Source organism: Melospiza georgiana, chromosome 4 (genome assembly GCF_028018845.1).
Source record: "Melospiza georgiana isolate bMelGeo1 chromosome 4, bMelGeo1.pri, whole genome shotgun sequence".
Lineage (NCBI taxonomy): Eukaryota > Metazoa > Chordata > Aves > Passeriformes > Passerellidae > Melospiza > Melospiza georgiana.
This window is the reverse complement of record NC_080433.1, coordinates 53,802,027-54,955,459: the sequence shown is the minus strand read 5'-3', so window position 1 is coordinate 54,955,459 and position 1,153,433 is coordinate 53,802,027. Positions and strand designations below refer to the sequence as shown.

The 1,153,433-nt window shown below is 37.0% G+C and overlaps 8 protein-coding genes across 13 annotated transcripts; 4 read left to right on the top strand and 4 right to left on the bottom strand.

Moving 5' to 3' along the window:
* Positions 1 to 39,397: 39,397 nt before the first annotated feature.
* Positions 39,398 to 68,907, top strand: BMT2 (base methyltransferase of 25S rRNA 2 homolog). Its single transcript, XM_058023461.1, has 5 exons — positions 39,398 to 39,542; positions 51,665 to 51,806; positions 59,796 to 59,969; positions 63,357 to 63,471; positions 66,749 to 68,907. The coding sequence occupies exons 1-5, from the start codon at positions 39,398 to 39,400 to the stop codon at positions 67,376 to 67,378; spliced, it is 1,206 nt and encodes a 401-aa protein (XP_057879444.1). The 3' UTR covers positions 67,379 to 68,907.
* A 2,918-nt stretch (positions 68,908 to 71,825) lies between these two features.
* On the top strand, positions 71,826 to 94,130 carry TMEM168 (transmembrane protein 168). The gene is made up of 5 exons (XM_058023612.1): positions 71,826 to 71,888; positions 75,080 to 76,345; positions 84,615 to 84,757; positions 86,999 to 87,273; positions 91,487 to 94,130. The coding sequence occupies exons 2-5, from the start codon at positions 75,152 to 75,154 to the stop codon at positions 92,032 to 92,034; spliced, it is 2,160 nt and encodes a 719-aa protein (XP_057879595.1). The 5' UTR covers positions 71,826 to 71,888; positions 75,080 to 75,151; the 3' UTR covers positions 92,035 to 94,130.
* Positions 94,131 to 153,843: 59,713 nt separating this feature from the next.
* LSMEM1 (leucine rich single-pass membrane protein 1) lies at positions 153,844 to 159,523 on the bottom strand. The gene is made up of 3 exons (XM_058023523.1): positions 159,391 to 159,523; positions 156,210 to 156,347; positions 153,844 to 154,480 (listed from the first exon to the last, which is right to left on the bottom strand). The coding sequence occupies exons 1-3, from the start codon at positions 159,515 to 159,517 to the stop codon at positions 154,293 to 154,295; spliced, it is 453 nt and encodes a 150-aa protein (XP_057879506.1). The 5' UTR covers positions 159,518 to 159,523; the 3' UTR covers positions 153,844 to 154,292.
* A 4,595-nt stretch (positions 159,524 to 164,118) lies between these two features.
* On the bottom strand, positions 164,119 to 175,440 carry IFRD1 (interferon related developmental regulator 1). Its single transcript, XM_058022778.1, has 12 exons — positions 175,133 to 175,440; positions 173,418 to 173,522; positions 172,369 to 172,450; positions 171,855 to 171,979; positions 171,398 to 171,555; positions 170,039 to 170,089; positions 169,766 to 169,944; positions 169,556 to 169,664; positions 167,431 to 167,565; positions 166,620 to 166,748; positions 165,549 to 165,644; positions 164,119 to 164,796 (listed from the first exon to the last, which is right to left on the bottom strand). The coding sequence occupies exons 1-12, from the start codon at positions 175,176 to 175,178 to the stop codon at positions 164,707 to 164,709; spliced, it is 1,305 nt and encodes a 434-aa protein (XP_057878761.1). The 5' UTR covers positions 175,179 to 175,440; the 3' UTR covers positions 164,119 to 164,706.
* A 39,761-nt stretch (positions 175,441 to 215,201) lies between these two features.
* ZNF277 (zinc finger protein 277) lies at positions 215,202 to 257,157 on the bottom strand. 2 transcript variants are annotated; one of them, XM_058023633.1, is made up of 12 exons: positions 257,115 to 257,157; positions 239,670 to 239,868; positions 236,470 to 236,558; positions 234,703 to 234,785; positions 230,046 to 230,137; positions 228,586 to 228,696; positions 226,633 to 226,765; positions 220,435 to 220,502; positions 219,165 to 219,261; positions 218,609 to 218,651; positions 216,787 to 216,961; positions 215,202 to 215,977 (listed from the first exon to the last, which is right to left on the bottom strand). In XM_058023633.1, the coding sequence occupies exons 1-12, from the start codon at positions 257,155 to 257,157 to the stop codon at positions 215,785 to 215,787; spliced, it is 1,326 nt and encodes a 441-aa protein (XP_057879616.1). In that variant the 3' UTR covers positions 215,202 to 215,784. The 2 variants fall into 2 exon arrangements, with proteins under 2 accessions (XP_057879616.1, XP_057879617.1); XM_058023634.1 differs by lacking the exon at positions 257,115 to 257,157 and adding an exon at positions 256,602 to 256,678 and having other exon boundaries at positions 215,203 to 215,977.
* A 325-nt stretch (positions 257,158 to 257,482) lies between these two features.
* On the top strand, positions 257,483 to 480,622 carry DOCK4 (dedicator of cytokinesis 4). Of its 4 annotated transcripts, XM_058023693.1 has the most exons (54): positions 257,483 to 257,567; positions 338,162 to 338,245; positions 339,270 to 339,310; positions 341,390 to 341,445; positions 343,108 to 343,204; positions 344,892 to 345,040; positions 346,438 to 346,522; positions 348,170 to 348,321; positions 368,915 to 368,996; positions 369,605 to 369,665; positions 371,552 to 371,684; positions 373,144 to 373,232; positions 385,662 to 385,787; positions 399,357 to 399,481; positions 400,941 to 401,103; positions 401,609 to 401,715; positions 402,271 to 402,427; positions 407,982 to 408,079; positions 408,179 to 408,262; positions 408,360 to 408,460; positions 408,802 to 408,883; positions 409,677 to 409,847; positions 411,151 to 411,343; positions 414,653 to 414,780; positions 416,894 to 417,028; positions 420,957 to 421,055; positions 427,312 to 427,406; positions 434,776 to 434,851; positions 436,399 to 436,499; positions 437,119 to 437,177; positions 439,062 to 439,210; positions 440,783 to 440,868; positions 445,962 to 445,988; positions 446,157 to 446,252; positions 447,456 to 447,516; positions 449,226 to 449,319; positions 452,985 to 453,133; positions 454,156 to 454,242; positions 455,927 to 456,031; positions 457,839 to 457,980; positions 458,587 to 458,753; positions 460,028 to 460,114; positions 461,582 to 461,758; positions 463,729 to 463,812; positions 465,532 to 465,651; positions 466,013 to 466,134; positions 466,394 to 466,514; positions 467,027 to 467,108; positions 467,327 to 467,436; positions 468,624 to 468,791; positions 470,928 to 471,000; positions 473,414 to 473,527; positions 474,431 to 474,492; positions 477,507 to 480,622. In XM_058023693.1, the coding sequence occupies exons 1-54, from the start codon at positions 257,531 to 257,533 to the stop codon at positions 477,930 to 477,932; spliced, it is 6,075 nt and encodes a 2,024-aa protein (XP_057879676.1). In that variant the 5' UTR covers positions 257,483 to 257,530; the 3' UTR covers positions 477,933 to 480,622. The 4 variants fall into 4 exon arrangements, with proteins under 4 accessions (XP_057879676.1, XP_057879677.1, XP_057879679.1 ...); XM_058023694.1 differs by lacking the exon at positions 445,962 to 445,988; XM_058023696.1 differs by lacking the exon at positions 468,624 to 468,791.
* A 19,843-nt stretch (positions 480,623 to 500,465) lies between these two features.
* On the top strand, positions 500,466 to 907,368 carry IMMP2L (inner mitochondrial membrane peptidase subunit 2). Of its 2 annotated transcripts, none has more exons than XM_058022289.1 (6): positions 500,466 to 500,514; positions 509,509 to 509,646; positions 516,266 to 516,369; positions 769,812 to 769,877; positions 815,501 to 815,603; positions 906,889 to 907,368. In XM_058022289.1, the coding sequence occupies exons 2-6, from the start codon at positions 509,512 to 509,514 to the stop codon at positions 907,006 to 907,008; spliced, it is 528 nt and encodes a 175-aa protein (XP_057878272.1). In that variant the 5' UTR covers positions 500,466 to 500,514; positions 509,509 to 509,511; the 3' UTR covers positions 907,009 to 907,368. The 2 variants fall into 2 exon arrangements, with proteins under 2 accessions (XP_057878272.1, XP_057878274.1); XM_058022291.1 differs by lacking the exon at positions 500,466 to 500,514 and adding an exon at positions 500,808 to 500,975.
* Positions 664,368 to 696,594, bottom strand: LRRN3 (leucine rich repeat neuronal 3). Its single transcript, XM_058022288.1, has 2 exons — positions 696,214 to 696,594; positions 664,368 to 667,737 (listed from the first exon to the last, which is right to left on the bottom strand). Exon 2 carries the CDS (start codon positions 667,387 to 667,389, stop codon positions 665,263 to 665,265), a length of 2,127 nt encoding a protein of 708 aa, XP_057878271.1. The 5' UTR covers positions 667,390 to 667,737; positions 696,214 to 696,594; the 3' UTR covers positions 664,368 to 665,262.
* Positions 907,369 to 1,153,433: the final 246,065 nt, after the last annotated feature.

Genomic DNA, 1,153,433 nt, shown 5'->3' with positions numbered 1-1,153,433 from the left:
GGCTTTCAAGGACCTAAAAGGGAAGGCATTCAATATTTCTTGCCTCTAATTTTAGTATGATCTGATTTTCCTCTGGTTGCCTTTCCAAACACCTGGGGCCAGCCATATGAGTAAATTAGATTGTGCTAAAATGCATATTAATGAAGCTGAAGCAATGACTCCCTAAAGGAACAGTAAAACTATATATAGCTCCTTTTTTTCCCCTCTCTTGGTTAATGTGCCTTTCAACACATTTAGAACCAAGTAAGATCATGCCATTCTGCAATAGCCAAACAAAACAAAACAAAAAAAAAAAACAAAAACAAAACAAAACAAAAAATCAACAAAGAAACTGAGTTTTGTTTTAAAACAAAAACTGAAAAGCACGTTTATTTGAAGTGTCTAAATGATCACTCCTTTCAATACTTGCATGTTAAAATTGTTTCCTATTAAAAATTAATTTTCTATTAATTGTTTTATTCTATGAGAAAAATAGAATCTCAAGACATTTAGGCTAATAAAAAGAGGCATACTTTTAAATCACCTATGGCAGCCTCTGCATTCTCTTTTCCTTTAAAAAACCCAATTATTCATTATAACGGATAGCTGTGGAGGGCAACAAACAATTATCACGTGACAGAGACTGAAGAGTTTTGGAAAAGGACACAGTTCTAAATCCCAGCTCCCCAAGAGCTGGGGGTATCAGGGATTGTCTACAGCAGCATTTTGGCCTGGACAAGGCGGGTGTTTTTTAAGTGGATCATTTCTGACCTTGGTTCACACCACAGAGTGGTCAAAGAGCACCTGGAGCTGATTCATGCAGGAGAAACTAAACTGGAAGATAGACTGAAAAGGCACATTGAAAATGCCCTGACTGCTAACAGGCATTCAGCTCACAGAAAGAGACTGAGTGAAGACTAAAATGGAAACCTCCTAAATGTGTGGCCACTGGGTCCTCTGAACCACCACTTTTCCACTTTTAAGCCAGGTAGATGCAGAGGAAACTGCTTGAATGACTAGGGATGCCCAGGTTATCATACCAGAAAAAGATTGTGTTGGCTGTTAAAAAGAAGGATTAGAAAGGATGTGACTCACTTATTAACTGCAGGAAGGGAACAGAACTACCCAGTCACAAAACAAACTGACATGAAAACAAATATTAATTACTTACATCCTAGAAATTAGAAGGAAGATCTAAACATAGCTCTAAGGATTAGAAAGAATATCTAAACAAAAATGAACTTTTGCAACAACCTTTCAACTGGAATATCATGGCTCATGAGAGCTCCAAATGTTTTTAAAATGCAGTTTGTGGAAGGAATTGTATAATATTTTTTTTTATTTGTGTAAGTGTAGGAGGCAGAATATGAGAGTTTAATCTGTTTGAAAGTGATGATTCATTTCTAAGCATTTTCAAAGCACTTGTCTAAGTTCTCCTTCTTTCCATAATCAAACCACTTTTTAAACAGGTTCAAGTAATTTTAAGTGACTTTCAGTGTAAAAAGAGAGGGAAAATAGAAGATAACTTACCACAAAAAAAAATGGAGCAGATCTTTAGGATGAAGAATAATATCTCTGCTAAACTTCATATTTGTTAATTGCTTACAGCAATCTCTGCATTTCTCTCATTTTAGGGTACTGTAGTACCTGTGTGTAATGGATAACAATTTCAAACCTTGTCTTTACAAACAGTGCAATGGTCATGCAATTGCAGCCTGTGGATCTGCATGCCAGTAATTACCAGTCATCAGTCCTGCCCAGTTATGTATTTATTTTTATTGCACATTTTAAAGCATATCAGAAGAGGCAATCAGGAACAGTGACACTCAGATTCAGCTGCTACTTTTCCAAGAGTTGCCCGTCAGCCAGAGGCTTTGCCATGATGATTTTCAATTAGAAAGAGGAGTTATTCAGGTTTTCATTTTCTTCTGAGCACCCCTTCAGAGTCAACAATTGAAAACACAGGCTAAAACCTCTCTCTGTATTTAATGAAATTTACTTCTTTCATTCCACTCCTCTCTCTCAGTGAAATGAAAGTTTTAACTGTGCCAAAGCCTTACTTGTTACTTTAGGAACAGCATTCAATTTTACAACTATTGACATTTCATTTGGAGAGTTTTATTATTACCATTATTTGCTTTCTTCCCCCACAGCTTGTGCTGTTTCCTTCTCTCTCCTCAAACACCCACCCTCTTGCTTTTCTCTTTGAAGACAACCCCAGCCTTCCCTACCACTGTGGGTAACCTTTGGAGTCTGTTGGTTTCCAGCACCAAGAGCTGCAGGATCAGGAATCTGCTATCTGCCTCCCCTCTCCTCCTCACTCCTACTTATCTCTAGGAGCAGGCAAAACATGTCTGTCCTCTCCTGGGGCTGAGCAACAGCTCTTGGGGTAGGTGTCCTGGCAGGAAGGCATCATTTGTTTCCCCTGGACACCCAGGACACTGGCAAAATTTGACTCACTTACATGAACACTTCTGCGCTATCCATCACTGATCTGGATAAAACTGGAATTAACTCTGTCTCCTCCAAGAGGTAATGATTTTGCAAAGGTGTTGGCATTACTCATGATGAAATGGGAAAGGAAATGGTAGAACAAAGTCCACCCACTTATAAGTGCACAGGCAAAGAATTCTCTCACACAGTCCATGGGCACTATGAAGGAAAATATGCAATTTCAGTATGTTCTCCCAGGAGTGAAACATTAAATCAGAGCTCTCACAGAGTTTCCTGAGACTCTGGTCTTATTCTTTTTTTAGGCTTTTTAGGTTTTATTAGGCTTTGTAAAATTAAAATGCCAAAAATAAATTTGTGCATATATCAATAAACATAGAATTTCAAACTGAAAATAGTGGAAAAGCAAGATTTAGCTAAGATTTTTTTACTACATCTGACAGCATCTTCCTATAAAAGTAACTTCAGGTCAGTTAAATTGCTCTTGGAAAAATTGAAACTTTTGCATAAATATGTAAGACCTTTAACTTCTCATCTTTTATGTTTTAATTGTATGGCAAAACATTTTGCTAAAGTAATTTTGTGCATTTAACTTTGAAGCAGTTTTAAAAAGTCAATGACATGGTTTTAAAAAATAGCACATGAAACGATATTTCCATCAACATGCAGCAGTTGCCATAAACAGCCTTAATTTCCAGTCTAAATTAGTGCTCTAAATATATTCAGACAAATTAATGCAATGGAAAATTATAGAACTCAAATTGTATATTAATTTATTTCAACATGTTTCACTTGCATCTCATCTGCCATTCATACAAGGTTACTTCAAGTTTAGTAATTTTTCCCCTTTTCATGCTCAAATTGAGAGGAAGACATGTCTCCAAATGTTCATAACTGAGTTGAAAAAGCATATTTTGGACTAATGTGGTCACTAATCAGCAATATTATTTCCTATATATCATACATTATAATTTAATTTAAATTGTTACTGCTGTGTTCAGCTGTTTAAGACTTTAAGTAAGTCAACAATAAGTAAAATTGCTTTTTCAGATTATGTGTGGGCTGGTTTTGAATCAGCCAGCTCTAGAAAGCGAAATGAGGTGCAGAGAATCACCAGTACATGTGCAGGGGTTTTTTCACTGTCTGTCTCCTGGTAACAGCTTTGCAATTGGTTTTGGAGTGGCACACAGTGCAGGCACTACTGACACTGGCTCCACTGAGAGACGGTGGTATTCTTTGAGGACAGGATTCCTAGCAGCAAAGAAAACCCTCTTAGATAATGATATACCATTGATCACCTCAGGTTGGGACAATAGAAAGTAGATTACCTCCCCCAGCAATTGCAAATGACGAAAATCAAAAGTGGTGAGTGGTAAAATTTATTTCATTGTTCCAAAAATAAGAGAAGGCTTTTACTATATTACAAAGTAAGGCCTGGTTTCTATGAGACAGCAGACTGTCCTCTGATTTTCCAGATTATTTTAAAATGAAGCCTCTTCTTTTAGACATTGAGCTTACTATAAACAGAAACCTTAATTGTTCAGTATGCCACCTGTTTGACAGAAGGGAATGAGGATCAATTGCTGGCTGTGGATTTCACATGGAGCTGGAAAAGACAATGAAAAATGAAGCAAGTTATGTTTTATATGGGAAAATAAAAAGAAACCATTTATGAGCACCAGAATTAATAGCTCTCTTTGATATATATATATTTAATTATGTCTCACAACTGAATCACAGTAGCCTCACCTTCTTTCTGGTACTTCTCAAACCTCTCGCTTGTCACACGCTGACATGGAGTGGGGAGCTGGGGTGGGAATGGGTACCAGCACACTGAGGATCTTCTGCCCCTGCATGTCCACGTGAGCCAAAGAGAGCTGCTCTGCTCATATCAGGGAGGAGAAGGCTTTGTGAGCAAAATATGTTGTGTGCTGGTCCCTTATAGGAACTCCTTAAACATCATTAAACTGATTGCATTCCCAGACGTGGCCAATGCCAGTTGAACATGTCAAAGGCTGGTTGTGAGGAGCTGAAATAACCACAAATATGAAACTGGGATAAAAATGCAGATATAAGAGAATAAGATACATATAGTAATGACAAATTAATTACAAATACAATTGAGTCACTGCAAAATCTGCTGGCTCTTTCACATCATCTCTGTCCCTTCTTCCCATTACTTCAACAGTCCTTCTGCCTGATTAAAATACTCACTTTGTGTCATGTCTGACATCGAGTATGAGGAATTTGGAAAATCCCACCCAGGACTTTTTGGTCTTTTGTCAAGACCAGGTGCCTCCAAAATATCCATACTTGCCCTGGACACTAATTGGATTTTGAGATCCTCAAAACCACAGAAAACTTGTGGTGAATGACTTCAAGCTGGGAAACCAATGGCTGCCTTTCTCCAATCTCTTGGAGCAGTGAATTTATAGCAAATAAATAGCTGCTGTCTTGCAACTTTGATATTAATATCCCATCTGGGGAAGTCCCTATTGCTTGTGTGCTTTCCCACAAAAAGCTGGAAGAACCATTACTGCCAGCAGACAAGTCAATCATGGGCACAAAAAAAAATATTTTTATGGGCAGCATAGGGCCACCCAGCTCCAGATGTATAAAACCTCTTTTTTCAGATGCCTTGTATGCAAAAGCATAAGGAAAGCTATGTCCCATGGGCTTTTCATGCTGTGCATGGGATTAAATCTCACATTATCTCTCTGATATATCCTAGCAGCAGCTGGGCTGCCTTGCAGGTCCGTCCAAACCAGCGCCCAGAGCCAGACTTTGCAGCCATGGTCTGGTCAAGAAGGTCTGAGTGAGACACAGTGAATCACACCTCACACCTCTGCCCAGGGTTACCCTTGCTTTGGCCAGCAGCAGCAGCAGCAGGACAGGGGTTTGTGCCCAGGGAGAGCTCCAATGCTCACCAAACCAGGGTAGCAGGGCCCTGACAAGAGCTGGAGAAACACACTTTCCTGTCCTTCACATGTTCTTGTGCAGGTGGCACACTCGGGGAAATGAACACCAATTTTAACCACCAACCATGGCAGTGAAGATGACAATGAATATGTTTCAATTGAATTTCCTCAGGAAGAAAAGTTGGCCATGGAGGAAAATAGAGCTGGGTTTAAGCCTGAAGAAATTATTTAAAGAATATTTTTTTCAGGGTTTGCAAGAAGTCATAAAAGCAGGTACATAAGCAATGTACAGCAGCTGCCATAACATTTCAGTCTTTCACACATGCCATCCTAAAGTGCTCCAGAATGGTTTTTCCCCTTAGAAAGGTAAAACAAATGTACCAACATCTCTTAAATACAAAACACCTTTCCCCAAAACCCCATAAAGAAAACAAGCTTGAAAACGCTTTTGAGATGGACCTCCACTCAAGTACACCACTGTGGTAGTGGGTTGATCCTGGCTGGACACCAGGATCTTCCATCTTCCTCCCCCTCAGCTGGACAGGGGAGAGAAAAAAGAATGAAAGACTTGTGATTCAAAAAAGGAAAGATTTAAAAGAATGAAAGATTGTGATAAGCAGAAGGAGAGATCAGTCATCCACTACTTTTATGGGCAAAATCACTTGACTTGGGGAAATCAGCTTTATTTATTGACAATCAAATCAGAGGAGGATAATGAGAAATAAAACCAAATCTTTAACACCTCCCCCACATCCTTTTGTTTTTCCTAGGTTTAATTTCACTCACAATTTTTTCTCCATCCTCCTCCACAGCAGCACATTGTGACAGAGCATGGGTGCTGTGGTCAGTTCTTCCTCCATTGTCTCTGCTTCTCCTTCCTCCTCAGAGGGAGGACTCCTCACACTCTTTCCCTGCTCCAGGGTGGGATCCCTCCCATGGGAGACAGTTCTCCACATACTTCTCCACGGTGATTCCTTCCCACGGACTGCAGCTCCTCACAAAATGGGTGCAGTCCTTCAGGAACAGACTGTTTCAGCTGGGGTCCTCCCCAAATCCCAAATCCTGCCAGGACCCTACTCCAGCACGGGCTTCCCATGGACTCCCAGCCTCCTTGGGACATCCATCTGCTCCAGTGTGGGGTGCTCCACAGGCTGCAGCTGGTTCTCTGTGCCATCCTGGACCTCCATGGGCTGCAGGGGGACAGCCGGACTCTGGGCTGTCCCCAAGGGCTGCAGGGGGATCTCAGCTCTGGTGCGGCTGCTGTTTGGGCAGGCTTTTTGTCCTCTTAAATACACTATCCTAGAGGCACTATCCCCATCACTGATGGGCCTGGCCTTGGCTAACAACAGGTGCGTCTTGGAGCCAGCTGGCTTTGGCTCTATCCAACACATGGGAAGCTTCTGGCAGCTTCTCGTAGAAGCCACCCCTGTAGACCCCAGCTACTGAAACCTGGCCCTGCAATCCCAATTCAGGCATCTTTCCTGTCTCCCACCTCCCTGCCCCTCTAGCTTACCCAAAAACAGCATCCTGGGGAAATGAGTCGTTCCTGTAGCTGCTCTTGAAGATTGTTGTGTTTAGGTTTTTGGCGAAGTATGGCAGGAGACATAAGAACCACTGGATATTTGAATTAGTGTCAGCAGGTCAATTACTACAAAGATTTTCTGGTCTAGTTGCTTGCAGAAAGATGTGCACTTCTTAAAATCCCAGCTATTTCCTGTTTAATTTATTTGCAAAGCAAGACAGAACAGGGTAAAAAAAAAAATCAGTTGAGCACAACAATTTTATTGGAATTCACCTGCTACAACAATGTGTATGAACACAAGGCTTCTAGCAAGACAAACAAGCAATCCTGGAGCTGTTTTCAAGGATATCTGCTGTTTGCAGCAATGTAGGATGAGCACACAGTCAGTTTAATAGATTTCCTTCTTGATCAATTATTTAGTCTTTCCTTTTATTTTCCTGAAATTTAGGGTTTGTTTGTTTTATTTAGTACAATCGCTGCCTTTAATAAAGGGTGTATCTCTGCACTTCTGCATGTTTGAGTTTGGAACACTATAAATCCCTGCTTTCTTATCCCTTTTGCAGGGTTCCTCTCTATCTCCAGTAGTTTGTCAGGCAGGAGAAGGATGAGAAGTCAATAGAAGTTCCAGCAGATCAAAAAATAGGCCATGTCAGGTCTCCACTGCCTCCACAGCCAATATTGTGCTGCAGTCCCCAGGGGCCCAAGCAGAACCTTTTATATGAGAACTTGCAGTGAAGGAGTTCCAGAATGCCAAAAAATGGATGAAAGCCAAATACAGTCTGTAGGCCTGGGATTCACAGGAATAAGGGGAGAATTGCACACAACCAGAGTTGCTATATTAAAAAAAGGATATAGAAAATAAGATGTCTGGGTAAAGGTAGCTAAAACTGCACTGTAATCTTCAAAAGAAAAATAGATCCTTTGAAAAAATTTCCTTTCATAAATCTTGTATTTATTTCAGACAGACTTTTTTTTTTTTTGCTTTTATTCAAATACTTTATATATACTTAAGATGCAATTGATATTTAAATTTTTTTAAATCCCTATGAGGTTCAGTAGACAGAAGCAATTCAATCAGAAACAGAGAATGATGTGAAAAGCAGTGAGGGAGTGCCTATTCATTCAGTGCACAAAAAAATTTACATCCACAGGACAGCTGTTAAATAGGGAAGATATTTTTTCATTGCTTCAATACTAAAAACCAGACTGATTTTGCATGAAGCAAGCATTATGTACTCAAGAAAGATGGGTGACAGCTGAAATTTGCTAAAAGGCGGTGCAGGGGAAAGTGTTCTACTTATTTGAAATTAAAAATACTACAGTAAAGGACTAAAGCTCTTACTTTACTCACATTAATAACTTTAGGTTTTTTATAAAAAGAAACAACATGATTTTGTCAATAGAACAATGCACAAATCTAGCTGGACACTTGAAAAGTAGACGGCGCTGAGTAAGATGCAATAATTAGTCAAACTTACCAATTTATATCCCTAATTCGAAGGAACTTATCATTAGTGATCAGCAATTAAGTAAATAACCCAGATACAGCCTTCCTTACAGCCCACAGGGCCAACGCTAGCGGAGGGAATCGGGACAAGCAAAGCGGCAACAGAGACACGAGCACTCCGCAAAAGCTGGGAAGCCACAGGAGCCCCCAAAGCCAAGCCAGGCGCAGGCAGGAGCTCCGAGCTGGGACAGCAGGGGCAGAGCACAGCAGGCACCAGCCCCGAGTCCCTTCCTGCCCCCTGCAGCTCCTCTGAGCTCAGCATGGCCAGGGCTGGGACTCAAACCCAGAGAGTTACCTGCCACCTCATTTCTTGTCAGAGGAATTTCTTGTCAAGGTTCTGCAACAGCTAAAGCTGGAAAGTAGAAACAGGAGAAGCCCCAGGCTGGGGAGGACTTTTCCAACATGTTGAGCAGAAACATAGGTCTGGTTAAAGCAACTGGCTTCTTTGCAAACTCGGAATGGTGAGAATTAGCTGAAACCCAAACTATTCAAATAGCTTCATCTTCTCATGCATCACCATGGTATACCTTATTTTCAACAAGAAGATTCTGCATAATGAATTTATGCTCCTTAGTACAACTGTCTGAAAAGAGAATTTAGAAGGACAGGCTAGGAAAAATCCTCTCCACAGCTCCAACACAGACTGGGGTCAAACCACCTTTTTCCCATGGGTCCCAAAACTTCTCACAGCATCGAGGCCACGGATCAGCCAATGCAACACCAGATCTGAACTCTCCTCCCTCAGAGGGAGGACCACATTTTCAGGACAGTATAACAAGAAGTTTCATTGCTAGTTTGAACTGGGAGGAGAAATATGGCCTATTGTTCCTCATCATCTAATCAATGCTTCTGCCAGTTAAGGGCATTAAAATTACAATCTATCTGCCTCATACTTGCATCAAATATAAAGAAGACATCAGCAGAAAAAGCTTATATTCTTCTCCATACTACACTAGAGCAAATTTCCTATATTATGGAAAAAGAACCTATATTTGCCACATAATCCACAATAATGAAAAAATAAATTTAAAAATTAGATTTTCCTCCTAAGCCTAAAATGAAATATGGAAAAACAGTTGGGGTGAAGTTGGAAGGGAACATTTACATGAAGTACTTTTTCTCAGAAAAGTGACAGAAATTTAAAATAACATCTGAAATTCTGCTCTTAGAGTTGCATTTCAGTTTCTCACCCATTTTGACATACTAATTATAGAAAGACAAGTTATTTTAATTTAAGCTTGCATATGAAACTTCCTATAAAATGTACAGATGTAACACCCTGATGTGTTACAATGGTTTATAGGATGGTTTGTTTTGTGTACAGTGATGACACTATATATGACATTTATATTCTAATAAAGTGGTTGGTAATAATAACAAAGCCTCTATAGCCTCAGTTTTAGGGTTGTTTGATAACAGTCTTGTTTTGAAAGCTTTATAGCAAATCTTCATAGAGATAGTGTGCTGCCAAATGAAAATGGGTATGTGTTTTTGTTTTGTGGCAACGCTATAAAATTGGGGGCTTTTTAACATCCTATTTCTGGGCTACACAAGATTTTTACTTTTTACTTTCTGATTTTTTGTTTTGTTATTATAGGAATATATAAACAGGAAAAAAACCTTTTTTAAGTACATTGCTTTCATCAATTTGAAGATGCATATATCCTCAGTTAAGAATATACAGTGCTGATAATACTGATAAGTAAGTTATATGTATATTTCTTACTCTTCTACTAGCAATTAGTTTTCATGAACAAGAAACTATGGGAAAATTTTCAATTTTTCATATTTCCTAACCAGTTTGGAGAAGAATGCAGCCATGCTGCCACCTATTAATTTTTATACTGTGATGGAAACAGAAAAAAAGTTACAATTTTTAACAGGTAAGGAAAAAAAAAAAAAACGCAATAAAAACCAAATCTATAAAACCTAAAACCCTGAATGCAGCTTCAACACTATGAAACACCAGCCTTTCCTGACAGTTTAACAGCTGAAACACAAGTGAGAAAAGAGAGCACGTCAGGCACAAGTAATCGAGGGAGATAATGTAAGGAAAGATAGCTGATGATTGCCATGTAATCATGGCTGGCAAAAACCAGACAGCTTTCACATCCAGATTTCTGTTGACTGGAAGACCCAGTGAAGGCCCATTTCAGCCCAGCTGATGGGATCTGTAAGGAGGAAGAAACCATGTGCAACACTGGCTGTGCTCCCTGCTAGAGCAGAATGGATGCGCAGCAGGAAAGGACAGAAAATCCCAGCCCGGCCCCCCAAACCCCATGCTGAGTGCAGGGCCAGCTGCTGCTCCACAGCTGCAGCACAGCTGGACCTGGAGGGCAGAAGGACATTGCTGCAGGGCACTCCTCACACACAGAGCAGCAGTGGCTCTGGGAAGCAGCTGCTTCTCCTTGCCAGGGAGGTGCCAGCATGGCTCAATCGACTCTGTGCTTCAGATGGTGGGTACCAGAGGGCTCTGGAGCCCAGTGCCCATCTAAACCAGGTACAGAGAGCTCTGGAGCCCAACACCCACCTAAACCAGGTACCAGAGGGCTCTGGAGCCCAACACCCACCTGAACCAGGTACAGAGAGCTCTGGAGCCCAACACCCACCTAAACCAGGTACCAGAGGGCTCTGGAGCCCAACACCCACCTAAACCAGGTCCCAGAGGGCTCTGGAGCCCAGTGCCCATCTAAACCAGGTACAGAGAGCTCTGGAGCCCAACACCCATCTAAACCAGGTACCAGAGGGCTCTGGAGCCCATCTAAACCAGGTACCAGAGGGCTCTGGAGCCCAGTGCCCATCTAAACCAGGCCCCTGACACACAGAGCCCATATGGAGACAGCCCAGTGGAGCTGGAGGGAGCCAAACAGAGCAGCTAAGCCACCTCTCCAGAGACAACAAGTTATAACTTACCTCACAATCTCTCTGTTCCCATAAATACATAATTTTTAACTTTCATTGGTGAGGTAAACTTAAAGATTTGCTTCATTTGCAATAAAAAAAACAAACCTAAACCAAAAAACCTGACAAACTCTAAACTCTTTCCCAAAAATTCTGGGATGATTATCTGAAAATAAAGAAACTACAATTTTACTGTTCTTTTACCTTCTCTCTTTTGTGTCACACACAAATTATCTCTGGAAAATTTTTATATAAGTTAAATAGAACCAGCTATATTCATATACAAAAATGTGTCCCTTTGATGCATCCCTTTTGAGTTTCACTGAACTTTTTCTTATGAGCTGGGAGAAGTTAGAAACAAGGATATGTCCTTTTTAGAACAAGGATCAGCAGATTTATTATGAGTCCATTGGAGTATTCAGAGTGCCTATTTCCCACTATATAACATTTGGTTTTAATAAAATATATGAAGTTACTTAAGTGCATTAAAAACCAACAACACAGATGCAAGAGTGGGAGAGGCCTGAGCTGAGGAGGTACCACAACAGTTGTTTATTAATTAGTGAGAAAACAGAGCCACTGAACTCCAGCAAGCTCAGATTTCTGTGCCAATGAAACCAACCCAGACTGTAAGCCAGGAAAGTTCAGTTCACACTTGAGAAAAGTATTAAAAGTTCTAAAAACTGATTTCAGAAAATTTTACTGTTAGATAGGTGATGGCAAAAAATTAAATGTTTGAAGGGAGAGCCTGGCTGAACAGTCTTCTTCCAGTTACTTTTAGCTAGCAAGATATTCTGGCAAAATGGTGTCTGCTAGAATCAGATGTAAAATATGTTAATTCTTGAATTAATTTTCTACACAAGCTGAGTGGAATCTGAGGCACAAAATAAATGTTATACCACCCTTTATGAACAGTCATTCTTATTAGGGCACAAAGCAATTTAGGTGATAGGTTGAAAATTGACCAGAGCAGAATGCAGATAAGACCCAATTAAAACAAAAAGCAATTTGAGTTTACTGAATAATCTATAAGAGCAAATGACAAATTAAAAAAGGTAGAGAAAATTATATGTAGGTTTTGCTATCAGTGCACAACTTGAAGTGCTCAAAGAAAACAAACAAAACATGACCAAATAATTAGAGTGGGATGACTTCAGTCTTCAATAGTGAAGGATAGAAAAGGTATCAGCAATTTAAATAGGTTTCTGCATTAACCCAGCTGGTTTTTGTTAAACACAAGAAAGCTAGGACAAACCAAAGGGCCCTGTCAGGTGGCACAGGTGGCACCTACACCTTGAGCAAGGGCAGATGAAGACAAACAATAACTCAAAGCTGTGACTGAGGCAGGATCATGCCTCAAGATTCCTTTTCCCTCTGCCACTTTGCTTGGAGACAAGGGAATTCCTGCCATGAGAGAAATAACTGATTTGAGTTCCCCCAAATCAAAAATTAACAAAAAAAACCCTGCCATTTTCTTTTTTAACTGGAAGATTTAAGGCATGCCCACACTTGTGTGCCCTGGCTCTTGTGTATTATCTCTGAGGCAGCCCCTGCATGTTCAAGAAACACAGACACTAAAATGAAGGTGGCTTCTACAAACTCACTGATTCCAAGTCTTTCTTGCCACCATCAGAGCCCCCAAGTGTTTCATTAATGTGTGTCTTTGCTCCATCACTATTAATATTAGCAGGGCCAGTCTGAAATACAGTATCTCAATTCATCACCTACGTACAAAGCTATGAAAGCATAATAATATTATTTCTATTTTGGCATGCGCATTTCACACCATTCTAAGTAAACTCTGAGTGCTCAGTGGGCACTTACTGGAATTCCCAAAGGCACTTTGGTGCTTTGGCTGTTAACTGAAAGGATAACTTCACAAGTTTGACTGCAAGTCAAGCCAGGAGTCATTCTTCAGACCTTTATAAAGTTTGCACCACCATAACACAAGCAAACATTTTCTCATGCAGCATAAAGTCTGCAGGCACAAATATAACCCAGAGGGTTCTTTTGAACTTGCAAGGCTGAAGCATGACTAGAGAGAAAACAGAATAGGTTTTTTTCCTTCACAGTTCTGAAAATAAGTTCTAGTAGTTTAACTCCTAGGTAATAAATTGCTATAAGTGAGTAAAGATCAAACTGAAAAGACACAGAAAATGATAATTTGTAACTGGATTATCAGTTGCTGATTTATCTTTGAATATACTTTAGAATAAAGTTACAACAAAGAACAGAAGTCTTTAATGTTAACATTTTGGTACCTATTTCTCATGGGAAAGAAGCCATATTATTATTGAAGTACTTAGTAGAATATTCACTGCAGTTGCTTATTTAATTTCTATTTTAGGTAGGTCTTCCTTTACCAGAAAAAAAAAAAAAAAAAAAGGGCCAGTAAGAAATGCTTGTTAGGGCCAGGAGCTTTTTGGAAAGAAATATAATATGTGAAATTAATTTAGTCTCTTTCTGCTTTGAAATATGTTGCAAACAGATTGTGATTTTCTTCAACACATTACACAAAACTATTCAAGGATTCATTTCAACAATAATTGACATCGTGAACCTCATTAGTAAGTAGTTTGCTGCCAGTAGTCAGTATAAAAAATGAACTATTTCAATAGATTTGTCATGTTGCTTTGTTGGGCTTTTTTTTGTACCTTTTATACATCTTGATTGCACTGATATAAATCAGACAATAAATTTACCCATGAGAACACAGGAATTCAGTACTGGGTTTCACTAACATTTTTCAATATTCAGTTATTCTCCATTTTGGCAATTACTCCTACTAGCTAACTTAATTGCTATCCCTGCAGAAAAACACCAAGCCACTATGGAAGTAGGCTGCACGAGTTTCTTAACTAAAGCATCAGCCAATCTTAAGTCACTGTGCAGTTAAATTAATTTTTGTTGTTTTTTTTCCATATTGTGTATTCATTTCCATGAACATCATGGAGGTATCACTTTCTGCTTGTAGAAGTGACTGCAGTGGTAGAGGAGGCAACACCAGGTTTCTCCACTTGCAGCCCAGAGCAGTGTTATCAAAAGCAGAGTGGGGCTTTACAGTTAAAGCAGTGACAAATAAGGTAACTCAACAGAAACAGGAGCTCTCCAAGAGGGTATTCCATAAAATCCTATTTAGTTTCTTTTCTTTTATACATGTAACTTCTGGAGAGCCATGCTGTGCTGGCTTTTCTTCAGAAGGAGGGAGGGAGCTGCAGCACTTCACCTTCTCTGCTGTTGAGGCTTCAAAGAGCCCATTAAGAGCCCACACAGAGCTGTGCTTTGATAGCAGTGCCTGGCTCTTTAGGATGGGCAGACAATGGGCTGCCCTCCAGGTCACACAGGCAGAGTCCCTCTGGATCACACAGACACACCTGCCCTAGGTCACACTCCGGGAAACTGAACTCTGCTGCTTCTATTATACATTGCAATTTTGCTCCTTATAAAGTTGCTGCTACCTTACTAAAACCTCAGCATCCCAAAAGTCACTGCAGTAGCATGAGACTTACTGGGCTCAGTGAATGCACTGCCTGTACAGGGGCTGTTTATAGGGCTGCCAAACACAAATCTAAAATGTACCACAGGATTATGTTTTGGTCACGGTTTAAACAGGTAACAGTTTCCATCCTCTCTCTTATTAAAAAAATTAGGAGAGAAAAATAGGATTTTGCTTAATATTTAATTGTGCTGTTGTTTCGTTGGGGTTTTTTTGCATTCTCACAAATATATGGAGCAACCATTCACTCATGAGGACTTAGTAATCTTCATCTGCACAGGGAGGGTTGCCACATTTTAGTATTCCTCCTTGTAGTACTGTAGTACTCTGTACTTCAGGTCTGTTGTGAGCTGAAGTTCACAAAAATTAACTGGATGGGGTCACCTAGCAAAAATTTCACATAACATTTCCCTTATAATTTCTAGGAGGCGGTTCATCTCTTCTCAACAAAACACTGTGAAGCTAAAAGAAATCTATCAGTCCTTACTGTTTCCTCCGGCTAAGATGTTTTCTTCTTCTGTTACTCTCTGTACTGGAAGACAGCAATTAGATGTTGAGCCATCTAAACGCTGATGTAACACGAAGCAGTCACATGAATTACAGCTGTTCTGCAGGAGAGGGTGTCTCCCCGTTCATCTCCCAGCCCCTCATTGTGGAAAGTCAGAGCCGCAGACTGGATTTCAGCTTCTCGTGACATGACTGTGCCAGCCCCCTGCAGGCTGCACAAACCTGACCTTTCAAAAGCAAAATTAGAAAACTGAATTCCCTGAAGAGAGAATACAGCTAGAATTTGAGGCAGGAGGATATTTATTTTGTTTTCCTATCAATTAAATAGATTCCTTAGACTACATATGCCCTTCAAACTCTCTTAAATTAATTACATTAAAATCTTAATTGATAACCAGCCCTTTCTACTTCCCCCAGGCAATTACAACAACAGAATTAGACTCAGGTAACTCAATTAGACATTAGCCTAACCCAGCACTCTCCAGGAGGTCTCTAAGCAAAATTCTCCATGAGGCTGATGAAAACAGCATTAGGATTGCTTTGTTGAGGTCAAATAGCACATGCTCTCAATAATCACTGAAGGCAAAATGATGCCTCATTGTTTAGTCTATAAACCTCTCCACTTGGCACTTGAATCTCTCATCCCTTCTCACAGAGAAATTGTGCAGATCTGCTAGGTGCACTATGAGGCTGACCTTGTGCATTTTTCCCTTCAGTCCTGGTTCTTCCCCAGAGAACACTGCTTCAGACACATAAATGAAGCACAAGGGGCCAAGTAGAGGCAATCCTGAGCCTTATTTCAGCAACCTGTCTTGCCTTTCCTCTTCTGCACATCCCCCTCTTGCCGCCTGAATGCAGAAGCAGGGCTTTACCTTACATATGAACATGAAGGAGATGTAAAAAAAGGGCAGCCTCAAACATCTGCAGAGGCAAGGCCTCAAACCTCAGTCTAAGCAAACTTTGGCCATTTTAAAATGAGTCCTTAGTCCCTTGCCTCTAAAGGGAGCTCAGATAAGGCACAGAACCATCAGTGCTATACATTGGGAGAGGCAGGTGCCTCCAACCAGCCATCCTGTTCCCTGAAAACATCATGTGTTGCATGTTGGTTTACATTCACTAGCTAAAACCCTGTGACTTTCTATGGAACAAGAATTTTCTTGTCTTGGGGAACCTCCCCACCTCTGTGCTACCCCCCTAGACTGGCAGCTATCTGCTCTCCAAACACCTCATGGCTGTGCTCCCTGCTCCCTGGCATGCCATACCTGCAGAAGGGGCAGGAGGTGCCTCCCCTGGTGAAACAGCACTAACCAGTGCAGTTTTCCTGCCTGAGAAAGCTGATGCCCTGGGCTTGCTCCCAGTCCCTGGGCAACTGCTCCATCTGCTCAGCTGTTATGCAGAAAGTAGGAAGCATTACCAGACAGAAGGCAAGGCTTCTAAAATTATGTGTGTTTGCAGACACCCAAAAATGGGTTGGAGTTCTTGATACAGGCTCACAACCTCTTTTTTGAGGCTAGACATTAAAACTCCAAAAAGTTCAGACATAACTCTGTACTCAACATCCCCCATCACTAACTCAGAGGAGATTCCTGTTGCACAAGGGCTGGTCCAAACCCCATCTCAGGCACTTAATTCTTCCTGTTGCCTGTACTAGGAGCTTGGATGCTTGAATATATGATTGCAATTTACTCCAAGCTCTTAGAATTCAGGCACTGGAGCACCTAATTCATGGGTATTAAGGCCTTTATTATGACTGCACACCATCAGTAATTTACTGACACGAGCAAAATTGATATACACAAGGGTTAAAAGGATTGATAGAAACCTACACTACAGATTTGTGCCAGATGAACCAGATTGATTTTTAAATTCACTTGATTAAATGGATGTACTTTTTCAAGACTGATTCATTTAGCAGTTTCTCCCTTTAAGGCTTCACTGGTATTTCACATACAGTGACTAATTACTTTTCAGAACACTGTGTACTTGTTCTCTGCTTCTGTGGACTTCAGTGACTTCTGCACAGTCACTATGTCTGGGTAAAGTGGGTATAAAGTACTGTTCTGCTTGACAGTATTCCATAGCACTCTGCAGGGGTGTGTGAGGGATCACAAAAGGGGCAAGAGAGTGTCTGACAACTGCTGTTGGAGGTGGAGCTGCAAACAGTGGGAAAATACATTGCCAAAGCCACTCCAGTTGGTGGGGCTGTCATACTGGCTCTGTGGGGTGAAAAAAGCAAAGCCATGGTGGGAACAGAGCCTAGAGGTGGTTGAGCCCCGGCTGTGGAGAGCACAGAGGAGGAGGAAGAGAAGGAAGAGGAGGAGAAGGTGGAGGAGAAGGAAAGGGAAGAGGAAAGGGAAGAAATGCAGCCCTTCACCACCCACCCACTGCACCACCGCTGTGCCATAGGGCACAAAGCTGTGTCTAGTAGGATTTGTGATGGACACAGATGACAAGTGATGATTAAATACCTGTTCTTCTCCTTTTCAGCATTCTATTTAAGCTAAACTCATGAACTCTCTGCTCTACCACTATGCCTGGGGTTTACTTCTCCCCCTTTCTTAACTTCATAAGCAGTTTTTGTGCAGCTATGCCTAAGGTTTTCATAGCTTGCTTTTTTTTCCCCATGCTTCCCTCATGTACAAGTGGATTTCATTATAGAAGTCCGCCAAGTCTTCCAAAACTCGGCTGAACATTTCAGCAAGTGCACATCAGTGTAAAAGTTTACAAAGTCTTCTAAAATCTTGTAAAACTTGTCCTTCACAGCAATGCCCACAGAACCTGGGCAGGCAGCAGATTTGGCTAGCAGTTACACCGTTGTCCATTATGCTCTCTGCCAGCTTGTGCTCCCTGCTACTATTTTTTAATTTTATTTCTTTTTATTTTTTATTTTATTTCTGCGCTGTGCTTTAGCTTACACATGAACTGTTTACTTCATGGGACAGGGGCTGAATTCATGTTCACAGAATTGTAATAGTTTTAAGGTACCTCCAGCTATGAAATACCTGGTTTTTACCATCCACTGTTTCCTCATGCAAAAGGCATGTACTCAGACGTTCAGATGCTCCCCTTCAGAGGAAAACAGGGTTGTGGACCAGTGTCAAAGTGTGTTTGTAATGGACAATCAGTCCAACTGAGAATTCACTCAGGCTGTGCCTGCTTTGACAGGCAGGGAGATTTGCCTTCACTGCCCTCATGCTTACCCCAGTGGCAGAAGCACATAGGATGCAGTTCTGGAAGAGCTGACACAGCTGGCCATGAGCCAACACAGGCTTTAGCCATCACTTGCTTGTCTGCCATGGGCACAGTAACTACCCCAGACAGGGCTCCAACAAAGACGTTCAGATCTCTGAATGCATTCAAGTTATGGTAGCCATGTGCTGCCTAAACTGATCATCTCATTAAAATTAATGCACCACCAATGTATTTATCTAACACAGTAGTCTTATGCTGCCCATGCTGTCATGAGCAGAAGGAAGAAAGCCCGTGGTCAAAAGAAGCCCCATAGATACAGAATTGTGTACAGAGGGGATCTTATTTCTTAAACTCCATCACTTTGCTTATTGTAGTGGTTAAAGTCACATGCCCCAGAATGACAAGAGAAGCAAAAGTGGGACAAAACCTCGCCAGAGATATGTCTCCAAAGCACTGAGATATATTCTTTTGCACTCTGTTCAGTGTAAGAAACCTGGCTGATGTGCCTGACATCAGCACCAGCTCACCCAAGCTCACACAAGAGGGGCCTGGTGTCCCTAAGCCTTCCCAAGCCAGACTGCTCGTTTCAGAGCTGATCTTTGAGGTCCAGCTACTCTCCTGCTTTGGAGTTCCTAGAAATGTTAAAATTTACTTCAGGTGGGTGCACAGATCTTCTCATAATGTTCTGTACTTGACAGACAGAACAGTTCTCTGAAAAATTCATTTTAGCTTTCTTCCATGTAGCCAGGCAGTTTAGACCTACAACTCCTCTGTTACTTGAAGGCAGCTTGAAAACATTTTTGAAATTTCTAGGGCTGTTAGTGCTACAACATGCTCCCTGCTAAAGATGCAGGAGCCATTTGCAAGTATATGTGACCTCTATTCTGACCAGCACGTGGCTCAGTCTAAAGGAATAAACAGTAATAGTTCAGTGAAGGAGAGATACGTGCCAAGACCAGCTCCAACTGGACTCTGCTGCTGACTGAAGGAGTGAAGTTCCTGTTCCAGAGTCCTCAGCTACAGGAGGAGATATCTGCCCACACTGGGGTGATGTAATGCTTACAGAACAATGTAACAGTGTAAACCCTTGTCATACTCTAATAACTGACTTGAGCATTAGATGAATAACTTGTGAATCATAGAGGAAATAAGCATTTCTGAATTGTTACAAACACTGAGCAATAGAAAGAAAGGTAAGAAAGGTCATGCCTGACCTCAAAGAGATGGAGCTACAGAGACAAGGACTTCTCAAGGTAATGTAGCTAGACAGGATGGGAAAGAGTGGATGTGGATAAGGGGGAAAAAGTATGAAAATTTAACAAAGAAAGGAAAAAAGCCAAGAATAGGAAAACGTTTTCAGAGGGAAAATTACAAACTTTAAAAACCCCAAAATGTTGAGGAAAGTCAACATATGCCAGTTTAAAAAAAAAGAAACCCAAAACCAAACAACAACAACACCAAAAAAACCAGCACAAATAAAAAGAACAGAAATAAAAAGCTCCACAAACATTTACAAGTGGTTTTCCCACAATTCTCTTGGTACTTCCTGTTAACACTTTGTATTCATTCCTATTGTACCTTTAAAATCACAAGATCTGGTTAATCAAATATTGATAATACAGATATCCTCCTTGCTAAAAATCCCAGGAAAAATACTGTATAAGTTCTAGAATAGGACTGGTATCTGCTTTTCCCATTAGTCTCACAAATATGAAGAGTAAATGAATATGATTTCAATACATAATGATTTTATTCTCTTATTCCCAACCAATCATCCATTAGAATTCCTGATCTATTTTGTCAGACACTGCTCGTATGAGTTGAAAACACTTGATAAAAGAAGACACTCATAACATTTAAATAATCACTGTGTGATTAATCTCAATTTTGAGGTTGTTCTCCGTTATGATTGACAAGGTTAGCACTTCCAAGGTCCCTCCTCTTTGCATTCCGATTGGACTATTGACTTTGACACAACACAGATTTTGCTGTCCTACTTTCTACTTCAGCTAGGAACTCACCTCTTCCTCCAACAATTAAGATTTATCTTGGAAAATTACTAAACTATACACTACATTGAACATAAGGCAAAACAATTTTCCATTCAGTTTGCAGGCTCCAGAGGAAACTGCTAGCATGTGCATATTGCCCTCTCCATAAATGAGTGCATGAATTATACATCAATGTTATATATCTCAATTCTTTTTAGATTATGAGGTTTTTTATAGAGTACATTAAGATTATACAGAATTTAGCATGCAAAGTCACACAGCCTTGCTTACTGCATAATAAATGTACTGGATCATATCTTCAGAGAATGTCACTACACCATTTACACAAATAGAAACAATGGAAATCTTCAAAAAGCAAAACACAAGGACTTCACCTGCATATCAGAAAAGCTCCAAGGCCTCACTGATCATGAACTGAAAACAGCAAACATAATTGCATCATCACAGGCCTTAAGTGTATGAGTGACTATCTAGTCTAGTCTATTAAACATCTAAACCTCACTCCTTTCCCTGAAAATCTGTGAAAGTTAGCAGCAGATGTGGATTCTCCAATGCATATTATTTTTTTCTGATCATGAGTCAAAGCTAGCATAAACCTTCAAGGTTACACAGGCTACAATTTTATGATCCTGGAATCAAAGATTTTAAGCAAGGGAGAATCCACCTTTCTGAAGAACTAATCAAAACGATCACCGTTTTCTTGGCATAACATGAAAAGGTCTATTTTCAGAATTTAAACAGCTATATTCTGAGAAGCAAATTTCAAGGACAGCAAGAAGAGCAACATCAAAAACAGAATTCATGTTAGTAATGCTGGGCAAACAGAAAAGAGGATTATGAAGAGCTTTACCACATACATATGTGAAAGAGTAATAGGTTGAGGATTGGGGCAGAAATTACCAATGGTTGAGAAATTACTACAGTCATTTGATATTGAACAGGGTCATGAAATCCAAGTCTGTGTTAAGAGAAGATGAGCCATTAATATAAGTAGACAAATTCAAGTAAAAGAAAACATGAGGACAGTCACATTTAGATGACACACTGGGAAAAGAGAATTTGACTGCTTTTTCTGTATTTAGGGAGAGCAACCATTGAAAGAAGGAATCTGAAAATAAGTCCCCCTCAAAAAAAAGGATTCGAAAATCAATGTCAGGTAGACAAAGATCCTTTCAAACTATGATCCCCAAATGTCTAATTTTAGCATTCATAAGAAGGACTGTCACTAATTTACCAATACCTTTAAAGTAAATAAATAAAGTGAACAGTAGAGATAGAAAACATTTTTAGAGATCAGAAATTACAAGTGGAAAGGCAAATCTTGAAAGGATTGCAATCGGTTTGAATTAAGTGAATAGTTTTAATGTTTTTTTAATTAAAACAATTGACATTCCAAAATTACAGTCTCATTCCTAGTCAGAATGATACATTTAATGTAGAGTATATCCGAACAATTTTAAATCTGTTTTTATGCTTGCCCCACCACAATATCCATTACTCACAAAAGTCTGGTAAGTACCTTTCATTCAGAGGAAGGAAGGAGTAATTAAATATTCCCATGTATGATGACACCTGAAACAGAAACTCCTGCCTAAGGTTAAAGTCAGAATTGTAAGCAGCTAAGCCAGTTCAGTCAAAAGGCTTCTCTGATTTCTCAGTTGATTGCCAGGTAATGGGTAGAGGCATAGATGATTTAGTTCTGCATTATTAGAGGCTGAGAAAAACCAAAACACAAAAGCAACTCAGCATACAGCACAAACTTTGTTCATTGGGAGCAAACGCAGGGCTTAGTGCTGTACAGAACCAGTTGCAAAGTCGTACCTTGGCTACCATAAGTTAAAAAATTGTTTGTGGAAGTCTATTTGTATACTGTGTTAGGGGAATTAAGCTAGCAGAGCTGCAAAAAGTAATTACCAAGGATTATCAAAATCTGCTAATTATTGAAGGAAGCCAGAAGAGCTTCCAAATATTGGCAACCCATTTATGCCAAAGGACAAGGAATTACTATGAAGCCGTTGTTCAGAAAACGTTGTTCATTGCTTCATATGAAAAGGCATAAACTCCAAGAAACAGAACCTTGCAGTCCTCCTCTGAACTGGCCTTCTAGGTCACAAGGCCCCCATGAAAATGCACAGTGAAGGGGAGAAAGATGCATCTACATTTCTAGCAGATATTTATGTTTATGTCTGCGCAGGACCTTTGCTTCAGCCTTGGACCATGCCTTTGAGAAAAGACAACTGGAGCTAACAGTAGGCCTGGTTATTCAGCACCATTCAAGTTTTTATGTCTTTTTTTTGCCATTCTTTCTTATCATAAGAAACAAGGAAAAAACAAAAAACAACAAAACAAAAACAAAAAAAAACAAAAACAAAAAAACAAAAACCCAAACAAACAAACAAAAAACCAAAAACAAAGCAAAAAAAACCCCACAACCAACCAACCAACCAAAAACCCAAAAACCCACAAACCACAGCATCTGTCATTTACAGTGGCCATCCCATTTTTTGCAATAAAAGTTGCATATGTGTTCATTCATAATCAGGTCCATGAGCTTTTATGCATGAAGGCAGGCCTCAAGTTCCTCTTCTGTCTCGCCCAGAGAGTAATGAGATCAGAAGTGATCCTGGATCAGTGTCCAGGAAAGTGCTGCCTCATCTCCTGACTTTTGTGTTTTGATAGTCAGATTCTTTGTACCCGAGTTGACAGCTGCTGTCTTAACCCAGATGTATACCATAAAATGTCTTTAAGGGCCTTATAGAAGAGAAAGGTTGCCTTGAACCTAATGTATTTATTTAGTGGAGAGAAGTAAAACTGTGAAGGTAAGACAGGTCACATACCCATGGAAATTTCTGCACTTGATGAGATGCATTTTTGACAGCACTGAGGAAGTCAGGAGAACAACCCCCCTGTCTGGGATTCAGCCACCAGCAGTGATGCATAGGCCCTTGAGGACACAAAACACCAAACAGCAACAAGATTCTTACTTTCTGCAAGCTCCCACTTGTATCACCAGGAGTAAATCTTTCATTATATTATCCCTGCCTTTGTTGTCACTTGTGTGTAATAGAGGAAGAGCTGGGAAAAGGATGGCATTAGACTTTGAATGTATCTAACATAAATGTTACTTCTCTTTATAAATAAGATAAAAGAAAGCTTATGATTGATTATGTTCAATCATAATTGAAAAAATCAAAATATTTGTTTTCTTAGGAAAAATATCCTCCTCAAAAGGAGAAGTTAGTAATTGAAACTTTGTTCAGCTTTTCAACATTGTTCTTTTCTAATGTAGAGACTTCTCACAAAAACAGAGTTTTTAATTCACCCATTGGATATTTAATAAGAGGTTATTATTTACTAACTACTTAGGCCTAGAAGTAAAGATTTTTGCTTTCAGTTATCAATTCTTCTTTTGGCTTCTTCTCTCAGAATTCGGAGCAAAAGTCTGTAACAAGAGCATGCAATTTAAAGACTGTATATTTTTCTTGGCATTAGCCACATAACCTGTGCTTGCTCACTAAAGCAGCATCCAGATGTGCCTGGCATCCTGTTGGTATTTGGCATCTATGATGTTTTTATTTCCAGAAAACATATTAGAGATGTAAAATCAGACTAGGTAAGGGTCTGCTTTTCCCAAATTACTTGTAAAGCAATTGGACAAATACATAGCTTAGGTTTTTGGGGGGGTTTTCGTCTCTTGTTATAGGCAGATCCAGTATTTTTATGCATTACATACTAAAACCACTGTAAAGAGTGTAAATTCATGAAAGCCTATGAAAACTTTGAAGCTGTTTGGAGTTAGTAGATGCATTCAGTCTGGCAGCTCCTAATTACATCATCAGCTGTTTGCCTGATTTTAATCCGTGATGTTAACATCTTACTACCCTAAGCAAATTGCTAGCAAACATATTGATCTTTAGTATTCTACCCATCTCCTATACTTAGTTCTAGACCTCTGTTTTTAGGTAAAGCACATTTCATGACTGATATACTGCTATCTCTATGCATGGTTGTATGGAAATTGAAGGAAATATGCATATAGATGGAATGAAATATGCATTCTTCATTTAGGCTTGCTCAGTAGTAGTAACTCACATGTTGTAAAATTATGGAAAAGAATAACTTTTATTTTTAAGATCTGCTGGCAGACAAGCTGATATGGGGGAGTTTAGTGCCTACTACCATCGTGGTATTGATGCATCTGTGACAATTTTCTGTCATACAGGAAACACTTCACGGGCCTAACATGGTACATAAAACCACTCTTGAAAGAAGGCAAAATCACCAAAGCTCATTTAGAATTAAATAGTGGGACAGTTGTTTTCATTTCAGAACATCCTCTTTGTTTTACATCAGCAACAGTCTCACATGACTGAAATATCATAGGTTATTCCAGGATAAGGAACCAGAGTAAAACCTCAGCTTTTTTCTTTTTAGACTTAAATTCCTTTTTAATTCCATAGGAATGATTCCCCAAACCCTCAGGATTACTGTCAGCTGTCCAGGATTCCATCAAATTTCAAAATTATTTTTAAGCTGGGACACAGCATTCCTATGTGTAAGCAAAGTTGCATGAAGCAGAAGTATTTTCCTGTCCTTAAAAGTCATGTTCTATTTATATATCTGGTACAATACTAATTTTTTGCAACTTCATCACATTGTGAACTCCTGTCTCATTTGCTCTCCATCACCCTCAGGTCTTCCTCTGCATTTCTGAAATTTATGATTAAGGAAATAGCCTTTAGTAAAAATAACCAACTCAGTCAACACTTACCCAGAATTTTGGGAATTCAGACAATCTAATAGAATATTACTCAACTCTCCCAACTCCATCTTCTCTAGTCACACTGCAAATAAGCACATTTACTCCCACCACACAGCAATCCTGTTATAATTACTTCTCAGAAAACCTTTGCTGTGGGTTTTTGCTATTAAAATAGTTTGCTATTTTCCTCTTTGTTGAGAGGAAATAGAGAAGGACATTTAAAAAAATGAGCCAGAGGCTCCAGTCCTATCAGGGATAGGTTAAATGTTCCTCCAAGCACCTGCCACAATCCTGCCATTCTTAACACCTCAGAGTAGAAATAAGAACTACTGCATTATTATCCTTTGCTCCAGCACCTTTTCATTAACAACTCCTCTCTGAAGCATTTAGTTGCCATCTCTGGTTTCCCTCCAAGCCCCTCACAGCTGGAAAATTCCTGCTTGGTGGCAAGTGGACCACTTTCTTCTGCTTGGCAAGGGCCCTACACTATTAAATTTGGAGTATGTTGAAGTTATATTTTATATTGTATTTCTGCAATCAGCAACATCACAAACCTACATATAAAGCAGAGTAAGATGACATTTTCATTTGACATGATTCTAAAAGTTGATGCTTCATGAAAATCAAGAAAATAAACCCCAGTTTACAACAGGATTTACTTTTCATCGACAAGCTTAACTGCTGCACATTTAACTTCCTGATTGGAAAGGCAGTCTCTCTTCTGCTGATTGCATTCCTACCGAGCAGCAAACCTGTGAAAAAGGAAACACCATGGTCAGCTTGTTTCTACTCTTGGTGCACTGCACATGCTGATAAAGGCAAAGGGATCCTCATCCCTGGAAGTTTTCCAGACTTGGCTAGACAAATCCATGGCTGATCTGATTTAGTTCCAAGGTAAGTTCTGCTTCAAGCCGGAGATGGGGTAGATGGCAGCCACAAGTTCTTTCCAAACACTCCCGGGAATCTGGTCTCTCTGTTAAAATGGTAGGAAAGTCAATTGTATCACAGTGCTTTACTGATGTCAAATACTGAATAAGGCAAGAGGAGAAAACTCATCTAAAAATAAAAACAGAGTCAAAGAATGTTTTGTTTTTCCTGTCTCACAACAGCAACAAGAGCCAGGAGAAGGCAGAAAATACAAAAGATCTTTTTCTCTCTGGCAGCTTGAGTGGGTGACTCACAGCAAGTAATGAACTCCTTGCATGCTGCTCCTGTCAGCATTGAGTGAATTCGCCTTTGAGCCCTGACCTGAGCCGTGTAACTGCAGACAGAGAGAGGGAGCTTGGCTTCTTCCTAGAAGTTTCATCAATAAGACAATGCCAAGGACAGCTGAGGACAGCAATCACCAAAACTTAGACTTTGCAAAGCAGCTAAAAACCAAGTGACGAGAAAGCAGGTTGAGAAAATTCCAGCATTCTCATCTCCCACAGCTGCTCTGAATTGCAGCATGCTGAGTCTCTCCCAAGACTTCTTCCCAGAACTCGGAGTGCCTTTGGATCCTTTTACACCTACCTACTTCAAGCCAGAAAAATATATGATGTGTGTGTTCTCATACTTCTCTAGCAGCTAAATTCCCCAAAATTTGCAACTTTCCTTGTGACTTCTAACTTACAAACCAAACCTAAAGACTGAACAAAGGTAGAGGTTGCTTATAGGAAGCAGGACACAGGATTTGAGTATGATTTTGTAATTAACTCATTTTTGTCCAGCTACTATATAATGTAACTGCACACAATCACTGAGGCACAGATGGCACATTTCCCTGGAAGTGTCCTGCATTTTCACAGTGCTTATACACCTGGAGAAAGCTGCTCACATTCACACTTTTCCTCAGTAATGGGAAGACAAGGTCTTGCTGTAAAGATTTGGGTTTAAATCTCCACTTGTGTCTTCCAGAACTGATGCACTTGTGTATCAGCTAAACTTGCTTTAGATTTACTAGACAGATACAGTTTGATTGTATTTCATTTCACTCATTTCATCCATGAGTGCTGGCTTTTGGTCTCCATAGCTCAGACACCACCATACTAGTGTCTTGCTTCTCCATGTAAATAGGATTTTTTCATACATATGTAAAAGCAATGAGCAGCATGGTTGTCACATCTGTTCCAGTGCAGCTGTGGCTCCAGCTGATTTTCTTCCCCCAGGTAAATGAACAGCACAATACTTAGATTCTGAGGAGGAGGTGGTGGGAGGGTGAGTTTACTGTAGACAGTATCTTCATAAAGACCAATCATATCACTTATGTGTTTTCAAACAAGTTGTTTCACAAGAAGTATAATTTAAGAAGCATTTCCACAATTTCTCAAGCTTAAGAATGGCAAATCTGGGTTTTCTAATCTTTACTGCACCCAACGTGTTACTGCTTGCACACCAGGCAGAACAAGAGCATCTTTTGCCTGATTTGCACAGCTCAAGGCTAAACACAACCATCTCTACATTGTGCAGCTTTATAACTGGAAGTTTGCCTGATGAATTCACCAACACAAGGACCAAAGTGACTCTTGATATTAAATGCAGGACTGGTGGAAGCTTTTAGGTTTGTACCCTAAATGCATCCTTCTTTCCCACATTCTGGAAATGGCTCAGGAAGTGGCAGCACACTTTACTCTTTCCTGAAGATTCCCTTCTTTACATTAAAGAATAAAATATTTTGTAAAAAGAGGTGCTTTTATTCTGTGCTGAAACAGTCCTTCCTAAGAAGACCCTTCCTCACTTAGGCTAATTCCCTACTTCAAATCTACTTCAGCTCAGTTTTAGGAGCAGCAAACTTCAGAGTTGCACATAAGTAGGATGTCCTGTGGATGCTGAGCAGAGCACACATACCCCAGGCTCTCCTGTGACTGAGGTGAATGAGTCCCACTGACACAGTGTTCCTCTTCAGCACCCCCAGACCAGCCTGCAGACACCAGTAGTGACCCAGCTGCCAGGCAGGCATTTGTCCATTTGAAACTGTCCCTGACAGATATGAAGCTACTGAAAACCACTAAGAAATTAATTCTTTTTCATTCCAGTTAGGATAGGTCTGAATCTGTGACTCTGGCATGAAAGAGAATGAGTTCTGTGAACTTCCTGCAGGAAGTTCTAAGGAAAGCTGCAGGATATCAGCGGCCGCCTCCTTCCTGGCAGCCAGTCCCTGTCCCTGCTCAGGGTCAGGTAAGGGCAAAATAAGTGAATACAAAAGTAATTGTATAAGGGAAAAAAGAGCCAACACCAATGAGACTTGGAATTTTAACTGACATGAAAGGAGTTTATGATTATCTTAAAGATGCAGATGTTGGTAAATAAACATATATGTTTGCATTTGAAGATAGAGCCATTGATCTGTTTGCCCTTGCTGTGTTGTCTGATTGACCACATCTGGATGATTGGATTTAATAGTATTCCTGGCATGGGATCTTTCCTCCTCTTGGTTTCTATTTCTCAAATTTTTACAACATATTAGAAAACAGTTTGCAACTCTTTTTCTCTGATTGCAGACCACTCTTCCAATAATATCTCTTGTTATTTTAAACACATTTTGAGCTTTAGAAAAATGTTCTATTCCTCTGTTTTCTGTCTCTACTGTACTTATTTGGTCACTTTCCATAAGCTGGTAAGAAATCTACAGTTTTTACTTACAGGAGATCTGCAAGTACTATAATTCAGCTTCACCAGTATAAATCAAAAAAATCCTTGTGAAACTACAGTCTCATAAGTATTATATTCACTTAGTCTATAAATTTAAAGTCAGTCTGGTGAAATCTAGAAAGACAGATATTTAATATAAGTTTTAATTTTTGCTCTTCTTCTGTGGTTCATTAGGTCACTTCCAATCATGTCCCATTGTAAATTTTGGTTTTTTTAAATAATACTAGGCTAAAGTTACCATTTCAAACTATGTACTCTTCAAAAATGAAGCATTACTTGCAATTAAAATAGAAAATTGGGAGTCAGAGATTATTATAGAGTATCAAGACCAAAAAACGGATTTATGGTAAGTTGCTCTTTTAGCACTCATGACCACATTAAACACAATTACAGGAAAGGTGAAAACAGTGTAAAGTGCCAATAATTTGTATATAAGATCAAAAAATTAGCTTGGTTTTTTTTTGTTTGTTTTATTCTGCTTACAAATCTCTTCTGATTGCAATCTCTTCCGGTCTTCTTATTTAAGGGCACAACTCTATAAGTATGTTTATAAATAAATTTGCATTTACTTCTACCAATGTGAAATTATAAAACCACACAAGAAACAGTGAAGGACTCAAGTGAAAATATAGTTCCTCTGAACATACTGACTACTATTCCTGCAACCACAATTGCAGCCTCTTCCAAAACTGTGAAGCTATTTTGGCTATTTATCAATCAGGATTTACACATTTACACACCAGATGCCAGCATGTGATCTAATGGCCATTACCAGTTTTGTGCTAGAAAAAAGACTGATTACATTATTCTGGAGCCAACTGCTTATAAAACTGTTGTAAAAAGAGTACATGCAGAAAATATATATATATATATATATGTCTGTATGTATATATATGTCTATATGTATATATTATATTATTAGTATAATTAGTATATAGTATATATTAATATGTTACATAATTGATGAGTAATATATAATTAATTATATTAATAATATATTATTTTTACCATTAATAATTAATTAAGTGATTAGTATATTGTATATTGGTATATATTTTAGTATATGCAGTGATCACAAGTCACCTACTAACCATATTGACCCAAGTCTTGCTCCTGACTTTGAGAGAATCAAATTTAGACCTGATAAGCACCTGCTGTCAGAAGTGGTGGCTGCAAATGTCAGTCATCTCCAAGACCCAGCAAGCACATGTGAATTCAGCAATCCCCAGCAGCAAAAGAAGACCTCAGACTATAGTCATTTGCTTGTCACCTTTATTTAGGTGCCAGGTTCTTCAGGAAGAGGAGTCTCAGAAACATTCACAGATGATCTGGCAACTCGATATATCAGAACAACAAGTATTACAGTCACTGAGCACTTATCCCAGAGTGGAGAGAATTTAGAAGATAATTTGTTTAATATAAAATTCTATTAGAAATGTGATTCAGTGAATATTAGCCAAGTCTTTTGAAAGTCTCTTACCCTGTAACAGTAACAGGCATTTTGTAAAGTTTCTCTCTTCATAGATTCAAAAATCTCACAAAGTAGATCAGATTGCAAAAAGGAAATCCCAGCAATGAAATCTCAGCAACTGAGAGCTTTAAAAGTTCACCCTTGTGTTGGTATTTCTCTTGTTCAGGATAAAAGAGGAAATTGTAGAAATACAATTCAAAATAGTAACAGGATCAGCCTCTGTATTCCTTCCCAATAGCCCAAAGATTACATATTCCTATTACCTTTAGGGTGTGTTAGAAAAATCCCTTCTTTGTAATTTCCAGCTAAGCTTCTTCAGAAAGAAGTCAAGTTCCTGTCCTCCAAAGGCCTTAAGTAATGTAACTTACAGAAGATCTAGTGTAGGAGATTCACAGGCAAGGGCAATTCACATCACAGAAACATTTATGTAGTGCTCTTAACTGCTAATGTTGGCAGACCCATTCTATCCCCAGAAGCAAACGTTTCTTCCAGCAAAACAAAATTGGCTAAGGTCCCATTCATGACCATCTGCATGAAACAGCTATTGCAAAGCTAACAAGTCAGGTATGAATTTGAAGTACAATGGCCATTTGTCCTGTTTCTCTCCCTGCTCTGTCTCCTGCAGGTTGCACTGGGGTGGCTACAGGAGCTGCTGTTCACAGCTGTCTCTCCTTCAGAGGTTTCTCCTCCATTATTTGTGAAGTAACAGCTGGGCCACCACAAATTATATGCAAAAATTAAGGAAAAACTTCAGGCAGAAATCATAACTGAGAATGCATTTTTGTCCTGGGTAATCCTAGGCATCCTAAGGAACGTTAAGACCATAGAATAAATTATATTTGTAAGTAGCCTGGAAAAAAAAACCTGCCAACAAGGATTCATAGGATGCCTAATGCTGGATCTGAGAACAAGGTGAAAATACAAGTGACCCCTTAAGTACTCGCCAAACATGATCTAAATATCAATGGTGTCCATACTAAATCCAATGTCTTTCACATTCCACCTCTTTTGAGATTCTTCTTTCATAAATGAGCCTTCACAGGCCAACAGAATTCTATTTGTCCTACACAGGCAACTTCTATTGAAATAGCTGATGTGTAGAAATAATTACTCACATGGACAACCCTCCAACAACTGTAAGGTCAGACAGATCTTCTGATATATCTGTTAGTCTTTAGACTTCAGTCTGAATGGTAAAAAATGGTTGTAGCCTTTTACCAAAGGAATGTAGAATCGGCAATATTTTTAAAGCAAAAATTTCCTCCCACCTGTTCACACAGGAATGAAAAGAAAAAGAAAGAAAAGAAAAAGAAAAAGAAAAAGAAGTTAAAAAAATACTGGCTTCAATATTATTTTTAAAATAGATTTTTGCTTCTGCTTCTAGTTCTGGTTCAGGGACCTTTTAGGTAATGATTGGTAAAATTCACCTTCTTGAGTACAAACAGAAATTGAAAACTCACAAGTTATTTCAGAAAATTGGCCACAATTACTTTTTTTGCTGTTTCAAAAAAAGAATTATTTCTATGTCTCCTAAGAAAATACTGCTTCTATTTATGTAGAAAAGCCTGCAGGAGACCATTCTACCTTCTAAAAAAGCAAGGACATCAATGCTTCAAGTCCCTGTCAGGCAGTGTGATAAGCCACAGGCTGCATTTTGCTGATCATGTCAGGCTCTGAAAGAGGCAAATACTTTAACTTTATAATATGAAATTATGTTCCTGCTGAGAATACGTCCTGCTAGCTGACAGCTATTTCTCCTGGATTTAAAGGAGTAATTCAGCAAAAGTCCACCTGTCGTGTTTCAGCAAGCAGGAGGGCTGTCTCTGGTTCTTACAACCTTCTTACATTACCTCCCATGTTATAATTGTATCTGTTTTGTAGTATGTTGTCATAATGGCTTCCAAAATGAAGTTTTCTCCTTGGCAACCAGTGCAGAGAAGTGAGTAGCCAAAACAGACATTTTTACTTTTCAAGCATTCTTTATAACATGTCCCTATAATGAAGTCCTCAACATTTGTAAGGAGCATTTGCACTGTTTTGGAACCGTTTCTGACAAAGAATGTTACATGCAATGTGTTCCGAGCAACATGTGAAACAGCAAATGTGAGGACCTCAATACTGGATCCCCAGCAAAATTTAGCCTCTTTTGAAAAGCAGAACATATTTTCTGTAAAGACAAGGGATTCACTAGATAACCACAACTCTGAAGAAATCAAGAGGTCCTGCCCCTGGAAGAGCTGAAAAAATAAGTAGACGTGGTGCTTAGAGACATCACTAGGTGGTGGACATGGAAGTGCTGGGTTAATAGTTGGATTTGATGAAATAAGAGATATTTTCCAATCTAAATTTTTTCTAGGCATTAATAAGATGGGTAATGTCCAGGAACACCTTTACACATAGAGAGAGGATATAGACAATTTTACCAGGCAGAAATCTGAAAGACTTTAAATGTTAACTAAAATCCGAGCACTTGTAAGAAATATATGTCTTCAGTAACAGCTACAGTACTTTTCTGTTGTATTTCCTATCTTTTAAGATATAGCAGTCTATCAGTGTATCCTCAATAAATTGAAATGGTTATTTAATTTTATCACTGCTCTACCTAGCTTTAAATAAGCGTTTCAGAACTGCCATCTTCTTCTTCTACAGTTTGTAGTATAATTCATACCTCAGGGCAGCTGCTCTCAGATCATTCTTAAGCCATAGTAATGGAGATAAATTTTTGACAAAATCTAGTGTGGAGGATGCTCACTTCATGCTATTTGTGTCACAGACATTTTTTTTAGATGTTCTGGAGAAATAAAAAGAAACCATTCTTCAAACAGATAATATTTATCTGTGGTGCTCATATGGGAAAATTACTGCACACCTATGTGTACTTCCAGTCAAAATTTCTGAAGCAGCGTTAATATTAATTACTTCATTTTTCCTACCACCATTCTTTAGACTCCTTCAAAATGATGAAGCAAATATTAGCCCTTTTAATTTTATTGATAACATCTTAGATACTACTGTCACTGAGGCCAGACTTAACCAAGCCTTGCACATGATCTGTGCACAAACCAAATACCATGTGTGCAGGACAAGCCAGAGCTTTGTCATTCCTCGCTCTTCCTGAAGTGCATCATACTGCCTGCAATATGCTGTCCTGAAGATAAAGCTCTGTTTGATGTTGTATGAATAGACTTTGTTGTTGCTCTCTCATCTGCTTAGCAGAAAATTGACTTGAACTTCAGTAGAGTCCCAAATAAGACACATGACAGCATTCAAGAGGCAGGAGAGATTAAAAGGAGTTGGGCAATCATTGGAACAGACAAGAACACTTTATTCATTCTAGAGATGGATTTCTTTTATAGGTCATATCTAAAGATACCTAAAATGTCTTCTCCCACGCCCTCCCAGGACTTAGGTGGGGAAAGAAGGAGAAAAGTGAAATGACACAGCATACCCTGATCTATATACAGCATCACAGAAATAGATTATTCCTCACAAATTTAGTTGTTTTCCTAACTCAAAAATTCATGTGAACCTTAGCCTTTCCCTGTGCAATTTTTTAGCATACACTACTCCAATCAGACTTTGAGGTCATCTTAGTTTATGAGTCAGGCTATCATACCTGCAGTACAAGATTACAGGAAACTGCTGTATTTCCCAAGTTGAAAATGACCCACTGTACAGCTATATTGCTGTTGAGAGGTACTAAAAGTATACACACCTGACCCATATAGGAAGGCTGGAATTTTAATCCCAAAAATTGACTTTAGATTATCTAGTCTTAGTCTTTAAGACTATTAGGTGTCGCAGACACACAAACAATTGAACATAAAAGTTTTTGTACTAGTACCAAACTTTCTTAAAGTTACTATGTCTGAATTGATTATACTGCAAATTTATAGATAGCAGCTGACAGAAACATGAACCCGTGCTAAAACCACATACTATTTTGAATGACACTAGAAGAAAACCAGTTAGACCTGCTGGATGTTTTGACATCTCTTGCTAAATCGAAGTGATTTTATGAGTTAATCCTGCATGGCAGCAAGAAACCAGCTAAGGAACTCGATCTAGATAGAGTGGCTAGTACTCTTTGTTAAAGCTATCATGATACCGGCTCTGGTTATTGAATAATTCATACATTCCAAATAACATAGGAATGTGCTCAGACTAAAATCTATTTTAAAAAACCAACCGATTTTTAAGGGAATTTAGGATTGATTTTCAAAAAATTATCATCATTATTAATCATCTTTGTTACTAGAGTATTAAGTATGTTTGTGATACTCATGTTGAAAGGAGTTGCAATGAATACAGCAATTATCAAAAAGTGCATTGTCTGTTTTCAGCATTAAAGGCTTGTTTTACTTTTTACTCATGCACATAACATCCAGGATAATTTAGGTATAAAGTGCTTTGCTGATTTTCAGTAAACATTTCAGTAGTTGCCTGAAATTTAACTCCCACTTTACAATTACACAAGTAATAGTCTGAAGGGACTTACAAATTCATAACTTTTCCCTCCTGTGTCAAAAGAAACAGCTCCTCTCTGTGACGGTGGTCACAGGGGTTTTCAGGTGAGGGAAGAGACGAGAATGCTGACTCCATGTTCGTAAGGCTTGATTTATTATTTTATGATATACATTACATTAAAACTATACTAAAAGGAATAGAAGGAAAAGTTCTCATCAGAAGGCCAGGCTAAGAATAGAATGGAATGAATAACAAAGGTCTGTGTCTCGGACAGAGAGTCCAAGCTAACTGGGCTGTGGTTGGCCATTAATTGTAAACATCCAAGGTGGGCCAATCACAGACACACCTGTGATAACCATTGTTTACATTTTGTTCCTGAGGCCTCTCAGCTTCTCTGGAAGAAAAGTCCTAAGAAAGGATTTTTAATGAAAAGATGTCTGCGACACCTTTCCATGGACAAAGACAGACAGTACCGGCTGGCCAGAATGGAGATAGAGAATGTACTGTTCATCAGAAATGCTGGCTGCTGTTAAAACTATTCCTGTCATTTTGCAACACAAGCTAGCAAGTAAAAGACACAATTTCAATCAATAAAATCTTTTATCGGTATCTAATTCTCATGATCTTAAAGATACTTAACTAAATTCCAGAATGAGCCCCTATTTGGGAAATATTTTAACCCTTCTACAAGCTGGGTGTCTCTACCCACTTGAGGAGCAACTTTAATTTGTCCTGCAGTAGAAAAATCCTGTTTTCCAAAGCAAAATGTTTATTTATGTAAATATTGGGACTTCTGATGCAAACCAAAGTCAATATCACGCCTATTTTTTTCCAGTAAAATACACAGGGTACTAAGTAAAGGAACTACTAGGTGTGTACTTACTTTTAAAGGTGTCAGTCTCCAGAAATGGAATCCAAGATCTGTAGTTATAAAATTATTGTTATGGGGTAGCAGTTTTAATTACTATGTAACTTTAATTACTAAATTACTGCAGTGTGTAGTCTGGAGAATGCAATAATGGACCAACTCTAAATAACTGCATCAGTGCAAATTCAGGGATGGGACTCCCACTTTTTAAACCATATTATGTTATTTTCATGGCTTATAAGACTCCACAGTTAATGAAGAAGAAAATCTTAATTTCAACCCAAACATTCTACTGCTGCCTGTCTGCCATTCAGATACATATGGCAAAACCATTTCCACATCTAACAAAGAACATTTTATTCCTTTTAAATCACACCGTGTTTCAGTGTTCCATTAAAACAATCACACGCTTTCAGTAATATTTCTGCAGATTACATTGCATTAGAGACTCTTATGATGATGTCATCACACAGGACAGAAGAGGCTGCAAAGACTTGATTGTCAAAACTGCCACTGAAAAAGATGGAAGCAAAGTGTTGCTGAGTCACAGCTCATAAAGTTTCCATATTACTTTTCCTCCTCAATTTCACTGGGAGAAAGACTGAAAATACAGGCTACTTTCACCCTTCCCTCAGGAAGGCAGAGCACTTCCACTTCGTATAATCTCATGGGGAAGATGTGGGTTCAGATCCCTGTGGGCAGAGCAGAGATGTGAACTGGTTTTCCCACATCCTCTGTGAATATTCCAGCCACACAAGTACTGGAAAGTGCTGTCATTATTCCTCCTCCAAGCCTTTGAACCAAGACTTTTGATTCCAATGTTATTCATGAAAAGTGATGGGCATTAAAATATTTCAGAAATGTCAAAAGAAACTAGTTTTCCCTAAATTGGCTTTTAAAATTAATTAATTTATTTAGAAAGTAACTAACACATAGAGGATCATTAATCCATTTTCTACATTCAAGGTAGTAAGTCCAGCTGCTCAAAACCATTCTCTCCCAGAGAATGAAACTCCATCACCTCTATCAGGACACGAGTAGTTTATTGCTTTTATCCCCTTGGAGTAATGCATGCATCCTTCTTGCTCATTCTATTCTTATGCCTCAGGGACAAATACATTTATGTTCATCTTAATTTGTTCCTTGAGTCTTCCTGTAATGAGTTCAAGAAATGTATAGATCACACATGTTTTTTTCTCCACCCTGACAGAGCACTGGGACGTCAGTTCCATCTGGCCTTAGAGAACCAGTCCTGCTTTAATTGTCCACTCCTTTGTCCACCAATATTTCCATGCAGCACTCCAGGGAAGCACCATCACATATTCCAGGGAAAACATCTGTGTGTCTTGTGACTGTAATGGCTCTTCATCACATATTCTTTAATTCTCATGGCTGGAAAGACTTGACATCTGATAAATGCTTCCTACATGCTTATTGAAACTAAACTTCTGTGTTACTTCGTTGTGAGAATTTAAAACTACTTTGTATTTAAACCCACTTTGCTAGTTTTAGAAAGAAACCTTAAGAACTGAAAAATACCAGTGATAACATAATTCAAATAATAACTTATTATTCTGAGAGAGTATATTTCACACAAGTATAATTTCACTCCAGTTTTCCAATTCTGCAAGTAGATTTCCAGTTCTTCAAATCACACACACACACACACACTCATATTTTGACTGTGCAATCTACATTCCAAGTCTGGAGGCTCATGACTGGGAGTGTTGATGCCACACCAGTATTTCTCAGGCATCCTCCAAATGCCTCCATCTCTCTTCTGTCACTCTGATACTCCCACTCTTCCAAGATGCCTCCCTCAGTGCTCTCCTAGTATGATGCCACACACAGAACCCTGGCTCATGCTTTTCCTCCTCAGCCTGTGCTTCCCCAAATCCTACACAATGGAAAAATGTAAAGAACATTAACCACCATGTAGGCTCCCTGTCCCAGTAATTATCAATGTAATCTCTTTTTACACCATCTTAATCCTTCTCAGGTGGACTTGCATATAAAACTAGGAATAAAAATATTTCAGAAAGATATAATTAACCTCAGCATAAAGTTTTATTTCTGATTCAGATTTAACTTCCTGAACTAGTTTGGTATGGAATACAATAATCGACACTAGAAAATGACTCTTGGATGTTTTCAAAGTCAAAGTAAAATTAATATACAGTGGTATGTTTTTTTCATTAACACATGATCACTTACTTCAGTTTCAGAACTTAGGAAGGAAAACGTAACTAAAGGAAAAACTCAGTCACTACATTGATTTTTTTTCTTTCTTATTGCTGATATTTAAATTCTCCTTCCATTATTCTCCTGTATTTTGAAGAAAAAAACCAAATCACCCAACAAAACAAAATGGAAATACTCATACAATAAAATACATAACACATAGTGATGAAAGATCCAAAATATAAAGAAGTTGTTTAAACACTCTTGAAAAAATATCAGCACAGAAAAAGTTGCACCTTTGAGCATTACATGGGCACTTCAAGGTGATGGGTGAAATCAGTATTTGTGTACCTCACTCAGAGTGAGTGAACAAGGGGTGAATTTGCAGTCAGTAACAATGCAAACCGTCTCTTTGGACATTAGAGTTTTGCCTTGACAATTGCACTTTCCAAAGAATTTTATCAGAAATGCAGAAAACCACTGTGTTCTGCGATTGGCTGTGATTTTTTTCCTTGCAGGACCATCATGGTGCTGATAGGAACCTGTTATCCATCCCACTGCACAGTCCTGTGTCACAGACTCCTCGTCAGGATGAAATCTCACCCCTACCTACTGTCAGATTTGTCACAGATTTATTGTAGCCACAACTTCGCCCTTCACGTTTTTTAACATCTTCAAAGAAAACAATCAGCGGCTTCTGGCCATGTCAAACAAGCAGCTTCATGCCATATTTCCCTGCCATGATCTCGTAAGAACTGGTTTTGTCTACCTATTTCCAACAGCTACTAACAGAGAGAACTGAAGCGCTTTGGGTTTGGGGAGGGGCAGCAGGCGGGCACAGAGAGCAGCATCCAGAGGTGCCCGCTGTGAGGGGCAGCTCGGCCGGCTGCAGGGGCTGCTCCTGCTCCGGCAGCGCCTTTCCACCCAAAGGGTGCCAGAAACAGGGCTGCAAAGAGAAAAGGCCCGGCAGCTCCATGAACACATAAAACAGCTGAACAAAACTTGTGTTCTTCAAGCGCCCGTGCCCACACCACGGCCACGAAGCCGCCCAGGTTTGCTCGAGTATGTTCCGAATTCAGGTTTTTTCCGCAATGTCGTTGCTAGGTGGGGGATGTGTTTTGCCACCCCGCGCCAGACGGGCTCCAGGCCGGCGCTCTCGGGGGTCTCTCGGGGAGGCCGCCAGCCGGGGCGATGCACACAGCTACAGGGGAAGCCGCACTGCCCCGGACACTCGCTGTGTTTCCCGCCTCACCGTTTTGCTCGGCACGGCGGAGCGCCCCGCGGCAGAGGCGCGGATGGGAAGCTCAGCGGGCAATAACCCGTCCCGCAGCCCGGGCCGCGGCCGGCGCAGCGCGGCGCCGAGCGCACACGGGAGCGCGGGGCGCGGCCACGGGGCGGCGGGCGCGCGCGCGGACTCCATGTCCCGGCGGCCCGCGCGGCGGGGGCGGAGCGCGCATGCCCGCCCCGCGCAGCCCCGGCCCGGCGCGCGCCTCCCCCTGGGCCGGGCGGTGCGCGGCGAGCAGCGGGAACACCATGGAGGCCGCTCCGCAGCCCCGGCCCGGCGGGGCCGCCGCCGCCCCGCCGCCGCCCCCGGAGCAGGAGCGGAAGCTGGAGCAGGAGAAGCTGTCGGGGGTGGTGAAGAGCGTCCACCGGCGGCTGCGCAAGAAGTACCGGGAAGGTAACGCGGGGGAGGGGGCCGCCCCGGCCGGGCCGCCCCGCTGCCCCCGCCGGCCGGGGATCGCGGTGTCCCCCGCGGGCGGGCCGGCCGGGGTCGGGGCAGGGCGGCCGGCAGCAGCTCCGCGCTCGCTTCCTGCTCCTCCCGGCAGAGCGGGGTCGGCGCTGCCGTGGGCTGCCCGCAGCCCCGCCGAGGGCAGCCGGGCGGGTCTGCCGGGGCTGCGCCGCTTTCCGGGGCGGGTGGCAGCGGAGCCCCCTTCCCGGCCGTACAGCAGGATGTACAAACTGAGGATCTGCGAGCGTGAGAACAGTGCGTGATGAATGCCAGAAGAGATTGAATGGTGGTCTGGGAAGGCACAGGTCTTTGTGGATTATTTGTGCCTCCTGTCTTTCAGTCGTAGCGCACTAGTTCAGGCAGGAGCACTAGCTGAAGGGCTTGGGGTAAAGCTGTTGTAATTACTCGTAGTCTTTGAAAAATCTACTTTGTCGTCAGTTTTAATGCCCTTATGCAAGGTTTTTATGGGTGGTATTGGAATGCTTTGAAACCTCCCTGAAGTGCTAGCGCAGGTCACAGGAAATTCATCCGTCCTTTCTTTTGGTGAGCCTGCAGCTCACCTCCAGAAGAACGCACACATGAAATGGGAGCTCTTCCTCTTGTAGGCACAAGTTCTTGCCTCTCCTCTGTGTTTGCCTATGACACTTCTGTGAAAGAAACAAGGTCATCCTGCCTTCTGGACTCCCAAAATCTCCCCTGGAGCCAGTTCATGGGATTTGGGCACAAAAACCCACCTATCTAGATACTGATCAAAAGTGGCTGTTTATTTTGGCCTTGGTCAGGCAGAGCTTAAGGGAGGATCTCCCTTCACTCAAATGTTGGGAGAATGAACATAGTATATTTAAACATTCCAGTCCTGGCAAAGTAGTCCAGCTTTTAGCAGTACGTGTTTCTGTGTTATTTCAGAGCGCCTGTAGATTAAGATAGACAAGGATTGGCTTTGTTAACTTTTTTTTTTTAAGTGAGCAATCTCTGTAGCAACTGATTTTATTTTTTTTTAGATGAGAGCCTAAATAATGAGGAAGTTTTTGTAAGTCTGTTTCTTAGCAGAAAGCAAGTTTGTGCTCAAGGGTAAGGTGTGTGCAGCTGGTTAAGTGAAAGAGCCAACAGCATTTTCATTTACTTCCTATGGCTTGTAAAGCATGTGTTAATGAAAACTTTACAATGATTTTTCTAGTCACTCCAAAGTAGCAACATATGTCATTTCATTGAGAGTTAAAACCATTTCATTGAGTTAAAACCAAACAATTCATCACATCTGTGCAACAAGAAATGCTCTACCCATTTCCCATTCATCCAATAGCAGGTGGTACTTACAAGTTACTAGTGCTTAGTAGCCAGTAGTACTTCCTATGTTAGGTTCTTTCAGCTTGAGAATTTTAGTTTTGGAGTCTTTTCTACCTACATTTGCCTTTGCTTCTAAAGGCAGATTTGAGAATCTCCTTCTTAAATGCCTTTAATGTCGTTCAGAAATTGTAATACCGGGACATGCTTGATCTCTGAAAGGTCTTTTCTTGGAATTTTTTTTTTGTAATACTTACGCTGACTGGCAGGTATGTTATCCTGACAAAATTAAAGTTGAAAGTTTGTTAAATAGAAATAAAAAATCAATAAGTCATCTGTAATTTTGCTGTACAATTTGAGCAATTTGAATTATAGCTCGAGTATAGAAAAGCAAAGAGCAAAATCACTTCATCCTTGCTTAAGTTTTTACAGCTTTTTACACTGGGAAAGCCTCTTGACTCCACATTTCAGTGTTCTCACCTGCATATGAAACAGAAACATAATTCTGCATTATTCTGCAATCTTTTATTTTATTTTTTTCTATTTTCTTCTTCTACTCTGTCTTCTCATGGTTTACTGGAGTTCTCTGAAGCTAGTTTCCATTTTGTCTAAATAAGCAAACTGTGCTAGAATTGCTGTTGCATGGACTTCAGTGCTTTGTCTGTAGAAGCTAAAGTAGAATCCCGTATTAATTTTGTTGGTAGATGAAAAATCATGTTCATTATCCTAAAAGCAATATAGTTATTTTGTACAGGGTAGATAAGTCTAAGAAAGCCCTTTGTATTGTAATATGATCCTAAGTTACTGTCTTCTGTTAGAAGTGTTGAAAGGAAATAGATGCATCCTTGATACACTGAGATGTGTGTTGATAGATTTTATTTGGACTTGATTTTAATAAGCTGATTTCTTTGCTAATTCATTTGCCTTGCTGACGGTATCAAGGTTTGTGTTTTAATGGGCAATTGTAACAGGCAAGCCAGTACTGAGTTGCTTTTAACTGCACCATTGTTAAGATTTTTTTTCATCTTCTGCAATGGTTCCCTTCTTTTTTGAAGATGAGCCAGTAAAAAAGTGACAATATGCTCCAAAATTGCAAGCCAACATGTTTTTGAAGAAGTTGCATACTTGTTAGAAGTGCAAGAGCAATATTTCTTAACTAGGGAAGCATTGCAGCAAATTTTTTGCAGTTACTAGGGAATTACTAGAATAAAGTTTAGCCATCGTGTCATGTACAGGGTTTGATTTTGATTTTTTTCCCTGGTGAAAAACTGGAGATTAATCAAAGCTGAACCTTGGCTATTTTTCTAATTTCTGCACTTACTGAATCACTTACACTTGTAAGTATGGTGCATGGATTTTACATGCAGTTCTGTACTGTGCCTCATGTCATATCATAGCCCCATGCCATTCATGACAAGCACGTACCATCTTTTAAATGATGCAGCTGAAATGCTTTTGAGTTTGCACTGAAATGCATTTTTTTTTGTTTTCTTCAACAATTTTAGGTTTTTTGCTCTGTGACTAGTATTTATCTTTTCTATTGTTTGAATATTCCCAGTATGACTTACAGTGGGAATGTTTCAATTTTTTTCTCCTTTTTATTCTTCTTTATTTCCTTTTCTTCTTTATTTCCTTTCCCTTCCCCTCTCTGTTGTTTATAAGAAAATAAAGGGAATATCATGTCATCATAAATGCCATGGCAGATTTGGTTTTTTGAAATTGTAGGCTGCTTTTTTTTTCTACTGTGGGTTCTGCAGTAGTATTCTATGTGATATTTTGAAATTATTTAATGAAGTTTAGCAAATGAGTGTAGGTTTTAAATTAAAGTGGTTGGTTCTTATCCACACTGAGTGAATGTGTCAACTAAATCAGCAAACCATTAAGAAGTTGTTTCTTCTTAATAGGTATTGATAGAGAAACAGTACTTATGTAATAGTTCCTAAAAATAAACATAATTCCTGAGGTTAGCCTATAAACTTTCTCATAATAAAGAAAACATTAAGTGAGAATAGCTCTGAGATGTAACATGTTCACTTAGGAGTCTCTCTAATTAGTATAAAGCTCATGGGATTTTTTAGTTGTATTCCTGATTCCTATTCAAACAGAGTAATTTAATCTTTATTATTTTACACACCACAGTAAAATCCGAAAGCTGAAACTGCTCTCAAGTAGTGAGTTATTCACTTATCAGAGTTTCACAGTGGTTCTGGATGCTTGACACAAGCATTTAGAAAGTATAGAAATTAGGATTTTCCATAATGTTTGAATTTCTGTTACTACATGGAGACGGGGCAAAACCAGTGTTTGATTTCGTTGCTTCCTGTTGGTTCTGTTGCTCGGTGCCCCAGGTGACCCTGAGTTTCACAGAGCTTTCCTCAGTGCATCTCTGGGCACCTGCAGCCACGGGCTGGAGCGTGTTGCATGGGTTGCACGAATGTTTCATATGCTGCATGCAGGCTGATTGTGTTGAGCCTGACAGACAGACAGACAGACCTGGAAAAGCTGATTTAGTGGTTCCTGAGGAGCTGCACAAGATCTGCTGAACATCTGCTATGTGATGTATGTTTGTTCGCTTCCAATTGCTTGTAGTAACTAAATAGGTTCAATTTCTGCTGGGATAAAAATCCCTTCCCCTGATACAGAGGCATCCTGTTTTTCTCTCAGTTGTTTATTACCTTTGTAGTCATGCAGAGCTGTATTTATCAAGTAAACGTTTTCTCTGTAGCACGAGCCTCAGTTATAGATGGTTCTGTGTGTAGTCTGAAAGATGATTTACAAGACTACTTTTCCCTTAAAACTCTATAAGAAGTACAAGTGAAAAAAATTGCTGAGGTATCTGTAAAGGTATTTTTTGAAATGTTTTCCTGTGTGTTCACTAAAATAGTTCATTTCTCCTAACATATGCCTGCTAAGGATGCTGAGGCTTAGAGAATCACACAGAAATGTTGTTTGTCCTGTTACTAGTTACCACATCACAGAAGCTGACAAAAACACTTCTAGGTGGCAGTTTGATTCCTTAAAAGAAGTATTTGTTGAAACATCAAAGAAAGGGAACTTTTTAAAAGGTTTTTTCAGAAAATCAGGGAAAATTTACAGGACCCTGCCTGATGATAATAAGTAACCCGAGTAGGTAAGTGGTTCAGACATTTAGACAGAAGGGTTGTTCTGAACTCAGTTGTTTAATGGTCTCTTCATCTCATGTTTTTCATGAAAAACCGTGAGAGAGCTTAAGTTCTTCCTAATGTGCAACAGGAAACATTTTGAAATGGTGTCATTTTTCACAGGACAGGAAAAACTTTGTCATTGAACTCTACACGATAAGTTGATAGTTGTTACTCCTTTTTGTTAAATATGACTGATTTACAGTAGAAATAAACTGAAGTTTTCAAGGTATTAATTTGTGTTTTACCACTTGAAATAATTTCTTGGAAGAGGAAGACTTTTGTAATAATAACTGTTGAATTTTTCAGCAATAGAAACTAAATTTTATTTAATTAAAATGAAAACTGATTCTAGTTTATGACATGAGCATTGAGGTATAATTGGCCTTACAGTTTGCACACCACAGTTTTGCAACAAGGATTTCATTAGAAATCACATAAGATTTACATTTTGGAGGGTTTAATTAGTACTGTCATTTACTAGCCTGTAAATTTGAAAAGTTCTGGCTACAGCATTTGCTTGCACTCACTGAACAGACAGGTCTGTGACACCTTCCCTGCTCCTTTGCTGCTCTGGCAGGGAAGATGGTGTTCCTGTTACAGGGTCAGCATAATGAAATCTGTACCTGTGCATCAGCATAAGTTTAGCTCCTGAATTTGCAAAAATTACCAAAATCAGTAGCTTGTGTTGACATGTTCATGTCTGTGTTGGCTGTGTTAAGGTACAGCACATAGTCCATCCCAGAAAGTCAGGTTTGGGAAAGAGGAGAGGAATGAAGTTTCCAGAAGAGTAGATCCAACACCTGGGGGCAGTAATTGCTTAAACTGTCACATCCATGCTGTTTCTGTGATGGCCATCAGAGATTTATAGCAGATCAGAGACACAAATTATTCTTCAGAGTGATCTAAGCTGACCTCCAGTAGATGCTGAAGTGTCAGCTGGGGCCTCAGAGTCTGTTTCATGGGAACAGATGGATAGGAAGTTTACCTGAGAGGCCAGATGTAGAAATCCACATTTGGTCAAATAAATCCAAGTTGAAGGGAGGAGCATTGGTACTGAGATAAAGTTAGATTCTTGCGCTTGATTTTTTAAAAAATATTTTATTCTAAAATAGTTGAGGTAACTCCTAAGAAATGTGAAGCAAATACTAGTCAGACATGAGAAGGAAAATACTATCTCTGCTTGAACTTTGTCCAAGATGAAGTTCATGTTCTGTATATAGACGTGTAAAATTGGAAAACAGAGAAGCCAAAAATACCCAATGTTGTTTGCAAGGAGTGCTGAATATGCTTTCAGTAAGACAGATGTTCAGTAATTTTATCTTGTATACAATGAAAATTATGAATTTCATAATATTTGCTGATATTCCTCATGTAATTAATTTTTCTTATCATTGCCACAGCATCCATACATTAGCAGGGCAGCTAAATCTCAATTACAGTGTTAATGAGGAAATTTTGTCAGATGTTAATAGGAATTTGGTTTCGGTTTTAGCCTAGTGAACAGTGTAGGACTGCTTTCCTCATTTACTGCTTAGCATGTTCTAGAAGCTAGTTTACTGTTTCCAGCAAGTGAGAGGTGATCTTAAGAGGATGAGAATGAGATCAATTCTTTTCACTCTGCAGTGCATTGCATCAACAAACTAAATAAACCCTCAATAATCTTGCTAGGCATTGCTATGGCTAGAAGCTGGTCATGTAAAGTTATCCAGCATTGTCATGGGCAATTTTTAATTGTGGGGATATGTTTCCTTCTTACCATTAAGAAAATTTAGTAATTTTTATTAAGGCAATGTTAATATTGTGCAAATACTAACATGTCTGTTTTGGTTTTGCCTTTTGTTGTTATTATATATATTGAGGTTATTTTCTCTTCTACCAGAGCCAGAGTTCTGGTAGAGGAGGAGATAGAAAGGCAGTGTATTGTTGAATGAAGGTATTGAAAAGGGAGTGATTCAATCTGGCTTTCTACATTACTAAGTTATCTACCAGTATGTAGAAGACTTCAAACCCTTAAACACTTGGGGGTGGGTTTTGGTGTGTTGGGGCATTTTGGGGGTTTTGGAGGGTTATTTTTTGTTGTTGTTTTTGCTTGTTTATTTTTGTTGGGGTTTTTTTTTCCAATTAAAGCTGCCTTGAATTGAGAGAATTTTATTTTCCCAGAAGGAAATAATTACCCTTTTTTCTCGAGGGTTTTGTTTTGTTTTTTGATGGATGAGGTTGGGGGGTTTTTGTTTGTTTGTTTGTTTCTGGGGTTTTTAGGGGTTTTTTAGATTATTGTCACTATTTTTTAATTTCTTTTTTTGGAGGAAGTTGTTGATTAAGATCTAAACCTGCATTACTTGTACCTGAAGACTTAAATGCACAGTATCAGTGCCAATTAACTTTTGATATGCTAGGTCTTGTTTGTTGATGGATAAAGTATTCTGTAGTTAATTTTGAGATTGTAGAGATGACTGCACTGTTTTTCCAAAGAGCACCAGTGGACTCATGGAAAATAGTAATTACAAATGCCTTCTTGTAGGTGCAGATAGTATTTTTGCAACTCTATGTGATAACTTCTGTGTAGCTTGATAAAACAGAATTATCAAATCAGCTGGTTTTGATTTCATCCCATTCCAAAATGAAAAATACTGCCTTTAGCAGAACTGTGCTCTATTTCTTTTATATTACAGAAGGTTGTGTTTTCTTAAAATACCAGTTGACATGATTTGTTCTGTCAGAAGTTGAAGAAAAACTGCCTAATTATTTTTTGTTTATTTTATAAGCACACCTTAAATGACAGTTCAATTTAACACTCTACAAATAAATTACTTTTTGAAACAATTTTTTTTAATGGGATGGAAGAAAGCTAAATTTTTTTCCTTAATAACAGACTACCTGGAGAGAAGAATTACAGTGTAGGTTTGGCTCACCAAGAATCGCAGACCTGATCTTCTGATGCTGCTCTGAGAACCTCTGATAAGGACTTGTAAATAGATGCAGAGCTAGGGGAGTTCTTACTAATTTTGTATGATTCTTCTCTTTTAAAATATTTTTGGTTGTTAAAAGCTACAGCTGACATTTGGTCTCTATTGCTGTTACCCACAATTAAAATTATCTTGTAATTAGGATCATTTAAAAATAACTTGTACATGCCTGACCTGTTCTCTGTGTGACAGTATTCAGCAACTGCTGATACATCTGTGGTTGAGTTCAGGGTTATGACTTGGATACTCTGTGGGCAATATTAATGTGGGTGGAAATTACTTAGAAGGATTCATCTGTTCTAGGTAAGCAGTATTGGATTTTTGTTACTGCAAAGGCTGTGTTAGGAAGAACAAGTCTATCAGTCACTTGTTCAGTGACAGAATTCTAGGAAGCAGTGGGCTTTGACCTTTTTTGTTTTTAAAGGAATAGTTAACTTTCAAGGTGAAGAGTAGGTTATTTATTTGTTTTCTAGGTAATTCTGAATAAAACAGAACAAGCATTAATTAATTTTGAAATAGCATGGGTATAGTGCTTTGAGAGGTGTGTGGAACTCCCTGTTGTGAGCTAGTTTTGCCAGTCACACTGTTCAGCGGGATAGTGGCATATCTGCTCCTTGGTGGAGATCTTAGGTCCATGAAGATCTCTGAAGGTTCAGCACTCAAAAGAGGTTTTAAACTGCATAAAAGGGTAGTTGGTAAGTGTAACTTCTACTTTATGTTATGGTATGGTCATGAGTATGAAAAGTTTAATCCACAAAATCAAATGTTGACTTTAGGATGTGGTCAAAGATCCAAGATTCTTTTCTTTTTATTTTATTAGATTTGCCTACCACAAACTGCTGTTTAATTTACAGTTACCGATTACTTAATAGAAGACTTTATGGATCTTATTTTTCTAGTAACTACTAGTTTTGTCATAAAATGTTCCTGCATATTTTACTGCCCATTTGGTTACATAAGCAAAAATTTATTGATTCATAAATAAATGTTTACCTCTAGAGTATAGTGTTAATGCCATATTTGCATTAACCTGGATTATAATGTATTGCTTGAAAAATTAGTGCACAGTGGATTATAATATACTGATTGAAAAAAATTAATGCATAACTTCTCTGTTGTCTGGATATCATTTTGAAATTGAATGCTTCAAGACTGGTTGTAGTCACTATCTCAAAATCTCATATAGGTATCAAAAGTCTCATAATCTCTTATAGATAGGAAGGACAGTTTGCATCTTCAGGTCAGTATTGGAGCATGATTGGAGCATGGATTTCAAGTTCCTATATCTGGTGTGCCTGTTTGTGTCTTCTCAAAGCTCACTATGTTGAAGTATGGGGGAGCAAACACCACAGCAAAACAATGCACTGCCATGCTACTTGCTCAAATGAAATTAGGTGCCAGACTCTTTGAAAGGCCCTGCACAGCAGTGCCAGTGCCTTAAGATGACCCATTATTTGCAGTTGTTTGTAGCTTGTATCCACGAAGAAGCAGAGGAATGGGCATCATATCAAAATCAGTATTGACAGTGGGTAAACAGCAGATGCTTAGACAAGAAAAAGTGAAAAATGCTGCTGGAGTATTGCTGCGCTTGCTTTACCGTTCTGTCTTTTTGTGATTTTGTGGTCTAGGAGCTCCTGAGTTAGAAATCTTATCTTTGAATATGGTGTTTGTCATGGATTTTCTTCCTGTAGTTTGCCCAGCTACATGAACTTCATGAACTTTAGGCTTAGTTATACATTTTATGAGGAAATAACTTTTTTTTTTTTTCTTTTAAGCAGCGCTTTCTGTCTCATATTATTGGAACAGCCAGAGGTTGTTCCATATTGTTCCATATTTACCTTCCCTCTGTCAGTTTTGATCTTGTGGAAGTCCTCTCCTTGTTTTATCTGCCTTCTTCTATTTCAGTGCTCCTTATACAAAAGCAGGGCTGCATCTGTCCCATGTAGACAATTTCTGTATCTCTGTATTAGTAAATGAAAATAAACCAGAAGAGCTCACAGAACTAACTTAATATAAGATGTGTGACAGAATTACTTTGTGATGAATTTTTCACTTTTGTTCTGCATCTCTCTCCTCGTGGTCTGTATAATTCAATTTTATTTTCTTGTCAGCTCAGAGCCAAGATGCTGTTACTCTTATAGGCAGCTCTGTTGTAACCCAAAGTTCCCGTCCCAGTGTGCTGGTAGTCAGCTCTGGGTCTGTTGCTGTATATCTCAGTTTAAGACCCCTTATCTGTGGATGCTTTTAACTCTCATCTGACTTCCAGGAACTGGTGCAAATCTGATTTGTTCAGAAGGAAATCAGAGCAGCTGCTATGAGAGCAGGATTTGATCTTAGAAGGCATTTTCTGTTGCTAAGGGTAGGCTAGTTAAGAACATCTGGTCTTTGCGTATGTCTTCTTTCCCATTCTCTTATTTCTTAAGCTTTAAGGAAAAGGGGTATTTGAAAATAGAATAATTGCTTCAGGATAGACCAGATGAAGTATTGAAATAAAAGAACAGTAATAAACTTCAGATTTTTTATTTGTGATATTTTCCTTCAGTACGTGTTCATTGATTACTTTTTACCTTTCCCATCGGCCACGTACTCAAACAAGTCTCTAGCAACTGCAAGTCACTGAAGCATTTCACAGCTGTCTGGAGCATGCACAGGACTCAGAGTATTGTGTTGGAGAGACTGCAACACTCTGTCTAAGCTGCACCAGAATTAATTTGCTTTTGAGAATCACTTTGCTAGTGATCTTTGCTAGTGCTTCGATTGCTAGGACTTGTGTTTGTTTTGCCCCCTGTGCTGGTAGGTCACTGCTGCCATGTTCTGCACTGTTTTGTCAGTAGGGTATGTCCTGTTCTGCATGTTTGTTTCTACAGAAGGCTCTCCTGAAAGCTCTGGAAAAGTGCCCCACTGGTTTTAGCGGAACCCCCTGTGGGGATTTGCCTGCAACTTGGGTGTTTTCTCTGCTCTGGTGGTCAGCTGGTGCCCTTGCTAATACCATTTCTTATAAAGCATACTCTCTGAACTTGGATCCTTTGGAAAATAATGAGGGATGTCATTCAGTATTATACCTTTTTTTTTTTTTTCCAGTGTAATAACTTTCTCATCTATGCTTGTTGAATAGCAAGTAGAATGAATAATTTCTTGCACAGCTTCCCCATTTTGGTAACATTAAATTTCGGCCACTCCCATCTCAAATGCCATCTCAGACTAGGGAGTATAAACACCTAATTTTAAACATGACTCACTTTGATGATTGTACAAGTGTACTAGATGCTTATTTCTGAAAATTGCTATGACATCCCTAAACCAAACCTAAGTAGGGAGTAACCTGGATGGTTGATTTAAATCTTTTAAGTATACATCTATACTTGTCCGTCAGGGCCAGTCTTTCTGTAAGCAGAGGACAAATGAGGTGAGGATTGTAGCTGCTTTGCACAAGAGGGAACAAATAAAAAGGTTGTCACTGGAAAAAACCCTTGATTTACTGCTAATTGAAACAAAATGCATCCAAGGAATTGCCATAAGTGTGTTAGAAACAGCAATCTCTTACTGGTGTGAGGACAGGTCATACTGTAAGCTACTTTCAGGCTTTAACAGACATTTATTATTAAGTTATGGCTGTTATGCTTTCAAAGTATTTCCTTCTCATACAAAGATGCTACAAGATGGAACCATGTTGTGAAAAGTGTGTTGTTTGTCCAAGTTAAAGCTTAAAATATAACTGTGTTCTTGAAAAGTTATTTTTAGCTGTATTAGCTTGTAAGTTCAAAGTCAGTACATATTTTTTATTCTGCAGATTGGCATATATTCTAGATATGTACCCACATTTGTGGTTAAGAAACACAAAATAAATTAGTGAACATCATACCAGGAAAGCATCTTTCTTTGGGCACCAGGGGTTTCCATGCTGTATAGGAAATGGGGCTAGTGTTTATCTTGGGTTTTTTTAGCAGTGCATTATGTAAAGCAGGCTAGGAGAAGTGGATGCTTTAATAGCAAACAAGGAAAAACATAATGTTTAATTACTCTGAAGAGCCAGAACTTAACCTGCAAGACTTCTTTTCAGTGAGGTGAGGAGCATGGAAATAGATCTGTCCTGAGAGATCAGCAAAGGAATTTGTCTGAGATTTCCTGATCATAGTTGATTTGATTCTTCAGTACTAGATGCTAATTTACTGGGCCTGGCTGGATTAGACAGCAATCAATGAGAGTTTGAATTTCTTTTGCAGTATACCCAAAGAAATCTATACTGTGGGTTTAACTTTCATGGCTTTTTCATGTAATGTCACCTACAGAACTTGCCATGGATGTGAATGCTAACAGAACCTTTTAAATCTTTCATTTCTAAAATTTTGTCGTGTTAAATGCTCATGCACAGAAACCTGAAAGCAAAACTTCCCAGGGACCTTAATGTCACAGAACAAATGGAACAAAATCCATGTACTGATATTTCTAGTTTCTCAAGTACCTGACAGCCCCTTCCTACCCCAAAACTTGGAATTTTGTGTTTATGACTACAGAAAGGAGAATTTGTTTTTGTTATGTGCAGGTAAAGTAAGCTCTTGGTGCATTATGTAACGTTTAAACTGGACGGGGATTTTGCCATGGAGATAATGAGAGACTTTGTATCTGATGTGCAATTTTTTTGTTTTGTTTTGTTTAGTGGGAGACTTTGATAAGATCTGGCGTGAGCACTGTGAGGATGAGGAAACGCTGTGTGAATATGCTGTGGCAATGAAAAACCTTGCAGATAATCACTGGGCAAAAACTTGTGAAGGGGAAGGCCGAATTGAATGGTGTTGCAGGTAAATAATGTATTTGAAACATGCAATTGCACGCTTTTACTTGCAATTATTTATAATGCAAAGCTTAATTGTTTTTTACTTTTTGCCAATATTTAACATTTGTCCTATAGCATATTAATAATTTATTGCTTTCTTAAAGAAATACCTTCTTAGTATTCCAGCTTACTAAGGAAATAGCTTTTTAAGTGTTTTGTTATTAGGTGATCCTTTTTTGAAGTATTTTCAGCAAACTATTTTTTCTCAAATACTGAAGCTGTTTGCAGATAAATCTATGAAGTAATTTTCCATGCTTCTGAACCTAAGCTGAATAAATGCAATGAGTGTAACTGAAGTTTAATTTTCAGGGGTTTGGTTTGTTTTGTACATATAATAGTGTTTGATCTCTACATGCAGATCTCTGGTGCTTAATTTTCAGTTCTTAATCTCCTGTGACAGATTTTAACCCCTGTGAAAATTGTTTTAAATGTGTTTGAAACTCTAAAATTCCTATTAGTCATAAACATCCAGTTTTTGTTGGGCTATCTGAATCGTCAAGTCATGAAATGAGGTCATTCAGAATTCCTGCATACACTTGGCATCCAAGACATACCACAGTATCTGTACAGCAGAATAAAACAAAATGCTGCTGAGATTTAAATGGGAAGAGAATGTATCAATGGTCTTGCCATTGGGAAGGAAATGACTTCAGAAAACCAGAAAGTAATCTGGTGTGCCAGTCTGTAGCTCCTGCAGGTGAGTGTTGCAAAGTGCTGAGCAAAGAGCAGTAGATGTGGTATTGCTAAATTTAAATTCTCTTGAGCCCATGAAACAAAAAAGAGAAGAGGGAATTGACTGTGAGACTGTTGATCTTGGTGGCAGCTTAAGCTCTTCTGTGGCTTCTGGAGATGGAGCAAGGAATAATAAGCTGAGGTTTTTTCCCTGTGATAGACTGGTAAATATTTGAAAACCATTCCTTTACTTGCCAATGTTTTATTCTTTAGCTTAGAAAAAGAAGCCATAGCTAAGTGTTTCTTTCTAGACACCTTTGTGGACTGCTTTGTGTATCTGTATCCCAATTACATGAGAGGTGTCTCAGTTATAAAGAACTAAGCCCAAAAATGGACTGAGGGTTTCAATGGCTTTGCAGGGATAAATCAAATAGATTTTATTGAGATTGTAGTAGACTCTCATTATGCTATTGACTTTGTTTGGTGGGGGTTTGATATTTTGTTGGTTTTGGGTCTTGTTTGGCTTTTTTTTGTTTTGTTCTTTTGTTTGTGTGCTTGTATGGTTTTTTTGTAATTGGCATGGCACTGACTTTTGCTCCTTTGTGATCCCCTGCTGCCTATTTCTGTGTTCCAGGCTTCCTGAGTTGCTAGTTGTTTACTTGTATTTGTGCTATTCTTTACTTCTGTGGAAATGCTGGTACTTATATTTCTCTTTACTACATTACACTCCCTTGAATCATATTGAATTCTAATAGTGCAGTTTCTTGCAGCATCTTCCTCCCACCCTGCCCTGATTTGGCATCACTCTCAGATCATTTATGAGGAACTGGAACTAACCCACAGTTCAGGTTATCTGTAAAAAAATTAGTTGTACTGGACCCAGGGCATATTCCATTGAACATTGCTTGGTATTTTCTTACAATTTGATTGTCAGCTAATATTTGAAACATTTTAAATAGAGCTGTGTGTTACTTTTTATTTCAGCTAAGCAGTAAGCATATAGCTTGTGGCAAGTTTGTCCATTATCCTGTAGGACAGGATAATGTTTCTTGTGGACAGTGATGACATATATATAGAAGGTTTTGGGGCTCCCACTTGGTTTGTGTTATAGATCACTTACAAAGTAAACATTGAAGTAAATGTCCAATTTGGGCTTTGCAGCCTAAGCTCATATTAAGAAGAAAATCCACCCACTAAGAGATGCTAAAATGCTTTGTCTTGGTATAAAGCTTCAGATAAAGCGCAATAGCTTTTCAGTTTGCAAACTCAAGGGATTGGGAGTCGTTACATTAGTAGAAAAAGAGAGAGTTCTTTTAATTTCTCAGATTATACAGAGGCCTGGATTGCTAAATACCAGAATATATCAGATTGACTTTGTTCTGCAATTTTTTGTTCCCTCTGACGGGGCCAAGGTGTGTGCCACACAGGCGGCAGGTCCCATTGCTGTGACTCCGCCTTGTGCCCGGGTGCAGAATTGCATGCAAGAGAGCTTGGCCTGAGACTTAGGCGAAAGCTTTTGCTCAGTGCTTATTACTATGTTACCATGACAGCAGGAAGGTAGCTGTTTCATATTAGATGAATTTTAATTTGTGAGTGGAGTGCTGAAAATAGATTGGAAGCACCCGTGTATGTCTCCTGAAGAAAGAAGAGACTGCGTTTTGTTTTAACTTGAAGGACGATCTTTTCAGTGATCTGAAACGGAGAAGTGTTTTTTCCACTAGTTAAAAGGAAAAAAAAGTACAAAAGACTTTGAGTTTTTGTTCTTTCCTTCATTTTCCTTGTATTCTCCTAGGAACTGATTAAATAAATCAGATAGCATAGAATAATCACTAGAGAAGCTATGCATGCTTCTCAGGATCAAGAATAACAATTTTGTTTTTCTTTCAAAAGCCTTTTTGTTAAAGACACTGGGAAAAAAATCTGATATTAACTCTTAAACCGGATGACATAAAACTTACTGTTTTACTTCTTCATTAGTGTTGATTTAAAGAACATGTATCCAGGCTCCAGAAACTGTAAAAAATGGAAAGCAGTACCTGATAGACTGTGCTGGTGGCCATATGCTGAGTTGTATAGAGCCAATTTTGTTTGTTGTTTCAGGAACACATTACAGAACTTTTAAGTGGGGAGAGGGATGGGGGAAGAGGGGTTAAAACTTTATCTGCTTTCAGATCCACATTTGTGATCCCCTGAGTGGTGGTGTAAAAAGCCTGGGCAACACTCAGCTGTTTCTTCCTTCCTTCCTTCCTTTATATACATTTAGAAAATTGAAAGCGAGTAGCAAGTGATATTTGCAAATTAACACTTCTGTTTCTCTTTCATTTACACTACAACACAAAACTTAAAACATATTAGGGTAGTGTTTACTCTGAATAATTGTTGTAACTCTTTGATTTTTGCTGGCATAGATAGGCTGGTGAACCTTTGTACACACAATGAATGCCAGCCTGTTCTGGTTTTAGTTAGAACAGAGTAAGCCAGACCAGCAGGTTTGCTTCTTTCTGTTGCTTTTGCCTCAGTGTTAAGACTTGTGTTGACTTGACTGGTTTTTTTAAAGAGAAAAAAATAAAATCTTCTAATTATCATGACAAAACACTATCTAGACCTGCACTTTTTTAAAAAGTCTTTTGACTGTTTAATGAGTAAAGAAATACAGTTCTGATGAAATTAATGACAGGTGAGTACAGAACTGTTTGGAAACATTTGCCAAGAATAGATGTGAGAAGCTTATCTTAAAAATGTGATTTACTGAGAAGGATTCTGTCAGAGTGTGTTTCTGTATCCATAACTAATTAATACTTTTATTAGCAGTCTGCTAGAGTAAAGTGTATTTATTAAATTTGGAAATGAGACCAAAGAGAGAGGAACTGTCACTCTGAGAGCAGAATTAAAATTATTGCAGTTATAAACTATACTGGACATTATCTACTATATTAAATATCAGCTCTACAAATAAAGGCCAGGGAATAATTGATTGTGTCAATCTTTCAAAAAACTCTTTGGATTCTGAAGCAGGCCATAAACTGAATATGAAGTGGTCACGGGATGCTTTTGCAGTAGAGGCAAATATCATACTTAAGTGTGTTAATGAGATTGTCCACAAGATATGTAAAGTACTACTCTGACTTAATTTAGCATTGCTCTTAGCCAAAATACCACCTTGGCCACTGCATTTAAAAAATAACAAACAGCAGCTCAACTCCAAGAAAGATAAAGAAATTATCAAAAGCCTTCTATTTTTTCCACAAAAGCCTTGGTGTTCTTTTGTAGAAACTGGAGCTGTCTAGTCAAAAGAAGAGAAGGCCAAGTAATCTGTTAGAGGATCTTTGAGAATAACAGATCTCTGCTAGAACTGGAAAGCTGATCCTGTTTAATAGGAAGATTAAATGAAGGAGTGTTTGCAAGTCCCTTCCACACTGTTTTGCAGGTTTTTTTGATGATTGCAATTAGTTGAGCAATTCACTGCAAGGAGAATGGAACTGAGGAAGGTGGAAGAAACAGCAGGAGGGGAACCATTTTAAATGGGAAAGGACAATGTTCAGTGTTCACATTTATATATGACAGTCTTAACTTTTTGCTGTTAAACACATTGTTTGCTAATGATAGTAAATTGTGAGGAGCTGTTAACTCCCTTGAATGCAGATAGGCTCTCCAGAGAAACCTCAACAAATTAGAGGGCTGGGCAATCACAAACTATATGAATTTTAACAAACACAAGTGCCAGATTCTGCACCTGGGATGGGGCAACCCTGGATGTAAGGATGGACTGGGGAATGAAATACTGGAAAGCAGCACCGTAATGGGAGCTGGGGCTCCTGGTCGATGGCCAGTTGAATGTTTGATTAACAAATCATATGTATCATATTGGCTTTTTCTGACACTTTGTGTCCAACCCAAATGGCAGACTGCAGGGGAGTCAACTGGAACTGGTTATTTATCATTTGATATTTGAGATGCAGAAAATTAGTTTCACTGAGGAAATACAAAGATTTGATTTTTTTATTTCTTTTTTAAAGCAAAGACATTAACTTCACACTTCATCCAGAAACCTAATGTGTCACTCACCTAGGAAACTGAAACAGTTTAGACCTGAAATATTTATTTTGCAGCTTGTGTGAACTGTAGCAAGTGTCAGCTCAGATAGCATTTACATTGCACAATTCTTCACAAGCAGTTGTGTTAATTGTAGAGCTAATATTGTGTCATCACAGACTGAATGTTTGTCAGTTAAAAATGGAGCTGTGTCAGATTTTAGAATTACAGATTCCTTCATTTTTGCTTTGTAGATAATTGAGATGCTCTGTTTCTTACTTGAGACAGTTGTTAAATGTAGAGTCTTTTATAACTGCAGACTCAAAACCAGGGTGATCAGTGATGGCTTTAATGGCTGTGAAGTTCAACATCTGGCTGCATCAGCACGTTACCTTGGGGTAAACTACAGAGTGCACTATTTCTGCTAGCTGCCAGTGCAGTGAGTGCCCGTGTGCTTGCTGCTGCCCCACAGGAAGTGTGGAGGTCACTTCTGCAGGAGGAGTACATGGGCAGCTCCTCTGAGAGCTCAGGAGCCAAAAGGGCAACAACATGCAGGAATCATGCCAGAATGACTGTGACATCAGAAAAGTGTAAAGGGAGGATAACCCTCAGTGGCTAGGAAGTGCAGTGTGATCTGAGGTTTTTTGTTGGGATTTGGTGGATTTGGCTGGGGTTCCTTGGTACCCTGTGGTACTGCACCAGTATGCAGACCCTGGGATCTGAACGTGAAGAATTGTATCCATTCTTGGGCCTTCCTGTGGCATTGGCCAGTTGTCCACCAGGGAAAATGAAAAAGTAGGAGATGCTTCTCTTTGTTGTTAACTTGGTAGTGTCTTATGTGCAAATGAGGAAGGTCTGTTATGAAAAATACAGAATTATGAGAACTCAGTTGACATGGTTAGAGGTAGAAAGATGGATGAAACACTCATTTGCATCAGTACCAAGAATGAGGAAGAAATGGCTTCTCAGTGACAAGATGAATTGGCACTTTACAAGTAGGTGGTTCTCCCATGCTCATACCAGCTTCTAGGGAATTAAAAGGTTGATAACATGAATAGTTGAGAAGAAAAAGAAAACATTCTTCCAAGCTTGAGAATTCTCTCATGTCTTGCATGTCAGAGCAACACTACTTAAACTGCTGTTGATTCTGGATGTTTTAAGATGCATAATGAGAATAGAGACTACAGGGTGCTAACAAAGTGGTGCAGTAGCTGATAAATGGACAAAAATTTTTTTCTTTTCAAGTTTCATTTCTTTGACTAATTGATACACAGAACTAAATAGTTCTAAATTGATCATATGCTTATAAATAAATAATACAATGTGTAAAATACACTTTAATTAGGATACCAGCAGTAATGCAAGTGTTTTTTTCTGGTGTTCTCATTTGTTTATTGATCTCCTTAAAATCTTTTTCCTGCTAAGTGACTGGCTTGTTATACTTAGTTTTAGAGTTGTTGTCTTTCCATATGTGCAGCCTCTAATGGGTGAAGTTGCTATAATTTTGCAGTCTGTATGTCTGGTAGTATTGCAACCTAGACTGAAGCATCTGTCTTATGAGGAAAGGCTGAGGGATTTGGGCCAGTTCAATCTCAAGAAGAGACAATGGAGAGGAGACCTCATCAATGTCTATCAATATCTGAAGGGAGGGTGGATCCAGGCTCTGCTTGGTCATGCCAGCCAGTGGGACAAAAGGCAACAGGCAGAAACTAATACACAGAAGTTCTACCTGAAACGGAGGAAGAAGTTCTTTGCTCTGCAGGTGACTGAGCACTGGAACAAACTGCACAGAAAGGTAGAATCTTCCTCACTGAAAATATTCCAGAACCCTCTGGATGCAGTCCTGTGCCATGTGCTCTGGGATGACACTAATTGAGCAGGAAGCTTGGATCAGATGACCCTCTGAGGTCCCTTCTAACCTGACCCATTCTGTGATTACACAGAATTTCTGACTCAAGGCACTTCTTTCCTACCTATCTTGGGGTAAAGTTATTTCTAACTGTGCCTGTTTGTGTATGTTTCCATCTAAGAAACTCAGTGCCACTCCAATGACTTTTTTTTTTTGTTGTCCTTCACATCTTATGTGATGAAGAGACTGGGTAATTTGATGTCTAAAGTATCACCAAACCTTAGATTAGCCGTGTGTATTCCAAGTCTTTGTCACTATTTGTGATTTAAATGCACCATTTTACCAATGTGTCCATCCTTAAATCTTTGATGTGGAGTGTCATTATCTTGTTCCTGCTTTGTATAAGATATTATTAAACTACAATTGAATTTACTTTTTGTGGAATGTTCCTTCAAACTTCTGCAGTTTTGGTAGAGGAAAATGGTGTGAATTTCAAGAAAGCACCATAAAAATGAGTTGTTCACAAAAGATTATTCAAACAAGGGTTATTTCTGTTGAAATTTTCTTGCAAATACTTGGATGGCAGATTTAATTTATATGAATTGTGCAGGGTGAATCTGGCTTTTAAATTTCACAGCAACAATTTTTTCCAGTTATATTTTGTGGATGAAATTCAGTTTTCTCAAACACAGTGCTTGCTTCTCATTCACTAATGCTGACTACTGATTGAAGAACACAAGTGCTGTTTAACTTCTTTTGTAACATTAATTTCTTTAAACTGGCTAATATTTCTGTTCAAGCATGATTAATTATTTTGTTCTAGTTCCTATAAGAAGAATGAGTAAATATGGGGAAAAACTGAAAGCTAAAATAAGTCTTTGACAGGAATACAGCTGCTGTCTGTTACTTTAAAAATGTCCAGTCAAACTCAATTAAAATGAAAATGTAAGTTTGTGCATAAATCTGGATTAGGTTTCTTTTCCCCTAGTTTATGTGCCAGCAAGAAACACATTTCAAAACCTTGTGTTGACAGGGAGCTAGTTCATAACTCTTTGCACTGTACTGGAGAACTGAGCTGAAGTTTACCTTCTGTGATGTTCTGACAAGAATTCTGCTGTCTTACTCTAAATGTCTATCCAGATAAAAAAAAAACTTAAATGTATACTCAGCTGTGACTTATGGCATAATTTGGGGGGAAAAAACCCACCAACCCACCACTCATACTGTTGGATGTATCACATCTTTTTTTAAAGTTGATTTACCAAATTTGAAATAAAACTCAAATTTGTTTAAAAGTTGACAGCACTTGATCTCTTAACCCTCTGGTATGTATCTTAGCTGTAATAGTGACTAACAAGAGCATTCAGTTTTCCTGGGGAATTTTTCTTTTTGTCTTTTCAGTGTCTGCCGAGAATATTTTCAGAATGGTGGAAAAAGAAAAGCACTTGAGAAAGATGAAAAAAGAGCACTTCTTGCTTCTAAAACCACTCCAGCTTTAAATGTTCCTCAGACTCCCAAGATTGAAGATCCTTTGCCAAACTTTGGCTTGACAAATCATGAAGCTGTGACAGAAGAGTAAGTTTTACATGTTTTGACTTTTTTTCCCCTTTTTTGAGTGTTAAAACTTACCCTGATGTCCTTTCCCCAGAACATGTTCGATCAGTCTGATTTATTTTTAATAGCTAAGAAAGGCAATTTTCATGTGAATATATACATTTCAAGAGCTGTTTATGTTTTATGGCATTTTGGTGAATGCCATAAAAAATTGCTTGAGAATGACAACTTAGTCATCTTCATTTTAGTGCTAAAGCAATTTCACTTTAGTATGTCATTGGTGTGCAGTGCAATTTGTATTAAACCTTGAGGTGAAATAAGGGAGATGTTAATTAAGTTAGAATCTAATGGCTGTTCAGCACTGTTGAAAAGTCAATTGCTTATGTAAGTACTAAGTGCCAAATGTAAATATCAGAGTACTTAAAACTTTCTCTTCATAAATAATTGCAGAGAAACTCTTGATTCCAATTACACACTTCAAAAGCAATTTGGAATTACAACCCTTAACTTTTAATGTACTAGCTTTCTGATGACTGGCTCTGCAGAACTTGTAGTATCCTTGAGGTATTTTCCAAACAACAGTTTTAATTTTGTTTGTGACCTTCACTCAAGCAAGAATTTTATTTTTGGTATCCAAGACCAACTTTATTATTTCTGAAGTCCCACCCTCCGTTTTTTTTCCTAAATAATGTGTCATGTTTGTGACTATTCATGTGTGATGGAAAAAAATTCATATTTTGCAAGTAGAGTGAAATAATGAATGCATAAGCATAGAATCTATAAAAGTTATACTTATTAATTGTTTAATATTCTTTATAGTTTAGTTCTTAGAACTTCCTGCAGTAGTGTTTTTTCTATTGTGTAAAGAGATTTTTTCCTTTATTGTAGCATGTCTGCTGTGATCAGCACTTACTTCAAGCTAGGTGTAGGATAAGTTAGGGAAAGAATGACATGTTACTAAATGTTATTAGTAGCTATGTCTGTCCTTAGGAGCTGGTGTCTTCTGTGTCTCTCATGTTTGTTTAAATCAATAGGTTTGATGATCATATTTACTTTAAAGCTTTCTAGCAGTGGGAGGCATTGTCAGGATAAAGCATTGGTTCTCTCTTTGCATCTCTTTGGTCTCTCTTTGATCTCTGTCTCCATACTTTCTGCAGGTAATAGTGGCTGTTGCAGAGCTAACTTCACCTGCTTTCTTGCTACCAGTTGTTTGTTGCCTTCCCTTTTGTTATAATGTGTACAGAAAGGAGTTAATAGAGAAGTTTTATAAATTATTTTAAAGTATTTGTTAGTATAGTGAGTACTGATGATTTTTATTTTCATTCTCAGAAGTTTAAAAATATACACACCTCGTAAGACATACCTGGCAAAGGCAGGTTTTATAATATCTACCTGAGTAAGCTACAAATGGTAGTAAGTTCTTAGTAGCCATATAGACCTTGAACAACAAGGCATAACTGGTCTAAGTTACTGCCCAGAGAAATCAAAATTCCTTTTTTTTTTTTTCTTGATGCCTTGCAGAAGAAATTACAGAGTTTATCAGAAAGAAAATGGATTGTGTATTACATAAAACAGAGATCTCTCCTGAAATGCTTTAGCATGTAGCTTCACTGCTCTGTAGTGAAGTCTGAAAGTTGGTACAGGGGATACGGGGAACCCACACAGTGTTCAAACACTGTCACTCCATTCTGGTCATGTAGCACTACAACAGTGTGGGGTTGTCTGTCGGTATGACTAAGCCTGTGACTCTTTGTTTTACTCTGGTAGGTGTGAAGACAATAATTCTGTTCATCCCACATATAATCCTCTCTCAAGTAATTTATAAATATATATAAATAAGGCCGTTTTTGTAAATAGGAAGACAGAATGCATCATAGTGATCTTTTCTCTGTACCATAGGTGAAGTGACTGTCCTGGAAATTAGAGGCTTCTGGGATTTGCTGCTGCATTTCAATCTGTATGAGTATTTCATTGAACACTTTAAAGGGAACATGTTTAGATCTCTAGAGGCTCTCTCTTTTTCATGGGAAGTCCTCTCTGCACCGTAGTATCCAGTTTCCTCTTGTTATACTTCCTGTGGTCCCATGTGTCCATTGATTTGATGATACCATATTAGACGCTCATATATAATGTAAGCATTCATGCAGGCATACATTTTTGTGTTTGAGTGAGGAGGGATCTGCCATTAGTGCCTCCATTTGCTAGACAAGGAGATACACTGGTCTGAGAAACCACAAACTACCCTTATGTGGGAAAAGATCTCTGATTTGACTTCCAACCATGTTTGTGATTTATGGCTACTAGGATCTGCCTACACAGTATCCAAATTCCTGTTCCAAGTCTGGAAAAATTGTTGCTTTCATCTTCATTCTGTACACTCGCTCAGTACTGTTTGACTTAGGAGGCAGCTTGGTAATGTTTGCAGCTTTAGCTTAAAGGTAATTATTGCACTCTTTGCCTTGGTCATGGTGGTATTTTGAGAGAAGTGTGCCCTGGATATCTTCTGTTCTATGCAAAAGCAAAATGTTTAAATTTGCCATTATTTTGCCAAATGCAACAAGATGTTTTATCTTGCTTTTCCAACATCCTCTCTCTGGTAGGTTACTGGGAATCTAGAAGGAGCCCAGATCTCTTACTGCTGCTTAGAGGCTTTTCTTTCCTTTCTGCTTTGTTGTTGCTATGAGTATAGCCATGGCTTGGTTTTACTGCATTGGCCCTGCACCTCTGTTTCTGAAAGTTTTTTGCAGTTATCTGTCTCTCCAGGGCTGAGCCTTTCCCAGAAACATGACAAGTTACATTTTGGAGATGCCAGTTGGTTTTGGCTACAGAAACTTGAAGCAAAAAACATTTTATTTTTGAAATGTTATTAGCATTCTCATCTTTGTGAAGTCCCTGTGAAAGCTGACTTTGTTTGCCTCTGTTAATGGATTTTGGATATTCCAAGATGTTACAAATCATCATGGAATTTTTTTAGATTGCAACCCTGTAAATGGTGCTGTTTATGTAGTTGTTGTCTGTTTCCCTTTTCAACTCATGAAACTTTAATTCTGGTGTCTAGTGTGACTTCAAAATCAGTAAATACTACAAAAAGTTAAGTGAGAACCCAAAACATTATGAGAGTCTGTCTAGTAGACACACAATTTGCCACTTTATTTACTTGCTACAAGTGCAAAAGTGCATAGTTATTGCACCTTCTCTGAACAAAACTCTTCTGCTTGAGGGCCACCTGCTTTTATTGATGGATCTTGGTTCTTCAGGTAACTCAGCAATTGAAGTAAGGCATTCACTTCTATCACTCACTACTGTGGTGTTCCCTGAGAATCTTTTGTATTAATTACCTGAAATTGTAACTCAGAATACAGCTTTAAAAGTTACATTTGATAAAACTTAATTCTCACTGCTTCTTAGGTTCCTTCACTCCCTGGGGAAGATCAGATTACTTGATGTTGGTAGCTGCTTTAATCCATTTCTGAAGTTTGAAGAATTTCTGACAGTTGGCATAGACATTGTTCCAGCTGTTGAGGTATGTAATGTTTGCTGTATTTAGTATAAACTTGATCCTCAAATTTGTGGAATGCCTCAAAATAACTCTAAAAGAGTATGTTTAATACTTACACACTTTTTAAATATTTGCTTTAGTAGGAACTAAACACTACATCCTTTTCCATGAACAGGCTCTAAAGTCCTAGTTGTGTTTTCTTTTAAAAATACAATTTTTTTCCCAGAACCATGCCTTTATAATGGCATTATTAATCTTTAAAATCTGAAAATTTTAGTAGCCATCTTTTAACGATATTTCAGATGAATCCTTGGATCTTAAAAGGTATAAATAACAATTAAGTAGGCTTGTGCTTAGGCAAGAGCTTCTCAGAAGCTGCATTCACTGACAGAAGGAAGTGATCAGTGACTGTATTTGGCGAGTTTTTCTGGGGAGATTTAGTATTCAGACGTGCACTATAAGGGAGCATTTATGTTTATTGCTAGAAATATTTTTGAGCTTCCAAAATCCAGAGGACAAATTTATCAGCATATTTGGGGTAAATTACTTCATTTTCCCTAGGCAGTAAGGTTCTCAAATGCCTGAATTCTGCTGTAATCATATCTTCTTTCTGTCTTTTGCTCTTGACCCAACTTCTGTCAGCACTAATTGCATTTATCAACCATGCAAAAGGATAAAGTGGAATAAATATTTTTAAAAAAGACACAGAAATACATTTCTGAGAAAAAACAGAAAAGCATTTGACTATACACACCTTGACTACTTCCAGTTAAAAATCAGGCTCTATTAAAATCTGTGGCCTAAGGTAACCTTCTTTAGAAGTGGAGACGTGAAAAGAAGTGTACAGGTGAAAAAATACAGTTAACTGGAAAGTAATGTTCTCTTATTTGTTGCAGTGTGATTTACATGCTAAATGCCTGGTAGTTTGTTGTTGTTGCCATATTTAGTCCATTAACACCTCATTTGTATTTTTACATATATGCTGAGAGATACTGAAAGATTCTTTAAAAATTTGAGCCTGATAAATTGCTTTCAAAAGCAATTCAATGTTAGTTCTGTCTAAAACACAAACTTTGAGTAGATTTTGTCTTGCCTAATTTGAAACACAGGCATCATGATTACTTTCCACCACTTTGGAGGCTGTAGCACTGTAAAGGGCTGTTGGGCATGACACAGGAGGTAAAAAAGACACATGCCACTGAAATGGGAGCCTGTGGCATTTAAAATGGTAATGCATGGCAAGTGAATTTCTAGCTATGATACACAGATCCTCAGTGTCTACATCTCAGGTTCTAAGTTCTAATTACAGTCAGTGAAGATCTACTAGAAATAGCCAAACCTAAATATCTGCTGTTCTTTGATGGTGAGGTGAATTGGGTCACTGTGTATTGACTAATTCTCCAGTGACTATAATGGCAGGTACCTAACATTATATGAGTTGAACCTAAACATTATTTTTTGAGTATGCCTGTTTAATATTTTTCTGTCTACTAGTCTGTTGTTCTGCTTTCCTAAGAAAGCTACATGTCTTCTCATGAAAATCGATTTAAATGTGCAGTGACCAAAACCTTTATTGGGAGAAGTCCTGAAAAAGTAACTTCCACTCTTAAAAGTGGAATTAATGGAGGAACATATGCAATTTCTGTGTACTAACCAGTTCTTTAGATTCTCTCCCAGCAGAAGGGAACAATAAGATAATTGATTTCTGGTTGTCTGACATGGTTAGTACCACAGCTTCATGGGAGGAGCTCCCAGAGTGCTAATGTGCAAGTGGTGACACACATGCTTGCTCTGGGCCTGTCTCAGGGCACCAACATCTTTGATTATCTTGGATCCTTTGGTTTGCTCAGGGCACCTTGAAGCCTGGCTAGCAAGTGTTCTTGGAGGGACAGGGAGTAGAGTGTGAGCAGTCAAATGCATCTGCTAGAATAAGCTTCGTCCTACCTCCAAAACAGAATTAATGAGCCCTGATGTACTGAAGATGACTCCTCTTTGAGCTGCATCAGCACCATAACCTTCTGAATAAATTTATCTCTTAAGGCCAGAAGTTGCCTGGGCTGATTTAAGGGTTTTGGAATAACAACCAGAAGTTAATTATGGTAGTTAATGTCATCTCCTGACTTGAAAAAATTATTTTGAGAAGTTGTGGTAAAAGCTGAAAAGAAAATAAACTGGTAAAAATTTCTGATTTAGCAGATTTCTTAGGTGAGACCCTAAAGTATCTTCTAAAACAAATTGAAGCACAGAGGCTTCTTACAAAGCCAGTTTCTTAAATAATGTTGATCAGAGGGTTAAATAGTTCTTTCCTTAATAAAAAAATGTCATCCACCTTCATATAGAAATGCTTTGGATATAGACTAAGTAGCTGAGTAATACTTGAATTAATTTGGAGGAATAAGAAGGATATAATTGTGGAAATACAAGGAAGGGAACTGAAATGTGAGTTACGTAACTAAAGGATAAATGTCTTCAAAAGTTTTAGAATCTCTGTTTCACATACAGAGAATGCAAACTGTTGAATATGGAAATATATTTCCATTGATGGGTTTTGAGAGAGAGGGAAAATGCTTACCAAGTAAAGATTAATATTTTCTTTAGTTAAGCAGCATGCACTCACTTTCTGGTGTCCTGGGGTAAAGTACACTGAGGGAAACATGCATTATTAGATGGTAGGAGGATAGAAACTGAGACTGGCGTGTGCAGCAGATGCTGTCTTGGAGTAAATATAGTCTGAGACAAAAAAAAAAAGTAAAAAAGAGGTGGAAGGGTACTGGAGTTAAAAATTAGAATATATATATCGATACTTGAGGGTCCCTTCCAACTCAGAATATTGTGTGAAATATCTGTGCAAATTATCCACATAAGTAGGTTTGTGTTCTTAAATGTCAGTACATGCACTGATAACTATTCTTTTAGTGTCTGTGAGGACTTAAACATTAGTTCAAGACTTGCATATCAAAAGTTCAGTAGCAGATTTGTCCTAAGTTGATTTACAGATTCCACTTGAAACATACCTTAGTCCTGAAATTGTCTTTAACATTATTTCTGCATTACTAATTTGTGTTTCTCCTCTACTCAGAAATACTTGCAGCCTAAATTGGTTTTTTTCAACTGTATATGTGTGACCATTAACTTTTTAACTCTTTAAGTAAAGTTAGTAAAATTTACTCTTGAGTAAAGTTAGCACGTCACTCTGAACAATCAGTTTTAAGGGAATAATTTATTTTTCTGTGGATTTTGGTTGTATTTGCTCTTTAAACTAACCTTGATATTTGGTTTTCTGTTTTTGTCACTCCACCAGAGCGTATACAAATGTGACTTCCTAAATCTTCAAATTCAGCAACCTCTTCAACTGGCACAAGATGCTATAGATGCCTTTCTTAAGCAACTGAAAAATCCCATTGATTCTCTACCTGGAGAACTGTTCCACGTTGTCGTTTTCTCACTCCTTCTTTCTTACTTTCCATCACCCTATCAACGATGGATATGCTGCAAGAAGGCACATGAACTTCTGGTATTAAATGGCTTATTGCTTGTAATAACTCCTGATTCATCTCATCAGAATCGCCGGGCCATGATGATGAAAAGCTGGAAAATTGCCATAGAGTCCTTGGGTTTTAAACGCTTCAAGTATTCCAAGTTTTCTCACATGCACCTGATGGCATTTAGGAAAACTTCCCTGCAAACAACAAGTGACTTAGTTAGCAGGAACTACCCAGGGATGTTGTATATCCCACAGGATTTCAACAGTATAGAGGATGAGGAGTACTCCAGCACTGCCTGCTACGTTCGCTCAGACACAGAGGATGAACAGCTAGCTTACGGTTTTATGGAGCTGCCTGATGCTCCCTATGACTCAGACTCTGGAGAAAGCCAGTCTAGTTCTATTCCTTTCTATGAGCTAGAAGATCCTATATTGCTTCTGAGTTAATGTAGTCGTTGAAATGCCCTTTCACTCAAACTTCTTGCTTAACTAATTTTGCTATACTAACGTGGGCTCAACACAGAAAAAATGGTTTGCATAAAGAAAATGCAAAGGTTTACAGAGTTTGCTATTTTTTTCTACTTTGAATTTTAAAATTTATTCTTGTATGAAAGTGAAAAAATACAAGTTTTATGCAAATGACTCATGTCATAGCATAAATTGCTGTTACTTTCTTTAGATTTGTATCACTATTTTTTTTTTCCAGAAAGGTACCATTCTTTTCTTTAGTGCTGTGAAGTGTGAATTCTATTTAATTTGTTAAATGTTGTTTCAGTATTTTAACTCAATGTGGTTGAGCTTAAGGCACTGGAGTTGGTGGGCTTCTGAGAAGTATATGTAGGAAGAAATAATTTGCACTTTAATTAAATGTGCAGATAGGTTAAGACACTTGATTGCAAATGTCCTTTCTTAATTATGGAACAAAACTTTTTTTCTTCCAAAATTTATTTCACTCTGGTTAAGCCTGGGCTGAAGAAACAATAATGCTTGCACATTTGACTTTATGTTTATTGCAGCCCTTGTGACGTGACACCAAAACACTGGAATATATGCATCCATAGTTCTACATACTGTGTAATTTCATTGCATAAATAGCAATTTCTGAAGAGGCTTTTCCCCCAGAGGAGTATGGTACGTCTAGACAATTATGTTTCACTTCAAAGCTGGAATATGTTTTGCAGTTTTATGAGTATACAAGCACTAATGTGTATCAGTATTTGCCCAGCTATGGTGTTCTGTATTCTTTTCCAACTGGGTTTTTTGGGGGACAGAGTGGGTTTTGTCTTTTTTTAAAAGTAAATTATTTATGCATTTTAAAAAGAAACAGCTTTTTCATGAACTGTCCTTATTTGTAGACCTAAGTTAGCCAGGGTCTACAAACTGATTTTGTAAGAAGGAACATAACTCTACAGGTTTTTCAAGGATACACATATTTGCATAAAGCCATGTAATTCAGACCACACACAAGAATTTAACACATGCTTTTTGTTTGCTTATTAGGACCCAGCTGACTTCTGTTCAGTTAAATAAAAACTCCATAGCTGACTGAAAATTGGTCTGCACTGTAAAGAGATTAAACATCCATTTTTACATCTATTAAGTTTTTAACTTGTGTAGTGAACCTGTGAATTTTTGCAGGAAAAATAAATTCTGTTCAGTGGTTAAAAAAGAGGATTCATTATTAGTTTAGCTTAGGTTTTCCTCCATTTAAAAATAATGGCCAGAATTTTCAGATTTGGATGTTAGGCTCTTAAATCTATATGTAAGTGCCTAGTTGTAAATGATTATAACTAGGTGCCAGATCATGATTTATTTTGGACTTCTGAAAATTGGTAAAAAAATACTAATACAGTTTCTCAGGCTATTATGATCTTACAAGATGAAATATCTTCCATTAAACTGCCACCTTTTATTTATAATATGAAAGTTGCTAGATAAATTGAAGTTGTAGTGTGGGGTTTACATTGCTACAAAAATGAAACTTACTCCTTCCATTGAAGTTTTGCACTGAATGTGTCACAGTTTGTCCTACCTGTTTTTCTTTTATAGTATTTCCTACATAGAGTAATCACATTGGTCCAGCTTACACTCAGTTGTGATCTGGACTGTGGTGCTGTATTTTTTAACATAAGCTTTTTGTCTCTTCTTAACTTTAAAGCATTCCCAAATTCCTAATTCAAATTTATTATTCAATCTGAATGATAGAGTTATACAAACCAAGCAATTATACTGTGATGTGTAAAAAGAAAAAAAGAATTAAGGTTAGACATACAAGAGTCATGGTTCACTTGCTATTTTTTGTTACAGAGAATACTTCTCTAATGAAGTACACAATGGCTTCAAAATTGGCTTTTAGTATTTTCATTCAAATGTTTGTCATTGAAAGCCTTTCTTCCCAATTAACCACTGGTTCCAGCAGTGCTCATGTTAAAATATTGCTGCTGTAAATTCAGCTCTTTATGGGAGGTTAGTAAGTGCATTCTTCAAAGTATACATAATATTTTAACTGATACTCTGTTAGAAACAGTACACCATCAAACATATGTTGGCATTGATTAGTGTAAATTGGTTTGTGATTCATACACCAAGAAGTGCAATTCAGATCAAGATTTACCCCCCCAAAATAGCTTAAATACTAAGGTTTAAAGTTTAATCCTTTTTGAGAGGTTGGTGACAACATTGTGGTTTAGGGACCTGAGATTGATAACAGCTTGGTTTTCTTGCTGATCATTCTGAATGCCCAAAGTGGGTTTATTGGTTATTTGGTTTTGTGGGGTGTTTTGTTTTTTTGGGTTTTTTTGTTTTTGTTTTTTTGGGGTTTTTTTTTTTTTTTGGGTTTTTTTTTGTTTTTTTGGTTTTTTGTTTGGTTTGTATTGTTTTTTTTTCACAAGGGACAGTAGATGGTGGTGAAGGAGGAAAGTGTGATTTACATAAATACCTACATTTCCCTTAATTATAAAGTGGTGATATCAGGAGTTGTTGTATATTTGGCTTTGGTGCAAGAATATTATTTCTAGGTTATGAAATATTTGAAAATTATGACTGTGCAGGGTGCTGGAGAAGAAAAAGAAGAAAACATGTGTTGGCATCTCTGTTGTCTTTTATGTCACTACTTTTGTGAACAAAGCACATTTATTAAAAAAAATTTGAAAAACCGAAAGCATTTTTTAAAATTCTTGGGGATTCAGCTGTTGTCTTTTTCTCTTTCTGTGCAATCTGTTCATGCTGAAATCCAGTGAAATCGATGCAAAGCTATTTTCTTTATTTTCAAGGAGATAGTTGTTTTGGGTTTAATTTATAACCCCTAAGGATGTTAAATTTGGTACTTCAGTTTCAGCTTCTACATCTCAGTGGTGGTCTTTGCTGATCAGAAGGGTTTTTGAAGTTCCTCCAGTTGATTCTGTTACCATGCTGCTTTCCTGCCCACTTAGATGTGATCACTTTCTAAGCACTTCTTCTCATCTACCTCTACATGTTCTTAATTTCTTTTCTATCTCACTGAAATACTTTTACAGCTCCCATTTTATGTTGCCCCTTTAACATCATTATTGTGCTTTTCTACATTGTGATTCTGAATACTGGAGGGTGTTGGGAAAAGGATGGCAATGGGAAAAGAAATCCAAAGAACTGAAAATGCAAGGCTCCTGCTCAGATACAAGTTGTAGGAAGACTGGATTTCAGCAGAACTGAAGTGTGTCCCTAACACTGCACAACCTACCTGGCACATTCTGATCTCTTAAATGAGAGGGAAGATGACTAAATAGCATTTCACACATGGGCTCAGTGTTGCTTCCTGCACATCCTTTCTGCCTCATTCTGTTTCAGGAGGACTGCCTGAGTGGCTTTACAAGCGTGATCATTCTAAGGCTTTTTAATCATATCTCCATGTGTCGGCAGCAGGTTTTCTGCTCGTTTTTCCTTCTCTTTCTGTTTCCCTCAATTGTTTTCAACCTGTAGAAGAGCAAGTTGTCTTTTTAGAAAGGGTTCATTTCACCAACTTGCCCAGAAACTTTAGTTGGGTTATTTTACCCTCCAAGTAAAACATTCAAAAAGAAGTTTCCATAGTTGCTTGAGGAGTATAACAAGATAATGGTTGTATCAATACAGTACCAATTAATTGTTGTCCATAATGCTGGTGAAGCAGCTGAAGCATGTGACCCTGACTAGGCAACTGAGATTTCAGATCTCAGAAATATTTATTTATTAAAGGAAAACCTCTTAGCTTGTGGATTTTTTTGTTTTGTTGGACTTTGTTTGTTTCTTTGGGGGGTTCATTGGTTTTGTTAGTTGTTTTTAACCCATGTAACTTTTAGGCCTTAGGGCTAGTTTTAGCTAATATTTCAAGAGGTCTAATAATTTGGGGGATGTCTGAGCTTCTTGTGACTCTGAATAATTGAGTCAGGAACGACAGAGGGGCAAGCTTAGATGTTTATGCTTCTTGACTAGGGGCAGAAGGTGCTGTTGGTGATGGAGGATTACAGGAACAAAGGCTTTCTCAGCCCACTTGCAGTTCAGAGAGTGCCTCAGCAGCACTGTCATCCAAACTCCTGGCGTTTTGCCCCTCTCGGCCAGGCCGTGGGCTTCCTGTGATCCAGAACCTTCCCGCTTTGTGCTCGCCTGCCTGCGAGAGCCAGTGAAAAATGTGCATTTCCAACACCGAGTGCGGAGCAACGCACTCCGAGGCCGAGGAAGCCGGACCACAGGCTGGGGAGGGCTCAGTCTGCCTTGCAGTCCTGATTTAATCACAGTTTTCCCTCTTGCGTGCCTAAGAACCCGAGTTTATGGGTTTGGTTTATGGGTTGCCTGGTTGGGCTTTTCCACAATTCCAGCCGGCAGCGCCGTGGCGGCGCGGCTGTGTTTGAGCCTCGGCGCGGCCCGTAGCGGGAAGCGCCGCGCTCGGGCTCGACATGGCGGCGGCCGGCGCGGGGGGCGGGCAGGCTCCGGGCCGCCCGGTGAGGTGAGCGCGGGCCGGGCGGGCGGGGGCGCCGCGGGCTCTCACCGAGCGCGGCCGGGCGGGCACCGCCAGCACCGATCGGCGTGGCAGGGAGGCGGCTGAGGGACCCCAGTGCCGGCACTGACCCTCCCTGGCCGGGCCGGCCCCGCAGCTGGAGCTCCCGCCGGGAACGCGCCCTTCCCCAGAGCGGCCATCCCCGCCGCGGGCGCGGGGTTAACATCTGACAACTAACGCTGCCCTTCACCGGGGGTCAAGTCTGATGTGTTTATGTATTAGCTAAATAGGACTTTTTGTTTTAAAAAACCCTCTTGCAGAATTGCTGCAAAAAAAAAAAAAAAAAAAAAAAAAAAAAAAAAAAAAAAAGAGAAAAGTGCCAAACTGGAAGAATAAAGGTGAAGGAAAGTGGATTCACTATTTTAGATAGATCTCACCTGGGCTTAACTACTGAATCAGCTTTGGGGTTTGGTTGTTTTTTCAACTTTCTTACACGAGTTAAGGTTAAAACTACATTGAGAGTCATGTAAGCTAATACATAATTTGGTCTCTAAATGTTAATGAGGCTCCAGGTTTTCCTTGAAATTATATTTGCAAAAGTTGACAAATAGTTAAAAGTGGGTGTCTACGTTCTGTTTGCAATCTAAATGTGGTTTGCTGAGATCTGTAAGTCGTGCCCGACCTTAAAGCCATTCGTTTAAAACAAACACAGCAGCGCTATCCCCTCCCCAGGACTTTGAGCACTCCCTGTGTAAACAAAGAATTGACAGAAATTACTAGCAAATAGGTGTGTTTTAGAAAACAAAACAGTTATTGATATTTTTCTTTAAAATTTAATTGCTATTGTCTTTTTGTTTGATAATACCTGTGTGATGGGATACTTTAATCTTGAAAATGCACCTTTTCCTCTTCACAAAAAGTCAACCATATATTTTGGTTAGGAAAATGCTAATGTCTAATAGTGTGATTTAGTAGTGCACATTTTTGCTAATTGGCTGGAAGGTGGAGTGAGGAAGAAGAGATTGCATTCACAGACTGAGCTGTCATTTTGCAAATCCTTTTCACTACTTGTGCCCAAGTAGATTATTTTGTGTCTCTGCAGCAGGAGCAGACACGTTGCCCCATTTGTTCCCCAGCACCTGGCAGGGGAGGGGCAGAGCAGTTTCTCTTTCATGTTTCTGTGCTGTGCTGGCAGCAGAACTCCACACGAGCTGAGGCAGTGAGAGCTGTGTTCTGTCAGTGGCTCGCTGCTTGCCTAGAGGGGAGTTTGCTGCTGTCAATGATCCCACAGAAAACAATTCCCTGATTGCAGCAAAATTTTAAGCCGGGTGTGAGGCAGGAGCTTTGCTGTTTGCTCGTATGCAAAGGGCTCATTCCTGCTGCTTTCTGGGGCTGCTGTCCCACTGAACGTTCATAGGGTTAGCCCGTCCACTTGGAGGGGTTCCAGAAAGGAATCCAGATTAAAAGGATGGCATGGCATATGTTCTTCAGAGCAGCAGTAGTCGCATGCTGGTGCTGTGGGTTGAAAGGAGATGGGAAGTAGTTTCTCTGTATTCATGGTTCGAACTAGAGAGAACAGGAGGCAGGGGGAGGGCATGTGTAGCAGCTGAAATAAATGGTTCAGGTTGTCCACAAAATGAATATTGATCGTAGTACAAGAAGCAGTGAGATGCAGTCAGTGCTGTGAAACCTAAACCTGGAAAATGAAAGTTAACTGACGTTTGTGTTATCTGTATAATAGAGAAACAAAAGGGCGAGAGGAACAGAAAGTAAAGGAAGAGATATTGTGAGATGTTAAGCATCCAGGCAACTCAGAATTAAGTCAATATCTGTAAAACACTACTAATAATGAGTGCTGTGAAAATGCACAGTTGACATCCAAAGAACTTTTAACTTATAATAACTTCATGTAATAGCAATTTGCTTTAAATTTATGGTGTGTATTCTGCTTCAGGTAAACAGATTTTTAATGCATAGATCTTCCAAGTAATATCTGCATTGTTGTTTGATATATAGAGTAATTTGAAAATATGTGTTACCAAGTAATTAATTTAAAGAATAGGATTTCTTAGGCCTAGTTTTTCTCTGCAGCAATTACTGAAGCTGGTTTTACACTGTGTGTCAGTCTTTGAATCTGCCAAAACTTAGGGGCAAATCAGTCAATTCACTTCATCATTTGTTGTTCGCTGGTTTAAAAAATAAGAATTTAAAAATCAAAAGGGAATAAAGTCTAAATTCTGCATTTGAGTCAAGGTGTCTTTTAACACTTCCCCCACCAATATAAATAAAAGCAGTAAGCTATAACCTAGCACTGAGTGTTCTTGGCACACTGGTTTCACTGTCATACCAGTTGCTCTTCAGAAATCTCTCTAAGATGGGCAATTAGTTAATTACTTAAAAAATTATAGAGGCTATGTGTCTTTTTATGTTTTGGAAGCTCTGCTCTAAACATCAGAAAATGCCCCTTAAAAATACTTCTGTCTGTTTGTGAGTATATTAAAAAGAAAATCACATCAGTTAAATGGATCTGAGTAGGAGGTGCTTGTGTTCTAAATATAATATTTATCCTGATCAACTTGTTTGTTTTTGGAGGCAGGGGAAAACTGAATTGAAGGGGTGCAAATGAAGGCTTTGATTTTACAATATGAGAAATCTCTGAAAATCACACCAAATCAGTTTTTATATCTCTGTGTCCACTCTCCTTTTGTGAAATTTGGATAATATCTTTTTTACTCTGGGTTAAGCTCATTAACTGAGTGGGAAGTTCTTTTTGTGAATCATATACTTATTTGACTGCTAAAAGGACGTCTTGCAAAGCATGCTGAAAAGATTTAATAGAAAGTGAGAGCTTATCAAATATAATGGTGAAATAAAATAGTGTTTTAAAATAATTATGAAATGGTCTAGAAGCAAGTGGCTATCATAGAAGGGTTTTGGATATCCACAGATATCTAATATAGATACCTAATCAATGAGTTTTGTGGAAAACAAGCCAGGATTGTTTTCCTCTCATTCAATTTATAAAATAACATTTATGCAGAACCCATTTTATATTGATTTTCACACTTAATTGGTCTTTTTAATGTGTTCTTTTTACTGTAGATATTAAACTTCTTCATGTGACAGGATGGGTCATATTTATGTTCTATAGGCTTACAAGGAATTATTTGGAACTGAAACTTTTCTTAATTCCCTTCCAGGGCTTCAGGGATTCTGGACCACTGTTACTGAAATGACATTGCAGGAGGCAGCAGTTGCATTGTGTTTGTTGGATGAAACCTGAATATTTCCTGTGGCTCAAGGGGGTGAAAGCCCTGCCTGCAGCTTACATGTGTAGGTCACTGCGGTACTGTGTCAGTCACTGTCTCTATGCAGCAATGACAAGGCTGGAGGAGGCAAACAGAGAAGTGAACATGCACTCGTCAGTCAGATACCTTGGCTATCTTGCCAGAATCAACCTACTGGTTGCCATTTGCATGGGCCTTTATGTCAGGTGGGAAAAAACTGCAGATGCACTGATTTTGGTAATATTTATTCTGGGGCTCTTTGTTCTTGGAATTGCCAGCATACTGTACTACTATTTTTCAATGGAAACAGCGAGTTTGAGTCTCTCCAATCTTTGGTTTGGTTTTTTGCTTGGCCTTCTCTGTTTTCTCAACAATTCTGCCTTCAAAATGGATGTGAAAGAAGAAGCTACAAAATATTTGCTTCTCTCTGCCATTGTTTTAAGGATATTATGTGCTTTAGTTGAAAGGATTTGTGGTTGTGTCCATCATCGACCAACTCTGCTGACAACAGTTGAGTTTTTGGAGCTAGTTGGATTTGCAATTGCCAGCACAACTATGCTGGTAGAAAAATCTCTAAGTATTATTCTGTTGGTCTTGGCTTTGGCCATGTTGATTATCGACTTACGGATGAAGTCTTTTTTGGCAATTCCAAATTTGGCAATTTTTGGAGCCATTGCATCCCTGCTCTTTTTTCCATCACTGCAGATCCCCACAAACCCTTTTGCCTTGGCGTGTTTCTTCAGCTGCCTCATTTCAGATCCCCTTCTCGACGTTTACTTCAGCGGACTTTCGGTGACTGAGCGATGGAAGCCGTACCTGTACCGTGGTAAAATCTGCAGGCGGCTTTCTGTCATCTCAGTTGGAGTCGTTGAACTCATCTTTTTCATTCTTGCAGCCTTTAAACTACGTGATTTGGACCTCTGGTATTTTGTGATACCTGGTTTTTCTATTTTTGGGATTTTCTGGATGATCTGTCACGTGATTTTTTTTATAACTCTTTGGGGATTTCACACAAAACTCAATGACTGCCACAAGGTGTACTATACTCACCGAGCAGAAAACAACAGCCTGGACAGAGTCATGGCATCTAAAGGAATGCGTCACTTCTGTTTGATCTCAGAGCAGCTGGTGTTTTTCAGCCTTGTTGCCACTGCTGTTTTGGGAGCAGTCTCTTGGCAGGTAAATAATAATCTTTTTATCTTGATCTCCCCTTGACAATAATCCTGAGAATTGCTGGATCCCTAAAATTCCTAAAATTGGATGGTATGCTGTGGCTTAAGTTGGAATGCGTGGTTTCACTGTCATGGGCTTTGCACTTAGCACTTTAAGCTGCCTGGTCTGTGACCTGTTAGAGCAAGTGCAACTTACCAGCTTCCTTATGTTGGCAGCATGGGAGAAGGGAAGTGCTTTCAGGGCTAAGGAGGTGAACAAAGTATTTTGCATTTATCTACATCAGAAATTGTTTTGCTTTTGAATTCATGGTGCCATAAAATTTGTTTTCAGAATAAATCACTGTGTTAAACCCTAGTAATGCTCACTAATTCTAGGGCTTTTGTTGTGGACTATTTTGATTGGATTGAAATGTATTAAATAGTGTAATTTTCAGTAATTTTGGTTTGCTTTTAATCAATTACATGGAATCAGAGATCAGCTGATAAACTGATAAATCACTGGTATAACATGAGCTTTAAGTGTCTCACTTTCAAATCTGATTATGCACCCCAGGATAAGGTATCTGGAAGAGCAGTCATTAAAATCACTCAGTGTCCTTTGACTTTTCTTTATGAGTTAAGGATGTTGTATTTTCTTTAGCAGAAAACATACATTTCTTTCAAAATGTTTGTTCAGTGCCCAAGTTAAGACACATGGTGTGTTGTCATAGTTGCAACAGGGCATTTATTTTTCAAGTTGATACAAACCTCAATAACAAATTTGTGTCCATTCACCTCTTCTATAAATTACAAACATATAATAGTGTACATAAAATATTCTTTTACAGTAGATCACATTTACAGACATGTGTTTGTACTTTTTCCAGAGCATTTTCCTGCCTGCTCCTTTGGAATTTCTAATCCTGCAGATTTTCTCAGATTAATTACCTTTGTGGATGAATGGTATTTAAGAAATTGGTGGAAGATTAAATTAACAGTTACTTTGTAACTGTGTTGGGTTTGGGGTTTTGTTTTTTGTATGAAGAGCATGAGAGGTTAACAGATGAGTCCCCAAGGAACACTGGGCAGTTTTGCTTTTTTTTTTTGGAAGATTATCAGCACTCATAGCTGTGGTGTTTGGACTTGCAGAAGAGACAGAAGGAAACAGAACCATAAAATCGGTTCAGTGCAAAAGTTGAGGGGAATCAAGTTGGCAAGAAGCAGGTTGGAGCCAGGTAGGCAGGAATATTTCCTCATATGCTGCTGAGCTCTGGGGCTGTGTATCATGGCATGCCATGTGGGGTGCCCCATGATTGAAGAGGCCCAGGAGGAAGCTGGACAAAATTCACAGGGCTCTGTGTACTCTCTGGAAACCACGTCTGGCTCAGGGAGTTGTTGTGCCACTAGTGGTTAAAGTACTCAGGAAACACGTTTTTTCTGTCCTTACATCTCTCCTTGAAGACCAGACATTCTTCTGGATGGGCCTTTGGTGCAGATTAATACAGCCATTCATACATTCTTATCTTAAGGAAATTTTTTTATACTTTACATTTACATTTTTAGCGTATTTTTCCTTAGAGTTTCTTAGGAATGCCAAGTATTCCTTGGTCTCCAGTTCCTGATAATGTGTTTGCTCTTCTAAAGATTATTTAAAACATTTTTTGCATATGTAAGATGTAAGAATTTTCAGTCTTTGCAACATTAGTTTGAGATTTCTGTAGCTATTTCAGTATGTGTGAATTATATTTGAAATCTGTTGAAAGTGACCTGAAAGATGAATCATTTTTTGTTTATACCTTTCCTCACTGCTGAAAGCTTGTTTAATGATAGTGCATTTGATAAGAAAGGTGCCTTAAAATTACTTGTGGTCTGCCATTTGACCTCCTATGAATAGAATTGCTAAAAATCTGAGCCTTGGAAAGGTTCTTCCTAACAGTCAGCTATAAATAATTAGCAATAGCTTGTAAAAAGAGCTCAGTTATAGCCAGAAATGGAGTAGTGGGAAGAGGGGGGTTCCCTTTCATGGAAAATGTTTTGCAGGCACATTATATATGCCCTCTTAACATTTCTAATAACTGTAATATCTGTGCTTCGTGTGAATCTCATGTGTATGAAAAGTCAAGACCTAAAGCACCAGTTGTCTGTTAATTGGTGTCTAGAAATATCCTATTTTATTAAAATTTCCAGAAAAATATCAAATCTCCTTTTGTGGAAAGGTTTTTAAAGTAAGGTGAATTAACTGGCTGCAGCAGGGACAGTACTGATGCAGAGCTGTTGAGGCTAAAAGTCCTGTCAGTCAAGGACCTCCCTTGAAGGGGAGCATATCCTGTGTAATGAGACAAGGGTTTAAAGTCTCTGTTTGTGGTACTTGGGCATGTGCTTGGGGAGAGCTGTAAAAATAATGTGTTAAAGTTGGGTGCATTAAAAAATGGGGCGTGTTTCAGCTGGGACATGGTCTGCTCCTGAGAATAATCCTTGCTGTAGCTGCAGAGGAAAGATGTCTTGTGTTGTTGGTAAAAATGTACAGACATTTTCTTTGCAGAATCTGCAGGAGACGGTCAGCACCTGCCTTTACATTGGTGTGAGTAATTCCAGTCAGATCAATAGACTCTTTATTGCCAGCTGATTTCAGCAATTAATCATGTGCCTGATCATAATTAAGCCCTTGGATTGGACAAGATCCAGAAGAAGTCATGCAAATGACTCAGATATTACTTCTTCAAGAATCCAATAAAATGATGAAAATTTTGCAGATGAAGAGCTTTTAATTTTCAGACAAAGATCTTGGAAAGGTTTGGGGCACTGTTTTTCTCAAAAACTTAAAATCAAATTTCGTTAAATGCTCCATGCCAAGGTATGTACAAGTTTTCTTACTTATTGGCCAAAGAGAATTATTATTCCTGGAAGGCTTGTGTTTAGTATTACCAGGAGAAAGATTAACTATGTTAGAGCCAGTAAAGTAATGGAATGAAGTACATTATTCAGTACATTATTCTTGGTTTTAGTGAATTTTATGAGTTAGTAAAATAATAGTATTCCTTACATGCTTGAACACTCATACTTAAATGGACAGTACCATTTAACTTGAATTATTCATAGGAGACAAAATAAGTTTACTGTATGTATGAGTACTTTCCTCTTTTGGGAAGAGCTAATGATTTTGTAGTTTTTATTCTGGTGTGGTTGCCCATATATATAGCAACATCTATATTTACTTAGACATACTTTTATTAACATCACAGGTTGAATAACTTGTATGTAAATCATATCCAGTCTTTTTCCTTCTCTTTACCCCTGCTTTTCTTCCTGGCTTGTATTTTTAATCCAACCTCCTCAGGCTTTCCTTGTTTGGAACTATTTTTTGTTGATTCTGTTATTCCCCCCCGAGTCTTTACTGCATCCTCTGGCCTCTTTCCATGTTTTGTCAAATGTGCATGCCATTCCTGCCTTTTTTCATCTGTCTGTCTGCTCATGTTTAGTTCCCCCCTTTCTTTTCATCCCTGAGAGTTTTTCCTCTTCTTGCTGATTTGCCTTCAATACTTTTGCTTTGCTGTTACTATACTTTTCTGTTGAGTTTCTTTTCTAATACCTTTATTCCCTCTTTTCCTACTGTTCCATCAGCTCTTAAGCTGCATCCTAAGTCCCCTAAGTGCTCCTAAGTGAGCAGTTGCTCACTGCTCACCATTTCTTCTCAAGCTCACCCTCTATCATGTGTATTTTGCTGCCCATCTTCCTCTCTGCAGTGTGTGCTCAGCCCTCCTTGGCTCTGTCCCTCTCCAGTCCCATCCCGAGGGCTCCCTCAGGTTGCCCACAGTGGCAGCACACCTTGCTGCTGTCACCACCACTTGGAGAGCTCCTCAGTCCTGAAGGGGATCTCTGGTGGCAAGTATTAATTGTGAGTCTGAAGAGTCTATTTTGTGTTTAGCTTGCTGTTAAAATTTCATTAGTTTCAGGATTCACGATTTTGTATTTAAAAACATCAGAGCTTTTAGCTTGCTTTTAAACTGATAACTGCACGTGGTTTTGCTGGAACAAATGCATGTAGATAAAAGCACAGGCTTTCCCATGGCTAGAACAGGAGTCAGGGATGGGAAACACAGCACATTAAATCTATCTGCCAGTGATTGTGACAACTGTTTTCTGCAAACTCTTTCCTAGGTTTTCCCACTGCTCTTCTCATAGTCAGAAGTAAAGGATTACTTATTGATCTCCATAGACTGTCTGTTCAGTAACTTGTTATAAGACTGTTTCCTCTGGTAGCTGATGTACTTTGTAGCTTTACAAATTTTGTCTTTAAGCTTTTTTCTACCTGTAATATAGATCGTATCCTCGTTTGAAATAAGCTATTCATTGAATGTTCGCATGTTACCCTTTTTCTCCTGAGCCTTCTCTGTCATAGAGGGTGTTCTTTTATTATACTTTGTTTGTTTGGGGAGTTTTGTGTATCTTTGTGTGTCTGTGTATAAAAACAGGGAAATATTCAGCTTGGATAGTGGAAAGCAGGACAGTATTTTTGCTTGGAAATGCACAAAGGCATGTTTGCAAGCTTTCTCAGTTACTGCTCTGTTAGATATAATCCCAGGCACCCTCCTGTGTGAGCAGTGGGTTGGACCAGACAATTTCCTGAGGCTCCTTCCAACCCCAAACATTCAGTGATCCTGTGGCCGTCTTAGTTGACATATGTTTAGTGTTTCATTTCTGTTTTAAACAGAAGGGCTCTTCTATAGGTCTTTGTAATTGGCTTCCAATTTAAACTATCATTTTATGCATTTTGGGATTTTTTCTTCAGTCACACATCCATAATTAAGTACAGTTCCAGAGTTATTCTGCTTCAAACAGTGGTTATTCTTTGGGATGGAAGTTGTCCTATCCATGAGTATAAAATGACATCTTGGCTGTAAAATACCTCTAAATTCTTCTGGTGTTCTAACAGTTACACTTAACAAGAAACAGTGCTCAAAAAAAGAGAAAGTGAAAAGACACTACCACTAGTGAAATTTCACCACTCTTTTATTATTTATTGTCTGTCATTCCAGTCATCAGAGGCAAGAAATAGATTTTTTTCTTTTACCTTTTCTTTATTTGAAATGAGACTTAATTGTTAATTCCTTTAGAACAAGACAGACAAAGGCAAAAAAAAAAATCCAAAAACCCCCTGAAGATTAAGAGATAAAATGATTTCTCATGGGTTTTTTCAGTAGGATTGCCTAGATGGTCCCTGTCTTCTGTTTGCTTTTTGAGCAGTCTGTCTGGAATCAATGGGCACTGGGAGTTCTGCAGGTTCACATTGCTTGTGCAATTGAAAACAATGAAAATGGGTTGAACACATGAAAGAACAAAATCCCTTTCTGGCTCTGCCTGTGCATCCATGGCCATCTGCTCCATTAAGGACCATTCACCAAATCTTTGGGATTTAATAAAGCACTGACAGTTTCCATCTGGAATTTTAGCTGTTTATCTTAAGGGAGGAACCTGTCTTCAGTTTTACTGCAATAACTAAATCAGATATTTTTGCTATTTGAAGTTCTTCTTGTTTAGTTATTTTTAAATGCTACCAGTCATTTTTTTGCTGTGCTGGATTAAGATATTCTATTATCCTACTATAGGTTTGTTCTGATCATCATTAGGCATTTTTACATTTGTGACATATTTCTTCTAAATCAAAACTGTTGAAAAAGTGCTGACAGCAAGTGCAAGCATCTTTCCATTAGATGGATGTCTACAAATATAAAATATCCAACATTTTCCTATTCCATAGCATAAAATGGCCACTAAAAGACAAGACAGTTGAAATCTCAGATGGAGCTGAGTTGATTCATAACGTTATAGAGCTTATTTCCCATTCCTCTTGTAATATGTGGTACAAACTCAAAGCAGGATAAGAGCAAGATGGATCACTGAGATGATCCTTAGTGCTTCTGTGTGAGATCCTTATTTCACAAGAACTTGGGAATTTTCTTTGCCAGTATCTTCATATTAGTAGGAGCATTTTCAATAATTAAATGTAAGTATTTTTTAGGAGTTAAACTCAGTCAGAGTGAGTCTTTGTGATAATTTCAATTTGTGTTCTGGCAGAATGCTGTGGGTTTAATTAGTTGCATATGTTTAGGGGATTGGGGAAATGCAGGGAGTATTTAGAATGAGAGGGCATTGTTGTAATTGTACTACAGTAAAATTAATATAAGGTAATATTATAATAGTTTAATAATTATTTAGGATATTATGATTGCTCTTGTTTTTACGGGCAAATGTATTTTTTATTTTGTAATATGTTCACTGTTATCAAAACACTAATGCAATATAGGAGTAGTTTGCTTTAGCAAAGTCCAAGAAAATATATTTATATGTGGTGTAAAAGCTGAACTCATCACAAAAATACTTTCCTTTTTTATGCATTACCCTTCTGGAATTTACAGTTGGAAAACTAAGTCTCCAAGACTTGAAATTAATTTAGCTAGAAAACTCCACTTTTTCAACACAGTCTTATACTTCATAAGGTTTCTACAGAAAAAAAATATAACCAGAGCTTTATAAGTTTTTGTTATTGCCACTTTTCAGAGTGTGTTGGGAAAACAGAGCAACAAAAGGGAACACTTGCTGCTGATTCATTTGAAACACAAATTATATTTCCTTAAAGGATTTTTTTCTCTGTATTAACAACAAAACAAATTGAGGTGTTAACCATAATGCAGTGTTTTAAGATTTCCTGTCTTCTGGTGATTTCAGGTAATTTATGCTATCAGTTGGTAATGCTGTCAGTTAGTTATTATTGAATATCAGATTCTGGTGTTTAATTGCTGTCACCATTTCACGGAAACAGGTGAGATCCTTCCATCAGAAGTGTGATAGGACACTTTTTAAAACCAGGACAGGTAGCCAACTATTTTTTCTTAGTGCATTAGATGGGTAAAGCTCTTCTTTCAGGCTAAGTAATTGTGTTTAAAAACTGAATGTTGTTGAGCTCGTGCCATGTGCCAACAAGATCTGGGTTGGTTTAGGTGTCAATTTTTCAGTATAATATCATTTCCAAATTATTAATAGTGTTGACTTTGTGTTAAGTTGAACTACCAGTGCCCATCAAGTCACTGAGTCTTACACAGTAAGGCAATATCCAGATTAAAAAAAAATAACAACATTAATATTGTAGATTAGTACAAAGAGCACAAATAAAACATAGAGGGGGTCAGAGACCACAGGATTCTTCTCAAGACAGAAATCTCTAGCTATGAGTTTACTTCCTTTGCCACATAGCAAACATCAATATTTAACAAATGCACCATGGATATTAAAGTTCTTGTTTAATTGTATATTATAATACTGTTTCTATCTATCCTGAAAAATTTAATACCTGATTAAACCCATTCACATCATGCTTAAATAACTAAAATGAATCCTTATCTGTTCTGCCTCTCAGAGATATCTGGCATTTCAGAAGTCCATTTTTATTTTACGAGTACTCTTGATTGAGATGTAACTGTTGAAAGTTCTTGTTTGATTGTTTTTTACAGAAATCAGCTATGTATTAGTAAGTGTAATATTTTCCAAAACTGCTTTTTTCCTTTGAAGCAGGAAAGCTTCATATGGGGTATTGGCTCTGTGAATGCTGTGAAGTCCTGTAGAGGATGTTCCTTTACTCATGTGGTATTTATGTAACTGACAAAGAATTGTCTTTTTTACTGAAATAATCACAAATGATCTCAGAATTCATCTCTTGTGTGATACATAGTATTCCATAAGTTAAATGTATATTTTTAATGATCATAGAATGGCTTAGGTCAGAAAACACTCTTCAATCATCACATCCAGCACTGTCAAGTCCAGCACTGAACCACCTCCCCAAGTGTCACATATACACATCTTTTAAATACCTCCAGGGATGGATGCAATAAACCACGGTGCTGTCATCTGATGCTAGACACATCATATCTGTGCTGTACCTCACTGATTAAGGCTGACCCTGCAGATGCTTACAGATCTTCTTATTTTATGCACATAGTTAGTTTTGTGGCATTTGATTTTCTTGCCTCAGTTAGTAAACTAAGATATGATCACAGTTTTTACAGCTAAATACTGTGCTATCAGTGTTTTTAAATGCATTCTTTTCAAAAGAGCGATCCTTGCTTGCCAGCCACCTTCTCCCCAAGCTTTTCACTTGTCTTTATAGTAAATCACACTGTAATACATGGGAAAATAAATATACATTACCAGTAATACTTTGCATGTTTCAGGGCCCAGTTATGTGGGATCCAGCAAAGGGATTTTCATACAATGCCTACATCTCTTCATTTTATTTTTAGCCAACCAATGGGATCTTCATGAGTGCATTTCTGATTGTTCTGCCTTTGGAGTCCATGGCTCATGGGCTTTTCCATGAACTGGGAAACTGCTTGGGAGGAACGTGTGTCGGGTATGCTGTTGTGATTCCCACCAACTTTTGCAGGTATGGTTACTGTCCTTTCCAGCTTCACAGTGTGAATGTGTTGTTTGCTCATGGAGGCAACTTGGATTTTCAACAATGAAATACCAATTCAAATAATTAACAGATTTTCTATTTCTGCTCTTTCTCACCCTGGAATGAGTAACTCCAACTTTCTGTCTAGGTAATTTGCTTTTAGGAAGCTGATGAATACAGACCAGCTGTGCACAGGCAGATTTCACAGCCCATACCTCATGCAAAGGAGCATTGGGGCATTTGACTGAGACCAGGTACCTTACATGAGGAGATTGAATAAACCAAACAGATCAGTTCAAAATAATTTTGAATTCAATTAAATGAGGTAGTGTCTACATTTAAAGTTCATTAAAATTAGATTTTCAGATGAACTACATGTCATGTATTTGTGTTGAGAATTTTGAAGCTGGTTTTTGTTCCAACATAAATGTTACCATATGAGAAATGAATTACTGTAAAGGCATTATACTGTTATTATTTGCCCGTTTGTGTGTTTTTCTTAGAAGCTTTAAATTTGCAAATGCTGCTTTTGCCATAAAATTAAAATCAGTGTGTGCACATTTTTTTGTAAGTGATAAAGAAGAGCTATATAAATTATCTCTTCAAGTCACAAGAGAAATATAGTAAGTTGATATGAGAGGCTTCAAAATAGAACTGCCCAATTTATGAAAACTTCACAGCTTCAGTGTGTGTAATGGATTTAGTGGATAAGGAAGAACTTAACATCAAAGAAACCGAAAATAGTATGCTAATCTTAAATAACTGTATCTTAAATATTGTAAATAACACATTTTCTAAGCTTCTGATTTAGTCTTTCAGCTGTGCACCCTAAAAAAAATCCTTGTCAATTATTGTTACAGATTTGAAAAACAGATTTTCAGAATTTACATTACAATAAAAATAAATTAATTTTGTTTCTATGGTAACAATTTAATTCTTTCATTGTATTATTTTATTCTGACACAGGCAATTCCCTCTAATTTTGAGCAAATGAGATACTCTTGAGCAACTGTATAGGACCTGACAGAACTAAACTTCCTTATTAACAGAGCTTGACTGTTTCAGTGATGGACTCAGTCTTCACTTGCTCAGACAAATAGTAATGATGAGCTATTCAGTGTAGCTGTACCAGTGGAATAATAATTTTCATAAAAGCCCTAGACAGGTGAGAAGGTGCAAAATTTAATTAGCTAGACCAATAAGGAGACTAGGTAGCTTTACACATTGGCTTGCAAACAAAATACATGAAGAATACACACACATATATATATATATATATAGGGAAACAACAATAATGTCATGTTTTGTATTAATAGAGTAAGTAAAGACTTATCTCCATATTTTCACTCCCAAAACCTCTCCATGTCTGTAAGTGAGCATAAATGAGGCCAGTTTGGCCCAGCTGTCAGTCATGTTCCTTATCATTACCCTTGTTACATCAGCTGAAGAATGATGAATGCTTTTCTATTTCTGAAAATATATTCTGAAGAGCACTCCCCTAACTGGGTGTCTTGCAAGACCAAATTTCCTGTTATTATGATTAATGAATAGCTGTGTAGACCTAAAAAAAAGTGTATTTTTATTCGATATTTTAGATACCGTATATATTTGGGGTTATTTATTATATATTTATCTATATTTTATATAAAATATAGAAAACAATGCAAATAAAATTAATTTTGGAGCCCAGGGACTCTTTTATTTTTCTTATATATTGAATTGCTGTATTTGTGTGAGATCCATGTTTCAGAGTATCTGAGCAAAGTGTGTATGTGGATTTCTCTTTCATCCATTATTGGAAACTAGTTTGCATTATGGTTTGTGCAGATTAGCACTCATTTTCTCTGCACTTCTTCCCAGCTGTTCATGAAAACGTGCCTGTGTGAAGGCAGTGCTCCTCAGTGGGACTTCATGAAATTTTTGGTGCCTGCCTTCTTCCTATCACAGCTTCCTTCTCTCCCTCTGTCTCTCAGTTGCAGGAATAGCATAGGGCTGAGTAAGACTATGCTTGGAATTGAAGTGTGACAGAAGGGAGATACTGGTCCCTCACTCAAATGCAGTAATTTGAGTTGTTTATAAACTGTAAATTTGAAGTAAATTTGAATTTAGAACAGTGCTACGTTACAGCAGACAGAATATGCACAGGGGAAAATAGCAGCAGCTACTAGAAGTCCACTTAGCCTTAAATAATTATCAGCCATAATCATTAGCTGTTCTCCTTCTCTTTAGTCCTGATGGCCAACCAACTCTTCTTCCACCTGACCATGTCCAGGAGTTAAATCTGAGGTCTACTGGCATGCTTAATGCCATCCAAAGATTTTTTGCTTATCACATGATTGAGACATATGGTTGTGACTACTCTACAAGTGGGCTGACCTTCGATACCCTTCACTCCAAGATCAAATCTTTCCTGGAGCTTCGGACTGCAGATGGACCCAGACACGATACCTACATCCTGTATTACAGTGGTCACTCTCATGGCACTGGTGAATGGGCACTGGCAGGTAAGTGAGCTGGATATTGATAACCTTTCACAGTCAAATCATTAATTCTGTAAAAAATCATACTGTATTGCAAAACTTTGAAGTTTTGAATGTGCTTGCTACTGGATTGTTCAGAATGGCAAAGAACCATCAGTCTTTGGAGAACAGTTTGATACAACTTCCTGGCAGGGAGGGAAGAAAGGAAAATGTTGTAGTATTACAGAGCATGCCTGTTAAGAGATTCAGAGGCTACAAGAAATTGAGAAAACAAGCCAAGTTGCAGGCTGACTACCTCTGCTAGTGGAGAGAATGGAGAAATGCAGAAGCCCCTTTGGTATGCAGGTAAGTTATTGTTAAGAGGTAGCTCTTTCCTTCCCTTGCATTGTATGGCAGTCAGGTATGTTACTTCATTAACTTGTCATTTTAGTATTTACTGACTTTGATATAAATCATTTTACAGCAAACTAATCTTCCACTTATTCTCAAAATTGTCTAACGTTGTTGACTCCAAATATATTCTTTCAAGTTTAAACACAGTTTCATATTCCCCTGATTTTCCTTACACTTGGATTTTGTATTCAACAAGTTAACTTTAAAGATTGCTTTTTTCCATGCAAGGAATTAAAAGTGGAAATTGCACACTCCTGCTCTACAGACAGATTTCCCCCAGTATTTTGAGGAATATTTGTTCACTGTAATGAACAAGCGTAATCTTTTCTCATTCCTTGGACATGACAGAAGGAATTACAGAGTGTTCTGTGACACTGTCAGTTGACTGTCATGAAGGACTGCATTTATGTCTTTAAGATGTGCTTTGCTTTTTTTTGTAAAAGACAGAATCAGTAAAAGAAACAGGAGGCAGATACACAATTCACACTACAAAAGCAGGTCTTCAAACATATAACAAACCTTGTGTCATAAAAACAGGTATGATTTGGTGACACTGTGGACTTTGGGAGTGATTGTGGGCATAGTGTAGCCTCAAGATTGTAAACCTCTATTTAAAGTGCCAGTTTAATGCCTTGTCATATTCTTGGCATAGACTTCACTGTTTCCCCCCTTTCTTGGCCCATTTGTTTGGTAAACTTAATGAAGTTGTCAAATCATTGCAAGGTTTAGTCTTGCTCTGCTGCTATAGGGAGCTGAGGTCACTGTGTGCAGAACGGGAATCTCACAGTAAGTACATTTCAAATTTGTAGTTTTTTGCTTCCTGGGATAGAATTACTTCTGTTGGATAGCACTTTGCCTGTGAGCTCCAGGCTCTTTGTCAGCAGTGTCTCTCCAGGTGCATGTGCCCTTCAGTAGGGCATGCCCTTCCCTGTGTGCTCAGGCTGAGGTGGGTGTTCAGGCACAGATCAGTTTCCATCCTGAGGCTCTGTACCTGTTTTGGTGCAGCTCCATCCTTGAACCTTTAGACCTGCTGAAGAGCAGTGTGTATTTTCTCTCAAGGGCTTTATCTGTATCAGAGATTTTAAAAAGCCGCAGCTTTTACTGTGAACTTAGTGCAAGTGGTGAGCTACAGTGTATGTAGGGTGGCCAGATTCTCTGAGAAGGGGATGGTTTGTCCATAAGAGCAGCTGCCACCCTGTGCAATTGCTGAGTGTGTCCTCACCTTGGGTGGAACAGACTATCAGCAAAACTCCACCTCCCACCTGTGCTCCAGCCAGCAGCATAGACTAAGTCAGCTTTCTTGCATGTGTAGAGCCAAATGTTGCTGCAAAACTTGGACAGCTTTTACCCCAGACCTGGCTTACTACATCTAGCCACCCTGGAGTGTGACTGGGGCCTCAGGTCCCTCTGTAGCATGTAGGTAGCTGTAACCTAAATTGATATCTAGCCTTTAGGAGAAAGGCCAAGGAAACTGTTTAAACTTTGAGTGCTGAAAGATACAGTGTGTAAATACAGTGGTGTTCAACTTCCTCACAAAGCTCCTTTTCAGTTCTCTGTCCAAACACATCTTCAGCTTCTACATGGATACACATATAGTCACATAAAGGAGAACAGGCAGCTGTCAGAGGTCTTGCACACTTTGTTTGTGATTGATTTTAGTTAAATGCTGGAATGTAATGTGATCCTCCTTCCAGATATCACTGCTCCTGCATGGAACTTGAAAGTATAAACTGAAAATATAAAGGCTGTAATTGTGTTCCATGTATTGGACACTGGCATTTTGTGACAGATGGAGCCTTGGCCATCAGTTCCAGTAATGTGTACTGTCCTCTGACCTGTAAAGAGGATGAAAAGAGATGACAACAATTAAAAAAACCCATTCATCTGATTAAAAAAGTAGTTTCTCACTGCTGGCTTATGCCATGGTACAGCAGAGTAGTAGCAGTGTAGTCTTTGCTTTGTAATGACATATTGCAAAAGAGGCTTACTGAATTAATTAATTCAGTAATGATGCTTCTCTGTTGTTGGAAGCTGAGATAGAGCACAGTGCTGTATAAAAGAAACTTAACTAGTCACGCATGAAGTATGAGCAGTCAAATGACCTGGGGGTCATGTTGTCTGAGTGAAGGCAAAGGCATGAGCTGGGCTAATAAAGCTTTGTCTCTGTTCCTGAAACTGTTGGCATACCTGTTGTCCTGCTAAACCTGCCAGAGAGCCAGAGGTGGCCAGGTACCTGCATTTCTTACACAGCTTGGTGCCTAAACCTTGTGCTGGGTGGCAAGCCCACATGTTTAGGTCCATAGGGTTGGAAGCCAAGCCTGTCTTTGCTTGTATCTGTGAAGGATGAGATGGTTTTCTTTGGATGATTCTATCCAATTCTCTTTTGAAATCACATCCACTCGTACACAGCTACACTTTATTAAAGTTTATTGATAAGCCTTTAAAATGTGAACAAATAAAGAAAATTTTACAGATAATTCACAGAGAAGATGTACCTAGAAAAAGAAAACTACTTCTATATAATTTTCTCCTGTAAATAACTACAGCAATTTGAGGATCAGGTACCAAGACAAGTCATTACTTTTTGTTTGTATCCTAGAGATTTTCTTTGGTACTAAATTTTCCAGTTTTTCATTTTCTTGGAGAAAGGTGCAGCCCTGGAATTTTGCTTTTACTTTTAACTACAACAGCATGCACAACACTTTAATTCTGAGATATTAATTTGAAACATTTTTTGTCACCCCTTACAGATAGAACTGTAAGTGCTGAAATATGCAACTAATAACATTTTAAACACTGATTCATTATAGTCACTAGTGAAAAATCACTCTGGAATTAAAATTCAGTTATTTTAAATACCTTTCTCCTTTTTCTTCTTTTTTTTTTTAAGTTGATATTTGGAAACTTCAGTATTTTGTTGTAAACCTGTATCATAGCTTCAAGTAGCCAGAACTGAGGCATACCAGTTCCTTACTTTAGTATCACTGGGGAGACGATGGAGAGTTGTTTGCAAGATGTTGTCCTTAGTAAGGTACCTGAGTATGTAGTGTGCCTTTCAAAGCTACATAGATCCTGCAGCATCCAGTACACTTAAGAAGAAACACTTCCCACTATAGATAACATTCCAGGTTTAATTACAATCTCCTCTTTCAAAGTGCTGTTGGAACAGGAGCTCATACAGAACACGAGAAGTTGGACACTAGTTGCAAGGGTCTTCTGACCTGACAAGAAAAAAATATTGTGGAAAAATTCCAATGAGATTTTTGTTTCATTGAGTTGTAAATTGATACCAGTTTTCTTGAAGCTCTGAAAACAGCTGTCTCTAGAGAGAATCTCTTCATTCCTGGTCATGTGAATTTTTGTGCTTGCTTTGATTCCCACCATTTGAAAATGTATTTTCTTCTAAATTCATCTCTTAGACGAGCCTTTTTTAATATTCATAAAAACATACTAAAAAAGAGTTCTATTCCTGTTCCTAAAATTATTACGATTTAATAGAAAATAAACTTTATTTCAGATTTTTTCAGTTTATCTGTATTTTCCAGATTTCATAAATTGGCTATAATTTCTTTCACTGTGTAAAGGAATTCCTTTTTTGTTATTGTTCATGGGTTTTCTTTCTAATCAAGAGTTAAGGTAATGGCTTTGTTTGCCACAGCAAGTCAGTTAATACCTCTGTGGAGATATGAAACATTTACAGATGGAAAGGATGAGTTGAAAACATCTGTTATATCTGTCCATATTGTTCAAGTAAGGGATTCTTAGAACCAGTCAAAGCAGTTAAAGTTCTGCAGAAGTTTCTGTTTCTTCATCCTGATGCTAAATCTTTTTGTCCTTGTGGCAGGGGGTGATGCTTTACGACTGGACACGCTGTTGGAGTGGTGGAGAGAAAAGAATGGCACTTTTTGTTCTCGACTGATCATTGTTTTAGACTGTGAGAACTCTCAGCCTTGGGTGAAAGAAGTGAGAAAAGTCAATGACCAGTATGTTGCTGTGCAAGGAGCAGAAATGGCCAGAGTTGTAGACATCGAGGAAGCAGACCCTCCACAGCTTGGTGACTTCACCAGGCAGTGGGTGGAGTACAACTGTAACCCTGACAGCAACATCAGCTGGTCGGAGAAGGGCCGCACGGTGAGGGCCCTGTACGGCGTGTCCAAGCGCTGGAGCGACTACACTTTGCATTTGCCAACGGGAAGCGATGTTGCCAAGCACTGGATGATGTACTTCCCACGCATCACCTATCCATTAGTACATTTGGCAAACTGGTTCTGTGGGCTCAATCTGTTCTGGGTCTGTAAAGCTTGCTTTAGGTGCTTAAAAAGATTGAAAATGAGTTGGTTTCTTCCCACAGTGCTGGATACAGGACAGGGCTTCAAACTCGTCAAATCCTAATCAGCAACCAAAGAGAAAATGAAGTGAGAGCTTTGTGAACTTTCTCACTGTACCATATTTAAAACTTTTTCTATTACTATCTTTTTCTCTGAAAAAGTCTGCTCTACTCACTTTATTCAGCTTTTTGAGCAGCTACAGTATATGCAACAGTTAGAAATTGCAATCTTAAACAGAAGAGGGTAGAACTATGATATTTTAAATTTTGTTACATGTACATTTGTAAGAGACTTATTTAATATGACCATGCATTTTGGAGACAGGTCCCATGTTCATATGTCTTACTTAAGGCAGCCTTTGTTAAGAGACACCAGTTTGATGGACAGGAGTGCCTGTGAATGTTACATGATGCTGATCTGTCATTTATGTTCACTATACAGTTTAAATACAAGAAAGAAACCAACCTAATACCCCAATCAATTTATGTGTGCTTGAAATTATGTGGTGGGATCACTGAGCCAAAAAAAAACCAGAATATATAGCTACTGTATGTAAGTAGCTACCAAAAAGCTTTAGTTTTTTTGCTTTTACATGTTGTGCCCTGCCTCAGTTCTCTACTGCCATCAGTGGAAATTTGCCATGGAAAACAAGAAAATCAAACAACCCCCTAATGCTCTGATACTTCTCAGACAGTTTTGAAGTGTGTTTTGAAGTGAGTTTTAAAAATATTCAGTGTTACTTTCAGCATAAAATATCTTGCTGGTGATCTTTAAGCATACATTCCCAGAATTTAATTTCTATATGGAATAAAAACTGCAGTGAACATTTTTCCCTCACCTGTTAGGTGATTCTCAATTTTCCAGGCTCTTACTAGTTTGTATTTTGAAAAGCTAATCTGAAGAAAACAAAGCAAAACAAAACCCAAGGAATTTAACAAAGAAAATAATCCTTAGATTAAAAAATGGGAATATGAGTGTTGCCTTGCTTCCATGTTTATCTGAAGTCCTTGTTGTGGCTAAGGTCTTGATTCTGTGAAGTTCTGAGTACAAAGTTGGACCAGTGAGTTTGTTATCTACTAAAACCACAGGCAAAGTTTGTTTGAATTGATTATTCCCTTAGGAGAAGAGGGAATCCTCAGTATTCCTTAACTCTTTTCTCCCACCCACAAGGTCCTGATTTTAATCCTTCCAGAGCTGGATGGGACTCTAGAAATCCTTTCCTTCAGTCATAAAAGCTGCATGGCTTTTTTATGTCATTTTTTCAAGTACAGAGAATTAGGGGTGAAACAAGTAAGTGGCTAAGACAGTACAATTTGTGGTCATTTATTTGCATATGTGTGTGCAATTCAGCAGACATACAGTTTACTTTTTCCTGTTTTCATCAGTATTTTAATAAGTGTTAAGAGAGCAGCTGATATTTGTCTAAAATATAACTTATTAATTTTTTTTTATTTAAATACATGCAAATAGTATTTAGCTCTATGAGTCTTTGCCATCACGGCTTTTTCTAATGCCATTTGAGGTTTTTAGCCAGCCAAGTTAAAAATCTGCTAACACTGATACCCATCAGTAGCTCCTGAAATAAATAATGAGAGCTACAACAGCCAAAGCAATTTGTACCCACCAGATTCAAAATGGTGATTTTCTCAGATCTACAAGTGGCAGCCACTAAGTTTCTTCATTAGTAAGTATTACACAGTGTTGTTTAGCCAAGGCACCACCTCCCACACCGCTTTCCCTTTCTCCATCCCCTTCCATAGTGTGAGAAGGGGATTAAAAAATAAGAGTTACATCCTATGAAGACTAAATGCCTTTGGGTCTTCTCTGAATAAATGCTGTGATTGCAGCTCTGTCAGGGAATCGAGAGGTGGCAGTTTTCAGTGAGGACAGAGGGTTCTCACACCACCTGACTTCAGGTATCCAACTTCAGGTCCTAATGTGGGAGACAGAGGTAGGAGTCGTCTCATTTAAATTCAGATGTTCAAAAACCAAACACCTGAATCCATGCTAGCGACCTGAAATGCTCCACTGCTCATTAGCAAGTAGAAGTAAATACTTCCAGAGGAAGACTGGTTTATTCTCTATTCTAGGATGACTTTTGAGGGCATTTTTTTTTTGTTTTGCTTTCCTGTGCCAAAGGTCAAGCAGACAAATCCCTTACATCTCTTGAATAACCTTAGAGCACCTCTAAGCCATCCTCTGGAGCCTGAGCTGGGTATCTAAGCTCCTTGTTCAAGCACATGAAGTAGATACTTGGAATTGGGTTGAACAAGGATCTGTCAGGTTGCAGAAAAGCAGTGCTGCCTTCTGCAGAAGTCACTGTCTTCCATCCCAGGTCATCAGCTCTTGAGTATAGATGCATAAAGACTCCTTTACACTTGGTTTGTAAAATCACCATTGTTTTGACTTCTCTTTCAGTAGAAGTTCACCTGATTGCATCATAAACTGTTAGAACTTGAGCCTTAGAAATTTTAGTAAAGTCCCCATAAATACCTCATAGCAACCCTGTGAACATTTTGAACATTTGAAGTCAATAAGTTAGTCCTTTCTGTTCTGGAAAAGCTTTAAATATCAACCATAACACTTGCCACTAATTATAATTGACAGATCTTAATGGGTAAGATTCTACCTGCCACTGTTACATTTTTATGAACATCACCTGTATCTTTCTTTTTGTACATGAAAGGGAACAAGCAAAGTGTGGGATTGCTGACCTCTCCTGAATCTGTGAACAGGAGTCTGCTGTGTAGTGCAGTGACAGACTTAGCTCTGGGCAGAATAAATGCAACAGTTTGTCCTGTTTTGCCTCTGGGTATTAAATGGTTTCCAGCTTACTTACCAAAGTTAGATTTTTCTCCTAGGATAGACTGGGTGTTATTTAGCTGTTTGCTGAAAGGCACATAAAGAGCTGAAAAGGAGAGCAAAAATACTATTTGCAAAACTAATCATGTGTTTGCAGATTTGTTTCTATTTTCTCAATTATAGACCTCTGATTTTCTAAATTTGAAGTAGTTCTAACATGAGCTGAGGTGCTCCTACTTCTGATTTTGTTACTGCAAAGGCATGGTGAAAATGCTAACTTAAAAAGAAATGTTTACAGCTGTTCCTATTATGAGGCCTTTTTGGACAAAGAGACTGTCATGTGTTCCAAAACACTTACCAAACCAGGGCTATGGATGATGAGGAATTCAACATCACCAGTTCTTCACTTCTGCACTGGCTTCTATCAAAGCACCCTACAGTGACCCACGTTCCCAGGTGGAATTTTCCTCCAGCTCCTGGTGCTTATGCCTCTCCACAGGTCTCTGCCCAGCCTTGGGCATGTGCCTGAGGGACGAACACTGGGAGCTCCTGTGATCTACGTGAGGGGTTCTCCTTCTGCTGTTCCTGTATGGAAGGCAGGGCCTGAAGGAAATTTCAATCTAATTCCAAAGAATGTTGCATATGCTATCAGTTACGTACATGTTGTTTAGTGGTGACCTGTACAGATTTCTGGGTAGAGAGAAACATTTATGCCAGGTTTGTCTCTGTACTGTATATTCAGACATTTTGCTATAAAGTTTGTTATAAACTTGTGTCACAGCATGATTTTATGTTGACTTTGTTTCATTTACCTCCTGTATAGTACCAGCCTTGCTGAAACATGCAAATGCACTGAGTCCTACAAAGGGGTTCAAATTGCATATTCACAGTGGTGTTTTTCTCTGAACAAGTATTGGGGGGGAAAAAAGCCATTATTCTTCATTTTTGCACTACTAGATTGATGTACTTGCAGTTCCTTATGCTTTGTATGCCTTGTAGTTGTTGTCCAGTCTTCAGTTCAAGTTTTTCCCAAAATAATTTTTTATATTTTGTAATAGCATAGTTAATGCTTTGCTAGCAGTAAAGCACCTCTGTTGCCAGCAGTACACTACAAAATCAGATTAATTTTCTTGTTTATAAATACCTTTTGTGAGAGGATTTTTACTGAATATACGGTTTTTAGATATGTAAATAGATTTTTTGAGTGTATTTGTGATACTACTTAAATATATTTTGCTGTTTTGAATGCTCATTTCAGTTTCATCTTTTTGTTTGTGTCTTGATTGCTTTCCAGATTTCTGTGCTCCCTCTTGAATTACGGGAGGGTTTGCTGTACAGCTTGCTTCACAAGAGGTTTTTTATAACTAGAAATTGCAACAGAGTTTATGGAAGATAGAGTATTTTGAAAATACTCTAAAGGAATATTTTTACTTTAATAATTTAATAGAAATGAGAAATACTAGCTTAAATTATTAATGCCTTTCACCTTGTATTTTTATCACTTATTCAACAAGCTAGTAAAAATGCTGTTTATACTTCAAGACATAATTTTATAGAGATATCATTGAAGACTTCCTTTGGATGAGTGCTTGTAGTTAGTTACATTTCTTATCTCCAGTAAGATCAAGGTGATGGAGGGTTCCTGTGTGAGATCAAGCCTGGGAGAGGAAGTAGAAGGAAGCTGTTGCTGCAGAATGGTGAGGAGGACAAATCCACACATCTGCTTCTCACAGAAATTACTGGGGAGGTTCCTGCACTTGATACTCATGGAACAGTCCCAGCATTCCTCTTAACAGGCCTGGACTTGTTAAGTGAGGATTTTGGCAGGCAGTGGAGAAGCAGAGTGGTGCTGTGGTAAGGGGTGATGGCTATCTCAGTGGTAATCCAGTGCCAGAGCTGCCAAGAAGGCATGGCCAGTTCTTCTGGCACATTGACTGGCTCAGTACAAGGATAATTCAGTGGCACCTCTTGGGTGGTTGGAGTTTTTTTAACAGAAGGAGTTTAATTTTGGCTGTTGTATTTGTGATTTAATTCATTAATTTTGTAATTTACTACTCAGTGTTCTTTCCTTACTAAACTTGTGTAGATCCTTTCTGTTCAGTCACAAATCCAGAGGTGACCCTAGAGGGCTCACCCTCAGTGCTGCCCTGCAGATAATTCTAAGGCTCTTTGAACGGAGCCAGACAACCCAAGATATGTCTCCATCCATGGCACTGGGTTTGGGGCTTTTGCTAATTGTTTTTGGTTACCTAGGGAATAAAAGCAAATAGCTCTTTCAATGTTGAAAGAATGTTTCTCCATAGATGTTGTTACAAAGATACATTATTATTGGAAAACAAGTGTAGCAAATATTTCAATCCCTTGATTTGGGGCAAGGAAGGCGCCAAGGAGTTGATCAACGTTCCCTGCCACACCAGCACTGCCCTCAGCTGGGGTCTGTTGGCATTGAAAAGTCACAATAAAGCTGTTACTGCTGGATTATATTGGAGACCAGAAAGCTGGCTCAGTAAAGGCCCTCAGTATTACAGAGCTCACCTTTACAGACTCAGGCCTTGAAGGAGTCCAAGTTCCTCACACAATCACAGGCACACACCTTAGGTGTTTGTGAGGGGTTGGTCACCCTGCAAGCAACAGTCTAAATCTTTAGGATACTGAGGAGGAAGATGATATTCCCTAGAGGTGCCTGCAGCATCCAGCTCCTTACTAGCTCCAGCTAGTGACATGGAAATTTAAAGTTTCACTCCTTGCCAGCGCTGAATTATTTTCCCTATGAAGTAATTATATAGTCACTTCAAGTGTAGTGAAACATTCTGGGCTCTTACCTCAGATACCACTCTGCACAGAGCTAAGGATGTGCCAGTGGACAAAAGCAGCCAGCTCTGCTTATTACTGTCAGTTTTGTAGTTAATAACTGCTAAAACAAATCCCAGTGAACCTGGTTTTACTATCCCAAATGCAAAGCCAGGATACTGTAAGACTGTCTGTGTCAAGAGTATGAAATGGGCAACTTAGCTTCCTATGCAAATCAAAGAGAACAGATGCAAAGATTGGCAATAGCCAGAAGAGAAGTAGAAACTTTTTGCAAAAAAAAATGTTTGCTCTATAAATTCTTTATAAGGTCCCTAGGTACTGTGGTGCTGACTGCATTATAAATGCATAAGAGATCCATTAAGAAAGATGGGGGATGGGGGGAGAAACTGACAAATTAGGTTTTTATAGCTGAAAACCCTAAAGATTTCTTCTGCCTTGCAGAAGAGTAGAAATGTTGTATTTCATATTGTTGTTGTTATTATATTTCTAGAGTCCCATACCTTCTGGGTGGTTTTCTCACAAGCAGCTCTTCACAGCAGTGTTGCTCCTGCCTCTTCATCAAGGCTCCTCCAAAGCTCTCCCTAACCAGCCAACCCATCCCCTTTTTATCCCAGTTATCTTCATTAGCCTCAGCTGCTGCCCAATTAAGGACATCACAGCTGCAGCCCATTTAGAACAACTAGGATCGGGGCAAGGCCACTTATACAGTACAGATATTTTACTAGGACTCCTACTATATAGAAAGATTTTTATCCTTTGATAAAGCTTACTTCTTTCCTCAGGAAGAAAGGAAGGGGCCAAAGAAAAGGAAACTAAGAATGAAGAAAACAAAAAGCCTAGAGAAAAAGTAGTATTATCAGGTGGGTCATGTTCAATGCTGTGGCCAGAAGACTGGGAATCATGGTAACTAGAGAAAGGCTTCAGGACTGATCAGTTTAGTTTCTTGTGGAGGCAACCTGTGTAACCTCACACCAGAAGTATGCTGTGGCCCATCCTAACAAACTGACAGGATGGACAGACAAATTTCCATCTAGGCTCATGTCCTGGCACCATTTAACATTCTGAGGATGGCTTCTAAAAATTATTATCTGTGGAATACACTGCCTGAAAACAGGTTTGGGTGAACAGCTACAGCTGGCTGAGCAGTGGGGCTTTTCTAGTACAAGGCTATAGTGGATGTTCCCTACTCCTGAGCACATTCCCCCAGTGATGTTTGTGCATGAACCATCTGCTGCAGCACTGAAGGAGGTTCCATTTCTGCCATGGCTTGTGAGGAAGGTAGCTCAAACCACTTAAGCTGGGTCTTGGTCTCTGATTCTATTTCATTTTAACTCTCAGGTGGGTCTCCAGATGCTTCTCTGGACGAGGAAACATGGTAATTCCAGCCTGAATTAGAACCTTATTAGGTTTCTAAGAAGAAAAACTACTCACTAAACTAAATTGTTTAAAGACTGAGCGTGTTGTGGTAAGAGATTTGATGAAAGGAGACAGAATACAGTGCTGGCATCCATGGACAAGGTATGTGAACTGGAGAAGGACAGAAAGCAGGGCTGGGAAGAGAGCCCTATAAAGGAACAGCATCCTGCTTGTCTTGCATCCAGACATACCACAAGACTGCTTGAATCAGGAAGTTAAGTATTTTGTTATTCCTGCTTGTTTGGCATAGGTGTGTAAAAAGGCATAAAACTGAGTACCAGGAAGGATTCAGATGATGGACCTGCAGCCTACCTCAGCTACAAACAGAAAAGGGCACAATGGGCCAGGGCCACTCAGGAGGTTGCCCTTATCTGAACAAGCCAGAACAGACTGGTACCACCCACAGAGGAAGAAAGGAAGAGGAAGAAAGTTTTTGGACCAGCCTGCTCTTGATGTGCAAAAATGTGTACATGAACATGAAGATTAGGTGTTGGAGACTTGTAATAGATGTAGAGAGTCTTTCAGGCATCTTCACTTTGGGGCAAGCAATTTGAGGATGCTAGACTTAAGCTTAGTAAGTGTGGGGCTCCTGAATATCTGCTCCAAAATGTCACTTGGATATTACAAAATTGTGTTATTTAGAGACAATTTCTGCGAAGGGGACAAAAAATACCAGAAACCAACCATCAGACCAAACCCAAGCATTTTCTGCAATTCATTGCTGTGTGTCAGGTGCCCTGTGGCTCTTTTGAGGAAACAAAAGAAATTGATGGCAGCTGGGATGTTGCTACTCACAATTGCACAATGAACTGTTGCCAGAGAAAAGTAAACAGCTCTCACTTATACACACCCTGGGGAGAAGTTTTGTTGGTCATTGCATGATGCTGGATATCAAGTTGCAGCTGGAGTATTGTTACCGTCGTTCATTTTCCAACTTTTTTACCCAGCTGTTCACTAAATAACCTTAATAGAGTTAAATTATGAGTCCTGCCAGAGGATGGTGCAGATGCTTGTATTGATTTGAGAGATCTGGGACAGATTCGTGGGGAGAAGCTGTACCCTGGGCTCTGAGACACAAAGCTAGTAACCTAAGATCAGGACTGTTTGAACCGTTCTTAAAGCTTGTCCCACTTTGGTCACTCTGAGAAACATGGTGCTGGGCTAGATGGGGCTCTGACCAGTTCCACTGCAGCTGCTCTCACTTTACATCATCCTTCCCCCTGGAAAGCCTGCTGCCCTCCTGTCTCCACAGTGAGCAAAGTATGAAACAGCCCCCAAGACCAGCACACTGCTTGGTGGTTGCCAAATGGCATCTACAATGTGCCACCTCACAGCTGAGCTGCACTAGCACCTATCTGTTTGGGGATCCCAGGATCATTAAGATCCATCAGTAAAATATTTTCATCTCTAGGCCCATATGAGATTGTAAGACAGTCACTGTGTGACCCTAAATACTCAAAATTTGTCTGTGTGGTGGTTTGATCTGTAATGTCAAAACTGAAGTAAATACCCAAAACCAGCACTTTGAGAAATCATTCTCTTCTTACTGTCTCTTATCTTCTAGTTAGTTACTGCTCTTTGTATTTCCAGTGAAGCTAGGGTGGTTTTCATTGGGTTAGTTAGAGTTTTGATGTCTTCAGAATTTATGAGGCACTCAGCTTTAGGCCACAAAAAGAAAATAAGTCAAAACCAGTCACAAAGCTGTCAGATCACAGCTCATTCCAGCTCATCCATCTTTTGCTTCTCATTTATTTGTGTGGTAGTATTTCCCACAGCAGAAATCCCCAGTCTGAGTGCATGGATTAGATGCAGCTCCTATTCAAGCTATCACAGACTAACCCCAAACCCCACTCAGACAAAACCATAATGAGAATGGCACCAGCAGAGTAATCACTGAGCTTGCAGGCAGCTGTGTGAAGCATCCCAGTGCTCTCATGGGAGAATTCTGTATCTGTAAAGCTCTGGACACCCACATCAATGCTTTTGCCTACAGGTTGTACAGTCTTAAGAAGCACTGGTTTATTTATTGACAAGTCAAAAGGAAGCATTACAGACTACAAAATCCCCCAATTTTGTAGGATATGTGGTAGGATTCAGCTAGCACTTTTCCACCAAACGTTATTCTGACACCTAAACAAATTCAACTCCACTTTCAGCCCTCCATTTGGGTTTTATTAGTGTACAGCAACATCCTCTCCCTTCACCTGAGCTGTGTACAGCCTCACATTGCACAGCAAGGCTGCACCTTCAGGGCTGGAGAAGAGCTGCCCTCTGGAGAAACACTGCTGGCCATTTCCCCTCCTCCAGGAGAAGGGGGGCCCTGCCCCAGAGCCTCCACCTACTACCAGCACGTGGGTGGAAGGTGCAGTGCTGCCCACACCCAGCATTTCAGGAAGGCAAGGTGTGCAAGGATCTCTGAGGCCATCAGCAAGGCAGGACAAGGCTGATGGACCCTGAATAGATAGAGTGGCTTTTGGTGGGCACTTGGCCTCCAGCTGGATTGTGTTAGCTGGATACAGTCTCCTTATAAAGCTCAAGCATGTAGTTGTGATTAGATAAGACCTCCAAACATGAGCTCTATAGGAGAGCTGTAAGAGGGGAAAGAGAGTTTCCTGTTTAACTCAATAGTAGGTTCCTGTATCCACTGAGGGCACTGGAAACTGGCTTTGATTGCCAACTCTCCAGTTAAATTCAACAGTATTTTAAGATACTTGTGATTAGGTTTCCGCACTCAGGAGAGTGTGATGCTCCTGAGTACAGCACACCACTGTCCTGGGTGAGCAGCCCACCACAGGGTGTGAGCTGAAACACTTCTGCCATGAGGACTGGGAAGGAGCTCCACAGAGACTGCTGTAGCAGCAGGTGGGAGGTGCTGCTCTCACTGAGCAGCCTCAGGAAGTGAACTGTGACCACCCACACCACCAGGGATGAGCTGTAAATACCAAGTTTTGGGTAAAAAAGAAAGTTCCTGTCTCCTTGCCAAACAGCTGTTGCTTTAGTAGGACAAGGGTGTAAGATTCCAGAAGCAGCTTGTCCTTGTGTACAACAAAATCCCATCCTGTATGGCCTCACGGTGTTCACAGGAAAACTAGCAGTATTTACTTACCACCCTTCATTCAGGAAACCAAGCATGAATGCAAGCATGGGAAGCTGCATTTTAAATGCCAAAATGTGCTTTAAAAGCTATATCAGCTATACTTTTCCAAACTAGAAAAATACCAACAAGAATAATACAATGCAAGAAGAAATTAAATTACATTTTTCTCTTTTCCCTTCATAAGCCCCACTCTTCTGAAGTCCAGCACTAACATATTAAAATGTTTTTCACCAGTGGCATTTTGCACATCAGGAAGAACTCATAATTTTATTTTTAATTAGCATTTGCATATTCAGTTAGTCACATCTATTTCCTCTCATGATTAAGCATGGTGTGTAATTGATATTCTTCTTCCCTGTAGTGTGACACAGCATGTGACTCAAAACTTGCCTTCACAAGGATACTCATGAATGCTAAAGCACAACACATGCAGAAAAACATATTGCATTCCCATATTCTCAGGCTGGAGGAAAATAGATGAAGTGCTCCCTGACTTAGCTTTCTTCAGAACGAAGCCTGGGTGGTGTCTTTGATCTTTGATCTGAGAGAAAAATATTTGCCAGGAAATACCAAGAAAGTTCTCTCCACTTGTAATTTTGTGAGTTTGAAGAATGTTGAGAGAAATGAGCTGATAAGAGTGAGAATGTATCAATTTCTTGTAAGAAGGTCAGCAACACCAAAGACTGTTTTAGGCTTCTTTTTCATGGTTTTTGTTGGGGATGATTTTTAAATATTGAAGTTGCTTTAGGAAATGAGCCAAACTTATACTTAGAGAGTTGCTCCAAAAGTGCACAGCCCTCCCCATGGGGTTTTTGCCCTGTACAGAATATGGAAAACAAGAACAGAGCTCTCTACTTCATCAAGCATTTAGAGAGGTGTCACATGCCCAGCCACCTTCTCCCTGTATTTAAAACTTCTTCCACCCTAACCCAGACTTTTCAAACTTTTGCTAATTGAAAAGTAAGCCCCTGGCAAGTATAAATTTTTAATATTAACCCAACTGAGGCATCCAGTGAAGAAGAAAAGTTTTTAAAGAAATTGAATCTGAGGAAAGGATAATTGCTGAAGCAACCCCTGGAGTAAGTGAAAATATTTGCAAACCAGGACCCAGGTGCTGGCCACAGGCTCAGAAGCAGCTCTGCAGTGCTGGGGCAGTGTGCAATGCAGTCTCCACAGGCCTGTGCCTACCAGCCCTCAATGTCAGCTGTATGTGTTTCTCCACTTCTTAGCAAGCCTTAATTTCTTATTCAGATCAATTTCTCTAATTCTAAAATGATTCATAATACCAGGCAATGTCATTATATTACAAGACAGCTTAATTTACAAGTTCATTTCATGCCAAGAGCAGGGCAGTAGAATCCCTAATTCTAAATAAGATCTATTTTATGCCAAATATCCTTGCCAAGGCACTCTAATGAGCTGGCACCAAATGGCTTCACAGGAACATCCTACTGTCAGCAGTGTTTTGTGTTTTCCAGGCATTGCTGGCACTGTATGCCAACTCTTCTTTTCCCTGCATGTGATTGTCAGTTTGTTCTACCCTTCTCCAAGTAGTGAGCATGTGAATTCCCTCTCTCAGCCACTACACACACTAAAAAAGCAGGTCACTTCAGTATGTTTTACTTCAGCTTTGTCATGTATGGAAATATTTAACACTACAATTAAATATTTAAATATTGGAGCAGTTCTGTGACTGATAGAGAAAGTGGTCAGTGCTGGAGTCTGAATCACAAATGCCAACATGACAGCTCTCATTCCTATACAGACAAGAGAAAAACTGTGGGATTCAGTTGCTCCAGGTGCTTACATGAATTGTCCTGAAAGTGCTTAGCCTGAATGCTCTTTGCCTGTGAAAAATCTGAAGATGGCCATTCCTTGGCCTAGTAGGAGCTGAGAATAGAATACTTTAAGGCCTCTCTGGACTAGTAAGTATTTTCCTTAAAAAAATTAAACCACAACACTTCTTTATCTCTACTTATTTAGTCATAGTGAGACAGATTCTAAGCTACTTTCTTACAAAACTGCCATTAGGAGAAACTTTTCCTAAGAAGTAATAGAATAAACTCCAGAAAGAATCCCAGTGTCTCTCCCCATTGCCCAGCAAATACAACACATCCCTGCAGCAGCAAAACTTACTGCCCCAGTGTTTTACCATTACAGGTATAGTACTGTTACTCTCGAGTGGTTGCACACATTAATTGATGCTTTGTTCTGCATTGCCATCCACAGGCATTGACAGCTGAGTATAACAAAACATTTAAAAAAGAGAAACAAGGAGAGAGAAATAATTTCTTTGGATGCAGGGTGGATGTGTTTCCCCACACCTGCCCCAACTGAAGAGCCTCCTAATGGGACAGATCATGTCTCTAGAGATAGAATAAAAAGCCAGCAGAGCTGGGGAAGCAGCACACCAATTCCTGGTTCCTAAACTCTGCAAAAGCCAGTCACACCACCCAGAAACTTCTGCTCCTCAGCCAGCACCTGGGCAGGTTTCCTGCTGGCTGGGGGTGGGACTGGCCTCTGATAATGTAAAGAAAATTCAGCTGGTGCAGGTAGGACATGATGTGATTTCAAAAGGAGGGAAGCAATTAAAGAACCTTGTTTGCTCCTCCTTGCTGTTCCATTGTGTTTTCCACTGTGTTTTAGTAGAGCCCCTTTCTCCAAAGGATTGTTTAGTGCAGTGATATGTTTGTGAGCACCAATGCCCTGTGCTGTAAAGCACCTGCTTCTTCCCTCAGCTTCATTAATTGCTGTAATGGACAACTTTCCCTCTGAATATCCACCTTATCCTCCACTTCCCTGATCAAGAAAGCCTTGTCCTGAATGGCTGATGAGCTAATGTCTAATTAGCTGCAAGGTAAAGATGAAGTATGAATCTAGATAACCAAAAGGTAAGTTGTAAGGTGGAGACTTTTAGTTAACAGACTTAAATATACATGAAGGCACAGAGGTAAAAGAGCAGCTAGAAAGTTGCTCTCTCCAGAAGAACTTTCTGCTGTCTCTGATCAAGGCTGTCAGATCCCTGCTATGATGAAAAGGGGTTATTTTTAATAATTAATAATTTAAAATAAATTCCACTGAAGCTGCAGCAGTGCTGTCTTCATGCTTTCTGTAATTCTGAATGGCCAGCCTATAAACAGCTGGTGAGAATTTAAGATCTATTTTGTGAATCTTCTGCAAAACATTGCTAGTCTGCCTTTAACAAAATATAAGAAAAATTAAGGAAGATATCTGTTTTCTTGCAGATTGGAAGACAATTTATATTTCTGTGAGTTATTAAGCTTGTGGCTTTGATGGGGTTTTATTATGCTTTAATGTTGTATGCACATTGCTATTAAGTGAAACATAATGAATATTGTAAAATATGGGGTCTGAAGAATTCATGAAATGCAGCATACAATTTCATAAAAACTGGGCATGTGTTGTCTTGGAGTATGCCCAACCTAGAACATATTTCACCGAGATTTTAATTATTTTCATTATACACTGGCATCTATATTTTATGAAAACTTCAGGGAGTCTTTTTAAAATACTTTAGATATTTCATGAAAATTGCTGAATATGAGAAGAGAACTTCTTTGGCTGAAAGTTATGTTTTTATAGAACTTTTTTCAATTATACAGATGAAGAATCCTTCTTCATTTTAGAAAATGAAGCAATGGTGCTCACTCATCTTCTTTTTCCAATCCCATTTGTTTATGGTGAGATTTTCTTCAGTTGTAAGATGGTTAACCCTCGTCTTTCTCTTTCCTCCCTTGTGAGATCCTGAAAGCAACCTTGAAAACACTTGCTGTCAACACCTTGGAATCGTGGAGTGGCTTGGGTTGAAGGGGACCTTAAAGATGATTTAGTTCCAACTCCTCTGCTGTGGACAGGGTTGCTCAGTGATCCATCCAGTGGCCTTGAACACTGCCAGGAACGGGGCATCCACTGCTACTCTGGGTGACCTGGTCCAGTGCCTCAGCACCCTCACTGTAAAGAACTTCTTCCATAGATTTCTAGTCTCAATTTCCCCTCTTTCAGTGGGAACCCATTATTCCTTGCCCTATTACTTCAGTTCCTGATGAAGAGTTCTTCTCTGGCTCCCTGTAGGTCCCCTTCAGGTATTGCAAGGTTGCTGTGAGGTGTCCATGCAACCTTCCCTTCCAGGCTGAACAGCCCCACCTTCCTTAGCCTGTCCCCATAGGGGAGTTGCCCCAGTCTCCTTATCAACTTTGTGGCCCACCTCTGGACTTCAACTACCTACTCTGTGTTGTTCTATCTCTTCCCCCTTTGATTCTTCTCTCCTCCTTGTTCAGAATTGCCAAGGAGGAAATTGTGCTTGACAGCACAAATGGCTCACATTGCATTACTGTGAAAAGCAGGCAGACTAACATCAGCTTCCTATTTGGATGACTAAAAGATACAGTCTCCCTCACCTTTCAGTTAAGAGAAGTTTGCATCTTCCTAGACTGGAAACAAAATTTGTTTCCCCACTTTGTTTTCCCACAAGTAAGCTGCCATATGGACAGGAATCCTCTCTGTGTGCTCCCGTGGCATATGGCCAGAGGGGGCAGGTGGGTGATTTTTTGTTGAGGACCATTGGTCAAGAAGAGCTGACCATCAGCAGAAATAGCTCCCATCCCTTCAGCAGGAAAGGGAAGAAGGACTTTGAGAGGATGTTGGCAGGAGAATGCTTGGGAAGGCCATGGAAGAAATGTCATGCTTTGAATGCCTGCAGGAAATAAGCTAACAATTGTTGGGTGGTTTCCACTTGCAGACTGTGTCTAGTGTTAGAGAGCACAGATGTACTTGTTCAAGAAGGCAAATGGAAACTCAGTGAGACACAGGCAGATTGATTCCCTCACAGAATGCTGCTGGCATGAAAGGATATATCTTGATATAGCAGAGCAGATGAGAAGGGAATGGTGCTTGGCAGTGTTACAGGTGTGCCTTCCGTGTATCCTGCAGATAGGTACAAAGTACATTCACCAGTTACAATAACCCCTGTAGGATTCCCTTGTAGAATTACATTGTGAGGCTATTAAATGCTCTATCACTGTGGCATAATGCTTAGTCATCTGTCATAGGTGTCATTTCAACAACCTAATGAAAAAAGTGAATCAAACTGCTTTAAATGACACTTTGCTTCTAGACTGATCCATAAAATTGCTTTCACTTGCTAAATCTGGCTAGTGGCTCTCTAAAAACACTGTTGGAGCAGATAGATTGGCTGCTGATACAGTCTGATCTTGGACCTCTCTCTTGTCAGCCCTCTGCACAAGAAGCTGTCCTCAGCTCTGAGGGCCTGGCTTTGTCAGCAGCTGAGAGAGGCTCACTGTGGGCTGCTCTCTGATGAAATGCCACCCAGTTTGTCAAAACAACAGTAAAAGTACTGCTGGACATCTGGAGTCTGCCCAGTTTCCTATGGCAATGACAATTTGCAACTCTGTAGATGCTCAAGTATGTTCTCAGTAATCAATATAAAAATTGTTTCATCAAGTTAGAGATGTTAGGTTCCTACAGGAAGTAGAATGCAGAGGAGAAGGAGGGGAACCTTTAATGAGCACCCCTTCTTGAATGAAAGGCTGAGCCCACTTCGGGTGCTGGTTACTGAATAGAGGAGTAAATACATCCTGACTATCTTATTGCCATAGCGTAAAACATGGCTAGTGTCATCAAATCATTAGAGGGTCCAGCTAGGAGATTCAAATCTGCAGGTAACTAATTTCTTTTTGATTTTGCTGCTTCTTCTTTGGAGATTCTACAATTTTCTTTTACTCACTGGTTAATACAATGGGCTAACCCAGATGCCTCTTGGTTCAGGTACCCCTTCATGGGATACTTCACAAGTCTGTTTGCAATCTTGCCTTTTTCCCCAGAGTCACAGCAGTCTGACCCTTGCTGGCTGACACAGTGCTGCAGTACCACTGCTGTATTCTGCTGCTGAAGCCAATGATGTGCAGGTAAAAATGCCCACAGTTTCTCCACAGCTGGATAAGGCCTGAAGGCAAAAGAACTACTTGGTCCTGTTGTGAAACACAGCAGAAGAGCTGCCATGCATTAAGGCTTATCTTTGCTGTACTACATCAAAAAGCAGTGAACTGAAAGTAGCTTCAAAACAAACCAAAGAACAAACAATGCCTTGGCAGTCAGCACACTCTAATTGGTTTGCATTTTTAGTTCGCTGTGGCGTCTTTTATGAGCAGTGGCTGAACTTAATGCGAAATAAATACCCTTACAAAGACACATCTTTAGTTTTGGATTTGGCATCGCATCCAAAATGTTGCAGTGTCACAGGAAAATAGCTATTTTTAAACATTCATTCTCTATACCACTTTCTTGAACTGTTTTGTAAAGTAATCTTCAAGGCACATTTGTGCGGCTGTTAATGGTATCCAGAGGACTGACTTAGCCAAAGCAAAGCAGGTACCCTCAGATGGGTGTTTTTACAGAGTGGGTAATGCAGTATCACAGCCCAGCTCAGGAGAGCCCAGAACAGCCCCCAGAACCCAGCAGCAGCCCCCTGCCCTCTGCCCCCCCAGCTGGCTGCTTTGTGCTGAGCACCTGCAAGGGAAGCAGGAAGCTGGAGCCTGCCAGCATTATTCTGTACTGACAAAACAAAAGTGGCTGGCAAAAGCTGAAGGTTGCTTTGTGGTGTCTGATGCCCTCCCCAGCTTGCTCAAGGTGGAGTCTGGGACATGGAGACCAAGGTGATCAGAGGGTAAGTTGAATTAAGAGCTCTGATGTCAGGTCTCACAGAAGGACACCAGGTTCACAGGCTCATGGTAGATGGGTTCTTCCAAGATCCTGGTACACAGTAAGAGGCAACAGACCTCTATCCCCTACAAATCCAGTTCCTCCTATTTCTCCAGTTTTACACAGCTGGTCATTCTCTCAGTTGTCCCAAACTTCACTTTTTTCCCATAATTTGTCTTTTTCTGCATTGCAACCCCAGGTTTTCTCTTCCTCAGCTTTTCATCCTGTAGTCTCTGCCTGTGGCAAACATTAACAGGTAGTTTCTTTTTGAACTATCTGACTTGTAACTCATATAAAGCAGATCATTTCATAGGGTATTCCCTTTAAATAAAAAGAAGAGATAGACAGTTTCCTCCAACAGTCCTTTCTAAATTCAGCACTTTGAATTATTTCTGTCAATGAGAAGCATGAGCGTTACATGAATCTGATGGTGTTGCAGTTCAGGGGCCACCTTGTGTCACCACCAGAGTCATTGTCAAATGGAGATTCACAGGGCCACATTTTATTGACCCAAGAGGCCTCCTCCAACACCTCTAAAGAGAGGATTAAGCTCTCCATGCAGGTCCCTCAGAACTGCACAAGGTGCTTTGCTCTGGCTAGGATAAGTGCTGAGTAAAGAAAAATATTTAGGATATAAATAAATTAATGATTTTCAGTTCACATCTTCACAAAAGGTGGGACCTTCACTTGCTAGCACTAAAACGTCCTGGTTTATGAAGTGGAAAATGAATCTGAGGACTGCTGCCTGTATTAATTCACAAGTGCTATTCCACCTAAGTACAGGACATGCTAGATTTCAAGGTAGTCTTGAGTACATGTGTGTAATTTAGATTTCAAAAAACCTCACTTTTTGCATTTGAAGGGCATGGCAGCTTCATTCTAGCAGTCAGCACTGTAACATGATCTGCAGGTGAAGCTGAAGACTAATTCATGAATGCACACCTTACCTATTATGGTGACTTAACCTCTTGGAAGCTTAAGATGACCTGCTTCAGGTGTGCCTCAGCTGCTAAAATGTCAAAGATTTGCAGAGATTACCCAGGAAGTGCAACCCTTCAGTTGCTGGAACAGACACATCTGAGACCACAATAAAAATGGAAGAAGCAGGGCAGACAACAGGAGCATGGCAAGTCTCTGCATTACAGCTACAAACTGGATTATACTGACCAAAAAGATTCATGCATTTCAAAGAGGTTTCCTTGTGCCTACAGAATCTCTGAAAAACTAGGTCACATTTTAGTGGCTAAAGTTAAGAATTCAAATACCATCAGTTTAAATAAATTACACATGAAATTTTGCCTTCTTATTCTGAACAAACCTAGCACAGACCTACTGTGTTTAGATCCCTTTCTCTGGCTGCATTTGCTGAGTGCAGGCTGACTTGGGAGTCTGTCCTAAATTGCTGCAATGTAGTTTAAAAATTCCCATCTGTATTTCTGGGATCCCACCTGGGACAGGTGAGGATGAGTACAAGGTTGTGTGTGCACCTTCAGGACACATCCTGGTGGAATGCTTAAGCATGAACCAACATATGCAGAAAGGCAGCCAGATTTAACTTCACACTGTGATATCCAAGACCATTGTGATGCTACAAGTTAGATTAAAACCTGAAACTTAACAATAAGATAAAATCCTTTTACTATAAATTTTACTGCTGCTTTAAAAGAAGCTAAATGCCTGAAATTATTTGAGGTCTGGTAATTTTTTATGAGTATTCACAAAAGCATGGAAAAATATAGCTATGCCAAAATTCAATTTAACCTTTGTTTCTTTTTCTTTTCATTTACTGCAGGTTTCCCACATAAACAAAACTTAAAGTCTGTGAAAAAAAGGCAATAGAAGCTTTATAATGCCAGGGATATATTCCACCTGGAGCAGACAGAGATCTCCAGAGCAAGAACAGGGAGAGTACAGAAGGTGGTCACTGAGTAGCCACAGTAGTTATCTGAGCTATTTCCACTGGGAAAATTAAAAAAAAAAATACTCTGATGCTACAATAATATTTCTTTTCAGCAAATTTCAATAGCCATTAAGCATGTGATAGGTTAACAAGAAAAATAGGATACAGCCTTTGTAAATCTGTTTGCTTTTCATTATTTGTTCTCTGAATCAACAGAGGATCATGATTTTGCTGCATTATGATCATAACTTTGCTTGTTAAAAATGAAGTATGTGCATCTAGGCTTGGATAAAAGTAAGTGACTGAGATTATTTTCTTGTTTACTATCATCATAGATGGATATCTATGTCACAGGAACAGTTAAATGCAGTTAAAGATTACGGAGGTTTTGGTTAAAAGTCTTCCATTTTCTACCAAAAAGGGAGATTTGCAAACATTCTGGTTTGGCTTCTTTTTTTATTAGCAGCAATTCTAAATACTCTAACGGTGCCACAAAAAGAAGTGAAATAAAAGGAGAAAACTATAATGTTTTAATGCTTTGAATATAATGATATAATGATTTTGAGACCAATTTTTCAACACTGCTTAGCTTCCCCAAGGTGTGTATGAAAAAACAGCATTAAGTGTCTCCTTAGGAGGACAGATCCCCCAACATAGAGTCTGGGAATAATGTAAAGCACTAGCACCTCCCAGAGGATGCTGATGCTACCAGCTCTGGAGCACCCCAAACACTCTGTTCTCCCAGGCAGTAATCTCATTTTAGGAGCGCAAGTGTTGATGGAGGTGTGACGTATTGTCACAGACATCTTTTGTGAAAAATCCTTTCTTGGGATTTTTCTCCCTTCTGGGAAGCTGTGGCCTCAGCAACAAAGTGTAAACAATGGTTATCTGCTGCTGTGGAATGCAACAGGTGGGTCCGTGATTGGTCTCGGGTGGATGTTTGGATTTGCTGACCACGCACGGCAGAGCTGGGTCTCACTCTCTGCTGAGACACGGATCTTTGTTATTCATTCCTTTTCTATTCTTAGCTTAGCTAGCCTTCTAAAAACTTTTCCTTCTATTTCTTTTTAGTATAGTCATAATGTAGTATATATATATCATAAAATAATAAATCAAGCCTTCTAGTCATAGAATCAACATTCTCGTCTCTCTCTTCACCTCAAAACCCTTGTGACCACGGTCACAACTTGTCTTGCCAATGCTACACAGGAAGACCTCAGGTGGAGCCCTCCCACCTGGTACCCTGCCTTCTACACAAGGTACACTGCCTTCAGTCACACCCAGGGAAGAATGTTCTGGTGAAACAGGGATCTTCCCAATCCAGAAACAAGGTGTAAAAGCTTCAGAAACCCAGAGCATTCCGCTCATGTTGGATCAGGAGTGTAAAGCAGACACTTCCATTTCTAAGTAGAAAATGTTTTAAAACAATTCAGTGCTGAGAAAATTCAGGGGAACTTTTGATGTTCCACCTTACTTGAGTTATAAGTTGTGCCATTACTTTTGCAAGAGGATGAATATGTCAGAGGCTTAATCCTCAAATTTTTAAGGAATTAGGTTTATTAAATTGCATTCAGAACTGGTGTGTGAGTAAGAATAAAATATTCCCAGTCCAGAACTAAAATTGATATACATATTACTGCAGGAAACTTGTTTTATTTTCCTGGTAATGACTAGACTCAAAAAGTGCAATTATTTAGAGTGCTACAATTCTACAGTAGTAAAAAATCTTAAAATCTTCACCAGATTATCCGTGCCAATAATCCAGATATTTTTCCTTTTAAAATGCTTTATGATCATCTTACTTTAGCTGACTGCTGGCACTGTACCACAAACATGTCAATATATTCTCCCCTTTCCTTTTTAGATGGATCGAAATGAAAACATAGGCATGATGAGATTAATAGAGTATTTATTACCCAACCCTGAACTGCAGGAAGCATATTCCGTGGTGAGATAACAAATACTTCCTGTTAGAGGATGATACTTCTAAGAGTAAATCTAGTAATATTTAATTAAATGCTCTACGAGCTTTGAAAGCCAGCAAAACCCAGATGATCCCAAAGAGTTCAAAGGAATTTTTTCCTTCTTTAACATCAGAGAAACAAATTTCTTATCATTCAAACAAAACATGGGAACATTCCTATTCCTATAGCCACTGATTTAAATAAAAATAAGACAGGAAATCTGAAATATGAGGTGTTATGTGCTGAAAGAGTATGAGTTCACAAGAGCTGTCTCAAACTTGAAGTTAGGTAGAAGAATCAAGACATCTAATGCTAATTAATCAAATCACATGCTTGAGCTAAATTGAAAAAACAGTATAAGTTTATAAATAGCCACAAAGGCCATACAAGTGTGCAATTGCAGAATTTCAGTATCTCCACTATGTGTCTTCAGTGCTGAGGCCCAGAATTTAAATTCCTAAACACTCATTCAGCTGTTGCCTCTGTCAGGAAGCATTAAACTCCTGTTTCATAGAAGAATGTAGGTGTCTAAAGTGGAATTTAAATCAAACACATCTACTTAAATCCAGCAGTTCCAGTCAAAACAAGAGACCCCCACATTTCTACCAGCACAGGAGCTGCAGGAAACAGTGAAACAATCCAATCACAGGGCCTTAAGCTCAAAGCCTTACATTGTAAAACACATTCTGTCCTTATGGCCCAAAAAAAATTTAAGTATTTCATTTTTAAGTGGAACAATTTCGAGTTGAGATTCCAAGCACTCTTTCATTGAGAGTCACAGTGGGCTGTGACAGTTAACAATGCATTCTTAGACACAAAAAAGATGCAGAGAGAAGAGTATATTTCAACATTTTTTATCTATCACTGAGCTAGTCTCCTGTAAGACTAATCTTGACTCACTAAGTGGAAGAACACATGAAGAACATACACCTGCAAAGACACTCCAGAGAACAAATGGAAAACAAAGTTGGGAGGGACATCTGTGTGAGAAGACAACCAAAGGTTTGTAATAATTGGAATCAGAGAAGAATAAAAATACTGTAGAGGGACAAGAAATAATGACACAAAGGAGGAAAGTTTCTAGCCACTTGTTCTTAGAAATACAAGAAATAACATATAATATTTTTTATAAATATAATCATTAAGGTTTTCCATTCCAATGTAATAAACCCCAAGTGCTCGTCATCAAATTTTCTTTGATTTGCAGCAGTCATGAGGAACCCCAGCTGAATTCAAAATGTCCTGATGCCTCATGTTGGAGCAGTCCTGTTCCTCTTGCATTATATAATACTATACAAGCTTGCAACAGGAAGCTGTTTTAGCCATGGAATCCATAGTGAATCATCTTCATTTCTGTAAATACCTATTCTTTCTTTTTCAAGTATGTTTCTTCATGGATAATGAGATCAGTAAACAGCAGCTACAAAACTGCTATTCAGGTTGGAGATTTGTGGGGAAAAAATAAATTTCTTTTATTAGTGAATATAAGCAAAGCAGTTCAAATTATAATGGAACAGGGTTGTTTCATAATAGTATTTATCACAGTAAGATAAACATTTAAACAGTATTAAATATTAAAATCTTGACCTCTAATGGGTTTGTAACAGGTCACAAAGCCCAACTGAGTTCCAAAGGATTCTGTCCTATCCAGGTTGTCTTTAAGACCCGTGATCACATCACTGGCTAGAGTCTCTGCATTTTCCTACATCAAATTGAACTTGTCTATGAGAAAGTTAGTTAACAGTAAAAACGAAGAATAAAATTAAAAATTATTTAAATTAAAATTTAACTATTAAAATTAAAAATTATCTTTGGTAGGATATAAAAATATTAAATTATTTAGGAAGAATCTGTTTTGCAACTAACAATGCCATTTTTCCATAAATTTACATTAATCATAATTGTATTTTCCTCCTTCAATTGAGTAGTAATCCACACTTTTATCAGCATCCCTGGTTTTGCTCAGACCAATGTCAGAAAAGTCTTCATTGCTCTACAGAACGTTCCACCTAATAAAATAATTAACAGGTATTACCTATACCTATAAACATTCATTCCCTTACAATCTCAGACTACCACTACCAGTTCAGTGTGACTATTACTAGATAAGAGTCTACAAAGTACACCATTATCTTTAAAGAGTATAAAGCTGTAGGTTCAGAAATGAAAAGAATCTTGGTGGAGTTGAGACATGTAGGACTTGGATATAAAAAGCCTGAATAGAGTAAGAGGTGTTCTAACATCTCACTGGGGCAGCTGTGAGAGGGAATTGATGAAGCTTTAGACTTGATGCAACGCAATCTCACCTGCATTTCAGAGATGCAAGTTGCTGCTTTGGAGCTGTTGCTCCAACAGAACAGAGTTGCTTCATTGCAATTTTTCACTGGAAAGAGAGAAGAAACCCACAGAGATCCAAGCATTTTGAGCTAACCAAATTTCAGGCATTGTTTTTTGGCAGGTAGTTGTTGCATTTGTTATCTGGGTAAGCAGGTCTGCACCTACTGGGCTTGTTTATGTCTCCTCCACTGATCATTAGGTCTTGTCACTATTCCTGCACTGAGAAACAGGGCAAACTGCAAACCAAAGAAACAGTTCTTGCCTGCAAAACCAAGATGGAGCAATAGAGTAACATGATTCTTCTTCCTATTTACTTTTGCCTTTTGAAACCTACGTATTTCTGTAAAGCAGCCTCAGTCAGCATCCACACTCATGGTACAGGGGCCTCTGGAGAAGCCACATGCACTGCAGCAAACCTGAATTGTCATGACTGATGTTTATGTCTAATCAGTCTAGCAGATGTGACAGGATAATTCAGCATGAATTGTTTACTTTCAGCAGTCTGAGTCATGTAAGGTGTCAATTTTACTGAAGTTAATAAAAAAGATATTTAATTCTCTAACAATTCATATAATGAATCAGACTGAAGAAACAGGATTAGTTAAAAAACAACAAACAATAATTGCCTGTATTTAAAAAAAAAACACTCTAACAATTTGAAATCTAGTTCAGTCTTATTTTCCACATGCTAGTCAGATTATTTAAATTCATGAATAATGGATATATCTCTTCTATGATGTCTTATTGCTTTCTATAGTTTGAAAAGACAAACATTATGCAAATGTAGTGTCTTAAAAAGTCTCTTGTCAAATAGTCATAATTTTAATTTTCTGTTGCTAATATAATTGACAAAATACTTGATACTACTGATTATGGCTTTTCTTGTAAATCACTTATTTGATGGGCTTAAACAGCTGTGGGTTTGCTTCTATGAGTTTGAGAAGTTGCAACCAGGTTACAAAAGAGCAATAGGCAAAGTCTTAGGCATGTCATCCTACCAGCTGGTAAACAGCCTTTCACAGCAGTAAAGGTGTAATTCAATAACATTGCTACATTTCCAAAAAAAAGGGAGAAGGTTACTATTAGTCTCCCCTCCTCCTTCCCAAGCAGTCAAACCCACGTGAAATGAACAGAGATTTAATTTGCAAATCTGAATATAGATGTGCTTGATTTATATAGAATAACTTAAAGGATCTGCAAACATCTGTCACTATTAATCAATCTGCATCTCACCCTGGGACTCCTTCAGTCAATTTACCTCTTTTCAAAATTTCTTATAGGATCCCTCATATCTGATATAAAATTAGACTGAAGGCTAATTCAAACATAGTGTCTTTCAAGCTTAGAGAAAAGAAGGTTTGAGTTAAGACATGTCTTGCTCATCACTACATTACACCATTTCTGCAAGTGGAGCCTTCCCAAATTCTACTGCAATAAAATGATTACAACCAAGAGGAAAATTCTGGCCAAAGATTTTGTTTGGAAATGCTTACTACCCACTAGATTACTTCAAACTTTTCAAATACCACACCATATTAATTCTACATTATTTTAGACACTGAATGAAAAATTCTATTCTCAAAAATATCAGTTTCAGTTTGACAAGACATTGGGGATCAAGATAAAAGAAACATCTGTTCAGCACCTGGGACAGAGAACTCAGACATCATGACAAATTGGAATCCAACTGGCTGAGGAGCAACCCTGCTGGAAAGCTTCTGGGGTCATCGTGGTGGGTCTCAGGCTGTACAGAAGACAGAGGAGTGCATTCACAGAAAGCAAAAAATGCACACCCTGGGGGGAGTACGGACACCAAACTGTAGTGGTGGCACCATCTCCCTCTGCTTGGCCCTGGTGAGACACATGGGGAATAGTGGACCTGGCTTTGTGCCACCTGGCTTGTGCAGAAAATGAAAATAACTGGAGAAGGGACAGGAGAGGGCTCATGAGGCAGAGGACACATGGGCTCTTCACAGAGGGCTGTGAAGAGAGGTTGAGAGAAAAGTTCTTATTTAGTCTGACAAGGAGGAGAGGAAGGCTGAGAGGACCTGACTGCAGCCTACAGGATGTATCTGAAAGGGGTCACCAAAAGGGTGGTGTCAAAATTTTTTTAAATGGCCTCAATTTTACATTAACATTGGTCACTAAAAAATGCCAACACAGGTACATCAAAGTTATTTTGAATTTTGTCTGGGTTCCCAGACAAAACGACCCCTAATATCTACACAGCCATCTGTTGGCCTGAAAGTACTGGCATGGGTTATTATGGCCCAAAGCCATTTCTTTTATATTTCCTGATGGCAAAATGTGGAGGAAATTTCAGGAAAGGAATTATATAAAACTGCTTAGTCAACTCTGCTGTTTTCTCCTTCAGAACAGCAAATTTTGATAAGCCTATTTTGGGCTCATGAAAACAGAAATCTCATCTTACCTGCACGTTAGTGCTTAGAAAAACTAACAGCGCAAAACAATCTGCAGAGAAACAACAACAACCAGAAATGAGTTTACATTTGCACTTCAATTAGTTTACATTTTCTTTCCTCTGTTATTTCACTCTTTGACCTACACATGCAAATACATTCTGTATTTGGAAAAAAAATCTTTGAACCTTCCCCATGGTTATAGTACTTCTTCCTCATGCCTCTAACTAAAAGATGTTACTATTCTTTAACTGTTTTCATTCAATTTGACACATTCAAGGAAAAAAATCAATTTGACACATTCAAGGAAAAAAATCCTTCTCTGCAACTGAGCTTAAGAAAAAAACTCTACTCCTTCTAATCAGCAACAGTATTCCTGGTAAGTATCACTGAAAAGCATTAATTTAGGTGCCAGGATCTATGCCAGATTTTGAAAGTAATAACTTGGTCATTTGCCTGCAGTGATTTTATTTGTTTTATGCTTATTATATTTTACAGATTGATGGAAATGTAATCTATCTGTCTTGAAAATCCACAGCCAGGAGCCTTTCATTTCCCACCTGTTCATTTTTTCCATATTGTCAATTTTAAAAAAACCCAACAAAATAAGCAAAGAAACTCCAATAAGAACAATAGTAAAAATTATAGTAATATTAGTAAAATAATCCCATCAATCAAAAAAATTCCCAGCCCACACTTTGTGTAGGTGATAAGTAGAACTGTACTTTATTTTCCATAAAAGCATGATCTACTTCTGTATTTACCTAGAAATGCTTCTCAACAAAAATAACAGAACAGAAATTTCTAGGGGAAAGGAAACAGGCCTTTGGGAATAGGCCTTCTGGTGTTGCACCCAGTTCCTTCATCGCCTCCACATCCGATGGAGACAATCCTCCTTGAAAGAGCAGTGTTGTCTGCATATCTGGTTGGAGTGCTGCACTTAAAGCTGCACTTTTTAATGCAGAAGTGGTTCAGTTGCATGCTTTCTCCTTAATGCTGCACTGAAAGAAAACAGGCTTTCTCAAAAAATGGAAGGATTTAAATATTTTAGTAGCATGTTTTACCATTCAGAAACACATTCCTTGAGAAAGTATGTAGGAAAATCTTCAATGCATTCAGAGCTGTGGTGTGTAGGGGGCAGAGCTGAGAGTGTTAGCACACTGACATGTATGGAAAATGTTAGTGACCAACAAACAAAACCATAATAGATCAAAGATTTTCCTCATGGGTCATTTCAGATAGGCTCTTTATTCTCTATACAATCAAATGAGTTCTCACTTAGCACAGAAATATGCCATTTTAAGACTAGAGGAGTCCTCATTATCAAAAATCTGGTAACTTTTTTGTTGAAAGGCCTGTTAAGGGAATAGAAATGAAATTTTACCTAGACTATCAACCACAAGGGATTAAAGTTATATGAACACAGTGATGATTCCTTGAGTAAGCTTGAGCACGTGGAGAAGCTATAGATACCAGATTCCAAAATCATCCCTCCTGATTCCTTGAGGGATTATTAATAACAACCAGGTGTCCACCCAGGCAGCTTTAATACACATGATGTCAGTGTTGATCAAGAATCACTTACTCTGTGAAGACCAGCCAGTTACAAACTTTGCCAGTTACCTGAGCAAATCTTACAAACTGAAGGGGTCTTCCTACAGCACTGGAATCATGAGTCTCAACAGTTCCACTAAAAAACTTTTTATGGGTGGACCTTACATTTCCACACCCTCTGCATCCAAAGCAAGGACAAACCCTATTGGAGAGGCATTTTTTGAAAGGCAGAATACATGCTCATTATGCTACGTTCAGAAAAAACAGCAGCTTAGAAAAGTTATGAAAGTGCCTAAACTAAAGCTTAATTTCACTTTATATTTTCTTTTTTTTTTTTTAAACTAAGCATGAGAAGCAAAGCAAACTAAAATTCCTATACATTTTCATGGTCTTAAATGAAATGTGGTACAAACAATAAACATTGTTTGTACCATGATTACTTACAGGGTTTGCAGATTTCTGCTGTACAGTATCACAAACATCATGTATTGCTTCTTTCCAATTTTTTATTACCAATGGAGAACATGCAACAAAGAGCAACAAATAAACTGTGGAGATTTTTCTTTTGAACAGAAATTTTTAATAATGACATCAGTGCATTTAATACATACAGTGTGACTATGCAATATTATAATTTTTAAAACATGTCCTTGATAGTTTCTAAAAGTCTTCTTTTAAAAATGTGAAGTTTGCTTTATTCCAAGTTGAAGACGCCATGAAGTCCCCAATATGAGAAGCATTTCCCCCAGAAACTTCTATGCCTTGTACTGAGAGCACTCCCATCACTGAAAAGTAGTGCCATATTATACTTGAAGCACATAAATCTGTGTAACAGACTGCACAAGTCTAATCTTGCTCCAAGATTGGTTCTGAAATTCATAAAAAGTTAATACAATCAAATTTTCAAACAATGTGTTCTAAAGGCTGCGTTTATGCAGTGAACATTTTACATTCATTTTTGCATAAACAGAGGATGTTTTCAATTATATAAGTTGCTTTACATACAAGTTCCCTAGCATCTATAAAAGAAATCTCATGGAAGATCAATTACCTCTCAAAAATATATCGGCTTAATATTTTTTTACCATAATTTTATTCATATGATATTGCTGAGTTTATTCTAAGGGAATATATTTTCTATGAAAAAGTAATATTTTTGAAGTATTTTCTACTATGTCATTTGTACATGTTAAAAACAAAGATTGAGAAAAATCCCTAGAGTAGTCCTTTTTCAGATTAACTGTTTTCATTTTGTATTTTAAACCCACACTTTACTTTCCCTGCATGTCAAGAAGGGGAGAATAGCTTGGAGTATCTCTGGGAATTAAGTACTGGTGAAGAAGATACTGCAAGAGAAGATGACCATTGGGCTGCCAAATTCACATTGTGCTCAAGCACAAAGCAGTGTAAGACCCCTTTTGCACCACCTGCACTACTGAATATGGATGACCTGCAAATGAACATATTTTCATTACCCAACTTCCATACCTTTTCTAACACTCTGATTATGGTAAGAAACAGAAAAATTAAAAAAAATATTATCCCCCAAAAAAATTTGCAAATTTTTGAACGTCAAATTCAATCTATGTCAACTAAATTGAACCAGAGTTCTAGAGGATCTCAACACATTTGACATGTGCTTTCCAGCCAAGTGCTGGAGTTTGGACAGATGTGGAAGCATGGCCAACCTGGCACACCCTCTGAAGGAAAGACACAGCAGATCATGAACTATGAAGTTTTGATTTAAGCAGCAGCATTAGACTACATGACTCTCATTACACCAAGTAAACAATTCTATTACAAACTTAATGATATTCTTGAGACACCCGCATTAGCACCACTGGTCTTTTATTTATTTCAAATTACTGTTCTTATTTACCTCAGCAGGGCTCTCTGTGATTAACTCCCCAGACTGCTCAGACTCCTATGGGGATGATTTATATTGTCATTCCAATATAATGTTTCCCATAATTGTACTGTGTTTAAAAAACATTAGAACCTGAGGGGCTAGACAAGGAGTTATAATATTAACAGCATGCTCATATAAATCAATTTACTCCCCTGGAGGGGAAAAAATTGAAAAAAAAACCGTTAATAAGATTACAGAAAAAGTACAAAGCCAATGCAACTGCTTTAAGTGTGTTTAATCAATAACTGTAAAAGCATCCCAGATAGTCCCTGAAAACACAAGCAGGAATCCATTTCCACATGTGTAGTGCTATTCCACATCTGTAGTTCAGCAGACAGATCACAAAAATTAGAAAAGACAAAATTTCACAGAAAAGACTCAATCCCAGAAAGGAGTGAGCGCCCCCAGTACTTGCACAGTATTTTTAAGCACTCTCAGACTCTTGTAAGATCAGCCTGACATTAGTGGCAGACATAGATTTATAAATGCATCATTTTAAAAATTCCAAGTGCATTGCAGGTATCAAAAGGTAACCCATGATTTCAGAAAGTGACCATTAAGGATAAAACCTAATGATAAGGGTTATGTAGGTAGAAAAGCAGGGAACCTAAGTCTCTCTTTTCCATTACTCACTAAAATATCTCATTTTCTTTAAAAAAAATCTCACAATTCAATTTTTAATATGCTTAATGCTGTGTGCAAGCATAACTTAATACATTCAGAAGATGGATTACTTGTAGCTCAGTCTGACCTGAGCCTCTAGATGCAGTATTGTTTATTACATTCACTGATCTAATTTTGCTGTACTGTAGCTATATTCTAAGACACCGTTGCCAATCACTTTAGAATAAATAGAGTGTAATAAAAAACTACAAGCCTGAAACACGACAAAAAATATTTAAAAAAACACTTTTCTGATCTACTCGCTGGTTGAAAATGTAGCAGCTCACTGAACCCAGGATGTTCTTCTCCCCACAAAAGAGCAGGCTATTATGCAATGAATATACCATAAATCCTGCTGCAGATGTACCTTTAGGATAGATGAAAATTCTATTGCTTTAGTGAGTTCATCTAAAGCCTCTTTGTGATGATTCCATTTCTGTGAGGCTACAGCTAAGTGATCAGAATCATAACTAGTTTTTGCCTAAGTTTTCTTTACCCTAATGAAAACTACTTTTAATTTTTTTCCTGTGCAGCCTCTATATCCAAACATCTGTCTACTACAAATGCCTCCTCTGAGATGCTTTCAGGTGGTGTCAGTCTTAGGACAGACACTTGCTCTCTCTAAAGCCCTCTGCTTTCTGGGATTAAATGGGAATATGCTGCTTCACAGCAACTGAAAACAAAATCCTTCACTCATTAACCAGAACAATGAAACTTGCTGCTGATGTAAGATCTAAATTAGTATCTCACATTACAAAATCTTTGGAAATAAAGGTGATGGTTTTTAAATCTGACAAGTTAATTTAAATCTTGCAAACTTAGCATGGTACTAAGCCACACAAAAATATTATTTACTTCAAGCTTGTAAAAAAAATTATTATTATGAACAGCAAAAGAAGGGACCACTGAAGAGATAATTCCAGACCTAATGTAAGAGATAAATGGAGGGGCACTAGAGCAGATCAGACAGAAGGGAGTAAAAAATTAACTGAGTGTTGGTTGGTATCAGCCAGTAATAGGGGAAATTGGGGTTCCTTCCTCCTGCACAACTGCTTTCTGAAATCAGGTTAAAAATCTGGCTTGAAAAGGGGTGTCCTTCTGAGCAGCACTAAGACCTGTGCATTCTCAGCTTGGCACTGCCCCATCCTGAGAAAAATGAAAGCACAGCACAAGACTAATAATGGTCATAAAACTACCATCATACATGTTTCCTTCCTTAGGAATAAACCAGGTAAATCAGAATTAAACACACATAACACTTATCCCAGTCTTTTCGTAGTAGGATTTTAATTTTTTTCCCAAACCAGTTTTAAAAGCCAAATCCATTTATAAGCATGGCACCATTCCTTGGAAAGTGCAATTGTTCAGTCATCTGTGGGTTTTGTGATTCCTGGCTTCTAGCTTTCATTAAAACAAGAAATTAAGAGCTCATCTTAGCATGGAGACCCACAACAAATAATTTAAATGTCTGAATAATTTAAAGGATAGAGTATATTTTTAAATTTTAGATTGCTACAGTGTATTACAATTGCTTAATCATAAACTCCTCAAAATTATTATCTTTTATTTTTAAAATGCTTCTCTAAAAGTATTTCTCTACAGTGAGGATGGCAAGAGGTTAGAAGGATATAGGGAAATACCATTTTTCTGGGGTTTTTTTCTAACCTATTTTGTCCTGAATCATGTACATGTTGTATGGTTAAGCATCAGGCTGCCATGGTTTTCCCAAGTGCAGCTGCACACTCCTAAAACAAAGAGCTACCACATTAAAAAAACCCAACAAAACAAGTCTTAGGAGGGAAATTATTCCTGTTTATTCTTTTTTTTTTTTTTTGCATATTCATTAGCTCTGTCTAATGACAAGTCATGAATGCATAAGGTCCCTTGCCCCTGTCCATATTTAGTCAATGTAATGTGTCCTGGGCACACCAGAGCTATGCAGAGGCTGTGACACATCCAGGTGTGCCAGCGCTTTTCACAGGAACCATCCTGGCTAAGGTATCTGGATAATGCAAGAGGTTCTGCACTTTCTCATTAAACATAGGACTGCTGCAGTTGTCTCCAGTCTGGACAGTTAAAATTAGAGTTTGGCATGGCAGAAACATACTTCAAACCCCCCTGTGCACAAAAGGGCAATTTGGGAATACATCAAAGGGACCTCATATGTACCTGCTGCCATATGTACCAGCAGTCCCAAGCATTTGACCCACAGCTGTCATTTGTCTGATGCCAGGTAAGGCAGTCCATGGAACCAGCTTGGCAGCAGGGTGGAACTACCTCTCTGCAGACCAGACACACACCAGTGCCAACTGGGAGACAGCTGCAGCACACAGAGTAAAGAAGGGAGCAGGGGTGAAAAACCAGAACTGTCTGGACTTGCAGCAGCTGCTTCACTTTAGCCATACCACCCTGTAAACAACAGAGTATCTAAAACTGACAAGAGAGATTAAATGCAGATTAGGAAATCCAATATCCTATTACCTCTGAAGAGATTATGCTCCTGAGCTAGCTTTCATCCACAGGGGCAGCAGAGGCAAAGACATTCTCTCAAGAGCTGGTACTCACAAATGCCATTACCAAGAACAGAGCAGGGCTTGCTATTCTTCTTTTTACATCACACTGAGATATATTTATTAGTGAAAGCAGGACAGTAATATGTAAAAGACCAATACGGAAACCCCTTTTGCTCACGAAGACGTTCAGACCACATCTTCCATTTTCTGAAGTAGTGCCCTCTCCATCAGGCCCAATTCTGAGCAGAGTAGTAGACCTCTCTCTCAGTTCCCAGTGAATTGCAGGCTCTAATCCCAAGCACAATAAAAATAACATTTTCTTCAGCTGTCCAAAACAGCAACTATAGCACACAACAAGCCAGTTTGAAACTATCAGCCCATCTAGGTTCAGAATCATACCACTGAAATGACAAAATAGAAGTCCTTTTAAACTCAGGCTGTAGAATACATGTAAGTCCTAACTCATAACAAAATGACATTGTATGAAAAATAACCTTCATCACAGCTGTTATTTTACTGTTCATAGGTGCTAGAATTATCCACAAAAGAGCTAATTCAAGTAGAGTTACATAAAAGTGAACAGTTGTGTACAGCAGCTACCTTTAAAGATGAAAATGCTTTGGCTTTTACCAAAGATGAGATCTGTAGGAGAGAGTCACATTTCCCCAAATTGTAATGTAGACCTTGAGAGCACAGAAACAGGCGCTGTGAAACATGGAAAGAATTTGCCTTGGAGCAGAAAAGGTAGACAGTAATGACAGCCCATTTTATGCCCCTGTGAATGAAGAGGCGATTAGGTTAAAAAAAAATTTAAAAATTATATCATGGTTAGCAGAGGCTCTGAGACCTGAGCTTTACTTCAGGCTACTGAAAACACTCTTTGAATTATCCTTTGTCTAATCCATTCATATTGTTCCCACAGAGAACAAAGGGAAACAGGCAAGTAAACATTTCATGCTTTCTGCTCTATTCTGTGATCAATTCTCCCAGTACTTAAGAACTGATGTGGCTTAAATTCTCACTTCCAAGTGAGGGGGAGAAATATCAGACATATATTTTACTCCAAGAACAGAAGTTAAGGGGGAAAAAATCAGCTACCTTATATAAACAAGGAGAAAATTTTGATTGTTCCAATTCTGAATTGCTGATAGTTGATGAATCTGTAAGTGATTTTTAATTAAAGTTATCTGGTGAGATTTCAGGTAAATCCAGAAGGAGAATATAGGCACTAAAGTCTATGTATCACCAAGTGACAAAAGCAGTGGCAGGGTTGCTGTTTTCACCCCTCTTGAACCAGTGTAAATGTGCAACAAATTCATGAAACTAGCACAGGAGGAGATGGGATGAGCTTGAGTCTCACGAACTGATGGTTAGCAAAGCCATTATGGAAGGAGACCTTGGAGCTCATTGCAACTAAAGCTCATATTTGTATTGTCTGCATTTTATTTCACATAATTACATATAAGTGAAGAATACTAGGTGCAGAGACAAAAAATCTGGAGCATCACCTGTCAGGTCCCAACTTCAGAGCCTTTTCTTCAGTTGCACTTATGTGATCTCTCAGGGAGTTTGAATTTTTCTCTAGATGTCTGCAGTTTCAATGAACAAAACAGAGCCACACACAGTAACCCACAGGCAACTGCACCTTTTGTTTTTTGGGGTTTTTTTTGTGGTGGGAGATAAAGTTTTAGCATCTCACAGGCCTCAGATTGGAGGGAGACATGGAATAGGTCTCAGCTGCCGAACAGATATTACCTGTGCTTCAAAATACAGCCACAGCCAGCTCCATGAGCACTAAGTGCTGTATTACACAGCCTGCTGAAGTCAGCCTCTCTTGGGAACAGAGGGGAAAGCTCAGTTTCTGGTTAGGCTGAGGCTGGAGTTGCTCAAGGAACTTCAACACCTGCATGGTTCTGACCAGCTCTGGTGCCCAGGTGCTGGCATCCTCTTTAAGAAAAACAAGCTTCTTCTTAATTGCCTAAACTCTCACTGAGCCTTACTTCCAGCCCCTAATCCCTCTCTCAGATCAAGTAAATTGTTGTGCTATGGAGATATACAATTATTAAAATATATCTATAAAAAGCAAGGAAATTTTTATAAAACTGAGAGTAAAATGTTTTCTAAAATTAAAAATATAGTTCTAAAAATTATAGAATGCTTTTATTTACGAAATCAAATATTTAAAGTCCTACAGTTGATCCCATAGTTCAAGTAAAATTTGAGCATCTCTAATTGGCTGTATGCAACATTCTCCCTCTTCCTCTCCATGAAGAATTAAGAGAATCAGGCCTTTGATGCTGAATTCAACAGAGAATCTACTAAGAAAAAAATAAGCTCATTCATATTCCACTAGGAAAAAAATAAGTGCATTCATATTCTGCCTAAAAAACAGCATAATAAGGCCTTGTGCTCCTCTCTGTAGATCATCATGTTTTCCTATTAAATCTTAATACACTGAATAACTGCTTCTGTCATATAAAATAAACTAAAAGATTACAATTCATAGCAGAGAGAGTAGATGACTAATTTAAAAAACTGAAAAATGGTACCTACATCATTTTGAGAGATGCTGTACTGTGAAATCCAATATTAAGCATTATATGCTTTTACTTTAAAAATATAAACACCTTCCACCACTTGTCAATTTTCAAAATATATTCACATAACATGTTCTATTGATTTATGGAATTCTGGTCTGGAGTGTGGTGAACATGATGTTTAGCCTATTTTCAGTATGAAACATAAATACAAGAGCAGGGAAAAAGCTATCACAGCTTTCATCTGACAATACAGAATGAACTTAATTCTTTCACTTTCTGTGACAAAAAAGAAAAAAATTGAAGTTTCTAGATTTCCATTATCAACATAGATCTTGCAAATGCTGTCAGAGGCAAAGGCCATCTGTGCAGAGACCCATACAGCTGCTCTGAACATGCTTTGTTAATCAGAATTAGAGGGCATTAAAGGTACTGCTGTAGGTTCTAGGCTCCCTTGTCTTACAGCAAAGGAATCACATAACAGGATATATTTATACCTAATCCCATTATCAAGTAGCAAAAGCCTAGGACTGGACTAATAAACCTTTGTTGCCAGCGTTAATTACCAGCGGATACTGGAATTTTGCTCCCCTAAAAGGATGCTGGTATTTTTCTCTCCTGATAGTGAGAGAAAGAATCAGGTTGTGAATCTGAGAGCCCTTTACAGACAACTTTCAGCTGGCAGGTGTTGGTGTTTTCAAACAAGTAATATTACACTGGTAGTGCTGTCGCTGCCGCAGCCATTCCAGGACCTCCAGTGCAAAAGGACACAGAGAAAAATCCCAAGCTGACTCAGGAGCTCTTTGGCTCAAAGCCAATGTCTCAAACTGCATGGGGAAATAAACACACATTCCACATCATGAAATACTTGCGTTATATGCTCTTGGAAAATAATTAGGCTGCTCATTTCTCCACAGCATCACTTTCTTTTTAAAGACAGAACAGTAAAAAATATATCACAGGCCAGCATTTAATATAAGAGTTAGGCACCAAGGTCTTTCTCCAAAGCAAATATTCATAGCTTACTGGGCAGCAGAAGCAGAAAATTCCTGCATAGATCCTGCCTTGCTTAGCTAAGAGCAGCAAACAATATGCAACTTTCCATAAATCAGAACTTTAACCACAGCCGTCAATCACACATCTTTAAGACACAGATGTTTTGTTTTCCATACCTTCCAGCAGGTCTCCTCACCTTGGTCCCATTGCCTCAGTCCCAAGTACTGAATTGCAGCCCCCCGCACCCCTGTCCTGGGCAGAACCTAGAACAGGGAAAGTGGTGAACAGCATCACTATTGTAATACTAAATAATGCCTTCTGGAGAGAACATTAACCACCCAACTCCATTACTGGCTGTTCTCTCTAATGAAAAATGGAAGATTAACCTTTTCAGCCACACTTACTGCAGTGGTTATTAGAGGGTTAAAATAGTTCAGCACAATTAGATGATGAAGCTAACAGAAAACGAAAAATCTATTGCTTGGACAGGAAGGAGAAAAGATATACATATTGGTATTGCATTCCAGTTAAAAAGTGATTAAGAAACATCACAATATCTCTTCTCTTCTCTTCTCTTCTCTTCTCTTCTCTTCTCTTCTCTTCTCTTCTCTTCTCTTCTCTTCTCTTCTCTTCTCTTCTCTTCTCTTCTCTTCTCTTCTCTTCTCTTCTCTTCTCTTCTCTTCTCTTCTCTTCTCTTCTCTTCTCTTCTCTTCTCTTCTCTCCTCTCCTCTCCTCTCCTCTCCTCTCCTCTCCTCTCCTCTCCTCTCCTCTCCTCTCCTCTCCTCTCCTCTCCTCTCCTCTCCTCTCCTCTCCTCTCCTCTCCTCTCCTCTCCTCTCCTCTCCTCTCCTCTCCTCTCCTCTCCTCTCCTCTCCTCTCCTCTCCTCTCCTCTCCTCTCCTCTCCTCTCCTCTCCTCTCCTCTCCTCTCCTCTCCTCTCCTCTCCTCTCCTCTCCTCTCCTCTCCTCTCCTCTCCTCTCCTCTCCTCTCCTCTCCTCTCCTCTCCTCTCCTCTCCTCTCCTCTCCTCTCCTCTCCTCTCCTCTCCTCTCCTCCTTCCATTAAAATTTTGAAGCTGAGAGACTGCCATTCCTTAGGAGCAACCTATCCTTCAAAAGGTGAGTGAATCCAAATAAAAACCCACAAAAGAAATGTGTGAGTTATTCAAGCCATCATTCTCAATTCAGTGTTGGCAAGCATAAAGAAGCAAAAATAATTTCAATTCCAACATCCTGAACGGAATATCTGCTTGTTTATAGCACACATCTGTTCTGAAAAAGATCTATATAAGCAAAAGGATCAATGCACCAGTCTCCTTATGGAGGCAATGCTGTGGAAAGGGTAGAAAGTCAGTGGCATGCTTCTACAGAAGATCAGTCTGTCCACCTGGGGAGCAGGAACACAGTGCAGTTTCAATCTCTGGAGGTGTAAATCGCGGTAGAAGATGCATTTTTTAAGGTGGTTGTCTTTTTCTGGCACACAAGAAGAAAACTGAGCATTCAGGCATGAGCAGCAGTAGCAATAAATATTCAGCACTCCAATATTTTATTCCTAAGCATTTATAATCTAAAACAAAGTTTTTACCAACAATCTGTTTGGGCATGGTCCCAATTCTTATCAATGACTTCCAATTGCAGATGAACAACTAGAACACCAAACAGTGTATTACTTCTGGAATTATACCTTTGTCATTCTAAAAAAAATTAGTTGTCCTTCACCATGAATAAACCAGTTTTCTAAATGTTTAAAAGTTGAGCAGGAATGATCCCAAATTCTCTAAGCCAATTCTACTTTTTTTTTCTCCTCAGAAAAGACCAGTTACATGAAGCTAGCTTCGTCTCTTTCTTACTTTTCTCTATTTTTCTCTTTCTGTCTTTCTCTCTTTCTTTCCCACTTAATCTCTGTCTCCCATTACAACAATATTGTGTAATATGAGATTGGTAACACTTGAGCCTAGCTAAGGCCTAACCAAGGCAATTCTACACCTGCTATCCCCCATTGGAACAGCCACTGTTGTTTTAAGGAACCCATTCTCCCAAGAGAAAAAGTACTCTATCTTTTCAGTACACTCACAATTTCTGTGGCAATTCACTGATCATCATCACTATTGTTTTCATCAGTGGGGTTATGTTTATAAGGTCTGCTTTCACTGAATCATTTTCTTCTCATAAATCATTTAATCTCTCTCCAAGCTGCAATATCACTTGAGCTGTACAACAGAAAAAAGGATGGATGGTCAGCCAGTAAACCAGACATTCAGAGGTCTATATGCTCTTTCAGGAGTAGTCAACACATAACATGCTTTCATAACTTAAAAAATGGTAGTTTTCTCCTTTTAAACTTCCTGCTTTTAAATGCAATAAGTTTAATAATGTTAGTCCCTCAAAATTACTTAAAATATAGGCAGCTCCACAGATGACATTGTATATAAGAAAGGTATCCTGGAAAATCCTTTTAAGCAGTACATAGTGTCTCTTTAAATATAAGAGTTTACAGGGCCAGTAAGAAATTATCAAAACACTAGGTAGGGTCTGGTATATGAACTGAAGTATCTCAGGCTATATTTCGTGCTGTTTTCCAAGCAGAATTTAGATGAATGTAGAATCTGTCACTGAACAACTTTAGTTATTCCAGAACAAGAAACATCAACGTTTTAATAAATCGTATGGTGACCTGCAAAAAGACACTCTGCTAAGAACTAAATACAAATTGTTCTCTCACAATTGGGTTAGCCTTATCAAAACCTGTGGCCTTGAACTAAACATAGAAAAGCATTTAGGTAGAAAGCTTTGCAGAAGGAATGCAATTAGTAAAGTTAGATTTACCAAATAAAGGCTCAAAGCACATTTGGGGACCATAAAAAAAGGTAACTTAATTGATTGTATTATTTCATGTTGTCATTTCTTCCTCAAAAGACAGTAAGTTATAAAGACTGCTATCCTTTTTGACAGATACATCATACAGAAAACACCTTAGACTCTAGCAGAGTCAAATTTAGATTTTGCATTAGACGATTTCCAGCAGTAGGTCTTATTAAAATAGGAACAAGAATAATTCACTTTAATAAAAATTAAATCCCAGGAAATGTCTTAAAAGGACACATATAATGGAACTTCACTATGCTGAGCACTTGGGACCTTTCACCATTTCAGATGATGGAAATTTTCTGGTGCTAAAATGTGATTGCTACTAGCATAAGTCTGTGTTCTTTTTTTTTTTAAAGAATATGAGGATTTTGAGCTAAGATATAATATGCAATAGCTTTAAAATGAGTGTACTGAATGCATACAAACACAGGGCTAGATTAGCAGCACCAAGGTAATGCTTAGCTGAAATTCAAAATTTGCTTTCCATGGCACATTCTAGAAATGGTTAAGACAGAAAATAAAGGGATTTCTCTCTTCAGTTATGTAGCATGGACAGGCATTAGGAACAAGAAAGAAGTAGCAGAGGTGACAGGTAAGCAGAGCCCACAGCAGTGTGTTTTATCTTTCTCTGCACTGACCTGCCCAGAGCCCACAGCAGTATTCATGAGAAAAGGACATGACTTTTGGTTTTGACCTGATGCTCCAGTCATTACCCTGTACTTTCTGTAGCCATGTCTACATTTTTAACTCCCTTTGCAGAAGTTTTAATTAGGTATTAGACTGAGTACTTTAGCCTTTCTGCATCCACCAATTACACTGGTGGCACCAGAATTTGTACTCTGCTTGCACTGGTCACCACACTTACTGGGTTCCTTATTCATAAAACAGAAATCCAAACATTTCCTTTTTTAAAAAAAAATAAGATGCAACACTTATTCCTCTAATCTACATCCCTTTTTTTCTCTTTTTTTTTCCCCACAGTTTCAATGCTTTTAGGATATAAAAATAAATCCATGAGTTGCTTCCTGACTGAAATGTAATTAAATCTGAGTTTTTTAAGACTGCTTTTATGTTGCATTAAACAGAGTATAACAAAGACACTGAGTTCACACAATTAGAATTTTAAAAAAATGTGACTAGATCTTAGTTAAAAAAGTAAATTACAAAAATTTATGTTATTAAGATTCTTTTTAAATCTTTGTGTGTTCCATATCAGGATAAATTGCTCAGCTCTACCAGTACTGAACTGTGTGTGTTGTTTCTTATCCTTTCAAGGATGTGGCTAGAAATGTATGTATATATATCTGTATGTTTGTTCACAAATAAAAGTGAAGATATTACAAAATACTTTAATAGCTATATTTAAAGTCTAGGACAAATAAATGCACAAGAAAATCTTCTTTGGACTGAATAGATGAGACTCCAGGTAGAGATGGTAGATCAGACTGTATATTTGCCAACACTTTTCTCCACCAAGGCACAAGCAACGGTGTTAACAATTTTTTAAAGTGCAAAGAAAGCAACATGTTGCCTCATTACCAATTCTGATACAGAAGCATAACCTGATTCTGTTCTCATTTGGAGACAAAAGCTGTTTTTGGGTAAACCATGCATAACTTTCCTGAAATCAATAGGTTTAAAACAGCGCAAAATTGGGATGAAAGAGAAGACTTCTATCTTTCAGCTGCATAGAAAAACCATTTTCATTATGTATTCCATAAATTCCTAGGAAGCTTACATAAAATTTTCCATTTAGGCAATTTCCTGTAGCATAGCTAATTACTGTCATCTAACTAAGGGGAAACATGTAATTGCAATATGACTCACTAGAACATTAAACTACTCGGCAGAAGATACAGTTTGCATAAACAATCTCAGCAGCAAATTAATCTTTGAACAATACTGTCCTCTATTTATTTCAATATTTTGCAGAGATATTTAAAAACAGAAAAACTGCTCTATGGTTAAAGCTGAAGACCAGGAGAAATGTGTAACAACTTCTTTTCTCAATGTCAGTGCTGAGTTGCTGTAGTAGACCTAGGATTTTAAGTATAAGGTTTTCCATGATAATATCTCTTGCATCTCCTACTTCAATGCCTGTTTCTGGGCAGGCTGAGATATGTCTTAATTTTGATAGAACTCAGGAGCTCCACCTTTTAGGGACCCAGAGACAGGCATTTCCTCTATGCTGCCCATGGGATGAATGTTCTCACCACCACTGCCAAGTCAACACAAGGTAGGAGATAGAATACTTCCCTGAGTTAGACACACCCAGGGGATGCAGAACACCTACCGAGTGTTGGGAAGGATGAAAGTTTGACAAGAAAGTCTCACAGATATGTATGCTCTTACAACCTAGGCTTCTTCTCCATATGAAGAAAAGAATGTCATTGCAGAGCTCCAGCATGAAGTTCTTCTCTGTGCAGGTTAAAAGTGTAGGAGATCTTCACTCTAAAACCTTTTGGTGGATACTCAGTTTTACTTAAAGGTTAAGTCACATCTGTCAATTGAAATTTCCTCAGATCAGAACTCAGATTAAGTTGTGGCACTTTCAGGTATTCCAGCTGTATCCAGCCATCCAGCCTGTTGATAGAAGATGTCACCCTTCCCTGCAAGCCTTGCCACCTCACATGCCTGTGTTCCCTGCCTGTAACAGTACTGCTGTGGTGCTGAGGTGTATGGGGAGCATGGGAGCACAGGACTGCAGAGCCTGTTTGGTGACAAAGCACTCAAAAAGTTTGGAGGTAGTCACATAGATACAGTCAGAATATTAATGATGTCCACAGATTAGAATTCCTTTCAATACTGGAACAGAATGAACAGAATTGTCCTGTAAAGCTGCTGGAATCATTTTGATGCAGTGCACAGACTTTGAGGATTAAAACTGTTAACACAGCTCTGTCACAATATGAAATTCAATAGTTGCTTATAATCTGTCAGTTCTGCTCCTGAAGCCTGCTTACTGTCAACTACCATTAAATATCTTTTGTTCTCTTTATCAAAGCACAGACAGCAAAAGGGAAAAATGAAAGCAGTAACAACTGAAAGTATTAAGCATTAATTATATGCTTTCTTTACAATTGCCTTTTAGAGGGCAGTGGTTATCCTATTCAAAGGGCAATAAGGAAACGTTACAAGGATTGCAACTGCAGCTGCAGTTATTGCTGTTGAAATCTAATTTTGTTTTGTGAAGATAAAACAAAACAAGCATGTATAAAGCAGGACAGAAAACCTAAGATAACCTGCAGCTTTTTTTTCTGTTATTGATTGGTTTTCAGTGCTGGAGCACCTGGTCTATCAAACATTCCCTCAATATTAATTGCTTCTCTGGTAGCAGATCTGATATCTGCAGCCTCTTCCAATATCTGAACACAAATGCTCTTTTCGAACTCCGCTTTCTCAACTACCCAGGTGTGGTATTTTTGGTATTTTTCCTCCTCCCATCATGAGGAGGAAAGATGAATCTGACTCCATGTTCTTAGAAGGCTAACTTATTATTTTATGTTACTATATTATATTAAAGAATGCTGTACTAAACTATATTAAAGAATATAGAAAGGATACTTACAAAAGGCTGAACAAGATATTAATGAACAACTTGTCACTCTCTCCATAGCCTTAATACAGCTGGCTGTGATTTGTCATTAAGTTAGAACAATTCCCATGAAACCAATGAAACAATGACCAGTTGGTAAACAATGTCCAAACCACATTCCACAGCAGCAAAACGCAGGAGAAGCAAATCAGATAATTATTGTTTTCATTTTTCTCTGAGGCTTCTCAGCTTCCCAGGAGAAGAAATCCTGGCAAAGGGATTTTTCAGAAAATATGACAATGACACCCAGGTGTGTATGGTTCCTCATCTTCCACATGAGGACCAGAAGCATCCAACTTTGCCATGTGCCTTGTACTGAAGCTCTAAACATGAGCTTCCTGTCCTCTTCTTCCTTGTATCAGTGCTCAGAAGGACACAAGCAGGGTAAAATGAAACCCAAAAGGCATTTCAGTTAGTAGGGACTGTCCTACATGTTCTTCAGTTAAGGGGCAATCTGCCAGTGCAAGTAGCCAAACAGACAAGTGAATTTGTCTTAAGCAGGGGACTAAAAAGGTATTTCTGAACAATTTGGATAATTATCCAAAAGGCCCAGCAAACAAAGGAACATCCAAAACTGCTAAGGGGATCCAGACCAAAAGGGGATTTATTTCACTGCACCATCCTGGGAAGCTGAGCCAGGACAACTGGACCGAATCCTTTCCAACATGGTGCGTACTTTTTTTATAGCATAACTTACAGACCAAAAGAGAGAAGATTCTTAAGCACTGCTTCAAAATAATGTTGCCAGAGCTTTTTGTTTTCCTATTTCAGTGCCAGATACATGTCACTGGACACTTGAAGGGTGTATCTAAAGATAAGAAGGCTCCAGTGCTCTGCCATCCAACTTTGGTCTGCTACATCTACTCGGGTACACAGGCTGAGCCTGGGCTGATCTAACGTGGCCCTCAAAAGCCATGGAGATGAGGGACTCCAACCTACTTGGGGCATGCCCTGGACACCACTTGATGCTGATTATCTCCAATTAGAATTAGTACTTGCTTATTCCTGTAGTTCTTGCATGCTTGTCTAATTTAGATCTGTATTGTTTTCAGAATGTAACTTGACATCTATAGGCTGACATTAAGAGGAAAGAAAAAAATATTAATTTAATACTATAATCAGAATTTAAAATAACTGTAAATTCATTCAGTATACTGACACCTCATTTTTTATCATTAAAAAGTTTGAGGGTTTTACTGAAAACTGTTTCCTTCTAACCCCCATGCAGATTTGCTCATCACAGACAAACTAGTGACTGCTTTGTTCTCTAGAATTACAAACATGGGAATGTTTAACCTGATTTATGGATATACTTTGAAGACACAACTGTTTTTCATGTATAAAAATAAGTAACAGAAAATAAATTCAAAAGAGTACCAATTTCTCAAGCATTCCTACAAATTTATCATTACTAAAGTTCACAAACCATACTAAATATAACCACAGAAAATGAATGCTCACATACAAATAGAAGAATGAGTTTCTAATTCTGCAGCTTCAGAAAGATTTTATTGGAAACAGAATGTAACTCTAAATAGAATAAGCCTCAGCATAATCACCATTAATTGCTACTAGATACACTTACAGTTTTCTCACACAGCTCAGAGATGTGTGAGGGACAGCAGCTGTTATCTATGCATCTGCTAAGATTACCATGTATTTTAATGGATTTCCTAATGTGATTAAACACTGGAGACCTCCACCAGAAAAATACCAGATTTGTATTTTTTCCTGAATATCCTTGCTCTTTGAAGAGAGGTATATAAAGGACATTGGAAATGACCAGTGATCAGCTCCTAAGATTGCTGGTTATGTGTCCAATAAAATACAGGAAACACTATGAAGTGTTGTATTCTATTCTCCTTGCTTACAAAAATGTGTTTAAGTCAATGCTTTCCTGAGGAAGAATGGCACGACTGAACCTCAAGCTGATATATTGTAATATGAAGATATTTCCTCTATTGTAGGACATTCTCTTCTACCTAGCCCAAATGTAGTTTATGTTACTCATGTTACTTATGTTACCCTTTCCACCTCAGCATTTCCCAAGGTGACCTGCATGGTGTGAGCATGAGGGGGTAATGATCAACATCCATGTGTACTGACCAAATGACTACAACTTGCACAGGACACTGAAAAAAAAGGCCTTATTTTGTATTACACATAATTATGCCTTTCCCAAGTGTTCTAAAGTAAAAACAAGAACAACACAGTTCCTTAACAGACAGCAATCTCTTTTGGCTGTAGCCTCTCTGCTCAAATCTAGTCATTTCACAGACACACTAAAACCACAAAGCCCAGTTCACACCTGTTACTTTCAGTGCAGCTCCCGTAATTCTGCACATAAAAGTGGAATTACATGGGATGTTGCTGCTGCAGAGTGAGCAGAGTCTGTTACTTGACACACCATCAGGGACCCTACTGATTGTACCTGCACAGGCACCTCCTCTGCTGCTCCGCACAAACTGTGCTCAGTGCTAGGCTTTGAGGAACAACAACTTGGGCCTGGACAGCTGCCACCTAATTGTCACTGGAGTCAGAGGATCCATCAAAAAGGAAGAAGCTTTGCTATGTAAGGACAGCTTTTTCCTCACAACATTTGTCAGGAAGCAGGAATTGATACCAAAAATGGAATTTCAATTAAACTGTGCCATTTGTATTCAGCCTGAGGTCTCTCAGGATGTTTGCTATGCATGACATTTTTAGATCCTTCAAACTGCCAGATTAGAGATAGTTGGCATGGAGAAATAATAAAAATATAAAACTGAATCAGCTCTTTTCATTTGTTTGTTGTTTAAAATTCAGAAGGCATTTCTAGGCTTAAAGTGATTGAGCTTCTAGGTTATTTCTACATAAAAGTCATAGATGGTAAAACATTGTAAAGAAATAACCTGCAGCTAAGTTGTTCTTCATGCTCATTTTCTCTCTTTTGTAACAGTTCACATACTGTGACTGATTCAACATCCCATTCTAATATAACTGCACTTCATCATTTTTAGCCAATAAGGTAGAATGCAGTTTTGGATAAAAATCCCATAATACCAAAATACCACTTTTTTAAAAGTAGATTTGAAAAAGGAGAATCAATCTCAGCCTGCCTTGATTCCTTTTTTTTAGATTTGAGTAACAGTACTTGATATAATTTCCAGGACTTCCAATATATAATAAATTTACAATCATATATAGATCTGGACACTTCAAACCTTAAAAATCTTTATGAAATAATTTCTGGCAAGATATCAATAAAATGGAAGCCTGCAACTACAGTCCCAAGTGAGATTTCAGAATGCTAAAATATTCTCTTCAGCACTGAGCATTTTAATATATTTTTAACATGCTCTGAGTTTCAAAACAGCAGAAAATGGGCAAAGGTTCAAGTTTCAGATCTGAAGAATGATTTTATTTATATACTCAAAATATTTTTTATTATCAAAACTTTCCCAAAAATCACATCAAAGTGATTGGAGATCTTGCAGAGTTTGAAGCTCTTGCAAAATATTTTTATCAGATGAGCAGGTGCACTGAGACAGCACTGCAAAAGTTTGGTTTAAGTCTGTTCACATGATGAACCTGCTGCTTACACCAGTTTTTCTAATAAAGAGTGAATGATGCTAATATCCAACATGAGACAGTGCATAAAACAATTTGGGCTGCGCTGAAGTTGCTCTGCTCCTCTGTTTCACACACCTGTCCCAGTAATACAGTCATATTCTTCATTTCACCTTTGCTGTGGGACCTTTTGTTTTCTCTTTCCCTCTAACACTGTTCTTTTCTGTAGCTCTCATGCCATGGGGCATCTTAAGACACTGTAAATTCTGGACAGTGGTCCAGAATAGGATTCATCCTTTTCCTTGGTGGATCTGAGGGCAGTTTTGTGGGGTAAGCCTGGAACCCTCCATCCCTCCCTGCTGCTGGTCTCAAGTTACATTCTGAAAACAATACAAGTTACACTCAGCTGTGTGTGGGTTCCTGGCACCCTGAAGCCAAGGAGCTGAATTTGGGGTTGCCTGCCCTGTTCCTCAGTCCCTGGGGAGTGCAGAGTTTAAAATAACTGTAAATTCATTCAGTTTGGGTATGAGTGCCCAGTTTCACAGCTAGGATGGAGAGACATTCTCCATCCTAGCTGTGAAACTGGGCACTCATACCAAGAGTGAATATGTCATGGTTCATACACAAATTCAGAACACAAGGCTGAAAAAATGCACACAATCATCAAGCTAGAGCATTGCTACCAGGATATGGAAGATCCAGCTCTTAGTCCATAGTCCTCAACAAGGAGTGGAGCAGTTTTTATGTACATTGCCTCACCTGACATTTTCCTGTATCATTTCAGGCAGAACTAACATTCCCAGCAGCCACAGGGAGACAGATAGAGCTTCAGCCCCTTGCAAAGTTTCCAAGAGCTTCCAGGCACATATCTGCACCCAGTTCTAAACATAACTGGGTGAAAATCTCTGAAGTCAGGGGCAAAACTCCCATTTGTATCCATATGGGAAAAATATTACAGGAAATAAACTATGTGCTCAGATGAGTAGAAATTTTTTCTGGCTTGGACATAACAAAGGAAAAAAAAGATAATTGTCACCACTGCAGCAATTTACAGAAGGCTTGATGCAAACTTTTCCTCACTCTTTAAGCAGCTGGTGCCAGTAGCCATGTCTGTCTGTCCTAGCTTTGTGATGGCTGGTGTCTGTGGCCTTATATATGACAGCAATCTGTACAAAAAAAGAGTTTCAAATTATTGTTGGGATTTGTTGAGACTTCATAGAACAGGACTGAAAACCTGTGAACAGGTTAAAGTACTCTTGCTGTGTGTGGGCACAGCTTTTCTCTTCATTCCTATGGTAAATTCAGATCAGGAGGGCTATAAAATTGAAAAAAAATCATGAAATCAGATCCATGGTAGAAAGAAATATGGTAGAAATTGGAAGAGAGGATATTTTCACTACAAAAGTAGGTGATTGTGGACCTTGAAATATAGGAAAATTCCTCCTATAACATGTTCAGTCTGCAATTTCCCATTATTTCAGTGTCAGACATAACACTTTACACTTGGAATTTGTCTCCTGATTGCCAAGTAATCTTCTAGACTAGTGTAAAATTGCCCCCATTGGATAGAAGTATTTTTTAAATTAACATTAAATGTGATCACTCTTCTTAAAAAAGTACATGTTAAGATGAAAAGTTATATCTGTGTGACCTTACATTTCTGGATTTTTAATCTGTTTTTGTAACTGTATCTGTAAGAACTAAAGCATCTAAGAGGAGCAATAACATTTTTTAAAATTTTCTATTTTATGTGTTTAGTTGTATGTGAATTTAATACAATTTGCATGTGTGCATTTGGGCACATCATACACATGCATATTTCTGTGTGTAATATAAAAAACTTATGGCAAAAGATTATTCAGATTCCTATTTCAGGCATTCAGAAATCAGAAGATCCTGGAAGGGAAGCTGTTGGTGCACCAGCACTAGCTCCCTTATCCAGATGTAAGAATACTAATAGGTACTTTTTCACTTTTTAAATGTAATTTCTGTTTCTCCCCAAAGTGTCACAATACTCTTCACAGACACATAGAGATTTCTACTGGTTCCACTCATGAATAAAACACTCTTGTCAGCCTCTCAGAAAACACAAGCATGCACACAAATGATACAATTGTATTATTACATTATATTATATTATATTATATTATATTATATTATATTATATTATATTATATTATATTATATTATATTATATTATATTATATTATATTATATTATTGTGTTATATTGTACATACAAGTGCATTATTATTATCACTATCATTAATAATAACAACAATAATAATAACAATAATAATAATAATTTCATACTTTTATCTTCAATTCCATATTCATACTTTTATTTAAACAAGTATTACCGTTTTCTATTTCACACATGGACAGCCATGTAGAATATGGGAATTAGGAGAGTACAATTATTCCTCCATCAAGTTTCCTTCTCACTTTCTACCAGTCCTTGGTTGTCTCCCCAGTTCACAGCTCTGAAATTCCTCTTTCGCCATAGTGGCATGAATTACAAAAATCACAGCTCTGAAGCAGCCAGGCAGAGGGATTGGCTTCATAGCTCTCTAATATATGAAGTGCTCTGTCTTCCAGGCCTTGCTCTCTTTCTCCTTCTTGCACTAAGGGAATTACAATATCTTCCAATATTGATGGATGCTGATGCGTGAATGTGTTGTACATGTTTCTGACTTGAATATCATTCATTTGGTTTATGATGATTCCTAAGACCACTTGAATTTGAATTTGCCTTGTTCTAGTCAAAATACAAGATAAAAATCTCAGCACCCACCACAAAGAGCTTACATTGAAAATAGACACAAAGAAAGGGAACATATGCACCACCTGTCCATAGCTTGAGCAACATCTTTATGTTGGGTGCTACCTAATCACACCAGGCATACAAGAATGGATAAAAATCTCAGTTTCTTCAGATTGCTGTTGTGCTTATCTCTCTTCAGAGTTACAGCGCTGGTGCTAGAGAGATCCCTAAGAAGATTTTCCAACAGATCATCTCATGCCATGCTGAATTCAGTGATCCACAATCTCTTGGGAATATTTCATCCTGGCAAACTGACCTTGGGCCACAGAGATACTGGCAGTGGTGTTGCCTCTCAGAGTTTAGTCAAACTGAAGACTACTGCACTGAACACTTGTTTTGTGGTACATCTAGGAATTAATAATGTCAACAATCGTGAACAAACAAAATCCTAGGATAACTAGGATTGGAAGATGTCTCAGGAGGTCTGTAGTCCAACCTTCTTCTCAAAGCAGGGTCACCAGTGAGCTCAGAGCAAGTTCCTTAAGGATTTATCTAGACAGTTCTTGAAAAACTCCAAGGCTGAGATGGTGCAACCTTTCTAAGAAGCCCATACCAGTGCCTGACTGCTCTCATGAAAAAATTGCCCCTTACATCCAGTCAGAACCTCTCTCACGGCACTTCATGCTCCTTGTCTCAACATCCTGCCGTGCACTGCTTTGTGGAGGCTGGCTCCCTCTCCTTGACACATTCCCCTCACATACTGGCAGGATGCTGTTAGGTGCCCCCAAAGAAGCCATCTCTCCTCCAAATAAAGCTGAAGAAAAGTACTGCAACTCCTGCATTTTAATCATATTGTCCTGGCTGGAAGTCGCCACAGAGAAGAAATGCTTTGGACTGCTAATGTGATGCTGTGTAATAGGGGCTTCTAAAATAACCTTTATGTAAGTGATACCAGATTTTTGAGGGTGAAGGATAACATTGCAAAATGAGAGACCTAAAATTAGGTGCAACATTTAATGAATAATAGATTTCTGGAAACTATTAGACAGAATCGGTGGAATGCAGAAATTCCTCTCCCTATATATAGGCAGAACAGAAAATAAGGCCATCTTGAGTTCTCCAAAAACTTAACTTTTTGAATGACACCCCAGAAATCAAATAAAAAGGGGATATCCATCTCCATAATTAGAATTTTCAATATAGTATCTTTTGCTGTGGTTATCAGTGGTCCATAAAAAACACTCTGAGAAAAAAATGACTTAAATTAATAGGCGAAAAATAATCTAGTTATGATCACACATGTCTACTTTTTGCTAGCTAACAGAGGTTTGGTGTCATTCATCACCATAGCACTGCATTTCAGGTCTGAGCTGGGCATACCATTTTAGTGTGTATGTAGCCGGCACACTTGGATTAGACCTCAGATGAGCAGCAACACAATATTTATCTAAAAAAAAAAAAAAAAAAAAAAAAAAAAAAAAAAACAACTCAGAAAACCTCAAAAAACAACCAAATCTAAAAATCTCTCAGAAAAAGTAGATCAGGTTCAGTAACCACCCAAGTCCATGAATGATAATGATGAATTCACTGAGAAGTACGTTACACTGCTTTCAGAATAATCACTGTATGCTCCACTCATATCTGGCAATCAGGTAGGAAATGTAGCCAGGTGTCCTGGCACACCAATGTGAAGCCAGTCTAGCTCTGCACACACTCCCTGCTTGCAGCATCACTGCATAAACCACAGTCAGAAATCATGGTCTGACCCCGGGAGTGAAGGGAAGCAGCGTGGAAGAACAGTGCAGAGGCAGGAGCTTCAGAAGATGGCAGGGAAAATGGTGTTGGTCATACTGAGGAATGCAAGACTTATTCAGAGGTAAGAGCAACAACCACAGCCACTGCACACGTCAGCGGGTACCCATGGAACGTGGAGGCTGCTCTGGGATCAGACAGGCCAAGGACAGAGACCAAATGCACCAAAAATCATGTTCCCTGGCAATGCCATGGAGAAGCACAGCTGGTATGACCCTCACTGGCAGGACCAAAAGAGCACTCAATAACTGAAGGTATCTCATATTTTTAATTTTTTTTTTTCCGAAATGGTGCTTTGATGACTTCACCTCTGGGATGTCTTGCTGAGATAAGAGCCATGAATTCCAGTGAAAACAGTACATCCTCTCCTCGATGGCTTTGAAAACTCTGATAGTTGCTTTCATCTTAAAACATGAATCATATGTCAGGTATGTCTTGGGTGAAGCTTTGAAGGAAAATGCATGAAGTCAGCAACAGTTGTCTGCTGGTGCTGTACTGGAAGAGTTACCAAAGCCTTGCTCCTGCTGTGATGTTAGCACCAGAGCACATGCTTTGTCTCTGCTGTTCCAGCCATGAACCATGCCAAAAACAACACAAAATGGTGCAATTTTCAAATCTGTTGTTAAATAATTGATTGTTTGCCTGCCACCATGAGGACACCTTTAGAAACAGCGCTTACATGGCAGCAAGTCCTGAGCTGTGAGAGATCTATGATGCATGTTAATTAAAAACTGCTAATTAAAAAAATTTATTTTGGCAGTTGAAGATAAATAAATGCATGAGAGATTTATTTCCTGAGTTCCTATGGTCTGAAATTACAGATGACAGTCCTTCTGTAGAGGGAGAGAGAATTCATTTCAATGAAATTATCCTTTCATTTCCTTTTCTAAAACATCAGAAAACCTCCCTAACTGACATTTTTGCCTTTGTGTCGGGGATAACATAAAGAATCATTTTCTGTGACTGTCTCTTCGACAGGCAGAGAACTCATTTTAATCGATACATCATAAGCTGTTATTACAGCTATTTTCTATCTTAATTCAGCCTGCCCTTCATAATTATGTGGGTTTTTTCCTGTTTTTCAAAGCTCTCGATGGTGGCAGATTTCCACCACCTAGTGGGAAAAGGATGTACTGTCTCCTAAAAAGCTTTGCTCAGATTTCCCCTTAATGCCTGTTTTAAACCTTCCATTGTAAGACCCTTTTACCAGCACTTATTGCCAAAGTATTTCTCTTAGGCTTTTTTTCACGAACTGGTGAATGTGTCAAGATGTACAAAACTCTCCTTGAAGGTTTCATACATTATATACTCCACAAAAAATATGTCTCCATATAGAGGAACTGTATGTCTGTGTTTTCAATTCAGTGATTTTTAAAGTGAAAGAAAAACTGAAAACATAAAAAAATTGAGGAAGAACTGCCAATGAATGTCACTGCTTCCCTTCCTCTGCTTCACAGGAGGCCCTCATTCCCTCACAGGTGTATTGTCAAGTGCAAATTTATCCAAACCCCACTGTATTCATTCAGGCAGTCACCTGTGTCAGGATGCTCTGTGTTTTAGGTGCCGAGTCTGAAATGCCAAATCAAGTCAGGGGAAACTTCCAGAAAGGAGAAGGTTAATGAAAGGCAAATGCAATTGCTACTATCCCCTCTTCCTCTATGCTGCCAGGCAAGTCTTGCACACCTATGGAGTATCCTCTTCCTTCCCACCTCTTCCAAAGTGAGCAAGATGCTTCCTTTGGCCTTAGAAGAGAAAAAAATTTGTTTTCAGATCCAGCTTTGATCAGCAGTAAGAGTAATGGGGTTAAGAAGCTCTCTTCCTTTTACATCATACAGATAGAATAATGACTGTGCCCATTGATCCTAGTAGGGTTTTTCCTTCTGTTTTCCCTGGGAAACCCAAAAAAGCAAACCCCAAAAAACCACAAACCAAAACAAAATAAAAAACCAACAACAACAAAACACCACCACAAAACCAAACCAAACAAAACTATGCCATTATCTGATTCTTATCACTAGAAGCCTCACACTATTTAGCTTATCCTGATAATGATTCTTTGAATGTTATCATCATGAAGCTTTTTGCCAGCACCTTATTTCCAGCTGTCACTTCATTCATCTATGTTCAAAATCCAGATCTTCAAAACTCCAGCTAATTTGTCATGGAACTTTGGAAATATGCAAACCCACCTTTGCAGTAGAAAATTTTCCTGAGCATCTAAATAGCCTCTCCTGGCAATAGTGGTCAGTTGGCACCTAGTTCACAATCAGAAATGAGTTGTTTGTGCATCGCTCTGTCCTACCCTACCCAGTCTGCTCAGGTGTTTAGAGCACTTCTGATGAATAGTGGTTTACATAGGACAAGAAAGGCAGTGGTGGTGTCATTGTCCCCTCTCCCACTTTGTCCACCAGCTCAACAGGAGGCTGCTCAGCTATCCTGTGGTAGCTGTAAGGAGATTTCAGCTATTGCTTCCTATTTCCCAGGTGAAAGCTCAAATCAGAGGGCATTTAAATGTTGCTCTCAGTGACAGCTATTAACCATGTACCATTTACAAGGAAAAAATACATTTGAGAAAGGAACTGTTTAAAGTAGAAGTGTCAGCAGTTAGAACTGCAATGGGACAAGAGGCAATGGGCAGAACCTGATGGACAGAGAGTTCCACCTGAATATGAGGAAGAACTTTACTGTGTGGGTGACTGAGCACTGGAACAGGTTGTCCAGAGAGGCTGTGGAGTCTCCCTGACTGGAGGTATTCCAGAACCATCTGGATGCAATCCTGTGCCATGTGCCCTGGGATGACCCTGCTGGAGCAAGGAGCTGGGTCAGGTGACCCTCTGTGGCTGCTTCAAACCTGACCCCATCTGTGATTCTGTGACTTTCCTATGATGTTTTTTGCAGAAGGAACAAGAAAATACAGTGCATGAATAGCTGGCAAGAAATTAACAGCAGGTGAGGAGTACAGTCTGTGGTACTCATAAAAGAATCCCCTGAGAAGAGGCAGCTTAATTAGAAATGAGAAACCCCATTGCTTTTTTAGATATCTCACAAAGAAGTGGAAGTAAGCTATGCAACATAAATTGTTGGAAACGACCATGAAGACTTTTTACTTGTCAAGGACACCTGGAGCTGGCAAGGAGAACCTGGATGGAAAGTTTTCCAAATAGTTATTTCATGCCAAGTAATGCTATTCCTAAGTAAAGGATAGAAGACTATATCAACAGTTTGGGAAGGGTAAGTGTTCCTTCCAATTACACCGTGTAATACTTTTATGGTTGCAAAAATGTGAAAACTGCTGTCCTTTAAATGGAGAAAGAACTCTGCACTGAGATGCACAGAATCATCATGAAATCTTTCACAAATAAGGTGCTTCACTTCCTGCCAAGATGGATAGCTAAACTGACTATAAATAGTAGTTACAATTCCTTATACACTAGGCTGACAGCTTTAAGGAGACAAGCAAGAGTTTATCTTGAAATATTTTAATCTGCAACAGGTTTCAATTGCTCAGAACAAAGAAATCAGTCAGATGGCAGTGATCCAGCAAGGACTGAGCCCAGACCAGAGGTCTCCTAGGAGGAAATCTGAATACAGAGGAAACTGCATCTCTCAGATATGAGAGGACTGGCCCCTTTTGAATAGACCCAGTTCCCTCTGTAGTGTTTAACTACGTCTTTCAAAAGCAGAAAGAGGCAGTTTGTTGGCTATTTTGGGAAGGCAAATATTGTATAATATCATATTGAGACAGATAGTGCAGCTATTTCAGTAGGATGATAGAAATTCAAACTACAAATCCCAAATTCCTATAGAAAGAAAGGTCCATAAAGCAAAGTGGAGGACATTTATTGAAGGAAATGGATTCATCATTACTAGCCCTATAGTGCACTGGGAAGAGTTCTTAAAGTGGCATAAGAAATTCTACATCTCAAAATGAATGAATAGATCATGGATATAAAACTGCCTCTTGTATTATGATAATTTTTCAGAGGACCTACATCCCCCCCAAAATAATGCATATGCCTAAATGCATGTGCCAAAGTGTGTGCTTCTGTGATTGTGCAACAGGCTCAGCAGTACATTCTCCATCAGCCTGCGAATGGCCATTCCAGTCACTGGCAAAATGTCATTTTATCACAAACCTAAAGAAAGAAAAAATGGTGCTGAATAGACTAGTGCAGATCCAAGTGAAGCACCCCTCAGGAAACATAAGCCCAGCTCCCAGGCCTGGCCAAGGCCACAGGCTGAGCACAGGGCTCCTGCTTTGCCCACTCCCAGACAGGGCAGCGTTTCACACGGGGGCCAGCACAGACCTTCCCCACGCACACAGCAGGCTTCACTGGCCCAGCAATGCCCGTTCCCCACCTCCAAAATGGAATGAGGTTCCTCCTATGACAGTCCCCACACCAGCTGTGCCCCATACATGGCCAAAGCAGATATTTGAGAGGTTCATGTTTTCCAGGATCATCAGACATGATCCCTCTGTCCAGCTTCATCTTCCAGCCTCACCTGCCTGCTTTCTTGCTTGCTTGCTTCCTTTCCTTCCTTCCCTCCTTCCCTCCTTCCTGCGAGGGGGAATGCTGAAAGGCTTGGGCACATTTCGAAGGTCACTTGCTTGTTTAATTACTTTCTAGACTTGATTTGATCGTGACCCCCCTGGGTGCACTGCTGTAGGCCACAGCAGAGTAGCTTCGCAGCCTCTGGTAATGGAGTCAGCTGAGACTGGATTGCAGATACTGAAAGGCACACTGACACTAGTACGTGTTCATGGTACACAGTACATGTGTACTAGATCGTGTTTCTTGCTCTTCAAAGTAATGTTTTTGACCAGCTGCATTTTTGCCGAGCCTTCTTGCTCCTCATCTGCAAGTCTGGTGAGTACATGACAACTTCCATCAAATAGCAATGGGCATCTCAAAATTCATGAAAAAGGCATTAGGGCTGGTGCTGTGTCGGTATTGCTAAGGTGGTGCCTGAAGTAAACACAGGCAGGAGACCTTTCTCCTTTTCAATGCCCTTATTAAAAGTGATCAGCTCGGATGGGGAGAACCGACAGGTCCGCGCTCACGCTGCCACTGCTCCCAGGAGTGACTCGGAGGAGGAGGAAGAGTGCAGCTTTGTCCACTGGTCTGTGGGCAGAGCTGGGGTTTCCATCCTCATAAAAGTGTCAGGAAATCCCTTACTCTTCTGGTTTGATCATCAGAGTCCTGGCTCTAGCCAAGGTCCTCCTTGGCTAGGGAGAGGGGCAAAAAAGGGTCTCAGCATTTCTGCAGGCTCTGGACTTTGTTCCTCACATCCAGACGTCATTTTGATCTCTTAATTCTGTGTTAGCTCGTTGGTTTTGGGGTCTTTTGGTAAGTTTGGTGGGGTGGCTTTCCCATGGCATGCCGGCTCTGAGATTGTTTGCATGCTCTCCGTTGTCTCCTCCTTTCACTGTCCAGAAGGGTCATCCACCTGGCAGCAGGCAGGCTGGTACTGACAAAAGGAGGAATTCTTAACCATCAATGACAGGTAGTAACTAAAACGACAGGTGATTACAATAACAAACAGCTAGAACTCCACTCTGGCAGCAACTGGTCCAACCTGTTCACTCTGCAACCTTTAAAAATAAAAAACTGGCAGATTTTTCTACTCATAACAGCGCCAAGGTGGTGCCAGGGTGGTACCAAGGTGTCCCTTGCGTCCCTCGCCCCACCAGGGATAGCCAGCGGCGCTGCTGCCAGGCTCGGGAGCGGCTTTTCCAGCCGGGAATGCCCCACTGGCCGCCCCCACTGCCCCGTGAACAAGGGCACAGAAGCATCTGCCCAGGCTGGAGGCTGCTTCTCGGGGAAGAACAAAAAATGTGAACAGCGTTTGGGAAGAGGTTTCAAACTCAGGAAGTTTTCCTCTTTTATTGATGTGGTGTCAGTACCACCCCTCCTCGAGGAGAAGGCCTTAAGTCCATCAGCATTTATTTATAGATGCTGAATCAGTTCCCTGGATTTCATTCCCTGCCCATGCACCTCAGCGAGCTGACTCGGAGCCCATAGCTGGGAATCCTCCTGCTGCAGATTTTTACATGAAGCTGAATGTAATCTCAAGCCAGCTCCTAAACACTAGGACATCAGGGAGCTGGAGCATTGATTCATAATATGCATGCAATAAAAGCTGTTTCAGATCAAAATAGCAGCTCAAGCATACCAATCTGAATGCATGAAAAGACATAGAATAAATGTTCATACCTTCTGTTAAAAAATCACTGAAAATATTTTTGTTATTACCTACATACAGAGTCATAGAATCATAGCATGGTTTGAGATTTTACTGATCATCTAGTTCAGCCCCCTGCCATGGACAGAGACCCCTTGACCAGGTTGCTCAATATGTCATCCAACCTGGCCTTGAACACTGCCAGGGATGGGGCATCCACAACTTTCCTGGGCAACCTGTTCCTTTGCCTCAACACCCTCACAGTAAAGGATTTCTTCTGTATATCTAATATAAATTTTCTCTCTTCAGTTTGAACCATTACTCATTGTCCTGTCACCTTAATTCATGATGAATATACACCCATATAATTTTGAGGAGGAGATATTTCTTCTGGGAAATATTTCTTCTTTCAGGGAGATTTCTTCTGAAGAAAATGTTTCAATGTTGCTTTAAGAAAAAAATAAAGCTTAAAAAAAAAAAAGCGAAAACAAACAAACAAACACCCCCCCCAAAAAAGCCCCCAAAACCCCAAAAAACCAACAAAAACAAACAAAAAAAAATCCACACTAAAAATGGGAAGTTAATGAATTATCCATGAGCTTTTGCTGAGGAGTAAAGGGTGTCTGGGAGTTTCAGCATTTTGTGTCACCTTGTAGACAGACACTGTTTTCCAAAGTCAGTTATGTGATGAAGAAGATATTAAGATTAAATGAGCAGCGCAGAACTCAAAAGCAAACCCATAATTATTAATAGATATTTAAATTGGCAGGCAATCGATTTTTAAATTGTCCTTTCACCCTTGTGTGTAACGCGGTTTGCTCACAGTGACAAATTAGCAGCAGCACTGTGCTGTGACTGTTTCTGCTGGAAGGTTCTCATTACCATTCAGGGGTTTTGCTGGCTCATCAGTGAATCGTGGACAGCATTTCCATCGCTGAAGTGTGGCCCAGAAACCAGAGAAAGGATCGGAAACAGAGTCTATAAAAGCCTTTTCTTAAATTCTAAGATGCATTGGGGTCTTGAATAGGACTAAGTTCTTTGGCCTCATTGTTATTATTTCTCATGTATCCCAGAGGAAGTGACAGTACACTCACCCCCTCCATCCCTCTCTTTAAATCTTAGTATTCTTGTTAATCCGTCAGGAAAATAAGAGCAGTAACATGTAATGGACTGAAGGTGCTTTTTTTTTTCTTAATTGAAAAGAACAATCCCCTTAATCCCAGTAGCACTGGGCTGAGATCTGAGGTTTCAATCCAACTTTCATTATTCACCAACATCTCCAAGATAATTATACTAGCAGCCTATAAGAGGACCAAGATAAGCATCTTCTCAGACAAATGATTTTCAGTTGCTAGTCAAAACATGAATCTATTTTGCAGTTGCTACTTGGCATTTGTTTCATAATTTCTTTTTCTTAATCAGAGTTCTAATTAGAACTAATTGCATTTTTGTCTGTCAAAATAGATATTTTTAAGACAGTAAAGCTTTCACAGAGCACATTGCTTTGCTACCATTTCCTATGGCATAGATTCTGTATCTCAAGAACACAAACTCCACTGAGACAGGGTGAAATCAATAAGAAAACTTAGAATTTTGGACTTTAAAATTCATATTCGTAGGCAGTCTTGTGTAATTTTACAAGACTCTGTTTGATAAAACAAAAGTAAATATGAGGTCTTCAAAGACTTCAAAACCCGATGAAGTGGGTTTTTGTTCTTCATATACTTCATGTTCTGACAATAGTTCTTGTCTTTGTTCAACACAATTCCACTCTGCTCATTTTTCAAATACCTTGACCATATTTAGGATTCCTGAACAGTTTGGATTTTGTGCCACACACAACAGATCACCTTCGAGAGCGTGTGTTCTAACAAACTTGTGACAAACCCTTTTGCTGCTTCTGGTATTTTCTCTTTTTCCACGTTCAGAGTTCTGACATCATCGTTACTGTTTTTTATAACCTGTGTTCAGCTTTGTATTGTTACCGATGAACAAAGCATGTGAACTGAACTCATACTAGACTTTAAGAACAAATGCTGGCTTAAAATTCCAGGTATCTTGGAGAGCAAAAAGGCCTTCTTAAGGTTTTAACCTTTTTTTTTTTTTTTTCAGGAAATTAGTATAACATCAAATAAGTGAAAATATGGAAGGTACAAACTGTTTTTCATGTTCACAAGAAATTGGTTGGTTGATAATGGGCTTAAATTTCATCAGGGAAAATTTTAGTTAGACTTCAGGAAAAATAGATTTAACCATGGTCATTTAGTTGAACATTAGAAGGGGAGGCCTGTGGACAGTCCACTATTTGCATATTTTACAATGTGAATAGGCAAGCCTCTGTCAGGAATTGTTGGGGTAAATTGAATGCTGCTGTTCAGGCAGAGGGATGGATTTGATTGTCTCTCTGATTCCCTCTTTATTGTCTGTGCCTCATTTTCAGTTGAAGGTGCCCACTGTTCAGATTTGTGTAATCCTTGACATGGACATGTGTCCATAAAGGATATTTTGCCCTCAGTTCTTACATGCTGTTTGACGTTGAGCGTGAGCTGTTTCATTCTAGCGCAGCACAAGGCCAAGTACAAGCTGGTATTCTCAAGGTAACATGGCCCCAAGCAATGCTTACCCCAGCTGACCCTCTACTATTCAGTAATGCATATTCCCCCCACAGATACTGTCAGACACTATTTTCTTGTCAGATACTCTCTGATGGTTGGATGTTAACAAGAGCAAGGGCTGATGTGGATATCTGGAACAAAGGAGTGAATTTATCAGCAAGCTAACCAAGGTAAGAAAGTATTTTGTCTACTGATATTACCTAACAACCTGAAGATTCATCCAGCCCTTCAGGGATTGGCATGATGATGCCTTTGATGGGAGGTGGAGGTGTATTATTTGTTAAATATTCCTTTTTTTCTCTTCTTAGTTTACCAGCATTTTTCTAGCATTGTTCAGATTTATTCAGCAGAAAATTTCCTGAAACCATGTTGTCATTTCAGCAATGATGACTTGCAGCAGGTGAGTGTCAGTGGCATGTTGTGCAATCTATCTGAGCCCTCTGTGCACTCTTTTCAATTACAGTGAAATTACTGAAAGGTGAATGAATTGCTTTGGGTAGATACCTCTACAACCTGCAAATAAGAGAAAAAAGGAAGAAGCAGTTCTACCAAGAACAGCTGTGATTATTGTAAGATGAAGCTGTCAGATCACCTTCCTCTGGTTGTAACACCAGACATTGCAAAGGCCCTTGAGATGTGCAGCTCTGCAGGAACAGATCTTACCCACATCTGCAGGAGACATCAAAACATCCATGTACAGCACAGAGGTTACATCACATGCAGCTGGAGCTTGGAGCTTACTTAGCTGCTTATTTGAGATAAGGATTATGGGCCTGTGAACTGAGCTGAAATTTGCTTCAGGGTCAGATTTGTAGGAGGTTTTGAGTCAAATATTGGTTTGTTTGGGACTACTCAAATGCCAGTAGATTAGACAAAGCTCCCTTGAAGGAGATTGCAGGGGGTCCTCCAGGAAGTGTTGAATGAGGGATTGTGGTACTCTGCTCTCAGCCCTTGCTCTGATGTCATAAGAAGCAGTTCTGACAGTAAATGGATATTGTTAAATATTGTTAAATTGAGCTGAGAAGCCAAAGGCAGCCTTAATCACTGCTACCCCACACCCTCTGTGTCTGCAAGTATCTCCCAACACTGGGTGTGTTTTAGCAGCACTAGCAGGATCAGCATTTTACCTTTGCACCTCTTCAGCCACTGATCCTAATTGCTGATCACAGCATGTGAAAAAGCAATTAAATATGAAAAAGATCATTTGAGGCCTCAGTCCTGTATGACACTGAGCATGCCTGTGCATTCCTATGACTCAGCTGGTCATAGGTCTGGGCCAGTTGAGATCACTCACCATCTTGCAGGATGAAACCATGGAATCAAACAACAACACTTCTAATCAATAGCAGAGACAGAAAAAGTGGACTAATTCTGAGCACTGATTGAAAAACCAGATTAAGAATAATTGAGGACAACATCAGAGAGATGAGGAAACTTTTATACCTTTGGGACTGCTGCTCTAGCACACTTTTTTTTACAGTTTCCTGCCAGGAAAAAAAATCTATTGGCTTTTGGTATCAGTTTTAGCAGACCATAGACTGCTCTGATAACTGCTGTTGTAAAGAGGGATGTGACAAATCCACATTTGAGATACAGTGAGTGCCAATTACGGTGTTTCTCCCTGACTCACAAGTATGGATGTGTGTCAGTGCAAGGCAGAGCTCGAGAGCTGTTACAGTGGCTACAATGGGAGTGGGAGAGATGAGAAATTAATGCTGTCACTAAAAAGCAGGTCACAGCTCAGAGAAGAACAGAGAAGCAACACTGCAAGTGTCATTATTTTAGTCTTAAGATACCTTTTCTTTTATCCCTTAATAGCATTTACAGAAAGATGTTTGGGTTACACTTTCAGGGTTCCTTTCCTTACAAGTTTTTATACACTTATTTTTTCATTCTCTGATAGCTGTATTAGAGTCACCTTTGTAAAAATTACTTGTGATGTCCAGAGGAGATAACTAAAATTGCAGCTGGGAAGTAACAGCGGGAGTAATGAACTCTTGAAACCAATCTTCACCATTTTCATGTGAATAACTTGACAGTAACAGATCAGGAAAATAAAAATCAGGAAATAGAAAGAAGGTGATGTAAAACATAAGTGTAAAGGAAATCACTCATAATAGCAGGAATAGAATTGGTGGGCCAATCCAGGTAGAGTGATACCAAGAAAATCTCCTGCACTTAGTTCTTCCCTTTGTTGCAGAAAATGAAGTGGTCATCACAGAAAGGAATATAATGAATTCTGGAAAAGAAGACTGCAATGCTAGGTGTTGAGTTTGGTGACTTTTTTTGTAGAACTGTCCAGAAGAAATAAGAAAGAATTGGATGAGAATGAGAACTTTAAGTAAAACAAAAGATGTTGGACATATTCCATAGTGTCAGCTGCCATTCCACTGCCATGTGAATTCAGAGAGGGTGGCTCCTTTTAGCCTCTGAGGTATCACTCAACAGTAAAACCATGAAGGTTCCAGCCGTATTTTATCTGGCTCTTCTCTGACGGTGACCAGCAGGAACTATAGAGAGGAGTACAAGGACAAGTAGTGTTACCCCCACATCACTTTATAAAAACACTTGGGTTTCACCTGCAGATTGTGAGTGCAGTGTATTGTCATTGCTATGAGACAGAGTGCTTGTGATGATGCTGTGGCATTACCAGACTGAGTCCTCTAAACACATTTTCCATATAAACAATAGGACACTCACTTTGTCAATACAAATTTGGGCTGATTATGGCATCCTATGAAGGGGTTTGCTGTTATTCAAGTTTGGATGATTTTTCACAAAAAGAGTAGTATATCAATATATTTATGTGCACAGAAGGAAAAACCACAAAACTCTAGAACATAAATGGATTTATTTATAAGTTATGAAATCCAAAGTTATCCTTAATTACAAATAGCAATAGAAACAAACAGAAAGCTTGTACAAAGGTAACAGAAGAATGAATAAGTGAACAAGGTCATGCTGGAATCATGTGAATAGAACTCATGATTTTCTGTGATCATTAACTTACAATTAAAGTGAAACTAGGCCCTTGCCCCTGTGATTTACAATGCACAGGGAATCTGGAAGTTTTGCCCAGACTGACAATCCATTGTTTATTGTGAATCCTATGGGCTTGCTATTACAAATCTATGTTCACAAAAAACAGGGTAAAATACTAATTGCTAATGTTTTTCATTCAGCTGGCTTTTCCAGCAATGTTTCAGCAAGCATGTTTCAGCGGCCTGTGTGCCATATGTGAACATGTCTGAGCTATGAATATGCTGAATTTCTTTCCAAAGAAGATTTATTCTCCAGGGACTTTGAGCTCAGCATGGGTGAAAAAGTAAGCACGAAGATCAGAAGGCTTTTCCTTAATTCTGGATTGATTCAGATGCTTTAATATAATATTGTTAAGTTTCTTCAGCTCTTCTATGTTCTTCTTTTCAGATAGTAGTCTGCTTGATATTTGGTCCACCTCATTTCTAGTTTGAACTTGAAAAGGAGAATGTACCACATTAAATTAGCAACATTTAAGTCAAGAGCATGACTACTCTCACTTGTATTCCTGTGAGACTTTGTAAGGAATTATGATGACTGAAAATATTAAACAGGAAAATAACTACAAAACCTAATAATAAGAAGTCATATATCTGGTAGGCTTACCTGCTCACTGCATTCTTTTTTGCTTATTTGCTAGATTCTTCTTTTAGTTTAGTGCAGAGTAATAAAATTATATATGGATTGGATAATTTTTGCAGTTTTCAGAAACATATCCATTAGTGTCAACAGGGAAATTTATCATTTTGGGGCTCAAGACCCAATTTATGGCATGTATGTGCATCTATTTTATTTTAAATAAAATAAAAATTCTTGCAAATACTGGCATTTTGAGGCCAGCCTCCTCTGGCATGCCAATATGCACTCTTGGAGCTATTTTTATTTTGGCCTTCTGAAGTTAAAAAATTTACCCATGGGTTTTGAAGCTTAAGTGCAATAGTAGCAAGGCTAAATGAACCTATGCCTGTGGTTTGCAAACATCTCAGATTATAGAACACACTACATCTTTATGTATCTAATAAAACATTGTAACATAAACTGAAATACCACTGGAAATCAGTTTCAAAAACCCAGGCCTCCACCATCCTGAGTGGAAGCAAACTGCTTTAATTTTTTAAGATTTTTTTTCACTTTAGTTTATAATTTTTCCACTAGAGCAACCCAGTACTAATTTTTCTATACCAAGGCTCTACTTTTAGCATCTTCATGTTAAATAAATCTGAAATTCAGGTATGAGATATTTCAATTAGGCTTTTACAATCATATTACTTAAAATCTGCTTTATGTTCTTTACTTGTCTGATATTCCTTTGAGAGCCTGTAAAAAAATTTAGTCAAGGGTTAAGATTTCCTGGCCTAAAAGAAAAATCAGGATTTTCGCTATCTTTCAGCAAATTCCCTACTACAGGATATAAGAAATCTTGATTTCATATGGGTTCCAACTCTTTCAAAATAGTCTTGTAAATTGAAATAATGCACCTCAGATTCTATTCAATATTCTTAGCTCAGAAAACCCCAAGATGAGAAGGGTTCCATTAACCAGCCATGTCTTCAGATAAACCTGTCTGATCAGCCCTAGAAAACTGGAACAGTGATTGTGTTTATAGACCCAATGCTATGTGCAAATCTTGATAAATATCTAATTCTTTTTCTTATGCTTAAGACTTTCTTAGTTCCAAATCAATTTCCAGGCAGTACTTTGATGACAAAGGGTCAGGTCTTCCTTCAGGTAGCCTGATTTAAGTGTTAGCCTGGGTGGAATTCCAGGTTCAGTGGAATGACCCCAATACTGAGTTTTATCTGGAAAGGGATGGGAGGCACATTGCCAAAGTATCTCACTGCCTTACAATTACCTTTAAATTTTAATTTCATTTCCAGCCAGCATTTTTAGCAAGACAGTATAATGCTGCTGAGATAAATTCTTCACAGCTGTTGAAGCTCACAAATCCTTAGCACTAAGAATAAAATCATGCCTTTTAGCCCTGAGAGAGTGTTATTTGCCTGTGCTTCTGCCCCAGGACCACGACCCAGTGCCCAGAACCAGCCAAAGCCTTTGACCACGCAAACACATCAGCAGCATGTTTCAGGGTAGCATGACACATTTCAGCAAAGTTATTTTCCCAATTGGCCCTACATTTTCAAGAACTACTCTTTGGTTTACTTACATATTAAGAATATTACAAATGAAACAAGCGCCAAACTGACGGTCAGAGTAAGAACAAAGGTGACGAAGAACAAACGCTGGTTTCCTGCGTTGCTCCCTGCCATACTTTCTCCAGCACCACCCGTGTTGTCTTCCTGGTCTGTTAAGAGATGGCAAACCATTTGGTGATACAGCTTTTTAAGGTTGGTTGAGGTAAGCATGACAAAATGCTTCTGGCATCACGAAATGATGCAGAATACATCGTATATTTGGCCAACAGGTTTTACTCCGTGATATTTCATGAAAGGGGAAGAAATTAGCTTTAACTCAGCTTGAATTTGGAGATGTAAAAAATTATACATCTGTTACAGCTATTAGAATACATTCAACAAAAATGTTTCTGTGTTGAAATACAGTGTTTTGTTGAAGTTGACCTGTTTTACAGTTCAGAGTTTTACAGCTGTTTTACAAGTACAAAGGTTGCAATGAAGTTTTCATCGGGCAGATTTGTAAGGGCTTGATTGTATTTAACCTTTTCAAAAGGGAAGAAAGCGAAATTCATATTGAAAACCAAGGTACAGATTCATCATACACATTCATCCTCTAGATATGCTTCTTTTTCTGTTTAATGAGAAGTATCCCTGGGATTATTAATCTCCCAAAGTACACACCTCAATTAAGCCCCTAATGTTGGACAGAATGAATTTAGGTCTTGACTGTTTTATCTTAAAACAAATGTTTCCAATGTTCTTCTTCATCTTTAGGATCTGTTGGTTTCATTCCAGTAAAGAATGAGGCACCAATCCTCCCAATTGTCAGGAATGGAACGGACTCTCACATGGACTACAGATGTTGTCCTTAGAGCACAGGAAGGATGAGGGGAACAAGAAAGGCACTTTCAGTGCTCACCTTGAATCAGCTCAACAAGCCAGTTCATTGCTTTCTAAAGAATGTGTTGCATATATAGGGAAATTCAGTAGCTTCTCTCATAGAAACAATTGCAGTCAATGGGAGGTGGCAGTAAGCCCCAAAGATAAGTCAAGTGAACACCACGAGGAAATTCATGTGAATGTAAAAAATTTACACTTGAGCCATATTTGTTGAATCTTAAGTTTGTACACCACTGTAATAACTTACAAAGATTTGGGTTTATTTTCTATTTTGGAGGGAGGAGAAAGCTAATGTAATTTCACTTTGGTGTCAGTCTCATACATATCAAAATTACATGCAAATTACTGTAATTTATCCTTCTGTAATTGCTCTCTTGCCATTCTGAAAGGGAGAGTAGTGTGTGCATCTGTGAAAAATGTATTTCTAGGTCACGTTCTTGTTTTAGCTGGTGGAATTCTCTGAGGTCTTTGCAACTGAGCTTGTAGTGATAAAGCTGAGGAAAGGCTGCATATGCCATTACAGGACTTTAATAATGACTCTACCTAGGGCTGAGCAATTCACTGAGCTGGTAGTTTTCTGGGAATATTTCTGGTTTTCTTTGTATTTAACACACTCCTGTCTGTGAGTAAGCTGAAATATTTTCTTGTTTCTCCTTTGAGGTTCTATTCTTATTCGCTTAGCATTCATAACTAATGCACCATATAATAAGTGTCTGCACCAATATTGTTTTCTAATCAGAATAATAGGGATGGGCAGGGCCTGATTCTGCTGCCTGCCAAGCATCCTAAGTTATCAATAGTGGTCTCAAAAGTGGTCTGAGCTAGCTCTGCCTAATGAATACTTCTTACTATTTCATCAGGCTGAACGTGCCAGGCTACAGTGTTGTGAGGAATTGGTGAGCACACATTCTTGTCAAACTGCAAGCAGTGGGAACATTTTATCACCTAAAACATGAAATTACTGCATGGCTCCTACCAAAGAAACTAAACAGCATATTCATTTCAAACAGCTTTGGATATGTCTCTGATTTTCTGGCAAGAGAACCAGAGTTTTATGCTGCTGGGTAAGTTAGCTGACAGGATGAGATATCTGCAGACTTTCTAAGCTTAAAAGTTACATTAGAAGAATAATCTTAGAAGGAACCAAAGGATCTTACAAATTTATTAATAAAATACTTATTAAGCTACCATTTTTTACTGCTGAAATGTAGGGAGGGGCATGCATGTGATTATTCCAGAGAATCACATATGTTCCCACAAAACCTTGTATATTTACCCTAAAAGTAAATAATACTGTCTAATAAAATTGCAAAAGAAAGCAAAACAGTCACACTGAAAGGAGTTTCTTAAAATTAAAATTTATATATGCCATTGTCTCATTTTCCATGTGTAGAAGTGACAATATCAAGTTAATCTGTTTATGAGAAATTAGTGCTTTATGTCTAAAATATTTGCATTAAATGCGGAAAACAGCCCCACTCAGCTAGTTGGATTAGGAAAAGTTGGGGGACTTGGAAACAGAAGTAATGATAAAATATTTAAGACCCATAATTAGAAGCATGATTAAATCATGGCACATTTTAACATGGCTGCTGATCTATAAATTTCTTCACTCAAATTTGCCATTACAATAAGGGAAATAAAAGCAGACTCAAATATTGTTATGTGGAATGTTGCTGATGAGCTCCAGGTTTTAAGATATTTTCATGTCACAAAGAACTCAAATTGTAGCTATCACTGGGTGAAAATATTCTTGTTGCTGCGAGAAATCAAAGGCAAAAGCCTTAGCAAACCAGTAGAAATGTGAGAGCCATAACTGAAACTGTGAGTAAAGAAAGTTCAGAAAGTAAAATGCTTAAAGGTTTCACAGGATATTTCAGGTAACTGGTTTGAGTTCTTAGGAGATGAATCTTAAAGGAATGAGGAGAAATTCTCAGGTGCTTCTATTGCCATGTATGAATTTTAGTGCTTGGGAAGAACTATGATGCTATTTATATAGTAGGTGTATATTGGGCATCACTAGACACATTATTCTGCAAGAGATAACCTCATAAATCCCAACTGAAATAGAAGATAAGATCAGGTTTGAAAGCAAATCCCTATCTAAATGCAAGGATTTTCAGGAACCTAAAGCGGAAATACTCAGCTAAATCATTGTCTGATCTGTCTAAATTATGCCATTTTCCATCTTTTCCTTTTCCTACATTTTTCAGTACAGAGCTTGGCATACCTATTGGCCTATTAGGCTGTTGACATCAGTGACACAATATGGATTGTATGTACAGAAATCCACAGATCACCTATCATACACACCTAGTGAATGGTGGGACTCAGCTGGACAAACATTTAGCTTGTTTAGGTTGTTTAGGGAATCAACTACATAAAGTTTTCCTTCTCCATGAGTATCAGGCAGGTTAAATTCCAAGGAAGGCCTCTCCATTGTCTCTAAAAGAAACAATAATTTAAAAGGTAAATTAACACATGGCTGTGGGAAATAACTTGTAATAGCTGGTATCCTTTTCTAAGGAAATACTGAGCGGCCTAAACAATTCCTAAAATAGAGACTTGAAGGACTAACACACTTACTAGATCTTGAAGGCAGGGACAACTCAATATATAGCACTTATTTATTCTTGAAAATCTTCAATAACTAAAACATTTCATTTTTGCATTGTATTTGTTCACATACATATGTGTATGGGGAAAGAGAGAGAAAGAGAAGTCAATTTGACTGGCTCCAGCATTGATTTGAATGGTACCTATTTAGTGTATTATCCTTTGATTTGGCGAGTACGTGGTAAGAGGAGGTGTAAGATCCTGACCACAGTAAAAGCCAAACCTCCACTAACACCTCTAGGAAAGCCTGTCACTCACGTCCTCTTCTTTCAGCATCAAGTAATTGAGACATAAAACAGGGAAAGCAGGTATGAATGTAGGAGATAAGCAACAAGAATATGTGTCTGTTTATACACCTTAGAATATCACTGTGAAGAAAGTTTATATACCTTAGAATATCACTATTATCTGTGAAAAAATATAGTCTACTTCACACTTTTGGACAAATTTTAAAAGCTTTTTCTTCAGACTGGTACCCCTTGCTTTAAAAAAGGCACTGGAGGAAGTTCAATTAGTAAAAGCAATTTCTCTGCAGAGTCTGGGTGCATGAACTCAGTGAATGATTCTTAACATAAATACAGTTTTGAAAGAAGATTATATATAGAAAAAAAGCAATACCTAGGGAGGCGGCTTCTATGTGTTGCATATTGTTCCTTATCAGTCTTTTGCTTTTCTTTACACTACTGTGATTGCAAAAATGTCTGCCAGAAACAACCTACACTTCTAGGCATAAGGAGATGCAGGCATTCTAAGTAGCCATGTTTGTCTACAATTGTCACTGAAAACTCCCTCTGTAATTATTAAAGAAAAATATATTCCTCCAGGTAATATCCCTCTTATTCTAAGATATTCCTTTCTCACCTTAGAATCACAGCCTAAATGTACATTTTTCTTGCTAGTGAATGTAAGGAGGGTGCCCCCACAGATTAGTTTAAATTTGGATTAGAATGCATGTTACCCATTTAGTATTTTATAAAGCTCCCAAGTTCCATTTCATCTGCCAACATAAATCAGCACTTTGTGGGATGCAAACTCCTCTTGATGACTTGTGTTAAGCACCTAAGGGTGATTTCTGAATCCTAGATGGGTTAACTGTCCTCTTGACATGCTTCTGAGCCTTTTCTTCCTCTCCAAGGAACACAGAACACAGTGTGACCAGATTCCTAATAAAACGCTTAAATTAAAAACCTAAAATTTGAACCCCAATTGTTTGCAGAAAATCCTCACTCCTTCCCTCATCAAACCAAATGCAGAAGATCGCTATAATTCCCCCAAATCTGAGCACACTGCAAAGTAGACACTCAATGAGCCTCAGTAAGTCTGCAGACTAAGCACTGAAAGCAATCCTGACAACAGGACTTGTTCTCGCGCTAGTAGAGGCTGACAGGACTATAAGGATACTTTCATATTTCTCTTTAAAAGCCCATAAGAAAAGACTACAACTTTCTTCTTTCTCTGTTCAGAAGTGTTGCTTCAAAGTGCAAAGAAAACGTAGAAAAGCTGGCATGAGAGGGGTTAACCTTACCTAGTATATGATCTTTGGGTGTGCAGCAGTAACTTCAGGACAGATGGCTGTGCCCACTGTCCTTCCTCTAGAGCATGGCATGGCCCCGGGCAGCAGAGTCTGAGCCACGTCCCCACCAGAGCTGGCTCTGCCCTGCTGTGTCCCCACAGGCACATCCTCAGCCAACACAGTCATTTTGTGTTTGAGCAGTGTGCCAAAAGTCACCACTGCACGCACAAAGGCTGCCGGTTATTTTTAGATTCTGAAGAGCAGTTGTTTCTCTCTTTTGATTAATACCTCCCTGCAGCTCTAGGGAAGACTCTTCTTAATAGCTTGAGGTGTAATAAATGTGACTACCTTTGATTCATTAGTATTATGAATTCTGTTTTTCTGCACTTATTAGTTAAGTATTTGCATATGTAGACACAGTGAGGATTACCATTATTAATTAAAGAAAGTTTATATTACATTTGTTTGATTCCATTGACGTGTCAAAGGATACAAATATTAGTGCCACTGGACAAAAGTGTTGATTATACTCCCAACAAATCAATCTAAACATTGGGACCTTTGGATTCATTGTATCTTGTACTTTGACCTTGCCTGAAGAGTTTTTTTCCCCAATAGAACTTTTAAATTTCTTCCTAAGTTGTTGTGGTAAAAAAAAAAAAAAAAACTTGGAACGAAAACACACTGAGAATTCTTCACAGAAAGAAAAAGTAAATAAAGTCTAAAAGGTTAAAAAATATGAGAATGAAACATTACTTACAACATAATTACATTCAGGTAATGTGCCAGTATGGAAGAAATCAGCCAGTGAAAATCATGTGAAGAAAGCTTGTTCTGCAGTTCCTCTCTCTACTTTTAGTCCCATAGGAACCTTTCAAGTCCTGCAGTACCCATAAAAGATAGCTGTGAAACAGACTGCCCCTCTCAGTCTATATTTAGAGTTCAGCTTGGCCAAGTATGCTCACTTCTCAATATTGATCTGCTAAACAGAAAACAGCACATACACAGCTCATTTTTATTATATTGGAATTGATAATATCCCACCATGGAGAATGAAGGTTGTTACTGATGATCAGTATTTCACTAATGTTTTGGTTAGTGCCAAACCTCTTGGCTTTAGTGTTTGTCTAAACTGCATTTGCTATGCAGAAGAGTCATATCTACAACACTGTAGCTATGAGTAACCAGTTTGCTATGCAGAAGAGTCATATCTACAGTATTGCAGTCATGAGTATTTTAAAGTCATAGACCAGAAAAACCAGGTCCTTCCCCCTTCTCCTATACACTTCATGAAATCAAGTGGGACAGTATTATGTGGTAGACTAATTTGTCTGGCATCCTTGGCTGTTCAAAGATTAAATGCTGATGAACTGGTGGTGAGTAGTGCTCCTTTGCTGACAGTTCTTATGATCGCTTTTTTCTTGCTGACATTGCAGAAGGCAGTGTTACAGCACATCATACTGACAGGCAGCTAACAGGCAGACTGCAGCTCAACACCACAAATCCTTTCTGAAGCTGTCCCCATGTCTAAAATTTTGAATCTCTTTAAACTGCCTATAAACATATTGCTCTTTCAGGAAACAAAAGAGAATAAATCACCTGACTCATATTTCTCACCCTAAGCTGACATGTTCTACTGCTCAGAATTGCTCCCTTTCTGCAGGAGTCTCCTGAAGTCCTCCCTCTAAATAAGGATGTACAAGCCAGGAGAAAAAAAAAAATATCTGTGTGGCATCCATGCCCAAAAACTCCTGACACCAAAGTACTTGTAAGACAAGGACCCAGATGTCTCCAGCTGAAAAGGTCTGCAAACCCAAGGGATGTCTGCAGAAGAGCCACGTGGGGCACTGTGGGTGGCAGCTGCAGGGTACCAGGGAAAAGGGCAACCTCCTGCTTGCCCCCTGCCAGGAGGTGCTGCAGAAAGCTGGACAGGAAGCCACCAAAAGTGCCTGGCAAAGGACAGCAAATGTGACTATGCAGCAGCTGCAGGAGACACCAACAGGCTCAAGGGAACAGTTTTGCTCAAAAGGAATGTCTTTGGGCAGGCAAGTACAGGCACACAGCTTCACCTCATTCAAGAATCAGTTTTTGCTCTACTTGGATGACACATGTTCCATCATCAGTTTTCAGTTCAAGGTTTTGTGTAGTCCAAGTGATCAGTTTTGCAAGCCAAACAAGTTCTTATATAGTGGATTTTTGGGGGAAAAAACCAGCTTCAAGTAGAAGACATAGTATTCATTGACCTTCTTGAATAGGTTCAGCTGTAATCAGAAACTGGGAGGGTAAAAAAAAAAAACCACCACAACCACTCCACCCCAAACTCAACTTTCCCTTATCAGAGCAGGCCACAGTTTCCAGGGGCAGTGTTGTTTTAAATGCAATGTTTACTTCATCTGGTGACAAACATTTTAAGAATGTTTATTTAAACAAGCACTTTCACAGATCTTCAGGTTCAGAAGCTCCAGCTAGCCAGGTTTCAGTGCCTTTATTACATAACACCCCCCACCCTGCCCCCACTATTCCTAAGTCAGTTCTCAGCTACTGGCAAATTTCACTCCTATAGAACCAGAAATTAAGGTTAGAAGCGTAGTTTTCAACATGATAAACACAGGGAAGCTGGAATAGTTCCTCTAAAATAAAGGATAACATGTTTTGCAGCACCAAAACTAGAAAACGTTTGACCATTAGAGAAGCAATGGCAAATCAAGATTAGGTGGTTGTGCAGAGCACATGCAAGTATAAGACCCCTTTGAAACACAGCAAAGGCGACTTGCACAGAGCATCTACTAACACATGGAGAATACCCAAGCACGTGTTTGAACCAGCAAATAAACCCATCCCTTTCAACCTTTAGTTTTGCCAATGTTAGAGTGTTTCATTACTGGAGTAATTGCTTTTACACAGAGAGCAGGCAGTGAGAAACATTTTTATTCCAAAAATTAAATATTCAATTTCAGAACACAAGAATCTTACTTTTATTTTACATGGAGGCAAGTATTTGTCATTCACTACTTGACAGTCAGTGGAAGTTACTGAACTTCATAGTCCCTGTCAGGATAAAGTTACACTTACATAGGGATTTCTTGCCTGTCTACCACTAGAGAGTTTTAAAAAGTTACTAAAATAATTTCACATAAACATGGTCATCTTCTCATATTCTTACCAGAGCACTTAGTCAATGACTTTACCTTTATATAAAGAATCCAATCTGACACACAGCATTTGACTAGTTATCCATCCCATTTAATGTATCAGTTACAACATAATTGACTTTGGAGCTAGTGGGGGGCTAATGCAGAGCATTACAATATATCCCTGCACCAAATGTTACACCAATCTATATACAATGTATATGAAACTAAGCAACAACATGCATTATATTTACAGACTATGTAACAAACCCGTGCACAACTGCAAACTGACTACAGAAGTTAAAAAATTCATTTAAAGGTTACAAATTTATTTGGATTATGAAAATTGAATCCCATTGAAAAGGGAATCTAAAAAAATTCCCCCACATCTGCTCTTTTATCACGACATTTACTTCTAGCCTTTGTCCGAGCCTTGAATGCTGCAGAGTTGTACAAGTGCTATAAAACAAAAAAAGAAAAAAGAATTACATACTGTCATAAGGTTTATGCCTTTCAGAGACTTTTCATGTTACAAAACAAATGAAAATATCCTTTTATTAATCTTTGAAGTTAACTGGTAGGCCTTCTGAAATTTACAGTATGTTATCTTTGCACCAAAGGCTCATCTGTGTGTGTGTATACATATATATACAGACAGATATATTTAAAAGAAACTTGGCCTGTGTAAGAAGGCTGAACTAGGAGTAGTTCTGGAAGCCAGTCTTGAACATCCAGCAGGTATCATGTAGGTTACATTTACCCTCAGATTAAAGTTGACTGCACTGTTCCCCAAACTATATGCAGGTTTAATGCATTCACTATCAACAGACCAAGGCCAACCTCCTAGTGCCCACATCACATTGCTGAGTTTGGGACACTGTCTTTATAAAAACTCAAGTTTCCACAGCTTTCTGTAGGTCCCTCCCCAAAAAATATGTATCTCTCAGAAGAGACCAAGTTTCACATATGTGGAGCATGAATCTAGTACCCATCAGCAACCACATCAACCTTGAGACCCCTTGGAGAAAACACAGAAGCAGACACATGCCCAGTGGAATTTAAGGGTCCATAGATGCATATAAGTAAGGCTGTGTTTCATTCAGGACAATATGAGGCACTCTTAGAACTACAGTGTAACAATGACAGCTTCTGAAGTGCAGCAGTAATTAGAGTAGGAAGTAAAGAAAATTCATTTCAGTGCAATAACCTACCCTTTCAAAACGGGATATCTTCATTGTTTTAAGAGTTGCAGCATCCAGCATTACTGGTGGACCGAGCTCAAACACATTCCGAAGAAAGTCATTTGACTAAACAAGAAACACACCAAATGATTAGCTTCCCTTCTAATTATCAAGTCTCTAAAGTTGACTACTGTAAAATATTAAGTACTCCAGTAAGAAATACTAAGATTTGTGTCAAATTGCTGCTATCTTTTGCAATTAAGTCAAGAACACTTCCTCCTTCAACCAGAGAAAAGCTAAAACAGCCACCTTGAAAAGACAGCTCCTCCTGCCTCCTTTGATATTTTTGTCCTAGAAAATGAGACACTCTCTTGTTCTACACAAAACCAGGCAGCTGAACAGACCTGTATGGTTTCACAACACAAGTTTTAAAGTATCTGTCTGTGAAAGTAGTACTTGGAAAAACTGAAAAACCTGCTACATGTCTGAGCTGCTTTGGTCACACATAAATTCTTTAACACAGAACTGAAGATTTTAACCCCATGATTATCACAGCAATTTGGGAGCATATATTCCTAAACTACAGCTCCTGCTTCTGTTACATATGTAAACAGATGACTAGTAAACAAGCAGTTCCCAGAACAGAGATAAAGATTTACGCCTTCCCTTCTGGAATGCTGTCACCACTGGGCTGCAAGCTATGTTCATTATTTTTGACTAAAACTTTGCCTTTCTTTTATAGGTTTGAACAGGAAGGGTGGAGGCATGCAGTTTTACAGCAGCCAGACAACTACACCACTCTGCTGAAAGAGAGCATAAGGATTCAGGAAAAATCCTGAAGCAAAAAACATATTCAGCCTAAATCTCTTACTTCTTGGAGAATTCGATTACTACATTAGCACACCCAAGCTACAACTCAGAAGCAGCTTATCCAGACAGCTGTAGCTCACTGTAATTAATTTTTTAAGAGCTGTCTTTAACGCCTCAAATACAAGGCTCATCACTAAGTTCTACTCAGGATTTCGTAATTCAGACTTAATTCCATCAAAGAAGCCAGCCACAGAGGAACACAGTCTGAGCAAGTGTCAGAGAGCAGCTCACCTGCAAATGGTATTGCATCCCCGAGCCCAGAACCTCCTTGAAGGTCTCGTACGTTTGTTTTTTAACCCAGCAGTCAATATACATGCGCTCAGGCCCAAACTTCACCATCTCTGTAGGGAAGTCACGCTCCTATGCAAAAGTCAAAGGAAACAACATGTATAATTTTAAATTAAACAGTCTTTTGTACTAGGAATTTTATACATCTTGGTGAACTTTATTCTCACTGATAAATTTGGCACATCAAAACCTTCCAAGTAACACAGTGTACGTATGCTAAAGATCGTATTTGTTCATGCACACCTACAGTCAAATCTCATGCAGAACTTGAAGCTAATATTCTTCATGATTACCAAGGTTTTTAAAAAACAAATGCTCAACTTTCATCTCTAAAATTACTATAAGAATTGGACTTCTCGCCAGGAAAACCAGTTCCAAGTACAGAAGTCACCTTTACATCAGAATATAAGCCACATTTAGTCTCTACCTTACAGGCATTTGGGACAATGGAATGTAACAAGTGCTAATAGGTGACTCAGATCCTTCTACAGGCAGAATCCCAGAGGTGACTTCAAATTATGCCAATCCTTCCCCTTAGCTTCCACAATATTTAACTATTCCCAGTCTTTTATCAACATTCCTAAAAAAAAGTTCTAGTCCACATATGTGATCTGACTACCAATTCTCACTTAAAATAGCTTTTTCCTGTTTCTTTCACTGAAACAGTAATTCTGTTTAATAATAAAATTGTTTTCACTGAATTGCACACTACATATTTTGAAGGTCTAGATTGTAACTAAGACAAAAGAATCACCTCAACAGCCCGCAGAACATCTCTGAAGACAGATCTCTGCTTTCTTTTATCCACTTTGGCCCGGTGCTTGTTTCCATCAGTAGCCAGAGCTCTTAGCTTCTCTGTTAGAAGGTCCATATCTTCATAAAAGAAATCCTAGGTTACCAGAAAAAAAAAGGTTTTTAGATTTTAGTTTATTTTATGGCCTTAACCTTTTTCCCCACAGCTAAGAAAATGGATCTCTTTAAATTTTGGGCGTGTAGATCTCTACAACCTCTTTATTTAAAAAGACAGAGAGTGCTTCTGCTGTTCCATTTGCAGCATTGAAACCAGCAAAAACAAAGTCACAGCACCCAGTTTACCAGGAAGGGCACTAACAAAGTCTGTTTGGTCAGCCATGTAACCCATACAGCTCCCTCAGTGTGCATGTACACCTGCCAATCTGTTCTACTCTAACTCCAGCAAATCCAAGGGACTCAAACTACTAAACAGATTTGCTGAACCACTCCTGCCAACAAACTCGGGGCACTTTCATGTTGTTATCACAAAATTCCTGCTGCTGGAGGCAAACTGTGAGACACCACTGGACTGACAGTATGGAATATTTAGCTATAAGTCTTGTATGAAATGGGAAATTAGGAAGCTTTTTTTTAATGCTTAACAAAACACTTTAAGTAAACTGTAATAAACAGCTTTGTGTTTTTCACTTGAATTAATTAATATGTGCTTTACATATATAGAAATATTTTCTCCACTGCACTTAATTCAGCAGTAGTTCACCTGGACTAGTAAGAATGCATGCAAACTTACGTAAAAACAAGTTTTTGTGGCTTCTAGGTTTTTTTTTAATCTGAATATTTTGTCATTTCAAGTGACTAGAGTGAGCTTACTGCAAGCTTTCTGAAAGGAACTGGTCAAAGGCAAATACATCAAGTATTCTTAATCTGCACTGATTGTTAAGGATTCAATGAGAATAATCTGTAATGATTAAAGGGGCATTTCCTCAATGCAACAGCAGATATTATAGTGAAGTCTCATTTGTCAACATATTTTAAGATTTAATTACTTGCAGTCAGCTTGACCAAATAAAGGATCAAGTTTTGCTTTCCATTTACTTTTTTTCCTTTCAAAGTTGGCTTCCATAGCCAAGAGACTCAAATCTACACTGCTGGCATTTATACAGAAGCCTTAACATTGTTTCATAGTATGCTGTGCTAGTGTGTCATAATTCCTGACTTAAGTGGAGTTATCCTTTCACTTTAGGCAGCATTCTGGCAAAGCGCAGCAGCCTTGATTGAGTTGGGAGCCCTTCAGGCAACTCTCCCAAACTGTGCCATGCGTAAGCAGAGGGAGGCTGTTTCCTTCAGTGCTGTCAAGAAAAAAGTCTGACAATTAATAAGGCATATTGAAGAACGTAAATGCAACTTTAGCTGTGGAAAGCTAATATCGAGCAGTTTGCACCTAACCAAAGTCAAAAGCAAACTCCAAGAAATTTCACCAAATGAAGTATTACTGATATCGGTGTGAAATTTGTGTCAATTCTTTAAAAACCTCCCCCTTAAAATGACTGCCTAGTTCTTAACTCACTAAAATAGACACGCTGCACAACCATCATGCAATACCAGTTATTCTCCTCAAGTTACCTAGGTAAAAATACTGAAAAAACAATACTTAAAGTCAACTTGTTTTCTACCTGATGATAGATTTTGGCTGAGAGCAGAATTGTGCAGGCTGTGAATTACTCAAACTTGTCTGCATAAGCATCTGATAAGTGATCCCACTACCGTAAACAATACCGTTTCATTCTGGAATCTCTCTACAGGTGTCTTTTTAAAATTTTATTTGAAAAGCGGGTGTTGGATTTAGATTTAAATCTTGCATTCCATATTTCTAGTTGCTATTAAGTACCATTTGATGCATTTTGTTATATTGGCCCTGTTCTGCAATATAGAAATGAAGTGTAAAAAATGATAGCTATGAATTATTGCTGTACCCACTTAGACTGGGGCAGACTCACTAGATGGAACATAAACCATGGAATTATTTGCTACTTGTTGAGATCCAGGGTAGAGTGCACCACAGGTTTAAGTAATCTGTCTCATCATTATCCCAATGAAAGAAGGTTTAGCTGCAGACATCTACTTACAGCATCTGTTTCACGTGCCAGTTCAAACAGAAGTGCTAGTGTTTCTCCAGCAGCTATTCTCATGTTGAGATCATCACAAGACAGCAGGCTTGGAAGTTTATGCAAGTGCCTAAGGAGTAAATCATAGTCCATTAAGACCTAAATTTTACTGACACTGTTTCATTGCATATAGAGTCATTACAAATTCTGCTTTCCAAGAAAGATACTCACATTTCAATTTTCTTCTTCACTTCATTCATTGGACAAATGGTCAACAACAATGTCCATGCCAAAAGAGCACTGACGTGAAGCACAGTATTATGGGTACTTGACACACCATTAGTGTCTCTGTCCCGCTGATAGGCCTTCATGAAGATGTTTTCCAGGCACTCCATAGTAGAGTACAGCTCCTGTACAAGTGAAAAATACAATGGAAGTGGTTTAGGAGTCACACATTTTCATCCTGTCAGTTTACTGCATTTGAAAGGTATCAATCATCCTCACCGTAATGTCATCGGTCACGATGAAACAGCAAATCCCTAAGCAGGTTGCACACTGGACACAAAAGAAAAAAAAAGTGTCAGTATTTGATAATAATGTTACAGTTTCAAAGTTGGGCCCCTTGAAATTTAACATCTGGAGCAACAGAAACTTGAGATAAAAACCTGAACAGTCTAGAAGTCCCCAATCCTTAATTCACCTTCCTTTTAATACTTAGTTCCCAAATTCCCATCTATTCTCAGGATGCTTTTACAGCATTTGCTACTCAAAAGCCTTCACTTTCCATGTATTATTATTTTTAATAGCTTACAAAGCCCTTGAAAAAGCTCCACGTGGCATTGTTTTCACCCAATGATTTTAAATCTCACTAGGATTTACAAGCAGAAACTCTGCTGATAATTATATATTTATTAACAGCTGTGGGAAATAGTTTCTTCTTCTGATCTCTATTTCAATTAAATAGCATGGAAACTCAGTCCTTGAAAAGCTGTTCCTACAACTTTTCAACTTCTGCAGATCTGTTTCCTATGTCCCATATTCTAGTCCAGTTTCTCTTACAAAGAATAAAGAGGAAACCATTTGAAATGATGTTTGCACCAACCACATGGGACTCAAAACTACATTTGAACAGGACAAACTTTAGTAGCTTTTTTGGTTTGTAGAAATAACTATTGTTGAACTAATACTACCTCCTTTTTGCAGCTGACAGTATTGGCTGTGCCATAGCTTGACTAAGAGTAGCCAGCCACATAATGATGAAGGAAAGCTGGAAAATGTTAGCTGAATCTCTGAAGTTTAAGCAAAAGTAAAACTTCTGGCAAGTGCTTTGGACAATCTTTCCTCACTATTTCATGCATACTGCTGATGTATAGGTGAGATGACCAGGCAAAAGTAACTTAAAAATACATTTGGTAGAATGGCTGTATTGTTTATGTAGTTTCCAGATGTGCTATTTGTGATTTTACCAAAAATAAATGTAAATGCTTAAGTAACATTCCTGTGCTGTTTAAGAATAAAATTAAATTTCAAGAATAAAATAAAATTAATACAGGAAGGACATATCACTCAGTAGGAAAATGTTTTCTAGGATCCCAACATCAGTCCCCAGAAGTAAGGAAGCTTCAATACAGTGAGTTCAGACACTTGACAAAGCAGTACATGTAACAGCTGAAGAAGACAATCATGTTCAGCTTTCAGGTGGAACTTTTTAAGCCAGTGAAAACTGCTATGCATCATTGAGGGTGCATGTCAACATTATGAGTACACACTAGTGTGGTAACCTTTCATCCTGGATTACACAACAGTGAGCTGGCCAGAAGCAGCCCTCTGTCCCTGGCTGGCAAACAAACATGTCATACTTACAGCCTGTCTGGCCTGGATACTGGCTGTTCCATCACAGACAATCTTCTTCAGAACTGGACCAAGGGTCTTAAAAATCTCCTCGCTTTCAATTCCTGACCCCATCTGCACACACAGCAGACAAGCCAGCCCAGCAGCTGCACACTGTTCATCACTCTTACCTAGGGATTAATTAGCACAGTGATGAGCAACCACCTTTTGCCCTGCCTGCTTCCTTTAATCTTTTAAAGATAATAGTCTGAAAGCATGTAAGTGGAAATTCAGAAACCAAGAGATAGAAGATAGTTTCAGTTAATTTTCTAGGACAGTTAAAGTGTGACACCTGCATTTACAAAGTAATGTTACCTAAATTATTAAGCACTCTGTAAAGTTCTAGAGAACATTCACAATCTTAATTTCTTTTAAACAATGTGCTATTTCATAGGGATTATTGCTTTCTAATAGCATGCATGTTAATTACCTTTCTTTATGCAGCGCTCAATGCTATCAGTTAGGGTCATTCTCCTCTCCATGATAAATTCATATAGTATTTTAGAAGAAAATGCACTTTTCAGACTTTCAAGGGCTGCTTGTCTTGTCTTTGCACTGTTAGAAGAGAAAAGGAAGACCTGAAATCAGCACATATCAGCTAAACCCCACCCTTGCTTTATGGTGATTTATATTTGCCTACACCCAGTAGTAAGAGTAATCCACAAGTACTATGAAGAAATGAAATGCTCTGAATTGCCTTCTTACTCATGGACAGCAAAATTTTGTTTGGAGACAGAGTTCACAGCAGTATTGCTGGCCAGAAAGAAAGTCACTCTACTTCCATGTTAGGAAAGGAAAGTCTAACCCATCCTAAAAAATCAGTATAACAAAAAAGGGTTGTTTTAGATCCAGAAGTCCTCCCCAGAATAAAAAGCTCAGTATTTTCCTTATTAAATCAAGCAAGAAAACAATGTATGAATGTGTTTCTTCAAAGCAGACTATACCTCTTGTCCAATGTAAGATCAATAAATCCCTTCAACTTGTATTCTAAGTCTTCTTGAGTAGCTTCTTCATCAACTTCGGGCCCTAATCCAGAAGAAATAATTTAGTCCCACTGATACACATTTCATTAGCAGACAGTAGTTCCAACACAATGCTTTTAACACTAATAAGGAAGCAGTCTAATATAGACAACACCTTCAGAATTGTTCAGTATCACAGCAGCATAATGGTGTTAAACCTACTACATCAGACTGTGCCCTAAAATACTCCCATAAAAACTGGCCTATTGATATGTTTGTGCTGCTCCTAGATCTGCTGCTTACACATGCCAGGAATGAACGAGGGAGCAAATCAGGTATTACATAAATCTTCTCCATCTGATGACCATCAGCCAATCCTGTCAACACATTGCCATCCAGTCTACTACATCTAGCCCTGGTACTGTGAGGTGCTTACAGCTGATGCAGTGAGTCAAAGCAGCCTGTCCCACAGAGCATCAATTCAGACACCTCTGCAACACAGCTCAGTTAAGAGCAGCGTGTACCCAAAGATGGCTCCCTGCTTATCCCCCTGCTTCAGGCTTCCAGGTCCCCTCCTCTCAACAAATGACATTATAGCTGTCCAGGTTGCAAAGATGGGAAAGCAGACAACGCACAAATCTAGCTCAAAACAGGCAAATGTGACTCTTCCCATCTTAAACTCTTCTGCAGTTCTTACTGCTTCAACTACCTCTTATGAAAATCCATGCCATACAACTCATCTGAAAATTTTTATTGTCTCTATAGCAGTACTCTACATCTTATTGCCTCTATATCTATATTCTATTCTAGTAGAATAGAGCCTGATAGTTTCACAAGGCTCATGAAACCTGGAGTATATATTTATATATATATAAACCAAACAAACAAAATGGCCACTGGATTAGCCATCACAGTGTTAATATAATGTCATTACTTCATTATTGCTACTTCCAGTCTTCTACTTAAAACTACTAAATCAGCTCAGGTTTTATGTTTTTAAAAGATGAACAGATATAAATAAAAGAATTTACCATCCTCAGTGAAGCTAGCAGGATCACTGAAGCCACTGCAGTGGCTCATGGTTTCAATTGAAGCATCTTCATCACTAAAAGGCTGCACGTTTCTGGGCTGACCACCTTAAGCAAAGATGAATACAATAGTTTGGTCAGTTCTCTCATACAGAAAAGGAAGATCTGAGCACCAAAAGTAGAACTGATCCCTCTCAGAGCAGATTTGCTTTCCCTGACCCAACCACAGAAAGAACATTTCCATCTGCTGGTTCCTTTACTCCACCTACTCTGAAGACTGTTAGTTCTGTTCTGGAAGATCATTTGAGAGCAGTGAGGAAGGGCTCACCTAGTACTGGTCCAATTCCTACCCCAGAAATTGGATGAATTCCTACTGGAAAATTAGGATCTTTCTACAACTTCATGTTAATGCAGTTTTCTGTGACTATGCTTTAAAAATACGTCAATTTAACTGTTAGAATGAGTTCTCTAAAAAAACTGCCATGCAGTCTTTATTTTTTAATTTTGAGGAACTTCAAGACAGTGTAAGTCAAACCTTTGGGCAAACGTACATCACCCAGTTCAATGCAGGATATATGGGATTAGATGGAGTATGTGCAGGATCAGCTATGTCTAACTTTCTTACTACTGAACTACATTTACATCAAATGCTTCAAAGGGGGATAGAAGTTTTTCCCTCTCAGGACGAAGAAGGCCTTGCTGCAGCAGCTTTCAGACTTTTTGATGAAAGTAGTCTTTTTACCAGTGTTCACCTTACTTCTCCAACAGTTCCCAAAGCATCATTTGCACAACTCTGAATTCTGTTCTTTCGCCTGCTTTTTGTTTCTAAATTATTCAGAAGGCTGCACACAGGGCTTACCAGCTTCAAGCAGGCTCCCCGACTACCAAGACCCCAAAAAACTATTTTTATCTAGGCAGAATCACCTTTCAGCTGGATCAGCGCCCAAATGCTTTCCAATTATGTTAGTCACACTCCGGAAGTTTTGCTACTTTTAGCTGTATCCACTTGTATCATTAACCACAACCCAAAAAAACCCCACCAGACAATGCACGAGCGAACAAACTTGGAGGCCCATAGCTCTCACAGGGCCATCCACCTTCGTGCTGCTATCAAACAGGGATTCAACAGAAGTGGCAAGAACAACAAGCCCCTCACAAACTAAAATACGAGCAGTTGCAGAAACACTCTATAAATTGCTCACTTCCTGAAAATTGGTATTAGAAACAAACGCTGCACACAGCCATGCTAGCTTGAAGGGCAATTTCTCACCAACCCACAAAAATCTCCGTTCTGCCCCAAGCATGAACACCTCAGACACGCACATTCTGCACTTGTTTATTTTATAATATCCTATTTTAGGCTAGAAAAAGGATTTTTTTCTATAAAGACACAGCAGCCTTTCAGGCACGACACGGCGGCACCCAGCCGGCGGACCCGCGGCCGAGCCGCCGCTGCCCCGGGCCGCGCCCGCCGGCCCCGGCTCCCCGGCGCATGCGCACAGCGGCGTGAGGAGGCGGTTTCAGGGACGGCTCCTGTCACCCGCCCGGCCCCGGCCCGGCCAGCGAGAGCCCCGCGGCCGCGCCCGCCCGCCCGTCCTGCTGCCCACCCACCGCCCCGGGGAGGCGGGGCACCGCCGGACAGCGCGGCCCTGTTCCCGCGGCCACGGGAAACGCCGTCTGCACCGCGCGCCCCTTCCCGCCCGCCCGGCCGCACTCACCGGCTCCGCGCTGGTGGTTGCTCCCCCGCTTCTTAGGCTTGGGCATGGTCGCAGCGGCGCTCGGCTCGGCTCCCGCGGCCCCTCTCCGGGTCTCGGTCTCCCTGCTCCCCCCCGCCCGGGAATCAGCGACAATCAGCCGATAGAAGAGCAGGAGCGCTTTTTACTCCAACGCCTCTGCGAGGCTGACTTCTCGGGCCGGGGCAGCGGGGGTGATTGGCGAGAGCAGGCGGAGGGCGAACCGGCGGCAAAGGCAGAAATCCCCGTGGAGGCCCGTGAGCGGAGTCGATGCATCTTTCTCCTCTCAGACACCCGGGGCTAAAGGCGCGGAGGGGGCGCCGGAGCCACTTTTATAGTCCCACCGTGCTGCGGGGGCGGAGCTCCGCGCCGCTGCAGCCAATGGCCGGGCGTTGCGACGGTGGGCCGCTGACTCAGCGGCGCGAGCTCGTGACGCGCGAACGCCGCTGCCCAGTGGCGGGGCTGGGACGTCAGCGGCGCCTCGCGCGTCGCGCCGCGGTGCACGCCGGGAGCGGCGGCCCCGGCGCCAGCCCAGGGGCGGTGCTGGGGGCGCGTGAGGCCGCGCGGGGCGGCGGACAAAGCGCGCCCGCCGTGCCCGGGTGCTCCCTCCGTGCCTGTCCCTCCGTGCCTGTCCCTCCGTGTCTGTCCCTCCGTGCCCCTCCGTGCCCCTCCGTGCCCGTCCCTCCCACCCCTCCCGCCGTGCCCGGGCGCTCCCTCCGTGCCTGTCCCTCCCTCCGTGCCTGTCCCTCCGTGTCCCTCCGTGCCCCTCCGTGTCTGTCCCTCCGTGCCGGCGGGGCTCGGCTTCCGGCCCGCGCCATGTGCGCCGCTGGCTGTGGGAAGGGCAGGCTCGGCTGGGCCGTGCGCAGCTCTGTGGGTGTGCGGTGCCGCCGCCGGCGCTGCTCGCCGTGTAGGCGGGGAATGCCGGAAGGGTTCACAGAATCACACAGCGGTTTGGCTTGGAAGGGACCTCTGGTGATCCTCCAGTCCAACCCCCTGCTAAGGCAGGGTCACCTGGAACAGGTGGCACAGGAACGTGTCCGGGGGGGGTTTGAATGTCCCCAGAAGGGAGAATCCACGATCTCCCTCCGTGGGCAGCCTGTGCCAGTGCTCTGCCACTGTAAAGTTCTTCCTCGTGTTGAGGAGGAACTTCTTGTGTGTCGGTGCGTGGTCACTGCTCATCATCCTGTCACTGGGCACCTCTGGAAAGAGTTTGACATAATGCTCTTGGCACCCACCTTTGAGATACTGACATGTGTTAGTGCGATCCCCTCACAGTGGCCTCTAGACAAAACAGGCCCAGCTGCTGCAGTCTCTCCTCATGAAAGAGATGCTCCACACCCCAAATGGTCTCTGTGGGCCTCCACTGGACCCTCTGCAGTAGCTCCTTTCTTGTACTGAGGAGCCCAGAACCACAATGTGGTTTCTCACTTAAAAACAGATGTGCTGGATAGATGCCTTACTCCTTCATAGCAGGTTTTCTTCCAATGCAGAGAAGAGTTTTGTCAATTATATCTTCCAATGTAGAGACTTACATTTTTTAATCCAAAATTTTTTTTATGTTCTTTGCTAAACATCAAATAAATAAATAAATTAATTAATCGGAATACAATAGCCTTGCTGTCCACCAAACAGAGATTGGTTTATGTTTCTGAGCTCTGAATGTTTGCAAGTGTTCACTGATAGGCCATATCAGATCTGCAGTGTTTGAGGAAGGGAAGGCAGTTTTGCAGAACTTGCTGAAAGGTTACATAAGACACAGTTGTGATTACACTGTTTAAATTGTGTTGTGTACAAAACGTATTCACCCTGACTTCCAGAAAGGCACACTTCCATAACAATTGCCTGTATATGCCACATGAAAAACAAAGGAGTTAGTGACCCATTTGTGCATGCTGGGTCAGGAAATGCTGGAAGTGTCTGTTTCTAGTAAATGGTAGCTGGCTGTACCTGAGCCCAGTGTTTTCCATCGCTGTGCAGTGTGAGACTCCTGGTGAACAATTCCCTGGGCGTGGGAGGTTCAAATCCCTGGAAAGGCTTAAGTCAGATCTTTTAGCATCCTGTTTAAGAAGAGCAGACACAGACGTCACTATGTACTGCATCTGTACAGGACAGCACCTTAATGTCTCAAGGGCACTACTTTTTCTCCCTCAGGATGAAATGTTAGAGCAAAGGACAGCCTTACAGGTAAGTTGGCAAAGGAGTAGCAATTAAAGAAGGCAAAGCTGCTCTTGGGTACACAAGGCTTTATTAGAACAAGGGAGCAGCGCTGGGCACACTCCAACACCCAATAGGGGCCAAGCAAGTACGGTGGGAGTATTTGAGCTGTGAGATGCCAACACCACTCGAGTGAGAGCAGCCGTGTCCTGGCAATTTCCTGTATGTTGTATGTTCTCGTAATATGCAGATTGATTTTGGGGTGCAGGCTGACTGGCCTCAACAGAATTGAAATTTCTGCCATCCAGCTTATAGCCCTGTCTCACAGCTGCTGTCTGAGGCTGCCAGCAAGGATTTAGTTTAATGCTGAAATCCTGGCAGGTGTGACAGTCTGAATAATATGCCGAACTGTGCATGTCTGTGTGGCAGCTCAGATCAACAACAGTGCTACCTCACAGTGGAGTTGGAAGAGTTAAGTGTTGTAGCCTTTGTATACTTGAAGATGGTCCTGCCAGGAGAGGTGGAGCTAGTGCCCTGGAGAGAGAGAGGAGAGAATGCTGCAGATGAGGTGGGAAAATCAACAGCTAAAATATGAAATGCTAGTGCAGATTTAGACAACTAGAATAAAATACAAAAGGTGACAACTTGTGACTCCTTTGGGTTTGTGGTCATTTTGCATCTGCTTGGGCTTTTGAAATATGATGTCTTCAGGTTACTGAGATTCCCTGATTATTTGACTAAGAGTTAAGTGAGGTCACATAAGAGGAGTTGTGTATCACTGCTTAGTTTTGCTGTCTGTCTGTGACAGAACAGACTCTTTGTCTTGATTGCTGACTTCTTGCCCACTCTCCTGATTTATCCTATTGGCAGGAATGCATGGCGCCAGTAGGCTGGCTCAAGGCAGCTTTCTAACAAAAATCTTTGGCTAAAAGGAGAGTCACATGGTGTCTGCAATCCATGTTCCTATTGTCTGGCTTGTGCTAGAGCTACTGGTGTCAGGAGTGTCACAGTCCCAGTGGCACCAGTGATACCAGTGGTAGGTGAGAGGTGACATCCTTTGGAGAAAAGTGTTTCATGGAGTAGCAAGGCAAGCTGGGAGTGGAGGGTGACAGTAAGGCATGCATGACAGTGGCTTTACTAGCAAGTGCCATTGCACCCAAACAAGAATAGCAAAGCAATTCTGGTGGTGGCTAGAAGTTCAGCCAAGAGTACAGATCACCAGTAACCATCCCAGTGAACACAGTGACAAGGAGATCTGAGGTCAAGCCAGAAAAGCCAAGCCAGTGAGTCAGGGTCAGAATGAGGTTCAGTGACAATAACCAGGACCAACCCACCACCAGTCTGGTCATCATTAGACAAGCCCACAGTGATGGGAGGGATCCTAGATCATCTCAGCTGGGTCAAGGTCTGGATCAGTGTGTGTGGCCAGACACAGTCATACCTGTAACATAGGTGAGGCAAGGACTGAGGGAGAGTGCTTCAATGTAGGCACAGCTCTTGAGCAAAGTAGGTGGCCCTCAATTCTTGTAGCTGTTTTTCACACAGCACTCTAATCCAAAGTCACTCAGCTGCACCACGACAGAGCTGCCTTTGAGCACAGGCAGCTTAATGCTGACTAGGGCCCCAAGAAAAGGTCTAATTAAGAACTTCACCCCAGCTGAGGGACATACATATGTGACTGACTCAGTTTATGTGGCTTAGTATTTGTGTGCCAGAGTTTATTTTGAAGACATGTAAACCATCATAATTTATGACCAGCTGGAGGCATGGCCAGGCATACTGTCTATACACTATTAAATGTTGTAAAGAATTCAGAATTGAGGGAATCATATGGATCCTTGATTCATATGGGTGTTTTTTCCTCCTCTTTTGACACTATGCTCCTGTTATCTTGGCATAAAAAATTCTTTGGATTTTCTTTTTTCTTTCTGCTGGGCCTTAAGACATGACTGTCTTTGAATTCAGAAGAGGATCCCAAGCTCATCCAAACCTGGAAAATGAGCCCTTCTAAGGCATTCCCTGAACAAATATTGCAAAATGCCTGTGGTTTTAGTGACCTACTAGGATTGACAGGCCTTCAGAGTGTGTGCCTCAAAGCAGTGCTGTGGTCCTCTCTCTGGAACACTTAATGCTACAAATGCTGTCAGCACTGACATGTAGTCACACTGCTGAAAATAAATTGCCTATGATAAATTACTGCCACAGCCCCCTCAATTCTGGCTACAGTTGCTACAGTGGAACGCTTGCTTGGGGGCTGACTTGACTGCAGGCAGAAGGAACTCATTCACCTCCTTTGCATGGGTCGGGTGCCCAGTCTTGTGTCTCGGGAGAAAAAATAAGACTTAGAAGGGAAAGCTCATGTCAGGTCTTCACTGAGAAGGTGCTCAGATGAAGGCATGTACTTCCAGGTGTACATGCAAGACGTATCTGATCAATTCTCACAGAACTCCTCTTATTTCTGATATAGGGATTGCAAGTGACGTGAATTTTTAGTGTGCAGCAGTAGCCAAGAGGTGCAGCTTTTTTCCCTTTGAATGCTGGAACACATATTGGAGGGCTAAGCAGCTCCTGATATAATACTTCAGGAGTATTACACTGTAGCAAAATATACAAACCACCTGTGTTGGACGTCCTTTCTGATTTACATTACTTACCTCTTGTCTGGCTTATATTTGGAAGCCTGACCAGTTGTGGTCCAAGCACATCCAAGAACCCCAAGAATAAAATAAATGTGGCAGCAGGCTCACTACTAGAGTTACTATTATTAGTTGCTGAGGGAGTTTTGATCTTAGCTGATGGATTAACTTCAGACTCGGAGGGAAGCTCGTGATGTCTATAGGTGGCTGAAGTCCAAAGCTGCAAGATGCAGGCACTCAGTTTGTGGTGATTGGGAGTGGGGCTGCTGCCCAGCCTCATCCCCAATGGGCACAGCTGTGAAAAGCAGGTGAGCAGCACTGACAGCCATGAGCCATGGAGTGCCCAGGGGCACTGACCAACCACCAAAGGGAGCAGAGGGCACACAGGTAAAATGCATGAACATGAGGGTATAAAATGTTGGGCGAAAGACCAAGCAGGGCATCTGCTTGAAGCCTTCTGAAGTGGTGCTGCTCTGTATGGGCTGATGCTTAGAGCCTTCTGAAATTGTATGGTGTTACTCTGTGTATTGTGCCTCTCTCAACTGCAACATACGCTGTGATAGTAAGATGGCACAAAATCAGCTCATCCTTTTTTCCCTAATTTCAGCAGCACTGTGTGTATGGACACACAGAAGACATTTTGAAGGGAAAAGAAAACAGTCGGGAATGAAGTTCAGTTATTTATGATGAGCAGATGGATTTAGAAAGTCTGCCTGCTGAGACAGAGACATGACTCAGGTAAGTGCTTAGTGGTCACAGATAAATCCTCTCTCCACAGCCTTGGTACTATCCATACTATACGTATGGTGATAGAGATATATTGCACTCAAATTTACAATCCTTTTTAATTTAACAATTTCTGCAATAGGGTATGTGTATTCTTTACAAAACACTGGGTATTTATACAGCTGAGCACATCCTCAGTGGCACACTATCCTTTCTTTCCTGGCAGAGGGTTTTTTAGCTGCCTTCATAATCCTGATATTTTGTCTCTTTTTATCTAGGTTATACTGATACCTCCATTTTCTGAGGCTCCATAGATATGATTTATTCATGCTAAGCTTTCTTGGACCTCAGTAAGAATTTTTCCCAGTAAGTCATGAAGAAACAATGCATACTTAGGCTCTCTGGTACATATGCTGTTATTATTTTCATGTCTAAATTTGGTTACCTGAACTTTGACTGTCACTGCCAATAGCAACTGACCACAAACATTATCCTTAACAGTGTTACAGAGTAACTGTGACCCCATGGAAAAAGAAAGATAAGACTGACAAACATAAAGCCCTTGCAAACATTTTGCAACAGCTAAGATTTTGTTGGAATAAGGATTACCACATTTTTTTCAACAGAAAACGTACATGACTCTATGTTTGTCTCTAGCTTATTGTTTCTTGTGGGGCAAGCTGTAAAAAACAAGTGACTTTGAATAATGAATGCAATTGCTGCTGTAAAACTGTTGTAAGGTTGTGTATTTCACGACTCTTAAGGCCTTGTGTGTTGTCAGTTTTTGTCTTGCTTCACTTGGTTCTCTGTCTTTTGCAAAACTTTGTTTCCTAATATCAACCACTAAATTCATGCTAAGAATTACCCAGGAAAACCAGCTACCTTCTGCTATTCTGAAATGAAATGTATATGTAGTTTTAGACACAGGCTCAGGTTTAAACATAAATTTCAAAATTATTCCTTCCAAGTTATTTAATATACCAGGGTTGCACAGAATGAGGGGACTGTGACTCAGCTGTTCTGCAGCATGCAATACAATAATCAGGGGTGTGCATCTTGTTTCTTTTGGCACACATTACTATTGCATTACAATGCTGCTGACCCAACTGGTTAGCCAATATCAGTGTAGGAGAATCTGATATTTCTCTGATTCTGCCACATTGTTAATTGTCAATGTGCACAGAGGGTCATTCCATTGGAAACCAGGAAGAATCAAATAACGGGAGACAATGCTTCAGTCTCATTTCTACCAATGCACCTGCCCAAATCCTTCTATGCTTACATTCCCATGTCCTCTTCTCTCTGTTTGCCAGGCCCTTGGCTGTGCTCTCCCACCCTGTTGGCAGTACACAGCTGTGATCAATACTCTGTGTTTGTATTTGCTGGGGCACTTCAACTGCATGGGTCAAGCACTTCAGGCCTGTGTGTGGAGTTGGTCCATGGACAACGAGTTTCCATTGCTGCAGTAGCCATAAACTGGAAAGATACCAACTTGCCATCAGTTGTACACCTTACTGCACATGCTGCCTATGCCAGTGACACCTGGGAGCATGCTGATAGCATTTCTGTTCCTTCCAAACAGCACCTTGCCATGCATTTGCCCATTACTTAGGAGAGCTGGCCTCCCATGCCTTGGGCAGCAAGTATTTTGCTCAGTTTGCTGAGTGTAGGTCAGTTGCTCAGCTGTAGTTGTTTTTTGTTTTGGTCTGGTCCCAGGAAACAGATTTTTCTGTCCTTCCCCTTGATGCAGATGGAGAAAGACAAGGTAGCAACATCTTCCAATAATTCCTTTTCAAAACACTTATTTTTACAAGAAGTCCCTTTTATCCCAGCATAAAGGATTAGTCCTATTTGTATTCAGTAACAAAAAGTCCAAATAAAACAGCATAGCAAAACAGATGAGACAGGAACTTTTTGTGTCTGCCAGTCCAAATGTTTGCTCTTTCAGCTGTGTCCACCATAGAACCTCTTAAATGAACACATTCAGCTGCATTTTGATTCTAGGCAAGTATTTTATTCCCCCATCTACATATGGAAAGCTGTTTCCAAAGATCAACCTTCTATTTATCAGAAAAATTTGTTTGTGCCTAGCACATATCAGTTTGTCTTGCTGCTGAACCTCACCTTGACCTCTTCTGTGATGTTTACATTTCTGTGAGCAGCTGGTTGCTTTCTGACCCTCTGTTTTTCAGGGTGCTATGCACATTCCCTGGAGCAATATGCTTCCTTTGTAGTTAGAGTATTTAAATAAATCATCTCATTTAGAAGCCAAGTCAGAACTTAGGTAGGCTGAATGACTGGAGGTGACCATCTCTTTCCATTGACTACAGGAGACCCTGGTGACTGGGCTCCAATTTTGTGTCTTTTGTGGAGTGCCTGAAGTTGGGCAGCATGAATCTGGGCTTTGGTGCTGTTGTTGTCTCCTGACTGGTCCTGAAGTCTTTCTGCACTGGTTCCCATGGCAATTCTTCTTTTTTGAACATGGATGACCAGTATTCCAAATGAATTCTCCTAAGTGTCATTGATAGCTTTCAAATCTCTGTCAATTGGAAGTACCCTGTCTGAAATAGTTTGCCATTATGTTTATTTCAAACAGGTCTGAAATTTGTATTCTATTTCCTTCCTCCCTCCCCATGATGTAGAGTTCATTATCACCCTAGCTGACACCTGAAATGCTTTTAAATCCTGAAATCTGTGATGTTTCACCATGGGTTATTAATTCTTACTTTGTTTCCGTCATCCTGGACTTCATAGTCAAATCTTCCTAGGCAGTATTTAAAAGCTCCTTTATAAAGGTACCACCTTCCAATTTACATGGCAATTTTAAGTTCCATTAACAACCCCTTGTTTCTGGTGTCCTGGTAATTAGTGGCAGCATTAGTGTGCTTCCCCTGAAGAGCAAGAAATTCCTGTCAGAAGTCCACATTTTTGCATAGTTGCATAGTCACCCACTTGTTGCTTATACATTTGCCATGCTGTTCAAATAATGAGTATTGAAAGGTGTTGTTTCTTAATCATATTTCTGTTCTTGAAATGGAGGGAAATGTAACAATAAGGCTGTTACCATCTACCATGTAATTGCAGTTCTTTTTCCATTCCATCGTTGGCAACTGCTGCTTGTTTGAAAGATTATTTAATTGCTGCATATATGAAAGGTGATTTCTCACTGCAAGTCACACTGAAGTCGTGGGGACCTGCTGAAGCTTATGTTCCACACTCTGAATGATATTCAGACTTCATGCTTCTCTTTGCACTGAAAATTGAATATATGAAGAGTGGTTCATTGTTGGAGAGAAAAGGGTGTATCAGCTGCTGGCTTACAGAGTGCTGATTAAGCAAGATAGGGAGAGACTTGTCAAGGGTCATTTCCCAGGAAGGGAGAGCTGGTCTTTTTCTGTGGTATCAAAAGAGATGGTAGCTACACGACTTTTGTTCTACCAAAGTCAAACATGGAAGTACCAGGCTGTATGCCTTATGGTTACCTCAGGATCAAAATCCTGGCACATCCCATATACTTCTGCATTCCTGTCTTTCTCTTCCCTACAAGATGACTGTGTAACTCCCTTCTCATCTCTCTATTCACTGTATCCAAGCTCTCCCTCTCTCCAGGCCTTGTATCCCTCATGCATCTGGGTGCAGTTTTCCTTCCTCAAGTGATTCAGTGTCCCTTGTATCCTCTTCCCTCAGGATGAGGGAAGGACCACAAGTCTCCTTTCTTGCATCCTGCTCCCCTTCTCTTTCACAGAATTATTTGAATATTTGGAACTTAAACTGAGAAGATTGATATATTCTCAATGATTTCATCAACTTATTTTCTCAGAGGTGGGCTATTCCAACTGCTGTTGGAAGTGCTAACATGCTAACTAGAGGCTCCAACTACTGCTTTCTGGTTGACTGGTCTCAGAACCAGGCAATTCCTGCCCAAGGATGTCTGTAATATTCTTTCAATACTCTGTAAATGATTGAATGCCAAGTTGTACAATGACCCTATTACAGGCAAACATAAATAAGCAGGCATGGCTGTGAAGGGTTTTTGAGGGCCCTGGCTTCATCTCCCAAAGGTGAGGACTCAAAAGCTGCATTGCCATTTCAAACACTGATGTATAAAATTAAAAGAACCATATTGCCAATGCTAAGTAGTCACCATTTGCTCAGAGGAGCTATACAGAAGAGCTTTTACACCAATAGGAGGAAAGTATGTATCCAGCAGGAGTTGGAGAGCTCTTTGCAAAAAAGAATGCTCTCAGATGCAAATAGAGAAAAGAGCAGAAATAGGATGCAACCCATACAGAAAAACTACTATGCAATCTATGGAGTGCAGAGGATGGACAGTGCGAGAATGTTTAGATTTCCCAGTTACCGTCAATGCTGGCCAAAAATAATGACTCATTCAAATGTGCTTAAGAGCTGCATTTTAAAATTAAGAATCTGGACAGACAGGTACTGACATGGAAATGTACACAACAGTTTGTTTAAACAGTGTCTTTTACAACCAGCTACGCAGTGCCACGTGACAAGCCACAATACTTTTGCCACGTCAGTTGCCTATGCCACATGTCCCAGCTTTGTCACCTTGGTGTGGGTCCATGCTCAGCATGCCCACTGCACTGATGTGCCTATCTGCCACACAGATCTCATCTACTCTGAAGCATTTTTCACACCTGAGGACACAGAAGAACAAACTCTTAGGGCACCTGATGTCCCTATTCTTTCCATGTTTTTCTATGGCATATGAGCGATTTTTTTAGGTTGCTTAAGAAAAGCAAAATTTTATTATGAGAAGTCTTGTGTAAATATCCATCTCCAAGAGAAACTTTTGGAGGATACACGTGTGTTTGCTGTCAGAAATACTGAATTTCATTTCAGGTCTATGGGTAAAAAAATGCTGTCTTTCTGATTATTCACAGCAAAAGAACCTTAAGACAGAAACAGAAAGAGGAAACTCTGTTAAAAAAAAAAAAAAGAGATAAAATGTGTCTCTGCATTAGTTTCATATTGAGTATTTGCACATGTGTACTCCACATGGGTAAGATCTTCTGCCTCCAGCAGCTTGCTTCCTCATATAAGAGAGAAAAAGACTGCACACAGAGCCTGCTGGACCCTCATCATACACTGAGGAACATGGATGTGGCATCTCTCAAACAATGTGCCTGCAGACTCAGAGATTCCTTTGTGGCCTCCACGCCACCACCTCTGAGGAGTGTCCCTGCAGGCAGCAGCATGGAGGGATTGTACCCCCATCCCTGAGGGGGTTCAAAATGCCCAGTGCTGAGAGTGTCATGAATAGTGTAGCAGAGACACAGTGGAAATATCCAGAGATGAGTGCCTTGTGAGCTGCCTGGTTGAGGTGGTAATCACAGTGTGTATTGCCAGCAGCATTCCTCTGCCTTGAGGTCAGCACCCTAAACCCGTCAGACTGATGCCAACAGCTCACCACACCTGCCAGTAATGTCATTAAAAGCCACATCCTCATCTCCAAAAGATCAGCACTAAAGCTCTGTTCACATCTTGACTGCCTTTTGGCAGCCCTACTCCCAGCCATCAGGCACGTCCATGGGGATGGGGACAGCTGGGACATCAGCCTGCCTGTGTGACAGGGTCAGGGTCAGGCCTGGTAAGGGGTGTCCTTGCATCTAGCAGCTACACTCCACTGCTCTCCCTGCTATTTCTAGGACAGAGACAACGGGGTCAGGACTGAAAACAGTATGGACAAGGCTAGAATGGAAAAGATAAGATATTGCAAGATAAAATACAGTACAATGTAGTACTGTATTGTGTAAGAGATTACTGCTGTGGTTATGAAAGTTGATCAAGTGACAAGGCAGGACAAGGTCATGCTGTCAGGCTGTTTTCCATTTGTGTCATTTTTGTTGGGTTTTTCATGTGGTTTTTTTGGTTGGTGCTAGTTGGTTTTTTTGTTGTTGTTAGATTTCACTACTGAATTTAGAGAAAGCTCCCTTTTCCTGGTGACAGCCTATCACTATTCCAGCCTGTATAATAAATCTGCTTCTAAATACAGGCATCTCAGAGGGCATCTCATTTTTAAAGGAGGCTCACAGAAATGTTCTGTGTTGCTACTATTAAAGGCAGCCAGCACCTACACTGAAGCAGGGAGAGGGGTGGAGCTCACAAGCCTCCGAGGTCCTTTCCTCCTCCTTTAGGATGAAGCTGATGGAGCAAAAAAGCCAGAGCAGGCCCCTCGTGGTCCAGGACCTCCATGATTCTCTGTGATACCACACCTCTCCAGGCCTTTTTGGTCAGCATTGAGAAAATCTCCTCAGAGGGCAGTTAGGCTCTGTTTTCCTCTTCCTGTATCATAGAATTTTTCTATTTATGATTGTACCTAGAATTATTAAATATCTTAAAATCTTACTAATTTATTTATGTGTTATGTAATTAGGGCTGGAGGAATGAGGCCCATCCTATAGATCAACAACATACCAGTAATGCTACATGTATCTTCCCTTCCATTTTTTATTTAAAAGCACCTAAGACCTGTAGGATAACATGCTGAAAATATAAATCATGTTGCCTTTTGATGCAATTGAAGAGCTGGAAATAAGGAAGAGAAACACAGTATTGTAGACCCCCGTATGTTGAATACTGACTGTAGCTTGTAGTAAAATTTTTAACACAGGTAGTAATAGGACATAATTGCAATTGAGGTGTTTAAGAAAGGGTGCTTCTCATACAAACTAACCACAGGAACAATTAGAGGTGCAAAAGTCCACGTTCCTCATGTGCTCTTAGTCACATAGTATATTCAACTATGAACAAACCCAGAGGTTGTGATCTTCTGTTCCGAAAATCAACTAACCTCATAATTACAGGTTTTTATATAACTAAAGGAGGCTTCTTTTGATCTGCATTTCTTTTAGATAGTTTTGCTTTAGATCAGAATAATCACTGACCTGAGTTGCACAGGGGACATCTCTGAGCAGTATAAGTGAGATTTTCTTGCAATAAAGCTCCCTTCACCCTGAGGGTTGTGGATTTTTAATTTGCAGAAGGCAAAATTGTTTGGAAGTCTCTACCATGATTGAAGTGGCTTGTAGTTACAAAAACCATGTATTCCTCCTGGCAATATTGTCATTTTTTAACTCAAGCAAGCCCCATAAAACCTTAGAATATAATTTGTTTCCAGTAGTCACAACTAATTTCCCACTAATGGAAAGAGTGCAATGCAGGACAGATTGATTTCCATAAACATGATTTATTGTGTTATCTGTCTCATTAAAACAAGCAATTACCCAAAGCTTGAAGTGTTACAGACTTTTCTGTGAGGATGCATTGATGATTAAAGCGCGTTTGTTCAGGATGGGAGTTCCTTTTCATTCACAAAGGCAGCAAGATGACTTACAGCCCCAAATTTGACAGGAAACATGACAAGGAGCTTTGTGTTTTCTCACCACTCCAATTCTTTTTTCAGGAGAGCACATAACTAGCAACATTTTCCTCTTGACCTTTTGTGGGGACATGTGCCCATGGTTGTCCTAACTGTGCTGAAAGGCATGGGCCAGGGCAGAACTGGGACTTTGCCACAGTCCCCAGCTCCACTACTCCTTCTGCTCAGTGGCACACAAACATTACCCCCTGGTGGGGAAACTCATTTTCCCCATATGTTCTTAATTTTGGGCAATAAATAAATAATATGCTTGGAACAAAAGCTTGTAGCTGAGGCTGAGACAGTTTTGCATTTATCATGCATGATAAATCCTGGCTGTAACACAGCCATCCATGCCAGTAAATTTAGCAGCTGTATTACCCTGAAGACTGGTCTGTATTTAGAAGGGTAAATAAGATTCTTTTTTTTTCTCAGTGGTTGCTGACAAAGTTTGTAACAGGTCTAATAATGCTTGTGTCCTGTGGGAAATATGTATGGTAATTTGCCTGTGTAAACTCACATTTCTCCTAAGTAGATGTTCTGTCTGGCTCTCCATGTCCCTTCACATGTTTTATAAAAGCAGTTAAACAAGCAGCTTGCTCCCTGTGCCTCTTCTCACCAAACCAGAGACACAGGGCAGAGTCCAGCAGCTCCAAACGCCATCTCTGACCTTTGTGATGTTTTTGCAGACTCTCCCCAGCCCTCTGCTGCTCTAGACTCAAATGCTTTCTCTGCTGTGCCGTGAAGAGCAGATGAATTAAAGCTACGTCAGACCTTTTTGCTCATGGTAGCCTGGGAAAGTCCTGCCTGCCAATGGTTTTATCTACTGACGTCTATCTGTGGCCTTTGGAACTTACGCGGTGAAAAAATGACCTTCAGATCCTGGGAAGGGATCCCATAGTTCCTTTCACGTTTCATAGCTCTTTTTAAAATATCTTTCGGTGTCTACAGCTGTGAAGACTGCTCTGCTTGATTTTTCAAAACAATTTTTAAACGTTGCTTGATAATCATGCTGTTGTTGTTGTCGCTCAGCACGGGAGATCATTTCTGAATGGAGGGCACTAAGTGGTTTCCATTGCTGCCATCTCCTGGTACAGTTAATGAACTCCACACAGCAATAACAAAGGCACATTAGCAGGGAAGAGAAATTAAACAAACTAAAATAGCATATAAATTTTCCTGAAGGCAGCTGGTAGATGCCAGGAAAGCATCTTAAAAGATAATACACACCAGAAGGACCACTGCCAGATGGAAATTTCAATGTTCTCTGGAACTGCCTTTCTTGTTGTTGTAGTACCAATGTAACATCCATGATGATATTAGAAAACATATGGAAAAAAATTATATTTCTCTGTGTTTTGGTAGGCATTTGATGCAATGACTCTGCAATCAATTTTATGGTTTTGCTGAGGTAATTTCTCTGCTGTTTGAAGAGCTCTTTCAGAGTAGGAAAAAAAGAACATTTTGGGGTTTAAGCAGGTGAATGCTTAATGTTTTAACAATGGAAATTATGCATGAAAGTTCAAGGAGAGGTGCAAGGTTAGAAATATCTTTAATTAACACTTCTGGAATGGATCAGCTGACAGTGTCCCTGTATTTGCTGTTGTTTGGTAACTGTGGCAAATGAAAGAAAAATTAATAAATCTCCTGGAGTTTAGTAAAGGCAAAATAAGAAATTCAGTGAGCAATAAATACATAAATAAATATCTTTAGGTGCTGTTTTTGCTGCATACTCAACACATTTCACTGCAAAAATGAATAGGCTGTGCTGTGCTTTGCAAAGAGAGCAACTCCATGAGGTGCACAGCTGAATCCAGCAGGAATCCATCATACCAATAGAAAATACAGTGAATTTCTGCCCTTCTTTTGTGAACAAAAGCACAGAATTCTGTCTGTATTCCCTTCATTCATGCCGTATTTCAGATTTTTTAGAGTTTTCTCATTGCTTTATCTTGCTTGCGAGTTCAAATAAATTTTTAATGATTTAAAAATGCAAAAAACCACTCAATATTTCCCGACATCACACCTATACAGTTCAACTGCAAGCTTCACTAATCCTCAGACATTCATTATGGGAGAGATGGAGCACTTGATAGCTTTTTGATCTCTTCCACAATCGTTAGTCCATTCATCAGCCAGCCAGCTGGCTGCATCAGCTCCCTTTGGAGCCCCTTTCCCTGACTAAGCAGTGCTGCCATAAAACTGCATTGTATCCCTGTTCTCTGCCCTTCCTCCACAGATGTTACTGTTTCAATGGGCATACACAGTCCCTCAGCAAAGCTAAAATACTGCTCTGCCAAGTTCCTCTTGGCCAAGATACTTCCTGATGCTGATTTTTTTTATTGTTTCTAAGAGCTTCTGCAAACCATGTACCTTTCCCACTGCAAGGACAGAATATCTTTGATTTACCCTGGCTGGCAGCCTGCCAATATGGCATCCAGGTTTCTGGAGTTAGGAATGGTTTCCATATGATCAGACAAAATTATTTTGGGATCACAAAAGTTTTGGCAGTGCACAGCACTCTTTGGAGCATAATCATTTATACTCAACAAATATTTTCATCTATAAATGAATGTAAACTTCAGAAATGTAAAACTTAACCTTTTAGCTGAGCTATTTTCTTTGCATTGTGGAGTAAAGTAATATTCCTCAATAAAATGTTCTGTAGGAATCCCTACCCCATGCTATGAACTAAGTCATTTTACCTGCAAATCTCTATTTTTTTTGATCCCACTATCAATTGCCATGTGAAATACAACTGGCTCTCATGAAATTGCGCAAGAATAACCATGATCAGAATTTGGACTTTGTATATGATATCACTGCTGTTCAGAATAAGATAACCAAGGATGTGCTTCTCTTTGCTCTACTTATGGCCTTCCTAGTTCCTGTGTCACAATAAGAAGGTGTGGACAAGAATAAGAATTAGCACACATTAGAGACAGGTGTGACCTAATGAAGAATTCATGGGGAGGCACAGGATGGGCAGGGACTGCACAGGGAGGGCACTGTCACAGCCATGGTGGTGGGCGGGTGCCTGGTGTGATTCAAGGCTGCTTGCAGCAGTGAACATCAGATTTATTGCCTTCTCAAGGAACAGGTGAGAATGAAGGTGCACAGAAAATATAAAATATTTATTGTTTATTTGTTTTTTCATAACCACTATATATGGCAGGCATACCTGTGAGAAAACTGCCCCTACCTTTGTCAGAGGCAGATGGCAGGGAACATTTGTGGGTGGATCACAGCCTGAACAGAGCATTTCAGTGAGCTCTGTGTGTGCATGTGGAACAGGAGGAATGCTGGAAGCACACACATTTAAGTGTAGTGGCGCTGCAAGTCAGAGTCAGAGCACATTCCAAAATGTTTCCACTGCACTTACACTGCTCAGTAATTTTAGCATTGACCCCAGGATGGAAATGGGAAATAGGCTCAGTGAGCAACAGGCTCATCCTTCCCTGGAGGTATTTTGTACTGCTGGGGCAAGTGTTGTTTTGCTGTTGACTCTGTCATACCTCTCCCCCATCTAAAGAAGGGACCAGGGTTGCCGTGTTTTCCAGCCCAGCAGTATTCCCAGGCACTCAGTTTCATCAACACACAAGAGTTAATTCCAAGTGTTGGTTCTATGCACAGAGTTCCCACAGATCATTTCAAATGATCCTCCCACCCATCCTGGTCACCTGCTCAACATCTCTGCACTCGCCCTCATGTAACACTGGCCAGATTTCTGCTGTATCTCTTACCCTTTCCCTCATTTCTGTACATCATGTTTTCACTAATTCCTCACTGGTGGTGGTGCTTTATCTTCCTCTCTTGCCTCTCTATTTTTGGCAGCCCAAGAGGCAACATATGCTCTGTGGGGTTCAGAGCTCCACGGGTGCTGCCCTTTGTGCCAGCGAGCTCATGCTGCTCTCGCTGCGGAGCTGTGCCTCCCGCAGTGCAGGAGGGCTGGGCTGCCCTTTCCTCTCCTCCTCCAGGGCACTTCCTCAGCCTCTCTACCAGTCACCTGCTTTTTTTGATCTTTGTAGGAACTAAATATCTTTGAGACTCCTACTTCTTTGGCAGATTTGGTAAAAATAGCAGGATGGCTTCAGGAGTCTGCACAGTGGGGAGGCAGATAGAAGGAGAGGCAGCCACTGCAATTATACTACTACAATTCCTTAGAAAATAGAGCTATAAAATAATTACTTTGAAAAATGGATCATAAGGAACTGGACTCAGTACCCTCTCCTTTTGTCTGCCTACCACACTTCTTGTCTCTCATCCTGACTTTGTATCACAAGATCCACAAGCCAAGAAACATATTTTTGCTCTCTGTTTTCTCTATTACAGTAAAAAAATAAAAGCAGTAGCAGATAGAAATACACAGGACTTGGCTGGTTTTTTTTCTATATGGCAAATGCTTTTTACAACTGTTTTTAAAGCCCCAGCACATGGAGACAAGGAACTGAGAACTGCAATATGATGAAGATGCTGCAAGATGCCCCTTGATCTCTTCCCCAGCTGCTTCCCCCTCCCCCATACATTGTTGGTTTGGTTTGGTTTTGGTTGGGGTTTTTTTGCTGCAGTGACCTTCTGTCACTCAGCATGCCAGGTCTCCATTCCAAATCTGTTGTCATGGAGATTTGGGCCAGCACTCCTGGGGGACAGTGTGCCTCTCTCAGCCATCCCAGTGACAAGTCCTGAGCAAACCTGGAGCATGGTCCCCAGCAATATCTGCCTGCAACACGAAGCCTGCTGGCACCACCAGGGAAGCTCCTGGTGAGTGTAATGCAAGGAGACAAACCCTGAATTGTTAAAAACACAGGGTTTTTCCAGATTTCCCTGCAAATCTGCAAGCTAATCACAGGAGGTCACCCTCTGGCTGGCTGCACTGCTGCAGCATTGTTATACTGAAATAATAAAGCAAGAAGGGCTGTGTTCATAACAATAACATCTCTAGGGGGGCTTGAAGAAGATGAAGTGGCTGAAACTTTGCCTTGATATTCTCATTGTCAAGGGACTGAGGATGAGTGACACCATAAAATAATGAGTCAGCTTAGAGTTAAATTTTCTTTCTTTTCAGTTTGAACAGTAGGATAAGCGATTGATAGTCTTACATGTTACAAGTGGGACAGAAAGACAGGGATTAGCTGACATGGGAAGAAAAGACAGTCTTAAATGGCTCATCAAGATGAATATATGAAGAACACTGAAAACAGATAAGCCTCTTCTCAGTGGTTTGAAATATGGCAATATTTACGACTGCTCTTCAGCAAATTTGCCTGTCTCAGGTAGCTTGTCAAATGGAAATTAAAATTTCTCTTTTTCAAAAGTAGTAGGCTAGAGCTACGATGCTGGATCACCATTCCCACTCTTCTGTTCCTGTGTTGAAGGTCTTGGCTGCTCCTTGCATGTTAAACCATTCCTTAAATCCACAGAACTCATTATGTTCTGCCTGTAATCCAGCCCCGAGGCGACAGAGGATATTGCTGCTTGCACCTGCTAAAGCAGAAGTGAACTGGAGCTGGGGAGTTTCCCAGAAGCTTTGTTTCTGTTTTTATGCACTTTGGATACCTGCTGTTACCCTTAGATTAAACCCAGTAACTGTGATGGTTGGCAAGAGGACAGATACAGATATCACACCAGAAAGGCCAAGGGCTCAGCCATCTAACTGCACAGTATTATTGGTGCTGGCCCTTGTAAAGTTACCCATCAAGACTCTCTGAATGCCAAAACTGCCCCAGGGGTAGCTGGAAGCCCCCAGACAAAGTCCCATCTCCTGTGTGTGAGCCCAGCAGAGTGGCAACGCTCTGCCTCAACGTAGTGTAGGAAGATGTAAACTCCTGTCTGACTGTTAATTAGAGAGGGTGGGAGGAGCTGATGTGCTCTTTGTTCAGTGTGGACAAGGGGGACATCTCAAGGGACTTGCCAGGTGTGCTGCCCCTTCCCAGCCCTGGCTGGCAGGTGGATGCCACGGCAAGCAGTGCCCCAGTGAGCATGGCCTGGTGGCACAGAGACACATGGCCAAGGGCTGCAAAAGCACGGGGAACACCACAGGAAAATCCTGCTGGCTGCTCTGAGCTGGGCCTGGCAATGAGAGCTGCTTTTGCTTTCTGCCTCCAGCTGCAAGGCCAGCTGGAATACAGGCAGGAGGAGAAGGTTCCTGCTGTAGCTCCTGGGGTATTGCCTGGGAGGAAAACTCCTTATTTCTGTCACTTTGCAAGTCTAACCATCCAAGGACCTTGCCTTTGGAGAGGTGAAGAGGTGTAGGTTTGAATCAGGCTGGTGTGGGAGCTCAGCAGCCCCAGGGGCTGCCCAGAGACCCTGGTGTGCTGTGGCCACCCCTCTGCCTGCTCTCCTGCTGTCCCCATTCCCTCTGCCTGTCAGTCTCCACTGGCAGCACACAGCCAGCCCTGCAGTGTCCAGCAGCTGCCAGCCCGTTCTGTTAGGGCAGGTGGGCTCCTGAGAGATTTTATTTCTGTGACTGCAGCCTGCCTTGCTTCCCTGTGTGGCCGTGGTGCACATGTGAACCTCACTGCAGCTCGCTCTACCTCACACTGAATTTGCTTTCCCCCTGTGCAAGGTGGGGAGGTTCTGAAGGCTGCTCTAACACTGCAGCCTTCTCTCTGTCAGGGTACCAGTTGTCAGTTTCTCTGGGTCTGGATTGAAGGCACTTGAGACAGTAGTTCATGTTTGGACTCAGGTGTTTATTATTTCTTATCAGTAAAACAGTCTCACTACTGTGAGTGTGGCAGCTTTTCATTAGAAGGCACAAAATGGCTCACAATCTCTTGTTACAAAGTCTTTTAAGACTAAACTATCCAATTAAGAGCTGACACCTAGATTATTTTCCCTTTTAACCCAATAACTGATCCCAAAGAGCCCGCAATGCAGACTTTTCTGCCCAATTACAAGATGCCACCCAAACCCACGAAGAAGAAGGAAGAAGAAGCATAAAGAAGAAACCCAGGATGACACCCTGTGCCCTCCATCTTGCTTCCATCCACAACATACTAAAAATCCCAAAACCTCAATTTCTCAACAAGTGATACACCTACACTATAATCTATAGTGTATAGATTATAACCTATAATCTATTTCACACTTTTGTGAAATAGATTATAGATTATAATCTATTTCTCACTCTCTATAATCTATTTCACACTTTTGTGGATTCTAATCAATCTTGAAGTCTAGGATGAATTTCTAGAATTTCTCCATGAATGAGGGTCAAAGGCAATGCTCCCCTGGGGGTCAGGGCACCCCAGAGCAGACAGAGAAATATTCCCAATGCTCTGGGTTTCCACACTTGCTGCATTGCCTTTCTTTGTGTACTGCTTGCAGTGCTCCTAGGAGAGTTGCTCTCAGTGGGTGCCTGAAGCCACAGCTGGGGTGGCTGTGTGGCTCTCACTGCCCTCCTTGCCTCTTGCCTGGCGTGGTGGCAGCTCTCTCTTTCACTGTGTGACAAATGGCTGCTGGGAGGAAGCTGTCTCCTGCTGGGGGCTACACACAAGTGCAAGAGAAAATGAGAGCAAGAAAATGCTGAGGTTTCTCATAGAAATTAGTAATTAAACATGCAGCCTTTGAGGCATGGCTCCTGCCTGTATGCATGTGTTGAGCTCTGCCAGCCTTTGGAGAATAGCAGATCACAGCTGCTGACACGAACACTCTTCCTGGCTGGTTTAAACACTGTGTAAAGCTGCCCAGAGCAAGGGCTGCTTTGCATTCAAAGGTGAGGAGAGAAACACCTGGGTCTGTGCTGGTAGGAACCCTGCCTGAAATGCAGGACCCAAGAAAAGTCACAGCAGATCATGTCAAGTCATGTGCTTAAGTGACAAGTAGGTACTTGGATGCTCAGGCATGTACAGCTTATATTGCACCCTAGTTTAAATTGCAAGGAAGTAATGAGACAAAGAGTCACTGAAACCTGTGTCTTAAACAGAAAAAGCCCAATCCTATCTGCACATAATTTCTGATATTATTGCAATACATTGGATATAAAATACTACTGTCAACAACTATTAAAAGACTCTGAACATCCTATAACCCATTCCCTTAAGGTGCTAGTCCAGAAGCTACTGTAACCAGCTGCTTGTCTTTGGTGCTTATTTCTATCCTATTTAGCCTTAGGGTAAGTCATTCAGGCCAAGACTGATTAAAGGAAAGGCCAGGCAGGACCAGGAGCTCTCTGCATGTGGGAGGATGGGCAGTAGCATGGGAGCAAGCAAGGACAGAACAACCACTGGCTGATCTCTGCATTCACTGGGAAGTCCCCTCCAAGAAGGTGGTGACACAGCACAGGCAACCTGTAGGAATGGATGAAGAATGAACTGTTAAGACCTATGACATATGGGAAGTTACAGTCTTGTGTGAGCACTGAGTCAGTGGTTCAACAGGATTTTGCAGCCTGCTTGGGCAAAGGCTGCCCGATGAGTGTGCCCTGTTTCCTGGCTTAGCTATGAAACACTGCTAATGGCATAGGAACATGTGACCAAATAATCAGCAGGGAGCATGGGCAAGGCTTCTCTGCAGAGGAGTGTCCTCACCAAGGATCTGCCTCCGAACCTCTCTGCCTGGCTTGATTTACAAGACGTGATGTCCCTGATTGTGACTGCACATACACTGCCTCCTACAGCCTGCCAGACCCTTGGCTCTTGTGTCCTTTGCCTTGGCCCCCTTCCAGGATGCTTGCTCTTCCTCCTCTGCTGGGAGGCCACCTTGATGTCATCTTTCTGGGCTAGAATGGGTTCAGCAGCCATGTACTCAGGAAATAAGGCTGAATCAGGCACATCCTTCCTCACCTTTTCTGGAATTTGAGTTTCGGCACCAAGTTCCCAAAATGTTGTTCTCCTGAACGGACTCTTTTGTAGACATCTGAACCACATGAGCCACACTTCTGAGTCACTCTTCTAATGATTTAAAACATCCTTCTTGCTTCTTTATAAGTAACATGAAAACCTGCTTTCCTTTTCCTTGCTTGTTGATTATTTTTTGTTGCTTCCATGCACTGCCTAGTGAGTGAGAACACTTCAATCACAGCTGCTTTTCTAACTTTTTCTTCTCACTTTTGTAGGTCACACTCTCTGTGCCAGAATGAGTTTCTTTTTTTATCTCACCTGTCTCTACATTGCATTTGGAACCAGCTTGCCTGAAATAAAGGTTTAATATAAAAGAAATTGCCTCACATTGTACTGAGAATGCAGCTGGGCTTTCATAACACCACAGACCAACAGGGTGCAGTACCACACTGCACGCTGTGCCTCGCAGACACAGCACATACCTTGGCTTATTATATGGGCAGAAAGTAATTTTCCAGTTACAAAACATGAAATTCACTTGGTTCTTCACAGCTTAACAGCTATTTCTCAAGCACATGCCAGCATTCTTAACTAAATGAATCTGAGTTGTGCATACATAAGAGTGGGTAGATGAAAAAATGGCTTCTTTTGTGAAGGCACCCACATACTTTTTACCTGTTCAGTGAAAACCCTCACAGCAGCAATTACCCACAGTGTGTTTTCCTGGCTACACAGCCTCAGCAAATAGGCATGAGTCTTGACACACTCATGCTGACTGCAAAGGGGGTTTAAAGTGATCTCTAATAAATACTTAATACAGGGTAAATGGAGTATAAAGAAAAAGAATTGCTAAGCAGAAGGAGAATGGTGTCTTACTTATGCATGGCACTTGAAGTCAGCCTGACTGCTTTTACTCTACCACAATGCACTAATTTCACTCATGGCTTGCCATTTCAATCTTGCAGCTCAGCTAATACCACTGCCTGAAAATTAGAGGAGCTGCAAACCCATGTTTGCCATTTGCATCACAACATTCTGGGGAGCAGGCCCTTGGGCTGCTGTGGAATGGCATGGGTCTACTGAAAACCAGAGAAAACCTCTCTGGTAAGACACTGCTCTATGTTTATGGTCATGCCATAACCTGCTTGGCATGACCAGATTCTTCAGTTTTCAGTCTGGAGGTATTTTAGTTTCCCTTGACAATGAGAACAAAGAGCCAACAAGCCTGTGTGTGAGCTATCTAGAAACTAAATCCCACGATATTTTATTTTTTTTTCCATCTTCCAAATTCTGAAGGCTAAAGCTACCTATAAATCCTCTGCAAGTATATGCAGAAATACGATGTATTTGGGGGTTTCACTTTCACTCATCATTTCTGGGGCAAGCAGAGAGCCCTCCAGCAGCAGGAGCAGCAAGGCTGGGAGCACTGATGGGGAGCAGAGCTCCTGGCCACAGTGCCTGTGTGGAAAAGATCTTCCTCCACTGTTCCACCAGCAGCTGGTGCATTTGGGTTGTGCACACATGCTGAAGTTCAGCCCTCTCCTTGCACAGCCCTCTTGTGTCTCTGCTCACGCCTGCAGAGAGGCTTGGGCAACCAGCCTGGGTGCAGCCACACAGGTACCACCACAGCCAAAGCAGGCTGCAGGAACCGAGTCCTGAGCAAACTGTCCTGAGCCAGTGCCTTCCATCCTGCTTGTGGCAGAGCCTGAAATGCATCTCTTTTGTGTGGAGGCAGCTCTAGCTAAATGACTGCTCTGCAATGAGTACTTATTGCTACTTTTAAACAACCACAAGAAACCTGCGTTCCTCAGATATTTCCTTCATTTTTAGGCTGGGCTGAGGAGATTTTTTGAAAACTTGTTAATGAATAAGGAAAATGGTGATTCCTACTAGCATTCTCAGATATTTGCAAATAACATTATCTCCCTAAAATTGTTTTGCCCTGTTTCCTTCCTGGCTTCCGTTCGCCGACATTGGTAACAAGCGGAAGACAAAGGATGAGGAAGTGAGAGTTCAGTTGTTCAGATATGAGATCATCCCCAAGGAGAAACAGCCTTTATTTTTGTAATCTCCTTCCTTTTCTCCTCTAACTTATCTTCAGCTTCCCATTTGTTCAGTCACAGTGCACTGCCTGAAGCAGAAAGAAGTCTTTTAGTAGAGTGACTGTTGTGTCCTTCCATCTCTTGGAGCTCCTGACCTTTCCCACCATTTTTTGCCCTACTGTTAACATAGACTACAGTCAGCAAAACTTGCTGTGGGACCAAAAGGGGAAATAAAACCACTTTAGGAAAAAAAAGAAAAAAACCAAACAACTGTTAGGCACTTCCATATTGCAGTATTAGAAAGTTTTTAAATAAAATTTTAGAGTGTAGGTACAGGTAGCAGTGAGCATTGTCTAGGCAGATACCAAAGGGCAAAAGGAGTGGGGAGACCAAAACCTACTGGAAAAATTACCCATGGGGAGTTCTGATGATTCAAAAAGCTAAGACAAACAAAAGCCAAGCCTGTTACTCATATCCCTCTCCCCTGCTGAGCAAACCTACAGGATTTGGCAGAGAATCTGTGCAAAGATGTGGGCAACACTATGGAGGTTGTTGGAAGGAGAAGTGCCACAGAACTCTCCTGAGAGCACCAGTGACATCTTTGATGCTGAGGAAGTATTTAATTGAGGAAGATTGTCAGAATACCAAAGTAGGATTAAATGGTTCTGAAAAACTTTTGAAAGCCTTTGTACTGTTTCTAAAAAAAATATTGTGCCTTTTTTCCTTCTGTGCTGTCAAACCAACCCTTCAAAAGTCATAGTCATGGAGTAGAGGTGGAGTAAAAAGCTACTTAAAATCCATTCTGTTTTCTGTTAACTTTTTTTAATTTATGTCTTAGGTGCATCCATGTTGTGTTTTTATGCCTTTGATCCCTAACACAGAGTGTAAAGTAACCCTCACAAAAAAGGAGATTTTAATTGCAAAAACATGCCACATTGAGACATGAGCAGAATATTTTCAAAATTTGTTAAGGGAATGGAAGTTCCTGTTGCTTTGTCCTTCAATATAATGCATTCATGCCTACCCTTGTGTCAGCTCCCTTTTTGCCAGTGGTGAGAGGGAGGCCAGCAGCAGGACCGAGCTCACACCGTGCTTTGCTGTACCCATGCAAGCGAGTGCTTCCCCCATCCCCTGGCTTTTAACCCAGCACAAAAACAGTACCCCAGAAAGACTCTGCCTTGCAACTTGGCCATTTCTCCATAACAGTGCACTGAATTTCACAATGAGACACAGATGCTGGCAAATATCAGATTTAAGGTGCAGTTACATTTTCTTCATTACCTGTGGGTTTTTTTGTGCCTTGCAACCAGACACCAGCTTTTGTAAATAGGGGGAAGCCCTGTACCCCCAGCAAGCCCTGCAGCATCCTAGTTGCTGATGACAAACCACTCTGATCTCCTCTTTTTGCAGAGTTCTTCTCAAAACTTGTAAAAATATGATGGGGACTTTGAGGCCATCAATGGAAGAGAGTGACTGCAGCAGCAATACAAATGATTAGGTAGGGTAGGCACAAAACTAGTGAGGTACCAAAAAGTACCAAGCTGAAATATTATATCTACATCTTCTTCTACTTCTACTTCTTCTAATTCTCTTTGAGGTAAACTTGGCGCCTACCTAAACAGTGTCTGCAGTGCTGACATCTCCAGCCTGAAGGATTGTAATGCAGAAACAATAATTTATGAAGCACTGTGCTGTATTTGCTAAATCTTGCCTGTATCAAGGTATGTCACTCGTGCTACATACTAAGTAAGCTGGATAAAATGTGGAAGCAGTGTCTTGGAAAGATATTTCCATTGGAAATAAAATACATGAAACTAGGATGAGCTTGTCACAGCAGAGAGATGAATTCTGCAGTATTCTGGATTTCCTGCATGAATCATTTTCTGTGTCTGTGTGTTCCTCTTTGGATGATGATGCGGCAGAACAGAAGGAATGAGTTGCACATATTTAAAGCTAGTTTGAATTCTGCTCTGGGCTTCCATCAGTATTACAGTTTGTGCAGTTTAGTTATTCAAGTGACAGTGGTTTACATGGAGGATTAGATTTTTTTCTTTGATCTTAAGCTTTCTCAAGTGGCCTGTCCAGCATAAGGTAGTTGTGTCAGCAGAGAAATAGACAGATTATGGTCTTTTGATTTATTCTGATGGTAATTTTAGTGGTTATGAAATGCTGCAGACATGAAAATCATGATCTGTTGTTTGTGTGATCCTGTCCATGACCAGGGTTAAATTACCTCATTTTACAAAAAAAATGGACCACCCGAAAGGGCAAAACACACAGGAAGTAGATTGTTAAAGATACCATAGCAGATTATTAGGTCTGTCTTGTAATTGTTCACCCAAAGGGAAAATTATTTGGAACCACCTCTGCAGACACACTGACATGTTTTAAACCAGTTATCACTGTCCTGTCTTCTGAAGCTTGTATCAAGGAACAGAGATGAGACCAGCCTCTCCCTTGTTGCAGCCTGAGAAGACTTGGTTTAACACACCTAAATCTGAGCCATCTCTGAGTCTCTGTAGTTATGATGTACTTATTTTATTTGACTGTCTATGTGTTTTTGCTGCCAAATTCCCAGAGCTCTCCATGATACAGAGAAGTTTGCAGCAGCCTCAGTCCTGGTGCCTTGGTGAGGTTGCCTCATGCACTGCCTTGTGTGTGCAGCCTTCATCCTGACATTCAGCTTTGAACTGAGGAAGCTGATGGGGCAGTGGTCTCTGCTTGGCCATGAAGGACCATGTTCTCCTCCTCATCTCCACTAAGCTCTTCCCCAGAGATGACTTCCTGTGATTGCTCTGTTGGGAAATCTTGGTTTTGCACCTTCCACTCATGACAGCTGCAGTACCTTCCACTTTCCATGCAGTTTTTAACTCCTGAAAATGTGCTACAAAATACATACTAATTCCAAAGAAAGACACTTCTTTTGGTGTATAGTCTACTAAAGATATATAGCCTTTTTATAACATTAGATATCTGAAAACACAAGCATCTTAGCACACAGCCATGGCTGCAGACAACCAGATTGAGATGGGGCATCTTCCACTGCGCTAGCTGGGAAGTGTCAGACTCCTCTTCTGGAGAAAACAAAGGAAAGCTCAAAGCTAGGCTTGGCTTTGGCACAGTCCTGAACAAAGCCTTTTGTGCTGTGTGTGGAAAAGCCCCCGACAGGGACTGGAGAGGTTCCCAAGCTTTGGTGCTACAAGGACGATGAGCTGATGCCGGGAGCTGCTGGGACAGGTGGCAGCAGCGGGTGGGTCTGTCTGGGCTGGCCAGTGGCACAGTGTGATGCTCTCCAGAGGGGGAACTAGCTTAAGAAAGATTTTCATTTCCTTTTCTTTTCCTGGCGTGGATGTACAGCCTGAGACATGGCAAAGTTATTTAAAAGAAAACAACAAAAAGCCAAACAAACAAACAAACAAACAAACAAAAGTGCTTCCTTCTAACACTAATGTGAGCACTTGGCTGTTTTGGGCTGTTACTTGAAGCATGAATGGGCAAGGCTAGGCTGTGTAACACAGCTTTACATCACCATGTTTTTCCAACAGTTTACCTGATCAATATTTCAGATTCAAGTAACTGCCTGTGGAGAATCTATTTTAGGCTTATCTATTTCAACCAGCTCAGCAAGTGTTTCAGAGCTTTCTTAGGCATGATCAAGCTGAGATCCTATTTTTTAAGGAAAAAAGGAAAAATGTCTTTCCATCTTTTTAATGAAATTAGGTCCCAATTGCTACATAGGTTTCAAAGTAATTGCCTTCTCTTGCAGATATAGATGATGCCCTAACAATACCTCCAACACTCAAAGAAATCTGAACTGGCAAACCCACTGCTGCCAGCAGGGACTGAGGTTGTAAGGGGTTTGAATATGTGTGAAGATCCAAAAGGAAATGAAGTAAGAGGCCTGAACTCTGGATCCTTGAGCTACAAATGTGGGGTTGGTGTTTATTTTTTTGCTGATGCTCCCATGGCTCGGCTTCCCGTGAAGCAAGAACGCAATGTTCAAAGAAAAAAGAAATCTTCAAGTGGCAGAGGTAGGCAGTGGACTCAAACCTGAAAGGGAAACGTCATAGAAAAGAAGAAGCTGGCATGGAGCCTGTTTCCAACAGAAGAGTTTCACAAGCAGTCAGCCAGGCTGCCCCTTGCCTCACTTGTTTTCTTGACTTACTTCTAGCCTTGCAGAGCCTGATTTGCAAAACAGCAGTCTGCAAAAGGCTGTGCAGAGCCCCTAACTTGCATGTCTGATAGCTGGAAATGCCAGATTTTCAGGGCATTCACAGTAATTGAGGATTTAACTGAGCCCTGCTGTTGTACATGAACTTTTGAGTGCAGCCCTGGGCAGTTATCAGGGCTTTTTCTCATGTCTGGGGATCATTTTGTGTCTCCAACCATAGCAGACTGCTCAATGGGATTAGTATATGAATGATTCTTAAAAAGGGCTTGACAAGTTAGGGCTTAACCTCTACCTCCCTGTCTGTAGGCAGAGATCAGAGGCAGTATTTCTGGAATGGCCCTTTCACACCCTCTTACTGTGAGTGAAGATTTAAAGCAAGGATGTTTAGTCAGCACAAACTTCTAGCAGACCTTGCTTTGGCCTTTCCCTAACACAGACATCTTTTAATGGCCCTCCCAGTTTTAATATGCACAATTTTTGTAGCATGGAGGCACCATGAAACAATTGGCACAGCTTGAGGATTGTCTGCAAGGCATAATAGCATACCCAAAAGCTCTTATGTGGAGGTGACGTGGTGTTTCTCTACTGAATTGCCTCATGCTAGAGATGTACTCCCATATGTTTTGAGTTGGAAAGGTTTCCAAATTAAACTCAAAGCAGACTCAGGTCAAGTCAGAAAAAAAAATGTTTGGATAAAGAGACTAAAAATATAGCCATGGTTTCACAGCTGTCCTTGCAGAATAGCACAATTATTGTAAAGTAGCAAGGATTTTTCCTCCTCAGATAATGGAAGATTCACATAAGACCCCATGTGTTTCAATGACAGATAGAAATTGCAGATGGAAGATTAGAAATGATTCCTCATTCCCACTGGGTAACTATGGATTTTCATTCAAATTCCTCAGCTCCTGTTGAGCAATACCTCTCTTTGGAAGAAGCTATTCAGTATCTAGTTAGTAACAACTGCAGAGTATTATCCCATGTGAATGCAAATGAATGTGTATTGGAAATAGGAAAAGGTTTTCAGGATGATATCCTAAAATAATCACTGCAAGCAGACACACAGTGAGCAAAGATGGAGAGCAGGTTCCACCTGATCCTGAAGGATTGCCTGGGACTCTCACATCATAATGCACAGTGTCTTTCTCTGTTGCCCAAAGTTTATTACCATATACCTATGGTGCATATTGCTTTATTGTCACTATATTTGAGTATTTTAGCATATTTAATTCAAAGAGCTGAAGAAATGCAGTGTAATGCTTAGAAATGCTTTTCATCCTCACAGCCAGCACTGCTGTCTCAGCCCTTAGGTGGACCCAAGAACAAGTGCTGGAAATTGTGGGAACAGTGCTTGCCTCCCTCTCCAATTAACAGCCTTAATGACAAGTGCCTCGTTGACTTCCAAGGAATTCTGGAGAACTTTTCCTCCAAGGACACAGCTTTGCACTTGTCTCCCGCATTTAAGGGTTACATCTTCATCTAACAGTTACAAAATTTGCTCTGCAAGAAAACATTCTTGGCAAATTGTTCCAATGCAGGAAGTACAGTCATACTGATAAATGATTGTCCACTACAGTGGATGGGGAACTGAAGTCCAGCATCTTTCTGTAAACTGTCCAGAAAATATCACAATGTTACCTAGGCTGCTTTTGCCCTTCTGTTTGCAGTTTTATCTAATACAACTGCACTTCTGTCTTCCTTTCCCCCTGTTGCAGACATTTTTTCACAGAAATCCTTTCTTTGGGATCTGTGCATCTTCTGGGAAGCAAGGGCCCCAGAAGAAGAATGTAAACAATTGTTATCAGCTGCTGTGAAATGCAATAGGATGCACCTGTGATTGGTTCATGTTCCGTGTTTGCAATTAAGAGCCAATCACAGGGCAAGCTCTCTGGAACACAGGGACAGAGAATTCTCTTGTTTTTGGATTAATTCTAGTCTATTCTTAGCTTAGTAAGCCTCTGCAACTTCTCTCCTTATTCTTTTTAGTATAGTCATAAAGTATCATATATCATATATCAATAAATCCCGCCTTCTGATCAAGAAAAAATATTCTCATCCTTCTCTCACCCCAGTGACCTCCTCAGGTCGCTGTAATATCCCCCCCCAGTTTTTCACTAAAAAAAGCCAAATGCTAACACAGAAGTTTTGGGTAGCAAACTTCTGAGGCTGGAATAAACTGCCTTTCTAATACAAAGGCACAAGTATAATGAGAAATTTTCAATTCCTTTCAATTTCCCAGAAGAGCAAATGCAGCTGCTTGGCCTTGTATGCTCTTCTTAGATTGCCTGACCTGCATTAAATTGCATTGCACTCAAGCAAGTTGGAGAGAGACTGTCTGACATGTGTCCTCACAAAAATGAGCTGGAGCTGAGTGTTCTATGAGGCTATTGAAGGAAAAACAACTACCAGCAGATAATGTATGTGCTTGATTTGCTACTCTGAGTACAAATACAAATATTTGCTAAAAGCATTCTCAAACCCTCAAACTGATTTCCTGTAAAAGAACCTTTGGAAAGTCAGAGAGACTAGAATTTATTCCCAGGAAATTAATTACAAAATATAAAAATGCTAGACACTAAGGGGAGCAGGGCTGAGGCCACAAGCTCCAAATGCCTCCTCCAGTAAGCCTACACTTGTGGTGAACCCCTACATACTCTCTCTGCACGTGTTGCCTGCAGAAACCATTGGGGTGGAGGTGGTTCAGATGCCACATCTTACCTCCTGGATGTTAGCAGAACACTGAAAAGCAGTGAATATGCACATGTTTAACAGTCTGAAATTAATCTCCTGGAAGCCAGGAGATGCCTCCAGACCAACTGTCAGATATTACAAACTTTCAGCTCCTGATATAAACTTTCAGCTCCTGAATGCAATTTAACTCCCCTTGAGCAAACAAGTGAGAGACAATCAATAGTGCACAGAAAAGAATGAATAAAAGATCATCAGATGTATCATTGGTTCAAAATAATTTGAGCTCTTCTTTAGTATTACTGGGCTGAAGTGCTTGCAGAATGATCTGAGTTCAGTGACCCAGATTGCTATCTCTGAACATTTACTTCATTAAGAAAAGCAATGCAGCAGGAATGGTGAGATGAAGCACTGCACAGCTGGCTTTCAGCCCCACAGCTCTTCCTACCCTTTCACCTCTGCCATTTACCTGTTGTAGTCTATAGGAAACTTTTATACCACTGAACGTATTTTCACACAAAACCCACTAATTCTCATTAACCAGAAAGTGGGACACACTTAGTCCTTTCATTTCTTCTGAGAGTTCTGTCTGTGGTTTCCAGCCAGGTGCTCCAGTGGCAGCTTCCAAAATGACCGGGAAAAGCAAATACTTATCCTTCATGTGTGACTCTGTGCATGTCAAAAATTTCTAAGCTGAACTGAACAAACAGGGTTCAATATTCCTGCTCTGTACTATTCCTGTCAGCCCAGGAAGCTGGCATTTCAAGTTTTCTACTTCAGTGACAGCGGTTTTGTCCATCTCAGGTAGAACTTGCCTTGCATGCTAAGCAATATTAGCTGTCAAAACATCACATCTGATTTTTTCATAGGAAGTTGGTAGCATGTTGCATGGAAGCAGATGTTTCTACCTTTCTCTCAATGTGTTAAGTGACAGTAATGGATGCAGAGCCTAAAGCCTCAACTTTCTAAAGGTGAGGCAGTTTGCAATCTGTCACTGGTGACAAAACCAATTTCAAGTAAAAACAGCAAAGCTACACAGAAAAGGACAGGAGGGACCTCTGCAGCTTGTTAATCCAATAATGGCAAACTCATGGCAGTTGTGTGCTTTTTACTTTTGCAACAACTACCTGCAGGACTTGGAGAATTTAAACAGTACTGAAACAAAAATGCTGCCTTGAGCCCCAGAGTGAGGCTTATTAACTCACTGTGCAGTGGCCCAGAGAGCCAAAGCAGGTGAGCCCTGGTCACGGCGCTGTGCCGCAGCGTCTCTGCACTGCACACCCTTCTCCCACTCTGCTCATCTGGGGGGCTCTGGGGCCCTTATGAGCAGCTCAGATGCTGTGTAACAACCCTTAGGTACCTGACCTTGCCACAAAATACAGACTCCAGCTGCTACCTGCATTCCCTGCCCAGTCCATAGCGACACTAAAACAAAGCCCAAAGCAGTCAGCAAAGAGAGCCAGCAGAAAAGATGTTTGCATCCGCTACCATATAGTTACCTGTATGAGGGCTGCAGAAATTCCATCTAGGTGAGATATGGAGCTCACAGTCTTCCCTGGAGGTTGTTTTCATCTGGTTTTAAATTATTGAAATATGTTCATTGCTTGCTTTCATGCTGTGGGAGGAAATGCTATGTAAGAACCTAGTTAGTACAGATGCATAGGGAGTGGGGACTTGGTCTGGCACCTTCCGCTGCCTAAAAATGTTTAAAGTGGTTTTTTCACAGGCAGCCTTATCTTATTTTCAAGTCTCATGGATGTTTTGTCACAAAAGAGATGTAAGATGAATTTGGCACCAAAACAGGCACAGATCTAAACCCCCATCCTGAGGGCAGTTGGTCTGGAGGGACAATTTCTGCTTCAGAGAATAGCATAAAATCCAGACAAACAGTCACTGTAGTAAAACCCAATAATTTGAATCTTGCTTACCTCAGTTTTAAAGCACCCAAAACCTTACTTGTATATAACCCTGAAATTCAGAGATTTCACTGAAAATAATCTGTGCATATGTGTGAACTTCCGTATCAGCAGTCATTGGGCAAAAAAAATATCAGTAAGTAGTGCGTTAGTCGTGTTTTTAGCTGGCATATTAGTTATTGCCCTCAAGAGAAAGGAAGGATTAAAGAAATCTGGAGCCTGACAGTGAACCATCTGCCTGCAACCCCTACACCACCTGATGAGGCAGGGATAAATATGTGTGCTCTGCCTCAAAACAGAGAAGGGTGAATATAAACAGTGTGCTCTTGGAAGAAGAAATCAGGAGGGTTTCTCATTCTTCTGGCTGTCCTTGGATGATGGGGAGCTCATTACCTTCCCCCACCACAGGCAAAGCTGTATTTTGGACAAGGCAAGTTGCCAGTTGGCTGCAGAACAGGACAGAAGTGGTGTCACTCACCTGCTGGAGATGGGAGGGGAGAAAATTAGTATCTTTCCCTTCCTTGGTGTCTTTGCAAGCACTTGTGCGGCTCTTTGTCATATAAACAGGCACTGCTCCCTAGAAAAATATCTTGTAGTGTGACATATTGCAGTTCCTGGCTGCAGCAGTCTGCGAAGGGAGTGAATACATTGGGTGGCTGAATGTGAAAGACACTGCTGGCAACTCCCATTGAAACCATGGGAAACCAAAGGCCTTCAAAACCTTCCAAGATTTGAGACATCAGGACTAATAGGAGGGTGGGAAGGGAAGGAGAATTTCTAGGAAGGATTCATGAGGTCTGGGAGGTTTTAATTCTGGTGGTCTGCCTATTCCTTGGTATTCAAATGTAAAGAAGTTACATCTACTTCCTAAATAGGCCTTCTAATAATTTCTGTGTGATAAATATTCTCAATGTCTCCCATTCCTGAGAATGAAAGTTAAAATTCAGAAAACAAAAAATTAATTTCAGATTTTTTCAAGATTTCTGATTATTCAGGAAAAAAATGCATTTATTGGCATGCCTTTCACATTTTTGGAAATGCTGCATCTCAAGCTGTACCACTATTACATGGCTTCTGCCTTTTCTCAAATTTATATTTCCAGGCTCTAAGCCTCCTGTCTTCCACGTTATGTGATACAAAAATAAAGTAAATGAAAAATAATTAATAAAAAAAATTAATAAAATGAAAGGAGCTAAAGGGTATTTTAATTCAGTCACTGAAAATGAGATTTATTGGACCCCTTTTTAAACAGATGGCTGCCTTATCACCATGTGTCTCATCAAGGACCACTTCAATTTCTATCAAAATTCAGAGGGACAAGCAGTGTTTACCCTAAATACCTGGACAAACAATTCAAATATCTTGAATGGACAGGACATAGCCTTCTCAAAGGAAGACATAAAATACTATTTGATTCTTTGAAATTAGAAAAAAAACCTAAAATCCAGATTTCTTTTTCTATTTGTAGTATATGCTCTTACCAGAGCATCAATTTACAGCCTGCACAGCAGATGACACCAGTCATCTGTTTATATTATGCTCCAATATTATGTCCAATAGATTAGTACATACTTTATCATTATTGATTTAATAAAAGCCCTTTTGCAAGACAAGTAATGTTAACTACTGCTTTTTACAAAGACTATCCCATGTACATGCAGAAAACTTGTTCTTGCCTTTCACTTTGTGACTAGAGAACTCCAAAACATTTAACTCATCTACCTTTCCTCTGCAAAGCCCTTAGTCTGCATAGGAGGCATTCTGCACATATATGAAAATCTAAATCCTTAGCTTGGAATAATATTGGAATAAGATTGAGTCCAGCTTTCAGATGCAAGACTTCAAGGTAAACCTGACTGAGGAGTGGGAGGTGGCCAGTGGTAATGGGAGGGATGGTGGCAGAGATGAGGAATAAAGCAGTACAAACAAGAGAGGGCAGGCTCTAGAACTGTACTATTTTTAATCAGCACAAAGCCCCAAAAATTTAGTACATAAACACTGTCACATATATTAAGGAATGTTTGTTTTGTTTTTTCCAACCAGAAACAAAACTAAACACCAGGAAATCTTTGCTTGGTAGGATGCTAACACTCATTTAAGGTACTGATTGGAATCCTATCTAACTGGCTTCAAATCAGTCATTAGGGGCATTTAAACAACTCTCCCAGTGTCACCAAGTCTAGGAGGCAGAAGCAACATCTTCTTCATCTTTAAAGATCTGTAGGGACAATCCAGCATAAATGGGAAAATGGTCCATGCTGTTGCATTGAAGCATGGATCCCAGCATGAGCCCTTTCACAGATTGCTAACTTGAAATGTAACTGTTTGCCTGAGTGGCTCAAGGCAAAATAAAAAACTCTTGTAAAAATGGTAATATTAACAAAAGTACCATTGCAGCAACTTTTAAGAAGAGAACATCCAAATATCATCTCCAATAGTGAAAAGAAGTCCTGTTGTAATCAGAGACTTTCCTTCACTGAAGGAAAGGCGAGGCACATGCAATAACAAGCTTAAGAGAGTCTGAAAAATCTTACCTATCTTACATGTATACTTTTTGAGAAGAATACTAAACCACCTGAAACCTTTTAAAGAGCTAGGATTTTAAATAGAGACTGCTTATAAAGAAATGGATCAATTGAATGAATCTAGGGATGCAGAGCATTTTGCAATAAATTTTCTTTCTTTAATCTCAGCAAACTCATGGGTTTATACCTTTTAAGGCTAGAGCAGACCAGCATGGACAACTTCTCTCATCTGTGCCAACCATGGGTACTCTATGCTATGCAGTCATTTTTCTCTTACAGGAAAACAATTTTCCTTAGAATGCAACTGAACACTTGGAATATCTGTAACATGACTAAAAGCAGAGGACCTTCTAGAAAATATACATTCTCTACTTGAAAATCTCAATTGAAGGCAAATCGGAAATATTCTGAAGCTCTGATTTCGAAGTTAACCCTTCTTTAAAAAAAAGTTATTTTCAAAATGGTCAACATTTCTTTCCTTATGGGAATGTAATCCCAATATTAAGTTTCTTCTTCTTGAATGATTAAACATTTTGACTGTGATCTAGTCACTTTCTGAACTAAATATTTCAAATTTGAAAGCCTAACTAATGCAGATAAGTTGCATGCATACATTGGAATCCTGTCTTCTATGTGTGGTTTTCTTCCTAAAAGTTGTTATCATATAATCACAACCTTGCTGTTTAGGAAACTGAGGCAGAGGGAAGGAGCAATATTTGTCAAAGAATGCATGGTAAATCACTGTTTGTAAAAATCCATTGCCACATGCTCACAATCCTTCTTCACAAATGCTAAGCCCCATCCTTGCTGATCTGCTCTTCATTTCACCTTGATTCTAACAAAAACCAGTTTATTGCAACAGGTCAAATGTTTGTGAAGATCCATAGCAGTACTTCCATTAGTGGTGTGAAGGCACAGATATGCATCAGAAAGTAACAAAATGACCTCAGTACAACTGGAAGCATAAATTTAAAACCACCTAAAGGTTAAAACAGTGCTTGGCTCTGTAAAGCTGTGCAGGCAGTTTACAAAGACAGGCTCCCTAATGAGCAATTAGCAATTCCTGCATTATTTATTCCTAGATTGTTCTGCTATTTCCAGAAAGCATAGAAATAAAAAGTAAATCTCCTGACATTCAATGAAGCTGTGGCTGGAGGTGATACCAAAAATCTGCCTGCAGTTATTGTGAGGGATTTCACTACACACTCATAAGATGTGACGTGACAGACAAATGCTCTGTATGACCCCCACAAAATGTGAAATTTTGAAGCATTTGATTATACTGAGAATTACAATTGAAGCATATCAGTGTTCTAGCAGTAACACTAGAAATCTGCCACTGGCACTTCTTTAGGGTGAGCTGAATGACTCTAGGATCCACAGACTACATTTACTGATGATAATGCAAGGGTGGACATTAGACTCATATGTAATCTACACATAGCCACCTTTTCAGTCTCAAGATCACAAACCAGATAGAGAGAATTGTGTTCAAAGGTACATTTGTGGAAGAAAAAAAGCACTTTTATTTTTATCCAAATTTATGCAAACAAAACTGATGTATTTTTAGTTATAAAGATCCTTAATTCCCCCGCTCTTCTTAATATTATTCTAGAGAATGAATTTATCAGAGATTTAAAAATAAAATGTGATTCAACTAAAGGGTTACATGTTAATCACAAAAATAGTTACTTTGTCTGCATCTTCATGAGCAAGAGTTTGGCAAAAGATGTATAATCCAATTCAAGAAGCAACTGAAAATTTCTTCCTGGTGCAAGAAGTCAAATTGAGCACAGCTTAGTAGGAGAAAACTTCCTACAGAAAGGAAAAAAACTGCACTCAAAAGAACAGAACATTGAATGCTCATGAAAAAAATGAGTAATTTTACATGCGACCACTGCTGCATCTATTTCTACAGCAGCTGATTTTAATGACTACTGCATGGAAGCAGTAACTCCTGCTAGGGCTATAAGTTACCTCTTGCATGTGACAATTGTTATCTAACCAATTTTGACATACCTGGCAGAGTAGACAAAGGCATAATTTGATAATTTGACAAACAGATGCTTCAGTTGTTGTATTGTTACTAAGCCTCAGAAAGCATCCTGACTTAACAAAACCTCCTGGGGAAACAAAGTATTTTTCATGTTGCCAATGTGAATTACAGCTTTTCCCCAGGGATCATTGATTCTCTTTGGCCTCTGTATACATCTAAGTAAAATGCAAATAATGCAAGGACACTTAACACAGCATCAAGTCATGAGCAAAGCCAGGGAATTTGCTGCTGTTCATTGGCAGTAGACAGTAGATGATGCCAAGGCCTATGCCCGCTGTCTGCTCTGGACCTGAATTTGAGAATGGACACTGGTAACCTTGTTTACTTCCCCTCAAAGTTCAGCGTCCCACCTCAGATTTAGGTCAAACACTGTTAAATGGAAGAAGGAGAGAGAGAGAGATTGTGACAAACACCTCAGTCACTGGTAGAGATCTGACTGGAATTCAGAGGCAAAGATGACACTGAGAAAGGACAACAGCAGAGAGACTTCTCAGAGCCTTAGTCTGGTGTTTCTCACATCAGGTACCATTTAGGCAGCTAAGAGAAGATGCTGACAGCTCTCACAGCGTGCCAGGCAAATGTAGACAGAAACAGAAAATAGTGTCTTAAATGGAAGCCAACAACCATTAACTCCTTAAGTCAGATTAAATCTGCACAGACTTGTCAGACTAAACTGAGTGTGGAGAAGCATCAAAGACATAATGAAGATATTTGTAAAAAGGGCAGGAAGGATTACCAGTCACCTGGACACAAGCATTTTTCTTCCTTTAACCCAGGTCCTTCTAAACATTGCTTTAGACACAGAAAAGTGAGTTGTGTATAAGGAGTCGAGGTCTACACTAGGAAGAATTATTGTAAGAAATGTTCATTGGAGTTAAACTAGTGCAGATTTTTTCATACCAATTAGAAGTACTCATTCTCATGATCTGACTCTCTCAAGAGCATTTGCCAACCCCAACTCTGTCCACTCCAAGAATTAAGGCACTATTACTTTTGTTGCAACGCCTCCAAAAATACTCTTTTTTTAGAACACCATATTTGCCCCTAATAACTGTATGCAGTCATTACTGTGTCCTCTATTTAAGACAAAAAATAACTACATTTTTAAAACCGATAAGAGGACAAGAATGCCTAGGGAAAATTGTGGGCATTATATGAACAAATAAGTATGCTCCAGCAAAATGACAAGCATCATTGTGCTAAATGAAAATGCTTGATTTTTACCCTAGAATCCATAACTAACCCTCTCTGTGAACCTCCAAAAGACTTAAACCTAGTTTGTTGCCTGTTCATAACTGAAGTAACAAGCTCAACTATAATCTGATTCCTCATGTTCCTGATATTTCAAGTAAACAGTTATACACTGCTTATGAATTCTTCCTAAATGCCTTTTTCTTTTCACTCAACATAGACAGACAGTCTGTATTATGTATGCAATTTCTCTTTAGATAGTCTCTTAATTGTACACTGAAACATTGCTTTTTCAAATTTCTCTTAGAACCAGAACAGCAGTCATTTCATACTGCTGACATTGTTTTAATTTGGTAGGGATTTGAATGACTCAGCACCACGTTCCTTATGATTAGGAAATGTTTTGCCATTTCACTTTATTATATATCAGTAAAATTTTATGCTCCCCTTAATGTGCCCTCCTGAGATGGGCTTGCCATAAAACTCATTATGTGCTGTTGCCATAGTTCTTTTGCTGATTTTTTCCATTGCTCAACACACATCACTAATGTAAGCCCCATTAATTCTTATTCCCTCAGCTAAGAATCTGACTAAAAAGCAAAGACTGAAATCAACTTCTAAGTTAGGAAGAAAATAACTGCTTGGAAAATTAGGGGGCAAAAAAAGCAGCAACACCCATTGCAATTGCTGTATGAAATTAAGAATTTTACAAATGCAAGAAGTACAGATTGTAGCTCATTTAAGATGGTCAGGACATTTCAGTTCAAAAATATTTGGCTTGTGCTTGCTCCTCCCAGATTTTTGTATCAATGCAAACATATGACTATGACTGTCCCCTTTTTCTGTCTGTATTCTCAGCACCTGCTGCACTTCTTCCATCCCATTTCCTCTTGACAAAGTCAGATACTGCTTCTGTCTCTGTTTCACTCTGCAGTTATGTGATTGATTTTACTCAGTGCATTTTCAGTATCCTGTAGGTCTAATTTATTTCCAGAGCACCCACACCTAAGAAAAAGCAAAGAGAGGTGCTAGAGGGTGATGTGTAATGGTAGGAGAAAACCAGTCCAGTGCAAATCAAAAGAAACTGATGCAAATGAGAGTGCAGGGTGAATTAGGGGGACATAGAAGCTTAGCAGAACATGGCTAAAGATTTGCACTTTAGCCCCTGCTCTCAGGGACTGCTTTATAATTCACAATCACCATAAAAAGACAAACAACAACAACTCTTATTGATAGCAAGGAATTTCAGGTAATGAGGGCTGTGCAAAGGCAGGAAAGGGCACTGAGCCAAGACTTCAATTCTTTCAGCCAGTGCTCTAACACTGACCTGAAGAAGAAAAAATAATGTACTGACACTTTTGAAAGAAGTTATACATATTATGGAAAGAGAAACCTGAATTCTGGAACTACTTAACATTTCAGGAATACTTAGTTTGGATCATCCTAGCAGGACCTATGCTCTGAGCAGCTTTACCCTTTCATGATGGAGATTCTTTCTGGACATGCTGAAGACCTACTGCCCCTTTGAGAACTTGAAAAGAAAATACGGCAGCTTTTCTGGACTTGAGATTTTTAGCATTTAATCTGGATTATGTGTCTGCAATTTCCTAAGTCATTCTTTAACATCTCAGTTCATAATCATACCAGAAATATTTTAAATAATTTTGATTTTTGATGCAACCAATATTGCAATTATTCCTATAATAATCAGACTTTAGATAGGCAACTTTTCATGCAGTCAGATATTCACGGGGCAGGCAGAGCTTTACTGATGATTCTGAGCTAGTTGTGAGAACAGGCACCATGTGTCTTAAAAACTGATGATGAATAATAAAGATATACAGACATTTTTATTTTCCAAAAGTTTTAAGGTAAATATGAGCAGGATTTCCTCCACATACGTGACCAAGAATTGTATTTTCTGTCTGCTCTCTAACAGCAAAAGCACACAGAAGATTTACTCACTGGCTTTACATATCGTCTCAGTTCTTCTCAACTTTCACAAGGTGGCCTTAAAATAGAACTCATATTCTGATTCATTCAGGACAAATTAAAAAAAGATGAAAAAATTGTAAATAACACTAACACACTAAGGGTATTTGAAGATCCTAGCAGAAAATCAAGCATTCAATTTTAAAATAAAGCTAAAATTTAAAGGAAGATACACCAACAAAGTTAACACTTAAATTTTTATTTAGGATTCATTCTTTAATATTTATGTCATATAATGTTATCATTTATGCTATATAATGTTATCATAATATCCCATGATGATAACATTTGTGAGTTTAACTGTATTCCAATAGTCTTGAAAGGTTTTTTTCATCTTGCAGAAAAACCACTAAAGGACAGCCACTGTAGTTCCAAATCAAAATTTCTCCTGATTCTTGTTCTCTTTCCACAGAAGCTGGTTTAAAACACTGCTCTGTTTGAGAGCTTTTAGACTGGATATGTCTTCACTTAGAACAGGCACTCCTTCACTTTGATCCTCAGCTTTTGCATCTTCACTGTCTGACAGCGTACACAGGAGTGTATCATTTTCATAGGTAGGAAAATAATACCTGAAAGCAACAAAACACGATTACTAGACAGTCACACATTTTGTTTGAGAGGCTGAGACAAGAATTTTAGAAAGGAAACATGAGCAAGTCTGGTTGTCTGGAATGAGAGTAAACAGTACACCCAAAAAGTCAACTTCGCAGTGCAGGTATCAACAGTGTAGAGGAGTCCTAGAGAAAGCTGACAACAGATGAGCCCTTCCTCCTATTTCTTCAACCATATGATACTACAAAGGAGACTGCAGATCCATATTTGTCCCCCAACAAAGGCTGAACTGAGGTGTTTGAGTTAGAACACTCCCTCTGCTCTACCACCTGGTAGAGAGCATCATTCCTGGACCCATACAGCCTACTTAGAGTCTGAACCAGTGCTTTGTTACACTGTCTCTCTATTTTCCATGGAAAAAACTATGGGTAAACTACCAATTGGTTTTGATGCCTCAAGTTAGGTAGACATCATGCATATATGTACACTAGACATGCAAAAGAAGGGATTTGACTTGGTTCTAGAACAATTTTGCAACAACAAACTTCTCTAGGGTAGTGAGTTGAAAGCGCAGATCCCATGTATAGGAACACTGCATCCTGGATGCAACTAGAAGAAGAGTAACCTATGTTCATTTTATCTTCAGACTGTATAGAGATTTCTAATTCTGAGTAGTTCTGAAAGCATTTATTATTTTATCTGAGCCACTAGAGTTCAGGAGCTCAGGGCACTGTTGTATTTGCAAACCCCAGAACTTTCAACTTACTGTTTCACAGAAATTATCAAGTAAAAGTATAAATGCTGGAAGAAATGTATTTGCCCTTACTGTGGTTGATCCCATGTAGACCTGGCTGGCAGGAATGCAATGTGTTTGGTCTCTTCCATATGACTTATCAATCCTCCTTTGGATTCAAATTTCTCCTGGCAGTTGTAACAACGACAATGATGGACTTCTCTTCTGATGAAATTCACTAGCTTTACTTGCTGATAGAAGTTCAGACCTGGGAAAGATGGTAGTGAACAAGTAACATAAGTCTTAATTTAAAATGCTTGCTTGGATTAAGCATAAGGATTGATAAGAGTTTACCAAAGACACCACTGCCTGCATGCTGTATCTTAGCAAATTAACTGAATAAGTGTTTATTCCCAGCTGCTGGGAAACCAACCCTTCTTTTAGTGCAAGAACTACAAACACTTTGTTTCCTCTCAGTCTGTCTTTAGGCTTAGTGACAGAGGTTCAGGAGGAGGCAAGTAGGTTGAAGAATCTTGGGAAATGAGAGAGAGGCTGACTATAGGCATTGTAGCCTGGCTTCCCTGGGCCAGCCTCAGCAGGCAGACAGGATGCACGGTTTGGAGGATCCCCTGCCCTCCCTGAGCACAGTGACTTCAGGGACAGGGGCAGTCCCTTTCAGCAGACCTGTCTCCCCTGTGACTGCCCCACATCCCCAGGTGTGACAGCTGTGAGCCCCTGCAGTGGAACCCAGCAGTGATGAGGACAATGGCTCACCCAGCACAGACATGCCACCAGGGTTAACTCAGCCTGTGCCCTGCAAAACAGCTGCTCCCATAAGGAAAAAAAATACAGCTCATTGTCACAGAAGGTTCCTTGTTGGAGGGGATGAAGGCCAAAATGCCAACCAGACTCACTTTTAGGGGAAGTCTGCTGCCTCCTTGGGGCTCAGGTTCAATGTGTGATGAGAAACCTTCCTGCCCTTATGGGTATCTGCTAGTGATTTTTCAGGTGGACAGCAATGAAGTTGAAACAAGAAATTCCAAGTCAATCAAGAGAGACTGCAGGGTCTTGGGAAGACTAGTTAAGGGATCAGGAATGTGAGCAGTGTTTCCCTCTGTCCTTCCAGTTGCAAGGAATAATGAGGGAAAAGCAGAAAGAGCCAGCAGATCAATACCTGGTTCCAAGCCTGGCGTCACTGGAAGAATTTGGGGTATTTGGATCATGGGTGTGTGAACATGACCCCAGGCCTACTGGTGACAGGTGAGATACACCTGAATCAGAGGGGGAAAGGGATCCTTGCACAGGAGTTAGCAGGGCTCATTGAGACAGTTTCAAACTAGATTTGAAGGGGGTAAGGGATCCTTGTGTCCTTGAGTCACCATGCCTAGAGATATTTTAAATAAGTGTAGATGTGGCACTCAGGGACATGGTTTAGTGGAGACTTGGCAGTGCTGGGTTAATAGCTGGCCTTAAGGATCTTAAAGGTCTTCCACAGCCTAAATGATTCTATTCTATAGCAGAAGGCAAACATTGGCCAAACAAAGCTGCTAGCTTGCAGGCAAGCATGAACAGGTATAACAATAATAACAACAACAATAATAGTAAAAATAGTAATACTTCCAAGTCTTCAGCAGCCAGACCTGGAACTCATAGAGCAGGTATTTGTAGAAGCTACTCTGCAAAAGAATCCAACGGGTCTAAAGAAAATAGCACACATCCTTGGCAGCAGGAACAGCTCCATAAAAAGAAAGTGTTCTTGGCTTGCTTTTGTAAGCCGGCAGAAACAGTTTCCATTATGGAAAAGTTAAATGTCTCTACAAAAATAAAACAGATAAACTTGTTTTCCACTATTCTTATGATGTGGTTTTCTCCACACTAGTGGCAAATGCTGACAATTACAGCCCCTCTTACTCACCATGCTCTGACTTTATTTTAGGAAAGTGAAATCCATGTGATTTCTGGAGGAAAAAAAAAGGGAAGGAAAAAAAAATAATCTTATTTCCACTACTTCTACTATTCCAAGTTAAAAACAGCTCAGCTTTTCATGGGCTGACACAGACATATACATGAACACACATACACAAAAGCATGAATGCATGAAACAAACCCCAGAAGTCTTGGCTCATCAGAAACTTTTGCATTCATATTTAATACTGTTAAATAGTTTATTAAAACTGAAACACAGATGCTAACCATAAAATATATTAAATCATGAAACCACTATGATGTAAAAGATGTTATTTCTTTACTGCCTGTAGCAGTCTGTACACTTACAAGTAATAGCTAGTCATACTCTTAATGTAAAGCTTGACTTCTCTGCATGTTTTAAAGAATAGATGCTGGAGGTCCTTTAGTTCTGTGCTGAAGAGGGCATTTTAGTGCAGCAGCTGATTTGACCTTAATAAAGATGTTACAACCACAATTTTTAATTCCACACTAATGAAAAAGCTGTTATTTAAAAGAACTCTTACCTGCATGTGAAGATAGAGTTTTTCTGTGGTGTCTGCTTGCTGTTCACAAAACAGGCAAACTGCACATACAGGATGCTCTTCCCAGTCAGACCAATCTCTTATGAATAAAAGTCAAAAAGATTCATTTAGTCTTAGGAAAGAGAAGAGACATTTTGAGAAGGGCAATTCAGATTCTGCTTTCACAACACTAGAAATAAATCCAGAGAAACTGAATATTTTAAAGGGGTGGAAAAGACAGTGTGGATTTATAGCTGGATACATGATTACAATCTGGTGTAGAGTCTAAAAAAATTAGAAATTTGAGAAAGACTGAGCAGTTAATATTGGGTAATTTCTATGCAGACAGTCATTTAATCCTACTTTAAACTGTCTGCACTAATAAACAGAATCCTAACTTCAATTTCTATCCAGTTTGGCAAGTCATTTAATATTGCCTTCAGTATTTATTTTCCTGAGGTCTTTTAAAATTCCTGTATACCTTTCTAATCTTTCAATACACCAGCCAAAGTAATAACCATCAGGCAGAGCTGACTCTAAGTGTTATTTACTTATGAAATATTAATTACTCACTTATGCTACATTTAGACAAGTACACAGAGAATACTTTACCAAAACATTTAAATCCTAATGCTGCTGAGAGACAGAACTATTACTGCACCAGACAGAGTCAAGTAAAATTACCCTCAAGTCACAGAGAGAATCAGGAAGATCAGGGACCTTGATTCCCATAAATTACTCTCTGATTATTCAATTTGCTATGGCCAAGGAAATCACCTCTGCAGTGATCTGAGGGCCTGGACCACAGAAGAATGCAGAGGAGGTGGAAGTTGCCCTGAATCAGCACTGCTGAGAGGCTTCCTTTGAAATCCTTCTTTAGTCTCTAGTTATTACTTTTTAATCAATTTTTAATACAATTTCTTCTTCATACTGACACTTCTGATGCTTACTTTTAATTTTTAAATTTGAGCAGAATCTGTTCAACTGTTTTCTGGTGCAAAATTAAACAACAATGCATTTTGTCTACATCATTACAAAGACAGAAGGCTCTTGTTTGAGCTCTAAGGAAACAAAAAACAAGCTTGTGGTTGAAATATGGAATTTACAGCGCTCATTGCTGAGAAGTGTTTTTAATGAGGACAATTTGGAGCTGATTTGATTGGCTTAAATGAATTTAAACTGTGTGCTAACTGTGCACAGCATTTTCCCTGCAACTACTTCAAAAAATAATGGTCCTGCAAGTCTGTGTAATGGATACATAAGTAACTCTTACTCTTCTAGGCTATCGAGTAATTCCCGGTCATCCTCTGACTGCACTTCCTCCCAGGACTTTCCAAATTCCTGGGGGGAAAAACAAAAGAAAAGACAAAAACATCTCCTAATTCTCATCGCACATTTTCACTGAACTGAATGAACATCTCAGAAGTCACAATCAATATCTTATTTTGGATCACTTCAGTACTGCTGTGAGTAAAAGGTAGTCATACAACACTACTTTAGTAAGAATTTTTAAAAAGATGATTTGGCACAGAGTTCTCAAGAAAACCAGCGGTGCAATGTTGTCATTATATTGCAAAGGTTTCATATTCTTGTCTCCTTATTGCAAGAGTTTCATACCTCCTTGATGTTTCTCATGGGCATCTCCTCTAAGCACTGCCTCTGTTCTTCCTGCAGTACCCAACCAACTCCAGTGCCCCTCAACCAACCAATCCACTCTTTTATAACACTCTTCTTCTTATTGGTGACAGCTGTGGCCTGTGAAAGTCAGACCTGCTCCTAACCTCTAATAATTAACCCAGCTGCAATTCCTTGGGGGTAAGATTACTTTCTATACTACCTCTATTTTCTTATATTCTATCCCCCTACAGTGCAACACTTCCCAAGTGTTCCTGAGGCAGGTATGTTATCAATACCTCAAGTTTGCCCTCCCACTTGCTCGATCCACCTGCCCACCTTGCCTTTCCAGCAGCAGGTGCTGCTCCATGCAGCTGCCCCACGTGGGGCTCCAGCTGCAGCACGCAGAGCTGTCCTTGCCAAGGCTGTGCCAGTGCAAACAAAAAACATTCCCTGCAACTACTTCAGCTTAGCTGAAGTGCTCCAGAAAGTGCTCCGGTGTCGGCTCAGCCAGTGTGCTCCAGAAAGCAGGAGAGCCAGGGCACAGAGCTCCACTTTGTCTTCTCTCCTCTTCTCAGGCATGAACGTAAGCACATCTATTCATGGTGTTCTGTTCCTCCTTTTGCTTTCTGTGTTGTTTATTTATACCTTAAAGACCTTCAGCAAGAAGTATATCACAATACATTTGTGCAGCCTTCAGCACAATGGGAGCACTCTCAGCAGGACTGAGATATAAATAACAGGCAATAAAAAGCTGAAGGGCTCTACTCAAATACCAGCAGTGATCTTTAGCTAGTGTTTTTCTTTCTTGGGATTCTTCTTGCCTTTAAAAATAAACTCAAGTAAACTAACCAGTAATCAGAATAGTATTTTTGAACCTGATGGCTATGGAGGATTCACAAAGATTACAACTGATGATCTTGTCCCATAAAAAAAAAGACAGCTAATAAAAAGATAATACTTTAGTTGATTTTATTGAAATATCCCTACTAATAAATATATTTAATATCATTCTTAGTAACAAGTGTGATTATTGCCTTTATGGGTGTTTGGAAAAAGAAGGAAAAGATATCCATCATTTAACAATTTAATGAGAATTTTTAAAGTTGTTAGTGTCTATCAGGAAAATGATAAACAATTGTCCCTAGACAGCTCTAAACATAATGTCATCATATATTACAGAATGAAAATTGTGTAATTAATTCAGTGATACTACATGGTAGTGTGTAAGCTCTCTGAGTGAGAGGGGAGACTCATTAATGTCACCATTACTGTGAGATATCATGAAGCCATTAACACCTCTCACCACATGTTCTCCCAGCTGCACACTCCTTTCCTATGTCTGCTAATGCTAGCACCTTAATGAGCACATAGGGGCTCACAACCACTGCAAAATGAAGAGGAATGCTCACCATGTTTCCCCTTACCACCTCAAAGTGTATCAGCACAAGAGAGTATGTTCAAAACAGCAGCCTTAAGTTTCACCTTTTAATTGAAGGTGAAAGGGAAAAAACATGCCTGAGCTTTGTTATTGCTGATGTTTTTAATGGTGTTTCTGTGAAGAAGGCAGAGAGGGAGCTTGTAAGATGTCTCTGTTTCCCTCATCTATTTATATTCAGAGGTGAAAAAAAGAAAAGGAAAAAGCTAAAAGCTAACCAGGTCTTGTATCACTGGAAAATTGCATGGTGAATGGATAACTAGGAACACTGTGATGAAAGTGGCAGGAGACTGAATCTGAGCAATTGGGTGGAAAAGAGTTCTTTGAAACATTCCTAAAAATCCTTCAGTTTTTTTTTTAACACTTTTTCAGTTCTCCAGCTTGATGGGCATCTGGGACCAAGGGTGCCTTTGTTAAGTATTCAATTTTATTTGCTTTTTCATCCAAGATGCAAGAGCTGTCAGGAATGATCTCTAGAGATTCCCAAGAAATTCTTAACAAAACCAGAGAAAAAATGAGACTTGACATTGCTAATAGTTCAAACACTAGAAAATGCATAATTTAAAAAACCCTGAAGGCCTTGCTATATATTGAAGAAAAAACAACTTTTTCTTTTAAATACTTTCTGTGTGCCTCACAGAGAGGATGATGCTATAGAAAAATGAGAACATGCAAATGTGTGTGGTTTGATTAATTCCTCTTCCAAAATGTAGTCTAAATGCACAGAGATGAAGTGCCTCACTGGCAATTTACCTTTGCAACTAGAGTGCAGTTCTACAGGAAGAAAGTCTGTGTGCCTCACTGAGGCAACACATCCCAGCTTGAAAAAAGTGCAGAGATGGGAGAAACTAGAAACAGCAGCTGGTATCTCAAGCAGTGTTCCCTGAAGAGCAGTTCCCAAACTACATGCAAATGGAGATCCAGGCCTGTGCAGCTCACAAACTCCAAACATATGCTGATTTCCCCTGCAAATTTTCCCTTTTTCTCACCTGCCTTGCTGTGATGATCTGAGTTATGTTATGTGGTTTATATTGCTGCAGGACACGAGATGGTGTGTCAGGAAGAGGAGATGGCCTTACCCCAATGTTAGTTAATCCACATTGGATGAATTTCAATATGAAGCATTCCCCAGCTGGGGGATTTTATTAAATCTTGAATCATCACCGACTTATGAAGAGTTCCCTTTACTATTTTACAAAATAAACACTACAAATCAAAAGAGGTTAAATATAAAAAGTGATTCCCATAATAAAATATTCTTCCCCTGGCCCCCAGATAATAGTGATGACCTAGAGCTTGGCAATAAGGAGAAAATATCTTTTTGAGGAAAATAAAGGCTTTATGAAACAAGCTTTCTAGTAAGTAGCAGGTACCATTTCTCAGCTGCCTAGTTCAGTTATAAGTGTATTAATTCACTGATGCTACATACTGTATATAGATACATGCCATTAGTCAATTTGAAAACAGACATCTGGCCTTCCTGCAAAGGATACTCCCTACCTAAAAGTGCTGCTGGTAACAATCAGGTGAATACAAAAAGGAAGGTCTTGTCAGTCTGGGTTTGCCTCTGTTCCTCTGGGAATAAGAGAGTTTTAATACTGCCTTCTGTTCTTTCATGGCCTCCAGCAGGCACCACATTACAAAGTTCTTCTCTCTCCATTTTTACTTGGCTCTTTGTGCAAGGTGTGCCATGGGGCCACAGGATAATACACACAGAGAAACAAGGAAATTAGGTGCTTTTTTTTTTTAAGAAAAGAAAATAAGGAATTCTACATCTATATATCATAAATATGTTGTTGCTTAGTTCTTTGCACTCCAGTACCAGTTCATGTCTCTGAATTAACACTTCAAGCCATTCTGTAGGATTGGTATAATCTTCCACAATTACACAATACAGTCAAAAGACCTCCAAATCCACTGGGGAATCATTTCAGATGTGATATGTAAACCATGTTTGTGTCTTTGAAACTGTATAATCCCCTGGACATTTACAGCAATGTGAAACACAGACCTCTAACACTCATTGGGAAAAATGAGTAAATCTTGATAGTACACATTAAAAAAAATTCTGGTAAGTTGTGAGGTGTTAGGGGAGAGAAAGAAAATCACTACATTGAGCCATTACAAAAAACAGATCTTGTGCAACATCTAGAATTTACTGAATATAGCTGCAGCTTGAAAAAAATCCATCCTATCACATTTAATATAATCTACTGTAGAGCATGTATGTGCTCTACAGAATATCTCCTCCTTAAAATGTAAATGCCAATCTACTGAACTCCTAGTGAAGAAACTGAGGTTGTTCCTTTTAGTCTTCCTGTCTCTGTGCAGAAAAAAAAGGGTTGTAAAAGGCTGTTTGGAAAGCAAACACTTTCCATTATGTAGGAACATTCCAAAAAATCTCCTGTGAGCAAACATGCATTTTATTAGTGAACCATCTTATAAGTGTTTAAGACAGAGTTTTTAGTCTGTTTTTGACCTTTAAAAAAAATTCTTCCTTTAAAAGAAGAAACGTCAGAAATTCTGGTGTGGGTGTAGTCAGAAGGATCAGAAAGGCTGAGTAGAAACAGTCCCCTGAGTAGACTGTAGTGGAGACAACTGAAAATGTGTGGAAAGACAATGTGGCTGTAGCAGAGCATGTAGAGCCAGACAAAGAATTGTGATCATTCAAGTATGTCCCAGAAGACATACTGGCACAGATCTTGCATATGCAGTACCCACTGCCCAATTTTAAACATTTTGGTGATTTGACATAGCTTATCTGAGTCATATTTACTGTTGTCTGTAATTTCCAGAACATGAAGGAATGCATGTCTGAGTGATGCTACTCAGTGACCAGCACCTGAGCTGGATCAGGCTGGCACAGGAAGGCACCCTGCCAGGTGCTGGCCAGAATCCCAGCTGCAGGCAGAGGGGACCAAGGCCCTGGCTGTGAAAGTCTGCATGGTCTGGGGCCACACAAGCAGCAGCATCACTCAGAGCACACCTGCATGTGGGTCAGCAAGCACAGAACACAGACCATCCTCAGGTGATATGGGCAAGACCACCAGCTTTGGAGCAACTGGAAAAAACAGGTTAGGTATGTGAATATCAGCCTTGCTGTCATATTTACTTTGGCATATTCTGCTTATTAACATGGCACAGCCATTGTGTCTGTATCCATGTTATGACCTCCCTGTCTCTCCCATGTCTCTCAGATTTCTCAAGTAGTGCTTCATGGTTCTCAGAGATTCTGGGGAGTCACCTAGCTCAATTTCCTGATCTAAGATGGAACAGATTAAAATGTAAACAATGAATGCAAATGAGAGACAAAAGATCATTTAAAAAGATGCCAAGTTCTGAAAACATAATATTTCATGCAGGACAAGCAGAGAAGATAGAAACTACTAAAATCACTTAAAACAATTATATGAAATTAAAATCTGTTAACTCCCAAAGGAGAAGTAAATGCTCAGTTCTGTGGAGGATCTAAGAACATCTACCCTACACAGCTTCACAACTTTTTCCTCACTGTGTAGCAAATACAGGTCAGTTTTCAACATTGTGGCATTTGAATATCTAGGAAAAAACCTCCAGGTCTCAGATCATTGATCTTTGGAAGAAAAATATAAAATGTCACCAAGGGAAATCATTCTGTCTTGGTTAGAAGGGGCTTGGCAGAGCATTAAACATATAAATTTTTGTTCTCAGTATTAAAGTAACACCCATGGAGAGAAATTAAAAGGAAAGAGTAGGTAAAACAGTCATGAATGCCTATTTATAACCTGGATATTAGCACATGTAGAAGGCACAAAGACTACTTCAGGTGAACCACAGTTATTTCTGGGACAGAACTTAGCAGCTTTTGAAGCAGCTCCTATACTCATAAGTTGAAGGCAGCAAATGAAAATCTGTTACATACACATGCACACTCTCTCAGAGGTCTGAGATAAAAAAATATTTAGCAACATACACCTACCTGGAGGCTAAAAACTAACTGTTTTTCTTTCATCTCTGTGTCTTTCATTTTCCTCCTCTTTGCATTTAATTTATCCTCTGAAGAGCACTTCCAGCTTCAGGTTTGTAGAAAATGAGCTCGAAGCCAACTTGCTTTAAGTTAGGCCTCCATTTACTTAATTGCTCAATCTCACCTTCCCTTCTGTTTTTAAAGCAGAGACTGAGCACTAATGACATGATGATTAGTGTCTCTTCAAGCTACACTCTTGCATCTCTCAAAATCAAGTCTCAAGAAAAAATGTTTACTAGTGCTTAGTTTGACAATTATCCAGAATATAACACCATAAATGAGCATACTTCTTAAGAATACTTCACTTGATTTTTGACCTTTATACTAATTGCTAGTTTGGATTTATTCACTTTTAACTAGATAATGTCTGTATCTCTTTAGTCAATTTGCTAATTATTCACAGAACTACTTACCAAGTAATTAATGATATAGAATTTGTCATATTCTTTATTTTTGGCATTGATTCTGCGATGCTGCTTCTTTCTCATGTGATCTTTAAGTGTGTTTTTGTCTCTGAAGACTTTTTCACAGTATAAACACTGCAAGCTAAGATAAAAAGGTAAACATGTTAAACTGAAAACAGTGTAAAATAATAAACTTAAATAAGCTGGAGTTATATATAGTACGATTAACCTAAGCATGTCACAGCAAACTGAAAGAAACAGAAAGCTTATTTGAAAAAAAAAAAAATTACAAGATAATCTTAGATCACAGTAGAGTCAAACAGAAATAACAATCACAAAAAATGAAAAATATGGATAACAAAAAATTTTACTATTTGCCCCATATGCAAAGTGGGAGAAAAGTCTGATTACCCAAAGCAGGCACAGAAAGGCTGCTGATTGCTCACTGTGTGAGCTCTGTAACTCAGCATGGACTTACACTAACATCCAATCCATCTGTAATTGCTCCTTTTTAATTCAGATTGAAAAGAAACAAACTGTGAACACACTACTTATCTTTTGAAACAATCTAAATTAGCTAAACAGAAAGTTTTTATAGTTGTACCTCAACAGGGAGGGCAAATGAAAGTTTGCCAGGGTGGTCAATGGGTTTTGAAATCCTAAGTAAAATTCTGTAAGTAAATTCATATCCACACACACAGAGTAGTAAATATAATTCACAGACAGACATACATACACATAGGTACCTGCATATATGTATGTACATAGACAGGAAAGTATTATTTAGGTGTATATACACATTACTTAAGAAGGTGAAAACATTCATTAACAAATGAGAATTTTACCACAGTATGTATTTCAGAGCAATTCAAACAAAACAGAACATGCATTGCCTTAAATCAGCATCATAAAACTGTTTTGCTTCCAGATTCCCCTCAGATATTTTGTGTGCAGCAGGAATTCAGGATTCTCAGTATCATTCTGCCTTTCAAGACATTTAAGAAGTTTTGAGCTCTCCCTATGCTTGCAGACTTCAAATCAAGATTGCCTTGCTGGGGAATCATAGGTCTGATGCCAGAATACATCTATGAATTTTAATATCTGCTTTGCTCCACCTGCTAACAGCAAAGTGTTTGCTCTACTTGAGAAAGGCATTCCCATGAAGAGTACAGAAGGCTTTCTGTCAGCATACATAATGCAGTCTTATTTGCCTGAAACAAGATTTTTCTCCTCTAGTAATTTATTCTCAGGTACTATTCTACTAGCATAGCTAATATGTTTATTCTCAGCTGTAGGGGGAGTGGCCTTTCACTCCTCTGGACACAATTTCAGCATGTGCATCAACTACAGAGAGGATCAGGTTTGAGAAAACTGCCTTGAACTGAAAGCCTCAGGCCCTACTGATGAACAGTAGAGCTGCAAATTATCAGTGAGCATGGTAATTCAGTGCATTAGGCAACACCAATGATAAAAGAGAAGGCATTCTTAAAATGTCTTCTTTTCTGGGGAAAGTTAACATGTGTCTATCCCCTTCTGCTCTGGGTTGGCTCTCTAAGCAGTACAAAAGGGAGAGAGCAAACATCCCACAGTGATGGTAGATGGAGGCAAAAGAAGACTGGAACAAGGACTCTGTATTCAGCAGTTAAGGAGATGTTTAGCAAAAAGTTTGTCACGATGAGAAAGAACATTAATACTAACACTTATGAGAAAAAGGCATGTGCTATTATTGATGTCAAACTGTGCAACACCTACCTGAAACATGGCACTTGACTTCATACTATTAACTGTTAGGAACTGGCTTTCAATAAGGCTACACAAAGACTTCTAAGAGGACTCATAATAAACTTACATGTTCTCTTTGCTTCTTCTTAACTAGTCACAAATGTGGAATTCATTTTTACTATTTCCAAGTTAAAAGAAATACAACCCAAGTTTATTGAAAACAAACAAAACTCTACTTACTTGTCAAGCTTTCCCTGCAATACAGCCAAAAACTCATAGCAGTTCACAATGTTATCTGGCAGCCCAATGTTAAAGGCATGCTCTCTTGCCATATGATTGAGAAGAACAGATCTACAAAAGACATTCAAATAGAATGTTACATATTTTTGCATATACTTAAGAATAATTTAATTACTTATTTAAAATACACCAATGGCTCTAAAACTGCATAAAAGCCAGTGTTAAATAAACAGTAATAGTCTTGCTGCCACTGCTAGGAAATAAGAATGCAATTTTATTGAAACAGGAAGTTTTTCATTTTCAGCTCTGCTGAATGTTCAGTAACATTTCAACTGCTCCATCCACATGCATGAAATATAATCCTTTAAATGAAAATTACAATATAGTTTATTTTGACCCTCGCTGTTAGCAAAGCTCATTCATTACTCTGTATAAGCAAATCACATTTCAAACAACCCCCTTGAGAAGCATTCCAAAAAGCCCTTTGTCAGACTTCTCTCTGCTGGTTAGCAGAGCAGAAATTCTTGGATGCAATGTGCTTTTACATCAATATTGCTTCACACAGCACCAGCGACATGAATGGCACTCAAAAGTGTACACAAATAAAATAATGGATGTTTAAATAAGATATTCTTCTGACAGACATATACTGGTAAATTCCTTAGGTGCCCAACCTCTCTATATGCCTCAGCTTCTGCTTTTGAGGACTAAAGAAATATCTGAATGTTGATGCTTGGTTTTACCTGGTCCAGGCATGATTTTCAAACATGCCCTCTGCCTGTCAGACTCAGGAGGAAGCAGAGGATGTCACCAGGCAGCAGAGAGGGACACTCACAGAACATTGGGATGACCTGCAGGAAAATGACCCCTGGTGCTTCTATCTGTCCAGATTACCAGAACTACCCATGCAAGCAGACTTACCCTCCCCAGCTGAAACTGGTTTACTCTGAATAAACACAGTTCCTTTGGAGCATGCACTTCAGTGCAATTCTTGCTCACACTTGACTGATGTTGTAAAGCCCTCTGTTCTCACTCTAATTTTCCTCTCCTCTTTTTCATTTGATATTCAAATTCACGCTAGTTAGGTGAGTTTTAAACAAGAAAATATACAACTGGATGAAAAGTTTTTTTAACCATCACACTGGCTTACACAGCTGTCCTTGTCACTAAAACAGTTGCAAAAAGAAGTTTCTCTTTAAAATGGTTTGTTCCCAACTCCAGCATACTGTGTAGTAGAAATAATTGCACTGGAATAAATAAAAAAGTTTGAGAAGTAAGACAGAATCTATTTAAAATGCCACTTCAATTGAAAGAAATACATAAACTATACCTTAAAGTTAATTCTAGCTTCTGAGTCCTACCATTATGCATTAACTGGTTCAATGACATTGAAAACATAAACAAAGATGCCGAGCAGGTATCAAAAAATAAAACAGAAGCAAACAGGGCAATAAACAAACCTGTTTCCTGTGAATTCTTGATCACAGAACATACACATACTATGAAAACTTGTGTCATATCTCTCTTGTTGTTGCTGTTCTAGAATTTCTCTCTATGAAAGGAACAGATATAGTTATTCAGACAAAACCATAGTCATAAAATCATTCCATCACGTAAGTTTATTATACATATTTATCCTTACTTGTAACAATGAGCATATAAAATTGAAATGTACTGCTGGCACAAACCAGATGTTAGTATGTTTTGAGTGAGGGTTCTCACAGATATTCCAAATTTTTCCAAAGGCAGTATGTGTCCCAGCTAAGCTCCAGTAAAATTATCTTAACTTTATATACATGGTGTATGGAAATAAATACAGTCCAGGGTGAGATCTTATGCAACTATTTAAATAATTTTGTATAAAATGTATCAGTTTAATGTTTCTAGCTGTGATTCAGTTTTACCTCTGGTATCAATGAGCAGGTTTATGGGTAACCACCTAACACCCCATGGACTGGCAAATTCAGTCCTACACAGCTACTTGCAGGCGACCTAGAGGGCTTTTTCCTGATAGAGGACACAGCCCTGGCAATTTCTGTAAGAAGCTGTGGCACATGCCACAAGCACTCCTGATGTTGCATTACACTGAACTGGACTAACACCTTCTTCCCTTCCAGTGTATATCTCCAACCTCCTGAACCTTGTCTCAGCCTCAGATTGTGACAAACTGGGGATCATACACAAACAGCTCTTCCTGGGAAGCTGGGACAGTCTTGGTGAAGACTCCTCTTTGGGGTCTTTACTTACTGGGAGAAAGAGAAGCTCCTTCTCCTAAAACTACCAGTCAGATGATGGGTGAATATCTGTATGCATGACAGCAGGACAAGAGTTGTTGCAGGAAATATGTATTGTCAAAGATTAAGTCTGGGGATGTTAGTTTTTTTATTTAAAGAAAACACCCAAGTGCCTTATTCTGACACTGCCCCTCCATGTATCCTCAGTTTTGCTGCCAGGACTTCCTTGCCTGGCAGTGCTTCACAACTAGGAAATCTTTGTCAAGACTGTGTTTTTCCAAAAGACTGTATCTGTTTTGTATTTCACAGCCTTGTCAGCTATTTCAGCAAGCTGTGCTCTCTAACCTACTTCAGGCTCATTCCTTGGACTCTCTCAATACATCACAATCACCATTATGTCTCTGCATGACATCCACCTTGGCTAGCTCCCTGCTGCAATACAGCCTGAAATATTCCTAAACTGCAGTTTCAAAACTGCAGAATGAAATGCTTCAGGCAGCACATTTTAAAGACAGCATTTGTCCTTGTTTGGGCTTGCTGTTGGAGACAGCAGTTAGGATTCAAAGGATGCAGAAAATTCACAAAAAGTTGTATAGTTCTGGTCTTTATTCTATGCAACTCACATGAGCCCATTTGCCAGCTCACTTAATTGCTGGACTTGTCTGGAGGTAAAAGGATTTACAAAGCAAAATATCTATTTAACTTGCAAGTCAACACCCAGATTGCAGCAAAGGGAAATGAAAAAATAAACAGACTTTATTGCTGTAACTAAAGCAGTGACTCCATTAGCCCCAACTACAGCTGCAGCTCGATTTCACAAAATCCATCTGTAAAAACCGAGGATACAATTCTGAAATTCAAAACAGTGATAACTGCAAACGATTTTGCACCAAAATAAAAATGCATATTTCTTTCTTTCCTAATTTAATTACTCTGTAAACAAAACCAGCACTTGCTTTGGGTTAAATTCTCCACTCATTCCAGAGTTTGAGGAAATGTCTACTTGCAGAGCAGATGAGATTGCTCACCTGCCAACAGACTCCTCATGCCCTTGGCATTGCAGTGGAGAGAAGGCTTAGTTGGTACAGAACTGCATAGTAAGAAACACCACAAAATCAGAAACAAATGCCCTTTAAAAAACAAAAAGGTACACTCCAATTTATAGCAGCCAGGAGATATTATTTGTAATAAGATAGTTCTATGTAAACATCAGCTGCACACAACCCTTTTTCCTCCCTGAAAGCCACAAACATGATATACACTTGGGAAACAAGTATCATTATGACACTGCATGCCCACATGTCTTTCACAAACCCAAAAGTTTTGTAGAAAACTGTACAAGATACAGAGAAGTGCAGAAATGATGCACTGTGAAGAACCACTAAATAGCATTCCTCAACCTCAAATCACCTAATCATTGAGGTTGCAAGGATCTCTTGAGAGCAACAAGTCCAACCCCTGTGCCCAAGCAAGGTCACCTCTACCTGGCTACCCAGGAGTGTGTTGAGTTTTCTTTTGACTGTGCACAGAGGAAGAGTTTACAACCTCTCTGGGTAACTTGTTCTAGTGTTTGACTACCCTCCCAGTAAAAAAAAAAAAAGTGTTTCTTTGTTTTCAGGGGGAATTTCCTGATTTTTAATTCATGCCCATTAACTCTTATCCTGTTGGTGGGCTCAGGTGAGAAGAATCTGTCTCCTTTTTCATTCATCAAGTATTTATACACATCACTAAGTTCCCCCCTGAGCTTTGTCTTCCAGACTCAACAGTCCAAGCTGTCTCAGCCTCTCCTCCTATGCAGGATGTCACAGTCCCTTGAGCATCTTTGTGCCCCTGCACCAGAGCTGCTCAAGGAAGTCCATATCTTTCTTGTACTGGAGAGCCCTGAGCTGGACCCAGCACTGCAGATGTGGTCTCAGCAGTGCTGAGTAGAGGGGAAGGACAATCTCCCTTGACCAGACTGCTACACTCTTCCTAAACCAGCCCAGGATGTTGTTATCCTTCTTCACCATGAGTGTGCCCTCCAGCACAGGACTAATCAAAGACAGAATGTAAGGCAGATAAACCAGGAGACAAGTCATGAATGGTTTGGATAATACTAAGGACAAATTCTTCACCATCTCTTCTAATACAAAAACCTGCCAGGTGTGACATGACAGGTTCAAAATGACCAAATACAAGGCTCTCTCCCAGTGTGTGGTCAAGCTGCTGCACAGCTCACTCCTGCAAGTAGTGGGGATCCTGGAAGGTGTTGTGGGTTTAGAGTTGGAGGCTCATATTACTGAATTCAGAAATTTTTGAGCTGCCAATTGCAGGAGACAAAGTGATTATTTTGGGAAAGGATCACTGCTAGATCAGAAGACAGCAAATACCAGAGACACTTAGCTGCTGTCAAGGGTAAGATTTTGATCCAGACAAACCTTTTTTATTGATCCCAGACAGCTTTGGAAGGGAAGCATCCTAGGCATGACTGCATCAGCTGGCTTTTTGAATCTATGCTAATCCAGTGGGCCTATATAGGAAGGCAGGTTTCAGTTCAGATAACTCTAATTCCATGGGAAATCTCCAGTTGAAGAACTACCACCAGAATTTCTCCTTTTCAGAAGCTGGGATCCTATGGAAAGCTGTGTAAGACTTGTATATATTCCTCGAATTCTGGAGATTCACTAGTCATGTACTTTAAGCTGAAGAATATTACTGTTGCCAGCAAGCAGGAATAGCACTCACAGAGTAGCAGAACCAACTGGATTTTGCCTGCCAATCCCAATTTCCCTAGGACTAGAACTTGGGTTTTGTAAGGTTCTCCTTCATTCTGAATGCACATCACTTACTGTGTCTTTATTTGCATGCTGTGTATGTACAAACTTGTAATATAAACATACCAGAAGAAACAGCACAACAAAGGGTTAAAAGGCCTGTGTTGACAGTTCTCTGGACATGGCTGCCAGCACTAAACTGAGGAATGTAAAGACCCCAAGGCTGCACTCTCACATCTCACAGTGCAGACACAGGGTATTGTGCATCTCCAGTGGAATTCTCTGCATCCTGACATGAGGAGATGGTCAACAAGGCTGCCATGTACCATGTAACATTCATTTCTAAATTAGCCCAACAGCAAAACCTGACTCCAGATGTGTATTTCAAACAAGAAACCAGGAAAAACCCCACTGCCCAAAATTCTGGCCCAAGACTCCTGGAAGCTGCTCACTCAGCAAGAGCTGAACTTGAAGAACTGACATACATTCAGAACTGACAATGCCTAACAGCTCAGCAAGGTCTGCCCACAGTACTAGGCTGGCACCAGGCAAGAAGAACCAGAATGGCTCATGTGGACCCAAGAGCTGGCATTTCATGTCCTTTGCATCTCACAGAAACAATACTGGCCAGACTTTCTCCACTCACACACCACGGTGCTTGTGAGTATGAGACTGTGAATTAATGAAATCTGGGAGAGAGAGAATGCACAAAAGCAGCTTGCTCAAAGGTTTTGTAGGTAAATATCACCTTCTCTGCTCACCGTATCTCACACCAAGTTCTAGTTTGCTTATTTCCCTAGATGTGTATTATTTCATGAAAGAGAGTGTGTCAATGCATTGCAGATCCTTGCAAGCAGAAAAATGTTCAGCACACTCAACCTTTTTCAGTGTTCTGGGTGTATTCTCCACTTGTGTGGAACACTGACACACAACCTGTACATTTATCCCAAGGAAAAATCTATAAGCAGAGGATTTGTGTATGAATGTGCAGCAGCTAGAGAAATGAGCTTAAAAAAAATCAGAATTTTGCCATCTTGCAAAAAATGCTTTTACTTTAAAATGCCTGCTAAGTTATTATATATTATTTTATTGGAGTGTTTACCTTAAAAAATGAAACAATAATTTCTTACCAGTCTCTTTTGCTGAAGCTGTTCTCGAAGTAACCTGTCTTCTGGTAAAACATCACATAAAAGAAAATAATTGTCCTGTTCCTCTGTTAAGAGATTAGAAAGTGTGAGTAAGGAATGGGAAGTTGCAGCTGCTTTGGATACTACTGGCAGATAATTTGCTGAGACTTTGGAATACATTAACAATGTAAGAATGTGATTTTTAACCTACAAAAGTCAGTTACTTTAATTTCATAAGTTAATGAAACATGTTTAAATATTTGTGTATATTTATATTGGAGTATGAAGGCGAAAGTCCTGCACAGCTTTTCTCCACTACCAGCTTTATTCATTTTTGTGATGGTTCTTCTGGATACATAAAACAATTAGCATTTACATTAGTTACAGATTAAAGTCAGCATGAAAGAAATTTGAAATACCCTTTAATTTTATCTTAACAGTTATTTCCCTAAGTAACTGCCAGTTTTCAGACGCTATCATAATTTGGTTTATCCTCCTCTTGCTCTGATCTATCACATTACCTTTTACCATCAAATATTTTTCCACCTGTGGATATACACAACTGTTCAGTACCATACATTGAGACTTGCCTAATTTACATTTTTAATTATATATGTTATAGATATTTTATCTTTAGCAACCTTTTTACTATTTATGGTCACATCCAATTGAAGAACGCAACAAATTTTATTCAAAGGAATTACAGTTACTCAGCATGTAGGAAAATACAAAAGAAAATGAGTTAAGATAAGAACAATTTTCTGGAGGGGGAGGGAGGGGTGATGAGGGAGAGAGAGGGAGAAGGCTCATTGATATTTCATAATTCTGCTCTCCAGGTGCTTGATTTGCAGTTTTCAAACTGAGTGGTGTTTGTAAAAGAAACAGAATTATGATTTTTGGAATGATTTTCATGTTTTCCAGAGCTACTTTTCTTTAAATTACTTTAAATAATTAAAAAAATTACTTTCATCCATTTTGTACTCAGTTTCCACTTTCTAACTATCTCTCACACCATCTGTATGCAGTGTTTCCTCTCTTTTAAGGTCTCAGTTGAGAATTAAAGATGCAGAAAAGCTCTAAAGTTATCTATTTCAGGTAAACCGTGTTTTTCTGTTAGAAAAGGAAAGCCAAAGTAATGCATCAGAGCTATTTCTGAGAAAAACACTTCCTTCACACAGCCAACACTGTCCCAAGGATGGAATATGCCACCACACCAATGCAGCAGAACAGTGAACTGTGGTTTCAGACTTGTGCTGGAGCCCAGGAAACTGCACAATTGTGTGGCTCCTGTGAGGATGACATCTCCTGACACAGGGAGCACTGTGGCAGGGGAAAGGAAGGGGGATGTGGCCCTCGTGTCCAAGAAGAATTAGGAGCATCAGTGCAGGAGGTGAGCAGGGTGAAGTCAGCAAAGGCAGCTCACTGGGAATGCTTCTCATCTTTTTGGAAGGACATCACTGATGTTTCATGGGTACCAAGGTCTCCCCAGGCACCATGTGAGCAGCTCTGCTTCCAGGCCTTGATTTGCAGCAGGGCCCAGTTCACAGCACATTTAAGCCTCTATTGATCTCATCCTCACTCAGCACAGTGCTGAAGCATGTGTTGCAATCCTTGGAAAAGGTAAGTTTAGATATGTGCCTAAGAGTTAAACATTACTCCTGTGTTTTCTGCCCTAGTGTCAGACACACTTGGCTGATCAAAGCAGCAGTATATTATCCAGAAATTATCCCATGATCTGCCCATCAGAGAGTGAGCAAGCAGCATACTTACCTAGTGGAGCTTTTGAATTTGTTCTTATCACACTACAAAAGTCTGTGATGGGCTGTTCTGCAAACCTCCTCTTCCAGTACAGGATGTAGCTTTAAAAATAAGGGGGAGATGATCAGTGAAAAAGGAAACACTGAAAAACTTGTAATAAAAAATGTTTTTCTCATGCTCTAAATTCTTATGTGTTTTTGTTTCTTTAACTCCTGTGTCCCTTTTTTTCTTTCTTCACATTAGTTTTCAAATTTATGAAATTAATTCAGTTTCACTTAAACTGGGTTTAACCATGCTGTCAAAGCGAAGAACTCAATAAGCAGATTTGCACCAAGCTTTGCATAAACACTGTGACCTATTCACATCTAAAGACAGAAGTGCCACTCAGATGCATCTTTACTGAAAAGCTATATTATAGAGCATTCTCAAATTCCCAAAATATTGTGCTCTGTGTTCTGCAAGATGCAGTCAGGAAGCTGAAACTCAAAAAAAACAACAACTTGACAAAAGTGAGGTTTTGGCAGGTCTCCTGTGGAGTTACAGTGAAAGCTGTAGCTTGGCAGACAACTAGAAAGACAGAAAAATGAAGTCCCTGAACACCTGGGGGTAAGACAGCAGGCAGAATAAGAAAAGACCTAAACATATCTTGAAAGTTTAACCCATCAACTACAGTGTTTTAAAAACCATTCTGTACTATCTTTGTTGGTATTACAGCTGCATCAACAGAACACAACTGAGATGAGATTTCCACTGAACTAGGAAGCTACTGTCGAACCAAGGAGAAATCATCACTTCATTTATATGATAAAGGGAACCAAGCAACTCTTGTGCTAACTATTCAGAATTTTACTCTAAAAAATAGTCTGAAAATGTTTAAATGCTTGCTTAAATTTGTACTCATGTATGATATAAATCATGTGAGAGTTGGTAAGGCAAAGGCTATTCAATGATTTCTTCTTATTTTGTGCCACCAAATTAGGAAAAAGATAATTAAAAAATCAGTTTTCATTATTATGAGAGCATTTTTAAATAGCTGCAGCTTTTAATACTTGTGCAATCTGTAAGTTTGCTTGCCACAGCTATCACACCCCATAGTGTCTCACACTGCCTCTACCATTCTCACCTAATATATCTGAGGACTTCACCTGCAGCAGCCAAGGAATGAGCACATCTTTCTCTCTCCCTGCTGACTCTGACATGCAGAGGACTGAGCTGTGGTGCAGCAGACAGCTGAGCACAGTGGAGCCAGCACACTGTGGCTGGGGCTGCTTCAGCAGCATCTCAGGTGTCAGTGAGTGAGAGGTGAGCCTTTCCTTCTCCCCTGCCTGCTCCTGTTTGCAGTGCTCACTGAAAGAGCTGCTGAACAGAACTGCAGCTCTTCCAGACTAAGTCATCCTTGAGCTTTTAGGGCATAAATGTGCAAATGGAGAGATTTAATAAATGTCTCTATCTTGCTCTGAGAGAAATGAACACAGGTACAAACTCACCTGCCCACAACTGTCTGTGTCACAGAAATTACAGTTAAGGGATTTCATGACTTAACCCAAATAATCAATGACCAGATAAAACCAAGCCTTGTGATACTTCCAGGGAGACAGAATGAGTGATCATGTTGAGTCATGAAGCAGAAGCTTATTCTCCTTATCTCTTTTCCCTCTGCCCTTATGCCAACTTATCTTTATTCTTCAAAGTTAAAAAGAAAAGAAAAAAAAATTCCACTAGCATTAGTCCTTTATGGATTATCCACTTCTTGCAGTTCCGTCAAGAAATGTATTCCTAAGACTGGCTGTAACTCATTGCTAAATATAAAAATAATACTATCTTTACAGAGTTGATCCCTGTATTTTCCTCACCTCAGTTCAACACTTCAGAATATATTCTCTTTTTTGTGCATAGTATTAGACTATTTTACTAATACAGCAAATCAGAGAAAGCACACTTCAGAGCAACAATTCCATCATTTCATGTCCTGGGGCCACTTTCTGTAAGATTTGGCTACCTTCCAACTGCATTAGCAGCAAAAATAATCTAAATGGGCCCTTTTTGAAGGGGTGATTTTAAAATACATTTCTATTAATGCAAAATAATTCCCCCAAGCACGCTTAGACTGGTGGTCCATGACTGAGCAGCTCTGATTCCTTCACTTACCCAAAGATACTAGTACTATCTCCAAAGAACAGTACATTCTCCTTCTGCCTGCCTTCAGCAGAAAAGCAAACAAAAACTACCATCAGTTTTCAATTTTAAGCAACATTAAGCTCATACATTTGATTAAGGATTTAATTTATATGGCTTACATTTCTCTTCCTAAATTATATTGTATTATTTCTTTTTTTTTGAGTCTTGATAGAAACAAGGTCTTGATTTTGACTTAGTAACTAGTGAGAGAAGACCTACTAGAAAACTCATTTTAGTTGAGAATTCATCTGTCTAACGCTTAAATACTACAGCAGAAGTATCTACAGACTGGCAGGTACTGTCCAGCCTTCCTCCTGGCCCACACATTACTGTGGAAAGCAAAATGCCAGGCAAGAACCCTGTCTCTGAAGTTACAAGCCAGCTGGGGCCATGCCAGCTACTGGAGAAGTTAAGAGAGAGAAAGCCAAATGTGACCCTGGTGAGATGATCAATGACACAGCTGTAGGAGTCACAGTTGTGTGTAGATCACAGTACTGTAAAGCACAGTTAAGGATTAAATGTGATTTTGATGGGGGAATACTGTCCTTAAAGTAGCACAAACAAATTTCATCCCAGAATGTGAGAGATCCTGTACTGAGCACCTTCTGTGTACAATACACAGCTTTAGGACATTGTACAGGGATAGAAATAGTTTTGCCCTACACAAATAAAACCCCAGATTAGGAAAGCTGATTGTCTGCAATGGGCTTTGCTAAAAACCAGCTTTCTAGTTTGCACACAACTTGTTGATCAGTGACAGGACCTGAGAAGACCCTTGGATATATTAAAAAATGCCAAACACAGGAATTGCCATGTATTCTAAAACTGAGCTCACTAGTCCCAGCAACATCTAGGCACTAGAGAGAGGAAAGGAAATAGGAAAACACCCTTAGAGCCCAGCAGCAAATTGCTCATAAGAAAAGTTAGCAGAAATCCTCCCACAATGTCTTTTTAAAAAGATGATCTCTACTTTTCCAAAGCTTTCAATAACATCTGCACACACACACACTCATTTAAAATGACATAACCCTTACCTTCTAAAATCTGCCACCAGTTTCACATCTGCTATGACGAGCTTGTGTTCAATAATCATGTGCTTCAGGAGCTGGTTTTGTTCTGCTAAGACATAGCATTCTGTGCAGAAAATACAAGGCACATAGGGAGAACCTTCTACTGCATCAACACCACCTGGACTTTCTGGCAGAGACAGAGGCTCCAAAATGCACTCGGTATCTAAAATAAGAATAAAAAAATTAATTTTGACTAAGTAAATAAATGTACATCTCTTGGAGTACTTTTAGGTAGTACATGTAAAACCTGTTTGAGTCTTGGTTTTGTTGCATGGATCACTTGAGGAGAAGATGCTTGTAAGCAGGTTGACTGCATTGATTCCAAGAGGGACAGTGGGAGGTCAGCACAGGACAGTTCTCAGGTGTCTTTCTCAAATGAAACTCCCAGCTGACACCAAGTCAGTCACATCCAAGTGCTCTGCTTACCACTAAAGAAATTTTATGATGGGAAACCTACTTTTCTTCTTCTCACTATCCAATCTACCTGTTGATATGAATGAAACCACTCTTTGTGGCTCCCTGATACTCTGTGTAAGGAAGGATTTAGACTGCATACCACAAACTGTTTTGCATGTTAATTTTCCCAATTATACTTTCATTTTTTGCAGAATACTTCTATAATTTTCTGACTGACTCTTGAAGATATGTATTTGTCTTGCCTTTTTTTCACATTAACATCTAATTCCCTGTTCTATGACAAAAGACTTTCCTTGATCAAGATTACTGCCACCAGATGCCTGTGCCCACTGGAGCACTTTCTAACTGTACAGATGCTGAGGAAGGGGCAGCCAGGCTCCATGTGGAAAGGTGAATGGCCCCTGTTTGTACCACACTGTACCAGCCAGACACAGGCTCCCCAGGTGACACCACACAGAGGTGACTCACTGCCACAGGCTGTCCTGGGGTTACATGTGTGTGCTCCCCATTTCAACAACACTGGTCTAAACTCATAAGCTCTTCCATAAATTAGTATAATTCATTAATGATGGTTTCTCGGCTGTTTAGGTGATTTGGAAAGGTTTGGGGTGGTTTTGGACAGTTTGTGTTTTAAAGGATGAGAAGAGGCTTCAGATTTTTTTTCGGTTTTGGTGTTTATTAATTGTTTATCTAAAAGATTTTCTTTTGGCTCGACAGAGGTTTGCATAGCAGTTAGCTATGAGTACACTGAGAGCTCTGGGGGCGGTTACTTATTTTTATACTCGAAATTACGTATACAATATTTATTATTTTTCTCTAATATTTTTTACTTTTATTAACTAGTGCACTTTTAGTAATAACTAATCTTAAAGTGCTAGCATCACTACAGAAGATGGAGGCTAAGAAGAAGAAGAAGGACAGGACACGCCTTAATTCTTCTATCTTACTTCTTTAGACTCTCTTGTACAGAAATTTTAAACTCTGTGTTTCACTCTAATTAACTCATCTCTTCACTATTCACCTCAGTGAAATTCTCTCATCCTCATACAGGTGTCGTCTCTCGTGCAGGATCAAAGTCCAGCCACCAGACACTTCTGGCAACATTCTAGGACTCTGAAGCCCCCCGAGGGTGACCTCGGTCACTCTGCACATCAGTCTTGAGGTGCTGAGATCTCACACATTAAGACACACTGACCAAGAGAGTTGAACAGTTGGCCCCATTAGCCTAACCAAATTCCAGCTGTCCAGAAGTAAAATGTGGTGTTCATTTTCCAAATTAATCCTACCTCAGTCTTGGGTTAGGCTCTATCTTGGAAGCAAATGCCAATTTCAACAGGTATCTTCAGTTTTAGATACATCAATTTTGGATAGCAAAAAGCAAACAGAAAAAAGCTCCCATGTTCCCGCCCTCTTGAAGTTGAAAATTGAAAACATGGGTGTTCTGTATTATGAAGTTAGTTTGTGCAGCAGGAGAATAAGCTCTGTCTCTGGACTCCTGCAGTGCCATGAACACCTCTGTAGAAAAATGAAATTTCACAGAGTGACAGATTGGATGAGATTGGAAGGGACCTCTGGAGGTCAGCTGGTCAAGGAGGATCCTCACACAGGACCATGCAAATGGCTTTGACTCCACAACCTCCCTGGGCAACCTGTGCCAGGCTCAGACACCCTCACAGTGCAAAACCATCTCCTGCTATTCTGAGAGCACCTCCTGGGCAACAGTTTCTGAAGATACCTGAAGAATTAAGAAAAAGGCCTTCTCTCAAGTCTGTTATTTTGTCACACATGAATTTTAACATACACATGGTTAAAGGAACCTTAATTTTTACCAGATAACTTTCACCCAACAAAAATCACATATATATGTTATACATTGGCAAGTATACTAAATCTGACAGTCTGGTAACTTGCTTACATGGAAAATTTGAAAAATAATGAAAAAAATGACAGTAATTTATCTTTCTTCCTAGGAGAATATGTTAATACATCAGGGCTCTACCCCCCCATTCTACCCAGACACTGAAATAACTAAAGAAGGGCTGCAGAATCCCATTGAGAGGCAGACCTGGGAAGCCCCTGTGAGTTCTGTGACAGATCTGTGCTCAGGCAGAGGAACAGGAGCTCCACAGCAGCCACAGCACAGGCAGTGGCTCAATGGTGGGGCTGCCCCAGGGGGCTGAGGGCAAGCTGGAGCTGCTGGGAGCCACAGGTGGTAAAGGGGATAAAAGCATAGGAACACAGCTTTAGCAGCTCTATACTGCTCCTGGAACAATATATATGTATTTTATATATATACATATGTCCTGCACAACTGTTGAGGCTTCTATTTAGGACTTCTGAAACATAGAACATCCTGGAAAGGCACTGCCTTGACTGAACACTGATGGCTGGGTTACACTGACTTCAATTTCTCACATAAAACCAAGCACTGAGGAAGGATGGCAGCACACAGAGCATGGTGTTACCTGGAGCAATGCAGCTGCTGTGCACAACCTAACATTTTTTTTCTCATAATTTAGTCTACACTTCAGCTCATTCCCTTCCCTTAGAAATTTCTTTATTAAACTGGCATTGCAGAAATTGTTCCATTTTGCCCTATTTTAAGAACAGCAGTGGCTACACCATGTGCTAGAGCAATCCTCATGAAAGGGTCAAATCTCCCAAGCAAAACTGGTGGTACCTGCAAGAGTCCAGCTTTGTCCATTCCTACAGTCAGTCCTGTGGCCTGAAGAAGCATTACACCAAGTTTACTGAGAAAAGTAGAACTTAATTTCCTTTGCAATTGCTGATGCCAAGTGAACTAAGAAGACATTCTGTCAGCCAGTTCAACTTAACCCAGCAAAGAGCAGCACTGCTTTTTGCTAATTTTTGGTATAGCTCTCTTGTAATAACCTATTTAAACCATTAGAAATCCAAATAAATAAGCACCTTTCTGCCTCAATAAATCAACTTTCAACAGATAGGTGTGTGCAGCAGGAACTGGTACAAAACTTGGACAAGGAGCCTTGTTTAGTAAGGGTACTTGTGAATAGCAACTTCTTGGGCTGGAAAAACAGAACTGCTCAGTCTTTAACTGTAGTCACGAGTTGATGAAAGGAATAAACTGGGGTGAAGGGTTTTTTTGCTGCCCAAACAGAGTAGCTAATGCTACAAGAGAATAACTTTAGGCTATCAGAGCAGTTTGGCAAATGCAGAAGCTTATGCAATTTCTTTCGAAGGCACTCAGAAGAAGAGGCGAAGGAAAAAGGAATCCATGTAAATATCTTTATACTCATCTGCTACAAAAAACACTGAACAAGAGAATAAATGCACAGAGCTGAACAAATGTACAGCCTTTAGCACAGCACTTACTGGACTAATGTAGCACAAACCTCAAAACAGTACAAATAAATCCAAGCATAATATTGAAATCTCTGCAAAAGCAGCTAATTTTGTTTCTATATTTGGAGCAGAGTGGCTACAGGTACTGAATAAAAGCTGTTAACTATAGCACAGCTCAGGGCTAACAGGGAAATAAAAACTCTCAGATGTATTCTCAGACTCCAAGACTCCTACATGCAGAGACATTTGAAAATGAGGGAAAAGTAGCAAGCTTTTCTCTTAGAATCTATTGCAATGAGAATAACTTCACAGAGAAGGATTAAACACCCCCCTGGTGCATGTGCCCTGGCTGACAAGGGTGAGAAGCAATTACCTAGGAATGGTACAAAAATAGGGCAAACAAACAGAAATCACACTAACAGAATAGTCTTCCAGAAGTCTGACTAGGGAGAGTTTAAGTCAAAGGCCATATGAGCCCCTCAGAAAAGCAGCTTTTATTTTTTTTTCTCCATTGACTTATTCCTGCACTATTTGAAATTCTTGTTTTTTTAACACCGACAAAAACTTGCATCAGCTTTTCATATTTTTGTAATGATTTTATGAAATTTTTCCTTTATTCCTTGATGTCCTGGTTCAACTCAAGGCTAGTTCTACTCTACCCTTCATGTAACGTGGTAAGAGGTAGCCTGAAAATGTCCAAGAGTGGAAGAAAATTTGTTTCTAAATCAGCACAGTTTTTTTTCTTTTTTGATCTCTCTTCTATTTACCTTTTATTTCTGGTATTTCACTTGCTTTTAGGATCATTGAATTAACCACTGAATTCTCTTCTGATTCAGTCTCTTAAACTGTAAATCAGGTGTGAATGACCAAGACAGTGGTTATACTCTTTGTGTGTTCACTCCCTTGTTACTCTGCATTTGTTAACATTGCATAGCACTTTTTTGGGTGCAATTTGCTCAAATAACATGAGATTTCGTGCAATGCTTCAGCTGGCCCTCCTGCTTACCACTTAGGAAAATAAAAGGTATATTAACAGCAAAATATATCACCTTTGCTTATTGTGTCTGTGATGAACAGCACAGGACACATGAGACTCCCTATGAGAAGAGAGCCTTATAAAACCCATCCATTAAATTTTGGATGAATCATGTTGTTGCCCCTGAGTTTTTCCTCTCTGTCTAAGAGAACAGCAGCATGACTGTTATGCAACGGGACATCCCAAAAGCTTCACAGAAAGCCCTCTGAACTCAGAAAATAAGAAAAATCCCTTTCTCAGTCACAGAACTGGCAGCTGACACCACGTTGCTCAACCTTTAACAGGACAGATAAAACTATGGTCTTTAACGCCTAATTCAGAGCTAAAAAAGGTAGATTAGTAGAATGAAGAGAACAGAGGAACATCTTCTTTGAAAACTAAAACTAAGAAGTATACCAAGTTCTTCAGGGGAAAATGAAATAAATACTTTGAAGGTATCTGGCTTTGAAATTATATGGCTTTATTTTATTTTATGAATTGTTACAATATAGACTAGTTAATCTTCACAGCTAGTGAAGCAACAAGATGAAAATGGATTAATTTTCCTTACTGGAACATCTTTACTTTTGAATACAATTATTCTAAGCTCCAAGCCAATGTTGGTTTGCACAATTAAGTAAATGTTCCACCCACACAGTTATAACACAGTTACAGCAGGGCAGGCAGTGCACTCCACCTGCACAATCACACATGCAATTATCACAAAGCAATATGCAAGGCAACGCTATGGCCAACACAACAGATATTATTATCAGGAAGAAAAGGAAGGAAAGATTTGGCTTTTGAATGGGAGCTTTGTAAGGCAAGGTCCCCAGAGATGGTCCCCAGTGTAACCACTTGGTGCCACCAAGAAGGACAGGGATGTCTCATTATCCTGACTTTCTCCACCTTATCCCACCACTCCTACCCATCTGCCATTGCCCTTCTGCTTGTGCTGGCTCCCAGGCTTGCCAAATCCTTGGATGAGTCACTCCAGCTCCTTACCATTATGAACCATTCCTTCCTTCCTTTTTGCTCAAGAATGTTGAAAATGCTGCCACAAGAGTCCACCAAGGGCAAGAGCCAACTAAGGGGCGCATGGTGAGCAGCAGTAGGGTGAAACAGAACCTCCTTAGCTTTACAGCCTCAGCTGTCTCACACAATTTTAGCATAAGCCTGCCACAGTGTGCGAGTCACAGGACCAGACGAAAAGGAGGTAAGTCCAAAGACAAGGAGTTTTAACTAGGGAAGAAGAAATCAAACTATTTTAAAACAGATAAATCGATTTATTATTAAATGAAGAATACTTTGAAAATTCAAGGCATTGCAAAGTCTGAGAATTGAAATGATGAAAAAGAAATTAATCCAAATTTGCTTAAGACATATTTATGGGTTTCCTGTCATTTTTTGTAGTCTATGGCACAGCAACAAGGCCTTAGGCTGAGGACTTTATGATTTAAATATCCCACTGTTGGTAACACAAGGATAATGAAACAAAATAAGAACATCTGCTGGAATGTTAAGTGTCTCTCTAATTAAATCCAATAGTTGAATGGATCAATTCATCACCAACAAATCTGGTTTATTATCTCATTAATACAGCTGGTTAATATTATGAGGAGATCAGCACAAGAACTCGAAATGATCCTAAAACAAAAATGAACAAAACAAAGACATACTGGTGAACACAGGAGTCCAAATAACGAGCAAAAAACAGGTTTTTAGACACATAAAGAACAAAGGGGAGAAGGAATGACAGGAAAACAAAAGACACCTAGCAAACCTGGCACTCCACACTGGCAGCCCAACAGATGCTGAATGGAAAACAAAAAGGCTGAGCACCCTCCCCCAAATTCTCACTGACCACATGGCAAAACCATTTAGTTGCCAAAATGACCAAACTCCACTGGAGAGTACATTGGGGAAGCTACCTGTATTCCTATAGGTAATTCTGCACAAAAGAGTGCTGCATTTAAAACTCTTTAAGAAACGAGCAGTTTTAAAGCTTTGTCTTGGAATCAATTGTTTTTGAGATGATGCAAGAGTATGGAGAAGGATGGGCTTGACACTTGAAATACATACATGACAGCTTCCCTGTTTTGCAGCCTTGGCACTGCAGCATCTATTTGTTGGCACAGCAGCATTCCCTAATTTGTGGTCATATTCTTGGAAGCAATTTTACACTGATTACAGGATATTTTCTTTGTTTTCCAGAGCACAAAAGATGGATGACTAATGACTTGCCAAATAAACAGTATTCAAAGCCAAAACTCAGAATAATGAAAATAAAACACTCTGTCATGGTCCTCACCAATACTACATGCAAATATGCTTCCTAATGAAAGAAGAATTGATGTACATAATCATCTCCTACCTCAATATATTAAAACCCTCAAGTACTTCTATTAAGTTGAATTAAGTCTGAGTTCATGAGGAATTATTTACCTATTACTTCTGCTTGTTAACACACTATGAATGACATTTAGTTAAAATGTCCATGTGCTCTAGGGGAGAACACATCCTGTAGCTTCCCCCAAGATCAATCAGTCCCAGCCCTGCCTGTTTTTTCATTGAATGCAAATGAGCACTTCAAAAGAACACTTAATCCTACAGCTAAAGCTTGTCAGTTCTACAGACACTGTACATACTCTGTAGCATTTGCTGTCTAGGAATATGAGAATTTGATTCCAGTTAAATGACAGCTTTGAGAAAAGCTGTAAGTTACCGAATCCTAATAACTCCGAACAGAGTTTCTGCAGAGCAGGTGTCTGCTGGGAGCTGGAACCAACAGAAATACAACTGTGCTTAATAGCCATATTTAACAGGGCTGCTCTGTCGGGGAGCTCAGGATGGTGCAGTTTCATTAGCATTAACAAGTGTTGCTATGGCACCGCAGCACAGGCACCAGAACACAACTGAATAGCACTGGGAAAGTGATTAATAAAAATGTGAAGTGCTGGAATTTTAATAAAACAAAACCAACGTGCTTGCCAATAAGATCATGTTTAAATAATAGACTAGATTATTGCCCAGTTCAGCAGCAGATACATGCCACTGCTTGCTGTCTTTCGGCTGGAGCCCAGAGAAACCCCCACATCTGCAAAGACCAGAGCAAACCTACTGCTCTCACACAGAGGGACACACATGCCCACACACACACACTCATGGAAGTGACCCCAGTAAGTATTCATAACAGTATTTAAGTGCTGATGTTAATATGCTATTTATAAATATTTAACACACTACAGCAGGTTCAGAGCTGTATAATGCCTCATTCCTGGGTAAATGACAGAGACTTACATTAGGGTAACTAAAATGAGGGTTTTATATTTTGGTCACAAATATGAAAGAACACTTATCTACTTCAGCATTATATACTGAATAATTTTATTATACTCTTTAGAGCTTCTGTGATTTCTTATGGCTATTGTTAAACAAATTTTCTGTTTACCTTTCCTTGTTTAGTGTGATCATGTGACTTGGTAGACATGGAGAGCTGAGATCCACATTATCTACTAAAATAAGGGATTAGAAGCAATGATTAAACCCTAGACTATTATCTGGAAAGATTAACACAGTAATTATGTAGCCTGAAACTCAGAATGTTGAGTTACAAGGAAGATGAAGAAAATATCCAACAGAAGAATCTGAAATGGAAGAACAAAAGGATCCATCCAGGTTCTTCTTTTGTACTTATCACCCAAATTTATCTAAAAAAAATTAGCAGCTTTTTTTCTGTTAAACTTGCTATTTAGTAAAAAGGCATACCAGAGATATCATAACAAAGCATAAACAATGCTGTTTAAATTTAAGGTACAAAGATTGAATTTCTTCTATTTTCATATGAAAACTCCTGGGGAAAAAAAGAAGAGAAAGAAAAAAAAATGCACAATTTTGTGCCAAGGTGCTCTAGACCATAATTAAAAACATGTTAAAAATACATACTGGAAGGCATCACAAGTAAAAAAATGTATATGCAAATGTAGTACTTGTGTATGTTACCACTGCCACAGTTCTGCTTAACCCTCTGCAAAGAGCAGCAAGCTGGAACAAGGCATGTCTTACTTTACATATTCTGTGTCTGTGACCTCAGCTCTCCCAGAAAGGAGGGGTCTTAACAATGTGTTTAACATGGACAGTAATACTTCATTGCTATAATTTGTCTTTGCAGTGCCTTTAAAAATACTGTATTGAGCCTAGTAACTTCTATGCCAGCACTGCTATGTAAAGCAGGTTAATTACTTTACTCTTCTTTTTATTGTGATCATTTAGTAGTGATCAATAATGCTTTACTACAAGGATTTTCCTTTTCTTGTCACATGTTCTTTTCCTCTAGCAGGATTCAATTTCCAAGCACGTTTATCCTTTTGATGTTAAAAGAATTGCCTCGTGGTCTTTTTAAACAATTACTTTACTCTCCGTAACTACAGGAAAGGCTGTGTGATTTGCCTTAAAAACATAAAGCCTGCTTTAGCAGTTCCTGACACCCCCATGTCATTATGATGGGAATTTCTGCCATGCTCCTAACTAAAACATTTGCATTGCAGTGTTTACAACTTTTCCACTGGTAGACTTTCCTTGAAAAAGGCAACTATGTGAAAAAAACAACTGCAAATAGTGTGAAACTTTTATTTTAAATAGCACTTAAATTTTTTCAGACTCATACAAATTAGAACTAACCTCAAAATGCATCCTGAGAGGTCTCGTTTCTGGCATCCTCGGGTGTGTGGGTGTCATACTGACAGAACAGGCTGAAATCTCTCTCAGATATTCTGACTGAGCTTCCTGACACACAGAGAGCCTTCAAGGCTGAACTAAGTGAATTTTATACTTAATGAAGAATCTGTATGAAGAAGAGGCCCTGTGATGTTACAATCTCTGTGGTCTGTTGCTTCTTTCTCAGTGAACTGCAGCTTTTCCAGATGGAAAGTAGAAAAATAAGTTGTTTCTACTTTTAGAATCAAAGCTCCATAAACTGGTATTCAAACTGGAAAAACAGTGGCTCAAAGGGAAAGTTCATTATAGTGTGCAGTGATGTGAATCAACATACTTTAGCCTGATATCGTGATTCAGGAAAACAAAGCTTTGATTGTACTTCAAATAATCCACTATTTATACTCTTTGCACATACACTTTTGAAAATTATTTTGAGAGGAAAGTATTTTTAAGTCAGGGCTCAAATAATTATGTCGTATAGATCCCAGAGACATCTCACAGCAAGCTATACAAAATTTCTATGAGATTATTCCTTGTCCCAGAGTTTGAAATAAATATTTTTGTGATACTGTCTCAGCACATTCATTAAACATATAACACAAATCTTGACTTCCTAAGTATGATATTTGCTTGCTGATACTACTAATGCAGCTCATGGATATGGATGATAAAATAATTGAAATTAACTTCATCAAGAAACAGAATTAGAATGTTTGAATTAGTGATACAAGTTGTTCATATTTTTCAGGCAACATTTTACTAATTGTATAAATACATGTAGGGTCCTGAACATTAAATTAGTACAGTAATAATAAATAATAAAAATACAGCACAGACTGCATGTTTTCATTCTGTATAAGACAAAATCAAATTAAAACCTCCAGCAGGATGGTTTTTTAACATACTGGTCTTTAGAGAAAAAGCTCTACCTCATTTATTCATGCATTACAGAGTCATAATAAAATTCGGTGCTGGCACACTGGTCAGGACAAATGCTAGCAAAATGCTCCTCTGGCAGCAGCATCCCTTAGAACTGCACACATTTGTTTCACAACCACTGCTGTTTCTGTATTGTGAGCTTTGTGCACTCCCACCATGGGACTCACAGCCATACCCTGGGGCACATGCCAGGAATTTGGCACGAGGTCCTGGGTGGGAGGGTGCTGTGCCAGCTTGCCCATGCTGCCCACCAGCCCTGACTCTCCTCTCGCACCCCTGACCCTCACAGGAGTCCTGCAGCCCCCGTCACTCTCCAGCTGCTTTGTGCACTGGCTGGCTTTAGAGACCAGTTTCAGAGCATGTGAGCAGGGTTTGTTTGGAGCCCAGGTATATGAAAAATGCATCCCAACCCTGAACAGAAATGCCTGGGTCTAAACCAAGGGGCTGTTCCGTGTGGGAGCACTCACTTCATGTGAGCAGAAATGCCAAACTGTGCAGTGTAGCTGCAGGGACTGTGGCACCTTCATCTACTGTGCCTTGTCATTTGTTCAGGTAACAGAGCCACAACATACCACAAAAAACCACGAGGTTGAAACAGATGGCATGTCAAGCTACAGAGCTTCTACACCAGAAGGATAAAGAGAAGGTGTTTAACCTGCTACAAACACACAGAGCAAGTGGCTACTCCTTGGGTACAGAGTCCCCAAAGACAAATGGGAAGATGACATCTCAATGAGCAAGAATCAAACAAAACCAGCTGGGCCATTTCATACTGGCCACTGCCTGTGAGTCGTAAAAATATCAGAGAAAAATACACAAAATTTAAAAAAAAAAGACCAATTGGGAGACAAGTGTCCAGTGAAAACAAGGGGCAAAAAAATCAAAAGGCAAGTTTCAAGAAACAAAGTGGAAATGTATTACAAAGGACAGGTGCCTGTGGACCACTGCAGCCACTGACAAAACACCTACTACAATTTCTGACTTAAAGATCTACTACAGCAGCATATCAGGGCAGAATGGCAAACAAACAGTGATCATGGAAACACCTGCAGGAAAATCAGGTCTTGGGATCAATGACTGGACTACTGCAGCTGGACCATTTCCTATGGAAACATTAAAATTAACATGTACTGCTATTGTTTGGGTTGGAAGGGACCTACAAGAGCACCTAGTTCCAACCTGCCCCTCAGCACAGGCAGAGATGCCACAGCACAACTTTAGTCTGGTTTTGTGGTTTTAGTGGTACTGACTAATGCATTATTTAATACAACAATCATCAGGTCATTGAACACTAGTCTTTTCCTATTCAAGAGACTGTAATTAATTATTGACTGACTATAACTCTGCAAAGAACCCAGACTTCTACAAACACATTTCCCTGATTTCAGTGAGACACTGCTCAGGATGATGTGCCCAGCTCTTCAGAGGCACAGACCTGCTTTAAAGCTGTACAAAACTCACCACATTTTTTTTCTCCTGCTTCTTGAATGTCATGTTCTTTCCTCCATTGTGTGAGGCTTTTATTGATGCAATATTTAAAGCTACTTTAAAAAGCCCACAGAAAGACATTCAAATGCTTTCAGGCTTTTCTCCCAGATTCAGCCTGCTGGGAGTTTGTGGATGAGAATGTGAAGCAAAAACCTCAGAGAGAGACTGGGAACAACTGCAGTTTTAGGATATAAATGGTCACACAAAGTTGCAGAGTTCTAGCAAAGGTTTCAGGACAGGACATGGTGGAAGGAAGCACACAGGGCTGGGAAAGGTTATGAAGGCTCTTTGGATAGACAAATTTACCCTATACTGAAGTTAAGATACTTAACGCTTGTAATTTCATAATTAATAATTTTTCATTTCATTAATTCATTCAAATTAATTCAATTTCATAATAAAAAAATTAGGTTTTTTCTTCCTTTCCTACTGTTTGTATATACAACCATGTGCTAGTTTAACCCCTACACCCCTTCATCAAGAAAGCAGGCTGAAGTCTCAAAGGGTGAACTCTAAGATCTGTTTATATGTCAGGCAGACCCTGCGGCAGTCATCATTGCCACAAGAATCTACAACTTCGTGCTCTTCCAGAAAACCAGCGCTCCCCAGGAAAAACAAAGCAGTGAACAAGTTGTTTCAAGAGGAATAACAAATTATCCTGGCATCTGTGTTACCCTCAGAACATTCAGAACACTTGAAGCACCTCTCTAGCCTATACCTCTACATCTAAATAAAGCATGTCCACATCTATTATTTGTTCAAGTGATGAGAAACCCTTTTTTGGGGTAAGAACTAGATATTTTCCCATACAGAACAGTTTAAAGGTCCTCATCAGTCTGAGGACTGATGGAACACCACTCATTCTTACTCCACTGCTGGTAGCTGCATGACTGAGCAGAGGTTTCAAAGAACTGGGAGGCTTTAACACACAAACAAGTTACCATGTTTGAGCTTGTACCTGCTCACCAGGCAGTCTGCAGCAGCTCACTTCTAAATGAGCTCTGGTTAGGGTATAGAGGAGCTGATACTATCTAGTTTGTTCATGTATCAAAGCTTTACCTGCTACTGAGAGGGCAAGAAGCAGCTTAGCACACCAGAATGAAGGATAAAGGCCATCCATCTTTGCTTTAAGCTATGAAAGTCTTCTGAATTCAGAGAAAACCAAATAGCAAATCTTTGTTGGGTGTTTTTGGGGAATACAACATATCCTATGCCTTGTGCTAACAGAAATTATGCGTTCATGCTGAGGTGTGGGGATGCCCCTTGTCTTCAGATAAAATCCACTGCACATTTACAACACAATTATTTGTAAAATTATGGCAGCAATCATGGGCACTTCAGATCTCTATTACCAACCAATACAATCCATCACTTATTTTATTAAGCCATTATGACCTGTTTAATGAAATATTTAGTTTCACTTGTATATTCTTCCATCGTCAGTTATTTAAGAAATGTGATGTGAAGGCTAAAACCTCTAAAATATTACTGCAACAGTTACATGAAAGGATTCTGCCTTTTCAATTTTCAAACAGAAAAGCACATAAAAGGTGATTTTTGCAACAATAATTTATAATTTCCAGTCCTCCAAAAGATCCACTTGCTTATCAGGTAAATGTTTAAAATTACTTTGAGATTGGATTTTTAATTAAAAATCACAAAAAAGGCTCTTTAAACATTTTTAAATAATACTGCTTTAGGAGATCCATTCTGGTAATCATATCAAAATAAATTGCGTTTCACTTCCAGAATTAATTAGTGAACCTATCCTCCAGGTGTAATTGCTAATTGTTCAGTTCACAATGATTAAACTGCATCCTTTACAGAGCTCATAATGACTACTAGTAAAAGGACTCTCTTCTCTCTCTGTCCAAAATCTGCAGTATGGTGGAAGCCTCAGGTCTTGAAATCCTCTACTGCACACAAAGATTTAACCTGAGAAATCACCAGTGGTATTCTGGATGCTTCAAAGTGCCCTGGGGGAAAACAATGAGGATGCAACCCCATGTGTGATCATCTGGAACAGGTGGGGGTTTTCAAGGAAGGGTACTGAGAGGACATCAACCTCTAAACCCATGAGACAGAAACGGGCAGATAGACGTGGGCTGCTCATCGGGCCAAGGTCTGAGGGTCTCTTGAGAATGAGGAGATGAGCAGGGGCAGCTCTGTGCTCAGGGGCTGCTCTGTGCTCAGGGGCTGCTCTGTGCTCGGGGCAATGGCTGCTCTGCCACCTTGCTGGAGGTTTCACCCACAGACACGAGCAGCCAGCAGCTCCCCACTCACCACCGTGCATTCTGTGGGTATTTTAGAGAGGAAAGAAGTAAAGCACTCAGCCTGATGTGAATAGGAGCGGTAGTGTAATGAAGCAGGGGCTGGGGAGGCATCTAGTCCATCAGTTATTTGGTTAAGGACTATTCAGTATAAAAGAAACAACAACTAACAAGAGACATGGTACATTGCACACAAATGTTAATGAGCAGGTGGAAACAGACAGTAAGTTGTCTCTGCCAATATGGGAACCAATGGCATTAAAGGAACTACTCACACATACTTGAACAGGGTCAAGATGAACTTTTGTCACTGACAGGAAAGGGGAAATGTGTGACATATGTACTATGGTATTTTCGAGGGTGTTTGTGGATGAGATCAAAAGGTGATAGTGAAATTTTGTATACTTTATGAAATGGACTTAAACAAACTTAAGAACCTGCACTGATACATGAAGTGGCCTGTGAACATGGGAGTGCTTGTGAATCTAACAAGGAATGCATCCATTAACCTGTATGGAGAATTCTTTTCCATACATGGGACTGCCTCTCAGTGACCAGGAAAGAGAAAAGCCTGCATTCCAGATCCGACTGCATTGAGCAGCTCTAATAGCATCCTTAACAGAACTTAGAGAGTTGAGCAAAAGAAGTAATGGCTGTACTTTCAGGAATGAACCAGCTTTCACTGGAGTATCCTCTAGGTAGAACAACAACAAAAAAAGTAGACATGTGCAAGACCAGTCAAACTTTTGTTTTCCAGAGCAAACTGAATATTCTTAAAAATGAAGTATGAGAGAGACACATGGAAGGAATCAAACACGTTGTGTTTGGACATGGTGCACCCCAGCAGCATGTGTTCAAAAGCACTTGAGCACAAGAAGACCTTGAGTAGGAAACTGTAACTGTCAGACTACTGATGCAACAATGAAAGACAAACTTCCAGAAAAAACACTCATTTTAAAATCCTTTAACAGATGCTGAAAGAAGTGTTGATATGCAGACTGAACAAACTGTACTGTGGACAGCGATATATTTATTAAAAGCCACTTGGTGAAGGCTGCTGGAAGGAACTCACTAGAAAGCAACACCGTCGTGGATTAGAATATAAAACCACAGGCTTTCCTGTAAATAGAATCAGCAAGCCAGGAAATAGTATATTATTTAATTTTCCTAGATGCTGCCTCCAAGTAAGTGACACACCTCAGGTGCACATGCAAGTACAAGACGTTGCTAGAGAGGCCAGTTTTGTAGAAGTTGAACTTCTGAATGAATAAAGATTTTGTTCAGAGGCAGAAAAATAATAAATACTAGGGTGGGGTATTTATTTGCCCATTGAAAATGTGATTTATACTCTTGAGATCTCTTGACCTTAAGTAAGTGTGTTGCAAACAAATAATTTTGAAAAGGCTGCTAGAGCTATTGGACATGCTCGCCTTTGTCCAAGGGAAGGTTGTTAATGCTGAAGTCAGTCATGGTTAACATGAGAGACAGCAGTTACAAGGCTGGAGCAAAATTTTATGACTCCCAGCCAGCATGCTGGCAGACCTGTCTTACGGGGAGATGAAGCACATGGATGGACATGAAAGTCTATAGGCTGACATAAAAGTTAATTTAGCCTGACATCTATTATTTTGATTCTCAACAGTCATTTTTACATTTTTCATTACCTAGAGACTCCAAACGATCTGCCAGGAAATGCAAAGTGAGTTTGGGAGCAAAGACAGAGAAAGTCCACTAGTCATTTCAAAGAGTGTTTGTGCTCAATAAAAGGAAAACAGCACAGGCCTCTGAATTTCCATTTTCCTCAAAAAAATTCCTTTTTTTCTTTGAGCTGGTGCCAATATCTTTACAAGAGTTATCTAAAAAACCTCAAGGTAACCTCATCATCTCTAGCACACAGACCAATGTATACACAGAAGAGTTGCACAGACTCAGGCACGTGTTCTTTCCAATAGTTAGAACAGCACAGCTTTGCCTCCGGGTGCAATTACACCAGTGTGGCAATGCTCTAAAAGGGTCTGGCTTTTCATGGATGAGGTTCATGCCAACTCTTACACAAAAAAAAAGGCAAGAGTACTGCTCTAACTACTAGCATAAATTGATATCACTTTTATGAATAGAATAAGGACACACACTAAACAACACAAATGTCACTTGAAAGACCACTCACTATCAAAGGCCCAAACACAGAATAAAAGTGCTCTAACTCTAGGTTTGAAACTGCCTCCTTGTACATGACTGCCTTTCATTGTGTCCTTCACACTATTAATGACTTGACAGTAGAAGTTAAAGTCAACTGAAACTGAAAGCTACTCTCTTCAAAAACATTAAACTACTTTTTTCATTTGGATCAAACCAAAGAAACCCATAAAACCTCTAGATACCACTTCAGAATATTGATTTCATTGGAGGACACTTTTCTAAAACCAGACACACTCATTTTAGAGATAACTTGTACCTGGTAAGCCCAGCAAAGCAGCATCATTATCATTGTTTTTCTCCCTTTTTTCTGCGTGTGCCTTTCCACAGGATCAGAAGATACAACCCAAGCTGTTGCTCCTGCCTCAAAACACTCAGCTTTCTCTTAGAAGGACCAGTGTAGCCTGAGGATTTCTTGCGGTTTACCCACGGTGAGCTCTAGCTAAGCTCCTTCCAGGAGGGCGCAGACAGACATACAGACCTCTCGACAAGGACACAAACCCCAAACCCTGCTGTTCTTGCTGCTTACGGCACCTGGCTTATCCCTGCAGTAACTCCCCACGGATCATTTGTGCTCCTGGCTGTGCACCGCCGGCTTTGCACTATCTCTGTGCATGTGTGCGGTGACAAACAGATTTATGTGAGGAGCCAAAATGCTCCCCGGACCATCAGCCCCGTGTCCCACCGCTCTCCCGCGCTGCCGGCACCAGCTCCCTCTCCACTCGGACTCGCTGCTGGAAACTCTCCTTGTCCCCGCAGTTCCGTGCGCCAAACGCGGAAGGACGGGCACCAGCAGGACCAGAGCGACTCAGGTCGCTGTAACCAGCGGCAGGAGGGCACGGGGCTGTCCGTGGCTCTCTGCGGAACGCCGCTCCGACGGGCGACGAGCGAGCCCCACCGCGCCGGGCCCTGGCGCTCCGGCCGCCGCACACGTGTCCGCCGCTCCCCGTCCCAGGGAGGCTGCGCCAGCCCCGTCCCACCGTCCGTGCGGGATCCCGGAACGGGGAGCGCAGCGTGAGACCCGCACGCCTCCCGCAGGGCACTCACCTGCCCTCGCCGCCGGTCCCGCAGCCCCTCGGGACCCAGCCATGCCGCCACTGCCGCCGCTCGGCCCGCCAGGGGGGCGGCCCCGGGAGCCGCGCCCCGCCCCGCCCCGCTCCGCTCCGCCCCGGCGGGGAGCGCGGGGCCAGACGGGGCTCGTAGTCTCTCCGCGGCCGCGGGCGGCGAGGGGCGCGGCCGCATCGAGGCACTACGTTCCCCGGCGTGCAGCGGGACGGGGAATATAAGTGGCTGGCGGCGAGCGCGCTTCAGTCGGTCCGCCCGCCCGAACAATGCCTTCGCCGCTGGGGCCGGGCAGCCGCGGCTGAGCGCGGCGGGAGCCCCGGGCAGCGGACGCGCTTGCCGGCCAGCGCCGCTCCCGGCGGAGGGGCTGGCGGGGGAGCGGGCCCTCGCACGCCGCGAGCATGTGGATACCCACGGAGCACGAGAAGTACGGCGTGGGTGAGTGCAAGAGAAGGCGAGCGGGGCAGCGCGGGGGCGAGGAGCGGCGCTGCCGGCGGGGAGCGCATCCCGGGCACCGCGGGCTCGCCCCGCGGGGCGCTGCTGCCGGCTCTCTCCCGCTGGAGCCAAGGCAGCGCCCTGCCCGTGTGGGCGCTGCGCTGGGAGCCCAGGTGCTGTCAGGGCACGGGGGTGCGGCCCCTTCCCGGGGGCACAACAAAGGGCGGCCGATGCCCGAGCCGCGGCTCCGGCGTCTCCCGCTGCTGCCGGGGGATGGGGCAGGGGCCGGTCCCCGGTCCCCCAGGCGGGCGCTCGGTTCTCCCCGCCGGCGCTGGGTGCAAAGGCTGGCGTTTCACGGGGAACAAAGCAGCCTAAAAACATCGCTGAGAGCGGAGACCCGGTGGGAGACGGTGTCCGCCAGCGGCCCGGCAAGGAGCGGCGACGGGGCCGCGGGCATTGTTCGAGCGTCGGGGGTTTTGTCGCTGCTTCGCTGGAAGCCAGACAAAGTGTCGCTTGTGGGAGCCGCGCCGCCTCGCCTGCTCGCTCCCCTCTGCCCGGGGCAGGGCTCTGAAGCCCGCGGGTTTGACTTGCGGAGCGATCGGAGAGGCTCGCAGTGATTTTATTTTTCTTGGCACCGCCTACGCCAACACCCGTGAGCGCCGGCCGCTGGTCCCGGAAAATAGCCCCCTCTGACACGGGTGTCGCTCAACTGTTGGACAGACCTGCCGGCGTAGTAGGCAGCTCTCCGTGTGTTTGTTTGAACGCGGAGTTGTTCGTGTTGGAGAAAAGCGGGAGGAGCGCGGAGCCCTCCTTTGTGTGTGTGTGTGTGTATAGCAGCGCTGTGGCGAGCCGAGAGCGCGGGGCCGCTCCGTCCCATCTGGAGTTGAGCCCAGATGTTGCCGTCCTCCGAATGCTAAATGACACAGATCATCGATGGGATTTTTTTTTTTTCCTTGACTTCTTTATTGGTCAGGTCACAGCTGGGTTGCAAGATATTGATTAATCCTGCCACCCGCCTTTCTTTACAAGGATGGGCAAGAGGCTTAAAAATCACTCTGGGACTCCCTGGAATGGCATGCTGGATATTAGCAGTCAAGTATTTCAAGCTGCAGCCCTCCTCTCTGTCTGTTTCTTGTTTATTTTTATTTTTGATCCTAGTGTGCTGTTTCACAACTGAAAGCATTCTCCCATTGCCCCCCCATAAATGAGTTAAAAATCACTATCTTTCTTATACTGAAAAAAACAGATTAAACTGTCACCCCTATTTGAATAACTATCCCATCGTTGCTAAACAATTAAGAGATATTCTTTAAGTAAGCTTTTCTACGTGTAATAACCCTTTTCAGGTACTTAGAGATGAATTGAATTGCTCTTCAGCTCTACCTTGCTTGCCAGAGCTGGTGCCACTGAAATCTTACTCCTGCTAAAGAGATGCAGTTGCAATTTCTCAACAGAGAGCTTCCTTTGCATCAACCAGAAAATGTGGCCCACTACAAAGATTGTCTTTATTTGTGCAAATATAATATAGTCACCCAAACGATGCGTATTCTTATTTAAATTAATTTCCCGGTTTTCTGTATTTTGGCTTCCAAAGGCTATTCAAGATAGTAACAAAAAGCCACTGTTCACATTGGTTTCTCTGTACCCCTTGGATGGGAATGATATTATAGTTCAATATGACTATTGCAAAATGTTGAAACACTAACCTAAAGAAATTTGATTTTTCTCTTGGACTGCTTTTTATGCTGTGGGCTCACTCACCTGCATGATGAGTGCTGTCTGCAAAATTTTCACACCCAATTACCCTGTAAGCTATTGTACAACATAGCTGTGGAGGGGAGGCAGGAGGAAGGCTTGTATCTTGCTGCATAATTGTTTAAACTTTATATGAAGTGAACCTCATAAATCAAACTTGCATTTTGCACCTAGACCAACGTATGTGTTTTCTTTTTTTTTTTTTTTTTTGTTTTGCTGATAGAATTATTACATTTCCAAACAGCTATTTTCATACTTGTATGTTTATCTGCTCTGGAAAAATGGGTGTGTTAGGAAACACCTTTGAGAATCCTGATTAGGTGTAGCAAGCACATGCATCCTTTATGCAAAGAGCTCAGGACTTGCATCAACATCAGACCTCATCTGCATTTTCAGTCTGAATTCTGCAGCACATGCTGTGTGCTGCACATTTCTACTGTGATGCCAAAATGGATGAATAACCAGACAAGAGCCACCTGGTTGCACTGAAGGGCTGCTGGTACCAGGTGGCTGCTGCTCGCTGGCACAGCCTGACTGATCCCACTTTGAGGGACAGGTAATACAAGTCACAGCATTCTCTTCTATATTTTTTTTAACTTCTGCCTTCTAGCTATTGATAATATCTGATTGATTTTTTTCACTGACTGTGTTGCTTAACTCACAGTTCATTTACTAATAGGCAGACACATGCTTGTTCATTTCATGGTAGACATTCATGCTGCTATGAGGAAAACACTACTGCAAATTTGTGTGCCACCTTTTATACTGCAGCTGCGTGTTTTTATTTCCAAGGCTGAAGATTTTGTCAGTTATGTTGTATTATCCATCAGGATGCTAAAAGTGAAATAGGAATATTTCTCCAATATTGGGAACTTGCTTTGTTTGGGTTTGGATATCTGTATTTTCACAACAGAAGGTTAAACCTGTATATTTCACTTTGAAATTGTATATGTTTTGAGTAACACCTTCAGCTGTGGTGGCATTGTACCAAGGATCCTGAGGTCAGTTATGTGGAGTATTTAGCACAGAGGATGCTGATTAAAGGGTAGGAGAGGTAAGATTATTTTTTGCTGTTAATGATGTTTAAATGTGGTAGATGTCAAATGGATTTGGCTTGCATGAATACCATATGCTGATCTATGTGAGTTCAGAACCCAAGAGAATCACAGACTCATTTAGGTTGGCAAAGACCTCCAATATCATAGAGTCCAACCAATGACCAATATTGTTTAGAACAATCATCACATGCTTTGTTAAGATGAATAATTTAAGATTGCCTAGCTTTGGATGCTCTGCAGGCAGCAAAGCAGTTAGTGTAGCTTTCAAAAGTGACTCTTACTGGTTGGTGTGTACTAGAAAATTTTAGCTGTAATAAATTATTTAGTTCATCACTGGACTAAGTAATTACTTTGTAGCTGCTGTTGGGAGAAAAGTAGAAGTTCTGTTTCATCCTTTATATTCAGGATATCTGTTTTTCTCTTTGTCTCACCAGATCTGCATATTGCCAAATCATCTGATTTCTTTGGTTTACCTGAATCTGTAAGGGTGCAGTTGTGTTTTCTGCAAAGTAGGCAATTTACCCTTTTCACTGAGCACAAAGTTTCTCAGCATTTCTCTGAAAGGCATTTTTTGGATTAAGGTGGAAAGATTAATTAAGGAGACTAATTAAAAATGGTTGCTGAATGTATCACTCAATTTATAAGCAGAATGGTATTCCGGATGCTGTATGGCAATATAAATATACCATTTTAACTCTGCCAAGCTGAAATAGTGATTGATATTTTTAGTGTGGTTAAGCCATAAACGTGCTTTTCTGAGAGGGCCATGAAATTTGGGCATCTCCTAGTTTATAGATGGAGAAGTGTAAGGTTCAAATGGCTTTGTGCTGTAAGCTGAGGTTCAAAGGAGGAAAAGAGGCCTATTAGTTGATCACAGGAGCAGTATTGACTTGCACATAGACAAAAGCCACATCAATTGGCTTGTGTCCTGTTCTGAGTTGCAGCCAAACTAGCCTTGCTAGCAGTCCTGTTGAAACATAGCAGAGATATCCTTATCTCCATGCTGCAATCCCCTTTCTGGCTGCACTAACTTTACTGTAAATGAACTTGGTTTGTTTAGCTCAACAGTAGCTCTGTCAATAGCATGGTATAATGTGTTTTGTTAAACATAAACACTTCATTTGCTTTTCCTGTGTGCCTCTTCAAACAATACAAATAAAGTCTTTAATCAAGCCTTATTTCCTCCATTCCTCTCCATTAATTGTGCTTCACATTTCTATGTGGAATTCACTTTGCATTTTTGTCTTAGACTAATACATTCACGGAAAATGGGCTATATCCAAAACTTCTATCAAGTTGTCTAAATAACTATTGAGAGTTGAGGCAGGGCAAAGTATAATGTATTTGTGGGTTCATTTGAATGGGGGCAGTTGAAGGGGGATTTTTGCTTTCTAGTTACATCTTGTAACTGTTTGTATGGCTGGTGACTTGAAACCAAGTGAAGGTGTGAGGTACCATGGGGCTCCAAGAATGAGGCTGGCAGATAGCAGTGCTCCCTTTGCCTCACTGGGACAGTGGGAGTCCATTATGAAATATTCCCCCATTTCCAGCTATCCGAGATCAGAGACCCACACATTTTCTATAGGAACTTTTTGACACATGACACATTTGTCATGGAGGCTTTTATATCAATTTAGTATGTCAGTCAAATAAAGGTGGTATTTTTTCTAGTCTTTTATATAAGCAGTAACTTTCAATGTCTTTAAAAAATGGAATTAACTTGCAGCTTTTGGACAAAAAAATCCACTGACTGTGTTCTGTTGGAGTACAGAACAAAAAGTTGAGATTCTTAAGTAATTTTGTGTCATAAGAATAGTCTTAGACCAGGCAAATTAGGTGGGGAAGTAAGGCTAAATCAAGGTTTTAAAACTAATTTTAAAAAGCTGCCTCCAAAAATCTGTAGACTGCCTTATGGCTTTGCAATGTTTTGAATGTCTTCACTATTTCCCAAGGACAGCTCAGAGCTGGCTGGCTTGTTAGCATGATATATAGTGCCCTTCAGAGACCTATTTTTTCCTATTCTCTACATATCTGGAGCTACTGAGGAAAATTTCTGGTGGTTGTTTCATGGTTAGCTGTATACTGATGTCACTCTTTCTTCCTCTTTCGCTGTATTGAGGGTTTTTTACCACAATTCTCACTGTTGGGCTTGTGAGGCTACTAGCTGGGCTGGATTTATCCAAAATGTGATAGAACAATGGTGAATTAAATGATGTAAGCCATGAAGGTGAGACTGTGTTCTCCCTGTGGAAAAGGAGATTTTGTTTGTTTTTTTTTTTTAATCTAACATAGGCTAATGTAATGTGTGATTGTTTCTGCACGCTCAGGCAGCATGAGATGGAGTCACAAACTTCTCTGTCAAGGCAGCTATAATTGGGTACTGGACTCCTACCATGCAGATCTCAGCAGCTTTTGCACTGCTGCAAGAGTGTCTGCCATTGACTCATCTCTCTGCTTCCCTAACCTGCACCCAGAAAGGAAACTTCAGAATAAAATTTGGTTTCATGTTTGCAGCCTGGTACAATGTTTTCTATGATGTTCCATAGTTCCCAGCTCATTTCTGAGTGTAATTCAGTATGTAGGTTTTGTACTATAAAGTTCTCTGTAATTTGAGTTTTGGGATTGGGGAAAATCCTGAGGAGAGCATTTGACTGCTTGGATCATTTGTGACACTTGAATGTATTCAGCAACTGAGACAAGGCACTTTGAGCAGACAGTTTGCACCCTTGGGGAATGTGTTACTTCATTTCTTTGGCTTTTAAAGACTTTGTGTTGTGGGGTTTTTTTGTGTGTGTGTGTGTTTTTTTTTTTTTTCTTTTAACTGGATTTGTTGGTTCTGTGAAAGTACAGGGAAACAAACTTGATAACCCATCAAAGCCTGGTTCTTCACAGAAGGGTTGAAATGCAGAAGTTTTGCTTCAATTTCATGGAATTTCTTTTGTTACTGTGGCATTTTTTTTGCATGGAACTGTACATCATTGAGTAACCTTTTGCTTTTCTTTGTTTTCTTGCTATCTGTTTGTGAGGAGCTGGGCAGATTGACTTTGAGGTGACCATCATCCACTTCCCAGTGATTTGGAAGCCAGGTGACTAACCTGGTGGGAAATGTCTCTATTTATTTGTCACATGCATTTAATGTGTCTTAAAAGCTTCTAGCATAATGTAATACAGAGGATTGCTTTTCAAGTTTCTTTTTTCTTGAAGATGATCAATAGAAATATTAGAAAAATGTTTAGGAAGAGTTTTGAGAGATTTAATCTGTACTGCTTTCTCAAGGCCAGGTCAATTCTAGCTGTCACTTCTGGAGTATGTTTGCCAATATGTTTTTTAAAATGCTGAAAGCAGAGGATATGCAACTTCTGTAGTCAATACTTAGCAATTTCACTACCTAGTAAGTGTTGAGCACTCAGTTTTCCTCTTGAATGTAAAATTAGGTGTACATTAAGACTTGCCAGGACTTTTCTTTGTACGAAGTAGCTCCAGTTATTTCATTCTGTCCTTGTAAATGATGTGTTCTTATCTATCACCAATTGATCCACGTTCAAAACTGGGCAGGGAAACTCTCAGGTAAAGCATGAGAATCTTAGTGTGTGCTTTAGGTGCTGTGTCCTGTGTGCTTGTCACTCTGCTGTGCCCTTTGTTTTATAACTGTGGCAGCAGCGCTGCACTGAGTCACGTTCAGTGGGGAGCTGCTGATCAATCCCTCAGATCCTTTTCCGGAACACGCTTGTCTAGACAGCCCTCCTTCCATCCTGCATTTGTCAGCTGATGATTTCTGCTTCTGTCTCTTTACTGAATGGCACTTCTCTTTGATGCTATTTATTCCATTTGTCAGCCACACTGACTCCCAAATTTCCCTTCTCTCACATGCCTGTTGGAAGCGCCCTGCTTGACAGGTTTGAGAGATGACATTTAGGAACTGTAGTCACTAGCAGAAGCAGATCTTTTTATGAGAAGCACAGCATGATAAGCAACCAAAGATGCTTGGATGCCACAATGATTTGCCATTAGTTTGCGTTTGTATGTTTAAAGGAATGTATTTTTCAGAGTTTTACAGTGACAAGAGACCAAAGTCAGCTGCTTGCCGTTTCTCTTTATAATGCATTTTTCTGGTTACTCAGAATTTATGTTCCCAGTTATGTAGCTTAAAGATGATATGGTAACTTGTCAACTTTGCATTTTTGGGCACCTGAAATGTTTTGTTTAGAAATAATGCTGAACTAACTTCCAGATGCTCATGGGTGAATAGGAGAGCTGCAAACAGTGTAGCTGTGAAAGTCACCTATGCTATAGGGACAAAGAAACAAGCTTGGATTTTGCAATCTGTAATGCATTGTACTTGCTTTTTTTTGTTGTTGTTTGGAATAAGAAAGTAGGATAAAAATTAGTTTTGCGGCATTAAAAAATCAAAAGTCTTACTGTAGGAAAAAAACCCTTGATGATACTGATTGCATCTTACATTTTTCTTCAGTTCAGGAACCAAGTCAACTGATTTTTTTGGGATTCAAATGCAATTATTTATCTACTTTAATAGTAACTACTGAAATCACTTCAACTAAAAGTGAGTAAGATGTGTTTACTCAGTACAAAGAATTGTTTTCTTTATAGTTTTTGTGTACAAAACCACACTAGTAGATGAGGTAATAAAACTGAAAATGGAGTTGTTAATTACCAAGCCTTAGTTAAGGTGTTTGAGGAATAAATTTATTTCAGTTCTGCTTTTTGTGTTACTGGATTTCAAGTGTGTGTTTTTGTGCTTTCAAGGCTCTGGAAGGAGGTGGTGGCTGGTCTAATGCAGTCACTAGCTAAATCATGTGCTTGTTCAGTCATTTCTGTAGCAGAGAAGAAATGTGGTGCCATTTGAAATCCGTTGCTTGGGATTTCTTGATTTGAATTTTGTTGTTGTTTGTACTGAAATTATGATTTCTGAGTTTTATTTGGAAGTGCAAAATAAGGGTCTATACTGAAGCATTTTCATGAATACTTACCATGTAGTAAGTGAGAATGTACGCACACTGTGGACAGGACATTATAACTGCGTAACAGGGACTCTTCAATAATAGAAATGATGGAATTTCCTTCATTGTTTTTAGAGCAAGGCATTTTCTTTTATTATCGCAAATAATTTACTACATAATAGGGTATTACATAAAAGAATATTGGTTTATTCTTTTGCAACTCTTTAATTACAGGTTACAGTGCAGAAATTAAATGATTACTCCATAAAGTCTTATTTTAGCTTTTCTCCTGAGTAGCGTAGTGATGTGAGTATGTACAAGATGTTGGGCAGGTTGGAACAGGATACACCAGCACTTGTGATGCTTTGTTTTGTTCCATGCCCTGAGTGCAATCTTCTATTGTTTCATTGTTTTTATTATAGAGACCTAATGGATAACAGCTATATCCTTGATCAAGCAGGAGTTGTGTTATAGACTATATAAGTGTGCAGTAGTTGTGTTTTTGTAAGGTAGCATTCGTACTTCTGTAGGTGACGTTACCTATAAAATAAAGACTATTAACTTTTTTTCTTCTGAGAAAAGCCCTGTGTGAAGATGGCTATTGGGTTTTAAGTGCATTATCTTATCTTTTGGAGAAAAATATAGCATGGGGTGACTTAAATGTCAGCAGAGGTATCACTATGAACCACAGAATCCATAGGTACAACTATGAGGAGCACTCTCAGACATATTGGTGCAGCTCTGAGGTATGCTGCTTGAAACTAAGCAGGGTAGAGGTGGGCCACAGGCTGTAAATGCTATTTTTTGGTAAGTGATAGTGGTAGTTTTGATAAGAAATAAAGTTGGATAATATTTTGTAACTTTGAAGAATATGCCTCTTTTCCTAGTCCGCATGGTTCCTTTCTTCATGTCTGTACTAGGCCTGTCAGTACAAAGAGGATACAGAGCTTGACATGCAGTTTGTGTCTTTGCATGGGATTTAGAAGTGCTCCTTCTGGTGTTAAGATTGTTTCCTCTTAGTCTGGTAAAGAAGAAATACGAGTCTGTATTTTTGAAACAATTTAATGGACAACAGTTGGCAAAGCTGCTCTGTTATTCGTGGTTAATAGTGGAAACTTCTTAAACATTCTTAACTTATCTGTTTCTTCCCTGTTCCTCTTCATTCGCCCCCTGCCCCCAGCTTCCTTCCTTTTTTTGGTCTGTAAAGCTTAGGACAAAAAAAGAGGAAATCCTAAGGTGGAAAACAGAAGATCCCTGTTGTTCTGTTTCAGTGTAAGAAGCACAAGTCAGTTCTCTGTTGGGTTTGTAACCTCTATTCTTCCACCTACCCTGATCAGAAAAAAATTACTATCTGATTGTAAGTCAAACCATCATCATATTGATATCCTCTTTTCTCATTGGGCCATTAGTTCTAAGTTCTCAGCTGTGTTGAACAAATGGGCTGGCTTATTCCTGTTGCTTGCCAGGTGAAATAGGTGAAGTAAGGACAGATATATCTGCCTGCACATATTTTGCCATTTTATTTGTTGTGGTGAAATATGCCAGTTGTAATAGTAAGCATGTCAAATTACAGATTCTCTGATTGTTTTCATTACTGGAAAGCTCAATTAAATCACTTAAATTTTGATTAGTTTTTTTTTTTTCCAGATTGAATTGGAAGACAAAAGACAGCAGACAAGCTAAGCTTTTCATAATGATTTAATTATCCAAAGACAATTTCTTTTCACCAATTAATTAAAAAAGCATTGTAAGAGATGCCGAAAATATGTAAAATACCAAATTAATGTGTTTTTCCAGGCAAATATGTGATGTTCTTGCTTGTGAGACAGCTGTTGGTTTTCGAGTTTAATCTTCTTTGGAGATAGTGTTTGGAAACATAACATGGTGAGCAATATTCTGAGGAATCTGAGGTAATGGATTCTCCAGCCTCAGACATGGTGACATGGAAATCACTTACTCCATAATTGCCTGCAGTGTTACTTCTTTTAAGCTGCTGTCAGTGGTTGTTTCTAGAAAACACTATTGTTTTATTTTTTTAAAAATATGTATAGTAGCTTTATCTCAACCTGAGCAATTATAATGTGCTTCAAGAAGCAACACATCAAACTTGTTCTCTTGATGAAAAGCCTTGGCTTCCTGGTGGCATGAAGGATGAGCAGTGTCACTCGTGCTGTTCCTACCTCTCTGTTGCTCAGTGTTGGACTGAATCTATTGCTTTTGTATCTTCGAGCTTAAGTGTACTCTTGCTTGTTTACATTCAGAAAATTCCTGGGGAAGCCTTTAAGACTGAAAATTGTTGATCTTTAATGTGTTTGCATGCAAAGAAAAGTATTCCTTTGTTTCACTTCTGCAAAGACTTGATTCTGCCAAATTGGCTGGGGCTTGAATAGCAGTGCCTCTAAAACTGCTGCCATTTAATACACCTATTAAATATACATTTTTAATGGCTGAGATACACTTTATCTGTCAAGTAGGCACAAATTATGTTGGTCCCTGCTTTCCCAATCTAATCTGAAAAATGTAACCTAGTAAATAGGAAAAGCGCAGCTGCAACGTTAGAAAAATTGCATTGGTTTTCATCGTGATTCTTACAAAGATGTGTTTGGATTTATATTGATAAATATTGCCTCTAGCTCTTTTTGAGCAGCCAGTTAACAGCCTCATAATTGACCTGCAGATATGGTTGTACAGGTGATAGAAATCTGTGGTCATTATCAGTGTGCTTTGCCTCTTTTTGAGTTCCCCAGCAAAACAGTGACCAAATAGAAAGGGACTGGGCTGATGAGTAGATGCCTCTTTTCAAAGAGGAAAAGGTCCAGAATAAACCTATTTAGCTGATATGTACTGAATGGACTCTTAAACTAGCAAGTTAGGATCTTTTGATTAGTCTATGAAGTGGATTTATTGTTTGCTGAGCCATCATAAGTTTGGCTTGTTAATAACCTGTGTAAAATACCATTTATGTTTTTGTGTGCCTTATGCAGAACCTTAAAAAGCACTCTGCAGGCTACAAATAGCAGGTTTTGTGTAGGATATGAGTATGCACAGCTACCCTACCAAATGTTAAAGTAATCCAGGAAACTCAGAATAGCATATTGAGCAGAATTTAATTGTCTGGGAGCCATGACCATGGCCAGGCCAGCTCTGGGGCTCACCCAGCTCTGGCCATGTGCTTCCCCCCATGTCTTTGTAACAGCCTCTCTGATGAGCAACTGAGAGAGCTGATCTGGCTGGAAGCTAATCACTTTTTTTGGCAGGGAGGTATTTACACTGCATTAGCTCCTCTAGCTGGGTTTGGATTGTCTGCCAGAGTGGGGGGAGTGAGAGAGGGTGCAGCTGGGAGCACCGGGGATGGCAGGACCCCAGCACTCTGCTTGTGCCTGCAGGCACATCAGATGAGGTGTAACAGAAAGCTACAGCCTAATGAGGAATTTAGTTGGCCTATTGAGAATATATCACACTTTTCATGGGGCAGGAGCAAGTAACAAACTGATAGATAAACTGTATGGCATCTTATCCAGCTGCTCGGTCTGGATTCATGTGTGTTTTGTTTACACAATCCACTGTTAGTTATAAAACTCTTACACACTTTAAGTTTCTGCCAAGCATAGTAAGTGCTTTCTTATTCCAGAGGCTACCTTGTGAGCAACTACCTGTTTTTACAATCTCAAATTTTGTCTTCCTTGCAACAAGCAGGACTGTCCAAATATGTTTTGGACATGAAGTTGAGATTGATTTTTGTGAGCCCTTAGCAGGCTGCTAAAATAGTTTGAGTGTCACAAGATCAGAAAATAAAAACTCTAAAGATGTAATTTCAATTTTGTGGATGTAAAACTAGTCAAATTATGCCATGGAGCAGAACTTATGGAAAAAGGTAGAAAGTGACAGAACTGAGAACTGCTAAATGTACATCAGGAGTCCTGTGAGATGTAAATAACACAGTAAAATAAAATGAGCACAGATGTCATGCTTCTAACGTAATTATGAGAAGTCTTTGTCCTACTGCTGCATTCAGAACTTAAGCAGGTAAACATAAGGTACTTTCAAAATCAAAATAAGCAAAAGAAAAAATTAACACTTCTGCCTGATGTAATAACAATATTTGATATTTGACAATTTCACAATAAAATGTTTGTTATACAAATACTTCATAATAAATATTTTATAATGATCACATGTAATAATGTGGTTGTTATGAGAACTTGAATAAAAACTGCTGCTTCTCCAGAATGATGGCTCTTAAGCATTGCCATTGCCTCTTCAGTCAGCGTAGACTGGGGAATAAATTTGAGGAAGGCAATTTCTTCTTCCGACTATCTCTCCTAGTCTTGTCCCATTTCTTCTTTGCTGTGGCTATTTCTGTGTTAGCTCTCCTGGAAACCATCAGTGGAGTGCCTGGGCCACAGCAGTCACGTTCCCTTCTGGCTCTGCTGTCCCCCAGCTCATTTGTCTCACTTCTGGCTGTCAGTATTTTAGGTCTGAAAGCTACGACTCAAGCTTAGAGAAAATACTCTTTGGTTAATTATGCATTGTTTGTTTTGTACCAAAATAAGTTTTGGATACATAACAAGAACCTTCAGCACAGGAGGAATTGTTTGATTTGGCTATGCTATATGGGTACCAGACTTCTCAGTGTCTGTTAAATACAAAACAGCATCCTTATTTCTGGTATGGTAGCTGTAAAGCTGGGACATCACATATGTAACATCATACTGGAGGCATTTTCTTCAGTGTCTTCTCCCCTTTTAAATTAGTCTAGTTATGAACTGGCTTTTACTGTGTTCAGTGCATTTTTAAAATCTGAAACGCCCTCTGGGAGTGGGTGTGTTTAATGTACAGAAATGTATGAGAATAGGAACTGGAATGCCATACATAAACTGTGGATATTTTTTTCCTCAGTTTCCTCAAATTGACAGTCACCTTGCTTGTGATACTGCAATTAAGTGTGCTTTTGACCAGTTGTCACACAAGGTTTTCAATGTGTGTGTCCCTGCTGTTCAGCCCTACCACAATGAACTGGGAGGGGAGGAGGAGAAAAAAGGAGCTATCATATGTCTGATAATTGTTGTTTGGCTCATATCCAGGGTTCTGTTTATAAAGAGTTCCATAGTGTGATCTTAAAATATGTAACTTGTCTGAAAATGTCAATATTTACTTTTGTCATGAAGTCTTGATGTGTTGAAGAACCCTTAAAATTCTACAGGCAAATAGTTATCAGGCATTGGTGTTCCTTTTGCTTTTTGCAAAGAGAGTTTAGATAACCCTTAGCATTTTCATCTGTATGCATGTTACTTTTTTGGTTTTTTTAGACAACTCTTTCCTATCAGTTTGCAAAAGGAAGTGTTTGGTGGGTGATATCTTTATGGAAGAGTAGATACAAAGGAAACTTCATGATGAAATACAAAAGTGGTTTTGAAAGGAATAGCTTGGTCTCCTCAGATCTATATTTAATAGGAAAGCTGTTTGGGCAGGTCTGGTTCGACTTCTTTTTAGTTACAAAGGCTGGATACTGTGTAATTCCATGATGCAGTCGTTTTTCTTCCTCTCTGGAGAACTTTACCTCCAGAAATTCATCAGTGTATAGTTCAGCCATAAAACACTTCTACTTTTTCCTAGTATTAGTTATTTTGTGCCAGCTACAAAGAAATTTGTGTTCTGTATGGATGTTGACTTAATGAATACATGAGGCATTCCTGCAGCCTGTGGTATGTCACAGGGGCCCTGGGGAGGTGAGAGGAATGCTGGAGCTTCAGATACGGCCCTGAAACGCTGCCACTGCTGCTGTGAAATGCTGCAGCGCACAAACAGCGTGGCATACCTGATTTAAATACCTCGAATTCCTCAAGCTTACAGATGGAGCAGAATTTCATAGAATTTGCTTTGTAATCTCATGTCAAGCTCTCCTCAAGGCAGCATTATACACTCGTGTGTGAGTGGGTGAATAGCACTTGGCAGGCTTTGCTGGCACTTGGCTCTTCTAACATCTCCTACAATAATGACTTAGAAGCTGAACTTCTACCCTTCCCCCTGCTTAATTTATCCATGTGCTTCTCCCAAATACGATGTTTTTTGTACTTTCTGTACAAAGTCAATTTCAGGCACAATTGGCTAAAGTTTCTCCTAATGGGAAAAAGAAATTTACCTGCACAGCTGTGTGGAGATGCAGAAACCTAATGCTAATTGTTTTGTGGTTGCTTGCAAACTGCTTTTTATCTAGAAACCTTTTGCATGTTAATCTTGCAAAGGTGAGCTGCTATAATTCATGAAGTATGTGACCTGAAAACATTTATGTTAAGTGTGTATTTTATTTGTATTTTTGGAAGGGCTTTTTGGGTAAATATGGATGCAAGTTATTGTAGCAGTTTGAATTGGAAGTGAAGGGAGACTTGGACACATGTGCCTACAAATTTAGGCTTGGCAGACCCAGAAGAAAATTGAAGGTACTGGGTTTCAGAAGAGACTGAATGAGGGATTATGGAGTGCAAGTGAAGTGACAGGCAGGGGCAGAGAGGTCAGAACTGCCATGTGGTTTTATCAGGGTTTACTAATGAACTTACAGGAGAAAAAGCTGGTAGTCAGACACAGAGAGTAAGGAGGAGTTATGGCTATAGTGAAATGCAGAAAAGTAAATTAAAGTGTGGAAAAGTTTGTAAGAAACTTTTTTTATGCTCCACTGATGGCCTGTTTTGTGGCATCTGCTGGCTGCCTGCCTTTCCAGGAGTTGTAGGGGAGTTGTAATTAAGGTTTGCTGCAAAACTTGCAGAATAAGGACAGTGGGAGAAGCAGATCTGGGAAGTGTTTCTGGATGATGTGTTTGTCAGGGATTATGGTTTGGAAACCATATACATAAGATTACTTCTGGTGCTAGCTGGATCCTGCTAAAGTACTGTTCAGAAACAAGACCGTGTCAGGATTTTGCAGTACTTGATTCAGCTTGAATTTTTCTGGGATCATGTTAGCTGTGTGATTTTAGGTAGATTTGAGCTTTCTGTAATCACTTGTTTGTATCTTAGTTTGTAGGTCATGCAGGTTTTAGTTTGCTAGATAACGACTCTGAGAGATTCTTGAATGTTGCTAATGAGCTTTGGGCTAATCAAAGTCCTCGTCCTCTGGCTCAGGGCTCCCTGCTATCTGAACAAACTGTTCCTGAAAATACACAGTTTCTCGTTTCCAGAAGGCTGCTTGGAAACTTTTGGCTCAATACTTAATTGTGACCAAAGAAGTGACTGAATTGAGAGCTCAGGGGGTAATGCTGTTTGCTGTGTTATGTGCTCCAGCCACTGAGGTGCTGGTGAATTTGCTGGGAATAGGCAGCATGCAGCTGCTACTTGAGGATTCAGTCACTGTGTGACCGACAAATGACAGAGACAGTGGTAGATGCTGAAAGAATTAGACACTGCAGATCTCATCTGTAACATGTTCATGCTTCTTTACCAAGGTAGTGGATTCTGTCAGTGTCCTGTGTCTGCTGGGAATTGAGGTTGAATTAGTTTATAAGTATGGTTTCGCCACTTGGAAGTTATCTTGGTTAAATTAGGCGTTCACTTGGCTTTAAAAGAAATGCTTTGTTTGCTGTACAATACACTACCATTCCCTGTATTGTCACCTCGTTTAATAAGTGGTATTTTTTAGTACACAAGTTCTACTAGTCTGTATTTTACTGAGGTGTCAGTAAAGTACAGACCAGTAGAACTTGTGTACTAAAAAATACTATTTATTAAATAAAATGAAAAGTATGTATTTGTTCAGCAGGGTGGGAAGTGATGAGTGACAGTTTTTTTGTTAAAGTAAGATGGACTGCAGGATTTTTTTTTCTTTCAAATTCTTTTTTTTAAATTTTAATAGGTTTCTGTGTAGAGTGAGCCTTCAGTGTGCTGGCAGGCACTCTTGGTTAGAAAACACGGCAAGCATGTGTGAGTACATGTGTACCAGTACTGCTCAAAATATCATCACAAGGGGCTGTGGCAGAGAGTGATAGGAGTTGAGTCTGTATCATCATGAACTGTGCAGCAGAAGTGTGATGAATGCCTATAGTGTTTGTCTGATGTCATACTGTCATACTTCTTATTGAAAATAATACATGTTTCATAAAAAATGAATAATTGTAGTTGAATGTTTTAGATGTCTGTTCTTACATAGTTCACTTCTAAAATCCTAAATACATGTTTGGAAGTGCTTTGTTTTCTTATCACAAACATGATTTAAGTTTTCAAATAGTGCAGCTGTGTGTAGTGGAAGACACTGGTGACCTTACTGACGACCGAATTCAGGCCATTCGGCTGCCATCCAAATGCTCTGCCAGCTTAGCTACTTGACCACCTGCTTCTGTTTTTCCATTCCCTTTGCAAATGTAGGTTTTGTTCGTTTTCTGGCATCTCATCATTGCCTTTCACAAAAAGAAATCAAATTGTGAGGATAAGGTCTGTACTGTAGACCACTTGGGTGTCTTTGTGACTCTTGTAGTCATTTCAGTTTTCATCAGCCATTCAAGCGTGGGCTTGTTGGAAAAGAACAGAGGATGGTGCCTTCTTGCAGCTCCATGCTTGCTTTCCCCAGCCATGCTCCCACACTTTGGATTGCAAGACTCAGTGGCAGCCGTGTAATTGTGTTCAGTCTCGCTGTAGCTTTCCTGCTCTGCATGAGCCTGGTGGCTGTCCTCGGTGGAAAACATCCAGGTAATGTCAATGTGCTGTTGGAGTGTGTGGGTATAGCTTTAATTCTCAAAACAAGCAGCTTAAATTCTTTGTCTTTATTCATATCTTTTCAATATGTAAAACTGGATAAAAGGAAACACTAGTCATAAATATATCTGTGAGACCTAGTGGTAAATGCTTTTGGGTATGAATCCCTTAATAGCCCAATGTAACTGGAGTGCTGAATGGGGAATCTTCAGTAGTGAGTTACATTCCCACATCTACTGATCTGCTCATTGGCTACGTCCAAATGACCTCAGTGCCTGGTTTGTAAAGCAGCACTCTGGAAAGCAGGCTAGCACTGCTGACTGAAGGCTTGTGTACTTGTTTCATCTGGCATAGCTGAGATAGTTCAGGAGTTACGTCTGTGGTTGGTTGATGAAAACTAAAGGAAAAATGGATGGCTGTTCTGTGGCTTCTCGTGCGTTAAATGCTGCTGGTGATTTCTAAAGTTTTTACCCCATTTTTGTCAAGACATATAACCGTGATGCAGTGATTTGGGTGCACTAAATTTTAAACTAGAAAAATCATAATTTACTTCTGGTTTCAGTGTAAATGCCAATGGATTGTTTTTTATCTTGCACCTTAAAAATGCATCAGTCAAGGGAAGAAGTTGTGTCCTGCTTTTTTCTATTGCATCTGAAGGCTGCATTTGGTGTTCCCACAGGCTTGGCCTAGTGGAGTGGATAGAGTGAAATAGGAAGGTACAGCAGAAGCTGTGAAAATGCTTGATGAACTCTCACTTCTATTTTTGTTCTTATTTCCATTGCATTCTGTAATACCTACAATAGATGTCATTTCTCAAAAGGTGGCTTGACTACCTGGACTGTCTTTTGCTCATGGTTTAGGCAGGAGAAAAGAATGAACTGAGCAGGCACTGGCTGTGAATCTGATCTAAGTATAGTCAGCTATGCACACACTTGCAGCATTGTCTGAATGAGTGTGATTTTTGTAATCTGGCAGTATTAGTTGTTAGACAGATTAGTCACTTGGCAATGCTGAAGTGGGAACTTTGGTCTGGGAGGCAAAGAGCCTGGGTTGGGAAGTCTGCATGTTCTACCATTTGCGAAGGTGTTTGGTGTGTTAAACCAGGGGATCTGGCATCAGGATGTGGTTGTGCAGCCTCTGCTGTGAGATGTTGAGGGTGTGCATGAGCTCTGTGTAGGTGTGGGGCTGGATCCTAGAGGATTGTCAGGAGGGTCCTAGTTAAGGCGAGTCAGTGCTGTCAAGAAACTGAACTTCCTCTAAGCTGTCATGCTACAGAGGCTTTAACAGAAATATTAAGAATTCTTTGAGCATATTTTACTGGTTTTGATAATTTATTTAACCAAAGTGGAATAATTGAGCTCCCACTCTTAAGCTTTCTACAGTAAATATTTATTATCTCTTTTGATTTTTGTCTCTTGGGTAGCAAAGATGAACTTCAGAGACTGGGTCCAAAGATGAACTTCAGAGACAGTGTTCATTCATTTCTTTGCTTTCCTGCCTTTCTTTGTAAAAGAATCTACCATTGAACAAGCAACATGATAAAACTTTGTAAAAAAAAAAAAAAAAACAACAAACAACAAACAAAAAACCAGCAAACAAAACCCAAACAAACAAAAAACTCACCAAAACCAAAAGCAAATCCAAACCAAACCTCCACAAAAGATTCCTACAACAAAATACAAACCAGTTCAACATGTACCAGTTAGTATCTAGTATTCTGCTTTCAGCACATTAGAAAGACAGTGCAATTAAACAATACACATGGGAACAATTTTCTTTAGTTACTTGTGAGCATTCAGAACCAAGTGTAGGGATAAATGTCTAGCTTGGTGTCATCTAATACAGGGGAAGATTTCTGTGCATCCTGTTTATAGAGTTTTTGCTTCCCAAGTGGTAAAACACTGTGTATTACAAAGATGGGTTAAGGAAAGCATTACCTCTGACCATTTGCTGTTGTTGTTTTGTGCAAATCACATGCTGTCAGCTGTTTGGTTTTTCTGGGGTTTTTTGTGTTGTTCTGTTCGCAGTAGTGTCCAGACAAGTAGTGGATTGCTATAGGCCAGCAATGTGCCACTGCAAGTCTGAAGTGGTAGTATCTGGATTAGGATAATGAATAACAGCTTTTCTGGTGTATCTTAGGGAGCGTTGGTAGAGCATCCAAGCTCTCCAGAGATTTACTTCTTTTTTAACTGGCTTTGTGTTCACCATACTCAGGTTTAGCCTGGATAGACTTCAATACATATCTGCTAGTAAGAGTTTAAAAAGGTAATGAGGAAAAATGAACATTTTGTTTTGAATTGTAATTGTAAGTGATCAACATAAAGCCAAGTTATGTTTTTATGCCTGATTTAAGGCCTTGTTTCTCAAAATAAATGCACAGAGCTGGAAATTCTGTGATGCAATGCCTGTTTTGTCTTTTTTTCTTTAACTATTTCAGTCACGTATTTGGATTAGAGATGCTATCAATGTCAAAAGCAATTAGGTGTAGTAGCATCAGCATTTGAGACCATTTTTATGCCCTACCTTGTTGGGTTATAGAAAGAAAAAACAGGGTCAATATTCTCTTTGGTGCTCTCCAGACAGTGCCACTGGAGAAAGAGACTGAGATTTAGCCTGCTTTAAAGATTTCACACCTGACTTTGTTGTGCCACATTAACTATGATGTGAATGTGCTATATATGAGCTACTGATAATTTTTGTGTCATCTGGAGAAAGAGTGGTCTTGGTTCTCAAGCTGCTCTCAAGACCCAGAAGAGTCTTCAGTGCATGACTAAATCATCAGTGAATTAGTTTTGCTGTGTCAGATGGTCTTCAGTGTGAATGGCCAACGTTTTGTTGAGGGCATGGTGGGTTGGGTTTGCGTGGTCAGCTTTTCCTAGCAGCACAGAGGTGGGACTTTGATATGCTGCCTTGTCTGACACAGCCAACTTCACACAGCTCCAAGACAGAGCCACTGCTGGCCAAGGCTGAACCCACCAGTGCTGGTTGGTGGTAGGGCTGCTGGGGTAATGTATTTAACACCAGAAGAGTTGCTACATGGCAGCAGCTGTAGCCCGAGAGAGGAGAGATTACATGAGAGGAATGGCTCTGCAGACTCCAGAGGCAGTGAAGGTGGGCTGCCCCAGGTGCCACAGCATTCCCATGCAGACCTGGTCAGTCAGGCTGTCCCCTTGCAGCCCATGGAGGGCCATGGTGGAGCAGAGATCCCCCTGCAGCCCATGGAGGTCCATGGTGGAGCAGAGATCCCCCTGCAGCCCATGGAGGTCCATGGTGGAGCAGAGATCCCCCTGCAGCCCATGGAGGTCCATGGTGGAGCAGAGATCCCCCTGCAGCCCATGGAGGTCCACGGTGGAGCAGAGATCCCCCTGCAGCTCATGGAGGTCCACGGTGGAGCAGAGATCCCCCTGCAGCTCATGGAGGTCCATGGTGGAGCAGAGATCCCCCTGCAGCCCGTGGAGGAGCCTGTGCCAGAGCAGGGGCATGCCCAAAGGTGGCTGTGACCCTGTGGGAAGCCCATGTGGGAGCATGGCTCCACAAGGCTCCTGGCAGGACTTGTGACCCTGTGGAGAGAGGAGCTGGAGCTCTGTGCTGGAGCAGGACTTGACACCCTCTGGGGGCCCCATTGCTGAATCAGTGTGTTCCTGAAGGACTGCACCCATGGAAGGGACCCACGCTGGAGCAGTTGGTGAAGAGTTGCAGCCTCTGGAGAAGTTTGTGAAGGACTTGTATGGGACCCCCATACTGGAACAGGGGAAGTGTGTGAGGGTCTCCTCCCTGAGGAGGAAGGAACAGCAGACACAACATGTGTTGAACTGACTGCAGCCTCCTTTCCCAGTCCTCATAAGCTGCTGGGGGAATGGATAGAGAAAACTTAGTGTGAAATTGAGCCTGGGAAGAGTGGGGAGGAAGGTGTTTAAGATTTAGTTTTGTTTGTTGTTATCCTACTCTGTTTTGATTGGTAATAAATTAAATGAGTTTTTCTCCTGGCCAAGTCTGTTTTACCCATGATGGCAACTGGTGAGTGATCTCTCCCTGTCCTTACTCTGACCTACAAGCCTTTTGTTCTATTTTCTCTGCACTGTCCATCTGAGAAGGGGAATGATAGAGTGGCTGAGGTGGATGCTTGGCCTCCAGCCAGAGTCAACCCATCTCAGAGGGGAAGAGGGGCTGATGTGTTTGGAAATACTTATTGCAAAATAAAAGAAAATGGTGCTGTCAGGTCATTGATTTTGGGTCAGTATTTAAGCTTCTGTAAAGTGTGGACCTAGAAAGGCCTTGTTAACAAAGGCAGACTTCTTGACAGACAGATCTGTAGTTCCTGAAAGGACCCAAACTTTGATTACCCATTGCTATCAGTCAGACCAGAAGTTTCTTAGCTGCTGGGAGGGGAGCAAGCAGATGTAGAAAAGGAAAAATGGACAAGGTAAAATTGGAATTTCTTCAAAAATATCCACTTATTCTAATGTATTTTTAAAATGTGTTTAGATCCTAATGGTATTTCTGCTGATATGAAGGTTTTGATTGTATCAGTAATGCAGAATTGGGGTTAACATTTTCAGCATGACCAGAATTGTTTCCTGACAACAATACTTCCATATATTTCTAGATTTGTTACAGTAATCTTAGAAATCCTTTATAGGCTCAACGAGGTATATATGCCCTGAAGAAGCACCTGCATTTGTAAGAGTAATGGTTTACTTTAAATATTTTTAATTGCATATTTTCCTTGGTTTTTTTTAAGGTGCTTACACTATCCTCTGTTTCAGATAGCCCTGAGATTGTGTCCTTAAGCATTTATATGAAAAACCTGTTAGTTCTCCCATTTTACTTGGAAATGAGAGATTTTTCTCTCATGTAGTTAAAGGAATACAAAAAGGCTGTTGGTTTTGAGCAACACTCAACAGTTATCTCTAACATGAAACAGTTATTTCTGAAAGTGATAGATAAAAGGAGCCCTTGAAGTGCACCACTGTTGAAGTTCAGGTGTTTCACCTTCCTTGAGACTTTATTAGCTACATCCATTATTTTGTTATACTCTGCACATAGTTTGGACATACAAAGCAGCAACAGACAGAAGAGGAAAAATGGTGGAAAACCTCTGAATTTGGTAGGGTGAAGCCAGAGCACAGACATGTAAGAATGGGAGCTTGAAACCATCAGGGAAAGTATTTGAGAGAGAAGACCTTGGTGCAACAGAAGTAGGATTTGTGGGGAAGGACTGACTGTGGGGGAGCTGTCTGCCTTTGGCTGTTTTCGAACTCTTCCTAAGCCCATGGATGTGGGAAGATAATTGAATTAGGAATGTCACCTGTTGTCTGTGGTTTATCAGAAGCGTCATTATTAGCTATTTTAAAGTAGGGGACAGTGGGGATGCGATTGTGCAGCTGGCACTGCCAGGCTGAGAATGTGGGTGCTCTGATTTGTGCCCTGTGCAGGCATGTTGTGTTCTGCTGGATTGCTACTGCCTTTTGCAGCCTGGGCTGAGCAGGTGTGCTCAGCTCTTTTATAACATCTTCCTCAGTTGATTCCCAACTGATGTCCTTGTTTCCAGCTATCCTCTTCAAGCTGCATGCGTTGCAGCAGGTTGCTGTGGAGAGAGCTGGTGACAAGAAGACAAAGACTGATTTGAGGAATTAGAAAAGCAGAACCATCACGGGCTGGAGCTTCAGGAGAGGAAGTGAGAACAGACAAATGGGCAGATGGCTGTCCAGGACTCCTTTTTCTAACCTGTTTGGTTATTTTTCATCCACATACTCTCATCCCTCTCGTGCATGTACAGGAGCCCAGGTCTGATGGAGACAGACTCCTGTTGCTTTTCCTCAGTTTCTGATTGCCTGGCAAGTGCTGAGGCATAGATGTACCTCTCATCCCTCAGGCCCTCTCTGTACCAGCTTGGAAGGTGGAAAAGAGAGCTGCAAAGACAGTTTTTCCTATTACCTGCATGTACTAAGAAAAGTGTTTCCAATGTCCTTTGATGCAAAAATGGAGAAGGCTTCAAATTAAGTATACCCTATTACTTTCATGTCATAGTTTTTAGAGTTCCTAGAGGACATCAGTAGTGGTGGCTTAAAAGCTCTCATGAAATATATTTGGTACCTAGCATGCTGAAGTCCCAAGGACTTCAGGCTCCATTGTGACAGAAGGAATGGCCTTTATTGTGGTCTTGAGGTCTCCACCCCCATTCATACCCAGTTGTTATGCCTTAAAATGACCACACTTGTCTTCAGTATGGATTCCCTTTGACCTGCAGTCACAAAACATTAGTGGATTGGTGTAAAGTGTACTTTGAGAGCTATCTGAGCTCTGTCAAGCAGTGGATAACTTGAGGCTGCACCAGGTAATTGCTGAGAATAAGTTCAGAAATGCAAACCTCCCAAGTCATGATGTGAGAACTCTAGACTTGAACTTGAGAATACTTTAAATATGTCATCAAAGCACTTTTATAAACTCCAAATAATTAATTCTGGGTTAACATTCACTGCATACTTGGCTAGACAATACACATGTATATGGGCAGAGGTTTTTGTGTGTCATGCAGTGTAAAATTTTGGAAAACTGCTATCCTGGGCTAGCAGGGAGTTTAGTAGGTTAGTGCCTTTGTCAAGCCTCAAGGCTGTCTGGCACATGAGGACAAAAAAGATTTCCAAAGGGCTGTCTCACCCTTGTGAGAAGTGGTCATCTTTCCATGTTTCACATGACACCAAAGACTGTGACAGTTTTCAGCTAGTCTCAATGCATCTGGGTGTGGAAGTAGTGGAGTGAATATCATTCTTTAATGTCAGCCTGAAATAATACTAGTGAAGATATTTGACCTTACCTAAACCAGAGTAAAAGAGGGAGGAACTTTTCTTTTTTCCTTACACAAAATGCCAAGTACTTTTATTTTCATAAGCAATTGATTATTTTTAATAATTCATTGATATAAATGTATAGTAAAAACCGGATCCTTGGAAAAAATTATTGGTGTAACTTCAAGTAGATATATTATTTTAACAAGTAGTTTTGATGAAGTGTTATAATTTAATTGGCAGCTTCTCATAATTAGCAAATAATTTCATTCTTGCCTAAATAGATTTTTTTTATATTAATGAATGTAATGTTAATCAAAAACACTTTAACTCATAAAAGCAAGCTAGTGAAAAGAAATAATTACTGCAAGCTACAAAGATTCTGGCTCCTCAGTTAATTTTAATGACTGCTTCTAAAACTCCTGGAAGAAGAGCTTGGAGATCTTTTTTTATCATTAAACTGCCCCCATTTCTCTCCATACAGAGAATAGACAGCTATGTGATAATTTTCAAAACCAGTTGTAGTGATTTTTTTTTTTCCAATGTGTCTAGCATTTCTTGCTGTGTCAATGTACATATAGTACAGTCATTTTTTTGTACTGGACTTGTTTGTGCTCATGATGATTCAAATGATTGACAAAATGAAGTAGGGCCTTTGTATTTTAAAAAGAGGAATTGTGTTAGAGAGGAGCCTTGTTGAAGATCTATCCTGTCTGGATTTATTAATCTGTGCCAATATTTCTGTAAGATATCAGAGAGCCTTTATCTTGCGGAGGAATAAATGCCAGTCTCTTTTTCTACAAATTCTTTGCAGAGAAAAATGGTTCTTTTAGAGTAGACAGTGCTTAATATAATAATCTAAAACTCTTCTTATGAAAGGTGGAAGTGGTCTTAAATTTTTGATCTACTCTAGAAGCAAAGTGATGTTTGCTTTCCTTTTTTCCAGGATCATTGTAAAACTAAAATGTTTAAAGTATCTATTTACCTCAGCAAATATGTTGGATATAATTGAAGAAAAATTACTGCCCTGTACAGATTGAGAGAAGACATTCAGAGCCGCCCAAAAGAGAAGCACTTGGGATTCTCATGGCTGAAAATCTGAGATGAGCCAGCAGTGTGCACTCAGAGCTCAGAAAGCCCAAATGCGTCCTGGGCTGCATCAAAAGCATTGTGGGCAGCAGGTCAGGGGAGGGGATTTGGATGTTCTTCTCTGCTCTGCTGAGACCCCACCTGAAGTGCTGCAGCCAGCTCTGGCGTCCTCAGCACCAGCCAGACCTGTTAGAGTGGGTCCTGGGGAGGGCCGTGAATATGGATGGGGGGCTGGAGCACCTCTCCTGCATGGACAGGCAGGGAGAGCTGGGGGTGTTCAGCCTGGAGAAGACAGGGCTTTGGGGTCACTTTCACTACCTAAAGGGGGCTTGGAAAGAAGAGAGAGTGACTTTACACAAGTGGATAGTGTTGGGGCAAGGGGGAATGGCCTAAAGGTCTAAGAGATTTAGATTAGATGTTTTAAAAGAATTTTTTTACTCAGAAAGTAGTGAGGCATTTGAACAGGTTGGCCAGTGAAGCTGTGGATTCCCCATCCCTGAAAGTTTTCAAGGCCCAGTTGGAGGGGACTTTGAGCAACCTGGTCTAGAGGGTGGCATGCCTACCTATGCTCTTGGGGTTGAAACTGTATGATCTTTAAGGTCCCTTCCAACCCAAGGACGTTGGATTCTGCTTCTATTATCCTATTTTTCCTCCTGCCACTTTCTGCAAAGAAGTGCCAGCATAGGTTGGAATTCAGCAGACTTTCTATTTTCTTTCTTTTATTACATGTCATAAAAAGTTTTATGCTCAATGAATATTGACAAGCATGTAATTATACAAATCTGTTAAACCGTGCAGTTACTACACCTTGCATACTAGCATTTTTGCAGCAAGTTTTCTTCAACTCTTCATTGCAGTCCCTTCATCACCTTTCTGACCTTTCGTTGGGTGCTTTTCAATGTGTTCATGTCTGTTGCCCTGTGGAGCTCAGAAATAGGTACAGTTCCATTGGTTTCATGTGTGGCCACCCCCAGTGCTGAAAAGGGGGGAAGGATCACCACTCGTGCTGGCAATACTTGGCACCTCAGGGTATCATTGTGCCCACACACTGCTGGTGCGTGTTCAACTTGGTGTCCCCTGAGACTCCCAGATGCTTCTCTGCCAAGCTGCTTTCCAGATAGCTGCCACCACCCCCTGCATATACTGGTCCCTGGGTTTGTTCTCTCCCAGGTGCAGGGCTTTGCAGTTCCCATGGCTGAGTTTCAGGATGTTCCCATCAGCCTCCCCAGATGCACTGCCTCCAGTTTTGTGTCATCAGCCAACTTGCTGGAATTATGCTCAGCCCATGTTGAACAAGGTTCTGTGTAGTGTTGGCTCCTGGATACACCTCTAGTTAGCAACCTGGCTTTGTGCCACTGGTCACCTCTCTCTGACCACAACTCCAGGGCCTGGCCATCCATACAGCTTTCATCCACCTTGCCATTGATTGGCTCATCCTGCACTTTATCAGCTGCTCTGGGACAGTCTTACAAGACATGGTGTCCAAGGCCTTACTGAAGTCCAGGTGGACCTTGCCCACTGCTCTCCTCTTGGCTACCAGGCCAGTCACTGTTTTGTAGCAGGCTGTTATGTAGGTTTGTGCCTGTACACATGTGTGTTTGTAGTGCTGAACTTGTGACTCTTGAAGCATTGCTCTCACTAGGTTTGTTTCAGAATCTGCACTGTATAGACCATAAATCACTTCCTGGGCTTCTGCACTTGAAGCTATTAACTCTACGAGCTAGGATAAATGACTAATGCTATGCTCAATGGGAATAAATATATTTTATTATATCTGGAGTGCCTTGATGATAAATTTCAAGCTTTGGGACATCTTCAAGTATTTAAAATTATTTTTTTAAAAAATCATGAGAAGTACCTAAAGAGTGGTCTGCCAAAGCTATTCTTGCTTAGTCTCATCATACATGATTAAGCTGATTTTAACAAGCCTTGCACTGTACAATTAAAATATAAAATTTTAAAAAGTCCTACCACAGCTTTCTGCCTAAAGGCTTAATATTAGCAAATCTGAAATGAAACTGAAGCTTGAGAACAGCATTATATTTTTCCCCATCTGTTAAAAACAAATAACCTCCCCCCAAAGCATCCCACAGTTGCTATGTTGCCATGGAAACTAACTTCTTACTGTAGGGTTTCAGAAATGGATGTGGTTCATGTACACACTTGAACTGATTTAACTGCAGCAAAAGTAAAGGTAAATATACTGTGTGAAGATAACCTTAAACCTCTTGCTTATGTGCTTTTTGTGTAAGTCTTAACAATGACAGAGTTTGTGCAGTAGTATTGTACATAATATGCAATGTATACATTTCTGTTGTACTTGTCATACAGAACAAGGGTTTCTGTTCTGGTGGCTGGCTACCTGCTTTTTCTGAAGTTTTAGAAATGGCAGAAAGAAGTTGTTGCAGATGAGATTGCCCTTCTGTTTCTTCTGTGACCCATGACAGTGTTTGAAGCAACTAAGCTCTTACAATCTCCTCTTTTGCTGTCATTTGGCTCAGTTTTGGCTTTTTTATTCAGTAGAGCTTTCACTGAGTTTTCCTGGGTAATTTCATCTTATGGGCTTTATTTGAGGGCATGTGTTTGTCTCTTCACTGAATTTGTAGGAGTAAAACTAAGGAAAACTTAGTTGACAAAGTACTTTTGTTTTAAGTATTTTAGGTAAGTTATCTTCACTTTGCCACAGTAGCGAGCTACTGATTTATAAATAAGTTGAAGTATGTAAGGCATGACTGAAAGATAAGGAAATCTGGAATATTTGCATTACTATGTAGAAATGAATGCCCTTTACTCTTGTAGGGGAGTTTGCCAAGCTGTAGCTCGTGGTCTGTGGCACAGGGTTATGTCTTCCACAGCAGAGATACACAATCTCCCTAAAGTCCTGCTTGTCAGATCTTGGACTTTGGAGGTGGCCATCAGGCACATGGGGATATCAGTGGGGATACCTCTCCCCACGCTGCCTTGTCCCCAGGCTTTGAGTGTGTCCGTGGAAGGCGATGCATGCATCACCTTTTGAACATCTAATAATCCTGATTGCACACAAGGGAATAAACACCAGATTGTTACCTCAGCCACTGATGAACTTCAATGCCTTTTTTTCTGTTGGCACACTCAGCAAATAATTCAGACTTAGTAAAGAAGCATCAGATTCAGAAGGGATCAAAAATTTTCATATTTATAAAAAGTGGTTTAAAGATCACTTTCATGTTGAAGTGGGGGAAGCATCTCTTTTTATCTTTGACTTAATGCCTTCAGTAGATGGTGCAGCCCAGCAGTCAGGGTGCAGAAGATGTGATGGGCCAGCTGCTTGCTTCAGTTCTGCTTTAGCTGAGGTTAGCTGGCTCCAGGAGTGCCCTGGACAGCCCTGAGTGCTCACTTCTGTGCTGGGTGATGGGCCAAGAGCATGACTTCATTATGTACCCGTTCCCAGAGCTCCTAAAGAGCAGGTCTGAGGAAAAGGCTTTGGGCAGGACCCTGTCAGGCGTTGTTGTAGCTCAAACAAAGGCCCAGGAATGGTGAGGGTTGCTGTGTCTGTGTCTAAGTATTGGTGCAATATTTAATGTGCAGGTTTTCCAGGGGATTGAAGTATTTCCCCTCTACACATGAAATGTTTGTATAGAGTTGGTCTGGGGGAGATTCTTAGAGTTGCTTTGGGACACCTGACAACTGTAGACCAAGTATAGAGTCAGATTGTTTGTGATTAGTGTTTAAACCTTAAAGTCTTTATCACAGGCTTCTTATTTCAATATTTAATGGAGACAAAACCTCTAGTTGCCCTTTTCAATTTTGATAAAACCCAAATAAATTTCTTTAGGGATTAAAAAAGGTATTTTAGGGACTTCCACTGCGGGATTTGCATTGTTCATTTATGTCCTTTAATTACTGTCTGGCTGCTGTCAGCCACAAATTGCTTGCAGTATAGTTTTAGCCATAGTAATTATGCCATAATGTACAGGGCCTGGGGTGAGAATAAGGAAACAGTGTTCTATTTCTATCTGTTCCTCAGTTTGGTTTTATGATATACAGCAAATCACCAGATCTCTTTGTGTACTCGTTTGTAAGCCTAGGAAAAAAATTCTATCCTTACATTTGTGAATTATTAAAATTTACCTCAGACAGTTAATTGATATGTACTGTATGTATTTTTTACTCCTTCCAAATGTCTTTTTTTCTATTAAATAAACTTTGTTTCAGAGGAAAGTAATAAATTAAACTCCTAATTTTTAGATTTTTGTGTGAAAGGGAGTTTCTGGATGTCATGGTTGAGATAAACTATAAATAATATGTAGTATGGTGTTTTGAAATGTAGTTGTGTGTAAAAGTACCTGCTTGCTAAATAATCAAGACAGTAAACAACATTTGGTATATTTTAGTTGTGTTCTTCTCTTCTCTTTTTACAATGTATAAGTAGAAAAAAATTATCCTGGTATTAAGCTTGTGTAACTGTATGCACTTACATATATAATTTTGGAATGTCTAGAAATTACATGTCTTCAAAAAAAAAAAGAAATGTGATAGCTTGTTAAGTCATAATTAATAGAAAGATTTATATTTGACAAAATAGGTTGTATTCCCAAGATCAGTTGTAATTATTTTTAGACAAACTGCTAAATCCAGGGTTTTCTCTATTTTTTAACTTCAGAGTATAGGTTACTTGGGCAAAATGGAAGGAAGAAGAAAGAATGATTCTTTGTTATTCAGTCCTATTTTAAGTGTACTTAGTCACTTTCAGTGCAAGGCTTTAATTTGGCTCTTGCTCAGAAGAAAGTGAATTATTTTGGTCAGAACAACAGAAGATTTGTGGTGCCATGGAACCTGACTCACAGGGATGAGCTCCCTTCTGTCTGAAGTACTTGATCACTGCATAAGATACACTATATTAGCATTTACCCAGGGAGTCTATTATTCTGGAATGATTGCCATGAACAAACCCCAGCTGTATGTGGATGCAAGGAGCCATTGTATTTACATGGCAATTGTTCTTTCTGAAGGCATATTTTGAAGTAGCAGAGTTAATGGAGGTCAACTGCTTGGCTGCTGGATACAGGCACAGTTCCATTAACTTGAGCTTCTCCTCTGGTAAACTTACCCTTGGATGATAAAAATTTATGGCCCTAAGGCTTTTTGTTTTTTAAAAGGATTGAGCGTGGACATTGATATGTGGTTCTTTACATAGAACAGGGAATTTTCTTTCTTATTTGGAGCTGTTTGGTTGTTGCTTGATGGATGGAGTGGTGGGGAGAATTCTTAATGTGGTCGCTTACGTCACAGGTAAAACGCATTTTAATTTATTAGCTGAATACGCTCTGCCTGACCTAGTCAGGCTTCACTGCCAGCCTCCATTTTTCTGTGGTGTACCCTTAAATGTGAGGAAGAATTAGAGCATTTTCTCAGTGCTCAATAGCTTTTTTGTATTTCCTGAGTCCTCCACAAGAAGTAGGGTTGAGGGGAACGTGCATCTCTGAATTTGAACTAATGGTGCCTGTGGCTTGGCTGAGTGGCAGATCTGTAGCTCCTCACAGGGTGGGCTGGGGCTGGGGCTGGGCAATGCTTCCTGGGCTCCACAAAGGCAAAGCAGCTTTTGGGTGTTGGTGGCTAAGCCCTGAACTGTGACTGAATGTTTATTCATGTTAAAACAAATACATTTTATGCAGAGTATGAAGTCAGACATTTGTACTAGAATAAAGCAGGGAGGGTAAAGAGAATAAATCTTTCATTTTTATTGAATGGTATGCCATTAAATGTTTAAAAATTTCACTAGATCTGATAAGTCAGCATGTAAAAGTTATAAATGTACTGTTTAAAGGGGTATCTCCACTCTCTATATCTGCTTCTGCTGGCAAAGGAAAATGAGATGAAGGACAGAATGATGGATGCTTTAAAAGACTATATAACTTCAGGTGACAATATTTAAGCCATTTAGCAAACTTACCCATTCTATTTTTATTGTGCCTAGTTTTATTCTTTGAACAAAGCAATTCTTGAATCCCTTTGTAGTAATACGTTTTGGAAAAAGAAGTTAGGGGTTTTGACTAAATTTCAATACTTGGGCCCATCCTGTCTGAAAAGAACAGCAGTAACTGTCAAGTGATAAGAAGTGTACAGGAAGTATCACAATTAATTTTACTAATATTTAGCTGTGTTGGAAGCTATTTCCTTATTTCTGTAATGAATTTATGATATTCAGCAGAATTTTAGTTTTTTGAGTAAATTTCCATAGGTCAGGATGTCAGTAGATTGATATCAGTTGAATTCTTAATACAGCTTCTGTCCCTAAATTTTTATTTAATTTAGGAAGACGTACATGGCATTATTTTCTTGTGCTTTGTACTTTAAAGATTTTTATGTGCTACTTGGGTACAACTCAACAGTGCCTTACCTAGCCATTTAGGTTTCCTTTTGTCCTTTGAAAATGAGAAATGCCTTTTTCCTAAGAAAGCTTTAATTTCAAATGTGGGAATTAGCATTTAGATAAATTTACTGAGGTTTATAACATATACTGAACTAATGTAGAACATTAAACCTTCCTTTTGAATTGTAATAATTGTGTGTGTGTATTTTATGGTCTGGTCTTAAAGATCTGTTGTCTTTGTAACATCTAATGTTTGGTGGTGATAATGAATTGAAAATGTATATGGAGGGAAGTATTACTTCTTGGTTTTTCTCTTGTTATTTTTCCTTTTAAGAATTGCTGTTGAAGATGTTCTTGGAAGGAAGATATTTTTGGGTTTTGTCACTGAGCAATTACTAGGATATTGAGTAAGAGTAGAAGAAACCATTCAATCTTTTGACATGTTATAATGCAAAGAAAAACAATACCAGAATAGAAGAAAATACTAAAAGGAGACTTAAATATGTGATTTCATGCAAAGTGTGTGAACTAGGATGTGCTTTTTCAAAAGGTGCCAAACTTAATTAAAAGAAGTAACTTGGTAGACTAAGGCCCTTTGGGAAGTTTTCCACTTCGATTTTTGTATGACTCTTCTAGGTGACACTTCACTCTTTTGTTCCCATTATACTTATGTTTCCATGATTAAGCAATCACTTTGCATACAGCTTCTTTAATGTAGGTTTGCTTTTACATTCGCACACTCTGCAAGGAAAAGAAAACAAATATTAAAGACTATAAACAGTAGCAGAAAGCTGAGATTAATTACTTATTTGTTGCCATCTAGAATAGTGGTTCTCAAATTAAGTTTTAGAGGCTTTACTGTTCTACTTCTCTATCAATTCCAGTCTCCATGTCTAACTGAACTAATTTGAATTCTGAATTCTGCAATAATGAGAGATTCTCAATGACACTTCTCAAGGTGGCAAATTTTCTGAATCATTGGGTGACCTGGGAATAATGGAGCTGTTTTTAATATTTATGTCATAGAAACTACAGAGTTGGTGTTCATGTGGATGAAATTTTTGAGTAAGGGCAGTATTTTTACTTCCTTTAGAGTTTTTCTTGAGTGTCTGTTTGTGAATGCAGCTTTTCTACTATTTTTTTTATTTTTCCTTACAATTGGGTGTGTCTAATGTATAAAAACAGACATTAAAAAAGCAGTTTGCAAGATGACAAAGACCAAGCCAGGCAATAAAAATGTAAGGAATGAAATCTGTGGAGTGAATAGCTGGTATTATTCATGGTGTTTTAGGATATAGGAAGTGAAAAATTCATGTTATGAATTTTGATGGAACTGATATTCATGACAATGGTGGCTAATACAGACTGGACTGCAATATAATAAATGGTAAAATGTATTGAGGAGGTAATTTTCTGGGGAGTTATTTCAAATTTTGCCACTGAATAGTTTGAGTTTTGTCACTTGAGATATGTAATTCTTGGTTTTGTGAAAATGCTAGCTTAGTGTAGTGCATAATAAATGAATCTCAGCACAAAACTCTCCCAAAGTAATTTCTTCTTTTAACATTCCTGCTGCTCAATTTAATATCTTCCAACTGTTCAGTTTTTCTGTTTGATACAAGGACCTTAACCTTGCCATATGGAACAATCCCTTCCCCTTATTTTCCTGCAGTTCAGTAAGGTGTTGTGTGTGATCACTTTGAACTGTTCCCCATACCTGCTTTGTGTTCTTGGGCTAGAGATTTGGCTACTGGAACAGCAATAAATCGCTTTAAATTAACAGAAATCAGGAGTGTTCAAGTAGGGTGCAGTAGGAGCTCAAGAAAGTAATTATCCATCAGAGTTTTACAGACTGCTTCACTTCTACATGTTCACATGTACAAAACTCGAAATGCTTCCATTTGTGACCTGAACATCAAGAGTATAAGGCTGAAAGCTTAGAGGGATTGACTTGTTCAGCTGTGTTTATTCTGTTTTTCAGTGTCCTTGAAAGTTTGTACGGCTAATTATGAAACCACATTGCAAGTTAAGTTAATAAATTATGTAGGTATGGCAATGTTCACTTTTTATTAAATGAAGTTATATGAAATAGCCGGCAACTTTTCTTTTTATTGTGACCCCCACCACTGAAATAATAATCTATAATAAGAAAAAAATTGACTAAGTCACCACCAAAAATAAAACAAAATTCTCAACCTAGGTGCTGACAAGAAATGGAAAAGTTGAGATAGAATGTGTATATGACAAAATTCTTTATCATGGTTAATGCTATTATTGACTGAAAGAAAATGACCTCTATTTCAGACATGCTAAAAAACAAATGAGCTTTTTTCTTTTTTGCACACAAGAAAATTTTAATAAGGAAAATTATTTTTTACAGATGGATCATGTAGACTTTGTTTAAAGTATATGGAAAACTGCATTTTTAATTGAAGGAGTGATTAATTTCCAATAAGCCAGGGTCTGTTTCAGTGGGAGGTGTGAAGAGAGCTCCCTGGGAAGACACACAACCTGCCAGTGGGGAAAGGCTCCTTGCTTGTTACAGGGTAATGGTTATCACCTAGAGCTGGGTGTTTGTGTTCTTTCAAAATACTTGTCATTTTAAATACTACATCTTATGCTGCTGAGGACCCTTGCAAATATCCAGTTTTTTGGGGGGCAGTTTTATTAAGTGATTGCCTTCTGTTTCTTGTAATTAGAATAACTATTGTATAAATCAGTATTTCTATATAAAGAGAGTTTTTTTCTGTTACCAGTATTAATTTAGTTGCATTGTCTACTCCTAATTTAATGAGAAATGTTGAATAGATGTTCCTGACCTACTTTTCCTGTGCTGTTCATTACACTGTATATCTGTACCATGTTGCCTCTTTAGGGACTTTATTTTCAGTGTGAACAACTCCTTCTCTACCCCTTCATTGGATTACATTTCTACTGCCCTAATCTAAAATTTGCTTTGGCTAAACTAAGAAGCTGTGGTCTCCCTATTGTCAGTCCTCAGAGAACATTATTTTCCCTTTTTGGCTACTGGTAAGAAAGCTTTTGAAAGGAGATATTTTCTCCAGGGAAATATTCTCTTCTGCTTTTTTCATATTTCACTGATAAAACATGGTGCTGTTATGAGTGGGAATACCTTGCTGTAGGTGGATTCTCTCCCTTCTAGATACTTTACCACTATTTCTCTTACCCTCTGGCAAGATAAAGATTTTTTTCCAGGACAGAGGAATGAGCTTTCCTGTATTTAGATACTGAATTACATGTGTGCAATTTTCCTTCTGCCCTCAAGGTAAGATCAGTCATAGCTAAAAATCACAGCATGCTGTGACTTTGACTATTTTCCTTATTTCACGAGTTTACCTCAGTAGAAGACTTATGGAAATGTGAACTTTTTTCTGCCTCTTAAGAGAGTTTGCTTACAGCTAGGAAAGCTGGCACTTAGATTGGACCTAAGCAGTGGCTGGTGTTGAATTTGGGGATTCATCTGGAGGTACTATTTACAATGCTATTTCAGGTGCTACTTCAGTTCTCTAGACAAACCCTGTTCTGATAATGGCTTTCTCTGTCCCGCGGATGCATTAGAATATATAGATGGTACTCATTCACCAACTCTCTCTACTCAAGGCACCCTTTCAGTGGATGTTTGGTAGGGATCTCAAATTCACATGGCTTAGTTTTGCACTGTCACTTCTTTGTGGCAGACAGTAGTTACTCTTTGCTACACATGGCATAGTGAGAGCTGGTATGGGCAATAATGCTTTATTGGCAGTGTGGAATTTCTTTTGGCTTTTGTGTAAATTCGCTGTTCAGGACAAAAATTACTTATGGTCACAGGAATAGGCATGGATGCAAATAGGAAAAGGGACTTCTCTTTGTGTTTCTGTGTAGTGGGAAACTAAACTAATCATGTGGGTAATCTTTCTGCCTGATCATGGATTGGACCTGCTCATCTCTAAAAATCTCAATATATAAGAGATTATAGATGTTAGATTAGGTGAAAAATTCAAGAATGAAATTTAAATATGAAATCAAGCTACTTGCTTTTCAAAAGACAGTCCATAACAGGGAAAAAAATGTGTTTAACTTCCAATTCAGAAAATATTTGGAGAAGAGAGGGAGGAAGATACCCACTATACCTTAGTTTAGCTCCTTAATTATTTTATGGCTGGTTGCATGTGTGAAATAAAATCAAAAGAGATGCTCAAGAAAATAGACAAAGAAATACTTTAAAAATACTGTCTAGAGTTCCTTCTGGGAAGCCATGGAAAAATGGCTTCCTGACAGTAATCATGTAGTTTTGTTTTCTAAAACCAAAGTCTGAGATCACGAAGAATATTATGCTATTCAGAATTGCTGCCTGGAACAGATATTCTGAGATGGCAACACGTCTGTAAGCAGAGTGCAGCAGCTGCTGCATTACTTGGAAGTCAGCAGGGCAGGAGACAGGGCAGCACAACAGGGGCAGGGGCCAGCAGTGCCCGCTGCATGTCTGTCTGTGTTAATGTTGGCTGCCTGGCTTGGATAGCCACAGCCATGGAGAGAGAAGCTGAGGGACCATGGGTCCCTCGTAGCCTTTCCTGCCTGGTGGTGCTGCTGCACTTGTGTGGCTGTATGGAAAATCGACCTGGAAGCAGCTGTTTGGACTTGCTTTCGCAACACAATAAGTGCAAGCCCTGAAAAACTGTCATCCAAACAGCAATTACTGATGGCCTCTGAGTAGCAGTCATGTCCCCTGTCCCAGTTCATGTATGGGTCTGTGTGTTACTGGGTTCAGTCAGTTTTGTGTCTTGGGCCTGTGCCAAATGGTAATGGTGAGCATCTCACCTTAGGAGGAGAGAGGCACACTAGAACCCTATCATGGTATGAGAGATTACAAGGCAGTTTAACTTATTTCCCCAGTAATCTTGGTGGGAGCTCAGAAGTGAGATGTCCTTCTGAAGACATGTAGTTTGAAATCAGGTGAAATGTGAATTTTATGCTGTAGATAATGCATCTATAGGGCTGTCATTTCAATGCAGTTCCATGGGAGAGCAGGGAGCTTGGGGGTGCAGCTCAGCCCCCAGCTGTAATGAGCTTCTGTAATGATTATGAAATACTTCTTCTGTCTTCCTACTCCCTCACAGGGAGTGATACTGACAGTGCTGGTTCCTTTTTTCCCATCATGGCACATTTGGAAACCAAAGTATTTTTAGAAACCATTTTTCTCTTGTTTTCTTCATCAATGTAGCCTATCCTTTTGGAACATGTAACCATGTTCATATGCACTGGAGTCCTTTGTTTTTTTGAAAGGGCTGTGGAAAATGAACTTTTAAGGGGGAAACAGAAAAACAGTAAATTTTAATTTTTGAAAACATTTCTTTTTGCTGCCTTCATTTTGTTTCCTGCAGAAGACAGGCTCTGAAATCTGAAAAAGCTGAAGCTGTTGGGACAGAACTCATTCTCCCACTACCAGGGTTGCTTTTTGCAATAAGGTTTATATGAATATGCAAATTCAGAATAAATGTGCCTATGAAGAAGAAACAAGGCAAGATGTAAAGAGTGTGTAGATAAACACTAACTCAATCCACAGCTGAGTCAGTGGCTACAGTCTAAAGAAAATCTCAGCAAAAGGATTGACATGGAAGTACAGGAACTAACAAGATTGTTCAAGTTCATTATGTCTATGATACCTTCTCTCTGTCCCCTTTAATGTTAATTTTCTCACTTAATATGGAGTTACTGTTACCACAGTGGTAATAGCATTCACAAAACAAATGCTAGTGAGACTTAAAATACGGAATGTCTGCGCACTTTCTCCCTTGTCTGTCTAGAATCTACCAGTCTCATTCATGAAACAATTTTTTTGCTGTATTTTCTGAGATAGGTTGGTGATGAGCTGTGTGTTTGAGTGTCAGTGGCCTTGTTGATGTGCCAGTTGGTGAGCAGTCAACAATGTGTGCAGTTCAAAGCAGCTCTGAACATTGCGCAAGGGGCAACATTGACATAATTGAGAAATCTGGTTGAGTGTTCTCTGACATACTTGGTTTCAGTCTCAGAATTTTGGGGTTTTTTTCTCCTTGAGTACTAATTTCATTTCAAGTATTCCAGAACTTAGTTCCTTCTGACCAGTTTCTGCTTATTCAGAAATGGGGGAAAGGCCAAACTAATTGTTAACGGGTGCAAAATGAGTTAAAATCTCTCACGTGGCTAACTGGAGACATAAGACTTGGGACATGAACATATTAATAAAAATTGCTCTTGAGAAGAATTAAAGAAATTGATTGAAAGAATTTATGAGATATAGACAGAACTCCAGCTTGAAGTCAAGTATTTGTTACTACACTTGAGCTAAATATAAATGCAAAAGAAAGATACTTCATCTGTTATGGGAAGATAAATATTTTGGAAAGAATGCCCCATAAACTTCTGGAATTATTAGTTTTTTTCAAATATCAAAGTACTGAATGAAATGTATGAGAAACATCTACTGTTTTTATGAAAAAAGTCAAAGTTATCAGTTATGCTCTAGAAATTAGAAGTTGGCTTTATAAGGTTGAAAAATACCAGTAAGACTCTCCTTGGCTTAAAGCTTCATTTAGAATTAGGAGATGTGTTCCACACTACTGCACACTTGATGACATCAAGTGTCAAGTGGAAGATACTGAAACTGCTCTGGTAGAAAAGGAGGAACAAACAAAAAGACCAACTATGAAAGAACACTTCCTATGATGCATACTTATTGCAATTCACTGTTTGTCAGTTGTTTCCAATGTCTCTAGAATAATGCTTTAGAAATAGATTGCAGGACATCATGCTGATCTTTTTCTGACTGCTTGGGGGATAGTATGTGTGTGCATCAGGAACAATCATAAATGCGCAGCTGCTTCCAAGAGGATATTAAGGAGTTGCCTCAACATATTATTGTTTTGAATCAGTTTCTTCAGTAAGCAGTGATTTTGATCCCCACTAGAAACTCTTTTAAAACTAAAATAGTTGTTTTGGAAATGAAAGAAGCCATTGGTAGACAATGTCCTCTTGGTTATAAATGTGAACTAAGTGTTGTTACAATTGATAGCTGGCTATCCAAAAGCACACCCCCTCTATTTTGTGTCACAGTATTAACATTATGAAAGAACTAAATACCTCTTAGTGTGTTAATTGTAAACAAATTTCTTTTGTTAAAGCTTGAGAAGACCTTCCTGCTGTCCAGCTAGACTGAAAGTGTTAGAAATGCATTAGAAGGAAGCTTGGCTTCAAAGCAGAAATTTAATAAATAAAGGAAACGCTGAACCACACACTTTTTCTTCTGCAAATTTTACACTTATATAAAGTGTTCTTCTGCCTTCTGCAGTTTATCTTTCTGAATGAAACAATCTTCTGCACAAGTATTTTCTGTTGCTTGATGCGTGTGTGTGAATGCACAGGTACCCAAAATCCGTTTCCCTGTCTCTTCTGCCTTTGAGTGTCGTTGCCTTGTGTGTCCACAAGCACAAGGCATGCTCACAAGAAGGTGCTGGCCAGATTACAGCAGGGTAAAGGCCAAAAAACTGCTTGGTGTAAAGGATTACTGAGACATTGAAAATGGTAATTTCAGAGAAGAAATGAGTCTCTAACTATGCTCTCTGTGTGTGTGTGTGTATAAGAAGAGATTTGGTCTTTATCATAAAGTTCTGTACCAGTTTGAGCTAAAAAGATTTAAATGAATATTTAGTCATGGCTAACTTGTCTAAACTGACTGTTCAACATAATTTCCATAATGGAGAAATGATTCAAGAAAAGATAATTTGAAGTAAATAGCTTCTCCAAGTATATTAGGTGTACATAAAGTTCTATAAAAAGGTTAAATGATGGGTGTATTGAGACATTTACATGAAGTAAAAATTTAGCCTGGAACCCTGAATAATGCTTCCTATCATATTAAGTCGGTGTCCATTCCAGTTCAGAATTGTTATTCTCTGCAGTAGGAAAATATTAACAAAATCTTAGTTGGTCTGTGTATATAGCAGATGAAAGCAGCTAAAACCTGGTTCAGGTAGGTCAGACAGAGGAATTAGTATTTCAAGAAAACTGTACTAATGATATATTGGTGTGGTGGATTGACCATGGATGGGTGCTGGATGCCTACCCAGCTGCTCTCACTCTTTCCCTCAAGCAGGCCCTGAGGAATGTAAGATGCAAAAGCTTTTGGATGAGGCAAAGATGGAGCAGAATTACTGTTACAGGCAAAACAGGGTTGACTTGGAGAAAGCTACATTATTGCTTATTGAAAATAGAGCAGGGTAGTGAGAAACAGTGGCAAAAGTTGTACCACCTCTTGGCAGTTGTCCCTCTTTACTTCTCAGGCTCAGCTGCATTCCTTCATTCCCAACTCCTGCATGTACCCAAGCAGTGCAGGGCAGTTGCTAACTGAGTAAGTCCATAACAGCTCCTTCCACATTTTCTCTGCTCCATTACGGGTTCCCCCCAGGGTACAATTCTTCAAGAACTGCTCCAATGTGGGTCCTTGTCCCTGACTGCAAACAACCTGCTCCTGTGTGGTTTCTCCATGGGTAGAAGCTTCATTCAGGACACTTCTGCCTGCTCCAGTGTGGGGATTCTCCATGGTCTGCAGAGGTACAGCTGCCTCCCCTTGGTCTTCTGCAGGGCAATACCTGCTCTGGTGTCTGGAGCATCTCCTCCCATTCCTTCACTGACTGGGGTGCTGCTTTCCTCCTCTTTAGTTGCCCTCTCCTCTCTCCCTCAGGCATTTGGCCCTTTCTGAGGTGGCTTCCCTGAGTCACCACGACCCTGCCCAGGTGTGTTGGAGCTGTCCATGGCTGTGCAGCCCAGGCCTCTCCTGGCTGAGGCTGCCCAGCTCTCACCTTGGGCACCCTTGGGGCTGTTGGGTGTCTCAAAAACTTCTGTCAGATTGCTTGGAAAAAACCCCAAATAAGCAACTATCTCTGGTATGTTAAACCACTGTTTAGCAAATCCTACAAATAACCTGCTGGGGCTTCTTGGGACACCTTGCTGGGCAGATGGGGCAGCTCTGGATTAAGGAGTAGTGAAATCTGGGTATGGAACCTGTCAGTAAATCTATGTGGATTTAAAACTCTGAGTGCTTAGTGTTCTTCATCTGGCTTTTTCAAATTTGATGAAAAAACTTGCTTAATGTGATTTAATAAGTAATAATTTTAGAGAGACCTTGCCTTGAAGAAGTGTGAAATATTTATGACCATGTACTCGGTTTCATGTGGGTATAAACATCTCTGAGCTTTTAACACAGCCTTTCCCAAGCAGACTGCAGTTGTGTCTCTTCCTATTGAGACATAAGGAAGGCTTTGAACACCAAAAGGAGTGGAATTCATCACCCTCTGTCACAAACTTAAAAACCTGTCAAATTCTTATCTTCACCCAAAATAGGATTTGGACTTTGGAGTCTGTCTAGAGAGTCATTAAATTTGGGGTCTTGCTGATCAAAAATGACACTAATTCAGGGGCAGATTTTCTGTAGGAAAAGACTCATGGGCAGCCCATACACAACACAATTGAGAGCAAGTGCTTGGGCTTGAGCAACTCTGCTGAGTGTCTTTTGTGAAGCATGCAAAAAAAGCATTTAAAAAAATCGTTTTAGAGTAAAATATAATTTGTGGTAGGTACTTTAAAATGCAGGGCCCTAAAATAAAGACCATGCAGTTGCAACTACTGGCATTTCAATCTGAATCAGCTTTCCAGCAATGTAGGTACATGATGTCCCTTCCCCTTCTTTGAAGTATTAATGTAGGACTTAGTGGATCTCTTAGCTTCAGATATTCTAGAGTGCTCTGTCTACACTGGGAGCTGTCTCAAAAATTATTGCTATTTATTGTTCCTCATATAAATATTTGGAACTATGCAAGAAGCAGAAACTTATTGTGGAAAATCCACTTTTTTTTTTTTTTCTCAAAGCTGTTTCTCCCTATGCCTTCTGGAATCCAGACTGTGGATTCTGTGTGGTTAACTGTTGAGCTGCTTAAATACTTACTGTGTTACAATGAATACTTTAGTTTGTGGCTTTATTGTTACCTGGTAGTGTGTGGCTGAAGTAGACTGCCTGAATGGAAGAGCCAAAGTTCCTGGAGAAATATTCCCCTGAATGCATATGTCTTATTTCTCATTATTTGCATAATCATCTTCTTTGCTGATACATGTAAATCTGTAGCAGATGTTGCAGTATGCATATATAGATATAGACTAATGGAAACTAATTCTGCCTAGGCCCTTTGGACACTAATTCTTTTACATGCTCGTGTCTACAGCTGATAGGAAAGGCTTGAAAAGGAAAGCTTTTCTTAGACTTCTAATATATTGGATATGAAAAATCAAATCATGTTAATTTTCTCTTTATGGCTGAAACTTCTAATAGGAATCTCAGACATGTCATGATGAAGACATTTTCTCTGAGTCAGAAGTTATTGACAGTGTATTGTAAATAACAATTTAAAAATCCTCAAACACAATTTTTTAATATGTTAAAGTATGTCAAAACTTTTTCCTTCACTTCATCTTTCAGGCAGGCTGTGTGTTGTAGCCCATGACTATGGAAGCCAAGTTGCCCAACAGCAGTAATTGTTACATGTTGAGGGCAGGCTGTGAAATGATGTGAGCTAATTAGATGTGACTTCAGCTGAAAGATGCCACCTTCAGGAGACCAGCCCTGGATCTTGCACTGAAATACTATTGTTCCTCCTGAAGTGAAGTCTCCAATCTGAACGTGTTTCTGTAACTGTTTATTTTAACTGGACTGCGTGAAATGGGTGTACCTCGAAGAAGCCAAGAAACTAGGGAGTGCTAGGAACATAGCACAGAAACACCTAAGTGACTCTGCAATATTTAATGGGATTTATTCACCACCATTAACCACGCAGGACTTGAAGTGACTTTCAAATCAAACCAGTGTCGTTGCAGTGCTCAGGCTGTGCATGGGTGCAGCAGGAACACAGGGACAGCAGGGGCCTGTCACGGTGCCCTGGCAAGCAAAGCTGAGCTGGAACTGATGTGCCTTGGAGTTCACATGCCCTGGCTGTGCTTGGACAGGCCTGGAGAACTCGGGCATTCTGCAGCCTGGAGTCCACAGCAATTCAAGGATTATGTTCTTAGCACGCCTGAGCTGCTTCTGCATAAAACTAGCTCAGCTTTATAGTCCAAGTGGGTAGTAAATTTTCCAGATCCATGCTGGTACTAGAAGTGATACAGCTGTCAATCCAAGCCTGTGATCATTCTTCTCTCTGTCCCCCCCCTTGCCATTATAACTTTGTAACAGGGAAGCTAACTAGGATGCTTGAAAGCTGACTCTGTCTTTGAAAATGTTCTCTAGGTCTTCTATCAGCTTTCTTCTAAAATTTAGGAAAATGTTGAAATCATAATTGTCTCATCTTGCTATTTAGCTGTACATAGTGAATCCTACATAATTCAGCCTTATTTTTCTGGCTTGCTTACTGATGCTTTTTCTTTAAAAGAATTGTTCACAGAATTTTAAGAATTTGTCTTTAAATCTGAGAGAATTAGGATTGCATTTTCTAAATTCTGTAAATGGCTGTTCTGCCACAAGAGCCTATTATGGCTTCCCACTATGTCCATGGAATTTGAACTTGAATTTAAAAGAGGAAGCTTCTTCTGTGCTAAATTAAGAGCAAAATACAAATTAAAACTTTAAACTAACACTTTTGTCCTGTCATTCTCCATGTATTGAAACCTCAGTGATTAAAAAGCAATCCTAATAAACAGCTATGGCAATATATTTAAATCAGGTATTAAACCCCCCCTCTCCCTATCAATCTTTTGATGCTTAGTGTTTAAAATAAAAACTGACTGAACCCAGCCAAAACTAAGAGAAGTCCTGTAAGAAGTAGTCATTGGCTGTGCCTCTTTTCTTTCATGCCCACTGCTTCCTAGCTGCTGCCATTGTAAGGTCATTCTCTTCAGGATTTTCTACTTACTCCAGCAATTCATTATTCACTGCCTTTTTTAATTCCTGTTTTCTTTTTCTTGTCCCTTTTCTCTGTGCTTTCCCATCCCACTCCTTGTTTTGTTCACAAAGTATTTAATTTTGTAGACTATAAGAAGCACTCATATTTTAGACCAAATTCTTCTTCTCTACAGGCTCAATCATATTTCATCAAATCTCAACATCTGAGGATGTCTGGTTTTTATGGTTAGTTATGCAAGTTGTGTGGATTGTACCCCTGACCTTTCATCCTTAATTGCAGCTTTTAGAGATGTGATTTGGCACAACATTTAAATAGTACTGGTACTCTTAAGGGCTTTGCTGAATTTTGACATGGAACAGAAACCACAAATGTGAGTGAATGAGGGAGAAAAGCAGCAATTCCAACCTTGGAAATATGGGTAGATAACCTGGAAAACCCTAGTCTGGGTCTATTTTGTGTTCCCTGCAAAAGGCCTTTTTTGGTGATAGATGGCTTTGCAAGGATTTAGAATTTATGATAGAGCTGTACTAGATGTGGTCTTCTTTTTCCACTTAGCAGCAGCTTCTGTTTATTTTGAAAGCACACTTTTGACCGTGAAAGATATTTTTTTTTAAACATGTAAGAAGCTTAATGGAAGCAATCAGTCTGGATTGGAAGCAATAAAGCCACTTCTTCCATTATAATAAACTTTTCAAAAGCTCTCTAGTTTTCAGCTACAGGTCTAAGTTAACAGGCCTTTCAATTGCTTCTAAGACAAATTGGAATCTCATCAATATATATTTGCATGTTTTCCCTTTCTCAATTATGTGAGAGCTGTAGGACTAGCCTCTGCCACCATCAGTTCTTTGTTAGAAATGAAGAAGCAGTTGATGGAGTGTATTGGGTATAATTCCAACTTTTCTATGACAATAAGCCACTGTCTCGATAGTAAAATATGTGGCTGTATTGCCATTATTTATATTTTGAGGAAAGGAACAAAGAAATGCCATGTAAAGTATGTTCATTCTTTTAAGAATTTTTTCTGTCCTGTTTTCTGTGATCACAGCTGTAGCTGCATCTCTGCATGTGATGATGCACATAAAAACAAATCTTGTGGCATATTATAAACCACTATGAAACATTTAGAGAAAGTCATCTGGATCTCATTTGCTTGTTGAATTGCTGTTCCAGCCTGTGGTTCCTACTGTGAACTGCACTACTGTGAAGATGGATAAGAAGCAAAACAAAACAGTAATTTGTATGTCATCCAGAAGGAACACTAAAAACAAATAGTTAAAGCATGCAATCTTTCTCATGTGGCTGATGTAAAAATCCTGCTGAATTAGCTCTTTATTACTGCTGGGAGTCCGAATGTAGCAATTTCTTGTATTTCTGTGAAGACATACAGTGTTATCTGCATTAGCTGATGTACTTAGTGTCTGTGTTTCATGTTCAGAAAAGTTCACGGTAAATTATTTTGCTGTTCAGCAAATAGGAACTTAAAACTCAATTTTTTTATGGCATTTCTTTAGATCTGAATTTGTACTTGATGCAGTTTGCAAGTGTTTGAAGATTGAAAGATTTCAGTAAAACTACTAGATAGTAAAATATCCAAATTCTTTAATACTGCATTCAGGTTATGTTTTTTAGTCTATGAGAAGTTCTCACAAGACTGACAGCATAAACTGGAATCAAAGGGTTAAGGTTAAATTGGTTCTAAAAGGAAGAAATGTTTGGTTCTATTTTGCATCCATGTCTAGATGACTTGTATAAATAATATTAAGAAATACAGACATCTGGCTTGATATCTTATGCTTTCCTGGAACTGTATATGTTTTGTTAAACAGTTTTACTGCTTTAGTTCAGTCTGGAGGATCGTAAGCAACATCAACAAAATTATTTCAAGTAAATACAGTTTCAAAAGCTATTGCTATTAAGTAGTGGGTTTTTTTCTGGTTGTGGTTTTATGTGCTGAAGACTTTTGAGCCACCATCTCAGTCTCTTATTTTGAGATCTGGACAGGATGGTTTAAAATGTGACAAATCTGCTTTTGGCTCTCTCTTGAAGCATCTTTTACAAGTCTTGTGCAAGAGTTCTTAGGAAACAGAATTGTTGGGTTACCTGTTAATGCTGTTGTAAATGTCTTGATGTCACATATTATTATCAGGTGAATGGGGATTAAATGGCACGGCTGGGACTAGTACTTACATAATAAATATCAGATGTTGATATAACTTCCTTGATCTTGAAACAATCATTTTTGTTTATAGGATGTTGAGCTAGCAGAAGAAGATAGGTATCTGAGTTAATGAAAAAGAAAGATTGCAGTGGAATTATAATCCATTTATTATTGCAGCATTTTGAAGATTCTCATAGAATGCTTTTAATACCTGCCCACAGCTTTGCTTGAAATTGTCATTAGAATTGCAATCAGCAGTTCCCAACATTGCTTTCTTTCTTGAGGTGTTCAAAGCCTGCTAATGAGACTTGAGACTATTGTTTTCCCTCTAATAATTTCAACTTTGGTTACATCAGACTGAGAAAAAATGATCAATTTTCCTCAAATAACATCAGAGCCTGCATTTGTGATAACATTTCATTCAAAGCACTTGTAAAAAATTTTGAGTTGTTTATGCCTACCAGTCTCTGTTAGTTATGCTCTGCCCTCGGCTTTTACTGTTTTCATCTTCCTACTTGTCCCTTTCTGTTAAACCTCCAGAAATCCTTCAAGTTCAATTCTCATGAAGTATGGAGAATTCATTTTTTCTTCTCCATCTCCCTGCACAGCCTGCCTTTATGAATTCCATTAATACTTGATGTAACACTTCCAGATGTATAAACTGAATAAAAGGTTTCCAATTTTAGTACAAAAAAAAGTGGTAAAATTACAGTTGAGAGGTGGAACCTTAGCTTTAAACTTGCTAGTGGCTGCATTGCTCTTCTGGAGATCTTGTGTTTATGACTAACTTCAAGTCAGCTTCATTGGATGCAACGAGCAACTGAACTAATGTCTCATTAAAGTTTGGTTTTCTTGATTGCCAGCGATAAGTAAACTTGTGCTTAGATGGGATTATAAGAAGGATCTACCAAAACATCTTTAAGTGCTAGATAAAGCCTTTGTTTGATCTGGCTGCCATAAACACAAACATGCACACATGTAATTTAAACAACTTGTGGGAGAGTGTTGAATTTATTCACGTTCGAACATCATCAGAATTGTTAAGACTTAATTATTTCTGCCTGTAACTTAGCTTCTACACCTTCAAAGACTCTTCTAACTGATTCAACATGCTAATCTTCATTTTTGGCATGGAAGAAGAAAGGCAGAAAAATGCAGAGAGAAATGAATGGGAAAAGGGTATTTCCTGCTAAGCAAAATACTGTAGTGTAAATAATTCTGTTGCATTTTTTGAACTAATCTTTAAACCCATCCCCTCTTTTTAATTGAACTAGTTTCCCCTGACTTCTTTAAAGGCTTTCATGTGAATTTTTTTTGCCAGTTGCCAGTTTAATTCAAGCCTTAACATTACTCTGTTTTGTTTCTCCTTACTCTGTTGTTGCAGAGGGAGCCACAACCCTGAGCTGTGCTGGCACAGTAGATTAGCTGTAACATGACTGCTGTGCTCTCTTGCCTCTTAGAGCAGCACAATGCTTTCCAGTCTTTGCCAGTGCCTCTCAGAAAGGCTTACCAAGAAAATGCTTTCATCTTGCTGACTTGTGTTCTTTTTTGTCATATTCATGGAGAGGAAATGTTGCCTCATTTTGTCTCCTGGACCCGGACTGGGTGCAGCAAAACTGATCAACACAGATCCCTGTGTCCAGTCAATACTTCACTTTGCTCAGGGATCTCAAAGACAGTGTAGTCACATATAATAGTACTCTGCTTTAGCACTGATGGAGGCTAAAGCTGGCATCATGGAAAATAAAACACCATGCTTGGTACTATAGAAGACCTTTCAGCACAAAACAGTGTTAGAGTGCTCTGTGGTTCAGATTTGTAGTGAAGTAGTACAATGGTACAGCTTGTGGAGGAAGGCTCTATTTTGTCTGATATTTTGGTGTAACAATATTTGTCATTGATATGGTGTATGCTAAACTGAATTTTGTTTTAACTTATTATGTTTGAACATTCTGGTATGACTGCAAGTAATCAATAGATCATCGATAGAATGAAATGGTGCTTTTGTCTATCCCAGGCTGAAAGGTGATATGGAATTGTGCTCCTGCCTCTGTGTTTGAGAGGGGCCAGGAGTCCAGAGCTAGGACTGGACCCCAGAGGTGCCGAGATCAGTCTTACACCTCTGGTCCATGGCAACAAGACCAAGTCAGTTCTGGATTGCTCTGTGGTCACGTTTGGACATTTGTGTTTGGATGGCTTCTGGGGCAACAGTGGGACTTGCTGTTCCCTGTTTACTAGAGGTAGATCTTTTTTCTGGAAAAACTTAGTGTGTTGTCTTTGGCTTTTTGTTTTTTGTTCATCTTCCTGGATTTTAAAAACATCAGGGAGTTTATAAATCTGATTTGATATAATTTAATGTGCTGCAAATACTTGCAAAATAAATGTAGAGGGTTTTGGGCTTTGTTGTTGTTGTTACTTTTATGTTTGATGTTTTATTTTTTAAAAATAGCTTTCCTTTTTTGCAGGAGGGGTATCTACAGTTATAATTTTCAACCTGCAGCTTTCCTATTTACTATGACACTGGAATGCACATTGCTGCTGCTGTCTTTGAGAAGCTCTCTGGTGCTTTAAAATTTAGAATTAGGAGGTATTCTTATGTTAAATTTCTTTTGTGCATCCCAAACTAATTAAGAATCCATTAACATGAATTGTTTTACTACTTTTTATTGGTCATAGGCCTAGAGGTGTAGAATAAAAACCTCAAAGTGTATTTCACCTTCTAAATAGAGTCTTTAGGAAATAATTTCTGAAGTAATATTCCAATAATGGTAGCTCAGCACTTGGAGGCTGGGTACACACACATTTCAATATATTGTAATAATGTGGGAGCTCTGCATTAATGTGTTTACTTCTACTTTGATCCCATGCTCTGGGTGTGTATACTTGTATAAAGGCTTTTTCATGCTAGGTGTGGCTTTCACTTGTTCCTTTTGCAATTAAACATCTAGAAATAAAACTCTCTTGATGTTTTTAGTCCTCACTCAGTATTGTAAAAGGAAAAAGAAAATCTGTGTAGTCCTGTAAGTTCCACACAGAGAATACCCATAAATATAATCTAATTACTATATTCTGCAGGATATTAAAAATGTGCCTGTAACATAACCAGTTAGGGGAAATGGCAGTGATGTAGAAGGTGTGCTTTCTGCCCTTCCTACTGCATTATTACAGTAATGCTCAACATTCCTTAATACAACGTATATGTAGGTAATGAGCCCTGAGCCTTATGAGGCTTTTCAGTCAGTGTGGATTTGCACAGCAGTGTAGATAGGGGGTTCCTTGAGCATCAGGCTGAAAATCCCATAAATCCTTGAAGAAAACAAATTACTTCCATTATTTTCTCAATTTTTGGACACTAAGCAATTGAGATGGACATCAGACATGAGATTAGTTTCAGAGAGTTGATATTGCTGTGTTAGACAATCAGTGTATCATTTTGACAAGTATTTTACTTTATTTAAACTTAAATCAGCTGAGTTTTTGAAGCTTTTTAGTCAGATTTGAGGACAGGCTTCTTTCTTCCTCCTGGGTGCTTCCTGCTATAGTAGAAGACATTCTTTTGTTGGATGCTAGGATACACTTGCACTAGCATACAGCAGCCATAAAGACTGGAGGCTCTTTTGCAGCTGAACTTAACCACCCCCCCCCAACCAAATAAAACTCCACCCTCAAAAAAAAGGCCAACAAACCCCCACAAACCTGAAGTAATTTATTGCTTTAAAGAAGCTGAAGCAACATCTGCAATGTAGGAATCATTCAAAAAATGTTTAGATGCACATAGTAAATGTAGTTTCTGGAAATCATCCATTGATTGTAATTGAGCTTAATAGACATACTTTCCAATGGCCTTCTTGTCTCCTATTTTTAGATTAATTAACATAAAATTAATTTTTTTTTCACCTGAGGTGTATATGTTTAATAAGTTGGTATTTCTTGTTCGAGATATTTAATTTAATAGTATTGTATATGGGTTAAATATGGGTTATGGATTGAAAGGTTCCCAGAGTAGTGGGGAAAAGGCAGGAGGTGATCAGGATGCCTTGGCTCCCCAGCCACACCCATCCCAGGGAGTGGGAGAAGAGAGGATGCTCCGCTGTCCCTGGGGCACCTCAGTCCATGCCTGGGGCTACACAGTCAGGCGCAGTGGGCACCCTGTCCTGTGAAGACCACAAGCTCCTTATTCCTCTCTCACAGGGCTTAGTGACACTCTTTGCATTTGCCTAATATTTGCTACTCCAACATACTGCAGATTTCCGGGGTTTTTTTGCCAACTGAGCCAGACTTCTGGGGATGGGGAGGAAACTTGAAAAGGAGGCTTGCATTGAGCACGTGGCCTGTGACTGGTCATTGTGCTTTGGAAATATGCAGTTTTTCAGAAGCTGGTGGGTGCTGTCAGCAGTATTCAGTGACCCTTTTTTGTTATATTTGTGGCTTCTTTTTCTTTAATAAAAACTCATGCCTTTTGAAAATTCGTTGAATCCGCTGCCCTCATTTTCCCTCCCCGTCCATTTGTTTGCACTACCTTTTCTCATTTCCATTCATTTACTCCCTGGCTCTGCAGATTGTGGCTCACTTCGCCTTCCCAGTAGAGCTTTTCATTTTATAGGGTAGGGTCTGGAGCAATCCTTGCTGCAGACTCCTGGGGGCAAAACCATTATGAACAGGATCATAAGCCTCCTGTTTGAAATGGGAATGAAGGGCTTTTCCCTCCTCTTACCTGTTTCCTTTCTGGAGGGAGAGGAGGAAAACAAAGAAAGGAGATTGCTGCCATGGCCCCAGCTGCTACTGCTGCTGTCATGATCATTTAATTGCTGCAGCCACTCTCACTGCTAGCACATGGGAGAAATTAACACTGATTAAAAAAGTGAAGCACACCCCACTTTACATATCTCCATGCACAGGCAGTAAATCAAAATGAGAACTCAGCAGAATTACACAAAAGCAACTTGCTGCTCTTGGCTTAGTTCTTGGAATGACAAGCTTGGGTGGTTTTTTGTTTGTTTTCAAACATTAATTGGTAATTGAAAGCACCATATACTGTATTACTACAGAAGTAAATTATTAATGTAAACAAGGCCCTCAGCTGCTTGTAAAGCATCTCTCATAAAACTGCACTGCTGGCTCTAAAGGCCAGTGAAGATACACTAATTCTACAACAAATTACTCTAATTTATAGAACTGCTGAATTATATCAAAGCTCCAATCAGAAGCCATCATTGTTCTGTAGCCCAATGTTAATATATCTGTTTTTCCATTAATTGCATAATGACTGTTAACTTCATCTACAACAGATCAATGGTAGTGAACTATGGAGTATGTTATTTCTATTGAGTAGTAAGTGAATGGGGTATTTGATCTAGCTTAGTGCTCTGTTGAAAAGAACAGCAATTGATTGATGTGGAAAAAATGAGAGTAGCACTACAGAACATGTGCAGATTTTTTAATGCTCTTACTATGATTTTCTGAATTTCCATTAAAGCTTTGGGTACCTGTAGGTCTCATGCAGAGGTCTGTGAAATCATCCCTGTCAATCTACAAAAATTAGATGCTGTTTGCTATTTTTTAAGTGTGACATTTCCTCTGCTCAACTCTTGAGGCCAGCTCCTCCCTTGTCCTATACAGAAAAAATAATGTAATTATCTTCCTATGACTCAAAATGCCAAGTAGCAAGAAGTTAGCTGAAAAATCCATTTAATTGAACTGGAGCTTAGTTGTTTGAACAGCCAGTTTACAGGCTTAGTTTCAGGCCCTTAAAATTATTTTTTTTTTCTGTGATTCCTTTTCTTTTTGGTTTTTTTTAGGAACCTTAGCACTAAAAATGCAAACAGTCTGAGATTAGGTGTGGGATTTAAGGACTGCTGCCAAGAAGAGTTGCAGCCGATGAGTCCACTTCCTCTTTCTGTCAGAAGATTACTACTGCTTTGCATTTGAAAATTAAAAATTACTTTATGGCACATCATCACCTAAGCTATGTGTGGCACTTAATGCAATGGAGTTTTGAGCATGTCTTCCAACTTCTGTGCTAAAGAATTTTTTGTTCTATTTTATTAAAATACTACCTTTTCTTTACGTTCTTAAAGAGGCAGTTAGAGAAATTTGCTGAGATTTCTGATCTGGAGCTGCTGAGCAGGAGTTGATGGTTAGGAGGGAGCAGGGAGCCTCTCCCACTGAGCCCTGGTGAGCTGCTGTGAGGAGTTACTGTGGTAATGATAATGTGTTATCAAAACAAAGAGAGTTACTGTGATAGTGATGACGATGGTGTCTGAGAGGGGAGCAGCTCCAGTGTACCTGGCTGGCCAGAGAGAGCAGAGCAGACTGCCAGCTGCCTCTTGGTACCAAGCAGCAGTAAGGTACAACAGTTCAAGGGCTGAAAAATATCTGTGGCATCTTTATATCTGAACTTACCCTCTTCAGCTGTCAACAGGAATTTTGATAAAGGGAGGCACAAGAACACAACATTCTTTTGACTAGTGTTGCTACAGTAGTTGGTAATTGTTCTTAAATTTTGTTTTGGTTTTTTTGAGTGATTTAAACATTGAAGGAATGCAAATGAGTACCAGTTTGAGAAAGCAGAAGGAATATGTAGGATATAGACCGTGACTGAAATATTTTGTTGTTTTATTTTATAAAAGCTTACACTAAATTTATAGAAATGTTTGTAGGACATATGATACTCTTTTAATATTTTTCAAATATTATCTAATAGGAGTACAAAAGTCTTACAGTATGCTCATTTTCAGCAAGGTAATATTCTTTAAAACTGTCTGAAAGCCTGCATGCTTTGTTCTCAGAATTCACTGATTGTCAAATGTTATTGCTTTAAATTAGGCTCTTTTATCATTAAGAGGTTGATGTAAGACAAGCAGCCTTTTTTACTATTAAGAAGCTTTTCAAGAATTCTGGAGCTAATAATTGTCATTGGCTGTATAAGGAGCATCTGATGTCTTAAGTGGGGTAAGAATTGCTATCACTCATTGCTAAGCAGTGGAAGCTGGTGCTAGTAAGGCACTGAAAATGCACGTGCATCACACTACAGTGATAGGATGCATTTAACAAATGGTTTTGATGTTAACTTGAATTAAAAAAATATTAAGCTCCCACTGGCTTCTAGTTGCTTATTCAGACTACTTGTTTTTGTCCTCCTTTGCCTTTCTACCTTAATGTGGTAAGAGAGAGAGCATAACAGCTTTCTGTGAAAAGCTTCTGAAAACAATGGCTTGGTTGATGCTTAAAGAGCAGTAGGTTTGGAAAAGTCTCCATGATATCCCATCCACAATCAACAGGAACATTGCCTTGCTATTTCTGACTTTGTTTTCTGTGCTTTGGAAACATTTAGCAGAGGCAGAACACTGCTGACCTTGTGTAACTGTACAAAAGATGTAGGGAAAGGAGAGAACGAAGTCCTTTGGTATCATCACTAGATCCAGGAGCACTGATTAGGGTGGTTGGTAGTGGCAGCTTTCCAACTTATGTTTCAGATATCAAGCCCTTTGGGACAGAAGAAGAAAATTTGCAGGACTATCTTACTTTCTTTGTGGCAGTGTAGCTGCATTTGTGCTTATTCTGTGAGTTAATTAATCACAAGTCAAGAATTTTTCCTCATAACTGAAACTGAGACTGACCAGCTATTCTGTTTGTCTAGATAGTGTTCTCATGAAAATTGGGTTTCTTCCGACTTTGAACCTGTGATAGCTGAACATTCTATTGTGGTTAGTACTTCAGGTTGATATACCTTATGTCAACAGGAAGAGATCATCTTTCTCTAGCTAGGGCTCTGATTGGATCAAAAGAATGGTATCCTTAGGAGATACCATGCTGGGAATGCTGTAGCTTTGACCTGGATTCTTGTTATGCCATGATGAAATAAAATTGTGTCCTGCCATTTCCTTTCAACATCTGTTATTCATTCCACTCATAGCAAAGTCGCTCATGTTTATCTGGTTTTTGTTTGGTTTTGAAGGGTAGAAGGAGCCCATCTGTACAGATGTGTACAGCTTTCTGTATCATAGCTGTGCTTTCTTCAGAGATCACAGAATCACAGGAGAGCAAAGGCTGGAAGACACCTGCAGATCATCTTGTCCCATCGCTCTGCTCAAAGGAGGCTCAGCTGTGGCACACTGCTCAGGACTGCAGGCTGTTGGGTTTAAAAAGCATCAGTACTAGTTCAGATTGGGTTTTCTGTGTGCAGAATGGCAAATTGTGTTTAAGTCATGGTGAGATTTGAAGATTGAGGGAAGGCAGTTTGTTAATGCTGTACCTGCTTGTTGTTGCCAGTACCTGGTGTGGGGTAACACTTCACCAGCATTCCAGGAGCTGACAACTTTCTACTCTGGTAAAACCTTTCTGCTAATAGAAAAAAAAAAAAAAATCCAGTCTTAAAGTATTTTTTCCTTTTGTGTCTGAAATACTTTTATTGAAATTAGTTATTAAAAATTAAATTTATTTTGTACAACTTGATCTTTGCATTGGCATAAGATATTACTACACTTGGTTAGGAAGATGCTTCAAAATGCTATTCAAGTATTCTCATTAAATGATAGCAATATGAGTCATAGTATTAAAAATACTATTTTTATATAAGTAATTTCTATAACTTCTGGAATTCTGTCTTGGCTTTTAAGTGCTGAAAACAGGTGAGGACCCCTTTGTGTGCCAAGCAGGCTCCCCGAAAGGGCCCAATGGTTTTGCTGACAGCTGAGCTAACCTACTTTAGCTGGAAAGTGGGACAGGGTTCAGTGGTGCAGATCGTTTCTCACACTGAGTTATTGACTGCATTCATCTCCTCTGCTCTGGGAAGTTTCACATGAAACAGAATCAAGTGTATATGCAGTGTCCAAAACAAAAAAAAAAAATCTGAAAAGTACTTGAGGTCTCAAAGTTTTGTTAAATATTGAGAAATAACGTGGTAGCCAAATAATTTCAATACTAGATTTCCTGTACTAATTTTGATTACCATTCTTCAACTGCAGGAAACAATCTAATATCTGCTAGAAATAGTATGGTTAAATGTTAGCAATCAATGCATTTATTTGCAATGCTTTATCAGTTTATCTGATTATTGTTTTCCTAGGTATTTTGGAAGTTTATTCAGTTTTTGTTTTCCAGAGACTGAAATAACTGAAGATTTTATTTCACTGTGCACAGGGCAAGTTAAATTGCTCTCTCTCTAATTTAGGCCTTCATGATAGGCATGTCTGATGTGGGGGAGCTCCCTGGGAATACAGAGAGCTTACTTGATCTGCATATATTTAATGGCTGAAAACAGAACTTCTTAGTGACACAGGCTCCCCTAAACATTGAAGAAGTCTGTGTTGCTAAGATTTTAATGTCATGGGGATAGAAAGGCACTCTCTGTTAAGAGAAGCCCTGATTTATTTTTCTTTGACTTACCATGACAGGAAATTTTTTAGTAGACTTTATATTTCTTCCTAGGGAGAACTTTTCCCATCAAATTTGTCCACATGAAGATGTGCAGTTAGAAGTAAGAATGGCTTTTCTTTTTACTTTGGGCCAGGTAGACTAAGTAGTCCAAATATAAATACTAGGAATGCCTTTTGCTTGTGGCATTTGTTCAGACAGGACCAAGAGGAAGAGAAGTGCTTTCATTACTTAGTGACTTAGGGACTATTAGCAGCTGAAGATTCAGGTTCCGTTCAGCCAAATGCTGTAACAGTACACAGAAATATATAACTGCAGTTAAGTAATCTCTTTCCACTCCACACTCTCTTGTCTTTACTTTTTTATTTCTTTTCTATGAGATAATGTCTGGGAATGTTAGACTTGCAATTCTGTGAAGCAATTGTAATTGGTACATTGGGGCTTACTGCACTAGAAAAATGAAATAAAAATGATTTGCTGCACAGATATTAATGTGAGCTATGAAAACCCTCTCCACAGAAATGTCTCTGAGGCAGGTGGCCATTAATAATGCTGAGTTTTGTGATGATTTGAAGAGAGCCTTTTCTCTGCCTGCCAGGGGAGACAGCATGAGGATTAAAGCATAAGTGCCAAATGTTTCATAGCTTTTCTCCCTCAGATTTTATGCAAATTCCATAATGGATCAATTTGCATATTCCCAGGTAGTTTGCCTATCTTGTTTAAACGTGTGAGCTTGTTCTGAAAGTTAAGCTTAGTAAATTAGGTTTATTGTTTCAAAGCGAGATAGGGATTGGACAAGTCTATTACTCTGCTCATGCCTCACCTTGATCCCAAGGGCATGGGCTCTTTTTTGAACAAGCTGACAATTTGGGCTTTCATTATCTGGCTTATTTTTTGCAGTTCTGCTAAGCACTAGATGCTGCATGGAGTTTATGTGGTGGCAGTCATCTCTGCAATCATGTGCTTAGGAGGTGCCACCAAGCAGACAAATGACATCAACACCACCACTCACAACACACTGATGTGTGTGGGCCTGCAGTAAATGTTCAGCTGAAAGAAGTGACACTATAGATGTAAAAATGCAAGTTAAGAATTGAGATCCACCTTTCCTGTCAACTGAGTTGAAAGCACAGTCTGCTACAGGTCTGAAACTGTGGCTCAGCAGATGCTTTTGATTTATGGGGGAGAGCAGTCTGAGCAGTCTGGTGAAAACCCAGCACAGCCACAGAAATGTTGATGCACAGGTAATAAACGCCCACGAATCGAAGGTATGGAGAGGGTATGGGTAGGATTTATCTGAGTTATGTTTAGATGAGATTTTTCATGATTTATTATGAAGTTTGTAAACCCTATTTTGTTTTTTATCATTAGATTTTGTTTGGTTTTCTTTCTTGTCACTGAGGGCTCCTGAGCTATTTGTTATCCCAGCTTTACATGCTATTTTCTCCCCATAATTGCTTGTAACTGGTGTTACCAGTCTCCCCAAGACTCCTTAATCCCATGAAATTATTGCCTGTAGAATCTTCCCTTGCATTCATTATCTGTATTGAATTGGTATTGGACAGAGCTGCTGTAGTGGAAAGTGTTGCATGAGCTGAGCAGCTTTTACAGCCCTGTCTCAATATACATAGTGAGAGGAAAAAACAATGGGATGAAGCAATTTCACCTGAGGGATTGTGGAGGTTGGTGGAGGATGGCTGGCAGTGCAAAGCAGGAGGATACTACAAAGAACAAAACTCACAGATGGAAATTTTTCCCTGTCACTGGTGTCTAGAAATTAAATACACAATATTTGGATTAAACAGCACAGCTTTTTCCAATGGGGTATATGCAATCAATCATCCCTGGAAAGTGCTATTGACTGGTGTCTAAATTAGATTGAATGAAACATTGTTGTGTACTGCAAGATATAGTATTTCATTGGTACAGGAATTCACTAGTGACCCCATAGATAACTTTTCTTCCTAACTATCATTCACTTCAAATAGAGGTGTAAAATGTAAATTCTTCATTGAGGAGTAATTTGGGTAGAAGAGAAGGTAAGACTTGCTTTTTTTCCCACCTCTAGCTTGACTTCCTGGCAGTGTAACAGCCCACTCTGTATAGAACTGTAAGAATTTCAGATATGAAGTTCTTCATATACAAACAGGATCACCTCCTCAATATCCAGCTTTTTGGGAAATACCTTGTTACCATATTTGATTTTTGTTTGTATGTTTTCATTGATGCAACTTGATGATTGTGTGATGGTGGGGTGGTGGGGTTATTGGGAATTGGAGTGGTTTTTCATGTTTGGGTTTGTTTGTTTGAAAGGGAGTCAAACTTGAATGCAACATGTTACTTAATGGGCCTCTTTTTCATCAGTCTCCTAGTGAATAATTTTGTTGTGTTACCATCTGTTTCCCAGACTCAGCCCATTACCAAAATTTTACATATATTTCTATGTAGCTTATAAGTGCAAAAGTGAAGGAAGTTCTGCTTTTCAGGCATTATCTATTTGATACTTTGTTCTGTTGATGGTTTTTGAGGGATAGGTGTTCTTTTAATGCATTTTCTCCCATCCTCCCCTTTGAGGTGATAGATACAGTCTCTCCTTTTGTTACTTTTATTTTAGTACACTTTTAGCAACGTAAAGTGAGGTGAAAGGTGGTTCTGTTTCATTGTCATGAAAAACTGAAATCTAAAGTCCAGATGTCTGGTTCTAGCTCTACTTGTTGGAATTTGCCATTCACTATTCTACTTTTAACACAGAAGTGATTTTATCCATTTCTCTGGTTTTTAGGGACTACTTTTTTCCACAATAAGACTGTGCTTATGCTTATTTTGTGCTAATTCAGGATGTACCATACTTTCTAAAAATGTTATTGTCACTATTTACTATTATAATTTTTATTTACATCTTCCTATTTTGTTGTTTAATGTATGCCTTTTTTTGTTGCAGTATGTGCAGTAAAGTGCAGATCCAAATAACTTGTATGTTGTCTTTAAGTCTTTCCCTCCCCAAACCATTTATATTTTGATTTTACATGGAGGGAAAGGTGTTGTGTATTGCTTTGGATATATCTTTAAGATTTCCTAGGTGGCCTTCAGTAGTTAGACTGTTGTTACATCTTTGTCATTTTGGATATCAGTTCTGTCACTAACAGCAGTGTTTGCTGCTCAGATAGATGTACATGAGCAAGACCTGGGTGTGCTGTTGATTCTAGTGGTTCATCAGAAATTCCCCTTTCCCTCTTTGAGAGCAGGGCTCAGGCAAACCACTGCTCTGAAGAGCTTCAGGCTTTATCTAGAGAAGTTTGTCTTCATTTCAGTACAAGTTATATTCATTGTAGTCTCATCTCAACTGGGTACAAAATGTATCCAGGAACAGCTTTTAAAGGATTTTGTAGGAGTACTGAATAACAGTTTTTTCTTCCTTATTTTGAAGATCAAGCAGATTACTCTTAATGTTGCTTCTGAACATCACAGCAGCCAGGAAAGCTGTAATCATAGTAAAAGGATTCTTCAGAATTTACTTGCTTATTTGTTTCAGGTTTCTTTTATCATTTTCATGCATGATTTAGAAATGTATTCACAAACTCAGCTTGGGAGCTCAGAATAAATCACAGCATATTCAGGGTGGAAGGGACCTCAGAAAGTCTCTAGTCCATGTTTCTGCTTGAAGCAGCACCAGTTGTGAGATGAGACCAGGTTACTCAGCGCACTCTCTGGTTGGTACCCTTGAAAACTTACAGTACAGGAGACTGCACAACCTTCCTGACAACCTCTTGCTCTGCTGTACTGTCTTATTGTGACAGTTTTTCCTTATATCCTTTCAAAAGCCAGATATAAAGACTCTAGAATTTCAAAAGGAGAAGAAATCTATCTCGTGTTTCCCATCTCCATTCTTCTCCTTCATAACCTTTGCCCTCTTTAGCTTCTATTTTAACCTCCTCCCTCCTACCTCTCCTGGTGTCACTGATGTGATGTGTCCATAACCTTTGAATCTCCCACAAGCACTGCTCTTTAAAAGTTTGTAGAGATGATGACAAAAGGAACCAGAAAAGGAAACTAAGGTAAAGAATGCTTTCATGGTTGCATTATGTATAAAACCATAATACTCAAAACATACATACTCAAAGCCTGGTACAAATGGAAAGCAAAGGAAGATGTCATGGTTATTTTGTCGTTATTTTCTGTTTAAGGATAGAATAACATGAGTTAAAAGTGTATTTGAAAGATTATACTGCCAGAAGCAAATAGGCTTCTTCAGCTCTTCTGAAAACAGATAGGCAAAAGTGTGGAAAAGATATCCATTGACATGGTGATTTCCCTTCAGCCAGAGTAGTAGAGTTGAATTCTAATGTCACAACATAGACTGAAGCAGGCTTGATCAGTGAATTGGATCTATTTCTTGTCAGAAATCAAGTTAAAATGGTTGTTTATAGTTTTGTTATTGGGACAATATGAAATGATAGATAAGCCAAGAACTAATTGGGAACTGAGAAGTAGTTTTTTTACTCAGATGTGTAGATGGTACTTCAGACACGATGAAATTGGAGATTATCTAGAAATATTGAAAAAAATAAATTGGAAACCAGGTCATGTAATGTCATTCATCTCCAGGAATAATTTGAATTTCTGGTAAGAAGTGATTGGATAAATTAAAGAGATTTAAAAGTCCTTCAAAACAAATAAGCTTCCAGGTGATTTCATATCATTCAATGCACTATGGAAATCATTGTAACTGGTCTTGTAAAAGGCAAATTGAGTAAGTCACCTGCAATATTCATCATAGTGTAGTAAATGGTGAGCAAATCTGCTACATGAATATAATTTTTTCTGTTTTTTCTTTCCTACAAATCTGTTGACATAGCAAAGGCCATTTCTAGGAATAAATGTGCTTTTCTTGATAAATGTGACCTACAGAAGAGGGTGAGAGCACGAGACTTTGCAGGTAAACAATACCTGCAATACAGGTAAAAATCTTTTTGAGAGTATGTAGCTTATTAAAATTGGAGTAACTATACATTTTTAAGAGATAAAAAGTACTGAACTCTAGAACAGCAAAAAGTTTTCATCAGAAAGCTAGAGTGGTAAGTGGGAAAAATGCATGCAACTCTGCTTACCAAGACATAGTTAATAAAATCAGAGAGGAGGTGTCAAGCTGTTTAAAAAAGAAATCTTTTGTTCTAACCTGCTGCTTGTATCTTTAAGCTGCAGATAAACATTTGCTGATCTGTATTTCTAGTTTTGTAACAGATTGTGCTGTGTATGCAGTGAGTTCTGAGGTTTGAGCTAATATGCTTATCCTCATTGCTGTTTTGCAGAAGCCTTTAATAAATTTTAAGAAGTGAAGAAAGTCCCTTTGTACTTCTGTGTGCTTTTGTGTTTTAAATAGGCAATGTCTGCTTTTGTTCCTTTGTTAATTGTTTGTCATAATTGCACAGTTTGATCTTCTAGTTTTTGAACCCTTGCTTTCTACCTCAGTGTTTTCTTTATTCCTGAAGGTGTGTTTGGTGGGTGTGCTTGACAGGTGTTTGTACCATGTGTTTGTGTAGGTCTTGTGATAATAAAGATCAGCATGTGGAATGGATTGTGTGGTTCACAGGATATGTCATAGTTGCTGAATTTCATGCAATTATGATGCTTGTTAGTGACTCTTAATGGTGCTCTCTTGCCAGATCTCAAATCTCTGTATTTTCTTGGAGAAACTGGAGGACTTCAAGACCTCAAATCCTTAATACATTGAAATAGTTCAGGTTTATATCCATGCTTGATTTCTTGGTACTTTGTTATGCTGTGAGTGAAGTCTGTGTTTCATGAATAAGGTAGTTATTAAATGAAGGATTCCCCATTTTTTTGGTAATGAGAGCATTAAATAGATTGTTATCTCAATATCTGCAACCTCATTTACTAGTAACTAAAGGGGATGTAAGATATTCAAGTAGGAACTTGCCAGAAATACTTATGTCAGTTTATTAAGAAAGAATAAAAAGAGGCTTATTTAAAGTTGCATTTTATAAGAGCTTTAGTTCTGCAGCATGTGAGCAGCAGTGGCTGCAATGCCAAGTGTGCCCAGCTCTGTTCCCTCCCAAGGTTTTGTGCACTCCCAGCCTCGAGGCCTTGATTCTGTGTAAGCTCTGCTCAGCAATTGCTGAAACATCCCTATGTTATCCACAGAGTTTTCAGCACTAATCCAAAACACTGCCCCATATGAGCTGCTATGAAAAAAAATGAACTTTGTCCCAGTCAAAACCAGCACAAGATATAAGCAAATAACTTGCTAACTTCTCTTTTTGGGTGTGGAGGCTCACTTTCCATATTTCTCTTGGATCTGCAGGCTGGCAAGGTTGGTCCTGGATAAATAAATAAATATTAAATTGAGTGACTAACAGTATGCCACAGCTGGAAATTAGGAAGCAAAATAACTTGTTTTGCCTATGGTAGCCTCATGTTTCTGTCTCTTACATTAAATTATTTGGCAGACTCCCAGAATGTTTGTTCAAAATAATACAGCTAGGTGAAAAACCATAGCCAAAACCATCATGTATGCCTAAGCAATAGTTATGAGAAAAAATACTGGAAAACTAATTCAAGAATACTAAAAGCTTTATCACTTTGCCACTTGGTAGCTGGATCTCACAAAGGCTGCTTTGACTCTGACATGTGACCATGCCTTCTGTTTGTTCCAGGTATAGTAACTCAGAATGATGCTTTGTTGCAGGTCTGTCAGATGAATGAAACAGTATTGATTTTAGAGACTCACATTTTTGACAGTCCAAACACTGAATTTTAGGATCAGCAAACACTTTGAGCTCAATTGAAGTTAATGAGCAGCCACTCCTGAGTTTGCTTCAGATTCCTGCTTTTCCTTCCTGAACTTTTAAAGATGTCTTATAGTTAATCTCTTTAATGTATTTTATCTGTTTTAAATATTTTTATAAGCAAACCCAAATCTCTCTGGACTCCTGCACTATGCATATTGAGCTGTCGACTAGGGCCTTCTAGATGTTAGAACCATTTCTTTGGGCTTGTCTTAACTGAAGGCTTGTTGCATTATAAATACCTTTGTAGGTACTAGCTGATGTCCTTTTGTCCTTTAAAATGAAGTAGATAATTATTTTGTAATTGCTACTTCAGATTTTGCTGGAATGTTTAGTCTGGGATAAAGATATTTGCAATTTACTTGGGCGTGTCTATCCTGATCTCTAGAATAAACTACAAATTTTTCAGTTTGGAAGAAAAAGCAGTTTGGAGTTACCTAACTTTGACGGTTATATTTATGGCAGTATAATTTGTTCAGTCATCTTGAGTTTAAAATATAGTGTAATGTGACAAACTTTTTTAACACATGCTTAGAAAAGGATATGGGGGAGGTAACTGAAGAAATGAATTGTCATCCTTTGGGACTGAGATACTAATGCAAATCTTGTGGGAAGGGTTGTGTTGGTTGCTGGGGTTTGTGGGGATTTTTTTGTGTGGGGTGGTTTTTTTTTTGATTGTTTGTGGGATTGTTGTTTTGTTTTATTTTCTGTTGTTATTACTTCCTTGTATCCTAACACAGCCTTTAAAATCACAGTTACCTCGGCTGTTTTTCTGAAATACTTGATTTGCCTTGTTTTTTAATTGCCTGTTTTGAAAGGAGATGCTCAAGTTCCACCACGAGTAGGACAAAGGGCTGCTGGCTGCTGGCGAAGAGGGCAGGAGGTTCATCATGGCGGGCTCAAGCCATCAGAGTGAAGCCTTGTCCCACCTGCAGGCAGTTGTCCACCATGTGCTCAAAAAGCAGGAATTCACAGGGGTTAGCAAGATCTTCCCTGCTCATGGAGAGGAGGAGCTTAGCTACAACGTCTCTTCACATTTCTCACAGTATCTCTGAGGTTTTCCTCCAAAAGAAGGCTTTTATTGCAGCTGTGTTGGGAGGATGAGTCTCTGGGGTTTTGGGGATGAGTCCTGGTGGGGTTTGTGCCCGTGGCAGCTGTGAGGCTGCAGTGCCTCTGCTCAGCCCTCTGCAGCGCTGCTCTCGGCACACTGACCTAGAATGCTGCCCTAGATCTGCTGCACAGCATTTCTCTAGCTTTCCCCTCCCAGCTTGGCAGAAACCCCCTCAGGATGGTAGGTGGTTGCAATGTGATAAATTAGCTGCTAATTAGTTTTCTTCTAGAAACATTATTTCTTACCTTTTAAATATCTTTTCTTCCCTTCGCATCTTGACACTTTCTCTGGCGCATCATAATGTTAATTAATCTCCTTAATTCATCTGTTTGTGTAAATACAGGTCCTTTAGGTTAGTTTGTTGCTTTCTATTAAATTTTAGCTTTGTACAACTATAAACCGACAATTCATTGTCTATAAGATGTTGCAGACTTTTGCAGTGTCCCTTCATCACCAATTTTTTTGTTTATTGCAGTGCTTTTGTCGTGATAAATTGCAACACTGAGGCTTTCATGCACAGTAATTACTATCAAATCGCTTCATACTGAAATCTGTCAAATATGAAATGGTGACTGCATTTTATTTTGGCCTCTGCCTAAATAAGATACAATAAATAATGTGTTGAAACAGGAAGGGATGCTGGTGCCTAGTCAGAAGGAGCATTCACCTTTGAAATGGTCAATGTAGTCCAGAAATCATAAAATCTGCTCCTTGTTTAGTGGCTTACATGGAATGATTCTTCTGGTCTTAGTCCCATTCTCTGAGAACAAATGACAATATTATAAAAAAAGCAAAAACAAGACCCCCTCAAAACTCCCCAAACAGCATTTACACTTGCTGATTTTCTTTGGGGCAAAAAGTCTGAGAAGCCAAAACCAAAATGCTTTTTTTCCCAGCATTTCTTAATTTGGCACCTCTCTTTTTTATTCCAGTTTAGGGTCCTTCGCAGTTTCCTTTATGGCAGCAGTTAACCTTCTCTCTGAATAAATACCAAAATCCAGCTCTGTGAGAGTGTAGGCTTGTGTTAACGTTTTTGGGTGTCACTTCAGAACGACAGCCTTAGAGTTTCTCAGGTTATGGTGGATTCATCCAGTGCTTCAGCTGCACTTGCCTAGGGTGGGTTATCTGTATTCTGCTTTTTCATGAAAGCAGGTCCTGGGACCATCTCTGATTTGATGGACCATTCACATTCTCAGAAGAATTCTGTCCTGAAAAGGTGCTGGTGTAACCGTACTGTTGGCACTGAATGTTCATGGTTGTCTCTCTAGGCAAATGTTCTATTGAAAGGATACTAACAATATTTAAGAATATATATGTTCCCAAAAGATTTCTCACATAAATGTTCCATTTCTCACAGGTGACATATTTTAACATTTCCTCCCTGCCTCAGTTTTCTAACTTCTCTGATGCTGGCTTTCTTTTGCCTACATTGGAGTGTTTGAAAACCTCATGCCTATGGGCATCCATCATTCTCTCTCCTGCAGAACTTTTCTGTAACCTCTTCAGATTTCTCAGTTCTTCCACTTCCTTTTGTGCCTTCCTCCAAATCTCTCTACCTTGGCTCACCTGAGATCAAGATTTAGAAGAACTTGTGTTAATAATTTACAAAATTATTAATGTCTTGGAGTATTTTTCCTTTACAACAGACGTAGTCTGGTTTTCACAGAAGTCATTGAAGTTTAATGTTGTTGATTCCCATTGGCCACCCAAAGGTCATTTGGCAGACACATGTCACCAACCTCTTAGCAATAGGAAAAGTACTTGTGGCATCACCTGGGCAGGGATAGACAGATAGTCTAAACTGTGGCAGTTGATTTACTGAATATTTAAAGTCTCGTTAAGTGATTTTAGGAAGTTCTATTCCAGCACCTTAAATAAAATTTGGGTTTGAAAGATTTTCTTACATACAATTACCTTGATTACAGAGCAGACATTTGAAAACATGATTGTATATTGACAATAAATGCAAGTATTGTACTGGGGCTCTTAAAATCTAGAGAACAAAACTCAAAATTGAACACACACGGTTTCACCTGGTCACTGTATTGTATCCAGCATAATTTTCCCTACTATCACCACTTATGTTTTGTCCTTTTTCTATCAGAGCCCTGCCCTGTAAAGTAATGAAGTCTGAAAACATTGTTTTTAAAACAGGGAGTAAAGAAATGAAGTGTTTTTTGGCAGGAGGTAGATGATTTCTTGGGTATAATAATGTAGAATAACATTGATATGCTGTGTTGAATGCAGAGTTGGTGCAGTAGCATTCCACTGTTAAATGAATATCTAATGAGTGCAATACTTGATTCCCAGGGTGAAGTCTGAAACCTTGAGCTGGAAACAAAATCTCTAGCTGCTAGTTGTCTATCAGAATATGTCTTTCAGATTTAAGAATGTGATTTTGGAGCTGCTTATAGGAATTTTACTTAAAATTGGAGAAGTTTATTATCAAGTGTTGATCTTTCCTTGGACCAAAGAAAACTGTTTTGAGCTTCTGATATCCTAAATTTAGTCCAAGTTAACTTGTTGGACATAGGGAGGAGACAAATATCACCTAGTTACTAAGTGTTACTAAGTGTTAAGCATATTAAGTGCTGAAAATGATAATTACAGAATGTAATGAAGCCAGACACTTCGCAGACGTTTTTCATTCTTGGTTAATTTTTTCTTTGTTTTACCAAAAAATATAATTTTTGGGATGTGCTGAATGTTAAGATAAATTTGGTTGCACAATGTTTATTTACAATTGTTACTCTAAAAGAAATAACTGTTGTTTTCCTCTTTACTTTTGACAAGAACATAAGAACAAGAACATACTTTTGACAAGTTCTGACATACTTCTGTGCAAAAGTAAGGTTAAATTCTCCTAAGTTGTGAGAGTATAATTTTGTAGGGGGCAAAAAAAGGTTTTTATAATTATGTGTGTATTTTTAACTAGGATTTCAATATCATGTGGCTGGTCTTTTTAATACCTTTTAATCACAACATTTAAGATAAAACTGACCAGATGTAAATCAGTAATTAAGGAAAAATAATTACTGAAGGAATTCTAGATCTATTAGACATGGTTTAAAAGCACATGATTTGTCATTAGTACATGTTTTTCATGGTGTGTTCATAAATATTTTTCTGTTTTCAGAGACAATGAATCCTTTTGTATTTGAGGCCTTGTCAAAATCAAGGGGGGGAGGGGGAAGAAATATCAACTTTGCAAAGAAGGTGATTTGCATGCTATTACCCCTTATTCTTTGCTTTTTGTCAGTTTTTAAGCTTGCTGTGACCTACTTTAGAGTCTTATGATGAGATTAGGAATTTCAGTAAATTCCCTGTTGCAGGATACAGTAGTTTCAGCACTTGTGTTTGTTACCACTTTGTTTTACTGGGAATAATGCACAGTTTCTCATCACAAGCCTCTGATGAATTCCTTGATACCTTTCCCTTGACTTTATTTTGATTTTCCGTGATTTTTTGGTTCTCCTTAATTTTTTTGATTCTTTGTTTTTCATTTGTTTGTTGTTGTTTGAGGGTTTTTTTATAATTTTTATTGTTCATTATGTAAGAGAATACGGTCTTGTTTTCATGTTTTTAAGTTTCTAACTTATATCAGACAAAATTCAGCAGCTAAAGGCTTTGAACTGTCCTCCCAGTGTCAGCCTTATGAATTCCTGGGCAAACTCAACTGGAAACATTTGTCCTGTGCCAAAATGTTGTAGGTCATTGCCCGAATATTCTTCCACGCAGCTTTGTCAAAATCTGGTAGTTGTTTTTATTTTTGTCATTTAGCTACTCTGGAAATACAAGAAGAGTAAAACCCACATACATGAACCATAGCCTCTCTGGCATTTGGATTTTTTGTGACTCTATGGCAGAGTGTAGTGTCTTGCAGAGACACCAAAATTACTCTGGTAGAACTTTCTTGATAACAAATTTAAGATTAGATATTTTTGTGTGATAAGTAGGCAGGAGTTAATGAGCCTGCTGAGAAACGGGTGCAGTGTAGCATATATGGATGCATTGCAGGGTATTTTATGTTTGGACTCAGTCCTAAGGGTCCCTTTCAAGCTAAGTGATTCTATGACTCCGATAGTGGCTATTTTGCCACTGGTGCTGCTATTTCAAGCTACTTCAGTAGGAATCAGAATACATGATTCTACATGGGTCATGTCTTGTAGTTTATGAATAATTCATAGCTTTGAAAAGCATAAATTATTAGTTCCTTTTCATTATCAATTCTGTAGTTATCAATTATCTATAATTCTATAGTTATCAATTCTATAAAATTAAGTATGAAGTGCTAAATTGCAAAAGATACACTTCCAAAGGTAGAAAGCAGGGTTTTAATAAGGGAGGAGACAAAACTGGAGAGTTTTTTTCTCATTAAGTACTACCCTGAATTAATGAGGAGTAAGATAAAATACGTCTATCTGAACTGTTCCAGTTTTTGCTCTGCCATACTTTGGTTAGCTTTTCTATTGCTAAAACCAGAGACCTTGTCTTTTTTAATAATTTTGGAACAAATCAGATATATTTTAAGCATTACTGAAGGAGAAAAACCTACCCCAAACCAGAAAACTCAGAACACCCTTGATCTGTCACCCAATTCCACTTCCTAGTCCTAGCTAGACAAGTTTTAAATAGGGCTAACTTTGATGAAACTGGGTCAAGCCTGAATATTTAATGTAAATCCCTAGTCCTGGATGGAGCACATTCAAAACCCGAACAGTTTGGACAAAGCGAGTTGGAAGGTTAAATGGTTGAGATGGTCTTTGGCAGGTACTTGCCCTACATTACAATAATTCCATTGATCAATTTAGTATTTGTAGTGGTGACCAGTCTTCACAATTAAGGTCACTTCCTTTCTGTGTCCCAGGTACTACTTTGCTGATTTTACAAAGCCACAAATGAAAGATGTCTTCAATTTAATTTAATTCTAATTTGTCGATCACAACCTGATCACTCTATGTGCCAGTGTTGGTGGTTTTTTTCAGCCCTTAAAATGACTAAGGGAGGGTAAGGAATTGAAACAGTAAAATAGAAATTGTGGAGGGACAGAATGTAAGAAAATAAAGACAGTGCAGAAGGTAGTCTCACACCTGAGGACCTGCACTAATCACCAAAGATTAGGAACAGGCCTGCCCTTAATGGGGCACAGCTGTGTCCAATGAGAAGATGAGTGCTGCAAAAGAGTGAGTTAGCTGGGTGAGGGGAGAGGTGAAGTTGGTTGGTTGTGCTGTGAAGAGAGCTGGAGTTTTGTTGGTTGCTTTGTGACGGAGTGAATGCTGTGAGGAGCTGTCCATGAGAAATCACCCAGAAGGTATGGGACCTTTGCAATAAGATGACAACAAGAAATGATAGCATTAAGATGAAAATAAACTTTCAGAAAAGGTGAAACATTGGTAGGGATATTTCCAAATAAAATTCATAGTGTGTCTTCTCACTTCTAATCCAGCTGAAATGTAAAGGCTGCAAATTCCTCAAGATGTACTTGAGCAAGAATGTTCTGTTTTGGCTCACTTGACATCTCCTGTCCTTTTGGGATACTGAAAATATTAAAAAACTCTAATTTCAATGCATTTTAGAAAACAAGTATGAAAAGTCATAACAATTCAGTGATTTTGCTCATATTTAATTTTATTTCTGTGACACCTCTGTGGTTTAAATGCCAGCCTTCAAGAATTAGGTGGGATTATATTGGTCACATAATGGTATCTCTTTCTGGTACAAGAAGTAACCAAATCACCAATGACTCTAATTATCACAGCCATTAACATTACTGCTGGCTGGAAATAATGAATTTCAGTCTGAGCCCAGCAGTGATTGTTGGCTGACCTTTCAAGCAATCCTACTGAAGTGGAAGAGGGGTTCGTTTTAATTTGGATGGTAATTTTAGAGTTAATAAATAGCATATTTTTAATAAGTGAGTTGGAATTGTCTAAGGAAGTTAAAAGCAAGCTGCAAGCCTTGGTGTGCCTCTTACTTTCCTTTTCTACCTCAAGTTTAACTGTGTAGGGTGCTGCAAATCCCTTCCTGCTCTTTTTTACTCCTGCTTTCTTTCTGCAAGGAAAAATGACATTTTTCTTTCATTTGGTCCTTTCAATTTGCTGTTAGGAAAAGTAAGCTCATTGCAGGCTAGGTCTGTTTTTTATTATTTACACACCTGTAATTGTTTTAATTACTGAGTGGAATTAGGATACGGATCAAATCCAACTGCCGAATCAAATCCAAACAGTGTTTGTTCATGTATAGTGCTCCAGGGGTTCAATATTTCATAGAATCACAGAATGTTAAGGATTGGAATGGACCTTAAAAATCAGGACCCGCAGATGAATGTCCTTGGGTCCCACGAACTTGTGCATAGTCTAGATGACTATCTGTGTCCGTCTGTCTATCTATCTCGACTAAAATTCAGAGTTCTTGGGCAAAAGACTTTTTGAGAGAGGGGAAGAGAATAATGCAGAAATACCAAATCATGCAGTTTTTCTAAAGTCGCTAAGACTAAGGCAAGTTACTGTTTTTAAGTGTGTTTGTGCTTAACCATATTCAGTTTCTCCATTTGATTTCCTTCTCAGCAAATAAATTTTTTTCAGTGCCTTTGAAAGTCTTTTCTTTAAAAAGAATTCTCTGTATAGTAGAAATGCCACATAATGTTCATCTTATCAGTCCTAAGGACTTGTTTAATTTCCTTTCAAAACCAACCTTGCAGTAAACTGTTTGCCTAATTTACTAATGTTCAACACCTGTGTTTTGCTACTGAAGCTGAAGTTGAGATCAGAAACTGCTTGGTGGAGTACAGACACTGAAAAACTATCAAGCTGAACCAAGACACTAATATCTGCATGGGTTTCATATTCTTGTTTCAGAAGGTCTTTTCAAGCATGGGAGAAAAACACAATTTTGTCTTTCCCTTGCTTTAGCTCCTGGATAAATTCCATGTGCTCTGTTATTCTATTTGGAGGCTATTAATTGTAGGGAAACTCCTACAGTATTTATGAAAATGAATGATTTTAAATCAGTGTATTAATTCTGTCAGGTGTGTGTGATGTGATGGCTCTCTGAGGCGAAGTGCAACCCTGGAGCTGCAGTTTGTTTCTGTCCCTCCTAGGGAGCTCTGCATTCCTTGCTGAAGGTCTTGCCTTGACTTTTCATGTCCCTTCTTTCCCTGCCTTGTCCATGCCACATCCAGGCAAGTTTGGCAGTGGCTTTTTCTTTAACTCTGTGAGTTTTGTAGCTTGATTCAGTGCAAAACAAGCACGTGGCGTCTGGCTTAATGGTGTGGACAGTGGCCAAGTGGATAGATTGCAAATCTCCTTAATTTGTGTTAGCTTATTTCAGTGCTGTTCCTAACCTGCTGGCAGACACTGCGTTGACACAAAAATCTTTTTACCTGTATTTGCCAATTTTTCTTACACAAGGTACACAAGGGAGGTTTTGTGTTTAAGTTTCAGGAAAGAGTCCTGTATGTACTTTCAACTGGAGAAAGGTTGAAAAATGCATTAATACTTAAATACAATAAGTCCCTGTGTCTGATTTGCCTGGAACTGCCCAATTGCTTGTCAAAACCATGATTAGTTTCCCTCAGGAAGTATTTTATGGTTCCAGATGATAGTGTGTGTCTCACAGTACTAATTTCTTAGAAAACATCATTGTTTTTCATGTTTTTCTGCACTTGTGGTATCTGAATGCATTCCTGGGCTTCTGTGGCAAATCTAGAGGAAAATTAGAGCTGTTACAATCACAGGGATTTTTAGTGACTTTTCCAAGGTGTTAAAAAACAAAGGAACTATCTTGTCTCTTGAAATACTCTTACAGAAAAAAAAAGATAAAAGTTCAGATGAATCAATGAATCATAAGATAAACCTTTAAAAAGGGCTATTGGCTCATATACTTCCTTCTCCCATAGCATCAAACAGAATCTCCCCCTTGTCAGCAGCCTTCATTATCTTAGTTGGTTGCATATACTTTTCAGATACATTTTTCTTATGTTCTTTTGTGTGTTTATAAGCAGTTGCCAACTGAACCTAAACTCTCTTCACCCTTAATTTTGGAATAGTAGGTACGATTCTTAAACAAGAATGAGCAGAATGTGAAGGTTCTGACTTGCCAAGAAACCCTACGCTTGGAGTTTTGAAAGTGTACTGTGCCACAGAAACACTGTTAAAATACATTCAGGTAGTATTTTTGGAGCTTTGAGTAAGGAAAATAGTGTATGCACTTGTTATATTTCTATTTGGTCACACATTTTAAAATAATTGTAGGATTTCTTTAAAAACACCTGAAGTTTTAAATTCACAGAGATTATGGATTAGTGATGAAATCCTGCAGGGCTAAATACACTGAATTCTGCTGGTTCAGCTATTGAAATCAGGCTGAAAAGTGCAGTGGTTATTTCCAACCATTAAACCTAATAAACCAGCTTAAAGCCAGAGTGGGATGTTTAAACTTGCATTCAGCTGTCTCTGAGGATTTTCACAGGAGGAAGTAGTTTTGCTTTACTAGTCCTGATAGCTGTGTTCCAGTGTGTTTGAAATGCCTCTCAATTACACTGGATTAAGAAAGTTCTGCCTCATTTAAGATAAAAAAGCATATGCCAAGGTACTTGTAAGTGATTTGTAATCATCCTCCTTAGTTGCACTTAATTCCACACCTTGTAAAATTTTCTTTTCTTTAAGGAGATTTTCTGATATTTTTATCATCAGAGAATTGGCTGATCTGTGGGACAGGCTAGAGAAGCTCACAATTCTAGTTTATTTTTTGTGTTAGCTAAATTGCACAATTTGCATATTGAATAAATTGGTAAGGTTTTTCTTTCATTTCTGAAAAATACAATATCGCAATAATTTTTAAAGTGCAGCAAAAAATTCTATTTAATAAGTGTTCTTTGTAAGTAGCAATGTGGTTAAGGCTCATAGCTTAGAAAAGCAGGACAATTTATTTAGTTATAAAATGCCATAGGGAACATGGCATGAAGGCTAAAGACAAAGTAAACAGAAGTCTTATCGTTAAAAAAAAAGTACTTGAAATACATTTATAATTATATGGTTGAATATCAGAGAAATGCAGCTTAGCAGAAGGCTAAAACTCATCTGAAATATACCAGACAAGCTGAAAAACAATGCCATTGAAAATTGCAGGCTGTGTTGATTTTTTTGTATGTTTTGTGTTTGGTTTTGTGTGTATATCAGGTTTCTAGTGTGTTTGGTTTTGGTTTTATTTAATTGTCTTCCACTGATGGCAGGTCAAATATAGAATTAAGCCCTGCTCTTCCAAAGGAAATACAAGACCACATACAATACATGGAAAGTGTTTCAATTGACAGACCTGACTTGGTTGTGGAGGAAGGGTGTCCTGTCTCTTGTATTAGTGAAGAAAATTTATGCTCTGCTTTTCTTGGCATTCCTGGAATGCTATTTATTAATTGAATGGGAGCAAACTGCAATTTTAAGAGGAAGCCAGTCTCATTTACCAAAGTCTTTGATAGCAAGCACGTGGAGCTTGAGCTACTGCGCTGTTGTCGACCCGTGTTCCTCTTGGGTGCCTCTCAGCTGGTGAAGAGTAATTCTTGCCCAGTGCTCATCCTTTTTTTTCCAGTCCATAAGACTACAGCCCTTCTGAGCCTGAGTTTGCATGGTGTTACCCAAAGTTTGTTCAGGGCTCTGAAATTATGTCCCCCGAGTTCAGAGAAGCACGTTGTGTTATAATGTTTTTGGGGAGGAAAGAGGAGAACAGAGAAATGTGTGGTTATTAGACTTTGGACCATACCAACTGCTCTGTCATTATTATTCAGCATTCAATTGTAAGCACATACTCTTGTATTCGAAGCCTTCTTTGAAATAATTGTTATCCTATTATTCTGGAAAATTTAATTGTTTCCTGGAAGATAACACCTGTGTTTATAATCATGTGAGGCTTTTAATTTTCTGCTTCAGTTTCTGCTGGCTTTGTAGGGATATGACATGTAGCCAGCAAACCCTCTGGCAGATGCAAAATTACACCATAGATCTGTATTTTAAACATTGTACAACTTTGTGTCTCGAGTTTTTGGAGGTTTTGGTGGGCTTTAATGAGGAACAAAATGTACTGAGGAGTTGCTGTGAGCTCTGGCGTTTGCAGCTTGGTTGGCTGTGGTAGGCCTCAGATGATGCACGTGTGCTGCGGATACATCACAGAATCATTTCAGTTGGAAAAGATCTGAGATTATCAAGTCCAGGCTTTGTTCAATCACTCTCCTCTCAACTAGATCAGAGCAGTAAGTGCCATGTCCTGTAGTCTCTTGAATACCTCTAGGTATGGTGACTCTACCATCTCCCTGGGCAGTCTTTTTCAGTGTTTAACAGCCCTTTCTGTGAAGACATTCCTCTTGAATTCTAGCCTGAACCTCCCCTGATGCAGCTTGTGGCTATGTTCTCTCATCATCCCTTCTTTATCGGACCTGACACTTACATGATGTTAGAAAACCCCTTGCTGGTTTATTTGATTTTGCTCAGAAACTGTTTCCCCAGAGGCTATGAATGAAGCATAAATACTTTTCCAAGTAAATAGTTGTAATTCTTTTCCTTGGTCATGATATTAAAAATTAAGGCAATTCCTTGAGAAAGTTTAAAAATTATTAGAACTTTGGAAGTACTTAGTCTTAATAAAAGACGTTATTTTTAGCTAAAAGAGGTTGTTCTTACAGATAATGTCATTTGAACATAGCCTACTTTTTTCACCTACTCCTTTCTACTAGCTGGATTTTTAAGTTGTTGCTATTTCCAAGTAATAAAAGAAAATTCGCATTTAAACCTTTTTATTTAACATGGCAGTCTTAATGCGTCCCTAGCTCTACAGTAAAGAATTAAAGTGAGAGCAGCTGGTTGAACTGGCTGCAGACTAGTTCCTTTATCAGAATTTGATTAAATGCATGAAGACTACACCTGTTTGTATGGAGTCCACCTTGCCTTCTTCCATGTCTCTGGTGGGTTTTACATTGACATTCCTTCTCTGTAAAGGACATTCCTGACCAAGTTCATGAGAAGAGTTGGGCCATTTATTCATAAACTCTTAAGTTGTACTAGATTTTCTCGACTTATAAAGAGTTTTTTGTTTTATTTTTTTTACTTTTAAATTTCTTGTTCCAGAACTAATGGATAACAAGAAAATGCTCTTAGCAGAGATAAGACATAGACATAAAAATATATCAAGCAGGATTTCAAGGAATATAATGGGCTTAACTAGATGTTTGATAGAAGAAAGAAAGCAATTAATGGCATCTCATACCTGCAAGGACAGGGACACTGGTGGTGCATGCTGAAATATTGCAAAAAATTCTGGTGTTCCAGATGGACAGCTATGCTCAAGAGCAAATAGGTATCACCATCCCTTGTTACTTTTAGTGCTCTGTTTTATATATAGTCCTAATACCTAAAGCAAAGAGTGAACAAAATAGTTTGCAGGTATTGAGAGAACCAATCAAGCTGTCATCAGAGAGATTATAACGTGCCTGCCTGTAGCTGAGATGCAGGATGAGGAGAGCTTGACATGCATTCAGACATTCACACTAAACTGATTATCTGTGTTAGAATTGTCCTATGGTTTTTGGCAGCACTGTAATCAGGGATTTGAAAGTGATTACCTTGCTGAATTCAAATGTTGAGCCAGGCACAGGAGGGAATACAATCTGCTGCAGCTTCATGTCCTTTGTGTATTTCAGACTTGGTATTTGCCTTATCTGTACAGGTAGTCAGTGATATTAGCAGTAGGAATTCCAAATTTTTGTTTCGCAGCCATCTGAAGATTAATTTTCTATATCTATTCTACTTTATATAGTATTTTCAGTATTATATACAGCTTGGACATTTATGCAAAGTTTTTTGATTATTTTTCATGTGCCTAGACATCTTTTCATGAATAGCTGTTCAATAGATATCCATGTTAGGAAAATTCTGTGCAAGCCCTCATCTCTTAAGAAAATTCACATTTAATCCTGACTGCTTCATGTGATATTCAAAAGTCACACTGAGCTGTCATTATCTGAACTATGCATTTGATCCTTTTAATTGTGGTGTACACAAACAAGAGAACTCACATTCTTTTCTGTACAAATTTAAAAATGTTTATCCTCAGTACAAATTTGAAAGTGTTTATCCTCGGGAATCTGCAAGAGATTTAAGGATCACTTCTGTTATTGAAGCTAACATTTGTATATATATTGTGTTTATTGAAAGGAGATTAAATTGATTCCCCACCCCGCTCCCTCTCTCTTTTCTGTCTCTGTCTTCATTAGCTTGTTGCTGGTTTGCAGCAGCCTCCTGGGGTGGCTGTAGGCAGCACAATGCATTATGAACAGATGCCCGAATTAACTCGTGTGTGAGAAGCACGAGCGTGCTGTGGTCCTGCTCCATCCAGATCAATTCATGTGTAGGCAAAGCTCGGTGCACGTGATGGCCTTTTACAGTCAGCTCTGCCCATTTGGCATTAGGAAAGCTGCATGCCTCCATGTGTTTCTGCTGCTGGAAATCCTACCTATTTTGAAACCTGGAAAGGTTCTTCAGCTTCTTTTGAGGAGGAAGAGGCTTCATCCTGAAAAAAGTACAGCAGAGAGGGTGCCAAGAGATTTTGTATTCAAACTCTCCCACAAGAACAAGGGCGCAATAAATTGCACTGTGAAATTAAAGGAAGACTTTTTGTTGCATGAGCATGCTTAAGCTGGAAAGCTTACTGTGAGTTTGTGGACACTGATATTGTGATGCATGTAAATTCTAGTTAGGAAAATTCATAGAAGAAAAAGACATCCATGGTTGTTAAACACAGAAATACCATGTCTGGCTCAGGAGAACCCCGTGCCACAAAATGCTGACAGTTGTACTGCTGGATTCTTGCGTTGCTTGCCTGTGGCCAGCAGCTTCAGGCATGAACTTACAAACAGTATGCTTGGGAGTGTTGTTGACAGATTATTATTCTTTTTGAATAATGGCTGTAGTGAAGATGATGTTGCACTTTCTGCAGCTGCTCACAGTGCCAGATGTCTGTTGTATTTACTATGCATAAGGCCATATCAAAGGACAGTTTTTATATTGCTGCAAAAAGACCACTGAATTTGAACCTTCCTCAAAGGTAACATAAACATGTCATTACTCATTAAAAAACTAAAAACTTGCATAAAAGCAAGTTCAGTTTTCCGTCATCAAGTCAAAATGCTATATTGACTGTTTTAACCAATATAATGACTTCATAATGTTAGAAACATGCCAATTTTATTTGTTATAGATTTTTTTTTTCAACTGCTGAACAGAAGCAAACTCCCTTGAAACAGTTGTTCCTGAGAGTCTCAATCTCTTAAGAGAATGGCATTTGGAAGTCCAGAATAAAAACTTTAAAAATTGCTTTTGCTACCAAGAGGACCAGATTTAAATTATAGCAGATAATATCTGGAATCAATAATAGCTTCTGGCCATCTGTTAGGAGGAAAAGAACAACAGTGTCTGCCTCATTAGTTCTTATATGCAGATCTCCAGTTATTTCAGGCATAAAAATTTTAAGAATATAACCCCAAGCAAAACTTTGAAGTGGGCCAACCACCCCTGTTGCCAGCTAATCAATTCCTTTTCTATCAGAGCATATTGTTCCCTGTCAAAGCCAGTCCCTCTGACACAGAGTTCCCAACCTCCAAATCTGATCATCTAGTGTGTACTTACCATATTTCTGTGTGCTTTGTGTGCCTCTCTTAATTGGGGCATCATGACTTAGGGCATTGAACTAGAGTCTATTTTTTACTCAAGTATTTTGCATGTGGATATGGCCAAGCAATAATTAAAGTAATTTTTGGTCTTCTACCTCACATCTTTTCCCCACTCTTCAGTTGAAGGACTGCTTTTTTATTATGTGAAACCCAAATATGCTTTTTTCATACAAGTGCTAATTCTTGAGCATCAAGCAGTTACTGTAGATATCACTTCTTTTCATCCCCTTTTATATGGGGGTGTATGTCCTGCCACACAGCCCAGAACTGAGTGTAATGTGTCTCCTTTTGTGGTGTTGGCCTTGTGACGAGGTCATCTTGAGCACCATGTCAAGTCTGCACCCTTTGTGAGGAGACATTTTCATCCTGTAAACATGAAGTTAAGCCAGCCTTGGAAACAGCTTGCTCTGATTGTCTCAAATCCTCTTTATAATGCTAACTTGTAAGGCTTGTATCTACTGATTGCAAGCAGAAAATTATCTTGTTTGAGTTTTTAGAGCAGCAGTGCTATCAGCACTCTACATGAGCAGAAGCTGCACCCAAACCCCCCACTTAGTTTAGGCTTTAGTTAGGACCTTGGGCTTGGACAGATCTTCTCACACACCAGGCACTTCCATACGTAAAACTGTCCAGCAGTGAGCACATCCAACCAGAAATTCTGAATGAGAGCACAAAGATGAATTTTGTTTTGAGAAGCTGAACTTCAGAGCAGACCAAAACTGAAGTTGCTTTAATGTTGCATGTCGCTATAGTTCTCACAGTATAGTTCTCACTGTATGATTTCACCTTCTGTATAGATTAGGTTTTTGTATCTTGTGTTGTTGTCTTGTTTTCTTATTCTCTGAGCACCCATTGCAGCCAAAAAATATTTAATAATACCAGCTGGCTGCAGTATTTGAACAGAGTTTCTAAAATATTTCTGAGGACATATCCTGCTACAAACTTTTATTGTGGAGTTACAAATTTCTCCTGTGGCCAAGAGGTGATTGAAGAGGACATCAATCACTGTGTGCTTGAAAAGGACATTTATATGACCTTAAGCTACTACAATGACAAAAATATATCTAGATGTGATTTTGATACATAGCTTCCTGGGGACCTGCATGTGACTGTCCATCTGCGAAGACTGCAGGTATTGGTAAATGATCTGTACTCAGAGTAGATTTTTCTTCTCCTGTCCATCTTCCTTCTCAAGGTGTCTGGCATGCACTTGCAATGAAGAGAGAGAAAGTGATAGTCACAACAGCTATTGTTGTTAGAAGAATTAAATTGGGACATATATGATGCAAATGTGACAGTGAATGCTCTATATAAAAAAAGTCTGGTTCTGTGAGTATGATAAATATGTACTGCTCCTAAGTTAGATTGAGCCACACCTTAAGCCATGGTCACTGCAGAGTGATTAATTGTATAATTACTGCTACTAGAAGAAAGAATTAAGGAGCATCTGCTTTTGCAGAATGATGTGGTCATTGGAGAAAAAGGTGAGATGTTTAGGACATGAAATTTATACTATGGCTCGCTTAAGAGCTCTATGTCCTTGCTGAACCCTGGGATCTTCTCTGGTGGAACAGCAGCTACCTCCTTCCATGCCTTAATTTTTATCCTGCCTGTGTTCTACTTATGTATCTATAGCCCAGAAAAACTAAAAAGACATGAATCGTAGAACAGATGAATCTACGGATTCTATACAGTTCTATAGAATCTACAAAATCATAGGAGGAATGGAAGGGACCTTAAAAATCATCTGGTTTCAACTTCCCTGCTGTGGGCAGGGACACTTTCACTAGACCAAGTTGCTTAGAGCTCCATCCAAAATCTTGAGTGTTCACAGGAATCCACATCCACAATCCCTCTGGGCAGCCTGTTCCAGTGCCTCACCATCCTCAGCAAAGAATTTTTTTTCTATTGTAAACTAAACTTACTCTCCTTCAGTTTAAAACCATTCCCCATTGTCCTATGGCTACATGCTCTTGTATCTCATGTGAGATAATCATCTCAAGTATCTTGTTGGTTGCCCTTTAAGACCAAGGCAAAAAAGTTGTTGGGTTCTTCATCCCTCATCTGTTGTTGCCAGTTGCTGTAACAGTTGTTGTGTTGGCCACTTTCTGTCTTGGTCCCAGTTCAGTTGCATGATTTGATTTATTACAAAGTTATCTGAGTCAACATTTGTGAGGTAAATGTATCTGTGGGTTCCTGTGCTTTTCATTAAATCCTCTGCTGCTCTGCAATGCTCTTTATTTTGCTTTGATTGACACTGCTGAACACCACAGGCTACCTGTTTTGAGCCTGACCCTACACCACAAGAATCCAGGGAGTGTTTTTCAAGTGTATCAGGTGAATGTGCTTAGAGGTAAAGATGGTGCCCTCATTTCTTTTTGTCTTTTTCTGGTACTCTGCAGGTCATCTTTCTAGGAGATATTTCAGGGTATAATTTTGTTCTATACATGCTCTAAAATGATTTCTAGCTATTTTCTACACTGTGTCAGATTTCAATCTCGTTTTATCCTGAAAGTTAAAAAAAAAAAACACCTAAAAAAGAGAAGAGAAAAAGATCTTTAACATCTCTAGTAACTAAGTAATAAAAACTGAATGTCACAGAAAAGTCAAATCATAACAATGTGACAGGATATATTGTCTCATAAGGACAAAATTACTGTCCCTTTTTTATTTCATGGAGTTTAAAAATAAGAAATCTCATAACTGTAATAACAAATGAGGGTTTGGTTTGTTTTGCATACTTCTTCAGTTAATTCCTTAATTTTATTTTGGTTGCTGTGCATGCTATTTTGGCAGGCTTCATATTTAAATTTTGAGTCTTTCAAACTAGAAAGGTGACCAGAGTGACTTCTGTCATTCCAGTGCCACACTAGAATATAGATGCACTTTGCATTGATATTCAGGGAGTTTGCTTCTTATTTTTATTTCTACATAGGTAATAAACTGTTTTAATTTTCAGCTCTTTGTAAAATAATTAATTAAAGAATTCTTGTTATTGTTTTGGTTTTTTTTAACTCTTAGACAAATTTTCTCACTGTGCTAATGTTGTCTTGTTACTGAGCTGCTGCAAATGATCATGGTGCACTTGATCATGGTGTGGAACCAAAGCAGCTTTTTATTTCTTGTTGCAAATCTCACAGTATTCAGTTCAGTGTAAAAAGCTTGAAGAGTGGGGATAGCCCCAAGACAAATAGAGGTTGATTCAATACACATTCTTGAGGAGGATCAATACTATAAATACTTGTCTCATGTTGTGTCCAACTTTTAGGGACTGTCCAGGGATATAATCTCACAGGTTTTTTTTAGGGATAAAGACTGTGGGTTAATCACAATGATGATTTTCTCATGAGTGAAATGATGAGGGAATACAATGAGTTTTGAAGTCTTCAAATTCTGGAGAAGGATTTGGCAAAAAAGCACTTTTTGTGCATTTTTAAATGTGCTGTCGTATAGCATAAACCATATCCTGTAGGTTTACTCTTAAATCCCAAACTTTCTTCTGAAGATTCACAAATAAATTTTCGGTTTCTGTGGTTGCTGCCAGCTAACCTCTCCTGCTGCCTTTGATGAACAATGTGGCAGGCACAGATGGTGGATGACAGGTTATGTTGTGTTTGAGTGTTGTGTCTGCTTGTGGCAGGGGACACCTCCAACAGAAGGCAAGAGCGTATATATGTCCTTGCATGTATGCAATTCCTTTTGCATATTATTTGTGAAGTTTTCTTGTCATGCCTCTCACTTAGTGGGGTTTCCTTTTTTGCTATTATATTTGAGGTTTCCTGTCTGGATGGGTAGATATTTGGCAGCAGTAAGACTGCTGTTAGGCTGCAAAGTCTTTTTGTGCATCATGCCCTGGTGGATAGACTGTTTCCCTCTTCCACTTCAAAATTCAGCTCTGAAAGAGGATTGCAATATAAAGAACCAAAAGCACTCTTGCTTGGTCTCGTGGCTTGAATTAGGCAATATTTTAATTGAGCATTTCAAGTACAGAAAGAACAGGATTGAATAGCTGAATTGCTATCTAACATGGTAGTGGATTTTTAGCACTTTTAGGAGTGAGCTCTATGAGTGGCTTTTGGGTATTCAGAGTGAAATAATAGCTGACTTATTGTTTTAGAACTAACAATTTAAGACCTAATATTTGGCCATTGTAAATATTTAGGACCCTCACTGCTCTAGTGGATGTTTTGTTTTATCTCCAGCTCCATTTCTGTGGCTCTTGTCCCAGCCTGAGCTCATGACCTCCCTTCAATGGCTTTGGTGAAGCTGCAGGGGAAGCTTTGTGTGCCCTGGATGTATTGGAGTGAACAACATGCTTTAGTGGCCTCCACCCCCTAACCATTTCCTCACATTTGGGATTTTATGGAGTGCTGGGTCTATAGCATCCATTAAGCAAATGTGAAATAAGGTTTTCTTTTCATGGTGTGCGAGTGGTATGGATGGCAACAAAAATATTGGCACATATTGGCACTTTCAGCTCACAAAATTCTGAGGTCTGATGCGTGTTAGTGTAAGCATTTGGAATAAAACACTTTCTGTCCTTCGGGGTACTTATACTAGCTAATAGTGTTCTCCAGTACAAGCTTTCCATTCATGTATCATAAGGCTGTGTTTAGGTTTATTTCTGAGTCCTGTGTTTTGAATTTTCTGCTCATAAACGTGGCTTAATTATTCTTTTTTTTTTTTTACTTTTTTCACACTTTATTAAATTTGAGTAAGCCTGTTTGTTCTAACATGTAACTTCTCATGATAATATACTATTTTGTTAACAAAAGGAATAATTTATATTTTAATGTTGTGAATAATTGAGGCATATTATATTTTTCAGTAATTGCTGGTTTTCGAGGGACAGTCCCACATGGCCTATCACTGGAGATTGGAGACACCGTTCAAATATTAGAGAAATGCGATGGTGAGTTCACAGGTGATTCCAGTGAGAATTTATTTTTTGTTTATTGATGGTTTGAACCCCATTACTATTAATTTATTTTCTTAAAGTAACACATTTTTGAAATCAATAATATAATATATTTTGGCCTCTTAATTTTTTTCCACAGTTCCAGTGAGCTCTAATCTCTATAATAATTAATTTGCGGTACATTAATTTTTATTTAATCTCTCTTTAATAAACATTTACAGAGGATAAGAATTGTAACAGAAAGAAAGTCTCTCATGATTGTTTTGCTTTCTTGGTATTTGTGAGGGAAACCTGGCTGCCATCAAGACATTTTCAAATTCATTCAAAGTCACAACTTAAAATCTTAAAGCAGTGTAAGCATTGTCCTCTGCTTTGCATTAGAGAATGCAAATATAATTTTAACAAATGTCTGTTACTAGGGTTAGAGAAAGAAAGTTGCATTTTCTTTTTATAATCTGCCTCCCTAACATCTAAAAATCAACACATTGATTTTTTTTTATCATTTGGGATCATATAGGGTTTGGGGGTTTTCTTGTTGGTGACTTTTTTTTTTTTTTTTGTAATATCGTAGCAGGATTATATATGGTTAACCTTGTGAGAAATGTTCTTTTAGAAGGCATAGGATCTATTCTGTTGAATCAGGTATATTATGAGTTTTATATAGCATTCTAGTTGATAGATGTAGAACCTCAAGTCCAGAAATGATTTGTAAATGTTTTGAGTTAGTAAGAAACTATTTCTGTTTTGACCGCTGTGGTGTCCAAGGCAGAATTTACCTAGGTTACATTGTTAGAAACATTTAGGGTTTAGAGTAATTCCTGAAATTGTGTGAATGAAGTCATCCAAATATGAACTAGTTTAAATGAAATACCTTTCACTGTATGGAAAATATTTTAAATTAATATAGTCTGACAGCACTGTGAAATTGTCATATCTGTCCAAAATGGAAAGATGAAATCTGTATTACGTATGTAAATGATTTGCACTCTTTAAAAACCAAAATGTGCTTTCTTCACAGGGTGGTACAGAGGATTTGCCTTAAAAAACCCCAATCTTAAGGTAAAGGTCAATTGCAGTTTTTGCATTCTTGGGCAAAAATATATATTTACTTTTTAAAAGTTGATAATCTGCTTGTAAGTGTATGATATTTACTCTTAAGAGAAAACCATAGCTTAATGTTAAGTATATTATTGGTACTACTTTAATTAGATTTGGACATGGATTTCCCTTTTGAAATGCTTCTATGTATTAGGATAATACACTTCACAAACCCAGGTCTGTGGTGAATTTTCTTTCATTTCCAAACTTTAGATTTTCCACTCAGAGGAAGCTGAGTTGAAGGGAAAAGACTATTGAGAATAAAAAAATGTAAAAACTGTTGGAAAAGTTGGTTAAACTGTGCCTGTTTTTCTTGAAGCTACGAATGAATTTAGAGCAGCCAGTGGGGACAGCCAGTTTATAGGAGCCCCATGCCGGGTATCAATTGAATAAAACATATGTGCTGCCATGTAAAATAGATGCTTCGTTTTGGTTTTCTTTGATGTGTAGTCTTTGGTTTCCATAGCAGCATAGTATTCTAAACCAGACTTCACTGATTTATTTCTTCTGCATTCAGACATGAAAAGTTATGGAAATTTATATTTCAGTGTCTGTTCATGTTGTGTGTTTAAGCTTTAGTTGTCTTTTTTGTCTTTCTATTTTCTTAACCTCTCTTGTTGTCTTGCCTCTGGGATTGCACTGATATTTTTTTCATGGGAAAGAAAGATCCTAAATTACCTGTTCATGCTTTAACCTGCATTATAAGCTGTGCTCTTCTTTTTTCTGTCCTCATTTCCAAGATGATTCAGCTGCAAAAAAGGCGCATACACAATAATTTTGAAAAGTTTCTAGGGCCTTATATCCAATTATTGGCCTTTTGTGCCAAGGCCTGTGGTCTGTAATCACATAAATTTCCTTTCTTTATACAGAAGGTCGATTCAAACAATAAATTTAGCCACAGAGTCTAATTTGATGTTTACTACTTTGACCTCATTGATGTATTTTACAGTTTGATTTATAAGACATGAGCAGTTGTGGTTTGTTATTGCATCTTCTGTGTCTTTTGTTGCAATTCTCACCACATGCTTGCTGTCAGTCTTGCTTTGTGGTCTGTCAAATGTGTGATGGAAGTTATGAATAGGTTTTCTAAACATGACTTGATGTGTGAAGAGATGAGATATATATTCTCTGTTTTCCTAGCGTGAATGCAAACAGTTTTTCTGACTTGGATTTTTGAAGGGAGTCTCTCCAATAGTAAAATCATAAGAGCACCTTGTACCTCCTCTTATTATTGGTAGTGCTCTGTAAACATTCTTGCCTTGTTATTGTGCCAGCTTTGACACTGGAAGCAGTAATGTGTGGCAGCTGGTGTGCAGCAAGGGTGCATCTGCATCCCTGACACATCCCTGTTGCACCTGCAGGGCTCTGTGTCCTACTGTCCTTGGGAGATGCTCCCCTCTACTGCTTTGCATTACAGAGGAGCAGGAGCATTTAAAAGGGTAGCTGTCTCTACACTGTAGATTTGGTCTTGAAGGTCTAATGGTTGTGTGAAAAGAAAATGGGACACCATCATCACAAAGGAAAGCTGTATGCAGCTGTGCTTATTATGAAGAGACCATATATGTATTTTGTCTCACTGCATGAGCTGTAGTGTATTATCTTCCCAGCCAATGACTTTATTTTCATTGAATATTGTTAACTTCGTTTATTCTGCTTAATTTAAAAAATCCCTTTCTGAAAATGCTTATTTTTAAGATGCAGTTGACAAGACATTATCCCCCAACTGCTGGTCTGTTTCTTATCAAGGTGGAAATAATGAATAAAACAGTCTGCCATAAGGAAGCTCTCAAACAATCTTCTTGTTCTACATGAGTTTATCTTCTAATTGTCTGAAGTGTTGAAGATTTTAAACTCTACTGAATATGGCATTTTAGTTTCTGTTAGAGCTATACTGAGTATTTATTGCATTCTTTCCTTGTGTTTTTTGTTAATTATTTGGAGGACTTTGAATTCAGCATGTATTTGCATATTGAATTATACTAAATGGAATGCCAAACTCATGTAAGGGGACTTTTTACCTAAACTCTTTTTATTTTTCAGGGCATATTTCCATCTAACTACATTCACTTAAAGAATGCATGTGTTAAGAACAAAGGGTATGTGTGAAATGTTCTGATTTCAAATATTTAAACACGGCCAGTTACTTGTACCAAATGTCTTTTGCTTATAAAGTAAATAATTTAGTTATGTTATGATGGCTCCAGCCTACTGCCAGAGGACTTGAAATGGTTGTCTTTAGCTAACCTGATACTCCTGCATAGTCATAAAATTGGAATGCTGTATCCAGAAGAGGCACTGAATGCAATTGGGAATATCACTCTGTATTGCTTAGAGAAAAGGGGAAACAATTATGTTACGTTTGGCTTGAAAATGGCATTGCCTTAATTTGAAGAAATTGTTCTGTACATAAGCTGTCTTTCAACCTGCTGTTTAAGATTAGCTCTTTTCTTTGAGGGCTGTAGCTCTACCAGTTGCCATTTTACAAAAAAAAAGCGTAAAAAATATATCCGTTTTATGGCAAAAAATTTTGCTAAACCTATAAACGATTAGAGAAAGGTTTTTCTTTTTTTCAGGTGATGGAGAGCCAGTATTTATTTTTGACAGCAGTTGATGTTTTTTCACATTTAGAAGAATAAAAACCAGATAAAAACCAGAGTCATTGGTTAATATTAGGCTTTAAATTTTGTTTTGGAATTCAAGTTGTCTGACTTAAAAAAACAGTGATTTTTTTTTTAATGTATAAAACTTGATGCCTTGGTGGTATCACTTTAAAAAAATTTAAAATTTAACTTTAAAAAATTATCAGTGAATTTAACAGTTTTTTCACAGATTTACTTAATTTGTAATTGTTCATATTGTATCCTTCATTTGGATTTATTAGTAGAGAACTGATACAAAACAGTTTGAAAACTGTTTAGGTAAGAACATTTTTCATAATAGCTGGATGCCTGAACATGAAGTGACCCTTTGTTTCAGGAGCATAAATGAGTGTTTTGGAGATGCATTATTCATAATGGGCAGAAATAATAATGAAGACTGTAATAATATTAAAACAAGTTTCATTCTCACGGGTGAAAATGTCCCCATGTTACTGTTAAGCTCCCTGTTGTCCACTAGGAAGTTACAGCCACATGTGATTTGTCATGCCCTAGGATCCCTTTTTCCTTTTCAAGTTGTAACTAAAACTGAAGGCTCGGTGAAACAAAATTGTAAGCCATCACAATAAAATAAAATTTAAAGGCAGAATAGTTTTTGTTAGTGGACACCATGAGAGTGTTTGCATGGATTTCAATCTTTATTGCATCTATTTCCTTTGTTAGTTAGTTTCCCATTCAGGCCATGTTCCCTGCTGCACATCATGGCCAAGAGCTGTCACATTGTTATGTTAATTTAGCAAGAGAGACAAGATACCATGAAAAAAGTAATCCAGGCATGAAAAGCTGAAGTGTCAAGATCCCCCTGGAAACTATGGGATTTATTCTGCTATGAAAGTTGGTTTTTATATGCTTATCTCATAGTAGAAAAAACTCACCTTGACTTCTCTGGGGCCAAGACTTTGCATGGGGATTAAGCTATTTTCACCCAAAGTTTTTCCATGGGGATTCAATAAATCTACAAATAAAAAGTGTCATGGTCTGAAGGGAGCACTCATGTAGGTTGACAGATATCACTGTTGGCAGTAGGAAGTCTACATATTAGTAACTGCAATGGGATTAGTAATGCTTGTGCAATATCATGTGTTCTTCTGCATGTTACAGACAATTTGAAATGGTTATTCCAACAGAAGATTCTGTTATTACAGAAATGACATCCACTCTAAGAGACTGGGGAACAATGTGGAAACAACTCTATGTGGTAAGTATCCTGAATACTATTGCTTTGACTTAATAAGTGTGATCTCAAAAGGTGCACTGTTGTTTAGATGGTCTGGTTTAGTTGAGGTATATATTTCAGAAAAAATCCAAAACATTCAGGTTTTTTTAAAATTGTTTTACTAATGCCTTGAAATCTTATTTTATTGTTATTAGTGTGTCTCTTGTATTCATGTGAATAATAATAATATACTTAAGTAGAACTTATCAGATACCAGGACCAAAGATGCACCTGAATTACTGTTTATCCAATTTGGTTTTTTGACTGCAGAAATGAAAGCTCTATAGCTTTAATGCTCTATAGTGTCTGATGGAAAATTGTAAAAACATACTGTCAGTATAGCTCTCTATAATGTTCCTACAAGCTCCTTTTTGTCTCCTGTTACTAATTCTATGACCTTTTTTCCCTTGGTTTACTTTTACATAGAACATTCATATTTCCCTCTTTTTGTTGCAGCAGTTGCACAGCTCTTTTTGGCAAAAATTTTCTTCACTGCTGTTGTTATTGCATGTTCAAAATTACCCTGCTTTTCTTCCTTTCCAGACAGAAAGCCAAGACAAATAATAAATTAATGCCCTTTTAGTGAGCTTATGAAGTGAAAGAATGTGAAGTAAAAAGAGCAGATCTATCAAACTGCGATTTTTCAGAGTGCTTGGAATATAAAAGTTGTTGATGGAGAATAATGGTGCTTCTAAATGAATTTTAGGTTTAACTTATGCAGCAGAACTGGGCTGAACTTTATTTTTATGCCTTTTATTCATAGGAAGAAAGCAAAGGGAAATAGACTTATGGTTTTTGGCGAGAATTAACAGAACAAATCTTAACAGGAGTGTTTCTTCAATTCTGTGTGATGAATCACTTAGATGAAGGTTGTAGTAATTTCTCAACCTAAAGGTTCTAAAAAAAACAATGTAAAATTACTTAGAATTAGTGAAGGAAGAGTTAATAGATTTTTCCAGAACAGAGGTGCATTTATGGGAAATTGTTATGCCCATAGCTGGTATATAATTAGAGTAGGAGGATGTGGTTTCAAAGCAGTCATATTCACGTAATTTCTCCTACTTCACAGTTAGATAAAGAAGAACTGTGTGGACAAGATTCTGTCTGTGTGATCCTATTTATTTATGATAATGGTAGTATGTAAGGTTATATCAATGCACGGGAAAGTTAAAATAAATTAACTCTGTGGTTCAGTGTTTGAATGCTCAGAGCTATTGCTTTTTCTATCCCTTATGTGTATGAGTTCAAGTAGTCTTGAAATATAGGCGATATATTCAGTTTGGATGAGACAGCAGCACAGAGTGAACATACTCTTGGAATAAAACAATGCTGTGTCACGCAACACGTGAACGTTTTTTGTTGAATTTTTGTCATACCTGTCATGTACATTAGATTAGGTTAAATGTAAGAGAGACACAAGGAGTTGGACTGGAATATTGGGATGGGTGCGGTGCATAGACAAGGTCTGTGGCAGGTCTGAAATTATTTTATATGCACACGCTCACATGCAGGTAAAATGGTCACAGTGTGATGGGGAATAAAAGACTAAGTAAGGGGAAAAGGGGGTTTTCCTTGTTTCCTCATGTGTATATTTATTAGGATTATCAGTCTGTTAGCTGGTATCCTGATTATCAGGTGATGCAGAGGCAATCATGTTTGTGTCTCACAGAGGAATGAGGGGGATCTCTTCCACCGGCTGTGGCACATAATGAACGAGATCCTGGACCTGCGGAGGCAGGTCCTCGTTGGCCACCTCACCCACGACCGCATGAAGGACGTCAAGCGCCACATCACGGCTCGGCTGGACTGGGGCAACGAGTGAGTCAATGTACACACATCAAATGTGGTCAAACTGCAAAGCCAGCTCTTTAGGCTGATTGCTGAATGGTGAAATAAAGAACAAATTTCTAACAAGTGTTACTTTTTTTTCCAATGGACTTTCTCCTTCATTGTTTTTCTGCCCACTGTGTTTTAACAGCGAAAAGTGGATTATTGTTTTGTTCTGCTTTTTTTACATTTGTGTAAGTTATGTAGCAGTAGTACTATCCATAAGATACTACTTATTCCAATTCCAGTACTTATTCCAATCTGAAGCAGCATTTTGCATCTTTCTAATACACTTGATGCCTGGATGATGCATTCAGCAGAGCTTTGTGTTCTAACTGAAACTATGTTGGTTGACATTGCTTCTTTTCTAACTTGGTCACACAATTTAGTTCCTACTTGGGCATCTCTAACATACATTCAGCTACTGCGCTCTGCATCTTCCTTTAGTCTGAATAACTGAAATGAGCTTACACAAGTTTTATTGTCTTAATTTTTTTTCAAGCAAGAAAATGGTTAAAATGCCCTCTGGTATTTAGGTGCTGTTTCCAAAGTCTCTTCTTTAGCATATGTTTATACAGATAAATGCTAACTAAAGGAAGCAATATTCAGTAGTAGGATTACCTCAATTTCCAGAGTTTCTACAGCTGTCTGACAGCATAAATATCTAACAGAGTGAAAGGGTTGTGAGTAAATGTGTATGATTACCTGTCTACTTAGAATTTTGCAGTAACTGAAAGAAATTAATTGTGAAGGTTTTTTACATGGAGAGTTCCTGCTCCTTAAAACATATGTTTGAAAAACTTTATAATCTTTTGAATTTTCCTAAATTGACTAAATTCCTAAATTCCTAAAATGACTGCCTCCATGTCCTTATGCATTCTTAAACATTATTGCTTGCTGCTGTGCTGGAAATAAATTGTGTTGCTGTTGATTCAAGCTCATTTCCTTATTTTGTTCAGGGGGTACAGGCTAGCACTTTTGATACCATCCACTCCAAACTGAAAATAAGCTGATGTTTTAGTATTTGATGGATTTTCTATTTATCTTCCTTTCCGTGGTTGTTATTCAAGTTGACGGTACTAGTGCATTCACACTGAAATGCTCACAATAGTACAAAGGACAATGTCGATTGCACATTGTCCACTCTGTGAAACAGATTTAAAAAATGTGGGAAAATTGTATTAATGTTGCAAAGTGGAGAAAGGGAATGAGTCAAATGTGAATGGTGGTTACAGCCAAAATACATCAAAATAAAACCAAAGTCAACTAATTCTAGAGTACAAATTAACGTGTGCATTGTTTATTCAAATAAACAACAAACGCATGCAGAGCTAATTTGTTTCTTTTGAAAGTAGAAGCTACTTACTATTATTCCATTTCTCATACAGACAACTGGGACTTGACTTAGTTCCAAGAAAAGAATATGCTATGGTGGATCCTGAAGAGATCAGCATTACAGAGCTCTACAGGCTGGTAGGTGAATGTAATGTTTGATGCTTCTGCTCTCAAATTACATACTGAAAGTCCACTCTTCTATTTAACTGAAAGTACCTTTTTTGATCCAATATATTGGCATTTCATAATGCAATGAGTTTTACTATAAGGAAATAAATTTTTTTTAACAGCTATGTCATCCCTAAATATGTATGAAATTCTTTGATTTGATATTAAATTTGTCTTTGCATACATGCTTAAATCTTATTTGTTAAAAGTTTTGGTTTCTCATATACCTTTAAAATTATGCTAATATGTTAATATGAATTTAATCATCAATAAAAGCTTATGGGACGCTTTATCATTAGAGCTTTACCTGGCTTATGAGCCTGTCTAGATAAGCTTTGTGGAAATATAATAATGGTATAATATTGTCACAATTAATCATACTGGGCTCTTGGTACTTTCTAATATATTAATGTAAATAGCAGTTAAATTGCATAAGAAAGCTTTCCTTTGGGTCTAAAAGCCCATCTTGATCTACTAAAATCAGCACTGATATTTCTCATTCTGATTAAATCTCCAGCAAGGTCTAAGAAAACTTGCCAATTCATTTATGTTGGCTTTGGCTCATACTTAAGTACTGCAGCTGCTACAGATACAGAGTTCTGAGCTTTATGCGCTTAAGACTAAACTTGTATTTAAGCTGAATTTTATTTATTACAACTTTTGTATTTAAGTTCAAACCCCCCAAAAACATCAATTGCTACAATTTTTGTGGATCTGAAATAACGACGTATTTTTGTAATAATTTTTAATTTGTATTTTACTTGTATTGTTGACTTGTAGGGTCAAGACTAATAGTAAATTCTTTGTGCTAGAATCAGTATACCTTTGAGTAATTTCAAAGGGATTTGTGATATTATGGAATCCTGTTGAAGCACTAGATGAAATATGGTGAGGAACCATTAATCACAAGAGGAAACATAGAGAGGAAAAATGACCCAGAAAACTAGTAATGGCACTCATGGAGTGTACTTGGAAAAAAGATAACCTCAGTATGAAGACTATGTAAGACTTAGAAAGATTGCTGTTTAAAATTATTTTTGTTATACTGGAAGAGAGGGATAGCACACCTTAATATTGTCCTTCATTTAATGGGTAACTAAAATGCAGAAGGTATAAACTGTGACATCAAATCAAGGCAATTTATTAGCTTGTACAAAGCAGTTTGCCAGAGATCATAGAATGTAGGTATGATTGCTTTTCCCCAGTTTAAAATACTTGTATTTAGTCTTCTGCAAAATAATTTTTTTTATGTGTTTGAATAGTGGAATATCAGATCATTAACTTCTTAAACCAGCTAAGAAATACTATGTTGTTATAGCACAAAGCTTTAAAGTGGCTCCACACTTTCAGAGGAAAAAAAAAAACAAACTTCTAGAGATTACTGTTTTTCACCTAGAGATAACTATGATGAAATGTAACACTGGGAAAGTAAATTCCCTGTGTTTTCCTTCTCAGATGCAAAAGAAAAAAAAAGAGGAAAAAATACAAGTTAGTATTAATTTAAAAAAATACTAATTTGGAATAAGAAAGTAGTTCTACGTTACATATTTTACCGCTTTTTGTTTTGAGAATTTTGTAATTGACTCAAACTGGTCACTGTTTTTCTGGTGTTTTTAGATGGAACATCGCCATCGGAAAAAAGACACACCAGTACCAGCTAGCAGCCACCATCTTTTTGTTCAGATGAAGAGTTTAATGTGCTCCAATCTGGGAGAGGAACTGGAAGTAATCTTTTCACTCTTTGATAGTAAAGAAAATCGACCCATCAGGTACCATATGATTTCTATTTAAATACTGTTTTTTACATAAGTTTTACAATAAAACCTGTATATTTTGATACAGGTAACAAATTCCACATTTAGAAACAAAGGCAAGGTGGGTTTCTTTCATGAGAATATTTTGCCTCCTTCTGAAATTCAGTTGCTATGTCTAATGGTTTGTAGTGTTATTTAAGGTATTCAAAAATGTATGCATCTGTCTTGTTTACTTATTTCACTTTCCAGTTGTTTTTTTTCTTTGTAGAGAAGTTTATATACATATAGAGAATGGTAATTTTGAAGTATCCCTATTTTCATCTCTCCTAATCAGTGCACATTCAAAACTTTGAACTTTTACTTTCTCTGTAATATTTATAAGAGAAATTCTCCTCGGTGCATGAGATTGGAGGGCTCCAATAAATGCTTAGTCAGTGACGTATGCGTATTTTTTATAAAAGGAGACTTTGCTTCTATGAGAAGGTGCTGGTTCTTCAGTGAAACTGTCAAAATCAATCTGTCCTAGAGTTTAAATTCTGTGAGAGACCTGATAACCTTTGATTTTTAAAATATTCGATAGCTACTTCTATTTTCAGAATTCTGGCTAAGAGAGAGAACATGGGAGTGATTACTAGTGAAGCCACTGTGCATTTCAGAAATAGGAGCACAGGAGGAGAGTACAGTTAGTGCAAGAGCTCAGCGAGTTCCCTTTGAGGAATAGGCCAGGAAGTCTGAACCATTGAGTGGCTGTGCAGTGGTGATGGGTGTGGTGGGTTGACCCTGGCCTGCAGCCAGCCACAGCCACCCTGTCACTCCCCTCCTCATCTGGACAGGGGACAGAAAATAGAACAAAAGGCTCACGGGTCAAGATAAGGACAGGGAGAGATCACTCACCAATTAACATCACAGATAGAACAGACCTGACATGGGGAAAATGAATTTATTACCAATCATATCATAGTAGGATAATGAGAAATAAACCCAAACCTTCAAACATCTTCCTTCCCACTTCTCCCTTCTTCCTGTGCTCAACTTCATTCCTGATTTTCTCTCCTTTGTCCACCCTGGCAGTACAGGGGGCTGGAAACTGGAGCTGTGGTCAGTTGGTCACACATTGACTCTGCCGCTCCTTCCTCCTCCAGGGGAGGACTCCTCACACTCTTCCTCTGCTCCAGCCTGGGGGCCTTCCCACAGGAGGTGGTTTTCCATGAGCCTCTCCAGCCTGAATCCTTTCCATAGCTGTTGTCTTAAATATGGCAATAGGAGTTTGGGGAACTGTGTGGAAGTTGGGCTGAATTTGACAAAATTATGTCTGTGCTTTGCAGTGCAGGCAAAATAAGTAACCAGTACTTAGAAGGAAGAGTATATTCAGTACATTAATTCTTATGGTTAGTGAGATCATGTATACTCAGCTAGTGTTACAGTGTTAGCTGTTAAATACTGACATTTCATTCTGGTCGGCACTTCAGACAGTCATCACGAAAATTCAGTTTCCTGTCGTTTCTGAGAATTAGAAGTGCATCAGGACATGTTGTTTGTGTTCACTCCAATGAATGCCACAGCAGGTGATAGATTTACAAGAGAGCTGCAGACTTTGACAGAAAACAATTTGGGGTGATATGGATTGCTGAAAACAAGGTTAAGGCAGTGGTGGTGGTGTGAAAGCAAATGGATTTGATTTCCTGTTACATGAAAGCACAAATTCTAGAGCTGTTTCTCACATGCCTGCTGGGATCTGACCTTTAGCTATTGATTCCTGACTCTAGCATCTGTTTTCAGCTGCTGTAAACTTCCTCATCCCATTACTGGCAAACCTTGAAGAAATGTGTTGTTACAAATCCAAACTGCCTTCTCTAGGGCATGGGGGGAATGACAGGATAAGCTTTGTGAAGGTAGTTTGCACCATCTGCAATTCAAACAAACATACCAAACTCTAACAAAAAAACCCCAACAAGCATAACAAAAAAACCCTCCCAAGAAACAAACAAAAACTTCTCCACGTACTGGAAAAGCTAAACTTAAGAGAGCTTTCACAAGAACAAATTAAATGCAGGTAAAGGTATATCTGTATCACAGAAAGAACTCTGGATTGCAGAGTTGTCCCAAGATTGGTCCTTATATGATCTGTCTGGACTAGATGTGGAAGTGACTTAACTGGTTTATTACAGATTTGAACCAAAGCTGGTTGATTGTGGTGCACAACAGTATGGTACAATGTGTATTTTTTATTCAATAGAAATGGGTGGGATGTTTCAGAGATCTTTAGGCCCTTGCTGATGCATGTTTGACATGAACAATCTCCTCAGAAGGATGCTGATGCATGAGAGGAGTCAGTGTCCTCAGCCCCCACAGTTCACACCCTGCAGTGGTGCCAAAGCCTACGGGCAGCAGTGGAGCTGAGGAGGATGGACACTTGACTCTTGTGCTCATTTCTAGCAAAAGGGCTGGTCAAAAGCTGGGTGTACTGTAGTACAGATCCTTACAACTTAGGATCTGTCACCTTACACCTTAGGATCTGTCAGAACCTAGCTGTGTCATTTGTCCATTGGTTTCCCAGGTCATTGTTTTTGGTTCTGTGGAATAATGTCATGAAAAGAACAGATGAAACTTTTTTACTAGCCCAGGTAAAGATATATGAATGTAAATGACTTAAAATTTATTTCTCCAAATCATTGCTTATATTATTAGAATTGTTTGGACTTTATTTCTTTGGACTTTGCTGCTTTATATGTTAAATTTTGCAACAACTGTATGTGTACCAAGCTTTCCTCAGGTGGGTAATCCTGTTTATTTTAATGAGACTGTTTGAATGCATAATAGAGTGTTCATTGTCTACCTCATATAAGTTGACATAAGTCAGCTTTGTAGCCTCTTAAAGAGTTCTGTTGGAGAGAGTACAGAATTCAAATTTAATAATACAATTTTTAAAAACTAACTTAGCTTCTTCTCAGGTGGACCTGCAATTGTAAGCTCTCCGTACATCAATATATCTATCTCTAATAAATCTATCTTATTTTTTCTAACCTCAGGTATATGCACTGAAAATAGCAGCTTTAAAAGATTGTTGGAAGACTAAAAAAAACATTGTCTGTTTACTTCTTCCATTGATTGGATATCTTTTTCCACAGCTTTTTTTTTTTTGTTGTTGGTTTTATGTTATCAGTATCATATATTCAACTGTTTGAACAGCAATATTTGTTCAAGTATCACAGTAAACAGAATAGCAATTGTGGATACTGAGATGAGGAAAGTCTCTCCAAAAAGGAATAATATTTCCAGTCCAGACTAGTGCCAGAAAAAGCCCTGTGGAAAAGTCAATGCTTTGGAAAGTCAGGTGAAAGGAAGGTACTTCATAACATAGGGAATATATGGTTTGATAGCTGAGCTTTGTATTATAGCACAAGAATAGGATTTTACTTAGCCCATTTTAAACGATAATAAATATAATAAGCAATTTAAAACTATTTTCTTGTGCAATATTAAGAAATTATCAGACTTAGAAAATATCCACTGAGCAATGAAAGATAGTTAAACCTTTTCTTGTACAGTTATAGATTCTCTCTGAAAAAAAGCATTCTGTAACAACTGAGGCAAACCAAGGTATGAGCAGAAAGCACAGTGTGTTAACAGCTCTTGCATTGGCCTAATGGGACCAGAATTGAGTATCTAATGAGGAAATATTGTATCATTACTTGCTAAAAACAGATTCAAAGAATACAGACGTATAAAGTGGAAAAAAACTAGATATCAAATTGAAAGCTATGCGCCTGAATGTCAGCACAAAACTTCTCTCTAATTCTTGTGACCCATATGTTTTGCCACAGGAGCTACATTTAGTAATTATACTTGGCAGAAGTGTAATCTAACATGAAGCAATGTAGGTACTGTTTGTCATTGTAGAGACAAGCAGATGAGGAAAAGGAGAACAGTAGTAATTTTAATTCCTTTTATGGCTTGTAAAATATAATAATATCGATTGCTGTGGCTTAAGAGACAGTTCAGATTCTTTGGCAGATAGGAGGCGTAAGTTTGAATATTCAAAGGCAGAGTGAGAAATCGGGCATGCGTCTTTTTTCTCTTAAAGAACCACACCTACTAATATAAATCTATTCTCCACCTACACTGCACTTTTGTTCCTCTTTATTAAAAAAACAAAAAAGGAAAATCCCCGAAGTGCTTTATATTTAAATTCAGAATTTGCTCCTCTTCATCATCTTTTGTTCCCCTGAGTAGTTGTGCATCACTAGACATGAATTAGTCCTGAAATGAAGTACAAGTATGTCTTCAGGTGGATAGCAGGGGGAGGAGCAGACCACCAGCATCACCTCTGGAATCTGTGTAGATGGATGTGTCTTTCTGCAGTCACAAGTAAATGTCAAGATTAAGACATGACCAATGCTTTCCTTTTTGTCTGATTCCAGAAAGTTTCATGACGAATCAGTGGACTCTGTGATTGGAATCCAGACCCATACACATCTAAACTTAAGATCTTTGTGTGAATTGCATCTCCAGTAACTAGTTGCTAGTTAGAGTCAGCAAAGCCTAGAAAGCAATTCAGCTGGTGAAATGTCTGCGCCTTCTTTAGGACATTTTGGAAAGCTCCTTAGGATCCATAGATGGTAGTGATTAAGGAGCTGCTCAGTGTACCCTTAAGTAATTTTGATATGAATCTATTCTACTTTTTTGTTTTCTGTATCACTACTTTAGATCTCAGTAAAGTTTGAGGCTTCAAGTTCAGAAGGAGTTGATATTGAAATCATACAGGATATAAATTCTCAATATTAGTTATGAGTTTTTGACATCAGCCCTTTAGAGTGCAATCTATAGGAAAAAACACCCTGAATTTGCTCTTAAATATATGCAAAGGATTTAGGATAGGCAGATCAAAAAAACCTGATAAATATATATATGTACAAAATTACTGTTTTTCAGTATATGGTGAATTTTTTTTTGTAGTTTAAGTAGAGCAGATATGTTGTGGTAGGCAATGTGGTTAAGGAATATTCTCCTAATTAAACGCTCTCATTGTGGGATCTACCAGTGCATCTTTAGAATGGCACCTCTTAAAATAAGTAGAGATGGAAGCTAAAGCCATAAAATCATTTACCAGTTGTTCTGTTTTTGATAATGTATCTTAGTATTCCTTTAGTGTTTTGAATAGATCATTGTTAGATGATCTTTAAGGTGTGCTGCAGCCCAAACTATTCTATGATTCTATGAATAAAAGAAAAATTAAATATATTTATAGCTAGACTACTCTCAATTAAATATTTTTTCATCTTAAACAGCAGGTATAAATGCTCATAATTTTTTCAACATGTACTGAGAATTAGATAATAGGCTTTTCATGAGATGTGAAAAACTGCTTTTGAAAGGCGTTAGTAACTTCCCCAGAGCAGATATCTGGTATCAGATAGTGACAGAAAAAAATCAGTGATGCTTCAAGTTTTTTTTATTTTCAGACTTTGTGTCTAAAGATTTCTCTGGATTAGTAAAGGCTGTTATGCTTTGCTTACACCTAACTTAGTGAGATCAGCACCCACTTTGGGCCATAGGAATGGTTTTCTATCTGTTTTACTAATCTAGAGGTAAATACTCTTTTTGGATAATTTTCCATTTGTTTGGGACAGGATGAGACTGTACTTTTCTCCAGACTGTTCTTTTGTTGCTGAAAATAGCTGTTAAAAATAACTATTTCTAAATATGTTGGCATCCAAAATAATGGATTTTATTAAGTTAGGGGTAATAATAAAATTCAGATTTATCTGTGACTTTATTGTTCCTGTTAATAAACAATAATAATATTATTTTCCAGACTGTTCCTATATTAAAATAATTGTCTAATATGGGCCTTTCCACTCTAAAAGGCATTGTTTGAATTTGACTATTTACTTCTATGGAAGCACAAAAACTGTCAGTATTTAAGTCAAGTAGTTAAATCTGACTCATGACATGCTTATGCTTGTTAAGGCTACAGTTGTAAGTCGTTCATTTTCTACTTAATTGGTGCATGCTAATTTCACTTGATCTGTATGCATATGTATATATCCATATTTCTGGCTAAACTAGCTGCTAGGAATAATTTTTGCTATTGCTTAAATTAGCAATAAACAGCTGAAGTCAGCCCTGATGGTTCCTAGAGTTTTCCCTGGTGTGTTTTTGTATCATGTTCTATTTTTCTCCCCTTCCTGCTGCTTTGCTAGAACAGTAATAGCCCCTGAGTGGGGTAGAGCAAGTGTGAGTGGCACTGCTTTAACGTGATACAACCATTTGGCTTTTTCCAGTAAAATTCTTTGGCTTATGTGCTGTTTTATCTTCTAATCATGTGTTTCTGTTCCTCTTTTATTTCTGTTAAGGTCAGAAGCCCAGTTTTTGTGTTCCTTGGGTATTTTTGGTTCTTTAAGAACCAAAACACTTTTACTTTAAGAAAGTAAAATACTCTAATGATGACACCTAAATTTTATAAGTAATTTCACTAGTGTAGAATCCTAAAGGAAGCATTTTAGCATGTGCAGTTGTAGAGAGGTGCTGTTACTGTAGTTGGAAAATGAAAGAGGTCCATGGTCACATCTCATGAGATTTGCTTGTCTTTTAGTTCAATCCTATTTTTCTGGCCACTGCTGAGCTTTTGCTGTCTACTTGAAGTGGTTCCTAAAGTATATGAGCTCAAACATACTATGTGGGGGTCTGTATGGGTGCTTCATGCTAGTAAAGAAATGCTTTTATAAAATCTGTTCTGGAATCATGTATGTTGCACAAATGTTTGAGAAAAGCAAAATCAGAAGGACTTACCAATGCGGTAAAGAGCCTTGACGATTTGCTTTTATATAATCTAATTTTGTTGTCAGCAAATCAACAGTTTGCAAGTCCAAGACTGCTGTTTACTTATGCAAGTAGTGCCATCCTGTAGGAGTGGATTTGTAGAGCAGAACTTCATGCTAGACTCAATGTTAATGTGTAAATGTTTACTGTGGACTAAATCTGTGGTTGTGTGGACTGAGTGGCAGCAGCATATGTTCTAGTCTGGCTTGTGAATCAAAATGTGGAGATGATCAGAAGATTGTCTTCAAAGGCACCTAATTCAACTTGATCATGTAGATCATAAAATAGTGCCTGTAAGATGGATATTGCAGGATCATAGTTTGGATGGGGGAAAGTTCTGTAAAAGAGAGTAACTCAGCTGTGCTTTGGGACATAATTGTTTACAATCACATTGCAAAAACAATTTAGAGTTCAAAGGGATTAGGGAACTCTGAGTGCAAGCAATGAGAAACAATAACTTTAGGTAAGAGATAGGCCATTGTTACAGCTCAAAAAAAACTGGAAATCTGATTGCAACATTTCAGCACACTGCAACAATCCTGTGTTCTGATGTTTTTTATTAGCATCCCTTGTAGTGTGTGTGGTCACTTGTGAAGTTTTAGTGAAGTTTTTCTATTCCTTGGAATATGAAGGTGAATATAGAGAGTCCCAGCTTTAAGAGTACTTAAGAGTGAGTGAGGTGATGATTGTTGGCTTTGGGGATATCTTTTTCTCTTACCCAAACAGAAGTTAGTGAAACAAACTTTTCTTTCAGCAGTAAGATCACACTTAAAAAGCCAATGATAAATACTTCAAGGGGTTACACAGTTACAAATTTTGTAGTGGTACTTTTTCAGAGAAATTAAAGATTATGATGGCAGTCTGTGCTTTCTGTACAGATGTACTGTCAGCTACTCAATACAGCATTTTTTTTCAGCAATGATGACCTTAGTATAGCCAGGGGGCCCATTTACACTGGAGCTCTAAGAACACCAATCATTTAATCAAAAAATATAGATTTTTTTTTTCTTATCAGATCCTGGAAATATCTCACTTATTAGCTTTTAATAGAATCAGTTTAACAAGTGGCAAGGGACAAAATAAGAGCTTAGCTGTTTTCTAGACAATGTACATTATTCACCAAGGCAGTGTTAACTTTATTTGTTGCTATAAGAATATTCTGCTGCTATAAAAAAAACAAAGCCAAAAAGCCTAAGGATAACATTTACCAGGTGACTGTGTTCAGAAAATCAAGTTATCCCCATGTCCTCTGAAATTCCCACCTTTCCAGTGCAGATGCCATAGGGCTGTATTAATATATGTAGCAGATTACCATCTAGAGATCTTGCCAGGTTTTTTTTTCAGGAGAATTTTGAAAACACCAGCAAAACTGGGTAGTGTATTACAAAAAAGGGAATAGAAGGTGTTAAGGGTGCTGCCTACATTTGTTCAGTTCAGGCTGTGGCCCCTGTTCATGGCATTGAAGAGAATGCATAAAAATGCTGCATCATCTCCTGCTCAGAGTCCCGCTTGCTTTGCTGACCTTTACATTTATGTAGAGTTTGTGCCTCTGTGTTATGCCAACATACTGCTGCAGAAATTCTTAAATCTGTAATATGACCCATAGTTCTTAGATAGCATTCTAAACCATTTTCTTTTTTTCCAAATAGCAGTACTATTAGTGGGAAAATTTCAAGGCAGCACTTCAGTTAGTTGGAGCCTGTTGAGATTTTCTTTCATTGATATACATTTTATGTCTGTGTCAATATGATATGAACATCTTATCAGAAATGATTGATGCCTCTGGCCCCATCTGTGTGGGGAGCAGAGATAAGTTGGCATGCTAATCCTCCTTTTGCTATCACCTTGAACAACCTTGTTTGTAACTATCATATTGCCCTCAAATGAGAAGAGATTCTTAAACAGCACAAAGAGAATAGGCTGTTTATCCAAGGCCAGTGAAAGCAAACTGGTTTTTTTTTTTTTTTGTGAGCTTTTGATTATATCCTTAATGATTGTGTAAACTGCAGACCATACCAAAGGATAAGATTACCCTTCCTTTGTTGTACTCTCAATGTCACCTTTTAGCGACACCCACATCATCAATCTTTTTAGCCCTTTCCTATTTCAGATTTTTTATTCATTTAATTCAGTGAAATCACTTGCCAAAAGCTAAAATCCACATTAATTAGTCAAAATATTCACTACTCAGTGTTCTAGTTTTTAAAACAGCATAACACAACTGTTTGTAAAACAACATAACACAACTGTTTATTCAGCAGTTTTTGAAAAAGCATACTGTCATTGTTCCCCCTCACTCCACAATAATGTTAAAAATATTTTGGTATAGTAAGAGAATGTTTAAAGACATATTTTGCAATGTCCATCAGCATCTTCAAACCTGAGAGCTGCTCATCTCAAAGAACTGTTCTTTTAGCCATCACTCTGAGTAAAGTTTACTCAACTCACTATTACCATTCGCAACAGCAAAGAAAGGGCTTGGATACTTCTAGAGTCAAGCTAATAATGCATTTTCTCTAGCCTGAAGGTTCACTACTAACAGCCCAAGATGTCTTAATATATCCTTATGATCTCTCTTCTAAAGGAGCTCAATGATTCAATATTATTTTAAGCACAGAAATGGGTTACACTTGACTTTCAGTATCTCGTTTACTTAGAATCAGTACTCCAGACATCAGCACTCTAAATGCAGGAGACTCAAATAAATTCTTTGTTGCTTCTAAATCGTGTTGAACTCTAGACCACAAAGGAGATGGAGATCATATTTGTGAAGCTGTAGCCTTGCAACTTCAGTGCAAGACTACAGAAGTTGATAAAAAGGTACAGTACCTTCAAGTTTGACCCTCTGGCTCACAAAAAGCATGTCACATGTTGTTGTGAGGGATAGTTCATTAATTATAGTTATTTGGAACTTCTGGGGAAGCACACAAGTGGCAGAATGTTGCATCATGGCAGTTGCTAACTTACAGAGGTAGAAGATGGAAAAGACTGTAGAAAAACATATTTCCATAAAGACCCAAATGACCTAGCTGGCTGTCTGGGCTGCCTGTATGTGGTACTTGCACATAATCACAAAACCATGGAATGGTTGAGCTGATAGGAAAGTCCAGAAGTCATCTGGTCTAACTACTCTAGAGCTGATTTCCCAGAGTCATGTCCGGATGGCTCTCGAGTATCTCCAAGGACAGAGATTTCACAACATCCCTGGGCAACCTGTGCCAGTGCTCAGACACCTCTGTCAGGGAAGAATTTGTTCCCTGATGCTTAATGGGAACCTCCTATGCTTCAGTTTATGTCCATTGCCTCACTTAGAACCACTGAAGTTTGCTTGACTGTCCTCTTTGCACCCTCTCTTTAGATATATTCCAATTTATTCATAAGATCCCCTCTGAGCTTTCTCTTCTCCAAATGAAACAGACCCAGCTGTCAGAGCATTCTATCCAGTCCTTAATCAAGTCCAAGTGGGGTATAACCAGTGCTGAGTAGAGAGGAAAAGGATCACTTCCCTCATCCTGCTGCAGTACTCTGTCTAATGCACCCCAGGGATGTAACTGGCCTCCTGTACTGCAAGGGCACATTTCTGGTTTACTTTTGACTTGGTGTCTATCAAGATGCCCAGGTCTACAATGTGTGAGTCTGTTATCACTTTCCATCTTCTTTTACTACTCTTGTTTCTTTATTTCATTCTGACATCAGAGATGAAAGCAAATTGTTTGGAAAATAATTGTGAGGACACTTTAAGTCCAGATTTGGAAATAATTTCAAATGGTGCAATGTATCTCAAGTACAAAAGCTGGAGAGAGATGGTGAAAAAATTTTTATATATGAGCATACATGCATACACATTAGTTGGTATTAAGATTTTCTGCTTCTGCATATGGTTTCTTTTTCTATATTTGATTGTTTGATATTTAAGTCTTGTGTTGACGCAGCACCACATTGCGTCTCTGAATGTCATGGAAATTCAGGGGCTCTATTTTAATAAATAACCCTTCATAAAGACAGGGGTTTGTTTCTAGCATTATCTATGAGAATTAGTATCATTCTGGGGGGAAAAAAAAGTGTATGTGGTATTTTTGAGTTGTTTAAGAATGTGTTTTAAATGTGCCTCAGACATAATTAACTGGTACCAATAGCACAGAATTTCTGGGAGGTGTGAACAATGACTAAAGGCAGAGCTCATGCTGGACTTTGTTGTACCTTTTCAGCAATGTGAATTATTTATATTAAGAGCACAATCCAGGTCCTCCCTAAAATTTTTAATCTATCATTAGGTGATAATCTACTCCACCTATTTCCCATAAAATACTGTTTTTACTGTGTTTAACCTTCATTCATACTGTTCCTTGGAAATTATTCCTCAGATACCTCCACATTATCCACGGATACTTTTTGCCTTGAGGTACTTTTGGATCCTGACTTTTTCCATGCAGGTGTGCCTGCTAAGCAGTGCAGGGATTTAAGATAAAGGAACTAGCAGCCTTTCTGATAAAGGGAACACCCCATGGGAACCTGAGCCATGAATTAGCTCAGGGCTACTTTTCTGTTACAGTGTTTCCACAAAAGCATGATTGCACTCATAGTGGGTCACAGCTTAGGGTAGTTCAGTGTTGTTTTCAATTTCCTGTGCTGTGTTCACAAAAATATCTAATCTTGCACAGTATTAAAACTGTGCTACAGTGAATTACACAAAATCAATGCATGTGTGTATTTATATATATGTATATATGCCTCATAGATGCAGGAGAGATGAAGCATCTTGGTTTTTCTGGCTAGCAGATGCTTAAAGGAGTCCTCCATTGTAGTTTAATCACTTACTGCTCTTGTCACGTTGCTGCTCCTTAGAAGGAAAAATTAAACAAAACCAGCCCAGCTTTATTTGTGTCCTGCGAATTCAAGAGTTAGTCCTAATTTTAGCAGGAAGGTGAAAACACCTCAAGAATACGTAAAGGTCACTTTGACAAGAGAGCAACCACTACTCTTGTACCAATCTTTTATGCATTTGGAATAAAAATACCCCTTTAGATGGCTTACTTGGTATATACATTGCTGAATGTGGTTGCTATTTTTTAAAATGATATCATCCTATATATTGATATATGCTTATATATACACAGTATTTAAGCAGGCTTAATTATTTTGTTACTAGCTTTAAGATATATGGTAATATGCACAGTCTTGTGGAGAAGAATATATTAGTACAGCTATAATTTGGCTTAAAAAAGGCACCTTTAAAAAGAAGCTGAAGTTCCAGAAAGTTAAAAAACTTCCCCTCAGAAAATATACATAATTTTTTCCAGTTACTCATTGTGAGCAGGAAAATTCCTATGTGCAGGAATATAGTCAGGTCATATAGAGGCTGTTAACCATTTCTTGGGAGGAGTAGTGTAGTAGTAAAAGTCTTTCTGCTTGGATCCTAGATGTGGTGATATTTTGGAGTGGGAATTACCAGTGGAGATTGGCAAAAAAATGTTTTCTTGGTCCCAGTCAAACTAGAAAAGTGAAGGATGTGCCTCAATTGAATTCTGCTCCTTTGCTCGAGAGTTCTGTCTGTGCCTGCTGTGGAATTCCTCCAGAGGCAGGAGCATGGAAGCACTGGCCCAGTCAGTCAGTGTGCCCTGTGTAGCACATTGTCATTTGTTGTTTTACATGGCAAAACAGTTACTGTAGCTATTATACTGACCTGTAATGTAATCAGCATTCCACAATCAAACATAGGAATTGAGCTCTTAGGTATCCCATGGGTATTCAAGCATGCTTGTCTTTTCTTTCCCTAAGTCTGATTCCAGGTTTTGACCTGAAATCTGTTTTGGATTTAGAAACTCCTGACAGGAGCTACCAGGACCAATGAGAAATTTCAAAATCAATGGGTTGGTATGTTACAAATATTTCTACAGGTTTGTCCTGTTTCTCCTTTGTACTTATTGGTATTTTAATTTTTTAGTTTTCAGATACCATACAGTCATGGAAGGGTATCCAAAAGATCACATAGTTCCATCCTCTCTGCCATGGGCAGGGATACCAGTATCAGTAGCAAATATGTTTTTTTCTCCCTCACAACTGACTAATTCTACTCATAGCTCAGTTTTACATATTCAATAACAGCAATAGTATACGTAGGTAGGATTCATCTAGTGTGAAGGAGATGCCTGAAAGGAATGTTTGTTGTATCCTCCTGCTAAATGTTTGGCTTTATGGTAGTTTCTGTAAGAAGATATTTTCTACAGATTAAAATTAACCTTCATTGCTGGGTATCTTGGTTTAAGACAATTTAAGGTGTCCACTCTAAAATGAGTTTACCTCCCCTGAGTTTTAACCAATCCCTTTCCACCAATAAGGAGGAAGTGTGAGTTGGTATCAGTGATGAAGTAACAGTTTACTAACAAGTGGAACAGCAACAAAAAAACCCTCAGTAAATAATCACTAGATACAAAATTGCTAAATCGCAGAAGGGGGAGTAAAGGGGGAATGAACCCAAACTGGTGGGGTACCACCCTCTCCTGAGATGGTGGCCCCCACTGCTGTCCGTGTAGGGACACAAAGGGAAAATGGCATCTGAGGCTTTCCAAATGGTGCCCACCCCAGGAATGCAGTGATGGTTTGGGTTACCCACAACACCAGGAGATCAAACCTGCTTTGTAAGAGGTTCTAATAGTTTCAGTAATACTTATGTTTTGTGCTGGTTTGGCTGAAGTAACGTTCATTTTCTTTACAGTAGCTGGTGTGGGGCTGTGTTTCGGATTGGTTCTGAGGACAGTGCTGGTAGCACAGGGATGTTTTAGCTATTCTGAACAGAACTTATACAAGGTTGAGTCCTTTTCTGCTCCTCACCCTGCCAGTGAGGAGGCTGGGGGTGCACAAGGAGATGGGAAGGGTTACAGCCAGGACAGCTGATCCCAGCTGACCCAGACACAGGGGTGGATATCTCACAGCATATGACATGGACACACCATTTCGGCATAGAAAGCTGGGGGAAGAAGAGAAGAAAGGCAGTGGAGTAATGGCATTCATCTTCCTTACTCACTGTTACCTGTCATGGAGCCCTGTTTTTCTGGGAATGGCTGGACACCTGCCTGCCCATGGGAAGTGGTGAATGAATCCCTGCTTTGTTTGCTTGTATGTGTGGCTTCTGCTTTACGTGTTAGGCTGCCTTTACGTTAACCCACAAGTTTTGTGACTTTTACCCTTCCGATTCTCTCCCCCACCCCACTGTGGGGCAGTGAGCTGGTGATCAAGCTGCTGGCTGGGGTTAAACCACAGCACTTCTATGAACCATTCATTTTATCTGACTTTTTGCAGTGCTCTATAATTTGTTGTCATTAATGAGACAGTTTTGATAAATTGCCCTTTAAATACTGGCCATTCTTGAATTGCAAGAGAATTAACATTTTTATTCAGGCTAATTCAAGTATTTTTTGAGGAACTGATGTTTCAGCAAGTGTGTTTTGATGGCCTAAACTGTCCTATTCAGCCTGTGTATGGGAGCTGCTGCATGTGATTTTACAACAAATTGCATTTGTGAATAAATAAAATGAGGTAGATATGGTAGGAATAAGGTCCTAAAAAAGCCCTACAAGTCTTGTCTAGCAAGAAAATGCTTCTGAGAAGGTTTGGTTTTGCATTTTATGGGTAGACAGAGCCCCATTTAATTACACCTTCCATAAGCCTTCCCAGGAGTGTGTTATAAATTAATTGTATTTCATGATGTAGTTCAGTTCCTCTCACAAAGAGCCATTTTCAGTGAAACAAATCCACTCTCTTATGCACTGTTTAAAGATTCTTTCTCAAATATCTTCTATTTGCTGTAGTTGGACTAAGGATGCTAGCTGATATAGATCTTTGATCTGAGCTTGTATATAGATAGACACATATTTAAAGTAGATAAACACAAAGAGGAACCTGTGGTATCAATTATGCTGCTCAAATGCATTAACAAATAACCCTCTTACAGATTCTGTTGTAAAAATTGAAAGCCGTCAGGAGAAATAACTCTTTTGAAATGTGATGATGAAAACCCTGGAAGAGGTGACCTGTCATGTGTCTGGTGGAGCTTAAACAATTAGCCACATTCAGAAATAAATGCGGTGTTGGAGTAGGAGCATGTGAACCAGCCATGACATGTGTGCACTAGATTTAAAGATCTAGATTTCAGTAACTGTGAGCTATTTTGAGCCCCAGTGTGTGTGTATGTGTATATATGTGTGTGTGTATAAAGTTGGTTTAAAGATCATCTCATGAGGAACATATTGCAGTCACACTGGCTACCAGCAAAAGGCATGTTAGGATGGACACAAAATACAGGCTTGCTCTCTGTAAACCTCCAAATGGTGTTGAATACATAGCCGGGAGGTGTTGGAGGAAGGGGAATTTTCCTAAATGCTGTTTTTTTCCCTTCACTTTACCAACTTCTCCTGCTCCCTTCAGGCTTAATCTTTGGGGAAAGATACTGCAAATCTGCTTGTATCCATGCTGTTAGCTCAGTCATTGACTAGGATAATAATCAAGACTGTAATTCAGCTTAAAGGATCTGTAGGTCTGTGTACTGGTAATGCTGTGATGCAAAATGCTTATCCCTGGTGGCAGACTAAGATCAGTGAAGGCTTCAGCTTCTGGTATATGTTTTTTCTTTAGTTGTAAATACATGCTGATAAATTCCTAAAAACACTTTTCTGTTTTAAAACTGTCATCTTCCTCTGGCTCCTGGTATGTCATGAAAAGTAATCTAAAGTTACTGCTGTCTAGCTCTTCTAAGAAATGTATGATGCCATCTTTCATTTAAAATACAGGTGCAAATATCTAAAATAATATAGGTTATGTTCATAAAATCTGTAAAAAAACTAATTTCTCTAGGCTATTTTCAGTTAATAAAGAGGTAAAAGGATGAGAGTAGGAGCTTGATTTAACTATTTAAATCTGTTTTGCTTTTCCTCCAATACCCTTTTCTGCTTTCTTTTTTCCTTGTTAACTGTACAGCTAGCCAAGGGAAATTAGGCTTCGCTGCATAAATCTATGAACATTCTTTGAATGCTTTTTTCTTCTTCCCTCGTGTTGTCAGCATGGCTAGGGGACAGAAAGATAAACTTCGACGTACCATAGTAAGATTGTTTTGTGGGTCTTTTTGTTGGTATTTTTGCTTTGATCTTTATCTGAAATTGGCTGACGTTTTTATAGTAGTCATTCTTCCTTTTCTGTCCCCCTCTGCTCATTGCCTTGTATTTTACAGTGAGAAATTTTAGAATGTTTTTTTAAGTACATAACAGATGCAATACAGGACCTGACTTACTGTGAATCAGCTGGTACTGCTAAGTCATGTTGGCACGTTTATCATTCAGTTATTCTCTGGTTAAGGATATACTTGAAGACTTTATGATCTTTCAGTAACTTGAGATATGTTGTACAACATTCCTCTGTATTTCACCACTAAATGTGAGTGTAACGTTTTGTATCTGATCTGGGTTTTACGAAACCACTGAGCTTTTAGCTGTAAATGAAGTCAATTCAGATTCAAGTTCCTATTGAACATCCATTGACAGTGTTCTGGAATGTAATAAATTTGAGGTGGTGAATTATGTGGCAGAATTCTCTTATTGTTCCTCATTGTTTACTTTGGAAATCACTGTAACCTATTTCCAAGTAGAGAGCATTTATAAGGATGTCTGAAAGTGGAGCTGTACTGAGAATTATGACTATTTGATGTCATAGTTTTGCCACAAGAATATGCCATGTGGTATAATTTTGGCCAGATTTTTTATTTTTGATAGTGTGTTTATAAATCATAGAGCAAGCAATCTGTCTAGACTGGTACCATGTGACTGGTAATATTTTCCTGCTAATACTAAGGAAATAGGGGTCACATATGAAAATAGAACAGTTTTCAGCCATGTTCCTTTAAAATGCATCTGTTAAGCCTGCAGATTTGGAACATGTTGTTACTCTGCTAATGCATGAGAAGTTACAGTACAAAAATCCCTTGCTGACCTTCTTAAATTAATCTCTCCAGCATTAGTTATTTCCTTATTTTCAGTGGGAAGACAGCTGAGTTTAAATGTGTACAGCATGTTTAAGTGGCAAGATTGGTGCTCTTGAAAAGTTTGTTGTAGTCTAAATTAAAATCAAGTTGTCTTAATACAAAGAAGAGGTATTTCTGTTGTGTGGTACTGCTGTGTATATTTGCTGTATCTATGTAAGTGTGGCTGAGAAAACTGCTGTGCAGTAACATACTAGCTCTAGGTTTAACCCTCTGAGATTTTTACTGCTGTTTGATGCCAAGCTTTCAGATCCTGGGAAGTCTGTCTTTATTTTGTTTTATGAAGGCTGTTTGCTTTCCTTAGCACTTTTTCCAGCCTGCTGGTCTCTACAGAAATCCCTTGAAATGGTATATAAATGCCCAGGCTCTGTGTACGTAGATATTACAGTGCCATTTTGGTCCTGTAATCTCACAAGTCTAACTGCTTGCATTTGCTCCCTGGAAAATGTTCAAAGATAACCATTTTAACCTGAGGTGTAACTGGTTCTGTCATATGTTTCTAGTGGGAAAAAAAACTATCATAAAGCACCAAGCAGGGATTAAGATTCGTTGTTGTTTTTTGGTTTGCTTTTTTCATTGCTTCACTCTGCTTCAGTGAAAGAAAATTTCAAATGCAAATGAGGAAAGTAGATCTGCATAGCCATTACATATCTGTTGCAATCAGTATATTTCTTTGTGGCATGACAGAAGTCTTTGGCTTTTAGTTGTGTTGTGAATCATAATCTCATGATCTGTGAGTATAAGCAGAGCTTGAAAATTTTGTATTGTAGTAGATAGTGAATAGGAAACCTTCAAAAGATATGCCTTTGTTTGTGTGGAATATAAACTTAATTAAATGCATTTAATTGGGAGTGCATTCTGTATTTTCCAGTTAACAGGTAAACTATGAAGATGGCTTATGAATGGTATTTCTCTTTGAACCAACATATCTAACATTTGTTTTAAAGACAAAAACATAGTGAGATGTGATGTGTATGTATGTACAAATTGCTTTCAAATTGCTATATAGCCTGAAGATAAAGTGGTGAAAATCAGAATCACCTTTACTGGCCAAATTTTTATTGACACATACCAAGTGCACAGAAGCTCTGTTACTTCTGGAACAGACTTTTTCATTTCTATCCAGTTTGGAGTGGTGCCACACATAATGTGGTCCTAAAACTTTAGCTACTTTGACAATATAATTAATAATTCTTGTTCAATGTACGCTAATTTTGTGTGAGCCCTATAAACAAAGCTCTACACTTTTTTTTACTGTATTTTTCAATATTGCAAATTAGCTCAATTCTAAATGAAAAGGCATAATTATTTTGAAACCAGTTGTAAATCAACAGCAAAATACCAGCTTGTTTTTCTGTAAAAATACACTTACATAAACAGTCTTTAAAACTCAATTTTATTGTTCTCATGGAGACCTAAGCTGCAGAAGTTTGCTGTATCATAAAAAGTGAATGAGAAAAATAGCATTTTGTTGATAAAATATAATTTTCATGTACTTTGGTATGTGAGCTCCACTCTACTGTTACTTAGGTTCTGCCTTTTATTGTGTTTGATAAAAAAGCTGTACTGATGGATTGCATAAAAGTTTTCAAAGAATCTGATTAAGAAAGTCTTAAATATTTAGTTGTTCAGCCTGGATAGCTGGCACATAAAAGCACAGAGCATTCTCCAGAAATAGCTCTCAAGAAGTGTGCTCTAGAGTGTTACAGCATGTTGGGTTGTGTCAACAAGAGCACAGCCAGTTGCTCATGGGAATTGATCATCCCCGGCTCAGCGTTGGTCAGACCATGCCAGTTCTGGGTCCTGCAAGACCAATATTAATGAGCTGAAGTGAATTCAGCAGAAAGCCTCATGTTGTTTGTGGGCAGGAGCTCCTGCACTGGGAGGTCAGGTTGAGGCAGTGGAGCTTGTTCAGACTGGAGAAGAAACAGTTTAGAGGGGAGCTAAATCACATAATAATCTCAGATGCATAGAATGTTTTGGGTCAGAAAGGGCCTTTAAAGGTCATCTAAGTCAGCCCCTCTGCAACGAGCGGAGACATCGTCACAGGATCATTGAGGTTGGGAAAGTCCTCCAGGATCATTGAGCCTTGGAGTCCTGCTGGTCAGAGCTCCGTCCAACCTGACTGTTTCCATGGTGGGGCATCTATTACCTTACTGGAAAACTTGTTCCAGTGTTTTACCACTGCCATTGTAAAAAAAAGTCTTTATTATTTCTAGTCTGAATCAATCCTCTTTTAGTTAATAGTTGTTACCCCTTGTCCTGCGGCAACAGTCCCTGGTAAAATGCTTGTCCCCATTTACCTACAAGGAGATCAATGACATCAGTGGTGGGGCAGTGAGAGACAGGGGATACAGACTGAACAAGGTGTGCGTCTGTATGTAAAGAAAAAGCTGAGGACAGTCAGGCACTGGGATGGGTTTTTTGCAAAGAGTCTTTGTGGTTTCCATAGCTGAAGGTTTCCATGGCCCAGCTAAAGCTCTGGTAAGCTAACCTGTCCTGATAGCTGACCCCAGGCTGAGCAGGAGTTGGGACCTAGAAGCCCTTGGAGGTCCCTTTTAATGTGAATGACTGATTCTGTGAGTGATCAATGCAGATTTTCTACAAGGCAAATGCTGGTGAAATAAAGATTTAATTAGTCTATTGAGATGGATCTAATCCAACATATTCCTAGTGATTTTCCAGCTGCATTTTGAAAAGCTATGCTTCATATAGAGCAGTGGTAAACCATGTTTAGCTTCTGGAATAAGGAGAAGATGTGGATACAGCTGAGAAAAAAATATATGTGGACTTATGAAATGTTATTTCTGATTGAGCATTACAGGACATCCAGACTCATGTGTCTGGCCTGCTGGGGGTGAGAGGCTGAAAGGAAATGCCTGTAACACTTACTTGCCTTTTCCATCTTCCACATCTTTCACTACAGAAATATGATTGTTACATTTATTGTGAGGCTGATTTTCTTAGAGAAAATTTTCCAAAGCATGGAAGGTTGGCTTTTTCATAATATTACCATGCAAGAATTGCCAGGTTTGCATAGAGTTTAGAGTTTGTCCCTAAATCCTACTATCTAATGGAAATATTTTAAAAAATAATTTCTCTTCCAGTGTGCTCTAGGGCCCTCTTCTATTTGGAAATAAGAATTCTCTGCACCTCCCTACTAGCAGTATTAATACTTGTATCAGCTGTAGCATTTAGCATCCCACAGGGTGGGGTGTTGATTGCAAAACAGGATTTCAAAAATGAAATTTGCCCTGCTGGAACTTTGACTCTTACAAAACTATGAAAATCAGTGTTCTGTAGTAAGAGGTTTTAACAGAGCTGTGTAAGTAAAATGTGTCCTACAATCATCATCCTACATATGAAAAAGAATATTGGTTGAATACAAACATGGCGATGTTGACATTTGTTTAGCAAGAATCAATACCAACTTACTACACATCTAATTTTAGTTCTAGGATAAATGGATTTTATTGCTTGTGTTTCTCTGTGTACTAGGATGTACAATATCATTCTTCCAAATGACAATCAGTCTTCTATTTTGTATTGAGTTTTTAGTAATTTTCTTAGGTGATTAAGTTAATCACCACCCTTCACTAGCATCTCCCTTTGTTTTCATTCATACATCTGAGACTTTCAGAAAAAATTATTTCATTTGTTTTTATCTTGAGAAAGGTTGCATCTGGAAATAAGATCAAAATGAGATCTACTTTTGCTGTAGTGTTGTTCAACATATCTGTCATATTTGTTTTCTTACAGTGAAAGATTTTTTTTAAGACTGAATAGAAATGGTTTGCCAAAATGTCCAGAAAAGCCTGAAAGACACTGTTCTCTCTTTGTGGTGAGTTCTTCCTCATCTCAATCTTTTTTTTTTTTTTTTTTTTTTGCTAGATGTTGAGAATAGAAGTTGGATTAAATTGTTATTGTGTGGTTGACTCAGAGCTGCTCCCTAAGCTTGTACCTTGCTATGAACATCAAATCTAAAGGCTGCTTTGAGGGGCTGAAGGGCATGGGTGAACCCCAGTTTGGATGTTTTATGGCAGTGTGTGGACGCTCATTGAACTTCCCTGTAGGCATGTGTACCAGCCATTCTCTCTGCAACAAAGACCAGCTATGTTTCCTCCTTGTACTTTTTACACCCAAACAATTGCTTGTGCAGCACTCTCTGTACTTCCAGAATATTTGGAATTGCACAAATGCATCACTGCTCTTCAAGGCACACAGCAAGTCTGTGTGCCCTCCCACTGATTTTGCTACATTACAGCAAATTCTAACCAGGATATTTTAGGACACTCATTTTAAACACATGGCTGCCAATTTCAAGTGTTGAAGTGATTTGTTAATGTTGTATAAATGAACTCACTGGCAGTGAAAGCAGCATGTACAGGTCTCTTTAAATGTTGCATTTTAATCAGGAGTCATAAATAATGAGGTTCTGATCTTGTGCAGGATTTGGGTAGCAGTGAACTCAGGAAGGACATCTATATCACTGTGCACATTATCCGAATAGGTAGGTATCATGTTTTATTTGTTGAGCATTTGGCAGTAGGTAAAAGAAAGCTGCTTGGGGCTAGCTTTTGGATTTGCTATAATAGCTCGATTTTTGAATAAACTTTTGGAAAAGAAAATGCCTGGTTTTTGTTGGAAAAATTGCTTGGATTTCTCAGCATTGTTTTACATTATTTATCAGGTATACTGCTAACTGAGTTTAGATGCAGTATGCTTTGTCGCTATCACAAAACAAAATGAAAGTGTCAAAGATGAACTGTGTTAGGATGATGGAGTTGTCATTGGGGAGTCCATTCTTATTCTGAAGTGTAATTTCAAGCATCCTTTGAACACAGAAAAGCTTGTCTGGGCATTTAGTGTACCTCATTGTATCTAATATCTGATGTATATCTGATACTGTTCAGATGAATTTTGTCTTCTCCCTGACTCCTTGAAAAAGGAGGAGAGGGGAAAAATGAACAATATTTCATAAACATTTTAATCTCTAATGCTATAGAAAGATATCAAGTCCTCTAGAGAAAAAGTGGAGAAGAAAAGTGTATGCTTGTGTACTTATTTTAAGAAGTCCTCTGGGCTGTACTGATGTGAAGCAATAATCTTTGGGTCTGCTTCTGACCTCTCAGATATATTGTTTTCTTTGTAAACTGCCTCTAGTTGCATCGGTGCTGTACTAAATATAACTTTTCTTCCTATTTTTGAAAGGCATTTTGGTTTGAAGTGTAGTCACTGTAACTTATGCTGAGTTCAGAAACAATTTACTACAAAGTAACAAATTGTTACTGAATTGTTTCTTTATTTTACAGCCGTGAGAAATAACTTTCCGTGCATTTTTATGCTAATTTGGTATTTCATCAAAATACAGTGTTTTGGTTTTTTGACAAGGTTTTAGAAAATATATGGTAAATTCTGATGTAAGTACAGTTAGAAGAATAAATGTTTTAAAAATATTAAAGAGTAGGATTTTTCCAGTTGTATAAGTTTCAAATATATTCACAGTCAAGTTCATATGTGAACCACTGAAATATGAAAAAGTTAAAAGAACATTTATCTGCTTTGCGGTGTGAAAATGAGCAATTACTCTTCAAGCTGCTGTGATGCATAGGGATATTTGGAGGAGGCATTGTCCTGCAGCAGCTGCAGCCATAGGTGTTTTTGACAGAAATAACGACTTAGTGGGAAAGATAAATAACTGCTAGTGCACAATTGAATAGAATTGATAGAAAGAGGGCAGTTTCAAATGCCAGAACACAGTGAGAAGATTGATAAATTGTATTCAAATCAAATAAAAAAGGCTAGAAAAAAAATTTTGTTTTGCATCTCTTTTCTTTGACTGCCTTCTTTCTTTCCTTGCCATAAATTGTTCTTCTGCCATTTTTCATCTTTTCTCTCTGTGTTTCATCTCTTTATTTTTCTGCAACTGGTCAATTATCCCCATGCTTTCTAGTTGCCTGTAAGGAAAGAGCGTTTGATTACCAAATGGAAATGGTTCAATCACACCTCTCACATAAAGGATAGGTAGCAACAACCGCAGTAAAATAATTCTTACCAGACAGTGAATGTTGAACACTCTGTCATGTTTGAACTCTAAATTTAATTTGATAGTATCATCAGGATTCTATGACTGGGTGTTACAAAGTGGTGTTTGCTGAGTGAGGGTCACGAGAGGATGAGCAGAACCTCTGGTCTGAGACCTCTCAGGATCACCACATGCTTAGTGGACTTGCTGTACCGTTTGCTGTCTGAATCTAGCACAGAGATGGACCAGGTATTTTCCCAATGGGAGCACACTTGGCGTTGTCTGAGCTGGATTGCTTGCTGCCTCCCTCCTGTGGTTTGGAGAGACACAGTTCCATGGGTGATGCACCAAATGTCTGTTTTGTTTGGCAGGACGAATGGGAGCTGGAGAAAAGAAAAACGCCTGCAATGTCCAATACAGGCGGCCCTTTGGCTGTGCAGTCCTCAGTATTGCAGATTTGCTGGCAGGAGATTCAAAGGATGACCTTGTCTTAAAAGTATACATGTAAGAGATGTTTTTTCCTTAATTTTTGAAAGTACCTTCAAGTCATTTGCATCAGAATCAGTGGTGTTAAATGCAGTGTGACTGGACAGCTCTATCTCCTTTCTTTTCCAAAAATGCACAGTTGCTAGGTTTTTTGGCTTTTTTTCTAGCACAGTGTGGAAATTTTGGCTAGTTCTACAGGTATGCTTATAAAATGGGATAATAGTAAAGGTAAAGGTCACATCCTTTGAGGTATTTGTGTATATATCAGCATTTTTCACATTATTCTGGAGCTCTCTTATTATGGCAACATAAAGTGCTTTTTGGACTAATTTTAATGCCTTGTGCTGCCAAGGGATCTAGTGGAAGTACTTTGTAGCTACAGAAAAGAAAAACAAAACAGCAGAGTATCTTTTTATGAAATAAAGCAACTATATAATAGGAATAACAAAAATATAGAAGACAGTGCTGGAGAATGAAAAATCAAAAGTAGATTTAGAATTGAGTGCTTGATTAGATAATGGATTTTGGCTGATAGCAATTGGCAGAAAGTTCAATTTTCTAGTAGTAACTCAATGCATGCAACTTCCTGCTGATCTTGGACTTTAGAGTAAGAACTGTTTTGTAGAGTGGTCTGGGACACGTATTGTCATGTGTGTGAGAAAGCTCTGCCCTTCCCAGGGGTAGCACTCAAATCTTGAAGGCATGGGTGTCTTTCCTCTGTCTCCATCTGTAGTGAATTAGAACTGCTGGAATTAGTGCTGCAGAAAAGCAGTTTAGCGCAACACTGGGCAGGTGGGCTGGCTCTTATTTAGACTCCCAGAACATTAAAGTCAGATAAATGTTCACTCTTGGTTAACAAATTGTTAGTTTTGTCTACCAAATATATTTTTTCACAAAATTTGCCTGTTAGTTTTAAGATAACAAAAACAATGGAAGAAGAATTATCACTAGAAATCACATCATTAGAGTCAGGTTTTCATCACAGTCAGGTTTTCCTTATGGAAAACCAGCTATTTTCTAAATGTATACTGAAATGTAATTTGCTTTTTCATTCACTACCTCCTGAAGATAACAACCTTTTTAAGTAACTTTGAAGTGTATAGCACAGATTTTTCTGTTTACTAAGACCATCTCTGAGTCCTGTGTCTCCTTTGGAGTGTCACAAGACAGATTTCTGTGTGGGTTAGCCCTGAAGGATAGATCTATACAGAAATGAATTTGGTCATGGCTGAGCTCCTCAGCATAGCTGTTCCAATCTTTCTCCTATCCTTTGCCACAGGAAGCAGGTGTTTCATGGTGCCTCTCTCAAATGGCAAGGGCACTGTTTCCATTGAGACAGGCGGTTCCATGGGGCTTTGTTTGCTCCCACTGTGTTAGTTGTTTATTGAGCTAAAGAGGATTTATTTAGGGATATGGGAAGTTGGTCTGCTGAACTTGTGTTCCCATTTCAGAATTTAAAAAGTTATAATTTTTCTAGGTGCAACACAGAGAGTGACTGGTATCAGATCCATGAAAATATCATTAAAAAGCTGAATGCACGTTACAACTTGACAGGCTCCAATGCAGGTGAGTCATTTGCTGCCTTTCTGTTTGCATTCTTAGGGGTTTCTTAGTTTGCAAACTAAATAGCTCTATTGTAGAAAGACTAACATCACTAACATCTATGAAAGAAACATTTTTGCACATAGAGAAAAATAGTCAGATGAAAATGTAAAATACTGCTGTTCATGTGTGCATTTAAAAGTAACAAAAATAAGTTAATTTTTTTCAAGGAGCTATATAATATAAACTTTTATTCTGTGCTGAGGACCTACAGCTTGCTGGAGTTCTGTTTAGTTCTGGAGCTGATCAAATTATTGATCCATATTGCTTGACATTTCTTCTTCACATTTTCACCAGGAATATAAAATTTGCCATGGACATTGCTGTCGTGTTTTAGGAATGATATTCCCCAGTTTAGTATTCACACTAAAAAGCAAACCACTCTCCTGCCCCTTCTGGTGGGATATACGAAAGGCAGAGATCCTGAGGTGGCATAAAAACAATTCACTGGAAAGAGCAATGAGATAAGAGAAAGAAACAGAATCAGCAGCAATATTAGTAACAAAAGTGTACAAAAGAGGGTGATTCACATGCAAATGCTCACCAAGGACAACAATCAGCAATGGTGGATGAGTTTCCCCTCCCTCCAGGCTCTCTCTTGACCTCTCCTTCCTGGAAGCCAGAGTTCCTTACTTCCACACCATCCATGATGTAGCTGCTCTAGAACAGCAACCCAGACAAGCCCTCATGGCTCCAGACCTCACCCCTCATGGCCAAAACCAGAACAATCATCTATTACACTTCAGAAGAAAATGGAAGTGCAGTTTGCATTCCTGCTGGTAGCTTTGCATTCCACCTGAGCAAATGCAGAGTCGTAATTTCAGAATTTACCAATAGTCCCCATGGTTAGCTGTATGTTACTGGAACTGTCTGAGGTAAGTTGGGGTGTGAGACTTAAGGAATGGGACACAACTGACCTTTGCTATTATGAGATGGTGGTTTGACTCACAGGAGATGATGAATAATTTGTATTTTTTGTTTTCTTTTTTCAATATCAACTTGCTAACTTTTTCTGAATTCTGTCATTCAAAGGGGCCATCAAACCTGAAATGGAGGCTTATGAGTCTATTGTCCCTGTATTCAAATGTTGGTTTTCCCTGTGAAATGTCAATTAGTTGAAATATACCCATAGAGAAATCTCATTTTCAAGGTTTCAGTATTATATTGTATTTGTAATGCCTTTCCTGTAGCAGACTTCAGGCTTCTTTTAACTGTATTGTACATTGCAGGCTTCTTTAACTTGACTTCAAGCACAATGTTTGTCTTGAAAATGTATGTTAAGCTATCTTTAGAGGATAACCAAGAAGCACATAAAAGCTCGTTTATCAAGACTGAAGTTATATATTTAGCCATTTCTAATTTGATTATTTTCTCATAATAGAATCTAGCCCAATATATGCATATATTTAAGGTTTAGAATATCATGGATCTTATTGGACAATAAGTATGAAAATCATGTACTGAAAATAGATACATTACTGAGTAAGTTTAATGTTTGGCTTCTTAAATGTGTGTTAATCATATTCATCAAGAAAAATTTATTCTTCGTCGTTCTGACTGTCCATATAACGTGTGCTTACTCTGTGATACATTGCTAATCCTGCTCTTCTCTCATGAAATTAAAGTTCACAGTTAAATGTGCAGTTCTTAGGAGACATTGGATAAATTTGAATACTCTAAATTATGTGAATATTCAGCATGAAAGATGTGGCATGTGAATGTTTTTACATGTTGCAGGAGGCTGGAAACTAAGGGTAGCAAATGGAAGATTAGCTGCATTTTGAAAAGGATTTTCAGGGTAAGGGAGGCAAAGAGGGAAGAGCAGCACAGAACTCCAGCAGTGGATGTGAAGGCTGGAGAGAGGAGGAGGAAGTGAGCAGTAATGCCACTTCCAGCACTGAGCAAGTGAAAGATAAACTATGGAAGGTTGTTTATAGCACACACATGAAATTCTTTCTCCTGTGACTCCTTAGCAGCCTGAAAAAGCACTTGCAAGGTTTTAGCAATATGTTCAGATACTTCTGCTGACACCTCATGGAAAATATTGTTGTTACACTACTTTTTATTTTTTATTTGCTGTCTTTTTCTGTAGTAGTGTTCTGTGGCTGGTTCTGAAGCCTCATTAGCTTTGGCTGCCACCTTGTTGTTGTCAAGAAAAGATAACACCTTGCATTACAGGAGAGAGATGTCTTTTCTCTCCCTTAGGAACTGTTGTAGGTATGTGCCAGATGTAGGAAAACTTGATGTTTTTGGGTTTATATTACACTTGCCCTTTTCAAATCACCTTGAATACTTAGAAAATACTTAAAAAGGAAGCATGGTAAAAGCAACAGCAAAGATGCTTCAGACTATTGTCTGCTCTCCAAGCTTGTTCCCTCTTCATATTCCTGTACAGTTTCTTTCAAGTCAGGAGATTTTACATGTTTTAGTTCCCACAAATTGTTGTGTCCCCCTGCTAAAATAGTTTATCAGATAGTTCATAATATTCTTCAGGAAAAAAAAAATCTTCCTTTTTTTGTGGCAATCTGAAAAGGAACTCAAAATGTACTTTGAGTGTCTTGCATGTAAAATGCATAGTGACATACTATAGCATTTGTGTTTGCCACTCAGTCCCCCGGTGCCAAAAACTTAACTTACCTTTTCTGCTTGAACTCATGGCAATTCTTAAGTACAGAATCCTCTCACATCTTATTCTCAGCTTGTGTCTAAAAATGATCAAATAAAGTCAAATGACTGTCATTTGTTTATAAAGCTCAAAAAGGAGCAGGGCACAGACGTTCATCCCCATTCCTCTTCTCAGTGGTGCAGGAATGGAAGGAAGGGTGCATTCTCATGGATAATTTAGTATCCTTTGCTGGAGTGGGAACAGGAATGTGTTTTCTGTAAGAATTTCCAATCTAACAGAGTGGAGCAGCAGGTAGTGGATGCAATTCCCATTCACCACTGGTCTTTGCAGCTGGTGTAAGGTATCATGTTGCTGGAAAACACCTGGGTGCCTGGTGTAAGGGATGAAATGAATATTGCAAAGGCCAAATTGTACAACCTTTGCTGCATTTAGTAGCTTTGTTATTTCTTACATAGAGTTTCTGGTATTTGTGGAATGTCATTATTACACAAACCAGATTTCAGTAACATCTGGAGCAGAGTTGGCTGTAAAATCTATTTTCTGTAAAATATTTTTTCTTAGAATTAGAAGCTGGTTACTTTGTTTTAAATATTAAATGCAAAAACAGTGGAAAACCTAATATTCCTGCATAGACATCACACCTAATTGCATCAGTTTTATGAGGAAAATAGCACATTTCTATTTTTGTATCTGTGGAATCAGAGATCTGATTTGGAAAAGGATTTTCAGCCAGTCTTGCATGTCCCAGATGAGCACGCTAATTGCTTGGCTTCTCCAACTTCCCTGCAGCAACTGTTCAACTTTGTATATGATCTGAAAATATTCATGATACCATGGGGAAAGTGGAAGTGGCTCTAAAGCCTTCTGAGTAGCACATAATTTTCTTAAGTGTGATCTATATTCATGTCCTCTTACCAGTCTCTCAGAGGAAAGATTTAAGCCTGGATCTCATGATGTATATGAATGTTCTCCCCAGTGAGTTACCTGATAAAAATCATATTTAAATGTCCATGAAATGCACTATGAATTTCTTTTTCTTCACACTCCTATGAAAAGAAAGACTGAATGACTTACTTTTAAGGAGAAGCAAGACATTCTGGTTTACTCTGCTTTTCCCTTTAGGCTCCTAATAGTCTCAAGTGTAAGCTTTTCTGTAAATGCTGATTGGGATTTCCTTATAACAAGTTTTGAAAAGTCTTGCCTCATGCATTAATTCTTGGAAGCTGAGGAAGGGATACATGTGATTTTCAGTTGTGACAGCAAAGGGGGTAAAAATCCTTTTTAGTCCTATAGAGATTAAATTACTGATGTAAGAAATTATAAACACCTCTGGCTGCTCTGTAGCTTTGAACTCGTGTGGAGTCCATGGAAATAACTGATGTAGTGGGAAAGTCTTTCCTTGTGCCATTATCTTGGAGTGTTCTGATGAACTAGACAAGACTGATGTAACCTAATTGCATTTGTACTGAGGACAGTGTGGTTTATTCTGTGGTACCAATGCCAAACTTACTTTGCAGCTCCCCTGGGAACACTGTTAATTATACATTAATTGCTGTGAGTGCTTGAAACTAGAATTCCTTGGTTGAAGCAAGGAGGTCTTGAAGCCCATGTGTTGACAGATGTTTGCCAACACTACCACCATGAAGAAGGACAATCTGTCATCTCAAGGAGGAATGTTATTCATCAGATCACACAGTAAGCTGGGCTGGAAGGGTCCTCAGGAAGTTATGTGGTCCAGCACCAGCAGAAACAGGAACCCACCTCAGAGTGAGATCAAACGTTTTTGAAGTTCAGTGAGGATGCTCATTCAAAGGCAAATAATTTTAACTTTATTTCAACCAACCTAAAGTAAGCTTCATAGAATATCCTTCAGTGTACGGAACTATTTTTACCTCATATGTGGGACTTTTTTTCCACAATATACCTGCCACTGAGTCTCTGTCTCAGTGGTCATATAAGGCTTGGTCAGAAAAGACATGAGGTAGACCAGCCCAGTGCATGAGCTCATCTGACAAGATGTAAGTTCTGGGGCAGGGATGACAGTGGACACAGTTGGTTAGAAACAGTGATATGTGCTTTGGGGCTTTCTCATGCCTGTTCACCTGCATTCAGCAGCCCCTTGGCACTGTGATGATATAATTTCTCCATAGTTACTGTCAAACACGGAGAAATTTAAGGGAACAAGTACCTTGTCTGTTTCATTTCCTCTTTCACAAAAAGTAAGCTTTGGCTTGCAAATTCCTTGGGTTGGGGCAGGAAGCGTCTAAGTGTTATTATTTACCTTGCAGGGGAGAAACTACGGAGTCCCCTTAATCAGGGAGCATCATTTTTTCACACTTGTGAAATGAAGAGCTACAAGAGATCAAATGCAGCAGGGAATTGCTTGCTCAGTATATGTCTACAATAAATAAATTAAAAAATAAATACAATGCATATAAAATATTTATATATATATTTATATATGTTTTAAAATTTATATATAATTAAAATAAAATACATATAAAATATAATGAATAAATTTAAAAAAAAAGGAGTAGAGCTGTGGTAACTTGAAGTATTTTCTAGCTACCAGAAGTAATCTGTGTTTACGTGACACTACCCCAGCAGCTCACAGCATTACCACACTCAGAGTTGTTGCAAGGAGAGCTTTTTCCTGTGAACCACCACAAGAAATCTCAGATGGGAAACTAAATGTGCATTCCCTGCTAGGGAGAGCTATGGGTTTTAGCCAAAAAGAAAGCATAGGCTTACAGTGAAGAATTGACTGGAGCAATGAGGACGAATGATAGCCGGAGAATGATAGCATGAACTTCACTGAGGAGGTAAAACAGAATGAAGTACATAACTTTTAGGCAACTCCTGGGCATATAATTAATCACAGAAAAGATTCCTGATGTTTGCGTTTTATCAACAAGGTTCTCAGGTGTCAGCATTGCTTTGAAATGTATTTTTTATTTCACATCACTAACATTTAAACAGCAAGTGCATTTGCTTAGTTACTCTAGTTCTAGGAAAAGTTATAAATCTGTCATTTTTAATCTTTGTTTTGTGACAAGGAGATTGTGTATTCCAGTTTGATGTCTTTAAGAATTAGTTGTCACTGCAGGCAGCTGTTTGAAATACATTTAAAATAAGAATACTACTCTTATGTGCTTCACTACATATACAATGAATTAAGGCATTCTTTTTTGTTCTCAAAAAATGCTAAAGCCAAAAGATTACTCATATAGAGAATTTTGCACATGAAGTGTTGTTCCAAGATCATTTGGCTCTGAAGAGATAAGGGTGTAATAGAGTCAAATTCATGTTGTTTTCAGGGAAGAATGAAAAATGTGCCATTGTGGTACTGCCAGGGAGATTATCTACTCAGTAGAAACTATGATTTGTTGTTCAATAATAGAATAATAGAATCATAGAATTGTTTAGGCTGAGAAAGGCCTTTAAGATCTTGGAGTCCAACCATTAACCCAGGGCTGCCAAGTGGGTCTTTTAAATATCTCCAGGGACAGTGAGCCAAGCACTCCTCTGGGCAGCCTTTTCCAAGGCAACTTGTAACTTGAGAGTAGGGAGGGACCCCACCTCACTGCAGCCTCCTTTCTGGTGGTTGTACAGAGGGATAAGGTCTCCCCTCAGCTTCCTTTCCTCCAGATTAAGCAACCCCAGCTCCCCAGCTGCTTCTCATAAAAACTGTGCTCCAAGACCCTTCACCAGCCCTGCTGCCCCACTCTGGACATGCTTCAGCACCTCAGCTTCCTTCCTGTGGTGAAGACCTCAAAGCTGAACACAGGATTTGAGGTGAGGACAGGGGAACAAACCCTACCCTGGTCCTGCTGGACACACTCTTGCTGCCTGTGGTTCAAGTGGCTCTCAATTTAAACCCAGAAATTCCTAGGTAAGGCTGCATAATAACAATAGCTGGCTCATATTTCTATCTTAGAGTTGCATTATGTTTTTATAAGCCTTTTCCAAAAATTTCTTCTACTTGTTGGATATAGTGTTGACTTCCTTCATTTAATCTACTAAAAGAATACAAAATCTTTACACTATTTCAAATTATTAATATAGCACATACACAAGATTTTAACTTCTTCAAAGAATATATTTATAAGTTGTTTACAATTGTTACCTAGGTTCTTATGTTGGTGGGGATTAGATTTTTAACATTTTGTTCAGATACCTATTAAACATCTGTTTCCTTTGAAATAAGACTCATAACTGGAATACAAATAGCTAAATTTCTAATACAATTCTGTTTCCATGAAGAACTGCACTTCATGAAGGAGAAAATAACAAGTGTTTCCTTGGAACCTTTTATTTGCACTAGAAGCAATATAAACCACTTATAATTGCAGAATTGTGTATTTTGCACACTCCATAATATTCTAGCTAACCATCTAGTTTGTAAAAATGTAATTATAAAAATCTTTGTGCAAGATGGTTCACCTTTGCAGTGTAACACTGTAGTGTGCAAATGGATGTTGCTATGCCCAGTGACTTGTTCATAGAAAAGGGCAGCAGTGACGTTGTTAAGGTGAGAACTGGAGACAATATTTCTGAAATTTTTATTGTCTTTATAGGGTAGTTAGGCTAGATGCTTATAATAGTAACTTAGCCTTTTGGTCCTTCATCCTGTGGCAAGTCTGGCAAGAAATACTTGAGGTTCTCTCACCTACCTTGTAAAGAAATTCCAAGCCAGTTTTGAATGACAGCTAAATCTCATTTGCATTTAAGTGTCTCTCTTCCATTTGAGGAAGAAAAACATCCCTACTTTATACACTTGAGGGCATTTCTGACAAAAATCTTGACAAAAGAGCTCCAAGAAAGCTGTCAAAGTGTTGCAATGGCATTGATGCATTCTTTTTTTAGTGAGCTAAACCTCAGAATTTAAAACTGAGGAAAAGAGGAGTTTGAAGTTTAATTTGATAATTCCAATTAATCAGAATGAAGTCTTCAAAAAGGCAATCAAGGACTGAATCTACCTCTCCTTCTTTACCTCTCTATTCCCAGACTGTAATTTGTGGGATTTTCTACTCAGAGTTTTCTGTGGCCAAGATTTATACAACTGTTGGTCCCAGATCACATTAAATCAGTAAACCATTTGTTTGTGCAAATCTGCTGGTTTTACCTTTATCTTTTTACCTTGTTACTTAAAACACTACTGGAAATTGGAACACCTGTAAGCCCTCAAAAAGCTTTATCATCTTTAGGCAGTTTTATTTGGACAGATGCCTTATTTTATTACTTTTCTTTAAATACAAACAGTGCTGAACAACATTCTGTCCGAGGTTGGTTTTTTTTTCTTCTATCAGTTTTCTGAGCAGCTGCTAGGCATTTTCTTCTTAATATGATCAAGGACTCTCTGCTGCCAGTAGATAGAAGCTGACTGTAAATTATTTCCCCTGCCCCCAGAAGCCCAAATGCAAATAAAGTTGGTCTATAAGCATAATGAACAGATGCCTTTTGTCATAACTAAGTGCAGAAATAAATAATGCAGCACAAAAGCTGTTTGAAGGTAAAATGACAAATCTAACAAAAATCTGGGATGCTTATTCAGCAGATTGACAATTTTCTGCATTGTCTTTCATCTAAATAATAAAAATCTGTCTTGGGTTGAAATTTAGTACAAGTTAATAGTAAGAAATTTCATGTGCTTGCAAAAGAAATAAAAGCATATCTATTTGCAGTGCCTTACAGAGTATTGTTGTAGTGGTTTCAAAACTGGGGTAAATAAAGAGTAATAGCTAACACAAGATGTTTTAATTATCACTGGGGAGGTAATTGAAGCTTTTTTCTGAGGGGACAAAGCTAGGCTACAGACATTATTAAAAAAATATGCCAGTCCTTCAGAGACTGGATAATAATTTTTGTTATGTTTTAGCTCCTAATATTCTAGAAGTGGAAAATGTATAGTTAGGAAGTTTTTGATGGCTCCCAGGTGTAATAAATGGTGTAGTGGTCCTATCAGCCACAGTCAGATGGAGTGTATGGTGACATGCTGCACATTTCTATTTTGCTTTGTCTGTGAACAGCTGTCCCATCACAAAATGCTCTATGTTTTTCTAAAACTAATAATTTTGCTGTGTGTCCCTGCTGTTGGGAGGGATGCAATCCACTAGATCACGTTGCCCAGAGCCCAGTTTAACCTGGCCTAGAACACTTCCAGGAATGGGACATCCACAATTTCTCTAGGCATCTTTTTTCAGTGACTCGCCACCCTCACCATAAGGAATTTCTTCCTCACATTTGATCTGAAGCTCCTCCTTTTAGTTTAAGGGTGATGTATTTCAGCTTGTGAGTTCCTCTTCAATCTCCTTTGTTTTGCATTGTGCCTGAGGGAGTCCCTCTTAGGCTGAATCTGCACTCTCTGAAAATCTGAATGTGATGTTTCAGTATGTTTTAAATTATGTTAGTTAATGCTTATTGGTATTCTGGTAGCTCAGTTTTTAATAAGCATACAAACTCTAGGCCCTTGCAAAATGTGAATTGTTCCATCTTTTTTAAAGTATCTCTTCCCCATGATTTTTATTGCATTTACGTGGTTCCTCAGTCATGGTGGGTGTCTACTTTCTTCTGGAAGTTTGTATTTTTACAAACGCATGAATATGGGATTGCTGTGGCTTGCAACTGGCCACAGGCTTTGTGTTTGGCTGACAGCAAGGTCCTCTTTACCTATCTGGCTTTGACTGCCTGGACTTGTCTTACCCTGTGTTGTTCTGACAGGAGATTTGTTCTGACTTGTAAAAGCATATATCAAATTACAAAATAATCAAATTTATCTGCCTTATTATAGCTCTTGCTTAGTTTTGTGCAGTTGTGTGGTGGATGTATGCTTTGTATTTAACAAATACCTGTGACATGTACTTAGTGTAGAGTTAACCAGCTGTAACCCTAGACTAACATGGAACACAGAACAATAAAGACATGTGACCATAACAGCTTGGAAGTACTGGCACAGGATTGTACTAGCGGCCTGTGGACAGCTCACCAGTGGCCAATTATTGGTCATCAAATAGTGTGGGTTTGAAAGCAGTTCTGGGGGCAATCCTTTGATATACAGTATGCTCCTTTTGCCCATCTCAACATCCTGAAAGTAATATATTGTGGGGAATTCAGGCAACCTGTTCTGTAATGTGGGCATCACACCTCAGCAACACTATGCCTCTTATGATTTTAGACCCTTAATGGAGGGTAGCCTGGGTGTCTTCCAAAATTTGTGGAGCTTTGACAGAGCAATCTGAATGCTTACCTGGGAATTATGTTCTTTTCATTGATTAGGTAGAATACGTGTGCTCCCAACTTAAGCATTTTACCAAAATTATCAGTTCTACTTCTTGTCAATTCCCTTTTTTTGACAGCTGGGTCCTCAGTGGTAAAACTGTTAACTTGAAGACTTGATTTTTGGAGGTCGTTCAGATTTCCTTCTCTGTGCATCCTTGCTTTGTTTCCATTCTGGCTGACTTTCACTCTTTCGTATTTACTAGCCTCTTTTCACCATTTAACCAAATTTTTTTAAGTAACTTTGCCATCTGTAATCCAGTGTTCTTCATTTTTCTGAAAAGCTGGGGAATGCATGCCATTTATATTCCAAAGATGTATTTAAACTATAAATAAAATGACTAACCTGTGTTTCAGGTGTGTTCACTGAGAGATTTCTTGATACTTTTGGATGTACAAAGATGACTCTTCATTCTCTAACAATGAATGCCATGAAATGCAGAGCTCTATATCTTTCTTTCCTTGCATGAGCGAGTGCTTAAAATCCTTGACAGATAGCCTTTTTCTCAAGTTAAAAGTGTTTAGCCGTTGATGAGGTGTTTTTGACATCTGATTTTAAAGTTAAATAAAATTCTTCAAGGGAATCTGTGAAATTTATATTGAAAGAAAATTGAATTTGGAGTCTTCAACCTTTGTTTAGAAAACACAATAACTTTACACCAGGTGATGTACAATATCTGATTAATGCTGTTGTGGTTGATGTGATCTGTAACAATAGCAAATGGGTTTTTCAGGTTTCCAAGGAAACAGTGCAATGGGGGCATATGAGGGCATGATTATACATGTGTATGTATGACAATTTCTTAAAATATAAAAGCAGCAAGATTTGGGATGGTCTAAATATCCATATTTATCAGGGAGCTATACCCAGCCGAGCTCTTCCCATACAGCAATGAAAAACCTTTCACCTGCTCTAACAGAGCCTGAATTTTGCTTTGTACCAAGCTTCTGTACTGTCAGCTAGCCATGGTGTGGTTTGTTTTCTCACCTGCCCAAATAATGATTGTCACTTCTTCCTAAAGGTCGTTCACTGTATAACCATAGAACAAATTCCCCTATAAAAATAATTAATATCCATGGCATTAAATACAGTCCTTAAAATAGAAAAGACTTTACTGAATGCTTTTTCTTGTAAGATTTCTTTATGCACCCAGTTGGAGATGTGTAGGCGAGCTGTTTTTATGAGAAGGAAGGTTTGGTCAGAGTATCACTTTCTGTGGAGATGGCAAAATAAGAAAATGTAAACATAGGTAAGGGGAAAAATATAAAAGTTGTCATGGTAATTATAAATATGATCTGCTGGAGCCTGGACTGGCAGTACATAGTGTGGAGTTTTGAGCCCTGATTTTAGCAACTGCCAGACTTCAAGTAAATTTATTCAGTTGAACAGTAATATGGTTGTAGGGAAAATTTCTTTCAAAGCCAAAAGGACTGATGACCTTGTTGTTCAGTCTGCGTTGTACATGTTATTTGCTTCAGCTTAATCTCAAGTTCATTATGACTCTTCTTCTGAGTTGTCTGTTTATCTCCAGTTGTTGAGTGCATACAAAGCTTTTATCTTCTCCTTGATCTGTGTGTTGACACAGGATATGCCGTAGTAATGCTGAAGGTCAGGCAAGATTAATCTTTACAAGCTGTGTCATTCTGACACTTGCCTCAGTGATTATATTTGCAATAACCAAAAGGCATGCCTGTTGCTTTTGTTAATCTCAACTGTAATGAAGTATGCTCTTTGCAATTTATTTGTGTACTGCAGATGTAGTAGAAGGAGTTATGCTTCCTTGGTTCTAGAGGAATAAAAATTGGAAAATAGTTAAATGGCCACCCTTGCATTTTGCATGTCTTCTAGCGAACATAATGAGTATGATTGATTAAATCCGGTAAATGTTGAACAAAAATTGTAATTTTAGTCCTTATGAAATTACTGTTCCTAAGACAGTAATTATATTACTTACTAGAATTTTTTCTTCAGATTTTAGATGAATAAATTATATAACTCTGTATGAGTTGATACAAAGTGATACACTGTGATGAGACTTCTGTGTTTCGCCCATAGCTCAGGGCAAAAATTATATGTGCACTTTTTCTTGCATGTCAATAAAGGCAGGGTTGTGTTGAAGGAAGTGAAAAATTAAAATGATACCAAATGCCCTGATAGCAAAATTTCTCCAAATTGACCTCTTTCTAGTTCTCTTTTTAGTTACAACTTTAGTCTGTCCCTACTGATATAATTTTCATTCATGTCATTGTGGTTCAATTACACATCAGTAATAATTTGCTAATGTTTTCATAGGTAGTTGTTTTCAAGTCTTTACTGATTTTTTGATGTTGATACCCTTCACAAATACACTTTAGAATTGAAGTAGGTTGGCTTCCCCTGAGTTTCCTGTTCTCAAGAATGCATATATACTTGCAAATACATAAAATTTTTAAGTAGTACTGATAATCTGTTTGAATGTCTAAGTTTTCATTGTTTTTCTCTTCATTTTCAGGTCTTGCAGTTTCTCTTCAGTTGCTTCATGGAGACATAGAACAAATTAGGAGGGAGTATACATCCAGATTTACGCATGGAGTATCCATAACAAGGAAACTAGGTTTTTCCAATATTATAATGCCTGGTAAGTTAAAGAGAAAGCTATCGTGCTAAGCAGTAAAAGAAAGAACTTATGAGAAATTACTTGATTTTCAAATGAATACTGCATTCTGAAACATCTTAAACAGTTCCTGAGATTTTTATATTACCATTTTTTCATCAAGATAGAAGAAACTGTGTCCCAGTGGCGCCATTACATTATATTGTATAGTTGTCATGCCAGTGTCAAAACAACTATGGCTATAGGAGCCTTTTTTGAGAGATGGAACCCCCCTTTATACAGGTGAAGATGAGTGAATGCAAGACTGCTGAGCTCTATGCAGGTAAAAAGATAACCAGCAGAACCAATTCATAGGAGCTGGTAGCTTTTTAAATAAAGACTCACAGAATTTCACTGATACTGTACAGCTTCTGCTTTCATGAGGTTTGTTTCTCCAAAATAGAGATGACTGGAAATGGACAATAATATAGATGTAGAGGCTTCATTTTGTGTATATTATATGACAAAATAGGCAAATACTTTAACCAATGCTAAAGAGTGTGGAAAGATTGTGTCAGTGTGATTGTGAAGAAGCAAATAGCAGAAGAAGATCATAGAACAATTTATAACTACATCCCTGAAATGAAATTTTGTAAACGTTCAGTGGGTTGCTGAAAATTAGGAAGTAAATGTCTCTTTAAAGGCAAAGCATACTTTCAAGCAGATCAGTTTGGCATGATTATGCTGTTATGTTGTTGCTGAGAAATGTTGCAGGGAGGAGCTCACATCTTAGTTTCAGCTGAGTCCACGCATACAGTCTTGACTTTCTCAAATATAAATCATCCCCATGACTTTCAGGTTTTTAATAGGGACTATCTTCTTCATATAAGGATCTGTCTTTGCATTCCTGTGGACCTAAATCAGAAGTAAACTGGGGTTCTGAGGCAAGAATAAATAAACTTTCATACTTCACTGATCGAGGAGGTCTTAAACAGGCATTTGAAACTCAGTAATGAAGCTCAGCTTTAGCTGTGAGCATGTCTTTCTCTTGAACTTCTGCCTGAAACTTGACAACTGAGAATTCACTCTTGTGTGCTTCCTGCCAATTAAACATCTGTCCTTCTGCATCCTTGATCAGCACTACTGGCCACTTAAAACGTGCACAATAGCACAAGTTAATAAAACAGTTTCAGCACTACAATGAAAATGGTGTAACTGCAGTATTTAGAACAATGAAATGCATAAGTCAGGTGCCATTTAAATTGAAGTTAGTTTCTATATATATGCCTAATGCAAGCAATTCAATTGACATTTTATGGCTTATTAGCTAGGCTTTATTTGTTGTCTTACTGTTGGATTTGAAATTTGAATAAAATGGGTGTTGTAGATAGCAGTGGAAGCAGTTTTACTGAGCACACTGTAACTCCTATTAGGAATAATTTCCCCAGTTATCTATGATTTAGTGACCTGCTGCTCTGTGTTATCAAATTTGCTAAGTTCTATGAATAGATCTCTTATCCCTTCATTTTCCACTTGAGAAATAACACAATGTACTAAACTGCAAGAAACATGTTATAGCAGGGTAGTGTAATCAGCTGCTGGAGGAGTTTCTTGACTCAGTTTCAAAGAATTATGCAGGTTCACTTTGTCACTGTTTAAAAAATAATGGGTTCTGGTATACTGCTGTCTCAGTCCAATTGTATGCATGCATGAGTTTAAATAATGTACAGCTTCTGTGTGTGCTGGCATAGAAGGGATTTCTCCTAAAGAGAAATAATCATCTCAGTCTTGCAATGATGAGTTTCAAGGACTAACCAGAGTAGTATGCCCTAGGCCCTGAAATGCCCTCAGCAACCTCGCCTTTGAAATGCTTTTTTAATTTAAAGCTCCTCTTTCATTCTATTTATCTTCTGGTGGGTTTTTTTTTTCTCACAGATAAATTAGAGAACTTCATCTTTTGCCACTAGAAATGGTCATTAATTAGATCTTACTTTATATTTTTGTTGAAAGGGTGTTGCTGTGGCTAATTAACACTTAGGTTAGTGTTGTGAATAAGACTCTTGAATTATTCAATAAGAAATGCTTCATGCTGCTAAACTGCAGTATCTCTCTTAGAAATGCCATATTTTAAGTATCTCTCCTATTCTGGTGTATTTAAACTCTCTCTGACCTTCCTTTTTTGTCATACCAATCCTTTTCTCTGTGGAGGTTTTGCTGTGAAAAGCAACTGGGGTCAGCATACATGCCAAACCAGAACTGACAATAATAGTGCGTGTTTTTATAGAGTAATGTGTTTTGTGTCACTGCAGCTTTGACAGACTGAAGCCACAAATACACTGTCCAGGACCCTTGGAATTTCTTAATGAAGAACTCCAAGTATTTTAGGAAATGAAGTAGATGGATGGAAAAAAGTATATGGCTATGATTTAAAAAGTCTGTGAAATAGGTAACTTTGTTCTAGCCAACAAAAGAAGGGCAGGCAGTGGAAGTGTCAACTTGTGAGGATAATCAATATGCATTTTGTAGGTTTGACCAGGATTTCAGGGCAGACTCCATGCAAGCATTGGTAAATTCTCTTCCAGCATTCTAGTGTGCTTGTCTGCAGATATACAGCCAATATTCTCAAGAAGCTTTGTACAACATTGAAGGACATCTATGCTTGCACACTGAGTTTCTGTGTTCACCACTTCCTGACAACTACATCATTATTAATATATAACATTAAACATTTGGTATTTACAAATCTAGTATACTTTTGAGGAGCACTCTAAGGTAAATTTACATACAAAATAGGTAATGAAATATGAAAGTCCTTTTCCTATGCATACTTTTACCAGCTTTTTTGCTATTTTATGTAGTTCAGTGTTACGGAATCTCTTTTCAAATTTGACTTAGAGCACCTGTATCAGTGCATGCCTTCAGTGCTGTTCATGCTCATGTGTTATACACGTGCATGTACACGTTCTTTGGCCCCAGTGTGGAAAATATCTAATTCTGTAAATAAGCCTGATCACTAATATGTGTTGCCTGGAGTTTTTAGAATTGGAATAAACCCTAGTACAGCTGTTTGTCTAAATGAGGACTTAACTGGCTTTGCTAGATGCCCACTCTGCCTCCCAGTTGTAAATAGACTAAACTTTTGTGTAGTAAGCATACATACAGGTGTATGTCTTCTTTAGTTGTGCATTCCAGATCAGAACTGCATCTGCTTTGCTTCATTTAAGCTACACTGTTCTTAACTGTGCTAAGTCTATTACTGGTAGTTTACTGGTAGTTGTTGTCTTAACTGCTTGGTACATTCAAAGACAAAATCCATTCAGTGTGATACAAAAGCATTTAAAATAATCTCATCATCTTCCTGTAGAATACTTTTTTCACTAAGCAATTCAGTGAAGTCCAAGCCTTCCTTCCTGGAATTTTGCCTACAAACTTCCTCTATACAGCTTTGTCTATAGTAATATGACAAGATAATTCTGACTTAAAACAGCTAGGGATTTGATTTTGAAAGGCTCAGGGACTTAGAGACTGCAGCTCAAAATGTCTTTATCCATAAAATGTACTTTGGTGTGTAAACCATTGGCCTGTTGGCTGACATCTCAAAAGAATTTCTCAGGTAGATATCAGTTAGCTATCCTTTTTTTCAGCTTATGATCTGAACTGGTGCCATTACTGCTGCTGCTGATCATGACATGCTTTGATTTAAGCATAAGAGTTAATATTTCTTCCTTTCCATCCAAATTATTAAAATCATATGCTATTGTAAGAGGTTAAAGAATTGGTGCATCCCTCCAATGGTTCTACATTGACCAGTGTTTACCTTGTGCACAAGCTTCGTGTGGTATCTGTACTGGTATCTAGAGCTGGGCTAGTCAATCCTGACTGGAGAAGTCTTGGCTTGTAATAATTAACCTGGAATTTTTTGGTCCTTTTCTATTTCTGCGATAAATTTTGACAAATGTCATTGTAAAAACTCTACATGCAGCTGTACTATTAAGCTTTGTAGAGGAACTTTCATTCTTTCGAATTTATTTGTCCAAGATTAAAAGCTGCATTTTGTTTCAACATTGTCTTTTTCTTTTTTGCATTTTAGCAGATAAAATGAGGTGCCTGGGATATTGCTGTGCTTTTAAGTTTCCTATGTTAAGCTTTCATATGCTTAATTCAAGAAAAGTAACTGAATTTTTTTCCTATCACTCTGCATTGCTTTATGTTTGTCACCTTTTAACTTCATTAGATGTCCTTTTGCTGTCCAGTTAAATCTCATCAGATCCTGTCCTTCAAAGCTACTGAATGTACTAATCGTGCTTTCATCTGGATTATTAAAAGGCCTTTTCATGTCCAAGTACACACCAACCTTTCTTACTATTTTCAGAAGCTTTTTAAAATAAAGCTAGAAATAGAATCTTTGTCTTTTTATACAAATGGTCTCAAAAAATGCTATCTTTGTGATAACATTCATTATCAATTACGTGATTTTTGACTAGAGACAGTCATTCTTTCAAAGCATAGAAAAAGATTCTGCAAAAATGTAAAGGTGTTGTATTCATGTTGTCTTCATATTTCTCAAGTCCCATACTGTACCAAGCTGTTCCCCTCTGCAGCAGTTCTCCATGCATCTTCTCAGGGGCCCCTCCTGGGCACTTGGCCCACCCCTATTTATTCCAGTTACCATCACGAGCCACAGCTGCTGCCCAACTAAGGACTTTGCAGCTGTAGCTCGTTTGGAGTAACTAGGACCCAAACATAGATCTTACAGGGACTCTCTCCATATTGATGTTGTATTCTTGTTGTATTCATATTTGTCAAGTCCCATACTGTACCAAGCTGTTCTTCTCTGCAGCACAGTCCTTCGTGTGTCTTCTCAGGGGCTCCTTCTGGGCTCTTGACCCACCCCTTTTATCCCAGCTATCTTTACAAGCCACAGCTGCTGCCCAACTAAGGACTTTGCAGCTGTGACTCATTTAGAATAGCTAGGACCCACTTATCTAATACATAGAACTCTCACTACATTTCAGTTGTTGTATTCTTATTGCTGTTATAACAATATATATATTCAGGCCTCCACATTTCCCCCCTTTTCTTTTAGCAATTACACTATTACAATACACATACAGTCCCAGCTCTCAGGCTGCCACAGCTCTCGGCTGTCTTAGATATATACATGGAATATACACATACCCCTATACAGTGTTAGCTCTCTGGCTGCCACAGCTCTCGGCTGTCCGGGGGATTCCATACCTTCTCTCGATGTTTGGCTGTGTGTTCTTCATCGCGTCGGGGTCACCAGTTGTTGTATTCTTATTGCTGTTATAACAATACATATATTCAGGCCTCCACATAAAGGAAGCTATAGAATATGTTGTCTTCATCATGGTAAGTGTCTGTATCTGCCAGTGAGCTTGGAGTTAGTAAAGAGCTGTAGATTCTAGGAGAAGAAATCTATATCTGACACACTTCAACATTTTTCTTCCTTTAGCAATGGAGTGAATTTTCCCAAACTTTTCTTTATACTATATGAAGTACAAACAGTTAAATTTTAACTTCTGCCACTGGATATATTAGTTACACAAAATATGTTTGAGCAATATGGTGGAGTAAAGACAAACCCTGCATTTTGACCTTTCACAAAATTGTAGTACTCTAGGAGGAATATCCTCTGCTTTTCAAATCCTATTTTAATACTATTTAAAAACTTTAATCCTATCTGTTGAAGGAATTAACATTTATACAAGTCACTGGAGAAAAGAAGGGTATGATGCATTTCATTAGACAAGTGTAAGGAACTTGTATATTGTTTTTCTTCTCCTTTCTACTCCTCTATCTTATTTTTTTGGTTCATTAGAAACTAAAGGAAAAAATAGAAGAAAACTGTGGAAAGGGAAGACAAGCCAGAATTTAATTGTACTTCCCTTGATTTAAAATTACTGGAAATGAAGAATAGGGAAAAGAGTCTTCTGCAGTTTATGGTATTTGAAGAATAGGCTGGCTTTCTACTGAGTATAGAATAAGTAGCAGTGATGCATGGGAGGTGTATGCAAGTACAGTTATGGCTTGGAAGTTTTTTTTTTATAAAGTGGGTAAGGAACACTGGCAAACTAACAAATGAATGTTTTAGCTCTGTTAAAGCAAACAGTCTTTCACAATTGTGTTGGAAATATTTTCCTTATTCTGAAGTTTGACAAAGTCAACAAGTCAAAGTTTTCTGTTGAAAAAAGTTTGCAATTTTTTTATTCCTTGCTTGTTTAAAGCAGCTTGTTTTACATTTCATTGATAGAAGGAAGAGAAAAAAAAGTCACGGAACAATTGGGTATTATGTGGTAAATGTACAATCCATTTGAGATATGAAAGTATTTGAGAATTCCTTGTAAAGGGCATTTTGTTTGCTTAATCAGATGTTTTCTGGTGAGTGTGTCTTAGAGTTTGTTGAGTGTTTCTGTAGTAAAGCTGAAAATGCAGATAATGTTTTATTAAAAAATGAAAGTAACTGAGGAAAGTACTAAAAAAATCAGTTTATTCATCTCTGATTTAAATGTCCAAGTCTACTTAATTCAATAATAAAAAGGCAGTGGTGTTACCAAAGTGACCAATGCTCCTAAAATCCTAACATATGCAGAGTTGTTTTAATTAAGTTTCCCATACATAAACAAGAATACTAGTCATAATATATAAAGTATCTGCTAGTAAATAAATAGTAGAAATTGCCTTAATTTTTTCTGCCTCTTCCCTATAATATACTTAAATACAGACATACAACCTGCCCCAAATAATTCTTTGTCAAATGTCACCCAGAGGGTCTCAGTCTGAGTTTTTCTTTGTATGTATGTATTTAAGCACTAAATAAAAGCTTTTCTCATTCGTGAGTCATGTGTGTATATTACTTATAAATATTTTGAATGTGTGCAAAACTTGCTTGATTGTTTTTTGCCTCAGTGATGGAGAAGTTAAGGTCTGCTCAGTGGGGAAAAAGCGCTGAACAGACAGCTGACTGGTGGCTGTCACAGTCTTTAAAACTCAAACGTGTTCACTGGCAGCTTCAAGCATGTCAATGAGATTTGCCCCCCTTTTTGAAAGTGCTGAATATATTCCCTGATAAGCAGCCAGTCAGTCTTTTAGTATCTTCTAAAAGGCAAAACAAAAAGGAAATTGTTTCGGTAATGGGATTTCATTTCCTACAGTGATGAAATTCTTTGTGAAATGCAGCATGCCTGTGTGTCCTACTAAGCTGCTGTCCTTAAGAATGCCCTTCTTTCAGATAACATTCTTCTCTATTACAATTTTCATAAATGATCCTAGATTGCTTAACTTGGTTTTTTTAAATTAATTTTTGTTTTTAAATTAAATGTGTAACAAATCAGGAAGGGAAGAAAAAAGAATAGTTGAGTGAAGACCTGCTGGTCAAACTAAAGGACAAGGAAATGCAGAAGCAGTGAAAGTACTAATAGGTGTGCTGGAAAAAATATTGAAATATTGCCCAGTTGTGTAGTGATGGGGTCAGGAGGGCTAAGGCAAAGTTGGAGCTGAAATCAGCAAGGGAATGCAAAGAAAAATAAGAACTTCTGTAGGTATTTCAGCCAGAAAAGAAAATAAAAGCATACGCCTTGTGATCAGCATGACTGCTAAACTGGTCTCAGCAGATGAGAAGAAAAGGCTGAGGTACTCAGCAATATTTTTGCCTCAGTCTTCACTGTAAGTCTCTCTTCTCAACCTCTCAAATCTGTGGATCTTAAGGCGGGGACTGAAGGGAGCAAAGTTCCTCCCTCTGTAGGAAAATATCCAGTGACTGTAAAAAAGGAAACATTGCATCATATTTTTTTTTTAAAGGTAGGAATGCCAACACAGGGTGCCCAGAGAGAGTGTAGCTGTCTTATCCCTGGCAAGATTTAAGAAAAATTGGAGAGGGCTCTGAGCAACCTGCTCTAGTTGAAGATGTCCCAGCTCATTGCATGGAAGTTGGACTATGAAATCATAAACATTCAACTGCCAGAAGGGGATTAGCAAGACAGAAAACTTTACTAAGCTTCCTTAGCACTCTCCTCAAGTTAAAAGTTTAAATCACCTTCTGCTGCTTTTTTTTTTTATATCCTCCCACTGGCAGTTGCTACACAACTCTTTTCCCATTCTACAAAGTATTCTAAGGATCTTTTTTCTAGAATGTTTTCATCCACAAGGTTTACATTCTGGGTTAGTACCATTTTGTCTGTGTCACAGCCAGAGATCTTCAGTCCCTACAACTGAAAAATTTTAAGAGCTGTTCAAGATATATTTAGAGTATAAAGCATCTCATTTGCCCCTATTTTACACAGATGAACAGGAACTTCCTTTAAATGAAATTAGGTTTTTTTGCTCTTCTGCAATTCATGGTTCTAAAGGTCCTACAGTTCTGAGCAAAGCTTTCAAAAAAGCAGTTCCAAACAAAAGCTCCTAGTGAGGTCTGTATACTTATTTTTAAATTATTGGCTGTTTTCAGTACAGCAGTAACTATCAGAGATGCTTGTTCAAATACACTCATGCTGTGTTTTGTTACCCTACTAAATAATAAAATTTAAATTTATTTCACTAGAAAGCTTTTTGAGGATAACTGGCAAACTAAACTCCTGTTTCTAACGAAGACACTACCTTTGATCTTTGACAGCTATCTTCTGCTTGAAAACCTTGTTTCATATTAATATGCTACAAGAGATTTTGCAGTTCTAAATAGGTTTGAAATACAAGAAGTCTTGTTATAATACCCGTGTTGCAGCTGCAACTCACAGGTTTGTCAGTGTAAGTTTAAAAGCAATTTTGTAATGAAAAATCATTGCTTTGATGCTTAGGTTAGGTGCAAATGCTTCTATAAAAATAACAGTGCAAATGATGGATTCATACAAAGGCTCTCCTGAGGCTTGTACTGATCTGACTTTGTCCTGACTTGTGATTACCTGTGTTGTTCCTGTCACCTGAGATTCTGTGGGTGCAGTTAAGCCTCTCTGAGCTGGGGGCAGTTTACATGCAGGTCCAACTTGGGAGCAGCAGGAGTCCAGAGCTTGTACACAGGTCCTTGATAGTGATGATGGAGCCTCCAACCTATGAAGGAAAGGGAGGCTGCAGAGGCATCCCATAATAAAATTCTGCAGTGACCATAATAGGTCCCTGAGCACACATTGTCATCTCCAGCCTGGAAATTACTCCTGGCTCTTTTCTCTTTACTGCTTATTTAATAGTTATAGTTTGTAGTTTGCAGGTTAAGAAAGGCTGACCCTATTCACTGCATCCTCCATCAGTCCTCTTGTGGTTGTTTTTGACTTTAATTGGCCTTTCCTCCTGTTCCTAATATTAGATTTTGCATGTAATTGATGCTGATCAGGTGTCTGTCCCTCGCCCCCATTCTGCCCTGGTACAATTCATTGCTAGTTGGATTGAAGTCATGAAGCTTTTGCTTCATAGGTCAGAATTTCTGAGCTATAATGTACCTGGTAAGCCCCTACAGCTGGGACAGGAGGGGTTTGGAGCTCTTCCTCTCTTAGCCCATGGAGAGTCCTTTCAAGACAATTTTGCCAGATTAAAACTGCGATGTATTGGCAGGACCATATGATGAGGCAGGTACTGCCAGTGCTGTGCTGTACAAATTTCTATTTAGCAACTCAGACATTTCAATTCAACACATTTCATTTACAATTAAATTCACATGCCAGAGTGGCTGTCCATGCAGAATGTGCACTGAAACTTGTGCATGTTATGTCTGTATTCACACCACTGCAGCTTGCCTTTGTTGTCATTGTTAAATTCTGTGAAAATTCAGTTTCCATATGGCTTTAACCCTCAATTAATACTAGAAGCTCTTGTAGGAATTTGTCAGCCTGCGTTTGGTGAAAAGGTGAAATCATAGGGTGCTAACTAAGTCCCAAAGTGTTGGGCTTATTGGGTCACTTCTGTAATTAGGACAGACTATAACCCTTTTCAACACATTCAATTGCATGATTGTCAGATAAACAAACAACTTCCCTAGATACACTCCTTGGTCCTCACAGTTCTGTTTTTTCCAAAAACAGCTTATTACTTCCCACTCTCATAGGGATCAACACCAACTTTTTAATGTCTTCTTTGTTGTTTACCATCTCACACCCAATATACAACAATCCTCTGTCTTACCTATGCTGGTTGTAACATGTTAACCTCATTTTTTTCTTGAAATAATGTCTGGAAAGTAGCTTTACCAAGATAAACAGCTTTTTAAGCAGTGAAATCATTCAAATAACACAGAAATGCTACAAAAGGCTTCTTTAATTTGCTTTTCTCCAGCATCTGCTGACTCAGTTCATAACCTACATGAAGTATCTTTGACTTCTAAGGAGACTTAGATGGTTTAGCTTCACAGAAAATGTTTATTGATTTTAAACGTGTGTGATTCATTATTTGATAGTCATTTCTTACCCAGAAAGCTGACAGTCCTAGACAAAGCTGATTTAATGTGCGATTTGACTCTGGCTAAGAATGTTACTGACCGAGTATTGCTCTCTGCGTGTTCATTTCACAGTCTGGATGCCCTAAATTCAGACAGGTGAAAGTGACCTGTAATAACAGGGGCCAGGGAATGGAAATGCTCCATCAGAGCAGGGAGAAATGAGCTGCCCTTTGTTTTGAAACAAATACTTTCAAGTGCTCTAGATCTTTTGTACCACTCAGTATCATTATAGGTGGAGGTAGGTTTGTCACTTCAAAAGCTGAGCACGTTTTTTAATATTGTTTTCAGTTGCTTATTCCTGTACCAAACTTCATGCTGAAAACAGCCGTTGGATGTTTTCTCTGAGACAAGCTTGGAGAAGGAGACACTGTATTTCTCAACACAGAAATGGGCTGGAATTAGTGTGTTGCTTGTTAAATCTCATCTAAAGCCTCTGTCTGATAGAGATTTAATTCTGTAGGTATGTTTCAACCAGTAATTAAAATCTGATGTACTGTGCTGTTTGAAATGTGCCCTTCCTATTTCTGTGTTGATTCCTCACATTTGGTGAAGTGTAACGCTGTAAAGTCTCAGTACACATACACCTGTAAGATTTATTTCAGTCATGCAGATAAGTTCAGCTGAAGATACCTTTTGTACTCACCAAAGTCTACCTCAGAACTCTGATATTCAGCTGGACTTGGCCTTTCAGTGCTACTTATGGTTGTAATTGACTACCTCAGTGACAAGGAGTTGATTTAATCTGTCTGGTTGACTGGTGAAGGCAAAGATCCCATAGAAAAATGATGCATATTATTATAATCAAATGTGTAATTATAGTTACCCTAAATAAGGAAGATAGTTAAAGGAATATAGATATATTCAGCAATGTGCTGATGTTTGAATGCTTTATAGAGGATTTTGAATGTTTTTTATGGGAAGTGGAACCACAAACTAATGCCCTAACTTAATTTAAACGGACAATTTCAATTTTTGGAGTGAGAATTTTTGTTAAGGAAGGTGGAAAAATGGCATTTTTGTAAAAGCTGAGTATGCACCTAAGAGTATGGTAATTACCCCCTGATGGTCTCCCAGCCTCCAGCTATTTTCAACTCAAGGGATTTCCTGAGTCCTTATGATTGCCATTTTCATATCCTGTAGCTGATTTTTTTTTCACAATTTCTCCATCTTTTCCTTTCATCATTTTATGTTACTTACATTCATAACATCCTTTGGAAAGCTTTGGGTTTGTGTTTGGGTTTTGTTTTGAGATTGCTTTTGTGTTTGGTGTTGGGTTTTTTTGGTTTCTTTTTCTTACAAGGCCATCACCTGAATAACCATCACCTTTTGCTTATTTTAAACCTGTTTCCCACCGGGAACCAGAGCCTGATCTGGTGGTTGCTCTCACTTATTAGTAATTCAGTTCTTTCATCCTTGACTTCAGACACTCTTAAGTGAATACTATTTGTATTTGTTCTGTTGATTCTGTCTAGCTGTATTCTAGCCTCTGCCCATGATTGTTTCAGCAGGTTGCTGATAATAAAGTAATACAATGGCAGATATCCCCCCTTGTTTGTGGGCATGGGTCTTGAGGCATCTGTGATATGGCAATTTCTTCTTTAAATCTTTTTATCATTTAGATTGTGCTTTGGAGGAATCATTTAATTATTTTGCATCCAGTGATGTAATAATATTATGAAAATATTAGATTAACTATAGCAAGATCATTGTTTCTGTTACTTAAAAATTACTAGAGAGTTGCATTAAAATGTAAGGAATGTGAAACATGAGAGTATTATGGAAAGTTTAAACACGTCAAATTCTACTTGCAAATTAAAATGCAGCTAGAAATTGAACATGCATTAATTATTTATGTTACATATATTATAATTAATTTTACCCACAATACAAGTACACATCCCATGGTTGCCTTCCAAGTGGCACACCTATAAATATACCAAGCTATCACACTTTCAGCAGTGCTGAGTGAAAATCTGCCTTATTAAAAGATGAAATTCCCTTTTCACTAAACTTGCATTTCTCTAGATGAAAACATATAATCTCAATTTCTGTTTCAGCAAAGTCCAGAAATAAGAATTTTAGAAAATTCTTCTAATTATGATGCTGTTCATCCTTCATTGTTCTGCCTTTCACAAGGAATGTCCATTTGCTTCAAAGTAGTTCTGGTAACTTTGTTCAAGAGTTGGATTTGTTTGCACTCTTCACAAATAGGTTCAGCATCTTTAAACAGATCAGGGGTTTCCCTACTGTGGCACTTTAGTCGCTACCAGTACTGCTTTTACCCCTGCCAGGTCCCCACTGCAACCACTCTTTCCTCTTTTCATCAAACTTTGCAATTTGTGTCAACTGAAGCTAAAATAAAATTACTATTGATCTAGTCCATATGATCTGTTTGTGTTCTGACAGACTACTTAGTGTGATACTGCATGAACGTGCAAAGAATTTAAATTTAGATGTGCTAGCAGTCCTTGTGCATACCATATGGTACTTAGGTGGTGTCTGTATTGGATTTGTAGTTTAAATGTCCTGATGAAGAGTCTAATTTCTGAGAAGCCTTTCCAACAAGCAAAAAATAAGCTAACTAAGCAAACTTTCCCCTCAAAAGCTTTGGAACACCCTATTAATGTAAAATATATTGAGATTTTTTTGGATTACAAATTGTAATGCTCATAATCCGGGAAGACTGCCCTTCTAATGGAAAGAACACCAGCTCTTGGTTTTCCCTTTTGCAAAATAATACATTTCCTGTTAAGATTAAGCAGAAGAAAAGTCGTAATCAATTAAACAGAGATGTGTGACAATTACAGATGAAAGGAAATACATTAATATTGCCTTAGATTAGAAGAAGAATTAAGTGAGGTGGAGCTAGACACTGGCTGCAGTATAGCTCGAGGAGCCAATGAAAAGACCAAACAGATTCAACAGGTGAGTAGAAGCCCCTAGAACTGGTTTAGTACGGCAAATAATCTTTGGGTTTTGAGAGGGATGAAGATCTTTTGCTTTTCTTGGTTTATGAGAACAATTATTGTTTAAAATCCAGAAATGCGGATAAATTGTGGGTGCAGCACTGTCCTTTGTAAGATATCATGAAAATCTACTGAAGTACTGAAAGCAAAATTTAGCAAGTTGGACTGAATTTTGGACACATTGTTCTGTGTTTGCTTTTTTAATAGGTGAAATGAGGAATGATTTATATATCACTGTAGAAAGAGGAGAATTTGAGAAAGGAGGGAAAAGTGTGGCCAGAAATGTGGAAGTGACAATGCATGTGGTGGACAGCAGTGGTCAAATTTTAAAGGTATCCTTGTTTTATGTTTTTCCTTGCTGTAGTTAATTTTGATACACTTTTTCACGTGTAAATCTTCTTTTGTGGCACTGATTTAAGAATACAAAAATGCTTTGGAAAGGACATATTTATTTGCTGTCTTTAGGTATTCAAAGTGTTTCCACTTTGCTTAAAACATTTATAAAATGTCTATATTATTAAACCTTAATATATGTTTGTTTTATTTCTGTGATGAATTACATGATTGGGATAAACCTGTAAAATTGCCAACTAAACAACTGATGATTCCATTAAAATGTTGGAAATGCTGAAGCAAGATCAAGTTTGGGAAAATTTTGTATTTCCTAAAAATTCTTCTTAGAAATATGCAATTTTTTATGTTACACAGAATAACTTCTTGATAATTGTGAATTTTGTGTCTGATTTTAATAAATTAGGGATTCTTGCTGCAGAAGTCAGCACCATGTATCAGTAAAAAAAAGAAATTAATATTCATTTTCATCTTCAAATTTTATTGTATGAGGCTGGTGATGGCTTACAAACAGGCAATGGTTTAACTTTTAATTATTAATAGATGACTGTTTCTCAACATTTTACTATACCAGAAAGATTTCTGTTCGCATTCAAACTTTTCCTCACATATTTCTATATGGTTTTTGTTTTGTTTTAAATTTGGAAGTAGTATTTTCATATATTCTGCATGATTTCATGGTTTGTGGGGTAACAAAATGAAGAAAGCGTGGCTCAAATTGTGTGCTTTTGTATCTGAAGTGAAATTGTGCTTATTGATCCATGGCATCCAGTGTAGACCCATTTTATATATATAAACATAAGTGTGTGTGTATGTTAAACATAAACATGATATTGAGATTATAATTGTAAAAGCTGCACCTTACCTTTCCCACAGAGAATTAATAGATATCCCCAAGTCAGGACTTTAGACAAATCCATTTGTCTGCCTTGCTATGGGGAGTCCATCATGGGTGGTGTAAAGGCAGCCAACACTTTGCTTCCTCCTGATCACAGAATCCACATTTATTTTCTAATCCTGGGACATACCACTGTTAGTGCTGGGGTTACAGGCTTATTTCAGATGATTGAAGATCTTGAGCTGGGCTATCCTGGTCTCAGTTCCATTCTTTGTTGCTGGGGCATAACATTGGCAGGACTGTGTTGTGTCATGGGAATCCACAACACGTGTGTTGCTTAAACCTCCCTGATCACCCAGTACACCCTGATAAACACTTCTGCTCTAAATTATGTGAATGATTCTTGCTGTTTCTAATTTTCTAATTGCAAGTATAAAAAACAGTGCTGCCTTTTTTGAGGGTTATAAGATACTGAACATGGTACCACATTTGGCATTTATGTTATGAATGTAAACATTAAATAGTCTTCCTTGGAAGAGCAGTCCTTGATGTCATTTTACCAGTGAATTGATCTATCCTTAATCATGTTTTTCCTTCACTAGGATTTTATCTCATTTGGCTCTGGAGAGCCACCAGCCAGCGAGTACCATTCTTTTGTGCTTTACCACAACAACGGCCCCAGGTGGGCTGAGCTGCTGAAGCTTCCCATTCCCGTGGATAAGTTCCGAGGCGCTCACATCCGCTGTGAATTCCGGCACTGCTCCAGTGAGTGCTGCTCATGACTTCTGCTGGCCCTCCCCATTAGGGCTGCAGTCAGCACATGAGTTTCCATAACACCTCAGGGAAAAGACAGCTGCATGAGCTTTCTCTGTAATGCTTTTTTTGCTAACAAAATTCTAAAAACTTTAAAACATTATGAAACATTTTAGAGATGATTTTGAGGTAAAAACTGCTGACTGGTTCCACATTCTGCATTCCAAGGCATGAAAGAAAGGTTCCACAGAGGAGGATAAACTTCTATATGTTGCTAAGCTTGCATACTTGGTGACTTACATTATTTGTTATTAATGTATACTAAATTATTTCAGAATACTTCCTTCTGATTTAAAGTGAGATAAAAAAGGAGATGATGTGCAAATTGGAACAGCAATTCAAGATAATCTTCATCTGACTAGCTGCAGCTCCAGTGTACTTTCCTATGTTGCATTTATACATTTATTTTGTCTAAAAAGTATACTATTAACTGCTGCTATTTATACATGCATTTCAGCAAAAGAAAAGGGTGAGAAGAAGTTGTTTGGCTTTTCTTTCGTGCCCCTGATGCAGGAAAATGGGAGGACACTGCCAGATGGCACCCATGAACTAATTGTACACAAGGTAATTTGAATTAGCAGTCAATAGCAGTAATGATTCCACTGGAACCTACTTTAAATGTCCAGAGACATTAAGTTGAGAAAGTCTGTATTGATTATCAAATAAATGATAATCTTGTCACCATTAAAATATCCATTGCTGATTGTTTAATATTCACCTTCCTGATATAAACTGCAATTGAATCTAGGTATGTGTTTCAGTGCATTGGTTTTCCTAAGTCTTACTATTATATCACATTGTGTTACAATGAATTTCACAACGGTAAGTTATTTTAATTTTGTGGAATTCTCTTTCCACATATGAGAACTGTCACTTTGTTCAGCAGATTTTATGTGCTCCCAGATAAAGTTTAGATTTCAACATGAAAATTTGTAGCTATTAATTTAATGTAACCTGTGCAAATTTGTTAAATTTGAATGCTATGTTCTAAAACCAAAGTTGCAACAGGCAAATTGGAAATTCTTCAGTTTCTGACAGAGAAACAATGATTCATATAATTTAGAGATTTGGTCAATTGTTTTGTGCAGTACAGTTATTTTAACTGGTTTGTTTCCACAGTGTGAAGAAAATGCGAACCTTCAGGATTCTGGTCGCTACCTCAAACTCCCCTTTTCAAAGGGAATATCCCTAGGAAACAACAGCCAAGCAGTAAAATCCACTAAGGAGTCCTTCTGGATTACATCCTTTCTCTGCTCCACCAAACTCACACAAAATGGTAGGATATGTTGATTATTTAAAACATGATGAGCTGAAATGAGTGTCATAGTCAGTCTTTTCCATGCCAAGCAAGCATGGATGTACTCAAAAATAGCTTATGTTCTATTTTGTGAACTGGTTTTCTTCATAATTTTTTATATCCAGATGGAAACAAATGGATCATGATGAACCACTGTTTTTAAGTAGTTCAAGAATGCTTTTTAGATGATCATGATATTGGAATCAAATGCAGCACTTCTGGAATCAGCTATCAAAACCCAGCTGCTTTATAAAACCTCTTAATCTGTTTGTTGTAGATTTTTTATGAAATACTTATCGTCAGCTTTAGGCTGTAGCAGTTTGTTTCTAATTAGGCATATATTGCTTTTTTGTTTCTCTTCAAGCCAACAAACATTTATTATTACTTAAAACAGTTTATACACTGGCTATAAGGAGCAGCAGATTTAAATACATGTGTTTACACACTCTACCAGTGCTCTGTGTAAAGTTTTTAACCAGTGTTATGTATTAAGTTTTTGAGGTTCTTGTTTACCTTCCATAACTGATCTACCAGTAACTAAAACAAAAAAACTGTGGAACAGTTTTCCAAAAATTTCTAAATATTGTGTATTTGCTTGGTAATGTGTTTCTGACCATTCTTTGATAGACCCACAATTATACATTGATTCTTTGATCTCTCTTGTGTGTGAATATCTGTGACTTTATTCATCTTGTGTGTATGATGGTAGAATTGCTAACTGCCTGCAAATTGGTTAAAGATGTTCAACAAAAACTAGAGCAGCTTTTTAAGTTGAAATAGTGCTCTTAATTTTCACCCTTTAATACCAAGTGTCCAAAATAGAACTGTGTGCAAGCAGTAAGTGGCTTGTTTCCTTGCACACACCCATTTTGTATTTTCATAGCAGTTACCTTAGTAATGAAGTTACTCAATGAAAGATTTTCCCAAAGGTAGCTAATAGGGAATCAGAGACTAAATTTGCTTCAGTTAAAGGCCTTGATTTAGGAAATTACATTAATCTACTGGTACTTACACATGCATAAAAGTGCTGCCTGGAACTTACAAGTGTCTCACTGATAAATAGTTCCCTGTTGTCTGGGGTTCTAGTAATAATTTTTATGTACAGTACAGAAGTTATTTTGTACTTATTTTAAGTAGATGTGTGACATAGGGCGTAAAATTTCCTCCTATTTTTAACCATATTCTGAGTAAGAGGGTGTAGAATATCTGAATAATATTGATCCCCTTTTCAGCTCTGAAAGAGTTAACAATTATTTCAGCAGTACTTCAGAGGGTGGAAATATTTTCAATAGACAGGCTCATATTTTCTCCAAGGATCTTCTTTGGGAAGTTCATCTTGGTGAGTTTCCAAATCCCCATTCTTTTAAACAAAAATTTGCCAAAATCTATTGCATGCTCAGAAAATGAACATAGAGCAAAGCATGTGGATATTTGGTCATGTGAGCATTACTTCAGTTATCCCTGAGAGAATGTAGCTTATGTATTAAAAACCACAGGATTAAAAAGATCTGTGTATTTAATTTTTTTAGTAAGCATTTGTATTGGTATTTTTGAAAATTGCTGGTTATTTTTTAATTTGTTTTTAAGTTTGGAGATTTTTTCTGAATGTCTCAGAGATTCACCCGTTGTTTACAAACAACAATGTTCAGTCTGAAAATGATTTAAAAATTATTCTGTTGTCTGGCTATGGGGTGGGGAAGGACCCCAAACCCAGACTTGTAAAGGGTGTGACTGAATTAGGCTGCAGCTTTACTCACTTGCTGGGAAATTTTACTCAGCTGTCATTCTCTCATTGATTGTTCCCACATGCCATCAGCTCTCATGCATATTAAAATTATGGGGACTGGGGGATGGAGGCTGACTCCTAGTTGTTGGGATCCATAACTTCCTTACCCTGGGCACTTTGGAGGGGTTATTAGGATTATTTCCAAACGATTTTTAGAGACCTTCTAACCAGGGGAGTCTGTGCGTTCATCATGGCTGAGAACGCGTCCTTATCTAATCTTTCTGCTATTTAGTTTTTCCTTCTCTTTTCCTTTTGATCCTGGATAGCTAATCAGTTAATATTAGCAAAAAGTATACTAGCTTTTTTCTATTATATTCTTAGATGGGTAGTTATTTTTCATTACTCTATAAAACCCCAAAAGAGTGATTGAGAGCACAGTATTTTTCTACTGAGTAGTTACCAAAACAGTCTTTGTGTTTGACATATAGCAGGGATTGTTGGCTGCAAGAGAGTCGGGGTCCTTCCAGTAAGTCTGAATATTTTAGCTGTTGGCATCCACTTGTTTCTCAGAACTGATTGGGCCATCCCTGGTCAGCAGCTGTTCAGCAGCAGAGCAACAAACACACCATACAGCATGGCGGAGGTGAAATCCTTCTAGCTGCATTAAAAAAAAAAAACAAAAAAACAGTGAATCAATAAAACACAAATAGCACTGGGCAGCTTTCCAAATAACTCTAGTTATGGAGGAAGTGTTGGTGACCACAGAAGCAGCCTGTTGGAAGAGACATGCTGACTGCCAGTTCTGAAATTCAGTCTTTTCCTCCTGAAGTGTAGTAGTGTCATAACAAGTCAATTTCTGATGTCTCAGGACTTATGTGAGAGAGATGGAAAATCATCCCAAACCACTTCCTTAAACTCATGATTCTAAACTTTTAATTAAATGTAGCTCTTTGGATTTAAATTACATGCTTTGAGAGTGGACGTGTTTTATTTGGTAGGGATAACAGGTCAGGTGTAGTCTGTTTTAAATATACAGACCTTGATTATTTTGAAGATAATGCATTGGAAATATTTTTGTTCTTCAGCAAAATTACTCATCACTAGTGACTTTTTCCCTTTTCCAAAACTATGATTTCCTAGTGGGCCTATTCTGGGAACAGTTTTATATTCTCACGTCTCTTACTACATTACACACTGCTATCCGTTCCCCTTGTGATTCACGTCAGATTTTCTATTCATGTCATTTATGCTTGGGCTATTTGCTAATGTTATCTTAGAATGTCTTTCCTCCTTAGCACTTCCCTTGAAATAAATCCTTTGAAGTGAGTGTCTTACATTTGCTTTCTTTTTCTTTTTAAATCCCCCAACAAATCCCTAATATTGAGTGTTAACCATTTTCTACCAAGTTCCTCCAGCAAACCTGTAAAGAAGTGTTTTTCCTGCTCTGAACTTTTAGCTTGAGCTAATCTTGCTACTCGTCAGCTTGAGCTGAGGCTTAAAGTGTGGAAGGACATTTAATTATCTGAAAGACAAACGTAGTTCACTGGATTTGTAAATCTTGTTCCTTAAAAGTTCCTGCCAGAAAGAATAATAAGAGCTCTATTTTGTCCTTGATCTTTGGGATGTGTCTCTGATACATGTGTGGGACTCTTCAACATTCAGTGCAATTCAAGGATGTCTTTTTTCCATGCAACACAGCTTGAAGTAAAGCAAAAATATAACACATAAATGCATCAAAACAGTCTGTGTCCATCAAAAGCAATTAAGGCAGCAAAATATTTGTGGAATTTTATGTTGGTTATTTGCCATTAACATCTATGGCAAAATCTGAATGTAAGTGGAGATTTTTTAGTGTTGATAAAGTAAAAATTATTACTTCCTTTTTTTGTGGGATAGAGGAACTTCCCTGGAGCAAACCAGGAAAGAGATGACACAAACATGGGTGTTGTTCAAGTATTACTTGAGTGTGAAAACAGTCCGTGGTAGAAAGCAGCCAAAAAGATGCTGAACCAAGAGGAAAACTTGCTATTAACTTCTTACTTTAATAGCTACTGAGAACTCTTCAGAAACCCTGGCTCCTTCTGACACAGTGCAGGGCAGTGATCAGCTGGACTGTAGCTTAAACTGGTGGAAGGGTTGGATGGTGATTAAGGTTTTCTGCTTCAAACCACTAGGCACTGAGAATTTCTGAAAAGCTGGTCAGTGAAGCGTGGCAGTAGTAAACTCGAATATAAAAGAGATTTGGAATTTATTTAATTTAACAGTCAAAAATATGTGTAGCTTTTACTGAATACAGCTTGAAAGGAGCTCTGCAGATGTGTTTGAGTTCAGCAAGGAAAAACTGCTGAAAAACCAAGCCAAGTTTGGAAAACTATTTTAGGATATTGAATGGTATGGAACAAGAAATTCTCAATCTTATAGCAAAGTGGGCTTTTTAGTACCTCTGTGAAGCAATAGCATGTGTTCAAAGACTACTAAATGTAGAACTTACATTTAAGATATGTGGAAGGGCAGATATAGTCATTGGGCCATCCATCCATGATGAATTTTCTGGTTTATTTACAAGAAACCATGGATGAAAAAATCAACATGTAACTAATTCAGATGTGCTGTAAGATGAGCTTATCAAAGACAAATAATGCCAGAATGAACTTTTCCAATTTTTTCATTTACTGTCAGGAGGAAATGCAGCAGTTCAGCAATGCAGCACATAAGAAAACATATAGATTAGAAATAAGAATTTTCAAACAGGCAAGTAAAAGTTAAAATGGAAGCAGAAAGTTGTACTATAGTGAAAGGAATTTCCTTCCTGAGCAGATGGAAAATACTACTAGATATGAAGAAATCTCTGGAATTTATCTGTTTTAAAGGACTGGAAGGATGTGGAGATAAGAGTGACTTCACTAAAATCTGAGACAATTTTCTGCTAATATGTTGTTGAAAGGTCTCATCAGTTGAGAGGGACTATGATACAGCAAAGTATTGTAACTTTGATTTAAATAATTAATAAGAAAGAGCAGAAATTAGATTGACTCTAATGGTGGAAAAGGCAGGATATCCTAGTGGAGACTCCTGGGGATTCTTCTTTATCCAGGGAGCTGAATAGTGCTAAACAGGAGAAGCATCATATTGGTGACATGAATATGTCTATCTAAAAGACAATCAAGTTCTAGAATGTACATGTCAGGTGTTTACAAGAGATGTATGAGCTTGCTAATGATGTAGAAAATGATGTAATCTTATCTATAATGTAGTTATCATTTTGGTTAAGGAAGCTGAAGGACAAGGAATTAAAACTGGAGCAAGTTTGGACATACTCAGGTATTTTTTAGCTCAGAATAGTTCATTTTCCAGAAGAGATTTTTTACTTGTTAATCAAGTGGGATCTTAGAGGCATCATGTTTGAGTTCTAAAAGGCCGTAGAAACATGAGTGCTTCAAATACAGTCAAGGTAGCAATTAGGAGATTGTTTCTGGCTTTCAGAGAGTACCTCTGGAAGGCAGCCTTCAATGGCATGAGAGAGGGCAAATAACTGCTTTATTTAAGATAGTATCTGGATGAGATTGCATGATAGAGTGGCCACAGGAGAGTGATTTTAGTGACCCAGTACCATGTTCTTATGTTTGTATTGGTGGAGCAATTACAGAATGGAATGAAAATGTGTTCTTGGAAAGATCATATTATAGCAAATTTGAAGGTGTTTTGTTTTAATGATGCCAGATTTTGCTGAGTGGACTGTAATAGTAAAATTTAAAATATGAAAAACTGCTTTGCTTCCAACTTTAATCTTGCATTTTGTTTTTGCAGGAGATATGCTTGACCTTCTGAAGTGGAGAACCCACCCAGACAAAATTGCAGGTTGCCTCTCAAAATTAAAAGAAATTGATGGTTCAGAAATAGTGAAGGTATATATGTTTTCATCCTTTTAGATGATACGAAGGAAATAATGTATTTCTATGTCACAGAAGCATCTTGTTAATAACACTCTTATTCTCTCCATAAAGTTTCTTCAAGATACGCTAGACACTTTATTTGGTATTTTAGATGAAAATTCTCAAAAATATGGATCAAAAGTATTTGATTGCTTGGTAAGTTTCATTTTGTGATCATACTTAGCACTAGCTAAAAGCCAAGTAAAACAAAAAAAAAAGGTGTTTTTTTTTTTCCTTTTTCTCTCACATTTAGGTTCATATAATAAATTTGCTGCAGGACAGCAAGTTTCACCACTTTAAGCCAGTAATGGACACTTACATTGAAAGTCATTTTGCAGGAGCACTTGCATACAGGTGAAGTCTGTACTTTTTCTATCTGATTTAATACTGACAGTTTTACTATACTAAAAGAATCAGTCATTAGGTTAAGGAAATAGTGTATGCTTGTTAAAATCATTCTACTGTTTACTTAGTGCTGGTATTATTGGCCATTCATCCGAGATCTATTAGGTGCTGCTCTTCAGCAGACTTAAAACTAAGTGTACTATTGAGTCTGTGGTGATCAGTGAAATCTAGTGATCTATTTTTTATTTTGCCAGTGTTTCTCATATGACAGCTTTTGGTTTGCATTTTATGTGCAAAGTTAACCCTTCTCCCAGTTCTGTGTTGTAATGCTTTCTGATGTGCCATTATAGAGATCTTATAAAAGTACTGAAGTGGCATATTGATCGAGTCACTGAGGTGGAGCTTCATGATCACATACAGGAAGTACTAAAGGTAATAAATATTATTGAATTAGATATTTGAATGATGTATTCATACAGTACATGTGGGTTTAACTTAGGGAATGAAGCGGAATATATATAAATGATGGAAGAGTAGTACTAATTCTATGGAACTGCAGATTTTCAGTGCAGTCAGTTTATGTCAGCAAGCTGACTATTGAGGCTCACTACCATTAGTCTGTGGAGCTCTATGTTCCTTACTGAATGAGGCAGAGGAATCAAATATAGGTTACACTGGTAATCCATGGCATGAATCTAAATGCTGACTTAGTGGTTCAGTCCTGACACCAGGGATTTCTGCTGATTGTTGTGGTTGTTCTTGTTGCCTTGGTTTGTGCTATCAGAAGAGCATAACATGCCATCAGGCTGAGTTATACAACACAATAATCCCATGTGGGACACGTACTACAATTTGGAAATAAAGTATCAATGTGGTACCCTTCTGTGTTTTTCTATGCTGCTGTGAACTTTGGTGTCTTGCCACTAAGAGAGGGCAGTGTTTTGAATTTGCATTCCAACAGTTTTGCAACTTAATTTAAGCTTTTTTTGGAGGGGGGGGAGGGTGGGAGGAGAAAGTGGTGTTGAGTTTTTTACTTGTTTGTTTTGGTTTGGTTTTTTAAATTAAAATTTTGTTGGTGTTCCAATATAGAGATTTATCACAATTAACTAATGGCCTCCTGTTTCAGATTCTTTTCTTTATTTGAATGATATAATCATTACATGTGCTCTGTTTGGAGAAAAGCATGTTCATTTTTGTGAGTTACCTCTGATTTTGGCATTTATAGGCACAGGAATATATCTTTAAATACATAGTTCAATCAAGAAGATTGTTCTCTATTGCTACTGGTGGACAAAATGAGGAGGAATTTCGCTGCTGTATTCAAGAGCTCCTTATGTCAGTGCGCTTCTTCCTCTCCCAGGAGAGCAAAGGAACCAGTGCTTTATCCCAGCTGCAAGTAAGTGTTATGGCTTCTTGGCATTTTCCACATCCAGTGTGAAAAATGTGTGCCTGCTCAGAAAGAAAATGCATTTTTGCTAGAACAAAGTGACATTTTCAACTTTCCATCCTACAGTGTGAAATTTTCATATCAGCACCTTCTAAATATGCTTGGAATAGATAATCCTAAAGCTGACATTTATACTGAATTTTATTATAATTATGTTGATGGATACAAATAAAACATTTTATCTGTTTTGGTTTTTACCAAAGAATTTGAGCCATACAAAAGACTACTATCAGAGTTGTCATGCTTTACAGAAAATTTTTAAGTCTTGATGAACCATATGGTTTAATACTCACATGATATTTTTATTTCACTTGTGACTACAAAAATGGGCTACTGCTGCAGTGTAGAGGCAAAACACAGGAGACAGCACTGTATATTAAATATATAAATATATAAATATACCATCCTCTTCCCACGTTTCTGTAAACAGAGATGGTTAAGATCCTGTTAAGAATTAATGTTTTCCAGATTTCTGTAGAAAACTCTTCCACCAAGAAAATGACACATCAGAGAGAACAGAGTTAGAAAGGTAGTTCTTCCACCTCATATCATGTAAGCAGCTGGAGTCAAAAGACAACAAAAGAATACAAATAACCACATTTAGAATTGTTTTTAACTCATGTTAGCCTGTTCTGCCACCAGTGTGAGTGTGTAACTTTTCACAAACAGGAGGATGTAGAGTAGTAGAAGGGAATGTCAGTTTTGGCTTCTTTCCTCTGGCATTGTTCTCCTTATTTTTACAATGTTTTGTTTTTAAATTCATCAATGACTTTCTGACCCATTTTAAAGATTGTTGAAGGGAACCAGGACTACCAGTGCTGCCTCACTCCAAATTAAAAATGTTCAGTATTTGAAAAATGGAAGATACAGAGCTGTTATACTACTTACCTTAAAACAAAGTAAACCAACCGACACAAATATTTTTTGTATCATATCAGCTATACACTGCCATCCTTTTAAAAATTTTCTCTCATAGAGGCAAAAGTGTATTTAAAGAATAAATATTTTTGCTCTGAGTTGAACTTGCACTTTGTCCTGAGAGGAATTAACAATCATTAAATATTACTTAAAGGAAGTAGTCACAAGTGTAAGTCTGTTAATGAATGTGAGCCTATTAATTCTGAAAATAAAACAATTTTAAATCTATTACCTACCCTGGAAGCCAGGCATTTCTCTAGAGTTACTTAAATTTCTATAGTTTATTAAATTCTATAAATGTCAAAACTGTTCTGACTGTCCATTTTCACCCTAGGCTGTGTTTCTCAGCTCATTCCCATCAGTGTACTCAGAACTTCTGAAGCTCTTTGATGTGAGAGAAGTGGCAAATTTGGTTCACGATGCCTTGGGCAGCCTGCCAACAGTCATGCACGGGGATGAGTCCCTTCAAACTGTGAAACTGCAGAGCATTGGGAAAACTGTGGAGAGTCACCTGTACACTAACCCAGGTGAGGTTATCTGGGCGGCCTGCAGAGGAGGAGCTCACACTGTGTGCTTTGTTCCTGGGCCAGCAGGTGCTGAGGGAAATAGTGTTCAATGTTTCCAAGCAGGCTGAAGCTTTGACCATCTGTTTAGGTACGGTAATTGAAATTAATATCATCCTTCTGAAAGTAATCTTTAAAATATACAAGACTGAAGAAAGTATTTCTCTGCAGAGGCATTACCACTGTATGGAAATTAGGGAGGAAAGATGTGCTGTGTATTAAATGTTAATGTTGCATAGGGAAGTCACAAGGATTGCCCAGAGTATAAGATTGCCCTCTTTCTAATTATGCCAAGCACATACTTGAAAAGCTCTGTGTCATGATTTTTTCCTTGTCTTTCTGTATAATATTTGTAAAGGGCAAATATTAGCATTTAAAACAGTCAGCTAATTTGACTTCCTGCATAGAAGAAAAATTAGGACAGTGAGTGATGGCTCAGAGTTCTGATTATTGCACCATTCCTTGCACTCATTATTTTTTCTATATCCAGTGGCGAACACTGCAGCTGACAATTAGCAGGAAAAAGAGTAACTCGGACAAATATTCTCCAAACTTTCTCACCCAGTCCTTGGTGAATCCAGAGGTGAATGAGCCAGCTCTCCTTTTCTGTAATAGCACTACATCTCTCCAGCTAAACAGATCATGACAGTGGGGTATTTAGATTCTGGGCTTGCAAGGAATATATCTAAAGCTGTGATATATGTGGTGGTTGTTTGAATAACTGGCACTATTGCCTCCCTTATATAGTTGCAAGTCATTGTAAGATGCTTTTTGCTAGTCCATTTGGTCTGGTTAACCAGAGTTTCTGATCATTTTATAAAGCTTTTCAAAAATGGGATACTTGAAACAGTTGAATGAGGATGCTCAGTTTTGCCTGAGATGCCTCAGGCCATGTTGTGTATAAAAGCTGCCTATTTACAAGTCAAATGTTGCTACATGTAGACTTTTGGGACCTTTTCAAAATGTAGTTCATGATGCTGCACTTATGTGTAAGCAGTTCACAGAGTAGATGGCACCTCAGGTGAGGTACCAAATGCTGTGTGGGCTCATCAGGAAACTGTCTAGTTAACCAAGAAGAAAAACCTTGGCACAGGGCTGCTCCTGGTTTCTTCTGACCTTCTGGACTGAGGGATTTGAGTTGTAGCTGGAAGAGAGGATCTGTGGCCCAAACCATAATGCTCATACACGAAATGTGTGAAAGAGCCACTACTACTGCTCTGTGAGAGGTGTGGAGTTGAGTAGTGATTGGATTGAGCTTTCTGTCACCTGCTTGCCAGCACAGTACCCTAGCCACAGAGTCACAGACTGCTTTACAGTGAACCCTTCATCTGGTCCCTTGATGATGGATTGCCAGGTAGTCAAGAATTCCATATGTGTAAGGCCTAAGAGAATGCAGGGAAAAGGAGCCATCCCCTCTAATCCAGGGGCTCAGTCTTTTTTATACAAATATGAAAATCCTGCTTCAGTTGAAGGCATCAGCTCTCTTTTTTCATCCAATAGGAATCAATAAGCAGATTTAGCAGTGGGGATCAGAAGGTGGCACTTTTACAACCGCAGGTCTGCGCGTTGGCAATTTCCCTGCCCAGTTACCCTTTGAACCCTAGAAGTCTTGCAGTGGATGGGTCAGTGGCAGCTGTGCACATTTGACATCTTAGAACACCAGGAACAACCCTTGGCTAAGCCACGTTCCGAGGTAGAGAAAAAGAATATGCTGCCTTGGTTTCTTTGAGAAACTTCCCCCCATTTGTGGTGCTGCAGGCAGATGGGAACTCTCAGGGCAGTCCTGATGAAAACCTGCTGAGGCACTTGCAGAAATAAGCTGTCACTGGAGAAAGGCTATTTATTGCCAAGTGTTGGGCTTCTCTACCACTGGTTTTCAACTGATTGGTGGTCATTTACTTACTGCCTTACAGCCTTTGATCATTATTTTCTTTAGCAGGAAGATACAGAGGGATACCTGAATAAATAATAAGCATGAAACACCCATTTAGAAAGAGCAAGCAAGCTTTTATTTCAAAAATACGAGTATACTTAAATAGTGTGTACAAATGGGCTTGTCCATGTGATTTGTCTTTTATTATAAAGATGACTAGACAATGAAAACAAGGGGATAGTCAAGCATAACAAGATTAGTGCTGTGTTTCAGTAAGCAGGAGAAACATTAAAGAAATAAAATCTCAGAATAAATATATCTTCTTCTTCCTCATCGAAAAAGTAGAGAAAATAATTGAGGGGGGGAAAGTGTTTATAGAAAGTGTAATCCACAAACAATAACTGCATGGCAAAATTGTTTTAAAAGAGTAATTTTCCAGCTAGAGAAATCAATTTTTAGCATATAATTGCATTAATGAACAAAGAGAGTAGATGAATATATATCTATAATGCTGTTTATAATCATTAAAATTTTAATAGAGGAAATTATTCAAGTACATTTCTATGCGAATAGAATTTCTTAATTATGGAAAATATTTTAAAACAACAACAAAATGAAAACAGGTAATATCCTTCCTATTTATCAAGTTGTGAATAGGTGTTAAAGTGTTATCACAAGTATAAGTATTAGTGTTCTTCCCATTTAATATTTTCTTTTATCATAATAAAAAGAGGCAGAAATAAGTAGCATGTTAATTATGTTCTTGCATAATTTTCAGCAAAATCAGGACAGCAAATAACACCAAAGAGCTATGTTTAGAAAATGAAAGAGTGGAAAAGCAAATTATTTTATGTAAAAATCAATAGTCTAAGTTGCTCATACTCAGTAGGAGTGAGGAATCTGTAAAAGTAAAAATTCTGAAAGAAATCTGAAAATACTGCTGCTGGCTGTAAATTAGAACTATTTTGTAGAGTAACATAAGTTCCTGCTGAAGTCTGTCAGAACCTTGGCGTGCAAATGGATCCTGTCACATGGCAGGAACACTAGAGCATAATTTCTCATTGTTATGATTAGAGACATTACTGTTCTACTTTTTTTTTTAATTAAGTTTGGATGACAGTTCAAGAAATACTTGAAATTTCTTTTATATGTAGTATATTCCACACAGTGGTGTTCTTCTTCATCCATGATATAACAGAGTGACTTTCAGCATATTGTTTACTCTTCAAACATTTGCTCATGATTGTGAAGTAAAAGCTTCTGCTTCTCAAACCTTTTTGTTAAAGCTAGCAAAAGCTTCTGCTTATCAGAAATAAGACTGAAGACATATTTGATAGATGTATTAAAATTAAATTACTCTATGAGAAGCTCCTATTCATGAAATTTTTCATTTTTTCCAGATTCTCGATGCATTCTTCTTCCAGTAGTTTTACATCATCTCCACATGCATTTACAAGAGCAGAAGGACCTTATAATGTGTGCCCGTATCCTCAGCAACATATTTTGCCTCATCAAGAAGAACAGCTCAGTGAGTAAACACCATGTCACATCCACTTGAACTTCTTTATATGGCTCAGTGACATTTAATGACACAAGCTGGACCTTGCCCAAGAGCATTTTAAGGGATTCTCTGTGTAATGAATCTACGTAAACATGCCATTTTGACTTTTTCATGACCCTTTTCATTCCATGCATGAGTATTTTAATTGTATCACATAGTGTTCTGACAAGCTTTTGCACTTCTTGAGCGTTGTGTTGGAAAGAAAGAAATGTCTGCTTTCTTTAGGGGCATTTTTTATTGTGGGCTGTGTATTCTTAGGGGACACTGGGCTGATCCAGATAAAGAGATTGATATGAGCATTGCAAGGGAGATTGCACTTGGTGCTAGTTGATAAACTTCATGGCCAGTTTCTGAAGTTTGTGAATTAATGTGTGAAAGCTGCATATGAGAGCTCGCTCAGACAGGTGTATTGCAAATGGGAAGGTGATGATATGTTCTGACAGAAAGCAGGATATAAGGCAATTAAAACCAAGCATTGCCTGTAATTAGTGCAATACATGCATGTCAAGGGCAGCATACATTACCTTGTAATGCTTAGTGCGTGCTCCTTTATGTGCTTCTTCATTTCATACCTCTTTCAGCAATTAAAGTTGCTCTGTCAGGGATTTCATAAGGATGTGGCTTGCACCTTTGGCACTGCAACATCATCTTCCTTCCAGCTGCTCCTGGATAGGTATAAAATCTCATCACAAGACAAAGTGATAGATACTAAAGCAGAGTTGTGGTTTTGGCCTGGGACAAAACTTTACATAACTTGTCTGCATTTCACGAGATCTTCCATTTGGAGTCACCAAACCAGAGATGTACACAATTACAAGTGGATATCTACATAAGACTCTCCCAAATATTCAGGATATGCAGATACTGTTTTTAGTATTCTTTGAGTAATTGAAATTATTAAGAACTTGGTGACTTTGGCATGTTTTTTTGGTACATTAGTACAGAATTTCAGTGCTTCCATTATAATGAAGATGATTTTGAGATTGAGGGAACAAGTGAATTTGCAGTAAGGCAGCTTTGAAAATTAGGGCTGTTGCTCATTGCAAAAGTAGTTTGTAGTAGTAAAGAGAAGGGTCCTCATGGTGGATGCAGTTCCTAAATATACTGTGTACTGTCTGTTGTCATAAGAAGCCAGTTTAACAGTTCTTTGATGCTAGATGAAGGGATAGAGAACATGGCTTGATACTAGATTCAACTTAAGTCTAAAAAGGAATTTTGAGTGTTGTTACAAATCATATGCTTTAGGGTGTCTAGGAAGCAAAAATAAACAAAAGAAAAAACCCAAATCACTCCTACACCTCAATGTCAGTAAAGCTGATCTATTTGTTTGTCAGTTGAGTTTTAGCTTGGTTGTGTGCATTTGATTATTTAGTGTTTCTTTCTGTGAAGAAAGGTCATGGTAAACAATGGATAAAATTGCTCAGATTAAGATGGTGGTTTCTGCTGCAGTGGAGACTTTAAACATTGAAGGAGGGAAAGCATATTTCCATCTGAATTAAAAAGGAGAAGTAACTACAACTTGGCTTTATCCAGTGTTTTCATGCTGGTAACTGAGGTATTCACGAACTGATTTGTTTGTGCTGCTCAGCTGCTGGGGAGCAGCATAGCTGGGCCTTACTGATGAAGCATGTCCTGAAGGTTGAGCACCATCTGCTTATTTCTGCTGATAGTTTCAAAGTGTAAAACAGGATTTTGCTTTTTTGGATTTTAAGCCTTTCTTGGCAATTTCCCCAGAAGATACGTAAGTGTTACCTATAAAAATCTTGCCCGAAAAGTTTTTGTATATTATTTACTGCTTTCTTCTAAATGTCAAGTGAAGAAAATAGAGCTATGGTAATTTAATGAATATTTACATATTCAAAATCATCCCTGTAACTGTGATGCAATTAATGGAAAACTGTTAGGAAAAAAAGACGAATAGAATTAAACAATATCTAACAACAATTAGACAATAGTCCTTGTTTCTTGAATGCAGCATTCATAGTGAAAGTGTAATTGGTTTCTACGACTCCATCAGAGGAATTGTAATTGTGGTCATATTTCTGTTTTAAAATCTTAAATGTTTTATTTCTTATTTAAGGAAAAATCAGTCCTGGAAGAAATTGATGTGATTGTAAACAGTCTGCTAGATATTCTGTTAAGGACCATACTAGAGATCACCAGCCGACCACAACCATCAGGCTCTGCTATGCGCCTCCAGTTTCAAGATGTGACTGTAAGTTTCTTGCAATGAAAGAGCTCACAATTGTCACTAGTTGGACTACTAGACTTGTGAATATATTGTCTTTATGTTGCAATTCTCAGTGTTAGATTTGTGTATAAAAGAGAGAATGAGGAGAACAATGAAAACCTTTTTTGCATTCTATTAATTTTTAGTGAATATAGTAATTTTTTTCATTAAGTTTATTTATAGATTGTGACCAAAAAAAACCAAAACAAAGCAAAAAAACAAGCCCAAAAGATAACACTTCTTTTGAAACTTTCAGGTTGGTAATGATTTCAGTATGTTCCTTTTGTTTGCAATATAATAACTTTCTGAAACTCTCCTTCAGTCTGAATTCCTGAAAATAGAAGAGTACCAATCAATAATAGTTCCTAAAATGCATACATTTTTTCATGATGAAACAACTCTATGAAGATGCCTGCAGAATCTGTGATAACTTGTACTAATCTAAATTTATTACTTGAGAGGCATTTTGTTGTTCTCTGGGCTGAGCATTTGAGCTTTGTTTTTGTCACATGAAGCTGAGCATACAGGATAGATTTAGAAGATTAGCAAATGATGTTTTGGTGAACCTGCTATAACAACTCATGGAAATTAAAAGATTGAAATACAGGCATTTACAGAAAGTTTTGTGATGAGCGTTGATCAAATAAAATGAAATGTTATTTTGCTTTGTTTGCAGCAAGGTTTTCACTTTGCTTTTTAAGGGAAAATTGGTTCTAATATAGCCAGGGATGTGACCCCAAGAAAATGTGAGGGGTTAGCATTTAGTGCAGAAAACATACTATGCTGAGTGATTTACCATCTCATACATTTATTAATTAATTGCTCAGTGTTTCCACTGTAATAGTTTTTGTTAATGAATAGAGGGTTGCTTTTCAAACCAGAATTTCCTCTGAGATCAAACATTTCAAAAGCATTTAATAACTGCAGAAAAAAAAAAGTGTTGCCACGTTGTTTTGGTTTTTTTGGCTTGTTTTCTCTTTTACTTTAGACCCACAGAGAACAAAAGGTATATGGAGTATTTTATGGAGCTGACCAAGCTCTGTAATGCTTAAACACTGTGGTTCAACAGCAATAAGCATATAAGAGTTTGGGAGATTTTTTCTTTAAATTACAAAAATTGCAAATGTATGCCATGTGGCATATCAGGCCACCACAGGGAAATCTAAGCTAAAGAAAGGGTGATAGTGTTAGACTGTTAGTGTAGCAAAGCTCTGATTTTATTGGCTTGTTATGAGATATCCCCTTGCTTGCAGATTAAGTTTTCATTAAACAACATGACTGGGTAATTCTTTTACACCATCAAAAAATTAGGCTCTGAAAGTGCTTTCAAGTTGCAAAATTTTCTTTTATGCATGAGAAAAGCCATGTTATTGTCACTGCAAGCTCTCAAAGAATACTTAATGTGGAAGTGACTCACAGCACAGCATAAGGCAATTATATACATTTATGTAGAAATATCATGAAGTATGGGCTTCTGGCAGCACATGGAGCCAGATTCTTGGAACTATTTGTAGAGCATGTATGATAAAGTACTCAATGTGAGTACAGAAGTAGAGTCTGTTCCAGTATATTGCTATTATTTCAAACTGCATGTGTCATAAAAAATTCCTTGTGTGACGTGCCATGGGAGCACACTTAATAAAATACCCTAGATTTGAATGAGACACAGTCTTCCTTGTGGAAGTAGTCCCATGTGTCACTGTTTTTCTTCACCAAGAAACAGCATCAGATCAGGCAGCACTGGGCTTTGTGCTGCTGTGACTCCACCACTTGTTTCAAGCAGCTGTGGTAGCTGGATACCACTTAATTTTCAGTCAGCAGCTTGTTCAGTGGTAACCTGCAAGGTGGGTGTGATGCTTTAAACTGAGCACGAAGCAGACGCGGCTTCAGGGTGACAGTGTTGCGGATGTTGCGTTGGCAAACGTGGAATTTAATGCAATGGTGAAAGGGAAATTTCTACTTTGTTTTGTCACTGAATTAGACCTTTGAACTTCCTTCAGAAAAAATGCATTTGCATATAAAGAATTAGCAGAAAGCACTCCAATTAAAGTGAACTTTAATTGATTTTAGATCTTGAAAGTTCAGTCCCTCAGAGCCTAAATGAGCTGCAATTTAATTGAAAGCTCCATGGCTTTTAATAATTGTGCTCCTGAAATAAGACACAAAAAATTACTTAAGGAATCTACCTAAGTGGTTTTAATATACTGCTTGGCTTGACTTTTGACACTGGAATTGAACCCTAAATTTTTTTTAGCAAAGTTTTTATGTGTATGGAATTTGCTTTTGTGCATGATTTGAAAGTTAATTTGTGGCCAACACTGACAGAAATCCTACAACATGCATTTATGTTGAGCTCAAAAAATGAGGCTGAATGTGCATTGCTATTTTAAAAATCAGCCTTTATAGCTACCTACATTCAAATTAAAAGCTCAAATTTCGAAGTCAGTTAACAATAAGCTTAAGTTTATACTTTTATAACACTAATCTATAATAGTACAGCTCTCTATAATAGGTTGTGATTTTTAATATACTACTATATAAGTTGAAACAAATGTAGGAACACAGAAAAAAGGTGACTAAAAAGGACTGCTTAAAATGCCTAGGCAGGGAAGGAGTTTTGTAACTCAAGCTAGCAATTGGATATACAGATATTTACAAGACAGCAGCTGTAACCTTTATGTTTATGCCCAGAGCATGAATATTGAGAGATGTTGTAGCCTTAGGGTATTGTTTTGAGATTGTGATTCTGTTTCTATGAATGCTGTGTTTACTGTAAAACAAAGGGAAGTGAGAAATTTAGAATCATTACTTCAGTGTAGAAATATCACCATGTTGCCAGTGAAAGCCATCACCTCACACATGATTACCAGGTATAATCACAAATTAATTAGGCCTTCCAATGTAAAATCTAGAACAGTCATTCCTGTGAAAACACATTGCTTCTTTTGAATATCATCTTCTGTTTTTAATGAAGGATAGAGAGAAATATTCCCAAAATTTCACTTGGTGAGCTAATGAAAGGCACCATTTTAAAGTACCGTTATCACCTGTCTGTTCTCTCAGTCTCATTCTCCAATCCTGGTACAGGCAAAAATATATTTCCCATTCTTTAGCAAGCTTGTGAGACTTCAGAATTGTTCTTTCTAAGCATTGGGATGCAAACCAAACCTTTGACTCTTCCCTGTCCTCATCAATTCTGCAGTCAGACCTGACTGAAACCATTCAGTGTTTCTTCCCAGTCCAAAACTGAATAAGCAGACAGGAAAGGGTGAAGGGAAGAGCCTCTTCCTTCCTATAATATCTTAGTTGTTTGTCTGCTCACTGGAGATACCCAGTGCAGTACTCTGCTCTTTCAATGAGAAATTCTACTGTAAGCCCAAAGAAATTTCTGATCAAAACTTTTTCGAAGTTTGTTCAGTCCTACGAATGAGTTTTCTTTTTGACAATTCTTGGGGGTTTGAAATGACAGAATGTTTTTAATAATTCCCAGCTAATTCTTCCCTAAAGGAAAACAATTGCATTCTTCCCAGAATTCTTGCAAAATATATTTGTTTATGTTTGTTTCAAAGCTGAGTTGACTAAAGAGGTTGTAATTCTAGAAATCTAAGTAATTTGTTTAAAAACAGATACAAGGAAAACAAATAAATAACAAATAAAAATTTTACTGGTTTAGCCCTGCTGGAACTAATTAAAATAGATTTTTCCAAGCAAATAAACTCCATTTAGGAAAAAATATTTCCTTAAATGGGAAGGAAGTGCAATCAATGTATTTTCACAAAATATGGAGTTGAAGCCTAATTGTAGAATAATTTCCCTTGCATTTGTTAATTATTTTCAAGTGCTTATAATATAAGAGTTTAAGCTCAAGTGCAGAAAACATTCTAATATTTCTCCTCTTGGCTTATCTGAACAGGGGGAATTTGTCTCCTGCTTATTGTCACTCTTGCGACAAATGACTGATAGACATTATCAGCAGCTTCTGGATAGCTTCAGCACAAAGGAAGATTTGAGGGTGAGTAACAGAATTGTGTTTCCATTTGCTTAGGCCTTTTTATTTCTCTTTTTGATTTATCTCCCTTTAAGATGTCCCTGTGCTTTGATGAATCACTTCAGTATTTAAATGCAATGTGTTTTACAGATTAGTTGACTATTGCACAGCTTTTATTGGGAACTTGTGTCCACTGTCACAGTGGGGCAAGGCTGTTATTGCTTCTGCAATGACAGCAGAGAGAATTTGGATGGAGGAAACTGTAAATTTTCTTTAAAGCCATGAACTTAGCCTCTAAACCTCTCCTAAAGATTGTGTCAGTCTAAGGTTACACTGCTCTTGTTAGATTCTTACTGTCAGGCAATTGAGGGATTTTATGTTTGGCTTATTATACTTGCTTATTTTTTTCATTCATTAAATTATGTATGGCAATAGCAAACATGCAGCTTGAGAAATGCATAATCAACTAACTCTTCATTTTTCTTAGCTGTGCAGCATGTCCATTGGCAGGAGGATGTGTCAGACTTCTAATGTCTGTCTGCTCATTTCAATCATAGAAAAGAGTAGCTGCAGAGGTCTCTTAAGACAACTTCTACCAGTTTCAGGAATTGAGTTACTGGGTTTGTGGACATAAAACATTTTTAATTCCTTTATGGAGGAGGGGTGGGATTAAAAAAAAATTTCTTGAAGTTAAGATTTCATGCATAAACGTAACCACTAAGATTTCCATTCCACTGGACCCTGGAAAGTTATATAGTACCAAACTTGATCCACACAAAAAATCTTGAGTAATCATTTATGCACATTATTTAGCCAGTAATCATGTCCTAATGTGATAATATATTTTAGGTGTCACTCCTTAATTACCATTTGATATACTCGAGTGCTGCCGGAAAGGGGAGTCTTGTCATGGTGCAATTTCAGATTTACTTAAATTCCTAATAGCTGCTTAGAGCTGAAGAGAGCATATAGTTTATGAGTGCCTTTTCTTTGAGTGAGGTGGTCATATAGAGCTTGGCAGATAGAAAATGCTGCTAAGAGGTTATAAGAAATCAAGAGCACTACCTAGGAGGTGTATAGGGTGAATTATTGTTATATAAGCAATACAGCATCTATTTTCACCTAGCATAGTTGCCATCCTTAGGCAATTTTTAGCAAATATTATGAAACCTAGGCATTTTAAGTTGAAATATTTTACCTTTTGTGTGAGTTCTGAACCTCTAGGTATTCCTAGAGGTTTCAGGCTTTATTTCTGTTTGATATATCTGTGAAACACAGTGTTGAGTTTATTCAGACTTTTCTTCCTTCTAGAATATGAGAAATCTCTGGAATTAATGCTTGAATGGTGTTTGATTTGACACATTGAAATTCCCCCCACGCACATACTCTGCTATTACACAGAGACATATGGAAAGCAGCTGTAGCTGGTGCCGTCAGCTATCACAACAGAGGTCTTAAGAACTCAAGTCCAGAATTTCTTATTTCCATTCAGATCTCATCGAATCAGCATCAGCTCAACCTGTGATTCAGTGGTAGCAGTCTGATCATCATCATTGCAGCATTCCTTCTCTTCTGCATCTTAAATAATATATTGTTTTTCCCCTCACTTGGAAATATCAAATATCACTGAGAGCAAGAGGGAAAGATGAGAGTTAGTGTGCGAGACCACCACTGCTGTTAATCATGAGGTGATTATGTATGACTGGGCTATCAAAACCATCTTGCTACTTCCCTTTTTACTTTTCAGCTTTGATTGCTAAGTGTGGAATTTTCTTTGCTTTGAGATATCTTAGGAAATTATATCAGTATGGATAAATGAAAAGTCAAAAGGTGTTAATATCAGAGATAAGGCATTTTTTTCCCCGAGATGGTTTAGAAGCTAAAATGGTAGCCTCAGTTAATCTAGTGGCTAGCTGGGATTTAAGCTTCAGTGATAACTACCATCAGCTAGCTGGATTTCTGACTACTCATTTTGTCCCTAGTCAGTAGTATCAAAGTGAGCTGGGTCTTCCTGAAGCCACATTATGAGTTACAGATCTGATAGGATGTTTCCAAGGGAAACCTTATCTTATTTACAAGCGAATGTAACCTAGGCTTTTGAATTACTTTGTGCTCTGCTTTTTGGCTTTAGCTACCTCTGGTTATAATGACCATCTATACTAAAGAATTGGACACTGGTACCACATGGCATTTCATCTTTCTTCCAGACTAATTCTCAGAGTGACCATGTCAGTACTTGCATGAATGTATGTTTGCACAGCATTTGTGATACTGCTGATAAAAATACCCCCAGCAAATGACTTCTCCAAACAAATACTCACTCATGAAGGTACTTGCAAAGAAGGAAAGAAAGTTTTGCAGTTCTCTTTTGTTGTTTAGCAGTGTATACCAAACTTACTAAAGGCTGTTTCCATCTTGCTAAACAAAGAGAAGCAAAATGGAGACTTTAAAGGAATGACACGTACACATATTTATGACATGCATCTGAGTGATGCCTTAAATTAGTGATTGCTTATGCAAATATTGCATAGTGATTGCTTATGCAAATATTCAAATATTTTTTTGGTAAATATATTTGTCTAAAGTAATTGACATGGTAACTGGTTTTTTAGTTTCTTAAGAGAGCTTTTTTCCGTCAAAGCAGAAGATAGGGAAAATACTATATTTGTAAAGATGCAAATAAAGTATAAGAGAACTGACAGGGGTTTCATGACTGAATGGTAGAACCAGATGCTATACTTCACTCTCTTTTTTGAAACCCTGACTTTAACAAGATGGTAATTTTAAATGCTTCCCTTTATCTTTCAATATTATTTTAAAGTTATGATCTTTTTTCTTACCACAAAATGCTTTCTACTCCCAGTACATGTATTTTACAGTAATTTATAGAACCAGAGGCAACCTTCTAGGCAGATATTTGCTGCTGTGGAAAATCTCAAATATAATTTATGACAAAAGGTAACCGTGGAAGTTATGAATAGCAGGAGATCAGCGGGAAAGTGAATTTAAAAACTTACGTTAGCACAATGCAGCTTTGACCAAAGCATGGTGGCATTAATCAATATGTTTGGGGTTTTTAATTAATAGATTAAAAGAAGACAAAACAAGTAAGCACCTACCAGAAGGCCTAGTTTTTATTCATTGGCAGTGTACCTACATAGTGTGACAGAATAGAGATTTGATGAAGGAAAAGGTAATATTTCATAGGGATGGGTGTAAATCTTACTAGTTCTGTCATCCCTCTCTTCCAGCTCCAGGGCCTGAGCAGGGTAAGGTGGGTGCCATCCCCTAACACCAAGTGGATTTATTCACCTGCTCTCTAATGGCCCCTGGGACACAGGCTGTGTGAGATCCCTGGGCGTGGGGAGTGTCTCTGGTGGAGAAGCACAGTTCCAGCCACCATCCTTCCTTCCCCTGCTCTGCAGGGACATCCACTCACATGTGGGACTTCTGAAAGGATGAGTTTTGGGGCAGAGAGGTGGGTCTAAAGCCACTCATTTAGGTGGCTTCTGATGTAGATTAGGAAAGCAATGAAGCAGAGAAGATCTTGAAAAGGAACTGGCCAAGGGATGGATGAGTTGCCCAGGAACTACCAGCTCACTGTGGAACCACCCTCTTTCTTACTGGCTTTTGGCACTCTGGACGCTCTACAAAGCCTTGATATCATGTAGCCTGGTAATCCTACAGCATGAACCAAAGCAGTGGAACATGATGCAATTAGCTTCAAAGTGGACTGTTGACCCAAATGAAAATGCTTTATAGGTGTACCCCAAGAGATCAATGAAGCCTAAGAGCTGGATGCAGCACTCCAGGTGGGTCTCACCAGAGTGGAGAAGGGGCAGAATCCCCTCCCTTGACCAGCTGGCCACGCTGCTCTTGGTGCAGCCCAGGCTGCAATTGGCTTTCTGGGCTGGGAGAGCACTTGGCCTGCTCAGTGCAGCCTCTCATGCACCCCAAGTCCTTCTTGGCAGGGCTGCTCTGCATCTGTTCATCCCCCAGCCTGTGGTGATACCGGGGTTGCCCTGACCAAGCTGCAGCACCCTGCCCTTGGTCCTGTTAAAACTCATGGCATTCCCATGGGCCCACTTCTTCAGCTTGTCCAGGTCCCTCTGGATGGCATCCCATCCTTCAGGTGTGAAGTTGTTTAAATGGTAGGAATTAGTAGTAAACCTTATAGTTTATTACCAATTTAGTACTACTAATAAGATAATATATAGTATTATCTTACAAATAGAACTCGACCTTATGAACGCTAAGTAGAAATATTAAGAGATGGTATTTAGAGTATGTAAAAGACAAAATTACTTCCTTTTTGTCTTTTAAGATAGAAGACATATGAGACATTAATTCTATCTGTACTCAACCAACCAAATGTTAGCTGTCTTAAACTGCCGGCAGAAATGTTTTTTAAATGTTAAAATCTGTTACTAAATCTATGTTTTGCAGCTAATATTGCTACATTGATGACACAATTTTCTATTTTTTCAGTGAAAATTAGAAATAATTAGCCTGGTATTAATGATTCAAAATGTAATGCCAGTGTCTACATTTACTTTGTTTTTAAAGTTTGCTTGGAATAAAAGATGTATTCTGATTCTAGCCTAGTTACCCAAAGGAATGAAGTTCATATGATCTTTCTGACTGTTATTCTTAATGACTTTTGAACAAGCTATCTCAAAGGTGCTATGTTTCCACCTCACACAGCCCTTGGGTTTTAAATCTTCATACCACTGCATGGTTTTATGGTTTCCCAATAACATCCATTTGGCCTCTTCAGTTCAGCAGTCCACTGGTGAGATCCCTAATGGCAGAAACGTGTATTGTGTCTGGACAGGAGATAAAAAGGGAGTATGAAAGAATCTGGGATGTTATTGGGAGGTGATATGCAGCAATGTTCAAGCTATTGCCTCATTGTTGGGATTATGGCACAGAGCTGTGGGATTACTCACAGGGGAGGGAGATAACCTCTGCAAAATAAAAGGGCACTTAAATACAAAGTGCAAACCTATAAAAAAATGGCCTGGCATAGCTGTGTTGTTTGTAGAGGTAGGTACTTGTTTATCTGTAAAGCTGGTCACCTGCCTTCAAACAGTACATTATCTGCAGTGAGTATTATTTATACTCCTTAATACAGATAATATTTTGGCATCTTGCTCAGAAAACAGGTTGTCTCTTTTATGTAATCTTCTCTGGTGGGTGGGTGTGGGGATCTCATCTGCCTTACCCAGTGCCTGTGTTCGTCCCCCTTTACAGTGATTCTCTAATGAAAGGCATCTGTTGTGCAGTGCCTGTCATCTACACTTTGGTAAATGCACTTGAGAATATATTTTGGTGTTCAAAATTATTTGTATCTTCATCTCATCTGTGTTTTGAGGTAACTCTACAAATGATGTGGGCAGAATGAATACCAAACATTTCAAGGTCAGGTACTGACTGCACTGGTTCTGTTAGATGTGTTTATATCACTTGCCTCATGCTCTTCATGTTGTCAACAGCTCAATTTTCGTACTAAAAGAATACTGCCAGTACCATACATAATCAAGATGGTTCCTTGTTGTTAGTTTTATTTGTGAAAAGAAAAACTGAATAAACCCATGTGCTGAGAGGAATAGTTTAGTTACTTATTAGTGAGTTACATGACAAAGGAGATGATAATGCTAAAAGCTTTCAGGCAGTGCTTTCTCCATTCAAAGTAGCTCACAGGTGTTGATTGTTTTATTTAAATCCAGCAAATGAAGCAGAAAGGTTAAGTGACCTGCACACAGCCAGCCAGCTGCACTACCACTTATGGGGCCTGGGCATCTCGACTGGAGTCACTGGTCTTTGTCAAGTCAATGACAAAATTGTCCTTACACTCTCTCTGCTGCTTTTAGAATGAATCTTGAAAGTGATGAAAACCCGGCATGATTAAGGAGATATTCTGAACTCTCTGGTGTTTGTAAAGTGCTTTTTTGATTTGCAAATTGTTCTCAACATCGCATTTGTGGAAGTGTATGGGTGGAAACCAAATGCATCTTTGACATTTCTTTTATGCATTGCTGTCAATCAAATGGCACATTATATTATTTTCATCACTTTAAGAAGAAAGGATTAAATCACTATTTGAAAATTCTTGGGAAGTAATAAAAAAAAGGCTTTCAGAAGTTTATCTATGGTGAAAATAAGTGCAATTCTGCTATTTCTATAATGATTTTTTTTTCTCTCTGATTAAAATATTTTTAAAGCTCACTGCTCTTTTTAAAGCAGCAAAGACATATGACTACTTCTTTTCCTTCCAAAGGATTTCCTGCTGCAAATTTTCACAGTATTTCGGATACTAATACGACCAGAGATGTTTCCAAAAGACTGGACAGTCATGCGTTTGGTTGCAAACAAGTAAGGCATTTTTAATGTTATTAAAAAGTATGAGTAGTATTCACAGATCATGATAAAAATAAAGTTATATGATGTTTGTAATAAAAATTTAATGTATTTTTTTAAATGTTGCCTGCAGTTTTTCTTTTTTTTAATTTAAGATTTCAAATCTCTGCACTTCTTTTATACCACAAATGTATGATACAATCTATACCTCTTTCTGTTCTGAATTTTAGTAAGCACATATAACTGGAAAGTCAGAAACACTTTTACAGAATAAAGCTGCAAAGCATCAACAGCTTTGTTTTCCAAGTAACAAATGACAAGTCTCTAAGGAACTTCTTTTCAAATCTGTTTCTTGAAACTCTGAGTTGGTAAAGATCTGTTTGCTCTCAAGAAGAAATTATCAACTGTAATATTGTTAAAGATGCTTTTGCATGTTTTTTCATTTAGTATTTGTCAGAAAAATCACAAATCAGGAAATGAGGTACAGCACAAGGCAACAGTCATGTAACGCTCTAAGCACTGCTGAGTGAGATTTTCAGAGGAATCCTGCCCATCAGCCATTCTTTCTCTGCTCAGGCCTTATTTTTAAAGAAACGGGTTCCCAGCATTTTTAAGAAGTAACTACAACAGGTCTGAAACAATATATTAAGTTTTATTTAATGTCTATTACCACCTATCCTTTTTGCAGTCTTAGCTTTAGATCAGATAACCCAGCTGAGCAGTCAGCACAGTTATGCAAAGAGTGTCAGCAGAGGAAGGATGCTGTGTTGGGAGACCTAGGAATCCAGAATGAAGGATCATTAAACTTTCATGACACATATTGCAATGCCTGATTAAAATTCAGTTTTAGTCTGCATTGTGCCTGCTAGCTTCAAGGCCAATTTAAATTTGTGGTGCTATACATACTACTAGTAGCAATATAATTGATACAATTTAATTTAACAACACTTGGGTTTATGATCTGTATTTGTTATGTGTGTGTATGGGTGTTTAAGCATAACAGTACTCATTCAAACTTTGTCATGACTTGAAACAATTTTTTGTTAATTTTTATTACCTCAGTGCTGCTAATCTTTTAAAGTTTGAATTCCGGAAAAAAAAAAGTTATTAATTAAAGAATGGATATGATCGTTTGTTTCTGTGTATGACATTAAATAAGGTATGACTGATACCAGTCTACATTTAGTAATTATGTTTAAGAAATAAACAGTGAAACACAAGAAAGAAGGAAGGAAAAAAAAGATAGGAACTTTTAGACAAAATGAATAGTCTTAGAAATTTTTATGTATTCCAGTAACAGCTGGCTTGGCAGATGGCTTTGCAACAGCTGACATGTACAGAACTAAGGTTTAGGAACGACCTTGGCATGAGCTACATGGCTGGTGATACTCAGATGATACCAAGTTCTGCAAAAGGAGCACTTTTCTTCTCCAGTGTTTCAGTAACCATAACACATCTCCCTTTATTAATGCATGTCATGTTGTTTCTCACCATCTAGGAGGTGAGTCTCTGCCCAGTTCTGTCAGGCAAAGAAGATAGGCAGAAGCTGACAGTAACTGCTGGTGGGAATTGGCCACGAGGAGCTCATCAGACCAGCTAACTGATCCTGATAACACAATTCCATAAGCACTTCTGCCCACTATAGCACATATGAGCACATCTTTACCAATTCAACTTTGAATAATTGCTTGGCTAGGAATTTGTTCCTATGCGGAGGAAGAGCTAGTTTGCTGTGAAAAAGAGGGTTTACCAGGTGTACTTAAATGTGTGGTGAAGGCTGAAGCCTTGTTATTCCTATGTCCCTATTCTGCTCCTTTTTGAGGCAGCAGAAAGGAAAATCTGCTTCTGTTCTCTCATCAGCTGCAAAGAGTTTTTCCAGAGCTGTTTCTGAATGGGAGCTTCTTCCTTTACCTCGTGTTCCTCACTGCAATGGCAGTGACTGCCTTCCTTCTGCTTCCTCAAAGTGTTCAAAAGCACAGAGTAGTAGCTTTGCTAGAATTGTTCCAGCCCAAAACATTTCAGTGCAAAGGAAATAGCCTAAAGGCAGGATGTGAAATCAGGGCACTGCTTGCCCCACGGAGAGAAGTGAGCTGCTCTTCCTGAGCATAGGAAGAGCATGGCTTTGAAGAATGCATGGGTTGAGAGGCGGAGGAAGGCTAGTTTGGGGAGGTTTAGTCTGATTGTCCTAGTTGGCTTGAAGTAGACTTCATCAGCCAGAGCACTTCCAGGGATCTGAGACTCTTCGGAACTGAAGGCAGAACTTCTTGAACTCTCTGCTCCATGCATGTCTAAAAGAAAAAGCTAGAAGTTCTAGCCCATCTTTTTAAGAGCAGAATTGAGTGATCCAATAACAGTCCAGGTCTTTTCAAACTTCTGCTTCCCAGGAATAAAGCAGGTGCTGTATTTCCTATATCCCATGGCTGCCTTCTGTCTGTCTGGCTTTACACTCACTGTAGCTCACCTGAAGGCAGTGTGTGTGGGGTCACATCACCCATCACTGCCATCACATCAACAGCTGCACTGCTTTCCTACCTGTCCCTAGAGTGATATACGAATTCACACTGTCTGATATTTACAGGAAGAAAGATTTAGCTGTCTGAGCCTAGCGAAGAAATAAGTCTTAGCAAGGATATAATCAAGGAGTAAGCTTTTCCTGAGAGAGAAATTACTTTTTTTTTTCTCTTATGTATGCAGAACTAGAATTACATGAAATATTTTTAAGTCTTAAAATGCCGTAATTTGTACAATATACAGTATTTACATATAAAAATCTCACTGCCCCCTGGTTCCTAAGGGCTTTTCTTCTTTCTAGTTGCAATATTTTCAGTAATTATGTAGCATCTGATACTTGGATGCTGTCTGGGAAATTTTTAAAAAACCCACCAAAACCAGAAGATACCATGAGCTCAAGAAGTCAAATCTGTAACAGTTCAGAAATTAAGATGTTTCAACATGACACATACATGATCTATAGTTCTGGATGTTCTGATGCCCAATGTGTGAAAGTATTAATGGCTAGCATTATAAACTGCCAATTGACTTCTAAAATTTGGGAAATAAAGTAACATTTAAAAAGGCAAATTTAGCACTAAAGCAGAGAAATGCATTTTTGAGTTGTATTTTGTAATGGAAAGAGAACATGCAAAAACATCCTTAGCTCCTAGCAGTTGAGTAAGAGAAAGAAATAACTCTGTTAAAAGTTTCATAACTGTGTAATATCTGAGATAATCAGCTCACATGCAGGAAAGCAAAATAATTACTTATGGTCATTTAATATTTCTAACATGAATGTTACTACTAAGTGAAAAATATGGCTTTATGTTTACGATGAAAATAATGATTTTAATTTCTGTCTAAGTTCTAGAAGTAGACTTTCTACATCAGCTAGGTAGTATCTAGCTTCTATTTGTAACTGCAGAGGAGCACCACATAATATAGGAAGATGTCAGAATCAGTTGCCTAGTGCCAGAGAGAAATACCAAATTTTGTAGCAAAATATGCCTGACTAAAAATGAAACTTCTGGAGAAGATCTTCACAGTTTCAACTGGAAATCTCTGTGTAATGGTCACTGGCTTCAGTTACCTTAAAGTTAGGGGAAGAATGACTTGTCTAATCCTAATGCCTAATCTTTTGAGAGCAGTTAACAGACTCAGCTGAGCTTTTCAGATATGTTGTATTATTAACAGCTGAGGAGGGACTTGGAGAGCAAAGGAGCTTCAACTACTTGCTGAGCAAATCTTTGGTATTCATAATATGCTATGCCTATGTATCATAGGCAAATACACAAAGAACTATTTTCCTGCTTCTTGGTATACAAGAGGCTTTAATTTTCAAGATCTCTGTGTAATTAAGTATGTATAGCCTATCAGCGTTCTGCGTAATGGTAGAGATGCTAGGTCATCCAATCCTCAATTTGAATATTATAAGCATGCAAATAGATGTACAGATAGTATTACTTATAGTAAAATAATTTATCTGTAAAGTAAGGTTTACATGATATGTTGCTTACACTGAAATTTCAAATCTATCTACTGACAGTTGGGCATAAGTACTTTAAGCAGAGGATCCTTTTGGTTATAAAATTCAGTAATGGCTAAAATACATTATTAGCATTATTATTATTATTATTACTATTATTATAAAAGTAACTCAAATGGAATACGCAGTAAGGGAAGGTATCAAATCAGCATTAGTGTCATCATAATGGCTGCTCTAAAGAATCCTGTTAGCTCCCATGGTGTGGGAGTCTGAGACTCCTACAATGAACAAAAATTCTTGCTTTTATGTAATACATAGTGTTGCTAACAAATTTTTGCTTTTATGTAATGCAAAATGTTGCTAGCAACTGAACCTGGCATTCTGTCCTTCACAAAAAACATATATGCATAGGCATGCATATATAAATAAGCTCATAAACCTATAACAATAGATAAATACACATTTATGTGATTCAAGATTTATTTCATTTCTTTATGAAATATGAAAGAAATTTCTTTTCTGTTTGAATACCTTTGTGTTTGGGATTATTTCACTCTGATAGAAAATAATGGAATGAGAAGCTAATGTTACACATTTGTCCTCTATCACCATGGAAAAGGAAATTTTCATTTTCTGCCACTAGCTGTCCAGGCAAAAGCCAAGTTGCCAGAGCATAGCCCAGGCAGTAAACAGTTGTTGAACTTCTGGATTTTTCAAGAGGTTATTGCAGAAAGGTTTGCCCTGAAAATTTGATGGAAAAGCCATTCCATCAACAATGGCCTTACCAGACATTGGGTTAGCATCCTGTGTATGAGTCCAGAATAACTTAGTTGCTAAAAGTAGAGGGTTTTCTCCTGTAAAACAGGCAGTCTGAACAAATATGTGGCAGGTGGTAAGAGGAAGAAAAGCAAGTTTTGTCACAAGCTCAGTAGTTTATAGTTTGATACTCAGATGGATTTCAAGTGAATGTTGTTGTTGTTTGGCAATCACTGGCTGGGAATCAACTTGGAATGTGAGTACTGTACTGAACCAGGCAGCTGTCCTCTGGCTGCTGCCTCTGCTTTGTGCATTTCTGCTTTTTTTGTGTATGAGCATCCCTAGCCCTAGCTTGCTTTCTGTTCTACCTGATTTTAGAGTGCTGTAGATTCAGAATAACAGATGGTAGGTCGAAAACAATGTCTTCAACCTTGTGTGTTGCATCTGGTGTTTTGAGGTTTTTTTTATCTACAACGTATCCCCTCGTGTTAGACATCCACATTTTATCAACTAATCCATATCATAACTTTGACTTACCAAATAAATGAAACCTGAGCTAAGTTCCCTGCAGGAAGAAATACTTGCATCACAATTATTCTGTTATCTCAGGAACATTCTTCAAAAAATATTCTGAAAGTTGCATTTGTCTACTTTATTCACTTCATAAGACTTGAAGCAGATCTTTCTCTTCAATTTCACCTGCCATGGAAGGAATGTAGCAAGAAAGGAATTGTCTCAGACATAAATAGAACTATGTCACGTAAACTTGGCAGTATGGTTATGGATCTTGTGGAATTTTCTCTTGAGTACTGTTTTCAGGGATTTATTACTTTGGACTTCGATGGAAATTTCATATAGCAAAAATTCAGATGAACTGACTTTTTCTACCAGAATGTCGTCCTGAAATATACCAACTATTTCCATTCTGTGAAGCATATGGACCTTGAATTAAATCATGCACAACAACAAGAATGACAGGGCTCTGTTCTTATCCATGCCTCCATTATTAACTTTGCTTATACTGCATTTTACTAACATTTCACTTTGTGTTCCATGCTGCAAGAGCAAGTGCTGTACACGGGCTGTAACTCTCCATTGGTGAAAATGTGGGGCTAACTTACTGATGAATGCTAAGCATGGAACACTACTTGGATAGAAAAGTTACAGTGTAATCCTTGAGAAAATAATATGTATGAAAATACACTTGAGCAGTGGAATAGGAATAAATAAAACTTGAGACTCAAGACCTGTTCTAAAAACAGTCTCAGAACTGGCTGGTGCAGGTGTTCAGGCACATCAAACACAAAGGTGAAGTTTGGCAGGGACAGTAATTTTAAAAATAGAAGGATGGAAGTAAACATTTAAACTACTAATGTGTGAAATTACAGATAGCCAGTTTTTATTTATAAATGTGAAAATTGTCCAAAGTTCTAGAAGAAAAATATAGTTTATATTCTAGGTGGATTGGCTTCTCCAGTGTTGTAAAATGAAAAATATTGTAACCTTGAAATATATATACTGCTGTTGTTATTTTTAAGTCTTTTTGTCTTGAAAGCATTGCAAAAAAATAGTAAAACAGATTAAGTCCAAAATATAGAAATGGAAACACATTTTAGCATTGTAACAACATGCTGGTCAAGATCTCTGTTCAAAGAAGAACTAAATGTATTAATAATAGACAGATGGTAATTAAATGAAATGTGTAGATATAACCCTTTTTCTCAGAAGATCTTTAAACAGTTGATTGTTGTAAAATACATAACAGCAAAAAGATCATTCTGTGTTTATCTTTTTTTCTCTCCATAAGTATTCACTTCTGACTATTTTCAAAAGTAATGTAATGCTTTACATGGATTTCTAGCTTGACTAAATATGTTGGAAGACAAGAGTGCTGCAGAGGTTTGTTTAAAGTTTGAACCACTGAATTAGGTGTATTTAAATAATCTCAAAGAATGTTCTGTTTCTGTAGATTACCAAAGTTGGTTGCTACAATAAAGAAAGCAATCATTGATCTCTGGTGACAACCACTGTGACAGGATCTTGGTCATATATATTTATTTAAGATAATTATAATTCATGCAGGTGTAAATGTAGGGTAATATATGACTTTTTGCAACATACATTTACAGCATAGAGATCTTTAGAAGCAGATCCTTCTCTCAGAGCTCACACAGTTCTGCATTTATCTGTTGTCATTAAAGAGACTTTTGGTCCATAAGGGTATCAGTGTTGAATATTAGCATTTACTAAATATTTTATATTTATAATCTGTATGCACACATTTTCAATACCAAGAAAGCTGAAAACAAATTGTACAACTGTGGGTATTAATACTATTAAGATAAGGTGTATAATAAATCTGAAATCATAATTATTTTCAGAACAAAGTTTATGATCAGTCTTGATAAATTATGTTCTATATAGAATGTCTGCTTTTGGTGCACCTTCTTCAGTACTCATTATCTTAATGAGCATGTTTTCTGTCAGTAGATGTTGTTAGGTATTTATATGGTGTGTTGAAAATGTAGTATTTAATCCCACCAGACATGCTACATCTATTTCTTCACTGGAAAATTGTCCTGCTTTGAGTATTAAATATGAATTTCCACATAATTGAAATTCCTGTCTTTTTCATTCTTTTCTTCCCAGTGTGATCATTACTACAGTCTTGTACCTTTCAGATGCCCTTCGTAAAAACTTCTTGAATGAAAACTTTGATTACAAGGTAAACGATAGATGCAATAGCTGCTACATCATCCTGGGGCTTGGTGGTTATTACACTTAGCTCCAGCATCTAAATAGCTAGAATATGTACAAAATTAGCAATTTCAACTGCTCAGGGATGTTTTTTCCTAAATACAGGACTATCTTATAAAAGAGTGCTGTGAGGTTTTTTTTTTTAATTTCATCTAATTTTTCATTTTATTATTTAAGCCTCTTTGTTAGACTGCTTACTTAGGATATTTGTGTAGGAATTTTTTGGTTCTTAAAAACTAATAAAGTTATTTAGCTGGGTTTTTGAGTTATTGCAGAGGGGAAAGTATTTCAGATTTTTAATCAATGCAGATTATATAAAATGCAGATTTATATTTTTGTAGTTTCTCTCAGACCAATTAACATGCTGCATAATTAAAATTAGAAAATTATGACACTTCACAGTGAATGTAGTTAAAGATGTTAGTGCATACCTCATACAGTGAGATACTGCATTTATAATAAATTGTGAATTACAGATTATGCTTTTAGGATTCAGATGAGAAGATCTAGGAATGTGTCTGGAAAGACACATTTCCATGGAAACAAACCTGAATGAATATTCTGCCCAACCAAGAGATGTTAGTCCAACTGCTGCATCATGAAAAGTGCAAAATGTCCTTCCTAGAGAAGACCCTGAGCTCCTGTTGACTTCCAGCAGGGTTGTGGATGCTTCTCTGAAAATCTAGACTCCTGTTAGATAGATTGGCAGGAATGCAGATTTATCTGCTTAAATGAATATGAGGAAGCCTATTCTTTATGAATTTATGTAAATTCAGAGCTAAAACTGCTGAAAGAATTTCCTGTAGACAAGGCCTCTATATTGCTTAGACTTGATTAGCAATGTTATTGCTGTCCTGCTGAACTGCAGGGCCTGGAATAGGGCTCCCTTTACATTCCAGTCATGGAGCATCTATAATTGGGTCATAGTAATTAGTATTTCATTTTATCTTTAATTTTATTGCTAAGTTTTCTAAGTAGAATATTCAACATCTATTTCATAAAGCATGAGCACAAAAAAATCTGTATATTTGCAACATCTTGAGAAAACTTGGCTTTAGTTTTGTCCAGTGACGCTTGCAGCAAGTGAGACTTGCAAATAGTATTATAAAATCTGATGGACAGAGAATGTCAGTCCTGTTATGTGATAACTTCTGAGGTGTCAGAGTTTTTTGGGTGTTGGACTTAAGGACATAACTCTTATATTTTTATATTTGAATATAACCAAAAGAAACTTTCAAAAGTAAGGCTTCTTGATTTGGAGGGATGAAAAAGTCCAATCTGTAACTTTGAAACTTTTGCATTTTGAGATGTAGAATATGTAAAAGATGCATTTCTGCTGAACATCTTGGGGTTGCTGAAAAGTATATTTCGAGTCAAAGAAATTTAGTCTAAAGCAGGTGGAGTAATTTATCAGTTGAAATGGAAACAAGGGCTGTGATTGGAAATTTTGCTTCTTGGGTGATCATAGATCGTACTGAGAAAATGAAATAACCACATGCCATGTGCTTATTGTAGATATGGGATTCCTACTTTTTTCTTGCTGTCATTTTTATAAACCAGTTATGTCTGCAACTGGAGATGTTCACACCTTCCAAGAAGAAAAAGGTTTTAGAAAAGTAAGTATTGCTATCAGCTTGTAGAAAACTTTAATAGATTTAAAATTTCTCAAAATGCAAGACATTGGAGGTTGCAAAAGGACCCACCAAAAGAAAAACATAATGATATGTCCACTGACTAGAACAAGAGTTGGTTCTGGCCCTTTGTACAGGTCTTTGAGCCAGTAACCTTCATAAGTGCCTAAACTGGGAGTTTCAGACGCTGGGAGGAAAAGAGCCATTCATTGCCAGTGAAAGCATTAGTCACTCAGACTTGTTCAGGTGCTTCTGCCATGCTGTTGTATGTATGAGTTAATTGTATGTCTTTAAGCTACAGCAAAACTATTTGCTCTCAGAGAGAGAACTGGAGCATGTTGTGGCAAAAATAGGTTTTGCTTTGCAGCTGTGTTACTGACGTGTAGCATTTTGACAATATTTCAAATAAACCTGGGTTCAAAAATCCAGTTTTAACTGGGTACAATCAAAAGAGCAAAACACTTGGGAGAAGGCAGCAAAGGATTTTTTTTTTTTGGAGATAACAAATTCGATATTTCATTTATTAATGTCACAGAATGGCATATAAACTTGATTTTCTTAAATTATCTTTTGCTTTCTTGCTTTATTTTTTAATACACTGCAGATATGGTGACATGCGGGTAACAATGGGATGTGAAATCTTCAGTATGTGGCAAAATTTAGGTAAGTGATTAAATACATCATCAGTAACTCTTAAAATGAAAACAAATTATTAGTTCTTTGCCTATTATTTTTACTTCCCAGTGATAGATAAGTTGTTGATAATTACATTCAAGACATGAAGTCTTGATTCAAGTTTAGCAAAACGTTTGCCATTTATAATTCCCTTCTTTATGGCTAAACTCAGCTTTCTGTGCCTTGATACTGTAGCTGACCCATCCTCTTTTCTTCCCTGATAACTGAGAAAATACCATCAGAGAAAATTGAGAAAGAAAGTACTAGTCTTTTTGGGAAGAATTATTATGCCTTGAAATATACTTAGGTTCTTATTTTTAGTCCTGTTGTCAAATTGTTGTTTAAGGACAAGACATGTCTTAATTCTGAAGGTCTCCCGAGATCCTGGATTTGCATCAAGTCTTCTCTGAAGTCTTAGTTGCACTAAAATATAAAGGCATAAACAAGTCAGTGACTAATGTATAAATGAGAATTTGGACAACATGGAAAAAATACCTGCTTGAATATAAATTTGGGAACACATTTATATTTATAGGCAATAATTGTGCAAACTGTTTGAAATTATGAGTGTCAGATAAATGCAGTTGAACATTGTTTGGGAAAAAATATTTTACTTATTTACAATATTTAGTATTGCTGACTTGCTGAGACATCCCTCTATATTACATGGATAGGTGGTGGGTATTTCAGAACTGGTGTATCAAGGATATTTTTCCAAGGATATTCTCCTGCTCATACATCTTAGTGTGCATCACCTCCCCACTCATATTGTTCTCTGCTCAATAGAAACTTGGGATGCAGGCAAATGATGCCTTTCAGTAGGGGTGAGTTTTGTGGAGCTCATCTCCACAAAACTCACCCCTATAATAAGGAACTCATCTGGTAATATGTCCAACTAAATGCTAGGATATTTATTTCAATTGGTGTTGTGCTGGTCAGCATTTTACAGTTCTTGTAGCAGTAAGAGTCATGGTAACCTAAGCCTTGATCCTTGTGCAGTCACCTTGCTTTCATAGGGATAAGCGTCCTAGGATGTTTCCAGAAAAAGGAGTTGTTGTTTTCCTTTGCACAAACTCAAACACTGAACACACAGCAACCAGGGGTAAATGCCCACTGGAATATCCAGAGGTAGGCTGGATGTAAATGAATTCCTAGCTTGGAAAAATCAATGCATCCTGATTCATAATCTCTTAATTTTGAGGATGTCAGAAGTCTTACTTGTGGAAAACTGAAACTGAATGGTCAGTGTTTACTGTATGCCATTTCTGCCATTTCTAGCTTTTCTGGCAAGAACTTAATTTTCCTTTAAGTGGAATGTGGTAAGATTTAGAACTGATTTTAAAGCAAGTTGTTTTGAGAACAGCTGTGTCATATTTTTATTCTCCTGCTATTGAAACACATATTTCCATTTCTATACTTGCAAAACTAAAGATGGGTAAAAAAAAAAGTAGTTACCTCTTTCTGATGAGCACAGAATACCAGACAGTTAACCATTTTGTAAATGCAAGGATGTAGAGATTAGAAACCAAATTATTCTCGTGAAATATAAATGAAATGCAGAGAGAGTACTTTGTCTGTCTTTGTTAACTTGCTGGAGGATTAATTTCAGATATGGCTAACCCACTGACACTTCTGAACTCAGTAGTGCATAATAAAATCTCACAAATTATGTTTGCCTTATATTCTTCATTTGTCTATAGCTTTCACTTTTTGGGCTTAAGAAATAGCCCATGCTATGATATATGTGTGATTAAGAAAAAAACTATAGGCATTTAAAATGCTATTTTTTCATTCTTCAGACAGCATTTGGATTGCTTGATAACTCACAGGACACCCAATTCACATTCAGGTTTATGTTCATTTTCATTTTAGGGGAACACAAGCTTCACTTTATTCCAGCATTGATTGGCCCTTTCCTGGAAGTGACCTTGATCCCTCAGCCAGACCTGAGGAATGTAATGATTCCTATTTTCCATGACATGATGGACTGGGAGCAGAGGCGAAGCGGCAACTTCAAACAGGTACTTTGTGTGAAGCTCTTTATAGAACAGCACTGAATATAAAGCACTTCAGAGAGGCCTGGCAGACTTGAACCTGGAGTTCCATTGGTGGTTCAGGGTGGAGAAGGTACCCACAAGGGCTTTCCCTTTTTTCTCCTTGCAGGGCTGGTAAGATTCACCTGTTAATACTATCATGTTAGTTATGTGAGATGTTAATACTATCATGTTACTAATGTGAGGTGAGGAAAAAAATCCATGGCCTGATGAAGTGAAGAACAAAACTGGAGCTGTTTTTAACAAGATTGCTGTGGTGGATTTTCACCTCTGCTTTACAGTGGTACAGACTGCTGGTTAGATAGGATTCAACCAGCTTCCCTCTTGGTTACTATGGAAAAAGACCAGATGTTCTTCAGTAAAGATCCAAGAATTCTTGTTGCTCAAACACATTCTTAATGGGCTAGGAAGGAACTACCAAGAATGCCATCTGCTCCCTCAGCTCCCACTCAGTTTTTTCAGACTGCCTCGAACCATTCTCAGTGCCCTCCTTCCTGCTGCTTCAAATTGAAGGAAAGTAGAAGTATTTTAATTACTCCCAGGCAATCATAATGCTTAGGGTGGGAGTTGCATCTAAAGCGCAAACCAAACTATTGAAAACAAGAGTAGTGCAGGTGATGTGAGTAGGTAGCTTTTCAATGTCAATATATAAGCTTATTGTTAAAAATCACCACAGAAATGTTAACGCATAGTGAGAAGGAAGAAAATCCACTTGTTCTGCTACTCTGTCTTTTAAGTTTGGTTTCAAGTGTAAGTTGTAATAGATTTTTTCTGTAATAAAATAATTACAATAGCTTGGTTTCTCCCCTAGACTTGTGATTGTTAATATATTACTGATAAGAAGGACGTTTGAAATATAAATACACAGTGTACCATCAGCTCTATATTTTTTATAATCAATGCACTTAAAAACATGCATTGAAGGAATCATTAGCACTGGATTTTCTTAACCACCAAGTTTCCTTGATAGCTAATATGTAAATCCAGGAAATTTGCTTTCTAATGAAACACTGGCAGGTAAGAGTGTTGGTAGAGTCTGAGCTCCCAAGTATTCTGAACAGTGCAGACATTTATATATATTAAATTATAAAGAATGGGGTGCAGGTAGGAAAAGATGATATTCTTACTTCAGTCTAAGAAAATATCTTGTGCTTACAGCCTTGCAATGAGAATTCAGGCAATTTATTTGGGCTGTGTGCTTTTCCTCTGACTCCATAAATAGATAGCTGCCTTAGCAGCAGCAAATGCTACTCAGCCTGTAGTTTTAAAGTCACGTTGCTCAATTTAAATTAGCTCCCTCCCTCCAAAAAAAAACTCAAAAAACCACCACCACAAAAAAAAAAAAAAAAAAAGAAAGCCCTACAAACCTCGGGAATTATAACAGCTTCAAAGAGATGAAGTGGCTTATCACATGATTGACCAATAATTCTAAAATATGCATTTAGCAAAGTCTCTTACATAAAACCAGATCTTCCCTCCGTTTTCTCTAATCTCATTAAAGGAAAAAGAAGCTGTTTACACCACACTTATATGTTGCAGGTGGAAGCAAAGCTGATTGACAAACTGGACAGCCTCATGTCAGAAGGTAAAGGTGATGAAACATACCGAGAGCTCTTCAACAGTATGTGAGTAATATGTTTATCTTATCATTCCTTGAGTTCAGTTGGTTGTATCACAGGCTAATGTCATTGTAGAAATGTAATGCTTAAACCAGTTGGGATGCTCATTTTTTCTTTTTTTATTTCCTTAAAATCTGAAGAATAAAATGTTTCATGGTGTTGCATAGCATCTGTAAAGTCTGGCAGTACTTGCATACAGCTATAATTGGGAAAGGCTAAATCTGTTATATCACAGAACATTCTCTTTCTCTACCTACTAATTTTAAAATCAGAAAAGCAAGAAATGCTTCATAATTGCATAGGGTGCAGGTAGAGCTCAGATGGAGCATTTGAAAACAAGGCATAACAATTCAACAAAGCATTTAATAAGTGATTTTCTATTGCTACTTGTAGTCCTCTGAATAATGTCACTTGTTGATTACTTGTTTGATGTAAACAATTGTATTTATTCTGATAAGATTATTTCTTTCTAATTTTTTTGATAAATTACTGGCTAAGCTTTTAGTGTTTTTTAATAAATGACATGTCACTTAAATTTAATAGGAACAACTAATGATAATGCTGAAGTCCCTAAAGTCGTGCATAAATTGTTTCACTGACTGAAATAAATGACTGTCACAGAGTACAGATGCAAAGTAACTAACAGGGCTCTGTCTCTCTCGTTCCTCAGAGCTCAATTCCACCAAAGTGAAAGATTTCACATATTTCTGATGTGTTTATTTTAGTAGGAGATGTATTGTTCATCTTCAGGATTCCAAGCTGCTGTGTTTTCTTCAGTAATACTAAAAACATGACTTTTTTTCCCTGTTTGTATTGTTTCTTAATAATTCTTTCTTCCTTAAGTATTGTTTTTGGCTCTCTTGTCTTTGGTTAAAGAACAAGTGTCAGGTCTTGGTGTCTGAAAATAGCAAACACTTCATAATCTGTAATTGTACCGAGTTTAAAAAAGAGTTTTTAAATATTTATCATGTACAGAAGCAAAGGTGAAAATTAGGCAGAATAGTATGGAATTGAATGAATAATAGTGAACAGCAGTACAGTATGCTTAAGCAGAACTTTCCTGTAATTATTCATGACATTTTCCCAATCTGAGTAAAGAAAATAAAGGGTAAGATATTTTCAATATTTTAGTAATACAGTATTCTAACTGTAAAATTAAGTCATTTAAGGAAAAGCTCTAATTATAAAATGAAGCTTATGTAAAATACATCAGTGTGCCTATCCCTGAAATAACTTAAAATTCTATAAGAAAGCTTACTGGTATCAAATACAATTCCTAATTTTTTATGATTTTGAGTTAGATTTCAACTGGAGAATGTTAAACATGATACAGTGAAAAATGCTGACAGCTTTTTATAAATCTAAATGCTGAAAACATAGTCATGGTAATTTAAATTGCAAAATGTCTCACAGCATCAGTATACTTGTGGTTTCTATCATGGTAAAACAGAAGTTAAAACTATACTCTGTGAAATTTCAAAGTGCTCAAGTTCACTCCCAGCTAATGAAAAAGGTAGTATTTATGATTAGTTGTTTTTTTTTTTACTTTGATTGTCTGTATGCATTACCAGCTCTCAAGAGGAGAGCCTGTAGAAGATACTAATGATCTGAAATGGAGAATGTCATATTGTTCTAGGGCGTGTGAAGACAAATTATGAAAATCAGATGGACAGTTTGGGGAGTTGACTGCAAGAGACAGGGTTGGTTGGTTAGCCTGAGGTTCTGGGGTTTCTTTATTTCTTCCATTTAAGCTAAGCAATATTAGGGTGTCTTTACACAGTGCACGAAAACAGACTTGTCTAGGCTGAAGTGGCAGAGATGTAGCAGGTACCCAAAAGCTGGAATAGTAATACAGTTTTGCAGCAAGCTGTGGTTTCGTAGTCTTCAATGAAAGAAAATACTACAATGTTACCTGATCTTTCTGAAGATTAGGCGTGGTTACTTTTGATAGGTATCACTGGGAACCAAGGGGATGCACACACCTACAGCCTGGGAATTGCAGTGGGTGGGAGACTTTCAGGTTTTGTCATGCTGTTTATTTTGCCTGATTTGGAAAATGAATTTAAATCTCTTAACTCCCCCATTAACTGCTTATTTTTTTCCCCAGAGACAATCACTGCATTTTTCCTTTGAACATCTATTTTCAAGGATAAATTATAAGCATCTCTGGAGATAGATATGTGCTTAGAATTTGTTGCCTACAATGGAATTATCTATATCAAATAAAAAGAGAAAGTAGGGGGAAGGTGACTGCTGTTTGTTTTGAATCAATGTCTTTCTAGGGACTTGAATGTGACCATTCACTGATTAGCTCCTGATGTCATTTGAAGGAAATGCAAAGCATGAAGTAGTGAACATTTTGTTATAATGAGAAACTAGATGTTGCAATTGCTATCCATTGTAAATATGGTATGAAAGCTGTTCTGATCTACATTTACACTGTAATACTGCAATTGAATTCCTGAATTTATTAGTACAGGGAAAAGAATGATTTTGCTTTATTTTTGGTGGTTAAAATAAAATCCTCAGAAGTAGGTCTTTCTTCTGAATCAGATGGATGCTGGCAGTTTATTACTTCTGTAGCTGTATTTCAGTTTGGCCTAAGACAGGGCATTTCAGATTTGGAAGTTAGGTGGCCCTATTGAAGCACAAAACCTGGGCTAATGGGTTCTGCTTGGGGGCCTGACAGTGAGGCTTTTCTTTGAAGAGATTGTAGCTGACATTCAGCTGAGCAGGGACTTATAACTGAGTTCTGCCAGTTTCTGGATGATTTTTTGAACCATGAATCTATTGTATAAAAAGTGATGGCTGCTACCTTTCCTCTGCTGTTTTCAGTCATCTTAATTTCTTCTCCAAATGCATGACTGAATTCATCACTGCCCAGTCCATTAGAATCTGTCTGGAGTGCGTCTTTTGAGAGCCTTTATGACTCGTTCAGGGAACCTCTGGCTATAGTGAAGTCTTTGAACTCTAAAAGAAGCATCCAGATGTTTTAAAGCACCTCTAGGATTAGCTGCCTGTGTGCTAAAACTCTGAATAATGCATACAAAATCCATTTACTACATGATTGAGTTAGCCTGAACATTGTTCTAAGCCTGCTGTTTGTCCCTGGAGAACTCTGGTCCTCTGGATCACTATTCTTTTACTCCTGGGGTACCCAAGATTAAAAATAATTAAATATACCTCCTTTTCCCTCCACCAAACAGAACAAAGCAAACCATAATTGTTCAGGTGAGTTCAGGTGTTAGGCTATATTAGCATGCATAGACAGAAACATTTTTATAGTTTCCCTTTGTTGTTCAACCCCCTTAGTGCTTTGTACAAATAGCCAAGCATCTCGGCTATGCTTTGGGATCTGTAAGAACAGGGATTCAATTCTATCTAGATTTAGGCAGAATGGATGTGAGTAGCTTTTTCATTCTGAGTTTGTTCTGTGCATTGTGCTGGAAATCTGTGGGGGGTGGGGAAAGGCAGGAATGCATCAGAAGGCAAGTCTTTCATTTTTTCAACTGACCACATTGATGTCAGTTTGTATAAGTACTCTGAATGTACCAACTCAACTCATTATTACAAATTGTGTGTTTATAAGGAACGTGCCAATGCAATTTTAAAGAAAATGTATAAGTCAAAGGCAGATAAGAACAATCTGTTTTGAAAGAGAAGTCATGCTTCTGTTGTTTTTCTAGAGGATCTAGAGGAGCTATCAGTAATTATTTTGTTGAATCTAGGTTGAAGTGTTCCTTTTTAATATAGGGTTAAAACACAGTAGAAATGAAAAATCCCTGTGGTAATCAAGATTCAATAACATGACAGGATCTACTCTTATTTCTTACTAGACACAAAAGCTTCTATTAGAAGGAACATAAGGGGTTCAAAAATTAATTAAGGTATTCTGCATGGAAAACAGAGGTGCCAGCTTAATGCTTCAGCATTTCCTGGTTAAAGATGGCCTTATCTGCCTGCTAACAATGAAAAAGAGTCAGCCTCTGATTGTGAGGGAAAGACATCTGACTGCTTCCTTAAGAGAAGAAGTGAGTTTAAGATTCATATAAGAGTGCAGGATGAAGATCAGTATTTGCTCCTCGGTTCCAGCAGAGCACAGCTTCATTTAGGTCAGATTTGCTTGGAGAATTGCATCTGTGCCATCCCTGAGGCTGTGAGGAGCAGAGCTGGAGTGTACAGCTAGTGCAGTTGGCATGTAGGAGTTCCTGAGCGCTGTTACAGGTTTGAGGTTGGGACGTAGGAGGTTTTTGGGACTGAGCATGCTCAGGGTGGATGAAGGTCAGTGGAGCTGACAGACAGAAGGTTCAGAGGTGCTCTAAAAGCTCTAAGGATATGAATGTGGGAATTTTCAGATCCTTCTAAATAAACCATAACTGAGTACCTTTTTAGGGAGTCTGCTGAAATATCTCCATGGACATGTCATCCACCCGAGCTCCTGTACCAAAGTATAAAAGCAACACAGCTCTGTAGATAAATATTTCCTTGCTCACTCTTATAGAGAAAATGTGGAAATTCATGCCTAAATGATAAATATTTGATAAACTTAAGCAATGAAAAACAGAGGCCTGTAGCAGAATTATATAAAGAACAATAATAATAAAGAGTATTATATTGTACAGTTTTACTGACATTTTGAAATGTTTCCACTTCAATGCATGGTATGCATTTACATTGGCACAACAGTTTTTAACAAAATAATCTTATGACACTTTAAGGTACTGGAATTGTACATGTACAGTATAGTGTGTTCTCAGAAAGAAACATTAAGTGAAGTGGGGGAATCATCTTGTTCAAATCCCTACTCTATTCTTTAAATATCATGCTTACTGAAATATTAGAGAAGAGATGAGAGAAAGAAAAATATTTTTAAAAAATTTAGAAGGTATATTAAGCTGATGAATATTCTTTTCTAAGAACACTTTTAAATTCCTCATTTTCTGACATATCAGCATGAAGTGAATATAAAAATTTTATGGAAGAATTGTGTTTTAGTCTTTGGGATATGAATATGTTCTGAAAATTAGGTATTTGACATATTTTTAACCTGATGCAGCTAATATAAAAATCATTTGTTTTGTCAATGCTTCCTGGACTAGAATTCCACTTTTTGGTCCTTATCCTAGGTAAGACATTGTTTGCAAATTGCACTTCTTGGGAGGGTGTTTGTGAAAAAAAAAAATCTAACTATCAGAGATGTTGCTAAGGTATTAAGGTAGTGGTAAAAGCAGAGAGGTTGTCATAGTGACAGTTAAAAATAAACAGTGACATTTTTCTGGCGTGTTTTTTTCCAGTCTGCTGAAGAAAATTGAGCGGGAAACATGGAGGGAAAGTGGTGTTTCATTAATTGCCACTGTGACTCGCCTCATGGAGAGGCTCCTGGACTACAGGTGAGTGGTTACCACAGTTTAGAGGTAGGGTTGTCGTCTTTGAAATATTAGGAAACAAATACAGTTATCTTGCTCAATGCTGACTGCACATGGATACGTGGATAGAGCAGCTGTAAGTGCTCAGGATCTCTGACAGCAGCTGCTTAGCCAACAGGAAAATGCAACTGGCAGGATGAAAGCAACCAAGGAGGCTCCCCGCGGTGCAAAAAATCCAGTGGTGGGCTTGAGTTTGCTGTCAGGCAATGTAGTAACTTCTGGCAGCAGGTTGGTGACTCAAGTCTGTCTGAAGACACAGAGCTCAGTACTAATCACCTGACAGTTGTTTTACACAATATGTAAAATTCCTATTACTGTGTCAATCATGCTTAGTTGTGGTGTCAGCTGGCACAGTAAGTGTGTATACAAAGACATGATCTCTGGATGAACACCTCACATCTGACTCTACCATGTGATCAAAGGAGAGGGAAATGAGAGGCAGGTACTCTCTCTTTCAGGAGTGTGAGACTAAAAGCAATTTTCCCAGTCAATTATGAGCTGTGTAGAGGCTTCATGTTTCAGCTCAGTCCTCCTTATTGCCACCAACTATAGCACTGTCCAGAGCTTAATTGTAAGGTTTTCTCCCTCATTCCGTAGGGACACATGGTGAGACCTAGTACTGCACTTGCTGTCATCACTGATAGCTTGGAAAGAAAGCTATTTCATCAACAAAGAGACCCAACTCTTAATTTCTAGAAGTATGGCACTGCTATTTCTCTTCAGGGACCAGCTGGATTACAATCTCTAGGACTCCCAGTCTTTCAAAGCAGTGGTGTGCTGTTAGTTATGAGAGTATTTGGGAAAATTGTTTGGCTCATGTATGCAAGAACGTTTTAAAGTCATGTTAAATTTCTTTTACTGATTATGTGGTGATGCCTGCCTGTTATTCTTTTACTTCAGCATGGTTATACTGGCTACTTTTTTTCCCGATGTGATAAAAACGGTCACATAATAATGACAGAGCCAAAAAGAAAACACTGACTTTCTTGACAATTGAGGTATTCAATGTACTATAAAAGGAGGCATGAAATCTCTTAGCTACTTGGGTCAGCTGTTCAGCTAAATGCAATCCTTTCAGTCAGCTTGCCAAATGAAATGTGTCTGTTTTCTGAGGTGTCCTTCACTGTAAGAGGATAAACTTTTGACTTTCATTACTTTCTGCTTTAGGGACTGCATGAAAATGGGAGAAGTGGATGGCAAAAAGATTGGCTGCACCGTTAGCCTTTTGGTTTGTATGATACTTTCTCTTTCCCTTTTCGATTTCAGTTGAACAAATGCACATTGGAATAGGATATACTTTGCTTCTTGTTGCAATTTGAGTAGAATTTGACAGAGTAACACTACACTTATGATCACTGATTATTTTTTTCAGGCTGAGATTGGTGCAGTAGGGAGATAGTCTTCCTTGGCATTTCCTAGCTTGGTTCTGAAAGGTCTCCAAAACTGCATTATTCAGTTTTAAGTCTCTTCCTACTGGATAAACTTCACCAAAGTACTTTCCAAGTTTAATTAGTCTCTGAGTTTGTACAAACAAACACGCCTTTCCTCCTCTTCCAAACCAAACAAACCCTACATGATTTCTCTTGTTTCTTTTCTTCCAATAACTGATGCAAGTTGGTTAATATAGCATATAGTATGGGATATCTTGTGAAAACTGAAGGCTGACTATTCTCTCCCTAGTAAAAGAGACAGAAATGCTGCTCAAGACCTCCTGTTGTCATGCTATCTTTATTACCACAAACCAACAGTGCTAAACCATAGTATGAAAAAGATGTCATTTTTGTTTACAAGATGCATTTTGATTCTAGGCCAATTTCCACTGACAAGTTTGTTGACTTCTGTTAACCTTGGAAAGTTTCCATTTTCATGGTGAATTTTTTGAAAAGCTGTATTTTTAGCCAGAGGGGAAAAAAACAAAATAAGCTGACTTGTAATTCTGCATTTTTGACGTCAGTGAAACAATTTGGGATCACTTCTAAGTAGCAGTCATACACAAGAGAACAAAGGATTTCTTCAGTAGAAAAATAGTGCTCTAAATAAGGATGATATTTACTATGAAGCCATAAAGCAGCTGGCTTGCTGTCAAAATATCTTGCATGATCTGAATTCTTTAAAGTACCTGGATTATTTTCATCCCTAAGGAGGTTTTAATCTATTATTAGCAAAGTGTCCAAGATTTGTATGAAAAGAAAAGGAAAATATTTTAAAATCTAAAATCACCATATTACTTTTTAAGAGGATTTTCAATGACTCATATGGGCTAAGGTGGATTTCATACCCTAATCATTTTCAAAGAAATTTTTAATACTCTTGCACAACAGAGAGACAATGAATGCTAAATTTTCTCAAATCAGTTTAAAAATATTTTCTCTATAAAGTTTTTATTTTTTATGTTTTCATAGTGTTCCTCCCACCTTTTTCCTTGATAATAACTCAATTTAGGAAACAGTGGCACAGAATATGAATACTGTACACTAGAAGAAAAACTGCATCGTTTAAAATAGCGATTTAAATAATAAAACAGAAATTGTTAATTGCTAATGAGAACCAGTGCTTAGACTTTTCTAGCCTATAAATTTTTATTAACCAAAGCAGATTATCCTGAACATGGAGTATGTCTAGCAGGAGGACTTAAGCTGCATGACCATTGTGAATGTGGCAGTACTTGTGAACAGCACTATAGGCTTGCACTCCTCTTCCTGTAACTTTTTCATACCTTGCTTTAGGGCTTGTAAACAGATAAAGAAGGTTTTGAACTAAGATTTATGATATTGTAGTCCATATTTTATCCATGTAACAACAAATAGCAGGTTTATGTTCAGAAATGTAATCTATGCATATATTTCTAGAAGATTATGTTTGAAGTCTTTTATTTGCAACCAGTATCATAAATTTATTGGCTACTACATTTTATTACAAAATTCAATTTTATTTCAGAATTTTTACAAGACTGAACTGAACAAGGAAGAGATGTATATTCGCTATATTCACAAGCTCTATGACCTACATCTGAAAGCACAAAACTTCACAGGTAACTGAATACAAACTAGAAAAAGATATTTAGGACTGGTCTGTGGTTTGCAGTCTTTCACAAGCCTGTAAGCTGTATCTTCAGTGCAGAACATAGCAACCCAGACAATAGCTGAGTTTCCTTGCCTAATTAATGCCTCAAAATACTGCTTTTTTCAGCCCCACGGCACTATTATTTGCTGAGCCATGGTGAATGTAAATTACTTCTGTTGATACCCACTAGCAATAAATGTGTGATACGGTCATTTTTCACCCAAAAGGAGTAAAGTTTGGAAGAAGTTTTTATGAGTTCATTCAGTGGTTTCTGAGCCTATACATTTTTTGTCATGCTCCTGGCTATCTGTTTGGTGAAGTGTTTCAACACAGCTGTGTTTCAGAACCTCATTTGTGGTTTAAAAAAAGAAATAAAAGAAAGGAAGACCCATATAACTTACTCATAATGAGGTAGATATCCTAAAACCTATGACAAGTACTGCAATTTCATGATGTCTTTCTAAATCTTCACATACCACATTTGCAGTACTATTGTCCAAGATTTCTCTAATTTTGTGCCAAGGATGTTATTTTTTACATGAAGAAATAAGAAAATATTGTGCATGGCTGTTGTTTATACAGCTAAACACACATTTCATTTGGGGAAATATTTGCCATCAGTGAGTGCTGGAGGAGATAAAATCAGTGTCCTTTTAAATCACACTATCTTTGCCATAATATTTTACTGACCTTGTAATACCTCCAGCTTTTCCCCAGTCTTTGCAATTGCATATGTTCAAAATTTCTAGATTTTGAATTTTCTTACAAGCAGGTTAGTTGGCTGGGAGTCTCCAATAAACAGCTTACTGGTGTCACAGCAACTTTCCTTATGCTTTTCTGCTGTCCATAAGAAAGATTGTTCACTTGGAATTTCCACACTCCCTTTGCAGTTCATGCATTTAAATGTGGACTAGATAGCAGGATCTGTTAAGGAGAGATTTTAGTTTCCTCATGTGACCTGGCAATAGTGAGTCACAAGAGAATTTTGATTATTAAGAAATCTCTTTGCCACAACTGGCTTTTGTATAAAGCTATTTTTTTGCATAGTAGATCTTAGTAACTCTTTGAGCAGTATTGAGTTTCTTTTTTGCACTGAGTACTATTATGTGTCCAGTTTACCTTCAACTGTAATATGAACCTAATTTTTTTAGGCAATTGGATGGCAATTGTTTTGCCATCCATTCTGATTTTAAACAGTATTTTGCTCAAAATTTTTTTCCAGGACTTTGTTATATTTCCCATGTGGTTGTTATTCATCTGTGTGATTTTTCCATTCTTTGCTGTGGTAGATTTCACTACTTCCTTTTTTTAAAATTTATTATTATTTTTAATTTTTTTTTTTGCTGTAAGAGCCTTAATAAGACTTGTCTCACACCCATAATTAGAAAACAGACTTTTGTAGTCCATTGCCTTGCCTTATGAGAGACAATACAGATTTTTGTAAATCAGCTGGTCTAGAGAATTTGGAATTAGGAAAATAAGCTTGATACTTCAGCAGCATTCCTACATGTTGCAGCACTAGTTTGCTAATGGCATTGTTTCATCCTAGGGATGAAATGGTTTTTCTCTCATTTCCATAGTATGATTTACTGGACTTTTTCTAAAAATGCTCTGTTAAAAAAAAAAGTAATTTTTACACAAAACATTATTTCAAATCTTTCTTTACACAGCACTTAGTTGCAGCTATAAATATACCACTCTTGAGGCTGAATCACATAAATGCACTGATTCCTCCTGAGAACTATAATGAGACTTTTTACCTATCCACCTTAGAAAAATCTAGTGTTTTGAATATTTCCTGTATAAATTGAATTTTCCACATCATGAGTCAACCCTATTTATCTCTCCTTAGTGCTTTGATGCAAGTCAGTAGTTACAGTCCTCTCCCTGAGGTATCAGTATTTTATTTGTTGTGTTGGCCACTGCCAGACATGCTGGGTGGAGGAAACCTTCAGACTTGTAATCCAGTATGGTCATTCTTATTTTTGAAACCTTCTGTATAAATTTATTATAATTTAAGAAAACTACATTGTTAGAGCAGACAAAATTTTGTTAAGGGCTTAGATGCCAAGTTTAGAAAGGAAAGGTCACAGTGAGCTATCCTGAACAGCTGCTTGTGTTCTGCTATCTTTTGCTTCCTTATGATTTTGAATAATTTATTATCAGCTTCATGGATTTTTAAAATTGTCATATAGATGTGCTTCATGTCTTGAGTACAAAAATGTAGCTTGAAGCTATGACAAAGGTGGTTACCAGTCAAGCAGCCTGAGAGCTGCTGAGTGTGATGCAGAATTAAGGTTGTCTGTGGAACTCGAGCTGGTTTTCCTTGCATGGGTGTACCACAGCACAGCACCAGTTTGCACCACACTTAGCATTTTGCTATACTGGGGTTCAAGGCACTCTCTCACACAATTATCTGCTGCAGTGATGTTTTTTCCTCCACAGGTTCTCAGTTGGACGTGTAGAGGAACACTACTGCTAGAAAAAATCCTGTAAAATTTGGCTTAAATCACCTTGTCTTATGGGAGCTCATATGGCAGAGGCAGAAGTAGGATATGGCTGTCTGGGGCAAACTTAGCTTAGCACAAAAAGAACTTTAGTACTTTATTGTTATTTTTTTGGCTTTATGTACAACCTATAAAATCTGCAATAAAATAAGTCAGTAGGGAACTTCTTTCTCCAATGAAGTCATCTCCAGAACATGGCCCATCTTTGTGCTGACTCACTCATGCAAACTGGTCCTGTGAGTGGCAACATAAACTGAAAATATTAGCTTGGAAATCAATAATACATATACTCAGTTACCCAAATTGAATTGTTGTAGCCAGTAGTAATTCTGGTGTTTTGTAATTTGCTGAAGTCTGACTTTCCAATAAAAAGATTAATTTTATATTATATTAGTGTACTGTTTCTGAGGAATCCCTGAAATCAATGTAAAAAAAATAATAATTTTTATATTCCCAGATAATTTATACTGATTAATATAAAGATTACTACACACTTCTCTGAGTAGAGACTGACACCCAGTTTGATTCCTGCCGAACGAAAAACTAAATAAAATTTTAAAAATTAAAAAGAGAAAAATATTACACTTCTAAATTTCTTGTTATGGCCAGCTGGTAAGGCTCAGCTATCAGGAATTTATTTCTCTATGGAAGGAGTGGATTCTATTAAGCACACATCTGCCTCCCTGTTTTCCTCCCAGCCCTCTCTTTTGGACTGTGTCCACAGTCTTGTTGTCTTTCCTCTTTCACTACTGATGTTCCTCATCCTCCAGTCCTTGTTCCTTTTTTCAGACAGCAGAGTTATTGAGGGTTTCTCCTTAGCATTAGGGAAGACTGGGGCTATGCAGGAAATGCTTACTTAATTTCTGTCTCCTTTGTATTTTGAGACTCCAGAAGAAGTGCCCCAGTGACTCTAAATAGTGTATGAAAATTTTAAGCTATTTTTATTATAGCTGTAATAGTAACTCTGTCCAAAAAAATACCAATACCATCTGGCTAATACTCAAAATAAATCAATTACCCATTAGAAAGGTGCCTCTCAAGAAAAGCACTCACGTCTCTGTGTACTTTGTTTGTGTGTTTAATGTGTTTGGAGTTGGTGAGTGCCGTGCTGTGGTTTGTCTTGCAGAGGCTGCCTACACTCTCCTGCTGTACGACGAGCTGCTGGAGTGGTCCGACCGGCCGCTCAGGGAGTTTCTCAGCTACCCCATGCAGACAGAGTGGCAGCGCAAGGAGTGTCTCCATCTGACCATCATTCAAAACTTCGATAGGGGAAAGGTAAAATAGTTCTGTTTTACTGAGTGCATCTGGGAAGGGCAGTTTATTCATTTTAGGATGTTAGTTCCAGGGTTGCACTCTTTTCTTGTATTGAGGCGAAGTGTTTGTCCTTGCTTGATTTAGCAGTTACTTACCGATGCAGTACATTTCGTTTAATTCTGTGTTTGCATCCTAGAAATTGCCCACTTACATATAAGAATAATTTTCATGTGCATAGCAGTTAGCTTTGTAACTGTCAAATCACTTTATAAAAGGTGGTATCATTTTCCCCCATTTTAAAGGTGATGAAAGTGAGCCTTATAAAGCTAATGAAATTCACTAAGTGACCAAGTGAGGATTGTAAAGGCTATGTTTACACCTTACAATGCCATGTTGTATCTCTTAAAAACTAAAAATGAATTTGTTTGAGGGAATCACAGTTCGTTGTCATTACTGCAAATGCCTATTCTGAATTAAGCAAGTGTAATTATCCTGTAGTCTAAAATTTTATATCCACATTGTGCTCTGATTCATCTTACTGACAAACATGCAATGCATTACAATTTTGTGTAGCTAGTGTAAAATTCATGTAAGCCTAAAACAAGTAATCAAATGGATGTTGATCATCATGTTTTTCAAACAATGCTGTAATTATTTAGTTTTACTTACATGGTGCAATGAAGTACTGTACAACCTAAAAAAATTAGGGTAGATGTATTAAAAGTACAATTTTAAAATGTAAAAATCATACTGTGTTGAATCCATCTCATGTAGTGTCAAAATAGTCATCCATCACTCTTGCAATGACTTACATTTTGTGCAAAGTGCAGAAAGAATAATTAATTAAATAAGTCTCTAAATACATTTTTAATTCTTCAAAGAATTCATGAGTATTACTCAGAAGCTATCAGCATGTTTAGGGGACAGTGGGTTCAAATATTTTCAGTAGCAACAAGGCTTAGTATATATAGAATGGACACTAATAAATCACAAATTGTCAAACAGTTGCTTTGAATTACTGAGCACCTTTTATTTGCTTGCAGTGTTGGGAAAATGGCATTATCTTATGCAGGAAAATTGCAGAACAATATGAGAGCTACTATGACTACAGAAACCTCAGCAAGATGAGGGTAATGTACTTGAACACTTTTCATCAATCATGAATCCAAATGCTTTTTAATTTAGGTTATAAAATATTGCTGAGGAAATTAAATTTACAACAGAATGGTTCTTAGGTTTGGTTTGCACTCTTATTTTTTACCCTGAGGCATCTTTTCTACAATAAGGATTATAAAAAAGGAGTGTGAGCTTTTTGAAGAAAAATGAGAAAATCCTATCTTCATAGAGCAGTTTGGGTTGGAAGCCTTAAAGATGATCTAGTTCCAGCCCCGCTGCTTGACACCTTCCACCAGACCAGGTTGCTTTATTTTATTATAAAATTAATGTTCTTAAAATATTTGTACCTGTACAGCATCCTTTTTGTGTGCATGCTTATGCAGAAAAATAACAATACAAACTTAGTTTCATTAGTTTCCTACAGTTTATCCATGAAATGTGCTGTGTGCAGTCCTTCACTAGGAGTAGCAGCATGACTTTGCAGTTGTAATTGCAAGCAAAGCCACAGGCAATGCACACATTTTTTTTTTAATTTACTGTTTAAAAATATGATCTGTTTAATAATAGATAGTAAAAATGAATGTTTCTTGGTACAGTCTTCTTGTTGTTTCTTTCATTTTAGAACTCTAAACATTGTTTCTCATTTATTCAGATAGTATTTTTTAAAAATTATTGAGTCTTCTTTTCTTACCTCCTTCTGATGGATTCAATTTTGTATTACAACATGCCTTTTAAACTCCCTGTACATATAGGATACTTGCTGCTAGGACTGACTGAAGTCCCTTTAATTCAGAGCTGCTTAACAACATTATGCAAAATTATGCAAGTGGCAGGACTCTCTGTTATCTGCTTATTCCATATATAATTTGATATGTCAATGGCAGAATCCTATAAGCAAAAGCAAATTGACTATCGTCATGTGAATAAAATGATTAGTTTATGCATGTTTAATTAATTGTACTGAATGTGTTTTGTGTTTGAAATATTCTTTTGCTCTATCTGTGCCACCAATGTTAATCCAAAAATGGAGGTGTGGGGATTTCTCATAGCAGTATAATTAGGCAGCTATTGATATCATATGCATACTAAATAGCTGTCTGTGATACCTGAAATAGGGCTAAGACTGTTTGGCTTTTTCCACAGTATTGAAAACTTTGCTGAAAATATCATCAGAGAAAGGGAACTTGGGTATTAAGTTCCCCTTGTGTCAGTGTTATGAGTGAAATAAAAACCAGATGTATTGATCAAACATTATGCTAATTGCTATTGGGACATTTTAAAGGAGCTCATATTTGATGCTTAAATCATTGGAATCTGGTGTGATTTGGACACAATTGCCTTGAATATGTAAATTAGACTTTGCTGATTTAACTGACCACATTACTGCCATGTGTTTGGGTGATTAGCAGATTACTGGGTCATATGTTTCAAACTGTCTTTCTATTTTACCCCTTTAATATTAGTACTTCATATTTTAAAGGATTTATTTCTTAATTCTTGGAAACCTTCAGGTGATCCCTAAGAGGTATAATTGCTTAATCTGATGCATTCAGAAACTTCTGGGTGTCCTAGTTGTTGCTCAGAGATATATTGCAATTCCATTACTCCAGAGGTGAAAGACATTCCCTTTTGTGATAATTTATGGTAAAAATACACTTTCAAAAAAGACTAATTGCATTTCTTCCCAATCTCACACAGATGATGGAAGCATCTCTGTATGACAAAATTATGGATCAACAGCGCTTGGAGCCAGAATTTTTCAGAGTTGGTTTCTATGGGAAAAAGTTCCCATTCTTCTTGAGGGTAAGTGAAATGAAAATAAACAGAATGGAGTAATGCTGTCATTCACAATCACTTTCACTGTGTTAAAATTTGTTCATACCATGTGCAAGTACTTATCCTGTGAGAAGTTCTTTACCTTCATGTTTCATGGTTAAGAAAAGTTCCTGACTAATGAAAAGCCAAATTCTAGGCTTCTAGAGTCACACAGAAACACAATATTCACATTTCTATTGGAAACCATGCACCTACACTGTTCCACAGACCAGTGGTTCATGGTAGTTTGTTCCCTTTCTCCTGTTCTGTTCCTGCTGGACGGTACTCGGGCAAAGTCTGTCAGAAGTAGTATCAATTGGTGGTGGGATAATCAGCAATTTAGCATTTAAGCAATTAGCAATTTAAGCAATTACCAAGTTCCTTTTTGTAAAAATGACTTAGAAATTCTATATGCTGAATTTAATTGATTATTAATGTACTAAAACTGACAAATAAAAAGGTTAATAATCTTGATCATTAATCCGGAATTCTGAAGTTACTGAAGTGCCCTTGAAAATGTTAGTGGTGTTTACACTGTCCCCTCTTCCCCAGTCTGCAGTAGTTTAGCTGCATTGACTGTCACCTTGGGAAGAGAACAGAATTTGTCTTATTCATGGAGCAGCTGCAATCATAATCCAAGTTCCTCTTCCTCTGGTAACTAAAATAAATGATGAAGGAGCCTCCCATGTGGTGGAGGCCTAAAAAGCCTGATTAGTCTTTACCTTAGTGGTGGGGAAAATGACTATTTCTAACTGGCAAGTATAGCATGAAACTCTGCCTTTTAAAATAATGCTCAAAAAGAGTCTGATGGAAAGATACTTCTGGAGATTATCTAATATTCATCTGAATATAACTTCTATATAAACCAGTTTGAAAATACTAATCCGAAAGACTTTAACTGATAGAGTAAAAGTAATGGAAAGAGTTGCACAACAGTGCAGTACTTTCAAACCTTAAGTCTTTCACTGCTTATGCATCCTCTTATGAATTTTTCAAGTTAAACATACACAGCACGTATTTATGCTTGCAACACCAACAAGGACAGACATAATACATTTGATTTAAATTTTTTATGGCAAAGCAGTTTGTAAATCTGAATGTGTTTGCTGTAGAAGAAATAAAGACTAAACTTCATAATAAAGCTTTCGCATTTTAATTCATAGTTGAACAATAATATGGTTACAGGGGTTTTTTTGTAGCAATTCCCATGAAAGTCTCGGTTCTCAGAATTCAATGCCAGGAGCATCCTTTTACTTTGTGTTGTAAAAACTGGATCATTTTAATTTTCCAAGCTGATAATTAATCAACATTTACAGGGTAAGGCAAGTTGAATGCCTTTATAATTTTCTTATGCAATGTTTTTCTTCAGAATTATATAACATCAGAACAAAGTTTCTTAGTTCCTCATGGAATTGACTTCGAACCCATTTCATTGTCTTAAATGTTTGTTGGGTTATATTTCTGTTACATATTTTATACAGTCTGATATATCACGTTAATTGCATTCTTTGATCCACTAAGAAAAATTTCTCCCTTTAGATTTTTATTAAATGTTGAAGTGTAATTATTACATTTTTCCAGACTTTTGAATAAAACATAACTTATGTGATAAACCGTCCTTCTTCTATGTAACCTGTTCTTTCTGTATTCCTTATTTTTTGCCTTTTGTTTCTTTTCTTTTTCCCTTCTTTAAATGATGCAAAAGTTGCCTGGAAAATCAATATTTAAGTGCATGTTGGATCCCACTTATTTTCATGCAACTTGCTCTTGCTTTTTGTTTTCTTATTCCTCTCAGAATAAGGAATTTGTTTGCCGAGGACATGACTATGAAAGGCTGGAGGCCTTCCAGCAGCGAATGTTGAATGAGTTCCCACATGCCATTGCTATGCAACATGCTAATCAGCCAGATGAGACCATCTTTCAGGCAGAAGCACAGTGTATCCACATAATCACAAAGTCATACTCTGCACTTACATTTTCTATGCTTGTAAAAAATGTAGGTACCACCTATAGCCAATTTTGATCACACGGTGACTCTACTGAAATAAATGGCAGGTGAGAACTTCCCTGCATTTTGTCCTTGTTCACTCTATTATGTTGAGAAGTTCCTTGTGTAATTTTGGTTCTATTTAAGAATTCCTTGACATGTTATTGATATTATTTGTTTAGCTAAAAATACCTACAAAGCTATCACCACTGTGATAATGGTGTAGCAGTTCAAGGTACAGTTATTGAACTTCTTACAATACAACATTATTTTAGCATAGCATGACATATTATATAAGAATATATTTAACTAAATCCCTTTATGTACTATTCCTTGTAAGTAGCTCTATTTCAAAAATAAAGATGAAATTTTCAACAAAACAGTACAAAGAAATCTCAATCAAAAAATCTCTCTGGTTCCTTTCCCAAACCATTAACACTATAAAAGCATTTTATGAGGCACGCTTTTTAAAGAATTTTTCTTCTGTAATGCTTCAGGAGTCAATATGCTTTGCTAATTTGAATAAAGTCGGATAGCCTTAACTCCTTACACATAGATTTGCAGATTTATGCAGTGACACCAATTCCAGAAAACCAGGAAGTTTTGCAGAGAGATGGCATTCCTGATAATATCAAGAGCTTTTACAAAGTAAATCACATCTGGCGATTCCGATATGACAGACCATTTCACAAAGGGACCAAGGACAAGGAAAACGAATTCAAGGTAAAGTATCATGACCTTTCCTGATCTAGTGGACCTATGGATTTGTTTGTAACATCAACAAAAGCTGCCTTATTGAAAAATCATCTGCACTTGCATTATTCAGCTGAGTGTGGTACATCAAATTCTCTAGAGGAGATGGTATCTCAGGTTTGAGTATTTCACTTTGTATTTTTAATAAAATAGTATCAAAAATATATGGGAGATGCAGAGGTTTTGCTGTAAATGTGACTAAAATTGAAAAAATTACCTTTTTTTTGTGTTGTTTTGTATAGAAGGCAGAACTGGACAGAGCAGTCTCAGAAAAGTTTCTCAGGCAGATGGGAAAACATTAAGGATGTAGTCTGGGGTATGGATAGGATTGCCTAAAGCTATCTCTCTCTAGAGCAAGGGAGAGACAGTTTAGACTGAACTGCAGCATCATGACCTCTTCCTGTGATATCAAGACTAAAAACTACCTCTGAACTTAGAGGAAATGCAATGTCTCAGGGAACTGCAATAGTACCTTCCCTAATAGGTAAATCACTTCTGTTCCTTCTACTAAAAATGTCACAGTGAAAATTCATCTTTTGGTGTAATTTTAATTCTTACCCACTAGAAGAACATCCTGATGCTGAATGTGTTCTGTTATTCAGTCTGACAAAAAGAGTTATCCCATAATAATTTTGTTATAAATTTAGAAGAAAAAACTGTAAAGATAATAAATTAGCTAAATTGAGTCACTGTTGTCTTCTGATGTATGTTTGAGCTTTGTTTTAACTGTACAGCTTACATATATTTTTTATGTAAGCACTATCCTCTGTGTTGATTTGTCATTTGACAAACCTCTGGCACAAAATGTTTACCAGTATGATATTTGAGTCTCCCATCAGCTATGCATTCTGGAATCTTGAATAGGGCTTCTCAAAGGAAACCTAATCATGCTCTCTGATCTGTAAGTTATTCTGCTTCAGAACTCTTGTTCTTCTCAGATGTTCGATCAGAAAAGAAATATTAAAATACCAATGCAGTTGTGGGTGACTTTTGGGGATTTGTGGACAATAATAATAAAGTTTAAGAGTGAAGAATGAGCAGAAATTATTGCTTAGTAGTAGGACCTAGAAAGTAAGAAAAAAGCGAGTGTCATTGACTTATTCTACATTTCAGTAGAATTTGGATGTTCGTATTTTTTTTAATGTATACTGTTACTTTAGTGAAGGTGTTCATAAAGGAAACTGGTAATAATTAAGGAAGATACAAAGTCAAATAGGGAAATAAATTGCTTTTGTATATTTCAGAGTCTATGGGTAGAGAGAACCACACTGATCTTGGTTCAGAGTTTACCTGGAATATCTCGTTGGTTTGAAGTAGAAAAACGTGAAGTGGTGAGTATGAGACTCATGTCAATACATATTGTGGCTTGGTTTACTTCCTTAATCATATGTTGGTCAATGAACTGCTTTAAGATTTATTATACATATGTAATTTCTTTGACCAAGTTCTCAAGGTGGCTACAACAAAATTATTTACAAAGTATATTCAGTTGTCTGCTTTCTCTTGTCTTGAAAAGTATTTTTAAGAACTACCCTTAGGATTCATTTAAACAGCTGAGGAAAAAGAAGTTGAGAACAATAATGGACACCCAAAGGCAACATTTAATGTCAGTAAATTACTTAAAACTCAGCAAATGTACCGGTCTGTTATTGACACACTGGAATTTCCTCTTCCTTCCTTGTTCTATTACTTAAAAAATCCTTAAATAGATTCTAGATATATTTGGAGGAGGGCTCCTCCTATAAAGATCTCTAAATAACTGGTCAATTGCTGAGCCCTGGAGTATACATACCATCTGTAACTTTCTTCCTTCTTGTCAAAGCTAGTCTTAGAATAATCCCATTAAATATAAGGATACCATAGTACCATCGATTTTCTCTAAAACTCTGCTGTGTTTTACTTTTATAGTAGCAGGAAAATGTCACCATCTTGATATTCTCCTATAGAAAACCAAAGGTGGAGTTTAGTAAAATCAAAATGTATGTGACATGAAAAATTTTGTTAGCTGAGTCCTGCTCAGTCTTTACTAGGTTAATATGACCACTGATATCAAGACCTCCAGTTTACTAGCATTTTACCCTTACGGTCACCATTTACAAAAGTAAACTGCAAGAACTTCTCCTGGGCATGTATGAGGTCATGACTCAGATTTACACTTGTGTATTTTGGTAAATTATGGGCAGCTGCAAGCCTGTACTCTTCCCAACACTCAGCATCTGGTTTTTCTGGCAGTTCACACTACCTGTTGAAAGAACTTCCCCACCCTTGAGAGTTGAGGGGCACATCCTGCTCAAGGCTGCCTTTGACTGTAACTTGATCATTATTTTAGCTCAAAGCTTGCATTCAAATTCCTGATCCATAAAGTCTCATTGGTAACTTCACTTTGGATGAGGAAACTAACTCACCAATACTTCAGCTTTCAGCTCTGCTCTCTACCTTTAAAGTGATTAAGCTCCCTGACCCCAAGCCTCTTTTAGGTAATTACCAAGGAAGGTTTAATCGTGAATTCTAAGAGCTCCACCACTGGCTGAAAGTATGTTTATGTTTTGCAACAAGGGCTGGGTCATCTCTCAAGGACAGATAATGAATCTACAAAAGAGTGACAGTTGATTATTTTGATCATTGATTGCATGATAAAATCAAATCTCTCCCCCAGCTGAGAAGTACTTTGTCTCTCAAACTACTCTACGACATGGAATAATATTGTTTTATGTTAAGAAATCAAAAATTACCTGCAATATATTTCATCTTTCAACTGAAGATTAAGTTGTTTGCAATGCTTCTCACTCATGTTTCAGGTGGAAATGAGTCCCCTTGAGAATGCTATTGAAGTATTAGAAAATAAAAACCAGCAGTTAAGAACACTGATTAGTCAGTGTCAAACTCGACAGATGCAGAACATTAACCCTCTCACAATGTGTCTAAATGGGGTCATTGATGCAGCAGTTAATGGTGGAGTTGCTAGATACCAAGAGGTAAGCAATTTACTTTCTGTTTATTAAAAATCCTATTTCTTTCCCTGTACAGATGCAGCTCCTCTGTATGAATTAAGGACAGAAAGTGCTGTATGAATAATTGTTGTAATTATACCTATATTGCACTTTTGGGTTAGGTAATGTTAAGTGATGTGGTTTATTGAAATAACCATTTTGCAGTAGATAGTACCATAAACTTACTCCAGAGATGACTCAATTCACAATTAACCCTGCATTCTTCAGTGATTTTTTTTGAAATTTTCAATTAACCAGTCAATTGTAGGTAAATTATTATAATACACTGCTTTTCTAGCTTAGGAGTTACTTCTGGCCAGCTAACAAATTTTATTTTTTTGTGCTGACCTTCTAGTTTTTATATGCATGTATATATATATATGTATATATTTTTTATTTTATATATATACACACACACACATACACATAAATTCTCAACAAGAAGTTCATTATCTTAAAGAATCATAATTTTCTTGATCTTTCTTGTATCTCTTTTCCAAGTTTTAAGAAAAGCTATTTTGGGGGGAGGGGGGAAAGGCATTTAAAAAAATAAATACAATTTAGAAATGTCTAGCACTGGATTTGTTTCTAACAGTTGTTCCTCATTATTATAATTTCTGAATCACAATAGGAAAGCCTTAAATGTTTGGGATGCTGTATTTATACAAAATTCAGTGGAATTATGACACTTCAGTAAAAAGAAAGAGTTACTGTTTTTTTGCAACCCAACTTGATATTTCTCTTTCTCCAAATAGTCTTATGAGATATTTGGGTCGGCTGGTTTTTCCCTTGAAAATGTCAATTTGAATAGCATTCTGTCCACTTGTCTCAAAGGCTGAGGGATTCAGTGTTCACTCAACAGTGTTAAATTTGGTAAAACTGCATCTTAATTAAACTACAAGAAATTGAGTCCAGCAGTGTTAGAATCTGTCATCAAAACTGCAGTGTTATGAAAATTGTGAGACCAAAGCAAAGCAATAACATTTTTTATGTTTCCTAACTGCCTTTAAACAACAACAAAACTGTTTAGCATAGTGAAGCACGATGAAGGGAGTCCCTGGAGAAATACAGTCATGTCAGAACTATGTCTGGTTTGAATTAGCAGTGTCAGAGCTAGCTCAGTGTCTGCACAGCTTCCATTCCTCCCAAGCATATCAAAGGTTCTAGCTTGCTCCTCATTATTGTCCTTGGCTGTAATTCTTGATCTCTTAGACAGTGTTCATGTTTCGATTCCCTTCTGCCCTCTGTCTCTCACTGTATTGAAATAGGACTTTTCAGCAGTTTGTTTTGTAAACATCAAAACTGTTAGCAATAATTGTGAGGCTTTTTTTCTCTTCCATTTCTCTCCAATTCTTCTCATTGCATGTCCATTTTTCAGTCTTTATATGTCTACCTGTTGTTTTGCCAGTTCTATCTTCTACCCTTCTTGCTGTCCTGTTTTCTGTAAATGCTTTTCCATTTCACCTGCTTTTCCCTTCTGCCCTGTACAAAGCTCAAAGTTCAGTCACTCTTGGAGCATTTGGTCTCAAGGAAAGAGTGACCATGTCTTTACCATTATCTTTCTTCCCTTAAGGCAACTTCCAACTTTTAAAAAGTGTCCTTTGACTATCTGCTGCCTTCTTGATTCTGTGTTCCTTCTTCCCTCTTTTTCCTCTTTAAATGAGTTCCTGTATTTTTTTTTCTTTTCTGATGAGGAAGAAGCTTCATATTTCAGCACCTTCATATTTCAAATGTTGAACCTATCCATTCACTAGTGGCTACATTTTTTTGCCAATGGTCTCCACCAATGACTATATGATTAATTAATTATTTAACATGTATTATCAATTATTGCAGTTCAAATGAACTTAGAAAACATTTGAAAATGTTATCAAGAAACTTGTTTTCAAAAAAAAGAAATAAAAGTGGTGTGTTTTTACTCACTTTGTTTTACTTTGTAATTTTATTGTGCTTAGGCGTTCTTTGTCAAAGAATACATCTTGAACCATCCAGAAGATGGAGAGAAGATCACACGCTTAAGAGAACTTACACTTGAGCAGGTAAAGTGGGGAAAAGACTGACATGATGGCCTGTTCAGATGTTCTACCAAAAAATGTCCCCAGATAAAATAAAAAATATCAGAGGTTAATAATTGCCCTGTGATCTTCTGAGTTAGATTCCGAGTAGAGAGTAGCTTTCTACGAACAGGTTTCTTGGCCATGCTAATATATTTTCCCTAGTCTGTTCCATCATCAACTTAATCATTTCAAACTGGTTTGTGTAAAATAAAGGTTGAGTGAGAGGCCTGTCTTGTCATGCTCATATACAAATATTTGCACAAAATATTTTATCACTATGACAGAATAAACCTTATTTCATTGAAAAATTTGATGGCTTTGGCATATATTTGTATTTTACCAATATTACAGAAAGTATTTTCACTACAAGGTTTGCTTTAAGAGCAAAAAAGCATTCAAAAATCTTATTGCAATGAAAGATAACTAGTACTAATTGGAAAAGTGGGTAGGCAGTAAGATAAATACAAATTATGTATATGAGTATTCTATGTGTTATATGTTTTTTGCATTATTTCTCCATTCATTTATAAGCCAATCACCTACCAGCCTCAAAGATGAAGTTTTTCCATTTGAAAATGCTGAATATTTTAAAATCAAAGATCTTACTAATACTTCAGTTTTTTTAACTGGCATTTATCTATTTTTGTTCTATGCAGCATGTTGAAGTTTCAAATTTTATTGCCAGCTTAGACTTTGACAAGATGGAAATTCCATTTTTCATCAGCATTGTGGGATCTTTTGGTCAGATCAGCCAAGTGACAGGTTCTCAGACATTATAAATCAGAACAGATTCACTGACCTTGCTTTAGTTTCACTGAGAGTAATTGACATTATAATCTAACTTTTTCAAGCTATGGTTAATCTCACTAAGTTTACAATATAAAACTGGAGTTTATAACTTCCTGTAAGAAAAATGTGGGTTCCAAGCAACAGCAGCTCAACCCTCTCTGGCACCCAGAGCTGATTTAGCACAGAGCATTTGGAAGGGCTGGCATGGCTGTGTGTGTGGATGGATGTGCTGCAGTCCTGACCCCAGGTCAGGGATGCTGTACAGCTGCGTGCCTGATCGCAGGCTGCCTGAAAACATCAGCCAGGAGCTCTCATCCAAAGATATTACAGCACTCCCTAGCTATTTTGTTTTTAAATCTGGGTTTCTCTGACTCCTCATGTAACCAGTTCAATATTTTGAATGCACGTGACCAAATTTGAGCAAGATTAAGGTTTTAGCACTAATTCTGAAACATGTCATGCCTTGTGTCAAGGATATACATCAGGCCACCACTTATGGAGGTCTCTGGGGAGTTGAAATAAGATAGGGGACCATGGACTTCATTGCCAATATATTACAGAGGATTTGAAAATTGCTGTTGTTTCATGCTTTTTACAGCTGTTCTTGTAGAAAATGGCTTTTATTTAGGGTTTATAACTACTCCTTTGTAAAGTTCCCATTAAGTCAGATTTTTCACTATGTTATCCATAGTGTTTTTTAGTATTAGTTTTTTAGTATTTAGTTGAATTTGCATAGGTGAAACCTTTGAGAAAGTTGAACGGGAAGAGTCTTGCTTTTGGTCCTAGCCTTTTTTTGGTTACTGGTCTTTCAGAGATTTAGGTAGGTGTTGGATTTTTTTTTTTTTTTGGTATCCTAATTGATGATGAGAGCTTAAAGAAAATGGATCAAAAATATTTTTTTCCTTTCTGCAGGCCCAGATTCTAGAATTTGGCTTGGCAGTGCACGAGAAGGTGGTGCCACAGGACATGAGGCCCTTGCACAAAAAGCTGGTGGATCAGTTCTTTGTGATGAAGTCAAGTTTGGGAATACAGGTACTCACATGAGCAGGTGCAAGGATAGAACAGAAGGCTGTTCAGCTGCACTAAGGGCTGGTACATTTTCCCAAGCAATAAACAGTGACATCTTTTGGTTGTTTGTCCCTATTACAGCTTGTAGCCTTTTTGCAGTACTGCAAAGAGAAACATAAACTTCCCATATTATGCAGAGAAAAGTAGTCATGTTTACTAATTACTATCATTATTGAAAAGTTAAAATATTCTTCTTATTAATGATTAAGCTGATCCAAAATACCATGTAACTACATTTATATGTAGTTATCTACATATCTCTATTTTATTAAATGCTTAAGATATTATGTTAATTTTAATTAATCTTCTTTTATTGACTCACCAGGACTTTTCTGCCTGTGTACAAGCTAGCCCTGTTCATTTCCCAAATGGAAGTCCTCGTGTATGCCGGAATTCCATACCTGTTTCTATGAGCCCTGATGCTGCCAGGGTAATACCACGACGCAGGCAAGTTAAATATTAATAATCACATATTTTTGCTACCCATGGAAGATGACCCATAAATACTTCTGTTATGTGCATGCTTTCTTGTATGGTCTGGCTGAAGTGTGTTCAGCCTTGAATAGCTGGTAGATGTATTCTCTCTCCTTCTTTCTTTCTTTTCCCACCCCCAATTAAAGATTAATAAACATGTGCTGTTCTCACATGAAAAATTATGACTGACAATTAGAGTTAACCATTTTATATTTCACTATTCTTATAATAGCCCCCTGAGTTACCCAGCTGTCAATCGCTATTCTTCCTCATCGCTGTCATCCCAAGCTTCTGCTGAAGTCAGCAACATCACTGGGCAGTCAGAAAGCTCAGATGAAGTTTTTAACATGCAGGTATAATTTATTGTCATTCTTCAGACTGTACAGAATCTTTCTCAAAAGGCTATTTACTAAATTAGTTCTTCTATTATTTCATTCAGAAATCTCATAACTGTTGCTGATGTTTCTTTTAAAAACCAAATCTTTAAGTGAGGTGTTAAACTCATTCACTTAGAAATATTTTTTTATGTAACTGTTTTCTCTCGTTTAAATTAGAGCATTAGTTTTTTTACAAATGTAGTAAGTAGCAATGGACTATGATACAAAGTGATCTGACAGTGCATAGACTTTTCTGTACGGTTGCTACATTGTGATGTAATTATTTTACTACATTAATTACATTTCTATTTATTTAGTATTTGGTTACATCTTTGTGTAGTTAGATTAAGGGTTTTTATACTGATTTGCTATTTTCAATTACTGATAAGAAGTTAAAGTTTTTGTTCTAGTGAAAAGTATACTATAAATTTTTGTTTTCCAAACCAGTAAAAGTGATCTGGTAACAATAACATCTCTTCTATGCACAGCCTAGTCCATCTACCTCAAGCCTGAGTTCTACTCATTCTGCTTCACCTAATGTGACCAGTTCTGCTCCATCCAGTGCCAGAGGTCAGTGCTTCTCTGCTGTGGTAAACTGTATTAAAAGACTCTTGATATGTTACACAGCTGAATTTCTGCATGATGTTACTGGTCAGACATGGTATTTAGCCAATTACTTGGGGAATCTGAATTATTAGAGACAGAGGATTTTTTTGTCATAAGCATAGAATTGAAATGTCTTGAGTTTCACTGCATGAATTTAATCACTAGACACATTTATATTCTAGCTTCTCCTCTGCTGTCTGACAAACATAAGCATTCCCGAGAAAACTCTTGCCTGTCTCCCAGAGAGAGGCCCTGCAGTGCCATCTACCCGACTCCTTTGGAAACTTCTCAGGTAAGAAGTTTGTTGGGAATCCTTGGAGCACAGATAGCTAGGAAGACAATAAAGGTGCATGCTGAACTTCGAGCAGATTCAGTGCCTGTTCACTGTTGTAACTTCTCAAGGGATTTTTTTAATAGCTTTATAAGCAAATACTCTAAAATATTTTAGATGTAAGAGATGTGAATAGAGTACATAGTGCTTGGTCATATTTCTGCTTGATTTTTTTAAGTGTAGGTCTGTTTCTTTACATTTACTTACTGAAGTGATAGAGAGCTGCAGAGACTTACCAGATGACACAGCCTGCTTGTTGGAACAACAAGCATTTGTTCAATCTAGGGAAGAAGACAAAGAATGAAAAGCTCTTATCATGTCAATTGTCCTTGTTGAGCTCCCCTTTCTTTCCTTCTGAGAAATCTAATCGTAGCCACTGTGAGATAATAACCCATTCCATGTGGCAATTCCTATTTTCCAATGTAGTTTCAGAAAAAAATGATAGACATTTTGTTACACCAGAGAAAACAATGTATTGTGTTCTTGCCTTAAAATACTGTTAGACAGGTCTGTATGTATGAAATGTGTGGGTTTTGAGTATTCTGAAATTCAACATGAACTTGGTAAGCTGGCCAATACTGAGTCCTTATTTCATCTTTTCTTCTTAATGGACCTATTTTACCAAAGTGCTTTTCTTTAACACAGCTGCTGTTTTAATCCCTGCCATCACACAATGCACCTCTTGCTGAAGCTGAAAAAGATGAGAACATACATACAGTGTTAAAAGCTGTCCTTTCAACGCTCTCATGTCTTTCAGAAGTTTTACCGCTGACAAAAACCAGCTCCAGGATTCTTTATTTTAAACCAGCTCCAGGATTCTTTATTTTAGAAATTATTTATTGGTTTCTAACTAGCTCTTTTCTTGTCCCTTGTTTCTTTGGTTATTGAATTGGCTCTTGATTTACTTTTTAATCTCTTTTCTGTTTAAGTCCTCATGCTATTACCTGAGGGCTTAAGAAGTAATACTGAGGCTTAGCCAGACTTAAGGACACTTCTCAGGAACTACTTAGAGCAGATAGATCTACTGGGCACTTTGTCAGTGGTAGTGGAGCCAAAACAACAGACAGGAAAGATCAGGAGATGCTCTTTTTATATAAAGCGGTTTTACAGTTTGCCGCAAAGAAAAATTATCCCGTTTTTGCTCCCAGACTACAAACTCTTGCTTTGCCAAGTGGAATGCGACTTCTGTCCCCCACTCTATCCGAGATTGCATAAGGGAGGCTGAGGAGCTCGTAGGCCCAGTCTCCGCTCTCTCTGAGACTCGCCCAGCAGGAAAGTCTCCCAATCTGTCTCTACCCTCAGTGTCCCATGAGAGGGTAAGTAGAAAATCTCCTTGCTGATACAGTGAAGTACATTTCAAAGATGAGAAAGTCTGACGGTTTCTTTCTGCCCTTATAACTGTAAATAAGGATATATCTTTCCAGGGAAAGGTGAAATTTCTTTCTCTGCTGTTCCCTCAGCAGTAAAAATGGACTGTGATCAGAAACAAAATCCTGATTCTCTGCCTTCTGATAAAGAAGGGGAAAAGAATTCCTCAGGACAATTGTAAGGAGATATCTTATCTATCTGCAACTCTCATTTAAATTTAGCTGCTCAAACTGTTCCTTGTCCTTCCTCCTTTCATTCTAACACCACTTCCACAGCGTTGGTTGGAGCTTCACACTGAGAGGAAAGGACCACCCGTTTATGAATTACTTTGTTACATACATCTTGATGAAGGCAATTTTCACATTAGTGTTTCAGCCAGGAGAGGTGAGATTCATGGGCAAAGTCCTGAACTTCAAGTCTTTCAAGCCATAGCTCCCTTATTTAAGGAAGTTTGATGGATTTCACAGAACAAGACCACAGCAGTATTTCATCCGCTTCCTCATTGAAATTGATGCTCAAGGTTATGCACAGCTGTTTTCAGTCAACATCCATTTGTGCTTGCTTTGTGATCTCTGGCTGAATGGTTGTACGGTGTCTCTCCAGCTCTTCCTGTACTCTGAAGAGGAATGGCTGGTATCATTGACTGGTCAACAAGCCTCCTTAGTTTTTTGCACTATTATTCTTCCTATTGAAGCTTCTTGAATTTCGCATTTTTGGGGTTTTTATTTGTGTGTCATTAAACATCCTGTGATTGTTCTTGTTCTTCCATATGGTTTTTTTATCTCATTTTTTTTAGTATGTCTTTGTTTCTTTGTATTTCATTCAGCTTTTGTCTCTTTATCTCCTCCAATTTCAGTTGCTTTTTCAGCCATTGCTCTTTACCCTTGCAACAGAAAATGGACTTCAACACTTGTCCATCACATCCTCGTGCACTGCAGGCTCACTAGGCAGTGGTCACTCAATCCAGACCAGGCAGGAACATATGGTCACACTCTCTGTCACATCAGAGTACATATGTGGGTTTAACACCTCAGTTTAATGGTAACTCCAGGAAAATAGATATTGCCTGACCTAGAATGATTCTCATGTGATATACAGCACACCTACTGTAGCTCAAAGTGTACCAAAAGCATTCTGTCTCTGAGATGTTTAAAGTGAAGTTGAATTGAGTCTAAGTATTTGTTCCTCACTTTGTGACACAAAGCTGCAACATATTAGATCAATGATTATTGCTTTGCAGCTGGGTTTGCCATCTTGTGGAACCCCAGCATAGTGCCTCACCAGCTTGGCACAGTGCTCTGTGAGTGCTGGAAAGAGACACAAGAATAGGATTTTATTTGGATTTCACTGATCATCTGATCTTGCTTTTAAAGAAAAAAAAAAGTAAGAAAACTCCCGCATGTTTATCTGTTGCCATTTCCTCTGGAAAGTATGTCTGAATTACTTGTAGGATTAACTGTATGCTGTTTTTATATGTTTACAAGACAAACTAGTGACCCATGGATTATTTGAATGCTCCAAATTAAATCAATGGTAGAATTTCTTTTCCATACATTTACTGTGATTTGTAAACAAAATGGATATTAACAAAATTAAAGACAAACATGCTTTATGGGTCAGCTCTTATTCACAAGAGAAGTAAGAAGGTTGCTTCCAAAAAAAAGTCAGGGTTGGAAAACAATACATAATGCTTTTCTTAGGTAACAGCCATAACTTGAATATTATCTTGTTCAGATCCTAATTCTGTAATGAATTTATTGCAATTATTTTAATTAATCTATTAAGATATCTCTTTAGGAATTAGCTTTTTTATGTTTTTTAAGGTGCTGGAAACTGTCAGAACTCAGTACATAATAATCCTCCCTCCAATTTCTGTGTGTGCAATCTTCAGAAAACTAGTCTACTCCCTATCTGTATACACATACCTTAATTAAACTGTTTATGTTCTTATGTGATGTTTATCACTCTGCCTCCTAAGCAGACCTGGGCATGAGAGGGGATAATAAAAAAATATATTTGTTTTCTGAAAGACTACTGAAATACAGCAGGAGCTATGTGTAAACCATGCTGTTCTCAATTTACAGAGAATGCTCTTTAATCATATTGGAGATGGTGCTTTGCCACGAAGTGATTCCAATCTGCCTGGCTCTGACAAAGGTAAGCAGACGTGCTACAACATGCCAATCTTTGAAGAATGAAAACTTAATTACTCCATCATGTTCCTGTAGAGTGCCTGTTCTTTTGAGTGCATACTGTCATCTCCAAGTGTCAAAACATTCTAAGGAAATAAATAAATTATGCTAATAGATCTAAGCGTCAAAACACTTTGCCAAAGAGGGGAGGACTGTATTTTGCACTCAAATTAGGCCCAGAAGTTTGCAGGAGGGAGTGATGGAGCAGCAGGTTTCATCGGGCTGCCTGTGAGACCTGTTCTTTCTGCTTCTCAAGAGAGACATATGTGGGGAACAGCCAGATCTGGAGAATGGAGCAAAGGGAAGGTAAAGAGATGGACAGAATCCTGAAGTTTGGCTCCTGCAAGTCTCGTTTATCAAATATAACTCAGTGTGCTTCTGATTACACTTGGATTGAAAACACCAATCTGCTGTTTCTTGCATTATGGGGTTTTTGTTTTTAATTAGCGTAAATGGGAAATATATGTATTTCCATAGAAAAAAGATTGCCTCTTATAATTTTGAACATGGGGAAATCAAATATTGCTAGCATAGTAATTTTTTGCCAGGATTTCTTTTTGTGCCTCACATCAATAATATGCTCCATCATTTCATATTGGTACCTTTGTGGTATGCTGAATAAAGGATACAGTAAAATAAATGTATAGAAAGTAACTTTTAATAATATACTGTAATAAGTACTGACCAGGAATCAGATTTGCTTTAATAAAAGCTGGATTTTGTAGTTTATTTTGGGTTTACATTGTTATGAAAACACAGGTGGAATTTTTTCACATGGCAGAAAAACATGAAATAATTTAACATGGAAATAGCAAAACTTTTCCACTGGCCCGTGCAGCCAAGTACATCACAGAATTGTTAAAATGAAGTATTCTCTCCTGAAGGCTTTAGCAGTCCAAAAAAATGGACTGCTTGGATGACTTAAAAGAAAAAAAATTGGCTTGTCAAGAGATTCAGGCATTTGAAGTACCTAGGTCTGGTGCCAGGTGATTTTTAGGATGAGGGCAAAGCTGTGCTGGGTGACAGCTTGCATTGAAAAGCAAATCCTGTATTGCATATTTTGGTAATAACAAAGCAAAATGATCCTCTGGAAAATAGATTATTCTGTTCATTGGTCATAGGGTCAACTAAAGTGTAATTATACTGTAACAATATTGTTTCAGATAGGAGATTAGTGTTGTTTTTACTGTACTTATTGTATTAAGTCCAGTGTGTAGTGGGGTTGCAGTCTGAGAGCTTTCAGAGTTGCTACAATAGTGATAATTGATGCCATCAGTTAGCAGCAATACTTTGCTTTTTCATTTCATCTTTGTAAATAAACACAGGGTCCTTGCATGTGATTCTCTACTCACAATTGAAATAAGTAAACAAGAAGGAAAGTGTCATGGCAAAGCAAGAGGTCTGAGGCTTTTGAAGTGGGGGATTTTTTGGTGGAGTATTTGGGAAATGAATGGAAGGTTTGAAGTGGTTATTTTCAACTCCTTGTTTTGTTTTTAAGAAGTGTAATGAGAGTTGTATTTTTCAAATTAGCTTTTGTCCTGCCCATGTTAAATGCCCTCTCCTTCTGTCTGACTTCTTTCCAATATTGGTGACATCTTGATGACATGAGATAATCCAGTTTTATCTTGGAAGATGTTCCAGACCTTATGGGATCATTTAGTTAAAATCATAGAATTTGATCAGGGTAACAGATAAAGAAAACAGCCACTTTTATGCATGTCCAGGTGGTAGTCAATTTACATAATCAAGCAGAGATCCTTGACCACAGATATAAAGGGTACAGAAATTTTCTCAGTCCATAATAATTTCTTAATTTGATATTTTTTGCAGTCAGACACTTTTAATTTCTTCCAGTTTTTACTCCCTACATTTTGCACCCTTCTTTCCATCTTCTCTCAATTCTGGATTGGTAGTCTATGCAGGTAACACAGGAATGTTAGCACAGAAAGCTTTATGAAGGTCGATATGAATTTGGAGAGTTTCTTTCTGTAGTCCCTTCTGTATATAAAATGAGTTAATGGGAACAGTTTATGAATAGTCTATTCCCTCCTGCCTGGAAACCTCTAAATAGGAGCTGGTGCAAAGATAAACTGATTATATTAAACGGCTTCAAGCTTATCTCCCTTTGTGGCTGGATTTGCAGCGCACAGAGTGCAATCTCTGCTGCTGTTGATGGCTGCCACTGCTGATCACAAACTGACCTGAGGGCCAGGTGCATCCATCAGGCATCCATGACATTGATGACTGCTCTTTAAGAGCTTTGTAAGTGCAGATGTTGTTAGGCGCTTGTATTCTGACTGTTTTTACAGCCATGGATAGAAGCAAGTCAGAGAACTGGAAGTGTTGATGCCTATGACAGTTTGTTCATTCTCTTCCAGCTGTGAACACCACCCCCAGCAGCTGGAGCCTGGACAGTGGGAAGGAAGCCAGAAACACATCAGAAAGTGGAAAGCTTATATCTCCTCCTGTACCACCAAGACCTGCACAGACTGGTGAGTTCATGGACATCTCAGGTAAAGCTCCAGTACTTGAGGGCTTAGATTCTTTCCACTCTGTTTGATGTTTAACTTCTTGGGCAGGTTAACTTATTATTTGATTTCTTACATGAAAGGCTGTAGAACTGCCTCTGTGGGTATTTTCATCTCATTAATGTCTCTGCAGTTTCCAATACTCTGCCCCTTCACTAATGAATGAGCAGTTTCAGACAGTTCATGTTAGTATGAGGAAGGATGATCAAATTTAGTCTTTTGATTTTATGATAATTGGAGGTTAGCAATCAGAAATGATCATTAACCACAAAGAATCTTACTGGCCAGAATGCACAGCATTCATGAAAGTACATCAGTTACTATAATCATTTTGGCTTTCAAAAGATTAATTTTCTTTTAAAGGAAAGGCTGCTCAAGTGATACTATAAATATAATTGTTTTAAAAGAAGTGAGTAAACATTTTTTGTATTATACTTAAGCCTCTGAGTTTGTCCAGTCATATTTCTAGTATATTTGGAGGTAAATGTTTGATATAAGTATATTATGCATTTTCTGTTTTCCTTATTTGACTTACAAATACATAAGATATTTCTTAAGAACAAAAAGGGAAAAGTTGTTATACTGACTCTTTTTTTAACTTTTTATCATTTAGTAGATTATAAATCAATTTAAAGTGATATAAAATTTGTCAGAAAAGGCAGATGCAGAAGTTTTTTGTACTTGGTTGCACTGCAAGATAACACAGAGAACAAATCAAAATAAACAAAATCTCTAAAACTATTTACAGCCATCAACCAAGAGAACTAGATTATGTTTATGTATCAAATGATCGACTATCCACTTAAAAAGATTTCTTAGTGAAAATTGTAATGCCACAAGTGCACTGAAATCTTTCTACCTTTACAGCATCACCAGCAAGACACATAGCCTCCGTTTCCCCTTCTCCTGCTGGAAGATCACCAATGAAGGTACTGTCTTTTTGCAGTGAATTGCCTTTGTGAGACAGGTCTCATGTGTGGTGGGGTAGATGGTGTATATTTAATGTCCATTATTTGGGATTATATTATGTTTTCTTTTTCTCATCAAATACTGTACAAAAACCAGTATTCTGTCTCCAGCATGGAAGAGGGGGAGGTGCCAGGAAAACCTGTTGTGCAACCCATTGGTTTTATTCTTCCAGCATTCAGAGCTGTAAGATTAGAGGCTCATTAGACAGTATTTCCTGCTTCAATCATTTTAATACCCATTTTCCTCTGCAGGATGATCCAGAGCAGTTGGAAGAAGATGCAAGTAGTTTGACATCTGCCAGTAGGACACATTAAGCATAGGCTGTGACTAAACACTGGTTCCTCTCTGGTAGTTAAACATCCAAAGTAATTTAAGATCCAGGCTAAACTGAGCAGATTTCATTTCTATTTCAAGATGTTTGCATATGTTGGTACCCACATATTGGTACCAACTTTTTTCTGGAAAACTTGACTGGGAAATCTGTGTTTTCCACAGCATTGGAGCATACAAACATGCAGCCTGCTTCTTCCAGGCAAACCCTAGTGCTGGCAGAGTACATGTCATTGGTCTTGGGGATAGCCTTTGCCACCCCGTTGAAGCAGAGATGATTCTGCAGGTAGAAATATGAGAGTCAACAATATGGAAGGAGAGCAAATAGAAAGGAGCATGACTGGTGTTTCAGGCACTCAGGTGCAAGGAGAGAGGGAAGCAGCCCTGCCAAAGTAACTCCTCAGCAACCCAATGCCTAACTAATACTGCAGAGATACACGCTGCCTGAGGAGGAGACCAGCACCCCAAAATATCTCTCTTCCCCTTGAGGTCCCTAATTACAAGTCTACACTCATTGTCCTGATTGCCTTCCCATAAGCCTGTAACATTACGACTTGTGTCTGCACAGTGGTCCAAATTCATAACAAAGCAATTCTGCTGACCATCAGAGTGCCCCATAGTCCTATTACCATTCTGCTGAAGTGAGTACCAATCCCAAGTTTTACCCTAATTGCTTCCTAGGAAGCTCTTTAGAACATTTGGATCTTGTCCAAAGGAGTGACCCTTCCTTTTCATCCTTAATGAACACATACTGGTGTGACCACTGATGATTCTTAGGGATGTTTGAAGCTTGTCCTAACATTCTTCTTCTATAGGTCTGGACAGAATTTAAGCATTTTACAAGGTCTGGTTTGCTGCTTGGAAGAGCAATGCTGGCCCAAAATACTTCTGAGAACTGCTGGATCTCACTTTGAGACTGTTTTAGTGTCTAGACTGTTACTTGCTACTGGTAAAAGTAGTCTGTGCTGCTATACCAGAACTAAGTGGTTACCCATGCAGGCTTTACATATTTGCCATTGTTGTGAATGACAAAAGCAAAAGTCCTAAATCTTATATATGATCACTTACTCCAAGTGTCCAGTGTTCTTGGAACTGGAGCCAAATACATGATTTATTTGAAAGCTTTGACTGTGGGTGTTTGTGAGTGTAGGAGTGCAGTTGGAGCTTCCTCACATACAGAGGAATGGAACATCAAACAAGTAGTTAAACAGGCTCCAGAGAAATTTTGAAATGTCTTCACCAGGTGTTGAGCTTTAAATAAAACTTGCTTTGCTTTTCCAGTCATACACAGGGCTCAGATTTTAGCCTTTCTTCTAACAGTGAGCTACCAGAGAAAACCATTGTAGAACAAAACACACTGATATAAATGAAGTTTTTTTTCTCCATTGATTTCAGTGCTCTGTGGATCCAGTCCTAGATGGATAACTAAAATTATCTCAACAGCATAAAGTCAGTGCAGCCAGCTCTGTACACCCCTGCCCCTCTCTTCCTCCACTCCCATCCCTTGTTGCATGGCTCCCACTCTCACCTCAAGCTGAGCAACTGAGCATCAACCAGTCTAACAAGAACGGGAGTGAGAAATTTGTCTTTATTTTGATTTCTCCATCCCTTTTTTAGCCTGAGGCTTGAGGCCAATAAATTGGGATTGTCTCAGATTACTCCAGTCATAATTAAATATGTTGTAAAAAAATTTTAACTTGGAAAGCATGAGCTAACCTTTGACAGTTTTCAGTTGAAGTTGCTTCAGTGGACTGAACTGCTCAGTGGTTTTAGGTAGACCTTTATTGTCCATGCCTTTTATTTGTCATCAGCACTGTTGTTGCTGCTTGGGCCCTCAGCTCCTGGTCCCTCACCTTCCCTCACTGACCTGTGAGGCTGCTGGTGCAGCCTCTGGCCACCTGTGCCCTCCATACGGCCCTGTTCCCTGAGGCACACGTGGTGTGTTGTGTTTGTATGTCTAAGGAACACCTGGGAGATGGGGGAGAGGAAGGGTGGTGATGCTGTCATCTCCTGCCATTCTGCTGCTGCCCCAAATGGGAGCAGGAACAGCAGAGAAGGGGGCTGGCACCAAGCAGTGGCTCTTACCTTGATACCTGCTTTGTGCTACTCCCCAACACTGGTTTTATGGTACCCTCAGAAACGATGCCATGATGTAAGTGCACTTTTCACTGCATGGCAATGCACTAAAAGCTTTGAGGAAAAGTTTTGGAAACTGAATTTGGGATATGAGAGCCTGCGGTAGCAGCAGTGGCTGAGCTTTGGCGTTAGGGGGCAGGATACCCCCAGGTATGCCCTGTGCCCAGTGATGCATTCCACTTCCAGCTGGGAAAACTAAGGCTGTATTCTAAAGACTTCCAGATTTTTCCAGGGTATTATGATAGTAAGATAACATTTAAAAGCACTTTTATTTCCACTTATAAGAATTACTGGCATGTCCACTATCTAAGGTGCACCCAGGCACTACTGAAATGAGCTTTTTATCAGTTTCTTTCCAGGTCTTGATTAAACAGGGGCACAACCATTTCTGTTTATCAAAGCTCAGAGTTACGTGCACTGTGTTTGTGTATATTTTCAGTCTGAGCAGAGAAACACTCTCCCTCCTGGGTGCCAGGTAAATTCTTCTTCTGCCCTTTCTTTTGAGCAGGGGTCCGTGCAATCATTCACACCATCTCCAGTGGAGTATCATTCCTCGGGGCTCATATCCAACTCCCCGGCGCTGTCAGGGAGTTACAGCAGCGGCATCTCTTCACTCAGCCGATGTAGCACATCAGAAACATCAGGCTTTGAAAGCCAAGGCAGCGAACCAGCAGTGACTGTCCCAAGCTACAGCGTTTCTGAGGAACCTGTGAGAAAAGAAAGCAAAACCCCACCACCTTACAGCGTGTATGAGCGGACTTTGAAACGCCCCGTTCCTCTACCTCACAGCCTCTCCATCCCGCCCGCCGCAGACCCCCCGGCACTGCCGCCCAAGCCACAGCTGGTTCGGCCAAACAACCTGGAAAACAGCAGCAGGAGGACTGAGCAGGTTCCCCGGCCCAGGCCTCTGCCCCGCAAAGTCTCTCAGCTATGAGAAGCCACTTTTATATTTAATTGCTACACGTTCGTTACTGTTTAAGAAATAATATTTTTTAAAAATGGTAAAAGTCATTTAGTTAGGCACTTTAATATTTTGTCCACCTTTTCTTTTGAGTAATTTCAAAATGCTTATTAATATTATGTTGCACATTTGAAATGAAATTACTAATTTAGGTTGCCAGATATTACAGGAAGCATGAATGAGAGGATTTTTTTTTTAATTTCATGGTGGTGAATACTGATAAATGCTTTTATTTGTACTTTATTTTTATTTGAAAAATCTAAAACCCTACAACTCTCATCGGAGTTAGCTGAATGCTTCTTACAAAATGCAGAATATACTGACTGGATCTTTACTACTAGAGATAAATGCACGCTTTCTAACAAAGTAGTCTGTAGACTAGGATGTTTCTGCAAGTAGGCTGAAAGTTGTTTCTCTTACCTGATGAACAGGTTGGTCATTTCAAATGTATGTGGCAAAACTGAGATAAAATGCAAGTTATACAGCAGAGGACTGTTCTAAGAATGTGGTTTGGAAATTTTGAAACACACACTTGGCTTATGTTACTTTTAAGATGGAAAAATACCTGTATCTCATTCAGCGTACAGCACCATTCTGGTGAATCCTGAAAAAGTTTTGTGCCATTCATGTATGTACCTGACACATCCCTTTTCTTTTTGAGGTGCAATTTACTTTTATTCTTCCACTTAATGTATTTTTTGTTGTTGTTGTTTTAGTTTTAGGGTTTTTTTTTAAAGCTAGGAGTTTTCTAGTCAATGCTCTCTGCTGTTCTTGAAAGTTCACCCTAAAATACAATCTGTGTATGAAATAGGTACAACTCAATTGTTCCTTTAACTTGTTACAAGAGTCAGTACTGACTATTATCAAGGCAATTCACTAAATGAGCCAATTTTTAAAAATACAAATGGCTGGTTTACAATCCATATATTTCAAAAGCTAATTGCAAAAGTCATTAATAATTTTGTAAAAATCTAGCAAAAATTTTGAACAGTTCCTTGGATGTGTATGAGCCATTGGAGCCAAGCTTTTGATTTGCTTTTTAGCTCGAGTTCATCACCATCATCTTTATTGTTGAAAATGGTGTTTGGCCTTAGGTTGTATTTTAGTGACTGGCATCTGAAGAGCTCTGGAAAGCTAATGCCAAGACATAGGAATGTGGAGGGAAAAGAAAAAAAAAAGCACCTTCTGTATGTATGTTTTGTATCCTCTTGCTTTTATTGACTGTTTAAATGTGCTTGGGAACAGATGTGTGAACTGCATTTTAAATCACATTGTTAAAAATATTCTCCCTCTTTTGTTGGGAAGCTCATGTTGATCTTAGCTGTGTTTGATTTGTTGATAGCTTAACTGGAAGAAAGTGACCACTTTTTTATATTCTCTCAATTAAACCTTCAGCAGTTACAAGCTGTTGACAGTAGTTATAGAAGTTTTCTATAATAAATGTTCAAGTATTTTTGTACATAATTGGTAAATTTTAATAAGGAGTGTACCATTATGTGAAAAAGAAGCAAACAGTTGTGTATGCAGTAAGATTGTTATAATTATGCCAAATACTTTATGTATGGAAAAAAGAATATTTGTAAATATGTGCTTTTAACAATAATTCTGCCATATTGACTTTACAATTTTGAATGTCAGAAAAAATAATATATGTTAAAATATTTATGTTTTAGTGAAAGTATTCATAACTTGAAAAGGAACATATGAATTTTAGCTTTGTATCTTGCTGATTTCAAAGTCTGGAATTCCTTGAACTAGCTCTTGCTTTCTACTATAACATTTTTATGTCTGTAACCACATCATAAAACCTGTAGAAGGCTACATATTTATGCTGATATCAAGAAGTAATGCCTGAAATTTAAATAAGGTGTCACAACTAAGATAACAAAGCTGCTCTGGATTTTTTTTTCCACCCATGTAATTTAATAGATTTTGTTTACTAGTGCTTGAGCACAGTACAGTATGAATCAGTGTTATTTGCTCCTGAAGCCTTTTTTTTTATTTCTGGCAATAAGCAGAGTTGATGACTTTATCATTTGTGTGCATTACTGGTCAGCTTTGCAGCAAAACATTTCACAAAGTCTCTGTTTACCTAGACACTCATATTGGTTGCTGCGTAATGCTAGTATGAAATAAAAGAACTTGCTTAATCTTTACAGTACAACTTTTTTTCTACAGAATGAAAGATTCTAATTCACTTAGTCACAGAATGAAAGTTCTGACTCCTTGTCTTGCTAAATCTTTTTTTTTTTGTTGTTTTGGGTTTTTTTTCTTTTGTTAAAAATATCCTGAGTTTTCTCCCTATTTGGACTCATACTTGCTTTGTGAGACAAGGCGGGGAGAGTATTGGTATGCTCTTCTGAACAAGTGAAGAACGTAAAATTTACTAGAGAGTTCACTGTAAATTAACCTGCATGAGCATTCTGTTTTTATAACCAGGACATCACAAATACTCTGAACGATAAAAAATTATGTAAAATTGACAGAGTACTCTTAAGCCGAGTTAACACATTTTCTGCTTAGTCAGTTTTGACAAATTGATTCTGTAGATCAGTTTTTCAACCTGATTACCTATAAAAAATGTAGTATGAGATTTTGTTATGTATGTTGCAACACCCACTGCTTGAAAACCTAATGTAAATAAAGGTCTTGTTTGAATTTTACGTAGTAGTCATAAATATAATTTTACCACTTTCTGGATGATGGTGAGTAATTCAGAAGCTCATACAGGAAGACCAATGGGAACAAGTTGCTCTTACTTCTCAACAGCTTGAACGTTAGCCAATGTGTCTGTAATAGGTGACATAATCTTGTATTCAGATACCAAATTTGAGATGCTGGAGTCTGTGGGATGCCAGAGAAACCTCCTCTAACTCGGCTGGCTGGCTTCGAAATGATGCAGTTCAGACTGGTTCTCATGATGGCATAATAGCTCTGTGGTGTGAGTGAACTCAGTTATGATGTCCCAGGCCAATTGCTGTGCCCTGAAAGAATCACAAAAGCTGAAATTACCCCTCTTAGTAAATGTTTCAGGGCAGTGCAGTTATGGCCCTGCTCACGTGGAACAGGGTATAGTGAAAATCTTCTATATGAAAGTAGCACCTTGCCCACCTGCCTGACCATCCTTCCTGTTCATTGATTGTCCAACAGCACCTGCAAAAAGAACAGTGACAGAGCAAAAACATACCAATTGGCAGGAGTCAGTGCCTGAGGTATAAATGATGAAAAGCTTCTTGTTTTGAATGTAACTGTGGTAAGGCATGTAGCAGCATTGTCTCAGTAAACCCAGGAGCTGACAGATTCAGATCTTTGCTCCAGAACTCTCCTGGTTGCTGGAATTTCTGATGATTCACACAGAGCCTGACATATGCTGGCCAAAGGGCAAAGTCCTATCTGGTGGGATATTGTGGAAGGATGGTTGCCACTGGATCCCTTGAGATTCTCACCTTGAACTAGATTATTGTAGGAGAAAGCCCTTTTCATATTAATTTGTCTTTACCTTCTCTTTGGCATTTTAATTCAGCTTTTGACATATACTTCATAGAAGAAACTAGAATGATTAGTTTGGATAACATTAACAATTAAATAGCTAAACTATTCAAATCTCAGGAATAGCAAAGTTTTAGAGCTGCATATCTCATGTGCAATAAGCACCAGGTTAGGGACTCTTCCTGGGTGGTAAAATAAGGCTGCTGAAGAAATAACAATAATTTTTTTTTTAATGATTGCTCAGTAAGGAACTTGGTGTGTCTATTTTGACAGGCTGAGGGCTGTCAGACTTCAGTGAGGATGCAGCCTTCCAGGCAGAGCTGGGCAAACCTACCTAGGATAGAACTTGTGTTATGGACACAGTTCAGATCTCTTTAGTTTACTGATATTCATGCCAGGAGGATTGTTAGAAGAAGGGAAAAGAAGGTCAAGAGTTGGGGGGAAAAAAAAAAAAAAGTGCAAATAAAACCTAGGCAAAACATTTGATGGCCTGACAATTATCCAAGTGTGTTTTGACTCAGCCATGAGACGTGATGGGAGAAACTGAAATGCTGCCTGAAACTGAAGCACTGAATACATTTCTTTAGGCTATTTTGTAGTGTGATGCTATACCAGCTTAACTACTGGTTGAGCTGAAGGGAGTGGAAGGGAAGCTAGAAGTCCTGACAAAAGAGAGGGTGTTTTTATTTTACAAAGGTTCTTGCAGTGGGGGGTTTTCTCTTTTGCTGTGGCTAACCAGAGGATAGAGAAGACTGACTGTCATGAGTTGCAAAGGCAGAGTTTCTAAATAGCAAAGACCTAAAAAATATTCAAATATTTCTCTGCCAAACAGTTACTTTCTTAACTCATGATGTGTAACTGATGCAGTGCATTTTGCAATTAACATCTCAGTATTTTAGCGAGCAAATTAATGTCAAAATTTCATAGTAAATAGCTTCTTTGATAGTTCATAAGCTGCTGAAATTTTGGTTAAATATTTAAATGGTTCACATCATTGATTTGCTATGGGAACTACATCCACTTCTGTATTCCAATTTATTTTACTTCTGGAAAATTCTGCTGAAGAACTCTCTGCATTGCATTCTTGCTTATTTGTGAGACACTACTATTCCTGCTGGTTTTTGTTGACCTCACTGACTTCCCTTGAAGTGTTTCCTCTTGCTTTTCAAAAGAAAGACCATCAGCAAGGAGCTACTTCTGACTTTCCTGTGGGGAATATTTCAAAAGCACAGCCTGAATGGGATGCAGCACAGCAACTGTTCCCAGGGGGGACTTATAAGCAAGGGCTTTGGGAACAAAAGCTGAGGGGGAAGTTTACCCATAGAGCTATTCCTGTAGGAGTTTGTGTTCACAGATAGAGCAATAGCTCAAGGACAGGGACTAAACTAATTTACTAAAATCAGGAGGTGGGATGTAGGCAATGTCTGAAGGCTCTGCTAAAGGGGGAGGCTCAGTCCTAGCATGTCTTATAAAAGGGAATCCTTTGCCTTGGTTCCTGATCTTTTCACGGAGAAAGTAATGCCAGGTAGACAGACAGGGTGGTGGGAGGGTGTAAGTTTTATTTTAGGATTGCTGAGCATGGGTAGGGGAAGGGAAGAAATGCTGAATCTACACTTTAAGCCTAAGTTAATTGAGAGACCATTCCTCTGGTCTTTGGTCCACATTACATTCGAGGGATGTAATGTGTGCAACGATTTGCCCTTACTCTGAATGTGCCCTGGAGAGGCAGCTGTCCATCTGAACTCCCATGCCAGTCTCTTTTTGCCTTGTATTGTGAGAGGAGGTCTTGCTGCAGGTGTGCTGGAGCACAGTGTGATACAGCCTGATCTCTGTGCTTCTTTTTGAGATATTCAGTTCACCTTTGTAAGTACAGTGCTGTGGTAAATCCAAGGATGTGATACAACACCCAGTAGAATTAATCTGAAGATTCATACCAAGGTTTTAGAAATGGCATGTGTCCAAGAGGAGTTGGGTGAAAGCAGCTGGAACCTAATGAATTTGGTCCCATCTGAAAAAAATAAAACTTTCCAACATGAGCACAAAATACTTTACAAGGAACAAAACATATCAATAAACTCAATTTTTTTTTGAGCTAGTGTATTAGGAGTTGAAGCAACAAAATATTACTGTGCTGTGCTCTTCTCAGGCCATTAAGTTCAGCAAGAAAAGATTGTGCACACTGGACAGAGGCTTTTTATGTTGCCAAGGAGAGTTTTCCTGCATCTACAGTTCCCCCTCCAAGCTCTGTCTCAGAACTAAAGCACATCTTGTCAATCCCCCTGAAGCTATAATTCAGTGGACTTTTTATAGCTGTAAAACCTGAGCTGCATGATGATAAGCAAGCAAAATCAAAGCAAGTCATAACCCGCTACTTTGAACATGCAGACAGGGGCTACAGGGGAGCAAGCAGGGAGAAAAAAAGAGAGAAAATTGGTTTTCAGACCATAACGATCAATTTTGACTTCTGGAATCTTTGCTGCATTTTGAGAAGTACTGTATTTTCACCACATGCTTTGCTGGGTTTTCCCCTCTGTGTGAGATAATGCTGGGAAATGGTTTACTCTGGAGTTTGTGTAGATTTGAATTACAATATTTGTCTTGTTCTCAAAGAAAATGGTTTTCAGGGTTTTCTTTGTTTTTCTTCAGTCCTGTGACAGGGTAGGACAGCAGAAATAAGACAAGACTGGTTAGTGTACCACCAGAGGTGGTCATGGACAAGGGGCAATGGCTTCCAACTGAAAAAGAGTAGGTTTAGATTACATGTCAGGAAGAAATTCTTTACTGCGAGGGTGGTGAGGCACTGGAACAGGTTGCTCTGAGAATTTGTGGATGCCCCATCCCTGGAAGTGTTCAAGGCCAGGTTGGACGGGGCTTAGAGAAACGTGATCTAGTGGAAGGTGTGCATGCCCACAGCATGGGAGGTTGTAACAAGGCAATTACAGTCCCTTCCAAGCCAGGCCATTCTGTGTTCCATGTTCAGAGAAGAACATCTATATTCTCTAGGTAGTTCTTTAACTCTTACCTTCAAAGGCCAAAATTCAGTTCACTGTGGGCCCCTCACACCTATGCACAAGGTCAAAAAATGGGTGAGTTCCATCTTGCTGTGGAAAGTGTGCTTCTGTATGTGCCTCAGGCTAGGTGAGAAATGGGAATGGATGGGCACCATGGAATGCTGCTCTCTCTTTGGTGTCCATATTGCTGCAGCAGTGATGTACTTGTGGTGCATTGAGTATCCTAACTAGCTGTCACAGTATGGCACACAATTGTCTTACCTGCAACAGCTGCAGCTGTGTAAAGTACACAGAAACAATCAAAATGTCAAATTGAAAGACAAATTGCTGTTTGTCATTCTCACCAACTCTACACTTATTTATCTTGATAACTGGGAAACTTGGTAGATTTTGCAAATTCTCTCAGTGAGCCTTTTCTGGTTCAGTGCTATTTTTACTGAAGATAACACCAGCCCATCTTGCAAGTGAAGATTTCAGCAGTTGTGCTACATGAAACCAGGCACAGCATGAATGACAAGTCCTCAACACTGTGTGGGCTCATTAGAAAGATTTGTATTCCATGCTGAGCTGAAGGAGAGGGAGTGACCTGGGAGAATCTGGGCAGGCACTAAACCATGGAAGCAGCAGCAGAAATGACAGCAGATGGCAGGGTCAGCTCATTAACTGCATTTATCTAATCGGAGACTTCCCATATATTGTCAAGCAACAATAACAAAAAAAAAAATCTGTCAGAAATTCCACCTGGTCATAATTGATCATCGTTAATAAATCTGTACCAGAACAGGCTGCCAAAATCTCAGCTATGATTGCATAACTGAAACTAATCAGCAAATGATAATTGCTGAGGTGAGTTGCTTTGGTTGGGTGACAAAAGGAACCAAAAGCTGTGGCTGCTGGGAAAATGGAAAGCTGTTCTGTGAAGGTATGCTGGGCTGACAAAACATCTGGTGAGTCTGCTGTTTCGGTCTATCTCTGTGTGTTGTGAGACACAGGACTGTAACACTTTGTTCTAGAAACCCTGATTATACATAAACGAATAAATATTGCAGCTATAGTAACACAAATTTGCCCTGTAAACACAGGTTTAGTCCTGATTTCTACCTTGGTTTCTATTAAAAAAAAAAAAAGTCAAGAGACAGGAATGACAGGAATCTACCTGAACTAGACAAAAAACTTCATTTAAACTGTATTATGAATTTATTGTTGACTTAATGCTGACAAGTTTCAAACTATAACTTAACCTTTTATGTAGCTATCCATGCAGCACTCCTGAAGGGAGGCTCAGGGTGGGGCCATGTCCCAACCCGAGCAGGTGGGGCCCACTGGAAGTCTGATGATCGCTCCAAGAATGCTGTGCTGGACTTCCATGGCAATTCCCCAGCTACTCCACCTTGTCCCTTTGGAAAAGCAGCCCACTCACCCCCCCCATGCCATCAGAACTGTTGGCACCTGCTACTGTCCCAGATGCCAAAATGGACTTTCTGTTATGCTGCTCCACCAGTCAACCGGCAGCACACAGCATAGTGTGAACATGCTTTAAAACACGTCTCGTCCGCTTTGTCCCAGTCTCTTCAGGTGCCAGCACCACGGCCTCAGCCAGGCCTGCTCGCCGCGGTGCAGCCCGCCCTGGACCTTCTCACTGAGCTCCGAGGCGCCGGCGGTGGCAGTACGGGGCTGCCCTGAAGGCACCGGTGGCGGCAGTACGGGGCTGCCCTGAAGGCACCGGTGGAGGCAGTACGGGGCTGCCCTGAAGGCACCGGCGGAGGCAGTACGGGCCTGCCCTGAAGGCACCAGCGGAGGCAGTACGGGGCTGCCCTGAAGGCACCGGCCGTGGCAGTACGGGGCTGCCCTGAAGGCACCGGCGGAGGCAGTACGGGGCTGCCCTGAAGGGCCGCTGCCGCCTGGCCGCTGCCGCCGCTCCCGGCTGCAGCGTGTGCCCTGACACGGCCTGCTGGGCGCGGGCAGCAGCAGGAAGCGCCCGGCGGGCTCCGGGCCCCGGCTGTGGATGAGCGTGAGGGCAAGGACCTGGGCAAGGGAAACAATGAGGACAGGCGCTCGGCACACGGCAGACAAGGTCGCCCCGCGCAGTGGCGGCGGTCTGGATCCCCCGAGAGGGCGGCAGGGACGGGCAGTGCTGCCAGCGTGGGACGCGCTGCGGCTCCCCAGTGGCTTGGGCAGCTCTGAGCGCCGGCTCCGGGCACCCACAGAACCTGCGGCGCCGTGAGGGCCGGCGGCACGCACAGGGAGGCACCGAGGGCGCCACACACGGCACAGGCACATGTAGGCACACAGTTTGTGGTGATTGGGAGTGGGGCTGCAGCCAAGCCTTGTCCCCAGTGGGCTACAGCTGTGCAGGACAGGTGAACAGCATTGTTAGTAATGGCACATGGAGTGCCGAGGTGCACTGACCAATCACCAAAGGATACAGAGGGCACACAGGTGTAAGGCATGTAAGACGAAGGGTATAAAAGGTTGGACTGAAGAGTAATAAAGACTAGACACTCGAAGCCTTCTGGTGAGGTATGGTGTTGTTCTGTGTGGGGATGCTTATAGCTTTCTGATATTGTATGGCGATATTCTGTGTATCGTGGCCATCTCAACTCTCAGTACATGCTGCGACAGGCACTGGCACGGCACGGCCCAAGCACGGGCGCCCGGGAAGGAGGCGGCCCGCGGCTTGTGCGGCTCTCTCGGGCAGCTCCCGCCTCACCACCCTGGGTTCTGTCCTCAGAGAATGCCCAGAGGGTGCCTCTGGGCACCGCACTCCCCAGCAGGCTCATTTTGCCTGCCTCTCCATCTTTCTTTTGAGGAGCCAGTTTAGAAGTGGTGCCTTGAAATGTGTTTTTAGTCAGGCAGGATCTTATGGGCAAGAAAGCATCATGCCGTGCTGTCCTTGTATAATGTGTTTAGCAGCACTAAAAGTAATTTACTTAACAATGGCAGAAAATGACAGTTTTTTAATCTCGCGGCTGAATCCTCAGCCTGGTTCCAAATCAGTCAATAGCACTTCACAAAGGGTATTGCTGCGGTTGTTTTTATTTTTATCTGGAGCAGACAAACTGCTGTGGCTCCTTCTTGGTTGTTCTGTACGTGTCTTGTACTTTCTGCCTGTATTGATGAGGTCAAACAGCAGGCAAGGGAAGACTGAACACTGCCTCACCTGCTTTGCCTGCATTTCCCTACATGCCTATTAAATGATGCTTCAGGACATCACAATGCAAGGAAAAGGGCAGGCTCCTACCCTTAAGCATATTTCCAGCTGGAAATCATGGCATAGTAGAGTCAGAAAATAGGTGAATAAACAACATATCAGAAATATTGACTCCACAGCAGAGGCTGCTCTTGGGCAAACAGGTTATTGAGTACACTGCTGTATGAGATCTCAGCACCCAAATAAAAATATTGCAGGTAATATTCAGGTCAAAAAGATGTTGAGTTCTTCAAAAGGGATATGTTTTTGCACAAATGAATTGTAAAGGAACTCTTTTCTAATTTTTTTCTAAATATGTTCAGAATAAATAGAAGACTGGTGGTAGATAATGAAGGTATTAAGAGGATGTGTCAAAGAATAGATGATGATGAATTTAATGACCTTATAAAATTATTTAATCAAAAATAAATTTGAAGCTTTGTTTTCCAGATCTTATGTTCTCACCTTTTGCTTTGGTTTATCTCTTCAGACTAAAGACTGATTTAAAGATGGTGGTTTATTGATAAGAGGGGTTTTGGGTAGGCTTATGCGTTATGCAATTGGGCATACCCCCTAAGTTCTGTGTATAATTGGAATTCTTCAAAGAATGGTAGCAAAAGTATTTAAACTTCAAGACTAAAATATTTTTGCTTTAGACAGATTACAACCAACGTAATTTTATTTAAGCTCCTTCCTGCAAGATTAATGTATCTAACAAGTGTATGGAAAAAGTGTATAAGATCAGGTAAATACTTGGGGTGAAAGTGAAAGCTCTGTAAACCATCTACAATCAGATAGTTCAGAGGAAATCATCTTCAACAGACCAATCTTGAAATGCTTGGATGTGGTAGAGAATTGAAGCATAAAATTGCAATTACTACATAGCTGTGTTGTACTTCTATAATGTGTTTTGAAATCAAGTGATGCTACATATTAGAATTTCAAAAACACTTGCTAATATACATCATACAATTAGGAAAAAAAAAGCAAAATAAAGGAATTCCCATTCTTTCTAAGCTGTCAGAAATAAACGAGATCAATGTGGCATGTAATAATCTACACATTTCTCATGTGTTTGGAAAAACCCCACCAAATATAAAATCTTAAGTAAATTGATAAATTTAAAAGCACAATTAGTTTACTAAATTCATCAAATTCAATAAATTACAACTGAATATTACACAAAATTACTGGAAAAACATGTTTTATGCCACTGAATGATTATCACAGTAGCTTTGTGAAAGCAAAAATTTGGAATAATCTGTATTCTATTGCACAGATTTCAGAGTACTTACTTCCAGTTTGGAAGAGCCAAATAAATAGTCTTTTACCTCTTCAATCCCAAATCGAGAAAACTTACATTCCCATGCAATGCAACACCAATCTACAAAGAAAGAGGAGAAAAAGCCCAACACAAAAACACACCCCTAAATTTTCAAACCTATATATTCTAATGCCTAAAAGACCAACCTTTTAGAATTATTACCTTTAATGATACATTTTAATTACATATTTTGTCCTCATACACAGAATTTTCCCTAGCAGAGCTGCTCCCTTCTATTTTAGAGTCTCCCAACTGAAGTTGTAATGGGGCTCAGTGCATATGATTTACAGTGTTATCCAGAAAATACAGGAATTTTATTCTGATATTTAATCTTAGTTCATGCTATGATCTCTGTGAATCCTATGAAAAAGTGTTTCATACCTGACACAAAGCAAGTGGATATGTTGTCTCTCTTTTCAACCAAAATCCATAAAGATGTTTTACCATCATCATACTAACTGCACAAAATATTCATGGTACTTTGATAATCTGTAGTGGTATTTATGGAAGATATGTTTTTCTAGGCTTTTGACTTTTTAGTGTTTGCAAATTATTTTAGGCCACAATACATGCTCTTTTCTTTTTTAAGAATAAATATTTTATTGTATGTTATAAGCTTGAAAGTTCAGATTTAATGTTTCACAGGTTGGTATTTCCCCCTTTCTTCTTAAAACCTAGGTCTCAGGCACCTGGAAAATCTGTAAAATTATGCATTCCTTATGCAAACTACCTCTTTAGAAGAAATAGTCCATGCTGTGGCTTAGATACAAAACTGGGGTCAGTTATCTCAATCTGATTTTTAAGAAGAGGTTGGACAAGCAGATTCAGTGCAGTTACTTGTATTTACAGTAACTGCACTGCAATTTGGAACAGAACAGTCTAACCTGGAGAGAGCTATTTAATTTACCCTATTATACGCACTATATTGAAGGCAATACATTTGAAGGGATATATGCATTCTACTAGCTCCTGGTATATGTAGTCATTGAAAGTTTTCAAACACGAAATCCAAAAGTACAAGGCCTGACCTTGCCCTTCTTTGTTGATACTTAAAAGTCTGTATGAACGTACACTTTTACATTTTGCATTCTCTAGGTTTTCAAACCTCTGTGGCCAAGGCATGTTTGTGTCAGCACTATGCTTAGCATGCTAGCTCACGTGCAGGTCTGCAGTGCTCAACTTAATAGCTCCCATGGCATTCCTCCGAGAATGGAGACACCAACCAAATGTCACCAGGAGAGACAGTACCTCCTCTTTCACACAGTAGTCCCATGGTTAAAGCACTCAGCTGGTCAGGGGTCCATCCACATGCAGTTTCCAGGAAAATCTTTGAACATTGTTGAGACTATCATAATGTCGTTAAGGTTGTGGAGACCATATGACTACTTGGGGCAAACCTGCAGTAGTAGTCCCTTCCCAAATTTTATGTTAAATATTATGTACACTTAATTATGTTGAGGTTAGTAAACATGTATTAATGTTATATGCTATATACTTTAAATGTGGCAAATATTAGTTAATGAGCCTGAGACACATTTCCAGTTAAACCCATATGAATATCAAACCCAAATGAATGATGTGCATTTGTTCTTCCTTGTCACATCTTGTTTCATCTCAGTCGTTCTATGTGTGATATGCTAGTTGCTCTCATTGGAAAAAACTCTGCTGCACTCTGTCATCTACAGCTTCCCCAGCACATGAAAATGCTCTCCTTAACAGGTTCCCAGCACAGGGTGAAGCACCCCTTGTACAGCTCTCTCCATTGAGGTGACACAATCAGCAGTTTGCCATATTGTCAAACACAGCATAATTCAATTTGTGTGTTTCTGGGGGGAGCAGGACACTGTGATTACATACCTGCCTGCATTCTGCCTAGATAATTTCATTCTTCATTTAAAAGTTGCCTGCTGAAGCAGAGTCAGAGAGCAGCTCTCACAACTGGTTTATCTCCCTGGGTGAACATTTCGGTGAATTGGACATCGCCTGTATCACCCCCAGCAGTAAAGTACCACAGCACACAGCTCATTAAAAGAGCTCATGCAGGAGGTGCCTGTCCTCGGTGCAGGATTTAGCACAGCACTTGGGACTCTTTCACCTGAGTGCACGGAGGCACACAAGCCTTACCAGTGGTGCTGCTCCAACCACAGCTGTCCTGCAGCTTTAGTATTGGCTGAGGAAACCAAGCAGCTCCGAGTGCCAGCTCTGAGGACCAGCTGCCCCTTGGTGCATCCATCAGGCCAAGGCATTCCTGTGGCTGGGAAGGAGGTAAGGCAGAAACATAAAGGCTAGGTACTTGTAGTTGGTACTAGAGCTAGCCCTAAGTACATAAACCCAGAGTATATTACAGCATTTGTTTCCCTGCAAGGGATTTACATCCTTTTATTGACAGCTTTGCTGAGAATTCACCTGGCCACAGCGGAACATATTTTACCAGTTTTCTAGGATGCTAACCAGTAGACACTATATTCAGATGATGATCTTTTGATCTTGAAGTTCCAAATTATTTTTTGCCTAGCCAAAAAGTTTCAATGTGTATGAACTTTAATGGATACCTGCAATGAGTTTTGCAAAAGAAAATGGGCCCTGTAAGCTTACTTGTGAATGTACAAATATAAGCAAATTAAAAACATGACTGTTTTTAAGGGGATTCTATCACTGAGATTCCTTTTAATAAGAGACCCAAACACCTATGCTGCAATGCCTTCAGGCAAGAGGATACATGAAGGCATGTAACTGAAGTCAGGGAAAAGCTTCAGAATAATTTCCATTGCTTTCCCTAATTACTACCATGAAATTTCATATTTTTAGCTCCTGATGAGGCTGTTTTTTGTGAGTTTCAGCTTTTGTGGTTCATGTGGGAATGTTAAGGTTGCGGCCTGAAAAAATGAGTCTCTAAAATGTTTTAAAATGATCAAGTATGCAATTAACAAGAGACCTTTTCTCATTGAAAGAAAAATCTTACATCAGGTCTCAAGGCCAACTGATGGGAACTGAAATACACTATAGTAAAAAATGGCTACATTAGATTTTACTAGTTTATGTGTCCCTGAAAACTGCAGTGTGTTTTACTAGTGTGACCAACAGACAAACAGTGACAAGTGAGCCAGAGCCATAACTCTGTCATGTCTTCTTTGCCTGTTGCTGTCCTGTGGCTTAGGTGGGTCTGGCACAAAGGAGTTTGTCTGTCCAGGGTACAGAATCCCAGCAGAACGGACAAACCGAGATGTGTTGTGTGGATAGAAGTGGGCAGACAGATGAATAGCTGGGTAAATTATACCCAGAAATTTTACTGGTAAAAATATGTGTGTACAGAGATACTGAAAGAATAGGTGGCAAGAAGCAACCCAGTTCCACTCAGTCATATAATTGTTGTTATTTCAGGTGTCCTTATATAAACTCATTAACCTTCAGACTGAGTGTTTTACAAAGGAGGTCCTTAATAACTCAAAATTTCTATCCAAACAACTTGAATATGACTCAGAGATATGAAATTAAGCTATACAGCTGAGAATTGTCTCCTACAAAGTACCACAGCTAAATTTTATGCCAACCTGATCAGGTTTTGGAAATTACTCATTTTGTCTTCAACCCTTGAGGTCCAGCAGGAAATTTTAGAATTGGCATTGAGCACTCTGAAAGAATAAGGATCTGTTTAAATTACAGTATTAAGTTACCATTTTCTTTTACATTTTAGCAATAGCAGTCAATATCTCTCTTGTGCATGGAGTCAATCTGGGATGTATGGATTAACCCTAAAAACTCCTGAGCTTCAGAAAGAAACCAAAGATTTGAGCGAGAAACTGGGACCAAAATCCCTTTCCCTGCAGACTTCACTAACTACACTGATGTTTGTATACTAAATGCTGCTATTTTAAAGCAAGTTAGATGTTTTGACAATTTTGATTCTTAGGGATAAATGTAAATCATGCTCTGGTAATTCATATCAGATTTAAAAGCCTTGTCTGTTCAGTGCTCTGATTTAGGTGTGTGCAAGTGTAGCTTGCAGAAAAGGAGGATTTCACAAAGAACTTGCAGGTCAAATGAGGAATTATCCACAAGGTTATACAACAGCTAAGCAGCAGTGTTTGGACAATAACTCTGGATTTAAGTGTCTCAATTCTGCATCTGATGCCTTAGTCGTTTATTGGCTCTAATTTCATGTTTGGAAGGAATTTTTCCCATGGGAAATTTCAAAAGGACTGCAGCTAGTTGTTCTTTGGAGATTCTGGATTCAGTTGGTGCTTATGTAATTTAGAAAACATTTTAACTCAGCCCAGGCTATACTATTAGAAGTAAAAATTGTTTTAGCAAACAAGATGTGCTCAGAACATGGTGGCCTAACAACCTGTAATAAGGTCCTCAAAATACATACTGAATAGAGGGAAATGGAGATGCCAATTGCCCCTAGCAGTGACGCCCACTATTCTCCTGTAACATTGTGTCACATACTTGTGCTAAATATATTAGAAAATAATGTATTATACTTTCTAAAGTAACAACAGATGGGGGAAAATTGAACAAAATTATGTGTAGCATTACTGAAGAAAACCTTTTGAGAACGATTTGATGGTGCCCCTAGGAACTAATGGTGCTGACTAGGAACTAATTACAGCTGCCCCTCCGGCCTCGAGTTTGCTCACAGGGAGGTTCTGCCTACTGGGTTCTCGTGCAGAAAACAAAGATACCACACATGCTGCTGCTGACGGATGTCAGGGAAGGGGGTGAGTTGGAAACAAGACACACAAAGTGTTGCCATACTCTTCAAAGTGCTGTGCTTGGGGTATGTGTCCATTCAGTAATTGCCCAGGAGTTCGGTCGCAGCAGGATTTTGTGATTACACAGCTTAATTGTTTCTGCCTATTATAAAGGGCTCTTTGTTTTTGCCATTTGTCTTTCATATTCATCCACACTTTGTATTATATTTCTGCTTGCTTGTCCCCCGCTTGTCTCCTACCAATTCCTCCAGACTATTATTTGCCATTTCAATACACTCCATACACGCCTCGGTTTAATTTTTTCATGCCTCTGCTCTTTCAGTTGTTTCTGTCTTGGTAGCTCTCAGCCTGCTCCCCTACTTCTAATTCAGCTCCCACTCACTGAAAACCTCTCATGCTGATTTTTACTTAGCACACTATAATTAAGGGTGGGGTTTTTCAGGGAGGTTTCCAGAGACGTTTTCAGAGGTACCTGCATAAGGGGATGGACTTTTCATGGTGCAACCTATTTATTATGCTTGTTAGACACAATGTTGAAATAAAGGTGGCTATAAACACTCCACGGCAGACACCTTTGACAAAGAGTAGACAATGGGGGCCTTTGTGAGACCCCAGCAATGAAACTGTCTTTAAATGTGTCCCTCCCTACTGCATGGTTGAAAGGTGGGTTGCCCCACACAATTATTATTCTCTCTGGTTAAAAGCTAAAAGGTAGGGGAGGACTGAGTAATAAACAAGGTACAGGTCCTGAATTGTCTAGGTCTTCAAAACCAGCATATTATTAAACAACAAGCTCAGTGGTCAGATACACTGCTATAGTTAGAAAAAAAGTACTTCCTTAACCTGGTTATTTGTGTCAGGGACAGCAATGCTTGTTCATATGGCGCTTACTGTGTTTTTTATTGAGGCTTACCTGGACACTAATGTTTAATGGAATTTGAGGGATTCCAAATGGTTTCACATACCACTTCTTACTCTGATGAAACAAAGAATAATACAAAGGGTAAAAATACTTTCACAGCCTGCTCTCATCAGAGTATTATGGGAAACATGTAAATAAAGAAAACAAATCAGCACATCATTCACCCTTCATCAACTGCCTAATGACTTGCAACCAGTTAATTACATACCTTTAAAGTGCACGTACAGGAGAAAGAAAAAAAAGCTTCTGTAATAAGAAAAGACAGCACAGAAATACTGACTCAATACAGACCCAATACAGGTAAATGTAAGCCTTTAAATCTGACAACACTGAAAGAATGTACTGCATGTAATAGTAAGCTAAATGTTGTCTGCTTTATGCTAAGCATTTAATAATCATTAATCTACAATGATTGCTCTACATTTGGGTTTTGCTACTGACCTTTGTGACCTCTGCGCTTAAAAGCAAGATAAGGATTTACACATTACATAGGACAATTGAATGCTAAAGTGGTTAAATATGTTGAAGAGTATTAAGCAATGAGTAATATTAGGATGAGTTACTTTCACATTTCTAAATACTTAGGACCCATGTAGGCAAGTAGCTTAGGCTCAGTAAATGCATTATTGCTATGGCTAGCAGCAGAACATGGATTTTATACAGATTTTGCAAATTTTCTGGACTTGTCAGGCTTTGTTGAGCTTGCTTTAGTATTCCTGTAACAAAGTGTTTTACTTTGCTTACCTATAACAACAATCTTAAAATGATCAGGAGGGACTTCTCTAATGTACTGATTTCCACACTGTGACCAGTGCTAGGCAGAAGGATGTGAGGAAATTGAATGAATCTGGATAAGGGGAAGTTCAGAGTGGACATAAGGAAAAGGTTCTTCACAGAAAGGCTGGTCAGTCACTGGAACAGGCTCTCCAGGGAAGTGGTCACAGCCATAAACCTGCCAATGTTCAAGGGCATCTAAACAACTTAGCCACATGCTTTAGATTAGGTAGTCCTTGGGGACCGGGGAGCTGGACTCAAAGATTTTTATGGAACCCTTTCAAATGGAGATATTCTATGCTTCTGTGTTTTTCTTTTTGGTAATTTTATATAATTTTGGGATATAATGCAATGCAGGGGACTACAGCGCTGAAATGACAGGAGTGGGGAGAGTTGCAAGATGACACTGGAAACTTCAGGGTTGTAAACAAGTCAGTGTTGGTCAGCTAAAAATACACTGACCTGGGAGGTTGGGAAAACCAGTTGCAGGGGTAACAAAGCAAACAAACAACTCCCATCACACCGAACCAAACCATCTAAAGATCTGTGGAAAACACCAAAGGGTGAGCAAAACACCAGGGAGGTGAATGTTAGGAATTGTTATAAGAACTTTGGCTGTCTATAATAGACGGGGGTTTTTTTTCTTGTAATAGCATTGTTTTCTTTTTTTTTTTTTTGTTTTTGTAATTATTAAATCTGGCCTGAAAAATCTTTAATGAGCCTGTCAAGAATTTACCTATGTTGACAAACGACTCTTGACTTTGCAAATCATGCTTGTTTCCTTCTTTCCTAAGCAAAAATATGAGTGTAATAATTGTTCCTTGAGGAACACAAGACGATTAGCTTGACTATCATAAGCTATTCATATATTTTCTGGCCTTCAAAGATTATGCTATTTTCACTGACCTGTGATAGCATTTCAGGAATAAATTTTTTGCATTTTAATTCTTCTCTTTTTCCCTAATGTAGAGATCACTAGAGACCTCTTTAGTGCTCTGTGTCTTGCCTGACTAACTGTAAGCAAAATCTACTTTATTCTGACCAGACTGTGTTTCAGTGTGTATGAGGCATAACATGAATAATATGTGATTGTCAAAGGTAGCAGGAGTTAGGTTCCCAGTCATGTAATGAAATGGAGATGTGCAATAATACGATACTGAAGATGCTGCAATCATATTTTTTCCAGTACAATAGCAAGTTTAAGATTTATTGCCCTCTTTTGTGCCACACCATTGATTGCTGCCCTTAGGCCATCAGTTCTTCAAGCTGCAGCTGGACTATATGAAGTGTTCATCTGCAATATCCATTAAGCAATCAGACTTTTTGATCCTGTGCCCTTTTTTCACTGCACCTTTCCTGTGCTCTGAGGCAGCTGGATCTGGCCCAGTATTTTCCTCCAAAATGCACTCCCTCAGAGCAATACACTCAACACCACTCAAACATTCCATCCTTTACTATATGGAGGAAGATAAAAATGCCTTAAATACCCTACACATAGTTGTATTTGCAAATGTAAGGACTTTAACTCAAAGCAGGTCTTGAATATTTCCCATGCATTTTCTGTACTTTTAAAATGTAAAATGAAATTAACCTGGAGGAAACAAAAGTAAATTTGTTTTTGGCTTAAAGCTTGCTGTTTGAGAGTTTGTTGAGAGTCTTTTAAAAGGATATTGTAGTGCAAAAGTTTTGTGTATTGCCAAGAATGTTTTAGTGGTACTCTCAACTGAAAAGTAATTGAAGAGGTGGGTAAAAAGGGCTTGTTTTTTCTTTATTTCAGTCACAGATGCACCAAAGCATAGATGCAGCAAAACATTTTCAGTACCTCCTTGTTAAGAGTTGAAAGCAAAAAACCATGCCATTTACTTTTGGGTACCAATGCAGTTGTCATAGAATACTTATTAAAAAAAATAAAAAAATGGTGCAAACATTGGTAATTCATCATTTGCAGCTCATAGTTGTAGTATCAGCTTTGATAAATTTCACTTTATCCACAACTAAATAAAGAGGAAGAATGGGCATTTCCTGCTAGTTGCTTAGCACACAGCTGATTTCAAAATGAAGAGAACTGATAAACCATGATTTGATTTTGAGAGGTTTATAGCAAAAATCTTTCACATGAAAAGAGCTTCAGATCAGGAGTTTTAGAGTAAATTACTTCATACTGTCAGCTTCAAGTGCATGGAAACATTGAGGCACATTCCTGCAAGATGTTTCTCTTATGTTACAATTAAAAAGACATTCTTGTGTTTTGCAGCAATATTTGTAAACAATTAGTGAAGGTTTCACAGTAAAATATTTACATGAATTGGAGATGGTGGACAGCAGTGGCCAAATACTCTATTGATTTCTACACAGTGCACCGATAACCTACCTGTAGAATCTTAAAGACAGCACAATATTCAAATGTGTTAAAGAATGCATTAAATAAAGGTTAACCAACAACAAAATTAGTAAGACTTATTTGATTGTAAAGGTAATGCTTATTTAAAAGTGTGTCAAAGGAAAACAAAAACTGAAATAGGGTAACAATCACTTGTTTTCCCTGAGTAGCATATATGTTGGCATCAAGTGATATATATCAGATAATGTATTTCAGAAAACAAAATCACACCAAAGCCAATTATGTTTCTTTCATAAAAAATGTTTTAAGCATGTTCTGGTTTAAAAGACGGGTGTCTGCAAAGGAAGGCAGGAACCTCCCTGGAATGGAAAACATGACTGTCTCCCAATCCCTATGGCACCCCACACATTGGCCCTGGACCCTCAAATGGCCGGGAAACAGGGAGAAGGCGAGCAGGCGTGTGTGTGGAGTCGGCGGTGAACAGGAGTCTCGGAGCCGAACGCACAGGGGACCGGCAGGAGGCACTCCCGGTCCTGGGTTTAGCACCACACCGCCGGCTCTGAGCTCCCGAGTGGCAGGGAAACAGGCGAGCAAACCGGCAGACCGTGGTTGCAGTGCTGAAGGAAAAAAAAACCAACAAAAAAGCCCTACAGAGCAGTAGGATCTCAGATCAAATCCACTCGCTATGCTGCGTGGATGCTGCCCCTATGCCTCACTGGAAGGAAGGACCAGCTCCAGCTCCAACCCCTGCAGGATCCCAGGCCCCTCTTCACCCACCATGGTATCCCCCGAGCCGTGGCAGAGAAGGGGACGAGGAGGTGAGGAGAAAGGCCGGTTAGGGCAGTGACAATTCTGGGCACAAAATGACTGTGGGATAACCCCATCACCATGAGCCACCCTCTGTGCCAGCCCCACGAAACAGAGCATTAAAAGCAGTAAGCATTGCTGAAAGGTTCACATTTTACAAGATGCTGGGCATGTTGTGTTTGGAACAAGTGTGAAACAAGAAATTTTATAGACTATGTGCACATAATTCATATACCTTGTACTGAATTGGTCTTCAAGTGTGCCTTCCAATTCAATTTATTAATAAGTACTCTACTGCAGTGTCTTTTAAGGTAGTTAACTCCTATCTCAACAACTGTGGAAATATATAGAAAAGACATGATCAGATTACAGACAGCTATGCATTCATACTTTCATAGCTCAGCCTCAAAGTCAAGATCAGTTCAATTATGGACAATTTTATATTTGAGCTTAAAAATAACATTTTAGCAATAAATTGCAAATATCTGACTGCACAGACACAGGCAGAGGTGTCATCTTACATTGGTTTCCAACTAGTAAAAGTGTCCAATGGCCTGACTAGTAAAAGTGTCTCCCAGCATCTAGTTAGGAACGCCCTGGGCCAGAGGTAGTGGTCTAGGTGAGTGATAATCTGTAATGGATTTTCCCCCCATGAACTGGCTCACTGACTCTTGAAGGTACATGAGCTAGGTGGAAAAACCTTCTTCAGACTATACTGGCACCCACACTTGTTACAGCAACTGATAAAAACAACTAATCACTGAATGAAAGCACAAGCCCAAGTGTGTCCATGAGCACTGGCCAGGAAAACACAGCCACCCTCCATGAAGCCAGTACAATGCAGCCAGCTCTAAATGCACCAGATGTGGCTGACATCGGTGCCCATCACACCTGGGGTGCTCTAGGGGAAGCCATCGGCTGAACAAAAATCCTGCACTTTTCTGTGGGTTACACTGTATGCAAGATGAGAACAGTTTTGTACAGAAATATTAAGAACTCCCAATATTACATTTTGTGAAAAACACCAATCACTTGGGTTTTTTTTAAATTTTAAAAGTTTAACAGTAATAAAATGGTAATAAAAATAGTAATAGAGTAATAATAATTTGGACAATTTGAATTAGGACAATATGAGACAATAGAGACAAAGAGTTACAGATGTCCGGGTAGCTTTTTCTGGGCAGCACGAGCCCGAAAAAGGACACACGTTAACAAAGGATTAGCCCTTAAGAGCTATAGCCTATTGCATATCCATACGCTCCTTACATGATGCATAAATTCCATTCAATCAAAGCATTCAGTCTGGTCATCGTCAACTTCCTCCTAATCCTAAGGCGCCTTCGATCTTTAGCTAGGCAGGAAGAATTTAGTTTCTTCTGATAAGAGAACAATAAACTCCTTTTCTCTGAACGATTTAGGTGTCTTGTGGCTGCCATCTGGTGTGAGTGCCTCATTCCTTTCTTCAAAAAATACCCACTTACATAGTTCCTATTTTAACTACAAAAGTTATCTTTTAACTACAAAACTACATTTATATTATTAAAATGTTAACATAGCACTACTAATCAATACATCAAAATACATATAGTAAATATCTGCGTAGAGCCATATAATATGCACTTTTCACACATATGAATATCCAAAGCGATTTATTGTTCTCCAATTGCCAAAAAATGGCCACAAGAGCATATCCTTATGTATATGAATATCCATTCTCCCTGAAGGAAAACAGCCACTGCAATGCAGCATCCTCAATGTTTTGGGGACGGTGCTGAAAAAGGACCAGGCCGAGTCCGTTACACGGCGCAGGGCCGGCCTGGCCCCGTGTGCGGCACAGGGCGAGCCCGTCAGGCCGCGCGGTGCAGCCGCGGCCCCTCAGGCGGCCCGCCCGGGGCGGCCGTTCCGGGAGCGCCGCGGGCCCGCGCCCGCGCGTCACGTGACGCGGCCGGCTGCGGCCCGCCCCCCGCGGAACGGAGCAAAGGGTAAGCGGCGGGAGCGGCCGGGAGCCGGGCGGAGCCACGGGAGCCGGGCGGGCTCGGGGGACCGGGGCGGGGAAAGGGCCGGGGAGCCCGCTGGTGGAGGAGGGAGCGGGGACGGGCGTGAGCAGAGGGGGCTCCAGGCGCGGTTGCGGGGACAGGCAGGCGCCGCGCGGCGGGCCCGGCCGCGAGCTCGCGCCCGCAGCCTGTGCCGCCCCTGCCCCGCCCCTGCCCCCGCCCCCCCCGGCGCCTCCCCCGGGGCGGGCCCTGTGGGGCGGTGGAAGCGCCGCTCGCCGATGGCGGCTGCCCCCTGCACGCCTCCAGTCGCGTGTGCGATCCCTGCGTTCTTCGCCCCTCAGATTACCGGGATAGCCACTTCCCGTGGGGAGGGACTGGATTGAACAGAACCGGCCGAGTCAATAGCGAGAAGCACCGCTGCTCTGTGCGCCCTCCGCCTGGCAGAGGCGGTGCGTGCCCTGCTGCCGGTGGGAGGCGGCGAGCTTGGGCGGGGGAATGGGCTTGGAAGCGACTCCGGGGTGCTGCTGCCCTTCCTGGGCATCGTGTCTGCAACTGGGACTTGTGCTGTGCACGGCGCATGGCCCTGGACTCAATGCGGCTCTTACTTACCGTATTTTGCTGCTTTATTAAACTTTATCGCATCTTGTATTTGTCCTATGAGGACTTCTGTTAATGGCTGTTCTCCGGCATCCGATGGGGTGGTTTTACTGCTACCCTACAACCCGGACATCTGAGAGAGAATTTTTTGTTGTTTTTTTTTGTTTGTTTGCATGTAATGTATAACTTTTCCTAAATTGGCTGCTTTTCCACGTCTGGCGCTTGTCCTGCAATCTGTTCTTAGTTAAATGCTTCTGTGTATAAAGACTGCAATGCTTGAAGCTGGAGAGATTCAGCCAGTTCCTAGACATGTCTCTCTGTCTCTGGTGTTCCTACTTTTTTAAAGTTGGCAAAAACCTTAGATAGAAAAAGTGTAGCTAAACAAGTAGACTCTACATATCCCTCTAAATAATTAAACAATTTTCTTGTGCTACTACGTTTTTGTTTTCTTTTTCTCCCCTAAAAGCAGATGTCACACATACTTGTTCACTGTTCATCTAGGAAGAAAATCAAAATTGTCAACAAAATATATTAGGAAGACAGAACTTCTTGAGGATTTTCAGGTTAAGTGAAATAATTCCTCTAGAAAACTTCAGAATTAGACTTTCTTTTTCCAATATGCAGAATTAGACTTTCTTTTTCCAATTGTAACTGAATACATATGCATTTTGTAAAAAAACTTAACATTTTGAACGACTGTATTTGGAAGATTTTTCAGGAGTCTTTAATTTAATTTACTTTTAAAATTACAGGCTCTTTTATTTAACTTGTATGATGTTACCGAAATAAATTTTCTCCTGGAACCAGTGGTAAATAACTATACACATGATATAGCAGGGGTGATATCCAGATCCCTGAAAATAGTATTTTAAGCATGCTATCAATAATTTGAAGATTCAAATGGTTTCACAGTCACAGTTGTAATTTTGTGGTGAGATCTTTATAAGATGACTAGGGTGCCAGAGATTTAATCTGTTTCTGGAAATTCATATCCTCATGCTTGTTAAGCTGTTTTGCTTATTCTTGGGACCTGAGAAACTTACACAGCAGTTTAAGTAATCCAGAATCCCAGACTCAAAATCAATATGGTGGGGAAGGATGGAGTACACAAGGTCTGCTCTTAACAACTCCCACAGTGACCTCTAGAGTTCAAGGATAAAACATGAGTTGTTAAAATAAAGGCAATTATTTTTGAAGGCATAGTTTTCTGTGTTAGTTTATACATGTAGTTTATTACTATTCCCCAGACAGTAGGTGGTAAGTAGATGGTTCATTGGGTTTTACTGCTGGCTTTCATGGGAATGTTCTGTCGAGGAGTCAGTCCCAGTTTCCCTGCTTTGAACAAGGATACACAAAGCTGCTTTTACAGTAGTTGTGGGAGAACTTGTTATTTTTGTGAAGTATGCTGAAAATGGAAAATACCTTTCAAATAGTAAAATAATTTTCTATTCTTTCTCTTGGCATCATTTTTTCATACCATAATAAATATTATTTTCAGTCATTATTCTGTCCTTGTATACTCAGTGTATACTGGCATGCTTTAAAGATTCATAGCTGAGACTCTTCTTTCTTCTATTAATTTGTTTTTGTATGCATTTGACTTTCTATTAGGCTAGAAGAACCTTCCCTGTTCCATATGAAACTTCTTCTTAATCCAAAAGCAAAATGATTTAGAAGAATTTGTTTCTGATGATGTTAATGCTTGAAGCTGAGTGCTGTTATTCTTACTTTTAGGCTGTTCATTGAATGTTATCTGAATACTTGAAGTTATATATTTTGGTGAAAAATGAATATTTCCTCTTTTTTGTTGTCTTTGTTTTTGCCTAAATTTGGTTCTGGATAACCACAATTAACATCACAGTTCAATGGTGCTTGAAAGAATCCAGAGAGTTGTCTAGATGAATGCACAAATTCATTGAAATTCAAAGGTTATGCTATTGTTTACTGTAAATATAATTTACAAATTTGGTAAGTTTCAAAGCAACTCCTCATTTATGCACTCTACTTGAGAGCAAAACATAGCAGCAGCTGGTAGTTATTTGCAAAGGACACTAATTTAAACAGTTTACTTTGGTTGCAGGCATTGAATCCTTAGGCTGAAAGCAGCACAGAACTTTCAGTTGTAGGAAACTGAACATGTCTTCTGTTGCTCTCTTAAGTGAGTTCCAAAAATGAATGGCATTTAGTACTTTCCTTTATCTACAGTATATATTGATGAACTTTAGTTTCTTTGAAGGTGCAGGAACATGAATAAACCCAAATATTGTAACTTATATGTTAGAAGGACTGGTACTCTGCCAGTCACCTGCGTGCTAGCACTTGGAAGATATTTCATTACATCTGAAGTGCTGGGAAAAAATCTGATTTGTAACAATTACTAATGTTTTTAATTGTAATTCCTATCCTTGATGCTTGTGTGTATAAAATGGAATCCTGAATAACTTGTCAGAGCTAAGGGATGGCTGATTACTTGCCATCCTAAGCTAGTTGTTGATTTGATTGCTGAGAGTAACATTGATCTACAGTTGTGCTTTCTTCTAGTTTTGCTTATATTTGAACAATATAATGTTCTGTTTGGAAGTACAAGATTGTCCATTAGGGTAAAATCTGTGTACTTGAAACACAAAATTAATTTCTAAGAATAAGCAATATGAATTTCTTTCCAGTTACAACCAACACATCAACTAAGCCTTTGACATGGCATAGATCCCAGTGATGGGATATACTAATATTGTGTTAAAAGAAGAATCAGTTCCACATTAGACTGACTTTTTTCCCCCAGCAATAAATCTATGGCTGATTATGTTCATGATTGTTGTGTTTTAAGCTTTTCTATTTGGTTTGTGAGCTGAAAGCTCATTATGGTTGATCTGGTTTTGTCTGCTTCTGGGAACTTCTCTGTATGTTACAGCACTGAGAAGATTAGAAAAATGGATTTTTATTATTGTTTTTCTTTAGTGTGGAATACTGGAAAAAATTCTACATATTTCATAGGGCTGGGAGCTATTACATGGAAATTGTAATTGCTTAAATTCAAGCAAAGGCATAAGAAAATGGTACAAAATGGAGTTGAAACTAACAAAATCTGCTGCTTTGTATTTGGAACAAGCAAAACATCTGGGTGTCAGAACAAAAAGAGTAATTTAGAGAAAAGAAAAAAGAACAGCAGAGCATACGTGTGCAGTTGCTGAAACTGCAGATTAGGTTATGATTTTCTTCTTCAGTAACACAACAGTTGTTTCCATGACCTGAGATATTTCCAAACTCAAAATAGAGGGGTGTTCTTTCATGTCTGTGAGCTAGGGGATAGACAGAGAGTAATATGATGGAGGAATAGGATGAGTAAAAGCTGTGCAGAATATAAATTCATTAATTGAATAGACATGTTACCTCTATAGTGGAATAATACCAGGATAGAGTTGGCTTTATTGAAGGATAAATGAGAGCTACTTCTGGAATTAGATAGGATTTTTATATGAAAACTTAAATGCACTGATCTATATTGATTATTCTAACTGAAAACTTATGGGCTAGTCTATTTTGATTCTTCTGTGGCATTCATCACCATCGTGTCCAAGCCTGCACTTGGATAAATATATATGAGTTAAATAAGCCTACTAAAAACTCTGCATACTTGTACCCTTACAGTAATCACTGTAATATAAAAATTATAGAAATTGAAAACTAAAATGGGAAATTGGGCTCAGGCTGCACTACATGGCAATATTTAGCTCTGGCCTTGTATCATGAAAGATTGTAGAAAAAGAGTGTGTTAAAAAGATCACACAAATTCTTCTACTGAAGAAGAAGAAGATTTTCGGTATCCTGTTAATCATGATTGTTAAGCCAGGTATAACCTCATCTTCAAATTAGACCAGTCTTAAAACAAAAGCTTTTGTCCTCAGTTTTATGTTTTATAAGACACAATAAAATTGGGCTTATTCATGTGTTGCGAAGTTTTTTGTTTTGAAAGTCTTTTTTATTTTCAAACCATATCTCCTGAATTCTAGTGTGGTGCAATTGATTTATTTAAAGACGCATATTTTGATTGGCAGAGAAGTTGGTTGTTTCAATGGATTCTTGAACTATATATCATATAGTTACTAATTCCTGAACAAGATCAAATAGATAATTTCACACGAATGTAGCAGTCTTGGTGGGGTAGTTGCTTTGCATATAGGTTGTAATTCCCTCCTTCCTGTTCCCTCACGTCTTCTTGTAGAAGCACATCAGGGGCCATTCTGTTTCCTTTGCGGATGACTGCTAATGCCTTGTTTTTACAGCTATTTTTCCTATCATACTTCTGTGGGTAATTTTTAAGTACCTAGGTTTGCAAATATATTGTAACCTGGGGCTTTCTGAATTACTTGATGATTTTCTGCAGGCTATGTGATAAACAGTGTCTTCTAATGTGCAGGCAAGTGTAAGAAAAAATAAACATTTTATACATAGAGAGCTATCTAAATAGCATCTCTGCTCCATATGTTGTAGTACCCATGAGGGGCTCATTATAATCCCTGGACCTTTTGTGCACCAAATACTTCAGTCCGGATAATGCTGTGCTCCATCTGCCTTAATCTCTGAGCTGCACAATGTGAAATTCTTAATGCTTTGACCTGCTATATGCTAGCATTTTTGATCTTGGCTTTTTCTTGTCCGTGTTTCCATTTCAAACAAGTCTTCAAGGTTGTTGGTTTGAAGTTTGTCAGTTCTACTGAGTTATTCTGTGGGGTTTTTTCTTTCTCTAAACCAAGTGTAACGTAGAGGTGCTGAAAAGTGTATGCATCTCTAAAGTATTTTATTGGGTTTTTTAGTATTTGGTTATGTTTCTTCTTTTTTTTTCCTCACATCTTTTAAGTGTTGTGGTTTGTTGATCTTATTCAAGGTGTCAAATTGGTCAGAGATCCAAAAATATGTGGTAGGGAGATTATTTTTTTCAGAAAACAATACTTGGCTTAACTCACTGACATGCATTTAAACCTGTCATAGTAAATCTGACACTGCGCCGTATTTCAGAATTTCACTCCAGAAATATGATGCTTTTAAAATCTACAGATGTTTTAGAAATCTCTGAGAGCAGAATATTATCTTCAATAATGATGGCTATCTTATGTTTTCTTTATAAAAAAAAAAAAACTCCAACCAGAATTTTTTTCTTTTAAGGGTCGTTTTTGTGTCCAGCCTTTACTGCTCTAAATTCTCTCTTGTGACTGCAGTAAATGCTTATCATTGCTTTTCCCCCTTCTTTTCTCCTACGACCATCAAAGTTTAAGAAAAAATAGCACTGAACATTTTAATCCAGCAGTATTTATGAGTTGAGGATTATCCATTCACATGTCCAGTTACTGGTAGAAGGTAATACTGCAAATTGCCTTTTTGCTGCCTTTCCCCTGTGGCAGTGCAGGACAACTTGAAGCTCCTTGTATGGAAAGAGTGAGGGGAAACTTCCCATTTACTGGCAGTTGGAGGGTGAACTATTTTGTCAACAGTTGCATGGGAACTCTGCATGTGTATAATTTACTCATTTGTGCTTTTTAGAGGGGAAAGTTTATGAAGCAGACCTGGCAAAAATGTGGGCACTGTTAAGTCAGATACTGACATGTAGTAATTTAGCTATGTATTGAAAATGTTTCGCTATATGAAAGGACTTAAGGTTGTAGATGGATTGTTTTTAAATAGTTCTTCTCAAATTGTTTGGAATGTGTGTGCAAATGTTTGCTGTCTTTTGGGAAGAAAGGCTTCTGCTGAGCAGCTCAGTTTGTGTTATGGGGAAAAGCTGTCCTTTGCTGTGGGAGGTGGGGAACCAGGAAAAGTTCAGAATGTAGCTCATCATTATAAATGAAGGACTCATCATTTTGGTGTAGAGGGAAGATGAAACCAATGATTTGATCTCTTACCAAGAGGAGAGGGGAGGAGAGGAAAAAAATTGGGACAAGCAGAGAAGTCCTTGAGCACATAAGTTGTTGGTTTTGGTGGCTTTGCAAATTGATTGCTTGTAGGGGTGCTTTTCCCCTCATGTTTTTTTATATTGTGCCATGTAATGCTACATGTGTTCAAACCCACAAAAGTAAGACTTTAATTCCCAGTGTTGTCCACAGCTGCTTAATACTGCTGGTGTTGCCTTGTCCAAGTGGTGTACTGAGAATGAAGCATTTTGTCTTAGCAGTTTCAACCTGACTGCTAGATTCTCTGTCACTATTAATTAGCTTGTAGTTCTAGGAAGCATATGGTGGGTCTCCTGTGGATTGTCTGGCCAATTACTTCTCTTCAGATTCTGGATTTTTCTGTAGATACTAGCATGGGGCTTCTGCAGGAAGTTTCTAACAATATCTGTCCATGGATTCAGTAGACAGGATGGGATGAATATTCATGTTTCATTATTAATGAAAAAGATGTTTGAGGAATTTTAAGAGAAGTTGTTTGATTTCTGAATGTTTAAAAACTATTCTTAAATCAGCCATATTGTGATACGTGTGTCAGACAATGTTTTCCTGCTCAAGTTACTCTAGAGAACATGGTGAATATATTTGTGTAAGGTCTCAAAGCGGGGTTTTGTGGCTGGCATTGCAATTAGAGCAGAGGAGGTCTGAGATGCCAAACCTCATAGCAGAGAAGTAGAGTTCCAGCCACAAAACTCAAGATGCAAAGTTCAAAGTAAATAGGTTGAGAGAAGAGTATTAAGGTGTAGGCAATAATGTAGTCAAAAGATTTTTTGATACATTGATAATGTAGTAAAAATCTGATTTTTAGAGATTGTATTTAAAGTGGCATATTTTCCAAAGGTAAAGCTTTACTGATTGAGGCAATAGTCTCTTTCGGTGGATTGAGTCTAATAATCAGATTTTAAATGATAAGCTGAGAGTAAATCCTTATAGCTTTTGTCTTGAAATGTTTTGTTCTGTTTCACAACCTATTACAAATTACTTGTATAAGTGGTTGATGTGACTTGAAAATGTTTTCATGAAATGTTCAGAAAGAAAATTACTGAATTATAAGCAGTGTGAAAATTTAAACTTGTGAGCAAGTTACAGATGATGAAATATTTCCACTTAAAAAAAATTAAAATCTTTTGAAGGTGAATGTCACAAGTAATAGTCTCAGAAGACAGATCTTATTGCAAAGCTGTTAATGTCTATAAAGAATTCTAGTGATGAATATGGAGATGGCTTATTTTGTAGAACCGAGTTTTCTAAGTTTTATGGTTGTTTGGAATTAAGCAGCTCTATCTGTGACAGAAATACTACCTTCAGTGCTATTTCATCAGACTGATATCAGTTTATATTCTGCATACAAATAGTTAATCACTTCCATGTTTCTGAAAATGCAACAAAGAAAAAAGGATTATATTGTGAAATTTTAAGTACTTTGTAAGGGGATTGAATGAAACTGTATATGTTTATACTTTTCATTACTTTAATTGAAAAATAAGTGTATATTCTTGGATATAAACACAAGCAGCAGTTTAAAAGGGAGTTGCCAATAGGTGAAAGACAGCATTTCTCATATTCCAACTGCAGTTATGTAAATTAGGCTTGGGTCTATGCAGCAGTACCTGGATATTCAGCTTGTTTTTCAGAGGTATGACTAATGCAAACAAACAGCTGGTGTTTCAGTACACTTTGTAGGTACTTTCCAAACATGTTCAGGGCTAAATACAAGAGTTGAGAGGTAGTATAATACATGGAGTTGGAGTGGAATCATCTCATGTGTCATTACGTAGCTGCCTAGTCTGCCAGCATGCTTTTAACCTTGTGATGGAGTGGTGAACAAGGAGTCATCATGTTATGGTGTGTCCTATGATATGTGTGACAATTTGAATTGATTTTATGTTTGCAGTACCACCAGTGTGGAAATGATGCATCTGTGCATTTTCATTTGTGAAAATATTTAATAAAGAAAAGGTGATGTGTTGCAAATAGCTTTCCTTTGCTTAACACAATCCACCTTTGGGGGTGAAAAATGAATAAATACCAGTGTGTGGAGAGAAAATTATTTGCAATGCTTCTTTCTTCCAAAATGCATTATTAAATTTTGTCTGCTTGCATCACTTTGCTTCTTGCTTACCTGCCACCTTGAATAATTTTTATCAAGTACTTCTGCTGGCACAGGATCACCAGAAATGTTCAGATTAGCTAAAGAGTAAATGTGAAGTATCAAGCTCTGTTCTGTAGAATAGACATTTAAAATCTGATTAAGATTTCTGGTTTGTTGGTTTGGGGTTTTTTCCATTGCCATGTACACACTCTCTTTTTTTCACTCTTGAATATTGTGAACCTCTAACAGATAATAAATTTATTATTAATAATTCTATGTTAAATTGCAACATGTTGATGTTACTTCAAATTTTTTCTATAACGACTTTTTTCTTTCCTTCATGTTTTTCAGACTATGGCACAGGCTCAGAGGTTGGGGAGGAGATACATTAAAGCCTTTTTTAAAGGTTTCTTTGTTGCCGTTCCTGTAACTGTGACTTTTCTGGATAGAGTTGCCTGTGTTGCAAGGGTGGAAGGAGCATCAATGCAGGTATTGCTGGAAATATCTTTTGTCTTTCAGGAGATTACAAGGTTGCTCTCCACTTATAATAGCAAGGTGAAAAAAATCTTTTTCTCAATTGTCATTAAATGACGTTCTGGTATGGAATAGTTTAATTTCTACTTTGTTAAATATTTTATGATGTGAAAAAAAAGTTTTTGAGAACAAAACTTCCCAAAATTCTGTGTCAGTAAAAAGAAAATGTATGGAGAGATAGTGATATCTTCCTAGACATTTAGAAATATTTGGAGCAATATATTTTGTTGCTTGGGATTGAATTGATGACTCACAAAGAGGCTTTATTAATTTTTAGTAGCTACATTATAGTAACTGTGTGGTAAAACTGTTTCTTGCTGTACTTGTTCTTACTATTGAACACATGGCACGATTGCAGGGAAGAATACTGAAAGTGGCATGAACCTACTGTCATTGCTTATGTTTGTCATGAAATAGGCATCAGTTCACTGTTTTTACTTTGGTTATATTGAATGCTTATACAGCATAAGCAAGTAAATATAATGTGTAACATTTAGATGATAAATACTCATGAATGCTATTTTTTTCACCGTTTATTTGATCTTGAAAAAGCTATATTTTAACGTAGATAGAAAATTTCCATGTTATTACTTTGCATTTTAAATCATATGCACTGCACTTTGGTATGCATCACCACTGATAACAATGATGTATTTTGTTCCAATGTTGCAACATTCCAATTGGCAGAGAGTAAGGATTTGATTTTTGGATGTCAAGCTCTCTTTTCTGATTGTCTTAATAAGCTCAGAACCTTGAAGAGAGATTTCACAGCAATCAAGACCAGCTGCTGGTGTTTGAATTATGCAGAATTTATGCATGGGCTAGAAAACTTAGGCTTGATCCTGCACTTGGCTGATTTATGTTTAATGTTCTAAAAAGTATGTGGAGGGGAGGAGGGAGTGGCAAGATGGCATTGTGTCTTTTGTGGCAGTCTGTAATCTGATGTTTAAACTCTGTCCAGAAACCTCAGCAGGCAGCTCTCACATCAAGAACAGGGATGGAAATAAAATTGTGTTACTCCAGTAATTCTACAATCCAAGGCCAAAAGCTAGGTGTAGCCTAAGTTATTATTGCCCTTTTCACAGATGTTTTTCTGAATATCATTGATGACAAGTGAAAGTGACGACAATCTGAGGGCTTGCAGTTGAAGAGCCAGAAATTCACACTAAAAAGGAGAGGAAGGGAAAACTGTGAAAAAACCTGTTCTGTTATCTTTTTGCTCTCTTCAGGCAGGAGGACTTCAAATATATAGCACAGCATCTAGAGAAGTGCAAAATTAGCCAGCTGAGTACAACTCCTCTGTTTTCCATCTTCCCATTTTCTCCTCTGTTGCAGGTCTAGAGCCACATGGAATGTTTTAAGATGCAGATTCATGTTGGATTTTTTGTTTTGGCTTTCTGCCTTTGGTTGTTTCTGTTTTTTGGCTTTTTTTTTTTGGTAATAGTGGGTGGGACATGAGCATTTAAATGTTTAAATGTTTTTTTTAGCACACCACTTTGCCATTTATTGTTTCATCTTTTTCTGCCTCTGATGTAGTGTTCTGTTTGACATCCATTATTGTGCAATAGTTTTGCTTCAGTAGCTGGAAAGAAATTTCTTACATTTCCCTCTCCATATGTCTGTTGTGCTTCTGGTTAGTACCTCAGTTTAATGTTTTCTTTGAAGTCAGTCCCAAGTGTTTGAGAGTGCTCTGGTATTGTTTTGGAGTGTTGCTTTGCTACTCACTTGAAGAGCACATAGTTGACTGTGGTTTATCCATGGAAGATTTGAAGAACACTGCAGTCATTAGATTTATTCAATCTGACAAAGGGAAAGAAATATACATTCACTGGATTATTAAAATTGAAGCTTTTCCCTTGCTGTATCTGTTAACTAAACATTCCCTCTGTTGACTGAAAAATGGATAGCTTGAAAGCTGACATTTATAATTTTACTGACACTTCAGTGTCTGTAAAAATCTCTGGTTGTATTCTGAAACAGAACTGAAATAGAGGTTTGTTTTAAGCTTCTATGGATATGGCCATTTTTCAGATTGAAAAAAAAAATCCTAGCTTTTTTAATAAGATACTAATTTTCTTGCCAAAATTTATTAGCCATCTAAGCAAGTCTGACAGGGACACAATTATAAGGAATGTATCTCTCTCTTTAATAGTAGCTTGAGGGAGCACTGGTCATGTTGCAATTCTGTCTGTTAACTGTGTTCTTTGGAGAGTGATCTATGTCAAACATATCTTAAAGCCATAGGTATGAGGAAGACAGAGGTTCAGTCTGTTTGAAGTCAGATTGTATCCTTCAATCACATGCTTCCAGTGATACCTTATTGTCTCAATTTGATACCATGGTAAGATTCTAAAGAATCTGTTTGTAATAGACCTCTAAATTGTCTAGCTGCCTTTGTATACTCATAATTCTGGCTCCCGATGAGCTTGAAATTAAAAGTTTTGATAAGAAGAAAGAAATAAATTTCTATGTGACATGCTTGCTCACCTACTCCTGTTCTCTGCTATGTGCTTTCTCTCCCCCTACACTTTCTCCTTTTGTTCTGGACCAGCCTTACTGCTGCTTCACAGTACTGATAATGGGAACACTTTTTGACACCCTGGCAAGCATATGAATAAAGCTTCTGATGAAAATTAAAATTTTCTGACCCAATCAATTAAGAAAGACTTCATGCATTCCATTGTCTCCAGCTGATTTTGTATTTTTCAGTGCTTTCAGCCACCTGTCATAATTTCACTTGTGCTGACTTCAGTGTATATGTGTATTAACTCTAACCTATAGAGAATAAGTGTGAGCTATTGCAGTTTATAATTTTAACAGTTTAATGGTTTCATTACCTTCTCTTTTATTTCCAAATTTACTGAGTTTTTTAATCATCACATAAGGTAGTTTTGTTGTTTAGATTGATATGCTCATCTAGCATTCTATTAATAGTGTGTTTCTAGTGAGTTGCAATCTGTTTACAATATTAAATGTAAGTGAAAAAAATAACTGGTAGTAAGATTTCTTAATTGACTGTTGTGAAATTTTTTGTGTGACTTCTTGTAGTGTCTTTAAAATGTTTGTTGTCATATGGACAGCTTGATATTGATTCATGTTATTTTTTTATTGAGTTTCATTGCTTGTCCAGTATTACAGACTCTTCATACATAAAGATGTGGAAAAGGAACCGCTCATGGATATATAAATTTGTAAATTCACTAAATCAAATTGACTGTTTTAAAGTGGGATAGAGAATGACAGCGTATGTGCAGCTTTATATGCAAGTTCTATTGCAAACAGTTCAACACCAAGGATTATAGGAAGTGGCCTGAGCAGTGATCTCTGATGAAGCACTCATGTTTCTGCAGCAAACATTATTGAATGTTCTATTCCATTATGCATAATAGCAGTTGTAATTATTCTGTGGCAGTTTCTCCTAACTTTATTATTAGGATTACTGTACCTAAGCTGTAAGCTCATGTGAATATTCTTTGTGTTCCCCAAGCTTCAAGCAAATAAGTTGTGACCTTCACTAGCAGCATAACAACTATCAAGTTAATCATTATTTATAGCAAAAGGGCGTGTTTTTACCCTCCTACTTATGGAACCTCATGTCCTATGAGGCTTCATCATATGGCTGGGGATCTCAATTTGCATGCTTTTAGCATTAGATTAGTTAGTAATTGGAAAGAGTAATGTTTTGTGGCTTCTGCACCACAGTTTAAATTAAGACCTGTGTGCCTTATTTGTAGCAGGCTTTTATGCCAAAAACTTGAGCAAAGAAGTTATAATACTTCAGACTAGAAGGAAGAAACCTCTGTGTCATTTTGTTTCTTATGAAAAGTCCTTGTGACCCTATTTGTTGACTCCTTTTGCAGAAGCTGTATTTTGATTTTCCTAGACCTGAAACCTTACTAGTAGTTAAAATATAATGAGGAATAAGTAGTATTGTTTCTATACTTGTTTGTTGTGGAATCTCAGTTAGTTACAATAGAAAATAATATACAATAGTTATTTACAATAGAGAGGCTTGCTGAAGGATTTATCTTTTTATTTTTTTAATAGACAATAGTGATGATGTAAATGAATAGTTGTCCCCTTGTTTTCCTTCACTTTCTTTTAATAAAATAGTATTATTGTCTGCACGTTTGTCAGGTGGTTTTTTTTTTTTTTTTTTGTGAGAGAGAAGAAAAAAGCCTATACTGTTGTATTTTTCTCAAACACCATTCTAATGTATGAGTTGAATATCTACTCTGTATGTCAAAATGAGGTCAGGTATTGTTAAAAATGCATTTAGAGTGCTTTAAGTTAAAAAAGCTTATGCAATATCCAAATGTATTTGAATTCTAAGGTATTGCCTTTGTTTAAATGCATAAAAAATAGGAGTCAACTGGGATAGTGAAACTAGAGCAATACTGTAACTACCTGGTGTATTTCTCTGTAAGATGTAGTTGATGTAAGTTTATGTGATACAAAAAGTGTGTAAGCACTTATTTAGATATATTCTAAATATCAGCTGTTAGATACATTATCTTTTGGAACAATGGTTTTAAGGTTTCTATTAAAGGTTTCATCCTCCTCTTTTAGCCTTTTAAGGTGGATACCTTTGAGTACTAAGGAGTTTACTTTGTGAGAATATGTCTTATGTATGACTCCTGCTTTGTAAGATTGGCCTCTGCCTTATACTAAGTAGTGTTGAAAGATTCTGGCCCCTATGTACCTGCATTTGGCAAAGTGAGTATGGCTGAATTGTTTGTGAGTTTGTATGTAAGTCACTTGTATGTAAATATTTGATCCTTTGGTGGAAAATGCTGTAAAGGTGATAAATAATTCTGGAACTCTTAATTAAAAACTACTAATAAAATAACTGCTAATTAGCTCCTGTTTTTTATTTATCTGGTCCTTGCAGTTCATTGAGTCTAGTAAATAAAACAGCAATGAGTACTAATATATTTATAGCTTACACTCAGACCATATCTCTATGGATATTAGAGTGATCTGCTTTGATCCCCTGATTTACCTTACTGGAAATATGCCTGTACCCCAAAATGTAACTACTCTTGTTTGCTCTTTAACTAAACATATGATGTTATATCCCTCCCCCTCTCTCTACCATGTTTATTCTTTTGATCTAGCTTATTGCATACTGTTCATGTGAATTACACCTGGGGGTCCTACTGAGGACCCTTCCTCTTTCACCTTGAAAAACTGATTTTTCACAAATCCCTTCTGAAGCATGTCTTTGTGAACCAATCATTCAACCAATAAGGAATGAAGAAACTGTAATAAAGAGAAATTGCTTTTGAAGTTAAAAATGAATACTAAATAACCATTTCATTTGAGAGCAGTTTTCTGAATAGGGACGGAATGAAATTTGACTCTGGGTTGAGAAGAGTTAATTTCAGTCCTCCTGTTGGTTTACTCATCAAAGGTACCATCAGTTTGGAGAGGAGAATATCAGCAGTGAAAGTCCAGTGGTTTATGTGGTGGTGCAAGTTATAGTTCAAGTGCCTTTTCTACAGCAACAGCAACAATAACCAAATTTTTAGCTAATATTGCAATTACCATACAAAGGAGGGGTAGCTTAGTTGCAACACTATGTGCTTTATTGCATATATAACCTAACTCTAATTAGTGATTATCTCTTGGCCAACTTGAGAGATACTGTAATTTTGTTTGAAGACCCTGAAAAAGCTTTCTGAGAAATAAATAGAAAACTTCAGTCTGGAATACTCTTAAATAATTTCTGTCTAGTAAAATGAGTCTCTGTTTTAAAGTAAACCTTGCAAAAATAAATGAAGACAGTATTGTGATGGGCTTCTTCCTCTGTCCTTTCCCAAGAGTTAACTCAGAGGCAGCATTGATCAGGTACACTGGTTTTGTATCATATCCCACAAAATAATTTTGGGGGATTTGATTGCCTCCTAATTATGCATTAATTACTTGGCTATTTTGATTAGCAATCCCTTCTTTTCATCAGGCTTGCTGGAAGTATGTAGGGGGATAGAATGTAAGAAAATAAAGGTAGTATAGAAAGTAATCTTACCCCTAAGGAGTTGCAGCTGGGCTAATTATTAAAGATTAGGAGCAGGCCTGACTTTAACAGGCCACAGCTGTCACCAATAAGAAGAAGAGTGTTATAAAAGAGTGGATTGGTTGGTTGAGGGGAGCTGGAGTCAGTTGGCTGCTGTAAGAAGAAGGAAGAGTCAGTGCTTAGAGGAGCTGCCTATGAGAAACATCAAGGAGGTATGAAACTCTTGCAATAAGGAGAACAACAATATGGAACCTTTGCAATATAATGATGACATAAGTATGTATCCTATGTAATCTGATTTGCATGCAGTAGTGCATTAAAAGATGTGAACTAGAGTTTGTCAAAAGTTAATTATCTTTAACGTGTCACTTAATAAAGAAGTGTATTTCAAATGTATTTCCTGTAATAGAACAGATTCTTGGCCTCTTATGCTGAGTATTGGTATGTTTTTTACCAATTTTAATGTGTTTCACCTGTTGATGGAAAGGTAATTAGGGGGAAGATTGAAAAAGAAAATGTAGATCTAAATGTAGGTCTGTTTTTCTCCCCTTCTCTCAGCCTTCTTTGAATCCTGGGGGAAGACAAGCATCTGATGTAGTACTCTTGAACCACTGGAGCATTAGAAATTATGATGTACAACGTGGGGACATTGTGTCACTGGTGTAAGTAATTTTGCATACATTTCAATATATGCTTATGTAGATGTTGAACTATCAGTGTTTTGTCTACAATAATGTAGGTATATACATGAGCAAGGAACCTAACATTTTAAATAATGCATTATTGTTACTTCTATTGTCTGTTTTCAAAACTCAGATGTTCAAAGAATGCATTACCAGGTTTTTACTTGAAAGGAATGTAATGCAAGGTATCATGTGATACAGCATGTATGTGTACCAAAACTGCCAAGACCAAAGAGTTGTGAGATAGAAAATAGATAAAACATTATGTGGCCTAAAGGAGTATAGTTTGAGTTGCTGGGCTATATACTTATGAGAAAAAAAATGCCTTATTGACTAGTACTGTATGTTTTTCTTCCTGGTGAATATGTCTACTGAATAAAATTTTAGATAAGACCTCAAGGATTCACCCACCTCCATAAGGACAAATGGAGCAAAAGACAGAATTCTACATTTAAAATTGGGAGGCCTATGTATCAAGACAAAAGGTGGCAGTGTTTCGCTGTTCAAAATACTCAAGACTAACAGGACAGAAACTCCATTTCAGCCTTAATATAATATAGAAATAGAATGTCAAAGTGCTCATAACTGGTGCAGGGATATAATACATACTCATATTATATGCTTGGAGAGTTTAAGCTTAAGGTTTTAGTTTTGCAAGCGAAATGCACAATATGTAAATTGTAACAAAAATGTCTTTGGAAGCCATATTATCTAACTGCCTTTTTGTCATATATCTTTTCTAATTGTCCCTTTTTTTGCTTTCCTCTTCGCTGTAGTGGTAATTTGTAAGACAATTTTCTTCTTTTGCTAGATATTTAAAATTTGCACTGTGATCTGTCTCATTTTCTGTCATGTAAAATTTTCTGTAAATAGTCTAGCTGCAAATATGAATTTATTCATATTTGCTAGAGGTAATATTGCAAAAGGGCTTCAATTTCAGGTCACTCAATGGATGCTGTAAAATGATGTGATTCTGCCTGTATGTGCATCCCTCTGCCCAAGTCATGCTCTGGTGATTGTTTAAAAGAATCAGGATAACTGATTAGTAATTAATAGACTGAACAGAAAATGAGCACATTGTCTGATCAGAAAACAAAATTAATAGTTTCATCCTTATTATACTCCTTGAATGTTTGTAATTTAGTCTGAGCCATCTGCATTGGTTATTTTCACTTTGCTGTATGTTTGAGCAGGATAACTAGTATTTTAGATGCAGTGGAGATTTTTGTATGTTTGGAAGGTTTTCCCTTATCTTGGTAGAGTTTATGTAGACCCACATAGAAGAAATTGTATTTATGCACTTTATGGTAGCTTTTCTTAGTCTTTGGGAAGTCCTGTGGATAATCAGATCAGAGTATTCCCAAAGCATTTTAAGATCAATACAAAGGAAGTTAAACAATGTAAAAATAATTTATTGGATAGTTTTAGTATAAAATATCATTAAATGTTTACATTTTCAATAGCAACTTTTAAGTACTTCATGATACAGGTTTGTTAGAAGAAGTTTTGGCCTGCTTCCTTATTGTATTGTTAAGTTTTTAATTGTGTGGTAAAGTCTTGCAGGATATAGTATCTGGATGTGATTTTGTACCTGTCAGTTTTAGAGAATTTTGCTGTACAATGCTTCTGTTTTGTAAATGAGTTAATACTTTTAATCTTTTTCATTTTGGTTTTTTACTTATTATTTCTATAACTCACATATATGCATGGATTTTACTTGCTGGTCCTCAGATCCTGATTTAGGTAAGGCATGAACAGGGAAGGCAGATGTCCTATCAGGTTCTCCTTTACTGATCCTCTCAGAAATTCAGTTGAGAAAATATTGTTTTGACTGAGATAGGCAAATGAATATGTAAGCCTTTGTTTTGTGTCTTTGTTGGCTGCTTGACATTTGTCCACTGTCTCCTCTTTGCCCAAGTTGTAGTAGAAGATATTTTAGAGGTTCTGGAAGGGTGGTCATTTGTAGAACAGGAGCTGAGGTAAAATAGTATTTCATGGCAGCATGACCAGGGCCATTCAAACTCCTCTCTTTGCTCCAAGTTTTGCCTGTTGACCTTCTACTTACAGTGGACTTTTGCTAGCTGGGATCTCAACAATCTCTTTAGGAATTGTGGTAGAAACAGCAGCCATCCAGAATGACATGGTATCTCTGATGATATGAAGAGAGCAAAGAGGTGAGTCAGTCTGGATGCCCCAGAAGAGAATCACTGAGCCTGTGGTCATGATTCTGATACTGCTTGCAGATCCAAAAGCTTTTCCTCTATTGTCCGATCTAGTTCTTGATAAACACACGTGTATATATATATATATATATACACACACACACATTTATTTTATGACTTTGATTACAAATGAGCACCCAAGTATTCAAGTATGTGGTGATGTTTATACCTAGTAAAGGTACTGAATGAAGACTGCATTGTCTCTTTGTCATCTTGGTCTCTTTATCTGATGTAGGTGAACCACTCATCTCAATCATAGCTGTCATAGCTTAGCCACTGTATGTGCACATGTTTTAGACAAAATATTTGCATTTACCTTGTTTTAGACAAAATATTTACAACAACATTAGTCTTTAAAAATATTAAATTAGAGTCGGGTAAAACCAATGGAGATAATAAGTTGGTAGCAAAAAATTATTTCTTTAATTGCAGTATAGTATTTTACAGATAGTTATATCTTACTTCAGCCTTTAGAATATTTTTTCCCTTTAGTTTGAGCTCATTTTTATTGATACCAGAATTAGGAGAGCTCAATGTAACATGCTGTAACTTTTGAACTCACAATTTTAAGTTCATTCAGAACTGAGCAAAATGTTATCATCCTTAACTTGATCACTTGCTACATGCCTAATTTAGGTAGTGCTGTATTACTGGGACTTAATACATTGAAAATCAAAACAGGAATAATTTTTAAATAAATGAAGTAATTTCAGGTATTCTGTGTTTCAGATTACTGCCTTTCCATCTCTTAAATGGATTTAAAAAAATTAAAAAATGTTATATGTTTAGTTTGGAAAATGCATTTATTTGTCTTTGAAGAGGAAAAATAGTCATGTAGCACATGACGTCATCTTTCAAAGACAAATGCTTGTTTTTGCCAGGCAGACCTTGATTTTTCAGTAAGTTTTGTGTTGAAACAAGCATCTACTTTGTAAAAGCTCAGTTGAGGTAGATCTCAACGGTTGTGTAGAACTTTATTAGCTATTGCAGAATGAGTTATAAGACACGTAGTGTTCTCTCAGCTGGTCTCACTCTGTAACATTTGAGTGCCAGCAGCATTGTAGCTGGAGCTGTGTGTGTCACAGTGCGGGGTGTACAGCTCATGCATTTCCCTGGGAATACATGCTGCAGCTGCACTTCCCAGCACTTAGAGATACTGCTCTTCTACTGCAGATTAAGGGATATTTTTGCCAATGTTACCTGTATGTAATTTGTTTTTTACTGTGTGCAAATGCAGGCATTGCTATAAAAAGGTGTTCCCAAAGAGTGATTTTTAGGTCTAGAATTCATTTTGGTTGCCTATATGGAAACCCTCCTGTCCTGATTGTACAATCATACCATCTTTTTATTCCAAAATTCCTGTCTTAATGTAGGACATGTTCGTGCTTAAATTTTCAAATGATGAAATGTTAAAGTTGTAAATATTCACAGACATTAATTTTAACCTTGAGGTCAAAAATTAGAAGTTAATTTGAAGGTTGTGCTATGTCTGTAATAGAGAGAACACCTTCTGCAATGTTTGACTGAGAGCAGGAGCTTACTTGCTGAATAGGTTGCCAGGTGTCCCTCCATTGCTAATTTAGAATGTGTTCTTATGTGTCAAATAAAAATAGCTATGCTAAATTAATCTGAGGGAGAAGAAAAGGGAACCATGCTGTTTGTTCTGTACATCCTGAATGGTAACATGCTTTTAAAATTATGAACTATAATAACTAAATGGGCAGTATGTTTAAAAACATGTTTTTAAAGGTCAGCTATAAAAATAAGGAAATAAGTGTTGTATATTTTGTCAGCTCCTTTTGAGTTCTCATACAGGAGCATAACTTAAATACAAACCCAACTTTCTACATAGAAAATTCCTTGACATAAAAAAAAAAAGCCAAATCATGCTTTTTGTCTTCTATCCTTCGTATCCTTGTGAGGGATATTGAGTGGCTTCCGTCACTTCTTCATCTGAGCCTAAGATTACTTGGACCTTTCCATAAACTCCTTTATTTTGGGCAAACTGCTAAGCATTTATGTGAGCTTGATCTTTGAAAAATCCAGTGCAGATAACCATTCTGGAGGAAGAATCAAAGTACTGCACTTAAGGTTGTTTCTGCTGCTGTGTCCTTCACTGGCGTCTGTTCAGAAATGAGAGCTGGAAAAGATAATTGCAGTGATGATTTTATGTGATGGTTCAACAAGTTTCAGCCTACACATGCAAATCTGAATAATGCAATTTTTGAAGGAATATAATCTTGTTTAGTTGATGAAAACAAGAGAGTTCTCAAATTGTGCAAACTGAATATATGCTATTCATGAAGATCACAAATTGGAATTTCATTATTGAGACTAGCTTAGTAAAATAAATATCAGTAAGAAGGTACTTACTGAAGGAACTCCCTTGAATTTGAATTAGTTGTAATTATGAAAAGATTTTCTACTAAATTCTGGTAGATATAATGTGAATGGATATCTAATAGTTCTTGCATTATGTTTAAAAAAGCTTCTTTCTGACTAAAATACTGGACAAACTTTTACAAATGCCTCTGCTTGGCCTTCTTAAGTCTTCCAATTTCTGTTCTATTTTTGTTTGTACTTAGGTCTCTGTATCAAGTCATCTGTCTTCTGGCAGGTAGGACACTGCAAAAGAGGTTGTGCTGACACAGAAGCTAAATAATCACTTTAGTTTCTGTGCCTCAGTGACCTCAGAAAATCTTTCCTATTCTGTTCTTTTAGCTGGGAAAAAACCAAACAAAACCTCTCATGTCTTTGCTTGATAAAAATCAAATACGTAGTTTTACTTTATTATCCGTGTTACGATCTATTCCTAGTGTGCGTATCATACTATATATATGTGTGTTAATGCTGTTGGTGGAAGAAAGCCTTGTGTGTTCTATTTATAAAGCAAAATCCTTTTTCTAAGGAAACTTTTCAGATACTGTACATGATTCTTGGTTGTATTATGAAGTGCTCAGGAGGAGTTTAATAGGCAGTGATTGCATTACTGTGGAAAATGAGCAGTTGTGGAGGAAAGAAGCTGTTGCAGTTGAAGTTAGGGTTGTTACACTTAAAGTCTATGAATATGATAGGAAGTTGACAAGACTTGACTGCAAGAATCACTGCTGGAAAGAGCCTGGCTAGACTCTTTAGGCCAAAAAGTCACATAAATGAATTATGTTATAGCTTACAGTGATTAAATTGAAAGTTGGGGATTTAAAAATAACAATATCCATTTTTAAAAAGAGGAAGTCAGATGGCCTTTGCTGTTTGTGAAAGAGGCATCAGTTGATTGATTGAGAAGACCACTGTAGTATTGTAAGTGGTGCTGTGTAAACTTCGTATTCTGGTTGATTTTGATTTTATTGGCCTTTATATTGAATTAAGTACCTTGCTATTGAATTAAGAAACAAATTGCTTGCTGAACATTTATTAGAGTATCTATTAGAATACTACATTGCAAGTTTACTGAATCCACTTCTCTGATTACCAAGTTAGTTTAGGTTTTGGGCTTGGTTTGTTTGTTAGTTTTACATTTTCTTGCATATAATTTGGTCTTTGTGTTTAATTTAAAATGCAGCATTCAGAGACTTGACAAAAATAATTGAAGTCAGATGCACAGTCTGTGGTATTGTCTGTTTGAAAAGGACAGTTGTCTGCTAAGCAAGACAGGAGCCTCCCCTGAAATGGAAAATGTAAACCTCCTTTCTCTGAATTGTTACAAATTTGAAATTAAGGGGATTTCAGGCAAAGATATGAGAGCAGGAATAACAGCTCTTTATTAGGGAAGAAAATTAAAAAGTCACAACAAAACAATGCAGTAATATAAAACAACACTGTCAAGTCAGAATAAGACCTAACACCCTGTGGGTCTGTTGGGAATGTTGGTAGCAGTCTGATTAAATGGGGGCTGCAGTCCTCCTGGAGCGGCAGGTGTGGTTCTGTTGAAGCAGTGATCCTGTAGAAGAGTGTAATCTTCCTCTGAATATCCAGTGGAGGTGTAGATGGACCTGGTCTTTCCTTGGGAATCCAGTGGCTAAGATAGCTGCTCCTCTGGGAATCCACTGGAAAAGGCTGGCTGTGGTCTTTCAAACCTCTGATTATATCCAATTAGGAATGCTTGGTTTCTCCTTCTGGGTGGAGCATCTCACAATGTAATTTTATCAGTCATGCAGTGACAGTCAATGGCTCATTAGCAGAAGGTATTTCCCCAGGCGGAAGATTGGTTGTGGAAGAGATAAAGAAAGCTGCCCTCTTAACAGAAGATAACTGCCCCGTCAGATAGGAATAGAATACACACACCCATATCCAACCTGACATATGAAGACAGGTATTTCGTTGAATTTACTTCTGAGGTAAATGTCATAAAATTTCTTTAAGACCCATTGTAGTGAAAATGAAGGGATATTAGAGTCTTGCTCACCTCAAAGGCAAAATACTTAAAAATACAGATCTGTAGATTATCCTGTGTAGAACAGCTTTAATTTTGATGCTACTAGATTGGGTTTACACTGGAAGAACTGTGAGTTGAGGTAGTATTGCATCTCAGCTAGATTGGGATATAAATAAGAAAAACAGGGTAATTTGTAGTTACACACAAATATGTCTGATTCTTTGGCAAGTGAGAAAGATGTGAAAAAAAAAATCGTCGTGATCTTCAAATTCTAGGATGATCAGGTGTTAATAGCTAATTGTTACATAAGGAGGGCTTATGTTCTGCTGTTGGAGGAGTCTTAACAGTAATTGTCAATCTCAAAATTAACTGACTAATTCAATTTAATTAATTTTACTTCACCTTTTAGTGACCAGGCAAATGAAGAGAAAAAAACCTATTTTATCAAATGACATAATTTTTACCTTTTCAATAAAAATTTTAAAAGGTGGAAAAGTAGAATAGATTTTTTTATTCTTTAAGATGATGAGCAGTCACAGTATGTTGGAGGTCCTGGGTCTGAGTGGACAGCTGCTTGGAATGTTGCAGAAATTGCGGCGGTGATTTGGTTGGTTGGAAAGCTGTCTGATCCTGTAACTCTGCCTTACAATCGGATGGCTGACTGTTCTGTGACGGTTGTGTTGAGCAAAAGGAAAAATGTCATTTTAATATATAATATATAAAATGGTTTAGAAAAATGTCACTTATACCCTTTGAAATAGCTATAATTTAGATACTAGGAATATGATTTCCTGTAGCAGAATCTGCTGTCATGTATGTATGGAAAGGTATATGTTTCCTAAATATTTTTTTCCTTGAACCTGAAGAAACTTTGACAACTCTTTTAGGAAAATATTTGATACCTTTTTTTCTCTGTACATTTCCAACTGCTGCAAAGTAATTGCTGGTTATTTATGACTGGCATTGCTTGTAGGTACTTGGAACTCGGAAAGGTTTTATAAGTCAGTGAAATAAGCTACACAATCTCATTGCTGGAAGTGGCAGGCAATACAATTGTTCAGCAACTAATGTGAAATTCCAGTGCTTATTCTCTGCAGGGTATTCAGATTAGACACCACCTCCTTATGTAAATTCCGGCTGAAAATCTGTCATGATATAGGATAAAAAAAAAGGCTATTCACATGGTTTTTCTTGCACTTTAGCTCAAGTCTGTTCTGTTTTTGATTATGGTAAATATAGATGGACCATAATTTTAAAATATATGCTCTGAATACATATTCTGTTTAATTTGATGATCAGATACCTTGACAATATAGAGGAGTGTTAAACTGGTACTTTGAAAGTAATTTCCTTCCCTTGAAAGTGAAGCCAACATTTCAACTGATTCTTAGAGAAGATAACAAATGTTATGTTTCACTGCACTTATGAAGTGCTGAGTGCTGAATTTGTGAGATGCTAGATTCTGTTTAAGATGAACTCACTATTTTAAGTGTTTGCCTTTCATAATTTTTTACTTGAATTGTGAACAGTACACATTTTGGACTTAAAGATGCTATATCATCAATTATGAAGAAATTGTTGTACACCTATGAGGAGATGGAGTAATAGATTTTATTTTTTCCTAGAATAACTCTGGAAATCAGCTTACTCTCTCTTTTCCATGTGAAAAAGAGATCCAGTTCCTTGGCATCAAGGCTTTTATATTCCAATGCTAAGTTCTTCTATCTGCAGTAGTATAAAAGCTGTAACAGAGAAATATGTGTAGGATGTTACAGTATGATTCAGCAGTTCTTGAGTCCTAGAATACAATAATTTTTCTTAAGATATAAAGCCTGATTATTTATATTATACGTTCTGGATGTAAGCTATTAACTAAATTAAATTGGTTCTTTTTATGCAAAAAGATACCTAAATGCATTTTATCCTTTTTTTTTTTTGTTTTGGCAGTTAGCCTGTTTTCATTTTGTGTACAATTTAGGAAATACTGAGGTGATATTTTGTTTTACAGGATATTTCAGACTTTGTGTTCTTGGACAAATTATTGCCACAGCTGACTTGGTATCTTTCAGTAATAACTTCCCTTAAGCCAGTTTAGTCAGTTGTATTATGAGCAACCATAAATATTAACTACAGAATATTTCTTCTAGGAATCTTTCAATTAACTACACATATGCTGAAAAAGTGAATTTTGCTTACACATGAAAAATATTTATTTCCTATCTAATTGGTGAAGTTGGAAGAAAAAACATGGGTCTTGACCTGTGCTGAGTATATTGTGGACATGAATATTTTTGCATGTAATAAGCAGTCTTGGCCTTGTTTTTGGTTTTTTCAACCTGTTAGCAAAGGTAAAGGCAAGGGAATGGCAAATTATCAGGTTTAAAATGATAATTAACCTTATAATCACTGTATTTTCTAGGGAAATTAAATTGATGAAAGTAACATTAGTTTTTTATGGGCAATCAGCTGTTCCTGAAAAGTGGAATTGAACAGCATTTAGCTTTAAAAATAAGCATTTGTATTTGGGACTTATCATTATTGCCAACTGTCTATCTGATGATTAGCTACAGAGAAAAGTCCTCAGAGATGCACAGTAGAAGGATGTGACAGGGGCTGCAATTGCAGAAAGGGGCTTTCTGACTATACATATGGGGAAGAAAAAAAGAAGGATTAGAATCACCTCATAGCCAGAGAGGCTATGAAGCCTCCAGCCTTAATTGAAACTGGACTGGCAAAACCCAAACATCCTCATCTTCCTTTCCAGTTGCATCTGTTTTGCTTATAAGCTGAAGTAGATAACTTCCAGAGGTCCTTTCCAAGCTGAATGATTCTGTTTTGTTTACATCAAATGGAATTTCAGTAATGGAAGTTTTAAAATGTGAGCCATAATAGCTATACACTATCATGGTTTACATTACTAATAAATTCTTGTTTACAATAAGCATTATGATGTTTTAAATTTGTTTTATAGCATGGAAGTGGAGTTTCTAAAAACCTCTTTTTCTGGGTATGTGGTTGTAATATTTGTCTTAAAACTGCTTCTACAAGACCCAGCCATGCATTGAAAACCTGTTTTGTTAATAGCTGAACCATACAGAGAATGGTCAGATTGCATTTAGGTTTTATAACTAGATTGTAAATCCTCTGAAGGAGAAACAATGAGTAGGTTTAGGCAGATGTGTGTGGTGCAACCATCAGTGGGGTGGGAAGGCTGCAAGCAGACATCTGAAAACTGGGACGTGTTTGACGTACTATAGTAAAGGGAAATGGTTTGACAATATATGAGGGCATGGTTCCCAAGTGAGAAGTGGAGCCTTGCTAAAGTACACAAGCAGTTGTTTGCTCACTTGTTAAATTTTCAACGAAGTCTGACTGGATTCATTCATAAAGGACTGAAAATCAGAGAAAAATGTGTCAGTAATAAAGTATAAAAGTCAACTAAAATGAAGGCAAAAAAGTTGATTTGATAGAACACTGGAAGCGAAGACAGGGGTTACCTACAAATTTTCATGTCATGTCTGTAATTTAATGACTTTATGTAGGAAGAATTGACAAAAATCTTTGTCGTTTATTTCATAAATAGACCTTAAATTGATTTGAACTTGACCCGTGTCTTCTGCCAATATGGAGAAGAACACTCTAGCCAGCCTATTCTCTTGCCACTCAGCTCTGATTTTCCCTGCTGTTTTAGGTATCTTTTTTGCTGCTACCTTTGTGAAATGTAAAAAAATTAGTATATAAAGAAAATTTTGGACTAGGGAAGGGAAAAGGCATGAGTAAAAACTTAAAATTATTGCTCTCATAAACTCATCATCCATTATGTCATTTAGAGTTTCAGTAATTAAAAGTGTATATCTTAAGGCAAAAAAGAGATAGCTAGTGAGCACATTTCTTGTGTTATGTGTTGTTTTATATGTTTGCTTTAAGGGATAAATTAGTGGCATTCTCAGAACAATAACTTTGATGTTTCCAGAACTAGGGCAAGTGTAGTGACAGAAGTGTGGTCTTGCCATATAAAGGAAGTATGTTGTCAGCAAGCAAAGGATAATAGCATCCTGTACACCCAGAAGGCCTGCTGTGATGTTTGCGTCTGCATAAGATCCCCTTCGCCCTCAGAACAGGCTATTTTTAAACTGGTGCTGAGTTTGACCTTAGTGAAGAAATACTGTTGTAACATTTTTAAATGTGTGTTCATGCACAGCGTGTCCCTCAGTCATCTAGGACGCTGACAATAGTATTTTTTTCACAAAAAACTTGTTTTAGTTTCTACTTTACTTGAGTTCAAAGGCTTACCTGTTTAACATTACCAGGGAAAACCTGATTACAAATTATTTCCTGTATCCTTAATTGATATAGCTTACCTGAATCCATAGACAGAATTGGAGACTTAAATTCATTGTTCCATGCAGCTTATGATGAGGTGGTGTCACATTTCTGATTAAAATAGAAATAGCTTCCATAGACTCTCTTGTTAACTACATTTTCTTCGCTGTGAATGGTGATGTCATTGCAAAACTTGTGAAGAATATGAATTGTTCCAGGCCCATACTACTACTACTTCATAGGAACAGCATGCACACCTTTGATAAGTGAAGGAGAAAGTTGATATAGTTGACATACATTTATTGCAACATCTTTTAAATACCTTGAGATGCCAGGAAATTTTAAGAACATTCTTTCTTGGGCCTTCTAAGACCCCTATGTTATTGCATGATATCTAGAGACAGGTTTTAAAACTGACAGTGATGGGAAAGTGCAATATTGGAGTGATTCCTTACTGGGAGAAATTGATGATGTGAGTATATGTTAACTAACATTAAGTTAAGCCTGACTTAGCAAAAGCAAGGTCTTAATGTGTCTGAACCCAAATTTAGCAGAAAAAAGTGAATCCTAATTTCTGAAACTGTTTCTAGATGCTTCCTTAGTTTTTATAATTGAAACAGGTAAGCATGTTCATGTAGAATATTTTCTCCTCCTTATTTCCGTCTTTGCCTGTCCTTTTTGAGACATTATAACAGTCATTATCTTTGAGAGAGTTTTGAGTAGCTGGCCTTCCAATTTTCCTTTTTTCAGTTCTCTTTTGTAATCCTGTGGCCATTTTTGGTATTAAAAAGACTACAGAGTTTGTAAGTGTATAAAGTAGGTTGGGATTTATATAAGTATTTACATTAAGTCTGTGAGACTGCAGCTATGGAGCTGTTGTCTCCCACTCTTCTCAAGTCTGCTGCTGTTTTTTCAGCTAATTCTAAATTACACTTTTCTCCTTTAAAATACTTGAAAGTTTTTTTTGTGCGTGTTTGCTATGTGTGTTTTAACCAGCTGCCACCTGAGGTTTGTGAACGGGTATAGCATACTGTAACTCTAATAGATCTATGATTGAATTGATACATTTGAAAACACTTTGAAAAGATTGCAAAGACTCTTAGCACTTGTATTTCACATTTCAACGGTGTAACTATATGTGAGATGAGACAGCTCAGCAAGGTTTTCCAGTTCACAAGATTTGCTAATACAGCATCAGTTAACCACCAAGGGAAATTTACATTTGAAGGGACTCTTCAAGTCCTGATTTGTAAAAGCTCTCCTGGACTATTCTAGAAATTTCTGCTAGCAACTACATTTAGCTCTTCTGTGTGGCTTGTTTCAATTCCTGCATGTAGCTGTGTGTACTATTTGCTGAAGCTCACGAGGTGTGACATGGCAGCAACAAGTGCATTCTCTAGGTGGCTGCAGCAGGGCTGGCAAAGGGGTTAGCTCCTGGTATACAGAGAACATGAACAGAGCGTTTGCTCTTTTTAGCACAGAGAATTACTTCAGGCTAGAAGTAATCAATCTTGGTATATCTAATCTACCAGTTATACTCCTGCTTCATAATATATTAATAGTAATATGACTGCTACTGGAATGGGCTGAGTAAAGGTTTTATTATTTTACTGTTTTTTTCTTTGCCTCATACTTGCAGTTGATAAAGTGAACAAATAAAACACATCAATACTGCTTTTATCATGAGATTCATCTGCAGGAAGCTAGAAGTTGTACAGAATTTAATGATATCTCATGAAGAACCCTTTTGAATACAAGAGGGTTATGATGGCTGTATTCATATATCACTGATTGGTCTCCCATGTGTTGTCTAAGAATAAACTGATTTGGAGATTGTTATGGAAATTTGATCCAAGTACAAAAGGTGAGCTAACATGGACTCATATGACTAGCTGATATTCAAAATGATCTTTGACTTCGGAAGAAAATAAATCACACTCAGAATTTGAGAACTATTATAGCAAAAATGTCAACAAATATGAATTGGTGAGATTATATTTTTTAAAAAGTATCTCTGATGGACAAACTGGCAAATAAGCATCTTGCATAATAATTCAATAATTATTATTATGTGTATGTAATACTTGTAGAACAATCTCATATTACATGATTCATTTGGGAAGTATCCTGACACACAAGAGGTCAGATTTTGAACCAGTTGGCATGCAGTAGAAGAATGACTGCAGCATATTACTCTTACACCCTGCAAAAGTTCTTAAATGCGTATGTTCTTTATTAAAATCAGTAATTTTTCCTTTCCCCCAGTGACCTGGAACAAAAGCAATGGTTGGTGCTGCTGGGAGCCCAGAATCTGAAAGGATTTGTAATTCCTTAGGGTGAATGATGTTTGCATTGCCTGTGAGAAGAGAGAATGTAATCCCCATTTTGCTCTTGCAAGTCCAGAATATATTGATAACTTTTTCTCCTTAGGATCCAAATCCAATATATATTTTACAACAGTTCAGAAAATCTGAAGCTTAGAGCAAGAGGGAAAATTTTAAATGAATGTATTTTACACCTTATTAAAAAACCAAATATATAATATTGTATTTACATTCTTCTTATATATTAATTTATGGTCTATATAAATGTTTTAGATCCTAGAGTGACACTATTTTTTTTGAAAACAAAATCCATGTTCATCAGTTTGTATGGAGTGTGCATGCAGCAGTTGAAGGTCCTCTCTCTAGAATGGTAATCCTCTAGTTGGATATGAGGATAATTCACTATTTTAGTCATTTATATGATGAATCCATGTAGAGATTTGTTTTATTTAGGATCCATTTAAAAAACCCCTCCAAAAAAATCATTCTGACCTGTGTATTCTTGCCCATGGCAGAATGGATGGTCACGTTGGACTGTGTGACCTTTCAAGGTCTCCTTCAACCCAACCCATTGCATGGCAATAAGATCCCTTCCTGAAGTTTTCTTGCTGCTTTTGGGTTGTTATATTCAGGTTCATACTAATAAGGTGAAAGGAATTTTTACCACTTTAGCTAATGTAACTGGGATTTATATGGAAATTACATGCTGAAGAAACACATTTAGGTTTGTCTTCAGGGGTTTTGATGCTTAGGTTGTTGTCTGTATCCAAGGTCAGGCCCAAACCATAGATAATGTGGTACTGAAAAATGAACTGTTTTACATCTCCCACTTCATTTGGGATGTCAATCATGCCTCTTTCAACTAGTTGTGATAAATACAATCAGAGACATCAGAGAGTAAGCAAGGAAGCTGAGAACAGGCCTTGATGAGGGAGAAGTTATATTATTGACTGTTCTTCTGTTGATCCTAGTTGCACTTCGGTGGAGTGTCTATTCAGTAGCAATTCTAGAGAGTTAATTGTGCCAACTTTATTTTACTTGTTTGTTTTGCTTTATCATTGCAGACTTCCTTAAACAGATTACAACAGACTAGTTCACCTGTTAAAGTTTGGCCAGTGAGCAAGCCTGTTTCCATCCTTCAGAGCATCTTATGTCTTGTTTGTGTTTCAGAAGTCTCTAATGAAGGCTTGAGGATGAAGCCTCTAACATTATTTTACTCTTATTTATATTCTGTCATGCCTAGGATGCTGATTTTGGACAAAAGCATCATTATTCAAGAAACTCTACATAGATTTCTTTGTCGCCTCAAGGGGGGTTTCTGCATTAAACCTACTCCAATTATCTCTATTGTTATAATAGTCAGATATCATAAATCAAGCCTACTCACCAGAATTTCTCTCTAGTCAGTGGAGAAAAATGAGCACTTAGAGAAATGAGTTTTTATTAATTGTCCTTAGACATTTTATGGTACATGATGGGCCAAATAAATGATATGTAATCTAATTAGAATAAAAACACATTTCTATATAAATTTTCCACTTTTGTCCCTAATCTAGGTGATCAAATAATAATGAAATTATTTTAGTATGTTTCACCATATAGTTTTAAGGATTATTTATGTGCAATTTACTACTGCCCAGAAAAAAGTATTTTCCATGTTATATCTTAAATTCCAGGGTGACATTTCCTACTTTTCACTGTACCTATTTGGACTCTCCTATTGGGAGATTGTGGTATCTGACCAACAAGGGACTTCAGTTTTACTGTCAAACTGAACAGTCAATGGTTTTTCATCCTCTTGAGATCAAGCATCTATTAAATGAGCTATAGGTGCAGATAACTAAATAATATTGGGGAGCTTCCATACTGTTCTTGTGTTTACAATGTTATTTTCTTTTTTTCTCTTCCTTCCTCTGTCTCTTAAACCACACAGAAGAAATAAGGTCATAATTTAATGAATGACCCCTTGGATCACAGATGCTGACAAAATGAAGCCTGAACATTTTAAATTGGCTAGCTGCTGTTATCCTAACAGAGCCCATTAAAGTCACACAAGAGAGCATAACTTATTATGTAGTGAAACTGTGACTTTTTCATGGTTTCTTTGTAAATGTGACAAAATTTATGGATGGCATTAGTGATACTAAGTTGACAGAATTAAAACCACTGTTTATGGACACAGTTCAGTAACTTGATTTAATTAGATTCTCACTGCATTGATCTAAGAGGATTTTCAGGCAGTATTTTATGATGAGGGTTTGGAAGAGAGTTTTGAAACTCTCACAGAAGTGAAGAATTAAAAGCAATATTTTCATTTAAATACATACATGTTTAGCTAATTACTTAATTAGACTCTTGCACTTTGAAACAGTAGACAGTGTTTTGTATAGGGGCTTCAGCCACTGTCCAGCCTGAAAATTCATCTTAAGCTAATGATTTAGTGTGCTGAGATTGGCTCAGGTGGATAGAGCATGATGCTGATAACATCAAGGTCATGGGTTTGATCCCAGTGTGGGCCACTCACTTAAATGTCCTTGTGGGTCCTTTCCAACTCAGAATATTCTGTAAATATAAGGCTGCTTACTGTAACTCTCTGACAAAGGAAACATTTCTTTTCAAAACTGGCAAAAGAAGGTGAATTGTCAGTTGGATTCCCTACCTGTGTGCCCTTCCCTATGTAGTTCAACAGCATTGAGAGACATTGGATATGTTTCTTTCCATTAAATAGTACCTGAATGTCTACAGCATCTTTTTAAACAAATTCAAGGACTGTTGATCTATAAAAAGCTAAATATTACTTCCTCTACAACTTCCTGTGGCAACAAACAGCAAAAATTATCAGGTATCTTTTGTTCTTCATCCAGGGAATGTCACAAATCCATACATCAGATTAGTAATTTCAACTATTAATTTCAGATTTAGCTGAAAATTGCACCAGTGTTACAACTCTCAGTAGCTCTTTCTGTAAAATTCAGAATGGCTTGGATGGGAGTCTCAACACAGTCTTCAGAACATTGTTTATAAATGAAGACTCTCTTCAGATTGTATTTCTCAAAAATAAGAAATAGTAATTTATGTGAAAACTGTGTATTTCTTTCTCATATTTCACCTTCCTTTGCATCAATATTGTAAAAAAAATGAAAAATACTCAAAGATGATCTCTGTTTCAGTACTTTATGTACTGTAGGAAGGTATCCATGAGTCCTGACATTAACATTGTGTCTTCCATTATTAATATTATTACCTCAAAGCTATTATTAAATTTGTATGTTAGTGATGTCAACATGCATATGAAGAAATATTTCTGGAACAGGAAAATGAATGCCATCACAATTTTTCTGTATATCCTTGACTATGTAGTGATGATAATCTTAAAATGACATATGTTTATTTAACTTTTAGTTATTTTTCTTTTGCCATATTTTTCATATTGCTAACTTGTATCTATGAACTTCACTTGGATTGTGAAACTTGAGGCAATAAAAGAAAGCAGGGGGAAGATTCACATAACTCCAAAATTAAACTTCACTTCTATAAAGTAGTGAGAAATCTGCCTGTAGACAAATGCATTGGCTAGATGTAGGTTTTTTTCATAATTTCAAATTCTGCTGTGAAACATCCAAGGTTACTATGAAATTCTCACAAAATATTTTTTCCCAAATGACAGAACAAAAATAAAAAACCCCACACCTGTGGTTTTTTTTTTGTTTAATTTTTCTTAATTTGTCATACTAAGGATTCATAAACTAATACTTTTATTTGCTGTTGAGAAAAATGCTGCTTTGATACCTTTCTGATGTCTATTAAATTTAGTGGAAGCAGTAATGATTCTGGGAGGAGACCAAGGTGTATTGAAGAAAATGGTGGTTTTGAAAGTTAAGTAAACCTGGTTTTGTATTTTTTATTGTGCAGTGGATTTCTCTTTTTACAGATACTGGTTTAACTTTAGAAATTCTTACCCTCTCAAATATTTTCCTTTTACTGAAAAAATTGTTATGATAATAGTTAAGGCTGCTGAACAAGAGGAACAAAAATTTTGTTTTGCTAAATATACCCAACTGGCCAACACTGATGTACTCACTTCATTGCTTTCTACTTCAGTTGTAAAAATAACCCAACTTCCTTCTTTTAAAGGATTATTCTAGGGAACACTTGCTTTACAAAGAATAAAATATATTTGGTCTTACTACATTTGACAGAAGACATGCACAATTCTTATCCTGTATTTACTATGAAGTGATGTTCTTTCTTTATTACTAGGATTCAGAGATTATTTTCTTAGAGTGATATAAAAACCTATTCCTTAAGGAATGTCATGGTACATTTTAGAAATGCTTTCTTTTTATAATGTTCTTCATACTAAAATAAGTAATGGAATCTCTAAGGCATAATGGAAGGTGTATGGGAAGAACTGCTACAGCAATGAAAGCCAGTGAAGTTTGAGGGGATTATACAGTAAAACAAGGCTAATTTACGAAAACACAGCTCTAATATTGCTGAATGTTTTTCCTTTCATGCATTGTACAGAATGTTGATGTAGACAATGAAAGGGCACATTCATCAAAGTACTTAATTTAATTTAAACATCCCGCACCCCCCTTCACCCCCTCACTCCTCAGCTCATTTTAAACATACTCAGATTAAGTACTCAGATTTCACATGATGGTGAAGAAAAGAACCCGTAGGACATGTAAAATTTATAAGGAGTCTTGAGATTTCATTCATTATATTGACAATATGTGCAGCTTCTTTTCAAAATGGATTGGACCAAAAATAGGTGAACAGACGTGGTTGAAAGGCTTCTTCCTGTAGTGTGTGCTGAATTATGTGAGTTACTTCTGCTTATATGTTACCCTGGAGGACTGCTTAATGTGCTTGCTTATACAGAGCAGCAAATTTTTAGCTGTGGGCTGGTGTCCATATTGAGCCATAAATTTATAGTTGATCTATTGCTTTCTGGGCAGACCAGTCATACTCAGATGGAATTAAGGGCAGTAATTGATTTCCTGCTAAATAAGACTCATATCAGGTTAAAACAAAAAATGAGAACCATAGTCTCTATATGAAACAAATACATATTCTAAATGTTATTTGTGGATATGAAAACCTTTTTATAATTATAAATCTGCACATAGATCTGTAGAGATACTGCTTTCCAATCAGAAGGTATCTATAATTTTTTTACTATTTGAATTTTGATTGACAAAAATTTTTCTGCCAAGAAATATTTTGCTGCTGTGGCTACATCATTGTTCTAACAATATACCATACCAACAGAATGCATTTTAGCTTGTTTTTAGCTTGTGTTAAGTATATCAAGGTGAATATTGCATGAGTTAGGGGTTTCATCTGCTCATATGTACCATAACAAAAACTGCTTTATAGAAAAAAAAATTAAGCAGTGATTGCTTATCTGCTGTGTATCAGCATTGCGAAATTTAGAATGAGGCTGATTGACTGAGATGCAGAGGAAAATCTTTTATTAACTGAAATTGTCTTTTTCTGATCAGCAATTAAGCTGCCAAGTAAGTCTGCTTAATTTTACTTCCATCCTGTGAAAATCAGCTGCTGTTTTCATGATACTGATATAACAAGTAAGGGAGGAAAGAAATTACCTCCCTTGACTTAATAAGTAAAACTTTGTTGTGTTATTTCAACTTAATTTATATTTGGAATTGCATACTGCTTCAGAACGTAAAAAACATCAGTCTCCCTTTCTGCCTTCTCTCTCTCTGTGTACTCTTTTTCTCTCTTTTCTCTTTGCTTTCTCTGCCTTGTTTTTGCAGCGAAGAATGTGGTGTGCAAAGTTGAATCAATTTGGATTGTTTCTCATCAGAGAGACATTTATCCTGGAGGGTTTCAGCTCACATTTTCCCTTTGCTATCAACTTTTTCAATTGATATGAAGTAATCTGTATCCTTTGTGAGGATAAAGGAAGTTTTTCTTTAAATATTATTTCCCTGTTGGAGCATGATTTTGGGTTGAAGCTGTTTTGCTATCTAAAAGAAAAACCTCATTGATCTAGTTTTTTATTTACCAGGTGAGTTCTTTAATTAGTTTGTTATTGTATACACATATGGCTGAAATTACGTATTAAATCTGAAGCAAAAGAAGCAGTGTCCTTATTACAGTGTTTTGGCTACTTGGTTAAAGATAAATGCCCATTGTTTTTCTAGCAAATGCTAAAAAACTTGTTCCATAATTTGGGCTTTTTGAGGAAGAATTTCCTTCATTATAGCTTTTAAAATTATTCCAGGTCTCCCATTTTTCCTAGCCAGTGTTTTATTCCTGTGGGCACATAAATAGTTTTGTCTTTGGCACTTGAAGTTTAGGAAGAAGAATCTTCCTCTTGTCTCTACCGGTTTCTTTTCTAAAGCCTTGATCCTGGTACCCTGGCTGCTCCTTGTGCTAACCTGAGCTTGATCTGCAAGGAGGGGCTGTGTCTGTGCAGCTCTGGTGACTCATTGCTCAGGGCTTTCTCAGCTCTCATATTTCCCAGAGCAAGACTGTGCGTTGGGGATGATGCCTTGAGAAGGCTGACCTGGAGCAGAGACTAGGTAGAGTTAAAGAATAAAGTAGGTATTTATTAAAAGGCCTCAATGGATACACCTTTGGCAATACAAGAGCCCAGCCAGGGCCTCACCCCAGATGAACCCAAAATGGTCACAAAATGGATGACTGGTCATGGGGTCTCTCACGTTTATAAGTTCTGGTCCGTTTGCATATTGGAGTTAATTGTCCAATTATAGCTTCAGGTTATGAAGTTCCATCCTCCTTGTCTTTCTCTCTTCAATTCACCCTTGTTTATGCTCTTGGGCCTGAAATTTGGATCAGTTGTCCTTGGACCCCAGCTAGAGAAGGAATTGTTTTGTGTAGCTACTCTGTGAAGAGAGCTTACCAGCACTTAATATGAAGCTCAGAACTACACACTAAAGCACAGCAGAAACTGATTTATAAAATCTAAAATTTAAGGCATCAGGGGCAGCCCAGCCTGGGTTAAATGGGATGGACAATGGAAGAAGAGGTTGTAGTTTCTACTCATACTTGCATTCTATACATTGATTAAAATACTTACAACTTTACTCCTCTGGAAAGAGAATACATTTTTTCTGAAGCTCTTCTCTTAGCATTCAACTCATCTTGATACACTTCATTCCAATTTACCCTTTTTTTTCTTGAGCTGGAAGTAGTAGAGGGTATAATACCATTTTTGAGAAAACATATTTTAGAAATAGTGTCACTATACTCTTGATATTTCAATACAGTTTTCTACTTCTATATTTTTCTGTATTTTTATTAAACGAGATGTAAAACTTTCAGATTTTTAAAAGATTGTATTACTGCTGTTGATCATGACAGCTAAAAAAGAAAAGAATAAGCTTGTCTAGTTTTGGTTTTGCTGCCTTAGTTCGGAGTCATCTAAGACTGAAAATTACTTGTTTACTCTAAGCTCTCAATTTTAGTTGTCTTCTATATCAAGCTTTGAGTCTAGTAATTTTTTAAAGCATTTACCAGAAATGACATTTATCTAAGATTGTCTGAATTCCACTCTGAATTCACAAAGCTTTCTTGTTTAGAAGAGGTACTGCTTTCCAGGTTGGATCTTGTAAGTGTGACCTCTAAGCAGGCTTGCAGTGCTATGTCTGTTGCTTTTTAAGCACACTGTACTTCCATCTGCTTGCTGGATCTGAGTTGGCAGGTCTTGGCTGCATTGCCTGCAGCTGTATGTTGTTTAGCAAATACTGTGTATGGCCCTACATCCCATATGCTTGTCTTATGCTCTGTCTAGCAGTATTCCTTTTGTGAATGTTTCCCTAAGTTTTTACTTTGTATTCTTTAATTTTTTTATTTTATTCTGTCCCTAAAATAAGTGTATTTGTTTGTTTGTTTGTTTGCTTTTCCCCCTTCCTTTCTTTTGGGCATTTTATTTTTGTCCTGAAGGATTTCTGCAGCCTTCTACATCACATACAACTCTTCTCCAAGTGTGAAGTCACAGCTTTTGTTAGTTACTTGTGTCTTGCCCTCCACCCTCCAGTTCAGGCTAACTGAACTGAGTTAGTATCTATCTACTATAATGAGATCTGCCAGCTGCCTTAATTATAGGTCTGACTCATTGGTTTAAAATTATTAAAAGTTTCTTCAAGGAATTATTTCACTTTTTCTTGAGTTTCATTTGCAATTTTTCACAAGTGTCTCCTTTTTTTTCAGCATTTTTGCAATTTCAGTTCAGAGCTTGCACTTTCGGTCTTGCTCTCTAAACTGGTTTTCATCAGTAGGTGCAAATTCAGCAAAAATAAAAATGTAGCTATTAGTGAAATCTGTTTCACTTAATGTGGATTCCAGCTTTGCTTCTACAGATGTCAGATACTTACTTGACTGACTTCTTACCATCCATCAGTGTAAGACTAGTTTCAGCTTGTTAGTGGCTGTTAGTTCCTGCACTGCTGTTATTCCCTTATTCTTAGGTATCTGTCTCCCTAATTTGTCTGATAATCATAAAGTAGTTTAGTTCCCAACTGTGAATATATAGACTTACAACTTTGGAGTCCAAACACATGCTAAAGTAGAGCTAATGTTGGATCAGGTTGTGAAGGCACTTAAACAGGCATTTTGAGTATCTCCAGTACTGAAGTCTTGTGTGACTTCCACTTTTGTGTAATGTGGCACTGAGGAGGACAAAAATGTATTAAAAGAGCAAGTGTTACTGAAGTTCAAGCACTATATTTGAGAGTCAGCAATGTAGGGAGATCCTAATTTTCTTGCCCATTTGCATAAGAAATTTTAAACTTATTTCTGAAGATGCTTACACTGATGTCAGTTCAGAGAACATGACAGTAGTTCTGATGGAACTGTGACTGTGGCTGAGTGAAACAAACTCTACAACCAGAACCTAACCATTAAGTAAAGAACATATTTAAAAACCCCAAAAAGTGAAAACCAAAGCAAACAAAATAAAAAAAAACCCCACCAAACTCCCCACAAACTAATCCTGTGCAGGAACGTAATCTGTATTATTTTTGTCTTACTATGTTATTAGATTTCTGTTTAATTTCTTTGTTCTGTGATAGTGGCCATTGTGCTGTTTGATCATATATTAAAATACTTTCATGTTACTGAGAATGTTATTTTTCAGATTATCAGTCAGATGTTATGTATTTGACTAAAAGAATATTGGTGTTATGCAGAGATGTTGTGCTGTGGCAAAGGCTTCTAGTTTCAAAGTTTGTTGTAGTCCAGAAAAACTTGGACAATCGTACTTGAGTGAGGAAGTTTTGTAGTTACCTGCTTGAGGAAGAAAATGTAATATTTATCCAGGGCTAAGTATGGAGATTTAATAAATGCTCTGTAGAAATTGAGAATAATTCTTGTTCACAATTTCAAATATTTTTACTGCTACTTGGAAATGGAAACTATCCTTGAAGGACAGATGGCAATTAATTGCATGCATTTTCTGAACTGTTTGCTGCCTCAGATTCCATGAAAACATAGGAAATTTGACAATATATACTGTAGTATCATTTAAGGAATCATAATCACTTCTTGCAGTTTTCTTCTATAGGTATTCATTGTAAATAGATAGTTCAGATGTAAACTATTATGCTTTTGTAACAAAACTCTCTGGTTCTTGTCTGTGTCATTTAAATGTTGAGAGCAGCTTCATAAGCAGGATTTTGAAGTTAAAAGTTGAAACTTTTTCCTTAAGTTTTAAGTAGTGACTACTCTGCTTTTATCTTCGTGTGACTATATTTTGTTTTCTTTGTATATGTTTAATATATTGAATAGTCTATTTATTTGAGTGTATTATAATAGTATGGGTATCTCATCCTTGCTTAGAATACACTCTGTTTTCATGTACAGCGACACCTAAACCCTAATTCTGGCAACTCCATCCCAATTTCTGTTATTGATAAACCAAACTCATGTGCACAGTGTAACATACTTCCTGAAACAATGGGAACAAATTGAAAAAAGCTGTTTCTAAAGACAGCCTGTACTTACTACAGCAAACTGGAAGATATGCAGCCCTGTGCAGGGTTCATTTACACAAACCATTCAGTGAACTGCTGCTCTGACATTTCACTGACATGTAAGATCAGAAGGAGGAGTGCTGATATAATTAGATATTAAGCCTTTTTAGATGGGGTCTTCTGCCCCAAAGTTCTGCTTATGGTTGCAAATTTTCTTTATAGTGACTAAAAATGATCTGTGCAAGCACATATAAGCTGTATATAGCACCATGCTATAGTTGTCAGAAGATTTGCAAAATTTCCACAAGCTCTGAATGTCTCACCAGGTCCATACTGTAGCTGGCTGGGCATATATTGACAAAAGTTTTAGTTCCTTTTTCTTTTCTGTTTTAAATATTAACCACACTGCATGTAGATCCCTTTCATATATTCAGTTTTTCCTTGCTCTTATATTACAAACATTCACCAGAATACACCAAGTTAGAAGAAGCAATTCAAGAATATTTTTGTTTGCCTTTATAAAGCTTTGGCTCTCTAAATGAATTCAGAACTTCCCACATTGCCTACTGACAAATATTATGCATAAGAAACTCATATTATTGTAGGTCACTGAATTAATTTTTAAAATGCCAATTGACATGATTCCCTTAGGGACTTGTAAGTTGCTGCTATATATTATGTTCCCACACAAATGTGGAAATTCAGAGTTTTAGAAGGGAAGTTTTTGTAGTACAGAAACAGCTGAACATGAATCAGGTAGTGCTTTTCTAACGTTTAAATTCTAATAAATGGAAATAGTCAGACTTTCTAGAGATTTTTCTTTGTCATTGCATATTTAGCTTTCCAGAAAATATTGAGATTGGTGTCCTTTCTTCTGGCACCAAACTTCACAACCTCACTGTATTTTGCATAACCAGAAATGGGAGTTACAAGTGCAAATAATGGTTACAGCTGGGTTCAGTCCATAGTGATACCAGATGCTGGAAGTGAAATAACCAAAGAATGATAAGCTAGCCAGAGCTATTTGACTGAGTGATTTTTGATTGAAAAAGATCTTAGAGGTGGTACTAGTATTTGTTATATCTTGCTGATGTATGTGTGTTCTGGTTTTGTCAAATGGTCGAAAATAAAATGCTGTAGATGAGAGATGGTAATGAACCAGTAAGAAGTCTATTCACTTAAATATAACATTGCTCAGTAGCAGTGCTACACTAAATGGCTTGCCAGGGAGTTTGGTGTTTCCCTTGTGCACTGAAATTTATAAACATGGTAATTTTGATTTTGTAGAATTCTGGAATGTGATATTCAGCATATGCCAGTGAAAGCAGGGTTGCTACCTTTGGCCTATCTTCCATTACATAAACTCCCTAACACAATCTTGTCAATGTGAAAATTAAAAATTGTTTGGGACTAGTACAGATTGACCAGAACTTCCAAATCACATCTGTAAAAATGCTATAAGTTTCTACAAGCACAATTGTATGCCAGCATATATTTCTCATCTTTTCAATATGAAGTAATTTTTTCTTTTAAATTTGCTTTTCTGTTTTCAGTAGGACTTTTCCCCCCTTGAAATAACAGTAATTGTGAACTTCTGAAATTTTTCAGTGATGATTTTGAGCTGTGACTCTTGAATTGGGAATTCTCACCTTAATCATAGGAAAACCACTAAGAAAATATTTAATGTACTTTGAACTGGCTAGAATAAAATGCTGGGTAGTACATGGTATAGAATATGATTTTTGGCAATGGGAAGAAAGGCTTGATGGGTAATTTTCCACTTCGTGTCCTTGAATAAGTAGAATTCTTTTTGGTATTGTCTACTGAGCAGGAACAGATATATTAACAGGTATATTAACAGATGTATTAATGTGCCTTTGATTTGAATTTTACATTGTGTAAAAGAGATAATTCAATATTTTTTAATAATTATTTGGCTTCATAGCTTTCATTTTCATGCAAAGTTTTTAATGGCACCACAGCATGCCAATATACCATAAACTACTTTATGCTGATCATTAGCAAATATTTTAGATTCTTTTTTTGGGTTACATGGCTAATGAAGAGTTAAAGTAACACTAGTGGAAGGAAGAAGAGGCAGGAGGAAAACGCTTTCTTTGTATTAAGAGAGAACAGTGAATTTGCATGACAATTTTATCAGCATTCTTAGTGATATGCCTACTCTGAATTAATTCCCCACAGATGCATTTTTTTTGGACTGGCTTCTTTATTCTATCTATCTTCTTTTGAGATACTAGCTTAAAAGGATGTATCTGCCTTTTATGTCCAGAGAATGAAGCCTTGAGACTTACTTGCCATATATTTCAGACAGCCTGTCTAGTTGTTGGAAGTAAAGAGCCGTTTTGCAAATAGGTTTGACTTGTACCAGGGGTGAGGTCAAAGCAAAGAATTAGGGAGGGCAGCCACTTCTTTGGCCATCATTTTTACTATAGTTAGTGGAAATTACTCCAAATCTTCTGAGCTTGTCTGCCTGTGTATAAGAAATGTAAAAAATCTGTACACTTTTTAAAGACAAGTGTACATGTCTTTATATCTTCACTAAACAGGGAGACCTAGATCATAGGATCACATCCCTAATCATAGGTAATTGAGATTGTGACCTCAGGGGGTTCAATCTCTTATTCAAGCAGAGGCAGCTATGATGTCAGGCCAGATTTATGCAGTTGAGTCTTGAAGGCTTTCAGACACAGAGACTGTATAACCTCTCTGGGCAGCTCTGTGCAGTACTCCACTTCTTGCTGGCTCTCAGGCAGCGAGCCATCCATGAACCACTACCCTTTGAGCCTGATAATACAGACTTTTTATTTTTCATCTTTTGTTTTCAATCCATGTCCTGCAATGTCCTGACACAGGTACAAGAATATTGTGAGAGACTGTGTTCCTTGTGAGAATCAAAAAAAAATTGCGTGATCATGATCAACTTTCATTTTCTTTTTCAAAGTTAGAAAAAAATCAGTTAATATTATTATAGTAAGACTTGCAGGTATAGTACAATAGCTGAACATATTTTGTAGTGCAATTAATTTAGCTCTCCTGCGTAGATTACTAAGTTCCAAGTTATTAACGTGAACTCAGTGAAGTCAGATAAACTGCTGCTTTGACTCAGATACTTGTGTTTGTTAATTTTTTTTTTCCTTTATAGATCTTTGCTTAAATTTTCAAGTCTTAGCAGAAGATTTGTAAAAGGAATTTTTTACAAAATTGATGCTTGCAGATGATCTGGTAAAAAACCAAACTGAAATATATGTTTATTTAAAATGAAATCAAGAAAGAAGACTTGAAAGACTGGTAATGGGTGCATAATGCAATAGTGTGGTGTCATTTGTTTTTCTAAATTGAGAACAATTATCTATTCTACTTAAAAGCCATTAGTCAGTATCTATATGGATCTCTGCTGGTTTTGATGTGAGTAGAACATGAGACTCTCAACATAACTTTGACTAATTAGTGGCATGGGGATTTTTCCCAGCATGTCAGAAAGAATCAAATGATTGCATTAGGATACAACTGTATGATTCTTAGAAGGCTTTTTTTGATATGTGTTGGGTCTTTTTTTTGTGTTTTTTTGAAGTTTTAATTTTGTGGATTTCTTCTTTTCTTTTCCCCTTCAGATGGAGCTACTGTAGGAGGTAGCATGATTTCATGGCTTGATTCATTTTGTTCTTTTTGGAGGAAATGCTGAGGACTACATTAGGAGGTGTAGAAATGATCTTGTATAATGTTATGAAATCTGAAGCCTGACATTTTAAGGTATGAGGTTGATCAGCAGAATCTAGAAAAGAGTAATTCTGCTGGATGTAGCCTGGAATTTTATGCATTACCTAGTGCTTCACAAAAAAAAATTCATGGTTTGCCAATCTAAATGAAAAATTGCTATTACTTGAAGGCAGTGGAGTGTCAGATAGCTCTTGCACTATTACATGGTACTTGGAGTTCTCAGGCTAGGGCAGAGTAGTGACAAGTATTGGGATATTGCATCTTTATTATGAAAAAGAGGCTGGTGTTTTCTTTCTTGAGGTTTCAGCATCATGAGGATGACCTAGGGCTGCTCTCTGTTTTGGAAAATTATGAGTTGCAACTTGGTACATTTTGTCTCTTTTTTTTTTTTTGTTATAGAAGTGACACTGGAAGGGTGTCAGAATGACACCAGAATGACTGTTCTGGGCAAGAACATGAAAAAGAAAATTCTAAATAATAAATTAGGGTGTAGTTAGCATGTGTTATCATGGGCCTAGAAGATAACCTGAGGATTTGAGTCTTGAAGTAACTTTTGATTGTGTATATCATATACAAAGAGAACTATCTCCCATGGAAGGGTTCCCATGCTGGATCAGGGGAGAAGTGGGAGGAGTCCTCTCCCAGTGGCAGAGACATGTGATGAGCTGACCACAACCCCTCTCCCTGTGTCTTTGTGCCCTGGGGAGGAGGTGGTAGAGAAAATCAGCAGTGAAGTTAAACATAGGAAGAAGGGAGAAGTGGGATAAAAATGTGTTTTTAAGTTTTGGGTTGATTTCTCATTATCCTGCTCAGATCTTATTAGTAGTAAATGGAATTTATTTTTCCACAAGTTCAGTTTATTTTACTTGTGGTGGTAAGTGGTGAGTTCTCTCCCTGTCCTTATCCCAACCCACAAGCCTTTAATTCTATTTTGTCTTCCTTGTCCAGCCAAGGAGGGGAATGACAGAGTGGCTTTGGTGGGCAACTGGTGTTCAGCCAGGGTCAACCCACCAGAGGTGTATTATAAGGAGTCTCATCAGTACAAAGTTTTGTCCTTCTTTGAAGGATGTCATACCTGATAGATTGGGTTCAAGGCTATGGTGTCTCAGTTTTGCAAACTTATCAGTGGCTGAGTTCACTTTCTTTCCTCCTCTGCTTCCTTCTTTACTTCTTCTAGAAATTATTAAAATAATGGTTTATCACAGTCTAAAGGGAGATCTGACTTCCAGATTTGATTATGATCATTAAAACCATAATCCTTCTTTCTTACGCTCCTTAACGCTGACATATATATTGTTGAAATATTCAGTCGCTATTGAAGATAAATTGTTACAGAAGATCACCTACTGAGGCAATAAATTGGGTATTTTCCATTTTTGCTTTGTAACAAACAAGAAATGTAACATGTTGACATGCCTTTTGAAACACCTGCTTTTTGTTTATGAAAATTAATATAAAAGTAATTTCTTTGCTGGGCTTTGCATTTCTGCCTTTGCTCTTTGGATTCTGTCCTCTGACCAAGGCATCTTAAAAGTAGTCACTATTCTGCTCATTATAACAGGCTTAATTCCTTTTATTGTCTTTCCATACTTATGTTTAAAAAATGCAGGCAGACATCTGTTTGCAATGATAATAGTGGCAACTCTTCTGTCAATATGTTGAAGAACAGTTAAATTACATTTCACTAAACTCAAAGTTAGAAAAGGGGGGGAAAGTTTATCTGAAGAATGCTTCACTCTTATTTCTGTAACAGGATTCTTATTTAATTCTTTGACATCTAATCCTGTCATAGAGTCATATAATGCTTTGGGTATTATATGAGAGACCCTGAAGATAATTTACTCCACAACCCCTGTCATAAGCTGGGAACCTTCCACTAGACCAGGTTGCTCAGACCTCCATCCAACCTGACCTTGAACAGGGATGGAGCAACTGCATCTCTGGAAAACCTGTTCAAATGCTACACCACCCTCACAGTAAAGAATTTCTTCTTAAAATCCAATCGAAACCTCCCCTCTTTCAGCATAAAACCACTTTCTCTTGTCCCCTCTAAAAATTACCTCCCCACCTTTTTTGCAGGCCCCCTTTAGTTACTCGAAGTTTGCTCAAAGGTCTCCCCAGAGTCTTCTCCAGGTACAACACCTACAGCTTTCTCAGCTTGTGTTTGTCAGAGAGATGCTTCAGCCTTCTGATTGTTTTCCCAACCCTCTTGAGCAGACCCATGTCTCTCTTGTGCTGGGAGCCCTGGAGATGGATGCAATGCTTCAGGTGGGGTCTCACCAGAGTGGAGTAGAGGGGTAGAGTCACCTCCCCTGTCCTGCTGGCCATGATGCTTTTGATGCAGCCCAGGATACAGTCAGCTTTCTGGGCTGCCAGTGCCCTATCCTAGCTATAATTCAGTTTTACATGCACCACCATCTTCAAGTCCTTCTCTGTCTCGCTTTTTGCTGTCCAGTCATTGCCCAACCTCTATTCACGTTTGGGATTTCCCCAACCCAGTGCAGGACCTTGCACTTGCCTTTGTTGAGTCTCACAGGGTTTGTACATCATTCAGTGGGAGCTCACAAAAATACTTTGGTTGCAGCCTGACACTCAGTTACTCCTTAGCTGCAAAGATACATCAGAAAGAAAGGGACTAACTTTCCTAATAGTTTGCATCATTCTTATGATGTATTTATTAAGCATTGTATTCATTGCATGAACAACAAACCTTTTAACAGTTTAAAGGAATTTTAACTAGCATTTTGTCTGATGAGTAAATTTAGCTGACTTTTCAGAAGATTTTAATATTTTCTCTGATTTGTCCAATTCTTTGATGCTTATACATTTTAGCCTGAAATTACTTTTTGGGATTTGTTATGTAATTTTGTCAGTGGGGAACACATTTAAAGTCTGCATTTTATATCAATATGCATCCTTAAATCACTTCAATCCCTCGGTTTCTGCATGAAAGATGAAGTGTTAGGCTTGCTGAGCTTTGTTGATACCTGCTTTCATTCAGATTTCTAAGCAGATAGGGTTTTGCAGTGTGACTGTTTCAGGTTCTCTATGTGAAACATTTCTTCTGGGTGCTGAACATTTGGAGTGGAATCCTTGGCAGCACATCCAAAATTGGCTCCCATTTTACTTAAAAAGAAACAGAAGAATGGTTACAGATAAATATCTTACATGAGGAGAAAGCAATTTGCTATAACTCTCACTTTCTCCACTTTCTCTCTCCCTCTCTATTCAGCCATGATTAAGGAACCATACCTCATTCTTGATATGGTGTAACCATGGCTTAGGTTTCTGAGGAGACTTCTATATTAATAAAACTGAGATAATGTCTACAGAGTAGAATGAAGCAAGCTAAGGAGGGCAAAATAGGAGATGTGGGTTTTGTTGTTGAGATGGAAATAAGCAATAATACCAGTTAGTAAACAGCAGCATGAAAAATCATACAAACCTAAAACCAAAAATGGATTGTTTCCACAAACCAGTGAAAGATGGCCCTTTACAATGTGAATGATAACACTTAAGACTCTGTCTTGACTGGATGGTGATAATACTAATGTTTACTTGCCTAAAACTTGAAGGTCTATTTTGTGGGCATTAGGCAATATGTTTTACATACATATTTATTGTTCAGTAAATGCTGTCTGTTAATGGTATTCTAAGGTTTATTCTGTTTTCAGTGATGTTGGGCATATAGCTGATGATACTATAAAAAAGTGACTCAAAGAAGGAGAGCTGCTAAACTTGTTAAAGACTTAAAATGAGTTTTTCTTCAAAATCTGCAACTCTTTTGCAGCCAGTATTGTATGCCATCTGAGCTGACTGGGGAGTTTGTGTTCATACAAGCTTTCTATAACTCATTCTGCCAGTTTTAAGCATTTAATAAATTAGAGTTGTATCATTTACTATGTTTTTTTTTCTCCTAGTGGTAATTTGCTATCTATTATTGTGTAATGTATATTGTTCTAGTTCTAGTTTGGTCCTCATATTGAAAACTGCTTTATTAGCCATTTTGTAAGCAATAGTGTATGTTACAGTGAAATTGAGTCATAATATTACTGCATTATCATGGCAATGTGATCATATTCTTTCTACAGTAGGAGGTAGACATAAATCTGTCAATAGCAAAACCTGAAAAATAAAAATAAAAATCCACACCATTGTATTGATGGGTTTTTTAAGATCTCAGGTCTATCAACCATCTAGCCTGCATATATTGAACTTATCTTTGCTGCAGCAATGAAGAAATCAATTCTGTAGTTTTGCATATAAGTGTCATAAAAATCAGATCCAGGATATCATTGTGGTCATTTAGAAAGAATTGATTTATTATTTACATTGAAGTTGAAAAAATATGTGAATGTAAAAACCAGTTGAAGTCATGAAGAAGATAATTTGGAATTCCACAAAGCCATGTGGGCATGGTGCAGGACAACTGGGTGTAGGTTGCCCTGCTTGAGTAGGGTTGTTGTGGTAGATGGCCTTCAGATGTCGCTTACAAACATTCTGATTCTGTGAAAATAAAATGTAGATTAAACCAAGGTGCCTCCTATCATTACAAATGGAGAATTGATTTACTTTATCATCCTGGCACATGTTTTAGTAAGGATGTGGGAAACTCATACTATGTAACATTGCTAGACTGAAGAGATTTTGGAGGAACAAAAGGAAAAACCATTTGTTTGTTTTTAAAAAAAAGTTGTTTGAAGCAAGACCGAAACCCTGAGTTTAAGTGTCAAAGAAATAAAGAAGATGGGGAAAAAACATAGAATTCTTGATGTAAAGAGTAAATTAGACAAAGTTCTGCCAGGGATAAATCAAATACTATTGATTACGCCTCAGTGCAAAAAGACTCAACTATATAATCTCCCTCTTTTTCAGACCTGATTTTTACTCCTTGCCTTGCTCTTCTATACAAAAGAACTGCCTTATTGTTAAGATCAAAACTGTTTTCTGACAATAGAGCCTTAAATCTTGCTCTTGTTAATAATGATAATAGTTCCCCTAAGTTAATGTGGAGATTAGCAGCAGGACACAAGTGCGTGTTGGTCACTGCAGTATGGGTTTCTGTTACTGCTGATATCTAGTATCAGTATATCTGTTCTCTATTTCTGTGCTACTTATATGACATGTAGTCTCTTACCACTGTCACTACTAATATGGAGCAGGGTGTCTCAAAGCCATTGTAGCTGTATTTTCTCACTGAATCCTCCAAAACATTCTACTTCCCGCTCAATCTTTATTTTCCAGACAGAAACATATATTGCTTAAAAGACATGATTTAATGATTTAATAACAATAGTGATGCTAATTACACAGCAACAGTTTTGTTTCATTGCAGTTTTCTTTTGTTTTCCGTCTTTAGACTTAAATTTATTTTTGCCAAAAGTTTCTATCTTTTGATCACAAACTTGAGAGGAGGCAAGAAAAAGCATACTTGTGAGTTCAGTAGGCATAGCAGAACATAAGTTTATTGCTATCTTTTCTTGCTATGTCTGCAAATATCAGGTTTAAATAAAACTTTTATATTTGCTATTTTGGTTTCAACAGATTAGTTTCCTTTTAAAAGGCCTGAATATACTTATTATGATCTTTATTCTACGTTTGATAAGGACAAAGCTTCTAATGCATGGAAACACAAACAGGTGGTTAAACCAACACTGAAATCTGTTTTCCTTGTGTTTACTTCAGAATCAAAGTTTTGGGTTTTTACAACCTGAGCTGTTTCAGTTCCCAAGAAAATTTACTGTGCTGGTACTGGGCCACCACACAATCCAAACCCAAGGGATGGTATTTGTGTGCAGGTTTAGAAATGTGGCTTTTTCCCAGCACATACTGCTCTGTATATATTTCTTGTAATACTCCTTAGTATTTGCTGTGAACTGCACTTCTGATTCTCATTTAAATAAGATTATAAGCCATGAATGCATAGAATAAGCACTAATATCCAGCAGAATTCTTTTGCATCTCAGCAACCATACTTAGCTATGAAGTTTTTAAATATTCAACTAATATGTTTATTAAATAATTTTTCAGCTTTCTCATAGTTGCATTCTAGGCAAACCTTATAACGATGGAATTTTGCCAGTGTAGCAGTGCTGGGTCATTGTAGAGGAGCAGCACACCAGCTAAAGGTGCTGTGCAGACACTTTTAGTCTGACTTCTTCTCTGCTGACAGCAAATACCCTTTTATGGCTTAGTCTGTGTCATTCTGCAGAGGTGATGTAACTATACTATCAGAAATAATCCTGTGGCCATGTCATGGCTGGATTATGTTTTGTTTAAATATATCGGTCTCAAAATGAGATTTTTAATAGAGCATAGACACTTAGACTTCCTTTATAATTAACTGTGCAAGCAGGCACCCCAAGAGAGCAGTATATCCCTTTTTAAAGGACATCTGATATAGATGGAATGAATTGTCTTCTTTTCATGCTTGTCTGTTTGGATGAATTGGATGGAGGATCTGGGTGATTAGACTAGACAAACCTATGTTTGGATTGGTGAAGTTAAGCATGATGAATTTGACATGTAGAATGCCACACAAGCAGGCAAACTTGCAGTGAATAACTGTGAGTCATTCTGATGGATAATAATTGCACCAGGAATAAATTTTTTAAGACAAAGTAATGAATTTAGTTATTAGTTAGAAAATAGGAGTGAGCTGTATGTAGGCAGTTGTATGCAAATTCCACATAGACAGTTATATGGAAAATAGATTAGGCGTTTCAGAAAAAATCATCAAAATGTAAGAATGACATATTAACTTGAAAGGACTTGATTTATTTCATAATAAGGTACACAAGGAAGGAACATTTGAATTGCTGGTGTGTAGTAAAGAAAAAACAAGCATCTCTCCTGGATCATAGCTTCTAGTCATTTTTAGAACAGGAACTTTAAGTAGGCTTCACTGTTTGTAGGAATAATGTAACTACGTGGAATGTAAGTAATTAAATCTAATGAGGGATTATTAGTGGGAGAATAGAATTAAAAATGCTTTAAGCCCTCATTTAATTTTAAAGAGAAGGGATGAAAATTTTAGAGAGTAGATGACCGCATCTGGCAGTATTACTATAACATGACCTTTTAGTCTGTTGTGATAAATTTTATTGTGCATTATGTTTGCACAGATTTGAGCTATATACCAGTTTACAAACAACTGTAATAGTATACAGTTTATCTGGTTTTGTGTTGCCTTTTAATGATTAAGTATTTAGTCTGCTTAGTACAAGGTGATTGGGTTAACAGGTTGGCAAAAATTTCTGTTTCAGAACAATCTTCAGTTGGTTTTGTTGATACATTGGTTTGAGTTTGACGCAATGGGTTAGATCTGTTCAATTGGTGGAACATATATAGGACAGATAAATGAGGTAAAGGGGCAGAGTGAGATGGTTTTTTTTTCTTGTTTTATTTCAAGCTTATATTATCATCCTAAAATCATAGAATTTTTTTGACTGGAGGGGACTTGAAAGATTACCTAGTTCGAGCCCCACTGCAATAGGCAAGACCACCTTCCCCTAGACCAGGTTGCTCAATGCTCCATTCAACATGACCTTGAACACTCCCAGGGATGTTTTTTTATAGCTATTGATATTTTACTTCCTTATGTAAGAAGATGAAATTATAGAATGCATGCATTTCTGTAAAAGTTGATCTATTAATAATTTTGCAGCATTTTTAGTAGTCAATTCTTTACTATCTGTAGACTTTATAAGCCAAATAAATCCAAATAATATAATAATAAAAATAGGAACGAGACTGCAGAGGTTCATTGTTGTGCTGACTCCTAGTTTCTGTCAATATTTCTGTTTTCATTCATATTTGTATTTTAAGCATTCTACTTCTATTGCAGTATTGATTTCTTTTGCCTGCTGGAGTGGCTTAATATCTTTGTAGAGGTCTATAAGAAGATAGGTTTCTGACTTGTGTTACTGCAAATGAGTAAGATGGGAAGTTATGCAAGGGAAAGGAGAAGCAGATGGACAATAAAAATGGAAGGTGAGAAAGCATAATAAAAAGGGGAAAAAGAATAATGAAGCTGTATGAGAATAGAACCTGTATAGATGGTAAAGGCAATGACTAAACCCTTCCCTTTACACATATTGTTTCTTAGTTATAAATTGTGAGTAAGCCACATGCAGAGTTTCTATTAAGGTTTTCATTGCTTACTGTAATGATTTTTTAAGGTGTGTGTAGAGAAGACTTGATAATTAGTTCATAAGGCTATGCCTTGGCTGTATACAAAGGAATATTAAACAAGTAGGAGGAAAGAATACATGAGTCTCTAGATTTGTTATACACATATGCTTTTCAAAAACCTTATTTGAATGAGAAATGTGAAAATAGGTTAATAAAAGTTTATGCTCTGGAAATTCTTAGCTTACCCTTTCAGGTATCTACACATTTCTACTTTCACTTAGTCATCAGGTATAGGACACTTCAAATTATTTCATAGAATAGTAATTTTTTTCTGCAGTGTCCCACATTTAGAAAATTTTTCAGTGACACATCTTATGTGGACTTGAAATTTGAGCAGATGAGACCTGTCATGTCTTTCATTATGTTTTACTAATTGTGGTGTCTTATTTTGTGTTTCACTACTCTTTTCTTATGTTGGTCCCACTGTACACAGTGGGGTGAGACACAGATTTAGGGTCAGACATCCTGCATGTTTTGACTGCTTCCTGCTTCATTTTTTCAGACTGTTTCAGAAAAAAAACAGCATAAAGAACAGAATACTCTGCGGGTGACATTAATTTTCAGTCTTTGACTCTAAATAGAGTCTTAAAACTTGAAAGCTGTCTACAGCTATGTTTGTGGTTTGTTTTCATGGTCTATAATCTTGTTTCTTGAGTTTAAATTTATGAAACTTTTTCACTCATGTCTCAATTTCATGTGCTTTGTTGCCTAAGATCTGTATTTTTCTAGCTCATTTATTCATATAGTGTCAGGGGAGGTTTGGTTTAGATACTAGGAAACGCAGAGTGTTTGGGCACTGGAACAGGCTCCCCAGGGAAGTGGTGGCAGCACCAGCCTGACAGGGTTCAAGAAGCATTTGGACAATGCCCTCAGGTACATGGTGAGATTGTTGTGTCTGTCCTGTGTAGGGCCAGGAGTTGAACTTTGATGATCCTTGTGGCTCCTTTCCAACTCAGGATTATTCTATTATTATCAGACTGCAGCTTCCAAACATTTTGATATTTTCAAAGGTGATGCTTGTCTTTGTGATTTTCCTCCTCCCTTTCTTTCAGGAATGTATAAATACCTGTATCTATGCTTCATTTAAGATGGGCTTGGGAAGGAGTTCTTGGTCTTGCTCAGATTTTTTTCACTTCCTTATTAGTTAAATGGTTTGGCTGTTGGCTTGTCTGTCAGAATGCTGTAAGCATTAATATCTGCATTAATTTTGACCCTAATTGTAAAAGCTGTTTAAACTTTGTTTTCTTCTATTAACTTTAAGAGAAATTTCATACAGCCTTCTTGGCAGTTGACCCAGCACTTTGAATATTGTCAATATGAAACTTTCAGATTGGGTGAAAAGCCTAAAAATAGTTTCCTTGGTCTGAGAGGAAATAAGTCTGAAGTAAGACAGAGTTAGCAAAAATATGGCTAGGAGTTAGCAAAACAGTTTGCTTTTTCTTTTAAGTAGTAAGCGTATTAATACAGCAAGATATCTTGGAAGATATTTTTAGAACATAATTTCTTCATGAGAAAGCAAAAATGGGCTTAAGTGAAATGATGCAGGAGCTTTCTGAGCTGAATATATGACAAAGATAGTACAAGATACATTAGTCATTTCACACTCTTACATTGGCAACGTCATTTTAATGTGGCACAAGTTTAAGGTGATAATTGAATTAATGGTATAGGAGTGTGGGGAAGAAATGCAGGTAGGTTTTTGGAAGACTGATTATAAAAAAGCCTACTTAGGCAAAGTAGTGTACATATAGGTAGAAGTGGCTTACCTTCATATAAGGCTTTCCTCAAATGTGGGTGTTTTGTTTTTTTTTTTAACATGGTCATCTGCTTCACTATGAGACGAATGTCAGCTTCTGTAATTGCACAGATTTGTTTCTTTTCATTCAGAGTGCTTGTTCCTGCAATATTGTTAATTGTATCTGCGGATAAAATAAAATTGTTAGGCATGTTGCTTCTGGAACTGGTCTCTAGGCTTCTCTAATTTCCATGGTGAGTTGATTTAGTAATTCAGATGAATTCACTGAAGTGGTTGTTATACTGTGACAGTGACAATGAGAGTCAAGAGAACTAATTAAAGTGAGGAAAATCAGACTTGTCTGGTAGCGATCCATCTTTTACATCATAGAAAATTCCTAGACTAACTTCAAAGAAACCATCAAGTATCTTTCTTTTAAGAATTTTATCTCAGAGTTACTACTGGTGCTGGCAATCATTTGTAGTTTAAGCAAAACCTGGTTTTGTTCTGTAATTAAAGATTAGAATTCTATTGAGAGATTGATGGTTACATTTAAGTGTCCACTTGGGGATATCTAGGATGTCAGTTGTTTAAAGTCCTGTAACGTACAGCAGAGGTCTAGTTAAAACCATCAGTAGAGGCTAGAAGGCAAATGGATGCTTACATGTTAACAGCTGAAAATTACTTTCTGAGCTCAGCTTAAGTGTCCTACTCCTTCTCTCAAAAAATGCCTGTGCCAAATATGATGATTCTTTTGTTGAAAAGTCATGTAGTATGTAATTGAATTTGTCTTTGAGAGAGGATGTTGAACCTTCTACTTGTATTAGAGTACTGCCAAAGTAGCTAACTTAAATGTATTCTGACAGCTTTGTTTCAAGAGGGATTGTTTGAGTTTTCTATAGCACTTCTCATTTATGCAGCTGTAATCCAAAATGACCAGACAACAAGTTGAAGAGGGAACGTCTCTGGTTACTTAATCAAATAACTTTCGTTTATATCAATAGAGCTCAAGAGCAACAAAAGCAATATTACTTCAGAATGTGAAGTGCAAAGGAATGGGAATTATATGAAATGTAAGAACTGTTGAGTGATGGGGAAAATATGTATTTCTAATATTTTATATATCTTTGTGTACTAAACATGGTTCCAGGGTTGACCAGGATTTTAATTTCAGTGAGAGAGCTCATAGTAAATTCTTGACTTTTTTTATTTTTGCTTTCACATGTTGAGGGTGGAGAAAGCTACATAGCCTTCAGTTTTCTCACTTTATCTGCAAGACCTCCATGCCATTTTTGAAAGTTATGTGTTTACAACATCAATAAAACCAGCTTTCTTTCTTTGCACTGTTCCAAGTATTTTTGTGTATAAATATGGGTATAATGTTTTAATCCAAAACTATCTAAGCATCTTTTTTTTTTCAGTTAAAATCCCCTAAAATTCATCCACTTGCCTTCAAATAATTTTTATTCAGAATAAGTTTTTTTCTGTTTCAAGAACTTATATTTATGTAGAAAGTGGTGAGTGAAGCAGGAACTGCTAGCATAGGATCCACTGCCATCCCATACCTGTGTAAGTCTACTAGCAAAATGTTTTGGTATAGTTGATTTGATATAGTTGGATTTCTTGCTTGAGACTTTTTGATATTAATTACAAGAAATGCAATGGATTATCTTCGAGAAAATATTGTTCATTCTCTCTCTGTGATTAACTTGGATTAGTAGCTAATCTTTCTTCTGGAGAATACATCCTGCAGTTTAGATATGGTTCGTGTGACTCAGTAGCTAAAAATTTCCACCTCGATTTATGTCGCCAGTAAAGTTTTTGAAAGTTTTTCCTTTAAAAGCATTAGCTTACTGTATTTCCTAATTAGAAACTCTTTCCTCTTGGAGTTTTTATAATTTACAGGGTTTAAATAACAAATTATAATCTGTAAAATTTCATTTTCCCCTACTGCTAACAGAGAAATGAGAAGTACACTAACAAAATACATACAGAATTGTTAATGTTTTTAGTAAAGTATTAATTTCAGGAAAGTTAGAAACTCTATCTCTGATATTTTGAATCTTACTATCTTATAGATTTTTCCCAGCTGATGTATTTATTTTGCTGTGTCATCATCAATTTATAAGAAAAAAATTGATCTTTTGCAAAGTATTACTTGCAATGTAATGCCAAGGTTTCTGTTCTCACTGTACTTTTTTCTTTAGACTTACTGAATTTGATTTCAACTTTTGTATCATGTTGCATTCAGTTTTTGAAACTTCTCTTGTCAGAAAACATGCTCTTTTTTTTTTTTTGCATTAGTTTTTTGGTCTTTCTTTTGGTCTTTTGTGAAGACAAATTATTTTAATTTTTTTTTTAATTTTTTTTTTTACATTCATGAACTCAAGAGCTGATACAATTGGCTTTCTTCCTCTTGGTTCATGACTAATCACTCTCTCTCATGGCCAGTAACAATAATTATAATTTCCTAGTGCCCATGGTGATTCATTGGGAAAGAGATGATATTTCACATGGTTTTTACTGTTGTGGGTAGTACTAATTTTTGCTATGAATATTTCTGCTCTCTGTGTCACCATTGCAGGAAAGGAAAAGGTGAGGTTATTATCTTGCTTATAGACATATGGAATAATAGGAATTGAAGAATAAAGTTATCTGGTGAAAAAAAGGAGACAGGGTAGCTTACTTGTATAATCTGTTTGTGCAAGAAGGGCCAAAAATTTCATGAGTTTAATCTCGCTCAAAAAATGTTTGGTTAGAGTTCCCTGAATGAGACTGTTCATGATGAGCATAACAATACTAACTTAAACTTTCATTTCTTTTATTTTTTATGAAAACTTTGGATAGGCTATATAACTTTATCCCGATACATATTTTTGAGACAGATATCAAAACATTTAAGCAATCAGTACTGAAATAAAATTAAGAGTTTATTAAGGTTCAAAATAGGACAAAGTGATGAAAGTGTCTACAGTAATAATCAAATGGAATTCATCTGAGACTTCTCATGCTTTTTTCCTGGAATGCCTGGTACTAATCACCCTGTGAGAAGGGACTAGGGCTAGGCATGGCACAGCTACTTAAATGCTGGCTACAAGATGCTCTTCTCATGAGAAGTACAAGTCTTTGTGCATTTAAGGTACATATTTACACTAAATAAATTTTAACAGAACCGTTGCTATTCAGAAATGTGACTTTGTAAGCTGTATTTATGGTCATTCCTAATTCAGTGGAGTAGTCAGAATTCTAAATTTTATTTTGCAGTGTTTGTTTTGCTCCTCACAATAGCTCAAGGGTAAGCTAAAAGAGAAGACATAATTCATCTTGGTGGCAAACACTTGGTAGGACTTGATTATGCAAATTGATTTAAATTTTGTAGTGCCAGTGTACAAATTAGCCTCTGGTACTAAACTATTTAAGTCTCTCACAGATAAAATGTGTTTTAAAAACATGTTTTGAGAAAATGGGCTTAAATAGATAAGCTGGTGTTTTGTGTTGTTCTATCTGAAGGCAAGGCATTTTACTGTTCCAGTGTTTCAATTAAACATGGTTAGAAACTACACAAATGACCAAGTTTTAAGGGCTCTTATGGTCACCACAGTTCAATATGGATGACTGAATTTTACTGTCAATTATGGACAGATAGTTCTGTATTGTTGTTTACTGGGAATTTATGCTTCATGCTGTGTCAGCTTTTGCTGAAATAAATGAAGAATTCCCTAAAAATACTATAAACAAACGGCAGAGCTTTTGCAAAGGAAATTTCCCAAGTGTTCTGTGCAGGACAGAGTTAAAAACCAGTCTGTTTTGCCAGAAATCAGTTTTTCAGAGTTTAAACACTTTTTAGTAATTTTCAGTGAGATATCAAGGTAATAAATGCTAAGTCTTAGAATGTATTCATTTTCTAATGTCTTTTTGCATTATTTAAAGAAATGGAGGATGTGCTATACTTTGTTTTGTTTTCCATTGCTGTTATTTTCTGGGCAGACATCTTGCCCTTTAAGGCCTGTTATTTGATCACTTACTTTAATGCAGAAAACTTGAAAATAGGTTTCTCAAATGTGTATTGTATTATCTCCAGGTTCTATGCCAGGATTCAGTTAATTTAGCCCTCTTCTTCAAAATGTATCTCTTCACATTAGTGTGCTTGACAATACATGTTAGCTACAGTTTGCAGTAGCAATTCAAACCTGAACTTTACAGAATATATTGTTTCTAGTCCTCTCCATTTAAACTTGTCATAGCTCAATTATAGAATGTATCAGAATGTATAGAATTATGAATTACTCTCTAAACATACTTAAAAAAATTTTTTTTGCAGTAATGATAATTACTGTTGTGACAGTTTTCTGTTGTGGGTTGGTTGGTTGTTGGCTGGTTGGTTTTTTGGTGGATTTTTGTTTGTTGATTTGTTTTGTTTCTTATTACTGCAGAATTGTTAATTGATTCTTTATCAAAAAACTATGAGGTGTTTGAAAAGTAAATCAATAGCAAATGCAAAGAACTAATAGGAGCTTTAGGCAAAGCTCAGAGTGCATAGATACTGTATTACCTCAGGGTAATAGGAGGCAGAACAAAGTCCTTACTTAGAGGCTCTCCCAGGATAATAATCTGCTGCAGATTTTGGAGATTCATTTATACATGTGACTGAGGGATAGCTCCAGGAATGGAATATTTATTAAGGGTATGAGAGATTCATTAGAATTAAGAGAAGTAGCTTTTCTCAAAAGAAGTGATATGGGATATACTGACCTGAAAGTACAGAAACAAGAAACAGGACAGATGAGTGATGGAGTCACTCATTCTGTTATAGAAGGTCCATAGAATTACATTCCATTCTAGTATGTGCAATTAATCCTTTTATATAAATTTTGGTCTTCTCTGGTTCTGCTTAATATCCTGAAATGTTAGCAGCATTTTGAATACTCTGGAGATTTGTTAACAAGTCAGAAACTACCCAGGATTGGCATTTCTCCTCAGATGAAAGTTAAAGGTCTCATTCGATATGACAATTCTGGTTGAACCAAAATCTCATAAAAGCCTTAGAGGGTTGGCTAAAAGCAGTTCAGAAGGGCAGACTTAACCATCAGCTTGAAGCAATAGCTCACCTTTAGTCAGAAAATAACTAAACAGCATTTTAATGTGTGTTCTTTAGTCTGTAAACAAGCTGCAAATTCTTTGTGGCTCTAAAACACAGTCTTGGGTGACAAAGAGAGTGAGTGGGTGAAGTGGTCCATATCTGAATTTCAGTTGTCTTGTTCCATGGAAATAGTTAAAACAATTTTGTACTGAATGCTTAGGAGAGAGCCAGGAGATAGCTTTTTACAGACTGACATCTACAATTGACAAGAGGAATAAAGCAGGCAAACACCTGTCAGAACTGCCATTTTATCTAACAAAACGTTTTGTTATCTACAAACTCAGTTAATATGCCTACAAAAAGAATATTTCCATCCTCAACTACTATGAGTTATCCCTCATCTGTTTACTATAGTCATGCTGATATATTTGTATATGTTTTCAAAAGTTTTCAGTCTGCCACATTTAAAGGAAGTTATCTGGCCTCGAACAAGGCAGGACTCTCCTGTCTCTTGCCAGTGACTCAGATGGGCTGTGAACATTACTCCAAGATCAGAGATTCACTTACTTTCTTACAAAACACAGTCTTAGCAGGACCTTGTTCTCATCTATTCCTGCTGCAAGACTTAATTTTCTTATTTATGATCCTCTTACCTATATCTAATTGTAACTTTATAGCCATAAAGTGAATTTCATGCATAATTTACCTTTTTTTCTCTAAAGAAATAAAAATTTTAGAATAGCCAACATATATTGTTTTGCTTTATACATATCTAGTGGTCTACAATGCATAACAGTAAGACACACAGTGTAATACCTCCTTCTTGGTATTGTTTCAGTCTGTAGCAAATATTAAGTATAGTTAAAGATGCATGGATAAAAATAGACTTTTGCATTATTTTCTGTGTGTTATCTCACACATTCTGTATCTTGCCACTGTATTAAATTTGCTCATTAAGAACCAATGTCCTGTAAATCCCAGGAGGCAAATTTAATGTTATCCATAGCATAGGGTGTATTCAAACATCTGTTTATTGCAGAGCAGTGGACCACAGAATATGCTTCTGATGTCCAAATATAAAATGATCCTCACTAGGCTGAAACATGCTTCAGTCTGAACTTGACTTTAAATGAACTGCAACCAAAATACTTTTATAGTCAGTCTCATCAGTGCTTTCTTTTTATGCCTGTGTACACAAATTATTTATGTTATGGTTACAATTACTGTCAGCTGTGCCAAGGAGGTGATTAAATCCCGAGTATTCCTTAATTTTTGCATTTATTTTGATCAACTATTGAAAAATAGAACTGCTTCAGATTTTATTTTCCAATGGAAACTGCTAATTTTATGTCAAGTTAATGCTAAATAAAGCTGTTAATTCTTGCAATTAAAATCCTCACTCATTACATGAAAATTGCTGTTGAGAATATACAGAAACACCATCAGTAAATAACTTTTCTCGTTTCACTGGTTGTTAGATTTAAAGACAGAGAAAGTATTCCATCCTCTGAGATTGAAGATGAAGTCAAGTGTGACAAAACATCAGTGTGATGAAGCACTAGACTTGGTTTATATTTTACACTAAATGGAATTCTAGGAAAACAACACCAGGCTACAAATTTCATTGAGATAAAAAATAGTTGGAGGCTGGGGAAATATGGGGTCAAGGGAGAAGGAAGCATGATACAGGCTTTTCCTGTCTTAAACACTTTTAAAGGCAGGTCTTTTTCTCACTGGTGTCAGAGATGAGATGTGAAGACAGATGAGATCTTTGATCAAGTTCAGCATGACTGTCCTTAGGTTTTAAAGTATTTAGGAGAAAAAAGAATGTTTGAAGAATGATACCTTCCTTGTTTTACTTATTTGCAAAAAAAAAAAAAAGATCTTATTTTGAGTATTTTAAAGATGCTGGACAACAGATGCACTAAAACACTTACATTCCAGGCAGGAAAATCTCTTATCTAATCTTGTGTTTAGGCGGTGTATGCTTGTACAGCTTGTCTGTAGAGTGGGGTTTTTACTTCTAATCAGGTATTGGGGGGAAGAAAAAAGTATTATTGCCACTATTCAGTTCACCAGAGCATGGCAAGGCAAGGGGTTCAATGGGGTGCCCTTGTTCCAATGGGTAATTCCTGTCAGAGGAAATGCAAATGAAAAGGGTCAGAAAATGGCTTGTATTCACTTCCTGATTTGAAATGTAAATGTACTGCTGAAAATCTACCACTGGAGACAGGAATCAAACAGCTTTATGAAGTGCAGGCTAACAACACAAAGTATCTTTTGAGAGACTGATTTGTACACTGGAAATGCTGTTTGAGAGCAACAGGCAAATGCAGTTTGTCTTCTCTGGAACTGTATGGCACGGTGAGTCAGCTGAAAAGGAATCTACAAACTTGTAAAGAAGTGCAAAAGTTAAGGTTAAATATCATCTGTTATCTTAATAATTTTTTCTTTTTGCTGTATTAGAAATACAAAAGAAATAAAGGTTTCTTTTAAATCCACACCTGTTCTCTGTCACAGCCATTTGAAAGCATTCTCCATCTCCTGGAATGGAGTTGGAGAAATTGGAAAATAGCTAATTCAGTGAATAGGGATATTACCATGTGGGAGTTCAGACTCCCTGCAAAGAGGGATAGAACAAAATAGTTCCCATGGAAAGCCTGAAAGGAGAATGGGCAGTGTGGGTTGCTTTGGAACTGTGAAAAATGCCAACCATAAGCAAACCCCAAGACTGACTGTGCATTGTTTCTTTCTTTTCTTTCAACCAGCCATCTACCAACTTTCAAACTAAAATTTTAGATGAGATATAATATGAAAACTTTGATCTTTTACTGTAAAGATACCTTAATCTTACAGGTTTTAAAATTAATAGGGGAGTTGTCCAGAGATATTCTAATAGCTCTTTAAAATTATATATATTATATGTATATATATAAAATTATATGTATTATATATTAATACAATGCAGTAACATAGAAGATGTTCAGCACAGCAGAATTCAACCTGAAGGTTTTGTATCAAGTTATATGATTTATACGTAATCTGTACACCAGCATCAATATCTGTATTGATATCTGTACTTCTTTGAAAGGAGTATACACTACATGCTGTTTTAAAAGGTCAGCCATAAAAGCAGAAGAAAATAAAGATGAATATTGTGAATGTACATACATGAGCCATTAGTCACTCTGATAGAAACAGTGAAAAGATATTGTAATCTATAAATATAATTTCATTATTTAATATCTTTCAATTGTGCTATGGTACACCTGTACTGTAGTCATATTTATAATAACACTGACTAAAATTTCTGACTACAAGTTCTTATCATCCTCACTCCTTCTTCTTAGGTTGGTGACCATGTATTGATTTGGGATTTGTCTTTCAAGGAGCTGACAGTGATTATGATATTTTATCTTTCCATCCTATGCCCCTTCTCTGATTCCTTAGGATGTACTCACTATCTCTTGTCTCCTTACCTGGCTCATTCAACCCTGTTCTCTACTTTTCTGTAGATTTTTGGTTTATCTGCAGTACACTGGTCCCCCTTTTAGCTTGTTCTTTTAGCTTGTTTTACTAATTGGTGTGTGCTATGAAGGTGTGTGTGGAGAGCCTTAAGGCAGATTAATGTAATTTTCACTAGTATATCCATTTATATAGCCCTTTTGTAATTCCTTTTTGTTATTTCCTTCCCCTCCCCTGTATTCCCATTTATTCTGCAGTCATATCAGTATTAACATTTCTATTACAAATCTCTGCTGCTCTGTGTTTTCCTAGGTGTTTACTTTAACTCTTTTTATATCACTGTACCTGTAGATCAACCAGGATACTAAAATTTAGGAAATGATGTTGCAGTTGGTGGTGAATGACTCAGCTGTTAACATAAGTGAAATGCTCCCGTAGTGGGTCAATCAATGTGATATTTTCTCTAAGGCAAATATTTGGGTCATCGGTACCTGTAAAGTCAATGAAATTATGAGGGGAAAAAAGATAAAGATTCCCATCTCCTAAAAAAGGTGTGTAATATAATGGCATATCAATTTTAGAATGATACTAGAACAGTCCTAATTTTTTATCTGTAACAAACTTCCTTTTGATCCTTGATGAATCTTTGGGTCTTGATTAGGATGGAAAGATATACAGAATCTCTGAATGTTCTTTGTTTTTTGCTTTTTGCCCCACTTCTACCAGTGTATGAAACTAGTCCTCCATGATACAGAAGACTGTTGAAAAGAGAAAATTTGTTGGGTCATGAATTGCTCCAGGAGCTAATAGGCTCATCCAGAGATTCCTGAGTGGAATGGATCTCAAACCCATGTCCCTGCCTTGGTGGGTGTTGAATATGTCCTTGCAGGAATAGCTGTGCTTTGAAGCACTGATTCATCATAATCTCATACAGCTGGCTGTGTTGCTGGCAATACAAGAACAACTGGTGAGGATAGAGGGCAAGGCAGGTGTTCTTTACTTGAAGGTCTTTGGCTTTTCTGTTTGAAGGTGCAAACACAGGCATGTGCTTAATCAGTGTAAAAGCTTTTTAGCCTGACAGATGGGATGTGGAGAGGAGGAATATGCCTTTTCAGTTATATTTTTATTTTTGAGACAAAACTAAGGTGGCTTCAATTTGGAGCAGCAATTGCTGCTAATTTTTTTCTTTGATAATAGTCTGACTTATTATTCTCTTTTGTAAAAGATACCACAGACTACTGAAAGTATCAAACTTCTCTGCATTAGCAGATCTATTTTAATAGTAAGCGTATTACATACTTGTCATTATATTTCTTAATTTTAAATAGAGGCAAGAAGTAGTAGAAAATTACAATGATGTTTTCAACTGGATTGAGCAGACTGCCTGAGGAAAAGTCAGAATGAAAAAGTGCATTCTGTGACTTGAACTTCAGCAGAGGAATGATGTTTTCCCCCAGTTTCCACTCCACTAGTTGAATTGTATCCACAAAGAGCAACATTTTTTGTTGTTGTTGTTCAGCTTCTAATCTTCAATTAGCTATCATCATATCCTGGATTCTGACCTACCTATAACCACTTAACACACTGTAAACTGATAACCTTGAAAACAGTTGCATGGGTACAGGGGGCATAAGCAATTCTTTGTTACTGAACTGCAACAAAGTAGATCTGTTTAAGGGAAACTCTTGAATTGGTGATTCTGAGTGCAGGAAGTTTTGAATTTGAGGACCGATTACTGCATGAGCTGCTACCGCTTTTTAACTTCAAAGTATATCCAAGAAAAAAATTACCCAATATCATCCCTATAAAGCACAGAATTGAGAGGCCATGATAGAACCTCTGAATCAGTTAATTGAAGCAGTACTGTTATTTCCTTTCATAATTGACCCATGTGTAGCATTATGTAAAGCTCAATATGCAATAAGAAGTATTGTATATATATTTGTGAATATATAGCACATAATTATTCAGCTGTGAGGAAAGAAGCATTTTTAAAGAGTTTTTTGTTTGTTTTTTCATCATGGTCATTGCCTGCTAAGAATGGATAAGGGTGGCAAATCTTCATAACTTCAAAGCTTTTACTTGGCCAATCCCAGATGATGTCTTTCAGCATGGAAACTATAAGATTCCTTGTATTAATCTCACAAATTTATACCCCAGAGTTTTTTTTGTTTTATATCTTAGTGTTAATTTATCACAAAAATTCACTGTTATATTTTAGAAAATATTGAATAGATAATGTGAAGTGAGTGTGTATATTTCTTGCAATTAATATTTGCCATAAAAAAATAATACAAAGCTTTTGCAATTGCATCATAGTAATTATTTGTTGATTTGTAAAATTCTTCTTTCCATATGCTTAGTGTGCAGAAAATACCAGCATTTCTAGAATTTTTTTTGCATATCTTATCAATATGTCCTTTCTGGTAATAAAATGAATTAAAAATATGGCTATTTAGATGTTTCTGGAGTTAGGTATTTGCTTCATATAATCGATTGGTTCACAATTAAGGATATGCATCAGTGAAGACAAGCACATAATGAAGATAAAGAATGGCTTTGAAGGCTTCCCAATCCTAATATGAAATAATTAATTAAATTAACCCAAATATAGGAAGCTCTGGCAGTTATTAAAAGGCTTGTAAATCTGAGCAGACTTTTGTATATGGATGGCCTCAAGGGGCCCGCAATTTTGTATGACATATTACAGATGCTTTCAGATTTTTTACAGAAGGTTTGGATATATGATTCAGCAGATCATCTGCTATCAATCAAATATATTGATGCATGTTTGAAGAAAATATTTTTCCTTCAACTTCCAGCCGCGTGGAGGCTTTGTGAAGAAAGTCTACCCCATTGGTAGAATTGTATTAATAGATTTTTAGCAAAATATAACTGGGGAGAGAGAACATGTAATTAAACTTTACTGAAACTCTGAGTCCAAAGGACTACTTATATATATTGAGCTGTGTACACTGATGAGACATAAAGGGCACTAATTCTTTTTGAAAGAGAGGTAGAAGAAAAAATAAGCATCTATGGACAGAGATCACTCTAGAAGATGTGGTGCCTGACACAATATTTGAGAAAGGATCTGGAATGAAACTGGAGAGGTAGAACTAGTAATTTCTCACTGGACGGTGTAGGGAGCAGCAAATGATATAAGGTCATGATGTGAAGTGATGAGATGGAACTATGCAAGTTGATCTGACCTGGACAGTGTTTATGCTGGTTTGTAAACTACTGTTTTAAATTAAACTACTAAATTAAACAACTAAATTATACTACTGTTTTAAATGAAAATTCACTGTTTTGATGATCCCTTAGTTACCTAGGCATGTTTCAAATCTTACTTCTTGCTACAAATATGGGTTTTTTTCATATTTTCTTGTCTATTGTACACTGATGCCATTTCAGCCCATTGCCTTTAATCCTGCCTAGAGTAGACACTAAGAACTGTTTATTGCCTTCCTCTTTACAGTTCCTTTGTGTTTATTTGAAGACTTCAGGAGTTTGTCTTCAATCATCTTGTTTTATTGTACAAAACCAGCTGTATTTTTCCTGTAGACCTTTATATTTTTCCTGTATTTTTAGACTGCTGTTTGTGCTTTCTGCTCTTCTCTGTCTTCTGGATCCTCTGCAGTTTGTAAAATTTTCCCAGAATATTAGCATTCTAAATAGGACAGAATATTTTACCTAAGAATAGTACTTGTTAGTGCTGAATGCAATACAAAAATTGCTTAATGCGTTATAGAATTATTGAATGATTTGGCAGTTGGAAGGGATATGAAAGATAAACTACTTTCCAGAGTTTAAATGAGAGTGGTACCTTCATTCTAACAAGCATGACACAATGTCTAACAAGACTGTTACAGCACAGTGTATTCTGGAGAGGTTTCTTCACTTCTTTCTTTGATTGTCACTATCTTCCTTGACATTTCACATAGTTTACCCCTTTATTTAGGATGTCTGTCACTTCTGTAGGCAATTAGATCCCAGGATCTTGTTTTTCCCCAGCGTGTCTCAAAATATCCCTGTTAAGAGATCAAACATACTTCTTTTTAAAAACAACATTGCAGTGCTGACTTTTGTTCAGTTCATCGACCTCTTTGCCACAAATACCTTTTTCCCATTGCAGAGAGAAAAAATATCTCTATCCAAATGGAAGGTGGCAATTCTAATCTCTGATGGTAGGCACCCACTCCTTTATAAATGGAATTTCACATATGTGCAATAACATAATGAAGAAGAGATACAGATATTAAAGTAAGTATGATACTTTCAGAAAGGATGGTCTGAAAGAAACAAAGACATTAACATATTTCTTACAGTGTAAATTGTGTGTTTCCAGACATTATCAGGAGCACAAGTTAAATCATTCTGTTATCTTATTTAGCAAGTCTTGCCAGAGACAGTCAGTATTAAAATAATGTTTGTCTTAGTTGATGTATTAGAGGCAATGATATTCTGATCATAAAAGATGAGATCCATTGTGGCTTGCTCTAGACAAGTAGACGTGTTATTGTGGCTCCTGTAATGCTCAACAGGCAGAGAACATTATCTTCATGGCTTAGTTCACCACCCTGTAACATTAAGTAAAACTTCATGAATAATTTCAAAGGTATTTCTAATTTTCTTCACTGACTGAAGATTTAGATCTCTGGCATAAACCATGTGTCAACTTCAAATGCTTAAGGTCAGTTGATGTCAATCCCCATGTGGTTTAGAAATAGTTGTCTACAACACATCCATGAAGCCAGAGTAACTGTAGTATAAACATTTATATTGTGATGAAGTTTATATTAATATTTTTGTAAGAGAGACTATGCATTCATATATATATATAGTAATGTTAAATGCAAAGAGATTCTCTAAATATTTTTTTTTACTGATACCATTAAAAAGTAAACCTCCAAAGAATATGCATTTTTGTATGTGCATGTTTGCGGATAATTTCAGTATCATCTCTGCATACTTGGGAAACATTCTGACCATGAATGTTTTGAGTATTTGTTCACAAAATTCTCCACAACTAAAGAATAATATTATATCCAGTTTTAGACTTGCATTAGCTGATACTATTTTTTTCAGAAATTCATTGTGGTAAACAAGTTATTATGATGGATTTGAAATGAACTGTTCTTCAGATATGTTTCTAACAATTAAAACAGCTGTCAGCTTCATAAAAGAAAATTTCAGATAGGCTAATTCTGCAGCCAATGCATGTTCATTCTAGAGAACTTACACATAATGAGGAAGGAAAGAGTAACAGGAACTTGTACTCAAGGGAACTTATGAGGAGGTGATACTTATTTACTATTGCTCCTACCATGATGTCTTTTATCTTTAGCTGCTTTGCTTGCCGGTAAGGAGTGGTAATGAAGGCTGTTTTAAGTTCTTACTGCATACCTTGAAAAGTGTGAGGATAAAAGATTGCAGATAGAACTAGTACATTAGTCCTCTTGTAAATGCACTCTGCTCATTATCTTTGGAGCATAATGAAATGGAAATCAGAGAAAATTAAATAAGTCATAGCTAAACATTTACTAGAGCCAAGACGTGAATCAGTATGTTTTAGAGTTCTATTTCTGGCCAACATACCAAATCCTTCCCGTGGTTCTGTTTAAAATGTCAGCTGGGTTATAATTTTAACTAGATTTGTGCTGCCTCATAAGCAGGACATGAAACACATTGTGCATGTCAAATTAGTAGGAAAAAAATATGGATTTCTTTTATTTAAAAAAGAGGCTGAAAATATAATGTGCCGTATTGCCATAGGTAATTAAGGAATTTTGTACCTTCTGGCTTCCTTTCATAATAATCTCTATTTCAATGTTTGTAACACATTGGGTAATTTCTAAACTTCTTTCTGCTATCTAGTTGAGATATAGCCTGCCATACCACTTGGAACACCTCTGAATCTGTCAGGCAGAATCAGTGGCTATATTTTTGCTCACCATTGTATTTCATTGTGGAGAGTTCATCTTGGATAAATCTAGAAATAAAACAAGTTGGAAAGGTATGTTGAAGTTGCATATGAGACAGATGTGGGAATTTGTTGCAGTAATTTCTCCACTGTTTAATGATAAGCAGTTACACACATCACTTCCCAAGCTATATATCTTGTTCTGGCCATTCAGTATTGTATACAAGTCAACCCCCCCCCAGACATTAATTCTGTCCAAAATTGAAATATTACCTGATCCAAGAAGCAATGTATTTCTAGTTTATCAGTATCGATTCAAGTCACAAGTCATAGATACATGCAGTATTGCTTGTAGTTTTATTTGGGTTTTTTGTTTGCTTAGCACTTTAGGGATGACTGGGGTTTGGGAAGACTTTGCCTTGTCCTCGAAGCCTTGAGTTTTGAATTACTTTTGAGACATGTAAATGCTTTAGCAATTTTGCTGCTTGAGATAGGAAGCTCAGTCTGGGACTTCAACATGTCAGAAAAACCATGAGGTATTGCTTTCTGATTAGTATTTTAGGTTAATTATCTAGTCAGCAGTGTAAGGCGTAAAAATGTGCATTGTGATTAAACTTTGTTTCAGTATCAGAAATATCAGAGTATTTCAGATATATTTTTTAAAAGGCCAGGGGAGCATATCAACAACAAAAAAAAAGAGAATAGAATATATTCCATAATGTTCAAGTCTGTATTGAGACCTTTGCATGACTTAGATTCAGATGATGTCTGAAGCATTATAATGTGCATTTAAATTGCAATCTTTAGATACCCTTTGTTAAGTGAAATTAGCTTTACCTCTTTCATATACGGTGCATGTGAAGAAGGGCCAGGATTGAGATGTGAAGTTCTGGCAGGGTAGTTAGGGCATGAATTTAAATGGGTCAGTAGTGGTGTAAGCCTTTAATTCCTAGGAGTTCAGGTGTCTGGTCTAAAACAACAAGGCAGTATCTGTGTCTTCTCAAAATCCTAAAATTCAGCCTTAGATTTTTTTTAAAGTCCGTCTTTCAAAAATGGAAGCAGGATGAGTAAAGAGGGAGCAAAGTAGTACACCTTTTCTTTTTCAGCAGTGGCCCCTGCCCTGGGGCTCACCTTTCCCCTGCCAGAGGAAATTTGTCACCCAGGACCACACCATGACTGTGCTGACATAGGGTATGCTGAGGTGAAGGTTTCTTCTCTTCAGCAAACTTTAGCAATGGAATTTTAAGCACTGAGTCAACTGAGATGGGCTGCTGGGCTTTGAGAACCTCAAAAATGTTTAAATATTGTATTTTAAATTATTCAGGTGCCTGGTCTTCTGTGTTCTTACTTGAAATTTTTCCCCCTCTAAGTACACAAGGAAACATGAAATTACATGCATATAAATTGCTGTTAGATTAAAAACAATTGCTTTTTTTATTTTGTTCAATTTTTATTTTCTTAGAAGTAATTAGTGTATTGCCTTTAATCTGTAGATTTTAGAACCTTAGTACTTGAACTAGTTTTTCAGATCTGCATACTTATAGTGAACATCTACCATTACAAATGCCTTGTTGGAGTCAAGTCCCATGTCATCTGTTCTGAGAACTGGTTATATGTCAAAAACTAAAGCTTGAAAACCTTAATAGATTTGTGTCAGCTGTCAGGTTATGCAAATCAGCCTATTATCACTGAAATTAATGGAGCTGTACTGATTCATACAAACTGTAGATTTGGTTTATTGCTTCCAGATATATCAAGGATATTGTAAATTGTGTTCACAAATGCTCACTTCCTCTTGTCCAAATTGCTGATGCGCTAGGTCGTGTTCTTTGAACTATATTCCTGAATATGGATTTCCTTTTTAATTTGCTAAATGTTTTCCTTAAATTACATTTAAAGTCAGAAATTCACAGGGAAAATATTTTAAGTTATACACACTGTTAAGATCCCCACTAGCTAGAAAAGGTTAGTGCTGCTACTGATTAGAGCAAAAGAGATCCTTTTGTCCTCTTGGTTCAAGAAAACTAAGTTCTGTCTCAAGAACCTTTCATGATATGATAGTTTCTTGAAAATGATAATTTCTTAATTTGCTTTCTCTTGCTTTATCCAGGAGTTACCAGAAAGGTGATAATGTTAAATAATATGAAAAAATTATCTATTACTAACACTTGAAGTTGTCCTATAATTTCTTCAAAACTTGTTTTTGCTTAGTTTCCCTATTGGAAATAATATTAGGAAATATTTTCCTAATAAATATAACATAGTAGGGAAGAAAGAAATATTAAAATAATTTATAATGTTTTAAATACAATATTTTCAACATAAGAAATTTTATTTTAGGTATAGCTCAGTTTAGATTCATTTGTGTTGAAATAGCTAAAGAAAGTGACTGAGAAGTGAGAAATTCCAACAGTTTTTGTCTTTGGGTGTATTGAAACGTAATTGAAATAGCTACTCCTTTCACTTGGTCTATATTCAGATGATAAGGAAAACTCATTTAAGACTGATATATTATCTTGCTTTGTTTCTTGTTGAAAACTGCATGGATTTTCTATGTAAATATTTTATTTCCTGAGAAAAATTACTTTTTTAATCCACATATTTAGAAAAGCATTGTAGAGTTTTGTTTGAAACTACCCATTATCTCTTAATGTGGTAATGCCATATATAATTAACCAAATCCATCAAAATTGTTCTTTAATTTGTAGACCTCCTAAAAAAAAAAGCCCAAGCCACATTCAAATTGTATGGTCCCTGATAGAAATTTTAAAAAATCTGTACTCTAACTAGTAGTCTTCAATAATGTATAAAATATGGTTGAAAAGTCTTAGGGAAATCAGCCTTTTTTAAATGGCAACTTTAAATACTGCTGCTGGAAGAATGTTTCTTTTGGAAAAGCAAATTGGCTTTTTTACTAAGTAAGTATACTGTGACTAAGTACTAAATGTTGCTAGATTGCATTATTCAGCATTCCTCTAATAGTTAAAAGCAGAATTTCAGATAAATATTTTTATATTCCGCAAAATATTTGGAACATCAAGATCATTGTTACCACAGCATTGGATAGATCCTGGTGTTGTAATCTCTGTCAAGAAACTCTTTTGACATATGAAAACAGCTGCTGATTATTTACAGAGAAGAAAAGGGCTGTGTGAAGGCTGTGTGAGGTACTATGCTGGGTGTAATTTGAAGAGAACGAATAGGGAATTGTTGGAGAAGGATGGAGCCTGAGCTGCCCTTTTCAGCTGTGAGACTCTGCTGCAGCTCAAAATGATGTGATGCTTCCAGAAGTGACAGTATATAACATATGCCTCTTCTGTGCTAACTTTGGTGGACTCCAGGCTTAAACATAATTAGAAAATTACCTTGCATCTATTCTGTAACCCAAACAACTTGGAAATCATGTGGTAGAGATCTCTTACACGAAAACCAGACAGTTTAGTAAGCTTGTTTTTTAATTGATTCTGTCCTTGTAAACTATCGAATGAAAATTATTAATGTATAAACAACATTGCTTGCTTGCATAATGCAATAAATATAGTGTGAGTTTAATATCCCTATGCAAAACTGCAGACATTATTAACAAGCTAATCTCAGTAGTTTTTTACCTTACTTGCTTACTAAGAGCTTGGCTTGCTGACTTAATGAAAGCAAGTATAGAAACCAGTAACAGATCACATTTCTAAAATGCAGTTCTCCTTCTAACTGAACCACTCTAAGAATTGCTTATATACCTCTATACTGTGTAATTTACATACATATGTAAATTATAGCTAATAATTGCATGACTCTCAGTATACTTCCTGGGCTTGTTAAATGCTGGTTAACATAATTTTTATACTGCTGTACCCATAAAGTTTCAGCACGTTTAAAATTAAATTTGCAGATGCATAAAAAGGACACTGCTTGAAATTTTTATAGTGTAAACCGCTGTTAAAACATTATTATGCTTAGTTTGAAAACATTCCAAATCTAATATTTAACTTACCACAAAAGTAATTGCTTTTGTTACTGCAGTAAGAGGCATGCATGCTTTTCCTTAAATTAAACTAGTAGATAATTATCTTAATTTTATGTGCAGCATAGAATAATTTTTCTGCTGTAGACAAAAGAACATTGTAATCAGGTTTCTTGAAGCTCTACATGATTTGGTTTATTTATCTCTGTTAACATGAGCACTTGAAAGTCTTTATGTTAGCAACAAGTACTTCAATACACTCATAGCATTGTAATTGTGATTTTTTTTTTAATGAATAAAAGCTTTACAGATTTTGTAAGGAGATGGTAATATTATAGAATTATTGCAATAATTTGAAAAGGTGCCTCCTTTTGACCATGTGAGCCTCTTAAAATCTGTAATAGCAGGAGAGATCTCAAAGAACAACTGTAAATTGTTATGAGTTTAACCTATTCACTTACCTGCATCATTTGAAAGAAAAAAAATAGTGGACACCTGTGGAGTGGGGGTGGAGGAAGGAGAAAGGATGTTATCCAGAGAAGACACAGTAGAGTCATTAAGTCCTTTCAGGCACTGAGTCAGAGATGAATATGGAGCTTTTTGTTAGGGATGGGTGAGAATTATAGAGCATTAGAATCCTAATGTTCTCGGTTGTGTTGCTTAGCATCCTTTGAAGTTTATGTTTGAGCTCTCAGAATCATCTGGGTTTTATGAGTTTCCCTCAGAGTCAGAACTGAGAGGTTTAGAAGACTTGGGGAAGACTTGATGGATTTCTCTAGAGTGGTGTGTTTATTTAGTTAAGGGTCTGAGATTGCTGAGCAGGGCTTTGTGAGAGAATGATACACAATGGATGTTAGTGGTGCTGAGGGCTTTCTGTATATTATAGCTTTCTTGGGGTGTTTCAAGAAGCATCTGCTTTATAATGATGTATGTAATACTTTGCATGCTTTTCATGTATAGTAGTTTGTATGCTTTCTGTTTTATGTTGAGCAGAGTGGCTAATAATAGGATACTGCTGGGAGTGTGTTTGAAATGCATTTTGATGTAGAAATGGTGATTATGAAACTTTATCGTAGTAATTTGAGGGAGTCCAGAAGATAAGAATGTTATCTGTGTACTTTACATGATTAGTAAAATTGTGCTGCATTTAGTGTTTCATTTGTAACTTGCCATGCTGTAGATCAGTCAGCACTGGAAGACAAGGTAGCTGTGAGTGAGAATGGAATCAGTTTGTGTTTAGGCAGGAAATCTGAGTATTAGACGACTTCTTACTGAAGGCAGACAGTGATTTGTGTTTTGAACTGGCCAAGGAGATGGTGGTTGTGGAAGAAATCTACTGTGTTTCCCAGAAAATTAAACTCCTGAACAGCTGGAGGCTAGATGGTTTTTCTAAATTCCACTGATTCTTCAGAGAGAGTATTCTTTAGCCTGTAGTATACATGTGGTAGGATTTTCTTCCATTTGTTTTCTTTAATTTGCTTGGTCTGTGAATCTGACAGAACAGATTGTACATTATTTTTAGGAGGTGGTGAGGATGGGGTTTCTGTCATTGAAAATATTTTGAAGCAGGATGCAGAGTCTCTGTTAAGGCCTGGAACCAGCTAGGGTTAATTGATCATTACTGTGGCTTGTGGTATAATATCACATATTTCTTTTGACTTTAACAGAAGAATGAATGATGAAGTCATGAGCAAAACCAGCCATCACTACAACTTTTCTCCGACTGAAAAAAATCTATAAAGTCCTTGGTTGTGCTTCTTAAATCAGCAGAGAAAATATAAGCTTAGAAGAAGAGGGATCAAATATGAAGATGGACTTGTGTATCTGAAAGATTAGTTGTTCATCTCATAACAACTCATCTTTCCCTCTCAGATTCCAGCTGAGAGGGAAAGAAAGTGTGAGACTGAGCAAACTAAGTAATTCATGAGATTGATTTTATTTTCTTTCCTCATCCCTTCCTTTTCTGAGAAGAAGGATAACTTTTGAATTACATTTCAGAAAATTATAGAGGGAATTTTTACAAGCTGTGATACTCTAAATGAAAAGTATGTACAGATTATTGAGAGCAAAATTGGCTGGTGACTACAGAATGAGGACTATAAGGGTTCTTGAGAAAGAGCTGATATTGAACATACTTTTACTTTTTCGTGAAATAACTCCACTTTGTGAAGCCTGTGCCTAGGTATCCCTGGTAGGTCAATTTTGGAGACAAGACAGCTAGCTGTGGGAGCAAGTCTTCAGATGCCACTTTGCAGAGGTAAAGCATCTTAGAGTCAGAGCAGTCAATACCCATCACGATTGCTCCTCTGTAATGACTTCCGATATCTGCGCTCTTAACTCTGGCTGCTATTGACTATCAGTAGTGTAGAGCTAATGAACTGCTCGCGGTGCTGTGAGAACAGGCAAATGTTCACACAGTGCTGGGGGAAGGTTTAGCAGATTTTTATGTTTGAGTTATGATTTTAGCGGTGTTCTGACTGAGACGGGGATGCATGTGTTTATTTCTTTTTCAATAGAAAGCAATTTTTCAGCCTATGCAGAATCATGCAATGCTTATGGAATTTCAGAGGCGGCAGATTTACAAGAACCACGATGAGTGGGACTTTACACAGATTTTTGCAGTGACGAATGGAATTTTTCTATGAGGGACAGCAGTACCATCACCATTCCTTTGAGCATTTGAAGAGTTGAATCATTCCCCTTTTCTGACCTATAAAATCTGTTTTTCCCTTTGTGGATAGGAGGAAAGGACAGTTTAACTTGACATAGTAAAAAGGAAACGTTTCTCTCAAAGACCTGAATTTAGGATGAGGTGTCCAATATGTAGGTTGAGTGCTGTTGAGGAATGTGTCTCCTGACAATTGCTTACTATATTTTCTAAGACTTAGGGTAGAAAAATTATAGTTACAGATATGAACAGAAGGATTCAATCTCAGAACAACTGGAGGATGTGATTCTAAAAGTACAGTTACTTGGGGGAAAAGAACAGAGTTATGTATTACATTCCTTTAATGCCAAGGTTAAGGCAAAACAGAGCCTCCTGCAGTAGTTCTTACTTTTTGTAGCTGCCACCTTAATGCAAGTCCATGGGTATGTAATGGTTGCTTAATTTATATGTTTATTTAATATTATGAAAAATACAGCAATTTTTAAAGTCTCTACATTAACCAGCTTCCTAAATAGCAAGTAGTTGGAAACATTTTAGGAGGCAAAAAAAGATGATGTTTTAACTATGAAATGTATCTCTTGAAAAAGAATAAAAAGAAAACGGATTCTTTTAGTAGATCTGTGCAAAGAAACCTGTGGAAATGCTCTCTTCATGTAAGTGATATAAATAAATGAACTGTAGCCATTCCATCTAAGAGACATTTCTGTACATGCTTCTTTGGGTCACATCTTTACTTGCTTCTTTGCTAGTCAGATAAACTAATTTCAAGGTTCTGATTTACAAAATCATGCCAATTCACAAAGTATAATTACCCAGTAATCAGTTATAAGTAAAATAACAGGGACAACAAAATCTCTTGCAAGATGATACTGAAATCCTAATGGTACATGAGCATGTTCACTGCAATGTGACATTGAATCAGTGACCTTGGAGCAGACAGGTGTTCTGGTAGTCAGCATAGCTGCAGGGGATGCTGACAGGAGGATCTGACAAGTGTGAAAGATTTGTTGCTGGTTGGGAATATATTCTTCTTTGTGTCATGCTTAAACAAATCTGATACCAAATTGTCTCTTTCCCTGCCCCCAGATCCCGTTTCAAAGCAGTTTTCTTCATTCAAATACTTGATGATACATAAAAACTCATTTTGTTTATAGATACATGTCTGTGTGTGAACAAGACTGAAATGTGTAGGGGTGTAACTGCACCATAGGCACTCCTAGATAAATACTTTGTTTTTATGCCTTAGTAAAAAACATTTAAGCTCTAGTAATGAAACAATCCTGTTGCTTAACAAAATTGCATTTTGCAAAATAATGAACCTGGTAGTGCATCCCGCCAGCAAATAGGTCATATCAAAATATTCAGAATCACAGTGGGGGCAAACCCCACTTTACAATGCTGTCAATAATTGAAAATAAAACCTTTTTATCATAATAATATTTTTAACCTTCATATTTTTGTCCTTTTAAAATTAGTTCTTCACAAGTGAGTAAATGTTTTGTTCTATCTTTTCTGTTATATTTCCTCTTTTCTTCAGAAAACATGTTAACATGTTATTTTCAGTATTTTCTTGAGAACATTTTGATAGTATCATGTTATTTGGATACCTGTTTTACATCTAGAAAACTAGAGGATATTAAGGCCAATGTTATGCAAAGCCTTTGCTTTCTTTGCCTCCAGGTATTTGTTAGTGTTGAATGGTAAGGAATTTTATTATTTTTTTTTGCTTCTATTTTCCAAAACTCGGTATTGAAGATTTAGCCTTCAAGCTGGCCTATGAATCGATGAACCTTCTTGTTCAGATTTGTATGTAATTTATTCTGTGCCTTTTTTCTTCAACTTGAGTCCTATGCATCATAAAGCCCATCTATTAACAAGAAGATTTGCATTTGTTTCAACAAAATAATTATGAGCAATATTTACTTCACTGAGAACTCCAAAAACTTTTTGTTCCCTCTTCCAGTAATTTGTTTTCATTGCTGTCCACAAATGTTTTAAAAGGAAATATTTAAGTGCCTTCTCTTTTTTTTGGCACTGTAGGTTATATATCTTCACAGGCAAAATGCCTGGTATATATTATATAAATTAAACTCCAAGCCATTCATGTACATTACTGCTCTGCAAGTATTATTTAATGCACAAAATACTTTTAAAGCAAAATTCAATAAATGTGGAATTCTCCATGGAGTGGCAGTGGAAAACCTCATAAATTTAGATTACACAGTCATGTCAGTGAATTCAAATTAATGAAATGGATTCCTACACAAGTACTACAGTAATTTACATATTAATTTCTGCTAATTTTTTATGGCTGTAAAAGACTTGTACTAGTCACTTTCTATAAAATACAACAGATTGTGAAACAACAAACAGTGAACAGTTGGGCATGATTTATCTGTTGTTCCATTGGATCTTCATTTTGCCAGGAAAATGCTCTGTCTACATTATTAATGTCTGACAATTTTCTTGTATTCATGCCCTGAAGCAGAATATGTCTGTTAATTTTGTGTAACAGCTGCTTTCCTAACAAATAGTATTTGTTTTTCATATTATGACAATACTAATAAATAGAAAATAAAGCTAGCTTTCTGGAGTTGGGCACTAAATGTGAAACACAGTTCTGTGTGTCCGTGTGTATATTTTAAGTTAGAGATGTTAATATGTTCTTCACTGGATTTTTGTATGTTTTCATCCTATACCATTATCCCCAATTTGATGTTGAATGTTTTCTTTTTCTTTTTTTTTTGATTGTGTCCTACAAAAGTGAGCAAAGTACGTGCTGTTGGAGAAAGTCCTAGCAAGGTGCTTCTCTCCAGAAAACTGCCTGTGCCAGCACAGTTGCAGTAACTTCCTTCAGAACTCAGGTTTTCTTATCACAAGGTTTTCTTGTATGCATTGTCTTAGCCTGCCCTCTGATTAAGTGGAGTATAGTGCAGGATACATAGTGGGTGAAGGGAATACTGGTTCTGGAAATTCTAGCACTTCACTCGCTGTCTGGAAGGTAAAGTCATATACAAGGTCTCTAGAAAATCTCAAAAACTTTTACTAGATTGAAAAATTAACACTTGACATTAATTTAAATGGTATCTAAATATCAGGTAACTTTGAAATAAATCTTTCATTCCTTATATTATTGACATTATATAACTAGTCAAAGATATAATGTAATGTATTCCTAGATTCTAGAAAATAAATATCCTGCTTGAATAGAGTTGTGAGCTTTTGTGGGAGAAACATTGCATGAAATGTCTGAAGTTGACAGGATAAGTAGGGAAAGTGAGAATGTGTTTTGAATCGATATTTTTAAGGAAGAGCCTACAATGCCTGTATCTCTATACCTGAATACAAACTATCATGCTCTTTTTCTTTCTTTTCTTCCTTTTAATTTTGATAATAAGTGTCTCCCTGTGGAATCTCAGAAGACTTAATTTTTCTTTTTACTACGTATCATGTGCATTATTCTGTGCCTTATTTTATCATTGACTTTGACTTTAGAACTTCAAAAAAGAAATATCAGATAACTTTCATATCTAGATCAAAATAAAAGGAAATGAAAAGATAGACATTTTGCAAGGTTTTAGGCAAGGGAGTGTGTTAGAAAAACTTAGGTGGACTATATAATAATGCTGGAATACTGATACAAACCAAAGTGGTGTCCTGAAGTTATATAATGCAATGCTTCAGGACATGTTTTATGGAAAAAGGATATCTAGCTCTGGTCTACTCCAGCCACTACCTTTGATAATTATTTACAGGTATTACCAATTGCTGGCTCTGCAGACTCACGGTCTCAGCTTCAGATAGGTGTTTGCGGTGCCAGTCCATACTTATTTGAGTGGGATGGTTGTTAGCTGATTGTTGTGCCTTTCACTAGCTCCAATTGTTTACATGTCTAAGCATTTTTAGCAGTTTCCAAGCTAAATAAAACCTTGGTTCAGTGCCACCTGAACGTTCAGATGTAAATTAGACCAAGTTTTGGTGATAAAACGTTTCCAAGTTAGACTTCTTTTTCTTCCTGCACAGATAAAATAAAACAAGATGGCTTTCCCCAAATTTTTCTAGCTACTTTGATTTAATGATAATGAATTTTTTTCCTAGTTTCATATCCCAGTCACTGCCTGGCCATGTGTTTTTCACTTAGGCCTGTCCCATGGCAGATAATGTACATCTCTAAATGCTGCTGCATCATCTTCAGTACAACTGTTATGGATTGAGTGAGAGCTTCAGACAAGCCCTGCCTTAGGCTCAGGTTTTTGGCAGCAACTCTACATGGCTGACATGCACCTAAGTTGCTCTGGCTTGCATGTTCTCAAGAGTAGCAGATCGGGTCTATTACAAAATGAGTCTATAGAATAGACAGGAAATGAGCAGACAAAAGACCTTAAACAGAGCTACTTACTACACAGGATAAAACAAAAGAACTACTAGTAGATTGCATAAAACAGTGAATGACATAAAAGCATCCATATTATAACTAGGAAAGAAATAGTACAGCTTAGGAGTCCATCTTGCCACCAAATTAATGATGGAGTGCACAGAGTCATTTCACTCAACCCTTGAGAGAGTAATCATCAAAGTTGGCATCCCAACTTTGGGGGAAAGACCCCACACATTTCCAGGGAATGTGCAGAAGACTTCTGCTGTGTGCAAGTTTGTTGTAACTTTTATAGTTTGTGAGGTGTCTGTCAGTCAAAAATTCCAGCTTATCTTCCTACATCCTCCCTTTTGAGGCAAAGTGTTTATTGTCAGCTGGGAATGTCACCTACATAGTGCCAAAATAACTCACTGCCAGGCAAGCTGTCCTGATGGAGTTATTTTACCAATTAACAAAATCATGTGAGGGGGAAGATGCCCTGAGCTATTGCACCAGCTATTAGGCAGAACAGATAAGTCCTTCTGTGACAGGGGAACGTCCTGCTACATTAACATGTAACAAAGAAATGTAGGCTTCAGGATCAGAGCTGTATGACTATACAACTCATTTCTTTGGTTTTGGAAATGAAGGAGCAGAAGCTCTTTATGTATTCCCATGTATTTTTACCAGAGTGGAAAGTTTCTGGAGTATCTTCTGAATGCTTAGAGTGATTCACTGCTAGGAAGAGAGGCAAAGGGAACAGAAAGTGAAATCCTGTGACAATACACCTACAAATGCCTTTCCTTCAGCATGCTTGTTTTCAGGGTATGCTAGATTTGCAGTGTGCTGACGAGTGTAGCATCCTCATATGGCTGTGATCTTATTATAGTATTTGAATTATTGCAGCATTTGTAAAAAGAGATTATTTAAGAAATGTTATGTACAGAGCTATTTGAAATGGTCTTTGAAATAGCCATAATGACTCGGGAAAATAAGATACAATTTGTAGTATGTACTTCTGTATTTTCCTTTGCACTACACGTAGCTTAGATTTTAATTTTTTTTCTTTCCAAGTATGCTTTCTTACTTTGTCATTTCAATATTTTTTTCATGTACATACAGAACTGACCTTTTTCCAAAGAGACGTTAACTAAGAGTACAGGAATGATGATGCTGGCTCACAGCAAGGTCTGCTTAGCTCAGCAACCCCTTCTCATAAGTATGATCTAGTCTTTGTATTGTGTTCTTTCCATTATTACAGACAGATAATATCTTCTTCCGTAAAAGTTACATTATATGGTGAGACACAAACTGTGCCAAAATATGTATTTACAGCTGTAAAATTATTTATCTGTACTGGTTGATTCTATATCAGCCACTTGGAAATTTCCCCTCCTTTTCCCACATGATATCGGTATACAAGAAGCTGTGCAAACAGATAAATATATTGAGCAAGATTACTTGTCCACAGAAGTCTATCTGAATTAATCAAACTTGATAGAACCCTGTGCATGTACAAGTTTCAAGTGTTTGGGGGAAAATGTAAGGGCAAATTTAAGTCAAACAGACTAGATGGAAATAAATAAGTCACAAATGCTTTTGCTAATAAACAGAACAAGTTTTGAAGGACATTTTTTCCTACTGCATTAAAAGTGGATTCTGAGGAAAAGATTTTAATAATGAAAGGTCGCTTCCAACCCAAATCATTTTGGTCCTGTGAATTGTGCATTTCTCCATGCAAATATATGTTTTGCATCTCTTATGAGATTTAACATTACTCTTGCAGCAAAGGGAAAATGCCTCAGCTGGTATGGATTGTACATGTTAGCAATATCATACTAGTAAATCAAATAATATTAATTGATAACATTTTACAGACTTCTGGCTAAAATGGTGCAGAGAATTGCTAAGTGACCTGTTGTTTCTAAGACCTTTCTTAAGAATATAGTTTGAATTACTGTGAAATGGTAAAATTTACTTGCTTATCTTGTCAGTAGTTAAATAACAAATCTGTATTTAGTGATAGATTTTCTTAAAAATCAGGTTTTCAATTTGTACATTAAGCAACTCATTTATGAGATAATATGAAAAATGCTTTGAAAGAATTGTTTTAGTTGTCTCAGAGCAATTTTCATAATGTCTATTCCTATGTTCATTCAACTGACATTCAATAACAAAAGTGGGCAAGAAATTGGACCTTAGGGATCTGTAATGTTTGTCTTCCCTTAGATGTTGTAATCCAGAAACAGGCTGTTTTATGGGATGTTTAGAATTCTTTGAACCTTAATATCAGTAAAGTGTGTGGATAGTTGTTTTGATTGTCGGAGTTATGCTGGTGATCCTAATATGAGATATTATAGATTCTCAGAAAAAATTAGAGGTTTTAACTACTGGAAGTATTCCTGCAGCTGTAGAAATGATTCACAACATGTATTTGTACAAAGTTTAGATTAGATTTATAGAATTGTCAGTAAACAGAGAACTTAAATTTATGCAAATGTTTTTTTTTTAATTAATACATGCTTTAAATGAGTGCTTTCTAGTGTAATGTTTTGCTACCTATTCTAATATAAGTATTTGCTGTTTGTTACTTGCAAGTTTCACCTCATGGCTTCTTCTTTGGGTGGATAAACTAAGCTTTTCAAAGTGGAGATGAACCTGAAAAATTTAATTAGTGCTTATATCTTTTTGACAACTAAGTGAAGCATTTAATTATCTGGTTTTTATCCCACAAAAATAGACAGAAGGGGGGAGAGAATGGAGGAAGAGGGGAAGGGGCAAAAGAAATAGTGGAAAAGAGAGTAGGGGCAAGAGATCAGAAAGCAAGAAGTCCTAGAAATGTTTGAAATTCTCAGTTCTAGCTTTTTTTCCCCCCCTGGAGCTTTTCAGATTTTTTTGTTTTAAGATCGGTATATTTGCTATAATTTTCTGAGGTTTTTTTTCCTTTGTGTTTGTTTTTCTGCATAGGAACTGGAATTAGAGTAAAATCTTCCTTCTCTTTCAGTCTAGCACTGGTCAGCTGGATTTGTAGCCCTTTGCTTACAGAACATTTTCTCATAGGATCCCTCTGTGGCATCAGGCTTGTTATTTGCCAAAACATTTTTCCAAAGAGACAAAACTCTTTTCCTTCACTTTCTTGTACTTATGAATCTTTTCCATTTGCCTGTGGAAAAGGTAGAAGAGAGGAGGTAGAAATATCCTCCTCTCCCCTTATTCTTTGGATACAGCCTGAGAGACAGAAGTCTCTGGGGAAGTAAAAGCCAAGCAAGAAGATAAACTTTTTCTTCCAAGTTTATTCTTATCTATAATTTGTATTCTGGAGTGGTTTTGGTACTGCATGAACAATGGAAATATGGACCAGGACAAATGGGCCCTGACATGATGCACTAGAACTCCCTGTAAAGCCAATGTTCTCAGAAAGTTTGAAGTATGAGCAGGAAGATCAGATAAGAGCCAGCATATAAATGTTACTTTGTATGGATCAAGGATGATGGAATTATTGGTATGGAAGCTCATGCAAAGGCTATTCTGCAGCCTGAGGCAAAATTCTATTTGAAGCTTTCAAGTTGTATGTACTTTGTAAAGTGTATTTTCCTTTTTAATCTTAAGGAAGGAAGATGACTTTTTCCATGTTGCATGGGAAAAGTACATACTTTTTTTTTTGGAAGAGTCAGTACGATTTTGTGCAGTTTCAAATCTGTCAGTGTTCATTTTACAAAGTGTTTTCCTGATGCTGAAAATTCTATGTTCTCTTTACTAATTTATTTATATGTTAAATACAAGCACTGATGTGCAATTATGATAGCAAATAATAACAAACTTCTGGATTTGGAACAAGACTTGACATGTATCAGTGATGTATCTGGTGAGCTATAGTGAGACAGATGGGGGAAAAAAGACTCTCCTGTGTCTATTATGAATTTTGAAGCTTTAAGTACAGGTTCTAACACACCACATGAGTTAGTTGGTTGTGTTTATTTTATGTATGGTTGGCTAGGGCACCACAGGACACTCCCTGAACTTCAGCACAAAAGCCTGTCTGTGGTTATGAGTTTAATTCTTATTTGGTAGTAATTTGCTGTCCCAGATAGCAAGAAAACATTTCTGAAATGTTACAAAATATACTGCTCTGAAGTTGCAGTGTCTGTAAAAACCTTTTACAATTAAAATTGCAGCACCCTCTAGTGTGGATTCAGTTATACTGGTTAAAATCCTTCACATAAGTGTAGGTTTTTGAATGAACAATAAATCCCTATAGCACAAAGAATTTTATACTGGCATAAATGTGTTGAAAGTAGAGGTTGTACTGTAGAAATGTGGCTCTGCTGAGAGAGATGTACAAACACCAGGTGGGTAGTCACATCTCAAACATATAAAGCTATTTGGAAAGTTGGTCCTTGTCTTTGCCCTTCTAGAGATGGTAAACTCTAGGTCAGGGAAAAAAAATGGATTCATTTGAGTAATTTTAAAGTTAAGCAATTGCATTAAGACAATGCAAAATGGCACCATATTATGATAGAATTGAAATGCTCTTTACTTTATTTACCGTGATTGTTTCTCATAAAAACGAATTTATTTTTCAAAAGGTTAAGGAAGGATGATAAATTGGCTTGCACTTTCCTGTGTCATTAAGCTGCACTTCTAAGCCAAAGAACATATGGACATTTATGAGAACTGATGGGGATCTGAAAGTAGTGCTGACAATTAGTGCTTCAATAAATGTTCATCCAAATGAATCCAGCAGGAAGACCTATTCATTAACAAGTATTTTGTCCTGTTTAAAGTTTATTGCAAGGCTTTTGAATAAAAAATTTTATAAATTTTGAATATATTGTTCTCCTACAGCTGTGAGATAGTACCCAAAGCCTGTCACCAGGTAGACAAATTGATCCAATTAGTTATGCATGTCTTGTGTACCATCGTGTTTATTTCCAACTGCTGTAATCCAAGTCTTCATTCTTTAAATACAATAACAAACCAACAATTGTTCTACTTCTGACCTCATCTAAACCTCTTTTTTAGCTTCTCAACCTTGTAAGTGATCTCAGCCTTGCCGTTGTAAGTGATCCTCTTATAGTTTTTCTTATGAGCTCCTGTGACCTTCACAAGCTTTGCTTTAAATCCTGTGCTGGTCTCCAAAACGTCCATGGAATAATTGGATGTTTCTAGGAATAATTATGGCATTTGAATCTCCTCCTTGCTCCTAATTTAACATTTTTTGTGGTTTAGATTTTTTGAATTTTAAAATGTTAGGGTTTTTTTTTTTTTTTTTCCCCCTTGAGCTACAGAACACCAGATTTGAACACACAGAGAAAATAATTTTCTGAATTTTATTTTTTCCTCTTTCAAAAGGTTAACTTCTTTCTGTTTACTTTTTTGGAAGTTTAACATTTATTCTTTTTGTGATAGAGATAGAGATGTTAATAGATGTTGTGATAGAGATGTTAATTCTGTAATTTTGGTAGGTACTGTTCTATTAGACATGTATATATTGGATGTGTATATATACTCAGGGAATGTTACAAATTGGAAACATTTTTTAATATTTTCCTTGAATATTTTGGGGTTCAATTTAGAGAATCTCATAAATAACCTTGGAAGTACAATCTAGGATGATTTGCAGTAGAACTAGAATCAGCTGTAAAATTAACAATGCACCCATTTATAATCAGTTAACTCAAGCGTAATGATAGCAGTTGGGGATTTGTGACTTGCCTTTCAAATGTGTATTTAGAGAAGACTGAGGGATTTTTAGGTTGGATATTAGGGAGACAAAACAGCAACACATGAGACAGCCACTTTTGACAATAAGGTAAAAGCACTGGTTTATATTGCCAAAAGAAGTTGCAGATGTTCAGACTTTGGTTGGTGCATAGGAAGAGACTTGAAAAGCACCTGGTGTGCAGCATAAGGACAAATTTGGAGACCTCTGATTCTGTTTAACAATTAGGCTTTCTCTGGAATGATGTTCCATAGTCTTTACAAAACAATTTGCCGAAATTAGGGATATATTTCTTAGGAGTACTTTGTAGTATTATTGAGGAACTTATATTGACTCTGTAAAGCTCTTTTATGAAATGATAATATGATGTATGGTGTTAATGATTTTTTTTTTCATGACTACTGAGTAATTTTCTCTCTTTGTGGGATGATGTTATAAGAAGATTAGTTGGGAGAAATCGGAAGTAGTTCATTCATTCTCCATACTGGTGATGCATAATATTGAGTTTTGCACAGAGGAGATGATCAAGACAGTGAATATTTCAAACTCTTTTCATATGTTCTTTAACAAATCCTTTGCCTTTCTTTACAGCTTAACATAAAATTTTATCTTTTTTGCCTCTAGTGTTTAATTTTCTATAATGTTTTTTAGAATTCCATGTGTTGGAGTTTGGCTTGGGGAAAAGGAGGTTATAACTGAAGTTTCATTCTCAATGGATTTATGTTCATGAGTAATGAAATACTAAATTTTTTTAAATTGATTTTTCATCTCAAAGGATCTTATTGTATGAAAAAATATTTGAAACAATTGGCTGCAGAAACATCAAACTGCTTCCAATGAAAAGTGCGCCATTCTGAAATGGTACTTTTGAGCCCTGTTATAGTCTTTCATTTCTGGCCAAATAGGAGAAAGTAAGCTCAAAGAACATCGCTTATGTAAGAGATGAGAATTTTGATTTTTACTGGTTTTTTTTCTTTTGCTTTTTCTACTAAAATTTTATCTGCTATATAGAGATTTTGCCAGGAGTTCTGGTGTTAAAAATCTGCAGAACTCCAGAAAGCTCTGGGCCATGTTTCTGCCAAAAACATAATTAGATTCTGGAAAAATATATCTTCAAATTGAAAGAGAGTATAAATATAGAAAAGTTTGACATTTGGATGCTAAAATTCAGATTCAGACATTTGGACTTTAAATTCAGATATACAGAAATTTTGACCTATAAATCATTGGCTTTCCTTTTGTCTAAATTTGGAAGAGCATTCTGATTAATGTAAAACAGCAGTCAAGAATTTTAGACCTAAAGGTAAGTAATTTTTCTGTCTCCAGAGATGACATTGACCCTCCTATGAGGTACGTTTCAGTTTGTTTTTTTTTTTTTTTTTTATATAAGGTTTTGGAGTGCCAGCAGTGCTACATTAGTCTTATAAAACATCATACATAAGTGATTCACCTCTGTGTAAATTGATCTTTGTGAGAAGCATTTTTTTTTTCATGATCGTGTTTAGATGGTGATCTTAGGAAACACATGTCAAGTCTGCATGCTGCCCTACACCAACTGAATGAATATGATGCTTTGATAATTTAAGATTTTTTTTGTAGTCAATAGGTATAGTCAGAGAATAGGCACTTGAAGTTGAATTTTGATATTACTTTACAATGTAAATTTTAAAAGTTATGGAAATATTTTGTTCAGAAAATAAGAAGCATTTTGGAATTACATACTTCCTAATGTTTAAAGTTGTAAGAATTTATATTTACTTTTAAGATTGTAAAACATGTTTTTATTTTGAGTCTTTGGAGTGTGAGGATGGATATGGACTCCCTGAGTGAAATAGAGCTTATTTCTACATTCTCTTCTTCTGTAGGTTATTTTTTTTCCTGTTTCCTCCAGGAAAGAAATTCTCCCTCTAGTAAATCTGAGTCTCTGATTTCACTTGGAATTTTCTTTGATATTTCTTATATTAGAGAGTAAGCAATTTTGTAGTCAACAATTCCAATGCCATTTTTAAGCTTTTTTTTAAACTTTTTTTTACTTGAAAGTTTACTTTGTTGAAAAGTGTTTTTAATCTTTTCATTTTTACTCATTCAAAATATGACATGTTTTTCTTATCCTGGTGAGATTTAGAATTTAAGGAGCTATTTCTTAGTTTTCTGCTGGAAAGGATACAGTTAGTAAGAACACTTCAGCCAATACCTTTTCATTATTATGGACTGTCACACCATATAATATTTTTTATAAGTTTGTGTACTCAGTGCTTTAATTGGAAGTTTGTTTCAGCAGATCTTAATGCCAGATCAGATACTAACATTTTCACCAGAGTTTATTGATGATTGGTTGAATATTATACATGCATGCATAGAGTGTGTTTATATTTTTAATTTTTTTGTTCTGCTGTTACTACTGTCTTTCACCTGAAATACTTCTTAATTCTTTGTATATTCCTTCTTAATACATTTTAACATGCCGTGAAATCCTTCCAGCTCTTCATTTGATGAGAGCCAAAGGTCTTACAATTAACATATAAGACTAACAATGTGATGCATTGTTGCACTTTTGTTTTTCTAAATACCATAGAAGCCATAGGACAATGAACAGTTGTTAGCAATATAGAAACATCATTCCAGTTTCTGGGGATTAATGCCAATCTCAAATTTCTCTGAAGTCTGTAAAAATAAAATACGTCTTTATGTCCTCACAAAGAAGAAACTCTTACGTTCTTTTTAAAAACAGTGGGGAGAAAATTAATGGTATGGCTCTTTATAATAACCCAGAATTTCTGGTTTTTACTTCTTGAAAGGAAATAGTTGCAAGGAAAAACTTTCTTAGAGTTACTTTCTACTTCTTTCTTTGAGCTCAGTCATACACAGATTGCTGCCTGACAGCTAAATCTGCATTTTGCCAGCTGCTTTGTCACAGGAACTGTGGGGTTTTTCATTTATTGGAAAACTGAAGAAGCCACAGGAAGGTTCTGTGTTAATCTGGTCCCACTGATTCAATAACTCATTAGGGTTTTTCTGCAATATGGTATTTAGTTTTAGTCTACATTTCCAAAATAGTACTAATAGAAAATTTAGTACCTGTTACTTAAAGCATATTCATAAAATAATTCAGACTGAAATATCAGAGCTTGTTGTTGTCAAATATTTCAAATTACTTTTTGTATGCAGCATGTGTTTTGCAGAGATATTGAAATCCAGAAATGGCCATGCTTATCACGTAGATATCAAAGTAAGACATGCCCTTGTAAGAGGGGAAACACCTTAAGCTGCCTTTGTGGTAGTTTGGATAAGAAGGATACAATTTACAGTAACTACTGCCCAAATTCATTGAAGTTGGTAGAAGAAAGCAATACACTATGAAGGTGCCTCCAGGGTGGTAGGCAGCCTTTTCCTTTGCTCCTTTTTGATATCTGAAATAAAATTTTGTCCTTTCAAGAATGATAATGAGCAACAAACTGGAATAGCCTCCCTATATTTACATCCCTCATCTCCATGTAGGTAGATAAAAACATGACACTTTATCTTGTCGGTTTCAAAATACCAAAGTTTTTACACAGATTTAACTTCATGCCTTTCTATTAGGTCAATATTTGAAGATTATTAAAAACCAGGACTAGATGATTCCTTGTTTATTACTTTTATTGATGCTTTTGTAATTGGTATAGTGGTTTGAAATAGGGAAGCATTTTGAAGCCTGTACATTATTCAGATCTTTATTTTTAATTTAAAATACAATTCTGTGAAATAGCTGTGATCATTTCGGTGTTCTATACCCTAATAAGATAAAGCTGCTGTTGATTTCTTTTCATTTTTGAAATGAAATACTGTCTCTTAAAGTCACAAACCAATAGGGAATTTTCTAGGATGACCTGCAGAAGTTCTGGTTTTGAAACTGTATGTCTTTTTCTGGGAGAATTGATTGCTGTAGTACATTTTTTTTCTTGAAAGACAATAATTTTTGAGCATAATAAACAATTACACAACATATTAGATACACAACTAAGAGCTAAGTTCCTTTACTTGTAATTAAAATGGAAAAGTCCACTCATTGGCTCCCTGGTGAGTAGAACTCTATTCAATAAGTGCTACTTAAGAAATAACTCCTTATGCTTTTGTAATAATTTTTTTTCTTGCAAAGGATATCTGCTGATATCTACAGCTGATGCCACCATTTTCTCTCTGCAAAGATATTTTATAATGATGAAATTAAATAATGATTTAAAATATTACTAATATAACTATGACAATGTACTTCTAAAAGGTAACACTAAATATGTTGTCTTTATCAAATTACTTTGTCAGCTTAATTTCTCTCATGTACAATCTTAAGTGGAGTCTATAATCTGATTCAACAAGTTATTTTTAGAAATGCCTGATCATCACACATCACTCCATTCACTAGTGCCTAGATTCTGCTTTTGCTTTGTGAGCTGTTTCCACTGCATATTTGTCTTGCTATGCATGTTTTCAATTTTATTCAAACTGTCACACTGTTAGATAACAAAGATGTTACTTGCTCTGTGAGTGCTATATTTGCTCTATATTCATAGACAGGGGATGAGAACATTTCCCAGAATTAGGAAATATTACAAGACAAGTTGCCAAAAAGCATATTTCTTAGTTCTTAGGGATTTTTAAAATTTTGATTCTGATTTGATTTTGATAAAAACCAAACAATAAAATGACAACCAGAACAGAAGTCAAAAATCTGTTACCACTTTGCATCTTGTTATTTTAGAGCACATGAATAAAAGTTTAAATTTATTGATTTACTGTAGTCTGAAATGTAACATTGAATTTGGTTCACCAGTGCTGTATTTAATCATTCATGAAAACAGGAGATGAAACAAAAGTTAAAAACCACACACAAATAACCAAACCAAATATTTAACTACAAAAAGAAGTTACACAAGAAAACACTTGAGTCAAACGCATTATTTTCAAGAATGAGTTTATTTTCAAAATTATTAAAGGACAGTCATCTAGGATCACTTGTTATTTTAAAGGAAGTTAGAATGATTTTATACTTATGAAAAAGTGATTTAGCTTTTGACAATAATATGAAAGAAGATATGTCTGCAATAAGATAGAGACAGTAGAAATGTAGGGATAGTTGGCAAGCAGTAATTATGTTCTTCTTACTCTTTTACAACAACAGAAAACACTGCAGTATCCTGACTTGCTCAGTGTGGGATTAAATTCTCAAAAGTAGGATGCTTTTGGCCATATATGACAGAAGGTCTCAGTTTAAAATGTGAAATTACTTTTTAATCTTACCATTTTATTCACTCTTATCCATAAACCTAGATCCTGCTATGTGCTTGGCAAACCTTCTAATTTGTTAATTTAATTATTACACTTTTGCGGTGCTTCTCAGTAGTAAAAGATACATATTTTGCAAGCTACAACAATTCAATTCATCTCAGAGGAGCTACTGTATTGTATAATTAATACTGGCATAATCAAAGTAGGAATTTCTTTTGTATGTCACTAGACCCCATTCCTACTCTACGTGCCATAAAGGGACAGGACTGCTTACAGAAACCAGGTCTGCAAAATAGGTCTGTTGGATTTTACTCATCTGTTTGCTTGGTGCTGGAGCCAGGCACCCATCATGTTTTTTATAGTTAAATACACACTTTCTTATAATAAATGAGAAAACCTGCAGGGATTCAAAATATATAAAATTATAAAATCATTATATCATAAATGAAGCTTTTGGAACAGTAAATTATACTGAGTGATAAAGTGGCATGAGTATAATGTATCTGAAAAACATACTGCCTCAGACAAAATTTAACTGATTTTCTTTTTTTTCTTCTCTGTCTGGAAAATACTTCCTACCAGCTTCTTTATTCAGTTGCATAGTTTCCATTTTGTTTTGTAACTTCTTTTTAGCAAAACCAGCAGCCCTCAATGCTTGCTCTCCTGAATGCCATAATTTTCTAGGCATTCATTCTCAGGGTTGGCATTTATTTATTAGTCCTAATGTCCCATATCTTACCTCCTACTCAATTGTACATTCCTTTCTCAGTCTATCTGCAAAGCATTTTTGTTCTGTACTTTCAAATCCTTTCTGTAAATTTTCTGACGCATATAAAAATTTACTAAATTGTCACATGTGGGTATAAATTTTAGATCCATTTTTGTGTCTGAGTTGACATGCCTTTGTATTCTTTCCTTCACTATGAACACTGTCTGTTATTAGGCTGGCAGGTTTTAGGTGTTTTTCAGCCAGTAAAATACCAGGTATACCAATGATATTTAAAGAAATAACTATTTCATAACTATTTCACCACTATTTCTTTGTGGTGAAAGGTTTTCTACACCCACCATGATTTTTAAAAATGGCAACAAAGGGATCACTTTTTCCTAATCTTCAATCTTTGTTTAACAAATACTTTTCATTCCTTCTAAGTAACAGCCAGGAAACATGTTCAGATGTGTGCCACTAGTTTGTAAAAACTTCCAAAACTAAGCTCCTCTTCAGAACTACGCTCCCTTGTTTTGATCTTTTTTCCTTATCAGTAAGACAAGATTTACAGAGAATGCTAGTGATTTTTACCAGTTGAGGAAAAAAAACCCCACGTGCTTTTGGGAACACAGACCCAATATAAGATAGTAATTGCAGGCAGTCCAGCTGTATGACTTAATTAAATAAAAGACTGTACTACTTCTTCCAAATCTTATCTCCTTAAATCCTCACAGCTATAACAGCACTATGGCTTTTGACCCTACTGGTATTAATTTGGCCTACAGAGCAACACCATATAGGCAGCAGCACATGTGAGGATATTTATTAAATTCTGTTTTCAGCTATGAAAAATTAAGATTCTGCATGAGAGTGCTAATAAAGAATATGTTAGCAATGAATAATACTGCTTATGTAAATCCATGATGAGATTAGTCCTTGTCCTGGGGATGGTTACATTTGCATTTCAATAGTTTAGAAAGCATTCTAAAAAATATTCACTCTCTCTGTAAATTCTGGAACTGTAGGCAGATTCCAAATCTTCAGGTCTTCTCTTGAACTTTTTCCCAGTTTTAAACATGCATGCTCTATCTTAGTATTGTAGGAATCAGTCTAAGCAGGAGAATTTTTTGCTGTATGCAGGTTCAAGTGGTGAAAAACGTTTAACCCCTAATCCAAGAAAAATCAAGCTGTTCTGTAATAATTAAGCTGTCAATAGTATTTCTTACATTTACTGCTATAGTAGGCGGAAAAATTATGAGATGAGGAAATTTACCTGAAGGATATGTGTTACTTTCATTTAGTATTTTTCCAGCTTTTCTGTAGAAAAGCCTAGGAAAAACAAAAGATGTTAAAGGAGAAGGAAGGTTTCTCAAATGGAGTGTCTGACAGAAGGAAAGTAGTCAGTTTGTATGTTCAAGTTTTATATTAATAGTGCAGTGTACTTCAGTTCTTTGCTAGGACTCATGTTAGCACTTAATGTGCTATTATTAGCCAGCAAATGGAAGATGAACAGAGAAGTAGCAAATTTTGTAGAAGACACAACGCTATTTCAGCAACTTAAATGGGGAGGATTGTGAAGTGCTCTAGCAGCCTGACTTAGTGGGTTGAGCTGCATGGCATGATTATTGCAATAGAATTTCATCCAGACAGCTGCAGGGCAAGACATTAGCGGCAATTATTAGAAATGTCTCTAAGTCCAAAGGTAAAACCACTCAAACAAAATGTTTGAATCTGACCACACTCAGGAATGAGTACTAATACATGAAACTGGGTAGCTGTAATTACACAATGTTGTATAACTGAATTAATGTTGTTGCAGTTTTTTTCCCTTCTGTGACCCAATCTGCAGTTCTAAAAACAAACAAAAAACCTAAAGAAGATGTAAGATATCACTGATACTGAACAATGAGGAACACTAGAGGAAATCAAAATTGGAACCACCACACTACATTAAATTAAAAATTAACTTATCATAAGAACGGCAGAGACTTTGGAAAGAGATTGGCAGGAAATTACAGAAAGCTGATGAATTATTGGAAATGTTGAGCAAGTTTACTTCATGTGGAGATCATTATCAGTGGATGATATAACTTTATTTTGCAAAGATCATTAAATCTGTGATAATATGTAGCTGGAGGATTAAGTAATTTCTACTTCAGCATAGCAGGGTATTAATTTGTATAGTTGCCCTGGAGGCAAACTACTTTAGCCAAAGTGGCTTTTTGTAGTTCACCCCAGTGCTCTAAGCACCATTTTGAATCAAAGAATACTTTTTCTGAGCAATGAAACTGTCCATTGCGTGCTCAGTGCAAGATAGCTGCCTGCAGAAGGGAGGACAAGCAATCTGCAGCTTTGTGTCCAGTGTGATGAACAGAGGAATCAAAACTCCTTGTCCACTGTGTGTTTCTGGACTTCTGTTAGTCATACCCACCCACACATGCACATTAATGGATGTGTGCTGGATTTTGGCTTCCTGTCTGCAGTGATAACCTCTTGCCCATGTGCCCCTCAGATATTTCTCCAAGTAAAATTAACACACTGTCAGGATTGATTTAACCTATCCTTAAACGCTTCCAGTGATAGAGACTCTGTAGACTCCCAGAGCAGTGTGTTTTCTTTTTGATGACTGTGATATGATATGGTATTTGTAAAAGTAGATATATTTCAATAATTTGTTCTTGTAACAGTGGAAGCACTGGAATGCTCTGATTTAATCCCACTGTCACAGTATTAGCCAACATAAATTAATTTTCATCACAAATTTCTGGAACACCACCAAATGAAGTGCCTCTGATACAAGCAGTGGTTTTTCCTACTCTGAGATCTGATTGCTGTTTTCCTTATATCAGGAAACAACTTTCTGTCAATCAAAGCTGCAAGCTAGAAAGTGTGATAGTGTGATCTTTCCAAGATAGTAAAATCCTTTACAGGCGATGGGTATACTTAGTTTTATGGCCATGGATTAATCTTGACATGCTGTCATCCTATACAGATACATCCTGAGAGTTTAGGTCCTAAAACAGCCTAGGAACAAATGTAAAGGGAAATGGTTAGAAATGAGGGAAAACTTACTCAAACAAAATGAAACTTCTGGGGCAATGCTTTTTTCAGTAACCAAGGACTTGTGAATTGATAGAGAGATATAAGATATTATGAAAAGACATAAGTTTCAAATTGGTCTGGGGAAGAAAGAAAGAAATCCTGATCCAGAGACTGACATTTCAGCAAAATTGGGTGCTAAGATTAAAATGAGCTGAATGTGGTTAAGAAAGAGACTCAAAATAACAACACTTTCTTTATTTAAGACACACATGAACAATGCATTCTTCTAAAAGAATTATGCTAATATGATAGTTGTCTAAACAAGCAGGCCAATCAAATTGACATTAGTGTTTGAAATAATAGGAAGATACTGTGATATTTTTATTTTTTTTCTTTTCAGACCAGTTAAATATTGAGAAGAGCAAAATAACCATTGAAATTAAAGAAGTTGACTTTTTTCACCAAGAAAAGTTATTGCTTATGAAAGAAATACAGAAAAACAAGAGATACATGCAAATACAAGCTTGTGTTTTAGTTGCTGTCTATTATTATGTTGAAAGAATATTGAGCTACTATTTAGTAGTTGCAAGCTAGTGTTGGGCTATATAAGAGCAGTATGGAAAGATGAGGCATTAACTTTGGTAGTGGCTTTTGCTAGTAATTACTGCCATAGGACTAATTTTCATACATGGCAAACGAAAATTGTGTCCTGAAAAGGAGTATGTGTACTTGTGAAGACAATTTTCTGTGTCTTTCTATCCCGTGTTTCTGTTGGGTCCCCACCTTTGCGTCAGGTTTTTGTCTGGTCTACTTCTGTTTCTGGCTCCCAACAAGACTGGCTACTGTTACTCTGACATTCCTAGGTGCCCATGGTAGAGCAAAGGCAGGACAGACACTCTCCTTGATTTTGGTTTTCGTGGTGAACCTCTGCATCCTCGCGTGCCAGGCATGGGGAGCAATTGCACAAACAAGACTGAATGCTTGATAGCCCTGAAGTGGATCATGATGATAGTAATAACCTAGTATGATGCACATAGTCTTCAGTGTATTATTTACAGAAAATATTGAATCAAGGACTGGTTTCTGGCATGATTAGTTTAATTTGGAGAGCCAATAAAGCTGGTGAACATGCCCAGTTTTCCTTTGGGAGTAGATGAACCATGCTGGCTTTACATGGGGATTGAATGTGTTCAATATAAACAAGGTTGTCTTAGGCTAAAGTAGGTGACCTCAACAGAGTATAAGCAAAAAGTAGTCTGTAAAGGCTTGCTACTTTACAGGATATAAATAGAGTCATGTGAGCTCAGAAGACATAAATTTATAGGAATTTAATCTCTGGACAGATTTGAAGATCTGGTTCAAAAGAAAAGGTCATTTAAATTTCTCAGTGAAATCACTGTATTGGTAGAATAATATATTCTACCTCTACCTGGTTTCCAATAATAGTTGAGCAATTTTAATTGGAAAGTTAAAGAAAAAAATCAGCTTTTAATAGATGCTCAGCAGGGAAAATTCTGGTCTGAATAGCAGGCACTGTAAAAAGCTGACTTACAACTAAGGTGTCACTGTACATGCTGTCTGTAATGATCCCAAGGAAAAAGTAATTTAGGTATCAAAACAGAAGAAATATCTTCAGATGACCTGTTTTATGTAGAGGCTAATCAAACAAATTAAAACAATTTACAAGCTAATTATAGTCTTTTCACAGCAGCAAATTTTGTTATAGTAGTGCTTCAGATAACTCCTCTCATTAGTTTGGAGTAGGATCTTTAAAAGAGACAGTGACAATTCTAAGTTGAATTCACTGTGGTTAATCACATGCCTGCTGCCTGATGGGCTTGAAGAGTATCAACCACACATACATTTGGACAGAGTTTGGCACACAGTTCAAACAAATATTTGATTCACGTTAGTCTGCTTAATAGAATCAGGGGTGAAATACTTTCATTGGCAAGTGCTACATTGCATCAATTTGAGTTCAGCATTTCAGGAAAATAGCACAGGATATTTAAAGCCCCTTTAATTGAGAGTGCTTCTTATCAATCTAAATACTTCCTTTGTTTCTATTATTTTCTATATTTCATTTGCAAAGAATAATATAATTTGCATTGTAAACTCTCTGGGCAGAGACAGATCTGCCATTGTTTGGAGTTTTGCACAGTAACCACTTGGAGCCTGGTACTGCTCATTATCATTAAACTTCTATTCATGCAATTTGATATATTGAGAAAAGCTATCACAAATACTTCAGATCTACTTTACTCTCTTCTCTGGAAATGTAGCATTATAAATCTTATGAAATACTAATTGGCATCTGACCTTTATTTTATTAAATAGATTATTTTCTAAAATGGTTTGGAGTGAGTACTATTTCTAAATGAAATATTTTAAGTCATCATCCTTCGGAATTGCATTTGAATTTGCTGGCCAAATGGATAAAGATAAATGATATGGAAGATGATGTTTTACTGTGGCCTTGCTTTTTGACCTATTTGATGTCTGTGAAATAGGTATAGGCCCGGTTTAGAAATATGTTATGCAACATTCATTTCGTGAGCGTGGGTTAGAGAGTTTTGTTCAGGACAGTACGGTGCCTTTAAAACAGTATGGTGCTTCAAATATGTCAGGGAGTGAGATCATAATTTTTGATATGGCTGTATGGCTATGCAATGAAATACAAGACTTTCTTTTATAAAAAATAAAATTTTTAAACCTGTTGATTGTAGTACAAACTAGTATTGCTGTTTGAGGAAGAGAAATAGATGAATGTAAATGTGGTGTTTGTGATTCCTTTACTTTCTATTGTGACTCATGTTGTCTTGTAATTAGAAAATTAACATGATATGAAGTTTTAGAATTCATCAGAACCAAATAAGCTTCACTATCAATTTTAGTAAACACAGAAACTCGTTTTTTGAGCTAAAAACCGAGAGAGATACTGATATATACTTGTGTTTGTGTGACCTCTAAATGTTTCTTTGGTCTTATATTGTCCTGCTTTCTAATCTGCACCTGCTTGTGTTCACCCACCTGGCTAGGTGCAAGGTGCTGAAATTTATGGCTGTACCAAATATAGCTGATGTTCAACACATGTTTGTGCCTTCTGTGGGTCTCTGCTTAGTCATTTTTTTCTACCATATGTCTTAGTCTTCGATGAAAAAGCACTTTACCAGTTTGTTGTGGTTTTTTTTAGCAGCTAATAGATGAAAACTTTGATAAGTTACATGAAGAATGAACCTACTTTCCCTGAGCTTTTCAGTTCCTGCTTATCTTCCAACTTCTATATATTAAATTTTCTCTTTCTTCTAATTTTAGCCTCTGTAACCACAATTTTTATAACCTTTGAATTTATATAATTAGAAGTGAGTCAAGACTTTTGAGAGAAAGAAATTTCAGTTTCGTAATCATTACCAAGTGCATTTTGGACAGGAGAGAGAGCTAGGAAGGTTAATTTAAGATGGTTCAGGGTACAGGAAAGGCTGTATATTCTAAAGGACTGGGAGTAACCCTATTTTTTTCTGGCTTCCTGTCTTTCCTGCTGCTGAAATTAATTTTTCTTGCTCAGTCTTCATTCCTGGTCTGCATCAGAAGCATGACCAGCAGGTTGAGGGAGGTGATTTTGTCCCTCTATTCTGCCCTGGTGAGACCTCAGCTGAAGTGCCACATCCATTTGTGGTGCACCCAGTGTAAGATGAACATGTAATTGTTGGAGTGAGTTCTGAGGAGGGCCACAAAGATGATCAGAGGCTGGAGCACCTCTCCTGTGAAGACAGTTTGAAAGAGTTGGGGTCAGAGCTTGGAGAAAGCTCCACTCCAGGGAGATCTTTTTGCAGCCTTTCAATGCCTAAAGGGGATCTTTTAAGATGAGAAAAAACCTTTTAGCAGGGTGTGTTACAATAGGGTAAGATGTAAGTTTTTAACTCAAGGAGGGTTGATTTAGATTACATATAAGAAGGAAGTTTTTTACAATGAGGCTGATGAAACACTTGCCCAGTTTGCCCAGAGGGGTGATAAATGCTTAATCCCTGGAAACATTCAAGGTCAGTTTGGGTGGGGCTCTGAGCAACCTGATCTGTTTGAAGATGTCCCTGCTCATTGCAGGGCAATAGGACTAGAAGAGCTTTTGGTCCCTTCCAAATCAAACAACTCAATGATTCTATGATCTTTTTGCTGTTGAGAATCTGTGGCACTCCCTGTGTTGTTTTCAGCGGTATTCATTAAGTAATAACATTTTATTGCTCTTTCCAAAGACATAGGTTTTTTTTGTTAGTCTGCTATAGTGGGTGATAAGGAGAAGGAAATAGAGAGGCAAAGTCATGCTCTTTCCCTGTAGAGTCACTTGTTCATTAAAGCTACAGAGCTAATATAGTGACCTGATTATCTTGTCAAGTGGGTGTTTTCAAAAGAAGAAAACCTGTCAGTTGTGGTAGTGCGAGCTTAAAGGTGAACAACTAAAGATGTACATAGAACTTCACTACTTCTACTGACCCAGTGCTCCTTTCTGCCTTTAATTACAAATATTTTTTACCATAAATCTGTTTATATTTGGCATGCTTTTGAGTGGATTCATTTGAGAGATTAATGTGAACAGATGGTAAGGTGAGCATCACAGAAAGCACCTAAAATATGGACCATGGTTTCAAGGTCTCTTTTGTGCCAGTAAAGGACAATACTGGAGCTGTATAACTGTGATACAAAACACAATAGTATGCAGATTTCTTTAGAAAAGGAAAAACCCTGGTTTGTGCAGCTGTTTGAAGCTGAATGGCTGTGGTGGAAATTAGTTTAATTTATATAATTCTTTCATAGGCTAAAATATTAGCAGTCTTATAAATGACTGAAATGTCTGTTAATTATTGCAGACCATTTATGCAGTTATTATAAATGTCTAACATAGTCTTTAGAAGAAATTGTGTGTAAAAATGAAGCACTTTTTGATATAACTGTGGTGTTTCTGTTATTCAAAGGAAAACATTCAATTGCCGCTGTGATTTTGTGTAATTGATCATTGCAAAACAAAGACTCTTCTTACGACCATCTGAATACATTTGAAGTCATTATTTTTCCTTTTTATTATTGATTACTCAGTGGATGATAGAATTAATGAATGAATGGGTAAATATCATATGCTTTTGGACAAGCAAACGTGGCTGTTGTAAAAGGAAATTTTTCATTTTGAATATATGATGCTGCTTAGAGACAACTGGTTGTTATGTGCATCCTGTTAACTAATGCATTTGGCCAGAATTTATAAAATGTATTAACTCTGGTACTTTAACAGATGTTATAGAAGAAAATAAATAGTTATTGTATTTAAGTTTGCAAGGATAAATACTTGATTTAAATGTATGCTGCTTTGATCAGTGGAGAATGGTTTACTGTGAAATTTGCAATATCTTTACTGAGCACAGGCTTTTCAATATATTAATAAATAGTATGGAAAAAACCCAATAAGCAGTGATATGTTTCAATTTGGTGTTGACTTACTAAATTACTCTGGGTAGGTATGGTAGCACCAACAATGACAATTTGCCAGGGGACTTTATTCAATTGAGTGTTCGGCAAATAGAATGAAAATCAGTATAGTTAAATTTTAGATGGTGCACATGGAAGAAAAAAGGAATCCTGGCTCTGTATCTAAAATGATGGCATTCAGTTGACAGTTATCATATGGTAATGAAAACATGAGATTATGACGTGCAATTCTTTGAAAACTAGATTTTAACTAGCAAACAAAAAGAACAACAGCTGGTATGAATTCACAAGAAAATAAAGTATAAATCAGAGTATGTGATATTGTATATATCCATATATATATATATATGTCCATACATATATCTCCATATTCCTACAGTTTGATAAATGCTGGTGGCTTTAGGTACTGTATTCAAAAGGATGTGGTAAAATATCTAAAATGCTTACATTGGGCTAGACTAGTGGCCAAAAGCATATTGGCATGAATTATGTTTCACTTTTTCTTACAGTTCTGTGTAAGCACCTAGGGAAACTAGATGTGTACTTTTTTGGTGCTAAGCAATGTGAAGTGAGTAAGATCTGCAAAGAATACTTCAGGCTTAGGAAGTTAGGAAATTGTACCAATCAGGCAGTATAAAGGGAGTGAAAGTTTATTGCAAATGCCTGTCACAGGGTTTTAGTAGAAATCTGTTGAAAATTAAGGGAAAATTTTGGGAGTTAGACAGTCTTTTTTGACCACAAAAACTGCAGGGACTGCATATTTTACAAAGATTTTTACCTCTCTTGTGCCTAATACAGTTGTATGAAAGATCCAAATGTAGATAGACTCATAGAATGGTTTGGGTTTCAAGGGACCTTAAGGAAACTCTAGTTCCAATCCCCCTGCAATGAGCAGGGACACCATGCTGCTCAAAACCCCATCCTGCCTGGCCTTGAAACTTCCAGGCATTCACAATTTCCCTGGGCATCTTGTTCCAGTGTCTCACATCGTCACAGTCAAAGACTTCCTCCTCGTATCTGCTCTGATCTTTCAGTTTAAAGCCATTAACCCTTGTCCTCTCTCTATGTGCTGCCAAAAAAAGTTTCTCCCCAGCTTTCCATAGCCCCCCTTCAGATACTGGAAAGCACAGAATCTTGCCCAAGTCTTCTCTTCTCCAAGCTGAACAACCTCTCAGCCTGTCTTCATAGGAGAGCTGCTCCAGACCTCTGGTCATCCTTGCAGCCCTTCTCTGGAATTGCTCCAACAGTGACAATGGTACTCGGTGAGACTTGACAGTACTGGCAACACTATTGTAAGTGCAGCAGTGTGATTTAGATAACATGGAAGAGGATTTCTTGGCTACCTTTTATTGTAAACTTAGTTTCTGTCACATGTACAAGTTTTTCCAAACTTTTGGGAAAAACTTGGGCTGAAAATCATATTGCTTCAAAACAAAGTTTACTAACAGACAAATAGTTTATTCATTAGAATTGCATCTTTTAAGGAAACGTTACTATGTGTGAATGCTTCTGTAAGAGGTCCTGAAAAAATGAAACACTTGGAAAATGAAACATTTAGATTTTTGTATCCAAACAATTTAGCTAAAATTACTCTAAGTGTAAAAACAAGTCCAAATTAAGCCCATCAGCCAATCTTCACATTCCTGCACTCTACAAATTACTCCTCTCTGCTAGATGCCAGACATAAACATTCATGCTAATTCCTTCATTACTCTATTTGCTTTCCAAAGAAAAGAAATAATGGGTAGAAATCCTATTTCTAATTGTGAATAGTCTGAGCTCAACATTGCTGTAGATTTTTATCTGTCGATCTTGCTGGGAGGCAATAAAAAGATTCATTCTAACCTTTTCCATCTTGCCAAACAACTTCAAATGAGACCAGAATTTCTTGGTCTCTGATGGCTGTATTCCTGGAATATACAGTTTGTAAAAAATACATAGTTAACAACACATGCCTAAAATATTTTGCTGTGTCATATTTGATTCTGAAGGATAGGGGATGGATTCTGTCACGGTGAGTAATGACTAATTAGACACACATATAAAGTTAGCAGAGTACAATTATAGTTAAAGACTGACAAGGACTTTTAGTACAACATATGTTGGGTTTTAAGAAAATTAAATTTACGCTTCTCATTAGGCACATTGCACTGTGGCCTGGAAATATTCATAATGGTTTTTCCATCTTGTTGCATTTTCCATAGCATAAGAAGTAACAAAATTATGAAGAAATGTAAAGAAATTCTCTAGAAAACTAGAGAGTAGAACATCATATTTTAACTCATGAATTCTAAATTAAGTATTGAAGATGAGCTTAAAATGTGTGTCCAAATCATATCCAGCCATCATAACAAGTTATGAGCTATTTTTGAGATCAAGTGGCATCAGTTCCTGTAGCGCTGCTGGTTCTTCAGATTTTAGTGTTAAATTAGACGAGAGATTGTTCTCCAACAAAAGTATTTTACATTTTTTGCTCACAGGACAGTTGCATTATGTAGATAAATGTGAGCTTTACTGCTTTTTGAATATACTGCCTTCTCAGTGCTGGCACCATAAGTTTACTTTTTAGAAGCTTAGCAGGACTGTGTAGCCACATGCACGTGTCTGTTCCTTGGGAAATAAAGAGATAGTGTGATGCTCCTTGATACTTTTGTATATACTGTGAGTTTTTGAAAGACCTGGCAATTTTGGAAGCAAAATCACCATCATTAGTTTCTCAAGAAGGGATTGCAGAATGGGAAGTGCTTTCTCATGATTTCCAGTGGGTAAGTGGGCAGTTACAGCTTCCAATGCCTGCTTTATTTTCACGCCTGTAATTTACCAAGGGTTTGGCTAACGGATGTAGTAGGGCTCACATCCTCTTTTTCTGTCTTATCATTTCCATAGTCATCTGCCTGCAAACATAGTTGATTTTGGATGTGCCTCTTTCACCTTGCTTGCCATCTTAAAGCCAATGTCATTAAAGTAAAATGTGTTTAAGTTCACGAAAATTTGTGAATGTTTTCTAAACAACTTTTTCAGGCAGGGAAGCACTGTGATATTGCACAAGTGTTACTGAGATATGGGATTGGAAAAATATTCCTAGGTTACAAAAGAGACAAGTTTGAGACAGCTCTCAAAGTCCACCTGCAATCCCAGCATACCTAGCACGCTTACTTATGGGCTTCAATGACCTTGTTTCAAAATTGTGTATGAGAGATGAACTATCATTGTATAAATAACCAAATTGTGTCTAACCTCGCGTTGGAATATGCCTCAAAATGTAAATATATAAATCAATATTATTGATTGAATATCAATTAGAGATTGTTAACGATGGTAGGTAAAGCTGCTGACATTATACTGGCGTGAATAGGTTATCACAGTCATTCTGTCAGGCTTGTTTCTGCATGCAAGGTTTATGCACCTTCTGGACCTGTGATGTTGAGTGTCTCCACAGGAAAGCTGAGCTTTCTTTCCAGGAAATTTGAGTGTTGTCTCTAATAAAGTTCATGATACGAACTTACCCAGCAAGAAAGTCATATAGTCCCTTCCTTCCACTTGTCACTTTGTAGTCAAGAAAGGTAGCAGCAGAATTAATGTAGATAAATTGGGCTTGAAATACAAGACTCTAAGTAGGGAAAAAATGATCAGATTATTTGCTCCATACAACATGGCTGAATCAATGCAGTTTGCTTATTATATCTGTGCAGGTAATGTAATTGTAAATATTAAGTGTCTGATCTTCCAAAGGGGATTTATCAAAGCATGTAAATGAAAAATATCAATGTCTTTGCTCATGAGCTTTCTTAAAAACTTTTCATATGCTGTCAGCAATATTTTTTGACCTTGGACAGTGTATTTTATTGCTAACAAATCATTTGGAGAGATAGCTTTGATTCTTGTGAGAATTATTGGGAGGCTGAAACCAGAGCATATTTTTCCTAGTGTGACCAGATTCAAATAAACTGGAAGAATGCCAGTAAATTTGAGGTACATCTGATGTACCTCAAATTTAGAATATGAACACACAAGAACAATTTTGTCCCTTGGTTTTTGTGTATGAAACTAAATGTCAAGCAAAGCTACAAATGATACAGTGCAAGTGGTTTATATATTGATGGAGTCTTTAATGTGCCTCTGAAGAACTAATACTTTAAACAATAAGTGGCTGTAGTGCTTCTCTTGGGAATCAAGAAAGAAAAAACTTTTTGTTTTGTTCCTAGGCCTTAAATTAAATGTTTGTTTATTTTAAAACTGTTTTTTGACTCCAGTGTTTTTGAAGAGCTGCTAAGAAAATGAGAGCTGTGGTGTACTTGAACAACCTCATCTTGGGTTACTGAGATTTAGCTGTATCAGTGACTTGCTTCTGTTTGTTAATTGCAGCATAAAAGCAATTTTAATTAAAAATGCTTGTTAATAACAGTCTGTCAGTCCTTTGAGGGACAGTAGATAATCTGTGTCCTCCAAAGGGATTAGGTAATGCCATTCTGGGAACTTAATAATAGTTTTAGTGTAAATGAGTCCAAAAGAAACCTGTCCAAAATCCAAAATAGGTTAGAAATATGAAAACAAATCCAAAGCTTTTGCCTATTAGCTCTGCTCATCAACTCAGTGTTTAAAACTCAGAAGCTCCTATGTAAAGGTTTTTAATATTTTGTGGAAGAAACATCATGTGGAGGACTTTTTTAAAAAAAGAGCTCCTATGTAAGAGAGAGTAATCTCATCTAGAACCAAACTGTTGACACTTAACATCAAGAAGATTGCAAGAAAAATTTTAAATTGAGGAGCTGTAAGAAAGTTGTGAATATATAAGATAATGTGGTTTAGGATGGCATCCTTATAATTGAAGACTAAAATTATCCTAAGCACAGTATAGCTCAGAGAATGAAAGTAATTAAAAAGGAAATAGAACCTAATGTGTTGCCCTTTAAAAAGGGTGTCAAAAAAAACCCCAGACCAAGGCATGGAATCAATGGAACACCAACTTCCATACAAATTTAGGAAACTGAAAAAATGAGGGAAAATGGCTAGCTCTAGATCTGCCCAAATTTTAGTGGACGTTAAGCTACATGAGGCTGCAATAGTGGAATCAAAAACATACAGACAAGAGAAATCAAACCATGGCACTGTTGGAATAATGCTGTCTTTTACAGAGTTTACAAGAAAATTACTAGTGACTGGCTCAGGGAGTAGCACAGTGGAACTTTATCAGGAAACAAGGTTTTATTATACAGGATTTAAAGGCAAAAGGCCCATTGGACATGTGAAATAGAGATTGTATCTGGAAGGGCTATAAGCCTGGGTTCCATCTGGCCAAATGAAGGTGTCTAAATTTAGGTTCATTGTCTAGACTTCTCTCCCTTTCAGTCAGTGGAGATAAATGAGCATTCCCAGGTGAGTAAACCATCTAATTTTGAAAGAGACATCTAAAATAAGTTACATAAATTGGATACTAAAAGTGACCAGTTGCTCTCTATTCACTATAATACATAAGGGAGCAAGCTGAGATGCAGACACTTCCAGAATGGATGACATGAATCCTTCCTGAAGTGGCAGTGAAAGTAGGCCATGCAGATCTCAAAGTCTTCTTAAGTGCCAGGAGAAAAACTGAGGAAAAAAGTCATGCAAATTGACAGGAAACACAAATGAGTTAATTTTGCTTTTCAGGTCTTATTTTATTTTGTGTTGTTGGTTTTAATTTTTTTTGTTTGTTTTTCTTCTTTGTTAATTTTCTTTCCTTTTAAGTTTAGAAAAAGCTGTATGAGCAAATGAAGAATTTTTAAGAAACTGAAAACTGGGAAATATTTTCTGTTCCATATTTTTAATGGAATATTCTGTTCAGTCTTTTTTGTATTTGATTTATATTGCAGCTGAAGCAGTCCATTTATTCACATTATTTTAAATACTTGAAGTTTTTTAATATGTTAGAAAAATTGAGAGAAGGTGCAGTTTCAATAACAGGAAGATGATCTTAAAAAGCAAGTATTCATGCTTTTTTTCTTCTTACTGTATTAATTCAGTGTTTTGTGGAAATATTTAATACAGACTTGCATAAAAAGACATGAAGAGGTTTTAATTTAGAATGAAGTTAATCACTGGGCTCAAAAAGAGATACAAAACTTGAAAGAATTTTCCTTATAGAAAAACTTGAGAATTGCTTCAGTAAAATCCCCAAATGAACAAGCTTTTGTTGGACAAAAGATTGTGATTATATTAAAATTGAGTGTTTCTTCGCCCTTTGAAATCCATGCTGCTTGAACTATTGTTCAGTAAGGCATTGGCTTATTTAAATTGGCATTATTACATGTAGTGAGACACTGTGAAAGAGTACTGTGTAATTTACACATAATTAAATTAGTCTATTTTGCAAAATGACAAGTCTTTTTTTTTTTTTTTTTGCATGATAAGAATTTACTGCTTTTTATAGCGAGCAAATTCTTTTCACTTTATTTTGTTCAGTGAAAAACTGCACATCTCAGTGGGTATTACTTTGATTTTTAGGTCATGCTTGTGTAATCATGAGAAGAGTTTTTGAAACCTTCCTGTAGTCTCTGGATACTTTTCTGATTACTGCATAGCAATCGAAGTGCTTTACAGTGAACAACAACAGTTGATGTGAGAACACTCTCATCAGCCTGAGCTTTCCTCACTCATTGATGCCTTCTTTGTGTGTGGGCTACAGTTTTGGCCATAATGAGGCCATTTCCCTACACTATGACTACTTCTGTCAGTTCTTGTAAATAAGGTGAGCTGTCTAGAAAGGAACTCTTTAAGTACCTGGTAGTAGGAAAGACAGACGTATTGACTAATTTTGAACTCTCATATAAAATTGAAGCATATTTCTTTTACAAAACTGTTGGAAAAAAATGTCACTTAGATTATTTTTGCTTTTCATTGAATGGAAGATATATCTTTTTATTTGAAGAATCCACAACAAATTTAGAAAACGCCAGATGAGAAGAGAACTCCTCATTGATAGAGAACTAGCCAATTTCTAGAGAAGCATAGTGAGTGATTTGCGTGGTTGCAACAAAGTGTCAATATGTGAGACTCATCCCTTATTTAGCCAGGAAGTTACTGTGTATTCTGACAGTCCTCCATAAAGACATAAAGACAGATTTGTTTTACTTTGATACAATAAGTTGTTTCCATAACTGTTACTTCTGAGAATTTTGTCGTGCAGTCATTTTTTCATGTAATTTTTGCTGTATATTTCCTGATTCAAACTGTATAGAGGATACAATTGATAAGACTATTAAAAACACAATATATACATGAAGAAGAAAATTACAGTCTTTTAAGTTGTGGTTTCCAAAAAGAATATTTTCTATACTGCAGTTAAATGTTGTGAGCCGTTTAAATGTTTTAACCTGAAAAGATGCTAAAAGCAGTCTGTCAGAAAGTTCAGTGAAACACTAATTCTACAACTCCCTATTCAAGGCTGTCCTGCAGTACATTTCATCTGTACATGCATTTGGTCTGCAGTAATGAATGCAAATAGGAACTAAAGAGAAAATATTTAGGCTAACCATTAAATCCCCCATTCTCTCTGCATTGTTAAATATTATTTCAGGTTAAAATATTTGTTGTTGATCTGAAATAGCAGTTCTACAAGAAAAAAGATAACCTTATATAACCTCTACCTTTAAAGGTAGAGGCAGGAGATAAAAACCTGAGAGCCAATGTATTTAGTCACATACATGTAAATTATTCCAGATCTGTTAATTACTGCTAATTGTGGGATATTTGTTAAAGCTATGGGTTTTTATGTGCATTATTTTTTAAGTTAGGGTTGCTGAAAGATGTTACATACTACAAATTTTTATTTGTGATATAATTTATATTCTTCTGTTGTATTATGTCAGCTGTATGAGTGCTACCAAAGCTAAAATAAATCCTGAGATTAGCAGTCCAGACACTGACTCAAATCTGCACAGATTATGGCTAGAAATGAACTTTCTTGGGAAATAGCTCAGAACCAACACATTTGATGCACCAAGAAAAAAACAACAGTTAATTAGGTGTGTCTAAAATGCTGCTGAACAGCAAAGAATCCTGGTGAAAAGTAACGTAAAGTGAAGTAAAAAGCTTTTCGGTTAGATGAACATGGATCAAAACCAGAATTGTTTAATTGTAGCTTTATGCTATTTCCTTGGGTCCTGTGAGTGGTCAGGAAAAGTGACCAGTGAAAGGGAAAGCAAGTAAAAAGTTTGGTACCTGCCTCGCTCCCACTTACCTTTGAGGAAATTGTAGCCTACAATGAGTTTCCCCCTCAGTCTCCTGTTCTCCAGACTGAACAGACCAAGTGATCTCAGCCACTCCTCAAAAGGAGGTTTCCCTCAAGGCCCTTCACCATCTTGATTGCCCTCCTCTGGACACTCTCTCATAGTTTTATATCTTTCTTGTATTGTGGCACCCAAAGTTGCCCCCAGCACTCGAGGTGAGGCTGCCCCAGCTCAGAGCAGAGCAGAACAATCCCCTCCCTTGCCTGGCTGGTGATGCTGTGCCTGATGCACGACAGGACAGGGTTGGGCCTCCTGGCTGCCAGGGCACTGCTGACACCCATTCAACTGGCCATAGACCAGAACCCAATGTCCCTTTCCACAGCACTGCTCTTCAGCTTCTTGTTCCTCTATTTGTCCAAGCATCCAGGGTTGCCCCATCCTAGGAGAAGACTGGCATTTCCCCCTGTTGAATTTCATATGGTTTGTGATTGCCCTGTTCTCTCCTTTCCTGGGGTCTCTGCAGGGCCTCCCTGCCTTTCAGAGTCAACAGCTCCTTCCAGTTTTGTGTCATCTGCAGACTTGCTCAATATCCCTTCCTGTCCTGTGTACAAATCTTCTATGAAGATTCAGAAAGAGCACAGGGACAAGGATGGAGCCGTGTGGAACCCCACTAGTGACAGGTCACCAGCCTTATGTCACCCCATTCACTGTAACCCTTTGTGCCTGACCCATGAACCAGCTGCTCACCCATCATGTAACACAGTTATTCAGATGAGTACTGGGCATTTTCTCCAGAAGGAAGCAAGTTTTTCCAAATATTAATCAATTAATCAATATGTATAGTAGGAAGATTCAAAACAATATACACTAAGTTTCTACATATTTTAAAACAGAGCTTTTTTGTAAAAGTATCCCGTTATAGCTAATTTAAACCCTAAACAGGATTTCATTTCTTCAGTATTCATGTAAATTATATACTGTAGTGTAGTTTATGACAACTTTAAGTTTCATTCTTCTACTGAAATCCTCCAGTGAGTCTCACATTACTAATTAGACATGTGTACATAAACCAAAGGCAAATGTACATTGTTTTGGCAAATATATTCCTCCATTTAAACTGTCCTGACACATTCATTGACATTTCCATTACAGCTAATATGTATTGCTTATCAGTCTATAGTGTGTCTAGGAAATCCCATTTCATACATAATTTCTTACAATAATCACAGAGTAAAAAAATTTGCATAATTGATGAAATAAGAAATTCTTAATTTAAACCATCTTCTGTAGTGTTGCTAAAATTTGTTGTCAAGTTCTTCTTCTTTATCTTTCCTGACATTAGCTGCTCCATTTTACGTACTTTTGTCCGTAGTTAAATTTAGTGGTGTTAGTACTACTGGTTTTATTTGCATAGCGTATAAAGTAGATATTTTTCAAAGCATCAAAATAAAATATTAGGTAGCTACTTGCAAACATAGATATATGTTTCTCATATGCAACTTATGCCAGTCTTAGGAGTTCCATCTCTCTACTTTGGCTTCATTTAACTGCGTTCTTTCCACACAATTTTCCGCTTTCACTGTTGTTTCATTAGCATGCAAAATTCCTTCCCTTTTGCAAAGTTTGGTTATCTTTTTATGTCTTTTAAAGTTTTGAAGCTCTCAATTAAAAATACAATGCACCTCTTGTAATTCTCTTATAGAAATTTTTTTTAATGCTTGATGGAGGCTCTTCTTTTTATCTTCAGCTTTTGGACAAGCAGTTTGGTTACTCCCTTTTAATGTCTTGTTTATGGTGAGTTTGTTTTGTAAATAATTCTGCACTTCAGTAGGTGCTCATTTATCCTATTGCAAATACACATTCTTTAAATTGTTTTGTTCTCTAGTCTTGGCGTTTTGCCTTCCTTCTGTTTGAATGTTTGTAATAGCTGTTGTCTCTTCTGCTTGGAAATATCTATTGAATTATATTCTCAGTAGTTTTGGTTTTTTTTTTAATTTAAGAATTAATTTTTCAGTACCTGAAAAGCAAATGCCACTTTTCAAAAGCATTGTTGCTTTGCCATTTTTGTTAGTATTTAGAACTGGAATTTACACCTTTGCTTTTTATTAGCGGACAATGGCTATTTTGTCTCATTTTCTTTGGACCTGTGGCGTTTTTCTGGAACCACTGGTTACAATGCTTGAACAATTTCAGATTTGTCCTACTCTAATTCCAGGTCTGAAGCAATGCCTCTTTTGTAATCTTGTCCAGTCTGCCCCTGAATATTTTTGTTCACTATTTGATATGCACTCTTTTTTGTTGGCTGTGTTCATGCTTATATGATCTCTGCATAGAGAAATGAAAAGTCTTGCCCTATATACAGACTAGTCAAGTAGCAGAAATTGACCCAAAATTGTAATTAGTGACCAAAATTCCTTTCTAGTTTTTAATTTTCAGTGAATGTACTTAATGTTAATTTTGAGTAAAATCAAGCCAAGTGATAAAATATTGATTGGTATGTTAGCCAAGGTTACATGATTTTAATGTTTTCACAGTAAATCCAATTTAAAATGTAAGCACTTTCATATAGACTTCTTTAACATAACACACATAATGAAAGTTAAATATGAATAATTAGTAAAGGACTTTTCCAGGGAAGTGCCTTGATACAAGGGCTGCCTGAGCTGCCCCCTGGATGCTCCCTGGCCAGAGATAGTGGGAAAAACCCTGGCTACCAGGATGGATACCTGGCTTCCTCTAGAAACCCCCACTTCTTCTGGTATCCTTGCTCTCAGGAAGCTGCTAGGACACACTGTGCTATGGTACTTTAAAAAATTTAATCTTAGAGTGTGATTCACTTTTATATAAAACAAGAATCATGCTAGTTCTCCGAGTTCAACAAAATTTGCAATTTAAGCATCTGAAGTAAATTGGGAAACAGTAATATAATGAGAGGAAGTATGGATTCTAAGCCAACAAGTATACATTTATAAATCTGAAATAAGAAGTGCTCACTTTACAGATGTGATTCAAAGGCCTTCTCTCTCAGAGAGTTCTCTGCTTTCAAAAATTGCTTTATCAATCATTTCTGTAAGTTAGCCTGTAAATCGGTGTGTAAATGAAGTATGGTATCTGTTTCTCTTTTGTTTTCTTTTATACCCTGAATGAATCCTCTACAAGGCAGATTCATTTGTTGTTTAGTTGCAATGGAATGACTACAATTCCACAAACAAATTGGGCCTTAGTTAGCTCTACTTTGTCATAAATAATCTCTGAGGAGATTGGATTCCTCTCCTTGCCAAGGTGCTTCAGCTGTACTTTAAGCTCATAGCTTCTTAAAGGGACTGAGTTATTGCTCAGTTGAACACCCACAGAGGAGCCCACACTTGTCCTTATTCTGCTGTAGCTGTCTCTATTTCCCTAAAGCATATTCAGGAAGGTTTATGGTAAAAGACACTACTAGTCAATTTTTTTTTTCTTTGTCCCATTTTTTTCTTATTCTACTCCATGATACACAGCTCTTTCAGTGTATATTTCTTCATGATCTGGAGAGAAAAGCCATTTCCTAGATTGGTTAAGGGCATTTTCCATGCTCCGGTCACCTAATACTCATATTTCACATTCAGCACTAGGCCTTTTAAAATTTAACGTGGTGTCAGTACCAGCTGCAGGAAATGTCCTTTTCATTTTCATTTATAAATTTTACAGTTATTTCTTTTGCTTTGTTATAGTAATTCCCTCTTCATTTCAGTGTAGGTTTTCCACTGTTTTTTGAAAAACAAATTGAAACTATGTGGTTCTGAGGTGGAGATTGCTGAGGTGCTGACAGCATGATAATGTAATTTCTGCCTTGTCCCAAGCTACCTTCTGCAGGTTGTGTAATGGGTTGAGAAACATCTGCAAAAGTATGGTAGCTCTGTTCTGGAACTACCTACTTCCAATCTGTGTCATTTCTGCACACAGCAAAGCATACTGAGCAGTCAGAATAAGACTTTGTTTAGATGGGATTATATAACTGTCCCAATGATAAACATTGAACTGAATTATTCCCACAGTGTAGCAAGCTCTAAATCTTTTCATATAAGTAGAGAATTGTGCATGTTTGATAGATGGCATGTTTATATTTTGAGTTGCTTTGTATTTGATCTATTTTTCATCGGGAAAAAATTCCAAACAATATATAGAAGGATAGCAAACAATAGTATGCAGTCTAATTCTTGTATAAAATCCTAGAGAAATGGAATAGCAGAACCCTCTATTGATGAATGAGCTAATGTTTGATGCGTATAATGAGTATGGGGCTCATTTAGAAAACAAATGAGACACAGTTCTTGTCTCAAGTCTGATCAGGTGAACAGATGCAAGTGTGGGGACAATATCGAATTCACTGCAGACAATATCAATATCAAATTCACCGCAGAACAGCATTTAAGAAAAAATAATCGAGAAAGTCATTAATTTTGTTATAACTGAGGATGAGTATCAGGTGGGGCAGACAGAGTAGTATCTACTCAGACTATGCAGTCCTTTAACCATATTACCTAGTGATCATAGACATTACTTGTTAGATGTACCTAGTTTATAATACATTATTTCAGTAGTTCAGAAGCAATGAAATTCTGTCATGCATCATATGTGAACATGTTGAACATGGGTACAAGAGTGGACAAATACTAGAATCACTACAAACAGTTATGAGTATACCGTAAATGAGCTAAAAAGAGCAATAGATATAAGTTTATTTTCTTTCTTCTGCTGTATTGCACTTCATGTAGCTCAGGTTGCATTCCTGCTATAAAGCACCTCAGCAGCCATGTCAGATTGCACATGGGTGTGAGTAAGTAGAGCTGGATGTAAATGCATATAATTGTCAGAATGAATCACCTGGCTGGTTTCATGTAGGATGAAGGTAGGTGTTAACAAAAGAGGCCTTTGATGGAGGACCTTAACAAAAGGGATTTGAAGAATATGTGGACAACCTATGGTGGATTGGATGGTGAGGAATTGGGCTCAGGAAAGCAAACTAAACACAGCGTTTTCAAAAATTTTATGACAGTGTTCTTAACCTAAATTGTAGAATGGCAGCAGAGAAAGTCTCACCCAAAAGAGTCAAAGCCATGTGGTTTGACAACAATGTCCTTGCATAAAAATTCTCACCCAGACAGAAAGGATTGGTGAGAGAATAGCTCAGGGCCAGAACAAGGCCCTATTAATAGAAGTGATGAGTTAGTGAATGTCAGTGCTAGCTGAAATGTGTATGGAAATAAAATGATAGGTACTAAAATGATACTTTTGGATAACTAATGAGGGGAGAGAGAGAGAAAAATATAGTCTATAGTCTTGAAAGATTAAGATAACAATAGTCATAATAGTAATGGGGGAAAGGGCAGAAAATTTGAAAGTGAAGATGGGAGTGTTTAAAGTATTTAAAGTGACAGTGGCATGCCTAAGGAGAGATATTAGCCAGGTATGGGAGATCAGTCAGGTAGGTTTTTGAGTCATCAGTAGATAGCTTTATAAGTTCTGTGTGGAGGAAAATGTTTGCAGTCACTGCAAAGTGAGAAGAGCAAGGTTTAGGGACCAGGCTCTAATTTATCATCATCATATCAGAGGACAAAATATTTTTTGTAACAGAGTACCAGTAACTTTTCTGTATTTATGGCTCCCTTACTAAAGCTTGTGTTTTCTGATTTGAAGCATGAGAGAAAACAGATGGGGATTTCTTTTGTCTGAGCCCACATACACTTCTCTTTCTTCAGTGGTAGTATAAGAAATGTTATAAATTAAGTTTCTTTCTTCTTAATTGATGGAAGAATGCCTTTTAAAGTTGTTCTTATTAGATGTTTGAATTGATCCAGAGCTCTAAAAATGCAAAATGATTGAATTATTCCTTCCTGAAAAGCGGACTTAGAGTAATGATGAGATCCAGTCAGGGTGCTTTAGAGAAATTAGCAAACAGCCATAGCTTGTCTGGCAGTGGGATGTAAAATTTAAATGGAAAAGACACAATCCAGTGTAGAGGATTTCAGAGGAATTGTGTCATGGATTTTTCATAGACTCACAGCATGATCCTTTTTATTAATTAAGCAAATATGTCACATAGAGAAAAATCTATTATTGTGAATAAAGAAGCAGGATGATTTTAAAAAACCTGCTATGAACTTTTAAAATGAAATTGCTCTGTTATTTATGTGATAAAAAAAGGAGTTTTCCCTTTTTAAATTACACATTGCAGATATTATTTTAATTTTATTAGTTTTAATACCTTGCAAAATATTTATATGTGGTTATGAATAATCATTATGTATATTAACAAACTAGGAATTCATTCTGAATATTATATACTCCTATTTTATCCATGTAGTCTGTGATTTGCATGGTGCTCATTGAAGGTAACAATTATTTACTTTTTACTGAATATCATAGATCCTAAATATCCATGATATTTTGGTATCAGACTTATGTTCATAATTTTAAAATGTATTTTTATATACAGTAAAGGTGGTTGTCTCTTACATGGTAAGATGAGATGGGTAGGATGATCGGGGTGAGTGGGGTTTGAGATGAGCAATTCTGAATGATGTTTTTCTTTTCTTCCTTAATGTAATTATGAAACTCCATGCACAACTCATATTTCTCTTCAGTTTCTTCACTGCACAATATGGATAGTGACAGCTGAGTAAGAGCAACTTAATTTTAATAGGCCTTTGAATCTGTTGAGGGGAAAAGTTTACTACCTTTTCTCAGGTTTATATTATTATACTTTTTTCAAATTTCCTGATGTTGAAATGAAGGACAGGGGCATACTCATTTCTCTTGCTGTGATATGGAACTTTGGTGTGATTACTGCTCTCTTTTATCATACGTATCTATTTTTTCAACAGAGAAAAAAAAAATACCTGGGATCAGTTCTGTCAATTTCTCCAATTTAATTAGTGAGAAAATGGCAAAATTTGGTTCCAAAGTTTTTGACTATGAATTTTTTTAGGATTGTATTTTCTTTGTACTATGGAATATAACTTACATGTTGTCCAGCCACTGTAACTTTCTGCTCTATAGGTCTCTAGAAACTATATGTAAGATAAGTTTAAATATATTTGCAAAATTCTCAGTTCTTTTCCCATTATTTTAATTTTTCGTGTTTTTTTGCTAGGCTCCTATAGGGAGTTAATATAAATTGACAGATGAGGAATTCACATTGTATACATTTTTTTAAAGCAGATTTAGTCTTCTAATAATTTTGTAAGGATGTGAACAGTGGAGAGCCATGGTTATTTAAGCATTAATGTTATTTTAATGGTAGATTTTTCTTCTCAGTACAGTAAAGAAATATGGAAATAGTAGCAATAATTCTTTGACTGTCTCACACAAAACTTGTGTTAGTGAATGGATTTATGGTGACACAAATAGCATTCTTATATTTATTTATTGTCATAAATACGTTCTTGAACTGTACCATCATGTTACTTATAATTTCATTCTATTTGAGGCATGTTTATGTTCTTTACATGGGGATCTGTTTTCTTTGCTTTAGTACAAATTTAAACTCAGATATTTGAAATTGTTTGGTAATCACAGTGGGGCCACAATTATGGAAACTCCATCATCTGTCTAATTTTCTAAGCCCAGTTACAAAACCAGTCAGGCCTGGAAAGTTTGTACTGAGACATCACCATTATTGATGACTCTCACTGCCCTAGTACAATACACTGACTGATGCTCATCAGCTGAACTCAACCTCCATGCTGAAAATGTTTCATCTTTTTAGCCATTTGGAGGCTTCCAAAGTGTAAAACACAGACCTGTCACGGTGGCAGATTGAACTTCGGGCATGTCTTAGGCTCTCACTTGGCCATTTAAGACTTTTCATGCCTATATCTGAATTAGGTACATGGTTACATTATGCAAATGTGCTGAATGTTTTAAAGAGCCTTATCCTTAATTCCCTTGATTATTGTGAAAATTTATTCAGGGTCATAATTATTAGACTTCTATAATCACAGCAGAAACTGATCCATGAGACCTCTTAATAGCTATTAAGACTATTTCTTGTCTCAGTTGATTCCCATGATACCTTACATTTCCTGGATAATATAATCTCCTGGATCCTATATTTATAATATTTAAATATTGCACCAATAATACAGTGATATATGTAGGAACATCTCTGTGCTGTGTTCTGTCTGAGCATGCCCATATGGTTCCTCCTTGTGTGTAACTTCAATTAGTGCCGATTTCTGTCCTCTGTGGCGTACCAGTTTGACTTTTTCTTTTTTTCATCTAGAGCTCTTACAGTTGACCACATGTGGTTTCTGTTTATAATAGAAAATATTATATCATGTCAATGTCAGACATGCACAATTAGTTGAATTCATCTCTTTTGATGACATTATTAAAGCCATTGTTAAACAGAAAACAACTTAAAAGAAGAGAATATATTTTGTTTGTGCCTGTAGTTGCATGGATTTTTGAATTTATTTTCATGATTTTATTTTTATAATCTTTAGCATTTAAACTAAAACAAATAATAATGTCGCATGCTGGAAAAGTCTTTGCAAAAATAGTACATTCTCAGATAGAAAGATAATGAAATGTCTACATCTTGAAGCATTTTTTATCTATATTAGTTTGGAAGAACAGCACTTTTACATAGTATAACCTTTAAGAGTTTCAATTTCAAAGTTTTGTCTTGACTTTTCATACACCTTTTCCTATTTAATAATTTAGTTTCCATTTTTGCATTTTAGGAAACATAACATGAATATATTTCAAGATAAAATAAAATCCAAGAAACTTCTTTCTTTTATGTGTTATTATCACTTTTAGTTTATAAGAACAGGAGTGAACTAATTTCTAGGCTTTTCAAGCAGGTTGAATCTTCTCTAGTGTGTGGGTGGTATTAGTATTTTTAACAGTCTCAACAGTTACTAGAGTTGTTTTAATGCCACAGAACAGGGCTTGTAAGACTCCTACATTGCTATGAAATAAGCGGTAAAAATGTCTAGATTACTTAGAAAAGTTACAATTGCATAGGCAGAGCTTAACATTAATTTGTCTGCAGTCTTTCTGGTTTTGGTAGAATTAACAGTATGGTTTTAAATGCCTAAATTATGGAGATTCAGACTACTCTACTTTAGTACCAGGCAATATCTTATTTGGGAACATTCTCTAGCATTTCAGTTTCTAAAACCTAATTTTTGTTGAGTATTTCTTTATCTTGCCATGCTGCTTGTCATTGTGTGAGGAGATGCTGCTGCAAGTTTGCTGCCTTCTGCTGTAACTTTAGTGTCTCCGAGTGTCCTGGGTTGACTATATGATGCTTTTATCCCCAATCGTCTCATTCTGTTTATGTTGAATAATAAGTTTTGTACCTTTAAGAGTGTTCCAGAGAGTGAAGGGGGGGAGAGAATAAGCGCGCAGTTTGTTTTCAGACTCTGCACTCACTCCTCCACGTTCCTGCCCTTGGACTGTGTTGTCTGCAGATGGACAGACAGTGGGGCAGAGAGCTCTTCTTTTGCTTTTTAGTTAGTGTTAGCTAGCTGAGGCAGAGAAGTTCCCTGGACTGTTTTTCTTTCCTTTTTCTTTGGACCTCTTGAAACTGCTCTGGACTGAACACCAGGAGAGCGCCGGCAGCTGCAGCTGTGGCCCACCGGGCCGGGCCTGGCCTGCGACATTTCCAGCACCGGAGGGACTGATCAGAGACTGAGTGAGCTGAGCTTCAACCCGGGGTTTTCTCAGCTGGTCATCTTTTCTAGAGTGGCAAGGGGTCTCATTGTTTGATATTGTTTTGGTTTTATTGTTTAAATAAGCATTTTTTTTCCACCTTTCTCCAAGGAGGTATTTTTCCCCTCCCGGACCAGTTGGGGGGAGGGACCGATTGGATCTGCTTTTCCCACCGGAGCTCCTTTGGGGGATTCTTCCCCAAATTTGCTCTAAACCTGGATAAATACATGAATTGGCACCCAACGTGCGGCTCGAACCCACGACCCTGAGATTAAGAGTCTCATGCTCTCCAATTCATGTATCAAAACAATGAGACCCCTTGCCACTCTAGAAAAGATGACAAGCTGAGAAAACCCCGGGTTGAAGCTCAGCTCACTCAGTCTCTGATCAGTCCCTCCGGTGCTGGAATTGTCGCAGGCCAGGCCCGGCCCGGTGGGCCACAGCTGCAGCTGCTGGTGCTCTCCTGGGTGTTCAGTCCAGAGCAGTTTCAAGAGGTCCAAAGAAAAAGGAAAAAAAAACAGTCCAGGGAACTTCTCTGCCTCAGCTAGCTAACACTAACTAAAAAGCAAAAGAAGAGCTCTGTCCCGCTGTCTGTCCATCCGCAGACAACACAGTCCAAGGGCAGGAATGTGGAGGATTGAGTGCAGTGTCTGAAAACAAACCGCGTGCTTCTTCTCTCCCCCCCTTCACTCTCTGGAACACTCTTAAAGGTACTAAACTTATTATTCAACATAAACAGAATGAGATGACTGGGGATAAAAGCATCATATAGTCAACCCAGGACACCGAGGCAATACCATTTGACCATTGTGTTCACTTTTAGAACTCACTTTTAGAGTTCTTCCTGTTCTCCCACAGCACCCATGTAAAGGCCAAATGCATTTGGCTTGATAATAAATGTGACTGTATTGCTTAAAACAGAAGGAACTGTGCTTCAGTGGCTATATAAGAAGCCAGGGATATGTATGAAAATGCAGCATATAAAGTAGGTGGTGTGAATCATCCCCAATTTGAAATTTTCAAAGGTCAAACCCTTAGTATGTTGTCACCTTCAATTAAAGTACATACTGATGTGTTGAAACAACAGTAACACATCATGCTATTGTTTTGAAAGAAAAAATATAGCAGTTCATGCTTCTTTGAAGTTTTGAGTGAAACCACCAGTCCTTCATGAGTATTTTCTTTTGCAGTGCACACTAGGAGAATCTGTAGTTGAGCATCTGGGGAGACAAGTGAGATATATGTCTCTGATTTTCAAGATTCTGTTGGAAATCAATTGCTGCTGATTTTTATCTAGCATCTTGCCCTTGGCTCTCTCAAGGATGTCCCAAATGATCCATCAGGACAATCCCAGATGATCCATCCGGACAATCCATCAGGAGAGTGCTTGTGGTGGTTGCCTGCTTGCACAGGTGACACAAATAGCCCACAGCTTGTAGATAACCTCAGTGAGGTAGATAAGGACTATCTCCATAAAATATAAAGTTTACAGAAGGACAAACAGCATGGAAAAAAGCTGTCAATTAGTTATGACTACTTTGACTAATAGGAGGGAGTGGGATAATTGGATATTTTGTGTGGATTTAATGAAAATGGAACAAACCACTGAATTACAATGGCAAGTTTTTATGAAAGACTTTATACTGAAAGTGATAGGGGAGAAAAACTGCTAAAAATATTAAACACCTCCAACCATTAGTTTTGTGGTTTAATGAGTTGTAGGTTATATGGCAATCTCAAACATTGCTTGAACTTAGTTGCGGAAGTGCATATCCAGTATAACTCCAAACTGATGCATAAATGTAAACATGTCATGCATCCCACTGAAAGCATATACATTCTTCTGGTTAATGGTCAAAGTAGGCCACCTTAGCCATCTAAAGAGAGCCCTGTGGGGCAAGCTGGTAGCCATGAATGAGCTGCAGCCAGCACAAGGGCAGACAAGGGAGGACCCCCCTCTGCTGCAGGACCCATGGTGACACAGACTCCATCAGAGCTGGCTGTGTCCATGGACATGCTTCTGGAAGGTCAAACCCATATGAAGGAGACAGGAGTAGTAAGAACTTGTGAGTCTGCTTGTTGCTTGTCTGACATTTTAACAAAAATAGCTTGCATTTCTCAGTCAAATAATTCTGTCATCTCTATTCCTTTTCCAGTTGAATATGTACTTTGGTCACCAAAGTAGTCTAGGAAAATGATTCTGGTTTACTTTAAAAAGAGGAAGGACTCACTCAAAAGTCAATTTATCTCATCTTGGAATAGATAGTTAGCATAGCTGGTTTTAAAGCCCCTGAGATGTTCTGCCTTTCCCAGTTCAATTTGTCAAGAAAACCACGCATGGCTGTAAAAAGAGCTAGCTTTCAGTCACAAGATTCTCATCAGTCCAGGCAAACCCAGGATTAACTGTGGCATTTGTATTCTCTCCAGACGTTTCAGTTACCTGTAGTTTAACTTTAGGAACAAAGTAAACTCTTCACTAGGCATTACATAGGAATCATACAATGAGATTTAGAAAAATAATTCAGGAAATTTTATTTTTGTATTCATATACCTTTTGAATACTTATTTAAAAGTATGAATTAAAAAAGACTTCTTAATCTTCAATCTTCTGTCTATATGAACACAACTTAAAAAATTAAAATAAACACATCTAATCTTGCATTCACATCTCATACAGCTAAGAAAGGACTTTTGTTTTCTGTTCCATGCACCTTGGCCAGCGAAATTTGAAAGTTTTCAGGCATTTATATGTAGAAGATTTTAACTCCAAATGAAATTGTTTAATTTTAGGTTTTTGTCCTCATTCATGGGTTGGAATGTGTATTGGAAGTCTAGCTGAATAGAGATATAGTGGTTTGTCAATTGTTCTAAGATTTTGGAAAAAAAGCTTTCCATTTTGTTTTCAAAAGGGAATTGCTTTTCAGCTTCTGATAATTATTGGTGTGTTGATGGAAGAACCACCTCTCATTGTTTCTCAGAAAATAGGAAGTTCCATAGGAAATACAGTAGAGCATATAAGCCTTACAGACACAGTCTCAACAGATCTGCATTCCTCTTATGAGGAATACATTTATTTTCATGCACCACATTGACAGGTAGCTAGATTGAATCTAAATGGATGTGCATATTAGCTTTTCTGTCTCAGCTGGGCAATTAAAACATAAGACAGAATATTGGATTCTTTAAAATTCTTTATTGAAATAGAGAAGTGACAGAACATTGACAAATTTTTGCTTCTGATTGCTTTTGATTTCATTAAGAGATGAAACTGTGGAGACCAAAACTTTGGTTTGCTTCCTTATCTGGAGTAAATATCACTAATTTTTATTTTTTTTTTTGTTTTTGCTAGTGATATTGCCTACAACCAGGGCTCTTTAGAAAATGTAGTTTATTATTGATTTTATTTTGTTATTCTGTTTGAAAATCCAGAGACAGAATGTGGCAACAACTTGTTCCTGCTACATCAAAACAACCTCTTTTTGAAGATATTGTCAAATCAAGAAAAGACTCGTATGTTCATGGAATAGGTCCAGATTAGATTTTCAGGTGTTATGATAAATTGGCGAGGAAGTGTTTTTATTGATTGCTCTAATACTTTGAAATGCTCTGCATGTTTGCCCATCTTATTGCTTTAACTTAATCTAAAAATTTCATAAGTAACATACAAGAATCATATTTCATAACTATCCTTTGTCATTTTGATTTGCTTTACTTGGATCTCAGTTGCCATTTACCAAAATTACAAGAGCTTTATGTAAATAACAATGGCAGAAGATTGGACCCTATTAAGGTAAAAGTACATATATTTCTATTAAAATAACAAAACATGTGGACTCCATACCTATTTTCAGATTTCCTTTTTAAGTATTTGGGTACCAGGCATTTCAGTTACGCCTTTTGAAATTGAATTGTCTTGTCCTCTGAGTAACTTTTTTCTCATAGGCCTTTTGAAAATGTCAGATGTTATTTGATTACAGTGAAATGTTTGCCTTCCTTTAAGTAGAATATATACAATAAGTAAAATTGAATTAGGTAGAAAAGGCATTTATAGTAAAGATGTGTTATAGTGGAATTTCAAAATCAGCTGCATTATAAGCTGTCCACAAGTCACAATTCTGTCTCTTCCTTCTAGTGCTGTTACACATCAGCTAATAAAACTTGGATTATTCTTCTGTCCTCACAGTTAAATTTCAGAAGTATAGCAGATAAGACATTATTAGGCATTAATTTTTTCCTTATGGTCTTCTAAACCTGATAGTACTGAGATTTTTAGGCTATGTCTTTTGGACCAGATATTTTCTGGGGAGGGCCTTCTACTAGAACAGCCGGTACAGAAAAAGTACCTACCTGGTTTTGATTACCAGCATGTTGGAGTTTTAAGGTTTATCTGGTTCTCACTAAAGTTCTTAAAATACACTGTTAGCATCAAGGCTAACAAGAGTGGTGCAGATATAAAATATAAAATGCAGACAAGGCAGTTTTATTGAAAAATAATGGGGATTTCAGAATCAGGAATGAAGTCTGTCAAAATTTTAGGAATGGGGAAGTAATGGTCATTAGGAGGATTTTGATGAAAATTAAAGAATAAAAAAAAAGGACAAGTATTTGTTGAGCAAAGTTCAAGTCTGATATAATGAGAGTGATCTGAGAAGAAGAAAAAAGTCTGTCCTAAAATATCTGTTAGGAACATTTGCCTAGTTTTATCTACCAGTTAAGAAGAAAGTACTTAAACCAAAGCTAATTCTCATTTGGATGACATTTCAATAAAAAATAGTTATAGTGAATCTAATTATTAAACTTAAATCATAATATTTAAATTATTCTAGCCTCTATTGGTATCTCACTTCCAGCAGTATTTAAAATTTATGAAAAAGCCCCCCAGAAATAGATTTAATATAGAAAAATTATCATGCTGTGTAAAATTATAGGATCATAAAAATATTATTTGATGTACTCTTTAGAAAGAGAAACAGACTACTAAGCTACTTATTTGAATATATTTGTTTGTTTCTTAGTTTGAAACATATGCCAGCTGCATGTTAATCCACGGAAAGCTATGGATGTATCTCAAATGTTAGATCTCCATCAAGCCAAATGAGGTTATTTAAAACTTGCCCTCTTAGGACATGAGATCCTATGAACGTCTGATTGCTGCACTGATGAAAAGATTTTGTTCAGGCTCTCCTGGATCTGCTGAAAGTAGCAATATTAATAAAAACATGCTGGCACATGTTTTGGTTTTGGCCCGCATCCTTGCTGGGTACTGAGTCTGCAGCAGGCTTGCTGCTAATGTGTTCTGCATTTTCACTGCTGATACCCTTTGATGGCTGTGCTGTCTCACACTGCAGCCCAGCATTCTTTTGCCTGGGGAGATATACCAACAATTCTAAAAAACTGCTAAAAGTCTTTTAAAAAAGTGGTTTTGCTGAAGGACTGATTTATTAAATATAAGACAAATCTCAAATATAAATCCACTCATTAACAGTTTTATAGCTTAATCATTACTTGAGACGTGGTGTTATGCTAGGCTCTAAGAGTCAGGTGTAGACAGTATAAATTGAATAAACCCATAAAAAGAGCTATTTTAAAAATATCTAATTTAAATGGACAAGCTGGTTTATTTCTTTAAGCCTTGCTTTATAAAGTCTTGAAAGAAAAACATAGACTTAAAATTGCAGCATTCAGCATTCTGACATTTTCTGTTCACACGTGTTCTTCAGTGCATAAGAGTAACTTTATTTTCTTGCAGAGTGTATAAAGTGAGGCATAGCCCCCAGTAATAGGGCAATGAATGTTTATAGAATTTATGAATAAAACGACATCAAAGGGTAATTAGGTAATTATAATGGTACTTTCTTTTAGAGAGCTAATTTAAAAAACTCTATTGCTCCCAAGCTTAATTATTTTAGGAATGCTAACATGTAAGCAAGCTCAGATTTGATGCAGTCAGCTACAGTTAAAAAATTGAAGTATGAAATTTGAGATTTCTATGTCACATCCAAAAGGAAACTTTACTAAATTTTGATCTTAATTTTTTAATGTACTTTTTAGCTCATAACCAGATACTGTGAATTTTTTTAATGATTATCTGCTCTTGTACCATATGTGGTTTCCAGAGTGTTTTGATGTGTTGTATGGTAGTTGCACTAGCTGCTGCTCACTGTTATTTCAGAGGTGACAGGGAGTGATGTATCAGCTTCCATTGACAAACTCTGTTATAACTTGTGTAGTTGTGAGGGCAGTTCTTATTTTTGTCTTCAGCTAGCCAGTCTATTGCCACCTCAGTGCTGCAGAAATAGTGGCATGCGTGCAGTTGTTGCAAGTTGATGTTTCTTTGTGACATCACCCCTTTAGTTATAACTAAATTAATAAAATAAGTTTTTGTTTATTTTTTTACAGTTAAAGTTTCAGCTCTTTGTAAACATTTCTTCATCTTATTATAAACACTTTCCTGATATCAGGTCACTCTGATAAACAGGAAAGTGTAAGAGATAAAAGTTTTCATAGTTTCTATACCAGGACAGTTTTGTCATCTTTACCTCATCTAAATTAATAAGTAGAATTTTAGGTTGCCAATCTACTTTGTTCAGTTTTTGTTGGTGGTGCCAGAATGTCATTACATGGTTCTAGAAGCACTTATGTTTTCTCATTTTCCCAGTCACAGATAAAATCAGAGAAGATCAAAACACAATTTTGTGATATCAGAGTATGTTTTTCCTGTCTGCTCTAAAACTATAGAAAAAAAAATTAGACAGCATTTCAGGAATAATATTTTTAAATTTCTAATGCTTAACTATTTAAGCCATGGTTATAGAAAAAATAAAACATAGAACAAAACATTAATTTTTTTCTTCCCCTTGAAATCAGTATCAGCCTCTTGGCTCACCTTACAGAAAAATGTTGATGTCCCATCTTTCCGTTCTGTGATCTGATGATAACACTCTCACTGATGTCAGTTAGGGCCATGATATTAATATGTAGAGAACATATTTGAATTCTTTTTCCATGTAAATTCAAGGAGTGAGAGAAGCACTGAAATCAGTGTGTAGCAGTATGTATTACTTAACTCAATGTGATCACTCATAACCATTTTATAGAGCTTACATTCATCCATTCTCAAAAATGCTGTTAGCTGTATCAGCCTAGAAGAGTGATTGTCTTTTTTTTCTTTTCCTATAATTTTCACCATCCTAGATTGTATACATCAGTGAAAAGGACTTCATATCTGTATTAAAACCTTAGTATCTGCATTATTTATAATGTTAGAAACATAACATTGAAACCTGCAAGTTGTGAAGGATAAAAAGTCATGTTTAAATAGAAAAACTAAATTACTCCTTTGAAGAGCCGATAAAATTGAGAAGCATTCACTGTAAAAGTAATAAAAACTTATGAGTCCCATTTTATTAAAACTACTATCCTCTTTCCTGGTGGAGCTGGATTACTTAAAGGATAGACCAGTGACATTTTATGTCTTGCAGGGGTTTATGTCTAAAATGAGGTCTCCTGAATTAATATAATCATTAATACTACTAGCTGAATTAATCTATTAAATATTTTTAACTCTTTGAGTACCCATGTACCTTGACTGCGCTATAATGAAGATGTGTTGACAGACAAGGAAAGAAACAGGGCAGTGATGTGTAGGTGGACACTGACTTAGATGGAACAGATAATGGAAAAGAGTCGACCATTGTGTACAAGCTGCCCACTATTGGCATGAAAGGAAGGAGAATGAGGTCCAGAGGACAAATATTTCTCTTGGTTTGAAAGAGAGAAAAGCACAGGAAGTTAAGAATAAAAGCATGTGTCATCTGTCACCAGTAAAAGTTCTTTTTGACACCGGTGATCAGACACCTGCCACTCAATTAGGTTTGCATGACCAGGTTTTGGTGGCAGGGGGGCTACAGGGATAGCTTCTGAGAAAAGGTGCAAGAAGCTCCCTCCATATCCCACAGGGCCAATGCCAGCTGACTCCAAGATGGACCTGCTGCTGGCCAGGGCTGAGTCCATCCATGGTGGTGGTAGTGCTTCTGGGATAACAGGTTTGAAGGGAAAAAACTTAAGCTGGAGAAAGTAGCAAGGTTGTGTGAGAGAAACAACTCTGCAGAAACCCCGGTAAGTGAAGAAGGAGGAGGAGGAGGTGCTCAGGGTGTCAGAGCAGAGGTTCCCCTGCAGCTCATGGTGCACACCCTGGTGAGTCAGGCTGTGTCTCTGCAGCCCACGGAGGGCCATGGTGGAGCAGAGATCCAGCTGCAGCCCATGGAGGAGCCCCCACTGGAACAGGTGGATGCCTGAAAGAGTCCCTGACTCTCTGGAAAGCCTGTGCTGGAGGAGGTTGCTGGTTAGATCCACGGAGAGGAGCCCATGCTGGATCAGGTGCTGTGGGAGGCCTTGTGACCCCATGGGGGACCCGCAGTGTTCCTGAAGGACTGCACTCCATGAAGGGACGCACACTGGTGCAGGGGAAGAGTGTGAGGAGTCATCTCCCTGAAGAGGAAGGAGTGGCAGAGACAATGTCTGTCTGATAAACTGACTGCAGCTTCCATTTGTTGTCCCCCTGCACCACTGCAGAGGAGTTGATAGAGAATATGGGCCCAGGAAGTTGGTAGTGAAAGTCTAGTAATATGGGAGAGGTAGGAGAAAGGTGTTTTAGGATTTGGTTTTACTTCTCATGATTCTACTTTGATTTGATTGGTAACAAACTAAACTAATTTCCCCATGTTGAGTCTGTTTTGCCTGTGATGGTATTTGGTGAGTGATCTCTCCCTGTCCTTATCTCAACCCCTGAGCCTGCATTTGTATTTTCTCTCCCTTGTTCAGCTGAGGAGGGGAGTCATAGGGTGGCTCTTGTGGCCACCTGGTAATTCAGCCAGGGTCAGCCCAACAAGATTGTTTGAGAAGTTAGAAGTCTTCTCTTACAGGCATTCAAATAATGTCATTGAAAGCTACACATTATGAAATATTCTGGTGTATGTAAAATGACCAAAAGAAAACTGCAAAATTCTTTTTGATCTGCTTGTGTACCACATAACATGAAAAGCAGAAAGGGTTAATTTTTCTAATGAACCGAACTGCATTACCAGTTTTTCTTCAATGGGACCTTATTCTTTGGCTTAGGGTAAAACATACAAGCACCTTCTTTTAAAAACTCTTATTATCTGTAAATAGCAATATAGGAAGTCAAACTCAAAGAAAACTGTTCTGAACGTGCAGCAATTACCCAGAAACTGGAAGTTTCTGCACTATATTGAATTTCTTTGCTGTTCATTATAAAATCTAGCAAATAACTGTCTATGATATTAATATTGTTTTTTGAATAAAATTGCTTTTCTTCTAATACAACAAGAAAACATACAAAAGAGAGGTATCATTTAAAACCAACTAAGTAATGGCTTGAATTATGTAAAGGTACTTTTTTATTTGGCTAAAGGTGAAGAAAAAGCTCATCAAAAATCTGGTAAATTGAGTCTCTTATCATTGATTAGGATTCATTTTGTGTTATCAGAAGATCTTAGAAACTGTCTTCTGTGTCTTTTAACATGTAAAAACATGATGTCATGAAATTAATCTTTAGAATCCGTTGATTTTCTGTCAGCCTAGTTTGTACAAGTTGAGCAGTAGGAGCTGTCAGAGTTCCAAAATGCAGCAGATATTCCATAGGTAATAATGAGATTTCAGTTCCTCCTGTCTGTATCACTTAAAATCACAGTAAATAAGCTCAAGCAGGCAGTTGTAAAAAAAGCACCTTTGATGTACATGTCATAGCAAGTTTAAAATTTTGAATTATTTACTCTGTGCATTTAAAAATATTTTAACCCATGAAAAATATTAAATACTCTTTTGTATTAAGAAGTACTGTCTAGGAAAATAGCCTCTTTCTGATAAAAGAACATTTATATTTAAATTATTTCAGTACTTAAAAACTCATGGTTCATTAAAGAGGGAGCAAAGATATCTAAAATTTGTCATCTGTATCTATTGAACCTCAAAAATTTGTGGTTAAAGTGTTCTGTCAGATTTCCTAATATGAATCATTAGATATGTCATCATGAAATCTGTGATAATATTTAATGTTACTATGTAAAATTCACAAGCATTTTCATTAGCTGATGTTCCAAATTTGAGTTGCTTTTTATTGGAACACATGGCTTTCTGATTGCCACTAAAGTCCTTGAGTAAACTAGATATAACACGATGATTAGGTCAAAATATAACTTATGACTAGTAAAAAGCAAAGTAAGTACCTCATTAGGTACAGAATGTTATCTATGAAGTGAGAAATTTGTGATTTCCAATCCACATGAAGGATTATGGGCATGCTTGACTATGAAAGCAGCATTTTCTGAAAATTAGGCACCTTTAAGGGGAGTCAGATGATACTCTCAAAACTCTGTCTTTCTTGGCTTTTGGATATATGCTGCTAATGGTAGAAACCCACCACAGTTTAAAGTGATTAAAAAAATTAAGTATTAAAAAGAATAGTGCAGGTTCTTATGGCTTAATACTTTATGTATTTTCTTGATGAATTTAAAGGTCAGTACAGGTTGGCATGAAATGAAATGAAATAGCAGGCTGAAAACAATGGTCAAAATATAAAAATCATATGGAACAGTTTGGGCTACAAGGCGTGGAATCAATTGTTGGCTAAGGAGCTATGACAACAATAATAACCGGGCTATGGATAATACCTACAGTTGTGCAGCATAATATGAGAATAAATTTAGACATTAGTAGAGCTGGAAAATATTGTATGTTCTCAGGAATTCTGTTCACATCTAAGGGACAAGACCTCCTATGGTAATGACAGCAAAGTTTGATTCTTTGTGTCTTAAGAGACAGGATGAGTATCCTTTCCTTCAAGGTGCTTTTTCAAGTAATTCATTGTCCGTTTCTTAGCCTGTTTTTATGAATGCTCTAGAAGAAGCACTGTGACATGCATAACTTTCTGTTTTTCAAATCAGGAGGTCTGTGCTCTCTTTTTGTCAGCTGCAAGCTTCTCATGCCTTTGAAAGGCAATTCCCATCAAGGAGTTTCTATCCAAATTCTTTTGGAGTGAACAACATTTTTTGCTTCCACTTCAACCTTGGGTTTCCCTGGTTCTCTATAGTACTGAAAACTGGTAATAAATATGTTCCAGTATCTTCTGGCAGTATGTTAGAGCCACACATAGAGTTTCCAGGAGTGGGACGAAGAGCCAGTTAGGGCTATGGTTGTGTTTTATGCTGGGGAAGACAGGAAGCTATCTTGAACAACATAAGGGGAAAAATAGTTCTATTAGCTGGTATTTAAGGCTTTTGATATTTCTTTGGTTATTCTGAAAATTGTCAGCATGTAGGGCTAAAACTTGAACTTGAAGAATGTGCCTTTTAAGTACTTTTGCATCTACTTAAATTTGTGAACTTTTTGGTCAAATAGTAGAGGAATGTGTCTTTCAAACTGTCCTACTGTATAGACTTGCCTTCTCCATTTTGCCATTGCTACATTGTATTTTGCTCTCCTTCCCTTCTTCTTTCAACGCTGATATCTTATACTTTTCCACTTTGAACTAAATGGAAGATCATTGGGGTTTTTTGCACTCAGATGTTGCCCAGAGGTAGAAGCCAGGTTTCCTGCAAAGTTACAATATACCCCTCTAGGCATCTCAGCTTCCTCCCTGTTTTCCCACATTATCCTTCTCCTTGGCTATTCTAAATTCTTTTCTCTGCAATCTCCCACAGCAGTAACTCCATGTCTTCCCCTGGTTGCCAATGCTTTGTAACCACTATAATACTTCTAGTTTCCATGTAACACCTTGCATAATACCCACCACCATGCTGGGAGGTCCAACCAAAGGGAAGGAGCTATGATGGGGCTCCTCCGGCCCCAGCAAAATTCATGTGGAACATAGAATGGTTCTAGTTATTCCATAGTCTTCTCCCATGAGGGTATTTAATTTCAGTGTTGTTTATTTCAGTGTCTCCCCTGCTGCTGATTTTCCTACATGTGCAAAAGATTTACACTGTGAAACTTAATACAATGACATTTCATACTCCTCTGCTAAATTAGGTGAAAATTGTTCAACAAACTAAAAGAAAATTTTCAGACAGGTAGATCTGTGAAGGTAGGCAATGCAATCATATAAGAGTTGATTCCTTTTTTACTTCATAATCAAATGCTATCTATCTATTGATATGTCATTTTTGGCATAGGTTTTTTCAGGCTGAAAATTGCCCCAAGGTACAAAAAATTTCGAGGATAGTTTGAATACACAGCTTTTCAATAAACATTTTTGGCTATTGTTCACCTAGTTTAGATGAACAATCCTTATTTGCTTAAGCTAAACTACAATAGACTTTGTGGGGCAATTTTTTTCCTTACAAATTGGATAGGGGACTGGTGGACAGATAGGAAAAACAATGCAATTGTGTGATAACTTACTCTGTTAGAGCTGGATAACAAATCAGGTGAATTAAACAACTATTAGGAAAATACAGCCATTAGAGGGATGAAAAAAATCAGGACTAGAACCAAAATCTACAGATAAATGCATGAGGCTGACCACAAAGCTAGAAGGTCTGTCTGGTCATCTGACTGGAGAGCCTTCAAAACTATTTTGTCATTTCAGTCTGTTAAAAGCATTTTAGTAACTATAAATGTATAGGCAGCTGTTTTTCAATTTTGCGCATTTTGTGAACAATAAACAGTTCACAAAACTTTGGTGTGATAGGTAAATTGTTCCCTTTTTCAGCACTTTCTACCATTAATGGAAATGATGGGAAAAAAAAAAGATTATTTGTCCTTCTAACTTATGGAGTAGAGTATTCTGTTAGAGAAGTAATTTTTAGAGCTTTTTTATCATTCTAGTTCTCAGTCGTTTCACCTGACAAAAACCATTTATTCTGTGTGTTCATTCACTTTTATTTTATTTTTTGACATTGGTCTCTGTTGTGATTCACATGTGTGCATATTCTTAGATTTCCTTTGTGCCTAAATATAGTAATACCACCTGTTCTTAACCTATTTTCTCAGGTTATGCCCTTGAAGATTCCCTTTGAAGATTCCTAGAGTAAACTCTTCCTTCAGAGCTAAAAAGCTGACCTGTGCTTTTTAGCTACTTTGCTCTAGTTATCACTAGTATCTAGTGAACACCAGACGGGAATACTTTATAGTAATTTGGAGGTGCTGTCATTTGCTCTACACTTTTCAGTGATATGTGTAGGTGACTGTTGTCACTCTCTTTAGCTTTCAAGTAACATTTGTATTATGTCTTCTCCATCTGAATGCAGTCTTGTCTGGGAAGAGTAATCATAATCTTACTCATAGTAATAACTTTTTATAATACTTCATTTGAATATAATAGAACTTTGGATGGATATATGTTGTCTTTCCTTGTCATTCAGCTATGATACAATCAATCAGATAGAGACAATCTCTACTGGACAAATTCTGCACAAAGAGAAAATTTAATACAAACTGAAAGTCATGCTCCCTGGTAAGTAGCTGGCACAAATATTAGGTATCAAATAAATTAAAAAGTCTTTTCTCATCTACCTCAGGACTTTTACAGACCTATAAAATTATCTTTATATATTTTTCTAAATCACTATATAAAGCACATCTCCATAAATTGTGTAAATCTAGTAACTGTAAATCTACAAAAGATATAAAAATATAATATTGAAATATTAATGAAATGAGGCTTGATGCAGAATTATAGTGAGCTCTTGTTCTTCCCTGAAGAGGCAAGAGCTTTGAAGAGGATCTGCCATGACCTTCTTTTTCTAAGGTGCTCCTGAAAAAGACCAAAAGGTTTTTAAACTCATAAATCCAGCACATACTGGGTAATTATTTTATTGGTAGAGGAAAAAATAACTCAAACACACCACATAGCTGGCTTAGGCAAAACAATGTAAACAAGGATTCAATATTACTCTTTCCACGTACAGCAAGTAGGTCCTTTATTCATGGTTGGTTTCAACACTCCTTGACTTTCTGGGATTAGGAACATTTTGAATCAATGTGTCTGATCCTTACTAATTTTCTTTTTTCTCTGATGCCTGGTTGCATGTGCCCTGCTCCCTTGACATGCTGTGCTCTGCCTTGGGACCTTCTGTCCCTCAATGCTCGCTTGGCCACTATGATGGCACACTATTCTCCTAGCTCCATATAATTTTATCTGACTCACTCTGCTTGAAGAGACAAAGTAGACAATTAAGAACACACAATGTATTAGGTCATGGCCATCACAGAAGCCATAATTTAAATGAAAAGTAATTTAAAAGTATAAACTTTACATTATAGATCAGGAGTAAAGTCCTGAGAAATTAATCCAAATATGTTTTCTTGGAACACAAGAAATATAGTTCCATAGACATTAAATAGATATATAGTTTACCATAAAGTTGCTGATTCTAGTGTAATTATTTATTTTGGCATATTAGCAATAAGTGAATTAAAATAAATTCAGGGGTAATTACAAGGAAAAAAATTATCAGCACATACATCACTGAAAGTTGATATTCAGAAATGTCCATTATATGGCCTAATGATTCATGTGTATACCTTGACATATTGAGATTAATCCACCACAGCAGTTGATATCTCTGCAAAATTTGGGTTGAGAGCAATAGCCTTTGATGTTTGAGTATAATTCTTTGATACAATGTTACAACAGATGACGAGCACCAGTGCTGTCGGTGTCACAATATGTGGAATGTTATTTACTGAATCTTTTACGAGGAAAAAAGGCTACTGCTAGCAGAATGCTCCATGATTTGTACCATATCACTAACAATCAATGAAAACCCAACATAAAATAACCAGAAAGCATTGCAGATGTTGCATTTTATGGGATTTACTTTTTTTCCCCCTCAAGTAAATGAATATTAAGAAATAAAGAATTTTTTTAACAGAATAAAGAAATAAACAGTATTTAAGAACAAAAAAATTCTCATCAATCTGCCCAAACTGCCGCATATGGAAGAAGCATTATGTGTTTCTTCCCCTGGAGAATCTCACTTCCAAGAGATAGGCTTTCAGGGACTGAGTCGCAAGTTACATTTGTATTGTTTTGTTTAATACCTCCAAATAATTCATTATCCACCCTCCAACAATTCTGGTGACCACTTTACTACCTTTTAAGATTTTTGGTCTATAAAACACCCTGAGGCAATGAGATTCTCAAGGTAATAACAGTTCTACTACTGATGTTGACAGTAGTTCAAAGTTGTTTTGAAGTGTGTTTGTAGCAGACATGTCTAAATTTAAATATTGTGAGATTTTTTTCCCTTGACTTTGCTGGGTATTTGTATTTTCTGTCCTCTGTATCAGGTGTTTTTACATTTCATTTATTGGTTTAGTCAAATGTCTATGCAGCACAGTAGAAAAGCAATAAGCAAAACTCAGAAAATAGCTATGTTCATTTTAGTAAGTGTTCGTGCAATTTTCCTTGTCCTTAGTGTTTTTAGAGCTAATTTCCTGTCTGGCAGGCACTAGCAGTATTTCACTTTTTTATTAAAAATAGAGAGAAGGAGAGAGAGATATAAAAAAAAGTAAGTGAGGAAGATGAAGTAGATGATATAGATTACAATACTAATTGATGCAGTGCTGTAACATGCCACTGGGATACTGTATAAAGCCTTCTGCCTTTGCAAACTGCAGCTCAGCTACTGCTGTTTGGGCACATGAACAGTGATAGAATTTACTTTTTTCATAAGTTATTTGATGGAATTAAGATGAGAGGAAATGATCTTTCAGATGTATGACCTGCTCACTGAAACTACCAAATGTCAGTATGTGATTCCTTCCTCGTGATTTTCCACTATAAAACTGGAAGCGAAATGAATTCTAGTCTTAGATGGAAATCCACAATGCTCCTCCCAGTCCCACTCCCTTCCAGCAAGTCACATTTATAAATCATTCCTCTCATATAAATTGCCATTCTCAAGTTTTTCCATCATCATGTTTTGCTTTCAGGAAGAGCTATTAATGAGGTGCGTTTGTTTTTTTTACGTTATGTGTTTGCATAAGTGTTTCTGAAGTAATTTTATTTAAGGATGAAAATTTCATGTAAAGCTGGGGATTTTTCACTTCTATGGGAATGAAATGTGTTCAGGAAGTGCATTTCATTGTGTAAATAAGTGTTGAAGCAGTCAAACCCCTATAACTGCTGGCCCCTCCCTTCCTTCACCCTATCCACTGCACTTACTACTCCTTTTCAAATGCTTCAGTTCACATCAGGTGCTGAATGAGCTCTTGCACTAAGGCATCAGGAAGATAACCTGGTCACTGAAATAAAAGTGCCTTTGATAAATTAGCATGCTGAAATTTCTCAGTAATGGGCATGATGGGCATCAAAACCAGAAAAAGAGTAGGCAAGGGCCATAACTAACCTCCAGCAAAGCTAGCTTTGAGGCTTATCTTTGATATGTATTTGCTATGTTCAGTTTAGATCTGCACCCAAGATGCAGATCTTGGCCTCATCCAGGAGGTAGTACTATTCAAGAAATATTTTTACCTGGCAATGGATAGCACTGTCCAAAAAAAAAATCATTGATAAAGCATGACCTGCCTGAATGAGTTGATGGTAATGAGAAACCCAAGAGTTAGTTTACCTCATCAGGAGAAGAAATGCAACTGAGAATGGATGACCCACAGCAAGCTTGTACCAGAAATCAGTGTTCATTTTGTGGAAGAATTGGGTCCTTTTTGAAGAAATTAATCTAATTTCTGAGTATTTATTTAAATTGCATTAGAAACTTCCCAGTACCTGGAACAGAAAAATCACTTTGAACTGGGATCAGACGGCAAGATAGGTATCAGATAGGCTATTGCTTTGTATTTCTGTCACTAAATTTAGAAAATAGTGCATTTGGCAGAATGAATTAATATTTTTCACTTGAAAATTTATCAAGTATTAAGGGCTCACAGATCCTACTCATGTCTTTACCCATGGGTTGGCTATTCAGAAATGAAATAGAGATGAGGGACTTCCTACCCTGAAGACCTTCACCGTTTGGTGAAGCGGTCCTTGGCTGAAGTCCAGTGCCTGGCTTGGAAACTTGTGTGAGATACTGGTTAGTGACAATTGTCTCCTGCTGGCAATTTTTAACCACAACTTTACAGGTATCCATGTTGAAAAATTGAATTTTTGCACAGTGTGATTTAAATAAATGTTATAAGAGATAAGTGGCAGCTTGGAAATAAGCTGTATAAAATTTGTGTATTTCCTTCATGCCAGATTGCTTTCATTACAGACTTTGGTCAGATACCCATTCTCTTCTAAGTGCCTAAGTATCTTGAATCCAGCCAGTTTTTGCTAATTAATAATTCCTTAAAGTATGTTTTCTTCTATCAGGAAAACCATATGTTTAGGGACAGTTTTGTAGTCTTGAAAACTGTATGTGTTCTCCAAGTGCTTCTGCACCCTGGGCATGATTATCGAAGCATTTATGTGTGGTGGTGTTTTCTGTTGTCAACCCTTTCTGGCTAATGGCTGTGTATCAGTAAATGGGGATAGTATTTGCATTATTCTACCTCTTTTGCTTCTAGTTAATGAATTCAAGAAGTATAGATTTGAAAAGGTGAATTATAGGTGATTGCTTTTATGTATTAATGCTGCCTATGAAGGGTCTCATTAACACTCACAGCATGGAAAATTCCTGCAGCTACCCTACAGAGCACTGGAAAACATGCCTGCTGAGCAGGCTTTATTGTTTATGCTTCATTTCTAATTTATTCTCTTAAAGGATATTTTTGCAACCTCCATATGACAAATGAGATACCATATGGGAAAAAGAAGAACTGGACAAAGGCAGCAGGAATACTATTTTCTTCTATTTATCACAGGGGTGTTTTTTTATGATTTATTTTGGGAGTGAGGGTTTCATTTTAATTGTATTCTTGCGAATATTTAATTTCCAAGCTGGCATTTGGTATATTATTAGAGCAGCTATCAGTGATAAAACATCTTGTTGCAATACTTGCACTTGGGAAACTGAATTATATATGTGCAATGAATATATATATTTTATTGCAGAATTGTTTTTTAAATTATAGCATGTTTTATACATGTTCTTGTGAAGTTATTAAATCTAATTCTACTACTTCTTTTGAAGTATTTGAGGGCAATTTTTAAAATTTAAACTATTTTACTTGAATTAAAAATTACTCCTTTTTAGAACGAGAAGGAAAAATATTTTTATACTAAAAAAAGGCTTATTTCCTTCTCCTATCAGTAAGAAGCAGGATATACCCTGCAATTCAGTGGTTCAATGAGTATACATTAAGTGGCAAGGAAGCTACTTTCTTCAGTACATATCATAGTGCCCTGGATTGTTATCTCTAATAGTGTCTACCCCTTTCTGTCTTGCAATTGCACTCCTCAATGTTTAGCTGGAAGAGCTAAAGGGTTTTCTTGTGCTAGAAGTGAAACTTTTGTTGCCTTGTGAAATGGGCAGCTCAGTGGTACAGCAGTGTTTGGGCACACATTACCCTGGAGGCATCGGTGTTCTGTGACCGACTTCCAGTGCATCCATTTGTGAACCGGGGAGCTGGGGCTGGCAGCTGAGCCTGTGGCTGGCACCCACTGCATCAGCCACAGCTCTTTAGGCTGCTGAAAAGCTCTATGGCACAACTGACTTCAGCTGTAAACTTATCTTTTGTAAAGATTGACTACTAGAACATATTGGGACTTTTTGAGTAGGAGTTTCTTTACTTTCTTGTAAGAGAAGGGGCAGAAAGAAGGGTGGAGACAGCTATGTCCTTGGAGATGGTCATATCCCCTCTCAAGAAAACTGGAAAGTCTTGTGTTGACTCTAGCCTAAATCTTTCTTATTTTATTTTCATGTTGGAATTTTCTGTTTTAAATTTTAATATTTGCATTTATACTTTTGTCTCTCTCAAATACGTCCCCTTTTCCAGCTTGTGAAGTATACCAGTTGTTTAACTGATTGGTTTTCCCTCCATGCATTTCATAAAACAACGTAACTAAATTGTTTGTGAATATTTCCTTGTGAAGGCTGTGCATTCAGTGTTTAATATCATGATTTTGCAGATATATTGTTACTGGATAAAGTCACAGGACCTTTACTGATTGAATGTGTGCTTCTGCAAATAATTACGTATCTTGATACAGTTACAATTAATATCTTTACCTATGGTTTTGCTTTGATTTTAAAATGTCATGTTATTTTGCTTAAAAAAAAGTAAAATCACTCCTCAAATTTCATATAAGTGAGAATTTGGAAACTAGATGTTGCCATCTGTTGTTGATACCATTAAAATGTATGGGAGGAGCCTTTTGATTCCAGGTATTCCCTTTGCACTAACTCTTAATGTTCCATCTTGTATGTCTTGAATATTTTAAGGGAGACAGCATATCAGAGAAAGATCTGCCAGAATTTTTAAATTCTGTATCTTGTGTCTGTGGTACAATGAAGATGAGTCCATGGACTTAACATCCTCCGGGAAATTAAAACATCTGTCTCTCTCTTCAAGACAAGTACAAAACCAAAGGTTTGCTGTGTCCCAATCACAAAAAAAAAAAAAAAAAATGAAAAAGAAAAAAGAGAAAACCAACTTAGACAGGTCTCCTAAGTCCTCCAGTCCTCTTTGTTCTTACTATTTTACAGCTAGCAGCACTCTAAATGGATCATTGTGCTTGTCATAAGGACTTTTTTCAGCATAGAGCAATTAAAAGATAAGGTTCCATGGTCTGTAATACAGAAGAGACTGCGAAAGATGTGACACTTGCAAATGATCCCTGTCATTGATCAGGACCATTGATCAGGAACATTTAAAATATTCATTGCTTTAGGAAACAGGCATTTTGGTGCTTATTTAGAAAAGACTTTCTTAAAGTCAGTGTTTTGTGGTTAGAGGAAAGGTGTAAAGCAATTCTAAAGAAAAATTTATCCCCTCCAAAAGGTCTATCCTAAACCCATAATTTTGAGGGGTTTTTTTGCTTTTGCTTTTCATTTATTTTCTAGTCTGTATTGGTATCCATAGAGCAATGACTGTAGTTTCTCTCTTTATATCTCGCTATAGCTGATGTAAAACTAGAAAGCTTATAAAGCCCAAGGCAATATACACTAAAATGAAGGTGGGTTGCTGCCCTAAATACCTAAAATACATTTGTTTAATATATTTTTAATTGATTCTGCCATCATTTTTCCTTTATTGGTCTGAGGCAATTAAACACCCTCTTGCTTTGATTCTTGTGGAATTACTACTCTTTTGTAATCTAATTTACTGAATATATTTCTAATATTTGTGATGAATGCTGAAAATACCATCCATCAAAAAGCTTTATTTCCCTCAGTTCAAAGAAATGTTTAATGGTGTGAATTTATTGGTGATTTTATAGGTCTGTAATTATGCAGTGATACAAAGTATCACTAACCAAGTGTAGATAATGTAGTTTTTAAAAAATGCAACAGTTTTGTTGACTTCATTAGTTTAGGTGTGCCACATCTTAGAGCTACTCAGCAGTGTTGGAAAAATTAAATTTTGCACCCTTGAGAGCAAAGATAAAATGCTTTTTTTTTTTTGCATTCATCTAATGAATTGTAAAATTTTGCTGAAGCAGAACAGCTGCTGTTCCCTGTCCTCCCTCCCCTACCCACTGGCACGATGACCTCTTTCATGTGAGCTCACTGCCCCAGCAACAAGCCAGCTGTGCTTGCCAGTATACCAGTCTCTGCAAATGTCAGATGTTTGTACCCCACACCTTTGCACAATGTAAGAACATTGATAAGAAAAGAATACAAGAAGCACTTCACTTTGTCCCTGATCACCAGGCAACTCACTGTCTGCTCAGCATCTCTCTCCATGGACTGTGGCTAGACTGGAGGAAAACAGCTCCAAAAGCCTGTGCCCCGTGATGTGCCAGCCCATTTCATTACACAGAGCTCTGCTCTTGTTAGGGAGGGTGATGTTTCCATGCTCTCCTCCTCCACATTTTGTTGCCTTTACTAGCCTGACAGTCCAGGTAATGGCCTTCTTTGATGATAGCTAAGAATAACTCTGGGAAAATATACAGCTCCACTCTGATTCCCTTAGAATTTATTGACAACATAGCAACTGTGGATACTTATTTGGAATGACTTAAATCACTCAATTTTACATTTGCCAGGACAATGTTTTTTCATGGCTATGTGGATAATTTACTGCTACCTTAAGTTAGACAAATGTCACTCTTAGTAGACAGGTTCCTATTTTACTTCTTTCATACTTAGATTTAGGTCAGAATAAATTTTGTGGTCTCTAATGAAGAAATACTCAGTGTGTTTAATTTTTTTTTTTTTTTTAACAATGTAAGGTTTGTGTGAGATCAGTTTTAAAATCCAGATTTAAACTTAATTTGTGTGGTATAGATTGGCTCTTTTAGGAAGATGCTGGCAGTTAGGGCTTGGAAGAGTGAGGTTGGAGAGTGTGAAGAATTGGCCGAGTTTGGAAATAGAGATATGGTTTGTAAGTTTTGGCAAACTAAGTAAAGTATTTCAGACATTTTTACTGGTGGCTTGGCTAGGAGGCATGTCTAACAGGGAATGGTAGCCAAAGGGAAATTGGTCTTTGATAGAGCTTGGGCTACCTAACCAGTGAAGTGTATATTCCTCCAATGTTAATTTTTCAGGATGAAATGCTGTCCCACTGAAGTCAGTGAAAAATGTTGACCTAGTAGAATTTTTTTCCTTACATATTGTAAAGATCTTCTGTGGAAGGCTATGATCTAACCTGAGAGTACCTTTGATATTTTCCTGTTTCTGTCTAGCTGTTAGTTTCCAGCTGTGTGTCTTGGACTTCTTGAACCATGCAAGGATTAAATATACTGCTTGAATAGTAAAAGTACATAGAAAGGACCCTGAATCAAATTGCATGCTATCCTTCTCATCAGTAGTGAAAGGCATTTCATCTTCTTTGGAATTCATGCTTCAGTCATATGTAAGTAACACTGATTTTAGTGTAGTGAACCACACACTTACCCATGAAGCTATTTCTACCTGGGAGAGTCATTACTTATTGATGTTTCCCAGCATTAAGTCTGAAAAATGAGTAGGAGAATATTTGGTATCCAGAAATGAAGGCATGTATTCCAAAATGCTAATTAAATTTAGGACTTCATTAAATATTTTTAGCAGTTTACTTGTGGACTACTTTTTCTTTTTGAATGTGTGTTTTCATTCTTTATCCAGACAGTTTTAAAGGAACTATATCAATTCTTGGATTTATTAATCATTAATTACTTGGTAATTTTCAGGCAGTGAGTAGGCTTTCTTGATTTTTTTCATATCTGCTAAATAAAAAAAGACAGGAAACTATGGGTGAAATAGCATTTGAAATAGTTCTAGCATTTGCATTTAACAGGACTTATGAAATGAATTGATTCTTGGAACATTCTGATCTGCAACCATAGCTACTAGTTCCTGGTGTCTCTCCCAGTATTAGTGAACAAAAATAATATGATGCCATAAATACCAAAGGCTCTTGTTTCCTTCAACTAACTATATAAATGTTAAAAATACAACTTAAAAACTGAAGAAGTCTGAAGTTTGGATAAGAATAATGAATGCCTGAGAAAACCTTGGAGTACCTTCTTCCTGGAGCTTGAGATAAATAGTGGATGTGTATATTAAAAATGTCTGTGCTACACTGACAAGTTAAAAGAGCTTTTAATGGCACAGAAGTTTAACTTCCATCTTTATAGACTAAAGTCTTTCAGTGATGCAGAACTGGAAATGAGGTATCATGTGATGTTGAGTTCTTGAGCATAGAAACCCAGGAGCATCTGTCAGCATTTAATGGCTGTACATTCTCTCCACTACCCCTCTGCTTCCATTTGTTTGCTAGAAAGATTAGATGCTTTTTAGAGATTCTTAACTAAGTTAGAAGCCTTTTAGGCTTTTGTCTACTCTGTCTCCTCAGTGATGGTGCCACTCAGTCTGCTTTCATGTAGGCTGAAATCTACATGGTAACAGCTTTCAGAACCACTCAGTCCAAGCCAGCAGTGCTCGGTGAGGGTGGCAACTCTTGTAAAATAGCCTAATGCTTTCAGGCCAAAAGAGTTCTTTAAGCTATGTGATATTATTATTCTTTCTTTCCCCCACCCCTTTTTCTGCATTTCCACTAAATATAAATTATCCAACATAGGCTCAGCTATGAGAGGAAAAGGTTACAGTTTTTAATTTAAAAAAAATGTGAGCAAGAGAATGGCATCCTGTTGTCAGATTTGACATCTGTGCCTATTGCATATTATAGTACTGTTTGTTATGATATTCAGTGGTCCTCTGATCAACAAATTTAGTTACAAATATTCTGTAAAGAGAGCTTGAAATACCACCATTATCTTTTGAATCTGTGGCAGGCATTTTATACCTGCAGGCTGCTTGCTCATGTGAAAGCGAGCACATTTTACATTTAAAAGCACTTCAGCTTTTTGCCTGGAGTGAGTTTCTCTTGCAGCTGGCAAAGTCAGGAAGACCTCAAGGCTTTAGGAATAAATATGTTTGCTATGTTTTCATTTTACTAAGTATGGGAATTGATAAACATAAAAATTGTCTTCTAAAAACTAAAACACCAAATATGCCCAGAAATGAAAACAACCACAGATTAAAAATAACTTCTGTCTGATACGCCATCTTTATAATGTGTGACATATATAATTTTTTAAAAATCTAATTTATGCTTATAAAACATGGTTGCAAGTCTGCAACTGTTAACTCAGCTGAATTTCTCTGTTTTGTAGAGCTGCATCTATAAGCAAAAGCACTCTGGGGTGGGTTTATCATTTCATGGAATGCATGGCCAACATTTATTAGGTTAAGATTTTAATCTGGCCTGTTATGAAGAAGAGCAAGATAAAATATAACTGTTCAGTCAGCAGTGAGTGCCGTTTATGTAGTCAAGTTTGCTACTTTGTTGGGCAGACACAGTAATCAAATAATTGTTTTTTCTTGATTTAATTGTGATGGAGGAAATGTCAAAAAATGCAATTAAGCAAGAGAGGCTGTTATATTCTTTAGAACATGAAGCACAGTGTTAATGTAGTTCATATTTTCCAACAAAAGAATGTGTAGTGTAGGTTCCTAGTCTTTAAATTTCCATTAAATGCTATTGATGTAATTGTGTTACATAAAACTTGTATTTCATTCAAATATTTTTAGTGTGTTGTTTTTGTTTGAATGCATTTTCAGTCTTCCCATCTATTTTTTAAATAATAAATTGTGGTTTGATTTAAAGTGTATAATGATTTTAAACTTTCACAAAGACCATTTTAGGAATCTGAGCTACATAGTAATTCAATTACTTCTGATATTGATTACGTGGGTGTGTTTGACTGTTAGAAAGCTGTTTTTCCTCTAAATTCTACTGATTTAGGAAGCATACCCTAGACAGTAGCAGTGGACTCCAGTTAGTGCTGCAACATGTAAACATTCTCGTGTATTATGTTTTATTAAATAATGTTTTACTTACTAACCTTTTTGTCTAGAAAAAAATATTTTTTTTTTAAATAGGAGTCCAAATCATATTCCTTCCTGTCTTCTTGGGTTCTGAAATGGGACTGCCTCTGTGAGCAACCTAGTTTCTTTAGGTTCATATAGGTTATCAAAAATAATTTCTAAATATACCACTATCTTCAAAAATATGTTACAGCTAGTGGTCTGAAGTACATTTTGCAGTGCCTGTGCTAACATGACTATGCTATCTCAGCAACTGAGCACATTTAGAACTATTTTAGGCCCTGTCAGAAGAAAATTACTTGCAGAAAATTAATGTTACATGTTTCGTTTATCCATATTAAATATGTACTAAAAAAAGTAAACTGTATCTACAGAAAGGAGTTAATTACTTATTCATTGCTATTGTTTGCAACAATTCATATATTTCTCAGGCTATTCACGTTCTGATTAAATGCACTGCCTCAGTACAACTTCAAACTTCTGTTCATGAATTCATGTTTATGAATTTTTGTTTTGTTTTTGTTTGTCTGGTTTTCTTAATTCAGGAAAAGTAGAGACAAGAATATTAATGAAACAAGAAAGTATCTCTGCGAACTTAAAAAATTTGTCAAGAAGACAGCCAAATTGATTGTTTAATATAATTTAGATAGTTAAAAATATGAATTAGCAAAACATTGATGGCCAGGTTTAAGAAGATATTTCTGTGCCTAAATGTATGAATAGGAAAGCGACATCTGGTTCAGTTCTAGACAGGCACCTGTTTGCTGTTTGCATATGAACTTTCTCTGGTTCCACTGTGTCCAGGGATGACCTACTCCATGTCTAGGCTTGAGAGCAAAGCCTTCATCATTCCTGTAAGACAATGAACTAACACAAGCCTATTCCTGTATCTGCTGTCAGAGAGAAGCAAGAACAGAGCAGATTTTTGAGGGGGACAAGCTAACAGCTCCCTGTGCCCTCACTGAGATGTGCAGAGCCAAGATCAGGGATCATGGTCTATTGGCAGCACCAGCACAGCAAGGGATGAGCCAGGGCCAGGGCCCACCACAGAGTCCTCCTGTCAGCAGCAAAAGCTGATGGGAGCAGAGACTGGTGCAGACAGGCTACAGTGGGAGTGTCCACAGCCTGTGCTTTGAGAGGGCTTGGGACAAGTGTCCCCGGCATGGCTGGGGCAGGGACTGCAGTAAAATGGGGCTGGCACTGAGTAAGGGGAAAACTTGGGAAGTCAAGCAGGGAAACGGAGACTGTTGTGTGCGCTCAGGGCCCAGACGTTTGTCTACAAAAAACATCACTGCACCTCTAACAGTCCAATGGCTGTATTTTTTAAGTGTACATTTAGAGCCAAATGGCATCTTGCTTTTTTGTCTCAACATGTAAATTAGGTTTCTTAACAAAATTCCCATAAAACTGGCAAATGTGAGGTACCAGTTTTTGCCCTTCAGTTCAACAATTTGCTAGTCATTCTGAGGCATATATACAGAATTTAGTAGTATCTGGTACCTAATCTTTGTCTTTTGAACACAAATTATAATGCCAAGTTTTTAAAAGCAGTGGAAAAACAGGTTGTTATTCCCAACAGGCTTTTTTTAAGCACTTAGGGTTTTGTAAAAGGGGGGTTCTTTAATGAGCCCTTCTGGCATCTTCGTTTATGTACATAGATTAGATGGATTTAAGAATTTGCTTGAGTAGAATCAGAGAGAAGTCGTGAGCTATTCTGCTGGTCTTTGTTTCCAAAATAGCCCAAATAACACACAGAAATTGTAAAGCTAGAAACATACGTTACCATCTTACTTGTTCTAGTCACAACAGAAATACACCAGAGATTTTAAATAATGCTGATAGCTTTGTCTGATGACATTTTTGTTCAGGAGCTGACAAGATAAGTAGATAGATTCTAAACCTTCTCTCAAGATTATTGTCATGTTATAACAATCAATTTCTTGCTTCAAATTTTTTGCACTTGTGGAGAAGTAAATATATATGAAGAATTGTTTTAAGACTGAAAAATTTGTACAAGGACCATTAAATTAGGCCGTACAGAAGATTATCTAGGGCTTAATAGGAAAAATGTCACTCTTTTCCTTTCACCTGATAGTGATGAGAAATCTGGCATTACTTTTGCTGCTTAGATCTCTGTACCTTTGGCAGTGGTGATCTTTCAGCTTGTGCATTTCCATTTCTCATACTTAAATCCATTTTTCATTTTCTCATACATGGAAGCATAAAGGTTAGGGATTATTTATGTAGTTCTATTACCATAAAAGTTAAAATTTTGCTGATAATGAACAAATAACGACACAGAAGCTCAAGAGCTGATTGATATAGTGAGTGTTTTGCTTTCTCAATGAATTTTTATCACTATTATTCATTTCAACAATATATATTTTAAAACAATCCCTGTATATATAAAATTCACAGAGGAAATGTTTTTTTTTTGCTCTGCTTCACTTTCTTCAGCTGAGAAGTGCACCGATGTCAAACTACTAACTAAAGAAACCCAAACATGTTCATGCCCAAGCTATGCATTTTTCTTCTCTATCTTCATTCATTTTGCAATTTCATTGTGCTGATTTCACTGCTGTGTTTCCAGCCTGTAAAAACAATGATATGAAAATGTTCTTGTTTCTGAGGTCATATTTATTTCATAGAATCGTAGATTCATAGAATGGTTTGGGTTGGAAGGGTCTTTAAAGATCATCAAGTTCCAGCTGCCCCACCATAGGCAGGGAACCTTCCACTTCCCTTTATTTCTGAACTTATTAACTGTAGCAGCAGGTCTTCCACTGGGTAATGCAGTGTGGTCACATCAGCAGGACTGTGCAGTTTGCTATTCTCAGCTAGAGTTCTGATTGAATTAATGTAAAGATCACACTGAAGGGCTTATATGCTCATTTTCGAGATAATGCTACATTACAGCAAAGATACAATACTTTAGTCAAAGAGAAGGAATCTTCCTGAATCAGATAATATGATGGCTGGGTAGTTTTGTGTGAATAGTTTAGTTTTTCTTATAGTTGTTACAACAAAGAAAGGAAATAAAAAAAAATACTGCTTCCTTAAGGTTAAGTCCTCTTTTATGTATACCTGCTCTTTGAATTTGTAAGATAAAGGTTTGTCCCACAGTAATTGTACATCTCTAACATGGCTATTACTATTATTTCTAAACACAGGGTAAGATAGCATTAAAACATTGAATAAGTGGAGAATTTACCCTACTAGTATATGGAAAAGTACTATCCTTGTCAATGCCTTTGATTTGGAAATACCCATTATTGAAAAGGTGTAGTATGAATGACTGCCTTCTCAGAGAAAAGAAAGAATATCACTAGTAATGGCTGCAGTTTGCAAGACTAGTTTCCACTCTAATGATGTGAAGGTTTACAGTGTAGTGACCTATAAAACTGGCTCCCATCCAAACCTCCTGTTTCACAGTTGCTACTGGACTGTTTGCCTAGCAACATACTTAATGGACCCGTAGGGAATTTAGACTTACAGCTAAATGAGTGTAGAATGCTGAAGAGAAAGACCAATAGTTTAGGTATAGGAAATAAGAAGAGAAGGAAGCATTTTGTCTGACAGAATCCTGAAACTGAGTAATTTTGTACAGAAACATCTCCTTTCACTTGCTTTCGAGATATATATTAAAACGTTTTTACTATAAAGGTAGGAAGGTAAGCATCTCTTAATTTTATTATCCTAAAGTCTTTATCTTATTTTTCTAATATTTTACTTTTTATCCCCCCCTTATTCTCTCAAATTTAATGAAATATTGGATGAAAAGAACATTTGAAAGTAAAATGAGTGAGACAAATAGATTAAAAAAGCCTGGCAGAAATAAGCAAGGGTATTTCTGTTGATAATGGATGTCCTTGATTCTGTTTGTCAGTCTTTCAAGAAAACTGCTATCTAATAAAGTTTTCTATGAGCCTGACCACTAAATTAAAAAGGAAGGAAAATGTCTTAAAATGTTTTATGTGTTGTCTTAGGTGATGTCTTAGATACAAATCAAAAGGGAAAGCAATTATTTATATGGGGAGGTAGTCCTTTTAGACAGCTGAAATCTAAATTAAGTTTTAGTTAATCTTTTTTCTAAATCTCCCTCCTAGATACAAATCTCAGTTTGTTTTTCAAAAGGCATGATCTCTAATTTTTTTTCAAACTTATTAAATGAGAGGTTTTGCAGAGTTTCAATTGACAGTGGCAGATGTTGTTTGGAAGTCACTTTCATTGTTGTATTTTTTATAAATTATATTAATCAGTAAAACTAAAAATACAACACCTATTTTATTGTGACCTTTTGACACTGCATTAGAACATTGAAACAAAAGGTTCTCCATATTTTATTTTTTAATTAAAAAATGCTGTACTGTTTGAACTATATGCTATAGTTCAACAGTAATTTGAGCTCAGGGACTGAAGCTGTGTTATTTGTAGGATGTGAGACTAGATTGTGGCAGAAACTTAGCATCACTTTGAAAATCTATTAGTACTGTTGTAAGATAATCATCAAGCTCATTCCATGCAGCTTGATGGGATGCTTTCATTAGGCATGGAGTCAAAAGGCAAAAATGCCTACCCCTTTTTTATCTTAGTGTCCTCTCTGCAGGTTCTGTTCACTGCCCTTTTTAATGCCTAGATTTTCTTGTGAGGAAGCTGGAATGAATAACTGGGGAATTTGAACAGATTATCCAGATTAGATGATGGATTATCCAATTTGTTTTTTTTAATTTTTATTTTTTTGGGGTTTTTTTTTTTTTTTTTTGGTTTTTTTTAATACATAGTTGAGAACTGACTATGACTGAGAAAGGTTTGTCCTTCAAGAGTTATTCCCAGCACTTTTGGATCCTGGCTGTCATAAATGTGGAAGTTACCCCTTAGATTTGGCTTGTTTTATTTGCCCCCCTCTAGCTTCTCCCCAAAAGTTTGCTATGTTTGTTTCTATTGATTTGTCTTCAAGTGGAACTGAAGTGGAGCACATAAATGTTCTGTTGGTTTTATTATTTTAATTACTGTCATCTGAAAAGGGTTACCTAATTTAGTATTAAGAATACACCTATTGTTGAATCTATTTAGCTAAAATATCTTTCTAGACAAAAAACATTCCCTGAAGTAGTAGAATCATACCATCATATAAGTAGGAAATGACCATTCAGATCATGGATTCCAGCCATTAACCCAGCACTGACAAGTTCACCACTAAACCATGACTAAGTGCAATGTGTCTTCTGCATACCCTCAGGGATGGTGACTCAACCACTATCCTAGGTTCCAATGCTTGAAAATCTTTTCAATAAAGAAATTTTTTCCTAATACCCAATTTAAACCTTTCCTGGTGCTACTAGAGATCACTTCTTGTCCTATTGTTGTTTGGTAGAAGAGACCAACACCCACATTGCTGCAACGTCCTCTCAGAGCCGTAAAGTCTGCTCTGAGACTCCATTTTTGCATGCTAAACAACCTTCAGCTGTTCTCATAAGACTTGAACTTGAGACCCTTCACCATTTTTGTTCTCTTCTCTGGGCACACTCCAGCACCTCAGTGTCCTTCTTGTAGTGAGGGGCCCAGAGCTGGACACAGCACTGGAGGTGTGGCCTCACCAGTGCTGAGGACAGGGGGACAATCTCTGCCCTGGCCCTGCTGGCCACACCATTGCTGATACAGGCCAGGTGCCATTGGCCTTCTTGGCCACCTGGGCACACACTGGATCATGTTCAGCTGCTGGCTCTTGCTGGCTGTCAAACAGTATTCCCAGATCCTTTTCCATTGGGCAGCTTTCCAGCCATCTGCCCCCAGCCTGTAGTGCTGCCTGGGGTTGTTGTGTCCCAGGGGCAGGACCCAGCACTTCTCCTTGTTGAACCTCATGCAGTTGGCCTCGGCCCATTGATCCAGCCTGTCCGGATCCCTCTGCAGAGCCTTCCTGCCCTCCAGCTGATCAACGCTCCCACCCCGCTTGGTGTCACCTGCAAACTCACTGAGGGTGCACTTGATCCCTTTGTCCAGATCATTGATAAAGGTGGTGTTGTGAGATTCATTATAAAAATACCCACGTTAGTTTGCGGCACTTGATGACCTAAATAAATAAATTAATTAAATTTTCCTCTGCTCTTTTGAAAAGTTAGTCCATGCTTTCTAATATTTTTATGTTCTCACCATCATGGAGAAAAATCTTTTTTTGTTTTCTGTAAACATTGGCAACTAGCAATATACTTTGGAAAAATGCACACTGAATTCTGAATTTTCTGGTATGTACAAACAGAAAGAGGTTTCATATCCATATGCAGAAAAATGTATTATTGTGACTGACTGACAGTTTAGTGTGTCTGCAATTGTTTTCTTCAGAACAATATATATATTAAAGAATCAATTTGTAGGCTGGTACAATAGAAAGTGACTGGTAGGCTGGTACAAAGAAAAGTGCCATGATTGATGGTCCAAGGTAGTCTGAAGAATTTAAAAATGGACATAAAGAATTCAAAGAAGACATGTAATACAATAAATTAATAATTTTTTTTAGAGTTGTTCTAGGGAAAGCCAAGAGAAGCAAATCAAAATTATCCTGTGATTAATTTCCAGTAAATTTATGTTAAAAATATGGATTTTGTTTCTCTAATGCAGCATCCATTTTAGTGATTGAATTTATTTGTATTTAGGTTAATTTACCCATACATAATCCCATAAGAAAAATAGGTCATTCATGAAAAATTTGCAGGAAATTAAGCTAGAAAATTTCTACAAGAGTTGAAATTTAGTAGCATACAGAAAGGTTTTTTTGCATATTTTGGCTTAATCAAAATGGGACGGCTGTAAACTGGGGTCGCCTTTTGCTTCTGTAGTTGGTCAGTCTGCTTAGAAATAAAATACTTAATGGAAACAGATTGTTTCTCATGAGAATTTCACCTGATGTTTATTTCCTTCATCACATGCCTTTTCTCATTTAGCTGTTCTATATACTGCAAGCGATATATAAATAAATTACAATTCTAAAATTTATTGCTCTAATCATGATACTGGTGTATGACAATTCTACATCTTATTTTGTATAGTATATTGCTGTGTTACAGAATAGAACAATAGTGATGGCTTTAGTTTATAATTACAGCACTAATTTCATGTTACTGTTGCAGAATAGTTTTTGTCATAACTTCTTGTTTCTTTTTCATAAGCTTTTCTTCTTTTGATATTCTAAATCTACTTCCTTGTTAAAAGGACAGACAGGTTCTTTGAATAACTGCAGTTGTTGGAGCAGAAAAACAAGATTTGGCCTTTTGCTAGATACAGCTAGGAGACCAGCACAAATTGTACGGATACAAACATTTCAAATATATAAAATTATGAAATTTTGAAGATTATGAGAACAGTTCAAATAAAGATAAAATAAATAATGCAGATTTTATTATCTCAGAAGAGTCAGAGTAGATCTAAATTTTTACATTATTTAAGGAAAAAAAATCCATACTCATTGCTACAGTAAAACTTTCTCAAGATCAAGTGACACCTTAATTATTCCCAAGGAAATGTGACAGGCTCCATTAAAATTGCCTTATTGCTATTGGTTTTGTACAGATGTTACTCATATACTGGGATAGTAATTCTAAGGTTAGACTGGAGAGATCATATAAATGAATGAATAAGGTGAGAGATCTTTTACTTAGTATAGAAATTCAGTACATAAATTAATAACTTATTATAATGTTTGGGCTGTGTTGGAATGACACTACTGAAGAAGAGAAAACATTTATATGTGATATAAAATTATTTTAATGAGAAAGTGTCATGGAAGGTGGAAGAACTCCAGAAAAACAGCCAAGCTGAATGGGCAGACTAATGGAATGTAAAAATTCATTAGTAACAGATGAATTAAGAAGTAGTAAGCTGAGTTACTCTAAGACTTCCTAAGTGAATGAATTAAATTTATTATTGCCATATAGTCAGGTAGAATGATGAATACAGAGAGATTTTCTTGAGAATAGAGATTAAAAAACTGTAACTATTTCATTTGGTCAGTAAATGAATATAAATATTCTCTGGAGAAGTGTTAAAAATAATGATTGTTACACAGAAGGTAGTGGAATTGTGCTGGTTGCTGCTTCTGGAAACACAACTTTGAGCAATTCAAAAGCCACAAAATTCTACACTCCATAATTAAGTTTGTCTTTTCACATGTGTTCTTAACTTCTGGAATACAGAGCACCACTGATGCTGAGGAGAATTACTCAGATATAAAATACTGTCATTATTTGCTTATTCTACCTGCCTTCTGTTCCAGGACAAATTCTGTCAAGTGCAGATATACTGGCAGCTGTAAATAAGTGGCCTTTAGCAGACATGTTGTTCCTGTGTGGCTCCCTGGTCAATTTGAAGCTGTATCTGAGTCTGTGTGTGCTTAACCATACATAGGAGGAATTGATAAATATGCATTTAATGCACCATAAATGCCATTCCTTAGAGGAAAGCAAGAAAAAATAAAATGTATACTTGTTGGTAAATATGGGGGTGTTTAGCACGTGCTGTTTATTAATATAACTACTAAGCAATAGTTTTTCTTTTAAAAAAGTGATTTAAAATAAAATATTTTGATCGGATTAGCTAGAAATTCAATTAATTTTCCTTGTACAAAAGGTAGTAATTTGATTGAATGGTAAGAGTAGTGTTTATGTAGTCATTCTGCACTAAAGTAGTCATTTTGTGAATAGAAATAAATTAAACATAGCTAAAGATGCAGTGGGATAATTAAGACCCATTCCCAAGATAAAAACCAAGTATTACCATCTTTTTGTGTCATTTTGATAATAGGGGACACCAGGGTTTTTGAAATTTCCCTCTGTCTTATGTAGCATGTCACTTTATCAGAATAAGAGAGAAAAGATTGAGCGAGATTTGTAAAACACTGCTGGACTTGAGTCTCATTCTTTTTGAAGTAATATCTTCCTCTGGATTAGTTAATTTTGATTCATAGTCTGAAAAATTTTCATGAAATTTCTTCTTCATTTTTTAGTGTATCTGTGTTGCTTAGCTTGCATATTGATAGCTAAACTGATACCACTGAATTCATACCTTTATGGAGTCAAATGTCAGTGAAATAGTTTTCATAGGCTAATTTCATTTTTGTAGCATCCTTGTAGGTGGTATAGAGTGTAAGGCTTTCTGAGGCATCAATTTTAGGCTAGTAATTAAAGCAGTTATTACTGTAAGCCATGTTACTAACCTTTTCAGACTCTGTAATGCAAAAAAACCCAACTCTATTCTTCAATGTAATTACAGTTATTTGATTTCTAATATGGCCATTTTTACCTTTTCTGCTCTTGTTCTCTTGCTTGTAGAAAAATCTTCTGACATGCTATGATATTAATATCTTGGGAAAAAAGAAGGTGTTGCATGGCAGCTTAACTGACTGTAAATCTAAGAGCTATCATAGACACTTTTAGCCAAAGTACATCAGTTTTTTTGGTGTGTGTGAAATTTACCATTTCCTGATTTTTAGGAATAAGACATTTATTTAGTAAGGTTTTCCGTCGATAACGCTGCTGGTGCATTTATGTACTCAGAATCTTTTGAACACTACACCATTTCATGTTGAATATAGTGGTGCTTGATTTCTACTCTGAATAGAAGTTGCTGGAGCAAATGGCGCAGCCACCACAGCACTCCAGTTCTGAGTTTATAGGCATTTACATGCCTAAGTATGTGCTAAACTTTATTCTAGTATCTAGTCTTAAAGTCAGTGGTTGCTGGATTTAAAAAGTGTGAACACGTCCTTACATATATTAACTTAAAGCGTAATTTAAATGCTGATCTTTGTTGATTTTATTGTTTTAAATGAGGGAATCAAAGTTTTAAGTTCTATTGTTTGCAGTAGTTACTTTATTCTAAGTAACAATAATGTATGCTACAGGAAATATGCATGTGTAATTTTTCATATGTAATAAGTAAGGAAGAGGGAATAGAAATGACTCATTCTCCTATGAAATGATCAGGAATCAATCCTTTGGCTTTGAATAAAAGGAAAAAACCAAGTATGAGCTAACTAGTAGCTCATAAAAATTGAGAGAACTGTTCAGTGTAACATCTTGAGGCAATTAAAGAAATGACATATCTAGTACACAAAATTTGAATAAGCAGCAGAAAATATGGATCTCTGTCTCCTGTTTTTAACTAGATACACTATATTGCATTGCACACAAGGGAAAAATATCCATCTAGTTTATAAAGCAGTAATTCATGCTGAGTGGGTATGAACAGTCATTCAGTGAACAATTGATTTTACAGAAACTGGGTTGGAAACTTGGGCATTCATTGCATTATGCACAATTAAGATTTGTATGTAAAGTTCAATTTAAAGTGGCTGTTTTATTAGGAAAATATTTTCAAAGTGGCACTAGGCCATCTGAACTGAGGAAGAGGTTCTTTTAACAGTATCTACAAAGCAGTTGAAATGTGGAATCAGTGTAAGAGTGAACTATATAGAAAAACAATTTTTAAAAATTACCAAATATTTTGACTTTCTGTGTTTAAATAATTTGTTAAGAACTATGAAAAAAATCTTTAAAAGCATTGATATTTCTTGGAGTAAAAATGTGAACCATTTAATAAATACTCTTTATAGTTATTTTGACAAAATATCAAAGTCTCAAGGTTTCATAGAGTTAAAAAAAAGAATTTTAGAAGAATTTTGGTTTGAAGGGAGATTTAAAGGACATTTAGTTTAACCCCTCTGCAATGAGCTGGGACATCTTCAACTAGTTTAGCTTAGAGCTATGAAATTACATTAAATAAGTTGAATTTACTGGTCTGACTAGTATGGACCAGGAAGAGCCTGAATCTTCAAGAGAGTGGAGATTTCCTTGTCACTTACCTATCTGATACTTTATTTTGGAATTTAAAAGTAGATTCTGTGGAGGAAAATACACAAGTCAAAAATTTTGAATAAACATGGACTTAAATGTTATAAGTTCTTCCATCATTAGCAATTTGATAAAAGGAAGGAATTATTGCTGCTGTAGCATGATTCATTTGTTAGTTTGAGAAACAAAGAATAATGGAGACCTATATGACTCAAGATTTTAAGAAACACATGCTTTAAATATAATTAAGTCATTGCCTCTCATATTTTCCATTCAGTTTCTGAGGGGAGCTAAGAAAATACCAGCAATAGAGATGAAGGTAGAGTTTAGACTGTCTGTGTAACTGTTTAAAATTTGGCAAGTGCTTTAGGAAAAGATGTCAAGATCATGGGCATCAGCTATATATGTAAGCTACAGAACTAGTCAAACAAACTTACTAAACTGGCTTTTTGTGAGAGGAAGATGCCAAACTGAAGTTGATGTGTTTAATTAGTTTCAAATGAAAGAGCATATTAATATCAGAAGGTAAAATGAAAATAGCTGCTATTTTAAAGAAGCTAATTAAGGTGTGGATCTCCTGAATTGGTTCCTCAGGACATTTTGACCCTGGGTGGTGCTGTCAATTTGAATGATTATTAGGATCTCAAAGGTAGAAGCACAGGTTGTTCACTTTAGTAATAGGCAGTTCTTTTGCCTGTGGTCAAAAAGCAAATTATTTCAGTGGAGTAGTGTTTGAAGTCCTAGAGAAAACTAGTCAGAGTGTTTGTCAGCATACATCAGATCCAATAAGCCTACCCCTGATCAATTCTTATTGCCTGTGGTGCTGATGTTGTGGTGAGAGTTTATTTTGTGCTGCATAGGGGAAAAAACTGTGATTAAGTTTGGAAATGTTCTCTAATTAATATTTGTAACTAGAAGCTATTTTTTAACTAAAAAAGCACTTATTTACATATATAATGATTGTTGGATTAAACCAGTCATCACCTCAGATATTGCTACTTATAATGGTTTTATTGATAGGATAACCTTAGAAATTGTGTTAGAGATGCTGGATCCTCTGGACTTCATGTTGCTGGCAGGATTTCTTTCTTTAGCCTGCTAGTACCAACTTTGGTGCATGTTGGGCTCATGGAGGCTCCTGTCCTGATGCCATAAATGAGAAGTTGCTGTGGGTCTGTCTGCCAGGGCCCAGCAGTGGTTAAGGCTAAGTATACATCCTGCACAGGCAGAAGCACACACATGCAGGACACACACTTAACTGACCACACAGACAACACAGAGGGAAAACAGTTTCTGTGTCAGCACCAGCACGAGCACAGAAACATGAACAGCATGGATAGCCAGCTGATGAGGGCTAGAGTTTGTTACTGCTCACATTCAGACTCATTCACAACATATGGGTTTTATACAAATTATTCTACACAGAATTGTGTCTCAGTGTCATACAGTTACTGGCAGTAAGAGCTATTGGTCCCCCAGACCTGCAGTCCTTCTGGAATGTCTCCTCCAACAGAGGCTTCAGTTCAGCCTGGTGTTCTGTAGTAGATTTTACATACAGACACACACACACACACACATTAGACAGCATACTTACACAGAAAATAGTTGAGACTAGAGTTTAGCAAAACAGACAATTTGTGGTGGTCAGGTAGTCAAGTACAACATTTTGCCAGGCAAGTGTACAGACCAGCCACTGGCTTACATGTGAGTGGCCCCTCTTTGTTTTCCTCACTTAGAATCATAAAGTGGTTCAAGTCAGAAGGGGTGTTTAGGGGTCTCCTACTTCAATCCCTGTGGTCAGGGTTTCACTAGATTAGGCTGCCCAGAGCAGTATCCAACTTCAGCTCATTTGCTTCCAAAGATGGACGATACAGAACTTGTCCAGGCAACATGTTCCAAATAACTTTCTGAGCCAGATAAGAGACAGCCCTAGCAGAGGGAATGTGTTCCTGGATCTGATGGTCACCAAGGTACGCAAGCTAAGTGGGACATGAAGGTTGGAGGCAGCCTGAGTGGCAGTGATCATGCATTGATGTAGTAGTCAGTTTGTAGTCCTGAGGGATATGGATCAGGTATACAGTACTGTTAGGCCTCTGAACTTTAGGAAAGCAAACTTCCAGCTCTTCAAGAAGATAGTCAACAGGATCCCCTGGTAGACTGACCTCTGGGACAAAGGGGCATATCAGAGCTGGCAGGTCTTTAAGAAAGTCTTCCATAGAGCACAAGAGGTAGAAATGCCCAGGAGCTTGAAATAAGGCAAGGAGGGCAAAACACTGGCATGGCTGAGTATGGACCTGCTTGTCAAACTAAAGGCAAAAAAGCAAATCTACAGGGAGTGGAAACAAGGACAGGTAACCCAAGAAGAACAGAGAGGTGAAGGTCGTTTGTGCAAGGATGGGATGAGGAAGGCCAAGGAGAAGCTGGAACTGAACAAGGTACACAAAGAATAACAGGAAGGGCTCCTACAGGTATGTCAACCAGAAAAGGAATGTCCAAGAAGGTGTAAACCCCCTGATAAAAAATGCTGATAAATTGGTAACAACAGAGCAAGAGAAAGCTGAGGTGCTGAACAACTTTTTTTGCCTCAGTCTTCAATAACAGCCTCTCTTCCTATGCTTCTGCAGTGGATGGACAGTGGGGTGGGGACTGGGGGAGTAAAGTCCCTCTCTGTAAGTAAATATCAGGTCCATGTCCCCCTGAAGAACCTGAATGTGCATAAGTTTATAGGATCTTCTGAGATGCATCCTAGAGTCCTGAGGGAATTGGCTGATGTGGTTGCAAAGCCACAAATGATATGATGGTATGGAACAAAACCATACCCCGAAGAAATGAAATTTCATAATTGACAGTACATGAGGAAAGATTTTCTGTTTCATGAGGTTCATCCTTTTTTGAAAGAGAAATTACGTTGGTTGGTTAGGGCATGGTTCTTGCAATGGTAAGGTCATGGGTTCAATTCCTGCAGGCAACATTCATTTCAGCTGGACTTGGTGATCCTTGTGGGTCTCATCCAACTCTGAATATTTTTTGGCTTTGTGACTTTGAATATTTTTCTCATGTTCATGGATTTATTCAAAATTTTTTACATTTCAGAAAAATATATGCTAGTTATAGCTGGTTACTCATGTCTGTGTTGGTAAAAAAAGAAGGAAAAACTTATATATTCAGTTTCACCGTCTGCTGCTCACCATTTATGCAAAATCATGCCATTTAGATATGTCAAAGAGCATCATAATGAAAATGGTAGAGCATGAGAAAAGGTATGTAAGAAATTCCTAAGGATTTTGTTCAAAAAATTAGAGTAAATATATTTGAAATAAAGTATGGCCACATGTTGAAAGAAAATGGAAATAGCCGTCTGCATTAGGAATATATTTTAAAATCTGGACATTTAAGAATCCTAAATACCTACTGAAATTGTTGCATCTCTTTAAGAACTCTTGGAATAATTTTAAAAAAGAGTGAGAGGATATTCCTGTGCAAACTTTGGAGTAATTTGAGCTAAATTTTTTTTGCTTCTCTGAAGAGGTTACATTGCATCTATAGTCTCTGGGGATAAAGTTACTCTGCACAATGATTCAGGTTGGAAGATAAGTCATCTATGCTCAAAACAGGGTCAACTGTGAATCAGTTAAATTTGCTTATAATTGTGTACCGTATCTCTGCAACCTATTCCCAGGATTTTTTTTCCTCATAATAAATGTTTTTTTCCTATATCTAGTTAAATCCCATTCCCTTTAACTTCTGTTGTAGGTGGTTGTCACTCATTTTCCTGCTGTGCACCTCAGTAATGAGCCTGATTCTGTCTTCTCAGTAGCCACCTCTTAGATATGGGACTGTGGCTACTCATTCATCTTAAACCTTCTTTTTTCCCAGGCTGAACAAGCCCAGCTGCCTCAGAATTTCTTCTTGGGAGTAGAGCTCTGGCTCTTGACACTTTGAGAACCTCCTGCTAAGCTTGCTACAGTTCATCAATGTCTCATATGGGGCTGGGCAATTAGGGATCCAAAATTAGACACAGTGTTACAGAGGTAGTCTAACAAGTGCTGAATGAAGGGACATTCTCTTCCTCAGTCTTCTATTAGTTTCCTGTTAACACAACCCAGTATCCTGTTAGCCAGCTGTGCTTAGGAGCCCCAGGTCATTTTTAGGAGAGCTGCTATCCGGTGGGGCAGTGACAGGTTGGTGCTCATTCGGGTGTTAGTCCACTCTAGGTGCAGGACTTTATACGTGTCTTTGCTGAATTTCACATTAGCCTGTTGGCCTAATTCTCCAGCATTTTAGATTCCTCTAAACAGCAGCCCTAGGCTGCCACCAGCAGTGGTTAAATGCATTGACTGCATTCTCCAAATTAGTGTTGTCAGATTGATAAGGATTTTGTCTTCTCCTTCAGGTCATTAATAAGCAAGTTAAATCCCAGAGTAAAACCCCGAGGAAGATCACTTCCAACTGGTCTCAAACCAGTACAAATATTGACCTCTCCCTTGAGTGTGGAGTGGTGTTGTCCAGACTACCATGGCTAGTACTGTGTATTTTAGCACCTTTGTGTATACTGTCTACATGGGAGTGATATTAGTGTGCCTTTCTGTCAAACTAATAATTCCTACTGCCCTTGGAGCTGAGCTAGAAAACTCTTGAAGGGCTTCACAGCACTGTATGGACTTCATAATTCAGATGTCTCCACATTGCACTGGAGAGGCAGATTTACTTGTAAATATGTCATCAGAGATTCAGCAGATCAGCTCTGTTTTAGATACAGACACCTAGTTGGCTTATTCAGTCTCTCTTACTTCCACAATTTCACTGATTTTTCAGTTACTTTGTTATGAATTTTAAAAGGAGTCTTAAAAATTATTTTTAAAAATCTAGGTTTCTGTTACTGCATTCTGACTGACTCTTTTGCATCAGTCATTATTTTAGTATATAACTTAAATATATTAACTTGACTTTTATAGCTTAATTTCAAACAGGATCATTCTTGTCTTCCCTCTTTTCTCCTCTTAATTTAATTGATTTTGTTATCTTTGTTTTCCCCCCGCTCTTGGTCTTCCCTTTTATTTTTCTTCAAGCTTTTATTCTGTGTAACTGTGATTGGCTTCGTTTTGCTGGAATACACTTGCTTTCAACATCATTTAAAACAAACTGAAATACCTTTTAGTGTCTTTCATTGTTGCCTTTAAATGGATTTTGTAGTTAATCCTTCAGAATTAATTATTTTTAAAGAACTTTGAGGCTTCTTAAAAGCAGTATTTGATATTGCTTTGGCTCTGGTAATATTTAGAAAAATCACAAACCTTAATTGGTTATTAGTGGCATTATAATTGATACTGTTAAGCAGCCCCTGGACCTTGAGCTCTCTCTTTAATTAGAGGCAGTAGTGTCTCCTTCCCTCTGAGATTTCCTTATGAAAGTATTTTGCTTAATAATGCAGGGTTATCAGCTTTCAGTTGTCTTCTGAATGAAACCTCCCAAATGAGACTACCTGTCACTGCCTTCTGCATATGAGCCAGAATTCCCCAAAACGCTCTGTGTCATTGCTTAAGCACTTCTTTTCACTTTCTAATAAATCTTTTTACTCTTGTTTTAGAATTAGTATTGTAAATTTTCCCTTGACACATGATCATAAAGGGTGGAAATTTCAGTTGTCTCCTTGGCATTATTTCAGAATTATCTGAAATTTATTTGAAAATAAAACAGCAATAACAACAATGAAATTTAAAAAAAGGTAAATATACAGCTTTTTGCTGTAATAAATATTGTTTTGGCCAAATCAAAAGCACATAGGCCTGCTGTCTTCTCTTTCTTCCCCATTTTGTTAAGTCTTGTCTTAATTTGAACCTTTTATATGTATATATATTTCATGGTATCTTCAAGCTCACTTGTTTTCCTTGAGTCTTTCTTTATGTCTTTATTCTTAATTTTTCTTAACTTCTGATAGTATTGTCTGATAATTCTTCTTGTTTAAAATTTGCTTGACTACTGACCAGTCTATTGCTATTGTGTTTCCAGGATGGGCTGTTAGATGCAGTGCCTTCACCTGTTCCTTTTTTATACCTTTTGTTCATCCTGTTTTTCTCCTTCACAGTCTTTAAACCTACTTGTAGCGCTTCTTTGTTCATTCAGCTTATTTTTCTCTTATTTATTGATTTGATCATGTTGCAAACTTGTTCTTTCAGCAGTTTTGGCCCCTTTGGCCACATTTTTACAGCTCTTTTCTGGTTTATTCTAAAGTATTTTTTCCATTCTATGTTACAATTGGTTTTAACCATTCACTTATCTCCCTTTGAGTATCTAAAGTTTCTCATTTTTCCTCACTTTTAACTGTAATACTTACATGGTCTGCACTTTATTTTTTAGCAACATAGAAGGTTTCTGATTTACCATTTCTAAAAGTATTTTTTTCTTATATTTTGTCAATTTTCTAAACATTTTTGAGAAAGTTTTCACGTGGTTGTTTAAGGTAAACACCTTAAAGTCATCACATTATACATAAAATTTGTCATATTAATAAAAGTGTTCCAGCAAGAAGCATTTAGATTATTTATACACAACCAGGGTGGTAGAATATAAATTTTGGCAAGAGAAAAGTAGAGTTGTTTCCTAGAATGATAAAAAAGAAATGCTAATAGTGGGATTACAATGTTGCATGACATACAAGAACAGACAATTTTCATGTGTAAGATAATTGAAGCCAAAAACTTTCAAATGAAAAAGACAAAAGGAAGAAGACGACAAGTTAAAGCCTAAGAAATTCTGTAGGAATAAAATTTATAGTTAGAGATAAATAGCAGGAGCAGACTCTTGAAAACCTTTTAGGTCAAGAGGAGTAAGAATCTGAGGTAAACCTATATTGTTTGTGATATCTTAAAATGCATTAATTTAGAATATACTGAATGGCATATTATTTTGTTTGTAGCTAGATAATATCTGAACATATAGAGAATTTCCTTGCTGGTGTTTAATTGAAAAGATTTACAACCCTTTGACAATACATTTCTATTTCTTTTGTTCTAAACCTTTAGTTAATTGCAGAGGTGTTTAATCCTTGGTTTGTGTGCTTTGCTGTGATGTGTTTATTGGTGTATACTTGTAAATTGTTGTATGCTTTTGAAAGGCTGGATGAATAATAAGATCATTCTCTGTTTTCTTTTTTTTAATAATCCAGATATGGTAAAAGTTACAAATAACTTCAAATTACTCTACCTCTAGTAGACATCCTCCATTTTAGTCAGCTTTCCTAAGACCAAGGGGAAGAAAGGGAGCTTTACCTAGCATAACACTGTTAAAGCAGAGCTGGCTGCTGAAGAAGGTTGGCGATTAGACTGCAGTGTTTTCAGGGTTACATTTTTCCTCTGGCTGCTCTTGAAATTTGCCTTCAAATCCATAGAGCAATTCAGCTTTTTTCTTATTGTTGTTTTTTGGCATTTTTTCCTCCCATGTCATTGATAATTACAAAATGATTACAAATGTCATAGAGAAGAATACTCTAAAAGTACTGTAGGAGGAAGGATACTCTGGAAGTAGTCTAGTTCGTAGGAGGCTGGGAAAAATATGAAGTATTAATGAAGAAGAAAATGGTTTAAAAGAAGGGCTGCTGCTGCTGTAATTTTGTGTAAGCAAACAGTAGATGATTGCTGAGTGAAGGAATAAAATGTGAAGGGTACGAGAGAGGTTGAATTTCTTGGAAGGTAGAAAAGGAAGTAATTTTAAATTGGACTTCAACAGCCTGAAAGGCTGAATTGGACATGATAGATTTATATGTGTTGTGACACTGGTCTGTACTATTGTGAACTTGTCAAACGAAAAGTCTGGGAGTCCTCGGGATACAGTTTATCCTAGCTTGAGTAAAGAAATCCTTTTACATTCCTGCAGAATAAATGGAATTGGGATAGTGGTGTGCATGTGCAATATATTTTAGGTACTGATAGTTTAAATTGTGCAAGCGGGTGTTTTAGGAGAAAGCATCATTTCATATTTTGAAATACGTGGTGTAACACATGAATATTCAGTATAGCAGTTAGTTTGCTAAAAATGGGCATGCACTTATCATGAATACCTTCAGAGCATTTATGAAATAAATTATGTAAGAATTTAACATCCAATTTTTTATTAATTTAAGGTAAGATTAATCTAAGAGACTATAATTAATAGTAACAATTTAAATTTATCCTTTTATTACCTGGAACATAAAGAAAAACATTCTGATTACTTCTAATTTAATTATGTTTTTTGCTTTACTATAGTGAGACTACCTCTAAATGGTTCAGGTTTTTCATTTGGCATGGTTATCGGGCACTTTGCATTTAATTGAAAGTGATAATTCTGACTCTATTTTTAGCACCTTTATATTGCATTTAAGTGTTGGATATTTAGGAATAGATGATTTTTATAATCGGTTTCTGTGTCCTATGAAATCCTTCTACCATTATGCCTAAGGTGTGTTTTAGCTGTCTTTAGCAGACTTCAGACAGTAACTGACTTTCTCTGGTATTGTAAAGTATTCAGCTGCATGTTTTTAAGTTTAGCTGACATTCACACTAGAGACAAAAACAAAAAGAAGTTACAAGCATTAACAGCACATAGTAAAATTTCATAGAAAAAAATAAGAATGTATGACAAGATTCTGCCCTCAGAAGTTCTTCTCAACAGCCATCTGACGGACTCTGACTCGTGCTCACATGCTAAATGACAAAACTGTAAACTCTTTGACCTGTGAAGTGTAGTATATGAATGCTGAAAGGCTTTCTTTATAGAATCTGGGTCTGGTCTGTAAGAAATGTGTATAGATGAAGACACCAGCACTGATTTTGATGTACTTTTCTGATAAAAGCATTATGGCTTTTTGGAGAACAGTGTGAAATTGTCATTAACGTGGATAACAAACAATGGCTATGTAAGGGTGAGGCAGATGGGGTTGTTTTCCACTTATCTAAACTGTAATGTTAAAAAGAACATCAGCTATTTTAGGATCAGGAATAGGCCATCTGCCCAAATTGCATGCCCTTCCAGCTTTATCTAACTCCCATATTATTATTGTCATTGGAATGTTGTTATATTATTTCTGCTTTTTGTTTCCTTGAGAGATGCTTAATCTCATTACCTGATAAGTTTTACAACTGGGTTTTTCTCTAAAAATGCCAGGTCTTTTTTAATAATTGTATTTATCTATTCAAATATTTTGCCTCCAAGTATTATGTTTCATTGATAATTTTTTTAGTAACTCAGCATCTGTCCTTACTGGGAAGTGTTGGAAATGATGCGACAGTCTGGCAACAATAGTAGCAGGAAATAAGCAAAGAACCCACAGGGAGCATGGAAGGGAACAGAGAATTTGCATCAAGGCAAAGAAAAGGGCTTAGGGAAAAAGGGTCTAAAAAGAATTGAAGCTGAGAGACAGAAAGATAAGTGAGAGACATTTGTAAAAAGCATTTTTTAGCTGAAAGAGGAATTTAATTTGTAGTTTTCAGCTTTTTCTGAAGGAAAGAAGGAATGACAATAAAAGATTCAGTTGCTTTGAAGGCACTTCAATGTATCTGCAGCTTTATATCTCTGTGAGAATATCGTAGTTGAGTAGGTAGATGTACAACACATTTATTTAAAGTTTTTCCTGATTGTTCAAAAGAACAAGTCTTTTAAACATGACGTCCAGTTGGTTTAGCCTTCTATCTCTTTTTGGTCACCCTAGCTGTAGAAATGACACACTACTTAATGTAGCCTGAAAAATAATATAACCATAGTCATTTGCACACCATAGGGTGTGTTTTCATTACTCATTACTAGTTTTACTGTATGCCTATGTTATTTACAAAGGCTGCTTGGACATTTTGTCTCAGAATACTGAGGTGCAGCTAAATATGGACAGAATATAGTTTGGTACTTCATTTTCACACTGCCCTATAATGGAAACATTGAAGACTTAACTCCTTTAGAATTTTTATTGAAGGTGAAGTGAATAGCTCAAGTCTCAGTTTCAAAGCACAGTTCTGACTAGACAGGTTATGACTGTGTATTTTAACATTCCAATCATGCAAAGTTTGCCAAGTTTCAGTGATATATTGAATTTATCTATATAAATGAGTAATTGCAATTCTCTTGTTAGATATCTAACTTATATAGTTGTCCTATGTGGAAATGAAGCTTGGTGTTTTTTCCTTTAATTTTCACAAATTTGTAGTTTCTTTTGTTCTCTGTCTTGATTTCATGTTTACTGAGTGTTTAGATTATCCTTCTCTTGTTTGATAATCCTTCTCTCTTTTTTTTGTTGATGTTTAGCATTATCCCTGAGTACCTATGTAGTCTTTTCCTGAGAAAATTGGTTCCAATTATTTTCAATGGTATTAAAGGAAAAGCTATTCAAATTAGACATTTGGAACATCGGTCAAGGGACCTACCAAAACAACAGGTTTGGAAGGTCAACCTGTATTTCAGAACGATGTGGGGGGTTTTTTTCCCTACCTAGCAGGCAATACCAGGGTTTTTTTTGTTTTTTTTTTTTTTTTGCTCTGGATATATTTCTAGTCATCTGTTTTCTAACTTCTACAAAAGCTACAGGCAACTGTTATTATTTTTGTCAAGTATGTTTTCTAATCTTTAGCATGAGATTAACTCAGTCATTTGGTTCTTTTAGGTTGTGTTCAATGGCTGTCTCCTCTATTCCGTTTAGCTATTTCCTTCAAAATGTCTTCTGAAGTTTTAATAATGAACTTCTCATAATTACTGTATACTTTCTTCCATATAAAATTTCTTGTTTTGTCAGTGCCACGCATCTACCCTATTCAGTTCAATAATAAGAATTATTTTTTTCCTTATGTCTGACACAGTGTTGCTTTTCAATTTTTTTTTTTTTCTCGCAACTCTTCTTGAGTTGTCTGGTATGTGAACTTATTTTCTGTGCTATATAGCAACATTTTACAGAAGAGTCTCTTCTGGCTTCAGATAAAAAAGGGTATCTTATAAGATTATTGTTGACCATTATGTCTTACTGGCCAGCACAACATTATGGGAAGAATCCCAATTTCTATTTTAAGTTATCTTGAGGTCATTACTTCAGGATACACAAGCAGAATAGGATTATTAGAGAATTTTGGAAGTGGAAATTTCCTTTTAGGATATAAATCAAGATATTTTTCTCCAATCTCTTATCTTGGTTTTATGGGTACTTTTTGGAGTTATGATTTCACAGCATTTTAACTAAACTAGAAACTGAAATGTTCCTATTTAAGATAGTGTTTGACCTTGTTAGCTGATGAAATATTGCAATTTATTTTTTAAAATGGCAGCAAATTTTTTACCAAAAAGTAAATGCTTCATCTTTTTATTAATAAAATATTATCCTTCAGTCCAGTAACTGATAGAAAAAAGTAATACAAATTATTTTTTTTTTAGTATTGTATTATGGGTATTTCCTAGCCAGATATTTCAAATACTTATGTTTGCTTCCTCTCTTTTATTAGTGGTATATCTCAGAATGAGGTTTGCTGTCAAATGCCAAAGTAAAATTAATCTATTTTTACTCTTCTGGTTTGAATAACCAGTAAGTACTGCTTTTAATGCATTAATGCATTAAAGCATTTTAATGCATTCCTGAGAGAAAACTATGAAATAAATGGAAACAAAAGTGTGTAGCAATACTTTTCTGTTTCTGAGGAAATTAAATATAATTCTTTATCAATTTGTTCCTCCATTAAAGAAAGTAAACATCCCAATTAATGAAATACATGAAAATTTTAGCCCTATGCCTTGTGTAGAAAAAACCAGCCTTTTTATAAATGAGATTATGAAAAAGCATAATTCAACACAACTGAGTTATTTCTATGACTTTTAAGAGATTTTACCTTGCTGAAAAAACTGCTGTTACTTTTTTTTTTTTTTTTTTGCATGTTTGTGCAAAAATGCAAGGTAATATGCATTATGCTATTAAATCTACAAGGTGGATTTATTACTTCCTAGGGATTTCAGGCCTATGCAGGATATCTGTAGAAGGAATAGCTGTCCATTTTTATATACAGCTGCACAAGAATTCCACTGCTCATCTGTTGCTTGTATGGGCATTTTGACATAAAGAATGTCATGGTCATGGAAAATGGCTAATACCATGGAGAAGTTTTTGTGAAGAGATCAAAGATGTTATGTTTATCTGATGGTGGTTCACAGTACTAACATGGAAAGCATTGCCATGTATTCTAGAAGAAATTACTTTTGTCTACTAATAAAATTATGTAATACAGATATAATGAAATAAAGATCTGCAGGCTCACATGTTTCTAAGACAACAGAAGTATTTCACACAGATACATAAAAGTGTATAAAATAAAAGGATCAAAGAACTATTCATTAACCAATATCCATGCTGAAATCTAATTCAAGTGGGTTTAAGTGGCCTCATCTCCAACACCTCTTTTGGCTTTATAATGCTCTTAGAGTAAATAAAATTTGGTAAAAAACTATCACTAAACTTACATTTCTGTTAGAAACATTGTACAGCCTAAAATCAGCAAAAATATCGTTTGTGCTCAGATTAGCATTTTCAGGAGAGAGGAGAATATGTAAAGAGATATTTTATCAGACTTTGGATTGTGTTTGTTATTGTCAGACAAGAACTCCCAGAAAGGTGAGGTGTTTTCTTTAGAAACAAACAAGACAAAAAGTATTTTGATTTTAATCAAAAATGTATTTTCTCATTAAAAAAAATTCACATACTCACTGTGTCTACTCTACAGAATTTGTCCATTTCATTACACCATATGTCAATCCTAGTATATCTGTTCACTGCAAAAACTCGTGGCTATTTTGTGTAATACAGCACAGGAGGAGGTATTGCTCAGTTCCACTACTTTTATATAATAATTTAAAAAAAATACAGAAAATGTTCTTGGCTACTTCCACTGTATTCCAGACTTAAAAGTCCCATGAAAGTTCTAGAATGTGAAGTTAATTTTATTTGGTTGGTAGAATACCCTTAGAAGCCAGTTAATTAAAATTCTTCTCTCATACTGAATCATATATATTCCATTTGTTGGCAGCAACAAAGTCCAGCCATCTAGTTCCTAAGAGAAATATGTTTTTCTTGTTGCCTTTTTATTCAGCACAAATACAGTCATGTGCTTTTTATTTCAGAAAGTAAGTGATATACTGACATATTTATGACATATTTGTTGGTACACCTATTACAGTTGCTTTTACTTCCATTGCTGTGCTTTTTTCTTTGCCCATGTCCCAAAGAGCGATTAGAGGAGGATAAAGCTCATTGAGTGAAAAGGATTGTTTCTTCAGGTAATTCCTTAGATAGCTGTGTCCAATGCCATAGTTCATATCTTGAGAGATGCAGCTGTAGAGATATATCACAGATATGATTCCCAAAAGAGCACCAAGGCTGGCAAGGAATCCTATTATGTTGTTCTTTTCATAGCCTTTCACTTCCAAGTCCAGTCCTTTTGTGGTTACATTGACACACTGTTTCTTATTCTGAGAATAGATAGTGGGAATGTCTATACAAATTTTGTATTCTGTTGATGGATTTAGATGTGTAAGATTATATACCTTTATATCAGACGGTATTCGAGCACTCTGTGCAGCCCGGGAGTCTTCAGCTTTCGGAAAGGCTGTCCATCTGACACTGGACTTCAGAATTTTAGAATTTGCTGTCCACGAAACCAAAACAGAATTAGATTTTATGTCTTTTACTTTAATATTTACAGATCCATTGTGTTCCTGAGGGAAAGAGCCGTCCACTTTAATCATGACTGACTTTAGGTCTGCCCCAACTAAATTTGATGCTATACATGTGTATAAGCCACTTTCTCTTTGTGTTACATCACTTATGTCTAGTGTTCCTTCAGAATGAATGTAGTATTTATCAGAGATAGTATTAGGCAAAAGTTTGTGTCCTGATGGTGTTATCCAGTAGATTTCAGGCTCTGGTTCTGCTGTTGCTCTGCAATGCAAAGAAATATGGCTGCCAGCTTTTAAATCCAATGTAGATGGAAAACTTTCAGGAGCTATCAGAGGAAGACAGATTTCCATCATTTCCCGAAAGTGTACCTGTCTCACATTCTGACCTTGGAATTCAGGAGGGTCTACACAAAACAGGGACTCCGGCTCCATGAACCGAATGTTTGTTTTGTTCATGTTAATCCAGCGGATGACACAGTCACACCTGATGGGATTGCTGTGGATGCTGACTTCCTTGAGGTTCGGCAGGGATTCCACCGTACTGCGGTACAGCGCGCTCAGCGCGTTGCTGTTGAGCATCAGCGACTCCAGCTTGGGAAGTCTGTAGAATGCATTGGGGTGAATGTATGATAATCTGGGGTTATTGGTTGCTTCTATTTTTCTTAAATCTGGCAAATTGTCAACAGCAAGACTATCTATAGAAATCAGTTCAGGCATGTTATTAATTCCTAACTCTTTTAGATGCAGCATATTGCTAAAATCTCCTCGTCGAATTCTGTTAATGGGATTCTTATTTAGATCCAGAAATTTGAGATTTGTAGCCTTTTGAAGAGCGATGTGGGGCACTCTAACAAATCTGTTGTCATAAAAGGAAATGCTTTCTAAGTTGTCAAGGCCAGCCAAAGCATTATCTGGTATTTCAGTGAGATTTATACCTGCTAAAACTAGGCTGCGCAGATTGCTAAGAGGCTTGAAGTTCATGTCTTCAATTCTGATTATTGGATTTTCTCCAATCATGAGAATTTCAAGATTAGGAGTAGCTTCAAACCACTTTCTGTTGATCACTTGCAGACCATTTGAATTGAGATGAAGTCTGAGAAGATTATTGAGGCCTATGAAAGCTCCTGGTGCAATCACAGAAAGCAGATTATGATTAATATAAAGCTCTTGTAAATTGTTGAGTCCAGAGAGACATTCTTCAGGCAGCTCAGTAAGTTTGTTTTCTTCAAGGTACATTGACAGTAACTGTGGTATCTTTCTAAGATTAATACTGGTCACTGAGGATAAATTGTTCTGAGATAAATCTAGACCAGTTAAATTCACTGGGAAGTCTACTGAGTGTTCAATTTTTGCAATATTATTAGTTTGTAGAAGTAGAACCTGTGTGTCAGCAGGCAGTGTGGCTGGAAAATGAAAAAGGCCTAAATCATTACAGTCCACTGTTGGAGCTTCCATGTAGACAGACCTGGGGGTGAACCATGGTCTGATTTCACATATACATGACTCGGGGCAGTCTGCTTTTTTTCCTACGGCTTGTAGTAGAGCAGTGGTAACTAGACCAAGCAGTAAATTAATTTTGAGTTGCAGGTCCTTCATCTTAGCCCAAATGTTCAGGAAAGTAACAGACCCTTTAGTATTCCACAATTATAGTCCTAGAATTCAGTATGACTGGTCAATTAATACAGCACAATCTTGCATTTATCAAATGATGATCCTGAAGGACTTCCTTCCTGAGGATGTGATAAATTTGTAGCCAACTTGTCCAGTAGTAAGAAGCATTTTGTAGAAATGAAGGTCACTTTGTCCTTGATGACATAAAATTGATGAGCTTTGTGAAGATGAAGTATGTATAGATGGTCATAGGAGATGAAACAATTCATTTATTTAGTAGTATTAACTTCAAATCCCATGATTGATTAGTGTTTGCAGGAACGACAAGATGACCTAAAATACAAGAAGAGGAAATAATTAGTATAAGAAGCTATAAAGTTATAAATTAATTTAGCCATCTTTTGCTCTCTACTGTTAATTATTGCAAGTAAGAAAGGAAAATGATTGTGGTGTCTGGAGTATTATAGTGGTATCCAGATAGCATAAATTAAGTTAATATAGTAATATGTCTTTAGACTTTTAGCTTGTCATACATCCAGGGGAGTACTGTTCTACAGAAAGATGAAGATCCACAGAGTATAAAGTAAAATATATCAGTGAGATTTTTCTACATATTTTATCCTCCATTAAAATATTTTCTCTTTCAGTTATCTCTAGAAGCAGACTAATTTCTGTTGGCTTTGAAAATGTAAACACTGAGAAAAATCCTACAGAGCATGAATACTTAACTTTTTTTACATAAAGTTTGTAACTATAAAGAATGTAATTTATCTATAATGAAAGGGAAATGGAATGGTTGGATTAATGCACATTCCTAATGACATTCTTAGGCAAGTCTTAGAGATATTTATACAGAAATATATGAAACTGAAAATCCACAGGTTTTATAATTTTTAATACTTTTTGTAGCTGCTGTCTAGAAAGAAAACTTTTTTTCTTTTCTTAAAGTGTTATTTAGAAGGAAATACGTACCCTATATTAAACAGCTTTTCATCTTGGCAAATTCAGGCTAATCACTGACTTTCTTATTTTGACTTCAATAACCTCAATTGCAAGGAGTATTAGCAAAAAAGTGTCTTCAGAGTGATAAGGGAACAAAAAATTACACTAGCAATTGCTTCTTTTCCCTGTAGTTCTGCAAGAATCTGAAGTCTGTAGACTGCCTTCAAGTCCCAAATTACAGTAAGGACTGAAACCTTGTAGCATCAATGCCACTTGTGGCATCAGTTGTGTGCTTTCCAGATTTTTGGTATGTACTTTCTTTTTGTAGAGTAAAATAAATTTGACTTTGAGTGTACATTTTGTTCCAACACATGTAATACAAAAGCTTCTGTATTTTCTTATATAAAGTAGTACACATTCAAGAGCTTCTGTGTTTTCTTATATAAAGTAGTACATATCACTGCTTAATTTACTTCAGAATATAGACTTTACACTTCACCCAGACTTTGTTTCTGAAGACTGCTGTGCTATACACATTTATGCCCTCTCTCCCCCTGCCTTTAGTGCTAAAATTCACATTGACATTGTTTACAAACCTGAAGATCAATGCTTAATTGACATTGATAAATAACTTTGAAGGGGTTGCTGGTATAGATAGGAAGAATTGCAAAAGTTAGGTGTCAAGCATTTGGATTTATGTGTCCTTTCCAGGCCCAGGAGGATTTGGCACAGTGACCACCCAGGTATTCCATAGCAGTGTAGAAGAATGGTGTTGGACTGTGTAAAGTAATATGAGCATTGGGACAATTTGAAGTACATTTGGCAAGTCTTTGAGGCGGTTCTTTGTGTTATGTGCATTTAAGGACATTTAATATTTTATTTCAACATGTAAGTTTATTAATAGAGTGAACAGACAATGTGTGAGATAAACATACAGAAAACATTCTGCTGTTTTGAGGATCAATAGTATGTTTTTATGCACATTGCCCAGTTTATACTAAAATACTAAGACATACTGACTGAAAAAGTAAAAATATAATCTGCTCCTTTCTTTCGAGAAATGAGATGAACTTGAGGCTTGCAGAAAAATAAAGGTTTGTGTTGAGAAGTTAATGCCTGCAACTTGCTCTTAATTTTGCCACCAGGAGGCAAGGCAATACCCCTAAGTGGAGTACTGTCACATTTACTAAAGATCTTAGTAGAAATCCTTCTATGCCAAATGCACAGATGTAATTTCCTGTCTAAGGGGAAAAGAGGATGGCCATGTGGTGGAGAATCTTCCGGTCATGTTCTTCATACATACTCTTGAAGCACATTTTGTGCTGACTATTGTATTTTCAATTGGATTGTATATGAAAAATGTATTTCTGGCATGAAAAATACAAAATCTATGTTTCAAAAAATTAAAAGATCATTGAAAATCTTACCTGAATTGTAAATTAATTGAGATTCAACAGACTACTACTGCAAATGTCTTATCTCAGCCTTTTGATCCCACTGTGATTCTCAGGGACTTCTGCTCAGTAGAGATGCTTGTGAAAGCAATCTGGGGAAGCACAACCATGCAGCTGACCTGATTTTCTGTCCCTCGCTGAAAATTTGCTATTGGCCACTGTGAAACATAAAATAAGGACCAAGATGAAGTTTTCATGTGTGTCCCAGACACCTGAAAGGCTGTACCATTTAAAGTACATAAACTACATTTTCGTATACTTTTGAGCCAACACGCTCCTGTATTTGCATTTATACTCCTGATTTTAAATTCTAGTTTGGGATTCTCAAACCAAAAGTAAGGGCATCAGTGGATATTTCCATGTCATATATATCAGATAGGTTTTCTGCAAAAGGCAGCAGAAAGAAGAGCTGAGATCTAGGTTGAAATTCTGCTTCGTTATGATTTAATCTGATGTCCTTTCTCTTTCTGGTGAATGCTTTAGCTAATAAGTCACCAGCTCAAGCTCATATGGTGTTCTAGCATAAATCATTCTTATTTCTTTGGTTAAAGTGCTTCTGTCTTGTGTAAAATATTCACTGAAGTTGAGTGGCTTAAATAACAGATTGTAGAATAATTTTGACACTTCCAGCCTGCAGCCATCATTCCAAAATACACTGTTTCAATGGAGAAAGATTTTTTTGTTTAAATAGTAGCATATCTATATAAAAAACAGATTTGTTTTTAACTGTCACTCAAGGTGTGGTATAAAATAATGTTTCTAATAGAATGGGCACCACCCATGGTGGCTTATGACATCATACACTCATAGAATAGGATGTGCCCAGTTGGAAGGGACCCATAAGGATCACCTGCTTCTGGCAGGACAGCCTGAAACTAAATCCTATGACAGTAGTACTCTTCACATGAGAGAGTACATAAAAAAGTGATACACTGCAACAGCAAAAATTGAATATAATGCTTGGAGTGGCAAAATCTTTTTTTTTGTTTATAGCAATATTATATTGTGACTCCAATATACATCTTGACTAAGAATTTAAGAAAAAATGGATTGCTGGTGTAAGTTCTCCTGTCCCACTTGAAATGATCAAAGCCCAGAATCAAGTTAAGCAGTATAACTGCTTAACTGGTTGCAGTGATTGTGTGAGTGTGTCTGTACGTATGTAACTAATTTCCAACCTCGAGATGCCTTCAAATCATTTTTGAGTGAAAAGTGAGCAGTCATTCACTGTAACAAAATAACCTCATGTAAATTGCACTCAGCAGCATAAACTGTATCTGAAGTTCAGTTTCCTTGAAGAATGTGGTGTTACAGAGATAAGTGTTTGTATTGGGAAAAAGAATTTAACTTCATGTTACTTTCAACTTCTGGAACGCATTGATTCCTTTTCTTCATTAATGTACTAGTAATAGTAAATACTGAATAAAATTGAATGTAAGTGCTCTTATTAGCAGTGATTTTCAGAGTTTTTTTTAATGTGTTCTGGTGCTTTAAAGCTGAGTGCTTAGTACCATCTAGAGTTTTATGTGAAATTTTAGTAATTTGAATGTCTAGTTTTAAAGGTTCTATTATAAGAAGGGCACAGAGAACCTGAAAGTTATTTGTTCTGTTTCTTTGAGTAGTGTTTAAAGTAACTGAGGTTTACACATAAAAGTTTCTGTGCCAAGAATTCATTTTCTTCCTTACTTTAAAAAAGAAGTTTTTTCAAATAATGCAAGTATGTCAGCAATACCTCTTTGTTAGTGGATTTTGGTGACTTCCCAAGATTATGGATGTGATGTTCTAAGCAATTCTTGAAACCTGTACCATTCTTAGGACTTTCTCAGAGTAGAGAACCTTGTACAGGTAAGGCTCCAGAGCAGATTACCACCAGTAAGCTGAGGTGCAGGACAGATGTTTCCACACAAGCAGCAAGAACTGTGCATCATAGTTTTGGAGTCTTTGATGTAGTTCTTTACCCAGCTGCACTTATAGATCTTTGTGGGTACTCTGATTGTACTTGTATTTCCACATCCAGATGAAATAGTATGGTTTGCTTCCTAATGTCTGCAAATAAAAAGGCTAAATATTTTATATCTAACAAATTACTATTCCTTATTAGTGCTTCAGGATTTTTGTTATTGTTTTGTGCACTAGAATTTATGTACTAGATGCTTATGCTTAAATCTTTGTAAACAGAATATCTGTTTTTTTCTGGAGGTCAATCCCTGTTGCTGCCCCTACTTGGTGTCTTACTAAACATGGTGTGTCTCTTCCTTTTAAGGTATTATCTCTTGCTTTTAGAAAAATGTACCCTGATGAGTGTGACTTTTTGCAGCCTAATTATTTCTTGTGGAAACAATGATTGTTATATCTTAATTAGATTTCTCTGATTTACCACTATTGACAGCTGGAGACTTGATTTACAAGAGGGTATCACCGTTATTTGAGCTGGAAAAGACATTCCATGAATGAATAAACTGAGCAACATTTGTCATCACTGGAGCAACAGACAGCTAAGAACCAAGTCAGAGTGGGCAGAAAGGAAAAGAAACACGTCAGGTTTTGGCAATCATTCTTTTCCACTTCAGCAGTTAGAGAGACAGCGATAAAACCTAAAAATGCAGCAGTTACAGTGCAATGTGCCCTGCTGGCAATAAGGCAAACAGTGCACTTCACAAGGACCAATTTAGGGGTGGCAAGCATTTTGAAAACACAGCTGTTCATACAAAGCTACCTTTCAAACACATCAACTCAGGGAGCACTTCTCAGTTCTTGTCATTATAACCACTTTGAGCAGTTCCATGGACAGAAATCTGGAAATGTCACTAACCAAAATTGGGTGTGAGACATTCCAAAACTTAATTGGTTTTAGTTATGGCACACAGAGGTTTTTTGGGTTTCTAAATGTTGGTTATTAATATATATATAGACTGAAGTTTGAACATTTAATATCTTTCTATTTATAAAGTTTTTTTTCCTTGTTTGTTTTGTGGCCAAAACAAACAAAAAATGCTTCCTTGGGGATTTTCTTATTACACTACAATTAATAAAAAGATGCAACATCGTATATATTTGACCTATTTCATTAAGGCACAAAAAGTTAGTATTGTAGGTATAATAGACGTTCATACGGAATTGGTTTTGACATAATATTTATAGAAGTAAGCTATAATAACTGATCTGAGAGGATTCCTGAAAATTATACAGGCAGTGTAAAAATGGAAAGCATTTCTGCTAGCCTATGCAGACTTGCTTTCATTCCACTCTCTGGTGTTTCGTTCTGTTTCTCTTTACAGAAGAGAATATGCTCACTGTAATATGCTCTTAATATTTTATATTCCTACGTGTAGCTAAGATATAGCCTCACATTGAAAGACAAATGAGGATTTTCTAGAAATTTTGTGTTTCTGAGGTGTTCTTGAGAGTGTCAAATGTCTTAAGTTTAAAATCTCTAAAGTGAGTACCTGAAATATCTGGACATTTGTGAAAAATCTGGATAGGGCTCTGCTGGGACCTTGACTAATTTTAGAAATTCTCTTTACTTTTTTTCTAATGTTTGATTTTTAGAATTTCAGACTGGCCCTGAATAGCATTACATGCAAGATGTAAAAGAAATGGTAAAGCTGGTATTCAACCCTAGAAGCAATTGGAACTATCTGAATAACTATTTCAGCATGTGTATTTTTATTTATTTTGTGAACTTGTTACAACTCCTTTTAATTTTTCTCCTTAAGTGGAATACATTTGCTTGAGGAAAAGCCACAATCTTGGAATGTTTAATATGCCTGTAAAACAGGACATGTTCTCATACCTTAGACCATTGCAAGAATGACAAGATTTTATAAATAAGGAAATTTTTTTATATCAATGGACATTTTTTGATTTGAGGTGACTTTAATCCACAAATACAGATAGGATCAGAAAAACATTATGATCAGCTACATTTACATGAGCTTTAACCTTTGTCTCTCACTAATTGGCTTACTATTCTTTTGTTCTTGTTTGCAGTCTCTTAGTGGAGTTTAGCAGATATAAGAGGAATTATCACTACACACAATTCATTCAGATCTTACTATAGTTCTCATTCCTGTATCAATCAAAAATTACATTCCAGTATTTTGAAAAATATTGCAATATATTGAATCTTACAGCTTAGAGAACACAGTATTCAAAGTAGATGTAATGAAAGCAAAAGGTTAAATGAAATCCAAAGGAATAGGTATATATATTAATTTATTGTATATGCCTTTCTAGAATAAATTTTCAATGGATATAAATGAAATTTCACTAAAATATGTTCTAAAAAATGGAGGATAGAAAAATATTAGTATGTTTACTAGCCTGTTTTAAATGGAATTACCATCAGTGACCATGGGATGGCAGACACCTGTGTGTGCAGTAAGATGTTTGTCAATCAAATTCAAAAAGCTTAATAGAAGTTGCATTTTTGTTACCATTATTAATATGGTGTCAGCACCATCATTGTACATTGGAGCTAAAGCAGTGGATCAGGACCATCACCTAGTGTGTTCACTTGCTGCTAAACATAACCCTGATCTCTACTCCATGGAGCTTAAAAATGAAATGCAAGATAAGGAACAACTGATAATAGAGATGGGTAAGAGAAAAAAGTCAGGGTGGCAATTTCTGAATATCCTTGGGTTTATTCTTCTCCTTTAGCAGTAGCCTACTAGTTTACTATCATGATCCTGCATTACTTTTCTAGTCTTTAATTTTAGATTTTCCTTCTATTGTTCTGTCTCTCATGTGCTTTTAACTTTTAATCATACACTACCTAGCCATTGAATACATCTCTCATTTCCACAAATGTCACAGCAAAAGGTGATGAAAAGTTACTTTGATCTCACAAAGGAATTAATCATTTCAGTAATTACAGTTACCACCTATTTTTTTGCTTCTCTTAATTTAAAGAGCACAAAATAATTTTTTTTGGTGAGTGGAGGTTTTAGAAACTTGTATTTATATGACAAGAGAATGAATTTCAATGAGAGCCACACATTTCTTTACCATTTGTATTTTAACTTGTCATTTGTGATTTGAGGTGACTTTAATCTACAAATACAGATAGGGTCAAAAAAACATTATGATCAGCTACATGTACATGAGATTTTTCATATGGCTTTACAAATGTTCTAATTTGTAATATGGCTTTACAAATCCTCTTGCAATATATTCAATGCTTGTCCACTAAACTATGCATAATTTTATTTACTTGGATCAAGAAAAAACAACTAAAAAGAACCTGAACTGATTTTAATTTTATTTCTTCTTCCTCAATCAGATATTTAATGTATAATTCTGATGTTTTTATATAGAGATGTATCACATTGCGAGTATTACATATACATTTTCTAGTTGTCAGAGAAAACAGACTAAAATGTTACCAAAAACTTTTCAAAATACTTAAGATCCTTGGTATCCTTGGTGTAGTTCTTAGCCTTCGACAGATTTCACTGTGTGACTTAATTATCATTGCCATTATTGAGCAATTATGTACAAAAATGATGGCTGTAACTTAGGAAAGTAATATGTTAGTTTAATTTAGATTTATTCGTACATGTTCAGCTTCCTTTGACAGTTGTCATGTTAGCAGTGGAGAAGCACATATTGGCAGTTACCTAGGCACATAGTTGGCAAGAGAGCAGTCACGTTCTGGATGTGGGTGCATGTACCCAGCTACCAGATGCTTCTAGCAGATGGCCAGAACTAAAGATTTCAGACCAGTTTTGGCTTGATTTTCTAGAAAGCTACCATACAGATTCTGCAAGTCTGTAGTACATTTGACTAGTAAAAAAGCCTAGCCAAAATCCAGCAAAGCTACTGGCAAAATCTGCATGTGTTTTTCCTCTGGAGCTCTCAAAATGTAAATATTAAAAATGCCTAAACCATAGAAATAGGTGTTTTCAGATATCTATAATAAAGGCAGAAGCAGGTACTGGCTGTACTTAGCACATGATATTTTCCTTGGGAATTGATTTGTCTTTTTCTTTCTTTTTTTCCTTTTTTTATCAGGGGGAAAAAGGTCACTGTAATAAATTAGCATAACAATAAACATGATAACTTTAGGAGTTATAATTTCTATTCTATAATTTGTCAATAACAGAAATTTAGGCTTGGAAGTCCTAAATTACTTTAAGTTGTCAGTCTTTAATGGCAGCCTCTGAATATTTAGTGAATTTACCTTTTAGTTTATTGGTAAATTTATGGTTTGTCTGGGACATAGTCACGTCAAGGGAAATGCTCTTATAATAATAATATTAAAAAATGTCCACTGTGCATTGCATTGAATATCAACTATAATAATCCAAAAATTTAAATGGGTTTAATGAATGAGCCTATATCAGCAACATTCTGCTACAATCGCATCCAGTAATTGTTGTATATTTAGAACATATTGCATGAATTTTGCTTTGAGATACATGATAGAAAAGCATTTATTGCTTATCATTACAGTAAACAAAAACTAAAAACCAAAAAATGGTTTATTTTTTAGCAGCCAGTAGTGGATGAGAGATCTCTTATGTATATTCCTACCAAATTAGGCTGACTTGCTTTTTTATAATTGTGACTACATTTGGTGATTACTTTCATTCAGAGCCACCTGGGGAATGAAGTTCACAATATATTGTTCAATAAAAAATGATATTTTTTGGATGTTTTTTGTAATTTATATAGTGCTTTTGTAATTTTTTTGTCATTTTCTTGTAATTTTTTTTTCTTGAGGCAGTGTATAGAAATGGATCGCTAAGAAATAATACTTCAGGATGCAAGAACTAACAATGCATAAACCAGAATATTACTGTAAAGATCAGGAAATAAAAGTTGTCTTTTCTGCTGTGTTTTATAACAGTTGGAGTAATTTAGGCATACTCATAACTCACAGAGATACTGTCATGTACTGTTTTGATTGCAGAAAGTATTAGGGTTGTTATTTTGCTTTAATTACAGTTTTTGCTCAACTGAGCATGTAAATAATAATATTACATGTTATGGGTTTTTTTCATGTGATTCTCAAAACTAATGTTATATTTAGACCTCAAATTATGGGTTTTTTAGCTTTTATAACCTATCTGTTTGCTCTAATCCACACTATATGTTTACCATGGTTCACTTTTTATTTCCCCAGAAATACATACATAAAAATGATGATATAATCTTCTCAAGATTTTCTTTTAAAAATAAGACGAGAAGAAAGAGATAAACAGCAATACTTACAGTTAAGAATAATATTCCTTCTCCTTCCTAGTTTATGTCACTACAGCAAAATAATCTTATAGTTCCTGGAACATTAACTGAATCCTCTTTCAAGTGTTTTTGTTTCCTTTCAGAATTGGAAGTTTATTTAAACCCATTGATCTCACTCCCTTATTTCCCAATGTATAACTCTTCTGGTGTTTTACCGTTCTTTTAAAATATTCTTTTAAATTTTGTCTGAAGTGAAAGATTGACTCAATTCCTTAATGTCAGATGATTTGGCTCATAAGCATTGAACAGGATTACTTCAGCTATGAAACTTACATTATCTAGCCACATCTTGATTTTGTATTTCTTTCTTAGCTTTTCAGAATCTATCATCTTTGCATCCCCTTTCTGAATTTTGGATGCCAAATTTGACATCAACACAAAATCTGAGATTCTGATCTTCCAAAGAATTTTGACCAGTGTTTATTGTTCAAGAATTCATACCAATCAACCAGATTGCAATCACTGTAATCAAAAGTTTGCATTAGATTTTCCATGCATCCTCTTTCTTGCATTTTTTGTGATTCCTGCTTATGATTCCAAGACTTTGGATAGACATATCTGCTGTGTAGAGAGTGCTTATATAGAGGCATGTAGGAACACTACCTCACACATTATGATCAGAACGATGGAGATACACGGATATGTTTGTGCCATGAAATGTCTCTTGCTATGGAAAATTGCTCTTCAGGCTGAAGAAAAGGCAAGTTTGAATTAAGATACTGAAAAGATGCTATTAGTGGTGATTATGGAACAGCTTTCTTTACCAGATGTATTAAAGTGGGACAGATAAACCATTTCAAACTATCCTCCCAAAGATTGGATTGGATTCCAAAGAAGGCATAATTTCATGCCAAATCAACCCACATCTTTACTCTAAGGCATTTTTTAAAGCCTAACATCAGCTTTTGTGCTTTCAGATAATGGCATGGTTGTCTTTTTCAGCTGTAAAACAACTTGAATAAGTAAAGATGGATCTTACAATAGTGTGATATTTCAACGATATTTCAACAAGTTATGCTTTTGGAGTCTAGTTCTAATTTCTGATTCAAAGGTGGAAGTCATCCGAGTGATTATCAGAAGTAAGGAGAAAGACATGGTATGCTTGATTAGTCATAGAGGGACCACTGGCACCAGAATGCCTGTGAAAAAAAAACTATGATCCCAGCAGATGCCAAAAGTCATGTTAGCTTATTGGCTACAGGTAAGAACCCTCGTGAAATGCTGTATATGGTGCCGATCACTGAGGTTCAATACAACAAACTGCAATTAGGGCAGAATCAGTTGGTATGAGGAAAATGATAATAAATATTCTGAAAGAGGATGAAGGTGCTTTCTCTGTAAAACAGTTTTAGATTTGTTGACAACAGAGGAGAAAGAGTTGTTAGTTCTTTGTACAAATATTTAGTACAGTGACAAATCATTTACAGCTAGATGAAGAGTAGTTATATTTATTGAATAAACATGGAGTAGTTTTTCTTCCTGTATGTGCATTATAATTCTAGAAAAGTATGTCAGCTATGAGGGGCCATATGAAGATTAATTTCTGGTGGTCTTTGTTGAATTAATAAATGGTTCTCCCCAGTTAACTAGGAGTATGTATGGAAACTAACTGGAACTAATTGAAAATACATACTGCAACGTATGGAAAATAATTGAGAGTATATACAGAGAAAACATTGTGGGCAAACATAATGGAAGAGTACTTAGTGTCCTAGGTAAATTGTTTGGAGGCATAGAAAATACATAGGAAATCTCTAGATGCATGCTGAAGGTGATGACTTAGGTATTGTTTTTGCATACATGCAATATGCAGTGTTTAAAACTATATATGCTGCTATAATTGAGAAGAAAAATACACATATACCATGGAAGACTTTAAAGCAGCAAACATAGATATTTGGAAGGGTGTATTGACTTAAGTTGTCCTTCCTTAGCTCGTATGGTAAAACCAGGCAGACAGCATCCCTATCCTACAGCGTTTGATTGACCATCTGAAAAAAGAGATTAAGGTGTGGAGGTGTTTCTCTGAAAATATTAATAGGTCTTCTGTGTTGCAGCAGTGCATAACAGGTAGTGCACATAATTTGAAAATAATTCACTTGATGGAGTTAGCTGATGCAGTACACAAACCAATACCAATTAAAAAGAATTGAGGGCTAATATGGTTAATCATAATATAAACAGGTAAATGAGGATAATCCAGCTTTGGTGTGTGACTTTGTTCTGCCAGTGCTTATACATGTGAACTAAATATATAGTTTAGTTCTCTTGCAGTATAATTATCCTTCCTTCAGGCAATAGTTGTCTCCTTGTTTGATATTATAATGATATATAAACCACCTGTCTGTCTCCTTGAAAATGACTTTGTGTCCTCTGTTAATGAGCTAGGAAATGTCACCTCGAGTTGCTTTAACATTCCTAATACAAAGAAAATAAAACATGGAAAGGATTTGAAGATCAAAATCCATAGCAGTCCTTAGGTTTCTTTAAGAATGCTTTAAACTGTCCTTATCATCCTATCCTGTTGCATGTGGGAAATGCAAATTTTGAAAGTAAATCCAGATTTGGAAAATGGCATGCAGAACACTGGCTTGTCTAATTCCTATATTTTCAAACCTTGACCAATCAGGTTCACTTTCCATTACTGGTTGTGGAGAATGATCCTGATGTATTTCTGAAACTTCAGCTCTGAATCTCTGGTAATCCAGTAATCTGCAGTTGGTTAAAGGTTGAGATTATCCTGTGATTAAATGAATAGACAAAGCATCATATATGAATGGCTGAGAACTTGAAAAGTCCTGAAAACATTCCCTTGAAGGTGAAGAATGTTTTTTTCTGTCTCTTGGTATTCATGAGCAATAATGTGAGCAACATCCAGGGAAGATGAAATAGCATTTGAAACTTATAGAAGTAATGAGTAGAAAGTCGAGCTGTTATGAGACAGAATAGCTTTGTTTGGCAGCCCTTCAGGAGCAGCTTTTAGGACTTGCATTTCAAGCAGTAAGGAAAATACCCTAAAGGCCATAAAAATATTTGGCTTGAAAATCAGGTTTTAGTTTCATTATAATTCCCAGGTTGCTGTTAAAAATTAGAATTGAATGTAAATTGATAAGATACAAAGAATTTTACTGCTTGGTTGCCTTTTTTGTACAAATACTTATTTTTCAAGCCTCAATTTTAAAAACATTTTAAATATTTTTTTATTGGAATAAAAATACTTAAGATTTATTGAGATATGTTCTCTCCAAAGTCAGGATGTCTCAATCCTTTTTAATATCCTTGTAGTTTATATCATCTGGACACAGAAAACTGATATTCACTAGCCTAATGTTTTAATGAAAGATGGCATTTCCAATGCAGGTGGAGACACAGATACTCAGTAAAAAACCACTATAATTAGCTTGAAAGAAATAAAAATGGAAAATTACAGTTACATGTTGACAAAGGTAAGGCAAGGCTTGAAATTCCTTTGAACACTGTTGTGTAATGATCTGCACCAGTCCAAAAATTTTTAGCAGGTTATGTTCTTAGTAGCTTGATCTATTACCAAACCCTTTTTTATCAAGGGAACTTGTGCTTTGAAGTAAATTTTTGTTCTGTTGACAGTGAGAAAAACATCTGAATGTTTCTCTAGGATTAGATATCCTTTTCCTTATCATGACTGTCCAGGATGATAACCTAATAAGATGGTACCAAGGACGTTCTGGTTATAGCTAATGCTCAATGTTTGTGAATTAAAGGCTAATTATTAGCTATGCTTAACTGATAAGCATTCATAATTGTTTTTTGCTTAGGCTGAATAATCTCATTTTAATTCTCTGTAGCTACCAAACTCACAACTAAGGAAATGTTAAAATGAAGATGTCTTGATAAGCTTTCTTGTCTTTCTGGTTTTCCAAGCTATTTTCAGGGTTTTAATCCTTTCAGGAATTGCTATTAGACTTCCCCTATGTTAGAGAAGTAAGAATTCTATTCTGTTAAAGCAGAAATGCTGCTATTCATGTCCCCAAATGCTTCCCTTATATAAACTCAATTTCTAGAACTGTTAAGGGGAAGGAGGCAGCATTTCTCTCCACTGAATTTGAAATATAATGTAAAAGAAACTTACAGCAAACTATTTTTGATGAATGGGAAGGTTTGTTTTGATTTATTTTGTTTTACTCTATAAAGTAGTACATTATACACAAATGTCATCCTTGAAATCCAATGGAAAGATAAATCAGCACATTCTAGTGAAAAAAAAAATCTTTCTGGTTCATTTGCTTAATTGTGAAATAGCATATTTTTCAAGCTGTTATTAAGGTCTGAAATGATTAGCCTTCATTAGTTTGGTAATTAGTTTAGGCAGATTGTTTTGGAACAGGCTCATTCCTATCTTACTGCTATTGAGTCTGTAATACTTTTGTTATGAAAGTTGCTCTCGGTGAATTTTTCACCATGGTTTTAATTGCTTTCTCTTTTAAAAATAATAATAGCTAAGCAGCATGAAACAGAATTTGTTTCACTGGAAGAAAAATCCTTAGTTCCAGAGGCTACCCGTGCTAGTTTGATATTTTAATGTTTACAAGTGTTAGGTTTCTGCGTGTCAGAGAAAGAACTTCCTGGGGTTACAAAACCATAGGGGACAGATACAGGTAATTCTTTGGGTCTATCAGGCAACATACATCTAATGCAACAGTTCCAATAGTCTTTATTATTTATCTTTTTTTATTTAAATATTCAAAATTATTAGCATCAGATTTCAGTGACTTCTGTCTGATGGGACAATATTCATGGGAGCACTGACATTTCGCTGCAAAACTGCATCTAATTCTTCATAAGCATTGTCAGTAGAGTTAGAAATAAAATTTCAATGTCTGGCTGCAGAAAAGGAGGATACAGACAGAGCATTCTGCAGTATGGGCATGTGTCAGAATCCAGCTGAGGTTAATTGTGGTCTCATTTAATTTTGTGCCTGCAAAATATTCGTAATACTTATTGACTGGAAATCAACTTAAAGTAGTTCTTTGCCTTTCACATCCTGATTTGTGGGATGCTGTTATGTACCATTCTTTATATTCACAGTCTTCCTGCCAGCCAGGTTCAGAATTTAAAAGAAATATATTTGGCTAAAAAAATTGTCAAAGTATTCAGAATGACTATGATTTTCTTTAATAGATATTTCTTCAATTTGATCATCTCAGCTGCACCTTATGTTTGTAAAATGTTACATTTAATTGTTGATTTATGCTGAAAGGATTAGGTACAAACAGGTTTTGGTCTGCTAGAGGCAGATGGGAGAGTAAGATGAGGGCAATGAGAAGGGCTGGGTTTTTTTCCCTACTTTCCATTCTCTTAGTCACCATCTTTGGAAGTTAACGGAGTTGGAAGTTAAACCAAATTGAAGTTAATTCTAATTCTACTCCATGCAGTGATTTCCAGCACTTCTCATAAAAAGAAAAAAATTTAAACATTTGTTGCTTTGTCCTTTGAGGGCTTTTTTTCCACTCAGACTTAGGCTCTCTTCCTAATGGCTGTTTGGGGACCCATGAGGTAAGAATTAGACTTCTCAATCCTTTAGGCCTAAAAGAGATGAATGTAACCAACATTCACAATGCCATCAACCTGTTATGAGAGCTCAGTGTTTGCCACACATAATCTGAAAAGTCTCAAATTCTAAGCCAAGCTCCATGTCTCTTTGGGTTATTGATGTTTCCTACTTTCTGCACTGTGCTGTCATGTGTGCTAGATTCTATTTACAACTTCTTGGTTACAGTAGTTAACTGTATGTTTTTTTAACGCTTTTTCTTTTTTCCATGTAACCAGTCTGAAAAATACACAATAATTCATATTTGTTATTTGATGTGCTGAGTTTACTGTTACCTCTGTGTAATACTTTATGTTAGAGGTGCTTTAAAACCAAATGACTCACTTTTCATCAACTGTTGCTTATGAACTTTGTTGAATCCAAGCCAGAATATGCTTTACAGCTGAACAATTTCAAGTAATAGACTCAGAATTCAATTTGCACAGCTTTTTGTGTGCACACAGATTTATTCCTGCAAACAAATTTGAAAAGCAGAAAAAAAGCAAATATGATTCAGAATGTCTGGATTCTGAATGCAATGTAACTTTTGCAAAAATGCTTAGCAATTTTTTAGACTTTTTATTTCTATGTAATAGACATAAGTTCTAAATATACCAGGAATACTTCTAGAACTTCTTGTAAACTATTTACTGTATTCTTAGATGCAAGGAATTTGAACAGAATTATCCAGTGCAGTGTTTTCTTTCTGCTGAGGGATGCTTTTTATGCCACTTAGGAAACTCCATTAATTCCTGAGGGCTCAATTGTGTCTGGTTAGGCAGAGATTGTAGAATTGTGTGGTGATGAGCTTCATTTTCTGAGATAACCACATGGACACAGAGTGCCTCTGGGGCTTAGGCTTGTACAGTCACAAAAACCTTATCTTTCTGAGATAACCACATTGACCTACAATGCCTCTGGCTGTGGAAATGGTGGATATGAGGACAGGAACTTCAAAAAGGAGGTCTCAAACATCATTAATGGTATGGAAAGCAAAAATCATCACGAGCAACTCTTTTCTATATATACAATAAGATTTCTGACTGCTCTTTCCTCTCTGCCTTCTGTCAGAGATCTAGTCAAACAACCAGGTCAAATTTGCATCAGTTTGTTTCTAGTGTTAAAAATAAAAATGAATTTCTCTTAAACCAAAGCATATCATAATACAGGATGTACTCTGTGATGTTTCATTGATAAGAAAAGTATTGCATAGATAGACAAATCATCAGGAGGGTTCATTATAGACACAAAATTGTTGCTCTCTCGTCTTGAAACAACAGGCCTGTGGCCTGACATTTAATCAGAGCAAGAATGGCAGTTATTGAATCTCACATTCACTGAGTCTCAAATTAAGGTGACTTACCTATTAAGGCAAATAAACTGCAAAATACTATTTTTTTAAACATATTTTTCTTTTATAAGTTTCTGTGCTTGTGCTTTCACACGAAGGTGTGCTTTGTGACTTTAACCATAGAGTGACTTTAAAAAAATGTATTTCTGTCCCTTTATCAAGTATATTTAATATACTTATTTTATCTGTTTATCTACCTAGACCAATATAAGACAAACCAAATGCAGGGTTTTGTTTAAAAATAAAGAGAATTATTTTTAGACTTATACCAATAATAGCTTAGTATTTGTTTCTCTTGAAAGTGTCCTTAGAGCCAGTATTGTTTATATAAGACCTAAAGTAAGTAACAGATGGAAAGTTAGCAGTGACTCAAATGCTTACATGCAGATAGATTGTACAACATGAAACCTCTGTGATGTTGAGTGGCTTTGCAATTCTCTACCCAGTGTGCCTAAATGTAATGAAGTGTTTGTAAATTCTCATAAGTTGATGGAAGATTTGATGCACTCAAATAACTAATCTGAATATTTCTTGGTAGAAATTAAATTTTATGTAGTATTTTGACTCTACTTTTACTTGTAATAGAGGTATAGATTACAGTTTATTGGTATTTACATCATTGATAATTGTTTTGCATCTCACTATAAAAAACAAGGTTGAATACATGCACAGCATATTAGAATTGCCATTAAGCAAATGATTCCAAATTAATGTTTTGCCTCTCTATGCTATGCAAAACAAATTTTCTCCAATTAATTTACAATTGATTACTCTATAGTATGTCCCAAGGGAACACAAAAAAGCTCTGTTTATATGTTCCCTGCTATTGTTTCTGTAGTTTGATTAAACCAAACATCACAAGAATCCAAAGGGAAGCATATGCTCATAGCAGTAATGTCTGAGGCACTTTTAGTTTGAATGCTTCCCAAAGCCTAAATACAGAATTAGCCTCTATTAGTTTACCCTTCCAATCCAAGATAATGCTGCCAGATCTGTTCAAAACTTCTAACCTGTTCAGGAGTTATGCTTGTGCTCTTGTTTTGCTTGTCAATCTAAGGCTATAATTTGTAGTTTTAGCTACATGCCAAAATCCTCATCCCTGATAACCATAGGAAAAATGTATCTGGGCTTATTTTCTTCTGCCAAGATGTTCCTTAGCTTTTGTCTTCTTTTCAGGTATGTGATGATATAGAAGTCAGCAGAGATAAGTAAAACAGGCGGAGCAGCATTTACTGGTTAGAGCTTGTAAAAATAGCTAGCAGGAAGAATATTCAAACATACAAATGCTTATGTAAATCCAAAGACTTTTAAATTTTTTATTATTCCGTTTCAAGTACAAATTTAGAAATATTTTTACTGTCTTCATGGGCAAAGTTGTGTATTTGGAATGAGAAGTGAGGATATAACCAAGTGTTTTCCTCTATTCTAGTAAAAAAATATTTTGGGGTGGAAACCAGAAAAAAAAATCACTGGAAGATGGGAAAAAATGCTTAACATTAACCTATAAACTATAAATTATGAGTTGTGGCTTGGTTCCTGAGCAGACTGCTTGGATAAAGGCCTGTCTCTAGGACCAGAGGCTGTGGATCTCCTGTGGACAGAGAGACTCATTTCCAGGCTTCAAAAGTGAGAGTGACAGAGTTTTCCTTAAAATATGTTCATTAATGGCTGACTTCAGTTGACTCCCTTTTTATTATTCTGGTTATTTTGTACTACATTCCATGACATCTCCTCATAAATTATATAGGGCCTAGACATGTAAAAAAGAGTTCTGCATTTTGGGGAGGGAGGACATATAATTATTGAGCGACTGCAAAATCCTTTAATTCTTACTTTGAACTAAGTCTTAACCTTTAACAGATTATGAGAATTTTGAGATCTTCATAATGATTGCCATAGAATTATTACAGAATCATAGAATTATTTGGGTTGAAAGGGACAATAAATATCATCTTATTTCCAAACCCCTCCCACCATGGGAAGAGACACCTTCCACTGTACCAGGTTGTTCAGGTCCCTATTACACTTTGGAAGATGATATACTATAAATCATTGAAGAACTTTTGAAGTCTTTGCTTATTTTCTACTAGAACTGTACTAAAAAGAATGCAGAAAACAACTATCAGGTTGGACAGAGAATACATTTTTCTCCATACAGCTCCTAATCTTTGTTTTTAATTCACACATAAACCAAAAAGAAAATGAGTTTACAAAAAACATACAATACTCATTCTTTAATATGCTTTCTTAAAACTTTCAAAAAATACATGGACATGCTGGCACATGAAGTTCTGAATTCTCTGTGGTGCTGAGAGATCCTAATAGAAGTGCACAATATTATTCTTTTGCAGGCTGCTCTGTACCTCAGAAATAAACTGAGTAACATGTGGCAGTTGCTAGGGTAACCAGTTTTTTGCATTTTGCAGAAAAAGTCCAAGAATAAAACACATGTAAATTGGCAGTGTGGAAAGCAGTATCATATACAGTCTCATATCTCAATTTCTTCTTTATGGTTTTCCTCTGTACTATTTACATAACAATGAATTAGATCTGCTTCATCTTTTACTTTGAATCTTCCATACACTGGTATTTTGCATGGCTATGAAAGGCATTTAAGCTTTCAACTGCTAAGCTTAAACTGGTTTTTGCCCTGTCAAACTATCTAGATTTACTGTCAATAAGATATAGCTGTGGTTGCTCTAAGTGCTGATCATGTTTGCTGTGTGTGATTATCAGGGCATGTAAACAGATATTAAATTGAATTTTAAAAGTTGTCCTTTGCACTTAAATATGATTTCCTGTAATTGTTCAAATTATTCAAATTCCATTAAGCATCTATCTTGACTATGAGAGTCTGAGTTAAAAGCCAGCAGGCATTTAGAAAGACAAGATTTTCTTGTTCTCACAAGGGTCCCATTTAGGACTGAACTGGAATTCCTTTTAAAGCAAACCTATCTGTGCATGTTTTGGAAAATGTTAATAAATTCTGCAAATTACTGCATAATGAGAAATGCATCCTTGTTACAAGAAGAAATTATTTTATAATGAATCATTAACATTTTGATTTGAGTTACATTCAAATACTTAACCCTAGTGAATGCCAACAAGCAGACTTTGCCTGGAAGACGTAACGGTCATAGGTAAACATAGACTATATAGCCTATTATTTTGAAATTCTTCTTCTAAAACTTTTCTATTCTTCATACTTTTGAATTCAGAGTATTCCAGTGCTAGAATATTTACTTAGGGAGTTGCTACAATACCAGTGATAAATATCAGCAGTATAATTTACTTTTTTTCAGAAACATTTTTCTTTAAAAACATTATCAAATTATAGGTTTTGCCCATCCTAAAGAATAGAAATGCAATCTGTCTGCATGCGATGGTTCTAATATAAGAAAAATGCTTTAAAGGCCTTCCAACCCTTCCTTTAAACAGTACTAAGTAAATCTCATGACAATGATTTTATGCACATGCAGAACTAAGAACAGAAAGAACTCTCTTATGTTATCTACTCATAGGATCAGAGCAAAGGCTGGAATTTAGTGCTGCAGCTTATTTCTGTCCTGCTTTACACTCCATGGCTTCCATGAGGTTACAGCTATTAGTATTATGTGGTTCTAGTTTGTTGTCCTTTCCACATTGCTTTTTTCAAAATTATGATGTACATGGTGTCCATTTAATCATCTGTAAAAGGGTACTCTAAATTTCAGGCAAATTTAATTGAGCAATTTGTGGTTTTTAAATTAGTCTGGTAGAGTATCTTGATAATCTTGATATTAGCGTAAGTAATCTTGATATTGGCGATAACTGTGGAAACTCAGCATAAATAACACCTTCAAACTAACAGGTTTTCTCAGTAGAACCACTTCTCATGAAACTCATTGCCGGTTTATACCATGTAAAGAGTGAAAGAGTTTAAAATTCACTACATGAGGTAAAATACCATGCTAGGAAGTTAAAGCCAAAGTTTAGCACTTAATATGAAGTGCTCTAATTCATGATCGCTAAAGCTGTATTTTTGAAGCTGTGTATAAAACTGTAGTGTATTCAGTCCCAGATCTGTGGAAAACACTGAACACCTGGCTGAGCAGAAATACGGAGATTACAAATTAGGATGGTAATGTTTCAGGGAATCATGCTTCTCTCTTCCTAGAAAATAGTTGCTTTCTGTTAACTGAATAAATATAGTGTGTTATTTTAAATTTTTTAAACAACCTAGTAGGACATTTAAAGCATTTTTAGTGTTCTGCTGGGATTTCACTGGAGTACTCTTTGCTGTTACCTACTCTTGTAGGTAACAGCAAAGCAAATATTGCCTCATGTCCAAATGGGGTTTTATTTCCTTCAGCAGTCCAGCAGACTGTCTGCCTTTTCAGAATTTTCAGCTCCACACAACTAGCTCAGAGACAGATTGAACAGTGCCCTTCACCTCTAGTAACATCTAAATTGCTCTCATGTGATGCAGTCACACCAAGACATCTGAGCAGGCTCCGATGACAGCGGTGCTGTGCATCGTTTTCCAAGGCAGGGATGGCAGAGAAGAAAGCCTTTCTATTGAGAGGGTCATCTTGGCAGAGGCAAGTGGAAGGAACCTCAGGAGCTCTTCAGTCCATCCTCCACTCAAAGCAAAGTCTGCTCTTATGCCAGACAAACTCATGGAAGGTAAAAATCAAACTGGAGTTTCTTACTTCTTGCAAATCTTGTTCTTTGGCCAATCCATTGCAAACAGATCGTGGTGGATTCAATATTGTTCTTTGACATGCCAAACAAGATTTATTTCAAAGCAATGCTAATGCAAATTTAATTTTTATGGAATTGAACATTTTCCTCAGCCCTGAGCATTGATTACTCTTTATTGAAAAAATAAATATCTACACTGTAATTAATGATGGAGTAGATGGCTTTAACAAAAGTTTTTCAGACTTTCTGAAAGTTTGGCCAACCTCTATGTGAGAGATTAAATAGTAGTAAAGTGTATTTATACCACAACTTTTAATGTGCTTATAATAACATTAAATCCATTTACTACAATTAGAGTAGCTGTAAATGGGTAGTCTACGATCTCAACATAACCATTATAGTTGGTTATAGTTTTGCGGACATATTTGTGTCAGGCACAGATACTGTGTGTTTATTTAAACACACAGTTATAGTTTTGTGGACATATTTGTGTCAGGCACAGATATTGTGTTTATTTAAACTTTTTATAATTTTTTCTTAATTTTTAATGGTTTCTATACTTGTTGCTAGGATTGACATAATGGCATCCCAACATAAGATGCTTTTTGAAGAACTGATATATAAACCCAATTTAAAACAAAGTAAAGATTACAAATACTAAATCCACATTCACTTAAGATAGAGATTTTTTTGCTCCTTTTTGTGAATTTTTAGTAAACCTCAGAAGCTGTCAGAGCAGTAATGAGAATAACATTTGAAAATCAGCAAGTTTATGGATTTTCCAACCCTTAAAAGAGCAAAGGGTATTTCAGTATGGAGCAGAAGGCCAGGACCTCCAAAATGCAAATTCCAGATATGTGACTCTATATACTTTAATTGAACTGAAATGACCAAAGATCCTAAATGTACTTAACAATTTTGACAATTTATAGGTAATTTAATATTTCAGCATTTAAATATTTGAAATTGTATATAATTTTAGTTATCTATTCTAGTTACAGTTTACTGTTAAATTATACCTGCTGAAGGCAGTATTTCAATGCCTAATGAAGGTACTTGCATCTGCATTGCCTTGAGTAGCCTCATTAAAATTACTCTATGCACTAATATCCAAGGTGATTGCTTCCTATCAGAGGGAGCGTGGGGTTGGTGTAATGCCAAACATGCATATTATTCTTGGGAGGAAGAGAGAAATACAGAAATATTTCTGGGCAGTTCCTCTGACTGGCTCTTCTTTCTGCCCAGGAAAGAGCTCAGCAGTTTGGCTCCTGCTGCTGGAGGACAGGGTACTTTTCCTTATTTTCTGGAGCTTAGAGTTTGGAGTCTAACCCCGGAATAGTATGCTGAATATCCTTTTTGCCTCTTATTTTACAATAAAAATAAAATGAGTGAAAGTGTGTTTGTCTGACAAAATATTGATGATTGGATAATCTATATCAAAGCAACATTCAGAAGAATATGTTATGTGAATTATACATGCTGGGTGAATTGCTATTCAGACAAACATTTCTAGCTTAACAGATCATTATATTTGCAATTACCTCATTTTGTCTTCTCTCACCTCATAAGGATACCTCTATAAACTGGTATAATCATTGTTAATTATTCAATTTCTTGCAAGTGCAGTTGAGTTTTAGCCTTGTATTGGCTTGCCAGCAAGTAACTGGCCAAAATCAAAAAGTAAAATTACTGCATTGTGAGAGTGAAATGAAATAGTGGCTCTACAGTCTCAGCTATCATTTCAGAAAGTTAACATGGTGCATCTTGTGTAAAAAAGAAGTATATGTTCAAAATGTTGTAATACACACAATATCTAGGATAATCTTATAGTGTTATATTTAGGAGGATAACTAAGTAACTATGTTTTGTTATAAAATGGTATGAAATAGGAGTTGTGCAGATAACGTCCCTCAAGCTACAGTGGTAATGAAGCACCACTTGGCTGTAATTACAGTTTTCATATTGAAAGGCTTTTTTTTTTTTGTTTAGAGTTTGACAAGAGAAAATACTTCATAAATTGATTGAATTGTTTCAGAACATCCTTTTGCAGTGCAGAGGGAGGAAGAATTTTTACAGCACTGCTTGATTTCTGTATGGAGCACACAAAAGAGAGCAGTTTAGTATTATGTTGGGGGTTTGGAGTTGTTGTTGCACAGAACAGAGACTTTTCTGGGAGACTCAGCTCCCATGTGAGCCTTGCCCAGTGTGGTCTCTCAGCTCCTTCCATGGCATGGAACACGGAGCCAGCTGGGGTGGGGAGCTCAGCAGGTAATTCTGCACTCTGGTGGAAGCGCTGCACTGCACTGCACTGCACTGGGGTGAATTAGCTCACTGCTAAGTGTCATCTGCAAAAACTGCTGATGCTTGACATGACCTCTAGAGAAAGCTGCTTTCCAGAGGGGAGAGGAAGTTCAGTGACTTGAGAGAACTTGGCAACAGCAATGAGCTTGGGGTGAAGAAACAAATGTGCCTCTCTAGTCTTTCTATTTATAGCTACTGTGACACTAGCTAAAATCTTTGAGAAAAGTTTCTGTCTTCACATAAAAATTATTCCTCTCAAGATGGAAAATTTTATTAGGCCTTTAGGTACTGAATAAATCACATAAATATGATATAAATAACGACACATATATATCTGTTTTCAGCAGAAATATGCTACTATTGTAAAGTAGGAGACATTTGTATTGATCCTTATTCAGAGAATGAGTCCCATAATTGTACTTATTTGAATACCTCCCAAATCTGGCATATTTTGCTCATTCTATTTCAAATAAGAATGACTTCTTGTTTTAGCACCATGGTAAAAAACTAACCAACCCAGTTCCTTTAACCTCTAACCACCACACTAGAAGAGCGCTAGTAATGTCTGACCATCATGTTGCCTTTTTAGAGACAATTTGAGAGTCATCTTTTCTTATCCAGATGATGGTATAATAGCATAGGACTATGGCAATTTATAAAAATGTCTCAACGCACAACTTTGCTCTTCATTGTGTGTTCTATTACAGCCCAGGTTTTTTTGGTTTTTTTGTTTGTTTTTTTTTTTTTTTTTAATTTTTTTTTTTTTGGTTATTCCATAATTTATTAGCTAGGTAATTTCTTAAGCTGTCTGATCCCTAGACATGTAATTGTATAAAAAGTTTTTTTTCTTGTTTTTTTTCATACTAGTAGCTGGATGCCCAGGGATTTTTGGTGCAGCTGAACTTATGACTTGTACCTTTTTTATGCAAAAATGTTATAGAGAATTTAAAGTATTTCCTGGCAGACTGCGTTGCTATTTGCATAACAAGAAATGTCTATTAAAAGACTCTTGGGGTAATATTAATAATCAGCAGACATTTTGAAAAAATATTCCCTGTAGCATTTTATTTTGCTTTGCAGTATTTACCTCTAAGTACAGATGCTTATTCAGGAAAGAGAAAAGCTAAATGATTTCCTTTGTGCCAGTGTTGTCAAAAAGCATTTCCCAGTTTGACTGAAACTATGGGAGCTGCGAGCACAAAAGAGGCAAAATTCTTTTTCTACTCTAATACAGAGGTCAGTAGAGTTAAACTACCATTAAATTTGGGGCAGATATTTTAATGATTTCCAGAAATACAACAACTGAATAGAAATAATGTGAATAAAGAGATCTTATTTCTTATTTCCTTTCAATTAGACCACTGCTGCTTGTGGCCAAGCTGAAAGAGACTTGAGATAAATCTTTTGTGAAAAAGAAGTATTTCAAAATGAAGGATAATGGTCTTGAGGATATGCTGTATAAATTTGTGTTTATAAAATGAAACTTCCCCTTTGTTTTAATGTCTGCATTTATTTTTGCTTTGAAGAAAAGTAAGCAGTTTGGTAAACGCTAGGGGTGAGAGCATGTCTGTAGCATTGATGTTCCATGCATAAAGAACATGAAATCCTGTTGGCAGAGAATTGGATCAAGGAAAATTGTGAATGTAGTTTGTATTTGGCCCTCATGAAAATACTCTTTTTCACAAGGTGCCATATTGAGCTACTCCATGAAGAACCCAATGAAAAATCATCTTATTGACATCCATATTGGATCTTTCTCTGGTGCAGATGAATATAGCTCCATGTGCTGTGCTAATAAACATTTTTCAGTTCAGTTCAGTTGAGGATATGACTTTACTGAGGAAAAATTGATGAAATCATTTATAGATTTTTTGTATAACACTGAAGGTCATACTGTTGATTTAAATAAGTTCTTTATGAACTACACCATTTCACAATAATGGCTTTTAATAGTTTGTGGACTGGTCAGTTGAATAAGTAAAAGGCACAGTAATTCCTTTTTACAGTTACATTACAGTTTTAATGAGAAGCATTGATTTTTCTCTTAATACTAATATGTTTAATGACCTTTCTAATGACATCTGTCACTACTGTTTCTTCTCAAATTCTACTGGCATTTTCTTCCAGTGAAGCAAAGGATTTTAATTGCTTGTTGTGTTGTTAGAATGAGAATTAGTATTCTTTTAAAGTAGTATGAAGGCTTGTAGAAGTCATATTCTGTTAAAAAATAATTAGAAACTATCTGATGTTTTTGATCTTCAGAAAAAATTTAGGAACTCTCCATTCCTTTGTCTTCAGAAAATAGTTCCTTGAGTGCTACATGTGAAATTGGTTTTTCATTGTCAGTTTTTGCTTCTTGATATGAAGCTGAGTTTGTGGAATTTGACATGGAAGAGTATGTTAAGGTAGTTTCTGACAATGTCTCCCTCAAGAGTTTTGTTTTCCTTCAGCTTTTAATGGTACTATCTGAAGACAGGACATATGAATTAACTAAAACAGTCATGTACCATGAAACACTAAAACTATCTATATATAGTTCAAAAAGGTATACTTTTTCTCTCTGTGGTGACTTTTCTGTCAATTGAAGACAGAGCTGGTCTTGAAAAAGTCTTTTTGTTTTCTACTGCTTGTCTTCTTCTATTAATACTCTAAAACTTGGCTATTAAATACCAGTCTAACTTTAATTAAGAGTGATTGTCAGCAAGCAGCAAAGCTTTTGGCTAGCTTTTAATTGTTAATACAATAAAGGTTATAGGTAAGAGTCAAAGAAAGTGGCTCCAAAACTCCTAAATGGTTTGCTCTCTCTTGCAAATACTTAGTTTTGTTTTCTAGTGACAAAGTGATTACAAGTGAAAAGCAGGATGTGAATATTTTCATAAGCTGCTCAGTCTTGAATATTTAAAAAAGATTGTACATTGTATTTTTGGATCTGCATTCCAGCTAGCAATGTTGCTGAGTTGACCTGGTCTAATTCAGGTGCAAAAATGAAGTACTCACCCACTTCAGGGTACTCCAAGCAGGCATGCTCTGATGTCATGCTCAGAGCTGCCACCCTAAAAGACGGGACTTTGGGGTTACCATAACAACATCAGCCAGTCGTTGGCTGACACTACAACATTATTGCAGGAGCTTGGAGGGAGTATTAACCAAAATACAGTCACCACACATTTTGCCTGCTTTGCTGGTGAAGAATGTCTGAGCTGTGTAGAGAAGCTTCATTTACAGCATGTTTTCTGTACATGTATGATTGAAATGGCCACATTTTTCTGAAGCTCTTTGGCATAGCTGTATTATATTTTGAAGTAGCACATTAGAGTATATGTGGCAAAACCCAAGATGCATTTCTGTAAAGTTACTCATATTTACTTATTTTCTACATTAAAAATGAATGAGGATAAACATTCAGAATAGCTGAGAAGATAGTGAGGCATGTAGAAAAAGTTTCCTGAGTAGTCCTTTGCAGATAGCATGAAGAGATCAGAATCAGATTTTCTCTACTTATTTTATAGCAGATTTTGTAAAAATCCAAACTGAGAGCTGGAAATGCTTGTTGTGCACATGCAGTGTGAATGAAAACAGGATATTTAGTTAATTAGACCAGAGATTGTGTTTCATGTAATAAAATAAGTCAGCTTGCTTGAAACAGGTTTCACAGACCACCTAAAATAGAGGAAGCAAGCTTGCCAATAGCTGGAGCTAATGCTTCAGTACCTTTCATTTTGTACTCTGAAAAGAAAACCTCTTCTTAAGCTCATTCATTTTCCAGAGGGAATGTCAAACGCCGTGGCATATTGTCAGAGCTGCTTTATTGTCACCATTTACAAAGGTCACCTGAATTAATTGACTTCTTACCATACGTATTGTTAAGCTACCCATTTCCTGACATTTTTGGAAAGGTGACAGTCTTAAAGCCAGTGGCTATCTGTTGATGGTTCTTTCACAGTTTGATTCTCAAAACACAGTAGTTCTAAAATTACAAACAAATAATTACATTGGTGCAAAGGAACAGAATCTTTATGATGTTCTCCAGAGTTCACAGGAGTGAGGGGGATGAAGGGAGAAAAAGGGGTAGGAGAAATAATCAAAATACTGAGATGTTTTTAATACAGATGTAGTACTCTAAAAAGCAAACAAAAGCATACAGGAAGATGCAGATGGCATTTTTTTCACTTTGAAGCATACATTAGAGGGCTAACCTATCTTTTTCATGGTTTAAAGTAAAATCTATCTCTATCTTTCGCTGATGCATGAATCACAGATCCATGCTGATGCACTTTACCAAATGTGTTTTCATCTAAAGGATACTGAGGTACTCTGATACTGCATGGAAGAAATGACAGACACATGCATAAGCACAAGCACATTAGGCAACTGTAGTGCTAGCCTGGAATTTTAAGTTGATTAGATTGGTTAAATAGAAAATCACTGATATTTTTCTAGCTCCCTGCATTTGCTGCCTTCTCCTTCCCCCTGTGTTGGGTTCTCTTTCTCATCAGCAGTGCTGGGCAAAAACTCCAGCCAGACATGTGAAAACAAAGACATGGAAAGCAAAGGCAAACAGTTCTGAGCCTCGCTATACTAAAACAGGCAAAGCTTTTATAGTGATGGATTTAAACACTCTCCTTCCATGTAAACAGAGACACCCTGCTGAGATCCTGTTAATTACCAAAGAAGATTAGAACTCCTCCGCTTAATGTGATCCTTTTTACCTAACGTCAGTTCCAGCTGCATCGGTAATCAGACATTCACAGTGTCCCTTCTGACTGGAAAGGGGATGTTTTTAGGCGAAGTCATTTGCCACAATCCTTAAGATGTAGCCTGGCAGAAATTCAATAACTGTTTGTGATATGCTCATTCAGCCTCATTGCTCAGTGGTTTTTAGGTCTTGACATAAACAGCATTTCCCTTAATCCTAGCGCTGGAGAGAGGAAAGGAGGCTGTCCTGTGTTTTGTTTTATTGGTTTCAAAGCACAGAGCAAGTGTTTAATTTAATATTGCCTCTGAAACATTAGTGGAAACATTCTTCTTTGATATTTTTTTTTATCCTTTGATGTTCTTTCAAGCTAACAAATGCACAGATCTAATGCTATTGCAAGCATGTTTAGATTATCTCTGGCATAAAAAGCATATTGCGTTTGCATTTCTGTTCAGGAAGTAATACGTGAAAATACACTAAAAAAATAACTTTACAAAAAGAAGAAAGGGTAAAGAGTCTAGAAGTTAGATAAAAGTCAGGATAAAATTGAAAATAAAGAGGAACTTACCCTATAATAAGAGTAGTTTCAGAGCTGGAGGAGTTCTTGCATCTCAGTAATTTTGAATCCTTAGTTCAGGTAGCGACATAGTTGTATTGAAGCCAGAGTCTGTATAGGCGAGCACACACGTACGTGTGGGTGTGAGTCGGTGTGCATGCGTGTGTCTAACAGTCTATAACACAGAGATGTATCTATTGATATCCTGCAACATGAGAGACTCTCGCTGCTGCCAGCTGAGATCCCTTGCGTCTGCCAGGCGCTGTTGCTGCCTGGCTGTCTGAGGCTCGCAATCCAGCGGAGAGAGGAAGGCGGGGGAGAGAGCAGCTCGCTAGCTGCTCCCGTTTCTGCTTGTTTCCATGGCGGTTAGCGGCGCGGGGCTGTCGCTGCACGGCGCTGCTGCTGGGCGCTCATTCCTGGCGGGGCCGCGGGAGGGGCCTGGGCCGCGGCGGCGCCGCTGCTCGGCCGCGGAGCCCGCGCCGCCGGGAGCGCGCCCAGAGCTCCTCCGCCGGGGCCTGCCGCCCGTGTGGGCACAGCGCGCTGGCAGCGCCGCGCTTTCTACCCCCACCCACTCTTTTATTTAATATTTTTTTCCCTTTAAGGGATGTTATCTGCACTCAGAACAACTTATTAGAGATCACTGAAGTTCTGCAAAGGCTGCTGTAGTTCAGAGGATACTGTGTGATGAAACCGTTCAAGAAAAATGTGCTGATGTGCTGTGCCTTCCCCCCAGTTTTGGTGCCTTTTAAAAAAATTTCTTTTAAGCTTAAGATAGGAAAAGATTTTACAAATTCTTCCTTTTCCAAATTTTGTAAACATTACATTTTACTATCTGTGCTTATCAGTAGAAGGTAAGAGCAGTAATACATCTTCCTGAGAAATAAAATTTCTAAATGAACTCTGAAAGGGGTTGGTTAAATAAGAAGTCAGTTTTTCTCAATCTCTCTCTGCTTGAGTCTGTCTTTTGTGGCCATCCAATTATATAAATAATAGGATGCCTGGATTTTTCCTTCCCTTTCTTTCTTCTTTCTCCCTTTATGCTATCCTCTTTGGTGAATGATTTATTTTTCCCCTGTTTATTCTGTGTCTATGACCAAAGGGCATACAAACTATGAAGGTTTTAAAAACTGTAGAATAATTTCTGATTATCATCACCCCTTCTCCGAAATATATAGAACAATAAATGAGATAGATGTTGATAGGAAAAGGTTTTTTATCATATATACTGTTTGTATGAAAGAAATTATAATATAATATGATTAATAATGAAACACAAAGAATTGGTTAGCAACAGGTCAAAAAGAAGAAAATGTTGCATCTCTTGCGTGAATTCAGTCCCACAGCCCTGAGCAAGTCAGGCCACCCTCTAGTGGACTGAAGTGAGATGTAGTTCTCATTTCACACTCATCTGCTTTGAAGAAAGGCTCACGATCTTGTCTAATAACAGTATGAATATTTTCTGAAGATTAGAAAGAATGGTGTGAATTAGTACACTTTTTGCTACAGCAATAGCACCAGAATTTTACAACAAAATGGTTGCTATTTTATGAATACTGAGTCTCATCTCAATTCACTTTGGATCAGATCTTGGACTGCATTACTTTTGTTTTTATTTAGTAAGAAAATAATTTTATTCTTCATAAAATCACTTATTATGAAAATTGAATTAAATGAATGTCACCATTCTAAATAAATTTCAGGTTGTTACAATTGGTTAGGGCAAATTTTACAAATCTTCTCCTGTTAGACTCACCCTGTGGCTATATTAAAGCAGTCTTTTCCTTCTGCCTCAAATTTTTGAATGCTGCACTTAAGCTAGCTACAGTGAACAAAGGTTTAAATTTTTTCAAAGATGTGTGCTGTTCATTTTTCACTCATCCAACTGAGTGGGACTTTTTCATAGATGAAATAATAGCATTCATGTGACCGATTAGCTGAAAATAGGTGAGATACTCTAGGCTAGGGAAAGACCAAGTGGTCTTTTTATTTTCTCTCATTCTTTGTTATGGATATTCAAATTTTTTCTAATGTTAGCTAAAGCGTTATAACGAAAAAGTTGGGCAAACCCATCTTTGGTTACCTTTCAGGTCTTCTTGCCTGAGGTTGGGTCAGGGAAAATTAAGATCAGAAACATGTCACATCATTTTTCTGTAGCCTCAGGGCTCACTGGTGAAACCTTGTTTTTCCTTTGCCCCCACGAGGTGGCTCTTGGAGCCTCTGATCTATGTGATGTTCACCACCATGAGCTGCAAATTCAACCCATTTTAAACTTCCAAGTCAGCCTTTAAGCTTTCCCTGCTGCACAACATAATGTCCTGTGTTGGATGGGATAATGCTCAGGATGTTTTAAGTAAGCACAACCCAAAGCCAGAAGGGTAAGACCTCTTGCCATGGTAGCTCCCACAAAAAGAAAAATGGCAATCCTTCCTCATCTCAGCCCTCTCCTACCTTGCCCCCACAGAAGATAGTAACCTGTGCTAGAGGGATGGGATTTTGGGGGGCAGTAAGAGACAAGAATATTTCAAAAAGTTTGGGCAAAGTTGAAAATGTTCCTTTAAAGATGACTAAAAACTCCTAGATTTCATATCTCATCCAGTGGAGAAACAGATGATCTGGAGGAAGGTAAATAGATAGGGACTGGCATTGCCCTATGTGAAATCATTCTTGGGTTTTGCCCCTCGCCTCTTCATGAACTCGCTGTCATTCATTCAAAATTTGGCTTTCTAATTAACATGAGAATCATGCAAAAACATATTCAGTGATTTGACATGTGAAATTAAGATTAGACAAGTGCTTCATTTTGGTTGATTGGTATGGACTGTGTAATTAGCGGGCTAGATAATTAAATCAACTAAAGTATACTTGCATAAAGAAAGTGAGTTCTTATGATAGACTATATATGCAATTAAAGTACTTCCTTGATAGGCATACATTTACATATTAGTTAAAATGTTATTAAATCATACTAAAATTCTGTTTTGTAAAAAAAAGTGAAGTAATTGAATTTTATTATTTAGGTAATGCTAAAGAATATTTTTTAAAACTATCTGCAGGAGAAAAGTATCTTTTATAACCAAAACAATTATGATTATTAAAGCTCATTAAGTTATTTTTCTGCTAATTTCACTGTGATGCTTGATGGTTTTAAAATAGCAATGTAATCAATTTTATGAAAATCATATATATAACTTAATAGGTGACAGGATAGGAAAAAATTCTCTCAGACTGATAGAGAGACAATGAAATTAATGCAGACTAACTCCAGCAATTTATTTAGCATGCATTTTATCTGATTACTGAGTTCACGTTAAATAAACTAAGTAATTATTTGTTTTTAATGGACAATAAACACAATCCATAAATCCCTTCGTTATTTAAATACAATGATTCTGTGTCTGCATTTTTTTTCAAAATTGGAAAATGATTTCAAAACTTTTCCCCCTTTTTCATTAAGTAGAAAGGCATATCCTTGGGCTTCCATATCCTTTTTTTCTGGTTCAGGATTACCCATGACCATTTCTAGTGTTTTCAGTCTATGAGAACACAGCTCTGTTTAGAATGCAGCAAGTGTAGTTAAAAACTGTAATAAATACTGTGCAGTTACAGTAAAAATACCACAACTATTTGATTTAAAATCTAAGATGACACAATTTATATCAGAAATTGGAAATAATTTTTCAAGCATGTATTCATACAGATTATGGCCATGTGTAAAAGAGACGACACTTTTGGAACAGCTTTATCACTTATGACTACATGTGCTCCTATCCTGGTTTCTGAGGCATCATGACTACAAGAAGGAAGAGGCTCAGTTGTGGCTTTTCTCACTTTCTTCTTGTAGCCCATTGAATAAAAAAGAGGTGAGCTGGTGGGGTGTTGTTTGACAGATTAATTCTCACCAGTTCTGCAAAGCACGCCTTTTTATATCTTCCATGTGGGTTGTGGAGTATTTTTTTCTGAGTGAAGGTCAGTTTCAAAGAAATCTGTGTTGTGGCATCATCTGTTAATTTATTAATTGACTTACAATTTATAGCTGGTTGTCATTGTATGATTTGCCTGGAAGACCACCCCTTCATGTAACCCTGTTCTGCCAGCATTTTCAGTGCAGTGTTATCAATCTGACATTGTCATGTGCATTTGACAACCTTGCATTGTCATGGCAAGACTATTGATCTTTTCCTAAAAGGATTATGCTGCCATAAAGACTAATTTTTATTAATATGTATCTTTCCAAAATTGAATCTTTTTTTCAGTGATAAACAGAAGAAACATTTCTGGCTCTTGTTCTTTGTCTTTTTGGAGATGAAAGGCTTGTTGCCAACAATGAATTCAAATTTCTAGAGTTTCACTTCGTAATGAAAAATGCTGTATCAGATTACTTAACCTGCTATGAAATTTCTTTTATCAGATCTGAGAGTTAGTGTTGATACAAAGGAGCAAAAGTGGATGGAAATAAATCTGTAAAGAATTTCACACAAGGAAAAATTCACTTATGCACAAAGCCCCAGTTACTTCTTTAAATGCTATGTCGGTAGTAGGTGCAATATGACTTGGCAAAATCTGGAACTCATAGAAAAGAGCCTTATACTACAGGCAAATTCAGTCATGTGTGCTGGGGTTGAATGAAAGCAGGGGTGAGGAGCTGATCTTGGTGATCAAGGAGATATTTCCTCTTCCAGAAAACTTGCTTATTTATGTAGTAACTATTTTCTATGAAACGAAAACTATGAGATCCCAGGCAAAAGCTATAGTCTCTTTCCTCATTATAGGTCCCAGAGCCATAGTCAGCCTTCTGCAGGAGTGGCTTCAGGTCTGAAAAATCTTAACAAGTTTTATCCCTACTGGGTCCAGCACAGGGGTATATCTGGGTTCTAATTTTCATCCTTGACCCCATTCTAATAGGCGAGAATCCCTGGCATACCAGCATCTGCGGAAGGCTGGAAGTGAGTCACACATAGCAACCACAACCTTGCTGCGTCGCATGGGATTCTTAATGAAGACACAGTAGTAAAAAGCAGCTAGAGAATCTTTATATGCAGCTGGATAAGGCTGATGAAATATCTGTAAAGCAATTTTCAAGCTCAGTGTATGTGTTTAAAAATTGATTTCATCTCACAAAGTTTATGTCTTGTGGTGGCATCTCAGGTTTTGTAGCCTTCATTAATTGGATATAACTTACTGAGATCTTCTCTGTGGTGGATCTTTAGGACTGAGATACTTTTGTAGATTTCTTGAGGATCTGCTTGTTTGTGATCCTTGTTTGTGGGAGCCAGAATGTACATGGAATATAGCAGTCAGTGTCGTAGCTCTCGGAGAAAATCTGGATCTAAGGCTGAGGAAGAAAATAGTGGCAATAATGATTTGAATGTAAGGCCTAGAATTTCCATCCTGCTGTCAATTTGTTGTAATTGGATGGTGATAGGTCTGGAAATTTCTCTCCTTACAGGGAAGCCATTTTCCTTTTCTTTGCTCGTATCTTTTTGCCTTTCTATGGAACATTAACTGATATTTTGTCTGAAACAGGTTTGTACTTTTTCTGTTGACACTGTGATGTGGCAAATAGTATGTGATCAGTGAAAGGGAACCTCCTTCTCCCAGTAAAAAAATTATTTTAAATTTAGCCATCTTCCCTGGTAATGCCACATTTGTGGCAATAAATGTGATATATAGTGTGTGTTTCTCAAGGGCAGATCTTCAGACTTGTATTTTTGAACTTTTTTGATGAAACTAAAAAAACTATTCTTCTTACATTTTAATGTGGTTTAATATTAAAATGGGTGGACAATAGAATATTCTAGAATAGAATATTCTAAATTATCTACTTTTCTAACAATAGAAATTCTAAATTATCTACTTTTCATAACTATTTGCACAAGAGCTGTATTGGTGACTTAGAAAACTTTAGAGTCACTAAGCTAAATATTAGAATGTCATTTTGCTTTTAGTTACTTTTACTCTGAGACTGAGAGAGCTATCAGTTATTTTCCCATGCCATCAACAGCATGAATTTGTTGTGGTGATGACAAGAAAGAGCACGAGTAAGTGCAATGTGTGCTCAAAATATGGTTACTAATGTTAATTTGCATAAAGTACACTAAACTATGGGAGTGTAATGAGCACCTAAGTGAAGCCCTTAGTTATACAATTTCATTTTTTTAAAATTGCAGATCTAGAAAATTAATTAAAAGGTCACTGTAACATAGAACATCCATACTGATTAAAACCCAAACAGTGTAACTAGGAATGCAGTAAATGTTTTCCCTCTCATCTCTAGTTTCACTTCCAAATACTGTACACATTAAATATTTTTATTTAAATGTAAAGCTATCTCTAAATCAATAAGCTGGGGGTAGAAAGGATCATGTACACCATGACTTACTCTGGAGGAGGAGTTGTTTCAGAGGCTTTCACATAGTTTCCATTACTAAGGAAACCACTTATTTTGTCTGTGCATGTTTTGAATAGATCTCTCATTTGAAGTCTGGTGCTCAGACACAGGATAGCATTGTAGCACTGAGAAAGAGGTAAAGGAAACAAAAGAGGCATAAAACCACTCCATCTTTAGGGAATATAGCATATTGTATTACATGCTTATGAAAGTGTATATATCTATGTATGCTTATCAAAGTGTAGATGTCTATATCTGAGAAATCTGTCTATATATGTATGCATTTTGATTATTTTGATCCTTCAAAAAGCAACATGAAAATATTAATAAATTAGGCAGGGAAAGCAGATCTTATTACTCCTGTTCTTTGTATGCCTCTGTTGTAAGGACAGTTGAAAAATCTGGTGCACCATTTCGGTAGCCACAAATATGAGTCCTGATTTTCAATTCCTAAAACAAAACATGGTGTGAGATCAAAGTAGAAAGAAATTCCTATCCATGGTTTTGGATAAAAAAAGCTGCAAGGATAGCTCTGCATTCAACAGCTGATCAAACCTTTGCTTGCAAAATGAGTCTGTTTTGGCAAAATTCTTGATGAAATGCAAGACCTGACGGCAAATACACACCAAACCATATTTATACATATGTTAGAGTTGTGTCAGCACGTTTTCCCTGCGTGAATAGCACATATATTCTGTGCTGACCAAACCCTTAACCAACAATTGAATTAATTACCCTCTATTACCAATTATGTATGCTCAGTTGATATGCTCAGAATCAAAAATGTTGTCATAGTACAGTCAGATGAATCTGGCTTGATATGTTTAAAGTATAAGCATTTAAATAACTTGTAACTGATTTCAAAGTATCCTCAAAGTTGAGAATTGTTCACAAAGAAGTTCAAAGTGTCAGAGAAATGTAGAAATCCAGAAGATTACCAGAGATCTATAGCGAAGTCAAGTTTCTGGCTAATAAATGTTTTTATTCATCATGTTCTGCTACATGGGTTAGTTTATCATATAGTTATCATATAATAATTAGTTTATCATATAATTTCTTTTTTGTAAAATCATATAATTTTTTTGCAAAACAGTAGAGAAAATTGAAGACAAAGATGGAAATTCCCATTTTCAAGGGCTACAGAGCCCTGGACTCTGTAGGATCATGTGACTATAAAACTCATGCTATAGAAAATTAATTTCCCTTATGTTTTGTGTGTGTTTTAATGCCATATTTTGAAATTAAGGAACTTAAGTCATCAGTTATTACTATCTGATATGTCTGATGAATAATTATTCGTAATATATGTTGCATATTTCATGAGCCGCTTTGGGTGACAAAAGTTTACTTTTAAAGCTAATATGCCTCAAAGGGATTTATGTCTGTGTTTGTGTGCACAATTAATAATCAGCTTGTCCCTATAGTTTTTTTGCAGTAACTCATTGACTGTTAAAAGCATGGGAAAATGACAGCTGTGGTAAAGCTGACAAGTCCTTGTCTTGACTTAGGTGAATACTTTTGGATGAAGCAAAATAAATTAGATTACATAGAGATATAAGGACTCATTTGCCTTGGCTAAGAAATATCAATTTTTAATATTTCAGAATATTTGTGTTATTTCAATACTGTAGAGGTTATGTTTACTTTCTACTGTTGAATTGTAAGAATTCACAACACATCTCAAGGAACACTAAAAGCATTGCTATTCATTATCCTTTAGTATATGTCTGCAGCAAGAAATAAAATCTTCAGCGTTTGGTAATACTGATAATTTCCTTCATGGTGTAACTGGTGTGTTTCCAAGGGAGTGCATTCAGCCTGTAACTCTCATCAGCATTATCATAAAAGAGACGAAATAAAAAAAAATTAAAATAAAATTACAGGGATAGGTACTTTCAGAGAAAGTTAACATCTGCTTTCTTACAAGACTGTTACCTGGTGTGGACCGGGACCATTTGATACTGAGAAATAATTAAGAGTTAATAATTTAATTGGAAATTCTAATTACCACAGAAGAGGAGCTAAAATTTTGGTAAAATTTAACTATTTGGTAATTTTGTAAAAGTGTCATATAAAATGCAGTAGATGATATAACTTATTGCCAAGTAAATATTTTGATGACATCATGGGACAAGAAGGCAAAGGACAGGTTGAATGGGAGAAGGAGGGTGGTTTTCCCACAATAAGCAGCTCAGAGGGACATAGGAGTATAATTCAGAAAGACTGCTTGGACTTTAATAATAGAAATGGGATTACACTCTAAGTAGTTGATGATGGAAGGTCAATTGGAACCAATAAAATGGAATTCTGCTTTAAATTGTGAGCATATTAGAAATAATTGAGAGGGAGAACATATCTCTGTATTACTGGTTAACCAAGAGGTAAGAGCTCACAGCTCTGAAAAGAAGCAAATATGTCTGAGGATGCACCAGGGTTGTGCATCAGAGTTTTTCCAGGAGCAGTAAGTAACTGGACATTTCACTTACAATAATTAATTCAGTTATGATTTTTTTGTGCTTGAAAATCATATGAACTTAAAGTGGAACACATGCAATTAAATACTATTCAGGTGACAGCAGAGCCCACATTACAGAGGGGTTTATAAAACCTTGTCTTGTCTAGTGTAGGAGAGTCGGGGAAAATAAGATTCCTGCTGATAAATACATCCTGCTGGTACATAATGAGGAAAAGGTAGCAAAAGAACAAAATTTGTGTGTGACTGTGATTAAATTTAAGTCTGCGTTTTTTTTTTTTTTTTTTTTTTTTTTTTTTCCTGTGAGTCATCGTCATCACATCCTGGGATAAATTTCCAGTGGAAATAGTTTGGGTAGAAAATCAAAGCAAGAGCAATCCAAACCAACCATGAAATAAATCACTAGCAAAAGAAAAAACCCAAACCCTCTTCAGAGATACTGATTGGCATAGTTATAAAAGAGGTGTGTTTACAAATAGCTGACTTCATGCCTACAGAAGAAGCAGCTAAATTTAACATTTTCAGAAGATCTTTCCAGTTCTTTTTTGCTTATAAAATAATAAGCCTACTTATCAGATTTCTATATAAATCCAGTCCTTACCTGTGTGTTCTAAACTCTTTTTGATAATTTTGATTTTTGTGACAATGGGAATTTCTGACTCCTCAGCTGGTGGGAATACTCATTTTTCAGTGTTAAAACAGCTTTTCTCAGTATTTACTCAGGTAAGAATAAATAAAGAAAATATGAATTTAGTATTTTGCATTTACTTGCAATTATATAGTAGTGGGTTACCTGTCTCTGCATGAAAACAGTTCAGTGGCACTAGAGAAAGTTCAGAAGTAAAAAAGGAAACTAATATCCATATTTGAGTCTTTTATTTCAGCTTTTCTAGATAGTTCTGGAAACAATAATCCTTTTGATAATACTCTCTAAAACAAATTGTCAGGCTTTTAATTATTCAAATTATCCAAAATTTTGTTCCAATCTGCCACTTTGATTACTAAATAGAAGCCTCCCTCAGCTGGTCAAGTACTCTTGTAAGTTTCTTACTCTGTTTTTTTGTTTGTTCATTTGGGTTTTTTATTGTGACAGATAATCTTAGTTCAGCCAGAAAGTAGCAAAAAAGCCTTAAATGCACCAAAAAAATCATATAAGGCTGACTATTTTGTATGCAAAGTCCTACAGCCCCAAAATTGTCTAACTTTTTTTAGTGTGATCTTTTAGCACTCCTAATTTTGCTGACATCTACTTTTTCTTTGAGTACTGTAAGAAATAGCTGTAATAAATCCACTTTTTAGATACAGCTGTATTTCTTCCTTGGGCCTTAGGTTGAATTTTTCTTTAGCTAATAGGCCATTCATACGTTCAGCCATCTCCTGAAGTGGCTTTAATAGGCAGGTGCATTAACTCATTTCATATTTTTCTACAGAGAGAAATTCATCAAGGTAACAAACTTGATGATGGAAGAGCGTATTCCTCTCATTACTGCTAATTCGAATGTTATGCCAAATAGGCTTTCAGGAACCAGAACACAGATAGTTATGGCCTTAATGAAATAGTAATAACATTCAAACTGGAAACCCAAGAAGTTAAAATGCATGGGTCGAAGAGGGAGAAATCAAACTGCTGATACATATTTCCTAACTGTACTCTCAGGACACATATTTTTGTCGTGGCTTCTGTTATGTCACATGGAGAATATTGAACTAAACATAAAGGAGACTCAATATTGCTATTTAAAAATGTGCCTCAGGAGTAACCTAAATGGGGAATAATTTCGTGCATCAGGCAGGAGCACTAACTTTTGACCAGGAGAGGAAATTCTAGTAATTCCATTAATTTCACTAATCTCTTCTGAGACCATCCTGGTTCTGGGTATGAGTGCAGCTACTTTTGGAGAGAAGCCAAACTTCGTTGCTGCCTACACTGCATTTAAAAGCCTTTAATTGAATATTCCTAACTGAGCTAATTATAAACTACCTTAGGCTTTGAATCTCACTTTCCACAGATTCATCTTTCCTGTGCCCAGTTTTTTCCTCCTCTTTGTGATTGTGCAAAGAACATGCAATTGCTTTCTCACACCCTGCCCCTAATTTTTAGAAAAAGCAGTTCACCTTTCTTTTCTCTGAAGTCTTCCCTACTGACTCTTTTGGTCTTTGTCTTTGCTAGCTTCAGTCCAGAGGGATGCAGATTTCAATCCTCTGCTTCCTCTTTCAGGGTGTCTTATGCATCACACACTTTCAAGGATGTCAGAGGCAGACCTTTGTGTAATCTATTCCTTCCTTCTGTGGCGGAAAGATTCCTGTTAGCTTGGCTAAAACGCTGGTCTGAGGTGGTCTGACCTAGTAGGGCTCAACCCATGGCCAGTCTGACCCTAGGACATTGCTGTCAGCCTAAGACCTGCTTAATGGGCTCTGTTTCTGTGGATTTCCCTTTGAAGGAAAGTATGTGCATGGGACAAACTTGAGAAGCACTTATGGATGGGTGCTGCCTAAGCAATAGCTGCCCCTCACTCTCCTGGAGTCAGCTGCTACACCCCCATTTCTCAGTTTAAATCATGGAAAGGTAAAATTGTGGATGCAGTCCATTCTTCTTCTTTTTGGTCAAAAATAGTTGAAGCAAGGTATGTAAATTTTTCATGGGTGAATGTTTTGGAAGACTGTAAGGCAAATTGATTGAAATGTCTGTATCCTGGCTTGGATGAGGAGAACTTTTACATGGCATGTACCAGTATGGCTTTTTCTTTGTCCAAGATAAGCACAACTGTACTCCAAGGGTTCTAGGGTGCTGATGGCACCAAATATTCATTGCCACTCTAGAGAAGCCTTGACTAAGTTTCTGCCTTGACTAAATTTTTGTTCCATAGAGCTTGAAGGCCTATGTTCATAATTTACTAAAAACTACTTTAATATTTATTTAAAACTGGTCTGACATCTTCAGTATATTTATGATCAACACCTATTTCTGTGCTTTAAATAAATGTTCTGCAGCTTGCTTTTTTAAAAAAGTGAATCTAAAGTTTATCATCTTGACTAAGGAGGAATATGAATTATTATCTCTGTTCTTTAGTTTTAATGGTTCTTCTGTGTCAACCTTAGTGGCAAAGGATTTTAAAAGCAAATCAAATAACAACAATATTTTTTTCCCCCTCTTCATATGCAGGAGAGTTAAGGTATGCCAGTTAAGTGAGTTCAATGCCAGAAATGGGCAGGGTCCAAAAAGGTCTGGAATTTAAAACCAAGTGTCCCAGCGCATAACCTGTCTCTTGCACAGGTATGTAACTGAGAATTACTAGCTTTGCCTGCATTAGTTTGGGCATAAATGTGTCACAACCTTTAAATAGTATGATTCATCAACCCTTTCAGAAGAGCTCTAGTATTCCAGAGCTCTACAATGCGTGGAAAATATTTTTGTTCTGAGAACCATACTTCTATTGTTTTACCTCTGTGTAGTTCCTGTGAATATTAAAATTTTCATAGCCTTTTAAAAGGGTTTAAAGTAGGAGAGAAACTGCTTTTAAATAATGAAATACTATAGTTTTTTTTTTTTTAAAGCATTCAATAGGCTCTATAAACACATACATTTAATACTATATAATTCAGTATTTCAGTAGTTCAGTGGGATAATGCACTGGCTCTCTGAAGAGCTTGTGGAAAAGAGACATTTAGCATCAGCATCATGGAGCTTAATTGGAAGTTCATTTGCAGTTATTTGTTGATAACATCTGAAGGAATCATAGAATCATTCTCATTTTCATTGACAAATCATTCCCAAACATACTTGTAGGGAATGAGACAGATGTTGTAGTAAAATGTTTTACATGATTGGGTTCAGAATTAAAAATGTAGAAAGAAAAGTTTACTACTGGTTTACTTGAAGCCATGAAAAATCTGAAATGGAGGCTTTCAGGATACCAATTTCTGCATATGCTGTGGTCACTTTTCCTAGGCCTATTGTAAAATCAATTTATATTGCTTGGAAACCAAATTACCCATAAGCAAAAAAAAAAAAAAAAAAAAAAAAAAAAAAAGGAGGTACATATAAAACTGAAGATAAAACTGAAGGAGGTACATATAAAACTGAAGATAAAACTGAAGGGCATATATAAGTAGTACCAGTAGAAAGCCAGGCAAACTGTTGGTTTTGTTGAAGAGAAGTTGCGAATTACTGATTTTAGTGTGATCAGAAGTTCACCTGTAAGTTTAAGAAATATTTATACAAAGGTGTTTTAGAAAGAGGAATAGGAGAACTACAATCATTAACACTTTATTTTCTGCATATCATACTGAATGGAATTTGCTGTAATCCTGTTTCTGTCCTGCTATTTTTTGTAGGTGTGCATCCATGTGTGTGTGTGTGATATGAATTTCTACTGAACTTTGTTTTAGATACCATAAGTGTATCTGCAGATGACATGATCCCAGTACTTAGCTAGAGTGTTAAATCAGCAAAATCACTGAAAATTATATTTTAAATTGCAATGGAAGAACAGCAACATTTTGATCAGTAAAACTGCCCTTGATTACTATACAGGTACAATTACCTGCAACAGCAATAGTAGGGTGCATGCCATCAAAATAGAAATAAAAACTATATTTTCATAAGGATATAAGGTGGCTCATGAAGAGATAAATTTGTTAAGTCTTAATCCTGGAATCCATTTCACACATTCACAACAGTACTTTACATGTAACAGGAGACTTGATTAGGAGCACAATAAATTTATCTGCTGGGTACTGTTACATTGTTATGCTTAGAAGTTGTGTCCTTTACCTTCCCCTTTATTACTGTTTCATTTGTTTGTTTCCTATGTTAGTATTTGGCAGTATTGCCTGTTGTTTTCATTTATTCCAAACAAAGAAAATTGACATCCAGAGTAAGAACATGTTCTGGTACCTCTATTACTTCTTTTGAAAAGAGAAGTTAATTGTAACTGCTCCTTGTGTGTTTATCAGTTTTGAAGTAGTACTGAGTTTGAGTGGGTTTGCAAGTTGTACAAATTTTGGCCTTCAAGTAAACACCACTTAGTCTTTTTAATAACTTTTCTGTATTGCCAAAAGGTTAATTGTGTCAGAACCTGTTTTCCATTCTCAAGTCATGTAATAACGGTGGGACGGTTTCTCAGCTGCCACCTTGGAGATGGAGTTTGTTTCACAAGTCTCACTCTATTGCCTCCTGTCCTCATTAAACTTTCATGATTTTTTAAAGCAGAAGTTTTTCTTTGTACGAGTAACTAATTAAGTCATAAATATTTGGACAGGAGATTTATTGAATGATATATTTCTATATGAGCAAGTATGCCTACATTCTAACACGACAAGATGGTCAATGCCTATTTCAGTGCTGCAGAGAGATGTTGCAGTATATTTCTTCCCTTCTGCTGAAGGAAGGAAATATTTTTTCCCTGAACTTTCCTAATTGACCCACTGGGCAATCACAATTACCATAAGATCATATTGTGGAGTCTGGCTGAGTGAATAATTTAGATCTTCCCAACTCCTAAATACCTTTTGGACAATTAAATTGGTATATTGTTTTTAACACTGAGTAGCAGTAACTTGGTATATGAAAACCAACTCAAATTTGTTGCTTAGTTGTTCATTATTGATACTTTATATTCTAAGTTTGTATGACAATCCATTGATAAAACAACTGAAAGGAGAAGAGATGGAAAAGAGCTGCATGGTTCTGCCTCTGTGTCTCTCTCCTGCTGAGTGTTCCTGTCGGACTGCATACATGCATGCAGTCACTCCCAGTGTCTCAGACAGTCCTTGGCTCTGAGGTGGGTGCAGGTGGCAGTTCACAAAGGCACTGAGCAATGCCCAGAGCACGAGTGCACTGCTGGAAGCAGGGAGGAGGAGCAGTAATAATACACAGAGGAAAAGGGTGAAAATGATCTGGTCCTTTGAAAGCAGCCAGCCAGCTCTTACCAGTCTGGTACTGAGCTGTAAAACAACCTTTGCAGATTAACTTCCTGGTTGCAGTTTTTCCAACCTTTTGGCACTGTCAGCTGCGTTCCCACCCCCTCCACAGGCTCTCCTGTCTGACCCTTTGCTTAGCCCTGTCAGGATCATGGCAACAGGTGAATGATGATCTACGTTCTCAGCATCCTGAAGCAGTGCAATGAGTGATGGATCGAACAAGTGCTGCAGCCAGGAGAAGATAAAGGCTAATAGCAAAGAGAAGATTATGGCAGGCAGCTGTTAGGCTGAGGCTAGGGAAGGACTGCTGGGTAATGCCTCCGGAGCAGGATGATGTGTCTGTGTGTTGAAAGAAGCACATCCTCCCTTCTGGGCTTCTTTTCGCCCTCATGTTCACCGTTTGCAGAAATTGTATGATAAACTGGATAAGGGAGCCAATATAGAGCCACACTTTTTTCTACTCTTAGATTGGTTTAATTCAGATAAGTGCTACTGAAATTCATATTGAACTGAGGCCTAACTTGGAGACAATAGGAAATATTTCTCTGAGTGCAAAAATTAAGGCTGGAAAATGAGCTGATAGAAAATGAAGTGTAAATCAGATTAAAAAGTGAGAGAAGGAAGGGTGAGTGAAACAAAAAGTGTGTAGTACAAAGTCTAATTAGGAAATAATATGATTTTTCTGTTGTAAGCTGGGAGTTATAATTGAAAGTGTCAGAGGAAGAGAGAAATCTGGCTTTATAGGTCTCAGAATGACTAAAGCCGTAAGTGTGACTTTGCAATGAAAAAAGATAAGTGTAAAGACATATCAGGATGTATTACAGCATTTTTAGAAGTGGAAAGAAAATATTAAAGCAATGTACCTGGTACTGGTGGGATTTCATCTGAAATTCTGTTTGTAGTTTGGGTCACATATGATCGAAATGAATTCTGAAAGTAAGAAGTTCAAGATCGGTAGCTAGAGTTGAGGAAATAGAGATTCTGTCTTGGGTATTATTAGGAATTATTATGTCCCCTTGTAGAATGAAAAAATGCACTCTTTTTAGTCTACTCAAAGAGAAATGCACTGGCAAAGCAAGAATGTGTTTAAGCTGTAGAACAATGTTAGCAGAAGAGCAAATGTGTATTTTCTGGCAATGATGCCTTGTTTCGTAGAAATGAGGGACAATAACCATCTGGGAGCAAAATTCTAGATTGATCAGTAAGTGCTGGGTGGCTTCTTTCTCCTAGTACTGTGAAACGGCTTGATATTTTTATCATGTAGAATATATAAAATACACAATTCTAAAAAAGCTGGAAATAAGAAAATAAAGGCCCTTTCTGACTTAAAAAATTTTTAATCTCTGCCCACTCTATACTAGAAATGTTAGAGGATAGAAGTGAATTGAGAGGAGCTAGGAACATGCCTCTTTCATGGAGGAAAGAAATAGGATATAATTGCTAATATTTAGTGAGGCTGAGGTTTATTTCCTAAGACATAAAGGACAGATGTTCTGAGTGCACGTTGTGTATTGCAGTAATTCCTGGAGCTTTCAAAGCCCCAAAAGTCAGGCTGAGAGGATATCTCTATAATGAGAAATGCAGTTTGCTTTAAGGGCTGTAAAGTAAAAACATTCAATTTGTTCAGTAGTTCATAGCATTTATACAACTTATAACACAGACAATACATGTGTTTTCTTTAATAATTAATAACACTAAGTAATGAATTACACTAAAAATAGATGGGAGAGCATATTCCTTTGGATATCTTCTGCTTTTTTGATTTGGGTATACCTCTATACACAAAAATAAGTATTTTCTATAGATATTTTTCCATAAATATTTTTTACCATTGGTGATAGAGATATTGGCATTTCTCTTTTAGAAGAAAGATGACATAGTATTGTTTACTAAATGGCTTGCTCCCATGGACATGTGGACTGTTACTTTCACAGAAATTGTCAGCTTAAAGAATATATATATATATATATATATATCTGAAATACATAAACTCCTCTAAAAATTTCCTTAAAAATAAAGATGCTTTGCATGATTTTCTAAATTTCAAAGTTTCAGCCAAAGCATACATACTCTAATGTTTTCTTTATAATAAAAATATGCTTCTCACACCCATTTTTGTAACCATACACTCATTCCAATAAGCTTCATTGTGTCTTTATCACTCCAGCTTTGCAGAGAAAAGTGTATAAAATAGGTTTATAGTCAACTTCAGATATGACTGACAATACACATGAAAATTGTATATTTCCATAGCTGATAATCGTATCCTGTTTTATTTCTGTCAAATGTCAAGGGAGTTGAATGCATCAGTTCTCTGAGCACACTCTAATTGTATAGTTTTGTGCACAAGAAAGGAATAATGCATGTTTTTATTTGGCCCTAACTCCACAAGCCCCTTAAGCTCAATTCAAGAAGGTTTTCTAGCCAAGAGAGCCCTTTAGCACCATCCTTAAATGCTTTGCTGAAGCATGGCCAGTTAGAGCAGCTTGCTAACATTTCCTGTCATGGGCAATAGCTGACTCTCACACTCATCTGCTTTCTCTGCAGCTGATGGGTTTGCTTAATGCAGTTACTGCTACAAATCTAGATGCATTTAGGAGACTTTTGCAAAGCACATCCTTTATCTCATAGCCTTTCATGCTTAAAAGGTTCTTGATTCAGGGGCCCCAGTTTTCATTCTGGACCCCATGGTTGCAGAGTAATAACCATCCATTACTAGGTAGTAATTCAAAGTAAGAGTGTGTAGGTATAATGGAACTGGGTGATCAAGGCTGTTTTAATTTTTTTCCTCTTGCTAATTTAGTGCATTTAAATTTGTAAAACTAGTATTTCAGTAAAGCTGTCTTTCTGTATTCAAAATATATCTTGGCAGCACAGTGAAGTTAGTTTATGATGAGCATTAGTTTATGTTAAGCATTCAAAACCTTTGAGCTAATAGTTTAATTAAACATTAATGCTGGCCAATATTGAGTTTCTGGAGGTTAGACAGAGAGGTGGGTCTATTCCAGAGTGAGGTCTTTACTCTCAATTCCATAGTGAGGATAAAAAATAATATTGATTCGAATGTTTGTGTATAGTATAATAAACCCTTTGTAGGTATTGTAAGGGTTTTTTTATAAGCAAAGAAGTGTTAATATAACTCTCTGTGGACAGAGAATTGAGGTCTGGTCTTGGTAAAAGTTTAACCTGAATAATGTTTGTGTAGTGTTGAGGCTTTGTTTTGTAAGTGTTGTCAGTACTGTGCCTCTCACTATTGATTGTTAAAGAAATTTTGGTTCATTAGATTAAAACTATGTAATGCCACAAATGAAATTAAAATTTTGATATTAACATTTTGTTTTAATCCTGTTTTTCACTTGTGAACATTCTCTCTTGTTTCTCTTCTAAAGAGTATTATGCTTGAAATGGGTGAGAAAATGAATGTTAACAGTGTTTTTTTTAAACTTTCTGTCTGGTCACAAATGTTCTATGATGTGTAAGTGGCAATTAATGGTAACTGTAGTATTTTCATTAATGTTAAGTAAGAAATAAAGGCAGTTATATGGATTTCAATACAGTGGAAGAGATATGAGCTTTATTAGAACAAGTGGGTTCAGTCTCTTGACAATGGACTTGCCATGTTGTTTGTCCTTTTCCTTTCTGTCCTCATCTATTGCAACACTGTAGACATAGGTGTATTGACTGTTGTTGTAGCAATAAAATAATTAAATTTTGTCATTATTTTCTAATATGAGATCTTATAATTTTACTAATTTTTCCCCTTCTAGTATTTATATTGCTCTTCAGATTGAGAAATTTTCATTCTCAGTCTCTGAAAGGCCCTTTTGGCCATCACATCCACCCATTTACTTTATTCCATAAATTCATGTGATTCTTTGAATATGATACACTTCCATAAAGTATTCTGTTAGCACTGATCATCCCTATCAGAAAAGGTAAAGCCCCTGAGATTTGGCTTATCCTTAAGTGTTACACTGTAAGTTAATTTTGCTATGTGTTTGTGTCATTATAACCCCAGAGGCCAGCCCAGCCCCACAGAACTGCTTGCTCACTTGCCTTGCAGTGGGATGAGGGAGAGAATCAGATGGGTAAAGGTGAGAAAACTCATGAGATGAGATGAAGGCAGTTTTACAGGTAAAGGGAAAGCCATGCACACAAGCAAAAAAACAAAGGGATCACATCACCACTACTCATTAGTGGGCAGGTGTTCAGGCATCCACAGGAAAGCAGAGCTCCAACATGCATGACAGTGACTGGGGAAGACAAACACCATCACTCTGAATGTTCCCACTTCTTCTCCCCCCAGCACTATGTGCTGAGCACAGCCCTGCATGGTCTGGGACATCCCTGTGGTCACCTGCAGTCAGCTCTCCTGGCTGTGTCCCACCATGGGCAGCCCCAGCCTCCTCACTGGTGGGGTGGGGTGAGAGGCAGACAAAGCCTTGACTCTCACCAAGAGGCAAGCTCTGCTCAGCAACAGCTGGAGCATCCCCGTGTTATCAGCACTGTTTGCAGCATAAATCCAGAACACAGCTCCATACCAGCTACTGTGGAGAAAGTTAACTCTATCCCAGGCAAAACCAGCAGAGTATTTGAGAAAGCAATATTCTAATAGAAGGACAAGCTCTCAGCTTGTGTCATAATAACTGCTTATTTTATTGGAAGTGAAGTTTGATTTGGCTTCAGGAATGCTGGCCTATATATCTGTGTTCATTGCTATGGGAAAGAGGTCTCAAATGAATACTAATTTTTTTGTAGAATGTCTGCACAACCTCCCCATGTAAAATTTTATAGTGGTGTTTTCATTAGTTGTATTTCCTTTGAAAGTAAAGCTACTGAAAATTGCTTGTGACTGGGGTGACATCATGAATTAGAAAGGACATGAATTTAATCTTTTGTAGAGACAGCTGTGTCTGGTATTTTAATATGGTTTTGAAGAGAAACAAAGGAAAGCTAATTAATGTGTTTATGTAAATTCTACAGATGACAGTGTTTAGCCACAGCCAGTTCTTTACCATGGAAGCAAACAATGGTTGTCCTGTCCATGTCTGTTGCGATGATTTAGGGCCTACCCAAACATATAATTAAAAAACTGATTGCTGTGGTTGTTAAAGACAAAAGCAATTAAAAAGAGACCGATGAGAAGAAGCTTTGGACAAAATAATTTTATACTAAACAAAGAATGAGAGATTTCTGTTCAGATGGTACTACTAAGTAATTGAATTGCAAAACACAGTGCCACATTATTTATGACCATGAAACAATAAATTTTGTTCTATGGCAACTGAACAAAATTCTTAAGTTTGATAACGCTGATAAATACAAATGTGCCACTAAGAAACATATTTTGCTTTATAGAAGGGGTGAAAAGCCTTGTCTACTTTCACAAAGGTCTTACCGTACTATTTTGATTTCATATTTGTAGCAGAGGTAGTAACAGAAGCTGAGCCAGGGGGAATAAGAACTCAGTGGCCACCTACATTATTGGTACCATGCTCGGCAGACTTAGAGCCAAAGTTCTTTATACTCATTGTGTGATGGTCCAGCTATTGTTCATGTCTTAATTAATTTTTATGTTTAAATTTTGAATCTGTAACAAAGAAATTATAATTTCCTCCAGTTTGCTCTGCAAATTGGTTTTAAGATGCCTATAATTTTAAGCATTCCAAATTATATTATTAGTAGTCTAGCTTTTATAAAAATCAATGCCAAATTCTTTCTCATAAGCAGTGGAAGAAAAACATGATATCTGATGTGAAATCGAATATGAAATCTAAAATATGAAATCTAGGTAGGTTCACCTTGTACTAGGATTCAAATGGAAAAAAGGGGTTTTTTTCCACAGAAACTCAGTAAAGTCAAGCAAATGCTTAAAAAAATGGAGTTTCACAAAGATAGTAAGATAAGTTATATTATGGATTTCTTTGCAGAATATTTATACCATGAAAATAAATATATAAAAGATTGAGAGAGAGGCAATAATTCTAATACACATTGTTTGGGGCAAGTATGATAAAATTCATACCACTTAAATATTTTTTTAATGTTTTTCTAATGGCTAAATTTCATTGCAAAGCAGCTTGTCTTTGAAGATACCAAAGTGAGATCAGTGCCTCACCATGTCTTACAATAGAGGTAGAGATCACTAGGTCTTATTTTGGTCCTAGATGTACTGTCCACTTAAGAAATCTTTCTGAGAATGATCTCAACTACTTATATTTAGTTGTGGGATGTCTTTCATCTCAAGGCATGAGATGATATCTGAATTTATTGCCGTTATTTGGTTTCTTTGCAAATACTTCAGACTTAATATCCTATTTTTACTTTCTTATCTTATTTTACATTCCAAAATTCTTCAAAACAGATAGAATAATTCAGTGTTGTCTAAGACAAGAACCTGCTTTTCCATCTGAATGAATTAGGATTTTTTCCTTGAGAATTGAAAAACATTGCTATTAAACTAGTGTGGATAACCCCTGACTTAAAGATGTTTTACTGGAGGCCAGTGAAGCTATCCACTGTCTATAGTTAAATGTGCATTTAGACTCACTTTGTGTTGCTACAAGTAGGAGTTTTGATGTAGGATTTTTCTTGTGACAGTGACGTGGCAGCTGCAATGCCTTTCTTTTTCTGGACAGAGGGATCAGTGACATTGGGACAGCCTTGGGTGTGAAGCACTTCGCTTGCCAGTTGAAATTAGGCCAAAGAAAGAAACAAATACAAAAACTTGCAAAGAGATGAAATTTTCTTTTGCAGAGTGTTACATTTTTATGAAGTGAAAAATCAATATGTAGAGGAACATTAATTTTATTGCATGCTAAAACTTTAAAGGAGTGAGAGAGCTTGGCTTAATGCAGCCTTTGTTGGAATAAAGACAGTTAGGATGAGTCTGCTCTACTCCTTGGAGCTGCTCCTTTCCCAGGTGTGCCATATTTAGGTTTTGCCTATTACTGCAAATTACCACTTCATTGATTCTTGCTGATACTAAAGATCTATAGATGACATCTCATTTCACTCTAAAATTGAAATGCCTTTAGATCACCTTACATCAGAAGCTGTAAAGATAAGTTTTGGATACTAAATGTGACATTATAAGGTGGAATTTAAGGGTTTTAAATGTCTTTAGATTTTTATAATGTAATTATTCACTTTTCTTATTGCTTGAAATCCAAAATTCTTTAACTAGGTGTCTATCATATAGTGAATCAATGTGTGGTAATTGTCATTTTTGAGTAAACCATGTGTTTTCTGTCTGCTGGACTGTGTTGCTTAGACCTGGCTTTGTAATAGATAATTTGCAATTTATCTGCTGTTCAGGGTGTGGCCCATAGGTAATTGCTATTGTGCAATTTTTCATTCCTATGTGCTACGAGAAACCTCTAGAATTCCGCACAAGATTAGAAATGTTTCTGATACTTTTAGCAGCTTGAACTATTACACAGAACAGTGAAATGGCAATTTTAAGACTTTAGTTGACAAAGAAGATTGATAAAATATTTAAACGAAAAAGATATGCTAATTTGGCCTTAGGTGTCCAACAGTATATCCTTTAGGAGGAAAAAATAGTAGTTAAATTATTGTGTCCAAGAATTCTCATCTCCTTATTTTGTATGAATTCACTTAATTTGAGTTTCCTTAGATAAGTAGTAAAAGTACATAGAAACTGTATAAAAGGTTTGTCCTTGTGCTATTTCCAAGGCAAATATTCCTGTGTAATATCCGATGTCCATTTGTATGTATAGAAGAGAAAGGTAGGTCTTGATTTCTGCAGTTGTATGTCTAGTAATTCTGTATTTATTCTTTAAATTACCATGTATATACTTGCTAATACATAACAAAACTAAGTCATCAACTTTTTAATGATTCAGGATTAATTGCTACAGTTGTTATAATTTCATTAAATGAACCATAGAAAACAGGACTGCCTGACGCCTGAGTTGCTTCTAATATAGCTACCTCTCATCAGTGAAGAATCAGCTTTATCTAAATTATATCTGACAGTTTTCTGCCTAACCCAGACTTAATAGCATTCAGTTACTGAGTAGTTTAAGCTAGAACATATTTCCTGAATTAACTTCTGTGATAGCAGAGGAATCAGTAGCAAAAGTCTAATGTCATTAGGTTGTGGAAATTTTTTTAACTTTTTTTTTTTTTAACCACATAATCTCATTTCTACTGACATTTAGGAGTAAGATTGCACTTTTTCGGCAATAAGACTTAAAGAAAAAAAAGAAAAAACTTTCTTACAAAATCTGTTATGATTACAGACTACCATATAAGGGAGATAGTTTATAACTTAGTATTTTTTAGATGCTTCATTGTTATATAGATCTATTAGACACAGATTTTCACTGTTGTGTGGTAGAAAAAAAGACATTCCTTACCAGACTGTAGATGCAATGCCATCCAAACATACATAAATCAATATCCCAAAATGTTGTTGAAGATGATTCTATGATGAGCAAAATTGAGGATAATGGAAGTTTTGCTTTAAGAGGGAAACTTTAAATACATATTTATATTATACATATATATGCTTCTCTATGTGTGTTTATGTATTGCATATATATACATATATATAGTTCAAATTATGTATTCAGATTTTACCTGTGGCCAAGTTATAGTTCATTGGGTTTTTAAAAAATAAATGTTTACATATAAACGAACAGATTAGAAGAGGATTGATGAAATATCCGTGAAGTATTTTGTAGGTATTAAGACCAAAGACAGGAAGGAATATGTAGGGTGCCCCCACACAGGATATTGTATGGTAAAATTAAAAGACAAAATATGGATAGAATCTTGAAGAAAACATCTTTAGAAATATATATATATTAAGTGGAAATTATCTCCAAGATGAATGATAAAAGTCATGTTGTTTAGCACATTAAAAATTTCACCAGTGGAACACTAGAAAATGTACCACAGAGAACAATCTTGCTTTAGTGCAGAGAGAGCATAGGTGGCCTCCTAGGCAATTTTATCTGTAATACATATGATTCTATTTTTTCTGTTCACATTTTAAGCACCTCTTTTCAAAAGTGCCTGTTCTGTAGGCACTATTCTAAAAGAGTATACTGGGGAAAACAAGAGGTGTAGAAAAAAGACAGCACTCATTTCATGTGCATTAATCAAATATGCACCCAGTATGCTAGTACTTCCCTAACAATGAAAAACACTGCTGCTTCCCTGCACCGAGGCAGAGGTTATAAAGGTTATAAAATTGGTAATAGGAAGAAAACGATTTATGTACAGAATACATTGCTTTGCTTTAAATGGAGTGAGATGTTTAGGAAGAATTTTCATGTAGGTTTTATACAGCTATTTTAATATGAGCTAATGGAAGCCACCAGGACTGCAGATAAAAATAAAAGAGACTAAAGGGGGTGTATAAAAAATATCATGTTTGAAATTTTGATTTTTTAAGGGATTAAACCAATTAATCTACCCTTAAGCACATGACCATTTAAAATGGCTTCAGTAGGTCAATAAATTGTTGATGTAAGGCAAGTAATTGAGTGTATTGTGGCCCACTGGCTTTTGTTGAGATCAAGTAAGATGTTTACCTAACATCATAACACGCTACTGCTACCTTCTTTATATTTGGGAAAGATGCAAAAATGTGTTTGCAGCCGGCATCTCACCTTTGTCAGAAGACTGTCTTCATAGTTCTTTGTAAGAGGAGTAGTATTCCTCTTTGTTGCATTTACCCTGACAAATCAATTGAACCTTTGCCTTTCAGTTTTCTTGTTAGATCTTAAGTACCCAGCTGTGCTATCTGGTACATTATAAGTGAGAGGAAAAAATAAAGCTTGAAGTCAGAGTACAGGTAGTTTGAAAAAAAAGTATAGACCACTTATGCTTGCCACATAATTTGATTGAGCCATTTGATCCAATAATTCAGTCTCTGTAGAGAATGATTTCATGATGTATTTTAGAATGTCTGGTCAGTGAGAACTGCCTTGGAAAATGGAATAAGAATCACTGGGAAATTTTAGCTGTCTGTTGCTCCTAATAGAATTCCATGAGAGTAACTCTGTTAGGTTCAGCTTCTGAACCTCAGAGGGTATTTCTTTAAGCTGGTCAATGGAGCTGATTCTGTGTCTACTGCAGAGTTTCAAATAGAATAACACTTGTAAAAATTGGGTTTGTTTGGCAAGTGGTCCACCTTAATTCAACAATAATTAATCAAATCTGCATTGAGAAATGACAAAGGCACTGTTAAGAGTGGAACTCTAGGTTTAAGAATTTATCTGTTTTTTAAAATTGTTTTATATTACCCAGAAAACAACTACAGCTGAATTAACATAATTACTAATCAACAATAGACTAGGAACTCAAAATAAAGGTTACCACCTTTCTTCCACATAAATAGAAAGAAAGAGGAGATTAGCCTGTTCTTTTCTCTTTAGTGTCTGTTCTGTCACTGATGAGTTGCTTTTCCTTTTACATTGGGCTTATGTTATTCTTAAGCATAAGTGGTTTAACAAGTGAATAGCACATCTGAGCTCTTGAATGTTAAGAACTGTAAATGCAGCTACCCTGGTTCAAAAATTTATTTGATTAGCATCAATTCCACATTAGCACACATGACTATTCATGCCAGTGCTGTCTTTGAATTGTTCCCTAGGCTTACAGGGAAAACTTGTAGGGAAAACTTTATTGGAAGTTGCATGTGTTTTTCTATAGTCAAGTGAAATGACTTAAAGAATTCCAGAGCATAAATCAAGATTAATTTCCAGGCATGCACAGCAAGGTGATCTTGAGATCAAAACATTAAAAAATGAGAATCTAGTGCCCCTGATAACAGGGATTTTTTTAAAGATAATGGATGAATTCTATTAAAAGTATAATTTAAACTAGGAAAAGTTCTTTCTATTATTTAGGTATTTATGATGGAGTGCTTATTTCGACATACAAATTAAAACTGGATTAGAGTAGAAATTTCATTTAAAAATCTGCACGAAAGCATTGGAAAAATATTACAAGACAGCGATATAGTAAATCACCACAAGGAGAACTAAAAAGGTTGAAGAGTCTTTAGAGTGGCATTAAAATATATGTGGACTATTTTAAAGGAAGACATAAGCATCTCTATGGACACATGCAGAAAAGCAGGAAACAAGAATTATTATTTCAAAGTTTGGTATTATGTTTGAAGAGAATAAAGATTTCAGACCAATAGTATGCTAATAATGTGATCAGGATTAGCCACAATACTCTTGAAGTGTAGGCGGTGATTATATGTGGAATATAATCAGAGTTGTTTATAAGAATTCTTTCCTTGGGTGAAAAACTGATTATGTATAGTTCTTTATATCTTAAAGAACAATTGTGAAGTTGTATAAATATTATGTGATTGAAGAAATTTAAATACTGTTAGTCACAGATACTCAAGTCTATGGGAAATTTAATTAAAATCTAGACATATTTACCATTATTGCTAGTCTTGTGATTGAAACACAACAGCTGATCTACATACTGCAGTGTTATGCCTAGACTGAAAACTTTGAGCTGCCTCTTTGTTCTTCTTTACCATAGTAATAGCAATATATCAACTAAGTCTTGTGTTTTCAGTACTTTGGTTTTACATTTCTCACTTGATAGTAACTGTCTCTCAACTGTAAAATAAAGGTATTCCTTGTTCTATTAGTTGTAAGTACTTATGGTAACAGTAAAATGTATTTAACCTCATTGCTACAATCTGCTATTCTTACAGTAGATAAATCTATTCCTTAGTCAGTGGAGGTTTGGCACTGAGGGTGAGGTGTGAACGAATCCATGAGTAAAGATGAGGTCACTTGGATTCAGAATATTCAGTTCAGCCAACTCGCGTTACTCAAAGTTGCAACGGGTAAGTTTGAACTGACAGCTGCAACTTTACATTTCATTTCATGTTTATGTATTTTCCTGAGGGTATTTTTGGTAGCTTGTAAATAAAAGTGTTAGGTTGTTTCTTGCTAAGCACATTCAGAGCTGTGAAGGTGCTGGTGTAAAGCGTTGTGTCCCGGCACATATTCATGCATTAATAGATAATCTTTTGAGAGAGGTGTTGCACATACTTGGCTAAGACCTTAAAATAAAAACAATAGAGTATGTTTTATGCATTGAGATTTTCATCAGAGTTTCCATAAAGTGGAATATCTGTCTGAAATACCTGGCATCAGTATTCTAGGTCAGACTGATGGGGTTGTAGCTGGAGGGGGTTGGAGCCTCGCTGATTCTAAGCCATTACAGTACACACTGATTTCTGTCATTATCATAATATGACAAGCTTGTGAGATTTTCCAAAAACCTTTGTATTGTCTTCAGGTGAATTGTAAATTTACAGGCAGGAACTTGAGAGTCTGTGAAGTGACTCTTTAGTTTTCCTATTAGTGTGAGTAAGTATCATATCATCTACTCAATTTCATAAAAAGCTCTGAGTGTAATGCACAATCTAGTCAGAATGAGAGTAACAACACACACTTCAGATTTTTTTCTGAATGAATGCTGGTTTAGTTGAACTTAGTATCTTTGAGTTCTTTAGGATCATTGCATGTTTTAAACACTAAAGCATCTATGCTTACCAAAATCATCTTTGTGAGTTACTTAGTGCAAGTTACATGTTAAGTTGAAGCTACTTGCCTGATTTTTAGAAACTCTACTGTTCTGCAGGTACCAGGCTGTTTTTCTGTTCACAGTAGATCCTCTGAAGGCTGTAAGAAGTGTAAATTCCTTTTCAAGTCATTTGCACTGTAATAGAAACACCCACCATTTTCCACTTTCTTGCTTTGATTTACAACAATATTTTGCTCTAGAAAAAGGCTCCCAAAAATAAGAAAAAATGTAATAGGCTTATAGGAAACAATTTCACTTTTGGTCAAGAGCTTTGAACCCTTGAAACTATTACATCATCACAGCCCTTAAAAAAGTTAATTTCATAATTAGGGCAAAATTTAGCAGTGGCAGCAGATTTACCAACAGTATGGTCTTCATATAAATATTTTGTAGCTATGAAAGGGAATTGAAGATTCATCATAATTCCTGCAAGTAAAAATATCTCTGTAATTTCTAAATGCATTTAAGAGAGGACATCAGAATATATTTATGCTGTTAATGCTATTTCACAGTTCAATCAGTTATCTTGCTGTGTAATAAAAGACCCTGAAATTAAAATGACCCCTCTTTTCAGAGTGTAACTGTAGGATTTTACTATAAGGCTGCCTTGATTTGATCTTACTCTTAGTGAAACGGAAAATGATATCCAACTAATGCATCTGAAGTGGGTTGTTATACCATCCAAACCTCTCTTGTGAAATTAATGGCTTCTGCTTCTTGCCTCGATTTCATCTTATAATTCTCCAATTTCTTCTTTTCTCTTTTCTCTTTTTTCTCTTTTCTCTTTTCTCTTTTTCCCCTTCCCTTCCCTTCCCTTCCCTTCCCTTCCCTTCCCTTCCCTTCCCTTCCCTTCCCTTCCCTTCCCTTCCCTTCCCTTCCCTTCCCTTCCCTTCCCTTCCCTTCCCTTCCCTTCCCTTCCCTTCCCTTCCCTTCCCTTCCCTTCCCTTCCCTTCCCTTCCCTTCCCTTCCCTTCCCTTCCCTTCCCTTCCCTTCCCTTCCCTTCCCTTCCCTTCCCTTCCCTTCCCTTCCCTTCCCTTCCCTTCCCTTCCCTTCCCTTCCCTTCCCTTCCCTTCCCTTCCCTTCCCTTCCCTTCCCTTCCCTTCCTCCTCTCCTCTCCTCCTTTCCTCTTTTCAGTGATATTCTAAGTCAGTCTGAATCACCTGCTTCAGCTACAGCACAGATTTACAAAACAAAACAGACACACCCAGATTTGAAAATGTCAGGAATATGATTAATGTTCTGTGGGGATCTTGGTCTTTTAAATCAGCTAACAGCTTGATCAAGGCTTGATCAAGAGAACCAACAGCAGTACAGCATAATGATTGTAGAATATTAATTAATTTTTCCACTGTTAACTCCCTGCATTTTGAGTCTGATCAACCTGACAACAGTGTTCATATATGGAAGCTAAATATCTTCCTATCTGTAAGTAGTCATTAATGGTACCTCTTATTAGTCTACATGTGTACTTTTTCCTCTGCAAAACACTGTCATGCAAATAAAATTTAAAAATAGGTAGTTCTTTCTAGCTGCAAAGCCTACACTTGTATTTCTTAGTAAAATGTAACTAATGTATAATGCAGACTGTTTGTTTATACATATTGTAAATTAATAATGAGCTTCTTTTTGACCTTTATTCTTTATAAAATTTATGAAAATATGTTCTATTTCTCCTAATGTAAAACTTGCTGCTTTTAATAATTAAAAAAAATGAGGGCAATATTTATAGTGTAATTTCATTCACTAAACAAACACAAAGTCTGCAGTAGCCAACATGATACATTTCTGCTTGTGGTCTTGTAACAGAAAATCCTTTTATATTTGAGAATTCCCTGCAAAACTTGTGTGTGAAATGTTCATATTCACAGCTCTTTCCTGAGGAGACTGAGCTCTTGTCTTGAAGCTTGAGTATTTATGCTTCATTGTTCTGTCAGATTTCAGAGTCAGACCTGACTCTTGTGTTTAGTTAGGTGTATTTACCTCTAGTCTTTTCCCTCATATCTTCTTGCTCTGAAGAGTAAAGAGAATGCAGATTTAGACCACTGCTACAAGTATTTACAAGTATTGTTTATTCATTGGGTCCCATGATCCTAGGTATCTTCAGATTGATTTCATTTTGTCCAGACTATGTCAGTTGTGTTATAATGATATATGTGGACATCATGCAATAAAGAACTTGGAAGAAACAAGAAAAAGAAATCATGGTAAAAATTGAATAGTGAAACCAAATAATTGTTCTGTACAGAGATTTTCTGCTTATGCTATTTGAGGTAGATAAATAATATTTTTTCTTACATTGTAGCATCTGCTGGCTTTTAGTGAGAAGAAACATAATAATTTTATTTCAATTATGAGTTAGATTAATCAAATTTAGCTCAATTGACAGTTTCTTTACTGGCAAAAACGTGTTTCTGGTGAACTGCTGCTTGTCACTGGAGTTTTAGAATAGCTCAACTCTGCTTCAATGCCCTATTTTTGATTTGGACATTAGTCTGTTATTAATTACTACATAAACAAAAAAATACTTCTACCCAAGTACTCATCCTTGAATCATGACTGCACTGCCCATTCAATGCTTTCATTCAAATTTGCTAATGGCTTTTATGTCCCTCACCTTCCTTTTTAGGCAGGTGATTGATTGCAAAGATTGGCACGACAGTCATGATTCTAGCCGATATCTTCAGGTCAACTTAATCAGAGCTAAGAATTGAGCTCTGCTTGGTAGAAAACAGGTTGGCCATTTGCTTGCAAATGAGTGGTTTAGTGACAATTGGTGGAAAAGGTTATTAAATCCTTTGGCCCCTTCTCTGCACTCTGTCCATATCCTTGCCTCTCTTTTGAATGGCAGGTAAATATTTTAATTTTTGTTCTTTCACTGCCAGTGTATTTATAGGGGTTTGTGTTCATATTAATCTTGTTCCATTCTTATTTATATTCCATAATGTGTGTTGGATTTTCTTATTTTTCACTGTGTCTTTTTGTGCTTGTCATACTTTATGCTTGTTGAAGATCTGTGAAATATCTGATTTTATGCAATTCCCGCCTTTGTCCCTATTGGAAAAAATTACTCTTTTAACTTTTCACTGATTCATCTGAATTTGTTTGCCTTCTTGAAGTCAGCTGTTCTATTTTGCTGTTTATTTCTTCCCTTTTAAAGGAATATGAACTCTTTAAATTATTCATCAATGTCACCCAAGTTGCCTTCCACCCACTGTGATGTCCTCAACCAGCTCATTCCTTGGGGTTAATGTCCACCTCTAGAGCAGCCATTCCTACATTTTTTCTTTCTAGCTCTTCTCCAACTGTAAATATAAAATATATGTGAAAATGTATAACCTTTAAAAAAATTACAGTATTTTTTAAAACTGATCAGCATTTTTGAAAACTGCTGGCCATTATACCTTTGCCTGTATTTCTTTTCCAACGTCTTTCTTTTTAGTTAGGATGCCATTTTCCCACCAAAACTTGTGCTTTGCTTGGTTTGGCTAGCGGCTGTCTGGCAAAAATATTCATAAACTTCATCTCACCGTTGCTAAGATTCATTTATTTTTTAAATGTTTGTTATCATGACCTGTCAAAAGTGTTCTGGTGTGTACTGAGAGCAGGGCAATACACTTGCCTGTCAAAGATTCTCTTAATGAGGGATGTAGTGCCACTGAACATTACAGCAGTTAACAGTCTTAGTAGCAATGGTGGTAACAACAGCTGTCAGGTGGTGCTGGATCATGAATCCTGTTTTATGAAACTCTGGCCAGTATAACTTGTTTAGAAACCACCAGAAATGCTCTTTAAGAATTTTGATAGTAGTGGAAAAGTTATTTTCTGTTGTATATATAACATATTTTATAGAGGTCTTTCTAGTACCTCTCAGGGACATATTTTAGTGTCAAGATCAGTAGACAATTTTGTGAAAATTCTTATGTATGAAATGAGTTGCTTTCTCCTGTAATTTGAATGTGAAGGTTGTTTGTAATCACATCCAGTGACTGGCATTGACACAGAGATATCACAACAGTGTTGTCTTTGATGACAGTTCATGTGTCTATTCTGTATTCCAGTAACATCTCTCAACTCTTAGGTGCTGTGAGAAAGGCAGAATTTCTCATTCTTTTTGGCTCTACTACCAAGGTCACCGATTTCCTTGGGTATTGCTTCTTGTCGGTCCTTCGGGAACCAGGGAAAAGTGAGTCAAGTGCTCATTTCACATGGGGCACCAGACAGCCATCAGATGGCCCGGGAGAATCTCCATTACTCATTTCAGCAGCTGTTTCATACCTGCTCTAACATTTATAGATGGGCCCTGTACCCTTAGCTAGTGGTTGGTTTTCGAACATGATGGAAACCATTTGGCCTGCGCTGTGATTTCCTGGCGATGCTGTGAGAAATGAAAGGGGTGAGTTTTATCACCAACGTCCCTCATGAGCCTTTAACCAGCAGCTCTGATGTCTGGCTATGCAAGCAGTGGATCATTGCATAAAAGAGGAATGATCTGAGCCTGATGCCAGGCTCTGACCTAAAGCTGAAGAGCACAGTATGCCATTATCTTCCCCTGGAGCTATGTAGTCCTGCTCAAGAATTTACTCTGACATTTGTCCTGTCTCTATAGATTAAGCAGTTTGCTGCAGACTCACTATTAGAGAGTAATGCGCTTTGTTTTTTTTTTTTTTTCTTCTTTGCTTTCAACCTTTATTGCTATCTAGTAATGTAGCAATAATTTATTTACAATATATTTCCTCATGTGCTTTGTATATCTCATAATATAAACACAATTGAAAATATACTTTAAATGATTGATGTCGCAGCACAAATAGAAAAATAAAATGGTTTTGGTCTCAAAAAGTAATGAAGTAGCTGATTTAATACAGTGTAAGTTTTCAGTGGGATTATATGGAATGGTAAGCCTTGTAGTATCAAGGAAAACAATAAAAACCATTATAAATATAAAAACTCCACAACTATTGTGGGCGTTCAAGTGTTAAAAATAAAAACACTGCAATTTGGTTTATTTCCTTGATAAATAATGTTTATGTGGGTGCAAAATCATAGCTTCAAAACAGTAGTCTCACCTGTGAATGAAGGTATTTTCACAGTATGATTAAAATTTTTAGTTTGGAATTGTAGTGCCCAAGTAGCTAAAGACATTATAGTTTGAATATTGACATTTACTGTATCAGCGGTTTTAAAAACCATACATTCATTGCACATGGACTCTGTCTCACATCTTACAGAATTAAAAACAAAAAATAAATGGGCTAGACCATGGAATTCTCAGTTGTGATATGGTATCTCCATAACATCATACCCTGCTTTCTATTTTTAGCTGTTTCATTATCACCTGTTGAATGTATTTACATATAATTCTTTCCTGGTAAAACATATGCAGCAGAAACAGTCTTTAGATCCATAGAGTATATATAGAATGGGGAAAAAAGGGAAACAAGTGTTTCTTCCTTTTGAGCAGGTTGCTATTTCAGTAGAATCTAGGAGTCTTCATGAAGGTCTTCATTATCTATCATAAGATTTTTTTAAGTGTCCCACATGTTCTTTCTCAGGTCAAGAGAAAAATGCATGAAAAGCTTTGATTTTTCTCCCTCCTTCCCACCTCAACCCAAAATTAGTTTTCACTGAGTCAGGCTATTGTCACTGACATCCCATTTTAGACCATTCTTTGTCTTTCATGTTGGACATTCCTTTTAAAACCTTTGTATTCACAGCTTTTGCCACAGCACTGTGTCATATAACAGGTGCAGTTCAAAACTAAAGAAAAAGAAATATTTCTAAATTGAGAAAAGGAAAGATTTCTATTACTGATATATAGAATTTTGCAATCTTTCCCTTAAAAGGGAAAAAAACTGAAGAAAATTTTTTAAGAGAATGAGATGCATGTAGGAAATTTGAGATAATTATTTAATGTTTTCATTTTGGAAGAATCTCTGTTCAGTCAGTAGTTACAGCCATGCTTGCAGAACATGCTAGCTTCATATTGCTATGCCCTCTTTCTATGTGGATTTTATAGTTAATTTCTTGCGTTGGTTTGTGTATTCTTTAGAGGATAATTATTGAGCAGATTCAAAGGTGGTGACAGCTGCATCGCCTCTCTGCTGATTGCAACACCTAGCTTGTGAAATTTGCAGACCAAATATGTCCTGAAAAATATTGTTTTCTTGCTGCAATATAATGCTGCTAGTATTTGTTATTGGAACTATATGCAAAGTAGGGAGTGACTAGAGAGCAACTATTATAATAGTAGAAATACCACAGGTATTCTAGCTAGCAAAGCATTTTTAATGTGTATAATTGTACTTCAAGAGTCATATTCAGAAATTTATTATCCAACGATATTCAACATTATTTTTTCCCTTTGTATTTGTCCAATCATGAATGAAAGAAGATTATAGGAGATTAGAGAGTAGCTGAACAGAATACTTTGTCAGGTATTTGCTATTTCATACTAGTAGCTATTTGGTTTTTGTCATATGATTTGTCAAAGTTTTCAAATTCCTGATCTTGCAATTTTTTCTCAATTTAAATTTCATTAGCTATTAAAGAAGATGTCTTTAAGCATTCCATTGACTGAAGAACTCTCTATACTTTCTCTATTTGTTACAGGTCTGCTATGTCAACTGACACTTAATGTAATCTAAATAAGCATTCTCAAAGCTTTCAAAAAAGATGATACATTTAATTCATTTCATATTGGGACAAAAGAAAAGGCTGATAAAATCAGAAGCTGCATTTTAAAATCTTTTTGCAATTTTGGTCTCTGAAATTACCATCTTGTATTTGCAGTTTTTTCATTTGCTAATAGTGCAAGTACTTACCAATCCTTTTATCTGACTAGGTATTTGAAGTTAGGGGAAGGAAAAAGAGCAGAGATGTTCTGTTCTTTGCTATTTCTTTTGAATTTGCTTCTTGTACTTGGTCAGTGGAAGAATGCCTATGCCCTTAGTCTTGCTGTAGTAATATAGCTCTGTAAAAGAAGGGCAAAATTGCCCTCTTTGTCTGGGAATCCCCGTTAGGCACTTTTCTTACATTGCCTTTTTGTGATTGAAAGTTTTGTATCTGCGGGACAAGCTGGATGAAATTTTCCCTAAAAAGTCTGAGACTCAAGTGGTCTAATTAAAACCAGGATTTATTAAAAGCACAGAAGCTGCTCAAGATTAGAAGAAATGTTTTGCATAGCATATGTAGCTTGACACTCTCCGAAGTTCATCTCGATAGGTCTCCCTAGAGTTTTGTTACAAAGAGTAAAAATACTTTACATTTATAGAAAACCATTTTTTCTTTTTCTTCTGAGACTTTTTTTTAAGGCAGCTTAGTGCAGAAATCTTTCTTTTCAAGAGACTCAGCCTTTTTCTTCCTTATATTCCACTCATTTGCATTTGTGACATTTTCTGTTGTTATTCTTTTTCAAATTGTTGTATCAAGTCACTATGATTGTATTTATGCCTTCCAAAGAGAGGTTACCCTCTTCCTAATGACAGAATTCAGCATCTTTAAGAGACACTTGTTCAAAGTAATTGAACAACAGCTATGAGCTGCCATCTGGTCATGACTGAAGTTAGGGTTGTCTCTGACAGCTCAGTGGTTTTGATCAGTGAGGGAGACAATCATGTGGTAGAGTCAGCTGTGGATCAAACTCTTGTTGCCAAATGACAGAATTTTTAATCCCATTATTCACTATTGCCAGTAGGACTATTTTCCTTTGGCAGCAGAAAGTCACTGATAAAAACATGTCCATAAGAATTATTGCTATTTTATGCATTCCAAAATTGGTTAAAGGAATCTAGATATAGCAGGATGTTTCAAGATCCTTTTTTTCCCCTATTTCAACAACAATGGCTTCAGGAAAACTATGAAGTGATGCTGTTTGACTAAAAGCATGAAACTGTATGAAACTGGAGAACAGGAAATGAATTTTTTTTTTTTAATCCAAATTCACTCATTTTGAGAACATTTTTTTCCTGGCTTTATGGGGAAATGTTCAATCTGATTGTTCATAGAACATATGCCCAAAATGCTTTTTCCTAGTCTCAGGGCTATTTTTTATAGGAAAGAAGTATTGTTTCTTATACTGCAAATGTCAGAACTCAGTAGACCAAATGAAAACCACAATTTGTATCTTGAAAAATTAGTCCAGTTTTAATAAAATTAACTGAAAACACGCAAACAGCAATACCATAATGGCAGCATTAGTGCCTCATTTTGGATTAAGTATCTTTGAGTAATTTTTCATATGTAAAGCAAGGTATCATCTCTTAGCCCTTTCTCACATAGCACTGTTAAATATATTTAGCATTTACATACAGTATCTGTGAGCTCAGTAGTTCATAATTGGTGGTGGGTTCATCTTAATGGCATGGAATAAATCCATAGGACAGTGTGGATTCCACATATATAAATATTGCTGGATCTACCCTGTGCACAGTACTCCTTGTGCTGGGATCAAGAGGAACCAAGGCAGCCGCAGGAACTGTCAACAAAAAGGAAATAAGCTGATCCTGATGAGGTTCAGATTATTGCCATCTTTCTCAAGAGAATATACAAAAAGTTAGGGACTGCTGACTTAACTCATAGGTGTCCAGCTGACTGAGCCCTGGGCTATAATTAAAGTAATCCTAGGCAGAAGGAGAGATGCAGTGTGTTCAACCTATGTTCTCAGTATTGTTCTCCCAATAAGAATGATTGTCTTACATTAGAACTGAAATTTTAAAAAAAAAACAATTGAATCAAAAGTCAGTTGTTCATGGTAGTAGAACTCTGATTGTTGTAGGAGTTACTTTTTAAAAAAATCCATGGTTCTTTCTCTTCACTTTATAATGACTTTCTATCTATCTTTTGTTTCTTACATGTATGGCTCTGGTAATCACTTTACTAAGCACTGAGCTGCCCCTAAGCCTCGTTTTACTGAACTTCTAATTTTATGTCTTAGGGTAGATCTTATTTTGAAATTTTTTGGCTATTTTTAAACAAGTAAGTAACTTTTCTGTAATTGCCACTATAATAATTTGCTTTCAGTTCCGTAATCTAGTCTAGGTTGCAAATTTTTTTTTTACATGATCCACTCATAATGGCATTTCTGGGTAAACAGTTTGATACACCTGTCAACATTACTTTTATGTAATTATAGATTAGAAAAGAAACTTTGTTTTGAGGACTAGACACAGCTATTTTTTAAAAGCATGCAGTGTTAGATGTGCCACAACAACTGAACCAGGAGCAGAAAATAATAAGTGCAAAGGTAAAAAAGAGGCTTTAAATAGTTTTCTTCAAATGGGCATGGGAAGTGGAAAGAAAGATAAGTGGAATTTATTTGAGCTGAGAGACAAAGAACAGGGTAGTGTACATCAGACAGATAAGTGACTTCAGAATGTAATATTTTTTATTTGATTCTTAAAGGCATACCTTCCACCGTGGAATTAATTCAGTACTGTTCAGAGTCAGTGGACAGTTTCAACCACTTTGAATGAGTTGAACAAAACCTAAAGTTATCTGTGCTGCTACCAACAGGAAAGTCATATGTTCCATCCAGAGAATTCCTATATTGAATGGAAAGAAATGCCTATTTAAGACTCTTCCTGAAAAAGAGATACTGATCAAATTCAAATTACATTGACATTTAATCCAATTTAGTTTGATTGGTGCAAGTTTCTCCATGTATACATTTCACTCTATTGCAACTGTTCTAAAGGAAATAAGTTTACAATGTGATCACTTGCCTCTTTCATGTCATTTATTTATAGACACCACAATGTGGTTTTGTATGTACAGTGAGGAAGTGATAGACAAGTCTATTATATTCCTCTAGGAAGAGGATGAAGGAGGCATGAAAAATAATTTTCAGAGGGTAAATTCAAGTTGTCTTATTGGTCATGTCTAACAACTCTCACTTAGAAGTGTTACTGGATTTGGATTTTTTCAGTGTCCTAAGAGGAGGGAGTGCTGGATTGAGGGAGCAGCCCTGAGAGCAGTCTGCAAAAATCAGCAGCAAGCTAGAGGCTGAGGTGGAGGGAGCACAAATCTTATGAAGACTGAGTGAACTGGGATTGTTTGGCCTGGGGTAAAGGAGGAAACCTGATTGCTCTCTACAACTACCTGAAGGGAGGCTGTAGTGAGATGGGGATCAGTCTCTTCCCCAGGTAGTAAGTGACAGGACAAGAGGAAATACCCTCAAGTTGCATCAGGGAACTTTAGATTGGATACTGGGAAAATTTCTTTATTGAAAAAATTTTCAAGCACTGGAACAGGCTGTTTAGAGAAGTGGTAGAGCCATCATGCCTGGAAGTGTTCAGAAATCATGTGAATAGGGCACTTGAGGACATGGGTTAATGTTGAACATGGTGGTGATACTACATTGACGGTTGGACTTGATGATTTTAGAGATCTTTTCCAACCTTAACTATTCTGTGATTCTATGTATATGCTATAACAGGGTGGGACTAGCCTGCAATTCCTAATAGTGGAGCCTTAGTTATATTTTGAAATGTGGGAAAGTTGAACTTTTCACAGAATACTGAGAATGTTCTTCTCATTCTCAGTATTCTGTGAAAATGTGAAGTATTTTGTGAAGCATGTGAGAGAATTTGAAGAATGATTGCCTGAAGGTTAAATAGAAGGATGATACCCAGTACCAGTGCACGTATATAATTGTGTGTTGAGGTTAACCTATTATGAGCTTGTAACTTTGATATTGCATGTTGACTTTACATCCTGTTAAGACACAATAGAGTTTCCTGCAGAGGGTGATTCAGGACTTCGAAGGTAGATATTGAAGAATCTCACAGTGAGATAGGATCTCTGAAGGTCTAGATGTCACATATCAAAAAGTGATACACAATGTCTCATCTGATGTTCATTGTCATTCATGAAATTTTGATGACCTCTTTCATGAACTCTTACATATTTTAGTGAATGTTCATGTAGTGTGGTCAGTGGAGAAGTGTGAAGTATTCATGAATATACATGCATATTTAATAACTACTTCCAAAGGTTCCTCTTCTGGCAATTTGTACATTCTAGCTCCCATACTTGTGAAACAAATTGTTTAAAATTTGGCAGAGAGACTTGCACAGGAGACAGTTCTGGAGGCTGGATAGGATATTTTATGTTTGCAATGCACAAACATGCATGCTCCACTCTGAATAAGGCACAGTCAAAATTTCTTTAGACTCATCCATGGGAAATTTTTCTTTTCTGTCATCAATCTGGTAAATACCTTCTGTTCTTTTTCCCACAGAAGCCTCCTTAGCTATATCCTGTGGAGTAACTGTTTTGTGCCAAGCTCCTGTACAGCGGGGCCCTAAAGCTAGTTAATGAGTCCAAAATATCTCTTTTAGGTCAAGAAGTAATTTTCTCATGGTATAAAGTCAAATCTGTTGCCCTGAAATTGTCACTATTTTTTGTTTAATAAGAAAGTAATGCCATCAAGAAGAGTAGAAAATGCTCTTTGACGCTATTTTTCTACTTCAGATACTTTTGTTGTATAAAATAAATTAAAGCTGCATGGGTTGATGAAGAGAATGCAAAGCTAATTTTCTGCATTTCAATTTTCTCACATTTTAGCTTACCCTTTCCATAAGAAATTAAATGAAAACTGAGCTTATATACAGGTTATTGCAGTATTATTATTATTATAAGGATCTATCAAAATCACTGGTCTCAAAGATGTGTCATTATAGCAGCAGTTCACATGCAACTATTTGCCAAAACAAACTTGAAAACATTATTCTGACTAGGAAAATTTGTTTCATAATAGCGGCAGTTGTAGGCATTTTCTGTAATTATTTCTCCTCCAATGATGTTTAAGTTCCAAAGAGAGACTTGCAATGCTTGATAAACCTTAAAGAAAAATGACAACATGGTTTCAAATTGTACCTTGAAGAAAAAGCTGCTAGAACATGTCTTAAGAACATAGATCAGAAATCTTTTGTTTTCCTTCACTGTGTTGCTTAAGATGGCTAGAAAGTGGACAAACAAAGCTTACAGAATTCTATTGATTGTGTTAAATGTTTGGGACGTTTAAGAATAAATATGTATTTTAAAATATCAGAACCAGGATTCTGCATTAAACACTTGATATTAAATGACTTTGGTTTTTTTTGTCAAGTCTGTGCGTGACAGAGACAGAGAGAAATTGAACTAATATTTTTCATTTAGTATGATGTGCTCATTTACTAGGACAAATCCTCTTTTCTCTATAGATGCACATATGGCAGAAGGAAGCAAAATAAATCTGGTTCCTCTTTGTAGAACGGAACAGGATGTGGAAAGCTTATGGTAGAGTGTAAGAGGACTGAGCCTTTCACATTAGGGACATATGCTTGAAGGGGATCCATCTGTACTCGGTGCAGACGTGTTATCAGGGCTCTGTGACTGCACTGGGCAGGAGCCAAGGCTGCTGCTGCTGCTGCTGTCAGGGGCTCCAGCCTCCTCCCAGCGGGGGCTTGGAGTGAGTGAGGCTTCTGCAGCCCCTTCAGGGCTCCTTTGTCAGACTGACCTTCTTCAAATCGATGTTTAGCTCACTCTGTGTTTTCAGAAAGCCATTTTTTAAAAATTTGTCCTCAGATACTTGCTGTGAAAAAAATCAAAATATCCATTCTTGACATGAGATCAAATGCCTCCTAGGAATATATTTTCATGGGTGAATTTTGAACCTCTTCATAGTAGAGAATTTTAATGGAAAATAAGAACAGAACTGTTAGCTTAGTGTGCAGTTGTAATGTGTTTTCTGAACTGAATAGCACGCACAGTGCAGAGCTTTAAACTTAAGTGATAGGTAAATAGGAAAAGAGGAACATTTCTTACTCTTGAACTGCTCTGTCCTTAAGCCTTTACTTAGCATGATGTTATTAACACTTTATTGTAATGGAGAATTGTTAGACTCTGAGTGAATAGAAAAGTGATTCAAATTCAATAATACGGAATTGCATAAAATATCTACCATTCACTGACTGTAAATGTCTTTGGTCAAGGGTCTTTTGAGGTAGTTTGAATCAAATTCAAAGCACACAGTTGCTGATTAAATATAATCTTTTCATTATGGGGGAAAGGAATGTTTCTTTTTACTAGGTCATCTTGCCTTTATTTCATTTCCTTGCGTTTTGCTTGCCCATGTTGTCATTGTCAGACCCAAGCAATTGCTGTAGCAGAGCAGTTATAATAACACAGGAAAAGAAATTCAATCATATTTGTATGTAAACTGCAGAACTGACATGGTTTATTTTGACTAGCTGCTTCCCTGCTGCTTTCTGGGCATTGATAATACACTTCCATGTATTATCAGAACTGCCACAGCTGAGGTCAGTATGGATTAAACTTCACTACAGTATAGTAATAGTATGAGATTGCTCTTTCAGTGCACTGAAATAAATGTTTTCATTACTTCCTTAAAATAAATGCATTTGGTGCCTTGAAGGTAAGCAAACCCATAAAACTATTGTTAGAAGTCTTCACTGCAAGTAAATATTTTCTTCTTCCTAGTGAAATATTTTTGCCCTTTTATTTGCCACAGTTTCTGTCCTATTCTACTCTTAATGCCAATAAGCATAATTTTTCTCAGGGCCAAAATCATATTTCAAAATCAGTTTCTTGCTGTAGACTCAACAGCTCACTCTTTGTGTAGTCACAAACTGTCCTACTTTCCATGTGCTGTGCTCCTAGTCCAGCCTTGTTCTTTGGCTAGAGTTATGGGGACTGTCTCCCACTGTAGAGTGTGGAACATAGACAGACACATTCCAGCCCCATCTCCCTTCTATTCTAGTCCTAATTGCCCAAGAAATGAAACCTGGGTGCCTGTGCCAGAGAAGACATCTGCATGTCTCCAGCTGTAGATGGTCAGGAGAGCAGAACTTCAGGACCGCTGCAGGGGCCACCTCTTCTGTTCTAGATGTGGTGGTCAGGTTGTGTCAGTCTTAATCAGAATATAAGAAGGAATAATGAGCACACCAAATATATCTCTGTGTCTGATAATAAACCAGTTATTAATAAACCCTTCAAATACTGACTAGAAATAGGATACACATGGATCTGCATCTGTAGTGTAGGCTGAGAAGATTGTTTCCCAACCTGATCTCAGAAAAAAAGAAAGCAGATTATTATATTCAAACATGCCCTCAATTCCTTCTTCCAGCATTGTCTGGAATTCTATATTGTAGTAGGCATAGCTACTCTACTTGAGGCAGAAAGTATTTTTCCCAGTGGTTTCTTTAAGTAAAAAGAATCTTGGCCTTTTTCTGTGTTTCTGGCGCAAAAAAAAAATTGGTTTTGTAGTATTCACAAGAAATGTGTGTGTGTCTGTGTTGGTGTGATGGTAGTGTTAATCATTGTTCAATTTTCTTTTGGTGTCCTGCACAGTCAAGTCACTCTAGTAAGAGACTATAAGCCCCTCAAGCAGGTAAAAGCCTTTGCTTTCTGTGTTGAATGGTTTATACAGTGTTGGCAAATATTGCAAATAAGGAATAACTAAGTACATTATAAAAGGAAATGGATTTTTGCGATAATTTAATTTTACATGGGCAATACAGAAGTGGCTAACTGGGTGTAAGTCAGTTTAATCGAGAAAATGTATAAAAGGTATGTTGGAATAAAAATAGTGAAGTTATTTTCTCTTTAGAATAATAATAAAGAAGATAAAATATATATGTAGTTTAAAGATTATAAAGTGATAAACCACAGAAATGATAGAAACGAAATCTTAATACTTTATTTTTAAGTTCTTTGGTTAATAATATTTTGTCTATTTTAGTCCTATGAAGTCTTTAATATATCTTGGGAACCCTGCAATTACAGTTGAACAAAACATTCAGTCACTATCTGACTCTTATTATATATCATTACTAAGAGTTTAATACCTAACTCTTATTCATAGTGACGATGAGAAGAAAAATGCCAACCGGTTTTGGTCTTGTGATTTGAAAGGAATTGTAATTTGTTTGGATGAACAGTTCCATGAGCTGGCCTTCATGAATCATCAGGTTTTTAGTCTGTTTGCATGGCTGCAGCAAATTCCTGATTTATCTTTTTGCCTTTTTTTCCTTGTTTCCTTTTTCTCTTCCTTGCCCTTGCCCTTATCCTTTTCTTGTCGCATGAAGTGACAAAGCATCTTTAAGCTTATTTTCTTTTACATGAAAATTATTCAGTTTAGCCTAAAATTTAATAGGAGCTTTATAGGATCCTGAGAAGGTTCTACTTTCCTATACAAGTTTGCCATCTCAAAAGGAATTCAAACAGAAACTGAAATACAATTGTCTTTATATCTATATATTTATTAAACAAATGTAATGTGTACATATATATGTATATGTAATGTGATATGGCATTCATACATTTGCTGAACATTTCTAGGAATAATGGGGTATATCTCTCAGGTCATCCTGTGGTTTTGCACAGTGCAGCCTACAGCTGCCCAAACAGAGCAGCTCAGATTTTGCCTGGGTTGGGATCTTTTCTAGAGAGATGAGGAAAATATCATTATTCCCTTTCCCTTAGCAAAGGGTGTCTCTTAAGAGCTGACTAGAGAGTACCAACATGCTGGGGTTTTTTGCTAATCTAAAGACCCGCTTAAAAATCTCAGTGGGTTATAAAAGCAGATTGCTTGACCTCTTGGTTAGGTAGTTGAATCCATGACTTCCTGAATGTTTAGATAAAAGGAGAATGTGACAGAGAGCCATTGATTTAGGTATAGATAGGTATTGAGTCTATCGAGTTAAATAAAGTGTCGTGCAAGTCATCTATAAGATCTGTTTATAAATGGAGGAATGATTCTGGAAACCACTCAAGTACTGTCACTACTGAAACATGTTATATTTACCTCAGTACTCCAAGCTACTAAAATTGTTGTAGTGCTATAATGATGCAGTGGGGTAATAATAGGCTATATGCTTATTTTCCAAACCTTTGGGAATGGTAGTTAACATGCACATAGAAGAGTCAAGTTCTTTATTGCCCTTTATTTAAAATCTAGCAAAAATTAAATAAAATTCAATGAGTTTTTTTTATCTTCCACAGACATTCACTTAGAAATACATAACAAGTTATCTCAAGAAAAGCACTTAGTATTCCTTATTGGTATAGGAAAATAATTAATAGAACTAAGCAAGTAAAAAAATGACATTTCAATAACTGTCCAATGCACCATGGATTTACTAGTCTTATTTGCAGCTATTTTGATCAAACTTGGATCCAACAAAGCGTAAAAATAAATTAAGTCTATAAGTAGGAATGGTTGTTATTTTTATGTTTGGATGCAAAGTGGTCTTGTAATAATTGCAGTCACTTAGAACTGTAGAAGTGTAGAATATCCTGAGCTGGAAGGGACCCACAAGTATCATCAAATCCAACTCCTGGTTCTGCACAAGGCACCTCAAGAGTCACACCATGTGCCTTGGGCCTTGCCCAAACTCTTCTTAAACTGTGTCAGACTGCTGCTGTAACCATTTCCCTGGGGAATCTGTTCCAGTGCCCAAACACCCTCTGAGTGAAAATCATTTTCTTAATATCCAACTTGAGCCTTTCCTGACACAACTTCAGGCCATTCCCTTGGGTCCTGTCGCTGGTAACCACAGGGAAGGGTTCGGTGTCTGCCCCTCCTCTTCCTCTCACGAGGAAGCTGTGCCTGCAATGAGGTCTCCCCTCAGTCTGCTCTCCTCCAGACTGAACAGACCAAGTGACCTCAGCTGCTTCTCCTACAGCTTACCCTCAGGGCCCTTCACTATCTTTGTAGCCTTCCTTTGGACTCTTCAATAGCTTAATATCTTATATTGTGGCTCCAAAAACTGCAAGCAGCATTCAAGATGGGAGCCACACCACAGCAGAGTACAGTGGGACAACGAAAACCACTTTTGTGTGTTGAGGTTGGCTATGCTTTTAATTTGTTGTATTAATCTAGTTGAAAGGTGCAACTCATATTTTACCCTTTATTTATACATGCTTTTTTCATAATTTCTGTGTGTATGTAAATGTAATATTTGTAAAGGAATACTGGTGTCACTGGAGGCTGTATTTATTTATTCACAGCATCACCAGTGTTAGATTGTGTGTATGTCTGAATGTTTGATCCATTGGGTGCATCCTTGAGGGTGGTTTAATTTTTGCAAGTGCTGTATTAGTAGCCTTTCTGATAGAGCAAAGAGCCCAAATATTGCCTGATCTTGATGAGGAACCATATGCATTAATAACAACTTTATTCCCTTATGCAATCAGTGGACATCTTTCAGTTATTAATAACTTGCCAAAGAGAACATAATGGCAGAGGTTGTGTTTGTGTGTCCATGTGTCATCCCACTGTTATTGTGAGATTTAAGCTTTTCTAACCCTTGTGTAGTGCTGGCCAAGGAATAAAAAGGTTGTCAGTCTTGTGTGTCACATTAATTTGTGATAGATTGAATTAAAATAGCTGACCGATGGTAGCACATGTGTGACTCCTTAAAACATATGCTACATTTGCCTAATCCTGGAAAGAAAAGTATGTTAATTGGAGTATGCACTGTAGAAAAACAGGGATGTAATAAAGAGGTAGCTGGAGTAGGGTTAAAGATGGTAAAAAATATCTACACTGACAAGTGTGAGCATATCAATAGGTGATGTTGATTAGAATAAACAATGTGCACTGTGAGATTGATGTCTGCATATATTACATTTGTATAATTCATGTCAATTTCCTTCAGATTGAAAACTGAAATGGCACATGGTGAAATATGGACATTTCAACATTAATATTGAACATTAGAATCTTCAATATCCAGTCAAATCACACTGAAGATAGTATCAAAAAGGAAACAGTTTAAATCAAAGTCATTTTAGAAATTATCTCTGCTAGGTCACTAAAAACATTATTTTAAATAATGTTAATGGTTTCCTTTAGAAGAGTCATAATCATAAATGTTTACTTGTCAAGAAATAAGCAGAAATCATGACTTTCCTTGACAAACTCCAAGGGGATGTCCTCACTGGTTTAAAAATGACTGATTGCAAGAGGAAATGGTCACTAATGAAAGTAGTGGATTAACAGTCTATTTTCTCAGTAGATATATGACTATATACTATTTTTTTCCTACAAGTCTAAGTTCAAAGTCAGGACCAGAAGAGCACCCCTGCTGTCACACACTGTTATTTTTAATTCAGTTGATGGTAATTAAAATTAAAAAAAAAGGCAAAAACATTAGAGGTTCAGTAAAAGCTATTATTATATTGCTGCTTATTTGTTTGCTTGAAAGCACAGGACAGGTCAGTGCTGCTTTTGCAGGACCATGTTCAGATGTACAGTGTTTGTACTACTGGTGAGTGCTCATTCTCAGCAGAGATTGATTTCACTGGGCAGACAAGTACGACTGCTCATCAGTGATGATAAAGGTTTTGCAGTTTGCCAATGTGATTAGATTACAGGAAGATATTACAGCTACCTCTGTGACTTGCAGTATGTAAGTGTCTAAAAATACATGGGAAGTGTACAGTGGTGACTCAGGAGTGACAGTTATATCTAGTTCATTATTTGTGTGTTTGCTACATGAGATGCCAGCTGTATAAAACTCACTTCCACTTCTCAAAATGGAGAATATTTCAGCTGATTTTCTCTTATCTGAGAGTCTAGCAGATGAACTACTATTTGATGAAATAACCAGATATTCTTCCTTAAGTTCCTGTCTGAATAGAGCATTTAGAGAAGCTGAAGCTGTGCTTATCAAATAACACTATCTGCATTTCTGAGGAAGTGATGAGAATGAACACAATTTGGTACTATCACAAAGTGTGTTGATCAGTAATATTCTGGCATTTCTAGGGCAATAGTACAAAGTTTGCTCCCTACACATGTGGGAAAAGGAAGCTAAATAAACACTTTGCTTCACAAAAATCTGTCTCTGGCTATGTCTAGGATCAACATCATATACTTCAAAAAATTCTCAAGTTTTCTCCTGTAACAGGTTAGGTTTTTGGGGTTTTTTTGTCCTGTTGTATATGAGGACTCTTCTTTGGAAATTAATGCAACGTTTATCTAATCCTAGGCTAAATATCTTTTCTGTAATTTCTGACATCTTCTATCCTAACAATGCTAAACTAAAGCAATAAACACTTTCCACTTTTTGCTTCAATTTCTGCCCCCTAGTGTATATAATGTCATATAGTCTTCTGTTTTTGCTTTGTCAGTCAAACCTAATTCCATTAGCTGTTATTGGTGAAATGCGTGTAACTTTCAGTCTCACTATTACCTTTCCTTGCCATGTGTTCTGAATTGCCTCAGAATGGATGTCTGGATGTGTGTGTGGTATCAAAGTGGTTTCTGTTCTTTACTGCAAACAGGTTACACAGGTGTCTTTCACAGCTGCAACATGGTGATGACTTGTAGTCACCTTGACAGACAATTATGCCACATTTTATTCTGCTGCTTTGTTCTTTTGGGATGTATGTTCATCTTGCATAGGTGTGAAAAAAGAATTTAATTTTTTGCTGTGTTTTTTAGGACAAGACTGCAAATGTGTAGTTTATAAACTGGTATAAAAAAGCCTGGTACATCTTTAAGTGCAAACAAGCTGGTGATTACTGATGAGGTTTTAACCCAAAATATTTTAATAATTTGTATAATATTTTTAAGGACATGTATTTTAGCAATGTGGAATTTTAACAGTAGTAAGTTTTCCATTGAAAAATTCTTAAGGGTACACGTGTACCTTTTTTTCTCTATTGAAAGAAACACTTGTGATAGGCTCTTGTTTTTATATGAATTATTTTATATTGTACCGGAGCTAGCCTTCCTCAAAAAGTACATATAGTTTTTCTCTTTGCCATTCACATCTGTGGAAGATGTCTTGAATACTCATCTACAGAAGCTAGGGCCGTGACAATATGGTTAAATCTATAGCTGACCAATTAGAGATAAATTGCCAGTCAGTCTATGGCTAGTTGGCTTAATAAAGGGCATGATAATCCAGAGATTTTATTTCTTAATTTTCTAGAAAAGTAAAAGAATATTTTTAAAAAATAAGTATTGCCTTAAAGCAGTAACACAGTACACAAATGTAGTCCAGAATTTATTTTTTAATATCTCTTCAGTGCCTGTTGACTTGCACACAAATAACATAATTTTCAGTTTGCACTGAGAGTGCTATATGTATGTAGAACAGATTTTCCTTAAGTTATTTTTGAAGTTTGCCTGACTTTGACTGAACAATGCTATTTTACTTCAAATGTTCCCTTGGACCCTGTCGACTGCAACTGGAACACTTAGATGTCGCACATGGACTGAAACTCATGACTCATCTTAGAACTGGTTAGCTCAGTAACTTCCTGCTTTTTAAAAATGCGAAAGCCTTTTACAATTTTCTGATGGCATGCAGATGCTGAAATATGCTGATGCTTTTCAATAGACTGAGCCTGTGCTCTCAGTCTATTGTAAATAGTCTTGCATTTCACCATCACCTCGTGCAGGCTCCTCAGAGTAACCTGCAGCTCTAACTCCTCTCCCTCTCAGTTCCTGCACCCCTGTTGCTGCCCCAGCTGAGCCCCAAGGTTTCATAAGTGACTTGCATGTTCCCTCTGTATCTTTAACTGTTTCATTTCTTATTGTTCATGTCTGAGGTCTGTGTGTTAGAGAGAGTGGCTGTAGTAAGGACCCCATTCAGGATTCCAGAAGTTTCTCTTCCTTGTATATCAGCTGTTTTTGGGGAGGGAAAATCTTTGAGTTTCAGAGAATTCAAACTGAGTCAGCATGCAGCCACCCAGGTCACAAAAATCAGAAGGTTTTCCCCTGCTCTTCAGCCTATACCCCTTCAGTATGCTAACCTATACCCCTTCAAACATGCTAACCTGATGGTTCTTGTATCTATTTTGAGGAGCTATAAAATGTAGAGAAGTAGTCTGCTTGCTGCAATATAGCAAGGACAGCACTGACATGATCTAAGTGACAAAGTAGGATCACTTTGTCCTACTTTGTGACATCATTTTGGGAGCAACGTTCTGAGTGGGTATGAGAGGAACAAGATTGCATTTGCTAAGGGCAGAGAAACTGATGCTGCAGCAAATGAGACATGCGATGCTGAGTGTGCAGTTGGGAGTTTTAAATGTGTGAATTTCCAGAGATAACAGAAGTAGAGAACAGAATATCTCAAAAGGAGAAGTAGTTTTGAAGAAAATACCCAAACTTTACCCCAGTTGAGGGAGAAGGAGGTAATAGACAAGGGCTGTACGATCTTGTGTTGAAACAAGCAAACAGGGCACAGCAGCATAACTGGAGAAGCAAAGGTGTCTTGAGAAGATCAAGTCTGTTGAACATTTTTGAGAAAGTGGTGGATTTGGAGAGGAGCTGCAGTGTGGGTCAGCAAGGAAATGACAAATATGTGAGGAGGTTAGGAAGAAGATTATTCAATTAATGTAGAAATTATAGCTAAGGCAATAGAAGAAGAGTATATAGAAACCAGAACTGAAAAGGGAGCTGATAGTGAACACTTGAACATAAGTACATGGGCGTAAGTACATGGAAGAGACAGGAAAAAGAAAGGAAGTTACTGCTCTGCCATTCCAGAAGAAGAGATAATCGGTATAAGAAGCGATTTAGAGAAGGAGAAGATCAACATATCTTCCTCACCATCTGTTCTGACAGTAGTAAGGCAAGTAAAGAAGTTATATCTCACTGTAAGGTCCCTGTCTTTATAATTGGTAGGGATTTGGGAAAAAAAATAATGTAAATGCTCTGGATAGCTCTTAGGTAGCACAACTGCAGCAGAGATGTTATTCAGAGGTATTATGGTATCAGGAATAAGTTGGGTGAAGAAAGGCATGTTTAGAGGAGGTATTACTGGAGCTTGAAGGAGAACGAGAGATCTAGGTGTGTTCTGAAGGAAGATTTAGAGAATGGATCACAGTGTCATGGTGGAAAAGTGGTGGAAACCATGGACATGTGAGGGTACTTTAGGGAAATAGAAGGTCAGTGGGTAGAAAGGAGAATATAAAGGAGTAGAAAGGAGAATATAGAGTGAGTCTCAGTAAAGGCATGTGATTTGTGCTTTTTGCTGAGTGGTTATATGTTCTGTTTAGCAAGAAACTTGTAGATACTTTGAGGTTTCCAGAAAACAGTGATACTCCATCATATTTGCATGCATGATTTAAAATAATAATGAAAGGTATAAAACAATATATAAAATGAGCACGATGCATTGATTGGTTTTGATAATGTCAGCCTAGTCTTCTGCCCTATGAAAATGTGAAATTTGATATATGCTACCTATGCTACCTTTATTTTGTGCCCTCAGAGTAGGTTTTTTGCTAAAAAAAATATTACTTCAAACTTGTCTGGGAGCATTGATTAAGAAGTCAGTTCAATTTTACAAAATTGAAAATAAAACATATTGTTTACTTTATTTTAAGCAAACCTAATTACAGTATTTCTGATTGTATAATTGCATTATTACCTTTGGTCAGTATTATGTGTTTGTCTTTTGCATTTGTTTATTCATTCATTCACTCATACATGTTACCTTTGCAAAATCCTGCAAGAACAAGATCTTTAACATATTTGTGTGTCAAAATATTTATGAATGCTACCAGCTTTCAATTTTCATCCTTAAAAAAACCAAACATATCCTGAGAGATATGTAGCAATCAGGGTATGGTAGAAAAAAGGATGTAACATTTTTCTCCCTGTGTTAGCTGGACAAGCAGAATTTTTAGTTTTTATCAACAGAAAAATAGATGTTTCATTAGAATGTGGGGTTTCCATTGAGCTACATACATAAATGTGGGGACTTGTGTGTTGTAGGTTAGTGTATTTTAACTTCTGCCCCCACTCTGAGAGAGATTGCAAAGGGCACCCAGGCTATCTCCTAGCCTGGCAAATGACATAGGAAAGTTGTTATTTGTGTCCACAAAGAATGCCTCTTCATTCACATCAGAAGTCAGAATGAAGACTGAGAGAAAGGGATTTTAGATATCGGAATAAAATGGAGTTCCTATGTAAATAAAGAGACTGATGAATCAGTAACACATGAAGCCAAACTGATTGAAGCCAAATTAAATGCGGCCAACTCACTTTCCTTGATTAACCATCAGAGAATTTAACAAAAAATATATTTAAACCTGTAATCATCTATAAATGACAGTCAGAGTTATACTTAGAAAATGTTAAAACCAGGAAATTGTTATAAATAGATATATTTAGTACATTTGGACTCCTCTTATGAAGGCTACATTTGAAATAGCACTACTAGAATCACTAGATCATAAACTGTATGATCTCTACTTCTGAGTGCCCACTAATTTGACAGTTCTATTATATGAAATATGTAGTATTAGATGATATCTATCAGAATTGGAACAGGTAAATGCTGCTTGTGAACTGATGTACTTAGTAATTGTGATGAGCAGTTCAGGTAATAAATGGCATTGTAATAGCTAATATGGTATTAATGCTGAATATTCCTAAAGCATCGCAAGTGGAAGAAAAAGTAGTAAATTAAGCACATTAGATAAAAATACAGTAATACTACCTTTACAAACCTATAATAATGATAAATGCTGAGTCTCAAGCCAAGCAGATTTTTGTTAGAAATGTTTATGACAGACTAATTTTTTATGGCATCTTAGAATATCCTGAGTCAGAAGGGACTCACAAGAATCATCAAAGGCCAACTCATTTGTTCCCTTGAACATCACAGTATCACAAGTGTGGGTTTTCTGATTAAAATGTTGCTGTTTTGATATTTAGGACTTAATCCTTTTCTCTTGTTTTACAAGGCAAAGAGATCAAGATGCTGAGAAAGGGAAGAATAGTACTTAGATGTAATTACTCAAGAAAATTAATTTAAATTGTGTAGGAGGTAATCCTTGAGTCATCACTGTCTTGTTTTGATAAAGATGTTGGTTCTGTGCCTAGATACCACTTTTAGATTTTTCACTTATTTTTACTATAGTAAATACAAGCCTTTGAAAACATCCAGAAATATTATACACTGTGGTAAAAAAATTAGAATTATTTTTCTTTATTTGCAACCTTTAAGTGTTTATTCCCTAATCACCAGTGTGATTAATAGAGACTTACATTAAATTCATTATCATAAATTAGATGAGTAAACTGAAGAAGCCATATGTTTTCCTCAATCCTTCAGCAATATACACTGTTATTAAAATAATAAAAAAATTAATCAACACAATGAACAATGCACAAATACTAGCTATAAACAATAAAGGAATATGTGTGGAGTTTTAGTCTGCTAAAGGTGATATTTTAAAGTTGGTGAAATGGTGAAAACACCAGTGATGTTTCTTAGTTGTAGCAGTCCTTACATTTCTTTCACCAGAAGAGCACTGCATATAAAAGTAACCAGAGATATTCAGGATAAAATTTTTTTTGAACTCTTTGTTTAAGAAGCCTAAATATAGGAAAATTTGATGGCATTCTCTTTCTTTGGGTTGTGTTTTTTAGGAGATGGCCTTAGGCCTGAGTCCAAAGCAACTCATTTAATATGTTGCTGGAATCAAATGTCTTACCAGTAGTGGTGATGGTATTCCATCAGACCCTTCAATATGATTTTATCTGAAACAGACACTGTATTTGGCATTCTTGTAGTCAAAATTCTAGCCCCTGCAATGTACCCAATCTCAAGGGTATCCAAGGAACAAATAAGAAGTTACATTTCCTTTACTTCTCTGTCTGAATATCACTAATATTTCTTCTTTTTAGTAAATTCACACATTAATAAATTTCAAAGATTTGAATTAAGTACAGAATTGGCTAACAGAGTTTATTGTTGTTTTCCTTGGTCACTATTATATATATTATGCATTTAACTGACAAAGTATTTATTGAGAACCTTTTTGGTTTTCCTCAGAGTTTATGAGAGACTGTTTCTTTGTTCTGACTTTCTTCTTCCTAGTCACAGTGTTTTCACCTTGTTTTTTGACTGTCTTAAAAATTATTTCAATGATTTTTCATTGATTTAATCTTAAAAATTCACTTACAGCTTTTAGTGAGCATGGCCTGCAATCTATGATTCATTTGGTTTATTTTCATTTTGTTTATGTATTGATTGCTATTAGAGCAGTTATTATTACCCATGAATAGAAAAAAAGTAATTTTTGGATAACACCAAGGTTAGGTTAAAGCTCAAGTAGCAACAAGTTTCTTATAGTTATCTTTCATTTTTTATTTCCTTTCTGATCTGTTGAATATTCACCAAGAGAGTAATAATTTAAACTATGTAATATGTAGCTGGATGTTAGCCAAATTAGTTTAACTCTGAGTATTGTATGCAAGTGACATACAAGGACAGTACCAATGTATTCACTGTGAAATTGGTATATAAAAAGTAGTAGTAAGCCTGAATGTTTGACTTAATCATAAGTCTCTTGATATTGTCTTAGAATTTTGATGCTTTTGAATGAACTTTTCATATAAACAAATACATGACTGATCTTATTAGAGCTGCCTAATGAATCTGCTGTATACTATGAAATTCGTGCCAAGGCATTTAGAAACTCAATTAACTAATAGAAAGGTGTGATGACAGAAGTTATTTTGCAGAAGAAGAATGTATTTGTTTTATTCAAATTTATTCTTAAAGGCATTGGTGAAAACAGGTTTTCTTTAAGATGATTTATTTGATATTTTTTGGACGGCAATAAAACATCCACCACACTTACTGTAATAGTGAAGAAATAATTCCTCTACTTATTAATAACATGCAAGTCTGTGGTTTCAAATGCTATAATATATTGCTGTATTTCAATTATGTTTCAAAAGTTTATCAGTTGCCATTTACTTGTCCATGGATTTTTCAGGTAGATCCCCACGAGGTCTAAAACTCTCTTTTTTGGAACAGACAACATTTAAAAGTATCTCTATGTCCTTTCATGGAAGTCTGCATCAGGACTGATAAGATTTATTTTTCTCAAAATTTGTCTTGCAAGGTGCCTTTCAGTTTCTGAATACAAAGGTAAAAATCCTAGGGAAAAAAAATCCCTATACCATAATCTTTGCAATTCATGAATTGTTGGTTAAACTTCAAATCTTGAGCCGCATTTGAAGACAAGGCTATAGGTTATAGTTTGATAGTTATTTACAGTTTTTCTTCTTATAGTCATTAGGATTTCAAATGAGAACTACAGGCTTAGTTTTGGCTTGGCTTAATGAGTGGAAGTTTTTCCAGCATTTATTTCCATGGTAGCTAAACCAACTACTGTAACTTATTTTGTATTATCTTGCTCTGTCCAATAAAAGAATACCATCTGAGTTTGATTTTTTGTTGAAGAAGCAAATTGTCCTTGGTACGTAGCATTAACAGTAAAAACCTGCCTATTTGGAATTGAGTAGCCAAAGTTTACAATAGGTAAGGAGTCTATAATTTCATGCTGTTTGACTTTTGGGTTTTTTTAAGAGTAGCTGATTTCTCAAGAATAGAAGCAAAATTCCCATTTTCATTCTTCTTGATCCCTTTATAATTAATTAAACAGAAGACATTAATTTTTCTTTTTATTATTGCTAATTATGTTTTTCTGTGCATTCTGGTAATTTTACATGCTGTTGAAAATATTTTAAGTTGAAAATTCAGTTTTGAATATTTTCAGTATTACAAAATGATTTTTTGATGTCTGTTAATTTCTGGTGTGTCCTTTTGTTTCCCATTCTACCTAACAGATTCTCATTGTACCTCAAAATTAGAAAAAAGCTAAATTGAATGTAGGTTCTCAGTAAATAGCATCTTTATGAAGAGGAAAAATATAGGTAGTTGCCAGTATGTAAAAAGAAGTAGACCTACTGCAGTGAAACTGGAGAAACAAAGAATTACATTGAAAAAGAAAAATATTTTGCCAGAAGCATTGTAATAAGCCTCATTGAGAAGGGAGAGGTGATATGACTTCTTTTGAGATATCACTTCACACTTTTCCTTTAAAGGGAAGGGTTAGAATTGGTTAGGATTCAATATTTTCGTCATCCAGAGTAGGAATGGGTTTGTGTGCTGGTACTCCTACCTTCATGCTTGCTTTGGGGATCACATAGGTAATTCCACAAAGACAATTGGACAGGGTATAATCTGTTCTTGAATAGGGAGATCATTCCTCAGCCTTAGATGTCAGTGTGCCTATTTACATGGTTGTACCTTTTCTGGAAGAGAGACAGAGTTATTGGCACTTGCACAGTTGAACACGTTGTGAAAAGTGTATGTAATACCTTGGTCTATAATAGCTGGCAAGTCACTTTGACAAGTGAGCTCCTGTGTAAACAGTGATTAATTGCTGACATGTCTGACATTTCCATTTCAATGATACATAATTTTTTTAAATGAGGCGATTACTTCCTTTAAGTATTTAAATATAGCTTGATAGCCTGTATTTTACAAGAACTTGGAAGACAGTAAATATCTTTATGTGATTTTTCAACTTTCAGAAAATCCATTGTGAAGTTACTTGTGTAAACAACAGGTTTGTGCAGTCGGATATTGTATATATGTTATCTGTCAAAACTGTTTGTTCCTGCAGGATTTTATTTCAGCAACTATAATTCAAAGTGAGAAAATGTATTTAGAAGTGTCTCATTGCCTTCTATAATCTGCTAAATCACCTGTGGCTACACTAGCCATTTAGTGGTGCAGTAAATACTGTAAAAATATTCCCACTCCCACTTATAAGGGCAGATGGAACCCAATCTGAATGTCTGCTCAAGTTAAAGAAGCCATTAATTGCTCGTCCTCTTAGAAAAAAAGTAAGTCAAAATGTGAGAGTGAGAGTAAGATTCTGCAGACTTGTATTAATTACAGAGGGGAAAAAAAAGAGTGTAACGACTTCCCAACTGTGGCTTGCAATCAGAGTCCTTTTAAGGTTTAATGAAGCAGAGTACTTGAAAATAGCAGGTATGTAGCTGAGGGAGTGAGTGGGTTGGTGATCTGAGGCAGTGTTGTTAAGCTCTACCCATATGACAATGAACTCAGAGGCATTGGTGCAGGAGGCTATCAGGACCCATTCCTTCCCCTGCTGTTACCAAAATTACCATGCCTTGTGATGACCATGTAGGAAATTACACTTGGTGTGTAATTTCAGGCTTGTGGTTCTAGTAAAGTTGTTCACTTTTAACTTTGCTCACCAACTGAAGTAAACCAAACCTTAGAATTGCTTAAACTGATTTAACTGAAGACTGTGTTTTTCTCAGTGTAATCAGAAAGATACAAGGATTTTAGTTCTAGCAATTAAAAGAATTACTATTGCTCTACAGTAGTTGCTGCTCAGCGTTAATTAAAGACAAAACAAAACACTAATGCTCAAAACAAGACACAACCTGCCCCTAACACCCCAAAATCTTTGTTGCTTTTTGTTACTGGTTTTGTGAATGCTGTTAGTTACTGATTTCCAGCCTAAGCTTGTAAATTCTCCCAGAAGTTTGGTGACTTCATAAGCCACCCCTGTTGTAATTGTCTAGCCATGCCATTGCCAGTTTCTGCCCTTCAGTCCTGCTCATCATCCACCCATTCCATCCCACTGTTTTGTGAAGCTTAGTCTCCTGCTCACTGACAGTGTAGATTTTAGCATGTGGTTGCTCATTGCCCTGAAGAGATGTCAAAACCTGTGAAACTTCCTCTTTTCTGCTCAAAGTAGCAATTTTCTTTCTTGCCCTGAGCTGCACATCTAGTTTTTGGAATGATATTACGGAACCAATTGTTTTGCTCAACACATGAAAGCTTTCATTTTTTTGCCATCCTCAAGGGATGGCAAAGAAGAAGAAGAAGAATTGAGAACATGCATGGAAATGAACTAGATCTTTGTTAAACTGGTTTAAACTCATCTGCATTGGGGAATTTGCATTTGTTTAATTAAAGTAATTAAAAATTTATTTCAGTTATGTTGCAGCCACTTTGTCATTGCTAATCAGGTCCTTGTAGTGCTTTAGAAATATATGAATTAAGACAAAGGCATTCTGGCTTAGTGGGTGGCCTGACAGCATAGAGCTGGAACTGCAAACCCTCAGGGAAATAGGAACAGGCAAGAACAGAAGGGACACAGGAGCAGTGGACAGCTGGGTGGCAGTGCAGTCCCTCAGACCCTGGGGACAGGCCTGCAGCCCCTGCAAAAAGTATTGTATGTTGCAGCTGCTCCTTTTAAAAGGGTATGTAAGGCCTTTCTCTGTCCCCTCTAAAAAATGTATGTTTCTTGTACAGAAATATGTAGTGCTACAACCTGGAGGATCTCTCCAAGGGGCTCTCTCTGGGGTGAGGAGGCCTTACAGAGACCTGGATAGCCAGGGAGCAAGGTGGTAACTCACTGCCAGATTTGCCACCTGGGACGGGGTAATCCTGGTCTTTGTACAAACAAGAAGATGGAGAGGAACACACAGAAAGAGATCTGTGGGTCCTGGCAAGTTGGCTATGAGGCAGCAGCGCCCTGGCAGCCAGGAGAGCCACCCCTGTGCTGGGGTGCATCAGGCCCAGCATCACCAGCCAGGCAAGGGAGGGGATTGACCTGCTCTGCTCTGAGCTGGGGCAGCCTCACCTCGAGTGCTGGGGGCAGTTTTGGCTACCACGATTTAAGAGAGATATAAAGCTATGAGAGAGTCCAAAGGAGGGCAACCAAGATGGTAAAGGGCCTTTAGGTGAAGCTGTGTGAGGAATGGCTGAGGTCACTTGGGCTGTTCAGCCTGGAGAAGGGAACAGGGAAGGCAGAGGGGAGTCATTGCAGTCGACAACTTCCTCAAGGTGGGCAGCAGAAGGGCTGGTGCTGATCTCTCTGATCACCTGTGATAGGACACAAGGATATGGAATGAAGCTGTATCAGGGGAAGTTCAGGTTGAATTGATTGATTGATTAGGAAAAGTTTTTTCACTCAGAGGGTGCTTGGGCACTGGAACAGGCTCCCTGAGGAAGTAGTCATAGCACCAAGCCTGAGAGAATTCAAGGAGCATTAGGGCAGGACTCTTAGTCATGTAACTTAGTTTCAGATGCTCCTGCAAGGAGCAGGGATTTGGACTGATGATCCTTCCAACTTGAGATTCTATGAAAAGCAGTGTGGGGCAAGGCCAGAGATGTGTTTGGAGAAGCTGGGTGTCCAGCCTGCCAGACAAGTCTTAAGGCATGAAGCCTGAAGGTCCTATAAGGTCAAGCCAGGGAGTCAAATTTGTGGATCAGGACTAGCAACATCCTATAAGAAAATAATGTATTTGCTGGTTAAGTGTTACAAGAAGGTTCTACCTTTTATAGAGGGCAGAAGTGATGATATCTCTGGGTAATTGGAAGTCTAATAATTATCCTTGTTTTGATGCTGAATGCACAAATTCACAGATCATGCCACCAATGCAAGACCGAGTGATATAGGCTCCTACAAGTTATGTATAACTCACCATTAGCGATCCTTCAGATAGGGACCAGTTGACAAAATAAATTTTTTTCTATATATCTTATGATTTTTGGACCCACTTTAAAGTAAGTAAAATCAGCTCTTAACCAAAAAAACAACAAGGCCCTCAAGCATCTTAAGTTGGGCATCTAGTACCACTGCTCATTTTATAACATTTCACTTGAACTATGCTAGTACTTTCTAATTTTTGTATGATTATAACCTGATCAATTGAGTAGAGCACCGCATTTCCACACATGATAAAAACCATTAAATACACAGTGCACATTAGTGTTTATATGGCTAATTTTCTTCCCAAAATTTATTATGCATTTAAGGGCTTGTTATATTCAAATGGAGAAGGTTTTTCTAATTTGATTCGAACATTTTCTGCTCCACTACATGAGTGATGAAATTGTTATTCAACAGTTGGGGAGAAGACTGCATCTGTTTCATTAAGATACTTACAGTCTAAAATTTTTCTGGAATGTATGCAATCTCATTGAACTGCTGCAAGCAATATACAACACATTCACAAATTAACTTTGTGTTAAAAATTCTAGTTTACACAAGTTTCTATTCTCTCTTTTCTCCTTATCTCCAAAACCAACTTCTTGGTATCATTAATTTTTTAAGAAAAGAAATAATGCATTTTTGTTCAGAGTACGATTAGGAGCTGTTACTGTAGCTTACAAAATTTTTCTTGAAAGAAACTGTTGAATGTAATCCATAAACTTTCTGCTTCTTTGTATTTAGAGTTTTTTGAAGATAGATTGTGACTTTCCATAAGATTTGAAATATTTTTTTACCTTTTTGAGTATAGTTGCAATTCTATTGACTTTTGCAAACACTGAACTACAGATCATCCAACCAAAGTTGAGAATGTGTTTAAAAGACTCAATGTGATCTCAGATCTGGCAAACAAGAATGCTGCAGATATTTATTTACTCAACTAGCTATCTGCTGGATAAACCAGAACTCAACTGTTAGGGGTCTAAAAACTATTTTTATGTATCTCCTTTCATGTGACTGTTCAAATGAGACAAATAGTTTTTACTTTACGCTTATTTATTGTTTTTTGGGTCATATGCTGTTAGTCAGGCTTCCTATTATTCTATCTGACCTTTTAAAATTTTTCTACTTAGATGTCTATGTTCTTAATTCAAACAAGTTAACCATTTCAATTCACCAAAACATTAAAGTCAAGAAGAAAAAAATCTGTTACTTATTCCTCAATTTCCCACTCTCACTAACACAAACAGAAGCTACACCATTCTTTTAGGTAGCACTGTGATTTATTTTTTGCACTTTTTAAAAAAATAATTTTTTAAATGAGGTTTTCCTTTGGCTCCATTCCTTCTAGTTCATCCAAAGTTTTCACCAGCTAATGGAAGCCAGTGGAGCAAAAGTGGGGACAATGTTTAAAGAAATGAAGATGAATGACTACAGGAAATAATGTGAGGGGACTGTGAGGCTTATTTTCCCCTGTTTAATTGTTTTCAAACAGGCAGCATTAAATTATTCATAAAGAAGTAATGGTGAAAGCAGAGTAAGTTTACAAAAGAAAAAAGATCTTGCATCTGTCTTTGAATACGCTAACAACTCTCAGGATGTAAAATAGTTTTAAATGTTTCTTATCTGTGTCTTGAGAGAGAGAAGCTTTTCTAAAATTGCACAGAATTTGTCATGCATAAAAATGGCATTGGAAGTTTTTCTGTTTGACCCTATTCTGCACATCAAACATCAAACTTAATTTTGAGAAAACATTTAAAGGATTTTGGACAACTTCAAATGTGAAAATATTATTAACAGTCAGAGGATAATTGTGATTAAGCAGAGAAACAAAAATGCAATAGAAAGTGACCATTTATCAGAATCTTCAAATGAAAGTAGAATGCCAAATTGTGTTTTAACCAATCACAAGTTATTAGGCTCAATATCAAGTTATGTGAGTGAAATCTCATGACCTGAAATCTCAGGCCTACATATACATTATCAACATGACTGTTTCATGGTGGCTACCCATGTTTTCCTTTTTAGCTCCTGACAGAGAAAAAATAATTTGATCCTTCTTTTACTGGAAGTTAGAGTGAATTTGTATTATAGTTGGTGCTGATTAGTAGGAAGTCTAAGGATAATTGCCATCACCCAGATAACAGACTTTTGTACATATCCCATTTTTGTAGGGATGTGAGAAGAAGCTTCATGTGATGGGGGCATTGCTAGCATGTACATACTAACCCTGCACATGTAAGAAGTCAGGCTCAAGGTTTTTTCCCTTCCTTATTGACCCTAAAGTATATAAACAAAGAAAGAATGAACTCTGGTGAATTAGCTATGAAGTCCATCCTTTGAGCCAACATGACACCATATGTATTATCATAATGTTGAAGTTTAGCCACTGACAGCTTGCTTGAATTACAGAAGTTCAGCCCAGGCTGTGTCAGGTTTCTTTGAGATGCCTCTACTTAAATATTCTTTAGATCTTGCCTTCAGATTCACGACAGGTATTCATGCTATATTTTGTATCATTGCGGATACCACGTGAAAATCCTGAAATAATGCAGAGTTTTCTTTCTAAAGCATAGGAACTGAAAAAGAGCACAAGTTAGCTACATCATTCTCCATATTTTTTCATCCAACAGTGATTTTGTTACAGTCACAGTTAATCTGTTATCTAATTATCAATAGGTAAAGAGGTCTGTGTAGAATTTTGTGTAATGTAGATTCCTCTCTCAATTGAAGACAACATATAATGATGATGGGGAGGTATTTCAACTATTTCTTTTATCTATAATTCCCCATACTTTCTTTATGAAACAGAAGTGTAGTAAAGTTAGTTCAAACAAATATTTATTGTTTCATGATTGACTGCATTGACTGGAGTGACCCCTCTGTGAGCTTTGCCCTTTGTGGAAACTCATGTGCGAGTGTACCAGCGGTACAGAATCCCCCACTCCCATGAATGAATTGGCTTGTCTTTGTGGGAGATCAAGGGCTCCTCTCTACATTCAAAGAATTAATGCTGCCTAATCCTAGCACAGACATGCTTGTGAACATCTAATGGAAGAACAGATTTCATTGTTTTTCCTCCTCCAAGCTGATAAACAGTCAGGAATTTGAGGGATTCCCATTATGTTTTATATGACAGATTTGTACCACAAACATCCTTGCCTGCTGAGAGCTCCTTGCCTGTCACTAGTTGTTTTGCTGCTGGTGACTCATCTTGACAACTTGAACTGATCACAAAGCATAGAAACATCTAGTGTTTCAAATGTGACAACTATTTTTAATAACATTTTGATTATGTTCCAATTAATCATTTGTAAAGCTTAGTTCCATTGCATACCGTCTGCACAGCAAACTTGAATAGCATAGATGAGTACCCTGGTAGCTTTTTATCAAACACCATAAATCATGAATATCAGTCACTGCTTTGAATGTACAGAGAGTTACATAAGTAGGAAGGTTTAGTATTGCTATTCAGTTAAAAAGAAACTTAACCTAATCTAACTGGTTTTGAATTATGTAAATCCTTCAAACAAATCTCACAGATGCTTTTTTTACTCTTGCACAGCTTCTTTCAGAGAAGTAAGGTTATACTTCTACCATTATGGCTCTGACAGCCTTACCATTACCCTACTTTCTAAACGTATTGCCAGCTTGAATTTTAAGCAAGTGTGTTAGTAACCATTTCTGTAGTGATGCGTCATTTGAAGCACATATGCAAGAGCTATCTTTAGATTTTGAGCCAGAAGTATACAGCTAGTGCCTCAAAACACTACATCATACAGCTTATATTCCAGTATATATTTTATGCTTTTTGACTGCAGTAAATACTGATCAGGAATGTGTAGTAGAATAACATTTGGAGAATCGAAATTATAAGGTTAGACTGTTCTAAATAATTAATTTTGTGATGCAGTAGTCACCAGTGTTGAAAAGAACTACAATTTCCCCATTTTTACTCTTACTTTTTGGCCGTTTGTAACCCAAATAATTTGTATTGTTTTTGCTTTCTTAAAATAACAAAGCAATGCCAGATGCATGAAAGTCTGTGTTCCAAACTTGTTGCAGATATTCATCTTCAATGACAAGGTAAAGACTTTAAAATCACAAAGGCAACAATGCCTAGTTTGCATTGGCTGAATTAACCTTTTTGTGTTTCTAATTGAGATTCTCTGTCAACAGAGACAGTTAACACATTTAAGAATTTGTCAAGACTGTCTGAAATACAGAGTAATATGTAAGCTACATATATAAAATATTTTGCAGTAGAGCCAGCAGAATTTCTGAAAAGTTTTGGTAATCCCAGGCCATATCTTGCCTTTTTTCCTCCCAATTGCTAATACTGCTTGTACTTCCAGTCACTAAAAAGCAAATAATTATTCTTCCACACTAATGTCTCATACAAGCTTGTGTCGTTAGTCCTTCTGGCTTGCATTTTATTTTGCTATCTTTCTGACTGTTTTCTGTGAGAGGACTTTCTCCTTTTTTTTCTTCTATAAAACTTTCAGAAATAAGAATTTTCTTTAAAAAAACCCTAACCCATGGATCAATGGGTTAAAAGAAACTTAAGACTGGCCCAAAATTTTCAAATTTTAGTAATACTGGAATTCACCTTGTTCTTAATTGATCCAGTTAAAAAAGATGAATAGAAAAAAATAGAAACTATTTGTTTGAAATATGGATATATTTCTATCCACCCATGGATAGAGGCTGAAGAGGAATTAGTCCTCAGAATGTGAAAAAAGTTTCTACAAAATTAAGTCTATTCTTTCCCTCTCCCTTCTTATCTCTTCTGCCAGTCTCTCCCTTATCTAGCAATATTCTGAGCAGCATGTCACTTTCTTAGAGAAAATGGTGACAGGGACCTTCTGTGGGAAACTGTCACCTAGGTTTGGGTTTGACAGGCTGGATGGAGCTAGGATGGGGTTTGCTGCTGCCTGAGACTGAAGAATTTGTGTTGGATGGAATAACCAGAGCGGACTGAAGCGTGGAAAGAGCTGGGAAGCGAGTGTGCAGACCAAACCCTGGGGCTGTGTGCGCAGCTGGGGCAGAGACAGAGCAGATTGGCCTTCCCAGCAAAGGGGAGCACTGTCTAAAAAGCTTGTAAACTCCTATGCATGAAGGGTAAAAAGCATCTGTAGATATAAATATTTTACTCATTTATGCTGTTCACTGTTGATGATAGTTCTATCTCTTTAATCTTCCTTTCTTAATATTTTAAATAAATACATTTGCCATCATACAAGAGAAGAAATGTCTTACAGCACAGAATCTTAAAAATCTCATGGCGAAAAGCAACATGGGGCACTGTTTTATTCTTGACAAACTCCTCAAAGTTCTTTATGCATGCTCAAGTGATCAAAGTCTCTTAAAACAATATCCTTAGCTATTGTGAAGGGTTGTCTTCTTCTTTCTGTGGAAGCACATAAGTAGAGGATACTGCAATTATTACCAAAAAGAGCAAAATGTTTGATGACCTGCTGACACAGAAGATTGTGTTTTGGGACAGAATATAATGTGGAAAAGCACTCCCTATTCAATTTGCCATTGCCTCTTTTTGCTAAATCCTCATAAGCAGGTGATAAATTCTAGTACTACAAGGATTTCTGTCACAAAAGCCAATCTGAGGTTAGTTCAGCTTGATGTCATCTGCAGCCTGGCCACCTGCAGATAATTCTGTAGCTAATATAAAAGTGGAAGCTGTGAAGCAAAGAAATTCCAACTTTAGGTTGGTTTTTTTTTATTGTCAGTGGTTTTACCTGTGTCCAGTAATCTTATGACTGTACTTTTTTTAAAGCATGTCTTGTAACTTCTGTAAATGACATTTTGTAACTGTGGCTGTGTTTTGCTAATGCTGGTTCTCACTTTTTTCTGTATTCTATTACAAAAAATACTAAATGTTCAGCTATATAAATCAGTTATTCTTTAGCAACATTCTCTATTTCTGAAATGTTATTTTATGATATAATTGTATACAAGTTCCAGTGACGTTAATGCTCCACACTCTGAAAATAGTTTATATATTCATCTGCTTAGTGAGAACATAGAGACATTTAGTATTCTATCTTATGGACAGTTCTTTTAATGATCATGAATAGAGATACAAAATTTTTTCTTAGTTAAACTTCCATCTTTACGCTTTACTAGTTGGAAGATAATTGATTTTCATTTTATTTGTCATAAATATGCAAAAAGGTATTAGTATTGCATGCAACACTACTTAAATAAAGACAAAAAGATAAATGATCCTGAAGTCAGGACTTCTATTGACCTCTGTAGGGAACTTTAAATTGGTAGGTTTTTTTAGTTTTCTGTGAATTGACATTGACATGTCTTTGTTCTTAAACTTTTTTTTACTAAGAAGGTATATTACAACTATATAAAAAGTATACATTATATTTTTATCTTTACCTCTCTGTTAATACTTGCTTTCTTGTGTTATTTGAAAAACAAAATCTGCTATAGATATTTATGAGGTAGATGAAACAATATTTTTAAGCAGTTTATCTTTAATCATTTACTGTCAAGATGGCTAGACTGAGCTGATGTCTGTCTTCTTTTGTAGTCATTGAGGAGAGAGATACTCCTCCAAAGACTGATTCATCCCACTTTAATTGTTACACTCTTTGTACTGACTGTAACAGACTTGACTCATCTGAAAGGCTTAGTTTCTTGACTGTAGCTGAGATTACATTTGAGAAAATATATCCAGCTACTTAGAATTATCAAGAAAGAGATTTTCACAACAGGTGCTTGAAAGAGCGTTAGAAAAATTTAAAAAGCAGTGTGCTGATAGAGTTTAGGTGATTTCAAAATAGATTAAAACTTTGGCTTCTTTAGAGTCATATTTTTTTTAACTAAATATAATGTTAATCCTATCTGATATGGTAAAATTAGTCTCCAGGAGAGACAATATAAGAACCAGACTTCTTAATGTTTATTATCTCAAAATGAATAATGTTTTGATTCCTAGGTCACTGATGTTTGTAACACCTAAATGTGCATCTAGTACTTTTTTAATAGTTGTGGTGGTTTTCTATAACTAGAAAAGTTTTCTGGCGCCCCATTAGAAAGGAATAATGATTGAAAATTGCTGCACAATGTGTGGTGTGTAGATACAATTGCCATTTTAGGGTGAGAAACTGATTACTTGATTTTGTATGCATGGAAGAGGTCTAAAGCCAGAATGGAAGAAGGTATAGAAATGCATATTTCAGCATAATTTTTTGATCATTTTTATAGGTAATGTGTAGATGATTTAGGTTATTTCCATCTAATATCCCATATGACAGTGTAAGAATTATTTACAAGCAATTGATTACATTTTGCAGTGTTCTGTGCATTTCCCTCTGTTGTCTACTGCAATGGAAGTAAGTAATATTTTATTTCCATTACAGAGTAGAATGTTTGGGCAGCTGTAGAAAAGATGAAATGTGGCTCCTACAGCATAGTGGTTAATGAAACAGTGCATATATTACTGTTTTTTCTTAAGCATAGAAACCCAGGTATTCTCCTTCCTAGATCAGGCTAACTTCCTATTTTGTAGATAAATATTTCTATGTATGCTTCCAAAGTCAAAGGTTAAGTTAGAGTTACTCAACCCTTTTGAAAAAGGTGAAGATAAGGTGAAATGGCCGGTTAAAACAGCAAGTAATTAATTGAGTCTCTCTGTTAACAGGAAGAAGGTCAAGTGCACATAACTATTGTGATTACACAGCCTGCATTACAAGCAGCTGAGTCATTTAACCTGAAAGTGGTTGGATTGGAAGGCTGAGAAACAATTAAATGTGATTTTACTTCAAATTAGTAGTTATACTTCCAAGTTACTGTAGTATTTTGAGGTTTTTTCAGATTCCCTTGTCATGTTGTTTTGCAGTACCAATTAGTTTTATTGCTGTGAAGCATTTTATTTAGAGTTTTTAATTGTCCTCCTTTTTTTTTGCTTAAATAGGTGTAATTTAAAAATGGTAATTTCTAATGGAGATGTATTTGATTTTTTATTATTAATTTTTTACTTTCCTTTAAATAATTCTGAAATTTTTTCAGATGCACAATTTTAATTGCCTGATCCAAAGTGTAGAAAAGATTGCTTAGTTTTGTCATGTGGGAATCATACATCTAGTTAGTACTGGGGAGAATCCATAGTTATCTGCTGCTGAAGACTAATTTATTTGCGATATCCTTCCAACACCTTTGAAAAACACTGAAAAGCTGATGCTGCTGATGTCTCATCATAGAGTGAGGCTGCAGTTATATAGCATGCTGTAGGTTTACCAGGGGTAACTCAGTTGTTTTGAAATTGCAGATTTCAAATACGCAGACCTTTATTAATTTCCCTCCAACTCCATCCTTAGTGTAGGAGATCTGTGCTAAATAATGTCTGGTACTGGGAGATAACATTGTGGATGTTTATTTCCATGGTAGCTATTTTTCACTTTAGAGAGTTACTTCCCGCTCTGCTTGAAAGCTCAAGACTAAACCAGATTGCAGAGAGAAGGGAAGGGATGGAAGCCCATTAGAAAGGGAAAGGAGCAACAAGCATACAAGAAACAGAGAAACATGATTGGAAAAGACCTCCAAGATGATTGAGTCCAATCCTTGACTGAACACCACTTTACTGACTAGGCCATAGCACTAAGTGCCACATCCACTTGTTTCTTGAACCATTCTAAGTGCAGAGCTTGAGAGAATTGTTTACTTGCTCTAACTATGGCAACAAAGTGTATGACTCCTTTTCTGAGGCTTCATGCAGGTGTTCTATTCAGATTGCTATTTTTGTTTAGAGGTTGCTCAGAATTCATCAAGACATTTCAGGTGAGCATTGTTCTAGGTTATACACAAATAGCTTGAAATGTAAGAAAAATAAAACACTACTTTTCCACCAGTGCATGCTTGGAATCTATAATTATTATAAGTAACTACTTTCAGCAAAAACAAAATTTTTTTTTTGGCAGTGAATGATTTTGCTTTAACAGAGGTTTGACTAAGAAGTGTTAATATAGTATGGAGTTAGGAATTACAGGATGTTTATAGAAGCAGTTTTTCTCATATTTTTAATGATGTTTTTGTACATGTTTTGCATTGGACATGCTGAGCAAATCAAACATTACCAGAATTTATGCCTAACCAGTTGGTGTGATTGCTGTCTTTTAAGTACTTTTTAAATTATGAGTGAAGAATTGTGAATATTCAAAATGTTTCACTAAACTAGTATTTATTAAGTCTGGGCCTGCTTCCTAAAATTTAGCCCAAAGGAAGTCTAGGAGAATCTGAGGAACTGTTTTTGATGCTCTTGTTGTCTGCTAACATTCTCAAAATTTCATATAAGTTCTGCATAATATTTCTGTTTGAAATAATCGCTAATCTAATCTATTTCACTTCCTCTAAAAGTATAACAGAATTTTAGACTAGAAAGGGGTTCAAACATTGATACTGACAGGCAAGAATGGTCTCAAACAGTTTTTGTAGTATGGAATATCATTTGAGAAATGAAGAGGCTGGAAGAAAAAGGAGAAAATGCAAATGACTTCATGACCTGCAATAAATTTCCAGCATTCAAACAAAGTGAAGGCCCTTAGGAATGTCTTATCTGAGAAAAATAATCACATGGTTTATTTCTTATTCTATTTGTAGAAGCTAAAATACACTTAAAGGCGTTAATTCAGGAATAGGTTTTGTCAAGCAAACCTGGTGTGTTTTAAACGTAAAATTATAAAACAGCTAAGTAAATATAATTTTGATGCAGGCTATAATATAGGTATTTATCTTGTTCAAACGTTCTTTTTAGTTCCACATTATATTTTGATCATGAAATTTTCCTTTTGTGGAGTTAATAGGGGACATTAGACAGATAACAAACAGGCTCTGTTCAGCTGTGAAGGTGTAGATATGGTTGGAGGCACATTTGTGAACAGTAATATTTCCAGCAGATTCCTGTGTCATCCAAAGACATGTGCTGGTTTTGTCAATTGTCTTCGTAAACCGTTGGCCAAGTGTGCAAGCAGTGCAGGGAAAGACAGGGTAGCATGATGTGAATCACATGGTTGGTGTTCACAAACATGCTCTATTGAATCTGAAGTGCAAGTAGTGATCTAAAATTTATTGTTTAATTGTTTAGCTAGCAGTTTACTCAGAGAAGGCTCAATTGCCACTTTTGGTGTCTTTTCAACATCAGCTCCTAGGATGAAAAGGATGAGCTTTATGTCTGACTATACAAAAATAAATGGAATGTTAAGAAACAGGAAATAAATTTTTTGCTTGAGCCAGCAAATAAGGGCATGTTGCGCTACTTAGTTGAATACTAAATGTACTAATAATCCAAGATGAATAATGCTAGATTCCTATATATACTAAGAAGAAAATTAAAACCTTGGAGGAGTTTGAAAAATAGTTACAAAAAGAGGTCCCAGAATTGGAAAATTATGTGCTAAGAATTTTAGGCAATTCTGGCTGATGAATCCAAGAGAAATTTAAGAAGTAATGTACCCAAATCTTTCTTCATGAAGAAGAAATGAGATGTTGAGGGGTTTTCTGCCTTGGAGGAGAAGGCATGAAATTGAAATTGAACTGGGATAAATTCAATTTTGAATGCAGATGCAATTTCCTAATAGCAAGGATAATTAAACTGTAGAGTAATTTCTCTGGATGTTAGTCTCATTGCAACTCAGAATGTTGAGACATGATATCATAAGGTTCTTTAAAAATGCTTTCTAATAGAATTAGATACTGTAAGAAAAACACAAAAAAAAAAAATCTGTGGGCTACAGCAGATAAATTCAGTGATCAGTGTGGTCTCTTCTAGCATTAGAGCTTGCATCTGTGAGAAAATATTTTGTAATTTAAGATATTGCATCCTGATTCTTCATACACTTGAATAAGACTAAAGACTGTAGAAGTTAAAAGTAATTTATGTCTTAAGGCACCTCTAGTGACTGTCTAATCTCACCACCCACTTAAGGCAGATGAGACTCTGAATTTGGGTCAGACTGCCCAGACCTGTGTCCCATTGAGCTCTAAGTATGGCTGTGGTTCTCAGCCTCTCAGGTCAAACGGCACCGCTGAAATTTCCCTTGCTGCAGCTCATGTTGTTTGCTAATCGCTTTTGCTGCATAGCTTTCCAAAATTTCTGAATTCCTAATCAACAGTTAGATAGATGACAATGGCAATTGAACCTTTTGCCTAATCTCTAATCTGCACAAACCTGATTTCTTTAGCCACTGTGTTACATTGCTCTTCTGTTACCATTATTTGGTGCTACTTTTTCCAGTTGTGAATGCCTTTCTTGTACTGGTGGGTCCAAATTGAACACAAATACTAAACCTGATACTGGATACATTTATTGCAGTAATTCTGTACAAGAGAAACTGATAACAAGAATGAGAAAAAGAGCAAGAATAAAATTTATAATTATTTTTCTCTTCACTGTTAAATTGCATGCTATTTGCCACAATAAAGAAATTGTGTCATAACCTTGGAGGTTTTCTTCACTGTTAAATTGCATACTAGTTGCCACAATATAGAAATTGTGTCATAACCTATGATGTAATTAGATATTGCATTTATTATGAGATTCTGTATCTGCATAAAGAAGCGTGGAATATAGATGAAAGGGACTGAGAAAAAAGTTAAGCAGATTAAAAATATTTTGGTTTAGAAAATATGTGCATATATTAAGTAAATTTCCATTCTTATACAGTATTTAGAATTGTCTATGTTGGATCTGTTCTATCGTAGCTATGGGGCTAGAAGAATGAAAGAGTGGGTATTGCTACATATTTACTTCTGTACAGAGTTTGAGCATCAGCTACTATACTGGCAACAGGAAGCAAGGATAAGCAACAGAAAATAAGAATGAGGTAGCTCCACTGCTTCTCTTTCCTCCTCCTTCAAGCATATTTTTTAGGTAGAGCCAGCAAAACCATACTGAGAGGTTCTCAGTTCTTTAGATATATTAATGCCGCTTATTCTGGACTCCATCTACATTTTAGTTACTCCTCTAGCTATTTATTGGATCCCCAAATGGGTTGAGAAAGAGACAAACAGCATATTTTCCCTCTGGCATTAATCCTGGAAATTCCCAGAAGTGTAGACTCCAGCTATGCTAGAATTTTTGATGAGAGAGGAATTAGTTTTGCGAAATGAAGAGCTCACTGAGTGAATGGCTTTGGATCACAATGTTAGGCTTGAGATCTCAAAAATTCTCTCTTATCCTATTTTATGGAGTTAAATCCATTTATGTATCTGGCATTAAAAGCATAAATAGAAGCAGAAATTTTAATTTTGAAGAAGATGGTCTTCATTATTTCAGTCTGTTTATACTACAACAACACAGTCCTAATTTCTTCCATTGCCACCATGTAAATGATGATCAAGTCACATGAAACAATCTGAAGTAAACTGAGAATAATCTGAAGACAAACTTTGAGGCTGCTGCCTAAACCTCTTGCTTCTATCTCATAAAAAGTTAAACGATTTTCTAACAGTAATATGCATACTTATGCATATGCATGAATAAATAGATATATTCATATAAAAATTGAAAACTTTAGGCACTTTTCTCTGCAACTTTTTAATAAATGCCTGCTATTATTTCTGTTCTAGAAGATTCTAAATTGCTATAAAAATTCCAACAATTTTCAAACAGTGAGGACAGACTTTTTCCAGGTTGTCTGTGATAATGGATGGGTAACATTAAACACATGTAGATCATTAAAGTATCTAATTGAAGCTATCCCTTTGAAATATATTGTCCGCTTTTTCATTGAGTTCACAGAATCAGGTCTCTTTCTAAGAGGTACCAAAAAAACCCTCTGAGTGTTTATTCAAAGAGAAAAGAATTATTGTGTGTTGTAGTATTTATTTATTTAGACAGTGCTTCTGTTATTTTGCTAGGATCTTAGGACATTTTCTAAAAACATTGTCTCTAGAAAAGCCAGCAGAAATGGAAGTTTAGAATGATTTGCTGTGGAGGTTCTTGAGAAGAATGTACTTAGAAAATTCAAAGAACGAAAGAAAACTCAAATGACATATACAAAACCAAGAAATGTTATGAAAATTTTTTGTTTGATCAAATGTTAATTAGCTCATCAAGCAATTATTTAAAGTTTGGCAGTATTCACTAGAATAAATAAATAATCCAAGTGGTTGAAAGGGAGAGGTTTAGGAGTAATATTGACTGAAATACTCAGTTGCTAAATATGTAAAGAGAAATCTTTCAGGGAATTGTCACCATTTCTATCTGACAATCACTTGCTAAAGAGTGGATTTTTCTGCTGGCTATATAATTTCCTGCTTTTCCTGGGAAATGTGCTTTGTGGCAGTGTGATCCGACACTGTTCTCTGCAGGATTGAATGTAGAAGACAGAAATGGCCTGTGTGTTTTTGTCATTTCAATATTCAGTGAAATCCCAGGGTTATGCTATACACCATTCAGGAAGGCATCGACATCCATCACTTCAGAACCAGCCTCCCTTACCTCCTGGCTCTTGGAAAAAAAACATTCTGCTCAGCTCCTGAAAATCCTTGGTCTAAAAGTGCCTGTATTATTGGCCACTTTGAGCCTGCTCATCTGTCTCTTACCAGTCCTTTGCCATTTTAATGAATTATAATCAGAATGTTAGTATGAAATTTATTTAAAAAATGTTTTGGTTCTAGTATTAAAAATATTACTCTTTCATAATAATATCTGCAAGAAATTCCTTGAAGTTTTTCTGATGAATTGTATTTGATTTAAATATGTCATTGCTAGCCATGTAACCAAGTCACTTCTCTTAGAATAACTACCCATACCTCAAATTTAGAGAGATGTTTTTCCAAGGTCAGTAGAAATTTTTGCATGAGAACAGAAAATTAAGGGAGATCAATAATTGCAGTACAATATATATATTCTAATCAAGTGGAGATGCCTTCTGGGAAGTTGCTGAGAACCCTTTTTTGAAAGTGAGGTGTCAAAACAGAACAGAATTTTGAAAGAGAAAACATAAAATCTGTTTTCATTCAATCTTTAAGAAATGCACATTTCATCACATACATTATGTATTATCATTTCCATTACTTAAATTTTACATGGGAAATATTACAGCTTGAGCTTAAATAGATTGACGTTTAAATCAGTTAGCAGTAAAGTAATTAAAAAATATTTTAAGTTTATAACAGCTTAAAATAAAGATGTGTTGTCTTTTCATAGACTGTGCTTTGGTTGAGAATAGGACATGGTCAATGCTCAAATGAGTGCTCAATGAAGTAAATGTTGCTTGCAAGGAGCAGCATCAGAAAGTGCTGTGGATATTCCATATATTTAAATCATACAAACATCTAAAACTTGATTAATTTCTCCCAAGACTGACATATAAAATATATGATGAAAATAAAATATGATGAAACTGTGTGCTCCTGCCTTAAGAAGGAACATGAAATGCAAGGCTGAGCTGGAATATGCAACTATTCATGCAAAATTGATGCTAAATAAAATATTACTGTAAATTACATAATGATTTGAAAATTTGAGTGATGACGCGGGAATAAATATATGGCTTTTATTCATGTTCAGTGTTTCTCATTGCTTGTTGAAAATAGGTTTCCAGGCTTGGTAAAATGTAAAGGGAAGCAATTTGGCATTTTCAAATTCAAAATTAGGCTTCTTGAATTTTATTTCATTACTTTGAAAGAGAAATTTATTTCAAATGTATTGACATGCACACACAGGAACAAATATTAAAACCTCAAACTAAATTTAAAATATTTGGGTTTTTTAAGAATAATATTTTAAAAAATAAAAGAATAAATCTGAACTCATTTTTTATTGTAACTATTGGAACTCGAAGTGAACCTCAAATGCCTTTAGTCATGCAGCAGTGTGGGCAAGCTTTTCATCCAGACTTAGCTCAGCTTTGCTTTTTAAAGAAGTGTAATCTTACCATTTGACCAGAGATGAGCTCAAAGATGGTTTTAGCCATGAAAACTGTAATATACACCTCTGTAAGTGGTGTGTCTAGCAGATTGTACTTGATACCTTAATTGGGAGAACCCAAGCATCAACAGAAAAGAAAAAGTTTGTTTCTTCCCTGACTTTTCTGTGTACAAGCAGCAAATAAAAAGAATTTTTTTTTAATAACATGAAGATATTCTTCTAAGTTTGCATAGTTAGATAATTAAAAGTGAAGAGTAAAAGAAAAAAGGTAAAGTATAAAGAAAATGAAAATTTATGGTGAATATATATCTACATAAACCTGTCAAAACTACAGTAGAATAACACTTTTAATAGTCTATCTAATAATATGCATCCAGGAAGTTGGGATATTCAGGCTGTACATGCAAGTTCATCTTTGCTTTCTCATATTATTATGTAATGTATGATCAGAATCTACTCAATTAAAGATGCTGTGGAGAAATAACTTTAAATGAAAAACAATGCATTCAGAAGCTGCAACTTTCAGAAATTTTTGCAACTTTTATTTTTAAACTTCCACAATTCCCTAGGCAAGGCTTACCTAAATTAATGATAGATATTAATATAACATAGGAAGATTTTTTTCTCCCAAATTGATTGAAAGACATAAATGTTTAACACATTTTCCCAACAAATGGTGGGGGATTCAGGTTTTAATACATTAATCTATTTGCAAAGGTACCTTCCCCATTGGTTCACGGGATGCTTTACTTTTAGTGTTGTGGAGTGTATGTTTCATGATCAAAGGTGTGTTGATTATTGTGCTGCTAGCAAGGAAGTCATCAACTGCTTTCAGTGATGGTTTGCAGTGACAGGGACTGCAGTGGCTTCACTTCCCTTTGGAACAGTGTGACTGATGCTAACTCAAGGAGAACATGGAATCATCTAATGGCTTCCATAGTGTCTATTTATTTCATCTTCTTAAAACAATGGGAATGGTACTGATTGTGTAACCTTATCTCCTGTCTCAGGTCTCCTAGAAATCCTGAACAGAAGATCATTAAACGAGTGATTGCTCTTGAAGGAGACATTATTAAGTAAGTATTTTAAGCCTTAGTCTCAGAGTCTTTATAGGAATGGTGAAGCTTTTTTAATGTATTTTAAGTCAGTATCCTAGACAACGAGTAATTTCTAGCATTTTCTGTCTGTTATTAACAAGGATGTCAGCATTGTACCTGTCTGTTTTTTAATGAGAGGAGAAATGTTACACAAAACTACTCACTCTCTTGTGAAATGTGCATGGATACAAATAATGCTTGTTACTGAGAATATCTCTGCTACAAATCAAGGCAGGTAATTGCACAGCAGTTTTCAATGAGATTATAGGGCTATGATTTTTCATTTAGAAACTCCAGCTGCTGTTTTGCATTGTGGTGGGCAAGTAGGTTGCTTTTAGGCTTTTGTTTATTTATTTGTCTGTTTGTGGATCTCATATTTGATATTTTATTTTATTTTATTTTATTTTATTTTATTTTATTTTATTTTATTTTACAGAAAAAAGAACCCTCATAGATTACTGTCTTCATTGTAGTTTGTAGGTATCTTTAGGGAATATGGTGCAACTGATTTTGAGTAAATTATTCTATCAGGAAAAAAACCCATTGTAGCAAGAGTAGACTCTAGAGTACTTCAAGATTTGGTATACTCTGACAGATAGAGCTTCCTACTGGGTCTGGGTGGAAATAAATTACCACTAGGTGTAAATAAAAAATTTTTGGTGGGAACAGCATTACTTTGAAGAAAATGCTTGCTTGAAAAGGTTTCTTTTTCTCAGGTACAGAGTGGAATAGGCGTACAGGTGGGAGGGTAAATCCCTGGTTTCCCATTCTAAGATGTGAATGACCCTGGGAGATCTCAGACAATATGGCAGACTGTGACTCAATTCATTTAGATAATGATTCTTGCTCTGCTGTAGTGACTGCTTGAGAAGTACTTGACAGCTGCAATTCAAATTAAAGGTTTGAATTTCATCTCAGTGGGCTCTAGTTAATAGGATGGGCACTGTGAAATATGTCTACGTATTTTCTTTTCTCTTGCAGTCAATATAGTTCCTGTTTTATTGAAAAAATCTGAATTATGTCGGTTTGAGAAACCAAAACAAATTGTTGTGTCTCTGTTGGAGCAAAATATCTAGAACAAAGGAGACAATTTGATGTCCAAAAACTATAGACATCTACAGCTAAAACCAGCTATCACTTTCAGGTGCTAAAGACAGAGTAGTGTGTGTACTGTCTTTTATTGACCTGTGTCCTTAAGAAGGTACTTACATTGCTGATATTAGTGCTGTGAGTCATATAATGATAAGAATGTTATTCATGTTTCAGTATTCCTCATTCATTTCTGTGGCAATATCAGAAAGAGATTGCAATAAAAGGTAACTTCAAGGGCTACTTTACATTGTTCTATGTTATTAACATATTTGCCTTAATTTTTGAAACTGAGTGTAGATTTTGATAAAAAAAAAAAGGAAATTTAATAACATAAGTTCTAGCTTTAGGAAATTAACTCTGCTATACATTCAAACTCTTTAAGACTTGGAACTTTTCATTAACATTAGTGGGTGTTCCTGGCCAAATGGACAAAGGTGTGTGGCTCAAGTGCATTCAGAATACTGATGAGCCTACAGGTTAGTGAATCACTCATGGACACAGAAGACTGTACAATGATCCTCAGTTGTCTGTGGTAAACCTGGTTAGATTACTTTATTGATAGAAATACTGATAAAAATCTCAGTAATTCAGATGTGCTTTTTTTTTTTATTTGAAGATGTGACAATCGTCCCAGAGCTTTTTGCTGCGTGTCATGGTCTTGGCTGGAATAGAGTTAATTTGCTTCCTGTAGCTGGTACAGTGCTGTGGTTTTTTGCTTTAGAATGAGAATTATGTTGATAACAAAGGGATGCTTCAGTTTTCGCTGGGTAGTGCTTACCCCATGTCAAGGACTTTCCCATTTCCCATGCTTTGCCAGTGAGAAGGAGCACAACAATCCAGGAAGGAGCATGGCCAGGACAGCTGACCCAACGGGCCAAAGGGATATTCCATGCCCCAGAATGTCAAACTCAGGGTGTAAACTGCAGGGGGCTGGCTGGAGAGCACTGATCACTGCTTGGGGACGGGTGGTGAGCAATTTTATTGTGCATCACTCGCCATCCTGGAGTTTTATTCTTCTCTTTCTCTTTTCAGTAATAACAACAACGATAACAATAACAAAGATTGTAGAGTGAATATTATTGTATTAATTTCTGTTATTGCTATTAGCATTACATTTTATTTCCTCTCCATTACTAAGCTGCTCTTTCTCAACCCATGAATTTTAACTTTTGTTTCTAATTCCCCTCCCTGCCCCTGGCAGGGAAGGCTGGAGTGAACAAGTGGCTGTGTGGTATTTCCTTTCCAGCTGCAATTAAATCAGACAAGGAGTATTGCCATGGGCTGAGATAAGAAGAGTGATAGGCAATATGTTCTGTGATTCTGTAGTTGTGCTTTCATAGCTGAATGAATTATCTTGATTTGATCCATTTGGAGCATGATTAGGGATAATACTAGAAAGCTGTGTTTTCTCATGTTATCAATTAAAGTAAGTTAATTAGCATTTTACTGTTTCTTAATTACTGAAAGTGATGAAAGATCAAACAGGCAGAGCCATTAGTGCCATAGGAAAGGTCCCTTATATTTTGACTTAACTTCAGGAGTTGACTCCATGGCAGAAAAATCCTGTTTTTCAAATCCTAATTCTACAGTATCTAATGAAATTAAAATTGTGGCATTTTAAAAGTAACAATAACTGACTTAGAGTTTTTGAAAAGGTGGGTAGGTGAAAAATCTATAATAGGTCCATTTTCTCCTTTTATTTTCTATTTTTCAGGTAGTCAGACATTATACTACATAATAATTTACCTTTTGAAATATAATTTGAGGCATTGCAAAGTGGTACAAATGCACTGAAATAAAAACACTGTCATTACAGTTTTCTATTCTTTTTTCCAGTCCAGTTGCTAGTGCAGGTGAAGTGAGTTTGGTAGTGTCTTGTAAATTACTAGAAGCATACAGTACATGCCACAAACCTGTAAAATATAATTTAATTTAGATAAGCTGGTACAACTTCCTCTTCAAAAGAATTCAAAGAATGGACAAAAAAATCCCCAGTTAGTCCTTGCGAATGAGTCTATAGGTCAGCTTGTATACAGACAATATTGCAAAGTGTAACTCCCATAGATCAGAATTTGTTTTGTTTTCCATGGACTCACAGGAGAATTGACTTTAAGTAGAAAATCGGTTCCTGAAAATTGTTTAAATGATAAGTCTTCCAGAGGAGGCCTTATTTTAAAAGTCAATATAATCTAATTTGTTAAAAACTAATGTTGGTATTATAAAACACTTGAAAAAACTTGAAATTAAACTTATTTATCTTAAATGCATTACTGGTAATTCAAAAATCGATAGTAATCTTTCACAGATGAGTTATGGTTTGTTTTCAGTAACAAAAATAAATGACGGTTAATGCGAAGGAAATCAAAATTGGTATTAAGCTAGTAAAATTTGAAATTAAGTCTATTCAGTACCTTGCTGAACTAATTTGTTTTCCTCCTGTCTGTCACAGTTCCACAGATCTTCAGGAGCTTTGCGTGCCTGTTATGTTCTTTTCATCTATTTTTTTTGCTTCTTAATACTGTACTTGAGTTAAGAATGATTAGTGAGCCTTTAGGAAGAGTAAATTTTTTTTAAAAAGGTTATGTCTGGCAATATTGTTAGGCTCTTCAGGAGTTAGTGTTCTGAGCTGAGTGCTTCAGGAAAGTGTTGTGTGTGTTTATATGTTGCATCTTGCAAAATTGCTCTGAAGATGTGAGAAAGGAAATATTCCTTGTTTCTCAAAGCATGACAATGCAGACATAGATCATTGCATTATTAAACTGTAGGTCTAAACCAACTTTTCAACAATAACTTTTCAACTTGTATTACAGGGTTTATAATTAAGTTGTAGAAACTATTGCCACAGGAAGTTAGGAAGGAAAGAAGTATAATGGGATTTGTAAAAGGGTAGAGAATTAATAGAAATAAAGCCCATCCATCAGTAGCTATTAAATGCAGCAATTATTTTATTAACGTTATGTACTCCTGTTGATAAGTTCATGCAGGCTGTTATATTTTTTCCAATCAAAGATCCCATACTTCCTTAAACTATAAGCAAAATTTGGTCATTTTGTCTACTTATTGGAGAAAGCTTTCAGCTTCAAACTGTCATTGCTCATTGCAGGTGTTTGGTTGCTTTTTTTTTATTCTCAGAGAGTTGATGTCAGTAGCATCACCCTTTAATGTGAACAAGACAATCATTAAGGAGTTTTTATTGTTTTGGAGCTTTTTTGTTTTACTGAATCAACTCAATTTTGTCAGATATTTGGCTGCCATTTTTTTCTCTGAGGTCCAGGGATGATTTTCCCACAAAATAGCTGTCTCCACACAGACCATACTGCTGGATAACAGCTTGTATTAGATTACACCAAAACTCTGTGCCTGCCTCTAGAAAGCAGAGCAGCCTTCAGAAAAACTCAGACTTAGCCAGTGTTGGAGCCCAAGAATATCTCTGTACATGTTAACATCTTCAGGGCAATCACCTGGCAGGAATTACATACAAACTTTTGCTATTTAATCATACAGAAGCAATTTATGTTCACTAGTGCTGTAGCAAGACTCTATTTTTTCGCTCTTTGCTTGCTGCCCCCACCACATAGGCCCCTGGTAAGTATTCTGGGGTACTGCTTATGTGATAAGGTACTGCTTGCAATGGCTCATAGCTAGAATAGGAAAATGGATTATCAGTAAAACATATTAAAATCTAGAACTCACAGTAGGTGATGACACACAGGGTATGTTTAGGGCTGTGTTCTATTCTCTTTGCCAAAGTCTGCTTTATCTGTCTGGGTTATGAATATAAATCTGTGAGTGGTCAGATCCACATTGACAGGAGTGGTAGATCTGCAGAAGTGAGAACAGGTTGTACTCTACAGAGACGCAGCAATATCCTCATAGATTACAAATTTTGCAATATCTTTTATATTGACTGTCTTCTTCATATTGTTCTGTCTTGGTTCTTTGTGTATCTAAAGGACATAGTAGCAGTTAAATTACCTTAGATGAAGTCTCTTCATCCTCTAAAATATTCTTATTCTGTGTCTGTGTGCACAGAATATATATGTCACCAGTTTATTTATCTCTGCAATTTATTTGGTAGTACTTACCGTTAGGTACTGATGGGATTTTTTTTAGCCAATGAAAGGTTTCTTTTAGGTTCAGCTGTACTGCTCTGTTGTGACTCTTTATCATTGATTGTATTCTTGCAAGTCTCTTAAATACAGTTTCCATTGATTTTTATTCTATTTCTGTACACGCAGTCCTTGCATGACTGGACTCCATTTCTGTAAATGCAAATGATGGGAATGTATATTGGTGCAGCATCTTTAACTCAGAAAAAACAAATTGAGAAACACACAATGAAGATTTTCTGTATCCATAATGAATTTTAAAGGTTCTGTAAATCTGTAGACCCAGTAGTAAAGGTACAAAAAGCTGGATTTCTGAAATTTGGCATTATGACCAGGGCTGTGATGCATACAAGTGTTTTAGGAAAAGAAAAATACCGTTGTGTCCTAGACCACACATAGATTTCAGTGTGCATTTTGGGGCAGAAAGACAAAAGTAACACATAACAAGTAGAGCAGAGGGCCCCATGCCCTCAAACCCAGCATGGGCAGCAGCAGTTGCCATGCCAGGAGATGTTAGCAAGAAGGTAGAGCTAGGCCTAGCGGTGCACTGGCCATAGAAGTTCAGACCAGATTAAAAACCCTTCTCTTTGAGGATGGTCAGGCAATGGGGCTATTGCCACAAGAGCTGTGCCCTCCATCCCTGGAGGTGTGCAAGGCCTGACTGAATAAAGCCCTCAATAATGGACCTCATAGCTCACCCTGGTTTTGGCAGGGGCTTGGATTGTGACCTCCTGATGAGCCCTGCAACCTGAACTATCCTATGATTCTACAACAGCAAATGCTAATTTTCAAATGTATGACTTCACATTTAGATGAAAGTTTTCTCTGTTGGAAGCTTAAAAAATGCAGTGTAGTCATCTCATTTAAGACAGCATGTCTTTCATAGATATTTTTCTTTAAAGAAACACATTTGATTTCTGTTTCACTGAAAGTTGATTTGCTGCCAAGGCATCAGATGGTTAGAAAAGACATTCATAAAACTAGAATCATCCCAATGGGAAGCTCAATAGGTTGTCTTTATAAAGATTTTTAAAAAGTGAGCAGTGAGAGACTAAAATGCGTTAACACTAAAAATCCAGTAGTTAATAAAATGCCATAATGTATTTCAGCTTTCAAAAAATTACTTTTTTTTGCAACCTATGGGTACAAATGTCATTGGTCACCTGAAATTCGGCCTTGAAATCCATACTTAGACATCAGAATAAAGAGTGTGTTTAGTAAAAATGTTCTTTGTTAGGAACAGCTTAGAAGTGCATCTTCTCAGTGTTTAGATGTCTGGTTAAGCAGTTTGTGGATATAAGCTTAGCTTCATTTCAACTCTGGTGTTGTTCTACGTGTATTGCATTAAAAGCTCACTGTGACAAGAACAAAGATGAGGGTAGGAGGAAGGAAAGAGTATTAAACCCATTTTATAGATGAGAAAGTCAGGATGAAAGATGTTGTTGTAGGCTTATGCTTATATAAGAAGCTTGTGGAACAGATATTAACTGAGCTCCCTGGGCTCCTCATCTCAGAAAATGAACAATAAGTTCATGTATTTGTCAGCACAGATTTTTCTAGGTGTACTGGAAGGCAAACAGGTGCAAAACCTGGAAATTCATGCACTTTCCTCCTGTAAATGGAAGCAACAATTTTTATTAACTCAAGCAGTATTAGAACCAGACATATTCTTATGTTTGCAATTTGAGGAAAAACATGCTGAAACAAAATAATCTGCTCTGAATAACATAAATAAATCTTACTGGTTATTTCATTTTAAAGCAGTGCAAAAGTCCTCTTTCCATCTTAGTTGAATATATTTTGTGTGCTGAACCCAGCCAGTGACACTGTGAAAGAGTTGTACCTACATACCATAATGAGTAGAAAACCATCTTGCAAGATCGTATGTGGTTGTTTTATTATCTGCATCCTTATTCTGGCTTCAGAGTCCCAAATGATGACTTTTTTGGTGGGGGGGGGGGTGGGGGGGTGGGGGGGTGTATGCAAGTTTCCATCTGAATTTCTTTGTCTCCTTTGAAGAAAGATTTAAGCAGCCTTTCTGTTCATTTAGAATTGAGTGATGGTCAGGTAACTGCAAATGACTGAGGTGGTGTTTTTTAAAAGGTTTCTTCATCCCATTACATTTCTACACACAGACACACAAGCCCACTCTTCCCTCCTGCCTTCCGTTTCCCAGAACTGGAGATACTACTCGCTCATGTGATTGATTTAAGCTGATCACATGCATTATACTACTCCAGTCTAATGATAAAGCTAATTTCCATCTCTACTCATGTGCAAGAAAACAACAACAGCTGCATCACTTTTGATGCTGCATATAGAAAAAGAGCAAAGCTTGCCTCCAGTGCTCTTCCTAAATGCTCATATTTCCATTGCTTTCACCTGGGCTCCCTTTTGGAGCTGCTGAAAGCAGCTTAAGTGAGCACCATGTACTTGTCATTGCAATGAGCTGACAGGGACCACATGTCTGCTTACCAACTCCAGCTGAAGCACAGTAACTCCTTAAAATGCACCGGCACTGCCGTGTGGGATCACTGAGCAGACTCAGAGGATCAGAGCCTCAGCTGCTGTGATGACTCTCAGCACTGCTAATGTTGAGAGAAATAGGCCAATTTGGTCTAAAGGAAAATCTGGTTAAAACATTTTTTAAGGATAAGAGCATATGTAAAGAAAACATTTTTTGGGATTAGACAATATGTAAAGAATACAAAAAAATGTCATCTGTTTAAAGTTGATTTTGTGAATTTAATATTTTACCATGAAGTGGAGTAATGAATAAACAATTCTACACAGAATGAACTGATGATGCTTTAGCTATTATTTTTTTAACTTAGAAAAATAGTGTGAATTTTCTCCTTTGTTTGTTTCATTTCTTCATGAGATTTATAGCCTGACAGTTTTTTATTGCTCCTGCCTATTTTACTGCACTGTTTGTCAGCCATATAAAAGAATTTGCCATATTTTAATTTGAAAATTTTGACATAGTGTTTTATATTAAGGAAAATTTACAAATATATGCGGGCAGAAATATTAATTGTAAATTGTTAATTTAAAAAGATTGCCTCTATAATTTTGTGCTGCACACCAATCTGATGTCCTGAATAGTTCACAACAGCAGAACAAATAAGGTTTTGAAATTGATCACCACAGTGGGTATGAGATTCAAATGAGAACAGGAGGGAAAGTGACTATTATCTTTTTAAATTATTGTAGAACTGACTGTTGTTGACATTCTGCTTCTGTGGAGTAAATTGTGTGATGAAACTGTAGTGTATTTTTGGTATAATGGGTGACAAGTCATTAACTAGAGTCTCCAGCATCCATGCAGAGGGAGATAAAAAATATTTTTTGCTTTGCTGTAGTCTGTAGGCAGTGATTGCACAAATAATTGTTCACTGACCATTATGCCAGGAGGTTTTTAATGTGCAGGCAAAAAAAGGTTGTGATCAACTGTATGTCATGCATTTCTAGAACTTCAGATAGATCCCAGCTAGCATGGGATCAATTTTGTATGTATAACAATTTATGTTGTATGCATAACAATGTATGTTTCAATTTTGTATGTATAAGAAAAATAAATAAATATTTAATAATTTATAATAGCATCAGTGGGAGGAAGTGATAAATGCTGAAAAAGACTGTGATAGGCTTTGCTGTAGCTGAAAATTGAAATAGAGTCACCTGCTAGTAGAAGTGGGTGTCTAATAAGTGATGGACCTATGAAAGAAATAAAATAGAATAATGGATGAGGAAATCACTGAAACAGGCTAGAAATGGGTATATGCCAAAACGAGGAAGGTGAGCTGTAATGGATTTAGGAGAACTGTCTTGTTGATTGGCTAAATTAATCACAATCCAACTGTTTGTGCAAAACCCCCAAAATTGCCTAGGTGCAGCATAATGGAAATAGAGGACACATATAATGAAAAGGACCAGTATACACAGGAGTATTATGGAGCATGTATTAATCTATTCTGATACAGTATATGTAGATATGATCATATTTAAAAGAAGATTTAGGCTTATAGTAATAAAAGTCACTGTACTGTTTCTAAAACTTATGCAGTAGTTAAAACTTTAATTAAACAGGTTTTCAAGAATGGGAAGTAGAGACTGAGTTCATAAACCAGACAGATATGCTTTGTAAATGAAGAAGAGAGCTAATTAAGCCAAGCATAGCAGCATAATATTAATTTTTAAAAACACTTCAAGTATATTTGTAGTAAATCTTGCCACAGCTACTGCATATTTCCTAATGAATTATTCTACAGTTTAGATTCATTGTCTATGCTGCCAATACTCCATGGCCAGGTAAAAATTTGTATCCTCAGGCAGTGCATTAATGTTTATTTCAGCACAATTAACTCTTTGAGCTGAATTTATGGAAAGGTCAAAAATGAAATGAGGAATCTTTGAGCACTAGAATATTTTTAATCTGTGCAAGTTTTATTCAACTGATGTTTATTCCTTTTCTTTGCTAGGATGCAGATGTGAATATGGAGTTCTTGCTGATCTCTACCAAGAGCTCTGTCATGTAGGATAGAGGAGGCCTCAGTTTGTTATATGTATGGCAGGCAATTAAAGGAGTTAGTGAACTGCTACATTTCCTTCCATATCAGAAAAGTATTCAACTCTGTGTTTATATTATACATTGTCAGATAGTTAAGTTGAAAGCACTTGCTGATGTGAGGCTGCAGATTTTCTTTGTGTTTCTGTGTTTCCTCAAACTATTCATCTAAAAATGTTGAACATTTTAAATTACTTGAAAGATGTAATAAACCCGTTATGGTGTTAATTGTTTGGTTTAGTTTCTGTATTTCTTTAAAGGAAGCTTTAGTTTCCTGGTAGATTGCAGAGAGGTCCTTAATTTTTTCTTCTTTTGCTGGGCAATATTGATGCTAGAACAGGTGCATTTAGGTCAGCTTTAGGTATGTTCTTTTGAGATCTCTAGTACATAGAATATGAAAATTTGGGTTAGTTTCTGAAGCTGTAACAAATACCTGACAACTTTTTAACCAAATTATTTCCCTCTGTCCTCTGTCAATTCAAACCCTCTTCTCTTTCTTTTTTGTTTTTTTTTTCTTTTTTTTTTTTTTCATAATTACTTTCCATCTTTCTAGGCCACATGGTCTTAAACTGTTTCACCATTTTAATTACATGGGCAAAAAATAGCAGACATACCAGGAATACTACATATATGTCTACTGAGTTTTGTAGGAAGTTTCTTAAAATCTGGAGTATTCTCTGTGTTTCTGAGTGTTCACTGGCTAATGAGCAGATAGGTTTTCCTGGAAGCTCCCTAAGTGATGGCGTGTACAGTCTTAGTGAAGAAAACCCAAACTTTTATTAAAAATGAAATTTTAAAATATTTTTAAAGAGAACAAATGACAGAAAGAAAAGAGGAAAACTATACCACAGCCAACTGGAAAGGAAGAGACTGGAATATCACCAGGCAATATTCTCTTTCCCATCATTTCTCCAGCACCACAGATATTCCATTGAACACTTCCCACCATGATTATTTGGTTAAGGCAGGATCACCTTGGTGCCCCAGCTGGATTCCTTTACATACTAGTGCTGAAATTTCTGGCTGCAGCAACTGCTCAGGTACAGATGTTGCACTCATGTAATTGTGAAGTTCTGTGCATGTATATTTTTGGAAGTTTTGATTAGGTTATTAATTGTGGTAAATAACCCATAAAAAAACCCCCAAAACATAATTGTCTGCTAATGTTGTCTACTGAGCTCTACATATTCCTGACCATAAAGTTATAAACCTCAAGCTAGAAAATAAAAGGTGAAAGAAGGGTGGGAGGTGAAAGGATGAGTTAAAATCAGTCATACTATTCCTGTGAGAAACCCCGCATCAGAAACCTATCCAAATCCTGCAGTTCAGTGACACGACACCATGAGGGCAAGAGCATTTGGGAGTAAGAGGTAAAAGTATTGCCACAGCAAGACAACAAAGTCAAAAGCAGACTTCAGTTCTACAAGAGAAATTACAGGTCTGTAAAGGGAAAGCCTCTAGTGTTACAAACCTTAAAACACAGGGCATCTTCCTCACCTTTCATTTCTCTGTGGATGGTATGATTTTTCTTATGATTCTGAAGAACAAGAGAAGTCAGGCCTTTTTGTAGCTAATTTGACACTTGTTATTTTATGTAGAGACTTAAAAATTCTGCCTGGACAGAAATAACCATTTACTGTAGAAATATTTGCATCAACAGTTAATCAGCTGATGCAGTGCAGTATAGTTTAACTCATCCTATAACCCCCGTCCTTTTCTTTTAATTTTTAGGGAATGTGTAGGAAATTATGTTTCTGTTCTGCCTGCCCTGTCCTCAACATCATGCTCATGTATTCCTCATGTATCTCCGTACCAGTGCTTAAGTCCGTCTGTAAAACCCTTTGCAGAGGTAATTGAGTTCAGTTTTTACCTGCTCATTTTTTTTCTGCTGTGTTTCACTGTTAGGTGCTGACTTGCTGCCAGAAGACGGACAAGAGATTAGGATATGTTAATGAAGAATGTTTTTTCCTTAGTTTCTTAGTGATTACTTCCTTAGGTGTCTTTTCTGCTATGAGCACTTTCCATGCTGTATATTCAGCATACTGAAAGATCATCCAATTCATATTTGAAATTGTTGCATCAAAGGTCTTCTATAATTGACTGTTGAAAATTGAGTGATAAATTTAAAAATTCTTTTGGTACAACTGTTAATTTCCAGAGGAAAACTCTTGAGTTCCACAGGCTTAATGGGTGGGATTTGGCTGCTTTAAACATACCTGTCCAGTGCCATTTGAGATGTCCTAGTTATCCTGTCTGGTTTTATAAGCTACAGTTTCAGAAAGGCACAATTCTCTTGAACATTGTGTTATCACTGCCCTTGTCATGAGGATGTCTCAGCAGACTACCCAAAATAGCACCAGTCATTTATGTGTAGGCATACAAGTCACTCTTCATAACAAATTAGATGGTTCATGAAAAGCAATTAAAAATAACATGCTGAAGTTTTGGCAAACACTCAGCAACCTTTTGGGCTTAAATCTTTAACTCATTTACTGTATGAAAATTGTTCTTTGAAATGTCTTACATGTACATAAAGTTAGCTTGGGGATGGTGGGCCCCTTTGTGGTGTAAGTAGACAACTTTTACAGCAATGAATGAAAACTATTCAACTTTGGCCCATTGTTTGTCTCCCAAGTATACTTGAAGGATGATCAATAATAGAAGAGCATCCCTGATGTTAAGGTGTGTGACAAGCTTCCAGTGTGATTGTTTTGTAGTCATTATTGGGTGTGTGATTACTGGGACAGCTGCTTTATTCTGGAGAAGAAATTCTGACTGTATTGTATTACTGTGACAGCCTACAGTAATTTACATTTATAATACAGTAATTTATAATCCAAAATTTATAAGCAAGCCTTTCTAAATATTTCCTATAATGTACTTGGATTTTCAAATTGAATATATAGAAATGCATTTTATAAATATGTATATGTGATGTATACATAAATGAGAAATAACCCTGCCAAATTTTTAGGAATTAAAAGGTGTATGATAGGTCTGCTGAAAAAAGAACTGAAAAATAGATTGAAATTAATCATGATTCAGCTTTTCAAACCTTGTTTCTATGTTTTCTGACTGAAACTTTCAGTCTAAATAGAACTTAAATGTGTAATATATGCTTAAACACCCTGTCTTTAATTACGAGAAATTCAAAACATCCTTACTCACTGGAGGCAAATTCTGCTTAGAATAAATAGAAGCAGATTGGAGGAATAAACCTCATGTCTCTTATAGCAAGGAAAGATTGCTAAGCTGGTTTTCTCAAGTACCTGAAATGCTCTGACAGTGACAGTGGCTGGCAATAAGTATAAACTTGAAAACAAATGAAATTGCTTTTCCTCTTGTTGGACTTTGCTTACTAATATATGCCTTGAACAGGGCATCTCTGAAAACAGGGCTTGCGTCCCTGTAGATCTGCAGAGAGAATAAAATGTTTCACTTATTCTGAAAATGAGAAATTTACCAAAAATTGCCCCTTAAATTTAGATTAAATTGAACATAGTTGTTTTATTTTTAACTTTTACTTCAGTTTTAAAGTACTGCAGAGATACAAGTGTGATTTGCTACAATAGTTATTTCTAATGTCAGACATGTAAACATCATCAATTGTGATCACCCTGCAAGGCTCTGTGCAGAGAGATTGCTGGATAGGTGAGCAGTTGAGGGAAAATCAGAATCATTAGTCATGTTTATTCCCTGTCAGCTTTTCAGATACTGTAATTAAGTTAGGGCTAAAGATCTTATTACTGAATGGAGTTTGTAGTCCCCAGTGGAAGATGCATTACAGGGTGAATCTCAAATTCCAAACTAAAACCTGTGATTGAAATTAGAGCTTCACAAAAGAAATCTTGTTTACAAAAGAATGGAGTTCCAGCTTCATGCAGATGTGTCACCGCTCCATCTCTGCCATGTTCTGATCATGCCTCTCTGGTGATATTTAAAATAAAATGAGTCTCAATTTCTGACCAAATCACCATCAGGTACTTTTAATGTTGTTTTAAAAGTTTCTGTAGATCTTGACTACATAAGTCTCCAAGCCATATTTACATCAGCATAATATCAAAATCCCATTAGTTTCGCATTATTTGCTACAGCAGATCAAGTCCCTGGGTAAATTTAAAGCCAGATGAGTTCAGACACACAAAATCCAGTCACGAATTGCTTTATCATGAAACTGGGTCTGGCTGAGCTGCAGCACAGACCTTCAGACTGTCAAAAGGAACAAGGCAAGCCATTAACAAAAATTAAAGAAAGACAAATGTATATAGCAGGAAAATATTTTTGTGTTACAGTATTTAATGAGGATTAAAGCTAATGAGAATTCCTGAGAACACTGGGTGATAGAAAAATTAATGACCTTGTGTTTTGCAATTTTCTCCAAGCTTGTTTAGTAGTTAAGTGTCATGGTGATTTTTAATGAAAACATAATGTTGATTATTTATTTATTTATTTAAAAACCTTCAGTGGATTTCTGATCATCTCATCAGAAGTGGTCATAACAATTACTCTGACCTAGAAAGTTATGAAAGCAAATAAACTGTCTAGTTTAGCGAGAGATAGTTTCTCCTCATTTCAGCAGTGAAATAATTAATTCCTTCTTTACTACATCCAGTCACTATGGCCTAGGTGAAAAAAACTGTGTGGTTATTGTCTGAGTCCCGTGGCAATCACAGATTCATCTCTGCTCCCAGGAACAGTGCTTGTCATTTTGTCCTTGTGAAAATGGAAAAGCTCAACAACGATGACAGTATGAGGAACTGAAAACCTGACACATTTCCTCAACTCGCTACAAATGATAGGAGCAGATGTCATTTTTTCTTTGCACATCTCTGGAAGTGACTCTGGAGGTCTGTCACAGTGTGGAACATCTCCACAACCACTGTGTTACAACTTTTGGGCAATGCCTGTGGCAGAAGCAGTAGCAAATTTTCTCATGAGTGTTGGCAACATGCTTTGATTTATATAGATATTATGAAACAGTAGTTTCAGGATTTTGATATATTATTGGATACATGATTGTATAATATACAGCTAATATGGCTGTAAACCTAATAAATCCATGTCTAACCCTAACCCTAATCCTAATCCTTCTGTATTTTGTGGCCATCATTTCAAAAAAAGTGGAGCATTAATCTTGAAAAAATAAAATCTGTAAAACTTGAAAATCTTCAAATATGTCATAGATTTTTTTTCTTAGTATAATATTCAAGTTATTTTTACATTACTTTTCTGCTTTATTACAGTGAAACTTCACGAAAATAAATTAAAGCAGAGAGTTCTAGAATTTCTAGCCCAGGAAAAGTCAATGTTAAGTATCTTATTTGTGTTTGTTTCAGTTCATTTAGAGCTATTGTCTAAAAGAAATATTCAGATGCCAGATTTTGCTCTAATAGATTTGATTCCCAAACTAGGGGACTTGTCAGTTAGATGATGAATATATGGCACTTTATTAGAATAAGGTAGAACTTGCTTTCCCTTGCAATGCATATCTGTTATCAGTAATCCTCTTAGAATTGGAGGTGCTAAATTCAGTGTAATACCTACGTGTTGGTATTCAAAGCACATCAAAATATAATAGTATCTGCCAATACAAAAAGTAGGAATATAATTTTTTCCCCCAGTCAGTAGCATGCAATACAGCAAACTTTTTGTCCATGGGACTTCCATTACAAAAAAATATCAGTCAAAGAATTCATCCCCTCTTAAAGCAAATAAATAAATAAATTAAAATTCATACTAGACCATGTCTTTCCTGTACTGATGCATCAGTATAGGCAGCCTGATGGAGGTGATAAAGTAGTTTGTCATGTGCTTTTTACTTAAAAAGCAGCATCGTTCTTGTCATCACATTTATCATGAAAATTGCAAGGTGTGAGATATTTGCTCTAAGATGTTATAAATGAGATTAGAGTTGGGGGGGATTTCTGCACCATAAAGTGAATGAAAAGCAAGAATATGCTAGTTCTACAGAAGCTAAATTTAATTACTTAGCAGAAACATCATTTTAGGACATAGTAGATAATTATTCTATTCAGTATGGAAATGGAGAAGCTTTAACAGCTACTGCAGTTTGATTTTTGAGTGCACCTGCAAGTTGCACACAGTGTGAGTAGATGAGGGAATGCGAAAGGAATAGGAAGATTCAGAAATATAAGATGGATAGAGGAGATCTAATAAAAAAATTCAATATGTAAGGGCTTCCTACATGATTGATATGATTAACCACTCCCTATAGATTTAGAAATCATACAAAATTAGAATTAATGTTTGGCTTAAAGTGTTAAGAGCTGTGCATTAAATATTATGAATAACTTTATAACTAAAGGATTTTTATGTACTAGATATTGTTTTATATAGAAATTTGTAGCATTTCTGTCTCTAGAAGGTTTTAATTCCAGGTTAAACTAACTTTTGAAGAGATGGTTAAATTTCCTTAACTCTGGAAATTATATGAATAGAGTTAGAAAAGCAATGGTGTCTAATCTACATAGCATTTATTTACCTAAATACACCCATTGTTTTTGCTTCTGTGCTGCTTATGCTGTGTCCCTTTCTAGCCTCTATATTTGTTTTTCCTTTCCAAGTGAAGAAGGGAAGGAGAAAATGGGATGTGCTTGTGGGTGTCATACAAACAGAGGACAAGGAATGATCTGGACAGCCAGGAAATATCCCTGAGCCCTGCAGTTTAGTGGTAGGCTGAGTATCTTAATTATAATAGACTAAAGGGCTACTTAGAAGCCAAGAATTTAAAATACTGTGCACCACAGGGGAAACAGAGCTGAATCAGTTATAGGCTCCCATAGTAAAGCAATAAAATGAAAACAGAATGTATAAGGTAATTTCCTTCCACAATCACAGGTTTTCAATGTGGAATGGTTTTAAAGAAATTTTCTTCCATTTTCAGAGATTGCAGCTGGCAATGCAGGGAGAGCCAGTTGAAGAGGGTCTGGATCTAAGCTTGGGAAGTATGCTACTAACTTAAACTCCAGTTTCCCCTATTTGTTTTGTACTCAAAACATATGGAGATTTTGTTGTATAAAAGAATATAGATGTACCCAGAAATATATATTGAGAATGTAAAGATAAAATTATAATATGCAATATTATTAGATATGCTTTTATATGTATATGATATATATATAATTTTATATTTATATTGTGTTCTCAGTTATCTGGTGGTACATGTGGCTAGAAGAGCAGGGTTCTCTGCTGTCATCACTGCCATTTTAAAGAGTCCAAAAGGAGTCCAGTTTCACTGCAGACAAAGATGCAGCAACTACTGCAGTCAAAATTATGAGACAGAATGGAATTAAAGTCTGTTGCAGACATTAAGTTTTATCTTACTAGCTGGGAGGAGGAGGGAGCACAGCTATTTAGAAGACTTTTGATAGTTTTACATGCATATATGAAAAGCACTTCTACAGGGAAGACAGAGAAGAGAAAAAAATTGAGCTATTTGGATATTTTCTGAACACTCTTCCCTCTTAACTTACCTGTTTCCCTAGAGATTCTGTGTACCAGTTGTTTCTTTTGGCACTGCCCTTCTTCTTTGTCCTGGGGGCTATTGGAGGAGGCCTAATTCCTTTTGGACAAAAAGTATTGTAATAAGTAATAGTGTTAATGGGAAAGGACACATTGTGCATTGAAAGGAAGGTCTGGCTAAGCATGCTTTTGCATCACGTAGCATCTTTTTTTTTTATTGTGCTGCTAGTAACTTCTAGCACTCTACCCTCCCATTTTTTACAGCACTTTTAAAAGAGATGATGATAAACCTTTGGGAGACAACTGTATGTCAAGTTTTTGCCATCATTAAAGCTTTCACCAAATAAAACATAAAGATTTCCAAAATTCTATAGGTGTGCATGAATCTTCTCTCTATAAGTTTGTATGTAAATACAGTGATTTCCTTTGGCTAAAGGTAATTCCTGGTTGCTTTGTTCTCTCTCTTATTATTTCTCAGTCTTTTTCTAGAACTTTCTCTCCTTCTGTCTTCTATCACAGATGCAATAGATTTTATCAACTTTATTTTTATGTTCTTTGTGCTCTTTAGTGAATTTTTATGCTTCATCCAATTTTACTTAGTCTTTTGAATTTTTAATAATTCCTTTATATGTTACCTACTGCTTATATTTTTACTTGCTTTCAAAGCTTGTATCTGGTATTAAATCCAGAATTTTTTGTTTGTTTTTTTTGTTCATTTTTTTTTCCATCACTGAATCAGATTTATGTTGTGACCCTATACTTTACAAAAATTATTTTCTTGAATGTATGTCCAGGATTTTGACTATATATTGTGCTGTCACCAAATCTGCTGTCAACTGCCCAAAGTTATATCTTGTACTGTCACTCTGACTGTTTCTTGTAAATCTGCAATCAGCAGCTCCTGTTTGTCTATTCCAGGACTCTTCTTTTCTCTACATCCAGGCTGGTCTTGCTGATTCTTTCCTCAGTGTGTGTCTCTTTTCTTGTGTTTCAGCTCACTTGAGGAACTGTGCCAAAATCCTCTGCATGATTTTGTCACTCCTAGTGTCAGGCTCCAATTGCACCTCCTATCTTCTCATCATAAAGAATATTTCATAGTTCTAAAATGTGTGTGGGTTCCTGTTTCTCTTCAGAAATAAATGCAAAAGGCTGAGTGTGTTTAGACTTGAGTATTGTAAGTGACTTCTCTGGTCTAGTGAATATTGGGAGACTTTGGTTCTCTTCTTCCTCATGGCTTTGTCTTTATCTTAGTCCCTGGATTTGTGGGTTCATCCATAAATCATTGTGTAAATTATCATTCTTGACACTCAACTTTTCCTTTGTTTTCCACCCTTTATCATTTGAATTTGACTCCTGCCTCTTCTCAGCCTGAGGAATGGCATTGCAAACACCATCTACTTTCTTTGGTGTTTCTGACCAAAAAAAAAAAGATTCCTTCATTTCCTTCGTTTAACTGTTTATAAAAAGTGTTTATTATAAATATTTTTAATATTTGTGACTTTACAGAAAATAGTTTTGTATTTCTTTTTTAGGATGATCTCATTGTTTCCTTGTATTCCTGTATATATACCCTGATTTGTGTCCAATGCAACTTCTATACCTCTTGGGACACAATGATAAAAAGCTGTCATATTAATTCCTAATCAGTATGGCACAGATTAGAGACACCAATAAATAAAGGCTTTATTAGGTCACAATTCCCTGTTTGCATGGGGTTTACAATGTGAATCTGACCTGTGTAATTGATATTCTGTTCATATAAAAAGCTTAAAGAGTCTTTTAACATATAGCTGTTAGGATTTAGATATATTGAAGATGTATTTTGAAATAGCTAAAATAGCTTTAGACCAAAAAAGGAAGTGTGTCTGAAATTCTAGATAGCACTAGTGGTGTATTGCCCTGTAGTGCTTTCTTTTACTAATGCCCTTCTTAATTTTATGTGTTTGTCTCTTTTTGTTTTTGAAAATCAAATCTATGCTGTGGTAATGTGACAAAGGAAGGAAATGAAGAATAAAGTACTACAAATGAAGTGCTTTTAAACAAACTAATTAATTACATGTACAAATGCATTGACTAAGTTTGGGTTTTCAGTTAGGTAACTAATTATGTTGAAAATGGCATAGCATATTTAAATAATGCCAGTGCCTCTGGCTCATCCAGTTCTCTCCAGGCTGTTATTTAAGTACACAGCTAATTCTCTTGCTTTTTGGTATTACCTGTTATAATTTGAAAGCATAGTTGCATGCCTAATTAGACATATAATCTTGATGTTTACATAAGCAAAGTATAATTTCTTTGTATTCATTCAAGGTTCATTTTTCTACTTCACAGAAAAGCTGTCCATCAAATGCTGTGCAAAATACCTGTTTATTACTGCAGCATTCTTTAGAAAACCCCCAGAATTTCTTACTATAAAGTACAGAATTCGAACTGGGTTTGCTTGTATAATGTCTTGCAGCTATCTAGTAATTACTTTGTAATAAGTCTTTTGGTTAGCTGCTTAAATCTGGGTCCAGCTTCATGTGATCTTTTGATGTCTTTGTTTATACAAAAAATTTTGACCTTACCATATAAAGAAAACTTAGAGGTTTTTTAAGAAGACAGAAAATTGGGAAATTTATTGACTACAAGCAAATGGACCGGGATGAAATGAGGTGCAGTGCAAAGGACCAAAACATGATTTTGGTTTTTGAAAGCTTTTTAAGCATAGACAGTTATCTCTGAGAAATAGTGTGAATCCAGCCTAATTGCCAAAGGTAAAATGAGATGATTCATGTCACCAGCATATGTTTATGAATCATGCCACCAGTTTCTTAGACCTTTTTCAAATTACTAGATACATTTTGCATGGGATCATAAAATTACTGGGCTTTTTTTAAAATTTGATTGCTGACTTCTAAGACAAGAGAACTATGTTTCTGTTAAAGAATATCAGAGTTTTCAGATCAGAATTAAAGGTAGATTCAGGGATTTTTTAGCAGAATTTTTCATATATTAGTGGCCAGATAAACTGGATTCTAAATAATAAATATCCCTTTTCATAGCTATTTATTTGAGAAGTCTTCCAAAAGAAAATTCAGCTTCCTTACATTCACACTAGCAGGAGATACTTGTAGCATTCAGTTAAAGGAACCCATTTATGATACTGCGTACACATGCAGATGTGGGAATTATTTTATCAAAATACAAAGTAGTGATTGCTTGTACAGTAGATGGTATTTTTATTGTTTTAAAATGAAGACAGGTGTTCATTTAACATTGGGTTTTTTGTAGCATTATATGTAGGAGAGAGGCTGAGGACAATATTTGGATTTTAAAGTGGTTCTATAATTAAATTGGAACACCTTCTATATGAATTGCATAAGAATGTTTAAAAAGCTATCATTACCTTTATCAATTCACAGATGGTGCTGAAAGAGTAGGCATCTGGTGCAGATTCCTGTCTGTAAAACCCAGCCTTTTTTTGGTGAAATCTCTTTGCTTTCACATTTACCAATCTGGGGAATATCAAAAATTGGTGAACATAACTTTGGTCAGAACACACACCCTTCAGTAAAAATGAATTGCATCTTAGTATTTAAAAAAGATGCAGTTATAATTTACTAATATTTAATATAGTTTTTATAAATGCAGCCTTGGAGTTCAAATGGAGTGCTCATTCTGTTTACAATTTTGTCCCTAGAGAATAGTTCCAGAGCAGCTCCTTTGTTTTTTGGTGAACAGCACAAAGCAAACAAAGATCATAAATCATACTGACTGAAAACATCAGTCCTGCTTAATGAGGCTTTAATCCATTTTGAACAGTTGAGGTTTTTTTGCTTTTTGGATTTCTTTTTTTTAATGTAATTTCCTTTTTCTAAAATTCTTAGGGCAGGGAAAGAGGAAATATGGGCAGAACACTAGCATGTCTTTTATCTAGTTTTTAGAAGAAGTAGAGATCAGGGCATTTTTTTCCACAAGATTTTTCAAATATTGATTTATTTTTAATAAACCTTTTCTGAGCTCATTCGTGATCTCATAGAGCTGGACAATCACAGAATCACAATTATGGCTGAGGTCAGAAGTGACCTCTAGAAATCACCTAGTCCAGCTTCCCTGCCCAAACAGCACCAGCTGCAGCAGGTTGCCCATCCTCATAAGCAAAGAAATATTTGTGGAGCAGCCACAGCATCATGTGAGAATGAACAATTCTGTGGAGTCTGTAAAAGTTAACAGGTACGAGGAATTGGCACAGTCCAACTCCACAGGGTTATGAAATAAGAAGTAGAAATCCTCTGGTGGGGTGTGTTGGGGGGGATGGGAGCCCTGGAAAATGCTCAGGTATCTGGCTTTTAGTAATTGCCATCCAGAAAAATGCTATTTTTTAATCAGGTATTGCACTTGTTGAATATTTGTTGTGTTACATAAGGCACTAGTACAGAAAAGACAAGTAATCCTCTTCCTATGTCCTTTTCAGACAAATTTCATGAGATGGTTATGACTGAGCTGTGTAAACCAGAGATTATAAGGACAGCTCTCCTCCCACAACAAGTTCAATGTTTAGTACTACATTTTGCTTTATTATTTTGGGAGTTTTTACACATACATACATATATATATATACATACATGCATATGTATATATTCCCCAGAAAATATTATCTTCCTAGGATAAAACCACCATGAAGCTGATGAATTGAATTTAAAAAATGGTTAACCAAAACTTTTTTTTTATTACTGTTTTCGGCAGGAAATCTTTCTCAGTGGGATTTTCAGAAAAATTTTCTTTAACTCTCTCAATTTACTATAAGTCTTCTCTCAACTCCTCTTTAGAGCAAAAGCATTTACCTTCCTTTCCTTCCTCCTTTCCTCATCTTTTGGTAACAATCTGCACAGAATATAATACCTAACTTAGTCCTTCTTGATAGATTGTTTTAATATGTAAAAATATTGCTGCTTGAGATACACTGTCAATTATCTGTGGTGACTTTTCTAGAAATGCTCCAATTACATTTGTACAGGGGAAAAAAATCACATAAACATCAGTATTTTTTAACGAATTTTCCTCTAAAAAACCTAGATTGGTTTGGCTTTATGAATGCATCTCTCATGGTCGACTGGCTTAATATTCATTGTGTCAGCTGCAATTTGAAGGTTATTAAGCCTGACCTAGATTTCATTGCTGTATAGGTTAATCTACTCCATTATCTTTTTGTGTATTTATGTGTTTTAGCTCACACCAATTTCTACTTTCAAGTTAGTGATTTGGAAATTCTAAGACCAGCACAGTCATGATAAGGAAGACAATTATTCTTCTAAAATTTAATTTCATACCTTTTTGTCCTTTGTGTTGTATCCTACTTGAAAACGGGTATCCAAGGATAAACAGGGTAAAAATAGTGATGTAACATATCCTGGCATCATGCTTCGCTAGTTTGCTACAGAAGCAGTCACCAGAGGAAGTCAGATCTTTATCTTTCATCCCACCCCATGCAGAGAAGACAAACTGGGATGAAAAGGGTAAATACAGAGAGTTAATAGACAAAAAATTGAGATAACAGTCAGATGACAGGAGGACGTTGTTGAAAATGCATCTATTCCCACTCAGATTGTAAACAATCCTTTTTCTGGAGGAAACACATCCTGCCTTCTGTTTTGAAGCTTTATTCTAAATAAAATTGAAGATTTTTATCTTAATGTCTTTGTGAACAAAACTGGTATTTATTTTCTCTCATTGAAAATTTAGATTTTATTAATTAAAAAAAATGCTTTCACATTTAATTTTTTGGTGTTTTGAGTAATTTTCAACTGAAAAGGATTGCCTGTGTAGCCCTAGAGTCTGTACTATACTATATTTATCAAAAAACCTGACTTTGTGCATGATTCTACTGGGATTTATGTATGGGATAGTACTCCCTTTATTCAAGAGATGACCCTTCTGCTAAAATCCATCCACTGAGGCTCAGTTCCATGTTCACATCTAATTTTCAATCATGCAGGATTTCTTCCTCTTTGTATCTAGTAGAATTTAAATGATAAAAAAGTGCCAGAACATTTTTATTCTGAAACATTCAGTTCTGCTCACCACATCCTTTGAAAGAATTAAGTAACGGATGTGTTGTCTCAAACCTTTATTTAATTAATTTATTTAACTTTGTAACTTTTTAAGGGTGCACTTTTTATTGAAGTACATTTTCATTTTTCATCTCTTCCTTTGGAAATTGTAGCCATATAATGCAAATGAAGCTGGAAGAATGGGCTAGTCAGTTCTCTGGCAAAGAAGAAAGATCAAGTATATTCTAACAAATGTTTGTCTGTCTTATTCTTTTAAATCTTGCAGAAAGTTATTCTACAACCTCCACAGAAATACAATTCTAGTGCTTTGCTATCTGTGTAGCCAGAATATTTTTTTCATAGTAATTCATAATAGTAAATTATATTAGTGTAAATTAGGCAATTATTTTCTTTTGTGTCCAAAGTTATTGAAAAAATTTATCATTGTTCCTTCTAAAGAATTTCATACAGCACTATAGTTTATATGAGCTGTTTCTTGCACTTAGCTTAATTTTTCCAGGAGTAAGAAAATATAAAGGCTTTCCATTTTTCCTGACAGATCTTATTTTTCACAGAATAACCCTGCTTCTTCAGAGGGGAATTTGAAGAGAAGGCAGGTGCATAGGGACACTTTTCCATGACATCATCCCAGCTTTGAACAGCATCCTAACTGGGGCTGAAGATAACTTTGAATAAACCTTTCAATGGACTCTTCCTCCATGGGTTTGATCATGTTTCAAGCCTTTCAAAATCTCCATCATCTAAAACTTTGGGTGTGCTGTGTCACATCTTGGTCAGTGACATGGACAGTGGCACCCAGTGCCCCTGAGCGGGTTTGCTGGTGACACCAAGCTGTGTGCTGTGGTCAGCACGCTGCAGGGAAGGGCTGACCCCCAGAGGGACCCGCACGGGATTGAGGGGGCGTCTGTGCACACCTCATGGAGCTCCACAAGGCCAAGTGCAAGGTCCTGCAGCTCAGACATAGTGATCCAATTAACACTATTCAAGATGACACACATCACAGTTTTTTGCAATAACAAAAGGGCGGTTTCTGGGATTTTTTTTTTTCTGACATTCTTTACTATAAATTACAAGAGATTTAGCTGCTAATAGATATTAAGCTAACCTTTGTTCAAACCTGGCAATAATTTTCCCAATTATACCTTTACTGTGTGGTAACAATTAGATCAGAGCCCATCCCTGTGTGCATAAAATTAGGACATGGCTTTATTTAACTTTTCCCAGAAGCATTGTTTTACCTGCACTGTGATCTACATCTTTTTTAGACTATCCCTTCTTTGCTGTAACCTGGACTGTCTCCATTAGATTTCACTTTTTATTAAGTTGTGGCACTCTTGCTGGGCCTCAGCAACTGATAGAAGATCAAATTAATTGTCCCTTTACTTCATGTTTTATATAAAACACCTCTCTTAATATATCTCTGTATTACATCTCTCATGTGTACTTGTCTTTCTTTTTCACAAATATTCTCTTATATTTTGTTTTTGATTAGATGTAATGCTGAAATCTTTACTGCAAAATGATTGCAGAAGTGTTGTTCAGTTCCTTACTATTTAAGATTCTTGCATACGATCAGAGTCTATCATATATAGCACATTCCCTCTTTATTCTGGTTTGTGATCCTAGCCCATCATTAAAATTCTTTTACTTAAGTGTTTGATCATGATTTTTTTTTTTGTGAATGCTGAGGCTAATAAAGTATTGAGATCATCAGCCTTCTGTCTGCCCTGTGAACAAAAAATCATAGCTAGCTTACTGTGCAGTGTAAATGCAATGACTGTTGAGTAACTAGAGTACACTTTTTACTATGTTACTGTCACAGCTATGGATTGAGGACTTAGAATTTCTTGTTCCAATTGCTTTTCCCACGAACTGTTTCTTCTAAAAATCACTAGTCTACCTCCTACTTTTGATATGTAAAATTATATTGCATAAAATAGATTGCTAAGATAGATGCAATGAATGATAATGCATCTGAATGTGTTTCCTTTGATAGTAATGAATTTAAAATAGATTTATAACTTTTAAATTTAGCTGAGTGCAATCTCAATTAATGGGTTTTATAAAATATCTAACAATGGGACTCAAATCTTGATTGCTGCTTTCAACATCTTGGAGAAGAAGAATCACAGTGGAATCAAATTATTTGGAGTGTTAGGACCCTTCTTCTAAGATGTTACCTAAAATTATATTTGCAATAATTAAAGGGATTTTTTGAGAATATTTACATAAATGCTTAAAAAAATATAAGGTTATGATTTTTATCAAACACACAGCAATGGAAAAAGATTTTGTTGGTGTTTGATCTACTGGTTAGCAATTGATGCTGCTACTAATACAATGAACAAAACGAAGGAAATAACATTGGAAAAATGCTGAAAAATTTTAAAAAATATTTATTAGAGATTTTGATTAAATAAAATGCACATCAAACACCATGGTGCAATGAAAATAAATCTGTTAATATATATTTTGTATATGCCTTATATATAATATTCACATTTTAGTGAGCTGTGACCAAAATATGAATTGTGATAATGTTTAAGGAACAGTCAGGCATGTACTGAAAATATATGTATATATAGGTGCAATGTGACAAGATGAGTTGGGCTGTAATAGATTAAATTGTATCAGCAGAGACATTCATCTGCAGCCAGACTTCAACACTTATCTACCAGTTTCTAAAACTAGATATAAATTCTGAGGAGGTCATTATTTTGAAAAATCTTGAATGCAGAGAGATATCACCAGTGCACTTTCTCATAGCAAACTGTAGAAAACAGAAGTCTGAATGCATGCAGAATTTCTAAGGGTTGTATAAACAGTATTACACAATTAAACATTGACTTTCTAATTGGGAAAAAACTTTCTTATTCAAAACGAATGATGCTAACATGTATTTTTATTAAAGGCTTTACTATGGCCTTCAATCCATTGGTTCATATACTGGTTTAGGAACCCAGATCTTCCTGCTGTAGGACCCAGCCTTCCTTCCAATAAAGGCAAGAGAAGATGAGATCTAACTTAATATTCAGCTGTGCCTGTGCTAAAGCTGTGTGTGACCACTTTATCGAGTGTACAATAGAAAACTACAGACACTGAGGTTTTAAAATACCCACATGACATATGTTAAATAATGTAGTCTTGTCAGCTTTTTTTTGAACCATTGATGTTTTTCCCTGCTCTCTTCAAGCAGCTTTAATGGCAGTGAGTTATGTATAAAAGGAGTGGATATTTGAAGCTGGAGAGAATTTTATTGTCAGGAGCAGCAAAGTTTAAAAAGAGTTGGCTTCCATAATGGATTGTATAGCCAGGTTCAGTTATAGTATTTCAGTATTTCTAAACTCTGTTTTGTTTTTTTAAAGACTTTGTGCATTATAAACATTATGGAAGAGTAAAATCAATTTAATGTATAAAGTTATTTCTTTGAGACCACTTTAGTTTACTTTTATTTCTGTACTGTATACATTTCACTAAATTGTTCCAAAAACATAAAAATATATCACTTGTGCAAGATGCTACTCAATTGTTTGTTGAAGATTTCACCAAAGAGTTTACCACCCAAGGTAAACTGAGGTGTTTTACTATGTGTTTTGCAGGCACACTGATATTCTAGTAGGATGTTTACTGAAATACTATCTCTTAAGAATGTCAGATAAGTCTGAGGGAGTAGGAGTTTTATCATTCACATTTATCCATTTATTTAACCCCATCACTCATCTTCCTCCTTTTAAAAGATATATAAATACCAAATTAATGGAAAAGAAACCTGACATTTGGAGATTGACATAATCTTCAGCTTTCAAAGATGATGAATATCTGGAGCTTCTGCTGACTGTGGAGTGAGCAGAGTTCAGTTTTCTAAGAGTCAGTCAAAGGAACTTACAAAATAAATACTTTTATTAATTCCTGGTAAAAGTCACTGTTTTTAAATACTGTATACCAAAATCTGAAACCTCTGTCCTATTACTTACTATGTAGGGAACTTTCTGTTAGCTGGGGACTGAGCTAGCCAAGGAATTCATGGTTCCTGTGCATCACACAGGAGTTCCTGTGTAGAAATACACGCACACCCACACACACACATATACATTTGTAGGGCTAGATAACTTCTGAGATGAGTGGGCCTTCAGGAAGCTACAGTGCATCTCCATTTGTACAGCTCTAAGAGATAACTGAAAGCCCCTTTCAGGTACAGAAATGCCATGTCAGAGTTTGTAAATGGCACAGTAAAGCAGAGAGGCCCATAAATTTTGATGTCAAAATATTGCCATAAATGCTTCCTCTTTGGACACTGTTTCCTCTAGATAGGCCCAGCTGTCCCAACATATCTGAATTTACGATTAGGGCTGTAATAAATGTCTGACTTCATTTTTAAAAAGAGCAGACAAGAGGTCATTGACAGAAACCACACCGGTTAGTTCCTGAGACATAAGAACTGTTCTGATTATATTACATTTGGATTTAGACTGTTAAGCTGAATGATGAGAAAATTGCTAAAGAAATCATATAAAGCATTTAAATCTGACATGGAACAGAAGACTTGCTTGTTTCCCTGATTTCTTGCTTTGTGACTTTGTCTTGCTTTCTTGTTTTGTCTTGCTTTCTTGCATTCATGCTTTTTCTGTTTCTCCCTCTCTCTCTCTCTCTCTCGCCCTCTCCTTTTTTGTTCTGCATAAGTGATACCCAAATCATATCTTCAGGGCATATTCCTAAGCAAATGCATTTGGAGCAGAGGCCTGGAATAAAATTATGCCCCCCTAGTGAAGTTGACAGTAGAGCTGCTTACTTTAAAAAGGGCGAAAATTCAACTGGGAGGGCAGTCTACCTCTTGTAAGAATGTAGTGCATTGAAGTGGGGAAAGAGAAAATTTATTACTAAACAGTACATGAAAGCAGCATTATATTTGAGAACATGTGTGCAAAACTCACGAAATTTAATATTATTGTTCCCATAGCAACAATAACTGTGCCACATTGCATACTTCTAAGGTGTAATTTCTACAAAAGCATATCATATAATAAAAAAGTATTTGATATGCAATGTATGAGAAAAAGGAACTGTATGGTCTATAAAATTGAGTTTCTTTATGTTGGTGTATTTAAATCATTAGGTATTTTTTCAATAGATTGAGTAATTGCTATCTTGTTTAATTTTTTGTGTCCCGAATTGCATGACCATTAGTGCCATGAAGATAAGACAACGCGCATTGTTTTAGACTTTGTGCTTGGTCTGATTTTGGTAGCTGATAAGACATTTGACTGAGTACATACCATGGCAGTAGCTTTGTTGGGGAGAAAAAAATATCCAAAAATATTTTCTGATCTATAGGTGAGATTTAAGTTTTAAAACTCAGGAGAAATTTGAACCAGTGACCTCATGGCAGGGGGATTGGAGCTAGATGATCTTTAAAGTTCCTTCCAACTCAATTCATTATATGATTTTTAAATTAGAAAGTTCTCTATTCTGAGATATCTTGGTTTTCAAGGAAGGTATATTATTTACAAGATTCAAGCCCTGTGAGGTAATAGCACCATGGTTCACAGGAATGCCCCTGTTGGGACTCCCACCTGTAAAAGCAGTATATCAGAAAATAGCTTGCTTGTTTTCTTGCTGTCTTATAAGGAGTGGTTGTAAATACTTCCCAAGTACTCCCTGGTTGTTATGAAAGAAATTATTTTCCTATTATTTTAATTCCACATTTTTGGAAAGATAAAGTAATGTTTAGTATTCATTCCATATGTTGTATTTACTGAATAGAGACTGGAGTCTTTTATATGATTCATCTTTCAAACATGCAGCAGTCAAACTCTCACATTCTCTCAGACTGAGCACTGAGTTTCATAATTGCCATAAATGCTTTAAATTGAAATATGAGACTGAAGTGATTCAATACATTAAGAAAATTTGGTCATTTGGAAATCTACAGAAAACTGAGAATTGTAATTGTACCTCTTGTATCAGCTGTATATCAACTGAATACAAATGATCTGGACATCAGAACATTATGTACTTGTCCATTCCTATTACTGACCCGTCTATAAAATATCCTGTCTCTTACAATTAAGCTGGAGATAGGTTTCACTCTAAAGTATTTCGTTTTCTTCTGTTTCTGCTGTCTATCTTCCTCAGCTTTTGTGCATTCTTTTTTTTGGTGTGATATAGTAGTGGTAATAAATGCTAATGCTAATGTTATGCAGGCAGGAAAGGCTCCTTTACTGGTCATTATGGCTTTAATTTACCCATTCCAGATGTTTGATAGTGTTTTCATGATTTTTTCAGTGTGTTCAAAAGTTGCTACCCATGTTTTTGTATTTGAAGTCTATTTATGGTATATGTATTATTCACACATATATATTGTTTCCTAATTAACCACAGGATTATCAAGTAAGTCTGGAGTTGTAGTTTCCTGCATAGAAAAAAAAAGTATTAATTTTATTTATATCTTCAGCCTGAAAAATCTGATACTTTCACCAATTAAATGCCTTATCACGTACTTTTTACTGGATTGGTGCTTGTATTAATGTGCTCTCAGAGGATATTTTTTATCACAAAGATTGTCATTCTTGAGAAGCAAGTATGGACCACAGCAGAGCTGTGTTGACAGAGGAATTTGCAGATAAAGGATATGCTTTAATGTACTTTTCACAAAGCTACACTTTGTAACCCAGTTTATGAAATGGCTGCAATGGTGTGGAGGAATCTTGCTGGCTGTTGTGAGTAAATGAGATCCTATGAAGAGAGTAGAGATCACAGAATCACAGAATTAACTAGGCTGGAAAGACATTCGCGATCATCAAGTCCAACCTATGACCTTACACCACTTTATCAACTAAACCATGCCATTAAGTGCCACATCCAATCTCTCTTTAAACACTTGAAGGGACAGTGGCTCCACCACCCCCCTGGGAATCTGAAGAGCTTCCAGCTCTACAGAAGGGCTGTATCACAGAGAAACAGCACTGAAGGTTTTGTGATGTGTTCAATCGGAAAGGACACCAAGAATGTATTGGACAGACCAATCAGGCCTTGCTAGGTGCATCTGTCAGTTGCTGCTTGGGTTCTTAGGGTTGTTTCTTGTTCTTAGGGTTGCTGAGAAAAGTTGTGGAACTGGTCTAATATATATCAGCCTTTCCTTTGAGGAAGCATAAGGGAAGGGGTAAGTGTATAAAAGACAATATAAAGGCCTGTAGAAATATAAGAAGAAAAAGAACAGCAAAAAAAAAAAAAAAAAAAAAAAAAAAAACCCAAAAAAAAAAAAAAAAAAACCCCAAAAAAACCCCCAACCCTACAAAAGTCTGAAATAGAAGTTACTTTTTTGACTACTGTGAATCTAGTCTTTTTTATTTTCAGGTTGCCTCATAGCTGTCTTTAAGCTGTTATTGATATAACTGAGAAGTTGCTTAGTGCTGGCAGTGTGCAAGACTGTGTTAGAAATCCTGCTTTGTTCTTCCTTCTCAGTGTCTCTGCTGGCAGGTAGTTTTGATACTGCTAATACTTTTTTTTAGCGCAGCAGGCGCTGTAGTATTTCCACAGGCAGATTTTTAGATTTGAGGGTTATTTCAGATCTACCAGCTGTTTTGCTGGTTGTTGCTTTCTACTGACTTTCCATACCGAGGTACTTGTTGTAATTCATCAGCTCAGAAGCTGAAAAATGAACTGGTTGTGCACTGGAGAAAAGTGCATATTGTGCTTTTATGTCTTAGGATTTTGCCAATAGGACATAACAAAGTATGACTGTCCCTCTTCTAAACTAGATGTTAACTAATTCATTGAATGGGAAGAGCTGGGAATTGCCTGGCAATGACTCTTTCTTTCCTATGCAACATTTCCCTACTTGCTCTCTCTCAAGGCCTGGTGAAATATAATAGAGCTCTAAAGGCATCGTCTCAAGAAATTCATGTGTGAGTTTTTTGCTTTGAATCAAATGTTTGAAGGGTCTTTTGAGCTGTCACATGTCTGTCAGATTATTCCTTTTTCTGTTGTAAAGATTCTCTGCTATGACAGAGAGAACGACTTGCTGAGGATTATGCAGTACTGCTTCCTTGCATAGCTGGGCATGAGGAATTAATTACAATCTTAAAGCTCAGCAGAAGTGACAGATTATGACTGATGGGGAATTGTGCTGGAGCAGCTCATCTGAAAGAAAGGCAGGGAAAGTTGGCTCCCTTGGCTCCCCTTGCACAGTTGGGAAGTATGGGTGTTTTAAAGCATGGCAAATGCAGTAGGAGTCTCTTCAGCCCAGCTCTACACTCCAGTGAAATATGCAGACCTTTGATTGCTTCTCTGCTGTATGCCAGTACTTTATCCTTCACACAGACCCACTCCCAGTGGCCACAATGCATCTCTGTCTGGCCACTGAAGAGGCGAGCAAGGTCCAACATCTGAGCTAGCAGCTCTTGCTGCTGGTAGTTGTGACTGACTTGGCCCATGTGGCACCAAAGCCATGTTATTTTATTCCTACCTTTTTTTCTGTCATGATGTACTTCATCCCTGTGGGGAAAACCCTTGCAAATCCACTCATCTATGGACTTGAAGGAAGAAGCTGGCAGAAACATGCTAATATCAGTATTTTTGCTTTTCTATTTGTGGCCCATTGCCCCCGGTTCAGAAAAATTGTTTTTTTCTAGTGCTGAAGAACAAACATGAGGAACATGAGGAGATGTGACTGAGTTGTGAATGCCTAAGTTATTAGAACAGTGCACACAAATTATTTTCTCTTAATATTCTAGAGTACCTACAATTGCTGGGAAAAAAATCGACAAAATTTGCAGTTAAAACCAATCCTTACAAATAAAGCCACACAAGTGGTCAAATAACGAAAATAGGGTCCTGTCTGTCACTTAGAAAACCTGAGTTTTGTTGAAAAGCCCACACAAACCTATTATTCTTCATTAAAAATTATTCTAATAAATGTGGATAGTCATGCTAAATTTTCTGTCTTTTACTGGCTTCTCTATATGGGTAGTGAAGTCTTGTATGAAGAAGTTATATATAGCTATGCTGTGTTCTTTCAAGAACAAATGATAAGTGTGTGACAAGCTTTGTTTTGGTTAGGACAACATTGCAAAGTTCTGTGAAAACATGCAAACAATTTCTGCTGGTTTGAGTCACCGGCCTTTGAAAACTGATTTAATAGTCTGGAATTGAAGTTTTAATCTTTAAGTAGTTTAATTCTATAAGGCATTAGACTGAAGTCTTATTCTTGATCCTTTTGCTTTTCATTATACCTGTAAAATTTCAGCTTTAAAATGTATACTGACAGAAGGCAATGAAAATTTTCAGAGTAATATTCAAGTAGTGATACATTTCATGTTTATAATTTTTTTCTTCTTTCTCACACCTCAGATTCAGCTTTTGGCTAAATTACTGAGTCTTGCACTTTGCTAAAGCAAGTGGAGCCTCATATTCGTTATTTTAAAATACATTTAGCAACATATACTTTTTGTGTTTTGATCCTAAATTTATAAATTTTTTCTGCCCATCATTAGTAGCAATATTTTTGACTTTTATTGATATTTTTCTTCTTTTCTGTTATTTATAAATAAGAATTTGGAGTTGGTGTCTGTCTCAGACTATTTTGACTAGGAGTCTTCCTATCATTGTACTCTCACTTATTTAGCACCATCTGATCATGCTGATAACACTTTTCTTTCTAGAAATACCAGCATGCTGGGATTTTCTGTTGCTATACAAAAATATCTATTTTTTCCCAGTCTCATGATGTAAGACTGTAAAGCAAAGTCAGAAATGCTTCCTTTGTAGCACTTTGTGTCTTAAAAGAAATACAAAAATTCCCTTCTTGACAAGCATTTCTTAGCACTGCAAGACTCAGTAGACTGTTCAGCATACTTGTGTTCCTGCTAACGCAAGGGAATGACAAGGAAGTTATTGTTATGGCCAGATGCAGAATTAGATTTTCTCTTGATATTTAAAATGATCAAAGAATAATTCTGAGGACTTTTTCAAGAATTACTATTGAATGAGCATTTTCTTGGTTCAGTAACATTAAATGGGAAAATGTATTTGAGAAGGAGAATGTGAGAAATGCAGCAATTTAATGAAATATCAATTGACTCAGTGATGTGAGGTTATTGAATGCAGTGGAAGTATTAATGAGGGCAGTGCCCTTTTCTTTTGCAGGTAATTCAGATTATCTTTTTGTTGATCTTTGGTACGAAAAGTTTACTGCTTTTGCCGGCTTTTCATTTTTACAAAACAATATGAAATTTCATTGGTTTGAGAAAAAAGAAAACTGGTATTAACATCTACTCTTACTAGCAAAGATCACCTATATAAATCTTTTTAGGCTCCAGGAAGCATTTCTTTACTATTTCCCAGCACTGGGCTGCATGTAACTGGGCTCTTCCAGAAAAAATGTTTATACATGTGCTCATGTGGCAAACAGAAGGCTGCTCTGAAAAGTATCAGACTTTTCCTAAATTAAGGGTTTCTCTTTATTAGATTTCTGCTGATCTAAATGTGTAATTCCAAAGCTGAAAAACTAAGAAAATATTCAAAATGTAGAGCAGCTTTAACAGTGTAGGAGTGCAATACCCCTAAATGATGCAGTCAGTTCTTGCTTCTTGAGATATGATTTTAAAGATGGGCATAGAAAGAGGTTAAAAACAACAAAAGCAATGCTAGTGGACCAGCTGAACTATTAATCAAATCCCACAGTACAGAAGCAGAGGCATTTTACGTGGGAGATTGGTCTATAAAAGACAGAAGAAGGACTTTGTGCAGCAGATAGTTAACTTCTAGAATTTGTTGCCTCAGGATGCTTTAAAGGCAGACAATATAACAGATCAGTAAGCAGATACTGAAACAAATGGACAACCATGTACAATCAAACATCTGTGACAGATTAAATCTCAGTGTTCATGGAGATTAGTCAGGCTAATGTGTTTTACCTGGGCACTGTCTGCTTTTCCAGTTGTCTGGAGACAGACTATTGGCCTATATGGACTGCTGCTCAGACACAGAAATAAGGCATTTCTTGTAATCCTCATAATGATGAGTAATGATTTTTGGATATACCACAACACTATCTTATACACCAAGAAAAATAGCATCTATGATGCTATTAGATTTGCATCTAATTAGATTTGCATCTACTAACACAAAAAAGATTTTTTTTGCTTCTTACTTCAAATTGCAATTGTTTATTTCCGTAATTTGAAAGTTCAGTCTGAAAGACCACCATCAGTTCAAAAGTAGGTATCTGCAGTCTTCTACATATATATGTTCATATCTTGTAGGAGAAGACATATGAAACCTATTACTTTTTTTGATTTTTTACTGAATTGAAATATTTTTGAGTTTTTAAATTCATAATCATAACTTGTATAATAAAAATAGTAATTCACTTATCCATACATGGTTAATATTTTTTATTACTTACTTGTAAACTTCTCAATTATCTTTTTGATAGTAGTGTTCTTTAAAAAAGAAAGTACACTTCTAAAGGAAAAGTAATAAAAGACCTTTTTAAATATTATTCCCTAACAAACATAAATAGAAGGAGATGTGACATTCCAGGATTCCATTGTAAAAAGAATAACATCTCTCTCCCTTCCATAAATTAAAAAAAAAAAAAATCAAAACAAAATGAACAAACAAATACCGCCTTGAAAACACTTAGTGTTCCTCATTTTGCATAGGCTACCTAAAGCAGATTAGAAAATTTTAATACCTATGATTATTTGTCCTAGGCAATAAAGAAAGTATAGCAATTAGCTCCTTTGTGAGAGGTGTGTGGCTGGGGAATTATTTCTAACCATTGGACCTAGGCAGAGGTATTGCCAGACTCATTTAGCTGTCACAGGTCTCCAAGAGTTTAGCCCAGTAAGCTGTAACAGTGATGAGGAGGCAAGGCTGCTGTGACCATCTCTGTCACCACTTTTTGAAAATAAGAGCATTATTCCTCATTCAGAATTTCCCTAGGAGAGGAACAGACCAACAGAGTTGTCCAAGGTGGTCGATGCTGTAATTTCCCCCTCTGGGAAACAAAGAATTTTAAAACTTTTTGTTTTCTCCTCTGCTCCTGTGCACCTCTTTCTCCTCTCACAGAACCTGTTTGTTGGAAGACTGGCCTGGCCAGCAAAGGCTGAGTAAATACTCAGAGTAGGTAACCAAAGGTCAACCTGCAACTTCTCCCACAGAAGCTTGTGATAGTTTCTGTCACAAAAGTAATGGCAGGAGAACAGCTAAGGGAGAGGATTTGGGTGAGTAGAAAAAGTGAGTTCAAAGAGGAAGAATTTTGTAGAGAGAGAGCTGTGTTTAATAATTGCAGATTCTGCAGGCTAGAGTTTTGCTGCTGAGTCAAATTTTAAAATCCACAACTTAAAATCTGGAAAAAAGTTTGATCATGTCTTTTCTTAGGCTGGCAAAGGCATTACTGAAAGGAGCATTTTTACATGTGTTGCAGAAAGAGAGAAAATACATTATTTTCTCTCTTCCTTACACAATTACATATCAGGTGAAGTTTTCATCTTAGTAGTGTCACACAATTGAAATTCACTTCAAAACCATTGTCGTTGACTCCTTAAAATGTGCTTAAAACTAAAACGTTCTCATTTAGTTCAATATTAATAAAAAGAGGGTGTAGGGTGAAGGAAGTAATATTTTTGATTGCAATACCTCTTTGGGCCATATGTGTCCTCCCATCATTACAGGTATAATTTCCAATCTGACAATGATGTCAGGGTTTGGTAATTCACTTAGATTACTATTCTAGCTAGTAAGTTTTTACCTTGGTAAAATGATGAAGCTAATGATAATGAATCTAACAAATTATTCCCATCTAATATATGATTTAATATGATACTGTTAATATCTGCTAATGATATTAGCAAAAACCTGTCATGTTAATTATCAATATAATCTAATAGAGAAATGTGAGAAGGTAATGAAATTATACACTTATGTGGTTAATGGGATTTTTATCAAAAGTACCAAAGTGAATAATTTTCATAATCTTAACTTGAAAGGGCATAGTGTTGGAATGAGACAGACTCACAAGTGGAAGATTTGTAGAGAAAAATGAAATATTTTATGTTTTCTTTCTCCTGAATCAATAAGCTGGTTAGCCATCTAAATGAAAGTTATGCAACTGATAAGGATTGCTCTGTTTTTCAACAAAAAGTCACTGTTTTGTATTTGCTGCAAATTTTATCCTGAAAATAATTATAGTTCTACTGATTAAGAGAATATGGTGAGCAAAAAATGAAGTAGTTTCAGTATTCCAAATGGCAGTGACAGATTTGTCTAAAAGTGTGTAGTAATTTCTATTGCCATACATCTAGTATATGAAATTATCTTTAGATAGTATCCATTTTTAAAAAATTGAGAAATACATATTGATTTTAAATACAGAATTTTCTAATACTCATTTTAAATGATAGTGCTCTCAATATTGTTGGAGATAGTAATGTAAGTTATAAATGGAGCTTATAAAAAATATGGTCTATGAACAGATTTTCCTCAGTACCACCTTCGCAGTATTTTGCTTTAGATTTAATCAATCTGGGGGAAAAAACCCAAACAAAACCCAAAACCAACAACCAACCAACAACAACCCTCCCCCACCAAGAAAGAAAAACCAAACAGAACACCCCAAACCCAACCCTGATTCTGGAATTACCTCTATTATTTCAAAAACAGGTTTGCAAAAGTCATCCATAGCTTCATTAAAATTCAACAAAATTGTATTTTCCTGAACGGGTTGAGGAGATCTGCTGTGGAAAGGATCATAAAATAAGAATGTTGCTAGAGCTAGAACAGATGGAAGGGAAAAGAAAGGGGCACACAATATAAAGGGTATAGGGTGGAAGGCCCAAGTACAAAACTATTCACGGATGTTGCAGGAGAAATGATAAAGTCGTCTCTGTGAGGGAAGCTACTGTTAGCTGATCTTTCTTAGCAGTGGGAGCAAATTAGTTCTGCTTTGCTGGGACAAACAATATTAAATGCTTCATGCCTCCTGACTAGGTAAGCAAAACTCTCAGGAACAGAGGGAAATTCCTGTGCTGCTGAGTGTTATGTGCATGAGGATGTGCAGTGGCCTTTTGCAGTTCCTGAAGGGAGGTAGTATGAATTGAAAAAAAATGCAGAAAAACAATGTGAGGCTGGAAATGGGAATCATAAAAAGTGACTGCAAATGAATGAAAAGAAATTTTACCCAAGGAGAAATTATTTCTTTAAAATCCAGATCCCTTGGCATTGCTGGTAAGTACAACCTCTAGAACTCTACAGTTCATAAGACATAGAAAAGAGCTTCTGTCAGCTGTAGTTTTTTTTGAATCAGCATACAGAATGCTTGCCAGCACCAGGGTAACATACCTTTGTGATGCAAACATCTACATATTGGTAAAAGTATTAAGAGGGGCAAAACCTAGGCCCTAGGGATATACTGTACCTTTAAAGCACAGGAAAATAAATTCTAGAAATGCTATCAACTCATATCATTATCCAAGATCAAATTAAATTATAGCTTTGGGAAACATTCTTAGTGAAATGGCAGAAATCATGAAAATCTTCTCCAGAAAGAGATATATGAAGGTAAAGAGGCCTGAGACAAAGAATTTATTTTATCATGTGTATTGGTCATACAGAACAGCAGTAGCTCCTCATTAAATAGCTGCTTCCTCATTAAAAAGCATAAGAGTATTTTGAGGATATTTTGAAAATTCAGGAAAGAAGGAGGAAAGAAACAACAGGAAAATTATTTGCATTGACATATACCTTGAACATAAACTGGAACAATTATCTGGGAAATTATGTGATATTAAGGGAGTTAAGAGACAAATTTCTCCTTCTAAGTCTGGTATATTTTGGTCAAACATATCTGGATTCAGAAGTATGATTAGTATCCTTTTCTGGTAAATTGATCTGTGAAAGGTCCTTTTTGTTCATAGCAATGATGTCATAAATTTTGTGAATCTCACAATCAACGATCTCATATCTTTTCACTCCTATAATTATTTCTAGTCTCTTTCTTGTTACATTGCCCTCTCATACAAATGAGGTGTTAACAAGGCTTGAAATGAGTCTAATCTCTCTAGTAGATGAACTGGCTCATTCTTTGTCCTTTCAATCATATTATGATTTTAGATAAATATGCCCAAATCCAGTAATTTTCCTGAATATCCCGTGTTTTAAAGGTTGTTGACTGCATTATGCTGATGCTGGTGAAGCAAGTAATGGTAAATCACTATTTTTTTAAGAATGACAGGCTTTGTGAGAAATTATCTAATTAATGAAGCAGAACTACAACATCTCCTGTACTTTCCATATCAGATTTCTACTTATTTGTAGCCCTGTTGAGATACAGGAACCTGCACTGGTGCACTTTGGTAGGAATGCTGTAGCTGGGAAAAAAAGAGATAGCATTTGTAGTTCAATTTGCTTTAACTGCTTTGTGTAAAGGGGGTGGTTTTTAATCTTAATTCTGTTCCAAATGAGGAAACCAGTAAATTAGTGTTCATTTTTCCTGAGACTTCAAAATATTTGATGGCAAAAAGTACAACAGTTTATACAACCAAAAAATTACCCAATTGTAGGCAGAGGGAATCTCTGCCTCCATAATGGCTATTCTTAATATCACTGAGTGGATTATTTTGTTTCGGATTGTGTCATCTCTGTCATTTACATGTCTTCCTTTGTGGGTTCCCTTCTCAATATAGCAGGTCTGGCAATGCTTATGAAGGAATACTTGAAGCATTAAGAATCCTCCAGCACTTTCCAGATTCTGAGTTTGGATGCATTTTTTATAGTCAGGCCTGTCAATAGCTGGTGGATCTGTAGGTTCCACCAGCTATTGACAGGCCTGACTATATGGAAAACATTTCAGCTCTGAGGCAAAAGCTAATAGCTGCACACAGCTGAAGAATATTCCCTAATCTATTTGCTTACTCTCATGCATAGTCTGTAGGTGTCCTTCACAAAAAAAAAAAAATTAGTTGCTTCATAAATATGACACTGCCTTTATATCTTTATGTATGTGTAAGGGAAGAGTTAAAGTAGGAAGGCACAGATGGCTGTATGTGTGTGTTGGAAGTGAAAAAGGAGATTTCTTAGGAGCTGGAAGGTGTTTAGTGTCATGTGTAAGATTCCCTGCAGTGATACTAATATAACTTACATGTTATATTGCAGTAAGGTTCATGTTTTGGGAGCTGGGTGTCACTTGAAATTGAATATCTTAGCATTTGTTCATTCTGTGGATTTGATTAAGATGGATGTATGTGGAAAAAGTTCCACATTATGGTGTGTTGAACCTGGCTGAATGCCCACCAAAGCTGCTTATCACTCTCCTCCTCAGACATGAGAGAAAAAGTGGAACAAAAGTCCTGGGGGTGGGGATAAGGGCAAGCAGAGATCACTCACCAGTTACCATTTTGGGCAAAATGGACTCAGCATACACTAATTTCCAGGGAAATTAGTGCATTTTATTACCAAGCAAATCAGAGTAGGATGATGAGAAATAAACCCAAATCTTTAAAACGCCTTCTTCCATCATTCCCTTCTTCCTTGACTCAAGTTTACTTTCCATTTTTTCTCGCTCTTCCCTTGCAGTGGTGCAAGGGAACTTGGAATGGGTGCTGTGATCATTGCATCACATCTATGCTGCTCCTTTCCCCTCAGGGAGAGGATCCCTCACATTCTTTTGCTTGATCTTGGTGTTTCTCTGATGGGACAGTCCCCAACATGAACTTTTCCAGCATGACACTTTCTCACACTTTGCAGTTCATGGACTCCAGCAGGTGTCCCTTCCATTCAGTGCATTCCTTCAGGAGCAGACTGCTCTAGTGTAGGTCCTCTGTGGGGTAACAAGTCCTGCAGGGAAACCTACTCCAGCATGGACTCCTCTCTCCCTGGGGCCACATGACTGCCAGGACCCTGCTCCAGAGTGGGCTTCCCTTGGGGTCACAGTGTCCTTCCAAGCATCTGCTTGATCCATTATGGGGTCCTCCGTGGGCTGCAAGTGGAACTCTGCTCCACCATGGACCTCCATGGGCTGCAGAGGCACAGCCTAACTCATCATGGTCTGCACCAGGATCTGGAAGGGAATTTCTGCTCTGGTACCTGGGCCACCTCCTCCTCCTTTGTCACTGACCCTGGTGTGTACAGAGCTAAAATACAATATCACTCTCTTGGTGAAATTACCACTGTAGAGCAACTTTTCCCCCTTTACTCCATTATCCCACAGGCCCTATCACTACTGCAGAGGGGCTTGGCCATGGCCAGCAGTGGATCCATCTTGGAGCTGGCCAGCATTGGCCTTTTTGGACGTGGAAAAAGCTTGGGACAGCTTCTCACAGAGCCACCCCTGTAGACCTCATGCTACCAAAACCTGGCCACGCAAGCCCAATAAACATGTACAGCAATTCATGTTGCTTGGAGAAAGTTGTTCTCAAGTGTGATAGAGACTACCTATTTTACAAGAGTTTGTATTTTTGTTTCATCTCCTCTGCAACAGGACATTATCTACAGTGTTCGTTCCCTGTTGACACCCAAAGATATGCAGATTGCGGAGACCTTTGGATTTCTCAAGGTCAAATCAAACTGAAGGGAATCATTCCTCATCCAGCTTAACCGAGCCAAGTTGCTTGCTTTGGCACTGCTGCAGCATCCTAAAAAAGCAGATTTTTCTTGCTTGTGGGCAGGTGGTTAGAATACCATATAGAGCTCATTTTTGACTGTCAAGATTGAAATTATTCCTCAGCCAAGGATAGCTATAAGTACATCTGTTAGCTATTAAATTGTGGAGAAAAAAAAAAAAAACTTTGCAAAGGTTCAAAATGTACCTCATATGTAAGAAAAAAGTAAATCAGAATTTCAGACCAACTTCTGTAAAAATGTCTAAAAAGATAAATGCAATTCCATTATGCTCTGAACAAGAAAACTGCAGCTCTGGTAGACCCTGTTCTTAAGGCAATGAGACTTCAACTGCAGTTTGAGCAACAGCAGCACAGGTGATTATTACTAATGTGTCGAAGACTTCTGTAAAACCTGAAATTATTCTTTTGCTCACACCAGTATGGTTTTGACATATGTTTGTGTTCTATATATCAAAATCTCGGTAGTTTGATGTCTTTGCCTGTAATATTGCTAAAGCAAACCATTTAAATGGGAAGAATAAGAGGTGTGAAATATTTTTTATTTTTTATTCTAAGATAATAAATTTAAGAAAGTGAAAGACTACGTTTCATTAGTAGAGGCTTTATGAAGTTCAAGAGATTGTTCAGCAATTATAACTCATCCTAATGAACTAGATATGAAATTAACAAATACTAAGCTAATTATTACTTACAGCAATTTTTCTCTTAAGAATTCATCCAGATATCTTCTAAATTTAATTAAAAACTTCATGTGTGAGAGCTAACAGAGGTCATGGTTACAGTCAGTCAGAGAAATGAGTCTAAGGATGTTCAACTAAGAAAGAAAAAGAGAAGTTTGTAATGCTTTCAAAATAAATTATTGCGTGCAAGTCCTTTGTAGCAAAGACCTCTCACAAGGAATTTATGTAAAATTCCTGATGAGCTAGTAGTGCTTTTAAATTATTATTTGCTTTTAGTTTTGCAGCCATTGTTGAAGAGTGCTAGAAGCATTCTAAAGTATTTTTTCACTTTGAATTGTATTTATTTTTCACTGATCATTACACTTACAACTGTTATTCATTCACACAGATATAAACCCTCAAATGTGAGAGCAGTCTGCAAGGCTCTCCTAAGAAAAAGGGTGGAGTCAACACTTCTCAAAAATGCTTGTGTTAGTAAATTGGCCTTGTACAATTGCACAAAGTGATGGACAATAGTTTTATTTCAGAATGCCCAGCTAAAATGTTTAACTAGTGAAACAAATAAATGGTAGTTTGTACATTTAGACCAGGAGCCATGTGGCCACTGCAACACACACATGTGGTCTTTTCCTTGCAATTTTGGTCAGAGATTAAAATTTTTCTGCAGGATTCATGGAAGAGAGGGACTATGACTAATTCTGACTATGAATCAATTTGGATTCTCTTCTTAGGAAAGAAAACCAAGTTTGTGGGTTTTTTTATTTTAAAAATATTAACATAGTCTCTGCAAGAGTAGTTAAAAATAACCTACCATAATGAACCAAACATGACTTTCTGAAGCCTATAGCCTGGTTTGTTTGCAGCAATACTTTATTGCTCTATTCTGGAGTAACTCAAAAATGAAATTATTTTAAAAATTAAAACCAATATCAAGAAACAGACGGTCCAGCTCACTGCAACACGAGCTTTGCTGTAGTTTGTTATCAATGCATAGAGTAAAAATCTTGAATAGAAGTTTGTTTTCAAATTCCAGAATGTTCCACAGGATAGTGTTTGCAATAGGATTACTAGAAAGAATACAGAGTGCCCAGATAACTGCCCTATGCAAATGCTGCAGTAAGATTTTGAAGCAATTGCTCTAGGAAAATAGATTTTCTTGCCTTTCTTCTGTTCACAGGTATGAGGGCCCTTATTTTTTACAATATATCTTCTTTATTTTTTTAGCCTACACATGGGCAAAATTTGATGATTTATATAACCAATACATGAAATGGCAGTATGTTTTACATTTAACTGCTGAGTTTAAGGGATTTACTCATGAAGTATCACTCCTATCTACTAAAGTAAACAATTACAACTGCTGCTTTTGTTTCTTTTCCGTTTCTTTTTTTCTCCCCTATTCCCTTAACATGTTTATTAACATTGTAAATTTTAATTCTATTTCCTCTATGTAAAAACTACTTGTATACAATAATCCGCTTTTTCAGTATGAGAATTTATATATAATTCCTCTTTAATCACTACAAGAGACTTTATTTTTTCACAATTGTAGAAAAATATTCTGGTTTATGATGCTTATCTCAAGAGAACAAAATAAAAATGTATTTAACATGTTTTAGAAATAATAAAAAGAACCAATTATAGTTAATGCACACTGCAATCTTTCTCTTTTTGCCTTAGGCCTTAAAGAGCACACCATACACCTGTGTTAAACCCTTTGATTTTCACAGGATCTCTTTTGCTAGAGACCTATCCATGCAGATAATTTTTTTTTCTCCAATTTTATTTCTAAGTACTTTTTACAAAACTTTTTTTTCCTTCCTCTTAGTGATTTCCCAATCATAATAAAGGAGGAGATTATTTAGGGATAAGAGATTGTGTCAGGTCTGAAATTGAGTCACTGACTGGCCTTTGCCATATTATTTTCCTGACATTTGTGAGGTAAACATGCCAGTAGAATTAACTTTCAAATCCTTTCCCCTTCTGAGTGAAATTTAGTCTTGTGCATGAAGTCTGTAAGGGTACAAAACTTTATCTCAATATACTCTTGTGCATTCAGGAGGATGAATGGAAGAGAAAATTAAATATTTTTTTTTAGCTATTGTTTGCCTTTATCACTGATGGAAGAGACCCATTTAATAATTTTCAGAAGTGTCTAATCAAACAGCTGAATTAATGAACAACTCTCAACCTATACTTTAAACTTTGTAAAAGAAACAATCAATGAGATGAAGCATTATGAAATCTGAAAATGTAAATAATTTTATTGTCCAAACTGCATGCCATATCTCTTAAAAAAAAAAAAAAAAGGATTTGCATAGTAATAAATGGCCTTTTTTAGCATAATTGAATTATTATAATGTACTCATTGTATTTAGGAAATCATATATTTACCAACTAGGACAGTTTTGCATTTTTGTTTTGAATGGTTTAGGAATTCAGTCTTGAATAATGTGTAATATGGAACTGTTCTAGAAAAAAAATGAAGCTCAGTCTTTTTCTTTTCTGCAAATAGGCTATTATTGTTTCAGCTTTCAATGAAAGTACATGTAGAATTTCATTAGAACATAGTACTGGAATGCTCATCCTTTTAGCTGCCAAAAAATAGCCGTTTGAAAAAGGATTAGTCAGATTGTGTGACTTACAAATAAAGTAATTATTATTTTTATTTGATTAATATAGTCAAAGTTAATAAAAGGCACTTTTGAGGATTCCTTATTCGTCTAATATTCCATGGCCTCTAGGTTATTGATTAGCTCATCCTTTTAACATACTCACCCTCCCCCCCAGCCAAAACAAGCCTTCCCAAACCCCATATTTTTCATTTTGACTTGTGAATATCCCTGACTAGTGCTGTTGCACAGTTCAGCTCAATCTCCTGGTGAAGATGCTTTTCTGTCTTCAGTTGAATTTTTTTTAGTTTTAGAGTAGCTCCTTCTGCCTTCTGCTCCCAGGGCATATCTTCCAGACAGTGAAAAGCAATGAGCAGCTGGAGGCAACAAGCTAGATCAAAAGTCTGTTTCTGTAGATGGACAGATTTGTTTATTCAAAACTAAATAAGAGGTATCACTATTCATAGTCCCATCTGTAAATACTTTATCCTGGTAATAATTCAGTGTGCATGACAATTGCTGTCTGTGGTTAAAGCACAACAACATCACTGCATGAATGATTGCAGAATAAGAGGTCCCATCTGAAAGAAAGCAGAAGTGTGTGGTAGAAGGCAGACTGGCATTGTGAAAATGACAGCTACTTGGGGAACTAAATACAGGAATTTTGCATCCTCTGCACCTCAGCTTTAGTACTAATCTGTAGTTTGTCATTTTGTAATACTGGGACATGCTGCAGCAGTATGATTTTCTGTAGAGGATGGCATCAATGTCATTTTTCTTCATCACTTGGTCTTCTCTTAAAGGTTTTTTCTAAGTTTATCCTGTTTAGCTTGTGGCAGCTGAACAAATCCTACCCCCAGGACAGAATAACTGCAGGAATCTGAGGCCAGTTCAGATACAACAGTATATTTTTGATGAAGAAAAACTGTCTTAAACTTTTTCATTACGTGACTGAAAGATATGAATGTTAACTGGTATTTACCTGAGTTAAAATCTGATGATTCAAAATTTTGTTACTACAGAAGTGAAGTCAATAACCTGTGATTTATATTTAACTGAAAAGTCTCTTCCTTTCTTGTGTTGTGATTTCTGACAAAACGATGTCAGAAACAGTTGATAATGCAACCAGCTCATACAAAAATTTGTATATATTTTGACTTGAGTAACACTCTTGAAGTCCAAAGGAATTCAGTGCAGGCAGTTTAAACTAATGGTGAGTTGTATGCAAGGTCAAATTCCATACTGAGAAATATGTGAATTTTTCCTAACAAAACGTTGTTGGGTTTGGGGGGAGGGTTGTTTATGTTTTGGTTTTTGAGTTTTTGGGGAGTTGTTTGCTTGTTTTTAACATCTTCTAAACTAACAATTTTTTCCATTTCTGCTTAGAACCATTGGATACAAAAAGAAGTATGTGAAAGTTCCCCACGGTCACATTTGGGTGGAAGGGGATCACCATGGACACAGCTTTGACAGCAACGCTTTTGGTCCTGTAAGTAAAGTCTCTGTATGTCACACTTTGCAACTGAAAAACTGTGCATATGTGAAACACAGTGAGTATGAATTGATTGTGAGTGTAGTTTTGTTATTTTTGTGAGAATTATTAAACTTTATAAAATATCTTGGTCAGCAGATATTGAGTTTTTTCTTAGCTATAAGAAGAATAAGGACTTTTTCAATTCCCCACATGGAAGGGGATGTGGTAGAGATTTTAAATTTGGAGGAATATGCTGGAGTTGTAGCCAGAGGGTGAGCCAGCTCCCTGTAGCTGACAGATGCTCCCTGAGGACATTTTGCCAGCTGATGCAATTTGGAATGATTCCCTCCTGGGAACTTTGTCCTGCTTTAGTGCCAGTGCTGGGATAAAGAATTGGGGAACTGTTACCATGCTTAACAAGCGTGAACTGGTAAATTGGTCAGTGGACAGTAGTAGAGATATTTAAAACTTTTCCCAAAGTAAATATTAAAATTTTCTTTGCATATTGAAGGAAAAGAAAATGCAATCCATAAAATCTCTTTCTTTATGGGTAAAAGGGTGCATCTTTTTGTCAGGACCACAGTCAATTCTTTCTCTGAACTCTAGTTCAGGTTTGGTTTTGGCTTTGTTACACTTTGTATAGATTCTTGTTCTTGTTTTAACTTAATCTAGCATGCAGTAAATAGTTGCATAAACTGTGTGTCCTGCTGTGGAAATACAAACTCTTTTAGCCCTATTCCACATGCAGAATTTTTCTCTCTTTTTAAGAGAGAATATTCCTCTAATGTTATTTAAAAGCCCACTGTTTGTTATAGGGAAGCTGTCAAGACCGAATTTTTCCACCCTTACTCATTTCACGTCTATTTCATACAGAAGTCATCCCACTAACTAATTGAATTAATGACAAGAAGGACCTTATGAGTTTATCTGGCTTCTTGAAGTTTAGCCCAATTTTTAAATTGAAATAATTTGTTCTCAAGAAATAATACAAAATAGGCCCACTGTCTGATTTGGAGTATGTAATGGTGATGCCTTCTTTTAGTTTGTCTCACTTTTTGTGTGCTTGTATTTCCTGCTGTTTTTCATTATTATTTTCTTTCTACTATTTTCCAAGATTCCTAACATCTAGTTTTAGAGGTTCTTTCTGACAGAATTAAGTCAGTCTATCCTGTGCAGGTATCTCTTTCCTCCCTTAGTAAGCTTTTCTCTGTCACTCTCTGTTCCCAACATAAATCTTAGTCATAAAGCCACTAATCTTCTTTTCACTTACAAATATATTGCCAATGTAGGCTCAGAGCATAAAGAACCTTTAGCAGTTGGACATTGGTTTCAGATTTACAGCAGCTCACACAGAAATTCATACAAGGTAAAATCCTCAAGGTAGACACAATGCAGCTTTCATGCAAGATAGAATGCTGGGGTAAATCTAAATACCCTCAGATTTTTGCTCCATTCACTGATGTTTATAAATATTAGTAAATCCCCTTCACTAGCCTTTAGCTCACATTAATCATCAATTGTTAGCTAACATCAGATAGTATATCACTTTTCTTACAGCAATGGCACTTTTGAGAGCTGGCAGGACAGGGTTTGACAGTGAATTCTTTATCTTTCTTCAGGAAGAATGACTTTTGTATTGCTTTGATGAATACATTATGGGCAAGTCAGCTGTAAATAGGTATTTTCCTCTCAAATTAAATTAGAACAGCAATCGCTGAATGCAAGCAGAAGGAACAGAAGAGATCACAGGGTCTGAAACTAGCTCCGGAATGCTAAAATACAGAATTTTTCTGTCTGTAAAAGGAAATGGAAAGTGCATTTAGACGGTCTCACTGCACTCTAGGTTCTTTGCATCCTACACATATAAGATTTTAGGTGAGTGCGACATTTTTACTGCTCTTCTGTACTCTGGTGATTATTTGCACAAGTAAATTAAAATATTGAAATCACTGTTTCAAGCCATTCAGAAGGTATGCACTTTTTGAAAAAAAAAAAATTCTCTCCTAAGACTGCAGCAGTGGTAAGGAACAGACATGGTAAGACATGGAAATGTTTTTCTCTCTTTGTTAGCATAAAGGTCACTTAAGATATGGGGTTAAATGTGTGTCACATTAGGACATGTGTGTCACAATTCTGACTTTCAAAATGATGATTTCTTTAATCCAAAGATGCACTAGAAATAGTGGGGGGCTTAAGTTGGCAGTGTTGTAGGCTGCCATTTCCTCTACTTTCATGTGATTGTATAGTAGAAAGGCATTTATAGTGCAGAGAGACTCAGTAATGTCTTCCAGATGAACTTAATGGGCTACATGGGGCATAAAAGGAAATGATAGAAAAACAGATTGAGAACAGATGTCAGAATATTTTTTTTCTCTTGGAGAATAAATCTGTGTAATGGCCTAATGGGTTAGGTTGATAAAGCATAAACCCCGATACCAATCAAGTTCTGAATTAGATGCACCTTTGAAGAGATAGGAATTTCTAAACTACAAAACTTGGCCTGATTAAATTGTCTTTATTTAGTTCAGAAAAATGTTATAAAATAAATAATATCTTGTTATTGCATGGTTTTACAAGGCTGAAATTGGATTTTTAAAGAATAGACACATATTTTCCTGAAGTGTGTAAATAAAATCAAAGTGTTTAAACTAAGATTTTAAAAGTTTACTATTTTTAATTTTGTCTTTGAATAAAATTAATACCTTAACTGATAGTAGAAAAATAACAGGGTATCTATGGTTAGTGCTGAATTAGAAATGCTATTAGCTTTGTATGTGATCAAAACTTAGATATTCATTCCCTTTTCTTAATACGGGACTAAATTAATTAATTAATGGCTTCTGTACATTGTCTTTTAAAAAATGCTTTGTGTAATACTGAATAGCAGGTGATACAGAATACTATTGCTGTAATACTGATGTGTTTCAGGTTTGGAAATCTGCCAGCCATTCTTAACAGTGAAAATAGCTGTTTTGAATGGAAGCCAATAAACATCTAGAGAACTTGCATATTTTTACTATAATTTAAGGGGTAAAAAATTGCATATTATTGGATTATTTTTTTTTTCAGTTACTTGGACTAGCATAGAGATTTCTCTTAAATTGAATGTTGCTCTTTCTAAATTCTGAGTGAAGTTTTATAATATTAGGGTAGCATTCCTTATTTGGCATACTACAGAAATGTGATAATGAGTACCCAATATAATAAAGGTACCACTTATTAAAGTTTCTTTTATTTTGTTTTCAGTTCTGGTAGTTTTCCTATTTGATGGACCTTTTTACTATGGGTTATAGTTCAACAGCATAGGAAATATAAAAGTAATGTTCCTGGCAATGGTTTTGCTTTCTTAGATCAGAAATGCAGGAGATATTATAAAAACTAATGAAGTTTTAGATTCCCCTGCTCCTTCAAATTCCTTAACAATTTTAAAGGGTTAACTTTATGCCAGATCAGGTATTGTCTTTGCTTGCATAGTCAGGATAATATCAGCATAAAAGCAAGGTGACAATTTATATTCTGTGTTCAATATTCTGGCTAACTCAAGGGAAAAGTCATTATAAACTGTACTTTGTGTAGATTAAATGTTTAGAGCTGGCAGCCAGCAGTACAGAGATGGTTATCCAAGCAATATGTGAGGGTATCTAAGAAACAGTTATGAATAAGTGCATGGTATAACTGATATATTCCTGGATGTACACATGTGCAATGAGAAGCTCTCTCATAATTTTTAAAGTAAAACAGGCAAATTTTATCCTATAATGCTCTTATTTATACATTTACGTGTTTCCAAATGCCTTCAACCTGGGGATATAAAGGATCTTTATAAAATTAGGGCTTGCAATCAATGGCAGTCTTTCAGCTGTCATGTGTAAGACCTGAACAAAAGCTCATTAAAGTCAGTGAGAGCTTTCTATTGCCTTTAATGGCTTTGGAAAAAGTTCTTTCTGAATTAACCTGTACAATCCAGTGTAAGGGCAAAACCAAAAGCTATTATCCTCCTTGCCTTCCTTGGAAACTTGTGACACAGGTAGGTTCAGTACCCTGTCAAAAGTGTCTCTTTTTGCCTATCCAGGTCCCTATCTCAGCTCTTCTCCTAAAAATGCATCTTTAATGTGTTTATTTTCAAAACTAAATCTTGTTGAACCTGAGCCAAAATTTTTTGACAGAAGTTTTACATTTATAAGCTTCAAATGAGTAAATTGCTTTTAGTTAGCATTACTGTAGAGGCCAATTTTTATGATTGCCTATTCTGTACTGTACATTCATGGAATAAGATATCTGAAAAACCTTTCTATCTGTTTAACCACATTTTCATTTAAAAGCACAAACCTGTAGACTGTGGCTAGGAAACGATAAACTAGGATGACACTGAACAGAATATCCTGGATTTATTAGGTATTTTGATTTGATTTTCAAAGGCAATCATCATCCCTTTCAGCTATAAGATAGGAATGGTTTAACTGTTAACCCTCAACAGGCAAATTAAATTACTTACAGAAGCAGAATGTGGCCTCTTATGATTTTTTCTAGGCTGATCTAGTCTTTCTCTCGGTCATTACTGTTAGTGAATACAAGCAGTCAAAAGCAGAAAATAAGAAAATTACATTAGAGAGTAAGTTGAATGGAAATATGACACTTCTAGTGGAGTGCAGAGGTTACTGCTGGTAAAGGAAATACTTAAATCAAGATGTCTGCAGCTGGTGAGAGTACCTCTGCTTCATTTTCTGAGGGCAATTGAAGGAGGAAGCAGATCTCTGTGCTGTTTTGAATTACTTACATAACAGCAAAGAAAGAATCCACATGTCCTAAGAGTGCACATCATCTTGGTGATGATCTTGCCATCTGGAGAAACTTCCATATGTGAGCTGTAAACTGGTGCAGGGATTACATATCTCCCTGAAATGGAGCAGCCTCTAAGACAAGAGGTGGGAAGAGTTTAACAGCTCCCAGCAGTGCGCTGAGCATCGCTGCATTGAATTGCACAATAAGGCTCATAGCTAGGGCACGCTTCCCACAGAGAGCTCTGCCAGGACTTGAAATACCTGCTGACTCCAAAATGCCATTCAAAGAGGCTTAAGACAAATATGTCAATGGCAGAGTACCAAACCCTGTTTTCTTAGTTTAGAGCAGTCAAGAAGAGATAGTCAAGGGTGGCAATACAAAAGTGTGATTTTAACAAGAAAACACTTATCTGTGCTTACTCTCCTAAAGTTTATGTAGGTGAGAAGAGTGATGACAAAGGAGTCAGTGGAGGCTGGGAATGACCTACTGGGGACTTGTCTACATTAACTTGCTAACAGATCTTGCAGATTCTTCTCTTAACTTTTTGCTACCACTGCCACCAGTGCACCTTCACTCTGCTATATAGATGTACCTTGGAGAGTGGCGTGACTCTTGTGGGATCAGTGACATTTCTAGTTCTCTCTTGGGTATTAAAGAAGAAATGAAGGCTGTGTTTAAACAGGATGTGTAATGCAAATATGCAATCAATGCCATTCCATAGTATTTATCTCTGGCTACTGGCAAAAATGAAACAGGTGAAACTGTTTACAATCAGAAAAAAGACTTGGCATATGGAGCATGAAGTTACCAGTTGTAAATGGCATGGATGCAGAGCTTGAACTTGTAAAAATCTATGGTGAATAAAAAAGATAGGACATTATGTGTTATGACTGATGACAAATGAAGCTCGCAGGGTAAATATGCTTGTCCCTTTGAGAGAATACTGTATGTGAGATGCAAATTGGGATGGTGGCATTTCTGTGAAGAATGACAAGTCACTCCAGGAGCTGCTGAAGGGGAGTCTTGCTAATAAGATTGTGTGGCCTGACTGTCCATTAAATTATCATGGCTAACTGAATTTGCACTATAGGGAATAAAAAGTCCCCTATAGCTGTCCTAATTATTTTGAAAAGTAAAATATTTAGCTTGACTATTTTAAACCAATGCATATGGCTATTATCATGTGACTAAAAGCTCTCAGTTAAGGCTACTCTATTTTTAGCAACAGAAAGTTTGCTTTTCATCTTAGTTATGTCAAATCTTATTTTATGCATTCTAGCTAATTTTCTCTATTACTTGTAAATGTAATTTAATTAGCATTGATAAAGCTTCAGTCATTCTGCTTTTGGACCAGGATTTATGTAACAAATTCAAGCACAATGAATTATTAATGCAAATATTTAATATTTCTGAATGCAAAAACCTTTAAAGAATGTTTCAACCACATTGGAAATAATGGTAGTCTGAGCTGCATTTGGCATCACTTATATTGAAATAAACTAGGAAAAATGTTGAAACAGTATTGGATCTATTTAATGAAATATTAGAAGAGATCAGAGAGGCTATCAGAATCATTCAATCATTTTTAATTATCTAATTTGAACAGCTCTGCATTCAAATATAATAATTTGTGAAACCCTGTGTACTCCTTCATCAGTTTCCTTACAACTATTTCTCTCAAGTTACTGCTTGAAATACCCTTATATTTAATAATCTTTCTGCAGGATTTGCAACATTGTAATGTCTATATTGAATTAAAAAATTTGCTTGTTTTAATGCATATGAGGCTCAAAGGAATCTTTGATGAGTTCTGTATAGTTTAACCATGTAGGGAATTTTGATTCGGCGTTCATCTTAAGTTTTCCCGGGACATAATTGAAAGAAAAAGAACACAATGTATTTATTTCTTTATAATTTTACCTCCTTGGATATGGGTTACTGTCAAATCTCAGACAGTGATTACTGAAAAAAGTTCTAAATTTTAGTTTGCAGAATTGTAGGAAATTTTTATTTACCTGATTCCATTTTTGGATATGATAGATTCTTTGATGTAATAAGTACTCATGTCATTAAAAGTCCCAAGCCTAAAATAAGACTATTTAATTCTAGCACCTTCTTTACATGATTGCACATCATATTGGAAGGTTAAAAATGTGTATTTGTGTGGCAGTGAATGTGCAAACCAATGTGTATGTATTTACTTAGGAGGGTATGTTTTTTTCATTTAGAAGCAAAACATTGCTGAACCATCACGAAAACTACAGCAGTACTTCTATGCATTATTAGAGGGAAGTGATGTTTTCCATGCCCTTGGTGCAGTCAGGGCAGCGTGCTTTGGGGATTCCCTGGGAAGGGTTGGTAAATCAGCCCTGAGAAAGGCGCCTGTGGCAGAGCTGTAGCTCACCATGCAGAGAAAGGTCCCTGTGGCAGAGCTGTAGCTCACCATGCAGAGAAAGGCCCCTGTGGCAGAGCTGTAGCTCACCATGCAGAGGTGCAAGGACAGGCTTTGCTCACGCCTGGCTGGGGAGGCTGCAGGAGAGGTCAGAGCTGCCCACGGATCCTCAGCTGCTGCACAGCGAGCGAGGGAGGCAGGGCCAGACCCCTCTGACGGAGTCGTGGCACAGGGACAGCAGCCACAGCACCAAAGTTCTGAACAGACATTAAGTTATTTAAGTTTGGGGGTTTTTTCATTATGGCAAAGTCTTGCATTGGTTGCTGAAAAAGTTAGGAAGACCTCAATTTTCAAAGATAGATAAAAGGTCTGCCTGGAGAGCCCTGAGCAACCTTAGCTGGCTGAGCCCTCCCATGTAGGAGGCTGGACAAGGTAATCTCCAGATTTCCCTTCCTACCTGTATGTCTGTGCATATAGGAAAACTGTTTTCATTTTGTCAGTACTCTTTTTTTTAGCATTGAGACAGTAAACTGACAAAAGTTATGTGTTAACACTGATGGAATCACATTTATCAAGAGAGAGAAAATAGTAAATTTACTTTTCCATTGCTGCAGTCTCTCAGAGGATTATCAAGGGCATCACATTGCATTTTAGATTGTACAAATGGTTCTTTGCAAACCTTTATTTGTATTCCCTCTGTTCTAAAATGAATAGTTAAGAAAATATACTAGATATCATGAATTTTCCTAACCTGGCCATATTTAAAATCCAGCCTGAGCAGAGAAGAAAAATTGTCCTCAAATATTGCAAACACTTTTTTTTTTTTTTAAGCAGTATTTCAGACTTTATAGTTATGTTATGGAGCAAATAACAATATTTAATTTTAGCTAAATCTGATTTGGACTAGAATCCTGATCTCTCAAACATTTGTTTTAATATATTTAAGGTCTATAGGATCTTCTTAATAAAGTCCAGGCCCTGAATGTTTCAGACTGCTTCTCTTGTTTATGTTATGTCTTTTCTCCATCTCTTATTTTGAAAGACTTAATAGATGAAGCATCCTATTTCAAACTGAATAATTTTGCTGATTGTGGTGATGACAGATAATTCAGTAAAAACTTAATTTTTTAATTAAGCAGAACTTTTGCTGTTAACTAATTTAATTCCTGATTGTTATCCAAGCAATCAAAGCATTTTCCAAACTGTGAGGGCTTTTTTTGAAAAATACAATTGTAATGGAAATATTTATTTATTTGTTTAATTTCAGAATATAAAAGTATAGAAATAGTTTTTTGGTGAAAAAAATCATGATCTTGTCAGAGAAATGTTCAGATTGATAGCAGAATTTTCAAATTATTAGTTCTCTTTCACTGCAGAAGAGACAAATAAGAATACTTCAGAGGTAATTCCTATAGAATGTTACATTTGGTGTGAGGGATAATGCCTACTAACAGAGTAGCAAATAGTAAAATAATAAACAAATAATAAAATATATTCCTCTTCCCTTGATTGTTATTTGAGATAATGTTACTTAATTAAAGTTGTGCGTAGTTCTTTTCATTTACTTGTTCTGAGGATTTGGGCACTGCAGATTAACATCTATTAAGATTTGAAATTTTATGTAGATTTTAATTAAGAGCTCCTGCAACTCAGTGTCAGATTCAGGAACCAGCACAGGTTTTGTTTTTCTCTTGTCAGTCTGGAGATTTAGAAGAGTTGTGTATAATAGGAAAACTGGTATTTCCTCTTTCACATGTGCACCATTTATGTAACTGTAATTTATGTCCTGATGGAATGATTGAAAATGTGTTTAATTGTGTTTGATGCAAACCAGAAATCTCTTATCATGGGATCATCAGCCCTCTGTGCTCATGAGAACAAGGCCCATGTAAACTTTTTATTGTGAACCTTGATAACAATGCCTGCAAGCTGCAAGATCAGTATTATATTTTCTAATTGCAACATTTTATTTTTACCCCAGGTAATCTATCCCAATATAATTTTCAGGAATGCTGTTCTGAAATATGTATGTATTAGAGCTTATACCAATGCAGTCTCTTCTTGCCTGCAATATATCTTCCTGAAGCTGGGAGACCAGGTGACAAGCTATGGGGGTTGTTAACTTGTACACCTCATATTTGTGAGATATCACTTTTTGCAATGGGAACAGAAGGAAACCACAGCAGTAGTTAACATGATGTGATGACAAGATCTGATATTTCTTTCCTAGCAAAGGTATAAATCTGAAGATGATGAACAATTTTCACTCTAAATCATGGGTCATGGATCAAGAATTGATCAATTATTAGAAAGAATGAGGAAGAAAGAAAGAAAAGACAAATTTTCAACTCCGTAAAACACTTCCACTTCTGGTGGAAGTCATGCAATTTTAGTAACAAAAATCTGTGCAGCATCAGTTAAACTAATTAAAAAAAAAGCTTCTTAGTATTCTATGATGGAAAAATGAATTATCAGGTATTTTCTGGATGAGTCCCTTCATGATCTTTCTTGAGAGCATAGTAAATGGTCCCCACAATGACTGCTACAGCCATTGGATTAATGTCTATGATGGGGTGCTTAAGCAAAGGAGGTAACTTGTTAAAACCTTTAGTCAACACTGCCAGAGTTATTATTTGTAGAATATAGCTTTGACTTGGTACTCAACCAAGACAGGCAAGCAAAGAGCTACAAACCTTCCCAATTTTTCTTTTGGATCACCTTAGCAGGATTCAGGTTTTTTGTAGTTTAGCCAGTCAGAAATTTTAAAGCCAAAAGCTCATCTGCCTTCCACTAAAAATGCACAAAAGAAATAACAGAAAGCTTAAATGTACTATCATCTTAGGAGTTTAGTGTTTTTAATTCTGTATTATGCCCAATCATATTCACATATTTTCACATTATGAAAATTAAAATTCATGTTTAATTTGCAACTTATTAAAACCCAGGATTTGTATCATTTAGATGCCAAAATAACAGACTCTGGACTACTCTGTAACAGATGTGAAATTGGTATCCAACGCTGAATTTTGGCCATATACACACTACCTCTAATGAAAGCCAGGGGAAGCCTATGACCAAAACAAGATGTAATACACTGAAAAAGGAGAGGGATCAGAAGAAGCGACTACCTACAAAATTCTCCATGACAGCTCCTTGGCAGGTTATAGCTCCACCTAATATAATGCTCACCTTCACATTTCAGAGGCTTTGGCAGGTAGAAAGAGCTTGCCAGATGATGTTTTTTGCAATTTCAGAGATTGCACACAGGCATTCCAGAATCCAATTTTTTTTCAAGACTCTTATAATTCTGTCACAATTATGAGACACTAATTGAAATTTTTTCTTCAAAATGCTGCCAATGCAGGTTACCACACATAGGATAAGTCAGAAATACCTATGTTACTCTTTCAGACTGAAGAGTAAAAGAATGAACATGCACTATGGAGTGAAAATAGACATGCCTCTCTAAAGTTCTGGTTTTGTTACAACTGTTGTGTTTTCGGTATCCTCAAGCTGTGAAGAGATATAACACTCCCCTTTGACAAGCTCAATACACTGTTTTCTCTGAGGTTTGTATTGTTTTCTGGTAAGTCCTGTGATGCAGAACTTAAGAACTACTACTACAGGACTTTAGAAATGGTTTCATGTTCATAATATCTGTGCTGAAATATGCTGTTAAGTCTTATAAATTGTCAGAGGAATTTTAGAGGCCCTTAGAGTTCTGCATGCATCAATGAAAGCATAAGGTCTCAATTCAAAGCATTCCTTAGTTAATATAGGCTCTGATTATACTTAGTGAGTGGAGACATGTAAAGAATAAATCTAATTTTCACAGTTATTAAAATGTTCGTAATATCAGAGTGAACTTTTGTTCATATAACTTTTCAAAGAAACCATTGTATTTTCAATTAAACAATTTGATAGTATTACAAAGCAATTAGCTTTTAAATGAAAAATATTTAGATTGAACAAGACAAAAATACTAATGGAATATAAAGTCTTCATGTTTACACTTAATGATGTTGAGTTAGGAAGAAATGTCCTTTAGTCACTTTGGATCTCATTCAGAACTCTCTTACATCTTCTTGCTGTTAGGTTCTCTGAGAGAGTTTTCCTGTAAATCTTTCATAAGTACTGTTCTGTTGTCACAGTATCTAAGTTTCGAGAAGCAGAATGGTAAATGCATTTGTTAAAAATCTACAGTTCACGATTTCCTTATACTGCTGAGTGTTCTACTAGCCCCACTACTTATACAGTGCAAATCAGGTATGTTTGTACAATAGAAACTTGTTCAAGAAATGGATTTTAGTACATAAATTAGAAACCAATTTCATATCACAAAGCTCATATCTCTTCCTTTCTCTAATATTCATTCTTCTCTTCCAAATTTATTGAAAACTCTGTACTTTTTGCATTGTGCATAGGAAAAGATGCAACTCACATAACTCACATAACAGTAGAAGAAAATCTTGTATTTCTGTTGTAGCATTCATCTCATGTTTGAACTATATTCTTAGAAAAGAAAATAATAAAGATACTGTCTTGATCATTTATATTTGCATTTGCATGCAGTGTGGTTTGCTTGGAAAGTTTATTTTACATCTGTGTTTTAGTTTGAAGTTTCAGGAAGTACTGCAGCCTGAAGTAAGTCATGCACTAAAATAGAAGATTATAATGGGATATCTTTCTTCCCTGGTTTGCTTTTAGAGTTCTCTCCTGGCACATTTTACACAAATTAATTTGACAGTAACAAAAACTAAAAAGGTATTTGGATTACTTCAGCAGTAAACTAGCAACAGAGCCATGTCATTTCAATTTATCACTTGTCTTTAAGTGTGTGAAACCTTAGTGCTTCATCACATTCAAATAGATTGCTTATATATAGAAAAAAGCTGCAGACTTCACAGAGAGGGGAAAAAACTATCAACTGCCAGCTGAGCTTTCACATTCTCCCTGACTTGCAAATTTTTTTAGTGAATCTCACACTACCTGAAGTAGAACAGCATAGTAACCTTAGTTTTACCCTTGTTACTATGTCTCAGGCTATTAGGGATTTATCCATCAAAAAGAGCTCTGGCCCTAACAGCACACTGGGCCTTTGTAATTATAACCTGGGAGGTAAATCCTGTGAAACCAAACTTAACCTCTACAGTTAGCTTGTGTCCTACTAGCATAAATCTGTGTTTCTTGGTACACTGAAGACATCTACTATATTCCCAGGGTTATACAGGAAAAGGGAACATGCACTTATTCAATGATGCTTGCACGAACATATTGAAAACAAAAGGAAAACAATTAAAATACAAAAAAAAAAAGATAATTAGAAGTTGGTATCTTTTCCTGTGATAAATTCTACAGAGACTGAAAAGTGAAGATAGGCTAGACAGATAATGCATTATAAAGTAATTGCTAAAAAAAGTGAAAATATTCTCTGAGTAATCTTACCTCCAGGTTTCTCATGTTTGTAAGCTCAGGAAGGAAGAAATGCAATTTGTTCTAGTATTTCAAGTCTGAAGTTTTTCCTTTGTTTGGTCAAAAAAAGTGAGGTCAGAGCAGACATACTATTTTTACACAATCAAAGATTTAAAGTGAATGATTGATCTATTGAAAATCCAATGTGATTTATTATGCATAATTAAAAAACTAGAACACTTATAATCTAAAAAGCCTCAGTGAATGAATTCCTCCAACTCAATGATAAATATCTATGTAAAATGAACATCAGGATAATATCTATTTCAAACTATATTCCTTTTTTCAATGGGGCTTAATAATATGCTGCTACATGTGCTAGTTTTGTTATGGTTCATTATGGTCTTGTGCTCTTGATAGCGGCTTGCTGCAGAAACCAAGACTAGTGAAAAAAGTAGTAATAGTACAACACCTTTAGTTTCAACAAAGCATTGATAAAGTGGGTAAAAATAAGGTTTGATTACTCTTCAGAGGCTTTTTCCTTGTCAGAATACCTGGGTGCTTGCACTGAAAAGTAAACTGTATAATCTAAGGAGAAATAGCTCTGTTTACCAGAAGTAGTCAAAGTAGCAGATACCTGTAATACCTGGAAAAGATTCAGTTACCTTGGGAATAAAAACATTAACTTTATTCTTCTTTCTGAATTCCACTTTAAAACCTTTATTCTTAGCTCTCTAGAGAAAGTCCCAATTGGCCTTTAAATGCATTTATTTTTAAATGAGATTCATAAGGGACTAAACCTATCAGAGTTTTCTATGAAAAAAAAAATTAATAGAGAGATGCTTCTTATAGGTTTTGAAGTAAAGAATTAAATTTTATCTTGAAAACGGAATGATGCCAGCTTTCTTGGAGACTAATTAAACTTTTCATAGAATAAGAATTACATAGCATTAAGACAGGTCGCTTTAGATTTCATGCCTTCTCTGCAACAAAGGGTAGCATTTTTTCATTGCGTTTGGAACAGGACAAAAAATACATCATCTTTTCATCATGTTGAAATTTCAGTAAAAGTGCAAATAAGACTCCAGCATTAACAGGCCTTTCAGTGACAGCACAGCAATCTCTTAGAGAGTATTGCATTCATTGTTCTGTATAGATATAAAGATACATTCCACTTTCAGTAATTACATGCCTACTCGAGGTCTGGAACTATTTGCAATAGCTTTATTACCTAAGTCAGGTAAAAAAATCCCCAAACCTTTTGTAAGGTAGAATAGGTTTATCTTGTATCTGGTTTGTACAGTATGTTAGAGTATTTAAAACTTGGGAAAAATCTTGTGTCTGGGAGTTTTGCCAGGGTCAGTGATGTCAGGACTTCATCCCCAGCAGGATTTTCCTGCTGCTGCTGTGCTGCAGACGTGTGGCCACAGACTGTCCCCAGCAAGGGACAGCACATGGCTCTCCCAGCAATGCCCTGCTCCAGCCCCTGCCACGCTCCATCTGTCCAGGGCTGGCAATGTTTGCAGAGAAAAGGATCATGTCTTTGTCATGCAACCATGCACCACGAGATTCTTATTCCTGTGTCATATTTAGAGATTTCCTCTGTTATTCTGATATTTTGATGGCATGTAAATGGTAAATACAGGTAACAGAGCCAATCTTTGCATTTGTGTCGTAAGAACCGACCTGTCCTTCAAACCGCCATAGTCAGAGGAAGCACTTTGCCAGTGAGGAACACCTCCCAGTACCTGGGGCTAATTCTAAAATTTATAATTGATCTCATCTTTTAACACTAACAAGAGGATTGCATACCATGAATAGAATACCTTTTTCTTAGCTGTGTATGTGAAAAATGCTTGTAGTTTCCGAGCTGCTTCTTATTATTCATAGCCTCTGTGTATCACAAGCTAAAATTGAAAATAGCCAGCAAATTGCAAATACATTTACTTGATAGGTACAATTTGAAGTATGAAACAATAAACTGGAAAGTCTCTTGGGTTTCTGGGTAATTCACTAGAAATACACTTAGTGTGGCATTGCTAATTCAGTTATATAAAGAAGAAAAGTAATTGCTAAAAGTAACAACTTTTATTAGGCTACCTGAATAAAATGCACAGAGATCCTCTTATGAAAAATGCTCTTTTTTTTTGTTTGTTTGTTTTTAAATTTTAGAATTTTAAATGTTATAAAGCAAATTCTTTTTGTTTTTGTTATATTTTCACTCTTAATTTGTCCTATCATTAGACACTTTTTCACACTTAGTCACAGACTGGCATGAGGTTTGCTGAATTGTTTGGTATTAAGTACAAAAATGTGTTTCAGGCATGTAGAATCTCATCTAGTTTAATATTTTACTGATCCTAACTTTTTTTTTTTTTAATAATGTATGAATACTCATGGCCTCGTATTTTCTTGATCATCTGAACAATCCTAGATGCATTTGAAAGGATTAATCTCATGGTGGGTCTCCTGAATTGCATTTCATCTGTCATGCAGCAGCCTTTGTTAGTTCACAGCAGAAGACAGCATAGATTCCTGTTTACATGGATAAAATAGAAAAGAGTTTGCTTTTCTGTAATACCTTCTCTATCTCAAGGTATTTGAAAGCACTTGAAAGAACATCCTGGCTGAGTTCAATGCTGCTGCAGTGTGTGAGTAGGCAGCTGCAGCAGCCCTTCAGGACTGTGTATTTAGCAGCAGCACAAAGCCAGACATTTCAGATAGGAGAACGAAAGAAGCTACGTTGAAAGGACGGTGAGAATGAGTGCAAGGGATTTCACTGCAGGAAAACAAGCAAACTGACAAAACCATCAAAAAACTATATGAGAGGCATAGCATGTTTTAAAACATTTTCCTCATATATAAAAGATGTAAAAGATTATATGATTGCAAGATGTTTCGTGCTGATGATATTTTCTTGTTTAATAATCTCTGTTCTTTGAACTGAGTTCATATAAAACTTTCAAAATCATCAAAAATATAAAACTAGCATCATGTTGTGCTTTAAGCCTTTTCTGCAGAAAAGACAAAGAAGCAAAGCACTGCAAATATTGAATTATATTTCATTACTGAATTTAGCAATTCCTGTGTGCTCTAGAAAGTGTAAACTTTATGTAGATTTGGCATTCCTAATGCGTGTTCTCTACCATTTTATGGAGCTCAGATGTGACAACTCTCAAATTAACACTTTTCCTCCACACTAATCTTGCAGTAAATATATAGGTACCTGTATTTGTAATGATTCCAGTCTTGCTTGTTTTGACACATTTTTCAAATTCCCAGTGTTTGCTTTCAGTGGAGGCTAATAGAGTGTCCCAAGACAAGCATCTGAAATGTGTATGTGCTATTTTTGTAGTAGGGAAGAAAATATTGATAAACTAAAAATGCTTGAAAAGGCCTAACCAAAAGAATCAAAATATTCTGTTTCAAAAAATATTGTGCACATTTTTTTAATAAATAATGGAAGTATAAAATAAGATGTGCATTAAACTCTGTAATTTTTCAAAATATCACTTAATGAGAGTCTAGCTTTCAGTAATATGCTGCATATATGATGCTGTCAGTTCATGAATCTTTCAAAGAGGATCATGATATTTATAGAAGTCAGGTGAACTTTGAATGTAAACCCATATCAAGACCTGCATTTATGAAAAAATATCTAACCCACTCTTTACTTTTTTCGTCTGTGTTTCTGTTTCCTTCTCTTCCCTATTTTTATCTGTCCTTTTTTTCCCCAAAACAAAAGATACCTTTTTTTTTTTTTTACAGTGAACTTCATGCATTGCTGAATAAGAAGCACAGACAGTTTTCAGTCTCATATCTTTAAGCACAGAAATTCTCAACCTCAGTTATCTAACCGTGTCTTGAGGAATAGTTCTTATTCTTCCTAACAGAAGTAGCACTTCTCAGAGCTTGAGATTAGGAATTCACTATGGGCTTTCAGAAGGCTGGGGGGCCTGTGGGCTAACTTTCAAATACTGCCTATGGTTCTCAGTTTATTCCCCTAAATTCTGTCTGAATAATCACTTTTTGTCTGTGCATCATGACTTCACACTACAGATATTTATACTACTTTTACATTTCCTCTTTATTGTATCATTTACATTTGATTCCCTGAGTGTGAGTCAGTCTGTGAGATGTTATGAAAAAAGAGTGTGTGTCATACATCTGCTAAAGCTTCAAACACCTTGGGCACTCTGTAAGAATTAAGAAAATAAGTCTTCTAAAATGATGAAACATGACATTAATATAGAAAATGTCAGTCACTTGTTATATTTTTTCAGATAAATATTATTTGCTGTGGCAGAGTTCAATGCTTAATAATACATTGTTCTTGTCAGTAGTGTTTAAAGTGCACATGATTCATACTAAACCTTTATCTTAGCTGATAGTGAAAGTAGGCACTTAGCATTTTCCAAAACCAAATCTCAGTTCAGAAGTTTAATACACTTCCATATTTCCTGCAGTAGGAAAGAATATTCTGCCTTCTCCATAGATTTATTTATCTCAGTAGTATAGAAGAGGTTTATGGTGCCAGTGCTGTGGTTTTACAAGATCTGCTGAAACAGTATTTAATTAAACAGCACGGTTTGATAATGTAGGATTTCCATATATTGGAAAATATTTTTTAGTAAAATTTAGTTTGGAATTAAAAAGTATACTTCCTAGCAGAATGAAAATGAGAGGCAATGTTGCTTGGTAAAAAAATTAAGAAGCTTTGCAAAAAATCTGTTATTAGAAGATAAGTAGTCACAACATTTTAGAAAAATATAAAGTGCTACATTTCCAGCTTTTTGGTTTTTATGTTCAAAAATTTTATAAAGAAAGATAACAGTTTTTAAATTTTATTGCAATATTGGTAATTTTCATTTATTTATCTCTAAACATAAGTGTGAGAATGTTCTGATAGAAAAGACATTTTATCTAGGACTGTGTGAATACCTGGATATGTTTTTCAGATTTGACCAAACTCAATTAGGTTTGCAAATGTTTGCAGATAACCAATTTTTCCCAGATTTGCTTTCACCATATGAGGTTACAATGGAGAAGTATAACTTCTAATCTTCTCCATTCTATTTAGCAAACTTCAAAACACTGTTATTGTTACACAAATAATGGATGTGAGGGAATGGCTCAAAGTTGCACCAGGTGAAGGTTACACTTGATATGAGGAAATGATTCCTCATTGAGAGGGTGGTCAGTTGCTGGAACCTGCAACCAAGAAAAAGTGGCCACGGCCACAAGCCTGTAGGTGTTCAGCCATTTGGACAATGCTCTTGGCTTATGTGGTTTAACTTTGAGGTGGTCCTGTGTGGAGTCAGGAAAAATATCCCTGTGGGTACCTTCCAAATGGAAATTTTATATGATTCTATGGTTAATTTTGTCACAGAATGAAATTTGGTACACTGATCTAATCTGGCTGCTGTATAAAAATTATAAATGTAAGATAGGTCTCAGATCTTAGACCATGCATTTTAAAGGTTTTTGAATACTTAAAGTTATATATTGATATTAAAATATATCAAATCTTTTAATAAGGCAAGCTTGCAGAAATTTTCCTGTCAAGAACTGCTGCAACTTAATATGTGTCCACATTAAAATACAGGTATGTATGTTGATATTTGCCAGGGAATTGTAGATTGTTGTATTTTAAAGACTGACACATCAGGATAGTTTCTAACTTTAAACAAAAATGTTACTAAACTCATTCATTAAAAGCACACTTCATGCTAATGAAGCTCATTTTACATGTTACTAACCATCAGCAATAAGTATACAAAACAGTTAGTGTTTCTACTTATTTAATGGGCTTTTCTTCCTTCTTCTCCATATTTCCTCCTTGTTCTTGATGCTTTTATGCTATTTGAGGGTTACATCTGTCAGTATTTGAGACATTTGTAGAACTTTCTCAATAATATTTGGTCAGCCATTAAGAGGTCAGTCAATATGACTAGATAGTATTTATAGCTCCATTCTAACTGCAATATTCTATTCTATTCTATTCTATTCTATTCTATTCTATTCTATTCTATTCTATTCTATTCTATTCTATTCTAATTGCAATCTTGATTTTAATCCAGATGATGTTGCACAATACTCTATTATTCCCAGTAAATATTTGACTAGTTTTAGTCATATTTCTCAATCAGATTGTCCTTGGTATCTCTGATTTTTGATGTCCCCTGTTTGCACTTTTGGTAGCCATGTTGTTGACGTATTTATGTGGAATGCGTGGACATTATGTCTGGCTACACATTCTTAGAACTGCCAAAGACAGACTGTTGCTGCTTACAATTTTTATTTGAATTACTCTTGTTTTGCAGACAAGCAGAATAATTATATCTTGGTTTATATTTTATAATTTATGAGTGTCACATGCTTCTGCTTTGGCTACTGTATGTTGATTTGCCTGCCATGCTAAGTTCAGCTAATCATCTACAATCATTTTTTTACCTATGACACATCTAGAAGGGAATTTATGCCTTTGGAAAACAGGGATTTTAGATGGCTGGATGAGTAATCCCCCAAAAGTGCCTAGAAGAATCCAGGACACTCAGTGACTAATATAGGTTAAACAGGGCCCATCAGATGAGAGGAATTACACCTCTATGGCACTGTCAGCCTTTCCACTGACAAGCTGTTCATACATGCAGGAAATTTTCCAGCATTACTTGTACTGGTGCTAAGTAGGGAAGATCTATCCCTGTTAAGTGTTGCAAAGGTAGACATTTATGCACACATACAATTGCAAAATTGTATTGCCACTGTTGCATTTCAAGTAACTCAGTATATTTTACTGACAGAAGTGAATTCTAGGTTATTTTCTAGATTAGCACTTTGGTAGTTATTCTCAGAAAGTATATTTATCTGTTTTTCAGAGTAAATGTAATGCACTTTTAAGGTTGGATTCACTCTTTTGTTGTACTAGACCTATTCTCTTAGATTAGTCAGAGCTCTGAACTTGCAAATCTTAGCTGAACTAATTCAGGTAATATTATTTGCAGTCCAAGTCATGGTTAACCTTTTTAGTAATACCAAATGTCAAAGGTCAGGGAAAGGTATCCTATCCTGAGTCTGGTTAAGACACTGCTTTGGTTTGACAAATATTACAAAATAATAACAAAAGCCTACATGATACAGAATGAATACTCTTGATGTCCAGTTGTCTGTATTTTTTCCCTTTGTCAAGTCAGAGCTCCTTAACTTTCAGTGCAAAACTCTCTGTAGCATCTCTGCTCTTGCTGCAGGTGCTTTTCACAGTTCTGCAGCTCCATTTTTGATTTTACTCCTCCCCCTTTACTGCTATGCCTTTGTTTCTGCCTTGAGAGCTCTTGTTTCTCTGAAAAAATCTTTGCCTTGTCTGTTCAGATGCCTCATCAAAGCATGTTACTTTGTGCTCTGCCTTACAAAAATGGCATCCTTTTTTATTTAGGGAACAATAAAATACAAAACAAAGAAATAAGTTGATGCCTTCTTTTATAAGTTTTACACATCTTCTATGCATTATAAAACTTATAATAACTGATATTAGGCATAAATTCTAATACTGATGTGTAGTTTGGATCACAAAATTTTAATTAATGGCTTCTGCCATGTTTTATAAGCAGTGACCACACTTGAATTCTTTATAATCAATAAACCACAAAGTAGTTTGAGACTTGATCTTAATCATGACTCTTCAGGCTTTTAGGTGTGCTGTGACCTGAGGTTGCAGGTCCTAGTCTCCCAGTTGTTCACCGTGGAAGTCCTGGAGTTTCCTTGTGGTCTCTATACCTATGTCTGTAAGAATGGGCTTTTGCAGATCTTGCACTTGCCTTGATAAAGCAGGCTGGAAGGTGCCCAGATCTCCCTGCTGAGACACAGACTCAAAATTAACTTTCTTCCCCTAGCTGTTGCTTGTCACTTGGCCTGGGATTGATATTAATGTTGGGATACTGAAGCAGCTACTTCTTAACTAACTAGGATTCATTAGTAACAATTTCTCAGTTTTCCTTTCCCTATTAGTGCTACAGCAGCCAAAGTGCTTGGGATTTCTCAGTAATTTTTAAGTGTTCTTCATCTCTCTACTGTACACAGATGCTTTTTTCAGCCTGTGCTTGTCAGTTGTAGCTGACAGATTCCCCTTTTCTCTTTGAAGGGCAGACCTTTTAAAAGATCAGATGTCCTTTGATCTCAGGTTTGATAATTTTCCATATTCTCAGCAGTCAGTTGAGAGACTCCTCCTTGATTAGAGTCTTAGCTGCTATTTTGAAGGAAAGTTCTAATCTGGGATGTGGTTTATTTTTGCCAAGTAATTATTGTTATTGTTTATAAAGGAATTATTATCAAAGTGCATATATGATATCTGAACAAGCAATTAAAGATGACTTTATAACTAATGATAGTAAATGTAAATACAATGGCAATCAGCATTTGTATGAGGTAGAAATCCTCTTCTCCACACAAATTTCACTGAATTTCCCAGCAGCAGAAGCCAGAGAAGCATCCCACAGAAACCCCCTTGGTTCCTTTAGCAACATTTCCCACTGGGGTATGCTGACATCTAATAAAACAGTTTGTCTGTGATTTTTTAGACAGCTTTCAAATCATGTTTTCAAGAAAATCTGAAATAGTTTTAGTGTGATGCTTTGCAAACATCTTACAGCTCTATCCACCCACTTTTAATTCTGTGAGATGTCATTGCTGTACTATGTCCTGTGAAAAGATAAAGAAAATTATGGTCCCCTTAAAGAAAATTTCAGTTTAATCGATCATAAAAGAAGTAAATTTGTGTATATAGGGATCACTTTATGGAAATCTCCATAAATAACTATCCATAATTTCAGGAATTTTCCATCATTGCTACCTTTTATTCTGATTACAGTTCCTTGCAAATTGCAAAAAGAAGCTGACCTCCCTGTTTGGAAGGAGAAATACTGTGACAGTCCCATTAATTCTCATGAGAAAAATTAACAACATATTAGCAACAACTATTTAATAGGAAATGGCACTTTAATATTTTCTATATAATGCATTTTGAAAAGTTATTTTTGGGGGACAAGGGTAGATGGGTGGTTGGATGAATAGTTGTAGCCTTTTTATAAACAGCCAATCTCCAAAAACCAAAAAATTCTGCAAGATTATCTTGAAAAAGCAATACATATATACTGATTAGAATGCTTTAAAAATAATGAAAAGGGGATTTGTATGCAGGAGCAGAATTTTGCAGCCCTTGCTGGTGTAGGACTGAGAGCATTTTTTCACACTTTCCCTTAGTGGTTTCTGAAGTGGGAATAAAGGCGTATGGGTTGGAAGACTACATGTGTGTTGAATGGCCATCTGTTATGGTATCCCTTGGGGATAATACATCAAAGGAGGTTTCAAAATGGAAATGCTATATGACCATTGCAGCGATGTCTTAGTTCCCAGAAAGACTTAAATCATGACATGAGAAAGTGGGAATTGCTTCTACTCTTCTTTTAGGTGTTAGTCTTGTAGCCCAGCGTTCACAGATTAAATGTCAACGCTGTAAGCTATCATCCTGCTTATCAAAGTACCAATATTTCCAAAATGTGTGTATCCCCAAACCCCAAGCAGTCTCCTTTGCAAGATCCCTAATGCTCTCTGCTCAGCTCCAAAGCCATTTCTCTTACAGAGTCCTACTGTGTCTTTGATATGAAAACCTTACCACCCTGGAAACTGAGCTGCAGTCAAATTAATTTAATAAAATAAATAATGTAAATAGTACAGAACTGATTGCATTAGCCAGTTTCATATTTAATTCATAAAACTTTCCATGTTTTAATTTACTTGCTGCTGCTACTGCAAAATTTACATTCTTCTTCACCACAGGTTTGCTGGAGAAAAAAACATTTTTCAGTAACAGAATACAAAATAGTCAGACTAGATAAAGGATTAAATGTGGAAGTGAGTTAAATTGTATGACTGTGTGAAAAACAGATGAAGTACTGCTGCTTGTTAGCAAAACTTATTTCTCTAGCAAGGTTCTTGAAGTTTTGTGATAGTTTTTGTGATAAAATGAAGATTGGTCTTATCTCTATTTTTATTAGTAGTATTGGTTGCTGTTGTTCTTCTGATGATTACACCACTGATGCAATAAACCCTTCACAGACAGACAGACACAGCAAGGCCACAGTTTGGCCCAGGCTTGGGACAGGTGCCCCTCCATTCTGGTGGTGTGCTGTGCCCCTCTAGGCCAGGACTCAAAGGTGCAAACTTCCTCAGCTCGGAGGGAACACCACAATTAAGCCTGGGCAAGGAGCTTTGCTGACTTTCTATTCAGAATTTTTGCAGCTCTACACTGCAAAACATTGCACTACATGTTTTTTCAAACTAATATTTTTGGATCATATTGATAAGAAGCCCTTTGAGATCTCTTTTTCTATTTGGTTTCAAGGGCTTGTTTGTTTGTTTCCATCTGCGATTACAATTATATTTAAGTGAAGAGGCATATACAGATCTTATGCTGCTCTTTATACTTCTGGGTTTTCTGCTCCCTCTGTGCACTTTCTGGCCCAGGGCATCCTCTCCATGACAGCCAGCCAGGTGCTGCCTTCCTCAGCTTCCAGCTCTCTTGCCCTTTGGAGGCAGCTGGCCTCTCTGTTCCCTCATGGAGCTTTTTTACCTTTCTTAAAGAGGCAATTTTATCCCTACTTGCCTTAAAAATTAGCATGCAACTTATAGAAATATAAAAATGGTTGAAGGATTTTCAGGGAAATTTTCAATTTGACTCAGCCCTCCTGATTTAGGTCTTATAATTTCTGGCTGCAGAATGAAACTAAGACATCTAAAGCTCAATGTCCTGCTTAGGCCAGGAATTGTAATTTGCAGGACAAGTACATTGATTTTTGATTATTTTTCCTTCCCTCATCCACCTCAGCTAGAGCTGCCTTCCCTTAAGCACTTCACAGAACCTCAGCTACAAGGATACATGATGAAATGGCTCACAGAGTTTCTCCTTTTGTTTTGAAAAGCATAACACAAAGTTGTTAATGAACAAATACACAGAACAATCTATTCTCTTCTGTTGAGCACTGCTATTTTAGCAGAAATTTTGCATCTTTCCTTTTGTGTGTGTGTGTTTTGTTTGGTTTTCTGTACATCTAGGTGAGCCCTCCTTCACGCAGCTTTCTCTTTGCTGTCAACAGCAGCAGCAGAGAGGCTAACCAGGCAGAGGATGGGGGAAGCAAAGGGAGGAAAGCAAGAGTGGAGGAAAGAACTGCACCATGTGAGCTGGGTGCAGTTAGACTGATCTCTTCTTTTGCTGTATGCCTTTGCTTTTGTCTTCTACCCCACTGCCTTCCTTATGTTAAAAATCTTACTGTGAGAGAGGCAAGAGTCATATCTTGTTCAGGAACAGCCTGGCAGTCTTCCCTCTCTACCCTTGGGGGCTCCCTGTATCCTTTCATCATTGTTGTTCCGTGGCCTGTGAACCTGAACTCCCATTTCCCAGTTGGTGAGATAGCATGATGTTCCCTACCATCTGGCAAGTCAGTATTTTCATACAAAAAATTTTGGATTAGTAGTACAAAGGAGCTGATTATGTTCAGTGAGTGTTTCATGGCATGTAATTATGCCCAAACAAATACGAGATTAATTGTGGAAATGTTTTCTCCAGCAAGTCCCTACTCAACTGATCCAAAGATAAAACAGTGTGCATAAAGAAATAGGGGTTTGAAAAGCAATGAAATGCTGTTTAGCACCTACAGCATAGTTTATTTCTCTATATGTCCTGAATTGCAATTCTTTTGGGATTATAGATTGGCAAGTATAGCTTGGGTATGGTTCCTTTACAGAGAATTCCACAGCAGGACCTTTAGCATAGTCCTGTGGCAGTAGGGTTTTACTTTTTGCGCTGAGGTTTCATAGTGAGTTTCCCAGGCAAAAGAGTTCATTTGCTATTTTTATGAAACCCTATATAAATGCTTGTTTACTCTGCTTGTTTACTATCTAAATTTTATTTTTCATTCATTTAAAACTGTACTACACAAGGTGATAATGTATATTTTTAGAAAATATGCAGGTAAAATTACATACTACAAAACAGAATTTGTCATGAGTCGAAGTTTAGTAATTCCTCAAGCTGAAATTATTTTTTTGTGTTACCATTTATGGTATTTTGTTTCTGGTAAGTTCCTATTTCTTTTTTCTTCTCAATAAATATGTGGTTCTCCTCTAAAAAGTTGAAACGTAGGTATGTATTTCTGCTTCAAATTTGTGATATCAAAGAATTACTTAAGAAATTATCATTTGTGATCATCTACTCTGTATTTCTTTCACAAATGTGCATCTTTCTTAGTAGCGCATGTAGCCATAGCACTTCTGTGGGGAAAGCCTCATGAATGCTGCATAGAGGAAAATTACTGGCTTCTGTGTGTCATGCACAATTCCATTTTTAAAACAGACAAGAACAAGATTTGCTGTTTTGCAAGTGTTACAGTGTAGACTTGTCATTGACTGCCACCCTCAGACATCCCCTTTCCTGGGGATTTTAATGATTTTCTCTTTCATGACAAACTTTAATGTATATGTCTTATGTACATTAAAGACTCGTTTTTAAGTTCAGACTATGCAGGAAAGTTCATACTATGAAGGAAAGATTGTTGATGATTATGAAGAAAATACTTGTAAGGCAGATGAATACATGGGGTTTTCCTATTTTTACTGATATTTGCATGTGCTATATCTGAAATGTGCCTGAGACTAATGTACTATTTATTCTAAATTATCAAAGTGCAAGACAAGCTAAAATGTTCTGTACATTTTGTGCTTAATTTTAAACAAATTTTCACTACTTATTTAAGATAAACCTGATAACCTGGTGTTAAACCTTGTGCTTGTCAATTTTTTTTGTCAAATTTTTCTTGTCAAATGTTCTTGTCAAATAGTTTCCACTGTCAGAGGCTTGCATATGCATATGTTATTCCTCCTCTGTTTTCGAATGACTGTGGGAAAAGCTAATGCACCCCGTGTTTGCTTTGATATGAGAAATATTTGTAAACAAGTAGCAAACAATATTATTTTTAATAATTAAGATTGTTGAAATATATAGATAACAGCTGTAACCTCCTGGTATTTAAGCCAAGCCTACTCTCCTTCTTTTGACATCTAAGCAATGCTCACATGGTGATTCCACATTGAAGGAAGTGGGAGAGTCCTTTGTGTTGGGCTCTTGGTGGGGGGAGAAGACAGCGCTGGCAGGATGGTGACTGCCTGAGACCCAGCCCAACTCAGCATAAGCTGAAGTGGCTGAACAACAGCCTCAATGTGCAATACTAATTCTAAATGACCTTTCAGTGTATAGTAGCAAAGTAAATATCTGATTACTGCAGGAAGATCTGTAGCAGAACGGGGAGCTATGAGACCATGACTATATTTTTTACAGTCTGACCTTTGTACAATAGTTCAGGATGAAGAGCTCTAATACAAGTGGTAGGCTGTGACTGTTCACACACACTGTACTCTGTGAACAGCCCAGTGCCAAGGTATTCCACACAAATAGCAGATATTAATTTGCAAGTTTGAATTTAAAAAGATGACACTGGTATTTGCAATAAATTTGAATAAACTCTAATGGAAGAAAGTACTACTTCTACTTCAAATTGCAGCAAAGCACAAAGAGAATCTTGAAGTTTTCCTGATTTCTGCAGCCAGCTGTTAGATGAGTACGTTTTTTCCAGGCATGGGATCTACCTGTGGTTTCCACCAGAGGACAACACCAGAGAAGAATGAGGGCAGCAACAATGCATTGGGGAATTTGTCTTGTGGTAGCACATTCCCTGCCAGGCTCCAGTGCCCTAAACCCTCTCCTGCCATAGACTCTGGCATAACTGGGACATATTGCTGTGGAGGCGATGTGAGGATGTGTGTGCTGTGGGCCTATAGATGCAAGGCATCTTCTTCTGGGAGTCTGATGGCTTGTGAGGCCTGAGCAGGAAAAAAAAAAAACAGAAGAAGCCATAAGCAAATGTGACCCACCTTACTGTGCTAATTTTTAGGAAGTAACAAGTCTTAGCATTCAGTTTCTCAGACTGCCAAACCACCATGGTGTCTTAAATGGAAGTTTTTATACCTTGTAGAACAGAAAGCTCAAAATTAGTGAACCTGGAACATCTATGAGTTTCTGTTGCTATGCTAAGTATGAAAAGACAAAGGATTAATGAGTCAACCATAATTTATGTTTCTAGGTGTGTACAGGTATATATGACTGTTTGGAAACCTGCCATTTTAAGATAAAATAGGTCATCTCTTTTTTCTCTTTTTCTTTTTTCTAAAAATACTTTTTTGCTGCAGCAATATCTTGTATTCACTGTTGCAAACAAGAAGTCAGTGCTATATATTCTTTAATACAGGAAGACTTATGTATCAAATTAGCTTGGAGATATATTTTAAGAAATCACAAAAGTAGAATCTCTAGCACAGACTTCACAGGTAAAAATGGCTGAGGAAGAGGTGAAATATAATGTAGCGATAGTATAACACTTGGTCCCAAAAGTACAATAACAATTTTTTTTGTTTAAAAATCTCTGCAACCATGCTGAAGTCTGTGCTGCTTCACATTTATCTCATATTTACCTCTACCTGAATTAAGAATTTCTGTTTAAATATGCAAAAATATCCAGATTTTTTAGAATGTTGCATCTTTAAAAAAAAGGAAGAAAACATTTGATGTGAAGGAGAAAAACATCTTGGAATTTGCTACCTTCGTTGGTGTGTTTCCAGAGGGGCATGAGGTTGACCAGGGAGACTGTGGTGTTGCCATTCCTGGATATATTGAAAACTGATTTGGATGTGACCCTTTGCAGCTGGGTGTAGGTGGCCCTGCTTCAGCAGGGTGATTGAACCTCTAGATGACTTCCAGAGGTCCCTTCCAGCCTCAGCCATTCTCTGATTCTGTGGTATACTAAGGAAAAATCTTTGGACTATTACAGTCAAGAGATGCAATATTTAGCATATTAACTTCAGGTATCCTGCCTCAATAGTACCCCTGAATACTGCAAGAATGTTGCTGTTTCCTTATAAACCCATTATTGTTTCAGCTTCAAAGATAGGTCAAGATTTGGAGTGGAGTTTGTTGTCAGTTGAACGATTTTGCTACGCTGAACTTTTCTAGTTATATCCAGCAAGGCCTCATTTCCCCATAGCTCTCGTTAGCACGAGTCAGTATTTCATATTGCAAGTATAATGCGGTTTTTAAAACAGAGTAAAAGTTTCTCCAGGCTGTACAGTTCCAGATCTCTCACCCTTTCCTCTTAGGAGAGATTCTTCAATCTCTTAATTATGCTCATGTCATTCCCTTGGACTCCAGTATGTCCATGTGCCTTGTACTGAGGAGGAGCCCCTCACTGCAGGTGTCTCTCCAGATGCTGAGCACAGGGAAAGGATCACCTCCTGTCCCCTCCTGGGACAGGCTGGCAGGGCATTGCCTAATGCAGCCCAGGTTACCAATGAATGAATTGAATGAACTGAATCCACTGTCTAATGAAGTAAGCACAATAAAATCTGAAATAGCTACTAAGTTAAAAAGAGTCCTGAGACATTCTCTGAAGGATATTATCAGAAATACTAACTTTGTGTGATAGAAATGCAAAATTCATGCTTTTGTAGTTCAATTTTGCCTTTCTTAGTTTAGGAAATTTTAGCTGTGTGTCCAAATTGATTTGAAGTGCAAAGTCTTTGTAGGCAGATAGCCTAATCAACTTTTTTTGGCTTTATATGTTGACATGCCTGCACTTTGCTATCAATGAATTCCTGAAAATAAATGTGATCATGCCACATAAGAAAGCAAATGAATCACTCAGTTCTGTTAAAGTCTTGTCCTGTGAACACTCCCAGTAGCATACACTGGCCACACTGCTGTAATTCAGCTGTCACCTGGAGCAGAGCCTCAAAAAGTGTTTCTTCACATTTTTGCAGGGGTGAATACTGTACAATGCTGTGAATCTGTCTTTTAAAGTAAAGAAAGTTTTGGCACAAAAATTTAAAATAGGCAAACATAAAAGGAATTATTTCTTGATTTAGATTGAAAATTTATCAGGGGAGTAAGCTGGGTACAACCATAGTCTCATTCTCTCCTTTTGACGTCCTATTGGTTAGGTCCATAAACATCCTAGTGTTTAGAAAAACACTTAAAATAAATAATGAAAAAGGAGGCAAAATATAGAATATGAAAGCCTTTTCTTCTTTACACAGAATTTATTATGTTCAAAGTTACAACTTGATAAAAGGCAAGCATAACTTGAATTAAAATATTAATCCGTCCATGCCATTAAGTTCTTTGAAATATTCATAGCTTTTTTAGTGGTCATGGTTTGTGTTGAGGGGGCAGTAAAGTGGGGGAGGCTTTGATGAAAAGAACCTTTCATTGAATCCAACACAGTCAAACTGACAGGAATGTAAATGAATTTAGAAAATTGGTCCAATTGGAAGTCATGTTATTGTAGAAAATCCTCTTTAAACTTCATAGTCCATATTCATAAAACACTTAGAACACCATCAATATCTTCCTGCAAAATCCATTTCCTTCTCTCTGTTTCTAATGCAGACTTCCAGCTTGGTCTTATTTACTCCCCCATTTGTTCTCTTTTTCAAGTACTATCAGTACTATTCAGCTGCCAAAAAAATATGTTTCGTATTTTCCCTGTGTGTTTAATTCTTATTTTGCCTGCTCTTTCCCCTCATCCTGCTTTCTTTTTTTTTTCTTTCTTTTCTATTTCTCACTGTATGATCTTCAAGGCGGAAATCCTGTATTTTAAAATTTTTGCATTTATAAAGCACTACATTGATTCTTCTCAGATGAAAAAGGGACAGCTGACAGTCTGATTTTATTTGTGACAGTATAAGTTCATGCATGATGGATAGGAGAATGAAATATGCAGCAATACTGCTTTGTAATTACGTGGTTTGATTATACCTTCTGTTATAACAATTCTAATTTTTAAGTCTGTCTATAAAAGATACCTTGCATCCTATTTCAAGGTCCTTTTTTTGTATTATATGCACACATTTTAAAAATGGAAATTCAAAGATAGAAAAAATAAATGTGGGCAAAAGATGTCTGAAGAAGGTAACTGAGAGAAGGATGCTGAGTACCCCGAACTGGGCAAGTGAAAAGCAAGTGACAGGCAAGGAGTCAAAAGAGGTGAATAGAGGAGGGAAAGAAAAGTAATGGAGGGTGACATAAGGTTAATTGTACAGATGAATTAATCTGGTGGCCAAAGAGAAACAGTCAGTAGTTGTAGTGACTTGAAGCACAGGTAGAGTGGCTCCAGATTCTGCTTGCCCTTTTATTCTATATCCTAATTATTATATTCCCTCACTGAGTCATTCATACTCTTTTCTAATAAGCAAAGGTAATATAAGAGGCAAAGGAAAGATCTGTAATATATGATATGGAAGAGAATGCACTGAGCCATTGTCCTCTTAAAATAGAAGGCTTTAATTTTTTTTTAAGCAACAAATGTGTTGAAAACAGTTGATTTAGAGGCATTTGCAAAATTCACCCCTAATGTATGGTTTTATCTGTGTGTGACTACTGCTAAATGAGGAACAAAGAATTTTTTCTGCCTCTTCTTGTTTTTGGTGGGGTGAGGGTGTGACAAATACATAGCAGTCTAGGTAAAATACAATGATCTTTTATTGGCAGCTAAAATAACTGTAAGTAAACCCAACAATAAAAATAAAAACAATAATAAAAAAAGTTTAAAATACTGTTCTTTCAGGCATACTAAAAAACCCTTTAGATAATTGTCAATTTAGTTCAAGGCGATAAGAGTATCAGGCTTATCTTTTTGAAAGCCTGTTGGGTTGAGCTTTGCTCCTTGTGTATTAAAATAAAGCCATATTTTTCTCTCAGTGGTTTCCCTTTTTGAACTGTAGAAGGAAATATTTTCCAGAGTTCACACAATAATTAGATAGTACAGACATTTTCACTAACGTTTGAGCTGGAGTTCTTTAAGTGACCTTTTCCAGTTGTAGAAACAGCCCTCAATTTTTCTTGCTGAAATTCCAGAGAATATGGGGCTTCTTTAGACATTTTATAAAGTAACCTACAGGAAAGAAAGAAAGAAATTGAAAGAAATTGGAAACAAAAAGAATTGATTATATTTTTAATAATTTGTTGTAAACATTCATAGGGAATTATATTCTTTACCATTACTTTTTAAATAATGTGGGATGTTTGCTGAAAAAGGAGCGTTTCCTTACCTTCATTGTAATTTGAAACTGTTTTGCTGTGACATCATATGAATTTTGGCTGACTACTACTTAAATTTTAGGAAATCCAATCTATAATTAACCAGAAAATTGTCTTGTAGAAGGAATTCACAAGAAATATCCTTATATTGAATTTTAATTAATTGTGATCAAAGTTGAAAGGAAACAGAATATTCTAATTGATGACATTCCTATATAATCGTAATGTCTGGACTTCATGTTTATACTATAAACATGTTTCATAATTATATAAGGGAACTAACTTCTGGGCATTCTTCCCTAGCAATATATGCAAAGGTGACAGGCTGTAAAAGTACCTGTATGCAGAGTTCAAGATGAACTATTTCAAAGCAACTAGGACTTCCCTTCTCTAGTGCTTTTTATAAGGAACAAAGCCAACTGCAAATGTATTCATCACTGGTATTCTGAAAGACTTCAGAGTTTGAGGTTTTATACAAGGTGATAATGTCATTGTTGTAGCCTTTTCACATTGTTTGGAAACAGACATATAAAGTCCTGAAAAATTCTTGCAGTCGCAGTTAGGGATGGAGTCATGGACTACTGTCCTGTACACAGGTCAAGGAGTACATGTTGCCTGTACCTTGGCACTCTATTAAGGTGAGATCAAGATTCTTTCCCCCATGTCTACTATAGAAAAAACCCAAAGCATGCATAAAAACCAGGATTTGTGCTACTCCTTGAGAATAAATTTCATGATCTGAACAATTGGGGTACCAAATCAGGCTACAGCTTTTTTGTGCAGGTAGTTGTGTGAATTGTAATGCAATGCTTACTAAAAATACAGCAGCAAATAGGAAGCTACAGACATTGCAGTTCTACCCAAGTAGACAACACAAACAAGGTCAAGTGTTGCAGTAAAAGGTAAAAATTCTGCAATAAAATTTCTATGCGTTCCAGGACAGTTGAAAAGACAGAAAGCCTTTTTTTACAATTTGCCACCTCTTATTTTAATTTATTAATAAATTACCCTCTAACACATTTCTCACAAAAAATAATGCTTTGCAATTTAACCCTGTAGATCTAAGTTCCAGGTTTTTCTGGAACACTCTCTATTAGCCATAAAAGCCATGCAAATATTTGCAAATTGACAATCGGTGTTTATACAGCCTTATTGCACTTGAAGAGAGTCCAGGAAGAATTTGTAGTACTTTCCTCTGTATTTTGAAAAGACCATAATTCATATATCTGAAATAGGTAATTTTAGTTATTATGTCATGCTGTGAAGTTCATTTCCCCTGTTTCTAGTTGTTAACAGGATATAAAGATGTTCCGTGTTCAAGAAAAGAAGAATATTGTTTGAATGGAAATGTGAAAGGGAAGCATATGGATAGACCATAAAGGTCTTGATAATTTAAAATAATTTAAGGATTGAAAGAAAAAGACCTGCAAAATTCTTTATTTTTTATTATTTTTTTTTCCTAGACCACACTTACTAGATATTTATACAACGTGAAGTAATAGAAGCAAAAGGGCTACATGCATTATTATCAGATGTAATATATATTATGAACACACCTGAAATCTGCCAAAGCCCTGCCTTTGGGGAGATATTTCAGATAGAAAGAACTCTTCAACATCACCCCTGACCCTGACTATGTTTGAAGGCCATTTTCTGCCTGTACAGGAAAGTCAGTGTTGGGCCTTTTAACTTTGCTTTACAGAATGATTCATTCATTGTCTGTGGTACTTCAGGAGTCCCTCTGGTGTCAGGTAATCTTCTTGTGCAGATGTGTGGAGTGTGTGAACCTGGTTTGGCCTCGCTCAGGCAACTGAAATAACCACGATAGAACAGAGAGGAAAATAAATTCTCTTTAGTATAGGGCTCAGGTAGGTTACATCTGCATTTATGCTGGGAGTAAGGAGGCTTTAAAGAGTTTGCCCTTTTTTGATCTCTTCCAAGACAGGATGGCTTCAAGGTCCCTTTTATTCAAGGCTTTTTGAATTCTACTGGCTCTTGTTGTTAGTTTCTTTGGATTTTATCAATATGTCTCAAAAGAAACATTTTTTCACAATGGAAAATCATTTACAAGTTTATCTGGCAAATTTTATGTTTTTCTTTTTCTGTAAATTTATAGGGAAAAATCTTCCACCATGCTTTATGAGCTCAAAGCTGTATTTTTAAGACAGGAAATGCTCTGTGAATTTTCTAGCTTTGTTTACATAATATGGAACATAATACATAAACAAATGCTATTATGATTATCACATATTATGATAATGTGCATAATATGTATATTATCATAATTTGTGATGATAATCTTCAGATTTTCCTGTGCTCCAAGCACTGGCTTCAAGAAAAAGGCAGAAAGCCTTTTGTGCTACTTGTGCAAAGCCTTAAGAAAAAGGAGCAGCAAAACCCAGTCTGTTGTCTATCAAAGCACCAGCAAAGTGCTAGCACTGTTAAGAAAGTGAATGATCTTTAATTCCCCTGAAAGAAATTATCCCCATTCAGCTCGCTCTGGATTTGTAACTCCTTGTGAGCAAAAGAATCCCAAAAGAAATTAAAGCTTCCCTATTTCAGTGGCTAAAAGACTAAATATTTTGAAATGATTCATGTCCACAAGATGTATCCTTTCACTGGTGAAAGGAGGAAGAATACATCAGAAGACTGTACAAAAGTATAGTAGTTACAAGTGCTACTCGAGGAAATTATACTGAGGCAGTCTTAAGGAAAACCAAAACTATTTAACTAAAAATCCTTTAATTTATTAAGAGAGAGTGGAATTTTTTACTTCAAGAGAAATAATTTACATTTGGTATAACACCGTGATTTGATTTCTTCTGAATGCTGAAAAAGTGAAGGTCAAGGAAGAGTTAAATTTGAAATGTTGAAAAGCATTGTAAGATAACTAATGGCCATGGCTGTGTAATGTCATAGATGCTCACTTGCCAGAAGCATGGAACTGCATTTGCTTGCTGATTCTGTCACATCATATATGTATGGTTTGAATGACAAATTTTGAGTAAATTGTGGTTCTCTAGTCCATTCCTTCTGACAGCCGGAGTGAGCTGAGTGAGCTTTGGACCAGGTTTTTCTTATAAGTGCATGCTTATGAGTGGATGTACTTTAAAAGCTTTAAAGGGTTATGAGAAGTCAGATGTGGGATCCCATTGCACCCTCCAGTGCCTCCATGTGCTGCTTTGTGTCACAGTATCATACCGAGTTAAATGTCTGGAACTGATTGAGTTTCACTTTGTTCTGCATAACCTGGGAAACCCTTTCACTAGTATGCAGAAATGTGTGTTCCTTGCATTCCCCATCCTGCAGAGGTTTCCATCGCTCTTGCCTTTTTTATTAATCATGGTAAGAATGTAAATATGTAATTATGTGTAATTTCAAAATAATTATTTTCAGTGTTTTCCTGAGTATAGCTTTGTCGTTTCTTCATCTTTTAAAATCTCATAGGCATCCATTTATTTTGAATGTGTCTGTTTGATAAATGCAGAGGGCTTTTAGGCTCAGTTGTTTGTTTATTATGCTTTCAAACATTTTGAGTATCTGTTTAGTATTTGGTGAAATAGTGTAGGAAAAAAACATCAGTACTGCAGCTGCAATGACACCACCTTTATGTTTGATCTTCAGGGAATCTGATGTATTGGAGTATTTATATTTTTCCAAGGTTTTAGTGGTTTAGGGCTTTAGAAATAATAAAAAAGTGCAGAAATTGTAAACTTTTAACCATATTTAAGTGAAGCAGCTCAATAATATAAGTACTGTACTCACTTTAGTCTCCTCATCTGCCCTCTTGAGTGCACCTCAAAAGTTTGAGTTGTAAGAAAACACTTAAAAAATTTATTATTCTTTTATTTTCTTTTTTTTTTCTTCCTCACAAGTACTAATCCACAGGAAAAGTACTCAAATTATCTCAGGTGTTTCCAGTGTCTTTAATGAAGATTCTTAACATAGAAAATACCTTTATTAATGATCTGTTAATTAAGAATTGCCACTTCACAGAGGCTCTTCACCATGTTAAGTGATTGAAATACACAGAACATTGTATGATCTTCTTAAATCTGTTTTAAGAAAGCATTTCTTTTTATGTACTGTATAAATAATAATGACATCTTTTCCACAAGGCTTCAATCTCTCATTTATGTTTAGATTGGAGAAGTGTTCCTGTTCATCAAAATATTTTCGAAGGAGTATATAGAGAAATGCAAACCCAAATATTATCCATCTAAAAATTGTTCCTGTTAAAAGTTTCATCATAATCACTGAAGCTAGGTCAGGAACAAATGTACTCTATTGACCTTTAATTCTAAAAATGAGTTTATCCATAATGCTTCAGAAGAAAATAAAATTTTACTTTAATTTATGTAAGAAAAGTAAACCACATTGGAGCTGCCATTTTAGTGTTTTGAAATTTATTTTTTCAAACTTGTTTTTTCTTGAATGAGGTTTCTTATAAAACATTTTTTATCTGGTCTTGTTCTTAGAAGACATTAATTAGCATTCAAATGGGGTTTTTGTTTGTTTTTTCCTTAACAAAAAGTACATGTAGTTAAAGTCCGAGGGCAGAATCTGAATATTAATATTTTCATGCACAAACTCTGATATCGAATTTGTTGAAGCTATTCTTAGCAAGAGAGGTTAGTAGATTCACAGTGTTCTGCAACTATCTGAAATAATTATGAGACATCTACCCCATAAGAGCTGTATATCTAGAGCAAGCCTTGAAGAGCAAAACAAAGGAGGTTTTCCAGTAGAATGATGCATTTTAAAATGTTCTTATTCTCGATTCTGGTCTTGATAAAAAAATAAAAATATTCTACCCAAAGGGCAACCATACCCATTTTAGTTTAGAAGGTTCCCAGTGAAATTCAGGAACTTTGAAAGGAAACCTAGAGGAAAATTCTTATTTCTCTCAATTTAGAACAGTTTAGAAGTGCAGGAGGCCAAAAGAGAAGGAAAATGCTATTTGTTGTGGATATAGCTATGTCAGTTCTGTATCCTGTAGTTAGAAAGGAGACATTTTGAAAGAGGAGGTCTGATCATGAAGCCAAAGTATGAGCTGTCCTTGGTAGGAAGAGTATCTTGAGAAAGCTGAGGTTGCTGAAACCTCACTTTCTTATAAGCATACTAAGAAGTAGAATTGAGTTTGTATGTTTCATATATAATTCCCATCACATATGAATTTTCCATTTCCTATTCTCTGTGCTCTTCACTGACTGAACAGTAAATAAAATCTCAGTTGGCATTTCTGCACTGATCTCTTTCTTGAGACTGTATTTTAATATGAGCACCTCATCCATCTGCTTGCTCTCAAATTTCCTCTTGGGCTTAGAACACAGGTGCTGCTGAAAGAGAATTTGTTGAATATTTGATAAAGTTTGCCTTATGTTTACAAGTAACAAAAGGTCACCACCCTTGTTTATTGGGATTTCAGCAATCCTGTGCTGACTGCGTGGAACTATTGATGTAAAAGGTATCAAGCAAATAGGTGAGCACAACCTTTAAGGCCAATAGTTTTTCAAGACAAAATTTCCTACAGTACAACTTTAATAATGTAAAACCACAAGCATTTATTGGTTGCAAGAGGATCAAGAACTGTACTGCAGTGAATGGTATCTTGAAGACTAAGAGTATTCCTGGAGTGAACCCAATCTGATGTGTCTGAATAGGCTCTATTTTACAAAACATTTCAGAATATAATTTCACATTATTTGCTTTCTATTCCAATAAAGAGATTGCTGTGTGTATTCAATATTGCAACTAGACAGCCCTTTTAAGACAAACACAACTGAGTAGTGCAAAGCAGGATTTCCTTTCCATCAGCCCCTTTAAGTGACATGCCCAGTTTCACCTGAATTTATAAAGATCTATTGAATCTGTGTTATTGCAATGAAGGATATTGAAGATCCAGACAAAAAGAACACTCTGCTGTAAATCATACTAAATTGATGAGCATAGAATTACTTGGTATTTAACTAAAACAGAATATTTGATACTGTCTTTGGCTTAAACTCTAAAGGTTTGTAAATTGTTAAAGTGAAAATGTACAGCTGCATCTGATCAAATGACAAATTGAAAATTAAACTTTTAGACAGCTATGGTTGGCACAGGGAGGATTCTTTTCATTTTAGAAAACAAATCTTATTTATGGAATAGGTGGTTCTCTTAAAATAGTCAGTGGGAATATTGTCAAATACCAAGTAGCTGTCATTCTTTTGAGTATTTAAAAATCTGTCATGTGTTTTTTCCAGGATTTTTTGCAGTGTAATTTTAGGAACAGTTCCTTCAATTTTTCTTTAAAAGTATAATTTTCAAAGCAAGTCACATTAGATCTATTTTGATTTCAAGCAAACTGAAATTTTATCTTGGTCTGAGAGCTGGTATTAAGATCTCTGAAAGTGGATCCATTTACCACTACAGTAATGGAGAGATAAGCTCATAATTTGTGTCTGTGGCATTGTAGAGTTAATTACCTTACACACACTGAAATGTTCCTTCAACCTTAGACTTAATGAACTCAAAAAGAAAACACAGCTTCTTTTTTGTATGTCAGTCACAACTGAACATGAAATTAATGCTTTTAGTTAAAAGCCTGCTTTCAGTATGAATCTTACTGCTGTGTTCTGCATGTTTTATGCTCTTCCTGTCCAGCAACGGGCCAGTTTTCCAGATCATCATTGAATTGAAGCTTATAATGCCTTTTCCTGAGCGAAGTAGAGTTTAAGAGGCTTTACTGAGAAAATGGAATAAGGATCAAAAGAGCTGAGTACATTTCAATCAGCAGTTTAGGTGGAATATCCAAAGTTATGTATGGTAGCAAGCCCAATATGCTTTTTATCTCACAAGATCATCTTTGTTTCCATGAAAGGCTTTTAAAGGTGTGAATGTTTTTATTTTAGGTTTGATAGAAGAGATTTTATTAGATTTCAAGGGAAGATGGTTTTCTATTCTCTGCAATTTCTTTATTCTAAGAAAAAGGGGACCCTTGAAAGAGTCTTAATAAAGATCTGTTTCAGGTACAAAATGATGGCAATTTTCTTCCATGCTGCAACTGGCAATAATCTTCTCAAGAGTTTTACATCTGCTGAGTTGCAGGACTAGCATTCTATCCTAAAGTTTTTCAGCCAACTTATGGAAGAAGCCAGCTGATGGATACCTATGGATTGTGATATGGCAGATTTATTACCACTTTTGATGAATGAAGGAATCATGTCTGCCTGAATCAGATGTAGGACTTAAAAGAAGATTTAGATAGCTTTACATTACATTTTTCTATTATCTCGGTGACAATTGCAAGGATATATATGAACTATATAAAATAGTTCCCTCAGCATGGCAGACACTTAACTAGAAGTATGATCACTATCCTGCTGGCAGGAACCTGCCAGCTAAAAAACAGGTACTCTCTAGTTTTTTGCAATTGACCTAAGATCAGATGCCACCAGAGTGAGGTAAGTGCATCTCTGACTATTTGCTTTATCTGAGATAAAAAGAAAGTGTTTGAAATCTGTATGTCTTCTTACAATGTGTCTTCTGTGGGGGGATTGATCCCAATAAATGACCCAGTTAAGGCACTGAAAGAATCTATCTTCTCAGCCACTGCATCAGTGGTGATATTTCTGCAACAAGCCTAGAATACCTAAATTAGCTGTAGATGCCAGGAGGACAGGCTAACTCAATATGCCATGCAGCTATATACACACACATCTTGAAAGTGTCAGGTGTCTAACCTGGGTTGTAATCCTCTTGCTTTTGCTGAAGTCTTCATTGTAGGTCCTGCAAATGCATCTCATAAACTTGCAAAGGTTACAATTAATCATCTACTCTTTGTAGGTTCATTAACTAATGAAAAGGACTTAGGAACTAATATATCATATCCAAGAAAAGTATTACCCAGGCTTCTTTTCACTCAGTGTTACTGAAAAGTACATAGCACACCAGATCTTTTCTATTCAAATATTGGCCATATGGACCAAATGGAGTCTATGTCAGTAAATGATAAAACTCATTTATCACAAAATACTGAGGCCCAAATCTTGTATTCCAAAGAAGGTCAGGAACAATTTCCTAGATATGCTCCATTTTTAAGAGGTTTTTTCTTAGTCCTGTTGATCAAGAAGGATATTCTTTAATCTAATGTATCCTTGTTCATCCACTGGGGATCGACGCTGGCACATTTCTCAAAGATAGAATGGTATATTAATTTGGCTAACTAATTCTTTCTCATGGTGAGGTCTAGATTATTGTCCTCTCTTTTTTACTGGTGGTATACTCTCAGGACTGTCAGGTTCATGACATGCAGCAACCTCCCCTCCTATACCTTTCTAGAAGATGATAACAGCTGCACAAAGACCATATTTACCGTTCATGTTCTTAAGGTTTTCTTATCCTGATTGTCTTGTTTTCACTTTTTTATTGGTATTAAGCTACCAAAAAATAAAGCAATTTTAGAAGAGAAAATATGTACTTATTCTGATTTTTAATTAGGAAATTAAAAATCCAGGTTTTATACACATATCAATTCATGAAAGTGTTCTGCATTCCACCTGACCTGATCATGACTGTTTTAACCTGACTGAGTACATATATTTCAAAGCAGTCTGTCCCAGGTTAGGAATATAAATTTCTCAAGGTACAAATAGTCCAAAATAGTCTCAATTTTTAAAAAGTGGATATTTTAAAGCAAAATTTAAATCACTTTGTTTGTACTTAGCATATTACTTATTAATTGCTGTCTTGACATAAAAATTTGCTAATGGTCCTGAGTTAATGTTTTAAATCCACCAGTGTTATTTAGGGTCTTGTTAGAGTTGATTTTTGCAATCATGTGATTTGTGAAATTCCATCTTCTCCATCCCTAGCACAGACTAAAGAATTTTCTATTATTTTCCCTGTGCCTTTCAAAAAAAAAAAAAAAAAAAAAAAAGGGTTCTAGCATCCTTTATTGAGTCATTTTCTGCATATAGTTTTCCACCCTCTGGGATGCTATCTGCTTCTGTGCTGTTCTTATTTCTTTTGTCTGCAAATTGAGCTGTTCAAGGTACCTGTATGTTGAACTGTGAGGGTGACTGTAGCAGACTAAGACAGAGGGGTAGTGCTGTGCTGTAAAATCATCCAAATGTCAGGCTTGGATCTGCTGGACACATGAATTCATTCCTTGTAACTCAATTTTTATAATAAATGGAATAATTTCTTATTTTTGAGTAAATTCTTCACCTTTCCTGCCAACCATTCCTATGAGACAAGGCTTGGTATCTGACTTGTCATGATCCTGCATTTCATCTTTCAATTGTGCTCTGAATCAGTGTATGGACCATTCACAGGTTTCTAACTTTAGGCAAGTTAATTTTGATGTAAATATCTAGGAAGATTGAAGTTTAAAAATGTAGAGCAGCTATTAAGAATACTGTGATCCCATTCTCTTACAAGCTTCATTGCTGAGTCAATAAATCCTACTGTGACACAACTTTTTGTGTTCCAGATATTTTTTGCCCATCAATTTTTTATAGTTAGCAAAATTCTATATATTGTCTAACAGAAAATAGTGAATTGAAGCAACAGATGGAAAAAATGTATGAGTGTCATAAAGGAAAATTTCTTAAAGAAACATAAATCACAGACAATAAATTTCAAAAGGTATAGTCAATATAACAATTTTGATTTTACAAGTTGGCTTGCACATTCAAAATAATACATATTAATTAATCTTAATGTTGCAATTTAATTTTTTTCCTTGGGCATGAGACTTTGCCTTTGAAACATTTGCTAAAGAGACTTGTACTTGAATATAAGAACATTCTGAGACTACATTGGAATTTAAAATTGGAAACAGTTCATAGTTACAGGGCATTTAGAAAGATTTATTGAAAGGATTTGCTAATACCATTTTACTGTGTAGAATACACATAAACTTATGAAGTGAATGGTAAATTACATAGACATTGAAAAGGAAAGATAAGCTTTCATTAATTTGGTTTCATTTCCAAATAAATGAAATGTGCTTATGTAGAGATAATGCTAATGTAAGGTCCCAATTGCAAGTGTGATGCTTCTGTTATCTGTCCAGAAATTCAACTTGGTAAATGTTCACTGTGGACAACTGTTTTGGTAAGTCTTGGGTGTGACTGAGGTTGATTCATGTTCAGATTCACTTAAGAAGGAAAGAAATACTTCTTAATCCTAAGATTTATTTAGTTTAGTTAGAAATCTAGTTCTGTAGGTATTTACCAACATAGTGAGAACTGGAACCAAATGAAACTTCATCCAGATGAGATATAAAATTTTAAGGAATCTTTTGTGTATTCCAAAAGCATTTGGCCACATTCATGTTAAGATTTTTTTACTTTTTCTGATTCAGTTTTGACTAGTACTAAAAGTTCTAGAGTCCTGCATGAGGCTGTTCTCAGTTTTTATTGCTGTACTGCAACAAGCCAACTCATACAGCTTTCACAGGCTATGTATCCCTGTGAGATTTCCACTCCAGAATTAGGTTCCATAGACTCATTTGCTGTTAAGTTTCAGGGGGGCAGTGAAGTTGTATATACATCCAATTCTATCCAAATCTCTAAAATTGGAAATTTGCTTATCACAAATTCTTTCTTATATTACACCCTGCTGAACAAAGTGGAATATATTTTTTATGCCATAGTTAGGTTGTCCAGGCCCAACTGAGGATCCTTTGCTTACATTTATATGTCTGCAGGAGAACACTGCATACAAATGCTCCTGCAATATTGACTGATAAATTGTGTTTAAATTAATAATCTGTAAAATCTTTGTTACTATTGTTGTTGTCATTGTTCTCTATTAGAATATACTCTACTTGACAGGTAACTAAAACAGGCTTTATGTCTTAATAGCAATTGAAGAGGTATGGCATCTGATGCTCCTGTAATAGCTCATTGTTAATTTATAAAGGACAGATTTTTGCTTGAAAGAGAGCTAGTTAGCTATATGGTAGGGTATGAGATAATTCAGTATTTTCCCAATCAAAGAGATTAAAAGGAAAACAAAGTTTGAAAAATGCATAAACAGGAGTCACAAGAAGTGTGATTAAGCTTGAAAAAATTAGGAAATTTAAATCTAGCCCATATTACTGCACAGAAACTCTGCAAGTCTTTAACTTTTATGACTGCATATTTGGCAAGCTTGCATTTGTTAGATGAAAGATCTGCCTTACTCTACAATCCACAGAAGCCATGTATTATCCCTGGGGATTTGGCAGTGCAGTAGCTTGGATTTCACAAGTGAGCTGTGGACATTATAATATCCTTTGCTCTATTAGAAAAATATACCAAGAAAGAAAGAAACAAAAAACCAACCAACCAACAACACAAACAAAAAAACCACACAAAACCTTCCCAAACACAAAAACAAACAAAAACACTCCAAGAAAACCACCCCAAAAAAGGTAAATTAAAAACACTAGATGAGAAGAATGTACTTTAATATTTATTTCAAACATAGCCCAGAGACAGAAAAGTTTTTTTAGATAAGATTTGATAAAAAGTATGTCTAAAACATGTAATCTGTATTCAGAATATTTTGCTTAGACATGCAGATATTTTTTAAGTGCCGAGGTAGCTGTGAGGAAAAAAAAAAGCTACTATTTTCCTGTCTTCTTATTTTTATTTGTTTGCTTGTTTATTATTTTTAATTTCTTTACAATTGGTAGGACATTTTGTTAATCTTGTCAGAATTTTTTCATCTCGGCAAGGATGTAATTTCGTATCTATCTTCATTTTAACCTGAATTTCTGAATAAAACTACAGATCTCCCAGTAGATTATCACTGTGCTATTATTTTTTAAACCTAAAGGCACTTTAGAAGCCTTTTATAGCATCATTACAATGAAATGGAAATGGTGGCTACTTGGTAAGGAGACCAGACAGGAGATGACACCATTCTGTGAGACTCACCCTTTTATTATGCAGTTACTTTTACACCTATAACATTTTGACACTGATTAGGTAATACTTGAGCTAAGAAAAGATTTTTTGGTGTAGATACGAATGTCTAAAGTTGTGTCTTCCATGTTTGGTACTATATAGTGATTTTGAAATCAAATAAATTCACCCATAATATTAAAAACATAGTTTATTTTTAAGTACAGTGACTGAAATTATTCTCTGAAGACATACAGACATACAGGCTTGTTTCCTTCTACTTTCTTGTCAGTACTTAAGAGTTCAACAGATCAATATTTTTACTTTTTATTGCATTACAATTGTGTTGTCTTTTCTGTGACTAATTACAGTTGCTAGATCTAGGTACTAAATGTAAGTAATTTACATTGTTCCTTCAAATAGACAATATTATACCTGTGTCAATGTTGAATTTTATCTGTTGTCATGTTTCCTGTTCACCTCCCTTTATTAGATTCCTCTGGGTTTTTTCCCTCATTATCAGTTTCCCTCATTTCAGTCATTAGTTTCCGTAGTTGTGAAACAACTCAGTAGAATTAGCACCAGCATGACATCACTCCTGTTGCCACTGGCGTCATAAGCACCACATGGGAAAGATATATTGTGCACAGGTTTGGACAACACAAGGGCTGAATTCTGGCAGCCAGTTAATGTGTGTGCATGCCAGCTATTTCCAGGTGACAGGGTTGGGAACATGCCCAGCTGCATCGCAGCAGGATGTTTGGATGAGACTTGCACGTGCACCATCCTCAGCCCTCCTGCCCCACCTTCCATTGACAAAAAGTGTGGCAGTTGGGCTAGATACAACTCCTGCTCTTCTCAAAGTCCCAATGTGCTCTGCCACTGTGAAACCTGGGATTTCCAAATGTCCACAGTGCCTGTATTCTGAAATGTCTTTAGTGTCTTCTTAGTACCAGTGCTTGCACTGTGGTTACTAGGAAAGCAGCAGCAAAGTTGCCAGTGGGGACCAACAGTATTTGGGGGAAAACCTCTCACTTTGAGTGCAGTCTAGAGATGTATGTCCTCCCAGCATATTTCAAAAAGAGTTTTACTTCATAATCAAATTCTTAATTAAAGTTGTGTGTGTGAAATACATGCATATGGATTGCACATCCTTGAAGAAAACAAAGGATTTCTTCATATATGAGAAATTGCCTGCATGAAAAGGAAGGCAGAAATTTGTACTGTAGAACTAGAATGCCCAACACAAAATAGAAGGCTTTAGGTAATTACAAGTTGTGATACATTTCATGTTCCCTGGTACCCTGTTATTTTAAGGTCCTTGGTGTAATGACATACAGGGAAGACCTGTCTCAGTTATGGTGTCTCCTACCTGCTTGTCTTATTGCAGCTCTAGTGACATATGTCCTTTCACTCTCTGCTCCTTGATCTCTTTGAGGGATATTTTGCCTCCCTCTTGGCTGTATAAATTGCTCCTTTAGAACGGGCACTTTAAGTACTTTAAACTTGTGTAGATTGCTTAAATGAAGGTAAGCGCTGACTCCTTATTTGTATGAATATTTTAAATTAAGCCTTTAGTTCCTAAAATCAATAATTTCTCTTTAAATTCTAACCCCTCAACTTTCAAGCACAACTTTCTCCTAGAGGCTACTAATCATTAATTAATGAACTTAGTATGTTCACAACAATGCAGTTACTTTAGATGTTGATGTTTCATTTAGGCTCATGAATTGATACATACCTAAAAAACCCCGACAATGTGTTCATAAGTCTGTATCTATGAACAAGGAAATAAGAGTTAATGAAATGAACTGTTCTACTTAGAAAAAATAAGCCTTAACAGGATATCTAAATGCATACTTTAGCTAGAATTATCTCTGTGGTTTTTAGTAGTTCAAATATTTTTAGTGTACTAGTGTATTTAGGCCTAATCTTATATAGAATACATAAGACAGAAAATATGTAAACTGTGGAGTATAGAAATATTAGTTATCAAAGCTTGTAGTTTATCTGAAATTATATTATTTTTTCTGTGAAGTCTGAAAATATTCTGCCCTACTTATTTGCAGTTTCTGGATGTTCCTTAGGAAAACTCAGGCTATAAACCTTAGGTATAAGAAAGGTAGCAAATCTGACTATACATGCCAGCAGAAAACTCCCTCACATATTTTCCAATGCTTTATCAGCCCACATGTTTGAAACTGCAATAAACTATGAAACTGATTACCAGGAATGATAGTATATAATAATATATTAGTTTTAAAACCTCTGCTAGAACACAATGGATCAGAATATAGCTCATCATTGTCCAGACAGCTGTAGAGATTCTCCAATTCCTGCCCTGAAGTGAAAAATTCAGAATGTGCTCTGGCTTCAGTACAGCTGATAAAATTGAATTTGACAGTGACTGCAGAACATTTCATACAAAGAATGATTAATTGCATTTCTTTTCTTAATGTCAACATGCAATTCTTTTAATGAAATATTATTTTGCACAGAGAATGCCATATGATGTTGATGAAAATTCAAATTATTTGGGACATTGAAGTTTGGTTGCTGTTTTTATGGTCATTAAGAAAGAGCTAATAGGCCCTAAATATTTCACCTTTTTTAAACAGAGTTTTAGTCTAAAGTGTTGAAGGTACCTCTTAGTGTGTGAAATTCAGAGGGAGAACAGCTTCAATATTTGAATTTCTAAGTTGTGAAGCTGATTGCAATAATTTCAGATAATTTTATCTTTTTACAATTGCTTTCAAAGAAAGGTACATCCAAAGATGAAAGGTAAGAAGTGGGAAAACGAGACAAGTAACAAACAGTAAAGTTAGGTAAAAGAAAGCTCTAAAATACACTTTGGAAGAGCTGCACTCAATGTCCTGATTTGTTTTAGATTTTCCATTTGACCTTTGGAAGGTAATTTAATTGATATACATGTCCATTTTTCATATGTCTTCTCTACAAGTATGTTTAAAATATTGAAATGCTTTAAAGTCCCATGAAAGGTCCATTTAAGCACCTTCTCTTATTAGAAATAGCAGTTCCTGAAAAGGCCTTCATATATTATTGACAAGTGCAGGACAAAACAGAATAGACTGGAACTTTTTGAAATTTAAAATACTACTAATATATCTTTTATTGGTTGTTGTCATCATTTATCCTTTATGTGGCATGTATCACATTTTCTTTTGAAGCAAGCGCTATGAAATTGCTGCAAAGCAATAATTCTAAACTGCTAGGTAATATATTATGTGCTGTGAGTATTAACTGTGGCAAAGTGATGAGAACAGTAAACAATTTTTAGGTACCCCCTGAAGGAGCTATTCATTTTTCCTAAGACATAAAGTAGAATTTCAGCCTGTAGGTTAAAAATAAGAAGTGCCTGACCCTGAATTATGATTTATCAGTTTTCAACTCTCTCACCTCTTCAAACCTAATACCATTTTTTGTAATTTCAGTATTTGACTTCCCTGAGCTTTGTGCCTCTTGCTACTGTAGATCAGCTCTGTGCAATGCACCAGCATTCTAATGCTTTGTCAGAGGTTGTTAAGGGGGAATGTAGTCAGTCCATATCAACCTCTCAAAAGAGCATGCAAGTTCTGCTTAATGATAACATCTCTTTACTGGTACAAGATCCTAAATTATTCCTAATCACAAATGTTCTACAAGGTCAGTAGTACTTTGGTGTGGTGGTGTTTGCGGGTCCCCAGGATGAGGGAAGAGATGAGAATCTTGACTCCATGTTTCAGAAGGCTGATTTATTTTTTTACTATATATATTAAAGAAAATGATATACTAAAACTATACTAAAGAATAGAGAGAAAATAATTTCATCACAAGGCTAGCGAGGAAAAGAATGCCATGATAATAAAATCTTGTGGCTGCTCACAGCCTTGACACAGGCGGCTGTCATTCGTCATCAAGTAAAAACAAATTCACATGGACCAATCAAAGGTGCACCTGTTGCATTCCACAGCAGCAGATAATTGTTGTTTTTCTTTTCATCTGAGGCTTCTCAGTTTCTCAGGAGAAAAAATCCTGGCAAAATGATTTTTCATAAAATATGTCTGTGACACTGGTGCTTATTCTTTTGTCTTTGGCAGCGTCTGTACCCTTGACAAACTAAATGCTAAAACCATTTACAATGGTGAGCATTAGGCTTTTTCTGAGGGTATTTAATAGACACCACCAATACTCAATGTGTTTAGATGCTGGAAGAGTGGAGGGGGAGCTGTTTGGATGCCTAAGACCCTACTGGTGCCCGGTTTTTTCATGCAAAATCTTCCTTGGATAAATTTAGATGTGCTCCTTTTGTCTAGGTCTCTAAGTATTTTAGGTTTCCTGATTTTTGAAATGTTCAAGCATCTGTAGGAGAAACATTTATCAATGGTTTCAAGGCTTTCTTCAGCCTGAAGAGATTTGAATACTTTGCTTCCACATCTTATGAGTATCTTAATTGCTGAGCTGTGTACTAATCTGCTCTGTCCCTCTTGTTAGAACTGGGTCTCTGCCCAGTCAGAAGAATAGTATTTGGCATTAAAGTTAGCTAAACTGAGCTTTAAAACACAGGAATTCAGGCATGGAGTCTTAGATGTGTGACATGGCATGCCTGCCACCCTTCAGAGCTTCCATCAATCCTTCTTTTCCTTTTCCTGCATCCATTTCACTGATTTAAACAGTCAGTGCTCAACGCACTGAGCTTTGGGAACTACAGTCCAGGAGCCCAGCTCTCTTCTGTACCTTCAAGAGGAACTTGAGTGACTACTGTGAAATTTGCTGGGAGTACCCTATGTATTTAAGTCACATCTGTGAGTGACTGCATAAACGTAGAGTATTCCTATGCTTTTTGAGTGGGATTGCTAAGTAAATTTGTTTGACCCACTTTTACTTTTGCTTTTGTTTTGTTACAGATAAGATTTTATGAAGAAGCTCTGACATATCCAGAATCTGGTGTTTTATTACTTTTTGGTTGCATAGCAGCAAAATAAATGATCACTCCTATATGCCTATCTGAGCAGTATGTCTAACTGTGGAAATATTCAGATAGGGTAATCTTCCAGGGCATCTAAATTATCTTTTTTAAGATTCTCTGACTCTGTCTAGTACAAACTGTCTTGGGGAAGACAGTCATTGACTTCAGCAAGTATTTTATCAGGAGACTATGCCAAGGTAAAAAATGACACTTTCAATGCAGAAATTTGAAAACAGTATGTGTAAGAAATGAACTCAACATTCACAGAGGAACTTGTGTTTTGATTCAGGAAAAGAGGAAGGTTATATTCCTATTCAAATTCCTCTGCAGGTGATACTTCCCACCTACAGAACAGTGTGATGTTTATGACGAATAAGGCTATGGGCTTATCAGAAAAAAATGCTGTATACATGAACAAATATGAGGCATAAAACCTGGGCCGTGCGCTGTTGAAACATACAGCAGCATTCCTGTTAAACTTGAGAGGTTGTTTGGATGAGGAACTTTAGCAGTGAAAATGACTTTGTTGTAGCTGTTGAAGTATTTGTGGCCACTTCAGCAAGGAGAGGCAGATATAAACAGGCTTTGACGGGTTGCTGCAAAACATCACTATGGCTTTTCTTGCCACTAAGCATAACCTGAAAGGGTTTTTATCTTGCTATTTTATATCATGCAAAGTGCTTGTAGGATGATTCTTCTTTTGCTAAGGCAGTTCTATATATGATGATAAACAGTTTGACAAACTATCAAATGGGACACTAAGGACATAGAAGAAAATTTATGACAGTGTACTGGATTTTACCTTTTTATTGGCAGTTTATTAGGGGGAAAGGGAACCCTCAAGCACAAAGATAACAAAAGTATCCCTCAAAACCTGCCTTATGCACTGTTGCCCAAAGCTACATTTCCTCTGCACTTCTATGGACAAGTTCATACCTGCTTCTCAAACTGTATGGTTTTTAGCTCTTTAAATGTCTTTCCTCTTTCACAGATGTCCTTACAGTCTCACATTTTGGGAAGGGAAAGTTTGCGTATAGACCTTGAACTTAAACCCAGCTAAAATCAGAGAAGCCTTCATTTATAAATGTTTGTTTATCTTCACTGTCCTTGTCAGAATGTGGTGTGGGCATTTATCTGGTATGTCTGCTTGAAGTAATTGGTGACCCACCCTGCAACTAAAGGAAAATAGTAAGGAAAAAAATGTATTAAGTCAGACATCACAATGAGGGTTTGAAATTGAATTGCAGACATATACTGTGTTGCTTTTCATCCCATGAGATTGTTGGCTTCTAATGTTATGGAGGAATGCCTGATTAAAGAAAAGGTTAAAAGTTAATACCCAACATGCTATTTGGCAGCTTTTTCATTTCACTTATAGGTAAGAGCAGGTGGTGTCATTTAAAATTAAGTACTTCATGTCTACGTTGGCAGGAAAGCAGCATTTAGAGATTGAATACCCCTGAAACTAATGTCATTAATTGTTCTCCAATTTTATTAATATTTGCATAAAAATGCATACAAGTACAATGAAGCACAATCTATTTAAATTGCACGTAACATGGAGTTTAATTATAGGCAGTAAAAGGACCATAATAATTTCAGAAACAAAGATTTTATACAGATCCTGTGTCCTTGCACTGAAATGAGAAAGCAATATTTACTGTTTCATTAAGACGAGATTTAAAGGGAAGATCTTTAGAGCTTCACAATTTGTCATATTATTTTACAACCAGTTTGCTTGTGTTGTAGTGTTTATCTGAAAATGTGTATACATGCAATGTAGGTGGTTTCCATTATATTGGATAAAAAGGTTTTTATATTAGATTTATATGCTGAAAGTTGATCTCAGTATGGCACTATAGGTATGGTTACTGGATATTCCTGTGGCAAAAAAACAAACAAACAAAAAAAAAAAAAAACCACACCAAAAAACCCCCTAAACCCTTAAAAATCATTAAATAAAATTGATCAGTTAAAGAATAATTAAGAAAAGAAATAATACCAAGAACAGGCAGAAGTATTTTGTCTTAAAAGATATAGCAAGTCAAGTTATAGACATTCAAGGGGTGTTGCAATATTTCCATTTGGAGTAGTTTAGACCAATCTTATCACTTCAACCAGTTGTTTTTGACATCTCTGGTAACTAGATTGTTTTTGTCTGTTGCTGTCTCAGCTGGATTTACCTCATAAAGCTTCATTATGTTACTCAAAGAAAATTTCTGTGTTCTATAAAAGCAATTAGCTTAAAGAGCACCTTAGTACCCTTATTTCCTAAAGAAATATGTTGCATAATGAGACTTAAATTAGGCTGAGCAGATCAGAGTCTCTGGACATGACAGCTACAGCTTGGAAAAGTTTCTCTCTTATATTTCATTTTCAAAATAACTAACTAAGTTACAAAAAGCTCAGGAAATACCTACCAGTTACTGTTCACCTCCAGCTACCTGCTAATCGAAAACCATTTTATGTGCATAAGAGATGCTCTTTCACTGTTGCTTTCCACAGCTTTAAATTTCATGTTACAAAGACTTCAGCAAGAGAATAAAGCTGACCTCAATCTGGTAACATTTTAATGCCATTGCATGATGTTAATACTGACAGACACAATGATTATAATAATTAATGTTATCATAATGACTTTCCTGTTATTATTATTGTGATCCATTTTTTCATTATCAGCTAATATTAAGATCTAATTTAACTTACAAGATACATATCAAGCAATTAATGTTGAACTAAAAACATCCTTACAGTTTCATTAAAACTCATCAGCGTTTTAGTTAAATAAACTGAACAACTTGGCAAATTTAAGAAAAATTGATTACATATTTTATTTATTTAATAGCTGTTTTTCGAAGAGAAATATTGGCACATGAGAGCACTGATGCAATTTTTTTAAAAGTCGTATATATATATATATATATATTCTTATATTTTTACATAATCTTCAGACTGCATTCCAGGAAGTAATTGAGTTTTGGTATTTCTGGTTTTGATAACCCGGCTGATTAATATAAAGGAATTGTAGCTCAGAGGTGGGTGTTTGCTTGAATGCAGTTCCCCATATATAGTTATATTGGTATAGTGTTCAGCAGTTCAGAAATGAAGCACCTAAAATCGTTGTGTTTATGAATGTAGGCTGATGTCAACACTTTTTCTTTGCTCCTTGAGATATATACTTTGAAAATTATTTGCCAAATTTCTTTTCATGCCATAAAACTGTGAAATAATTTAATTGAGAGTCATCTAGAATTTCTTTCTGAAACCTTTAAAAATCCAGTCCTTTCATTCTCATAAAGATTTTTCCATTATCATGCCCCATTTTTTCCTTTATACATGCCATCATTTTAGCACTACATTAAAAAAAGACAGTAATGCCAAAGCTTTCCAGAATTTTGCTCAGAGCTACCTATTTCTTACTCTTAATCTGTGTGAGAAAATGTCAGCTTCAGAGGGACAGAATGGCAGAGAAACACCTGCTGTTGACAGGTAGCAAGCTGGCAGAGAGATGGGACAGTGGCTCCTACTGTCTGGCCTGAATGAAGTCTGTGCAATTCAGAACTGAAACTGTCTGTGAGTGGAAGGACAGGAATGGCTAGCCTAGAATAAAGAACATAATAAAAAGTTGAAAAGAAAAAGAATTAAAATGGTGGTCAAAGATGTATAAAATAAAAGGGACTTGGTGAAGTATTTTATGTCATGATTTTAAATAATAAATTTACAAAAACTTGCCATCGAGTTGTACCATTTCCTTTTGTTCTAATCAAACTGTGGGATTGAAAGATACTACTCTGTTCTCCAGAGAAGCTGTATCAATGCCTGAAACACCTGCACATGCCTGCTTCACCAATCTGAATCCAGCATGCTTCCCACGCAACAGGCTTTCAATTTCCAAATCCCCTTTATTCTGTTCTCCAAAAAGATTGTCTCCCTAAGCTCTGTGCTGGCTGTACTCATGCTTCACATATCCATTTGCTTGCTGGGTCTTAATCCTTAATTCCTTTCTGTTTCATGTGTGCAAACTCACACAGTGCTTAATTCTCATCTCAACCTGCTAGTTCTATGAACTGTATCTGCTAGTTTAAGCTGAACCACTCTCTTATAAATTAATCTTTCCAGCTTCACTAAGAATTTTGTTGATTCCTTTGGTCTTCTGTTCTGTGTGTTTTAGATAAAAAGAGGCAGAAGCAGGGGCCAGATGAAAGGAAGGTGTAACACAGAAACAGAATAATTTTAGGAAAAAATGCCATGAGGAGAAAAGCAAAGGAGGAAGAAACAAAGAAAGAAAAAATTGGGAAACATGAAAGGAGCATTTGAATGAAATGTAAAAGAATAATTCTTATGAAAACTGGATTATAGGTGCATGTTGACCAGCTTTTGCTCCAGAGAGAGGTGTGTTTACCGTCAGCATTCAGCGTTGCCTCCACAGATCATTGTGGTGAGATTGCAATTACACACCTATGAACTTCCTGTTATTACTTGCCATTAATGTGAAAATGAGCCTCCAAGGATGCTGATTGCACACACCTCTCTGCCCATTTAAAGGGTTCAATGAACTTCTGAGTGGTGTAAGGAGCGTTGTTACTCCCTCCCATTCTCATTATTTGATTGAGCAATACATAAAATGGTACACTTCTTGAAGTAAAAGCCTCTGTAAGTCTTCTCCTTTTTCTTTTAAGTATACATTATTAAGAAAAAACTAGTTTTATATTCAAGCAAATCAGTTTTGAATCCTTATTTCCAATACAGCAAGTAAATCTGCTCTACCAACTCTATTTTTCATTTTTCCATTTAAAAAACCAGAGTTATCATTAAATTGATATGTATAAGTAGGATATTTGCAAGAAGTTCCTTTTGAAAGAGCAGTATTAAATATAAACGACCTTTAATACACATAGCCTCACTGAATTAGTTTTGCATTTCTTATCTTATTTTCAAACCTGTCTCAAAGGTAAAAATCAATATTAATATGTTCAGAATTTGTAGTGTGGTGTAGAGAGTAATCTTTTATATTCACTGAAAGACCTGGTAAGGAACATATTTTACATCTGCAGTTTAAGAATACTTAAACATTGAAGAAATCTATACAAGAAAATGCAGAGAATTCTCACCCACTTTGAAACTCCAAATGAATATAGAAGTTGTATGCTCTTAGGAAAAGGTGTCCTTAAATGTTTTCTACAACTTTCAAGTTAAGAAATGTATTACTTGAATTCATTAGGAATATAAAATCAAATACATTAATGAGGAAAACCCCAACCTTTATTCTTATTATTGTTACAGATATTACAATGTATACAGTTTTCTGTAAAGAGATGCAAACCTGCAAACAATAACTAAAAGCAGGTATTTGAAATGTGTTTTAAAAAATTATTGCATAAATAAATACATAAATACATGTAAGCTGATAATTTTCTAGACACCGTTATCATCATGTATGGCTACTGTAGGGATGGTATTCAGAATGTACTTCTTTTTCTTTAGACCAAAATAATTAGGATTATAAATTAGTGTAAGGAAAGAAGAAAAAAAATGTAAGCTCTTATGTTAGGTGTCATCCTATCTAAAAATTAGACATGTATGTCTGAGCTGTGACTCAAGGTTATCTGTTCAAACAGTGAGGAAGAGAAGCATCACAGATGAAAATTCATAATTAATGAAATGACACAACTCAGGATAAAGTAACTTTTGGTTGGGCTAAATAGCTATAACAGAAGCCAGGACTATGTGTCTCCATCCTTTAAGTCCAGGTTTTAATAACTTAAACATAGGTTGGATGTATAGAACCATTAAGCAAAACTCTAAGCTTCCTACTCAGTTTGATGAAGTCCTCAGATTTCCTAAGTTTTACAAAATTCCCAGTGTTGGGCTAACAAATCTTGCATAGAAATTTTGTCCCTTTTCTTCCCAATACTTATCTATAGTCTACAATTTTATTCTTGGTTTCACTAGAAAACTATATAAATCTATTTTCATTTATTTTAGCATCAAATGAAATAAATAAAATTAAAAAAACTAATTAAAAAAAAAGAGCAGCACTACTCACTGTACCTTGCTACTTCCATTAAACTAGTCCCAACTTTGGGAAAATAATGGAATAGCTGCTCAGAGCTTGGTAAATAAAACTTAACCTATTCTGCCTGAACCAATGTAAATCAGCTAGGAATTATATAAAATATAATAGATTTTACAGAATCAAAAATTTGTAAAGAAGTTGCAAGTGCAAGTGTAAGAATAACTGATATTTAGTTCAGATGATGAACTAAAAAGCATATGGGAAAAGGAAATATAATTTATTTTTTATATTTGTTTTATTATACCAAAATCCTGAAATGTGCTTTAGAACAACATGAAACTTCAAATTTTATGGGAAACTGAACTTTTCATTTGGGACATACAAAGTCCCCAGGCATTTATTTCAATGAAGTCTTGCAGTGCTGCAGCTCGCCTCCCCATGCTCAGAATTCCCTGTGTCATTATCTGCCCCCAAACAACCTTTTCAAGGCTGAGGCCACAGAGGTGTTCTGAACCACTGTCGTGCTGCTCTCCAGCAGCTTAGGTCCTGGGTCTTTTCCAGATTTCTTCATTTCCCATTGATCAATGAAGAAATCTCAATCCATTGTGCTGAAAATTATTTTTCAGAAAAAAAGTAGAAGAGAAACCATTGGAACATTTTAATTACAAAGATATTAAAAATGGAACCGTGTGTGTTCTAAAATGATGCATATACACAATCAGAAACTTTCAGAACTATTTTCTGCTGTACCAAGATTTCCATGGCAAGGTCTCCCAAGTCTGAGAAACGATTGATGCTTGGCTAGATGTTATCTTACAAAGGAATCAGGAGGCAATCAAGTGCACAGCTTTCATCTCAAAAGAAACCAGGATGCAACTTTGGGTTTAGAAATAGACATAGTCTAAATCTTCTTACTTAAAAATTTGGTTTTTTTTCAAGGTAGCAGTGATTTCACTTGAGAAAATTAAGTTTTACTGATTTTTAAAATTGATCTAAACAGTTGATCTAGTTGGATGCAGCTGGACTTTTCAAAAGATATGTAATTTGTATATGACTATGTACCATAACATAATAGATAGTGCCATTTTTTAGAACAGACTGAACAGTAAATTTACTCCCTCTTTTTTAAAGCAGTATGTCACTCAGAATTTTATATCTATTGTGTAAGAAGTATTAAGAAGTATTTTGATAATAAAATAATGTTTTTGAAAAAAATATTAAATCACTTGTTAAATATTTTATCAACATTGTTTTCAGTTACAAGAAAAATTCAAACAACCCAGTTTTCTTCAATGGTATTAACATTCATAGGAATATTTTAATATGCAGTAATAAGTGACACTACTTTGAGGGACATACTGCACTTGGAAGAATGTGTTTGTGCAGTCATGAATTTACATAAATTCAGGTGCCCTCCCATGAAGCATTTGGCAAAGCAGAAAACACTGGTTTGCATCATTGTGTCTATAAATATGTGCCATGTGTATGACAGCAGCATTTTTTACATTTGTGTGGAATAGGGGTACACATACCCCTCCACATACCTCTGGAATAGGTTCTAGGCAATATGCACCTGCTAATAATTACTAGAATTCTGAAAAATAAACAAGTGTTTTTCAGGTTTAGAGGGTAAATGTTTCGACCTGCCATCTTTTAGCAGCGATTCTGCAGTCGTGCAAAGAGCTGGGTGGGTGAATAATGTCAGTCAGGCTCTGCACAGTCCTCGAGGCATGGTTATGGGGTCTTGTGGGCTCTTCCCTGTTCCCTGGTGATTTTGGATGCTTCTGCAGGGTCATGAAGTTTCCCTCCCAGAAGCCTTTACAGAAACTGTAGACAAACTGCAACATTCCCCAACTACGTGTCCTCAGTTATAGGATTGGGTAGAGAAAAACTTGTTGATGGCTAGTCTGTTCAAAATGTGAATTTTTTTCTTATTGGCTGGCATTTCTGGCAGTTCTCAGTTTGAACATTTCATTCATGCTTTTGTACTTTTTCATGGTCAGCAAATTGTTGGCATAGCTTGTCTCTGTGCTTAATTGAGCACACAAAACCTATTTAAGATGCAGGTTGTTATTTGGGACAGGTGATTGATCACATTTTGTCTGTTTTTATTTATACAAAACATTTCCTAAACCCTGCTACTTTTTTTGGCAGGAAAATCTGGCTTTAGCTCACGTGGTTATGCTGACAGCTATGCTAACCAGGCACAACTCATGCTAACTGCTGAGCTCAGACATGCTGGAAAAATACTGCGGCAATGCCAACTCTTCTCTTCATTGTTGGACTCTTTGTTTGTCTCTTCTTTTTTTTTTTTTTTCCAAAGTGGGTACATCGAGCATTTCTCATATGGTTGCAGATGATGACAGTACAGTGAGGTGTCACAGTGATGTGATCCTCTGCATAAAGTTTTTACTTAAAAATTTTTATCACTCAGCTTTGAAACCTTCAATTCTATTAAGCTTTTTACTTAAAAATAAGGCAAAAAAAAAAGGTAAGCAAGCAATGTCAGATTCTTTTCATAGTGCATTGTTCGGTCCAGATGAATGTTTGAATTTCAGGAGAGACAGTAAGTGTCCTTCAGTGTGGCAGCTGTGATATAATGTAAAGGTGGGAATAAAGTGAATGAAAAATAAGATGAAAGCTAAAGTAAAGCTTCCTTACAAGAAAGCCTTCATTTAAACTGCTGTGACTTCAGACTCAAAAACCTAGTAGAGAAACAACAGTTATGGCTTCTCCCTGATAAGTGATGTGGTGACCTTTCCACATTTGCACTGCTGATTCACAGATTTGAGGCTTTTGGTGGTAATTGACATAACATGTCAAACAAGTGGTATGGCTTTCTGTTTTGAATAATAAAATATAAAAGTCAATGCCTTTGAAGTATTCAAACACCAATAGTCTCCAGGAAAAATACGCTTTTATGTACTCATCTGTACAAAACCTGAAAGAACTTCGTGTTACAGCTTCAAAATCTTACATTGTACAAGAACCATGCTGAGCTGCTGAAGTCTTTCTGCTCTGTCTTCCTGTCACTTCATCAGTGACAGTGTAATCCTGGTGATGGGTCAAAGGACAAAAAACCTGGATTTAAGATGCAATACGGGCTAATTGGCCAATGTGAATATTAACAAAATATATTTTAATTAATCTTTCAAAAATAAAAATAGTTCTGGTCCAAAGGGTGTCAATATTATTTCAAAAATTATTTTCCTTTTTGAGAGAACTAAGAGTTAAGGCAGGAAAAATGGCATGACTGCTGAACATATTATGTCTCCTACCACATCTGTACATAAGTCTGGAAAAAACCCAAAATTTTAAATAGAATTTTTAGAGGTTTATGTACAATGTAAATTACAGTGGAATTCAGAAAGTGACTTCAGCAAGTTGTATGTACCAACAAAAGTGGATCTGAACAATAATAAAGAAAACCCTAATGAGCTTTCAATCATATGATACACAGTATAGTGCTTTTTTCTTGGAATTAACACTATTGTGATCCCAAAGACCATCTGCAAATGTAGAACTTTATATATTACAGTTCAGTTTCATTACTTCTAGAAATAATTGTATGGCCATTTTCTAGATTTATTTATTTGCACATCCTTAAATGTGTGCAAGGAGATCCTGCAAGCAGAATACAGACAAATATATGTGTGTGTAAAGCACAAATATATGTGTGTGTAAAGCATATACACATATATGCCTGTATACAGGTTCATAGTGTATAAAACAAAGTAAAAGGAAAAACATCTATATAAAGGAATGAGCTACTTCAAACAGAATCACCAGAGAACTAGTGGGTGAATAGTGACTTGAATTTGTGACTTTGTTTTAAAGAAGGATATGTTAGCTTGTAATTTTCAGAAAAACACCAAGTATGACTAATGTTTCCTTTGTAGGAGGAGTTTGAGGAATTGCTGTCTAATAACAAAATGTTAGTATGTGACCTCATTGAACAGCATGAGTGTGGTAGGTGCTTATTTTTGACAAAAGGAAGGGTTTAAGAAACATTGGCTAAATTGGACAAAGTGATTAGAGTCTCAATTTGGCATAATTAAAATAATAAATAAATAAAATAATAACGATGAAGGGTAGTAACCTCCAGGACAGTTTGCCTGAGCGTACTGGATTTGTATCACTTGCAGTCTTAAAATCTATATTTTCTCTTAGTAAGATTTTTTTTTTATACCTCATTAAGTTAAAGTTTTGATAAGTGCTTACTCTGGAAGTTCATAGCAAATTAACATAATGATCTTTAAAATATATGGCTCTGTTAAAGAGTATTTAATGTATACACTTGCACTCATTAAGGTATTGTAGTTTCTGTAAGTTTTATGGAGGCTAGAAGGGATCCTTGGATGATTTAGATTGATCTCTGGAATAATGAAGTTCATAGAATTTTGCCCAAGTACCTTTTGCTTCCAGACAGGTTATTTCCAAGCTCAGAAATGCTTTTTAGAGAGAAGAAAAAATATTTAAATATATTGAGAATTTCACCTGCGCACAATGCAGTCCATGGTAATATTTCTACTGTTTTTTGAACCCAACAAAATTTCCCTAACATTACTACTCATAATATAACCATCATTTTAGAAGAAATTGCTTTTTTTTGGTAATTAGAGATTTTAAATCAATGCTGCCCCTCGACCTTTGATGCATGTTTAGGATGATATGAAAATGGCTGAAAGGATAACTCACTAAGGGAGCTCAGAATAAGCTAAGATGGAAATCTAGTTACACACAGTACAGGAACTCTCGCTGTTTGTTACTTTCACTATTTGTCTCAATAAGCTTAAAAGCTCCACAGACACACTTGCATGGACATAATGAGCATGCTGTGTGGAAATTTAGCTGAAGGACTTTCACAAGTAATGCAAATAAACTACTACTTGCAACTGTGCATCTTTCAAACTGCTTCTATTCCTAGCAGGCTACAGCAAGAAAAATGCCATGTAGGTGTGCTGTCTGCACTTTGGACAATGATTATATACTTCTGGCTCTGTGTGGAAATAGATAGAGCAGGAACAAAATAGCAGATATTTAGACACAAACCCGCTCAGTGACAAAGTGCCCAGAGAGAAATGCATCTTCTGCAAGCCAGTCCCTTTTATTTGTAAATAAATAAAACACTGAACTGCAGCTGGGGTCGGAATTTATGACACGTAACTTTAAGCTTTGTAAAATTAGCTGGTTATGTTGGCTCCCTCTGCCACCATTGCAGAGAAATATTCACTCCTGAAGGTAAATCATCTTTGCCTTGGACACATCCTGGCAGGGTATGGATGGTTAGGTATTTAGGCTCAGCTTCCCACTCAGCATGCATAAAATGTAATAATATACATAATATAATAATAATGATATATTTAAATAATTTTTCCCTAAAAGTCAACCAAACTGGCAAAATGCTTAGGTTCTTGCTGCAAGTTCTTCTTGCAGCAAACACATCTAAATAATTATTTTTGTAGTTCTTGTAATCTGTGTTCCACAAAAGCAAGGGCACTAGATATCACTGCTCAAATGAGTAGATTTATAGTTAGGAAAAGATGATAGGTTCTTTCCACAGAGGAAAAGATGAAATGCAACAAATTGAAGAGAAAGTTTTGACACCTTTCTTTTGTCCTACTTAAATATGCTCTAAATGCATGTTATTTATCCTTAAAGGCAATTTCCCTAAAAGTCTGCTGAAATCATATTGTGCTCATTCTCTTCCTATTAACAGTCCATAACTGTAACTAAGGAAAAGTCTGATCAGCTCCTTTCCTTTGCTCAGGCATTCTCACAAAGCTAAGTGGATTGAGGTACCTCTGCTACTTTCTTTTGTATGGCTATACTTTAGATCAATAAACAATATGCAGAACATTTTAAAGCACGCATGCTGTAAAGTAAGTGCTGCCCCTTAAGAGTATAAATAGTCCCACAGAAAATTTGACTTCAATGGAAATATTGTTTGCAAGATTTTACTCATGGTGAGCCATTAGTAAGGTTACCTTAAAAAATAATATGATTGAAAATATCTATCTGTCTGTCTGTCCGTCTATCTATTTTCCTAGTATAAATATATAAATTCTCTAATTATTATAACACTAATTGAAACTTGGAGATTGCAGCATGGGTCATTCCCATCCTTTAATGTCATTGCTGAAATCCTAAGGAAATGGAAGTATTTGAGACTGGAATTTCCTCATGTTCAATTGCCTCATTTTCTAAATAGTGATCATAATACTGTACTTATGTTTTATAATCGGTTACCATGGAGATATTACCATACACACAGGATGGTGGCTCCATTGTATACAATGCAGTAGGATAAGAGAGTTGATGAAAATGGTTCCAAAACTCTTCCTAATTGTCATAAAATATTCCTTGCTTTGGCTCTCACTCTCTCTTTGTTTCTCACTGTAAAGGGCAGTCAAGATAAACAAAAAATCTTGAAAGAACTGAGTTGAGCTTCCTACATAAATTATTATTTAATGCTTTTGAATATTTCCAGTTGTTTCTTATAATTTTTTCACCTTTCATCTAATGTTGGCGTGTACTAAACTTCTCAGGACTGTGTGTCAGATGATGTGAGCCCTTGTAAAGAATGCAAAGTCAGGAAATCATCTGTACCCATATTGCGGCAGATCAGATAGAGCAGAATTATCAGTGAGAGAAGGACGCGTGACTGTCCTTGATAGAAACCAAAAGAAAGACCTAAGATGGCTAGAATGATGATATGTGTATGTAGACAGTCCTTATAATTGTATCTGTTGTTGATAAAATACTTACTGCTTGAATCCTTCATATGTCCTGAAAAAAACAAAAACAAAAACAAAAACCCTTTTACAGGAATTCTCCATCTATATTTTAGGTGTTTGCGGTAAGAATGTTTGAGTAACTGTTATGAGTCTTAGGTCTCAAATAATGGCAGCAGTATATAAGGATGCCCTTCATTTACTCCTTAGAGGAAACCCAGTTTGTGGAGGCATATGTTGTGCAAACTGAGCCCACATCCTTTGGTAGCAATGTATACAGTCCAAATCTGTCAGCAAATCACAACAAAACTGTGTGTATCTAACTAACATGCTGACAGGAATACCAATAGACACAAACAGGAGGCCAGAATTCTCACTTGTGTTTAAGCTCCATTAATTACATTATGGACAGCTTTCCAGCCTTTTGTTTGGATGGAGTAAAATCCTACAACTGTGATGCATTTGTTTATGTTCTATCTGTAAATCAAATTTCCTTCCTTAATGGTAGTTTGTTTTCTATTACTACTGAAAAATGAGAGGTTTACATCTTCCGTGATGTTTAAAATTTTCATTCCTATTTGTCAATGCATACTGTCTGTACTGAAAATGGAAGTGTACCCACTGGAGTCTGCAAAAATGTAGGATCCTATTAAATTAACTGATTGATTTTCTTTGTTACTATAAAGAGTTTAAGTGGAAAAAGGCCTGTATAGCCTATTTGAATAAAATTAATTTTTTTAGTTACATATCTTAACCTGCTCAATATAAATACCATTCATAAACTACCTTTATCGGTACAATTTCTTCATAGACAGTCATTGCGATATTCAATAAAGAATAGAAATTATTAGTGTTGTACTAGTATTACTAGTATTTAAATAGTACAGAAATATTTCACACAGATATTTCTATTCACTATCTGTGCCTGCAAAGCACATTGATGTTTGTCTCAGCATTTTCAGAAGCATTTATTTCCTTTATCTAATTGAACTTTAAAGTAGCTTTTCTGAAGACTGGTGTGAGAATCTAGAAGTGGCTGTTGCTATGGCAGATTCAGAAAGCAGATGATAACCTTGATGTTTGTGCCAGCATTACTTTTTACAGGAAAATAGGTTTGGATGTAAAAAACTGGAAATATTTGAAATTTAATTGGGTATGTTTCAGTTTAGAATTTTCTTTTTGCATGCGTCTGTCTACTGATACTAATGGGATTACTCTGCTTTTCATAGTGACATGTTCTGGAGAAAGTAATATAGAATATTAAACCATCTTTAACATTGATTATGAATCGGTGCTGAACACACTGAAAAAAGCCACTTGGAAGCTAAATATTTAGGTAAATAAATGACTGGTTTTGAGCTACTAGTTTGTCTATCTTTATCTTTTTCTTTACAGACTACCCCAAATTCTGATAGCCTTAAAATAAATGTCTGAAAAGCCCCCAGATGACCTTCTTTATCATATTCACAGCATGTTTCCTTGATATAAAACTCAAGTTGACAGCATTGTGAATAGAAAAGTTAGCTGTAGATTCTGTGTGATTCACATGTTACCTTGTGAATGTGCTCACATTAGATTCCAGAAATAGACATTACTATATGATGAGATAGACCCTGGTGGGCAACAAATCAGATGAGTTTACCAAGTGTTTGAAAAGAAGAGCTTACACTTTAAAATGTAACAAACTTTGTGATGAGCAAGGGAAAATCTCCAGATTGTCTCAAAATTGAGCATTTTGTTGCCACTTGGCTGAGTGGGCGTTTGAAAGGTGTTGGAAAAATTCAAACACTATAGGGTGCAAAAAAGCAGAAATCTCTAGCTAAAAGCCAAAATGGTTTGAAGGGTGTTTTTGGTTTCTAATACCCTCTGGCCTGAAGGGTATTGGATAGGTTTAGATAGAGAGACCATTTTCCCCAAAATTATTAGAATGGTTGTGGGTTATTTTGTCTACCAACTTGGGAGTGGATAGACAGAAAGAAAGAAAGAGAGGAAGAAGGAAAGAGGGGGAGTGAGGGAGGGAGGACTCTTGTAGCTCTTGTAGCTCTTGTTAAGTGCAATAGAAGGTTCAGGAAAACCCTGTGGAAGGAAGGGCTGCTTTTACTTGAGATCTTTAAATTATTTATACGTTCATTGCTTAATGCTGAGATATTTTTTATGAAACTTATCCTTATCCTTGAAAGTACTTTGTATTCCCTAGAAATCAAACATGTTTTCACTGTTTTGTGGTTTGGTTTTTCTCCATCATTTCCAACTTTAAGTTTTAGTCACACATATTGCTGCTAAACTTGGGGTCAAAGAGGAAAGGATGGGTGGAATCTGTTTTGTACTGCACTCTCAGTATACCATGTGTTTCAAAACTAAAGGTGGAAATTTATTTTAAATGTAAACTGCATTTATGCCTATAACACTGCTGGAAGTAATTTCCACACGATGGGAACCTCTTCTGAAGGAAGCAGGGTGCAGCTGCAGCAGGATTTTCTTGCAGCTGTGTACCCAGTAAGAATTTTCCTTCTAGGGAATGTGCAATTTCTAATTATGAGAGAATCCTTATTTGGAATAGGAATGGCAAACTCATCTGCTTGTTAATAAAAGCATTTATTGTCCACATTATGATATAGTGTGTACTGGAGAAGAGCTGTCTAAAATCATTAAGGAAACTTCATTTATAGCTCTCTATAGTGCTTGAAATGAAATATCTTCCTTAAAATGCTAGTCTTACTCTGTATTTAAGATTAGCAGAAAAAAATTAGCTTGTTTTCTTCCACTTTTTTTGTTTGTGCTTATGTTTGCCATTTGTAAGTAATTAGCTAATCTGTTTTGATGGTTAGATCTTGCCCTGTAATTTACCCTAAGTGAAAGGATAACTGCCACTATGGGAAGCACTACTGAAATTGGTGAGGATCTGCACAAATTACACTTTTGTTCCCTGGTTTTAGATAATAAAATAATTTTTCCCCCCTGCTGACAATTTCATTGGGAAAATTAAATTACTGTGTATTTATTAGATTCAGAACAAGCATAAAATGTGTTTACTCATTGCGATCCTAGGAAAGATTCCTAAGGTGGAAATTCAATGACCTTCAGGCATCTAAACTTGAGATTTTAATATAAACCCCACTGACTAGTCCTTACCTAACTCTCAAAATCCTAAGCTTTCAAGGTGTCTTCCCATCTCACACCAAAATTCCCTAGTTTCCTGTAGTGTGCCATGTATGTGATTCTATGGGTACTACGCTTTAGGAAGTGCCTCCATCCACCCTTTCTTCTTGGAATCCAGAAGACAGAGTAAGATTATGACCTCTTAGGCATGTTCTGGCGGGCCAGACTCCCAAAACCTTTTGTGGAGAAGCATGTGGATGTGTGCATCTCTGTGCCTGGATATAACCTGGTTTACTGTCTCTTCTTCAGAGGTTCATGAGGCTGCCTTCCTTTGGGCATGGGAATTTTTTCTTTCGACAGTTCTGTGCACTTTCGGTTGGTTATCACAGTGCATAGCAGCCCATTGGAGAAGAAATTCCTTGAGAAGTGCTTTATACAGCTTGAATCTCCTCTAATTGCATGAAGGCGTCTTCCCAGGCTTGTATTCTCAACACAGCCAGAACATGTCTACTTGGCTCTTTGAATCTCTTTCCAGATATCTTTATGACATCATGTATTAAAGTTTTTCCCCATATATGAAGGTCTCTAATAAACATGGGGTACAGGGTCTTTTGAGCTTAGCATTTCTTTTAGGCTATCTTTATTTGCTGCCTATTCTGAGAAGGGAATCTGGCCCTTTGAAATATTAATGAGATTATTTTCTTAATAACATTCACTATGCAACCCTTCAATTCTGCTTTGAGTTATATATGTATGCAGTAGTCAAATGCATTGCTTATGTATGTAAAAACCCTTCAGGTGTTTGTGGCAGTTCTGGAATTTTAATATTCAAGTGAGTGGGAGGTCAGTAAGAAGGCACTGAGCAATCAATTTTTCTGGTCTCTCATATCAGAAGAGACTAATTTGGAGCCAATCTTTTCTATATGGCAGTACAACAGTTAGAGTAATTTGTGCTAAGTAAAGGTCAGTCAGAGCCACAGCTGAGGGGCTGCAAATACTTAACAAAGCACAGAAGCTTTTGCTGAGATACTTTTTGATCAGAATAACTTGGCAATCATGGAAAAAGGTGAACTCTTATGGGTCCTTGTCCTCACTTTTCATGTTCCTTAAATGGGTAGTGTCAATTGCTTTACCCCTTCTAAAACTGGCTGATGCCATACAAGTTAACAAGACTCTTTACATCGTCACAGTCCAGTCAAAATGATTGCCTCCTTTGAACCTTAATAAAACCCTGGCCTTACTGAAATTGCTCAGCTTTTCTATAGATACCACTGGAAAAAGGATTGACACTTTTGTGCTTTTAATTCTGAGAAGTTTTCTCTAAATGATTTTCTTTATGATAAAGATCTGATTATATATTACTTGTATATATTTATGTATAAATACAAATAGAATACATTGTATACAAATACATTTATAAAGCATTGTAACGTGTTAGGAATATTGTAGTAACATCAAATATTATACAGAGTATACAGGGATGAGTTTTGTAATCAAATAATTGCTAAGAGTGCTAGATACTCTGCTTCCAAGAATCTACTTTTAATTTTCTGGATACCTTGTCTTCTTTCCTCAAAGTCTCCTAATCTTTCATGACTATGGAATTCGAGGAAAGGAGTTGGTCTCTTAGAGAGCTTAGTCAAAAAGGACAAGACAAGCCAAATATGTATTAAAAATAAAAATCATAGATATGAACTTTTTCTTGCTCTTGTGAGGACAGACCATGAGAATGCCATAAGTTCTTTTAACAATAAATAGTAAAAAATGAAAATACCAGTCCAATTTTTTTTTGTCCGTGCTTATGTGACATTTCAAAGCAATTTAGGAGAAGCTATCTTTTACTTAGGCAAGTATAGCCCTCAGCACACAGAATTTTAGGTTCAGGCATCAAAGGTCTAAAAGGTTAACCAACAGAGAGATATCATTGAAATAATGAATTTGTTCTCTGGCTGCCCTTAAGCTGAAAGTCATAAATGAAGAGACAATTTTGTCTGAAACCAAAGTAGTGTGACAAATTAACAGACATGGTTTCTATATAGCAGTCAGTGTTTTCTGATCATTAGTTGTATTTGCTTAAAGCTCAGGAGAGTCTTGTTATGCTCATTTCCGCACCTCTGATGTGAGCCTAATGGTACCATATTATGAATTTTGCTGTGACTCACTGAGGAGTAGCTCTATAAAAATGTTGGAATAATCAGTATATTTAATATATGCTGCATCAGAATGCCCATTTTTTGTTTGAGATATGGCCTGTACTTTAAAAAAAGGCCAGTATTAAAGCTTATAATTTTCTTCCTGCTGTTGTATTTAGAGCAGCTCTAGATTTTATTTGCATGTTGAACCTCAAGCCTGAAACAATTTTAGATTTCAAAGTGATTCCAAGTTGTTTAACAGTCTGTGAGAATTTTTTGTTTTTCTTTGCATAGAGTCAGTTAAAATAACCCTTCTATGCAGTTATAGAAGAGTTAGTGAAGTAATCCAACTGAGACATCAGTTCTCTCGTGGTCTGAGATAGTTTTGCTTGACAAACATGCTCTTGCAAATGGTTGTGATAAGCTGAATATGTTGATGTTCTTCTCAGTGCACACACATCAGTAGGCAGCAGCTGTAACTGCGTCTCCATTTTTTTAAAGTGTGAAGAATGTGCGTGTTATAGAGGGAAATATGCCTGAAAATCATAACTGTCATTTCAGATTTGATATCACCCTCAGAGTCCTAAATGAAGTGGTCCTTGAAAAATTTGAATACTGAACACTTTTATTTTAGAGGTGTACATGTACTTCTGCAATTAAAAGCATGCCAGACTTACTCAGAATGTCTGTTCATCAAAAGGTGGAATTTGGATGTTATGAAATTTTTCTGAGCTGAAATATGGCATAAAATATTATTTTTGAAGCAATTTATTATAAAATTGAGTTTAATGTATTTTTGTCATTTTCATGTAGGAATTTAGATTACATTTCTGTGTTGCCAGAACAAGATCACTTTAAAAAGGTATAGATCTTTTCCACAAAGCGTTATTCCTCTTTTTTTTTTTTTTTTGGCATACTACATCACTATTGCCCATGGGGCACTAGTAGGCATAAAATTTATTTAAGCTTTAATCCCCAGTGTTACACTGAAAATTTGCACAAAAAGAGTTGTAAGAGAAAAGAAACACTTAGGGATCTTTGCAGCTTAGCATGTTCCTTTGATTTCTTTTCTGATTATATTTACCTGACTTAAAGCATGACTATCATGTTTTCGATAATAGAGATATTGCATTGCCCAGATCTTGTCTGCGGCAAATAGGAATAAGAATGTAATGGCAAGGGTTCATTTAATTTAACAGACCTTCCCAGCTTGTCTTTGAAATGTCTCAATGACATGTACCAACAAGTAAGGCAGTTCATTTGATGCAACCTTAACACAATCCAGGAGGAATTTTGTATTAATGTGCACTGCCATGACAAAGCCTAGATAAGGCCATTCTGGTGACAAGCCCATTCTAGTCTCACAATTGTTAACAGGTAGAACTGCAAAAGTGCTGGGAAGTTTTAAGCTTGTGTTTACAGATTGAGAGATGCCTTTGCATGTAATAATGGAGTTGCCTGTCTGCCTTTTATGCATTTAAACCAAGTATTTTAGCCTTAGAGACCGATGGTAAAATCATCAATGAATTGCAACAGTTGTGAGAAGTGCAGGAAGAGGCAGCAGCTAAAATTGCTGCATCCTAAGATTTTTTTCTAGGTTTATGAGTTCTAACGCACACTTTACTACAAACACGTCTGATTTACTTACAACTGGTTATCTAGTTCTTTGTGATCACAGTCATTGTTTAGGAATACTTCAGGTAGTTTTCAATCTGATCTTTCAACAATATATATTTTTGTCTTCCTACGTTTGCATAGCAATGTATAGGAACATCTGAACCTCTGATTGTGGTCAACTGCTTGGGAAATAGGCAGGCTAAAAATGGCATTGGTTTGTATTTCCAAAAGCTGACTTTAGCATGATCTGTTTAAGGTGCATCTGTGGTCAATGCAAAACCAGAAAGATAAATTAATTCTGTAGAAAGTGGTTCAGCGGGGTCTTAACGTCTGTCACCATTAAGAGTGAAGACTAAGTAGTTAGTGCTTAGATTTAGCTACAACACACATGTGCTTTCTTGCATGTATTTTTGTCAGATTATGAAACTATATTACTGACTGCTTTATTGGAATTAGCCTGTTGTTCCAGGTTGCACAGCTTATGCTTTGTTGTGATGCTGCTAATATAAAATACCAAGTATTCAACCTTGTTAATTAAATGCAGTATGTCATTGTGGAAAAGGCTCTAAATTTGGGTTCTGATGATTAACCTTGTATCATTTTAATCCCATACAAGTTGCCAATTATTTACATTTTAAATAACTTTCAAGATTTTTTTAGTATTTTGAATTGAATCTGCTCTCTAGGATATACAAGATTTATTTCCAAATTGAACAGGACAAGAAAGTATCTTCCCAAATAGGAGAAATAATAATTGACTTGCCATGCTGATGCCCTAGCTTTAAAGAGTCTTGAAAACCTAAATCTGTGTCACACCAGGCCTGTTAATGTTGCTTTTCTTTAGAGCACACAAAAATTTGTGGAATTTATTATGAAGAATGAGAAAAGGGAGGAATGTCTGACAGTAAATGGCTTTGTTCATAAGCTCAAAGATATTAAGATCCTTTTCCTCAAGGCGCAAATGATAGCAGCAGAAAATGTCTCCTTAGAAGTAATATTATTTATTTGCTGTATGCTATGGGGAATAAAACAAATAAATGAAGGAAGGAATGTGCTTGCCCATTGAGAGCCATAAATTACTCATTGTTCAAAATAATTTGAGTTGTCAAGTGTACAGGATTGCATACTGTTACTTGAGAAATTATCTTCTTTCATATGTTACTGTATTCTCCTTTGTTCATGCCCTTTTTCTGGTTGATCTAGTTTATTATTTTCACTGGTTCATGCAGAGAAAAATATGTTCTTTCTATTTTATTACAGCATAGACTCTTCAGCACACATATTAGAGGTCACTAAATGGGGACTATATAAATTTTTCATAGTCTTGCTTATATGTATTATCTTGTATTGATTTATCATAGAATCATAGAACCATAGAATGGCCTGGGTTGGAAGAGTCCCAGGTGGAACTGCCCATCCAGTTCCATGGGCAGAGACACCTTCTACTAGAACAGGTTGCTGGCCATCCAGTCTGGCCTTGAACACCTCCTGGGATGGGGCATCCACATCATCTCTAGGCAACCTCTTCTTTTCTCTCAGCACCCTCACACTAAAGAATTTGTTGAAGATATTTAATTTAAATCAACCTTTTTTTTTTAGTTTAAGGTCATTACTCTTTGTTCTATCACTACCTACCCTTGTACACAGTCCCTCACCAGCTTTCTTCTATGCCCCTTTAAGTGCTGGGTAACTGCTCTGAGGCCTCCTCAGAGCCTTCTCTTCTCCAGTCTGGACAATCACAACTCTCCCAGGCTCCCTTTCATAGGACAGGCGCTCCAGCCCTGTGATCAATTTAGTGGCTCTCTTTGAGCTCCCTCTAGCAAGGTCCATGACCTTTTCATGCTGGGAGTCTACTGCATGGCTCTCTGGTGTTGGTTTGTTTTTTTTTTTTTGTTCCTGAAACATGTTATTAGTGTAAATAACATGTAAATTTGTCCAAATTACTTTTTTTTCCCCCACTGTGGTCTCTATACAAATGATTCAGGAAACTGGAGAAGGTTTCAGTCCTTTTTAGGCATATTGCGACTGGCTTCATGTCAGCAGTCAGATGGCCACAAGTTATGTGTAAACTAACAACACCAGAATTAAGATTTCAGTATTGCATTGCTATTTAAAAGAGCTTTGCTTCAGGCAGAGAAAGGATTCTCTCTTGCAGTTTAAAAAAAAAGCAGCTTTTAACTTTGCATGATAGTTTAAAAAAAATAAAATTGAAATAGTAATGGTTGCTATAGTTCTTAATATAGTGCATTTCATAATACTTTATGACTTACCCAGTATAAAAGCTACTTTTTCCTGCCTCAGGTAAAACCATGAGAGATGTCATATTCTAGGTATTTTAAGCACACATTTCTAATGGAGCATCTTTTTACACATAGAACATCCTTATCATTTTATCATAAAGATGTTGAATTTAACTTTAGCAAATTTATTTATAGCTTTATTTATGAAATTTAAAATTGCTTTGGAAAGGTACATCGTACAATGACTCAGATAAAAGAAAAATAGTAGATAAATGGAGAATCCAATTTTTTTTTCATATCCTAGCTTTAGTTTATATCTTAAGGAATGACATCAGTAATGCCTTGTCATTGTTTTCTAGAAATTAATGATTTTACTAGTGTTTAGGGGACATTTGGAATTTCCATGAAACTGAAGGTTTGTTTAATCCAGTCATACAAAATTTTCTAGGGTTCGTCTTGGAGAGGTGATATGTAAAGGTGTTTAACCACATTTTTGCCTCAACAGCAGATTATGTCCACTTTCATTTTTAATATTCATGCAATGATTTATGAATTCATGTGCTCTGTAATTTGTTGTTAAATTTTCCTGCCTATGAGAGCAAACCTGTGTTGCCAGTGAAGATACAAGCTGGGACAATATGAAAATGGGAGATATGGATTTACACAGAAAATTATAGCGTTCAAAGTCATACATTTTGTTAAGTTGGGGTTTGTTGAGTCTAGAGATGTCAGTCATTTTTACCCTGAGTAATTGGACTTTATAGACTGATTATTACAGTGTATTAAAAAGGATCAAAAATTTAAATGGCCAGGCACAACAAGAAAGCTGTGGATTACATGCCTCTTGCAGCAAAATTAACATTAAATAGAAAGAGAAAAAGTGAAGATGACTTCTACTTAGTTCTTGGTGTTTGTGAGATATGAAGTGCAATTTAATTCACAGATGGAACAGCATTTCTAAAGTATCCTAAAATTAGTGTCTCCTTGAAGAGATGAATAACACTGTTAAGCACAGTACTCCCTGATGCATGAGCAGTGAGAGATGCCTTGCTGTGCAGTCTAATCTAAGGCTAATCTTTGAAAAAGTTGCAGCTTCTCCAGCTGAGAAGCTCTGAGGCCCTGCACTGGATCCTCTGAACAGTGCCAGCATGCCAGCCTGTCTACAGGCTTTACTGTCTTAGTTCTCAATACTTTTCAAAAAATGCTACAATTTCTGTAGATATCAAGCTTTGTGATTTATTAGATGGATTGTTTTTTAAATTTTAGTTTTGGGAAGTGGGGTGTGAATTTTAAGGTATGTTATTGACTTGGAACAAAAATAAACTCGTGACATTCCTTGATCTTCAGTTGGAAAGGCTACATTATTCTAGGAACTTCATAATTTGTTCCTAAGTTATCTGTAAAAGTCTCAATTGTTGATCTGCTTGATCATTGGGATTTTCATAGAAATAATGACCTCATTATTTTTAACCTGCTTTATCTCTCAAAATAATTTTCATGTTGACTTTCTTTTTTACTTTGGGCAAGTCTATGATGGCACCAAGTGACTGCTTGGATGATTCAATTTTTCTTACTTCAGTCTGCTTCTAAAAAGAGTAGTAGCTCTTGCAAAATAACATAGGCAGCCAGTGTGGATTCTTCTATAATTCATAGAACGGCATAAAATGCAAGAAAATTATCTCAGAGTTACTGCTTTTCAGAGAAAATATTAATCAACTACCTGCAGAAACAAAGCTCCAGCACAAATCCTTCAGTGTAACTTATTTTTTTCTTTCTTTTTCTTTTTTTCCTATTTCAGACTAAAATTATAGACCTCAAGTTTATTTAAACATGAAAAAATGGGAAAATTAAAGCTATAATCCCCATTATCTTAATAGAAACTTATGCAATATTTATAGCCATAAATTACTATAAGCATTGCCTGTTAATTATACAGTTGTAAAACTAGGCTCAGTTGTCATCTAGGAACTGGACATTGACTTTATCTTGAATGTAAAAATGAAATAAAAATAGATCATTATTAGCCCTATCTTTTTGTTAAAACTTAGCTATTTTTGTGTTGGAACAGTTCTTGATTAATTTTGTATATGATACTTCTTTTACTCTCCATGCACTCTGGACAGTAAAGTAAGTATGTAGGCTGGATACACAGAGTCCTCTAAAAGCAGACAGAACACAAATTTTCACTAGCACACCATCTTCTGATATTTTCCAGCAATTATTTCTGCATCTCCCGATTGCATCTCTGGCAGTGAGTCCTCAATATATTTTTATTCTTCACTGGCTGCAGATTGCTCAGGCTTCACACAAAAGATTCAATCTGAAGGTACTTTTAGATGAAGTTCTTTCGACTGTGAGTAGTATAGAGTGACTGACTCATTTCAGATGTAGTCCCATAGAAAAAACATGGCACATCTACTGCACTGGAAGTGGAATCTAAAAAAGAAAACCTGGGAACTGAGGTTAAATTGGGAGCTTTTAAAAAGAAAAAATGTGTGATTAAATACTGGCCAAGAAATCTTTGGGTTATGCTTTAATTCTAAAATGAATATTTTTAATCTAGTTTCGCATCACTGATTTTAAATTATTTTTAAATTTTTTTTTGGTGGCAGTGTGTTGCCATGGTTAGAACAGAGGCAGTACACAGCAATGCCTCTGCAATGGCTGAGATGAGGCGATTTCTTCCTCTGAGCTGAGCAGCTTCCCGAGCAAACCATTTTAAAGCAACAAAACTAGGTATAACAAATGTGTTATTTATACAGGTATTGCTACATTTTATCAGGCTGCCCCAAGGGACCTTGGCTCTACTATTCTCTCATTCCCTGACTCCCAGAGTTGTCATGTAACATAATGGTATTTAACAAATTTCATTTGGAACCTGATTCCACTGAAGGTCACTAAGATTTCAAACCCTGTAACCTATGCTCAGTAATTGACCTGCACTTATTACTACTCTCCTTTAGCATTGCAGTATAAATAGAAGGACTTCTGAGAATTTTCTAAGGAAGGAAAAACCTCACAAATTATTTGTTGAACTGGGAAATGCAGTATCAGTGTATGCAGGTTTTGTGCCAGTGAAGGGAGCTTTGCTGTTGTCCTCTCTAATTTTGCTACCAAGTAATTTAGAAAGCTAATTTAACATCAGATGATGTCTTGCATTTATTTCAAGGATACCTTTTGAACAGATAGATTTTAATGGAGAACATTACATGATTTTTTAAGTCAATATGGAAGTCCAGATTCTTTTAATTAATCATAAGCCCTGAGCAGAGACACCCAAATTAATAGCACAGTTGTCTAGCTTTCCTCTAAAGCCAAGGGAGAGAAATGGGGGAAACTAACACAACTTACTACTGATCTACATCCAATGTCAAGGTCTTCTCTTTCCACTGGTTGTATACAGAACTTAGCATGATTTCCATTTTAGGCTACTGATTTAGATGAGAGAATCCAAGTTTGCTGAATATCTCATGGGATTTCAGGAGAATGTTGAGAGAATGTCTAGTAAACAAACAATTCAATCAGTCTTCATTTAACCTCAGTTCTTAGATCTAAATGTTTTCTCAAACTCAATTTTATAACTTTAAATTTCTAACTTTAATATGCATTTTAAACTTTTCCAAATAAGGCTAATACCTCAACAGTAATCACTGCTTTCTCTATTTGGGAATCAGAGCACTTCAGCAAAAAGTATTAATTGCCAGCTTGAATCAATCTTTTTCTGATGTCTCGTTCTAGTACATGTAGTTAATTTAGGGCTATCAATACACCTAAGGTATTTCATTTATTATTCCTCCTGCATGTAATAACCTCTTTTTCGGCCAGAGAGATGTTTGTGTAGGAAATCTCTAAAGAAAACAAGATTACAACAGGTATTCCAAATACAGAGGAATTACTCGAGATCTTTCTCTGGTGATGACTAGGGAACTTTTCTTATGTAAAGTATGCTCGAATTAGGAAAATTTGCAGCAGTGTAAGCCAAGGATGATAGGGCTAAAAATCTTTGAATCTATAACTTCATCCACTCAAAGAACCCTGAATAAGGGTCTGAATATAATTCCTTTTGTGGGTATTTGTCCATATGCTTCAGTAGACATTGGAACATACCAGTGAGGTTAAATGCAATGTCTATTGAATCAAATGCAATTATATCTCTTAAATCTAATCAGCTCTGTGTCAGTCTTGTAAATTTTACAGTAGTCTGCACTATATTCTAATAGCTGTCTGAGTGTAATACCTGTGAGGCAATTCGCTGCTCACTGTTTGCATCTTGTCTTCATAAATGGACAGGAGATTCAGAAATTTTGGAGGGAGCAAGCATTCCTTCTTGTTTTCATAAGGCTTTGTTCTGTTAGATAAACAAGTTCTCTAAACAAGTTCTTTAAGTCAGTGGCACTTTTTAATGGTGAAAATAATTTTTTTTAGTAGCATTCACACTTCTGTAATAGAAAACAAAATATTAGCAGGTTTATAATAGCACTTCAGTAAGTACCATGAAAAACAGTGCCTGTGTAATAGTGACATTCATAACTCCATGTATTTCTTGCATGCTTTCATGTTTTTCACATAAGTCATTACAAGCTATGGCATTGTTACATATTATGACTGTTGGAAATTATAATCCTCATCAAAAGCAAAATGTAGTGCAATTGACTAAATTGACTAGACTGTCATCTACTTATAGCAGAATAATAAGAATAATTTTAAGCCTTGTTGCTCACACTTTTCTATAAATTAATATTTGAAACCTGTAAGATTCAAGAGGTGAAGTTTGACATACATGTTTTACAATCTTCTATAAATCTGTTGTTGCTTTCTTTCCTTTTTTTGAATCTCTCATTTTGCAGAGGAAATTAAATAAATCTTAGGGTCAGACTCAGGTGTCCTTAAACATGAGCAATAGCCCTGGTTTACAGGAATAGTCCTCTAAATTATGGCAACAAGCTTTCAAGTAAGTTACTAATCAGTTTGAGGACAGGTTCCAGGCTCCAGTCAATGTTCAAAGTATACCTGCAAATAAGACATTAAGAAATTCACAGTTGACTGTGGCTTTTTATATGCAACATGTATCATTATTTAAAAAGAAAATAAATACAAATGTACATACACACACATATATATATACATAATTAGTCCTGGACAGCTTTGTTTTCTGTAGGAAACACCAATGAACTGAGAACTAATCTCTTAAAAAGCCTTAAACATTAGTATCATAATCAAGAAATTACAAAAAAAAAATCTAGGTTTTACTTCTACCGCTGACCCTGGTTTTTTGAATAAAGATACTCTTATTTTTAATTTGACTTTTAATTTATTTTATTATCATCTAATTGGCTTCCTGTAAAATAGCAAAGAAATACTGTTAGCAAAAATGATTTCTATGTTTTTGTTGGCCAGCACATTTTCAAACACTCTGCGCTTCAAGTGGCTTATTTATGAAAAATAAAGGACACTTCATATTTAAGAATATCTTTTTAAAGACAATTTTTTTACTGCACTTTGAAGGCTTAGAAGTTTTCAGAATCTTTACAGTATCCTTGCCAAACTCTTAAAGTAGCAAAAGAAAACAAAAGCTCACACCCAAGCTTTCCCTATGGGTGCAATGTCATGAGCAAAATGTTGACTCCTGAGTGATAGAATGTGACACACTCCAAATCCAGAAAGGATTTTACACGAAAATGCCATGGCTCATCATGTTAGTGTCTTTGTCAAACAGAAAAATTGCATTTTCATGAGCAGTTGGTTACCTTTTCTGTTCAATTTATGTCTCTCATACATTATTACATTGGCATTTGATAGCAGAAAAATTGGAGGACGCAGACTAAACAATTAATGATTTTCTAGTGTTTAGCAAGATAATATCAATGACCTAGGTGCCATGAAGTTGGAGGGAAAAGGAAGGAAAAAGTAACTGTGAAATTTTAACTTCATGTTTTTTCAAGAGAATAATAAAATCTTTACTATTTAGTGATCAACAGGGCACATGTATCAAGGATAAATTAATGTGACAGGCTGTCATCTGAGCACATTTCTGACATGGCTTTAGGATCGAATCACAAGTTATTTAAAAGCTATCATTTTTAATTACTTACAAATAGTTCTAATGATCATCTTTCAGAATTTCGCTATTTTACACACTTTTCAAAAACCTCATTAAATAAGAATTAATTTTGACATATTTCTAAGTAAGAAATCTAAAATTATAATCATCAAATAAGCTCAACATTGTTTCTGTAGGAGCAATAAATTTTGTTAAAGTAAGATGCAATCTGAATTAATAAAGGTTCCGGCATCTTTTTCTTAGTAGCTTCATGTCTGTGGGTCTCAAGAAAAGGAGTATTTTTCAGGTGTTTTTTTCATTATGTAAATGAGTACTAAAAAATGGTAAGTAGAGACTCAACTTTTTGATTATTACACCTTTGAGCAAGTTGTTTATTTGAAAGAGAATGTCTCAATTTCTGTGTATGTATATTTTGAAGAACAGCCTGTCTAGCATTTTCATTAGCTTGAGGGCTTGGTTTAGCATTTTCATAAAAGAATTTAAGGGATTAAATAGTGTTAATAGCAGTGCCATGATACATGCTAGCAAAAACTTTAAATAAACATAGAGTTGTAGAGAATGGGTTTTACTTATGTAAAATGTCTTATAACTGCAGCATTTGAAAGCCAAAAAGGTATGGAAATTTTTTTAACAGTTAAACCTAAAAACTGAGGCCAGCTGAAATATTACCTCTGTGAATATACTGCTTTTATTATTTTCTGTTTCTGCTATGTTTTCTGAATAGCAGCTATAGCATACAAAAAATTTATTGTACAAATTTCATATTTATTTTACCTTCCTTTAGAGGAGAATCTCAAGTTCTCTTTAAAAAGATTAACTCTTTATGGTTTAAAAGGTGACCATAACAATTTGCTTTCATTGCAATCAGACAGGTGAGATGGCTTCCCTGATTCTAGATGAGGTTTAAAAAACAAGAGAGATAGGCTATGCCTCATTAATCTCAATTAAGGCCTAATCTAAGGTGATGTTCTGTGGTCAGAGAATTAAGTATTTGTCCAGATGCCATGGGATTCAGCATTTCTGTAGAAGAATTTACCTTTTGTCTGAACTTGGAAATTAATTTGTCTTGGAAATTGTTTCTTTATTCCTTGTCATCCACATTCTGCTTGCGATTATGCCTTGCTGTCCAGCACTCCTCATAAAACGGTGTTTGGGGTTTCTGGTGGATTCCCTTGCCATTGTATAATGGCGCGAGGCAGCAGAGGGTCGGGGAGCTGGAGCTGGCTCCTGCTCTGCGCAGCAGTGGATGGAGCTTGCTGGTTCCTCGTGCCTGGGGAATGCTGCCAGCCAGCAACAGGAGGCCTTGCAGATAAATAATTGAGTCAGGCTGGCACACACATGGGAAAGATAACAAGCCTGCCAGAATGACACCGTAGGAGAGGTCACTCAGGAGTTGTGGCCGGACTTAAGAGGGAGGAAAATATCAGGATTCTATCCAGATACGATCTGTACATAAAGATTCCCTTGCATAAATGTGTACTAAAGGGCTTTGAACTATCTGGGAATTAATTTCAGCTGAGTTCTTGCAGAGACTATGAAGAAAAATGATATAAGGTAGTATTTTGAGATTGAAGAGAAAGCTGCCTTGCTGCAGAACACGGCCGGTGCTGCACTGGACTCTGCTGTTACCATGGATGCTCAAGGTTAATCTTGTTCAGTCTAAGTTTGAAGCTCTTGATTTCTCATTTAATGTGTTAGTATTAACTGGGAATGTTTCCCAGTTGCAGCTAATACTGATTTTATATAATTTCTGATGTTTAGGAAGGAAGTATTCTAATTTCAGGATGTAGGTTGTTCAAGCATCTCTAAACTCCTACTAAAAGGCTCTAGATGCTATTTACATATTCGTTTTTATTTTTTTTTTAATCCAGCTCTTAAGAATCTGCCCCTACATTTATCCATATTTAATATGAACTACACTTTGCCTTATTATTAGCTACTAATTGTCATCTTCTTACTTTCTGCATTTAGAGAATCATGACTTTGACCAATGTATTTCACGCATGCTTAGAATCACATCCTCCAGTCTACAAGCACACAGTGTGGCTGACTCCAGTTTAAAACTGATTCTCTCTTCAAATGTGCTCATGGTGCATACCACCAGGCTCCTGAGGTCAAGGCAGCTTCTGATTCACTTCTGCCTTTGTGTGACTCCAGTCAGCATGGAAATTTAGGTTGCTGTGAGAAAGTTGGAGTAAATCAAACAAGGGAGCCTCTTTTTTTGGTTTTTTGTAGGTTTGGTGGTTTTCCTGTTCAAGAAAAACATGCATTAGATTAATTGAACAAGAAAATATACAAAATGTTTTGGAAATGGGAATCTAGGGTCCTTACCAAGCTCAGAGTGGGTTGCTTAAGCTATGCAGACACGGGAGAACAAAGATGCTGAGGGGAGGTTGCCAGAATCCATTGCAAAGCAATTGTAATAGTCATCTTCCCATTGCCTTTGCCCAGAGCTGAGGGAAATTTTGTACTCTAGCAAGCGAGAAGATGAACTATTAATAATGATCTCATTAAAATATGGAGCATTTTTAAATCTGCTTTGAATGCTAAGATCCTGAAGCAGAAAAAACAGCTCAGTAAACATACAGGAATATATTTTCTCTGCAGCAGACTGATGAAAATGTATCAGATTGTGCTGGTTGCAATTTCATTGCTGCTGTCTCCTCAGCTAATTTGAGAGACTTGGATCTTCAGGCATTATAGCAATGGTGATGGCTACACAGTCTGTTGCTGACAAAAATGTGATTTTTGTCCCCCAAAACACTGGGATACAAAATAAGCATTGGATTTATAGCATGTTTTTTATGTGATTTTGTTATAAAGGTAAGCACTTAAAAGGAATTTTAATCTCATTGATTTTCTTACTGGAAGTGAAAGTGCTCCATGTAAAAAAATTAGTATTACTGGTGTTAAGTTTTAACATGTATATCTTTGAAATCCTAAATGTGCTAATCCTTTTCCTGTGCTGATGACCTGGCAGTTCTGTGTGGTTATATCTTGCTAAAATAGCTTAATAGTTACCTATAATCAGAAAAATTGAGTCATTTAAAGAGTTAATAAATCTAGATCATCAAGTCCCTGGAAATTTATTCATTTTATTTTATTTTACTTAATTTTAATAATGTGCTCAAGTGTATTATTTGAATATTTAAAGTTCAGCACATGCTTTGCTGAACTATGGCTTGATTATGACTATGAGAGAATTTTTTATTACATATGCAGAGAACTGAATTCATTAGTCTTCAGTATACTTTCTTGCTTATCATGTAGAGCTTAGGAAAAGTTTTAGTTTCTCCTTGAGATAAATGTAAATCTTGATAGTAAAGCTGTGCATCAAACCTTCTCTGCTGGGTTTGTGCGGCCAGGTGTTGCTGTGACTGGGGGGCAGAGACAGGGCTGTGGCTTCTGTGGGAAGCTGTGTGTGCTAGAAGCTTTCCCTGTGTCCAACAGAGCCAGTGCCTCTCCAACATGGACCTGTCTCACATTGGAGAAGTTCATGGAGGATTGTCTTCCATGGGAGGGACTGCACACTGGAGTAAGGGTGTGAGCAGTTTTCCCCTTGAGCAGGAAGGAACAGCAGAGACCATGCGTGATAAACTGACCATGGCCCCATTCCCAGTCCTGTGTGTGCTGCTGGGGTGGGAGAGGGAGAATTTGGGAGTGAAGTTGAACCAGGGAAAAAAGGAGGATTGGGGGAAAGGCGTTTTTAAGTTTTGCTTTGATTTCTCAATTCCCTGCCCTGATTTGATTGGAAATAAATTAAATTAATTTCCTCAAGTCAAGTCTGTTTTGGTCATGGTGGTAACTGGTGAGTGTGATCTCCTTGTCCTTATTCTCAGCCAGAGTCTCTTGTTACCTTAGGCCAATTAACTGAACCTCAAATATAATGATCAAGAAACTCATATGTGGGCTTCTCCCATTCTTCTCTGTTTTCCTGATGTCCCCATAACTAAAGGGAGCTGACTGCTGGTCCCCTGCCCCTCCTCTTGTTGAGTCTGCTGGGGCTGCTGGCGCACAAGCCATGCCTGGGACCTGATCCGTCATGCCGCTGCTCTATACAACTGGCTTCTCCATAAGGACTGTTGTTCCCTCACTGAGGGACTTTTCTGTGGAGAACTGAGCAGCCATCTCACATCTAAGATGTGCAGTCCTTGTAGACTCAGGACTGTGAGAAACAGTATTTGATAACTGTTATATCTTGATAAGGATGTGTATCTTATATTTCTGCTATATTTTTGTGAAACTTTTTTTCTGTGCAAAACCTCTTATGCCATTATCCTAAGCTAATCAGAAGTGAAATAAAAAAAAAAAATTGAAGAGGATTACTTAGGTAGGCTAGAGAAAATATATTCATAAGTACATAGTGTCAATTATTTAATCATAAATTCCATTATGAAGTGAAAGGATAGCTATATGATTGAAATGATACAAAGAAGCCTAAGAAGCCTTATATTTTGACAAATGTCACAGTATTATAGAAACACAAAATGCTAAATATTAGTAAGATTGGATTAGAAAAATATTAATGTTTTCGACATTTTTTTTTCCAAGAAAAGACTAGGTTTAGTAAATTTAATCTTCTTCTCTACAGTTTTAGCAAAAATACAGAATAAATCAGATAAAGAAAAGAGAGAGAGTATTCAGTATTCTTGAATTCATAGCTATTATTATAGCTTTAAGGAAGAGAAAAATATTTATATATATTTGAAGTATTTCTGTGGGGTTTTTTCCCCCCAGAAATCAACCTGGGGAGCTTACGGATACAGAACTCTCTTGATGAAATTTACCAATTTAGATGAGCTCTAGCTGTCCTCACACAAAGAGGTCTATTAAAAAGTCTTTTATATTTTTAATAACATATCATGCAGCTATTTAATGACATTTTGATATCCTAACTGCTCGTTGAATATTTACTCCCTGTTGCTTTTCATGGCTCGAATTACCAAGAGCATGTTTTCTATAAGTCAAACTCTTTCTGTCGCCATTTTGAAAGAAAATATGGGCAAGTCTCACAGTAGGACATTTTGAAATATTTAGTTAAGTGGAATAGTCTATTGAACAGTTGTTTTTTTAAGGTAAGAGAAAATTAAAAGTATTTTATGAAGTGTATTGCAACAAATTAATTTGTATCAGACTGAATCTAAAAGATGTAATAAAAACCACAGGAACTCTGAGCCAGTTGACAGATGTGTTTGCTGTACATACAAGGTATTGTTGCTGAAAATCTCTGACAAATTTAGCTTTAGAAAAGGCTTGCTTTGCCCAGCAACAGTTGTAATATCATAAGGTCTTGTACAATTTTGTTTTAATTAAGAGGTAATTTTTCACTGATTCCCTTAAATTAACTTTCCTGTCTACTGCTGGCCTTTCTTTTTTTTCTTTCTTCCCTCACCATTTGATAATTACTGTAGCACATCTGCCAAGGAAAATTAAAATTACGAACTTTCCCAAATACTCACAATGCTGTCCCATCACAGTGATGGGTCTGTTCAGGCTGGAGCTATTCCTACAGACAGAAAAGGCATCAGTGCGTTGAGATGTTCTCCATGGCATTCTTTAATTTTGGTACTTCTCTAAGTCCAGAAATTACCCTGATTTTTGACCCATGAGATCAGGTACTTTTCTGAGCTTTTAGAAAATATATGAAGAATAGAAATTAGCTGCAACTACCATGTGGGGGGTTTTCACATCACTTGTCTTGAAGAAGAATTTGAGTGTATCTAGAGATTAAAGCCTACTGCTTTCTTCTACAGTAGGACCCCTTCCCTTCTTTTCAGTTCTCCTGAATGAGTCTGAAATGTCATCTCTGCCAGCTTGCAGGCATATGATCCCTGGCACAGCTGTGCATTTCCACAGATATTTGATGGAATTTCACCTGTCATCTTAGCTTGTTTGCTCAGCATGGAATAGTAACCTCTCATCATCAGGGCCTGATTGATCTGTGAGCGTGCAGTTGCAGCAGAGCAGGATCCCACCAGGGCTCTCACCTGTGTTGCACAGAGCATCATGGTGAATCTCCGTGGCCAGGGCAGTGCCAGGATGCAGAATTTGGTTCTCCTGGAAGCACAAAGGACTGCAGAGAAGGGGCCTTAGAGCAGAGGACATGGTCCTCTGCTGGAGGGCCAGCCTGTGGGGATGAGTTGTGTCTGTGGAGGAGCAGCACAGTGAGAGTTGAGCTCCTGGGTAGTGTGTGAGCTCTTGGGACCACTCGGTCCCTGCCGTGCTTGAATGCCTTGCACTGAGCCACCGTGTTTGCCAAAGCTTCAGCCTGAAACCGAATTAATGGCATGCTCTGACACCAAACTGGAAATCGACTCAATTTGTAATGTACAGCAGTTGTAAGTTGTAATGTATCAGTGTTGTTAGCTAAAAAATATCACTAAGCCTGACATTGTTCTGACTGGTGGCACTGATACAATACATTCCTGAGCAGGAATTCACATTGAAGTCTTTTATGTATTACTAAATAATTAATATGCAGAGATTTTGGAATTAGCTAATACTTTCTAGGTGAAGATAATAAATGTGTTTTAGTAATTCTTTTCTTCCTGCCACTTGATTTATCAATTCTTAAAATATTGAATTGCAAATGTATTATGGCTTTTTTATGTGTGTCTCTTTCATGAGAGCTGCTAGTACATGTTGTTTTTCTGTTGAGTTACATGACTTAGTGACAATCCTATTTAGTCAGGAACTTTGTGCATCATCCAGAGAAATACTAAAAGGTTTTAACTATTAAATGATTTTTATGTATATACAGCATGCAAAGCACATCATACTGTGCACTAAGCAAATTCCTTTACCAGTTTTATTACTAGAAATCTGAAATAAATAATGGATTGGTTTATAAATCCTTTTGTAGACCTATTTATCATAATGGCTCTGTAAATCATAAACAAGAAAGAGTATTTGCTAAGACTGCTATGCTTATTGAAGAAAAAAGAAAAGTAGTGCTGTGTTATATGCTAACCTCTATTTAAAAAAATATGTCTTTAGAGAACAGAAAACACAGAAAAATTTGTGAAAGGATGAAGTTATTTAGTTATAGTGGCCTTTTTAATAATATATCCATGACAATTCCAATAAAAGGCATTGAAATGGAATTCAGTTTATGGAATTCTTGTACTAAGCCTGTTATTGTGTTTAATGTGGGAAATGGCATTGACAGTTGATTTCTTCAAGAGATGGATAAGTGATGCACTGCTTTATACTGAATTCCTTTAAATCTGCACTACTTTGAATTTCAATTATGGTTCAATATTAACTAGTTTTTTTTCTACACATTTCACTGTAAAGAAGTCTCATATGTGAAATACATTCTGTTTTCAGTGACCTTTTCTTTCCTTTTCCTCTTTTGTAACTTTAGATTTATATAAGCATGTAGATATGGTAGAAAAATGAGAGTGCAATCCAGTTATTTTGATATTTAGTACCTTTTTTCAATTCAATCAATAGCCTGAGTTATCATTACAATGCCGTGCTCACCTCTTCTTTTGTGAATAGCTTAAATTGCAAAACTGTGCTGCATGGGTGCAATCACAATTGTTATAGTAATGTCACACGGCTATTCCATGCTAAAATTTTATTTATTCTGAGAATTTTATTAATTCTGGGAAGGGAATCAACCATAACATTTGAAATACATCTCTCTCTTGTACATGATTATTTGTGTTTTTTTCTGCGCATATATGTGATAGGTGTATCATTTTTAAGTGTAGATTTTCACTATTTAAGATTTTCTTAAAATAAAATAGTTGTCATTTTTATTTTTTCATATTTTAAAAATATATTTTCTATCTAAATGAGCACTTATAAATTTGATAACTATTACAGACCTTGACTGATTATATACTAGCTCTGTGAAAGAAAACACATATGGGATGTTTTATCTATATCTGGAGCTGCTGTTTCAGCTATCAAACTAATGGAACTGTAATGGAACACTTAGTAGCAAAATTAATGGGCTGCATTCTTTTCTTTGTCACTAGATCTGTGTGGCTCCATTAGGTCTGATTTCTCCAGTCACTAGAAGAAAGAACAATGAATATGCTGGCACTATGCTATGTATTAGAAAGGAATCTATCACTCTTTGTATTCATGAGCTAATTGGCACCTTGTTACCTCAAACTTTGGTGAGCTAATAGAAGATAAAGAAGTTTTCTGGTATTGGTTTATTTACGAAATAATTTATTGATTCTAATATGTGTGTTGTTCTTGGATTCATAGGAGAATCAAGGAGGTGAACGATATTTATTTCTTCTGTCACTGTTCATTATCGCAGATATTTCTACTAGAGAAAGTGGTTTCTCTGGGATTTAACTGTAATCCACAAGATTTTATTTTTATTGCGCTCTTTTCCTACTACTGCACTTGATAGTGCTTGTTTCAAGGTTCAGCCATGTACAAAAGATGAAAAGTAGTAGCAATCATGTTTTCTTTCTATTAAAGTATGGATTTTTTTTGAAAGATTAATTTACTGGGGCAATTCTCTGCGAGACCATTTTACAGCTACCATCTAATATCAAAGCCCAGTGCCACAACCTTTCTTAAAGACATGCAATCTAATTTGACACAGATAGCTGTTCCAAACTTCATATTTTTCTTAGGGTTATAGCTGAAATGTTGGGTAGTTGCATAGGTGTTTCTATCTTAAGGATTTCTTTGGATTTTGAGGGCTGAAATATTTTTGAACTTCTCACCTTTTTCATTAGCCTGGTCCCTTTACACAGTTTTCAACACTGATGCAAATTTGCCAGTCTTTAAAGATACCAGTATCATCAAGCTGATTGGCTGGTGGAATATGAGTAGTGGGGCAATGAACTAGTAGATCTGGAAAAATTTATTGAAACTCTATGCCTGCTCTAATGGGGCCATTTCTAAATCACCCAGGGTTTTGCCATATTAGTGGAATTTTCGCCTTATGTGTATTGACACATTTCAGAGCCTTTCTCTGAACTGGCAAGTATCCAGCCAGCAAAATACAGTCTGAATAGACCTCTGCTGCTCCAGAATTACTCCTAACCACCCGCAATGAGTTTGTGTCATGAAACAGAAAATTTGAGAAGAAAATTTTGTATATGATGCTCCATATTGCCATGGGAAAGCCTATTATAAAGCTTCTTAGCTAACCTGCATGTGAAAGGAAAAAATATGAGGCTATATTGCATCAGAGAATAGAAAACACAATTTGAAACACTGTTATTGTTTCTACTGCTTTATCTTTGTTTGATTTGAGAAAATGTTAGGTTTTTTGTGTTTGAATGTTTATAATTGGACATGACATTTGAGAGGCCTGTGCAATATTGCTAGAGTATAAAAGACTAAAGCAAAAGTGACTACAAAACCAGAACCTGGCCTTTTAAATTGTAGTTTTGTCACTTTTGATGAAATATCTCAAATACATAGGTAGTGTGGCACTTGTAGTTTAGTTCTATTTCTAGTTTGTTGGGTAGCTATTACTGTTCTCTTTCAGTGGTATTTTAGGGGATTTGCACAATTTAGACATTTATTAATGAGACCGGAAGATAGGAGTGTTGACTGTTTGCTAGGCTGAAATAGGATGAAACAAGACCATCTTTCTTCTTCAGAAATGTATTCATCCCCGAGTTCTTTTCCAAGTACACCCTCAGAGAGGATTTTTGCACGGACTCAATGTTAAATGCTGTGCTTTATTATTTTCTTCATATTGACTTTGCTTATTCTGTGACTGATCTATATATTCCAAGATTTCTAATTTTGCTCTTTGTAATGTAATTATTGCATCACCTGTTACAAAATGTGTTTTGTGTATGTTTAATGTTTTTATTGAAATAACTAAAATTTCAGTCACAATTCCCCGAGGTCAAGATACATTGTGGGGAAATCATGAAACAGTCCATCTAATTTTTTAATTTTGATTATTTTGGAGGTTTTTTTAATGAAAGAAATAATTAAATGTGGTTATAAACATTTCATCAAAATCACCATTTTGGTGTCAGAAAAGCATGAAAAGAAATACCAAGTGAAGAAAAGAAAGATAGCTTTTCTTTAATGTGCAACACTTAATGAGAATTTATGTAGCCTTAGAAAACAAAATTAAAATTAACATAATGTTACAGTCAAAACTTTGTTGGGAGCAAACCAGGAAAATTCCAAGATAGGAGAAGCCACTGAGTCACAGCTGCAATAAAATCACACTTTACAGCATTTAACTCTATTTAATGGAGTTCGTTCAGAGAATGATTGTACCCTTTACACTACAAATTATCAAATTAATACACAAGTCTCGTCAAAACAGTTTAAAAATCTCACAGAACCACTTTCAAGTGTCTATCTCAGCGGTTATGCTGCCCCTTTGGGTCCCAAGGTTGGCAGTATCCATCCTCCTAAAAAGACATGAAAACGGTGCTTTCATGAGTTGCTGGCACCCTGAATTCTTCACTAGGAAAATTGTGATGTCAATGATTTCCTCTTCCTCAATTTCCACTAATTTAGCACTTTTAAAAACTTTTTTCCCTTATACTTTATTGCTTTTCAATTTGTGTCTCTATTTATTATCTATTTTATTTTGTGCTAGTACAGTTCTTGTTATTCTCCACTGTTTTTTCTCTTTGTGCACCTTAAAAACTTTCTGACAGTCATTTGTTTGTTTTAATTACCATTGCTAGGTTTTATCAGTCTGTTTAATTATCCTATGCCTATGGTCCTGTATAGCTCATTATTATTTGCAAGTCACAAATATCTCATCCTATACAGAATATTTACTTTTTAATGTATATCCAAAAACTCTGATTTTACCACAAAGCTATGCAAATATAAGCAAATATAAGTGCAAATATAAGCAAATATACAGTTTTGCTTATACCTATGCAGGTATAAGCAAAACTGTAACAAATTAGTCAATAGTCACCTGATGATTAGAAAATTTGTTACATCTAAATAAGCTGAACCAAAACTCCCGGCAGGAGAGGTAAGTTCAGACAAATCCTGAGAAATTGATCTTGAGGCCTTGCAGAGCCAATACAAGGTCTACAGCTTGTTACTGGTAGTGGTAATATGAATTGCAGGGCTATGATACAGCTGTAGTCACATCCTTGCATTTTTGTTCTGTCTCTTTGTCTTATTACATGTCTAGAATTGTTCAAAGTGCGTGTGAATGTGACACGTGGGGATATGGCTTAGTGGTGAATCGTGACTTAATGGTTGGAGTAAATGGTCTTAGAGGTCTTTGTCAGTCTAAGTGATCTTTAGTTCTATGATTATATGGTTATTACTTCCAAATAGAAAACTGACAAATTAGTAAGCCTAGTTTTTTCAAAAGTTTTAAAGGTTTGGATTTTTTGATTCTGCAGTGCTCTTTCTCAGGGTATATTTAGTGGTGTTCTTCATTGTTTTCAGAGTTGTTACAGGATTTGAAATCTTGGCTGTTTAAGGTGCAAAAAAAAAAAAAGAAGGCTTAAATAAAAAAGAAGCAAGGGAGAATCTGTGGGGAATGTTCGTAAACCAAAGTGAACTCATGACTAGGAGCTACAGTACTTGAATTTAGCTGTTTGGGTAGATTTTACATTCTCTGGGGAAGTTGAGATTACCCTTGTTAGGGTGTGGTGGTTTCACACCAGCCAGCAGCCCAGCTCCATACAACTGCTTGTCCACTCTCCCACCAGCAGAATCTGGGAGAGACTTGGAAGGGTAAAAGACAGAAAAATTATGGATTGAGGTAAAGACAGTTTAATAGTAGAAGCAAAAGCCACGCACACAAGTTAAGCCAAACAAGGAATTAATTCACTGCTTCCCTCTGCCATCTCAGGGAGAGCAGGGCCCCATCACATGCAATGGTGACTTGGAAACTGAAACATCATCATTGCAAACCTTCCCTTCTTCCTACTTTTCCCAACTTTACACACTGAGCATGATGTCATATGGTCTGGAATATACCTTTGGTCAGTAGGGGGGACCTGTCCTGGCTGCACATCCTTCCAACATCTCAGGCATCCCCAGTCTCCTTGCCAGTAGCAGTGGCAGTGCAAAAAAAAAACAGAAAAGGCCTTGAGTCTCTGTAAACACTGCTCAGCAGTAACAAAAACATTTCTATTTTATCAATGCTGTGTTCAGCACAAGTCCAAAACACAGTCTAGTACCAGCCAAGGTGAAGAGAATTAACTCTACCCCAGCCAAAACCAGCACATGGGATCACACCATTATCTGGACTTTCCTTTTCTCAAGATCCAAATGAATACCTGTCATTTCCATAGAAATTTTGATGTGCTCCAGTGTATGCTGCATATATACAGACTCACTACAGTCTGAATACTACTTTTCCCACTTTCATGATGTATTTTAGAACCAGAGGATGTGATATTATTGTAAGACTTCATACTAATAAAGGTGGTTTATCCAAGCCTATTAGGACAAAATGAGCAAGATTATTGTAAGTACCACAGCAGATAGCACTATCAGGCTTAGGCTTATCTTTTCCTTATGCAGTGCCAAAACTAATCAGTTTCCATACAACTAACATACTCACAACAACCAGACACTGAGGAAATATGCTTTTAGCACAGTAACAGTGTCAAAACAGTATTATTAATTCAAAACTTACCTTGCAGATAAAATTGCTGTGTTAATGAAGTGACTTCTTAGTTGTTCAACTTAATATTCAAAGATTTAAAAATAGTTTAAACAGCTCAGCTGACGTGCAGTAATATTGATTCAATTCAATCTAATGGCTGTTTTTGCCACAGCAAGAACAACAAATAGGTCATAATGTTGACATTGCCCCCAACAATTTAATTGCTGGCATCTCTGTGATGGAAAGGGAACACATTCCTCAAAGAATTTATGTCTGTTAAGTACTGATTTTTTTTCATAGTTAAGACAATGTTTCAAGGGAATAAACTTATTTTCTTATGTAAAGGGAGAAAATAATGTCTATAAGTGAGGTGATTAATTAATAGATTATCTCAGTATTTCACTGTTACAACAGAAAGTGTAGCCTTTTAGTTCACTCTTCTGAGTTCATTCATATCTAACCTTGATGAGGGTAAATCCATTTGCAAGGGCATGTTATTCTCTGCGAACAATTTTGTTCTTCCTCAGTGAAATTCATGGCTGCTGTGGTAAGTACAGAATAATAATAGGCAATGGAAAAAAGTTATTATGGTTGTTTGCAGAAGTCAAACATCAAGGTGCTTTTAAAGTGAACCTTTAAGTTATTATAAAAGAATAAGTCCTATAGAATCAGTGTACTGTTATTTAGTAAAGGCTTCCATCACCCAACAATATCTGTTTTTCCTTTTTAACTCTAGTCATGTTGTAAATCATGTTTATAGGAAGAAGACTTCTTTATTAGTTTCAAGGCAGATGATGGTCAGTAGAAATAATCCTCTGGGTAAAATTATTCCCAACCTCATCTTAAAACATGTTTTGATTCATTTATTATATTCTCAGTCTGTTTGCAGACCTCCTGCTGACATCAGTAACAAGCAATGAACTGAGAAAAACACAGAGCTTTGAAAATGAGATGTTATTTGTGTTTGGAAAGTGTATTCTAACATTTTTTTCTCTGTACTAATGCTGTCACATTTTATATGCAGCTGTGGGATTTGCTGTGGTTTTATATTTTGGCACCAGCCTGTAATGTGTGTGCTATCATGCTGTATGCTCAGGGAAAAAACCCAACATGGTAATATTACATTTGCAGCCCACTTTATGGGCTAATTAGGATACAGGATGTTGTGAATTCCATAAATATCAACCAAACTGCACAAAAGTGTGTCAAGACATTAAAAAATGTTGCTCAATTCTATTTAAAAAGAGTTGTCACTTAGCAGCCCATCCTTTGCTTAAATGTAAGGAAAAGAACTGCTACGGATCTGGGGAAAAAGTGGTCTCTGCAAAGGATCAAGCAAGTGAAATATAATACTAGACTTCAATTCAGTGATCCACTTCAAATTCTTTTAGATATCAGGGGTTATTAAGTAACCAAATTATATTCAAGTAATTCAGCACCTGCTTCATCAAGCTACAGAATATGGAATTAGATATATACCACTTCAGCTTCACTGATTTGATTATGTAGTAGAGAGAGACTGGTGAATATATATTAATCCTATGAAATTAAATCAAGAAAATTAGCTGAAGATATTCCTAGGGGCCTATTTGGTGTCTGTTTGCATGAAATGCTGAATTACCTGCTTACTAAAATCACTTTTTTCTTTTTTTTTTTTTTTTAAGAGAAATGGAATGGAACTGAGTTTACATAGGAATTTAAGCAGCAAAGTAAAAGTTCAAACCAGAAATCCATTTAATTCCTGGCTCTTAAAACAGCCAATACCAGATCATTGAAATAGAAGAATAAAGCATGTATACATTTTTTCTCTCGGTGGTTCCTAAGATGGAGTATAGAGACTTTGTTTATGTTGAATTACCTGTGCTGGACTTTGCTTCCATCGTTATTTTTTAAACCAGTTTTCTGTTTTTTTTCTGGTCACTTCTGTATCCTGCATAATGTATGCAAGTATGATGTAATGCTGTACATTCTGAAAAGCATTTCCTTTTTATTGGCTTAAAAAACTCTTTAGGATAATATCATAGATGTTCCCTTGTTCTTATGAAAAATAATGACATGAGTCAAATAAAGCCTATGCAATTTTTAATCCATGCCATTGCTAATTCTGTAGCCATTATAACACTGTTGTCTGTTTAGGAGTCTGAATTATTCAATCTTTTCACAGACACAGACATTCCAGTATTTCTAACCATGATTTTGTCCTGTTTAAAACTTCTGTTGGTGCTGGATGCTTACTACATGCTATTTTCTCTACAAGTCTAAACAAATAATTTAAAATGCAGAAGTTTATGCTGCAGGCTTTTCAAATTAACTGAGATTAACTCCATAAAAAATGACTTAATTTCAGTGTTAAGTATGGACTGTCTTATCTCAGTCTGAAATTGTGACTGTTCTATTCTTACTTAGTCTAGCTATTTTCATACCATATATGAAAAGGATCTTGTTTATAATTTACTTAAGATTTTCTAAGCAACTGTGTTTTCTATACTATGTTATCTCTGATTCATTTATAAGCAATATCAGAATTGAATTTTATTTTAATTTATTGAAGTAAAATATGAGTGAAGTAAAATTACTGAAGTAAACATTAATAAATAATAAGATGCTAAAACATGTTTGCAAAACATATTAATCAGGTTTAAGTAGTTCTAGCACTTCAAAAGTTTTTGATCTGTAGAGAAATACATAGAGATTTCTACAATTCACAGTAATTTTCATTTTTGGTTGAAGACAAAATGGAGTTTTGAAGGAGAGTGATAAATAGTAAACACAACATGTTTAGAAAACCCACTATTCTGGTGTGGTTAGTACACAGGGATCAAATCCAAGACACAGATTCTGTTGAAATTATTTAAAATAGATACTTAAAATTTTTTCTCAGGACCTAGAATAAAGAATAACCAAAAAGCTTTATGTGGATTATAGAATGCCTCACCTATTTTGAGGAGCTTTTTTTTCTTGAAAATGAAAAGAAAACATTCCTAGTTCTGTATTACAGACAGTGCATTTCAGCAAGCTGTTTTGAGTTCCAAAAAATGTTTTATCAAAAAAGAAAAAGAAATTGTTACTAAAGACATTTTCTTCTCCCCTCATTACATGCATGAGAGACTACTCACTCTTCTGCTTTGTATCCTCCCGCTGCTCTAACAATCATCACATGCTTTGTATTTTTCACACACTGATTTATTTGCATTACCTAACAGCACCTCTGGTTTATATTTTGGTTGCAGGTTTCTCTTGGACTTCTCCATGGCCGAGCCACTCATATTCTCTGGCCCCCCCAGCGCTGGCAGAAGCTGCAGCCGATGCTTCCTCCGGAGCGCAAACCGCTCCACAGGGAGCAGGAGTGACCCAAGCATTCAGGCAGGAGAGCACTGACATGAAATTCAACCAGAAAGAGTTCCAGTGGTCTTACCATCGCCTGTAAGAGCTTTGCCATGTGCTCTGACATCAGTGTCAACAAATACATGTGACATCTAAATGTTACAATGCCACCAGAAATTCTTTGTGTTTCTTTTGTTTGCTTGTTCTATTGTTTGGTGGGTTTTAAAAATTTCCAACATGAGGGCATTGTATATTAATCCAGTTTGAAATAATTGGTTGTAAAAACTGAACGTTCATTTTTTTTTCCTGGAAGCAGTAACGTGCTTGGCTTATGTCTGTACCTGTGCTTCTCTGGACAAGAAACTATTAAAACTTTCGATAAACTATTTTGATCTTTTATATCCACCTTGTTTCTTTTGTAACTGCATGGAAATTATTAATATTTATTGCATGTGAAAAAAGAAAAAAACATCCAAAACATATATACTTTGGATTGTCCTATCATTACTAGTAATGAGGAATCAGTACTTCTGTCAGTGAAAAGTTTTTAATGCAGCTTATTTCTACTTTTAAACTGAGTGCATATTACTTATTTCTATTTTCTTCTTGAGGATAAAAATAGTTTGTTTATATAAATATTCCCTGTTTATCTTTCTGAATTAGGTATTCAGTCAAATTGTGCAAATGATATTACATTATCTGAAGGCAGTGTTTAATTATTTTTTGTAGTAGATTAAATCTTTGTTAGTACTGATTGCCACATTTCTTTGAAATGATGTAATTAGATAATAAATATGTGGTTAATATTCTAGTATATAGTTAATATTTTAAATATACTCTGTGAATAGGCACTAAAGCTGCACACATTGAAAAGAACTTGGAAAATTACACATTTTCAATGACAAATCAATATGACCCAGCCTTTGTTCATATTTATTGAATTTTACTTCACATAGGCTAGTACTAGAAAAATTTAACAAACCACACCAAAGATCTTTAAACGTTTTCAGCTAAAAACATGCAGAACTTCAGGCAAGATTAATGTCAGTCTACAGTTCTTCGAACATGCACATCTGCCTTGTGAGTTAGATGATAGCTTCAATCACTGTAAAAATTATCTATTACTATCTAACTTCTTAAATGCTCCAGCCCTTGTAGACTCTCTGAATAATTTATGTGTCAGGATCTTTCTTTGTTCCAAAAAGGTGTTCTGCAGGTCTCTGAATTCTCTTAGTTAAACTAATGCAGTTTGTTTGGATGTTATTGCAGTAAATTCAGAATTATTCAGGGACCGAAGGAGAATCCAGGGAAATACATGCCTCTGAGCCTGCCCTCGTGCTGGGGAATATTATGGAACAGATTACCTGGAATGTGATCACATGGCCAACCAGGGGGTCAGGCTGAGCCAGCATGGATTTAGGAACAGCAGGTCCTGTTTGAACAACCTGATCTCATTTTATGACAAGGTGACCCTCCTGGTGGATGAAAAAATTGTGACAGAAAAATTGTGGATATTTACATGAACTTCAGTAGAATCTTTGACACTCTCTCCCACAGCATTCTCATGGGCAAGCTGGCAGCCCACAGCTCAGACAAATGCTCTCTTCTCTGGGTTAAAAATTGTGTTCTTTTGTCTATATTTTTCCATACTTGATCTTCCCTGAACCATTCCCATTTCACTGACTTTGATCTCCTAAACACCTCAGAAGTGTTGTGCAGTACTGAAGTGCTCTGCCCTGCACTCCACAGCAAAACCTGTACCCATGGGCAAGTCTGCCAGGCGACCCAGCCAGCCTCCCCTCTGTTCCCTGGGGTTGGATGTACCCAGTGGGGTGGGCCCAGGGGCCTCAGTGCTCCTTCATTGCTGTGAGGTGGGGCTTTCACAGTTTGATGACTCCTGAAACAGACACAAAGGAGTTCAATCGTGGTCTAATTTGGGTTCCCACAGCTTCCATTGTTTTCTTGGGCTCCTTTGTCTTTGTGAAGACCTTCTCATTATCTTGTAACCTATACAGGCTATGAAAGTTTCAATGTCCCAAGTATTCAACTGTGACATGCCTCAAGGAATATTTATTCATCTATATTTGCATACATATATTTATAAATATCCATGCATTTATATGGAGATGTATGTAGGATATACATGATGGAATAGAGAATATGCCTATTAAGTCTGGAGATGGTTGTAAAGACTGGTGTAACTTTGGAGAATGGTATTAGAGCACAGTGATCTGAATTTGATAATGATGAGCAGAGAGTCTGGTGCAATAATTACCCATATACACGCTGGATTATGTTAAAAGAAAATTTGGATATTACAGTGGATTGTAGTTGAGCATGAGGCAACAATATGCTGAACAAGGAAAATGCACACTTTGTAAAGAGCAGTACAAGCTGCAAACACAGCAAACAATATTCTTTCTACATTCATGTAGGGTGTAATTTTAGGTGCCAGATAAAAAAAAAAGAGAGGACAACTGGAATATTTAGCAAGACACAAGAAAAATAGATAAGAACCAAAAAAAATTATCATCCATGAGAAATGTTGGAAGGACTTGGGTTTATCATTTAGCCTTCAGAGTCTGAGACAGTCTTCAAAATGACGAAAGATTGCTGTGAAATGCAAGACAAACATTGATTTTCTAAGTTCATCATGTGTAGGAGCAGAACGAATAAACTTACAATGCAACATCTAGATTGTTAGATTAGACATAAAGAAATATTTTAATTATAAAAAAATAATGAAACACTTGGATAGATTACTTTCTTATTGCAAGACTTTAATTTTTTTTAATCAGGTCTGTTGGAGAGAGAAGGATGGATGAACTAGACCTGAGTTCTGCATCAGCTATTTTATTCATTCTCTGATTAGGTCTTCTGTACTTGGGAAACTTTGTGGTGCCTTTGATGCTGGGCAGGCAGTTGCATCAGTATCTAATTCCTTTAGACTGATAACTGTGATTCTTTAGATTAGATTCTTTAGCCTAACAGTATTACAGTACTCTTACATACCATTTTCCTCTAATAAGCATCTAAGGAACCAGTTTCCTGTAAAAGAAGCTATTTTCTTCATACTGTCATCATATTAATGTGCATGACATTTTACATTATCGTGCAGGTTGGTGAATAGAAATAGCTTAATGAAATCATAACAGATAATTCACCATCCAGAGCATGAAGGGCAAAACTTTCCTTTCAAAGCAGAAAGGACCAAGATTGGCACACATGAGCACATATTTAAAGGTGTTGTTATTTAATTAATACATTTGGGTTTCAACCTTCAAATGTGAAGCACATAATGAGAAGCCTGTTCTGGAAGCAATGAAATCAGTAACAAAATTCTCATGGCTATCATGATTAGCATTCTAAGGCCTCTTCACAGGCCTTCTGGTTTTTGGTGCTGGCTTATATCTGTAATGCAATAAGGTATGATTTGATGGGAGTTAAATAAGAATGAGCACAAGTAACCAGTAGGATGACAGGATATTGTAAAGCTTGATTTTTTTTAATGTTTTAGGCATCCCATAAATACCTTCCTATGGCCCAAGAGAGGGAGACTAGACTGCCAGACTGCACTTGTAGAGCAAGGAGAGATGTTGCAAAAAAATCAGGACTTGGTACTCTTAGCAGACATGCACAACAACGCCTGAAAGAGTGACAGAGCAAAGCTGTGTATCTCAGCAGCACAGCCTCATACAGAAAACCAAAACACTGACTGAGAAAGTGGAAAGCTGGTGTAAGTAAAGAATGATCATCTAATGATCTAAGGATCTTCAATTAGGTTGTCAGGATTTCCCATGACAAGGGAGCATCATAGCATAGAAGATGCGCTGAGCTTTGCTTCTTCCATCTATTCATCCTTTAGGATAACATACCTAGATGATGCAACATGAATACTGGCAATCTGTCATTGCATGCACCAAGCACTAGCTGTTCAGTTCTGAAGCAATTGCAAAATGGATAATTTAGTGCAGAACAATCCATGGAGAAAAAGGTAAAGCCAAGAAAATAAATTACATTTCAGTAAACAGTTTACAGTGCCTGGATCCTCAAGTATTAACACCGATGAAATAAAACACCAGACATTACAAGCACAACTGAGACATATGAACTCAAAGTGCCACAGTATAGTCAAGTGATGACAGATATGAGCTCTTCCTATGCAGAATTTAGTTTTCACATATCTTTTTCATTCCTTTAGATTTGTTTACTATGCAAATCAGACAGAGCTCTGAACAATTCCAGCATATTGCAAGTAAGCCAGCTGTCAGAAGTGTCTTTCTGTAGTTGTATTGCTCATGTTTCTAGCAGCTGATGAACCTGCATGCTCTCTTGTGAGTTTGGTTATCCTTTGGTATTTTACTATAATGTGGAGTAATTCTCTCACTTTAGAATATTTTAATATCATTACTGTTATGATCAACAGAATTATTACTTTCTTCCTTTCCATGTTGACATGGTCTATTTAGCATCTTATCCAAGATTATAAAATACATAGGATAGATTTGGAAAAAAATCCCAGAATTTCCTAGATCACAGTCTACCTGTTTATTGTCTGTCATTTACTGTCAGTCATTACCTTGCAGAGTTAGTGAAAAAACGTACAATTTGTGATATAAAATACAAATCTTAATGAATTTAAAAGATCCGTGAAAACCAAAATTCTGAGTCGACAGCGTAGCCTTCCACAATTGTATGGTGAGAGGGAAGGATGAGTCTTTAGAGCTAAAGTTTCCTGGAGCATTATGGACTCATAGAATATGTAATGTGGCCATAATAGTGGCAAATATCTTATGATATGTCCTTCCAAAAATACCCAGTTTCACCCCAAACCACTGGATTTGTGCAAATAGCATGCAGCAGCCCTTTGTCATCATCCTATAGAAGGTACGCTTTTGTGAAAAAAAAAAAAATTAAAGTTATTGCAAGAAACTAGAGGACAAAGGGTGCAAGAAACTCCATGGCAGTGGCTTAAGGGTTAGACTGGGAATCCCAGAGCTGAAGTTCTCTTCACTACATCTGTACTCCTTTTCAGTGACTCCTTTGTGTGAATTAAATGCTCAGACTATTACATCTGGTACCACAACTATGAATTTAATTTCAGCCAGTGTTTTCAAGTGTTTTTTAATTAAAAAATGTTGTGTATCCTATTGTGGAAGTTTTAGCAGTACATGTTATGACCCTGAATGCTGTGGGGTTATTTTCTTGGCTTTTAGTTTGGGAAATAAAAGATAAACCAGAAGCTGTTTATGCGACTGCATCTCAAGAGACTTTTAAGCAGAACATTACACAGAAAAGATTATCAATGCTTAAACTATGTCATCATCCAAATATTTTCTTGATTGAAATTCATTAATTGTGTTATTGGATGAGATTTACTAGTGTTAACTAGTAAATTAAGAAGATTTACTAGTTAACACTCCAAAGGTGTAGACTATTTTAAAAATGCAGCAGCTGTAGCTGAATAGCACATTACCCCAAACATACAGTGAGGAAAGGTTTAATTTAAAAAAAATATTTAATTTGTGATAACTTATTGGAACTATAATAACCCACCATATTATGTACTATCTTCCTCTTCCATCCCACTCACAAATGTCTCAGCATTTTATTTAACATCTAACCTTTTCTCATATCCTCCTATTAAATGTCAGAATTGAATTTTACATCCTTTGGGAGATAAACATACCATACCCATATTTTTTTCTTACACGCAATTCAATTAATAAATGAAACGTAGAACAGCAATTTTTCTTTAGCAATCCCCACAATTTTATCCATTTGATTACAAGTATTAATCACACAAATGGTTCTGTTTTCTGTGGGACTTGATTGCCTCAGGATCTAAGATCAGGCTATAGTACTTAACTTTCTAACCTGCTTTTGATGAGCCTGTAATTAAAGAAATGCATTTCCTTTATTCTCCTTTCTTCCCTCATTATGAATGGATGGTTTCTAAATCTGACATGAGATATCTTAAGGGTTTAGATAAGTAGTCCATTTGTCCAGTAACCTGTTCCTGACAGAGGTTAGTAAGTTATACTTCCTATAATGAAGAGTTTGGAATAACCTGCCAAAAGGGAAATAATGTTTCAGCTCCGGGCAGTTAGTGTTATGCCCTGGGGCATGAAAGTTTAAATTTCTTACTTATCTTATATCCTTTCTTACGTAACTGAACGTTCCTCTATCTATATGAAAGTTCAGTGCTCTCTTTAACAGCAATACCTGAAAAATCTGTTTCTAAACAGAAAACAGCTGAGTAAAGTCTGAATTTTTTTCTTTAACTTCTGTTGACTTGTGCTATCCCCTATGTTAAATTGGGAGCAATTATTGTTCTTGGTATTGTAACCATATGACAATGGGCGCAACTAAATTTAAAATCAATTGCAATTGAAGTCTTATTATAATATGGGCTAAATACAGTAGAACCTAGCAAGTTCAACAAAAATAGGGGTTAGGGGTTTTTGTTCTCTCTCTACAATTGGTTAAACTTATTTGGGTCACCAGCTGGCACAATTCCAAATCTTACATTGAGTCTTCAGTAATCAGGCATCAAAAGTGAAAGTGCCTGTTCTTCAGTGGTTTACTTTTTAAATAAATTTGAAAATCAGATGGTTTTCATTTTAAGTCATCTGAAATGAAATGCCTGACTTGCAAAATCAGCACTCACTATTGAAAATCAGTGCAAGGTCATAATAGTAAATTTGAATATATTTGCTCTTTTGATAACTGACTAAAAAGAAGAAAAATATTTCCTCCACCTTTTCTCTATTAATAACCTGTATTTTAAACAGACTCTTCTCAGTAACAAGACAGAACAAAATTTTTAAAGACCCAGGAAACTTCTGATGGTATTCTCTAAAAATGCTTAAGATACTTTATGGCGCAAGTAGATAGATCGCCTTGATTGAAAGGTAATGGAACTTTTTACGCTAAATAATTTTGTGATAAATTCATAGAATGATTTAGTCATCTAATATTCAGCACAAGTTCTTTTAGCCTATTATGTGGGTGTGGTGAGTCTAATCTCTGTTGTGTATTTGTTTCTCTCTCATTGTCTCTCTTTCACACACACACACCACACATACCCATGATACTTAATCTTGTAGGTATCTAAGGAATGAAAAGCTATGTTCACAAAAAGTTTTAAGTGGTACAATACTTTTAGCTAATTAGCACCTTCAATATGAATACCCAGTGTCCCTATTTAGCATAAGAAGAATTAGCGATGGAAGAATGATTTTCAAAGTGCACTGAGGGCAAAGGGCAATGTCCAGATTGTCCAAAGGTTAGTTAGTGTCTAAGATTGCATTGGTCCTAGTTAATTAAAACTGCCTGGGAAGAGTCTCTGGAAAATTAGCACTTTTTCAAAAGCAATAAAGGGTTGGAAGTAGTTCTCAATTCAGGTGGCACTTAATTTTTCTTCTGATGACACAAATTATATCATGAAAACTGGCAGGGAAAGAGTTTGTAGAAGTGTGCCAGGAAGCATAAGCGTCAGGAGGGTAGCTACTGTTATGAGTGATTCATCTAAGTTTGTTTGGAATACATTGTTCCAATAATTCAATTATCTATTTGGAAAGAACGCAATATGGCAATTTGATCAGCAAACGCTTTTTAATAACTTAAAGCTTTTGAACTTCTTACACTCATGTTTAGCTTGTACTTGTTTTATTTTAGTAGTCTTTCTGTTAGTTTTTTCTTTTTCTAGTCGCAGTCCAAAATTCTTATTTTCACACTACTAATAAGTTTGATCTTCATAAACTTTCCCTCTCACTGGCAATGGCAGAAAATCCTCTATTTAAAAAAAAATTAATTCTCACTTTTCTTAGTTTTCACTCTGTGCTTAGCTACTCACCTAGAGTATTTCCGTTTTCATATGTGCTCCTTTTCTTCATAGCCTTCAAACATTTCTTTTGATTTTTCCAAGAGCTCTATTATGCAATTCAACTTTGTAGAAATAATAATTACCATAATATAGTATAATATAATATAATATAATATAATATAATATAATATAATATAATATAATATAATGTAATGTAATGTAATATAACGTAATATAACGTAATATAATATATAATCCTTAACAAAATAAAAATAAAACCATTGTTTCAGGATTTTCTTCTCACAATATATTTGAATCCTGCATTATAAAATTTAATTCTTGGGTATCCATATAAGAGAGCATAATAATCTAGTTACATGATGGACCTAAACTGACATTCTTCATCTCAGTATTGATGTATCATAAAAGAAAATGCTGCAAAGTTGAAATCCCTATGGTGCATGCAGCAAATCAAGCTGAGATTTAAAGCACAGTTGGAACCTAATGGGGAATAAAAAGGCCATTGGTGAATACCTTGCTTAAACAAGGTGGTCCTTGTCTTCAAGTGAATCTACTATTTCAGCTCAAGATTCCTTGTCTTGTTTTTTTATATGTCACAATTTCTTGCCTTTACCTATACAAAATGATTCAGAAAAGTGCAACAGGTTTGCTTGGTTTTTCTAAAAGCAAATTATCTTGTTTGACATATTTTGCTTTTCATGGTTGGAATTAGATAGTTACCAGATGGAATGTCATAAGGTCATTTAAATTCTGAGAGAAAGAGAACAGGGTGGTCAGAAATGCAGAGTTTAAAACAGTGGCTAAGTCAAAAGCAAAACATTCTCTGAATGTGGTTAAATAGGACATTGACCTGTAAGTCAGTCTATAAACATATTGTTGATATATAGAACATGCCAAGGATTTGAACTCTAACAAGAAGTTTGAATTAACTGAAGAGTCATCTGGGTACATTTTTGAGGAAAGAATTAATTGGAGGGCAGACTGAGACAAGGGTTAAGAGAAGTCTTGTATGGATTGGTTTGATTTTTTCTAGATGAAAATAAATTAAGTTAAAAACCTCAACCTGAATGATAAAAAGATTTAAGACTCAGTGTATAACAGTATTTCATGCCTTATGTATTCCTGTGGTGTGGTCTTAATCAATCTCAGTTTTACTGACAGAGTTGTAAGTGCCTCTAAAGCAAATCAGATAGTGTAGGTAGAATGGAAATTATTCAATGTGACCAAGTAGTTTCTTTGAAAAATATGTATCCCTGGGCTACAAGTGCTCAAAATCAATGTTCAATGCTCTATTATGGATGGCAGACAATATTGAGTGGCATATAAAAAATATTCATGATGTTAACTTCCTTTTTCACTGGAATGTCACTGGGTTGTCAAAATGAATAAATGAAAATGTATGTATTTAGTTTAAAAATCTCTCTATGGAGAAATGATATCTGGTATATTAAACAATGACATTCCTGTATGAATTAATGTAGTTTAAGAAAAAAATAATAAATGAAATACTCATATATGGAATAAATATTGTATGAGCTAAGAATTCTAATGAAAAATAATAATTGAAATTTTTAAAAAATATTCATTGTGATTATGTCCATGAAATAAGCTACAGGGGAAAAAAAATTCCAAAAAATTGCTAAATTAGTGATATGCAACTATTTGTAGGTAAAAAACTCATGAGAAGAGTTATGTTCAAGAGGCCACTCTCTGGGGGCCTCTCTGACAAACTATATAAGAAAGATTTCTTATATAGTAACACAGAAAAGTGGAATTGGAGATTAATGAACAAGCAATATATCTTGTTCTGGAGGACATTGTTGGTGTCTGAATTCCTATTTGTAGGTGTGTAACCACTCGTCTCTTTACAAGAAAATTGTGTTCTTTTAAGTAGCATTACACAAATTTCTGGATAGAAGAAACTGTATGATCAGTAAAAGACTTTGCACCATACTTTGATTGCTGGCTAAACTCTGTTCCCAAGTCATAATTTACCCACTGAGGCTAAGTCAGATAGAAATGTTTTGCTTTGATTTCTGAAAGAGGATTACTTGAGTGCTGTTCATTTCCATTTCTGTTCTAGGACTTGTATAAAAGTGTTACACATGAAAAAAACACCAAAACCCTGTCAGTATTTTTTTCTTTATTGAGAATTTGACCTGCAAGATGTTGAACATCTGTTACTAGTGTTTATCTGGGATTTAGAATTGGATGGTGAGTTAATATAAGAACAGACAAATGCAATGAAATATAAAATGTAGGGAAGATTAAGAAACATAAGCAAATTGCTTGTGTATTACTGCTTTTACTTACGTGCACCTCTCTGCTTTAAAGCAATTTGACTATAATTGGTCAGATAAAACTGAAATGATAAATATATATAATTTATATATTATATATTATATATATATATAAATTTTTCTTGCCAAGTATGTGTGCCTGAGCTCCTGTTTCCTCCTACAGTGTGCCACTTTACCTGTCTCCTTATACTGACAAGACTGCCCTATGGTACTGCTTTTAGAAACAGAACTATAAGCTTGTAACTTTTCATATTTTTGCATTAATTATGTTGAACTCTTTACTCCACTGTGAGATTAAAATGCAAAAAAAACCCCCGGTTATTAATGACATATTTATTTTTAAGAGAAATGTATTTTTAAACAGCTTTCTGAAAGCACTCCATTATACAATGAAGTTTTATTTAGAACACAAAAATATAATTCCACACTCTCACTGACATTCATGCATGGGAAGAAAAACACATGTTGAGAATGGGATTAAGGCATTAAGGTGATTTCACTCTGAACATTTTTTCATCCTAATTCAGCAGGACAGGAAGTTATTCTTTTATTTCTAGTGCTTGAATTCCATAGGATAAAGCTCAATCAGAAACATATAATCATCTGAGACAGAAGGTATTGCAAACTATATCTTTTGCAAACATCCCTTTACTTTAGAGGAAATATGAATACTGACCTTGTAGTTTCTATATATATATCTGATTAGATTTTTCTCCCAATGCAAATAGGGTAGACTAATGGCCCTGCTCACTATAGGATAGGTAACTCACACAGTCTGAGGGCTGTGTGACTCTGAACAAAGGATCTAGAACCTGTATGCACACCAGGAAACACTGGTAGCAAAATAAAATCACTGTTTTGACAAAAAATCAAACTGGACTAGTTTGGAATGACTAAGCAGATACCCTCTTTGTCCCTTCCGCGGCCTTGCCAAAAAACAGCCAATCTGACTGGTTAGTTCATGAAAGAGGGAGATTATTAGTTTCAGATGAATGATAGAATTCAGCAGCTGTTGGAATTGTGCATGCCAAGTCGGTTAAATTGTTTTCTTAGTAACATTGCAGAGGTGAAAAACATGTAGAAGTTAACATGGATTCCATTCTGACTATACCATGACTGTCTGGATTTGCTACCTGGATCTTGAGGAAAGCCAAATTTTTGACCTGATCTTTCATAATTCTGCTAAAGTCGGATTCTATGAATTGCTGTGCTTTGTGAACAGGTTTTTTTTCTGCCCTGATTAGATCATTAGCAATATCCAGTGCCATTATATGAGAATGAAGGTTTTGTCTCATCAGTCAAAGATGTTTGCTAAAATATTTTGTGTTTTCTCAAATAAGTTAAACTAAGTTTATAATGGCCCTAGCATAGCAGTGTGAGTGATGCCATGTTGATGGACAAATTTAAGTTATCAGTAAGTGTTATTCCATACACTTGACACCTGTAAATGCAAAAAAATCTGCAGAAATCCCGTTGACCACTGATCGCCTTTCTACAAAGCACAGTGACCTCACAGTCTACGGAAAAAGCCCAAGGCCAAGAAATTGTGCATCTCACAGGTCAGACTAACTTTGTAAAAATCCTTCATAGTGTCCACTGATAATATGTGATACAGGCTGCCAACAAGTTTTGTTGTCTTGGTAATGAAATGTGGTTATTGCTGATGATATCAGAAAGTGTATCAACTTGGCTAGTAACATTTTGGTAAATTATGGTTCCAGCCACTGGGTTCAAAATTGGTTTTTGAATGGGAATATTATGCTGCTGTTGTCATAGTTTTATGGCTTCAAGATTTGGACAAATTGCTATGTAAATGCCTCATTCATTTTCACCTATGCTGTTTTCAGCAAATTCCCGATGTCAAGTGGCAAAATAAATAGAACTGAAGCTGTGCAGTTTGTAAAAGCTTTGACATTGACACTCTAATCATATCTCAGATGAGAAAGCAATGTCAGGGAGTTCATGTGCCTGAGGGAAGCATCCCATTGTTTTGATAGAAAGACAAAGATGCAGAACTGGGTGGCTGAAACGTTGGGAAGATTATCTCAAGGATAATCTTAAAGTATGTGAAGTAAACATATCTAAAGAGAAACTTTGATGGCATCAAGTTCTGTAATTCTAACGACCTTGAGGAACATGTTGCTGCTCTTATGCTGAACTAAAAAGTCTTCAGTGTGGGGCAGCAGAAGAAAATAAGAACGCAATTTAAAAAATAAGATCAGAAAACCCACAATTCAGAGATGCCTTCAGGCTGTCACAGGTTTTGCCTGTGACACATCCACAACTGGTCTCACTGTCATCCCAAAATTCATGAGTGAACTTTGGAAGGCAGATGCAGTTTCATGTGTTGATGACAAGGGAAAGTTTGTTTCCCCTGCAATAGTATGAAATGGGATGTTCTCAGGTCCTTCTTGGATGACTCTGAACTGCTCCAGAGGGTTGATTGCCTGCTATTTCTCTGTTGCCTGCTTGCTTTGAGTATGAAAGGCAGAAAGGTCAAATATACTTCTGAAGCAGAGTTCACGAGTGAACTTTAATGAGAGGGTGTTAGTATCTAAAGAAATTTTACTTGAGTATTGTGTTATTTGGGAGCTTCACATATTCAAAGGCAAGAACAAAACCTTTAAGAAATTTAAGTCCATAAGAATAATTATAAAAGGCATAGCTACAACACACTTTAATGCAAGCTTTCTATAATTAAAAAGGTGAGTTGCTGTATTTTCATGTAATAGAAATGTTCAAGTGCCCTACGATATAATTACAATTTGAAGTGTTCCTTAGTCTTGAACCAATGAGGAAAAAAAAATCAAAAGACATAAAGATTTCACCTTTCCTTGGATTTTTATCTCATATTAAAGAAATTATAATTGCAGTTTAAATTATAAAACTACATTCTCGATGCAGTGCTGTACCACTGAAACTATTAAACTTATTCACGTTAAAATAGAGAACAATTTATTCAGCATAATCTGGTGCAAAGATAAGCATCCTGTGACTTAAAGGGGTCATAAGAATTTCCCCTCTGTCCACATGAAGCCTATTGTAGGACCTTAGAGATAGCTGAAAAATTTAGATATATTAATCTACCCATTTGAAGGTTAAATTAAGAGAATGAAACATGTTCATGTTAAGTGATGCTATTAATGATATGACTTCACATACAGTCTTCCTAAAGCATTAATGCATGAACACGTAGTTACACATGCTTTCCTATCCCTTTAACTGCTACCTCTGTTATATGCGGCAAAATTTGTAGAAAATGGAACATACACCTTTGAAACAGTGCATAAATATAATAAACAGATCTTTTCTCCTGTGTCTAATCCTGGAGGCTAGAGGTGTGATATTTTTGTTGCTCTCTTCATTCTCTCCCTTCATCCCCCAGCACTTCAGGGGGATAGGGAGTGAGGACTGCAGTCGGTTCACCACACGCTGTTTCTGTCACTCCTTCCTCCTCAGGGGAGCACTCCTTACACTATTCCCCTGCTCCAGGGCTCCCTTCCATGCCATGCAGCCCTTCAGGAACAGGCCCTTCCAGTGTGGGTCCTCTGTGAGGTCACAAGTCCTGAGAGCAAAGCTGCCCAGCCTGAGCTCCTCTTTCCTCTGTGGGGCTACAGGTCCTGCCAGGAGCCTCCCCCAGTGAGGGGTTCCCATGGGATCACAGCTTCCTTCAGGACAGGCTGCAGGTGGATCTCTGCTGCCCCATGGATTTCCATGGGCTGCAGAGGGACACCCTTCCTCACCAGGGTCATCACCAGGGGCTGAAGGGGAGTTTCAGCTCCGGCTCCTCCTCCCCCTCCTTTTTCGCTGACTCTGGCGTCTTCAGGGCTGCTCCTCTGGCATATTTTCACCCCTCTCTCCCAGCTGCTGCTGTCTAGTGGCTTTTTTCCCTTCTTAAATCTATCATCCCAGAGGCCCTATCACTTTTGCTGGTGGGCTCAGCTTTGGGCAATGGTGGGTCTTTCTTGAAGCTGGCTGGAATTGACTCCATCAGACATACAGTAGCTTCTCACAGATGCCACCTTTGTAGGCCCTCTAATGTACCAAAACATTACCAAGAAAACCCAATATTGTATTCAGAATAGAGGAGGGTGAGGTTAAGTGGGCTAAAAGTCTGTACTTCTGAGTTCAGAAAGCCTTTCATTTGCTTTGAGGGATGATGTTCTGATTTTCATAGGTAGGGATATCACGCAGCTGGTTTTTTTCCCATTCTGTTCTTTGTAGACAGAAGAGGTCTTTAAAGCTTCAGAAGTTGACACTGACATAGAAGATAACACAACTTGTTGTCTTTTGCTTATATCTGAAAATAGACCTTCTTTAATCCACCAGCACTAATATTTTCTTTTTTATTTCCCTTTTTTTTTTTAATTTTGGGGAGTGGGCATGACAGCTGTTTAATCTTCAGCAGAGTAACATTCAGCAGATGGATTAGAATTCTTATCTTGCTAAACCAGCAACATCAGAAATCAATATATGAGTGACTTTCTGAAGTAATATTTCAAAGCAGAGCACAGTTTTCATAAGTTTATAGAAATAATCCTAACTCTTGAAGATGTATCTGTGAGGTGATACAGAAAAAATTAATACAGTTCAGGCTTACATTAAGTCAGGAGGGCCCAGGCACCTTTGCAAATAGCCTTTTGCTTACAAACTTTGACTGTCATAACTAGATTTCATTTTGACAAATGGGCTGTTATCTTTTTTCCTTTCTTTTATTCTACATCAGCCACAATGAATTAAATGCAATTAACACCTCCTTCAATAATCAGGGCATTCCAGATGGAAGAGATACATTTACATTGGTAAATAAAAACATCTCTTCTATACCAAATTTCCATAAAAATCCTAAAATGCCTTTTGTAGACAAACTCAAGCCCTTTGCATGTAGGAAGCCCAGCTCCTGGAAGTACTTAATGGAATGAGAGTGCATATGTAGGGAAGCTGAGACACAAAAGCTCAGTAAGCACTCAGTGAATGTTCTTGGGTATAGTTGAGCCTGACCTTTGTCTGTTGTAGTTCCATTGATATAAAGGGTACTTTAACAATTTATTCAGGGTGAGAATGCAATCCATGTGTTTATTGAGCCTTTCTTCTACTGTAGAAACAACTAGGCACCCAACAGAGGTAAATCAATATAGTTTCACTGAAATCTATGGGGACATGATGATTTTAAGAAGTAAAGGCCTCTCAGATATAAATGCTCTCTTTTTGTTGCTATTGTCTTCATCTATTTATGAAGTTCTTATATTTTAAATTAGCTTTTCTCTCTTTGTCTTTCTGCAGTAACAGTTTCAAAATGTGTGCATCTCTCACCCTCTCTGACTGTCACCATTACAGCACTGCTAGGTCTGCCACCTTCCAGGCTAGAGGCTTCTTCCATTGCTTCCTGTGGACCCTTTCACCATTGCCACACAGCTGCTGGAGCACTGCTGACAGTTCTGAGCATGGCTGTGGTGTAAACACAACATCAGATCTGGCATGAGCTGCCTGGTGAGGCCTCCTGTCTTTGTCAGGTGTAGCAGAGGACTCAGTCAAGGGAGTACATGGCAAAAAAGCCTTGAAAAGTCCACTGCACTGGTTAGAGATCAACAAACAATTTTTACATTTGCCTCTGTCTCTTATCAATTTGCATATGGTTGAAAGTGAGCAAGATCAAAGGTATTAAATTTTAAAGGTGCAGAATGAGCAAAGAAAAATATTGACCAATAGGACTGCTAGCTTTATTTTTTTTTCACCTTCTGTTTCTATGAATCTCTTCTCTGTGAACAGAAAATGAGGAATATGTATTGCCATAAAAAGCACCTTTAACACAAGCAACTGTCACAGCAGCACACAACTTGAGATCTTCCTGACCTTGCAAGTTTGTACCAGGTGTTGGGAATTGAGTTGTTTTATCTCATCTTGGAACATAAAACTTGAGAGGGTGCTTCTGGCTCCATCTCCTAAGTGCCTGTGGCATGAACACAGCATATACACAGCAACTTGATATGTATCAGAAGTATCAGTATCAGGAAGGTCTGCAAACACAGACCATTCTGGAACACTTTCCTTCTATCAGCTGCTGAGCATTGCATAGAGATGGAGTCTGTTTTGCTTTTATTAAATCCTACACAAAGCTCTCAGCAGACATTATGCAGTAGATCATTCTTCTTAAAGAGTGAGAAAATTCTTGTTTACTATAAGAAACCCCAATGTTGAAAGGCTTGTTTACAGTTAGACCAGATATTTGGAGGTCTCTTATGTTATGTCTTTATTTCACACATCTTCAGGAAATACCTATATCTCAGACACGTTAATCCTCAGCTAAAGCCTTATCTACTGGAAAGCTCTAAAGCAATCTAGTTTATCATAATTGCTGCATGAAGTGAGGTAGTTGGGAGTGTCCTCTCAGTATAAGGCAAAATTAAGCAGTAAACTGTTTACAAACCAACAGCTCTTCAGAGAGGGAAATATTTTGTAAAGAAGAATAAATCTTTTTTTTTTCCTCTACAGGTATTTCAACAATTTCACATGCAAAATGCCAAAATCCCAGGTTTTTTGTCACAAGTTAAGGATTTTAGATGTCTACCAGACAAATATAAATGGCATAGGAATTTGAGAGTCCCAGGCCACAAGATGACTCTGCTAATAAGATCCAAAATAATGATTACATATGTAGATGTGCCTAAAGCTAACAGGAACAATAAAAGGAAGCCATGGAAACTGGGTTGTAGTGGCTAAGCTGAAAGCAATGTTGTCTTACACACAGACTCAAAAGGGCTCAGATGGAAGATTCAATCATCCATTTGAAAGCTGTGAGTGAGCATTGTACTTTGAGGTCAGTACTGGACCTCATACTGTACCTCATACATCTTCATTGATGACCAGATTGATGAAGAGGAGTGCAACATCAGCAAATTTGTAGGTGGTTCTAAATGAGAGAAGATTTATTGACATAGAAAATAGCTCCAGTTTGAAGGTGTCTCCATAAGCCTGAGGACAGCTGACAGCAGAGCCAGGAAGGACAGCATGGAGAAATGCAGAACTGAGCACCTGGAGCAGAAAGTCTGCACTTTGTGGTGGTATGGATGGGGAGCAAGTGACTAAACATCATTTACAACTCCCATCACCTGGATATGCTGCCATCATGGGACAGCTGAACGGCCAGGTGCTCTTCCCTCACAAACCCTGCTCAGTCACACACTTTGCTTGTTGAAGGCCTGGTGCAGCTAGCCTAATTCATGTAGACAGAGTACAGAGTTGATTCAACCAGCATTGTGGAGAGAAAAAGTTATGCTTTTAATCCTTTTTTTCAGTAGTAGAACATGTTTTTTTTTGTTTAGACGTATAGTGAATGTTCTGCATAAAGACTCATGACCTGTCTGGCTTCCTCAATATGTCCAGTTTATATCCATGGCTTCTAGGCCCCAATATATGCCAGCAAGACTCATTATATTGATCTTGAAGTGGAATAAATTGGTAAGTCAAAATTTTAGACTTGTCTGTTGTCTGTGGCACAGGAAAACACTGAGTTGGCATATTGCTGTGTACAGAAAATTCTAAGGTGTCCAAAACTGTGTCTGGTTCAACTTCAGCATTCAGGGTTTTATCCTAGTATCAAAGACCACTGCTAGAAAAGCTCAGTTACTCAGTACTTTTTTTTCCCAACACATTTTAATTTTTTTTTAGTGAGGTTCTGTGCTAAGGTTAGAACCAAGTGTTGTGTCATATGAAATCAAATTTGCATTAGGAATTATTTTCAGCAATCCCACTGAAGAAATAACCTCCTTTGGTTATGTAGCTACATATCTGCTGTCAATTGTTTTCCATAATGTATATTTTGAATGACTCATATTAGCAATAAATAGCTCCAGGTGAACACAATAATATTCTCATTCCTACCTATTCTTTTTTATTCTCTCATAATTCCTGGAATATTATTTCTAAATGTTTACATGTCATGCTAATAAATCTAAAGTTTTCTAGTATTGTCTCATGCTCTTTGCAACACTTTTATTTCTTGACATGTTTCAAAAATGGGGGAAATTTAAATACATTTCTGTAGTGATATACATATACACTTATTACAAAGTATGTTTTTCATTAGAAGACATATTAGAAATACAATAAAAAACCCAAAACAGATGGAATCTTATACACTTTAAAGTACAAGAAGAATTTTCTGGTCTCTCTTTGATAGCTGCAGCTATCATGTAATACAGCAGCAGAAAAATAAATTACACACAAAAAATCCATTTCCATGCTAATGGAGTGTGTTCTATAAGACTGTTAGCATGCTTTCAGAGAGCAAATAGATGTTATTTAAGAAATTCACTTTTTAGAATAAAAGTATACATTAAAATTGCTGTATGAAAGGTTCTAGTCAGCCAAAAAAATCTATTTCTTCTTAATGAAAGCATTTATTTCTAAGTAGAAAATGCCGATGAGAGTAATGACTGGATAAAAAACAGTGAAGAACTGCAAAGCCTGGGATTTTCCATTTCAAAGTCCTTTAACTGGTTTCACAATAATGGTTTAAAAATGAATAAAGTAAGATCAGGAAATTCTGTGGTTGTCAACTGACAAAGGTTTTTTCCAGTTTTCAGCCTGTACAAATGAAATTCCTCCTGAAAAGCCTTTAACTGAAAAAATAAAAAAAAAGAAAAAACCAAAACTGCAGAGAATGTAGCTGATAACCGTCATAATCAAAGCTGAACAAAGAAAGAAATGCTCTATGTCTGTGCCTGTGCATTTGCATGTGTATTTGACTGATTGAGACTGAGAAAGAGAAGGAAATTGTGTGTATACACTAACAGTCCTTTGCTTACATTTTTTCACGTTACATAAAAAGATTAGGAGACTTCAAAGCAGACAGGTAAATGACACAGTCACGGCTGCCTGTTGATAAGTTCTGCCCTCCAGTAGTTCTACTCAATCAGCCTCCTTCACTGCAGTACACAGTCTATAATATTTTTTTTTGTTAGAAGAGAGAGAACACTTATGTCTGTAAAATCCAAAGTGGAAGAGGGCCAGAAAATGCAACAGCAGAGTGATTTCTTCCACAGGCAAGCTGGTAATTTGCTTTGCTGGAGGTATTGTCCACCACCATTTTTATTGCAATCATTTAGGGAGATAAATGCGTGCTCCAATGAATGTTCAAAGGGAGCAAAGCTGTAAAAAAATTGAAAGTATTTCCATTTGAAGTGCTCACAAAACTATTTTAAAAATCTATGTTTTATCTTTCATACGCAGTACTAGCAGCTGCATATGTTTGTTGAGAAAATTTTTTTCCTTGTAGCTTGAGTGTTATGAAATCCAGAAGATCCAGTGCAATTCCTTGCTCTTTTTGATTTTTAACAATGGTTAGACTCAAATTTTCCATCTAAATATTGAGTAGATGAAACAAATTTGTATGAATCTTCTCTGTTGCAGTTCTGATTCACGCGTGCATATTAAATACCATTTGGAAAAGATGGGAAGCCTTTATCTTTCAGCCAAATCCCATAACAATGTTTACTTGGTATATGAATGAGTTTCCTTCACCCCATAACATATTCTTATAGTTACCAGATTAGGCTCTACAGACTTAAAATTGGAAGAAAGGAAAAAATCTAGGCCCATGGAATGACATTCCATGTAAGCTAGATATCTAACCTGTAAAAGATAAATGGGTGAATGGGCAACTGCAGAAATTACATGGAGTCAACAGAGGAGTGTAGGCAAGCATCAAGTCCTTATATACAAAAGATGTTTTTCCAAGGCCTTGAATACTGGTCTTTGAGAGGGCAAGTGTTTAGGCTTGTGAGTTTTCTATGTGTGTGCATCTAATTTGCTTGTGAGTTGGGAAGCAGCTGCTCATGTTTGTTTCCCTTAGTTCCCATTCCAGTCTCACGGGTGGAACTGTGGGGGTTTTATTCAAGTTGCTGCAAAGCAGGATATGTTCCAGTCTGTAATCCTCTTACTGGATACTCCTGATAGTCACTCAAAAGTCTGACTATCCCATGGAAGAGAAAAAAGTATAGACAGTGCGGTGTCTCCCTGGGAGATGTTCAATATACCAGCCCTTCTCACCTAGACAGCATTGGTTAGTTTCTCCTTGTCTTGGCTGCAACAGCCACAGTAGACCATGGTGAGTATGTCTATACTCCGCAGAAGGATGGATTTATGCCTGGTTACAGTGACTGTGCATAGACATTGAGTTTAGTGAAGGAATTGGCTGTCCCTAAAAGCAATGTTCTATTTTTACATTGCCCAGACACCCACAAAATGGTGTGGCAACAAGTGGCAGGAGAACAGATGCATCAAGGAAAAGAGTTAAGTGTGTATTTTTAGGCTAGGACACTCTTTCAACAGTCAGATTTCAAGCTGGTTAAGAGACCTGATGTACTATTAGAAGACCTCAAAACCAGATTGGACTGACTGTTTTATTTTTTTCCTGAGCTGAAAACTCAGGAAAGACTCCAACACTATTGTCAATTTTAACCTAGCATTTAGGACTTGAAAAAAGGTTGTGGGAGCAAATTCTAGTTCGAAAACCCTTTAAATCAGAAGTTTTGAACTTCTGATTTAGTTCTTCAAATTAGTTCTCCAAGCATTAGGTAAATGGTTATATAAAAGGATTTGTCTTTCTTTTGCTTTGTTTTGTTTAAGAGAAAAAGGAATAAGAATAATTGGCTTGGGATATTTTTATACCAAAGGGTAGCAAATGTGCAAAGCTAGTGCCAATGGAATTAGCTGCTGAAGTTGAAGAAATATATACATATGAAGAAAATGTGGCACCTGAGCCACTTAATTGTAGAGTTTTCAAGCTTTTGTTGGCTGCTGCTTAAATTGTTAATGAAGCTCTTGAGATAAAGCTGTTATCTCTGCGTAGCATTACTCTCCACCATATATTCATGCCAGCTTGACTTGAATTTGCACAAGGGTTTTTAATACATATTTTACTTCATGGAATAAACACCCTATTTGATTCCTCTCTCAAAATTGTGGAGTGTTACTAGAGGGGATATTTAAATCTTTGCCTTGGAGTTAGAAATCCTAGACCTAACTTTCCTCTTGGCATCTCCTGCTATCACATAGCAGCATACAAGAAGTGGAAGTGGGGTGAGATAGCTCAGGTATGTAGAGATACCATGCAAGTGAAAAGGGATGGAGTTAAGAAAGCCAAAGATCATCTAGAATTTAATATGCTAAGGGTCATAAAGAGAAGAGTTCTCCAGGCATATAAGAAGAAAATGAAGGCTAGGAGAAACGAGACCACAGCACTGATAGGATTGGGTGACAAAAGACATGGAAAAGCCTGAGGTACCCAGTGCTTTCTTCTATTCTAACTAGAATGATTTGTTTACAGGAACCACAGATCCCTAAGATGAGATGGAAGGCCTGGAGAAAGGAAGCCTTACCTATGGTATGGGAAGGCCCAGGCTGTGGAATGTTTAAAGAACCTGCAGGTGCGCAAGTCCATGGAATCTTATTCTTTTGAAAATGCAGTTTAGGCAGTCCTTTCTGAATTCACAGGTGCTACTAAATATGATATCATAAGATACACATTTCCTTTCCTTGCAATATTTACCTAATTTGAAGAGAACTCCTAGCTTTGTTTTTATAATTCTCTACACATTTACACAGTCTGACCTGGTAGTCAATTGACATCCACTAAGCAAAGAATAAAGAGAACTGCATTCACCCTTATTTATAACCTTTAAAATTTGGTGTGCATTATATTTCTTCCCTCTTTTTATCTTCATTTCTTTCTGGCCAACCTTTGAAATTGGTAACAGCTCCTGAGTATTAAATCTGTCTCTTAATACACATTGTCTGAGGTTGTTGTTACTGTTTACGCTAGTGGAAAAAATTCTGATAAATGATTTTTCACTGTTTCTTGTTTAAAAAATGCTAACAATGTTAATTATTCTACTCTTAGAAATTTTACATATGAATTATGTCACCAATAGAGTGAGCTTTTTGTTATTACTTGATATCTTGTTTGCTGATGTGAAAATGATTATTATCTAAATTAGACATCCTGAGGTATTTTCCTGATCCAGTGGGAAACTGTTTTATAGAAATAACATACACACTGTCTACTCCCTCCCTAGAATCAAATGGACTTACATTTTGGTTATGTTTTTTCCCTTGCTAAGGTATGTCATTACATGCTAGAATGACAAGGATATAAACAAAACACACTGAGAGCATAATAATCTGTCCCAAAATTTTTTGTCACATTCTGTTTGAAAGTCAAGGTGACATTAATATTGTTAACAGTCATCTAATTCACGCTGATTTCTTTCAGCTTTCATTGAGATCTATCTTCTCAAATTAGACTTTATTCTCTTCTTGCACTTTGTTGATTTTCACCTAGCTTTCAGTGAAAAACCCCAAACTTTTGATAGATTGCTTAGTCACTTCCATATTGCTGAATGAAGCTGTCAATATCCCCAGAAATTTCTTGTGTTCTGTCCCAAAATTCTCATGAAAATGCCCTTCCTAGTTCGTTTACTCCAATGGAGTGTGTAACACATATGCATTGAATATAAGTGTTATAAAACATAAAATTCAAATTGCAAAAGTCAGAAAATATTTTTATCTTTATAAGGTGCTTTCAGAGCTGCTTTGGGGAAAAATATTGCATCACTGTCATTTGTCAATCCTAAAGCAGTACACCTATCTTGAGTGAAGTTGATGTCCTCTGCAGTTTAATCTATGGTAGACTTACAGAAATTTATATCAGGTGCGCAATAAATTTATTTTCTTTTTTTTTCGTTTGTTTGTTTGTTTGTTTTTTTGGAGCTTTCCCCTCTTTAATTTTAATATATTTATACATTAAATGATCTGCTGAATAATGTATACTCATTCAGACGCATATGGAAAAACCTTGTCATTTGTGATAGATAGAAAGTTTTGGAAGGTCATCACACACATTTTACAAGCACAGAACATGAAAAAATTACATCCATTTTCTTGAGGAGCAGGCAGAAATTCTTGGATGAATGGTGAAGTTACTTTTTCTATACTTGTAAGAGAATTGTCTGTGTCTATGTTTAAAACTAGTTAGTAAAAATGATGTCATTAATTACTCCTTAGTGTTATCTAAGAAGATGATGTATTCAATTCTGATCATTATAAAATTTCTTGAAAAAATACTGTTACTTCCATTATGTTTTGGAATTGCCATACTTCTGAGATTTTTCCTAAAGTGATTCAGTATTACATAATGGCACCCTTAATACTAGTATTTGAAACACTGGTGAAAAGCAAAGGCGTCCCATACCACAAACAAAAATCATTGTGTTTTTTTTTAACCTAAGAAAGAAAGAGCAACAATATTTGCTTGTGTTTTTAGCATAATGTCTACCTATCACTCTTACTGTGTTTTCAAAAACTCACTCCATTTTAAACCTCTAGTGAAGGTAATAGGATCACAGGATTATAGACAAGTATGGGTGGGAAGAGACCTTAAAACACCATCTGGTCCAACATTTTGTTAGAAAAAGGAGCCTAGATAAGATTATCTACCACCCAGTTCAATCACGTCCTAAAACCTCCAGTGATGGGGACTCTACCATGTGCCAGGGGAGGCTGTGCCAGGGAATGGTTGTTCTTACAGTAAAACCATGTCTTTCTTATTGAGAAGATAGCTCTCCTGGTACCCATCGCCTCTTGTCTTCTCCACGTAGATCTTGTCAAGGGAGAGTCTCTGTCCTCCTTCTAACTGTCCTTTTAGGACTGGAATACAGTGATGAGCTTCCTCAAGCCTTCCCTTCTGGCAAAACAGACCTTATTTTTCAGTTTTTCTTCATTTCAGTCTTTCTTCGCATAGCAGGTTCTCCAGCCCTTCAATCTTCTATTACACTTGGAAACTGCAACACATGCTTATGGATTAAAAATGGTTAATAAATGAGAAATTTGAATTAATGTCCTGCAGTTAGAGTGAGGGCTGTTGAACATGAGCACGGCCTTGACAGAGGTCTCAGTGGAAACTGAAGGGGTTTAGGAGGGGCGGTAAGATCACTTTACATGATTAGCCTTTTCACATGATAATCACGGATAATTTGAATAAAGTAAATGTATGAAATGGAAAAGACTAAGACAACATCAACAGAGAGCACTTCATCAGATAGACACAGATAAGAGAATAATTTAAAGGAAAAGCTATTCTTGATACTATTTCTGCTGTAATAATTGTGATCTAATGGAAATAGGTCCCTTATATAGCGTCTTTTTCCTTTACCCAGTACAGTGTTTGCAGTCATCCTGAGGATGCTGAAAAACTCATCCTGCACGGAATTAAAACAGTTAAAATTGGCCATGGAATGTCATCTGTGAATTCTTGGGATGTTTTCCCATCTTTTACTGATGTTTCTTTCTGATGGAATTGTTATGTGCAGCATGAAGAGATGCATAGTTAGGTGAGTAAGTAAAGCTGTCTTTTAGGAATTTTATCCTAGCTGCAAGGGCTGAACATACAAGGTACTCAGAACTTGTTTCCTCACCTGCTCTCTTTTTCTTTCTTTACTGTAGCATCCTATGTCCCCTTTGAATGCAAAGAGAGATCGTCACCAGAAAAAAAATTTGCTCTTACATATTTTATTTACCTATTATGAGTCTTTAGTAAGACCTCTGAAGTCGATTTATTTTCTCTGCTACCTGGATGCTGTTGTCAAAGACTTGTTATGACTGTCTTCATCTTGCCAACCTCTATTGTTGTCATTAACACATCTGAAATCTAATGCATTTTAGTCTACCATAAATGATGTTTTCATGGCATGTTTAATGCTTTCATGCTTCTCCTAGATAGAGGCAGGTTTTTGAAATAATTCAGTATCTATAATATTCAGAAAAAGGAATTTATTCTTGTGGAACAAAGAAAACTTGAATTTCATAAATCTGACTAAATCTTAACATGACTGAAGTGTTAACTTCAAAATGTCATTTCAGGTTGATCAAGGTGCTGAAGCATTTTTGCCTTCCAAGGCCTTATGTTGCTATTTCCTTGTATTAATATTCTCTCATATCAGTTCAGATCACTTAGATGCTCTTATTTAAATGGAAAGAACATTTCGAAGATCACCTCAGTCAAGCACTATCCTTCTCCTTAACAGAATGGGAAACTGCAAATATCAATGCTGCCAATAGAAGAAAATTATTGTTCTAAGTTCACTCAAAATAATGAAGCAATAAATAAGTATTCTACAGGCCATTCCCTTAAGGATCCCCAAAGGTTTAATGATTTCATTGGTATTGCAAGCATGTCAGGGCAGTCTGGATAGCAGCTAAGCACACCGACTTTTCTGCCACTTTCACCTGCATAACGCAGTCTAGGGTAAGATCCATGATTGCCAAGCCTCTTTGAGGGCTTCAGAGAGCTGAATGTTCCTCAGCTTGGAAGCTCAGTAGGCAGAAATCATCATGGTATCTATGCATGTGAATTTCAAACTGTTGAATCCCTTTTGCACTTATTTAATTGAATTCTGTATCTTTGCATCACAGGACACAACAATTTCAATTCGGTGGTGATATGCAAAATCAGGAAAATACAAGAGAGATCTGTTTTTGCCTTTTTTTGAATGCATCCTCCCTCTGGCAAGATTAGAAAGACAGACCTTACACACAGTCTTACTCATGGTGTTTTCCCATTGTGGTCTCCACTCCCAGAGAGGTAAAGGCTATGTGCAAGCAATTTGAGTAACATTGCTGTGTATGAGATGAAGTTCTGTAGATCTACATGACTCACAGAAGAATGGCCTGATTCAATCCAGAGACTAGGCAAAAATGTTTGTTTTGTCCTCCATTAGACAAAGTGATTAAAATTGTAATTGGAAATTGCTTTGAACAGGCTTAACAGGGAGAATCAATGAACCCCCCTTCCAACGAGCTCATCTCTTCCTGCTGGTGTATCTGGCTTCTGCAGTGTCACAGCTTCCCCTCAACACAAGCTGGGAGAGCCAGATCTTCTTGCCTCGGGTTGTTCTTCTGCCTAATGTGGTTAGAAAGGTTCAAGTTGTACCAATTTGCAATGAGACTTATTGGCTTAGACAAGGGCAGGCTTTGATTATTCATCTTCTCCTTATTCTTGCCAAGGCAAAGGAGGAGCAGATGTCAATGTTCCAAAAATCTCCCTTTTTCATGGATGTATGATTTTCTTTTTTTTAAGAAGGAAACAACCCCAAAGTAAGTTAAGCTGCCTGTTATTTTGCACTTTAAAAATTTAATTTAAAATTATCCTATATCTTCTGCAAATGCAGGACATGATTTGATGCTCCCACATATAATTCTTCTTTAGGAATTATTTTTTATTTTAAAGAGACAAAACCAAAAAGAATGACTTATTTTCCAGCTTTTAGACAGCTTCCACATCTTCAAATCACCTTTTTTAACCATGGAAAACATTGTGAACTGACAGGCAAAACACAAAATCAGATGTTTAGTCTTGGGACATTTCCTCTGGTTTGTCATTTCTAGACTCTTTCAATTATAAACTAGTAGACAACATTATTTTTTAAGCTACACGTACTCCATTTCAGAAGAATTCTTTACAATAGAAACTGCATACTTTACACCTTCATAAACATTTTCTTATCAAAGAAACAGATCAGAACTGGTAAGTGACCTATTTAGCATAGTAATATACAAAACAAACCACCTTCTTCAAAATTAACAGATTTTTTACTGTACAATTTTGCAGATCCATAGGAAATTCATTAGGACCTTACACCAGACAAGGCTTTAACCAAGGCTTGCTAAATCCTTGTGAATCTTTTGATGGTCATCTTCTCCACATCCTGAGACATGGCTTCTAGAAACGGTCACCCTGAACTGGCTTTTCCTTCACTTCAATTTCCCATCCCCAGCTTTAAGTGTGTTTTATTGATAGTGGCCCTTTTTATAGAGTTCCATTTTGTGATGAAAAGGCAGCAGTGACCATTTGAACTTTTCACTGGGGAGGCTGCAGTCCAGGAACAAATCAAATTTTTGAAAGCCTTTGACCATTTCTTCTACTTAATTCACCAAATCCATCTGGAAGAATTACATTAAAAACTACAGAGGATTTTCTCTGTTTTGGAGTGCACTGTACCTTTCATGTCTGCAGTGTGGGGTTTAGTTGACAGGTTTAATTGTTCCCAGATTCAGCAATCCTCATTAGTTTGCATTTAGTGCTGTGTCTTTTATGGATGGTAGATTATTTGACATGACTTGCTATTGCAGAAATAGTTATTTCCAAGCTGCTGCCAAGAAACTGCAAATTATTTTCATCTAACTCTCACAAGTTTATACTTTCATGTTCTTGTGCCCAATTCTAATGAACCTGACTTAAAAAGGAAAAATTAGGCAATGACTATCTCCTCATTGTAATTTCACACAGATTATCTTAAACAAATGGGAGTGTCTTGAGACTTGCACAGTGCAGATGCCAGGGAGTGCCCAATGCTCATTGATTACATTAGCAGTTTTGGTCACGGATGGTGTAATTCTCCCCTATGACAGTTCCTAACAGAAATATAAAAGGCTTGGTTGCTGGATTGCTTAAATTGAATGTTAAAATACTTTGCTGTTAGACCAGGTGAATTTCAGCATTCTGGTAATGATGCTTTTCCTTTCTGATAGCCACAGGAACCAGTAAGTATCTTTGTGGCATAATTATAAATAGCAACAATTATTATGCTTCAACAATAGCTTACCTATAAACTGAGTTAAGATTGCTTCATGTCATGTTTATGTTCATATCATTCATAATAATACATTCAGAATCCCTTTAAGGTTTAGGATTAATTTTAATTTATTGGTTTATTTATTTTTTACAGACATCCAGTACTGACCTGTGTCCTGCCTCATGTTTCTATACTATTTCTAGAATTGTATACTCTCTCTATAAAAGAACCTTCTTTAGAGAGGTTAAAATTGCAGCTAACACAGGCTGTGTGGATACAAAGCTGATTTCTTGGCTGCCTTTCATTCTAAATTCTTTCTTCTGAGTTATATTCAGGTACCTACTCCTTCATTGAGCAATGTCTGTAGTTGAATTTTTTGGGACTAATGCCTGAACTGATGGGGCAAGAATTGATTAGTAAAAATGTTGTCAGAGGAATATAGTCTTTATTAAGAGCTCATTTAGTTTTGTCTACCAGATCTTCATATTTACTGAACAACTTACTGTTAATTCCCAAAACTTAAGTTTGAGTTAAAGCCCCTGATTTAACTCTGGCTTTTGACTTGCCTTTGCTCTGCAGGTGTCCTTGATTTCATTTTTACTGCTCTGATTTCTAGTTACATTATACACCCAGGATTAATCTTTCATCATTTGCTTTGTGTGAGTGGTTTGGTTGCATATCTATCTTGCAGCCTATAAATTTCCATTTGCATATCTATCTTGCAGCCTATAAATTTCCATTTTCTTCTGTACTTGATGTCTAAACCAAATTCTTGAAAAATATGCCTGAAGTTTTCCAGTTGGTTCTCAACTTAAAATCCATGAAGATTTTTCAGGAATCACTAAATGGAGATCAGAAATGTAGTCCTGCCTGTAAAAATTATATCTGCCTTAGTTGTTTCAACACCAACTTGTGATTTAAGGATGTTGGGGAGTTTTATAATGTCTGAACAGTTGTGCATTTCATGCTGTTCAAAGTACATCTTCAACAAATTCATGGCCTTTAGTTATGACTTTTGGCTTGCTCTGTGCATATTGGTTTACATTAAGTATGAAATGTTTGCTCAGCTAAGTGTCAGCTCCTACAACACCGATTAAGTCTATCTTGCATTCCCAGCTCATCCACAAATAATCTGGCAGTAGGTAGTAACTGCCGTTAGCATTGGATCCTAAATTCTAGAGTATGCACTGTTTTAATGGATGAAACAGCTCACATCAAAGTCTTCTTGGGTTGTTTGAGGCCTTCTGGAGAGATGTACAGCTACGGTATCACATGGATTACACTTGTCTCCTTGCTACAGAACTGCTGTCTGGAAAGCGTCTGGATTTTGGTCTGCAGCGTGCTTTCTGCTCAAAGCACTTTTCTCTGGCTTACCTTCTCATTGTATCACTGTAGGCTGAGCTAGAGGATTCAGAACTGGCCTTTTTGCTTTTTTATATGATGGATGTGTAGACTATGGAAAACTAGTTTACCATCCCCATAAATTGTTAAATCTTATTTATTTATTATGATGTGTCTCAGCTTTCAGCCTTTCTGTTTCCCTAGGTGCCAATATAACCAAAACAGAATAGTTCAAGTGTCTTCAGATTCAGCTTGCCAGCACACAGCCTAGTAAGACCTGCTAGGTTGTCAAATTGGTGCTGTGGATCTAGATTGCTTTTTCCTTGACCTCTATTTCTATCTCAACAAAAAATGCCATCAGAAATTTTATTCCTAGGAGATCCTCACTGCCTGGTTATAACAGCCCCATTTTTGGCCACAAATTTATCTGATTGTACCATTCAACAAGACCTTGGAATTTGAAGTCAATGCCTTTGCTCTGAGTAAATGTGGTCTGATATTTTTGGCTATTGTTAGTACATAGTGAAAATGCATCATGTCTAGACTCCCATTCATCTGTGGTCTTATATACAGTTATAGTTGGGTAGCTTGCATTCTTCTTCAATGTATCTCATAGGAAATCTTGGATTTTCTTAACTCACTCTTGACATTCACTTCACTGCATCTCCAGTGATGACAGATACTTCTGCTTTTAAATCTTTCATCATAGCATAGCACAAGAATTGTTTTCAGACTGTATTTGGTGGTGGACTAATACAGCTGCACACTATATTGGCAAACTTTGAGTGTTGGTCTGGAGATGAATTCACTGGTAATACTAGAGGAGAAAAGACACAATTTCTGGCATGACATGGAATCTGCACTTGAAGATTGCATGAACCCTTTAACTGCTTTAGTTGCTTCTGTGAACTTCAGTTAACCACAGGGCCAAGTCAAAGCCAGGCGGAAAAAATAACTGTAACTTTTTTTTAGAGGGTTCCAAATTGCTTCACAAAAAATGCCCTGACATTAGTTTTTATGTGTCACCTTCAGGCAGCCTGAACTCAGTGTGAGCTCAGACTGCTGACAAGAGCATTGTGACTGTATAGCTCCATGTTTATTGCGAAGGGATGGCCAAAGTTTGGTAGTGTTCCTTCCCCAAAATGTCATTCATACACCATTGGTGTATGAATTTGCTCTTGCCACTCCACGCTATAACCAAGTATTTGTCTATGGCTAAATCAATTTTTTTCAAAAAGTTATCTAAAAAAATTGTGGCAAGTCCATAACATGTAAACGCGCATGTCTCTGGAGCTAAACAGAAGCTCATACTCGCAGAGCACGCTCCTCCTGCACCCAAGGAGCATCCAGCCCCGTGTCAGCTCTAGCTCAAAGCTTGGCGACCTTGGCATTTCTGTGGCAGGATGGATGTATGGCAGGGTAGCCTTTCCAGAGATCTGAGTGGGACAGTCAGATTTATTGACTTGGATGCATACAATAAGTATTGTAGTATCTCTTTAAGTTTCTGTTGCTATATCTCGTAAATATGGTTGATATTTGCTACAGGAATAAATGAATGTTTATAATGAGCAACTAACCCTCTATAATATTAGTGATGTCAGACATAAAATGTAGCAGTTAAAGTATTTTTAAAAATCTAAATGTATCAGAAACATCTATTGTTGTAATATAAAGGGAACACTTCAGCATTTTATTAAGAAACTTTGCTGGGTGAAATTAATTGCATTTAGCATAGTGTATTTAATCAACGTAAAAATTTATGGATAATTTTTTTTTCTCATTCAAGTATTATTTTAAATATTCTTCACTAAACTGTTGCATTTTAAAATTACGATATTTGAAGTGCCAAACCAAAGAAGTGCTTTGTTAAACTGTAACATTATGGATATTGACTTTTTTTAAAAGAAGATTAATTTTGGAAGAGAAAATTTGCTCTACATAAAAGATGACTTTAAAAAAAATCTGTTGTACAATTTTAAAGTAACAGGATAAGTCTTTAATTCCTGGTTTTGTTTGTTTCCTGAAGTGTCAAGAAGATTGTCAGTGAAAATTTTCTAAAAGTTCATTTTTTTGTACTATGAACTTTGAAATATTCTGTGTAATATTTTTCAGTTTTCAATGTACTCTAAAGAAAAAATCATATTACAAGCCTTTTAATATTTCTGGACCTATGGAACATTTAACCTTAAATAATTTCATAAGGCCAAATAAAGCCTGAAAAAGAAGAAAAGGACAGGAACATTGCTTCTGTGCTGGTGGCTTGTCCATGACAACTGTTGAGAAATTATCATAAGGCAGGTTCTAGGATCACACCAGTTTCACTGTAAAACTAGCACAGAGAAGAAAAAGCAGTAGAGAGATGAAATACATATCTCCTTGGATGAAATGGGTACTTGGGATAGGCAAAGAACAACAGCCACTATTTCCACTCAGCTAAACAGAGAGATAAATTTGATTATTTTATTTACTACAGTTTGGGCTCTTTTGCCCTTTGAGATTTCTAACATTGCCCTCCCCAAAGTCTGCAGTTTTTCACCACTCTTATCTCCAGGGCCATTACCAAAGATGTAAAGACACAGTGTCCTGTGGGTCTGCTGTGGTGTGTCTTGGCCTGGTTTTTGTCTCTCTAATCTCTTCAGGATTGATTGGCTAAGTGGAGGTTGAGTCCTTCAAAAGTCATTCATAATGCTAAATAGGGTAGCTAGGCCTCCTTCCAAATTGTGGGTGTTAAGAATTTGGTCTCCTTTACAGTGAGGAGAGAAAAATTAGGTCTTTAGGTCTATAGTGAGCATAGAGAATCCTCAACAACTGTCATGTTGAGAGGTGTTAACAGGTTGAAAGTGACAAGGAAAATGATGACTTTTAGCACACAGGGATAGGCAGCCAGCTGGCATTTTGGAGTTACATACAGCATACTCAGCAAAGCAACGACTTTGACTTAGGTTTTCTCTTCATAGCAAGGCTATTACCGCCCAGATATGAAATAACTTTCTCATGAGATCTTGTATTTTGCTGTATCCTTCTTGTTAGGTGAATCACCCACAGCAGGAATGAGAGAGTCCCACTTGTACAGGTCACCCAGTTGCTGATGAGGCAATTTCTTGGAGTGGGAGTTCAAACTCCTTTTGACAGGGGTGATTTGGACACATGCATGATGAATGTTATAACCCTTAAATTCATGGATTAAATGAGGCTGGAACATCATAGCACCATTGCCAACTCCACCTTCCCAGCTATATTTTCTAGTCATTTCTGCCAGGAGGTAATGTGAATAAATGAAGCACTCTTGCATACTGCATAAGGTTAGACAGAAGGCAAGTGTTAACAGGTAAGTGCAGTAGAGATAATGATGTAAAGTTCACCTCTGAGCCTAAAAGTTTTGTGGGAATTTTCAATTGAAAGACTAAGTATCTACAAAATTGGGCAGGGAGTTTGAGACTATCACTGATGCCAAAAATAGCTGATGTGATTATAGCTTTCCATAGCATGATTTCATCATTAATGAAATAAATAACAAATGCAAGGTTGTTATCTGAGTTACCTCTAGTTTTATTGCACAGCTTTCTGCTTACGTATTTTGAGTATAGGTTAAAAATAAAGACTTTGGTAGATTTTTGAACTTAACAAATGGAGAACTTCCATTTTTAGGAACCTGCTAGTCATTTAATCTGAAAAAATTCTATGAAATATGATTAAACCTAGCTCCAACATACACTCTAAAAGAGATATCTTGGTATTTGTATTTACTATCCAATCCGATGCCTGACATTTTACCAGTTCTTGCTATAAAAAAAAAAGCCCTAAGTGAAAACCAAAAGGATATACAAAACAAATCATGTCTCTGAATGCAAAAGAATTGCAATTGGCTTTGAATGCTGTTTCACAGCGCTAACATTTTCCTAGAATTGTTGAAAATTTAAAAATTTTATTCTGTAGAGAGATAATCATACTTGCAGACTGCCAATCAGTCAATGTAGTGATGGTTTATGTTTTAATTTAGATTGCTTTTGTGGCACTGCACCATAACTCATATAGATTAAGCTTAAAAAGCTCATGTACTGAAGGTGGATCTCTGGCAATCTTCAGCCTAAATGCTGCATCTGTACCCTTGGTTAAAAATACCCAACACAGTATAATGAACCTTCCTTACTTCAGAGGAGAGCATTTTAGTATCTTTCAGCTATGTGTCTTTGAATATATGTTTGTGTATATGTATAGTGTTAAAAAGTAACCCCTCTACATTTCCCTGGTAAGCCAGGGCGTGATTAGTTTACAGACTCACCATTTCTGGCCTTCTAATTAACCCTCTTACCTTTAGTCAATTAGGAGAGTTGTTTGTTTGTTTACTTTTAAATTATATAAAATTGAGCACATAATGCTGTGAAACTTAATGCTTTAAATTTAATATACTGCAGCTGGATATTGAATAAGTAATCTACTAGTTGAGCAGCTGAAAAAAGTTGCTTTTTTTCTAAGTCTCCCAAGGCACTCACTTCTCTTCGCAAGTGCTGTAGATGTTTTTTTGCATATGTGTTTTATTTTCTATTTATATCTTATAACAGAGGAGGCAAAAGCCTAATCAAACTCCAGCTATGGTCTGCCAAAGTTGGAACAATCTTTTTAGTGCTATAAACAAAGATGATAGCATAATGAGAAATAAAAAATGGTGTGATAGTGCAGTTTTATTTTGGAGGGTATAATAAGAGTATGTTCCCAAAATCAAGTCTTAGGTGAGCCAACTTCTGACCCCTGCCTCCTTGAAATGCATCTGGACTTCAGAGATCTAAAAAATTAGCTTCTCAGTAATGAAAACAACAAACAGAAAATATGTAGCATCACAACACCATTCCCACCACCCTAAAAAAAAAAAAAAAAAACAAACCAAAAATAAGGATGGAAATTTTTAGACTGTTTTTTTTTGTATGAACTAAATAGAAGGATCTTCTAACCAACCAAAAAATTCTTGATTATTGACTGAGACTGCTAGTAATTTTAAAATTATATAAATTAGACTTATGAGGATATGACTCTGTATTTGGAAGTTTGGCGTAATCTTCCCAATTAGCAAAACCTCAACTTCCTAGATTTACATATTAAAATAAAAATGTTTCAGGTAGTTCAGTATTTGAAGTTAAATGTTAGAAACTTAAAACAAAAACAAACTAGTTTTAAAACAATTTAAACTATCCTATGGTATCACTGAATTTGTTTTCATATGCGTTTCAATAATATGTGAAATTATTAAGTGCATGACCTCACACAGCTATATCTCTGCTAAATAGCAGTTGATTGTTATTCTTCACTTTTTTTTCTCTTTGATAGCTTTTTGGCAATGTACTGAATTAAGAGGTTTTGTTATCAATGGGAACCTCTTCTACTCTGCAGTAGAGCATGTCACACAATAACACACTGGAACCATGAAATTTGATAGCATTTTAAAGTTTGCCTCCTTCACTATCTCTTATTGCATACAAAACCCCACAAAATAAACTTCTGTGGCTGTAAACTAGAGATATATTTTTTAAATTGTCCTGCTGGAAAAAGTCCACTTTGGAAATGCTTGCATTTTTCAACATAGTTTCTTGGATTCAGATTTAATTCTTTCTAATTATAGCTAAAGTGTAATGTTTGTTAATCTGTTACTGAATTTGTAAGAGGATAAGATTTTTATACATGTGTGAAAATCTTAATTCTTAAACTGACATAAGAATATGTTTTCACTTAGAGCTGATTTTAGAGAAAAATCCTGAAGGAGAAGATGGTGTGAGAAAAACGATGTCAAAACCAATCTTTTTTTTTTAGAATAATGACCTGAATTTTAATGGACAGTTGAATATTCAACTATGTTCAATAGTGATAATGCAAAATTACAAGGAGAGGAGAAATTGTCCAATATTTCTATGTAGGTGTTAATTTGCATTCTGGCAGCTGGCCAGTATTAGATGACTAGTATGTGACAGGTTTACAGAAAACAAAGCACTGGTGTTAAAGCCTAGCAAAGTATCAAAATAAATTAATAACATTAGAAGTCTAAGGGATAATTTTCCCATTCATGGAGATCAAAATTCAGAGCCTTACCATTAACTTATATCAGTTTATATTAATGAATATTCTATGTAACATCAATCTTTAAGTTCATATTTGTCTTGTTACTATTATGGGGACTTGTCTAATATTTCTTTTAGGTGTTAATTTACATTTTGGCATCTGGCTTTCAGTAAAAATTTTAGTGTTCTTTCATTCGATATGACTTTGACATTTATTCTTAGAAAGGTAAATAGTGTTCTAATGTCTTTCATTTTTTAGAGTATACTTACAAAAAGAAAGATGAAGCAGACACAGAAGTGATTTGACCTTTCAAAAAATATTTTCAGCAATTTGTTGCTCTGTTAAACTGCTTTGCATAATTCAAAACATGGATTCCAAGAGCTAATTATCACCTCTATATTTAAATCAGTGTTCACTGAAAACTTACAAAATCTTGTCACAAACATTTTTGAACAATTTGAAGATGAGGCAGGGTACATGTGGCTGTGAAAGGAGACTGCTGATATAACATAGCATAGAAATTTATGATATAGCATAGAAATTTACTGAAGTGAACAATTCTACACGTTTACTTTATTTGTGTCATAGGTGGGTGGAGAACTAAGGCTGTTTTACAAATAATTTCAGTTAATATCATGTCTTTTTCCTTTACAAAAGTATATTGGCAGCTAACTCAGAGCACTGTTTCCATGACCTGGTGAGAATTTCATAGTTTCAGTTCAGTGACCTTAATTTACTTGAGTATTACAATATTTTCATAAAACCATAGAGATCTTCAGTCTCATGAGAGTCATAGCATCCAACTCCTTACATCCTTCCAGGATGACCAAAAGCTGAACCATACTAATAAAAGCATCACCCAGATGCTCCTTGAACTCTGGCAGGCTTCTTGCCATTACCATTTCCTTGGGGAGCCTGTCCTATGCCCAAACATCCTCTCAGTTAAGAGAGGACATTTGCCTAACGTCCTGAAACTCACCTGATGCAGCTTCACTCCATTTCCTTGAGTCCTGTCACTGGTCACCTGAGAGGAGGGATCTGTGCCTGCCCCTCTGCTGCAGGCTTGGATGAAGTTGTGGACAGCGATGAGGCCTTCCCTCAGGTTCTGAACTGAGGGAAGTGACCTCAGATGATCCTGGCTTGTCTTGCCCTCAAGGCCTTTCACAGTCTTGAATTGTCCTCCTCTGGATATATTTATAATTTTATGCCCTTCTTATATTGAAGTGCCCAAAATTGCACACTGTATTCATGGTAAGGTTGCACCTGCATAGATTTGAGAGGGACAACCACGTCTCAACCAGCCAGTGATACTATGCCTGATGGCCTCCTGGTGCCAGGGCACACTGCAGGCTCATGTCCAACCAGAATCCCCAGATATTGTTCCACAGAGCCCTTCTCCAACTTCCCATTCCTCAATTTCTATGTATAAACAGAATGCTTTATTTCAATTACAGTTACTTCATCTTACTGAACCAGACTCTGCATATTTTGACTGGTTTTTTTTTCTAAGTTTGTTTGCTTATTTGTTTGGATTTTTTTTTTTTTTGAGGGGGGAAGGGGCTGCATTTGGGCAGTTATTTAGTGATTTTTGTTTGTTTCATTTTTTTACCTACATGGTTGATCCAAAAGAAGGAGTGATCCACAGCAGTGAACCTCTGCCCAAACTTCATTGAGTAAAAAAGCTGAAACAACAAAACCACCAACACATTTTCTCATAAGAACACATTACAGTCATCTGTAGTAGTCAGTCCAAGGAAGTCTGACCATACACTGTCATCAGACGCAAAGTAATATTTAGAGGTTTTGTTAAATTCAAGTTTTTAAAAAATTATCTCTTCTACAAAGAAAGAAAACATTACTTATTTGATTACTACCTGGTACTTGAAGCATGGGGGAGGCCTGTGAAAATTAGAGTTTGTGTATGTCTCATTTTCTTTTAATGAAAATAAAATGTTTTTATTCATGCCTATAATTTAAAAAGCAATAGGCATTTCTACTGTCTAGAAATTTGCAGTTTAAGGAAGGAAAGCTTAAAAAATTAATCCTATTGTGACACAAAGAATTCAAATAGGAACAGTTTTCTCCTTTGGAAATAATAGAATGGAGATCTTGCATACCAGAAGATAAAAAAGCATGCAAGAGGTATGTAGAAAATCTAATTTTTTTCCAGCACAGGTCAAATTAATGTTGTAAAATCCATCTCTGTGGGGTTTTATTAACCCCAATATTAGCCTCTATTGTTGCTGTTTTATGTATTTGAAAGAATGACACCAATGAGGTACTCTCCACATAGTTAAGAGTTAAGAATAACCTTTTTTAAATATTTAGTTGATGTAGTTAATGTATAATGTGTATTGCACTTTGTGGGGGTTATTCAGAGATACAAGAAGTGTTATTCATAATGCCTCTTTTTACTGGAAAATGTATGCTCACTAACTCAGTTTCAAATGCTGCTAAAAGAAAATCTGCAGACAGAGCAAAAGGGCAAAAGTGTGACATCTGGCATAGCAGACTTTCTAAGATCGTTTTGGCACACAGCCTGCATTAAACGGCAGACACTGAGGAAAAAAAAATGGAATCAAAAGAAAAGAGAATACAAGAAAAAATTTATTTCTAATCTTTAGCTATTGCAAACCACTCAAAACTAGTCAAAGCACTTTAGTTTATTGTCTGCATACCTTGCACTGGGCAATACTGTGATCTCTAAATTACTCAAAAGCAGGTCTGAGGTGTGACATTTTATCAGCCTGATTACAGCTACTCTCTCAAGTGTTTTCTAATCACTATACACTTGATTTCACCTTTCCAATTTTCACCTGAGTGATACACAAAAACATCCTCACCATTACCAGACCCTCATGCACTTCATTTTTCAGAATGGCAGAAAGATGATACACATGCCACGCTGTTTGTAGTGGGGCAATATGCATTTTATACTTTAAACAAACATCGCCGTGGAAAGGATGAGATGCGTGTCCTTGGAGAAAAAAACAGTACATGCATTTCATCTACACCGGGAAAGAACATAAAAAGAAATGTGTAGCTGTTATAACTATTAAACCTACCTTGAGGCAGGGACATTTTTTTAGAGACCATGTCTGACTGAGCAAAAAAAATAGAATTAGTGATCTCATTGGCACTTTTTATTTCACTGAGTTCCTTACTGGACTTATTTGTTTCAGATGTAACTAAGAAGGAGTGGAAAGGAGGGCGTTAAGTTTGAGTGATCAATAACTTGTTGCTTTACAATTCAAAGCGTTTATTCTGCCAAATCTCTGAGTTACTGATTCTGTGTAGAGTCTTTTGTGCATCTGAGAGTCTTTGTTGCCTTTCAAAACAATAAGCACACATACACATTAGGGAGGTGCTCCTCTGCTTTCTGAGGTGCTGTTGAGAAGCCACACTGCAAATTAGCTTTTAGAAATGTGTTTGCATTTATGTATGTGCAAACCTGAAACCATAGTGCCTCCCTGTTTTTTTTGATCTGTCTGTTCCTGTCTCGTTAAATGAATCTGGAAATGCAACACTAGACAAAGTGTAATATAATAATAGTTGTATGGTAGCTAATATACATAATAGCTAAAACAACAACAACAGCAATAATAATAATAATAATAATAATAATAATAACAACACCAACAACAACAATTTTGCATGGTCTTGGGCTTTTTAACCTATTTTACTCCGCTGCTTTGCTTGAACCCTTGCCTCACCATCTCCATTCCTCTAGTTTGTCAGGCAAAAAAATATTAAGGCTTTTTAACCTCTACATTTGGAATCAGCTTGGACTGATTACACACCTGAGGAGTGAATATTTGTTTTATGGTGCCTGGTATACTGTGAATTTAACTAGATGCTATGGAAGTAGTATTCATAGGTCAGGGGATTTTATATATTTGCTAACAGGAAATAAATTTTGATTCTGAGCTCCTCCAGTAGATTTAAAACAGTTTCCTAAAATGCAGCAAAAGGCGTGGAGTAACACAAGCAGTGCATTTGGATAAAACTAGACAACCAAACAAGCAATCAACAAATGTAGTACATTCCCTTTTCACAGAGGCTGTAAAGAAATCTGGAAAAGCAAGTTCATTTCTACAGCTCTGTGATAAGCTGTCAGAAAAACATGCATACATGCTAGATATTTATCTTAGTTCAAATTTCTTTACTCAGTTCTTGATGACATGAATCATCACTGAGATAAATTTTGCACTCCTGCATTAAAGCATCACCAAGAAGAGTCATATTTTATAAAATGGATAGGGAAACATTATAGATTGGACTGTTGCAGTGAACCATTGTTTTGGGGAAAAAATGAGAATGAAATTAATTCTCCATTGAAATAAAGCTTGAAGTCTCAACTTATTTTCCCAAGGACATCTGCCTTTCATCTGATATAAACATAAGATTTGGCAGAATTTACTCATCCTTGCTCAGATGAAGCCAAGAACCAAAATAAACATGAAGAATAATTCAGTGTTGAATGCTGATGGCAGAGTTGGGCATAAATTTTACAGTGATTTTAGCTAGTGCTATTAATTCTTCATGTTTAACAAAATAACATGAGCTGAGGAAAAACTAATACAAAATAGCATTTGAAAAATGCATTCTTTTTTGGAATCCACCCTTTTAGTTCAGAAAGTACATAAAAAACTTCTTCCTTCCCCTAAATAGAATACAGATATCTAAATGAATTTTCAATTTTTTTTTCCACAGATATTATTTTCACCTATATTTATCTTGTAGAATACTAGTTGCTAAATTGGTTCCTAGACCTTCTTGAAAGGAGTCACAGCTATACAAAGTGACTGAAAGTTAATAAAGTTTCTTCCTTTTTCCTTTCAGTGAATTATAACTGCATAAAGTAATTCCAATAAGGTAGGTCTAGGAAAGTTACAAATAAGAGGATTTTTTAAATTGCTTCAAATTGCTTTATATCTGGCTAGGCACAGATTTTCATCCTCCTCCTCCCATGCTACAAGAAACTACTACAAGTAAAGCATACACTAATATGGAAGAAATTTCTGAACATACATTTATTTAATTTTAGTTATTAAAAAATTGTACTTGGTATTAGTCTATAAATTGTTCTGAATTGGTAGTGAGATATAATTGTCTAAAATGAAAGGCAGGCAAAACTGCTCTACATACATGAAAGAAGGACATATTTCAGGAATACAGAATGCATTTTTCATGGGCTTTCTCACCACTTATTAGTGTTCATAAAAGCATCCATTTTCAGTCTTGCATCAACTGTTCTGTCAACAATTATGTTTGATGGAGGGAAATTATATACCTGCAGCATACTTGTGCTAGTGGAAGTATGAAGCTAATTTTTTCCAACCTCAACTGCAACAAATAAATCTTTTGAAAATTCTTCAGCTTTATTATTCTTCTAGCTGTGATATAAAATCTGCCTGATACTGGCTAATAGAGCATGCTGTAAGGACATGCTCCTAGGTGAAAAGATGTGGGGGAACATTGTTTGCCAGTTTGAATTCAGACATCATCTTTGCTGACAAAGGAAATTGCTTGTGTTCTCCAGGAAATAAGGACTATGCAAGACAAAATTCTTTGCCTGAAAGAAGATGGCACAAATGTCAGCGCATGTCAACACTATCATAGGAATATATTATATGTTTAGTGCATTCATTTGGATTGCATTTCATGTTACTTCCCATTCTTTATTCAGCTTAATGTAAGAAAGAGACAATCCCATGATCAATTCATCAATCCAATTACTGCAAAACTTGGACCATGCTTCCATTATCCAGTGATCCAGTGCAGTTCACTGGATATATATAATCAATTTGTTGATGCTAAAGACCACCACTTACATTTGCTTCATATTTGATTTGGGTATTGTGCTCCTCTTAGGCTTGGGTTGGCCTCATCAGCTGAGATCCTCGCTGCATATATGCTCATTTTTTGTCACCTTGTGTCATGGTTTATGCCAAATCAGTGGCTCAGCTCCATGTTGCTACTCAGTCAATCCCCCCAGCTTCTTTTCTCCCATCTTGGTTGAATGGAGGAGAGAATTAGGAAAGGTAAAAGTGAGAAAACTTGGAGGTTGAGATAAAGACAGTTTATCAGGCCAAGCAAAAGCTGTGCATATAAGTAAAGCAAGAAAAAGGAATTAATTCACCACTTCCCAGGGGCAGGCAGGTGTTCTGCCATCCCCCAGGAGAGAAGGGCTCCATAACACGTGATGGGGAGTTGGGAAGAAAAACACCATCCCTCCAAACATTCTCCTCTCCCTTCTCCTTCCCCAGCTCGATGTGCTGAGCACAGCCCCACTGGTCTGGGGCATCCCTGTGTCAGCTGGGCTCAGCTCTCCTGGCTGTGTCCCCTCAGAGCTCCTTGGGCACCCCCGGCCTCCTCACTGGTGGGGTGAGAGCTGGAAAAGGCCTTGACTGTGGGTGAGCTCTGCTCAGCAACAGCTGAAATACCCCTGTGTTTTCAACAGTGTTTCCAGCACAAATCTAAAACACAGCTCCATGCTAGCTGCTGTGAAGAAAATTATGTTTATCTTGGACAAAATCAGCACACCTTGCCTCTTAATCAAAGCTGTCCAAAGGTCATAATTTTTTATTTAGAATACTTATGTTTCCATCAGGAGTTTTAAAGCATTTAGTGTATTTCAGGATTTTACTTTAGAGTCCACTGAAAAGGAATCCAGGAAAAGAAAAAGAATCCAGGCCACGCACTCCAGAACCACCCTTCAAAGTGAATCCGCTCACAGGGAATGAATGCAGAGTTTATTCACACCAGCGGTGCTCCAAGACAGTGATAAAGACTCAGGCTTTAATAATTCCAGTTGCATTCAAAACATAGCATAGAAATTGATGGCCCCTAAAAAAGTCAGAAACACTGCTTTCTTTACCTCCAAACCAACGTATTTAGCAAATAGCAAATTTTGGGTTTAGGTTCTTGCCACTGGTTGTGTAGGGAAAGTTGCTTGCTTTACATCCAGCTACCAGGGAATATGGTTTCACCTCTAAGTTACATTAAACTCACAGGATTTCCCTCTCTGAATTGAGCTGGCTGTGTATTCCCAGCATTCCTTGACACTGGCGTGTGCTGAAGTTGGAAACTGGACTGAAATCTACAGACTTGATTGCAGTCTGTAAATAAGGATACACTAATTTGATTAACTTTGGAAGTTGTTTTCTTTTTTTTCTTGTTGTTATTCACCTAATTAAAGTAATTGTAGTTAATTGAAAAGGCATGATTGCCTTAATTAGATCTGAAGATGCAACAAGAAAATCACTAACGATGAAGATGGAATTGATTTGATGGAAAACTACTCCAAACAAAAGTGTGGTCTGAGTGTGGTCTGATCTCCTTAGAGAAAAGCATTCAAGAAACAGTCATTTTTTTTCTCTGCAGAAGCAACGAACAGATGTAGCACTGCTGTACTGAAAAAAAGTTGAAATAGTGTTGATTTGATAAATCTGTCCAGCTTTGCCATCTCATATAATGAGTCTCATCTTTCTAATTGCATTGCCAGCTGCTTTAGTTTTCAAGAGTTGATGGAAATAGAAATTTTATATTGTTTAGGGAAGTAGGCTGTACCCAACACTGGTCTTAAGGAGGGTTAGGGTATACTGGGGAAAAGCTCAAACCACATTAAAACTTACTGGATTTTTAGATAGCATGCTGTCCCTTGATTTGATAAGGTACTTTTATAATAAATTTATATAGAGAAAAAGAGTGAATTAAAATGTTCTGATTGTGTCCCACAATAAATTAGGCAACAGGGCTTTGTTCTTTGGTACCCATCAGAAAAAGGTCCAGACTTCTTCCATGGGGCTCATAGAAGGAGACTTTGAAGACTTTTGGAGGAGAAGCAGCAATGAAATTAGCATAATTGTTACTCAGACAAGTTAGTCAGGAATCACATTGTCTGAGAAAACATTATAGCAGCGTGACTTTGAAAGTGCATGGCTTTGCTGAAGAGTCAGTTTTATGATTAATGATCTACAATATGTTTCTGAGGGATTAAAGACATTTCTCAGTGGAAATGAAGTAAAAATGCAGATGTTAGCCATTGTCCACTCCAAATAATGTTACAAACTATACAGGGTCTGGTTTGTGCAAACTCTCACAGGAACACAAAAGAAAAATGGGAATAATTGTCACAAGATTATATTAAAAACTTCATTTTTATTAAGTAATTCAGCATAAGATGTGCAAAAAAATATTTTTTCATTTTCTCTCTAGTTGACTGAACCAAAAAACAACACAAAACACTGCAATAAAAAAATAATATATTTAAGCGTAAGAATTATTATAAAAGCACTGGAAAACATAGGTTAAAAATAAAAAGCAATATTGCCTAGCTGTAGTTAAAAGAAAGGCTTTGGGACCAGTGAAATTTAAATTTTGAGCTACCTGGAGAAATAATGAAGACATTTATTAGTTGCAATTAAAAGCATGCAAAGTAGAAATGAAATTGATGGAAGTGCCTGACCATACCAGATAGGGCATTACAGGCGTAAACTGATGCAATTCCTTTGAATCAATGAAGTGATACCATTTTCATCAGCTGAGCAATAATTAATTCTTAGGGAAGGAATATTTTCTCTTCTTGCCTACTTGGAAATTGCATCAGTAATGACATTATTCTGAGACGGTATTTCAAAATTAAAAAAAAATAACTCCAAAAATATATTTGAACACAGATGGCTTTTGGAAGGATTGAGAAAGACCTGTTTTTCTTCAGAAGACCTCTTTGTGAATGAGGAACACACTGTTATGAGGAGAGCTCATTGGCTATGGTTTATCTCATGCCGCTGCACTACTGAGAGCTGTGCTGGCTCACGGGCATCAGACACGGACCTCTCCACACAACAGCTCCATGGGCATTTTCCTGGGTTAGCTTGAACCAGTCTGCACCCCTGCATTTTGATAGGTGCTGTCCTAAATAGAGGTGAAAAAATTTGCCTTTCAAATGGTTCATTTTTGTTTGCTTGACTTGAGGGATCAATCTTACGTCTCTCCAGTGTTCCATGGAAGGGCTGTGATACAAAGGATTCTTGCTTGGTTTGTTCTACCAGCTTACTATTATTTATTATTAAACTAATTGTTAAAATATTTGTTTTATAACTATGTATAAGTGAGGGATAATAGGATGATGTGATTCAAAATAGGCATCTTCTTTAGAAAAAAATTTTTTAGAGAAAGATGGGAATTTTGAATCAACACATTCCTTTACTGAAAAATAACAGCCACAACTAATAGCAAGTAGCAAGAAACATGAAATGCTTACTTTATTTTAGATCCCTATATTGATATCTTCAGTATTTAGCATCTGCACACAAAGCCTACAAAAAAGTCAAAAATTTAACCTATAAAAGCTGAATTCCCATCTTTGTGGCATAATGTCAAAGAACCTCATCAAAGTGCAAACATAAAAAAAGTACAAAAATAAAAAAAATGTCTTTAGGTCAGTGAATTATAGAACCTGCTAATTTGTCTCACAGTTCAATCTCTGACACTTTCCTCCCTCAGTAAGTTCCTACATGAAAATTTTAAAAATATATTTAGGGTGGAGGAAATTGGAGAAAGTGAAATATGTTAAGTTAAATGTAAGGGCCTGAATTTCAGAATGACATTTTATAACAGTGAGCATAATTTTTTTCTACTTATAGGTGAAAATTGATGTTCTAGATTCCCCCCCAGATTCCCAGGCGGTGGTAGAGTTACTAAATACTATGAATAATGTGGTGTTTCCTGTACTGGCGTTACGGAGAGTAATTTTTCCGCTGTATAAAAATGTATAGCAGCACAGAATTTCTAGGAATAACTACTTTTTTATTATGATCATATAGCACCTTGCCTGGTGTAAAGTTCATGGACTGTGGATGCATTTTTGAGTTACAAAGTTGCACTGATGTCAGTTTTTTGTAATAGCAATATATTTTGTGTGACAGCTCCTGAACCTGTCTCCAGACTGAAATCTCCAGTTCATTTGGATAGCTGAATCCTGAGAAGTTGACGTTGAACAGTGCAAGGTTATCACTCTTTTTGAGGTACATAAAATTTTTACTGAACTTTAACTTGAAAGCTAGTTGCAACAACATGCTTGAGAAATGAAAACAGAGTGTGATACCATACCATACTATATTTTCTACAAAATAAAATTGCTTTTTGACACATGGTAATTACTACCTGATAACTGTACACAAGCCATTTTAATGCCACAACGCCATATTTTAACAACACGATAAAAATGTTCAGTCCTGTTTTTGTCTAATAGCAACAAGAAATTTAAGTAATTTCACAATTTTTTTCCTTTATTGAGAGAGTAAATATTTCTTAAAAGGTTTTAAAACTGCATGACTGTATGTACATACCCAAATGTATTTATGTGCTTCAAAACAAAGAGAAAGAAAATACAAGGTGATGTGAAAAAGGTTTTAATGACTTTCAGTCATAGATGCAATATTTACAGTGGCAATATTTCCTCTGTTTTTTTATGGAAAACACAGGTCTCTAGCAGCTAGACCAGGAAAGTTCTCATACATAAGGACCAAGCTCATAGGTCGTTTATTGGTGGTTTTTTAACTGTGCTATCTGTGATTTTTCTCTTCCATGGTAAACTCTCCAGGAAAATATTGCTAACATTTTCACAAATGCTAAAACACACAAAAATTTCAAAGTTGCCAAATATCTGGCACACTGATCAAACATAAGATACTAAAGTTCCCATGACAATCTAAAATAAACAAGTGAAAAACAGGTGACCAAATTTCTGTACACAGCAGCCTGAGGCATCATCTTGTCTTGTTCCCAAATCCCCTGAAAGAATACATTTCCTTTCTTAATAATAATCAAGAACTGATGGACTAACTCATTCCTTAGTGAGCAGGTTCCTTAGATCAGTCCTTAGAGGGAAACTTTATTGAATTTATCCCGTCTAGAGCAGTGGTAGTATCAAAGTAGGTGTGCACTGTATGTGTGTACTTATATATATGTGTGTGTGTGTGTACATTTATTCTAGTTAAGTAAAAGAAATACTCTTCCATACACATTTCAAACTTCTGAAAGAAAACCAGGGGGTTTTTAGTAAATATTTAGTACTGTTCTGTTTGCAAAGCTGAAATTCAGCTCATTCTAGTAACATAAATCTCCAGGAGTGCTGTTAGAAATCTCTGAAAGATGTATCTGTAACCTTTGGCAGGCACAGTCAAAGTCACAGATAAATCTAATGGCTCAGGTTACTCCTTAAAATTAGTGACAATATGTGCAGTGACTAGCTTGTTTCTAATGGGAAGCACTGAACAGTGTAATACACATCACGTCAGTAGACGTGGTAGCATGTCTTATAAGGAACTTATTTCATCAAATGGTGAATAAATCACAATTCTTTTCAGTCACTTGATGTTTCTGTGTTTGACCTTAACCAAAACAAGACAAAAATCAAAACTTTAAATTACCTGATGTTTTAATACTTTTTAAATGACCCATTTAGTTTGAATTGTGATCAAAGACTCGAGAGAGCTTTTCATAATCCCACATGATTTATATAAGGCTTTGCAGTTAAGTCACTCTGCCTTAAAAAATGGTTAGTTCATTAATGTTTGAGAAATTATCTGACACACCAGAGGTGCAGGTGTATAAAGAAGGCTTACAACTGTGATTTGGTTGGAACAAATTCCTGGAATGTTCTGTCCAAATCAAGATCTCTTCAGAGGGTTAAAAATTTATTTGTGCAGGAACTCCACAATTGCACATGTAAGAAGCTCTTAAATATGTATATAATGCCATCCCAAACAAGGTAATAAAGTAGAGGTCACTGATAGTCATGAATAGAAGTACTCTATATAATTTTATTTCTTATGACAATTTGAATTTTACTTTAATGTGAAATAAACAAATTATGTGTGGGATCAACAAATTGTCTCAAATTTAATACCTCTATGTGCTCTCTTAGATATATCTTCTATAACCATGCAGAATTTCTCCTCCCAATCTATCTTGCTAATTTCTTTATTTCTTACAAGTGAAAATGTCAATGACAGCTTGATGAATGGACATGGAACTGTGATGAGTTTCCTATGCTCCATTGCTCTGTGTCCAATCTCTATGTTTTCCACTGTAAGGCTGAGATCCAGGGACTTAGCTCTGTTTAGTAAGGTAGTGTCACTGTAGTTCACAGCTTGCCAGAGACTGCTGGGGATCCTGTGCTGGAACAGCACAGAACTGTTCAGTGTGTGACAGACTGCAAAAAGCAGTTAATTGATACCCTCCAATGAGACAGTAGAGACAATTGAGGTAGCAGGATTGAAGTCCAAGAAACCAGCAGTGGAATAAACAGGGTAAAAATTGAATAGGGGTTTTACTGTGGCAAAGCTGTGACTTCTGAAAATATCTACAATGAGATTAGGATTTGAGTGCAAAACAAATGAAAGTGTCAGAGGAGAATGCCAGTAACTAAGATTCAATATTAGACAGAGATTATTAGATGCATTGAGGTAAACTAGTCAGTGCAGTGAACTGAATAGAGGATGTGAGAGCCTGTTTATTTAAGGAACATCAACTTTGTAAGGAGGTATGCAGAACCTAGAGAGGGAAACATTTCCTTGAGACTGAAGACAAGAAGAGAGTCCTGCAATGGAAAGAATTCATGTTGGTGAAAGCAGTGTCTGGACTCTAGCAAACAATAAAATCCCAACACCCAAAAGTCAGAAGAAACAGTTCAATATGTTATCATGATAAAAGAAATTTGCATACAGTGATTCTTCTGTATTTAACTCTGGGTTTCTACCACCTTTAGATGTAGAAGCTTTTGGATGAGATAACAGAATCCTCCATCTGCTTGCAGTTGTGTGTATAAGATAAAGGAATCATCCATATCTCAGGGGTTTTTTTGGGTCTAGATATCACTGATGTCTGACATATTCTTGTAGGCTGATTTTTTCTGCTTGCTGAATCAACCTAATGCTTTGGGTAACAAAAAGAATTTTTCCTAGGAGATACTCCATCTGTGAAATGACTAGTGGTACTAGCTAACGACAGGATTACAGAATGGCTACCTCCTATCACAGAGAAAATTCAGTGGTGATTCTAGTGTATCTAAAGAGGTTTTCCCAGGAGAAGAATTGGCATTTTAAAGGCACATATGAGATTTCAAATGTAATATAATGTTCCATTTTTGTCAACATACTACAGAAAAATGAACTGAAATCATATCTGATGATGTAGAGTATTTTAAGGAGATGAAGAACCTTAATCTCAGGATGAGAGATTAATCCTGCAAAAATTAAATATGAGGGAAGATATTACTGTATGAGTATGCCATGGTGGCAAGCATATGAGAGAGAACTGTTTTTAAAGATAAAAGATCTGACTGCCATGGGAACAGGTGACTATCAACCCCTATGAATAAGTTGAAGTTGGAATGAGAAGACAGGTTCTAACTCTCAGAGCAGAGTTCTGGGCCAGTCTTCCAGGCGCAAGTACTGAGGGCAATTCACCCCAAAATGCTTTAAAGATAGAACTTGGAGGGTTTATGAAAGTGGTTTCAATTTGATTTCTCTGCAGGGAGCTGACCCAAGAGGTCTCTGGCAGCCCTGTGAACAGACCATATACCTTTATCTCCTCCTTCAAACCCCTTTGGAGAACTAGTTTATTCTAGGCAATCTTCCCTGTATTACTTACTACTATTCTCTCTCTGCAGTTTCCCATGTGTCCCATGCTTTGTCTTTGTTTCTTTTGTATGGTTTGTTATTATGAACTCCACAGCCCACTGAAGTTATTTTTCATAAAATGCCACTGATGTTCATAGTACTGTATAGATGATTGATTAATTAATTAATAGTACCATCTGGGGTATCAAGCAGTAACAACTATTTAATCATCAGACTTTCACAAAATATTCTTACTTGTAAGGGATCCACAAGGCTCATCAAGTCCAACTCTGAAAAGAATGGTCCATACAGGGATCCCATGACCTTGGGGTTCCCGTGCTCTAACTTAGCTAATGTTCCTTTCATCTCAGTCTTCTAGGCAGCTATTCCATTAACTCTAAGTTTTCAAAATATAATTAAATTTTTAAATTTCCTCAAATAAAATATGCAAACTGAATGGAATGAAAATCTTAAACTACTTCTGTATATGAATTATTATATGCATAATATAAATTCTATATGTAATGCAAATGAAATATATATATATATATATATAAATATATATTAAGTGAAAAATCCAAAGTCATTGAAATAATGGGACATGATGAATCTAGTATACTCTATTACTCTATATCATTAATCAAAAGAGCCTTATGAAAATTTGGTTATAGTGGGTTGACCCTGGCTGGATTCCAGGCACTCACCAAAGCCACTGTACCACTCCCCTCTGCAACTGGAGAGGGGAAAGAAAACATAATGAAGGGTTCAGGACTTGAGATAAGGACTGAGAGAGATTGCTCATCAAATACTGTCACAGGCAAAACAGGCTGGAATTAGAGACATTACTTGTATTTAATATGAGCAGAATCAGAGCAAGAAAATGAGAGATAAAACAAGACCCTAAAAACGCATTCTCCCCATCCCTTCCTCCTTCCCGCTCCATCTCTTTGACCCAGAAGCACAGGGAAACTGTCAGTGGGGGTTACGGTCATCTCAGGTTGTTTCTGCCTCTGCTCGGGAGGAGGAGTCCTTCCCCTGCCCCACTGTGGGGTCCCACCTATGAGAGATAGCTCTCCATGAACTTCTCCAACATGGGCCCATCCCACAGGGAGCACTCCTCCCAAAACTGCTGCAATGTGGGTCACTCTTCCATGGGGTGCTGTTCTTCAAAGATGGGTTGCTCCAGTGTGGTTTCCCCATGGGGTGACAAATACTACTGGGAAACCTGCTGCAGCATGGGCTCCTCTCTCCTGCGTCTGCCAGGATTCTGTTCCAGCACAGGCCCCCCATAGATTCACAGCCTCCCCTCCCTCACCCACCTGCTCTGGCATGAGTCTCCTTCAGGGGCTGCAGGTCTCCTTATCCCTGTGGATCTCCATGGGCTGCAGGGGACAGCCTGACTCACCATTGTCTTCCCCTCAGGGTGCAGGGGAATCTCAGCTCCTTTCCCTCTGCTGGTGGCCTTGGTGTCTGCAGACTTGTTCCTCTCGTGTTCTCACCCTTCTCTTCTATGGCTGCAACTACATTTGCACAATAAATTTTTTTCCTTCTTCTTCATGACTATGTTATCACAGAGGTATTACCATAGTTTCTGACTATGTGCCAGCCTTGGCCTGTGGCACATCTGTCTTGAAGCCACCTGACATTGGCTCTACAGGATGTGGAGGAAACTTCTGGCAGCTTCTCACAGAAGTCACCTCTGTATCCCCTCTGCTACCAAAACCTGGCCACCCAAACCCAATATATTGGTTTAGAATGGAAGTGTTCATAGCTAATTTAATTTTGAACTGTTATGATTATGCCAAAGCCAATGACCTTCAGAGGAAATCAAGCAGGCTATAATCTGGAAGTCCACACTTAACTAATGCCTCTGGTATTAACAATAAAACTCACCAGTTTCTGTTATTGTTTATAGCTCCAAGTGGCATTAATCTGACTTTCATTTTTATTGTCTACATTTCATTTATCCTGGGTTTTGGGGTAGTCTGCTGTCTAATAGTGAAGGGCAAACAATTCTGATGTCTCTGCAGATAGGTGTTTTGGCCTGGTTTTTCCTGTCCTTCTGTATCACTTCCTTCCCTAATTTTGAGTACTTTAAGCAGTATTGACAAGTGTGACAGTGACAGTGCTGTAAACTGCTGTTCATGCCCAAGAGCCCCAAAAGCAATTTTCCACAGAACCTTTAAAAAACAGCAAGAGTTGAATGAAAAGCCTAAAAATCAGAATTCTTGGCACATTAATAGTAGCTATTCATTGAAGCAAATTGAATTACTTCATGCAAATTAGTTTTAAAGAGGGTAAGGGTGGGTAGGTATCACCTCTGTTTGTCACAGTACTCACACTGATGAGCTTCACATACTGTTCCCCTGACCTGTCTGTAGTTTATGTAATCATAATAATTAGAGAGATGCTAAACTAAAACCTCATTTCTTCAAAGAGAGTTTATGAACAAAATTTCAATGAATGTTAATGACAGAAAGAGTAAACATAAAGTTTATTCCATTTCTATGATCATTTGGGACAAAATCAAGACTGACACTGTTGCCAAAATTCTTAAATGCCCTGAGATTTTAATTGATTTTAAATAATAAACTAATTGATGTGTATGCTGTTAAATTAAAAAATATGTAGTAGGAATATGAAGTAGCATACCTGATACGGTTTCTGTCTAACAAAAAGTGAATTTTTGCTCTATATAACAGACATATTTGAGTGACTTGACAACACTTGGGATTGAAAATCTTGTCACACAGTAGTGTGAATTGCAAGATGGCACATCCTCTTGCAAAGGAAATTTTCCTGATTGAAAGCTATTTAAAAGTCAGTGTGTGAACCACGATGTCTAATGTTGCCACTAAATAATTTATTGAGTATTTCAGAATAATTTTCTCTGCAATGTTATAATAGGTATAATTTATTCAGAAGCCTACTTCTAGGAATCATTATTAAACTGATGCTTATAAATATTATCTTAGTTTAAGGAATGATAATAGAAAAGGTACTTTAGAAATTGCTATTGAGCAGCACCTTTTCCATTTATTAATGAAGTAGCTTTGTTTCATAGAAAAATTTTCTAAAGTTCTCAATAAATTTTCCTGTCAAAGACATTGAGAAAAAGATCAGCTCTGATGCCAGTTTCATGTAACATATTCTTGTACTACTTAGCTAATGCTTTTCAGAAGAAACAGAAACTCACCAGGTAGATGTACTGATAAAACTGGAGGAGAAAGGAGAAAAACCTGTCTATATATCACAATAACTGGACAGAATATTTCTTTGTGCTTTACAGAAACACTTGATGAAATTATTACTGTTTCTTTTCAGTTTCCATTATTTTTGACATTTACCACAGCCTCATATGTTGCTATATAGTTGCATATATATTCTTCAGTCTTTGTTAGACAAACCCTAGGACTCACACAACCACTAGAAACACAGGGTCAGGCTTATCACTTTCCTTCAGCAGTGCAAAAGCAGCAAAACTGCCAAAATTTGACACAAACTAAGTTTTTGTCTGTTTGTCGTCAATGCAGATGATTTCAGAGTAACTTTGTGTCACTGCAGAAACAAGACAAAACCAAAACATGCCAGTAAATTTACCTTCCAATTACAAATTAAACTTTAAACAAAAAGGTGGAGAGAGCTTGCTAGCTTATCCCTACGGTCCATACATTGAAGCCTGAGCTTTTGCCATTGATTTTAATATCTGAGAGAAAGCTGATGCCAGGTTGTTGCTAAAGCAAGTAGACATTTCAGACCTAATAGAATTCCATCCCACTAACAATTTTCTCCATGGACCAAGATTTTGGAGCCTTTTATTTTCTGAAAATGGATATATGAATCATATTTCATTCAAACCAAGTAAAGTGATATGTTCAAGTTTTTCCCACAGATCTTAGTTTCTTATGTTGAGGAGTTCACCACTCTATTCCTCAGCTCAGAACTCAGTGAAACTTGACATTTTGCTTTACAACTTGGACTTACAGTTTTAGATCCTAGAGAGATTTACAAGAGTGAATTTACTGCTTACACATTCTAGCAGTAGATATCATTTATGACTATATACTGAGTAGCATTTCTTATAATGCTACCAGTATGTTACTGGATTAAATTCAAACTGATCTTCACCTTCCAATGTCCTTTCTAAGCAATGACAAAGGTGATCTTTACCCCTTTATCTGGATATTTTTAAAAATATATTTCCACAAGCACAAATAATGTCCCTAATTTCTTGGCTTTATATCTCTAATGTGATTTAGACATAGGCAGTCTTTAGTGGTGAAAACTATGAATTGAAGAATTTTGTGCAATATTTCCAGCAGTGCACGAAACAGCACCTGTCTAGTAATAGTTTCTGTAGAGGGTACTCTTGTGCTGAACTCTGTGGCTCTTCTGATGAGAAAACCTCTCCTGTTCATTAAACAGTAGGGACTTTTATCCTTTGATTTCTTTTGGAACAGGATCTGACCCAACCTATCACTTGCAAAAATAGCCATAGCAAAATGAAAGGCCCAGCTTGCCATTCCGTGTTGAACCTCTTCCCTTGCATATGTTCTCTGCCAGGTCCTCCAGATGAGTATTTTGGGTTGCCTATGTTGCTACTGTTGAAAAATGTGCAGCCAAGGCACTCAATCTGCCATATCGAGTATCATGCAAAAAATGAAAATAGTTAAAGTATTTATGACCAGGCAGAGCCCTTGGGATATTTTCCTGGTCAAAACATGTTTATTTGCTGATATTGGTTTGTAACATTTTATTTATAATGAATTTGCTGTATTCTTTTTTCAATATATTATTTTTTATATTAAGTTTATATTTACACATTTTGACATAGGTCCTCTAAAATTCTTCCATTTGTTGAAAATTTGCTCTGTGGTGGGGAAATTCTGAGTTTCTTGATGAATTGCATTAGGTACAGAAACTTAAAGGTGATGTTCTTAGACTACTCTTGCCAATCTTGGAGAAGGAGGAATTTAGGTTTCCTGACATTACCATGCTGATCATTTAATATTGATTGTTTTCTTTAATATTCTTTTTCCATATGCAAAGGAAATATTTTTTCCTTTTAATGGTTCTATATTATTTTCAAGTGCATATTTTTTTAAATAAATCCTTGAAAAGAAGCAATATATTTTATGGATATAAATTTACAAGAGAGGAAAGGGCAGCTGTCAATCTACACCAGTACTGTCAGGATGGCAGGTCCTGTGCATCTCTTGGTGGTGAAAATGTTGCTTTTTTAATACAGCCACATCATTTACATGTTAGGGCCTGAGTCCACTGTAGGTAATGGAAGTCAACTGACCTACTAAAAATCTAATGGAATACACTCAATCTACAATAGAAACTTGCTCCTCATTTTAGAGGTTTTTTTGATTTTGTTCTTCTCTATTTAGATGTATCTTTTTATTAATTAACTCGCATGTTCTTCCTACGCCATATCCAAATATTAATCCATATAAGAAGTTCTTATTAATTTATGTGTGGAGAGAATAGTATTTAGTTTTGTTTTCCTTATCCTTGTGAACTTACAACTGCCAACTACTCACATTATACAATGGCTGTACTTGCTCTGCTTCTTTTAAAGATCTGTACATTCTTCTGTTTATGCTACCATATCTGCATTTGAAACCACTGCCATCTGCCTTTTGACTTTTGCTTAATCTCATTGATTTCTATGCTGCTTTCTGACACTTAGATTTTATGAGTATTAATAAAGATTTTACTCTTTCTATCTATTCCTGAAATATATTCTGATTTTTTCATTACACATGTTCTGTACAATAGTTGGCTGCAATCATCTTTCTTGAACTCATTACATATTCTCTGCAAATGTGCCTTTTAAATTTTAATATCTTCAGCTCCTGTCTTTCCCAGATAAAGTCTGATGATATGAACTATGCAACTGTATGAGTGCTACATAGGATAATTCAGAATGCATTTTCAATACTGCTTCCTCATGTAGATCACACAGCATTCTCATTTCATTAGAACATCAATGTGGTTTATTTTCTCCAATAATTTTATTGCTGCATGGGATGAAAAGGAGTGACTATATTCCCAAACAGACCTTCAGTCACATTTAGCAAATAAAAAAAACTCTTTTCAAATGTCAAAGCATTATTTGACAACAATATAGTATATTACACATAAACACCCTAAAAATGATACTAAAGCATGGATTGCATGTACTGTTTCTGTGGAGAGTACATTTTAGAGATTGAAATGTACACATTTCACCTTTAAACCAGACTCTCTGGGAGTAATACTCTAAAATACAAAACAAATTTCTTAATTGAAATTTCTAATTTCTAACACAACTTTGATAACCAAAAACCTTTTATAGCTTAATGAGAGGTCTGGGCTCCAAGAAGTCTTTGAGATAGTAGAATATCTCTCAATATACCTGGAGTAGAAGTAATGGTCCTTTTATATTTTCTCCATATACTTCATACATTCCTTAGATGCATCTCCTTCTCAGGAGCCCACAAAACACATAAACCTGCCTCTGAATGCATTTTAGCCAGTACTACATTTTGTTTCACCTTTTTGAAATGATACCTTTCTTTTTGTTCAACCATTTTTGTTTAATTTGCATTGTCATGTGTGACTGCTAGGCTTCCAAATCTTCTTAACAGCCTAGAGGAGGGACTTCTCAGTACTTCTAGAAATGGATCCAATACTGACTGATACTGAAATTAGTGACTGAATCAATCCAAAAGGTGATAACTTAAGTCCCTGATCAGAGTTTGAACTCTGCTCTTGTTCCATTTCAATGGCATTGCATTTCTTCATGTATCTTTCATTATTCCAAAAGTTCCATAACTGAATATAAAGCAGACTGAAGAGGATCCATATCAAAATATAGTTAGAAAATAATTCAATATATTTATGGCCTCTTTTGGTTTTTCCCCAAGTAACTCCTGGCTTACCTTAAAGCTATGTTGCTAACATAATTTAACTTTTCTTTACCGTATTATCTGTCATGTACAAAACCCCATTATGTGCATATCCATGAAAACTTTAAATAATTTATCCCTCACATATAATACTTATTTTGCACTCAAAACTTTCTGATTTAGGCTGTCTCAGTTGTCTCCTTATATACTTTTATTGATTCTTGTGGTTTTGCAGCAAAGTATCAGTAACACTATCAGCTCAACAAACCACATATTATCATACAGTAAATGACAAAATAGAGCAAGAAGAAATAAAATATAGAAATAAAAATCCAGATGATAAAATCTTTCAGTAACCATGGCCAATATATGCCTATTGCTTATTATATGACTCTAGATACCAAATAATATATTACACAATATAAAATAGACTTTAACTCTTGTCTCAGTTGTAGCAATGGTGGGATTTCATATGACTGATCTAAAACATCGGTCAGTTAATATAAAAGATGTATCATTATAGATTTTAGGTCTTATTTGATGCTGTATATTATTGAAGGAGACAAATGATAGTAGATAAAGTTTAACTTTAGCTGTATATCTTTCCACACCAACAAAACAAAGCCATTATGATGTGGCTAGATCCTCCAGGGTGCTCCTCCTCTATGTTTGGCACTGGTTAGGTATCAGCTCACAATATCAATGCCTTGACCTTATTTTCCATACACAGAACTAGGAACAACTCTGCATTTGACATGACACTAGAGAACTATTCTAAACCCCAATGTGACACACTGGAGCCCTAGCATGACAGTTACTGGGCTAAAATACTTTTTCAGTCATTGAGGGTGGATTCAAACATCATCTAGTTAGAGCCACCCACAGAAAAAAAGCCAACTTTAAATCTTCCAGTGATCAATGAAAGACAGATATATATTATATATATATATATATACACACACACACACACACATATATATATATACACACATATATATACATATATGTGTGTATATATATATATATATATATATATATGTAATTTATTTTCCTCTGGCAAAATTAATTTATTCACAGATAAGAATTTTGTGCCATTTTTGGTACACTTGAAAATTTTACCGGGTCTTTATTTGCCATAGTGTCTCCTGTAAACTCCATGTTTTATATGGATATAATGAGTTTAGATGCCTCTGTCAGGGTGACTTCTAAACTAAACACAGAGGGAGATGAAGAAATAAGGGATCTCAACATAAACTAGGAGAAAAATTAGTTTGGCTAAGCGGATATATTTTTGGGATCCTATGTTAACTGCAAGAACTGCTTTGGATTATCAGATACACTAATGGATGCCTGGGTAACACAAGATGTTTCTAGAGGCATAACTGTAAGCCAAGTGCAGTCACCAAAGGAAATCAACTTGGCTCTGTGTTCAGAGAATTAAATCCTACCTCAGCTGTCTCCCTTTCAGTGCTACTGAGCAGTAATCTGAAATTGTTGTTGCTTAGGCAAAAGAGTTTAGTGTAATCTAAGATACTTGTTAATCTGAACTATTTTTTTTCATTTTTATGTTCTTTTATGAGAAAATTTCAAGTTACTGTAGAGAAGCTTGGGGGAAAGGGGGGAAAGGCCAGACTTATGACTTGTCCATTATTGTAAAATATTGAAGCTAAAAAGATTATTAAGAGACTGAAACAACTTTTGTACAACGATATCCTGAGCGAGCTGGAAGTTTTTAGCCTGTGTACAGAAAGTTCAGGGAGGGGCAGCAGTTCTTTTCCAAATGCATTTATATAAATACATCATGAGAGGATGTGAAGAGGGAGCCAGACTTGCCCCAGTAACGCTCACCAACAGGACAAGAGGTAATGGCACAAACTGAAAAACATGAAACTCTGTCTGATAACATAGAATACTTTTTTGCTTGTTTGTTTTGGAAGTCATCCAACAGTTTAAGAGATTTCTTGGTAGGCTGTGGAGTCTCCATCTGTGGAGCTATTCAAAGTCCAGCTGGATGTGGTCCTTGGCAACCAGTTTTAGCTGACCCTACCTGAAGAGGGAGTGGGACTAAATGTTCTCAACCAGTTCCTTCCAGTCTCAAACGTTCTGTCATTTTGTGACATCTGCCATGCTCTGTCATCACAGTGGCATCTGTAGATTGTCAGCAGTGGATCAAATTACAGTAACGTCTATGTCTGGGCCACAGAATACAGTGGCCACTAAAGATGTATCCCTAGAAAATAGATAGATCCTATAAGCCAGGGAGATTGGGGTCGAGTGACAAAATGCTTCTGTCATGAAGGCTTCTAGGTCTTTATCGTCTGTCGGGATGGCTCAGGGCATCCTGCTGCTCAACTGCTGCGGTGCCAGAGGGATGTGGGAACCCTGTAGGGCCTCTGTCATGGCTGGCAGAGTCATGAGGGAGCTTCACTTCTGTTATGGCACCTCAGACAGCACTATGAGCATTTTCCACACCTATAGACAGCTTTGAGGGCCTGAATCTACCTCTTGGCTCTATTAAATGTATTGACTAGATTATTAAGATTATTATGGGTTCTTAAACCTCTCTCATCTCTCCTGTCTCTCTAAGACATCTAACAGGCATATTTAAATTTAGATCACCTATTACGGGAACACCCTCTTCCTGTTCTCTACATTGGTATGCTGATGTTGTTAAACTAGCTAATTTCCTAGAAGACTGTAAAAAAGTGTAATTAAAGCCATAGTTTATGGAAATCTGCAACTGGAAAGAGAGCAGAGACTGGAGAATTCATCTGGGAAAAAAGGTATATGATGAGTATTTAATAGAAGACTTGAAGTTATTTGCTCAGAGAAAATAATTTTTTCCCTTTTTTATTTTTTAGAAGTACAGGCAATTCTTCATAAGTGCAGATAACTCAGAACCCTCCAATACTAACCCCTTTTCATTGAAATGGAAATCCATAATGATTAACAACAATTATTAGTAATAATAATAATGATAGTAGCAACAATAAAAAAACCAATCATCATTATCATCAATATTGGTAAAGAAATAAAATATGCCAACACAAGCTGATGGAAAATAAAAGGAGCAGTTCTTGAATGTACCTCGGAGATTTAAGTAACTAATAGCTAGAATTTTTAAATGTATGTTGTATAAAATATAACTTAGGAAAACTGTTACAAAGGCCTATGAAATTACTGAAGTTATCAGATCACACTGCTGCAGATATTAGAAAAATGATGGTAAATTAACAAAGAAGGCCATTTGTTAAAAATTTCTATCATTTAGGAGTTGACTGGGTAACAGAAATGATGTTATTTATTTCAAAGCAAACAAAGCAATTAGATTAAATACAAAGTAATTAATAAGGATATGTCAGCATCTATTTCAGTTTGTATCTGGGTACATAGAAATTTCCATATGAAGTGTTTAGTACTATAATTTCCATATAAAAAAGTAGCTTGAATAAAGAGGTCTATTATTATATACTCTTCATAGTAATAGGAGTTGATGTTTTTCATTATAACCAAAAGCACCAGTATGGCCTTCTCACCCAGATTTTCTTAGTCTTCACCTCTGACAGTATATTGGTTAAACTGAAGAATACTGGTTTACCATAAAGAACCTTCTCTATCCTAGCCCAAAGAGTTTTCTTCCATTACTCTTATCCATCAAAGAGCCTCTGTTTCCACTTCAGGCTTACACATTTAAGGTTAAAGATGCTTTGAATAATTAACAAAAGCCAAGTTATAAATGTCTATAAATTAATCTGAGCCATCATTATTCACTAGTTATCCAGCTGACTGTGCTTTCAAGACACATCTACACATTTTTTCTTACACTAGACAATGAAGACTGTACAACATTGGGCTGTCCAAGATAACAAAAAATTTTAGCAAGCTGACTATTAAGTAAAGGATTATTCTCTGAGTGGAGATACAGTGCAAGCAATAGAATTCTAAACCTGTTGGGTGAATAATAGTTCAGATTTCCAAAACTAGCTTGATACTTTTTATTAAAAACTTAAGAAAAAGGTAAAAATATGTTACTGCATATACACATGCACAGAAATAGTAAAGTGCTTTTTATTAACTAAAATAAAATAATGTTTGCTGTAAATTATTTTCAAGATGGTAACAAGTATTTGACTAAAATTTGCTGAAAATAGTTAATGTCACATCTGTTTCAATACTGCAAGATACTGAAACATTATTCTTTCTTGGAAAATTTCTAATTGGTTTTACAGGATTATTGCATGTTTTATACTTGGTAGAAATAATTTCTATTTTTCAATTGGAAGCTTTAAATAAATAGTTCACATATTATAGCTAATTTTTTTTTATGACATAATTGCCAATATCATAGCAGGTGCCTATGCATAGAAAAGTAAAATACCTTAATTAAAGTGAGTTGAAACAGAAGGAAGTTATTGTTTTCTTTTTTATCAAAAATTTTCCTATCACACAGAGAAGACGAAAGAAGGGATTCTTAAGATTTAAAGCAAAGATTTCTTTGAGACTTAGTGGATTTGTGATTTTTCAAATGACAGAACAAGCCTGATGAAATGGACAGCTTTCTGTGATGAAGCAGGGGACTTTGTGGAACATAAACGGTGTTAACCTTGCTTTTTAGCAAGACATCCAACCTGTTATCTCATAGTGTGCTTAGGACTACACAGATTAAGTATTGACTGGGTGACTAGCTGGAAAACTGGTTGGACTTCTGGGATCAAAATAGTGAGACAGGGGATCCAAATCCTTGCCTGATAGGTGGTCATGAGTCCCCTTCAGGGACTGATATAATGTTTGATGACAAGTAACATATTTTTGAGTGGGCTGGACCATGGGATGGGGTGTTAATTTGTAGGTTATACCAGTGAAGAGCAGGTCTTCTATGTACTGAAAAACTTATACAGGCTGGAGAAACAGCCTGGCAGGTGTCTCAGAAAATTCATCAAAGGCCGAGTCCTGCACTCTGTTTTTGGCTGGGAGTTGATGGAACAGAGAGCAACTGCAGGAAGTCCTTGTGGAGTGCTGACAGCAAACAACCTTCATCAGCAGGGTGCCCCTGAGGTGACGGAGGCCAGCTGCACACTGGGCTGTATGGATGAGAGGGTTGCCACAGGACCTTTGGCCACATGGAGAGAGGAGCTCAGGGCAGAACAGGTTTTCTCAAGGATTTGTGACACTGCAGGGGACCCACACTGGGGCATCTGCTCCTGAAGAACTGCACCCCATGGAAGGGACCCACAGTCAAGTAGTTTGTGAAGAACTGCAGCCCATGGGGAGGACTGAGGCTGGAGAGGGTTGTGGAAGATTCTCTCCTGTGGGACTGACCCCATGCTGGAGTAGAGGAAAAGTGTGAGGAGTCCTCCTCCTGAGGAGAAAGGAGCAGCAGAGACAATGCAATAACCTGACTGCAGATCCCATTCCTCTACCCCTGTGCCTCTGGGAGGGAGAGAATTCAGAATTAAAGTTGAGTCCAGGAGGAAGGGAAAGGTGGGGGAAAGATTCTTTTCAAGATTTGGCTTTATATATCATATCCTTCCCTGATTTGATGGTCATTAAATTAATTTCCCCAAGTTGGGTCTGTTTTGCCTGTGATGGTAACAGGTGCGATCTCTCCCTGTCCTTATCCCAACCCATGAGATTTTCATTCTATTTTCTCTCCCCTGTCCAGCCAACAGGGTAAGTGATGAAACAGTTTTGGTGGGCAGTGGTATCCAGCCAGGGTCAATACACCACAAACATCCTTAAGCATCCTTCTCTGTCTGGAGCTGCTCTTAAAATGAGATTGGACTGGACAGTCCTCAGAAGTCCCTTCTAACCGTCATGAGCCTATGCTTCTATGGAAGCATTTGTCTCGTATACAATTTGGATGACACAAGTGTGACAAGACCAGTAGAATTAAAGTTATATGTATGAAAACAATCTAGCTGTGTATCAGCAGCTTTAGTTTGTTAATTCCTAATGTGATTCATGATCTCCCCAACCAGTCTGCTGGCAGGTAGACTGTGGTATTTAGTTGTCTACTGGAATCAACCCACAACAATTAGATTTTCAGCTTTTAACAAACTTGGTGTGTCTGTGCACCACAATCTCCCATCCTATTTGTAAACACAAATGGAAACACAATCAAAAGGAGAAAACCAGTAAGATTATGCATTGTAGAGGGATATTTCTATTACTGAATTCTCCCTAGGGATTATAACATGAAGCATAAAATTACACTTCAAATTGCCCAAGTGCTTAAAGTTATTTGTCAGCTTTTGTTTAATTCTAAAAGGAAAGGGCTTAGAGAGTAATTAGGTGGCATGGGTAAGGTGAGCTGACTTCCTAAACACAAGTAACATCTGTGAGCATTTAGAAATGGTAGAAACTGGAGTGACATTTCAAATTTTTTTCTCACTTTCACTATTTCCCTTTAGGTTGTGAACTTATTCAAGTGAGTTTACAAGCACTTTATTGTTCTCCAGAGTTCAGATAGCTGCTAAAATGCTCTCTGCAGCTTTACATTTAAAACAGGTGTTATAACTCCCTACAGAGTAGTAAAACATTATGCCTTTCCCCCATTTGAGCATACAGAAGAATTCTTTTAACACCTTTGTTATTGCTGCTATTCAAACTAATACATTTACTAGTCAAAATCAATTGCTGTCAGTTTGTAATTAGAAAACAATGGAGAAAAGAAAGCCCTCCATAACAAATGGGTGTTATGATTTTCTTCCTTGTGTGAATATGCACAAAGGACAATTCTGCAAAAAAAAATGTACAAATTGACTCAGAAATTTTCAAATAATCAAATTCTTTTGAACCAGCAGAATCACTAGTGCTACTTTACAGAGGTAGAAGAGCTTTGGATTCCAATAATACTTCAGAAGTTATTTTCAAGTCCAGTCAATTGGAAAGCCTTTAGCGCTTCACACTACTCTGATTTCCACAGAAATCTTCTTGTAAGGACAAGCAAAGCACACAGACAGAATGCATGAATGAGGAAATTACAAGGATAAAAATACACTAGCTGGGGGAATAAACAATGTTAGCTTAAAAAACATAACTGCCATTAATCTGAAATAATTGAGTGTTCTAAATTAATTTTCTGTTTCTGTACCTAACATATAAAATGAAGTTAAAAGAAAAGCTTGCAGTGTTTACAGTCTAGCTTGTGACACTTATGAAAACACGATGACAATTCAACTTTAAATTGAGTAAAAGTCAACACATATTCTGACTAAAGAAGACTGTTCTGAATTAATGATTCCAACCACAAGAAAACATACAGAGATATGACTTGCAATAAGAATTATAGAATCATAATAAATTTTGGTAAAGAGAAAGGAATGACAAAAACCAGATCAAATAACAGGGTTGTCACTTTGAGTACCTCTTTGGTCAAAGTCATGATCAATGAATTTGTCTTTGCATTGAAAGTGAAAAAAGAGATGATGTGAGGAGTAGAAGTTGGCTACTCTTGCAAAAAGCATATTCCACACTAGATGAGGTACATTTGTGTCACAGGAAAGTGCATTAAGAAATATGTCATACATTATTAAATGCTATGTATGTTTTCTTCTTCTGTATGTCTGTCAAAGTTGGATGCTTCAAAATTCCCATAATGCAAGACTCAACACACACATAAACTTCACCAGGTTAGGTGATTAATTTAAATTGGTTGTCTAAGCTTATTATTCAGGTAGTGATAGGCACCTCCAGAAGGCAACTTTTTCTTTCATAGTTTTTGGGACAATAATATTCGAGTCTAGTGGATTATCTTATTAAAAACTAGTTAGGCAACTAGAATATTTTGGCATTAATATTATGCACACAATGGAAAGAATTTAGATTGCAATTTTAAAAATGTCAAAGACATCTGAGGGAAGTTTATATTAAAGACTGAACCATAATATAATAAAAGGAAAGAATGTACATTTTTGGGCATTTAATAGACACAATTTGTCATAGCTGGGAATTTGTACTATCCCACAGAAATAAATGGGAAGTCTAATTACACTGGATCTGAATCAATCCCTTTGAAAACCTTCATATCTCATTTGGATGCTCCTGTTGTATACAGGATCAGTGATCTCCTATACATGCCTAAATTTTAATAGAAATAACCTGGTCCATAATTTTCATGATTTTACATCAAAGTACACCAGTATTTCTTTGTACAAAAATGTTCTGGCTAGTTTGGGAGCATAATTCATGAATACTTTTCTGTATTATATTTAGGACCTTGAGTGGATGGACAGTCAAAAACATTTGGTCAGGTCTGAACTTCAAAGAATGGCATTTTACTTGCAGGCTTTTCTCCTTGAAACCAGTGTGACTATGAGTCAGGAATGGCTACTCAGCATGTGCAGTGAAATGGAATCTGACCTGTGATATATCACTTCTGATGAAAAAACAGGATATTAAAAAAGGTGCATTAGATGACTGTAATACCCAGAATGCTCTTTTAAAATTAGCTTTCTTGAGTGACGGATTATTCTCTGTTGCAGACTCCAAGATAAAAAGGTCATCTGAAATATATTATAAATTCCTGCTTATGTTTCCTGTTACCTTCACATTTTCATATTCATCTTGTTATAATCCCCTGCTTTACAATACAGAATCTAAAAAGTAATCTTATTTATTCATCTTTTCCTGCAAGCTGCTGTTTCATTTCCTTTTATTTTTCTTCTCCTTGCTTCTGCATTCCTATTCTTTCCTAGTTGCTAGTCTCACTTAATTAAAATATAAAAATGTCACTCACTTCTTTACAACATGAAACTAATTTAATCTACCTCATTCTCCTACTGGCTGCAGGCAAATTCCTTGTCTAAATACCAGTTGAACATTGCATATCAATCTGTGTGTTCCCATCCCCTCCCCAGCTGCACTCTTCTGCTCTTTGAAGCTGTAATGTTAAGGGATTGAAGGAGCCTGGAAGGACAGATGGGGCAAGGTTCTGGGGATAACTGACCAAAGGCAAAATGTAAGGATTAAAAGAAAAGGGCAGCTTTACAACTGCAAGAATGGGATTTGCATGGCGTTGGATAAAATAAAGTGGTTAACCAGTAGAATCTATTTATTCACTTTTTTTTTTTCTTCAGAGAGGGGAAGTATGCAATTACATGAGAGAAGAAAGAAAGAAAGGTTATTTTGTAAAGAAATTGCTTTGTAAAACATTCCCCCTTGTTACAGAAATTTGTATAAATACCTTTCTACCCCAAGAAGCAAATCACTGAAGATGTTTTGCCTTAGGCAAACAATGTTACTTCCCCTGCTTGTGACCTGGAAGCAGAGTCAGTGGGCCCCTACTGACAAGGCATACCCAGTACAACACATGCAGTACATAATCTCTGCATGAACAGGGCTGCTGTTCCCCTGCTGATGCAAAAAGGGGAAGGGCAGCACACCCTTGCAGTAGTGCAACCCCAGGAAAAGCAAAGCAGATCAGGTATTCAGTGGGTGCAGAATGTCCACAGGGTGACATGGTCTCTATGAAAAGAGTTAAAGAGAAGGTAGTCATTGGGAGAATTTATTCATTTTGCTTGATTTTATTTTTAAATTTACCTTTGTTTTTAAAATTACCTTAGAAAGTATTAGAGGCTCTTGTTTTCTTCTCTGTCCCCATTGACCCACTTTCATCTTTCGCTTCATTTAACTACAGTGTCTTTGTGTAGCAGTCAATAAAGACATGCTTCATCTCACCTAAATTCAGATATCTAAAAGCTAGAGGCAGGTAATTTCCTTAGGCTACCAGTGTAATTGTTTCAGAGGAATGGATACCACAAACTGAGTTTGAGCTGCTCTTTGTCAGATACCCACCACAGCCAAGAAAACAGTTTCCTGATAATTCCTGCTTCTTTCCTTAACAACATGCTCCTAGCTGGGATCCAGTTGCACCTTTACATACTGACATTAGAGCAATAAGTTCTATCTCATGTCTATAATATTTCTTATTTGTTCTATTTCAGCTATTTTACATGAGAAAAAAACATATCACTTGCATATGAATTGAACCTTGGATTTTCAGATGAGAAGTAGATCAGATAGAAGTAATTTATTCTGATAATTTTGGATTTCCAGAAAATTGTATGAGATCTGAGAGAAAAAATTCATGTGGAATTGAGTATTGTGATGGCTCTGAGTTGATTGTGCTGTAAAATGACACATGAACATATTTAAAACCCCTTTTGCTTAGAAGGATGATATGCTCCTTTCAATTTCTAATTAGGGCATAATTTACTGCTTATAGCACAGCTGGTTCAAGGAAAATAGGATTTAAAACTTAAAAAGTGTTTGGAGACCAATTTCCAATATCAGATTGCTTGTTAAAACATGTAATAAAGAACAGGATAAAAAAAATCATGGGAAAATGTTCCACAATATGGAACAGGTGATTTGGAAGGATGATGCTGCTCAGGTGTAGGGGAGGAATCAGAAACTCATTCATGTGAGATACTTGGGTTTTGAAAAACCTCAAAAAGCATTAGAGGGAAGAGAGGTCCTCTTATAAGGATTAGGAAATGACTGAAGAGTAGGAATCATAAGGTGAGGGTTGGTGCACAGATTCCCTACTAGTAGAAAAGTTACTTCCATGATTTTGTGCTTAGTTTTTTGCTGTTCCATACCTCGTTAAATCATAAGGAAGAAGAATAACAAAGTGAAAATTCTCATATCCAATTAATAAAAGCTGAAGAAAACTTACAAGGCATTTGCAGGGTCCAGTCAGAGTGCCAGTATGGAAAACCAACCTGATTGCCAATAGTTACAGGAAATACTAATCATCCTCACTATCACTCTGCCTCCCCACATTCTATCCAATTCCAGCTCACTCTGCTCCAGGTGCGACTCCTCTAACTGCTTTAAGTAGATGAAGATATACACACCCTTTTATGCTTTGTATACTCAGAGGGTTATCCTGGGAATCTGAGTTCTGTCATGGGCATCTTAGGAAACTGTATTCATTCCCATTTTGGGTGAGGAATGTTTTACTGGTAAAACATATCAGTTGTGCTTCATGTACCATATATCTAACTCCATGGTAAGTAAAATGCAGAATAAATTATTTTTATTAGAACATGCAAAAGAGGAAAAGCAGCTACAGAAGTTTAAAGGAGGGTGGGTGGTGAAAGTAAAACTCTGCTTAACCTGCTTAAGATAGAAAGAACAATCTTTTTCGTCCTTTATCTCATGTTTAGGTGATTTGTGATAAGTTGTCCAGACAAGGTGATTGTCAGGTGTTTTCTATTTTTGCTTATCATGCTGTTCATGTTGCATTACTAGAGAGCATCCTGTCTTGGTGATACATGTTAGCTTTTATGGCCAATCTCTTCTTTGAAATCCTCCAAGGTTCCAGACATATAATCCCTTACCTCAAAAATTTTTATGTCTTTCTTCTGCAAGAGATGGACAGTTTGTCTTGTTTTTTAAACCAAAGAAGTGGATTAACCCAAATCCTTGGAAATGTTAATGTGTCTTTGTTAAATCAAATTTTATTTTCTCTACTTTGCTAGCTAATAAACAACTTTGGCTTGTCAAGAAGTAAATCATCCCTCCTTACCCCAGCTCTCTAAACCCATTGTGTACATTTCATTATAAAATATAATTAGAATTAAAATTTATATTTTAAATAAATCCTGATTTTATATCAGTCTGCCTATGAAGATACACCTGAAGTAGATAAATATATGTACCTTCCCATTGGTTCTTGAATGCAGGTCAGAAAAGACAATAACTATTTTCTCTCACATGACAATAGGTCTGCATGATTTACTACTGTTAGCAGCCTCTGAAACAATATTCTTATAGTAGAAACTCCAACTGGTTGCCTAGAGAGACAGCACAGTTTCACAATACTAAATTATTAGGTGAAAAAATGACAAATGAAATTCAGTGTAGGCAAGTGAGAAGCAATGCACTTGGAGAAAAATATATCCATAATGATAGGCTTGAAATGACTTAAAATAACTCAGAAAAATCAGGATCTTAGTTTTCTGAAAAGTTTATCACGTGCTCCATAATGGTCAGAAAAGCAAATATACCATTTAGGATCATTTCAAAAGGAATGAGAAACAAATGGAGCAATCATTATGCTACTGAGAATCCATGATGTGCCTTTAACTTAAAAACTTCTGCAAGTTGTGCTCTTCCTTTATCAAAAAGAAATAATGAACTCGGGCACAGGGAAGTATAACAGAGCTTATTAAAGGTTTGATTCAACCTCCTATTAAAAAGTGAAGACTACTCATAAAATGGACCAGACTTCTTCAGATTAGAAATACTTAAAGAAGATAACATAATAGTTTGTACCATTGTAAATAATGTGGGACTTTATTTTCCTCATTTATTTAACTCTGGAATTTATTGCCACAGGGTGTTGTAAAAGCAGAAGTGTAAAGGCAGACCAAGCAGTCTACAGTGCTTCAGAATGGAAAGAGAGATGAAGGGAAAGACAATGGAAGTTCATAAAAGCATATATTGTGTGGAGAAGGTAAACTGGGAACAGTTTTCATTGTGTCTCCATTATTAAACTCTAGATCTCATTGCCACAAGTCTCATGGAGGTTAAAGTATAAGGAGGTTCAAGAAGAAATTAATAAAGTTGAGCTCCACCAGAGAATATTTAACATTATAGTTCAACTACCACCTCTGGTTAGAGGTACTAAATTGCACTTTTCTAGAAATAATCACTCTGTACAGGCCATGCTTCTTGTACTCTTCCACAAAAATGCCTGTCAGGGGGAGAGCACTGAGACAGACGAACATTTTGTTCTTGCGCTCCTATGATTGTTTTAACTAATATTAGAACTTTGGGAGCCACAGCTGCTGTCTTACACATTTATTTATTCCCAGATTAGGGAAGTATTAGGGAATTGAGACCCACATGTTTTTCTGTCAATATTCTTTGCCATTGTTACTGTCCACTTATTAAAATTTTTAGAAATGCCCGAATTAAGGCACAAACAAGACCATATGCGAAAATCAATAGCATTAATTTTATTTGATAGTAAATATGATAGAGAGAGAGAGAGAAAGAAACAGAAAAGAGGTGGGGGGGAGGGGACAGAAAGATAATGAGAGAGACAGATAAAAGAAAATATCACAACTCTGTGGATCCCACTGGTGTCCCAATGATCCTCTCCAGCTGGTCTTGATGGTGAGGGTGTCCCCAAAAACCAGAATCCAATGGATTGCTATGTGCTAGGTGGGAATGTCCAGGTACCTTCCCTGCAGGAGGAGTTTGACACAGCAGATTCTGGATCCATTGCATCACTTTGCATTGTGTGCAGTCCTGTGATGCAAGGCCTCAGGGAGTGCTTTGGGGGATCTTTGATGGATTATGACATTTCCTCAGCCGCTCCTGACGTGATCATCCCATGGATGTGATCTGTGGGGTGCGGCTTCCACAGCTGGGCTGGTTTGTGTAAGGGAGGTGAAGGGGGCTCAGTGCCCCGACCAGAGGTTACACCCCTCATCCCAGCCTCCTCCTCCTCCTCCCCTGTGAGGGGGGAGTCTGTGTTAGCCTGGCTTCCGGGGGCTGTCGTCTGCCCCAGCCCAAACCAGCCAGGCATGGTTCTCTGAGGCATTTGGCTTTCTTGTGGATGAAAAGCCTTTCCCTCAGCCCTGTTTGTTTGTCCCCACACCTGAGATGATTGAACCGTAGTGTCCCCCAGTCTTCTCCACAGTTCCACTCAGGCCTCTTCAGGGAGGTGTGGCCTATGGTGTTGTAACTTCTTTATACAGTTTTTGCTATAATGGGCTGAACTTCTTCATGGCAATGATAAAGACATGGACCATTCCAGTCTCTGACAGCCATTAAGCAGAGAAGGAATATGCAATCAGACCTTTTCTTCCTGATCACTTGCATGGATTGTGTTACATGTAATAAAAGGATCTGCTTGGCTTACTCTAAAAACATTGGGGTTTTTCTTATACTGAAATGCTTATCTTTGGGAAGTTTAGATAATGAAACATTTTTACTTAGCTACAACTTTTATAAATGAAATCTGTGATTTGATGAGCCCCCCCTCCCCCCCTCCCCCTTTTATTTGGAAATAGGGAAAAGGCAGAAAATGTCCTTAGGAAAGAGATTATTTCATTCCAAGGCATGAACTTGTCACTGGATACAGTTTTGAAGTATAGTCATTGCCACTTTTCCTCAAAAATATTTGTTTAAGAAAAGCATCACTAGGGTAGGATACAAGCTGGGAACATGTCAAAACAAGAGAAGTAAATTAAATGCTCCACATCTACAACATTAAAAAAAGATAAAATTAAAAAGTGATAATTATTATTAACATTGGGCACTTTATTTCAGGGTCTTATAGGCCATGCAGTAAGTAAGTATGCAATTTAAGGCACAAGATATGTGCCTCACAACAAAGGTCTGTGCTTTTGCAGTGTAATGAGTTTTGAACATGATGCAGAAATCTCTACAAAGTTAAAATGGTGAGGCAAGTTCTTACAATAGTATCATAAAATGCAATGAAGTTGCAGGTTACAGTGAAGTAACAAAATGTTTCTGCTATCCATCTTCTCTGTTGTTAGGCTAATATTACTTTAACTGCTGATATTCACAGTATTTATAATTTAGATGTAATTTAAATAGATAAAGTGCCAGAAAAAATCCATGATGTGTTGCAGATCATGATTGATATGATGCTCTTTTCATTTGAATACATTTGTATGTGAACAGTCATCCAAATATATCTATTATAACTACAGCAGTATGACAGAATCATCATTTCTTAAAATCTCTATTACTAGACTGTAAGTGGACTGTTAAACTTTGGCTCAAGGGCACAATAACCCTCACATCAGCATAATTTAATCATAAGTTAATGGAAAGTTAAATTCAATGTTCAAGACAGTGTAATTCTTTTCTGTTTCATATATTCCATGCCTATAGATTTTCCAAAATGGATAAGATTTTTATATTGAAATGCATTTCCAGACATAAATACTCTAATGCATTTTTATTCTCTTATTTTTTTGATGGAAAGAAAATTAACTTATTTCTTGTCTATCTGCCTTAAGAATGATGTTTTCTTTCTTCTGGAAAATATTTTCTGATACACAACTTTCAAGAAATTGAAGTATAAATTCATCTGTACTGGCTACTCTGACAATAGTTCCCTTTAACTGACAAAAGCTTTTTCTGGGATGCTGTTGACAACTGTATAAAATATGCTAGTTGGCCTACAAAAGATTGTGGACATTTATTTATGAAGGGAAGTGACCTAACAGAAGTTCATAAATATCTTCTTGCTTGATATATGAACCTGCCCCAAAGATTTTCTCTGACATGTTATCACCAAGGGGCACAGAGTAAAACAAGGACACGTCATGTGGGAAGACAGAGCAAAGACTGTACATCATCCTGATAATGTAGATTGAGGTAGATCACAGCCGCTCCACACATTTTAGGGCATGGCTGATGAATACTGAAACATTGCTCCATTTTCTGAGGACAACTGAAGCATACAGAGCTTTCCTGGCACATCTTCCTTCCTTCTTTTATTCTCTATGTCAGCAATATTAAAGTAGCTGTGTACAGGCAATAAACAGCCTCCACTTGTGGCTGAATCGATTGTGCCAGGCAGGTGAGCACTGAGTGCTTTGCTGCACTAACCTGACGTAAACCAAGGTAAATCAGGAGGGTGATTGGGAGCAATAGCTCGGTGACATTCAGTGGGGTTGATATGAAGAAAGTAATGATGGTTTTGTTGCAGTGGCGTCATTAAATGATTTTTTTATGTTTCTCAAATAGTGACTTAATTTCTTCAAATTGTAGCACAGTGTAAACTGACTCTATTCTTTCAAAAATTCTCTCACTCTAAAATTCCCTCTTCTGTGTCCATCAATGATGTTACCATAGCTTTCATGTCCATTCAGTAAAAAGGTAAACCACAGATTCTCATCTTTAGTCTTTTTTTCCAGGCTCTTCTAAATTTTCCTTTTCACTGAGTGATTGCTTGGCCTCTTGTGATTTCCTTTTATCCTTAAAACCAGCTGTGTATGGAGCACTGATGGAGTAGCCTTGCATGAGTCTGATTTAGATTCTGCATGTGAATGTGGAAATTAAATATAACTGAATGGAGTTGGACCCCCAAAAATATCTGGTTAAACAAGAAGTCATGCCATCTAAGCTCTTTGCAATTATTTTTCTCCCTTAAAGAATGCAGTTTATTAATTTATATATATTACATGATAATCCAAATGCATCTCCAAAGTTTAAAAGATCTAGACAATCCTAGAGTACTTGCATGGAATGCTGTCCCCATGTTGCCTTGTCAAAGCATTTATCAGTGAATATTTTAATTTATACCTAATATTATCTTGTTATTATTGATTATATTTATTACTACAGTTGATATGAAACAATCAATCTTTTTTGGTGCACTACAAATGGAATTTTAGCACAAATGTAGTCAATTTTATTGGCTTTTTTTGTTATATACTCAGATCTTATGAGTTTTGGAGTTATCTTTTAAATCACAAGACAGAAGGGTACTGAATGACTGAGAAAGATAAAGTCACATTGACTAAAATATTTGGAGTTTAACTAATACCTATTTACTTCTAGCAGTCTATACCTTTGCCTGACAAAAAGCCTTTGTCAAAATGTCAACAATGGAGCATTTCCAGCTGAAGAATGATCCTGAACATTTTTGAGAAGTTTAATATGATATTCTCACAAAGCCAAAGAAGAAAAACTTTATTTCCTTATCATTTATAAATAGGGAAAAGAAAGCAGAAATAATGTCTTCATGAAAAAAAATAAACAAACAAAAATCCAAACAAAGACTAACTTATTGTCACTAGATATGTCCATGAAGAACATCACTTCATTAGTTTTGTGTCATAGTGTGGCAGATAACAAAACAGGTATTGAAAGGGTAATTCATTAAAGCAATGCATAATGGAAACTGAGTAAAGGGCAATTGGATTCCCAGGTTAGAAGTGCCAAGTTAGTCTTCTATACTTCTTTATAAAACACCTGATCTTGGAGGATAAAAACAAATTAATAAATATATCTGTGCAATGTTGTGGAAATATTGTTAAATTAGGGTTGATAGTTGTTTACCAAAATAGCTGAATGAACATGAAACTTATTAAAGATTAGAAGGTAGCTGGTTGTCAAGAAAAGATAATGTAAAGCAGGGAGATCTAAGTACTGCATTCCCCAGCTCATGTTGGTGGCAGGAAAACTGGTTTGCATTACTGACATTTGACAAAGACACAAGTTCAAGGACATTTTCAAGGAGTAAGATATTGAGTGAGTGAAGTTAGATGTTATTGATATAATAGAACTGAGCAAAAAATAATCAATAAAAATTAAAATCTCTGACTTTTTGTATCTAGCTATTAGGTCACTAAGCAGAAGAAATATGCAGTACATTACATAGCCCAAAATACTTATGAACAACCCATATACTTTAATACTGAAAGATTTAATTCATCAGAAGTTGTAGAGTCACTCTCTGGCATAATCAAGAAAAAGTGAGGCAGCTTTTAATTCAGTGGAAGAAGGGTTAGCTGCCTCTTACTGCAGGGCATTTCAGTGACCTCTACACAGAGGACAGGGGAGCTGTAGTTTACCATTGCAGGATGAATCCCTAATGGGCAAATCCAAAATAACCCCTGGATATTGCATCCCTAATGGATGCAAAAATGTCATGTTACATATAGATAACTCTAGAATATGGCATGACATAATTGCCTGCAGCACTAAATGACTGGACTGAATGATCCAAGAGGTTCATGTTCATATATATTACATGTGCCTTTAAAGTGCAACATTTATTGTAGGATTCAGGATGTCAAACATTTGAAACTGTGCAACACCCAGCTCTTCCTAGTCTGAACTAAATTCAGTCTTTTTCTAGAATAAAGTCGTTTGAGTACTTCCTGCCTGTTGTTATTGCCAAGGAATATGAAAATGTTGAAGGACTGGATGACACTAGGACTAAATCTTTACACATAGTGAATAGCTGCCTAGAAAATATAAGTTATTTTTAAATATTAAAGGTTAAGATTTTGTAGTCAAAAAGGATTTTAACATACCTATTCAGTTCAGAGAACAACTTTCAATATTTGTTTCCTGTGGTCATAAGCACAATGCCATTCTTTAGGCAAGCTTTTTATATAGAGGTAATGTTCACTGAGGTCTACTGGAATAGAAAATCTCAGTAGGATCTTAAAGAAATTATATGCCTTAGACAACAAATTATACTTGAATGTATGAATGTTCACTAGCAAATTTAAATAGGACCTTGTGAGTAAAATACAGGCTATAAGGTGCTGAAACAAGATTAGAGTTGTCAGGGAGCCTATTACAGAATTCATTGCTCTAGCTCATTTGTTTCTTTCAGATGAAAACCAATGATGGGGACCACCCAGCCCTCCTGCATGCCAGAGACCATATATGTGCAAGTGCTAAGGGACTTAAGCAAAATAAGAAGAAGCCCAGTCAAAATAGCTGTTCTGACTGTGAAAACAAATGGCAAGTATCAGAGAATGAGCGCCAACTTTTCCTCTGACAAAACCAGAGAACAAATTCTTTAATGCAGCCTGTTCGGAAGTGACAAAATTAATAAATATTCTATGGAATATCAGAACAAAAGTGAAAGAAATCCAATTAACTTCATCTCAGAAGGCAGACAAATGCTTTGGGTAGACTACTTTTTAGTGAGTTTCACAGATAAACCATGATTGTGCCTTGACACTCTTTCTATTTAAAGTTTTCAGTACTTTCACTTAAATGAATGACTTAGAAAATCACCTTGTTGAAGAGTATTTCTTTAGTGATTAATGAGATTCATTTATAGGTAGCCTATGGGTTAGGATAGAAGGGCAGACAGGGTGACAGCTGTAGGTGTTTGCTACAGGCTACCTGCCAGGAGGGAATGGATGACACCTATGAGAGGCTGCTGAAAGCAGCCTAAAAGTCACCGGTGCTGGCTCTTGTGTGGAACATTAACTACTCTGACATCTACTGGAGAAGCAACACAGTGGAACACAAACAGCCCAAACAGTGATTATTTGGTCAGCCTTTGTTCTTATTCTCCATTCATTGCTTTTGATTCAAAAGTTTTCATTTTTTGGGGTTCTTTCCCCCACAGGTTAGCAGCAATCTGATATTTTGGATGAGTAATAAAAGAAGCTTCATTTGTGATTTCCCTTTCCCACTGGAATTTTTATTTCAATTGCACTGGAGAAAGTATCACTCTTAGAATAGCAGTTTCCCAGAGAAGAACTGAAAGTATTTGAGATTCTTGCCTGTAAAATAACATTAATTCCCTAGGGAATGAGCAGATCCTAAAAGAACACGAGTTATAGCCTATTATTTTTGTGAACAGCATACTCTATACATCTCCAAATGTTTGACCCAGTTTTTTTGAAAAGTAAGCACAGACAGGTTATGTTCCATTCCTCTAAATGTAAAAATATATTCAAGCAAGTGAGTGGATATGATGGAGTAATTTCCTAGACAGAATGAACTACTGATAATGCTTTGTGCTGATGAAATATGATGATAAAGGAAAATTCGTCTTTCTACTCTATGGTCATTTCACAGTGTCAAGCAAGTTTTAGATTCAACATTACCAGTATTACAATACTACCATTGCTGGGCACAGAAAGATGTGTTCCTTTTTTCTACCTCTATCTCTTAGCCTTAGCTTACCTTGGAGTTGATATAACTAGAATAATTGAGAGCCTCCCTCAGGCAAAATCTGCCTTGAAAGTGTGAAAGGAGATAGTACATGGATGTTCCTATGTAGCTGTAGTGTCTGTCCTATTATCTCTTGACTGTTGAGATATGAAAAAAATAATTTAAAATGCATTGAAATTCTTGTAATTTTCACACCAGGCAGTTTCAGTTTTACAAAGGAAATGCATCCCTTCATGTTTGGTTTTGGTGGACACGCTTTCTGGTGTCTCAGAGGTATATTTTTTTTATTAGAGCTTCTGGAGTTTCAAAACACCGTGCCAGACACACTACAACTTCAGAACTCCATAAGGAGCAGGTGGGCCAACTGGAATAAGAACCATTCTGTCTGATAAATGCTTTCAAAATAAAGATAACTCTACACAGATGCAACATATATTTATAGGCATATGGGCACATGGCTCTACAGATTTTCTTTTTTTAATAGGTCTAAAAAGTGTACTGCCTTATGTTAGTTGCATGTGAGGGTCTCTCTCCTCTCAAAGAATTTAATCTGTTCTGTATTCCTGAATATGAGTGGGTTTGTTTGCTGTAGGTGAATCCTGTCTTCACTAAACATTAAACACTGAGACTTAAGCAATAAATTTCACAGCAGATATATCATGTGTTACCATTTCTTCATGCCAGGCTCTGGGTATGGAAGTCACAAGTCAGCATGAAATATGTGATTATCCAGGGCAAATGCAGTAGTCCAGAGGGTGTTTACATCCATTTTTCTGCTGAAAAAGCAATCATTGATCTAGCAGGAAACTGTTACATTTGACAAAACTTCAGAAACTAAAGAAGTTTTCACTTCCCATGTACCTTATCTGTGTCTTGGAATTTGAATGATCCCACACAGGTTTCTGTCCTCAGCAATGTGGTCTTTGTTGTCACACAAGCATAGCTGGTTTCAGACTGTGCTAGCAGATTATCAGAAGATTTAGGTCTAGTGTTGAATCAGAAATAATATAAGTGAGGCCCTCAAAAGCTGCAGAACCACCCCGTGAAGGCAAACCTGGGCACACAAAATAGGCAAGACACTGAGTTTTGAAATAAAAATATAAACCCGTTAGAGTCTGAGTCATCTGAATAAATATGAATGCATACTAAGTAGACTTCTCATGGTCAGTGAGTGGGTGCTTCTATGGTATAATTTCATCCTAATATTAATGGCTAAAATAGAACTGAAATGTACCTTTGTATTTGTGGTCATTCATTGTAATGAGCTTTGAATGACCAGCTCAGACATAAATACTTACTTGAACTGTAGGTTCAAGATATGTGAGAGGAAATTCTCATGGACTCTGTAGATATCTAGGTGTCTAGGTCATTAATCCCATATGGCTACTGAACATTTAAATTGTTCTTAAGTTAAACAGTATTCTTACAGATTGTTCTTTTGGATGTAGATTACTAAATTTTGCTTAAAACATAGTGTAGATACTGAATATTTTTTTATAGCTTGGTTAAATATAGGGAGCTTTATAAAGGACTAGAGGGAAATTGTATTGTAATTTCTCTTAAGAAATTGTAGACTAAAAATAGAGACCTAGGACACTGTATCCATGTTCTGATTTAAGTTTCACTATCCTCATTATACTGAGAGAAGAAATTGAAATATATTCTGTTGGAGATGAAGAAAAATGTATGTTACAAATCTCACTGAAAGTTAAGCCTAGTTCATAAAGTGCCTGTTTATCACATTGCTCATATTCTTCAAAATAGGTTAAACATTAAATACAAGTACCAGCTTGAAGGTGGTGCTCCTGGTTAAATATAGCATTTTAAAGATGAGAAGTTTTAGGTAGCTAGATATGATTATAAGAGATGTCTCTGCCCAAATTAAAGTGGAAACACGACCATATGTCAAAGTCAATAGCACAGATATTCTTTAACAGCAAATGGGAGGTAAAAAGATGGAAAGAAACTGGAAAGGCAGAGGCAGCCGAGAGTGAAGGGAGGAAAGAGAAAGTGTGAGAGAGAGAGAAATTAGGCAAAATATATTATCAACACATGGGCATCCTACTGGTCCTTCTTCACCCTGGTTTTCAGTGGTGGGGGTCCCAGAGTCATTCTCCTGGAGGAAATACTTTTATAAAGTTCAGGTCATGGGTATCCATGGGGCATAGATGCTGATGCACAGCTTGGACTGGCATCTGTATCCTTTCACACAGTTTTGCCATTGTGCTACTTTTTGTGTCCAGATAAGTGTTATCTTAAATTCCCACAGTCTGCAAAAGAGAATTTTGTCTGTGGTTCTAATTCCAAATCATTACCTTCATTAGGCCTGGGATTTCTGGTTTGACATGTGTGCTTATTCCTGTTATGGTGGCTGGTTTTGGGAACTTGCTTCTCTGATCCATGTTTTGAGACATGCAACAGCATTCTCTAAGTCCTCACAGGTGGTGAAAGTTTTTTTTAATATTTCTAGAAGTCAAGTGACACCTTTATATCTATATCTTTCTCTGTCTACAGCACTTTACTCCATTTAAGTGCTGAATTTACCACTTTTTCTTTATGGTTTTAATCTGCCTTACTGATCTAGTGCCTTCTTCCCATCCTGGATTTAACAATTCCAGAAAGCGACCAAAGACTACAGAACATCCTCACTCATATTACTTTGTTGACAGTCAGATGCACCATTGCCAAAGAAATAAGAGAAAGGTATAACACATAAAGAAGCATACTGACCTTCTGGAGCTATGTATTCTCTGCTCTAGTTTGCTTTCTAGTGTAAGGCTCTCTCTCCAGCTCATCATTCCATCCCAGCACAGGGCCTGGCTGCAGTGTCTGCACACAAGATCAGTGTGACTCAGAGAAGACTACTGAAGAATGTATATAATTCATACTGGTTTCATTGCATTTATGTAGGTGCCAAAAATTCAAATGAACTTTTTTCATAAAGTGACTCTGGATAAGAACATAATACCTTGCACTGGACCAGAATCTGAACTAATTTGGTGATACATATGTTGAAAACTGAAGAGACAGCAGAGTTTGCTGTAAAGGAAAAGAGAGCAAGAAGTTAATTCCTTTTTTTTTTTGGAATCCAGTCATTAGAGCATTCTGTGCATGATCATTTCCCAGAGTAAGTTGCTGATGTTGTTACTGTCATTATCTATATTAGTATCAGTCCTGCTCATGGGTTAGTAAGATGCTGTATTAGAAAGTAATAACAACAATAACAAAATGTCTCTTCTGCAGACAATCAATATTCTAAACATAAGGGATGAAACATCAGATAGACACAAGCACTGCAAAAAGACCACGCACATCAATATGACAGCTAGTAGCACTGTTACTATATCTGTTGCTTGATTTTTTCTGTTTTTCCCCTAGGAAATTTAATAAAAGTGACTTTACTTGAAAAGGATAAAGACCAACAGAATTGTGTACAAGTAGCTTCTCTCAAGTGGCAAAGAGGAATGTTAAGCATGCAGGTTTTTGGTTGAAAATTTTTCCAAGTGGAAAGAATTTTTTTTCCAGATGAAAAGAGAATCTTTCCAAGGTGACAGAGAATAAAATTTTGGTCCTGTGAAGGAATAATTACTGCCAAGACTGGATACAAACTGGATACAGAGAAGGGAACTATATTTAACAGAGTATAGAAGGGACAGGCAGAGGGAGAAGAGAGGAAGAGATGGATAATGGCTAAAATTTGATGGTGTAGAAACAAAATCTTTGTAGCAGCATCTCTGTGGTTATTACTTAGGAGGAATGTCCTCTCTAATCTGAAATTAAAAAAAAATACTTTCAGCTGTTGGGATGCAAGGTAGTGAAAGTTTTATCTGTGTGAATTGACAGGATAGGCTGTCTCAGATCTGTCACTCAGGCTACGTCTTAAGAAAATCCTTTATATGGAATGAGGGAATGTTTTTAGCCAAAGATTAAATACAGGGTGAAGATGAAATACAGGGTGAAGATGCTGACCTGCACTTCTTGATAAAAGAGCAAGCAAGAAACGTTTTTCAATAGAAATGAAATAAGGCAATTTAGCTATAATGCTTAGACATTCCTAAAATAAAGTTGGAGAAATCACTAATATTTTGGATTGGATGAAAAAGCAACAGTGGAAAAATTAATAATGCCCTTAATAATGCACACCCCAAAATTCTACCTTTATGGAATCACTCTTCAGACACATTCCAGAAGATGATGTCAGTATAGATGAATGTTTGAGGATTTTTATGCTGACTTTTAGCAATTAAACCACCCCTCTGTTTTGTATAAAAGTTTTGGGTTTGTATAGTCATACCAGATTTAGAATGGAATACTTAAGTGATCACATTGCAAAAGAATACCAAAACACTGCACCAAGAATCCTGACAAACAGAATCTGAATAAAGAAACAAGATCTTATGCACTTATCCCTGAAGTCCATAACAGCCATTTCCATAAATATTGGTTGATAATAAAGAAGAAAAATTTATTGAGAGACAATATTTGTGTTCATTGTAATTTTTGTTGAAGTTCTCACTCATACATATTTTCCAGGAAAAAAAGGATCCTGCTTGTAGAAACATATTTTTTTCTTTGTTTAGGAAACATAGAATTTTCAAAAGACAATCAATTAAGCTCCACTGAGATGAGTTGCTAAGTATCAGCTGCCTGTATACAGTGACCTAGAGCTCACCATTATATGAATAATAGAGGCTGAAGTGGAAGAAATTACTGAAGTGGAAGAAAAGAGCAAATTACATTTTAATTTATCTGTACTTTGAGTAGATATGCTTGAAGAATTTTTGAGCTTAGGATAAAATGAAAATTCATTCACTTATCTGCTTTGTTCTACTTCTCTGCATGGTGGCAATCAGATGTATTGAGAATGGTTAAAGCTAACAAAAAATGTATTTGACAGAGACAAATAATCTGTGCTATGTAATAACCTGCAAATAATTGTATTGTTTGAAAAAAACCTTTTCAAATCTAGGTTAATTTCTTAAGATGTCTGGTATTATAATAGTCAAATTAATATTTAGGTTTACTAAACACTGCAGTTTTAAATTGTGTAGCAGCATAAACAGATTTTATTTTCCAAGCTGTACTGGGTAGGACTTAAGGAAAATGGAGATACTGACGTGAAAGATTAACTTCGCCTTATGTTGTTAATTTATCCTAAAACAGCAAGGACTAGTAGTAGGACAGGGACAGGATTTATATGGTTAAGCCTTGATTGGGAAAATCTGTAAAAAAAGTGACAGATAACTGACCAAAATATACTGATGGAAATATATTTTCACGAGAACTGTGGAAAAAAATTACTGCATCAAGTGAAATATGACAGTGCCAAGGTACACAGGTACTTGTGCAAGACAGGGAACCACAGGGACCAATATTCTGGATATAAATGTGTGTGCTGTGCTCTTGAAGGAAGTACGTGTTGGAGCCCTGGAACCAGGGGAAACACAGGGGTTGTGCCAAACTGCTGTGAAACACACAGACACAGATGAGGCTGACAGCACTGGAGTGCAGGGAGCTGGCAGGGGATCAGAGTGGAGATGGGAAAGAGATAAGGCTACGAGCAGATGCAGGCACGGCCTGTCTGCTTCTCCCCATCACTTGGCATGCACAGGTGGAGGGGGTTCTGTGGCTGATTTACAGCAGCCCCCCTGAGCAGTACTAAGAAGCACTGCAAGGCAAAAGCAGGGGAGGTACGAAGGAAGCAGAGCTGGTACAACAGACACTAGCCTACTATATCTTGGATGCTCATGAAAAGGTGAGTGTTCAGAAGTATTTTTAAAATTGATGTACATGTGGCCTTTATGGTCCAGAAAAAAATTCTGAAATTGCCAATGGAACATAACTTGGGAAATGTTCATGGTGGGTGTGTGTGTGCACATGCATCTCAAGAGAGGTTGGTAAAAATGGCTCTGATGAGATAAACATCTCATTTGGTGCCTTATAAAGGAAACTAAATTGGTAAGATCTCAAGTGTGAACTAACAAACAGCATGCAGTTCTGTGCCACAGTTAAAGTAAGAGGAATGGAATAAAATAAATGTATTTTATTTTTTAAAAAGTACTGTGGAGGCTGATGTGTTGTGATGCGTTGACAGTTTTATTAATTTCAAGATGTAACTTAACAGAGAACTTGAGTATTATTTTATTTTTTGTTTTGAAACGAAAAGCAGACTGTCCAAATGAGGCCCTAACATGCAAGGACTGTGAGATCACATCCAGGTCTCACAGAATGGATGAAGAGTTGCTGGTAGGATGTTGGACATGCACAGTCCTGGCGAGGGCAGTGCCCAGTACCCAGCTCTTGCGTAAATGAAATCCCACTCTTGTGCATGCACACACACACACACCCACACACACACACACACACACACCCTCTGCTGTAAAATGATTCCTCTAGGAGTTGGATGGATCCTCAAACTTTATCAGAACAGGGATAAGCCCTGGTGAGGACACCTTAACAAGCTGTACTGCTTAAGCTTTTAGGAAAGTAAGATTTCGGTCCCTTGTATTCCATCAATGAAACACTAAATTTAATAAATGCTTTTTAAATAATGATTAATTTAATAAATGCTCTGAAGCGATGCAATCCACATTAAAACATTCTTCCAACATCTAAACATGCTACAGGGCATAAGAAGGATCATCTGTGAAGTGTTACTTTTGTAAATTAATTCCCAGCAGTAAAAAAATCCTGGATACACAGCTAATGAAAAAATATTATACTTAGGCTATAAACCTTAAGGCTGTTACTTACTGAAGTCTAAAAAATAACACATTAAGGAATATATTTTCAGCAGTTATTGGAGTTGTAGAGCTAAATGTCCATAAGAACATCTGTGAAAATATAAATGCAAGACCATACCCAAACAAGCATTTAATAACATTTTAAAGAAGATTTGCTTTTTTAAGGCAAAAAAATATCTGGGTGCCTTATGGAAAACTGATCATTTGGAATTCAGAAACTATCTGAATGACTCAGAGTTAATAGTTAATAAATAACATCAAATAATCACTGTGCTTGTGACCATGATTCTACAAAAAAGACTTACAAATTTTAATGATCAAAATGATGTGACAATATCATTAAACATAATATTATTCCTACATAATTACTGAAACTAGTGGAAGTATTATCACAAGAAAACTTGTCACTTCACCATGATAAGACTATTTCTTTATGATTTCATCATCTCTCATTTATACTATGAATCATTTTAGTTTGCTCTGAATAATGTCTTGCATCAACCTCATGTGCTGTAAATAATAGCAGATCTATCTACGCATATATATACAATTTTTCATAGTTTAATGATTTCACATTGTTAACAAGAAACTTGTGCTGAAATTCTGACATTTCCAAAGAAATACTTCCCTAGAACTGTATCATAGAAAATGTTGACATTTGGATTTTTCATTTTAATCATAATAAGAGCAGATTCCAAAATGTCAGGTTTTCCTACAGAATGGTAATTCTCTTTTTGACCACCTCTAATATGTCTACCAAAAAATCTGGTAGCGATTCAGTGGGTAATGTCCTGTAATTTTGACTTATTTTGCTGAACTGCCATGACAAATTTGTACCTTTTGCTTTTTCTCCTGTACTATTTCAAACCCTCTCTTTATCCTTATTTGCATTATTACCAGTATTACAGAAGGCTCACCAGATTTTTTTTTTTTAATATAATCTTTTTAAATATAGTCTTCCATACTGGAGCCTTCATCTGCAGCTGCTGTGTCTGAGTCAATTTATGGTGACCAGAGTTATGTCTTCTTCGGACACCAAATTCCCTTTTTGGCACAAGATGTCACTGCTGGTCAGTGACCTCTGTTTGAAGCCAGGAACATCATCTTCCCCAGACAGGGGCACCCAGTCACAATCTACTGTTGAATGTACTCTGCAGACTTCTGGCATGAGCATTGTGGTGCAAGGGGTAATTATTGACAGGTTTATCTCTAGAAGGACGTGTGGGTGGTGAATAAAATGTCCAACAAATGACGTAAAGGGCAATATAAAAGGTAGACACAAATTTATAATGTATTTTCCCATGATCTTGTTCACCAGGAGCAGTATTAAAATTAAAAGTGCCTTACAAGAACTAAGGAACAAAATCTGATATCCAAAGACATGCACTAGCAGACCCTTTGATACTCCCCAGCTCCATAGTGCCAGTGCATTTCTGTGATGTGCAGAAGATTCCATATGATCAGGAATTTCCATGTTCAGTCCCCTTGCTGTTTTCTTCTCACTCTAATGTAGAACTGGTGAACATTGTCGGTGACTCAGAACTTACCTTGATCTTGTACAACATGAGTTAATAACACCTGAAGAGAACAGGAGCAGGAACTTAAAAAGAGGTCATAAAAGAAAAGACCTTTGAATTACCCACAGCAGTTTTAGATCTCTATTACAAAAAGATAAGCCATCCTTAATATGCAGAGCACTTCTTTACAGTATTATCTTGATAAAATCTGGATAGTTGGATACTTGCAGAAATGTTAGTCTTCAATCACTGCTCAATTTGACCTACTTCTGTGAAATATGTAATTTGGAAGGATATTGAATATCTGTAGAAAATGTTCTCTGTGATCACAGAGCTATAATGAGTCATCATATAATAATGACTTTTTCTGCCCGTGATGGTGGGGTGAATGTACATGGGTCCAGAATAAATCATTGGGCCTCTCTGAAGTACTTAGTACAATAGTTCATCATTTCAGGCAACAGTACCATTTAATCTCATTTTCACATTCAGTAACTTGTGTCTTTTTTCAAAGCAAAATGGTAAATTAACGAAAGCAGACTTAAAACAGATATCAAAGAAAAATATCCCAGGTAATTGAACAATGAAGTCATATGGTGTTGGCCATGAACACACATGATGATAAACAAAATTTTATTTATATCTGATAAAATATCCCTTAGTGCAACTGGTTACATGTTTTATACTGGTTGGTTGAAAGGATACATGTCTCCTGGAATGCTACCTCATACCTTTTAAAATCAGGCAAAACAACTGGTTGAATTATTATTATGCCTATAGAAACAATAGGTGTGGATGCAGTGCTGAAAACAATTACCAGAAAGAGAAGTGATAACTGCCTATTTTATAGCACAAACTGTTGTAAAACAAATAATTCCAAGACAATGTGACCAAGACCAGCCGTATGAGGTACAACAAAGCCAAGTGTTGGGTCTTGCCCTTGGGTAACAACAACCCCATTCAGCAGTACAGTCTGGGGGAAGAGTGGCTAGAAAGCTGCCCATGACAAAACGACCTGGGGATGCTGGTTGGCATCTGGCTGAGCCCAGCTGGCCAAAAAGACCAATGGCATCTTCACTTGTATCAGAAATAGTGTTGCCAGCAGAACCAGGGAGGTTTTTTATTTTTTCCTCTGTACTTGGCACTGGTGAGGTGACACCTTGAGTTGTCTGTCCAGTTCTGGGTCCCTTAATTCAGAAAGTACATTGAGGTGCTGGAGTATGTCCAGAAAAAGGCAGAGAAGCTAGTGAAGGATCTGGAGAGTGAGTCATATAAGGAGTGGCTGAGGGAGCTGGAGTTGTTCAGCCTGAGGAAAAGGAGGATGAGGGGAGATTTTATTACTCTCTGCAACTACCTGAAAGGAGGCTGTGGCCAGGCAGGGGGTTGGCCTCTTTTGCCAGGCAACTAATGACAGGGTGAGAAGATTTAACCTCAAGCTGCACCTGGCTCCACGTTGATCTTGGAGCTCACTAGGGCTAATTGGCACGAGTGTTGTTACCAGCCCTGCCAGAGCCAGGCTTGAGGTGTCACCATGCTCTGCGGGTTTCTCCAGTGGCTAAACTATAGCAGCACTTTGTCTCCTTTCACCATGTAATCAGTCATTCCTAGCCCTGTACCCTCAGCTGCTTGTAAAGCTGGTGCTGTAAACTGGCCCACAGAAAAGAGAGAAACAAACAGAAATTGCTAATAACCACAAAAGGGCGTTATTAGTTTTTAATACTGACGGTTTCATTAACTGGCTCACAGCATGAATGCACATGCAGAGTTGAATCAGCTTAACTGAGTAGGTAGTAAAATGTGTTACAGAGGAAGTTTCAAATAATCAGAATAAAGGTAAGTCAGGGACCTCAATTAACCAGCTTTGCTATTGCACACAGGGAAACTTGAAGGTCTTCTCTAAGCAAGTCATCTCAGATACAAAATTTGACCCAACTCAGAGCTCTTCATAGAGCAGGATTACCTCGGACTTTGTCACAGCTGTGAGAGCTGACTACTTTGAATCTGATTTTCAATTCAAACCTCTTGAAAAGGAGACTCAGTATTTATTATGTAGCTGATAAAAGTTTAGCAAGAACTGTTCAGTTGCCCTAATCATGGAGAGATCTTTTCTATTGCTACAGTACAGGTCCTTGCACAGTTATCACTTTATGTACTATTTATATTGAATATAAATATCTCAAAGGTGGGTGCCAAGAGGATGGTGCCAGACTCTTTCCAGAGGTGCCCAGTGACAGGATGATGAGCAGTGACCACGCACCGACACACAAGAAGTTCCCCCTCAAGACGGGAAAGAACTTTACAGTGGCAGAGCACTGGCACAGGCTGCCCACGGAGGGAGATTGTGGATTCTCCCTTATGGGGACATTCAAACCCCCCCCGGACACGTTCCTGTGCCACCTGTTCCAGGTGACCCTGCCTTGGCAGGGGGTTGGACTGGAGGATCACCAGAGGTCCCTTCCAAACCAAACCGTTGTGTGATTCTGTGATAAACCGGATTCATGTCCAGAGATTTTTTCTAAATATTTCAGAAAAACAAGATGTGCAAGTAACTCATCATATTATTCTAAATATCTTTACATCTGAGTGTTTGCCTTTGTTATCTTAATAACATTATTTCAGTACCTTTCTCTGTGTAACTGTATGGGTAGAGGGTGGGGCAATAGGTATTATAATATTGTCATCAAGATGGGGCTCAACACCTCCTTAGTTCCTGCGACCTTTTACCATGATATCCCAGCATTTGTTCTCCTCTTCTGTGTTATATATATATGCATATTCATTTAAAAGTCTGAAATCTAAAATCTCATAGATACATATTTTTCAGTATTTATGCTCAGAACATTCTTGTGTTGTGGGGGCAAATTACTAATGCCACTATAATAATTTCAAAAATAACTTTAAATCAATTTTTTCCTCCTGTCACAGTACAGTGTATTAATAAAGACAATGAGAGGAATTATGTTGTATTAAGTAAGTAGCATAAAATGACACATAACATTCTGTCTAATTAGTTGTACAATTATAAATTCAACAAACAAAGACTTGGGGATAAAAAATTACAATTACAAAACCCAAACCTTTTCTGGTCTTACTTCTCTAAGGTATTTTCTTTGGAAATTATTTATTACATGCAGAAATTTCTTACAATTTTTTCTCCTATTCTTTACTAAGTATCCTCATTTCAGGATCCCTTTACTGACTGTGTAATTTTGGAAACATGACATTATTATATTATGCACAGGCTGGAACAACAATAATATTTGATTCCACCCCCAAAAGGGTTCGTTCATGGGAGAAAAAAAATTCTATCAATGTCTTTTTATATAAACATATGCAGCAACAAACATACAAGCTTGGCCTCAGGAAGTCCCTAAGATTTAAATTGTTGAAAATGAGGACTGTGCACTGGAACTGTCATTTGTTTGTGCTGTTTTCATACTTATTTTGCAAAAGCAGCCATCATTTGTCTGTTAGTAAAAATTTGAGTTGACCAGATTTTTAGTCTGTCCCAGCATGGCTGTTGTGTTATTTTGGTAAGTGCATGGTATTGCCATATAATGTCATCTTCTTTTTTAAGGCAAGGCAGTAAATAAAGAATTATTTGATTCTTTCAAGAATATTTTTATTCTTTTCTTTCAGTGAAGTCTGTTTCTATGAAACCTGTTTTCTTAAAATTGATTGCTATGTTAGAACATTAGCTTGTTTTCTTTATCATGATATGAATGCAATTGACTTGTGTACCATACTAACAGTAGCACCAGTAGGCAAATACATATTTCAGTACAAATAAAAAACTCTCAGTAGCCCCTATATTCTAATTTATCCTGAATTTTCTTTCAGCTGATGCAATAAAAGCAATAAACATAAAACAGGATTACAAACAAGTTTACTGATGACACAAAGCTGAGAGGAGTGGATGATACCTGAGTGCTGCGAGTCCTTCAGAAGGACCCAGACAGGTTGGAGAGATGAGCAGAGAAGAACCATCCAAAAGTCAACAAAGGCAGTGCAGAGTCCTACATCTGGGGAAGAATAACCCCCAGCTGAAGAATAACTGCACCAGCAAAAGCTGGAGGCTGACCTGCTGGAAAGCAGCTCTGTGGAGAAGAACCTGGGGCATCCTGGTGGGTAAAGGCTGTCCCTGGGCCAGCAGTACCCTGGGAGCCAAGGGGTCAGTGGGGTCCTGGGGAGTGTCAGGAGGGGCATTGGCAGCAGGACAAGGGTGGGGCTCCTTCCCTCCACTCAGCCCTGGTGAGCCACATCGAGAACTCTGTGTCCACTTCTGGGCTCCTGGAGGGCAACAAAGAGGAGCAGGGGGCTGGAGCATCTCTCATAAGGAATGGCTGAGGAGACTGGGTGTGTTCAGCCTTCAGCAGTGACAGCTGAGGGGGAACCTCATCAATCAATGTCAGTATCTGAAGGGAGGGTGTCAAAAGGATGGAGTCAGGCTTGTCTTGGTGGTGCCAGGCAATGGGACAAAAGGCAACAGGCAGAAATTGATGTACAGAAAATTCCACCTGAATACAAAGATCTTTACTGTGCAGGTGACTGAGCACTGGAACAGATTGTCCAGGGAGGATTCTCCCTGACTGGAGATATTCAAGAACCATCTAGGCCAAATCCTGTGCCATGGGCTCAGGGATGACCCTGCTCGAGCAGGAAGGATGGACCAGATGATCCACTGTGGGCCCTTCCAACCTTATCCATTCTGTGATTCTGTGGAGTTCAGTGCTCTACACAGTGGAGGAGTTTGAGATCCTCTGCAGACAGAAATGCATTGTGCAGTATATATATATATATACACACAACACAACAGAGATTATATATTTTTACAGGTAATTCTTTTAAATATCTACAAATAAATTATTAGGCCGCTGATTGGGCCTAATGGCTGAGATAACACAGTGGGATGGAGAAGATCACTGGACAAAATGTGAGAAATAACTGCCTGTGGCAGTGGCACAGCAAAGAGCTGAAAAACATACAGGTAGTGTCATGAGACTGTCTGTGTCAACAGGTGTTTAACCAAATTTGCAGATAAGGGAGAGTCCAATGGTGTTTTGGGGATTGAAGTCCTCAAGGGTCAGCAATGCCTTCTGCAAAGGTACCAGTGCTAACACATAAGGCAGGGAGTGCCTAGGTAAAGGCATAGTGAAACTGGAACTGATGGTGGTAAAGTGTCAGCAGGCTGTTCCTTTGGGACTGAGGGTGGAAAAAGGGAAGTACATAGGTGGTGAAAAAGAGGGTCAAAACCCAGAAAAGCAGAACACAAAGTTTTCACATCACACAGCTGTTACTGCTGTCAGGGTCACGTGAACATTGAACCTATTTCTGCAGTCAGAAGGATGGGAATGGTGGCCCTGGCTTGTGAGGTTAAAACCTGAACTTGATGGAATATTGTATCTGATGCCATTGCATCAGGGCTTGTTTGAGCCTGGCATCAGTATCTCCCCAGTAATTGCCTAATAGAAGCAAATGAAAAGTATTCATCCTCTTTGGAGCCAGTGGGAAGGGGAAAGTAGAGGCAACAATGTCTGCTTCCACTTGCTAAATAAATGACCTTGCTAAATTACCTTTTTATTTACCACTTGCTTAATGGTGCCTTCAGTTAATTTTTCTGGCATTGCTTTCCACAGAAATTCATTACAGTAAATAATGTTGTGAGTTTTATCCAGGTTCTAAATTATAGCCCAGGTCGCTTTCTAAAAGTCACATCTCATAAATTAAAGTCAAATAAAATAGTATGTTCATATACACAATTTTCATATGCACCCAGAAAATGATCATATTCAGTAGTTTTTGAAAAGGTTCTCAAAACTGAGATTTATAGTATATCTTGTGCTTACATATAGTGATGTGAACAAATATAAATTTGTCTATGTATACCAGGTTATACCACCTTAAAATAACCTACAACCCAGTCCCTGTTCTCAAAGTAAGAGAGAAGAACCTGCATTTCTCCACCATTATCTGGACTCCCACTATTTTCCTGATTTATCATTCCCATAAAAAAAATCAGTACTTCAAACTTTCAGAGTTCAAAAGTTACATAGAAACCGCCACTTGAAAGACTACTAAAATATAATCATACCTCTACTCAATAATTGCTACTTGATGTCAATTAACAAATAAAGATTACAGGTTTTCCATAGGAAAATAGAGTGGGGTCACAGACTTGTGCTCTGAACAGTCAGACTCTAAAATGCATCAGTACACGTGAATGCCTTTTTCCACAGGCTTTTCTTCTCTGATTTAATTGAAAAGGCTCGGATAAAGTTTGTTATGCATGTAAATTGTGATGGTAGTGATAGAATATCAGTGACATTTTTACACTGAGCATGGCGATGATTTTTTCACTGACCAGCTGCATGGCATTTTTTCCTCCAGGCTCTGCAGAGTGCCTGCAAAGCACAGCTGATAGCCTTTTCAGCTCCATCTGGGGTCTGTTCTGATACTACAGTTCTTTGTCACACTTTGGGGGCTTTTCACAGCAAAACTAGGGCCCAAAATGGTCTTACTTGTTGTTGTTCAGTGTCTCTTAAAGTTCTGTTTCTTCTATTCCTGCCTTCACTCTTTATTACAGAAATACTTGACATCCTCTCTGTAGCTGCTATTTTATGCCAACAGAGCAAATAGACTTGGCAGGTAGCTTGGCAATAATTGATCATATCCAAACAGTAATTGAATTTTGTTTGCTCTCATAATGGAAGAACCAACACCATGCTGACCGTTCTGTGATGATGGGCACCAAATTACATTACTCATATCTTTGCTCATGCTACAAGCCACATAGCTGGATATGAAACTGTACAAGTTACATAGGCTGGAAAGAGAGAGAAGAGGAAAAGGCTGAAGACAGTGTGGCTTGGAGCAGTCACATTAAAGACGCTGGAGCTGTCACATCCTCTCCCAAGAAAATACATTGTGCTTTCACTTCAGACAAGGATTTTTGTTCATTTCACATTATCAACTCCACAATTTTTCAAGGCAATAATTCCAGATTACTAGCTGGGGAAACTATCTGCAATATTTATTTATCAGTGGGCCAGATAATCCACTTTGGTAACTGTGTCAAACACCAGCTGGGGCTTGGGCTCAGTTTTTCTTAATTACAAACCCTGTAACTGCCTGTGTATGTAACACAAGAGACGCTTTTGTGTTTGTTACAATACAAAACTGAGCACCAAGATTTTGAGATTTTATTTACTGACACTTCTTTCAGATGTGAATAAGAATAAAGTAAGGAGACTGGCAGTCCTGTTCCCCCACCCCCAGTCTCTATAGTATGCTAAATCTCTCCTAGTGTTTTGTAATTGATAGTGTTTTGTTTTTGTAATTGTTTTAATAAATTAACAGGCATTATCTGAGAAAAGCTAGAAGGAGGAGAACAGAATAAAGTCAGCACACACATTCATGTGCCATTAAGTGGATGTGAGCAGGCCCTATCAACATCCATGGGTGAGAACAGAGCAGCCTGAAGACAGAAGGTGAGAGGAAAGGTGAAAATCTCCCAAATGCTGACAGAACAAAAACTTGTCATCCTGTTGTATCTTCATGAAATGAGCCCCAGAGCGTGTGGCAGGTGTGTGAGGCCCCCAGGCCGGGTCAGTGCCAGCCAGGGCTGTGCAGCTCCATCCCCATCCCAGGTGCCCGTGGCAGCTGCGCACCCGCAGGGACACCAGGACTGCCCCTGCTGCTGGGGGAGCTCAGGGACCCTGTGACACCTGCCCAGGGCCACTGGCACACCAGAGAGGCTCCCTGGGAGCCAACAGGGACACTGGGAGGGACAGAGTGTGTGACAGGCCGTGTGTGTGACGGTGTGTGTGACAGTGTGTGTGTGACAGCGTGTGTGTGACAGCGTGTGTGTGACAGGGGGTGTGTGTGTGTGTGTGTGTGTGTGTGTGTGAGACAGGGTGTGTGACAGGGTGTGTGTGTGACAGGCCGTGTGTGTGACGGTGTGTGTGACAGTGTGTGAGTGTGTAACAGGGGGTGTGTGTGTGTGTGTGTGTGTGTGACAGCGTGTGTGTGTGACAACGTGTGTGCGTGTGTGTGTGTGACAGGGTGTGAGTGTGTGTGACAGGGCGTGTGTGTGTGTGTGTGACAACGTGTGTGTGTGTGTGACAGGGTGTGTGTGTGTGACAGTGTGTGTGTGTGACAGCGTGTGTGTGTGACAGGGTGTGAGTGTGTGTGACAGGATCTGTGTGTGTGTGTGACAGTGTGTGTGTGTGACTGTGTATGTGTGTGTGTGTGTGTGTGTGTGTGTGTGACAGGGTGTGAGTGTGTAACAGGGTGTGTGTGACAGGGTGTATGTGTGGGAGTGGGAACAGCAGCACAAGAAAAGCAAATGTATCATGCAAGTATCTGCTTTTAATAATGCTTGATAATGCTGTCTCATTTCCTGTAACAGCAACAGTCTAATGAAATATATTTCAATAAACATTATTGTGATCTATATCTCTGCCAACACATTTCCCTATCAAAGAAGGGAAAATTTGAAGCACACATGTTCTGTATGTGTACAAAGGCCAATAGTTATTTGCTACAATAGGCTCGACTGCTAGAAAAGAGTTCTGGCATTTTTGGAGAGTTTTCCAAAGCTTTGTAGAAGCAATTATACTATTGAAAGGAAAAGTCTCAGATTAGCATTATACCTGACTTCATATTGTGAGTTAGAATTTAATTGACTTCATCAAGATTCATTTAGGACAAGAATTACTGGACAAGAGTACAATTGCTGGAAAATTAGGACAGGAATAATGGATACATTACAAGCTAGTTTCCATTTCCTTTATTGAAGAAGTTGTAAAAGAAATGCCATTTCAAAGTAGACTTTTTGCATTTGGACAAAATCAAGAGGTCATCCTATGTTTTCTTCTAACATATCAGCACTTGATCACTTCTGAAATAATTTGGCCTTTGTAGCTGCCAGTAGTAGGACAAAAAGGACAGTTACTAGTGAATAAAGCAGTGGGCTTTTTTTGGAAAGTACCATGTGCCAAATCTATCTTTTTTTTGGAAGAAAATGTCTTAGTTATGTTTGAAGATGAAACTGTGACTTCTGTGTGATAACACAGGATTAAAGAGTGCTGTTTTTCTTATTATCTTTAGTCTACAGGGCTCCTAAACTGTGGGTGAGAATGAAGTTGACTTATGAAGCCAATCTATTATCCCAGTAATTCAGGGAAACCTCTGAGAAAACTTGAAAAATATTGGTAATCCTGATTCTCTTTGAGACACAGAAAAGTCAAAGGCCTCAAAAGAACAGAAAATCCTTTTTGTTTTTTCAGCTGTCAGGGCAGTAAATTTACCAAAATTCTGGAGAAAATTGTTGCAAAATTAAAATCCATGAATTTAAGAGAACTTGCCAAAACACTCCAGGATGAATCAGATCCCCTTTTAACTGTAGAAACATCTGTATCATTTGTGAAGTTTTGTAAAATATGCAAAGCAGTTTATGAATTTATTTTGCTTTGCTTCTTGTTGTCCTTAAGTCTTCTCTCTTTCTCTCTCTTTTTTTTTTCCTTAATCAAACTGTATTTGATCTTATTCTGGAGAGAGATTGTCAGAGGCACTCACTTACTCCCTTGAATTCTGCTGCTGAATTCTGGCAGCTTTGGAGGAGAGGAAATATTCCAGAATTTTTCTGAAAAGGAAACATAAATGTCAGATGATGAAATCACCCCTAGAACTTGAAACTAACATACAGAACAATTGAGAGTAGGTAGGAATATAGTACCTCAAAAACCTGTAGATCTAAGATGCTCTTACTGGAGGGTACTGGAAATTTATGGGTGGGGGGAGGAATGCAGTGGATCCTGATATTCTTTCCATTAAGATTAGTCCAATACACAGATACAGCTCTTATCTTCCTGTTGCCAGAGATGGGATCTTCTCTCATGGCAGTTTCTTCTCATCCTTCTCTTGAGTTCTTCTCGTTTCTCTCCTCAGCAGTAGCTGCTGGCCTGGCCTCCAGTTTTCTCTCCTTCTGTGTCCCTGGTGCTGTGCAGCTACTCAGTTCCTGGGTAGCGTTCCACCTTCACTTGGTTTAGCTATTTTTATTTTTAATTAGGCAAAATTAGTTTATCTGATCATGATTTCTGACACACTGCTACCAAAGTAGGGAAAACAATTTGTATTTCAACAAAACCACACCATTTTGCTGATTAAAAAACTTGTTGTGTAAGAACTCATGGAAAAGCTGTGCTGTGACCTTGTGCATATCACTCTCATCTCCAGGTGTGGGAGAAGGTATTAGGAGCAGATAACTCATAGCATGGCTATACTTGGACTTGGTAATTATGAATACTTTACCTAATTTAATGCAAATATATCAGTGAATCTAATCAGGAATGGAAAAATGTGCAAAATGGCTAATATTTTCTAGCTCTCAATGCATTTCAGTTAGATAAGTAAGCTGTTGTTTATTATTAAGTTGGTTTTCTGTTAAATGTGTCAAAAAATACCTTGGACCTGGACCTACAAATGAAGCTCCATCTGATTTCAGAATGAATTAGGTGTCTCAGTACCTGTGAAGATCTGGGCTTGAATGCTTGTTATATATTAAATATAATAAAACAGAATAAAAATAAAATTAGTTATTTTTTCAACCTCTTAAAAAACATTCTAATTATGGTAGATTGAAAAGGGTTTAATTCTAATTCAGGAAAAGCAGATAGCCATTCCTTATTTACAAGTTTATCTCTACTTAACTGGGCAATTTATTTTTGTTATTTTGTATTTTCATAAAATTTGTTTTTTCTTTCTTTACAAAATTATTCTCAAAGTCTTCTGAGAGGTAAGAGAGGTGCACTATTTTAAACATGAGGAACTGAGGAGTGTAGAAACAAAGAGGCAGATCTAATTATTTTAGCTGCAGTGTTTTAACACCTGCCTTTATGATACAGAGCTAGCTTTTCATCCTCAGCACTATATTCAGCACCTTTGTTGCCTGTCTGCAGTTAGCTTGGCACTGAAGAATAAAAGTATTTGACATTTGCATGTTGAACAGAAAAAACACTTTAACTGTCTAGTAGAAACAATAAAATTATATTTTAATGCTCACAACTCAGATGGCTGTAGCTAAACATCTTATGGTAGTCACTGGAGGGAAATGGGGACATAAAAAATATGCTTCACTGTAGATGTCTTCTGACTGCTTCTTGCCAGTCATTGTAAAGGGCCTGAGAATGACCAACTAAGATGTGGACAACGACTTAGTAAATACCACAGTGAAGCCTGTCAAAGTGCAGCAGTTAAACTGGGATGCTCAGCTTATCAGAGTTTGAACTGGTGAGTCTGCAGGGAAAGATAAACGGAGTTTGGGCACCTGTACAGTTTTGTGCATTTACCCCATTGAAATGCCAAAAGCACACAGAGCATGGAGATGAGAAGGTTTTATGACTTGATTTCATCACTTTTTTGCTGAATGGCAAGTTTGAGGCAGCATATTTTCTACAGTGATTAAAGGAGATATGGTCAGTTAAGCAGAATGTAATCCATTGCAATGTTGGATTAGGTCTCCTGTGACTCCTCAGTCTTGGTTTCTGTCTCCTACAAGCAACAGGGTGGGATTTTCTTCCTTCGTCTTAGCTCTGGGCCTCTGTTCACTAAGGGTCAAAAGAAGGTTTCTTAAGTCTTTTGTGGGCTGAGTCACTGCCTCAGGAGATGCAGATCTCATCTCTGTTTTACTTGCCCATCAGCCATTACTTACTTCTCTGGGTGTCTGGAGAGATTGGCATGGTGGCTGTTCAAGCAGATCACAGCAGGCACTGACACACAACCTAAAGTAAATTTCTTGGCAGGACAAATAAAACCTGTGGCCACTGATGCCTGTCCTGCAAACACAGATATCACACAAATCACAGCTCAGCCCTGCTCATCCAGCCAGTTCAGATGACCCCTGGGAATGGAAAGCTGACTGTGCTCATTGCTCAGATCCTATATCCAGCAATTCCTCTCCCCAGCCTGCAGCTTCCACATGGCATTGCAGATCAGAGCACAGTGATGTCATTAGGGGGGTTGCTATTTATTGCTTTCTGAGTTAGGTGTTACCTTATCCTCCAGGTCCTAATGGATTTAGATAGCCAGGTCCAGCTGGGGACATCCTTTGTCCAGCTGGGTAGGTTTTTGGTTGCTGCTGCAGGGACTCACTCAGAGCTTGGGTGATGGTTGCAGTTTTTCAGACAAAAAAAAAAAAATTAAAAATCTGTAGGTGGGTCCATCATTAGTGAATTTTTTGAGTGTTTTGCTTTAACAAAATTTAGTACAGTCTGTCCACTAGGTTTATATGGATAGAATAATTTAGAGTGATTGGCATAATAAGAAAAGAGAAAGTTCTAGATTTCCTCTCTGACTGTGCAGAATTACAAACTGCTTATTCTAATAGAATCCTGAAAGTCTTCCCATGAATATTCCATCCAGTACAAGGTATTTATTCAGGCCTTGAATAGAAAACGTACATGGATCCACAAAGAACTTCTGCAGCAAATTTCACAGCTAGAATACTGATGGAAAGCAGGGTGGAAAAGGATATGAAACTATGCGGAATAATTTTAAAAATCAATTAATGTTCAGAGATAACATCTTGCAATACATAATGAACCTTATTCCTGACTTTGTAACAGTTCCTCTATTCCTTTTTGCCATGCAAATTGACATAATATGGCATTATATTTATGTTTACAATAATTCTTTTAATTTTGGTTTACAATTATTATTTCTCTGTTAGATACAGTGGTTGATTTGAAATATAAAAGGCAAATTAATGAATATCATGAAGCAGTAGGATGTCACTTTTATTGGAATTTAGGCAGTCTTTTCTTGAATGCTGATTAAACTCCCAATACTAAGGTAGATTTAAAAAAAAAGGGGTTGTATCAGATCTACATAAGATGATACTCAGAAATAAAACTTACACAAGAGCGCAAATCTACTTCAATCAAACACATCTTTACCTCTTTTAAGCTTACAAATTAGCCTTAAGATTAGAAAAAAATTTCAGAGATCAGAAGTTGTGAACAGATGTCCCTGCAAGGCCTGGCTTGTAATTTACCTTTGGAAACAATTACACTGTTGTGGCAAGATCTCTACTGTAGCTGTCAGTCTGGGAGAAGCTCCTCTCTATTAAAGGAAAATGTATTTTAAGTGCAGATGGATAATAATGACATCATCTCTGTCTGTGTGATAGGTACAGAGGCTGTTATCACTGTGTATGCTCCTATGCATGAGTGCACATGCTTATATATTTACATAAAAGCAATCATTAAATTGGTGGCTTGCTGGTTTTGTTCCTCTCTTTTTCTTCTTACACAGAAGAGGCGATATCCCGCTTAGATGTTGACAGTATAAAAGATGCACAGAAGCATACTTTAGGAGGTGTAATTTTAATTTCTGACAGTTTGATTTAACTTCAGTTTTGCCTATCACAAATGAAGCAATATAACATTTATTTCTTGTGCCTCACTGCACACACTACATATTAAGAGATCTATTTTTGTCCAGCTTCAGATAGCCTTTTGTAAAATTTAAGTTATTTCTATAGAATGGGTTAGAGTACTTTTTTTAATGGAAGATTGGCTAAGTGTGAAAATTATGGTTTCTCATACACATTGTAAAAATCTAAGTTTGGAACAGAAACTCCTGTCATATGGTATGATAAAACCTGATTGCTCTTGTCGTGTTGAGTAATACTTTCGTGTGAATTCTTGAGAGGAAACCAGTGTATATACAGATTATATATAGCATTAAAAATAGGGATGGAGCAGCCAGTGGTTCACATAGCAGCCATTCTTGTCAGTTTCTGGGCAAAGTGTAGCCATTATCTGGTTTCCCATTCTAAACCAGTTCCTGTAGAAAAACAGCCATGGAAGAAAGGAAAAAGTGTCTGTGCCCAAGAGAAACTATAAGAAAAGCAGTGATGTGTGCTCTACCCAAGTTCTGCTTTAGGCATCTCATGTTTCCTCTGCTTCCACCAGCAGAAGTTACCATCTTCAGCAGTGGCGACTGAGGAAACCCCAACCACACTTACAAGTATTTACGTGGAAATGCTGAAGACTGAAATACGTTAAGTCTTTAAAAACCACAGAAATTACATTTCCCCAAAGTACTGCAGTAAACTCAGACTAATTATTTAAAATATTTCATCAAACACCAGAAACATCTTTTTTGTCTTTTTGGAAGTCAAAAATCTGCTCTCATTTTGAAAACAGAACAAGGCTATGTGAAGCAGAGCTTTGTTTTCTAGATTCTTTGGAATGAAAAACTTGAGAAAAAAAATTATTTTCACTACCTAACATTTATGGACGGGTAGGATTTCAACCACGCCAACACTCTCAGCATTGTGATGTGTTAATTTGGACTCCTGTATTCAAGATACAGGTCTTTCATAGCCTTGTTCTGAGATAAGGTTGTTGCTCCACTGAAACACTGAGATACTAAAACTTCAGGGCTGGCCTCTGAACATTAGAACATTGACGTATATTTGGACACATATGTAGTATATGGTAGAGATAATTCATGCTATTAATGTATAAAATATTGTAAAATCCAAACTATGTCTTTTGACCATCCTGGCCGGGAGCAGTGTCTTATTCATATACCTCCAGTTCCCGGACGCATGTTAAGATAAACATCGAAGTTTTTAATATAAGAACAGAAGCTTCCAGGCCAATAATCGCTGGCTTCACCGGGTCGCCGGGCCCACCTGAGAGTGATTATCACCTTGCCGATTACATCTGTCAAGGTAACCAGCGGTGCCATCCTGATGCATGAGAATACACGGCTTCCCAGAAGCCAATTGATGTTGGTGGCACACCTGGACACATTTGCCCAGCTATGCATGTGAAGAGACACAGAAGAAATTTGGCCATCTTTGCATCGGGTAAAATAAACTGTATAAAACCACTCTGAAGAGGCAGCATTGGTGAACCGAGGGGGAGACTCTGACATTCTGAAGGTCAGATCCAGGTTCACCCAGCGCCGATCCCGGGCTCGACGCTGAACTTTTTGGCTGGTTTCAATGACCGAGCTTTGATCTTGAAGACAAATTAATAAATCTTTGCTAAATTTCTTATAAGTTTGGCTCTCAATTTGATCATTTATAACACATATGTATTTGAGATTTTCAGGACATAAACTGAATAAGCAGAAGAGAAGAATGGGACAGACTGAAAAGACATAGTTGAAGATTAAGAAAGAGAATAAAGATAAGGGAAAATATAGAAACAAACAAATGAGGGCCCCTTTTCTTGAAAGATGAAGAAACAATCTGTTGCATTCCTAATAGCTATGAAAACATGTAGGCATGAAGGACTGAGCATGAAATTTCTCTTGTTCGCCATTACAAAATTTTTGTGTGTGTGTGTGTTGTTGCTTTTTGGTTTTTGTTGGGTTGAGTTGGGTTGGGGTTCTTTTGGGTGGGCCAGGGTACACACAATCTGCTTTTGTGTTAGGTTAATTTTTCTTTCCCCTCATGATTATCTGTTCCATAAAATTTTGGCTACCGAGTAACTTCACTATATCTCAGAAGCTTTTATGGGCTAAGACACTTGGCTGCTTTCTCTCTTTCCAGGTGAGCCTAGGCTGCATCAGCATTTCTCTTCCCTCATCATTTATGTTCAGGCTGCAAGGAGAATGAAAATTGAAGGTGGGAACACCTCCACTTCATATTATGAATTTCCAATGTGCCTGGGGACGTGGCGGCAGGAAAAGAGAGGGGAACATAAAAAAAGTAAGAAAATCTTTAAGGAGAAGATGTGGTCTCTTGCCTAAAAGTAAGAATTTGGTTTCCCATAGGAGCAAAGTCCTTGGAATTTCAGTCTTTGGGAGCTGTAAAATACAGGAAAGAGATTGGTACAGTCGCCAACACTGGCAAGAATGGGGGTCCTGGCTGTTTGTCTGTGTTTTGAAGATGTCTGGAAATCTGCTGCATTTCTGCTAATTGTGATGATCTGTTAAGTGGTGGTGTGAGCAGGAATATAAAGGAGTTGATGATTAGTGGAACAACTGGCAGTGCCCAAAGAATTGTGTACATTTGGGACCCAAAAGGAGATGGAAATGCTGTACACAAAGCGTGAAAGGCTCAGTTGAAATTTCCCTGATACTGACAAGTATCTATTTAGTCTGTAGTGTTCCTCTCCTGTGCAAGGTCATGGACTAAAATCCTCTTCAAGCAGGGCACAGTCATGCACTGGCAGTGCAGGACAACAAATAAAACAGAACCTCTTTCACTTGTAGGAGAAATTACTGACTCATTTTTTCTGCAGCAAAATTGCTGCAGATTCGTAGGTGTTCTTTTAGACGTTCTTTCTGTAAACTTCAGATAGGTTTTTCACCGCTAGAACAAAGTTTCAAGCTTCAGTAATTTTCTGATTTTTTGAGATCTGAGACAGAGGCAAGAGACCTTCATTCTTAAATAATGTAAAGATTGGTAAAGTAATAAATGTAAAAATTGGTAAAGAAGTTTTATAATTTTAGATTTCTGGGGTTTTTTCTTTAACAAAGAAACTCAGTAATGTTCCCAATATATTTCTTGTAGTCCCACTGATGAATATCAGCTACTGCTGCACCTCCTAGGCAACACCTAGACTTCACATTATTTTGAGTGAAGGAGCAGGGAAAAATTGGAATCAATAACAGCATGGTCCAAAATTAAAGATATCACAGAAATTTTTTATGTGTACAACGTATTATATTCTTTAACAAACTAAAAAACATTCTGCTGATGTAAATATGTACAATATCCACCATGTTACAATTCAATGAAATACTTATTAGAAAATATTTCTTCAATAGAAATACTTCTATTGAAATTCTTCAGCAAGTGGGAGATGGTGAGACCCAGTAAACTACAGCCTGTAAAGTCTTGAAGGACTTAAATATGTTGCATTATGAGGGAAATAGAAACTTAAAATATTTTGTGTTTCATTTTTTTGTACATTATGTCATGGGCCACCCTCAGTTCCCAATTGCCACTCTTATCCTAAGTGATGTTCTTTGACTATCTCATGTCTGAATATGTTATTATATACAATTAGCTGATTTCTTTTTTTCTACTCAAAAGAAAATAATTTACAAAAGGTTAAATTATTTAACAAAACAAATTACTGTTTTCATAGTTCAGTAAAAGCACACTCTAGGGCAAATGGACCCATTAGGAGGAGGATGAAAAATACTTTTGTAGTATAATTCCACATGAATTCAACAAGAGAGTGTCAAAGATATTTTATATCTCCCAGCTACAGGCAAAGTCCAAAGCTGTGCAGTCCTTCCTAGCTCCTCATGCAAGATCGAATTTAGGATTCTGTTATCCTTCTGAGAACTACAAATATTTTCTTCTGTTTTAATTCATGCATATTTTTGTATTTTCAGCTTCAATCTTTGCAAAAAAAAAAAAAAAAAAAGAAAGAAAAAAAGAAAAAAACCCCTCAAGAATGTGTTTGTATTCCACTGAATCTATTAGACTTTGGCACCGATTTGAATGATTGTAAAGGGAGGCCTCCAACTGGGAACAATGCTCCTAAGCTTGGCATGAAATAACAGGACAGCCAAGATTTAAATCCTAGCAAGTCCCTTTCAGGCATTTACCCTTATGATCTTTGATTCCAATTGTATGATAATTATGATAAGTACTCCCTGCAGTGTAGGAACATAAAATGCAGAAAAAGATAAGTTTCAAAACAGAATTATCAGTATAAAACAGAGAACAATAAAGGGGCAATGAGTTAAGCCTGGGAAATCTAGACTTGTGTTGATTTACAAGCTAGAATTGTGTCCACCTGGAACTGAAAATCTGTAACATTTGTATTCAAAAAACAGAAAAAAGAGCTTAAAAAAGATACTTTTGAATGCCTGAGATGCTTCAGTAATTTAATTTTGAAAAATTACCTATCATTTAAGAAATGTATTAATTGTATACCTTTTTATTCAATAATTCATTTAATTGATCCATATAGGGTGATGCTGGTTCCCCCTTGTCTAATTACCTAATGCTGAGAGTGATTAGTAATGGAAAATTATGGAGACAGCGTAAGATACGATTTCTACAAAACAAACCTTTCCCTTGTGCTCTTCTGCTTAGCAATAACCAGAAATCTCTCCTACTTTGCTGAAAGTCTGGGTCTCATGTAAGCCTGATTATCCCTTAATGCTCATCCCTCCTAGCCAGTAGAAATGTACATTTCCCAGGAGAATTTTAAAGAAAAGCACCCCCCCCCCTAATTTGCAAGTGCTTCCACTTAAAAATTATTGATTGTCTGATTTGCTATATTTTCCTCTGTCTTTATTAATTGCTGTGTTAAGTCTTCTCATGAAAAATATTTTTTAAGGACTTCTACTTTTCCTTGCTACCAGAAAATGATTAATTTGCCATTGCCTGCACTAACAAGTTGTGATCGGTGATACATGGACAATTATATACCATTAGCACTTTAAAGGTTTGTCTCTTAAAAAGAAATGTTTGTTTTCATTTGATGAAATTTTGAGCAACTGGGATTGCTTGTTGCTTCTTAAAAAGGCCATAAAGCCTAAAATCTGCCAGGCAGAGATTTATTGGCTGAGCGGGGGCAGAGGTGGTGTAGCCATGTCCATTATTATTGATTACATGCTCATCTTGCCTGACCTGATGGCTGAGCAGCTCCCCAGAGCCACCAGGGCTATTTTATCCACAGCAGTGATGGTGCCAGGCAGGCTTTCTGTCTGCAGTGAGTTTGCATTGTGGCTTCTTCCTCTCTGCAAAACACATTTTCTTTTGGGAGCAGAGGATTAAATCAGGATTGGCAAAAGCAGTCTTCTAGTATTAGAGGCCTTTTAACAACCTACTCATAATCTCCACCTTAAATATGAGTAGTGTTTGGTTTTAGTTTTGGCTTGGGTTTTTTTGTTTGTTTTTTTCTGGTTGTTTGTATTTGGTGAGGGTTGTTTGTTTGTTTTTTGTTGTTGTTTTGGTATGTGTTTTGATCCTGTTGCTCTTACCATTAGGTTCTATGAGAAAAAAAATCTCTAACCTCTGAGGTCTAGACTTTATTTTGCATTTGCATATGGTCATTCTGTTCCCAGCATTCTGCAGGGTTGTTTAATTTACATGGTGATCACACTCTTTAATATGCATAACATACTTTATGTATTCCCATATTTGGCTAAGTTAAAAAAAATCCATTGCTTTCCTTCCCTCAGGGGGAAAGGGGGGCTTTTGGGCCCCTTGATCATCCTAATAACTATGCCTCTTACACTTTGGATTTCTCTTTCTAAAGAATTTTACATAGCTTTCATTGAGACAGCTGATATACCTTAGCTGCTGCACAGGTGTAATTATTGGTTTGCAGAACAGACATCAAAAAGGAACGCAAAAAGAGACCCCTTCCAAACGCTACCTTTTCAAATCCTCTGGTAGTGCTACAGGGAAAAAATGGACAACAATGGATGTCTTCAAGATTTGGTCTTTATGAATCCAACTAGCCAGTCTACTCCCTCCTCCCTACTTTAAGATCATTTGCATGTTCAAAGAAGCAAAATGGCAATATGGGCTCTGAGCAATGTCCTTCATGTAGATCAAGGAACCTATGTGGAGAAATTATTCTGGAACACTCCTCTCCGTCATAGTGTTTGCAGTAGCAGGACCTGGTTTAAGTTCAACCCTGTAAAAAAAAAATAGTACTACAAGCTAATGCCTCAATTTTACACTTCATTGTGGAGTTTGATGCTGACCATCCATAAGCTTTGAAACAAAACCAAACCTTTTGTGGTTGAAACACTTCAGCCTTTCCACTCCTTTGAGAAGGACTGAAAGGAACAGCAGTAATTTCACTGTTTTCTGTTCTCTAATTACAGATTTTGGACACAGTTCAGTCCTTTTTGTTTCGAAGATTTTATTTGTTTCTTTCATTTAATATTACCATACTATTCATCAGTGTTTGCATACCAATAAATTTAACAAAAGAAGAGGTTCTAGCCTTTTATTCTCTAAAAGCTCAACATTTTCATCACATATTTGTGTTCAGCAAAAAGTGATAGAACATTTTATCTCTCTAAAATGCATCTGTAATTTAGATGCAAAATTTAAGATTCAAGGCACAAAGAACTTCAGGCCTAATCAAGAAATTACTATGATGGCATGTGAATGAAGATTGCTGGGAAGCAGCTAGTACAAGAACTGAAAAGTTTGAACATCTTTTCCATTAAAATCATTGCATTATCTCAGTATTGTACAAACCCAACAAAGGAAGTTACTCAGCAATTCTAAGGAAGGAGAGCCATGATCCAGTGCTTTACTAAGTTCCTGCATAAAACTTGTCTGTAAAGCTCTGTCAAATTGCCTACTTTTTTCTTTCACTCCTTTGGCAGAAGCACATTAACTTAAAACCAAAGTAGGAATACTGCCAGCAAATCTTTTAAAGTGAAATGAGCTTGAGACTAAAAGCTAAAATTATTAGAGTGTGGAGCTTAATGCAAATTATACACATTAGTTTGAATGTCTGATGAACCACTAAATGTTTTACATAATAATTTTGTTACACCTGTACCATTTAATTACCACTTTCTTATCAATAGTCTGCTCAGGGTATATGTTTAGCTGCTTGTCAGACAAGGTCCTTCTATACAGAAAGACTTTAAGACAAGGGTTTCCAGATGTGCCCAAGGGAACAAGAAATCTGGCTTCAAATGAACATGAATCTTAAAGAACTAAAATGTTTCTGTAAAGGACTGCAGAATCCACTTTCATTTTTATTCTAGTAGTGCTTAGAAACCTCACTTTTGCTGGCTGTTAAGCCCATAAAATTATACTAAAAAGCCTTAACTACAACTGCAATTAAATGCTTTTTTTTTTTTTTGAAGAAGTGTGTGACAAGACTGTCCCTTTAGTTCAGATGTGGTTTAATCTCTTGGGTAAGAGTGGAGTATCTTATGAGTGCTTGGTGAACCACAACTGGCCATGCATGCAGTACAGAGCAAGACAAAGGCTACACTAAGGCAGGGAGAGACTAATGGAGGAGAAAGTGGAAAGTGGTAAGAAAGCAGTGAAAGGAAATTAATTTTCTCATTCAGTATCCAAGAGAAACTGTTGCTTTCATTTGTTGGTGGCAGCTGTGTAGGGAGCATAGGAAACCACATGAGACCTGAACGCCCCTGCTGCTCCTGCTAGTTCCAGCTACTGTTGGAGAACACTTCCAACCCCTAAATGCTGACTTCTGCCTCTCCATGCATGTTTCTGGGGGAAAATCTTAAGGGGGAATTTTTATCATTTTTTACTCTACTGTCTTCTGAAGAGGAAGCTTGTTTAACCCCTGGCAGTCAATTTACACCAGAAGGAATTACCATTTCATACAGGTCATAATAATTGTTTTAGTATAGTTTATGAATAATTAAATAAAGATCTTGCAATTTAGAAGACAGAAACCAGACACAGAAAGGATTAATGCATGTTGTGAGTTCTACATCTTGGGAAAAATGCTGTCTTCTATAAATTCAATATGTATTTTCAATTAAGAAATAAATTTTAATTATTTCTGTTAAAAGCATTTGTAGTCTCAAATCTATTATGTAAAGTAATTTTTAGTAGTTAAAAAAGTGCCCATGAAAGACTAGTATTTTCAAACCAACTTAGATAAAATTGTATAATGTAGAAGCAATTTACACTTCTTAATAAGTACATTGTTCTTGTAGAAAGAGATTGTCATATTCCCTGACAGCCAATTTTCTAATGATGAATTGTCTAAACCCCATTCTTTCTGATATTTTTAGTAAGTAGATGAATAAGTGGTAAACCAATTTTTCTGCTTTTCTTTACAGATCAAAGCATTCTTTTAATTATATTTCACACTAGTGTTACAGATAAGCATATGACTGCAAGAAACAATAGTCATGTTATACTGTTAGAGCAGTAAATCTGTCTTCTCTTGTTGTTTAGAGTGATCACTCTCTATTTGTTAAATTCTGTTATTTGTTCATCCAAGGCATGGACCAATGACCACAGAAATCATGAGAAAATCCCTGCCAATTTCATAGATTTTGTAACAAAACATAATGCCAAAACTTTTTTCTCTACGTATAAGTACTTTGGGTTTTTTTGTTAATTTTAAAATACTTTTTGTTCCATTCTGCCCCAAGGATAAAGCACCTATAAAAGCCTTGTTACAGTGAAATGGTTTCTTTCAGGAGAAAATTTTAATCTATGGATGTCATCTCACTGTTGATACATGCTGTTCATGCTAACTCCTTTTTCAGTCAAGTCCTGTTAAGTAAAGTATTGGCCAAATCTATACAGAAGGAGTAACAAGTATATATGACACTGACTTCTGTCCTGAGACATTTAAATTGTAAAGAGAAAACTTATGTTGTTTGGTGGTGTGATGAAAGTAACTTGTATTCCATGGACAAAAAAGAGATAATTGGGTGGCAAACCTGACTCCATTACCTGCTACTTTTGAAATATATTATCACTTTCTGGCAGTCTTGGACATTTCTGAACAATAGGGCCCTGGAAGGATGGAAACAATATCTAGTTTGGAAGGTGGAGAAGTAACTGAGAAGTGAATATGACACCTGTGTGTCCCCTCAGGATTTAATAAAAGAGAATCTGGGGGCACACTGCAGCTGGGAGGTTCTTGTGCTTGTAGCATGAATACAGTGACTTTTGTAGGAGTCCCATCTTCATTCCAAATTTTCCCTGTTGGCTCTGGCCAGTGTGACTTCAGACTGTGCAAAATATGACCATATAGGAAATGAATAATAGAGATTCTGGCCCCCTTTTTTTTTCTCCTCTGTCAGTTAATTAAAGGACACCTGTGTTGAAAAATGAGGCAGTCTACCTGATTAGAGTATGGACAGCTACATTTGGCATAGCACCATAATACAGAAAACTATACGCATCTGTTGAATGGTAACATTAAGATTTTGTTTATAGGCATTATAGCACAGTATTAAGTGCATTTCTTTAAACAGCAGACTGTCTACATGCATAGATTTTTTTAAGAGACATGTTGAGAAAATTCAACCAACTTCATCTCAAAATATGTAGATATTGTGATAACTATGTACAGGCTACTACATCATACATTCTGATTTACAGCCAAGACATAGACCTCAAATTTAGGTTTCATCCAAAAAGCTGACAACAACACATATTTTTGTCTCATTAAACCACGAAAATGCCCTCATTAAGGTCATCTTATGTATCAGCATCATTCTGTGGGTAACAAGGAGCTATTTGTAGGGATTAAACATCAAAGTCTGTGTTTCACAAAAATCTGCCCAGAATTAAATTTTATTCCTGCATCAGAGCACCTCTGGGGTATTACAACACTCTCCTGCACTGTGAAGTTTATTTATATTTCAAATATTGTGGGTTTTTTTAAGGATGCTTATTTAGAGCGATCCTTTTTATTTGGAGCATTAAAATATTCATTGGACAAAGGATCAGTATGTGGCTTTGAAACAGGTCTATCAAAAGCTTTTTCGTACAAAACACTGAATAGACAGAATTTGCTGTCTATTGAAATGCTACACTAGTAAACTACATTCCAAGCAAAGAGAAAATCAAGGGCACTTCCAAATTTTTCACCTTAATTTTCATCTTAATTTTTTACTTGAACTTATTATTCTTGACTACAGTTGAGGAGAAAAGTTGAACCTTCTTGTAATCAGCACCTACTTTCCTGCATGTTGAACATCACAGTATTTGCTCCACCAGTGCCTGGTAATTACATTTATTCTGCCTTTGACTGCTGTGTGTCAGACTAAGCCAATGACTGTTGGAGTCAGCCACTCAAAAAATAATAAAGATCTCAATCATGATGACAGATCTACATGTGAATGGAAAATGCATAACTATTTTGCCAAGTGGAGATAAAAAATATATATTTACGATCCCTGCTGCCACCTAATTGCCCTGATAAACATTGATTTGAAGAGCTCTCCATGGCTGTACATCCAGCCATCAGTCAATGTGATCCGCCAGTGGAATAATAATATATCACATTACCAGTACATTGCACACTTTTGAAGAATGTAACACGCCACACACATGTCAATTAATTAATTCCCCAACTGCGCTCTCAAGCACTATACCCTGGGAACTAACCATTATTCCCCTGGTTTAGGGTTAAATAAACTGAACAAAACCAAACAGCATCTCATGCAAAGTCAGTGAGCTAGCCATGAACTGAGGCTTAGAATCTAGATTTTTAATCATACTTCACTAATCAAAACATAGTAATGCCAGTTATTGGTCTTAATTACCAGTGTGTTTAATTAGTTATTTACATTTTCAGAAGCACAGAGTTAACAAACCATGTGTAGATGACTATCAAACACCTCTTAGAGCATAAACACTTTCCAGTTTATTTTTTTTACTGCTGCATGGTGTCTAGAGTACACTAGAGCTTTGTTTCAATCTGAAATCACTGGGAATTTTCAGGCTTCTACTGTATTGCCCAGCATCTTGTATTTGTAGACCATATTTCAGCTAAGAACAACATAATTTAAACTATTTTAGAACATTTATGTTTAGTATGAATTGATATGCAATAGTGTTTTTAGTTTATGACTGAGTCCTTAATGTGAGCAGTGATGCCATATAGTTCTTATAATGAAAGAAATTATACACACACTGAAGACAATTGTTACATAGTCTCTGAAACAAAACTGAGGGAGACAAAATAATTAAAATGAAATAAAATCTAAAACTATAAATAAAATAAAATAAAATAAAATAAAATAAAATAAAATAAAATAAAGTGTACTTATTGGCATATGTATAAACCTTAAGAGGTCTTTTATAAGTGAGAGACATTTTCATCTTTCATCATTAGATCCAAGCTTATGTTTCGTCCGACCATGTCTTATCTTCTGGGCCTTATGCAAAGCCTGCAGTGGTTAACGAGTGTGTAGAAGTTTTGACAATTGAAATGAGGGATGGAAATTTGAGGAAACATCTGTTTCTTCTTTATGCGGCCCAGGTGATGTTATGAAAATGCTGAAGATGCTGAAGTCAACTGAACACCACAGTTCAGTTGACTTCAGACAGAAGTCTTGACTTCACAGACAATCTGATATAGGCAGGGAGAAGCAGGGAAAGCCATGCCCAAAAACCTCAGTTTTGTAAATACTAGGCTTTGTACTTGAGCATTGGAAATCTGTGTTGATTGGGAAGTAATCAGCTTTTTCACAGAACATTTCCTCCCTAAAGACGGGGGAAAAACCATAGTCTGAAGACACTACTTCATATTTAGTACAGAGGCACAGCAAACCACCTGCTTTCATGACACATCATATCTAGACTCCTAAGTGGAGGAGATGAATTGATTAGTTTTTTCATTGTCATCAATGGCTTTCAGATTCCAAAATAAAACCAAGTAAATGGTAAAAGAAGAATTTTTCTCTGTTTTGGTCCCAAGACTCAAACTCTGGATTTTCAAAATGTTTGTATTGGTATAAAATAACATAAAATTAAATGCTTGCATGTTTCTATAAAAGATTGTGTTGTTTCTGTCACACTCAGAAAACTGAAATAAGTATTCTTTTACTGTGATTTAATCTCTGACTGAATACATGACTGTTAAAGAGATATTTAGAAATTTTCCCATTCACTTGAAGAGGATTTTGGCCGGTCATAGAAAAAGGTCATGGAAACCAAAAGTTATGTTTTCATGAGCAGACAAAAAACTTAAGGCTCTGCCACCAAGAGGGAAGATTTTGCATCTCTTCCCTTCAAAAGGCATACCTTCCTGCACCCCAAAAAGTCCCATTCATGCTGTCCTGTCACCTTCCTGAAACAAACTGAGAAGTGTTACAAGCCTCAATGACCTTCATCTCTCCTTCTCTTTTCCCTTTTTCAATAGATTTGCTCTAAGGGGAGACTAACAGGCACAAAATTCATAAAATAAGACCAGAGGAATGGAACAAGAAGAAGAAGAGAGAGGAGAAAAGAGAAAAATAAAATCTAGTTTAGGTAGTTGCAAACTCTTAAACCAGCTTGCTGTCCAAGTACTGGTGCTGGTAACCATGGATTTCTACTTGTAGATAAAACACCTCTGAATGTGAAAAGATAAGAGGAATATGCTTACAGAGTATTGGGGAGACTTCTAATTTGAAAAATCATCTTTTTTATATAATAAGATGAAGACAGAACTTTATTTTAAACACAATGCAAAGTATTTGTCATACTGAGTTGGGAAAAGCCCACACTTTACTTGTAAAAATGAATAAAGTTACCAGAAGTGATATGAATTCCAGGCTAATACTTTAAAGGCACTTCTCTTTTCAGTATTATGACACTATTTGACCAGGGGCAATAACACTCTGTTTTTAATCTCTGGTTGTACTTTAATACGACTGTTGCAGTCAGTGAACACTTCAAAGAGCTTTACAGGCATTAGAAGCCTAATTCTGCTCTTTAATTGTAGTCTGTGATCACTTCCTTTTGCTGGGGGTCAGGGCAGCAAAATCACAGCCTGGGTCCACTGCCATTGTTCACACTAAGCAGCCCCATTCTCCACCTTTTGACTTCTGCACCACCACTAGGAAGTGGGCACGAGGTGCAGTAGAAGAGTTTTGATGTATTTCCTTATACTGTTCTATTGTTGTGATGTTGAAGATGATTTAAAGGCATTTTCTCCACAAGAAATTATCAGAATTCAAAAATGGTTTTGGTCTTTCTGGAGTGCAACTAACAAATAAAGGCAGGAGCTTTTAGCTGCTCACCTTATTGGCAGTGTAATTAAAGAAATTTATTCAATACTTTCTGCAATTCAGAACAGTGTGTATAACAAAACCCCACTATAACCCCCCCAACCATTCTCTCTAAAGCTTATGATAGATTGCTAGAATTATACTTCAGTGCTGTTTTAGCATCCAATTTATAATGTTCAAAGTAAATTAAATTAAACTTATTGATGTCACCACCTTTTGCTTATAATCAGTATATTTTTATTCCCAACCAAACATATGAGTCTCCCGTCTGAAGACAAACTTGTATTATCTAGCTGAGGGATTTGCTCAAAAAGCAGGAGTTTGGGGAGATAGTGAGATAAGTGCATTATCTTTAGAAATCATATATTACCACCTAATAACTGCAAAAAAGCATTTTTTTTTTTTAGAGTTCTCATATCTTTTCTCTATTCATATTTGTGAAAGGGGTTATTTATTTATTTTTAGAGGGTATTTATGTAGTCTGCTGCTGCAAATAGGATAAAGTTTGGTTTCTTATCTATGATTACATTTTTGTGAGTTGAGTTTGCAAGCTGTAGGGTGATATCTGCTGCCTTATCACTAATATTTTATTTATGTTATTGAAATGAAGGTTATCATCAAATCTGTTAAAAATTGCATACACATGTAAATAGTTGGCAGAGGAAAAAGAATTCATTCAAAGGAAATATGTAACTGAAAAAGAGCATAAAAGGAAGAGAATTCCTAGTCTAATGCTATCCCATATATTTTGAATTTTAGAATGAGAAAAGAGAGACGGCAAATTCTGTGCATCAGTTTTTCCTCTCTTTATTGTCTGATTTTAGAGAGAAAAAATGAAGGTATTTCTTTAAATATAGTGAGAGAAAAAGGACTTCACCATAGTAGTCTTACATGCTTATCACTACAATTACCATGGAAAAATCTAAGTAGAAGGTAGATTTGCACAACTGACCAGAAGATGTTATGAAAGCAGAACCATTAACATGGAAAGGCAGAGGCATAAGAAAACTAATTTATTGCCTTGAGTGGTAGATGATGCTGTAATAATTTTTTAAAAATTTTTGGTAATGAAGAGGTTCTAGAAAGGCTTCAAAACTTTTTATATGTGGTCTAGTCAATATTTATTTTGAAAATACCTGAGGCTTTCCCACTAACTTAACTCAAATATGCAGACTATCACAATAATTACTACTTGCCATGAGCAGAAATTTGACTGAAAAATGCATTAGGGAGAAATAGAAAATAAATTTCTAGCTCCCATCCTCATTTTTCTCAAACCCTCAGGTATTTGAATTTCACAGGAAGAAAAGCCAGATGTCATTACATCTAGTTTTGATATTTTGTCATCCAGTTAGGGGAATAAACATGTACCCTGGATTAGGAGGGACCATCAATGTAGCCAGTGGGTGGAACTGTTAATTCCCCTGTGGCTTCCCTTCCAGCAGCTCTAAGCAGTGTCACATTGTTGTGGTGTGCTGTAATGGGACTTCGCTAAGCAGCTTTAGGAGGTTTGTGTACTCAGCAAAGCCAAGGCATATTACTCTGAATTGCTGAAGAGGTACTTTTACTCAGTAAGTCTAAGTATCCCTTTGTCTTACAACTATAGCAGGAATGTGCCTTTCTTTGTAGGAGCTGACTTTTATTTCCTAATGCTCACTCGTAGCAGGTTTAGCACACAGCAGTTATACACCCATCTCTCTGAGCTCAGGGACAGCTCTGCACACAGTGGGAAAGGTCACCAGGAGCAGTTTACAATAGAGCTCTCTTGCTGTCTTTGCTGACACAAATATTGAAGATGTATTAGCACCACTTCTTCCCTAGGAAATCTAAACCCCTTCTTTTCTATTAGAGCCTCAACACCTTCAGTACTCTAGAACTATAGCAAGAAGGATATATTTTCCCCAGAATGTTTAAGACACGATTCTTGTTTTCTGTTGATGGCTCCCTGTACATTTCTCTGGGTTTCACATCACCCTGAACATAATAACAATACCTTTCTCCTCACATTGTTCTCACTATTAGCTCTTAGTGAGATGGGTGCAACCCCTGCTTAATCAGTTGGATAGCATACAGCTGATGCTCTGATAGAGCCCACTGCAAACAGCTCTAAATTGTTAGCTTGGTACATGTTCAGTATTCCAAGGATCAAATTCTCACCATCTCAGCAGTTGCCAAAAGAAAAATAGGTCACATAGAGGTGTCTGATGAAGAGGTAAACTGTTTTGAAATACATCTAAACAACATATTTACACAAATGTACACACAGAGTTACATTTACTATTAGTAAACAAAGAATCAGCAGAACCAAGAACTGATTATACTTTTTAATGCAGGAATGCTGAATTAAATGGCTTTATTTGGCTTGACAGTTTTAGCTTGAGGTAGGACTGTAGTTCACACAAGTTGATTCATCAATATTTATGTTAAAAGGGGAAAGGGGTAAAATTATAAAGTTACCTATAGTATTTGAGAAAAATTGACTGCATCATTCAGTATGAAGTAGATACATTACCTAGATGTATTATTAGAAAATGGGAAGAATTTATTTGTTGCCACAGAGACAGAAATAATCAGCTCGATATAAAAGCTCTCTTCAATCTCTTCTGAAGAGGTATCTGACTCCCATGCATCTGATTTATTAAACATATATAAATCACAGTACATCATAAGAAATTTGAGAATGAAATGAATGAGATGGGTTGACAGTTTTCTAACAGAAAGATTCAATAGAGAGGAAATCATGGAAGCAAATATTAAACATTAAAGAAACCACATAAATCTCTGTTAAAGAAATCTCTATGCCTAGCTCATAGCACTAGTCAGTGAGTTAAAAAAAATACAGGGAAACAATGCATAGGGAAAAGTTATGACATAGCCTGACAAATGATTGTCTATTCTCACCAATTTTTAGAAAATTTACCAGGAATTAGAATAGCAATTTTGGCATACCTTAGTGCTAGAACATGATATAATTTTAGTAAATCTGTTATACACAGCCTGTCACATGAATACCATGCTCTCCTTTGATCTAGTTCACCATCCAGCAGAAAACTAGCAGAAGAGAGTTGTTTCATAATATGTACCGAAATTTCTGGCCTCTTTATAGGACCCCCTCAAAAATTTTTACATCCTACCTAGCACAGCTATGCAAAGCTTGAGTCATTATCCTTCCCAGAAAGACACTGTGCAAATTAATTTCTCAAATCTTCCTTCTAATGGGTCAGGGGATAGTTTTCACATCTTCAAGTGTCCCAGATGAAGCTGGAGTTTGTATGCCTACCTACCATGTGGATTGCTGGGGTTTTTGGATTGATTTGGGAGGGAGCTTGTTTTGATGGAAGCAAACACTGAAATAGATCACAAGTTTAAAGGATTTTAATTCAGACACAGACTGTGTGGACAGTGAAAAATTGCTGGTGTTGTCTGGCTGAATTTCCTAGGAAGTACTCCAAGAGTAGATGAAGCCTGCATCTATAGTTTCATCATAGCATTTAATCTTAATATATTGTACTGGGGACAGTACCGCCCAATAAACTATAGTACAGTGAGGTTATGCTAATTAAGTGGAAGTGGATTTCTTGTTTGATTAGACTGTATCTGGTTGATCTGTGATGGGGATGACAGCAACAGTAATCTAATCTCATCCACCAACCCATCTGGTATTTCTAATGTGTTTATTGTGCTGCTGTATATACATCATCAATCATGGATGTAAAATATGTAAATACTGGAAACATAAATAAGGGATGACATATTAATTGAGCAACATGCAAATTGCTGCATTTACAGTGCTGGGAAGTGGGAGCTCCAGGGAGCTTCTCATTACAGATCAGCTGCTGATATGCAGCTATTAACACCCAGCTGCTTGCTTCTGCCACGGAGAGCTTTGTGGTGATACAACTGCTGCTTAGCCCCACACAAGAAACAGCTTAGTACTGCACAGTGACTGCTCTGAAAAAATATTTGCTGGACTCTTAAATGTGGCTCTGGAAAAAAGTTGCAAGAAGAGCAATGAAACAGGGTCCAGCACTATTTCATACACATTAAGCTTATTTACTCTCTTGAAACTTGCTTTTGCAGAGAACCCTCAGTTACAAAGCTGGTCAATGCATCACTACTTTCTCTAGCTTTATTCTTTGTTACTGCCTGCTTTGGGGCATCTGCATACCCACTCAGTCTTTCTTTTCAGATAATTAGTCTTCCAAATAAGCGCTGTACTGTCCCTCAGGCTTTAACTATTAAATTCTCCTTACTGCTCTTCAGTCTTATCACCATGTCTTATTTAGCTTTATGCACTTATCTCCCTGCTCCAGCCTTATCAGGCAATTCTTTTGTGACAAGAATTCAGGGACAGTTCTATTGTAGTTGCATTATTTTTAGCCTCTATATAATGTTATCAGCCTAATGAAATCAGATGTTTGCTAGAAAGGAGATCTGTATTCCTTTTTCAGGTGCTTAGATATTTTGCATACACTCTCATTTCTTCAACTTCCTAATTAAAAGTATTTGTTTTGTACCTTGCTTCAAATTACATCTTCATTTTCTGTTCATTTCACTCCCTGTCAAACACTGACATGACCAGAAGTTTTTATTTTGTACATCCTTTATATTTTAAAACTTAAACCAGCAGGTTAAAACTATCTGATGCATGAAAATGAGAATTGCATTAATTTATGTTTGCTTTTTATGATTCAAGTATCTCAATAACATGAAAGAATATTTTTGACATTAAAAGATAGAATGCCCTTTAAATGAACTGAATTCTTTAAAAAAAAAGTACATTCTAGAAGAAAAAAAATCTCAATATGCAAAACATTATGTTTAATTGTATTATTTAAAAGCATAATATGTGTAAAAATAATTAAGATATGTTCTGAAAGAAGTATTAATTAAGTATTTTTTAAAACATGTCAGAAGCACATTTTACTTGCTCTGCACATCAGTAGAAGCAGAGCGTTTACTTTGGTGATCTGGTAGTGATCAGGGAAAATTATTGTACCATGGGGAATTTGTATGAAATATTCATTCAATTAAGTTTTCAAAACCCTCTGAGCCATTCAGCTACTGATTCAAAATGAGAATATCATAGGAGTAGAGACATTGTTTTTATGACCATGCATGCAAACATATTTCTAAAACAAATGCACTTTTTGATTCAGAGATTAACCTAAAAACAATATGATGATATAGGCTTTTTCCTCAGCCAGGAATTCCACAAATCTTTCTGTTGCCTCTGCTGTACTATAAATGCAATTCGCTTTTCCTTCACTAAAGTTGTTAAGATGTTACGTGGCCAAATTAGGGTGCTGTGGTTTGCTGGGTGCTCAAACTTGTGCTGGAATGCACAACCTTCCAATTTGGCCATTTCTCACTCTACTTAGCATACTTTTAATTTTGTTTTAAACTAAGTTTAGTACCATTGTGATGCTCTATACTGAGGCTTTTATCTTCTTTCTTTCATTTTCTTGATTCCAATGAAGCATAGAGATGTAGCTTTTCTTCTGGAGCAGGTTTCAAGGCTGTATTAAGACCTTTTCCCCATATTGATATAATACAGCTCTCAGATTCAAAACTTACCATTAACCACCTGGTTAAAAGTCCACTTAGTCAGATTTTTCTGTATACAAGTAAGGACATTTACAAATACTTCAGACAAGAAAGGACGAAATAGAGGACATAGAGATCACTTTTCTTTAAGATCTCATTTTATCTCTTAATAATTTTATTATAAAAGTGCATTTTATTGTAAAAGTTTATTGTGTAGCCTTTTGCTTTTAATTGCTTCTCAAAGAAATTTTGACATGCTTTAGTAATTCTAGTTCGCGCATAAATTTTTGCTTTTCTCATTTGAATGGGAAAAGGTTTTTAAGTTGGTTTTGGATTTTTTTTTTAAACTAGTAAAATCAGTTGTATATTTTACTCTATTTATTCTTGACCATGCTGGATTTTTTTTTCGGTGGACCTTTGTACATCTTTGTGTAATTTAACATCTTTGTACCTGTCCTCCAACTTGAAATGTGTCCTTTCTCTTGAAATGTTTAAATAGTCTCTCTGTTGACACTTACAGTATGATTGTAAAGTGGCTATTCTGGAAGCATGAAATATGAACTACTGACAACTAAGTAATTTTTTTTTCTTTTTGGTGATCTCCATTTTGAGAATGAAAGAAAGTGAAAATATTAAAAGACAGAGAAACAATATCAAATATTGAGACAAATACCTTAATTCTAAGTTATGTATATATCTCTATTTGAAAAATTAACAATAAATTCATTAGTATTTATACTTCACAACAGTGAAGCAAGAGGTCTCGTGGTTGATTCAACGCATACATTCAATGCTGGACTTTGCAGAGAAAGAGCTGGCGTTTGATTTCTGTGCTCCTGTGTGATTCCAGGGCCGTGGGTGTACATTGCACATTTGCCAGCAAGGAAGCTCCCATCTCTGGCTGGCTCCAAGCGTTCACTGCCCGTGCCCTGGGGGTGCCTGCAGAGTGCCTGACCAGGGGCTGTGCCTGGGCTGTCTCGGTGCCTCCTCACTGTGTGATTCCCACCATGGGACTGCCAGGAGTTAACAATTCTTGAAAGCACCAGTGCTGTCCCTGTAGGTGCACTGCTGTCCCAGTCTGGACTGATCAGGACAAGCCACAAGCAACCTGCAAAAGTCCAAAATGGCTTTGGCAAAGATAGCAGTCTTCTGTCGCCTGTACAACCATCTGTACTTCCTCCAGCAACTTCCCTCAGGTGCAAAGGTTCTTCAGTGTTCATTCTGCCATTGCATTGCAACTGCTACATTTTTATAATATTTTATGCCTGACTAGTTCAATATTTTTTTAATATAAAACTATTTTTTCTGAGCAAACTGTTTTACAAGGCTATTCAAGCTGTATATAGAATTTATTCTGAAGATACTATTTTTGCTATATTTTGACCCTTATTTAAACAGAATATCTGTTAAATGCAACAAAGGATAGTAATGAGAAATATAATGACATAAATTTCTTGTTTATCATCTAAACACTGACCATCTGACTGTAAAAGTATTAACATCACTGGTACAGAAATCTTATTTACATATGATCCTATCTCTTTTTTTTTTTTTTTTTTTTGTAATTTGACTAGGTTACAAGTTCAAAATAATACTTTAAAATGGCAAAAATTAACAAAATACTTTGGACAGCTGGAGTCACTATCTGTATTTGCTTATTATCTCTCTAAAATCTCTCTTCTTAGCTCTGTGTTTATGCCACATAAGCTTACATAATCAACCATAGTGACTGAATTAAGAACATATTCTCTCTAGTGTCCTTACACAGTCAACAAAACAGTCTTATCACCTTCAGAAGTGTAATCAAAGAACTTAACTTGGTAATTTCCTTAGAAGTTGGCCCTTGGTAACTATTGATCACTGAGGAAACTGTGACTTCCAGAGAAGGCCATACTGTAGTCAAGGCATCACAGGATAATGTCTGTTCCTAAATAGGAAGAATGGAACAATGAAGTCTAAAATAATATTGAAAGGTTTGTCACTAAACTTATTTATTTTAAATGGCTTTGAACAATTTACTTACATTTCTCCAATGCAGTATATTTCCACTCTGATTATTTCAGAGAACTAAAAGTGATTAAATAATGGTTTTAGTCCTAATGTAGGGGTATTCAAACTCAAAATCCTTATAGCAGAGAACAGCCTTTACTGTATCTTCAAACTGTAGAAAATGAAAATGACACAAAAATGAGGATGGTACTGAAAAGAAAACTGAAAGTGTAAGTTGAATTTCTAGCATATAAGCACTGGAAACTGTTTAAAATAACAGTAATATTAGCAAACAGAAATCATCAAAGGAAAAAGTCACTGGAAGGGAAAAATAAACAGTCAAGATGATTAAATGCCTCAGTAACAAAAGGTGAATAGAGGCAAAAAGATACCCTTCAACAAATGGAAACTGTGTTCAAACAAAGAAAACATGATAGATGAGGTATTCTGGAAAAGTAGCAAAAAAACTAGTTTAATAAAAAATATAATTAAAAATATGTGCAGAAAATTATTTTAAAGGTTGAAAAAATAAAAGTATTTTATATATGTCTGACTGCAGTAAATGCAGGGAAACAGGTGCCTCTGAAGAACAATCCAGAAAAGACACATCTTCAGAGTGCTTTGAGAATGGGAGAAGAGTAGTATCCTTCTCTGGGACTGACATGCCTGAACCGTCTATTAGAAATCCTGTCTATGATGAAAAACAGCAAGGAGTCAATTGCCTTAGAGACGACAGCTGGTGCAGAGCGTTCCTCTGTCAGGAATGGAAGAAGGTTTTGCTTTTACTCTTTTCTGAGTAATCTCATGATTATTGCACCTGCTTAAAACACGAGATTTGAACTTAAAGGCTTTTCCATACCGCAGACTGGAATCCATAGAGGGTTTTCTCTCCTGGCTTGTAGTCAGGGCATTTGGAGATCAGGGGAAAGAGAGTGGTTTCTGGCAACTCTCTTGGGTGTCTCCTGCCTCTCAACTTCTCCACTTGAAGAACTCCATTTGCCATCCTGGGACCCAGCATCACCCGCACGTCCCCTCGGGGCAGTGAGAAGGAAAGGAGAAAGGAAGAAGTGTGACACGGGGGAAGAACTGGAAGATCCTTTCAGAGATGAAGGCTTTCAGTCATGCAGCTGTTAGGGTAAGATTGTAGGGGAATCATAATTCCTTGCTGCTATATATGTCTGTGCACTGTCTGCAGTAAGTGCCCAGTGGAGATCAGTTACTGTCTTTTCTTGGTTGTCAACCAAAATTTCACACATTCACAAATGTATAATTCTTTGTTTTCATCATATGTATAGTAAATTTAGTATTTGAATTCTTGCTAGAATAGAGTTTGAAGTTTCTCAGTGACTGGATTATTCTGACAATATTTGTTCGGACTGGTATCAATGACTCCTGTATTGAAGCTAAAAGCGGCTGCCCTAACAATGTTTCAAACACAGCTCAGCTAGCAGATTGCTGTTGCAATACCTTTATAACTATTATAATGTAAATCTCCCAATTAATGTAATTTACATCCTTATTACAATAGAATATTGCACTGCACCTATCTCAAAGCACTTAAATATCAAACATGGAGGTCCGTACTTCCACTGTAATGATTTGATTTTTCATTTTTTTTCTCCTGACACTCAAATGTCTATTTTTAATTCCTTTTTTTTCCCCCTCACACTTGAAAGCATGGAAGATTCTTCTTTGATGTTCATGTTTCTATATTTAGGAATATTAATTTCTCAGAAGTTATTGGAAGTTACAGAAATTAATCTTTCTCATGGTATCACTGTCTCTTTGAGCCTACATCCATTCATCCATTCAAAGAAATAAGAAATAACCTTTTTAATATAATGTGTCATTACATTTTTATTATCTCCCTTCTATTGAGCTTGAAATTTGCTGTATTTTTCTTTTTTTGAAATTGGGCTGAAAAGCGCCACTCAGCTACTACAGAAATTAAAGTCACTAGGTATGCATGTGCAAGCTGACTAAAATTTACTTCAGGTAATGGGTGTGCTAGTAATAAAAATAGAAGACATTTAGAAAAACAGGCTTACCACATCCATTAAAGAAGAATTAAAAGTTTACCATTTCTAGATCATATTTTTCTACTTTTGTCACTTAAGATATTCCCAGAAAAGGCAAGGCTTTATCTGAAGGATCAATGTCTCTTCAGCTCTAAGTGTGACTCATGATATAATATCAGACTCTATCTGAGCATTATTTAAAAGACTTCTCTTCCCCATCCAAATTTGATGACTGTTACCACTGTTATGTCTGCTTCTTCCAGGGTAACATTATGCATGGAAGAGACATTGTGACTTGTTGAAATGCAGCAGTGCCAGAGTTGCAGTGCTAGAGTTGATTTTAAGCATCCTCGAGGTGTAACAAAAGATAATTTCTGTTCTTCCAGTAATTGTCACAGTTGTAATAAAAATGTCCAGAACAATGACTAGGAAAAGGCCTGAGATTAAGATAATTGACAAGGATGTGAAAAACTACTGGGGTGATATAGAGGAGGTTATATGACAAGTAGGCGAACTTCATCGATGATTGGAAGGAAATGCTATAGTTTTTTGAAAAGCTAAGTCTTGCAAAACCAACTCAGCCTAAATAACAGTATCAGTGATGTCATCTTGGGGAACTTCATTACTGGGAACAGAAATATCACAATTTGGAACAGGAACCAATGGTGAGGAGAAAGGAAGGGTGGAAAGCAGGGTCATATCAAAAACATGTGGCTGCTGCTCTTTGGACAATCTGCTGGACTGCCCTGAATCTGCTGATCAATGAAGACTAAATGGGGGAAAACTGTCCAGTTGTTCTGACCATATCATATGAGATGAACTCACTTCTGTAGTCAAGAAGACAGGGGTGGTGGGATGCTGGCATTCTGGACAGATGGACTGAGCACCTGGTGTCACCAACCTGTAGGCCTGCTGGCATCAGCACTTTCTGATAGTAACCAAGTCAGACTTTGGGTTTCTCTGTAATCCTTTGTTTAATTTTGTTTTGTTTTAATTTCGCATTCTTACTAGCCATCCCCAATCTTTTTTCTTTCCCATTTTGCTCACATGAATCCTTTTTTAATTGTATGTTATCTGATACAGTGATGATAAGTTTTCTAGTATTTGCCTAATATTTCTTATTCAATCACATCTTGATTTAGATTCAGCTGCGCAACAAAACCAGTCCATACAATCCCAGGTCAGACTGATTCATTCACATTTATTTTACGTAGGAAGGAATGAAATATTGCTATACTTCTTTTCTGATGTGTGAAACAAATGATATTTTACATATTTTGCTTTTTTAAAGGCTTTTAAGATCACTGTGCTACTGTGAATATGTATAAGAACTTTAATAATAACTATAAGTAAAGAACACTTCATTTTTTTAAGGAGAAAATAAATGGCAAATAATTAAAATAAATTTGAAATGTACAGCTATCAGCAGTTGACAACAATGCTTGTAAATCTATATTGAGATTATACCTAATACGTTTAGAGAATGCTGCTTATTGTTTGTGAAATGTATAAGTATTTTTGTATAAACACAAAAATTAAAACAGAATGTGTAATTTTGTTCTAATGTTTCTTTGTCCATGAGAATTATATTAGTATCTGAATTTTTAATATATCTAGATATAATAATTTTACATTTTAAAATAAATATATTTAAATTGAAATATTGCTGAAATTCTCTATGGCCAAAAGAATATCAGTATTTAATATTGCTTCTTCTCAGAGAAAAGTCTGAAGAGGTCAGCTGCTGGCCAGGTTTTCAGAATGTGTCTATCATTTTAGCTCTTTCATTTTGCAGAGTTATACAGAATCACACTGGATGAAGATGCAAGAAAGCATCACACGGTTTAACTGTGCTAGTTCAGAGTGCAGAGCTCAAATTTCTACATTTCCTTAAAAGGGAAAAGTGTGAATTAGGTGTACCATTACAATGAGATGAAATAACATTGCAGCGTGCCCCCAGCCAGGTAATGTGTTACATAGACTCCATGTATTACAGGAGGCTGATCAAAAATCTTTATTAAAAAAACCCATTGCTCTTTTATAGACAGTTATCATACAGGTGGACTTGATTGGCCCTCCAGTCCAAACACCATCACCACTGGCCAGTTAAGAAACCACCCTTTAGTAAACAAATCTCCATAACACATTCCACATGTTCACAATACCAGGTGTAGCAAGTTAAGCTAAGAATTGTTTCTCATCCTTTTCTCTGATCTTCTCACAGACTTTTCCCAGAACAATGCCTGGCAAAGTTATGTTTCTTGCTGTGGCCAGAGAGCTGCTGCACAAGGAAATGTAAATCTAATTGTAGGAAATGAGAGGAGATTGAGGACAAACGGCAGTGGCAGATAGTACACATGAATGGCATGCATTGAATGCTGTAAAGCATTTATCTGGCCAATTTCCATTAGGCCGCAAGCTAAAAATTTTTCATATAAAGATAGAACAGCTCTGTAGATCCATTGTATGTTATGCTTCACAGTGACACAGTCAGTTGTGCCGCTACACTGGCACAGGTTAAAGGCAGAGCAAATTGTCATTTGTATTGGAAGTATGAAGTTTAGCTCTTTTAAGGCAGGACCCGTAGAAGACAGATGTTTCCTGTGAATAAGCAGAAATCTGATGATGAGTCTTGTGTTGCAGAATCTGAGCATTCTAGCCAAACATTTAGCCTTGTACAGGCTTTCCCTATAGTCAATGAGACATTGGCCAGGGAAATGGTCCCCCTGAGGAGGCAAACCATCTTCCCTGCAGAGATGGAGTTGGCATGAGGGTCTCCCAGAGGGCACACTTTCTCTTCCTGTCTTTATAGCTGCATTTCCAAAGTTGTATGTCTATGCAACTACCTACAGTGATGTAGCAGTAACATGTATATCTTACGTATAAGATACAGGATATATAAAGCATAGCATTTGTGAATATTTATTTGTATACCTTTTAAGCCTTATAAAACCTGATAAATAATTACATTAAATTACAATCTATTTTCTTCCTCCAGTTACAGCAGATGGAGCCTTTTTGATTACTTAGATTAGATGCCCAGTTACATGACTGAGGTTATGTAAAGGAACTTCAGCAAAATTTAGACTTATTATCTTGAACAGGACAAGAGTACATTAAATACAGGGGGAAAATCTCTTACATGATCTATGTATTAATAATGAGCATACATATTTAGATTAAAATTATTTTCATAACCTTTATTACTAATACATAATTCAAAAGAATATATTATCTCACTCTTTTCCAAATCACAAGATAAAGACATAACATATTCATGTGCTGGATAACTGCTACATAAAATCAGAGCAGATAGCATACAGGAAAAGTGGTCATATGAAAGTTTATCGACAATGTGCATTTATTTACATATTTGGCTTATATAATTATTTAAATGGATGTATGGGACTTCAGAATGCACAGTGGTTGCTCTGGCAGATAAACATTGTAGTAACAAATGTGTCCTTTCCTTGTCCTTTCTCTGAACTTTTATGTGTGAGTAGGCCTCATATGGTATGGAATAACCCTTTGGTCAGTTTGGATCAGCTGTCTTTGCTATGTCCTCTGCCAGGATCTTGCCCACCACCAGCCTACTGCTGTGTGTGTGGAGATGTGGAAGACAGAACATTTCCAGTTACAAGTGCAAAACACAGCACTGTGAACATTCTATGGGAAAACTGAATTCTATCTCAGCCAGGCCCCATACATACCTTACATTGCAGAAAATTCTCTCCTATAGGTTGCCTATGAATTAAGGAAAAAAGACCATGTTTTAGGCATTAAAGCAGTATATATATCATTGAAGTGAGAAAAACACAGAGCATAATGTTGCCAGGAGCTGTCAGAGTCATTAGGTCCAGTTTCCCTGTAATCACAAGCAATCAGGTTATGTAGTACTACTGATATGAGTATGAAGCTTCTCTCCATCTCCTGTATTGTACTGGGAAAAAGTTGCATTATCAATAAAAAGGAAATGCATAAACCCAGCATGTAGAAAAATTTCATTTAAACACTCAGAACACACAGAAAGTGAAAGGTAAGACAAATGGCTTGCTTGGGTACATGAATGAAAATAACCTGCTCTCTGATGCAGTTTCATTCCAGACAAGACTAGTATGACAACTGGTACGTGTATTGAAGTGGTGAAACTGGAAAAAAACTGCTGCCATTCACTCAGTTTCAAGAAAACAGCATGTTGTCCCTTCTATTTATTGTATATTTCATGGACAATCTCATAGCTGTTTTCTAATGGAACATTGTATCAGTAATTACTCCTCCACAGAGTTTCAGGAGCAGAAAGGAAGTATCAAGCTCCCTGCAGTTGACAGTTATGAACATAAAGGACTGAAAAATAATATAACTCATTATACCTCTGTTAAGATTTTGTAGAACCTGGTGAAATTCAGTTTCCTGAGGTAGATCTACCAGTGATTTCTGTGATTTCTTGAAATAATCACACTAAAACCATGAAAAGCACGTTCAAACTCTAATTGTAAATTTTAGTATAACATAAAAACTGGGGCGGGGGTGGCGGGGGGGGGAAGGGATTTAAAGAGAAAAATTCAGGTTTGGTAAGTAAGAGAGGTTAAAAGAAGAGATATCTTTTTTCCCAATCCACAGAAACAGATATGTTTTTTTCCAATCTATGCTGGTAATTTTGCTTTTCTACACAGCAACTTTCAGTGACTCCTTGAGTTGTTATAGTCTCTGTAGATTAGCAATTTCACCAGACAATTTGGGCTGGAAATGGTCTCACAAGGTCTCAGATTCGACTTGCAGCTCAAAACAGGTTTAGTTACCATATCTGTCAAAGTTTTATCCAGTCAGGTCTTAGTAATCTCCAAGGATGTGTTCACACTCAGCTGTGTGAACAGTTTAGGCAGCACACATAACAGCCCTCATGTGGAAACAGTTTCTCTTTCCTTTCAGTCAGAACCTTTTTTGTTTCAAAATATGTCCCTTGCCCCTCATCATCCTGTCATGCCTCAATCCCCTGTCTTCTTACGGGGAAGTTGGCAAGAATTATTCTTGCCAACATCCCTGTAAGTTCTAGAAAGGCAGCTGCCAGGTCACCCCACCCAAAGCCACCTCTTTTCCAAGCCCAGCTCCCTCAGCATCTCTCAACAGGCAGGTGTCCCTTCTGCATTGGCAGCCCTCTACTGAACTCACTCCAAGTTATCAATGCCTCGCACGTCCTAGAGGATAGAAAACTGGACATAGAACTCTAGATGCATTTCAACAAGTCCAAAGTCAAAGAGTATCATCCTCTCCCTCATCCCAGAAGCTGTACTCGCATTTGTACAGCCTCTCTGCTGCTGAGGCTCACTGCTGGCTTTGCCTTCAGTTTGTTGCTCATCAGGATCCCCAGGTTCTTTTCACAAGAGCTGCCACAGTTATTCAGCCCATCCCCATTCTGTGCTGCAGTGGGTGATTAGTCCATATTTGTAGCAGGACTTTGAAATTGTCTTTGTTGATTTTAAAATGGATCTCTTGGGTAATCCCTACAGCTCTGAATACCCGCCCTTGCCCTCAAGCATATTAATTACACTCTGCAATTGGTTGCCATCTCTAGGCCTGATGAGTGTGCACCTCTTATCTCCCCCAGATCATTGACAAAGACATTAAATAGGGCAAGCTCCATATAGACTCTTGCCGAACCCTGCCTCTGGGTAGATTAGACTTCATTAATCAGTGACTTCTGAGCTCAAGCACTTACCCAGTTTTTCATCCCTCTACTTTTCTATCTACCTATACTGTAACCCTCCAACTCAAATGCAAGAATATAAGCATATTGTGTCAAAAGCCTTGCTACAATCAAAATTGTCAAACATTCTCTACCTTTGTCAATCCTCAGATCCCATCAAGGCAATCAGGCTGGTCAGGCGTGATTTGCCCATTGTAAATTTGTGCTATGCCATTGCTCAGAGACTGGATGGACATCAGTCTACTCGTAGGAGGTGATGAGTGATTGCCTTTCAATCTCTTTGTTATTTTTTCTTTCTCCTTTACACATGAAACTGTCTTTTTCTCAACCCATGAGTTTTCTTGCTGTTGTCCTTCCAATTCTGCTCCCATCCCACAAGGGGAGAGTGAGCAAGTGATAAAGCAGGGGTTAGCTACCCTGGAGTTTGGTGGTGCCAGGGTCAAGCCATCAAACTCCATCCATCCCACATAGGCACAGGAAGCATTATGTTGCACTGATTACTTGTAATGGCTTGTACTGTCATCCTCATTCAGAGTGACTGAGTTTATAATCTATATGTTATTTAAATTTTGCTCTTTCCTGGCCAATGTGTGCTTAGTTACTCTGCTTTAGGAATATTCATTAAAAGTGTGTATTTGAGTACATGCTGACTTTAAAATAATTTTTAAAGAGATGTCTCTCTGTGGTTTTGTGTTTAATACATTTACTGGTGGATATGCAATAATGATCAAAATCTTTCCAGAATTAAATTATTTGGGGGATTATTTCAGAGTTTATACCATTGACATTGAGAACATTTGCAAAGCAATTGTGCATTGCTCCTTGCATCTCTGCTGTGCTAATCTGGGCATGGTATCTACTACTTAAGGTGGAGTAGGAGAGGGAGAGGATCTTAACATGCAGCAAAGTGCTGCCAGGCACTGCTGTTATTAGTAATTTCAGTGAGAATACAGAGTTTAGCACAATTGATACCTTGTTAGAAATATGGGTCTCTAGGTGCTGAAGCAATACAGCCATAAAAGGATGTTTTTCTGTACAGATGTGCAGACAAAGAAGAAAAACAAACTGATTAAAGCATCCTGCTAAAGAACACAAAGCTCTCTCTGTGGTCTCTTCTGTCAGTCTTTGGAACTTTTGTCCCATTTTTCGTCGTATTAACATACCAAACAGACAAATATTCCCTGAATGCAACCTGTGTTTATAAATACTGTCAGCTTTATTGACATCTCACCGCTTTCAACCTTTCAAGAAATAATGAGTAGGTACACCAGATTCTATCCTAGGAAATTAAATTAACAGATTCCAGGCCACTCCAGAGCTGGACAGGCCATACATTCACCCAGAATGCCTAATCAAGGGCACAGGTGAGTTATGCAGACCTGTTGCTCAGCCCCTAGGGATCTGTTCAATTGCAGCCAGCAGCACAGTGATATTCTTAGATCACAGAGCTGTTTTCTCTAGCTGAGCCAATGCAGCAGAAGTTGGAACTCTCCTTTCTGACCACATCTCTGATTGAATTACAGGGAGGAAAAAAAAAAAAAAAAAGGAATTGTATGCCAATAATTTCAAATAGAAGATAATTCAAAGCAAATTTTATTCAGTAGGGCAATGAATTGGAGCAAGCCTGAAGCAGCCAAACTGCAGGTACTGCATATGGCAGGCCCATCAGCAATTTCTAAACCACCAGCACAGCTGCCTGAGGAACCTGCCAAGAGGCCAGATGTCACTTTTGGAAAGCTACATAACACAGCTTGAAGTGTGAATCCTTTGATGGCAAACCATTTTCACCGGGTCACATTCTGATTACATTGTTTCAAAGCTGAGATTTCAAACAAAATAAATGAGAACAGAATTTCTGAAATGAAAATATAAATGGCAAATCAACTGATTTTCTTAAAAGAGAATTAGTGAGACAGAAAAAGCGTTTAAAATTAGATTCCAAGTTTGCATGAATACTGCTTTCCAATAAAAACAAACATCTATATGTTTAATTTAAATAATGAAAGCAATAAAAGTAATTAAAATTACTGCACATATTTTCCTAACAGGGTTTTAAAAATCTTATTGCAGATCCATGTAAATTACCTTTTATTACCATTTGATGCTAGCAAATAGGTGTGTTACTGAAAATCTAATGAGTATGAAGTGCTTAGCCCTGAATACTTCTTAAGTAATTTTTTTAATAGTCTGTTTATGAAGAAGCTGTCAAGTTCCAACTAAAGGGGAAGTATAAAGGAGTACGCCTAGTAAAAACAAATTCAGACTCCCAGCAGCAAAGTTTAACCCCAGTATGTAAGCCTGGTGTTGTCTTTCATATATGTATAATAAACCATGCAGTAAATGTAAAAAATTAATGACACATCAGCATTATTACAACAAGACTCCACACTATGGAAGACCTAATGATCATGCTGTTTGATTTCTAGGAAGGTAAAGGACCTGTAAAATTTTTTAAGATTATTTAAAAATTATTTTTTACAGAAATTAAGCTTCTTTTTCAGAGATAGTGCCTATTTATAAATCTTCTTATAGGGGAATATTTCTAATTCTTTCATTTTTTTCTGGTTTTGTGTGGAAATATAAACAGCCCTGCAATGCTGCCTTAACCTCCCTGATGTGCTCTGAGATAACCAAAACACATTATCTTTGTCATTCTAAATACCCCTTTGCCCTCATAAGGCTTCAAAGCTTATGTGGAGAGCCCCACAGCCCACCTTTGATTACACAGCACTATCAGGTTTTCTTTCTATGCCTCTGTCCATGTCTGCCAGCCAAAGGCCTCTAACAAGATGACATTATGTTTTCTGGAGTGACAAGATGCAGAGAGCAGGGGAAAGACTCTGATGCTTATTAACATTATTTTCTTCAAGAGGAAAACATGTTATGCATTTGGCTTCTTTAAGGTCAGTGGGCCTATATTATTACCAAATCTATGTTATGGGAGCTAGGACCAATTCTTTCCTGGATCAATGAAAAATAGAGGATTTTTGTTGCTTAGCCAGATACTTTAATATTTAAATTTTTTCTACAATTTCTAAGACAAAAAAATTACAGTCATTACACTATTGCCAAAAGTCTGTGCAAAATTCATTAATACAATTCAATACACATTATTTTAATGCCAAATGTTAGAATTCATTATATGTATTGAGTGCAAAACCTGTAGTGTAGTATTAAAAAACATGAGGGAAGAAAAAGAAGGTCCAGTGTCATATATCCTGTTAAGTAATTAAGAAAATGCAGCCTCAGATAAATAGCAATTGCTATTGCAAACTCATACACAAGAAGTACAAGCTGAATTTGTTATTTTTCTCATGTAAAATTGATCCATTGTTTCCATTCAGCTCTTGGTGGCAATTGAAAGGACTTTTAATTTGATAACAACCCTTTTTTTATTAAATAGAAGTTTATTTGAAATCCCATGGTTTTAAAGACAATTTTTAAAACAAAATATTGATGGAAAATCTAGAACAGAATCTAATTTCTGCCAAAAATACTTTTTGAAATTATTTTTGCCAACTGATACTGTGTCTGGTTTGTCTGCATCAGTATCGCTCCCAAAACTGGATATATTATTTCAGATGAGGCTTTCCCATTACTTAGGGCAATAATTTCTTGAGTTTTACAGAATTCTTCTTGGAGAATCACGCTGAAATTGTATGATAGCCTTGAGTGCAATTAGCTTTATCCTGGAGAACCTTTGTGTCCATATGACAGCCTAAAGCCAGGTTGTCTCTATGCTGCATAGATGACAGATTTCTTCCTGGGAATGGTGCTTTGCTGTTTTCTTAATTGAATTGCCTCCTGCTGATTTTTTGCTATAGCTACAATTTGCAAAGATTGTCCTGAAGTCTGGTCCTCTAGCCAAGGATACTTTTTTCCTATTTTGAGGTGCACATATTCTCTTATTTAAGTTAGTGTAAATATGGTATAAAATCACACTGAAACAGCCCCACATAAGAGTCCTTTTGGATTAATCTGCTTTTAGATAAAGAATTGAGAAAACGTCCCTTTTTTTTCCTCAGGAAAAAAATTATTTTAATTTGAGCTGTATTTTCCTCACTTTCTTATAAGAATATTCTCTATAACCTATTTTTAAGAAATGCAATAAATCATGAAGTATTTTCCATTGTCCACTAAAGCATCCATTCTCACAAATGAGGAAATTACATCATTATTGACATAAGGATGCTGACTATTTTTTCAGATCTTATTATGTCCTAAGAGTTTACAAAATGTTTGCTTTAAAAAGAAAATTAGACCTTTTCTATGTACTGAAATCAGACTGATACCTATAACTTTCTGGTTCTTCTTTCACCTTCCTTTTAAGAATAAATACTGTGTTTGGCCTTCTTCAATACCCTGGGACTTTTCTCATGCTCAGTAGTTTGTCTAAGGGAATGACTAATGATTACAAGATTGTATTAGCTAGTTCCTTAAGTACCTTGGGGAGAATTTTATCTGAGCTTGTGGATTTGAATGCATCTGATCTATGTACACTTTTAAAGCTATTTTTTTACACATTCTGCCTGTGTCTGCCTCTATGTTAAAATTAATTTTCCTCAGAGTCTGGTCATAATTAATCTTGGTTTTTCTTTTTTTTTTTCTTTTTGGAAGGAATGAAGTGAGGCAGCATTGACTACTTCAGCTTTCCCTGCAACATCCATTATGTTTACTTTTCTCTCAAATAAATAATAGGACTAAGCTGTCTTATTCTTAGTTCTAATGTGCATGTGGAACTAGATTTGTTGCTTTGCTTGATGTCATGGTATTTTTAACATGTTTTCTTTCCTGGACTCTTTTCATACTGTCTTTTCAAATTGTACTCTTTTTTAATGTATTCATATTCTTTTCTAATGCATTTGCTACTTAGCTCAGTTTTGTACAACTACTTGCAGATTTAAAAGCCTTTCAAGACTCTGGAGGTCACCCAAAGGACACAGTTCTAGGTGGATTTCTTGCGTCTTTATATTACATATATTCACAGTGGGATATGTACATGTACTTATATTTTTTTGTCAAATATTTATTCTAAACATATTTAGCAGTTTCTAGTAGATGTAGAGGAGACTTATGTCACTGAAGAAGTGTACATTTCAAATGCTTCATCCTTGCTGTTCACTCTTATTGAAAACTGTGCACGTGCTGGAGACCATTATGTAGGTAAAGACCAGTCCCTGCAGTGATATAAACAAATGTGACCCATTGTGTGGGTGAAAATGCCAGAAAACAGAGGCAACAACCCAATGTGCACAAACATGTCTTTGTGATAGGAGCTGATGCAATCCATTAAGCTGTGATTTTCTTTGAATTCCTAATAAAAAGTTCTTTAAAGTTTCTTGGAATAAAAAATTATTTGCAGTCACCTACTGACTCACCCGCTCAGCAAACCAAAATTACACTTGAATATAACTTTTGAAGGTAAAGAAGGTGAGGTGGCTAACATTTTGACTGTAGCAGTGAGAACATGCATCTGCTCTGAAGAAAAAACCTCTGAAAGAGGTAACTATAAAATGATCTTCCAGAAGGATGGTTAGAAAATGTCCTGATTTTGCTAAAAAATCACGGAGAAAAGAAGTTGAGGAAGATGACACTGCATTTGAAATGCACTTGAATGTGTATTTGGACAAGTGATTGGACTCAAAGTTTTCTTCGTCCACATTTTTGCTAAAAAAAAATATTTAATTCTTGAATTGGGCGGGTTTGGACAAAGGGTTCTGTCATGAAAACCCTTTCCTTCTTCTTTTTTCTCTCATGAATATTAGCTGAAAAAAGGTGGTCTTACTACAAATACATGTGTTTTACCATATTCTAATACTCATTGTTTATTTACTCAATGCATGTTAACTTATTAATTTCACAATTACAATGTAGAATTACCTGCTTGGATATGAATCAAAAAATCTCTGTAAATCATATTAGCAGAAGATATTTTAATTCTGAGAAAACATTTTAAAAAGCCCCTAGAAATGCTATATACAATTGTTTTCTAGGTTTTTCTTTCCATTCTTTATCTTTGTGACATGCACTTTATTTTCTTTTTGTCAGTCATGCACATAATCAAATAGCAAACCACTGATGGGACCCTGTCTGTTACAGGCTTTCATGTATAATAAAACAATTGCATACTATATTGTAATAAATTGCTTTAAGGACTGACAACTTAATTATCAAGACAGAGCAATGGGCTAGAATTGAAATACCTCATACCTATGGATAATGACACAGTTAATCTTATCAGAATAGTATCTGGAAGACAGCAGTCTGATTTTTGACACCCAAATTAATCACCCCACAATATCTACCTGAAAATGCAGACAAATGTTGATACACCATTGAGAATGTGGGTACACGGCCACGAGCAGGAGCAGCGTTAGTGCTGTAGCATAGAAGATACAGTGTAAAACCAAGAACAAGGGAAATGACAAATGATATCTTAATATACACTTTCTGGACTCAGCTCCCTCTCTTTTTTTATCCAATGCCCTCCTACATCATATCTGAGATTCTTGGAAATAATTTGTCTATTGAATCCACTAAAATTTCCATGGAACGAAAACCATTAGGAGTGAGACATCATTGCATACATAATGCATATGAGAAAAAATAGTTGTCCTGTATCTACATTGACACATGGTTTTCCAAAGCAGTGACAGAACCAATATTGCTTCTCTCCCTATAACCAGTGATGAGGGTATCCTTGAGCTTCAAACTGCTATCTGCTAACACCTGAAATTTGAACTTGAGATTTGAAATAACATTGTTTACTTGTGTGCTTTACTTAAATGACTACAACATGCTCTGCACCTTCTCTCTTTTGTTCTTACTCTGCAACAGCCATAAGAGATGTATTGCTCAGATCAAGCCCAGACCATCATAATGGATTTGATAGTGCAGCCCAATTGGTGTGAGACAATAAAAGGCAAGAAATAACTGATGCTATGAAAAATGAGTCAAAGGCATGCCAGATGGAAAATTTCTTGAGTAAGAAGTTAAAAAGTAAACAGCTACTATGTTTATTCAGGCTACTGTTTGATAGGACATTTAAACACAGACAATTTCATATAAAAAGTAGCCTACTCTGTTGGTGGATTGAAAATGGAATACTTCACCATCTTCAAAGACTTTCAGATTAACATATTTCAGGTTCAGAATTAAGTACTTTACTTTCATAGTATATAACTAAATAAAACTTTTTTTGTTTTCTAGATTATGCTTTCTTGAATACCACAGACCATATGCCCTAATTCCAGATTTTTGGTCTTTGGAGTCTCTTTGGAGGACTATTATCTAAAAGACAGCAAACCCTGAATTAAAAACTCAGAGAAGAGGAATACACTGAAAGTGTTAGCAGAAGTGTCAAGGTAATGGGAAATTCTGTGGGTAAGTCTTTACTTATCTGTAATTTAGTGATAGCTGTTACACAAAGGCATCCATCAGGAATTGTGGGAGAATGTTACTCCATTTATTTTTAGTTGTTGCTTTTTAAGCATTAACTAACTATTGGTAATATTAACTGCTAAAAATTATTTTTCATGCAGATAGACAGTTTTCATAAAATGGTAAAATATTTATTGACTATATTATAGAATGACATTTCGAAAGACAGAAGCATGAGGTAAAAGAACAACTTCTATTTCTTAATCTAATTTTCTGGATAGAATAACATAATTCTAAAGTCTTATTCTAATACATTGAAGCAGTTGCATATCATTTTCCATTAAAGTAATTTCAGCCAGCCCATTTGAAAACTTTTGTTGATAACACTACAATTAATTGCATTAAGAAATAGTCTTAGATTGTTGCAGAGTACATGTTAATATTTAATAATTATATCTTATTATTTAATTCTGCCTGAACAAGTTAAAACAATCTTAGAATAGTTCTGCAATTTAGGAGGAATATTTTAGGAGGCTAAAATAACCTTAGAATGTTAAATTCCAATTTCACAGCATGGAAGATCAAAAGAAAAATCCTAGACTTTTCAAGGAAAAAAACAACTACAAAAGAAAATTTTTGTCACATTTTGGAAAGTCCAAAATAACATCTGACTTTTGCTCACTATGATTATTATGGAGCAAGTTTTTAAAACTAGTTTCTCAGTAGTAAGTTATAGTCACTACCTATCACATCACAAACTAAACAAAATATTATTGTGGCATAAATTTATGACAACTGCATTTCATTACAAAGCTCCCAGCTTATAAACAAGAGATCTGCTCTCACAGAAATACAGTACCTGGTAGAGATGTCAACCTTACAGGCTATTTGTGATAATATCCTACTACGTTGATTAATTCATGTAACTCAGAGCAGAATCAGATCCAGACAGTGGATTTTTCTTTTAGTTTATCAATGAAGGCACATGTCATATGGAACTACCCCTGAAGGAATATCAAAAGCTCATTTAAAATATCCCAAGCCCTATGATTCTATTTTTCAGAGAAAAGCTTTTGAGTCTTGGCTAAAACTATCTAGTTCATATATCCAGTAATTATTCTAGCTACCACAGTGATTTCGGCCAGCTGGGCAAATAATTTCCTGTGAATATCCACTGTTAAATGAATCCTTTCACTTGTGCTGACGGCTTTACGTTCGCCTTCTTGTGAATATTCTCGCAAATGGGTTGTTGGAAGGAAGATGTGCCAATGAGAATAATTTTCTATAGCAATGACAGATTATTCAAATAAAATGAATAGTTAATTGAACAACTTAAATATTTATACTTTCAATTCTGGGCTTCTCAGGCCCTGGAAATTACTTGTGTTTCAGAGAATTCCTAGTGTGTCCCAATTGCTTCAGTTGTTTTGTGTTCTGCTCATTGATGCAAGAGGAATTCTTTTTCCTATGAATTTGTACCCATATAAATTAGAACAGAATTGTAATTTTATCTTTAAAATACATTCACAATCCTTATTTTGTGAACATGTTATTCAGCACTCACTACAGAAAATAGTCTTTGAATAATTACTATATTTGAGAAATATGGCTGTGAATAATTCATAGAGAAGAAGGAAAATAAATTGGCCCAGGTCTAATACAAATAACTAATACCTGACTCTGAGTTTTCTGCCTGATTAAAAAAAAGATTGAAGACAGCATGATAGTAACCATTGGTCAACAAGAACCATACAAGGAGATTCACAGCTGGTCTGAACTCTGTGGCTGTATTTGCATATGTAAATGTCAATGTTTTTATTACTATCTCAACTCTTCTAAATGAAATAAGACAGTTTTACATTATCTTTATGTTTTCTCCTTTTGAGAATTTTTTGTTTAGAACTGAGTTTTTCTTTGTTTACAGGAACACTAATAGTAATAAATCAACAATTGTTAGCTTGAGCTTAGGGAAAATATTTATTGCTTATTAAGGTCACCTTTTTGAAAAATTTCTCGTGGTGATTACAAGATTAAAGAAAGAAAATAAATATGGAGGGATATGTAAATTAAATTTACATTAGTTACATTTCTCCGCATGACAAGGACTAATGATATTATTTTAAAATGAGACAGTTACTCTTGAACTAGTATTTCACAGCTGACTTTAATTATTGTGATAATTTCATAATGAAACTTAATAAGGTTATATTCACAATATCAGCATGTCTTTCATGTATAAGTGCAAAAATAATTTGCTATTAGTCTCATGACTGTGTTACTTTTTTATATACAAAAAGAAGAAGACAAAAAACCCTTATTTTTCTTAGAAACCAGATATACACAGAGGCACTTTGTAGAAAAGAATGTTTAAAATGTTGTATCCTGTCTTTGTTAGTCTTGCAACTTTTCTCACTCACATTTCCAATAAGGATGCTATCACAAAACCCTACCTTAAAATAATGCAAAATTATCTGATTTTTCCTTCATTTCTTCTGATTTGAGTAAAGGCACAGCCAAAATTACAAAAAAAAAAAAAAAAAAAATCACAGCACCGGACATATGTAAAACCAATTTTAAAGAAATTTATGTATCAAATATAAAGTCTTAATTTAAATGCAACCTCCATTGATTGGGAGAATGTGCAACTCTCCCAGCTGCAGAACAGAAAGTCCAGTTTTAAAGCCTATGGACATAAGTGGTTTTTGTATCCCCTAAAAATGAAACAACACTGTCTGAGCATAAGAAAGTGTATATGTTGGATGACAAAGAAGTCCTGTGAAAAGTAAATCTGCATTTAAACTGAGATATTCACAGATGTGGAGCCAGCCATTAGTGACTGTACATGTAAGACCTTTTACCTTAAGTTTTAACACAAACTCTGGTATTTGCAGATTTTTGTAAGAAAAGAGTTTTTAGGGTTTTTTTGGTGCTAATTACACATGAAAACACTGGTCAGGACTGGAAAAATAGTCCCTTAATTCAGGTGGGCAACTATGATGGTTCTTTAGAAAGTTAACCCTTACAATATTTGCGAAAAGAAAGGACCTATCACAAAAGGTTAAAAAATTATGTATTCAAATAATTTCCCCCTTAGTTAATTCATAAACATATATAAATACAAACCGTTCAGGTAAGCCAAAGCTTCCTATAACTTTAAATGTAAAGTTGGTCTTTAAACTACTTACTTTTTTCCCTTAAACATTGCATTCTTAATTTTGCTGAACAGATGTAATTGACAGACATGCTAAATGTTGTCAAATTGAGGCATTAAGGTTAAAGGCATCCATAACTCTCTCTGTTTTGATTAACCTGATCTTTAGAAATGTTCTAGAGAAAACCTATAGCATAAGATTTCATTATGATATAAATATAGGAGAACTACTCTTTTTTCCTTTCTTTAATTTACATCTCTTACTTCTACTTCCAGCCCTTAGGCTTAAGGAACATCTCTTGAAAAAGATGATGAAGTTATCGTATTCATGTCCCCTTTTCACAGAAATGTCTTGTTTAAACAAGCTGAGAACTTACTAAATAAAATGAATCTGTTCACAATAACAGATGAATTTAAACTGAACACTTGAGACTATCTTCTCTGCAAGAGACACTGCTGGCAGCAACACCCTTCTCACTTACAGCTCTGCATCCTCCTGTGATCATAGGAAATAAATAGGATTGCAAAACTAGATTAATTTTCAGAGCCAATTTAGGCAGAAAAAGATAAGCAAGCTTCAAGGATATCAAAGATCCTCAGTCTAGTCATCTATGAAAGAATTCACTTGAAGCAAAACAAAAACATCTCTAAAATCCCTTAACATGACCAACCTACGTACTCATCCAGTCACTGATGCAATTTACCACTTGTGTGGACAAAGAGAACACAAAAATTATCACTGTAAGCACACATGGGAATCAGTGTGTAGAGAGATATAATAAATCCTAAATTCTGTTTCTGAGAAGGCTTACTTCTTAAAACATTAGTTGATTATGGATGATTCCCAGTTCTTCTATTTAATGCATTTTCACAGTTTTCAGGTTGATACAGATACCAAATGTCATGCAGCAGCAAGAACAGTGTTGCTCTACCCATGGGAACAAACCACAAGGATGACCCCAGCCTAGTGGTAGCCTCATCAAAAAGCACAATTCCCCAGGGTCAGAACCTTGTGGCGGTAAAGGAGTTCATTAAAATCCAAAGCTGCTGCTTTGGATGGAGATGGCTCTAGCACAGTGTTCCAGTGGGGTCACCGCCTCCTTCAGGCATCTCCAGGAGGTCTCCAGGAGCTGCAGGTGGATCTCTTTTCCAATGTGGATATCTATGGGCTGCAGAGGGACTGCTGACTCATCATGTGCTTCAGGGGAAACTGTTTCAGTGCATGAAGCACCTCCTCCCTCTCCTTCACTGACCTGGGTGTCTTTGATGTTCTTTCACATATTCCCATTCCTCTCTAAATTGCTGTTGCTGTTGTGAAGCAAATTTTCCCCTTAAATCTGTTATGCCAGAGTCACTAGTACTGTTACTAGTTACTAGGCTTGGCCTTGACCAGTGGTGTGCATGGCATGAAGTTGGTTTGCACTGGCTCTGTTGGACATGGGGGAATCTTTGGGCAAGCTCCTCACAGAAGCCACCCCTACACCTTCCCTGGACCAAAACTGTTCATGCAAACTTGGCACAGAAGGCTGGGCATCTGGTAAAGCTTTCTGACTTTCTTTTTGTTTTAATCTTTTGTGTAGCTGAAATATACTGTGTTATAGACTTAGAAATTTATTTTTTTCTTTTAGGTCCCTTCAGGAACTTATTTCAAAATTGTTTTCTAAACTTTTATGATACCTTATTTTTCTCAATACATTTCCCACATAGCGTACTAGGTTTATTCTGATTCCATGCATCTCTTGGGCCTATTTCAATTTCCTCTTCTATCTGAGAGATCTTTAGCCTTTCAAGAGTTTAATCATGTCCAAGGAAGACATAAGACCTTTTCATTGCTTTTATGGACTAAGGAGTCAGTTTGAATTTGCTTTTGGCTGTAGCACACAAAATAAGACTAGGCATCTCTCTACCTGCTATGTAAATATGTTTCTAGGACAAAAAATTGGCAGCCATCAGCATAATTTAAGAACCTTAGAACTGGTAATGAGTATACTATTAAATTCAAGTAGAAACAAAATTAAATTTGAGTTTTATAGGGAACTGCATTACTTACTCAGGGACTGTGGCCAAATTTGTATGAAGGTTCTAAAAATTGGAGTATATGAGAAAATGATTTTATAATATCCTGAAATCAAAATTGATGTAATCAAAAGATTAGTAATTGAACTAAACACCGTAATATATTCCCCTAAGACATCCCAGCTCAAAAAACCAGAACTTTGATCTTGACAACAACCTCACAAAGCTCTGGAATCATCTGCAACCTCATAATCCCAAATGCAAGTAAGAGAACACAGTTTTGCAAGAGTAGAAAAAGTCTCAGGATCTATAAACTTTCTTAAAGCACTTGGAAAATGACCAGATGGCCATTAGATATTTAGCTTAGCTGTAAATCATCAACTCACACCCAGTGGTGTGAGGTGATGCCTTCTGTTGCCATAGTGTTGATATATTTATGTAACTAATGGATTGCTGCAGTCTAACCCCAGCCAGCAGTTCAGCCTTGTGCAGCAACTTAGTTCTCTGGGGGAAAGGAAAGACAAGTAAAAGGGTAAAAGTGAGAAAACTTGTGGTTGAGATAAACACAGTTTAATAGGTAAAGGAAAAGCCATGCACACATACAAAGCAAGACAAGGGGGTTGTTCACTATTTCCCATGGGCAGGCCAGTGTTGAGCCATACCCAGGAAAGCAGTGCTTTATCACAGGTAAGGGTGACTGAGGAAAAAAAATGCCATCACTCCTAAATGTATTCCCCTTTTCCTTCTTCTTCCCCTACTTTACATGCTGATCATGACACCACATGGTCTGGCATAAACCTGTGGTCAGGTGGGGTCAGCTGTCCTGGCTGTGCCCCCTTCCAACACCTTTGTGCAACCGCAGCCTCCTCACTGGTGGGGTGAGAGGTGGAAAAGGCCTTGACTGTGGGTGAGCTCTGCTCAGCAACAGCTAAACACCCCTGTGTTATCAGCACTGTTTTTGTCACAAATCCTAAACACAGCTCCACACCAGCTACTGTGGAGAAAGTTAACTCTATTGCAGCCAAAACCAGAACATACCTAAAAGCAACTTGTAGCTATGGTGCGCATCAGAACAAGCTATCTGTGACACCAGAAAAGGATTGTAACATAGCTGAGTGGAGCCAGGGGTAACCACAGGGGCTTTCAAAGATCAGACCCAGATCCTCAAATGGTCAGCAGATTATAAAACCAGCTGTAGGGTATCAAAGACAATAAAGAAATAATCAATGTATGATTACATAATATAATTGAGGACATATCAAGAACAAGAAAGTAATCTGATGGTTTTGGCAAGCATATAAAAATAGTCTCACATAGATGCAAAAGCAAGTGGGCATCCAAACATACATCATACTCTTTTTGAATTTGTGAAACTGATATCTGGCTTTATTAACACACTGGAGGAGTGAGAATAAAATGAACTAGGATGATTAACTGTATTATTAGTGTGAATTAGCTGTAATTAATGTATAATTTGGCATATTAGTATTAGCATTAGAGTAACTGGACTAATAATTTGATTAAATTATCAATAATTTCTTCACTCTTCCTTGTAGAGTATGTCAACTGCAAGTGGTGTAGTGCAGCATAAAAAAGAAGTATCTTTAAAAAAAAAAAACCCCAACCCTGCTGAAAAAGAAGGGAACATAAATGAAGTACTTTACACAAGGACTAAAAAGAAATCACAGAGGTATAGGAATAAATCTGTTTCCAAATTTATAATTGTGATATTCCGGCTCAGGACTATAGGAAGTAGATAAAATAGACTTAATAGGATTTAATAAATATAGCTGCTATCAAAAGGCATAAAAACTACCACATGTATAGATGAACATATGTGAAAGTTTCACACGAGAGAAAATCTCAACTAAGTAACATAAAAATAATAATTAAACCAAATTACAGGTTTGATTGAACATGGAATTAGAATTCTAATATGATGATCCTTTACATTAAAAAAAAAAGTGAATTTTAAAGAAAAAACATTTGGGAAGTAACATTTTGGTAGATAACTTAAATATATAGATAATGCTATGTTTATTCGCATTTAATTAACTCCCCTAGACCTCAAGGATAGTGTTTGTGCTTAAAATTTGGCTGATTGAATTAGCATTTTCACATGTCATCACATGATAGTATATGTGGTTTCATCAGAAAAATTCCAAGCATATAAATAAATAAAATTAATCCAGAAATAAGTGTATTGTAATCTTTGAGGAGAAAGAAGTGCCATTTAATTAGCGCAATGAAAATGCCTGCTTAATGTACAAAAGAAGAAGGACAATACCTAGATTTAAAGAGAAACTAATATAAAACAATTATGGCAATATTATATTGCCATTGTGGAACATAAAAGGCGGGTTTTGCTTTTTAACCTCTCAGTCAGCATGTGTGCATATATCTTTTCTAGCCTTCATAAGTTTAAGAGTAGATCACAATAATACTACAAAAAACAGAATATAATGTATTTTATTTGTGTGTTAGAATGGGCACTCCCTTTTAGCATCACCAGCTCTGGTATAGCTGGTCAGAAAAATAAACTAAAACAATTTTTGTAATTTTTATTTCTGTTATTTCTCAAGCCTGTAACACAGCAAACCTAGTCTCCAGTCACCTATGGCATAGGAATGAAAGTGTACAGCTTTTTATATTTAAAAACTTTTAAGAAACAGTAAATGGTAGAATATTTTTCCACCAAGCTGTTCACAGACTTCTGCAGTGTCTCTGCTTGTTGTGACTGTGCAGCATTATCTGACTACAACAGGCCTGAGAAGCTGCAGCATTGTCTACCTGGGTGTAATCCTGTCTCACTGGGCTGCCATATGCCAAAACCTCTCTCCTTGAAGAACAGAAGAAACAGGTTTCATCCTTCCTGGTAAAACCAGCTGAGGCATATACTCTTATTTTCCTTTGTGAATTTCTCATTTTCATTGATGTCAAAAACTACTCCTTCTCAAAAGACTAACATCATATGAATTTTCCACTTGTCCAGGCCTAACACAATTCAACTTGAATTTATATAATTTATTTAGAAAAAAATCTCTTTATGTTTTTCAGTCTGTAACTTCAAGCAAGTTATTCTAAAGGATTTGACACTCAGTCCGTGCTCAAGGTTGTTTCTGCCCTGTAGTTTTATTGGATTCTGATTCTACAGAGCCTGGGTTTTTTGTGCATGTTTTCTTAAGCACAGGAAAAGAAATTTCACAGTCTTCCAGCCAGAAAACATGGAAAATTTTAGCTTAAAGTATTTTCTGGTATTTTAACACAAAAATGTTAATTTTCTTGATCAGATATTGCATTAGACACTATCAAGACTATCAACAAACCTGCCCCTCAGTCAGTTCTATGAAAATGCTTCATTATACTCAATTTATCTGCTTTTGCTTCCAAATATTCATAAAAATAAATCCAAGAGCCTTCCAGGACTTTTGAAGTGATACAATAAAAGAAACTTTTAAGGTGAGACAAGCTGGAAGTTGGTGTAACTGATAAAGAAGAGCAGCAGCCAAATGAGGGTTGCTGTCTTATCATTCACAGTGACAGTGCATTTTACTAACAGTTCCCTCTTTATCTGTGGAAAAGCAATATTATCAGAAGAAAAATAACAGTTGTCAGAGCATGGACTAATGGAATAGCCTTTCAACCAAAAAGTTTAATTGAGGTAACTAGCTGATTTTTAAGTGGGTCTTGACAAAGAGATGCATGGGACTAAAATGATATAACTTCATATAAGGGCTGGTCAAGGAGATCTTGTCTAGTTCTTTGTTCCTTGTAGCATTTTTGGACAAGTGAAATATCATCAGTAATTAAAAAAATTAGGAAAACTTAATCTCATATAAGCAGTTTACTTGTCATTGTAAATGTGGTAGTATTAAGTTTTGGAGTATGAATCACAAGAATTTTTAGTGGTTTCTACATTCTTCCATCATTCAGGCATTTAGTGAAAGCCTCTACAAGGTTTCCAAGACACTTACACCTTGTCTATAAATTAACATTGATGGTCAGGCTGTAAATATCTGTCTCTTTCTTCTGCTCTGCAATGAACTGACATGGAGAACTAATTTTTCCTAAAGACTCCCTCAAACAAAACACAAGCTGTTTCCCTTGCAGTGGGAATAACTGGACCGAAACATGCTCTTAGGAAAATGCAGGGTCAAGACCCTCTATAATGCATCAGTTAGGGCAGAAATTGAATTGAATAGTCTTTTGCCACAAAGTCATGCAAGTCAAAGACTAATGTTCTGGGATGAGAATTACCAGAGTTGTTGAAATACTTTATTATTTGTTTGCTAAATAAATACTGTGTGTGTGTGTGTGTGTGTGTGTGTGTGTGTGTCCCCTTGCTAAATAAACACTAAAAAAATGCTGCTATTAAGTAAATCAGAATATTTTCATCTTTTTCAGGCTGAAAAGAGGAAAAGATAATTCTCTGATAACTAGGTAGCTATGGCAATCAGCTGATAAGTAGCATATTTTGAACTCCCTCTCTTCTCCACAATACATGAAATTATTTTAAAAAGAACAGCGATAGGAAAGCAAATCACCTCTGCAGACCCTGAAGCATAGGGAATTCTCTTGGGAAGTGAGATAATTGGTTATTCCCTAACAAGATTAGATAGGAGGGAGAAGGAGGACACGTCAGCGAAGAAGGAAAAAAGATAAATAGAAAAAGAAAAAAACAAAGTACTTACTCTGGATATTTTTTTAGTTTAAATATTTTCTGATTTTTTAAAACATTTTAACATTATTTTCCAAGAGTACAATTTCAGTGAATGCACTACTAAGTATAAATAAGTCTATTGAAGAAAAATTGCTACTTCTCATGATTAGAACTTATGCATTTAAACCTAAAAGGAGCTGAGATCCACTGACAGGAACAACAAAATTACAAATTAAATATTCTAAGTGAGTGTGAACTTTGCCTGAGTAGTTTTAAATTGGTTAGCATAAAGTTAAAAACATGTAATAGTCATAATGCTTTTCAAATATACACTCATAAAACTCTAAATAGAGTATTGTCTTGTAAGAAAGTATTTGTCATATATTATTTTGATATTATTAAAAAATCAGGAATAGATTTTATTACCATTTATGATAATCACTCCTACCTTAAGCATCAGCAGCATCAGGACAATGGACTCCATTCTGCTCTGGATTTGCAATTCTGAACACAGCCAGTAATTTCTGATTGTCAGAGTCTAATAACAGATATTATGTTTTAATTAAGAGGCAGCATAAGTTAAATATATCAATTATACAATACAAAAAGGGAGTAAACTTGAGATAGAAATTATATAAATATATTAGGAATAGCATAATTTCCTGGGAATATAATTTTTCCTCAATAGTAATCAATACTAAGACTATCACTGAAGACCATATTTTCCTCCTTTCCCCCTCTTTTTCTAAAGTATAAACTCTATATATTTCAAATCTATTACCCTTTTCATGTATTACGTGTATATACAATAGAAATCTTCCAGGGACTGTGTGTGGAATATGGCTTGGCATATGGCTATTGTCTGCATTTCCCCATTTTTTCTCTATAATTTCTTAAAGAATTTTTGGAACAAAGTCTTTGATTTTTCTGTGAGCCAGTGACTTGCCCCATAGGGATAAAGGCTACCTCTTCATTGCCGGCATTATCAAGAATATTTAGCATAAATTTTATACAACATATGCATATTTTATTTTAAAAATCTTTGTATTAAAGTAATTTAAAAACAGTTCATCTATGTGTATTTTCCAAAGGCCTCAAATTATCCTGCTTGAATTCCAAAGAGAATTAAATTTAGTCTTCTAATATATTGGCTCTCAACCAACTGTCAGCTCTGCATCTGTGTCAATTGCTCATTTGACTTTATATGAATAACCAAGCAGTCAATTTGTACCGTAACTCAAAGGTAACTCCCTGAGAAGGCTGCAATTCTTTTTCCTGTGAAGAGGTTTTTGATACCACTGAAATCCATTGTGAGTTTATCAGCTAAGCTCTTACACAGTAAAATTAGCAAACTATCCAACCACCTAGATACGTACCTAAGACGATATGGTGCTTGCTGCTACACTTCAGAATTCTGGATCATAAATCAGTTAAAAAAACACACTTCAACCCTGGTTTTGGGGTTTTTTTGAAAGATTTCTGCTGGGTGAAGTTTTATGTGCAAATGCTCAAAGTACCATATGTCTTGGTACTGCCTCACACTCTGTTATGCCCTAGACTTTCAGAAAACTTGATTTACTGGTTAATAGCACATCAGATATTCTGATTTGGGGTACTTTGTTGTAAACAGGCATTAGGGCAGAATTACATGAATGAATAATTACTACAAACCTGGTCAAATTTGTATGTTTGCCGTTTCAGCTGGTGTTCTGGTTTCAGAATGGAGTAGGTGATACTGTATGACTATTGTAGGTCCTCTTCTTTTTCATCTATCTTTCCTTCTTCTTCCATGCTGCCATCCTGAGGTGCCGTAGTCTGCTCAGTTATGTACCTCATTAACCATATTTTCATATCTAGTCACGATGGCAATTCTATCACTCTTGGCCTATCTCATTTTCTAATGTGTAATATTACATTTGAATGTGGACATACAGGACCCTCTCTGTCAGCTGGCATCTGTTAAGCTAAGGACAAAATAAAAGGGTGGGGAAGGTCTTGTCCTGTTACTGCAGAGCCCATATATTCAGTTGGTTATATTTATGCTCGTTAGCTTTCCAAAATCCAAAGCTGTGCTTTCAGATATACTTTATCCTTGATCACAACTACGTGGGCAGTGTGTTCTCTCCTTCCTCCTACTATATTATTCAGACTTCTGTGATTAATACATGAAACAATAGTGTTCTAGTCTGTATCAGCTTACCTCATTTCAATGTTGAAATGACTGAGTGACTTTATTGGACTTTACAAGTGTGTAATACTGTTGCTCTATAGATACAATAAGATATAGATACAGAAAAATGTAAGTGTAGGGCATCTAAACCTGGGAATAACTATATTGACAGATATAATTATCTGTTGCCACTTGAGGACTTTCAGGGCATCATATCTGGGCTCATATCACACTGTATAGAAGAGATAGACCATTTTTAGGTTGTTTGTTCTATCTGAAGGAAAAAAATTATATTACATCTGAAGATGTATTAGATAATGTAAATTACCTATATCTAGGTAACTTAACTGTGTAGGTGTCAACATCTGAGTTAATGTCTAAATTTCCATAATGATCAGTGGTTTTGTGAATATAGACCTCCAGAGATACCTGCATGAAGTTGGCAGATAGGAAACAGGATTAAAAGGAGTCTTGGGGTTTTCTGATGTAGCTGAAGAGCAGGAAGAATCTATTATGTCATCCTAAACGTCTATCTTAGACAACTGAATTGCTTCCTTGGTCTATTCAATCATTTCAGCTAGGAAGGTTTGCCTCATCCTAAAGAAAAGATCTGGTGATCAATCAACTCAGCATTTGTCTGTGGTTCCCTGACAGAACTGACTGGAATGGGAGTCCATAGATTGTGATGTCATCTAACTTACCCCTACATACTAGAAAGGAAATTAGAGTTTACATGTCAGAATCTTAAACAGAATCACAGCATGCGTTACTGTCCTAGATACTGGAAAGCAGGTTTTAAAAATATATATGCAATATTTTTATATTTGAGAATCTGTTGTGGATTTGAACATCTATGAGTTTAATGCTGTGACAGAAAATGCACTTTATCTGTTTAAAGGCAGAATTATTATTGAGTTAGGAATGGATGACCTCTACAGGGACAGATGCAAAAAGGTACTGGACCTTTTGTCATAACAGTATCTAACTTGTATTCCTTGTGATGCAGTGCATAAAACCAGAACAAAACAAAACACTTAGCACATCTTCAGCTTTTTGTGAGTAGAAATTTCACTCGGAACCAACTTAACACTGTTTATCATGACACAAAGTTAATATTTTCCCACTATATGAGCCTTATGCTACAGTGTTCACTATAAGGCTACTAACTGCTTCAACATCTCCCTAAATTTATGCACATGAGTGATCTTAGCCTAACTGCACTTCAAGTGACTGCACTTATATGCAAAATCAAGCATGTCAGTTTTAGGTTCATTTCACCTAATTTCCTCATTCCAATATCTGTAGCAGCTCCAGAAGGGCCCCAAATCAGGACACCAGCATGACCACAACTTCTGTCACCAGCTGGTGACATGTACTAGTTGTCTACATTTGATCTGCTTATGCTACTGTATGAGGAATATCTAATAAATAAAAAGCAACAACTTCAGTTTCTGTACTGAATTAATTACATGTTCAGTAATGCAACAATACTACTGCTGTTTGATAATATTCTAAAATAAAAGTCAGAATTTTTACAATAGCTAAAATATGTCATATCTCTGTAATAACTAAAATATTTCATACCAGTATCTACACTTCTAAGTGTTGGTTTCACATAAATAAACTTTAAACTGTTTTAATGTAAATCACCTTGACATTTTTTCATAGGAGAGTTTGAACATACAAACCTGCATTCAAGTAAAGCAAAGGAATACCTGGGTTACTTATTCCAGTGGAATGAAAACAGACTTTACCCATCACAGTAGATGACTGGGAAATTCAAATACAGAAAGAGCTTGCATATGGTGGGGTACCCAGAATAAGAATGTCACTACAGATTGTAAACTCCAAAAGAGTAAATCAGAACTAAAATAGAAATAGCTGATTTTATCAGGTTCTTAATATAAAAATATGATGCTGTGTAATAAAATTTATTATTTTATGCTTCATGTTACTATTAAGACATACTCTGAAAGAAAAGGTGTGCTAATTTATTATGCCACAATAGAGTAAAGGGTGTTCTCATGGAGGCACCTGAAATGGTTTCTTAGGAAGCAGTTACCATTTATGGAATGGTATAGAATAAAATTAAGGAGACTTGAGAATCATAGAAAATATGCTATAAATGAATAGGTATATATTAGTCCATTTCCACTATTCATATAATATATTTATGTGAAGAAACTAATAAAATATACATGCCACTCCCCCCACAGACATTCTAATTACCTACACAGAATTGTAGCAGGCAACATATTGCTGATCAAATAATTTCTGTAAATGAAAACAACCAGTCACAATTGGTACTTGAGACCCTGCCTCTTAGAAAATAAATTCAGCAGCATCTGAATATAGCATAACAGAAAAATGATTGAATGAGACCTGTGGGGCATAAGTCTACTCAAGGTCCAATGGGATTATTGCTTCCTAGGCTGCTGTTGGATATAAAGGTGCAGAATATATCAAGGCATCTCATGATTTAGTTTTGGAGACACCAATTTATCCACATTGCTGGGCAATGAACCAGAAAATATCTTAGAGCATCCTTCTGATTCAAATTCCAGGGTATTTTGTGCTTGGAATTGACAACATTTCAACATATAAAGGGCATTCTTAGAGCAACATAATATGGCATTTTAGACCAATTGATTATATTCTTTATCCTCTTCTGCTTTTCCCCAACAGACATAACAAAGTTTGTGCTGGTACATTATTTCAAAGTGTGTGGCCAATTGTAACAGAAAAAAAAGCAAAAAATACTTTTCTCACATTTTTCTATATGTCATCGTATTCCTACTGTATTAAATCTTGGTTTAGTTACAGACATCCATGAGAGATTTTCCAGAGATTTTTGCTGAGTTTAGATAAGACTGGACATGATTAATGTCACTCTTCAGCTGGATACTCAGTGTAGGAGTATACTGTCTGCATCAGATTCCAAGCCCACACAAAGAATTTTCCTCCCTTCTTATTTGCTGTCATCCAAGAAGATAAAGAACTACTGTTAACTCCCTCCCTGATAGCTAATAAGATCTTTTGCTTGCCTAAGGAATTAAAAAATGCATCTCAAGGAGTGAAAACAGAAAACAAGACCTGAATATCTAAGTGTTTCCACTCAATCTGATCTGGACTGCATCTAACTCTGTGTTCTGACAAATTAGCAGATAAGCTAATTGAACCTTTTATACCTGAATGGAAGGTATAAAAAAGCAGCCCTTTTATAGGTAAAAATTAACTAAAATAATAAGTGATATCCTTGTATCCAAAAATAGCATTGAATATTATGGGAGTTTTGTTGGCTTTCTTTCATTATTTTCTTTTTTTTTTTTTAAGATTTTATCTTGGTTACCACCTTCAGTGACCTCTGGCATATGGATCTTTTATATTAAGTGCCATTTCTGGTATGCTGGAGACAAATATTTGCAGCAGGGATCCACAAAAAAGGGGACTCTTCCCTTTTTTTTTAGAGTTCAGTTGATCTCCCCAGAAGTTTCTCCATTATTCATGGAAAATTTCATGTTATATATATGTCATACAACATTTTATATATTTCTTACATATAAAAGAGTCATGATTTATGTTAAAATATTGCCTCTATCTTTTTCTATCCTATTTCTTGATCACTCTACTTCACCTTCTGGCCACAGCTGTGTGGAGGATGTTTACACTGTTAACTACAAAATGTTAACAATCTTAGCCGCATAAATGTTTCAATAAATGTATTATTGCTGTTGATCCCAGTAGTAAAGGTAAATATTAAGATCACTACCTAAGACAAGTTCAGGTACCTGTTTCACATATTTTCCAGGAGTTCAAGTGACTGCGTTAATGACTATGTTAATTATTTTTTCTAAGGTCATTACTTGATATTTTTAAACCATAAGACTCAAAATGTTTTCTTTAATAATATTGCTGCTGGTTTTGAATGCTACACAAAGCCCCAGAGAATAAGTAAGCATGTATAATTCAAACACAAATAAGTACATAATTCCTTTAGTATGAGGTAAAATTATCACAGTGAAGTGTGACATTCTTTGCATGAAAATTGGTCATGCAAGTTGGTCAATACACTAATAGCTTATTCAGTATATATTTCAAATGTAACCTGTTAGGTCAAAATGAGTAGCAGGTATGCAATGCAATCTTTCCAGATTTTCCAGCAACTTTTCCAGTATAATGCAGAAACCTATGATACACATGACTTCAAAGGAAGTAAGCTGCATATTCCCCAAATTAGAGAATCCAGTGAAAATTTGCAATGACTTATGGCACTGAAAATATTCAATATACATTAACTTTTACTTCTGTGGAATGCAATCACAGAATGTGGAGATTTTAGCAAAGATGGACTTAGAACAACATAGTCAAAGAAATAAATAAATGATGCAGCTGTATGGTATTGTTATCACACTTGTGAGAAGAAGTTGTGGGAGGCAGAGGCTCCCTACCTCTGCCCAGGAGCAGAATCCTAGTCCTACTATAAGGTATGACATAGCCATGTGTGTGCCTAGACCTGTACCTTCAGATCTGTGTATTGGATTTGCCAACATAACCCCCAGAAATGCCTGGGCTGGCTGTGCTCTGCTGTTCTGTGTGCTGTGTGGCTGCACCTGGTCATGCGGGCATTGCCTCTGCCACACTTGCTCACAGAGGAGGGCTGTAAGCAGCAGCTTTCCCTTGCTTCTCCCTGACATATTATCAATGAAGCAGGATTTTTTAGTTATGATTATTTTTATTTGGGAGATGAAGAAAATTAAATTTTGAGGACACTGACTTTTTCAAGGTGAAAGAAGCCACCATAGCTAAAATAAGCCTTTAAAGCATATGACTTTTAAAAGATTAAACTGAAGTCTGCAAACCATGCATTTATTACTAGTATTGTTTGCTGAAGACTTCAGGTAAATTTTGTTACAAGAAAAATAAAGTTGGCTGAGAAATCTCCACTGTGAGGTTCAAAAAGGACAATGCTAACAATGGATAACATGGATTGGAAAGAAAAGGTTTTGCTAAGTCTTTTGGGTTTGTCCTACTTGGTTATGAAGCAAGCAGAAAGGCAACACAGAATATGAGATAGAAAAATGTTTGTTGTTTTATTTTTTTTTTTGTTGGGGGTTTGTTTTGGTTTTGGTCTCTTTTCTTGGAACCTACACAGGAGAAAGGTAATTGTGCAATTAATTTTCATTTGTGTTATAAAGCTCTTTTGATTTTATAGACTGCAAATAAAAGGCCATAGAGATATTTATGCTCTTGGTATTTGCATGCGATGGGGCTGGCAATGACTATGTTCCTGGACAATATTTTAGCTCATAAAGTTTGCAGTATGCTGAGCAGACCAGACACTGTATGTAATAATCAGCTAGGATTGACCATGGCATTTGGATCTGGAATTTGAATAGCTATGCAGGTTCAGTCTTTCTTGATTAATTCCCTAATTAAAACTAGAGAATACTTTCCAGTTCTGAAAGTAGTTCAGGATTTCAATTTTGAATTATTGGATTTCTCTTAAGGTTTGGGCCTATTCATTTTCTTATTTATACCTATCTCACCATTCACTGAGGAATAATTCTGGTCTTCACCTATTTAAAACACAAGTTTTTGTGGTGGATCCAAAGAGCTCCTTCTGAGACATAATGAGGTGAACAGAGAAAACAACCATTTGGTGTGCAGCAGCAGTTCGGCCTTTGTTGACTTTTCATTTGTTTGCCTCTTACCAAGGTTATGGGGAGGGATGTAGAGAGAATAAACTTGCAAGCTTCAAAAATCATGTTAATATTCAGGAGGGAAACTCTTTTGTCACTAATGCCCAGGCTAATCAACTGTGAGGTGAAGTGCTGAAAGTACTAGTTGTGATCTTTTTAATTTTTTTTTTCTTTACCTGTAAATTAGACCCAAGACAGAAAGAAAGAAGCCTTTTTTGCCTATCCATCTCACTTCTATAATGGGCAAATTTCTGAATACACTGGATACAAAAGTTAAACTTCATGTACATATGTATTTGTTTCAAATCTCACAATAATCCTGATGAAAAATTGTTCCTTGTTATTCCTGATGCATGCTTCTAAAAAGACGTTTGTTGCAAAAAAAGATTAAGAGAAAGAATACAAAAAAATTCTATGATTTGTATCTAGCTTGGTGCAAGACTAAATGAGGATGACAAGTACCTTTATCCTACTTTTTTTTCCTTTCCATTTAATTTGATAGAACAGTATCTGCAGCACCCTGCTACACCTTAAACAGCCTCAGAGCAAGCCACAGAAAATAGACTGAATCTACTAAGCATCATATAGAAGTCTCCTGGCTAATCCACTTGCCATGAGGAACACATTACTTATTTTGCCACATAATGTTACATATATGGTCCCCAGGGCTCACTTATTGGGGCCAGTTCTGCTTCATACCTTTAACAATGATCTGCACAAGGTCATCAAGTGCACCCCTGGTGAGTTTGTAGAAAACACTGAGTTGGGTGGGAGTGTTGATCTGCTGGAAAGTAGGAAGGCTCTGGAGAAGAATTTGGACGGACCAATCGCATGAGGTTCAACAAGTGCTGAGTCCTGCTTTTTGGTCACAATCATATGCAGCATTACAGACTGAGGCAAAAGTGGCTGGAAAGAGGTGTGACAGAAAAGGATCTGCTTGGCAGACACGAGCCATCAGTGTGCCCAGGCGCACAAGAAGACCAATGACATCATGGTCTGTATCAGCAATAGTGTGGCCAGCAGGACCAGGGCAGTGATTGTCCCTCTGCACTTAAGGATGTACCTTGACTTCTGTGTTTAGTTCTGGGCCCCTTACTACAAGCAAGACATTGAGGTGCTGGAGTGTGTCCACAGAAGGGTAACACAGCTGGGGAGGGGTCTGAAGCACAAGTAGAGGAGTGGCCAAGAGAGCTGGGGTTGGTTAGCCTGGAGGAAAGCAGGCTGAGGGGAAACCTTATTGCACTTACAAATACTCGAAAGGAGGTTATGAAGTGGTGGAGGTTGGTCTCCTCCCTGGCATAGTTAGGACAAAAGAAAGCAGCCTCCAGATTTACCAGTGGAGGTCGAGATTGGATATTAGGAAAAATTTCCTCACCAAAAGTGTTGTCAAATATTGGCACAGGCTGCCAGGGAAGTGGATGAGTCACCATCCCCAAAAGTGTTTAAAAGATGTGGCACTTGGGGACATAGTTTAGTGGTGGACTTGGCAGTGCTGGATTAAAGGCTGGACTCGATGAACTTCAGGGACTTTTCCAACCTATTCTATGATTCTAGACTCAGGAATTTTGTCCGGGAAGTCTTACAAGTTCTTCTTGCCTAGGTAGCTTTGGCACTGCTAAAATTAGCCCTTATGATAAAGTACTTGCACTATCAGGAGGTCAAATTTTTTAAAAAGAGGTCTCCACAGTCCATTCTTAGTCTCATTGCTAATTCATGATATAACTCCTACAACTGTGCTTCTTTCAGAAGTCCCCATTTTGATTGCATTTGGTATATGAACCAGAAATACAAATGCTAAACGCTTCTGGTATGTGCAAGTTAAATTTTAATGAGATCTCAATGCTTCCAATCTTTAAGGATAATCTTGAAATAACCAGTGAGTTAGTGAATTCTTGAGGCAGGACCTACCTGTGGGGTGGACAAGGAAGGTCCTCCTTGGCCAAACCTGGCAGATGGCAGTAAAATGCAGATCTGCCCTGTTCACCCCCAGCCTGGGACTGATGGCCTCAAACTGGGCTGAAATGGGGTGTTGGGCCATGGACAAATGAGGAGGGAGGCTCCAGCAGAGCTAAGAGACAAATCTTTCAAAAATCCTGTAAAATCTAAACTAACAGTAGATTTACTTATACTTGTGTCTTGTTTGTTTAGTGTTGCAGGTCACGTTGAAAAAGTGTGTTCAAATTTTTTTAACTTCTGTATGTAATTGAATTAAGGCAATAAATGCTTTGTTCCTTTATCTTAATGGGTGATTTCTTTGCTTGGTTTAATTTTTTTTTCTTTTTTTTCAACATGAGTTGCACTGCAGTGAGATGAAAACTAACATCATAAATGTCACCATAGAAATGAAGTATGGATTACAATTCTAGGATATATTAGAAAATTGGATTATCCAGATTCTTTCTTGTAAGAGACAGACAATATTTATATTTTCAGACTTAACTTAGCAGAAAACAAGAAATTATACTGTAGCTTAAATGAACACTGGATTTGGGCCTGTTAAAGATTTGGGGGAGAATATTAAAACGAAAGGATTTTTTTTCCCAGCTAAACTGGTATTAGAAAGTCAAACCCACCAGATTTAAGATTTTATCTTATTTTATGTAGAGAAAGAGACACAGGCAGAATAATTTGTCAAGCTAAGGTTCAGATGGCTGTATAAAGTTGAAATCATAAATATATTTTGCTGACAAAAAGCAACCGTAATTTTCTTTCCCCACTTTGTTTCTAAAAAAGTAAAAATATGAACCTTCACATTGCACTCTAGACTGATGCTTGTCACTGCACAGCAGTCTGTGCTAAAAAACAATTGCAATAATAAATCATGAAATCTATCAACCCTTGGTAGGGAAAAAAGCTAATGGATCCTGGACTGTTTCAGGAAATCTAAAAGAATATTGAATGAAACTTGGAAAGAAAACTTCTAAGAAAAGTAACCTGACACATTTTATTCAATCTATTAGGCCATTGTTTGACCTCAGAAGTACTGGATTTTCAAAATATTTACTTTTTTGTGCCCAGCAAATTTTTAAAGCCTATTAACTAACATATATTATCTGTGCTGGTTCTAATTTTCCTCTGATCTTAGTTCAAGGTCACATTAGGACAGAAACCTTTCCTAAAGTATTGTTTCCAGGGTATAGAGTAGCATAAGATGAATATTAGAATACATGCCAGACAGTGTACAGAAAAATAGCATGACACTTTACTTCCAAGAGGACATACAGTCCATATATACAATTTAATAATATATACATATAAAATTTACAATGTTTTACACTTGCATAGGAACTCTGAAGGATGGTTGCTATACATGTTTACTGCTGTGTGCAAAAGCTAATTCACAGTGTGTTCAAACGAAAACATATGGACCAAGGCTTCTTCTGGATAAAATTAGAACAAAGTCTTTTATTCCATTTGACATGCAGCATAGCTCATTCCTGTTGTTCAAGGACAGTTCTGAGGAAGTTGTTACACTTTAGAATAGAAAATGCTTGAAAGATTTTCCAGGGTACTTTATTTATCTTAATTTTACTTTATATTAAAACTTCACTTTATATTAAAATTACTGAAAATATGAGACATCCATAACTGAAAATCGAATTCCTGTATTAAGAAGAGATGTTTTTTCTTCATGACAGTTTGGATTTTTCTTGGAAACATGAACCAGTGCTTTGAATCTTCAGCCAGATGACTCACTAATTCCATAAAATTTAATACTATTTAATTTTATTTTATTTTTGGTACCCTATTCTTTGGCAGATTGAAAATTCAATTTGTAGGAGTTTGGAAGCCTATTGAATTTGTGATAAAACTTAAGAGAAAGGAGACCACACTTTCCCTCTTATAGTAAAGAAAATAGTTTAGCATCAGACCCTTTTGAAAGGAAATTGAAAGACTAAGATTTCTCAGATCTAATTAGTAAAACAAATTTAAATAGCCCACCAGTCGTTATTCACTTGCCATCAAATTAGAGGGTCCCCAACAGGGAGTATTACAAACGGTAGGATTCTGCCTGTGTGTGAGTTCCACACAACCGCTGCCATAGGTGGTAAGGGTTGAGGTGATGGAGCACAGAGAAAACGTGCATGAGTACTGCAGGTTACATAATAAGAACCTTGATGATCCTTTAGTAAACATTAACATATGTAAGACTGCATTTAGATCACCATAAACTGGATTGGAGACAAACAATGCCAGAAACCTCACCCTGTACCACAATTAAAGAAAATATGCTTTGGATAACCTGAACATTTTAAATTACTGATAGATTTTGTATTATTATTATTTAAAATAAAATATTATTGATTCATTGTCATTTATTATATTATTAGTATTCTTCCTCAATTTTCCTGAAGGAAGAAATAAAGCTAGAAAATATGCAGAATTAATTCCTCATCTAGAGGAATTTTAGGGTATTGGAGAAGGGAAAATGAAAGAAAAAAGAACTGTTCAGAAAACCCACAAGGTCATTACTAAAAAGGAGGGCTCTAATGATTTAGCTAAAGAGATCAAGGACAAAAAGGTAACTAGGTGCTCCAGTTGCCAGATGTTCAGTAGTTAGGCTGGCTGGATGTAGCAGAATGAAAGAGCTGAACCATTCCACTGTCTGACAGAGCTAGAAATAGGATGAAGTATGTACAGTACCACATCTTTTCCTTTACTCTGGAAATGTCAGACACTGCTAAGGTATTGGCTTAACGAAAGCACACTAAATGGAGAATGTGTGAATTCAGAGTGTTGCAATGGGGAAGAAACAAGTGGAGGTGCATGAAGAAGGGCAAAGCACTTTTAGATGTTCCCTCAATCACCAGATCCAGACCCTCTTCATTGGCAAGGGGTCTTTCCAGTTACTTAGGAGATTCAGATTTGACAAACATGCCTGTTGTGAAAAATGTTTGTAGAGTTGGACAGGGATCTTCACACACATATTCCAAGAATGAATTATGTTAGAAGACCTACTGTTAAAAAGTGTGACTGGGTGGCTTGAGGATCTGCCTGTGGGGCTGTTGGTTCCCTTCAGGCACAGAAGCTGGATCTTTTCAGGCCTGAGTTTGTCATCCACTCGCAGAAGCCATGGGATGCCGAGGAAAGAGTGAGCAGAGGAGAGAAGCGTCTTGGAGCTCAAGAGTGGAACTTGGAACTTGCTCACTCTTGGAGGCAAGAGTGAGCAAGAAGAGCAGCAGCTTGGAGCTGAAAAGGGAGCATGAGAAGCTCTCTGGCAAAGTGTATTGCTGGCAGGGCACCTTCTTGGTGCCACAGCTGGCTTTGCAGTGGGCGACCACCCCATAAGCAGGGCTGGATTTTCACTATCATAGGCCTTTTGCCCTTGTGCTCTTTGGCTACCCGGAGAGAAAGGGCAACCCTGTAAGGAGGGTGAGAGCCCCTGTCTCCACACCTGAGGGGGGGAAATGGAGCTCTCCAGGCCGCTAGCCCAGCCTGTAAGAAGGCCAGGGCTTTTTCCCAGCCCAGTATCTTTCTGCCTGCTGCTGGGCAGTGTGACCCCCTGTATTGGAGCCTTTGTCTCTGTGCCACCACTGGAGCTCCTCAGTCTGTCGAGGCCCCTGTGTCCATCCTGCAGTGCAGGGGCAGGTCTGAGGCTTTCCTCTCCTACTCAGCAGGAGGGATGGCTCCCCAGCATGTTGGCCGCTCCCTCTTCTGGGACTGTGTTCCCCTCCCCTGTGTTCCCCTTAGTTGGTGCGGTGTGTGAGTTTATGCGTTAGGCCTCCTTTAGAAATAGAGCAGGGTATCTTAGACGTCCCAGGAGGAGGAAAAGAGGAGCTCTGTGCAGCCACAGGGAGGTCCCCAAAAATGCACGGGTGGAGAAACAGTCCAGCCTTGCCCCTGCTTTTTGAAGACAGAGTGAAGCCACTTAGTCATAGCGTGGGCACCATGACCCCCCTGCAGCCAGAGCCTGGGTCTCTGCCTATGTTGCGTGGCTACCAGGGCTGTTGGTGATCTGCCAGTGTGCAGGCCCTGTACTCAGGGCAGGAGTCACAACTTTGTGGAACTCTTTGTCCCCAGGAGCAGGCCCAAGTCCCTGTAAACTGGGCTGGGGAGGTTTCTTTAGCCAGGTGACAGGGATGAGCACACTGGCCCTTCTGAACGAGGGGTTGAGCCATTACAGGCTGAAGAAATGCTGTGCTGCAGGGCGCAATCCCACCTTTGGCACTGCTTTGGGCTGGTGTGACCACCCTGGTGCCATTTCTCCCTGGGCCTGGGCTCCTGTAGACGGATGTGTTGCTGTGCTGCACTGAGATGGGGCCAGGCTCCAGATGGCCCGTAAGTGGGGCACAGGCCAGAGCCTGTGCTCCATGGCACTTGCTGGGAGTGCCCGGCTGTGGGGGCAGCCCTGTAAGTGGGGTTGTGTGCATCCCCCGTCCTTGGCAGGTGGTTGGAGGGACCCTCTGTCATCAGGCAGTATCCCTGGCCTTGGCCTTTCAGAGCTGTGGGGCCAGGAGTCGGGGGACACGTGTCCTCCCTGTTCTCAGGCCTGCCCCGGCCCCTTGGCCTTAGACTGTGAGCTGGACCGCCTGGTCTTGTTTTGTTGCTGTGGGGGAAGGCCGAGCTCTGTGGCTCCCTGGACCTGGTGACCAGGCTGTGGGTTTTGGAGCCTTTGTGTTCCCTCAGCTGGAAGCCTCCATGGGGTGACCACCCCGTCAGTGGGGTGTGCCCTGGAACTGGAGAGATGGAGCCTCTGCAGGCTTTGGGGACCAGGGCCTCCCTGTAAGTCAGGGCCAATGCACTGGAACCCCAGGCACTTTTGCAGTTTAGGGAAATTAATTTTTTTTACACTATTTTATACATTTTACGGAAAAAGGTGCCTCCATATTTATTGGTTACAGATTAGATAACGATTTCTTAATTAATACTCAAACTCATATTTTCTAGTTTTCTCTCTCATCTGTCATGCTAATAAGTCTGCATGAGCAGTTCTTTCTTTTGTGTCTGGGGTTCCTTCTGAAGAATTGCTAAATGAGTTGATGATCATTATCTCCCACTGCTAATAATACCTTTCCTGAATTTTTTTTCAGTTTTTCTGACTTCAGTCCTGGTGGCTATCATCCAAAGAACTCGTATTTCTTGGCATTGTCTTCCCCTTTCTTTGTATTAAAAGATTAGCTAAGCATCCAATGTTCACTATGCAATTGTTTAGTCCTAAGTGTCTAGCTGTAGCTACATTTAGAATGATAAAAAATTTCAAAGTTTGATTCTTAGAACTTCAGGTGATCAGACCTTAAGGGGGCTGATATCACTCATATATGATCAGTAATAAACCTATTTCCCCACATTAGGTCTTTTTTGCTGGTGATGCAATTAGTGAGTGATCTCTCCCTGTCTGTATCCTGACCCATGAGCCTTGTATTTTATCTCTGCTGTCCAGTGAGAGAGAGGCTTTGGTGGTCACCTGAGTTCTAGCTCAGGACATCCTCCATTCAAAGAGTTGGAGTTTGTCATTCAATTGTATAGAAATACTCCATTAAATTGAGTTTTTAGTCTTTTTGCTATATAATAATTCTTTTTAAAAAATAAAGACTGAGAATTGGATAGTGAACTTCTGACAATTTTTTCCCATAATAAAATATTGAGAAAATAGTTAAGAAGATCTATATTATGAAAGAAGGTGTTAAACTGTATAAAAAAGTTTTAAACTGTAAACTGTAAATAGTTAATCTGTATAATGAAGCCCCTTGCTTTCTTCACAGAGGCCTACCCCAGAAAATCCCCAGGAACTCTGAAGCTACAGGTAAAGGAGATTTTAAGATATTGTGGATGCACCTAGCTACTCACATGGCCATGTGTCCAACAAATGGGTTGCTGCACAACATGCAACAGAAGCAACTTTTATACTCATTAGAAGAATGAAAAGAGTAACACATTGAATGATTCTACAAATATTTTAAAAGTTGAATGGCAAACATGAGTTGAAATCTGTGTTCTTTATTTCTCTATGGCACAAACTCCACATTGCAGATGTCTTGTATACATATGTACTGACACTATTTGATAGTAAATGTTTTTTTATAAATTTGAAAAATCGTCTTTGATGGAAATAAAAAGTATTTTTTCTTTATCACCTTAAGTTTCACAGCGCTGCAAGTTCCAACATTATTATTTTTTCAGAAGAGTTTATGTTCTTTTAATTACAGGTTGCAAACTTCTAATTGAATTGCACTGATCAGCACTGATTAGCAGCACGGCAAAATACAGCGTGCAACTCATAAAATTACCTTTTTTCCTACAACCCTTGTAGATTAATTAAATGTCTAAAAGAAGAAAAGATTATGCAGTATATGTCAACAAATTCAAGGGTTACTTCTCAAAATATTTTGATTTAGTGGCCCATTATTAGGTTAAGTATTTATTCTTTTGTATTAAAGGATTATTAGAAAAGGCATTTTGTTGATTTCATTAGCTATTTACACACTGCTATATTCATTTGATGTTATCACAGAATTCTATATTTTCCCTGGGCATTTGTGAAACTTCTCTGTCGTTTTTCAAAAACCGATCATATTTCACCATATAGCTTTAGGCAGAGCAGTAGAAGCATCCTCCTAGAGAAGAGTCACTTTTACCTCAGTTTTGTTTCAGTATGGAGGTAATGAATTACAGACCACGAATATAAAAATCCTGGCTTTTTGTAAATATGCAAGTTTAAAATATAACTTTATGATTGGATTTACATTCAAATGAAATTTTTATTAATGGAAAAACAGCAGATAAAAAATTGCTTTTAAGGATTATTGGGGATTTTTTCTTCTAATAGATGACTGCATCACCTATAAGAGAAAGCTGTGTGAAGTCAGGAGAGACAGGAGGAATTTTGCAATCATGTGATATAAAATGCTTTAACATTTAGAAAGGAACTTAGCAAATTTCCTTCTCCTTGCAAAAATTACTTTGGAGTGTAATGATTGGTCTCTACTTATCTACATGGTACATTTATATCAAAGCTCATCTCACACTTTTAAAAATGAAATGTTTTACTCTTTCTGAATAAAAAGATTTTACAAACCCTTACCTTTTCAACTCTAGACACATAGAGCTTTTGATGATATTTTGAACTAACATTCTAATATCCATATGATTTAAATATTATAATTTCTTATGTAATCACACTTCACATTTTTTTAAAAAACTGCATGGTTTTATATTTCTAATTTCCTCTTCCTCTCCTTTGCAAGAGAGTATTCTGTGATGTAAGATGCCTGAGGATAGCAAGTATAATTTCAGAGAATTTAAAACCTACTTTAAACCTACTTCAAGTTTTGAGCCAAATGCAAAGGAGAGATTACAAGGAAACCTGTCTTCCAATTAACCTGGTGTTCAATTAAAAAGTGGGTTACCAAGATAAATGTGTGTTCTTGTGTATCTGTGTATATGTGTATCAGCACATATATGTATATTTTAGCATTTGAAAGCCAGTAACTGACAATTAATAGGCCTGCTTTACAGTTTTGTAATACTAACTGGAGTTCAAAGCCAGAAAATATTTTAGGAGTATCTAAGCCTTGTGAAGAAGCCAAATATTTTTCTGATACTTTGGTTGCCCTAATGAACTGGAAGTTACTGAGGCTTATTTTAATCATTTGTGACCTGCAACTGCAGTTATTAACCAGAATAAAATGTGCATAATGCGAGTTTCAAGGGATTGAGGCTGTCTGAAATGGAAAGGAAATTTTGTTACTTAAAACTTTGGCTCAGTGATGTTTAAAATGTATTTATCTCTGCACACAGATATTAAATGGCCCATGAATGAAGTTGGATTTTTATACGAAAGGTGGAGGAGGATCTTGCTGTGCTAGTCATGCATTCCACACTATCTTGTATTGCCTGAGGAGATAGGTGTCTGTTGCATACACAGTCTTGAATATCCAGCTATGAATCGCTTAAATGATCAAAAAGATAAGCCTCAGCATTTAAATGTCTAATGGCTCAAGACAAGTTTTTAAAGCCACTAAGTGTTTAAAATACTTTCACAAAGAGGCTGTCTCATTCTTTAACAGATCCTGAAAACAGCAGGTAGACTGGTAAACGGGAAAGAAGTTTCTATTTGCCAGGATGGTAACAAAACTCAATTTTCTAAAGGAACTGTCAGGTGTGGTCATGTGACAGCAGTTCTAAGGGAATAAGGAGCCCAACATGGTATGTGTTAAAGTGCAACCTCCTCCAATACTTGCACCTCAATGCCCAGGAAAACAAGTGACCAAAGTTTGATGCGAAGTGGCAGTATAGAAGAGCTGGAAGCAAGATGGGTTTGACACTAATTACTTGACATTGTACTTGGCATTACCTCTGGGATACTGTGTCCAGTTTTGGTCTCCACAACTGAAGAAAGACTGGTGCAATTTCAGTGGAGGGTCCCAAGTTGCTTGAAAGCTGAAGCAGTCACCAGAGAGGCTGAGATTCTAGCCTTGTTCAGTATGAAAAGAGGGAGCTTTAGGGATACATAACAGCAGTCTGCTAGTACATAGTGGATGTTATTACGAAGAGGGGACCAGAAACCACACGCCTACTGAAGCAGGAAAACAGATGCTGCTGACGTGTTAACCAAAACTATTAACTCCTCAAATCTAAGGAACTTTAAGTAGCATGATAGGCCAAACAAAACTTGATGAATAATAAGGTGAATTCCAACATTGACACAAGATCAGCAAATACCAATGCTGTTATCCAGTGTGGTAAATTGTCAAAATTGTACAGTGTTGCTTCAAGATGGTGAAAAATTGATGAAACTCATTGAGAAAAACATGAGATGAGCCTCTTCCTTATCTTGCACCTGCCTGGATTAGGGCCTAACAACTGACTGTTGTCTGGAGTGAAGTGGAGGTCTGGCAGTCTGGTGCTGTTTCAGTGAGGCACAGAATAGCACCTGGACTCTGCACCAGCTAATAGCCACATTTACTTTGCTGAGAAAAGCAAGCCTTGTTATGAATCTGCTTCATTAAGGAGATAAGGATGAACTCAAAGAACCTGAGGAAGGCCTAATAGCCTTTACTGTCACCTCAGTAGTGGAGGGCCAAAGTGTTTACCTTTTCTGTCAGCTATAAATTCTGACCCAAACTAACTGATATCCTTATTAAGCTTCTTTAACATGTTCACATGCACACTCTTCGGGATACAAATGAAGGAGAACATGGATGTGTAATGCATGTATGACCAAAGTCACCCAACTCCACTTATAACATGTAATTGTTCCCCTCCCTCGGGAGAGGCCAAAATTTATAGTATGAAAGAGGAGTTTCAGGGTGGAAAAGGTGGGTGCAGAAAAACCCATCTGGAGGAAGAAAATATTTCTGCCTGCTCAGTATGTGTCAATAGGCTGTGTCTTTCTGGAGGGAACACCTGTTGGTGAGCTTTGCACCTGCAAGGGCATTGCAACACATGCCAGAACTCATTTATATGTCCAGGGAACTATTAGAATCTCTCTTGCTATATTTTCTGTTGTGACACACATTACTGTTCTGTACTTAGTGTATTTATCACCAGCAATCCTGAACCTGCTTTCCTGGTGTTTCAATAAGTTGTACTAGTCATGAATCTAGATCATGCAAAGTCCTTGTTGAACATGATCATATGTATAGTACAGGATTGGTAAACTGCACTGTTTGTGCATCTGTCCTCATGCAAGTTTTTCTTTTGAAGTCAACCAGATTTACAGAGCTTAATTTGGCTATAACCAGAAATTAAGCTCAGCAGCATCCAGTTCCTTTGATCTCTGAGGATCAGCTGGAGTGCAAGGGGGTTTATTTTCTGCTGAATTCTTATACCCATAATGAAACACCTTGAAACTTTTAATCTTCCTTATCAGAAGCTGTTGAACACCTTATTTGATAGAATTTACCAGTGTCCTTAAAAATGACAAAAGCTTTTCCAACCTTTCCAATTTCATACATCTTTTATATATGATAGTCTGAGAAGCAGTAGCTGTTCTCATTTCATTCACCAGATGTGAATGTCATACTTTAAAAAGTTTTGCCTTACCTAGGTTCTTATGTGACTACTTTTTGTTGAGTTTTATTTTATTATCTGTTGTTGCTCATGATATTCCAATGACTTTAATATGTGCATTCCCCACTTTCTGTGTTTAGCTTGAGCCTTTATTTGAGTGTACTGGTATGAAATAATGCATTCTCTGTTCATTTTTTGTGAGAAACAACTGCTCACTTTGAAAATTTAACAAGGTTTATTAAACCTTAATAAAAATACTACAGCAGGATTACATAAGGAAAAAGTTGCAGCACTGAGAACAGCCCATGCACATACCACACAGCTGGTTTGTCTCCAAGCTGGTCGCTCAGTCTTTTATACCCCTGGGGGCTGCATCAGCCAGCCCTGGCCCCACCCAAAGTCTGTCAGTCAGCTCTTCTTTGCCATTTATTGGTGGAAACTGCTTTCTTGTAACTTGATTGGAGATCAGGTGTTGCCATGCCACACCCCTTAAGCCCCAAGCTTTTCTATTCCCGGCTGCCCTAGCTAAGGGATGCCTGCCCACCTCCTTTTTTACCTGTCCTAGACAACCCCGGCTGTCTGATGGTCCCAATATGGTGGTGGTGGTGGTGGGGGGGGGGGCAGGGAACTATGGGGAGAACAGAGGACATCTAAACTGCAATAACATAACTATACATCACTAAAGCTTTTATTAATATTCACACAGTAGTTATCTTTTAATTGTGAGAGCCAATCATCTCATTATCTATCTATAATATTTTTCATGAAGTAAACCAACCCTTATTCTTATGATTTCTTTTTAAATATGTTTTTATGCTTTGAAAACATATGCACACTGTGTCTTTAAAACTTAAATTTTATGTTTGTATTTATTTTCATGTCCCTTTTTTATAACATTTTGCCATTGAATGAAAAAACAAATTTTCCAGGAAGTCTCATTCTTTTCAAATTAATCACCAAGTGCTGTTTTCTGTCACAGTGCAGTGCAAACCAAAATAAACAGCAGGAGCACATAACTCTCTTTTTTATACTTCTGTGATGTTAGCAGTTGCTCTTTGAAGTGTTTTTCCTTGTTTATAAAATCTGTGACACTAATAAAGCATTGCACTATGACTGTACTGTGAGCTATGAATCCCACTGAAACAGAGGGATAAAAGCCACAAGAGTACATTTAAACAAGAACATATCTGAATATTTATAGAAATTACTTTAAGTGTATTTGAGATAGAAATATGGTGACTCAGTTTATTCTTTAAAATAAAGGCAGACTCCCAAGCATGTTCTGCTGTAAATTCTTGCCCAGAATTGTTGAAGCCAGACATGATGCTTCTTTATTGTCTTTTCTCACATTCAGGATGAAGAGAGGAAAAAAAGTAGTAAAGTTAGGTACTAAATGCTTATCTTTGTGGTGATTTAATGGTAGGGGGAGCTTTCAGAAGAGAAAGATGTGTATTTGTGGGTTGGCAAATAGCCAAAGTGTCACAAGGAGACACTAGGCAATCATGTACCATTGATGTGGAATTTCTTTTACAGTCTGACTCCAGGGTAATTTTGCTCCCTCTGTTACCCTTACAAAGCGTAGCTATATACCAGTATCTACTCTAAAATTAATGTGGTATTTTCTTTTCAGTTAGTTCAAAGATATTCTTTCCTTAATAACATAAATTAGTAACTGTATTTTGAGTTTCCAACATACAACCCAAAGACAAATTTGCTAGCCAAGTTTGCCCCTCTGTCAAATCCTGTTTCCAAGCATAAATAGAGGGGTTTTTTTAAGCTAGGTTCTCAGATTCTCCAGTTTTAATTCAGCCTATTATAAAAGGTATTTTTAATTATGTGCTATTATACTTGTATCATAATATCCATATATTTATATTCACATACCTAAACAGTAATAAAGCTGGAACTAAAGTTAAAATTAGTTAACTTATAAATAGTATTTGTTTAAAAATGTTAACCATTGCTGAGTGGATTGCATTTCCATAATGTCTCAGAGGCAACATTATGTGAACTCATATCCCAAACAGACAAAATCTCCAAATGACAACACATGCTTTGATGTCCCATTGATGCTATTGTCCCACTTTGACCAGGAAACATTAAATAAAATCAAGCCTAAGAAACAGAAGATGATTCACAAGTGACAAAATAAATACCATATGTTATTAGCCAATTGATAAATAAAATGTCTCCAGATGTGTTTCTGTAGTGGTGTGTTCACATCATCAATTTCTGCTGGAGAGGTGGGTTCTTTTCAGCTGCAAGTTCATTTTTCCTCCAGGAGTCACTATCAGATTCAGCTCTGAGAAACTGCATATATAAGGAAATTCTAAAAAAAAAAAAAAGGAATTTTTTTTCTTGCAAAATTTTCATACAACATACAGATTTTATAGCATTTCAAATAAAAACTTATACTTTTTTTAAAAGTTGAAGATATTTTTGCAGTGGAAAATATGTCCAAAGTTAGAAAAATTTTAAAACGTTCAAGAATTGCATTTTTTTCATTACCATGCAAATAATTGTAAAAGTAAGACATCTTTTAATGAATTTTCATAAATTTTGCTGTTAATATTTAAATGGTAGCTTAGCAGTTTTTGCAGCTGATGCTCTGAAGTGCATAATAAATCTCACAAGAGACAGAAGTGCCTTGGTGGTAATTGGGAGACACAAGATTTTTAAACTGATTTGTGTTTCTTTATTCATGGGGTGATTCCAGCACACACAGTGTCTGATGCAATGGTGTTTCTTACCTGCATGTCAGAAATCTGTTTTCAACAGAGCTGACTTCAAATTTTCACTTTTGCAAACTACGTACGTAGTGAAACCTCAGTTCACCGTCAAGACAACACCAGTTTTTTTCAGAAACTGTTGCTCTAAAAAGGTGTATTGATTTCAGAGGTATTTAAGAGGCATAGAACATTTATCCTTGATCAAACCAGTAGCTTAAATTTAATTACTGTCTTCATGCTGAAAAAGTGTAACCTAAAAGTTAAATACCCAATTCTCCTCTTTTCTTTTTTGTTAAATGCACTCAATACTGTTGAACCCATCTTCTGCATGTTTGATCTATAAACAGATGAATATAAAATTGACTTAATAAATCACTAGTGACAGGTTCAAGAGAACCCTGCAGTTCTTATGAACTGAATGCTAAATTAATACGGCTAAACATATAAAAGGAATTTGTTAATGATGTTGTATTATTGCTCTGAACTGCTTGTAACCTTTGCCATTCTTTTGTAAATTTTAATAAAAACATAGTACTGGCCGTGTCACATTAAAATCAAAACAATCAAACTGTAGTCAGTTTACCTTTTTTGGTGGTGTTTACCTGGTTTGTATGTGCTTCTTTTTTTTCTTGAGTAAAGCTGAACTTCAAAACTTCCATGTTTCTTCTGAGACACAGCAACTTCTGCTGCAAACAGGCAGAATGAGATTTAGCCTCAGTTTTAAGTACACAAATCTGGCATACCCTACAGGGTAAAATGCCCAAGTTCCCTCCATAAATGGAGATCTGGACTCAGTCACACAGCCTCAATCTTTCCATAAAGATGTGGGTCTTTTGTTCACCCTGTCTTTTTTTTTTTTTTTTTCCCTCCAGTTCTGTGCAAATGTCTCAGATATCATGAGGGCATTTCACAAACCTTTAGATGATAGCATTTAGGCAAACATCTCAACCTAATGTAAAGAGAGTTTGAGCATTGGGCAAATGTGCGATCATCTTCACACAAACACCTTGATTTTATGTCATTCATATGAACTGATTCTCCCTTCTTGAGGTCAAAGCTGTTTTGCCTTGGATATCTGTTCTTAAAGCCCAGGCTGTGTTTTATCATGAGGTCTATCAACTTAGAACAACTTATAAAAATGATAAAAATTTTTGGGCCAAAATTTCTGTTCAAAGAAATAAACAGTGGCAGGTAAAGATCATCCTGCCCAAAGGTCAATTCCTTTTCAAGATTTGTAGGTTTTTTCATATTTCAAATGTTGGAAAAAAGAATCTGCGTTTTTTTTTCAGGTATCATTTAAATCCTAATTTATCCTATTTTTTTTCTCCTGTTTTGAGTATGGGCAAGTAGGATAGGAGAGAGCAAGTAATTCCTTGATTAGAAAAATGACTCTACAAACAACACATTCATCAAACAGGGACCTGCACTTCCACCTCTACAGAGTGTCCCAATGATAGGGCATCAAGAAGGAAAGTAAAATTTATTGTGATTAATGTCCAGGAAATTTTCTTAAAGGCAGAGATATTCTCACTGAACTTTCTTATCAGTGCATTAAGTTCCTTTCAAACTTAATTCCTTCTTATTAACACGCTGCTCCTGGGTAGTTCCAAGGAGGGTTCTTTGGCTAATGTTGAAAAGTGTTTCAGCATTGGACAAAATCTCTGCAAGTTGAATTCAGATTCTTCTGTATTAATCTGCCTCATATTTTCTTTTTCTGACTAGAATTTCGCTTTAAACAAGTCTCATACAAACACTTTTTTACTGATATTAAGTCATAACCAGCTATTTAACAAGTTATTGCAGTTGTAGGGTTAAACCGTGTTTCACATATCCAGAAAGATGCCTCTTTTTCTAAACACTGGAAGTTGACATAAAAGCTTCTCATATGTAACCTCCCTGTATTACAGGCAGAAAATAGGCTTTGAAAACTGAACAAGAAGTTTTTCAATAGAGGCAGTAATGAAGCATATCTTTCTCTGACTGTCCATTTCATATCTGAATTGTGATGTTACACTGTCCTTTGTCAAGTTTCTTATATTATTCTGTTACAGCATTTTAAGCTATCGTCTGTATTCCTTTCGGGGATTCTGCCAGGTTTGTATGCAGTAATTTGGCCAGTTAATAAGAAGTGCTGATTGCCTGTCTGTCCTCTGCTCTTGGCCTCTGTGTAAACTCCACAAAACACTTCACCTCACAGCAGCTGATAAGTCAAACCAATGACTGTGACCCTGTACAGGCTCTGTGGAAATTCAATATTTTACAGTAGTTCTTCTCTGACCAATCTTGTAAATGTTCAGTAGCTTTCCAAATTTTGAGGGGGAGAAAAGGAATGGAGAAAATGGATAATAATGTATCTTTATGTTCTGATACATAATAATTATGGGTGCATACATTTTTTTTTCTTTGAAGACCTAATCTTACAAAATCAAATTTCAAAAAACCCCAAAAAATGTAGTAACACATTTTAAAATTGTACTCTGTATTGGACCAGCTAATAGCTCTGAGGAAATTTATTTTCCTTACGTCACTTTTTTAGGCTCCTACTATCTGCTCAGCTTTCAGTTTTAATTATGAATATACTTATTTCTTTCAGATTACATAAAAATGTGCAAGAATCCTAACCAAACGCGCATGGTGTCCAGTATTCTTTTACTATGACTTAATATTTTTGACCTTTATAAAACTGATCTAAAATTCCAGAAATCAGAATCTTAGTCCTGGAGACTAAATTTGTTTTTATTTTTACTCAATTACATATTTTCTTGACTCATCTATGTGGAAAAAGGTATTCACATGTCTTGCAACAGGCATGTATTTGTCTTTCAGCAATTTGCATCAACCTGTTGAATATTTGAGAGCAGCAGAACACATTAATATAGACTGAAACATCTTAGCTTTACATCCTACCACCTTCTTCAGAGTCATTTGTTGAGTTAGGAAGCAGGGACAATGCCCTGAGACTCACATCACTAGCCACTCCATGTAAAACATTAACAGTAAATGGCTGAAGCAAACAGTTGGCAAGCACTCATATGCTAAAAGGCAGAAATGTTCAGCTGGGGTAGACTTTTGCAGTTAGAATACTGCAAGCAAGCAAAATGACAGAAAGCAGCATTATGCCAATGGATGCAATGCTAATTAACTATCTTTTGGAAGAATTTCCAAACCAAAATGGTCATACTTCCAGCATTCATCAGGTGAGGTGTCTGCTCTTGCACAGAAAACTCAGCTTTAATTTCTAGCTAACTGTTGGTGTTGGGTACAGTTTGAATCAATAAAAATTAACAGCAAGATTATTTAGATAATCCTCAGTTCCTGGAAAAGGCAAATTATTTTCACCAGCAATAATTATTTTCACCAGCAATAATCACTAGCAATGTTTCTGCAAATTTACTTTTCTCACTAGTATCTCTTGCAGACATTTAACAGTTATTTGGGTTTCACATAATGAAATAGAGTAAGTAATTCTTTAATAATTATTCAACCTACTGGAGATGAAACTGCTGAAATATTCAGTCAGCACAGTGTTAAAATGGGACACAAATTTATTGTAAGCTCCAAATCTGTCATTTTGCTACGTGACTAAAGGACTCATAGATTGAAGACATAATAGCAATAAAGACTTTGATAAATGTGGTTTGGGGTAAGGGAAAATTATTACCTTTAAGGGAAGTTTGTTTGCTCAGAGAATATGTCAGCTATTGTGAACAAAGGTGGCAATTATCTATCTTAGCCTTTTATAAAGTTTTGCATTACTCTCACATTTCAGAAATTAAATAATTAAATCAGCAGCAGTCACTAAAAGTCTTTAGAGAGTTTCTAATACTCTTGGTCTGAGGAAGGAGCAGGAAAACCAAGATCTTCCAATAAATTCCTAGATTACTGCCACCTCATCTCTAAAAAAATGAAAATATTTTGTTCCAATTCATTCTCCTATCATCCCTTTTACTGTGTCCTAAATTTCAAAAATAACAAATTAAAACTTTTGCAAATTTCAACAAAGCTGAATGGAGGAACAAAAAAGAGCAGGTGTGACTGATAGAACAGTCAAAGGAAGACTTCATATCCTCTTCTGCAGAATAATCCATACAGAGGGTAAATTTTTCAGCAACAGGCAAACCTAAGGTTGTATCTATCTTAGATACAAGCCTGTGCAAGTCAATCACAAGCCACAGCACTATTGGAAATCAAGTCAGTTTCCGAAGTGCTGCAATTTCTGGTTTATGCCTCTTACAAAACAAACTCGCTTCCCTTTCCTGAATTAGTAATTAAGTGTCTGCAATTTGAAACCCAGAAAGAGAAAAACAGTTATGAGCCTGTTCTCTTTTTCAGTTTTTCTAGAAGCTGCATGTATTTAAGAAACTCCAGCATTTAGACTGCTCTTCAAAAAGTCCATATGCTGGTGTGTCTGTGACATCTATTCTTACATAAATTTCTCTTAGTGCTTTAAAATTAATTTCCCAAGCTTGAAACTTCATCCACGTTCATCTTTCAAGTGTTGGAGATTCTTATGTTTGTCTGCAATTCTGAGCACTCCCACTGTCAGATCTCTTTTACTTGAATGAGGATATGCACTCTGGTTAAATCACCTTTTAACCTTCTCTGCAGATCTGCTAAATTGATTGAATTATTTAAACCTCAGATAATAAGACTTTTTCTGATTCCCAGATACCTTTTATGTCCATTCTTTGAACTATCTTCAGTATTTTCATATTTGTCTGGATGTAGACACTAGCAGCAGACACATACTGGCAGAAGTCTGTTTCTTGCATACTAAGTAAAAATTATTTCCTTACTTTAACTTGACAGTCTTCTCTCACATAGATAATGTTAGGCCTTTTGCTCCAGTATGAGATTAAAATGTCACACTAAGGAGCTTCTCTGATGATTTCAAGTAGGTTTCTGAATAATTACTTTCTGAGGTAGTGTCCTCTTCTGTAGGTATAGATGTAGTTACTTGTTTCCTTTGTTACTACCCATAATGAAGTGTGTTAAAATACATTTTGGGAGGTTGTGACCATTTGGTTTCAGAGTGACTCAGGTAACTGATCACTTGTCCTCCTCATTAGTTGCAACTCCACACCTGAGTATGTCCAGCTCAAAACAAGGTCTAATACAGACACTTCATAAACATTTCTGTCTGTGGAATCCCAGTCAAAACAGCTCCACTTACTGATCCCTGTGCACTTAGAAATACTAGGTTTAACCAGACTTTAAGGTGGTTTTAAGCTATTTATTATGTGCTGTCTTTATTTTCTACAAGTTTTTAATCAAGATATTATAGGATTCAATGACAAAGACCACTTTATTAAGGTAGAAATTTCTCAGACTGAGCTACATTCTTTATAAAAAATATACAATTAATACAGGCATTGTTATGAAAACTGAATCCAATGTAATTTGTTACATGTGTGATCTATTTTCAGTTACCAGTATGAATGCATACTTTGCATTGTATTTCTCTGATATCTTTGTTGATAAGAGGATAATTTAATCCAGCTGAATTTAACTGGGAAAAAAAGGTAACTAGTTTTATTGGAAAGAACTTCCCTGATGCCTTGTAAATTTATTTTTTCAGGTAGTCAAACTTGAAGTTATAGTGGATCTGGTGCAGTGCTACTGTCATACAGGCTTGGGAAGAAAAAGCCAATAGCAGCATATCTCTTGCAGGGGAAAGCAGGCTGGAGGAACAGGCAAGGCAGCTTGGCAGCTCAGGAAGTGTGTAAATTAGCCCCATAGTAACTCGAGCTCTGAGAGTCTGTAAGCGTAAATGCCTCCTGGAGTTTTAGGTGCCAAACTTTTTGTGACTAGATGCTAAAAAATAGCCCACATCATGTCAAAACAAGATCAGCCTACTCTTCACAAAGTAATCTTACACACACAAACATACAAATATCCAAACACCCACAACCTGCTGGAGAGTTTCTGAACAAAACAATGCACATAAGTCCATGTAGATACTGTGGTCATCCCAGGTTTTCTCATGGATTGAGCCTTGTTTGCTGTCTGAGCTAGAGGCATACGGATCAAATATGTAGGTTCCGGTTACTTGTTCTCTGTCTATTCAGGATGTGACTTTCAAGTATTATATAGCAGATAATGAAAAGGCAGAAGGATTTAACTCACTTGAGTAATCCTATTTCCTAACATTCATTATCAGTAACTTCACAGCTGCTGTATGGCTTACTTATTAAAATAAAAATTAGGAGGAGAAATCTGTTGGTGTCAGATTTATTCTGAGTGGCAAGACTTACCACCTGACATATCTAGGTAATTAAAGGGGGCCTTTAACAGAAGGTTAGGACTCAAATATTATACAGAGTTTATTGCTTGTCATGCTGAAATGAGTCTTGGCCAGTGCAAGGAATTTTCTCAGTAGTATTCTGCACCGATATTATGCAGAGATGTTTGAAGAGTTTCTCTCTTTGGAGTCCTTTTCTCCAGATAATTATCTTCCTTTATTCTGTCTGTCCCTGAAATGTCAGTTCAGTGGTTGATCCTTAACTAAGAATAAGCACATGAATGTTTAGACAGAACCACACTTTATTCAGGGGAAACATGTAGATGAGCACAAGTTTCTGAATAGGGATTATATCAAACACATATATTTTACTGATTTGGAAGTAGCATCATCAGTTATGCATTTTTTTCTTCTTTCATTATTCTGTTTTTCCTTTTTCTGAGAAAAAAATGGCTTTAAAAAAATATAAACTCTGTAGTCCTATCTAGTTGTCCTTCTGGAAAGAAGAAGAAATTTGAATTGATTCAGCATAAGTTTCTTTGCTGTGTATTACTCACTCTTCTGAGAGTGAAGAAGAATATAGGTCTTCAAGATCCTTCAATCTTATACAGACATAGTAACAAAATATGGGTGGTATAAACAAAGTACTTGCAGGAAGAACAATCTCCAGTCATTCTAGAGGTGATGTCTTGTCCAAACACAGTCCTATGCATGGCTTTGTGGAAAGGCTATTTGGGCTCAAGCATTTGTCACTGGTATTTGCATTAGCCCAGAAAACATTAAAGTGTGTACAACAAAGCCGGCTCCATCCCCTCCCGTGGTGCCAGATTTACATTTCAATCATATCTGACAAGCAGGTGCCAATCTATCTGTTTATATTCAACTCTGTCACTTAGTGATGTTTACAAAATAAAGTGTATAGATGACAAGAAGAACATCTTTTTTATTTAGGTAATCAAAAAACTGCATGATAATGCTTTCATGCTGATTTCCTTCCTCCAGGATAGCAGAACATTTGTCATCAGCAGGATTGAGACAGGTTTTTATAAAAAAATACAAAACTTACAATTTAATCGTCTTTCTTCAGTAAGCATATAATTCCTACTGCAAAAGAGAAGAAAATTATAAACCAGCAAAATACTTTGTTGTTTTCCTGGAGGGAACAGTATAATAGAGTGGACTGGGTATGGTAATAGACTTTTCCCCAATATATAACTCCAGCATGTCCCCTGTGGTTCTATAAAAGCATTCTAAAGAATGTTTCAGTAAACAAAATAAGAGAGTGATAATGAAAACTGAATTAGCAATCATTTGGACAGCCAGCTGTTTTGGGTTAATGTGCATGCCAGTTTTTGGAGATATTCCTTCTGGTTTATTTGAACATACTTAGTTTGCCAAACTGTCAGATGTTTGCAGTCTAGCATACAACAAAAGCCAGCAGAATTCTGTGAGTGTTTTTGGGCTTCAGTTCAGCATCCTCACAGCCGACCCACAGTGTGCAATATCTAATAATGACTGATTTGTCTTAAACGTGTTCATTAAAAGGAAGGAATTTATCTCTTATTAGCCTTTTCATTGATGCTGCTGTTTGGCAAAAGGAAATTTAGTATTTTGGATTAGCAAGGTTTGGGGTAGTGAACTGTTGGAAGAAATGTTTTTTTTGGTATTAATCTTCTGGTTGGGTTAATTTGGGCTTATTTTCAAATAGCATAAATAAAAGTTACACGGAAATATTTCTTAACATGACATTTTTTCTGATCCAAACAGAAATGTGTACCATCTGTCATAGCAGAGAAAAAAGCCTGATGTTGAAGGGGCATTGGGGTTTTTTAACTGTAAATGTTCACGACTTTTACAGGTTCATTTAGTACTTCCCATGTAGAAAAGTGCTTTTAACTCAGAAACAGTGATATAGTTCCTTACATGAAGTAAGGGATACAAAAATAAAAATTTGAGTGATGGGCCAAAGAGGGACAGCATTTCACTGGTAATTTCCCTTTCCTCTCCACGTGATATGTCAGAAACTACACACAACCACAAAAAATAGACATGCAAAAATAAATATGTTAATAAACTCATCTTTTATACATTTAGATTTATGAACATTAAGAATCAGGTTGGTTGCAAAATATTAAAGTTGGATAGCTTCAAGTTCAGTAGTATCCTTTATTACTAGTGGCACAGGAGTTGAGTTTTCAAGTATAATGCAAATATATTCCAGAGCTGAACTACGTAACTGCCAATAAAGAAATAAGGACTTAAAAGATCTGTGCTGAAACTTGTTCTCTGTGTTGTCCTGGTTAAGATGTCCAACCCTAGAGTTGCCAAAAACTGTATGTATATTCATGTTCTCTCTACAAAGACAGAAATTGGATTCTTCTTTTTGTACTTAGGGATATTCATTAAAAGAGCTCCTTCTTACTTCATGATGAGCTGTGGTTTAGAGATAATATTTGCCCTGCAAAAGAAACAGGATATTTTTCTACAGCAACAGAGAGAATATTACACAAAATGGTCCACTATGTACCAACACAGGAGAACACAGCATAAACTGCAATATGAGGAGTATCTCTACACCTTAATTAATCAATGCATCAAAAGAGATGATGGATGGGAAGTATCATCAATTCCACATCTCTAATGTCTTTCCATATATGTATTTATTTTTTTTAATTTAAGTAAGGTATATACACCCTACAGCATTAAACTTACACATTAGAGCAGAGATTTAACAATGACAAAGGACCATAAAAGGTGAACAAAAATATATTGAAAACATCTTCCTAATTAGGAAGGATAGACTGACTTCAGGAAAAAGCAAAATCCAACACAAAATAACTCAAATAATTAATGAGTTATATTCTGTGAGAAAGGGAAACTTGGAAATAATTCTTATCAGCAACATTTAAATTTATATTAAATTAAGCTTTAATGTTTACTGTAAAATTTCAAGTACAACAATAAAATCCGCAATGTAATATTAACTTCTGTAGGTTGTTGCATTATTTTCCAGAAGAAAAGGCAATGATTCCTTTGGCAATTTTGACTGGAACAGTGAAGCTATTTGTGGGCTTGTCCTTAATAGAGCAATGAAGTGTATAAAATTAAGTCCCCTGAATTATGAAACACTGGTACATGTGCCAGCAAACAGACTTCACATATGTACTGATCCAGTGATCTATGTTGAGCAATGAGCATATTCTCATTGATCATTGGAGGGAAATCACTGCAGAACGGCCTTTCTGGGCCATGGCCATGAAATAGGGTGTGTTGACATGTGACATTCTGAGGGATAGGTCTACCCTTCCTGTTAACCCATACCCACCTGTTAGCTCACTCACTATCTACAGCAAATGGAAGACACAGCTGACAAAGCCACTTTGGAATCTTGTTTCTGACAAGGGGCACATCTTTCATCAGGCTCTTTATCGGCCACTTTGAAATCCTTAGGATGATCCCTAGCATTGCTTTGAATCAGGCCAAATCACGTGTTTTCTGAGCAGTTCCTCAGCACCAATCAGGAATTACCACTGATCATGCTATTGTGCACATGACTGCTCTCTGCTGTAACTTGTGAAATGTTAATGATATAAACACAGGCCATGTGCTGCTACTTGTTCCAGTCAAAGACTGCCAAAGCCTTCCGGGCTGTTTGGGATCACTAATGTGTCTCAAACCAGGTGCATATGGCCTGATATCAAGTAAGAATTTAATAATTTCTACTTGAATCTGATGCTGCTTTCTTATGTAGTTGTATGTGGCTTCAAGTAAAGTCAGTAGGGACTGACAAGCAAGCAGGCATCTGTCTAACCTGAGACAGGAATGTCTTTAGGCAAGAAAATGAAATAGAGGAAGAATTCTTCCATAATCCCATTTATTGGGCATCATGGAGGCCCAAAACTGGTGAATTCTCAAACTGCCAGACAGACACTGGTATTTTATTGCCCAGTGGCTAGCCTCATTACACTCCATTTCTGTAGGGGATTATTTCATTCCACGTGGTTCCCTGGAACACACACTCTCACTCATATGCTCTTGCAGAGTGAAAATGGTAGCCAGATGAAAGGGGACGCTCCTGGGGCCCTTGCCACCTGCTACACTGTCCCAAATTTAGCCTCTTTTTTCAACTGTAATAATTAACCAGGGACATTTCAGTGCCTTTTCATCACAAAGGTGCTTATATGTACCTTATATCACTGAGTAATTCTATACTGAGAAACAAATAAATAAATAAAAATTTTTCTGTGATACGTTATACTACTATCTGAGGGATTTGGTTCAGAACAGATTTCACAATACAGTAATGCTCATGTGGATTTTAAATCTGAGTGTTTTGGAGATACAGGATGCAGCATCTTACTGTAGACTAAGGATATAAGCATCATATAATCCAAAATAGTCTGGCCACAAATCTTATAATTTTAAGGTGTTTTACTTAAGTATTTCAGAGAAACAAGCAACAGAAATTAGTATTTCTGGATCCCAGAGTTAGGGCAAGAGTCCCCCTTGCAGGCGGGGTGAACTGGGAGTTTGAAAGGATGTGGGTGTGGATCTCCAGGGGAGGCTGATTAGGATCACTGGGGCCTCTTGTTCTTAGGGTTCTGACATTTCATACCTCAATGTATATAGGGAATTTCTCTCACATATATAAATCTAAAGAAGAGACTTTCACCTCTGGTATACTGGAGCAAGACTCAATTGTTTATAGCAACACTTATTGACAAACTTTCAGTGCTATTGACATCTAAGGAAAAAATTGAAGTAAATTGAAAATAGGTCTCAAAAAAGAGCAATTAATTCACCCCAGGGCTTAAAAACAAATTTCTGCTTTCTGTATTTTCTTATGTAACAGAACACATCAGTTGTGGTACACACTACTAAATCTCTTTACTTCTGATAGATGTATTATAGTTGCCTCTCCTCCATCCACCACAAGCTGCCTTGTGGGATGGTGGGATTCAATCAGTGTATATACAGCTACTTGAAAATAGGTTTCTAGTTTTGGGCAGCCCACTAGGCTCTCCTTTTATGGGGACTGATCATATAACCAAAAAATAGTTTGTGTTGGAAGGGACCTTTAAAAGTCATCTCATCCAACTCTCCCTGCAATAATACAGGAACATCTTCAGCTGGATCAGGTTGCTGAAAGTTCTGTCCAGCCTTGAAAATTTCCATGGATGGAGCATAATTTCTTTTATAAAAGAGTGAGACTTTCCATGTAAGCTTATTCTAAGGGAGATATTCAAAAGAAACACAAAAATGCAGTCTAATTCTGCCTTGCCTCACTTTTGCAGCCACTCAAGGAACCCACTAACTAGCTTTGTAGATCACTAAAGTTATCTGCCAAAAGCCCTTTGTCAGTGAGGGGAATGCTCTCTCTGCTCAGTAAATGTTTCCGCTTGTCAACAGTTTATTTCATGAGAGAGAATCTTTTCCCTCATAGTATTATACTTTCAACATGTCTCAGTCTTCATTAATGTTTTAAAAGAGTTATATTTTTCTTTTGCTTTGGACCAGTCACTTTTTAAATATTTTTTCCACCATAAATTCTTTCTACTGGAAAGAATAAAAAAAAAGTTTCTTATCATTTAACTAGTGAGGATCGATCCGTAATAGCCAAAATACAAATTAGAAGCAGAGCAGTGTAGATATTTATACAAAAAGTATTACATGATATGGTTGTATTTGATGGGAAATAGCTGGATTGACAATCCAGGAGGGCCTAGGTCACTTCTTCTAATTTTATGAACACATAGTATTAGGAGAGGTATTTATACTTGCTATATTTATTATACTGTACCGCTAGGTAGAACATGTCTTAGCATTGTCTTACAGAGGTAACAGAATAAAGTATCTCCCAGAAGAACTTAATTTATGACTTCAGAACACTCCTTTGCCACAAGATTCCCTTTTTTAATATAAATATAAGCAAGTCAGTCCATTGTTACTGTACAATGTAAAACCTTACAATTAGGTGGTGTGGAATCCTCACTAAAAAATAATGGTTCACTACTTTTCACAGAAGCTGATACAAAAACAAGATGCTGATAAGAGCATCATGGTTCTTGTGAGATGATAGAGCAAACAAACTTTTAAATTGAGACATCCTGTGAGAATCAGGTTCATGATATGCTGGTCTGTAGAAAACTTACTTAATTACTTCATTGAAGTTTAAAGAGTTTTAACTTCTTTTTTTTTTCCTGATTTTCTCTCCTGGCCTTCTCCCAGTAAACAATTTTAATATGCTATTAGACTGATGATCAAGTCAGATTTACTCATAAGCTTCTTAATCCTATTTAATCCCATGGAATAGTTTTCCTGTAATAAAGAAAAGACAGTGCTTTTCCAAGCATGTCGTGGTTTTAAATGCAGATATGATTTGCCCTGTAGTGAAGATATGATAAAGAACTGACATTTTCTGGCATTGTATTTAAGAACCTACTACGTAGTTTGATTTTAGTATTCTGTTTTTGTTATTTGGACTAATCTTTTGTTAGTTTGCTTACAAATTTTTGCTTGTACAGAGAGGCCAGTAGGGCTGCAGTGTCATTTCCTTAATTACAGCACTGGATTTTTTCATTGGATAGCTTATGAAGTCATTATCAGGCCAATGAACTCATTGTTCAAAGCAAATAGGATTGAAGTTCCACTGTGCTTCAATAATAAGAGACTTCCTAACCTCCCTTCAGAACCCACAGTTTTGCCTATCTTCACTGGGATTTTGCAAATTAAATTTTGATTCTGACCTTGTATAAGACCAACATTTCCTCTAGGAAAGTTTCAACAAATCCATCTCAACATTTCAGCTCTGACCTTCTCTCTCAGTGGAAGAAAGAACATTTCAAAAAATGTTAAGCAAATACCATGTGAAAATATGGGTGGTATTTTACCTTCAAATCAGGCAGAAAGTTGGAGCTTTGACTTTATGGGATGACTTTCTGTAGGACAGATAATGAAACTCAGATAAGGCTCTCCAGCTGCTTGAAATACAAAGGTAAGAACTTAAAACCTTTTTTTTTCTTTTTTTTTTTTTGCTTGACAACATGCCTGTAAAACAGAAAAAAACCCATTTGCTCTTTATCCATGCTCAAAGGCACTGTTGTTAGTATCTTATTACAGATACTAAACCACGTGATTGTAGTCAAGATGAGTGTATTCTTAGAACAGAAAAGACCAATGGACATGACAGTGTTGGAAAAATATTCTGTCAAAGGAATTAAAGAGAGAAATAAAAACCTTAAACATTTTGCTTTTGAAAATTGGCATGATGAATCTCAGTAAAACTTTCTCTTATATCTCATGATTTTGATTTGGGGACTTAAAATTTTTTAGACTTGAAGATTTAACAACTTACTTTACCAACTCACATGACTGCTGTCACATTTAAATGCCACTGATTTTCAGCATACTGTCAGAGACTACTCTACCTAGAGGATCAGAATCTGTTTTACCTGTGATATCAGTCCTCGTTCACTTGGGCATGTCACTCAGGCATGAGCTAAGAGATTTTCTTGCTACTGAACAAACAGTCCATGTTCACTGTAATTGCAAATAAGATGAGAGTGTCTGTGTTTGGGAGGAGAGTTAAAACTATTGCAGCTTTTCATGCCAAAAGAAATCTCCCTGTGTGTGAATTCAGTGTTGCTGGCAAAACCCCAGTCTGAAATGGGTTTTCTTACTCACTTAACATATTCTTCTGGTATGAAGGAATAATTTCCAACTAAACATCTTACAGAAAGCTGCTTGCTGATTTTGCTAAGCACACTTACTGAAAATTAGTTCTTCTAATTGCCAAAAATACTTCTTTTCCAAATGTTTCTTACCTCGATTCTAGCCAGCAGGCAAGACATACTCTGATGGGTAGAGGAGGTATGAATCAAGTCATGAGGTGAGTTACTACCTTTTATATTGCTTCTGAAATGAATAGATCCTCACAGGTATCAAATTAAATTAAAAATATAATTCTGTATAAATAATCTGTTAATGAGATTTCTGTTTCTGTTAATTTCCATCAGAACGGAATGTAATGATGAGGTAAACACTAATTACATTATATATGTAGTCTTTCACTTCTGATTGCGCCTCAAATTATTGTTTTAGTAATGTACAGAATACATGCTTAAAAACTAGTTTTTCAAAAGCAGAACTTACCTGAACTATGTCATGCTTGAGTTCCAGTGCTTCTGAGAGTTATTGAAAAGTATAATACCTCATAACTACATTCTATAGTCTTCTGTTGGAACTATTTTCTTTCCATAAGTGTATGACATTTTTCTCAGATTTTATTAATACCTTTATAACTACTAGAAGGGAAAAAGTAGCTGAGATTACAGTGCCTCTGACAACTTAAGTTCTCCTCCCCAGAAAAGTTTTATACCTGTTAAAATCATGTTACTCTTAAGTAACAGGGGAAAAAAAAAGAAAAAGCCTTCTCTGTTTTTACTCTGCTATCTTTTGGTGTTGTGGATACCTGGTAACATTTCAGCAGATGAAAGATCAATGGAAACATACACTTTGACTGTGACAGGGTTCGGATCCAGCTTTATGTGTATGATTGATTTTATTACCCAATTAATCTACTCCTCCTCTTTGAAAAGGGTGACATCCCAGACATAGATTTGGTTTAAAGAAATAAAAATAATGATAAAATCTCAAAACTCAGTAAGTACAATACTTTGGTAATTTTATTCTTAACATTAAGGAGATCAATTTTATAATGGATATCAAATGTTAGCTAAAGTCTATGAATATATATAGAAATATAAAAATACCTGTTATATATATATATATATACATATATATAAATATATATGTATGTATAGACAGGTATGAATACATATATATACACACAAAGATTTCACTTGGATTGAATTTCATTTTGTGATGCTTTGCCTACCATTGTTAAAAGTTTGCTTTTTAATCAGCACTTCCAATACTAAAACAACTATTTTAAGAAACACAGAGATGAATGACAGATTTTCCATGGCCAGACTAGTGTATTAGTTAGCATTCAGATAAAAGCTGATGGTTGCTGGACTTTTGATTTTGAGATGTAATTGTCATGTTTCAAGAAAATCAAAATTAAAGGAAAAGGATGATTAAAGATTTCCAGCTAAATTAAGCTTTGTTAAGATGTTTAAACTAAAATGTATATACAGAAAAAATAAGAATGCAGCCCTGAAAGTTGTTGTGTAAAACCTGTTTCAGTGACTGCCCTCAAATTATATGTCAGAATTACTGGAATAGAACTCTATAGGTAAAGAAATCTTCTCTTTTCTTCTTTGTTTGCTTGGTTGTTGTTGAATGCAACAACAAAGCAAACTTTTTATGCAAACTTTAAATTTGCATAAATGTTTCAATCCAAAACATTTGGGTAAACTACCAAATATCTTTAATTTCCCAATTTTTTCTAAACATCTCTGTTGATCCCCTGATCAACTACATTAATGAAGTTTGAATATGTGCCTGGTTACTGTTACCAGTCATTTTGATGAATAATATGGCTGCAAGCAATTAAAATTTTCATATAAAAAGGAGTTGGCTTAGAATTTGAACTTTCAAATGACTACCAACCAAGTTAAGAAGAAAATTTCTTCTTTAGTACAACAGTATGGTTATACAGGTATGTGAAATTGTGTAAAAAGTACTTAAAACAGGGAGTTAGATGACAGTTTTCCAATTATTATCTTTTCTCTTCAGAGGTGTCTGCTGGAAAGGGAAGGTGATGATGCTCGCTGATGATACTGGCAGTGACCTAAGGAAGGAGAAAAAGCAACAGAAATAAATTCTTGTAAAAAACCAGCCTGACTTGAGAGTCTATTCAGAGAGCACATAAAGACTTCTTGTATTTTAGTATCATCTGGCAGAGGTTAGCAAAGTAAAGATTCAGGAAGTAAAGATGAAGGAATGCTGGTTTGGGCTGGAGTGAATTTCTTCCCAGTGGCTCGTATGGGGCTGTGTTTTAGATTTGTGCTGAACACAGGATTGATAATAAAGAGATGGGGTTTTTTTATTGCTGGGAAGGGCTTACACAGAGCCAAGACCTTTTCTGTCACACTGTGGGGGAGACTGGGGCTCACAGGATGCTGAGAGGAGACACAGTCTGGACAGGTGACCCAAACTGACCTAAGGGATAATCTGTATGACATCATACCCAGTATATAAAGTGGGGGGAAGAATGAGGAAGGGAGGGGACAGCCAGAGTGAAGGCATTTGTCTTTCCCAGTAACCATTATATGTGACAGGACTCTGCTCTCCTGGGGATGGCTGAACACCTGCCTGCCCATGGGAAGTGAATTAATTCCTTGTTTTGTTTTGCTTGTGTGCATGGCTGTACTCCCTATTAAACTGCCTTTATCTCAGCCCACGAGTTTTCTACCTTTTACCCTTATGATTCAATTCTCTCCTTGGTGCTGCTGTTTGTGTGAGTGGCTGCATGGTACTTGGCTCCTGTCTGGCATTAAACCATAACATAAGGTAAAAAGGAGTGTGGAGCACATTGACATTTAAAGATATCAAGAATACAAGGGTGCAGAATAATACCTAGAGCACAGACTTTTGGACTTTGATATTTACCATGCATGCATTGCAGAGGCAGAGATAATTGCAACTAACAGTTCAAGAGCAAATTTGCTGGACAGCAGAGATAGAACAAGAAGAAAAAAAAAAAAAAAAAGGAGACAAGAAGGAAAGAAACATAGGGAGGAAAGATCAAATGGCAGAATCATTTGCAGGCAGAAAGAGAGAGGGATGAGAGATAATCATGCCAGAAAACGGCAGACATTTGTGACCACGAAAGAAGAAAATCAAAAGGCATGTTGCCAAAGCATATTCAGGAAATAGAAAGGTTTTGCTATCTGTCAGGTGGTATCTGAGAATAGTTCAGTCAAAACAAAATGTCTCACAGACAATTTTTCCTCATAAAGCTTTGGTTCAATTGCTAAATATATAGTTTACATCAGTATTAATGTCTCTCGTAGATTTCTGTTGAAATAGGTGAAAAGAATGAAGTTCATATATTCAAATGGAAAAATACAGTATGCATAGAAGCCTACACCACATATTTTTAGCAAATTGGTGCAGTAAATGCCAGTGAAATTGATCCTGCAAACATAGAAAAAACTTATTTTTCAGAATTTCAGATAGTCATGCACTGATTTTATGGATCTCTGGAAAAAGACTGCTGAAGTCACCAAGGATTAATAGCAATTCAAAAAGCAAAAGAACTAGTCTCACATGGAGGGCTTTATGATAGGAATATTCTGTGGCATCCACAGAAAACTAACTTCTCAATAGACAAATATCATATCACCCAGCTTCAGGATTATGTGGATTATGTGTTCTTCACAGATGAGAAGAATTCTAAACTAAGTAATTATGTAAAATTGTATGAAGTCATATAGAATCTGATGCTGATTTCCCAGGTGGTTTTGCTTTCCTCATACTTCTCATTACCTTTAAGTTTTGCCTCCTGCTAGAGGTAAACAGGATAAGAGTAATCAGCCACTAGTCAAATCCAGAATGGCAAACAGCCATATTCCTACTACAGACTTTTTTACTAAAGGAAGGTAACAGATTTGTTCAAGTTGCTACATAAAATATGAATTGATGAAATATTTTCTTCTTTTAAATGTTCACTACAAAAGGGATCAGAACAAATGTCTGTAAGCTGAGTGATCTGCACCTCATCTTTCATTTTAAGATTTAACAATCTTGCACAGTTGAATCCATCTAACCAACAAGAAAACAAGGCCTCTAACAAAATCTTTCTTTTAAAGTGTGCTTTCAAGTTTCCTATTTTCACTTGGACACTGAAATAAAACCAACAGTTTTAGTGCTAGTCATGTCCTCCCCACCTAGAAAAACCCACAGCATAACTACTTTGTGGACTATATGGAATATTGAAATATTTCTGTATTCATAATCCCACAATATATGCTAATTGAATAATACCACAATGAACACTACAATGATTTGTCTAAATTCTGTTTTTCTTTAGACAATATTGAAGACTTCTATGAATTTGAACAGAAAAATCCAAACAGCAAGTTTGCAAGGCTTAAGCTTAGTGCACAGAATTTTGCTTCAACAAGCCTTCTAAAATTGACAAAATATATAACATCACATTTCTTAGAGCAGTTTACACAGAGAAAGATATCCAAGAAAACGTACTTCTGATGAAGGTGACAAGTAACCTAATGAGCTTCCTTAGAAAGAAAAGAAAGTCCTTCAAGGATGACTGAACCAGCCTAACTTAGATATTTTCTAAGCTCTTTCTGAAAGAGGCTTTGTTTCTGTGTTGAGTGTAAAGAAAACACAGTGGGAGAAACAAACCAAGAAAAGCAGCCTCTGTGACTAATCTCCTTTGAGTTAAAACATATTGATTCAAAACTTTGTGGTGCAGTGTTTGTTCACTGGTCAAAGCCTGAAATGAGTACCAGAGCAATTCAGCTACAGAATACACATGACTTTGATTAACCATCAAGCTAACAGAGAGAACAATCCCATCCCCTCTAGAGAAGGGGAAAAGAAAACAATTTCTAGAACCTTTCAAATCAGGCAGTTAGTCTCTTCTGTCCTCTAGCTAATAAGCTACTCTCTGCATGAATCCTCTTTTTGACTGGAAGCCTTTTAAATCTGCCAGCTGGAAAGCAGGCTTCCATGTGGCTTCTCATCTCTGGCACCTATTTGTCTTGACAAACAGGGCCAGCTGCACTTCTGGGTCTTTAAAGAACTATGTGGCCTCATATATTTGCCCCACATATATCCCTGCAGTTAAAGAAGATGCTTTAACATCCCAGCAGAGGATTCACCTAGTGCAGAAACTACCCTGTACTTGCACAGGCCTTTCTATAGCTCTCCTCCATGCAGAGTCTAACAAGGAGATTTACCTTAAACTTTCAAACCTGTAGACATTCAGCTCATTTGAAAAGATTGTTACAACATACCATCTGTTCTCAGTCAAAGCAAAATCTAAACAGAATAAAAATAACTTTAAAATCATCTTTCTGCTCCTTCTGACATCTCTTGAGGTTGAGCACAGAATTAGACCTCCATGTTATTTATACAGCATTCTGAGGCATGCTGGATGCTTTGTAGATCAAATGCAATGACATTTTCTCAGACTTTAGAAGATAGTTTAATTTTAAACTAACTGCAAGTTATAAAAACTGAATAAGGGAGGAGTGAAGGAGGAAAAATGTTACACTAATATTAAGAAAATTTAAACAGACCCATGCTTTGTAATTATCCTGTAATAATTCTGCTCGCAATTTTTGTTGTAGTTTATTTATAACATGCTCTCTTCTAGGCTGAAGGTTAAAAAATTGCCCTCTATATTATCTCCGTCCATGATTTTGTGGCATCCTGAACTGGAATTTCTCTCCCTTTTATTAAATTACCCATAACAGAAGCCTATCAATCTCTACTTATATAGCTTTACAAAGCAGACCACTCAAAACCAAATTTGTGGTGTGCATATAGTGATATAAAAAGGGAGAAGCATGCCATATGTGGGAACGTACTCACTGTTTGTCTTAGATTGAGTTTCTTAGTAAATGGCAAGACCAGTTTAATGAAAAACCCATACTGGAAACACACACAAAGCTATAAAGGCTCAGATTGTCCTTTTTTTAATTAGTATTTTCTGTGATCTACTGTTATCACAAGTATTGTTACAATGTGCATCATCACCCTACCAGAGCAAAAACTGGACAGATGGGACTAGATATGGACTTTTTTCTTAATCTGTTACAAAACTTAGAAAATAAAGGGAAAAAAATGTTTGAGTGTAATCTATTACACTCAGCATTCAACAAACTCAGTTGCCAAAGCAGTCAGTCTAAGTCACTTGGCAACTCCTTTTTTTTTCATAGTTGAGGAGGTATGGTGCAGAGGATCAGCTCACTTGCTTTCTCTCTTTGGCAGAGGCTTGTCTTCTTTGCTGCATCTTGGTCTACATATCTGGTTATTTGCTTTCTTCAGAGATCTGCAGTTTTCATTTGTTCATACCAATTGGGTATGAGTCTTATGTTTCATAGGGCAGAGGCATTTTACTTGGACAAATATTGTTTCTAATGCACATTGGACTTAAATAATTTGTAGTATATTTGTGTAAAGTTATGAAAAATACAATGGATTTATTGAGGTAATTGAAACAATGAAAGTTTCTACTTTATACTATTTTTTTCTACTGCTAAAATATTTTACCACTGTACAACTAGTGATACTTCAGTGTGTAATCTGTATTCAAAATCTCAACATATGCACAGTTAGCATGAATCTATTTACTAATGTGCTCACATTAGAGCTCACAAGATTTAACATCACATTTGAGTTGATCTTTATACAACATCAGCTGCTCCTATTCCTCCCTTGGCTTGTAACAAGGGTTCAATCCATCAGACATTTCAAAGTGTGTGACAACTGAGCAAAACAGATTGGTTATGCTGGATTGGCTGCCAATAAGAAGGACATGACCACCATGAAGCTCTGGTAGATGTTTGATGCTGGTAAATATATACCCCAGTGCTTGCTGTGCACTCAGACATAGTGACCATCATTGTCAGCTTGATCAAATTCCCATCATGGAAGAAAGTGTAGGACTGCAGCGCAATTCCATTAATGTGTGTGAAAACATTTGTGAGTCATGAGCCAGTGTCTTGAGTCTTACATCATGTATGACACCTGGCACGCCTGTAGTGTTATAGTGCACGTTTATAGCAAGTTATGGAAGACTTGATCACCAAAAGACCAACCATGCATACATGATATACCAATCTGCAATGTAGCAATAATTTCTAACAACTTATGTTTACTTATATCTTCTGCATAATTGGAGAGCGGTTGACCACATGACACTAAAAAATTGTGTACTTGTAAGATGGGAACTCGTTGAAAACTTCTTTTCTAAAGCAGTTTAACAGACTGTGATGAGAAAGTACCTCTTCAATATTGTTTTCTGCATAGCTTGGTTCAAAATCTCAGTTAATAGAGTATTCTTGACCTGGACAGAATCTTCTTCAAAAATTAAGTCCGTCTGAGATGTTGTAGAGATTCCGTAATAAAAATACCAGCAATCCTATGGCATAGACTCCTCTTTTTCTAAAATTCCATGATATATGCCAAACAAAGAACAATAAAAGGCAAAATACAGAATTGTTTATGCATTTACATGCACACTTAATGTGTAAGCCAGATGGAAAATTTCACTTCCCACATTTTAATATCTTAAAAATGGCTTCTTTTCTTCCACATAATCCCATCCCTTTCACCATCACCACCATCCCGCACCCTGGCCCAGGGAAGTATTTCCAAGTCTTTTACAAAGAACTGAAAGCTAAAATACTTTGATCTGGAAATTCCACAGCTGTATTCTCTGGAACTTTTAGTTTGAAATACCCCATGTTTGAATTTCCATTTTAGACCCCTAGTCAGGCTACTGTCTGTAATGCTTTTATGTGTTTTCTCTTCATTGAGTGTAACAGGTGACATGACCTTACCTATACCACAGGAAAGGAAATCTGGTGGAGGAGTAGAATTTATGTACTATTACTTATATTTAAAGATTCCCTTCTCCTCCAGCACGGCTCTAAACATTTCTCATGACTCAGCTGCAGAATAAAGATAGAAAAGAGAGTGATACATTTTTCCTTAGTATAAAAAATTGACACTAAAATAAAGAAAGGAAAACACTTCCTTTAACTATGAGGTTATGCTATGAGAAGAGAATTAAATAATTTTTTTGTTTTATCTCTCAATGCATTTCAGCTAACAGAAAAGTTGAATCTTTCCAGACTTTTTTCTAACATAGACATAATTTTTATGAATCTTGAAGGTTACAGTGGCCTTTGACCACAGAACTATGATAAAATGTGACTAATCAGTATTCATTCAACTTTGTTATACTTACTAATTGTTATGATACTACTTGCTGTTTCAGTATTGATATTCATGCAATGCAATTTACAAGTTATTTATTTCACACACAGTGTTTGCAGCATTACCCAGAACACAGTGACTTTAATTGAACTGTTTCCAAATGTCACCACTTACTAAGGACATGTCAAGAGATAAAGGTGAATGCATGATAGATGAGCAGATATAAAGGTGCTTAATTTCCTGTCAAGCTGCACTAAAAAGTCCATACAACAAAAGTCCATACCCACTCACCACTTCTGTCTCAGTTTACAGAAATTATAAAGGTCTGCCTCTTCATTCAAAAATATATCCTGTTTCTTTTCAAATTTCTTTTTGTTTCTCTTTTTGATATTCACTTTTTTACAAAAAGACAGGTATCAACCTTTTGAGAAAAGATCTTGACACTAGTCAAAGATGTTTAAAAATGGAAAACATTCTTTGGGTGAGAAAGACACTAATTTATACCAGTTTTATTGCTGTGAGACAAGACAAATCTTGTGAAATTCATATTTGCTATGAACTTAGAAATCTGACATGTAACTTAAAGCACTTTTCTCGAAACAAAGACAAGACATATTTTAACTGTAGGCAACATGCCCTTAACAGTGGATAGTAATAGAATTTTCTAAGTATTGTAGTACCAAAAGAATCAGCTTGCTCTCAAATGGAAAAAAATACCCCTAAGAAAAGGAAACATTTCCTTATTTTTCTGTAGGATTACAGTTGTTTTTTTTTTACTGGAGAAAAAGGTTTTATCAATTGCAGTGAAATATAGCAATCAAACTGACAATATATTGCTTTCTGTGATCTTCTCACAGATAATATTATTATTTAAACACATTTGATAGTTGAAGTTATTCACCAGCTGAAATCCCAATTTATATCTTCATTGTCATAATTTGTATTTTAGTAATCCCATAATGGAGCAAACATATTTGCTTGAAAATATCTTTTAAAAAAATTAAAACTTCCACCATACAAAATATGGTTTTTTAACTGAAAACTCCATTAGAAACCACAATCCCCAATGTGAGAAGCAGGAGTAATTTGCTCCATGTGTTGATCTGTGACATATCGGTTCAGTTCTTCAGGAGTGAGTCAAGTTCCCTAACCTATCAAGAAAAAATTATTTATGTAGTTTTCTATTTAATCAACCAATAATTGTTAAAAAAACCCCAAGAAAATGTGCTGTGTTTTTTTTTATTTTCCTCGTGATATCGCTACAGAGTGCAGGAAGCTATATATGGGCAAACAGTGAAAGTCAGTTCAAGTCCTAAAGAGCTCTCAGTCAAACACTGCTCTTCTGTGACAGCAAAAGAAGGTCCTGTCTGAAGCCATTTAGTTCCTCAGCTTTAGTTAGATGAGAAAGTAACCATTAGTCTATTTTCTGGTGTGGTAAATTTAGACAAGAAGGAGAAATGAGTGACTTCATGAGGCTGAGGAAAGTTGATGAAATCAAGTGGGAGCATATAGTTAATTGGGCTTAACAAAGAGGTCAGTGCTGTAAACATCATTCTGTACACCCATTGTACATAACTGAGTTATGGGAGTATTTTGTATGCAAAGTTCAAACTGCTTTATTCATACAAGAAGCTTTTGTTTGAGAGGTTTCTCTTTCTGACTAAATGAACACAAATTACATTACAAGTAATTGCCATTAAGAATTTTGAAATCACCTTCTATGTGTTGTCTTTAACATCTGCAGAAAATATTATTTTTCTTTCTGTCAACATTTCTAGTGGTGTATTCAGCTGAAAGAGTATCTATTGACATGAACTAATGGAGGTGAAAACACAGCTTTCAAATTCATTTTAATCTCGAGACTTTCCCTCTCTGAGTACTTGATTTGAGTGAAACTTTGATTGTAATGTTTCAGATTAAATGAAAATTTTTTTGCTCTTGGAAAATATTAGTGGCACACAAAGACATACCTTTTTATGGGTTACAGCTTCACCTATATGAGCATTGCTACAATGTGTTTGATCTGTTTACATTATTTTAGGTAAATAGTGGAGGAGCATTTAATTTATTTCCAAGTGCTAAAACCAGAAACACTGATCAAATATATGCAAAAGCATGTCCATTTCTGTATGAGAATAAGGCTTGGAAGTTGCTACTCAAAATTTGTCTTTTGCCCATGTTGTAATTTGCATTCTTAGTGCAGGTCATAGGTGTCCTGTAAATTTGTCAGTATTTTCATGGGTGCACATGTAACAAGTGTGGCAACTGAATGCTTAAATACATGTCAGATACAAATTTTTAATTGAATACAAATGAGGGAAAGAATCTATATGTCTAGCTCTTTGGTGTAATTAGGAACATGATTCAGTGGTAAATTAAGCTACAAGAGGAATAGAAAACTTTCAGGCTTTCCAAAATTAAGTTCCTATGAACACCCATTCTTCTGAACATGTAAGAAAGATTAGAAGCCACAAGCAAACAAAATCCAGTGATTACATAGAAAGAAAACAGCCATTAGTAGTGCCTTTTGGGAAAAGGTCTATGGCATCTTGTACAGATATTATACTGTGGAATGACACCGGGGAAAGTAATGTTCATTTCTATTCAGTTCTGTATTTAAAAGCTGTGGTTTGATGCTTGCCAGTAATCCATACATTTATGTCCATGGTACTGTATTAATGAATAGACCCTGGGAATTTAACTTCTTTTGTTCATGTAGTCATAAATTTTAAAACAGATACTAAAGATGTTTCATATTTACAATACTCTCTCAAAACCCTCCTTCAGGTACTAGAAAGCTGCTCTAAGAGCCTTTTCTCCTCCACATTGAATATCCCAACTCCCAGTCTGATTTCAGAGGAGATGTGGTCCAGCCCTCTGACCATCTTGGTGCCACTCCTCTGGACTCACTCCAGCAGGTCCTTGTCCTTCTCATGTTGGAGGCCCCAAAGCTGGATGCAGGTGGGATCTCTCCAGAGCAGAGCAGAGGTACAGAATCACATCCCTCAATTTGCTGGTCATGGTTCTTTTGATGCAGCTGAGGACACATTTGGCTTTCTGGACTGTGAGTGCACATTGCTGGGTCACATTGAGCATCTTGTCAACCAACATCCCCAAGACTCTTTCCTCAGAGCTTCTTTCAATCCATCCTTAATTCCCATAATTATATGGGGAACAATTTAGCCTAATACCCTTCTAAGACTATTCATAATGGATTAATTGGAAATGCTATTCAAGAGAGTCTGCTTTGAGATTTGCCAAAAGTGAATTTTAATCCAAAATGTGTGGGTGTTACTTTTCTTTGATTGTTTAAATCCCCCATCACATGCCACTGCATAGCATTATTACCGCTTCTTGCTTCCCAGCAGCAACTTGATGCCATCCAATTCTCCAAGAGAATTTTAAATATTTAGAATACTGTCCAAGTATGAACTCATCTGGAACACCAAGAACTACAATTAAACTAATTAAACTCTTGCAATCTGGCATTTCAAATTATTGCAAATAGGTAGAAACCTTTAGCTGAATGACAAAGTCTATAACACACTGCATTCTCTTTTGTTAATTGCAGTTTATATTGTCAAGATTTTAATGAGCTGATAAACTTGTTCTCCAGCACTATTCAACAAATTATGTTGTGTTTATAAGTCCATAAATTAGTATATTGAGTAAGAAGAAAAGCTATTAAATTCATTGCATACTTTTCTTCTACATGTATGGCATGCAAATAAGACCAGCTAGAGAAGATTCTGTTGAACAGTCATATCTACTGGGGCAAAACTATAATTATTTTTGTCACTTCCATATCTCCTTTAAGTCATATATGTAGGAAAATTATTGAGATGCTAGTTTGCTATTTAGGACTTGAATAAACAAGAGCTAATTTTCTAATGGTTAGAAAGTAAAAGAATGCAAAAAAAAGACACGTCAAAATCAAAGACAGTACCAGTCATACGTAGCACCAGTACAGGATTGGGCTCTTTGTCATTCAGCTCTATACACTCTGTCAAAGTCATCCAATATTTATAATTTTTTTCCTCTTTAAAATGGTCACCAATACTATCTCATGTGCACCCAATATATTCACATCTCATAGCTGAACAGGCTTATTGCTCTCAGTTTCTGACTACTTTGAAAGTGTGAACTGTTTAGCGAGACATAAGTGGTGTGCCAAGAGCCTGGAGCATCTGCTCTGAAAGCACAGGCTGCTTCACTGATCGCCTGCAGAGTCCCAGATGCTGGGTCTCTGTTACTGTGCAGAGCAGCCCTCAGGGAAGCCTCAAGGCCAGAAGAGCTTGCCATCTACCTTGATTGCTTGTTCAGTCATCCCAAAGGCGAGCTCTGGGGCAAACCTGCTGATACTCCTCGACAGCACTGGGAATTGGTGATGTACCCAACCCATCAGCAATATTTGCACATATCCTTTAGATAGTCTATTTGCCATTTCATTTGACATCAAGTAGGGGAAAAAAGAAAATAGTCTGGGGATTATTCCTTGAAGATGCCCTCAGGTTCTTCCCAAAAGGACTCAAAATGTTTGCTCTCATAAGGGCAACAGGGACCTTAGACAACCTTAATTTCCACTGCTTATAAAAGATAAAATGAATGCAAAATATGTACCTCTTATTTACAGGAAATCTGAAGTCTTCACCTTTAACTACAGCATGGAGGTATCCACAGAACAGATGAGTCTAAAATAATGAAATTATTCTATATAATTTAAAAATATTATCTTTCTGAAAAGCATGGTGCCATGATTCGAAGGGAGTTATACTCAACCCATTGATGATGCATGTATTCCTGGCCTGATAAAAGCACAGTGCATAAGTTAATGTCAACCAGTAACTACTCATGAGGGTGACATGGTGAAGATACTCTAAGCATACACATTTTATTTCATAACTTAGATAAGATAGGGACAGTCATGAATAACTGCTGCAGCTCATACAGTTCACTTAATTCTAGCAACATCCTTTTATTGCCTGCTCAGATGTGAATTTACCAGAGCAAGGAACCTGCAGCAGTTGGGCTTTGGTTTTGCCTCTCTGTGCCCTGAAGTTATACCCTTGCAGTTCCTTTCCTTGCTGTCTCCCCTTGTATCTTCTTTCACAGAAAAAAGCAGTGGGATTAGAGTACATTTTTTCCTCTGGAATCAGACAAGATCATGAGTGTATATGAGCTTGAAACAAAAAAAAAGAAAAAACAACCAACCAAAAAAAAAAAAAAAAACCAAAAAAACAAAAAACCAAACAACCCCCCCCCCACATAAAACAAATAAACAAACAAAATAAAGAGGTCTATGTAGATATGCCACTAAAGGCAACAACTAATTCGAAAAGACAGTTGATTAAGTTGATCACTGCACTGGTTCCATTGTTTCCATTCCTTCCTTTGTCCTACCTTGTGATAAGCATCATGCTAGAAGAGGGTTCTGTATTCAATCAAAGCACAACTTCAAGAGACAGTACTCAGGCTGGACCTTTTGAGAAAATAAAAATCCATACCTCAAACCCAATAATTTATAACCAGAATAGGAATATAATATTTTTTAATGAAAGATCATTTTGGAATACCCATAACCACAATGAGAACATTCTATGGTTAGTTTGCATTATGAGACAATAACATGCTGCTTTCTTTTTCTTTTTTCACTTTTACTAAATGCTATTATTGTGGTGCATAATATTTTGGCATCTCTAGGGTATCTGACTAAACACAAAATGGCACTTGATTTAAACTCAGAATATTTGAAATTAGGAAGGTGTAAATAATATATCTTAAAAATTACTTACTGGAGGATCCAATGCTTTAAGTGTTGCAAGGGAGCTCTTCATAAATACTTCTGGTTAAGTGTCCTCTGCTATATTCAAAAAATCCTCTTTATAAATAACCTAGGCAATGCTACTGAAATCATTGTGATTAAATGTACAAAAAACAGTTTCAGGTTCAATTGATAGTGAGGTTCACCACAGCTATAAGAGTGATTGAAGCTCTTGAAGACATGGTTACTTCATTTCTGTTAGAAAGTGTCCTGTTACATTGTATCTGATAGCTTATTAAAGAGTCCATATTTACAAAACTGAATGTGCAGACTTTTAAAGGAGTGAGTTTAATTATTTGATGATTCTGTTAGATGATTGTCTCATGTATTCTTAATGTAATGCTCGGTGAAATTTACCACTGAAAATCTTCCAAAAGTTGAATTATCTTGCTCCATGGTTAAAGTAAGCAAGTTTTGTGGTGGAATACCATTTATTCTTATGATATCCACCATTCAACAAATCATTAGCAAAAATTCAAATTAATTCTAAAATGATCCAGAAACTGTGAGAAAGACCTCGACCGTATAGCTTCATAAACTAATACAGCAATCTATGAGAAAAGAGATTAAGAAATTAACTGGATCAAAGAATGTGGGTGCTTAAATATGGAGCAAATATTTAGATTGAAAGAGAAAAGCTTTCAACATTACTAAAAAAGGAATAAAAAGTTCAGTAGTTGGAAAGGAAATTTAGAAAATTCAACTCTAAAGTGAAAAGCTCCTAATAGTAATGATACAGCTTATTACTGAAGATTGTATCTTCAGGATTGCTTGCACTCTCTAAAGCAAAACTTGTGACTCTCTGATGCGAGTTTGAGAGGCATTCTTCAGCCCAAAAAGCAGAAGCAGTGCTCTTTTTAGCTCTGAAGGGCTGTAAATATGGACATTTCTTCTCATTCTTGTTCTTCTGCTCAGTTTATATTCTGAGTGATTTCTCCAAGTACATTTAATTGTTGGTGTTTCATCGTCATTTGTAAGGAAAATGGCTTTAATCAAATTTCTTGCTTTATGCCTGTTCTGGTTGTGTGTTTTGGCTTCTGATTTTATGAAGGTTTTTATTTGGGTGAGTTTTAATATCATAGAAGGTGTCCTGTTTGTAAATGTCCAGACAAGCTTCTATTTGGCTCATTTAATTGTCTCTTTGTTGGCCTCACTAATCAGATCTGACTACTTTTACAAGCATTGTCTGTGTCCAAGAAGTAACCAATGTTATTTCGTTTACTTGAGCATAATATTTTTTGTCATCCTCACATCAGTGAAATCATGTCTGCACAGCTGGTATTAGCTGGATCTGTTCTGGTCACTTTTCTGTCTTGTTTTTCTTTGAACCAGACACAAGTTGATGTCCTGAGAAACTCATATACCTTTCTCCAGCAAAAGGTGTTCTATTCCCATTGCTTTATACTGCCAGAATCTCTACACAGATATTCAAATTTTAAATCCTATTTGCTTTGAACTGAAGGACAACAATTTATTTCCTCAATTGACCTCATGCAAGTAAAATTCAGAAATATTCTACTAAGGTGTATAGCTAAAAGACATGCATCACATAAGCATAAACACATTAGATGTTCAGCCATTTTAACTAGACATGCTTGCAGCTGCACTTGCATTTGCAAGTGTTCTGACACTTTGCTTGTATTTACCACTCAAACATGGTTTTCCTCAAGGTTTGGAGACAACCAGGACTGACTTTCAAACAAAACTGTATGTGTACCCCTGATAGACATATAGCATTAATAAAGGGATTATTTTGCTCTGAAAGAAGTTTATACAGTAGGCAAAGTCCTTAAGCCAGTCCTTAGCTTGCTGTGTCATTAATATATAATGTAACAGGACCAGTATCAAATATAAAGTTAATTATGCATGCAGATGAACCTTTAATTTTGTTGCCCTGGATTACAGAAATGTTAACAGAATTACAATGAAGCTATTACAACTGAAATGAAAATAAGATGCATTTTCATGTTGCTGGTTTAGAGACCTGGCTTTAGCAGTATTCAAATCCTGCTCCAACTTATTCATTCACAGAAAATGAGTTCAAAGTAACGCCATAAAATGTGTTTGCACTCTCTCTGGGCTTTACACAGCTACTTTAGGGTTTGTTTTAATAACAAACATTTTTACTGTTGTGATGTGTAATAAGTATGACAGACCACACTCTGCAGCCTGCAAGGCATGAGGATGAAGAGGTTCTGTATGAACTGAGGAGATGAGGTAGCCTGTGTAAGACTGGAACTCTGAGGCCCATTTGTCTTCATATAGAGCTTGTTTCTGTGTGACAATCAATAGATAATTTGCTTTAGCGGCAAATATTCCTTTATGAACAGTGCCAAGCTTTTATCATAGGATTCATTTCACCTGATTAATTTCTTTTCCACTGCTAACATAATTCTATTACTTTGGTAAAATCAGATACATTTGTGGCCTACATTATGTCAAAAGCTGAATTTTTCTTCCTACAAGGACATTAGAGGAAGATGTAGGTTAGGATAAATATATGAGCCATACTATGAAAAGTTTTATTTTCTTAACTGGGGTGTTGAAGATCCTTACTATTAAGCAGACCTCCATTTCTACAAAGGGATTTAAACAAACAGAGCATATTGCCTTTGCATGACAAAGTCTTGGCAGCAGGGCAGGTTGCAGAGTGGCGTTTGTGAGAAGACTCCAGAAGCTGTCCCTGTGTTGGAAGAAGACCATTCCAATAGGGTCTAAGATTAGGAGGTAGAAGAGTTAAGAATTGAGTTGAGCCCAGGAAGAAAGGAGGGGTCAGGGAAAGATGTTTTTAGTTTAATTATTACTTTTTATCCTACTCTATTTACCAATAATTTGCAATAAATTGAATTCATCTCCCCAAGACAAATTTGTTTTGCCTGTGACACTAATGGATATGTCAACTCACTAGCGTATCACTGCATTTTCTCCCTCTGTCTTGTTGACGGAAGAGGAGTGCACCTGATGTCCAGTCAAGAACAATCTACCACAGAAAGGTCTCTCACTCTCCTTCAGAAATGACTCATCTCTTCATTACTGATTACATATACATCCAGAGAGTGAGGCAGATTTGGCTTTAATGCCCTTTATACCATAAAGAAAGTTCAGTTCACATTTGTCTTCCTAGAAGAACGTGTTGTGTACAAGCATACAGAAAAACTTCTTTTCCAAATTTCCAATTTTATCACTTTCCTCTGACATCAGGATCCCAGAACAGAATTTGGAATTCACTGAGTAAGAGAAAACAAAACAAAACAAAACAAAAGAACATGCTATAACCCAATAACTGAAGAACTTAACTGGCTTCTGTCTACTCCATCTTACTTAAAGACATTTGGAGATTAGAAGTCAGAATCCTTTATGCAAGGTGAAGGCTAAATTCCTTGAAATGTTTCGTAAAACACTATGTTGAGATCCCTAAATATATTTTATCTTTTCTACAAGAAATTTAGAGGTTTTAGATTCCATTCCAAAATACAAGACTGGCATTCAACAAATCAGTTAAGCAGAGCTTAAGAGCCTAATTCGAGACTGATTTGAGAAAATACTAGCTAACCTACCATGTAGCCTGAGATACTTTGGATGCTTGAAATAGGATTTATTTGCCTGTCTATTTGTATTTAGTGCCAATTTAGATATGCAAAAGTGTCCTATTTGGTTTCTGTTCGCCTTTCTAAAACTCTCTTGCGCCTTTGTGTCTGATACCATGTATCAAATTTGCCAGCCATAAGAGAACAATGGGAGATGAATAAACTGAATCCAGCCTTTAGGACCAAGGAGAAAAATTTCTCTGAGTACATGTACTTGTGTTTGTAGGATCCTAAAGGTAAGTGGTAGATCATTTGGTTTATAATTATCCAAGGATCTAAGCCCAAAGAAACAGACTTCCTTAAATCATGCCTACCTCACTAATGCTTAAAAACACTTGAACTGAGTGCAAATTTTCAGCAGGTTTCTGCTAAAGTGTTTCATGTATTAGAAAGTCTAGCTTTAATATTCACCTTCAGCCAGTTTATAGATGAAAATAAAATTTCAAGGAGAAGCTCAAACAATAGGACTGCCATTCAGAGGAATCTTAACAAGCTGAAGAAAGGGGAGAAGATGAACCTCATGAAGATGACGAAAGAAAAGTTTTAGGTCCTGTATCTGAAGAGGAATAAATCCACACACCAGTAAACAGTGGAGGCTGATTTTCTGCAAAGGAGCTTTACGAAAAAGAGTCTAGTGTTTCTGGTGGGCCATGAATTGACCATGAATCACAAGTGTCCTAGGAGTGGAAAGAAAGGGCTAGAGCATCCTAAGCAGGAAAAGCATTTCTAGCAGATAGAAAGAGGAGATCCTTCTCCTCTGCTCAGCACTATTGAGCGTGTCCATCTGTGGGCTCTCTGGCAGAAGAGTCCTGTACTTGCTGGGGACAATCTAGTGCAGGACCGCAAAGACATTTATGGGACTGGGGCACCTTTCATGCAAAGGCAGACGTGTAGGACAGTTCACTTTGCAGAAGAAGGTTTGGGGCAAGGGGCTGGTGCAGGTCTTGCCAATGTTTATAAATATTTGATGGGATTGAATGAAGAAGTGGGAGCCAGATCCTTCTCAGTGGTGCCCACTCACTGGCAGTACAGAAGGCGAGATAGAAATTGAAAAGCAGTAAAATTTCATATTATCATAAGAATAAACAAGTCCAATGCTGGAAGAGATTGTCCAGAGGCTGTGCAGTTTGCACCCCTCAAGATATTCAAAACCTGAGAGGACAGAGACTGGGCACCCTGCTGTGGTTGATAGTACACTATGCAAGGGTGTTGGACTCCCTCCATGGTGTCCAAAGGCCCATTAGGACTTCAATCAGTGGACCTTTTAAACTGAGCCAAATGAAGCCTTAATGGAGAATGCACATTCTCTTATCACCAGCTGAACTACACTAGATTAGCAAATATGTCCTGCTGTTTGATCAGTCATCTGTGTTTTAAAATGTTTCTGTGGGAATTAGAGCAATATTTCAAGAACTTTCATCATTTAAATTGCACAGAAAAAATTCTGTAGAGAACAATCTTTCATTGGCAGATGTTGGAGTTTGTGACTTATGGAATAATTTTTAAGCCAAATTTATTATTATATCAACAAAAGATAAACACAAACAACAACTTGCTCTAATAATTTGTTATATCATGGAGTGAATCTCTTTAATATTGAAAAACTGTATAAGTAATGACATCTTGTATTAATATTAGATCTGCATTTATAGTACCATTGCTGTTACTGCTGTTATGTTTTATGCTTTACTTGTCTATGAAAGTTGGGAGGTGTTAATGAACTGAACAATGCTGGTTTAGCAGGCATGAGATAATAAAAGTACAGGTTAATAACAATCATTACTTTAGAACTAATAAAATCTGTTGTTTGTAATTTACCTATAAAAGTTAAAGCTCACTGTAATAGGTCTGCCATTTTTTATTACTGCAAAATATGCTCCTGTTCTCACTATAAGAGTTGTTGTTGTAAGGCAGTTTGTAGGTGCCATAGTCTGGCTCAGTTTGACCTCTCAGAAAAATTATAGATGTCATCTCTAGGAGAAGAAAGCCAGAATGGGCCATATATGCTCTTTGTGCAATATCTTCAGGAGGAGGCACACAGTAGAGAGGATATCAGCCCAAACTTTCTTAGCTGTGAAAAAGGTTAAGGCCATTTCATTGCATATCATTAAGTTGAAATGTTGATATATGAAAGTTTTAAAGCTAGTTCTTGAGGAACATATGCCAAATGGTTATGGTGAGATGAGGGTAATGATGTGAAGTATGTCCTTGGACAAGTCTTCCATTGTATTTCAAGGCTGAGAGATATTACCATTATGTCCTTGTCCTTTCCATTTTTCTCACTTCTGCCTGTGATTTTTGGAAACCATTTCCTTTCTTTTAGTACTTTACTGTACAAAAGAAGTCAGAAGAAGCTTTCAGGAGGATGAAGTGAAGGCTAATTATGTGCTGAAAAGAGTGCCACCATAACTAACAAAATAATACAAGGTCTGCTGTTAATAAAATGAGGTCAATTCAACTGAGGTCAAGACTCACCATGGAATTGGATTACAACTTCATCACACTCTGGTCAGTTTAAGATGTAGTTGTGAAATAAGAAAATAATTGTTGCAGTAAAATGAAAACACAAGGAAGGAAGTAAAAAAAATTGCCTTTGGATTCAGAGAAGTTATTAAAAAATAGGAAAACAAAACACTACCTTTGTAAGTATTGCAAATATTTTTTTCTATCTTGGGGTTATTAAGCTCCAGCACTGATTGCTTGTGACAGTTCAGTAATCATCTGACCAGTGATAAAAATGATAAAAAGAATAAGACATTCCTGTTTTCCTACAAAAAAAAGGGATTGATAGACCAAGAAAATAAGGGAATATAATTAGCTGCCTGATCAGACGCTACATCTCTTATTTTATGAAGCAGCACACCAAGCAATTATCTAGTTTGTGCTTTTAATCCAGTCAGTACAAGATAAGTAAGTTTTTAAAACAAAATGGGCATATTTCATATGACTATTTTTACTGTCGCAAAGAATTGATTACAGAATTCTAGGATCATTTCAGTTGGACCAGACATTTAAGATTATTGAGTCCAGCTGCCACCTAATACTGCTGTGTCTGCCACTAAACCATGGATTTAAGTACTGCATTTACACATCTTTTAAATACCTCCAGGACTGGGACTCAAGCAGTTCCCTGTGCAAAAGGTTTAAATTGCAGAGAAAAAATTGCTTTCTCACAACTCAGAATTTAACTGTGAAATTTCTTCACACAGAAAAAAAAAAAAGCTAGAACAAATTCATAAAAATAAAAACAATTGAGTCAAATTAGAATAATTAATGTATATTTGAAGGGGTTTTTGTCCAGGTATGATCTGGACAAAAGCAATTCCTACGGTGGTGGCTGACAAACACTAGAAAATAAAATTGACTTATGCATGACCTTTCCCTCATGCTTCTACTCCTGGCATGCAAGTCTATTTTGAAGAAAAATACCAGAGGAAGCATTTTGATGAAAAGTACCAGAGGAAGCAGAGGTCCTTTTTGGTCCAGCAAGGTCTTTGGTAATTCCTACATCCCTGGGAATGTAGGAATTTTAATCTTACCTTCAGATTATGAACTCTTTTATTCTATTTTTTACAATAGTTTTTGGATTAGATGTAAATTGCATTTTAACTTTGATTTTTATTTATAGAATGCTAAATATTTACTAATTACTTAATAGAATTTTTTACTTCTTTGTTATAAGTTTTCACTTTTCCATATAATCACAAAACTTAATATTAAATATGAAATTTTGTTATGCTATTTTGCACATCACTTTTGTTCTTCCTAAATTTTAGTTCAATTTCATGTTACATGTTTCAGCTGTACTTCAGGTATTGATACCTAATAATCTTTTTCAGTTTCCATTCTTTTGAGGCTTTAATAGCAAGTATGTATCTTTCTGCTTGAAGCCAAAGTGGCATTACTCCATTATTGTTTATTGAACATGTTATATTGAAAACAGCAAATATAATTTTCATTTCTGTGAACTCTGTAAGTGAATGTTAAAGACCCAAGGGCCTAGTGATATTCTTACATGAATCAATGACTTGAGGTTACTTTGGAGAAAAAGGTCTTTTCCAACCTAAATAATTCTATCATTCATTGATTTACAGTAACACCAAACAGGTTTTCAGCCTTCTTAGATGCTCTCAGAAATATTTTACCTTTCTTAAATAACACCAAATAGCATCAAATATTTCTATATCAGTTGCAGTGAAATGAAATTCTTTTATTATGAGTGTAGAGTTAGCACCAGTGCTCTTCTCCCATCCTTTCTACTCTCTGTAGGTATGTGTTTTAATTTTTAGATTTGGTGCTATTTCTGTAGGGTACTCTGATGGAAAACCTTATTAAGCCTCAGTAAATATATGCACTTCTAACAATTAGATCTTCATTATTCACGAAGTTTAGGGATGTATTTATACCAACATATTTAATGTGCTTACAACTGTTCTCTGACACGAGCTCAGAAAAGGGCACAGTTTTAGTTTCATATTCTCCAAATCACGTGGCTCCATGTTGAGAATGCTCTTTGGGGATTGTGTTAGTTTTTAAATTGTGAACAGGACAGTGATGGTTGGCATGAGTCACTAGCCTTCCGTAGAGTATTCTCACAGTTTATTGGTAAATAGAATCAAGCTCCACTGCCTGGGAATGTTCCCAGAGTAGCCACTGACTTTTTTAGAGTATCATATTGATTTTAGATGGAAAGTATGCTCTCTATAGAATCTCCATTGATTCTTTTCCCTTTTCCATCTCCCTCTCTGTCTCTCTCTATCTCCTCTCTCTCTCTCTTCTTTCTCCCCCACCACCGCCGCCAGTCTTAGAGTTCCAGTCTTTACAGTTTGCCTGAAGTTAAATCAGATTTGTCAGTTCATTTTCCTGGTTCTCTCCTGGAGTCTTTTAAAATTGATGTCCTATTTGATCCTTTCCATCCTTCTGATTTTAACTGGAAGTTAGCAATGTCATATTTGATTACCTTTAGTGTTCCTGGCTGAATATCATCTCTTCACGTCAATGTCCTATTAATCTTTTATTGGTGTCTTAATAGTCATTTACTGACAATTTAATTTGAGACAGTTCCTAAAGTCTTCTCTGATTAAAAAAATAGAAAACCACTATGGAGACACATTAAGAGAACAAATACACTACATTTTTAGCTGTTCTGATAGACATATTTCTTCCTTGAGTGTTTCTTTAGCACTTGTATCATCTTTTGAACCTCATTAAATCTTTGACAGTCTTCCTGTGCTTAAAAATCCTCTATTAAAAGTTTTAATGATGTTAGTAATTCCCTCCTAAACACTTTAAAATGGCAACATTTAGCTCAGAATCATATATTCTCTTTTCTCCTGCTTTCTTTATTTAGACTCAAACTTTATCTTTTGAATAATTCCTGGGGGTTTTTCTTTGGTTGTTTGATTTTTTGTATTTTTTCCATTATTATTCATTTTGGATGTTATTTTTAAAATTTTTCTAAGAATCCCCTACATTTAGCTGTTTACTAGCACCTTTTAGCCTTTTAAATCAGTATTCATAGAGTTTGCCTCATGTAAGGTTTTTATTTTTCTATACTGTCTCTCTGAGAGAATTTAGACATTGACTCGCTTCAGTTTCTTTCTGACTTTAATTGTAACTTTTTTTTTTTCCATATGTAGCTTATTTTTCTGAAGTAAAAAATTATAGAGGTAGCTTTTTGTTCCAATTTTATAACACAAAGCTTTTTATCATGTTTAATTCTTATATTTTTTTAAAGGTGATCTATTTAGTTCTTTGCTGGACACTTTACACTAGTAAGGCACTGTAACACCTCAGTCTAAGGAGCCCAGCAGGGATATTACACAGGAGTTTAGACTCATCATTCAATGCTTGACTTCTTTTACAACAGCTCAAGAACTAAGCATCTCACAAAATTAATGCTAAAACTCCTATGATCAAAAAAGGTAATTAAAAATTCCAAACAAATCAAACTAAAGAAGAAGGCTTAATATGGTTGCCTGGCTTAACTTCCCATTTTCTCCTTGCCTGCAGGAGGAATGTGAAGATGATCTATCAGCCTACTTAAGTTCCTCTAGATTATGTTCTAAAACCAGGGAAACACTAATATTCTTGGATAGACTTTATTAAGCATTTTGGGCTTAAAATAGCAATAAAGGTAATGGTACTGTCTGTAAAGCAGCTTGGCATCCAAGCAGACTTCAGCTCTTGGCCTTTATCCTGCGGGATTTCAAACATTTACGAAGTCAGTTGAATATCTTCATCATGAAGTTAACATAGTACATTCTACTCTGTCTCAGAGACGAGCATGTAGAACACTATTGGAGCTAGACAAGCAAGAGAAAGCATGTGTATCTGTAGAGGAGAGAGCCCACTGTGAGTCAGGAGTTCTGCTTCTTGATCTGTTTATACATTTAGGTGCTGCAAGTTAGACCCATATAAGGAATTCTTTTTAGAGCTAAAAATTCTCCCTGCTTCTGACCTACTGCAGGGATTTCTGATGTCTGAAATACAGAAACAGGTAACAACAGTAGCTCCCTTTGAAGCAGCAGCATTTGAAAAGGAGGTTCTTTGAAACAGACTGTTGACAGTAAAAGAGAAAAGATTTAAAGAAGACATAATGGTGAGCTGATTCCTCTTTTTTCTGTCCTCTGCACCCCCACTCCAAGCACAGTTCTTTCTGGCCTACCAGCTGAGTGACTGTCCCAGTTCCCACTTTCATGTTCATCCCTCCAGAGGTGCCTGGTTCTTTGCACAGATTCTTTACAAGGCAGTCTTCTGTTTCACACCATCTTGTTCAAAAGTCTTCACTAAGCTAGTATACTAATTTCTTTATCTATATTCTTGGCCCAACCTTCTAGAAGCCATTGCGAAATCAGTGTTTGTTTGTAAGTGTAATTAAAACATTTTTTAAAAGGCAAAATCTCTAATATTTCAGGGAATTTGATTGTACTTGTTGTTTACTTGTCATTTACTTGAGAAAACTTTTAGTTTTCTCAAGAGGGAAACAATGTAAAATGGTTACTCTTAACTTTTCTCGCTTAAACATCAAGTTTATTATGGGTTATGAGCTAGTACATAAATAAGGAAAGAAATAAGCATGGCTCTCAATTTTGAAACAGTCATTTACTTTGATAGGTGTCAAATTTAGACATAATCATCATTCTATTGTTTCAAGAAGTTTTGGGGTTATGTCATAAACTCTGTGCAAGTTTGTTACTAAATCAGTTCATGACACCCAGCTGTAGGATAAAACCAAACATTGAGACTGAGCAAAAAAATTCTGATTTGCTTCAAACTTCTTCTTCCACTATAAAATTTATTGAAACAGAACTTACCATGCTACCATGAAACATGAATCAAAACTCTGTATTAGATGAAGGATAAGAGAAGCTTGGAGCTTTAGTATATCATCTAGTGGAATAATCCAATGAGTTTTTTATATATGAAAAATTCATATGAGTCTTGAGAAACATAAAATTTGTGCTTGAAGTACACCAAACAACTCTAAAATAAAGAGCAAATATACAGCAATGGAGTGTTCAGTGTGTTAAGCAATAATTTCATTATGTCATTCTGAAGCACAATTTGGTTTATTTTTTGTTGCTTCCAAATGCTATTAGGACAAATACTTTTTATTGATGTTTATGAATAGTAACTGACATTTCAAACTAAACCTTAACTCTGCAGATTGTTCTTTGTTAGATTTGTACATGACTGAAGGCACACAAAAATGTCCTGTAATGAAAGCATTTTACAGTGGTTGAATATCAATGTGGAGTATGCAAAGTTCATTATACTGCTGAGCATACTAGGAAAGGTGTCAATTTGTTGTGTTTATGGCTGATAATGTCATCAGAATAAGTTCTGATTTGTTGCCACATACACAACAAGAAGAAGATGACACTTAAAATTAGTGTTTTCATATTTCTTTTTACTGGTTTGCTACATAGCAGAAACAAACACTTATCATTAAGAAGGTTGAATTAAAATTTAGTGCAATAACCATGAAAATATTGTCATTCACAGCATACCTGTAATGTAATACATCCTGTGCAGTATGACTCTGGAGAAATTCTCCTTATCTTCTTTTGTTCATTCACTTCTATTTCAGAGTGCACTCTATTACAGTATCTTTATTTAGGACAGTAGTGTGGCTACCAACTCCAGCTGTGTTTTGAGAATGACTGAGAGAATTTTAGGGTCTTAGATGTTCAAAACAGATATCCCTATTGAGTAGCTACCCAGAAAAGCATTAAGGAATTTGACAACATGTTGCAGTGCAAGAAGTTATTAGAATTGATACGTGGAAAAGGAGATAAGAAGCAACTCTAACAACAGGTGAAGAGACTCAGCTGTTAAAAGAAAATGCCAAAATCACAATGCTACTTTGCTTTGTGGCAGATAGACATAATTTGTTTATTTTCCAAAGAGGAAAGGAATGCCTTTGTTATCCTTTACTCAAATCAAACTTGAAGTATATCCAAGGTACTTCTATGCATTTTTGATAACAGAAAAGAACCCACAATTTATAAAGTTTGAGAGTTTTCCCATTACTGTCATAACCAAGCTGCATTTTCAAAACTAGCTTCAGTAGTTTTGAAATATTTTCTTTCTGTACCAAATAAAGTTTACAAATATGGTCTAAATGTTGGGACTATGTATAAATAATCACATTCACCATCCTAAAGCTTGGATTCCTATCCTTTCCTCCCTTTATGTTCTCAGGTAACAAAACACAAGAATGATTTTTTGAAACTAATTGGGATATGCTTCTGCATTATAAAAAAAAAATTTACTTATGAAAATAGCAAGGTTTGACATCATGAAAACAGCATTATTTTTGAAGAATAATCTAAGGAGGACACCCTCAAGACGTCATACTGAATCTACCATCTTAGGTCTGAGACCCGTGTTAAGGTTTCTGATTGTCATTATCCATTTCAGGTTAGTTTATCCTTTCACGGAAGTTTTTAAGGCTTCTGCTTATGTGCAGAGATGACCTAACCAGAACAAGAGCTTAATTCTCAGCTGCTGCTCTCACAATTTAGGGTTAGGTTCGGATATATTTAATAGAAGTGTCTCCTCTGAGATACTTGACATACAGAAGTTGCCAAATACAAGGTTAAGAATTGTTCAAACCCCCAATGTTGTAGCTGCAGGTTGAAGAGGGTTTTGCTGCTTGGTCAATGCAATGGGACAGAACTGACTTCAGCTCTGTAAAGCTGGAGAAATCACCTCTCTGTCAGTGACACTTTTCCCTGTGCTTTCCATTATGTTACAAAGACAAGTAGAAAGGATCAGACTAAATGCTAAAAATTTTTACTGAAAACTTTTTCCTTTCTTTTCCTTTTATTTTTTGGAAAGGAAGACATAGCTGGAAATAGCTGGAGATTCATATGTTAGTGATTAGTAACAATTACTAATTAACATCCATTCTTAAAATGAAGAAAAATCTAGGACGCTTCTTTGAAAAAAAAAAAGATTCCATCAACACATCATGTGATACAGATTCCTCCATCATTATGGCTGTAAAGTTGAAAGAATTGATGAGTTGTTTCTGCACGAGAAGATGGTTCCTGCAGATTCGAAGACCTGCCCTGGGATATACTTTGTAAGATATTGCTCATCCTTAATCCTGTAATAGTTATGATGGGGTCAAAGTACTCTGTGTCCTTGCTCTACAAAGAGATGTAGATAATCTGTCTTGACTGCGGGGTATGTTGTACACCACTCTCTTCCTTAGAGTCTGGAAGTAAAGGAACGAAGGATGTAAGTACTTTTATCTCTCTCAAGGCTGAAAGATAAAGAAGCATCCTCAGACACGGAAAACCCAACTAATTGGTGGACAGTATGTACTACATGTTTTATTTACACTCCTTATCAATTTCTTAAGAACCAAAAATTAATGAGAGCTATAGCTGGCTGCTCTCAAATCCTCTGTGGCCAGAGAGCAAGTTCACTTTTCAGGCTGCAGCAGTGGTACAGGATTGTTCATGTAGGCAACAGCTGTCCAAGGGTGGAGAAAGGAGCCTGCATGAGGATTTCTGGTCTGCTACCTCAGGTTGCTTGCCAGCACATCTGTGTCAGATCTTGATTACTTCTGGCATACAGTACTTGGGGGAGAGCTGAGCAGGGAAATCTCATGAAATCTAAAATAACCTTGATCAAAATAAGTAGGTTGTTTTGGACTGCTTACTTTAAATGTCTAAGAAACAGTTCAGGATATATCTACAACCTCCTTCCTTCTCTGAAATTTAATCTGACTCAGATATTCCACATGATCAATCCTTCCTCTCAGATATCCAGAAGAGATTTGTTGCTGTGTGTGCTTGGGGCAGGAAGAGGCCTCTGTTTTGCTTTGGGCACAGTGAGCTCCTGTGCATGCAGCAAATAACCCTCAGCGTGTTTTTTGGCAAGGGTTAGCACTACAGGACTATGACTGCTGTCCAGGATTTTGTTTTCCTAGATGAGAAATGTTGGAGCAAGGCAATGTGATTTAACCTATCTGCTCAGAGCAAAGGCAATTATTTCTTTCTCTCCCTCTCAATCCTTCATGGCTTTGGAAAATCTATTAAAGTAAACTTTACATTTGCTGTTGCCACCTGCCCTTCTCCCGCAGGAACACTGTCTTATTCTATTTCCATCTTCACTATCAGGGAATTCCAAAATATTTGACCACTTGCATAGTTTTCAAGAACACAGAAAAAAATATCAAAGGTCAAGTGAGAAAGAGGAAGGACTGAATCAGTAAAAGTCAAACCTACCCAGAAGACCAACTGTTCCCACTCTGTGGTATTTTTGGCAATATGTAGCAGGTGCAGGTTTGCAATGTTATTTCAGCAACAGCCACGGTTTTAAAGCATTACCAACCATGTCTGGAAAACACATGTGCTCTGGCAAAATTCATCCATCACAGCATCTTCAGCTGTGAAGCTTTCCTAGCAAACTGTCCTGTAAACCAAAGTTATTCCTCTGAATGGGAGAAATATTTGTTAACCTGAAGGCATCTGCTTAGAGAAAAACTGTGATGGCTATTTTGGGAAGTGTGTCTAACAAATGTTAAACTCAAAACTTTGACCTTTTAGACACTTGCAGTATATTCAGGCTAAAACTATCTAGATGTATAAAGCTAAAATAAAGCCAGTTAAAGCAAGTTAAACTCTAGTCACCTAACTATTGTCCAAATTTCTACTTCAACCAAGATTAGCTACATTAAGATCAGACAAGTCTAGAAATGGCCAAGCAAATGCTTAGGCCTTTATATACCTCTCATGAATGAGTGTTTTAAGGTTGTTTAAAGAATCACCATCAAAGGCATCAGCAAAAACAGGTTTAATATCAAAGAGGCAGCATGACAAACTTTGCTGGCAAGATTCAGTCTACTTTTTACTAGATGGTTAAAGCACAACAAGAAAAGGAAGCAAAAATCTCAAATCAATCAATTAAAACCCAAAACTGTGTATGCGGAGACTTGAGGGGGGTGTTGGGGGTGGTAGGGTGGGACAGGAAGAAAATTATAGGAAAGGATAATGGAAAAAATGTACAGAAGCCCCTTCTGTTGAGTCACAAGTTTCAGAGTAGATGCCTGTGCTAACTGAGCCAAGGCTTGACTCATTATGCCCTAAGGCTCAACAGCACTTAACAACATTTAAACTTAACCACAGCTGGTACAAGGCTGTGGTCCATTAATAGCAATGGGATCAGCACAATAAGAGCTACACCACCTTGAACCTTCTTCTGCTAAGGGAGTACATGTCTCTCATAAAGGGTTGGACTTTACAAAAAACACTTGTTGATTCCAGGATTTAATGTGTTTACTAAAAACTGTGCTAAGCATCACACACCTTCACTGTCACAATTTATTGCAAAATAAATCATATTCAGTAAATCAACTGCTAAATCATAGTACTTGTATATAAGAGAAATAATTTTAAGCATTCTAGATCAATGAATGTGTTCATTTGTGTTTTTCATAAACAAAGTCAAATAACAGGATTCTGAGGCTTAGTTGGTAAATATTTTTTACAAAACAGAAGTGTTATTTTCATGCCACTAACAGGCTTAGCTAAAGACAGTACACCATTTATAACACTTTAACCACAAAGCTTGTGTTTTCATGAACTGTGTTAATTTAAATTAAATCCTCTGCTGAGCTGATTAAGAAGGTGTATTAATCCCAAATAATTCCATGTTGAGCTCACTTCTTCTTAGATGAAGGGCCTAAATTCCCATTGTTCTGAATCTTTTGTGCTTGTTAATATGATAATGGTGGAAATACTACTAAAAAGATTACACCAAAAGTTGCTGTGATTACTAACACATGTCATATTATACAGCTAGATTCTTCCTCCAAATCCTCAATATGTGGTAATGTGTATGTAATAGGTACTGTGTACACAACCCTGATTCTATACCTCAAAAGAGAAGGGTCAGGAATAGTAATGCTCCTGAACAATTCCCCTGAGGAAAACCAAGTCACAAGTTAGTTTGGAAATCTTAATTTATGAAATCTTAAATAAAAATCCCCTCTCTATTTACAAGGAACACTGAAGAAATTCTCTCTAGGATAAAAGAAAACTAGAGCACTTCAGTAATGTAAGCCTTATTATTATAATACGTTTCTGTTATACTAGAACACCTCTGTAATGCCACTAAAAAACCAAGTTAGTGTAAGTGTCAAGTGTGTGTGCTATTTAGCTTGGTTGTTTTACTAACAGATACTGATATTTTATCCCAGGCATGATTGAGAAATAAGGAAGGTGGAAACTTCTTATAAATGCATCATTCCCGAATGTCCTCTCATGTAATGTTTGTCTAAATGTGAAATGCTCAATTATTTTCTCACACCAAAGTTTCCCATACAGCCTAAAAGATAAAAAGCAGGACATAAATGTTTAGTCATGGTCTGGAAAAAACCTATTCCTCTCCCTGAAGAGGAACCCTGATTTTCATGTCAGATCATAAATGGTTTTCCACCCTCATAAGGCTAAACAAAACATAATCCTAACTGAATCAAGCTTTACAAAGTCACTTTCCAATGTTGTTGACATGGCCTCACTCAAAGAGACCATTTACTATGTAGAAAGACAACCCTTCTGAAGGCTCCCCAGCTGGCTCAGGGCCCTTCTGTTTGACCTGGGAGTAGTCTATCACACAAAGCTCTGAAAGAAACAGAGGCTTCAGTCTTCACTATTCCAGGTAATCTAGTCAGATTGTCCATAGGGAAAGCTGGTTGAATATCCATTTACTGTAGCTCATTCACATGAATTTGTCACCAGTTCAGGTGCCAATAGCTGGTCATGGCAGTCCCTCCTTTCATAAGCAGTCTCATTCCAGACACCCTCACTGCCTGACTTTCCAAGAATTTTGACTACTCAGAATTCAACTCCGAATTTAGGACTAAAAAAGTATCTTAACCTATCCAACTCCAGTTGAATATTCTGAGACTAATTTTCCCCTCAGACAAACAGCATGAAGACAATATATACCAAAAAGTTTACTTACATAGGAGGCATAACAAAATTTTTTTATAAATATATGTGCAATCATATTTGTTTGCAAATAAGATCTTTAAGATTTTAATCTTATAGTACTTCTTTGAAGTTTGTATAAAATTCTTTAGAATTATTTTTTGCTTTCCATTGCTGACGTACCACTGTAATGTGTAATTGCCAGTATAGAAAGGCACAGTGCTGCACTTAGGCCATATAGTACTGCCTTAGAGGAGTTCCAAAGAAGTGTATACACCATTTGACCCAACCTACAGTGCCTACAGAATCCCAGGGAATGATTTTCTAAGTACCACTTAGAGTTCAACTTCTACAATCAATTCATATAGGAAACTGTCACAATCAAGTCTTATTGTGTCTACAGATGTGCATCCACTGACAAGAACACCGAACACCTGTTTTAATACCAGATCTTCAGCAGTCAGGCTACCAGATCATATTTCAAGTTGAGTTTTCAAATATGCAAAAGCAATGCTAGCAGAACCAACATGGTAAATTAGTTAAAATCTTACTTTAGCATTGTCTTATGCATCCTTTTTCTGCATCCTTGCATCTTCCATGTCACTTTTTGGTTATGTATGAAAAGTTACCCTAGGAACAAAAGCAAGCTTTAGACAACTGTTCCAAGATCAACTGTTTAAAACCACTGCATTCTGGGCATGCTAGTCTAAATTTTGCTTACAGAGGCTGAGTATATTTAGGGCAAGAAATGAGCATGTATCATCATCTATTAATCAAAATATTATTAAGCCATACAGTATCTTTACCAGTTAGGGAGGAAAACACCTATAAATATCATTTGATGTTTAATCATTATAATGAGGTTTTGGCACATTTCTCAAAACACCTGCTAGCAATACTGCAACATCCTTTCTAAGAAAGTGAATTGCTACTAGATTACTTCTGATTTTGTAGATAATATTGGATTGTCAATAGGCTTGAACTCCTTAGGGTGCAATAATTTTTCATTACCATGTCTAGACTAGTTTATAATTTTTAAGAACGGGATAGTTTCTGAAGCTATATCATCATGCAGGAAGTAAACATGAAGGGTCCTGGTGTACAAGTGATCCATGGGACTGTCATGGTCAGGCCACTTATACCAGTCTTCTTGTTTCAGCATTCAAATGTTGTAGCAAATTGTCATTCCTACAACAATAAGAAACATAGTTGCAACCTGGAAGTTTGACTATGATCTATTGTCCTTAAGATAATTTTCTGCCATGAAATCTAAAAATGCTCTCTTTTTACATGTCGTTGCTTTCTAGCCAAAGAAACCTTTATTAAACTGCAAAGAACTCGTTCTCTTCCATATCTTTTCAGTAACTTCATTCTTTGTCAATCTTTCTCCAAGTGTTCCTAGAGAAAGCAAATTAAGTAAAGCAAAAATTGCATGTCAAGAGTTATTAGGACAGAAATGAAGTACAAAACATAGAAAATTACTGCGCTATGGAATAAATTTATGTTTCACCTGCTACTTAAATCCTGGTTCCCTATCCCAGGGATATAAGGACAGGTTGAAAGGTTAGGTTCAAGAAGGTCTCTACATTAATCACAAAAATGGGCCTTCTTGCATCCAAGAAACAAATAAATAAACTAGGACTATCAAGCAATCAAGGGAGATATGATACAGGTCTACAAAGTCAAGGTGGTTATAAGAGAGTGATTCAAATATACTATCAGAAATTAAGTAGTGATGGTAACAATATCAGTAAAGGTCACAATTCCTCCTACAATATCCACTCCAGAAAGACAAAAAATTTAAACTAGTTGAAGGGCAAAATAGATGGGTGTAACAAAGAGAAATCTAATGATACACAGAAGTGAGGCATGGCTTAGAAATCTTCCACAATGGTTATGGATTGACAATGCACAAAATCGACCATACATGCTAAATTTGGTTTCCTATCTTTGTAGGTTTTTAGCTGCTAATATAGGCAAGGCACTTAAATCTTTGACCTAAGCCAGTAGAGCTGGTTTTACATGCTCTGTGACTTTTCCTGCCCTTTCTTTCAGTGTCTCTGAAGCCTTTCCAACAGGCCTACAACCTCTTTATCTACTGTCGCTATTCTGGTTTTGCTACAGTTTTTCAGAGCAGATGTCTGCAACTGGGAGCTGTCGCAGGTAGAAGTGGAGATCATTCACCAGGGCAGTGGAGGAAAATTCACTGCATTACTATAAGGTTATCTTTAAGCTAAAACTAGTTTGATTATAATTTTATGAAGTTCATGCTCTGCAAATACTGACATTGAAAATCATTCCATAGGTTCATTGTCAGTTGTCTGGTTCAAGTACAAGAATCTGTCAATGATGAAAAAGAAACAAGCTAGTAAAACATGCTGGTTTATACTGTAGATTGAGAGGTACTTTATTTGCCTTTTATTACTGCATATAAATACTGCTAAGGACTTGAGTTTGAGACTGCACACCCACTTCAAAACTTACATTCTTTAATCTTGTTCTTTGAGAGAAACAGTCTTTGCTCATTTGTTAAACTAGTTGATCTGCAAGCTGCTACATATTCAGAATGACTGGTAGGTAACACAACATCTTCTCTATTAGCAGTAAAGCATCCCTAAGATTGCTTTTTCCTGTAATTATATTTTTAGCTTTATCCTTTCCAGGTGACTCTTGGCAAGACTCTAGAAGCAGCTATTTGAAGATTAAATGTTTCAGCTCCTTGAGAAATTATTCCTGATTTGTCCTTCAATCACAGATTTTCTACAGAAACTGCAATTTTACAAGCATTTTGGCTTAGCAATCAAGGAGTGGAAAGTGATTGGAAATAACCCTTTTTTTTTCTTTTCCGGAGACAGTATTTCAGTAGTCCATGAAAATGCTCAAGGAATTCCAGAATTGTCATTACCCAAAAGCCAAAGTTGCAGGAACATCGTGACATAAATGTGATGAACTGATGTCATCCAATACCAGTGGAAACTAATTGGATCTGCACAGCCAATTCAGTCCCCAGTGACAATAGAACACAATGATATGAGACTTCTTAGGATGAGGAAAAAAAAAAAAAAAAAGGGCTATAAATATTCCTGGAAAAAATTTGTAGAGAAATAAATGTCACTGCAAAAACCATTATCTATTTTGTACAGAAGAAAAATAGCTGCTATTGAAGGAGTGACCATACAGAAGTTCTACTTACAATTCCTGGCCTTCAGAAAAAGTTTCCTTTGATTCATTTTTGTATCTGTTTCAACTTATAATCATACCTGTTTGTACTGAACAACTCAGCCTGCTGCTCACTTCCTGGAAAGAGTATTTTTGGGTTTTGAGTAGTTGTTGAAATAAAGAGAAATAATATTTTGACTAACACATCCAGATCTTATGACATTGTCAGCTGAAGGTTACTAAATTGAATGAGTAAAATAGATTCTCTGGGTTGAAAGCCTTGTAAAATTTAGAAGCACAAAAAGTTATCAACTCCCACTAGACATTTCTAATTTGAACAATAATAGTCTTGTATTTAACTGATTAACCAACAGCAAGAATTTTGAAGTTTAGATTATTTCATAATGCCATTGATCTTATAATACAAGATTTAATCTACAGATAAGAGCTAATTATAGAGCTCAGAAAAGAAAAAGCTTACATTTCAGGATGTGCTAAAACTGTTTTGCATAATGTATCTGAAAAAAACCTCCGTGAATGTAGATTTGTGGCCAAAATTTCATCTGGTAATGTCTGATTTTATACCAGACCACCTGTTTTCTACTGTAAAGCTAGATTAAAAAGTAGAATATAGTAGCTATTGTAATAATCTCCAACTGGAAACATTCATTTTTGTGACAAATAAATGCTTGTCTTTTATGAACATTATTAAATATTATTTGAAAGACTTGTTAAATACATCTATAGAATTGGGTTTAAATAATAGCATTCACCAACTTCTTCAGACACAGGGTGGGAAGGACTTCCCACAGCTCTCCAGAAGTATTTATTCAGACACAACAAGACCTATATGGATGAGTCTTCTCACAGACTTCCATTATCATGTGCAACAGGTGCACTTTATATTCCTATGTGTTTATGGAAAGTAGGTTTGGTAGCACTGAGTTTTGCACTGCAATATGATGAGAATGTCAAAAGAGATCTGAAATTAATAAAACTTTGATTTTGCCTAAACTTATCAAATCATACAGAGAAACATCTCCATGAAAACACGATAGTTGAGCAAAGAACTGAGACTGACTGAGAGTTCAACCAAAAATCTGTGGTGTATTTTCTTTAATTTTCTATTTTCATTTCTTGATCAAGTCCTGCACACTCATTTTCAATAATTTTTTCCTTAAAGACATATAACTTACATATATATCTCTAGAATTTTGCTTACAAAAATAGTTCATGATCATTGAAATAAACATACAATTTTGAAATGTATTTCAAGAAAACTCATCCTGTAGAATTTGAGCTAAATTCAGTTTTATGATCAGTTCTTTATTTTTCAGAGATTATTTTAAAATAGGTTCATGAGAGACTAAAAAACATTCAGCAACTATAGTCTTTCAAGACAATAAGAAAATATTGGAGAGCAGATCCTGAGGAAGGATAATATCATAAACAATGTCATTTGTGTGATTTTAGTCAGTTGATTGCACCCCACATAGACCATGCCCCTGATGGAGGCTGTGACAGCAATGCTGCTGAAGGTGGAGGAACTTTCTAGAATAAGTAGAGAATTTTTTTTGCATGGCTCAGTAACATGAGAAATAGGTATCATGAGGTGCAGTTTTTGATGTAGAGGTTTCTCAGCTCGTTGTAATAGTCAGATGTAAACCAACATGTGAATAGGTAGAACTATTAACATAATCTAGCATAGCTTCTGAGAACAAAATTACTAAATAATATTTTTAAAAAACCATCAATTTACCAAAGAAAAGGCAAATTTGTGCCCGTGAAAGGAAGAATAGTGTACTGCAGTGTCACCCATAAACATTAAAGTGGATCAATTAACTGTGAACTTGTGGTCTAAAACCTACATATTGCTGAAATAATACATCTTGACATGACAAGACTATCCTGTATTGCCAACAATTTATTAGCTGTTAGTTGAAATGGTCATCTTTTTAGACTAAAGCTTGATCAAAAGACTGTAATTTTCTCTGAAGTAACTCATGCCTTAAATACATGGAAATATCAGAATATTTTAAAGTTTTTTAATCACCAGCCACTTGCAAGAGTAATAGTCCATTCTTTTCTTGATGACTTTCAGGCCAGTAATGAAGCATCACTGGAACTCTGTCAGAAGATTGATAAAATCTTATTATTGGTAAATGATAACTCTACTGCTAAATTTGGGAGACATAATTCTATCCAAAAATTAATGAGAAATGAGAATAAAGACATGTTCAGTTAACAATTCCGTTCATATACTGCATAATATTGAAAAGTAAGCTTTAGGTGATCCGTAATTTAATCTTGCAGGCACAAGTCACTAATCATTATTATTCGTTTCTCAAAAAGTTTTAGAATTGTAGGAGATATACAATTTGTCAGATGTGGAAGACGTGGAAGTTTGTCAGACATGGAAGTTATCAGGCAAGGCCCTATATTAGCTACCTCAATATTCTCCAGTTGCAAGGTTTTAAAAATATTAAGCTATAAATTTACTCTTTTTTGTTTTTTTGCTAATAACAATTGCATAGTTGCTGTTTTTGTGAAAAATATGATAAATTTAGGAAAGTTGGAGTCATCCTTTTTTTCACAAAAGGCAAAGAGTTTTTTATTGTATAATCTTTACAGCTATCTGATTTTTTATGTTATTTGTGACATGGTGCATTACTGTGTGTTAAAACACAAAGAAAGATATTACTACAATTCTTTGTTGTAAATTTGCACCATGGCAAACAGAATAAGAAAAAAGGAATTTAATTTTGTGAAATGCATCACATTTCAAATGCCTGACCCTATATTTTGATCTACTCTAACTGAAGCAACTAAACTTAGAGTTATATCAGTTAAAAAAAAAAGGAAAATGGCAACCATTTCTGAGAATAGATACAGAATAGTTAGACATTTTAACTGAAACATGTACACTCACACCGGTCAGGAGTTATGTATTAGGTTTAAAAATACATAGTGAAATGCTATTTTTCTTAATTTCTCAAAAAGCTGTATAACATTTAATGCTTGCTTCCATCTCAGAAACAGCATCAATATTAGTCACTGTGAAGAAAATTAACTCTATCCTAACCAAACCAGCACACCTCCCACCCCCCTGCATGAACTGTTGTGATTTTCCCCTCAGGCAATTCTCCCTGTTTGTGAGTTTGGCTACTTGGGCTCTGCAGTTTGGATTTCTACATTTCAGCAGTAATTAATTTCCTGTAACTAAGTTAGTTTCAGATGAAGGTTGGAGAGGAAGACATAATGTGTATTTTGTATATATTGAAACATCTGAATCAACATTAAAATGAGGTCACATCTTGGTTCTGGCATAAATAATCTGTTTTGTCTCATTTGAATCTTTCTGGCTCTCCACCGCATTCTGCCCTTATTATGAAATGTGTGTATTTTGTGACTGCACATTTAAACAGAATCAAGTGTATAAATCTACTCAATACATAAAATGTTACCATTTCTGACTAACAGATAAAGGCCCCTGATTAAAATGTAGTCACTTTTTAATGTTAATGGAACTGAGAATCACACATATAATAGACTTTGGCTTTAAAAGCCTTCATATCGAAGCAGATTTGGACCCTGCCTTTTTAATTTACTGTATAATTGAATCTATAAATTACTGTCTCAAAATGGAAAACAATTCCAAAAGAGCGTTTCTAAAATCTTATACTCAAAAACTGTGTGGATGAAACACGTGCTTATCACATTTTTCTAAAACATTTTTTGGTTAATTTCTCATTTTAGTCATGGAGGAATGGGATGGATTAAACAGAAAACATTTAGTTTGTATGTAATTTCATATTCCACCACTGTGCACATTTATCTGACCTTTCATTCAGTTAAGATACATTCATCCTTGCCTATTTACAAAAAAAAGTTCTGATAAACCACTTTTAATTAAAGAAAAATAGGGATTGTGGGAATACTAAACGATGAACTAAGATTATCAAAAATATTGTATCAGTTCATGATACTATAGTTTAAACATGTCAACAATCTGAGAGGAATCATTGAGGGGCCAAGGGAGCTCTAGAATTCAAATACTAACCTGTTGCTTCTTTTTTTAATGAAAGGAAATATTGTATCATATCTTTGCAGCATATAGCATTTTTCTCAGGTTTAAGGTTTAGGGAATTTTCAATGCTGTAGATGAAAAATTAATATAGGATAATTTATTTGCTAGTTCTGAATGGAAAAATTGTCTACATGAACTTCATTTTGCCTTCTTCCTTTTAAGATCATATCATTCTTAGCAGATGAAAAAGACTAAACTTATCTTGGCACCTAGCATAGTATTATTAAAGAATATTTTTATGAAATTCTGTGCTCAAATAATCTGGTACAGTATAACTTTTTTTATAATTAAACTTTCATTTTCCATTGATACTCATTAGATAAAAGGAATTAATTTCTTAAGGTGGCCATCTTGAATACCTGGATAACTGAGTGACTTAGACTACAAAACCTGTAAAACCACAAATGTTGGGCCATAATCCTACTTCTTGATGTTTTACTGTGAAACAATGGGGATCTTAGGGAAAATTTATAAGAAATGTGCCTGAAAACTTGAATGAAATCATGTGCATAGAGCAAACAATTAAGAACTACAAATAAAATAATTTTTCTTTAATTCTACTGCCCTTCATGGATTAACATTGATTTATACCATTTCCAAAGACCCAAGTCTTAAGAAACTAAGAGATTTACTCAAACTTTGATGGTTGGCAAAGTATATGAAATATTCAACAATAAGAAAAATATCTTCAATTCCCCAAAAGAAAGATTTGAAAATGTTTCACTACAAGTATAAATAAACTGTACACAGCCATCCATGAATCTCACCTTAATGGTATTATGTCCTTAACCATACCATAAAAATCAGCAGTTTTGAATATGAAGAAAAAGAAAACCCAATGAACTTTATTTTACTGTACAGAATAACTAATCATCATTATTATAAAATTCTAATAGACAATTTAAATCAGAGAAATGTGAATTATTTTTATTTTATCTGTAGATATTTAAAAATTGCAATTTGATGAAAAAATATCATGACATTTTTCTCACACACAATATTGTGCTTCACATCATATCAACATGTTAAATTTTTTTTTTTTTTGAGATCTTAGAGGAATGGGGAAAAAAAGGAAAAAGAAAAAAGGCAATGTAACTACCATGGTACTTTGCTCAAAAATTTTTTTGTGGAGCTTCTTATCTGAAAAAGCACATCAATAAGACAGCAAGTTAACTGAGAGAATTGCAAAATGAAATGGTTTTGGGGTGCTTATTGGATAAAAGACACCTACAACTGATCATGAATCTGTGTGTGTAAGTCCAAGAATAAATGTAGAAAATAAAATTTAGAGCCTGTTTTTAGAAGTCATCAAACTTTTTCTAGACATGTTGTACAAAGGTACTTTGGCATCATAGAAATCTTTTAACTATTTGAACAAAAGTTCTGGAAAATTTCCATATGTCAACTTTTAGCTCACTTGAGAGACAAGCAACCATGCTTCAGAAACATTTTCTGAATAATTTTAATGTATGTAAAGAACAGTCTGATGTGGAGAAACACTGCCCATGGAGTAACCATAGATTTAAAAGTTCATTCAAATTGATTGTCAAATATTTATATTCTGAATTAAGAGGGGAAAACATTGTTCTATGTTCTTTTGTATTCTGGAGGAATATCAGAACCATTGCCTTGTCAAATTTGATAAAATTCTAGCCTGAAACCTTATTAATATGTTTATTTGTCTGTATGTATAATTTTACATATATATATAAACATACTGTCACACAAATATCCATTTTGTTCCAAAATAAAAAAATGTTCCATGAATCTTGCTTCTTTTTTTTTCAACCAAAATTGACATTAAACTTGGAAAGATTTTCTGAGGAATATATAAATCCTTCCATCCTCCTTGTTTCTGGTCCTGGGCTCTTTGTATCTTGAAAAATAACTATGGAGTACAAGTTTGCTTCCAGGCTGTTTACAATGATTGAAGGTAAAACAATGTTAAGCAACATCTTCTACCAGTACCCTTGATACCTAAATTGTTAACGTGCAAAAAAACCAATAATGAAAGTAGTCTGAAATAAGCAGCATAATTGCATATCATATGAAATTTGATTTAAATCTTTGGTGAAAGGAGAATTTGAGAAGTTTAAATTAGTAATGGATTTTTGTGTGTGTTGAAAACTGCATCAAATATTCAAGTTGAATGGAACACCTGGGGCTAAGTCTGCAGAAAAACAGCAGTGTCATGGTACTGAGCAATGCAGCCAGTGTTTAAGCTAAATACAGTGCACTTTATAAAATGTTTGGGGACAGTTTCATAAAGAAGTAAAGGCAAAGGTAGTATTGAATGAATAACCACTAACACAGGTTATAAAATATGCCTCGTGGAGGAATTTGGCTCAGCCTCTTGTGGATGTGAATGACTCACTGTAAAGAGCAGAGGGAAAAATCATCTTGAAGAGAGAGGAGAAGTTCCCAGTAAAAAGAAGATTTAGCACTAGGATGGTCGGTCAATGCTCTAGACTCACTGCAGACGTGCTGCTCAGTGGCACTGCCTGCTCACAACTGTCTCACCATGGAATTCTGTCTTCAGATGCAGAAAGGTGCAGAAAGTTTCTCTGCAAATAACTTTAGATGGATTGAGAAGAAACAGTTGTGTGTAATCAACATGGAAAAAATCCAAACTCTCTCCATTCTTTACCCACGTGTGTTTCAATAGGTTCAGGCAAAGGAGGAAGGAAAGGAGAGACAGGGGATATGATGATAACTGCCTCTTCTGTCTGCAAAGATTTGAAATCACATCCCTTCTGTGAATATTTTATTCTTGCACTCCAAGGTATTCTGAAGACCCTCCTGGAGGTAATATAGCATGAAGTAGTTCAACACTCACTGGTCCAGAGAATATGAGCATGACTTTAGACTACATTTAAGAAAATCACATGGGAATCAGTCTGTTTCTACCTCTGGCCCTGGCTCCATTAAACATTTCAGATAAAAATATAGGTCTTTAGAATAAGGAACAGAATTCAGATTTACCTGTCTTAGGCAAGTGCTCTGTGGACTATGCAAAACAATGAATGTGGGGTTTTGGCCTGTTGAATCAATATGCATATATTAACATAGTTTAGATAAAAAGAGTAAATAAAATTGTTTCAAGGGGAATAAGGAACAGGAAAAAAAAAGGCCCTATATTTTAAATCAATGTTCTAGCCATTGAAGTGCTGGTTGGTTAAATTTCCTCCTCCCTAAAAATGATTATCTCTTCTCTGATTTAGAATAAAAACCTTAATTGCTTGAACCTGACAAAAAGACAATGAAAGAGGTGTGAAAACACATGAGTTTTTTTAGTATTCCTTACTTTCTAGCTTAAGGTACTGAGCTATACCATGGCATTTTTGGCTGCCATTCCTAAGCTCTCTGTGTGTTTTATAAAGAAGCTACTGCCTAATATGGCAGTTGTAAAAGTCATGTGCTGCAGGACTTCGTGTTGTGATGTCTCCATTCCCTTCACGAACCTACAGGAAAAATGGATCTAATTGTAGACAAGGACAGTATCCTAATCCATCTGGACCTAGAGAGTGGCTGAACCAGGTGGGAGACATTCACATTCTCCTGCTCCTCTCTGAGAGGAAACTAATTCCAGGCTGACACAACCTAGATGAAGGCTTATTTACTCCAGCTTTGGATCATAAGGGACTTTATTGCTGTTGTGTTTTGTTGAAGATGTATTTAAGTGCTTATTTGAATCTCTGCATTCTTAAAAAAAATTAAAAAATCAACCCTCAGTTTTTTACAGTCTTGAAGATTTAAATCTAAAGTTATGGAAAAGTGAAACAGACTAACTTGCACAAAATAACATTTTGTTCAGCATAAATAAATTGCTAAACTAGGCACCAAATAGGTAAATGTGATATAATGGCCTACCAATTCAGTTAAATAAAGAGTACAAAATGCCATCAGAATAATTTAAGAAATAACTGTGTCACACATTTTGCAGTGTGACATTTTTAAATTGTAAAGAATTGGGGGAAGAAAAACTGAGGGAACGAGGAATTCAGAATAAAAAATGAGTCTTTAGAGACTAAAAGAATGCTTTAAACTGGGTTAAAAGTTGACAGAAGTTAAAAGAGCCTGATTCTATAAAATACTGGAGCTTCTTGTGTGTTTTTTTATGGAGCTGATCTGGCAGAAGAGAGATCAATTGTTTCAACAGGGTTTCAATCAGGGCATGGATAATTTTAAAATAAATTATTTGAATGAATTACTCCTGAAATATTTATTTATCATTTATTCCTTTCCTGGAGTGGATAAGGGAACTTAACAGGGATGGTTTCTTTAAAGTTTGGGAATAATATATTCGTGAATAATTTTTCCATTATTCACATTCTTCTACCAGTACAACTTGAAATTTATCATACTGACTGCATAAAGCACTTCTGCACAATTTCTCTGACTGCAAAAGTTAGTAAATGAATGACTTAAATTTCTTTGGAAAAAAATAATTCTGAACTACAATGAATTTCTACTACACTTCTGAAAGGAAAAAAAAAAGAATGAGTTTTTTCTTGAGTGGAAATGACAGCCTATGAGAGATCAACAATAAACAGAATATCCTACAGAATGCTTTTTAAAAGGAAAATTATATAAAATTGCCTTTTACAGTTGCTGAATTTCACTATTCTACTATAATAAATTGTATGTGTGGTACAAAAAGTAAGAACATGTGGGCTATGGGTCAAAGATAGCTCTGTTCAAAAGAAACTGGCTATATCCCCAAGCTAAACTGAATGGAGGTTAGAACTACATCAAAAACTTTGAAAAATTTATAGTTTCAGTAAGCAAGAATACAGAATGAGCATCTGTTGAAATACCCAAAATAATTCTGGCTTTCTTCTTTTTTTGTCTTTTCAAACTGGGGTGTTTGATATAGAAAAATTATTAGCAAGCACAGAGCACCCTGATAAGTAAGTCTTGTGAAGATCATTCAGTCACCATAAAGCAAGATACTGAGAGACACCAGCATTTCAAGTGTGGAGAAAAAAACTTTTTATTTATCGGACTGAAATAGTTTCTGATAATAGCTTCAAACAAGGATTGTTAATAAAAATTCCACAAAATAATAGCAATAGAGAAATGCAAAGATGACACAAACAATTTTGCTTTTTGTGTGCCCAAGGGTCTGTCAGTCTTGATATGATACAAATTTTCAGTCACTGCATCATATAATAAGTCTAGATATAGTCAGCACTTACCTATAGCAATAAGCCCCTAAAAAAGTGCCAACAGCTTTTGGAGAAGCATTTATGCTGAAGCTTTTCCCCCTCCATCTCTTGAGTCCTGCATGGTAAGTAGGAAAATCACACATTTGTCTGTTTTCTGCCTATTTTCTATTCTCTTCAGGCAGTTCTACCGTCTCTTTCATACTTCAGGCTACTCCTTGGCATGAATCCTTATCTATGGAGGGGTTGCAGTGCTGTCCAGTGGCATTGGACATGTCACTGAAAATTCAACACGAAACTCTAATTCAAAGAAAAGCCTTCACAGCATGGTCTCTGCCAGAAGCATGGTGCACTAACACAGTGTGCCACAGGACCTAGCATTCTTCAGTATGCACAGATCCTGTGATCCCTGTGTGCAAACACTGCACTGGGCTTTTCCCCCTTCATTTGGCCTCATTAGATTAATGGTGTGTGCAATACCATGCACTTTTGTTCTCATGTTTTTACTGATCTGTGCATAAGTTACACTCTATTGTACTATGTTTGTACTCTTGAATTCTGTTTTAAATTATAAATGGTATTTCTTCTACTAATTCCTTACATTTAAGCTTGGACCTATAAATATTTTGGCCATATTTCTGCCTGTTTTCATAAGGTATGAACCTTGTACTTTTTCTTCTTTTCAGGTTCTCTTTTGAGGCATGATACAACACTTTCCTAGCCAGTCATTTTCCATTTATGCTTTATGTCCTCACACTAAGCCAATATGATGCACTGAGTTGTCATGTTGGTGTGTGTTATTACACAAATGTAACCAGATGTGACACAACGCAATGCTAAAGGGCAGCTAGAATTACTCCCATTTCCAGACCAGGAAATTATTGTCACTGTGAATATCCATTCATGGAGGATGCTTCTGACCTGCAATGAATGCTCACTCTCGTGTTTATTCTGGCTTACATAAGGGTAAAGAGGACAGGCAAAAATGGAATGACAGAAGTATCATCCTCAGATTATAATTCACTTCCTCATCATTCCAGATCATATCACTCTTTCTATAATTTATATTGATAAGAATATTCCAGTTTAGAAGGAAGTGAAGCAAAATAGTGTGACTGCTAGTTTGCAAATTCCCAAGTGTAAAGAATTATGAAGAATATGAAGAACAAAGAATAGGGAACAAATCCAGAAGTATGGGCCCAAATGACTTTTGCAGTGACTCACTGAAGACATCCAATGGAACCTAAGCATGGTTAAATGGGAGGGACTTAATTTCATTTTAGTCTACCCATCAACACTACTGTTAAGGGAGTAATTGCAGTAATGAAAACATTTTTGTTTCATCAAATTTAGTAGGGGCATCTTTATTTGCATGGACCCAGACAGTACTGTGATGGATGTGGGGACAAAAAAAAAAAAATAATGGAAGAGAGACATCATTGACATTCACTTGTCAGAGACAAAAGAAAGAACAATCTGCTCCTTGAGCCTGAGCAGAGAACAATCTTTTTTGCTACCACCAAAATTCCTATGACATTTTTGCATGGGATGCCAGTAACAAAGAATGTGCTTCTTGGTGGCTCTCAGCATGTGCCCTTGAACAGTTCCTCCAAGTTGTTGGATGGTGCATGGGGAGGAACTGTCAATCTGGTGAGCACTCATGATTCCACTATAGCTTGTGAGGATAAAACAATGCAGAGAATTGATTGAAGGCATTCCTATAATTCTTGTTTTAAGCATAATCATATGGACCAGGAAGCATGAATGTGTGTTTCCAAACAGACCTGGGAAGCCCACACTGCTATTATCTGTGTGCAGCCTAAACTGAGGATAAATAATGGAAGAGACACTTTCACAGTGCATTTTACAGTGCTTACTTATGAAGTAAGTTCATTAAAAAAGTGTGTTGTCTGATTCACAAGCAGAAAGCCAGCATTATTTCATGGCTGTCTGATGAAAAAGCCTGCCATAAAATGCTATCTTTACCAGCTTGTCAGCACATTTATTTGAATGATGTTATCATTAGAATGAAGTGTAATTTACTGTCTGAGATATGCTTAAATGCATAATGCAATAGCTTTTGTGTCTTAACAGAGTATGTGTATATATGCTAAAAGGAAAACATATTGAGATAGTTTGATAACATTATCTTCTGCCTTTCCAAGACAAATCTTTATTAAAAATCATCTTGAAGGTATTTCTCTTTTCCTTTAACTCTGGAAGTGAAAGTCACACATATTCCTGTCTGGGACTATGTCAGATTGCTCCAAAGTTCTACTTTGAAAGCTCAAGGCAAATAAACCCTAGCTGAAATCTTGGCATTATTCAAAGAGACATTTAGGGCATTCTAACTCACAACATTAAAGCATCTGTCAGGAAAGGTGCTGTCATTTGCCACCTGATCTAATTACTTCTGACAACAGATGTGAGTTAACTGCAAAAACTCAGTCTTTAATAAGCTGATCAAATTTCATTAACAAAGCGTGAATGCTAACAAGATTAAAAAATATAGTGCAGTTTATGCTCAATGTATAAGTAAGAGTGCAATTACATTTAATAGGTGAAAAGGCAGGTTAATTGGAGGTAAAAGTTACCTTGTTGCTCATCCATGTATTAAGTTGGATTACCAGGAAATTAACTGTTTATTAACAATCCATAATTGTATAGCAGCTATGGTGGTTAAAACTCCTAAAATAGTAAAATTCCCCTATCTTCTAAGGAATATCCCAGGCTATTTGCTTTTCTGCAGAGTTATTTTAGTTTGAATTTTGAACACAGGTTTTATTAAAGGTTTTATGGAATGTTTCTCCAGGACATAGAATCTCAGACTTGCAAAACTGAGATATCCTGGTAAACTTTTCAGACTGTAATACCAGGGTTGGCTGAGAAAAAAGAACAAATGCCCAGAAATAAAAATGTTTATTCTCTACCTGCTCATACCATGTTTAGCTGTATTTTGTTACATATTTTCATTCATACCTTCAGTTCTCTAAGCATTAAAAAGCACTACAACCTCTTCAGTTTAAAAAAAATTCCCTTCATAAATCCTTAAAATTATTACACTGAAAAAATATTTTTGCAGTAGGCATATTTGATATACAGCCACTGAACTGTATTTATTGCCATCACCATGGAGTTATAAAATTTATTATAAGTTTCTGGTTCTAGGCAAAATTCTATGAGAAATCTCACACTGCATCCATCCTTTATAAAATTAATAAATTCTTAGTTACTGTTATTCCAAGTGTTTGACTATAGTTTACATTCTTAAGTATTAAAAGCTTTTTAGGAAAAGTACCAGTATGTTTGACTCAGTTATGAAAAGGTTATTATGGGATATAAAGTGGTTCACTCTATGTTTAAAATAGTTTAATGATATATGCTTCTATATTTCTATACCTGTAATCTTAATTGTTATGCACCATATACACAATTAAAACTTTCATTGTAAACTGCATCAACTATTATCACTGTAATAAACATTTTAGATTAATTGAGAATAAGTATTGTGTGACCTTTTGGGTTATTTTCAGTTATATCAACCAGTTATGCCACAAAACTGGTCTGTACTTGGTTAATGTCATTAAATTAATGCATCCACCATAATTTGGTTGACAAAAAGTAAGTCTGTTTAAGAAAGTTAGTGGATTTTTGTGAGAATTGCATAAATAAGACATACATCAGGCCCAAACTTAAAAAATGTACTGTGTGAACTTACAAATTGCCTTAAGGAAACTGCATCCAGAAAATTCTGAATATCAGCCACTGAGAATCTCACAGGAATATTTTAAATTTTTCTAATGACAATAAATTAATTGAGCCTTCTCAATATTTTAAGAAGGGCTTCTATGATCCCTTTTGCTTTGCACTTCTACTCCTCAAAGATTTTTTAAAAATGACTGAATATTTAAAAGTGGGTTTGGACAAGGACAAATTCAAAATGAGATCAGTGTTTTTGAGTGTATATTTGGTGATGAAGGCATCTTATTTGTGCTGCATAAGTTGCAGCCATAAATTAAAACCAAGCAAATACCTCTACTTGGATGTGAAAGCATAACTTCAGATCTGATCCAAATTCTTCTAACAGAAGAGCTGATTTCTCACCACCTTCTAGTCAGTAAATTGAAAGAGCAAACATTGACACAAACATAAAGAATGATGACAGCTGCAGAAGCCTGTTCTACATTAGGATTGCCTCTGGTAGAATTAAATATTTTATAATTCTGTTTTCATAAAATTAATTTAGAGAAGGTTTATTTTTTTCTTTTTAATTCTGTGTTAAACTCTCTGAAGAATATAGCGACAATTTTTTTCACTAAAAAACATTAATTAAAAGTGATAATTTAAATCCTATGGATTATGTGAGATTGTAGAGCATGACAAATAGATTTTCTAAATGAAGCCATTAAGGACATGATACAAAAAAGTACAATACAAGAATAATCAAGTAATTTTGGTGATTTCAGCTACTGTTAATCTCTATTTGAACCCTCCTCAACTTCAGCTCTATTCTTGCCCTTGTCCTCTTATGCTTTGTCCTGTGTTCTTGGCAGCCCCATGCCACCTAACCCTCTCATCTTTGCTATAGGTAGGAATCAGGATCCTGTGGTGAGAAAAGTAGCTGTAAGAGAAGATGGAACTCGTATTCCAATTGCTAAATTCATAATGAGGGACAGAGGATAAATGAATACCTTTCCTACATTAATTCTACTATCTGCTTATTATTTTTAAGAACCGAAGTTGAAGTACAAGAACACCTACCCCTTCACCATACTCACCTGAATTATTTTACATTTCCTAAATTATTGGGTAACAATATAAATTATCCTTGAAAATTATTCTAGTTAATAAGGATTAAAAGAGTTGCTGCACATTTCTGTAGATTTCCTAGAAGTTGTATCTTAAACAGCACCTTATTTTTCAATCGTGCAAACAGCATGTCCACAGCAAAAGATGAGGGTGTTTACCAAGATGTTTAAGCAATACCATTGTTTTATACATATATCTTGCCACTGGTCTTCATATATGCCTTGGATTTCCATCCTGGCTCTGTTTTTCTTCCATTCTTTTTTCTAGTATTGTTCATGAGTGGGATTTAATACTTTCCCTGACATCTGCAGAAGTGCACTGTGTACCATGTACCTATAATTGCTCCGACCTTGAACAGGTCTTCAATATCCTTCCTTCTTTTGCCTAAGTACACTCAGTCTGTCAGCCTCTGTTTCTGGCTATGAAGTCCAGTGTCAGGTTTTCTGGTCAGACTGGGAAAGGGTTTCAGTTCTTTCAAAGAGCAGTCTACTATTAGCTACAGGTAACATATGACAGAAAGGGAATACTTAGTGGAGTTTGTATGCAGTGTAAAATCAGAAAGTTGAAGGAGATTTTTAAGTTTTCTACATACATTTGGCTTTGGTGTTGTTTCTCTGTTTCCTACTGAACTACTGAGGTACAAAGTAAATAGCATTTTCTTAAGAGGAAAGAGCTCAATGATATGTGTTTCTGTTAAATGCAGACCTTTCACTGTCACTGTCTGGTCTTCACTGACAGGTACAAAAGTTCATACATCTCATACAAACTACATGCAGATATAATTTGAGAATTTCTTATCTCTATTTGTCAGAGAGAGCCTCAGTTGACTCTCCACACAGTTTAAGATCAGAACAAAGTATGTAAAAAGACCTCCTTAGGCAGTGAAGCTGGGGCTATTTTTTCCTCAAAGGATAACTTATGCTAAGTCACAAATTATCAAAAGCAGACAAGTAAATGTCTTGATTGTTAAAACCAGTATCCTGGCTGAGAGTGAGGGCTCTCCTCCACACAATCACAGAGGTATTTATAAAATAAATTGCCTTGCAATTCCATGTTATTCCTGATTCTCATTATATCAGTATGAAAATGGAATCAGATAAAAAGTGATTTTGTGGTTTATGCACATTTTTCTAAAGTGTCTTTTTCATTTGTTTGTTTGTCTCAGGAATCAATAGTTGATATAATAAACTTGCCAATCAGTCAAAGGAACTTTCACTTCTTTTTTCAGTACAAACATTCATGCACTGTTGGTCATGGATTTCATCTGAGAAATGCAAAATGTTTCTATATCTTTGGGAGCCTGCAATAGCCTGGAAAATTATTATGTTTTCTGTGCACCCACTCTACTCTTCTGCTGTGCATATGCAGCAGTAATTTTCCCTACTAAAACTCTCAGCACATAGGATATGCTAAGTATAACCAGTAAAATACAGTTGCACTTGAGGCTAGCAAGACTTTTGTTTTCTTGAAGGTGTTTTTGACCTCCCTCATTTTAAAGTTTTCGTCTATTGCGTATTTTGAACAATATAAGCATGTTTTGTGACTCCTTGTGTGCTCAACTGGTGTTTCTGTAGATATTGATATTTAAGAGATATCTTGAAATGGCAGTCTTTGACTAAAAATTACGCAGGGTTTTCTGCTTGCCTTCCATTATCAGGCCTCTTAATTTGAATTAGTCAGCTTTTTACTCGTGTCAGTGATGTCACACTGTGGTAATTGGTGTGAAGGTTTCATTAGCTTCCTTCGTGTTTTGCATTCTTATTATTTATGATTACTAATATTTATTATTCTTGATGTTAATCATAATACCTTCAGAACACTGGCCACTTGGATCAGACTATGGAAAATATGAATATCACATAACCAGCAACAGTGAAGTGCTTCAGTGAAGAACTTACGACTAAGTCAAATATGAAATAAAAATTATTTTAATCTTCTCTGCAAATAGTTTGAAATACGCTTTGTGTAAATTAATATTTGTATGAAAATGGGAAAATGATGCAGAGAAGAAATGAAGTTGTGATCTGGAGAAACTATGACTGCTAGGATAGCAAATCCCTCAGCTTAATAAAGCTCAGCTTCAGAGATGCTTCTTGAAATTCATTTTAAATTTTACCTCTTCTGAATTACTTCAGTTTCATTTAATTATATACCATTTTACTAAACTGAATCAATTTCTCTAGTTGTAATTTTTTATTGCCCATTATTATAGGAGGGGTCTTGCAAAAAGCAGCTCAACTCCACAGCCACTTCCTTGCCCAGTTCCAGTGAAAATTCAGGCAGTGCAACTCTTGCATCCATCCTTTGGCTGACAGAGACATGGCTTGTAGGCAGGGAGTATTATACTCTCTCAGTTCTCTTGTATTGCTGTAGTCTTCAAACTTTAAAGTATTTCTGTATTTTACAACTAAGTGGTAGGGGGTAAGGTGGCTGATTTAAGATGATGGTACCATTCCGCACAAAGGGAAAGATCAATGTTTGTACAGCAACAGTCTACTCAGATTCTCATTGTGTGCTCCTCTACTTCCTCTATTTTTTATTATTTCTTCCCCTGAATTTTATGTTAAGACTCATATTTTATTTTCTTTGTGCATTTATAAAATATGTTATCTGGATGTATAAAAAAATCCAAAAGCTATTCTAAAAACAACAACAATTTATATAATTTTTAAGCTAATAAAATGTTAATGCTACTAAAATCAAAATTTGGTCATGCATGTAGGTGAAATACCTTGTCATGAACAGAAATATTAAAAAAGAATACAAGCACCTGCCTGTAAAAGCATAATTTGTCTCATATTTCTTTCCTTATGTGTTTTTTCTTTACTGTTTTGTTTCATTTTGTTGTGATAGAACAGTGGTGCTTTGCTAATAAATCGATTTTAATTGTCTTTTTTGAAGAGGAAGAGTGAGGGATTATTTTCTCCTAGAAGCATGGCTTTTCTTATTAGAGTTCTAAACAGTATACAAAACATCTAAAAATTTCTGAGACATTTTAATATATATGTTTTTCCTGAATATTATTGGTTTCCAGAGATTTTTATCAAGAGTTTTATACTATTTTTATATAAACAAGCGTTATGCTTCTGTTTGAGAAGGGCAAAAGTAGAAAAAATATGGGATATATTGGGTCTTTAGACTCAACACTGCCCTTGAATAAAATTATATCTACATCTTGGAAAAAAGTTCAATAGAGAAGGGCCATGAAAAATAGGAAGTGCCTTTGCAAATAAAATGCTTGCTCTTAACCATCAAATATATTTCATTTTTAACTCAACTTTAAATAGACAAGGTTTAAAGAAAATAATAACTTTATGCATCATATTTATATGAAAAAATTACAGAGCCACCAATAATGAAAACCCATTTATTGATGTTGTTTCACTGCTTAAATATAAATATGGCCATTTTCTAACAGGAAAAATAATATGGCTACATGAAACATTTGTATGTCCCTCTAATAAAAAATATACATAACAGCTGCAGTGCTATCTTTAAGAAGTAAACACCAGCATATTTGCCATCTGGTTTAGTGACTTTTTACAATGGTTGAGAGTTGTCCTTCTCTGGTGACTCCAGATTTACCATTAGAAGTTGATGTTACACCTCTGATTTCATTATCTATGCTGTAGAAAAAGCTGGCCAACTTTTCAAAGTCACTACTTCAACAGTTATCAAGACAGGGCTAGAACCAGACTGTGCCACTGGGCTTGGCGATACATTTTGTGGCTCCTTTTTCTGCCACCCGTTGCTGGTATCCAGCTGTCTGCCACTAAGAAAGTGATAAGAAGAGCACTGCTATGAGTATCATCCAAATAACATTAAGCACCAGGCTAAGCAGGCCTTGAAGCTCATTTCTTCTCAACACGAGGAAGGTTTGCCTCACTTTTGTCACACTGGCGTTCAAAGAGACTGAAAAAGAGTCCTGGATCTCTGCACGCCTGGGAGTCCTCAAATTGCCAACCTGATGTGGCGCTGAAAAGGCTGGCCAAATGGCCATACTTTAGGAAATTAAACTGAAGATTTCTGAAGTTAATTCATTGTCTATCCGAAATATAGTTCGCTGTTAATATTGAAGATATATGTTCAGTAAGTTCAAAGCCATTAATGTCAGAGTCCCTGCCTTTCCATTCCCTAAGTATCGTACATATCTTCTGCTGTGCTCACAGTGTGCCTTATGCTTTTATTTTAAACAGTGATTCCATTTCCAAGTACATGCTGTAGCTTCTGGGAAACCATTCATAATTAGAGCAGTTTAATAACCAGAATGAATATTTATAGTATAAATTATTTGATGCATGATCTTAGTCATAAAATTATTTTCTTCATGCATTTTTGACTAGCTTTAGTGACAGAAGCACCAAAACATTCATGAAATACAATTGGCTATAAACCAGCATGTTACACTGACCTATCTATTTCTGTGAGACATGGTCTCTCTCTTCATTGTAAGAAACAATATTTCACAGAAAAACAGGAAATTGTTAAATGCCATAAATAAAATAGTTTTTATTTCTAACAGAGATATGCTATTTTCACTCATAATCAAAACTGTTCTATTAAGCAAGATTTTCCTAGAGACAAAATGGACCACAATGTTGTAACACTATTTTCATGTTGGTGTTGTGCCCATTATATTTATTTATTCATATACTTCAAGTTTTTAATTTATTGGATATGTCTGAAATGGTCTATCTGGCTCACCACCATCAATTTGAATTATTAACACTTCTTGCTTCTTTCTTCTTTTAACTTCTTTTCAAAAATTTTTTTTCTTTGAATGAAATATTCCATTTTGGTGTCTAAGTGAAAATGGTCATATTGTTATTTTCTCTTCTGTTCTGTTTGCTTCTTTCTGATGAAGTACTTCATACAATGTCATTTAGCATTTCAAATATATAGTTATAGTCATTAGTTGCCTTGGTGATGAATGTGTTGTGTACCTGAGGGACAGTTGTGTGTACTTTTCTGATGTATTGATTTAGATCATAATTTGACAGGAACATTCTACATATCAGAATTTAACTGCCAAGAAAATGCCAATAATGAATTTTATGAGACTAATTAAAAATATAATTAAAAAAAATTCCTTTAAGTTTGTATTACACATTAATTTGTCCAAGACAATTCATTAAAGGGTCCACTACAGTTTTATAATGGAAGTCTGCATCTTTTGGTCATCCTAAAATGTCTTTAACAAACCTTAGCAAGACAAGCTCACTGTAAAGATGAAGGCACAAACACATTAATCAGAATATAGCTAGGATTTACTGCAGAAGCCCCAGAAGACTAAAACCAAAATATTTAGCTATGCTGCTCATATCAAGCTCCTTGGCAAGGAACTGTGTAAAGGTGGCTTGCACATCCATCGTGCATATGTCAAAGGAAAATCCCTAAGCCATTCTCAGGTCTCTGACAGATAGCCCAGACCTCTGAGCTGCCATTTTAAAGTGGAATGGAAATAATCAGGTGGGTAAGGCTAAGGGGAAGCCTTTCAGACATACCCTTCTATGTGGCATTTCTCCCTGGATTGGCTACTCAAAATGGGGTTTTAAGTGATTTTATGTTAAACTCTTCCAATTTCCAAACAGTAAGAAGAGGGGCCTTACTTTCTGCTCTGTATTCTATGTCAGGTCCAAAGTAGTTTAAACACCGTATTGAAACATACTTAATTTTTATTATAATAAAATATTTATTTTTATTATCAAAATATTTTTTCAGCTATCTTAAAGAATGCAACAGTACCCCATAAATACACACAACCATTTTTTTAATGGCCATATTGTGATTTCCATGTTCTTATCAGGAAACAGTTATTTAATGACCATGCAATACATGCTTTCAGCCTGGCCCTGAAAGAGGAGTATGATAGCAAAAACTTAAAATTTTCAATCAATCAGAATTCAGTATATCTACCTTTTAAAGAATTGCCTTTGGACATTCTTCTATATTGCAGATCCTTTGTTCTCAAGAAACTTTAGACTTTATAGTGATAGCTTTGATAATAAAATAGACATATAATAGATAAAGACAGTAATTTAGTAAGAAATAAGTACGAAGAGGGAAGCTTTGTGTAGAAATGTGTTCTCATTGTGTAACTGGCAGGAGGTATCCTTCGTGAGCTGGGGGAACTGTTGAGCAGAGGTTTTGCAAGAGCTCTTCTCTGATGGTTCAGGTAATGCATACTCACCAGAGCATCACTCTCCATGTTTTGTGGCTCTGGTCTGGAAATTCCTTTGATGTCATGTACAACCAATTTTTTAATTATCTTAAGTAATTCAAAAAGTTTCTGCTGCATTTTCATTAGGCTCTCAACTCCTGCCGCTATCAGCATGCTCGACCTTTTAATTCTTCTTGTAAATTAGGTCTCAGATGAGCAGCTTGTATTCTAACCTATTAACTGCCAGGAGTCTGAGAAATTTCTCACAATGAATTAAGACTAATCAGTATCACACAAGACTAATCAGTATCACAGAACTGGCAACATCAGTACTGCAACTCCCTCAGCTTTGTACTTTCTTAGGCAGTGACTGTTGCAGCCATTTCTGCCAATTTGGGAGATTGTGATGGCATATTTTCCCTTTGTTTACGCAAAAATATGGTTTATTACCTTCTTGTTTTCTTTGTTTTGGAACTTTTTTTCTAATACCTTATGTATACATTAATGCTGAATATTACTTTTTCCTAGATAGATCAGCAGCCTATGAGCAAATAGAACTATAATGCTCTTGCTTCAGAAACCCATGATAGGAGGAACTATAGCCTGCTAATGAGCACTGAGGGACCATTTGTAGCCTCCCAAGAAATTCAGGGCACTGTACTGTTTAAACTTGTGAGTATTATCATCATAAAGGGTTATGAGCTGTTGCATGTATTGTGGAAAGTTAAGCCCTAAAATAATCTTTTAAAATCACTGGAATTATTCACTGGATGCATGTAGTCTATTGTGTATGGTTTAGGGGATTCCCCACTTGAAAGGAACCATTTTACTTTAATTGATTTGAATTTCATTGAATTCACAGTACAAATATGCAAAGGGAAAGGGATCTAGGACCTTTATTCTTTCTCTCCATACCACATGGTTCAGTATACAGATCCCTCATAGCACAGAATCACAGAATGGACAAAGATTGCAGGGACCACAGTGGATCATCTTGTCCAACCCTCCTGCTCAAGCAGAGTCATCCTGCAACATATTGCAGAGGATTGCTTCCAAATGTTTCTTGAATATCTCCATAAGGGAGGCTCCACAACATATCTGGGCAACCTGTTCCAGAAAAGATAAACTAATTATTTACTGGCTTTCACAGACAATGCAGATCTAAAATTTAAGAAGCTATCAGCCTAAGGATTAGAATCTTCGTTTTTTGCCTAAGGAACCTGAAAGAAAATTGAAACAATCAGGCCAATAGGTGAATGATTTCTAAGGGAACTCCAAGGTGTGGTGCTGGGTATGGGAGAGAAAAGCTGTAGAAAAAAAAACAAGGATAAAACTCACCCAAGAAAACTTTGCTTGAAAAAGTAAATACATTATAAAACCACAAAAAAAAATCTGCTGAACTTCATCAGGAAAAAATCTCACCACACATCTCTCACTGCATCATCTGAAAGCTGAAGAATAAAAATCAGAAAGAACTGCTGAAAACCCTTCTCCTTCCACAACCCAAAATTTTGGTTATTTTACATTGTTTAAGACAAAATTTGGTTTTAAATTTCATGAACTGAGGCAGCCATTGTGCAGAGGTTTTCCCAGAGCTCATCTCTGATGGGTCAGGTCAAGCATACTCACCACAGCATCACTCTCCATGTTTTGTGGCCATGGTCTGGAAATTCCTTTAATGTTATGTCCAACTAATTTTTTAATATTCTTAAATAATTCACAAAATTGCTTGTGGAACCAGGCCTCCACCAGGACCTCTCCTGTTGCTTGGTATTCATTCAGGGCCCCCTCCCTACCAGTGCTGTGGCTTTACTGCAATGCTGCTGCCGCTGCCTGCCAGGCTGAGACGCCTGACTCTTGTTCTTTGTCCATCCTGTGGGTGGAATACACAACCTGTTGGCTTGAATACTGGAGTAGAAAATAGTAAGTGAGCTGCTTTCCAATTTTCTAAATGAGAATATCTTATTTATGTGTACTTGTATGCAATAAAAGGAAAGGTAAAAATCAATGCAGACTTTCCCTTCAACATAATGTATAAGAGCATTCCACTGATTTCTTCCTTCTCCTGTCTATTAGTTAGGAAAATCAGATGAAGAAGAATTATGTATGGCCCTATGTGTGCTCAGGGGAAAAAAATGTTTTCTGTTGCTTTCTGTTAAAATGCACTGACTCTCAGTTTTAGGAAATACAAAGTGAGACTATCATCTCACTTGAAAGGAGGTGCAGGTGGAAGCCAGCCATACTAACACAGCTGTATATTCCTTCCCTGGCTGCAGACCCAAAGCCATCAAAGCTCTTTTGAACTGCTGGCCAGTCAGGATAGTTCTGGAAGAACAGAAGGTCAGTGCAGACCAGGCTTAGTGCTGAAAAAGATTGGCCCCTTATGCATTTTCCAAATTTACTCAGAAAAGGGAGAGAATAGGCAGTTATGTACATAATCATGCAACATGATCCTAAAGCTGTAGCTCTTTAACAAAAATTGCATTTGGATTACAAAACTGCTTATGGATTATGACCAACTTGAATAATTTAATTTCCTTACCAGAGCCTCAAAAGTTCTGGTAATTAACCTCATTCTTAACTGAAGCTAGCAGTGAAGCTTTAACACTCCCTTTGCCTCTCTTGTTTGCATGAGTTAAGAATATCACCCACAGCTTCTATAATTGTATCCTTCTGTGTTCTACGTACCATTTTGCATTCTGGATTTTTAGTAAAGAGAATTGAAATTAATTGCTTTAGGAATTTCATAATTAAAATATTCTATTTAGCTTGTGGAGTGTTAGAAGATAAAGGAAATCATATTTAAAACTTTTTGGACATGTAAGTATTATTTCTATTTTTGCTGCAAAATAGAGTGGTTTGCCCCAGGCACAAATAAATTCAGTAGGACCTTTTCAATTACATTGTGTGATTTCAGATCATCTGCCAAACCTGATGCTACGAATCTATCCTGAATTTCTGAAGCTCCTTCAGGTTACCTGTCTGTTCCATGATATGAATGTCAAACTGACCCAATACTCCATTACAATACATTGAGTTTAGCTCTGTTCCAGGAACAGAAATAATTATATTAGGAAGTTTTAAACATAAACAAAAAAGACTGTTGGTTTTTTTTCTGATACAAATAATTTTGTAACTATAACAAAAAGGAATAAAAATTATGCAATTGTCAAAATTTCACATTTTATGTGAGAATATTTTATGATTTTTTAAAAATTAAAGTAAATATGCAGTTAAAATAATTCAACTCTGCCTGAAAAATAATATTTAAAAGATTTCTGTCACTAAAATAAAATTTCAATTAAAAGGGCTCTTTAGCTTGATATCATGTTCATGCATACTGAGTACCTTAGTGTCTTCAAGGTCTAGAGTGGCAATCCTGCAAAATGAGAAAAGACTTCCCCTGATACAAAATTTTTGAAGAGTTTAAGAGAATTGTGAGAAAGTACATCATATTTTAGCTCTGTTAGGAAAAAATTGAATTTTAATTAACTTAACAAAACTAAAATACATTCATAGGCTTTTCTCAGAACTGGGATCCCCAGCATACCAGTGCATAGTTTAATTTATTCTGATTCCTGTAATGTCTTCAAGCTCAGTCTACACTCACGTAATGCAACCCACAGAAGTATGAAATTAAATCAGTGTACATGAGAATGCCTTTTATTAAAATATTTTTAATTAAATAAGACTAAAATATTCATCCACTTTTTTGAAATAATTTTGAAGATTTTGTTTTCTTTCCTAAGGTGTTATACCAAATATAAATAAAAATGTATATTATATAGATGTCCATTATATTTTTGCTTATTGTTTTAGTAGAAAGAACATATTCACTGATTTAAAATTTCCTCTTTGAGATTAGTTTTTCAGACCTTTTTTTCCTGCTAGTAGTTTCCCATGAAAATAACATTTTCAACAAGAAATTTTTCACTGCAAAATAATCCAGGAAAATCTTCATAATTCTTTGCTGAAAATCAGGGATAAGCAGCTTACTGTGCTTGACTAGGGTCTATTTGCCAGTATTGCTCTTTTAACCAGCAAGAAGGAAAGTGCAGACTAAACTACATTAACTTTTTAATTCTTGCTTGTGATGTATTTTTCAATGCCTACAGACACATTTTTTTTCTTTCTAAAATGAGTAAAATAGAAGAGTTAACCTCCACAGTACTGAGAGGGTTTGATTGCATCAGCTGTTGACAGGATGATAATATTTTTAAGTAACACAAAATCATTTCATTGATTGACAGAGCGCACATGAAATAAAGTAAATCATAAGAAAAATTCAGACTAATTGCTTGAAATGAAATAACATTCAAGCGAGCTAAAAGGATAAAAGATGCAGTCCCAAAGAGAAGGCTAAAAAGCAAACATATAGAAAAATGTTATGGACATATTTTAATGTGATTTTTTTTTCATCCTTTTCAGTCTTTTCATTTACAGTATCAGAGCCATCCCTAAGAGTTTCTTCCTCAGGAGAATAGAAATATAATTATTTTAATTTACATCAGTTTGTCTTACTTTGTCTTTACAGGAGATAATGGGTACTAACTACATGACCAATATATTTATAATCTTTGTTTCGGAAAGATGTTTCAGAATGAGATTTTAATGTAGTTCTGAAACACATGTATTATGTTCATGTGTCTGAAAGACAAATATTTTTTCAGATCCATAGAGTCTCCTTTGAAATTATATTGTGCACAAGTAATTTTGCTTTTCTTGTTTGCTATTTGTTCAGTGTCCAAAACTGAAATCTGAAAAAGTATTTGTAAAGAAAAGCAAAAGTAAAACATTATTATGATCACACATTTGTAGGTCATAGACAAAATGTCAGGAGTCATTCGAACAATGGAAACTGCAAGAGTTGAAAGTACTGATTTAAATCAGCCAAAGGATTAAAATATTTTGTCATTTTTAAAACAAGAAAATCTCCTTCTGTGAACTGGATGCTTAAGCCTTCCTTCAGTCACTAATGCACAGTAATCCAAAGGCCGTTTACATCTGTCTGAGCAATAAATGCTGAGGATGCATTTTCTGTTCGCAGCACTGAAGTTTGCATCCAGGATGATCATCTCAGCAGAGTGAGCACAGTGCAGTCTGCAACACCTTAGGAAAGACTGTGTCTATGCTTTTCCTAAGTTCTTCTTGCTCTCTGTACATCAGTTCACAGACCCGGACTGAGTTCCTGCTAGGGGACTCGTTCAGGTAACTTCACAAGCAACATAGGGATAAAGGTTGTTTGGGGGAACACATTTGTCTACCGAGGATAATTAATATGATTTCTATACCTTCTTTGTTGATCTTTTGGCCTCATTTACTATAACAGAGGAGTTACACATTGATGTGAAATGGAATATGCAGGTCAGATTCAAACAGTTTGGTATGGAGAAATGACATTGTACAGACATTATACTGTGAGGAGATCCTTACTGAGGCCATGAATGCTTTGCGACTGAGGGATTACAGAGGCCTACACCAACTCATTGCTTTAAAGTAATTTTTCAGCTTCTAATTTTGAAGCTGGAGAAAATAAGGCTTCCAGGCCAGTGGAGACAAAAGCAGAGTACAGCCTTAAACCAGGGAGAATATTTTCAATGTTTTTATAATAACCAACAGGACAGGAGATAGTACAAGCTAGCAGTTGAGTTTTTGTGTCAATGCAGATGATTCCCTGATCAAGAAAAAGGAGAATTTCTTTTCCTCTAGTGTCTGAGGGACTCTGACCCTGAGGGAGTCATGAAACTTGAAATTTCAAGAGACTGTTCCATTTATATATTTCCTACTTTTCCAAGGTAAGGGCACACAATACCTCATACCACCTGTTCAGTTGCTTTTGGAAAGGGCAAGGATGACTAGGAACTGTAAAAAGGGGCCAACCCATTCTTGTAAATCAATAAAGCATTTTGGTAAAGAGCAAGGAGAGGTAGTTCCCATTAGGCCACTGAAACTTTGCTGGTGTTTTTGGAATTTTAGCAGTTTCAAGAAAACTGTTGGTTAAAAGAAAGTAGCACTACTGGTATTGCTTGTGTGACACTTCATGGCCACGAATGGAGAAATGGGATTAAGATTGTTCCCATACTTTGTCACCTTTAAAATAAATGGGAATATTTCAACAAATTGATTTGGAGTTGCCAATAATTCTCTGTAGCCCATTCTATTTTTGCAGCAATATGTGTTTGAGAAAGATCTTTTCAGCAGAGGTTTTGTTCTGAGTTTATCCTCCTTGATCCTTCCACACACTGTATTGATTTGCATGGCTTCTACAGTCTCTGCTTTGCACTGCTGTTTGTATGCATCTTCTTATCTTAGCATATTTTTTCAACACTACTTCAAATTAGTTTATCTCCTGCATTTTAGCTTGTATCTAGAAACTTATCATTTACCTTATGATTAGTTTTGGACATGCTGTTCAGAGGACTACGTTGACTCCAAAAAAACCCTGACAGTTCTCTTACTTTAGACCCAACATTTCCTTATTTACCATGTCATTTTAAAGTATTTTCAGAAGTTAATTATTTTTTTCATATTCTCTCTTAGTTCATAGAGCATTTGGCACAACTGGGTGCAAAAAGGAAATCCATTTGACTTTTGAAGTTTCCACAGGATATTCGACATGACTTTTTACTTTATGTAATGAGAGTGTACGGATTTTTTTGGAAACACTTTTTATGTGTGTGATTTTGAAATTCATTGTTATCTTTATTGTTGTTTTTCATAAATGATCCTGATGTTTCTGCTTTCTTGACCATCTTTGACTGCCTTACTTGGCTGAAAGACACTTGACACCTTTACTTCAAGTTGTGGATATTCTTGGTGGGCACCATTTCCAGGCATAGGAGGAGCAAGATTAATTATCACATTATGATACCCATGTATGTGTTGAAACGTGGACACAGCATTGAATGTTGCCATGCACTATCTTGATCAATTGTGCTATGGCAAAAGAAAATACCATAACACACAGCCAGCAGTCACCTGGGGTGTAGGAGTGTCTCCCAGTTGTGCTAGTTTCACTTTGTTATTTCCCATAGAATCTGTAGGGTGTGATTCTTTGATATATATCTTTGCTGGTATTTGCTTTGCATTGCTTGATTTTATTTTGTATCAAGGGTTGTATTTGAATTTGCTTGTTAGCAACTCATACTACACAAGCAGAGGTTATGAGATATTGCTTTTCATTAATACATCTTCCATTAGAAAAAGACAGTCTATTCAATATTTCTGCAACTTCACCTAATACTGCACCATCTTTGTGAGTAAACTGGAAATAGAGTAATATCTGTGTATTGATGCTACACAAGAGTTTCTGTCTCCAGCATTCTCATCTGTTACTCTTTTTCATTTAGGAGCTGTACATTTCACTGCTGATAGGTGGACCACCTTCTACACCTTTTAAATTAATTTTTCCTCTCCTTTTTGATTGTGAATTGGAAATAAAATTGCCTTCTCTCCTATCTATATTTTCATTCCTCTGATACTGACACGGGATACTATCATTTTCGCATTACTTCAAGGAAGTTGATTCTGTTTTTTGGGCTTTAGGGTTTTGGGTTGGCTTAGGGCTTTTTTGGTCAGGTTTTTTAATGAGACACAAATAATTAGAATAAATATTTACTGTAATAACAATATTAAAATTTCAAATCCAGTGACCAGAGAATTTTCTTAAAAGATGTGCTACTGAGCTAGGATTTTGATTAATTCTTCTGGTTTTAATTCTTCAGCCTCCATATTTTTGAAAAATAATGTACAGTATCTTGAGCAATTGTGCCATGGCAAAATAAAATACTATAACACATAGCCAGCAGTTACCTGGGGTGTGGGAGGGTCTGCCAGAGTGGGTTGTTGTTCTAGTTTCACTCTATTATTTCCAAAAGGGTTCTATTGGCTCTCCCCACAGTGTCCATAAACACTCTGTCCATGAGAAAATTATTCTCAGCTTGATTTTCATCTCTTTTTTTGTTTGTCCCTCAGAATCAAGCTTCGTACACAACAGAATGGCAGATAGAGTATGTGGCAGGCAGCTAATGACTCATAATGACAGACTCATAAACAAGCTAATGTGTGACAGGGAGGGCTATTTTTTCTTTCAGAATGCCCTTCCTTGTCCCTTTTGTTTTATTGGGGTTATGTGCCGAAAGTACAGGAAAGGTGCTTCCTCAAGTACTTAGTTTTTGAAACATGTCCTTTAATTTGAAATGAACATGATACCTGGTATATTTGATCCAGAAAACAAAACTGCGCTTTTGAGGTGTGAAGCCTCCCCTCCATCTGGAGGTTTGGTTGGTGGCAGAATAAAGCAGCAGGAGCAATGGATCTCAGCCCTGCACAGGCAGAGCAGTGACAACCACAGGCTCCATTCGAGTCTCTTCCGGAAGGAAGAGCATAGCTGCCGGAGCACCTCACAGCTGTTGCACAAATATACAGTGTAGAATGAGCTGTGGGTAACAAGTCCCAGTAATTCATGGACTTACAGATGCACTGAAGCAGCACTGTTCTGCATAGTTGATGCAAGAACTTTTGAATATGTTTGTTTTCCTTTATTGACTGTATTGTTGTTAATCATGCAGCACTAATACTTTGTGGCTGAGCAGCAGGAAACCTGCCTGTTTGCTTTATTCTGCCTGCTGCAATCTGAAGTCCTCAGGAAGAGGAAATATTGCACCACCCTAGGGTGAGATCCCTTTGGTAAAATATGAACCAGCAATTGAAGGCAGCACAGAGGAGAAGTTATGGCCGAGCCAGGTAGAATTATTATCAAAAGAGATTTTTTCAAAATCTCTCTCCTAAGCAGAAATGATTGTTCTGTCTTTAAAAACTTACTTTATTCTTTTGTATTCATCTGCTAGTAAAACATAAATTTAGATATTGAGAACACAATTGTGGTAGTTTTAGTGTGTTTACTTTAATGAAAAGCTGTGGGTATATCCACCTCAAAGCCTTGGTTCATACAAGGACCTCTCAAAGAAAGTTGTCGGGGTGCAAGCAGGGAAGCTTTTAATCAGTGACAGAGGGACTTGTTTTTTTTCTGATAAAGGAAAGTGTTACACACTGATAATTGGATCATCAGGCTTTCTTGGCATGTAGTTTCCTTCAGGAGAGCTAATATCAGTAGCCGTCATTCAGACGAACAGATGGAAATTTGAAGATGACTTCTGCAAATAAAATCCTCACTAAACTAATAATGCTGAGACTTAACATCAAGTAACATAAATTAATGAGATTTGAGATAAAAACATCCATGCTCATACAAAAACATGACACAATAGAGACTTAAGTGGCACAACTGATTAATATAACTGTGCCCAAATACCTTTTTATTCCTTTGAACAGGGGCTATTATACAATACACAGCCAGGTTTCCAATGCTTTATATGTGGGGTATACAAGGGAGAGGCAGATGCTACATCATGTTCTTTTGCTGAGACCCAAAGCTTTACCAAATTAAACATTCAATGCCATGAAAATAACTTTTGAGCTACATTTTTTTCCCCCTCAGAATGATGCAGTTGATCCTCCCTAAGTACTGTCAGTTCTGTCTTCCTTCCTTGAAAGGAAGCTGAAAAGTTGAAAAGTTAAAAATTTGCCAAGCTAGTTAGCAAACCCCCACAATTTGGAGGAATAAAGGAAATTGAATCAGGGCTACAGTCAAGGGGAAAGAAAGAATGTTGTTTCTGACTAAGCATGCAAGGAAGTCAGGTTCATTGGAGATGAATGGTAAGACAGTAGAGGAAGAGGAAGGAGCTATATGGAGGATAGAGCAATGTAATAGAAATGGGAAACAATTATGCAAACTGCTATTCAGCAGAGATGGAATGTGTAGGCAGAAATGGAAAATGGAAAAACAGAAAAATATCCCAATATTTATACCTAAAATTTTGATTCAGACATATAGGATGACAAAAAGAGCAGGTTGAGTAAACAACAGCCACTGAAGAAGCAAGCAAAAGTACCAAAATATTTGGAGGCCAAAAGACAGGAGGGAGCAAGCCACAATGTGGTGGTATTAGGCATGTGATGGTCGTTTCTAGACACATGAAGCAAGAAAAAGGAGAGGAAGGACACAGACATGGGAAAGAGGTTCTGAGCTGTGGTGGGAGGGCGGAGGCAATAGGATGTGTGTGGATGATGCACAAGATGGGTAAAGTAAAGAGTATCCCAATTTCAACAGATATCACCACAAGATGTCACACGTTTAAATTGAAGTGGAAATGTGTGTGCAAGGCTTGGGAAGAAACAGGATAGATCTGAGAAATGAAGAAAGCAAAGCTGGAAACAGTCCAATATAAAATAGGAAAGAGTCAAGTTAGGCATTAAGAAGATAGGAAGTATAAGGATATAATGCAGAAAAGGGTTGTGGGGAGTGGCAAGTGGGACAGAAAACCAAAGGGAATATCTGAAAAGCCCAGTGAAAATAATCTGTGCCACTTCACCACACAAGCTTGCACTATGTCAGCCTGACACAGATGGAGAAAAGATGTTAAGTTGAAGAACACTTGCAGGAAGTGCCCTGCTGCTTTCTGTTACCACTGTGTATCCATACAACCTGGGACACAAACCCACCATCATTTTGACCAATATTCCTCTCCCAGAGGACATTTCACAGTCAAATGGCCTGATTTGCCTTAAAAAAGCCAATACAGAAGTCAACAAATACAGTGAGACATTTTGTGTCAGAAGATGGGCATTTTTTTTTAATGTCACTTTGTGTTTGTAAAAGAATAGGAGACATTAAGCCTCTGTCTAGTTGCTCTTCTGTAAAGACAAAAATAATGTGCTTGAACAGGACATATTAGAACACCACACATTTGAACTCCCATCTGTGTTTTGAAGTCAGCATTTACAATCCTCAGACTTCCACCTTTCCCATCTCTGTCACTTTCTGCTCCATCATATTAGCATTTCAACATTGTACAATGGCATTTGGAAAAATGCAGCTTTCATGCTGCTCTTTCATTTACACAAAACAGACAGTGTCAGGCATTAAATTCCAGCATTCATTTCAGAGTTTTCTTTCCTATAAGACAGTCTACATTTGCATGAGAACAATATAAATCAAACCCCCAAGAAACCAGAAAGCTGTCCTTGAAGTTGGAAGTAGTATTATCTCCCAGGGGTTTACTTGATGAGTTCCAGTGTCTGGGTATGCCTGGGTATATCAGGTGTGCCTAATAAAAAGCCCATATAGCATGGCCTCTGTGTGTAGGATAGATATGTAGATGTGTAGAATAGATATGTAGATGTGTAGGATTTCTTTAAGTCAGAAAAATGTGCACCAAATAATGTGCTTAAATATAAAATATTAACCCTTCATCATCACCTTATTTTAAAAAGTCATTTTGCACAGTGGCTCAGGTGAAGCACAGTGTAAAATCAGACCATAAACAGCAAATGCTCAGCATGTAGACAGATCAGAGCCACCCACATTACCCTACTGAAATCCTATAAAAAATAAAAGAATAAAAAAATAAAATAATAAAAAAATCCTTTGCATTATTAAGCTAAACACACAATATTAAATGAATACATAAGAAAAATGTAGACATGTTCAGAAACAAATCCTGTGTGTTTTTGCACTGAAAATCTTTGTATTTTCTATTAGGAAACAGTCACATAGTTTTCCATTTAGAATGCATAAACCTACTTTAGAAAACTGGTTGCTTATTGAGAATTTGAGGCTGCTGAGGCAGCAGGGGTTTGTGTACCTGAGGGGCACTTCTGTGGGGTATCAGCCAAGTCTGTTAGCACCTGTGAGAGTAGCACTATGTGGAGTGAGGCAGGGAGGCTGCCTTGTCTGTTCTTTTGGTGCATGTGTCCATACAACTAGCAAGCAGAGACAAGAGAAGCCTGCTTTCTCCCACAGAATAATAGGAATTCAAAAACATACAGGACAAAAGATTCTATGGAACAGCAGGTTCATGCACTGTAGTCCTCTTTTCCTTGTGAACATGCAGCACATGCCAACATTCTCTGTCTGTATGTATGGGTGAATGACCCACCCAGAGACTATTTCAGATGTGGAACATCTGGGTTTCCTTAGTTCAATCTAATCATCTATTAGCAAGTCCTAATGCAAATCATTTGTGAGCTTGAACACAGTCTCTTCATAAGTGTCATTATTGCCATTATCACTAAGTTATACAAACAAAGATGAAAAAAGCCACACAAGCACAAAAGAACGAACAGGAGCCTCTCAGTAGATATAGATTATATCCTCAGAAACAATTGAAGCCTTTCAACTGAGTCTCAGGAACTGAAGCTTGATATTCCTATACCATTTGGGGCCAAACTTTGTCTAGTTCAAGGATAAAAGAGCTCATCAGAACACATGGAAATTTTCCACTTGTTTTAATTGGCTTTGGATTGGGTCCAAGGAATGAATTTTTTTGTCCCGTGCTATTCATGTGCAGCTGTTCACAAATGTTAAATTCAGTTTAAAAAGCTATGCATAAACAAGGTTATTATGGAATCCAGCTCAAAGCCAAGTCTCATCCAATTCCTTTGTCTGTTTTTCTCTCCATAACTGTCACTGGTCATGGTGTCTTAGATGTAATTATTTTACTCTTTCACATCTTAATTACTATTTTTGCAACAGGGCTGAGGCAAAACAGGTGCAGTCCATTTTAGAAAATGAGGTTTCAGCATTTGTTTTCATTCTACACTACAGCAAAAGACTTCTGGACCTTTTGAAATTTTTCGTGGGAAGGGAGATCAAATCTATCTTAGAATGGCTACTAACTTTGCAGCTGGGGAAACACTTATTTTACTGTCTCACTTTTTGTTGGTAAAC

Coding starts and splice junctions, on each gene's coding strand:
- LRRN3 (XM_058022288.1), bottom strand. CDS start 667,389: ATGAAGGACCTGCAACTCAAAATTAATTTACTGCTTGGTCTAGTTACC.
- BMT2 (XM_058023461.1), top strand. CDS start 39,398: ATGGAGGCCGCTCCGCAGCCCCGGCCCGGCGGGGCCGCCGCCGCCCCG. Junction 51,807..59,795: donor CGAATTGAATGGTGTTGCAG/GTAAATAATGTA, acceptor TTGTCTTTTCAG/TGTCTGCCGAGAATATTTTC. Junction 59,970..63,356: donor CATGAAGCTGTGACAGAAGA/GTAAGTTTTACA, acceptor ACTGCTTCTTAG/GTTCCTTCACTCCCTGGGGA.
- DOCK4 (XM_058023693.1), top strand. CDS start 257,531: ATGTGGATACCCACGGAGCACGAGAAGTACGGCGTGG. Junction 414,781..416,893: donor TCATCAAGAAGAACAGCTCA/GTGAGTAAACAC, acceptor TTCTTATTTAAG/GAAAAATCAGTCCTGGAAGA. Junction 454,243..455,926: donor GAAACCTCAGCAAGATGAGG/GTAATGTACTTG, acceptor AATCTCACACAG/ATGATGGAAGCATCTCTGTA.
- TMEM168 (XM_058023612.1), top strand. CDS start 75,152: ATGAAACCTGAATATTTCCTGTGGCTCAAGGGGGTGAAAGCCCTGCCT. Junction 76,346..84,614: donor TGGGAGCAGTCTCTTGGCAG/GTAAATAATAAT, acceptor TTTTATTTTTAG/CCAACCAATGGGATCTTCAT. Junction 84,758..86,998: donor ATTCCCACCAACTTTTGCAG/GTATGGTTACTG, acceptor CCTTCTCTTTAG/TCCTGATGGCCAACCAACTC.
- IMMP2L (XM_058022289.1), top strand. CDS start 509,512: ATGGCACAGGCTCAGAGGTTGGGGAGGAGATACATTAAAGCCTTTTTT. Junction 509,647..516,265: donor TGGAAGGAGCATCAATGCAG/GTATTGCTGGAA, acceptor CCCTTCTCTCAG/CCTTCTTTGAATCCTGGGGG. Junction 769,878..815,500: donor CTTGAAGGAGACATTATTAA/GTAAGTATTTTA, acceptor ATTTCTGCTTAG/AACCATTGGATACAAAAAGA.
- IFRD1 (XM_058022778.1), bottom strand. CDS start 175,178: ATGCCCAAGCCTAAGAAGCGGGGGAGCAACCACCAGCGCGGAGCCG. Junction 172,451..173,417: donor TGCTAGCTTCACTGAGGATG/GTAAATTCTTTT, acceptor CTTCTGGATTAG/GGCCCGAAGTTGATGAAGAA. Junction 171,980..172,368: donor GATCTTACATTGGACAAGAG/GTATAGTCTGCT, acceptor CTCTTCTAACAG/TGCAAAGACAAGACAAGCAG.
- LSMEM1 (XM_058023523.1), bottom strand. CDS start 159,517: ATGGAGAGGCCTTCCTTGGAATTTAACCTGCCTGATACTCATGGAGAA. Junction 156,348..159,390: donor TGAGTCCCACCATTCACTAG/GTGTGTATGATA, acceptor ATCTCTTAACAG/ACCAGGAAGACAACACGGGT. Junction 154,481..156,209: donor ATTTGTAATATTCTTAATAT/GTAAGTAAACCA, acceptor CTCCTTTTCAAG/TTCAAACTAGAAATGAGGTG.
- ZNF277 (XM_058023633.1), bottom strand. CDS start 257,157: ATGGCTGGGTCCCGAGGGGCTGCGGGACCGGCGGCGAGGGCAG. Junction 236,559..239,669: donor CTGGTGGCAGATTTTAGAAG/GTAAGGGTTATG, acceptor TTATTTTTAAAG/CTACATCCTGTACTGGAAGA. Junction 230,138..234,702: donor AGCTTCAGCAAAAGAGACTG/GTAAGAAATTAT, acceptor TTCCTTTCATAG/AGAGAAATTCTAGAACAGCA.